At 39.8% G+C, this 1,072,584-nt stretch overlaps 9 protein-coding genes, 4 long non-coding RNA genes, 4 other non-coding genes and 3 pseudogenes across 66 annotated transcripts; 9 read left to right on the forward strand and 11 right to left on the reverse strand.

Annotated features, from left to right (window-relative positions):
* The first annotated feature begins 414 nt into the window (after window positions 1-414).
* ACMSD (aminocarboxymuconate semialdehyde decarboxylase) lies at window positions 415-64,969 on the forward strand. 3 transcript variants are annotated; one of them, XM_021923528.2, is made up of 10 exons: window positions 415-635; window positions 7,121-7,165; window positions 20,798-20,894; window positions 23,521-23,570; window positions 24,957-25,193; window positions 29,393-29,486; window positions 32,737-32,832; window positions 34,254-34,426; window positions 61,195-61,293; window positions 64,732-64,969. In XM_021923528.2, the coding sequence occupies exons 1-10, from the start codon at window positions 579-581 to the stop codon at window positions 64,792-64,794; spliced, it is 1,011 nt and encodes a 336-aa protein (XP_021779220.1). In that variant the 5' UTR covers window positions 415-578; the 3' UTR covers window positions 64,795-64,969. The 3 variants fall into 3 exon arrangements, with proteins under 3 accessions (XP_021779220.1, XP_021779221.1, XP_021779222.1); XM_021923529.2 differs by lacking the exon at window positions 23,521-23,570; XM_021923530.2 differs by lacking the exons at window positions 20,798-20,894; window positions 23,521-23,570.
* Window positions 14,851-81,301, reverse strand: LOC110740849. Of its 3 annotated transcripts, XR_004176497.1 has the most exons (5): window positions 81,113-81,299; window positions 73,037-73,096; window positions 34,352-34,512; window positions 29,316-29,553; window positions 14,851-14,917 (listed from the first exon to the last, which is right to left on the reverse strand). It is a non-coding gene; the product is annotated as an uncharacterized LOC110740849 (long non-coding RNA). The 3 variants fall into 3 exon arrangements; XR_004176496.1 differs by lacking the exon at window positions 14,851-14,917 and having other exon boundaries at window positions 28,429-29,553; window positions 81,113-81,301; XR_002516044.2 differs by lacking the exons at window positions 14,851-14,917; window positions 73,037-73,096 and having other exon boundaries at window positions 28,429-29,553; window positions 81,113-81,292.
* A 66-nt stretch (window positions 81,302-81,367) lies between these two features.
* CCNT2 (cyclin T2) lies at window positions 81,368-120,034 on the forward strand. 7 transcript variants are annotated; one of them, XM_009185000.3, is made up of 10 exons: window positions 81,368-81,560; window positions 82,359-82,440; window positions 99,439-99,567; window positions 101,568-101,628; window positions 105,202-105,264; window positions 108,690-108,735; window positions 110,332-110,495; window positions 115,262-115,332; window positions 115,859-117,008; window positions 117,110-120,031. In XM_009185000.3, the coding sequence occupies exons 1-10, from the start codon at window positions 81,403-81,405 to the stop codon at window positions 117,175-117,177; spliced, it is 1,992 nt and encodes a 663-aa protein (XP_009183264.1). In that variant the 5' UTR covers window positions 81,368-81,402; the 3' UTR covers window positions 117,178-120,031. The 7 variants fall into 7 exon arrangements, 6 of the variants coding, with proteins under 6 accessions (XP_009183264.1, XP_003909232.1, XP_009183265.1 ...); XM_009185001.4 differs by adding an exon at window positions 108,475-108,568 and having other exon boundaries at window positions 81,370-81,560; window positions 115,859-120,034; XM_017947889.3 differs by adding an exon at window positions 108,475-108,561 and having other exon boundaries at window positions 81,370-81,560; window positions 115,859-120,034.
* Window positions 120,035-127,957: 7,923 nt separating this feature from the next.
* Window positions 127,958-193,751, reverse strand: MAP3K19 (mitogen-activated protein kinase kinase kinase 19). Its single transcript, XM_021923533.2, has 11 exons — window positions 192,909-193,751; window positions 190,178-190,332; window positions 184,635-187,638; window positions 168,578-168,674; window positions 163,108-163,186; window positions 161,908-162,167; window positions 154,058-154,101; window positions 148,472-150,925; window positions 146,336-146,485; window positions 143,194-143,891; window positions 127,958-128,391 (listed from the first exon to the last, which is right to left on the reverse strand). The coding sequence occupies exons 3-11, from the start codon at window positions 184,764-184,766 to the stop codon at window positions 128,325-128,327; spliced, it is 3,981 nt and encodes a 1,326-aa protein (XP_021779225.2). The 5' UTR covers window positions 184,767-187,638; window positions 190,178-190,332; window positions 192,909-193,751; the 3' UTR covers window positions 127,958-128,324.
* A 35,339-nt stretch (window positions 193,752-229,090) lies between these two features.
* Window positions 229,091-229,194, forward strand: LOC116269321. Its single transcript, XR_004176798.1, has one exon. It is a non-coding gene; the product is annotated as a small nucleolar RNA U13 (small nucleolar RNA).
* A 4,839-nt stretch (window positions 229,195-234,033) lies between these two features.
* Window positions 234,034-344,302, forward strand: RAB3GAP1 (RAB3 GTPase activating protein catalytic subunit 1). Of its 4 annotated transcripts, XM_003909180.4 has the most exons (25): window positions 234,035-234,107; window positions 234,213-234,268; window positions 239,732-239,807; window positions 269,950-270,082; window positions 272,626-272,704; window positions 290,546-290,665; window positions 292,614-292,779; window positions 298,028-298,127; window positions 301,361-301,442; window positions 303,401-303,469; window positions 303,803-303,876; window positions 306,413-306,505; window positions 306,971-307,140; window positions 309,285-309,374; window positions 310,243-310,415; window positions 311,639-311,693; window positions 311,940-312,311; window positions 324,010-324,147; window positions 327,274-327,501; window positions 336,224-336,320; window positions 336,417-336,520; window positions 336,655-336,770; window positions 338,248-338,350; window positions 341,306-341,326; window positions 342,153-344,302. In XM_003909180.4, exons 1-25 carry the CDS (start codon window positions 234,090-234,092, stop codon window positions 342,387-342,389), a joined length of 2,970 nt encoding a protein of 989 aa, XP_003909229.2. In that variant the 5' UTR covers window positions 234,035-234,089; the 3' UTR covers window positions 342,390-344,302. The 4 variants fall into 4 exon arrangements, 3 of the variants coding, with proteins under 3 accessions (XP_003909229.2, XP_003909228.2, XP_017803376.2); XR_002516045.2 differs by lacking the exon at window positions 341,306-341,326 and having other exon boundaries at window positions 234,034-234,107; window positions 336,224-336,307; XM_003909179.5 differs by lacking the exon at window positions 341,306-341,326 and having other exon boundaries at window positions 234,036-234,107.
* Window positions 246,905-247,005, reverse strand: LOC116269345. Its single transcript, XR_004176817.1, has one exon. It is a non-coding gene; the product is annotated as a small nucleolar RNA U13 (small nucleolar RNA).
* On the forward strand, window positions 313,015-313,142 carry LOC116269309. Its single transcript, XR_004176788.1, has one exon. It is a non-coding gene; the product is annotated as a small nucleolar RNA SNORA40 (small nucleolar RNA).
* Window positions 344,303-374,960: 30,658 nt separating the features above from the next.
* On the reverse strand, window positions 374,961-683,486 carry ZRANB3 (zinc finger RANBP2-type containing 3). Of its 11 annotated transcripts, none has more exons than XM_031651750.1 (21): window positions 682,934-683,347; window positions 659,162-659,329; window positions 555,027-555,045; window positions 519,304-519,482; window positions 515,801-516,032; window positions 511,371-511,456; window positions 480,220-480,391; window positions 478,384-478,500; window positions 445,655-445,774; window positions 442,618-442,737; window positions 439,897-440,076; window positions 436,943-437,095; window positions 405,718-406,132; window positions 403,355-403,555; window positions 399,528-399,619; window positions 394,175-394,276; window positions 392,578-392,720; window positions 383,626-383,736; window positions 382,196-382,598; window positions 378,131-378,262; window positions 374,961-375,726 (listed from the first exon to the last, which is right to left on the reverse strand). In XM_031651750.1, the coding sequence occupies exons 1-21, from the start codon at window positions 683,062-683,064 to the stop codon at window positions 375,628-375,630; spliced, it is 3,375 nt and encodes a 1,124-aa protein (XP_031507610.1). In that variant the 5' UTR covers window positions 683,065-683,347; the 3' UTR covers window positions 374,961-375,627. The 11 variants fall into 11 exon arrangements, with proteins under 11 accessions (XP_031507610.1, XP_031507617.1, XP_031507612.1 ...); XM_031651757.1 differs by having other exon boundaries at window positions 403,361-403,555; window positions 682,770-682,976; XM_031651752.1 differs by lacking the exon at window positions 682,934-683,347 and adding an exon at window positions 683,403-683,486 and having other exon boundaries at window positions 375,288-375,726.
* LOC103877268 lies at window positions 646,109-646,805 on the reverse strand (annotated as a pseudogene).
* Window positions 662,504-682,840, reverse strand: LOC116269231 (annotated as a pseudogene).
* Window positions 683,487-683,707: 221 nt separating the features above from the next.
* Window positions 683,708-881,828, forward strand: R3HDM1 (R3H domain containing 1). Of its 27 annotated transcripts, none has more exons than XM_031651722.1 (27): window positions 683,713-683,872; window positions 756,139-756,347; window positions 759,067-759,277; window positions 770,719-770,760; window positions 771,235-771,324; window positions 776,025-776,139; window positions 777,163-777,241; window positions 786,102-786,161; window positions 786,245-786,385; window positions 790,459-790,567; window positions 790,657-790,752; window positions 793,199-793,236; window positions 793,320-793,370; window positions 793,477-793,703; window positions 796,126-796,380; window positions 800,334-800,482; window positions 804,609-804,710; window positions 806,437-806,739; window positions 816,146-816,269; window positions 831,319-831,473; window positions 836,149-836,300; window positions 865,982-866,085; window positions 866,598-866,770; window positions 872,124-872,268; window positions 878,499-878,581; window positions 879,043-879,127; window positions 880,487-881,828. In XM_031651722.1, exons 3-27 carry the CDS (start codon window positions 759,107-759,109, stop codon window positions 880,840-880,842), a joined length of 3,405 nt encoding a protein of 1,134 aa, XP_031507582.1. In that variant the 5' UTR covers window positions 683,713-683,872; window positions 756,139-756,347; window positions 759,067-759,106; the 3' UTR covers window positions 880,843-881,828. The 27 variants fall into 27 exon arrangements, with proteins under 27 accessions (XP_031507585.1, XP_031507600.1, XP_031507582.1 ...); XM_031651724.1 differs by having other exon boundaries at window positions 806,440-806,739; window positions 880,487-881,823; XM_031651733.1 differs by having other exon boundaries at window positions 796,126-796,194; window positions 880,487-881,823.
* Window positions 811,044-811,150, reverse strand: LOC116269367. The gene has a single exon (XR_004176829.1). It is a non-coding gene; the product is annotated as a U6 spliceosomal RNA (small nuclear RNA).
* Window positions 818,837-824,284, forward strand: LOC103877267. The gene is made up of 2 exons (XR_636895.4): window positions 818,837-821,429; window positions 822,641-824,284. It is a non-coding gene; the product is annotated as an uncharacterized LOC103877267 (long non-coding RNA).
* LOC108581745 lies at window positions 874,726-893,676 on the reverse strand. The gene is made up of 3 exons (XR_001894457.2): window positions 893,636-893,676; window positions 886,729-886,733; window positions 874,726-874,832 (listed from the first exon to the last, which is right to left on the reverse strand). It is a non-coding gene; the product is annotated as an uncharacterized LOC108581745 (long non-coding RNA).
* Window positions 893,677-897,364: 3,688 nt separating this feature from the next.
* On the forward strand, window positions 897,365-942,130 carry UBXN4 (UBX domain protein 4). Its single transcript, XM_003909173.5, has 13 exons — window positions 897,365-897,776; window positions 904,530-904,632; window positions 910,028-910,056; window positions 910,641-910,759; window positions 912,533-912,707; window positions 919,651-919,744; window positions 925,157-925,211; window positions 925,942-926,106; window positions 927,708-927,835; window positions 931,514-931,616; window positions 934,274-934,405; window positions 936,662-936,864; window positions 939,847-942,130. Exons 1-13 carry the CDS (start codon window positions 897,695-897,697, stop codon window positions 939,983-939,985), a joined length of 1,527 nt encoding a protein of 508 aa, XP_003909222.1. The 5' UTR covers window positions 897,365-897,694; the 3' UTR covers window positions 939,986-942,130.
* Window positions 942,131-944,305: 2,175 nt separating this feature from the next.
* LCT (lactase) lies at window positions 944,306-998,870 on the reverse strand. Its single transcript, XM_003909172.5, has 17 exons — window positions 998,010-998,870; window positions 991,499-991,578; window positions 987,990-988,073; window positions 982,332-982,434; window positions 980,500-980,578; window positions 976,084-976,804; window positions 970,696-971,341; window positions 967,122-968,672; window positions 965,815-966,083; window positions 963,170-963,460; window positions 962,311-962,509; window positions 957,984-958,186; window positions 955,160-955,269; window positions 951,726-951,860; window positions 947,130-947,353; window positions 945,726-945,956; window positions 944,306-944,711 (listed from the first exon to the last, which is right to left on the reverse strand). The coding sequence occupies exons 1-17, from the start codon at window positions 998,647-998,649 to the stop codon at window positions 944,491-944,493; spliced, it is 5,787 nt and encodes a 1,928-aa protein (XP_003909221.3). The 5' UTR covers window positions 998,650-998,870; the 3' UTR covers window positions 944,306-944,490.
* LOC103877264 lies at window positions 991,467-1,012,876 on the forward strand. The gene is made up of 3 exons (XR_002516046.2): window positions 991,467-991,607; window positions 1,010,979-1,011,058; window positions 1,012,776-1,012,876. It is a non-coding gene; the product is annotated as an uncharacterized LOC103877264 (long non-coding RNA).
* On the reverse strand, window positions 1,004,698-1,041,804 carry MCM6 (minichromosome maintenance complex component 6). Its single transcript, XM_003909171.5, has 17 exons — window positions 1,041,580-1,041,804; window positions 1,037,992-1,038,138; window positions 1,035,605-1,035,715; window positions 1,033,945-1,034,194; window positions 1,031,572-1,031,737; window positions 1,031,138-1,031,283; window positions 1,030,037-1,030,187; window positions 1,027,631-1,027,772; window positions 1,024,420-1,024,561; window positions 1,023,018-1,023,125; window positions 1,021,846-1,022,001; window positions 1,017,890-1,018,018; window positions 1,016,522-1,016,683; window positions 1,012,874-1,013,009; window positions 1,011,070-1,011,225; window positions 1,009,384-1,009,523; window positions 1,004,698-1,005,201 (listed from the first exon to the last, which is right to left on the reverse strand). The coding sequence occupies exons 1-17, from the start codon at window positions 1,041,684-1,041,686 to the stop codon at window positions 1,005,085-1,005,087; spliced, it is 2,466 nt and encodes an 821-aa protein (XP_003909220.2). The 5' UTR covers window positions 1,041,687-1,041,804; the 3' UTR covers window positions 1,004,698-1,005,084.
* A 21,996-nt stretch (window positions 1,041,805-1,063,800) lies between these two features.
* On the reverse strand, window positions 1,063,801-1,067,070 carry LOC110740850 (annotated as a pseudogene).
* Window positions 1,067,071-1,072,584: the final 5,514 nt, after the last annotated feature.

A 1,072,584-nucleotide genomic window follows, 5' to 3' on the forward strand; every position in this document is an offset into this window, starting at 1 on the left:
TATTTAAAGATATGGGAGTAACTAACTGAAAAAAGAGCAAAAGCAAAAAAACTGGCTGCTTCTGAATCGTGCAAGGAAAGGTAAGAAAAGGTGAGTCAGGGATCTATCCTTTTTCTGCAAAAGCCCTCTACATGGTTTTGTTTTTAACTACAAACTATTTAATTACTAACTATGTATAGCTTTATAAAAGTTAAAATATTTAAAATGAAAAATTAGTCAATTTTTGGCCTGCTATAAGTCAAAGCATCCTACTGTGCTTTTGACCTCATACAGTTGAGTACAGTTTTTTGTTGTTTTTTTTTTTAAAGTTTTGTGCCAAGAGTCCTGACTACCAAAGTGTGTTGACCCTAAGCTTGGTTGACAAAGCTTGGTTAACCAAAGCTTGGTTAACAAATAAACAGAACTTTGAACCTTAATAAGGAAGTTCTAATGGACCTAGACTGGGTTGGGCAGGCCTACTGACTGCTGCCTGAAGGTGGCTGTAAAGGGACTAAGTAAATCAATTAACTCCACAGTTTTCAAAAAGGTCTCTTGATATCAAAACTTCTTTCCTTACATGCCTCTCTGATCCTGTGGAGATGAAAATTGACATCCATAGTCATATTCTACCAAAAGAATGGCCAGATCTAAAAAAGGTAATGGTAATTAACTTGCTGAATTATTTCTGAAACTTCTCCAGGGTTTCTCATTGCCTTTCTCTTCTTTATGGAATTATCTGCTTTGGTGGGGGGTAGGGGGACTTAAATTATTTGGTAGTTCTGATTTCCTAGTTTTTAAAAATGACTTTTACATTTATTTTGAAAGAACATTGGATTAAAGAAATAAGCGCTTTCTCAGAATCCCTTTTTTCCCTCAAATGAACCATTCTTTAAAATTTCCAGACAATTTAAGTAAAGCAGATTTACCTTTTTTAAAATCACATATTCAGCTGCTGGGAAGATACATGCCAACTACAGAATTTAAAATTACAATTTTAAATAAAAGACTATTAAAAATGGAATGTGATCGGTTTTGAGGACTTCTAAAATATATCCCTTTTTCAAAATGTTTAAAATAAGTTTTAGAAGCACCAAGAGACAGCTTTGTGAATTTTTTTTTTTTAGTCTATTTTAGGACACTGCCTGAAACCTTTACTTTTTGATGTTCTGTATTCTATAAATCTTTGTCATGAAGAACTAGGAAGTAGGTACATCAAAAAACCCCAGAATAAATGACATGAAACTTTTGCACAGTGACATCTACTAAAAGAGTATTCTTTGTGTTTCTCTAAAGATGGAAATTTCCTTTTGTCATTAAGAACTTTTGAATGAATACAAAAAGAGGAAGGTGAGGAACATGAAGGAAATGTAAAATTGGCTGGAGGATTGTTCAGGCTTAATATCAGGTTTTACCCAATCTTCAGCATTCTGCCAGTACTTTCACCCCACCAATAATGTTTCATCTTTTTTATCCCAAGTAAGGGAAAATGAATTAACCCAAACTTGAATTAAATGTGGTTCATTGTGCAGGTAGATGAAAGTATTTTTTTCTCATAGTTGTCTCATAGAAGAATGTTTATCTTAAGTATTTCTTTGTCCATTGGTATCTTAGGTAAGATGGGTGGTAGAAACCGTATATTGAAAAATACAAGTGATCTTTGAAAGCCTATCCTATATACAGCTAAGGATAAAAGCTAAACCACTCAACCTGCTCTTCCTAAAGGGACTCTACATGTTGACACAGGAACATGCTGTTCTGAGTGCTGTTGTCCTCATCAGAGTTTACTGAAGTGTAAACCGCTTCACAATGTTAATGATTTCATGAAGGGAATGCACCAGTTCCTTTGTGAGAGTGCATCTGCGTTATTTAGAAGCTGCATGCAGTTTCTTACATCATGTGGTGCCCACCACTTTCTACCCCTCGTTTATGAGTATTTGCCTGACGAATGATGCAATGAACACATTGATTAATTTGTGAACACAAGAAGAAATAGATTATACTCCCTAATCTAAGAGTTTTGGTAAAATCCAAATTTTAGTATTTGGTATTTTAAAATAGCTATAATCTATACCTAGCAAATGGCACTAATTCCTCTGTTACAGCTTTTTTCTCTGTTTGAGTATGAAAGAACATCCACATGAAATGCTTTGGAAACCACCATGGTGGTCTCTAGAGGACAATGCCCACCTGTACTATCCCACTGAGAGAGTTAGCTAGCATGACCAACCCTCCAAGCAGGGCTCCAAGCTCCAGGGCATACACCTCCTTGTGCAGATAGGATTTTGAGGCTTAGAGAGCTACAGTCTGAATATGTACATCTCCCCCAAAATTCAGGTGAAACCCTAGCCTACAAGGCAATGGTATTAGGAAATGCAGCCTTCTGGGGGTGATTAGGTCATGACAGCAGAGCCCTCATGAATGGGATTAGTGCCCTTATAAAGTAAGCCCAAGGAAGCTTGTTCACCCCTTCTACCACGTGAGGGCACAGCAAGAAGGCACCATCTTAGAACCAGGAAGCCGGTTCTCACCAGAGCTTGGACTCCCCAGCTTCCAAACTCCCTCTCCTTTCTATCATCAGCTATTGCTTTAAAGAGGGAGAGAAATTTTGTCCCAATAAACCAGGTTTCTTCTTTTTTTTTTATTTTTATGTATTTATTTTTATTTCCATATGCTATTGGGGAACAGGTGGTGTATGGTTATATGAGTAAGTTCTTTAGTGGTGATTTGTGAGATTTTGGTGCACCCATCACCCAAGCAATATACACTGTACCCAATTTGTAGTCTTTTATCCCTCACTCCCTTCCCACCCTTTCCCCCTGAGTCCCCAAAGTCCATCGTGTCATTCCTATGCCTTTGCATCCTCATAACTTAGCTCCCACTTACGAGTGAGAACATATGATGTTTGGTTTTTCATTCCAAACCAGATTTCTTCTTATGTAGTAGTCTCACATGCTGCAAACAGACAGCTGACACTTCATCACCACCATCTACATCATTTTCATCATTACAGTTACAATACTTCGTACTTCTAGGGAGAGACAAGAGGGAGAAATAATTTACATAAACCTTGCAAAATATGCAGATAAGATTTATACTATTCACTTGACAGATGAGATGCTTGAGACTCAGAAATGAACCTAGAATCCCAGAGCTATGTGGGCCACCACAGTCCCTCAAGAGCCTCTCCATCACCACATCCACCCTGAGAAAACTGGCCTGAGAGAGTACTGCTGCTGGAATAACCTTGACCTTCTTATACAATGAAGAGACAGAAAAGTAGAATCAACATGCCTGAAGTGATGGTTAACTAATGATGACAAAGGGCTGGGATTTGAGAAATCTTTTCATTTTCACTTGCTAATAATAATGTTAGTCAGAGTTACAAGTAGGATCCTTGAAAAAAATATGTATCCGAAGTATAAAGACAGTGGATTCAGGGATACTTGATCAAATTGTTTCTGATGAATGAGGACCCACACTCTCTGCTGTCACAAACAGGAGGTGGGGCCCAAGAAACCGTGGCAAAAGATGTTTCAGGTTGATCTGCAATGGATTATTCACAGCAACAATGAGGATGATACAGTTTCAGCTTTTTCCTCCAGCAAGGCTTTATTGACAGCCTACTGTCTGCCCAATAGTAGGGCTTGCAAAGATTCTTCTAATTATAAATGGAGCAAAAAATTCTGACCTCCAATTTAAAAATCATATACTTACACCTTCTTTTGTTAGCAATTGCACTTGATCAGTACAAGGCTTTAGAAGACAAAATCCTAGACATCATTTGATTTTTAGAAAATCCTTCTGAGGAGATAAATATCTGGTTTCATCACCCAGGAGGCTCATTACTCACCTCATGGAGGTGTGATGTCCTCAAGACATTAACAATAGTCATCCAGTTCATCCACTTTGATTCATATATGTGCATTTCAGAAACATATCTCTTGTATATAAAACTGAATTTCCTGGAATGTTTTCAATTTGCTTTTTATTTGGCATGCTCATAAATGCCCGCGAGACACTGGTTATTGTCAAACACTTTCAGATTTTAGATGCTTCCTGGGGCATATGCTCGGACCAAAACCACTCCCAGGGTCATAAATTTTAGACCCCCGGCTCGGCTCAACCTGGGATGAGAACTGAGGGTCTATGTCAAGCACAGACCTGGAGAAGAATAAAACTGCCCTGAATAAGTTGGGTCTTTGCAAGGGGCCTGTGAGGTAAATTGGCACTTTACACTTTCCAGGAAAGGGAGGGAGGGACACAGAGGGGCAAAGGGCTCCTTTCTTCACAGCTCTCCTTAGTTCTGACCCCAGGGTATTCTATTTGGGGTTGGAATAAGACTGTCACCACTACTGCCACCCCTACCACCATCCCCACTGCTACTATCACCACGGCTGTCACTGCCACCACCATCACCATCAGCCACGATGGGTACCACCACTGCCACCACATTCACTACTTCAGCCACACCACTACAGCCACCTCACTCCCTCCACCATGCAATTAGTGCCCCCACCGTCACCACCATCACCATCAGCATCACTGTTAGCAGGAATGAATGAAGCCCTGTCCACTGGCCAGGCCTGGTGTCAGCAGCTTTATATGCACTATCTCACCTAATTCCCCTGAAAACTTATGTCCCAGCCACTCCTGTTAGCCTCATTTTTATTAATACACATAGGGAAACAGTGACTTGGAGACATTTCACGCCAACAAAGTCAAGTGTCTTGTAAGTGATTTGTTGCATGTGGGGGGATCCCTCTGCTCTGCCTTTCCTACCTCCCTGCCCTTCCCCAAATGGAATACTTCTCTACCTGCTAGCATATGGGTTAGAGTTCCTTACAGAATTATGAAAAAGTAACAAAGAAAGAGAGTGAGGAAGAAGGGGGAGAAAGCAGGCAGTAGAGAAAGAAGGAAATAAAACCCTTTCTTCTACATGAAGGATAAAAGTTCAATGGCAAATTTCCAGTTAAAGAGCACAGTCTTAAGTTTACTCTAAAGTGTAACTGATTAAGGTCATATTCCATCCCCCGCCCCCAACATATCTCTCTTGGCAGCTTTTTCCAGGGGAAAAGAAGGAAAAAGTACAAAGGTATTGAATGCATGAAGGGCGAGAGCAGGGGTTGGGGGCACGAGCAAAGGAGAGGCTGGGTGCAGGGAGGAGAAGCTGAGTTTCAGCCGACAGTCTCCCTCGTCTGCCCAGCCTCCAAAACCGAGTCTGCGGATGTCACTGGGGAGGAAACAGAAGATAGATTTCTAAAGGTAATATGATTATTTGGGGCTAGGACTCAAGAACAGACCTTTTACCTGGGTGGAATAAGACTGGTATAGAATTAATCCAAACCTTACGAAGCTGTTGAGGCAGACCCCAGGCACAGATACAGAGACATAAACACCTCTATGCTGCACTGTGGCCCAGGCCCAGACCTTCCCCTCGGTCTAGAGGTGAAGGGAGCTAAGAAGGGTCCACCAAGACCTGACTCCCTACAGACAACTTCCCTGCACTGCGGCATGAGAATCAACTGCTGTACCCTGGCCTCATCCAGCCACAACAAACGAGAGGTTGAGCTGATGTTCAGCTTGCTTTACTCGCTGACCCATCACCGCTGACCAACTCAGAGTCATTAAGGAGCTCCCTCATGTAGCTATCTCCTGCCTCCATTCCTTCCCTCTGACACCACACTGTGACAGCCATGCAGGAAGCGTGGAAATCCTGAACACTAGAAGATCCTCTCCAATCTGACGCCAGGACTACCTTTTCAATGTCCCTCCCAATACCGCAGCCCAAGGTGTGAAGTCAGCTCCCTCCCCAAGGCCCCCAGAGCACCTGTGCCTCACGGTCACAGTACGTCTCACATGCCATGATGTGGCCCTTTGATTCCTTGCCTCCCCCAGCCTTAACCTCCCAAGACTCTGCTCCACATGGGCTGGAACTGTCCTTCCCTTTTATTTTCTCTTCCCTAGTAAGACTTGTCACAGATGGGATTCCATGAAAGCGTGAAGAAGGAATAATGATATGATGCAGTATGATACATGATAAAGCCAGTAGTTATTTGAGTCATACTCACCTATGTTTTCAGTCGGTGGCTTTCCACAGTTTTTATGCATGATTCCCAGGCGGAAATCTATTTTACGTTGTGACTCAGTACAAACATTTATAGACACTAAATGGGAAGAAAAAATGTTATGAAACCATTACTTACTACATGGGAGAAATTCTAATTTATTCTATTCCTTTCCATTCCTTTACTCTATGATTTCCAAGAAGCAGACCCTGAGACAAGGATTCAGATACAAGTAGTTTGCTTTGGAGGTGATCCCAGGAAACGACAGGAGAGTGAGGAAGTGAGACAGGGAAAATAGGGCAGCCAGTGAAAAGTTTGCATTCCAGAGCAAAATGTGTGCCTCATCTCTGCGTTATCCAGACCGAGGGGTGGGGTACAGTGTGTTCAGTGTATTTATATACAACTCCCTCAATTATCTGTTAAGGGCTGTTGGGCCGAGGGGATGCAGGGAGCTAATTTCATAGTACTTCTTACCTGCTAGGTTGGCTTGATCAAAGCAGGTTCCCGGGGAAAGCCCTCAGCCAATGAAATGCAGGCGCTGGCTGATGGAGGTGGGCTGGTATGCACAGAAAGTGTCAAAGCGAAGGGATACGAGCGGGACACCAACAGCATCTGCTACATACATGATTTCCTGTTTTAAAATGTTTGAGTCCCTATCCACTAAACTGATATCACAATCTACTCATGGATTGCAACGCAGAGTTTGAAAAGCAATGTATTTCCTAAAGAGTGGTCCTTAGGGGCGATGTACTCCTGGTAACCTGTGACGTGATTTTAGGTGGTACATGAACAATATTTTTTCATGTTAACCTTCATTTAAAAAATTCAAGCTGCATTAGGGGAAAAGATAAAAGCAGCACTGCTGAGATAACAGAATTTTCTTCTTGTGTAAATATATTGAAGGAAAAATGTAAGTGAATTTAATTGTAAATACTAAATAGGCGATACATGGGTATGGGGGAAATGGGAAGGCAATGCTTGAAAGGTGGAGCTCAGGATCCTCTGTGCTAAGCATGCCCCTTGATTGCAGCCTGGTCTTTGCTCTTTGACTCTAACTGTGCTTCTCCCCACTGCAGAGGTTTGGCTATGAAGGCTGGGTGCAGCTCCAACACCACAGCAAGGTGAGTTTCTTCCAAAGCATGAACATCAGTAGGACTCAGGGACAGCTAAGCCATGGGATACCTCACTGCAGGCTGGGCCTCCAGGGAACCCCACTCTTCTGCCCGTGTATTAGCTTTGTTGTAGGCAAGGGAATAGCACTGAGATTTCTCAGAATAATTGGGAAAAATGGAGGTGACTTCAAAGAGTAGTATTTAGGAAGATAAAATTGGAATTTGAGAACCCATCAAAAAGTCTCTCTCTCTCCCTCTCACTCCTCCCCCCGCCACCAACCAATTTCAGCATTTATTGCTCTGCCTCAAGGAAGTGACCTAGTGCTACCAGTTATTACAGTACATTAAGGCTGACCAAATAAATGGGACAGTTAGGTTTGAGCATAAGCTGGAAAAAATAAACAATGGAGACAAAGGAGAGAAGACAGTGTTACTAAGGGTTGAGTTCGGTAAGAGGAAAAAGCAAAAAGAAGGCGGCTGTGGGCAAAGCCCTGTAGAAATAATGAGGCCCAAGAGTGAGCTGGGAGTCTAGATCTGCCCAGGGTATGGGTCTGATTTCATTTTCAGAGGCATCATACGTCCTCTTCAAGTTCAGAGGTAATATTTTTGAGCTTCCAGCTGGCATACAGACATGACTAATGCATGCTCTGGAGGACTTGTGGTCTGGAAATCCAGTTAATGTGCAGAGTTAACCCAACGCAGCATGGAAAGGTTAGGGCTCCCTTTACATCAGGTTCTAAGGGGCAGAGATTTGGGCACCAAGGATCAGAGAAGGCCTTCTGAAGGAAATGATGCCCATCTCACATCTTAAAGCAGGTGGGAGGCTTGCCTAGGGAATGAGGAAACCATGTTCTAGGAAAAAAGAAAGGGAACAAAGGCATGAAATATTAAACATATCTGAGCTCAGAAGCACTCAGCTATGGATGGTACCAGCATTTCTCAAACTGTGGTCCCACAACCAGCAGGTTCACCATCACCTGGGAACTTGGGAGAAATGCAAATTCTCAAGCCCTGCCCCAGTCCTACCAAATCAGAACTCTAGAGGTAGGGCAAGCAACTTGTTTTAACAAGCCTCCTGGTGATTCTGATGCAGAGTCAAGGGTTTTTTTAATTAGTAATTTTTTTAAAGACAGGGTCTCGCTCTATTGCCCAGCTGGAGGGTAGTGATACAATCACAGCTCACTCATAGCCTCCAACTCTGAGGCTTAAGTGATCCTCCCACCTCAGCTTCCCAAGTAGCTGAGACTACAGGTGCACACCACCACGCCCAGCTAACTACTTTTTTATTTTTTAGACCGGGGGTCTCACTATGTTGCCCAGGCTGACCTCAAACTCCAGGCCTCAAGTGGTCCTCCCACTTCAGCCTCCCAAAGTAGCACATTCAAGTTTGAGAACCACTGGCTCTCGCACGTTCATTCACTGACTCACTACTTTTTATTGAAACTCGTTTTGTGTCAGGCCCACCAACCTAGACACTGGGAATATGCTGGTGGACAAGACAGACATAGTCCCTGCTCTGATGGTGCTCAGATTCTAGGGGTCACGACTCAACATGATCAATTCAGAGAATGGAATATAAAGCAGTGATGTGATAGAGAGCAAGAGGCTGGCTGGTCAGTGACCTGGCATAGGCTCTGAAGATGAGAAGGGAACACTTGGAAAAGTGTTCCTGGCTGGGGGAACAGCAGTTGCAAAGGCCACCAACTGGTAAAGAGTTTATGTGTTCAAGGAACAGAAAGGAAGGCAATGTGGCTGAAATGCAGTGAAAGGGGGAGACAGTAGGAAATGGGCTGGCAAGGTAGGCAGAGGCCTGGACACATGGGGACTTGCAGGGCATGCTAAAGAGTCTGGATTGCATTCTCAAAATAATGCAAATTCTTCAGAGGGTCTTAGTGGCTTTAAAAGACCACTTTGGTTGCTCTGTGGAGAACACATAGATGCAGACAAGAGTAGGGAGAGCCAAGAAGCAGCAAGAAGATGGAGAGGAAGCCAGAAACCTCATCAGACAGGGTCATGAAGGATTTAGGGGTTTAGGCCCCGAAATGAGCTTAGGGCTTTGAACTTGATCCTGAAGACAGTGGGGAACCACTGAAGAGTTTTTTGGGAGATATATACACACACACACACACACACACACACACTTTAAGTTATGGGATCCATGTGCCAAATATGCAGATTTGTGGTTCACTGCACCCATCAACCCATCATCTACATTAGGTATTTCTCCTAACGCTACCCCTCTCCTAGCCCCCTATCCCCGACAGGCCCCATTGTGTGACGTTTCCCTCCCTGTGTCCATATGTTCTCATTGTTCAACTCCCGCTTATGAGAGAGAACATGCAGTGTTTGGTTTTCTGTTCCTGTGTTAGTTTGCTGAGAATGGTTTCCAGCTTCATCCATGTCCCTGCAAAGGACATGAACTCATCCTTTTTTTATGGCTGCATAGTATTCCATGGTGTATATGTGCCATCTTTTTTTTTTTTTTTTTTTTTTTTTTGAGATGGAGTTTCACTCTTGTCACACAGGCTGGAGTGCAATGGCACAATCTCGGCTCACTGCAACCTCTGCTTCCCAGGTTCAAGTGATTCTCCTGCCTCAGGCTCCCGAGTAGCTGGGATTACAGGCATGTACCACCAGGCTCAGCTAATTTTGTGTTTTTAGTAGAGACAGGGTTTCTCCATGTTGGTCAGGAGGGTCTCGAGCTCCCAACCTCAGGTGATCCGCCTGCCTCGGCCTTCCAAAGTGCTGGGATTACAGGCGTGAGCCATTGCACCCAGATGGCCACATTTTCTTTATCCAGTCTATCATCGATGGGCATTTGGGTTGGTTCCAAGTCTTTGCTATTGTGAATAGTGCTGCAGTAAACATACGTGTGCATGTGTCTTTATAGTAGAATAATTTATAATCCTTTGGGTATATACCCAGTAGATTGCTGAGTCAAATGGTATTTCTGGTTCTAGATCCTTGAGGAATCACCACACTGTCTTCCACAATGGTTGAACTAACTTACACTCCCACTAACAGTATAAAAGCATTCCTATTTCTCCACATCCTCTCCAGCATCTGTTGTTTCCAGACTTTTTAATGATCACCATTCTAACTGGCTATCATTAGTTAGAATGGTATCTCACTGTGAGATGATATCACATTGTGGTTTTGATTTGCGTTTCTCTAATGACCAGTGATGATGAGCTTCTTTTCATGTTTGTTGGGCACATAAATGTCTTCTTTTGAGAAGTGTCTGTTCATATCCTTTGCCCACTTTTTGATGGGGTTGTTTTTTTCTCGTAAATTTGTTAAAGTTCCCTATAGATTTTGGATATTAGCCCTTTGTCAGATGGATAGATTGCAAAAGTTTCCTCCCATTCTGTGGGTTGCCTATTCACTCTGATAATCATTTATTTTGCTGTGCAGAAACTCTTTAGCTTAATTAGATCCCATTTGTCAATTTTGGCTTTTGTTATCATTGCTTCTGGTGTTTTAGTCATGAAGTCTTTGCCCATGCCTATGTCCTGAATGGTATTGCCTAGGTTTTCAAGAGTTTTAAACATCACTGTCTCTGAGGCAGTTCATCCTCATCTTCTTCAGTGTGTCCACTAAGTGCCAATTCAAACACTGTGCTTCACTTCTCCCATTCAAAATGCTAGTTTCTAGACCAGGGTCTGATGCTCTAAGCTGGCCTCAAGTCTCTCCGATGGAAAGTATGATATGAATGGAGCTGACGGCAAAGCAGCTAGGAAGCCCCAGCTGCAGGGACAGGGAGCTGCGATTTTTTCTTACTCCATGTCCCTGTCTTCAGTTTGTCCTTCAATAGTGGATTTGAATGGCCTTCATTTCATTTTGTTTTAATACCAAGAAATTTCATAAACTTAGTAGCCAAATCTCCAAAAGAAAACAAAAAGGAAATATTTTCCAGTCACATCTACTGACTTATTTATTTCCAGCAAAATTTGATACAATGGTAATCAAATAGGACAAAAGAGTAACACACTCCCTCTCTCTCAAAAACAAAACAAAGCAAACCAAAACAGACTCAGTCTGTATTTTTCATAATTACAGTTGTCAGGGATTCGAGTCCATCGAAAACAATATGCAAATGTAAATGATATGCAAATGTATGCAATTACACAAATCAGGCTGAGAGCGATGAGAAAATCCAGGATTTGGGATTTGAAAATAATTCTTACTCTCCTGTGTTCCTCTAGTGAAGAAATATTTTCTGCCCCCAGGATTGGCTTACCTGGAGATTCCTGTTCTCTCAAACGTCTTTCCAAAACATTTCTCTGGTTTGTCCCATTTCTCTTCTTAACTCTTGGTTTTTCAGTGTTCCCCAAACAAATTGAGGGGTAGTCATTTGTCACGATAAAGCCTTGCTCAGAACTGAAAAACATTATTTGTCTTTTGATTGAATATTTATTAAAGTATAAGTAGCAGGCCAGTCCTTGGTTTGTATGACAACCTGCCAGGAGCTGCATGGGGTGGGGGCAGAATTGTGCCCTGATGGCAAAGACACCTGGGAGCATTTTAAAGCCTCCGACCCAGGAGGGTAGACACGGGCCTGCTTCAAAGCTGTAGGTCAACAGCATCTAGAAACACACAATGAGTTCGTCCCAGGGACTTGGGAACACACACACACACGCAAACATTTACATCACACTTAGGATTTTTACATACATAATTGTCAGACCCCTCACTCTTATGGACCACGACCCCTCACTCTTATGGACCATATTTGTGTTCCCCCACCCCAAATTCATATGTCAAAGTACTAACCCCTTTAAAAATGAAATAGATTGTAAAACAAAATAGCAGAATGCACTGCTTATGGCAAGAATAAATATTGTTTCATAAAACTTCTGTCTCAGTTTGTGTCTGTACAAATAGATATATATGGGTATTCTCAATGACAATGAAAAATAGCTTTTTCTTTTTTTTTTTGAGATGGAGTTTCGCTCTTATTGCCCAGGATGGAGTGCAACGGCGCCATCTTGGCTCACTGCAACCTCCATCTCCCGGATTCAAGTGATTCTCCTGCCTCAGCCTTCCAAGTAGCTGGGATTACAGGCATGCGTCACCATGCCTGGCTAATTTTGTATTTTTAGTAGAGACGGGGTTTCACCATGTTGGTCAGGCTGGTCTCTAACTCCTGACCTCAAGTGATCCACCTGCCTCAGTCCCCCGAAGTGCTAGGATTATAGGCGTAAGCCAACGCGCCCGGCCGAAAAATAGATTTCTTAATGTGGGGTCACAGCCAAAACTGGCTGAAAGCCACTGATCTCATCCAATACTTTCAGATGTTTTCATTATTAAGAATAATTTATTATTATTATTATGTAAGTAATATTTGACTAAATGCTCCTTTTTAGATTCAAGCCATTAGAGATAAAGCTACAATTCTCTTGGACCAGCACTCCCTGTTCTCAAAAGTACTTTTTTAAAAAATAATTTCAACTTTTATTTTAAGTTCAGAGGATACATATGCAGGTTTGTTATCTGGGTATATCGAGTGATGCTGAGGTTTAGGGGTACGATTGATCCCGTCACCCAGGTGGTGAGCATAGTAACCATCGGAAATGATCAGTTTCTCAGGCCTTGTCCCCTCCCTCCCAGCCCCCTCTGATAGTCCCTAGTGTCTATAGTTGTCATCGTTATGTCCATGTAAACCCAATGTTTAGCTTCCATTTCTAAGTGAGAACATGCAGTATTTGGTTCTGTTCCTGTGTTAATCTGATTAGGACAATGGCCTCCAGGTGCATCTGTGTTGCTGCAAGGCTATGACTTTATTTTTATGGCTGCATAGTATTCCATGGTGCATATGTAACATACATGGAATACTACATTTCTTCATCCACTTCATTGTTATGGGCACCTAGGTTGATTCCATGTCTCTGCTATCGTGAACAGTGCTATGATGAACATACAGGTGCATGTGTCTTTTTGGCGGAACAATTTATATTCCTCTATATATACACCCAGTAATAGGATTGCTAGGTTGAATGGCAATTTTAAGTTCTTTGAGAAATCTCCAAACTGCTTTCCACAGTGGCTGAACTAATTTACATTCCTACCAACAGCGTAGGAGCATTCCCTTTTCTTTTCTTTTCTTTTTTTTTTTTTTTTTTTTTTTTTTGGAGAAGGAGTTTCACTCTCGTCCAGGTTGCAGTACAGTGGCGTGATCTCAACTCACCGCAACCTCCGCCTCCCAGGTTCAAGTGATTCTCCTGCCTCAGCCTCCCAAGTAGCTGGGACTACAGGCACGTGCCACCACACCTAATTTTTGTATTTTTAGTAGAGATGGGGTTTCACCATGTTGGCCAGGCTGGTCTCAAATTCCTGACCTCAGGTGATTCACCCACCTTGACCTCCCAGAGTGCTGGGATTATAGGCGTGAACCACTGCGCCTGGCCTACATTCCCTTTTGTCTACAGCCTCACCGGCATCTGTTATTTTCTGACTTTTTAATAATGGCTATTCTGACTGGTGTGAAATGGTATCTCACTGTGGTTTTGATTTGCATTTCTCTGACGATCAGTGATGTGGAGCATTTTTTCATGTTTGTTGGTCACTTGTATATCTTCTCAAAGGAATTCCTATTAACAGTTTGGTGGGTATCTTCCCAGATCTTCTCCTATGGTTTTACTTAAATATGAATGCACCTTTAAAAATGACAGAGTATTATTAGTATGTGATAGGTCTGGTTTTTAAAGCTAGATGAATCGGGTTCCAAATAGAAAACAAATGGACACTTAAATTAGACACTTTTGAGAAGAGTTCATACAGAGACTATTTATAAAGGTGAAAACGTGAGGAAGTTTTACAGAGGTAGGCAGGGGTTAGATCATGTAGGGCCTTGCAGGCCAGGTTAAGGAGTTTGGATTTTACCTTCAGGGAAAAGGAATCCATTCAAGAGTTTTAAGTGGGGCAGTGGCAAGATCTGAGATGGAGTGGCTCACTCCTGTAATCCCAGCGCTTTGGGAGGCATAGGAGGGCAGATCACTTGAGGCCAGGAGTTCAAGACCAGCTTGACCATCACGGCAAAACCCCATCTCTACTAAAAATACAAAAATAAGTCAGGTGTGGTGGCGGGCGCCTGTAATCCCAGCTACTCGGGAGGCTGAGGTGGAAGAATCGCTTGAACCCAGGAGGCGGAGATTGCAGTGAGCCGAGATCGCATCACTGCACTCCAGCCTGGGCGACAGAGAGAGACTCTGTCTCAATTAAAAAAAAAAAAAAAAAAAAAAGGAAGACAAGAAAATACATGTCTGATGATACATGCAGTATCAGATATTTGAAATACCAGCCATATTTGGGCTTGTTTGTGGATAGTATTAGAATTAGAACTCAAAAGTCAGAAGTTCACAGGTTAGGTTCCCTAGGAATCAGACTCCAAGATGAAGTTCTGGCTCTAAAAATATAAAAGGTGTATTTAAAGTGTGTTATCTGGATAGTAATAGTTGCATGGAGGAATTCTTTAAAAAAAAAAAAAAACTTGATTTTCTTTTGAGAGTTTAGGAAAAAACGAGACTGGGCTCTGGTTGTGTAAATTAAAGCAGCTTGCTCCCATTACTTGGTTATTAGTTTAGTTTAAGATCTTGGTTAATGCTGAGGTCAAGGTTAAAAAACAGGACCCAAGAAATCCCTGTTTCCTCCTCCAGCAACAAGTGCTGACCCCTGAGGCAAATCCACAGCCTTACCTGAATGTAAAGCGACAGAGATCAGGGACTGACTCCTTACAATGGCTGTCAGCTCTCAAAATTCTGGCTGAAAAAAAAAAAAAAAAAAAAAAGCAATGAGAATTGGGGGCTTATCATAGGGGCTCAGCTGCTCTGCAGTGATTTTTACTCAGAAGGAGTTCTACTGACTTGCTATGGTTCATTTTTCTTACCATGGATCTAGCATGAAGGATGTGAAAAAGCGAAGTTTGGTGAGTCTGCTTTCCCTGCTATGTAATGAGAGGCACTCCCTGCCCCTAAAAGATCAAACTCTTTAGGAAATTATAGTAATTAACTTTAGCCTACTACGTAGACACCAATCACCAAATATCAGCCTTGTGAGATGGAAAATGGCTTCATAAACCGGGGCTCTATACCAACTAAGCATATGGCCTTGGAGAAGTCACTGCACCTTGTGAACTTATTAGTAAAATGCAAGGGCTGAACTAAATAATCTATTGCAGCTTTAAGATACTCTGCTTTGTTTGAAATCAAAACTTACTCAGGTATCTCCCACAGAAACCCAATTTCCTCCCTTGCAGTTGATAATACGTGGTAAAATCTGGCTGTTATTTATTGAGCGTGCTCTCTGGCCTGGTGCTAAGTTCTTTACATTCTATAATTGAATCTTCTTTATCACTCAGTGTTCTTAATTGCAAACAACAGAATTCACTCTAGCTAGTTTAATTAGAAAAGCAGCTCACAGAGTTCCTGTGAGGGCCAGAGATCAAACTCTGAGGGCTATGCTAACATGATCAATGCCCACATTCACCTGGTGAGCTGCTTCAGCAAGGATGCAAGTGTTGCCACTCCCAGTCATGGAAAGGATGCTCAGCTAATGCTGCCAAGGCTGAAGACTAGAAGCTTTGCCTCTGCTGCTCCAGTCATGTTCAACATCTTAGACAACACCCCTGTCTACAGGTGGACTCTGCATAGTCCCTACTTCCTCACATTGCTCACTTCCAGGTCAAAGTTAAATGCACGGGTGGGTGCATATAATTGGCAAAGCCCAGAGCACATGCCAGTGCCCTGTTACAAGGGAGACTGGGAAAGGATATTTTGGATTCTACCTCAAGAAAGCAGAATGTATAATTGTGAACATTTCTTCACACATAGGATGTGTTCCAAGGACGTTGGATGGCCACAAGCATGACAAGTATAATGATCCACATTTTACAGATAGAAAAAGTGAGGCTTAAACTTAGAGGACCCACAACTTCACTAGTCAGCGCTGCTAGTAAGTAATTTAATGAGATTTTTTTTTTTTTTTTTTTTTTTTGAGACGGAGTCTCGCTCTGCCGCCCAGGCTGGAGTGCAGTGGCCGGATCTCAGCTCACTGCAAGCTCCGCCTCCCGGGTTCACGCCATTCTCCTGCCTCAGCCTCCCGAGTAGCTGGGACTACAGGCGCCCGCCACTGCGCCCGGCTAGTTTTTTGTATTTTTTTAGTAGAGACGGGGTTTCACCGTGTTAGCCAGGATGGTCTCGATCTCCTGACCTTGTGATCCGCCCGTCTCGGCCTCCCAAAGTGCTGGGATTACAGGCTTGAGCCACCGCGCCCGGCCAATTTAATGAGATTTAAACCCAGAGCTGTCTGAATGCAAAGACTGTGCTCTTTGGCACTCTGCTATACTGGGTATTTTTATAGTGATTAAGCTTTCCCAGCAAGGAGCAAAAATAAATAAAACCTCCAATTTGACAAATCAAAGTTTGTTTCTTAACTTTTTTTTTCACCATCACCCCTCTCCTCTCCCCTCTTCGCCAAATGAAGAGACATGTGTTCCTATGTCCTATTTGTGCAATCATTATCAGTCAGGACTCTTGCTTGCAGGCAACAGAAACCAACAATCATTAGTGTAAGAAGAAAAGATATTTGTTGAAATATTTTAAGCCCCTCAAGAATTACAAAGTATCTGTGGAATCAAGCTCAGAAAACTTGCAGAAACTCAGGGAATTCCCATGGTTGAAGCCACAGCCAAGGCAACACCACAGGAACAGCCTGGCTAGAGGCCGCTGCCCCAGCTGGATACTGCCCCCCAACACCACTGCCAATAGCCACTGTACCTGGCCACTACTGGAATCACTGGCAGAATAAATCCAACTCTTCCTGGTGTTTTTGCATCACTTAATGCAAAACCAAGCATTGATTAGCCAAGCTTGGGGCAGGGAGAGCAAGTATTTGGCCTTCTGCAGAGGGAGGCTAGGCCCTGCCTCCACCAAGACTCCTGCAGGAGATTCCCCAACCTAGGAAGTGGTTCAGATGCTGGCATGGTAAACAGAGGATCGGAGCTGAAGCACATCAGTCTTGGTGTCATGATGTCAGAGAGCCACCTCTGCTAGTGTGTGGACACCTGTCACAATTACACATGTCAACTTGCTCACTGACCTGTTCCCCATCCCTGAGAAATAAAATGTGGATCTGAGGTCTTCCTCATATATGTGCAAAGTGAACAGGCTACAGCACTTAAAGGTGAAAAGTGTCCAGCCTTCTTCATGCAGGAGATGGGGAAGGTCTTGTCTATGGAGTAGAAGGATGAAGGCTTGGATGCAACTCATGATCAAGCCAAGAGGAGGAGGAGGAGGAGGAGGAGGGCAGTGGACTCCACCAAGCACAGCTCAAAGCCTTTGATCATCGCACACCCACATGGACATTCTATGGGGCCCAAAGGTAACCTTGAGGCCCTGAAGCACCACCAAAGGTGGTGTGCCCTCAAAGCAGAGGAACACTGTCTAGCTCCTAATTAGCTATACAACATTAATAACAAATAATCATAATAACTAACACCTATGTGTCAGATACTCCACTAAGTGCTTTATATGGATTATCTTATTTCATGCTCACATGATCCCTTTAATGTAAGTCACATTAATTTTTTAAGGTAAGTCATTATCATCCCTATTTTAAAGATAAACAAATGGAAGCTTGAAGATATTGTTTAACTCGCTCAAGATCACACAGTAAGTGGCAGAACAAGAATTTGAATTCAGGCAATTTTATTTCTAGGGCCTGCCCTAGTTCTTTCCCTTTTCTTTAGGAATCACAAACTGGAGGCCCAACGTAGATGCCACTGCCATGTTCTGCGCAACCATTTAGTTTGGCCCCCTGGTCTGAGTGTTAAAAAGTTGTGTGTTCCGTAATGGCTGTACCAGTTACCAAATAAGAGTATACAAGGGTTCCCTTTTCTCCACATCCTTGTCAACACTTATTATATTTTGTCTTTTTGATAACAGCCACCCTAACAAGTATGAGATGATATCTCATTTCTCAATGATTAGTGAAGTCAAGCATTTTTTCATATACCTGTTGGCCATTTGTAGTCCTTTGCCCATTTCTTCACCCAGTTATTTGTTTTCTTGCCATTGAGTTCTTTAAGTTCCTTACGTAGTTTGGATAGTAACTCCTTATCAGATATATGGTTCACAAATATTTTCTCCTGTTCCATAAACTGTCTCTCTACTCTGTTGATTGTTTCCTTTGCTGTGCAAAAGGTTTTTAGTTTCTCCAGCTTTGTTCTGTTTGCTCCAAATTGCCTTGACTATTTGAGATCTTTTGCAGCTTACATGAAATTTATGGGGTTTTTTTTCTATTTCTGTAAAAATGTCATTGGAATTTTGGGAGGCATTTTATTAAATCTATAGATTGTTTTGAGTAATATGGACATTTAAACAATATCAATTTTTCAGTCCATGAACATGTTTTTCCATTTGTCTGTGTCTTCTTTAATTTTTTCATCAATGTTTTATAGTTTTCAGATCTTTCACCTTTTTGGTTCGATTCATTCCTAAGTATTTTTAAATACTATTTTAAATGGGATTGCCTGAGGCTGGGAGCAGTGGCTCAAGCCTATAATCCCAGCACTTTGGGAGGCCGAGGCCGGCAGATCATGAGATCAGAAGTTCAAGAATAGCCTGGCCAACATGATGAAACCCATCTCTACTAAAGACACAAAAATTAGCTGGGCATGGTGGCGCATGTCTGTAATCCCAGCTACTTGGGAGGCCAAGGCAAGAGAATAGCTTGAACCTGGGAGGCAGAGGCTGCAGTGAGCCGAGATCATACCACTGCACTCCAGTCTGGGCAACAGAACAAGACTCTGTCTTGAGAAATAAATAAATAAATAATGGGATTGCCTGATATCTTTTGCAGACTGTTAGCATATAGAAATGCTATGGGCTTTTAAATATTAATTTTGTATTCTGCAACTTTACCCAATTTATTAGTTTAACAGTTTTTTGGTGGAATATTTAGGGTTTTCTATATATAAAACCACGTTGTCTGCAAACAGAAACAATTTAACTTCTTTCATTCTGATTTAGATGATTTTTATTTATTTTTCTTACTTAATTGCTCTGGCTAGAACTTCCTTTATGATGTTGAGTAGAAGTGGCAAAGGTGAGCCCCCTTGTCATGTTCCTGATCTTAGAGAAAAAGTTTTCAACTTTTCATCATTTTCACCACTGAGTATGATGTTAGCTGTGGGATTGCCATACATAGACTTTATTGTGTTGATAAACAAGAAAGTTCATGTACGGCAATCCCACAGCTTTATTCCTTCTACACCTAATTTATTGAGGTTTTTTAAAGTCATAAAAGGACACACAAATATGTCATTTTTTTCCTGTATCTATTGATATGATCATATGTTTTCCTGAAAAAAATTAAAAATAGAAATACTATATGATCCAGCAATTCTACTTCTGGCTCTATACGCAAAGGAAATGAAACCAGTATGTTGAAGAGGTATCTGCATTCCCATGTTCAATGCAGCATCATTCAAAATAGCCAAGATATGGAATCAATCTAAGTGTCCATCAGTGGATGAATGGATAAGGAAAATGTGGCATATATATACATAATGGAATACTATTGAACATTTATAAAAAGGAAATTCTGTCATTTACAACAACATGAGTAACACTGAAGGACATGATATTAAGTGAAATAAGCCAGACATAGAAAGACAAATACTGCACTTATATGTGGAATCTGAAAAAGTCTAACTCACAGAAGCATCAAGCGAAATGGTAGTTACCACGGGCTGAAGGGCTGGGGAGAAATTGAGAAGGTCAGAGGATATGAAATTTCAGTTAGACAGGACGAATAAGTTCATATCTTTTGCACAATATGGTAACTATAGTTAATAATAATGTATTGTATACCTGAAAATTGCTAAAAGAATAGATTTTAAGTGTCATCACCTCAAAAAAATATAAGTATGTGAAGTAACGGGCATGTTCATTAGCTTGATTTAGCCATTCCACAATGCACACATATATCAAAAGATAATGTTGTACAGCATAAATATATGCCATTTTTGTCATTTAAAATGTATAAAAATTATTGCAGAGTACCCAGGCAAGCATGATGCCTGGTGGAAGAAGTAGCTCAGTACCAAATTTTGTGCATGCTACCAGACTGACTTCTTTGCCCACCTCCTCCCACAGGTGTTGACACTAGTGGGCCCTGCTCTGTTTGACAGATCATATACTCCCATTATCCATACATTGCTTCTCCATAAAATGAGAGGGTTGGACTAGGTGGTCTATCTCAAAAGTTCTTTTCAATTCTAAATGTTATAGAACTACCATTTTCCAGACGCCGGGCCATCCTCTTGTATCTAGTAGCCAGGGGTTCAGATCAGCAAGGTGATCAGCCATTCTCAGTCATGCAGCCCAAAGAAAGATAACCTCAACCTTGCTATCTCTGTGTCCAGCCATTGACACCCACAGAGCACAGCCCTTCAACTCCAGGCCAAAGAAAAGCATGAGGAAGGAAAGCTGATTTTTGTTAAATTACTGATTTCTACTTCCACAAGGATTAAGTACAAATCTTTTCAAATATTAGGGAAGAAACAGGTTCTGAAGCGCATGAGGAAAGACTAGTCCAAGTGGGCTTAGGTCACATTTTAGTAATATGGGTTTTCTGCCCCAGGGAGAAGCAAAGTTGTGGAAAGATGGGAAGGTCTTCAGAGTGGTGCGAGAGAATTGCTGGGATCCAGAAGTTCGTATTAGAGAAATGGATCAAAAAGGTACGATGAGAAATGCTACCAATGTTAGCATCTGACGTAAAAGCAATGTCTGCCCTTAAAGTTTGCTGACAACTTTATGTGATGGTAACTTCTGACCCCCTTTTCTCTGCCAGGACAGGCTGTTCCAGCTTCACTGTGGGAGAGACAGGGCCTTCCACAACAATGTTTTTAGAGTGTGGATTAGAAATGTTTTATATGAGTTATACCCTGTTTTAAAATAGAATGTTATATCACGAAAAAGATAAAAATGGCATTTTATTATTTTTAAAAATTAGTTCAAATGTATAGTATTTATGTATTATAAAATCAATTAAAATAGTAAAAATTGGAAATCACAAACTAAGAATGACAATTGTCTTAGTAAGACTTAAGATCCAATTTCTTTCTGTAGTTTGTCTCGGTGCACCCATACACAGAACATTCCCACTGACACCTCAGAGTTGGAAATGGAAGCAGTTAAAAATAGTTTATTGTGTAATCTCAGAATACACTACAATAAAATCAATCCAGAAATTTGAAAGAAGAGAATTAGGAAGTGTTTGTTTCAAAGGTGAATTGCTAAAAAGCTCTAAGAACATCTTGCACTTTTTACCTTATATCTAAAAATCAAACAAGTCCTCACAATTTAAAAGAATTTCAGACAAGGCACATTGGCTCACACCTGTAACCCCAATATTTTGGGAGGCTGAAGTGGGTGAATCACCTGAGGTCAGGAGTTCGAGACCAGCCTGATCAACATGGCAAAACCCTATTTCTACTAAACATACAAAAATTAGCCAGGTATGCTGGCACATGCCTGTAATCCCAGATGCTCAGGAGACTAAGGCATAAGAATTGCTTGAACCTGGGAGGTGGAGGTTGCAGTGAGCCGACATCACGCCACTGCACTCCAGCCTGGGCAACAAAGTGAGACTTTTCTCAAAACAAAACAAAATGAAATTTCCAAGTCTATCTAAAGTATGACATGATGGCCATATTATGCTTCACCGTGACTGCCTGGCTGACTGTGCCACCTGAGAACATGCTCTAAGAAAATGCCTGAGCCTTCCAGACACATGTGGGCTGTGTCCATGGGCTGTGATGGGGAACTGACCACCACTGACATTGTCAGAACTAAATGTTTACATTGGTGGAAGATTTCAACCAGAAAAGAAATAATTCAAACACACAAATAAAAGAGCAGTTTAGCACTACCACCTTTCTAATCAAAGACAAATTATAAGGAGTTCAAATATACAAAGAGATGGCAGGAGACATTTTATTCCAAGGTCTGCAAAAAAGGAATCAAACTGTCAGCCTAAAATGAGTAGGTAGTCTCCGGCATGTTGGAATTTGTTGTAGATACTTTTGTCCAGGTTTTGCTTTATATATTTTTTAACAATTAAAAATAGACTCAGGTGTGGTAGGTCATGCCTATAATCCCAGCATGTTAGGAGGCCACGTCAGGAAGATCACTTGAGCCCAGGAGTTCAAGATCAGTCTGGGAAACACAGTGAGACCCTGTCTCCACACACACACACACACACACACACACACACACAAATTATCTAGGCGTGGTGGCATGTACCTGTGATCCCAGCTACTCAGGAGGCTGAGGTGGGAGGATCACTTGAGCCCAAGAGTTTGAGGCTGCAGTGAGCTGTGATTGCACCACTACACTCCAGCCTAGTGGTGGAGCAAGACTCTGTCTCTAAAAAAAACTCTTTTTTATTAAAAACATATTTAAATGGCATTTAAATTGAACTTCGCAGAAACCCTGCAGCACCTCTGTGGAGTACTCCACAGAATATAGCATATATCCCTCTAAAAGTATATTGGAGTGGGAGGAGAGCTGGAGAAAGAACATGCTTCCCTAACCTACAGCAAAGAGCAAGGTTTTGTAGTAAATGTGAAGCTGCAGCAAGGACCTGCCTTTTCAAGGAGAAAACTAATGAGCATGAGACTTGAATGACTGGTGTCAGAAACCACAGTTTATGGCTGCATGGTAAACAACGTGTGTGTGTCATCTTTGGTTTTTGTTGTGTGTTTCATTCCTTGGCTGTCCTTAAGAGAACAGTCATGACCAACCCTCACTGAGTATTTACTTTGTGCCAGGCACTATTCTAAGAACCTAACATGTATTAACTCATTTAATCCCTACAACAACCCTAGGAAGTAGGCCCTCTTGAAGACAAAAGATGCTTGGCATCGTGGATGCTGGAGTCAAACTCAGGGTCCCATTCTGGGTATTTCAGACCATGGGACTCCTTCTAGGATCACTTGGGAGCTGAATTAAAGGGGCAGGGAAGGTGGCTGAGAGACATGCTCTGTTGTGCGTACCCTAAGATGGAAAGCCTGAAAACGTCTTGCTTAAATAAAATTTCACAGGAAGGAGGGGAGAAATAACTCTTCAGAAATGGGGTCAGTTAGTTTTCCTTCAATGATCTCATTTGTATCCAACCTTTACTTACCTCCCTGGAATCTGGGGCTAGGGGCTGAGGGGGGTCTAGGGATGGGACTGAGAGAGATGCAGGGAGGGACAGCAGGAGTTTAGGGTGGAAGCTGGCTGCCACTGGGCCTTGGGAAAGGAAGGAGTGTCCAGGCCATTCTTCTCACCAGTTTTGCCCTTCTTTGTGTCCACGTCTAGGAGTAACAGTGCAAGCCCTTTCCACAGTTCCTGTCATGTTTAGCTACTGGGTGAGTGTGAAACCTCAAGCCATCTCCTTGGTGTTGAAGGTTCGTGTCGAGCTCCCAAAAAGTGAACAGATGCCTCAAGTCTGGACACCAGTACCACTGACCACCCCCAACAACTAACTGTCCTCCCCTTCAGAGATCAGCAGGGTCCCCTCTCAGGCCTGTCTTCTTAGCCGTGTCTTCACTCCAGTACAGTAGCCAGTGGTCACATGTTGCTATGTGACTTGCATTATAGTTCCACCGTACGGTGGTTCTAGGTCAGCTTTATTCTCCACCAGAACTTACCTGTCTGATGACTCATTCCTGCAGTGCCTTGCTGGGGAACTGACAAGCCAATATCTTCTGAGATGAGAATGATTTTGAGGTAGGAATAATAATCATGACCTAATATATCAGCTCTCCAAGGGAAAAACAGAATTCAGAAGGGGAATCCTGAGGTTGGATGCCCTTTCCCAAGTGAATAAATCTCAAGCACTAAAAGTTTCAGGCATGATTTCCAGCCTGTGGAGGAAAATTTTTGTACATAGCCGGGAGTGTGCTAAGTCCCTGCTCATCCAAACAGATACTCACTCTCATGATTTAAGGAGCAGTGGAAATACCACCTGTTCATACATACTTCCGTGATCTGTGTTCATAAACCCAGTATTAGTGAGTGACTCAGTCTTTGCCTGTTCCTGCGATTGCATTCACTACTTAAAAGTGCCCTGAGACCTCAATATGCCTGAATTTATCAGATTGGTTACCACTCTGATTAGACAACTGAGGCTGCAGGAGAGGATCAGATTCCTGGCAGTGGGCAGTGGGGTGACAGAGGAAAGAAAACAGTGAAGAAGGGAGCATTAGGGAAACTTCATCTGCCTCAGCATTTTGCCAAGGACAGCCCTGAATGTCACAGCCAACAAGAAGGACAGACAGGAGAACAGGCAGGCAGCAGGACAAGTCAGTGAGCCAGCCTGGCTGCTCCCAACAAGGCATGATAAGGAGGTGCCTTGATGGTGGCCTGGGACCCTTGGCCAGGCCTGACCTCCTGGGAGGTAGGGGGGCATTAAGATCTTTCTGCAGTTGGAGGTGGCCCATGCTCATTCCATCTCTAGTGTTGGGATACCAGGCCCAGTAATTGTGTCCTTCCCTTCTGATTCTGGCCTCAATTTTTCCAATGAATCAGCAATATACCTTCTGTTTTCTTTGCTTTACAAAGATTGGCTTCTGGGTCTTCTGTGGCCAGCACCTTTCCAATCTGTGCCTCTGTTTTCTGATGTGGTAAAGCTCATCAAAATTTGTTATTTGAAAATGACAAATATTATAGCCACAAGGAGGCACTGTTCAGAGTAAATGTCTAAAAGAAGTAGGTTTTCAACAATGCGGTTTTCCCTTTCCTGTCTCCACCAGGCCAAACCTGAGGACACTTTAAACCTGTGCCAGCTTTTAAACAACGACCTTGCCACCACCGTTGCGAGCTACCCCAGGAGGTTTGTGGGTCTGGGGACGTTGCCCATGCAGGCCCCTGAGCTGGCGGTCCAGGAGATGGAGCGCTGTGTGAAAGAGCTGGGCTTTCCTGGGGTCCAAATTGGCACCCACGTCAACGAGTGGGACCTGAACGCGCGGGAGCTCTTTCCTGTCTATGCGGTGAGTAGCGGGGCTGCTCAGCCAATGCCAGCCGCCCAGTGCCTGGGCCTGGGGCACTGCTGGATGCTGGCGGGGAGGAGGGGAAGCGTCACCCCACTGGGAGGGGAGAGTGGCATCTATGACTTGTTAGATGTAGGTAGAAGGTGTAGAAATAGCCCCCGCAAAGGAGTGGGCCATTCCAAAGAGGAACTGGTGGAATGGTTCCTAGGCCAGCGCTGAGTTAACACAGTGAAATCTCTTTTCCTTCCATCCCCCTTGCCCTCCTTTTAATCTTTCACTTGGAAGCCAAAATACCCTCTTTACAGCCACTGTGCAAAAGAATCGTGTTAATGACATACAAATATATATATATTTCGGCCGGGTGCAGCAGCTCACACCTATAATCCCAGCACTTCGGGAGGCCCAGGTGGGCCGATCACTTGAGGCCAGGAGTTCAAGGCCAGCCTGACCAACATAGCAAAAACCCCATCTCTACTAAAAATACAAAAAAATTAGCCAGGTGTAGTGCCACACCCCTGTAATCCCAGCTACTTGGGAGGCTGAGGCATGACAACATCTTCAACCTAGGAGACAGAGGTTGCAGTGAGCCAAGATTGTGCCACTGCACTCTAGTCTGGGTAACAGAGCCAGACTCGGCCAAACGCGATGGCTCATGCTTGTAATCCCAGCATTTCAGGAGGCCGAGGCAGGCAGATCATGAGGTCAGGAGTTTGAGACCAGCCTAGCCAACACAGTGAAACCCCGTCTCTACTAAAAATACAAAAATTAGCTGGGCGTGGTGGCGGGTACCTGTAATCCCAGTTACTTGGGAGGCTGAGGTAGGAGAATTGCTTGAACTCCAGAGATGGAGGTTGCAGTAAGCCAAGATCACGCCACTGCACTCCAGCCTGGGCGACACAGATAGAGCAAGACTCCATCTCAAAAAAAAAAAAAAAAATCTGCTTTGGAAAAAAAAAAAATACTTAACATTTTTCAAAAATACAGAAAAGTATAAAGACGAAAATAAACATTACCCATAATCCAGCCTCCCAAAGATAAGTAGCCACTGTTATCATACACAGTTACTTTTTTGATATACATATATCTATATTTTCATGAAACTGAAATTCTGTTACACATGTGATTTTGTATGCTAATTAAAAATTTCCAACATAAGTGAAAATTCTTTTAATGCATGATTTTTAAATAACTGCAGAATATTCCAATATATGGCTATGTTTTGATTTATTTAACCAACCTGTAATTAAGATATTTTTTAAGTCATATATTTTGAAAATGTACTTTAAAATACCTAATAAAAAATAATACCATGAAAATGTTAACATTTGATGAAACCAGGTGGTGGGTATATGGATGCTCATTGTGTTATTGTTTACACTTTCTACACTTAAAATATTTCATGGTAAAATGTATGATCAAAAATTCAGTGCCATTCATTTCTGAAATATCCAACTTCAAGTATCCATAGTTCCACCGTCATCTCCATCAGTCTTCTTCTTCCTCCTCCACTTTCAATTCTTTCTATAACCAAATCTTCTCATCTCAGTACCAGGATTCACGATGCATAACTCTACTCAATTGCATTTTTTAAATTTTTTATTTCCCTCCTAGAATTATAATAATATTGCTTTCTATTATTTTCATTATAAATGCAAAATCTTTAATAATGACTTACATAGATGTTTGTGGACTCACCAGGCACTGTGATTACTGATCATTTACTCATTTAGTATTTATTGAGGTCTAACTACCGGCAAAAAATTTTCCATGTTTGTATCTATGGCAACTGCCCACCAGTCAGGGGATTGCCTGTTAAATTGCCTCCTAATGACTTGAAAGATTTAATGTTCCTCAAAATACTGAACTCCCTGAAGCTCACTGGCTGCAGTGGCTTAGCTGATGTAGCGAATGTTTTCTAGAAACTTTAATGAGCTTTGAAAGAGGATTTATTTACTTATGCATCCAAGTTGTTTCAGCACAGAGTGAGCGAGACTTCAGCTGCAAGTCATGTTAGCATTCATTGGATTTGGGTTTATGAATTACTAAGGGGCTTAGGAAGCAACAGCAGCCGGTCGGGGTCCACATGGATATTTTCATTTGCGTGACTAGCTCGACCCATCAATCATTCTAACTGGGCTGTTTTGGGGACATCCAGTCTCTGAGGGGATTCAGGAGCACATGCTGTCCCCAGGTGGCTCACGATGTCCTGGGGGTGGCAGCATATTTGTTTGGTTAGCAAGGTTTGCCTGCCTCTCTGCTCTCTAGTTTGTGTCAATAATGTGTTGAAATGAATTTTCATGAGCGAGGTTGGCTTTGTCATTTCAAGGTGATCCTGGCACTCCAAAGGTCTAACTGTCCTCTTTATCTCCTAGACCTCCCTTTTTAGTGAGTAAACCCAATCATACATGCTCAGGTCAGTTTTCAGGCACAAAAACAACTTCGTCACTGGTATAAGGCAGACAGAATTGCAGTGCCAACTGCCCAGCTCCACCATCTATCAGCCACAAGGCCTGAGTAAGTTAGCCTCTATCTGCCTTAGTTTTCTTCTCCATAAAATGAGGGTAGTAAAAGTATGCATCTCATAAAAAAATTAAACTAGTTAATAATTATAAAATTCTTATAACAGCTTGGGCACATAAGTTCTCAATGTTAATTGTAATTGTGAGAGTATAATTTCTTTTTCTATTCTCTACAAACCCCATATATAGAAGGAGATCAACAATATGTTAATTTGAATTGAACAGAAATGAGGGTGGGATGAGGGTGAGGATCAAAAATCTACCTATTGGGTACAATGGTTATTACCTGGGTGATAAAATAATCTGTATGCGAAGCCCCTGTGACATGCAATTTACCTTTATAACAAACCTGCACATGTACTCTGAACATAAAAGTTTACAAAAAATAAAAAGGAAAAATTTTAAAAAGAAAAGAACCACCAGAGGCACATAGAATAAAGCTGTATCCAAATGAGGAGTCAAATCCCACAGAGATACCATGACCATGCACCTTTGCCAAATTCAAACCATCCCAAGAAGTCAGTATTTTCTTTCCAACCTGCATCTATGATCAGAAACCAATTAGCTTCTCTCTCTTTAAAAGGCTTATATCTCTTCTGCTCCCCAGGACCTGTTGAATTAAAAGTCCTTTCTTCAACTTACCAGAATCCCCTGTTGTCCCAGAATTGGTTTTCTGTTTTAAAAATGCTTATGTACACAAGTCACATTGCATCAGCCTGGTTAGCACAAACATTTATGTATGAGGGTAGGAGGAGTCACTCCAGAGCCTCAATATACATAGTGAGGAATTATTCTAAGGGAAATCTCTTTTGAATCTTGATGAGTGCTAATATTCAATGCCTGTTGAGGGGACTTCTTTTAATTAAACTTTTTGTTGAATAAAGGTCATTCCATCCAGATGGTATTTCCATTTCTCAGAAGGCCCCGGAGCATGCCCATGACATTCATCTCAGTGCCTGTCTGGCTAAGGCATCGACCTCTTCCCTTTCTGAGGTCATCTCACTCACAGCTGACTGTTCAGAGACTCAGCTGGGCTCCTGGGGTGGGAAGAATGCCTACAGACCCCAGGGATTCCACCCAGCGCTGGGCTCTGAGTAGTCAGGTGGCTTGGGTCAGGCCAGCCAGCCCCAGCCCAGCACTGAGCCTCTGGTTCCAGCACATCACTTCCTCACTTTCCACAAACTCTAGTTTCCAAGTGGAGAAAAGGAGGGGGCACTCTTGCCCTGACTCCAAGGATACAATCTCAGCAATCCTTCCAAAAGAGTAGACCAAGTAGGAGCCAGAAGGAGCCAAATGTAGGGGAAATTTTCCCCTACATTTCAGGTGTGGGATTCGTCCTTGAGCATTTTGCTCTCAGCCAAAACATCTGAATGATGGATATTTCCGGACACTTGTTTTACCAGATGATATATTAAGTTCATCGACCTCAGTGGTAAGTCTACCAACCCCCTTTGTTAATTCTAAGTGTCCCTTTTATTTTCCAAGCAGGAGAAGTTTGTCAGTATCTCTTTTAAATAGATCATAAAACAACTTCAAAAGCATTTTAATTTATTTTTACAGACCAATATAGACTCAAAGAAAAGCAGTTTCTCCAAAACAGTACCTGGTATCTGCTCACTCATCAAAGTAACCCTCTCTCTCTCTCTCTCTCTCTCTCTCTCTCTCATTGCTTCTTTGAAGGCAGCTGAAAGGCTGAAGTGTTCTCTGTTCGTGCATCCCTGGGACATGCAGATGGATGGACGAATGGCCAAATACTGGCTCCCTTGGCTCGTAGGTTTGTGTCTGTGTGGGGTCTGGAACAGAGGACCAACTCTTGGGTTTTTCCAATCATCCATGGAAACCTATTAGGTCAAATAGGGAAAGTATGAATAATTAACAGGATTATGAGTAACAGCAGCTATCACTTACTGAGCTCTTACTTGGATTAGTGCTATATATATATACATTACCTCATTTAATTTTAAACATATCCAATACCATCATAAATAAATCATATATTTAATCTATAAAGTTGACATTACAATGATCATTTTACAGATGGAGAAACTGAGGCTTGGAGTGTTTAGGTAAGTTGTCCAAGTCACACAGTTAATACATGAAAATGTAATTTACACAGATATATCTGACTCCAAAGCCAGTCTTGCTACACAGACTCCCAAAGAGGCTTCAAAAAATGTAACCATGCCTGTCTAGTAGATTTTTTGGAAGATGATAATAGCATCAGTTCATACAAACGAGAATCCTAGAATTAAAGGTAGAAGGTCAACTTCCACCACCCAAAGATCTGAAATCTTATATAAAAGATGGCCCAGGCTTGTAATTTTCCTGTTATCTGCTCTTCTGCCCTTTGCCTCCTGCACTATCCATAGTTCCACAAAAGGGTAGAGGAGAAAACTCCATTTGCTCTATCCAGTCTCTCATTATCAGTTATGATAAGAAGAGATAGAGAACAGATGTAAAATTCTGGAGCTATAGGTGAAAAATAGAGCTCATCTACAAACCCAATGAAAACTTGGTCCCCAAATGAAAAGTGTTGGAGTTTTTTTTTGTTGTTTTGTTTTGTTTTTTGAGACAAGTTCTCACTCTGTCACCCAGACTGGAGTACAGTGGTGCAATCTCAGCTCACTGCAACCTCCGCCTCCCGGGTTCAAACAATTCTCCTGCCTTAGCCTCCCAAATAGCTGGGATTACAGGGGTGCAATGCCATGCCCAGCTAATCTTTGTATTTTCAGTAGAAACAAGGTTTCACCATCTTGGCCAGGCTGGTCTCAAATTCTTGGCCTCAAGTGATCCACCCACCTCTGCCTCCCAAAGTGCTAGGATTACAGGTGTGAACCACTGCACCGGATTTTCTTTAAGGAGACCATTGTTCTTTCTCTCCTCAGCCCAACTAGTACAATTAGTAATCATTAAGTAATCAAAATAGCAATCACCATGAAGAATTAAATGGAACAATATATTGGAAGTCAAAAAAATGGGATTTTAGTTCCAACTTAAGTCTCTATTTCACTGTATTGCTTGTAGTAAACCACTTTAACTCCATAGGCCGCAATCCCTCATCCGTAAAATCAGAATGCTGGTCTGGATTCCTCCAAAGGTCTCTTTCTGCTCTGATGTTTTTATATTCCTGTGATTGCTGTTGGAAACCAAAGTATTTAGTAAGGAGGCTTCCTACTCATTCCCCACCAAATTCTTGGGCAATAATTAATAGGATGAGATAACCCAAGATGCCCAGTGCCATCAAGCTTCAAAGAAAAATGTCACCCTTATTCACAAAACTTTGACAAGTCCCACAAGCTTCTTTATTTATTTAGAGACCAAGTCTCACTCTGTCACCCAGGCTGGAGTGCAGTGGCGTGATCTCAGCTCACTGCAACCTCTGCCTCCCAGGTTCAAGTGATTCTCCTGCCTCAGCCTCCCAAGTAGCTGAGATTACAAGTGCATGCCACCACGCTCAGCTAATTTTTATATTTTTAGTAGAGACGGGGTTTCACCATGTTGGCCAGGCTGTTCTCAAACTCCTGACCTCAAGTGATCTGCCCACCTTGGCCTCCCAAAGTGCTGGGATTACAGATGTGAGTCACCACACCCGGCCCATAAACTTATTTATATTGCAACAGGAGAGCATCTGCATATAGAGTCATTTCATCATCCATTTATGCAACACAAATACATTGATTCCTTCTAGCATGCCAGGCCCTGTCCCAGGCACTGGGGATACAGACATGAACAAAACCTCTGCTTTCATGGAGCTTACATTCTGGTTAGAGGAAAGAGATTATAAACAAGTATATATATCACAAGAAAACAGGCTAATTTTGGAATTTTATTCTGGATGCAAAGGTGGTCATTAGTGGATTGGAGGATCCCCAGCAGAGAAGCATCATGATCCAATTCACACTATGAATGTAACTCTGACTGCTGTATGGAGAATGGATTGTGGGGTTATCGTTCAAGTAATTATGAGAAAGCAGAGTCACAGAACTAGAAGAAAGTGATGTCATCCATCTCTCTGCCTCTAGGAAGCTCTGCCCACAAATTATTCCCAGATGGGTACAAATCTATCATGCTTCCAGAATTCCCAGGCAGCTGGGTGCCAGGGGTGTCTCTGCCTGTGAAGCAGTGACCAGCCCCAGGCAGAATGAGCATCCTCTGAAGCCTAGCTCCGCAGCCTACAGAGTCAGGCTTCCCCAGAAGGTGCAGGGCACAGCTGTGGAGCGGTCGGATTTCTGAGTCATGGTCTGAAAAGCAGTCAATGGCAATGTAGCTTGGACTGGCTCCTCGGGGTGAAGGCATTAGACATGGACCAGCTGCTTCTCCTAGCAGCACAAAGCACTTGAAATAATTCATTTTAATCCAGTTATTTTCAACCTCAGCTACAAGAGGCAGCAAAGATTTGGCAGCAATGATCATAATGATAGTTAATATTTAGTGAGCCCTTACTAAATGCCAGGTGCTGTCTGCCAATCCTCAAAACAACTCACTGGCAGGAACTCACCATTTTACAGATGAGGAAATTGAGAGAGAAGCAACTAATACTTTTGTTGAGCACCTCCATTGTGAAATTCTGTCCAGGAACTTGGCTGACATCATTATTTGCAATGCTCCACAACAGTCTTGCAAAATGGGCAACACAGATGTCATCTTACAGATGAAATGTGGGCTCAGAGCCATTAAATAACTTGCCAGAGGCCAGGAGGCAGAAAACTGGAGGAGCTAGGGTTCAGCTCGGACTTGGCACACTCCACCTGTCCCACCGCATCCCAAACTGAAGTTGGGGGAATTAAGGCAAATGCCAAGTCCTCTGGCTCCTCGACCTCTCTAGCCATTAGATGACTCTCCCTTCAAGTGGCAAGTAGGAAGTTTCACGTGGTTCTCCTTGCCAAAGTAATGCCCTATAATACAGCCAAACCATGCCAGGGTACAGGGGCCTCAAGTTTCTTTGCACTGACAATTCCCCAGCCACTAACATCACTGAACTTCTTCTTGGTCATCCCTGAGACTTGCAAATATTTCCTCTCCAGGAATGCCAGCAGAGACCACCATAGCCATTTGCTCCATGATCATGGGTGGAGTGTTTGAGAAGTTTCCTAAACTGAAAGTGTGTTTCGCACATGGCGGTAAGACCCTATTTTTATTAGTCATCTCAGGCTGTCATAACAAAATACCACAGATTGCATGACTGTAAGAAAACAGAAATTAATTTTCTCACAGTCCTGGAGGCTAGAAGTCCAAGATCAAGGTGCTAGCAGGGTTGGTTTCTAGTGAGGGCTCTCTTCCTAGTTTGCACATGGCCACCTTCCTCACATGGCCTTTGGTCTCTCCTCCTTTTCTTACAAGGACATCAGTACACCAGTCCTATTGGATTGAGGCCCCACTTTATGACCTCGTGTAACCTTAATTACCTCCTTAGAGGTCCTTTCTGCAAATACAGTCACATTTGGCATTAGGGCTTCAGTATATGAATTTTGAAGGAATAGGATTCAGTTCATAATATCCTTCCAGCCATCACTCTAGTCACATGATGGTTTAGGAACCAAATTCTACTTTTGTAGGCAAGTTTAGTTTGGGCACTGTTTTTTATTTAAATCCCTCTAGTTAGATCATGAGCTCTCCAGTCTACAACAGTCCCTACTATTCTTCGTTGTTTACAAATAGGCCTACTTCATTGTTTTACATTGCCTGCCTGGTCCCTGTAGGTAATTGAATTTGTGACCCTTAAACACACACACACACACACGCACACACACAATATCAAACTATACATGTTATTCTCTAACATGCCTTTCCTCTTCAACAGCATAGAGAAGACATCTTTCCATGTCAACAAATACAGAGTTTCATCATTTTTTATGGTGTCATGTATGGCCTTGTATTTCACGGATATGTCACCATGACTTAGATAGTCCCCAACTGATAGGTTGTCTCAATATTTTGCTATTATAATCACACTATATTTGAAAACTTTGATTACATATCTTTACACACTTGCCTTCACTCTTTTTTTTATTTTTATTTTTATTTTATTTTTATTTTATTTTTATTTTTTTGAGACAGAGTCTCACTCTGTCACACAGGCTGGAGTGCAGTGGTGCGATCTCGGCTACTGCAACCTCCGCCTCCCAGGTTCAAGCGATTCTCCTGTCTCAGCTTCCTGAGTAGCTGGGACTACAGGCGCCGCCACCACGCCTGACTAATTTTTTTGTATTTTAGTAGAGGTGGGGTTTCACCATGTTAGCCAGGATGGTCTCGATCTCCAGACCTCGTGATCTGCCATCCTTAGCCTCCCAAAGTGCTGGGATTATAGGCGTGAGCCATTGTGCCCAGCCTGTCTTCTCTCTTTAGGATGAATTTCTCAAATCTGAATTTCTAGATGAGTTAATGTCATTTCTTCCATCATCTCCCAGCATTCAGAACACAATAGGTCCTTTGTAATTACTGTTAATCAGTTGGCCTACAGTAACTTCTTGCATATAACATCAAGACTAAAGGAATCCTTTAAAATCAACACTAACCCCTCAGTAATGGGTTTTACTTGCAGGTGGTGCCTTCCCCTTCACAGTGGGAAGAATCTCCCATGGATTCAGCATGCGCCCAGATCTGTGTGCCCAGGACAACCCAATGAACCCGAAGAAATACCTTGGTTCCTTTTACACAGATGCTTTGGTTCATGATCCTCTGTCCCTCAAGCTGTTAACAGATGTCATAGGAAAGGTAAGCCCAGTCTGCCACTTGGATGGCTTGTGGGGAGCAGAATGCTGCATCAGCAACCCATCCTCTCTCCTTTTTTGGCCTCTCTCCTAAAAAGGGATGGAAGAAAGGTATTAGATGAAAGGAGAGAGACAGTGAGGTTTGGGATTAGGTTTGCTCACACAGGGGATTCTCTCCAGGGTCTCCCTCCACACAGAGTATATAATACTAAGAAACTATTATATATGCCAGAGAAATCCCAGATAATCTACATGGCTGGGTATTCCCTCAGATCAGCTCCTCCTCCTTAGTGACATTCCTATATACACCCAAAATGACACGTGGCAATGTAGTAAGCAGGAAAGGGTCACAAGTTTCAAAGTCAAATTGACCTGGGTTAAAATCCTGGCTCTACCTTTCACTAGCTGGGTAAATTGTGAATGCAACTGTCCTCATCCACTACATGGAGAAAACTGGAACACTGAAAGGGTGGAAAACGCATAGCTGGGAAATTGCATTGGACAGGGAGTCAGGGGAAGATGGTGAAGGGTCTTGTGTATCATGCCTTGAGATTTCTTCCTGGAATAATATGGCTTTTGATTCTCTCATTTAATTAAAACACCAGCATGGTGGTACTTTAAAGCCCACAAGAAAAATTCTTTCCTCTGATGTCGTCTCCTCGCCGATCTCTCTGTTGGTGGCACATCCACCCTTTCGGTATTCTTCAAAAATATTAACTCAGCAAGTTCGAGAATTTCTAGGGAAAAGGCCATAGTGAAAAGTCTAAAATATTTTGTATTTCAATTCCATCTTATTACTTACAGATATCTATAGACGATTTCCAAATTTTCCCAAGGGAAAATCTTTGGGGTTAAAAGTATATAGACATATTTTAAAATTTGCAATATGGTACTTGAGTTTAGACTCTAAGGTTTAAAAAAATCATGTCTAGCAAAAAGAGGCCCATCATTTGAAAGTTGCAAGTAGTGTTTTATCTCCAGAATGGACACTTTATCTCACATTAATGCTGACTGTTTTTCTGGCTTGAGAAAATCACCAGAATATAAATGTTAAGCATTTTAGCTTGGTAATCAATTATGTGGTTGAGCTGTGTCTCTGAGTTGTTTAGCTTTCGTGTCACCCCTGCAGAGATGGATGGTTAGCAATTGGTTGTGACTGTTGATTGTTTTTGGTTTGGATATAGAGTGATGAGAAGGTATGTAAGCAGAAGACTGCATAGTGCAGAAACTGGAAGAGACTTTGTGGGCTCTGGACATTGAGCAATGGAGGAAAGGAAGAGGGAAAATCATGTGGAATTGGGGAAAGGGCTTTTCTTATTACATCCCATCAAGCCTAGTACCTCCTTAGTATTCTTGGAAATTAAAACAACAGGAGAAAACACCATTGCCAAATCCAAAGCCCATTTTCTAAGGGATACTATCAGCACCTTAAACAAGCATCCAGTGCAATATGCATTGGCCAGGGGACAGAAGCAGAAGAGGAAAAATATGGCAAGCACTTCATGTTAACCAGTGGATGGACTAGTTGGTGAGCACATGTGAATACATTCCTATTAGGGACCTCCAGAAAAACTCAGCAGGTACTTTACAAAGTTCTTGGTGCTGAGATCTTACATTCAAACTGTGAAAGCTTGAGCCATAATAATTTGGGCATCAAAAGCAAATGTGACCTCATTTTATGTGATCTCACAGGCTGGTAAATCCAGGACATAGGAGCAGTATATATTAATAATTTAGGATTCTTTTAAAAACATTAATACTTCTTCATTCTACTCATATTCACATTAGCAAATTCTCTTTTAAAAACAATCCCCAAATCAGAATGGCTAAGGAAAGTCCTAGCTAGACATCTGCGCTAGAGAGCAATCTGGCCAGATTTGAGCAAGAGGACACAATGCGGTGGAGGCAGGTCTCTAGAAAGAAAATAATGGAACTGATGAATGATTTGATCTGTCTGAGAGTTGGAAACAATTACTGCCAGACATTTAACAGATCTGTTAATGCATTAGGAACAAATGCAGGATATATATAGAAAATTAAGCCAATGAAAGAAAAGGAAATAACTGACTCCAAGAAAACAAAAAGTCTACTTGAGGGCAGATAATTACTGTATATTACTTGACTCAGCAGTAAGCAATATTTGTAGTCATAATAGGGTAAATATTAAGTACTGGTTTAAATGAAAATCATAATTCTATTAAGAAAGAGAGTAAGAAAGAAATTCTCAATGACCATAATGGGAAATCAGTAAATACTCTCTAAAGTTAGTAAACTAAGAAACAATAGTATAAGCTTATTATCTGGGAATATAAAGGTAATTATCAAACGATGCATGCTAAAATGGTAAAAGTGGCTGCCTTAGGGGATAAGAGTTGGAGAGGTGACCCAGGGTTTCACTCTGTTACCCAGGCTGGAGTGCTGTGGCATGATCATAGCTCACTGCAACCTCCATCTCGCAGGCTCAAGCCATCGTCCCACCTCAGCCTCCCAGGTAGCTAGGACTACAGGTACACACCAGCATACCCAGCTCATTTTTGTATTTTTTGTAGAGACAGGGTTTCGCCATGTTGCCCAGCAGGTCCCGGATTTAAGCAATCTGGCTGCTTCAACCTCCCAAAGTGCTGGGATTACAGGCATGAGTCACCACGCCTGGCCAAAAAAATGTTTTAAAAAAAGAGCTGCTTTTGATAATAAAGGTATTTTGTAATATTTGATTGTTTACATATAAACTTTACTTTGATAAAAATAAATTTTAAATAACATCTTAAGATATATGTCATATATAAAAAACCAAAACCATTATTGAGCACCTACTATTTCTAAAACACTGTGCTATTTGATAAGAAAGTATTTAAATTGCATAATCTCTTGGCTTCCTTCCACCTCTAAAATTCTTTAGCTTTTAAATTCTTTGCTTTGATTTTTAAAGATGGATACAAAGAATGCAGGTTATAGATTATCAGTCTAACACTGTGAGAAATACAAAAAAAGGAAAACGTTATTTCCTCCCTATATTAACATGATCACAGAAAATACACTTCACTATTTAAATGGATAGATTTTTGAGAGGTCGGTCATACGCTCGTTATGGGTATATCATAATTTTGGCTAGATCCACTGGTAACCTCCTGCTGCATAATTACAGTCGTGCATCACTTAATAGTGGAGATACATTCTGAGAAATGCATCATTAGGCAATGTTGTGGTTGTGCGAACATCACAGCGCCCTTACACAAATGTTTATGGTACAGCCTACTACACACCTCAGCTATATGGTATATAGCCTGATGCTCCTAGGCTACAAACCTGTACATGTTACTGTACTGAATACTGTAGGCAGTTGTAACCCAGTGATACATATTTGTGTAGCTAAACATATCTAAACATAAAAAGGGTACAGTAAAAATAAGATGTAAAAGATGAAAAATGTATAGGGCACTTACCATGAATGGAGCTTGCAGGACTACTGGAGGTTGTTTTGGGTGAGTCAGTGAGTGAGTAGTGAGTGAATGTGAAGGCCTAAGACACTGCTTTACATTACTGTGGACTTCATAAACACCCTACACTTAAGCTACACTAATTTTTTTTTAACTTTCTTTCCTCAATAATAAATTAACTTTAGCTTACTGTAACTTTTTTACTTTATAAACTTTTAAATTTTTTAAACTTTTTCACTCTTAATAATACTTAACTTAAAATAAGAACACACTATACAGCTGTACAGAAATATTTTTTCTTTATATCCTGATAAGCTCTCTTATATTAAAAAAATTTTTTTTTTTTTTTTTTGCTTTTTAAACTTTTTTGTTAAAAACTAAGACTGAAGTACACACATTAGCCTAGGCCTACACAGGGTAAGGATCATTGTCACTGTCTTTCCCCTCCACATCTTGTCCCACTGGAACGTCTTCGGGGGCAATAACACAACTGGAGCTGTCATCTCATATGACAAAATCTTCTTCTGGAATACCTCTTGAAGGACTCGCCTGAGGCTGTTTTATAGTTAATTTTTTTTTAACAAGTAGAAGCAGCACACTCTAAAATAATGATTAAAAAGGGTAATGCAGTGAATACATAAGCCAGTGACATCATCATTTATATCATTACCAAGTCTTACATACTGTACATCATTACCTGTGCTATACTTTTTTTATTTTTTTAAGACAGTCTTGCTCTATCACTCAGGCTGGAGTGCAGTGGCATGATCTCAGCTCACTGCAACCTCTGCCTCCTGGGTTCAAGCAATTCTCATGTTTCAACCTCCCAAGTAGCTGGGATTACAGGAATGTGCCACCATACCCAGCTAACGTTTATATTTTCAGTAGACATGCATTTCACCATGTTAGCTAGGCTGGTCTCAAACTCCTGACCTCAGGTGATCCACCCTCCTTAGCCTCCCTAAGTGCTGGGATTACAGGCATGAGCCACTGTGCCCAGCCTATCCGTGCTATACTTTTAATAAGACTGGCAGAGATAGGTTTGTTTACACCGGCATCACCACAAACACTTGAGTGGTGCATTGCACATCATAATAATAGTAATAACACATCACATTATAATGGCTATAATATCACTAAGCAATAGAAACTTTTCAGTTCCATTATAATCTTATGGGATCACCGTCACATATGCAGTCTGTCATTGACCAAAACATCATTAAGTGATGCATGACTGTAATTACCCCAAAACTTAGTGGCTTAAAACAAGCCACATAAACAATAATAAACATTTATCATCTCTCATGGCCTCTATATGTTAGGAATTTAGAAATAGCTTAACTGACTCAAAGTCTCTCAAGAGGTGAGACAGGCAAGGTGTCAGTCAAGGCTGTAGTTATCTAAAAGCTTGGCTGGGGCTAAAGGATTTATATTCAAGGTAGATTTTACCCATGAGTGGCATGTCAGTGCTTGGTTTTGGTGGGAGGCCTCAGTTCCTCTCCAGGTGTGCCCCTTTGCACAGCTGCTTGAGTGTCCTCACAACATGGCTGCTGGATGGCCCCAAGAGTGAGTGGTCTGAGAGAGAAATGGGGAGAGATGGTAATGGAGACAGGAGGGAGGGAGGGAAGAAGAAGAGGGGAGGAAGAGAAAAAGACAGAGAGAAAGAGAGAGAGAGAGATTGAGCACACACCAGACAGAAGCTATCCTTTTTATGACCTAGAGACAGAAGTCATGTAGTATTAATTCCACCACATTTTATTCATTAGAAGCAAGTCATTTAATCTGGCTCACATTCAAGGGGAGTAGAATTAGATCCCACCTTTTGAAGGGAGGCTTATTAAAGAATTTGAAGGCGTATTTAAAACTACCTCATTCCACTCTCTGGCCACAAATTATTTATATTCCTCCTAAATCCAAAACACCCTCACCCCTACCAAGACTGCCCCAAAAGTCTCATCCATTTATAGCATCACTTTAAAGTCTAGGATTTTGTTGCTTAGATGAACTGGTGGATGAGGTTCCTCATGTATACTTTCTCCAAATCTGAAGAACTGTGAACTGAACAGACAAGTTCCTGTGTTCCTCACACACTCAATGTAAAATGGCAAGACAAGCATAGGATACTTGCTATCCTTCCCATTCCAAAAGGGGAAAACAGGAGGTTCAGAGGAGTTACTAGCCACCAGCAAGTCTGAAATCCATCAGGCACATATTGTTAGTTCCTTTATTAGAACTCAAAGCATAGAAACTATTCAACATAACTCTGTTTGTATTGTTTTGTTTTTGAGACAGGGTTTTGCTCTGTCATCCTGGCCGGAGTGCAGTGGCACCATCTCAGCTCATTGCAACCTCCACCCCCCAGGCTCAAGGGATCCTCCTGTCTCAGTCTCCTAAGTAGCTGGGACCACAGACACATGCCACCACGGCTGGCTAACTTTTGTATGTTTTGTAGAGACAGGGTTTTGCCATGTTGCCAAGACTGGTCTCAAACTCCTGGACTCAAGTGATCCACCCACCTCAGCTTCCCAAAGCGCTGGGATTACAGGTGTGAGCCAGTCTGCCAGGCCAATTCAACATAGCTGTTGCTTCTACCTTCTCAGTCGTCTTTCCTTTTCCATGAAAGTCTGTGTTTGTGGCTGAGCAGTTTGAACAGACTGCTTCATGCCTGTACATGTTTTATAGTCCAAAGGTTTACTTTCCTTTTTTATATCTGTTCCTTTCAGTCCAAGTCCAAGCTGGTTGTGCTTCTGCTAATACAATTCCCTTAAAAACCAAATGAGTCTTTCATGAATCTTATCAAGTTTCACATCATTAGGCAAAAGACTTAGCCACAAATCTTTGAGAAAAGCCCTTCTGTACCTTTGGGTTTCTGCTAAGGTGGCTGAGAGACAACAGCCTTAAGTTTCTGAGAAGCCCTTCTTGTTTGACTGAATGGCTTTTTAAGGCACTTCCTAGATCTTTTGAGGTTATAGCAAAGACATTATACTCACATCTTGGCTTAATTTTTAGACTCTATTTTTCTGATTATGCCCTGGATTTAGTTTTTGCCAGAAATCCATATCTTAACTTTAGCATCATTTGCTATAGAAGAGGCTGGAAATTTTCAAACCCAACAATCCCCATAGTACCAGTCCATGGCTCAGGGGTTGGGGACCCCTATTGTAGAAGATGGCGTTGCTAAATTTTTGCCACCACCATAGCAAGTATCACCCTTCTTCTAGTTTCCAATCACATTTTCTTCATTCTCCTTTAAGCCTTTACTGCAACCTTCTCACAGGCCACTGGGCTTCTAATAAGTCTTTACAAGGACCTTTGGTCTTTTATTATTCTCAAAGTCCTCCCAACTTCCTCCTACTAATCAGTTCCAAAGCCACTCCCACATTTTCAGGTTTTTGTTATGGTAGCACCAAATTTCTAGGAACCAAACTCTGTATTAGTTACATGTTGCTGCATCACAAATTAACCTAAAACTTAGCGGCTTAAAACAAGAATGCATATTTATTATCTCATTCCTTTTCTCTGGGTCAGGAATTCAGGAACCCTCTGGCTTGGCAATTCTGGCTCAGGGTTTCTCTTGAGGTTCAATAAGATGACTGCAGACCACCAATTTCTTCTTTATTTCTTTTCTTCTTTATTTTATTTTATTTACATGCTACTCACACAAACTTAACCCCAAACTCTCCATCAGTTTTGTAACTTTCCTCTCAGTACATTCAGACACATAGACTAACACTAGTCTATTAATTCTGTATTCTTAAAGAAATATCTTCAGGAACCTTCCAATGCTCTAATTGGGACTGAGTTGCTATTTAAACCCACTGCACAGCTGTCATCCTGAAAACTCTCTTCATGAGGATATTCTCAATCTCTCTCATTGGATTCCTTGTTTGCTGAATCTCATGAATTTCCCATTTCTTGGTTTTACTCCTTCATCTTGGTGGACAACATCCTTCAATAATTTTCAGAGAAGGAAGTATGGGGGATGAACTTTTCAAAACCTTGTTTATCTAAAAATGTCTGTATTCATCCTTCACAATGAGCTAATTGTTCGGCTAGGTAATAATTCTAGCTTAGAAGTCACTTTTTTTCCCTCAGAATTTTAAAGTCATTGTTCCATTGTATTCTGACTTTTAGAGGTGCTGTTGGGTAATGTAATGACATCCTAATTTTTGAAATTTGTATAAAACCTGCTTCTCTCTCCTCCTCACCACAACTTCAAAGAGTCCAAGAATTTCTTTTTGTCCTGAAATTTCACAATGATACGACTTGATGGAAGTCTGTTTTCACCCATTACACTAGTCATTTGGTGGATCCTTTCACTCTGTAAATTTTCTTAAATTATTTCTTTAATGATTTCCTTCCCTCTGCTTTTCTCTCTGGAATGCCTATTGTTTTAAAGTTGAACCTATTTTTGTTTTCTGTCTTATATACCACCTCTTTGAACTTTTACTTTCTGGGAGATTTTTTTCAGCTTTATTTAAAAAGCCTTCTACTTAGTTGGTCCCTCAATTTCCAAAAGCTTACTATTTTTCTTGTTCTCTGAATTTTTTTAAATATCCTGTTCTTGTTGGGCGGATGCAATACCTCTTCTTATCTCTCTGAATATACTAAGAATTTTAGGAAGTTTACTTATCCCTGTAAGTCTTCCTCCAGGTGGCTTTTTTGTCTGTTTTTTAAAGTCTCAGTCTTCCATATTAAATGCTTTCCTCATGTGTCTAACCTTTTTGAGCATGTACAGTGTTTTAGTACCTGACTCTTGGAGTTGTTAGGACAAGACAGAGGTAATAATTACACAGCATTGTGAATGTGTTCTATGCGGATGAAGTGTACATTTTAGTTAATATTATGTTATGTGAATTTCACCTCAATTTTTTAAGGGGTTTGTTTCTGCAAGTTAGACTTTCTGCCATCCCAACCAAAATATCTATTCATATGTTCTTCACTTTATTTATTTATTTATTTATTTATGTATTTAGAGACAAAGTCTCACTCTGTCGCCCAGGCTGGAGTGCAGTGGCATGATCTCGGCTCACTGCAACCTCTGCCTCCCGGGATCAAGCAATTCTTGTGCCGCAACCTCCTGAGTAGCTGGGATTACAGGCATGAGTCAGAACACCTGGCTAATTTTTGTATTTTTAGTAGGAACGTGGTTTCACCATGTTGGCCAGGCTGGTCTCAAAACTCCTGACCTCAGGTGATCCGCCCACCTCGGCCTCCCAAAGTTCTGGGATTACAGGCATGCACCACTGTTCCTGGCCCTTTCTTTATTTTTAATGGAGAATCCCAAAATTCTTGTTCTGTAAAATAGGAAGTATTTTTATTTCATAGTAAAAGAAATGGTTCACTTTTAGGAGCAACACTGTCAGTTTTTACAACAATAGTCAGAAACGTGATCTTGTCTTGGGCATTTGATCTGTGAGTAAGAAGATGAACCTAAGCTGGACATCATTCAGGTCCAATGGATAAAGCTTCACCATCCCCTTTCTGTACCTTCTACATCTTTCATATTCAGGACTACTCTATTCAAGGGGTTCTGAAGGGCTAGGATGATCCAGAAGCACTGAAAAGTTATTTATCATTAAAGAAAGATTTGATTGTACCCAGAGCTATTGTAGGCTGCAGACCATACCATACGTGTTAGAAATATTTCCAACATGGCTTAAAACTAAAAGAGTTTCTCAGGCCGGGCGTAATCCCAACACCTTCGGAGGCCAAGATGGGAGGATCTCTTGAGGCCAGGAGTTCAAGACCAGCCTGCCCAACATGGTGAAACCCTGTCTCTACTAAAAATACAAAAAAAAAATAGCCAGATTATGCCTGTAATCCCAGCACTTTGGGAGGCTGAAGCGGTTGGATCACTTGAGGTTAGGAGTTTGAGACCAACCTGGTCAACATGGTGAAACCCCATCTCTACTAAAAATACAGAAAGTAGCCAGGCATGGTGGTGGGTACCTGTAATCCCAGCTACTCAGGAGGCTGAGGCATGAGAATCACTTGAACCTGGGAGGCAGAGATTGCAGTGAGCCAAAATTGCACCACTGCACTCCAGCCTGAGAGGCACAGTGAGACTTGGTCTCAAAACAAACAAAAAAAGGTGGGGGAGGGTTCTGGCCTAATTCCCACCTAACCTGACATTTAAATTTGTTTGCATACTTCGGCTTCCAAGTGTTTTGGTTACAAGATATTTTCTTGTGCACTGGAATCCTCAAAAGAGTAAAAATACTTTTTTGAAGCCTGTAAGCTTCCTTTCTGCTTCTCAAGAAGTTGTGGTAAGTGAGAGGGTTCAAGTCCTGGCTCTACTACTAGTTAGGTGGTGACCAAATATCAAGTCACTTACCCTTCTCAGCCTCAGCTTCTAAAACTGTAAAATGGGGATGATAACCAGGCAGAGTTGGTGTGAAGAGTTAATATAATACTATGCCAAAGGACTGTACAAATGTCAGAGATTTTTATTACCTACTCCAGCGCTTTGCAAATAGTAGGTGTTAAGTTAATGTTTGTTTAATTGAATTATATAATGATCTTGGGAATATAAAGCTAATTTTACTTTGCATTGATTGAATTAAACCAGGCTATTTCTCTAGGAAATTAAGTTTCAGGGAACAAACTAAATCTCTGGTATGCTAGAATTTTTGGAGTAAGTTATGTTATAACAGAGTTATGCTGTATTTACTGCAAATGCTACTAATGAGATATTCTAATGGGAAGGAAATTATGTGTTCTTTTTCCAAAAGAAAAAATGAAACTTTCTCCCACAACTAGAACCATTTTGTAAGCCACATCTTTGTGTTTGCAGAACTCCCTAAAAATGTGAAAAAGTTCATGCATCCCAGCAGGTGCGAGGTTTATTTCTTTTCCCTGACAGGTATATTAATCACTATTATTATCAGCTCAGTAAGTCCTTGACCTCATAGGGAGATGTGTGCAGCTGCTGGCTTTGGAGAGGGAAATGTATGTTGGAGCAAAGTGTTGCTATCCACTGCTTTACTGCCTAATAAGGAAAGCCAGCATCTGTCCAGAAGGTAGAATTTTAGGACCCCAGATGACGCAGCCATGGTAGCTAAAATGCCCATCATTAGTGTCATGCGCCTCCATGTGAAGAGACCACCAAACAGGCTTTGTGTGAGCAACATGGCTGTTTATTTCACCTGGGTACAGGTGGGCTGAGTCTGAAAAAGAAATCAGCGAAGGGAGATAAGGGTAGGGCCGTTTTATAGGATTTAGGTAGGTAAAAGAAAATTCCAGTCAAAGGGGGGTTGTTCTCTGGCGGGCAGGAGTAGGAGTCACAAGGTGCTCAGTGGGGGAGTTTTTTGAGCCAGGATGAGCCAGGCACAAGATAATGTCATTGCTTAAGGCAAGGACTGGCCATTTTCACTTCTTTTGTGGTGGAATGTCATCAGTTAAGGCGGGGTAGGGCATTTTCACTTCTTTTGTGATTCTTCAGTTACTTCAGGCCATCTGGGCGTATATGTGCAAGTCACAGGGGATGCGATGGCTTGGCTTGGGCTCAGAGGCCCGACAATTAGAATTATTCCTTGGGGTTTAATAGAGTCTTTAGAAATGCCCTACTAAAATATAGATGTTGTCAAATGCTACCTTAACACAGATATCTTTAAAAACTGGTGCATGATCATGGCAGATACCAAGGGAATAGGATCTTGGATCACAGACAAAAAGACAGAAGAAATTTCAGCTCTGGGGAGGCCAAGATCAGATACGTTATTTGAGAAACCTAAGATGTGAGGAGAGCTTTGGGTATCCCAAGGAGCTAAGATTAATGGAAATGGAGGCAACAATCATCCAAGGCCGTATCACAAGCCTCCTTAACCCAGGATTCCTCATGTAATTCATTTAAAACATAATCAATTTGCAGTTATGAAATAACAGGTGATAGAACTAGCAAAAGGAAAGGTAATTTTTTTAGAGGCAAAGTCTCTGTCGCCCAGGCTGGGGTACAATGGTGCAATCACAGCTCACTACAGCCTTGAACTCCTGGACTCAAGTGATGTTCCCACCACAGCCTACTGAGGGCCTGGGACACAGGCACCATGGCTAGCTAAATATTTGATTTTGTAGAGACGGGGTCTCACCATGTTGCCCAGACTGGTCAACACAGGTTGCTTCTGGCTGCAAGTGATCCCCCCGCCTCAGCCTCCCAGAGTACTACAATTACAGGTGTGAGCCACCACACCCAGCCAAAAAAGTATTTTAACCCAAGTATTTATTAGGCATCTATCAACAGGAGACTGGCATTATTCAATGGAGTATGTGACCTTCATCCTACAGGATCATATAACTCTTGAAGAAGCTCTTCCCTCCCATTTTTTCTTGCTACTGTCTCTTCTCCCTCTGAACAAGAAACTCAATAAAAATTTCACTTCCAATTTTGTATGCCTCTTGCTCTCTCTCTTATGAAATTACTGACAAGTCAGAAGTGGTCAAAGATTTACCAGAAGTATCAATAAGAGATGTACAGATAGATGGCAGGTATGAAAAATGAAAAGTTCACAAGCCAAATACAAGTACATACAATTATCTACTCGTACATAATTACAAGTAGATAATTAACCTCCTACAGGGAGGAGTTGTGAACAATAGTTACTCAATAATAATTCAACATTGCCAAACTCTGAGTTTGATGTTCTGCAATGAGCATCCAAAATCAAGTTAGGAAGAAAAGCAGGGAAGTGTCTTAACCAGAAGGACAAATTGCAGAAGGGTGATTTTCACTTCTGCTTCAGAATTATTTGCTTTCTCCAAATTAAAATGGAATATACCCCCTCTTAACATATATTTATATCCAAGAAGGCTATAATACTGGAAATGGAAGAATTCCTGACTAGAAGGCAAAATTAATTTCTAGACTTCATATTCATGTTAATGTAGTTGACAAATGTAGTAAAAGCAAGAGACTTTTAAAAATTATGCTGTGTTTTGGAATTGTAAACAGCTTTAGCAAGAGGAGTTTAGAAATAAGGACAAATGAACCTCCAGTGAATACCAAGCAGACAGTTCAGAATAAGATCAGCTGTTACCACAGATGTAAGTAGACATAACTGGGTCTTTACACCTTTTATCGGCAGGTGTATTTGTTTGGTTTCATACAGCAATGAATACAGAAATCTAAAAGCAGACTTGTTACTCTATCATGCCTTCCTCTAAACTGTATTATGTACTTTCCCATATTATTTCATATAAATGTATTCATTAAACCTAGGAAAATATTTTTTGGTGGTAGAAATCAAAATGTCATTTATCCTCAAATAGCTCAAATTTAGAGTGTTTAAAATATATTTAATATTTCAGGCCTAGGCCAGGCACAGTGTCTCATGCCAGTAATCCTAACACTTTGAGAGTTGAGGTGGGTGGATCACTTGAGCTCAGGAATTTGAGACCAGCCTGGCCAACATGGTGAAACGCTGTCTCTACAGAAAATTCAAAAATTAGCTAGGCATAGTGGTGCGCACCTGTAGTCCCAGCTACTTGGGAGGATGAGGTGAGAGGATCACTTGAGCCTCGGAGGCAGAAGTTGCAGTGAGCCGAGATCATGCCACCGCACTCCAGCCTGGGTGACAGAGTGAGACCTTGTCTAAGAAATATATATATATATGTGTGTGTGTATATATATTTATATACATATAATATATATGTAAAATATGTAATATATAGTATATATTATATATGTAAAATATGTAATATATAAGTATATATTATATATGTATATATATTTTTTCAGGTCTAGTTACAGTCAGACTTCATCTTTCATATATTCAAGGATTCATTCCTTCAACACACATACATTTGTTAAAGTAACTCTCATATTGATTATGAGCATGTGTCAGAGTTTTATTCCAAACTTGTATCAAAATAAGAAACATTCTCAAAAGTCCAATTCAAAGAATCCTTCTTACAAACACTTTTTATAGGAAAAAAATCAGCAGATAAATTATTAAACTAGATTTTTTTCAGAAGGAAAACAATATCTAGTTAAGGATGATAGCCTCTTTGCCTTATTGGTTAAAGGTCTTAGACTAGTTTCAAGAGTAATAATCAGCCAAGTGGGTTTCCCGAGATGGTCTTTTAAGCTCATTACTCTCTTAGAAAATTGCTCAAGTATTTTATCAGGAAAAGAATTATTTCCCGAGGAAAAGCAGCTAGTCATATCAGACCACAAAGTTCTGCCCCCACAAAGGCTTGGGACCCCTTTATTTCTCGCATTTATTGGGGGCTGCTTATGCCATGCTAAGGAACTCAAGCTTTACCTTCTAGGCAATGGAGAACTATTAACAGGGTTTAAGCAGGCATATGCCCTGATCAAATCTGTACTTTTAAAATATCATTTTCTCCACTATTTAGTATTGACTGAAGTGGATGAGGCTGGAATTCCAGGAATAGGATGGCCTTAACTTTTGAAAATCAATCAGTGTAATTCACCATATTCATGAAATAAATAGTATGATCATTTTATAGATGAATAAAAAGTACTTGGCAAAATTCATTACCCATTCATGATTTTTAAGAAAACAAAACTCAGCAACTAAGAATAGAAAAGAACTTCCTCAATCTGATAGAGGGTGTCATAAAAAACATCATAGCTACCCCCATAAATAATGGTGAAATACTAAACACCTTCTCTCTAAGATGGGGAGAGAGGCAAAGATGTCCACTCTCACGCCTTCCAATCAACATTGCACTGGCACTCTTACCCAGTACAAGAACACAACAAAAAGTTAAAAGGCATACATATTGGTGAAAGAAGTAAATAGTGTCTTTGGCAGATGACATGACATAATTGTTTATGTAATAAATTTTAAGGACCCTACAAAGCAATTACTGGAAATAATAAGTAGCTTTAACAAGATTGCAGGACATAAAGGCAGTATTTTAAAAATCAGTTGTATTTTTAGATACTAACAGCAAGCAATTACAAATTAAACTTTTAAACAATTCAATTTATAATAGTGTTTGAAAAACTAAAATACTCAGAAATAAACTGAACAAATCATGTGTAAGACCTCTACACTGAAAACTATAAAATATTGCTAAGAGCAATTTTTAAAAATCTAAATAAATGGAAAGTTCTATCATGTTTATGGATCAGAGAACTCTATAATGTTAAGATATCAATTCTCCTTACATTGATCTATAGCCAATGTAATCCAAGCTAAATCTAAAAATCTAAAATGTATACAGATACACAAAGGACTAGAAGAGCCAAAATAATCTTGAAAAAGAAAAGTAAGTTAAAAACTTGCATTAACTGACCTCAAGGGTTACTACAGAACAACAGCAATCAAGACAGTGTGATATTGTCACAAGGAAAGACAAATAAATTAATAGAATAAACTAGAGAATCCAGAAACATATCCTATTTTTTTTTCTTTTTTTTTTTTTTTTTTTTTTTTAGACAGGGTCTCACTCTGTCACCCAGGCTGGAGTGCAGTGGCACAATCTCGGATCACTGCAACCTGTGCCTCCCAGGTGCAAGCGATTCTCCTGCCTCAGCCTCCCAAGTAGCTGGGATTACAGGCACGCACCACCACACCTGGCTAATTTTTTTATTTTGGGTAGAGATGGGGTTTCACAAAGTTGCCCAGGCTGGTCTTGAATTCCTGGCCTCGAGTTATCCTCCCACCTTTGCCCTCCAAAGTGCTGGGATTATAGTCATGAGCCACCGTGCACAGCCCAGAAATATATTCATCCTTATATGATCAATTTATTTTTGACAAAGGCACAAAAGTAATTACATGGGGAAAGGAAAACCTTTTCACAAATAGTGCTGAAGCAAGAATCCATCATATGGCGGGGGAAATGAACCCGGACCCTACCTCATACCAGCCATACACAAAACTTAATTTGAGCAGGATTATACAACTAAACAAAAAAGCTAACACAATAAAGCTTCAAGAAGAAAATATAGAAGAATATCTTTTCAAGCTAGAAGCAGGCAAAAATTTCTCGGACAAGACACAGAAAGCAATAACCATAAAGAAGAATTTGACAAATTAGACTTCATCACATTAAACACTTTAGCTCATCATAAGACAACATTAATAATATGAATAAGTAAGCCACAGAATGGTGGAAAATATTCATAAAGCATATACATGACAAAGGACTTATATCCAAAATGTATAAAGAACTACTAAAACTCAAGATGAAAAGTCCAACAATCCTATTTAAAAGTAGGCAAAAGGCTTAAATGGCCACTCCCCAAAAGAAGATAACAACTAGCCAATAAACATATTTAAAGGTGCTCAACATCATTAATTCATCAGAAAAATGCAATTTAAACTATGATGAGAAAACACTGCACATTCACTGAATAGCCAAAAACAAAAAAGACTGAAAACTCCACTATGAGCAAGGATGTAAAACAACTAGAATTTTCACACGTTGTTAGTAGAATACACTTCTATCCTATGACCAAACAGTTTTACTCCTAGGTATTTACCTAAGAGAACTGAAAATACGTATCTACACACACAAAAATACAACTTGTATAAAAACGTTCTTGGCAGTTTTATTCCAAATAGCCAAAAGCTGGAAAAAGTGTTAAAGGTCCATCCACAGAAGCATGGATAAACAAATTACCATATATTTGACACAATGGAATACTACTCAGCAAAAAACAACAACAAAACAGAAAAGAAAAAGAATAATTTGCTGATATACACCACAACATAGATAACTCTTACAAAAGGCTGAATGAATGAAGCTGGATACCAGAGAGTGTATACTATATGACTCCATTCATATGAAGTTCTTGAAGAGGCAAAACCAGTCTATGATGAAAAAAAAGGACAAGTTATTACCTTTATTGGGAGAACTGAGAGGAGAGAATGACCAAGAAGGAGCATAAGGGAGCTTTGTGGGGTGATGCAAATGTGTTGTATTTTGATAGGGATGTGGGCGATGCCAGTGTATTCGTTTGTCAAAAATCAGCAAATTCATCACTCAAGAATTTGTATTTTACTCTATGTAACTATTACTTTTAAAAAAGACATTAAACGCTAGCTAGTAGATTTGCTTTTTGCAGTGGTGTGGGTTAACAATTCTGAAAATACTTCAAGTGTATTCTAGGCTCATGCAAATGAAGAAACAACATGAGTAAAATGGCAGGTGTCTCACTGTTGGATAAGGTAATTAGAAATATGAAGAGTAGGAAGAAGATGAGAAGGTACCCTGTAGTGTTTGGATTGGAAATGGATATATTGGTATAACACATGGTTTTTAATAGAGAAAGATATGGAAATAAAGATGTGTGTGTGTGGCGGGTATTTCCAGTTATCACTTAAAGCACCCAGATCTTGGTTTCTAGTTACCATTTTCCATCAAAGGAAGCTAGTCAGATTGGAGAAAAGGCTGTTTCCAAGACAGAGAAAGTACAAAGTAAGCTAGAACAACATTTTGTACCTGAAAGTAAGAAAGTACAGTCAGCCCTCTGTATCCACAGGTTCCAAATCCACAGATTCAACCAACAGAATTGACCAACAGGTCAAAAACAGTGTTAAAGATAAAATAAAAATAACACAGTAACAAATACAAATATAAAGAATAATACAGTATAACAATCGTTTACGTAGCAAAACTGTATTAGGTAATGTAAGTAAAGAGATGATTTAAAGTATGCAGGAAGATGTGCATAGGTTATATACAAATACTACATCATTTTATGTAAAGGACTTGAGCATCTGAAGACTTTGGTCTTGAGGGATAACTGTACTCAAAGAATAGTGGGAAAATAGCATAAGGATGCAGGAGTCAACCTGAAGAGATGATTCACATTGAGCAAATCTGAGATGATCTAGCTATCAAAATAAACAGTGATAATAATGGATTATAACCACCTGGATAAAATTAAGTCCATGAGTCCAAAATGATATAAATAAAAAGAATGAAAATATTAATAAATAGGTGACCATATATATTTAATTTATATAAATCAATGTGTTCGCATATATGAAGAAATCTCTTCTTTATAATGAATATAGAAAGAACGATACTTAGGAAAGTATTACTGAATGATAACACCAGTGGATGAAAGTTGGAAAAGGAACAAGATATTTACATGATCTCAAAGTGGCTCCCCACAAATTGCTTATTAATCATGAAGAGAAAAAACAGTGATTTCACATTAGAGAAACCCAGCAAACATCAACTTAACTAAACAATCAAAATTACCAATACTAAGACAAACTGATATCATATGCCCTGATATAAAGCACTGAATGACTCGCTATCACTTCTGTAGTATTTCTATCCCAAATGTGTAATCTGTATACAATCACGAGGAAACATCAGACAAACACAAACTGAGGACATTCTATAAAATAACTAATCTGCAATCTTTAAAAATATCCCAGATGAAGAGTGACAAAAAAGGCCAACTGATCCAAATTAAGGGAAACTTCAGAGACACAACAACTAAATTTAATATGTGATCATCAATTAGATCTTCGACTAACAACAATAATTAGCTATAAATCACATTATTGGGACAATTGACAAAATTTGAATATGAACTATGGATAATGAAATAACACTGTTATCAATGTTAAATTTCCTGATTTTGAGAAGTATACTGTGGTCATATAAAAAATATCCCTTTTTTTAGGAAATAAACACTATTTTATTTAGGAGTAAGGAGCCATGATGTCTCCAACTGACATATAGCTCAAAGAAGTGTGTATATATACATAAGTATCTATGAGAAAATGATAAAGCAAAGAAGGCAAAGTATAAACAATTGGTAAATCTGGGTGAAGGTTATATGGAAGGTTCTTGAATTTTCTTGCAACATTTCTGCCAGTTTGAAATTTTGCCAAAATTAAAAAAAAAAAAATCCACCATATTCATTAATCAGTTAGTGAATAAAAAATGGGAGTTCAGACTAGTCAGGAAACCATAAAATATTTGTCTAACTGTTCATGTTCTTTGCTCAATTTTTAATGGGGTTATTTGTGTGGTGCTTTTTGCTGAGTTCTTTGAGCTCCTTATAAATTATAGATATTAATACCCTGTGTCAGGTATATGGTTTTCAAATATTTTCTCCCATACTGCAGGTTGTCTGTTCACTCTGGTAATTATTTCTTTTGCTCTGCAGAAGCTATTTAGTGAATTAAGTTCCATTTGTCTATTTTTGTTTTTGTTGCTTGTGCCTTTGAGGTCGTAGTCATGAATTATTTGCCAGACCAATGCCCAGGAGAGTTTTCCCTAAGTTTTCTCCTAGTATTTTTATATTCTCAGGTCTTGCATTTAAATTTTTAATCCATCTTCAGTTGATTTTTATATATGGTAAGAGATAAGGGTCCGAGTTCATTATTTTGCATGTGGCAATCCAATTTTCTCATTTATTGAAAAGGGTGTCCTTTCCCTAGTGTATGTTTTTGTCAACTTTGTCAAAGTTCATGAATAGACACTTCAAAAGAAGACATACAAATGGCCAACAAACTATGAAAAAATGTTTAATATCACTGATCATCTGAAAAACGCAAATTAAAACTACAATGAGATATCATCATACACCAGTATGAATGGCTGTTATTATAAAGTCAAAAATAACATATTGGTGAGGAAATGCAAAGAAAATGCTTATACACTGTTGGTGGGAATGTAAATTAGTACAACCTCTATGGAAAACAGTATGGAAATTTCACAAAAAACTAAAAACAAAACTACGATTCAATCCAGAATCCCACTGCTGGGCATCTACCCAAAGGAAAAGAAATCATAATATCAAAAAGATACCTACACTTGTATGTTTATAACAGCATTATTCACAATAGCAAAGAAATGGAATTCACTGATGGACCTTCCTAAGGGTCCATCAGTGAATGACTGGATTAAGAAACTGTCATATATATGCACAATGGAATATTATTCAGCCATAAAAAAGTATGAAATCATGTCTTTTGTAGCAACATGGATGGAACCAGAGGCCATCATCTTAAGTGAAATAACTCAGAAACAGAAAGTCAAATACCGCATGTTCTTATTTACAAGTGGGACTTAAATAATGTGTATGCACAGACATCAAGTATGGAAAAATAGACATTGGAGACTTGGAAGGGTGGGAGGGTGGATGGGGGTGGGGATGAGAAATTACTTAATGAGTGCTATGTACATCATTAAGGTGATGGTTACACACTAAAAGCCCAGACTTCACCATTATGTAATATCTCCATATAACAAAACTGCACTTGTACCCCTTAAATTTATATTTTTAAAAATCTGGTATAACTGGAAAACAGTGTGACTCATTTAGGGCTCCAGCAGAAAATAAGATGACATACATGAATTGGGAAAACTAAACTGATAAAGGGAAATTAGGCCGGGCACGGTGGCTCAAGCCTGTAATCCCAGCACTTTGGGAGGCCGAGACGGGTGGATCACGAGGTCAGGAGATCGAGACCATCCTGGCTAACATGGTGAAACCCCGTCTCTACTAAAAAATACAAAAAACTAGCCGGGCGAGTTGGCAGGCGCCTGTAGTCCCAGCTACTTGGGAGGCTGAGGCAGGAGAATGGCGTAAACCCGGGAGGCAGTGAGCTGAGATCCGGCCACTGCACTCCAGCCTGGGTGACAGAGCGAGGCTCCATCTCAAAAAAAAAAAATAAATAAATAAATAAATAATACTAATAATAATAATAATAAAAGGAAATTAATAAAGGGATTATTAACAAAGTTGTGAAAAGCTCCATTACTATTCCAGGCCATGCCCAGAGTTCTGCAAAAGGGCCTGTGCTGAAGTCTTAGGTTTCTATTGCTGTGAAATGAAGAAGGGAAGGAAGGAAGGAAAGGAAGGAAGGAAAAGAAGGAAGGAAGGAAGGAAGAAGGAAGGAAGGAAGGAAGGAAGGAAGGAAGGAAGGAAGGAAGGAAGGAAGGAAGGAAGGAAGGAAGGAAGGAAGGAAGGGAGAAAGTCGGGCCTGTGGACAGGAGCTGAGACTTCTAGTTGGAGGCTAGATGACTCCATGGAAGACACTAAGTAATTAAGTACTTTCCTTTCATTCTACAATCTCCTGTCTGTGTTGCTCATTAACCAAATCCATCTGGAAGCCCAGGGTCAAGGGAGTCCATTGAATACTTCATACAAGTCAGTCTCCAGGGGACAAGTAGGAGTGAAGAAGGATGGAAAGTGGATCTGGAAGAGCAAGCAGCAGATATCCAGAATGAAGGTGGATCAGGGTGGGGGAGAGGCCAAAAGAGCAAAAGCAAGAATGAGAGTCACAGAGAGAATAGGAATGAACATGATATTGAGTAAATACTTAGATGACAACTTCAATATTAGGATAACATGCTGAGTTTTAATTGCCTGTGAGGCAGCCAAGTGTGGCTGTCCAGCAGGCAGTCACATACCAGGGCTTGAAGCTTAGGATGAGACTGACTGCCCAAGCAGCACAAATAGAGTGACAATGACAGAGAAGAAGTAAGTACTTAACACATAGATTTGCATTTTTCACCACCCATTTACTTTTAATCAAATGCGTTTGATTTTTTTCTCTATCACTCACTGAAATTGCATTTAATAAAGCTGCCAAATCCAATAGACACTATCTAGTCCTTATCTTTGTCATCCTCTTGTCTCTTGTGAATCATTACCTATTAAATAGTTTTCTTTCCAATATATCTCACTGCATTTTTTTTTTTTTTTTTTTTTTTTTTTTGGAGATAGGGCCTCGCTCTGTCACTCAGGTCGGAGTGTAGTGGTGCATAACCACAGCTCACTGCAGCCTCTATCTCCCAGGCTCATGCAATCCTTCCACCTCAGCCTCCCAAGTAGCTAGGACTACAGGTGTGTGCCACCACACTGCGATAATTTGTTTTACTAAGGTCTCACTATGTTGCCGAGGCTGTTCTTGAACTCCTGAGCTCAAGTGATCCTCCTGTCTTGACCTCCTAAAGCGCTAGGATTACAGGTGTGACCCACTGTGCTGGCTACATTTTTTAAAAAATATTACTTCTTTCTAGTTCTCTTTCCACCTCCCTGCCTCTCTCTGCCTCTTTTGTAGGTATTTTCCCTCTGTCCTCCATTTCCACAATCACTCCACCCACCATGTCGATGATTCCTATGATTCTATCCTTAGCCCTCCTAATAAACCACAGAGGCCAGAAGTCAGTGGTAGACAAATTTTAAGTATGGAAGGAAGGAAGGAAGGAAGGAAGGAAGGAAGGAAGGGAGGAAGGAAGGGAGGGAGGGAGGGAGGGAGGGAGGGAGGGAGGGAGGGAGGGAGGGGGGGGGGGGGGGGGGGGGAAGGGAAAGAAACATGCTGTAACCCTATATGTGAGAACTCTATTATTTCAAGCAAAACTATCCTTTAAGAATGAAGGAGAAATTAAGACATTTCTAGATGAACAAAAACTGAGCTAATTCATCATTAGTAGACCTGCCATACAAGAAATGCCAAAGGGAGTTCTTTAGGCTAAAATGGAAGGACACTAGACAGAAGAAGTCACAAGGAAAATTAGAAAATATTACATATGAATACAAAAACACAACATTCTAAAACTCACAGAATGCAGCTAGAAGTAGTACTTAAGTGAAAAATTTATAGCTGTAAATGCCTATATTACAAAAGAAGAAAGACCTTAATTCGGTGGCCTAGGACTTGGCCTTGAGAGGTAGAAAAAGCAGGCCGGGCGCGGTGGCTCACGCCTGTAATCCCAGCACTTTGGGAGGCCGAGACGGGCGGATCACGAGGTCAGGAGATCGAGACCATCCTGGCTAACACGGTGAAACCCCGTCTCTACTAAAAAATACAAAAAACTAGCCGGGCGAGGTGGCGGGCGCCTGTAGTCCCAGCTACTCGGGAGGCTGAGGCAGGAGAATGGCGTAAACCCGGGAGGCGGAGCTTGCAGTGAGCTGAGATCCGGCCACTGCACTCCAGCCTGGGTGACAGAGCGAGACTCTGTCTCAAAAAAAAAAAAGAGAGGTAGAAAAAGCAGAGAAAACTAAATCCCAAGCAAGCAGAAGGAAAAAATAAATAAATATTAGAGCAGATATAAAAGAAATAGATTATAGAAAAACAGGGAAAATCAGTAAAACCAAAATTTGGTTCTTTGAAAAAATCTACAAAATCAGCAAACCTTTAGCTAGACTGACTAACAAAAATAAAGAAAAAAGATTCAAATTACTAATACTAAAATCACAAATGAAACAGGATGGCAGTACTACAGAATTTACAGAAACAAAAAGAATTATAAGTAAAAATCTGAGCAACTAAATGCCAACAAATGAAATAAACTAAATGAAATTATGAAATTCCTAGAAAGACTACCAAAACTGGCTCAAGAAGAAATAGAAAGTTCAACAGGCCTATAATAAGTAAAGATATTGAATTAATAAATTTTCAAACTTCCCACAAAGAAAAGCTGATGACCAGATGGCTTCGCTGGTGAATTCTATGAAAAATGTAAAAAAGAATTAAAACAAATTCTTTACCAATGCTTTATAAAAGAGCTCAGTAAACAAGGAGTGGAAGGGAACATCCTAAACCTAATAAAAGGCATCATGAAAAAACCCACAACTAACATGACACTTAATAGTGAAAGACTGAAAGGCTCTATTCTCATCACTTCTATTCAACATTGTACTGGAGGCTCTAGTCAAGGCAATTAGGCAAGAAAAACAAAAGGCATCTAGATTGGAAGAGAAGAAACAAAATTATCTCTACTTACAGATGACATGGCCTTGTATATAGAAAATCCTAAAGAATCCACAAAGAAACTATCAGGGCCAATAGATGCAGCAAGCTTAGAGAGTACAAAATAAATAAAAAATTAATTATATTTCTATTTACTAGCAATGAATAATCCATAAATGAAATTGAGGACACAATTCCATTTATAATGGCATCAGCAAGAAAAACACTTGTGAAAAATATAACCTAAAAAGGCACAAAACATATACCCTGCTGTAATTCAAGCATGTTGGGAGGCCGAGGTGGGCGGATCACGAGGTCAGGAGATTGAGACCATCCTGGCTAACATGGGGGAAATGCTGTCTCTACTAAAAATACAAAAAATTAGCCGGGTGTGGCGGCACACACCTGTAGTCCCAGCTATAAGGAGGCTGAGGCAGGAGAATCGCTTGAACCTGGGAGGTGGAGGCTGCAATGAGCCAAGATCATACCACTGCACTCCAGCCTGGGGGACAGAGCAAGACTCCATCTCAGAAAAAAAAAAAAAAAAAACATATATATACCCTGTAAGCTACAAAACATTGTTGAAGAAAATTAAAGAAGACCTAAATGAGAAGACAGTCCATGTTCATTGATTCAAAAACTTACTATTGCTAACTGGCAATACTCCCCAAATTGATCTATAGATTCAATGCAATCACCATCAAAATTCCAGCTGTCTTTTTTTTTTTTTTGCAAAAATTGATAAGCTGATCCAAAAATTTGTATGAAAATGAAAGGGGACCAGGCACAGTAGCTCATGCCTGTAATCTCAGTACTTTGGGAGGCCGAGGCATTTTCCCTCTGTCCTCCATTTCTGCAATCACTCCACCCACCATGTTGATGATTCCTATGATTCTATCCTTAGCCCTCCTCATAAACCACAGAGGCCAGAAGTCGGTGGAAGACAAATTTAAAGTACAGAAGGAAGGAAGGAAGGAAGGAAGGAAGGAAGGAAGGAAGGACAGACAAATGCGGCCAGGAGTTTGAGGTCAGGAGTTTGAGACTAGCCTGGCCAACACAGCAAAACCCTGTCTCTACTAAAAATACAAAAAGTAGCCTGGCGTGATGGCGCACACCTGTGATCTCAGCTACTTGGGAGGCTGAGGCAGGAGAATTGCCTGAACCCGGGAGGCAGAGGTTGCAGTGAGCCAGGATTGCACCATTGCACTCCAGCCTGGGTGACAAGAGTGAAATTCCATCTCAAAAAAGAAAATGCAAGGGATCCAGAAGAGCCAAACAATCCAGAAAAAGAACAAAATTGGCACAGTCACATTCCCAACTTCAAAACTTCCTACACAACTACAGTAATCAAGACTGTGTGGGACTAGCCTAAAGACAGATATAAAGATCAACTGACTTTCAACAAGGATGCCAATACAATTCAGTGTGATAAAGAATAGTCTTTTCAACATATCATAGTGATATCCACATGTAAAAAAATAAATAAGTATAGTTAGACTCCTTCTTTACACCATGCAAATTAACTCAAAATGGATCAAAGACTTAAACTGAAGAACTAAAACCACAAACAGAAGAAACCATAGGTGTAAATCTTTGTGACTTTGGATTAGGCAATAGTTTCTTTGCTATGACACCAAAAGAACAAGCATCCAAAGAAAATAATAGATAAAGAAGACTTCATCAAAATTTAAAACTTTTGTGCTTCAAAGACAATACCAAGGAAGTAAAAAAGACAACTCACAGAATGGAGAAAATATTTGCAAATCATATATCTATAAGGCTCTAGTATTCAGAACACACAAAGATCTCTTATAACTCAATGATAAAAAGATAACAAAATGGACATGAATGTACACAAGGGATCTTAATAGACATTTCTTCAAAGAAGAAATACAAATAACCAATAAGCACATGAAAAGATGTTCAACATAATTACTTATTAGAGGAATACAAATAAAAACTACAGTGAGATACCACCTCATATCTACTGAGATGGCCATAATAAAAAAGATGAATAATAATCAATGCTGGCAAGGATCTGGAGAAACTGGAACCCTCATACATGCTGGTGGGAATGTAGAAAGCTGCAGTCACGGTAGAAAATAGTTTCTCAAAATGTTAAACATGGACTTACCATATGCGCCAACACTTCCACTCTTAGGTACATATTGATTCAAGCAGCAACATGGATGAAACTTGAAAACATTAAACTAAATGAAAGAAGGCTATATATTATGTGATGCCATTTATGTGAAATGTACAAAATAAGCAATTTTGGAGACACGGAGGGTAAATTAGTGATTTCCAAGGGTTAGAGGGAAAAGAGAATGGGGAGTCACTGCTAATGGGTATAGGATTTATTTTGGAGGTGATAAAAATCTGTGGTTATATAAGATGAATAAAATATTTTTAAAATATTCTATAATTAGTGAAAATGATTACACAAACTTATGAATATACTAAAACCCATTGAATTATACACTTTAAAGGGGGTGAATTTTATGGTATGTGAATTATATCTCAAAAAAAAAGAAAAGGGGATCTTCTGACCCCCAAGCCCTAGTCCTCTTCCATGGAGGCAATTAATGTTACTTGTTTCTCAGATACCATCCCTGAAATAGACTGTATATATACCAACGTATATTTGTGGGTCTATAGGTCCCTTATTGAAAACAGAAATATAAGCATAGCAGACACATTGTTCTAGACTCTTTTTTCCTCCTTATAACTTCAAGATCATTATTTACACTGTAACTTGGAGATTATTCCATTTCAGGATATGTAAGAATTCTTTATTCATTTTTATTTGGGGATATTCTATAATTTAGTTGGCTAGTCTTTTGCTGTTCCAAATAACGTTGCAATTAATTTCTTTGTATATCTTTCTAGCACAAGTGTATGAGTGGAATACATTTTGAGAAGTAAAATTTCTGGTTTGAAATTTTTTTATTTTATTTTGATAACTTGCCATTATTGATGTAAGAATGTCTTTCTCACTTGATTATGAGTTCCTTGAGAAAAGGGACCATGTCTGTTTTGTTGACCAGGGTACATCTAGATTACAGCACACTGTCTGACATACTGCTTAATATATTTGTAGATCGACAAGCCTGTGTGTTTTATTGTATAAAGTGTCAAACGGAAATTCAAAGCTATACTGTTCAAAAACTTACAATCTAGTTTATAGGAATTGTTTACAGGAATTGATCTAGAGATAGAGGATTTTCTTTTTCTTTTTTTTTTTTTTTTTACTTTTTATCTAGTTATTTGATTTTTATTTTTCCTTTCCTACTCTGTTAATAGTATGTTTTGGAAAATTGTGGAATCAATTGCAATGTATCATTCTAAGAAAGAGAGAATCCCTTAATCTCATCTGAATATATATACATATATTTTAATAAATATCTATTTCTTATATTTCAGTATTCTATATTTCAGTTATTAAAAAGAGAGAATGGGGTTGATTTGCAACAAAGAGACCTAATAGTGACACCTGCTGGAAAAAAATGTCAGAATAAAATTTGAACCATTAAATCTTTTTAAAATTTTAGACCAGTTTTATTTTTCTATTAATCAGGAAGAAATGTGTTATTTTATGACAGGAATGTTTGTAATAAGTAAATATAATTGTTTAGGGGAGGCTCTTTTATGTTCTACAAAATTACAGGAAATAATATATTTTCTTTTTTTAGGATAAAGTCATTTTGGGAACCGATTACCCCTTTCCATTAGGTGAGCTGGAACCTGGGAAACTAATAGAGTCCATGGAAGAATTTGATGAAGAAACAAAGGTATAATGTCATTTACTTCACGGTTTTATTACTGACTTTTCCTGCTCTGAGTTCGGTTTCAGAGCACTTTGATACATGAAAACAAAGAACAGAGAAACCATTACACTGAATTCCCTAAAACTATTACTCTATCTCCATAAATAGAGGACAAAACTATTAAAGGATAAAAAAAAATGACAAAGCTGAAAGTCAGCCTAGTACAACTAAATTCATAAACCCAAGAAATTGTATAGAAGCATATGATAATAAAATATCCCTGCATGTTAGATGGATCATAAGAAAAATGTATAAATTTTTTCTATATTGTTTCTGTTACAAATCTACCAATCTCAAAAGTTGTAAGAACTCTAGTTGTAATGAAATAGTAATTCATTAGATAATGAAACTAAAGTCTCGATTAAAAGGACCCAAGGAATCAGATCCTTCAAGTAACTGGACTTCTTTTTTTTTCTTTTTTTTTTACCAGCGTTTGACTTTTAAGGCGGGTAGATGATACTAATATGTGCTATAATGCTACCCCTTAGACTCCTAAACCAAGATGAGTTTAAAATAAAATGCAGTGTCTTCAGGTTCCCTCTCCTTTGCCACTCCTTCCACACCCCCATCCTCCAAAAAAATAAGTCCTTCCTAAGACCTTCACTGCCCACCACTCCCAGAGGTCACAGATGGCCAAAAATAACAGCACGAGACTATATAAACTCTTAATAAATCTTACAAAAGTCTTAGTTGTAATCCTTTTGCGTAATTCTTGTCTTTCTTCTAAACGAGAATCCAAGTTACCTTGAACTCTCTCTCCCTTAATCATTAAAGATACTGTTCATCAAATCTTCTCAATAGGCTTAAAGCACATTAACAGATGCCAAGAAGAATTCATTCTTCAGTATACTAGTTACAAGTTATTAACTAGGAAACCTCAGACTATTTTACACAGAAAGTGTCCCCTTTGGCATTAAAAGTCTTGAACTGACTTACCGAATATTGTTAAATATTTACCTGCTTCCTTCCTAAAGTAGGAAGCTGTCGTAAAGACATTTTTGATCTTTTTTTTTTTTAAATCAAGAAAGGTTGAAAATGAAAAACTTTCTGTTAACCAAAATTAAACAGAAACCAGATGACCCCAAATATCCTGATTAAAAATTTAATGGAATAATAGTAATTATTACTACATGCCTTTTATTGTTTATTCTTATCACTTTCAAGTTTATCACTTTCAAGTTTTTTTATAATCTTGCATAAGAAAAAGTGATTGCTTATCATTTTCAAGTTTTTTTAATAATCTTGCATACAGGCTTTATACTGACACACATTCACAATGACATTCTGTACAAGGTTACTCATTGTAACACTGTAATACTGAAAACAATCTTTAAGGGAATAGTTAAATAAATCTTAATATATCCACACAATGGAAATTACGCCACTATAAATAAATTAGAAATCAATTTCCAAGATATATTAAATTTTTAAAAGCAAGGTACAAAACAATTTGTGTAGTATACTTTCATTTGTAGATTGAATATATCTTTTGTGAAAAAGAATCTTTATATGCCTGGATATAAGTATTTGTTTATGCAGTATAAACATAAAATATCTCTGGAACATAAACAAGAAACTGATAACTCTGGGAAGAAAAAGGTATTTGGATGGCAGTAGTGGAATGAAGTATCTATCCATTTTATACATTTTGAATTTCGAACCATGTGAAGGTAAATACCACTAAAGAAATTTAAAATAAAATACATAAATTCATTTGATAAGTACAACAACATTGGAACGTACAGCAGTCCCCCCCTTATCCTCAGTTTTGCCTTCTACAGTTTCTCTTACCCCAAGCAACCACAGTCCAAAAATATTAAATGGAAAATTCCAGAAATAAACAATTCATAAGTTTTAAATTGCATGCAATTCTGAGTAGCATGGTGTAAGCTTACACACTGTCCTGCTCTCTCCAGCCCAAGATGTGAATCATCCCTTTGTCCAGTGTCTCCATGCTGTATCCACTCCCTCCCCATTAGTCACTTAGTAGCTATCTTGGTGATCAGATGGACTGTCGCCATATTACCATGCTTGTGCTCAACTCACCCTTATTTTACCTAGTAATGGCCCCAAAGCACAAGAGTATTAATGCTGGCAATTCAGATGTGCCCAAGAGAAGCTGTAAAGTGCTTCCTTTAAGTGAAAAGGCGAAAGTTCTCAACTTAATAAGAAAAGAAAGAAAAATTATATGTTGAGGTTGCTGAGATCTTACTTTGTAAGAATGCATCTTCTATCTATGAAACTGTGAAGAAGGAAAAAGAAATTTGTGCACAGTATATATAGGATTTTATATAGCATCCACAGAGGGTCTTGGAACATATCCTTCGTAGATAAGGGGGGGACTGCTGTATACAGGTAGATGCATTCTATCATGAAGATATAGAGAAAGAAAACAAGACTTGGGAGTTGAGTGACTTGCCAAAGGCAATATAACTAGTAGGTTATAGCAAATTGATGCAATCCCAAATCCCTTGACTCGAGGAGCAGATCTCCATCCAACACTCTAAAGGATACATGGTACTAAGCTATCTTAAAAGATAAAGCATATGGTTCCTCCTAGCCACAATAGTCACTTCTGAAATGTTCCTCTAGAGGAGGATGGCCTATGTATGCATTGGGGAAGAACCCTAAGAGGTCCAGCCTCAAATCACCCACTTTTCAAGACTGTGTAAGAACCCTGAAGTGGTCATAATATAGAAGGACACATTAATGGTATGGATGTCACACAACCCCATACATTTCTTCCATCCTCAGCTACCCATACCTGTCCTTTGCAAGCTGGATAAACAAATCAGTTAGGGTATCACAAAGTTACTTCTTAAATCTCTTCTTTCAGCAGAGTTAATATAGTTTATAGCTGGGAAGTCCATTTCTTATGTGAAAATGTTAAGATGTACAGATTTGTACCCTCATCTGAGACCCTTCATTTATATCACTTCTCTTGCTCTGAAAAAGCTTAACTTTTATTTGGGGTCATGTGAAAACAACAACACATATGCCTAGCAGCTGGGGGATGGCTAGATGACTTCGGGGCGCCTTTTGCAGCCCTCTTGTCCCACAGACCTAACTGTACCTTTTCTCTGTATTTGCCTCCAAATGGTCTTAAGATTCAACCTGTTCGAGGGTCCAGTTTCCAAACAAGGGCACCTCCTAAAGAGGGCTCTCCCCTTTTTAAGTCTCTTCTCTCCCCCTACAATCAATCAAGTTTCAGATTTAGATTTCAAATAGCGGGGCAAAACATAGGTCAAGAAGATTTTGCTAAGAGATTCACCGTATAACCTGCTAATATTTTTCTCTCATATTGGGGAGCTAATTTTTTTAAACCTGATCAATGTAGTACTTAAAAGTACTTAAAAAACAACCAATAATGCTTTAAAATAAAATATTTTCTTTTCTTTTCAGAATAAACTCAAAGCCAGCAATGCCCTGGCATTTTTGGGTCTTGAGAGAAAACAATTTGAATGACTGAATTTACTACAATGGCAAACTTTCAAAAGGATATTTCATTTTTGTTTCTAAATATGTATCAACAGGTATTAACAAAATCCTATTTTGAACTGTTTTACTCAGAAATAGAATCTCCAAAATATCCTAAATTATTCATAATAAAAATGATTCATAAGTGTTTTCATTCTGAAAAGCAGTACTTTATTTCACGTGCAAATAAAAAATTATTTTCCCAGTGCTCTTTTAATTAATCTGGAGAAATACAAAATAAAATGTCATTAATGATTTTATGGAGAAAGATTCATCCTAGAGGGCTCAGGTAGGTTGTCTATTTTGAATAAAGGTATATGAATTGGACTCAAATAACCTGTTCCATCCACCTTTAACACCTACCATTAGCCCAGAACTGGGCTAGGAATGCTTCAGCCTCCACAAAATAAGTAACATATGGAATATCCATACTCAGGGAGCTTCCAGACCAATTAAGGAGGTAAGAGATGTTCATGGAATAATTATTAAGCTATAAACTTTGACTTTGAGTGTCAAAGAAGAGGAATTCACTTTGTCTAAAACTGTGAGGCAGATCTTCACAGAGGGTGGAACATGAGAGTCCAGGAAATGAATAAGAAATTTTTAGGGTTAGAGGATGGGAAACAGGAAGGCAAAACTATGGGAACACAGCTGTGGTTTCAGACTGAATGAGACATCCCTTTTAAAAGTTTTTGTCTATAAATTCACTTCTACCAGAAGCTCTTTTGATTTTAAAATATTGAGCAGAATGTATAAAGTTAACTATGGAAAGTTAATAGGGCAATACTAGGGTAGCCTTGTTTTACCCATTTCATTTATGGTTCCACTTGGGCTGCTGAAAAGGAACTTGGTTCTGGGATGGGTGATGAACATCTATGGTTCATCTGCCTCTGATTGAATTTCAAAATCAAGCATGATTTTTCAAAACCACCCTCTTGCTTTGGATTCATTCATTCTTTTCCCTTCCATTCATCTAGAAAATCAAGAGTTGAGTATTGACATGTAATTTGTGCTGACCCCTTTCCAGAATAAAGATGAGATCTAATTCTTACTTCACTATGCTCACGCCATTATTTTCATTTTATATAGTTCACTGCCCCACCTCCTTCTCACCCTGCCCCCCACCATTTCTTTCTAGAACTTTACCCACCCACCACTCTGCTTATTGCTCCAATCTGCCCAAAAAGAAAAACAAAGTTGAACAAAGGAACAACATGAACTCTATGTTATTTTTTCCTTCCCCAATCTTTGGGGGTAATGTTTACACTTTTTCAAATATTCTATATTTGAGCACTCTGAACATAGCATTTAATGATTGTTTTATTATAAAAAGTAACCCAATCACTTTATTCAATATTATACACACACATCACATGCAGAGTGAATGGATACATTCATATTCACATGTTTTCTATGTGCCAGGACTATAGGAATGTTCCAGGCACTGGGGGTATAGATGTAAACAAACAAGATAAAATTCCTTCTCTGACAAAACCTACAATCTGAAGAGTGAGAAACATAAATAAGGTAAGGAAGAAGAAAAAGAGGAATAAAAGGAGGAACAGAAGGAGCAAAGGAAGGAAATTTTTCTTATACTGATAAACACTATGAAGAAATTAAAACGAAAATATGGTAGTGACTAGGAGAAAGATGGGGGTAAAACATTAAATTGTAGAGTCAGAGAAGGCCTCTTTAAAGTGGACTTTCAACTGAGATTTGAATGATAGAACAGGGAAGAAAATGCAAAGGTTCTGAGGCAAGAAAGCTCGTGATGAGTTTGTGAGCAAGGAAGAGAGATAGGGTAGGAAGCCAAAAAGTTGGCTAGATCAGTAGACCATGGTTAAGGGTTGAGATTTTTTTTTTTTTTTTTGTGATAGAATCTCACTCTGTCACCAGGCTGGAGTGCAGTGGCGCGATCTCGGCTCACTGCAACCTCTGACTCCCTGGTTCAAGTGATTCTCCCGCCTGAGCCTCCTGAGTAGCTGGGATTACAGGCATGCACCACCACATCCAGCTAATTTTTGTTTTTGTTTGTTTTAGTAGAGACAAGGTTTCACCCTGTTGGCCAGGATGGTCTCGATCTCCTGACCTCGTGATTCTCCTGCCTTGGCCTCCCAAAGTGCTGGGATTACAGGCATGAGCCACTGCGCCTGGCCAAGATTTTTATATTGTTTCATAGGAAACCATTGAAGACTTTTTAATAGGTCTGTGACATGCTCGGACTTATGTTATTCTTTTAAAACAAACAAAAAAAATAGCAGGGTGCAGTGGCTTACACCAGTAATCCCAACACTTTGAGAGGCTGAGGCAGGAGGATTGCTTGAAGCCAGGAGACTGAGACTAGCCTGGGCAACACAGCAATCTCTATTAAAAAAAATTTTTTTTTAATTAGCTGGGTGTGGTGGCTCATTCCTGTAGTCTCAGCTACTCAGGAGGCTGGAGTGGGAGGATGGCTTAAACCCAGGAGTTCGAGGCTGCAGTGAGCTAGGATCATGCCACTGCACTCCAGCCTGGGTGACAGAGTGAGACCCTGTCTCAGAAAAAAGAAATGAGAGGAGAGGAGAGGAGAGGAGAGGAGAGGAGAGGAGAGGAGAGGAGAGGAGAGGAGAGGAGGGGAGGGGAGGAGAGGGGAGAAAAAAAAGAAAAAAGAAACCCATATACATTAACAGCTGTTTAGAGACTTATTAAAGGGAGTCAAGAAAGGAAGTTGGAGGCTAGGCAAGAAATGATGGTGACTCAGGCACAAATACAAGAATGGGGATCATGAGATATGTTTGTAGGCAGAACTAACAGCATTTAATGATGGACTAAATGTGAGGAAGAGGGAGGAAGGGGAGGAAAGAAATCAAGGCTGACTCCTGGGTGTGTGAATGTGAAGTGTGTGTACACACGTGCACACCATGCTTTTGTCAATCAGTCTCCTATATCTGGACATTTAAATAATTCCTAATGTTTTGCAATTATAAATAATACTGCAATAAAATTTGATTAATTTCCCAAATCATACATATGGATAAACTACAACTCTGATTGGATCAAAGATTTAACTCTAAAATATTAAACTAGGCAGGTACTAGAAGAAAAGATGAGAGAATTCCTCTTTAATCTGGGTGTAAAGAGGGTTTTCTAACTATGACTTTCCTGGGCACATAATCCTGGTGACATTTAAGCTTTGAGATGATTAATGGTAGTTAATGGTGTTAAACTCATCCATACTTTAAACATAGGTGCTTTGATTCCCACGCTTTTCACTTGAACAGCTGGGTAGATTAATTACCATTTACCATAATGAAGAAGACTATGGGAGAAACAGTCTTGAGAGGAAAGAGAATCAACAGTTCTGTAGTTGAACTTGTTATATTTCAGATGCCTCTAGACATTTAAGTAGGAATGTCAAGTAAGCACTTGAATGTACTAGTCTGGAGAGTTCAAGAGACAGACTGGGAAAAATCACCAGTGTATAAAAGGTATTTAAAGAAATGAGACTGGATGAAATCACCTGGCGAAAAAGTAGAGCAGAGACGCAAAAGACCCTAGGCCTATTTCCTGGGATTCACTAACACTTAGAAGTTAGGTGAAGGCTATACAAAAATTAGCCGGGCGTGGTGGCACGAGCCTGTAATTCCAGCTACTCGGGAAGCTGAGGCAGGAGAATCACTTGAACCCGGGAGGCGGAGGTTGCAGTGAGCTGAGATCGTGCCACTGCACTCCAGCCTGGGTGACAGAGCGAGACTCTGTCTCAAACAAAACAAAACAAAACAAAACAAAAGTTAGATGAAGGCACCAGCTTTGTGCACAGAAGAGTAGCCAGTGAGGTAGGAGGAAAACTAGGAAAATATACTCAGGAGTCAAGAACAGACAATGTTTCAAGAAGTCCTAACAGCTTTAGGCATACACACACACACACACACACACACACACACACACACACACACAATCAAAGCTACAATACTATGGTATTCAACAGAACCATATGCCTCAGATATAACTCAATCCCTTTATCCCAAAATTTAATTCCACTTTTTATAGTCCCAACCCCGATGAATGGCATCGACCAGTCACCTAATTCTTCTCCTTCACCCATATGAATATACCATTAAATCCAAAAGATTCAATCCATTTCATATCTTTTATTTCTTATCTGTTCTTTCCTCCACATGGCTTCCAACTAAATTCAGGTCATCATCTATCAGCAGGATATTGAAATAATCCCTTATTTGTACCCCTGCCCTGCCCCTTGGCTTAGTCTGGTACAACCCATCTTCTACCTTGGTGCCAGAGAAAAATGTCCAAAGTATGTATCTGATTGTATCACTTTCTCTGTTAAAATTCCTCAGGACCTAAAGTGGTGGTTTCTAGGCTTTGGGATTTCATTGCTCAGTAACTTCCCCTTCAAAAAAACAAAAACAAACAAAAAAAAAAGGACTGCTATCTCTAACAGAGCACACCTCTCATTTTGAGTTGTGATTCCTATCTTCCTTCTAGACTGGACTTCCTTGACGGATGACCTATGCCTTCATTCACTCATGCATTCAACAAAATTTATTCAGCACTTATTATGGGCCAAGAACCATGCTAGATTCTGAGAGTATGAAAAAAGCAAACATGGTTCCTGCCCTCAGTTGTGCTTATAACCTAGTTAGGGAGACATGTATCAAGTAAGCAACAAATCGATATAAAATTGCTACCACGACAGGAGCTATGAGGGAAAGGCGCACAGTGTGTAGAAAGCTTATTATAAAGGATTTGTCCTAGTCAGAGTCACAGAAAGATTTTTCAGAAAAAAGTTTTGCTTGAGCTAGGATCTGAAAGCAAACAAGAGCTACAAGGTTAAAAGGGAAGGGAAGAGTATTCCAGGCAGAAGAAACAGGATAAACGAAAGCCTTGTGTCTGTGTAGGAAAACAGCCATTGTATGGCAAGAGTGACTCCATCTGGAAGGGGACTCGCCATGATAACTGATGTTTGAACACAGCATACCAAGGTGTTCTGCAGCAAGGTCTTTAAGCAATGCCTGTAGCATATATAGCCGTGCATAAAGATACTTATCTAACCTCCCCAGTAGTCATGAGTTTCAGCAAGAAGGTCTGAGATGTAATCAGCTGCACCTGTTTGTACCCTAAAAGCTTGCCATACAAAGGACACTTTCTGAACGGTGAATGCAGGGACCCACCATTGCATGGCTACCCCAGATATCACTTCTGTTTGTCAGAGGCTATTAAATATTTCTTTCTGAGAAACTGAATTTGTCAGCCTCTTTCTTCAGCCTCTCACCTTGGGGGTGGGTTTGCATAGACCTGCTCACCATGGAACAGGCAGGAGAGAACACAGCAAGAAAGAAAACCACTGTGGCTGAAGATGACAAAGGAAGACATTCTTGGTAAAAAGTGACAAGATCATGTGAGGCCATAAGTCAGTTGAGGTATTTTGTATATTGAAAAGCTGTGAGAACTCACAAAATGGGAGAAAATATTTGCAAACTACCCGTCTGACAAGGGATTAAGAACCAGAATCTGTAAGATGCTCAAACTCTACAAGAAAAAAATTTAATAATCTGATTTTAAAACGGGCAAAAGATTTGAATAGACGTTTCTCAAAAGAAGACATACAAATGGTAGACAGGCATATGAAAATGTCCTCAGTATAATGATTCATCAGAGAAATGCAAATCAAAACTATAGTGAGATATCATCTCACCCCAGTAAAAATGGCATTTTTCCAAAAGACAACCAATAACAAATGCTGGCAAGGATATGGAGAAAAGGGAACACTTGTCCACTGTTGGTGGGAATGTAAATTAGTACAACCACACTGGGTAACAGTTTGGAGGTTCTTCAAAAAACTAAAAATAGAGCTACTACGTGATCTAGTAATCCCACTGCTGGGTATATACCCAAAAGAAAGGAAGTCAGTATATCAAAAGTATATCTGCACTCTCATATTTGTTGCAGCTGTGTTCACAATAACCAAGATTTGGAAATAACCTAAGTATTCATCAAGAGATGAATAGATAAATAAACTGTGGTACATATACACAATGGAGTACTAGTCAGCCATAAAAAAGAATGAGATCCTGTCATTTGCAACAACGGATGGAACTGGAGGTTGTTATGTTAAGTGAAATAAGCCAGGCACAGAAAAACAAACTTTGCATGTTCTCACTTATTTGTGGGAGCAAAAAATTAAAATAATTGAATTTACAGACATAGAGAGTAAAAGGATGATTACCAGAGACTGAAGTGGATAATGGGTTGGGGAATGGGAATGGCTAATGGGTACCAAAAGTAGTTAGAAAAAATGAATAAGATCTCATATGTGATAGCACAATAGGTGACTATTATAGTCAATAATAATTTAATTATACATTTAAAAATAACTGAAAGTATATAACTGAGTTGTTTGTGACACAAAGGATAAATGTATGAGGGGGATAGATACCCAATTTACCAAAATGTGATTAATATGCATTGCATACCTGTATCAAAATAACTCATGTAGCCCATACTACTATGTACCCACAAAAATTAAAAATTAAAAAAAAAAAAACAAGAGTTGGAGGCAAAGAAGCATGGATTGGAGTCTTATGGTCACAAGCCAAGAAAGGCCTAGAGTCACCAAAAGCTGAAAGAGCCTAGAAACAGATTCTCCCCAATAGTCTTCAGAGGGAGTACAGGCCTGCTGTTTTAGTCCAGTTTTCATTGCTCATAACAGGATACCTGAAACTGAGTAATTACTTCTTAGAGTTACGGAGGCTGAGAAGTCCCAGGTTGAGGGGCCACATCTGGTGAGGGCCTTCTAACTGGTGGGGACTCTGCAGAATCCCAAGGTAGCACAGGGCATCATATGGCAAGGGAGCGGAATGTGCTAGCTCCAGTCTCTTTCTTCTTATAAAGCTACCAGTTCCATTATTGTGACAGCCCATTAATCCATTAACCTATTAATCCATTCATGAGGGCTCTGCCCTCGTGACCCAATCACCTCTCAATACTGCCACACTGGGGATTAAATTTCAACATGAGTTTGGGAGAGGACAATCATTCAAACCATAGTCCCTGCCAACACATTGATTTTAGATTTCTGGTCTCTAGAATTGCGAGAGAATAAATTTCTCTTGTTTTAAGTCAAAAAACAATACCAAAAGAAAACAAACAACAACAACAACAAAGAAAAGCAATGAGAAGGTTTTTTAGTAGGGGATGGAATTAATTAGAGCTGTTCTGTCTTTTTTTTTTTTAATCCTGCTCCTGTGGGAAAGAATTCAATTTTGAAAAGATTCCTCTGACAGGTTGCAGGACGGTAACAGCTTGCAGGGGAGCTTAACTGAAATAGCTTGGGCCAAGGTGGTGGTAGTGTTGCTGGTGGAGAAACATATGTAATAGACTGCAGAGATAGTAAGAAGGGTCAACAGAAAGGCCTTGGTGATGGGTTAGATATGGGAGATGAGGATTAGAGATATCAAAGATGACCCCTGAGTTTCCATCTTGCACAAATGGAAGTAGTGCCATTTTACTACAAGAGGCACAGAGAGAAGAGAGAAGACCAGGTTGGAAGGGCAGGATTATGAGTTTAGTTTGGGGAAATTTTGAATATTAATGCCTTTGAGACATACAAAAGGGAAAGTCGAGTGTGCAGACTTATGCAGTTTGAATTTCCTAGCACATAGTAACAGCTCCATTAGCATTCACTGGATAAATAAATAGTAAAATAAAAATAAGTAAACAGTAAAAACAGAAATAAGTAAACAGTAAAAAACAGTTTTTTGCTCCTAAAATGAGCAAAGAAAGGAACTGGAAATCAATCTTCACTGAGTATGTTGGCAATTCATGCAGTTCTGAGTGTAATCCAAATGGTGAGGCCTCACAAATTTGTGACTATCTACAATGACTTGAGTGTTCACTATCCTCGTGAGTCTTTCTCCCTGGCTCACCCGCCTAGTAAGCCCTTCTCCTTGGCTCATAGATGGATGTCTTCTCCCTGTGTCTTCACATGGTCTTTCCTCTGTACATGTCTACATCATGATTGACTCTTCTTCAGGGACACCAGTCATACTGGATTAGAGCCCACCCTAATTGACCTAATATGACCTCATTTTAACTTAATTCCCACTTAAAAGAACCTGCGTCCAAATATAGTCACATTCTGAGCTACTTGGGGTTAACACTTTTGGGACACAATTCAGCCCATAACAAATGCCTTATGTATATTCACAAACCAATCTGGCAATGTCCATACCAGGGATGTCATTTGGTGACAGCAGACATTCTTCTCAGATGCCATTAGCAGCACAAGGTTCTGAGGAAAGGTAAAGAGAATAACCTCCTCAGTACCATATTTGATTGCCTGGCCCTGGAACAACACTGCTTACACAGTGAATCTGCTCATAACACAGAATCTAGAAAAGTCACTCAGGAAAATCACCTTTTCAGCGTTTTATCTCCTTCCTTATCTACTGCAAGCACTTCTCCAAAAACAACCTTTTTAAAACACTCCCAACACCACCAGATTCCAAAAGAGAAACAACCCCTCACAGCCATCCAAGCATCTTTCTCTTTTCCTTGTACAGTACCTTCTCCCACATCCCCTAAAAAGGAAGCCAGTACTGGCTCAGCCTAATTCATATTCCCCGACCAGAAAGCTTAAATCTATTCAACGTAATCACTTTAGATTAATATACCAAGACAAATACCAGCTTTAAATTTGTTTAACTTAGACGATTATGAAGACTTTTCCCAATCAAAATTGAAAAAAAGGTAAACTGAAGTTTCCATTTCTGAAAATAAGACTGCTCACAACCTAAAAACGTCAAAGTTTATTTTTAAAAAGTCAACACAAACATATGTAAAAGTTCAAACAGATCAAATTCAACCTATGTCTCCCAGTCTACACCCCTAGAAGGAACGAATTTTACCTGTTCTGTGTGTGTGTGTGTATTCTTGCAAACACAGTCTACGATTATACAAGTATTTACATGTATACATTCCTTTTTTCATTTTAAGCAAACAGTAGAATTTACCCTTTCTGGTACCTTTTAAGTACCTTGCAGGGTACTTAATGCCTTGGTGATCATCCCACATATAAGCTGCCTCTTTCTTTTTAATGGGTGGATCCTATGAATGAAAATCACACAGATTACATAGATGCACCATAATCATAGAGTCCTCAATGCATGGACATTCATGTTTCCAAACTTTTGCAATTATTAACTGTTACCAAGAATACCCTTGTTACTGGAAAGGAGTCCCAATCCAGACCCCAAGAGAGGGTTCTTGGATCTCACACAAGAAAGAATTTGAGGTAAATCTATAAAGTGAAAGCAAGTTTACTAAGAAAGTAAAGGAATAAAGAATGTCTATTCCACAGGCAGAGCAGCCCCGAGGGCTGCTGGTTGCCTATTTTTTACAGTTATTTCTTGATTATATGTTAAACAGGAGGTGGATTATTCATGTCTCCCCTTTTTTAGACCATATCCCCTTTTTTAGACCATGACGATGAGATGGCATTTGTGAACTGCCATGGTGCCAGTAGGAGTGTCATTTAGCATGCTAATACATTATAATTAGCAAATAATGAGCAGTGAGGATGCCCAGAGGTAACTTTTATTGCCATCTTGGTTTTGGTGGGTTTTAGCTGGCTTCTTTACCACAGACTGTTTTATCAGCAAGGTCTTTATGACCTGTACCTTGTGCTGATTTCCTATCTCATCCTGTGACTTAGAATGTCTAACCTCCTGGGAATGCAGCCCAGTAGGTATCAGGCTTATTTTACCCAGCCCCTACTCAAGAGGGAGTCACTCTGGTTCAAACGCCTCTGGCACCATTATGATATTTGTTCAGCATCTTTTCATATGCCTATTTGCCATCTGTATACCTTCTTCGTGAGGTATTGGTTTAGATCTTTTGCCCATTTTTTAATTGGGTTATTTTCTTACTGCTGAGCGTTAAGAAGTCTTTTTTTTTTTTCATTCACCATCTAATCTTTTAAAAAGTTCTGTGGGTGCATAGTAGGTATATATAATTTATGGGGTATATGAGATATTTTGATACGGGCATGCAATGATGTGAAATAAGCACTTCAGGGAGAGTGGGATCTCCAGCCCCTCAAGCATTTATCCTTTGAGTTATAAACAATCCAATTAAAGTCCCTCTGCCCACCCTTCTCAGCCTCTGGTAAGCATCCTTCTACTCTCTCTGTCCATGAATTCAATTGTTTTCATACTTAGATCCCACAAATAAGTGAGAATATGCAATCTTTGTCTTTCTGTGCCTGGCTTATTTCACTTTACATAATGACCTCTGGTTCCATCCATGTTGTTGCAAATAACAGGATCTCATTCTTTTTTATGGCTGAATAGTACTTCTTATGTATATGTACCACAGTTTCTTCATCCATTCATCTGTTGATGGACACTTAGGTTCCAATCTTAACTATTGTAAACAGTGCTACCACAAACATGCGAGAGCAGGTATCTTTTTGATATACTGATTTCTTTTCTTTTGGGTATATACCTAGCAGGGGGATTCCTGGATCACACAGTAGCTCTAGTTTTTTGAGGAGCCTCTAAACTGTTGTTCACAGTGGTTGTACAATTTATATTCCCAGCAGCAGTGTACAAAGAGTTCCCTTTTCTCCACATCCTCACCATCATGTGTTATAGCCTGTTTTTTGGATAAAAGCCATTTTAACTGGGGTGAGATGCTATCTCATTATACTTTTGATTTGCATTTCTCTGATGATCCATGATACTGAGAACCTTCCCATATGCTTGTGTGCCATTTGTATATTTCTTTTGAGAAATGTCTATCCGTATCTTTTATCCATTTTAAAATCAGGTTATTAGATTTTATTTCCTATAGAGTTGTTTGAGCACCTTATAGATTCTGGTTATTAATATATTGTTAGATGGGTAGTTTGCAAATACTTTCTCTCATTCTGTGGGCTGTCTCTTCCCTTTGTTTTTTGTTATTGTTCTTGTCTTTTTTGTTTGTTTCTTTCTTTTTTTGAGACGGAGTCTTGCTCTGTTACCCAGGCTGCAGTGCGGTGGTGCAATCTCCGCTCACTGCAAGCTCTGCCCCCGGGTTCATGCCATTCTTCTGCCTCAGCCTCCCCAGTAGCTGGGACTACAGGTGCCTGCCACCACGCCTGGCTAATTTTTTTGTATTTTTAGTAGAGATGGGGTTTCACTGTGTTCGCCAGGATGGTCTCGATGTCCTGACCTCATGATCTGCCCGCCTCAGCCTCCCAAAGTGCTGGGATTACAGGCAAGAGCCACAGCGCCCAGCCCTCTTCCCTTTGTTGATTGTATCCTTTGCTGTGCATAAACTTTTTAACTTGATGTGATCTTATTTGTCCATTTTTGCTTTGGTTGCCTGTGCTTGTTGGGTATTGCTCAGAAATTTTTGGCCAGACAAATGTCCTGGAAATTTTCCCCCATGTTTTCTTGTAGTAGTTTCATAGTTTAAGGTCTTAAAGTCTTTAATTCATTTTTATTTTTTTATAGGACAAGAGATAAGGGCCTAATTTCATTCTTTTGCATACGGACATCCAGTTTTCCCAGCACTATTTATTGAAGAGACTGTCTTTTCCCCAGTGTATGTTCTTGGCACCTTTGTTACAAATGAGTTCACTGTAGGTGTGTGGATTTGTTTCTGGGTTCTCTATTCTATTCTGTTGGTCTATGTATCTGTTTTTATGTGAGTACCATGCTGTTTTGGTGATGAAAGCTCTGTAGTATAATTTGAAGTCAGGTAATGTGATTCCTCCAGGTTTGTTCTTTTTGCTTAGGATAGTTTTGGCTATTCTGGGTCTTCTGTGACTCCAAATAAATTATAGGATTGTTTTTTCTATTTCTGTGTAGAATGTCATTGATGTTTTGATAGGGATTTCATTGAATCTGTAGATTGCTTTGGGTAATATGGACATTTTAACAATTCTTCCAACTCATGATCATGGAATATTTTTCCATTTTATTGTGTCATCTTCAATTTCTTTCATCAGTGTTTTATAGTTTTCATTATAGAGATATTTTGCTTCTTTGGTTAATTCTTATGTATGTAATTTTATGTGTAAATATTGTAAATGGGATTACTTCTTAATTTCTTTTTCACATTGTTCACTGTTGGCATATAGAAATGTTATTGATCTTTGTGTGTTGATTTTGTATCCTGCAACTTTACTGAATTCGTTGATCAGTTCTAATAATTTTCCTTTGGAGTCTTCAGGTTTTTCCAAATACAAGATCATATCATCTACAAAGAAAGATAATTTGACTTCTTCCTTTCCAGTTTGGATGCCCTTTATACCTTTCTCGTCTGACTGCTTTAGCTAGGACTTCCAGTACTATGTTGAATAATGGTGACAATGGGCATCCTTGTCGACTTCCAGATCTTAAAGGAAAAGCTTTGTTTTTTTTCCTATTCAGTATGATACTAGTTGTGGGACTGTCATACATGGCTTTTATTATGTTGAGGTAAGCTCCTTCTATCCCCTGTTTTTTTAGGGTTTTTATCATGAAGGGATGTCAAATTGTATCAAATACTTTTTCAACATCAATTGAAATGATATGGTTTCCAGTCTTCATTCTGTTGATATGATGTATCACATTGATTTATTTGCAACCATCCTTGCATCCCAGGGATAAATCCCCTTTGGTCATGATGAATGATCTTTCTAATGTATTGTTGAATTCAGTTTGCTGGTATTTTATTGAGGATTTTTGCATCAATATTCATCAGAGATATTGGCCTATAGTTTTCTTTTTTCAATGTGTCTTTGGTTTTAGAATCAGGGTAATACTGGCCTTGTAGAATGAGTTTGGAAGTATTCTCTCTTCCTCTATTTCAGAATAGTTTGTGTAGTATTGGTGTTAGTTCTTCTTTAAATGTTTAGTAGAATTTAGCAGTTAAGCCATCTTAAGAATTCTTTATCAGACATATGTTTTGCAAATATTTCTTCCTTGGATGTCATTCTCTTAACAGTGTCTTTCACAGAACGGAGGTTTTAGTTTTTTTAATTTTAATTTTAATTTTTGAGATGGAGTTTCACTCTTTGTTGCCCAGGGTGGAGTGCGGTGGCACGATCTCGGCTCACTGCAACCTCCGCCTCCCAGGTGAAGTTGCTTGATCAACTCTCCTATCTCAGCCTCCTGAGTAGCTGTGATTATAGGTGCCTGCCACCATGCCCAGTTAATTTTTTATTTTATTTATTTTTTAGATGGAGTCGCCCTCTGTCGCCCAGGCTGGAGTGCAGTGGCACAATCTTGGCTCACTGCAACCTCCACATCCTGGGTTCAAGTGATTCTCCTGCCTCAGCCTCCCCAAGTAGCTGGGACTACAGGCGCGCGCCACTACGCCCAGCTAATTTATTTTTAATTTTTAGTAAAGACAAGGTTTCACCATGTTGGCCAGGCTGGTCTCGAAATCTTGACCTCAGGTGATCCGCCCGCCTCAGCCTCCCAAAGTGCTGGGATTACAGGCAGGAGTCACTGCGCCTAGCCAGAGGTTTTTAATTTTAATGAAGTCCAACTTACTAGTTTTTTCTTTCATGGATTGTACTTTTGGTATTGCATCTAAAACCTCATTGCCGAACACAAAGTCAACTATATTTTCTCCTATGTTATCTTCCAGAAGTTTTACAGTTTTGCATTTTACATCTAGGTCTGCAACTCACTTTGAGTTAAATTTTGTAGAAGGTATAAGGTCTGCATATAGATTTAAAACTATATATATATATATATATGGCTTTCTGGTTGTTCTAGCATCATTTGTTAAAGACTATTATTGCTCCATTGACTTGCTTTTGCTCCTTTGTCAAAGGTCAGTTGACTATTTATGGGTGGGCTCCCTATCACGTTCCATTGATCTATGTGTCTGTTCTTTCTCAAATACCACACTGGAGATAGAGTCTTGCTCTATCACCCATGGGGGCTGGAGTGCGGTGGAGTGATCTCGGCTCACTACAACCTCCGCCTCCTGGGTCCAAGCAATTCTCGTGCCCCAGCTTCCCAAGAAGCTGGGATTACAGACATGCACCAACACACCCAGCTAATTTTTGTATTTTTAGTAGAGATGAGGTATCCCCATATTGGCCAAGCTGGTCTTGAACTCCTGGCCTCAAGCAATCCCCCACCTTGGCCTCCCAAAGTGCTGGGACTATGGGTGTGAACCACTATGCCCTGCCTAGATCCATATCTAAGTACAGGTTGAGCATCCCTAAATCTGAAAGTCAGAAACACTCCAAAACCCAAAACTTCAAGCCCCGACATGACAGTCAAAGGAAATGTTCATTGGCGCATTTCAGATTTAGGATTTTTGGATTACGATGCTCAATGACTAAATTTATAATTCGAATATTTCAAAATCTAAAAAAATCTCTAATCCAAAACACATCTGGTCTCAAGCATTTCAGATACGTGATACTTAACCTGTATTACTTTGGGGAGACAGTACTATTGTAAATGGCATTGTGTTTTTAATTATAAATTCCAATTGTTCATTGCTGGTATACAGGAAAACAACTGACTTTTGTATTCAACCTTGTATCCCAAAATTCTAGAGTTTTATTTCTTCCTTCCCAATATGTGTACTTTAAATTTACTTCTTGTTAGCTAGAACATCAAGTACCACGTTGAAAAGACTGGTTGAGAGGGGACATGCTTGCCTTGTGTCAGACTTTAGGTGGAAAGAATGTAGTTTCTCACAATAGAAACAATCTATTGTTAGCTGTAGAATTTTTGTAGATGCTCTTTATCAAGTTGAGGAAGTTCTCCTTTATTCCCAGTTTGCTGAGTTTTTATTATGAATGGATGTTGAGGAGGGGCACTTATTATTTGTGTGTGACAGAATCTCACTCTGTCACCCAATCTGGGGTGCAACCTCACCTCTCACGTTGAAGCGATACTCCCAAGGAGCTGGGACTACAGATGCCGCCACATCCAGCTAATATTTGAGAACACTTTTGTAGAGATGGGGTCTCATTATGTTGCCCTGGCTGGTCTAGAACACTTTGGCCTCCCAAAGTGCTGGGATTACAGCCATGAAACACTGCACCTGGCCAAGGATGTGCACTTTTTAAATGTTGCTTTAAATCAATCTATCCTGGAAATTGCAAGCAACATAAAACGTAAAGCAAGGGAGGTATGAAATGGCAACTGTTCACAAGAACTGCCTACTATAATCAATATTCTTGTGCAATGCATATACTGAGCGTGGGAGCCCCCAAAAAATCACTTGCCTTCATGGTCTTTGGCAAATAAATATTTTATTTTTTATTTTCGAGACAGGGTCTTGCTCTATCGCCCAGGAGGGATGGGGTGCAGCAGCGAGATCTAGTTCACCGCAACCTCCACCTCCTGGGCTCAAGCCATCCTCTCACTTCAGCCTCGGGAGTAGCTGGGACTACAGGCGCGCCACCAAGCCCGGCTAATTTTTGTACTTTTGGTCGAGACAGAGTCTAACCATGTTGCCCTTGCGCTGGAACTCCTGACCTCAAGTGATCGACCCACTGGACCTCCCCAAGCGCTGAGGTTACAGGTGTGAGCCACCGTGCCCGGCCTCCAAATACTTAGGACTTTAAACTTGGAAACCCTATTCACAACACAAACTCCAAGTGAAGCTCTGTGGTGTTTTCTTACAGGAAGAAATGCAGGAGTTAATCAACAGGGATGTGGGATGTTCCCGCATCAAATCCTAAAGATAAAATTTTAACCCAGTTCCTCTTGCACGTATCTGCTTCTCCCCAACCTTGTCTCGCAGAAGCCACAGCACGGTCTGAAAACACGCCTCGTCTAGATTCAACACCTCATTTAGAAATTCAATTTCTCGTTGCTAGTTGGATAGCGTTTGGCAAGTAATTTGAAAAAATAAAAATAAACCCACGGACGGAGTGTTCTGGGATTTAAACAACATAACGTAAGGTGAAAAAAGCACTCAGGCGCGGACAGCCATGGAGCGTGACTTCCTGTGCACTCTTTCCCGGCCAGCTCCACGCCAGAGCCGCGCGCTAGGCGGAGGCTGTTGGTAGCGGAGGCCGGAGTCGCACGCCTACGAGACTGCGCGGACCCACCCGAAAGGAAAATGGAGGTAGTGGCGTGAGGCTGCGACACTGAAGGGTATTTTTCTCTTTTTAACGGGCCGCTAGACCTCCCGTCAAAGGAAGCTCCCGACGGGCCTTCGAAGTCCACGCCCAGACCCCACAGCGCAGCCGCCCGACTGCCTCTCTCCACACCCGCCTGGGTCCAGCCTCTCCCACTCTCCCCTCCCCGCCCCGCCCCTCCGCCCAGCCAACCCTAGACCCGGCATGCGCTGCGCCGACCTTTTCCTTCCGAGCCGACCCCCACCTTCGGCGCCTCCCAATGACAAGCGGCGCGGAGCATTGTGGTCCCGCGCGCGAGAGCGAGGCAGAGGACGGAAAAAGAAAGCAAAAGACCAGGGCGAGCCGGTAGAGCAGACCCCGCGCATGCGCACGGGCGGGGGCGGTGGTGAAAAAGGGCGGTGCGTGGTCTACGGCGAGCGGAGTGGGGCGGGGTCGCGCGCCTTGGCGGGGAGTCCGCGAGCCGGGAGGGGCGGGGGGTGAATGAGGGAGCGGGCGGAGGAGGAAGTGTCATGGCGTCGGGCCGTGGAGCTTCTTCTCGCTGGTTCTTTACTCGGGAACAGCTGGAGAACACGCCGAGCCGCCGCTGCGGAGTGGAGGCGGATAAAGAGCTCTCGTGCCGCCAGCAGGCGGCCAACCTCATCCAGGAGATGGGACAGCGTCTCAATGTGTATCCTTTCCTATCCTGCGCCGCTCACGCCCTGTTTCCCTTGCCCGGTCGCCGGGCCTGGTACTCCGCGAACATGGCGCCGCCGGCCTCGGCCTTCGCTGGACCTCGGCCCCGCGGTCAGGGAAGTAAGGCTCCAGCTCGGGCAGTCGCGAGGGGCTAGCAGAGGAGGGGAGGAGGAGATAGGACCCCAGGAATGCGGGCCAGGAGTCTGCGTTGTGTAATCTGTTTCGGGCAGCGCGTGGTGGTGGCGGCGGGGGATGGGAGTGTGGCTCAGGCGAAAGAGAAATTTTAGGGATTATTGCAGAAAAGGGGCGGCTCCTTGGACTTGTCCCTGTCCCCTAAGGGTTTGAGAGGTAGAAGGGTTAGCGATGCTGAAAGGCCTAAGTGTTTTCCGCAGCCTTTCCCCGCTCTCCTCGCCGGCTTGATGGCGGCTCTCTTCTACCTTGGGAGCGCACTGGAGGTCTTTTATGTTCTTGGCGTGGTTTTGTATGGGTGTGTGCGCGCGCGTTTCAACTGTTTCATTTTGAGTTTAGTCAGTCGTAGCCATTGATAAATAGTTCCAGGGCCCTCAGCGCTGTGAGAGTGAAAAGATCAGCAGTTCTTCCTCCCATTTATTTGGCGTAGAGTCTATTCTCTTCCTGCCGCCCCACCCCCCGCGGGCGTTTATTTCTTTATTTCTAGTTTGGCGTTTGGATTTGAATGGGGGGTATTGGAAAAGAACCTGGGAATTTTCCATCAAAATTGTTTTGGGAATGAGATCTTGCTTTTGTCAGATATTTCCTAAATACTGTGTTCCAGCTCTCAGCTTACAATAAACACTGCGATTGTTTATATGCACAGGTTTTATATGCACCATTCTTTCACCAAATTCAACAAAAATGTAAGTACTGGTTTGTTGCCTGTTTTTACTATGCGCAAATTTGAGGGTAAATCGATACGCAGAAAAAAAGTTGGTCATTGCGTTGTTGGATTTAGTGTTCTGAATTAACGGTAAACGTATATCACGTGATAAATATTTTGCTTCAAATGCGGGGTTTTTGTGTTTTTAAAATTTGTGATGAATTAAACTGCAAGGCACTGTTAAGCTCTGCCAGGCCTTTTAGGCTAAAAAAATAAATTTACTTCTTTAGAGAGTTATTACATAAGTTTTCTTCATTTAAATTTTATACTTAACATTTGAATAATTTCAGTAGTAATGTACAGTAGAATTGGACAAGTCTGGTCGTTCTGTGATGCATCTTAATTATGTTGTACTCATTGTTTAAAATACTGTGAATTGAAATTAAATTAATTATGACATTCTTTTGAAAGAGCTGTTTAGCAGAAATAATTCATTTCTTCATTTGCTAACCCAGTAATTTCTTAAGATGTCAAACTTTTCTGTTTATCACGTTAGCATCAATTGTCTCCTAAAATTTTGGGTGATTCAAACGTCAATTCTTGCTTCAGATAGAGTACGTCAGGAGTATGTTTATGTATTAGTAGTAAAATTTACACTTCAATATTAAGGTACATAACCTGTAAACCTTGACAAATAGAGTAATAGAATTTTGTTGAAATGTTAATTTCATTTATGAAAGATGAGTTTGGTGTATGTTAAGTAACATGCATACTGTGTTGTGTGTGAATAAAGAAAATTGCATATTTAGAAATGTTTAACCCTGCTTTAATTCTATTTTTGTTACTTTTTATCATAGTTATTTTTAGAGTATTATTCTGAAAGGTATGTGTAGAAAAATGAACCAAAGACTTTCTGCTGTATGTGGATAGTCATTAGGACTTATTTGCTAAGAGAACAATCCCAGGAAAGATCCTCAGAATATTATTTTTGAAATGGAAGAAAAGCTTCATGGATTAGATTGAGTCCTACCTTAATCTCCTCGGATCCTATTTCGTTTATCAGTTTGGCATATAGGTTTATCTTGGACCATATATATTTTAATATACATTTTGGTCTTTTGAAGACTTCTTGCTTCTATTTCTTTTTTAAATCTGCGTAGTTCTTGCTCTGTTGCTTCTAGTTTTCCTAGTTATTTCTTGTGCATAACTTAGGTCAGTGATAGTGTTATGGAAGAGAAAGGAAGCTATTGGTGATTACATTTAGATTAAGGGAATTTAATTTTTATATAAATTGCCTCCAAAGGCAGTAGTGAACTAATGAGTGTTAATATAAATATGGTTTTCCTTACGTAATCCTGGATAATAATGGTCGAAATTACAAATCAAAATAGTTCTGACTATTCTTTATATGGCTACAGATGTCTCATTTGCTGTCTCGTTTCTACTTCCAATAAATGATCTAGCCACAAGTCTTCACTTATTTATTTATTTAATTTTTTTTGAGACGGAGTCTCACTCTGTCACACATGCTGGAGTACAGTGGTGCTGCCGCAGCTCACTACAACCTCTGCCTCCCTGGTTCAAGCTATTCTCCTGCCTCAGCCTCCCGAGTAGCTGGGACTACAGGTGCATGCCACCATGCCCAGCTAATTTTTGTATTTTTAGTAGAGGGGGGTTTCACCATGTTGGCCAGGCTGGTCTTGAGCTCCTGACCTCAGGTGATCTGCCCGCCTCGGCCTCCCAAAGTGCTGGGATTACAGGCATGAACCACCATGCCCGGCCATCTTCACTTCTTTGTTTTGAGCCCTCCTTATAATTTGTCTTTATGGCCTGGTTGGCGTGCTTTACAACAAATACCCTGCTGAAAGCCAGAATTCACAACTTTAGATTGTCATTTGCATTCTAGCTTTCACTATTTTACTTAAATGTTTTCCTTCAATAGAAAGGCCAGGGTATTAATTTTTTATTACCTTCTTTAATGTCATATTGTGGATGAAGGTAAACCAGGATTTTTACGTAGAGTCATTAATAATTGAAATCTGTTCATTTCTGTTTTGAGAAATAGTATTATACTTTTCATATCTGTTGTCTTTTTTACCTTTGCTATTATAATATCGAAAGTGGTTTTTATATTTGTGTCAGTGCACTTGCTTCAGTTACACAGCCTCACTTTTATCTCCTCCCTGCCGTTCTTTTAGGGCAAAGGGGGTGGTCTGAAATTGAATGTGAGTCACTTTTAAATTTGTATTATTCCCCATCAGTGGGAAATTTTTGTCTATATACTGAAATGTCATGGTAAACTTAAAAAAGCATGAATCTTCACCAAACTGAACACCATTCAGCAAATTAAACCCTATGAAATAATAAGCTTAAATAAGTTAAGACGCTAGTGACAAACTCTGTCTAGTCTTATAGTTAATATTAATAACATCCATTAACTGTATGAAAATATTTTTAAATGTTCACGTGACTTAATTTTATTTTCCAATATTGTAATATTAAAAGTTTTAAAACCCCCAAAAGTAATGTGCTGTTGTATTACTATTTAAGAATAAAATCAGTATCAGCATGTTTTGGTGACCCAGAAATGGTCTCTTATCATTGAGTTCTTTTGTCTGTTACTCAGAGTTGAATAGCTGTCAGCAGTAAATGACTTTTATATGTAGCCTAATTAGATAAATCTACACTTTGTTCACTAGATGCAATGCGGTTCATGTAATTGGAATTAATAAAGAATGGCTTTGCTGGATCAAGCTTAAAAATAAATTTAGTAAAGTGTAAAAGCCCCGGAGCCAAAAGTGCTGCCAAGGTGTATACTGAAGGAAAGCACCCACCCCCCAGGTCACACTTAAGTAGATATTGACGCAGCTTCTCTCCACCCCCCAGGTCACACTTAAGTAGATATTGATGCAGCTTCTCTTACAAACTCCTGATTTAGTCTTTTGTGATGCATTTTTTTCTTATACCAGTTCCAAGTCCCTTAAGATTAGATTGTAAAGAGCACACCCTTTTCTAAGTATTTTTGTTGGTCATGGTCTGTTCTCATAGCACATCTCCAATTTACTTGATCTTTTCCATCTTCTCTTTACTTAGTTCCATTGCCTCTTTCTTGAGCTCTAGCAATCAGAACTCCATGTATAATATGCAAGATTTAAAGGTATTACAGGGCCTGGCATGGTGGCTAATGCCTGTAATCCCCATACTTTGGGATGCTGAAGCGGGCGGATCTCTTGAGGTCAGGAGTTCAAGACCAGCCTTGGCCAACATGATGAAACCCTGTCTCTACTAAAAATATAAAAATGAGCTGGGTGTGGTGGCACATGCCTGTAATCCCAGCTACTGGGGAGGCTGAGGCAGGAGAATCGCTTGAATCTGAGAGGCAGAGGTTGCAGTGAGCTGATATCACACCACCACACTCCAACCTGGGCAACAGAGCGAGTGTGCATTTCAATTCATTGTTATACTCTGGTCATGTTTTACAGGCGTCAAATCAGCATGTGTTTCATTGTGAAGTCTAAGCAGATGTTTATTATAGCTCACTTCCTCTTCTGCCTTTTAGTTTAATAAAGCAATAATTAATCCAAGAATAATCTTATGCCCAAGATCCGTTAGCATTACTCAGAAATACTGCAGTGCTGTCCAGTAGAACTTTCTGCATAGTGTAAGTTTTGTCTATTTGTGCTCTTCAATGTAGTAGGTACTATCTTGTAAATTTGAGACGGTTAGCCTAGATAATTTTTAAATTCCTTTTAAACTATAAATTACCTGGTTGAAGTTTTATTAAGATCTCACTATGACAGGCACTTTATATTTGTCTTGTTTTCTCAGGTAAAGTATTCTCCTAAGGAAGCAGACGCAGTTACTAAGTGACTTGTCCAAAATTAAAACTATTATGTGGCTGGGATTTGAACCCAAGTCCTTTGCTTAATCCCAAACTGTAGTTCTCACTTTTTCCTATTCTAGTGTATTTCAGAAGTAGAGCACAATAGCAATTTATGCCAGTGATTTGTAAGATTTATAAAGTAAACAATGAAAAAAACCTCAGATTTTGATTTGCCCGCCTCATTGCACTAAATCCAATGAGGTCCTCTTTATAAGTCCCAAATTCCTCTTTTTCAACTATACATCAGTGTTAGCATTAATGCATTGTGTATCACTGTTTTTCTTTAGGGTGCTTTCTGTTTGCTTTCATGTGACTGTTCTCTGTCAGGTTTTAAGACTCAGCTGAAGTTCCTACTCTTTCATAAAGCATTCCCCAGATAACTCTCTTTTCCATTTGTGAATTTATCTCTCTGATCTTACCTTTGAATCTTATTCACATCAGTTGTATTCCATCTGTTTGGGAGTTTATAGTGTGACTGTAGATATGAGATGACTTTTTTTCTTTTTAATTATAAAATATATAAAACCAACAAACAAATGTATAGCTTAGGGGATTATTATAAAACCTTGTAATCACCAACCAAGTCAAGAAATAGAACTTTGCCAGCTACCCCAGAATGCCTCCATGTGCTCAACTCAGTGTCAACCCCTCCCGCCAAAAGTAACTAGTATTCTTTTTTTTGAGATGGGATTCTGGTCTTGTCACCCAGGCTGGAGTGCAGTGGTGCAATCTCGGCTCACTGCAACCTCTGCCTCCCGAGTTCAAGTGAATCTCCTGCCTCAGCCTCCTGAGTAGCTGGGATTACAGGTGTGCGCCACCATGCCCAGCCAATTTTTGTATTTTTAGTAGAGATGGTTTTCACCATATTGGTCAGGCTGGTCTCAAACTCCTGACCTTGTGATCCCCTCACCCAGCCCCAGTATTCTTACTCTAACAGTAATTACTTTCTTTATAGTTTTAGCACCCAACTCTCCATTCCCAAATACCATAGACCTTGCTCATTATTAAAAATTTGGTAAATCTTTGAAGTCTCTCAGTATGCATGTTTCCCCTCCATTCTTCTATGTCACCTAAGTTTTATCTGTTGAAGGACCCTAGGGTGTGTGACCTGTAGAGTTTCCACCTGTCTGAATATTGCTGATTGTATAGTCACGGTGCAGTTTACTGTGTTCCTTTGTTCTTGCATTCCTGGAAAAATTGATGATTAGATCCAGAAACTTAATCAGACTCCTGTTAGATCCCTTAGGCAAGACTATAGATGGTGTTAATGTTCTTTTCCTCAGAAGGCCTAGCGTCTGGTTGTCTCTCTTTGTAGTGTTAGGGGCTGTTGATATTCAATGCCTGGATCCTTTCATTCATTGGTGATACTCTAATTCTGTCATTTCTTTCTTGCAAATTGGTATTTTTGTATTGAAATTCTTGATTAATCTCCTATGTGGACACCCAGTGGTACGTATCATATAGGATAATTACTTGATTTTTGCCCTTTTTGTGATATAATTCACATACTGTACGTTTCACCCATTGAAAGTATGATGCCGTGGGGTTTGTGGGGTTTTTTTAAGAATATTCACAGAGGTGTGCATCAATTTTTAGAAGTTTTCACTACACCAAAAAGAAATCCCCAACCCAGCAGTCATTTCTCCCTATTCTTCGCCCAGCCTGTTAATAGACATTTCATAAATGGAATCATACAATATGTTGTTCTTTGTGACTGACTTCTTTCACTTACCGTATTTTCAAGGTTAATCTGTGTTGTATTTATCAGTAGGTTGTTTATTTTTCTTGCTGAACTACCCATTATTCCACTGTGTGGCTAGACCAAATTTTATATATCTGTTCATCAGTTGGTGGGCATTTGGATTGTAAGCCACTTTTTGGCTAATATGAATATTGCGGTTAAGAACATTTGTGTACAAGTTTTTGTGTAGACTTGTGTTTTTGGTTTCTCTTGGGCTTATACCCAGAAGTAGAATTGCTGGATCATACGGTAACTCTAGATTCCAATAATACTGGAAACTTGGATAGCTGCCCTTTTTTTTTTTTTTTTTTTTTTTTTTTTGAGACTACGTCTCTGACACCCAGGCTGGAGTGCAGCGGCACAATCATGGCTCACTGCAGCCTCAGCCTCCTGGATTCAAGTGATTCCCCCACCTCAGTCTCCCAAGTAGCTGGGCTTACAGGCACGTGCCACCACACAGTTAATTTTTTAAATTTTTTTTACAGACGGGTCTCACTGTGTTGCCCAGGCCATTCTTAAACACTTGGACTCAAGCAGTCCTCCTGCCTCAGCCTCCCAACACTCAGCCTAAAGCAGCTCTTTCCAGTGTGATTTGTCGCTTTAAGCACTGCTCTTCTAATCTTTTCTTACGTTGTCTGTGTGTGAACTGAATACTCTTCGGTTACTGATTTTTGTGAGATACTAACTTTCCTGAACTTTAAAAAGGTGATATACTTTCAGAGTACTTTAATAACTTCACAGAGCTCCCTTTTCTGTTATTTTGTATAATGTTCAGAAGTGTAGCAGCTTACTTTCTGGGAGTTTCTGGCCCTCTTCCCCTCCACATTTTTAGTTTCTCTTTTCCCTTGTCTCTATCTTACTGATTGTGCTTTTCCTCCCAATGGTTTCTCTTCAAAATGGAGTCTTAGAAGAGAACCTTGGGAGATCAATTTCAAAAGTTCATAGAAGTTAGCTTCAGTCTTTTAATCCTTACTGTGGGTCTCTTGCATCCATCTACTTATTGGACTGGCAAAACTCTCAGTTCTAGCTGCTGTTCTTACATTGGCCTGTCATGATTTCCAGTGAATGTCTGTTGGCTCTTTGAGGTTCTTTTTTTATCAAGTCCAGCACGTGCCCCATTCCTTTGCATTTTGTTGCACTGTGCTGTGTATGTTGACATAGTAGCCTGTTTTGACCTCATTCATATATATTAGGAATTCCCTTGGAATGGCTTGTCATGTGATTTGGTTTTAACTATCCATGGGGTTTTGGTTTTGCTATCTTGTTGCTCTGTTTTTCTGTGGGGATTTAGGTATCCCCTCTGCAGCCATCATGTCAGAATTCTTCAGGTAAATCACTAAAAGTTTATCTTCATTCGGGAGATGATACACTCATTTCCAGTGGGACCACAATAGGCTATCATTTAAATGTACTTATAAATACTTCTGGGAAAATAAAGTTGTTTTTTTAAAAGAATAAATCACTTGAAGTTTATGTTAAATAAGGAAGCTGTGGAAGAGTTCATTTATTGATAGGCATTACAAAGTATATATGATATTTTTGATTGATTTTCTCAAATTAATTCTGAAAGCTACTCTAGAACTTCCCCAGAAAGCTTTAAATGTTATTTTGAAACATGCTGTTCTTATCTGCCTAATTACAGGGATGCTGACTTCAGTGAATGTATTATTATACAAGTCTTACGAAGTATTCCTGAAGCCGCTTAAAATTTTTTTTGCAAAATTAAATGATTGTGAAATAACTCATGCCTTTTCTCTGCACACACAGATACGTGTATGTTTTCGCCTTAGTAATTTATATGCTTCTCTGTGGTCCTAGCTCAGCCTTTTTGTTGAGTCATTGCGTGGCAGGAGTGCAAGAGAGTTAACCCAGTCCTGCAAGATCCAAGGCCCTTTCAAACCATAACAAATTCTAAACTTAGGTGTATAGAGTAGAATAGGTTTATATATTAACAAATGTGCATTGAGTGTTTGCATTGGCCAGGGCATATAAATGTCTCAGTATAAAATCAGACAGATTTTATATAGCCTATAAACTGACTTTCAAGGCCATGTCAGAACAGGAGTTTTGTTTTTAGTTATTAATACCTAAAATTGGTTAAGGTAATTTTTTAAGTGAAAATCCAATTAGATCACTGCATTTTATTATAAACATACATACACATTTTAGGGAGTACATATTTACACATTTTCTAGGGATTAGGGGAAATGATGGAATCCTCCTTACCACTCCACATTTTGGGGTGTTAACCTAATATTTTACCCTGAAATAAGCTAAGGCTCTTGATTGTTTAGTGATATATTACATACTCTTTCTCTGGCTATATATGAGGAAATACATGTAACGTGAATTTTTCTCTAAATTATTGGAGCTGATATAGAAAAATGGATGAGAACTGTAGAAGTTCACCTGTTTGTTGTTAAAAGTGAAGTTAATGTCTGTGCTTAGTGACAATATGCTGTTCAAGCAATTCTCCTGCCTCAGCCTCTCAAGTAGCTGGGATTATAGGCATGTGCCACCACACCCGGCTAATTTTAGTAGAAATGGGGTTTCACCATGTTGGTGAGGCTAGTCTCGAACTCCTGACCTCCAGTAATCCACCTGCCTTGGCCTCCCAAAGTGCTGAGATTACAGCATGAGCCTCCATGCCCGGCCTCACATTATATTTCTTTCTTTTTTTTTTTTTCTGAGACGGAGTTTCACTCTTGTTGCCCAGGCTGGAGTGCAGTGGCGTGATCTTGGCTCACCACAGCCTCTGCCTCCCAGGTTCAAGCAATTCTCCTGCCTCAGCTTCCCGAGTAGCTGGGATTACAGGCACGCGCCACCACATCCAGTTAATTTTGTATTTTTAGTAGAGACAGGATTTCTCCATGTTGGTCAGGCTGGTCTCGAACTCCCGACCTCAGGTGATCCACCCACCTCGGTCTCCCAAAGTGCTGGGATTACAGGCGTGAGCCTCCGTGCCGGCCTGCATTTCTATTTGATAGTGATGATGTGGACTGTAGTCATTTGTATCCACCAACAAATAAAATTTACTGTTGGCATGCACGCTATAGTAAATCCTTCCAAAGGCAAATGTGCACTTTCACACTCATCTTAAACTGAGGGTTCATTTAGAAGTTGAAAAAAAATGGGAAAGATGATTCTTCTGTGGCCAAAAATCTGAAGATAATGAAACTGTATGTAGTTCCATCCTTAAAAAGAAATAGCTGAGAGGGCAGGAAGAGAAAATTCTGAGGGCTCGGGGGCAATCTTTCAACGATGCAAGGATTCAGAGAGCATACCAGGTATCTCCACACCCCCACCCCAAGGTAGGTGTTTCAGTTACTTTATGTTGCTATAGCTCCGCGATTGGTGTTTTGAATGCTTAGCGTGAGTAACTGTTTGAATTGATATGGTTCACTTTATGTAGACTTAAATGTCTGTTAAAATTATTTTTGTTACCCAAACAAGCAAATTAATAATTTTATGAAATAATTGCCCTTTAAAAAATAATTGCATAGTGTAAATGCCAAGAAATTACTTGCTGTTTAGTAAATTGATATTGTCAAAACAAAACCTGATTCTACTTTTAAATTAACAAATGTGTGATAAAGTTATACATAGTTAAGGTGCATATTGTTTATTAGTATTTGTTATGATTAGGCTTTTGGTTTTCTTGAAATTTCTTTTGTTAGTGCACGTACACTACATCTATGGAGATCTGGCCAGGCACGGTGGCTCACACCTGTAATCCCAGCACTTTGGGAGACAGAGGTGGGAGGACCGAACCCAAGAGTTCAAGACCAGCCTGGGCAACTTGGCGAGACCCTGTCTCTACAAAAATTAATCTTTTAAAAAATTAGCCCGGCATCTTGGTGTGTACCTGTGGTCCCAGCTGCTTGGGAGGCTGAGGCAGGAAAATCACTTGAGCCCAGGAGATTGAGGCTGCAGTGAGCCATATTCATGCCACTGCACTCAAGCCTAGGTGACAGAGCAAGACCCTGTCTCAAAAACAGAGAGAGCGCTAATAAAGAGAAGGGCTTTTTTTTTTTTTAAAGACAGATTCTTGCTCTGTTACCCAGGCTGGAGTGCTGTGGCATAATCTCAGCTCACTGCACCCTCCACCGGAGTAACTGGGATTACAGGCATGCACCACCATGCCTGGCTAATTTTTGTATTTTTAGTAGTGACAGGGTTTCACCATGTTGGCCAAGCTGATCTCGAACTCTTGACCTCAAGTGATCCACCTGGCTTGGCCTCCCAAAGTACTGGGATTACAGGCATGAGCCACCGCGCCTGGCCTAAATAGATGTCTTTAACGTTTGCTCCTTAAAAACAAAAATGAGATACAATTCATATACTGTAAAATCCACCTATTTAGGATGCTTAATTGAGTGGCTCACATGGAGTTATACAACCATCAGCACAATCTGTGTTTAGAATATTTGTATCACCCCAAAAGGAAACCTGGTTCCTGTTAGCAGTTCACCAGTCCCACTCCACTTCCCAACCCTGGGCAACCCCTAAATTATTTTCTGTCTCCATAGATTTGCCCATTCTGGACATTTCATATAAATGGAATCATGTATATACGGTCTTTCACGAAGCTTGTTTTCTTTTTTTTTTTTTTTTTTTTTTTGAGACTGAGTCTGGCTCTGTCCCCCAGGCTGGAGTGCAGTGGCCGGATCTCAGCTCACTGCAAGCTCCGCCTCCCGGGTTCACGCCATTCTCCGGCCTCAGCCTCCCGTGTAGCTGGGACTACAGGCGCCCGCCACCTCGCCCGGCTAGTTTTTTGTATTTTTTAGTAGAGACGGGGTTTCACCGTGTTAGCCAGGATGGTCTCGATCTCCTGACCTTGTGATCCGCCCGTCTCAGCCTCCCAAAGTGCTGGGATTACAGGCTTGAGCCACCGCGCCCGGCAACGAAGCTTGTTTTCAAGGTCCATTCATGATGTAGAATGTATTAGTACTTCATTCCTTTTTACTGCAGAGTAATTAATATTCTATTCGTCATGTGGCTGTACCTCCTTTTATTTATCCATTTATCAGCTGATGGACATTTGGGTTGATTACACTTAACAGCCGTTCCACTTTTATGAATAATGCTGCTATGAACATTCATGTACAAGTTTTTATATGGATGTATGTTTTCATTTCTTATGGGTGAGAGATACATGAGAGTGGAATTGCTGGATTGCTATGGTAACTTTAGACTCCAATAATCTTTTTGGATAGCTTTTAAAAAACGTTTTGAGGAACTGCCAAACTGTTTTCCAAAGTAGCCATACCATTTTGTGTTCTCACAATGTGTGAGGGTTCCAGTATCACCACATTTCTTGTCTTTTTTTATTGTAGTCATCCTAACTGTGTGAAATGATATCCCCCATTCTATGCATTGTCCTTTTTATGTTCTTGGTGGTATTTGCAGCACAAACATCCAATTTATTAATCTTTTTCTTCTATAATTTGTGTTCTTGATAGCATATCTAAGAAACCTTTACCTAAACTATAGTCATAAAGATTTATTTCTCTTTTCTTCCAAGAGTTTTATTGATTTAGCTCTTACATTTAGGTCTGTGATTCCTTTTGAGTTAGTTTTTATGTATGACGTAAATAAGAGTTTGACTTCTTTTTTTTTTTTTTTTTTTTTTTTGAGGCAGAGTCTCGCTCTGTCGCCCAGGCTGGAGTGCAGTGGCGTGATCTCGGCTCACTGCGTGCTCCGCCATTCTCCTGCCTCAGCCTCCTGAGTAGCTGGGACTGCAGGCGCCCACCACCACACCTGGCTTATTTTTTGTAGTTTTAGTAGAGGACGGGTTTCACCGTGTTAGCCGGGATGGTCTCGATCTCTTGACCTCGTGATTCGCCTGCCTTGGCCTCCTGAAGTGCTGGGATTACAGGCGTAAACCACCTCGCCATCTCTTTTTTTTTTTTTTTTTTTTTTTTTGGTATTTGAATATACAGTTGTCCCAGCACCATTTGCTGAAAAAAGAGTTCTTTCTCCCACTGAATTCTTTTGGGATTGTTAGTGAAAATCAATTGATCATAAATGGAAGGGTTTATTTCTGGACTCTGAATTCTATTCCATCCTCTTATGCAGACCACATAGTCTTTTAACTTTTGAATTCAGGAAATATGAGTCTTCCAACTTTGTGCTTTTTCAAGATTGTTTTGGTTATTCTTAGTCCCTTGCATTTCCATGTGAATTTTAGGATCAAGCTCATCAGTTTCTGCAATAAAGGAGCTGAGATTTTTATAGGGCTTGCGTTGAATCTGTAGATAGATTTGGGGAGTACTGCCATCTTCGTGATAATCTGTTCGAAGGAAAGTGGCCTTTTGTAACATTTATGTAGTATATTTGAATGCCTATGCAATGTTAATGTTCTTGTTTCACAATACTATATAAGTCATTTTTTGTCCTTTTGGTTTTTTAAGAGAAGGGATCTCACTCTGTTGCCCAGGCTAGCCTCAAACCCTGGGACTCAAGCAGTCCTCCCACCTCAGCCTCCCAGGTAGCTGGGACTTAAAGTGGTATTTTTTAGTATTTATTGTAGGCTGTTAGGAGCCGTGTCTATGTAAGAGAGAGTAGATAGAGCCTTAACTATGAAATACTAAGTATACTTTATAAGTTGATTTTTTTCATTTTTTCTTTTTTGTTTTTTTGAGACAGTCTCACTGTCACCCAGTGGCGCTCACTGCAACCTCCGCCTCCCAGGTTCAAGCGATTCCCCTGCCTCAGCCTCGCGAGTGGCTGGGATTACAGATGTGTGCCACCACATCTGGCTAATTTTTTTGTATTTTAGTAGAGACGGGGTTTCACCATGTTGATCAGGCTGGTCTCGAACTCCTGACCTCAGGTGATCTGCCCGTCTCGGCCTCCCGAAGTGCTAGGATTACAGGCGTGAGCCACCACGCTCAGCCAATATTTTTTCTTTTTAGAAACATTCATAATGCTGAGGTACTCCCCACTAAATAATTTTTTAAATGCCGGTTATGTTAACCATTTTTAGTATATTGTGTAAGTATAATGTAGTTACTCTATGGAAATCAAGCCTTATTCTCTTAATCAGTACTGCTTTTCAGCAATATTGAATACTGATATTTTGGGACTGTTATTAAGCCAGCTTTCTTTTAAATGTAATTAGGTATCTTAACATCCAGCTTGAAGATTTTTTTTTAATTTTTAATATAAATTTTCTTTCACGTCAGTCTTTCACTCATACATAATTATTTGAGTAAGAAAACAACTAAAATGCCACACTGGGTTAATAATATTTTCTGCAATTCCTTAATGCTGGTGTTTCTAGTGCAGCATAATTAAGGATTCAAACCACTTTTTAATAATGTGCTATAATTTTAGTTTGATAGGCTCACACTTGGCAAATACCAATTAACAAATGGGCATTTTGACTTATTCCACTTTCTTCTTTGTGAGCCTGTTACCTCTCTTGTCTTTCCTCTACTTTCCTTTCCTTATTCTAAGACCTTTCTATAAGCCTATAATAAAGTTATACAACTATCCCTTCTCCTAAACTATAGCCTTAACAAGAAATTTCAAAATTCTGAGCTGTGATGAGTAGAGCTTGCTGGGTATTTGTTAATGAAGTAAGTCCTTTTCAAGGCACTGAAAAGAGTTATCCTAGAGTTAGGGGTTGGATGGGGGGTGTTTAGGGCAATTAAGGGCAAGGGGAGAAAATGGCTTCGCTAGCTATAGAACCTAAAGATGAAACAGAAGAACAGGTTAGAATGAACATGTTGGTAATAGTAAATGAAAAGCAAACTTGGAAGCCATTTATTTGCTTCTGTTGGGGTTTTCCTGGATTGGGAGATTTAATGTTGAAGAGTAATCAGATAGCTTTGGCTAGTTCTTAAATACAAATGCACCCACAAAGTGTTTGCACAGGATTAATTATTAATATTAAGAGAATAAGGACTGGAAGGATTCATTGAAACTGAATACAGCCATCTTCGGTGACTTAGAAATTACCCAGACTTTTTGTTAACTAAGCCTGACCTTGCCTCCGTTATCAAGGTTGAAACCAGCAGTGGAGAGTGAAGAATATCAGCAGTAAGGGTATCAGGAGCAGAGAAGGGAGACAGTAGCCAGGAATGGGCAGGATGAGAAAAAACGGAGAAGGAAGGGAGTCAGATCAAGAAGTAGGAATGGAAACAAAAAGGAATAAAAAAGAGAAGGAGTGAAAGTAATGCGGATGTAAATCATTGAAGTAATGGCAAGTATCGTAACTTCCGTGTTTGGATATGCTTGCTTAGACTGCAGCAGGACCCTCCAAGAATTAAGTTTACCCGTGAAAGGAAGAAGGTGAGCAAGAGAGAAGGGAATTTTAAAAATACACTTGTTAAATTGTTTTTTAAATTTAAAATCAACATTAATGCACAATTTTTAAAATTTTTCAACATAGTAGTAATATTTGAGTCATATTACTAGGGAGCACTGTTCTAAGTCCTGTGTATATTGGTTCATTTAATCCTCACATAACTTTGCAAGCAGGGACTATTAATATTTCTCCCATTTTACAGATGCAGAAACTGAGCCACAAAGAGAGTAAGTAAATTCTCTAGGCTAGTCAGATCACAGAGCCAAGATTCCACTTGAGGCAGCATGACTGCAGCTGGCTCTGTCACCTCTACCTCTCCCTCTCCATGATTTGTATGATATGTTTCTATAGAAATTTGTCTTGTTTTGAGAATGTTACATTTCCTTAAAGTAGTTATTTATCTGCTAGAGTAACAAACTCATGACACTATTCAGAGTTCAAACAATTCTAGTCACTATTCACATCAACTTCCTTTTACTTTTTTCCCTTTAGAGTAATTTGGGAAAGTTTATTAAACTAGGTCCAAAATACGAAAATAAATAGTGCATGGTCCCTGTCCTCAGTGAACTGAATCTCAGTTTGTAATTGTTTGGTTACTTGAACCAAACCAGCTGTACTCCTCCAACAATACTAGTGTGAATTATTTGGCTTGAACCAAGCTTGCCAGTGAATGTTTCTTGGCTTCAAAAGTTTGCTCACCTTTAAAAGCTATGGACCAACTAGTAATATTTCTGTTACCCAAAACATTTGGAATTCTTTTAAGCCTCACAACAAAATCACCTTCCATACAAAAAGCAGTAGTACCTAGTTTGATCACCTTCCTTAATCATCCTTGAAATTAAAGCTTTGCATGGATACTCACAAAATATTTATCTAAAAAGGTGTTTTGTTTTGTTTTACAGCCTTGATGGATGAAAATGTTTGCAGGTTATAGAGAAGGAAATGTGAATGGAGTTAGTGGATTTCACCAGGAACTTTGGAAAAGTGTTGGGTATTAGTCTTTAGTTGGCAAGTATTTCTTGATCAGTGTCTTTTAGGCAAATAAGAGAAATTCTGGATCATCTGACAGGCAGGAAGTTAAGTACTAAATTCGGTCTAATTTGGCTTTTTGACCTGAGCCTCTGTTGCTTCACTCTGACAAATAGTTTTAGCATTTGAAGGCTTGATTAGCCATTCCCCTGTTAGACATGAATAATGATAATAAATGAGAGATTGTGGGAAACTGAGAGTGTCTTCATTTTCTTGACTGTACTATGTGGGCATCGGCTCTCAGATTTTTATAGTAGCATTTGGAATACTTTGAATTTAATATTGGTGCCGTTATATATTATCCATATCTCATTCATTCAACAAATTGAACCACAGCCACATAGTGCTAAATACTAGGAACACAAATAAAGAACTCTGTTGTGTGTTCAAGCTACTTCCAGACTAAATTACTCTTTTGAGCATTCTCAGTTTTTCTAAGCCTGTCCTTGTTGTCATTTTAAAAGGAAGAAATAAGTTGAAAGTTCAAATTAAAATTATTCATTCGTTTTAAGGTAACATTATTTCTGGTTTTTGGGAGCCAAACTCTTTTTTACATCTGTTTTAAAGATATAGCAGAAGGAAAACTTCTTGAAGTCATTTTTACTTCATTTACACATCTGCAAATGCAGTTGAACTAGAAAGATCCTTTTCAGATCCTAAATCCAGTGATTAAGTTTCATATTACATTTAAAAAGACCTCATACCGGAAGGATCCACTGTCCCTCTATCAGAAATTTTCTTCACCTCCAGTTTAGCATTGTTTCTGTACAGTAATTGTTGGCCCCCCCCAAGACACAGTGAGGCTCAGATGTTCATCTCTTGAAAAATGGGTACTCAAATCTTGACATTTAGAAATTGTCTTCTCATGGGAAATTTCTTGAATGTAATCTTAAAATATTATTTGAGTTTATTTTATGCCTATTTTCTAAGAAGTCCACAGTTAACTTGGTTTATTATTAGCTTTTGGGGTACATATTCAGACTTGATGTTTCTCTTAGTCAATATCTTTGTAGTGTTTGTGTTCTTATACTTCTGTCCCAAAGACCTAATTTACTAAGCTAAAAAAAAAAAAAAAAAAAAAAGCTAATTTCTGGATCTCTGATTGGCAAAGTTTCTACTATTGGTTTATATTACATGCTTATACCCTGGTGGTGTAGCTGCTTTCATTATTGCTATAGTTAAGTAGTAATAGAGATAATTAAGTAACAGTTTTATGTTCAGAATCCTCCTTATTTTGCCCTCTCGGTGCTTTTTCTGTTCCTTCAACAAGATAGTGAAGCTAATAAAGGCAGGCAGTTAAAGCCACAGAATGAATCATTGCTTGATTTAAAAGAGTACTAGAAAATGGTGACTTTGTGCCTAGAAAGAATAGTGGGTATACTTGATCTGCTTTTCATCTTTTTTTTTTTTTCATGTATAGCATCATCTTTTTGCTTGAGTTATTTTCTTTGCCTCCACAATGTGCAAATTAATATTATTTAAACTTTCTCTTTCGCATTTTTAGTATGTTCAGTCAACTTATTTAGTATGTCTTTTCCCTTTTCCCCTTTGTTCTATGTGCAAAACGAATAAAACGGATTTTATAGATTAGTTCTATTTAATGAATAACTTTATTAAAACTATTACATCAATCTTGTCATACCCAGCTCACAGTTCATACTATTAATACTGCATTCCCTCCTTGCACGCTTCCCCCGTTAGAAAATAGAGGGTTTGGGCTAGGTGCGGTGACTCACACCTGTAATCCCAGCACTTTGGGAGGCTGAGGCAGGTGGATCACCTGAGCTCAAGAGTTCGAGACCAGCCTGGCCAACATGGTGAATACAAAAATACTAAAAATACAAAAATTAGCCTGTGTGGTGGTGCACGCCTGTAATCCCAGCTACTCCGGAGGCTGAGGCAGGAGAATTGCTTGAACCCAGGAGGCAGAGCTTTCAGTGAGCCGAGATCATACCTCTGCACTCCAGCCTGGGCAACAAGAGCAAACCTCCACCTCAAAAAAAAAAAAAAGAAAACAGAGTTTTTTGAAATGTATTTGTTTTTAAATCACCAGAGTTTTCTCTTTCTGCAGATAATATCGTCTACTGCATTATTTTTGGCTGCAAAAGTGGAAGAACAGGCTCGAAAACTTGAACATGTTATCAAAGTAGCACATGCTTGTCTTCATCCTCTAGAGCCACTGCTGGATACTAAATGTGATGTATGTAAATACTGGATTTTTTATTTTTCTTTGTAAATTTGAAACTTTTTCATAATGTAGGCCTAACAAAAATACAGTTCAATTAGTGTTGCCTTCCAAATGCTGCTTATTTTATTACCTCTTAGGAATGCAATGCCAGGAAGCAGTCTGGCAGAAAAACATTTCACGTATGTTCATGAATTTGGATGTCATTCTGAATTATAGAAGGCTTTGATTCCAGATGCTTTGTTGATTCAAAGATACTTTTGTTTCACATTTTGTTGTTCAGAGTTATGATACATGTAGAGGGTAAGCCCTGTCACCTCCCCTGGAAGCTGTATTTGAGACCAGATTATAAATAACCCCTTAATTTGTCAACAGATGAAGGAACAGAAAATCTTCTGAATTTACCCCTAAATGAGTAGTCTTTTTAAAGTATTGTTCCTTTTTAAATGCATGTACTGCTACTTATCTCTGATACATAAAGCTGCATTTTGCTATGCTTTCATGAGCAGCGTTTTTTTAGTATTTTAATTTTCCTAGAGTAATGTTACTTTCCAGACAACTTTATCATCAACATTGTAATAGACCTTATTTGAAAGAACTATTTTAAATTTTTCTGACATCTTAAGATGGAAGTTAGAATTGTGGCCCTTTAAAAATTTTCGGCCAGGCGCAATGGCTCATGCCTGTAATCCCAGCACTTTGGGAGGCCGAGGCAGGCAGATCACCTGAGGTCGGGAGTTTGAGACCAGCCTGACCAATATGGAGAAACCCTGTCTCTACAATTAGCGAGGCGTGGTGGCGCATGCCTGTAATCCCGGCTACTTGGGAGGCTGAGGCAGGAGAATCGCTTAAACCCGGGAGGCAGAGGTTGCAGTGAACCGAGATCACACCATTGCACTCTAGCCTAGGCAACAAGAGCAAAAAAACGTCTCAAAAAAAAAATTTTTTTTCTAGCATCCCGAGTTACTTAATCAGGAACCTTTACCTATTGGATGACTAACAGATTATGTTAATTCAAAGTCCAGATTAATTTAAGCTTCAGTGGAACTATATCTGATTTTATTAATGGCAAGTTTTGTCATAGATGTTGGCTTTAAGGGAGTAAACTATTAATGTAGCCATTAAATAATAGTTTGTCATTGTTTAATGATAATTCCTACAGTTTCTATTAACTGTACAAATTCAGAACTATTTCTTGGGGTACTGTTTAAATAATAGAAATTGTGTTCTAAAAGTCAGCCCAATGACCTTTCAAAATAGAGCATAAATAAAATGAAAGATACTTTTACTCTCTGGCTTTAGCAATATGTCCTTACAAAAATGAATATAGGTATATTCATATCGGTAATATAGTATTTCCTTATCACTTTGTTCAATTGTCATGATTTCAGAATAGGACAGCAGTAAATTTTTCATATCCTTTATTTCCAGAGTAATTGTAGTAGATAAAATTTCTTGAAATTGAGTAAGGAGGTGCTCTGGTATTTATGTCCCCATAGGTATGAAATACATTATTTTGGTATGTTTGATAATTTCTAAGGTGGCAGGGAAGTTAATTCTAAAATTAACTCACTGACTTACTGTGACTTTTGAGGAATTACCACATGAAATGTCCTAGAGTGAGTTTGTAAGACAGGTTTGAGTTAAAGGCAGGTTTGAGTTTGATGTTTTTAATTGACTTGGACTTCCTGTCTTTAATATCTCTTGAAGCACCAATGCCTAGGTTGTTTCACTTTACAGACTGTGCACATCTCCTTTTTTCAATTAAATTGCCCCCTTTCATATTGTTTAGTTTCTTGTTTTTTGCTGTTTGTTTCCTGTTACAGAAAGTAATTCAGTTTAGGCTTGCCACAGAATACAGGTTTTCTCTGTCACCCTCAATTTATTTTCTCCATATTTTCAAACTACTGTGGTTCTTTTGTAATCAACCTGTAATTCTCACAAGATGTAACAGTCATGTAGTCTAGTAATGTTACTTTTATTTTAATCAATTTGATAATATTTTTATCTGACAGGCTTACCTTCAACAGACTCAAGAACTGGTTATACTTGAAACCATAATGCTACAAACTCTAGGTACGTACTTACATCAGATAATGGCTTTTTGTGTGTACTTCCCTAAAGCATTCTAAATAAGTGAAAAGATTTCTGAAATAATTGTATTATTGAAGAAAGTTACTTTAAAACAGGTTTTAGACCAGAATAACGTTGCCTGGTTATAAGGAAATTACTTTTCTAGAATTTAATTTCATTTGGCATAATTAAATTGAATGGTAAACATACCCTACAGTATGATTTCTTAGGTTTTCAGGTAGTTGAAGTACGAAGTACTATGCTTCACTCTGGATTTGCACTGGAGAGTAAAATGGTCCTTTAGGGCTGTTTCATATGATTGTGATGTATACAAACCTACACAGCAATCCTTGTTCTCCTTGAGCTTCCAGTCAGTATTTTATGAGTATATCGCCTTTTTATTTTTATTTATTTATTTATTTTTTTAAGATGGAGTCTCGCTCTGTCGCCCAGGCTGGAGTGCAGTGGTGCAATCTCGGCTCACTGCAACCTCTGCCTCCTGGGTTCAAGCAGTTCTCCTGCCTCAGTCTCCCGAGTAGCTGGGACTACAGGCACATACTGCCACGCCAGTTATTTTTCTGTAATTTAGTAGAGACGGGGTTTCACCATGTTGCCCAGGCTGGTCACGAACTCTGGAGCTCAGGCAATCCGCCCACCTTGCCCTCCCAAAGTGCTGGGATTATAGGCATGTGCCACCGCGCCCAGCCTATCAGGATTTTTAATGTGACATAGTAATTATTTAAATGTTGGTCGTCCTTTTTTAAAAGTGTATCTTTGTATGCAAGTTCATTTACTCTCATCATTCACCTTACTCAATTTACTGAAATTGAGGCCTAAGAAAGTGATGGCTTATCTAAAGTCATACATTACTTCTGGAAGAACCCACTAGGATGTGGTAGGAAGAACATGGGCTTTGGGGAGATCTGAGTTAAAATCTGTAGGCCTCTGATTTGCTTTGTAAACTTGGGCAAAAGTTCCTTTACCTGTCATACCTCCATTCTGTGGCCGTGGAATAGTATCTGAGTCATATCGTGAATTTGTCATTTTTTAAATTTATTGTTCCATTCCCAGATGTTGCATAGAAGTGTGATAAATCAGTCACAACTTCCCATTGTGACAGACTCTTCATTATAAAACTAGCTTGTGTGAAATACATATACGGTTGACCCTCAAACAGCACAGGTTTGAACTCCATTGGTCCACATGGATTTTTTTCAATAAACAATACTGGAAAATTGGAAATTTGCAACAATTTGAAAAGCTTGTAGGTGAACCGTAGCCTAGAAATATTGAAAAAATTAAGAAAAAGTTGGATATGTCATGAATGCATAAAATATATATAGATATTAGTCTATTAATATTTACTGCCATAAAATATACATAAATCTATTTTTAAAAGATAAAAATTTTAAAAACTTAGGCACACAAGCACAGAGCATACATGGCTGTATTTGCAGTTAAGAGAAAATGTAAACAAACAAATGTAAAGGTATATAAAATTAACTTTAATACATACATAACTGTACTACTGTGATAATTTTGTAGCCACCTCCTGTTGCTATTGCAATGAGCTCACGTGTTATGAGTATCCACTTAAAATGCTGTGTGACACTTGTTATCTCTGAACAGTTTGTCTCTCCAGTAAGTTACATATTGCAGTAAAAGAAGTTCTGGCATATTTTTACCGAATTTAGTGCAATACTGGAAACTTTGATTAATACCATGGGACCCATACAGAGTGCCTCAAGTGATGCCAGAAGTGCTCCCAAGAAGCAGATAAAAGTTGTGATGTTACCAAAAAAAAGTTGAATTGTTTGATATGTATTGTAGATTGAGGTCTGTAGCTACAGTTGCCCACCATTTCAAAATAAATGAATCCAGTGTAAGGTTCAGTGTGAAAGAAGAAAAAGACATTTTTGAAGCCATCACTGCAGCTATACAAGCAGGCACAAAAACCTTGCACTTTATCTCATATTGAAAATGCAGCTTTTATGTGAATGCAGGATTGCTATAAGAAGGGTATACCTATGGACTCTAATTTGATTGGAGAGAAGCTTAAAGCAAAGGGAAGGTGAAGGATCTAAAGCCAGAGAATTTAATGCCAGCAAAAGACAGAAATTATGGTATATTTCTGTAAAGTTACACCACGTGTTGCCTGCCTCTCTTGCCTCCCCTTTTGTGTCTTCCAACCTGAGACAGTGAGACCAACCCCTCTTCTTCCTTGGCCTACTATGAAGACCTTTATGATGATCCACTTTCACTTAATACTAGTAAATACATTTTTTCTTCCTTATGATTTTCTTAATAGTTTCTTTAGCTTACTATGTTGCAAAAATACAGTATATGATACGTATGCAAAATATGTGTTCATTAACTGTTTATGTTACCAGTAAGGCTTCAACGGTAAGCAGGTTCTGGTCAACGATAGTTAAGTCTTAGGAGAGTACGTGGATTTTCAACTGTGTGAGGATTGGCACCCCTAGGCCCTGCGTTTTTCAAAGGTCAACTGTAAATTCTTTGAAGTTTCTATAAAATGAAAAGATGCCAAAAAAGTGAGGGTTTTATTTCTTGCAAATCCAATGATTTACCATGTTATTGTTTTACTGTACAAAATTATATAAATTTCATTTAGGTAAAAAATTGAAAATGAAAAATTTTAAATCATTATATAATGCAGTTATTATATAAAATCATAATGTAATATCCATATTGTTTATGACATATTCTTAGGCACAGAGAATGAGAAGGTATTTTAAGGGGAACATTAGAATTTAGAAGATATGCCTCTGTGGCTTTATTTAAAGTATTTTGCATATTTAATTGCAAAATTAAACTATATATAGACCACACAACAACTTTATAAATCTAGGTTACCCATTTGTTAGGATTTTATTTACTTACTGCTTCTGAAGACAACCAAATGTGATCTTCACTTTTAATAAAAACAGAAATCCTGCCACACCTAAGGGTTGATTGCACGTTGAAAGCTTTTAAACATTTCCTCTTTCGTATTAGAAACAGTAGTTTAAGCAGTCATGAGACCTCTAGGGTTTGTTTGTCATATGATTTTAATTATTAATGAAGTATAGTTATAAGATGAAACCCTTTGAAACCCTTTGATCTAGAGTGCCATATCATTTAAAAGCTCATTTCTGCCACTGTGGCCCAACAGTTAATGTTTATGAAAAATGTGCTTTTCATGTCTTCTGAAAGAAAGCTTGGAATATTAAGAAAGATATTACGTAGTTGAATTTCGTCCTTAAATTGTGGGACCAGCTTAACAATTGTATTTTCCAGGAGTTTAATTTGTTTTTAACTTTAAGATAATCCCAAATCATTTATAATTCAGAATTTCAAACAAATTTACCCTTGGTCTTTTAACTTTATTTTCATAATTGAGACATTGTATTTGAAAAATTATATCTTGTCATTGGAAAAGTAATGAGAATGTCAGTGATGAGAAACTTTAATTTTGGATTTTTCCTAATAATGAAGAATATATTATATGTTTATGGCATTTCTCAGGCAAGTATTGTAGTGGTAAGTGATTGGAAAAAAAAGTGCTTATCATTTCAGGTTTTGAGATCACCATTGAACACCCACACACAGATGTGGTGAAATGTACCCAGTTAGTAAGAGGTAGGTGATCCTTAAAACTTTTAAGATAAGTATTAATGCTTTTTATTATCTATAATTGATTTGGGTGCTATTTTGTTCTTCTATCCTTTTGTTAGGTTGCATTAAAAGTAGGGGGAAATGTCATTTTTTAAGCATTACTTTTTAGTGCTCTACATCTGCCTATTCATCTACTTCTACTTGTGATTCTACCTGGTATGTTAGCTTCCTTTAAACATAGGTAAGAATCTCATTTCACTAAAACTTTGGAGGGCTTCCAAGTATTAGTACTCTATCCATCCCCCATTGAGCTCTCTCAGTCAGGTGTGGGCCAATAGTGCATAGGTCCAGAAGACAATATTAATTTTAGGTTTGTGTCAAACTTTGACTTTTGAAAAGTGATAACAGTTGAAGAATTTTGAGGCCAATCTCAGGCCTTTCAGATAAAAATTGCCTTTGTTAAAAGATTTGTCAGTATGGTGGCTCCCACCTGTAATCCCAGCCCTTTGGGAGGCTGAGGCAGGCCGATTGCTTGAGCTCAGGAGTTCGAGACCAGCCTGGGCAACATGATGAAACCGCATCTCTACAAAAAACACAAAAATTAGCTGGTTTGGTGGCACACGCCTGTAGTCTCAACTATTCAGTAGGCTGAGGTGGGAGGATGACTTGAGCCCAGGAGTCTGAGGTTGCAGTGAGCCCAGATCATGCCCCTGCACTCCACCTTGGGCAACAAGAGTGAGACCCTATCTCAAAAAGTTATTTTTTGGGGGGAAGTGTTTTGCCCATATTCGTTTGGGCAAACTAAAATTGATTCAATGTATTTTTCGAGGGTCTTTGACATTACTAAAAGTGATTTCCTTTTTATGTGTAATGGAGAAATAGGGCATAAAAAATATAGTTTGTGATGTGCCTGTTAAGCCTCTTGTTTATAAACAGGAGTACTTTCTAAAAGTATTGCTTTGCTGCTTGTAAAGTATCTAGTAGTATCTGATACAGCATTTTTCTACTCCTGAATAAATCCTATATATCTGTTGTGTCCCTAGAAACATTTTTTACACAGTTGCATGTTGTTCTGCTTCTTACTTCTACTTTCCTGTTTCCATTTCAAGTGTTAATGTATTCATAGCAGCCACTTGGGACCTGTAGTGTGCCATTTTCTGTTACTTCCTTTTTGAAAATAGAATTTTGCAGTTTCATTCATTTACTACCAAGCTTTTTTAGATTTATCCTAAACAAAATGAGTAAGACTTTTGAAAGTCTTGTGTTTTTAGTATTTATCTAAGTATTCTCACATTTTATTCATTTTAAATTGAATTCATTTTGTATCTAATGATTTATTATGTTAGTGGCTACAATTTTTTAAAAATTGTCTGATAGTATCATTAGGAAGTGGACGTCTGAAAATTCAATTTGTATTTTTTGTAGTAGCATACATTATCATTTGTAAGCTAGAGCATATTTTAACTGTGGTTCCTGTTCTTCGTGGTTATATCAGTGTGTTTTATAGCACATTTTCATGTCAATATTACAGTATAGCATAGAATTGTATACATAACTAGTTGTAGATGTTGAATTAAGAAAAAAGGGTTAGTTTTTTTAAAAAACTTGAAAAAGGGTAAGCTAAACTTTATAAGCATTGTAGCCATATAATTTGCTTTAAATTGAGAGCCTATTGAAGAAACATTAGTCGAAGGGAGTATATGTTTAAAAATATTACTTATGAATATTAACTTAGGAAATTGGATTTTCAGGTTACTGTTGTGAAATTTGAGTCAACTTTAAATTGTTTATCAGAGATTAATATTTTTTGTACATGTTCTCCTACAACTAAAAATTCTAGAGAGACATGAAGTCAGTTTACTTGAAAAATGAAATAGTAACTTTTAAAACATTTACAAAAACTACAAATTTGATATATCCAAAACAATATTTAGACCAGATTATTTTTTGTTGTTAATGTTAAAATGTGACTGATTCTTTGAGTACAAACCATGTATATGTTTAATGTCATTTTGTCTGACTAACATTTCAGGTAACTTACGATAGAATATATATCACTCCATTTTAAAAGTATTCTTTCATGTTTTAGTGTCTTTTTTTTTTCCTTTACTCTTTTACAACTTTCAGCTAACAGCATTTCCCCTCTATTCTTCTCTGTTGCACAGTGACTGTTTCTAGATCACTGAATTTAGATACATCCCTAGGTGAAAATTGCTAATGGCATTTTTTAATTATTATTTTTTCCTTCTCTACGTATTTTTATTTGGGGGGGTGGGGAAAATAAATTTAATTTCTGTGAAGTCTTTTTCCCCCCTCTGGAGATGAGAAAGTTGATATTATGCTACTTTGCTGCAGAATTGGCTAATGTCATTTTACAGGGACCTTCACTTCTGTGATTTCTCCTTCCCTCCCCACCAGGAAAGTCACACTGCCTCCAAGACATCTGATGCTTTGACACTCTTCCTTAGCACAACTCTGCTAAACCCCAGTCCCTTTTGTAAAACCTTTATGTTGATGATCCACATGGGGCAGCAGGGATTACAGGTGCCATGAATAAAAAATAGGGGAGGGGGGAAGAAATTTGAGGACTGTTAGAGGGGTGGAGTTGAGATAAACTGATCCTAGGTGAGCAGAGGGGAAAGGTGTGTCAGTGATTGTGGATGTAATTGGGAAAAAGGGAAATGATAACAAGGGCATCCCTGTTGGGAAGACTAAGAGGCAGAATAAGGGGAGGGGAAACTTCAGTGTCTTAAGCTGATTAAAAATTGCCTTTCTGTTGGGGACCAGTGTTGAAGCATTCTGATCCTCCCTAGAATACCTGTATCTTTCCTAAGTTTGTCTTTAATTACATTCTGTAATTTGAAATAAATTACAGTGGAGCCTCCTGTATCTATACCCGTATGCTGTTTGTAGGTTTATTCTCTGTTGATGCTTAATAGCATGATGAAAAACTGAGCAGTTCGTGCTCTGTGTTTTGTGGGGTGGGGGTTTGTTTTGTTTTGTTTTGTTTTGATGGAAGTATTTAAGCCAACTTAAATATGACTGAGGATTAAGTCTGGCAGGCAACTCTTTGTATTTTGTATTAGACTTCAAAATCTTTTCTTCTTCTTCTTCTTTTTTTTTTAAATCCAGGAGAATGCTTTATTGCAACTTTTAGCTGACTAGATGCTTAACTTAGTAACAAGTTTAGCCCTTGTAACTGGCTAGCTAAAAGCAAATCGGCTTGTTTCTCAGATCTTTGGGGGATAGCAAGAAACATTTGAGTGAATGTTGTTGAAGATTTTCAGTAGTATAGAAAATGATGGCGCTCTTGTGATATTTGTAAGTAGTAAGTAAAATTTACTTTTTGTGTACAAATCTTTGAAGTTTTTGTTGTGTTGAGAACTTTTTGATGGTAGCACGTTAAAGCTGATAGTATTGTCTTCGTTTTTTTTTTTCTTTTCTTACAGCAAGCAAGGATTTGGCACAGACATCCTATTTCATGGCTACCAACAGGTTGTTATCCTGACCCTCTTTGTTGCACTGTTGTAGCACACTATAGCTTCCTTTAATGCAGGGCCCCCTCAATGTGTCTCTTACCCTTGTTGCAACAGGAGACTGGACCATCTACTGTGGTGGTACCTTCCTGTTTGCTTTGCGGTGTATTGTACAAGGGACTTTGGGCACAGAGGGGTTAAATGCACAATGTGAAGTGTAGTGGTGCTTTCTGATGACATATTCTCGATTTGTGAGTGCATAAGTCTAAAATTGGTAGCCTGAATAGCAGCTAAAGATTACAAAGAGCTAAACTTAACGTAGAAATTCGAGCAACTTGGTAAGTATAAAGCTATTTCCAGTTTACAATTATAGTTAAATGACAATTTTTAAAATTTCACGTTGATCCAGTCTTAACTTTAAAATACTCTAATTAAAGTTTTTTTAATAAATAAAATTTATGTAATTTGAAATTTTTTTCCAGATAATACCCACTAGTAGCAAGTTAAAAGTAGTCAAGTCCTATCCATGCCTGGATTTGCATAAACACAATTTTTCTTTTTTTTTTTTTTTTAAACAAAAAAACCTTCCTTTTCAGTTTATGTAGAGTAAAAAATGGTATGCGTTTATGGCTGATCAGATAACATTTCCATCATTGAAACTGAACTGGAAGAATAGTTTTAAGGAACCTTTAATATATAATTCTGTTCTATATTTATTTTATTAATGATTTAAATTTGGTTTTTTGAGTGGATCATTGGGGAGAAGGGACCACGCCAGCTTTGTAGGGTCCCTAATTTCTTGTGACACTGATAAGTTTTATTTACAGTTTCGGATTGGCAAATACTGCTATATTTTCTCAAATATCTGTTGTTGGAATTTAACCTCTATCCCCAGTAATTCTGAACAACAACATAAAAAGACTTAAATTTGAAACTTTGATTAGAAAAGACCAGCTGTGACACATATTAACATGCCCCATATTTGGCATATAGTGGAAGGAGAAAGGTAGTATTTTTGCAGTATTTAATAACATTGAGCCTTGAAGCTGTTTGGCAAAAGGTAAGTTTCCTTTGTGGCTTTGCCGAAAAACAAGGCATAGGTTTACATATATGTGTTTAATTCTCTCTGCTTCACTAAAGAAAGCAAATACTTATCAAGCCACATCAGATGGGATAATCCCTGATTATTGTGACATTGAAATTACTTTGTCAGTTTTACAAATAGTCTTTATTTTTACATTTACATATTTACCATGACATTACAAAAGAAAAATACCACAAAAAATTTACAGTGTTATCTATATAGTGATTATTGCAAATATACTATCCTCTTCTCCTTTTATAAAATACTTCAATTTTAGATGTAAAAACAAAATTTTAAATATTAATATATTAGTAGTAGTAATATACTGTTGGGAGTGAGGGGAAATGTTCATTATATGTAGATTTTTTAGTACTAGAATTTTATAACTTAGCTTTTAATTTAATAAGGTTTTATACTCTAGACTTAAAGATAGAGTTTAAATTTTGCTCTAATCTTACTGGTAAATGTTTTTCTTTGTTTTACATACTTGAATTTTTATGGCTCTCCATTTTCAAACCTGCTCTGCAACAGTCTGCATCTTACAACCTTCTGTCTTCAGTACAAACCAACAGTGATAGCATGTGTATGCATTCATTTGGCTTGCAAATGGTCCAATTGGGAGATCCCTGTATCAACTGATGGAAAGCATTGGTGGGAATATGTGGATCCTACAGTTACTCTAGAATTATTAGATGGTAAGTAGAGAAAACACATTTTTAACAATTTGGATTTATCTAAGTTGGCAGTTGTCTGAATTGACAATAGAAAGTGTCAGTGCGCTATCAAATGAACAGAATGAAAACAAGAATTCATCAGCTTAAAGAAAAAAAGAATTGAATCTGGAAGCTGTGCTCATATCTGTAATCCCAGCACTGTGGGAGGCTGAGGCAGGAGGATCACTTGAGCCCAGAGGTTCAAGACCAGGCTGGGCAACATAGACCCTGTCTCTACAAAAAAATGTTAAAAATTGACTGGATATGGTGGTGCACGCCTGTAGTCTCAGCTACTTGGGAGGCTGAGGCGGGGTGATCGCTTGAGCACGGGAAGTCAAGGCTGCAGTAAGCCTTGAAGGCACTGTTCTACTCTAGCCTGGGTATATATTAACTACCACTAGATATCTAAAGCTTTTTCAGGACTTGAAAAATAAATAGATAAGGTTTAGAATTCCATAAGCTGACAAGATAAGAATAGTGATTTAAAGTATACTAATTCTGTTGAGTTTTAAATGTGTATACTGAAAGTTGAGTGTTAACCGTGAAGCAGTAAACTAAAGGGATTTTCAGGGGATTGTGTTTCTTGCTCTGTATTACCATTGTTGCCTTACATTGTTAAATATGAATACACAAGGAGAAATTGTGCATATGTGTTCTGTTAATTAGGAGCATGGAATTTTGGGGATGTTTTGATGAGAAATTCCTCTGGTTGAGAAGTAAAAGAAGCTGGCCAGAAATGGGAGATTCTTGGGATTAGGGCATTTTAACCACGTACTGTAGATTTCAGAAAGAAAACAGATAACACTTTTTTTTTTTTTGAGTCAGTCTCACTCCGTTGCCGAGGCGACTGAGTGCAGTGGTGCAGTCTCAGCTCACTGCAACCTCTGCCTCCCGAGTTCAAGCAATTCTCCTGCCTCAGCCTCCCAAGTCGCTGGGACTGCAGGCACGAGCCACCACACTCAACTAGTTTTTGTATTTTTAGTAGAGATGGGGTTTCACCATGTTGGCCAGGCTGGTCTCAAACTCCTCACCTCAGATGATCTGCCAGCCTTGTCCTCCCAAAGTGCTGGGATTACAGGCTTGAGCCACTGTGCCTGGCCTTGTTTTGTTTTGTTTTTTGAGACAAGATACTCTGCCCCCCAAGCTGGAGAGCAGTGGTGCAATCTGGGCTCCCTGCAACCCTCTGCCTCCTGGGTTCAAGCGATTCTTGTGCCTCAGCCTCCCAAGGAGCTGGGACCACAGGCGCATGCCACCATGCCCAGATAATTTTTGTATTTTTAGTAGAGACGGGGTTTTGCAGTCCACCTGTCTTAGCCTCCCAAAGGGCTGAGATTACAGGTTTGAGCCTCCATGCCCTGCTTGAAGTGTTTCTTTAAGATAGGGATCTGCAAAGAGTAACACTATTTTAGAGTTTGTGGGCCATAAGGTCTCTGTTGCAACTATACGACTATACCATTGCAGCCGGAAAGCAGCCATAGGGCAGTTTGTAACTGATTGTGTGTGGCTGCGTTCCAATAAAACTTTGTTGACAAAAATAAATGACCAGCCATGTTTGGCCAATTATCCATAGTTTGCCTATTCTTATTTGTGAAATATGCTTCTTTGTTTCATCCCTTTATTTTCTATTTTGTTCTCCACCTGGAAAAAATTATCCCAGAATATATGTCTCATGCTGTATTATTGCTGCATGATTATAATGTTTTTCTTAAATTGTTAGAGGCTTTTTTATCCAGAGGAAAGGAAATCTTCAGTGAGTTGAAATGACATCTAAAACTCAGTGAGGGCTTCTCTGTTCTATAGCTTGAAAATCAGGTTATCTAGATCATTGTTTTAGTTTAATAGTCACTAGATTAAGATTAAGTAGGCAAAATCTTTTTTTTTTTTTTTCTTTTTTTTTTGAGACAGAGTCTCGCTCAGTCGCCCAGGCTAGAGTGCAGTGGCGCAATCTCGGCTCACCACAAGCTCCGCCTCCTGGGTTCAAACAATTACCTGCCTCAGCCTCCTGAGTAGCTGGGATTACAGGCGTGTGCCACCACGCCTGGCTAATTTTTGTATTTTTAGTAGAGACAGGGTTTCACCATGTTGGCCAGGCTGGTCTTGAGCTCCTGACTTCATGATCCACCCACCTCGGCCTCAAAGTGCTGGGATTACAGGCTTGAACCACCACGCCTGGCCAGTAGGCATAATCTTAACAAAAATAGTTTATATACCTGGTGCTGAAGTAAAAAGATCACAAAAAAGTAATCTGCCTTTTATCCTGACTTTAGGTCAGAGGTTAGGTTGTGGTTTATGTGGGGTTTTTTTGACACAGCAGGAGCTACCTCGTTTCCATTCTGAAAAAGGTAAAGTTTATTAATTTGGAGAGCAGTTGAATAAGAATCTTGGAGACCTGATACGTTAAGACTTTCACCATGTTTTGCATCCCTTTTTTTCTGTGTCAGTCACAAAAAGGCAATTCAAAATTTAAGACATGAAGATGTGGCCGGGTGCAGTCACTCACATATCTTGAGCACAGGAGTTTGAGCCCAGCCTGAGCAACATGGCAAAACCCTGTTTCTACTAAACATACAAAACACACACACACACACACACAAACCGGGTGTGGTGGTGCACTCCTATAGACCCAACTACTGTGGAGGCTAAGGTGGGAGGATCACCTGAGCCTGGGAAGTCAAGGTTGTAGTGAGCTGTGATAACGCCAGTGCACTCCAGCCTGGGCAACAGAGGAAACCCTCTCTGGAAAAAAATAAAAAGACATGAAGGTTTATCTGAATCTTAAGAGTGCAGTGATACTAGTATTATTACTTACTGAAATCACTTAACAACTATGTTCCAGAAAAGAACATTGGCTTAGACAGTAGCTTTGAGAGAGAAGGGCCTCTATTTTAGGCACATACTGTGATTTTTGTGCATATAGCTAATTAATTACATTAATGGATTATTTAACAGATTCTTTTGTTCTTCTGCTATAAAATTTAATACAGTAGGATACTCAAGAAAAACAAAGCTTACCTTTTGTGTACCAGATTTTGGACCAGAACTTGAAGTGTATTTAATGTTTTACAACCAAGTTGTTACAGAAATTGAGTCAAAACAATTTTGGTGATGTTGGACCCAAAAGTAGAAAAATAGTCTTTTTCTTTTTTTTTTTCTTTTTCTTTTCAAATGAGGAAGTGAAGGTCTGGGCATTAGGGTTTTTTTTCATCCAAACTGAATGAAAAAGCTCATGAGACTTTAGCAGGGACTAGTCATAACATTGTCAAGGAAATTACATCTTGAAAGATTAATGGTTAAATTATAGCTTGTCTGAATTGTCAATCTTAACATTGGCTTAGAATAGTTTACAAAGAAGCTTGCTATTACAAAATGAACCTGTAGTCTCTACTAATAGAGGTTCCCCCAGTACTGAAGTTGAATTGGCATTATTAATATTATGTGGTATTCTAATGTATTTGACTGGTGAATATTTGAGAGTGGCCAGTAACTATTAATGACATTATTTTGGGGGAATGAAACTATAGTTCATCAAAACCACACTACTATGGAAAAGGGGGTCATTTCATTGTAATCAAAATTTTAAGAAAATTGATAGAAAAAATTACAACCAAGATAGTTTGCTAATATATTAATAGTGTTGATTCCTAAGAAGTATGAGTATAGTTGGAGGGATTTTCCTTTTTAAAAAAAAAGTCTGGGCATGGTGGTTCACACCTGTGATCCCAGCACTTTGGGAGGCCAAGATGGGAGGATCACTTGAGGCCAGGAGTTTGAGACCAGCCTGGTCAACATAGTGAGACCCTGTCTCTATTATTTAAAAAGAAAGAAAGAAACTCAAAATATTGCATAGTTCCCTGTATACCCTTCAGCATCTCCTGATACTGACATCTTACATAACAATATATGATTATCAAAACTAGGAAGTTAACATTGGTACAATACTGTTAACTAAAGCACATATTTTATTCACTATTCCATATTTTTTCCTGTTGTAGGATCCCATGTTCCATTTAGTTGACATGTCCCTTCAAGTCTTCTCCAGTCTGTGACAGTTCTTCAGTCTTTCCTTGTCTTTCATAACACTGACACTTAGAAGAATAATGGTCATTTTATACAGTGTTCCTTAGTTAGGGTTTGTCTGATGATTTCTCATTATTATGTTGAAGTTATGTATTTTGAGCAAGAATACCGTAGAAGTAGGTTGGGTCTTGTTTGGTGCATCATATCAAGGGGTACAAAAACTGGTAATGACAACCGTGATCACTTGGTTACAGTGGTATCCTTAAAGTGGTTTCTGTACTTTAAAGTCACTATTTTTTTTCTCTTTGTAATTAGTACATTTCATGGGGAAGATACGTTGGGATTTTACAAATAACCTTTTTACTCCAATTTTTGTCCACTAATTTTAAAGAATCTATTGATAGATCTTGCCTGCAACAAAAATTACTGTGTTGGTTGCCTAATGAAGATTTTTTTATTGGGGGGTGGGGGATTATTTTTAATGTTACTAGATTTTCCAGAGATTCTAATTAAGCAAGTAAAATCAGGAGGGAAAGTAATCGTTACAAAAGGATTCAGCTTTGAAAATGCCGGTTGAGAGTTGTGTGTACTTCTGTATATGCTGAGGATTGAATAGGAGGGTAAAAGTGAAGTAGATGAATTCCTAGCGTTCCTTTTTAATACTGCCCACTTAAGAGAAGTTTAAATCCTAAAGGCACCTTCTAAGTTTCAAATTTAAATTTTATTTTTAGAGCTAACACATGAGTTTCTACAAATATTGGAGAAAACGCCTAATAGGTTGAAGAAGATTCGAAACTGGAGGGTAAGAGAATTGACAGGGTTTAACAGAATTTCAGTCTTTTATGTAACATTTACATAGCTAACCAGTTTGAATTTTTGTGGTTTAATAATCTTTGCCGTATTCCTGAATAATTCAGCGTGTCTCAAGTTACATATACTCACATATTCAATTACTGAGTCCAGTAGACTTTGCTAAAGTACATTATACTTTTAAAAAATTTTTCGCAGTGATTATGACGAAAGTATCCTCTTCATTTTACAAATGGGGAAACTGAAGCCTAGACAAGTTAAATTACTTTCTCAAGTGCTGGGCTAGGATTTAACTTGTATCTGATTCTAAAATTGGTGTTTTCAGTTTTTTATAGCTTTCTTTTATACCTCTAAATAAGGCACTTATTTACTAGCAACATTAAAACCTTGAACCCCAGGTCATTTTATTTCCATATGTTTAATATATAATGTTTTTAATGTATAACTTTTATAAGACAAGAAATTTGCATTAAATTATTTTTCTATATCACTGCTTCTTCTGTGTTTTATTTTAATAGGCTAATCAGGCGGCTAGGAAACCAAAAGTAGATGGACAGGTATCAGAGACACCACTTCTTGGTTCATCTTTGGTCCAGAATTCCATTTTAGTAGATAGTGTCACTGGTGTGCCTACAAACCCAAGTTTTCAGAAACCATCTACATCAGCATTCCCTGCACCAGTACCTCTAAATTCAGGAAATATTTCTGTTCAAGACAGCCATACATCTGATAATTTGTCAGTGCTAGCAACAGGAATGCCAAGTACTTCATACGGTTTGTCATCACACCAGGAATGGCCTCAACATCAAGACTCAGCAAGGACAGAACAGATATATTCACAGAAACAGGAGACATCTTTGTCTGGTAGCCAGTACAACATCAACTTCCAGCAGGGACCTTCTATGTCACTGCATTCAGGATTACATCACAGACCTGACAAAATTTCAGATCATTCTTCTGTTAAGCAAGAATATACTCATAAAGCAGGGAGCAGTAAACACCATGGGCCAATTTCTGCTACTCCAGGAATAATTCCTCAGAAAATGTCTTTAGACAAATATAGAGAAAAGCGTAAACTAGAAACTCTTGATCTTGATGTAAGGGATCATTATATAGCTGCCCAGGTAGAACAGCAGCACAAACAAGGGCAGTCACAGGCAGCCAGCAGCAGTTCTGTTACTTCTCCCATTAAAATGAAAATACCCATTGCAAATACTGAAAAATACATGGCAGATAAAAAGGAAAAGAGTGGATCACTGAAATTACGGATTCCAATACCACCCACTGATAAAAGCGCCAGTAAAGAAGAACTGAAAATGAAAATAAAAGTTTCCTCTTCAGAAAGACACAGCTCTTCTGATGAAGGCAGTGGGAAGAGCAAGCATTCAAGCCCACATATTAGCAGAGACCATAAGGAGAAGCACAAGGAGCATCCTTCAAGCCGCCACCACACCAGCAGCCACAAGCATTCCCACTCGCATAGTGGCAGCAGCAGCGGTGGCAGTAAACACAGTGCCGACGGAATACCACCCACTGTTCTGAGGAGTCCTGTTGGCCTGAGCAGTGATGGCATTTCCTCTAGCTCCAGCTCTTCAAGGAAGAGGCTGCATGTCAATGATGCATCTCACAACCACCACTCCAAAATGAGCAAAAGTTCCAAAAGTTCAGGTAGTTCATCTAGTTCTTCCTCCTCTGTTAAGCAGTATATATCCTCTCACAACTCTGTTTTTAACCATCCCTTACCCCCTCCTCCCCCTGTCACATACCAGGTGGGCTACGGACATCTCAGCACCCTCGTGAAACTGGACAAGAAGCCAGTGGAGACCAACGGTCCTGATGCCAATCACGAGTACAGTACAAGCAGCCAGCATATGGACTACAAAGACACATTCGACATGCTGGACTCGCTGTTAAGTGCCCAAGGAATGAACATGTAATAATTTGTTTAGGTCAATTTTTCCTTTACTTTTTTAATTTAAAAATTGTTAGAATGGAAAAATTCCTTCTGATCTAGCAGTGGTAACCCCTGCTGTTGCTGCCACTGCTTCAATATTTGTAAGTGCTGCTTTATTCTTCATTCTGAAAAGAAGAGATTATAGTAAACAAGTCTTTATCTCCACATATGATAGTGTTATAAATACTGTAAAAGCATGGAAGGTGCAAAACTCAGTATTTCTACAATTGCAGCTAAGAACATTAGGATGAATGGCTGGCTGCTTCTAGGAATATAAGATGCCTCAAGCATTCATTATTTATGATTTGAATACTGTAGCTATTTTTTGTTGCTTGGCTTTTGAATGAGTGTAAATTGTTTTCTTTTGTGTATTTATACTTGTATGTATGATTTGCATGTTTCAAAGATAAAGGGATAAAACAGTATACTGACAACTGTTTACAAGAAAGTGGAGAAAAATGTACATACATTTTTGTATGTTTAGATATTACCATAAATACTCAGGATTGGAGCTGCTTGTAAGTATAACAATATACAGAATAACTTTATTTTATCTTGTCAGAGTCCATCACTAATCTAAAACAAAGGTGGCACTTTTTTATGTTAACCTTAAACTCTAGGCCTTACTGGAAGCCACTGATAGGGGACACTTCACTACCAGATGTGTATGCAGTGCCACAGATGGTCACGTACACTGTGAGGCACTGAAATTTTGCCTTCAGAGGTTCTGACCAGATTGGCTGCTGAAATAGCCCCTAACTTTCTGAAGGCTTGAAGAGGAAAAAATAAAGTTTACATACTCTTGATGTGAAGTGCATTTAAATGTTTGTTGGCTTGTTGCAGTTCTATGAAACAGAGCTGTTAATAATGGTTATGTGGATTACTGTGATTTGAAAACTAAATTCACAATAACTTAACCTAGTAGAGACTTAGTGAGTTGTTTCCTTTAAAGAATTTTACACTACATATTTTAGCAGTAAACAGGGATCACTTTTCCTTTAGCATTCAGAATGACACCACATTCTTAAATATACTCCTTCCCTGAAGCGTGTTTGTGTGTGATGCCATATTTCTTTTTCAGGTAAATGTAGTCTTCCTTATAAAAATGAAATTAAACCTATGCTCTCTCAATTCTTTTATATTCTAACAATAAATAAAAAAGAAAAGATTACTGACTGTGCATTGTACCTGTATTTATAGTTATGGTTATCAGGAAGCTCTGTAAGAAAGAAGAGGTCAGCCTCCTAGGCAAACCACTAGTGGAGGTTTTACATTTGTTTGCACATCTCAGTGTATTTCTGTTGAGGTAAAGTTTGCACAGTCATCTGACTTCTGATCAAACATTGGATTTTAACTTGTTTAGATTTTGTCCTAAACACCAGTAATATGGCTCTTGTTTATCAGCTAATCTTGAATTTATTCTGTGGTAAATCTTTGAGTTGAGTATATTTGAGATTGATTGGATTCAACCTCTTGTTGAACTGAAAACAATTTTTTTTTTCTGTATTTTTGTTACAAAGCCACTGATATGTGCACAATTGTAATTTTACTCAAGTATGTTGCAGTTGTAAATATTAGAGTTTAATCTTGTGCTCTACCTTTATTTAGCAATTATCTAATAGCTTTATAATTTTTAAAGATAATTGTTCTTTATTTTGTCAATGTTATTTGAACTTGGGGTACTTAGGAGCCTCTTTGTAGGGACTGTGCCTAGGTAGCATGTCCTAACATTTGTTCTTGTCTTGCATAACTTTAGTGATCTTTGTCATTATATGTAACTTTGTTGCTCTGTATGGCATAATATTGTATCCATAAACATGGTAATTTTGATACAGTTATACTTTTACAGTGGTACATAATCCAAGGACTAGTATAGAATTAAGCGAGTGCAAGATGAGGGAGGGAAGGGCTTTCTTGATAATTTAGATGTGAAACCTCTACAAGAGCTATCATGTAAAAACTACATAAGGTGGTTGTGCTACTGTATAATTGGGGGTGATAATACCAGGAATTTTAATAAGATTTTGTAAAGAATATCCAGAAAAGTAGTGAACTTATTTTCAGTAGACATAGATAACAATGTGAATATTTAAGGTCTGTGACTATAGTTAAACTTCACTAAGAATTTGCAGAATTGTTTTGAGATGTGGGAATAAAGGTAATTTTATTGAATCTTCATTGGTGCTAATGATGGACAGTTAAAAAGATAGCTAGTGTATATTGTTATGGGTCAGTACTTATTAGTACTTCCAAAATTGAATTTGAAATGCTATGTATTCACTTTTCACTCTGTAAATGTAATTCTTTACAATGACTTTATTTATTAAAGGGCAGCCAGTTGTCATTTTTACAGGATTGTGTGAGCTATTCAAACTCCTTAACCCCTGAACCGGATATTAAGCTTCCAGAATAACAATGGGAATAAATATGGAATCCTTTTTAAGTTTTATTTCCATTAAACAGAAACCCTTATAATTCATACTATCATGAATTTGTTTTATCCATCTCATTTGCATAACAGTTCATCTGCCTGGTCCCACTAGGCTCTACCAAAGAAAAAGACTCTGATGAGTGGACATTATTACTGTGACTCTTGTAAGTAGCCATAAATAAACCAAAATAGAATCAAATTTAGGTATGAAATTCCACATGTGCAAAGTACTGTTAAGGTGATAACATTTTTGATGAGATTAAAAAAAAATATTTGAAATATTAAAAAGCATTATCTTTAAACGTCCTATAAAAGAGTGAGTCATTTTTAAGTTGTGTTTTCCCTAGATCACTGATTTGTTACCTTTACACAGAAGCACGTTGCAAAGAAAGGCTTTACTTCTACCTCTTACAGCTAGTTTTCCAATATTGAACTGTGTCCCTCTAAATATTTGCCTTAGCTATTTCAAAATAGATATTTTCAGAACCAAAGCAAAGGGGTGATTTGTTCGCTGAAACATTCTTAAGAGGCCTACTTAACAGGCAGTAGTAGTCTGTAGTGGTAAAACCTCACAGTTTCTTAATTGCAGGTATATAAATACCAAAAAAGTCCTGTTGTCAGCCATAGATTTATCTTTGAAAGCAATTAAATGTGCACCTTGGTCTTCCTCTGTGCAGATTCGTTGTGGTTAAAGTTCTTATTCAGAGTCATCTAAAAGAAATTTCTAACATGATGTATGGTTTCTTGAATGTCATGAGTAGCTGCTTGTATTACTTTGTAGCAACAGATTGTATTAATATTACGTAGAATACCTAACTTTTTTGGCCTATCCTCTTTGAACTAGAAATGACTACTTGAGGGCTCTTTCAGAGAACCAATATGAAATGTTTTTGTTAGTACCAAATACCCTTGCCTTAAAAGGTTTCAAGCACATTTTCCTTTATATTTGAGAACTTAAATTGCTGACTTGTATTCCTTAGGCAATCTTAGAAATAAACCACTGCTTATAGCTGCATGAATGTTATGCACTTCATGAGTACAGTTAGTTGATTAGATATTTCAGGGTTTTGCATTTACTATAGACATGGGGACTTTTTAAATGTGATAACATCTTAGGAAAACCTTTCTCAAGATATTACACGATTTCCAATTTTATGCAAATGAAAAGCATACCTGCTTAAATTTAGGATGTCTTTGCTGAGAATATTTGGAGGCTCTTGTTAGGAAGAATCGTGGATTCAGTATTTCTAACCTGATTACTGCCTCAGAGGCTGTCTTGGGAGGCAGTAGGATTCACTGACTACCTTTACCCAGATGAGGGATCAACAAATCTCACACTTGAATTAAATGAGTTGACAGGACAGTAGGTGCTAATTTCATGCGCCCTAAGATGGGCTTATTTAGACAGGAATTTTTGCATTGGAAAAGCAGCACATTCTCTGACCTTGGGTACCAAGCTATGATACTAATTTGAGAATCACATTCTGATACGTTAATATCAGAAATCAGTGAGCAACCTAATCTCTGTAAGCTGACATATATGGAAGCTGAAATCAAAAGGTTGCTTGTTTTGTTAGTTTCCCTGGAGCATCTATCTTTAATACATCTTGCCAGTGGGACTGAAGAGCTCAAAATGTTTTAGGCCTAATACCATACATTCATTTTCTGCTCTGCAGTGTCGATTTGGGCACAGCCAGTTTTTGCCTCTGTGGCACCTTTCTGTAGTTTACTGTTACCTATTCTGCCTGACAGATTGCTTAAGTAGGTTGATAAGGTGCATCGAAGATTGAATGGCTAGGAGTAATTCTCTCCTCATACAGGCAACTTAACTTCACTGTGGAATCCATTTATCTCAAAGTTTTGAGGGCCGTCTAATTTCCTTTATTTTCAAGTATGGGGCGGAAACTCAAAATCCCGAGCATTGCCACTTTAGTAGCTTGTTTGATTTGGCTGTTGTTTAATAACGAGTACATTCTTAGTAAGTGATGAGTACATTCTTATTTTTAAGGCATGTTTTGTTTTTTAAGCAGCTTCATTTTATTAGAAAAACTTCATATGTACTCATTTGTTGTAAACAGTGATTGTGGGGTTTCATTTTCTGAATGTACTCAAAACTCCCAACAATTGAATAGGATGTTTGCTAATAGAAAATCTAAAACAGGAATATGTGTATATGGCATGAATTAGTCATTGACTTTAAGCTTCTTATCCATACAAGGAACTAATAAAATGTGTTTATTGACAACATAAATCCAAGGCTCTAACATGTCTTGATGTGAATCAGAAGTAACTTGCAGGTGTGGTGCGGTGGCTCATGCCTGTAATCCCAGCACTTTGGGAGGCCAAGGCGGGCGGATCACCTGAGGTCAGGAATTCAAACCAGCCTGGTCAACATGGTGAAACCCTGTCTGTACTAAAAATATGAAACTTAGCCGGGTGTGGTGGCGCATGCCTGTGATCCCAGCTACTTGGGAGTCTGAGGCAAGAGAATCGCTTGAACCCAGGAGGCAGAGGTTGCAGTGAGCCCAAGATCGTGCCACTGCACTCCAGCCTTGGAGACAAAGTGAGACTCCTTGACAACAACAGAAGTAACTTTCAGTCCCTGGGAAATGTGAGATCTCTAGTATAATTGACCCTTTATCCAAGTAATTTCATGTATCATTCAGGAGTGCAGGCTCTGGGATTAGATGGTCCATGCTCTAGTCTCAGCCCTACCATTTAATAACAGAATGACTGGGTGAATTACTTGATCTCATGCTTTGATTTTCTTCCCTATAAAGTGTTAGTAGTCGTACCTGTCCGTCATAGAGTTGTGTAAGGCTTGGATTGTCAAGGAAAGCTAGATAGAATAGCATTAAAGAGAATCCTAATAGACGGGTAGATTTGGGATACTGGATGGAATGATGAAGGCCAATCCAGGTGTATAACTGGAACGTATTAAATACTGCATTCCTGCTGTGTCCAGAATTCTCTTAAATTGTTCATTCGGATTTCTGTTTTAAGATTTTCTTGTCTAACCTCTTGCATCACTCCCATAAAAAGCACAAATAATTGCAATTATCTGGAAGGGGAATTACCTACTTAAAATTTTTTATTTTTTGAGACAAGGTCTCACTCTCACCCAAGCTGCAGTACAGTGGTGTGATTTTTGGCTTACTGTAGCCTCTGCCTCCCAGGCTCAAGTGATTATCCAACCTCAGCCTCCTGAGTAGCTGGGACTACAGGCATGTGCCACCATGTGCCTGACTAATTTTGGGTTGGGTTTTTGGTTTTGGTTTTTTTTTTTTTTTTTTTTTGGTAGAATGGAGTTTTAACATGTTGCCCAGGATGGTCTCAAACTCCTAGGTTCAAGCAGTCCGCCCACCTTTGCCTGCAAAAGTGCTAAGATTACAGGTGTGAGCCACCACGCCCGGCCCCTTCAAAAATATTTAAACATAAGCTGTTCTTTAATAAGGCCGCTCGCCAACTTCCCTCCCCTTCCCAGCAATTTCCCTGCACCTTCCACGTGAAAGAAAATGCAAGCTAATTGCAATAACTTTGATAAAGTAGAATTAGGATAGAAAAATCACTTTTAAAATACATTTTCAGGCTGGGCACAGTGGCTAACGCCTGTAATCCCAGCACTTTGGGAGGCCAAGGCAGGGGTCACCTGAGGTCAGGAGTTCGAGAGCAGCCTGGATAACATGGTGAAACCCCATCTCTACTAAAAAATAAAATTTAGCCAGGCATTGCAGTGCGTGCCTATAGTCCCAGCTACTCAGGAGGCTGAGGCAGGAGAGAATCTCTTGAGCCTGGGAGGCAGAGGTTGCAGTGAGCCGAGATAGCGCCACTGCACTCCAGCCTAGGCAACAGAGCAAGACTCTATCTCAAAACAATAATAATAATTTTTAAAAATTAAAAATAAAACATTTTCAGCCTAAATGTAACAAATATTTTTTGTATCACAGTTAAGAGATTTGTCTCACTGACATCAGTAAGGGCTTGTTCTATTATCATAATAAATTGGATGGGTTTTAACTTTACAAAGCAAGTAATTCAATCTAACCAAACTCATCCAAGTTCATTTGTGTATTCCTTCACCCCTGCCCCCTGCACTTTTCAATATAATAAATTGTATGTTTTTATTTTAACTGTAGCATATGGCCTGCCTATTCCTTCCCCTCAACACCACCTCCCAATACAATGTAGGGCCTCACTGATGAAAGATTTTTATTGTATTGCCATGAAATTAAGAATCTTACTTAGACCTTTCAAATGTTCAGACACAGTTGAGGAGGCCAGTTTTCTTTCATCTTTCACGTCAGCCTGTTAGTGACTGCCTTATGGATGAATTCAGCCATGGATTTTCATAATGTCATGTCCTGTCAGTAGGAAAAAGCACTATCCTCTATAAACTTGACAGTGTAATGGCATATACAAACTTTTTAAAAACTTTATTACCAGTAGAGAGAGAAGTTGCTTACACCAGAGATTTTTTAACTGGCAGAATCACCTGGAAATATTTTTTAAATGCAAGTTTCTACATTTAAATAGCTGCTTCAACTGAATTAAGTGCAGCTCGTATGAAGAATAAAGACGGCCTGGTAGGTGATGGTAGGTAGCTTTTGGCTGCTCCTTGAGCAGATTAAGTGGGTTATTATCTTGGAGCTACTCATTACACAGTGTATGACTAAAGTAGGTTACAGTTAAGGAGATGCTGTAGATCTACTTTTTAGAACTTGGGGGTTAAAATGTATTTGGTTGAGCTTGGGCCCAGAGTATACAGGAATTTAGCACATAATGTGAGTTTTCAATATGATTGAAAACTCAGCGGTTGTGCCTGGTGAAAAGGGTGATGCTCATGGAAAGGAGGACAATATTACTGCTAAGTGAACAATGAAAAGCTTTTCACACCATTAAAGTACTCAAAATCAAGAACTGGACTGCTGTATCTATCGTCATCACAGTGGTTTTTCACTGGACTCGGTAAAACTAGGATGTGACTGCTACCATTTATAAACTATGAGTTTGTGGGAGGCAGCAGGGAAGAGCTTTATGGGTGACAATCCAACTCCCACCTTGAGTTGGATAGCCTTAAGAAAGCTAGCTCTGAACCCTGTTCTTTGTTTAATAAAGGAAGAATGATACTGCCATCCCAATCAGCAGCTAGAAAGAAAGGATGTGCCTTTTTCTGCCGAGAGCTCAGTGAATGCTAGCTATCCCAGCCGCAACCTACCTCCACTGCCAACATCCTTTCAGACCCTCTTCAAAAGGAAGAGAGCACACATGGGCAATTATAATGAAGAGTGTAATTCCAAACAATTGGTCATGTCTTAAACACAGTGAATAACAAAAACACAGAAGCTTTGAGGACCAAGGCTTCCCTATTGAAAATTTCAGGTTTTTTTGCTTTGTTTTGTTTTTTTGAGATGGAGTTTCGCTTTTGTTGCCCAGACTGGAGTGCAATGGTGCGATCTCGGCTCACTGCAACTTCTGCCTTCCAGGTTCAAGCAATTCTCCCACCTCAGTCTCCCAAGTAATTGGGATTACAGGCACACGCCACCATGCCCAGCTAATTTTTTGTATTTTTAGTAGAGACGGGATTTCAGCATGTTGGCCAGGCTGATCTCGAACTCCTGACCTCAAGTGATCCACCCGCCTCGGCCTCCCAAAGTGCTGGGATTACAGGCGTGAGCCACCCTGCCCAGCCAAAACTTCAGCATTTTGAAGTTTCTGTTCAATATTCCAAAATTGTCTTCAGTATCCTTATATTTCAGTAGAATAGGAGTAAACTTGTTAACACCAACTTCATGTGTCTATTACTGTGATCTCTATACACAGTATTAACATGTCTTACTCTTTGCCCTTTCCCCATAGGGTTTAACAGGCTTGATTATAAATAGTTGCTTTAAAATCCAATATAATATTCAGATTTGAAATAATGCTGAAAATCCCTCCAAAATGGAAAAGGAATAAGCCCTAACCTTTCAAAGTTATGTTGTTTCTGGTCATGTTGAGATACAAGCAAGTAAAATAAAGGACATATTCTTCCCTTAATTTCTTTTTTTTTTTTTTTTTTTTTTGAGACGGAGTCTCGCTCTGTCGCCTGGGCTGGAGTGCAGTGGCCAGATCTCAGCTCACTGCAAGCTCCGCCTCCCGGGTTTATGCCATTCTCCTGCCTCAGCCTCCCGAGTAGCTGGGACTACAGGCGCCCGCCACCTCACCCAGCTAGTTTTTTGTATTTTTTAGTAGAGACGGGGTTTCACCGTGTTAGCCAGGATGGTCTCGATCTCCTGACCTCGTGATCCACCCATCTCGGCCTCCCAAAGTGCTGGGATTACAGGCTTGAGCCACCACGCCCGGCCTAATTTCTTAAATATGGAAAAAAAAGAAATTTAAGAAAAGGTATACCGACAAAGACTCATCTAATGTTACACGTCCAAAGTAAAATCTGTTTTTACCTCACCTGGACAGCATTTCACATTTATTTCATAAAAACTAAAGCAGCTTGGTTTTGACAAATCCTGATACTAGTATTAGAATACTCCTAAAGGTAATTTGTAGTTGAACCACCTTGAAATGATGGCAGCCAATAAAAATATCTGTGACTATAGCTTAGAGCAATAGGTGCTGGCTGGGCATGTTGGCTCACATCTGTAATCCCAACACTGGGAGGCCGAGGTGGGTGGATCATGAGGTCAGGAGTTCAAGACCAGCCTGGCCAAGATGGTGAAACCCCATCTCTACTAAAACTACAAAAATGAGCCAGGCGCGGTGGCAGGTGCCTTTAATCTCAGCTACTCGGGAGGCTGAGACAGGAGAATCACTTGAACCCAGGTGGCAGAGGTTGCGCTGAGCCAAGATCACTCCACTGCACTCCAGCCTGGGCAACAGAGCGAGACTCCCATCTCAAAAAAAAAAAAAAAAAAAAAAAACCACAACAATAGATGCGAAGTTTAGTGGATGAGCAAGATCAACAGCAATGGAAACATGCTTAATCCTGGCCGGGCACAGTGGCTCACGCCTGTAATCCCAGTACTTTGGGAGGCTGAAGCAGGTGGATCACTTGAGGTCAGGAGTTTGAGACCAACCTGGCCAACACGGTGAAACCCCATCTTGGCCAACATGGTGAAACCCCATTTCTACAAAACATACAAAAATTAGCTGGGTGTGGTGGTGGGCAACTGTAATCCCACCTACTCGGGAGGCTCAGGCAAAAGAATCACTTGAACCTGGCAGGCGGAGGTTGTTGCAGTGAGCTGAGATCATGCCACTGCACTCCAGCCTGGGCAATAGAGTTTAAGACTCAGATTTTAAAAAAAAAATATGTGTGTGTGTGTGTGTGTGTGTGTGTATATATATATATATATATATATATATATATATAGCTTAATCCACCAACTTAAAATGACTTGTAATACTACTAACTCATCCATGCTCACTTTTGTGAGGTCTACTAATGTTCTGGGAATGGCAGTATTTGAAGGATGACCTCAACAGAGGTAACTATTCAGATGAAATGAGCAAAGGTCTCTGGAAAAATTTGTATGTTGACTCATCCTTCCCTTACCAGAACTAGCTTTTGTCCTACCAACTGGTTTAGGCTTAGCTAGTTCTGCATATGGAAATGACCTGATTCACTGCAAATAGATAAAAACTTCAAATCGCTGGGCACGGTTGGCTCACGCCTATAATCCCAGCACTTTGGGAGGCCAAGGCAGGTGGATCACGAGGTTAGAAGATCAAGACCGTCCTGGCTAACACGATGAAACCGGTCTCTACTAAAAATACAAAACAATTAGCCAGGTGAGGTGGCGGGCGCCTGTAGTCCCAGCTACTCCAGAGGCTGAGGCAGGAGAATGGTATGAACCCGGGAGGCGGAGCTTGCAGTGAGCAGAGATCATGCCACTGCACTCCAGCCTGGGCAACAGAGCAAGACTCCATCTCAAACAAACAAACAAACAAAAACTTCAAATCACTACAAATAAATTACAGAGAAAACAGAGCCCAAGATTTATGATGCCACCTTAACTAGCACAATTTCTTGGAGACATCTGAGGAGTTTAGGGGCCCTCTGATAATGAAATGCCGAGGCCCTCACCTCCTCCTATTAGGCCTTGAACCTCCTAGAATCTTTAAGGCTAAGATTGCTGCCAAAGTACAGAATCTAGAATCTCTTTAACTTACCTTCCTGCCTTTAGTCTGCTTTGGACGAATCAAGTAAGTGTCTTTACTCACCAAGCAAGAAAATATAAGTTGTTTTTACAATTTATTTTAAACTAACATCATTAAAAAATTGACAGGACAGGCCAAAAATAAAAGGAAATGTCATGTAAAGCAATAGAGAATGTAGTTCCTGGACAATCAAAACTGTAAACACTGAAATATGTTTTTTGTTGTTATTAAGAAACTTTTTTCTGATACTATAAGTAATCATGTCTGACACTTGAGGAGGCTAATATGTAACTGAAGCTTCCATTTAGCGACTCCATAGGATCTAGTTAAACTGGGTTAGACTGAATTTTCAGTAGGGAAACAAAGATCGCTTAGCCATCGTCCCCACAATTAAGCAATAAGGGAGCATCTGCAGTGGAACTGGAAAGAAACTCTTGATGTATGTTCAGTGACTTCTCTCCAAGAAGGAGTGCTTCAGGAGCTGGAGAGCAGAAGGTCGCTCATGCTGGTCCCTAAGAAGGGAAAAACACATTAGAAACAGCAGCACCCAGTAATGAGACTACCAATGAGATCTACTTAAATGCAGACTTTAAAGATGGAAATACAACTTATGATAGTCAAACAGACTTGGGTTGAGTCCAGTCTCCAATTTTTAGCTGTGTGACCTTAAGCAAATGACTAAAACCCTCCTCATCAGTAAGATGGAGATAACAATAATACCTAATTCATTGGGAGAATTGAATAATATATATACAACTTTTAAACAACAGCATGGTACTTGTTCGAATAGTGGTAGCTATTGTGATTGAAAACTAGGCCCTAGTTTCCCATTGTACTTTTGTTCAATTTGTTTGGAGTCTAATTTACATATGGTAAAATTCACACTTACATTTACTTTTAAAATTTAGAAGCATTAAAATCCAGAATTGAAAAGACTTTTTAAAATAGATATTCAAATATGCTTTGGTGATTAATTGAAATAATCCCATTTCGGGCACTCCTGGATTAACATAAGATAGAGGGAGACAGTTGTTCAGTACTATTGTGGCATAATTTTTTACTTCAAGAAATTCAAAAGATGTTAGAAAGGTATCAGTCAATGAGCCAGTTAATGAACCAATGAGCTAATGAAATAGTCAATAATTAGCTTCAATGGCCTATTCCAGAGGCATTCTTTTGGTTAAATTAGCTATCTTTTGATATATTTTTTTCAGATACATAAATATTTATTAAGGCTTTAACAAACAGGTAACTTCCCCTACCCTCCACCATTGTGCAACCACTTTCTTTATTGATATATAATGAGTATTTATCATTTCTATGTGTCAGGAACATTTCGAGTCTGCTTTTCTAGCTGTTTGAAATACAGAATACATTGTTGTTAATTAGTCACCCTGCTCTGTTATCAAACACTGGAATTTATTCCTTCTATCTAATTATGTACCCATTAACCAACCTCTCTTATCCTCCCTGCCCCACCACATACACACCCTTCCCAGCCTCTGATAACTATCATTTTACTTTCTATCTCCATGAGATGTACTTTTGTAGCTCCCACATAAGAGTGAGAACATGTGATATTTGTCTTGCTGGGCCTGGCATATTTTACTTAAGAAAATGAACTCCAGATCCATCTATGTTGCTGAAAATTATAAGATTTCATTTTTTTTTATGGCTGAGTAGCATTCTGTTGTATATATATACTAAGTTTTCTTTATCCATTCATCTGTTAAGGGACACTTAGGTGGGTCCATACCTTTGTTATTGTGAATACTGCTGCAATGAGCGTGAGGATGCAGGTATCCCTTAGAGATAATGATTTTCTTTCCTTTGGATAAATACTCAGTAGGAGGATTGCTGGATCATACGGCAGGTAATTCTATTTTTAGTTGTTTTTTTTCTTTGTTTTTTTTTTTTTGTTTTTGAGAAATCTCCACACTGTTTTCCATAATGGCTGTATTAATTTACATTCACACCCAACAGTACATGAGTTCCCTTATCTATACATTCTTGCCAGCATCTGTTATTTTTGTGTGTTTTTAATAGTAGCCATTTTTAACTGGGATAAGATGGTATCTCTTGGTGGTTTTAATTTGCATTTCCTTGTTGATTAGTGATGTTGAGCATTTCTTCATATACCTGTCAGCTATTTGTGTCTTCTTTTGAGATATGTTTCTTATTGGATGAACATTTTGCAAATATTTTCTCCTATTCAACAGGTTGTCTCTTCACTCTGTGATTTCTTTTGCCTTAAAAGCACAGGTGACAAAACCAAAAATAGACAAATTGAACTATATATTAAAGAGCTTCTATACAGACCAATACTGGAGTGTTTCCCTGTGTTTTCTTCGAGTTGTTTTATAGTTTTGAGTCTTTTTTGAAACGAGTCTTATATGTGTCGCCCAGGCTGGAGTGCAGTGGCAGGATCTCCAGCTCACTGCACAAGCCTCCCGAGGTTCATGCCATTCTCCCTGCCTCAGCCTCCCAAGTAGCTGGGACTACAGGCGCCATGCATGGCAATGGTTTTATGTGGCCACCCCAAAGTAGAGAGCGGGGTTTCACCGTGTTAGCCAGGATGGTCTCGATCTCTGACCTCGTGATCGCCCGTCTCGGCCTCCCCAAAGAATCACTGGGATTACGCCATGACCGCGCCGACCCAAATTTTTGTGATTGCCTTTTTTTTTTTTTTTTTTTTGAGAGTCACTTCTCGCTAGGCTGGGTACGTGGCGGATCTAAGCTCACTGCAAGCTCGCCTTCCAGGTTCACATACATTCTCCTGCCTCGGCCTCCCTATAGCTGGGACTACAGAAGCCCGCCACCTCGCCCGGCTATTTTTTGTATTTTTTAGTGACGGGGTTTCACTGTGTTAGCCAGGATGGTCTCGATCTCCTGACCTCGTGATCCGCCCGTCTCGGCCTCCCAAAGTGCTGGGATTACAGGCTTGAGCCACCGCGCCCGGCCAGTTTTGAGTCTTATGTTTAAGTACTTAATCAATTTTGAGTTGATTTTTGTATATGGTGAGATAGGGGTGTAACTTCATTCATCTGCATATAAATATGCACCATATATTGAAGAGGGGGGTGTCAATTCCCTGGTATGTGTTCTTGGTCCCTTTGTCAAAAATAAGTTGGTTTACATATGGGACTTATTTCTGGGTTCTCTGCTCTGTTCTATTAGTTTATGTGTCTGTTTTTATACCAATACCATGCTGTTTTGGTTACTATAGACTTGTAATATATTTTGTATATATTTTGTGTATATTTTGAAGTGACATAGTGTGATGCCTCCTGCTTTGTTCTTTTTGCTCAGTATTGCTTTGGCTCTTTCAGCTCCTTTTTGGTTCCACACAAATTTTAGGACTGTTTTTTATATATTTCTGTGAAAAATTACATTGGTATTTTGATAGAGGTTTTATTGAGTCCATAGATGACTTTGGTTAGTATGACCATTTTAACAATATTGATTCATGTGACCCATGAGCATTCGTTTGTGTCTTCAACTTTTTTCATCAATGTTTTGTAGTTTATTTCATCAATGTTCTGTAGTTTTCCTTGTAGAGGTCCTTCACGTCCTTGGTTACATTTGTTCCCAGGTATTTTATTTTCTTTTTGTAGCCATTTTAAATGGGATTGCCTTCTTGATTTCTTTTTCAGCTACTTCACTGGTATATAGAAACACTACAGATTTTTGTATGTTAATTTTCTATCGTGAAACTTTACTGAATTGATCTAAGAGTTTTTGGTGGAGTCGTTAGGTTTTTCTAGATATAAGATCACGTCACCTGCAAAGAGGCACAGTTTGACTTTCTCTTTTCCAGTTTGAATGCCTTTTATTTTATTTTATTTTATTTTATTTTTTTTTTGAGATGGAGTCTCGCTCTGTCACCCAGGCTGGAGTGCAGTGGCACAATCTCAGCTCACTGCAAGCTCCACCTCCCGGGTTCACGCCATTCTCCTGCCTCAGCCTCCTGAGTAGCTGGAACTACAGGCTCCCGGCACCACACCCGGCTAATGTTTTAGGTTTTTAGTAGAGATGGGGTTTCACTGTGTTAGCCAGGATGGTCTCTATCTCTTGACCTCGTGATCTGCCTGCCTCAGCCCTGCAAAATGCTGGGATTACAGACATGAGCTACCACGCCCAGCCTGAATGCCTTTTATTGTTTCTCTTGCCTAATCACTCTGGCTAGAACTTCCAATACTATGTTGAATAGGAGTGGTGAAAGTGGACATCCTTCTCTTGTTCCAGTTCTAAGAAGAAAGACTTTCACCTTTACCGCATTCTGTATGTTGTTAGCTGTGGGTTTGTCATATATGGCCTATTATATTGAGGTATGTTCTTTCTATGCCTAGTTTGTTGATAGTTTTTATCACGAAGGGATGTTGGATTTAGAAAATGCCTTTTCTGTTTCTATTGAGATGGTCATATTGTTTTTGTCCTTCATTCTGTTAATGTGATGTATCATGTTTATTGTTTTGTGCATGTTAAACCATCCCTGCATCACTAGTATAAAACTCACTTGATCATGGTGTATTATCTTTTTGATATGCTGTTGGGTTAGTATTTTGTTCAGGAATTTTGTATCTGTGTTCATCAAGGATATTGGCCTATAGTTTTCTTTTTTTGTGGTTTTCGCATCCTTGTCTAGTTTTGGTATCAGGGTAATGCCAGCTTCATAGAATGAGTTAGGGAGAATTCCTTCCTTCTCAATTTTTTGGAATAGTTGGAGGATAACTGGTGTTAGTTATTCTTTATGAGTTTGGTAGAATATGGCAATGAAGCCATCCAGTCCTGGGTTTTTCTTTGTTAGGAGATATTTTATTACTGATTCAATCTTATTGTTCAATATTGGTCTGTTCAGGTTCTCTGTTTCTTCCTGACTCAATCTTGTATGTGTCAAGGAATTTATCCATTTCCTCTAGGTTTTCTAGTTTGTTAGCTTATACTTGTTCATAATGTTCTCTGCTGGGTTTTTTCATTTCTGTAGTAATACTCCTTTTTTGTCTCCTTTTTTGTTTCTGATTTTTATTTGGGTCATCTCTTTTTTTCTTGGTTAGTCTGTCTAGCAGTTTACTGATTTCATTTTATTTTTTAACCAACTTCTCATTTAACTCATCCTTTTTTTTTCTGTATTTCGTTAATGCTACTCTGACCTTTATTATTTTTCTATTAATTTAAAACTTTTTTATTTTTAATTTTTGTGGGTACATAGTAGGTGTATATATTTATGGGGTACATGAGATGTTTTGATACGGGCATGCAATGTCAAATAATCACATCATGGAGAATGGGGTATCTATCCTCTCAAGTATTTATCCTTTGTGTTACAAACAATCCAATTACACTCTTTGAATTATTTTTAAATGTACAATTAAGTTATTAATGACTACTGTCTCCCTGATGTGCTATCAAATGGTAGGTCTTGTTCAAGCTTTCTTTTTTTTTTTTTTTTTAAGGTGGAGTCTCTGTCGCCCAGAGTGACAGAGTGCAATGGCACGATCTTGGCTCACTGCAAGCTCTGCCTCCCAGGTTCACGCCATTCTCCTGCCTCAGCCTCCTGAGTAGCTGGGCCCACAGGTGCCCGCCACCATGCCCGGCTAATTTTTTGTATTCTTAGTAGAGATGGGGTTTCACCATGTTAGCCAGGATGGTCTCGATCTCCTGACCTCGTGATCCGCCTGCCTCGGCCTCCCAAAGTACTGGGATTACAGGCATGAGCCACCAGTGCCTGGCTTATTCAAGCTTTCTAACTCTTTTTTTTTTTTTTTAATCCATTAACCATCCCTATCTGCCCTACCCCTATCCTCCTACTATCATTCCCAGCCTCTGGTAACCATCCTTCTACTCTCTATGTTAATGAATTTAATTGTTTTTATTTTTAGATCCCACAAATAAGTGAGGACATGCAATGTTTATCTTTCTGAGCCTAGTTTATTTCACTTAACGTAATCTGATTTTTATTTCTTTTTTTCTACTAATTTGGGATTTGGCTTGTTCTCTTTTTCTTCTGTTTCCTTAATTATTTATTTAAATTTTTATACATTTTTAAAAGAAAGGGTCTTGCTCTGTCACCCCAGCTGGAATGCAGTGGTGAGATTATGGCTCACTGCAGTCTCAAACTCTTGGGTCAAGCAATCCTCCCACCCCAGCCTCCCAAGTGACCCAGCTAATTTTTTCTTTTTGAGACAAGGTCTCACTTTGCTGCTCAGGCTGGTCTTGAACCCTTGGCTTCAAGTGATCCTCCCACCTTGACCTCCCACAGTGTTGGGATTACAGGTGTAAGCCACCATGCCAAGCCAATCTTCATACATTTTTTTATGTAGGCTTTTATTGCTATAAACTTCCCTCTTAGCACTGCTTTTACTATGTCACATAGATTTGGGTATGTTGTGTTTTGATTTTCATTTGTTTTGAGAAATTTTTTAATTTTCTTCTTAATTTCTTTCTTGCCCCAATAGCCATTCAGGAACATGTTGTTTAGTTTCCATGTATTTGTACAGTTTCCAAAGTTCCTCTTGTGATTGATTTCTAGTTTTATTCCATTGTGGCTGAAAGAATACTTGTTATGATTTTGATTTTTAAAAATTTGTTGAAACTTTTTTGCAGCCTAACATATGGCCTATCCTGGAAAATGTTCCATGTTTTACATGGGAACATTTATTCTGTAGTTGTTTGAGAAAATATTCTGTAGGTATCTGTTGTGTCTGTTTGGCTTAAAGTGCAGTTTAAATCCAGTGTTTCTCTGTGGATTTTTTGTTTAGATGACCTGTTTAATGTTGAGAGTGGGGTGTTAAAAGTCCCCATCTATGATTGTATTAGAGTCTATCTCTCTTTAGATCTAATAATATTTGCTTTATATACCTGGGTGCTCTGGTGTAGGTTGCATCAGAAATGTTACATCCTCTGACTGAATTTATCTCTTTATCATTATATAGTGACTTTGTCTCTTTTTACTGTTTTTTACATAAAGAGTGTTTTATCAGATATGAATATAGCTACTCATGCTCTCTATTGGTTTCTATTTGCATGAACTATCTTTTTCCATCCTTTTTCCATCCTTTCACTTTCAGTCTATATGTGTCTTTACAGGTAAAGTGAGTTTCTTGAAGGCAGCATATTTTTGGGTCACTTTTAATCTATTTAACCATTTTAATTGGAAATTTTAATCCATTTAGGTTCAAGGTTATTATTGATATGTGATGACTTATTCCTGTCATTTTGTTGATTGTTTTCTGGTTGGCTTTTTGTTTGTTTGTTTGTTTGATTGATTGTTTCTTTCTCTCTCATTATTTATCATTGTGGTTTGGTGGTTTTCTGTAGCATTAACATTTGAATCCTTTCTCTACCTCTTTTGTGTGGTTTGCTCTACCAGTGAGTTTTACACTTTCATATGTTTTCATGATGATAGATATGATTGATAGATAGATAGATTCATATCTATCATCAGCTCACTGCAACCTCTGCCTCCCAGGTTCAAGCAATTCTCCTGTCTCAGCCTCCTGAGTAGCTGGGATTACAGGCATGTGCCACCACACCTGGGTAATTTTGTATTTTTAGTGGAGATGGGGTTTCTCCATGTTGGTCAGGCTGGTCTCAAACTACTGACCTTAGGTGATCCACCAGCCTCGGCCTTCCAGGTGTAGGACTTTCTTTCTTTTATTTATTTATTTATTTTGAGACAGAGTTTCGTTCTTGTTGCCCAGGCTAGAGTGCAATGGCACAATCTCAGCTCATCGCAACCTCCGCCTCCCAGGTTCAAGCAATTCTCCTGCCTCAGCCTCCCAAGTAGCTGGGATTACAGGCATGCACCACCACACCTGGCTAATTTTGTATTTTTAGTAGAGACGGGGTTTCTCCGTGTTGAGGCTTGTCTCGAACTCCTGACCTCACATGATCCACCTGCCTTGGCCTCCCAAAGTGCTGGGATTACAGGCGTGAGCCACCGTGCCCAGCTCCGGGTGTAGGACTTTCTTAAGCATTTCTTGTAGAGCCACTAATGGTGATGAAGTCTCTCAGTTTTTGCATGTCTGTGAAAGGCTTTCTCCATTTTTGAAGGATAACTTTGCTGAGTATAACATTCTTGGCTGACAGTTTTGTTTTTGTTTTTATCCCTTTCAAAACTTTTTTTTTTTTTTTTTTTTTTTGAGACGGAGTGTTGCTCTTGCTGCCCAGACTAGAGTGCAATGGCACAAACTCAGCTCACTGCAACCTCTGCCTCCCAGGTTCAAGCAATTCTCCTGTCTCAGCCTCCTGAGTAGCTGGGATTACAGGCATGTGCCACCACACCTGGGTAATTTTGTATTTTTAGTGGAGATGGGGTTTCTCCATGTTGGTCAGGCTGGTTTCAAACTCCTGACCTCAGGTGATCCACCCGCCTCGGCCTTCCAAAGTGCTGGGATTACAGGCATAAGCCACCATGCCTGGCCTAAAACTTTTACTATATCATCCCATTCTCTCCTGGCCTGTAAGGTTTCTGCTGATAAATCCACTGTTAGTCTCATGGAGATTCTTTTATATGTTACTAGATGCTTTTCTTTTGCTGTTCTTAGAATTTTCTCTTTGTCTTTGACTTTTGATAGTTTGACTATAACGTACCATGGAGAAGACCTTTCTAGGTTGTATCTATTTGTGGATCTCTTAGCTTCCTGTATCTGGATGTCTAAATCTCTTGCTAGACCTGGGAAATTCTCAACTAGTCTGTCTTTAAATAGATTTTCTAAACCTTTAGTCTTCTCTTCACCTTCTGGAACAACCAAAATTGTCTATTTGGTCAATCTCTAGTTTCCCACGTGTCATGTAGGCTTGGTTCACTCCTTTTTTTTTTCTTTATTTTTGTCTGAATGGGTTATTTCAAAAGATCTGTATTCAAGTCCTGAGATTCTTTCTCCTGCTTGAGGTAGTCTATTGTTGAAGCTCTTGAATGAATTTGCACATGTGGTGTAACAGTCATTTATTTTAATTTTCTGGATTGGCTTTCATAGGGGAAGACTTTTTCCTGAAGATGTATCTATGGTGTTGATTGGCTAGGATGCTTTAGCCTTGATTCTGGGTGTATGCAGTAGTGTGGTCTTGGTATAATTTCTTCATCTGTAAACAGCACCAGTGGTGTCTGTGATTTCCTCAGCGCCTTAGTCTGTGATTGTTAGTGGAGTCTGTGGTGAGGTTTTACTGGGGATTGGCATGCCAGGTGGACCAGTCCTCTAGCCTGAGTGGTAGTGGTGGTGTGTCAAGCATGCCCATCCTTGGGCCCTGGGTGGCATACGTGGGCACTAGTGTTAATGGGTTCAAATGGGCCAATTCTTGGACTTCCAAGGCTTGCTCAGGTCCTGGTAGTGGTAGTGGTGTGCTGGGTAGGTGGATAGGTCCTTAGACTCCTGGGCAGTATGCATGGCATGGGCAATGGCAATAGTGGTACTGGGATAACACTTGGGCTCAATAGCAGCAGGCACTGGTGTTTTTTGTTTTTTGTTTTTTGTTTTTTGAGACGGAGTCTTGCTCTGTCGCCCAGGCTGGAGTGCAGTGGCCGGATCTTGGCTCACTGCAAGCTCCACCTCCTGGGTTCACGCCATTCTCCTGCCTCAGCCTCCCGAGTAGCTGGGACTACAGGCGCCCGCCACCTCGCCCGGCTAGTTTTTTTGTACTTTTTAGTAGAGACGGGGTTTCACCATGTTCGCCGGGATGGTCTTGATCTCCTGACCTCGTGATCCGCCCGTCTCGGCCTCCCAAAGTGCTGGGATTACAGGCTTGAGCCACTGCACCCGGCCTGGCACTGGTATTAATAGTGGTTGCAATGAACTGGATGGGCCAGTCCTTGAGCCCTCAGGAGGAATGTACAGATACCAGCATTGATAGGGCAGAGAATCCCCAGGCCCCAGGCAATGTGCTCAGACACTGGCAGGGGTGCTGGGCCAGGCTTGTTTGACCTTTCCTCAGGCCCTCCAGTGGTACACTCAGGTGTCAGCAGTGGCGGGCAGGGTGGGGTGATCCCTAGGGCCCTGGCATGATGATTGGGTGGCTGCAGCTCCAGTGGTGGTGGGCAAGGGGAGCCTGTCATTAGGGCACGTGCAAGTGTGCTATAGCCCTGCTACGGGTGGGAGCAGGGTTGCTGTCCGTGGCAGCAGCTTCAGGCAGGTGGCTTTCAGGTTCCAGGGAGCTCACGGTTTGGCTTCTGGTGGTGGCAGTAGCTGCAGCCAAGAAAGCCAGTCCTCAGGGCACATGCAAATGTGCTGCAACCCTGTTGCTGAAGCAGCTGGGGTCACTGCCAGTGGCACACGCTTCAGCCTAAGCAGAGGCTGCAGTGGACAGCAGCAGAGCCTGTCCTCAGAGCATGTGTGTGGCAGCCCTGCTGCTGGAAAGGGTGGAGTTGCTATCTGTTATAGCCACCTCAGGTAGGCAGTTCTTAGGCTCTGGGGAGCACATGCTTTGGCTCCCTTTGTCCCAGGAGCAACCTCCCTGGTGCACTGCACTGTTGTTTCTGGGGTGCAGGACACCATGTGTGCTACAATGCTGGGGATCTGGCCACTCCACTGGGTACAACTGGCATCACACTGCTGCAGCCCTCCAGGTAAACACAAGAAGATGTAAGTAGGGTTCCAATGATATGGAGTTGCAGGGGCTGTTGGACCCCAGGGGCAGGATGGAGTCTGATGGGGACCGGACTCTCAAAATGATGCCATGCTGTAGCTGCTTAGGACTCAGGGATGCGTGGGACTTGGTGTGAGCTCCCTCTCTGGAGCAATGCTGTCACATGGTTTCCAGGCAGCTCCATATTCTAGTCTCAGTGTCGGCAAGGACTAAAGGGTTCTCCCATGGCTAGGATTACAGGAGTTCACCGTGAGAATGTGGACCACTGGGGATCTCTCACCCTTTCCCAACACTGGGGAGCCTCTCTGGGCTCTCAGCCAATCTCAACCAAACTGACTGCCTTCCTTCCCTTTTATTCCATGTCTCAGGTGGTTTCCTGTCACTTCTCTGTTGAAATCCATGTTCTCTCTCAGATGCTGTATTTGAAATGTGGTTATCTACTTGCTATTTCAGTTCTTTGTGGAGGAAGTAAGTGCCAGATGCCTCTAGTCAGCCATCTTGAAGCCCCTCCTCTTTTAATACTTTTGAAAGCACAATGGCCGACAGATCATTTTCCAGTTGAAAATGGAAAATAAATACTCTTAAAAGTATTTTATATTGTGTAAAAGTATTATATTTTGTGTCATTTCTAAAGGTAAAAAAAAAAAAATGTCCAGCAAGGCACAGTGGCTCACACCTGTAATCCCAGCACTTTGGGAGGCTAAGGCGGGTGGATCAGGAGATCAGGAGTTCAAGACCAGCCTGGCCAACATGGTGAAACCCTGTCTCTACTAAAAAAACAAAAACATTAGCTGGCCGTGGTGGCGGGCGCCTGTAATCCCAGCTACTCGGGAGGCTGAGGCAGGAGAATTGCTTGAACCCATGGATGGAGGTTGCAGTGAGCCAAGATCACACCACTGCACTCCAGCCTGGGTAGCAGAGCAAGACTCCGCCTCGAAAAACAAACAAAAAAAAAAATCCTTTCACCATGGGGAGGGCCTTTCTCTTGCCTTTAAAATATGCAGAAATCTCTCTCCTTTAAAATCTTTTCCTTAAACTGGATACCATTTCTAGCTATTACCGCTCCCCCACCCACTTTTTTTTTTTTTTTTTTAAGACAGGATCTCATTCTGTTGCCCACGCTGGAGTGCAGTGGCATGATCACGGCTCACTGTGGTCTCAACTTTCCAGGCTCAAGTGATCCTCCCACCTCAGCCTTCTGAGTCTCTGGAACTACAGGTGTACGCCACCATGACTTGCTAATTTTTAATTTTTTTTTTTTTTTTTTTTTTTTTTTTTTGAGACGGAACCTTGCTCTGTTGCCCAGGCTGGAGCGCAGTGGAGTAATCTCGGCTCCCTGCAAGCTCCGCCTCCCGGGTTCACACCATTTTCCTGCCTCAGCCTCCCGAGTAGCTGGGACTGCAGGCACCCGCCACCACGCCTGGATAATATTTTGTATTTTTAGTGGAGATGGGGTTTCACCATGTTAGTCAGGATGGTCTTGATCTCCTGACCTCGTGATCCGCCCACCTCAGCCTCCCAAAGTGCTGGGATTACAGGCGTGAGCCACCGTGCCTGGCTAATTTTTAAATTTTTTGTAGAAACAGGGTCTCCCTATGTTGCCCAGGCTGATCTCAAACTCCTGGGCTCAATTAGTTATTCTGCCTCAGCCTCCCAAAGTGCTGGGATTACAAGCATGAACCACTGCGCCTGGTCCATCCCATTTTAAAACTTGCTGCCAAATGTCTCTAACAGGGCTAAGCTCGGTGACTTCCCTCCAGTATTCTTAACCATTTGGCCCATTCCTCTATAGAAATTGCCCTCTTGAAATTTCTTGAAATTAACCAAACTTAATGAGCTCATCCTTTTTGTCATTTCTGTAGCATTTGAAATATTCACTACTCCCTCCTACCTGAAACTACCTCTGCTTAGACTTACGGGACACTCTGTCCTCTTGTTTCTTCTTACACCTTGGGGCAACTCCCTTCCCTTCCTCCCTTTCCTTCTCCAGTTATGTGCTAGACTTGATGCCATGCATTTCTGTTAGCTTCCACTGTGAGCATTTTCAAAATATTTTCCTCAACCCTACATTTTTTTATGACTGTAGCAATCAATCTTATAATGATTTTTTTTTTTTTTTTTTTAGACAGGGTCTCTCTCTGTCCCTTAGGCTGGAGTGCAGTGGCACCATCTCAGCCCACTGCGGCCTCAACTTCCAGGGGTCAAGCGATCCTCTCATCCTCTCAACTCAGCCTCTTGAGTAGCTGGGACTACAGGCACACACCACCATGCCTGGCTAATTTTTGTATTTTTTTGAAAAGATGGGGTTTCGCCATGTTGCCCAGGTTGGTCTCCATCTCGAACTCCTGGACTCAAGCGATCCGCCCATCTCAGCCTTCCTAAGTGCCGGGATTACAGGCATAGGCCACCGCACCTGGCTGTTACAATGATTTTTCAATGTGTCCTTCCAATCTTAATTGCTTTCCTGAACTGTAATTTCATAGCTTCAAATGTCTCCTTATATGGGGTGGGAAGGGTTTAGCTGCCTCCCCTGTTCTTCTCTCACAACTGTGATTTCTCCCATTATCCACACAAAAACATGAAATCCTATCATCCTGCTCCATTACCAAGTCTTGATTCACCTTTTCTCTGAAATTTTCTGGAATCCTTTACAATCCCACTTTACCACCATCAGCATCCAAGCTCTAGATTTCTGCAGAGCCTTCTAGTCTCAAGCAGCATCCATCCCAGGCCTTTCAATACATTGCCATCTGACCTGCCCTCTCACAGACCCTTTTCTTTATGGTCTTTTCTACCCCAAATCTTTTGCAGCCCCCTGCTTCTCACTGCCTATTTCAACAAAGCTAAACTTCGTGGCCTGACCTCCCAGAACTTGGTCTGTCCCTAGGAGTACCCGCTCCATGCTTATTTCTCACAGCTTCCCCAAGTTCATTTCTGTTTTATTTAGACTTTTCCTAGTCTATGTCTGATTACCTCTATTTCTGAATCTTTAAGAGTGCCTCGCCCTTTATTTTCTGGCCATCCATATCTCCAAGGAGTATTGTTATTGATATCAGGTGAGATATCAATATACCTCAGGGTCTTTGCCATAGAATTTTAGAAGGTAATTATATACTTGTATATGACTCTAATTAGGTAAGTTATGTTAGTATTCTTCCTAATGATCATTAACTGTAAACTCCTAATTTTGTGCCCCACACTCTGCTAAGCAATTTACATGCACCATTTCACTTAACCTTCACAGTAATCCTGTTAATTCATTATTAGTGGTGTGAATTGTACATTGCTTAGTTTATGAAGCAATGGTTCAAAAGGAGAGCCATACAAGAAGATTCCACCATTTCTCTTTAGAGCGCTTTGTGTGTGTGTGTGTTTAATCACAACTTGAAAGAAAATGAGAATAACAAGTGGTTTCTAGCTGTGAGTCAATAATATAGGTAATTGTTAAATTCAGAACAAAGCAACTACAATAGTTTTAAGAGTTAACACAAATCTCTAAAGCTAGTACTGGTCTATATGATATTCCAACACATTTATGCAGTTTGTTTTTTGGGGAGAGGGTGGGCAGCTCGGTGACTGGGGCTTTGTCCACAAAATCCACACTGGAAACCTAAGGGGTCTCTGCATCTAGCAATGCCAAAAACTATACCCCTGAAGTAGCATTCCTGCCCTGGCCCATGTAATCATCCTGAAATCAGCCAGGATGGACTGATACACACGTGCTGGGAGAGAGAGAGAGAGACTTAAAAACAGGCACATTCATTGGCAGAGAGGGAGACCTGTAGATTCTAAGATTCATTCAGAAAGGCAAAATGAAGCCCTTGGGTGTTGGGGGTTGCCATATGTGCTTGCTAAAAGATGGGACACTGGAGTTTTTCATCGAGGGATAAGAAGGCACACTTCCTTGAAAGACAGGAAATTGACTTTGAGTCTCAGGCCTTTCTTGTCCTCCAACTAAAGCTGAGCCTTGCTAGGTAGGTGGGTTCGGGGCTGCTGTGCAATATCCTAGAGTGGGCTCCAGCACCCACAGCCCTACTCCTTAACTCTTCCCCACCCCATGGGTACACACTTTAACTAGAGTCATCTCTCTGCTTTTATTTCATTCTTTGATTTAAGATTTCGTATGAGCAGAGAGTACCTGGCTAAAAATTTGAAAATCACAGCACTAGTTCGTCTCCATTACATTACAGTTACAGGTCTAACATTTTACCCAGAATTTAATTCCATAGATATGAGAGAAGATAATGAAGGGGAAAACAGGCAATTTTCTAAGGCTTTTCTGATTCACCAAATATTCCCCAACTTGACATTGAACTTGGAGATTTCAACTCCAATTAGACATTTGTTTCTTTGGCCCAAAATGTTTCCCCTCACTTTAAATGCGAGGTGATGTCATTTCACCCTAGCCAGTTCCTAGGAAGATGTCTCATTGGTAAATAAGCAGATCTTTAACACATTTTGCAAACCCATTGATTTGGGCAAGTATTAACAGAACTTAATAAGACATTTAACGGAGGCACTTTCTACTTGAAGCATTGCCTCCTATACCCTGATACAACAATGAACACAATTACCCCATGTGACTGATTATGATTACTTTCAGCACAGAATCACTGTCTACTTGACTTCATAACCAAAACGAAGCTTTTAATGGGCCATAAATTGCAAGGGAAATGTCAGCCACTTGGAATCTCTGGGCATTTGTCTTCTTCGTCTTGCTTTCAGTTTCTTACCTGGTCAGGCACATGCGCACAAAGTCTGCTGCATTTTCTGAGAAGTGGTCTGGTAAAGGAGGCATCAGCCCTCGGTGTGCTCCGATGTAAAACATGGCAGCCATCCTGTCCATGGAAGCCAGTGGAGGCTTCCCTGTAGCCATCTCAAACACAGTACAACCGATGCTCCAGATATCTGATTTCCTTCCATAGCCAGACTCATTGATGACTTCTGGGGCCATCCAATATGGAGTCCCATGCATGGACTTAAGCATGTCACTGTGGGTGCCATTTAAACCTGCCCAGGCCAAACGCTTGGCACAGCCAAAGTCAATCAGCTTTATTATTCCAGTTGGCATGAGCATAACATTATTTCCTTTTATATCGCGATGTACCACACAGTTCTCATGGAGATAAGCAACACCTTGCAGAATTTGTTTTGTATATTTACAGAACACCATCTCAGGCAATGGCCCAAAACGGTTTATAATACTAGAGATTGAGCCACCAGGGACAAACTCCATGAAAATGCTCACAGTGTTCTCTTGCAAGCATGTCCCCAAATAGGCCACAATGTTGACATGTTTCAGTGCTTTGAGCAAATCTACTTCTTCCTGTAGTTTCTGGTATTCCTTTTCAGTAGCTAATTTATCAGAGGTATCCAAAGCCACCTGTTTTACAGCTATTAGCTGCCCTTGGCTAGTGAGACCACAGTATACCTAGAAGCAAACCAATAATACCTTGTTATTAAATTAATGACATAACTCATTCACAAAATGCCTCAGGCGACACTTGACTTTCCCTTCTCTTCCTAAACCCTTGTCTTTCTCTAAGTTGATACCTCCCTTCCTAAATGCAAAGTATTTAAGCAAATTCAGTGTTTCAGTGGAGCCAAGATGGGTATGAGAAACATGGTGGATGGATGTCATATTGGCTTACAGTGGCTTGAATTGGCTAGAATCCTGGCTTCATTTTTCCCCAGCTGTATAACTTGGGATAAATCTCTAATCTTTTGACTTCAGTTTTTCTCATCTGTAAAACTGAGGTAACAATACTTGCCTCACAGATTTCTTTTTCTTTTTTTTTTCTTTTTAGACAGGGTCTCACTCTGTTGCCCAGGCTGGAGTGCATTGGCACAATCACAGCTCATTGCAGCCTCAACTTCCTGGGCTCAAGCAATCCTCCCGCCTCAGCCTCCTGAATAGCTAGTAGCTAGGATCATAGGTGTGTGCCACCACACCTGGCTAATTTTGTGTGTGTGTGTGTGTGTACTTTTTGTAGAGCCACTGTGCTATCTTTTTCTATTTTTTCTTTTGGAGACAGAGTCTCTCTGTGTCACCCAGGCTGGAGTGCAGTGGCCGTGATCATATCTCACTGCAGTCTCAAACTCCTGGGCTCAAGCGATCCTCCTGCCTCAGTGTCCTGAGTAGCTGGGACTACAGGCATGTACCACCACACTAGGCTAATTTTTAAAGTATTTTTATGGAGACAAGGTCTCCCTATGTTGCCCAGGTTGCCTCACAGAATTTTTTTCTTTTTTTTTTTTTTTTGAGACAGAGTCTCGCTCTGTCACCCAGGCTGGAGTACAGTGGCATGATCTGGGCTCCCTGCAACCTCTGCCTCCTGGGTTCAAGCAATTCTCATGCCTCAGCCTCCTGAGTAGCTGGGATTACAGGTGTGTGCCACCACACCTGGCTAATTTTTGTATTTAGTAGAGATGGGGTTTCACCATATGGTCAGTCTGGTCTCGAACTCCTGACCTCAAGAGCTCCACCTGCCTCAGCCTCCCAAAGTGCTGGGATTACAGCGAGAGCCACCACACCTGGCCTACCTCCCAGATTTCTATGATGACTACATGAGATGGTGGTTTGGAAAAGCTCCTGACAATACGTAAAATAGAGCTAGTTCAGCTCCCAAGCTCTCTGGAGCGAGGAGACAGGCCCTGGAAATCACCCTTGTGATGTAATCTCAGTGGTTTTGTGTCTTCCTATCTTCTCACTGATTCCTGAAATGTCCCCATCTGGAGACAGCACAAGTCTTATTTGGGGGCCAGCCTTTTCTTTACTCGTCTATGTAAATAACTATCTAAAGTGCTAGGGTTTAGATATATAATGTTTGTACATATTTAAGAGGTACATGTGATATATTAATACATGCATAGAATGTGTAACGATCAAGACAGCGTGTTTAGGACATCCATCACCTTAAACGTTTGTCATTTTCTTTGTGTTGGGGGCATTTCAAATCTTCTAGCTAATTGGAAATACACAATATATTGTTGTTGACTATAGTCACCCTACTGTGTTATCAAACACTAGAACTTATTTCTTCTATCTGACTGTATGTTTGTACCCACCTGTCTTCACCCCCCACCCTCCAAGATCTCTTACACAATTCACAAAATGTAAGGAACATCTTTTGTTTTTGCCATCTACCAATGATTCTCCAAACTTCCAGTAACATATTCAGCTGTTGAAGGAAGATATTTTATTTTTATTTTTATTTTTTTGAGACGGAGTTTTGCTCCGTCGCCCAAGCTGGAGTGCAGGGGTGCGATCTCGGCTCACTGCAAGCTCCGCCTCCCGGGTTCACACCATTCTCCTGCCTCAGCCTCCTGAGTAGCTGGGACTACAGGCGCCCGCCACCATGCCCGGCTAATTTTTTGTATTTTTAGTAGAGATGGGGTTTCACCGTGTTAGCCAGGATGGTCTCTATCTCCTGACCTCGTGATCTGCCCGTCTCGGCCTCCCAAAGTGCTGGGATTACAAGCATGAGGCACTGCGCCCGATCAAAGGAAGATATTTCTTTCCCATTGGACTTGAACCTGGGAGGATGAGAGGCTAGAAATGCAGTGGCCATTGTATCGCTATATGTGCCTGAGAAAGAGCCAGACAGAGAGAGAGACCAGATCCTGATGACATCGTCTGACTCCTGAAGCCATCTGAGCCCAGAGCCTGACCTATTCTAGACCTTTCGATTGGATAAAGCAGTAACGGTTCTTTCCCTCAGTGCTTGGATTTTCTGTTACTTCAACTGAAAGAGTTCTAAGTAAAAAAAGTGCTTGCCAGAGGAAGCAGGGAGGATGACTGGGGAGTGAGGGGGGCGGAGGGAGGGACTGTGGAGGGGTGGGGAGGGCTGATTTCAAGTTTCCAGTTTAACTTACTGTGCCATAGGCTCCCTTTCCAAGAATCTCACCCTTGGTCCATAGGATCGGTTCTTCAGACTTTAAACTATTTTCAGAAAACGTCATCTTTTCATTTGAGATGAGAAATTTCTCCTCCCTGTCATATATCCTGAGCCCATTACTATGCCTCTGGAAGAATGAGACAAAAGGAAAGATGACCATTAAACCAAGTCACTGGGATAGAGAGAAAGGGGTGAGAGTAAAGTCTTCTTTTCATGTTCCCGTCTGTGGCCACTCTTAAAGGTAACTTCTAGAGACACATCGTTCCCCCAAAATGACCACGTAGTGTATCTTAGCTGTGTACTTCAGCCTTGTTAATTATACACATTTTAAAACCACATCTTGCTCTGGATATTTTATAGGAGGAGATCTTAGGCCTGTTCATCTCAGGCCCCACATGAGCCTGCAGCTACTAACCACTGTCTTTTGAGAATGATCTTTCACAAGGTCCCTATCATGACAGAATATGTTAATGTGTGCCATCTCCTCAGCCCCCTAACCTCAACTCTCCTCAAAATTCCCATTATCATGGTCAACTTGCTCCTAAACACAGCCTAGTTCAGAAAGAGAAACATACGCAGAGCTGGACACATACATAGAGACACACATACTCATACACACATATTCATATGTGTGTTCACACAAATGTACACACACATAAACATAAATGATATGTAATCCATAAACATACATGCACACATATACATCACATATATACATACACATATGTACTGAGAGATAATATACAAACCAACAATGGCCAGACCATATATAAAAATAGAACTCTGACCTACAGTGTGCAGCAACCAACCCAGGAAATCAACCCATTATCTACAGTAACCAAACCAGGAAGCCAGTTTACCGTCTATAAGTCAGACTTGCAGGAAGTCAGACTAGTATCTCTAGCAAACAGTCCGGGAAGCTACGGGATAATTCTTTACCTTGTATGTTCTTCTGACCAACTATTTAAAATAATTATTCCTGGCTGGGTGCAGGGGCTCACGCCTGTAATCCGAGCACTTTGGGAGGCCAAGGCAGGTGGATCACGAGGTCAGGAGTTCCAAGACCAGCCTGGCCAAGATGGTGAAACCCCATCTCTTCTAAAAATACAAAAATTATCCAGGTGTGGTAGCAAGCGCCTGTAATCCCAGCTACTCGGGAGGCTGAGGCAGAAGAATTGCTTGAACCCAGGAGGCGGAGGTTGCAGTGAGCTGAGATCGCACCACTGCACTCTAGCCTGGGCAACAGAGCAAGACTCCATCTCAAAAAAAAAAAAATTATTCCTGATCCTGATACAGTGTGGATGTAGTGTACTATAACCTGAGTTAGCGTTCAATACAGAATATTTCAGCTTAACTACTGTTTCTGTCTTTAAAATTTCAGTTTGGGAGGCTCGTGTACTTTAGTGAAAATGATAACAAAGAAAACCCGACTATCTGTTGATCTTCTTCCCCACTCCATGCCCACTCCCATGCCAAACAAAATTTTTTAAAATCTTATTTCAGGATTTTTGCTTACACTTCCATGAGAACAATGGCTGAGTCTTGTACAGCACTATGCTCCTAGTTCTTGGCCCACTGCCAGAAACACAGTAGGCATCAATAATAATTTTGCATTAAAGTAGTGAATCATCTGACAGCAAATGCTCAGGTGTAGGGACTCTAAGAAATGCACATTTCATGTCTTCATATGAACAAAATGGTGAGCCACTTCTGGACCATGTTCATTTCTTTCTATCTCACATACCTAGAGCAATGTCTTGCCTATAATTATCTCTCTGCTGACAGTTGGAAATGATATGCTGTTGATTGAAAATGTCATCATTGAATAAAATACTGACCTATTTGAATGGTTTTGCTAAATTAATGTAACCAAACTGATTTCATTGCAATGTCAAGCTAGCTAAATTCCAGAAGTGAGGCAGCATAGTGAAAACGTCTTAGCCTGGGAGTCAGAGGACCTGAATTCCAACCTTGTGATCCAACAATGAGACCTTGAAGAAGCTATTTAATTGTGTAGGGTTTATAATTCCTCATTTGAAAATAAGGGGTTTGAACCAGATTATCTCTGAGGTCCTTCCCACCCCAATGAATCTCGGATTCTAATTTTACCAACCTGCATTTTGACATTTGTTGTCCCTCTGTCCATTTCTTTTGGGGTACTTCCTCTCTGACTGAGGATACGATTTAGGTCTTCAGGATCTGTTCCATTTGCCATTTTTTGGCAAGAGTTGTTATCTTTCTCATCAAGAGCTAATAACTCTGCAGCTAGACAACCTAATAATTCATCTGTCAATTCCTCATTATTTACAGAGTCCGGAATTGCTTGGGAAATTGAATTTGTGCCATTTAAAGTTTTTCCAAACATTTGATAAGTGATTGACTTATTTGCTAAACTATCATGATCTAAATAATGTATCCAATATTGATATGTCTGGGAAGATGCACTTTCTTGTTTTTCTTGGAAAGAGAAATTTGCAAGTGTTTTAGATTGATCTGAAACACTATCAGACTCTAGATCATTAGTTGAAATTTGGCTGGCATTTACTTTACTAAAAGATGCTGTATTCTGCTTTTCTTGCTGTACATACTTGTTAGAATTCTTCTCACTGGGCACTGCCCAGCTGTTTTCCGAAGGGATAAATGGGATCTGGTGATGTAGCTCTTCAAGTTCTTGCAGATCTCTGAGGCTTGTGGTGAGTATTTGATTGTTAGAAATGTCTCTATCGCCCGTAGACTCTTCCACAGAAACTTCTTCAACAATGGATAAATCTGAGACAGGAGGGAATTCATTCTGTTTCATGGACTGCTCAGGTGTCTGAGCCCAGTTCATGGGATGAATTTCATCTTTGGAAGATAGAAACTCATTTCCTGAAGACTTTATCTGCCAGTCTGGTTCTGAAATACCATCACCGTTTTCAATGTCACGTAGGTTGCTACGTACAGCCTTGGAACTCTTTTCTTTAGAAATTAAGCCTTTGTGCTCTTGTTTAATGCCAAATGAAGTCTTTGGGGGTTTCATATGTGGTTTTTTCTGAGAAAGTCTTGTTCTGATATTGCTGCTCCTCTCACTGTGTGAAGATCGACATTTATTGGTGATACATCTGCCTGATGGAGCCGAACATATCTCACGGTAATATTTGTTTTCATCCCTTTCAGCCTCTCGCACATGACAATAAACAGGGGTCCCAAACATTTCATAGATTCCAGGTCCATTAGCAGCTGAATTGATTTCTTGGAACATATCACTATACTTAAGATCTAGGTAATTTAGTCTTGGCTCTGCCGGTTGAACAGAGAGAGGAACACATGACTTTTGTATTCCTGGATTTTTACATATGCAAGGAAATGATTGCTTTTTAGGTTTCTGAGTCCGGTGAGTTGATTGCTTCTTTGCTATCTGTGGCATTCTCTTTTGAAACCTGGGCATTTGCCAAGGCCTGGGGTCAACAAGTCCCAAAGCAGGGAAAATTTGTGCTTTTATGCTGGTTTTATGCATGGTAGGCTTAATGGGACCTTCAGTAGAAATCAGGAAATTCGGAGGTGTCTTCTTAATTGTCTTAGTTTTTGAATCCAACTTACTTTTATGGGAATTCATCTCAGGCTTGTCATTTTCTTGGTGTACAAGTATGTTGACACTATGGTTGTTATGAATGGTTCTCTTTCTTTTTTGGAGGCTTGGTTTGGCTATTACTGGTTCCTTGGGGCTTCCATCCACAGGGAAGGTGATGTGGATAAGAGGCACCATCCCACTCATTTCTGGTTTGGCTCCTTCTGCTATTGATATTTTTATGTTTGTCTCCATGCTGCTACGACCTTCCGGGAGTTTATCAATGGGGTCATCAAAGAATACATTGGATAAGCTTTTAAGTACAGTACACTCTTCTAAAATATTGTTTGGTTCCATTGCTTCACCTTTATGTAATGAAGCTCTTTTTGAAGCAGCTTTATTATTTCTCATCTCTTCATCCTGGCTTGGAGTTATTTCTGAATGCTGGGCTTCTTGGAACTTGCTTGGAATGGTACGTACTATTTCTGAATCTTGTTCATAGTTTTTGGCTACTGACCTCTCATTCTTTCTTGATGAAAGATATTGAGAGTTCTCTTCTTCAGCTTTTCTCGGTTTACTCCCATGGCAGTCAATATCCTCTTCCCTATCTGCAGGAACATTGCCTTCCTTCAAATTCTCAAAAGACACTGAAGACTGCCCTTTTTCAAGGTGGATGGTTTCAATTTTGTTACATTCTTCTATTTCCTTGGATTTCCAGTTCTCCTCCATCTCCAGGCATTGTCTGTGATGGTTAGCCTTAGGAAAAGAGCATATGTTTCTTGACCAAATGAAGCCATCAGAAGACCTGAGAGTCGAATCCATCAACAACTTAACTAGGGCTCCTGGAGGCTTATTTGTTGGGCTAAGCTCATCAGATTGACGAACAGACGCTGAGAGCTTAGGCACAAAAGATGTGAGGCTTGGAATGTTTCTTTCTTTCTCTTTTGGAAACTTGTGATTTCGGGGGATACTAAGGACACCAGATCGCGTGGGCAAGAGTGACAGTGGTGGCAGAGGGAACTAAAAGGAAAGAGAGAAAAAGCTATGAATGCAGAAACATATATAAATATCATGCTAACTGGTTTAAAGTAGTCTAAAGAGATTATAATATCCTCTTAAGGAAGGCTTTTAAAGTACAAAGCTAGCCTGGAGATCACGATTTTTTTTTTTTTTTTTTTTTTTTTTTTGAGACAAGGTCTCGCTCTGTCACCCAGCCTGCAGTGTAGTGGAATAATCACAGCTCACTGCAGCCTTAACTTCCCGGGCTCAAGCGATCCTCCCATCTTAACCTCCTGAGCAGCTGGGACTACAGGCGTGTGCCACCATGCCCGGCTAATTTTTTAATTTTAGTAGAGACGAGATCTCTCTATGTTGCCCAGACTGGTCTCAAACTCCTGGCCTCAGGCAATCCTCCCACTTCTGCCTCCCAAAATGCTGGAATTACAAGCATGAGCCACTATGCCTGGAAAGATCACAATTTTTAAAACTAAAACCTCATTCCCAATATTTTTTTTAGAACCAATTTAAAACAACACATTTTTTTAAGGTTTTAAAACAATTTTTTAATTTTTAAATATTTTTTATTATACTTTAAGTTCTAGGGTACATGTGCACAACGTGCAGGTTTGTTACGTATGTATACATGTGCTATATTGGTGTGCTGCAAAACAACACATTTTAAAACCAGAATTATTATAGATGCAAATATTCATGGTTATATATTTTTAAACGAAGGCCCTATAATGTAAATGGTAAAATTTAAGATAAGAAGCATTTTATTTCTCTTCCTTTTTCTTTTTACTTTCCATAGAATTGATTTAAGATTTTTGAAATCCCACTCAGAACAGTTTAAAGTTGTTGTTAAAATACCTCAAAAATTACCAGTTATTGACTAACTCAGAATTTGTATCTGAAACACAACTACTTACCATCATTTTGCTGAATTATTTTGTGAATGAAATGTACACGATTTCATTTTTGTGGATGAAAGGCAAATGGATGCCTTTCATTTCTCCTTTGCCCTCTATTTTCAAACTAAGCTAGTTTTTATTATCATCCTGTAGAGGTCAGTGTAACCCAATGTATAATATTAAGCTTTGTGGGCAGTAAGCTATGAACTCCTTAACTTTATGCTTCTTTTCATTGTGGTCTTTTCCTGTGTATACAGACTCAGTACCTATTTATATCACAATATTTAAAGGCATGGGTCATGGGTAGTAATTGAGAAATATATGTTTAATTTTCATTCTATTGCCACGTACGTGTAAGAAGGAAGGAAATGGAACTTGACTCTAGAAACTTAGGCATTAAAAGTAGATGAGATGTAGTGTAGGTCCCAGTTTTACTGTCTGGATGATTTTCCCCATTTCTTCAAAATGACTTAGGAAATAAAGGCAGATTCACCCAGTGCTTAACCATCTGCCTAGTAATGGCCATTACATTTTTTTAGGTCAATAAATTTCTTTTTACAATGCTAAGCAGTACCTATGCATAAGTATTTCTCAAAGGCTCATAGGAAAAGAAGGGTCAGGTAGTTGAGAAACTAAGAATTGCAAGTATCTTCCCAAAAACTTATAAATTAGACAACTAGGAAAACCTTTCCACCACTGGGGGAAAAAAAAAGAATTGCCTAATTTCTAGATAGGTTGAAAAAAGACAAATTAAAATATGTCTGGCCAGGCGTGGTGGCTCATGCCTGTAATCCTAGCACTTTAGGAGTGCAAGGCAGGTGGATCACTTGAGGTCAGGAGTTCGAGACCAGCCTGACCAACATGGTGAAACCCCATCTCTACTAAAAATACAAAAATTAGCTGGGCGTGGTGGCAGGTGCCTGTAATCGCAGCTACTCAGGAGGCTGAGGCAGGAGAAATGCTTGAACCGAGGAGGTGGAGGTTGCAGTGAGCTGAGATTACACCACTGCACTCCAGCCTGGGCAACAGAGACTCCATCTCAAAAAAAAAAAAAAAAAAAAAAAAAAAAAAAGTCTAAGGGCGCTATTCAGCTCATTACGTAGAGAACAGAAACACTCCAGAAAAGCACTGCACCTGGCAAGGCGTAATTTTCCCAGGAATGATTTGCTACTCTAGGAACTACATGTGAGTTGTTGTTTTTTCAAGAAACACAGTTGACCCTTGAACAACACAGCTTTAAAATGTGCAAGTCCACTTATGTGGATTTTCTTCCTCCTCTGCTACCTCTGTGACAGCGAGACCAAGCCCTCCTCTTCCTCCTCCTCAGCCTATTCAACGTGGAGACAATGAGGATGAAGACCTTTATGCCGCTCCACTTCCACTTAATGAAGAGTAAATATATTTTCTCTTCCTTAGGATTTTCTTTTGTTGTTGCTGTTTTTTTTCTTTCTTTCTTTTTTTTTTTTTTTTGAGACGGGGTCTTGCTCTGTGGCCAGGCTGGAGTACAGTGGCACGATCCCGACTCACTGCAACCTCTGCCTCCCAGGTTCAAGCAATTATCCTGCCTCAGCCTCCCGAGTAGCTGGGATTACAGGCGCCTGCTACCACACCCAGCTAATTTTTGTATTTTTAGTAGAGATGGTGTTTCACCATGTTGGCCAGGCTGGTCTCGATCTCTTGACCTCGTGATCCACTGCCTTGGCCTCCCAAAGTGCTGGGATTATAGGCGTGAGTCACCGCACCTGGTCCCTTATGATTTTCTTAATAACATTTTATTTTCTTGGCTTTTTTGTAAGAATACAGCATATAATACATATAACACACAAAATATGTGTTAATCAACTGTGTATGTTATCAATAAGGCTCTGGTCAACAGTAGGCTATTGCAGCCAGGTGCGGTGTCTCACACCTGTAATCCTAGCACTTTGGGAGGCTAAAGGGGAGTATTACTTGAGGCCAGGAGCAAGACCAGTGTGGCCAACACAGTGCGACCCTGTCTCTACACAAAACAAAACAAAACAAACAAAACCAAACAAAACAAAAAAACCGGTAGGCTATAAGTAGCTAAGTTTTAGGGGAATCAAAGGTTATGTGTGGATTTTTGACTGTGTTGGGGACATCAGTGACCCTATTCCCTGCATTGTTGAAGGGTCAACTGTAATTGCTGAGGATTTGGTTCTAAATTAGTTGATAGAGTTTTTTGGTTTTAATTCTCAGTCAATAATGCTAGCACTAATCTTACCTCGATGCTTTGGCCACTGTACTTCACATCAGAGGTCGAAGACTCTACAACAAGAAAAAAAATAACTGTATATTCTTAGTAGTAGAGAGAAAACAGTCTCAAGCCAGAGTCTGCGGGTGAAGTAGTGCAGATGCTAAGGGGTCTGAGGAAAAGCTGTAGATATTGGAGGCTTCCCCTGTGGAATTCACACAGAGGTGAACTCATTACGCCAAACTTCAGGCTACTGCCACTAGCAGGGGTTGCTGTTTTATATTTCTATCTCTATTCTGAGAGAAAACCCGAGATCTCTGGACCACAGAGAAGACCACTGATCACTCACAGAACATTGTAATGCCAGTTCCCCACATCCCAGTTCCTCACAGGGCAACGTGATGAGAGCCGGGTGTCGACCTGCGTAGCTGGTAGAGTTGCATCACAGGAGAGAGCCCTGGAATGATGAGACTCAGGGGGTGTATTGGGTGGGTGGCACTTTAGCCCGTCTTTCCCTCCAGAGAAAGAGAGAACTTTCCTATGAATTGTAAGCAAATGCCTCCAGGAGAAAGGCGCCTCTGTGTTTTATTACCCTAGAATATAAGCAAACAGCTTTTGGGGAAATCAGTCTCTAAACCTCTCTGGAGCAATACACTAACTTCTGAGGCGTTTTTGCTGTTCAATCATCTTCTGACTGGTTTCCTAGTGTTTTTTGCTTAGAAAGCCTGAACTGTGCAGAAATGTGAACATATTCTTGTATGTGTCTCCCAACAGTTGTTTAAACTAGATCAACCACAAACTCTGAAAGGTGAGTGTGAGGAAGACTCACCCAGGTAATGAGATGGGACTTACTAGGTAGTATAAAACCTGGAAGTTGTTCTCTTCTTACCAAAAAGTCAGAATGATCCCCAAAACCCCACGCACCACCACCACCACCACCTCTGCATAGTTTGGACTGTCTAAAGCTGAAGCCAAAAGCTCCAGTGTCTCCAGGGTCAAAACAGAAATGGATGAAGTGGGACAGCAAGGCACAGCAGTAAATGGAGATCATATGCCCCAACTAAAGGGGCATCATTACCCAGCTCTCAGTGACGTCATCCAATCCAGATGGGTAATCCAGCACTGCTAGATCTTCCAAGAGAAGCCAGAGAGCTGCAGATTTTTTTTTTTTTTTTTTTTTTGAGACGGAGTCTCGCTCTGTCGCCTAGGCTGGAGTGCAGTGGCAGGATCTCAGCTCACTGCAACCTCCGCCTCCTGGGTTCAAGTGATCCTCCTGCCTCAGCTTCCTGAGTAGCTGGGATTACAGTCACCTGCCACCACGCCCGGCTAATTTTTTGGTTTTTTTGTTTTTTTTTTTTTCAGTAGAGACAGGGTTTCACTATGTTTTGGCCAGGCTGGTCTCGAACACCTGACCTTGTGATCCACCCACCTCAGCCTCCCAAAGTGCTGGGCTTACAAGCGTGAGCCACCATGCCCGGCCCAAGCTGCAGATTTTATGTGAAATCTCCTTCCCCTACCCTTGCTTACTTATTTGAAAGTTTTATATTTTTAATTTTTTGTATAGACAGGGTCTTACTATATTGCCCAGGCTGGTCTCAAACTCCTGGGCTCAAACAATCCTCATACCTTGGCTTCCCAAAGTTCTGGGATTCCACGTGTGAGCCACTGGGACTGGCCTCCCCTCCCTGGTTTTTCAATGTTGTAAGGGTCAAACAAATGTCTGTAGGTCCATTTCAGCCACAGGCTGTCATTCTGAAGTTTCACACAGAGAGAAAAAGACTTCTTTAAGATTTAACACAGTAGAAAAGCCAATCCCAGGTGAAAAACAAGTCACCTAAGAGGACCCCAACAGGAGGGGCCACAGGCATTCCCCTTGGACACAGCTGGCCATGGCACCCCCACTTCATTCTTAATGCATTTACTCAACAATTATTTACTGAGTGCCTACTGAGTGGCCAACGCTGTCCCAGAAGATGGCAATTTATAGTTGTGAGCAGGAAAGACAGATCTTTGCTCTTTGCTCCCAGGGGTTGCATTCCAGAGGTTGAGGTTTTCATTGAAAAGATGTTAGAAGTTAATCCAGAAATACAATTGAATATAATTTATAGTTGGATACATATGGATAACATCCTGAGTTTTTTTTAAAAACCCCTTTCAAATATTCTTATTAATATTTGGATAAATATTATCCAATATTGGTCAGGAATTATATGGGGTAAAGACTTCTGGTGGGAATGCAGAGGCAAGATCTTTCTGGTAGGTAATTTGACAACATGTGTCAAAGCCTTTTTTAAATGTGTAGAGACCAGCCTGAGCAACATAGCGAGACTCCATCTCTACAAAAAATGTTAAAAGTAGCCAGGTGTGGTGGCATGCACCTGTACTTCCAGCTACTCAGGAGGCTGTGGCGGAGGATCACTTAAGCCTGGGATATCGAGAATGCAGTGAGCCATGTTTGCAACACTGCACTCCAGCATGGGTGACAGAGCGAGACCCTATCTCCAAACAAGTAAATAAAATAAAATGTGTACAGAGTTCCAATTAAAAATGGCAGCTTGAATTTACAAGCTTTTCTCCAGTCCCTCCACAAATCACACTAAAATCACAGTAAAGGAATTAAAAAATGTGTAAAAAGGACAAAAAAATAAAAACACCCAAATGATAAAACAACAGATGAGCAGTATCAACATTTTGGACAGAGAAAACTATATGGACGAATAATAACTGATTGAGTTGTCAGCTTTCTATGTTGTGCCCGATGCTTGCAAGGGGAGAGCCCAACCAGAAATAAGAATCTCGGAAAGGAATGGGAACTGAAGGTACCTCCGAAGACAGGGATGCAGGCAAGACTGAAACGAGAGGGTGCTCATAAGCCTGTGCTGGAATAAGTCCCAGATTCCCTGCCCTGTCCACTATGAGGAGTTACTCTTCTCCTTTCCTGCAGATGACTGGAAATTTACTCCCTGGAGGGCTTGAAACAAAGAAGCTAAGGAGCTGGGTATGGCTGAGAGCAGAAATGGGGTGCTGGAGTGAAAATATGAGGATTAAGGAGAAGTGTACACACGGAAATATGAACCCCATTCAGTGCCAAGAACATTGCCTCTAATAACCTGCAGGCAGGCACTTGGATTCTCTCTCTGGGGAAAACTAGCCAAGAGAAAAGGTCCATCAATCTATACAAGCGGACACTTGGGAATCCCTCTACCAATCGTCCAGTTCTCCACCTATTCAACTCCCTTGAGGCCCATTCAACAAGCTCACTCAAACATACAGAACTTTTTAGTGAAACCCTTTAGATACAAATAAACAAGATTCAACTGATATGTAGGGAAACGCTCCAATATGAAAATACAGAGAACATATCAAACTGAAAGAAAGGAGCTCAGAAGAATTAGAGACAACAAACAAACAACTCTGTCATTCAAATTCTCCATGTACCCTTTCTCAAGAAGCTGCTGGGAAATATGCCCTAGTAAATGAGGATTAAGTGAAGCAGGGAAGCCAGACAAGGTGGCTCAAGCCTGTAATCCCAACACTTTGGGAGGCCAAGGTGAGTGGATCACTTGAGCCCAGGAGTTCAAGACCAGCCTGGGCAATATAGTGAGACTCCATCGCTAAAAAAGAAATGTTTTTAAAGTAGCTGGGCCTGGTGGTGCATGCCTGTATTCCCAGCTACTCAGGAGGCTGAAGAGGGAGAATGGCTTCAGCCCAGAAGACGGAGGTTGCAGTGAGCTGAGATCGCGCCACTGCACTCCAGCATGGGTGACAGAGTCAGACTCTGTCTCAAAAAAAAAAAAAAAAAAGGAAAGGAAGATTAAGCCACATATCCAGTACACAGGGATTCAACACAGCAAGGAGGCAAAGGAATTCCCAGGATGACACGAAGGGAATCTCAGATGGGCGGCTGGGCAGTAGATCCAGAGAGCAGGTGGTGTGGAGTAAAACTGGAGGCCAGGAGGGTCCAGGAGCAACGTCTCCAAAAACAAAAGGAACCGACAGATTGCCTGATATCTAATCACCTGTATTGAGATTTGTTTTACAGGTGCAATACCCAGGATGGGATGAATTAGTAACAGATATACAAAAAGTAAGTAAATGAAGAAATGAAGTGGTTATTACTAATGCTGAGATAAATACAATGTCTAAAAGGAGAGGAAATGTAATCAACACACTATGGAGCTCAGCTGCAAATAATATTTTACCTTAGTCATAATAACAGAGACATTGAATATGGATTTCAAAAAAATAAACACAGGCCAGGCGCGGTGGCTCACACCTGTAATCCCAGCACTTTGGGAGGCCAAGGCAGGTGGATCACGAGGTCAGGAGATCCAGACCATCCTGGCTAACACGGTGAAACCCCGTCTCTACTAAAAATACAAAAAATCAGCCGGGCGTGGTGGCGGGCGCCTGTGGTCCCAGCTACTCGAGAGGCTGAGGCAGGAGAATGGCGTGAACCCGGAAGGTGGAGCTTGCAGTGAACCGAGATCGCGCCACTGCCCTCCAGCCTGGGCGACAGAGCGAGACTCCGTCTCGAAATAAATAAATAAATAAACAAACAAACACAAAGATTGGGAAAACTGGGCATTGCTTGTGTGTGAGGCAAGTAATGTAAAAGTAATAAGTCTTAACAGATGAAGCCCAAACTGGACAATCAATAAATACCACTCTAAACATGATATGTAGCCATTTGAAAGCATACACTAGAAGAAACAGTCTTGTACTAGCTGTACTTTTTTTTTTTTTTAAGAGATGAGGTCTCACTCTGTCACCCAGGCTGGAGTGCAATGGACTAATCATCATCCACTGTCGCCTTGGGCTCCTGGAATCAAGCAATCCTCCCACCTCAGCCTCCCGAGTAGCTGAGCTACTAGGTAGCTGTGCACCACCACAGCCACTTAGTTTTTAAAATTTATTTTTATATATGTACTGTTTTTTTTGTTTTGTTTTGTTTTTGTTTTGTTTTTGTTTTTTTGAGACGGAGTCTCGCTCTGTCGCCCAGGCTGGAGTGCAGTGGCCGGATCTCGGCTCACTGCAAGCTCCGCCTCCCGGGTTCACGCCATTCTCCTGCCTCAGCCTCCGGAGTAGCTGGGACTACAGGCGCCCGCCACCTCGCCCAGCTAGGTTTTTTTTTGTATTTTTTAGTAGAGATGGGGTTTCACCGTGTTAGTCAGGATGGTCTTGCTCTCTTGACCTCGTGATCCGCCCGTCTCGGCCTCCCAAAGTGTTGGGATTACAGGCTTGAGCCACTGCGCCCGGCCATATGTACTGTTTTTAGAGGTGGAGTCTGCCTATGTTGCCCAGGCTGTCCTCAAACTCCTGGCCTCAAGCTAGTAGTGCTCCTCCCTCGGACTCCCAAAGTGCTGGGGTTACAGGCGTGTGCCTGTGCACAGCCAGTACTTCTTATTTCTTTTTCTTTTCTTTTCTTTTTTTTTTTTTTTGAGGTTTCAAGTGATCTGCCCGCCTTGGCCTCCCAAAGTGCTGCCCTGGACCTGATTATTATTATTATTATTATTAATTAAAAGTGCATTTGTAATGGCTATGCGCCAGGTATGATGCCAGGTGCGTGGAGGTTGAATGATTCTTACTTTTGTAATCCGGTGAAGATGAGCACATAAACAAATAGTGACAATTATGCTTGATTAGTGCTACGTTGTAAGTAAGATCAGGAGCCTATAGGGGAACAAAGAAATGGCAACTCATCCAGTTTTGGGATGTTCAGGAAGACTTTCCAGAGGAAGTGGTTTCTAAGACAAAACCTGAAGGATGGCATAATGCCTCAGCAGAAAGAACAGTAGGTGCAAATATTCACATGCATGTTTAAGGAATAGAGGGCATTTAGTGTGCTAAAGTTTATCATACTGCTGAGGAAGAGTGGCAAGCTATGAGATTGAAAGAGGCTGTTGAGGCTGAACACGGTTGCTCACGCCTGTAATCCCAGCACTTTGGGAGGCCAAGGTGGGAGGATCACTTTAGCCCAGGAGTTCAATAACAGCCTGGGCAACATGGTGAAACCCCATCTGTACCAAAAAAATAGCCAGGCGTGGTGGCATGCACCTGTAGTCCCAGCTACCCAAGAGGCTGAAGTGGGAGGATCACTTGAGCCCAGGATGCAGAGGTTGCAGTGAACCAAGATCATGCCACTGCATTCTAGCCTGGGCAACACAGCCAGACCCTGTCTAAAAACAACAAAACAAACAAACAAACAAAAAACGCTATCGAGATTTGGGAACTAACTTTGTAAACTTCAAGGAGTAAGAGTCTAGGTCCACTTCACAGTCCAGATTTCATATGCACTCTTTTACATACAACCCATCAAAACACTGCTTCACCATCATGCCAAATGAAACAAGCCAGATGCAGGACAAATATTGCATAATTCCATTTATATAAAAGACCTAGAATGGTCAAATTCATATTGAGACAGAAAATAGAATAGTGGTTGCCAGAAGCTTTGGGAGAGTGGGAAATAGAGAGCTATTGTTTAATGGGCACCGAGTTTCAGTTTTGCAAGAAGAAAATGTTCTGGGGATGAATAGTTGTGATGGTTACACAACAGTGTGAATGTACTTAATGCCACTGAACTGTACACTTGAAAATGATTAAAATGGTCAATTTTATGTTACACACATTTTAGCATAATGAAATCAAAAAACATTTTTAGGTGAGGCACGGTGGCTCACGCCTGTAATCCCAGCACTGTGGGAGGCCAAGGCAGGAGTATCACAAGGTCAAAAGATCGAGACCATCCTGGCCAACATGGTGAAACCCCGTCTCTACTAAAAATACAAAGCTTAGCTGGGCGTGGTGGCATGCACCTGTAGTCCCAGCTACTTGGGAGGCTGAGGCAGGAAAATCGCTTGAACCTGGGAGGCAGATGTTGCGGTGAGCTGAGATCACGCCACTATGCTCCAGCCTGGTGACAGAGCGAGACTCCGTCTCATAAATAAATAAATACATAAATTTAAGCACTGCTTCATTTAAATTTCACTTAAAATGTATCCTTCTCTTAAAATCCCATAATAATTATTCTTTCTTTTTTTTTTAATTTGGTAAGATGCCTCGCAGCTCTGCTGGCATGCAGTCTTCCTCATTGTGACAAATCAATGAATGTAACTTGTTGGATTATAAGGTTGTTCCTGGTGGTTTTGGCTGGTTGGTTGAGGACAGTGGTAAGCAAATACCAAAGACAATGTTGCCACAGGGGGAAATGCTGGCATCAGTGCTGCTATCTAACAAATGAATCTTGGACTCAATATAGGTAGAAGTTGGCTCTTAGACTTGCACATTAACTTGGGGATCCAGGAATAAGGCTAAAGTAGACTCAAGTCCATAACGACCCTGGGACCTGGTAGAAGTAAACTCAATACTTCTAGCCAAAGGCATCCACAGCATGGGCCCCCAAGATTCTCACAGATAAACATCAACCAAATATGAGCTCACAATGAAGATTTTCAAACACTCAAGAAAAAAAGTCAACCATAGTGCAAATCAGTAGCATATTGTTAACTGAAATTATCATATCAAATATAGTTTATAAAATAACGTCTGAAATGTTTAAAGAAATAAGCAATGAAATAATCTAAACAATAAGATATTCTCAAAATATTTGTCTTCTATTCCTTGAACAAATATGTAAACATTTGCACATATAGTGTTCTTTCTGCTGGAACATTATGCCATCCTTCATTTTACTTGTTTACTAGTTTATTGTCTGCCCGGCACCCCCATGGCCCCCAGGAATGTAAATTACACAAGGGCTGGGGTTATTGTCTGATATGTTTACTGCTATATCTCCAGCATTTAGAACAGTGCCTGGCACAATACATAAATATTTGTTGACCGAAAGGACTCACTGTGGAATTCAATGTTCAACTTACCTTCAGATTTTCTTTGCTGCTCCTTCAGAAAATGAGGAGCATCTTCTCTGGTTACAGACTTGGAAATGTTTGGTTCTAAACAAGATCTCGGCAGCAAAAAGCCCAAGTTCACATCGCAGAGCTCCCTGGAACTTTCCTCTTTTTGCAAAAGTAAGGGCCGCATGGTCAGCGTGTTTGTCCTGAGCTCCACCATCTCAATTTCATTTGGATGAGAAACTGCATGTGCTTGTGCCCATTCTTGATGCGATGAGGTTATCTGACTAAAGGGGGAGGGAAATGTTTTATTTAAAACTCGGTTGCCACATCTTCTGAATCTCCAGTTCTCAGTCCAGCCTGACATCACTAGAAAGTTTGAAGAACTATTTCCAAATGGTGCTGCTGAAAGGCAAGGCTGAATCCTGAGAGGGTAAGACGTCTCCACCCATCGACTCTTCTCGGCCTCCTCAGCCCTCTGTACCTTCGCCTGGATGGATTAGGTTTCAGCTCACTCTCATTTTCCCAATCACCATTTCCTTGCACAGAGAAATCAGAGACCAAGGGCAGGAATGGGGGATGCACCTTTTTATCTCCACAGGCACTGACTAGCCCAGTGCTTCTCAAACTACCTTTGATGAAGAACTGGCATTTAAATTTTCCAATCGTTGTGAACTGATACTTTTGTAAAATATAAGTGAATTGCCATAAAAAGGGAAGAAAAATAAAAGACATGCAAAAAATAAGCCTCAATTTTTTTTACTACCCAATCAATGAACGTAAGTTATTTGCCAAATTGCTTTGTAACTTTTTTAATAGTCACCCTAACAGCCTGTCCTGACCTTATCATGGACTGGTAACAGGACCGCAGAACCACATTCTAAGTAGCTCTGCCCTGCAGTAGGGTCAGCAAACTACAGCCCAGGGGCCAAATCCAGCCTTCATCCTTTTTCTGTAGCTTTAATTGGATCACAGCCACACTCCTTTGTTTACAAATTATCTATTGCTGCATTCAAATGACAGTTGCAGATTTGAATCATTGCAACAGAGACCATATGGCCCACATAGCCAAAGTGTTTATGATCTGGCCTCTGCCACATACTCTTTATTGTGACCTCTACTTTTAAGCATTATTATGGATTGAATTACTAATAATGTAGGTTGCCACATGAGTATCATTGCTTCATACTTCATTTCAAATCTGATAATTCAAAGAATATTCCTTACTTCCTTTCTTTTAAGTCTTCTTGGCTCATTTCTTGGGGAGGACTGACATCTCTTGGAAAAGTCACAGTGATCTCAACACCTATAGAAACATATCACAGTAGTAGAAGGAAGAAAGTAATGAATTCTAGTGGAAAGCGGGAGACATACTTTATTTGCTTGGCTAATCTCTTCTTAATAATTACAAAATGGACATTAACCAGGGGCTGAGGTTTAGCCATCTTTGTATCTTTCCTGTTCAGAATATGATAGATCCTAAATAAATGCTTAAAGAGCAAAACACCATATAATAATATTTTACAGATGTGAAATAAAGTTTTATAACAAGCTATGTTGTCCCCAGGATGAAGAAAACAGGACCACCTTCTATAAAGTGTAATGGCACCTATCTCCCAGCACTATTGTGAGGATTCAATGCGATCATTTATGTAACACCAAAGATGTTTGCTTGTATTTGTAATTTTGGTCGTTCCATGAAATAATTCCCAGAATAACCCTTAAGAGAGAAAGTTCCAACTTACAGAATACGTGCTTGCTCACAATATAAGATGTCAAGCAAATTTATGTAAAAAACTAGTGTGAATGACTCTAACATTGCCTGTTCTTTAAGGTGTGTTCATTCGTTCCTTTTTTTCATTTAACAAACTTTTATTAAGCATATGCCAAGCCCAGCACTTTGTGCTGAAAACAGGGAAATAAACAAGATGCAGCTGAGGCCCTAGCAGAGCTGATAAGAAAATACAGAATGCAGTGAGATAAGCACTGTGATGGAAGCAAGTGGTGATGTGGGAGCAGAGAGAAGTGTCCTTCCGGGAAGACGCAATGCTTGTCCCGGTAGTCATTTCTACCCATTTATCTGTCAGAGCCATTTATTCACTCAATCTGCATGTGCCTGGAGGAGCAATGGCTGTATGAGCTCCACTAACTGAAGGCTGGGGAAGGAATATCACGGGGAGGATAAGCTTAGAGTGTGAACCAGACATCCCTTCTCTGCCACTTCCTGGGTGACGTTGGGAAAGTTGCTTAATAGCTGTCACCATTATCTAAATTAGTAGATTTTTGTTATTTTAAAAGACTTTGGATATATTTGTTTGTAATACATAGGAGCTACCACAGTGAAAGCATTTTTGTTGTTCAATTTTTATACCTGTGCCATTTAACGAAACAAGTACATTAAAAAAAAAAAACAGTAAAAAATTCCAAAAGGAAAAGTTTTGTTTACCATCAGGCAAATGATAATAGTGTTTACTATCATTTTCATCCAATATTGTGTGTTGTGCTACCATAAAAATGTAGCTAGCTTTGGTTTTCTTAACTTTTCTCAAATAAGACAACTTGATTGCATGTTTTCTAATACTATACAATTGCATGAAACGCTTGTCTAAAAATGAAGTTTCCTTGGAATGGTCCATTGTTTTTTCAGTTTTCAAAGAGCCTATCACCACACTATGTAGCACAAAATGAGAGGCTTGGAATTATTGAGCTGGAAGGAACTTAGAGGTCACCTAATCCAAGCCTTTCATTTTAGAGACAAAGAAACTGATAGCAATGAGTTTGCATGACATGCTCAAGGTCATTCTCCTACTTGAAAAGAAGACAGATGTCTTTCACAACATTTTGGTAGTCATCCTTGAGTGCAAACACCTAGCTGACATGTTAGAGTGAGAAAACCATACAGCATACATTCCTAATAACTAAACTGTCAGTGAAAAGAATGTTCTGGCACAAAAGCTAAATGTATTTAGTTCTTTGCTGTGAAAATTAGAAAACTGACTGTATTCACGTGAACCATATTTAAGAACAACTGTACTTTTGCAGTTGTCAAGAATTAATAGATCCAGAATGCTTTCAAACAAATTTAATGTGCTTAAAATCTGTTCATCAGCTGACTTCTTTTTCAAACCAAGAAACAAAGATATAATATGTAAGAGCACATGTAAGAGACATGTAAGAGAAGACCTACCTGCCTTTCAAGATATGTTAAGAGCTAAGGGCCACTGTCCTAATTGTTGGTCCTAAATTGGAAAAAAGATTATAGAATGCACTGATTCTGAAGTCCTCTAGAAACATACAAATGTTCTCTTTGTTCTGCCTCTTGAATACTGTGAGTTGCTGAGGTTGCTATGGATAAGGCCTCTCGAGCTACCCAGTAGGCCAGGGAAGAGGATGCATTGTCACAGGTAAAAACAAAACACTTGCTCTTATCTAAGCGCATTTTTCACATAATGAGGGTCAATTAACCCTATCAGAAAATATTACCTTAGAGAGAAATTAAAAGGCAACATTTCAACATAGCCACGAATATATTTTCTTTATAGAAGAGGTGAAAATGACATTCATAACCAGTCAGAAAATGATCATTAATTTGTTGTTGTTAGTGTCAAAGCCATTATTAACATAAAAACTTAGAATCTGGCCCAGCCTAGCTGATTTCAATAAAGAAAAATTATTTTCTCCAGAAAAGCCTCACTTTCCTGTTTGTTCTCCTTATTTCATTTGTTACATTTTTGTGGGTACTTAATAGGTGCATATATCAACTGGGTCCTTGTTCTATTTAAATGAATGTGCATATCTGTCTGGATTGTGAGCATGGAGATTCAAAATATTTTGATGCCATCTTCACGTTTTGATGATTTCCTAAATTGTGAAGCTCAACACAGACTTAAAAAAAAAAATAACAACTGTATTTCCAGCCTTCTGCGCTGCTAGATTCAGAAAGCTTACTTGAGAGACTGAAGTATGTGAGTTACATGAAAAAAGATAAGCTGCAGGCATCCTGTGTGCTGATGGGGGTACCAGCAGAGGGAGGAGATTCTTACATTGATAGTGAGAGCGGCTCTTTGGTTATGGCAGAGGTGGCACGATTTGGGGGTCAGAAGCAGCCAGTTTTGAAATGCATTTATGGGAATTCTTCCTGCCAATCCAATCTAGAGCCTTCCTGTTATGGACTGGATGTTTTGAATGTTTGTGTCCCCCACCGCAAATTCATACGTTGAAGTCCTAACCCCTAAGTGTGGCTTATTTGGAGATGGGGCCTCTAAGGAAGAAATGAAGGTTACATGAGGTGTCAAGGGTGGGGCCCTGATCCAGTTGGATTTGTGTCCTTCTAAGAAGAGAGCTCACTCACTTGTGCTCTGCCTGTGTGTGCACAGAGGAAAGACCACATGGGGACAGACCGCCATCTGCAACCAGGAAGAGAGCCCTCACCAGAAACCCATCCCTGCTAGAATCTTGATCTTGGACTTCCCATTCTTAAGAACTGTGAGAAAATAAATGTCTGCTGTTGAAACCCCCCAGTCTATGGTATTTTGTTTTAGCAGCGTGAATGGACCAAGAAAGTTCCTCTCCTCTGGTTTCTCAATGGTATATGAACTTCCTAATATCTTTCAAATTTCCCTTCCTTTTTAACCCAACCAAGCGTAGGTTCTTGTATACCTGCAACTACAAATCCTGGTGAATTTATACTGTATTAAAATATTTTTAAGCCCATTAGTTTTAGGGAATAGGTTCTCTTGTTCATTCATGAAAAGAGTAAATTTATAGGCTCAATTTCTAGTCTACAAGATTTGTGTCTGTTATGTTCTCAGAAAATAGTGTTTGTTTGTGTTTGTTTGTTTGTTTTGAGACTGAGTCTCACTCTGTCACCCAGGCTGGAGTGCAACGGCACGATCTCGGCTCACTGCCACCTCCGCCTCCCAGGTTCAAACGATTCTTCTGCCTCAGCCTCCCAAGTAGCTGGGATTACGGGTGCGTGCCACCATGCCCGGTTAATTTTGTGTTTTTAGTAGAGATGGGGTTTCACCATGTTGTCCAGGCTGGTCTTGAACTCCTGACCTCAGGTGATCCGCCCACCTTGGCCTCCCAAAGTGCTGGGATTACAGGCCCAAGCCACAGCACCCAGCCCATTTAAAGAGATTTAAACCAATATTTAAAATGAATATAATGCACAATAATATCCAAAACACTTTTATTTCAGAATTTGTGACTAGAAAGAGTAGCTAGCTCAACTGAAGTCTCTATCAACTGTGACATGAAATTTTATCAGGAAGAGAATTGCTTCTTCCAAATTTGTAACTCAAGTTGTTAAAAGCTTAAAACTGAAATAACTTAGTGGAGATGCCTCATAAGTATTATGGCTCCCATATGAAAACTAAAAATATTGCAAATCAAGTTTAAAAGAATGACTAACATCCCAAATGGTGAGTTATCTCCAAATTGAGCAGAATAAATGAAATATTGAACCTCCTGGAAGGCGCTTGGGACACCACTAGGCTTCTAAGAGCTTGGCTTTGAAGTCTATGAAAGTCGAAGGAGGACTGCAAGGACTGTTCTAAAGGGTTTCGGGATTTATTTTCTTTCGTTAGCTCTTTCAGGCTTAATGGTGTTCACAATTTTAACGGTTACTAAATTACTCTCGGCCCTTGGCCTAGGGAGGGAAGATTCCAGTGGGCGTGAGCAAGGCAGGCGGCTGCCCAGGAGAGGGCACCATCGCACCACCTCCCGGGAGACGCTACTCGGGAGAGCTGCAGCCTTCTGGGAGGTGCAAAGGGATGAGAAAAACGAGCATCAAAGAGGGCGGCTTCCCTGGCGTGTTAGAAATAGAAGCCAGAAAATTGCCCAGGAGAAATTGCAGCAGTTCAAATAAACATTTACTTTAAGAAGGTTATGGATAGATGACAGACAAATGGGATAGCCGTGGCAACTATGTTCTGAGGAGAGGATCTGCAAATACTTTGTGGTCTGTTAAGTGCAAGGGCACTTACGGTCTGACAGGATAACATGTTTGAAATGGGTGGTGTTCTGGAAGATTCCAGACTTATGGCCTTGTAAATAAAAGACCGAGACTTGGGGACTTTCATGCCTTGTTCATTCCCCCACCTTCCCCTCAGGGACAACAGCTGATGGAGACATGTGTGGCTCTGGAAGGGAACCGATCACTGAAGCTGCTGGAAGATTCTGAGAGGAAGAAAATGGGGAAGGGATGTTATCAGACAAAAAGGAAGGGACAGGGAACGGCTTGGCTGAGCTGGAGTGAGGTGGAATGAAAGAGCCAGAGAGCATTGTCTATTCTGGACAGTCAAGTTGCCTAGACTCACTGATTCAGATGTGGACCAAAAGGTAGTATCATGAGTGGTTTTCTTCTTCTTCGGGCTTCTTCTGTGTTTTCAAACTTATTTATTATTATTTTTTAAACTTTTATTGCAGGAGTTAAGCTCAGGGGTACAAGTGCAGGTTTGTTCCATAGGTAAATGTATATCATGGGGTTTGTTGTACAGATTATTTCATCACCCAGGTATTTAGCCTAGTACCCATTAGTTATTTTCCTGATCCTCTCCCTCCTCCACTCCCTCCACCCTCCCATAGGCCCCAGTGTGTTTTGTTCAAACTTCTACAATGAGCGCTTCTGAAATTGAAGGGAAGCCCACATGATCATGTTATCTTTGTAAACACATTAAGGACTGAAGCCCGATACCTTCTGTCCTGGGTTGCCAGTCCTGTCTACCACCACTGGGATCTTCTTCTTCACTAACCGGTGTGGAACGACTGCAGTCACCATCTTGGTCGAACTCCTGCAGTATCATAAAATTCAAAACTCAGTAATTAGTTATTCGATGTACCAATTTGTTGGCAGAATGAATGTTGATTTTTCTAGGCTAAAGATTCACACCGTGGATTTCTTTTAAATTGGATAAAGTATTTAGGAATAAAATCATAAGAAAGTATCTGCCCTTGGAGCACTAGGCTCAGACAGTCATGGATGTGATTAATTGCATAATCAAAAATGAAGAGCAAAGCTCAAATCACATTGACACATAGAAATTCAGTGTTTTATACTTTATCGTCTCAGTGCCCAGGCTGCTAAGCTGCCCCAAATTCCATCCGGGTGGGTAAGTGGAAAGAATCCTTTGGCCACAGTCACAGTGAACAACCCCAAAGGAACGTGATCTTTTCCATAATGCCTCCCTGGGGCCTCATTTACAAATAGCAACAGTGGAAATCCCTGCCCCTTGTGGAAGCTACAGATAAAACCCTAGACTGAAAGGAGGCAGCAAAGCTGATTAAAGTCTTCCCTATGATGGCGTTCTGATCTAAATCATGGTGCACAACACCTCTTAAACTTCCTTTTCACTCTCCGGAAAATAATCATTATAGTTGAAAACCAACTTGATTTACAGAAAGTACTCCAAACATTTTAAAGAAGAAACGTTTTCTTAGAATTCATTGTTTTTGATAGTTTCCTTCATTACAAGTTATAGCTGCTGATTTTGTGCCTTTAAATTTCTAGAACCATGATAGACCCAAGTAGTAGTTAAAACATCCCATCACAACCCAAATGTTACAACTAGCTGTCTGGTTTCTATGATCTAGGTGGCCTACCTATTTAAGGGGACTGTTGGACAAGAAGTCTTTGCCCTAAGTGCACAAGCCTGTCATCTGAAACGTCAGAGAAGTGGCGAGTCACAAAAATTCTCTGAGAGCTCATTTATTAATTCCCAAGAGAGCTAGGAAATTTCTTGCTTTTCTCTCCTTGTTCATTTTAATTGTTGTAGCAAATAATAAAAGTTGGCCAGGCACGGTGGCTCACTCCTGTAATCCCAGCACTTTGGGAGGCTGAGGCAGGTGGATCGCTTGAGCTCAGGCGTTCGAGACCAGCCTGGGCAACATGGCGAAACCCTGTCTCTACTGAAAATACAAAAATTAGCTGGACGTGATGGCACACACCTGTTGTCCCAGCTACTTGGCAGGCTGAGGCAGGAGGATGGCTTGAACCCAGGAGGTCAAGGTTATGGTGAGCTAGGGTCATGCCACTGCACTCCAGCCTGGGTGACAGAGTGAGACCCTGTCAAAAGAAAGAAAAGAAAAGAAAAGAGAGAGAGAGAGAGAGAAAAGAAAAGTAGAAGAAAAGATAAAGGAAGTAAAAGTAAAACCTGGCCAGGCGTGGTGGGTCACACCTGTAATCCTGGCACTTTGGGAGGCCCAGATGGGTGGATTGCTTGAGACCAGCCTGGACAACATGGTGAAGCCCCATCTCTACAAAAAGTACAAAAATTAGCCAGGCATGGTGGCACGTGCCCGTAGTCCCAACTACTCGGGAGGCTGAGGTGCGAGGATCATTTGAGCCATAGGAGGTTGAGGCTGCAGTGAGCCATGATTGCACCACTGCACTCCAGCCTGGGCAACCGAGTGAGACCCTGTCTCAAAAAAAAAAAAAAAAAAAAAAAAAAATCCAGAGGTAAAACCCTCCATTTATACAGTCATTAAAAATATTTTAGGTATTCAATCATAACAACTTAGTTGTCATACCTTACTTGTATTCAGTAGTTTATACTTAAACATTGTTTTTTAATGTTTAATTTTTATGGGCACATAGGTATATATATTTATGGGGTACAGGAGATATTTTGATATAGGCATGCAATGCATAATAATGACATCAGGGCAAATGGGGTATCACACATCAAGCATTTATCCTTTGTGTTACAAATGATTCAATTATACTCTTTTAGTTATTTTTAAATGTACAATTAAATTATTACTGACTATAGTCACCCCGTTGTGCTATCAAATACTAGGTCTTATTCTTTCTTTTCCTTTTCTTTTTCTTTTTGTTCTCTTATTGGGTTGATTATTCATTTTTTCTAGATTTTTTTTTTTTTGTGCCTATTAACCATCCCCCTTCCTGCCTACTCCCCACTACACCCTTCTTAATACTTTCTAAAGCATTTTCTATCTCCTGGCAAAAGTCAGGTGCCCTATCTCAGACTATCCTGGTTTTCAGTGGCAGATGGGTTCACTCGGCTCCTAGGCTGTTGTCAATTTCACTGCTTATTCTTCTCTGTATTTCAAAAATTCTACCATCATCTGGCAAATTCCTCCTCCTTCCTATCAAATCGCAAAGGGGGATTTATTCTTCCTAGAACATATGAAAATACAAAAAAGTATTTTTTAAAGCAAGATTTTAAAAAATTACCTATAACCTGACAACCAAAGAGCAAACACTGTTAACATAGAAATCATATTTTCTTCGTGTTTCTCCTAAGTATTTAAAAATACACTTGCATCATATAATTTTTGTATCTGACTTTTTCACTTAAGCATACCTTCGTAAGCAATTTACTAAGTAAATGTCATTTTAATGGAATTTAAGATTTCTTTCCTTCAACAAATATCAGAGGGTCATAATAGTACTTTTTTTTTTTTTGAGATGGATACTTGCTCTGTTACCCAGGCTGGAGTGCAGTGGTGTGACCTCAGCTCACTGTAACCTCCACCTCCCGGGTTCAAGTGATTCTCCTGCCTCAGCCTCTTGAGTAGCTGGGACTACAGGCACCTGCCACCACGCCCGGCTAATTTTTGTATTTTTAGTAGAGACGAGGTTTCGTCATGCTGGCCAGGCTGGTCTCAAACTCCTGACCTTGTGATCTGCCTGCCTCAGCCTCCTAAAGTGCTGGGATTACAGGTGTGAGCCACTGCGCTCAGCCAATAGTACTTCTTTAATAAGCCCCATTAGTCTTACAATGTAAGTCTCATGATGCCTAGTAGGTCGTTTTAAATTCTTCATTTTTACACATAGTGTTATTAAATATTTGCAACTAACACACCAATTTTGCATTATTTCTTTAGAGTAGATCCGTAGATATGGAATTATTGATCCAAAGACTATGAAACAGTTGGCTTTTTGTACACATATTGCCTTAAAAGTTTATCCCTATTTAAAATCCACCAGCAGTGTATGAATGTGCTACATCACCTCTTCTCCCTTATCATCATTGCTTTTCATTTAATGAATTAATTATTGTTTTCCCTTCTTTTCACAAGTGTTTATATGATGATGATGATTATTTTGAGGCAATGTCTCACTCTGTCACCCAGGCTGGAATTCAGTGGCACTATCATGGCTCACTGCAGCCTCGAACTCCTGGGCTCAGGTGATCCTCCCACCTCAGCCTCCTGAGTAGCTGGAACTACAAGTATGTACCACCATGCCCTGCCCCTTTTCATTTTCATTTTTATTTTTTGAGACAGAGTCTTGCTCTGTTGCCCAGGCTGGAGTGCTGTGGTGCAATCTCGGCTCACTGCAAACTCCACCTTCTGGGTTCAAGTGATTCTCTTGCCTTAGCCTCCCAAGTAGCTGGGGTTACAGGTGCCTGCCACCATGCCTGGCTAATTTTTTTTTTTTTTTTTTGTATTTTTAGTAGAGATGGGTTTCACTCTGTTGACCAGGCTGGTCTTGATCTCCTGATCTCAGGTGATCCACCTCCCTCTGCCTCCCAAAGTGCTGGGATTACAGTCACCTGCCACCACGTTTGGCCGACTTTTCATTTTATTATATTTAATGTAATATATGGAATTGATCTTCTTCTTATTGTTTGAATGTGAATACTTTGATTAATAGAAAAGTTGGAGATAGTTTTAGATGTTTATGGGTCATTTGAATTTTTCTTTTTTAGTATTATATATAGTTTTTGTGTAGATCCTTAGTCTAGAACACTCTAAGAGACCTCAAAACATATTTCTACCATTTCATCTAATTACAGTGATTCAACGAAATTTTTATGCTAAGCTTTGGGAAAACAGCAGCCTTCATTTGGAAGTGTTAGACATACAACTGGTTCTCACATCAAGTTTCCATGTTGATTACAGAGCTGTGGTCAATCTCAACTATTCAGTTCATTTGTCAGTTGGTCCTGTGGGAAAAGTTGGAAGCCGGCAGTGTGGTCATACCCACCTACAAAATGTGTAATGATGACTAGCATTTACATATATAGTGACAGACACTGTTCTATATGCCTTACACATATTAACCCATTTATGCCAGAGGTTGCACATTTTTTTGTGTGAAAAATCAGACATTGGCGATGACCTTGAGCAGTGGGATATAAATAACCCCCACAAACTCAGCATTCCAGTAATGGAACACTAGGCATAAATGGGTTAACTAATTTAATCCTCACAACTCTAAAGTTAGGATCTATTATCTTCATTTTATACCTGAGGCCCAGAAAAGTTAGGTAGCTTACACAAGGTCACACAGCTAGCCAGTGGCAAAGCCAGAATTCACACCCAGACTCTGAAGTCTGGGTCCAGAGCTTGTAACCACTCTGTGATCTTGTTAGCATGAAAAGTTTGAAACAATGAATTTCAACAAGAACCAGAAAAAAAAAAAATAATAATGAGCAAAATAAAGGGGAAGGATACTCAAACCTAATTGATAAGTTTTGCACAGAAAAAATAATAATAAAAGATGTGTGATATCTATAAGTACCTGACAAAAAATTATGCCCTGGAATAAACTGAAAAACCATCAGTATCACAATCAAAAAGGATGTAGGGAATAAGATCTACTTTGAAGGTGATCGTGGAAGTGAAGACTCAAACAGAAACAGCTCAGAATTTTCTAACTTATTTTATAATGCTAAACAGGAATGACTTTAAGATGTGCTTGGGTGCCACAAGGAGGAGAATTGAAATAGTGTCACCTACGAGGGAGTAAAAGAGACAAAACACCAGAATAGCGAATCCCAAGCATAGATGGATTTCATAAACCATTGGCAACACCACGGGAGCTGATAGATGGATGAGAAATAGAGCATCGCATTCTAGCCTTCAGACAACAGCGTACCAAACATACAGATGGTAAAGGCATGATAGAAATCAGCCGTAATTAGATTTTTTTATTTTTATATTTTAGAGACATGGGATCTCGCTCTGTCGCCGAGGCTGGAATGCAGTGGCACAATTTTAGTTCACTGCAGCCTCGAACTCCTGGGTTCAAGTGATTCTGCCACCACAGCCTCCAGGAAGTAATTGGAACTACAGGTACATGCCACCATAACCAGCTAATTCTTTAACTTTTTGTAGAGACAAAGTCTTATTATGTTGCCCAGGAGTGTCTCAAATGCCTGGACTCAAGGGATCATCCCACTTCAGCCTCACATGTGCTGAGATTACAGGCATGAGCCACCACGTCCAGCCTACAATAAAATTTTGAAAGAAGATTCTCCTCAGATGAAAAAAGATGACTGGGCGAGTCTATAACGAGCCTCTCTGGAGCTGTCCTACAGGCAAGGCCGCTGCTTATATTTGTAAACTATAAAAACCTATTTCAGACAACCAAAAAGAAAACCAAGCTTTCATTTAAAGAAAAGAGTGAAAGGGATTTAAACCCCAGTTAAACCACTAGGGAAGAAAAGGCAAATACAGTACTGAAAAAAAGTCCATTTCTCGCTCAAAAAGGAGTTTAAACTTTATTTCAGCTACAATAAGAAAAAACACCTAGTGAAAGTTTTTTTAAAAAGATTTAAAGTTGCCTTAAAAAATGTACTGATTGGGCACGGTGGCTCACACCTGTAATCCCAGCACTTTAGGAGACAGAAGTGGGAGAATCTCTTCAGACCAGGAGTTTGATGTTGTTTGTTTGTTTGTTTTTTAGAAACAGACTCTCGCTCTGTCATCCTGGCTGGAGTGCAGTGGTGTGATCATAGTTCACTGTAACTTTGAAGTCCTGGGCTTGAGTGATCCTCTTGCCTCAGCCTCCCAAGTAGTTGGGGCTACAGGTGCATGCCACCACACCTGGCTGAGGCCAGGAGTTTGAGACCAGCCTGGGCAACATAATGAGACCCTGTCTCTACGAAAAATTTTTTAAACATTTATTTCAATGTATTAATATGAAGTGATATAGTTAGTCCTTTTAAAAAGAAAGTTGCTTAAATAGACCATAAAAAATAAAAGTAAGTATGTTTTTGTTTATCAATATCTTTTGCATGACATCTTAAAGATTTGTCTCTAGGTATTTTATTTTTTATTGATTACTACATTTTATTGATTACTACATAATGTTAGTAACCAAATATAATGCAATCTTCAATATTGTGACAAAACCTAGCAAATTTCTCAGTCTCAGCACTGCTGACATTCAAGACGAGAAAATTCTTGGCTGTGGGGGCTGTCCTGTGCCTGGTAGGACGTTTAGGAGCATCCCTGGCTTGTACTCACTAGATGCCAGCTGCATTCTCCCCCAGTGATGATACCGAAATGTCTGCAAACATTGTCAAATGACCCCCTAGGGTGGGAAGGGTGGGGGCTGGGAATCACTCCCTTGCTGGGAACCAGGGTACTAAATTCTACTTCGGTAGGAAGCAGACTAAACTACTTATAAAAGTTAAAAATGCACAAAGTTAAAATATTCAAATAGGATTTAAAAAGGAACGTTTCTACGGTAGCTCATCCCACCCCATGTCCCAGAGAGGTCTTGATTTAACCATTTCTTTATTTTTAATTTTCACTTAATTTTTATCAAAATTAAACTGCACATTAAAAAAACTCAAATAATGGTAAAAGACTTATACCAAGAAAAACAATCACCCTTTTCCTCAGAGGCAACCACTTCCAAACTTGCAGCTGTTTCTTTTGGTATTTTCTTCCGTATTTCTGCATAGTTATCATGCTGTCTCTTGACTCATCAAAGTGAGGCATCCTCTATTGACTTATTATGGTAGTTAATAATTTAATGTTCTTATGCCCTGCCTCCATCCTCCCAATACATTTACCTTCTTTGTTGTTAAATCAATAGTCAATGGCTAATTATGATTATGAGGCTATTGTACTATGTAGTAGTACAATTGTACTGTAGTATGATTATGCTTTCTTTCTTGTATAACTATATTTTTTTCCTGAACAAACCCCCAAACCCTTGTTTGTTTGCTTGTTTGTTTGTTTAAATAGACCTTACTTTTAGGGCAGTTTTAAGTTCACAGAGAAACTAAAAGGAAGGTATAGGCCGGGTGCAGTGGCTCCCGCCTGTAACCCTAACACTTTGGGAGGCAGAGGTGGGTGGATCACCTAAGGTCAAGGGTTTGAGACCAGCCTGTCCAACATGGTGAAACCCTGTCTCTACTAAAAATACAAAGATTAGTCAGATGTGGTGGAGCATGCCTGTAATCCCAGCTACTCGGGTGGCTGAGGCAGGAGAATCACTTGAACCCAGGAGGTGAAGGTTGCAGTGAGCCAAGATCGTGCTCCAGCCTGGGTGACAGAGTGAGACTCCATCTCAAAAAAAAAAAAGAGGAAGGTATAGAGATTTCCCATATACCCCCTGCTCCCACACATGCACAGCCTCACCCAGAGTGGTACATTTGTTACAGTTGTCCATAGTTAACATTAAGGTTCACTCCTGGTGTTGTACATTCTATGGATTTGAACAAATGTATAATGACCTGTATCCACCATTAGAATCATACAGAGTAGTTTCAGTGCCATAAAAATCTTCTTTACTCTGCCTATTCATCCTTCCTTCCCCTCATTCCTTATTTTTTTTTAATTTCTAGTTGGTTTATTTTATTTACTCTCTTATGTCTTTTTATTAAATGCCTACATCTTCCCAACCTACAATGGTCTCTCTACTTGATGAAATTTATCAGACAATATATCTGTTCTGTTTCCCTCCTCTGTCCTGCTCCCTGCCCCCATCCCAATCCCCCAATCATCTGAGCTCTTTGTTTTCTAGACTTGCTACATAGCTGAAGTCCTGGTCCTGCCTTCTTCATTATACCAATGATTCCCTTCTCTCTCTTGATCCCCTGAGTCATAGATCCTATTTTTTCCTCTTTCTTTATTTACTTTCTCAATTTAATAGAGCACTTAGTAGCTTCCTTAAAAGGTGTATCAGAAGTAAGATGTTTGAGATTTCTGTGTCTGAAAAAATGTCTTTATTCAACTCTAATGCTTAACTGAGAGTTTGTTTGGGCATAGAATCCTAGTTTGGAAACCATCTTCAGCTGGGCCAGTGGTTCACACCTGTAATCCCAGCACTTTGGGAAGCCGAGGTGGGCAGATCACTTCAGGGCAGGAGTTCGAGATCAACCTGGACAACATGGTGAAACCCCATCTCTACAAAAAAACGCAAAAATTATCTGAGCACAGTGGAGCACACCTGTAGTCCCAGCTACTTAGGAGTCTGAGGTGGGAGGATTGCTGGAGCCTGGGAGGCAGAGGTTGCAGTAAGCTGTGATCGTGCCACTGGCCACTGCATCCCAGCCTAGGTGACAGGGTGAGACCCTGTCCCCAAAAAAGAATAAAAGAAAAGAAAAGAAAAAAAAGCTATGTTGTCCAGGCTGGTCTCAAATTCCTGGGCTCAAGTGATCCTCCCATCTCAGCCTCCTGAGTAGCTGGGCCCACAGGTACAGGTGTCCACAGCTATGCCTGGCTGAAAACCATATTCTTTTTTGTGTGTGTCAGATATTTGAAGACATTCCCTACTCCACCCCTTTTCCATTACTTTTGATTTTAGTATAGCATACATTCAGAAAAGTTCACTTACCATATGTGTATAGATTGATGTTAATAAACCAAACACATTTATGTATCCAGGACCCAGATCAAATAAAAGAACACTACCAATATCCCCAAAGAACACTCTCATGCAAGTGCTATTTTGAATTCTAACACCATAGATTTGTTATTCCTCCTTTTGTTTTTATATAAATAGACCCATATAGGATTTAATTTATGTCTGGCTTCTTTTGCTCAACAATGTATTTGTGAGATTCATCTGTATTGTTGCATGTAATTTTAGATCATTCATTCTCATTCTCATTTATGTGTAGTTTTACACTATGTGAATATACCAAAATTTATGTATCCTTTTTATTCTTGATAGGCACTTAAGTAGTTTCCATTTGGGGGCTATTATAATAATGCTGCTATGATCATTATAATATGTAGCTTATGGTAAACATATGATGCATTTCTGTTAGGTATGTACTTAGGAGCAGAATTGCTGGATTATGGAGTATGCATATATTTCTCTTTAACAGACACTAAAAGACAGCTTTCTAAATTATTCTAACATTTCATTCTCCCATCAGGAGTGCATGAGAGTTCTGGTTGCTCTATATCCTTGTCAACTCTTGATATTTCCCAACTTTTAAAATTGTAATCATTCTGTGGATGTGCAGTGTTATCACATTGTAGTTTATAAATGTACATTACATTTATCCAATGACTGAAGGCTCAGCATCTTTTAATATATTTCATTGCCCATTTAGACATCTGTTTTTGCTAAGTGTCTGATCAAGTTTTTGCCCACTTTCTATTAGCTATCTGTTCCTAATTTGTGGGAGTTTTAAAATTTTTTCTGAATGCAGGTCCTTTGTCAGATACATACATTGTAAGTATCTTTTCTCACTTTATGAGTTGCTTATTATTATCTTCATGATGTCTTTAGATAAAAAGAAATGCTTCATTTAATATAGTCCATTTAATTAACTTTTCTTTTATGGCAAGCATTTTGTGTGTGTTTTGTTGTAAAAATTGTTGCCAGCTCCAAGGTCACAAAGATTTTATCTTACATTTTCTTTCAAAAGTGTTAGTGTGGTCAGGCACAATGGCTCACATCTATAATGCCAGCACTTTGGGAGGATGAGGCAGGGACATTGTTTGAAGCCAGTAGTTCAAGAACAGCCTGGGCAACAAAGCAAGACCCCATCTCTACCAATAACAAATTTTTAAAAATTAGCCAGGAATGGTGGCATGTGTCTGTAGTCCCAGCTACTCAGGAGGCTGAAGCAGGAGTTTTGCTTGGGCCCAGGAATGCTAGACTGCAGTGAGCTGTTATGTTTCACATTTTAAATTCCAATGAATGTGGAATTGATTTTGTGTATGGTGTGAGGTAGGGGTCAACATACGTATTGTTTTCTGTATGGCTATCTATGCAACCCAGAACCATGTATTGAAAATTCTTTCCCCTATTTCACTGCAGTGTGAACTTTGTCATATATCAGGTAATGAATTTATCTATATTTCTATCAATATCACACTGCCTTAATTGATTTAGCTTTATAATAGGACTTGATATCTGGTAGCCTAAATCTTCCAACTTTGTTCTTCTTCAATATTGCCCTCACTGTTCTTGGCCTTTCGCCTTTCTATATCAATTTAGAATCAGCTTGTTAATTTACACACACACACACACACACACACACACACACCTGATAGGTTTTGAATGGGACTGTGTTGAATCTGCAAACTAATTTGGCAGAATTGACATCTTTATAAAATTAAATTTTCCAATCCACTAACATGTTACATCATTCTATTTATTTAAGTCTTCTTAAAATTTTCAGCAATACTTTATTACTTCCAGTGTAGAGGTCTTTTATTGCTCCATATATTTGTAGCTGCATATATTTGTAGCTTACAATGGTATTTTTAAGACATCTGGTGCCATTCTAGTTTCCTATCCTTTATATTATCTCTCTTTCTCTGAAAACTCTCAAGATCCTCTTGTAGCCTCAGTGCTTTAAAAGTTCACAATACTTTAGGGTAATTTACTTAGTCACTGTCCTGCAGTGATGGGTGCTTTAAACTTGAAAACTCATATCATTTGGTTCTGATAACATTTTTTTCTTTTTTTTCTTTATTTTTATCTCCTCCCTTTAAAACTATTTCTTCCCCTTCATTTCTCTGTGCTCCTGATTTCATCTGCATTCCTTGTTGTTTTGATGCTACTTTTCATATCAGAGGCTTTCCTCAAATACCTGGTGACCCTTGGCTGTCTTGACTCTTCATATTAAGAAAGAGACACTATAAATACGACTGGAAGTTCTCTGTGTATGTTGCTATTTACCTGTTGGTGGGCTTCGCTGGGTTGATCTGATAGTGAAATGCTTTTGTTTCAGGGAACTTAAAAGTGTCAGTATTAGTAGGTCTATTTTCTGGGGTTATTAAATCTCCAGAAGAGAATCTTCCAGTCTTTTGGCTTAGTAGTATAAATGGGCTGCTGGCCATATGGGAGCTAGGTGGGGAAGGAATATGGAAGCAATATCTCTGTCAATGTTCAGACTTAAGCCTCCAGGTTGAGACCGGATTCCCATCTTTCACCTTGTATGTTGTTACTAAGTCCAGAATTCCTCCAGCTCAAATAATCTTCCACCAAATCTTCCTGCCTTCTGTGAGGGTGGGGAAGGAGTAAGTGGTGTAGTTACATAGAGTGGAAGTAGAATGTTGGGGATCTCTCTGCTCCTTATATACATTTTCAACCAAACCCTCTTTTTTTCCAACCTCATGCTAACTCCCAACTTCTGCAGTACCTGGTGCCTCTAATTCCTGGGCTTTTCCACGGTTCTTTGCAGTACATCATCTTGATTCTCATTAATATCCTTTCCCTGGACAATTAAGTTTTACCATTCTCCATGCCGCAAAATCATTTCTCACTTCTCTATCCACATTCTGACATCTTATATTGTGATTTGGGTTTAGCAATGTATCCTACCATGTTTCACTAAATCAAAGATGTCCCTGATTAAAAGCTACACTGTTGTTTTATGTACCAGTAAAAATGGCAAAACAGTACCAATTTGACAGTGACAGTTGTAAGATGTCTGACTTCAAAGAGGTTAAAACACAAAAATACACATCTTAGAATTGATAGTAGTTTAGGCTGGGCATGGTGGCTCATGCCTGTAATCCCAGAACTTTGGGAGGCCGAGGTGGGCAGATCACCTGAGATCGGGAGTTCAAGAACAGCCCGACCAACATAGAGAAACCCCGTCTCTACTAAAAATACAAAATTAGCCGGGCATTGTGGCCCATGCCTATAATCCCAGCTACTAGGGAGGCTGAATTAGGAGAATCGCTTGAACCCGGGAGGCAGAGGTTGCAGTGAGCTGAGATCAAATCATTCCATTCCAGCAGGCTGGGCGACAAGAGTGAAAAAAAGAAAAGAAAAAAAAAAGAATTGATAGTAGTTTAATTGAAGAAAAAAGAAGCTCAACATATATATATTTTTTAAGGGATTAGGCCTCTCACTGTTGGCCAGGCTGGAGAGTAGTGGCATGGTCTTGGCTCACTGAGGCCTCAATTTCCTGGGCTCAGGCGATTATTCTGCCTCAGCCTCCTGAGTAGCTAGGACTACAGGTATGCACCACCATGCCCAGCTAATTTTTAAAATTTCTTGTAGAGACAGGGTCTTGCTATGTTGTCTAAGCTGGTTTCAAACTCTTGGCCCCAAGTGATCCTTCTGTCTTGGCCTCCCAGAGTGCTGGGAGTACAGGCATGAGCCACTGCACCTGGCCCGGATCTTTTTTCTTTTTCTTTCTTTCTTTTTTTTACAAAGATGTGAAAGTAAATCAGTGGAGGAAGTATGGTCTTTTCAACAAATGATAGAGGAACAACAGGCAAAAATATGTACCTCAACCTAAACCTTGTACTTTGTAAAAATTAACTCAAATTCCGCTGGGTTGGTGGCTCACGCCTGTAATCCCAACACTTTGAGAAACCAAGGCAGGGGGATCCCCTGAGTTCAGGAATGCGAGACTAGCCTGGCCAACATGGTGAAACCCTGTCTTTACTAAAAATACGAAAATTAGCCAGGTGTGGTGGCGGGCACCTGTAATCCCAGCTAGTCAGGAGGCAGAGATGGGAAAATTGCTTGGGAGGCAGAGGTTGCAGTGAGCAGAGATCGTGCCACTGCACTCCAGCCTGGGTGACAGAAGTGAGACTCTATCTCAAAAAAAAAAAAAGAAAAAAAAACTCAAATTGCATTATGGATCTAAACATAAAATGTGAAACTATAACTCTTTTAGAAGAGAGCATAGGATAAAATTGTGACCTAGGCTTGGGTGAACAATTCTTAGTCACAAAAATCATGATCCATAAAGAAAAAAATGGATGAGTCGTTTTTTATCAAAATTTAAAACTTCTTTTTAATAAAACATCAAAAAGGATGAAAAAACAAATCAAATAATTTTCTTGACTAGGAGAAAATATTTTATGAAGCATATACATAGAATATATAAAGACTTCTCCAAACCTATCAGTTAGAAAGCAAATAATCCAATTAGAAAATGGGCAATGGGGCCAGGCATGGTGGCTCATGCCTGTAATCCCACTACTTTGGGAGGCCGAGGCAAGAGGATTGCTTGAGGCCAGGAGTTCGAGACTAGCCTGGGCAACATAGTGAGATCCAATCTCTTCAAAAAGTTTAAAAAATTAGCGGGTGTGGTGGCGTGTGCCTGTAGTCCCAGCTAGTCAGGAGGCTGAGGTAGGAGGATTGCTTGAGCCTGGGAGATTGAGGCTCCAGTGAGCCATGTTTATGCCAGGGCACTTCAGCCTGGGCAGCAGAATGAGACCTCAATCTCAAAATAAATAAACGACTTTTTGGACTTTTTTTTTTTTTTAACCAATAAAATATAGAGTAGTAGTATATTTATTTGGGATATGTTAATTTTTATAAATAGTCAAAAGGTACAAATGAGTACACAGTGCAAATTGCATCTCCAGTTCTCTCTCTGTAGGCAACCACTGTTGCCAGTTTGTTGTACATCTTGGGTCTCATTCCACAGTTTTCTATGGGCTGCAATGTTTGTTACTAATACTGTTACTATACTACAGGGGATTTTTTGTAAAGTCATTCATCACAGGCAGGATGATAACCAGGGCCACGAGGAGGCACCTCCTTTTTGGTACCCTATGATGGGTTTGATATGATCAGGTTAATGATCTCCTTTTGTTTTCCTTTTTTTTTTTCTGAGATGGAGTTTTGCTCTTGTTGTGCAGGCTGGAGTGCAATGGCACAATCTTGGCTCACTGCAACCTCTGCCTCCCTGGTTCAAGTGATTCTCCTGCCTTAGCCTCCCTAGTAGCTGGGATTACAGGTGTCCACCACCACGCCTGGATAATTTTTTGTACTTTTAGTAGAGATGGGCTTTCACCATGTTGGTCAGGTTGGTCTTGAACTCCTGACCTCAGGTGATCCACCCACCTTGGCCTCTCAAAGTACTGGGATTACAGGCATGAGCCGCCGTGCCTGACTGTCTTTTTAAAAAAATTGAGACAGGGTCTTGCTCTCACCCAGGCTAGAGTGCAGCGGTGCAATCATAGCTCACTGTGGTCTAAAACTCCTGGGCTCAAATGATTCTTCCACCTCAGCCTCCCAAGTAGCTGGGACTACAGGTGTGTGCCATCATGACCAGCTAATTTTTTAATTTTTAGTAGAGATGAGATCTCTTTTTGTTGCTCAGGCCAGTGCAGAACTGCTGGCCTCAAGAAATCCTCAACCTCACAAAGTGCTGGAATTACAGGTATGATATGATTTGGTTCTGTGTCCCCCAGCAAATCTCATCTTGAATTGTAATCCCCACATGTCAAGGGAGGGACTTTGTAGAAGGTGATTGGATCATGGGGGCGGTTTCCCCCATACTATTCTCATGATAGTGAGGGAGTTCTCACAAGATCTGATGGTTTTGAAAGTGGCAGTTTCCCCTGCACTCTTTCTATCTCTCCTACCACCTTGTGAAGATGTGCCTGCTTCCCCTTTGCCTCCCACCATGATTGTAAGTTTCCTGGGGCCTCCCCAGCCATGTGGAACTCTGAGTCAATTAAACCTCTTTTGTTTATAAATTACACAGTCTCAGGTAGTATCTTTATAGCAGTGTGAAATGGACTAATACAAGGTGTGAACCACCACGGCCAGCCGAGACTTCCTTTTCAATATTAATGTATATAAAAGGAAGGTACATTTGATCATTTAGTATGGATTCAGCTGAAACAATCTTCTGTGGTATTGGAGACACACACAAACACACAGACACATGCGCACGCGCGTGTGTGTGCATGCACACCCAGAGTAAAGAACCGAATATTTGTGTCCCACCAAAATTTATATGTTGAAATCTTAACTACCAACGCGATGGCAGTAGGAGGTAGGGCCTTTGGGAGATAGGTTATGAAAGTAGAGTCCTCAGCTGGGCACGGTGGCTCCTGTAATCCCAGCACTTTGGGAGGCTGAGGCGGGTGGATCACGAGGTCAGGAGATCGAGACCATCCTGGCTAACATGGTGAAACCCCGTCTCTACTAAAAACACAAAAAATTAGCCGGGCATGGTGGCGGGTGCCTGTAGTCCCAGCTACTTGGGAGGCTGAGGCAGGAGAATGGCATGAACCCAGGAGGTGGAGCTTGCAGTGAGCTGAGATCGTGCCACTGCACTCCAGCCTGGGCGACAGAGCGAAACTCCATCTCAAAAAAAAAGAAAAAAGAAAAAAGAAAGTAGAGTCCTCATGATGGGATTAGTGCCTCTTATAAAAGGGACCCCAGAGCACTAGCTAGCTGTCTCTCCATCAGGTGAGCATATGAGAGGTTGGCAATCTGCAGTCCAGAAGACAGCCCTCACCAGACTCAAACCTGCTGGCACCCTGATCTCAGACTTCCAGACTCCCAAACTGTAAGAAATAAATTTCTGTTTATAAGCTACCCAATCTATGGTACTTTGTTATAGTGGCCAGAACTGACTAAGACACACACACACACACACACACGTACACACACATCCTATGCATGAGTCTCAGAGTTTACTAGCTAATTACTGCTCAGAGATTAAATTTTCAGAAGAGCGTCTTACCAAATGTGTTTTTTTATGATTACACTTAAAAATAAAATTGTAATATATGATTGTTATGAAGTATTCAAGTAGCACAAATAAAGTAGTAGATGGAGTAGGCTGTCTGTTGTTTCTTTAAAGGGAGGCTCTTACCTCAGTGCTGCTGATGCTTTGCAAGATGATGTTTTGATTTTTGGTAACTATCATCATATCAGTTGGAGAAGAGCTTGTATCATGACAAATGTCAAGCAATGACTCAGCATGTCTTTCTATCAAAAGAAACATAATAGTACGTTTTGATAAGATTCATCTCCAGCAATTTCAAAGGAAGATCTAGCTCTATGTTCTAAAATCAGCTCCATTGTGTCAAACATTTTCCTGAAATAGTGGTCTGGGATCCTGATGAAGCTTCTGGCACTAATTTTCACAAGAAGGGATGTGAAGACAAGAGTCCACAGAGTCGATCGCTTACTATTTTTTTTAAAGGCTTTGATGGTAACTGCTATTGCATAAGGACAAAAAAATCAAACAGGTACTTTGAGATTTTGAGCAAGTGAAATTTTTTAGAGAGTTAGGATGAATCAGTCATCCTTTCTGATCTGAGTACCCACTAAATTTTAAGCTGTATGAGAAATTAAAACTTTACAAGAGTCAGATTTCAGTTAAACTTAAATCCAGTTACCTCATACTTAATGTCTACATCGTCATTGCAAAACCCTCTGTAGGGTGCTGGGACATGAGTAAGAACTTTTTAACCATTAAAGCTGTCAGCAGTTCAAGGTTAGGGGACCCTCTTCTCCAGAGCTGTGCAGAGGAAGGACATCTGTCTTCCATGTTTCCTGAGGATGTCCCATCATTACGGACTTCTATCGATGGAAGATTAGGAGACGCTTCTTGGACTCTTCCAACTAAACCCTGAAAAACTTCCATGTATTTTTCAGGGTACTGAAGACTTAGTGCCGGCTCAATCGATATTGGATTTTCTTTCTCTGAATCTGTGCACTGCCCTGAAGCCCCTGAAGTTATTTCTTGGGGATTGAGGATAATTTCTGCACAATTTGGCTAACAACTGAAATCAGAGCAATACAGGGCCTTACAGACCATCCTATAATTTAAAAAATTTAGATCGCTCAAACTTTCTTCTTTAGTTTGTAGAAGGGAGTGAATCATGAAGTTAAATTAATAGTAATCACGAGTTACCACTTCAAATGTTTGGGAGTAATGGTTTGTGGTAGGCAAAGTTGCTAAGAGAAACCCTAATGATGAGCTGGAAATCACATTTGCTCTACAGTTGCCCAGGACAAAGACACTCAGCTCCTCTGAGCACACTTCTTATCTAGTGATTAAAGCCACATTAAATGGACAGAGTTCCTAACACCAAACAGCAGACTCCCAGTTTGTACCCTAGGGACATCCCCTCCTGCTATCCTGGCTTCTTCAAATAAGTATTGGCTTCTTTCAACAAAAACTCCCTCTTTCAGTGGCTCCTCTGCTTATCTTGTAGTGGAGACAAAATTGAACAAGTGACCTATACCCAGACCTTCCATTTCTTCACCATATTTTCCTGCTTTACTCTCTGCAATCTATCTTCTGCCTACATCCTGCCATTGAAACGTCTCACATCCTTACCACATCTGCTTTGTAATCTCTTTTCCAATTTAACATTGTTTCCTGCTCCTTTCTTCCTGCAGCCCTCTTCTGATTCTCCCCCTCCGCCTCCTCTCACTTCCTGAGTCCTGATGTCCGTACCACTCCTCTCTATCTGTATGTGCACCTCCTCAGCTCAGCCCTCTGCAATTTTCTCACTCTCATCAATCCCTCAACAACATCACCCACCATCATGTCCTCACAATCTCCTCTCTGTAGAGAACTCCCAAACTAGCCTTTCAACCGGTCCTTTCCCACAAGCCCAGTCCTACAGAAACTTGCTACTTGAAAAGTCCCAGTGCGCTCCCATTTTGTTGGTTGTATTTCCATCATCCGTACTTTACAGGCCTTAAAATTTAGTCATCTTTGACTCAACTTTTGTCTCTGCGTCTCCGCTGTCAACGTCACAGCTCGCAGTTCTGTGAATTGTTCTTCCACAATGTCTCCTAGATCCACCACTCCCAGCATCTCTCAATCTCACGCCCCACCCAAGGACTCACTCCCTAGTTCTTACCACCACACACATGGGCACTTCTCTAATTTCTTGATAGAGATCCCTGCCTTTTCCCTCAGATGTATCCAACACGATAGGAACAGGTTAATATTCCTAGAGCATGGCCTTGGTCATTCTCTGGCTTAAACTTCTTTAGTGTCTGTTTTATTTTTTAAAAAAGTGATGTCCTTCAGCCTGACATCTAAGGCTCACCCCTCCATGGACCCAGTTTCTTTATGTATCTGACCTTTTGTTTCTCTTTTCCCTGACATGAACTTTCAGTTCTAGTTTCTTGTTTGCCCCTGGGATAAGCCATGCTCACTCCCAGCAAGGGGCCTCTGCTCCACAAAATCAAATTGCATCCTTTTTTCAAGGGTCAGATCAAGTCTCACCTCTTTCAAGAAACATTCTTAGGTATAGCTTTGTCCTCTGCCCCCGCAGCTTCAAACAGAAAGCGAATCAAACAATAAAGTCAGGCAGCTTTCACAAAGTCACACGCTGCTCAGTGGCACACTTTTCATTATACTTCTTGCTGTGGCTGTTTCTATGTCTTTGATTGGACTCTTTTCCCACCTATATCAAACCTTCCCACAGTTACCCAGCCTTCAAGAACCACTATAAGTCCTTCTTCCCCTTTCAAGTTTACAGCAAGCTCTTTCTCTCTGACTTACGTGATGTGTCCCTGACCATGCTGTATATTTTCAAAAGTTTAAACCTTGCATTAGACTTCTTTGCATCCCCCAGAGCACCTAGTCATGGGCCTTGTACAGAGTCACTGCTCCATAAATAGCCGTGGACTTGATTTCTTTAAATGGATCCATCAAACAGATGTAGAAAAAGAAAGAGTTCTAACAGGAATTTTTGGGTTGGGAAATTATGCACGTGGAGTGAAAGTATTTACCTGGTTTTGGCATAGAACTCATTAAAATGTCCAAAAGCTTCTGTTTCTTTGAACTCTCTATTTGTGACACATAATGTATCGCTGATTTTCCACTAAAATCACAAAGTTTAGGATCTCTAGGAAGAACAGAATCAACATTAAAGTTTATTTAGTTGAATCTGTTGAAAAAAGAAAACTAATATGAGAGGGCAAACATTTACATCAAATAAATAAAAAGTAATCTTATGTAGTTTGGGGATAATAATAATTATTTCAAAATGTATGAATAGAGGATGACAACTTTTCCAAGATTTTAAATGAAAGGAATTTGCTGTATATCTTTATTCCCATCACTATTCTAAAAACATTCTAAGATTTGCAGAGAATTCCCAGCTTTGGACAAAATTTTTATAATTCTTTGAGGGTGCATAAAATCAAGTAAAGATAAAAACATCTTTTGTTGGTTTTTTTTTCACACTTTTAAATTTTTTTCAATGAGTCATAAGGATAAAAACATTTTGATAAACGATTGTCTTATCATTCCAAATAGCTCACTTGATTTTTTTTCTTTTCAATAATTAAGCTAACTGCTGACTTTCTTGATATTTCTTTTTTCTAATGCTAACAGATACCTCTTTTATGATTCAAAATGGTGGAATGGCATAGAATCTTCTCTTTAAAATTAAGCTGATACTTTTATTTCATGGTCTCTTGGTTGAGTGGAGCAATCTTGTCATAAAAACCACAGCGTGCCTCTCTACATGACCTTTTCATTCCTCTTTACTTGGCCTTGTGGTTGGTAAGCCCAACTGGCTGATCTTAGGACCATTTACAACAGCACAAGTCTCTTCTTCTCCTCTCTATGTTGTACTGAACACTTGCATTAGATATCGGCTCAGAGAAATCCAAAGTCAAATGATGAGAATTCTATTAATAGATTATAGTGAGGGGAACAATGATGAAACTTGCTTTACTTGTCCTATTCTAGGACAAGGAGCAAGTTGATCATGGTCTCTATTCTAAAATCTTTGAATTTGAATCTCTTCGTTGCTGTGGGACAGGGTAATGTGTCATGAGCCACAGTAATATTCTCTTATGGACTTTTCTTCATCAAAGATTGTAATTCAAAAGAAATAGCATAGGACTGAAAATTGGGGTTGCCACTACCTTGATATGTGACTTTAAGCAAGCCACTTAACATATTTGCAGAGAATTCCCAACTTTGGACAAAAATTTTTATAATTATTTAAGGATGCATAAAAACAAGTAAAGGTAAACTCATTGGGACCTCTCCTCATCTGCCTAGATTAGGGTGTCTCCAAGTGGCATACCTTGATTTCCGGTATTCTGGACCCCAATTCAGACCTACTGAACATCTCTGAGATGATGTCCAGGAATCTCCACTTTCATCAATCGGCCAAACTATTTCTCAGCACTAGTCTGAAGTAGCTTCAAAATTCCCTTTTCATTCCATTATACTAACTGATCCTTTTACAATATCTTGTGTTCTTGACTATAATTTTGTTCTTGAAGCTCCCTCCTCCTTTTTTTTTTTCCAAAACAAAATTCATATGAAATGCTGAGAAAGAGCTCAGGCCATCTGTTCTTATTTGATGACAAGATAACTAAGTAACAGCTTTAGGAAACTGCAATTGTAACGTGAGAGATTGCTTATTAACCTTCTTATTTTAAAAAAAAGTTCATTGTTTATCTCCCCCGCCCAAAAGAGCATTTGACATATAGTAATGTTAAGATAACTTGAAAACACTATTAGAAATTGCTTTTCAGACATTGACAGTGTTTTCTGAAATAATTAGTAACATCTTGGGGGTTGAGAGCTGGATACTCAAGAATTATTTGACATTCCCAGTAACTACTAAAACACTACTCATTTCAAGAAATGAAACAAAGAGCTGGATATCATAAGAATAATAGCTAGCAAATTTTAAAAACTGCACATCACTTTGCCACTGTGAAGTCACTTCTATGATGGAGTGCGTGCATTTGGTATATATAGTAGAAAACAGCCTGGAATCCCTGCACTTTGGGAGGCCAAGATGGGAGAGTAGCTTGAGGGCAGAAGTTCGAGACCAGCGTGGGCAATATAGTGAGATTTCATCTCCACAAAAATTAAAAATTAGCCGGGCATAGTGGTATGTGCCTGTAGTTCTAGCTACTCAAAAGGCTGAGGCAGGAGGATCCATTGAGCCCAGGAGTTTGAGGTCACAGTGAGCTATGATTGCGCCACTGCACTCCAGCATGGGCAACAGAGCCTGTAAAAAAAAAAAAAAAAAAGAGGAAAGAAAGAGAGAGAGGAAGGAAGGAAGGAAAGAAGGAAGGAAGGAAGGAAAGAGAAAGAAAGAAAGAAAGAAAGAAAGAAAGAAAGAAAGAAAGAAAGAAAGAAAGAAAGAAAGAAAGAGAGAGAGAGAGAAAGAAAGGAAGGAAGGAAGGAAGGAAGGAAGGAAGGAAGGAAGGAAGGAAGGAAGGAAGGAAGGAAGGAAGGAAGGAAGGGAGAGAAAAGAGAAAAGAAAAGAAGGAAGGAAGGAAGGAAAGGAGAGAGAAGAGAGGGAGGGAAAGGGGAAAAAAGAAGCTATGTGTCTCGGTTTACATGTGATTTCTGTAAATAACAATGGAATAGACACCCTTCGGCTGGGCTGACTAACTGCTCGTACTCACGCATGATGCCTTAGGAGCTGGGACAGAACTTCCACAGGTCTGTACGCTGTTAACATGTCAAGACTCTCAAATAGGTCCACATCTCTCACAGTCAGCATCAGAGGGGTCAAGCCATGTTGGTTTGGGAAATTTATATCCAGGAACTCTTCGGATGCCTTTAAAAACATGCAGCTTTATTTCTGTTGTGTTTTTACTGCATAGCTCTTTATGCTAATCTTTGCATTTTCATTGCTTGGCCAACTTTTAATTATAACTTCAATATGTTCTTTCTGAGTGTCTGTCCTGAAAGGGAACTGATGAGGTGAAAGAACACAAGCCAGAAAGATAGATCTGGGTTTCAATCTCAGCTCCTTAAGGTGGTTATTTAACTTCCCTGACAAGTTGTATCAGGGACACCCAGTTAAAAGGTGATCAAATTACCCTGATAAGTTGAGGGTATCCAGTTAAATCATGTGTAATTTTCTTTTGGGATGTATTTATGCAAAATATTATTTGTTGTTTATCTGAAATTTAAATTTAACTGGGTGTCCTGTATTTTTATTTGCAAAATCTGGCAACCCTACTTGCTAAACTTCAGGGCCCTCAGCTGTAAGGTGGAATAGTAGTGTCTTCCTTGTAGGGTTATGTTGCTGATTGGGGCTAGAATGTAAAAAGCACTTAGCAGAGTGTCTGACACACAGTAAGTGCTCAGTAAACATTCACTGAATGAATAAATAATTCATAACAATATAGCAGCTCAGCCGGGCGTGGTGGCTCACGCCTGTAATCCCAGCACTTTAGGAGGCTGAGGCATGTGGATTGCTTGAGCCCAGGAGTTTGAGACCAGCCTGGGCAACATGGCAAAACCCCATCTCTACTAAAAATACAAAAAATTAACCAGGCCTGGTAGCATGCACCTGTAGTCCTGGTGACTCAGGAGGCTGAGGTGGGAGGATCACCTGAGCCCGGGAAGGTCGAGGCTGCAGTGAGCTGTGATCACGTCACTGCACTCCAGTCTTGGCAACATAGTGAGACTCTGTCTCAAAAAATAAAAAATTAAAAAAATTTAAAAAAACAGCTAACTTACCTGTATTTATATAGTCAAATGGGGGGAGGTATATGGATGTAATTTGATGCCTTAATGAAAGTAAAACTTAATTGGGATAATTCAAAACTGAAAAGCTACCGCAGGCCAACACACCTAAATTGTTCATTTTATAGACCAAAGAAATGCACTGATTTCATCTCTATTTCACTTTATGCCGTGTCAATATACTCAGTGTCTCTACCTCAGCTTCTCTAGGGACAAACTAGAGAGAATGGTATTACTTCAGCAAGGTACTGTGGGAATTAATTAGTTAACTTTTTTTTTAGTCTCTAAGAAGAAACCACCTCCGATATCAATGTTTATTATTAGTTAGAACCAACATGAAAATTTTGAACTGAGAATAGTCTCGTAATAGCATATCAATTCAGCATCTGTTGATCAAAGTATAGATCCAGTTACAGGTACCATTTTCTTAAAACTTGGTTCCTAATGTTTAGGGGTTAAAAATGTGGTTATAAAAACAGACATTGGGCCAGGTGCGGTGGCTCACGTTTGTAATCCCAGTACTTTGGGAAGCCGAGGTGGGCGGATCACGAGGTCAGGAGATCGAGACCCCGTCTCTACTAAAAATACAAAAATAAAATTAGCCGGGCGTGGTGGCAGGTGCCTGTTGTCCCAGCTACTCCAGAGGCTGAGGCGGGAGAATGGCATGAACCCGGGAGGCCGAGATGGCACCACTGCACTCCAGCCCGGGTGACAGAGTGAGACTCTGTCAAAAAAAAAAAAAAAAAGACATTACATTACAATGACAACTACTGAAAACACCATTAAGTAAAATACATTGTCTTTCAAAAAAATTTTCTAAGCCTCAGTTCGTGATGTTTGGCAATTTTAGACTATCATTTAGTCCAACCAAAGAATTTGAAGTATTGTTTGGTTTTGTTGTATCTCTCCTTGAACTGTACCTGACTGGAATATCTTTCACTTTTTTCTTTATCTGTTTGTGTCTTTATCATAAGGGCTTAGAAGAAACTGTTTCTTAGCAGCAATTGATTTTCTTTCAGTTGGAAGATCACATGGTCTGACAGTCTCTTTGAAGGTAAATGCCAAGAGTAGGCAATTGCCAGTCACCGATAATTAATGTCCTTGGTTATGCATATGATTTTGCAAATTGCTTTCTGAAAAAGTATCTGTAAGTAGAAAATCTAAACAAGAGGATCAATACCCTGAGAAGACAGCCCTTTAAAAATGTATCCTCTGAACTCCTTTCATAACAACTAAATATTATGCAAGGCATAGGCTCTCTGATTCCCTTTTCAGGATAAAGATAATAACAGCAACTGGTCCAAAGGGATCTAAGCAGCAATTGTACAAATGGCAGTGATGCCAAGGGAACTCCTCTGAGCAAGTTGATAGTGGTCCTCTGGAGGCTTCCTGGGAGCAAATCATTTCCCAGGGGTGTTGCGTGACTTCTAGCATCCAGCCCGAGGAAGGTGGAAATCGACTGCTCCTGTGTTCCTTTATTATCTTGTTTTCCACCCCAGTGTCCTGTTTGATCCCTTTTCTTTTTTATATATTCTGTCTGAAACTTCCTAGGATTACATTGGAAAAGAACTCATTTTTCTTTAAAAGGAGTCATATGTAGTCTGTGCCCTTTTCACCATCCACTCACCCACCCAAAGATGGAAACAAATATCAACTAACCAGTAAATGTTGAACTTGCTCAAGATCACCTTGCCATGAACTTTGTAGAAGTTGCATTTGGGGAGCCTGGATTCTATTAACTGCCAAGAGTTGTCTTTGGATATTGCAATTAGCTACGTGAATTGCGGTTCGATTGCTGTAATTGCAAAGGGTGATATCTACTCCCCTTTCCAGAAGAAATCCAACAACCTGCAAAACAACACAGTCTTAGTTAAATATTTTTAAGTACCAACAGTGTCTTCAGAGCTGGGTGGAAAACTGACTTAGGCATGGCTCTGATTCATTGGGAAGTGGGTGACTGCTATTTGCCCTTCTTAATTTGGGAAACAAAAATCTCATGACATGCATGATTTTTGGATACTCTTTTTTGGAGGGACTAGAGATCCATGAGTATTGTATGTTAAACCCACACAAAACATTGAAGTTTTATAACTGTCTAACATCGAGAATACAAAATCAAAGGGAGCAGGCATGGTGGTGTGCACCTATAATCCCAGCTACTGGGAGATTGAGGCAGGAGGATCACTTGAGCCCGGGAGTTCAAGGCCATCATGCACCATAATCCTACTGTGAATAGCCACTGCACTCTAGCCTGGGCAACATAGCAAGATCCTGTCTCTAAAAAAATACAAAAACAAAGATGATTCAGGCTTACTTATTCTTGAATGTTGCAAGTATTTCTGCAAGTGTTTCTAGAAAGAGAGTAAACTCTATTCAGTATGGTAAGGGGACAGATTGCCCAGTTGCGAGTTAAGAACTGTCCTTGGTGCTGAGACTGCACCAATGAACAAGACCAGTAGCCAGCCTTTAAGGTATTTGCAGTCTACTGAAGAACAAAGACACTTAAAAAAAAAAAAAAACAAAAAAAAAAAAAAAAAAAAACAAAAAAAAAACCAGGTAATTGCAACATGGGGTGATAAATGTAACAAGAGAAGTGAATACAGGAGGTTGATGGGGGCACTTTGAGGAAATTTTTTAAGATATCTTGGAGAGTCTGCGAAGACTTCTTGGAGAAAGTGATGTCTAAGCTGAGACCTGAAGAATCAGACTCAGCCAGGCACACTGGGAGAAAGATTGTTCCAAGCAGAGCATACAATGTGAATAAAGTACAGTGTGTATAAGAGGGCAAGTAATATTCAAAGCTCTGGAAGGAGTTAGGTATGTCTAGAGCTCAGGATAAGAAACGGAAGGGAAGGAGATGTGGGTGGAGAAGTCAGCAGTGCCTGAGTCCTGAAAGACCTGACAAACCCCTTTGAGGAGTTAGGGCTGTGTCTTCAGGGCAATAGGCAGACAGTGAAAGATTTTCCTCAGAAAAATGACATACTCGGGTGAGTGTTTTAGAAAATCACTCTGGCTGCTGAAACAGATTGATGTGGGGAAGAAGGGAAGTGGCGAGACCGGGGAGGAGACTACCACAGTTGCCTCATGGAGAGATGACAGTGACTGAACAAGAGAAATGGTAGTGGAGATTTAGTGACTGAGGGCATAATCTAGGAACACTTAAGAGGTGGAATTGACAGAACATAGCCACTTATTCAATGTGGGAGTTAATGGTGAGCCAGAAATCAAGGATAATTCCAAGATACTGTCTTCAGTGTACTTTTGTCTGTCTTCTGTACTGCCACTGCAGACCAGGTCCCTTGAATGAAGCAATGGAACAGCCTTCTCTCCATATCAAGTGCTTCTACATGAAACTCGCTAGAAAGGCCCAAATCAAAAATTCAGATAACAGCAAGAGATGGAAAGATGAGAAGAACTTGGAGCCCTCATACCACCATTTCTGCTGGTGGAAGTGTAAATGGTGCATCCACTTTGAAAAACAGTCTGGTTTGGGAGGCCAAGGCAGATGGATCACGAAGTCAGGAGTTCAAGACCAGTCTGGCCAAGATGGTGAAACCCCATCACTACTAAAAGTACAAAAATTATCTGGGCGCCGTGGCAGGTGCCTGTAATCCCAGCTACTTGGGAGGCTGAGGCAAGAGAATTGCTTGAACCCAGGGGGCAGAGGTTGCAGTGAGCCGAGATCATGCCACTGCATTCCAGCCTGGGCGACAGAGTGAGACTCTGTCTCAAAGAGAGAGAGAGAGAGAGAGAGAGAAAAGAAAACCAGTCTGGCAGTTCCTCAAATGATTAAACATAGAACGCCCCTATGATTCAGCAATTCCATTCCTAGGTATGGTACTCAGGAGAAATGAAAACATATACCCACACCACAACCTGTGCACAAATGTTTACAGAAGCATTATTCATAGTAACCAAAAGGTGAAAAGAACCATTTTCCATCCATGGATTGGATAAATAAAATGTTGTATATGAAGACAATGTGATATTATTTGGCTATAAAAATCAAGTACTGACACATGCTACTACATGAATGAACCTTGAAAACATTATGCTAAGTGAAAGAAGCCAATCGCATACTGCATGATTCCATTCATATGAAAGTCCCAAATAAGAAAAGTTATAGAGGCCAGGCACGGTGGCTCATGCCTGTAACCCCAGCACTTTGGGAGGCCGAAGCAGGTGGATCACCTTAGCTCAGGAGTTCAAGACCAGCCTGGGCAACATGGTGAAACCCTGTCTCTACAAAAAATACAAAAATTAGCTGGGTGTGATGGCACATGCCTGTAGTCCCAGCTACCCGGGAGGCTGAGGCAGGAGGATCACCTCAGCCCAGGAGGTAGGGCCTGCAGTGAGCTGTGATTGTGCTACTGCACTTCAGCCTGGGCAACAGAGTGAGACCCTGTCTCAAAACAAACAAATAGACAAACAAAAAACAATAAAAAAAGAACAGCTATACAGAAAGAAAGTAGATAAGTGGCTGCTTAGGGCTGGGGTGGAGTTGGGAAGAAAGGATAGAGAGTGATAGCTAAAGGATATCGGGTTTCTTTTTATCTTCTTTTTTGGGGATGAAGTTCTTTTTGAGAGGATAAAAGCGTTCTAAAATCAATTGTGAGAATTGCACATTAATATGAATATACAAAAAAATGGAAGTAGCCACTTTAAGTAAAAGTAAATTGTATGGTATATGAATTTTATCTCAATAAAGCTGTTTTTGAAAATGCCTTTGCATGCCTTTATGGCCTTGCGTGATCCAGCGCCTGTCTGCATTTCCAGTTTTATCTTGTGCCAGTCTTCATCCTCCCTCTGCAAAATCAAGTCACCTTTCTATACTTCAAATGTACAAGATTTCTTTTTCCTTCATTATTATTATTATTATTATTTTGAGATGGCGTTTCACTCTTGTTACCCAGGCTGGAGTGCAATGGCGCGATCTCAGGTCACTGCAACCTCCGCCTCCAGGGTTCAAGTGATTCCCCTGCCTCAGCCTCCTAAGTAGCTGGGATTACAGGCCCCCACCGCCACACCCGGCTAATTCTGTAGTTTTAGTAGAGACGGAGTTTCTCCATGTTGGTCAGGCTGGTCGCGAACTCCTGACCTCAGGTGATCCGCCTGCCTCAGCCTCCCAAAGTGCTGGGATTATAGGCGTGAGCCACCGCTCCCAGCCAAGACTTTTTTTTCCTAACCAAGGCCTTTGTCTTTGCTGTTCCCTCTACCCCAATTGACCTTCATTTATGTCTTAGCATAAATACAACACATCAGTGAGGATCTCTTGACCACTTTATCAAAAGAGAAGCCCTCTATTGGTTACTTCAAAGTACTAATAACAATTCGTAATTTTTTTTTTTTTTTTAATTTTTTTGAGATAGAGTCTCGCTCTGTCGCCCAGGCTGGAGTGCAGTGGCGCCATCTCGGCTCACTGCAAGCTCCGCCGCCTCCCAGGTTCATGCCATTCTCCTGCCTCAGCCTCCCTAGAAGCTGGGACTACAGGCACCCGCCACCACGCCCGGCTAATTTTTTTGTATTTTTAGTAGAGACGGGGTTTCACCGTGTTCGCCAGGGTGGTCTTGATCTCTTGATCTCCTGACCTCGTGATCCGCCCGCATCGGCCTCCCAAAGTGCTGGGATTATAGGCGTGAGCCACCGCGCCCGGCCCACAATTTGTAATTTTTTAAAGTGCTTCTTGTTTCCTTATTTGTTGTGTTTCACCTTCCCTCAAATGTAAGTCCCCAAGGACAAGAGATCTTATCACATGAACAAATATTTTATGAATGAGTGAGTGAATGGTTTAAGATAAATAGATGATGATGCCTTAGTTTAATTCAATTTCAAATAATTAAATGTTTATTTGATTTAATATGATGGGTAACACTGATACTGGTGTCCCTCAGGAGGGTAAGGTTTGGGAAGAAAGACGATGAAGATAATTTTGGACCTGTTGTGTTTGGGATGTCTATAATATACAAGTGGAGATACTTAGTTGGAGTTCAACATTATGTGTGTGTGTGTGTGTGTGTGTGTGTGTGTGTGTGTGTGTGTGTCCGATATGGGCTTGAGAATCAGGGGCCATCCTCACATTATGGAAGGACACCAACATTTAAAGGATGAGAAGAAAGAACCCATGAAGGAGACTGGATAGAAGTTGCCAGAGAGGTAAGGGGAAAAACCAGGAGGAGGTCAAGGAAGAAAACACTTGAAGAAACATTGGAGTCCAACGGTGCTAACAGGTAGATGTGGCAAAGGACATTATAGGGGACATTGGCAAGAGCAGTTTCAATGGAGTAGTAGAGGAAGATGTCACACTGCAGTAGTTTGAAGAAGTAAGCAAGTGGGGGCAGTGAGGATAAACCAGTAAAACATTCTTTTTTTGTTTTTGTTTTTGACAGAGTCTCCCTCTGTTGCCCAGGCTGGAATGCAGTGGCACTATCTTGGCTCACTGCAACCTCTGCCTCCCGGGTTCAAGCAATTCTCCTGCCTCAGCCTCTGTAGTAGCTGAGACTACAGGCACCCGCCATCATGCCCGGCTAATATTTGCATTTTTAGTAGAGATGGACTTTCACCCATGTTGGCCAGATTGGTCTCGAACTCCTGACCTTAGTTGATCTGCCTGCCTCGGCCTCCCAAAGTGCTGGGATTACAGGCATGAGCCACTATGCCTGGCCGTCACCTGGTTTTTGACAGCAGACCCTGATGGTTTATGTGATTTGTTCAGCTGAATGGATTCAGGACTTTGGGTGGCATTGTTGAGGTGATTACTGTAGATTGGCCTCCTCCTGCTGCTTGGAGTTCTGTTGACAATAGCTTTCACTGAATGTTATATGAGACAAATTGATGAATCTGGCCCTAGCCTCTGTTGGTGAGATTAATCAGAGTGGCCAACAGAGTGGTGAAATCATGAGAAAATTCATCAGATGCCAAGATAGTGCAGAAATGAGGGGTGGACCTTGTTAGGAGGCACGTCTCCATGGGTCTCTTATATTTCTGCAGGTCTTGTGAGCAAAGGCACTGATTGCTTTTATTCCATGCAAACTTTTCAAGCTTATTTGTATAGTGAATGGCTTTGGAAGATAGAGATAGTGTCTCCTTCTCCAGCAAAGAGTAACTTTGCTTACTGCCCATTGTAAATTATTAGGGATTTCCAAGTTGAGGGTTCCTCTGCTGTTATGCAACCCACTGCATGTTCAGGGGTCACCTGGTCCTCTTCCTATTACTCAGTGGGAATTAGGGCTTAGGGAACGGATACAAAACTGCTAAAATTCTGACTAATGCTATTGTTATGAATAAACACACTGCCCTTTTTCTCTGATCCAGTAGTTCTTTCTTCTGCTAGGAATCCAAGCAATTCTGGCAAGCTAACTCATTAGCTGTGAGTAGGGTAAAATCTCAGATCCTTCATAGTTCTCAAGAGATGTCTGCAAGTGAAAAGGCCTGAGAGAGGAAAGGAAGTGGTTGCAGGAGGACGTGGGATCAGTGGAGGTGTTTGCTTCTTTATGCACTGGCAGAAGGCACTTATCTAAGCATTTTTAAATGCTGATAGAAAGAAGCATCATTGTTTGTAATAACAAGAATCTGGAGACCACCCAGATGTCCACCAGAGTAGGATAGGCAGATAAATTGTGTAGGCAAATAAATTGTGGCATATATATATATATATATATATATATATATATATTTTTTTTTTTTTTTTTTTTTTTTTTTTTTGAGACGGAGTCTTGCTCTGTCACCAGGCTGGAGTGCAGTGGTCGGATCTCAGCTCACTGCAAGCTCTGCCTCCTGGGTTTACGCCATTCTTCCTGCTCAGCCTCCCGAGTAGCTGACTATACCACCTCACCGGGTTGTTTTTTGTATTTTTAGTAGAGACGGGTTTCACCAGGTTAGCCAGGATGGTCTCGGATCTTCTGACTTGATCCGGCCTGCCTCAGCCTCCCAAAGTGCTGGGATTACAGGCTTGAGCACCACGCCGGCATATATATATATATATATATGTCGTTGTTGTTTTTAATGAGAGATAGAGTCTTGCACTGTGCCACCTCTGGCTGGAGTTCAGTGGTACATCTCAGCCTACAGGCACTCAGGCCTTGGCTCAAGCATGCCTCAGCCTCAAGTAGTTAGATTACAGGTGTGCACCTCACCATGTCCGGCCAATTTTGCCTAATAGAGATGTAGCCGATGTTGCCCAGGCCAGTCCCAAGCTCCTGACAGACTCAGGCAATCCACCCACCTTGGCCACCCAAAGTACTAGGATTACAGGCATGAGCCTGCGCCTGTATTGTGGCACATATTTTTATCTAATGGAACACTAGATAGCACTAAAAATGAAAAACCATAGCTACACTTTGTGTTTCAAAATAGAGGAATCCCAAAAACATGATAGTGAACAGAAGCAGCAAGTTATGCAGGAACATGGCTGGGTACAGTGGCTCAGGCCTGTAATCCCAGCACTTTGGGAGGCCGAGGTGGGAGGATTGCTTGAGGTCTGGAGTTCGAGACCAGCCTAGCCAACATGGAGAAATCCCATCTCTACTAAAAATACAAAAAATTAGCGGAGTGTGGTGGAGCACGCCTGTAGTCCTAGCTACTCAGGAGGCTGAGGCAGGAGAATCGCTTGAACCCAGGAGGCAGAGGTGGCAGTGAGCCAAGATCATGCCACTGCACTCCAGCTTGGGCTACAGAGTGAGATTCCATCTCAAAAAAAAAAAAGTTATGCAAGGGCATATACAATGTGAGTTTGTTTTTATATATTCAACAGCAGGAAAAAGCAAGCAATTATTTAGGCACGGATGCAGAGGTGGCCAGGAAATTATTAACCCAAAATGCCAGATAATGGTTAGCCAGGTTGGGGGATGCAATTGAAGACAGGAATATATGGAGAGGGCTTTTGAGGCATGGCAACGTTCTAATTTTTGGCCTGGGTGTTGGGTACACAGGTGCTTGTTTCATTAATTTTCTTTTTTTCTTTCTTTCTTTCTTCTTTCTTCTTCTTCTCTTCTTCTTTCCTTTCTTCTTCTTTTCTTTAGCATATGTGCTATATTTTATAATTTATTCAAAAAGCATTCAAGGAAAGGAGTCAAAAAAGAAAAAGAGCTTAAAACATAGTCAAGAGAGGCTAATTGAGGAAGCAAAGGTGACCAGGCAGGATTCAGGGTCCACTTGCATTTAAAGTCCCAAGAACTGGCCAGGTGCGGTGGCCCATGCCTGGAATCTCAGCACTTTGTGAGGCTGAGGCATGTGGATCTCTTGAAACCAAGAGTCTGAGACAGGCTAGGCAACATGCTGAAACCCCACGTCTCCAAAAAAAAAAAAAAAAAAAATTAGCCAGGCATGGTGGTGTGTGTCTGTCATTTCCAGCGACTTGGGAGACTGAGGTTGGAGAATCACGTGAGTCCAAGGAGTTTGAGGCTGCAGTGAGCCAAGATGGTGCCACTGTACTCCAGCCTGGGTGACAGAGTGACCCTGTCTCAAAAAACAAAACAAAACGAAACAAACAAAAAAACAAAGTCCCAAGAACTTGTAGAGGCATCAACTTGTGCAGTTGAGTGAAATTTGTCTTTTCCACCCTGGTTTCCCCATTCTTGCCCTTTCTATTCATGAAGCCTCCCTCTTTGCTGCCTCTCCCCAACTCTACAGGCTCATATTGTTGCCACTTTTACCTGAATTCTTAAACAGAACTGTACAAGTTACCACACACAATGATGTAACTGATGAATAAGATCCAAATGGGTTACTTTTTCATTAATGTCTCCATTTAATAAATATTTATTAACACCTGGCTGGGTCAGGCTCTCTGCTTGTAGCTGGAGATACAGCTAGAACAAAGAGGACAAAGTCTCCTGCCCTTTTAGGCCTTATTATTCACTTATTTACCCCTGTTTCCCTCCTTCCAGGTTTACGTGCATTTGTTAGAGCAGAGCATAAATTTCCAGGTACCGATGGAGCTGGGGGTTCATTATATGGTGCCATTAGATCATTAGCTCCTCGGGGGTGGCTTCTATGTTTGACTCACATCCAGATCCACCATGAAATCTAGTGATTTTCTTGGATATAGCAGGAATATTTGTGGACTGAGTGAAGAAAGGAATAGAGATGGTTCCTATCTAGATTTAGGCTATCTCCCTCCCCGTACCCCACTGTGTGTCTTCTTCGGACATTCTTTATGGCAATGGGTGATATCACTATTCACAAATATCTCATTCTCAAAATCCTTAGCTTGGAAGACTTTTTGTCCTTGAGCCCAGCACGCCACATGTTACCTCTGTTAGATTTTCCTCTGCTGCAGTAATGAGAGGCGTATTCCCTGTCTTTGGGTGCTGAAAGTCGAGGTTTCCGAGGACGGATTGGACTTTAGTAATATAGTCACAGATGAGTTCCACATCACCTCTTGAAACTACTTCTAGGAAATCATGAATCAGTTTATTTTTATTCATCTTGCTAGTTCCACATGATTGCCTTGAAGAGAAAAGGAACGATGTAATTATATGAGAGCCAGCAAAGCTGTGAATGGTTCAAATGTAACATATTCTGCCTTTACTGCCACCTGTTTCCTTCTTTTATGTATAAAAATCTCATAACCGTTTCAAAGACAATTTTGAAAAGAGTGGGAAATGCCACAATACCACCAGGCTTGGTTCTTTGCGTACATGTTGAATTAGGAAGAATAGTAATTTCACCATTATTTTGGAAGATCTGCTATGGTAGAGGAGAAGAGAGGATGGATCAACAGCAGAATGGAAACAGCACAAGCTTGGAGCCCAGTAGAACCTGGATTTAAATTCCTTCTCCACAGATTACCAACTGTGTGACCATGAGCACATGGCTCATCTCTGGGCTGCGTTTACTTATCTCTAAAATGGAAATGATCGTCCCCTCTTCAAAAGGTTGGTGAGGATCTGAAATATGATCTACAGAGGGTTGGCACATTCTACAGGTGAAAATTCTTGTTGGATTTTGTTATTTTTTTTTAGATTGTTTATTAACCACCTTATACGTATTTCCTTTCTGAAAGTCCCATCTTCCCAACGATACGGTAAGCTCCTCAATAGCAGGGACATTACATGACTTGTCCTTTCATCTCCTCTTTGATTCTAGCACAGTGGGAATCATGGAGGAGCACAGTGCCCACTGTTCTAGATTTTCCAGGAAAGCCCTAATTTTAAATATCTCATATCAGTTTTCCAAATCATTGAAATATCTCAAATTGCAATTTTGGAGGTCACCAAACTACCCTCTCCTGCATGGAGCTTTTTTCAGATAGAAAACTTCACTCTGTCACCCAGGTTAAAGCAGTGCCTGAGCCCATTGTACCTGGGCTCCTGGGTTCAAGCACCTCCTGCTCAACGCCTGTAGCTGGGACTACAGGGCGGGTTACCACACCTCGCTGAGCCTTTTGTAGCTTTTAGTAGAGATGAGCCACCTCATGTTGGCCAGGCTGGTCTGGAATTCTGAGACTCAGATGATCCACCCGCCTTGGCCTCCCAAAGTGCTGGGATTACAGGCGTGAGCCACCGCGCCCAGCCTGGAGCCTCTTGCTGTTAGTAACAGCACGACATCCTTTGTCAGGCTCTATACTCCAACTTCTGCTTGTGACACCACCTCACTGTATGTAGCCACATGTTATTGATTCGATGTGCAATTTCCTTGCAGTAATCTGGCATGAGATTGAAAACAAAAGAACAAGAGGCTCATTTCATAGTACAACTTTGTGGAGGAAAGCTAAGGAAAACAAACAAGAAAAAGTCTAGATTTCCTCTTTAATGTTCTGAACACACAAATGTCTTCAGAATTCATGGGCCAGACTACATAGAGCCCTCGTTCTCAAACGAGAACATGTGCTTCACTCTAGAAATAGTTCTAGTCCATGAACTCATCAATTCATTAGGAAGATGCTATATGCCCTTCAGCAGCTTTCATTGACCTGTCCCAATAAACATAACACAAAACAGGTTAGACAAAATACAAGAAAGAGCACACATGGTTAAGTGTCCATGCAAACAGCAGATAATGAATCTTACAGATGTCAGAGAAATGGGCTGGCCATGTGATCTGGAAGATCCCCTTGAAAGAAGGCATTCATTGCTGGGCTCGGTGGCTCACGCCTGTAATCCCAGCACTTTGGGAGGCCGAGGCGGGCGGATCACAAGGTCAGGAGATCTGGCTAACACGGTGAAACCCCGTCTCTACTAAAAGCACAAAAAATTAGCCGGGTGTGGTGACGGGCACCTGTAGTCCCAGCTACTCCGGAGGCTGAATCAGTAAAATGCCGCGAACCCAGGAGGCGGAGGTTGCAGTGGGCTGAGATCGTGCCAGTGCATTCCTGCCTGGGCAACAGAGCAAGACTCTGGAAAGAAAGAGAGAGAGAGAGAGAGAGAGAGAGAGAGAGAGAGAAGGGGGAAGGAAGGAAGGAAGGAAAAAGAAGGAAGGAAGGAAGGAAGGAAGGAAGGAAGGAAGGAAGGAAGGAAGGAAGGAAGGAAGGAAGGAAGGGAAGGAAGGAGGGGAGAGAGAAAGAGAGAGAGAGAGAGAAAGGAAGGAAGGAAGGAAGGGAGGGAGGGAAAGAGAGAGAGAGGAGTGGAGGGAGGGAGGGAAGGAAGGAAGGAGACGGAGTGAAGGAGAATGGAATGGACAGGTATGAATTTGCCTGGAGGGAGAGAGGAATGGAGCCTTGGAATACACGGGGAAGTTTATGGAGAAAGGAATATTGGTGGAAGACAGGACAGAGGAAAGGAAATAAATGGAATGGAAGGTATGGTAGCAGGAGGGGTTGGAGGGGGGATCATCTGAGTTCAGGAGTTCAAGACCAGCTGGGCCAACATGGTGAAGCCTTGTCTCTACTAAAAAATACAAAAATTACTCAGTGTGGTGGTGCGCACCTGTAATCCCAGCTACTCAGGAGGCAGAGGCAGGAGAATCGCTTGAACCCAGGAGGCACAGGTTGCAGTGAGTCGAGATCAAACCACTGCACTCCAGCCTGGGCAACAGAGCGAGACTCCATCTCAAAAAACAATAACAACAACAAAATTTGAAGTGAAGGTTCACAGGATTTGTGACTGACTGACCACAGACAATGAAAAGGTCCAAGAGGTTGGGGTCCAGGAACTGAGGGAGGACCCACAGCTGGGCAGGTGATTCTTTTTACAGAAAGACAATAGATGAGGTCAGCAGCAGAACCAGTACATAAACAAGTGTGTGGTTGGTGTCCTTGGCTTTCAAAGAAATGGTGGCCTTAGCTCAGTGCAGTTTCCTGAACTTGCTTGAGCATAAACATTTCCTTGTTATAAAGATTCCAAGTTTCCTTTAGCAGATCTGGGATGAGGCTGGGGACTCTCTTTTTTGAAAGAAATTTTTCATAGACTTTAAAAAATTGACTTTATTGCTTAGGGCAATTTAAAGCTTATTATGCAAAATTGGGCAAATTCTGCAAAATTGGGCAGAAAGTACAGAATATTCCCTCTCCACTACCCACTACTGGCCTCACCATCAACAGCCTGCACCAGAGTGGTACATTTGTTAACAACTGATGAACTTACAAACAGAGTATTATCACCCAAAGTCCATAGTTTACGTTAGGGTTCACTGTTGGTGTTGTACATTCTGTGGGTTTGGACAAAGGTATAATGACATGTATCCACCATTTTAGTATGTATAGAATAGTTTCATGGCCCTAAAAATCTCTGTGTTCTGCCCATTCTTTCCTCCCTCCACACTAACCCTGGGCAACCGGGGACCTTTTTATTGTCTCTGGGAGGCTCCCATCAGGCAACTTCTAGAAACACAGAATTGAATCCACAATCTTTCTTACAATCCGCTTTGTTTTCTAATTGACATTTATCATTACTACCTGTTACTCCTTTTGATTTAAACTTCCTAGAATAGATAGTAGTTCCCCCTTCTAATTTCTAGCGGAATACTTTGAAATAGAGAATGAATTCCTCAAGTCTTTATCTACCTTTGTTCAAAGTGAAGTTACATAATAACAATAATACAACAACAGCAACATGCCCAACATTCATTGAATGCTTGCTACGTGTCATATGCTGTTCTAAATGCTTTACATGTGTTTTTTCTATTTAATTCCAAATAATACTATCAGAACAGTTGTATTATTATCCGTATTCTATAGATGAGGAAAATGAAGCACAGACACTGGCAAAATGGGATCTCACTCCAGAGAGATGAGAGCGCTACTGCCCAAAAAGATGTAATGGAGTCAGGCGCGGTGGCTCATACCTGTAATCTCAGCACTTTGGGAGGCCAAGGCGGGTGGATCACACGAGGTCAGGAGTTCGAGACCAGCCTGGCCAATGTGGTGAAACCCCATCTCTACTAAAAATACAAAATTAGCCAGGCATGGTGGTGCATGCCTGTAATACAAGCTACTTGGGAGGCTGAGGCAGGAGAACTGCTTGAACCCAGGAGGTGGAGGTTGCAGTGAGTCGAGATCGTAGCATTGTACTCCAGCCTGGGCAACAAGAGTGAAACGCTGTCTCAAACAAACCACAACAAAAAAAAAGATGTAATGGAACGAGTATTTAAAGGTGCATTTGCAGAATAGGCTTATTTCCATTTTCATGTTTGGACGTTAGGTAGATGCGGATGAGCTCATCATTACTCCTTGCTAGCCACACTGGACTGTGTCAGACTTTCCTCTTGTTTTATTTTTACCCTTCAGCTCTGATCCCCTCTGTCTGATAAGAACCCAATCTAATGTGCCTGAGAGGTATCCTCAATAAGTGTATATCCTTATAAGGCATATAGTGCTGTTATGTTACATTGGTTTTTAATTTACACAAATAATATTGTACTCTAGAGCTCATTAATTATTTGTTAACACTTCGCTTTTAAGCTTTATCCTTGTACTTATATGTACAAGGTTGTTGGTTTTATGTTCACCATATTTTATTACTGCCTTGGTGATGGACATCTAAGTTGTGCACTCCACGAACAACACTGTGATAAATATCCTGGTTTAGGCCTTATTATGCATCCTGCAAACGTTTCTCTGGGGCAAGTGGGTCGAATGGATTTAATTTCACAAAGTACTACCAGATTGTCCTCCAGAATGGCTGTATCAATTTACACTGCCAGCGGTAATGCCTGTTTTCTTTAAGCTCTTTTAAGAGAAGCAGACGTTTGGTTGATTGCTGTCACTTAATCATCATTATCTTCATCATTAGCATTTAATAAGCAGTGTGCTTGGAACCTTACTAAGGGCGGAAGGGGCAGATGATATACTCAAAATCAGGCCACAGAAATAATTAAAACCAATACACACATCTGTCCCAGCAAATTGCTTTGTAACTCAGATTTACATTTTACATACTTGTTTTTGAAAATGCAACAGTATTTGCAGGATCATTTTGGGTGGGGGGAAATGGTTTTCAGAAACAAAGGATAATTAAAACTTGTCTTTCAATAAAGCTAAAAATCAGGTATTCAAATAACAGTTAGGCAACAAATAGATATTTATATCACACCTTATTCATAAAGTAGAAATAAAACTTCAAACATTTTTCCCCCAAGGTTATTACCTAGCAATGTTATGGAGTTGTAATTTAACTTTTTAATGTAACACTTAAGGGAGAGCATTTCGTAAGTAGTATCTATCATCTAAAATAAAACATAAAAATTTAGATTTAGCTAAACTACAATCCCAAAGTTATCAAATCAAATCACTGAAATACCGGGCAATGTGGTCATTATTTGGCCATTTATTGTCTCACATACTCAATAGTGATGGGAGGAAGACAGTGACTATTAAATGAGCTCATAGCATTATCTCTATATGCAGGTCATTCTTTTAGTTAACATGCACAGACCATGGCTTTTAAAAATTATTTTTATTACAGACGGGGTCTCACTCTGTCATCCAGGCTGGAGTACAGCAGCTTGATCATAGCTCACTGCAGCCTGAAACTCCTAGGTTTAAGGGATCCTCCCACCACAGCCTCCCGGATAACTAGGGCTACAGGTGCACAGCACTATGCCCCACTAGTTATTTTTATGTTCTATTTTTGTAGAGACAGAGTCTCACTATGTTGCCCAGGCTTAGTCATGAACCCACAATGCCTTTTATTATTGAGCTCTATATCCCCTTCTGAATTCAATCTGTACATGTCCATTTTAGGTTTCTTTCATAAGAAAACATTTCTCAATTTTCCGTTTAGAATTGTTGTTGTTGTTGTTTTTGTTGCTGTTACAGAGACTCCCTATATCGCCCAGGCTGGAGTACAGTGGCACAATCTTGGTTCACTGCAACCTCCACCTCCTGGATTAAACAATTCTCCTGTCTCAGCTTCCCAAGTAGCTGGGATTACAGGTGGCCGCCACCACGCCGGCTAATTTTTGTATTTTAGTAGAGACAGGGTTTTACCATGTTGGACAGGCTGGTCTCGAACTCCTGACCTCAGGTCATCCACCCTCCTTGGCCTCCTAAAGTGCTAGGATTACCGGCATGAGCCACCATGCCTGCCCATTTAGAATTGTTTTGGTCAATGATTTTTGAGGAATAATCTTTCATTCCACAGAGGTTTTTAGTTTAGCATCTATTAAAGCCCAGTCTTTTTTATTTTTAATTGCATGCATGGTTTATCTATTTGTAAAACCAAAACCTTTTGTTATACTGTACATCTGATTTAGAACCTTATGTAATGAAGATTTAAAGCAACAGAAATCTTATTTCATGTTGAGAAAGCGTGGTTAAGAACATATGTATACAATATTGATTGGTTACAAGAAGATTCATACCATGTAAGGTTTACACATATTTGGGTGATTAAACTAAAAGATTACCCCTAGGTATAATTCAATGAAGGCAAGTGTTTTTCATATACTTTTCTTGTCATTAGTAATTTAGCCTATGGTCTAGAGGTGCCTACATAAGTATTGGAGGAAATCGTCACAATATTTGAAAAGTAAAAAATAGTTTATTACAACTCTAAGGATATTATTATTTGAGATTAGGACACAGTTTCTTCTATCAGTTTACCTGGCGTTCCTTCTCTGGGACATCCTTTGGGGAGTAAAAAAGTCGCAACATACAGTTTATCTAAAATGGAATGAAAAGCAGAGATTTGGCTTACCTGTGCTGTGTTTTGCTGAGGGAGGTGGCACACAGTTGAAGAAACACCAAGCCAAACAGTAGCCAACATCATCCTAATTCATCGTGGCACTGATTTCCGGGACAACTGTAGCCCACACTTCAACTAGGGATCCATTTTAAAAACAGCATAGATTCAGATTTTTTTTCTTTAATGATTTTACAGTGTTACACAGCCCAAATAATTTTTCTTTAAATTTTTTCTTTAATTAAGCTGATCCTGCATGCACAAACCCTTAAGTAAGCTGCAAAGAGACTGCTTAGTTTACAGGTTGTCGCCCAGGCAACCATCCACTGTGCATTTAGCTTAGAGAATTGAAAGCAGGACAGTCTCATCCGGGAAGGAAAACAAGTGTTGTATGCTCTTCCGAGTTGTTGCTCACGTGCTTTAAAACTACCGAACCCCTATGTACTTTCATGGTTGGCACAATTACCAATGATCACCTGATGCACAGAGGCTTTCTCCAAGAGATCCACGCCTTTGAAGGGGCCCTCTCAAAGCTGCGTATAAGTGACAGAGTGAGAATCCAATCGATTATCACCAAACTGATTGCATTCTTAGACTCAGCCTTGAGAAAGCGCCAGCAGATGGAAATCCTTACTTTACAACATACTTCTTCTCTAGGTACGCTTGTGGTATTCTGAAGCAAAAGCTTCGGTAAAGAGACTGCACTTTTGTCTGAGTCAAATGGTAATAAACCCAGCTGCAAAAGACTTCAAATCATGGACTATGAAAACATACTCATGAGGAAGTGGACACAGGGCACTCCATAAGGTCACCTGGCATTTGTGTGCGGCTAAATTATCTTCTGCCAGTAACCAAAGGATGCAGGGGTTTCTCTTGTAAGGTAGCTTTCTCTTCTAAGGTAGGGCATCACATTATATATTCTCAACTGAATGGGCTACGATATTCTATCACAATAACAACAGCTGACATTTATTGACTAGTTCCTACGTTAGTCCATAAAGGACATGATTAATGTCATTTAACCCTCACAACAACTCCATGGAGTTAAAACAATAAATAGCATCATTGCCATGTACAGAAGATGACATTGAGGCTCAGAGCTTTTAAGCTAATGAATGGTGGAGCTAGGGATTGAACGTAAACGGCCTGGTCACGATGTTGAAATACTACTTTTACTATGCGTGAGCGCGTACACACTCTCTCTCTCTCTCTCTCTCTCTCTCTCTCTCTCTCTCTCTCTTCTCTAGTAGATGAAGACTTCAGGGTAAAAGCCATTCAGAGATTGTTCGATCTATGTAAACTCCCTCATTACCAATTCAGCTTCAAGCTGCTTGACACCAACTTAGGCACACACAAGCTGTTACTCTGTTTTGCTTCCTATACTCTACTTTGTCTCCACTCCCAGCAAGGTGAGTACTGTCTCAGCCTAACAGAGGAAGGTGTAAGTACTGTAGTTTCTGACTTTTAGGATTTCTGCCAGGTTATCCTAGGGTTCTGGCTTGTCTGCAATCCATGAATCTTTAAATTGCCTTCTCAAAAAGTAATCTTGGCCAGACGTGGTGGCTCACACCTGTAATCTCAGCACTTTGGGAGGCTAAGGTGGGCGGATCACCTTAGGTCAGGAGTTCAAGACCAGTCTGGCCAAAATGGTGAAACCCCCATCTCTACTAAAAATAAAAAAAAATTAGGCCGGGCATGGTGGCTTACGCCTGTAATACCAGCACTTTGGGAGGCCGAGGCGGGTGGATCACGAGGTCAGGAGATTGAGACCATCCTGGCTAACACGGTGAAACCCCGTCTCTACTAAAAATACAAAAAAAAAAATTAGCTGGGTGTGGTGGCGGGCGCCTGTAGTCCCAGCTACTCAGGAGGCTGAGGCAGGAGAATGGCGTGAACCCGGGAGGTGGAGCTTGCAGTGAGCCAAGATGGCGCCACTGCTGTCCAGCCTAGACGACAGAAGGAGACTCCGTCTTAAAAAAAAAAAAAAATTAGCCAGGTCTGGTGGCTGGCGCCTGTAATCCCAGCTACTTGGGAGGCTGAGGCAGAATTGCTTGAACCCAGGAGGCAGAGGTTACAGTGAGTCGGGATCGTGCCACCTCACTCCAGCCTGGGCAACGGAGTGAGCAAGACTCCATCCCCCTGCCCGCCAAAAAAATGTAATCCTTTGGCTAGGCGCAGTGGCTCATGCCTGTAGTCCCAGCACTTTGGGAGGCCAAGGTAGGAGGATTGCTTGAGTTTAGGAGTTTGGGATCAGCCTGAGCAACATGGTGAGATCATGTCTCTACAAAAAATAGAAAAACATTGCTGGAGGTGGCAGTGGGCACCTGTAGTTTCAGTTACTCAGGAGGCTGAGGCAGGAGGATTGATTGAGTCCAAGAGTTTGAGGCTGCAGTGAGCTATGATCATGCCACTTCACTCCACCCTGGGAAACAGAAAGACATTCTGTCTTTAAACAAAAAAGGAATCCTCCTTTTGTCTCTCATTTTGAGATAGAGTCATTCGAATCTTTTTTTTTTTTTTAAAGAAACTCAATTTTTAAAAATAGTGAAGGGATAGTCATGCAAAACAAGGACAGTATCAGGTTGCCCTAGGGCTGTGTCAAAAGCTCTAAGGAAGTATGGAAGGGGAGTGTCTGACTTCCTGGATTGAGGGTGGGGGATGTATATTTGCCCAGGCTGCTTGAACAAAATGCCACGGACTGGAAGGCTTAAACAACAAAAATTTATTTGTTCACAGGGCTGGGCACTGTGGTTCACACCTGTAATCCCAGCACTTTGGGAGGCCGAGGTGGGTTGATCACCTGAGGTCAGGAGTTTGAGACCAGTCTGGTCAATATGGTAAAACCCTGTCTCTACTAAAAATACAAAAATTAGCTGGATGTGGTGGTATGTGCCTGTAATCCCAGCTACTCAGGAGGCTGAAGCTGGAAAATTGCTTGAATCCGTCAAGCGGACGTTGCAGTGAGCCAAGATCTCGTCACTGCATTCCAGCCTAGGTGACAGAGCAAGACTCCGTCTCAAAAAAAAAAAAAATTATTTGCTCACAGCTCTGAAGGCTAGAAGACCAAGACCAAGGTATCAGCAGGTTGGGTTTCTCCTGAGGCCCCTCTCCTTGGTTTACAGGTGGCCACCTTCTCTCTGTGTCCCCACATGGCCTTTCCTCTGTGTGTGCCCATCCCTGGTTTCCTAATCTCTTCTCATAAGGACACTAGTCAGATTGGATTAGAGCCCACTCTAATGGCCTACTTTTAACTTAATCACCTGTTTAAACACCCTGTCCATAAATACAGTCACATTTTGAGGTACTAGGAGTTAGGGCTTCAACATACGAATTTTGAGTGAGAATCCAACTGATTACCACCAAACTGACTGCGAATACAAATAAGCTCATAACAGGGGGCAGAGAAAGTCTTCACAGAAGAGCAAGTATCCAAGCTCAAACTTGAAGGACAAATAGTTTACCAGGTAAACTATAGACACAAGGACATTGCAGATTCTAAACAATAGCGTGTCCAGAGGAAAGAGAAAGCACAGCATGTTGAAAACATTGTAGGTGCATGTTAAAAGAGGGTGTCTATTAAAAGAGAGTAGCAGACACAGAGATGTGCTGCTCAGACCTCCCTTAAAGAAAGAGTCACTGCCCAGCTATAAGGCGTGTAGTTAGGTGAACAGCCTACGGCTGTTGGGTTTATCAGGTTTGTCTAACTGTTCAGCCAAGGACCTGCTATTCTTGGAGTACTTCCTCCAGCCAAAAGCTGAGCAAACAGTGATGGCCAAGGCCACTCTTTTCTTGGGGAGATCCTGGCCAATGGTCAACTGAGCAAGGCCGTAGTACAAGGGGCTACGCATTTCCTGATGGGTAATTTTTGCCCCAGCACTTCCAGTTGGACTTCAGAGACTTCGCCAGCTTGGAATTGTAGTGTCTGCTTTTTTAGCAGACACTATTTAAAAAAACAAAAAATAGTGAAAAGGCAAGCTGCAGAGTGGGAGAAGTTATATGCTACATATATAAACAATATAAGGCTCAGATGCAGAATATATATAAATAACTTGAAGGGGTTAATAAAATAAAGACAGGGCCGGGCACGGTGGCTCATGCCTGTAATCCCAGCACTTTGGGAGGCCAAGGTGGGCAGATCACAAGGTCAGGATATCAAGACCATCCTGGCCAACATGGTGAAACTTCATCTCTACTGAAAATACAAAAATTAACTGGGTGTTGTGGCACATGCCTGTAATCCCAGCTACTCGGGAGGCTGAGGCACGAGAATCACTTGAACCCAGGAGGCAGAGATTGCAGTGAGCCGAAATCACGCCACTGCATTCCAGCCTGGTGACAGAATGAGACTCCATCTAAAAAAAAAGAAATAAAATAAAGACAGCCCTATAGAACAAAATTAAAAACACTTAATTTTCTGCTTTGCAAAAACAGCATATTTAAATGACCAATAAGCAAATGAAAAAGTGCTTAACTTCATTAAAAATCAGTAACATAAGGCCGGGCGCGGTGGCTCACGCCTGTAATCCCAGCACTTTGGGAGGCCGAGGCGGGCGGATCACAAGGTCAGGAGATTGAGACCACGGTGAAACCTCGTCTCTACTAAAAATACAAAAAATTAGCCGGGCGCGGTTGTGGGCGCCTGTAGTCCCAGCTACTCAGGAGGCTGAGGCAGGAGAATGGCGGGAACCCGGGAGGCGGAGCTTGCAGTGAGCTGAGATCCGGCCACTGCATTCCAGCCTGGGCAACAGAGCGAGACTCCGTCTCAAAAAAAAAAAAAAAAAAAAATCAGTAACATGAAAATGAAAATCATAGTGGGATACTCTCCATCCACTGGGGTGGCAAAATGTTTTTAATCTGACAATTCCAGGGGTTGGTGTGGATACAGAGCAGTGGGGACATCTGTTAATTGCTGGAATATAATTTGATAAGCCACTTTGTAACACTGGCATTATTTAGCAATGTTGATAACACTGATACCCTATGACCTAAGGTAAAGTCACTCCTAGTATGTCTCATAAATGTATACCATGACAGAAGTACAGGAATATTTATACTGGCAAGTTTATTCGTAATAACCAAAATCTAAAAATAATCTAAATGTTTATAAGCACTTAATGGATAAAAATTGTGACATATTCATATAATGGACTACCATATAACGATAAGATTAATTAATTACTGTTGCACACAGTAGCATGGATGAATCTCATAAGCACGCTGTTGAAGAAAAGATACACACACAAAATACAATATTATTCTATTGAAGGCAGGCAACACCAGATTATATTGTTTCGTTTGGTTTTGTTGAGAGCAGGGTCTTGCTCTGTCACCCAGGCTGGAGTGCAATGGGGTGATCACTCAGTCACTCAGTGATCACTCACTGCAGCCTCAAACTTCTGAACTGAAGTGATCCTCCAACTTCAGCCTCCCAAGTTGCTGGGACTATAGGCATGAGCCAACAGGCCAGGCTAATTTTTAAATTTTTTGTAGAGATGGGGTTTCACTATATTGCCCAAGCTGGTCTCAAACTCCTAGCCTTGAGCGATCCTCCCACCTCAGCCCCCGAAAGCACTGGAATTACAGGCGTGAGCCACCATGCCCTGCCTATATTGTTTACAGATGAATTCATTACAGGTAGTAAAACTAAAGATTAGCAAGGAAATGATCACCACAAAAATCAGGATAGTGCTTATCTCTAGGGTAAAGGAGGGACTGTAATTGGTATTAGGCAAATAAATGCTGGCAATGTTCTATTTCTTCACTTGGTGGTACTTGAGTGTTTGTTTTATAAGCTTTCACTGTTTTTCTTACTATGACAGAAAAGACGCAGGAGCTGAGACCTGGCAGATGAGAACTGCAGGCCATATGAGATCCTGGGGAGGAGCACTACGGAAAGGAGTTGTCATCAATGGAAAGGGCCTAGGGAGGGGAAGAACTTTGAGCTTTGTTCAAACAAAAAGAAGGAGGAGCGTGACTCAAGAAGATTGGTCAAGGGAGAAAGTGGTAGCATATGAGATTTGCGTGATATGAAAAGGCTGGATCATGCAGGCCACCGTGAGGAGTTAGAATTTTATTTCGGGGCACTATACAGCCATTGATGGCTTTTAAGCAGGAAATTGCATTGGTCCAATTCCCTTTTTTAGAAGATCACTCTGTTTGCTGTATGGAAAATGAACTGGTAATCTGAAAGTTAAAGAGATAAGAAGGTACAAAGAATAGATGGGGCAACTAGAAGACAAATAGTAGGGTGGTAGACAGAAATACAGTCATAAAAATAACTATATTGATTATAGCTTAAAGGTAGAGGTTGTCAGAATGAATAAAACAGAAGACGCAGGCAGGCACGGTGGCTCACACCTGTAATCTCAGCACTTTGAGAGGCCAAAGCAGGTGGATTGCCTGAGGTCAGGAGTTTGAGACCAGGCTGGCCAACATGATGAAACCCCATCTCTACTAAAAATACAAAAAGTTAGCTGGGTGTAGTGGCACATGCCTGTAATCCCAGCTACTTGGGAGGCTGAGGCAGGAGAATTGCTTGAACCCGGGAGGCGGAGGTTGCAGTGAGCTGAGATTGTGCCATTGCACTCCAGCCTGGGCAGCAGAGTGAGACTCTTTCTCAAACAAACAAACAAACAAAAAAACCAGAAGATCCAAATTACATGCTATATATGAGACATGTTGTAAATATAAAGCCATAGATAGTTTGCAAGTGAACAGATCGCAAAAGATATACCATGCAGAAACCAACCAAAGCAAAGTTGGTGTGGCTATATTAATATCCGATAAAATAGACTTCAAGGCAAAGAGTATTACCAGAGATAAAGAGAAATGTTTCATAATGGTAAAGGAATCAATTCATCAGGAAATCATAACAATCATGAATGTGAAGCAAAAATGGACGTAATTCAAGGAAAAAAAGGGATGTCACAATACTAGCTGGAGATTTTAATACTCCTTTTAAGGAATCAGGAGACTAAATATACTGAAAAGGTTAGTAACAACATAGAAAATCAGTCACTATCACCTAATAGATGTGTATAGAATTCCAGACACAAAAACTATGGAATATATATTCTTTTCAAGTGAATGCGGTGTAGTCAACAAGATAGAGCATATGCTGTACCACAACCAGTTCTCAATAAATTTCAAAATATTGAAATTTTACAATGTAAATTAGATAACAATATGATATCTAGTAAAATCTCAAATATTTGGAAATTGTACACATACTTCTAAGAAACCCAGGGATCAAAGAAGAAATCATTTGCAGAATTTTAAAATATCTTGAAGTGAATGACAATAAAAATACAACATATTAAAATTTGTTGGCTATGGTAAGAGTAGCACCTAGAGAGAAACTGATAGCCTCAATAATTATATTAGAAGAGAATAAAGGGCTAAAGCTATTGACCTTCAAAGATTCCATCTGAAGAAGCTATAAACAGAAGAATGTAGAAGACGTAAATAGGTGAAAGCAAATAACAAAGTAAAGAGTATAACCAATGAAACAGAAAGCAGACCAACCCCTCACCCCCAAAATCCTTCTTTAGCAAGATTCACAATCAAGAGAACAAATTGAAGGAAGGCAATCATGTAGCAGCCTGACAGGTTTTTCACTGGCCCAAAAAAGCCAATGCACTTAGAACAGCAGGTTTTGCAGTAAAGAACGAGATTAATTATTGTAGGGCCAGATGAGCAGAAGAATGGGAGATAGTTCTCAAATCCACTTCCTTGAGAGCTCAGAGGACACAGTTTTTAAGGATAATTTGGCAGGGAGGGGATAGGGAATGGGTGCTGCTGATCAGTAGGAGAGGAAGCCGTAGGAGTATTCAAACTGTGTTCATGTGCTGAATCAGTTTCTGGTGGGAGTTTCTGGGTGGGAGTCAGTCTCTAGATATGAGTCACAGGTCTGGGTGGAGTCAGTCAGTCACCAAAATGCAAAAATCTAAAAATATCTGAAAGACCAATCTTAGGTTTTGACAATGGTGATGTTATCTATAGGAGCAATTGTGGAAGTTGCAAATCTTGTGGCTTCCCAGCTACTTGACTCTTGAGCAGTAAGTGGTTACACAAAGGCAAACTAGGGAACAATGGCTGGTTATCATTTAACTATGCCTACATCTTAGTGGAATTCAAGCCCATCCCATAATCCTAACCTTGTGGTGGTTTCAGTCCCCAAGCAAAGAGGGGGTTAGTTTCAGGGAGGGACTGTTACTCTCTTTGTTTCAAAGTTAGCAAAACCACTGAGGTTAGAAGCAACATGGAATCAGATTGGCTTTCTCACACTGTTATAATTTTGTTTTAATTTTTAATTTTTATGAGACCATAGTAGGTGATACAGGTTACATAAGAAACTTTGATACAGGCATAACATGTATAAATAATCACATCAGGATAAATGGAGAGTATCTATCATTTCAAGTATTTATCATTTCTCTGTTATGACCATTCCATTTATACTCTTTTAGTTTAAAATTTACAATAAATTATTGTTCACTGTAGTCACCCTGATGTGCTATCAAATACTAGATCTTATTCATTCTACCTAACTATATTTTTGTACACATTAACCATCTCACCCTCCCCAACCAACCCCCACTACCCTTCCCAGCCTTTGGTAACCATTCTTCTACTCTCTATATGTCCATGAGTTCAGTTGTTTTGATTCTTAGATCCCACAAGTAAAAGAGAATATGTGATGTTTGTCTTTCTGTGCCAGGCTTGTTTCACTTAACATAATGATCTCTACTTCCATTCATGTTGCTACAAATGAGTGAATCTCATTCTTTTTACGGCTGAATAGTGTTCCATTGTGTGTATGTATCACATTTTCTTTATCCATTCATTTGGTTTTTTTTTGTTTTTTTTTTTTAATTTATTTATTATTATAATACTGTAAGTTGTAGGGTACATGTGCATAACATGCAGGTTTGTTACATATGTATACTTGTGCCTTGTTGGTGTGCTGCACCCATCAACTCGTCATTTACATCAGGTATAACTCCCAATGCAATCCCTCCCCACTCCCCCCTCCCCATGATAGGCCCCGGTGTGTGATGTTCCCCTTCCTGAGTCCAAGTGATCTCATTGTTCAGTTCCCACCTATGAGTGAGAACATGCGGTGTTTGGTTTTCTGTTCTTGTGATAATCCATTCATTTGTTGATGGACACTTAGGTTGTTTCCAAATCTTAGGTATCGTAAACAGTGCTGCAACAAACGCAGGAATGCAGACATCTCTTTGATATAGTGATTTCTTTTCTTTTGGGTATATAACTAGCAGTGAGAGTACTGGATCACATGGTAGCTCAATTTTTAATTTTTTGAGGAACCTCTATACTGTTATCCAGAGTAGTTTTACTAATTCATATTCCCACCAACAGTATATAAGGGTTCCTTTTTCTCCACAGCCTTACCAGCATTTGTTATTGCCTATTTTTGGAGAAAGGCCATTTTAACTGGAGTGAGATAATATCTCACTGTAGATTTGATTTGCATTTCTCTGATGATCAGTGATGTTGAGCAACTTTTCATATGCCTGTTTGTCATTTGTATGTCTTCGTTTGAGAAATGTGTATTCAAATCTTTTTCCTATTTTTTAAATAGGATTATTCGATTTTTTTCCTATTAATCTGTTTCAGCTACTTATATAATATGGCTATTAATTCCTTGTCAGATGAGTTGTTTGCAAATATTTTCTCCCATTCTGTGGGTTGCCTCTTTGCTTTGTTGATTGTTTCCTTTGCTGTGCAGAAGCTTTCTAACTTGGTGTGATCCCATTTGTCAATTACAGCTTTGGTTGCTGTGCCTGTGGGGTATTACTCAAAAAATCTTTGCCCAGACCAATGTCCTGGAGAGTTTCCCCTATGTTTTCCTTCAGTAGTTTCATAGTTTCAGGTCTTAGATTTAAGTCGTTAATCCATTTTGATTTGATTTTTGTATATGGTGAGAGATAGGGGTCTGGATTCATTCTTCTGCATTTGGAGATCCAGTTTTCCCAGCACCATTTATTGAAGAGATTGTCCTTTCCTTAATGTATGTTCTTGGTTTCTTTTTTGAAAATAAGTTGGCTGTAAATGTACAGAGATTTATTTCCGGGTTATCTATTCTGTTCCATTGGTGTCTGCATACATGCCAGTACCATGCTGTTTTGGTTACTATAGCTTGTAGTATAATTTGAAGTCAGGTAATGTGATTCCTCATTTTCTTCTTTTTGTTCAGGATACCTTTGGCAATTTGGGGTCTTCTATAGTTCCATATATATTTTAGGATTGTTTTTTCTATTTCTGTGAAGAAGGTCATGGTATTTTGGTAGGGATTGCATTAAATCTATAGATTGTTTTGAGTAGTATGGACATTTTAACAATATCAATTCTTTTAATACATTAACATGCAATGTTTTTCCATTTCTTTGTGTCCTCTTCAATTTCTTGCATCAACGTTTTATGGTTTGTTTGTTTGTTTGTTTGTTTTGAGACAGAGTCTCACTCTGTCACTTAGGCTGGAGTACAGTGGTGCCATCTTGGCTCATTGCAACCTCTGCTGGTCCAAGCAATTCTCCTGCCTCAGCCTCCCAAGTGCTGGGATTACAGGTGTGCACCACCATGCCTGACTAATTTTTGTATTTTTAGTAGAGATGGAGTTTGACCATGTTGGCTAGGCTGGTGTCAACTCCTGGCCTCAAGTGATCCACCCACCTTGGTATCCCAAAGTGCTGGGATTACAGACATAAGCCACCATGCCTGGATATGGTTTTCATTGTACAGATTTTTCATTTCTTTGGTTAAGTTTATTTCTAGGTATTTTATTTGTAACTGTTGTAAATGGGGTTACTTTCTTGATACTTTTTCAAATTATTTACTGATAACATACAAATGCTACTGATTTTTGTATGTTGATTTTTTTTATCCTGCAACTTTACTGAATTTGTTTATCAGTTCTAATAGTTTTCCTGTGGAGTCTTTAGGTTTTTCCAAATATAAGATCATATCTGCAAACAAGGATACTTTGACTTCTTCCTTCCCAATTTGGCTGTCCTTTATTTCCTTCTTTTGTCTTATTGTTCTAGCAAAGATTTCTGGGGCTGGGTGTGGTGGCTCATGCCTGTAATCCCAGCACTTTGGGAGGCTGAGGCAGGTGGATCACCTGAGGTCAGGAGTTCGAGACCAGCCTGGCCAACATGGTGAAACACCGTCTCTACTAAAAGTACAAAAATTAGCCGGGCATGGTGGTGGGTGCCTGTAATCCCAGCTACTCAGGAGGCTGAGGCAGGAGAGGCTTGAACCCGGGTGGCAGAGGTTGCAGTGAGCCGAGATAGTGCCATTGCACTCCAGCCTGGGTGACAAGAGCAAGACTCTGGCTCAACAACAACAACGATAACACCAACAAAGATTTCTGGTACTATGTTGAATAACAGTGGTGAAACTGGGTATCCTTGCCTTGTTCCACATATTGGAGGAAAGGCCTTCAGTTTTTCCTAATTCAGTATGATACTAGCCATGGGTCTATGCTTTCATTGTATTGAGGTATCTTCTCTCTATCCCCAGTTTTTTGAGAGTTTTTGTCATGAAAGGATGTTGAATTTATCAAATGCTTTTCAGTGTCAATTGAAATGATATATGGTTTTTGTCCTTCATTCTGTTGATATGATGTATCACACTGATTTATTTGCATATGTTGAACCATTCTTGTGTCCCTGGGATAAATCTCACTTGGTCATGATGAATCTTTTTAATGTGTTCTTGAACTTGATTTGTCACTATTTTGTTGAGGGTTTTTGTATCTGTTTGTCAGATATATTGGCCTACAGTTTTCTTTTTTTGATGTGTCTTTGTCCGATTTTTGTATAAGGGTAATGCTGCCCCACTAGAATGAGTTTGGAAATATTCCCTCCTCCTCTATTTTTTTGGAACACTTTGAATAGAATTGATATTATTTCCTCTTTAAGTATTTGGTGAAATTCAGCAGTGAAGCCATCGGGTCCTGGGCTTTTCTTTGCTGGGATAGTTTCTATTCACAGTTATAATTTTTGCAAAGACAATTTCAACAAGAGAGGCAGAAAGATTGTTTAGAAGACTTTGCTGGAAATCCAGATGGGAGATGGTAGAGGCCGACTAGAATGGTAGCCATGAGGAGAGACAGAAATTGTTGAAATCCCTATACAAAACCACCAGGTAAACTGTTCATTATAAGAAAAGGAGATGGATATATTAAAGTTGCTGAGCAAAAGGGAGAGGTGTCTCAAAAAGGGGGCATTAGGAAAGGATACTTAGAGTTTTAAGTACTGGAATTAGTCACAGGCCAGTTTGGCAGGGAATCTGTAAAGTAGGTGCATTGCTTCAACAGTAAGTGGGCTTATCTTTAGAACATGTGAATCTATGTAAAATTACCATGACTGTGGACTTGTTTTGGTAGATGTGACTCTGAATTAAGCTTAGACAGTTTGTTTTGCACATCGTGATTTGGTACAATTTATTTGTTTTGAGTCAGGAAAGAGTTGGCTTTGCAAATGATGGTTTCTGTTCCAGTTCTAAAGTGGACTATTTGAAATCTATTTTGGAAGTAGAATTAATAGGTTATGTTAAGAGGATTGGAATTGGGAGGTGAAGGATAGAAAGGAATCAAGGAAGGCTTAATGTTCAGACTTCAGCAACAGTATAAATGGAGGAGGTTGTTAAATAAAAATTATAGAAGGCTATAGTTTTAGATTAAGCTCCTGCACCAGACCCCAACAGACCAGACTAAATCAAAATGGAGTCACTCATGGTGAGGTTCTATGACACACCAAACCAAAACTGAGTTGTTATCAGTCCTTATGAGAAATTAGGAGAGAAAATAGCCTAATTTCCCAAATAGACCAGTTTCAATTGGCATAATAATGAAGTTTCACCAGTCTTTAATCCTTACACAAAAGATAACTTGAAGTAACTTGATGTTAACCACTAAGTTATTTTTCTATTTCTCTGTTCTGTTCCTGCCTTCCAAGGGAAGTAACTTTGAAATGACGAAAATTTGCTTTTGGTTCTTGGTTTCTGCTTTCTTTGGTCCTTCTATGTCTATAAAAGCAACTTTTTCCATTTAGCTCATTGAAACACTTATTCTACTTTATAGAATAAAGTGTTGCCTTATGATAGAATTGAAAATAAGCCCATGTGATATCTTTAAATTAAATTTGTTGTAATTTTGTCTTTCAACAGGATGTATTTACTGAGATACAGATAGTGCTAGAGGAAAGTTTAGGGCAAAAGAACCAAGAGTTATGTTTTGGACCTACTTAAGTTTGGGATATTTGTTAGTCTTCCAAGAATTGATATCATGTAAGCAACTGGATATGGAAGTTCAAGGGTGCTATTTGGGTGCAAGAGAAAAATCTGAGAGTCGTCTACATATGGATGACATAAGGCCATGGGACTGGGTGAAATTACCTGAAAGTGTGCCTGAAGGAAGGAAGGAGACCTACCCATTCATTCATTCTTTCATTCAACACTATATCTTTTTCTTTTCTTTTTGAGACAGAGTCTCACTCAGCTGCCCAGGCTGGAGTGCAGTGGTGCGATGTCAGCTCACTGCCTCCTGAGTTCAAGTGATTCTCGTGCCTCAGCCTCCTGAGTAGTTGGGATTACAGGTGTGCACCACCATGCCCAGCTAATTTTTGTATTTTTTAGTAGTGGTGGAGTTTCCCCATCTTGGTCTCAAACTCCTGGCCTCAAGTGATCCACTCGCCTCGGCCTCCCAAAGTGCTGGGATTACAGGTGTGAGCTGCTGAACCTGTCCTCAACACTGTATCTTGAGTTTCCTTTTTTTGTGCAAAGCATTACTATAAGCACTGGAGAAATATCAGAAAAACAAAGTACGTAAGATAAGCAAATAAACAGTAAAGGTAATAATAACTGGCTATAAATGCTATGAAGAAAATTAAAGTAATAGAGACTGACAGTTGTGGACAAGAGGGGAATTTTATTAGATTGTGCACTCATGGAAGATCTCCTGAAGAGGTGACATTTCATCTGTTACTTGATTGAAAAGCAGCAGCCAGCCCTTTGAAGAGTTGGGGGCAGAAACTTCTAGGTAGTGGGGACAGCTTGTGCAAAGGTCCTGAGGCACGTATATATATAAAATGCTCAAGTTACAGAAAGAAGGAGGGTGGGGATGATGTTAGAATTGAAGTAGCAAGGCTAAGCACAAAATAGACTCTGAAGGGATTCATAGATAATAGTAAGACGTTTGATTTTATTCCAAATGCAATATGAAGCCATTAGAATATTTTACTCAAGGAAATGATAGGGTCTGACTTGGTTTTTTAAAAGATCACATCAATAGCTTTATAGAGAAAAGATTGTAGGGCACAAAAATGGAAGTCAGAGGTGAATGTCAAAGCAGTTGGTGCTTGGTTTGCCTATCTGCCAATGAGTGGAAGCTTCAAAGGCAAAAAATATAAATGACTTTAAAAGTGCTCTGGTTGAAGGACATTCTTATGAGCACTTTTTTTTTTTTTTTTTTTTTTAACTAAGGCAGAGTGAAATAAAAGGCATTGGGAAGTGACTGCTTGCCTGTGGACATCTGTTATTTGTTTGGTCCAAAGAAACCAATTTGCGTTAGCATTTTTATAGATTATGATTAAAGATGCTCTAGAACCAGAATTGCAACGCTTCCATTTCCCCTCACTCTGATCACAGTTAAGTACAGACAACTACAGGCTTATTGTTTTGTTTTTTTTTTTTTCTCTTTTCTATGAAGATCTGGTAGTGTTACAGACAGAAGGAGGGTGGGAAGGTGTTAGCATTGAAGTAGGAGGGCTAAGCACAAACTAGACCCTGAAGGAGTCTAGTTCTAACACTTTCATTTCCCCTCACTCTGATCATAGTTAAATATAAACAACTACAGGCTTCTCGGTTTTTGTTTTTTTTTTTCTCTTTCCTATAAAGATCCGGTAGTGTTATGGAAGATGAATACGTATGGGGCCGATTTACTTTTTACTGAATATGTAAATATTGGGCAGGAAGGAGTTAAGGCAGCTGTCCTAATTTTTGTATTATTAGTAGAGACGGTGTTTTACCATGTTGGCCAGGCTGGTCTCAAACTCCTGGCCTCATGTGATCCGCCCACCTCTGCCTCCTAAAGTGTTGGGATTACAGGCGTGAGCCACCACACCCAGCCAACAATTTATTTACACAAGAAAAATTAAGAAAGCACTCCAGCCTGGGCGACAGAGGGAGACTCCGCCTCAAAAAAAAAAAAAGAAAGAAAGAAACAAGAATCATGACAGTAGTCAAGTCTTCCCTCTGGTGGTCAACACGTTCAAACGCCTGCCTTCCTTCAGCTATACTCCTCCTTCAGCTATATTCCCTCCCAAGCCCCAAGCCATTCTATTCCCATGCCTTTTCGTATTTCTATTACAACACATAACAAAGCCAGTCTTGTTTGGAGTTGTTTTATCTCTCCATTAGATTCCAGTTTGTGGAGGATTAGAAATGTGTTTTAATTACCTTTGTTTCCTCTGTTGTGGTTATGTGTTTTACACATAGAAGTTTCTCAGAGAGGCCAGGCACGGTGACTCATGCCTGTAATCCTAGTGCTTTGGGAAGCCGAGGCAGGCGGATCACCTGAGGTCAGGATTTCAAGAGCAGCCTGACTGATTTGGTAAAATCCTGTCTCTACCAGAAATATTTTAAAAAATTAGCCAGGCATGGTGGTGGACACCTGTAAACCCAGCTACTCGGGATGCTGAGGCAGGAGAATGGTGTGAACCCAGGAGGCGGAGGTTGCAGTGAGGCAAGATTGTGCCACTGCACTCCAGCCTGGGCAACAGAGCGAGACTCCATCCCCCCCCAAAAAAAAAAAGTTTCTTAGAGAATTTCACACAGTGGCATTTTGCTCACTCTAGCAGAAGCTCAGGTTCTCAGCAGAGCTATGTGTTTATTACATTCTGGCTGGGTGGAAAGGAGGAGAAATAATTTCAGGAAACTAGTGTCAGATGAGATGCTGGAAAGGAGGACCTTGCAAAGGATGACAATTATCATTTTGAATCTAATGCTAGCTGTAAGAGACGAACACTATGAATAATTTTGAAATGCTTGGGTGACCCCAATGAATTGAGTTAAAAATGATTAAAGGTATTTAAGGTTCTAAAAAAGAGCTTTTTTGCTGAGACAGCACTGGTTCGAATGTGAGCTACATCTTCTGCATGTTAAGCATGACCTATTTGTCCCTTGCAACACCCTTGGAAAAGGTGAAAGATTTTTCAGGAAGACCATGAAGAAGTCTGTTGCTTTTAAGGAACACAAATTTCCTCGGAACACTTTGCCCAAAATCTCTTTTTTTTTTTTCCACTTAAAAGATGGTATCAGGAAGAAATAGAAGATGGAAGAAAGGGTGCAAGATAACTAGGGCATCTCAGTGGGCTGAGAAGAGAGGTAAAAGACCACCTGTAATCCCTGCACTTTGGGAGGCCGAGGCCGGCGGATCACTTGAGGTCAGGGGCTCCAGACCAGCCTGGCCAACATGGTGAAACCCCGTCTCTACTAAAAATACAAAAATTAGCTGGGTGTGGTGGCACACGCCTGTAATCCTAGCTACTCGGGAGACTGAGGCAGGAGAATTGCTTGAACCTGGGAGGCAGAGGTTGCAGTGAGCAGATCACGCCACTGCACTCTGGTCTGGGCCAAGAGTCACAGACGCTTGGAGAAATGTGAAGGAACAGGATTTCCTGTAACTCTGAATGGATGGCTGCCAATTTCATTAACTAAGGTGTTTTATGACTCAGAAAGGCAATGTGAGCAGGGAGGTTCCCAACTTTATGGCATAGAGCCAAAGATGACCATCCCTTAAAGCCCTAGCTCCCAAATATGGTTGACTATTAGCTTCATCTAGAGAGATTTTATAAAAACACAGATTCTTGCAATTCCACAGAGAAAGAAGCAAAATACTTGAAATCATTCTTTAGAGGAGAGGAATACATGTGGCTAAAAATCACATATAAAATAGTTTTGTTTATTTTTTATTTTTATTTTTTGTTTTTGAGATAGGGTCTCACTCTGTCATCCAGGCCAGAGTGCAGTGGCACAGTCTTGGTTCACTGCAACCTCTGCCTCCTGGGCTCAAGCCATCCTCCCACCTCAGCCTCCTGTGTGGCTGGGACTATAGGCACAAGCCGCCATGCCCGGCTAATTTTTGTATTCTTTGTAGAGACAAGATTTCACCAAGTTGCTCAGGCTGGTCTTGAATTCCTGAGCTCAAGTGATCCACCCACCTTGGCCTCCCAAGGTGCTGGGATTACAGATGTGAGCCACTGCACTTGGCCTAAAATTGTTTAATTTGACAAGGAACCAGAGAAATGCAAATCAACCCATTTTTGCTCATATTGCCAAATGTATAAAAGATTAATAGTTTTAAATGTTGTAGGGAAATATGTACTCTTATATATTATTAGTAAGTATGTAAATTAATGAAGTCCATTTTAGACATTGCAATCTGCTCCTATTACATTGCAAAATGCACATACTCTTCAACCCAGCATTTCCATTTCTCAGTATTTACCCTACAATAATTCCTACATGACCATATTTTTTTTTTTTTTTTGAGACGGAGTCTCGCTTTGTCGCCCAGGCTGTAGTGCAGTGGCCGGATCTCAGCTCACTGCAAGCTCCGCCTCCTGGGTTTACACCATTCTCCTGCCTCAGCCTCCCGAGTAGCTGGGACTACAGGCGCCCGCCACCTCGCCCAGCTAGTTTTTTGTATTTTTTGGTAGAGACGGGGTTTCACCGGGTTAGCCAGGATGGTCTCGATCTCCTGACCTCGTGATCCGCCCGTCTCGGCCTCCCAAAGTGCTGGGATTACAGGCTTGAGCCACCGCGCCCGGCCCATGACCATATTTTTAAATGTTTATTATGAAAATTTCAAATGTACTAAGTAAACAGTACAGTAAAATGAACCCCCATAAACTTCTCACCCATCTAAGACTGTCATTGACAGCAAGTTACCAGTCAATAGTAAATGGTCTGTGTGTCAAAACTTAGAAGACAGTTAAACAAAAGGTGGTATATCCATGCATTGGAGTTTGGAATGCTGTGCAACAGCATAAGAAAGCAGGAAAGAGCTTATATCGCGTCTTAAATGGGCTCCAAGTCATATACTTAAGTAAAAAAAGTGAATTGGTAAATAATGCATATCATATGATACTGGTATGATGAAGGAATTCAGAGAACATCCTCAGGGATCAGCCCTACCACCTACTAGGTGAGTGACTTGGGCAAGTCGTCTATGTTCTTTCTGCCTCAGTTTCCTCATCTATAAAATAGGGTTGTATGGCCGGGCGAGGTGGCTCAAGCCTGTAATCCCAGCACTTTGGGAGGCCGAGACGGGCGGATCACGAGGTCAGGAGATCGAGACCATCCTGGCTAACACAGTGAAACCCCGTCTCTACTAAAAAATACAAAAAACTAGCCAGGTGAAGTGGCGGGCGCCTGTAGTCCCAGCTACTCGGGAGGCTGAGGCAGGAGAATGGCGTGAACCCGGGAGGCGGAGCTTGCAGTGAGCTGAGATCCGGCCACTGCACTCCAGCCTGGGTGACAGAGCGAGACTCCGTCTCAAAAAAAAAAAAATAATAAAAATAAATAAATAAATAAATAAAATAGGGTTGTATGACAATAGTGTATATCTTATAGGGTTATTATGAGAATTAAATGAATTAATAGGAGTAAAGTACTTAGAGGAGTGTACATATCAAGTGACAGACATCCTTATTTGTGCAAAATATTGATAAAAGAAAAGGTAAAAACTATTTATATGCAAATATGTATGTAACAGCATAGGAAAGCATCTGAAAAGATTCATACTTAACTAGTATCAATCATTATATCTTCGGAGTATGTGCATTGGAAAGACAGTCAAGGAAGGCATTCATTTTATGCATATCATTTGAACTTTTTACAATGAGAAGACATTCCTATGACATTTCTATTACTTGTCTCATACTTAGACAATTTAAATTAAAATACAGATTCCCAGGCTGTATCTTTGGTGATAAATAGTGGTAAGTATCTCCAAACAACAGACATAAATGGAAGATGCAAGATCAACTGCAGCAACATAGCAGAAGCGGTAGAGATGGAAATCTTTTTTCTTTTGAGACGGAGTCTTGCTCTGTCGCCCAGACTGGAGTGCAGTGGTGCTATCTCGGCTCACTGCAACCTCCACCTCCCAGGTTCATGCCATTCTCCTGCCTCAGCCTCCCAAGTAGCTGGGACTACGGGCGCCCACCACCATGCCCAGCTAAGTTTTTTGTATTTTTGTAGTAGAGACAGGGTTCATCGTGTTAGCCAGGATGGTCTCGATCTACTGACCTCGTGATCCGCCTGCTTCGGCCTCCCAAAGTGCTGGGATTACAGGCGTGAGCCACTGTGCCCGGCTGAGATGGAAATCTTTAAACGTTAGTAATTAGACTGAAGTGGATGTTTAAAAAAATCTGAGGAGCAGACCAGCAAGCATTTGGTGATGTTATTGCTGTGAAAGTAGTTACTGGGACTCAGAGCAATGTGACACAAAAGAAAGGCAGTGCTACGGTTTGAATGTTCCTTCCAAAACTCATGTTAAAACTTAATCTCCGATGTGGCAATGTAAGAGGTGGGGCCTTTAGGACGTGATTGGATCATGAGTTCTCTGGCTTCATGAATGGATTAATCCACTTACAGATTAATCAATTAATAGGTTAATGGATTAATGGGTTATCGTGGGAGTGGAACTGGTGGCTTTGAGGAAGAAGAAGAGATCTAAGCTAGCACACTCATCCCTCTCCTCATGTGATGCCTCCTTGACCTTGGGCTTCTCAGCTTCCATATAACTATAAGAAATTTCTTTCTTCATACAATACCCAGTTTCCAGACATTTTGTTATAAGCAATAGGAAACAGATGAAGAGAGTCAGGATTAGGTCTAAAACTTTGCTTTTTTTTTTTTAGACTGTCGCCCAGGCTGGAGTGCAATGGCACGATTTCGTTTCACTGCAACCTCTGCCTCCCAGGTTCAAGCAATTCTCATACCTCAGCTTACTGAGCAGCTGGGATTACAGGAGCGCACCACCACGCCTGGCTAATTTTTTTGGTATTTGTATTAGAGACGGGGTTTCACCGTGTTGGCCAGGCTGGTCTCAAACTCCTGACCTTAGGTGATCTGCCTGCCTCGGCCTCTCAAAGTGCTGGGATTACAGGCATGAGCCACTGCATTTGGCCTCATTTGTTAATCATCTGCAGCTAGAATAGTTCCCCATCCTGAATTAGGAAAGATTAGAGTTTAAATAAGAATATGTCTGTGTGAAATATAGTAATTAGTTGTATATAGATATATGCTCACATGTACACACTTAGCAGAATATGCTTATTCTCTAAACTTTATGTAATTCTCATGATTCTTCAATTAACTATTTTGTTTCTCACATTCTCTGTTGAAGATCCCTTAAAATATTTTTAAAACTAGAAACACATAAACTTGAGCAAACTAAATCAACCTGTTAGCAGTTATGTCTTATTCAAACCTGCCAGACAACAAATTACAAACTTAAGGACTGAAATTAGCTGCTCTTGACTTATTATTACCGTTTAGAAGAATTCGGTTACTTTATATTTGAAACTTCCTGAGGGCAGGCACCTTGTTTTTATATTTTTGTTTCCCAGTTTTTGGAACAGTGCCAGGCACATAGCAGCTGCCTTTAACAAATCTTTTCTGAGTGAAAAAATGACAGGTGAGTGAATGGAAGATTGCATCATTTCTCTTGAAATTCTATGGAGATTCGTGATCCTTTTGTAGTTCACGAACATGATGACTGGGTGTTCACGCGCATGTGTGAGATGCGCCACCCTTGAACCTTGTTACAATGTCAGCGTATTACCCGTCTGACCTGAAAAGAGAAAAAAATTAAATTCTTTGGAGATGCCTTGCCTAGGTGACTATACTGCTTTCTGGTTCAATCAATAGTGGACTACTTTAAAAACACACACACACACACACACATAAGATATTATGTGTGTGTTCTGAAAAGTCCTTCAATTTTTTTCTGACGTTGATTTTACAAAGAGCTTTAAGAAGTTGGATAGCCATCATGCATCCCTTTAAAAACCATATATAGTTATTTATGTCTCATCCCTAGATTCTCAGACTGTGAGAACCCAACAGGCAGAGCTTCTTTGAATCCCTCCAGAGGATTGACCATAGTGCCAAGACAGCAGACACTCGATAGATATGACCAAATGAATGAAAAAATGCTGTCCGATAATTTTGACTTAGAGAATTTTTATCCGAAGAGTTTCTTGTTCTCATACAAGTCTTCCTCTTCCAGCTGCACCTTCTATTGCACTGGTTCTCACAGAGAATTCTTGATTCTCCCTGCATAAAGGCCATCCAGATAGATGAGGATGCTATAGTCAGTCTCAGAGTTGTTGCTCCTTTCACAAACAATGTTTGCTCTATAACTAAGATCTAATTAAACTGTTATGCCCCTACATTCCTCCGAGGACTAAGCTGAGGGTGATTTTTCCAGGCTTCTAATCCCTTAAATTGCCTATGCATCAGACTATCTCCCTGTGGCCATTATTGACAACACCTCAAAATATAACTGAATTGTGCCAGAAAGGAAATGCACTTGAATGGAAAAGCCCTTGCCTTTGGACGTGTAGCAAAATAGCTCTTAATACTGAAGAAACAGAATCTTTTCTGCCTTGTGAACCAGTGAAATCTAATAAAAGTATGTCTCCCCTGGGTATTTTACATCATTAGCATCCTGGCTTCGCACTTTGGTTTAACAAATAACTTATTTTAAAAATTTCTCCTGGGAGAAGGCAAGGAGCCAAAAATATCTTGGAAGAAAACTTTACCTAGCAACCTGATAGGCTGTTTCATGCAGCTTCTAAAATTTAACTTCATGCGATGAAGCTTTCGTGATTTTTTGAGTTTCTGACTTTTTTATGTATTGACACTTCTTCATGGCTGAGCTGGAAGGAAAAACAATAATGCCTTACACGTGAGTAGCACGTCGTGGTTTTCCTGGTACATTCATTATAAATGTGAGTATGATAATCGATCGTCTGTTACATGCCAGGACATTGTGCTGAGCATTTTACATATGAACATAGAACTTGGCCAAATCCTATGTAGAAATAGGTATTACAAGTCCCATTTTACTATTGGAGAAACAGGTTCAGAGGAGTTAAGTAATTTTCCCAAAGTTATATAGTTAATAAATGACTGAACCCAGATCTATCTGATCTTAAAACCCAACGACTTTCTTCACTTGAGGAGAATATTAACACATAAGTGAACAAGAAACTGTTTTCCTTTTATATGCACAAATCTCCCTATGTCTATATCCATCTTTTCCTTTCCTTCTTTCTCTTCTCAAAAAAGGCCAGCCTCACCACATATGCTTCATTCCCTCTTGCTGCGTGGGCTCTGAATTCCTCCACTGCCCGGATGCACAAATCCAAGGGGTGTGATTCACAAGGAGTTCTCTGCGGGTGGCACTTCCTGAAGCAAGACTTCAGAACACAATGTGAGTAGTGTCCCTTGGAGCTATGTGACTACCAGCTCTGTGGATTTCCTTTCTTCTCACCTTATTAGGAATTGTTTCCTTCAGCTCTCCCATTTCCTCTTGGCCATCAATCTCTCTCTCTCCTAGAGTATTTCCACCACCATACCAACAGGTCTGCTATACTCTGCTCTAAAGGCAAACAAACAAAAACCTCCCCCCCACACACAAAACAAAAACAAAACAAAACAAACAAACAAACAAAAAAAACAACCAATCATCCTAGACTACGTTCCTCTCTTACTTGCTTTTTCAGCAGCGGTCCGTATTTACCTTTTGAAGTAGTTTTCTCCCTTGGGTTCCACACCATCACTCTTTCTTTGTTTGCCTTCTATTTCTCTAGCCACTTCTATTCTTTCTCTCCCTTTGCTAGATATTTTTCCTCTATCTATTCTCTAAATATAGAATTTCTTCAGGACTTTATATGAGGTGCCACTTCTTCTCTTTCTATATTCTTTTCTGGAATCACCTCACCTAGACTTGTGATTTAAAATACCATCTCAACCCCAGGTCCTGCCTCTGAGTCCTATTCCTACACTCAATTTTCTCCTTGACATCTCCCCTAAACTATCTGACAAGCTTGTCAAACTTAACATCTGCCAAATTCAACTCTTGTTTTCTTGCTCCTTCCACTTTTCCCCATCTCAGGAAATGGCACCATCCTCACACAGTTGCTTAGGCCAGGTATCTGAAAATTATCCTTGATTCTTACCTTTTCCTTATCCCTGAATTCAATACAGTAACAAGTCTTGTCTGACCTACCTCCAAAATACATATCAAATTAGTTCACTTTGCCTGTTGACTACTCTAGTCAAAGATTCTCCACCCTCTCTTACTGGATGTTTTAATAGTCTCCAGCTATTCTTTCTTCTTCTTTTGCCCCCTCCCATGTATTCTTCATGTAGCATCCAGACATTTGCAAAATGTGAACTGGATTACATTGCTCTTTTGCTTAAAACACTTCAGTGATTTCCAGTGTACTTAAAATAAAGTCCAACCCTGGTGTAGAAGGCCCTATGTGATATGGCTCATGCCAATCTCTTCAACTCTATCACAAACACTGTGTTCTAGGTGCAAGACACTCCTTCAGTTCATTAGATGAATCAGACTTTTCTACCTTTGAGCCTCTGGATAAGTTATTTCCTCTGCTTAGAAGCCTTCCCCACCCCTAACTCACTTGCCTCTATCTTATCCTTCAGCTCTCCTCCAAGATTCTTCTTGTCAAGGTTACCACTGGCCTCCACATTGCTAATAGCCATGTTGACATATGTGGCACCTCTTCTCTCTGCTCATGCAGCAAAGTTCCAGTTCTTCTACAAGACCCTGAGTTCTTTGAAGTCAAACTCTGTACCTACAATACATTTTCATATCCCTGGAGCCTAACATAGTGATTGGCTTGTAGTGGGTGTTTAATGAATGCCTGTAAGTGAGTGAAGGTGCAAGTTGAGATGTTTTGGGAAAGATTGCTGCAGTAGTAACCCATACTTCCTCACTAGTGTAGTGGATAGAAACCACAAGGATCATCAAGAGACAGGAGTTCAAGGCTTGGCACTAGCAGTAACAACCTGTTGTCAAAATTCTTCTAATGTTTAGTTTCCTCATCTGGTCTATCTACATCACTAAAAAAGAATGATACCTTTCATTCTTATTTTAAGATTAATAATTTTTGGCTGGGTGCGGTGACTCACACCTATAATCCCAGCACTTTGGGAGGCTGAGGCGGGTGAGCACTTGAGCTCAGGAGTTCAAGACCAGCCTGGGTAGCATGGTGAAACCCTGTCTCTACCAAAAATACAAAATACTAGCCAGGCATGGTGGCTTGAGCCTGTGGTCTCAGCTACTCGGCAGGCTGAGGAGGGAGGATCACTTGAGCCTGGGAGGCGTAGGTTGTAGTGAGCAGAGATTGTGCCCTGCACTTCGGCCTGGGCAACAGAGTGAGACTCCATCTCAAAAAAATAAATTAATTAATAAATAATAATAATAATAATTTTTTTTTTTTGAGATGGAGTCTTGCTCTGTCACCAGGCTGGAGTGCAAGGGTGCGATTCCAGCTCACTGCAACCTCCGCCTCCCAGGTTCAAGTGATTCTCCTGCCTCAGCCTCCTGAGTAGTTGGGACTACAGGCGTGTGCCACCATGCCCAGCTAATTTTTGTATTTTTAGCAGAGATGGGGTTTCCCCATGTTGGCCAGGATGGTCTTGATCTCTTGACCTACCGATCCATCTGCCTTGGCCTCTCTAAGTTCTGGGATGACAGGTGTGAGCCACCACGCCCAGCCAATAATAATTTTTATCACTGAGGCTATATCTCCCAGTTCCCCACCTCCAAATTCCCTCTGTGGGTTGCAAAACTCATTAAATGAGATTAAATTTTTAAAAACTTTGAATTATGTAAACATTCAAACCTAAACAAAAGTAGAGGAAATAGTATATCACTGGTTTAAACAATTATCCACTCATAACTTTTATTTCATTCCAAGTCTTACTCTTTTCTCCTTCCCATTACTTTGAGGCAAACCCCAGATGTGGCAGCATTTCATTTGTAAATATTTCAGGAAGAGAATTCTTAACTGCTAGCTGACACCCCTTCTGTTCTTCAACAACTTAAAAACTGAAGCGTTTGTTGAACAGCATGTTGCTCTTCCCAGAAACCAGGTAACAAGTATGATTTTATTTCAGGACAATCAACTAGGCAAGTTCTTACAGGGTCAGGGGGCGCAGGGTAGAAGTGGTGAGTATTACAGCACCTAGCTTAGTGCGCGGCAATCAATAAACAGAGGTTGAATGAAAACAAACCCAATCGTTACAATGTAAGCCAACTGGTACTAACTACAAATAGTGGTTGAATGAAAACAAACCCAACAGGCTTTAGGTCTTTTAATCCAATCTTATCCACATGAGTTTAAGGTCTTATCCTACCACCTTGCTTCTGTTCCCTTTCTGTATTCATTACAGGAAATTTTCAAGTTTTATTAAACCAGCTAGAGCGGAGTTTTATTAACCAGTTGAGGGCGGACTAAAGTCTTCCAGACCCAGACGAAGAAGCAGCACTCCTACTTACCAGGGCGACTCAGGAACAGGGGGCGGGGAGTCAGGAGGCGGGGCCGCCCGGAGCCCCGCCCAGACCCCGCCCACGGCAACTCACCATCCAGCTTCCCCATCTCTTTCGCTCTTCTTCCCGGCAGGCTTAGCGCCCGGCCCGGCGCTCCTCAAGATGGCTGCTGACAGTGAGGTGATTTCTTTGCTCCCTACTTAATCCTAGTCACTATCTAAATTCGTTCCTCCATGTCGTCTCCTTGGGGCTTAATTTCATTTTCTTTTATTCCCCTTCCCGCAGCCCGAATCCGAGGTATTTGAGATTACGGACTTCACCACTGCCTCGGAATGGGAAAGGTGAGTGAATCGCATTTTTGGTTGCCAGCTCCCATGGGCCCTGGAGTCCCCTGGCCGCTTCCCTGACCCCAGGCACACCACAAGTGACGCCACTTCTGCGGGAACGGTAATACCATGGGTCCCGGGTCCCCTCCTCCTCTCTTCTCTGGTCAACCGCAAGCCTCTGCCGCGTCTCGCGTCTGGGAAGACGCGGCCCGCCCCCGTCAGCCAATCCTTGAGGTTCAGGCTCTCCCAAAGTTTTGTTTTCTCTACTGTCAGACCGCTTTCCTTAGACTTTGGTTTTCTGGTTGTTACCCACTCGCAAGAACAATTTCCGAGGCTGCAACACCCGTTCCCGTTTTCATTACCGTTTAACTCATTATCGTAAGCAGTAAACTTGGCAGGTGCGTCCCCCACCCCATCCCATATACGTTGGTATACCCTTTTCAGGAGGAAGTCTTTCTTCAGAGTATTGGTGGTTGTCCATCTGTCACACTCCCACCATCTCCATGCTGTCTTTAATTTTTTATTTTTATTTATTTTTGGAGACAGAGTCTCAGTCTGTCGCCCAGGCTGGAGTGCAGTGGCGAGGTCATAGCTCACTGCGGCCTCGAACTCCTAGGCTCAGGTGACGCTCCCGCTTTAGCCTCAGGAGGAGCTGGGGCCACAGGCACGCGCCATCACGCCAAACTAATTTTTTAAAGATCTCGTTGTGTTGCCCAGGCTAGTCTTGAACTCCTGGACTCAAGCCTCGGCCGCCCAAAATGTTGAGATTACAGGCGTGAGCCTCCGCGCCTGGCCTATCCTGTCTTTTAGAATAACCTTTTAAAAAAGTCTGCATATGGCTTTGGAATGCTTTGATTTAAGTTGTTACATTTCAGTGGGTACTGTGCCCAGGCTTCCTGTGCTTATCAAACTCAGATGAACAGCTGTCTGGGTGAAACTGTTCTATCACTGAAATTAGTTGAAAGCCAAGTTTATGGAGGAGTGATAGCTTAGATCGAGAAGGTTTCTGTTGAGTGTCACAGAAAGCCTTCAGTTTTCTGGGTGTCGAAGTCAGTGTTTACGCTGTTATAACATTTTATAATCTTTCTGGTTGGGAGAGGAAATTTGTGGATGTCGTGTCATTAGGTGGTCCTTATTGGAATAATAGACCTGTGGTACCCTTCATAAAATTATCAGTAAGACATAACCACACTGGCAAGACTTCACTGAGCAGGTACTGGGTGTCCAGAGCTATATACAAAGGGAAAAGCAGAAACTTGACCCATATATTTTTAAAAAACAACAAACAGCAAATAGTTAAAATGTAAGCCAATGTATACTACCTATAAAAATAATAATTAAAATAATTATTATTTAAATAGGAGTGATATTGTGGGCTACAATAGTTGGAGATATTTTCATAGAAAACATAGGAAATGAGCTGGGCCTTGAAAGTGGGAAGTGGTTGGTTAAACATGAGAATGGACTGACATGGGCAGAGACATAGGTGAGAATGAACCTTTGAAGGGACTTGTATCTTTACTAGAGTGAAGACTGTCTATTGAAGGGAAATAAATAAGGTTAATGAGGAAGATGGGATTGGGTTATGGACATCTTCCCAAACTAAATGCAGGAATCCAGATTCAGTATTCCTATGACCAGTGATTCTCATACTTTAATTTACATCAGAGTCATAGATTGCTGGACACCATTCTCAGAGTTTCTGATTCTGTAGGTCTGAGGTGGGACTAAAAATTTTGCTTCTGTAACACGGTCTCAGGGAATTCAGATGCTGCTGGTCAGGAGACTGCACTTAGAAAGAACCACTGGTTAAGACAATAGTGAGAGACCCTTGATTTTAGAGTGGCCAGGTGATATGATGAGAGTGGTTTTAGGACATGGTGTAGAATAATGGCAGGAGACTTAACTTGATTCGTAATTAGGATGGTGATTTGTGGACTGGAATACAAAGGGAGCCTAGAAGGGAGGATTGTAACATATTTCAGAGATTTAGGTAATAAGCTTGATGATACGTTAAGAGTGGGAAAAATCAAATGTGAACTGCAGTTTTTTGCCTGAAAGAATGAAGATAAGGAAGTGTCAAAGTGAGAAGATTTGAACCTGTTTTGAACCTGTTGATTTTGAAATAATTTGATGTCTTGAAGGTAGTTAGAAAAATGTAATTCAAATCTTGGAGGGTGGGGGTAGGCAAACATCAGAGTTTTTAATGGAAAAATGATCACTTTCCCTTAGTTAAAAATATCCTGAAGTGGAATATTAAGTCCTTTAGCTTTGCATATGGAAATAATTATTAATGTAGTTATAAGAACTATTGCAAAGTAGAAAATTCTGTTTTTGGCTTTTATACTGTTTGTAGTGTGCATTTTACAATGCATGAGAAAAAATGTTAAGACTTTGAAGTCTCAAACCTTGAGTTTAATTTTAAATGAAAGATCTTATTAATACAATATGTTATGAACTATGTAGATCATTTATTGAGAGAACTGTATAGAAGCCCATAACTCTTTTTATCGTTTGTTCATTGACATAATATTTATTGAATCCCCATGTGTCAAGCACAGTGCATATTAGGGATTTAGGGATGTGGTGGTTAGTAAAACAGGTACGGTTTCTGCTCTTACTAAATGTACAGTCTAGTGCATTACAGACACAAATCAAGTAATACAAGTGTGTAATTACGAGTTTATGTAAGAGCTAGAAAGGGAAGGAACCTTATAAGAACCTATAACAAAGGGACTTAATATAGAATAAGGAATCAGGAAATGACCCTTCATTTCCTGAGAGCTTTTAAGGGAAAAATTACTTAGTTTTTCTAGTCAAATCTCAATACTTGTAGGATAAAGTCCAAGTCTCTTAGCTAGTACTGATAGAATTCATTATTCTTATAATAAGTATTTTAAGACATTCCTGGCCGCGCATAGTGGCTCATGCCTGATCCCAGCACTTAGGGAGGCTGAGGCAGGCGGATCACTTGAGCTGAGGAGTTCAAGAGGAGCTGGGGCAGCATGGTGAAACTTTGTCTCTACTAAAAATACAAAAGCTAGCTGGGTGTGGTGATGTGCACCTGTAGTCCCAGCTAGCCAGGAGGCTGAGATAGAAGGATTGCTTCAGTCCTGGAGGACAAGACTGCAGTGAGCCGTGATTACACCACTGCATTCTAGCCTAGGTGACAGAGTTCAGACACTGTCTCAAAAAAAAAAACAAAAAAACATTTCTTCTATAACTGTAACAATAATGCCTTATAGTAGAATAAAATATAAAAATCAGGCCGGGCGCGGTGGCTCAAGCCTGTAATCCCAGCACTTTGGGAGGCCGAGACGGGCGGATCACGAGGTCAGGAAATCGAGACCATGCTGGCTAACACGGTGAAACCCCGTGTCTACTAAAAAATACAAAAAATTAGCCGGGCGAGGTGGCGGGCGCCTGTGGTCCTAGCTACTCGGGAGGCTGAGGCGGGAGAATGGCGTGAACCCAGGAGGCGGAGCTTGCAGTGAGCTGAGATCCGGCCACTGCACTCCAGTCTGGGCGACAAAGCGAGACTCCGTCTCAAAAAAAAAAAAAAAAAAAAAAAAAATCACCTGTAAACTTACCACAGGAAATAACTACTGTTAATTTTTGGACGTATTTCCTTTTAACCTGTGTTATTTGGATCAAATATTAATATTTCTTTTTTTTTTTTTTTTTGAGACAGAGTCTCACTCTATCACCCAGGCTGGGGTGCAGTGGCACAATTTTGGCTCACTGCAACCTGTGCCACCTGGGTTCAACCAGTTCTCTTGCATCAGCCTTCTGAGTAGCTGGGATCGTGCCACTGTTTCCAGCTAATTTTTGTTGTATTTTTAGTAGAGATGGGGTTTCACCGTCTTGAACAAACTGGTCTTGAACTCCTGACCTTGTGATCCACCTGCCTCGGCCTCCCACAGTGCTGGGATTATAGGCGTGAGTCACTGTGCCTGGCCTTTGTGTATTTTCTTTTGACTGACATGATTTTTAATGGGTGCATATTAGTCCTCGGAGTGGATGAACATACCATTAATTTACAAGGGTTTGCTGCAGTTGGGCATTGAGGTCACTTCCAGTTTTTTTACTTTCATAAATATAGTATACATTTCATGCAAATTTTTGCTTGCCTATGGATATATTTAAATTTTTTCTTTTTGGTAAACATGTAAACTTGTTTCTAGAGCACTCATTTTCAAACCTAGTAATTGTCATGACTGACCCCCTGCCATGAATTAGTGTATGAATTGATACTGCATTTAATTTTAAAGAGGATTTACTAAGAAGCCTCAGATGAATCATAGATTTATTATTACTACCTTAAAACATAAATATTAGTTCATAATGTCACTGAAGAAAAAAATCTGTTGCCTTTTCATACAGTTTGACTAAAATTAACTCTAGTACTCTAGTAGTACTTCCTAGGTGTTTAGGGAGCAATGTTGCTGTTAGATTGCATCATACTTAGCTTATATAAGAAGTCAACTTAGACTCTAACAAGTCTTCTGAATGTGTCTTTGACTGAGACTTGACAATTTTCATTTAGTGATGTTGAACATGTTGCTAGTCAAAATTCAGTTCTCTTTTTAATAGGCCTTCTTGATCATTGGATTTAAAGATTAGTGAATAGTTTTAAGATCTGTCAATTATCCTTAAAATTGACATATTTACTTGTAATTTCTTGTCAGCTGTCCATTAAAACTTGTTTTAGTTTCATGAACCAAGTTCCCAAATAATACTTTCTTTTTTTGTTGGGGTGGGGGGAGTAAATTAGGGAATTCCTAATATATTTAAAGGAAAAGTTTATTTAAGTAGGTCAGTTATTTTGGGTAGGAGAGAGATTATTGGTTTCATAATTTTATTTATTTATTTATTTTTGAGATGGAATCTCGCTCTGTCGCCCAGGCTGGAGTGCAGTGGCACGATCTCTGCTCACTGCAATGTCTGCTTCTATGTGATTTTCGTGCCTCAGCCTCTTGCATAGCTGGGATTACAGATGTGTGTCACCATACCGGGCTAATTTTTTTTGTATTTGTGATGGGCTGGTCTTAAACTCCCAACGTCAGGTGACCTGCCCACCTCGGCCTTCCAAAGGGCTGGGATTACAGGCATGAGCCTCTGCACCCAGCCCATAATTATCTTTAATACTATCATTTTAGTCTGTCAGTTTTTATTTGTGCCCCAAATTTGTTTTATTCGTTTTAATAGAAATTCGTTAATTCTCAATTTACATTTTGTGGAAGGCAGAATGCTTTTGTTGGGTAAGCAGTAGATATAAATGAATCAAAACCTAAGAATTCTTGAATGAAAGATTATTTGTCTTACCCCATATCCATAAATGAAGTTAGCAATACTAAGTGTACTGAGTCCTCTCTGGTCAAATTGTTAAAATATAAAAAATACCTTTTTAAAGAAATTATATAATAATAGGAAAAAATGTGTGCTGTTGTATTTAGAAGCTTTCTCCCCACTTCCTAGGTTTATTTCCAAAGTTGAAGAAGTCTTGAATGACTGGAAACTGATTGGAAACTCTTTGGGAAAGCCACTTGAAAAGGTCAGATCTATTTGCTGGTGTCTCTAAATGACTATTTACTTTGAAACCTCTATTTTCCAGCCCTTTGCTGCATTTGGCACATTTGAATTAAATGTTTTTTAAAGTTATGTATAAACATCTAATGGCATTTGGAAGAATTTGGATTTTAATCTGTGGCAAATGATATATGTAAGACATTTGTGAAATGTTTAAATAATAAAGTTTTATATATATATATATATAAAATATTCTTGTGAGTGATTCTTTGTGAGTGAAATTTGCTTCTCTTTTGCCGTCTCCCTTGGAATGTTAAAACATATTTTTAAAAGTTTTTTAGTTTGTCAGAGAAACATTGCAGTGACCAGCTTCTTTGGTAGCATATTTTGCTTAACGAATGAGGAAAATTCTAGTACTTAACCACTGATTTACTGTAGTTAACAACTATTTCACTCAGTTTTTGTATTTTAGAATATCACTAGTAACATCACCCTGCTGTTTTAAACTTTTTAACTTACGGATGTTTTAAGGATTTTATTTAAGATGAAAAAATTACTCTTTGAAATTGAGATAGAAATCAAATTCTAATCTAAAGTATTGGTAGTTTTATTCATAAGCCACATCCCAAATGTTTAATGAAGAATGTACTCTGAGAACAAACATAGATTCACTGTGAAGGGATCTAACAATTTGATTTTAAGTTTATGTAGATGCTTAGTTTGTTAGATAAATTCTTTTGAAATAAAATTTATGGTTGGTTTTATTACAACTCAATATTACTAACTCAGTGATAACTTATTAACTCAGTAATTATTAATTCAATGGTAATTTAATTATAATTTACCCTGTGTTAGGAACTTTGAGTTCTCAGTATTTGCTAGGGTTTTTCAGCTTTGTGATGGTGATACTATCAAAAAAGACACTGTCAAAATGCATTAGGAAGCCAGGCAACATAGTGAGACCTGGTCTCTTAAGGAAAACAAATCTCCTTATTTGTATCAATATGAACAGAAAAAGTAAGACTACATATAAGGAATACATCATTTAAAGACTCTTGGCAATATATAAATTGATTTACTACATTACATGTGTGAATAAAGAAAATGTGACACTTTCAAACACGGGTCATTCTATTCCACTTGAAACACATACATAACAATTGATATAGATGCCAATAAGATTAAAGGCAAAATAAGCTGGATATAGCTAGAATAGGAAATGATTTACACTACCAAAAAGAGAGCTAGATCGGGTACTTAGGAGCTCTGATAATTCTTTCATTCTTTGATTTACGTGTATGTACTGAGTATCTGCAATGTGCCTGATGTGAAGAAATTGTGAACAAGATAAGATCAGTGTTGCCGTCGAACATAAATTCTAGTGAGGGTGATCAGTAAAGAAACATTAAAATTTTATATTATTATTAATTTTTAAATTGATATATGATAGATGTACATATTTTGGGGTACATGTGATAATTTGATACATTCATATAATCAAATCAGTGTAATTGGGAACCCTTAAATATTTATCTTTATGGTAGGAACATACAAATTACTTTCTTTTAGCTATTTTGAAATGTATAGTCAATTAGTGTTACCTAAAGTCACTCTAAGGGTTAAAGTTTTAGATGCTAAATTCAGTTTTGGAATTTAAGTGGGTAATTATTTAAAGTAGGTAGCATACTGCCAGGCATGTAATAGAGGCTAATGAAGTGTTAGTTCCAGTCTGTTTCTCCCTACTAGATAGTAGTACATAAATAAGATATAGAAAATACGGGCAGATTTCAAGGTGAGCTGTAACTATGATGAATAGGAAGAAAGTGTAGAGGACAGGGATTGTTTGGTGTAGAAAAGAAAGTTTAGAGACTTCCTTAGAAGATTTTAATTTATATGAAGGACAGTGATTATTAATTTTCTTCCTCTACTGAGGGGGAATTAAGGGAAATTATTTTATTAAAACCTTTAATTATGGAAAATTTCAAACATACATAAGGTGAACAGTATAATGAATAAGTATAATGAATATTGTAGTATAATGAACGCCCATGTACCCATCACTTAGCGTCAACAATTAATACTTTGCCATTTCTTGTTTGAGTGGTACCTCTGTTTAATCCCCTGCCTCCACTAGATTTTTTAGATAGTTTTTTGGGGTAAGATTTATATGCATTGTAATGCATAAAACTTAACTGCTTGATTTTGACAAATGTTCACATGGGTATAACTTACACTCCTATCAAGATAGAGGACAGCTCTGTTACCCCAGGAAGATCCTTAGTGACCCTTTCTGGTTAATTCCCATGCCCTCCAGTCATCTGCTATTATTATTATTATTATTATTATTATTATTTGAGACAGCGTCTTGCTGTGTCACCCAGGCTGGAGTGCTGTGATGTGATCTCGGCTCATTGCAACCTCTGCCTCCCGGGTTCAAGCAATTCACATGCCTTAGCCTCCCAAGAAACTGAGACTACAGGCATGTGCCACCTTGCCTGGCTATTTTTGTGTTTCTGGTATTTTGTATTTTCGCCATGTTGGCCAGGCTGATTTCCAATTCCTGGCCTAAAGCAATCCGCTTGCCCTGGCCTCCCAAAGTGCTGGGATTACAGGTGTGAACCACTGGCCCCAGCCTTTTTTTTTTTTTTTTTTTTAAATAAACATACATTACTGTCACCTGCTCTAGAATTTTACATTTAGGTGACCATAAATGTCCCTGACATCCTTTACTCACCATAATGTTTTTAGATTCATCTAGGTGGTTGTACATATCAGAATTTCATTTCTCTTTATCACTGTGTAATAAGTGGTCTGTTTTATGAATATACATGGTTTCTTTCACTTGTCCACTTACATACTATTAGGAATACAGCAGAACCTTATTGTATGAGGCCTTTTGTGGACTTATGTTTTTATTTCTCTTGAGTAAATGCCTAGGATTGGAATCACTGGGTAGTAGGATAGGTGTAACTTTATAAGAAACAGCTAGAGCTTTTTGTACTGTTTACCTGCCCACCATCAATACATGGGAGGTTGTGTTGCTCTACATTTTCACCAACAATCAGTTGTTTGCAGTCTTGTATATTTTAGTCATCTTAATAGGTATGTAGTTTGTGCTTTTAATTTATATTTCTCATTTTGGTTTTAGTTTGTATTTCTATGATGATATTAATACTGACCACTGAATTTTCATGCACTTAGCCATTTGTTTATCTTCCTTTGTGAAATGTCTTTTTCAAGTTGTTTATCCATTTTAAAGATTGGATTTTGTTTTTATTGAGTTGTAGGAGTTCTTTTAGTGTTTTTTTTTTTTTTGTATTATATATTCTGCTTTTAAGTCTTTTCTCAGTAGTTTTGCTAAGTTGTGAAGATCTTTTTAATGCAATTTTCTAGCAACTTTATCAATTTATCATTTAACTTTTGTTTAGGTCTGTGATTTATTTTGAGCAATACTTTATGGAGGGAAGTAGAGATCAAGTTTCTTCTTTCTTTTTTTTTTTTTGCGTATGGATATCCTGTTGTTCTAGAACCTACTTTGGAAAACACTTTTTCCATTGGGTTGCTTTGTCACCTTTATTGAATAGTTGACCTAAGAAGTCTACTTCTGGAGTCTGCATTCTGTTTCATTAATCTATTTGACCATCCTTATGTCAATACCATATTGTCTTTTTTTTTTTTTTTGAGACAGATTCTCACTCTGTCACCCAGGCTGGAGTGCTCAATCTTGGCTCACTGCAGCCTCCGCTTCTCGGGTTCAAGCTATTCTCCTGCCTCAGCCTCCCCAGTAGCTGAGATTACAGGCACCTGCCACCGTGCCTGGCTGCTCTTTTATTTTTAGTAGAGACAGGGTTTACCATGTTGGCCAGGCTGGTCTTGAACTCTTGACCTCAGGTGATCCACCCGCCTCGGCTTCCCAGAGTGCTGGGATTGTAGGCATGAGGCACTGCGCCCGGCCTATATTGTCTTGATTACTGTAGTTTCGGATTTCCCAACCTTGGCACTATTGACATTTTGGGCCACATTGTTGTGAGGCTGTCTTACGCATTGTCAGATATTTAATAGTATCTTTGATTTCTACCTGCTAGATGCCAGTAACGTTTTTCCAGTTGTGACAACCAAAATCGTATCCAGATATTGCCAAATGCCTGCTGAGGGACAAAATTGGCCCCACCTGAGAACCGTTGAATGGCTTTTTAGTAAATCCTGATGTTAATGTAAATTCTCCATCTTTGTTGTTTTCCCAAGATTTTAGATCTTTTGTGTTTCAATTATGAATTTTAGAATAGGCTTGCTTATTATTATAAAAAGGAGTATGATTATACTGAGACTGTAATTGGGGTTGTGTTGAATTTGTAGATCACTTTGGAGACATTTTAACAGTCTTGAAACGTCCAATCATGAACATGGCACATCTCTCCATTTATTTAGGTCATCTTTAATTTTTCTCAGCAACATTTTGCAGTTTTGGTAGAGGTCTTGTATATCCTTTGCTAACTTTATTACTAAGCATTTTATGTTGTAAGATGCAAAAATAAATGGAATTGTTTTTTAGTTTTGTTTTCCAGTTGTTCGTTGCTAGTACTTAGATACACAGTAAAATTTTGTATGTTAACTTTGTGTCATAATACCTGGCTAAACACACCTATTTTAAATCATAATCATTTAATTCTTCTGCATTTTTCTACATTAATAGTTATGTTGCACACAAATAGGTACAGTTTTACTTTCCAATTTTTATACCTTTATTACTATTATTGTACTATCCCAAACCTTCAGTAACATGTTGAGTAGAACTGCTGCAAGTAAACATCCTTGCCCTCGTTAAATTTGAGGTGGGGGAAATGTTCAGTGCTTCAAAACTTAGGTTAACTGTAGGTTTTTTAATAGGTGTCCAGAAGACTGAGTAAATTATTTTCTTAATTTGCTGAAAGTATTTTGTTTTTGTTGTAAATGAGTATTCAAGTTAGTAAAATCTTATTTAGCATCTATTGAGATAATCATATGGTTTTTCTTTTTTATTTTCTGAATATGGTAAATTATGTTGATTTAAAACAATTTTTTTGTTGTAAAATATAAGATGTACCATTTTAACAATTTTTAAGTGTAAAATTTAGTGGCATTTAGTACTTTCACATTATTGTGCAATCATTGCCACCATCCACATCCAGAACTTATTTCATCAGCACAAACTGAAACTGCCCATTAAACAAGAACTCCTTGTTGCTTGGATTGCTTCTACCTTCTAGCCATTATAAATAATGCTGCTATGAACATGAATGTACAAATATCTGTCAGATTCCTGCTTTCAGTGCTTTTATGTTTATACCCAGAAGTGGAATTGCTGAATTATTTGATGATTCTATTTTTAACTTTCTGGGGAACTGCCGTACTTTTGGCTGGCTACAAATTTTGTTTTTGTTTTCCTGAAAGATTTTGCCATATTTTTGAAGGATAGTTTTGCTTAAGAGTGCTGGCTTGATGGTTATTTTTTCCACTTCTATAAAGATGTAGTTCCATTGTCTTCTGTTCTCTGTAGTTTCTAAGGAGAAGGTAGATATATTCATATTTTTGTTTGACTTTGTTTTTCTCTGGCTGCTTTTGAGATTCTTTTCTTTAAAAAAATTTTATTTAAGCCATCTGACTGTGATGTGCACAGATATGTTTTCTTTGTATTTTTGCTGCATAGGGTTTATATTGATATTGGATAAATTTTTGTTTTTCACCACATTGGGGGCGTGTTAGGTCATTATATCTTCAATTTTTTTTTTGCCCCATTCTCTACTCTTTTTCTGTGACTTAAGCTATACTTAACATTTGACTTGCTGATCCCGACCCCCAGGTGGGTCTCTGAGGTTCTGCTGTCAGTCTTTTTTCTCTCTGTTCTTTAGGTTGGATAGTTTATCTTGATTTCGAGTTCATTTATTCTTTCTTCTGTTGATTCCGACTTGCTGTTAAGCCTACCTGCTGTATTTTTCAATGCAGTTACACTTTTTAGGTCCAGAATTTTCATTTGATTCTTATGAGTAATTTTCAATTCTCTGAGATTCCTCATCTCTAAGTTTGTTTTGAAAATAGTTTCTGTAGTCCTTGAGTGTATTTATTATAGCTAGTCTAATGCAAGTTGCATGACTAGGTCTTTTTGGGGTTGGTTTCTGTTGACTGTTTTTTGTTTTTGTTTTTGTTTTTTTGTGTTTTTTTTTGAATATAGGTCACATTTTGCTGTTTTTTTGTTTTTTTGGTTTTTTTTTTCTGAGGTGTTTTTATTTTGGTATGTTTATCCAGTAATTTTAAAGATTCATGCTTACATTATGAAGTGTAGAGACGAAATGTAGTCTACATTTTATTTATAATGTAAGCATAAATTTTCATTCATAAACTTTCTAACATTTATGTTGTGTTCCTCTGAAGAGTTTTTTTTTTTTGGTTCTAGTGAGTGTTTTGCTTGGCTGGATTAAAACTGCATTCTCTTTTCAGTGATGGCAGCAGCTGAAATCTTTTCTTTCTAGCTCTTTCTTTGTCATTGTACCCTAGAATCTCCTCTGCACATGCATAGTTTAGCAGATAGCCAAGGTTTGGGACAGTTTTTACATAAATTTTGGAGACTTAGCCCCTGTTGGCTTCTTCCTTTCCAGAATTTACACCTCAATGTTAGAACTGCCCTGTCAACCTCAAACATTGTCTGGTGTCACCTAAATTCGGTAGAGCTGTATCTTGCTGCTTCCCAAGTTGTACACAGATTAGAGCCCCCGTAGATCAGCAATTGTCAGTGTGTGATCTGAGGACCGTTGTCTCTGAGAGCTTTGCAAGGGGTGATCAGGGTCCCTGCCTTTTCCAGTTAGGTACGTGTGTACTTGAGGCCAAATTTTCTTCATGTACTTCAACTAGAACAATGGATTGCAGTGATTCATTGCAGAAGCAGATATGAGAATACAGTTAACTTTTTAAAAACTATACATTAAACAGATTTGCAAAAAGGTAGAACAGGGCTACTCTTCTCATTAATATTTTTGTTTGTTCCAGAAAATGTCGTTACAACTTATATGTTAAGATATAAAAAGTTCATTGTTTGTAATGAATTAATAAATTGCAATTTTTTTCCTTTCAGTTTTTTTTGTATTTTCATGTCAGATGGTAATGTACCGATGTTGTGACAATGTTTGAGGGAGGCACATCTCATGTGTGCATGAAAACTTAAATGTCCTGCTTTCGAACTATGAAAGGATCTCTTAAAATTTCTAATGCGGGATCTTCAGAAATTTATTTTTCTTTTCTTTTTTTTTTTTTTTTGAGAGGGAGTCTCACTCTGTCACTAGGCTGGAGTGCAGTGGTGCAATCTCGGCTCACTGCAACCTTTGCCTCCCTGGTTCAAGTGATTCTCTTGCCTTGGTATCCTGAGTAGCTGGGACTATAGGTGCATGCCACCATGCCCAGCTAATTTTTTTTTTTTTGTATTTTTAGTAGAGACGAGGTTTCGCCATGTTGGCCAGAATGGTCTCAATCTTTTGACCTTGTGATCTGCCTGCCTCAGCCTCCCAACGTGCTGGGATTACAGGCGTGAGCCACTGCACCCGGCCAGTAATTTTTAAGAGTGTAAGGGGGTCCTGAGTCCAGAAAGTTTGAGAATTGCTGTTAGACAAAAAGGTATAAACAAGTGCCTGTTGTCAGATACACTTTCTTTTTTTCATGGGTAAACTCTTCTCAGCTTCTGTCTGCATGTGGTCTCTCTCCAGAGCATTGAAAAATGGTGTTTTTGTCCAGATTTTATAGGAAAGTGTATCTGACCAAGTTGCTTCACCATTACCAGAACCCAAAGTGCTGGGAAATGATTTTAAAAGGGAAGGAAATGGCAATTATTGAGCACCAGGTATGGTATTGGTATCATGCACTATAGTTGGGACTGTGTCTGTTAATTTAATCCTTAAACAGATTTCAACAGTTAGTTATAACCCCATTTTATGGACAAGAAATAAGGCTTTGAGTGGTACTGTAATTTGCCCAGTGTCATTTTGCCAGTAGTTTTGGTATAAACGGGATTAAAGTTAGGTGTTGCCTTCAAAACCCATGTTGGTTCTACTTTACTGTGTCCTTTTTGGTTTCAGCAATTTAAGCGTGAGTAAAATTACTTCGAATGAGTATTAAAATAGCTTTCTAAGGCAGATTTTGGGATTCTGTTGTCTGGGGCTTTATAAAATAGATAAAAATCTTGGTGGTATGAGTATGATCCTTCTTGAAGGCAAGGGAAATAAAGAAATGACCTTTTAAGTTCCTTTTAGCTTTGTAATTTTATGATTCTATTTAGCAAAAATTTTAAGTACTTTTAATGAAATGTTAAGTTTAGGTATATCATAATCCAGTAATAGAACTGTTTAGTCAGTGACTGACTCGTATGTCCCTGAAAAATTCATGGAAGAAGAATTAACTTTAGAGTATTAATAGAAGAATAATGACTACAGTAATGTTGAAATGAGTTCACATTTTTCATACCCACTCAGTAGATTGGAATGGCATTTCAGTACTTTAAAGTTCATATGGCAAATTTAAGATGAATTTGAATTATACATTTTCTCAATTAGAAACTTCCCAAACTAAGTTATGACAATAAGTCAAATTTGGGACTTATATAAACTTTATATAAACAGTTTAGATTCCTTTATTTGCATTATCTCCAAACCTTTCGGTGTTTTATGGAGTATTAATATGGGGGAGTGTATGTTTTCTCAAAGCTGAAGTTTTTTGAAGCTATAGAAGGTTGAGGATCAGTCACTGATGAGAATGCAGTGTTTCTGAAATGAAGTAAATAAAAACAAAAGCAACATTGAGCTGCTCACAACCTTGTTGTAATGGGACATGTAAGATAAGGTTTGTAGTTTGTTTTTTTTCCCTCTTCATTTTTATTTTTCCTTTAAATTGTAACCATAGTGTCTATAGCTTCTTTGGATATTATGTAGAAGAAAAAAAATTGGTGTTTTGTTATATCTCCAATTCATTCGAATTGGAAGTTTCGGGAGTTTTTTGCTGTTATTGTCGTCAACATTTTTATTATTGTAATATAAAAATAGGAGATATCTTTAAGAGGCAGAATAGCATACATAGGTGATGAAGAATATGCACTCTAAAGTTGTACAGCTTGTGTTGGAATCCGAATTCTGTTGCTCATTTGCTTTGTGGTATTGTGCTGTCTCAGTTACTGTTAGTCATTATTTATTTTTGTCTTTCTATCTTAATTGCTGTTATTATTTTTGAGAGAGGGTCTTGCTGTTACCCAGGCTAGAGTGTGGTGGTACAATCTTGGCTCACTGGATGGAGCCTCAGCCTCCTGGACTCAGGTTATCCTTCTACCTCAGGCTCCTGAGTAGCTGGGACTACAGGTACATGCCACCATGCCCAGTAATTGGTTGACTTTTTTTTTTCTGTAGAAACAATGTCTCACCATATTGCCCAGGCTACTCTTGAATTCCTGGACTCAAGTGATTCTCCTGCCTCAGCCTCCCAAAATGCTAGGATTACAGGTGTGATCCACTGAGCCTGGCCTCTTACAAGTATTTACTAGAGTCAGTAAAATGATATTTGCTTAAGTAGAGTAGAATATAAACATAGAATTATTTAACAATCTATTGCAATAAAAATGATTCATTGTTTCTTAGAGCACCTGGCAGCTAAAAGCATAGCACCTAGCTGGGGGAAAGCTTTATGTAATAGATTCTGGCTGAGAAAGCTCAAGTTTAATTCTGAGATAGATAAGAATAAAATATTTCTGTACACATTTTTAGTTCTATTATTTCCTAATTCTTTTGTATATTTTTAATGATTTACCATTTAGTTATAGCACAATAACTAAATGTGTGATAAATTATTCTCTCAGTGTGATAAGTGAAATTTTCAAAATACATTATGAATTTTACTTTGAACTTAAATTTGGTTTAAGATACATGCCACTAAAGGAAGTAGACTATAAAAATCTCTCTTAAAAAAAAAAAAAGAGGCTGGGCGCTGTGGCTCACGGCTGTAATCCCATCACTTTGGGAGGCTGAGGCGGGCAGATCACCTGAGGTCAGGAGTTCAAGACCAGCCTGGCCAACGTGATGAAACCCTGTCTCTGCTAAAAATACAAAAATTAGCTGGGTATGGTGGCAGACACCTGTAATCCCAGCTACTTGGGAGACTGAGGCAGGAGAGTCGTTTGAACCGGGGAGGCAGAGGTTGCAGTGAGCTGAGATTGCGCCACTGTACTCCTGCCTGGGTGATAGAGTGAGACTCCATCTCAAAAAAAAAAAAAAAAGTCCATACTTATTTTAGACAGTGATGTAATGAAATTTCACTGTGATTCTAAACAACAAAACATCAGTCTCCTGTGAGAGCTTTTCATAAATTAATACTCATATTCATTACATGACACCCTAACTTAAATTTTACCACTTGACTGGGTAGGGATCACATTTTGTTATAACAAATGCAACAAAAAAAGATTTTTCACAAAAAATTAACAAAGCCGTAATCATTTATGGGGGATTTTTTCAGTTACATCTCTATTGCGGTGACTCTTAACCTTTTTTATGGTCTGGCATACAGAGGGTGTAATTTGGTATCATTAGTAATAACAGTTAATTTGATAGTTCATTTATTACATACATGACACATTGCCTGGTGTATGCTTAGTACATGTTTGTTGATTGACTCCCCAGAATACACGAGTAACCCCTTGAACTCGGCATGTTCACTTTGTATAAGATATGCAGTGTAAACACACCACATTTACTTACCTGGGAATTTTGTTAAAATATGGTGATGGTGGCATTTTTAAAAGCATTATACAGAAGATGGAAAGTCTTCTGGATGGTCTGGTACGTTTTAAAATAACTGTGGTTGAATTTTTCTGCATTTAGTTTTATAATTAACCATTTTCTGTACTTTTTTTCTTTATTTAGTAATTTTTCCCTTTAGGTTTTTGATTTAGTAAATTTGATTTTTCCATCTAATTAAGTTTATATAAATTGGCAAGTTTTATGGATGAGTCATTTTCTAAAACTTTGTAAAAATGGTTGTTGAGAATTTCAGTTGCATTTTTCTATAGAACGGATATGTTTAAGATACGTTTACAGGGTAGCAAATAAAATATTAATTTTTTCTTTCTACTTCTGGGGCCATGTCATAAAAGACTGTTCATCCTCTCAACTACTTCTTTTTGTTCTTTTGTTTTATTCATTTTTTCATTCATTTATTTGTGGAGAGCCTACTGTGCAGTACGAATTATCCCCCTCACTTCCTGTTTATTAAAACAACGTTCTCCCCCTGCCCTCCCTCACCTCCAGATTGTTAAACCCTTTTCCCTTTACTCCACAGTCATTTTATCTCAGCTGTCATTCTTTCTGTGCCTCCCTCCAGGAAAGGAAAAAAAACTTTTTGTCTGAAGAATGGGAGCTGCTTTAAATTATCCATCACAGAGAGTCATTTAAAATGTGACAGCAGTCTCACCTCTCCTGAGCTGAATAATTACCTTGAAGCCACTTGCTACATGGGTTGTTAATTGATGCCAAGTAGCCATACAATGCCATATGATGGATATTATAATTCATACCCTGTAGTTTAACAGTGTATAGGCAATCACTAATCAATATTATCTCTGTAAACCAATGAGAATTCCTGTCAAACAACTTTGTATCAGCCCACTCCTTGTTTCCTTTAAAAACCTGTTTGTAACAGAGGCAGACAGAGTACTCCCCAAGGCAGCTTGGAAATATGTCCTGGGCTGCAGTCCTCAACTTTGGCCCAAACAAATTCCCTCTGTTAATTTTGCCTCAGCTTCTTCTTTTAGGTCAACATGTGTAGCTAATGACTTGGAACTGTTCAGGCAGTTAGAGTTCAACCAGTTTAAAAGCCATATAGCTCATTGTGGATAGGACTTTACCATGGTATATAATGGGTGTTCTTTCTGTCTTTAGTTTTTAAAGTAGAAATGGGGTCCTGAAATGTTATCCAGACTGGTCTGAAACTCCTGGCCTATAAAGGGAATTCTTTTTTTTTTTTTTTTTTGAGACAGAGTCTAGCTCTCTCTCCAGGCTGGAGTGTAGTGGTGTGATCTCGGCTCACTGCAACCTCCGCCTCCTGGATTCAAGCAATTCTCCTGCTTCAGCCTCCCGAGTATCTGGGATTACAGGTGCCTGCCACCATGCCTGGCTAATTTTGTATTTTTACTAGAGACGGGCTTTCTCCATGTTGGTTAGGCTGGTCTCAAACTCTTGACCTTGTGATCTGCCCAAAGTGTTGGGATTACAAGCATGAGCCATTGTGCCTGGCCTATAAAGGGAATTCTTAATCCAGAGTCTTGGGTCTCTTTGAATTGTATGCATTCTTCATTTGGAATGTGAATTTTCTTGGGAGATGGTCCACAACTTTTGTCAGATACTCAGAGGAGCCCATGACCCCAAAAAGGTTAAATAAAAGCTAATGTTTAAAAATATTTTGGTATATATTTATTTTAAAAATTAATATGTTTCATTTTGACAATATATATACACAGGCTTACTTGAACATGTACTTTTGGGACAGTTTGTATGATAGAGACTACAGGTTTGTGTGGAAGTCACAGTTTACTCACATACAGATCTGGTAGTTTTTAAGTTGGTGAAATTTGTCCTTGATACCCTTCTACCTTCTTACCCATTTTCATAATCCTAGTATCCTGGCCTTGAGGTCCAGAGCCTCATTTTACTGGCCCTTAAATGCTCCAAAATTACCCACTTTTTTCCTTTGCTTCCAGTCTCTACCCCCATCTTCATCCCGTGTCCAAAGTACCATGCTAATCCTAATCAGTGGGAAGCAGTTTTATTAATTTATTTAAAATATTTGAATGGATGAATAAAATATTTGAATATTTGAATGGATTAGTTTGGTTTCGTATTTTACTAAAATATTCAGAGAAACTTCTTTTAGGCTCCTATCTTCGAATTCCTTTCTGTTGTGGGTGCAAGTGGCTGGGGCTGGTGTTGCAGGTAGTAACATAATTTACCAAAACAGTCGTAGGTCTTTTTTAAAAAAGGAAGGTTTATTAGAGAAAGTATGAAGATACAAAGATACGTTGCAAGGGTGCAAGGTGCAGCACAGCAGAGAAGGGGCTGTCTGTAAAGAGGAAGGGGCTGGAGGGGGCTAAGTGCAGGATGAGGTTATGTTCCTGGGGCTACGTGCTCGCCTTCCTTATTGTTGCTTACCTATCAGGATTCCACATTCCCCCCCAGCAGAACAACAATGACAAGTCTCTGACATTGGGGGTGGAGGTCTCATCTCCCAACCGCATCCTGCTAACCGTGGGTATGGCACTGGCCCTGCCGATGGCTGTTGGTCTGTCAGGAGACTCTGTGGGTCATTGTCCTGGATTGTGGGACTTAGATGCATTGGATCTTTTTTTTTTTTCTTTCTTTCTTTCTTTTTTTTTTTTAGATGAGTCTCGCTTTATCGCCCAGGCTGAAATCTGGTAGCATGATCTTGGCCCATTGCAATCTCCACCTCTAGGGTTCAAGCAGTTCTCATGCTTCAGCCTCCCAAGTAGCTGTGACCACAGGTGCACATCACCATGCCTGGCTACTTTTTTGTATTAGTAGAGATGGGGTTTCACCATGTTGACCAGGCTAGTCTCAAACTCCTGACCTCAAGTGATCCTCCTACCTCAGCCTCCCAAAGTGCTGGGATTATAGGCGTGAGCCATGGTGCTCAGCCAGATATTGGATCTTGTTGGAGGCAGGGCTTCTCAGAGAAGGGGAGCACGTTAAGACATAACTAGCATTCAACTGAATCCAGGGAAGATTCATAAAGGTAGCAAGCATCTTTGGGGAGAGACTGATATCCCGTTTGCAGTGTCATTTGTAGGTGAAACTAGAATTCTAGAAGAGAAAGTTTTGTTTTTTAAGCCAGGTATCAAAAAGGGAAAAAACCTTTTGCAATGTGTCTTTTTGTCCTTATTGGAAGCCCATTTGGGTAACCTGGAAGTCAAACTTGATGAAAAAGTGTTTGAATTTAATTAGACGCAACATAGGGAACGAATTTTAGAGAGACTATTATGTTTTAATTATATACAATATTCTTTTTATAAATTTCCTGTCACGATTTTCTTGTGACTTACGTAGACCATCTATTATATGCTTGGACTTTTTTGGACTTGTCCTGAACATCTCTTATTTTTAAACAACCAGTTATTTTACTTTAAGACAAGAAATTACCATACAAGATTCTTTCTCATATAAAATACTTTTTTATAACCTTCCTTACCAACAATACCTCTTTACCATTATAACCTTTAATTAGGCAGAAATTATTTTTCTTCTGTTAGTGAGTTATGGTTTGTATTACCTATTGCTGTGTGAGCCTGTGAAGGGGAGCAGATAGGGAAGTTGTCTACGTACTGTAGAAGTTATCCCCTTTCAAGAGATTGCCCAGTTAGGTTTCCTGCTAGGGTCTATCTGAGTAAGTGTGGGCTATCTTTAAGCCCAGGGGTAGGACTATCTAGGTTGAAGTTATTGGTTAAAGATTTAGGTAGCTTTCCCGGGAGAAATAGGGCTATTAGAGGGAAAGATTAATTCAGAGATTGGGTAAATATTAAGCAGACACCCATCTTGGAAAGTATATTTTTGCCCCAAAGGGGTGTGGAATATTTAGACATTACCCAAGACTGGTGGGAGAATGGTAATTGGTCCCTCAAGTAATATAAAGGGGTGTGATTTTTTTCTTTTGGATGGAGAGAGGGAGTGCATTTGCCCCCATTACCCAACAGAATTTGGAGGAATGTTGCTCAGGAAAGGAGATTAGTACAGAGTAGGCAGCTCTTGAACCCAAAAGGGAAATTTATAATTTCATTTGCATCCTACAGAGTTACCCTTGGCTTTGTTTTGTTGATGCCAATGTCTGATTTGGAAGGCAGGTAGAGCAGAGAGACCCCTCAGCTCAAGGCCATAAGTGTTTGGGATTGTCCTGGGGCCCTTTGGCCCTCAGGCAGTCCTGTTTTTAATGACTGAGCATGTGACAGAGGGACAAACTGTACAGGGTTCTTTCCCATGTATCTCATTGGGGCAGTTTGCCTTCTAGTGGCCTGGCCTTCTGCACCGGTGGCAGTTACCTGGAGGAGTGTCCTTAGGGAAACCTGGAGGAGGCTGGGGGCTTATAAAGCAGCCAGCAATTGAGCCTGACTCGTGTTCCTGTGTTTTTCTTTCTCTTTAGCCCTGTCCTCCTCATTCTACTCTCAGTTATAAAAGACTGAGGAGGTTAATTTGAGAATTTCTTGCATAGCAGTCATGCTAAAAGAAAATTAGACATTTCTTTTTGAGAGTCTGAGGGTTAAATTTATCCCAGTGCTTTAAAATATAGCCCAGGGGTGAGTGTGAGGGAACTGAGGGGCTTTGTCCCATGATGGGACTGTAAAAAATGTCTGCTGGGGATGCAAACTGCAGTTTCTCCCAGGGCATCCCACCAAGGGATAAGGGATCCACTCACATTGCTGAGGGACTTCTCGATGCACTTTCCAAAGGGGCATTCCACCTACTGGCAGGGATCTCCTGGCACTAGGGCCTTACACTGGATGAACACTAGGTGAGAGACCCCAGGTTAGTCTAGGTACAAATTGCGCTGGGTGCTCAATCCAGGTAGGAGGGGAAAGGGTTGAGGGAAGACTCACTGTCCTGGTGCTGTTTGGGATTACCTGGCTTAAGATGTCTAGAGCAGGAGGATTGGCTGCCTTATGTGGGAGAGTGAGAAAGAGGATATCTGAGTTCCGCCAAATGTATATAGGTTAGCCCTGGTCGAGCTTCTGCTGCCAGTTATGCCGAACTTAGGGTTTGGGGACTTTTGACCAGAAAGGATAGGCTCTCTCCTATCCTTTCTGGGTAAGGCAGCCAAATCTGTTCAGGCCCTAGCCTTCAGGCTACACCAGGGAGTGGCCCCGGCCAGCTGTCGTTCATTGCCGGAGGAATACTAGACTTTGTCTGCCAGAAGACTAAAAAGGAAAGCAAACTTTGAATTCTTACCCGATTGGGTAGCGAGTCAGACATCTTTTTACTGGCCCTGGCCAGGAACCTTCAGTTGTCTCCAGGCTTGGGCACTGTCCATCAAGATACTGGAGTTGGAGGAGAGGAAATGCAGACAGTAAGAGAGAGCTCCCCAAGCAGTCCCCAAGCACTCCCCAGAAGGGCCACCAAAATGTTGCAGGTGCCACTGGCTGGGGCCAGTGTCTTGGACAGTAAAGGATTTACCAAGACAGTTGTAGGTAAAGACAGGCAGATTTAGAGAAAGTACGTAGATATATTTAGAGGAAGTATGTATTAGAGAAAGTATGAAGATATGATACTGGCAGCACAGCAGAGAAGGGGCTGTCTACTAAGGGGCAGGAGCTGGAGGGAAGTTTTTGTTTTGTTTTTGTTTTTGTTTTGTTTTTGTGAGACAGAGTCTTGCTTTGTCGCCCAGGCTGGAGTGCAGTGGCGTGATGTCCACTCACTGCAAGCTCCGCCCCCCCCCCGGTTCATGCCATTCTCCTGCCTCAGCCTCCCGAGTAGCTGGGAGTACAGGTGCCTGCCACCACGCCCGGCTAATATTTGTATTTTTAGTAGAGACGGGGTTTCACCATGTTTGCCAGGATGGTCTCGATCTCCTGACCTAGTGATCCGCCCGCCTCAGCCCCCCAAAGTGCTAGGATTACAGGCGTGAGCCACCGCGCCTGGCCGTGGAGGGAAGTTTTGTAGGGTCATGACAAAGGAGCCATGTACGGGTGAGGTATTTGGGAACAGAATGTTGTGCCAGCAGGTTGTTTGTGATTAGTTGTCTCTTGGAACAATTTTTCTCCCCCACCGGGAACCCTTCCTTGTTCCTTACTAATCAGGACTCCACACTTTGCATCATTTAGTCCTCAAGTTTTTAACGTTTAAAAAAAATGCTTCTGGAATTTCAGAAAAATGTAAGAAAAGTTAAGTCAACACTTTAAAATTATATGGGGAAATATTTTAGGGCAAGGCATCTGTCTAGGGGCCTAGAAGACCGTCCTATGGAACCAGTCCCCATTGTTTCCCTTGTTCTTTTCTACTTTTTGAGTAGCAAATTCTTTCATTAAAAAATTTTAGAGACCTTTAATTATAAAAATAATGTAACCACACCAAATGATGCATATGTATAAAAAAGTGATAGTCCCCTCCTCCTCACTTCTCCATCTACTTTTCAGAACAACTTTTAACAGTTCCATGTGCATACATTATACCTTGAAAAAAAGATCAATCACTTTTTATTACAGTTATCTTCTTTTTTAAAACTGTATCTTGGCGTGTTTGCAAGATAGGACATAAACATCTCTTGTTACTTTAATGCTTGCATTGTAGTCTGTTGTATGATTATCATGATGGGTTTATACATATTCCTATTGAAGAATATTTACTTTGCAGTTTTTGCAGTTAAGGTACTGTGGTGGTAAGCATTGTTCTACATACTCTTGCATATTTGTCTTTTTCTTGTTGGGGGATTACTGTTTCCTTCATATGGGGTTTTTCCTCAAATACCTGATGATCTCTAGCTACTCATTTGAGAGTGAGGAACTAAAATTCGTGGGATTCATAGGATCAAAAACTTTTTTTATTTCATTGTGTGGTCACGGAGTGTCAGTCTCTGTAGACATTTTCATTTGAGCCCACCAATCTCCTTCTCCTTGTGAATACTACTCTTGCATATTTGTATGAATATTTCTGTAACAGAATTTTTTTTTTTTTTTTGAGACGGGGTCTCATTCTGTTGCCAGGCTGGAGTGCAGTGGCACAATCTCGGCTCACTGCAACCTCTGCCTCCTGGGTTCAAGTGATTCTCCTGCCTCAGCCTCCCGAGTAGCTGGTACTACAGGCATGTGCCACCACGCCCAGCTAATTTTTTGTATTTTAAATAGAGACAGGGTTTCACCATGTTAGCCAGGATGTCTCGATCTCCTGACCTCCTGATCTACCCGCCTCAGCCTCCTAAAGTGCTGGGATTACAGGCATGAGCCACTGCGCCCGGCCTTCTGTAACAGATTTCTGAAAGTGGAATTACTCGGTCAAAGAGAACATGATTCTTATTTTTGATAAATACAGCCATGTTTTCTGCCAAAATAGTTGACTGCATTTGTAGTTTTTCCACATATGGTATATGAAAGCACCCATATCCTCACTCCGTCCACACTGTTTATTTTCATTATATTTTTGCTAATATAACAGACTAAAACTATCTCATTTTTTTTTATATTTTCCTGAGCACTCGTGAGATTGAGCATTCGTTAGTGTTTATTAGATATTAGAATTTCCTTTTTGATGGCATGTTAGATACACTAACCAATTTTCTGCTGTCTCATTGGATTGTGCAAGGGCTTTTATATTTTTATGAATGCTGACTCTCTGGGTTGCAGATATTTTCCCTCGTCTGTCATTTTGCTTTTAATTTGAATGTCTTATGCTTCACAAGAGTTTATATGTATTTTTACTATGGCAAAATATATAAAATTTACCATTTTTAGATGTTTAGTTCAGTAGCATTAAATATATTCACATTGTTGTGCAATTATTACCATCATCCATATTTAGAACAATTTTATCATCCCAAACAAACTCTATCCATTAAACAATAATAGCCTCACATAAGAGGCATCATACGATATTTGTCCTTTTGTGTCTGACATGTTTCACTTAACATGAAATATGAAGTAATATCTTCAAGGTTCATTCATGTTGTAGCATGTGTCAGAATTTCATTCCTTTTGAAGGCTGAATAATATTCCATTATATGTATATACCATATTTTAAAATCCATTCATTGGCCAGGCACGGTGGCCCACGCCTATAATCACAGCACTTTGGGAGGCCAAGGCAGGTGGATCACCTGAGGTCAGGAGTTTGAGATCAGCTGGCCAACATGGTGAAACCACATCTCTACTAAAAATAAAAAAATTAGCCAGGCATTGTGGCGCACGCCTGTGGTCCCAGCTACTGAGGAGGCTGAGACAGGAGAATCACTTGAACCTGGGAGGTGGAGGTTACAGTGATATGAGATTGAGCCACTGCACCACTCCAGCCTGGGCGACAGAGCAACACTCCATCTCAACAACAACAACAACGACAACAACAACAACAAAATCCATTCATTCATCTGTCATCTGTTGCTTCTACCTTGAGACTATTGTGAATAATGCTACTGTGAACATGTGTTATACAAGTATCTGTTCTACTTGCTTTCAGTTCCTTTGTGTAGCCTGGGCATGGTGGCTCATGCCTATAATCCCGGCATTTTGGGAGGCCTAGACAGGAAGATTGCTTGAGGCCAGGAGTTTGAGACCAGCCTGGGCAACATAACCTATAGAGATAGCGAGACCCTATCTCTACAAAAAAAAAAAAAAAAAAAAAAAAAACAAGAAACTGCTGGTGTCTTTTGGGTATACAATCAGAAGTGGAATTGTTGGGTCCTATAGTAATTCTTTGTTTAATTTTTTGAGGAACCATCACGTCGTTTTCCACAGTGGCTGTAGCAGTTTACATTCTCACCAGCAATGCCCAAGGGCTCAATTTCTACACTGTTATTTCCTGGTGCTTTTTTTTTTTTTGAAAAAAATGATAATCATTCTAATGAGTATGAAGTGGTTGTGGTTTTGATTTGCATTTCCCCAATAATTAGGGATATTGAGCATCTTTTCCTGTTCTTATTGCCTATTTGTCTACGTTCTTGGGAGAAATGTTTATTGAAGTCCTTTGCCTATTTTTACAATTGGATTATTTCTTTTGTTGTCAAGTTGTAAGAGTTCTTTATGTATTCTAGATATTAATCTCTTATGTGATATATGACTTGCAAATATTTTCTCCCATTCATGCGTTGCCTTTTCACTCTGTTGATAGTATACTTTGATGCACAAAAGTTTTTAATTTTGATGAAATTCATTTTATTTTTTCTTTTGTTGCCTGTGCGTTTAGTGTCCTGTTCAATAAATAATTGCAAATTCAAGTGTTATGAAGGATTTCCCCTGTTTACTTGTAAGAGATTTATAGTTGTTAGCTCTTATGTTTAGACCTTTGATCCATTTTGATTTTTATGTGTAATGTAAGGTAAGAGTTTATATTTTTAAGTAGTTAGGTTCTTTATGACTTCTGGATTTCATCCTGTATGTAGAAAGGGTCTCTTGACCTTACTCTGATAAATTTATACTTCTCTATTTTTTAGTACTTATCTTCTAAAGAAAGATTTTTTCTTCTAACATTTAGGTATTCTACTTAGAATTACTTTTTGTGAGTGAAATGAGACTTTTTTTGTTTTGCTATTGGATAGCCAACTTTTCCAAACTGTCCCATTGAATATGTTCCCTTTATTATGTACTGAGTTCCCATATGTATTTGGATCGGTTTCTGGATTCTGAATAATGTTTATTCCTATATAAATATCATTTTATTTTTTAATTGCTATAAATTTATTATACATTCTGGTAGGACAAATATCCTCCCATTATTTTCCTCTGCAGTCACTGGGCTATATTAATACTTCCCTTCCCTCCCTTTCTTTTCCCTTCCCTATCTCTTCCCTTCCCTTCTCCCCTCCCCTCCTTCCTCTCCCTCTCCCTCTCTTCTTTTCTTGAGACACAGTGTTGCTGTGTTGCCCAGGCTGGAGTGCAGCCTTGACCTCCTGGGATCAAGTGATCCTCTGCCTCAGCCTCTAGAGTAGCTGGGACCACAGGCATGTGCCAACACACCTCACTAATTTTTTTATTTTTTGTAGAAATGTGGTTTCTTTTTTTTTTTTTTTAAGATGGAGTCTCGCTCTGTCACCCAGGCTGGAGTGCAGTGGCACGATCTTGGCTCACTGCAACCTCTACCTCCCAGGTTCAAGCAATTCTCCTGCTTCAGCCTCCTGAGTAGCTGGGATTACAGGCACGCGCCACCACGCCTGGCTAATTTTTTTAAAATTTTTTAGTAGAGACGGGGTTTCACCATGTTGGCCAGAATGGTATCGATTTCTTGATCTTGTGATCCGCCCGCCTCAGCCTCCCACAGTGCTGGGATTACAGGCGTGAGCCACTGTGCCCAGCCAGAAATGTGGTTTCACTGTGTTGTCCAGGATGGTCTTGAACTCCTGGGCTCCAGTGATCCTCCCATCTTGGCCTCCCAAAGTGCTGCAATTACAGGCCTAAGTCACCACACCTGGCCTCTATACTACTTTCTGATTGTCTTTATTACTTCTCCATGCTTTCCCCTTCCTTATCTTCTCTTTCTCATTTGTTTTTCTCCTTCCAGTGTGTTCAGATGACTTCTCCTGAACTAATGCTGTCATTATATTATGATCCTTCACAGAAGCCTTCAATGGCTTTCCATTGCCTACAGGGTAGTCTGAACTAGGACTGATATTCATAGGCTTCCATAGTCAGGTCCCTAATTTCTCCACCTTTTTTCTCTACTTCCCGATAGGGAACTTTAGCTGAGCTGGGTTGTTTCCTAAATTCGCAGTTCAATTTCCTGCCCCAAATCCTCATCTGTTCTTATCAGTTTTACCTTACCTAAAGGCTAACAGGGATCCAATTTTCTTCACAAATCTACTGATGGCTTACTCATCTGGCATTTATCCAATCATGTCCTTAGTTATGTCCTTAATCATGTCCACTTACGCTACTGGTAAATGATACGACAAATCAGTTTACCACTTAATAGTTTGGTAACCTGGGACAGGTTTTTCAGTCTCTTAACCTTTTCTCATCCATAGAATGAGGTTAATCCTTAACCTCATGTAAGTTTAATTTCAGTGTTAAAAGATTTTATGTATGCACAGGCACACAAATACATGAATTATCTGGCTTAGTAGGTACTTAGAGATGTGAGTATCCTATCCTGAAGAGCAGGAAATTAATTTGTACAGTCTGCTTTTACTTAAAAAAAATACTTATAATGAACTTCAAGTATATGCAATTGGAGTAATTAAAATCCTTGGTGGATATACGTAAATGTGATACATATTTATGAGCAGATGAGAAGATCATATATACAGAGGAGAAGGTCAGATCAGGAAATAAAATACACAGGCTTAAAATGAAGCCAGGCTGGCTCAGAAAGGAGTATAAATTTTGACTGCTAAGGTAGGCCCAAGTGCCTATTAGATCTGAGTGCCTGAGATGATGCTAAAGGGTACTTGTTTCCTTTAAAGAAGGCTTATTTGTGTTAACCAATGTACCTCATGCCTACGTGAATCAATACCTGGCTGATTCTTTTCCCTGAGGATTTCTTATATTTGGTCTGGTTTTTCACTTAACAGTTGACTGTGTCCCCTTTGCTCAGGATCTCTTCCTATGACAGTTCTTAGGTAGTTGAATGTTGTCTGGATGAATTGTGGTTCTTGGTAACTGAAGAAGGACTATCTCAAGTTCCCCTTTGTTTCTGAATTTCCCTTGTGGAATGAAAGTCAAAAGTTGCGTACAAAAGGGCTTCTGGACTGAGCCTTGGTATCATTCCTTTCTGTGCTTTTGTGCTTTTAGTGGGATGATCTTGATCCAGGCTGAAGGCCAGCCAGGCCACCTGTATGGAGTGGAATGTATCTAGATGACTGGGTTGTTTTTGTTCAATGGTTAGAAACTATTTATTAATCTCAAATTGTCATGATCACCTGACCTCAGGTGATCCACCCGCCTCGGCCTCCCAAAGTGCTGGAATTACAGGCGTGAGCCACCATGCCTGGCCAATATGTACACTTTTGTAACTGGCTTCTTTCACCTGACATAATGTTTTCCAGGTTTGTCATATTGTGCCATTTATCAGTGTAGTCATCCCTTGGTATCCTTGGGGGGACTGGTTCCAAGACACCATTCCCCTATGCCTGTTGTGGATACCAAAATTCCTGGATGCTCAAGTCCCTTATATAAAATGGCATATTAGCAGATGGCCTACACACATTATCCCACACATTAAATCCTCTCTAGATTACGTATAATACCTAGTACAATGTAAATGCTGTATAAGTAGTAGTTATACTGTATTTTTAAAAATACATATATATTATTTTAAATTGTTGTATTGATGGGTCTTTTTCTGAATATTTTCAGCCCATAGTTGGTTGAATCTAGGGATATGGAATCTGTAGATGTGGAGGGCTGATTGTTTTCATTGCTGAATAATATTCCATTTTAGGGATATACCACATTTATCTTTGCCTATTGATGGGAATTTGAGTTGTTTCCACCTTTTGGTTACTGTGAGTAATGCTGTGAGCATTTATAGCATTAAGTTTTTGAGTGGACGTATGTTTTTATTTCTTTTGGCTGTATATCTAGGAGTAGAGTTTCTGGATCTTATGTTTATTTTTAACCTTTTGAGGACCTGCCAGACTGTTTTCCAGAGTGGCTCTTTGATTTTACATTTCTACCAGCCATGTATAGGACTCCTGAGAAAAATTTTTATTTTTATTTTTATTTTTTAGAGGCAAGGTCTTGCTCTATTGCCCAGGCTGGATTGCAGTGCCACAATCATAGTTCACTGTAATCTCAAACTCCTGGGTCTCAAGTGATCCTCCTGCCTCAGCCTTCCAAGTAGGTAGGACTATAGGCATGTACCAACACACTCAAAAAAAATTTTTTTTTCGTTTGGGGATGGGGTCTCATTGTTTCTCAGGCTGGTCTTAAACTCTTGGCCTCAAGCAGTCCTCCTGCCTCAGCCTCTCAAAGTGCTGGCGTTATAGGTGTCAGCCACTGTGTCCAACACTGTTTTTTGTTTTTGTTCTTGTTTTTTTTTATAATTATAGCCATCCTAGTAGATATGAAGTAGTATCTCATTGTGGTTTTGATTTGCATTTCCCTAATGGCTGATGATGTTGAACATCTTTTGATGTTTTTATTGGCTGTTTATATACCTTTTTTAGAGAAATGTCTTTTCAGGTCCTTTGCCCATTTTAAATTTTGGTTGTCGGCTAGGTGCGGTGGCTCATTCCTGTAATCCCAGCACTTTGGGAGGCCAAGGCGGTGGATCATCTAAGGTCAGGAGTTTGAGGCTAGCCTGACCAACATGGTGAAACCCTGTCTCTACGAAAAATAAAACAGCCAAATATCGTGGTGCATGCCTGTAATTCCAGCTACTTGGGAGGCTGAGGCAGGAGAATCACTTGAACCAGGAGGCAGAGATTGCAATGAGCCGAGATCACTCCATTGCACTCCAACCTGGGCAACAAGAGTGAAACGCCTCAGAAAATAAAAACAGTAATAAAATTGGGTTGTCTTCTCCTTATCCAATTGTAAGAGTTCTTTATATATTCTGGATACAAGTCCCTATGGGGTACATAATTTGCAGACATCTTCTCCCATTCTCTATGTTGCAGCATGTATCATTGTGAGTCATCCTTTTACTTTCTTGATGGCATCTATAGTTTTAGCTCTTACATTTAGATCTGCAATCCATTTTTAGTTAATTTTGAAGTCTAGAGTAAGACAAGGATCCAACTTTGTTCTTTTGCATGTGGATATCTAGTTGTTGCAGCAGTTCAAGACATGATGGGGTTGTGTGCTATTTCAACTTGTTAGATCACAGTGTATATATTACTCAAATATATGGATATCCAGTATGTTACTGGTTAGGAAATATTTTCTAGTACCTTTGGAAGTTGTAGGGGTTATTATTAATACTGAACAAAGGTAATTCCCTAAATACATATTAAGCATGTAGGTACTGTTAAGTACTGGGCTGCAAATATGAGTAGAACAATAGTCTTTGCTTTTCACAATCTAGTGGAGAAATAGACGTATAAATAAGCAATTAGAATAAGGTATTGTTCTTGTATTTGAACAAGATGCTAAGAAATAATCACTAACTGCTTGAAAATAATCAAAGGCAGATTTTCAATAGGAATTAATATTTAGGTTGAGTTTTGAAGAATGAGCTAAAAGTATACTAAAAGAATGAAGCAGAGAAGAGCAGTAGGAATAGCCTACGCACAGGTTTATGAAGAAAGCATGCCTCTGGGGAAAAACAAGTTGTTAGACATAGTTGTAATACAAGGAAGATGGAAGGTTGATGTGGGGGTAAAACTCGAAAGGAATAGGGTCAGATCTGTAAGCTTTGTATTTCCACCAATGTGCTCATGTTGAAATATTTGTGTATTGTAACTTCTAATTATGTTACATTTTTATATCCTTTTTATGTCAGTTTTTTTGTTTTTATACAATATGTGTAATACTATAATACATAATTGGAAATAAATATATGGAGGTGTATAATTAGATTTTTACTGATAGAGGTCACTATTATTGATTATGGAAAGTTGTTGAATAATTTAAGTGGAGGAGGAAAAATAGCATATTTGTATTTTAGGAAGATAACGACGTAGAAGGATGGAAGGCTATTAAAACAGTCCAGGAAACATATTGTGAAGGGGTTAACTAAGGCAGTGATCTTTATCTTACTGAGGTCTTTGGCCCTCTAAAGTTATGACTTAGACTCTATCTTAGTTACCTAATGTTTATTGAGTAGGTAGAAAGATAAGTGGAAAGGATTGTTGGTGCCAAATTATGATGATTAGTAGCATGCTGTTGTTACATAATTGCCATTACTGTCTTTTCTTTTGGAAAAAGAGCATCTTCCTCTCACCAACACTCACATTTTCCTCAGAAGTTATTTTTCCACTTCTTTATCTCATTTTTAAGGGATATTTTATTGATTTTTTAAATTTGTTGGGTTATGATTTATACACAGCAAAGTTTACACAGCTCATGTATGTAATTGTTTTAACAAATGTATATACCCATGTTACCACCATTCATATAAAAATATAGAACATTTTCATTATCCCAGAAAGATTGCTCGTTTTTTAATCCCAGAGGTAATCACAGTTTTGACTTCTTTCACTGTATATTTTAGTTTTTCCTGTTCTTAAGCTTTTTATAGCTAGACTCATACAGTATCACTCTTCATATCTAACTTTTTTGCTGAACATGATGATTTAAAAATTCACCATACTGGAATTTGGTATCAAATGACTATATCCTGATGGAATTGAATATGGGATGTTAGAGTGTTGTTTATCAGTTGAGTCTGTTTTGGAGACAGAACTTGGTTGCCTTGTCGCTTATTGAATACAATCAAATCTTCCTCTAGATAGATGTCAGTAAGGTTGACAATAGTACTAGAATCCAGAATTAGGGTCAGACAGTATCACTGTATCATTTAAAAAGAGTATTTTAGATTTACTGCAAACTTGAAAAAGGAATTTCTCTCTCCTTTTCTGGACTTTCTTTTACCTCGTTTTAGCTATCACTGCTTTATATTGGACATTTCTTCTAGCATAACAAACTCTTATGTACATTATCATATTACTTACTGGCTCTTGAGCCTTTTGTATAGGCCATTGATGCCTTGATTTAACACAGGTCAACCTCATGGTAAAGAAACCCACCCCACACATAAAAATTATGATTTTTGGCCAGATGTAGTGGCTCATGCCTGTAATCCCACCACTTTGGGAGGCTGAGGTGGGCAGATAACTTGAGGTCAGGAGTTCAAGACCAGCCTGGCCAACATAGTGAAACCTGGTCTCTACTAAAAATACAAAAATTAGCCAGGCATGGTGGTGCATGCCTGCAATCCCAACAACACGGGAGACTGATGCAGGAGAATCGCTTAAACCTAGGAGGCGGAGGTCGGGTGCGGTGGCTCAAGCCTGTAATCCCAGCACTTTGGGAGGCCGAGACGGGCGGATCACGAGGTCAGGAGATCGAGACCATACTGGTTAATATGGTGAAACCCCGTCTCTACTAAAAAGTACAAAAAAACTAGCCGGGCAAGGTGGCGGGCGCCTGTGGTCCCAGCTACTTGGGAGGCTGAGGCAGGAGAATGGCGTGAACCCGGGAGGCGGAGCTTGTAGTGAGCTGAGATCTGGCCACTGCACTCCAGACTGGGCAACAGAGCGAAACTCCGTCTCAAAAAAAAAAAAAAAAAAACCTAGGAGGCGGAGGTTGCAGTGAACCGTGATCACACCACTGCACTCCAGCCTGGGTGACAGAGCGAGCCTTGGTCTCAAAAAAAAGAAAAAACTAAATTCTCTGCCCACTTTTTGATGGGGTTGTTTTTTTCTTGTAAATTTGTTTATTTGTAGATTCTGGATCCATTAGCCCTTTGTCAGATGGATAGATTGCAAAAATTTTCTCCCATTCTGTAGGTTGCCTGTTCACTCTGATGATAGTTTCTTTTGCTGTGCAGAAGCTCTTTAGTAATTAGATCCCATTTGTTACCATTGCTTTTGGTGTTTTAATCATGAAGTCTTTGCCCATGCCTATGTCCTAAATGGTATTGCCTAGGTTTTCTTCTAGGGTTTCTATGGCTTTAGGTCTTATGTTTAAGTCTTTAATCCATCTTGAATTAATTTTTGTATGAGGTATAAGGAAGGGGTCCACTTTCAGTTTTCTGCATATGGATAGCCAGTTTTCCCAATACCATTTATTAAAAGGGAATCCTTTCCCCATTGCTTGTTTTTGTCAGCTTTATCAAAGATCAGATGGTTGTAAATGTGTCTTGTTATTTCTGAGGCCTCTGTTCTGTTCCCTTGGTCTATATTTCTGTTTTGGTACCAGTACCATGCTGTTTTGATTACTGTAGCTTTGTAGTATAGTTTGAAGTCAGGTCGTGTGATGCCTCCATATTGTGGGATCTGGCCTGCATCCCGCAATGGAACAGGGCTCTTTCTTTGTTCCCAGGCAGATCAGCAGGTCAAGAAATAATAGACACACACAAGATAGTGAAAGCTGGGTCCAGGGGGGTCACTGCCTTCTGGTCCCGCGGTGCCAACAATGCACTGGATACACCAGCATTTATTATTAAGTTTAGTGAGGGGAGGGTAGGTTAGTGAGGGATTTAGGGTCATTTGATTATGAGGTGAGATGGTCACATGGGGATGAAGTAATTCTTTAACATAACATCTGTATGCAGAAGTACAATATACAGAGATAAGAATTTACAATATAGTGTGTGCATCAGTAATTTCTAACAGAGCCTTCAAACAGAAACACAGTCTTTCCATAACCTGTGATTAGCAAGATATTATTCAGCAGTAATAGTTGCAGCAAAAGCTGGTTACAAACAATCCATAGAAACAGGACATGAAGCTAGACAACCGGTTAGACCAGAAATTCTCAGAAGGGAGTATGCCTTAACCCTAAAGAGGCCTAGAAGATCCATGGCAAGGTGAGGGCGTTTATAGCCCTGTCTTATCCATATGGACAGGCGCTCCTCAAGCGTCCGTTTATAGACTCTCCACAAGGGTCGCATTCTATTCCCAGAGCTATGAACATCTGCTTTTCTGGGATAGGAATCTTGGTGATGTGAAATGTCCCTGACTGCACGTCCATTCGTAGGCTCTCTGCAGGGGAAGAACATCACATGCTGTTGGCTCATTCTGGCAGTCCAAGCTGGCATTGTCTTTACACAATCCTGCATGCAATTTTGTATTTACAATAATCAGGAGCATTTCATCTTTTATTCCATAGCAATAGTTTCAGGGGGTCTCCCAACACCTCCAGCTTTGTTCTTTTTGCTTAGGATTGTCTTGGCTATATGAGGGCTTTTTTGGTTCCATATGACATTTAGTTTTTTCTAATTCTGTGAAGAAAGCCAATGGTAGTTTGATGGGGATAGCATTGAATCTATAGATTACTTTGGGCAGTGTGGCCATTTTCATAGTATTGATTCTTCTCATCCATGAGCATGGAATGTTTTTCCATTTGTTTGTGTCCTCTCTTATTTCCTTGACCAAGCAATCCCATTACTGGGTCTATACCCAAAGGATTATAAATAATTATACTATAAAGACACAGGCACACGTATGTTTATTGCAGCACTGTTCACAATAGCACAGACTTGGAACCAACCCAAATGTCCATCAATGATAGACTGGATTAAGAAAATGTGGTACATATATACCATGGAATACTATGCAGCCATAAAAAGGATGAGTTCATGTCCTTTGCAGGGACATGGATGAAGCTGGAAACCATCATTCTCAGCAAACTAACACAGGAACAGAAAACCAAACGCTGCATGTTCTCACTCATAAGTGGGAGTTGAACAATGAGAACATGTGACACAGGGAGGGGAACGTCACACACTGGGACCTGTTGGGGGAGGAAAGGGCCAGGGGAGGGATAGCATTAGGAGAAATACCTAATGTAGATGACGGGTTGATGGGTGCAGCAAACCGCTATGGCACGTGTATACCTATGTAACAAACTTGCATGTTCTGCACGTGTATCCTAGAACTTAAAGCATAATAAAAAAAATTATGATTTTGGATGTATATCATACATGACAATTCAAATCCTAATGAAAAGATTGATATTTGATGTACTTATGTAGTAATATATACTTAGGACACTTAAAATAGGATTTCATTTAATTTAGAATTATAAATATCTTTCCAGGAATATATATAAAACATTCAGGTGTTTACACTAGGGATGGCCATGAAAACATTTTAAAAATAGTAACTCACAGATTTGTTGCTTATACATTTTCAGTCTAGTTTGGGGCTATCTGTGCTTAGCTAGTTGCTTGGTTGGTATTTCCTGCCTCGTAGTGGTGCTATGCTGTAATGACTGTTTACCTCTCCATTGGAAAAAGTAACTATGGGAGATTAGAAGCCCTGTGGGAAAAATCCTTTTTTATGGTTAGGGTTATGTATAACTAAGGAACTCTTTGGAACTCTTAGTTAATATATGTTTTCCATTCAAGAAGTTGCTGTTCAAATGGAAAGACTTGAATGCCAAAGCTTGATAAAGAAGCAGGAATCTGTTAAATAAGTGCTACAGGTGTCATGCCATTAAATTGATTGTGCAGACTGCTTCTTTATGAAGCAGTTTCTGGTGTCAAATAATGCTATATGCTGTATTATTAATATACAGTGATGTATTCATGATTTTATATAGAGACATCCTTGAAAAAAATATTAATCTTTGTAAGTCACTTGATAGTTAATATTCTAGGAGAAATTTCTTTTTAAAGGAACACTGTGATAAATCATTTATAAAATAATTTTCTCTTGGTTGTATTCACTTTTATGTTTTTCTTTTTTCTTTGTATGGAGGATATTTATAGGGCAGAAAAAGGGGAAAATATCCCTGTCGTTAGTAAATATAATGATAGCTGTTGATTAAGGTAAATATTTTTCCATTTTATTGTTACATGTAGGGTATATTTACTTCTGGCACATGGGAAGAGAAATCAGATGAAATTTTCTTTGCTGACTTCAAGTTCTCAGTCACTCATCATTATCTTGTACAAGAGTCCACTGATAAAGAAGGAAAGGATGAGTTATTAGAGGGTAAGTTATTTCTGTATAATAATAATTAACTTCTGATTTTTAAGATTGGCTGTAATTTTGAATGACGAATTTAGTTTTCTTCTGTAGTGTCAGTTCCTCTGGAACTGTTTTACATAGGCAAAGTTGTTTCACCACATCTGAGGTAGAGGATGAATTACAGTGTCATTCATTTTTTAATTAATTAAATCAGCTCATATTTATTGAGTACCTAACATGTACCAGGTACTTTTCCAAGCCCTGTAGAACCCAAACTTAAATGAAACTTACATTCCAGTAGGGAAGATAAGATACATAAGTAAGTAACAGTAATAGGTAAAAAGTGATAAGTGCATCCTGAAGTACAGATAAAGTTATGTTGGAATTCAGAGGAGAAAAGATCACTTTTAATTGGGAAATTAGAGAAGGAGAATTAAGCAAGTAACTTTGGCTTTGAAGGATTACAAATAAAGGAAAATCTGTTGATTAGAGGGTAGTATTTTGGATTGACTCCAGATTTTGGAGTCAAAACAAGTGGATTAAAATTTTATTTTTTCTACTTGCTAGTTAGTTGACCCTTCTAAGCTTGAGTTATTTCAATTGCAAAATGAAGTAATACTACCTGAAGGTAGTATTAAATCTACTAAGTGCAGATTTAATGAGAAATTGTACCTAAGCAACTATCTCAGTACCTGACCCATGCCAGGTACTCAGTAAATGGTGTCTATGATTGTTAATAGGTCAAATCATCCAAAATCTTCTGTCCTGAGATAAACTAGTGCATAACAGTGAGTGAGCAAGATACTGAATAAACATGAACTTTGGAGCTGCCAGTCAAATACCCTTCTTCATTCACTAAGCAAATAAATAGGTAGAATGTGTTAAATTTTTTCTGATCGTAATAGGTTGTCATTTGTAAGCTCAGACCTGAAAACAATCTGTGCTTTTTCTTGTGTAGGAATAGAATTATGTCACCTTTTCTATTATGTATATTCTTCTTAGAAACAAAACAATTAGATAATATGTGCATTCAGATTCATAAACCAGGGCAGATAACACTAACCATATATACATATATGGAAGGAATTATACAGCAAAATAAAATAATTAAGCCAGAATGTGAATATGAGAACTTTAAGATGAAGAGGGAAGTGTGTGCAGTTGGTGGGAGGTCTCATAATGGCCAGCAATTTTCAGGTTCAACATTCTGCCAATTAATGAAGAAACTATTCAGTAGCGAAAATTTAAGTGCTGTTAATTTAAGGGAAGACCATACATCAAGGAAAAACTGCTGTAGTAAGGAGGCTTAGAATCAGAGGTCTGAGATGAACAGATGAAGGAGACTGTGGTACAATGAAGGCGAATGATTTTTTTCTTTTTTTTTTTTTTTTGAGACGGAGTTTCGCTCTTGTTGTCCAGGCTGGAGTGCAATGGCGCGATCTCGGCTCACTGCAACCTCCAGTCTCAGCTCACTGCAACCTCCGCCTCCCAGGTTCAAGCAGTTCTCCTGCCTCAGCCTCCCAGGTTGCTGAGATTACAGGCACCAACCACCACACCCAGTTTTTTTTTGTATTTTTAGTAGAGACAGGGTTTTGTTATGTTGGCCAGGCTGGTCTTGAACTCCTGACCTCAGGTGATCCTGCCTCGGCCTTCCAAAGTGCTGGGATTACAGGCGTGAACCACTGGGCCCAGCGAAAGGTGAATGAATTTTAGGCTAGTTAAGGCATCGTTGCATGTGTACATATAAAGTGCAGTTTTCTTTTAATTTGGTTGATTGAGGCTATAACTGATGGTGGGAGTTACAAGCCAAACCATCAGCTCAGTTTTACAGATACGCATTTAAAACTATATTATCAGAGGTCAGGAGATTTGAGCACTAATCATTTATTTTGTTGGAGTTGCCTATTGCTTTTGGTCTGAAAAGCATCAAATCGTTAGCATTCTCTTTAGTCTTTTAGCAAAATAAAAAGTATAGATTTGCTAAGCAATGATAGCTATACAACAAAAATTGTTTTTATGAATGGATACTATTTTTTATGCATTGGATTTATCATGTGTTTATGAGTATAATGATCTTTGATGTTAGTACCTTATCATGGATAGTAATTTAAGTGTGTAAACATGGTTTAGAAGTGGGAAGCCAGGTAGAAGTTCTACAAGAACATTTAAGATGGACAGGGGCCTAAAAGGGCTTGCTATGGAAGGTTATACAGAGTTGACATATCTCTAAATAGAATGTTGAAGAAAAGTAGAGGCAAGGTAAGGCCAAGAAGAATAAATAAAACAAAGCTTTCTGGTAAGGGTGAGGAATTGTGTGAGTCATGACTCAGAAGCAAAACAATATTTTAAACATGGGAGTGGCATATGTCTTTTTTATAGGCTACTTTTGTTTGAAGAAAAAAAAAAGAGAAATCCCTCTCCCTGTACTCAAGCTATCTTTAGATATGAATCTTAAAGCAATATCAAAACTGCATGGTCTAGCAAGACATGTGTTTCCTCAAAGCATATTATAAAACTCTGCCTGATCATGAACATACTAACTTTTTCATTATCAAATGTTTTTGTAGATGTTATTCCACAATCTATGCAAGATTTGCTGTGTATGAATAATGACTTTCCTCCAAGAGCACATTGCCTGGTAAGATGGTAGGTATATATTTTACTCAGATACCTTTTAGTATGCGTGTTGCGGGGGACCTCAACACTGTCCCCAAGTTCACCGATTTGGTAAGGAGACTCAGAAGACTCAGCATTTAATTGCAGCTGATTTATTGCAGAGACAGGATGCAGGGCAAAATCTGCAAAGGGAAGAGGCACATGAGGCAAAGTCCAGAGGAAGTACAAGCTTTTAAGAGTTCTTTCCTAATGGAGTCAGGCAAGATGTACTCAGTGCCCTCAGCAACAAGTTGTGACGACGTATGTGAAACATTATCTATCAGAGACAGTGTTAGAGGCTCAGCACCCCAGGTTTTTAATCAGGGGGCTGGTCATATAAGCACCCTTTCGCTGGTATATACCAAAATTCCAGGCTCACAGAAGGAAAGCAGGTGTTCAGCATAAATTACATTGTTTGCATAAACAACTTAGGCTTAGTGAGCAGCTTAATCAGTTCCGGAAATGGTGAGAACCCTACCCAAATCCCAATTCCCAGCTGTTGGCCAAGAGCTAACCTTGCAAGCAGGCTTTTATTTATTTTTTATTTTTTTGGTTTGTTTTTTCTTTTTGTTTTTTGTTTTTAATTATTATGGATATATAATAGTTTTACATATGTAATAGTTGTACATATTCATCTTCAAAAGAAATGATAAATGCTTGAGGTGATGGATTCCCCAATTAAACGTTCCAATTCCATTCTTTTATTTATCTTGAAATATACAACAAATTGTTGTTAACTATAGGCGCCCTATTTTGCTACTGAACTCTAGGTCTTACTTCTATCCAACTGTATTTTTGTCCCATTAACCATCCCCTCTTTATGCCCCACTCCCCACTACCCTTCTAAGCATCTGGTAATTCTACTTAGAGATATGTCAACTCTGTATCACCTCTCATAGCTAGCCTTTTTAAGCTCCCTGGCTATCTTAAATCTTCTTATAAAACTTCTACCCAGTTTCCCACTTCTAACCCATGTTTACACACTTAAATGACTATCCATAAGACACTAACATCATTCTATTCTCTTATCTCTGTGAATTCATTTTTTTTTTTTTTAAGCTCCCACATATTAGTGAAAACATGTGCAATACTAGTCTTTCTGTGCCTGGCTTATTTCACTTAAATGTCTTTCAGTTCCTTCTGTGTTGTTGTAAATGACAGGATTTCATTCTTTTTTATGGCTAAATAATATTCCATTGTGTATATGTACCACATTTTCTTTATTCATTCATCTGTTGATGGGTACTTAGGTTGATTCCATATCTTGGTTATTGTGAATACTGCTGCAGTAAACATGGGAGTAGAGATTTCCCTTCAGTATACGGATTTCCTTTCTGCAAGCAGGCTTTTTTTTTTTGAGATGCAGTCTTGCTGTGTCACCCAGGCTGGAGTACAGTGGCGTGATCTCGGCTCACTGCAACCTCTGCCTCCCGGGTTCACGCCATTCTCCTCCCTCAGCCTCCCAAGTAGCTGGGACTATACGTGCCTACCACCATGCCCAGCTATTTTTTTGTATTTTTAGTAGAGATGGGGTTTCACGGTGTTAGCCAGGATGGTCTTGATCTCCTGACCTCGTGATCCACCTGCTTCGGCCTCCCAAAGTGCTGGGATTACAGGCGTGAGCCACTGCGCCCGGCTGCAGGCAGGCTTTTTTAAGGATACGCAGTCACAGCCCTGCTAGTTCATGTTTTCTGCACAATATATTTCATAATCCAGGGTAGTGCTTAACTGTAGTCTCATGACAAGCATGACAAGAACATTTAAATATCATAGAAATTTTAATACATATTATTGAATATTGAAATAAACTCAATATATTGGATATTGATCTGTTATATGATAAAATCAAAACTCACTGTGTCTAAACTATAAATGTGACACATTAATGTAAGAGGTAGTCTTCCCCCTCTTATCTGCAGTTTTGCTTTCTGTGCTTTCAGTTACCTGTGGTCACGTGTAGTCTGAAAATATTAAATGGAACATTTCAGACAAAAACAACAAGTTTTAAATTGCATGCTGTTCTGAGTAGTATGGTGAAGTCTTGGGCCGTTCTGTCCTGGAGGTGAATCATGCCTTTGTCCAGTGTATCTACAATGTATACACTACCTGCCCCTTAGGCCCTTAGTAGTCACCTTGGTTATCAGATTGACAGATCACAAGAAGGGTGAGTATAGTAAAATAAGATATCTTGAGAGAGACAGAGAGAGAGAGAGACCACATTTATGTAACTTTTGTTACAAAATATTGTCATAACTGTTCTATTGGTACAGATACATAGAGAAAAAACAGTACATACAGGCTTCGATATCATCTGCAGTTTCAAGCGTCCACTAGGGGTCTTGGAACTGACCTCCCACAGATAAGGGGGACTATTTGCATCACATTTAAAAGGTCTTTTCTGTCTTTTTCAATTATTCCAAGTGTCTGTGAACTTTTATTTATTTTGGATGGAGTGGTCTTAAAACATGCTACCACCAAAATGGCCCTAGTAAAGAGTATATGTTTAAGAAAGGAGACCTAGTTAAAGAAAGTTTATATACTGGTTTGAAATTGTTCCATTGGTATCAGTTGGTCTTTTGATTTTTTTCAAATTAAAGAATTCTAAGGGAGGGGAAAATGATATTAATCTGTGTTTATGTTTTTCTTCATTTCATATAGCAAATAGGCTGTGTAGCACTTTAAAAAAAGAAAATTATTTGTAAATGCAGGTAAACGGGATAGTGTTTCATAAATATTCCTCTTTTAGTATGACCTTTTGTTCACTTAAGCAATTAACTAAAAAAGATGTAATAATTATATTAAATTTAATTTAATCCTTCCACATTCTATTCTGGCCTTTTAAAATATGAATATATACATTTAATATGATTAAATTTATCAGAAGGCACCATAGTATCAGAGCACGAGCTTTGTATGCATTCATTCATTCATTCAACATTAATTGAACACTTACTGTTTGGCTACATACTGAATTAGGTTTAATTCCTAACTCAGGTACTTAGTATCTCTGCAACTCTGGGCAAGTTACTTAATTTCTTGTAGTTTGTTTCTACACTGGTAAACTAAGAATAATAAATAATATGCACTTTCAAGGCAGTTATGAGGATCAAATAAGATAATGGCACCTAGTATGTTTATCAAAATCTAAATGCTATTAACATGATTTCAGCTTTTTGATACGTATTTCCTCAAGCTGTTACATAGTCCGTAGTCTAAATATTAAATGAAGTAATGAAACCTTTCTATATATTAATATAAATAACTTGTTAGTAGGGTGGTTTTTGTAACCTTTCCATTTACTTTTTAAAATATTTTAAAAATTAACATAGTAAAATTGGACTTTTTGTGGAGGTGAGCAGTTCTCTGAACTTCAGCACTTTATATAGTTTTTCACTAGTACCAACATCAGGAGATACAACAGTTCTATAACACCCCCTTACCTCTGCTGCCAAAAAAAGCCCTATTGTCCCTTTTGTCTCTTAGTAAGCATAGACACATCCTTCCCACTTTTTTTTTTTTTTTTAAGAGACAGGTCTCGCTTTGTCACCCAGGCTGGAATGCATTGGTGCAGTCATGGGTACTGTAGCCTTGAACTCCTGGGCTCAAGTGATCCTTCTGCCTCAGCCTTTTGAGTAGCTAGGACTACAGGCGCACACCACCACGCCCGGCTAAGTTGGTTTTTTATTTTTTTGTAGAGACAGTGTCTTGCTATGTTGCCTGGGCTGCTCTTAAACTCCTGGCCTCAAGTGATCCTCCCACCTCAGCCTCCCAAAGTGCTGGGATTATAGGCGTGAGCCACTGTACCTGACCATACTCCCCACATCCTTATAATCCTTGGAATCCCTGATCTTTCTTGGTCACTATAGTTTTGTCCTTTTGAGAGAGTCATATAATTAGAATTCTACTGTACGTAACCATGGGTGACTGGCTTTTAAAACTCAGCATGGTGCCTTTGAAATTCTTTGAGGTGATTCTACTTATCAATAGTTTGTTCCTTTTTATTGCTGAGTAGTATTTTATTATAAGGATATACCACACTGTTTACTCATTCATTTGTTGAGGGTTATTAGGATTGTTTTTAGGTTTTGGCATTTTTATATAGAGGTATACTATAAATATTTGTATACAGATTTTTGTGTGAAAACACATTTTCAGTTCACTTGGGTAGATACCTAGAGTAGGATTGCTAAGTCATGTGGTAACTGTATGTTTATAGGAAACTGCAAACATTTCTAGAGTAGCTGTACCATTTTGCATTCCCATCAATAATGTATGAAAATTCCAGTTTCTATATCCTTACCAGCACTTGGTATTATCAGTATTTGTTTTTAGCCATTCCTAGTAGGTGCATAGTGGTATCTCATCCTAATTTTAATTTTGAACATCTTTTGTGTGTTTGTCCATTTATATCTTCTCTATATTACAGTGTCTAAGTCTTTTGCACATATTTTAATTGGGTTATTTGTTTTCTTTTTTGGAGTTGGGGGATTTTTTTCTTACTGTTAAGTTTTGAGAGTTCGTCGTGTACTTTGGATATAAATCTTTTTTATAATGTGTGATTTCCAAAAATTTTCTAGAAAAGACATCGCTAAGAGAAATGAAAAGCTTATCTGTAACAGATAAGACTGTAACTTATCTTTTAATTTCTCTTATGATGTCTTTTCTAGAACAAAAATTTTAAAATTGAATGAAGTTCAGTTTTATCAATTTTTAATTGTATGGATTGTGTTTTTGGCCATGTCTGAGGACTTTTTGCTCTAGGTCACAAATCTTTCTCCTATTAAAAAAATTATTTTATTTTGGAATTATTCAAAATCTGAGGGTGAAAGCAGCTGTTTATGGATGCTGGGGATGGTGGTAGCAGATCCATTACCTAGCTGGCAAAAGGGGTGGCAGTGGCCTGTAGTATTCTTTCGAAAAACCCCTAATCCCAATTTATCCATTTTGATATTTAGATGTTACTTGATTTCTTTCAGCAACGTCTTACAGTTTTCAGCAATGTCTTACAGTTTTCAGCACGAAGATCCTGTAAATGTTATATATTATGTTTCTACTTGTTGCTTTTTAATAAAGGAGCTATTGTAATGATATTTAAAAAATTTTTTTTTCATTTCCAATTGTTCGTTTCTAGTATGTAGGGATATGGCTGATTTTGAGGGGTTGACCTTGTATCCTGTAACCTTGCTAAACACAATTGCTAGTTCTAGGAGTTGTCATTTCTTTGGGATTTTCTATGTATATAATCACTGTCTCTGAATATGAATAGTATTATTTCCTTTCTAATCTCAGTTCTTTTTTTAAAATATGTATTTTTTTAAAAATGTATACCATCAAGCCGTCTGTTCATGGTTTTTTTTTCTTTTTAAAACTGGCCAGGGCTTCCAGTAAAATATTGAATAAGAGCTCCTCATCTCAGAGGGACAGCATTTAGTCTTTTACTATTAAGTATGATGTTAGCTGTGTATTTTTTTGTAGATGCTCTTTATCAGATTGAGAAAGTTCCCTTTTGTTCCTGCTTTGCTGAGAGTTTTTATTATGAATGGATGTTGAATTTTGTCAAATCCTTTTTCTGTTTAAATTGATATGATTGTTGTTTTCTGTTTAAATTGATATGCTTTATTTTCTTTAGATTTTTAATATATTGATTGCATTGATTGATTTTTGGATATATAACCAGCTTTGCATTCTCAAGATAAACTCCACTTCTTTGTGGTGTAATTTGTATTTCTTTCTCTCTCTTTCTCTGTCTGTGTGTGTGTGTGTGTATATGTATATGTATGCATATTGCTGTATTTGATATGCTAATAGTTTGTTGAGGACTTCAGTGTTTATGTTCATGAGGGATGTTAGTCTTTAGTTTTCTTTTCTCATGCTTTGGTTTTGGAATCAGTAATGTTGGCCTCATAATGTGAAGTCAGAAAGTATTTTGTTCTCTTTTATTTTCTTTGAGAGAGTGTGTAAAATTGATTTTTTTTTTTAACTGATAGAATTTGCCTTTGAAACTTTCTGGGCCTGGCATTCTCACTTTATTCAGGTGGCAGTTCCTTCTAGGGTCCAGGATGTAAGTAGAAGTCTCAGTTCCAGTACCTTGTCTCATGTATACCCATATCCCTGAGAGGCCATTCAAAACATTACAACCTCCGCAGTGATTTGGATTGATGCAGGAAATCCAAATCTAAAGGATATATAAGGAAGCTTTTGTGTTTAGGTTATATAGCAGAGAGATTGGTAATCTCACCAGAAAGATATGCAGCTTCCAAGTCCCAGGGCCTTATAAGCAGAGGCACAGTTACGGATAATATCTGAGTGATATTGTGCTTCTGGAAGCCTAGTTTCTGGGCCTAGACTTATTTATATTTATTATTATGAGACTGGGGCATTCTTGGACATAGCCTAATCTAGATGCATGCCAGAGACCACTTTCCCTGGTCTGGGTGTACCTCATCATCTCAGAGTTATATAATTCATATTATGACTGCTGGGCTAAAATATATGGTATTGTCAGACATAAACAGACTTTTCTTCCATCATTCTTGTTCTCTCCAGTCTAACACAGCATAGTCAGTTTTGCAAACAGTTTTATAGGTCAAACTAACAGACTTTTAACAGTAAAAGGCTTACCCTGTAAAATCCCAGTTCCCAGTGCCCAACTGTTGGGGCCTATAGCCAAAGCTTATCATCCCCTGGTATTTTTCAGTCACCTTCTACGCTCGCTTTTGCCTTTCAGTATACTCTTTGTTTCTGTTACCCAGGAATCTCCTTTTTATTTTTTCAAATTCAGCTGTGTATTTTTACAACATTGTCATATTTGATCAGGTATGTTTTTGTGTGTTTTGGGTCAAGGGGGGCCTGTGTCATGTTAGTTTGCCATATGGTTGGAAGTCACATTCAGTTTTGTCTTACTTGAACTTTCTTAAAGTTTAGGAAGCCAACAACAAAGCTTTTGAGAACTGTTTAAAAATTAAGCATATTAAATGTGTGTGCATTTTCTTTTATTCAGCAAACATTATTTTTAAACATTTACTGTGATCCAGATACAGGAATATCAAGGATAGAACATGGTTCCTGCCTTAGTAATCTTTGGGATTAGTAGAAAGACAGATAAGGGACAAGACAACAATAACATTTTGTGATAAATGCTCTCATAGAGGGCAGAACACAGGTTTGATGGAAACTCATAAGAGGTACCTGTAATTCAGACAGATTAAGTCAGGACAATGTTTCTAGACAAGGTACACCTGAATCCTGAAAGACACGTGAGAATAAGCCAGGTGAATAAGGTTAACTAATAAGTTAGGTAAAAAGATACTTGAGGCAGAATTAGTAGAGGTGATGATGTTTAAATGAACTTTTGAAACTTGTAGGTAGTTTGGTAAGGTTGGGTATAGCAGTAGAGGGTTGGGAATGGGAAACGATGAGAAGGACTTTGGTATATGGGTATTTTAAGACTAATGTGAACCGGACATCCTAAGAGGATTTCGTAATATTCTCTTTCTGTTTTATTCATATAATTTTTATTGTAATTGCTAATAAATACATTTCTCAAAAATTTCAAGGATACAAATTACTTGTAATGCTTCAGAGATACTGAAGAATAACAGACACAGAAGTTTTCACCTATACATTTATTTAAATTTGAATTTTAAAACGTTAAACCAGAATTAAAGCAATGACAGTGAAAATTTGAAAATGATTTTGCAATATATGCATCTGTACTTATTTATACCATAAATATACAATTAGTATAGATTGACCCTGTCAGAGTGATTTTAAAATAATGTATGATTAATTTATATTTTCAAATCAATTCTAGAAAATAGATTTTTGGTATTTATGTCCAATGCTCAATTTTGGTAGTTCAAGTTTGTCTATTGATCTATATCTATTTTGAGATCTTCTGGCTTCAGTTTTCATATCAAGCACCTCCCAGATTAGCTGCAAGCCTATTTAACTTTGTTAAGGGTGTTTTATAAAGGTGGACTTTAAAAGATATATGGGCATGATAAATTTTATGTTCGTGGCAATGTAATTGATCTTAATGATGTGTTTTACTGGATGTGTTTCAGCCTTCTAATATACCTATCCTTTAAATACTTTTCTTTTTTTTCCTTTAAATATCTTCTAGTGGGTGTTTCCTGAAACCATCATTACAGATTTTTTCTCTTGATTATTATGCTTCATGATAATATAAATAGCCCTGGAAATGACACAGACTTTAACCGTAGCAAACATTTATGTCCAAATGGAAATTCATGAGCAGAGATTTTAATAGGAAGGTGTGGTAGGCAAGATAATGAACCCTGCTAGCCCCCAGAGATGGTCCATGACCTAAATCTTAGAACCTGTGAATATAAATTATGTGGCAAAAGGAATTAAGGGAGCATATGGTATTAACATTGCTTAACAATAGACTTTAAGGTAGGGAGATTTATCCTGGATTATCTGGGTGGACCCAGTATAATCACAGGAGTTCTTAAAAGTGGAAGAGGGAGACAGAGGAGAGTTAGTGTCATAGCAGTATGAAAAGAACTGGTCCCAGTGATGTAGGTTTTTAAGATGAAAGAAGAGGGCCATGAACCAAGTAATGAGGGTAAGCCTCTAGAAACTGGAATGGGTTCTCCGCTAGAGCCTCCCGAAGGGATACAGCCTTGCTGCCACCTTGAATTTAGCCTCGTGAGACCTGTTTCAGACTTCTGACCTGCAGAACTATAGGATGATCAGTCTTTGTTGTTTTAAGTCACCAAACTTGTAATAATTTATTACAGCAACAATATGAACTAATACAGAAAGTAACAGTGTGAAAGCTGTAGATGCCTGGAGAGGTTCCATTGAGAGTTGAACAATATACTGAAAGCACAGCTAGGTTTAAGGGAGGACACATTTTTGTCCCCATGGCTCTGCCTTTGTGTCGGGCGTTGTCTTTGGGCCTTTAGCTTTAGTCATGCTTTGTTGGTCACCACAAAGGAACAATCCACAAATAATCTTGTGAAGACTGTGTAGTTGAATAATTATTATGGCTTTTAAGAAATACTCATTTTCGGCTGAGTACGGTGGCTCATGCCTGTAATCCCAGTACTTTGGGAGGCTGAGGCGGGTGGGTCACGAGGTCTGGAGTTCAAGACCAACCTGGCCAACATAGTGAAACCCTGTCTCTACTAAAAATACAAAAATTAGCTGGACGTGGTGGTGCGCGCCTGTAGTCCCAGCTACTTGGGAGGTTGAGGCAGGAGAATTGCTTGAACCCGGGAGACAGAGGTTGCAGTGAGCCAAGATCGTGCCACTGCACACCAGCACAGGCAACAGTGTGAGACTCCATCTCAAAAAAAAAAAAAGAAAAGAAAGAAATACTCGTTTTTGTGATTTTTTTTCAGTTTTCAACCACAAATTACTAGATGTACAATGAAACAGGAAAGTGTGACCCATGCAAGGGGAAAAAATAGTAGAAATGGGCTCTTAGTGGGTCTTGATATTAGATTTAGCAATAACATCAAAACATTTATTACAAGTATGTAGAGAGAATTGAAGGAAAGGGTTTTCAAAGAATTAAATACTAACAATGAGTTACATAGGAATCTCAATAAATAGAAACTATAATAAAGAACCAAATGGTGGCCAGGTGTGGTAGCTCATGCCTATAATCCCACCACTTTGGGAGGCTGAGGTGGGCAGATCACTCGAGGTCAAGAGTTCAAGACTAGCCTGAGCAACATGGTGAAACCCCATCTCTACTAAAAATACAAAAATAAATAAATAAATAAATAAAATTAGCTGGGTGTGGTGGTATGGGTAGCCCATAGTCCCAGCTACTCGGGAGGCTGAGGTAGGAGAATCACTTGAACCCAGGACGGGGAGGCTGCAGTAAGTTGAGATACTGCCATGGCACTCCAGCCTGGGCAGCAGAGTGAAACTCCATCTCAAAAAACAAAACAAACAAAACAACAACAACAACAACAACAAAAAATAGAAACTCCAGAGTTGAAAAGTATAATTGAAATGCACTTTCTTCACATGAGCTCAAAAGCAGATCTGAGATGATAGAAGAAAGAGTTGGGAGATTTGAAAGATTAACAGAAATTGTCCAGTCCGAAGAGCAGAGAAAGAAGTTTGGAGAAGAAAAAAGAACAGAACCTCTGAGATCTGTAGGTCAGTGTCAAGTGTTCCAAAGCATGCATGTAATGGGACTCCCAGGTGAAGAGAAAGAAAGTGGTAGAAAAACAAATTTGAAGAAATAATGGCTGAGAATTTTCCAAATTTGATTAAAAACACTCAGAACCAGAAGTCTTAGTGAATTTTAAGTAGGATAAACACAAAAGAGAACCACCCCCAGACATAGTATGGGCAACCTGCTGAATCCCTAGATGGAAAGAAAATCTTGTAGGCAGCAAGAGAAAAATGACTTGTCATTTACAAGAGAACAATACTCTTGACTGACTTCTCATCAGAAACAATGGAGGCCAGAGGACAGTGCAGTGACACAAAGTTCTGAAAGGGGGGAAAAAGCAACCATTGTTGACCAAGAATTCTATATCCAGTGAAACTATATTTCAAAAATAAAGGTGAAATAATGACATTGTCATGTAAACAAAGATTGACAGAATTCATCCTTGCCTTACAAGTAATACTAAAAGAAATAGAGGGTAACTTGAATCCATAGGAAGGAATGAACAGCATTGGAAATACTCTAGTAAATACAATAAATATATTCTCATAATTTTTAAAAAAAGCGTAAGATTGCTTAAGCAATAGTGACAGTACTGTATTGTTGGGTTTATAACATACATGTAATATGTAATATATATGACAATATCGCACAAAGGAAGAGGGGGAGGGAATGGAGCTATACTGTATAAAATTGCTAGATTTTACTGGAATAACCTGAATACATTATAAATTAAAGATGTGTATTGTAATATCTAAAAAAATTACTAAAAATAAATTCAAAAAATGAATTGTTGTTTGAACACCTCCAATTTCCCAGGTATTTTTGTAAGTGATAGGTATTTAACTTTTTTATACCATTTTTTTAAAAGGTCCTTAATCTATTTCTTTCTAAAGTAATGTATGTGAGAGTTGTAGAATGGGAACATTCAAAGTAAGTGGTATAGTTTTATGATTTGCCTATGTGAGAGTAACAACAAATATATCAAATATTGGCTAACTTTTTGTTGTTGTTACTTTTGGTCTTTATTGGTGCAGAAAAGAAAAATGCATCTGAAACTAAAAATGAATGGTTGATTGTCCTACCTTTCTCATTTGGAGGATGGGATGCTAAGACACATTTATATTTAAATATAGTATTTAGTAGACATATGCAGTCTGTTATTCAGATGAAACAGTTCTTTTATTAAGAAGTGCAATTGTGACATTTTAATTTGTGTTGATACATTTGATCTAATAAATTTAAGTTACTGGGCTAGAAATTGTAGGAACTATAACGATTTAGTAATGAAACTCACTCTAGTAGGTATGTAGTGGTCTCTGACTGTTGTTTTAATTTCACTTCCCTGATTACATGTGATACGGAACATCTTTTCATATGGTTGTTTGCTATCTTTATATCTTCTTGGGTGAGGTGTCTGGTTGAAGCCTTTGGGCCTTTTTTTTTTTTTTTAAACTTGAATTATGTTCTTATTTTTGAGTTTTAAGAGTTCTCTGTAGATTCCAGATAACAGTCCTCTATCTGAAATCTTTTGCAGATATTTTCTCCCAGACTATGGTTGTCTCTTTCATTCTCTTGACAGTGTCTTTTGCAGAGCAGAAATTTTTAATTTTAATGAAGTCTAGCGTATCAGGTTGTTCTTTCCTGGATTGTGCCTTTGGTGTTGCATCTGAAAGGTCATCAACAAACCCGAAGTTATCTAGATTTTATTCTGTGTTCTAGGAGTTTTATAACTTTTCATTATATTCAGATCTGTAATCCATTTTAAGTTAGTTTTTGTGGAGAATGTAAAGCCTGTCTAGATTAATTTTTTTGCATGTGGATGCCCAGTTGTTCTAGCACCATTTGTTGAAAAGACTATCTCCATTGTATTGCCTCTGTTCCTTTTCAGAGATTAGTTGACTATATTTATGTGGGTTTATTTCTAGCTTCTCTATTCTGTTCCATTGATCTCCATTTGTCTGTTCTTTTGCCGTTACCACACTGTATTGATTTCTGTAGCTTTATAGTATTGCTTGAAGTTTGATAGTGTTAGTTCTCCAACTTTCTTCTTCAATATTTTATTGGCTACTTTGAGTCTTTTTTTGCTTCTGCTTATAAACTTTAGAATCAGTTTGTGGATATCCTCATGACAACTTGCTGAGATTTTGATTGAGATTGCATTAAATCTGTAGATGAACTTTGGAAAGAACTGATATCTTGATAATATTATCTTCCTATCCGTGAATATAGAATATCTCTTTATTATGTGTGTGTGTGGTGGTATTGGTGGTGGTAACCGTAATTATTTTGCCATTCCTCTGTTGAAAAATATTTAGGTTGTTTCTAGATTTTTACAATTGAATTAAAATATTATAGTGAATATCACTGTATGTACACCTTTTTGCATTTGTATGAATGGTTTTGTAGCATAGATATAAAGATATGTGTACTTCATTTGAGTTTTGTCCATTTTAAATATTGATATATTCTGCCCTTTTGCTCTCCAAAAATGTTTTTTTTTAAATTTTTTATTAAGAGACAGGGCCTTGCTCTGTCACCAGGCTGGAGTGCAGTGGTGTGATCATGACTCCCTGCAGTGTCGACTTCCTGGGCTCAAGTGATCCTCCTGTCTCAGCCACCTGAGTAGCTAGGAGTACAGGTGCACACCACCATGCAAAGCTAATTTTTAAATTTTTTGTAGAGATGGGGTCTCACTATGTTTCCCAGGCTGGTCTTGAACTTCTGACCTCAAGCGATCTTCCCATCTCAGCCTAAAAATGCTTTTAAAGTTTATATCACCACCTGTGGCATATCCCAGCACTCTTGCCAACACTGGAGTCTATCGGTATTTTATATTTTTTGCCACAGTGATATCTTCTTTAATTTTTATTTTTTAATCATGAGATTGAACATCTCTTAATAGACTTATTAACTATTTATATTTCTTATTCTATAAAATGTGTATTAGTTTTTATAGTTCTTTTCATTTTGTTTGTTATTTATTTATTTATTTTTTTTTTTTGGGAGGCCAGTCTGGCTCTATGCTTGGGGCTGGAGTGCAGTGGCGAGGATCTCAGCTCACTGCAAGCTCCGCCTCCCGGATTCACAGCCATTCTCCTACCTCAGCCTCTCCCGAGTAGCTGGGACTACAGGCGCCGCCCCTTCGCCGGCTAGATTTTGTATTTTTAGTAGAGGCAGGTTTCTCACCCGTGTTAGCCAGGATAGTCTGGGCTCTCCTGACCTAAGTAATCCGCCCGTCTCGGCCTCTCCCAAAGTGCTGGGATTACAGGCGTGAGCCACCGCGCCCGGCTCATTCTTTTATATTTAACTTTTTTATTGTGGTGAAACATCCATAACAAAATTTGCAATTTTAACCATTTCTAACTGTACAGTTCAGTGGTATTGAGTACATTCACATTTTTGTGCAACCACTATCCTCCAGAACTTTATCATCCCGTACTGAAACTCTGTAACCATTAAACAATGACTTCTCTTCTCTCCCTCTTAGCCACTGGAACCAGCATTCTACTTTCTCTCTATGACTTTGATTCTTTTAGTACCTCATGTAAGTGGAATCATGTAACATTTGCCCTTTTTTCACTGGCTTTTATTTCACCTAGCATAATGTCTTCTAAGTTCAGCTGTGTTGCAATATGTATCAGATTTTATTCTTTTTAAGGCTAAATAATATTCCATTGTATGTATATACCACATTGATCCATTCATCTGTTGATGGACATTTGGATTGTTTCTCCCTTTTGGCTACTGTGAATAACTCTGTTACAGACATGGGTGCACAAATATCTATTTCAGTATCTGTTTTCATTTCTCTGGATCAAATGGCTAGTGTTCATTTAAAAAAATAATCTATACTGCTTAGCTGTTTTATATTTCTACCAGCAATGCCCAAGGATTTTAATTTCTCTGCATCCTTGCTAACACTTATTGTTGGTTTCTTTGGTAATAGCCATCCTAATGGTTATGAGGTGGTATGTCATAGTAGTGATATTGAGGATTTTTTCATGTGCTTATTTGCCATTTTCATGTTTTCTTTTCTTTTTCTTTTTCTCTTTTTTTTTTTTGAGATGGGGTCTTGCTCTGTCGCCCAGGCTGGAGTGCAGTGGTGTGATCTCGGCTCACTGCAAGCTCTGCCCCCTGGGTTCACACCATTTTCCTGCCTCAGCCTCCCAAGTAGTTGGGACTACAGGCACCCACCACCACACCCGCCTAATTTTTTTGTATTTTTTTAGTAGAGGCGGGGTTTCACCATGTTAGCCAGGATGGTCTCGATCTCCTGACTTCATGATCCACCTGCCTCAGCCTCCCAAAGTGCTGGGATTACAGCTGTGGGCCACCGCTCCCAGCCTTTGTATATTTTCTTTTGAGTGACATCCATCCAAGTCCTTTGCCCATTTTAAAATCGGCTTGGTTGTTTTTTTTGTTGTTGTTGATTTTTGCTTTTTTTTTTTTTTTTAAACCTCCCACTTAATGTTTGTTTACTTTCGATGAAGACATAGTCTCAGGATTCAAGTAGAACTGTTGGGGAAAAAGTAATGCCTTATATTGACATTTTGAAGATCATAAAGAAGAGAGTACATTTATCAAGAGTGATGGGGTGATATTTGAGGTAAATCTTTTTTTTTTTTTTTTTTTGAGATGAGGTCTCACTCTGCTTCCCAGGCTGGAGTGCAGTGGTGTCATTATGGCTCACTACAGCCTTGACCTTCTCGCCTCAATCTGTTATTCCACATCAGCCTCCCAAGCTGCTGGGACTACAGGTGCTCTCCACCATGCCCAACTACTTTTTACAATTTTTTATAGAGAGTGGGTCTTGCTATGTTGCCTAGGCTGGTCTTGAACTCCTAAGCTCAAGTGATCCTCCTGCCTTGGCCTGCCAAGATACTGGCATTACAGGTGTGAGCCACCACACCTGGCAAGGTAAATCTTTAAATAACTTGTCAGGATTTGGGTATTTACTAATGGTAGTAGAGTGGATGAGAGGGAGATATTTTATCAATAGAAAGAGGAAAGAAAGGCTTAGGGGATAGAAGGTAGATTGCAGATAAATTGCACTTCAGTTTGGCTTGTTATTCATGGCTTGTATACAGTGGCATTGTGTGTGTTTATAGTAAGAAGGTTGGAACAGCTATCAGTGTAAAAATGCAAATGTTATTTTATCCAGCAACCACTAGAAATTTGTTATAGAGATATACATGTAGAAAGACAGTTGCAGTGTGGTTGCAGCAGCATAAAACTGGAAATAAAGTCCTGATCAGTAGGGTACTGTCCTTTGAAAAGAAGCTTTACAAAGTGTATACAAATAGTATAATCATATTTGAGGGTAGGGTGGTTATGCGGTAAATGGAACATTTGTGGAAGAATAACCAAGAGACTGTTGACAGGGATTTTATACAAGTACAGAGGATGGAACAGGGGGATGTTCACTTGTTTTGTTTTGTTTTCTTTCTTCCAGGGACATTTGAAAAAAAGAAAACTATTTTTCAAAGATCTTTAGAGCTTAGTTTTTAAAGCTGTAGATTATTGTCATTATTTTATGCTGTCTCTACATAACTAATTTTGATTTCAGGGCTAGGAGGGTGGAGGTAGGGTAAGGAAATGAAGTAAGTTTTTGTCATGTAAATAATAAACATTATGAATTAGACTTAATTTTTTAAATCATTACTCCTGTTTGGGGGATTTCTTGAGTAGGATGTTTATAAAAATAAGCATTAATAACTCTTTATATACCAGAGGTAATAAATTAGGCAAATGAGTAATATCTCTCTTAAGTTATTTTCTTGATTCAAAAAATATTAAATATAAATACATTAAAGAGTGAATAAGAGGGATTTTCAGTAGACAAGATAATCAATTTGACTGTATATTTTCATAAAAGTTTGGCAGCAAATTTGTGACTTTAAAGGATATGGCAACTGAATGAGAAGTTTTAATTAATGTAGATGTCATAGCAAGATTAAGCTGTTTTATGATAATTTTTTACCCCTTTTTAATGTGTTATTGAGTAAAAGTACACAAGAATTCCTTAATTAGGATACTTAGTAAACTGTGTTCTCACATTTAGAAAGGACATATACATCATTGCTGATAATTTTCCTGCAGTTTAGGGAATCTGTCAAACCTTCTTCATTTGCAGACTTAGTGGTATCAGTTCATTAAAGCAAAGTTTCAATACTTGCTTTCTTCTTTTATCTCGTAAACTTAACTTTGAAGGCAAAACTATCATTTAATGGTCCTTGTGATTTCAGCAAATCGTTTCTTTTTTTTCCTTTCAAATATCAGATTTCTTTATTCTTAAAATGTGCTCATTATAGTTTACTTAAATACAAAATACTCACTTTCTTTGCAGGTAAGAAATTTCACTGACATTTCCATGTCAATTAGCTTCTTTTTAATAAAAATGCTTTCATTAAAAATAAACATTTAAATTACTGAACTGTTATATTCATTAGTCTCAATACCTCTTAAAATACTTAAAACTTCAGAAAATAGACTGTAAACCTTGCCCAAAGGTGGCATCCAACTCTGAGCAGGCCACACGGAGTGTGTTAGAGCATGGCCATGCGCATGGCCATACGACCCCTGGGGCCACCTCCACAATGGCTCAGCCCCACCACTGACCCTCTGCTGAAAACCCTGCCCCTCAGCAGGATGCAAGCTTGTCCCCCAAATAGTGGTGACCTCAAACTGCAATATGATGATAAAACCTGCAGCCGACACTGCCCTCCACAAGGGTTCTGGAAAGGCCAAAGCTGGAGACGGTAAACCGCAGCACTGTCCCAGGTCACCCCAGCTAAAGGTATTCAACACCAGCCAAAAGGCTAAAGTTTAGTTAAGGGTTCAAAGGCAAATACACTGAAACCCATATGTAAACCTGCCTGGTTTTCAAGCTGAAAGAGAAACACTTTGGTGTCTTCAGTAACTCAGACCTGCACTGGATGAAGCAATGAAGGCAAGGTCACAGCTGCTAAAGCACAGAGGGGTTAAACAGTATGAAACCAGAAGAAACTCTCGAGTGAGAGATGTGAAGCAGCAGACCGAGGCATCAGACACCTCTCCCACCCACACCTCTCCCACCAGACACCTCTCCCACCCACACCTCTCCCACCAGACACCTCTCCCACCAGCTGCAGGGCTCTGGGCAGCGTTCTCAGCCCAGCCATTCTGTGACAGTTGTTTAAGGAATCAGCTGTTGACCTTTTTTCTCAAGCAGCAACAGTGACATCAATATTACAGTGGTCTTATGAATACACCCGTGTGATCAACTTGTTGGTAAACACATGAGTATACAACATAAAGTAGGCAAAGCGGAAAAAGTCTCTCTCTTTCACACACACATACACACACACACACACACACACACACACACACACAGAGAGAGAGATGGGCATGCAAATATATCTGAGCCTATTTTAGTCGAATCAAATTTAGATTTCAGCAGATTGTTTCTAATTGTTTCTAATTTGTAAAGAATAGAGGGGAACTAGTAGGTGGATGATAGAAGTGCTTCTTAAAATTGAGTTCTTGTAGGTTCGGTTGCCATCAAAAGAAACACCTGTAGTTTGAACCTGACTTGTTAAATTTTCTGTAGGGAAATTTTTTTGTGTTTTTCAAGTAATGGATTTTTGTTCTGAGGTTTCCCCTGTTTAATGCAGTTAATTCTGTTTTTTAAGGTATGGGCTGCGTGAGTTCGTGGTGATTGCTCCCGCTGCACACAGTGATGCTGTTCTCAGCGAATCTAAGTGCAACCTTCTTCTGAGTTCTGTTTCTATTGCCTTGGGAAACACTGGCTGGTGAGTGGACATTTTTTAAAACCTAGACAAAAAAACTGTTTTTAACAGTAATTTATGAAGGCAACAGTTATTAAATGTTAGCTTTTTTGTTGTAATTAGGAACTTAGTGCATATATATTGTTAAACTAAATTTGTCTTGAGGTTACCTCTGTACCTGCTCCCTGTATAAAGAACTGCTACCTAACTTATTTCATGTACAAACTGAAAGCTTAATTTGGGAGTATACTTTTGGAACAATTCACTGAGTCCCAGCCAATCACAGCAGCTTAGGTTCTGTCAATCACAGGCCAACTGATCAGAGCATGCACAAATAAAGCAAACTCGGAACTGTAACCAATCAAGCTGTTCCTGTACCTTACTTCCATTTTCTGTCTATAAATGCTGCCTGCCCACCTTACAGAGCTGATCTGTCTGAACCTCCACTGGTTCTGAAGACTATGTGATTCTCAACTCATTATTTGCTCAAATAAATGTTTTATTTATTTATTTATTTTTTTGAGACACAGTCTTGCTCTGTCGCCCAGGCTGGAGTGCAGTGGCACAGTCTGGGCTCACTGCAGCCTCCACATCTTGAGTTCAAGTGACTTCTGCCTCAGCCTCCCGAGTATCTGGGAGTACAGGTGTGCACCACCCTTGGCTGATTTTATTTTTATTTTTTAAATTTTCAGTAGAGATGGGGTTTCACTGTGTTGACCAGGCTGGTCTCAAACTCCTGACCTCAGACAATCCGCCCACCTCAGCCTTCCAGAGTGCTAGGATTTTAGGCATAAGCTACTGTGCCCTGCCTTAAACTCCATTAAGTTTAATTAGTTGAAAATTTTTCTTTTAACAATATACCTGCATATTTTTATACTGGAATTTGGTATATAAGGACAAAACTAGTAAAACCTAAATGGAGGCCATTTCTAAAGGTAATCTTCCTGAAATAATTCAGTGTGTATTTGGAATAACTTTTTTAAAAGTTAATTTTCAGTACCTTTAGACCCTATTCTTAAATGGAAGTATTGAAGAAGATGAAATTTGTTTAATCACTATTCTGCTGTTTTGAATTGTATTTCGTTTGCGTATTGAATAGACTATGATATTCTAAATCTACTGGGGAATAATTAATTTATTTTAGTGGATGTACTCCGTGGTGTATCCTAAGTGAATAATTTTGCTAGAATAGTTACTGCTGTAGGATTATTAACTTGGGGATGTATCTGTGCAGTCCTTTCTTGTTATTTAAGGTAGTTGTGTGCTTTAAAGTTGCCACCAACACTAAGTTATCAATTCCTCACCTATTTCTCCAAGGAGAAATGCGGTTCCTTCGAGCCTCTGGCCACATTTTTTGTCAACCAGTTAATACATAACCTTCTCTTATGTGTGTTTCTGTTTAAAGATAGCTTATTTAATATACAATGTTGAGTCATTAACATTGAACTTGTAGCCAAAAGCGATGTAACTTGTGCATGAACGACGCTTCTGGGAAAATGCGTGTATTAACATGTATTTTCTCTGTAAGGCACATCACAACCTCCTTGTGCTTAGGAGCCCTACTTTGTCTTTAAATGATGTGAAAAATATTTCACCACAATATTGGCTTAATTTATATTGTTTAATACCTGTGAGTTAGGTTTTATTATTAATTTGGAAAGACTAATATGAAATAATCACTTTTATGCAAGACAGTTTTCATTCTGATGTTTTCTGACTTTTAGTTGGCTGTTCTAAAACAATTTTTCAGACTAATCAAAGTACTTCTAGATGATAGTTTCTGTAGTTTAGTAGTATAGGGAGAAAAAGGAACTCAGAATGTCTTTGTTATAAACACAAACCTGTGTTTTTGTTGTGTTTCCAGTTTAGTGCTTTGAAATTCTTGAGATTAAAATAATTTGGAAAAAATTTGAGGTTCAGGTTTAATGTTTAATGAGCTTGTATTCTATTCCTATTTAATCATGTCCTGCAGTCAGGTGCCACTCTTCGTGCAAATTCACCACAAATGGCGAAGAATGTATGTAGGAGAATGTCAAGGTCCTGGTGTACGAACTGACTTCGAAATGGTTCATCTTAGAAAAGTGCCAAATCAGTACACTCACTTATCAGGTCTGCTGGATATCTTCAAATCAAAGATCGTGAGTTGGGATTGATATTATCAGTCTTATCCAAGATCCAGATAAAAGTAGAGATTTGATCATTTTTTTCAGCATATAGAAACATTTCTCTATAATATTGATAATGTAATTGCTTGGAAGAAAGCTTTAAGTGACTACATAAATTACTTTGTAATTTCAAATAAACAAAATATCCAGTTATATTTTTAGTGTACTAATGCTAAAGCAACAACTGACTTGTTTGTTTGTTCGGTCTGTTAGCATTTATTGACCGTGTATCTTTTACTCCTTGTCCTCTGTTGGCAATATTGCCAGTCTCCCAAGCTTAATGGGGCTCAGGTAGCTGCTTGTTTGAGCATTTGAAGCATTTGACTATGAACTCCTTAAGGTCTAAACCCTTTGGGTTCTGAATTGCATTTTTTCCCTCAAATCTTTCTTTGATTTAATTTTCATGGTTAATCTGGCTTATATCCTAGGCCTTAGAGCAGCAGGGCTAAATGGGACATGCTAAATATATTCTTATATTCTATAACAACACTGTCTATAGCTATGGAGGACTTGCCTGTGCTGCTCTGGGGGGCTTGGGGGAATGGGGCTGATTAGGGCTTAAGTTGAGGAGCTGTTTGTGAATACCTCTAGAAAATAGAGAAAGCTAGATAACCAAGTAGTGGAGGGGATCCTCTACTTAGAGAAATGTTACTCTTAGGTTATTAGGATGCTGATTTAAATTTGGAGTATGTTAAGTGCTAAACATGACACTATCTCACAGTTGATTAATAAACTGACATCATGTGTCGTGTGATGGCTGTTAATCACATTTGGCCACTTATGTGAGATAGTGGCAGCTTTAGCACTTAAATATATAAGTATATTGATTAGGATATTGATTATATGTATATTATAATGAAGTACATTGATTATAAGTAAATATATTAATTATGATATATAATTACATATGTGGCATTCCTGCCAAAATGTTTAACATACTATAAATCAAACCATGAGGAAGCAATCACATATTTCCAAAGTGAGCCCTGTTTTGTAGCAGTAACTGGTCAGTATGATGATAGGCAAAATAAAGACTGGAAGCAATTTAGATTTAAGGAGATAATGGGACCTGACAGCTAAATGCAACGCATGATTCTTGATTGGATCCTTTATCAAAACAAAATAGTCAGTAAGGACATTATTGGAACAATTGGGATGATTTTAATATGGACTGTATATTGAAAATAGTATCAACGTTAAATTTATTGAGTGTGATAATTGTATTATAGTTGTATAGAATAATGTCCTTGTTCTTAGGAATTACATGCTAATGTATTTAAGGGTGAATTGTTATGATGCCTACCTTTTTCAGAAGATTCAGCCAAAAAAAAAGTCATATGCTTAATATATATATGTGTATGTGTGGCAAAGTGTTACTGATTATGAGCTCTGTGAAAGTCATATGGGTGTTCATTGTACTAGTTTTCCAACCTTTCTGAAGGTTTGAGAATTTTCAAAAGAAAAAGAATTCTAAGAAAAAATTGCTGAAATTTATTTTTAAATAGGTAACATTTGTTAGAAAGATATTTAGGATTAGAATTTAATCATAAAGATATGTTTTTAGTGTTGAGGACCTAAATAGTGTGCTGGTAGGATTGTTACCAACTACATAAATCCCTTTGATGTTAAAAAAATGTAATGCATTTACCAGGTTAGGAAATTAAAGTAAAAGCTTCTTTTACCTCTCTACCTGTCTCCTCAAAGTGACAACTGTTAGCAGTGGCTTGTGATTATCTCCATTAGAAAAATTACAGATGCTTCGATTTTAGAGAATTCCATGTATATATGTAATATTCTTTTCAAAAACCTTCTGGGCTCTGAAGTGCTGTGGGTACTGTTTAATTCCACATATAGTTTGGGAAATTTTTGTAAAAGGCAAGTATGTATTAGTATCTTCTCCATTATTTTTCCTTTGCTCTTACCATAAGTCTTCAATTATATTTAAAATTTTTAGATCAAGTTTCTGGTCACATGGAAATATCAATGCCTCATTTCTTCTTCTTCTTCTTCCTCTTCCTCCTCCTCTTCCTCTTCTTTGTCTTCCTCTTTTTTTTTGAGACAGGGTCTCACTCTATCACCCAGGCTGCAGTGTAGGGCATGATTATGGCTCACTGTAGCCTCAACCTCCTGGGGTCACTGAATCTTCCCACCTCTGCCTCCTGAGTAGTTGGGACTGTAGGTGTGCATCACCACACACAGCTAATCTTTATATTTTTTGTAGAGACAGGGTTTCACCATGTTGCTCTGGCTGGTCTTAAACTCCTAGGCTCAAGCAGTCCGCCTGCTCAGCCTCCCAAAGTACCAAGATAACAGGTGTGAGCCACCGCGCTGGGCCTTAGTCTTTCTTCTTAAGAAATCATTAATGAATATTATCTTCAGGTCTTTTATGTCACATCTCTTTTTTGAAGGTAGGGAATACATTGATCTCTGGAACCCAACTTAGATCTTGGCTATTTATTAGCAGTACTTTAAAAAAGTTTTTAATCAGTTTATCTCATCATCTGACAAACCTAAAACTTATTTTTTTGATAAGAAACATCTCTCAAAATTGATTTGAGAAAATTGAACTTAAGAGCTGGTTTGGGCGCTTAAGTTTAATCCTGTAAATATTTGAAAACTCTCATAACTTCATCGTCTTTTCTTTTTCAGTTTAGACATTCTTAGTTCTTGAGATGTTCTTTACATTTTATGGTATTATATTATGACTGTTGATTTGGATGTTTGTCTCTTTTAGAACTACTTTTTTATGTTTTGAGAAGTTTAGTTTGTAGGCTCATTTTGAATGAGTTTCATTTTAAATGTGTAATGTTCACTCCCATCCATCCTCTCTAGTGATTTTGTGGTTTTATGGTTACTCCCTACCTGCAGAATATTTCAGAACTAGGTCTTAAAATAGTGTTTGGAGTCTCTTGCTCTGTAGTAATGTTGGGGTTTTGATAACTGGTCTTAGAATCTTGGGTTGCTTGCTCACCACATGCAGGTGAGGGTTTTTCCCTTCACACGATAGCCCCCAGTCCCATACCTTCCAATAAAGCCGTTGTGCCAAGCAGGAGTGACCTGTCCCAATGTCTGGCTTAAGCAGAGAGTCTTGCAATGTCCTCATTCTGGACTGAGTCCTTTTGGTTTCATCCTAGATTGTCAGTGCTGCCTTCCATACCTTAAGGCATGTGCCTTGAACCCCAGTTATCCTCCAGGGTCCACAAAGATATTTCCATCATTTTTCATCCTAATCCTTCCTTCCTTCCTTCCTTCCTTCCTTCCTCCCTCCCTCCCTCCCTCCCTCCTTCCTTCCTTCCTTCCTTCCTTCCTTCGTTCTTTCCCTCCCTCCCTTCCTCCTTCCCTCCCTCCCTCCTTCCTTCCTTCTTTCTTACTCTCTCTCTCTTTCTTTCTCTCTCTCTCTCCTTTCTTCCTTTCCTTTCCTCCCTCCTTCCCTCCCTCCCTTCTTTTCTTTTCTTTTCTCTTCTCTTCTCTTCTCTTCTCTTTTCTCTTCTCTTCTCTTCTTTTCTTTTCTTTCTTTTCTTTTCTTTTTTTTTTTGAGATGGGGTCTCACTCTATCATCCAGGCTGGACTGCAGTGGTGAGGCACTGCAACCTCTGCCTCCTGGGATCAAGCGATTCTCCTGCCTCAGCCTCCCAAACAGCTGGGATTACAGGCACACATCACTACTGCCCGGCTAGTTTTTGTATTTTTAGTAGAGATGGGGTTTCACCATGTTGGCCAGGATGGTCTCGAACTCCTGACTTCAAATGATCCACCCGCCTTGGCCTCCCAAAGTGCTGGGATTACAGGCGTGAGCCACCATGCCTGGCCCTAATTCTTTCTTTCTGGGAATCTGTTTTTGTATTTATCTGTGTGACTGGATCAGAGGTTATGTGTCAAAGTGGCCTTGTTATGGCTTCTAGAACATTTACTCCTTATTATAGGTGAATGCTCATTTGATATCTGGACATGACTAAAAAGTTGATACACTGACCAGCCAAAATCTCACCTTGCTGTTGGGCACAGGAGCCCAAAACTGAATTCAGTTTTTTGGGAGCAGCTATCTACTCTTGTGACTTCAGACTGAGTTTGTGTTCTTAAAGCTACTAGTGACATTTATAGATGCTGCTGCTGAGCTAAATGTAAATGTCATGTATTCCTTTGCTACTCAAAGTGTAGTCTCCTGAACAGCAGCATCTGGAAACTGGTTAGATATGCAGAAGAGTATTGAATCTGCATTTCACAAGTTCCCTAGGTGATTCCTATGCATATTTAAGTCCTATTTTATATTAGTTCAGATTAAGCATTATGAAGGAAAGCTGAGGTCATAGGATGTTTAAATGACAGTATTAGGTTTTGTGATTTTTCATGAATTGACAGATAAATCTAAGTTTTCTTTTGTTAACTGATTCGTTAATCTATTTTGTGTGAGTGAGCATTCATTTCTCTTAGTCTGAAATTTTGGTTAAATATTCAAGGCTGGCTTTCATTTGAGTTTATTTTCATTTAAAAGAAAGAAGAGACATTCTCTCCCCAAACCAAGTCTTATACTTTTCTAATACTTTTACTTATTTGAAAAATGAATCACCTTTTTTTCACATTTAATATGTCTGAAGTGAATAGTAAGAAATGGTGTTTTATGATTAAAACAGTAAAAGATACTTTAAAGAACATTTTGCTTAATAGAATGTAATATCTCTTTTTCTAATAACAGTTTAAACAGCTTTATTTTAAAGCTATGGCATTGTTTTAGAAACTTTTTTTAGCTACATCAAATGAAAACATTTGTGGAAGCAGTATGCAGAAATTATGGAAATCCTTCTGTACACACAAATATGTGGACAAAAATACAGTGATTCTTTGGAAAGTTTACTTTTCCATTTTTTAAAACCCGGTCTCACAATTGCCAGTACTGTTGCTTGGTATAGGATCTTTCCTCTTGTTCATCCCTGATCCACTTCTTGAGCTTTTGGACTGTGAAAATTTCTTCTGTGAAAAGGATTTCCTAAGTTTTGCATCTGTGGCTCTAATGACTTCAGTGACTTATTTTTCCTTTTGAATGGCTAGAATATCATGTTTTTAATAACTAGAATATGCACCCTGTTGTTTAAGACTAGAATCTGAAAATCCAGGTTTCCTAAAGGTAGTATTAATCCGTTCCATAAGTTTGAAATTTTGATGTTGAATTAATACGAAAGGGTACCAGCATTTACATGATATTGTCTTTGCATGTATTTCCTAGGGATGTCCTTTAACTCCATTGCCTCCAGTTAGTATTGCTATTCGATTTACCTATGTACTTCAAGATTGGCAACAGTATTTTTGGCCTCAGCAACCTCCAGGTGAGAGCATTTAGAACTATATTTAACTTACTGAATATAAATGGAAAAGAAGATACATTCAGAAATTACAATTACTTAACAAGAGTTTCAAGTGTTTTACATTAGAAATATTTGTGATTCATTTTAAATGTAATATTGTTGCTTTCATTGCCCTTATCATTTTTTTTCTCTTAAAGAAAAACTGTGGGTTTTCTAGAGATAGTAATACTCTATGTTTGACAATCTGTCTTTAAAAGCCTTATATAAGGCACCCCTTGCTGTGGCACATCATATGCCATAAATGTAGCGAATGATTAACATGTCTGTTTTTAGACTATTATAAGAGCAGAGCTGTTCTCAGCTCACCCTCATAAAATGAGAACAGACATGCAAAAAACTTTAAAGAGGGTATTGTTTCAAGAAAGGGGGCTAAACAAGGAAAGCAGAGAAGAAAAATATATGTAGGGGAAAATAATAATTAACTTGTATGTTATAGAAATATAATCAAAATCAATTTGCCTGCTTACCCTTGATAAACAGATTCATTCAACAATTATTAATTATTAACCTGTAATAGACTAGGCAGTGCTAAGGACAGCAATATGAACAACACATTACCTCAGTTTCATGGACATATGTCCTAATTAACATTTTGATTCATGGGTGTTTCTTTCATATGTTTGATTATATTGAAGCCCATCTAATAAGGAATATAACACAAACTTATAAAATACAAGAATTTCACTAGCTTGAAAACATTTTTTAATCTACCTTCCCCTAAAGAGAAATAAAATAAACTAATATTCTTTATTGTTTATTTTTGTTCTAAGTAGTTGGCTAGTTATAGGATTGAAAATAATTGGTAGGCATGAGATGATATAAAAATTAATCTAATACAGGCCAGGCATGGTGACTCACACCTGTAATCCCAGCACTTTGGGAAGCCAAGGCAGGCAGATCACCTGAGGTCAGGAGTTCAAGACCAGCCTGGCCAACATGGTGAAACCTTGTCTCTACTAAAAATACAAAAATTAGCCAGGTGCAGTGGCAGGAGCCTGTAATCCCAGCTACTCGGGAGGCGGAGGCAGAAGAATCCCTTGAACCTGGGAGGTGGAGGTTGCAGTGAGCCGACATTGTACCACTGTACTCCAGCCTAGGTGACAGAGTGAGACTCTGTCTCAAAAAAAAATTTTTTTTTAATGTAATATATCCTTAGCTTTTGGCAGTTATATCTACTACTACTATTTTATTTTATATATCACAAAATAATTTGCAACTCTAATGTACACTATGAAAGGACCGTATCTAAACTACAACAGAGAAATAAAAGCTAAGCTTTAGATTTATATCAGAAGAAACATGCAAATGTTTGTGTTGGTGATTTTAGTTCCCAGATAACAGTACCCACTGGACAAGTTATAGTATACGTCTAGTTAGAAGTTTCCATTCTTATCTTACTTTTTTTTTCCCCCAAGGCTACTCTCTTACAAAGCAGTTTTAAAGCTTTCCTGAGGTAGTGTGTTCTGCTCATGATCTGTGAAGAAGCCCAAGAGTTAGAACCTTAGCATTATAAGATTGCCAATAAGGTCTTTGTTAATCTTCTATTGTCAAGTTTTTAAAATGGGGATTAAAAATATTAACCTTCTCCCTCAGTAAGTTGAAAGTCATATAAATTCTTAACATTTTCCTTTATAAGGGGAAAGGGACTGAATATGTAATATAATATGGACAAGACACTGTGCTTTTCATATTTTATATCCTATTTTGTATAATTTTCACTTACCTATGAGACAATTATTATTATTATCTTTTGTTTTTTGAGAGAGTCTTGCTCTGTCACCCAGGCTGGAGTGCAGTGGCATGATCTCGGCTCACTGCAACCTCTGCCTCCTGGGTTCAAGCGATTCTCCTGCCTCAGCCTCAGCCTCCTGAGTACAGGTATGCGCCACCATGCCTGGATAATTTTTGTATTTTTTAGTAGATATGGGATTTCACCATGTTGGCCAGGTTGATCTCGAACTCCTGACCTCAGGTGATCCACCCTCCCCAGCTTCCCAAAGTGCTGGAATTAGAGGTTTGAGCCATTGTGCCCGGCCCAAGACATGTATTATTATCCTTCTTAGAGATGTAAGTTTCTTAGATTGTAAGTTTTTTAAAGAACTCACGTGAGTGGCTTAAAGTCATATGGTCACCATGTGATAAAGTTTGCGTACAAACACTAGTCAAACTCCAAGCCCAATACGCTTTTCATTCCACGAGTTGCTTCTCCCTTTTTAATTCAGCTAAAACAGTTATATTTTAGTAATAATTTTTAATTTACTAATTTATAAAAATGTGGTCGTAATTTTGAACTTTTACAAACTCACTTGTAACAATGCTAGTCATTGTGATCTTTCTTATTATAAGCATTCTTTAGCTGGAAAAATGGAATTGACTTGAGAAAATTTACCGAATCAAGTAATTGATTCATATTTGATGACTAATTTTAAATCATTTACTTAGGATGTAGATAAATATCAGATGTGATTTTAGCAAATATGGGAAGTTTTCTTAACTCAGTAGGCTTTAATTTTAGGAAATCCTTGTGTAATGTGAATAATTAAACATCACAATTTGTATTATTTCAAAGAGAAAAAAATTCTTTTGATGACTTTTAGAAATGCTTATTACTTCCTCAGGAGACACAGAACTAAGAGGAATGATTTACCTTCTAAGTTCTCTTCTAGTCTAGTGTGCCATTCATAATGGAAAGGAGGTTCTTTTCTGATCTTTATATATTTCCATTTACTGTCAACCAAAATATAATGTTATTAATGATGACAAATGTACTAATTTCCTATTCAGAAATTACTGACAGCAAAACTGATTAATGTAGTTGCTGAATAGATTTTTAAATACTTGGATACTCTTTTTGGATTATATTAATTACATTCTTTTAAAATGCAAAAAAATTACAGAAGTAATATTCTCTTGAGTAATATTTAAGGAATATTTGAGAAGGGCAAAATTTAAAATACATGGCCTGAATGAAATATTGGATAAATAGGAAATAAGTGTGCCCTTTTACTATAACGTTCTCTGGGGAAGTCAAATATTTGTTAGACTACGTATGCTGTAACTTGCTCTAACTTGCTAACTTGCTATATGTGTTCTCTTGTAGACACTTTTAAAGCTATAATATTCCAAAGGGCTGAACTAGAATAGACTCTTCTGTATTTTTTCCCAAATGATGGAAAAATATTTCTTTTGTTTAGACATAGATGCCCTTGTAGGAGGAGAAGTTGGAGGTTTGGAGTTTGGCAAGTTACCATTTGGTGCCTGCGAAGATCCTATTAGGTGAGAATTTCAACCTGTCATTTGAATTGTGGGAATATTTTACTTCAAATTTATATTGATATTGATTTTACTGTGCTTTATGATGCTATAGCCTGCTGGGATGAATGTAGTACTGGAAATAAAGAAAGATGTACACCTGGGCCAGGCACAGGCTCATGCCTGTAATCCTAGCACTTTGGGAGGCTGCAGTGGGCGACTCCTGAGGTCAGGTATTAAAGACCAGCCTGACCAACGTGGCGAAACCCCGTCTCTATGAAAGAATATAAAAATTAAATAGGTGTGGTTGCGCACACCTGTAATCCCAGCTACTCAAGAGGTTGAGGCACAAGAATCACTTGAACCTGGCAGGCAGAGGTTGCAGTGAGCTAAGATCACACCACTGCACTCCAACCTGGGCAACAGAGCAAGACTCCGTCTCAAAAAAAGAAAGAAAGACCTACATTTGCTTTCTTTATTTTATAATTTTACATGAAAACTTTCTGAGATTTAATATTCATCTGTAATTCAGCAAACTGTGTCCTTTGGGCCAGATCTGGCCATTAGCCTGTTTTTGTATGGTCAGTGAAGTCAGGATGGTGTTCACATTTTTAAAGGTTATAAAAGAAAAAAAATAAAACAGACTGTACATGGTTCACAAAGCCTAAGATACTTACTCTCTGGCTCTTTATAGAAAATGTTTGCCAACTCCTGATCTATAACATTTTTGAAACTTGAGATATAATTTACCTGCCATAAAATTCGCTATTTAAAAGTGTACAATTCAATGGTTTTTAATATTTACAGAGCTGTGCAACCATCATAATCATCTAATTCCAGAACATTTTCATAACCTTAAAAAGAAATTCTTCACCTCTTAGCCATCATTTCCCCCTAGTCTTCTCAGCCCTCTGACTCTAGGCAAACAAACACTGATATACTTTCTGTCTCTTTGAATTTACCTATTCTGGACATTTTGTATAAATGGAATCATACGACATGTGGCTTTCTTTGTGTCTCACTTCTTTTAATTAGCATGTTTTCAAGGTTTGTCCATCTTGTAGCATGAATCAGTACAGTAGTCACCCCTTATCCACAGCTGGTATGTTGCAAGATCCCCGGTGGATGACTGAAACCATGGACAGTACCACACACTAAATACATTGTTTTTTCCTATGCATACATATAAGTAGTAAAATTTAATTTATAAATTTGGCACAGTAAGATTTCCAGGTGATGTAGTAATACAAAATAAATAAATACATAAAATAAATATAAATTAGGCACAGTAAGAGATTGACAATAATAACTAATAATAACATAGAACAGCTATAACAATATACCTTAATAAAAGTTATGTGAATGTGATCTATCTCTCTCAGTATATCTCATTGTACCATGCACATTCTTCTTGTGATCTCTCTGATCACCAAGACAGTTAGTAAGTGAATAACAGGGCAGATAGCATAGACAGTGTAGATACACTGGACAAAGGGATGATTCACCTACTGCGGTGGGATGGCAGAAGATTTCACCATGCTACTCAGAACAACATGCAATTTTAAATTTATGGATTTTTTTTCTGGAATTTTTCACTTAATATTTTCAGACTGCAGTTGATTTAGGGTAACTAAAACTGCAGAAAGTGAGGCTGTGGATAAGGGGGAATTAAGGTACTTCTGTGCTTTTTATGACTGTAAATATACCATTGTATGGATATGCCACATTTTGTTTATCCATTCATTAGTTGGTGGGTTATTTATGCTTTTTGACTATTATGTATAATGAGATTAATGTTTGCAAAACATTAACTTCATAAGGATGTGCTACCATTTGCTAAATAAGTTGTTTCCAGTTTGTTGTATTATAAATAATGCCACTGTAACATACTTTTGTTTTCTTGGAATAGTTTTCTAGAAGTATTAAATATAATTGCTGAGTCAGTATTAAAGCTTTTGGTTGTATTTTATGTTTTACTTTAGTGAACTCCATTTAGCTACTACATGGCCTCATCTGACTGAAGGGATCATTGTGGATAATGATGTTTATTCGTAAGTATGTTAAGAGTAGTAATACAATGAGATTAAAAAACTTCAGTAGAATAACTCTCAAATTGCTAGTAATTTTTATGTGCATTTTTTATTGTTTTCTTTTGATTTTAGTGTTCCCTTTTGTGTTTTATTGTCTAAGGACTTTGATTTCTTATGATGTTATTTTTTAAAAACTTATCCAAATGGCTCTATGTATCTGGATAAGAGTAAGTTTAAGGGAGGCTAAATGGATTGCTTGTCCTTCTATGTTTTCATTAGACTGCATTTTAATAAGTTCATGAATCTTGCAGATTGTCATAATTAGGATCTTATGTTTATTGGTTTGCGTTTTAGTGATTTGGATCCTATTCAAGCTCCGCATTGGTCTGTTAGAGTTCGAAAAGCTGAGAATCCTCAGTGTTTGCTAGGTAAGGTATATTATGCTCCATTCCTGAAATACCACTGATCTGCTTAACTTCCAAATCAGAAACACTGCATACATTCCTTATACTTTGTCACCTCCTCAGTTAACACCATGTAGGAAAACAATCATTGCCAGTAGCAGTGAATCCTTTTTTGAATAGTGCCAGCAAATTCTCCATTATTTTCTCATTATTTCAGCTTTATTTTTCTGACGCTCTTTTTTTTGTTTTGTTTTTGAGACGGAGTCTCACTCTGTCACTTAGGCTGGAGTGCTGTGGCGCCATCTCAGCTCACTGCAAGCTCCGCCTCCCGGGTTCACGCCATTCTCCTGCTCAGCCTCCCGAGTAGCTGGGATTACAGGCGCCAACCCCCACGCCCGCTAATTTTTTGTGTTTTTAGTAGAGACGGGGTTTCACCATGTTAGCCAGGATGGTTTTGATCTCCTGACCTCGTGATCCACCCGCCTCGGCCTCCCAAGATGCTGGCATTACAGGAGTGAGCCACCACGCCCAGCCCGAAGAGCACTGTTTTTGATAGTGCACATTAGAGCCCTTCTGTAGAGTTGTGTCACATCTGCAGCCTATTTCTGATATGGGAAAAGAAATGTGAATAATCTTATACACCTCACAAGGTTATTTGAGGGATCAAGTGAAATAACATAAATGGAAGTACTTTGAAAAATATTAATTGCTATTCAGATACTATTATTGTATCTTATGTCTGGGATTCGTCCCCTTCTCTTTTTTTAGGTGTATCTCTTTCATGAAGTCTTTTGAACCCATCTCCTCAATGTGCCTTGTCATCTTTTTCCTCCTTATATTTAGTACACATAATATTTTCTCCTTTTTTTAATGTTCATCTATGCTACCTTAACTCCCTATCACTTGATATATTACCATTTAACTGATGGAGTTACCAAATATTTATTATGACAGTAATGATGCATTTCTCTAAAGCATTGTTTTCTTGGGCTCTTTATCATTCATATGCTATTTGTCAAATGCTGATTAGTAGTTGCCATTTGTGCTAACTGTATAATAGCGAAAACAAAGATGTATAATGTATAAGTCCACCATTGGCGAATTTGTCTGGGGTTTTAGGGCAACAGTGTAGAGTCAATGTCAAGAGTTTTACAGTTGGACAGACCTCAGTTCAAATCCTAGATTGACCACATTGGTCAAGTTTCTTAATCTTTTTAAGCCCCAGAGTCCTCATAAGTAAAATAGAGATAACATTAGTACTTACTTCATAGGGTTATTGGGAGGATCAAATGAGATTATGTACCTGTGTGCATGTATATATATCACATTTAACAGTGCCTTTGTTATAGTAAATGAACAGTAAATGCTTTCTGTTGTTTAATCATTGAATTACTACATATTATGTTTACGTACTAAGTTGCTTCTTAGTAACATTATTATTCCTCATTTTGTGACTCTGTGATATTTGCTGAGGATCTTAGAATTGAAAGTATTCTCATTTTAGTTTAATGTTCCATGATCTTACCTTACTTCTTATAATATTTTGTATGACTAGATTATAGACTTTTCCTACCTTTCTGAGGAAGCCCCCAAAAAGTTATGGGTTAATTCAGAATTAGTTGGTGAATTATAAAATTTAGATGTACTTGATGTATCTTAGTACTGATAGTATTTGTCAAGCATTCATTTATTTGTGTAAACATTGTTGCTCTTTAGAAGATTCAAATCACTTTACCTCTTTTTATAATAATGACAGACAGCTGGGTGCAATGGCTCATGCCTATAATCCCGGCACTTTGAGAGGCTGAGGCAGGCGGATTGCTTGAGCCCAGGAGTTTGAGTCCAGCGTTGGCAACATGGCAAAACCTCGTCTCTACAAAAAATACAAAAATTAGCTGGGCATGGTGATGCACACCTGCAGTCCCAGCCTACCCAGGAGGCTGAGGTGGGAGGATCACCTGAGCCTGGGAGGTCAAGGCTGCAGTGAGCCATGATTGTGCCACTGCACTCCAGCGTGGGCGACTGAGTAGGACTCTGTCTCAAAAATAATAATAATGACAGAAAGAATACCATTAATATGTAGCAGAAACTGAAATATATTTATCCTACATGATTTCCTAATCCTCTAGAAACATATCTTTAGTGTTTCTTCTTAATTTTATTTATTAATGGATTTAGATTCTAGTAGTGTAGCAGTTGGGGAAAGATTACTACATACCTGGAGTAAGTTCTTGTTACTTATGTAACTTAATGACAGATGGATGCTGGGTCTCATTGAGGCATATAGTAAGTACTATTAGGTACAATTATTTTTTTCTTTCCTTCTAGAAGGAATTCTAAGGAAAAGCTTTTTAAATATCCTGGGACATGGAGAGAAAGAAAAGAACAAGGCTACCTTTGATATAGGATTAATTCTTGCCTTTTTCAATGGAAAAACTGAATGGTTTTACTTTCTACCATATCTTAGTTAATAGCTTTTGTGGAAAACATACTTTAATTTATAGGACTGATTTTGTTTTTTCACTTAAGTGTCAAAAATGATAACTTTTTTCCTACATAGGTGATTTTGTCACTGAATTTTTTAAAATTTGCCGTCGAAAGGAGTCAACTGATGAGATTCTTGGACGATCCGCATTTGAGGAAGAAGGCAAAGGTAACCTACATTTTTTTTTTAACATTACCTTCAGATGTCTTCCTCTTTTTCCTTGGCACATTTTTCAGCAACTTTTCATCTATTTTCTCATTTTGAATTAAGTTGGAGAATCAAGTTTTGATGGACTAGACAGCTACAGTTCCTTTCCAGGCTATACCCAGTGCTTGTTAAGACATTAAGGGCATTTAATAAGTTCTTTCCACCAAAAATGTAAAATATTTTGAAAAGTAGAGTTTTAGAGGTTAAATTTTGAAGTCTCCTAGGGAGAAATAATTTGTGTGACACCATTGTCACTCATGCTTGCACATAAAGCTGAATGTGTATATTAATATTTTATAATTCCAAGACCATGTAACACTAGTAAAAAGAATGAGTAAAATATTCTATACAATCATCAATTTGTTCATCACTTTCACCTGCTAAGGTTGGCAATATAATTTATATTTATTTCTGTTCTTTTTTTAGAAACTGCTGATATAACTCATGCTTTGTCAAAATTGACAGAGCCGGCATCAGTTCCAATTCATAAATTATCAGTTTCAAATATGGTACACACTGCAAAGAAGAAAATCCGAAAACACAGAGGTGTAGAGGAGTCACCGCTAAATAATGATGTCCTCAATACTATTCTCCTGGTAATTAAATGTTCTGTCTTTATAGGTCTATCTGCAGAATCATTTATTCATTATATATTCAGCTCCTTCTATGTGGTAGACAGTGACTTTGGAATATAAAATGAGTGAAACAGTTACCACATATAGAAAATTCCTACTAGTTTAGTGGTGAGAAGGAAAGTAAATAGTACTTATGATACCATGTTGCACGTGAGAAATCTGGCAAGGGGGCTGTGAGAGAGCACAGCAGAGGTGCATTTGTCCCTGTCTGGCAGTGGGAATCAGGGAAGGCTTCATGAAGAGGGACATTTGAGCTGAATCTTGATGAAAAGAAGGCTTTAGAAGCAGAGGAATAGCAGAGGTTTGAGAGCATGCTGAACAGTTGACATTTTGTAGGGTGCTTCCCAGAGCGTGACCAGGGTTGAGGCTGGAGAAGTAGTAGATAACCTGCCATGCTGAAGCACTGGCTTTTATCTTGCAGTTTAAGTAGAAGATCAAAATGATTAGAATTTTTTTTTCTTTTTTTTTTTGAGATGAAGTCTCGCTCTGTCACCCAGACTGGAGTGCAGTTGCGCGTCTCGGCTCACTGCAACCTCCACCTCCTGGGTTCAAGCGATTTTCCTGCCTCAGCCTCCCTAGTAGCTGGAACTACAGTTGCGTGCCACCACGCCTGGCTAATTTTTTGTATTTTTTTAGTAGAGATGGGGTTTCACCGTGTTAGCCAGGATGGTCTTGATCTCCTGACCTCATAATCCGCCCGCCTCGGCCTCCCAAACTGCTGGAATTACAGGCGTGAGCCACTGCACCTGGCCCCAGAATTACATTTTTGAAAGGTTGCTTTGACAGTAGTTGAGAGAAAGCTTTTAGTGAGAATGAGAGGGAGATAAGTAGAGGGCTAAGGTGGCTCCTAGGTATAACAGGATGGAATGGCCCCAGCCTGGGGGCATCCACACCATGGTTTAATGTCTGCATGACTTACTGCGTGACTTTGAATAAGTCACTTCAGTTTCCTCATCTATAAAATCTGGCTAACAAAGCCTTGCAAGATTGCTGTGAGGATTACAGGATCTTCTGTGACACTGCCTGGCATATATGGGCCTTTGATAAATGATAGCTATTTTTACTGTAATTGTGGTTAAAATCATATTCCTGGAAATTTGTGCATTGGGAAAAACCTTCAAGAAAAGTGTTGAAAAGAAAACTGTACTTGGAAACTTAATGTTAATCTTATCTACCATTTGTCTGAACAAAACTCTCAGCCAACTTTTTAGCTTGTACGTCGTAAGATGTGGGCAGTGATACTTAGCTCAAACAGTTGTATGAGAATAGGACAATGCTGGTAATTGTGCCTGGTACTGGCACTTGGCACATAGTAGGTCATCTAATTTTTAAAAGTGTTGGACATGTTCTATAATATGTGGCAAAGTATACATAGTGAGAGGAATTACTAATCAGCAATACCACAAAACAATTGAGAAGAACAGTGGTAAAAGGACTATAAATAAATTTCTGTAGAGAGCCTCCTTTTTAAGACTGTATTCTTAAAGAATGTTATTCAAATCATGTAGCTTAGTTGTCATGTACACTGGATTGTTTTGACCACTCCTACGCGTACATATAAACAGAAACCACATGGAAAAGGTACGTCGGTTATTATAGGTTTAGACTGCTTCTTACTTTCCAGGGGTATCATAAAATAAAATTGTGGGTTTTGAATATCATCTCTTAGTAGTCTATATATGAAAGCCTGTGGATGATATAACTCTTCAGATCCTCATGAGTACATGGGTGTTTTTAAATTGTCTTTTATGGTTTTGTTTTTTAAATAGTAGTAACTCTAAAAAAATGTAATGGCCTTGGATGAGCATGAAGTCACAGTGATGAGATTTTGCTTTTGCACCATTCAGCTTACAGAATCAAGTGATTACTTTTAAGAAAAAAATTCTAATTTCTAAAATTGGCTAGTCACTGAAACCTTGTGTATTTTCAAGGAAAAATAGAAAAAAATTGAGATTGTAGAACAAACTGGCCATTACAACTGGAACATTTCTATTGTTAGAGCAGCAAAACCATTAAAAAGTTAAATAATGTCTATATGAGTTATAAAAGTCAACAAAATAGGAAATGTGGTCTAAAACACGATTGTTTTTTTCCTTTCCTTCAAGTTCTTATTCCCTGATGCTGTTTCTGAGAAACCATTAGATGTAACTACTTCAACAGATAATAATTGTCCTCCATCAGAGAGTGAAGACTATGTAAGTTGATTTGGGGTTCAATATTAAAATGTTTTAAATGCACTGAATTTCTAGAGGTTCTATATATTTCTAGTTTAATAGCTTAATATCTTTTTATTTTAAAAATCACCTTGGGAATTTTGGATGGGAGATCATGGTTTCCACCTAGATAACTAGCACAGATACACATTTTGAGTAGCAAGAATTTTTCTGGAAACAATGAAAAAATAGCATGAATATACTCTACACAGCTGTAGGATTTCTCTCATTGTAGAGTTTTGGTGAAATCATTAAATTTATGTTTTTCAACAGATTCTTTTCTATATTTTAAAACTAGTTAGTAAATGGAAAACTCTTTAATGAAGTAAAATGTGTAAAATTAGGTAAATTTTCATGGTCTCTTTGTTTAGTCTTTGAAAAATTAAGAAGTGGAAGAATTTAAATGACAAGAGTAGATATATGTCAAACTTTACAGTTATTGTTGAAAAGTAGATTTCATGAGGTGAGAAAAAAGCAAAGGCTTTTTACATTTTCAGTTTAGACAGTTATGATATTTGTTTGTTTAGACATGCTCATTTTGTAATTAAAAGATTTTTAAAACAACACATGAAATTTGGAATATTTCCTAGAGATTCCACAGAAGAAATTGAAAGCTACAACTTTAGCTTCATTAAACTATAGCTTTATGTTTTTAATCTTAGTAGAAATCTTGAAAATGTGGGACTGCCTAAGAATAGTTTATGCAGTAGTGTATTAGACATTTGATAATGCCTAGTTTAGGTGGGATAGGTTAATTTTAGAACTAAAATCTCTCCCTATGAACTCTTCAATTATATGTGTAAAATATTTTGGTAACAAGTTTGCTTTGTTTCTGTTTCGTTAAATTTAGAATCTCTACAATCAGTTCAAGTCTGCACCATCTGACAGTTTAACATACAAATTGGCTTTGTGTCTCTGTATGATCAATTTTTACCATGGAGGGTTGAAAGGAGTGGCACACCTCTGGCAGGAATTTGTTCTTGAAATGCGTTTCCGATGGGAAAACAACTTTCTAATTCCAGGGTAATAATTTCAATTTTCAGTTGTTTAGATAGGATTTTGTTTGTTAGCAGACATTTGACTTTTGACCTATTTTTCCCTCTTCTAGGAAATCTGCCCTAAGAAAGTGGCAAGACGCTTAGACATGATTTATGTTAGAGGTGTTCACTGCAGCAAATTTATTAATATAATAGAAAAAAAGGCAAAACCTAAATATCAAACATAAAAGAATAAATAAATTGTACTGTATCTCTATAATAGAAAATTACAGATTGATTACAATTTTTTCCCCAAGAATCTTTAATAACAGATGTTCATATTGTTTCTAATAAAGTATAATATACTAATACATATACAAAGTGCTTTTAATTATGTTGCTATATTTGTACAGGAAAAAGATTATAAATAACATGAAATGCTATCAGTTTTTTCCAGTGTGAAATTATATTTTTATTTTGTTCTTTATACTTTTATGTATTTTCAAAGTCTTTTGTAATAAACCTGTATTTTGTAATTGACATTTTACTTAATCAAACAGAACATTTTCATTAGCACATAGGTTGATATTGCATAGTTTAGTGCTCATCTACCCATGCTAAGATAGGAGAATCATGATTATGAGCAATATAAAATGATTACTGATCCAAAAACCTTTATATCATTTTCCAATCTCTGCTTAGCTGGATTCTCTCTTGGTTCTAGACAGTTTGCTCTGGAACGTTTTACAGACCCAGAAGCATGTTGAATGTGAGAGAGTGCCTCTGGCTGATTGCTGGGAACCTAGTGGTCTAGAGGAACCTAGAACTAGAGACAGTCTGAGGTCCTATTGAAATACAGGTGGAGATCGTGGTTTTTACAGTGAGAATCCACTGTAAGAATTTAGTACTGAATACACAAACTGATTTATTTTGTATGGTGTGAAATACTGTGTGCTAGTACTTCCTAGAAGGGGGTTCAGGGACTTTTTCTCATTTTGAGTTTTTATTGGCCTGAAAACTATCACTAATTTGCTGTTATGTTTTGAAGTATCTGTTATATTTGCTGTTGGTGATTTGTGGACTAGGAGTATAAAATAAATTTTCATCTTTTAATTCTATGTGCTCCCCCTCTGGAATTCACTTACGTGTGGAAATCTAGTTTTGATTTCTTATCAATATAGCTAAAAATTATGGTAGTATAGAAAATAATCATATCTGAAGCAATTTTACTAAAACTAAGCTGTCTTTTCTCCTTACTTTATTTGATAGATTAGCAAGTGGACCCCCAGATCTGAGGTGTTGTTTACTGCATCAGAAACTACAGGTAAAGATTTCTCAATGACATAGATAAATGTGGTCTTGATTTAATCAGAGATTATTCTAATACTAAATGTGATAATGGGTTACATGATGTTCTCATGGTGCTGCTGTAGGTTATCTATAGTCAGTAGTCACTGCAGTTCACAATGTCCTGAGAAGTGGAGAGTGAAAATTAAATATTCAAGCAGTAGGTAGATTTTTATTTTTCTGTAACTAATTCAACTATAAATGTTATTTCTCTTTTCTTAAGATGTTAAATTGTTGTATTGAAAGAAAGAAGGCACGTGATGAGGGGAAAAAGACAAGTGCTTCAGATAATGTCACTAATATATATCCAGGGGATGCTGGAAAAGCAGGAGACCATTTGGGGCCAGATGATCTAAAAGAAACAGATAAGGACAAGGGAGAGGTAGGAAAATCTTGGGATTCCTGGAGTGACAGCGAAGAAGAATTTTTTGAATGCCTAAGTGATACTGAAGAACTTAAAGGAAATGGACAAGAGAGTGGCAAGAAAGGAGGACCTAAGGAGATGGCAAATTTAAGGCCGGAAGGACGGCTCTATCAGCATGGGAAACTTACACTGCTGCATAACGGAGAACCTCTCTACATTCCAGTAACCCAGGTAGGATGCACTAGTTCTTTCCATTTTAATTTATTTTATGGTTTATATAACTTCATCCTAGTAGAAGATAGTGCTTGGGGTAAGGAAAATTCTCTAAAAAGTCTATGTTTAGGCCAGGTGCGGTGGCTTACGCCTGTAATCCTAGCACTTAGGGAGGCCGCAGTGGGCAGATCACCTGAGGTCAGGAGTTCAAGACAAGTCTGGCCAACATGGTGAAACCCCGTCTCTACTAAAAGTACAAAAATTAGCTGGGCGCAGTGGTGCACACCTGTATTTCCAGCTACTGGGGAGGCTGAGGCAGGAGAATCATTTGAAGCCAGCAGTCGGAGGTTGCAGTGAGCCAAGATCGCGCCACTGCACTCCAGCCTGGGCAACAGAGCGAGACTTGGTCTCAGAAGAAAAAAAAAAGTTTATGTCTAAAAATAAACATATAGACTATGTTTAAAGAAACTAAAGGTAAAGATTTCCCAATGACATAGATAAATGTGGTCTTGATTTAATCAAGGATTTTTAAAAGCTTGAACAAAGTCTGTGTTTAAAGATTAAAGAAATCTAAGTAAACTTTTGGGGTTTTTAGGTTTGCCATTTCTGTAATTGAGAAATGTTTTGAAGTTTAAGTAGATCACCTCATCATATATAAGGTGGTTTATTATTTGTTAAACTGAGTGGTGAATGCTCAGATGTTTAAAAAAGAAAATCCAACTGCACTTATGTATGTTTTTGTTTAACTTGTGGACAAAGACTTATAAATAGGTGCAAAAAATAAATCCTCTTTTGCAACCCAGAACTCATTGTTCAGTATGAGTTTTGATACATATAAGAAGGGATATTATGATACCTGACACAATTAACTGATGGGAGTACTGATAGCCATAAGGGTTGGTCCCAGGCCAGGCACAGTGGCTCAAGCCTGCAATCCCCATAGCAAGGTGGGAGTATTTCTTGAAGCTAGGAGTTCAAGACCAGCTTGTGCAAGAAAGTAACAAACACCTCATCTCCACAAAAATTTAAAAATTAGCTGAGTATTGGGTCATGTGTCTGTAGTTGCAGCTACTCAGAAAGAGGAGGCTGAGGCAGGAGGATTGAGCCCAGAAGTTAGAGGCTGCACTGAGCTTTGATGGCACCACTGTACTCCAGCCTGGGTAACAAAGATAGACCCTGTCTCTTACTAAAAAAAAAAAATTGATTCTAGGACTGTCGAAGAGATAGTTAAACAGCATGGGATATGAGGGGAATCCTCAGCAGTATTGATTTTGCATTCCAATTTCATGTTGACTTGATACATATGATGGCTTTTTGTTTTAAAGGCTTTTATCTTGAGAACATGATGTCTGGAGTTAAAGGTATTGGCGTATTCCACACATCCGTACTATTCTTGAGTATGATCGCTTAGGGTGTCAAATTGAGAACCAGGCAGATCCATCACCTACAGTAAAAAGGACCCTAAAGTAAATTGGTTGAAGAAATTAGATCCCAAAGACTCTTGGTGAATTTTGAAGTCTTTTTCAGTATATCCATATTAAAAGGAGACGACAGAGGCCAAAATAAAAGAATTATGGGCTAACAGGACAACTGGATTAAAATAAGCCTCAGTTTCATTAGAAAGGCTAACTTGAAGATAAATCTTTTGACTCCAGCTCTTTAGAGGATCTAAAGTGACCTTGATGGACAGTGGAAGAAATCACGACATGGAATTCCTTGAATAAAAATTTATTGATTTGAAAAAAGAAAAAGAAAATCCAAAAATATGTAGAGAGAACAGAAGTAAATATCCTTCAATTATATGATTAGCTTTTATCTGCTCAAAAATATAGTTTGACGCCATATACACCATTAGGATGTAGAACAGCAATAACTCAAAAACAGCAGCAGCAATAGTTGTTTTTATGGGTTTTGTTTTGTTTTGTTTTGTTTTGTTTTTTTGACTCAGAGTCTCTCTTTGTCGCCCAGGTGGGGAGTGCAGTGGCATGACCATGCCTTACTGCAGCCTTGACCTCCTGGGCTCAAGCGATCCTCCCACCACAGCTTCTCAAGTAGCTGGAACTACAGGTGCATGCCATCATGCCTGGCTAATTTTTTGTGGTTTTTGTAGAGGTGAGGTTTCACCCTGTTGTTCAGGCTGTTCTTAAATTCCTGAACTCAAGCCATCTGCCTGCCTCAACCTCCCAAAGTGCTAGGATTATAGACATGAGCCACTGCGCTTGGCCTGAAAACATTTTATTGTGAAAATTGTAATCTAGTAAAAATGAAAGAGGCTGGGTATAGTGGCTCAGTGCCTGTAATCCCGACACTTTGGGAGACCGAGGTGGGAGCGGATTGCTTGAGCCCAGGAGTTCAAGACCAGCCTGGGCAACATGGCGAAACCCTGTGTCTACCAAAAAAAAAAAAAAAAAAAATTAGCCCGGTGGGGTAGCATGCACCTGTAGTTGCAGCTACTTGGGAGGCTGAGGTGGAAGCATCAGTTGAGCTTAGGAGGTTGAGGCTGCAGTGAACTGTGATTGTGTCAGCCTAGGCAACAGAGCAAGACCCTGTCCCAAAAAAAAGAAAAAAAAAAAGTGAAAGCCACCATCCACTAATTTTGACTCACATTCCTTGAAGTAACTAGTAACTAACAAGTATTATTGGTTTGGGTTATATTTCTTATACCTGTTTCAATGCATTGATGTATAATACATATATGCGTGTACATATTAATACATGGTTTTATGGATTTTTTTTTTTTTTTTTTTTGAGACAGGATCTCATTCTGTTGCCTAGGCTGGAATGCAGTGGCTGGGCTCCAGTGATCCTCCTACATCAGCCTGCCAAGTAGCTGGGACTATTAAGTGCTCACCATCATGCCAGGCTGAGTTTTTCACTTTTAAAATTTTTGTAAAGATGGAGTCTTGCTATGTTGCCCAGGCTGGTCCTAAACTCCTGACCTCAAGCGATCCTCTGTTTCGGTTTCCCAAAGTGCTGGGATTATAGGCATGAGCCACTATGCTCAGCCTCAATTTCTTATAAACAATTGGTATTACCAACCATATAAATTTTTGCTAACATGATGGTCAAAAATAGTCTCTCACTGTTTTAGATTGTATTTTTCTGAATTTTCATGAACCTGAGCATCTTTTAATATGTTAGCCATCCTTTCCTGTGAATCACCTATGATTTTTCTTTTAGGTTGCTCTCCTGTTCTTACTGATTTATATGAATTCTTCATATTTTAGATGTGAATCTACAGTTATATGTATTGTATGTGTTTTCTGCTGGTCATTTTAAAAACATACGTTCATGTATTTACTTAATTTTTGAGTTATAACTTAATATAATAAAGTGTACACATCTTGGCTGGGCATGGTAGCTCACGCCTGTAATCCCAGCATTTTGGGAGGCCAAGATGGGCAGATTTCTTAAGCTCAAAAGTTAAAGACCAGACTGAGGAACATGACAAAACCCCATCTCTACAAAAAATACAGAAATTAGCTGAGCGTGGTGGTGTATGGCTGTAATCCCAGCTACTCGGGAGGCTCAGGTGGGAGGATGGCTTGGGTCCGGGAGGCAGGGATTGCAGTGAGCTATGATTGCACCATTGCACTCCAGCCTGGGCAGCAGAGCAAGACCCTGTCTCAAAAAATAAAAATAAGAAAATAAAAAGCGCACAAATCTTTAGTATACTGCTTGGTGAGTTTTTTCATATTGATACATGCATGTAACTACTTCCCAGATCAAGATATAGAAAATTCCTATCATCCTAGAACAGTGCTGATAAATAAAACCTTCTGTGAAGATGGAAATGCTCTACATTCTCTGTCTTTCCCATTCAATACAATAGCCATTATCCAAATGTAACTATTGAGTGCTTGAAATGTGGCTAATGTTTCTAAGGAATTAAATTTTTAATTTTAATTTATTTAAATTAAATAGCCAGATGCATTGGATAGTGAAGTCCAGTATTCCCCTCCAGCAACTCTTTCTCTAACTTTTAATCACCATAGGTTAGTTTTGCCAGTTTTTGAACCTTTTAAATGGCATACTTTGCTTACTCTTTTGTATATAAATGTGATCATACATTGTATACTCTTTCATTGTATAATCATACATTATATACCATTGAGCTTTTTTATTTAACTACCGTTTTTGAGATTCATCCTTGTTGCAGGCTTCAGTGTTTGTGTATGTGTTATTACTTCGTAGTACTCTATTCTATGAATTTGTCACAATTTGTTTATCCATTCACCTGTTGGTGGGTATTTGGGTTGTTTTCACTTTGGGCTAATATGAATAAAGCTGCTGTGAACATTCTTGTTTCTTTTGGTAGACACAGGCACTCATTTTCTTTTCGATATATTCCTAAGAGTAGAGTTGTTGGACTATATGGTGCAAATATGTTTTGGCTTTAGTAGATGTATCTAAATAGTCTCCCAAAGTGGTTGAACTAGTTAACCTTCTCACCAACAATTTATAGTAGTGTAGTTATTCTACATAATCCTCCCAATTTGGTGGGTTCTCAAGACCATTCCCAGGTTTAGTGATTTTCTAGGAAGACTCATAGAACTTAGCCTGTAATCGTGCTCATGGCTAAAATTTATTGCAGGAAAATCAGCAAAGAGAAAAGGCACATGGGATGAAGTTTGGAAGAAAAGAGGCTTAAGCTTCCAAAAAGCTTCTCATAGTATAGTTACACAGAGTGCACTTAATTCCTGTTGCAACAAATTGTGACCACATGTGTGAAATGTCGTCTTCCCCGGGAAGCTTGTTAGAGGCACAGCAGTGATCAGTAGGGGCTGGCCAAGTAGGCATCCTTTGCTTAAGCTTAGGGTTAACCATACCAAAATCCTAGACTCCCATAAAGAAAGCAGGTGTTCAGCAAACACCATATTATTTGCACAAACTGTTTAGGCATAGTGAGTCATTTTTATCAGTTCTGGGAATGGTGGAAACCTTCTCAAAATCCAGGTTCTCAGATGCTAGTCAAAGGCCAACTTTGCAAGCAGGTCTTTCTAAGAATGGCAGTCTCCGACCTGCAATGTTAACTCTTTTCTGCACACTTGATGTTTTTGGTCATTTTAATTTTTGCCTTTCTGAAGGGTAGGAGGTAGGATCTTGTGGTTTTACATTTTCCTGAAGCATATAGGGATTTTCATATACTTATTGCCCATTTGTCTATCTTCTTGGTGAAAAGCCTGTTCAAGGCCTTTGGCTATTTTTTTTTTAAAGCAGTTGTCTTTTTTTCTTATTACTTTGTAGGAATTCTTCATATATTCTAGATATTAGTCCTTAGATACTTTTATTGCAAGTATTTTGTTGCTTATCTATTCACTTTCTTCTTCCTCCTCCTTCTCCTCCTCCTCCTCAAAGTGATTGATAAATCTGTCACTTGTGTATCATTTTATGTGTTGGGAACATTTCAAGTTTTTTCTTCTAGTTATTTTGCAATATACAATACATTGTTGTTAGCCAGTCACCTTACTTTACTATTGAACATTAGAACTTATTCCTTCTGTTTGTACCCATTAGCTAACCTCTCTTCATACCACCCCTCACCAACACACACACACACACACGGTTTTATGGATTTTTTTTTTTTTTTTTTGAGACAGGATCTCATTCTGTTGCCTAGGCTGGAATGCAGTGGCATGATCATGGCTCACTGCAGCCTTACCTGCTGGGCTCAAGTGATCCTCCTACATCAGCCTCCCAAGTAGCTGGGACTATTAAGTGCTCACCATCATGCCAGGCTGAGGTTTTTCACTTTTAAAATTTTTTGTAAAGAGATGGAGTCTTGCTATGTTGCCCAGGCTGGTCTAAACTCCTAGGCCTCAGCGATCCCTCTGTTTGGTTTCCCAAAGTGCTGGGATTATAGGCATGAGCCTGTGCTTTAGCCTCGAATTTCTCTTTTTTTTTTTTTTTTTTTTGAGATGGAGTCTCGCTGTGTCTCCCAGGCTGGAGTGCAGTGGCTGATCTCGGCTCACTGCAAGCTCCGCCTCCCGGGTTCACGCCATTCTCCCGCCTCAGCCTCCCAAGTAGCTGGGACTACAGGCGCCCACCACCACGCCCGGCTAGTTTTTTGTATTTTTAGTAGAGACGGGGTTTCACCATGTTAGCCAGGATAGTCTCGATCTCCTGACCTCGTGATCCACCCGCCTCGGCCTCCCAAAGTGCTGGGATTACAGGCTTGAGCCACCGCGCCCGGCCACCCAGCCTTAATTTCTTATAAACAATTGGTATTACCAACCATATAAATTTTTGCTAACATGATGGTCAAAAATAGTCTCTCAGTGTTTTAGATTGTATTTTTCTGAATTTTTCTGAAGGCCAGGCTGGTCTACATCACCATTTATTAACAGTGAACACACACATTCACACACATGCTTCTCAACCTCTAGTAATTATTCTAGTTTTACGTAGTTCTTATATCATTTGCTCACAGCATGATAGTTAGGAACACTGTCAGTGGAGTTAGATTGCCTGAGTTCAAATTCCATTTCTGCCACTTAGCATATGTATGACTTGGGGTATACATGTTTTATCTTTCTTTGCCTTAGTTTTTTCAACTATAAGTTCATAGTACTTCCTACATCATTTAAAAGACATGGTACCTGATAAGTGATTAACATAATATCTAATTCAAAATAAACAATTTTTAGCTATTATTCTTCTGAAGACATTTTCTTACATAAGTGGCTATTATTGCCCCTCAAGATGCAAGGATTACTTAGTTTTTGTAACTAGTCTTTATATTCTGAAATGGGTTGATGAATTATAATATTTGTAAAGGGAGTTGTGTGCTTTGCATTATATCCCTCAACTTGGATTTTTTGTGGTATATGATAATATGCTTTAATAGTTATGAATTTTAGTAAAGTACCAGGTATAGTGAAGTAAATAATAATTTGAAACATGAATTCTGTTAACTTTATTATCCATGCTTATATTGTTTCTTTGCCAGGTATAATTTAGTAGGTTTGGTTTTTGTTCTGTTTTTGATAGCCCTTATGCTATTTGCTTTATTATACCTTTTTAAAAGTAAGTTAGAATTTAGGTTTTTCGTGATTAAATTTTAGTATTAGAACAGAATCTTCTAATGCTAGAAACCAAGTATATAAGTGCATATTTGTTCCTTTTTTTTTGAAGACAGGGTCTCGCTCTGTCACCCAGGCTGGAGTGCAGCGGTGCGATTGTGATCTTGGCTCACTGCAGCTTCTGCCTGCTGGGTTCAAGTGATTCTTGTGCCTCAGCCTCCTGAGTAGCTGGGATTACAGGTGCCTGCCACTAAGCCTGACTAATTTTTGTATTTTTAATAGAGATGGGATTTCACCATGTTGGCCAGGCTGGTCTTGAACTCCTGACCTCAAGTGATCTGCCCACCTTGGCCTCCCAAAGTGCTGGGATTACAGGCTTGAGCCATCGCCCCTGACTCCAAGTGTATATTTGTTCTAACCTTCCTATGGAGAATGCAGTAGGTATTGAGGTCTTGTATAGACCTGGGTTTTAGGATCTAGCAGAACTGGATTAATATCCTTCATCACCATTTATTAACAGTATTGCTAGTACAAGCTATGTTTCCTTTCTGAGCCTTGTTTTTCTCATCTTAAAACACAGAAATAGATTAATTTCCATATTCTAGAATTTTTTGCAAATGGAATAACATTTTTTGTGTGTATTCTTTCAACATAATTATCTTGAGATTCACAACTGTATGTATCAATAGTTCATACATTTTCGGGTTTAGTAGTTTTCCCTTGCATAGATATACAACAGTTTGTTTATCCATTCACTCTTAATGGACATTCCCAAAATAATGGGCATAAGGAAATTTCTGAGGTAATGAATATATTCAGTATCTTGATTGTGTGATTATTTCATGGGGGTATAAACACACACATATGAAAATTTATCAAATGTGCCTTTAAATTATTGTATGTTGATTATACTTCTAAAAAGTTGTTTAGGGCTGGGAGAGGTCACTCACGCCTGTAATCTGGGAGGCACTCTGGGAGGCCGAGGCAGGTGGATCACCTGAGGTCTGGAGACCAAGACGAGCCTGGCCAACATGATGAAACCCTGTCTGTACTACAAATACAAAAATTAGCTGGGCATGGTGGTGCATGTCTGTACCCCAGCAACTGGGGAGACTGAGACATGAGAATTGCTTGAACCCAGGAGGTGAAGGTTACAGTGAGCTGAGATCATGCCACTGCACTTCAGCCTGGGCGACAGAGTGAGACTCTGTCTCAAAAAAAAAAAGAAAACAGTCTTTAAAAAAGGAAAAATGAAAGTGTTTCTATTTTTTTTTTTTTTTTTTTTTTTTGGGACGGGGTCTTTTTTTTTTGCCCCGGCTGGGGTGTTGTTGGGTTTTCTCAGCTCACTGCAAGCTCCGCCTCCCGGGTTCCCGCCATTCTCCTGCCTCAGCCTCCCAAGTAGCTGGGACTACAGGCGCCCACAACCGCGCCCGGCTAATTTTTTGTATTTTTAGTACAGACGGGGTTTCACCGTGGTCTCGATCTCCTGACCTCGTGATCCGCCCGCCTCGGCCTCCCAAAGTGCTGGGATTACAGGCGTGAGCCACCGCGCCTGGCTATATTTTTAGTAGAGACGGGGTTTCACCGTGTTAGCCGGGATGGTCTCGATCTCTTGACCTCGTGATCCGCCCGTCTCGGCCTCCCAAAGTGCTGGGATTACAGGCGTGAGCCACTGCGCCCGGCCAAGTGTTTCTATCTTGTTCTAACACATCTGCAGTTTTAAAACCCTACTTCTTTATCTGTTCAGTAAATATTGAATTCTTAAAAAGCAATCATAGTTTATATTATTCTAATTTGTTCAGGATTAAATCACATATCATATTTGAAAGCACTTGGCATGTAAGTGTTCAGCAAAGGTTAATTTTTTTTTTGTATCCTTTCTCCTTCCAGATTTTAATTAGTTCTAGTCCCTTCCCCCACCTCTTTTTTTTTGACTCGGGGTCTCACTCTGTTGCCCAGGCTGAAGTGCAGTGGCTCAGTCATAGCTTACTGCAGCCTCAATTTCCCAGGCTGAAGTGGTCCTCCCACCTCAGCTTCCTAAGTAGCTAGAATTATAGGCGCCCACCACCATGCCCAGCTACTTATTTAATTTTTTGAGAGACAGGGTCTTACTTTATTGCCCAGGTTGGAGTCCCTGTTTTTAATAAGCTAATTGTACATTTGTTTCCTTGGTTTGACTGGGTTAATAAACAGTCTGAAAAAGTTATTTTGGAAGCCGAGGCTGCTTCTTTCCTGAAATAAAAATAATACTTTTTAAATTTAGTGCTTTATTTTTCTTCAAAGGCCTGTGCTCCCTCCCTTATTTCAGATGCTTGAATTTTCACATTTGAATGTATAGTCTAAATCTGGATTGACTTACTCTTCTTTCAATGTACATTTTATGTATTTAGAAATTAATTTTTATATTTTGCCTTTAGGTAAATCTAGGCAAAATTTTCATCCATTTTACTTTCTTATTTTAGGTTAATTTTATTTGAATTGTAATCATTATAAGTGTACTTATATGAAATGGTTGGAATTCAAAATGATCCCAGTTGAAACCAATGTAATTTCAAGCTTTAGAAGTTGGCTCAAAATATGCCATTAATCAGTTGCCTCTTCACTGAAAAATAATAAGACTTTATATAGTTGCTTCATAAGAATTCAAACATACTTCTGTGTTCCATTTATGTAGACTTAGGTCACAACATAAAATACATGGCTAGAAAAAGTTTGAAGACTTTACCCCAATGTACTAGAGCCAGGGCTAGAAGAAAATGTCCTTAGCCAGTGGATTGGAACCAAGCTAGTAATTCTTTTGTGTGTGTGTGTGTGTGATGGGAGTCTTGCTCTGTTACCGAGGCCTGAATGCAGTGGCGTGATCTCAGCTCACTGCAACCTCCACCTTCTGGGTTCAAGTGATTATCCTGCCTCAGCCTCCTGAGTAGCTGGGATTACAGGCATACACCATGCCTGGCTAATTTTTGTATCTTTTTTTTTTTTTTTTTTTTTTTAAGTAGAGATGGAGTTTCGCCATGTTGGCCAGACTGGGCTTGAACTCCTGACCTCAAGTGATCTGTCTGCCTCAGCCTCCCAAAGTGCTGGGATTACAGGCTTGAGCCATGATGCCCAGCCTCAAGCTAGTAATTCTTAAAGTCAGCATTAAACTGATGTCCTGGATTCTCTTTTCTGTTTGCTGCTTGGTAGTTTTGCCACTTGGTGATCCTGGGCAAGGCGCTTTATCTCTGCGTCTCATTTTCATCACTTGCAAAATTCCCTGACCCCTCTCAGTGATCCCATGGGTCCTGTATATAAGAAAGCTTTGGGCATATTCAGAAACAGTATATGTGAAAATGTATGGCCCACATGCAACTTGCTGTTTATTCTCCTCTTTATCATGTTCTTCTATACTTACAGGTGGCTCAAATTTCCAAGCGGGAGAGATAGTCAGTGTCCTCTCAATATCTCTTTCTTTCTCTCCCATCCTGTGATTTCAGGGCTGTAGGCCAATGAAATGTAGCCCCTTCTTAATAGAAAGAATGAAGGCCTCTGCTCTTGAGTATACTCCTTCATAAGAGATTGAATATAATTTGTGAACTTGACTGAAATACTTTGAGAAGTATACTGACCCTTATTCAAAAAGAAAGTAGGAAGCTTATAATATAATCTTAAGTATTTTGTCTTTAATTGCTAGTATGTCTTGAGCATGTGCCAGGATCTCTTCTTCACAGCAGTGAGTCACAAGAGGGTTGAGTGATTGCCCAAGGTCACAAAGCTGGGATTCAAACACATAGCATATAGTTTTTGGAGCCCAAGCTCTTAACCAGTATATAATACTAGTTACTAGTTGCTATTCAACCCTAAATCTCAGTGTGAGATTCTTGCTTAGTACTTGCAGGATAATTAAAAGTGATGCACGTTCATTGTAGAGAAAAGAAAATAAAAACTCATACTTCTATAACCAGAGATGATCATTGTTAGAGCAATTTTTTTTTTTTTTTTTTTGAGATGGAGTCTTACTCTGTTGCCGAGGCTGGAGTGCAGTGGCTCCACCTCAGCTTACAGCAAGCTCCACCTCCTGGGTTCATACCATTCTCTCAACTCAGCCTCCCAAGTAGCTGGGACTACAGGCACCCGCCCCCACGCCTGACTAATTTTTGTTTTTGTATTTTTAGTAGAGACGGGGTTTCACTGTGTTAGCCAGGATGGTCTCAATGTCCTGACATCATGATCCGCCCGCCTCGGCCTCCCAAAGTGCTAGGATTACAGGCGTGAGCCACCACGCCCGGCCCTGTTAGAGCAATTCTTTCCCATTGTTTCTATATCAAACCATTTCTATTATAATTAAAATTTTGTTGCTACTAGTGACGGCATATATAATAATATCGTTAGGACTTCATTTCTTTGTCAGTAACAGGCAGGAAAATGTTGCTTAGTGGACCCAAATTCCTTTGTCTTTTACTATCAATCCTTGTCAAGGGAAACATGGTAATCTTACCTGTGATGGGGAGAAAGCCTGAAAGTGATATTTATTTTTCTTAATTTGTTCCTTTTTTAATGTAAGTTCTAAAAAACTTAGGCATTTCTCTGGATTTTTAAAAATACTCATCTTGTGACTGCTAGAGCTGAAATGATTGTTGTCTTTATTCTATTTTTATGGTACTTCTTTTTCTAAAAAGGACTGTTTGTGAGCTTTGTCCTTTTGTGCTTCACAGGAACCAGCACCTATGACAGAAGATCTGCTAGAAGAGCAGTCTGAGGTTTTAGCTAAATTAGGTACATCGGCAGAAGGGGCTCACCTCCGAGCACGCATGCAGAGTGCCTGTCTGCTCTCAGATATGGAGTCTTTTAAGGTGGGTCACACTTGCAGAGCTCTGGGGTCTATTTTGAGCTATTCTGGGATGAAACTGTGAAAGTCACTCTGTAAAGTGGTATAAAGGCGAATGTCTTTTTGTTAAGTGTTTGGATTTCATTAGTAGTTCAGCACTCTGCCACCATCCCCCCAGAGGACATAGTCATACTTGTTTCTGAAGTTTTAAAAAAGCAAAGATCCAGTGTTATTAATAGTTGAAGGTTGAGAATAGAATCATTCTTATATGTGAATTGCAGTGGTTTCTTTGTGTTCAGCCAATTTAATGAAGACTTTTAGGAAACTTAGGATTTAACATGGGTCACTTCACTCAGCGAACTTTTGAGTACCTATTGTGTGCCTTGCACTGTGATTAGATGAGTTAAGAAATACAGTGCTTACCCTCAATTACAGTCAATTGAGGTTGTGGGAGGAGATATGTAAGGAATTGTCATGAGTTCTCTTATGAAGACAGGGTCAAAAAGACTGACTCTGCTGAGTAGGTCATGAAAGGTTTCTCAGAAGAGTCACTATTTCAGATGAGTAGGCATTTGCTATCTGAAGAATATTTTAGGGTTGGATATAGGTCAGTATTTCGAACATATAGGATTCAGGGAATGGTGACATTTGGCTTATTAGCTTAAAAACTAGGAATGAAGAAAGGACTTTTATTTTTGAAAGCAAAGGCAAGTCCACGTATATTTTAAAACCCCAAGTGGGTAGCCCCATGGGCTACAGGGCTTCCTTTCCTACTGCTGATAGTCTGAACTATCCCCAGGCCCAAACTTCCCTCTTTAACCTGTGGTGGCCTCCACCTTCCCAATCCATTGCCCCTACTCAGTCTTGCTTCTGTACTGTTTAGGCCAGTGTGAGTTTGATTTTTCTCTGAAACACTTCTGTATTATTTTTAAACATAAACACTCCACAAACACCTATGCCACTTTCATCCTTTTTAAGTGACAGTAAAGGGAGCCTTTTGTTTCCTGCTTATTTTACCCATCTTTACTAAATGAAAAACTCTTCAGTGAACCTCTTAAGAGCTGTATGGTTTCCTTGGAGACTAAAATGATACAGAAAGTCTGCAAGTTCTACACTGCCATGTGACAAGAAAGAGATGAGTTGCTTTAAAACAATTAGTTGGTACAGTGGATAAAGAGAAGCCAGTTGGCTCTTGGGGCACATGTCAGACCAAAAGGTAGAGAAGGGAATTGACTTAAGGTGTGTATGCACAGCAGGAAATACCAGCCTCCGCAGCAGTAATTTTCCATCTGACCTCTAGCTGCCTTCAGAGTCATCTGTCCCTATCCTGCTGCAGTGTCTTTGCAGAGGCATGCATGGGAGGACATTCCAAATAGGAACTGTGAAAGTTTTTCCCCGTGGAAACATACTAGTCCCTCTTGGTAAGGTTCTATATAGTTCCTCTAACACTGCCCTTCAGCAAAACTGTGATTCATTAGACTATTTTGGGCTAACCTGGGTACCTACAAATCTTTCTTGACATTGTTTTAACCAGAAAATAGACAGTAATTTAAATAGTCAACTTACATACATGCCCTTATGTCGAAATCAGATAATACATTTAAGGAAATACGTAGTTATTCTAAAACAGATATGGTTGCCTTTACTTTTTGTATAGGGATGAGTTAGTATTAGGGGCTATTGAGAGTTCCCAGAGTATTGGAAACATACTAATATGGGCCTGGGCACCTACACCTACACCTCAGAATTCCAGAAGGAGAGGGTGGATTCTGGAGAATGCCCTCGTGGTACGTACCTTTAACAATAAAGAGAAGATAAGCTCAAGTGAGCCTTGGCCTTCTGTTGGTAGCTGTGTTCAGCCTGGTATGGTAAGGACAACCAGAAGGAAGAATTTTGGTATGAAATGCCTTTCTTTAATACAATCTATAGTGTGTGAGTGAATATTATTTTCTTTTGAAGTTTATGCTCTTTACTCCAGGCCTCTGGTTTCCTAGGATGTTTTCATGTGGGTATGATGTTGACTGACTAAGATCTAGATCTTTGTACATGAATCCTGAGTCACCCAGTATCATGAAATAATCTTGACCCACTGCTTTTGCCATGGACTGTATCGTAACCCTTTTATGTTTGTGTTGTTGACAGTCAGTGAAGGATCTTCTAGGGGATATGCCCTGAGGGGTATATCCTAAGATGGTAGGGATAGTCGTGCTGGTAGCCCTTGAGCCCAGTGAGGAGAAACTGGTAGTTTTACTCTTCATATTTAAGACAGAACATTCTCATCATGGTAGTTTTCATGCCCATCCTTAGGACTCTACTCTAGTACATCACTGGAACACTTGCAGAAAGACCTCTGTGCCTTACCACAAACACCGGGAAGCCTCGTCTTTTTTTCCAGGCTTGAAGTTAGAATCACTGAAAAGTTTTTGGCATACATCATCATTAGTCCTATAGAACTATCCACCGAGTAAACTTTAATCAGTTTGGTTCCAGAAGCGTGAAAAACAGTAGTTTGAATTCCAGCTGCTTAACAGCACAAAACCGATTAATTTGATGGTAATTTGTTATATAAAGTATAAGAATTTGATGGCAGAATAGAACAGTTTTGAGGTTAGCTGATATTTATTGCAGAACCAGTGTTGATTTATTGAGGAAAAGAAGAACAGAACTTTTCCATCACTGTGTTATTCTGATCATGTGGTGTATTATTTAATTTTTACTTTTCTTAGTATTGAGTAGTCATTATATTGTAATATTAAACTAAGTTGTGTAACACATAATGTGTTTAAGGAAATGATTTTCTCTTTACATCGAGTTTTTATATCCAAATTCATTGAATGAAAATGTTTTCGTTTACTAAGTTATATAGCACATAATATGTTTAAGAAAATGATTTTCTCTTTACATCGAGTTTTTATATCCAAATTCATTGAATGAAAGTGTTTTATTTTTCTATAAAGCTGAGAAAATAAAAATAAAATTATTTTGGTACTTTAACATCTGACCTGTTTTAAAGGTGACATCCAAATTCATTTTACATATTAGATTGTAAAGATTAGACAGGCTTTTTTTTGAAAATACAATTTTGCAAACAGGCTTATCAGTAACTGTTGATTTTCGTTTGATTCTGCTGAATTTTTTGGTCTTATTTTAGGCAGCTAATCCAGGTTGCTCCCTGGAAGATTTTGTGAGGTGGTATTCACCCCGGGATTATGTTGAAGAGGAGGTGATCGATGAAAAGGGCAACGTGGTGCTGAAAGGAGAACTGAGTGCCCGGATGAAGATTCCAAGCAATATGTGGGTAGAAGCCTGGGAAACAGCTAAGCCAGTTCCTGCTAGAAGGCAAAGGAGACTCTTTGATGATACACGGGAAGCAGAAAAGGTAATTGAGATTTGAGTCTCTAATACTAAAATGCAAATTACTGTTCTTGCAATTTAGGAATTCACTGTCATAGACATGAGAGCTCTGGACACACTTGAGGTGCAAAGCATTGAAATTCAATGAGCCTTTTATATATCTACTTTCACATTTAAGATTCTAGAACTAGTTGCAAATAGGGCAAATAACAGACATGCATAGTTTAAACAGACTGCTTACCATTGAACTGTCTCACAGTATATGTTAAAAGTGTTAAAAATGGGTATGTCCTTTAAGCTAGCAGTTTCCATTATTACCACAACATTTATTAAGGAAATAATGAGAAATTGTATACAAAGACCTATGTATATGAATGATGTTCAACAAAGTTCTTAAGTGAAAAAGTAGAAACAACCAAAGTTTCCAACAACGGGGACTTGGTTCAATAAATTATGGTATATACCTTAGCGGCCAGCTTTGCAGCAGCTATTAAAAAACATTTGGAGTTATGGAGAATATAATGGCACCTGCCTGATATTGAATTGCCCTGCACACCTTCCTACCTCCTCCAGCCCGCCAAAAAAGTCCCATGAAATCAATAAGTAAATAAATCCATGCATTCAGCATTACTAAGAGACAGAAATTTCAATGACCTTCAAATTAACAGTAAATGGAAATAAACCAAATTCCAGTGGAGCTCCCACTGCTATAAGTCTATGTAGATATAGTGAGTAGGGGGCAGGAAAAGACAAAGAGCCAAGAGATACAGAAGACTTAGATGAAACACAAAGTCACCCCAGAAAGAGAGAGCCTAACACTACATGCCGAAACACTGAACACAGGTAGGGTTTGCTAGTTCACAGCACTTGCCACAGGGAAGGGGCTTGAATGTAAACAGGACTAGAAATGGAGCCTTGGAGAAGATCAGATACACAAAGAAGCAGTGGATGGGAATGATGGGAAAAAAGGAAATAAGAGGAGAAAATTAAGGATCTTGCAGAAATGAAAGGAAAACAAGACGACCAGCCTCCCTCACCCCCCTCTGTCCATTAAAGAAACTTCAGAAGAGGGGACTTTGAAGCTATTTGTGATATTACTAGGAATGGAATAGAACAGACCGTATCCATATAAAACTACTTTACAAAACAGAAAATGAAAATCAGATCATTTCAGCTAATGAAAATATTTCCCAGAAAATCAGTCACAAAACAGAAGAAAATTGTAACATAACATTCCAAACTGAATCAGATATCCTCAAACAGTTAAGGAGGATATGAAAAAACCATGTTTAATAAGAAATACTAAAATCAAGAACAGAGATGGACCAAAAAAACCCACAAAGAAATGAAACCGCAACTGATTTAGCTCAGGATAGAAGTAAAAGAAAAAAAGACAACCATATAAAAAATGAAGACTAAATTACAGGAGGCCCAAAAGAGACTAGATTTATATTTAAAATGTATAAAAGGCATTGAAGAAAAGTGGGAAACAACCAAGAGGATGAAAATGAGATATAGCAGTAAAGAAATTGAAGAGAAAGTAGTATAAATGAAAGACAAGAAAAGTAGGAATATTCAATTCATTAGTTTCCTTTTAAGGAGAAAAATCAGAACACTAAGACAGAACTAATACAGTCCTATGGCTTAACAAAGAGGATACATTTTGAGAAGCTCTTCGTTAGGCAGTTTTCTCGTCATGGGAACATCATAGCGTGTACTCATACAGACCCAGATGGTATAGCCTACCACTTACTTAGGCTAGAAAATTAATGGAATACAAACTTTCTATTAAACAATATGGGTGAAAGGGGAAAATACAAATTGAAAGTACGGAATTTTTGCAAAACAATGAGAATGAAAACACTACATATGAGAACCTATAGGCTATACTTAAGAAATTGAGGAAAGGAACTTTCATAGCCCTAACACCTATATCAGTAAAAACAAAAGGATGAAAATAAATGAATTAAATTCCTAACTAAAAACCCGAGGAAAAAAAAGTCAAATCAAAAGAAAACAAAAGGAAGCAAATGAAAAGGAGAGGGTGGTGAAAACAGATGAAATGAATGAGTTCAATCTAGTTCTTTTAAAGTCAACAAAATAGAGAAGCCATTAGCTAATTTAATCAAGAAAAAAGGGGAAAGCACATATGTAAAATAAAATAAATGACAAAAAGGGCACATATTAATAACTACTGATACAGAGGAAATGTGTTAAAAATACTGCTTTGCACATCTCTGTGTATGTAAATTTGAAAACCAAGTTGAATTAGACAATTTCCTAGGGAAATTCCTACCAAAAATAGAATTTATATCAAAACTAACCCCAGTAAAAACAGAAAGTATAAACAGACAAATTTTCATAGAGACAATTATCAAGGAACTGCCACATTAAAAAGAACCAGGCCCAGATAGTTTCACAGGGAAATTCAACTAAATATCAAGAAACCATATAGTCTCAATGCTACATAAATTATTTCAACACATGATAATTGGAGGAAATTTTCCAACTTCTATGAAGCAACTATAACATTGGTACCTAAACCTGATAAAGATAGCATATCTTTAAAAATAGCAGACCAATAATACTTAAGAAATTTAATGCAAAATCTGAAGTAAACAGACTCTAATATCATTTTAAGAACATAATACATGTTGATCAAATATGAGATGATTATTTAGAAGTCTGTTTATATAATTTGCTTCATTAATAGGTCTAAGCAGAAAATTATATCATCTCCATTTGTGCTGAAAAAGCTTTTGATACATTTAACTTAAAACTCTTGGGAAAAGAGTGGAATAGATGGCTACTTCCTTAAAATAAGAAAACATATAGAAACTTTAGTCCTAAACACAGCATCTTAATTGGGGAAGCCATAGGGGGTCACTAAGGTCAGGAACAAAGTAAGGATGCCTGCCATCTCCACTGCCAATCAAAATTGTTCTGCAGTTATTAGCTAGTGTAATTAGCAAGAGAAAGCGGAGTTATGGGAGTTGAAAGAAGAACTCTGTTTGCAGTGATAGGACTGTAAATTGGAAAATTCAAAAAGTCAATGTTAAAACTAATGAAAACAGAAGAATCCTGCAAGGCAGCAGGATATATAGTTAACATACAGTAATCAGTAGCATTCATATACACTAATAACCATTTAGAAGATCTAAATATAATTTTCATTGTAAGGGGAAAAAAGGTAAAATGCTTAACAGAAAATGTTTGAAATCTTAATGAAGAAAATAAAATGCTTCTCAAAAACACACTTGAACAATAGAAAGATAGCCCTCAGACTCCTAGGCTCAAGTGATTCTCCTGGCCCAGTTTCCCTAGTAGCTAGGACTACAGGTGAACACCATGATGCCCGACTAAGTATTTTTCTTAATTTTTTATAGCGATTAGATCTCACTGTGTTGCCCAGGCTGATCTTAAACTCCTGGCCTGAAGCAATTCTCCTGCCTCAGCTTCCCAACGTGCTGGGATTACAGGTGTGAGCCACTGTGCTATAACCTGTGCTTTACTTATTCTAAAAAATGAATCAACAAGGATGGAAAGAGGAAAAATAACCTAAACCTGAAAGCAAGTTGAGACACATTAATCCAGCTGTATTTTAAATAAGTAACATAACCACACCGACAGGGATTGGTGAAGGGAGGATGGAAAATCTAATCCAAGTGATTTATGGACACATCAAATGTGTTTGACTCTATACTCTCAGTTGTGGTGGAGGATGGGACTACAAAAATATCTTGAGGTCAGGTGCGGTGGCTCACGCCTGTAATCTTAGCACTTTGGGAGGCCGAGGCGAGTGGATCACCTGAGGTCAGGAGTTCAAGACCAGCCTGCCCAACATGGTGAAACCCCATCTCCACTGAAAATATAAAAGTTAGCTGGGGGTGGTAGCACACGTCTGTAACCCCAGCTACTCAAGAGGCTGAGGCAGGAGAATCGCTTGAACCTGGGAGGCGGAGGTTGCAGTGAGGTGAGATCGCGTCACTGCACTACAGCCTGGGTGACAGAGTGAGACTCCATCGCAAAAACAAAAAAAAAATCTTGAACCCTATTATCTAAGCTTGTTTTTTGTAGTGATATGGATAGAGCAATTCTGAAACTCTTTCAGAAATGCATTATTGGTTGGGCGAAGTGAGTAACTAAATGTGTTGGTGTTGTTGGAAGTCAGAATTTCTTACTGCGGAAGTGAGATGCAAATATGAAATGAAGGAAGGCAAGGAAGAACCCAGTGTCAATGAATTGGAATTGGAGGTATTGGTGTGGACTTACGGGTTTTTAATATATGGATAGGTGTGTGGACATAGTAAGTATTTGTGTGTACGCATATATACAAGCAAACATTCCCCGGCTTTCTTCTGAAAGAGTCTAGAAGCACTGACACCCTCATAGCAGTGAGCACACGTAGCTTGATTTTTTTTTACACATTCCTTGTGGTTACTTTTAGTAACCATGCTTTCCTCAGAAAAATGACTGATTTCAAGGTTGAGGCAAGGAAGGTACAAGATGAACCTGGAACATCCTGGATTGCTAGACAGTAAGGGAAGTGCTTTTAAAAAAGACGGGGGCATTTCATAGAGAGCTAACTTGAAGGGACTCACTCACATTGGCCAAATCTGGGACAATTTGAGTTCTAAATATTTAAGGACAGGAATGATTATAAACCGTTGGAAAAAATAGGAATTCTTGGAACCATATTGATAATTAATGGATAAACAAAGAACTAGAGGAAAGGGGAGGTCATTTCCTACAGAAAAAAGATGATTGGTAAATGTAGAGGATATGTTGGACTTGGAAGTCTTCATTTTGTAACCATGTTCATAGTAAAGATTGGTTCAGCAAGAATCATGAATAGATATTAAGTCTAGGTGGAAATTTGAAGAGCATCATCTTGCATGATTTTTAAGTGTTTCTCTATAGAATGCGTCTGCATTGCAAGGAAAGTGGAGAAATAGGACAGTATCTCCAAATTAACATCACAAATGAGGAGTAAATGGAGATCGTACACATTGGGCTGTGATACTCTGACGTACCCAATACCACTTATATGCTATTTGGTCTAGGCATGTAAAATCTGAGTCTAATTGTGAGGGAACATTAGATGAACCCAAAATGAGGAACATTCTATTTTTAAAAGAGTTTGAAAAAAGAAAAATTTGCACAATTTTGGGAGCATATTAAAGACACGTGAGCCAACTGAAATCAGAGTTCCCAACTGGCCAAGACTGAAACAGTTTGAACAACAAAATAAAATAATATTGGATTGTAACTCAGAGTACAAAATAAATATCCTTGAGTTCATACTGATAAAAATAATTGATTGGATATATAAATTAATGGGACAGAAGAGACAAATCTCCTGTGCAGAATTCTAAATGTATCTAGATACTCCACCCTCAAGGAGGTGAAGCTAATTCCCACTCCGCAAGTGTGTGCTGCACGTAGTGCATTCCTCCCAGAGAGTACAGTGCACAGAGAGGGGAAAAGGAGTGGCGTTACAGGGCAGCAACCCAACTGACACTGTCTCAGCCAGGTGATGAAGGTTAACATCCACAGGCTAAGCCATACTGGCAGTATGTACTCTTGACATGATGTGATGACAGTGGCACTTTACCTCTCTGGTCTTCCTCCCAGAAATACATAACCCAGCTTCATCATGAGCAAAAAACATCAGATAAACCATAATTGAGGGAATTTTTATGAAATACTTGACCAGAACTCAAAACTGTCAAGGTCAGTAAAAACAAGGAACATCTGAGAACTGTCACAGCCAAGAGGAGCCTAGAAATATGACAGCTAAACATAATGTGGTATCTTGAAGGGGATCCTGGAGCAGGAAAATGACATTAGATAAAAACTAAGGAAACCGTGTACATACATACATGCTGACAGCATTATTCATTGACAGCCACAAAATACAATAAACCCAAATGTCTATCAGTGATGAATGGATAAGCCAAATATGGTCTGTCCATGCAATGGAGTATTATTCAGCCATAAAAAGGAATGAACCACTGATATGTGTTACAACATGGATGAACCTTGAAAATATTATGCTACGTGAAAGCCAGAAAACAATGGGCCGCATATTGCATTGTTCCATTTATACGAAAGGTCTAGAATAGGCAAGTCCATAGAGACAGTAAGTTAGATTAGTAGTTGGCAGCAATGGAGATTGGGAAGGGGGGAAATCGGGAGTGGTTGCTTTGGGGTACTGTGTTTCTTTTGGGGGAGATGAAAGAAAATGTTCTGGAATTAGATAATGGTGATGGTAACATAACCTTGCAAATATGCTAAAAACCACTGAAGTTACCCATTTTAAAGTGGTGAATTTTATGCTATGTGAGTTATAGCTCAGTTTTTAGAAACTAAGGAAATCTGAATACAGTATGGAATTTAGTTAGCCATAAAGTTCGGAGGCAGAGGAAACTATACTCAAAACGTCAATGTTGTAAAAAACAGTGAAAAGCTGTTCCAGATTACTTGAGAGTAAAGAGCTATGACAACTAAAGGCAATGGATGATCCTTACCAAGATGTGTAGTGGTTGAGGGAAAGGGTCATAAAAGACACATTATGCGGCCGGGCGTGGTGGCTCACGCCTGTAATCTCAGTACTTTGGGAGGTTGAGGTAGGTGGATAATTTGAGGTCGGGAGTTCGAGACCAGCCTGGCCAATATGGTGAAACTCCGTCTTTACTAAAAATACAAAAATTAGCCGGGCAGTAGTGGCTGCGTGCCTGTAGTCCTCGCTACTTGGGAGGCTGAGGCAGGAGAATCACTTGAGCCTGGGAGGTGGAGGTTGCGGGGAGCCAAGATCGCACCACTGCACTCCAGTCTGGGCAACAGAGAAAGACCCTGTCTCAAAAAAAAAAAAAACACATATGGGGTCAGTTGACAAAACTGCAATAAAGATAGTAGATTAGATTACAATTATTTTATCAGTGTTAAATTTATTGTATATAATCAGAATCATTTGCATTTTGATTATATAATAAAATATTTTTAATTTTAGGAAATACACATATTTTGGGATAAGGGACATGAGTATGCGACTTATTCTGAAATTATTTGAAACAAGTTTATGTCTGTAGTGTGTACACACACGAGAGCAGAGAAAGAGCAAGGGGTCCAGAACAGGAGGGAGACAGTTCATATGTGAATCCAGGTAAAGGGTAATAACATATTTCGTGTTGTTCCTGCAAATTTGTTTTCCTGTGAATTAAGGAAAACAAAATTCAGAAAGGCAGGTGTTAGCAAGGAGGTACAACAGAGGGAACTCATTACTCTAGATAAGAATGTAAATCTATTGAAACATTTTGTAGGGTAATTATCTTGTACATTTCCTACTTCAATTTTTAGGTATATATCCTAAAGTAATTGTTGTACATGTGCCATTTGCACCAGGAAATATGTGCGATAATGTATTAGGAGCATTATTTGTTATAGCCAAAAACTGAGGAGCTATCCACTATTAGTGTAGGAACATTTTAACACAGCAGTGAAAATGAGTAAACTGTGGCATATTGGAATGGTATACGAATATCAAAAACAATACTGAATAAAAAAAGCAACTCACTGAAGGGTATAAACAGAAACATTCCATTAATATAAAGGTCAAAAGTAGACAAAAGTAAACAGTATATTATTTAAGGCTACATATGTGAAAGAAAAAAACTATAAAGAAAAGCAAAAGAATGATTTGTAGTTAATTCTGGGGATGGAGGGTACACAGGAGGACTTGGAAAAGCCTGGTAACATTCTGTTTCCTAAGCTGGTGTTTTCTTTAAACTATTTCTAATACTCTAGTATGTACATTTCTTAATTTAAAGAAGTTTCAAATCAGACAAAACTCTCCAAGCCAAAAAAAAAAAAAAAAAAGAAAGTCTACCACAAGTCATTAAATAAACAAAGCAAATAATAAAACAGTATGTAAGTTATTAATTTTTGTTAAGAAATTACATATGCGTCTGCATCTCTGTGTTTAAATGGACATACAAGTAGTTTGCGAGGATAAACATGAAAATGTGGTTTTGGGGAATTAGGATTTCAGGAAAATTTCTGCATCACCTGTATTTTTTAAATTTTGAAGTCCATGAGCATTTATCAGTCAGACTCACATTATGAGATTATACTTCTTAAAATTTCGTTTATTGATGTAAAAGAATTACACATATTTATAGGGTTATACTTCTTTTATCTTTACTACTGTCGAATAAGTAGCCTAAAGGTAGGGTCTGTGTTTTGTACATACTTCTCTGTATTCTTATAATAAGAATTGGAAAAAAAAAACAGAACAACTAAAACCAAAATATGTGTGGAAAGTCACTAACACTGTTTAGAAATATTAAATGAGAAAAGCAGGTTAAAAGGCAGTATTTTACATATACAATATTAGTGCCTTTAGTATGTGTATTCTGTGTCTTAAAATGAAACGCTCCACTGTTAATGATTTTTATCTCTCGGTATTATAATTTATCAGTAGTTTTAATTTTCTTTGTATTTTCCTTATTTGCATGTATTACATATGAAAGCAGGAAAAAAATAGAATATTTGTCATTATTAAAGATTGAAGTTCTGAGGTGCTTTCAGTAACATTATCCTCACCTTTGGGGTCGTGGCTGCCTGCCTGGAGGAGTGCTGTCTTGTTAAGGATTAAGACAAGTGGCTGAGGATTTGCACTTCTGTAAGTGGCTGCTTCATCCTTTGACACCTGTGCTGATCATTTGTGTGCGCTGCGCCTCCTTCAGGTGCTGCACTATCTGGCAATCCAGAAACCTGCAGACCTTGCTCGGCACCTGTTACCTTCTGTGATTCATGCAGCTGTACTCAAGGTAAAGGAAGAAGGTAAATGTCATATTTAACTAGTCATTAGTCATTTCCAAAGTGAAAGTATATTTTGCTTAATTTATTTAATGCTGGCTTTAATCTTCTTTAAAATAGAAAGTCTGGAAAACATTTCTTCAGTTAAGAAGATCATAAAGCAGATAATATCCCATTCCAGTAAAGTTTTGCACTTCCCCAATCCAGAAGACAAGAAATTGGAAGTAAGTTTGATGTAGTGTCAGAATCTTGCCAAGTGTTCTCCTCAGTTGGCAAAAATAATTTTTAAGATGCATTTTCAAAGGGCTTTGCTTTTTTGCCATCTCCCAACGTATGCCTCTTCCTTTTCCACCACCAGGAAATCATTCACCAGATTACTAATGTGGAAGCTCTCATTGCAAGAGCTCGGTCACTAAAAGCCAAGTTTGGAACTGAGAAATGTGAACAGGAGGAGGAAAAGGAAGATCTTGAAAGGTAATTGCTATTTGGCTAATTCGGTTTTGTCTGCAGTAGGAAAAGCCACCACTCTCTTAAGAAAAATTGTAATAGGATATTGAGACTCTTTTGTGGTACTCATATATTATTTGAAACAAGCATTGTCTAGAGACAGAAATAATTATTATAGCATTTGACCTCTCCTGTATTTCTGAGTCTCTACCAGGTGTTTCCATTCTTCCCACTTTTAGAAACAGTCTCCTAGAGCCTCCTTTTTTAGGGATTCCTTGGTTTGCTCTTGGAGATGTGGTGTCTGTAATTTCTTGTGGAGGAGCTGTTAACTGTGTTGCTCACCCTGCCCCAAAACTTTGTTTGCAGCTGTTACTATTCCTTGACCACAGGGTGCAGGTGCTGAAACCATTTCTGCTTACTGTTCCTAGTTGTTTATTTTAAACAAGATTTGTGATAGCAAAGGTACACATCCTATGCACCTTGCAATTATGTTTTGAAAGAGTGACCAGATGGCTTTTCTCAGATGAAGCAAATGATTGGAGCATTCTCTTTATGAGACTCAACACCATTACCAGTGGAGCTTAGATCAGTGTGAGGTCCTGTTCATTTTTTGCCCATGTTATTTGGAAGGGCAATATTGTTTTAATGTGTGATAAAGTGTCTACAAATTAGCTTGTTCAGTGGCTTAAATTTGTCATTTAAAATTTTTCATGAGCCTTTCCATAAGAAATGGCATTATTGATGCTAAATAGTTAATATTGTATGGCAAGGCATTTGCTGTCTTTTAACAAGTTCATGTTTACATTTTATGTCTTTTGTTGAGTGAAGTTTTCTCCCTGACTACTTTGCTCTTGAAAATTTCTTCCTTTTAAATGAGAAGAATAAGCTGTAATCAAGGGACTTGTTTCTAAAATAGTAGTAAGAATTAAGAGCAGGTGGTGCAGGCTTGGTGGCTTTGTGCCTTCAACTCTGTTAGTTCCACCATATGTTATCTGTGACATACTTGGAAGTTCAGTGTTTCCAGCATCTAATGGAACAGTTTACAATTGCGACTTTGCCCAACACAAGTATTTTAAGCATATGTGCACGTGTGCGTGCACACACAGACACACACCCCTTAAAAAAAAACAAAAACAAATATGGATCATTGCTTTTATTGGATAAATGTAACTTAGTTTATATCATACAAAATTTTTTTCATCTTTTATTAACTGTAGCATTTTCTAAGCTAGTCTGAAAAAAATAGACTTTTTTCTTACACTTTGACAGAGATGGGCTTTAAAAATTTTTTATTAACACAGGCGAAAAAGTAGGAAGATTGTCAGTTAAGTCGATAATAATTGCAAATGTCAATCTATCTTGCTGTAAAATTTCACTCCAACTTTGTTGGGTTTAGCCAGTATCAGCTTGAGGATTTGTCCACAAAACTCCTGTGGGAGGATGGACGCGCAGTGGCCTGGACAGCTCACTTTCCATCCTTTCGTTGCCTGTCTCTCTCTCCTAGGTTTGTGAGTTGCCTGCTGGAGCAGCCTGAAGTGTTAGTCACCGGTGCAGGAAGAGGACATGCTGGCAGGATCATTCACAAGCTGTTTGTGAATGCTCAGAGGGTATGTGAGAATCATTATTGACTCCATCATGATCTCTCCAAACCTCTACTGGAGAAGAGGCTGTCTTAGTTCCCACACATGGCTGATCACACTCATGTCACCTGAGTGTAAGCCTGGGCATTGGGTTTGAACACTGAAGAAACAATGACTTCTGAGTCTTTGAAATCCATTTGATTTCCTACATGTTGAATTAAAATGATAAGTATATTCTAGGACCTAAATTTTAAAAATTAGAAGAGTCCAAAATCCATTGTTATAGAAGTTGGCAGGGACTCAGTTAGCAATGGCCAGAGTTGTGCTGTGGGAAAAAAATAGGAACTTTCAAATTAGAATGGAGTTCAGTTTTACCATCTTTAAACCCCATGTGGGGCAAAGTGGATTCACAACTCAGCTTAAATTATAAATATAATTGTGCTTGTAATGGTGAGGAGATCTACCTTTGAGGTTTCCTAGAAAAGAAGAGGAAAAACTTCAGATTTTTAGGGCTATGGAAACAGATTTCAGCACAGAAAGAAAGCCCAGTTTGAAAAATTATCATAACCATTACTCTAGTAGTGAAAGTAAAGGTTTTAAAATTATGTAGTATCTTGGTTACTGGTTAAGGGCTCTGGCATCCCACAGATAATTCTCAGTTCAGTGCTCATTAATATTAGGAATTCTGATAAAGGTATTATGATGTGCACTAATTACACACTTCCCCTTCTGTGGCACTGTGATTACACTAGAATGACCCAGTTGTGAGAGAGTAATTTTCAGCAACAAATAAGAAAAAGAATTTCTGTAGGTCTACACAGGGAATAACAACTGGCTAATCCCCATAGAGTTGGTCTGGAATACAGCTAGTTAATATATTCAAATTCATAGCCAGATACACCGATAGGAATTCTTAGCAAGAGCTCAAATCTCAGTTTGTTTGTGGGGCAGCTCCTTAAACTTCAGAATTTCAAATGAATAATAGATACTTGCTCTGATTTATTTTGTTTTTGTCTCTGGCATGAAAAGAAGAACTGAGTTTGGTTCTACATCTGATAATATCTATCCAGTTTACTACCCAGAAGCTTACAAGCACATTTCCTTGTTAGCCACCCATATGAATGTTCCTCGTATTGCAAAAATTCCTTCCTCTTTGATCATTTTTAAAAAGTGACATGTTGGCTGGGCATGGTGGCTCACACCTGTATTCCCAGCACTTTTGGAGGCCGAGGTGGGTGGATCACCTGAGGTCAGGAGTTCAAGACCAGCCTGGCCAACGTGGTGAAACCCTGTCTCTACTAAAAATACAAAAATTAGCTGGGCGTGGTGGCGAGCACCTGTAATCTCAGCTACTTGGGAGGCTGAGGCAGGAGAATCACAAGAGGCAGAGGTTGCAGTGAGCTGAGATCATGCCACTGCACTCTGTCCTAGGCGATAAAACTCCGTCTCAAAAAAAAAAAAAAGTTATGTGTTAAGAGGATTTAAAATCTGAAGTATTTATATCTTTAGTCCTGAGACTGTTACTTATTTTAGATAACTGAACAAAATTATTTTCCCCAAAATAGAAATAACCTCCTTACCCCCTCTACTGACTACAAGTAAAACTTTGACAGTATAGGAAATTTTATATTTATTTATTCACTTTTTTAAATAGAGGGTCTCACTCTGTAGTCCAGGCTGGAGTGCGGTGGCACGATCATAGCTCACTGCAGCCTTGAACTTCTAGGTTTAAGCAATCCTCTCTCTTCAACCTCCCAAGAGGCTAGAACCACAGGCATGCACCACCACGCCCAGCTAATTTTTGTATTTTTTGTAGGGACGGGGTCTCACTTTGTTGCCCAGGCTGATCTAGAACTCCTGGTTTCACGCAATCCTCCTTCCTCAGCCTCCCAAAGTGCTGAGGTTATACGTGTGTGTGAGCCACCACACCTGGCCTAGAAAATTATAAGAAAATATTAATCATATAATCTCACTACCCATTGATGATTTAACATCTAGTAGATACATATGTATAAATTTTAAAATGGTTATATTATATAATTACTTTGTTATTCTTGTTTTCCACTTAATATACTTATCTTTCAAAATCACTAAATACAGGAACATAGTATGTCATCTTTTAGTGGCCTCATTGTATAGCTAACTCCCTTAATGGCTACTGAAATTGTACATTCATCTACATTATGTCATTTAAGAAAAAATTTTAAAAGTTTTCAGACCTTGTAGTCAGTGTTTTCAGGGAATTGATAGACTGTCTTAATCAATATAACAAGCATCTGATTGGTTCATTTTTAAACTCAGTACTTAAATGTCTGGCTGAAGTAAACTGTTAGAATTTATTCATGTAACTTTTATTTTCATTAGCTGATACTTTGTATCAATTTTACTAATTAGTCAAGATTTTAACACATTTTTTTAAAAAAGTTGTGATGTAATTTCACTTGGCATTTTTATAACTTATAGTAATTTTATATATTTATAACTTTTCCTTAAAATTATAAATAGTAATGAGCCTTATGATTACAGGTGTCCCTGGTATGTACATACTTAAATGGAATTCAGCAAATAAATGACTAACTGGATTTTGCTTCAGACTTGCTAGATTGAATAACTTTTAGGCACCTATTCCTAAATTCACTGGAATATCTATTTTTCAAGCCATGAACACTTTTTTTTTTTTTAAGCATTGTAATTCCCAGTAAAAGAGCTAGGTTTTTGTTGGTCATTTCTCCCATTAAATGACATCATATGTCACCTGTTGAGCCATGGATGCATGAGGAGTAGTAGATGTTTGCTGTAGTTGACAGCTAGGTGTGCTGTGTGTGGTGTGACTTTGTCTTGAATATTCTTTTGATAGGATCGTGTTCCTTAATGTAGTGCATGCTGTCTTTGAAATAATCCTGAACTCCCTTGTCTAGCCCGATTTAAACCATCTTGCTTGTTTCCCTTTCATCACTGTTTCTTTTCTCACCCCTTCTCAAGCTGACTGAATCTTCTGATGAGGTAACAAAATAGCCTTTGCCCCTCATAGTTCCTTGTTCCTTCCCATTCCTCGAACTTCATAAGGTCATTAACACTAACCACCTCTCTCACAGTCTGGATTTGGCTTACCTTTCTTGCTGATACTTAGCGCAACATGATTTCATGTTTTCATTGCCAAAACAATTTTTTTTCCAAATTGATGGTATTAAAAAAAGTATAGTAATAAGAATTAAAATTGTAGGCTGTAAATGAATATGCATTTTATGTCATTTCAATGAAAAGATAGATGCCTTTAATACTGAGAACTTCTCTTGTGTGGTTGCCATGTGGGGCTCTATCACTTCGGCATCACATTAGCTGCCCAGCAAGCAAGACCAGTGCTCCTACTTTTAATTTGGCAAGTGAACCTTAAAAAGAATCGATTAAAAATTCTGACCCAGAGTCAAGATGAAAATCATCTTTTCACTCTGGAGAAAAACAGCTCCTTACTGGACTAAGGCTATCAGATGTAGACTTGGGTCATCGCTGGAAGAAACATAGAAAGCAGCACAGCTCCGAGGTCCTTTTTCATCAGATGTCTGAATATGGCTTTCTCTCCTCAGAGCAGATTGCCTGGCAGCCATCATCCCTCCTGTCTGTCTCCAGCCCGGCTGCTCATGCAGTGTCTCCAGCTTCTTGCATTTGCTGTGTTATGTGGTTTTTGAGTAATCTTAACATATAGCTGACTGCATTACTGAGTAACTTGGGGCATTTTCATATCTTTATCATATTAAATCACCTGTCCTTCAAAAGCATCTGAGTTTAGCATTTGACCTGCTTTTGGCTTTAGCATTTGATTCTTTTCCAGGCTGCAGCCATGACTCCACCAGAGGAGGAATCGAAGAGAATGGGCTCCCCAGAGGAAAGAAGGCAGAACTCCGTGTCAGACTTCCCACCCCCTGCCGGCCGGGAATTCATTTTGCGCACCACTGTGCCGCGCCCTGCTCCCTACTCCAAAGCTCTGCCTCAGCGGATGTACAGTGTTCTCACCAAAGAGGACTTTAGACTTGCAGGTGCCTTTTCATCAGATACCTCCTTCTTCTGATTCTTGGAGCATTACTCGTTGGTGGCGTCAGTGACAGTGCTGCCTCCTCCTGCGGGAGGGAAGGTACCAGGGAGAACCTGGGAGGTCCTGGAGAGGGCCCTGTCCATTTGGGTGATCAGAAATCAAACCAGCATCAGAAAGACTTCCCAGCACCAAGCTTGAGCTCTGTTGTTTCACGGAGGAGGCAGCGAGAATGGGCTTGAGCTGTTGAGAGATTTCCGCGCTAGAGATGGCCTTTGTATATGGGGGGAAACACAAACGCATCCGACACTCCCTGTCCTCACCCTGGCGGGATGGTGTTCATCGCCTTCTCTTCTGTGAGGGCCTCCAGGCGAGCGGTTGCATTTGTGGTCTGTGCTAACACTTCGTGGTTCTATATATCAGCAGCAAGTGTGCAAAGTAAAGGACTTGTTAACTCAGATTTCTGGATATTTTGGTGGTAGCTTCTAGTCCCAGAATCTGTGTTTTTAAAATACTACATGACATTCTGTCTATTCAGTCACCTGGTGGTCATCTTTCTTGTACTAATTAACTGTTGATAAGCATTTTGGATATTCTAGGAGAAAGCCTATAATTTCATATAGTTTCTCTTTTTCACATAACTGTAACCTAAATGTATTACTTCTGATAAAACTACATATCAGATGTCACTGCAAATTAGTTTTATATCTATCTTGTGAGGTTTGTCTTACTTATTTTCCTTTTGGTTGCCATGTGAGTTATCACCCTGAAAATCGTCTCCCTCCCCTTCTCTTGCTGTACAGCATGCGTTCCTTTTTTGTGGTTGCTGGCTGGGTACTCTGTTTAATGAAGTAGAGAATAGCACTTGCAAAAATACAGTCTTGGTACCTAGAGACTGTCATGCAGATAGTATAATTTGGTATATGTGCTCCTGCACTGAGTAGAGGATTATTTTAACACACTATTTTGCTTTTGTATTTTAGTTAAAATAATCGATGGGGATGTGTAGCCCCCTGTGTGAGGATGACATCACCACATTTCTAGTTTCATGGAGCTCAAGATGTCTTGTGTCTGTGTTGCTAGATGGCCTCTGCTTGGTAATCTTGTTATTTTTAGGCCTAAAATTCTCACTTCAATCCAAAGTAAAAATGGTTATACTGAAGCATAAACCTTGCCTGTGTAATTTTAAAGAATTAATAGAGCTGTGCAAATTATTTTATTTTTTGTAAAAAAAAAAAAAAATACATATCTCTATATATAATGTGTGTGCCACACGCACACGTCTCTGTGTATGTGAAGTCGGGGAGGCCCTGGGGGATGACCTTCCAGTTTATGATGCTTTTCTCTATGCCGCTGGACTTCATTCTTACTGGTCCACGCAGATGCAGGCGGCCTGAGGCCAGCGCTGGACCAAGTAGAAGATAGTTCCTAAGGACACAGTTTGTCTGTTTTCTAACAAAGAAAAATTCTACAAAGGAGAGGTTGGGCGTTACAAAGCATTGTGAATCTAATAAAAGGAAAGTGTCGCTTTCTGTAGTGTTTCTCTCATTTTCTCCTGCTGAGGCATTTCATTCTCATTTCACGTAGTTTTGTGCTGTCTCAGCTCTAATGTTTGCAGCCTGCTGAGCCTAACAAGGCAGTGGTCTCAAGAACATTCTTTGTGCCTTTTTAAAGTACTCCATTTTATTTTTATGGTAGTTATGTATTTATTTCACAGATATTTTTAAGTACCCACTTTGTGTCAGGTACAGTACGAGCAATGAAGATAAAACAGAAACCAAAACACACTCCCTTATAGGGAGAACTGACACCATGTGCCACAAAATGTTGAGTATAGTCACCTCCGCCGTGTGGATCGGAGGGCCTGCATTTCTCCTACAAATAATTGAATGTAATCCTACATTTGTGTATTCATTGGCAGTACGGAGTAATAAATGCAGCAGTATCATAAAGTGTTGTAGGAAAGGTTCTTCACCCAGGCTTTGGGGATCAGGAAAATTACCCCAGAGGATGTGATTTTGGGATTGAGACCAGAAGCTGAGCAGGCGCTTGGGAAAGCATGAGGGGGGCGGGTGGGAAATGGCTTGCAGAGAACCAGGCGTTCCTCTAGCCCTGTGTGCAGTGAAATCACGATTTTCATTGTGAAGTGCTTTATTTCTCCACCTCTTCAATCTGGTCTCGGCTGTGTCTTTCTTTGGTCAACAGACAGAGACTTAACAAGTCCTTGCACACTGGGGCTTGCCCTCCCTTCTTGCCAGGAGCCTGGAGGCCACTGTGAAGAAGCTCGCTCTAGGGTGAGAGTTGGGGCAAAAGGTAACTGACAGGAGGGGACGGAAAGTATGTTACAAGCAGAGGAACGGAATGGGCAAAATCCCAGAAATAAGGGAAGATGTCTATTTGGGGAGCAGCCAACCTTTCTATTTGGCTGAAGTATGGTATCTAGAGTGGGAAGGGGCAAGAAATGAAGATGGTGAGGTGAACTAAGGCAAGACCAAGAAGTTCGGGGGAAGCCGCAGCTATAAGTTAGTTAGGGCTTTGCCTTTGGGGCGGTAGTGAGTCACTGAAGGGTTTTGTGCAGGGGAGTGACATGGTGGGTTTTAGAAAGGCCACACTGGCGGGAGAGGAGAGGCTAAGAAAGTACACAGCTGTCCTAGATCTTGAGCGAAACTGTCTGCTCCTTAGAAGGAAGGTGGCAATTATAGTGTTTTTTAATCCTGTGTGCCTGAGACTGTGCTCCTAAGAGGTGCACGTGCTTGTGAAATGGCCTCTCTGGGGCCCTCCCACCCCCATACATTCCTGTACCACTGGAATAATTCAGATTTTTCTTCAAGTTGGAGTATTTTAAAACCCTACGCATTTATGTTTATATTTCATTCATTAGTCCAGCAAATGTTTATTCAGTACCTGCTATGCGCCAGGTGCTGTTCTAGGCATCAGGGAGACAGCAGTGACTAGAACGTGGAAGACCTAGAACGTGCTCAGGAAGCTCACAGTATGGGACACCAAGTGTCAACAGCTGGTCTAGGGAGGGAGTCTGCCTTCTAGGAGGTGATAAGGGAGGGCTTACGACATTTGGTGGTGACATTTGGGCAGAGACTGAAGTGAGGAGGCAGTCCTGTGTATAGATGACTAGGAGAAGATTGCAGACAGGGGCTGGCCAATGAAAAGCCTGAGGCAGGGGTGTACCCGGCACATGGGAAGCACAGAAGGAAGGCTGGTGTGGCTGGAGGGGAGTGAGGGGAAGAGGGGCAGGAAAGAAAGTTGTAGACGTGCAAGGGCCAGATGCGTACAGCCGTACGAGTTGAGATTTGTTTTCTTGACTAAGAAGGGAAGTCATTGGAGAGTTTGAATCAAGGAATGTCATGATGTGACATTTAAAAATCTCTTTGGGGCCGAGTGCAGTGGCTCGTGCCTATAATCCCAGCACTTTGGGAGGCTGAGGTGGCCGGATCATCTGTCAGGAGATTGAGACCATCCTGGTCAACATGGTGAAACCCCCATCTCTACTAAAAATTTAAAAATTAGCTAGGCGTGGTGACGCCTACCTGTAGTCCCAGCTACTCTAGAGGCTGAGGCAGGAGAATTGCTTGAACCCGGGAGGCGGAGGTTGCAGTGAGCCGAGATCGTGTCACTGCACTCCAGCCTGGGCAACAGAGTGAGACTCGGTCTCAAAAAAAGAAAAAGAAAGAAAAAAAAATCCCTTTGGCCACTGTGTGGTGAATACACTGCAGAGGCTGGGGTGGAAGTAGTGAAACTAGTGGGAAGAGGGGAGGTGAGAGCACTCTGGACTGGTGTGGTAGCCACGGAGCATAAAAGGGATCAGAGATGATACAGATCTTGAAGGCGGAATGCACAGAATTTACCAGTGGATTCAGCGAGGGTCTGAGAGTCAAGGATGACTTGAAGGTTTGGGACCTGAGTGAATGATGCTGTCATTTACTACAATGGGGAAGACAGGGAAGAGCAAGTTGTGGGGCTGCTGCGAGTGCTGAACTCGAGCTTAGGGCATGTTGATTTTGAGAGGTTTATTAGATGGCTGTGGTGGCCAGCCTCCTGCCTCCAACTCACACCCTGTGTAGCCCCCCAACCCCACACCCATTGTACCAGGGTTAGTCTCTGACCAACAGAACGTGGAGGAAGTGTTGGAATGTCACTCCCAAGGTTAGGTTATAGGAGCCATTGCAACTTCTATTTTGGTTCCTAAAGAGAGGCCCACATGGTGCGGAATGGAAGGTCCTGCCAACAGCCACGTGAGTGAACTTGGAAGTGGATCCTCCCGGCCTGCAGGTAACTGCAGCCTCAGGAGGGACCTTGGGCCTGGACTACCAGCTACGCCACTCCCAGATGACTAACTCTCAGAAACTGTATAAGAAGATGTGTATTTTAAACTGCTAAATTTGGGGGTAATTTATTCGGCAGCAATAGATAACTAATACCCAAGTGGTTGGCTGTGTAAGTTTGGAGCTTAAGGAAAGGGTTAGGGCTTATAATATAATAAATTGGGAAACTTAGATAATACTTAAGCCAGGGACAGTATGAGGTCACCCAAGCAGAAGAGGTCTGGGGATTGAGCCAGAGAGGAAGAGGAGGACAAGGACTGGCAGAAAAGATGAAGAAGAAATAGTTACAGAGGCAGAAGGAAAACCAAATGTGATGTCTTAGAAACTAAGAGAAAACATACTTCAAGAGGGCAGGAATTGATCAGCTGTGTCAAATGCCACTAGGATGACAAGATGAGGACTAAGAGGCGACTGTTGTGTCTGTCTATGCAGAGGAGCAAATGCATTCAGAGAGAGGCAAATACTTCTTACTGGGAAAGAATAGAGAAGGGCTGCCTCGAGGGCAGTCTGGGAAGGTCAGTACTCCTTTGCTAGCAGGGTGGGTGCCCTTAAAACTTCTGCCCCAAGCCAGTTGCGGTTTGGGTTTCTTGCACTGCTCCTTGCCAGGCATTGGTGGGCAGGATGTGGAAGGGGCGAAGGTCATGAAGCAGCCGCCAGTTTGCCTCAGTCCAACAGGTGGCCCTGTCTACTGCCCTGGCCCCTACTGCCAGCTCCTTTCTTCTGGGCACACTGTAACGGATAGGGGTGGGTGGATGGATGGATGGATGGATGCCTCGATGCCTCTCTGGCAAAAGGGGCCCCACTCTTGTGTTTAAATCTTCTGGCCTCTAATATACGACCATCGGGCATCATGAGACTACACTTGAGAATATTAGCTCCCGGAAGCCCAAGGACTCTGCCGCTGGCATTTCTCTGGTTCTCAAAAGTGGGACTTGGCTAGTTCTTGTAGCACAAACTCAAGCTACTCCATCTAAGCACAACTTCTCTGCCAACTCTATGGGCAGAGACTGAACTCCTCCCCTGGCAGCTTGTGGTGTCTGACAGGCTGTCACGGATGATCCCTCCAAAGTGAGCAGCGCCTCCTCCTGCAGGGGGCGTTCTTGGCCTTAGCTTAGCAGCCAAGGATGCAGCTGAACCGGAAGACCCCCAACTTGGGACCGCATCCAGAGAGGGTGGGGACGTGGCCCAGCCCCTCAGGGTTGGGGCCCTGCCACCAGCCCACCCCCAAGCGCCATGACAGGAGCTCTGCGCAACCTGTGCTCTGGGATGGCCCCTCCTCTTCAGCATGTGCCCCGAAATGGGATGGTGTTCCAGGAGGCCCCTCGCCTGTCTGTTTGCTGGGCCAGGGCCTTGCCTTAAACAGCCTCCTCTACAGACACCTTTGCTTCCATTAAACTTTGCTTCAGAAAGGTGGCCTCGGCTGTGGACAGAGGCCAGTCCGACCTGGGTCATCAGTGATGGGACACCATCAAAGCTCTTCCAAAGCCCCCCAGCCACAGGACGATTTGAGTAAATAATGACTTGTCCATGCTGTTTGTTCACATTCCTCTTTCTCAGCCCTATTTTGGCCCCAAACACTATTTTTGCCCATGTTACATAACAAGGGAACCGCGTTCTTAGTAACGCACTGTCGCTCTGCTGTTATCTTGCCTATATGAAAAAATGAATTATTTTTAGAGTGTGAATTTCCCAAACATCCTCAACTATTCTGGGAGTGAAGGGAGTGTGATGGTGGGAGGCCCAGCCTTCTCTGTGGCTGTGGCTGGGTCCCACCCAAGGGCTTCCGTTGCCACTGAGCCTGGGTGGGGACATGCCCTATCCTGCCCTGTCCCAGTGGCAGGTGATTGTCTCTGCACAGGGCTTTCCACTGACAGCGGGGGGACTCCAGAGCCTAGGAATACTCTTCATTGATTTTCTTGACTCCTGTTGTGACTTTGGGGAAAAAAATGCAAGCAATGGCTGTCCTCTTAGAGACTCAAGTAAGAGGCTGAAATTCCCGCTGGGGGTTAGTCCAGGCGAGCAAACTACCCTGAATAAGTGTGTAGGCTCCCTCCCTGCCACTGAGGGACATGGTAAGAAGGCTTCCCCGACACAGGTGCTAGCAGGGTTAATGTTATCCCATCAGTAAAGCAAACCTTTCCAAAACGGTCAGGGGTTTCAGGCCTTACCATCTGGCTGGGGAGCCAAACATGCTTTTTTTGTGTGTTTGTCATCTCCCCAGCTGTGTCCTGGTAGACAGCTGCTCCCAGGAACTGGCATAGAAGCGAAACTGCAGGAAAAGCTGACCCACTCCAGGTGTGTGGAAGCTGCTGGCAGGAGCCCAGCAAGGATCCACCTGGGTTGTAATAGAAACAATGCAACCAAAAATGCTTGAGTGAGCTGGGATAGATGTGGCCTTGTCACTGAAGATTCCATCTGAGACCTCTGCAAATATCCAAATTGTATATGTTCTTAGAGCAGATCATTTTTCTCACAGGTAAAAAAAATCTGTGTTAAGTAGAAATTATGAGTGGCCCATTCCCCTGCTGCCCACTTAACTTTTCCTTTCTTCTGTGTGTGCTGATGGAGAGAAAAGACAAAAGCTATGTTGGGTCACTTCTTAGGACAGAACTTGGCAAAATGGCCATAGAGCTGATTTAGGGGATACATTTTCAATTAGGAGATAGGTTTTCAAATATGAATTCTGGTTTTTCAAATTTGAACTCTATCAGACATGGTAGAGAGCTACTGATAAATTTGGCAAAAGATATGCAAGGTTTCCAGAGAGAAAATCATGAATCTTTACTGAAAAAGAATTAAAAGACATTAAGTTGAGAATGTCAGTATTGCCATTGTTATATTATTTTGGTGACATACCCTTGTTCTTATACAGAAAGATAAGGTACCCTAAAGATGTCCATTCTCCCCACAGTGACATATAATTCCAAACAAAATCACCAAAATATTTTCTTTTGGTGTTTGTTTTTTGGTGGAATTAGAAGAGTTGAATCTGAATTGTATATAGAAGTGCAAAAGGCCATGAACAACCAAGCAATTCTTGAAGAATAGGGTCATGATATTGCTCTATAAGATAGTTAGACTTAGTAATGCTGTACTATAAAAGAGTATGGTACTACCCTATGATCCAACAATCCCCCTACAGGGTGTCTAACCAAAGGAAAGGAAATCAGCATATTAAAGAGATATCTGCACTCCCATGTTTATTGCAGCAGTGTTCACAACAGCTAAGATGTGGAATCAACCAAAGTGTCCATCAGCAGATGAATGGATTAAAAAAAATGCGATGCGTGGCCTGGCGTGGTGGCTCATACCTATTATCCCAGCACTTTTGGAGGCCAAGGTGGGTGGATCGCTTGAGGTCAAAAGTTCGAGACCATCTTGGACAACATAGTAAAACCTCGCATCTACTAAAAATACAAAAATTAGCTCAGCATGTTGGCACATGCCTGTTATCCCAGCTACTCGGGAGGCTGAGGTATGAGAATCCCTTGAACCCAGGAGACAGAGGTTGCAGTGAGCTGAGATTGCACCACAGCACTCCATGCCTGGGTGACAGAGGCAGACTCTGTCTCAAAAAAAAACAAAACAAAACAAAAAAAAAACAAAAAAACATGGTGCACATACACAATGGAATACTATTCAGTGATTTTAAAAAAAGAATGAAATCCTGTGATTTGGGACAACATAGATGAACAGACAGGATATAATGTTAAGTGAATAAGCCAGGCACAGAAGAACGAATACCACATGCTCTCATATCAGGTATCTGAAGAAGTTGATATCATAGAAGTGGAGAGTAGAATAGTAGTTACCAGAGGCTGGGGAGGTGGTGGGGGACAGGGGGAAATGGGAAGAAGTTGGTTAATGGGTACAAAGTTACAGTTAAATACAAGAAATAAGTTCTGCTGTTTTATTGCACAGTAGGGTGACTATAGTTAACAATACTGTATTGTTTATTTCAAAATAGCTAGAAGAGAGGATTTTGAATATTCTTACCACAAAGAAATGACAAGTGTTTTATTGGGGGAACCTGCCCCCAATATTTCAACATAGGTTCTTTCTATTTTCCGTAAGTGTCGGCCAGCTGAGAAATAAAGAGAGACAGTACAGAGAGAGGAATTTTACAGCTGGGCCACCAGGGGTGACATCACATATCGGTAGGACCGAGATGCCCACCTTAGTCTCAGACCAGCAAGTTTTTATTAAGGGTTTCAAAAGGGGAGGGGGTGTAAGAACAGGGAGTAGATACAAAGATCACATGCTTCCAAGGGCAAAAAGCAGAACTACTAATACGGGTCTAACAAAGATCACAAGGCAGAGGGCAAAAGCAGAACTACTGATAAAGGTCTATGTTCAGCAGTGCACGTATTGTCTTGATAAACATCTTAACTAACAGAAAACAGGGTTTGAGAGCAGAGAACCGGTCTGACCACAAATGTACCAGGATGGAGTTTTTCCCCACCCTAGTAAGCCTGAGGGTCCTGCAGGAGACCAGGGCATATCTCAGTCCTTATCTCAACCACATAAGACAGACATTCCCAGAGCTGCCGTTTATAAACCTCCCTGCAGTGCATTCCTTTCCCAGGGTATTAATATTCCTTGCTAGGAAAATAATGTAGCAATATTTCTCATACTTGCACATCTGTTTATAGGCTCTCTGCAGAAAGAAAAATGTGGCTCTTTTTGCCCAACCCCGCAGGCAGTCAGACCTTATGGTTGTCTTCCCTTGTTCCCTAAAAATCGCTGTTATTCTGTTCTTTTTCAAGGTGCACTGATTTCATATTGTTCATACACACATTTTACAATCAATTTGTACAGTTAACACAATTATCACAGTGGTCCTGAGGTGACGTACATCCTCAGCTTATGAAGATAACAGGATTAAGAGATTAAAGTAAAGACAGGCATAAGAAATTATAAAAGTATTATTTGGGAACTGATAAATGTCCATGAAATCTTCACAATTTATGTTCCTCTACTGCGGCTCCAGCCAGTCCCTCCATTCAGGGTCCCTGACTTCCTGCACAGTGTTTGAGGTGATGGATATGCTCATTACCCTGATTTGATTAGTACACAATATATACTTGTATGAAAACATTACACTGTACCCCATAAATATGTACAATTCTTATGGTCAATTAAAAGCAAAAGTTCAGGCTGCACATGGTGGCTCACACCTATAATCTCAGCACTTTGGAAGGCTGAGGTAGGAGAATCACTTGAGCCCAGGAGTTCAAGGCCAGCCTGGGCAACATAGTGAGAACCCATCTCTATAAAAAGAAAATAGTAAAAATGGCTGGGTACAATGGCTCAAGTCTGTAACCCTAGCACTTTGGAAAGCCGAAGCAGGTGGATTTCTTGAACCCTGGAGTTTGAGTCCAGTCTAGGTAACATGGCAAAACCCTGTCTCTACAAAAAATAACAATTAGCTGGATGTGGTGATGCATGCTTATGGTCCCAGCTACTTGGGAGGCTGAGCCCAGGAGGTCAAGGCTCAGTGAGATGTGATCGTGCCACTGCACTCCAGCTGGGGTGACAGAGTGACACCTGTCTAAAAAAAAAAAGGAAAGATTAGCCAGGCTTGGTGGCATGTGCCTGCCATCTCAGCTACTTGAGAGGCTGAGGTTGCAGTGAGCTGAGATTGCACTGCACTCCAGCCTCAGTGACAGAGGTAGACCCTGTCTCAAAAAACAGAAGTTAAAAAAAAAAAAAAAAAGAGCGTGGCACTGACTTAAAGTAGTCCAATAGAACAGATAGAGAGTTCAGAAGCAGACCTGTCCATATAAGGAAACTTGAGTTTTGATAGAGACAGCAAGGCAGATCAGTGGGAAAAGATGGGATAGTTAATAAACCTCTCATACAAGGATGAGAAGTTATCCTTGTATCCCAAGAGGAAAAATAAAATTGGATCCCAATATCACTCCCTACTCAAAAATCAATTTCTGGTAGACTAAATACTGTTCTGTAAAACACAAATACATAAAACATTTAGAATATTATGTAGGAAAGTAGCTTTAAAATTCCAAAGTAGGGAGGTCTTCTTAAATAAATACAAAGGAATTATGAACCGTAAAGGAAACACAAAGAATATGAACCACAAAGGAAAAGATGGATACATTTGACTCCATTAATATTAAGGACTTCTGTTTAACAAAGAAAGAAAATACAGAATGAGGCCAGGCGCAGTGGCTCACGCCTGTAATCCCAGCACTTTGGGAGGCCGAGGTGGTGGATCATGAGGTCAGGAGAGTGAGACCATCCTGGCTGACACGGTGAAACACTGTCTTTACTAAAAAAAAAAAAAAGAAAACAATTAGCCAGGCGTGGTGGTTGGCACCTGTAGTCCAAGCTACGCAGGAGGCTGAGGCAGGAGAGTGGCGTGAACCCAGGAAGCGGAGCTTGCAGTGAGCCAAGATCGTGCCACAGCACTCCAGCCTGGGCGACAGAGCAAGAGTCCATCTCAAAAAAAAAAAAAAAAAAAAAAAGAAAAGAAAAGAAAATACAGAGTGAGAAAAGACAAGCTACAGACTAGGAAAATAAATTTGCACCTAGACAACCAATATGCATTATTGTGCAGAACAGACTTTACAATCCCTCCCTTGAATCAGTAAGAAAAGACTAAAAACTTAATAGCAAACTACACATACACACACAAAGATAGGAACAGGTCTGTCATAGAAGAGGAAAGAGGAGTGAGCAAAACACATAGGATAAATTTCAACCTCATTAGTATTTAGAAAAATGCAAATCAAAATCATGAGACACTATTTCACACATACCAGATGGGCACACATTTTGAAGTTAGACAATATTCAAATGTTGACAAGGATTCTGAGCAACAGGAACTCATTTTCATTGCTGGCAAGACTGCAAATTGGTTCAACTTTGGAAAATAATTTTGCATTACCTAAAAGGTTTGAACAAATACACACCCTACAGCGCGTAACTCTGCTCCTGGGATGTACTTTAGGGCAGTGGTCCCTAGACCAGCAGCGTCAGTATCACGGGGGAACTTGTTAGAAATGCAAATTCTCCAGCCGCTAGACTTCCTGAGCCAGAAACTCTAGGGCTGGGGCCCAGCAACCTGGGTTTCAGCAAGCCCTTCAGGTGACTGATGCACATCCAAGTGTGAGAAATGTTTGCACACATGGACACCAGGAGACATGAACAGCCATGTTCACGGCAGCACTTTAGAGAAATCACAGACTGGAAATTGATGTCCTTCAACAGTGGAAAGGATAATTATTTTTTATCAGAGAATAGTGAAAAGAAATGAACTACTATTATTACACTTATTGGCATGGTGAGTATGTATCACAAACGTAAAATCGAGTGGCAGAAGCATGTCACAGGGGCATATATGCAGTACAATTTCATTATCTAAAGGTCAAAAACAAGTAACTCAACAATAACATGTTTAGGAACATGCACATATGTGGCACTCCCATAAAGAAAAGCAAGGGGCTGCTTTCCACACAACTCAGGAGAGTGAGTGTTTACGGGGAGGGAAAGGGAATGTACTTGGGCGGCAGGGGACCAGGTTTAAAGGCAGAGGGAATACTTCATTTTTTAAGATAGGTGGGAGGTACACTGCTGTTCATTTTACTATTTAAAAAAAATAGTTCAGGCCAGGCGCAGTGGCTCACGCCTGTAATCCTAGCACTTCGGGAGGCCGAGGCTGGTGGATCATTTGAGGTCAGGAGTTTGAGACCAGCCTGGCCAACATGGTGAAACCCTGTCTCTACTAAAAATACAAAAATTAGCCAAGCGTGGTGGCGCGTGCCTGTAATCCCAGCTACTCTGGAGGCTGAGGCAGGAGAATCACTTGAGCCTGGGAGGCAGAGCTTGTAGTGAGCTGACATGGTGCCACTGCACTCCAGCCTGGGTGACAGAGTGAGACTCTGTCTCAAAAATAAATAAATGAAATAAAATAAAAATAGTATATATTTCTATCCTAGTGTGGGACTAAAAGTTTCCATCACAGAAGATGCAGGATTGCATTATCGAGTGGTCAACGCAAAGGCTGCAGGCAGCCCGTCAAGCCTGAGGCCTGAGTCTGAGGGTCCATCTGGGAGCCCCCAGCTGGTCTGGCTTATGCAGACTGGCAGCAGCTTGCATAGTGATGGGGACAATTCTGGATCATACAGCCGGGTTTGAAGGCATGAGTTCGGGAGGATGAGGGAACGCAGAGTGCCACTTGTGCCTCTCCACCCCGGGCCTCAGTGGGGCCTTCCCTTTTGCCACCTGACCTCGCCAGCCCCTTTGTGTCTCCTCTCCTCCCAGTAGGATAAGAGCTTTAGCCAGGGCCTGAGTGGAGGACAGAAGCCAATTTCCAATTTATGAGAACCTTTATAACACTGCAGTTTTATTGTGTATGTCTTGTGTGTATCTGTATACGTATGTGTGGGTACACACACACAACAAAAAAGGATATTTATGGTTGTGAGTGGTAATTTTTTAAAACTCTTTATTTCATTTACATGAGCATTTAGGAAAGTCACCTGTCTTTATAAAAAAATCCTTTTAACAAATATTTCCCTAAAATAATGACAGATGGTCAGTAGGTCATTCAGTCACATGACAGAGATTTAGCCTCTCAGTGATCAAACCCACCACTCTGGTGGCTGTGTGGAAGGGGGTTTAGGGAAGGCCAGGCTGGAGGTGTGGCCGTGGGAAGATGCCCCCTGGGGCTGCTGCTCTCCAGGTACACGGATGCTACTGTTTCTGGGAGTCACAGGTAGGCAAGTGCTGCAGAAACACGATCGTGTTCATCACTCGTTTCTCACAGGGCTTGCTGGCCTGCAGTCGTGGAAAGGATAAATTTCCTCTATGCAGCCACAGCTGTGTATAGTACAGGAAAGAGCTGAGGAAGGTCTTCTGGAACTCAGGAAAGGTGCCCTCCTTTTGGGATCCACCCATCCTTCAAAACCGAATCCACAGGAGGTATTTATGCAGGGACTGGGGCTGACCCCACCGAGAAGGATTTAATGCATCCTCTCAACAAAAGACAGCCTTTTTCAACGACAGGAGGCTGGTCAGAGATCCTGCCATCTGGGCCCTTAGCAGATCTCAGTGTCTGAAACAAGCAGGCTTCGCAGGGAAACTTCAACCAGGCACTGTTTTTCACAGAAGGCTCACATTTGACAGGAAGGGAATGGTACGTAAGTTCCAGGAGCACAGGGTTGGGTTCCAGGGTCAGGAGAAGCAGGGCACCCAGAAGAGCTAAAGGGACCGAACGCTGCAGCCCCGTTATGTTCCTGACCCTCAGAGGGACAGACCCTTCCCTGCTGCGGCTTTCAGCTCCCACCAGGCGGGAATGTGCTGGGCAGGGAACAAGGACTGTCTGTTTAAATTATCCCCAAACCTAGCTCTGAGCACATTTCCTGATTTGGAGGGAGGAGGGGAGGAGGTGCTTCCACTGCAGGACTTGATCTGGAAGGCTGCTTTGGACCTCCGGACTTATCCGGCCCGGGCGGCTTTGAAAATGCCAAGTGCTTACAGGAATTATCAGCTGACTCAGTCATAGGGTTCTGGACAGCTTAGGATCCTCCGACCCTCGATTTCTTGATTTCAACAGGAAGATAGTTCTTTTGTTCCCCTTTTCTAAAAGAATGGAAAATGTAATACTGCGTTTCCATGGAGGCCTCTAAAGAAAGATCATTCTCCTTTAGAAGAGCATCCAAAAAATTACACTCAAAACAAATCTTCTTTTGGCAGGACACCATTTAATCTATGGCTTGTCGTGGGAAGGGAGAAGAGGAAGTTAGGAATCAAATGCTCCCTCATTTTTTGGAGGAATGATTGGAAGACTCTAGGAAAACATCCTAAATTGTTAGGTTTGATATTTAGCCATCTTAAGTTCACTAGAAACAATAGTTTTCTTGTTAATAAAAATAACCATAAAAATAGAATAATAACAAGTAAGGGCAGAGATCATGTCAAGTAACTGTGAGGATGTATTTGGTCCCTCCGTTAGTCAGACTGATAAAATAGTCCATAGAGCAGATGCCTTAGTAGGAATTCTATAAATTCCCACTGAGCACTGGAATTGGTGTTTTTTTCTCAGCTACCCTGATTTGCTTCCTTTTAAAGATCCATGTGCTCGGCCGGGCGTGGTGGCTCAAGCCTGTAATCCCAGCACTTTGGGAGGCCGAGATGGGTGGATCATGAGGTCAGGAGATCGAGACCATCCTGGCTAACATGGTGAAACCCCATCTCTACTAAAAAATACAAAAAACTAGCCGGGCGAGGTGGCGGGCGCCTGTAGTCCCAGCTACTTGGGAGGCTGAGGCAGGAGAATGGCGTGAACCCGGGAGGTGGAGCTTGCAGTGAGCCCAGATCCGGCCACTGCACTCCAGCCTGGGCGACAGAGCGAGACTCTGTCTCAAAAAAAAAAAAAAAAAAGATCCATGTGCTCTTGAGCCGTCCAGCAATACACCTATCAAAATGTTACCTGTTAGGTGCAAAGGCCTGGCCCATGGCTGCTCAGAATCAAGAGGGTTTGGGGGAGGTGGGAGTACGATGCTGGATGAAAAATTTACCCATAAAATACTGGCATGGGCTCCAAAATGATGCTCCCCGCAGGCCTGGAAGCCAGTGCCACCCAAGGAGACCTACACTTCCCGAGGTAGAGCACGCTCAGCTTGTTAAACACCAGGACACACAGAACGAAGTATAAACCCACCGAGGTTCCTTTGGGATATTTCCATGCACCAAGATTTCTGACCAGAGTAAGCCAGAAAATGTCTCAATTCTTCCAGTGGCAAAACGAGGATATGATATCTGCCTTTTACTTGCCACAGAACCCCTAAGATTCAGGACTGATTTCAGCAGAACTACACAATGGGTGAAGCATGTATTTGAAATCCTGCCATTTCAAACTAATCATCCAGTTTACCAACTGGTCAGGCCCACTCCTCGGACACCCCCACTTATAAGCCACCCCCCATTACACTTCCTTAATACGGCAGAGCCTTCATGCTAGCTAATCTAATGAATACCTCATGCCTGCACAGAGGAGGCCAGCTGTGACTGTCAGGATACATTGTGCCACAGATGGGCAAGCCTCTCAGTCTGCTAGATGGCACATTCTTGAGGGGCAGGGACCATGTTTTATTTACATTGCTCTTTAACCACCTACATGATATATAATATGTGACTAATTAATTGAGCATGCACATGAGTCTATAGAGAAGTATATTTCCTATAATTCCTTTTAGCTAAGCTAGGTGGCATTTCTGTTATGAAATAGTTCAGATTTCCAAATTTGTGTATGTTGGAAGGTATACAGAATGGCAGTGATCACTGTGACTTCAACCAAACTTCAGAGCATGAAAACAGGTAACCACTCTAAGGGTTTTCTCTTAACCAGTGCTTCACTTCCCTCTTTTTTTTTTCTTTGAGATGGAGTCTTGCTCTGTTGCCCAGGCTGGAGTGCAGTGTCATGATCTCTGCTCACTGCAAGCTCCACCTCCTGGGTTCACACCATTCTCCTGCCTCAGCCTCCCGAGTAGCTGGGACTACAGGCACCCGCCACCATGCCCAGCTGTTTTTTTTTTTTTTTCTATTTTTAGTAGAGACAGGGTTTCACTGTGTTAGCCAGGATGGTCTCCATCTCCCAACCTCGTGATCTGCCTGCCTTGGCCTCCAAAGTGCTGGGATTACAGGCGTGAGCCACCGCACCCAGCCTCTTTTTTTTTTTTTTTAACAGACAGAGTCTCACTCTGTTGCCCAGGCTGGAGTGCAGTGAAGTGATCATGGCTCACCGTAACCTCTAAGTCTTGGCCTCAAGAGGTCCTTCCACCTCAGCTTCCTGAGTAGCTGGGACTACAGGTGTGCACCACCACACCCAGCTAATGTTTAAAATTTTTTTGTAGACAAGGAGTCTTGCTCTGTTGCCCAGGTTGGTCTTGAACTCCTGGCCTCAAGCAATCCTCCCACCTCTGCCTCCCAAAGTGTTGGGATTACAGGTGTGAGCCACCACAAGCAGGCTGCCTTGCTTCTCTTTATAGTTTCACCACATAGGAATGTATTCCCAAACAATACACTATCAAGTTGAGGTTTTTTTGGTTTTGTTTTTTTTTGAGACAGAGATTTCGCTCTGTTGCCCAGGCTGGAGTGTAGTGACTGAGTCACGGCTCACTGCAGCCTTGACCTGCTGGGCTCAAGTCATCCTCCTACCTCACTCAGCCTCCAAACGCCTGGGACTATAGGTGCACACCACCATGCCCAGCTAATTTTAAAATTTTTTCTAGAGATAGTATTTCACCATGTTGGCCAGGCTGGTCTTGAACTCCTGGCCTCAAGCTGTCTGCCCACCTCGGCCTCCCAAAGTGTTGGGATTACTGGCGTGAGCCACCGCGCCTGGCCTGCTATCCAGTTTAGCTTCCTTTTGATCTTGTAAGTGAAATCACAGTGTATGTATTCATCCTGATTTGTGTGGTACTTTGTATATGTGACATCACCATGTTGATAGACATAACTTCATTGATTTTCACAGCTGTATAGTATTTTATTATGTGAATATATCCAATGTATCCATTCTTCTGTTATGAACATTTGGGTTCATAACCGACTTTTTGCTGTTACAAACAGTGGTCTCTGAGCAACCTGGGGAGTGACTCCTCCATCACATGCAGTTTCTCCAGTGTGTACATTCAGTGAAGGATCTGCACCTTTGACTTCATTTGATAATGTCCAGTTGTTTTCCCAAGCGGCTGAACTAATTTACAGTCCAGCTAGTTCTGGATGAGGGTTCACTTTAGTCCATATCCTTACAGGCTCTTGGATGGCTGTTGACAAAGACAAGTTTATTTTTTCTTTTACCAATTTGACGGTTGTAAAATAGTATCATTTTATGGTTTTGTTTTGGAGACAGAACCTCACTCTGTTGCCCAGCTGAAGTGCAGTGGTGAGATCTCGGCTCACTGCAACCCCTGCCTCAGCCTCCCCAGTAGCTGGGACTACAGACGCGTGCCACTACGCCCGGCTAATTTTTTGTATTTTTAGTAGAGATGGGGTTTCACCATGTTGGCCAGGCTGCTCTCAAACTCCTGAGCTCAGGCAATCTGCCTGCCTCAGCCTCCCAAAATGCTGGGATTACAGGTATGAGCCACTGTGCCTGGCCTCTTATTACGGTTTTAATCTGCATTTCCTGAGGCTTACCATCTTGTACTAAATTTGAAAAATTAAAAACCTAAAAAAATTCAGAAGTCCTCTTTGTCTTGCTCAATCAGCTCTATTAAAAACTTCCTGCAAGCAGCAGGAATTCTACTGCATGGATGTTCACAGCACGAATCCCCACAAACGGGGCAGAACTTCTCAGGGTTGTAAAATGAAGCCGAAGCTGCCGCCAGCACTGCTGTTATCGGAAGTGGCAGGCTCTATGCTGGACTGAGAATGAAAGTGTTGCTGCTTCCAGAACAGAAGACGAGCACAAAATGGCTGTGCACACGCCCATCTCTCCCTGCTGGAAGCTTATGGCCTAGAAGATAGAACCACTCACCCACATGTCGAGGGGTAGTCTTAGGAGGGATGGAGGGATTCCCTGTGGAGGCTTCTGTTTTAACAGCGACTTCCCAGCCTTCTACAGATTGAAGCCTTCTTTGCATGGGAACCGTCTCACCTAATCCAGTGTGCGTTTTGAAAAAGGAAGGAACAGAATGCCCTTCAGTAAACCCGGCCGGGCACAGTGGCTCACGCCTGTGATCCCAGCACTCTGGGAGGCCGAGGCGGGCGGATCACCTGAGGTCAGGAGTTGGAGACCAGTCTGGCCAACATGGCGAAACCTGGTCTCTACTAAATATGCAAAAAAATTAGCTGGGCATGGTGGCGGGTGCCTGTAATCCCAACTACTAGGGAGGCTGAGGCAGGAGAATTGCTTGAACCTAGGAGGCAGAGGTTGCAGTGAGCCAAGATCACGCAACTGTACTCCAGCCTGCCGGACACAGAAAGACTCCGTCCCCCACAGCCCCCACAACAACAAGAACAATGACGACGACAACAGCAACAACAACAACAACAAACAAGAGAACCAAATCAAACCTGACCTCACACATCCCATTTTGGAAGTGGGTGCTTATAGCCGTGCTGCCAGTACAGCAGCCACTGCCACAGGTGGCTACTGAGACTGAGGAACTGAATTTTTAATTTTGTTAAATTTTAATTTAGAAACTAAAGCAGAATAAAATATTTTTCTGCGAAGCACAACATTATTGTTTTGGTAGTGATACATTTCACTTTAGTCTTTGAAAATTTAGCGTCTTTGAGATGTTCTCTAGGTATACAAAATGTATTTTGAAATATTTAGTATAAAAATCACCAATTTTTATATTGTTACATGTTAAAATAATACTTTGAATACAACGGTTTAAGTGAAATATATTGTTAAAATATTTATCTGTTCCTTTTCACTTTTTAAAGAAGCTACTAAAAAATTTAAAACTATATATGTGGATGACATCAGGCAAGATGGTAGCGTGGGAAATATAGGACTCTGTCTCCCTATCTAGATAATTACACTGGCAGAATCTGTTTGATGTAACTATTTTGGAGCTCTGGAGTCTATTCAAAGGCTTGCAGCTGCCAAAGGAAGGCTTGGACAGTAAATTGCAATGAATTTTGGTCAATTTCAGCTCTTTGCATGGTAGTGGCTAACCATCCCCTTTTCCCAGCTCCATGGGAGTCCGCCATGCATGTGTACCTGGTGCAGCTTGCACACAGCTTGTGGAAGTTAGAGAAGGGAATAAGGACCTTGTCTTCCAGACATCAGGGATCTAGGTTCTGAATGCTGCTTCTGATCATGGAGGTGAAGACACAGAGGCAGGTTCCACTGTTGCAACCTCACCATCTGAAGTAGGTTTCAGAATATTTAAAGACCCAGAGCCTGTTATCTCCTGCCCCCTTCGTTATTCCTTCTTTTCCCTTTTGGAAGCCACATCTGAACAATGGAACATCAAAAAGCAGCTGCATATATAGGGAATTCAGAAAGTCACTACATATATCCAGGGAAAGATTTAGGCTCAGAAAATACCCAAGAAGAGATTAAATTTACACCTTGGGTGAATGCCTGGCACCAAGTCACCCTACTACAGTAAGAACAGCAACAACAGGGCAGGCGCGGTGGCTCACGCCTGTAATCCCAACACTTTGGGAGGTCAAGGTGGGCGGGTCATGAGGTCAGGAGTTTGAGACCAGCCTGGCCAATATGGTGAAGCCCTGTCTTTACTAAAAATACAAAAAAATTGCCGGGTGCGGTGGCTCAAGCCTGTAATCCCAGCCAGCACTTTGGGAGGCCGAGGCCAGTGGGATCACGAGGTCAGGAGGTCGAGACCATCCACAAGCTAACACAGTGAAACCCGTCTACTAAATACAAAAACTTAACCCGGGCCGAGGTGGCAGGGGCCTGGTCCAAGCTACCGGGAGAGGCTGAGGGCAGGAGAATATAGGCGTGAACCCGGTGGGCGCAGTGAGCGAGATCCAGCACTCCAGCCTGGGTGACAGAGCGAGACTCCGTCTCAAAAAAAAAAAAAATACAAAAAAATTAGCAGGCATGGTGGTGCACACTGTAGTCCCAGCTACTCAAGAGGCTGAGGCAGAAGAATGCAGCAGACAGAAGGTGGAGGTTGCAGTGGCAGGCTGAGATCTGGCCACTGCACTCCAGCCTGGGCGATGAGCAAGACTCTGTCTCAGAAACAAAAAACGAAAAACAAAACAAAACAAAAACAAAAAACAACAGCAATAACAAAACCCAATAAGCCTAGGCATGAGGAAGAGGAGAATCGTTCCAGACTAGCAAATATAAAATTCAAATGTCCAGTTTTCAACAAAAATTACAAGGCATAAAAAGAAACAGGAAAGTATAGCTAATTCAAAGGAAAAAATTAACTCACCAGACATAGTCTCTGAGAAAGACCAAAGAGTAGAAAACTTTTTCCTAAACAAAGACAACTGTCTTAAAGATGTTCAAAGACCTAAAGGAAGAGGTGGACAAAGTCAAGAAAATGATGTATGAACAATATGGAATTATCAATAAAGAAACAGAAAACAAAAAAGGAACAAAAAAGAAATTTTGAGCCAGGCGTGGTGGCTCATGCCTGTAATCCCAGCACTTTGGGAGGCTGAGGTGGGCAGATCACCTGAGGTTAGGAGTTTGAGACCAGTCTGGCCAACACGGGGAAACCCTGTCTCTACTAAAAATATAAAAATTATCTGGGTGTGGTGGTGCAGCCCTGTAGTCCCATCTATTTGGAAGGCTGAGGCCCAAGAACTGCTTGAACCTGGGAGGTAGAGGTTACAGTGAGCTGAGATTGAGCCACTGCATTCTAGCCTGGGCATAGAGTGCGACTCTCTCAGAAAAAACAAAATTTTTTTTTTTTTGAGCTGAGAAGTACAATAACTGAAATGAAAATTTTATTAGAGGGATTCAAAAGCATATTTGAACAGGCAGAAGAGAAAATCAGTGAATGTGAAGAAAAGTACAATTGAAATTATTGCCTGACATGGGCAAGGACTTCACGTCCAAAACACCAAAAGCAATGGCAACAAAAGCCAAAATTGAAAAATGGGATCTAATTAAACTAAAGAGCTTCTGCACAGCTAAAGAAACTACCATCAGAGTGAACAGACAACCTACAGAATGGGAGAAAATTTTTGCAATCTACTCATCTGACAATGGGCTAATATCCAGAACCTACAAAGAACTCAATCAAATGTACAAGAAAAAACAACCCCATCAAAAAGTGGGCAAAGGATATGAACAGACAGTTCTCAAAAGAAGACATTCATACAGCCAACAGACACATGAAAAAATGCTCATCATCACTGGCCATCAGAGAAATGCAAATCAAAACCGCAATGAGATACCATCTCACACCAGTTAGAATGGCGATCATTAAAAAGTCAGGAAACAACAGGTGCTGGAGAGGATGTGGAGAAATAGGAACACTTTTACACTGTTGGTGGGATTGTAAACTAGTTCAACCATTATGGAAAACAGTATGGCGATTCCTCAAGGATCTAGAACTAGAAGTACCATATGACCCAGCCATCCCATTACTGGGTATATACCCAAAGGATTATAAATCATGCTGCTATAAAGACACATGCACACGTATGTTTATTGTGGCACTATTCACAATAGCAAAGACTTGGAAGCAACCCAAATGTCCATCAGTGACAGACTGGATTAAGAAAATGTGGCACATATACACCATGGAATACTATGCAGCCATAAAAAAGGATGAGTTTGTGTCCTTTGTAGGGACATGGATGCAGCTGGAAACCATCATTCTCAGCAAACTATCGCAAGAACAGAAAACCAAACACTGCATGTTCTCACTCCTAGGTGGGAACTGAACAATGAGATCACTTGGACTCGGGAAGGGGAACATCACACACTGGGGCCTATTATGGGGATGGGGGAGGGGGGAGGGATTGCATTGGGAGTTATGCCTGATGTAAATGATGAGTTGATGGGTGCTGACGAGTTGATGGGTGCAGCACACCAACATGGCACAAGTATACATATGTAACAAGCCTGCACGTTATGCACATGTACCCTAGAACTTAAAAGTATAATAATAATAAATTAAAAAAAAAGAAATTATCGCCTGAGGAACAAGAAAGAAAAAATATTAAAGAAAAGTGAACAGAGACTGTGAGATCTGTAAGACACCATAAAGCAGACAAACATATGCAGTTTGTGAGTTACAGAAGAAGAGGGAGACAAGCAAACCCACACTGAGACACATTCTCCTAAATAAAATAAAAAAAAAATAAAAGAATTTGTCAAACACCAAACACAGAGAGAATCTTAAAATCAGCAAAACAGAAGTCATTCATCACACTAAAGGGTGCTCAAAAAAATTATCAGCATATTTCTCATCAGAAGTCTTGGAGGCCAGAAGGCAGTGGGCTGATATATTCAAAGTGCTGCAAGAAATAAAATGGCCAACCAAGATTCCTATATCTGGCAAAACTGTCCATCAAAAATGAGGGAGCAATTAAAATATTTCAGAATAAATAAAAGCTGAGAGAGCTTATTACCACTAGACTAACTCTGCAAGAAATGCTAAAGGGAGTCCTATAGGTTGAAATGAAAGGATGTGAGACAGTAGATCAAAACCATGTGAAGAAATATCTCCAGCAAGGATAAAGCCTTTCTTCTAAGATTAGGAACAAGACATGCCTGCTTTCACCATTTCCATTCAGCACTAATGGAAGTTCTAGCCAGAGCAATTAGGCAAGGAAAAAAAAAAAAAAAAAAAAAAGAAAAGGCACTGAAATCGGAAAGGATGAAGTAAAATTATCTGTTTGCAGACAACATGATCTTAATACAGAAACCCCTAGAGATTCCACATTTTAAAAATGTGGTTTCGCCATGTTGGCCAGGTTGGTCTTGAAATTATAAAAGCTACTATTATTGTAACTTTGGTTTGTAACTCCAGTTTTTGTTTTCACATGCCTTAAGAGAATAATGCTTAAAAAAACAATTATTCGTCTATGTTTTTGGACACACACTACATAAAACTAGAATCTTGTAGCAATTAATAAATTAAAGGGGTTGAGATGAAGCTGTATAGAAGTAGAGTTTCTTTATTTTATTTATTCATTTATTTATTTTTGAGACAGAATCTCACTCTGTCACCCAGGCTGGAGTGCAGTGGCACATCTTGGCTCACTGCGACCTCTGCCTCTTAGGTTCAAGCGATTCTCGTGCCTCAGCCTCCCAAGTAGCTGGGATTACAGGTGTGCACGATGACACCTAGCTCATTTTTGTATTTTTAGTGGAGATGGGGTTTCGCCACGTTGGCCAGGTTGGTCTTGAACTCCTGACTTCAGGTGATTTGCATACCATGGCCTCCCAAAGTGCTGGGATTACAGGTATGAGCCACCGCGCCTGGCCTAGAAGTAGAGTTTCTATATGCTACTAAAGTTAAGCTAGTATAAATCCTTCTCAAATTCTTCTAAGAAACTGAAGAGGAGGAAACATTTTTTTTTCTTTTTTTCTTTTTTTGAGACAGAGTCTCACTCTGTTGCCCAGGCTGGAGTGCAGTGGTGTGATCTCAGCTCACTGCAATCTCTGCCTCCCAGTTTCAAGTGATTCTCCTGCCTCACCTCCTGAGGAGTTGGGATTATAAGTATGTACTACCACACCTGGCTAATTTTTTTATTTTTAGCAGAGACAAGGTTTCACCATGTTGGCCGGGCTGGTCGAGGAAACAATTTTTAACTCATTCTATGAAGCCAACATTGCCCTAATACCAAAGCCAGACAAGGGCACCACAAGAGAAGAAAAATACAAACCAGTATCCCTTATGAACATGGATGCAAAAATGCTCGACAAAATACCAGCGCACTGAATTCAGCAGCATATTAAAGGATTATGCACTATGACAAAGTTGGATTTATTCCTGGAATACAAGCATGATTCAACATATAAAAATGGATCATTGTAATACACCACATTAAAAGAATAAAGGACAAAAACCACATGATCATCTCATTTGCTGCAGAAAAAGAATTTGACAAAATTCAACACTCTTTTACAATAAGAACAATCAACAAACTAGGAATGGAAACTACCTCAACATAATAAAGGCAATATATTTAAAAAAAACATAATTAACACCATACTGAATGATTACAGACTAAAAGCCTTTCTTTCAAGATCAGGAACAAGACATGCCTGCTTTCATCATTTCCATTCAGCACTAACGGAAGTTCTAGCCAGAGCAATTAGGCAAGAAAAAAAAAAAAGAAAAAGCACTGAAATCGGAAAGGATGAAGTAAAATTATCTGTTTGCAGACAACATGATCTTAATACAGAAACCCCTAGAGATTCCACATTTTAAAAACTCTGTAAAAACTAATAAATGAATTTAGCAAAGATGCAGAATATAAAACATGCAAAAATAAGTTTCATTTCTATACATTAAAAATGAACCAATTGAAAAGGAAATTTAAAAACAATTATATTTATACTAGCATCAAAAAGAATAAAATATGTAGGAATTAACCGTGAAAGGGAAAGACCTATAAACTAAAAACTACAAACATTGCTGAAAGAAATTATAGAAGATATAAATAAATAAATGAAAACATATTCCATGTTCATGGATTGGAACACTTAATATAGTTAATGTGTCAATACTACTCAACGTGATCTACAGATTCAATGCATTGTTTATTGATATGGTTTGGATATTTGTCCCCTCCAAATCTCATGTTGAAATGTAATCCCAATGTTGGAGGTGCGGTGTGGAGGCAAGTATTGGGTCATGAGGGCAGACCCCTCATGGCTTGGTGCTGTCCTTGTGACAATGAGTTCTTGTGAGATCTGGTGGTTTAAAAATATGTGGTACCTCCTCCTGCTTTCACCATATGAAACACTGGCTCCTCCTTTGCCTTCTGCCATGAGTATAAGGTTCCTGAGGCCCTCACCAGAAGGAGAGGCTGGAGCCATGCTGGTATAGTCTGCAGAACTGTGATCCAATTAAACATATTTTCTTTATAAATTACCCAGCCTTGGGTATTTCTTTTTCTTTTTTCTTTCTTTTTTTTTTTTTTTTGAGACGGAGGTTCGCTCTTGTTGCCCAGGCTGGCATGCAATGGCGTGATCTTTGCTCACCGGAACCTCCACCTCCTGGGTTCAAGTGATTCTTCTGCCTCAGCCTCCCGAGTAGCTGGGATTTACAAGCATGCACCACCATGCCCAGCTAATTTTGTATTTTTAGTAGAAACAGGGTTTCTCTAAGTTTGTTGGGCTGGTCTTGAACTCCTAACCTCAGGTGATCCGCCCACCTTTGCCTCCCAAAGTGCTGGGATTACAGGTGTGAGTCATGGCACCCAGCCCAGGTATTTCTTTATAGTGACACAAGAATGGCCTAACACACCTATCAAAATCTTACTGATATTTCTGTGGAAATAGAAAAGTCCATCCTAAAATTTATATGGAATCTCAAGGGACCCCAAATAGCCAAAACAATCTTGTAAAGAAATCAGAGGTCTCACATTTCCTGATCTCGAAATTTACTACAGAGTTACAGTAATCAAAACAGTGTAGTACTGGCATAAAGGCAGACATACAGACCAATGGAATAAAGTACAGAGCCCAGAAATAGATCCATACTTGGTGGAAATCAAATGATTTCCAACAAGGGTGCTAAGATCATTTAATGGGGAAAGGACAGTCTTTTCAACAAATGGTGCTGGGGAAACTGCACATCTACATGTAAAAGAAGGAAGTTGGGCCTTAGCTAATGCTAAATACAAATATTAACATGAAATAGATCAAAGACTTAAATGTAGGAACTAAAACTATAAAACCCTTAGAAGAAAACACAGGGGAAAGGCTTCAAGGCATTGGACTTGGCAATGACTTCCTAGATCTGACATCAAAAGCACAGGCAACAAAAGAAATAACAGACAAATTGGGCTTCATAAAAAATTTAAAACTTTTGGAGTAAAGTTCATTCAACTGAGTAAAACGACAATTCACAGGATAAGAGAGAAGATTTGCAAATCACATATCTGGTAAGTAATTAATGTCCAGAAGATATAAATAACTCCTAAAACTCAACAATAAATTAGCAAATAATTCAATTCAAAAATGGGTATAGGACTTGAATAGATATTTCTCCAACAGTAATATACGAATGGCCAATAATAATATGAAAAGATGCTCAACATCACTAATCATTAGGGAAAAGCAAATCAAGACCACAGTGAGATACTATTTCAAACCCATTAGGATTGCTACTATAAAACGAAGCAAAACATAAAGTGTTGGTGAGGATGTGGAGAAATTGGAACCCTTGTGCATTGCTGGTGGGAATGTAAAATGTTGCAGCTGTAGAAAATAATGTAGCATTTCCTCAAAATATTAAACTAGACTTATTTGTTCCAGCAATTCCACTTTTGGGTACATACCCCAAAGAACTGAAAACGGAGTTTCAAACAGGCATGTGCATACTCATATTCACAGCAGCATTATTCACAACAACTGAAAGGTGGACACAACCCCAATGTCCATGGTAGATAATAATGAAATATTATTTGGCCTAAAATAGGAAGGAGATTCTGACACATGCTTCAACGTGGATAAACCCTGAGGACATAATGATAAGTGAAATAGGCCAGACACAAAAGGACAAATATTGTATGACTGCACTTATATGAGGTGCCTAGATTATTAGTCAAATACGTACTGACAAAAAGTAGAATAGTGGTGTTTTACACTATTCTTACATTGTTGTAAAGAAATACCTGAGACTGGGTAATTTATAAAGAAAAGATGTTTAGCGCTGGGTGTGGTGGCTCACACCTGTAATCCCAGCACTTTGGGAGGCTGAGGTGGGCGGGTCACCTGAGGTCAGAAGTTTGAGACCAGCCTGGCCAACATGGCTAAACCCCATCTCTACTAAAAGTACAAAAATTAGCCAGGCATGGTGGCAGATGCCTGTAATCCCAGCTACTCGGGAGGCTGAGGCAGGAGAATCACTTGAACCCAGAACACGGAGGCTGCAGTGAGCTGAGATTGCACCACTGCAAGAGCGAGATTCCATCTCAAAAAACAAAAACAAACAAAAAAAGAGGTTATTTGGCTCATGGTCCTGCAGTCTTTATAGGAAGCATGGTGCTGGCATCTGCTCAGCTTCTAGGGAGGCCTCAGGAAGCTTCCAATCATGGCGAAAGGTCATGGGGGATCAGGCATGTCACCCGGTGAAAGCAGGAGCAAATGAGAGAGAGAGCAGCGGGGAAGTTGCCACACACATTTAAAGAACCAGATCTGGTAAGAATTCATTATCATGAAGACAGCACCAAGCCATGAGGGATCTGCCCCCGTGACCCAAACACCTCCCACCAGGCCCCACCTCCAGACTTCAGATTACAATTCAACATGAGATTTGGGTGGGGGCAAATAGTCAAACTATATTAGGTGGTTACCAAGAACTGGGGAAAGAGTTTCATGAGTGCAGAGTTTCAGTACGGGACAATAAAAAAGTTCTGGAGACGCATGGTGATGATAGTTACACAATAATGTGAATTTACTTAATACCACTGAACTGTACATTTAAAAACAATTAAAATGATAAATTTTACCACAATAAAAATTACATATATGGCTTGTATTATATTTATGTTGGATTGTACCGGTCTAGAAACACAACATGTTTTATAGTTAATTGTGATTAGTGGTCATAATTCACAAATACCTTTTTTTAAAAAAAGCAAAAACACCCTTGCCAGGATTTATTTGAACAAAATCAGCTGCCTGACCTCTACTTAACTACTAATATGAAACCACACTGGCATATGGCTCACTAAGGAAGGGATTCTTTTTTTGCTTTTTTTGAGACAGAGTCTCGCTCTGTTGCCCAGGCTGGAGTGCAGTGGCAGGATCTCGGCTCACTGCAAGCTCCACCTCCCGGGTTTACGCCATTCTCCTGCCTCAGCCTCCCGAGTAGCTGGGACTACAGGTGCCCGGCACCCCGCCCGGCTAGTTTTTTGTATTTTTTAGTAGAGACGGGGTTTCACCGTGTTAGCCAGGATGGTCTCGATCTGCTGACCTCGTGATCCACCCGTCTCGGCCTCCCAAAGTGCTGGGATTACAGGCTTGAGCCACCGCGCCCGGCCCCAGGATTCATTTTTACTTACAAGCTGCAGCAGGCACAGGAACCAAATAGGCCACAGAGATGCACATTAGGCTGGAGAAAGGGCAGGCATTGATGTCAGGGTGGCAGATGGTTTCTAAGGCCCAAGGGGAGTTCAAGACTAGTGGACACATGACCAGGGTCCAGGGTTAGGGTAGTATTTGAGCAATGGTATTTCAATAGGAACTGATTTTGTCATCATGCTGTATGCACAAGATGGCATACAGTGATGCAACATGAAATACCTCTTCCTCACACCTCAAGTTTTGCTAAAAGAAGAAATTTTTGGCGTCTCTCTATCCTCACTTCCTCCTCCCTAAAGGAAGCAGAGTGACTTATCCCATTGGTAAATTTGGGAGAAGCAATGGAGGATGAAAACGCCTGCTCCCTTTCTCTCTGATCAGCCTGTCTACAGAACAGACTGCTTTTATGTGCTGAGGATAGAAGCCCTCAAGTTTGGCCTGGGGATCCTTCTCTCATTGTCCCCAAGATGAAGTCAAGTGACTGCAGGCATGGGTTTTGGGGTAAGTTTGCTTGTCCTCCAGGATAGATTAACTCTTACTTTTCTGCACGGGGGCTACCCCAGGGCCCCAGTTGAACACGGAGGCCCTAAGTATTAGAGAGCTTGATGGGTGCTGCAGATTCATGCATGATTTCAAATTCTCTTTTATTAACCTAAAAACTGACATTGTCAATTCCATCTGTCTGATTTCTGCGTCTCATTTCTCAGCTGGTCCCCAGTTTGATGTGAGGAGAGAGGCATTCGAAATTATCCTTCCTAAACCTCCTAAGAGCAGTTTTCAAAACAGTAAGAACAAAAACCACATAGCAATATTTCATGTATGGCTTTAAAAAATATCCATTTGATGAAAGCCAAGACATAAATTAAGTCATAGTTCTGTAAAAACATTTCTGCAGGATTGCAAAGGCTGTAAGCTGAAGCATAGCAATCTGGGTTACACCAAGAAGATTGGACTGTGTCTGTGGCATCTGTGTGTAAATGATGCATGCCAAGCACTTGCTAGATTCAGGCAGCACAAGAGTGCTTTCTTTAGCTCATTGTGGAGGCTAAGTTGAAATGACGTTGGGCTTTTTTTTTTTTTTTTCCTGAGATGGAGTCTCGCTCTTGTTGCCTGGGCTGGAGTGCAATGGTGCAATCTCGGCTCACCACAATCTCTGCCTCCCAAGTTCAAGCGATTCTCCTGGCTCAGCCTCCCAAGTAGCTGGGATTACAGGCGTCCACCACCACACTTGGCTAACTTTCTGTATTTTTAGTAGAGACGGGGTTTTACCAGGTTGACCAGGCTGGTCTTGAACTCTTGACCTCAGGTAATCCACCCACCTCGGCCTCCCAAAGTGCTAGGATGGCTTTTGTTTTTGTTTTTGTTTTTTTGAGGCGGAGTCTCGCTCTGTCGCCCAGGCTGGAGTGCAGTGGCATGATCTCAGCTCACTGCAAGCTCTGCCTCCCGGGTTCACACCATTCTCCTGCCTCAGCCTCCCAAGTAGCTGGGACTACAGGCGCCCGCCACCACGCCTGGCTAATTTTTTTAAATTTTATTTTATTTTTAGTAGAGACAGGGTTTCACCATGTTAGCCAGGATGATCTCGATCTCCTGGCCTTGTGATCCACCCGCTTTGGCCTCCTAGAGTTCTGGGATTACAGGTGCGAGCCAATGAGCCTGGCCTGGATGGGCTCTTTCTTAGACTTTAGCTTCATATAGTTTAGGTGTTTGGCGGTTCTCCAATCTAATGATGACATCTAGTTGCAGGGAAGGCAGATGTGTAAGAGCAGAGAGACCATGAAATATAAACACTTTAGCAAATGTGGAATAATTAACAATATTTTTAAGGTGTACCAGAAGCCAGTTTCCAGAAAATAGCTAGAAGCTACTGCCAGAAAGACCTTAGTCAATGATTTGAGGGAGGTGGGAGAGAAACTGCTAAGGCAGAGAGGCAGGTAGTTGGAACACAGAATGTATTTTAATAACAGTGACATTTCTCAGTGGTAATTATGAACACAACCAGGGTGGCAAAAACACCCTTAACTGTATAAAGCAACTGACAAACTTGAGATAGGAAAAAACTTTTTCTGGTAGTTGGATATTCAGTTAGATTAGTGCAGTGACTAGGAGCCCACAATTTTCCAGTTCAAAAGAACAAATGATGGAATGAGAGACAGGCTAATAATATGCAACAGAAAATGAGATACTATTTCTACAATTTATTTTTGATGTTTGAGAGCCATGATTCTGTATCCTATGAGTAAACACAATCTATTTACTGTAAAGAGCGCAAGAGCATTGACTTTTTTGTCACGTAATTTAAAATGCCTCATACTTTTTTATTTCTAAAGAAACTGTATTTTAAATGTTTCACTCAAGAATCTGAAGAAGAGATTTGATTTATTAGCAAGATGTATGGGCAGAAAATCCTGTTTCCGTCCAGTTAAGAAAATGTAGAGGGTATTCACTTGTCCCAGGAAAATCTCAAGAAATGTATGTTGCGCTGTAATTAACGCTAAGAGTGGGCGTCTTTAACAATTCCATATGAATTCTTCTTCCTGGCTCTGGGGCTACTAAAAGCAACTTTACTAGTCATCAGAATGTGTCTGGGATCAATGTCACCCAGTGATGGGAACAGGAAGGCAGGCCAGCCTGATGCTGACTGTGCGGTTTGAGTGTGTGAGCCCACCATGCTCCGGAAGTCCTCCCCACCCTACCCCTACCCACAGGCATATCATGTGGTTTTCTATTGTAAGCGGGTTCCTTCCTCAGCTACCACTTCCCAGCTCTGTTCCCTGGATCCAGAGCCTTTTTTCTTTTTTGAGATGGGGCCAGGCTGGTCATGAACCCCTGGGCTTAAGTGACCCTCCTACCTCAGCCTCCTGAGTAGCTAGGACTACAGGCAAGTGCCATCACACCTGGCCAGAGCCTTTTTTTGTTGTTGTTTTCTTAGCCTCAACTGTATCTTGCACCTTCTGAGTCTTTTCAGAGCCGGGCCTATTCTTTTACACTCATTCTACCCACCTGTGTTTTTCACTCCATCTCCAGAGTGGCAGCAGCTATCTTCTTCCTGGGGGGCATCTGCACTTCTTTCTGCACTCAGGATCTGCTGCTTGCTCTGATACTTTCTGTGTCCCTCTGTCATAACATCCCATTTGCCATACATAGTGGGGAGCTTCTGTTTCAGATTGTGAGGAGGAAAGAACAGTCTCCTCAAGATGCCCTTTTGGTCTTGGTTATTAGATCAATCTCTATCTTTATTTTCAGTCTCAGAACCCTTCGTCTCAATGTGCCCCACAAGTAATGCAAACCAAGTTAGGGGAAGGCAGGACACAAAGCTCTGAGACATGTCAGGAAGGGATGGGGATGAGCCAGTCAGCATCCTGTACAGCAAATGCTCACTGCTCCTTATGGCATTTTTAATTAGAATTCTGAAACCTGGTATAGACTGAGCCTAGCTTCATAGATTGTTTCACCTCAAATCATCACACAGTTCTTACACGTGAGAACTTTCTCCTTAGAATTATCACCTTAGTGTGATCTGAAGAGCGAGTTCCCCTCAAATTTGACCTACTTAGACATTGCTTGCAAACACCCCATGCTGGAGGAAAGGCAGCGTGCCTGCTTCTTGGCTCTCAACCATGACAAATCCTAGGTTACCTTAGCAATGAGGCAGAAAACTGCAAAGAGAGCCTGACCAACTAAGCAGAAAGGAGGCCAAAGAAAGCCCAACTTCATTTATAAAATAACCAACATGATTTGATCTCATATAATGAAATAGAACCTGAGGAACAACTGTGGTTGTATAATCTCTGATTGTTTAATCTTTCTAAAAACAAGTCCTTTATGTTGTAAAACACTAGCTATTAATTAACATGGGAAAATGCTCAAACTAAAGAAGTGTATGTCCTAGTAGTATTTGCAAACAGCTCCCTTTTGGGAATGTAATTCTTCCTTGGTCCTGTATTTTGTATAGTTCTGACTCTTTGCTCTCATGATTCTGACATATTGCAGGATTAGGCCCCGGGTTTGTTTCATTATCACTCTTATTTTATGTCAATTACATTTTAATGTTATCACTGTATCTTTAAATGCATATAACCATCTGATTATGCCTTATTATAAAGTGTTTTATCATCATCACTCTTTTTAAAAGAAGTACCAGAAACATACCTTTAATAACAGAGGGTTTTAAAAACAGAAAATGAGAACCAGAAGACAAAGAGTATTTTGACAGTACGCCTAGTTTGTTTGTTTGTTTGTTTTGAGACGGAGTCTCGCTCTGTCGCCTAGGCTGGAGTGTAGTGGCGTGATCTCGGCTCACTGCAAGCTCCGCCTTCCAGGTTCAAGCCATTCTCCTGCCTCAGCCTCCTGAGTAGCTGAAATTACAGGCGTGCGACACCATGCCTAGCTACTTTTTTGTATTTTTAGTAGAGATGGGGTTTCACCTTATTAGCTAGGATGGTCTCAATCTATCTCCTGACCTCATGATCTGCCCGCTCTGGCCTCCCAAAGTGCTGGGATTACACGTGTGAGCCACGGCGCCCAGCCAACAGTAAGCATAGTTTGATTCATTTTTTAAAAAAGATATTCAAGCTTAAGTGGCATTTTACATTTTATGTTTTCAGTTATTTAATAGTTTTAACAATTACTTTACACAGAACCCCCAAATTGTCCGCAAACACCATAGGTATTTCATTTTGAAAAGGATATTTTTGATAAAGATGACTGGCTAAAAAAGCAAGAAAAGCAACACCCAAAATGTGTACCCCAAGCTCATTCTGGAGGTATTCAGTGTACAATCTCTCTTGAATCCTAAGCAAGCTGGTAATGCTTGGCCCAGAATTCCCAAATAATGATTTGTGTCTGAAATTTCCCATGAGGTTTTGCAATGTTCCATTCATACCCATGACAGTCCAGAACAATACTAATCCAGAAGCATTTTTAGGTAATTGAGAGTATATTTTTTAAACATCATCTATGCACAATACAGTGATTAGGCATATTAGGGGTAAAGAGCTTAACAAAACATTGCTGAAACATAATTGCGAGTCTGCATCAAATCAAAAAGGCCACAGAAATATTTAGTATTGTATCTTAGTTTCTGTTAAGTACTTTAAAAATGTAATTAACACTAAAATAATTAGTACAATAGAATTTGAGTTCTTGATTTTTGTTCAGAAAATTTTTACTCTTAATATATTAAACAAACATGGAAAACTTTTGTATTAAAGTCTTCCACATGTAAAACATTTGTCATTCATTCATATCTTTTTCTACTTTACTTCTTCACCAAAAATCGTGTGATGTCTGATCCATGCTTTGATGCTAGAGATTGTCTTCTCACCTGGCTTCTTTCCTTAGCTTGTCTGGCAGTTCTCTAAAAGTTAAAAAATATGCATGTGTACATGTTAGGAAAAAAGCACTGGCTACAGAAGCTCAAAAACTCTTTGTATTGTTAGTCTGGAAAATCTACACTGTCACTACACCCATTTCCCAGTGGCTGGCTATTAAAGAGTTACCAAACGACAAGGCAGAGTATCTCGGCAGCTCTGGCAAGTCCCTGAGGTCCTAGGTTCTTAGGACCAACGTAGCAGGAGAAAACATACAACTTAGGGGATGTCTTGCTACCCAGTGAGAGCATGAATTCCTCATTTGGAGAATAGGGAGGCCCTGATTCTCCCATCTAAGCAGGAGTGTTTTTCTTTTTTTTTTTTTTTTGAGATGGAGTTTTGCTCTTTCGCCCAGGCTGGAGTGAAGTGGTGTGATCTCAGCTCACTGCAACCTCTGTCTCCCAGGTTCAAGCGATTCTCCAGCCTCAGCCTCCAGAGTAGCTGGGATTATAGGCACCTGCCACCACACCCAGCTAATTTTTGTATTTTTAGTAGAGACGGGGCTTTTGCCACGTTGGCCAGGCTGGTCTCGAACTCCTGACCTCAGGTGATCCACCTGCCTCGGCCTCCCCAAGTGGGAGTTCTTAAGGCAACTTGGGATTACCCAGTGAAGAAAATCTACCCACTTCCTATTCTCTGATCCCAGAGGCCATTTCCAACTCAACAGATGAGCTGGTATAGAAAATAAAATGACGTAGACCAGAACTGGATTCTTCCACTATCCCACAAGTAACATTTTTCATGAGAATCTAAAAAAATAATTACAGAAAGGGCTGCATTTTCTTTGGCTACTTCTTAATTCTCATATAGGTCTTGAATTTGCTACTAACTTGCACAGCTGAGAAATCAGATGACTTTTTTTTTTTCCAACTGAAGTCCATGTGAGGTGATCCACGTGGAAAGAGTAAGGACAGAAGAGAAGCTTACGGTGGGGGGCGGTGGCTCACACCTGTAATCTCAACACTTTGGGAGGCCAAGGTGGGTGGATCATCTGAGGTCAGAAATTCGAGACAGCCTGGACAACATGGTGAAACCCTGTCTCTACTCAAAACATAAAAATCAGCTGGGTGTGGTGGCGGGTGCCTGTAATCCCAGCTACTCAGGAGGCTGAGGTAGGAGAATCAGCTTGAACCCGGGAGGCGGGAGGCGGAGGTTGCAGTGAGCCGAGATCGTGCTGAGATCACGCCACTGCTCTCCAGCATGGGTGACAGAGCGATACTCCATCTTAAAAAAAAAAAAAAAAGAGTAGTAAAGAGTTCATACATTATAAACATTGGCAAAGGATCTGAAATAGTTCTCAAAAATTTAAATATAACTGATTAGCATCTTTTTAAAACATCAGTGTCTTTAGCAAACAAAACAATTTCAGGCCTTTCTCCCCTTGCACCACAATGGCACCCACTGACCGTACCCAGTGGCAGTTAAGTGGGCTTCTGGGGTCATAAATGAGTAAAGTTCTTTGGAAAACAGTTTGGTGATAAATTCCTACATTGTCAAAAATATCCAAATACTTTTGACTCAGTGATTTTTACACATGATAATCTACCTTAAGGAATGACCTCAAAATGCAGAAAACAGTTTTGTTTACAAAAAGTGTGCTTGGTGGCATGATGTATAAAAGCAGAAAAATTTAAATAAGTATTAATCAGTATGGGAATGGTTAAGTAAAGTACAGTAGAGATCTGCTCAATAGAATATTGTATTATGCAGTCATTTTAGATGATGTAAGTTATGAATGGTTAGAGAACATGAGAAATGGTTAGATCTTGCTGTAACTGAAAAAAAGTTGAATACGAAGTTGCATATTGAATATTTCTAAGATGATCTCAACAGGTAAATCCCATTACCTTTTACTGGACTGCCTGTAAAAAATTTATCCTGGTAGATAAACAATAGTATGTGTTTTTTTCCCTCTCATTCTAAGCAACAGGTAAGTAACTACCAAAAGATGGGGCAGAGTTAATTGGTTTCATACTTTGGCCAGCAATGAAACCTTTGTATGTTGAACTGTGTTGATCCTAGAGATAACTTATCAATGTTTTCAGATATTTCAGGATATCCTTAGTTATATGCAAACATGTATCACTGCCCCAATTCACCAAACTTCCAGTTTGGGTCTCATCAAGACAATATGTAAATTGTATTCATTTCTTTCTTGGTAGTGGTGCAAATGTCTTGGTCCTAGAATTAATGAAAAGGGAAGCAGCTTTTCTTGCATCTGTGACACGGGCCTTGAGAGGAAAGGCAAGTGTTAGATGATGAAAGGAGTAAAATGCGCCTCGAATCTCAGACCAGGAATAAATTCATCCACATAATCTTCCACACCTGTGTGCACAATTTTCCATCTGACTTCTCAGGATGCAGTCAAAGCTATATGAGAGCTTCACTGACCTCTTTGTGACAGACTGTGCAGAGAGTCTGCAGGTTGTCCAGGGAACATTGTCCTCCTCCCCCATACACTGGCTTGATGTGATCCACCTGCCAGAAATGTCCTTCCCCTGGGTTTCTTATCATTTCATTTAGCTGCAATAAGAATACAAGTCAGCAGTTTTCAACATATACTGCAAGAAGTGTTTGTTGGTTTTGCATTGTGCAATCATGTTTATACAGGAAAATCATGGGGAAAAATACATCAGGAGAGCTTTGAATAGCTTTTATTGTGAGTAGAAAAAAACCCTCTGTTTGAAGTTTGAAAGCAATAAGATGTGTTTTTTTTCTCCCTTACCTCATTTTGAAAGAATTACAAGAAAATATAAAATACCAAGACTCCTGACAGATTGGGAAAAACTGGTTTTTCTGCATCTGTAAGTTAGTTTATATATTCACTAAACCAAATCTAAGAAAAGCATAACAATAGGTTAGAAATTTAAAACTTCTCAATACTACTGAGTCAAACAATCTTTAATTGTTGACCTAAATGCTTTTGTCACTACACAATGGCAGTTTAATGTCAATAGCTATTACCTAGAACTTTTATACTATTCACCAGAGAACTTTCCAAGTTACGTGAACTGGAATGAAATTTCTAGAACAAATATCTGTAACTTGCATATTTGGAATAATTAAAGATGACCATTTAAAGTAGCCTTTATTTAGGCCATGTGTAAATATAAAATATACACATTTTATATTTAATCAGTGATAACCTACATTAAAATGGGATGTATTTTATCATTTTACCTGAGGTAGTAAAACCAACTCACACCATGGAAATGCAGTTGTCTAAATATCACAGAGATGAGTGTGGCACTTGCTTTTATTTCCTTCAACTTAACGGCTGCTGGCCTTGGGAACCCATGATTATGTATAAAGCCTGTTTAAGAAAGCGTGTCAGGCGCAATGACCTGATCAATAGTGCTGGCCCATGAGGAGTCACAAGAGGCAGCAAGTTGGAGCAGTAAACTTTGTCCAGCTGACCTTTGTTACTGCCTGCCTTATCTTCTCTTCTGTGCTGAACTTCCCAACTACTGTTAGAAGAATGTATTGATTTTTGTTTTCGAGGTTGGCATTGTAAGAAGCTACTACAAATGGCGGTCTTGTGCATCAAGCAAATGGCATAGTCTTAGGAAAAAAAATCCATTTTGGCTTTGCCTTTTTAAACCAATTCCTTCTCTCTGAGCAGCCCCCACTCTGACAGACTCAATAATTCAGAAGATGCTTCTTTAGTTTTTCCAAGCAACTGTAAGGCAAATCACTTGGGGCCACTCTTGGATATCCGAAATTTGCCCGCCTCTTGAAAGAATCACTTGATGTGGTAGTGCATGCCTGTAATCCCAGATGTTTGGGAGGCTGAGGCAGAAGGATCGCTTGGTCCAGGAGTTCAACATCATCCCGAGCAACACAGTGAGACCCCAGACCCAATCTCAAAAAAAAAAAAAAAAAAATATATATATATATATGTATAAAATCACTCTCTTTAACTAGTCCTACCTAATTCGAGCCTATTGTGTTCCTTATTCTCAGAGCACTTTTGTTTTGGATGTCTCTTATATTACTTCTGCATTCCTGGACAGGTTGCTTTCAATGACCTTGAGTCATTTTGTTGCATGTCTTCTGGAAGCCATCACACTGAGAGAGCAGTAACTGGAGTCTGACTGACATCCCTGGGATGTGTACAATATGTCCCTCACCAATTAGACCAAAAGATCTTTCAGGAACTCTGGATATCATTAGAGAAATAGTGTATTTCCCTGTCTCTCAGAGACATGCTAATTCATTTTTACAGAAATGCTGATTAATTCATTTGCTCATAATTCAGCAACACTGTCCTAGGTAAATAAAAATACATAATTTGTCTAACTGGAAGGAATTCATCCAATATTTTAGTGGGCAGACAGTGGCTGAGGGGTGATTCTTCTTAAATTAAGCACACTACAAAATTATATTTTATTTAGAGATGGGGTCTCACTCTGTTGCCCAGGCTGGAGTGCATTGGCACTATCACAGCTCACTGCAGCCTTGACCTTCTGGACTCAAGCAATCCTCCTATCTCAGCCAACCAAGTAGCTGGGACTACAGGTGCATGCTACCACACCCGGTTAATTTTGCTTTTCTTTTCTTTTCTTTTTTTTTTGGAAAAAAGGGGTTCCACTATGTTGCTCAGGCTGATAACTCTTGGCTCAAGCAATCTTCCCACCTTGGCCTCTCAAAGTACTGGGATTACAGGTATGAGCCAAAGCCTGGCTTGCTTTGAAATTTAGAATTGTTCAGATAGCAAGATTAGAAATCCAACTGAATTTTGGAAATGAAAGTGAATACTGATGATAGTGTGCTATAAATAATAATTTGTCATAAATTGGTGTATTAAAATTACATTTTTCAATGCAATGAACACATATATGTATGTGAGTGTATATACACATACATAGCCTTCTGATTGTGATGGACTACACTTCTGGGTTATCTGTCTGCCCCTTGTCATTCAATATTAACATATGGAAAGGGGAATTGCCAGACCATAGGTGCCTCTTGATACACTGCACCACCTGTTAAGATCTTTTCCCAAAATAACTGAATGAGAATGAAATTAAGCCTCTAGATCTTACAATTATTATTCAGAAAATTGGGGGAATAGAAGAACATGTCAAACAATACCTTGCGATACAGGGAGATAAATCCGGAATGGCAAATGATCCAGTATATCCAGCCATTGATAGTATAAAAAAGGAATGGGGTGCTATTATAGATTAAATGAAGCATAAGAAGCATTATAATCAAATATACTATGTGGGTGACATTTTGATACTAATCTGAACAAAGTAACTATAAAATGCTTTTTTTTTTTTTTTTTTTTGAGACAGAGTCTTGTTCTGTTGCCCAAGCTGGAGTGCAGTGGCGTGATCCTGGCTCACTGCAACTTCTGCCTCTCAGGTTCAAGCGATTCTTCTGCCTCAGCCCCCGAGTAGTTGGGATTACGGGTGCCCGCCACCACGCCTGGCTAAATTTTTATACTTTTAGTAGAGATGGAGTTTCTCCATATTGGCCAGGCTGGTCTCAAACTCCTGACCTCAGGTGATCCACCTGCCTTGGCCTCCCAAAGTGTTAGGATTACAGGTGTGAGCCACTGCGCCTGCGAAAAGGCGTTTTTGAGACAACCTGGGAAACCAAGCATAGACTTAGTATAATTAAGGAATTATAATTGTGTTGGGTGTGATAACTCGTACTGGGATTATATTTAAAAGAAAGAGAGGAAAGGAAATGAGGACTAGGAAAGAGTGCAGGAGGAAAGGAGAAAAGGAAGGGAGAGAGAGAGAAAGGGGAAGAGGGAGGGGGGAAGAGGGGAGGGAGAGGAAAGGAAGGATAGAAGTAAGGAAGGAGGTCTTTACCTGTGAGAGATACAGAATGAAAATATTCAAGAGTGAAAAGAAATGTCTGGAATTTTCTTTAAAATAATCTAGGAGATGGCCGGGCGTGACGGCTCATGCCTGTAATCCCAGCAGTTTGGGAGGCTGAGGCGGGTGGATCACCTGAGGTCAGGGGTTCAAAACCAGCCTGGCCAACATGGCAAAACCCCGTCTCTACTAAAAATACAAAAATTAGCCAGGCGTGGTGGCACATGCCTGTGATCCCAGCTACTCGGGAGGCTGAGGCATGAGAATCACTTGAACCCAGGTGGCAGAGGTTGCAGTGAGCTGAGATTGCGCCACTGCACTCCAGCCTGGGTGACAAGGGTGAAACTCTGTCTCAAAAAAAAAAAAATAAATAAAAATAATAAATAAAATAAAATAAAATAAAATATTCTAGGAGAAACAAACAAGTGAGTCAATGGCAGACAAAAATCAATGCCAAAATGCTGGAAACTGTTAAAGCTGGCTGATGGACATATGGGTCCATTATTTTCTCTCCTTTTATATATTTGAATATTTCCATGTTAAAATGTAAAAAATAAAGTTAGAGAGTCAATATTCATTACTCAGTACAATGCTGCCTTCTATCTATCACATGATTATAACTTACCTGTTCTAATGGGAGCTTTGAAGTCCAGGTAGCATCCAGAAGTTTCTTCCTCTGACTTTTAGGGGCATCTCTCAGATGTAAAAAGAGTTCTTGTGCATTCACATTACAGAGCTGACACACACCACGTTCAGTTTCAAATACTTTGGCTCGCAGGTAGCTGTTATTAGATCGAATCCAAAACTCTTCCTGACATTTCAGAGAGCAAAACCGTGAATCCCAAGCGTTCACTTTACATGCTTGCTTAGTCTGGCAAGTGGGTTGCTGACAGTGAAGGCAAAGTGGATTTCCTTCATTATCCACAGCTTGCAAATAGCCTTTGGATGTAGAGGGCTTCACAGTGAGATCTGCCTGCACTGTGTATGGATTTAGAAATGGGACACAGGCTCCATCTTCAAGAAATTTTCTACAATTGAAAAAACACTGAATAGGTAACTAATGAATGAATACTCTAAATAGTAATTGCTTCATATAAAGGTTATCAAAGTTTCTATACGGATAAATAGTAAACATGGATCACAGTGTAGAAATAAAATAGCTATAGTCAGCACTCTATATTCCATGCCATGTAAGGAAGAATGATGTGTTACAAAAAATAATTTGAATATAAATACGTTGCCTCTCTTGGGAATTTAGATGCTCTCGTGTTAAATGATCTGGAAACATGTGAAACATGAAAACATGTAAAACATCTGGATAAGCTGTTAGAAAATGCTTCTTCAGGCTGGGAAAGGACAGCCTAATGTAAAACCCCACTAAAGCTTAGTGGCTACCCTGCTCCTTAAATATATGGGGTCACACACCTCATTAGCTCAGAGAAGTCATTACAAACTCTCTCCTCCAGCCTCTGCTTGCACACAGGAAACAGAGTCACAGCCATAAAGTGACAGAGTGAAATAGCTGACAGTGCTGATAGGAATTAGAACAGAAGACTTGCTCCTACAGGTAAACGCAGAGTTGATGAAATTAAACATGCTAGGATACAAAACATAATAGGATATGTGATCAATTTGTTAGAATAAAAGAAAAGGTACACTACTCAATTTTATTAGAAAGTCCTACTTGGGAAGTAACAACAGCTGCTCTATTTTTTCATGGTTGTTTGAAAGAGTTAAAAGAAAGACTTCTAATGATGGAGCTCAAGATTGAGGGACAGAGCCCAGATTTAACCTCAGGTCTCCTGGCATCTACCCCCAAGCCGTGGGGCAGGTTACTTAGTCCACCTGGTCTCAGTGTCCTTCCTCATCTTTAATGTTTAAAATGAGGACACCAGGTACCTCAACAGGTTGCTAGGACAACTGAAGAGCTACTATCTTGTGAAAGTTCTTTGTAACATCTAAAGTGGTCACGCAAAGGTGAGACATTATTTTGAATATCAAAATGTAAAGAAGTGGAATTAGTACTACTATATACTAGTAGTAGAAAAACCTTACTTTGTGAAAGGATCCTGTGGCCTGGACTCCTTTGTGATCAGACGGACATGGCCCCCAGTATTCTTCACTTTATCCACTGAAGCTATGGCAACATCTTCTTTGGTTATGTATCTAAAACAATGATATGTTAAATAGATTCCCTCTATCTCATAAAAAAAAGTCTCTATTGCATGTTCACATTGTTCCTTGCAAAAGCAATAGAAGAAAAAGCAAGCACAATTCTATTCACTGTGCTAAAACTCAAGTTAGAAAATGGAATTTTTACCCTTTATCTTGGTGTTCATTATGTGAGAAATACATTTCTTTGTTCCAAATTAGTTGTCTCAGATTTCTTTTTCTAAGAAATCTAAGAGTCATTCAATATCCTTTGGACCAATTTTCATTTAGGGGAAAGAGGAGTGGGTGTGAGAATAAGAAATGATCAAATACACGCACAACTGACAGCCTTAAGGAAACTGCTTGGCAAGCTGTGCAGAAAATCTCTAACTGTATTTTACTTCCCTCTTGGTCATCCCTTCAAGGCTTCTCCAAATTACCTTAGTCAGTTATAATGGTGTATCAGTGTTTGGGTAAACTGAGTCTCTTTTCAGTTAACTGGGTTCAATCACATTTTCTGTAATCTGAAGGTTGTTTCCCTTATTATCAGCCCATACAGGGTTTATGGATTCTTCCACAGAAATAAAGCCACCCTTGACGTGGGATTCAGAACCTTATTACCCAACACTAACAATACCACACAATGGTTCAGGGACTAGAAGTAAAGAGAAGTTATTCTGATTAAAGGTGATGGGGGAATTTAAGTTGGTGAAATGCAATTACCCAATTAATTCCTTCCCATTATATTAATTGGCCTACTTTCTCTGGTGGTTTACACCTATTATAGACTTTTTTGGAAATTAGTTTAAACATGAATTTCTTAATATTATTGAATGCTTCTTAATTAGGCAGCTTGACAATAAAATTAAAGTTCAATCAAAATGGAATTGTGCAATTGTAGGTAAAATTTTAGAAATTTGCTTTATGTTATTAGGATAGATTTAACAAACAGGTTTCCTTTTTTAAATAAACTATTTTATTCATTTTTAATTAGGTGATATAAGCACATGGTTCTAAACTCAAAAGGCAAACAAGTGTGTTTATGGTGATGAATAATTTTCTCTGTCACTCCTTTCTTCCTTTTGCCCCTCCCCAAAAGTTACCTCTGTTGCCAGTTTTGTTTTTATTTTATTTTGACTCAAAATGACCTTGAGTCATTTTGTTGCATGTCTTCTGGAAGCCATCACACTGAGAGAGCAGTAACTGGAGTCTGACTGACATCCCTAGGATGTGTACAATATGTCCCTCACCAATTAGACCAAAAGATCTTTCAGGAACTCTGGATATCATTAGAGAAATAGTGTATTTCCCTGTCTCTCACAGACATGCGAATTCATCTTTGCAGAAAGGCTGATTAATTTAATTTATTTTACTTTATTTTATTTTATTTTATTTTTTGAGACAGGGTCTCACTCTGCCGCCCAGGCTGGAGTGCAGTGACACTATCTTGGCTCATTGCAACCTCTGCCTTCTGGGTTCAAGCTATTCTCATGCCTCAGCCTCCCAGAGCTGGGATTACGGGCATGCACCACCATGCGAGGCCTGTCTCAGCCCGTCTCAGCCTCCCAAAGTGCTGGTATTACAGGTGTGAGCCACCGTGTCTGGCTCATTTTAGAAATCGTTTATTTTTGGCCTGGCATGGTGGCTCACACCTGTAATCCCAGCACTCTGGGAGGCCAAGGTGGGTGGGTCTCCTGAGGTCAGGAGTTCGAGACCAGCCTGGCCAACATATTAGTCTCTGCTAATAGTGATAAGTATCTCATCATAGATTTTAAAATTTGCATTCCTATTAAGAGTAATGGGGAATATCTTTTCACACATTCACATGGTGAAACCCTGTCTCTACTAAAAGTACAAAAATTAGCTGGGCATAGTGGTGTATGCCTGTAATCCCAGCTACACGGGAGGCTGAGGCAGGAGAACCACTTGACCCAGGAAGATGGAGGCTGCAGTGAGCTGAGATTGCGCCACTGCACTCCAGCCTGGGTGACAGAGAGAGACTCTGTCTCAAAATAAATAAATAAATAAATAAATAGTTTATTTCTTTTCTGAGTATAGGTGTATACCTTTTATTTACTTATTTTTGCATTTCCATTGATACATCATTTACATGGCATAAAATTCACCAATTAAAAGTTTACAATTAAGTGCATTTTAGTATATTCACAAGGTTGTACAACCATCACCACTAATTCCAGAATATTTTCATCACTCCAAAAAGAAACCTGAGGCTGGGTGCAGTGGCTCATGTGTGTAATCCTGGCACTTTGAGAGGCCAAGGCGGGTGGATCATTTGAGGTCAGGAGTTTGAGACCAGAATGGCCAACATGGTGAAACCTTGTCTCAACTAAAAATACAAAAGTTAGCCGGGCATGGTGGTGTGCACCTGCAGTCCCAGCTACTCGGGAGGCAGGGGCAGGAGAATCACTTGAACCCCGGAGGCAGAGGTTGCAGTGAGCTGAGATCATGCCAGTGCACTCCAGCCTGCGCAACAGATTGAGACCCTGTCTCAAACAAAAACAAAAAACGAAACAAAAAGATACCCATACCCACTAGCACTCATTCTTCATTATACCTTTTATTTTTAGAAATAAATAATAGCATAGCATATATACTGATCTTCACCTTGCTCTTTTTACCAAAACATGCTTCTCAGAGATCTTTCCTTATTAGGATTCATAGTTTCCCTATTCTTTTTAATGGCTCCATGTTATTCCATTATATGGATAAACCATATATTTGATCAGTCTCTGATAAATGGACATTTAGCTTGTTTCCAGTCTTTGCTATCACAAACAATGCTGTAATAGATACCGTTATATATGATATTTTCTACACATTATGTATCTGTAGAATAAATCCCTGGAAATAGAATTCCTTGGTCAAAGGTCTTAGGTGTTTTAAATGTGGGTAGATTTTGACAAATGTCTTTCCTCTAAGGTTATACCAGTGTACGTGTCCACCAGCAACAAATGAGTATCTGTTTCTTCTCTTTCACTAGCACAATGTCATTTTTAAAGTCTCTGCTAATAGTGATAGGTATCTCATTGTAGATTTTAAAATTTGCATTCCTATTAAGAGTAAGGGGGAATATCTTTTTACATGTTTGCACTCTACTTGCATGTCTTTCTTAGAGCAAAAAGGAAATTAAGCCATCGTGCTCCAGTCTGGGCAGTAGTAGTAGTAGTTAAAGCACAGTAAATTGTTGTAGAGTTCTTTTACTTGCCCTTTTAGTTCCCAAACTTCCTCCTTCTCTGGCCCCACCTCCAACAATTTCTTCAACCATTTTATTCCCTTGGAAAATGCACTCGGGAAAGTATTTCTGTGAATTCTAAATGAACTCAAAAGCTTCCTAGCTTTAGGGGCAATGGGATATTAAGCCTTGCCTGAGGTATTATTATTCAATGTTTAAAAGCTTAAAAACCTAATTCAGTAACTTTAAAAGATGCTGAGAAATCTAGTCAGAGATTTAGAAACTAAAAATAACCTTTTGCTTTCCTACAAGAGGTTTAAGAATAAATTTTTGGAAACCACAAGAAACAGATGAACCAATTCCAAAAAAGGGAGCTGACAACTTTTCAAATGTAGTTGCAAGTTGCCAATACTTAATTTTCTGCTGAGGTTTGCGAGGAAGTTCACCAACTCCCAAAAGGATTATGGTAAATCCCAATTTTAGTAAATAGAGAAGGAAGGATGTTGTCTACTAAACAAATTCCTGGATAGGGACGGGAGTGGAAGATAGCAATTTTTGCAAGAAGAGTGTACGTCGCAAAGTGGCCCACATCAATGAACACAATCCTGGGCTCTGGATTTCTGACCTGCTTTGGAGCTCAGCTATAACTAGTGATTAAACAATTGGCATCCTAAACATGACAGGGCTCCAAGTGAATTAGGCCTGCCTCTGATAAATGGTACTGGTAACCATAACAATGGCTGGTAATCTTGGCTTCCATTCACATGTAAAAGTGAGATATTTAAAAGCTGACTGCAAGCTCTGAGCTTGGATGGGGCCCGCAAACTGGTGGACATCACTGGCGGATAATCTGGTTGGAGACCTAGCCATTGCATTTGGGGGAATGCCCAAAGTCAGTTAACTATAGGTCTTTTTTCAGAACCACTCAATACTTTTAAGAAAGAAATCCTCTAACCTCCTGTTTAGGAAGTAAAATGTCGCTGCTGTCAATCTGAAAGCTGCGCCAAAAAGAGGGTCTGGGGAGTCTCAGTTTTCAATCTAATACCTCACTCTTTTTTTTTTTTTTTTTTTGAGACAGAGTCTCGCTTAGTCGCCCAGGCTGGAGTGCAGTGACGCGATCTCGGCTCACTGCAAGCTCCTCCTCCCGGGTTCACGCCATTCTCCTGCCTCAGCCTCCCGAGTAGCTGGGACTGCAGGCGCCCGCCGCCTCGCCCGGCTAATTTTTTGCATTTTTAGTAGAGACGGGGTTTCACCGTGTTAGCCAGGATGGTCTCGATCTCCTGACCTCGTGATCCGCCCGCCTCGGCCTCCCAAAGTGCTGGGATTACAGGCGTGAGCCACCGCGCCCGGCAATACCTCACTCTTTACTGAGCCTGATGTTTCTAGGTCTGGAGACTCTCTGATTCAGTTTCTCTAGAAAATAAATTGATAGGACAGTGTCTAACTGGTCCTCATACAGACTGCCACTCAATGCTGCTATTCAACAGCATATTTCACATTTGCTTTCAGAGATACATGGTTATTCCAAATTACTGAGACTTACTTTGGGTTCTGCAGCAAGAATCAGAATGCTTCCTGATAGTATCTCCCCGCTGCAGGTACAGAGGTTTCATTTTATGATGTTGCTAAGTTGGTTTCCCTGGGGGCCTCTCTCTCTCTGCCTCTCTATAATCAGTCACCAAGTCTCTAGACATACCTCCTTAATAGCTCTCTTCATTCTCTTTCCTGATTCCCATTGTAATCACTTAATATAGATCCTCATCATTTTTCTCCATGTATACTAGAATAGTCTTTTAACTTGTGTAGTAGGCAGAATTTTAAGATACCCTCTAGGATTCCTGTCCCCAGGTTATTTAATCAATCATTAACTTAGATAATGCTATAAAAGGACTTTACAGATATAATTAGGTTACTAATCAGCTCACTTTAAGATAGGGAGATTACTGAGTGGGCCCAATGTAATCACTTGAGCCCTTAAAAGCAGAAGAGGAAGGCAGAGAGATTCCAAGGAGAAATATGTAGAGGTCCACATGCTAGGACCACAGAGAGGCCTCTAGTAGCTGACAGTCCAGCTGACAGCCAGGAATAAACAGGAACCTCAGATCTACAACTGCAAGGAACTGAGTTCTGCCAACAATCTTAGTGAGCTTGGAGGTGAATTCTTTTCCAAGCTTATCAACTAGAGCCCAGCCAGCCAACACTTTGATTTCTGCCTTGTAAAATCCAGAGCATTACTAGAAAACTAGTAACAGCCAACTTGGACTTCTTACTTATAGAAGGGTGAGATAATAAATGTGTGTTGTTTTAAGCTGCTAAATTTGTGGTAATTTGTTATGGCAGCGATAGAAAAATGTAACTTATCTCCCCACTTTGAGTCTTGCCCTTTTTGATCTAATCTCCCAACTGCTGCTAGAGCTAAAAAATAAAATGTATTTTTACATTTAGAATACTGCTGAATTCTAAAAAATACAAATCTGATTAATCTGCTGCTTGTTAACACAAGTTATATCCTTAACATATTATCTATATGTAATTTTATAAATAACATTGTGTGTCTGACTTTGGTTTTATGAATTGACTTTTGCTTTTAAATCTGATCAGTCACCTTTCTCAGTTGGTACTTTAAGTGGTCATCCATGTCCAATGGAGAAGAAATAATAGGGCATATCTAGAAATAGCTAGAAATTCAGTTATGAAGAGAATTATGATCATGTGAGAAAGAGAAGGTCAACAAAGACTGGTTACAAAAATGAGAAAGATTGAGAGGACTGGAAGTATTGAGAAAAATAAAATAGGCATTGTGCTTTTTGATATATGTGTGTGTGTATGTGTGCACTTATGTGTAAGCATGTGTGTGTGTGTATATATATATAAATATGTAACACATATATTTTAAATGTATTTTTATAGAAAATGGCACATGCCCATGGGAAAAAAAATCAACCGTTACAGAAGAGTTCAGGCCAAGAGTCCAAAACTGGCAACTTATAGATAAATTCAATTAGTCAAAGGGCTTTACTGTACTCATACAGTATCAATTTACTATACTCATACAGCATTTTAAATTTATTTATTCATTTTGAGACAGGGTCTTGCTCTATCACCCAGGCTGGAGTGCAGTGGCATGATCACAGCTCATCGCAGCCTTGACCTCCTGGGCTCAGGTGATCCTCCTGTCTCAGCCTCCCGAATGGCTGGGACTGCAGGCGTGAACCACCATACCTGGCTATTTTTTGGGTTTTTGTGGAGATAGAGTCTCGCTATGTTAACCAGTCTGGTCTCAAGCTCTTGACCTTAAGTGATCTTTCCACCTTGGCTTTCCAAAGTGCTAGGATTACAGGTGTGAGCCACCATGGCTAGCCAGTATTTTTAAATTTTATTAATTTAATTTAATTTTAATTTAATTTTTGTTTTATTTTATTTTATTTCTGAGACAGGGTCTCATTCTGTCTCCCAGGCTGAAGTGCAGTGGCGCAATCATGGGTCACTGCAGCCTCGACCTCCAGGGGATCAGGTGATCCTCCCGCCTCAGTCTCCAAAGTAGCTAGGACTACAGGCATGCACCACCATGCCTGGCTAATTTATCTGTTTTTCGTAGAGATGGGGTTTTGCCATGTTGCCCAGGCTGGTCTTGAACTCTGGGCTCAAGAAATCTGTCCTCCTTGGCCTCCCAAAGTGCTGGAATTATAGGCATGAGCCACCATGCCCAGCCCAATATTTTATTTTTAAATCTGAATTTGAATGACTTCATGGGTTCCAAATCTGCCTGTTTGACATAGTCTCAGCCCATATCTCATCCTTTTCTAGTTTTACAACTGACCTCATTCATTCATTTGTGATTCTTGTTTTGTTTTTAGTCAAATGAGTTTGTAATCTTGGCATAAAGTATAAAGTCCCTACTACCTCCACAAATCCTCAAGTTTTATGCCCTAGAGCAAGATTTCTCAACAGTGGTAATATAGACATTTTGAAATGGATAATTCTGTTTTGGGGGGTGCAATCCTGTTCACTGTAGGATTCTCAGCAGCATCCTGGGTCTCTACCCACTAGATACTCCCTAGTCACATCCCTTACTTGAGACAATTTAAAATGTCTCCAGACACTACCACCCTAGGGGACCAAATTGCTCCCAGTTGAAAACCACTGTCCAAGAGAAACCCGTGATAAGAATTTCTAAGGTATCCTTCTAGACAATTTCTATGTCAGTAATAGCAAGTTGTGCAAATAGTAAAGTTTGTGTCTCCATTCCCCCCCTTTTTTTTTTATAATTTATATCTACCTTTAACAATTTATCATAAGTATTATTCCTTGTTCTTACAAACAAATAAATGTGCTATATGCCATACTTTGAAACAGTGGAAAAGATTTTCACTATATGGAACTATCATAATTTAATCAACCATGTTATGGAACTATCATAATTTATTTAATCAACCATGTTCTCGGTCCCTTGCTTCCCCCCCAACCCCTGGATTTTTTTTCACCTGTGTGCATGGATAAAGCTAGAGAAAGGAAACCTCTCTGACAAACTGATGAAATACAAGGATGAAGAGAGATTACTGGTGTATGGAGGCAGCAAGAGTTAAAGGGCTTTCTCTGCCAATGCTGCCGTTTGCTTTGTTGCTTTGCAATTTCTTTGTTTTGTTTTGTTTTGTTTGAGACAGGGTCTCACTCTGTTGCCCAGGCTGGAGTGCAGTGGTACAATCTCAGTTCACTGCAGCCTCAACCTCCCAGGCTCAAGTGATCCTCCCACCTCAGCCTCCTGAGTAGCCAGAACTACAGGAGTGTGCCACCTGGCTAATTTTTATTTTTTTATAGAGGCAGGGTCTCCCTATGTTTCCTAGGCTGATCACTGAACTCCTGGGCTCATGCAATCTACCCACCCTGGCCTCTCAAAGTGTTGGGATTACAGGCATGAGCCACGGCGCCCAGCCTGCAATCTCTTTCAAAAGCAAGGACTGGGCTACAAAACAGCAGACCACTTTTCCTGATAATCCTTGCTTCATGCTAAGAAAAGAGTTTACAAAGAAGGGGGATTTGAGATCACACACGGAGAGACTTGAGTGGATAAAGATGATTGTGATGGCAAGGAAGGAAATCAAATGTACAGAGAGATTAGAAAGGAACCTGTAATGATAAGGGCAAAACAGTCACAAATATCTGACAGTCAACCTTTCCTTTTATTTCATTTCTAATCATGGACCTGATTATAGTTATCTTCCATTACTTGGGTGGTGATGCATTCAAACAGAACCAGCTCCCTTGCTGCACAGCATCATACTCCCCCACAGCGGGGCCAAGCAGATGGGGTCCAGAGGCATGCTCTGATGTTCTAAGAGTAAAATGTATTCCTGTTGCTAATAAGTGTCCCAGGCTTGGCAGGTCATAGGTTGCACCATCCTGTGACTCTGGTCTTTTTGTTGATGAATGGGACTCATGGAGAGTAAGATCTGGACAACCTGATCTCTTTTAGCAGGTTTTATCAAATTCACTAAACATATAATTATGTTGTTATGAAATAATATGGCTGTGATTTTATGCATAATTTTCTCATAACTCATCAGGATTTCATTAATAGTTCCAAAAGATGCCTCAGACCCTCCTGTAGAAAGAACCATGAAAAGTAATATAATACAAAATTTAAAAAAAAAGACAACTCATACCTTTTGGTGCAATTTTGTTTGGTTTGTTGCTTTGTGATCTCTTCCAAAGCAAGAATTGGGCTACAGAATAGCTGTCCACTTTTCCTGATTATTCTTTGCTTCATGGCAGTTAGACTACTCCATTCTCGAACAAATCTCAAAATCTGGCAGAAAATGAGATAATAAAAAGAGTTAACAGCTCACAGTCATCTTCCTTTGAAAGTGAGCCTATTTATAACATCAGAAAACTGCTCTTTTGTTATGTCCCCCAAATAGGCTTTTGAGTTCCACAACCTAATGCTTTCTTCAATTTGACGCAATTTTCATATCTTTATTGTGAACTACCTACAGCATTCTCAAGAGATACTTTTTTTTCCTTTTTGATAGGTCTTGCTCTGTTGCCCAGGCTGGAGTGCAGTGGCATGATCACGGCTCACTGCAGCCTTGACCTCCAGCAGTCCTCCTGCTGCCTTAGTTTCCTAAGTAGCTGGGACTACAGGCACATGCCACCACACCTGGCTAGTTTTTCTATTTTCTGTAGAGACAGGGTCTCACTATGTTGCCCAGGCTGCTCTTAAACTCCTGGGCCCAAGTGATCCTCCTACCTCACCCTCCTTAAGTGTTGGCATTACAGGAGTGAGCCACCACACCCAGCCAAGAGATCTTTTTCAATCCAAAGCTTCTCTAAAGGCATGTTTCAGGACATGCAGTGTATGCCCTTAACACACATAGATCAACAGTGATAATATGCTCATTGAGACCAAAAAAGGTCTGGAAGTACATATCCCAGCTGGGGTCAAGGCAAAACTAGGTGACAGAATGATAGTGCAACATCTGAGAATCGCTTTGTAAATGATGCCTAAGTTTTCACAGGAAAAAAAAATCAATAAATCTGGGACATTTTTAGTAGGGTTACCAGTCAAGTATATATAACTGGCTATTTTTTGGGACTCTGAGAATCAGGATTAGATTATTCCAAATAAATAGCTTACTGTTCCCTTTTCATTTAAAACAGGTATAGCTGACCTATGGGCAATGCTTCATTTCCACTCAAATGGTAAAAAAAATAATCACCATTTTCTTGTAAAAATGGCACACAGCATGCTGGGTTAGCCCCTGCACATGATGACCCTTCTTGGCAGTGAAGGAAAATCAGCCACAGATGAGTGTTAAGACCTCCCTGGCAGGAACTTGGCCTGGAGCTGCATGCTGGTGCTTCTGCTAATGAATCAAGAATCACCCAATAAGGTATTATCTCTGCTCTTGGAATTTGTCATTGTTAGAACTTAACCTTAGTAGAAAAAATGTGATTCTAGCAGATACAAATATCACAGTTGCTAATCCTATGAATGAGAAATTAAATAATGTGAGGATAATTCTATCCACAGAAACAGCAACTGTAGGTGTGATCATTTGCCAAGGAAACAGATTTCACGTATATTCTTAGCACCGGGTAATTAATAGGCACCACCTAGACTGAAGAAAATGCAACCAGTGATTTGACTCTATAACATGACACAAAGTGCTTTTTTAAACTTAAACTCAAAATGATCATTAAAATTATTAAAACAAGTTTATTTAAAGTAAATAAAGCCATTTTATTTAAAACTATTCTTACCAGTGAGCGATTTTGTTTCAGCTGAAAGCTTGCTGGTAAATCTTCCCAAAGGTCTAATTTTATATCCAAAGGAATGAAATTACAGCTCATCTGTTTTCCACCCTGATGATAGATTAGGAAGACACTAACAATCCATTTTTGTATAGGCACTAGAAACTATTTTAAATGAAAATAATTATATTTTGACGCAATATGCCTAGTCTCCTAAAAGAAAAACTGAGCTGACACATTCTAGACAAGGGTCCACCAAAATGGCTCCTCTGGAGAAACTGTGAGCCAAGAAGGGGAGGCAGGCTCTCTACCACACTGGGTGCTTCCACTGCCCAATGCCTACCCCAAGTTTATTGCCTTCAGCCTGGAATGCTTTGTTTACTGCTGTGTCATACTCTTTTCTATTGACTAATCTTGGAAATATGTATCAAAACAATAAAATTATATACTGCAAATTAACATAGAAGAATATTATATCCTTGAAGTTAACAGTAGCACAACCATTCCCAAATTTGCAAATAAACTTCTTTATACTCACTGACAACATAAGTATCACATCAAAGAAGGGTATCAAGGAATAGTCTGAATAACCTTCACCAAATGATAAGTCTGTCCATTGTTACAGGAACAAGGAAGTAAAGAGAAGGCAGAAAGATCAATTCTAGAGAAGTTACTTAAAAATTTGCTCCCCCAAAGCAATGTCACAGTATCAGTCAATGAGGACTGTCTGCCAATAGTACCACCTGGAGAGTAAGTGGAACTGCATTTAGGTCCCAACCATCGGTGCACAACATCCTGAAATCTTTTTTTTCCCTTTTTTTTTTTTTTGAGACAAGGTATCACTCTGTCACCCAGGCTGGAGTGCAACAGTGTGATCTCGGCTCACTGCAGCCTCAACCTCCTGGGCCCATGTGATCCTCCCACCTCAGCCTCCCAAGTAGCTGGAATTACAGGCACAAATTCCACCACACCTGACTAATTTTTTTCTATTTTTTGTAGAGACAGGGTTTCACCATGTTGCCCAGGCTGCTGGGCTCATGTGATCCTAACACCTTGAACTCCTGGGCTCAAGTGATTCTTCCACCTCAGCCTTCCAAAGTGCTAGGATTACAGGAATGAGCCACCATGCCCAGCCTCTGAAATCTTAAGGGTACAAAGTAACCACATACAGCGGTGCAGTAGAGGTATTTCCTTTATAAATGGGAAGAATCTCTCATACGAAAATCTACTTTATCAATAGTTGAACTCATATTCTCTCAGTTAAAAAAAAAAAGTTACAGCTCCCACAATTACTTTAGAGAAAAACATACAAAAAGTACGCACTGATCAAAAATTTTGAGGCCAGGTGCAGTGGCTCACACCTGTAATCCCAGCACTTTGGGAGGCCAAGGCGGGAGGATCACGAGGTCAGGAGCACGAAATGAGCCTGACCAACATGGTGAAACCCTGTCTCTACAAAAAATACAAAAATTAGCTGGGCGTGGTGGCACGTGCCTGTAATCCCAGCTACTCTGGAGGCTGAGGCAGGAGAACTGCTTGAACCCCGGAGACAGAGGTTGCAGTGAGTCGAGATCCCACCACTGCACTCCAGCCTGGGCAGCAGAGAGAGACTCCATCTCAGAAAAAAAAAAAAAAAAATTGGTATGTAATTCTAAACCCTGATATAGACATGGGATTCTGGCTGAAATGAACAGTTCTAATATGACACAGGATGCTAAATGTCTGTTACTACTCTTCCTTTAAAGGGGTATCCTTTTAGGCAGTGAACTAGGAATTATTTTATTTTATTTTTATTTTTTTAGACAGAGTCTCACTCTGTTGCCCAGGCTGGAGTGCAGTGGCACAATCTTGGCTCACTGCAACCTGTACCTCCCGGGTTCAAGTGATTCTCCTGCCTCAGCCTCCCAAGTAGCTGGGATTATGGGTGCCTGCCATCACGCCCGGCTGATTTTTGTATTTTTAGTAGAGTCGGGGTTTCACCATATTGGTCAGGCTGGTCGCAAATTCCTCACCTCAGGTGATCCGCCTGCCTCGGCCTCCCAAAGAGTTGGGATTACACCCATGAGCCACTGTGCCCAGCCTTACTTCAGCTCTTTTAAGGTGAAAAGGAAAGCTTTCATTTCAGCTCTACTCTGGTTGTGAAAAGATATGTCAACAATTCATCTGCTCAGTGTCTTGTGTGTGGAAAATTATTTGGGTGATAACATTTTATGGTAAAGAGACATGTAAGTATTTAGAACAGTCATAAAACTATATTTGATACCATTAACAGAAATGTCAAGAAGAAGCAGGCTACTAGGCTGGCGGCAGAGCCTGAATACGGGTGAGCGAGGTGGTCGCTGTGGTTTGGTTTGGCAGCAGGTGCATTATACCCTCTATCAGGAGCCTGCAGTTCTCTGTCTGCACCCCAACAGGGATACAACACTGATCAGGTAATCCAAGAGGCAGAGCTTTCAGTGTATAGAGTTAAAAAAGATTAAAGAATTTAAGGGCTTCTGGATTTCTGTGGTATGCTCTGCCTGGTGTCTGTCCTTTGGTTTTGTCTACCTTCAAGCCCCTCTTGGGACCATTTCTCTGTCCCTCTCCTGTGATGGTCTGAGAAAGAAGCATGGCCTAAAGCTCTCCCAACATGGGGGATGAGGGTGGCTCAGGCACTTAAACCTGCCTCAAGATGAATAAAGGAGTCACTGGTGTTCCCTGTAGCCTGGTTCACCATGTCAGAGGCTCCACATGGTAGATCAGGCTCCACACCTGTAAGAGGAGAATTGATTACTGCCTGGCTTGGTTCTTGGTGTCTCTCTCTCAGTTATTGTCCTATGCTAGAGGCTGCTTGGGGATGCTGGTATTCATGATCCTAGCCATCTCCTCCTAAGAGAAGATTATTACATGGTACACTATCTATCTATATCTATATTTGGTTTAGTAGAAAACCTGTAACGGAAAGTTTGGTCATCTCCAACATATTATCTTTTAAACATCGATATAATGGACCATGAGTTTTAAAAGTTTCAAATACTATCTTATTATACTTATAAAGATTAGAAATTTAAAACTTTAGGCCGGGCGCAGTGGCTCACATTTGTAATCCCAGCACTTTGGGAGGCCGAGGCAGGCAGATCACGAGGTCGGGAGTTCAAGACCAGCCTGGACAACACAGTGGAACCCTGTCTCTACTAAAAATAGAAAAATTAGCTGGGTGTGGTGGTGGGCGCTGCAATCCCAGCTACTCGGGAGGCTGAGGCAGGAGAATCGCTTGAACCTGGGAGGCGGAGGTTATAGTGAACCGAGATTGTGCCACTGCACTCCAGCCTGGGTGACAGAGCTAGACTCCGTCTCAAAAAAAAAAAAAAAAAAAAGAAATTTAAAATTTTAGACCAAATAAAAGTATTAATAATCTATCCAGGCCATAGATTCTCACTTTCAGAATGTCGTGTTTTCATACCAATAGCAAGATACTGTTTGCCTTTTCCACTCTCATTCTTTCACAAACGTACGGTGACTTTTTCCAGTGGCTACATGAAATGCTGTCTCAACAAACTGAACACAGAGACAGATACCGGAATCCCACTATTTTCCATTAAGACTTTAGAGAAAATTGCTAAACATGTAAAACAATGACAATCTTCTCACTAAATATTTTTTTGACTTGGAAAATATAATTATTTTAAATAAAAAAGTTATTTATATAAATATATAATGGGTTTATTTATCTTAAAATATGCATTTCCTCACTTAAAAATAATTGTTGGCCAAGCATGGTGGCTCACGCCTGTAATCCTAGCACCTTTAGGAGGCTGAGGTGGCAGACTGTTTGAACCCAGGAGTTTGAGACCAGTCTGGGCAACACAGCAAGACATTCTGTCTCAAAAAAAAAAAAAAAGACCCTCTCTCTCTAAAAAAAACAAACAACCAAACAAAAAAATGGCCAGGTGTGGTGGCTCACACCTGTAATCCCAGCACTTTGGGAGTCTGAGGTGGGCGGATCACAAGGTCAGGAGTTCGAGACCAGCCCAGCCAATATGGTGAAACCTCATCTCTACTAAAAATATAAAAATTAGCCAGGTGTGGTGGCAGGTGCGTGCAGTCTCAGCTACCTGGAGGCTGGGGCAGGAGAATCCTTTGAACCCAGGAGGTGGAGGTTGCAGTGAGCTGAGATGGTGCCACTGCACTCCAGCCTGGGCAACAGGGTGAGAAAAAAAAAAAAAAAGAAATAGAAAAATGTAATTGTTAATTATTCACATTTAAGTGAATAAATGAAAAAAAAATTTTTTTTTTTGAGACAGAGTGTCATTTTGTCGCCTAGGCTGGAGTGCAGTGGCACGATCTTGGCTCACTGCAACCTGTACCTTCCAGGTTTACACGAGTCTCCTGCCTCAGCCTCCCGAGTAGCTGGGATTAAAGGCACTCGCTACCACACCCAGCTAATTTGCGTATTTTTAGTAGAGAGGGGGTTTCGCCATGTTGGCCAGGCTGATCTCAAACTCCTGACCTCAGGTAATCCACCCACCTCAGCCTCTCCAAGTGCTGGGATTACAGGCGTGAGCCACCACATCCAACCATAAATGAATATTTTTGAGAAGCTCCATTTTAATTTCAAATATAGTAGACATCAATAGATATAACCTATATAAACAAAAGGTCTTTGGGGTTCTCAATAAATTTTAGGAGTGCAAAGAGGTCCTGAGTCTAAAAAGTTTGGGTACTACTAAGCTAGCCTATGGCAGGAATCAGCAATCATCTGACAAAAGCTTCCTAGCATTTACTCAACATGAATGGGCAGGTCTAGGCTTCTGTAAAGACGCTGCTGCTCCTGCTGCTGCAAGTGATCAGTGCAGGATTAACATTTATGGAGAGTTCATGTAGGCCAGGCACTGTCCTAAGTGCTTTACAGGACTCAGCTCATTTTATCTTTGCAACAAATCCTGTCTGCATTTTATTTTTTATTATTTTAACAATTTTTAATTTTTAAGGGTACAGAGTAGGTTTATATACTTATGGGATGCATGAGATAATTTGATACTGGCATACAATGTGTAATAATCACATAAATGGGGTAAATGGGGTATACCACATTTTACAGTTGAGGAAATTGAAGCACAGAGCAGTTGAGTAATGTGTCCAAGATTACATACTAACAGATTTTAACTGAGGCAGTCTGGCCCTGAAGTCTATGTTCTTAAAGACTGTGTGGTTTTACCTCTCATTGTCTTTAGATTTAACACAGAAATTTGAGAATTAGCTTTAAGGAGGAAAATAACTAGATGCTTATCTCATTGTTAATAAAATTAAGTATCTCCACTGAAAAGTGAAAAAAGGAAGTATTTTTTTATGTTTCAAGTTACAGACTCTGCATGATGCTTACCTTAGTATAGATGTGAATCCGGTCAGTATTCCTACTTGCACAAAACATTAAGGTGTCATACACTGGCAAAGTGTCTGAACTCTTCAACTGTTCTATTAAAGAAGACAAAAGAGAACCTGAAGGCTTATCTACTCTCTATCTAAAATAGCTTATTTTAATCATGTGTAGGTTAGAATGATGAAATAGCTATATCAAAAATATCAATATATTTAACAAAAAGTAACTGTCTAGCCTTGAAATAAAACTACCACAGTAGGCCATTGAAGAGCATATCGGCTTATATGGTAACCAATTGTTTTACATTTTTGCTAATGACCTAACAAGAAACAAACAGATTCAGAATTAGCTGAAAAAATACAAGTTAGGTAGGCATAAGGAAGAATTTCCACCAATAAGAGTTGTTATTGGTCTTGAAGTTTAGACTAATCTATTCCTTTTGCTAGAGTAGATTTGAGACTGAATAAGCACCATTTTGATTATTAGCAGCAACATCGCTATGTTGAGGGCCACTTAAATGCCTGATTCCCTGGAGCCTAGTGCCTGACATTCACAAAAGAAGATAAGTAGACAAGCTTCTTTTCTGATAATCTCTTCTTATTTAGCCCTTTCTTAGTCCTACTGTCCAATATATTTTGCAGGAGATACAGGATTATCAATGCAAGTCTAAATAATAATTAGAGTTAACATTTAGTGAGCACACACAATGTGCGAGGCACTGTTGTAGGTACATACAGTAATACCTTTCAGAAATAAATAGTGCATTTTACATAGGAAGAAACTGAGGCACGCTAACTTATGGTCACATGCCTAGTAAGAGGACATAAAACCTGCAAGCTGGCTCCAGAGCCTGTGCTCTTACCTTCTCTCACAGTTCCTCAGTGATCTTTTAAAGTACTTTCCCAGACCTAGAAGTCTATGATTTGTTTGCCATTCTACTTGGCAATGTCATCATACTATTATTTTTCTAATCAAGGCACTGACCACTTTACAAACCTGATTTATGAATTATTCCCTTATTTTGTAAATTCAAAAATGTACTTTAGGCCAGGCGCGGTGGCTCAAGCCTGTAATCCCAGCACTTTGGGAGGCCGAGACGGGCGGATCACAAGGTCAGGAGATCGAGACCATCCTGGCTAACACGGCGAAACCCCGTCTCTACTAAAAACACAAAAAATTAGCCGGGCGAGGTGGCGGCGCCTGTGGTCCCAGCTACTCGGGAGGCTGAGGCAGGAGAATAGCGGGAACCCGGGAGGCGGAGCTTGCAGTGAGCTGAGATCTGGCCACTGCACTCCAGCCTGGGCGACAAAGCGAGACTCCGTCTCAAAAAAAAAAAAAAAAAAAAAAATGTACTTTAACATCTCTGAAACTGGCATGTCTTACAGTCAATAACAACGATGGCATTTTACAATCATTGCTGGCCATGTGGCAGTTGTAAAACAGTTGTCTTTGCCTTAGTATGCATAAGCTGAGTCATAGCTGTAATACTATTGTCACTTCTACACTACACATGAGGTATATGCATTGTTGTTACTATATGTATTGACTTTATTACCTTTAAAATGTCTTTACATTTTTTCACTATGATTTGGTATTGAAATGAAAAGTTATCATATATACCATAAAACTTGGATACAGACCAGGAAAGCATAAACTTGATATTAAAGGAGCAAATGTGTATCACTGGAGGAATAACCAAAATATCTTATTTTCTTGTAAAGGAATAATGGAGTGCTTCATGGTACCAAAGGAAACGAGAGCTCTGCAAATAGAGGAAGATGTCTTACATTTGGTTACTGAGATGTTCAAAAGGGTTGCCTATTACATGCCAAAGAAAGCAACTGACAGCAGGAGAAATTGCCAAATCCCTCAGAGCACATGAAAGAAATGTCAAAGCAACAGAGGATGATGTGGCCTGGTCTGGGCTAACATTAAGGTATTGTGTCATAGCTTAATTGGCAGTTTTCTTTGAAGAACTATGCATTAATGCTTAAAGATCAGAAGCCATTCTTTGATAAAAATAACTGTAATAATTCCAAATCAGTTGATATTAATTCTTGATAGCTATCAGCTACATTAGGGAACATATTTATCTTTTCAGTGTTGCCATGAAGTGTAAATTAATGATTTGAGACTATAGATAATGCACCTATGGTTACTCTTCCAAACTCCTGGAATTCCAGAGAGAACAAAACTACAGTTCTAGAGTAGTACATATCACTCTGGTTCTAAAAGAGCATATGTAGGTAGAATAAGCATTTAACATAGTGTGCTTCCTTTGTTTTCTGTTTGTTTTTCATTGAAATTCATGTTAGTGGAAAGATGTGAAGCATACCTCTTATGTGGAATTCTCAGCCCAATGATCTGAAAAGTCAAAAAAGGGAAACAGGAATAGGTAAGGGGTAAATGCTGGCATTGTCTGGAGTGAATGAGGCCAAAGCAAATTTCATTGGCAGAACAGAACTTCAAAGTGATTTCTTTTTTTTTTTTTTTTTTGAGACGGAGTCTCGCTCTGTCGCCCAGGCTGGAGTGCAGTGGCCGGATCTCAGCTCACTGCAAGCTCTGCCTCCTGGGTTCATGCCATTCTCCTGCCTCAGCCTCCCCAAAGTGATTTCTAAAAAGCATTTGTAAGTACAAGCTAACATGTTTTCATCAAGAGACCAATGTACAACTAACAAGCCAATATTTCCCTGCCATAGATGAAGAGATCCATAGCCCCGTTGATGACATTTGCCAGGTGTTGGTTCCTAGTCTGCTATTTAGTTCACTGAGCCATATGCTGTCCCATAACCAGAGTTTTATCAGCACTTGAGAGTTTCTCACAGTAAGATAAAGAAAACTAGAGACACCAAAGAGTATAACCCACCTGAGTCTACACTGTCTACTTAAAAGCTGTTAAAATGAACAGACCTAAACAGATCCATTCCAAGACATTCTTTGGGAAGACCTTGAGAAGTCAGAAGGAAGGCTGAGAGAAGAAGAAAGGAAGATGCCTTGAGCTCAGAAATTCTTAAATGAACATTTCATTTTAAAGCTATGAGTCAGACTCTAAATTGTATTAGTGTTTAATAGCAACTAACTTAGAAGAAAAACTTCAACAGTCTCATCCCAACTACTGGGTTTGTTTTAATAAGAATATCAACCTGTATGTTACTATGGTCACTAAATGAGTAACAAGGAAAATAACCCAAAAGTATTCAGTCTCTTGCCAGCTGGCCCATAAATGATAGTGAAGTATGACATACAGGCTGGTATTTGCTAACCATCACAGCTATAAATAATGAATGGAATCAACCAAAAAGTAAATAAATCCGAAACACTGTAGGGTTGGCTCCAAATGCAGTCATGATTCATACAGTCTTGACATCATGTTCCCTAAAAACATTTTCTTTAAAATACTTTTTTAAAAAATGCTAATTAAGTGCAACCATTTACAACAATTTTTGTGTAAAGGATTAATGATATGCTAAGTGTTAGTTAATTATCTGTCAGTCTTACTGTTTTGTCCAAAGCACCTCCCAAATATCAAAACAACACCCTTACTGTGTGAATGAGCTAGGCTTGGTTGAGGCTGGGCAACAGGCCTGGTGGCAGCACATGTAGCTATTTATCGGTTTTGCTCTATGTGTAATGTCTGAATGCCAACAGACATACTCAGCTCTTCCAGCCATCTGGTGTTTAAGTATGTAGTTACAAATGGTTGGTATTTTTTAATACAAAAGAGAGTAAAAGGAACCTGGAACAAGGTAGTAATTACTAATCTAATAACAGTATTATGTGTGAAAGTATATGGTTATTACTTGGATGCTAGAAATGGAAACAAGACTTACCATTACCTTGCTGGGATGTAAGTCCATCTTCTTTCTCAATTTTTGATGTCTCTTCCTTGCTGTCAGCCAACTGGTCAGGTTCTGACTGTGCAAGGGCTTGTTTTTCACAGTCTGAGATAGTTTGAACCTTTTTGGAGGTGTCTTTCTGAGAATCATCCTCGTTTTTATCCTGGATATGGTTGAGGCTATCTATTTGCATAACTATTAAAATAAAAATTATTACAAAAATGTAATAATTTACATTTAAAAGTAAAAAGAATGTAATAGGTAGGTCTTATAGAAAGAAACAAAGTGAATAATGTTTATTCATATGTTCAAAACATTTATCAGGAGCCTACTATATGCCCAGTACTATTCTAGATGCTGAAGAGACAGCAGGAACAGGACAGAGAAATCCCTGCATTCTAGACTCCATTCTAAATGGCAGAGAATGACAATAAAATAAACAAATAGGTAAATAGTATATTTTCAGATAAAGACACAACTAAGGTTTTTTTTTTGTAAGAAGGTTTTGGAGAGCACTCCTATAGCAAAAGTCATGAGGACCAAGCACTGAAAGGAGTCCCATTTGAGTTGAGAGCTGTTCATGGATCTAGGAAGCTTGGACTCGGGCCTATATTCTTGGTCTAAATATTCTAAATGTAACTGGAAGCCATTAAAGAGTTTTAGGCAAAGGAATAAAGGATCACTTTGGCTGCTGTGCACTGAAGGATCAGATTAATATGGAGACTGTTGAGGTCTGGGAGAAAGATAGTGGCTTTAGAGTAGGATGGTAGCAATAAAGATAAAGTGGTTGGAATCAAGATTTATTTGGAGGTTACCTGATGGGTTGAGTGTGGGAGGTGAGCAAGAGACCAAAGATACAGCCCAGGTTTTTAGCATGATGTAGTAAAGAACAGGGAGGAGAAGATTTGGGTATTAGATGTGGCAGCGGTAGAAATATAAATCTAATAATTATATTTTTATATATAGTAATATCACTGTTACATAGACTATCTATTTCTCTCTAATCAGACTTTCATATTCACAAAAGGTAGTTTTTATTTTTTTAAGTTGCTTGAGAGATTCCTTATTAAATCCCAGGTCTAGAAATTTTCATTGTTGCTCTTGGTACCACAAAGGAAAAATCAGAACTATAAAACCCATATTAAATTATGACTTTTGTTGCTAAATCATTCAACTTATACATTTAATGTGAACTGACATTATTTCATAGTCAAAATAGAACTTATTTTTATTGCCTGTAGCAGTTGGGAATTGCATGGAATCATGCTAATTGTGACAGAGATATTACATGGAATAAGCATGTGATTCCAATTTAGTTCACAGACAACAGGTGCCCACATACAAATATAACCACCACCCACATGGCAGACTTGTCAATTTTGGTAGAAGCACCCAAAGTGAAAGAGGGAAGACTCAGCTCTTCCCTACATTTTCCTTCAAATCAAAATTAAGACAGAGAGAAGAGCAAGGCAGGAGGAAGGAACTGCAATATCAGAATTTATATCTTAGCTGAGTCTTTGTCAATGCCAATATTTTGAAGAATTAATGTATGATGCAAAATTAGATGTGTACAATTATTACAAATGATAAAATAAAATGTGTACTTCCAGTTTCCAAAACTGTCAGCTTGGCATTTTTATTACTATAAAAATGCTCTATAGAATTGGAAACAAGAATACGGATGTATGACAACCATGGGTATTAATAATCATTTCAGAAACTAAACATCAGAAAATGGTATCCCATGCTATAAAAACATACTTGAGGTATATTTATGATTTCTAACTTTAAAATAATATTAAAAAAGAATAAGCTCAAAAAAGCCAGACATCAAATCGGTTCACAAATGAAGACTGATCCATAGAGCAATTTTGATGCTTTGAAAAGCAAAAACTATGGCACAATGTATACTGACTAGGCAAAGAAGCGACATTACATTATTTTGCTATTTAAACATAAAAATAATCCACAATTTCCTTAAAAACAAGTATTAGCTACAGAGGAGAGAAAATAGTAAGTCTATGAGTATAAGGCATATTTGCTACCATAGCAACAAAGCTTCTATTCCTGCCCACTGAATTCATATCCTGCTGACATTAATCAGAAATGTCCATTTGTGCCAAATTAATGCCATATCACAGACGTTTGGGGATATACATTCTTGACAGAACCAGGAGCTTTTCACATTCCACAAGGGATAAATTCAGTCTTCACTATATGAAGCTCTTATTCCAATTTAAAAGCTAAAGTTGTGCTGAGTCACACTATCCGTGGATAACAGCAGTCTCTATAAGCACAGGTTATCTGAAGACACCACTAACAGCCCTTACCTCCGTGGTCACCTTCTATATACTCACCAGCACTGCCTTGAGGATTCTCACACATTTCGCAATAAGGTAACACTGAATTATTGATATATGTGCAGAAACTACACTGCCAGCCCTCTACAGGAAAGGCTGGGGTGGCTGACTGGGCCTTGGCCTCCTGGACACTTTCCACGAGTGGAGTTCTGATTTGCCTGGACTGGGATGGTGTCTCTTCCGAGGGACTGCAGTGGTCATCCGAGGCGGCCAATTTCGATCTTTTAGTTTCAGGTTCAACATCACTTTCATAATCGATGGTATCTCCTGCAGCTGTTTTTGTAGGGTCTGATGACACTACAGTATTTTCCTCCTGGAATCTCTTTGATTCATCACAGGAGGTCATCAACTGTCTTTTTTTAGGTTGTGGTAAAAAAAATGATCGAATATCATGCTGTTTTTCTTTTTCGAACTAGGAAAAGCAAACAGTAGTTATCAAAGTAAGAAGCAATCTAATATGTTCTTCTTACATAAAAGAGCTTAACAAAATATTTTAATTAACCATATTGCCTTATCCTTTAAATACCTTTTGGAAATGAATTCATATATACATACATATATATATGTAAAACATATCCATGTACTTCCTGTGTCTTAACTTTTTTCTTAGCACTTATTGTGTGCCAAGCATTTTACGTATATTAACTCATTTAATCCTCATGTCAGTTCTGTGAGGTCAATACTATTATTATTATCACATTTTGAAGGAGGAAACTGCAGCTTTAGAGAGGTAAGATAACTTGGTTAGAGCGGTTATATAATAAAAATATACTTAATACATTACCCTAAATATATGTCAGGGGAAAAAAGGCAATTGTGTATTCAAATATTTCAGGAAAATCAAGGACCTAAAAAAACGCTTTCACACCCAAACTATAAACACAATGTTCATACATAATGTTATTCATATGAAAATGTTTTCTTGACCAAGAAGCATCTTGACCAGGAAGCTGTTAATTAGGCTGGGTGTGGTGGCTCATATCCATAATCCTAGCACTTTGGGAGGCTGAGATGGCAGGATTGCCTGAGCCCAGGAGTTCAAGACCAGCTTGGGCAACATGGTGAAACCCTGTTGCTACAAAAAAAACCCCCAAAAAACAAAAAAAAACCCAAAACAAAAATTAGCCAGGAGTGGTGGCGTGCACCTGTAGTCCCAGCTACTTGGGGAGCTGAGGTGGGAAGATTGCTGGAGCCTGAGAGGTTGAGGCTACAGTGAACTGTGACTGTGCCACTGCACTTCAGCTGAGGCAAGAGAGTGAGACCCTGGGGGGGAAAAAAAAACAACAAAAAAACCTGTTAATTAGGACAGCTTCTTTAGTAGACACACTTTAATAATAACCTTGTTTTCCAGAAATGTATTTTTTTTTTAAGAACAGCTATACCATTGCATGTTTTTCATCTTTTCAATGTGTGAATCTCAGTTTCCTATTACAGAAAGTAGGATACCTGTCTCCATGGTTTATTAGCTACAGTGAGGGTAAATTAAAGGATTTAGTTTTAGAGGTGCAGTTGGGAGCTATGTTAGAAACACGTTGTGGCTGAATATATTTTCAATGATGGTCACACCAATTCTTATGTCATTTCACATGCTCTTCTTACAATGTGACACTGACATGCCTCCATTGAGAGGTGGGATCTATGTTCTTCTTCCTTGAACCTGAGTAGACCTTTGTAACTGTCTCACCCAACAGAATGCAGTTAAAATAATGCTGTGTGACTTCTTTTTTTTTTTTTTTTGAGGCAGAGTTTTTCGCTCTTGTCGCTCAGGCTGGAGTACAATGGTGCAATCTTGGCTCACTGCAACCTCCGCCTCCCAGGTTCAAGCAATTCTCCTGCCTCAGCCTCCCAAAAGTAGCTGGGATTACAGGCGTTCACCACTACGCCCAGCTAATTTTTGTATTTTCAGTAGAGACGGGGTTTCATCATGTTGGCCCTCGTCTTGAACTCCTGACCTGAGGTGATTCACCCGCCCTGGGCCCCCAAAGTGCTGGGATTATAGGCGTGAGTCAGCATGCCCAGCCGATGCTATGTGACTTCTGAGGCTAGGTCATTGAAAGTAATATGGCTTCAACTTGGCTGGCCCTCTGTCACTCCCTTTCTTTCTCTCTTGGGACACTTGCCGTGGGAACCTAGACACCATTGGTGTGAGGAAACCCAGGCCACATGGAGAAAGCCTGCAGTGTTCCAGTTGACAGCCCCAGAAAAGCTCCCAGGTGACAGCACCAATTGCCAGACACATGAGTGAACAAGCCTTCAGAGAAGTTATCAGCCCCTAGCGTGGGTGTCTTCCAGGAAAGGCCACAGTCATCATGGAGGAGACATGTCATCCCTATTGTACCCTGGTTGAATCCTGCACCCATAGAAACTATAAGAAATAATACATGGCTATTGTCTTAAGACACTAAGTTTTGGAGCAATTTGTTATGCAGTAATAGATAACTAAGACCCTGTAGATAATGATAGCAAAATACCATATATTGTAAATGATATTTTACAAAGTGAATATTATCTGTACTTCTTAGTGGTACTGTATGAGAAAGAATTATAAAATTCATAAAAACAGAAAGATTAGTGGTTACCAGAGGCTGGAGGGGAAGGGGAAATGGAGAGTGATTGCTAAATAATTATAGACTCTCTGGGGTAACGGAAAATTTTTGGAAATACTGGTGGTGGGTGCACAACACTGTGAATGTAATGCCACTAACTGTACACTTAAAAATGGTTAAAATGGCAAATTTTATGTTACCACAGTATAAAAATTCAAAAAAAAAAAAAAAAAAAAAAAAGGGGAAAAAATAAGGAAGGAAAATTTAGGCTGTTCCCTTATTTGTAAAATTAAAACATGTTATCGGCCGGGCGCGGTGGCTCAAGCCTGTAATCCCAGCACTTTGGGAGGCCAAGACGGGCGGATCACGAGGTCAGGAGATCGAGACCATCCTGGCTAACACGGTGAAACCCCGTCTCTACTAAAAAATACAAAAAAAACTAGCTGGGCGAGGTGGCGGGCGCCTGTAGTCCCAGCTACACGGGAGGCTGAGGCAGTAGAATGGCGTAAACCTGGTAGGTGGAGCTTGTAGTGAGCTGAGATCCGGCCACTGCACTCCAGTCCGGGCGACAGAGCAAGACTCCATCTCAAAAAAAAACAAAAAAACAAAAAAACATGTTATCATAGGGAAAAAAACTCTCCCCTACCCCACTACTCCAAATAATGTAGAACTCTTATTTTGCATGGCTAATTTATACATTCTCAAATACTATAAAAAGTTATCTAATTAGTTGTGAAATATACAGAATTCAGATAAATATAAAGAATGAAATCATTAACCATGAGATATGATTTTTAAAACAATGCATAAGGGAAATTAAAGAAAGGGTCGGCCAGACGTAGTGGCTCATGCTTGTAATCCCAGCACTTTGGGAAGCTGAGGCGGGCGGATCGCGAGGTCAGGAGTTTGAGACCAGCCTGGCCAACATGATGAAACCCTGTCTCTACTAATAATACAAAAATTAGCTGGGCGTGGTGGCATGCACCGGTAGTCCCAGCTACATGGGAGACTGAGGCAGAAGAATTGCTTGAACCTGGGAGGTGGAGGTTGCATAAGCCAACACTGCACCACTGCACTCCAGCCTGGGTGACAGAGTGAGACTCCATGTCAAAAAAAAAAAAAAAAAAAAGGGTGGAGGAAAGCAAAGAGATTAATAGACTGATGAAGTTGGTGTTTTAAAAAAAAGGTAACAGGCTGAGTGCAGTGGCTCATGCCTGTAGTCCAGTTCATTGGGAAGCCAAGACAGGAGGATTGTTTGATACAAGGAGTTCAAGACCAGCCTTGACAACATAGCAAGATCCTGTCTCTACAAACAACAGAAAAATTAGCCAGGTGTGGTGGCGTGCGCCTGTAGTCCTAGCTACTTAGGAGGCTGAGGACGGAGGATTGCTTGAGTCCAGGAGTCCCAGTCTAGGCAATATGGCAAGATCCTATCTCTTAAAAACAAAAAAGGTAACAAAGAAACAAAAAGAATTAAACATTTAAAGAAAATATTCTATTCTATACAATAAAACTGCAAAGAGAGCTTGCAGAATTTTGAAAATACTAGCAAATGTTCAGCAAACATGAACAAATTCTATCAGCTATTTCTAGTTAAACCATACTGTATTTCCAAGAGAGGTAAACTTTCTGTCCTTGCCTATCTAGAAATGAGTTGATTTTGTCCTCATCCTTATTCAGTAGTTTTGCTGGGCATATGATTCTCCTCGAATCCTTCCTTTCTGAGACAGGGTCTTGCTGTGTCACCCAGGTTGGAGGGCAGTGGTGCAATTACAGCTCACTGGAGTCTTGACCTCCTGGATTCAAGTGATCCTCCTGCCTCAGCCTCCCAACTAGCTGGGACTACAGGAGCATGCCACCATGCCTGGTTAATTTTTGTATTTTTTGTAGAGGCTGAGTTTCAACATGTTGCCCAGGCTGGTCTTGAACTGCTGAGCTCAAGTAATCCACCTGTCTTGGCCTCCCAAATTGGTGTAATTACAGGCATGAGCCACCATGCCTGACCTCGCAAATCCTTAAAGGCATTGTTCTGTTTCTTCCAACATCTGTTGATGCTGAAGATGTTGTTTCTTGGTAGGCTGCACATTTTTGCTTTCTTTTAGGGCTCTTCAGGAACTTTTATTTCTGGTGTTTTAAAATTTCACAGTGATCTACCTCTATATAATCTATATTCATGTGCCTTTAAAAATTCTGCTCAGCACCGAAGAGACCTTATTTTGAATACTACTATCTTTAGCTCTTGAAAATTTTTATTATTCTTTGATAGTTCCTTTCTGTTAATTTTCTCTTTTCTCTTTTCCTGGCATTCCTATTAGTAGAATGTTAGACTTATACATTTATGTCTTATCTTTTACTATAGTTTCCTTCTTTTTGTCTTTTTACCCTGTAAACTCTTAGTTTTCCTCTACTTATCTTTCAACCCTTATTATTTTAGTTTGGCAGTTATATTTTTACCATCTAAAAGTTCCTTGTTATTCTCTATTTTTTTTAAACCATATTCTCATTTTATTTTTATAGGCAATATAATTTCAAATCTGAAACTACTACTTAAGAGTTTTTTTTTAAATTATCTTCAGGATCAATCTGTGTATTAGTTTACTTTTGCTTACCTTTTTCATGCTATAGATTTTCTCTTCAAATGTCTAATGACCCTTGATTGTCCCTTCCTTGAGGGATGAATGGGGAATAGGAGGGTTCCTGAGAACTCAGGACATATGGGGTTATCAGCAAGATCTGATGGGACATGCTGATTGAACATGAGGGATGAGGAAGATGCAGGGGCCTAGAGTAATCCTCAGACTCCTAGATTTTTGACTTATAACATGGTAGGGATGAAATTTTCAGTTACTGCAATAGAAAATACAGAAAGATAAATAGGTTCATTAGAAGACCAAAAAACAAGAGATAAGGAAACAAGTTCACTTTTAGAAATGTATGAGAACTAGTGGTACTGGGGTAGAGGATTCCAGGAAGCAGGTTTGGAGTCCATGAGAGAGTCAACTGAGGCCAGGCCAGGCATGGTGGCTCATGCCTGTAATCCCAGCACTTTGGGAGGGTGAGGTGGGTGAATCACTTGAGGTCAGGAGTTCCAGACCAGCCTAGCCAACATGGTGAAACCTCAGCTCTACAAAAAATACAAAAAGTAGCTGCGCATGGTGCACACGCCTGTAATTCCAGCTTCTTGGGAGGCTGAGGCATGATAATCACTTGAACCCGGGAAGCAGAGGTTGCAGGGAGCCAAGTGGTGCCACTGAACTCCAGCCTGGGTGACAGAGCGAGACTCTGTCTCCAAAAAAAAAAAAAAAAGAGAGAGAGAGAATTGGATGTAGGTATCGGAGAACAATCATGGACATGCAGGTGGATAAAATCATAAAAGTGGATGTCATGCCACATAGAGTAGTTCAACAAAGAAAAGGTAAAAAGGACAGAAAACAAGGGAACAAAATTAATGGTCGATTGAGTAAAAGATATCCAGAAAAAAACTCAAAGCAAAAAATCAGAAGAGTGATAGCTTTAGTGTGTGTTTTGGTTTCCCATTCATTATAGTAGATGCTCAGTAGGTACTTTCTTTTTTAATTTTTTATTTTTTTAAAGAGATGGGGTCTCAGTGTTACCCAGATGGGGCTCAAACTCCTAGAGCACAAGCAATCCTCCTGCCTCAGCATCCTAAGTAGCTGGGACCTACAGGCGTACCACTGCACCTGGCTTTCAGTAGGTACTTCCTTTTTTTTTTTTTTGAGACAATCTTGCTCTGTCGCCCAGGCTGGAGTGCAGTGGCATGAGGTCACTACAAGCTCTGTCTCCTGGGTTCACGCCATTCTCCTGCCTCAGCCTCCCGAGTAGCTGGGACTACAGTCGCCTGCCACCACGCCTGGCTAATTTTTTGTATTTTTAGTAGAGACAGGTTTTACCGTGTTAGCCAGGATGGTCTCCATCTCCTGACCTCATGATCTGCCCGCCTCAGCCTCCCAAAGTGCTCAGCAGGTACTTTCTTTCAATCAGATTAACTTGTGTCCTTCCGTCCTGGGAAGTTTTCTTAAATTATTTTTTTCTTCCTCTATCTTATCTTTCTAGACCTCCTATTAAGAAAAAAGTTTCTGAACAGATTATTTAATTTTCTTCACTTTTTCTATATCTTTGTTCTACTTCTGGGTAATTTCTTCATTATCCTTCTTTCTTTCCTTATTTAATTATTAATTTCTGGTATTAAAGTTTTAAGCTCTAAGAGCTTGTTGTATTCTCTGATTTTTCCTTTTTCTTATTCTTGTTTCATGAGCACAATATTTTTACTTCTCTGTGGCTACTGATCGTAGGTTTTTGTTTTGCTTTTACATTTTCTTCAGCTCATTACATTGTCTCTGTTGCTTTTGTGTCTCATTCTTGGCTTGGATGTTTGTTTTGGTTTCTGTTTTCCACATGAGAGGTTATCCTCAATGTCTGGTGGCCTTTTGTTATCAACTGATATTTAATAAGATGCTAAAATGCCATCAGGAGTTCCACATGGGAGACTTCACTGTAGCATCATCACCGACTCTTTTATGATCTCCTTCAGTCTCCACAAGTTTTTGCTTGGTCTAGTCAGTTTCTCCACAGACTCCACAGACGACACAATGTTAGCTACCACCCACGGAGCTGGTCAGAGAAAGGTGCTAAAGAGACCAGGCGCGGTGGCTCACGCCTGTAATCCCAGCACTTTGGGAGGCCAAGGTGGGTGGATCACGAGGTCAGGATTTAAAGATCAGCTTGGCCAAGATGGTGAAACCCCGTCTCTACTAAAAATACAAAAATTTAGCTGTGCGTGGTGTCGCGTGCCTGTAATCCCAGCTACTTGGGAGGCTGAGGCAGGGAACCCAGCAGGCAGAGGTTGCAGCGAGCCGAGATTGCGCCACTGCACTCCAGCCTGGGCGACAGAGTGAGACTCCGTCTAAAAAACAAACAAACAAACAAACAAACAAAAACTTACCATTAATTAAGGAATCTTTCTTAATCTGTTTGTTTTCAATTTAATGCCTTAACCATAACCTCAACCACCTCTCTTCCTATACTTAAAAAAATTTTTTTTTTCTCTCTGAAGCAGGGTCTCACTTTGTCACCAAGGCTGGAGTACAGTAGTGCGATCACAGCTCACTGCAGCCTTAGCCTTCTGGGCTCAAGAGATCCTCTTGCCTCAGTCTCCTGAGTAGCTGGGACTATAGGTGCATGTTGCCATGCCTGGTTAACTTTTGTTGTTGTTGTTGTTTAGACAAGGGTCTCCCTATGTTGCCTGGGCTGGTCTTGAACTCCTGGGCTCAAGCAATCCTTCTGCCTTAGCCTCCCAAAGTGCTGGAATTAAAAGCATGAGCCACCATGCCTGGCCTTAAATTTTTTTTTCTTAAGAAGAGCAGCCGGGCGCGGTGGCTCAAGCCTGTAATCCCAGCACTTTGGGAGGCCGAGACGGGTGGATCACGAGGTCAGGAGATCGAGACCATCCTGGCTAACATGGTGAAACCCCGTCTCTACTAAGAAATACAAAAAACTAGCCGGGCGAGGTGGCGGGCGCCTGTAGTCCCAGCTACTCGGGAGGCTGAGGCCGGAGAATGGCGTGAACCCGGGAGGCGGAGCTTGCAGTGAGCTGAGATCCGGCCACTGCACTCTAGCCTGGGCTACAGAGCGAGACTCCGTCTCAAAAAAAAAAAAAAAAAAAAAAAAAAAAAAAGAGCAAATAAAACAAACTGATGTCAGCATAGCTATATATATAAAATGTATAATAGTCCACTGTCATCTATACTGAATAATGTTTAAAAAATACTTGAATCTTTTGTCCCATTCTATATTTTAAAGAATCTGTTTCTTTAATGACTTATATCTCCATTTTCCCACCAAAAAACACCAAAAAACAAAAAAACAATTGCAACATTTGTTAAAACAAAAGAAACCTTCCCAACAACAAAACAGAACAAAGAAGGCTAAGTGTGGTGGCTCATGCCTGTAATCCCAGCACTTTGGGAGGCCAAGGCAGGCAGATCACTTGATCTGGTCAAACAGATCAAACCAGCCTGGACAACATGTCAAAACCCCATCTCTACTAAAAACACAAAAATTAGCCAGGTGTGAGGGCTCACGCCTGTAATCTCAGCACATTGAGAGGCCAAGGTGGCCAGATCACTTGAGGTCAGGAGTTCGAAACCAGCTGGCCAACACAGTGAAACCCGGTCTCTACTAAAAATACAAAAAAATTAGTCATGCATGGTGGTGGGTGCTTGTAATCCCAGCTACTTGGGAGGTTGAGGCACGAGAATCACTTGACTCCAGGAAGTGGAGGTTACAATGAGTTGAGATTGCGCCATTGCCCTCCAGCCTAGATGACAGAGCATACTCCATCTCAAAAATAAACAAACAAAACAACTAAAGAAACCTCCGCCCCAAAAAAAGAATTCTCAGGGCCTTCATATACCAGCTTTACAGTTGATCTTCTTAACTAAGCTATTTAATTAAGCTATTTTAAAAATAACTTATTTTACTATTTAAGCAATGACTTATTTTGGGAAAATAGCATTTGAGAATTCTCATTATGTGCTGAAGGCAGGTTGAGAGGTAAGGTTAGTAGTGACTGACAGTATGAGAAATTGATGCATACTTCTGCCATTATGGTAGTTTATGAACAGTGCATGGGAGTAATCAGTATAGGTGATGTTCTAAAATAGAACATTACACTTGAGTAATAAAATTAAGGCTTTAGTACATAAAATCCAGAAAACAAGGGAAAGGGTAGAAAGGAAATCATTTTAATAATATTGTGAACCAAAAGATACTCTTAAGAATACAATGTTAGCAAAAGGAGAGGACAAGATTAGCTATGGCTAATGTTATGATGGCTAAACTGAACAATGATGAATGCTGTCACAGGAAGTAAACCTTACAAGTTAGGGTCCTGGCCACAGGGCTGCCATAAGCTGGAAGGCCTAAAAGGAGTAAGGATTTCCTACTAGGTAATCAGTGAGAAACCTGATCCATGTCATCAGTTGTGCTTTCTGATCGTAGCCTCTGGGCAATCAGCAGGAAATTGATTGATGAGGTCTCTTTGACATTTAGCAGCTATGACTAATAGAAAAACAAGTGAGAAAATCTCTTTGATATATTCTAAAGATAATTATACCTGCTGGATGAAAACAAAGAGGGGCTCCTGGTTTACTGAAAATGATTTTTTGCTTTGTTTTTTTGAGACAGAATCTCACTCTGTTGCCCAGGCTGGAGTGAAATGGCACAATCTTGGCTCACTGCAACCTCCACCTCCCTGGTTCAAGTGATTCTTGTTCAAGTGATTCCTGAGCAGCTGGGACTATAAGCATGTGCCACCATGCCTGGCTAGTTTTTTGTATTTTTAGCAGAGACAGAGGCCGGGTGCTGTGGCTTACACCGTAATCCCAGCACTTCAGGGGGCTGAGGTGGGCGGATCACCTGAGGTTGGCAGTTTGAGACCAGCCTGACCAACATGGAGAAAACCCATCTCTACTAAAAATACAAACATAGCTGGGCATGGTGGCACATGCCTGTAATCCCAGCTACTCGGGAGGCTGAGGCAGGAGAATCACTTGAACCTGGGAGGTGGAGGTTGCGGTGAGCCAAGATCGCATCATTGCACTCCAGCCTGGGCAACAAGATTGAAACTCCGTCTAAAAACAACAACAACAACAACAACAACAAAAATGAAAAGAAACAGGGTTTTACCATGTTGGGCAGGCTGGTCTTGAACTCCTGAGCTCAGGCAATTCACCTACCTCGGCCTCCCAAAATGCTTGGATTATAGGTGCCAGGCCTGAATATGAGTTCTGAATTTGGAGTCTATAGGCTTCTCACAAGACCCTGGATGGTATTCTGTGAGCTTGGGAAGCCCCTGAAATTGTCATTTTTCTGCATTGTGTGTGTTTTGTGGGGAGCAGTTCTTTATTGTCCCCATAGTTTCAAAAATTCAGGACCCACCAAAGGCTGGGTCTAAGAGAGTAGAATAAAACATCTGGGGCCGGGCACGGTGGCTCGCGCCTGTAATCCCAGCACTTTGGGAGGCCAAGGCGGGAGGATCATGAGGTCAGGAGATCGAGACCATTCTGGCTAAGATGGTGAAACCCTGTCTCTACTAAAAATACCAAAAATTAGCCGGGCGTGGTGGCAGTCGCCTGTAGTCCCAGCTACTCGGGAGGCTGAGGCAGGAGAATGGCATGAACCCGGGAGGCGGAGCTTGCAGTGAGCCAGGATCGCGCCACTGCACTCCAGCCTGGGCGACAGAGCCAGACTCTGTCTCAAAAAAAAAAAAAAAAAAAATCTGAAGATGCACTTGTGGTTTTAATAGCCCCATTTCTTTTGTTTTCTTCTTTTTGTTTTTGTTTTTGTTTTTTTGAGACAGAGTCTCACTCTGTTGCTCAGGCTGGAGTACAATGGTGTGATCTCGGCTCACCACAACTTCCGCCTCCCAGGTTCAAGCCATTCTTCTGCCTCAGCCTCCCAAGTAGCTGGGATTACAGGTGCCCGCCACCATGCCCCGCTAATTTTTTGCATTTTTAGTAGAGACAGGGTTTCACCATGTTGGCCAGGCTGGTCTCGAACTCCTGACCTCAGGTGATCCGCCTGCCTCGGCCTCCCAACGTGCTGGGCTTACAGGCGTGAGTCATCGCACCAGCCCTAATAGCTTCATTTCTTTCCTTAATTTTCTCCACATAAAGAGGGATTGATAATTTATATGTGAATATACACATGGGTGGTGACACTCTTTTTAAGGAGAAGCAAATACATGAACTCTCTTACATAATTCATAAGAATCCCTCTGGCCTCTTTGAAATAGTAATTTTTATAAACTGAAGAATGCCAGCACAGAGTGCTGTGGAGGCACAAAATGTGCTAGCTGAGCTCATCTGTCTGTCACTGTAACTGGAGTTTGGATAATTTCTCATAAGACTGCAAATGACAAGTAGGGTCACACTTGTCCAGAGGGAAACTGTTGATAAGGTAAGTAGAAAAAAGCACATGGATTTGAATGGCTAGGAAATTACTATACTGGCAGGACCCAAAGGTCACATAGGTCAGTTTAAAACAAAACACATTATCCTTGATTTTTTTTTTTTTTTGAGATGGAGTTTTGCTCTTGTTGCCCAGGCTGGAGTGCAATGGAACGATCTCAGCTCACTGCAACCTCCGCCTGTCAGGTTCAAGCGATTCTTCTGCCTCAGCCTCCCAAGTAGCTGGGCACCTGCCACCACGCCCGGCTAATTTTTTGTATTTTTAGTAGAGATGAGGTTTCACCATGTTGGCCAGGTTGGTCTCAAACTCCTGACCTCAGGTGAACCACCCACCTCAGCCTCCCAAAGTGCTGGGATTATAGGCATGAGCCACCGCGCCCGGCCATCCTTGATGTTTTGAGACAGAGACATATCACCATCAACTCATGGAGACTCAAGCACGTATTGGGAACATGTCTGGTTTATAAAAGAAAAAGGTGACCTTAAATAAGATACTAAGTTGTAGATACAGATATCAAATATAAATATCTGTAAGATGCTTCTAATGACTTTTCTTTGTCCTTTTTTGTTAATTTTTCATAAAGTGTTCTCTTTTAGTAGAGCTGGCAACACTGCTACAGCTGTTAGTAGATTCACTGATTAAAGAATTTGGGGAAAAGGTAGTAAGAAATAACTGCAAACAGAATGCTTTCCAAAAAAATGCATATTTTCCAAAAATGTTAGATTCATCAATAACATGACTCCCTGCTCCTTAGAGGAGGAAGAGTGATCTAAGCCTATGGTAATTTTTATCACAAAACTTATGAGGAAAATATAATTACAATAACATGCCCATGTCATAAGGAAAGTGGAAGATAGAAGAACATATTCCTCTCTTCAGTTATACAGCTGAAACTCAGTTACTGTGTTCCTGTCTTTTGTTCAATATTGTTTTTGAAAAACAAAAGAAACATACTGCTTTTGGTGAGAAGTACTGGGAATACAAACTGCAAAATGCTTAAGATGGCAAAAATGAACGTTTTTATCTGGGAAGTTCAGAGTCCTAATCTATTTGCCCTGTTTTTCACCATAGCAAACTACTGGTCTTTACAGACAAAAATCCCCTGGCCATGATGATAGGATTAAAAGTCAGTTATTAGAACTGAAGGAGAGGGGAAAAAAAATCTAGTAAAACTCATAAAAAATAAAGCACTTCAAAGCTTGGTGCTATTCCAGGGAAGCACAGGCTACCAACAAAAGCACTGATGTCAGGTTTAATAGACTTTGATCAAAGGGCAGCTCTGGTAGGAACCATTACTGCCTCATGTCATTTGGCCCCTGTTCCTGAAAAAATTAATAAACCTGTTTTACAAATGGGTGATTGGGACATCATGCTGGTCTCTTGAACCATAGAGGATTGATGATTGGAACTGGAACTAAACAGCCCTCATGAGCATTTGTAAACAAGTCAACAAGAGTCTGTTTTCAAAGGAGATAGAGTGACACAAGTAGGGTTTCAGTCATCTAACTGAAAAAATAGATTTAAATTATTCTAAGAAAGAAATGACTGGTTTTTTTTTTTTTTCAGATTTTCCAAAATGTTTATTCCCATACAGCTGAATAAAATACTGACAATATCCACTCTTAGGCACAACTAGTGTTTCCCTGCAGGTAGACAGAAAACAAAACACACAAAATAAAACACATTTTGATTTTTAAAAAAACCCAAAGTAGTAAAAAATAAAATGCTACTACTACTTATTATTATTTTTTTTTAGAGACATGGTCTTAGCCAGGTGCGGTGTCCCATGAAGTGGGAGGTTAGACTCCTGTACATATCTCTAGGAAAGAGGCTGAATGCAGGTGGATGAGCAGCAACAGCCTGCAGGCCCCACTTCCACGGCAACTCACTTCCATGACACCTCTAAAATTCCAGTCAGCTACCAGACGCGGCACTGCATCTCCCTAAGAAGGAGGTCCTGAGGGGAGGGGCTGGTCGCCATGTTTGCTCTTTGCACCTTAGCCGTTCCAGTCTTCCCGCTTTGGACAGTCCAAGCGGAATGGAGTGTGGAGGGTAGAAGGGATCCCCCAGCACAGCACAGCTGCTCTACCAAAACGTGGCCAGACTGCTTTTTTTAAGTGACTCCCCAAACCCATTCCTCCTCACTGGACAGAACCTCCCAACCGGGTCACCAGCTACCTCATTCAGGAGCCTCTGGACCAGTAACAGGCCTGTACCTCCCTGGGAGGAAGCTCCAGAGGGCGGGATAGGCTGCCATCTTTGCGTTTCGCGGACTTCGCTGGTGATACCTCTAGGTACTGGAAAATCCGAGGTGACTAGAGACTGGAGGGGCCCTCAGCATACTTCAGTAGCCCTACGGAAAACTGGCCAGACTGTTACATGGGTGCCCATTCCCATATCTGCTCATTGGGTAGGTCTTCCAAGCCTGGGGCTCTAGCCATCCCCCACCAGAGCTATGCAGCCAGTAGATGCTGAGCCAGTAGCTGCTCAGCAACTCCCTGTACAGAGCCTCCAGGCCCAAAAGTATAAAAGCCCTGGGAGACAACATAGGCAATACCATTCTGGACTAAGGAATGGGCAAAGTTCTCATGACAACACCAAAAGCAATCTTAACAAAAGCAAAAGTTGACAAGTGGGATCTAATTAAACTTAAGAGCTTCTGCACAGCAAAATAAACTATCAACAGAGTAAACAGACAACTTACAGAAAGGAATAAAGTATTTGCAAATTATGCACCTGACAAAGGTCTAATATCCAGCATCTATACGAAACTTAAACAAATTTACAAGAGAAAAACAAAAACTTCCATTAAAAAGTGGGTGAAGGGCCCAGTGTGGTGGCTCATAGCTATAATCTCAGCACTATGGGAGGCCGAGATGGGTGGATCACCTGAGGTCAGTAATTTGAGACTAGCCTGGCCAAAATTGTGAAACCCTATCTTTACAAACAATACAAAAATTAGCTGAGCATGGTGGCATGTACCTGTAGTACCAGCTACTTGGGAGGTTGAGGCATGAGATTACTTGAACCTGGGAGCCGGAGGCTGCAGTAAGCCAAGATTGTACTACCGCACTCCAGCCTGGGTGACAGAGCGAGACTCTGTCTCACCACCACCAACAACAAAAAAGTGGGCAAAGGAAATGAACAGACACTTCTCAAAAGAAGACATATATGCAGCCAACAAGTATATGAAGAAAAGTTCAATATTACTGATCACTAGAGAAATGCAAATCAAAACCACAGTGAGATACCATCTCACACCAGTCAGAATGGCTATTATTAAAAAGCGAAAAAAATAACAGATGTGGGCAAGGTTGCAGAGAAAAGGGAACACATACACTGTTGGTGGGAGTGTAAAATAGTTCAACCATTGTGGAAAGCAGTATGGCAGTTCTTCAAAGGGCTAAAAGTAGAAGAACTATCATTTGACCCAGCAATCCCATTACTGGTTATATACTCAGAGGAATAGAAATCATTCTACCATAAAGACACATGCATAGGAATGTTCACTGTAGCACTATTCACAATAGCAAAGACATGGAATCAACAGACATGCATGTTGATGACAGGCTAAATAAAGAAAATGTGGTACTTATACATCATGGAATACCATGTAGCCATAAAAAAGAATGATATGTCTTTTATGGGAACATGGATGGAGCTGGAGGCTATTATCCTTAGCAAACTAATGCAAGAACAGAAAACCAAATACCACATGTTCTCACTTATAAATGTGATATGGTTTGGCTGTGTCCCCACCCAAATCTCAATTTGAATTGCATCTCACAGAATTCCCACATATTGTGGGAGGGACCTAGGGGAATGTAATTGAATCATGGGGGCCAGTCTTTCCTGCACTAGTCTAGTGATAGCAAGTGAGTCTCATGAGATCTGATGGGTTTATCATGGGTTTCCGCTTTTGCTTCCTTCTCATTTTCTCTTGCCGCTGCCATATAAGAAGTGCCTTTCGCTGCCTGCCGTGATTCTGAGGCCTCCCCAGTCATGTGGAACGTTAAGTCAAATTAAACCTCTTTTTCTTCCCAGTCTCAAGTATGCCTTTATCAGCAGCACGAAAACGGACTAATACAGTAAACCAGTACCAGTAGAGTGGGGTGTTGCTGACAAGATACCTGAAAATGTGGAAGTGACTTTGGAACTGGGTAACAGGTAGAGACTGGAACAGTTTGAAGGGCTTAGAAAAAGACAAGAAAATGTGGGAAAGTTTAGAACTTCCTAGAGACTTGTTGAATGGCTGTGCCCAAAATGCTGATAGCAATATGGACAATAAAATCCAGGCTGAGGTGGTCTCAGATGGGGATGAGGAATTTGTTGGGAATTGGAGCAAAGGTGACTCTTGTTATGTTTTAGCAGAGACTGGTGGCATTTTGCCCCTACCCTAGAGATTTATGGTACTTTCAACTTGAGAGAGATGATTTAGGGTATCTGGCAGAAGAAATTTCTAAGGAGCAAAGCATTCAAGAGGTGACTTGGGTGCTGTTAAAGGCATTCAGTTTTATAAGGGAAGCAGAGTATAGAAGTTTGGAAAATTTGCAGCCTATGTGACAGAAAACAAAACTTTTTGGCAGAAATTCAGCTGCAGAAATTTGCATAAGTAGCAAAGAGCCTGTTAATCCCCAAAACCATGGGGAAAATGTCTCTAGGGCATGTCACAGACCTTCATGGTAGCCCCTCCCATCACAGGTCAGGGGGCCCAGGAGGAAAAAGTGGTTTCATGGGCCAGGTCCAGGGTCCCTGTGCTGTCTGCACCCTAGGGACTTGGTTCCCTGTATCCCAGCTGCTCCGGCCATGGCTGAAAGGGGCCAATGTACAGCTTGGGGTGTGGCTTCAGAGGATGGAAGCCCCAAGCCTTGGCAGCTTCTATGTGGTGTTGAGCCTGTGGGTGCACAGAAGTCAAGAATTGAAGTTTGGGAACCTCCACCTGGATTTCAGAAGATGTATGGAAACAACTGGATGCCTATGCAAAAGTTTGCTATAGGGGTGAGGCCCTCTTGGAGAGCCTCTGCTAGGGTAGTGCGGAAGGGAAATGTGGGGTTGGAGCCTTCACACAGGGTCCCTACTAGGGCACTGCCTAGTGGAGCTGTGAAAAGAGGGCCACCGTCCTCCAGACCCCAGAATGGTAGATCCACGACAGCTTGCACCATGCTCCTGGAGAAGCCATAGACACTCAATGCCAGCTTGTGAAAGCAGCCGTGAGGGAAGCTGTACCCTACAAAGCCACAGGGGCAGAGCTGCCCAAAGCCATTGGAACTTACCTTTTGTATCAGTGTGACCTGGATATGAGACCTGGAGTTGAAAGAGATCTTTTTGGAGCTTTAAAATTTGACTGCCTCACTGGATTTCAGACTTGCATGGGCCCTGTATCCCCTTTGTTTAGGCCAACTTCTCCCATTTGGAACAGCTGTATTTAACCTGTACCCCCACTGTATCTAGGAAGTACCTAACTTGCTTCTGATTTTACAGGCTCATTGGCAGAAGGGACTTCCCTTGTCTCAGATGAGACTTCGGCCTGTGGACTTCTGGGTTAATGCTGAAATGAATTAAGATGTTGGGGGACTTCTGGGAAGGCATATTAGTTTTGAAATGTGAGGACATAAGATTTCGAGGGGGCCAGGGGCGGAATGATATAGTTTGGCTGTGTCTCCACCCAAATCTCAACTTGAATTGTATCTCCCAGAATCCCCATGTGTCGTAGGAGGGACACAGCAGGAGGTAATTGAATCATGGGGGCTGGTCTTTCCTGTGCTATTCTTGTGATAGTGAATAAGTCTCATGAGATCTGATGGTTTTATCAGGGGTTTCCACTTTTGCTTCCTTCTCATTTTCTCTTGCCGCCACCATGTAAGAAGTGCCTTTCACCTCCTGCCATGATTCTGAGGCCTCCTCAGCCTTGTGGAACTGTGATTCCAATTAAACCTCTTTTTCCGCTGGACACGGTGGCTTACACCTGTAATCCCAGCACTTTGGGAGGCTGAGGTGGGCAGATCACAAGGTCAGGAGTTCGAGGCCAGCCTGGCCAACATGGTGAAACCCCGTCTTTACTAAAAATACAAAAATTAGCTGGGCGTGGTGGTGCGCGCCTGTAGTCCCAGCTTCTTGGGAGTCTGGGGCAGGAGAATTGCTTGAAGCCAGGAGGCGGAGGTTGCATTGAGCCTAGATCGTGCCACTACGCTCCAGCCTGGCAACAGAGCAGGACTCCGTCTCAAAAAAACAAAAGAAACAAAAAAAACCCTTTTTCTTCCCAGTCTTGGGTATGTCTTTATCAGCAGCATGAAAATGGACTAATACAAAATGGGAGCTACATAATGAAAACTTACGAACACAAAGAAGGAAACAACAGATACTAGGGTCTACTTGAGGGGGGATATTGCGTGAAGGAGAGGAGCAGAAAAGATAACTATTGGGTACTGCGCTTAATACCTGGGTGATGAAATAATATGTATAACAAACCCCTGTGACACATGTTTACCTATGTAACACACCTTCCTATGTGCTCCCATAGAAAAAAATCCCATGACATCAAAAGTAGTATAGCTAATGTCTTTGGGAATGGCTGTCTCTTCCAATAATGACAATGAGAATTTATAGCAAAATATCATATAACATATAGAGTATTAGAATGTAACTCAGGGAGTTACATTAATCCACTTATGTCTAGTGTGTACCTATGTACCATCATTTCTCTTTAAGCTCTAAGGCTGAGCTCCAAATGACTCTTGGACAACAGCTGAGGTTCAGAGACACCTCAAACTCAAGATGTCCTGAGTGAACCCTTCACCTCTGTCCTTAAGCCAGCTCCTCTTCTACCACCACAATCTTTTGGCTCTTCAATCCTCATCCAAATTAACTATAAAGTCCTCTGCATGGAATCTCCAGTTTTAGACTAAACTGGATCTCTTTCCACTGTTTCAATTTGTCCTCTCCTTATCTACCTGCATGCTGTTGGCTGTGGTGTTTTCCTTAAGTGCCTCCTTCAATCCCTTCTACTCTTTCCGCACTGCTATTAGATAGGATTCCACTCAGGTCTCATGTTATTGATTCTACTGCTGAAATGTCTGGCATTTTTCGCCTCTCTATTGTCACTACTACTGTTAGGAATTTAGGGTGGTTATAGTGCCTCAAATCCCCTCTAGGAATCCTTGACAAAGGAGCTTTATATATACTAATAGCCTCATGAATAAAAAGGAACTGGCTTTATTAATAGACCTGTAAGTGCCTGATAGCACCAAAGTAAAATTCTGGTAAAAGGTATACTGAAGAACCCAGCTAGAACCCAAGGTCAAAACTAGACTTCCTAACTTGTCAGCACAGATCTAGCAGCAGAAGAGGTGGTAGGGCCTGCCAACACAGGCTTGTTTGCTGTGCTCACTCACAGCAGAGGCAGAAAGCAAAGGAGAAGCATGTCTCCTGGGGGAACAGCAACTCACCTACTTTGAACTGTGACCCAACCAAGTTCTCAGGCTCTAAAAAATCAGGGGGAGAAAGCCTGGACAGGCAGTGGGGAGAGAGAGAGAGATCCCTTCACCATAGGCTGAAACTAGATGAGAGACTATACTATGCTTAACAATGGAGATACAGACACATTCTGAGAAATGTGTCTTTAGGTGATTGTGCAGTTGTGCCAACATCACAGAGTGTACTTCACAAACCTAGATGGTATAGCATACTACACACCTAGACTACCTGGCATAGCCTATTACTCCTAGACTACAAACCTGTACAGCAGTTACAGTACTGAATACTACAGGAAACTGTATCACATGGTGAGTATCTGTGTATCTAAACATAGAAAGGGTAATGCACTGTGCTACCATATTACTATGGCTACAACCTCACCAGGTGATAGGAACTTTTCAGCTCCATTATAACCTTGTGAGACTTCCATTGTATGTGATCGTAGTTGACCAAAACATCATTATGTGGTGTATGACTGTAATCCATTCCCCAAGTAGCACTGCCTCCAAGAACTTCTGTCTCTTCACTCTTCCATTTGTTTCCACACTACCATTAGGGTTACCTTTTGAAGACATAAATCTGATCATGTTATTTATCTGCTTAAAAACCTCTCATGACACTACATACCGCCAGAATCAGGTCTCACTTTTTGGCATGGCAAGTGTGAATTCCTCTCCAACTGGTTACTGCTAAAGTTTTAGGCTTCCTCTCCTTCAACTCACTTCCCATAAGCTCTAAGCTCACATATTTGTGCAGATTTCACATTCTCAGAACAATTAATATTTGTTCATATCTCTGTGCTTTTTGGCATGTTTTTGGTGTTCCCTATGCCTGAAATTGGACCTACTGCCTTTGAATTCATCCTTCAAAATTCAGCTCAGATATTTCCTCAGGGAAACTTTCTCAAATGCTCCAAGAAGTTATTTATTCTGTCCTGTGTTCCTAGGGCCTGACTTACATGTCTCTATTTTCATATTTATCATATTGCATTAAAATGATTTGTTTACAATTGTTGTTTTCCACTAAAAAGTAAACTCCACAGGAAAGTTAACTATTTTCCTTATCTTTGCATTCTCAAAATTTAGCATATAGTCTTTTAAAAAAAATAACAGCTGTGGATGGGCGTGGTGGCTCACGCCTGTAATCCCAGCTACTCGGGAGGCTGAGGCAGGAGAATCATTTGAACCTGGGAGGCGGAAGTTGCAGTGAGCCAAGATCATGCCACTGCACTCCAGCCTGGGCAAGAGTGAGACTCAGTCTTGAAAAAAATAAAACAAAAAACAACTTTATTGAGATGTAATCCATATACCATAAAATTCACCCTTTTAAAGTGTCCAGTTCAATGATTTTAGTATATTCAGACTTTATTAATTGTAGAACATTTTCTTTTTTCTTTTTTTTTTCTTTGAGACAGAGTCTCGCTCTGTCGCCCAGGTTGGAGTACAGTGGCGTGATCTGGGCTTACTGCAACCTCCGCCTCCTGGGTTCACACCATTCTCCTGCCTCAGCCTCCCGAGCAGCTGGGACTACAAGCACCCGCTGCCACACCTAGCTAATTTTTTTGTATTTTTAGTAGAGATGGGATTTCACCATGTTGGCCAGGCTGGTCTTGGTATCCTGACCTGGTGATCTCCCTGCCTCGGCCTCCCAAGGTGCTGGGATTACAGGCGTGAGCCACCGCGTCCGGCCATAGGATATTTTCATTACCCTCAGAAAGAAACCCTATACTCATTAGGCAATGTTAAATAAAATGTATGTGAAGCCATTGTTTTAGTCTGAGCTCCTACACTAGGACCCAAAAGACCAGAGCAAACCAGGATGGAGTAACACATGCTAGGTGCCACTTAATCAAACTGAACTTAAAAACAGGGCAGTTTAAAAAAAACAAAACAACACACACACACACACACACACACACACACACCCCAGGAGATTCACAGCAATCAAAAGGGGCCCAGTCAACCTGAACCAGCATGATGAGGAAGTCCTCTCTGCTTTAACCCTACAAGGAAAATAACTTTTAAACCATTAATCTGGCTTTTCTTCCTTGTTTCTGCTTTCTTTTCTGTTCCCTGTTTCTCCTTTTCTGCCTATAAAACTCACCCACTCTGCTCTGCTCAGCTTAGTGAAGTATAATTCTAGTTCATAAATGGGATGCTGCCCAATTCATGACTTGCTAATAAAAGCCAGTCAGGGCCAGGTGCAGTGGCTGACACCTATAATCCCAACAGTTTGAAAGGTTCAGGCAGGAGGATTGCTTGAGCTGAGGAATTTGATACCAGCCTGAGCAACATAAGGAGACCTCCATCTCTACAAAAAATAAAAAATTAACCTGGCATGGTGGCATGATGATAGTCCTGGCTACTTGGGAGGCTGAGGCAGGAGGATCACTGGAGCCCAGGATTTTGAGGATGCAGTGAACTATGACCTCTCCACTGAACAATCCTGGGCAACAGAGTGAGAGTCTGTCTCTTAAAAACAAAAACAATCCTCCTCAAACAAAAAAACCCAATCAGATATTTAAAAGTCAATTCATTAAAATTTTGTTCTTTTGTTTTGTTTTGTTTTGTTGTTTTTGAGACAGGGTCTTACTCTGTCACCCAGGCTGGAGTGCAGTGGAGAAATCATGGCTCACTACAGACTCAACCTGGGCTCTGGTGATCCTCTCACCTCAGCCTCCTGAGTAGCTGGGACTACAGGTATGTGCTACCACGCCCATCTAATTTTTGTATTTTTTGTAAAGACAGGGTTTTGCCATGTTTTTCAGGCTAAATTCTGTTCTTTGACAGCAGTCACTGTCCATCCTCTCCTTGAATCTCTTAGCAAGTACTTGTCTACTTTGTGTCTCTACAGATTTGCCTATTCCGGCTAATCTGAATAAAAAGAGCTATACAAGAAGTGGCCTGTCCTGCTTCTTTCACTTAACAAATTTTCAGGGTTCATCCATGTCATCCATGGTGTAGTATGTGTCTTTTTGTTTGTTTGTTTTTGAGACAGCATCTCACTCTGTTGCCCAGGCTGGAGTGCAGTGGTGCAAACTCAGCTCACTGCAACCTTTGCCTCCCGGGTTCAAGTAGTTCTTCTGCCTCAGCCTCCCGAGTAGCTGGGATTACAGGCGCACGCCCAGCGAATTTTGTAATTTTAGTAGAGAAGGGGTTTCTCCCTGTTGGTCAGGCTGACCTTGAACTCCCGACCTCAGGTGATCCGCCTGCCTCAGTCTCCTAAAGTGCTGGGATGACAAGCGTGAGTCATCAGGCCCAGCGCATGTATACTTTTTAAAGCCAAATAATATTCCACTGTATGTGTCAGAGGCATTTGAACGAGAGCAACTCCATCTTGAATAGGGGCAGGGTAAAATGAGGCTGAGACCTGCTGGGTTGCATTTCAAGGATGTTAGGCATTCTTAGTCATAGGATGAGACAGGAGCCTGGCAGGACTGGTTTCACAACACACAAGTCTTTTCCCAAAGACCCTGCTGATAAAACAGGATGCAATAAAGAAGCCAGCCAAGACCCACCAAAACCAAGATGGTAATGAAAGAGACCTCTGGTCATCCTCACAGCTCATTATATGCTAATTATAATGCGTTCGCATGCTAAAAGATATTCCCACCAGCACCAAAAGAGTTTACAAATGCCACGGAAACATCTGGAAGTTACTCTATATGGTCTAAAAAGGGGAGGAACCTTCAGTTCCAGGAACTTGCAACCCTGGAAAACTCATGACTAATCCACCCCTTGTTTGGCATATAATCAAGAAATACCATAAGTACACTCAGTCAAGCAGCCCATGCCACAGCTCTGCCTATAGAGTAGCCATTCTTTAGTTTCTTTACTTCTCTAATAAACATCATTTCACTTTACTTTGTAGACTCACTCTGAATTCCTTCTTGCATGAGATCCAATAACCTTCTCTCTTAAGGTCTGGATTGAGACCCCTTTCTGGTAACACAGGGATTAACCACACTTTATTTACCCATTCATCAATTTATAAACATTTGGACTGGTCCTACTTTTTTGGGCTACTATTAATCATGCTGCCATAATGTCCACGTCCAAATTTTTGGGTGGACAGATGTTCTCAATTCCCTTGGAAGTACAATAGCTGGGTCATATGGTAACTCTATGTCTAACATGTTGAGGAACTCCCAGATGGTTTTACAAAATGGTTGCATCATTTTACATTCCTACCAACAATATATGAGTCTTCTAATTTCTCTACATCATAGACAATACTTGTCTTTTTTATTTTAGTCATCCTAGTGGGTGTGACGTGGTATCTCATTGTGGTTTTGACTTGTATTTCATATAATCTTAATAAATGTTTATATAATGAATGATTTTTGAATGTCCTGTATGTGGCTTACATCCTAGAAACCTGGCTAAACCAAATTGAAGTTTTTCAATGTTGTATTCATTCCACACACATTTGTTGAAGTCCCACGATATGTTAACTCTAATGCACCTAGTATAGAGTGGCAAAGTTATGAGAACAGACTTTGGAGCAGAAAGGTCTGGCACTTTCTGCCCCAGCTGTGCCACTTATTGGCTGTATGACCTTGGGCAGATTATGTAACCTTTCTCAGATTTAGTGAGGCAAGTTAATAGTATCTTCCTCATGATGCTGCTCTGAAGGTTAAATAAGATCATGAGCCTGGAGTGGTCCTCATGTCTGTAATCCCAACATTTTGGGAGGCTGAGGTGGGAGGATTGCTTGAGCCTAGGAGTTTGAGACCAGCCTGGACAACATGGTGAGATTCCCATCTTTATTTAAATAAGTTTATTTTTAAAAGAAAGATCCTGAATATTAAGGGCTTAGCACAATGGCTGCAAGAAATAACAACTCAATAGATGTTAGTCATTATTATTGAGTGTATTAAAGTCATAAAAGTAAATAAGACAAATGTCTAATAATAACATAATGTTATGTAAGCTACTGAGACAAGTGAGGCAAAAAGGCTCCTTGGAGAATCTCCAACCTGCCTGGGCATTGGGAGGATGGGGTGGAGCCTTGGGGAGTTAGCACCCATTGCAGGAAGGAGGAGCCTGGCCTCTCCTGTTCCTGGGTGGTAACAGGGGATTCAATCCATGAAACGCGAAGCCTGCTAGCAGGACTCTCGCTTTGCTGAGAGTCCCTGTTTCCCTTTTTTCCCTTTTCACATAATAAATGCTGCCCTTCTCACCCTACAATGTATCCACATGCCTAAATTATCCTGGTCATGTGACAAGAACTACGACAGAGACATTTGTATGTCTCTCTCTGTAACCATGAGGCTACTCTCATGTCCTTATTAATTAGGCTGTTATGCAGACTAATTACATAATAACTACAAAGTTCTTCGAATTCCTAAAATATATATTAAATAAATATTTAAGATGTGTTACCCTAAGAAACCAGTTCTTTACCATATTCAGAAAGAAGAGATTTTGGACAAGAGGGACTTAGATTTCACAAATGCCACAGCTCCTGTGGTCAACTTTCTTTTTGCTGTTACCATTTATTCAATTGGACAATATGCAGGAAAAAAAGGTTATTTTTTGTATATGTGAGACATTTTTTTTTTTTTTTTTTTTTTTGAGACGGAGTCTCGCTCTGTCACCCAGGCTGGAGTACAGTGGCCGGATCTCAGCTCACTGCAAGCTCTGTCTCCCAGGTTTGTGCCATTCTCCTGCCTCAGCCTCCCGAGTAGCTGGGACTACAGGCGCCCGCCACCTCACCCGGCTAGTTTTTTTTTGTATTTTTAGTAGAGACGGGGTTTCACCGTGTTAGCCAGGATGGTCTCGATCTCCTGACCTCGTGATCCACCCGTCTCGGCCTCCCAAAGTGCTGGGATTACAGGCTTGAGCCACCGCGCCCGGCCTATGTGAGACATTTTTAATTTGTACTTTTTACCACAACAAAGCAAACATTTCATACAATGTTGGCATTTAATAAAAAATGCGGTTTCTTTTTGAATTTTGAGAACTTTGTTTTGTCTTTGTTTGTTTTTGAGACAGGGTCTCACTCTGTTGCCCAGTCTGGAGTACAGTGGTGCAATCATCCTCCTGAGTTTGAGTGATCCTCCCACCTCAGACTCCTAAGTGGCTGGGACTACACGTGTGTACCACCATGCCCAGCTAATTTTCTTATTTTTATTTATTTATTTTTACAGAGACAAGGTGTAGCCATGTTGCCCAGGCAGGTCTCAAACACCTGGGCTCAAGGGAGACTTGGCCTCCCAAAGTGCTTGGATTACGGGCAAGAGCCACCAAGCTCTGGCCTGAGGGCATATTTTTAAATTTAATAATAATTCTGAAGAGCTCTCCTAACTACATACAATTTTTTGCAGCAGACAAGCAACCATTCTACACATTTTTAATGCAAATGTAAGTGTTTGATGTAAATGTAAATTTGCTTTGGGTAAAGGATGATCTAGAAGCCCTTGAGGCAGCAGGCCAGGGAACTTAAGGATGATTGTGATGGAGAAAAGGCAAGCCAAAGAGGCTCGGACAGAAGCAGGGTGAGGAAAGCAGGCAAATGGGGAGAGGCTAATGAAGGCAAGGAACGCTAGGACACAGTGAACTAAGAGCACACAAAACAACTGGCAAAGGAAAGCAGAGACTGTAGAGTGGGCTGATGCAAGAGGTAGCAAGAAATGACTGGAAGTAGTCGTTCTGGCTGTATTTGTGAATTTCCTAGAGATTCATCTCAAAATGTAAAGATAACTAGTGTATGAAGTAAGGAAATAGAAGTAGCTCTGGCTCATTGAGATTAAAAGAAGAGAAGCTGAGCAGAAAGCAGACATGTCCTAACCACAAGCAGAACTCATTACCCACACTATATTAGAGTCCTTTTTTTTTTTTTTTTTTTTTTGCTCACTTGTGAATCATTTATGTACCAAGTTTCTCTTAGGATACTTTATAGTTTATATATAATGGATGAAAGGGGGCTTAGAAGCCATCTAGTAACCTAGGGACTCAAATGGCTAGATATATAATGTTGCTGATTATTGGAGAAAGGAGCAAAAGGGGATAAGAAAAGACCCTAAAGAGGTTAAGGGAAGGGCCCCAATTTCCCACAGCTAGAGCTAGAGGAAGAGATACTTGTTAGATGATGGTAGCAAAATGAAAACCAGAGACAGAAGGAGGCTCCCTATTTGAATACTCCACTCAGCTTGCTTTATTCAGAAACAGCCTTTCGTTGCTTAGAAATAACATACACTAATATTATCCATGCCATTCTCCCGCCTGGAGATGACCTACACTATCACTCAATGGAAGCCACTGTAGGGAAATCAAAACACCTCAAAGCCAAAATAGTACTTAGAAGTCAGACACATTCAGAAGTAGAAGAAGGGAAGAAGCAGTGGAAATTGGACTGACCACATCTTAGGCAGTGACCCTGGTGATGGATTCCAAGGCAGGACTGCTTACTTATGGGACAGCCAACTGGGCTGTGCAAAAGTATCTTTCCTTGTGGTGATGGAATTTTTTCTTTTTACTTGAGTTGGACTTCAATTTGAGTTTCATTTGGGTTAATAAATACTGTAATTTCTTAAAAAATGTAAATACATCTAGCATGGGTAAAGAATTGTCACTCATACATTTGTGTGGATTAGTTTCATTTAAGGTATTATTCAAATGCTTGAATAATATATATTCAAGTGTATATATATACTATATGTGTACTATATATACTTGAATATATTATTGAATATTAGTCAAGTATATATTGAATATATTGAATATATTACTCAATAATAATATAAGTATAAAATAAGTATATATTGAATATATTTAATATATTATTGACTTGGGTGCAGTGGGGCGATCTCGGCTCACTGCAAGCTCCGCCTCCCGGGATTACGCCATTCTCCTGCCTCAGCCTCAGGAGTAGCTGGGACTACAGGCGCCCGTCACCTCGCTGGGCTAGTTTTTCGTATTTTTTAGCAGAGACAGGGTTTCACCGTGTTAGCCAGGATGGTCTCGATCTCCTGACCTCGTTATCCGCCCATCTTGGCCTCCCAAAGTCCTGGGATTACAGGCTTGAGCCACCGCGCCCGGCCAATTGAACATTTCTTAAACTGCATGAAGCTGGGAGGGTATAGTCAAAGTGGTGAGAGGGCGCACCCACCTAAAGTCAATCAAAGCACACTTCACATGCTGGCCATATAACAAGTAAATACCAACAAAGCAAAACTAACCAAAACAAACAAAAGATCCCTACATTCTAGGATTCCAATTCACATCAAACTGCATTTGTACAAAGACAAGTATTGGAAAACATATAAGACAACACTGAACCATGAAAGATATACCTAACTCAAGAAAGTAAAATTTGGTATGGGTGATTTTTTACAATTGTGTACACAAATATATATTTTCTTCAGATAAACTTTTAAAAACAAACATATACATATGTAGGAAGATTTATTTCAAATTCTTAATACCTATCTTAGAAATGAACTGGTAAACATAGTTTGATAGGAAGTTTTAGAGAAAGAACAGCCACAAATCATAGGTTTATTTATATATTTTAAAAATAGCTAGGATTTCTATTCACTTTATTGTAGACCAGAATATAATATAATAAGCATTGTTGAAAGAAAACTTGGTTGGGCGCGGTGGCTCATGCCTGTAATCCTAGCACTTTGGGAGGCCGAGGTGGGCAGATTGCCTGAGCTCAGGAGTTGGAGACCAGCCTGGGCAACAGGGTGAAACCCCGTCTTTACTAAAATACAAAAAATTAGCCAGGCATGGCGGCATGTGCTTGTTGTCTCAGCTACTTGGGAGGCTGAGGCAAGAGAATTGCTTGAACCCGGCAGGCGGAGTTTGCAGTGAGCCGAGATTGTGCCACTGCACTCCAGCCTGGCGACTGAGTAAGACTCCATCTCCAAAAAGAAAAAAAAAGAAAAAAGAAAACTCGTTTTTTAAACGCAATTATAAATGATCTATTTTTTAGCAATATTTCACAGAATTATATTCTAATATTCTAGAAAAAAAATTGTACTAGACCTCCAAATAAGATAATTAAAAATACAATTCCACATAATGTATTTTTATGAAATTAAACTTCACATTAAATTTTTAATTTTGTATTATCAGAAAAAATGTAAATATTAATTTTATTCCAATAGTTTCTGATCAGTTCTTTGAAAAATTAAAATTAAACTCTCTGTAACTCTGACACCATATTACCCCAAAAAGACTAGAAGGCCAAGAGTGGTGGCAGTTCATGCTTCTAATCTGTGTTTTGGGATGCAGAGGTGGGAGGATTGCTTGAGGCCAGGAGTTTGAGACCAGCCTGAGCCATGTAGTGAGACTCTGTCTCTACGAAACATAAAAAATTAGCCAGTCATAGTAACATATGCCTGTGGTCCTAGCTACTTGGGAGGCTGAGATGGGAGAATCTCTTGAGTCCAGGACTTTGAAGCTGCAGTGAGCTATAATCATGCCACTGGACTCCAGCCTGGGTGATAGGCAGAGAGCCTGTCTTTTAAAAAAATAAGAATTAAAAAAAAAAAAAAGGCTAGGAAACAGCAGACATTATAAATTACAAATTTCTCTAATATATTATTTCTTAGTAAATTTATAAATAATCTCTAAATAGCATTTGTTAGAGGTGAGACTGGGGGATTTTTACATATAGAAATGTATAATGAATACAACAAAAATCTATGTATCCACCATTGAAAATTTACAAATATTAATATTGTACTTCTGATCTTTTTATAAAATAAAGGAAATAAAACATTTTTGCTGAAGTTGCTATCACACTTTTATTGTTCCCCACATCCATTCTCCTCTCCCAGAGGTAACCAATTTTATAAATTTGATATATATTCTTCCAATGTGTGTGTATGTTTTACTACATATGTGTACTCATAAACATAGACTATACTGTGTGTGTGCTATGTGTTTTTAAAGCAACTTTGTGTTTTCAAGATCTCATCATGTTGATACATATAAATATAACTCATTCACTTTAACTTCTAAATAGCATTTTATAAGATATGACAATCTACATATCCATTCTTCTATTGATGGGCATTTTGGTTGTTTCCATTTTTTGCATTCTAAAAAATGACACAATAAAGATCTTTGTGCATGTATCCTTATATATGCGTGAGAAAATACTCTGTACATTGAAAAGAGCCTAGAGGCAATGACAGCCCAGAGGAACAACAAAAAAATCCTAATTTCTAAATATCACTCCACAGTAAAGGGAATAAGTGCTCCTTAAAGAAATGGGCCAATTCCAGGTCTGGGGCAAAAAAATTAAGGTGAACCTGTTATATATTGTGTGCCAGACAGCAAGGAAGCACTCAGAGAATTATAAGGATGTGTTTTTTTAAAAAAGGAGCCAGTTTAAAGGAGCTTTCATTAGCCAGATCTAAGCTTAAAAAGAAAAAAAGGTAAAGGATTATAACACATTAAATAATAACAATAATTGAAACCCCTAAGTTCATAGTAATTTTTTCTTTTTTTTTTAGACAGAGTCTCACTCCATCACCCAGGCTGGAGTGTGGTGCTTGATCTCGGCTCACCAAAACCTCCACTTCCTGGATTTAAGTGATTCTCCTGCCTCAGTCTCCCGAGTGGCTGGGAGTACAGGCATGTGACATGATGCCTGGCTAATTTTTTTTTTTTTTTGTATTTTTTTTAGTAGGAATGCAGTTTCACCATGTTGGCCAGGCTGATCTCGAACTCCTGACCTCAACTGATCCACCCACCTCAGCTTCCCAAAGGGCTGGATTACAGGTCTGTGAGCCACCACGCCTGGTCCATAGTCGTATTTTTTCAAAGCAGGGAGGTAAATGTCTTCTTTATAGAAGAATGACAACTAATAAATATAGAAGCAATGATGGAATTAGAAAAAACATTTCAGGCCGGGCGCGGTGGCTCAAGCCTGTAATCCCAGCACTTTGGAAGGCCGAGGTGGGCGGATCACAAGGTCAGCAGTTCGAGACCAACATGGCCAACATAGTGAAACCCTGCCTCTACTAAAAATACAAAAAATTAGCCAGGCATGGTGGCAGGCATCTGTATCTCAGTTACTTGGGAGACTGAGGCAGGAGAATCGCCTGAACCTGGGAGACAGAGGTTGCAGCGAGCTGAGATCACGCCATTGTACTCCAGCCAGGGCTGGAGACTCTGTCTCAAAAAAAAGAAAAAGAAAGACCATTTCAAAGGTGATTCATGCAAATATCATTAATGAATGCTAAAACCACTCAGTAACAAGTTTTGGGAATGGGGGGGGGGTCACATACTTTGAAATTGTTAGACCGCTAATTACTTACTAATAAATAGTAAAGAGGAAAATTATCTTTACAATTTGCCTTATTTTAGTGAGGTAGAGCTTCTTTTCATGTTTATTGGCTATTCAGGTATCCTCTGATGCTCATATTCTTTGCCTATTTTTCTTTTTTTTCTTCTTTCTTTTTTTTATTTTTGAGACAGAGACACAGTCTCACTCTGTTGCCCAGCCTGGAGTGTAGCAATACAATCTCAGCTCATGGGAACCTCTGCCTTCCTGGTTCAGATGGTTCAAGCGATTTCTGTGCCTCAGCCTCTCAAGTAGCTGGGATTACAGGTGTGCACCAACATACCCAGCTAATTTTTGTATTTTTAGTAGAGACAGGGTTTCACCGTGTTGACCAGGCTAGTCTCAAACTCCTGACCTCAGGTGATCTGCCTGCCTCAGCCACCCAAAATGCTGGGATTACAGGTGTCAGCCACCATGCCCAGCTCTTTGCCTATTTTTCTGTTGACTTGTTTATGCTTTACTAATTGAGTTGTATAAATTCTTCAAATACTTTGGACACTGTAATGCAAATATCTTTACTGAGTGTGTGACTTATATACAGGACATTTTGTATAACAAAACCTTTGATTTCGATATACTCAAATATCTGAATCTTTTTCTTTATTATTTGCATGTTTTAAGGCACATTTAATATATGCTTCCCTATTCTCAGTGTCATAAAGATAGCCTCCTATATTTTCTTCTGAACTGTGAATTTTATTTAGTTTATCTGAGGAGCTGAACAGTAAGTACGAAAACTGTTGGAAAACAATGTTAATTTTTGGTTCTAAGGGGGTTCCAGCTTTATGTGAAGTCTCCTTTCAATACCATAAATAATTAAGAGTTGCTATTTAAAACCATACATACAAAGTTATGGTTTCAGGATACTAAAAAATAAAAATAAAAAAGAGTAAGGCATATAATCTTACGTGAGTGAACAAAGCTTCCTTCCTTAACTCTTCAGAACTGTCATTTGGAGTCCAAGCTTCAGCAAACTGCAGGAAATCCCATTTTTCCTTATCACCTTCCTCAGCCTGAATTTTTTCCTTCCTACCATTCAGTGTGCTCCCTGTAACTTGAGCCTACAAAAGGAAAAAGTAAATGAATTTTTCAGCAGTTCACCTCACAACTGAAATTCACTAAGTAACTTGATTTTGCATTTAAATCATAAGCTACCCACTAAGAAAATCTCACTGTTCCAACATAGCATGGGCTTTATTAATATAATTATCTTTGTAAACCAAAAATAAAATTATAAGCCTCCCAACCAACTAAATGGATTCCTCCTCTCGGCAAAGAGCATTCTAAAGTAAACCTGAAACAGGCCAGGCGCAGTGGCTCACGCCTGTAATCCCAATACTTTGGGAGGCCGAGGGGGGCTGATCACCTGAGGTCAAGAATTTGAGACCAGCCTGCCCAACATGGTGAAATCCCATCTCTACTAAAAATAGAAAAATTAGTCGGGCATGGTGGCAGACACCTGTGATGCCAGCTCCTTGGGAGGGTAAGGCAGGAGAATCACTTGAACTCGGGAGGCGGAGGTTGCAGTAAGCTGAGATCCTGCTACCGCACTCCTGTGTGACAGAGTGAGACTCCATCTCAAAAAAGCTGACCAGCATTAACATTAAAATAGAGATCTTAAGACAGACAAAACAGATTCTTTGTAGCAATAAGACACCAACATGACAGATAGCAGGCCCTAAAACAAATGGAAACCTTTTACTCCCTAATATATTTCTTTTGTATGAAATGGCTCTGCAGAGCTCTCTCTTGTGGGGAAAATTTACATTCTGTAGAGAATCCCCTTTCCTTTCCAGGTCTTTATCCTGATCCCAGAGAGAATTAACTAAGGATTCTGGCACCTTTTAAAGTCTAATAAGAGGCCAGGAGTGGTGGCTCATGCCTGTAATCCCAGCACTTTGGGAGGCTGAGGTGGGCGGATCACAAGGTCAGGAGTTTGAGACCAGCTTGGTCAATATGGTGAAACCCCATTTCTACTAAAAATACAAAACTCAGCTGGGCATGGTGGTGGGCAACTGTAGTCCCAGCTGGTCAGGAGGCTGAGGCAGGAGAATTGTTTGAACCCGGGAAGCAGAGGTTGCAGTGAGCTGAGATCACGCTACTGCACTCCAGCCTAGGCGATAGAGTAAGACTCCATCTCTCAAAAAAAAAAAAAGTCTAATAAGAAATATTTACAATCTATTCTGTCTGAAGCCTGCTACCTGCATGCTTCATCTGCCTAAGAAGAACCTTGGTCTCCACAACTCCTTATCTTAACCCAGGTATTCCAAGTCTTCAGATAAACTCTTTCAATCAACTGCCAACCAGAAAATCTTTGAATCCACCTATGATCTGGAACCAATGCCTCCCTCCACCCCACCTTGCATAAAACCAAGCTGTAGCCCAACCACCTATGGCACAAGTTCTCAGAATCTCCTGGGGCTGTGTCATGAGCCACTGTCACTCATATTTGGCTCAGAGTAAATCTCTTAAAATATTTTACAGTTTGACTCTTCATTGACATCTAGTATGTTTTCTTTTGCTTATAACAGAATATCTGAAATTGTGTAATATATAAAGAAAATGAACTTATTTCTTATGGAAGCTGAGAAGTTAAGGTTGAGGGGCCACATCTGGTGAAGGCTTCTTGCTGGTGGGTACCTGCAGAGTTCTGAGACAGCACAGGCCATCTTATGGGGAGGGGGCTGAGTGGTGCTAGCTTAGGTCTCTCTTCCTCTTCCAATAAAGCCACCGGGCCCACTCTTATGATAACCCATTAATCCCTCAATCCATGAATGGATTAATCCATTCATGAGGGCAGAGTCCTCATGACCCAATCACCTTTTTTTCTTTTTTTTAGAAGAGGGTGGGAAAGAAGGCCAATCACCTCTTAATGGCCTACCTCTCAATACTGCCACAGTGGGGATTAAGTTTCAAAGTAAATTTTAGAGGGAATGAACATTCAAACCATAGCAATAATTATCCAAAATTATAATCCATTACCCAGTCAATGGTTCCATGCTTAATGAGAAAAAGTCTAACTTGAGAAGTTATACTATTCACTTTCTTCATAAAAACTTTTATTCTAATATTTATATGCTTTGAAACTTAACCAACATATGATTGGCCATTTTGAATATCTATATTCAGTGCTTTAAAAACACTTAATTGAAAAACAGTGCTATGGGCTGAATGCTTGTATCCCCCCCAAATTCAGATGTTAAAATCCTAACTCCCAATGTTGGTGGTGTTCAGATGTGGGGCTTTTGGGAGGTGATTAGGTCATGAAGGTGGAGCCCTCATGAATGGGCTTAGTCCCCTATAAAAGAGACCCCAAAGAGCTTTCTTGACCTCTTTCCACAATGGGAAAGCAGTAGTCAGCAACTTGGAAGAGGGCCCTCACCAGAACTCAACCATACTGGCATCCTAATCTCAGACTTCTAGCCTCCAGAAGTGTGAGAAATAAATTTCTATTATTTATAAACTACCCAATCTATGGTACTTTGTTATGGCTGCCCAAACAAACTAACCCAGAAATCATCTAATCCTTTTTTTTTTTTTGAGACACAGTCTTGCCCAGGCTGGAGTGCAATGGCGCGACATTATGTTTCCTTGCTAGCCAACCCCATCATTGTCCCTCTAATGTAGTAGAAGGGCTTAGAAGATAACAGGAATATGTGGAAATTCATGCCTCTCTTATTACAGAGGAGAGCAGGCAAGGTACTACTATTGAAGCCTTTTCTTAACTTGGTCTCTATTATTATCATCATCTTGATGTACTTAAGTATCCTTTGCCTGAAAACACTAAAACTCAGCCTCTTAACTCAGTTGGCTATGGTTAATAATAAGTAAGCTGCTAACTTGATTTAAATTCAAGCTTTACCTTGCGATTCAACATTCCCCACATAAGGGTGTCTAGAGTTCCATTTGCAATAAGGTAGTGAATATTCACAGAACTGCACTGGCCAATTCTGTGAGCTCGGTCTTCTGCTTGTTTTATATGTCCAGGGTCCCAATACAACTCAGCAAATACAACATGACTTGCCGCAGTAAATGTTAATCCCTAAGTGAAATAAAGCAAATAAATTGAGATGCAAATAAATTAAGAATGTAACATACAGCCATATATAATAAAGTCTTTCTGAACATGTGAAATGGAGAACACTGAAGGACTTGAAAACAAATTAGTTGTTTATTTTAGGCCAAATTAAGATTTAATTCATGAAAGGCAAATGAAGAATGTTTAATGCAACACAGCATAGCTAGGTGAACTACAGAAAACACATTTGAAAGGTATTTCAAAATTTCAAAAGTCAGTTTGATGGAAGTATATAAACTAAATCACTTTATTCTCTGATGATGAATGGATTCACATTATCACTGGAAAATCTAATAAAATACTTTATAAATGAGAATACAATTTCCAACATATGGTATCTATAGCAACTAGGCAGACAGCATTTACATCCTCTTCATTTAATTCACACTGTCATGTTATAAAGCAAGAAAAAAATGTCTCTGGTTATACCATTTTCTTCCTGTGATATTTCTCATGTTATATTCCAAAGAGCTGAAATTTACTGCCTATGTCTCAATATATACAATGCAATTGCATTTTCTGTACAACTGCATTTTCATGAATTTCAAATAGTGTGACATAAAAACATTAAGTCTTGCTTTATAATCAATATATGAAATAATGCAAAACCATCAAACTAAAAAATGTGTCAAACTAAACAATGTGTCAAAAAATGCATGACTTTAATGTTGGTAGGCTGAATGAAATGTGAACCATGCTTATGCTATAGCCATATAGCAGTAAAATGACATTAGGTGGTAAACAGAAATATCTGTCATTTTTTCAGAGTATTATTTAATCAATGCTGTTTGTTGTTCACACGCACCAAACTCCTGTGAGTGACTTTTGTGACTGCTATTATTTTGATATGTTGTTTTCACTTAAAATATTTTCATGTCACATAACAAAATCATGCTAGCATTAATTAAATGGTGGTACTAGTTCTCAAGATGAAAAACTTACTGAAAATCAGTCTCTGAAAAAGAAGTTAGAGGTAATAAAAATACAGAGACACATATTAAACTATGCTGCTATTTAGGACTGAAAATGCCACAGAATATTAGAAATAATGCAGAAACAATAAAAAGTAGTTTTTAAAGAGAGACATCTTTAATTTTATAAAAAGCATCATTTGACTATACAAGCATAAAGGGAAAATATGCTGGCAAGATCAATACCACTCTAAGCAGCTGCTAAACTATAATGTAAGATTCACAGTACCAAGAACAAAGACCTTTCTACTTTCCTTTATTCCTATGGAGATATCAGTCCTAAAGTATATGAGTCTTGATTTATATAAGGTCTTCAGAAACAGCTTTGAATAAAATGTAAGTGCCCCATACATTATTAATTTCAAAAGGTCCTAGACTCTCCCGTCTGGCTTTCTCCTACTTAGCACCTCCCTAGCTCTAAGTACTTCATTTCTAATTCTAAGCCCTTTTTGATGATATTCTCTATGGTTGGAATAGTCTAACAGATAAATAACTCCGATTATTGGAAGGTTAACTGAACGTGAGGGAAGCATTGAGACAACCGTCCTTTTGGTTAGAACTCCCAGTGAATTGTGGAACTGCTTCATCCTCATAAAAGTTTCTCTCTGTATACAATTTTATATATTTTAATTAGCTGGGTAAAAGCAGATCTTTGGCATGTATCAGCTTGGTTGAACAGCAGTATGCTCAATTACTTTTCCCTATGTTAAATATCCTAGCTTAGACATTTACAACAAAATATTTTAGAATGTTAGCAGAAAAACAGTCCAGAAGATCCCCTCTTATCTACTGTGGCAGAGACTGCCATTACTTTCCCTAATATCTATCCTTCTCTTATTCCTTTGTAACATAACACCCAATTTTTTAGCAGAGCTACATGGAAAAAAGGATACTCTTCCCAGCTTCCCTTGAAATTAGGTGTGGTTGTGGGACTAACTACAAGACAGTGAGATGCAGTGTGCTTTTCTTCAGGCAGCTGCTTGAACTGCAGATATGATGAAGCTCTAGCAGCCCTTTTAGATAAGAGATACTTGCTAAGAGTGGTAAAGCAGAAAGCGAGAAGGGGTGTAGGTCCTAAGGACTTTGTGCAAACATCATGCTAGGCCTGGACTGTCTACATAAGAGAATTAAACTTTGTGTATTTAAGTCAGTCTTAATCTGAATTTCTGTTTACTTGCCTTCAAACCTAATCAAGTAAGTGAGGGGTTGGATATGAGACAGGTATGAGAAAAGCCTATACAAATTCAAAGGAAGGAAAAAAGGTCACGCAAAATGATTACAGTCAAATTAACTATACACTTCTTACTCTTCTTTGAAAGTATATTCTTTCAAAGACATACTTTCCTTGAAAATTTAGGAGATCTGTGTCAAAGATGTCAAGGCCTCTTTCTATTATACTTTCTGGAACTCTCTGAAGAAGAATTAATATTTATTATACAAGGCATCAAGATAGAAAATTATAAGTTTATAAACCAAAGTTATAGTGAATGGCCTTTTTTCTTATTTCAATGACATTTCATTGAAAATTTCTTACCTGGCCAGCAGCTTGAATGCTTAGGATAGCCACACGAGTGTCAGGATCCTTTTGAAACTGATTAACCAGATGTATTCTTTCTGAAGATGAAACACCTCCATCTATCCTAATGTAACGAGTCTAGCATCAACAAGGGAAACGGCAAAATTAGGACAAACCCCTATGTACCCATCTCATTTTATATATTTTACAGCTTATTTTTACGGTCACATAACAAAATGGAACTTGGTTAAGATGACAGATTGGTAAATGTTATACAAGAAGAATCTTACCAAGTTTTTTAATAGCTTCTTATAACAATTTCTTATTTTTTTAATCTTTTAAGCTACTTGAGGGTAGAGTCTATGTCTAATTCATCTTTATCCCATCAATGCCAAGGGCAATGCCTTGTATATAGCGGAAGCTCCACATATCTTTTATGAATTAAGCTAATGCTGTCTTCAGTAAAATTCTACGTAAATTGACATGCAACTTTAAACCATGGATCAGACTAACTCTAAAGTTTTAAGATCACTAATTCTAAAGTGAAAATAAAGCCAGACGTGAGAAAAGAGAAAGATGATTCTGCCCACAAATTATGGATTCATGAAGAGTAGTACATTTATTTCTGAAATATCTCAAATATTAACTGGGAAAATAGAGCTTTATTTATTTTTTTATTTTTTTGAGACGGAGTCTTGCTCTGTCGCCCAGGCTGGAGTATAGTGGCGCGATCTCTGCTCACTGCAAGCTCCACCTCCCGGGTTCACACCATTCTCCTGCCTCAGCCTCCGGAGCAGCTGGGATTACAGGCGCCTGCCACCATGCGTGTCTAATTTTTTGTATTTTTAGTAGAGACGGGGTTTCACAGTGTTAGCCAGGATGGTCTCCATCTCCTGACCTCGTGATCCGCCCGCCTCGTTGTGCCCAGCCAGAAAACAGAGCTTTTAATCTATCGTTTGAATTCTGGTTTTACACATTATTAAACTTAAAAGAAATATGTGATACGGTCATCTCCAGTGAGGTGGGGCACTGATGCAACCACACACATTTTTAAAAAGCAGGGAAACAGGCCGGGCGCGGTGGCTCACGCCTGTAATCCCAGCATTTTGGGAGGCCGAGGCGGGCGGATCACAAGGTCAGGAGATCGAGACCACGGTGAAACCCCGTCTCTACTAAAAATACAAGGAAAAAAAAAAAAATTAGCCCGGCGCGGTGGCGGGCGCCTGTAGTCCCAGCTACTCAGGAGGCTGAGGCAGGAGAATGGCGTAAACCCGGGAGGCGGAGCTTGCAGTGAGCCGAGATCGAGCCACTGCACTCCAGCCTGGGCGACAGAGCGAGACTCCGCCTCAAAAAAAAAAAAAAAAAAAGTAGGGAAACGTTAAGTGTTAAACTGAACATTGCTGTCTTTAATAATGATTTGAGTTGAGAAAAGGGGGTTATCACTATGTGTTAGAATAGCTAAAAAGAAGTCATTATCCAACTTCTAAAAATAGTCCTAAATTTCAAAAAACCTTATTCATATATGTACTGCTATAGAAAATATAGCCTTAAATAGTTGGAACATATGAATATTCACTTTTATAAGGGAATATCCAAGTTAATTATTAAAGAGAATGTCCCGTATTAATGTTCTGTCCTCAAAGAGCAAGTATACGTTGACCAATGAACCATTTAATAGCCATTAAGGAAGATTATAAAATCCTCTGAGGGTCTTTCTAAAGAAAATACATTGTCAGGGTAGGGAGAGTTGGGGAAAAATTCACCTCCAACCCCATAAATATCTTTTTTTCTTTTTGAGAAGAAGTTTCGCTCTTATTGCCAAGGCTGGAGTGCAGTGGCGGGATTTCAGCTCACTGCAACCTCTGCCTCCTCCTAGGTTCAAGCGATTCTCCTGCCTCAGTCTCCCGAGTAGCTGCGATTACAGGCATGTGCCACCACGCCCGGCTAATTCTGTATTTTTAGTAGAGACGGGGTTTCTCCATGTTGGTCAGGCTGTTCTGGAACTCCCGACCTCAGGTGATCCGTTCCCCTCGGCCTCCCAAAGTGCTGGGATTACAGGTGTGAGCCACCGCACCTGGCCTATATCTACATTTTTAACTCTTAGTAAAGCTAAATGGGATTCTAAACATATCAGTAAAATGGATGTAAGAAAAAAAGACTACCATACTTCGAATCGATCCCAGTAGTTTTAAGGTATAATGGAATTAGAATAAGAAAAATATTAGGAATCTAATTTCTTGCCCAATCATTTAAAAAATATTAAGGTTAATTAACTCTTAGAGGGTGTTTTTCAGAAACTATATAATCAGTGAGAAAGTACCTTTTAATGTACAGCACTTTATTATAACTCTTCCTATGGAGGAAATACTAGAAGTATTTCTTTGGTAATATTAGTGAACATATTAACTAATGTTTAAACAATGTATGCTAAGTTTTTATCTTTGATAGAAACAAAGGAAGATGTTGCCACTCACTGGTGGACTACTGGAAATCAAGGTAGACCTAAGAAGATGCAGTAAAGCCACATGGCTTGATGGAGCTAACCTGATAAATTACTTAGGCCATATGTTTCAAATACATCTACACTAAATTTTAGTAATCATTTTCCATACACTGCCTGGAAGTTTAAATGGTATGACTGCAGTTGGGTACTAACATTGGCCAAATTCATTCTTTCTTTCCTCTCTATGTCACCCACATTCAAAGGCCACCATGCAGGTAAATAGAAAGTCTAACGTTTAACCACCTACGCCACTCTAAAATGGTATATCCAGGAACAAAAATGAAATTCACATTATAGCCTATCATGGCAGCATATTTTTAATCAATCCAGATAATTTGGTCAGTGGAAAATTATGAGATCAGTTAAGAAAAGAGAAAATTTAATAGTATATCACATATAATACTAATATAATTTTCAAGAAAAATGTGTAATAATTTATATACCATCATCTAAAGAAGACAAAAAACTCCTCAATTATGAGACTACAACTGAAGTTTAGTATAGTAAAAATATGCATTCTAAAAAGTATTTAATTAAAAAATAGCAACATACCTTATTTTCGATGACTGCTTCTGTGCAAGCTTGGAGCATGCTTAAATGGTGAGCAAAAACCAGAAATTTAAGTGAATCATTCTGAAGCATCATCTTAATATAATCCTTTACAGCACCTGCCTAAATATTAAAAGGTAAACCTTATTAGTGTCATAAAAGTGATTATTTAAAATTTGTCACTTTTAATAAAGCGGCTTGAAAATCAGTAAATATGAACTTTTAGCTGCACTGTTCTTTAGGTAGCCTAAGGAAGTAGAAGCCCACATATAAGGAAAATGTTGAAGAAGAGGGACAAGAAGGGAAAAACCTGAGCAGTTAAACGAGAAGAAGACAAGAATTAGAAGAATTAAAAAACAACACAACAATGGGTTTCAACGGAAAGGAGGTAGTCAAGTAGGCTATGATCAAGGAGTTGGCAGTTTTGTTTAGAAGGTGATTTTCAAAAAAGTTTACATATAAGACTAAGTAGGACAGAGTTAAGGAGAAAATAGAGAGCAAAAAAATCAGATGAAGAGCACTTTTTTTTTTTTAAAGGGAAGACTGAAAAGAGTAAGGTTTAAGGAAAGTTGTTTTGTTTTTGTTTTTGTTTTTTACTTAAGAAACTTAGGTAGACTTACAAATAGGCAGTTCAAGGAGCACACAGATTAAGATAAATGGAAATGAGGTCATTTAGCGTATCTCTGGGATGGAGAAGGTTCCAGAAGAGGCTGGAGTGATGGGATGAAGACAACAGTAGTGAGGTCTGAGAGAACAGGGGGACATATAGAACAATTGTGAGGTAGAAGGAAGAAAATTTAAAAAGTTCAGATTAATAGGTAACTTGAGGCCAAGTTACTTAGTAAGAGTGAAAAATTAATTTGGTATGAAATAAATAGGAATTAAAGAGGATCGCATGAATTAAGTTTAAAATATGAATATATGTATCTTTTAACTTTAAAAAATCTGGTTATTTACAACTTTTGGAAAAAGATACCAGGCTGACCACATTTAACTTCTGCTCCATCTCAATGCTATGTTTAAAAGATATCTAAGTGTAGAGGGACAAAGAGAACTGGAGAAAAGTCAATAGCAACAAAACTTTGGAAGCTAAGAAGTACATAATGACTGACAACTGATTAACCAATCTCACAGATCCTAAACTGGCTATGGAAACTGGAGAAGCACTTGATTTATGCTGCAGTCATCTAAAAAGGTTCAGAAAATGACACCTCTGGAATGGGGACAGGTGTGGCTAGAAGGACCTGCTGAAATAATGTTTAAGTAGTTGATTATGTACAATACTGCTATTTACCTTCTCTCTACCTATGCCATACAATAAGTAACTACTATAACCATTGTGGTAGAAAACTACAGACTTATTCTCTGGAGTGGATAAAATAGAGGGTATTTGGATGGAGGAATCCTATATTGATGATAAGTATATCCTACAAAATTCATGGGGATTACATGAAAGTTACAAAATAAATGCTGAGATCTGCCCCTCTCTCCCAGCCTTCTTACCCCTATACTTCCCAAAACAGAAACAGGCTTATGTCCTTCAGGCAAGAGGGCAGAATCATATAAAGTGATTCTTTTCTAAGGAATCTGACCAGCCAAGAGAAAAAACTAAAGATACTGCTTTCAGGGGTTTCCCAAGGAGACATCCCATTCAGAACACCCTTTATTGAAGGCCATAGTCTATAAATCATATACATGTGCAGAGCTTCTAGTCAGTGGTTAGTGTCTTTCTTGTAAATATAAGCAACCAACCAAAGATCAATAGATATTTGTAGAAAGCAACATGTATGAACAGATCAAATATACAGAGCTAAGAAAACTGGAAGAGATTGCATTTATAAAACAAGACCATTTTCCAGAAAAAAAAAAAGAGAGAGAGAGATATAAAGAGGAGAAAAAAGTACTCTCAGAAATGAAAAATATAATAGCAGAAATGGATAATTCATTGGTTACTAAGCTAAGGAAATCTCCCAGAAAGTGGACAGAAAATATATAGGCCAGGCATGGTGGCTCACGCCTGTAATCCCAGCACTTTGGGAGGCCGAGGCGGGCGGATCACTCGAGGTCAGGAGTTCAAGACCAGCCTGGCCAACATGGTGAAACCCCATCTCTACCAAAAATACAAAAATTAGCCAGGCGTGTTGGCACGCGCCTGTAATCCCAGCTACTCGGGAGGCCAAGGCAGGAGAATCGCTTGAACCTGGGAGGTGGAGGTTGCAGTGAGCCGAGATTACGTCACTGCTCTCCAGCCTGGGCAACAGAATGAGACTCTGTCTCAAAAAAAAAAAAAAAAAAAAGAAATATAAAATATAAAATAATTAGGGGATCAGGTCATGAGGGCAATGTATGAAAATATAGGCATAATAAAAGTCTCAGAAAACAAACAGAGAAAAAAACCAACAAAAATAATCAAAGAAATAAAGTTCTACATAACTGAAGGGCATGAGTTTCCAAAATGAAAAATGGAAAAGACCCCCTTCGTGTCTTTCACAATGAATGAAAACACACCCAGAACGAGGCTCATTATCAAGAAATTTTAGAACACTGGGACACAGAAATGATTCTATAAGCTTCCAGAAAGGGAAGAAAAGATTTCATAGAATCAAAATAGAGTAACAATTCTGAATTGTATTGGATTTCTCAATACCAATACCAGAAATGAGAGAAAATGATTTCCCTAAATTTTATATCCAGCTAATTAAAAATCAGATAGAATAATAATATTTTCAAATACGCAAGGAATGCAAATAATTTGCTTCCAATATACCATTTCTTGGGAGGCTACTGGAGAAAATCCTCCAACAAAACAAGGAAGTAAACAAAGAAAGAAAATAATATAAAGGAAAGAGGTGAAAATCTCTAGGATGAGAGCTCTGCAGCAGGCCTAAAGAGTAACAGTTCAGACTGGAGCTAATCAGAAGGAACCAGGGGAAATTTCTTTAAGAAGATGAGATTAATACAATGCTGAATGTTTAAAGATAATGGGAGGAGGTTAAATAACTAGGGGAAACTTTGAGGATGAATTAGTGACAACTACACAGAAAACTAATAAAAGAAGAAAATAAAAACGTTTATAATTATTAATGCCAAAGAAAATAAAATGAATTGTGGAAGAAAACATATCCATAGCATATATTTCACCTGTAAATGTTGTAAATATGGTTCTAATAATAAACATGGTGCATACTGATCAAGCCAAAATTGGTAATAAGTTGCTATAAAATCAGTAAAACTATGATTATCACTTTCATGGAAGGATGGAAAAAACAGAAAGGGCTAAAATTTTATCTTCCGTATTAAGAAGGCAACTGATGACAGCTAAAATTACAAAGCAAATAGTAATACAAACCAAGCAGCAATGTAAGTATGGTGTTGAGGGATTTGAAGTAAATACTAAAAAAAAAAAAAAAAATCAGCTGAAAGAAAAGAAGGTTGTTGCCTTTGGGAAATAAGGTTAGAGGACTGTTATTTTTTGGATCTCTGGTCATTAAACTATGATACTATGTAGGTTTGGTAATAAAAAATTATAAAGAAGGCATTTCGAAACTGAAAAATACCTACTTAAAATTCATATATATGACTATAAAGTCACATGACAGATTCTGCAAATGACATTTTGCATGTCTAAGTTTTCTAAACCACAGAAATTCATCATACAATGAGAGAAGGGGCTGTTAAGAACTTTAGCCTTGGATTTCAGTGCCTTGGAAAGTGGAAATGAAGTACTGTCAAAACAAGGAGCTATAAATTCCGGATATGTTGTCATGGCAACTGAACCATTTTAATAAAGTGCATGTTTGCCTAAAGAGCTATATTTACTGTGATAAGCCTTTCAAAATGTACATGTCAAGATGGAGTACTTTAGGTACATTCATTACTATCCAGTCCAGATTTACAAACTATATAATTGCTAAACCTCTAGTCTCAGATGGATTCCCCCTCCTCTTCCCAAGTAAGCAATTTTTGTTAGAGTCTCCTCCACTGATATCACCTGCTTCCATCATGACCAGAGATGCTGATGCCAAAGTTCAAGCCCCCTTTTCCCACTCCTTTCCACTAGTGCTTCAAAAAGGTTTATGGTTCCTAACATTATTATAAAGCTCAATTACATAACTGGCTAAATAGGCTCTTAGGACTAACAAAGCAACTTAACCATCATTTGTGATACTGCTTTTTAGGAGAAAATGTGTTTAGTATAGCAAAACATCAAAAGTTACAAATGAACTTTTGGGATTCTCTTAGGTTCTTAAGCTGGGGATTACACAGATTTTCATTTTAAAATGTACTATGCATGCATTTTAACTATTTTGATTTTATCCTAATAAAAACTATCACTGCATTGTCAGATTTGAAATTATCTGAACAGGAATTTGCTTCCAAACGATCTTAAGCACATAGTATGTGGAATGGCAGGTTCTCATAATAATTAACGTCTTGGTTATGCCGGTTCAGGTTTCACAGAAGTTGCAGAAAATGCATGTGTTCAAAACTCTATTTTATTTTACTAGAATTGATCTGTTAGTAATGAGCCTGTTAGTCGAAGGTCTAATTTAAGTAATTAACTATACATTATATCTTATTTAAAAAAATGCAGGCCAGGTGCGGTTGCTCACGCCTGTAATCCCAGCACTTTGGGAGGCCGAGGTGGGAGGATCACCTGAGGTCTGGAGTTAGGGACCAGCCTGACCAACATGGAGAAACCCTGTCTCTACTGAAAATATAAAATTAGCCAGGCGTGATGGCGCATGCCTGTGGTCCAGCTACTCGGGAGGCTGAGGCGGGAGAACCGTTTGAGCCCGGGAGGTAGAGGTTGCGGTGACCTGAGATTGCACCATTGCACTCCAGCCTGAGCAACAAGAGCAAATCTCCATCTCAAAATAAATAAATAAATAAAATAAAATAAAATACAACAATAAATAGAATATTCATTTTTTTTTCAGTGAAGAAGTACACATCTTACTTTCTGAGGTAAAAGTAGTTAAAGAAAAATCTATATTGCACTGAAGAACTGATAAAAGTTATTTGATTTCAAATTGTTGGCTTTTAATCAAATAAAAAGAAAGAAAAAAAAGAAAGACAAAAACATCAAAACTGAACTATGACAAAGACTCTCCTTTGATCTAACTTTAGTTAGGCTCTCCTGAGCCCTCTGTGCAACTAAGCCTTCACCTTGGTCTTCTGTGTCCATCCTATCCTTGCCAGGCCTGCATAGCCCAGTCTTGTAAGAACCCTACTAAGTCATTTCAGTGAAAATCCCCCCACTCTTGATATTGGATCTAGTTCCTCATTCCGCACCTTTGGATGTATAAAGCCTTGGCCTGTCTTTAGCAAGAATCTCCTTCAGGTCTCCTCTTAGTAATTTTCCATTCATCAACTCTCTCAACCTACTTGCTGGCTATAAACCTCTACTTGTCCTTGTATTTGGAATTGAGCTCAACCTCTCTCGCCTATTGCAAAACAGTTGACCTCTATACTGCAATAGTCTTGAGTAGTCTTCCCTACTGTTTTAACAAGTCAGAATAATCTTTTCTTTAACAGCTATAACTTACAGCTAAGAGAGTGTGAGCACAAAGAAAGCTTCCCTTTAAGTCCTGAAGTCCTCAGAACCCAGTCAAATGACAGTTTTGTTCAGATATCGCATGACCTTTTAAACTCTTTTTTTTTAAAGCTCTTTTAATGTCTTCTTAGTCACAGGTGAATTGTGATTGGTCTAAGCAAATCTAGCATTTTCATTTCCCCTGCAAATGATTCTGACTAATATGACACCTAAGGAGTCTGCTGGGGGTTTCAAAAAAACATCCTCCCTGACAAAGGCACTCTTAGGAACACTTTTCCTTGCTTTAGACATTATGGGCTGCACTTCATATCTGATATCCTGGAATGCAGCAGTCATCTTGGGGCTATAATAGGAGCTGTTGAGGGCAAGCAGCGAACTGGGTCAGACAACAAAAGACAGAAGAACCTAGGTTCTCTCTCTTTTTTAAAAAATAGCTTCATTGTGATATAATTCCCATGCCATAAAATTCACTCTTTTAAGTGTACAATTCAATGGCTTTTAGTACATTTGCAGAATTGTGTATCATCACAACAATCACAACCTAACAATGTTAGGACCTTTTCATTACCCTAAAAAGAATTCCTTTACCTCTCAGCTGTCATACCCCAGCTCCCCATCATTTCAGCTCTAGGTGAACACTAATTAACTTTCTGTCTCTATGGATTTGACTCTGTTGGACATTCCATATAAATGGAATCATATATGTGTGTTCTGAGACAGCTTCTTTAACTTAGTGTAATGGTTTCCAATCCATGTTGTAGCATACATCAGCACTTCATTTATTTTTTAATGTCAAATAATATTCCACTGTATGAATATATATGCATTTTATTTATCCATTCATCAGTTGATATACTCTCTTATTTTTATTCATTTATCTACCTCACCTTATACTGTTCCTTAATAACTTATTTCTTTTGTGATAGTTGATTTACTTTCTATCCTTTAAAATAATCTTAAATAAGCAGAGGCAAGTACCAAAGTAAAAGAGAATATGCATTGTTTATTTACTCCTTGCCTAGCTTCTGCAGCTCACCACAAAAGGAAGGCTAGACATTGTCTTCCAGTATCCCTTCCCCCTTTGCCGATAGTTTTTAATTTAGAAACTTTTTCATCAGCCTGAAAAAACATTTTCAAATCTGTTAGTAAAGATTTTGAAATCTGGTAGGAGACAGCCTTCAGGAGAAGACTAGCAGTTTCCATACCATAATGTCAGGGCTTTGAACATTTTTACAGAGCCTCATGCCCAAATTTTCCCAAAGAAACAATAATTTCACTTCAAAAGATGGTTCCAGTGAACTATCAAAAGTATTATTTTCTTATCTCAAAGAATGTTTTACTTCCTTATAAATATATCTGCAAATACAAATCTAATACCTCTAATACATTTAATCTTTTGACACTGATAGAGTTCCACAAGAACAATTTAGCGGTAGATGTGGTATGCAATACCCGTGAAAAAGGTAATCTCCAATTCTAATATCTTTTTTTTTTTTTTTTTTTTTGGAGGCGGAGTCTTCACTCTGTCGGGCTGGAGTGCAGTGGCTGATCTCGCTCACTGTAAGCTCCGCCTCTCCGGGTCTCAAGGCTTATTCTTCCCACAGCTCTGGGTAGCTGGGACTATAGCGCCCGCCACCGCCACCGCTAATTTTTTGTGTTTTAGTAGAGACGGGTTTCACTGCACAGCCAGATGGCTGGATCTCCCTGACCTCGGGTGATCCGGGCCCACCTCGCCTCCCAAAGTGCAGGCATTACAGGCGTGAGCCACCGCGCCCGGCCCCAATTTAATATCTTAACCAACATAATTTTACAAAAAAACCCTGGGATCCTAAATCTTTCCGTAAGGTTTTCAGAACAAGTTATAATAAAGCAATCATTATCAATCAATCAATCAATCAATCAATCAACTTAGCAAGGATACATGAGACAGCATTCCTAAGAATGACATAATTCCATTTACCCAAAATTCACCCAAATTTTGACAAAGTAAAGCCAATACTATTATGAACTTTAAGAAAGTTATTTTCGTGGAAGTTTGATCATAAAAGTCATTGATCAAAACAGCTAATCTAGGCCTGACACAGCGACACATGGCTGTAATCCCAGCACTTTGGGAGGCTGGGGCAGGAGGACTGCTCAAGCCCAGGAGTTTGAGACCAGCCTGGGCAACATAGTGGGAGCCTGTATCTACAAAAATTTTAAAAATTAGCCGGGTGTGGTGGCATGTGCCTGTCTGTACTCCCAGCTACTTGGGAGGCTGGGGCAGAAGGACTGCTTGAGCCTGGGAGGTTGAGGCTGCAGTGAGCTGTGACTGTGCCACTGCACTTCAGCCTGGGTGACAGAGTGAGGCCCTGTCTCAAACAAACAAAACAGCTAATCTAATTCTTTTAAAACTGAATTCAATTATTAAAAACATTCTTGATTTATTTCTAAACTCCATCCACTAGTCATGGCAATAAGTACAGAATAAACCTTATTTGGTGAGGTTTATTTATTTATTTGTTCATGAATAAACCTTATTTGGGTGTTAAAAATCAAAACACACAGAATGTACAGACTTTAAAGTCTGCATCTTTTCCATGCCTATTCAGGGATGTTGAAAAATCTCTAATAGGGAGCCAGGCATGATGGCTCATGCCTGTAGTCCCAGCTAGTCATTAGGCTGTGGTGGGAGGACAGCTTGAGCCTGGAAGTTAGAGGATGCAGTGAGCCACGATCACACCACTGCACTGCAGCCTGGACAACAGAGCAAGACTCTGACCCTTAAAAAAATCACTAATAGAAAAATAGGTAACACATTAATCCAGGGTCATTAACAAATATTATGTCTATTTAGCTATCCTTGTAGAATGATGGCTAAGCACATGGACTCTGGAGCCAGACAGTCTGGGTTTGAATACTAGCTCCATCATTTACAATGTGAGAGACATTGAGAGTCACTTAATCTCTGTGGTTTAATTTTCTCATCTATAAAAGAAGATAAAAGTACCTACACTGCATAGGGTTGTGGTGAAAATTAAATAAGTTAGTCCATGAAATATGTTTGGATTAGTGCTTGGCACATAGTGGACATTACAAAGTATTAGCTCCTATTATTAGCATATTTCTCCAGTAAACTGCAAAAACTATTTCAACATCACAACCTATGACTCCCAGCTCTCAAACCACCCCTTGCCCAAAGAAAATAGAATCACATCTGAGAATTCTGTTACCTTTCCTTACTTTACTCATCCTCACTTCCTTTCCTTTTGTAACAAGAGAGGTTATTTCTTCTTCTTCTTTTTTTTTTTCCTTGAGACAGAGTTTTGCTCTTGTTGCCTAGGCTGGAGTGCAATGGTGCAATCTCAGCTCACTGCAGCCTCTGCCTCCCGGGTTCAAGCAATTATCCTGCCTCAGCCTCCTGAGCAGCTGGGATTATAGGCATGCACCACCACGCCTGGCTAATTTTGTATTTTTAGTAGAGACGGGGTTTCTCCATGTTGGTCAGGCTGGTCTGCTTGAACTCCTGGCCTCAGGTGATCTGCCCGCCTTGGCCTCCCAAAGTCCTGGGATTACAGGCGTGAACCACCGTGCCTGGCAGAGAGGTTATTTCTTCTTTTTCTATGGTAAACTCCTCTATTTGTGATTCCAACCTATCCATTCTTGCCACCTCAAAAACCTTACAACACTCCTTCTCAAGTGGATTTATTTCCTTATCTTTAATAAAGCCTTCCTCCATGCCACATCTCCATATGGTTAATATACTCTTTTATCCTCTAAAATGGTAACATTATTTTATTTGCACTGTATTGATTATTGCTGACTATTTCCTGCTAATGAAGAGGAGGCAGAGTGTCCCCAATTCAGAGCCAGAGATCCTTTCCGAAACTACAGAAACGGCACAAGAAGAAGCGCTCTTCAGTCTCATATCTTCCCAGACCCTGTGCGGCAGGGAATATTGCAGTGGCCTCATTATACCTCACTGCATATTATAAATAGGATTCCACCTGTGCTAAGCTGCTGAGGCAATTAAAGAGGAAACACACTTTGTGCATAATGGAAACGTGTTTAAAGTAATTTGCCTTCTGGAAAGTTGTTAAGGCACGAAGGAATGCTGCCATCCCTCTAGTGACAAGAAATTTTAAATTATGGGTTGGCTTTAATCCTTTTCATAGAAAAATAACTGGCATTTCTCCCAAAATGGTTTCTTCTAAAAATGAGGCATTGTTGTGGTACCTGTTGTAATGTACTTGAATTGAGAGATGGCCAGACCATACGTAACACAGGTATCTGGTTTTTTTTCTAGAAAAGTATTATGCTGATCACAAATCTGAAGAATGCGTTCATTTTCATCCATTGTATTCTCAACATATATTACAAAGCAACAAAAACAATGACATAGAAGAAAAGTAATTCTCCTAATTATTGGAGATTCTCCACTAATTGACTTTGTACTGGTAACATTGATTATTTTTGGTTCATTCCTTTGTTTACTATTTATCATCATTATTTTAAAAAAAAGTTCCATTGTTTTATTTTATTTTTATTTATTTATTTTTATTTTAATAGGTTTTTGGGGAAACAGGTGGTGTTTGGTTACATGGATAAGTTCTTTAGGTGTGATTTCTGAGATTATGGTGCACCTATCACCTGGGCAGTGTACACTGCACCCAGTTACACGTCTTTTATCTCTTACACCCCTCTCACCCTTCCCCCAAGTCCCCAAAGTCCCATTGTATCATTCTTATGCCTTTGCATTTTCTTTTTCTTTTTGAGAGGGAGTCTCGCGTTGTCACCCAGGCTGGAGTGCAGTGGTGCAATCTCGGCTCACTGCAACCTCCAAATCCTGGGTTCACGCAATTCTCCTTCCTCAATCTCCTGAGTATCTGGGACTACAGGCACACGCCACTACACCCGGCTAATTTTTGTATTTTTAGTAGAGACGGGGTTTCACCATATTGTCCAGACTGGTCTCAAACTCCTAGCCTCAAGTGATCTGCCTGCCTTGGCCTCCTGAAGTGTTGGGATTACAGGCGTGAGCGAGCCACTGCACTCGGCCTTATTTTTTGATTTTTAAATGATAGCCATTCTTGCAGGAACAAGGTGGTATTATACTGTGGTTTTAATTTGCATTTCCCTGATAATAGGTGATGATGAGCATTTTTGCATGTTTTTTTGGCCATTTGCATATCTTCTTTGAGAATTGTCTATTTATGTACTTAGCCCACTTTTTGATGGGATTATTGTTATTTTTTTTCTTGCTGACTTGTTTGCGTTTCTTGTAGATTCTGGCTATTAGTCCTTTGTTGGAGGCATGGTTTGTGAAGATTTTCTCCCACTCTGTGGGTTGTCTATTTACTCTGCTGACTGTTCCTTTTGCTGTGCAGAAGCTTTTTAATTTATTTAAGTCTCATCTATTTATCTTTGTTTTTGTTGTATTTGCTTTTGGGTTCTTGGTCATGAGCTCTTTGCCTAGGCCAATGTCTAGAAGGGGTTTTCCAGTGTTATCTTCTAGAATTTTTATTGTTTCAGGTCAGATTTAAGTATTTGATCCATCTTGAGTTGATCTATGTATCAGGTGAGAGATGAGGATCCAGTTTCATTCTCCTACGTGTGGCTTGCCAATTATCCCAGCACCATTTATTTGAATAGAATGTTCTTTCCCCACTTTATCTTTCCGTTTGCTTTGTCGAAGATCAGCTGGCTGTAATTATTTGGCGTTATTTCTGGGTTCTCTATTCTGTACCATTGGTCTATGTGCCCATTTTTACACAAGTACCATGCTGTTTTGGTGACTACAACCTTATTGTACAGTTCAAAGTTATGTAATGTGATGCCTCGGATTTGTTCTTTTTGCTTAGTCCTGCTTTGGCTACGAGGAGTTTTTTTGGTTTCATATGAATTTTAGGATTGTTTTTTCTAGTTCTGTGAGGAATGATGATGGTTATTTCAATGGGAATTGCATTGAATTTGTTGATTGTTTTTGGCCATATGATTATTTTCACAATATTGATTCTACCCATCCACAAGCATGGGATGTGTTGACGTGTTTCCATTTGTTTGTGTTGTCTGTTATTTCCTTCAGCAGTGTTTTGTAATTTTCCTCGTAGAGGTCTTTCGGGTCCTTGGTTAGGTATATTTCTTTCCTCTTTTTTTTTTGCAGCTACTGTAAAAGGGCTTCAGTTCTTGACTTGATTCTTGGCTTGGTCACTGTTAGTGTATAGCAGTGCTACTGATTTGTGTACATTGATTTTATATCCTGAAACTTTACTGAATTCATTTATCAGATCTAGGAGCTCTCTGGATGAGTCTTTAGGGTTTTCTGGGTATACGATCATATCACTGGTGAACCATGACAGTTTGACTTTCTCTTTACTGACATAGATGCCCTTTATTTCTTTCTCTTGTCCGACTGCTCTGGCTTGGACTTTCAGTACTATGTTGAATATAAGTGGTCAAAGTGGGCATCCTTGCCTTGTTTCAGTTCGCAGGGGGAATGCTTTCAACTTTTCCCCATTCAGTATAATGTTGGCTGTGGGTTTGTCATAGATGGCTTTTATTATCTTAAAATATGTTCCCTCTATGACGATTTTCTGAGGGTTTTAATCACGAAAGGATGCTGGATTTTGTCAAATGTCTTTTCTGCATCTATCGAGGTGATCAGGTAATTTTTGTTTTTAATTCTATTTATGTGATGTATAACATTTATTGGCCTGTGTGTGTTAAGCCATCCCAGCATCCCCAATATGAAACCCACTTGATCATGGTGGATTATCTTTTTGATATACTGTTGGATTTGGGTCAGCTAGTATTTTGTTGAGGATTTTTGCATCTGTGTTCATTAGAAATACTGGTCTGTAGTTTTCATTTTTTGTTATATCCTTTCCTGGTTTTGGTGTTAGGGTGATACTGCTTTCGTAGAATGATTTAGGGAGGATTCTTGCTTTGTCTTTTGGAATAGTTTCAATAGGATTGGTACCAATTCTTTGGAAGTCTGATAGAATTCAGTTGTGAATCCATCTGGTCCTGAACTTTTTTTTGTTGGCAATTTTTAAATTACCATTTCAATGTTGCTGCTTGTTATGGGTCTGTTCAGAGTCTCTATTTCTTCCTGGTTTAATCGAGGAGGGTTGTGTAATTCCAGGAATTTATCCATGTCTTCTAGGTTTTCTAGTTTGTGCACATAAAGGTGTTAACAGCAGCCATGAATAATCATTTGTATTTCTGTGGTATTGGTTGTAGTATCTTCTGTTTCATTTCTAATTGAGCCTACTTGGATCTTCTCTCTTTTCTTGGCTAGCCTCACTAATGGTCTATCAACTTGATTTATATTTTTAAAGAACTTGTTTGTGTGTGTGTATGTTGTTTCAATTTCATTTACTTCTGCTCTTTTATTTCTTTTCTTCTGCAGGGTTTGGGTCTGGTTTGTTCTTGTTTTTCTAGTTTCTTTAGCTATGACCTTAGATTGTCTTATTAGTGCTTTTTCAGAGTTTTTGATGCAGACATTTAATGCTATGATCTTTCCTCTTAGCACTGTTTTTGCTGTATCCTAGAGGTTTTGATAGGTTGTGTCACTATTATCATTCAGTTCAAGGAATTTGTAAATTTCAATCTTGATTTTATTGTTGACTCAGTGATCATTCAGGAACAGACTATTTAATTTTCATATATCTGCATGGTTTTGAGGGTTTCTTTGTAGTTGATTTCTTTTTTAGTTTTTAAGACGGAGTCTCACTCTATTGCCCGGCTGGAGTGTAGTGGCTCAATGTCAGCTCACTGCAACCTCTGCCGCCCAGGTTCAAGCGATTCTCCTGCCCCCAGCCTCCTGAGCAGCTGGGATTATAGGTGCTCTGCCACTGCTCTTCTGGCTAATTTTTTTTTCTTGAGACGGAGTCTGCTCTGTTGCCCAGGCTGGAGTGCAGGGCTGTGATCTCAGCTCACTGCAAGCCCCGGGCCTCCCCGGTTCACTTTATTCTCCTGCCTCAGCCTCCCTGTAGCTGGGAGCACAGGTGCCCGCCCACCTTGCCCGCTAATTTTTTGTATTTTAGTAGAGACGGGGTTTCACCGTGTTAGCCAGGATGGTCTCGATCTCCTGAACTCGTGATCCGCCCGTCTCGGCCTCCCAAAGTGCTGGGATTACAGGCTTGAGCCACCACGCCCGGCCGCGCCTGGCTAATTTTTGTAGTTTTAGTAGAGATGGGGTTTTGCCATGTTGGCCAGGCCGGTCTTGAACTCCCGAACTTATGATCTACCCACCTCAGTATCCCACAGTGCTGGGATTACAGGCATGAGTCACTATGCCCAGCCCTGGAGTTGATTTATAATTTTATTCCACTGTAGTCTGAGAGAGTACTTGATATACTTTGATTTTTTGGCTGGGTTTGGTGGCTTATGCCTGTAATCGTAGCATTTTGGGAGCCCAAGTCAGGTGGATCACTTGAGGCCTGAAGGTCAAGATCAGTCTAGCCAATATAGTGAGACCCCGTCTCTACTAAAAATACAAAAATTAGCTGGGAGTGGCGGAGCATGCCTGTAATCTCAGCTTCACAGGAGGCTAAGGCAGGAAAATCGCTTGAACCCAAGAGGCGGAGGTTGTGGTGAGTCGAGACTGTGCCACTGCACTCCAGCGTGGGCAACAGAGCAAGACCCCGTCTCAAAAACAAAAACATTCGATTTTCTGAAATTTATTAAGGCTTGTTTTGTGGCCTATCATATGGTCTATCTTAGAGAATGTTCATATGCTGATGAATATAATGTATATTCTGCAGCTGTTGGGTAGAATGTTTTCTAAATATCTGTTAAGTCCTTTTGTTCTAGGGTACAACTGCAGAATGTTATGTACCTATCTGTTATGTCCATTTATTCTAGGGTATAGTTTAAATCCACTGTTTCTTTGTTGACTTTCTGTCTTGATGACCTGTCTAGTGCTGTCAGTGGAGTACTGAAGTCCCCCTCTATTGTGTTGCAGTCTATCTAATTTCTTAGGTCTAGCAGTAATTGTTTCAAAAGTTTGGGAGCTGCAGTGTTAGGTGCATATGTATTTAGGATTGTGATATCTTCCTGTTGGACTAGTCCTTTCATCATTATATAATGTCCCTCTTTGTCTCTTTTAACTGTTGTTGCTTTAAAGTCTGTTTTTTTTCTGATATAAAGATAGCTACTCCTGCTCACTTTTGGTGTCCATTTACATGGACTATCTTTTTACACCCCTTTACCTTAAGTTTATGTGAATCCTTATGTGTTAGGTGAGTCTCCTGAAGACAGCAGAGACTTGGTTGATGAATTCTTTTTTTTTTTTTTGAGACTATCTTGCTGTGTCGCCCAGGCTGGAGTGCAGTGGTGCAATCTCGGCTCACTGTAAGCTCCACCTCCCGGGTTCACACCATTCTCCTGCTTCAGCCTCCAGAGTAGCTGGGACTACAGGTGGCCACCACCACACCGGGTTAATTTTTTTTTTAATTTTTATTTTTAGTAGAGACGGGGTTTCACCGTGTTAGCCACAATGGTCTTGATCTCCTGACCTCATGATCTGCCTGCCTTGGCCTCCCAAAGTGCTGGGATTACAGGCGTGAGCCACCGTGCCCAGCCTGATGAATTCTTATTCATTCTGCCACTCTGTATCATTTAAGTGCAGCATTTAGGCCATTTACAGTCAATGTCAGTATTGAGATGTGAGGTACTATTCTATTAAGAGTGCTAGTTGTTGCCTGAATACCTTTGGTTGGTTTTTTGTTTTTTTTTTCTTCCCCCTCCCATTGTGTCATTGTTTTATAGGCCCTGTGAGATTTATGCTTTAAGGAGGTTCTGTTTTGGTGTATTTCAAGGATTTGATTCAAGATTTAGTTTCACGATCTTTTTGCGATGAATTTCCTGGGTGTTCTTTGAATTTCTTATATTTGGATGTCTAGATCTCTAACAAGGTCAGGGATGGTTTCCTTGATTATTCCCTGAAATAAGTTTTCCAAACTTTTAGACTTTTCTTCTTCCTAGGGAACAACAATTATTCTGTCACCCAGGCTGGAGTGTAGTGGTGTGTTCTTGGCTCACTGCAACCTCTGCCTCCCAGGTTCAAGCCATTCTCATGCCTCAGCCTCCCGAGTAGCTGGGATTACAGGTGCATACCACTGCACCCGGATAATTTTTTGTATTTTTAGTAGAGATGGGGTTTCACCATGCTGGCCAGGCTGCTCTTGAACTCATGACCTCAGGTGATCCACCTGCCTCGGCCTCCCAAAGTGCTGGGAATACAGGCGTGAGCCACCGCACCTGGCCCAGGAACATCAATTATTCTTAATTCTTCTTCTTCTTTTTTTTTTTTTTTAAGATGGAGTCTCACTCTGTCACCCAGGGTGGAGTGCAGTGGCATGATCTCGGCTCAAGGCAACCTCTGCCTTCTGGATTCAAGCAATTCTCCAGCTTCAGTCTCCCAAGTAGCTAGTATTACTGGCGTGTGCCACCACACCTAGCTAATTTTTGTATGTTTAGTAGAGACAGGGTCTCACCATGTTGGCCAGGCTCGTCTTGAACTCCTGACCTCAAGTGATCCACTCCCCTCGGCTTCCCAAAGTGCTGGGATTATAGGCATGAGTCATAGCACCTGGCTATTCTTAATTATTCTTAGGTTTGGTCATTTAACGTAATCCCAAACTTCTTGGAGGCTTTGTTCATTTTTAAAAATTCTTTTTCTTTGTCTTTGTCAGATTGCATTAATTTGAAAGCCTTGTCTTCAATCTCTGAAGTTCTTTATTCTACTTGTTCAATTATATTGTTGTAAGTTTACAGTGTATTTTATATTTCTCTAAGTGTTTCTTTCATTTCCAGAAGTTATGATTGTCTTTTCTTTATGATATCTATTTCTCTGGAGACTTTTTTGTCCATATCCTGCATTGTTTTTAAAATTTATTGGCTGGGCTTGGTGGCCCACGCTTGTAATCCTAGCCCTTTGGGGAGCTGAGGTGGGTGCATAATCTGAGGTCAGGAGTCGAGATCAGCCTGGCCAACGTGGTGAAACCCTATCTCTACTAAAAATACAAAAATTAGCTGGGTGTGGTGGTGTGCGCCTGTTGTCCCAGCTACTGGGGAGGCTGAGGCATGATAATTGCTTAAACCCAGGAGGCAGAGGGTGCAGTGAGCCAAGATCATACCACTGCACTCCAGCCTGGGTGACAGAGTGAAACTCTGTCTCAACAACAACAAAATATTATGTAAGTCGGTTTTTACCTTTCTCTGATGCCTCCTTGAGGAACTTAATAATTGACCTCTGAATTCTTTTTCTGGCACTTCAGATTTCTTCTTAGTTTTGATCCATTGCTGGTGAGTTAGTGTGATTTTTTAGGGATGTTAAAGAACCTTGCTTTGTCATATTACCAGAATTGTTTTTCTGGTTCCTTCTCATTTGGATAGACCATGTCAGAGGAAACATCTGGGGCTCAAGGGTTGCTGTTCAGATTCTTTTGTCCCACAGGGTGATCCCTTGATGTGGTGCTCGCCCCCTTCCCCTAGAGATGGGGCTTTCTGAGAGCCAGACTGCAGTGATTGTTATTGCTCTCATGCGTCTAGCCACCCCAGCAGAGCTACTGGCCTCCGGGCTGGTACTGGGAAATGTCTGCAAAGAGTCCTGTGATGTGATCGGTCTTCAGGTCTCTCAGCTGTGCATACCATCACCTGCTCTGGTGAAGGTAGTAAGGCAGTGAAATGGACTCTGTGAGGGTCCTTGGTTGTAGTTTTGTTTAGTGCACTGGTTTTCCTGAATGCTGACTGTGCTAGCAGTGAATTTGTCACATGGACAGACTCAGGACCTCTGGTTAGCCAGGATGTTACAGGCAGTGGAATTAGCTGTTCTTTCCTCCTTTTCTGGAGCAGGGTTGTTCTGAGTGGCTGTAATGGCTTGATTGGCTGGCCGACAGCCAGTAGGGGTCGCTTTCAAGAGAACATCAGCTGCAGCAGTATAGGGGGCATACAAGCTTGTCCTGAAGTTCTGGATAAGTATTCCACTTTCTCCGGAGATGGGCAGGACTACATAGATTCTAAGAGATTATGTCTTTTGTCTTCTGTTACCGGGGCGGGTAGAGAAGACCATCAGGTGGCAGGGTTAGTTGTGTCTGAGCTCAGACTCTCCTTGGGCTGGGTCTGCTGCATCCACCCTAGGGGCTGGGAGTGTGGTTCTCAGGCTAACGGACTTATGTTCCTAGGGAGATTATCGCTGCCTCTGCTGTGTCATACAGGTCTCCAGGGAAGTGGGGGAACGCCTGCAGTGACAGGCCTCATTCAGCTCCCAGGCAGCCAGCAAGGCCAGTCTCACTCCCATTGTGCTCCACCAACAACACTGAGTTTACATCCAGGCAGCTCTTGCCCCAGGCTACAAGCCTCCCCTGCTCTGCCTACAGCTGCTTGGGTGCTTGTATCTGCACTTCCCATTCTGCTTGAGCACCATCCCCCTCGAACACCATCCCCCCCCCAGGTTTCTGCCTAGGAAAATTTGTACTTGGTCGAAATTATTACAGAGTTCAGCTGGAAGTTTCCTTCTCCTTGTGGCCCTTTCCCATTTCCACTGGAAGCCCTCCCTATCATCATTATTTACATATTTATCATTACCATTATTTGTTTTCATTAAGAACTACCTGAGAAAGAAACCTTGATAATCTAATAACACCACTAAGGAGATAATAAACATACTTAAAATATACTCTGTGCTCCTAAGAAGTACTTCAAAAGGTAGACTAGCATAAATGTTTATACAGTACATAAATAATACATGCCAATACCATAATTCTGTAGCGTAGCACTGTACATATTAAAATTTATTAACAATATGACCTAATTTGCTGATATGACCTAATTTGAAGCCCTGTACTTTCCTCTTGTCTGCCTAGAACAGTGTGTATGTTATGAGGCAAAGAAAAGATTACAGCAGAGAAAGAAATCTTTTATCTTGAAGATCTATAAAATTAGGATAGATAGAGACCCATTTGTTTGGAAGGCTTTAGGCATATCTCCGTCTAGAGCAAAGGAAGAGGAAAGATGACCCAATACTCTCTAGGCCCAATGCTCTCTAACCACAATTAGTGAACAGTGTTTAAAAAAAAGAATAGAGAAAGTATTCATTTCTTCAGTTTGGCAAGAACAAGATTTCATACTTCATACATTTATGTATTTATTATGGAATTATAGCCTTTTAAAAAGTAAACACCATGAATAATGAGGAATTCATTTTACTGTAAGCAATAATTAAGTATATGCCCTTAAAATAGCATATCCTATAAGTAGCTGCATATTTACACCAATCTATTTACTCGAAAACTCATTATTCTCTTTAAATTTTTCCTTCTTATTCTTATCAAGATTAAAAAAAAATCCATCATCAGGTGGTTTTAAATTATCTTCAAATTCCTCAACATAATTTTTCAAACGATTCATAGAAAACAAAAGTATTTCTAAAATGATGCTACAGAGTACAAAGAAAATTTTTACTATCTAACAGCCTGCACCTTGTTGTGTTTGGCACAGATCATGCTTAATGGGGGTCTGGGCACAAAATGTATCTCCTATTTTTTCACAATTTTGATGAATGGCAGAAATATCAACCCAGCTGATCAAGCAAGAAATCTAGATTTGACCTTTTCTCTCACCTCCACACTCAGTCAATCACCAATGTCTACTGATTGCACTGCCTTAATCTATCTTGAATTTTCCTTTCCCAGTTAAGATATGATACAGCCACTACCTTGGTATAGATCACCAGCATTGTTCATCTAGATTATCAGTGAGCATCCTAAGTGGATTCTCTGCCTATTAGTTATTGCTTCCAATACATTCTCCACACAGCTACAGTTATTCCTCTAAAGCCCAAATCTGATTATTTTACTCCAGGTCACTGTACCTGACTGCTGAGAACCTTTAGAATAAATTACAAATTATGAACTGTGACTTTCATAATGTAGTTACAGCTCTCATTGACCTCCAGCCTAATCTCAGTCAGAATTCCTCTTTTTGAGACAGTATCTTGCTCTGTCACCCAGGCTAGAATGCAGTGGCATGATCATGGCTCACTACAGCCTTGACCTCCTGGGTTTAAGTGATCCTTCCAACTCAGCCTCTCAAGTGGCTGGGAGTAAAGGCACATGCCACCACGCCCAATTAATATGTTTAATATATATTTTTTTTGAGACAGAGTTTCACTCTTGTTGCCCAGGCTGGAGTGTGCCCAGGCTGGAGTGAAGTGATACCATCTCAGCTCACTGCAACCTCCACCTCCTGGGTTCAAGCAATGCTCCTGCTCCAGCTTCCCGAGTATCTGGGATTATAGGCACGCACCACCATGCCCAGCTAATTTTTGTATTTTTAGTAGAGATGGAGTTTCACCATGTTGGCCAGGTTCATCTCGAACTCCTGACCTCAAGTGATCTGCCCGCTTAGGCCTCCCAAAGTGCTGGGATTATAGGCTTGAGCCACCGCACCTGGCCATGTTTAATTTTTTGTAGAGGTGCGGTCTCACTATGTTGCCCAGGCTGGAGAACTCCTCTCTAGGACTATGCTTCAGGCATGTTGACCTACTTTTGGTTCCCTGAATATGTCTTTCCTGGTTATTCTGTGAGTTTCCACAAACTGTTTCAATCGCCTGAAATACATTCCACCAGCCCATCTCCTTCCTATTTTACTCACTCCCTCTGGCAGGCTAAATCTCATTTGTTCATTCCTTGGGATGTCTTTCTTGCACCCTCAAGACTGGGCCAGGTATTTTCTCTCATGTACTTTCATAAGCATCCTGTTTTTGAAGCACTAAATATACTCTATTGTAGTTGAACATTTATTTCATGGTCTTCCCCAACAGATTGCAAGTTCCTTGAGAGGAGGACACTATGTTCACCATACCTCCCTAGCACCTTGCTACATAGTAGGCAATCAATAAATATGTATTGAATTAATAGGAAAACATTTAATCAAAGAAAGGAAGCACCAACGCTGGTATACGTACAATATAATAATCAAATCATAATCTGTGGTATTTCAAGTTCATTTACAAACTGGTTTGGGAGAACTCTGAAACTAATTTTTTTTCACAGAATCAATATTAAATGTAGTTGATAACTAGCTACCTACTGCAAAGCCTATTTAATCCGTAATGTAGGTAAACTGTATTATTCACAGTTACTGTAGACTCTACTAAATATCAATAATATTTCTGGGGAAAATGTATTAAGAATTCCAATTTGGTCATAGCTTGAATTAATTATTTCTGGCTGTAGCTCAGGAATAGAAATACACAGTTCCAATTTCCATAGGTGGTTGAGGACAGAAGTTCTATTAGAGAAGGAATGAAAAATGACTAAAAACTCTAGGGAACTGGTGAGACAAGGACTGGCCTTCTGCTGCCATTAATCTTTGGGAACATGACCTAATTTATGGACAACTACTTTTTTTCTCTTTTCTTTTCCTTCAAGAATCCTAGGAATTAGATGCCAGATTCCTATTGATTGTCAACACTTCTGACTTCAAACCAGGGTTTTTTGTTTGTTTGTTTGTTTGTTTGAGATGGAGTCTCACTCTGTCAACCAGGTTGGAGTGCAGTGGCACCATCTTAGCTTACTGCAACCTCCACCTCCTGAGTTCAAGTGATTCTCCTGCCTCAACCTCCCGAGTGCCTGGGATTACAGGCACACGCCACCATGCCCAGCTAATTTTTGTATTTTTAGTAGAGATGGGGGTTTCACCATGCTGGCCAGGCTGGTCTCGAACTCCTGACCTCGTGATCTGCCTGCCTTGGCCTCCCAAAGTGCTGGGATTACAGGCAGGAGCCACCACACCTGGCCCCAACCAGGGTTTTTTTTTTTTTTTTTTTTTTTTTTTGGGACGGAGTCTTGCTCTGTCGCCCAGGCTGGAGTGCACTGGCCGGATCTCAGCTCACTGCAAGCTCCGCCTCCCGGGTTTACGCCATTCTCCTGCCTCTGCCTCCCGAGTAGCTGGGACTACAGGCGCCCGCCACCTCACCCGGCTAGTTTTTTGTATTTTTTAGTAGAGACGGGGTTTCACTGTGTTAGCCAAGATGGTCTCGATCTCCTGACCTCGTGATCCGCCCGTCTCGGCCTCCCAAAGTGCTAGGATTACAGGCTTGAGCCACCGCGCCCGGCCCCCAACCAGGGTTTTTTAACCACAGACAAGAAATGATCTAAAAGGTTCTCATATATGTTCTTTTTCCTTAAGCAAGCATTCTGTATTCAGTATTATATACAAAGAAAATTAAGTAAGCAAACAAGCAAAAAACAAGAGAGTTATTAACTCTAGGAAAAACAATAGTTGTCAAAGAAAAAAATTTAATTACAGCTCACCAGTGAGATGTTTAACAGAGTTATTATACTGTAAACAATGAACACTGATCTAACAAAAAATTACGATCAAACTGAAAATTAAGACATGGGAAAATGAAACAAGGAGAATATATTGAAAATATTTTCTTCCAATCTATGTTTTGCATTTTCATTTTCCTAACAGTGTCTTTCATACGACTACATTTTTTTTTACCACCATGTGTTCAAGTTTTTAATCTTAATTTTTTCTTTAAAGTTTGTACTTTCTGTATCCTAAATAAAACACTGTCCTCCCCAAAAGTTGGGAATATTTTTACATATGTATGCTCCTAAGAATTTTATAATTTTAGCTCTCATATTTAATTCTATGACTCATTTCAAGTTAATTTTTATGTCTGGTGTGAAATAATGTTCAAGACTTCTTTTTTTCCTTATGGATATCCTATTGTCTTACTATCCATTATTGAAAACTATAATTTCCCATTGAGTTATCTTGTCTTCTTTCTTAACAGATCAACTGACAATCTATGTGAGGTTCTATTTCTGGACTCTCTTTTCTGATTTATTAATTTAACTTCTTATTAAGTATTTATATAATGTAGTATGACTCGTTCAAAATTGTTTTGGCTATAGTAAGTCCTTTGTATTGCCACAAAAAATTTATATTTAGTGTGTCAATTTATACAAGAAAGACTACAAGGATTTTGATTAACACTGCATTGAATATAAAAATTTACAGAGAACTGACATCTTAACAATATTGAATCTTCTGATTCATGAACATAATCTATCTGTTGTTTATTTAAGTTTGCTTTACTTGTTCTAAACAATGCTTTGTAGTTTTCAGTACATATTTTTGTTGACTTTATTCTAAATTAGTTCATGATTTTGGATGCTATTTCAAATCATATTTTTAAAATTTCAGTTTCCAATTGTTATTGCTGATATATGGAACTAGAAATGATTTTTATATGTTGAACATGAATTCTGTGACTTTGATAAAATCACTCTTCGATTTTGTATGTGGATAATGCTGCCTGTGAATATGGACAATTTTACTTACTGCTTTTCAATATGTATACCTTGTATTTCTTTGTCTAGCCTTAATGCACAGCTAAGACCAGAACCAGAACAATGTTAAAGAGAAGTGATGAGGAAAGGCTCTCTCGTCTTGTTCCTGATCTTAGAGGAAGAGCATCAGTCTTTCTACATTAAGTATGATGTTAAATGTAAGTTTTCATAATTGCCTTTTATTAGGATAAGGAAGTTCCTTTCTTTTCTTTTTTTTTTTTTTTTGAGACGCAGTTTCTCTCTTGTTGCCCAGGCTAGAGTGCAATGGCACAATCTCGGCTCACTGCAACCTCCACCTCCCAGGTTCAAGCGATTCTCCTGCCTCAGTCTCCTTAGTAGCTGGGATTTAGGCATGTGCCACCATGCCGGGCCAGTTTTGTATTTTTAGTAAAGACAGGGTTTCTCCATGTTGGTCAGGCTGGTCTCAAACTCCCGACCTCAGGTGATCCGCCCGCCTCAGCTTCCCAAAGTGCTGGGATTATAGGCGTGAGCCACCGCGCCTGGCCAAAGAAGTTCCTTTCTATTCCTGATTTGTTGACAGGTTTTGTCATGAATGGATATTGAATTTTGTCAAATGTTTATATTGAGATAATCATATGGTTTTTAATTTTTATATTGTTCATGTGATGATTTACAGTGATTGATTAATTCACTGTCAAACTTTGTATTGCTGGTATACTTTTTTACATACTGGTGGATTTAATTTGCTAACATTTTGTTAAGGACTTTCAAATTCATTAAGAACACTGACCTACAGTTTTCTTATTATGTGTTTGTCTGGTCTTGGTATCAGAGTAATCCTGAATTTATAAAATTAGTTGGGAGGTATTTCTTTGTTTTTGGTTTTCTAAGAAATTTTTAGAATTGGTTTTACTTTTTACATTAAATATTCAATGGAATATAGCAATGAAACCATTGAGGCCTCAAATTTTCATTATAGGATGATTTTTACTATGAATTGAACTTTTCTAGTTGATACAGGGTTATTCAGGTTTTTAATTTCTTTTTGAGTCAGCTGTGATATTTATGGAATCTATATATTCATATAAATTTTGTTGGCTTTCTTGACATAAAGTTGTTAATGATATTCTCTTATCTTTTTAATGCCTATAGGGTCTGTAGTGACAGTCTTTTTATTCTATTTTACTGCAGACATGGGTAAATTAGTTTCTTCTCTATTTTTAAGTTTTACAAGTTTTATTCTTTTAAAACAATCAGTTTCAAGTTTCTTTTCTTTTTTTTTTTTTTTGAGATGGGGTCTCCCTCTGTCGCCCAGGCTGGAGTACAGTGGTGCGATCTCGGCTCACTGCAACCTCCACCTCCCCGGGTTCAAGCAATTCTCCTGCCTCAGCCTCCCAAGTAGCTGGGATTACAGGTGTGTGCCACCGTGCCCAGCTAATGTTTATAGTTTTAGTAGAGATGGGGTTTCACCATGTTTGCAGGTTGGTCTCAAACTCCTGACCTCATATGATCCACCTGCCTTGGCCTCCCAAAGTGCTGGGATTACAGGTGTGAGCCACTGTGCCTGGCCCCTTTTACTATTTGACATAAGGCTTGCTTTTTCTGATAAGTATAGCTATTCCTGCTCACTTTAGGTTTCTCTTTGTGTGGAACATCTTTTTCCATCTCTTTGCTTTCAGTCTATATATGTCTTTACAGATGAAGTGAATTTCTTATAGGCAGCATACAATTGGGTGATGTTGTTTTAAAAAAATCCATTCAGCCAGCCTGTATCTTTAAAGTGAAGAATTCAACCCATTAACATTTAACGTTATGTTTTATATGTGAGGACTTATTCCTGCCGTTTTGTTAATTGTTTCATTGTTGTTTTCTATATTTGTTCCTTTCTTTCTCTCTTAATCATTGTGGTTTGGTGGCTTTCTGCAGTAGTAACATTTGAGTCCTTTCTTTTCCTCATTTGCGTATCTGCTCTACCAATGAGTTTTGTACTTTCATGTGTTTTCATGATGGTAGATGTAATTAATTTTTTCCAGGTGTAGGGCTCCGTTAAGCTTTTCTTTTTTTTTTTTTTTTGCAGACGGAGTCTCGCTCTGTCGCCGAGGCTGGAGTGCAGTGGCTGGATCTCAGCTCACTGCAAGCTCCACCTCCCGGGTTCATGCCATTCTCCTGCCTCAGCCTCCCAAGTGGCTGGGACTACAGGCGCCCGCCACATCACCCGGCTAGTTTTTTGTATTTTTTAGTAGAGACGGGGTTTCACCGTGTTCACCAGGATGGTCTTGATCTCCTGACCTCGTGATCCACCCGTCTCGGCCTCCCAAAGTGCTGGGATTACAGGCTTGAGCCACCGCGCCCGGCCTCGTTAAGCTTTTCTTATAGGGCTGTTCTAGTGATGATAAATTCCTTCAGTTTTTCCTTGTCTGAGAAATATTTTATTTCTCCTCTTTTGAAGGACAGCTTTGTTGGGTATAGTATTTTTGGCTGAAAGCTTTTTTCCTCTTCCTTTCAGTAAATTGAATATATTATCCCAGTGTCTCCTTGCCTGTAAGGTTTCTTTTGAGAAATCTGCTTTTACTCTGTTGAGCATTCTCTTATATGTGATTTGATGTTTTTCTCTTGCTGCTTTTATAATTCTCCCTTTGTCTTTGACTTTTGACAACAATGTGCCTTGCAGACCTTTTCAGGTTGTATCTATTTGGTAAGTCTTTGAGCTTCCTGTATCTGGATGTCTAAAGCTCTTGCTAGACTTGGTAAGTTTTAAACTATTATATAATTAAATAATTTTTCTATGCCTTTGTCCATCTCTTCTCCTTCTGGAATATCCCAAATTTAAGTATTTGGACACTTTATGGTATTCCATAGGCTTTCCTTGTCCCTTTTTATCCTTTTTTTATAGCTGACTTTTTTTTTTTTTTTTTTTTTTGAGATGGAGTCTCGCTCTGTTGCCCAGGCTGGAGTGCAGTGGCACGATCTCAGCTCACTGCAAGCTCCGCCTCCCGGGTTCATGCAATTCTCCTGCCTCAGCCTCCCGAGAAGATGGGACTACAGGCATCCACCACCACGCCCGGCTAATTTTTCTTTTGCATTTTTAGTGGAGACAGGGTTTCAGCGTGTTAGCCAGGATGGTCTTGATCTCCTGATCTCGTGATCTGCCCGTCTTGACCTCCCAAAGTGCTGGGATTACAGGCGTGAGCCACCGCACCTGGGTTTTTTTTTGTTTTTTGTTTTTTGTTTTTTTTTTAAAGACAGAGTCTTACTCTGTCACCCAGGCTGGAATGCAGTGGCACAATCTTGGCTCACTGCAACATCCGCTTCCTGGGTTCAAGCAATTCTCCTGCCTCAGCCTCCCGAGTAGCTGTGATTATAAGCAAGCACCACCACACCTGGCTAATTGTTTGTATTTCTGGTAGAGATGGGTTTCGCCATGTTGGTCAGGCTGGTCTCGAACTCTTGACCTCAAATGATCCTCCCACCTTGGTCTCCAAAAGTGCTGGCATTACAGGCATCAGTCACTGGGCCCGGCTGATTTTGTATTTATTAGTAGAGATGGGGTTTCACCATGTTGGCCAGGCTGGTCTCTTAACTCCTGGCCTCAAGTAATCCTCCCACCTCAACCTCTCAAACTGCTGGCATTACAGACGTGAGCCACTGTGCCGGCCAAATGTTTTAATGAATGAATTTTATTTTATTTTATTTATTTTTTAATTTTTGAGACAGGGTCTCACTCACTCTGTTGTCCAGGCTAGAGTGCAGTGGCATGATCACAGCTCATTGTAACTTCTGCCTCCTGGGCTCAAGTGATTCTCCCACCTCAGCCTCCTGAGTAGTGGTACCACAGACACGTACCACCACACTCAGCTAATTTTTGTATTTTCAGTAGAGACGGGTTTTTGCCTTGTTGCTCAGTCTGGTCTCGAATTCCTGGGCTTGAGCCATCTGCCTGCCTCAGCTTCCTGAAGCACTAGGATTACAGGTGTGAACCACCACACCCGGCCAGATTTTTTATGATTATATTTTATCTCTACTATTGGCTTATAACTGATACTGTGTTTTCTATTTCTAGTATTTCCATTTTACTGTCTTATAATTTTCATACTAATTCTAAAATTCTCCATCTTTTCATGCATATTGTTTATCTTTAAAATCTGATTCTTTAACATATTATTCAGAGCTATTTTAAAGCCCTTGTCTAATAGTTCTACAATGTGGGTCATTTCTGCATCTGGCTTTATCAGTTGCTTTATCTCTTGGCAATGGTTGTTTTTTTAAATGTCTTTTTTGTTATTTTGAAATTTCTATTGAATGCTAGGAGTTATGTGTAGAAGGACAGTACAGACTGAGGAAATGACAGTTACATCCAGAATTGAGCATGCTTCTTCCTTTGTGGTGATAATATGGTGGGGGAGGGGACAAATTTTTTGCTGCAGCTGAGCCTTGGGGGTGGGACTTTCTTGGTGTTCCTGCCCCTCACCGCTAACAAAACTATGTCTTGTAACTGCAGGTGGTGCTAAAGAGGTCTCTGCCTCTCCCCTGGCAGTAACAGATCTCTGCCTTATATCAGTGCAGGGTCCTGAGTCCAACAGGGTTTCCTGCCCACTCCCCAGGGGTAGGCAGCATTTGTCCCTATCCCACCACCAGAAGCAGTCCGTCACAGACCAGGCTTTGAAGTTGGAGGAGGGGGTACTCTGCCTCTTCCACAATGGCTTAAGGCTTTTGTTTAGTGTAAGAAAGGGGTAATGAAAACAGGCAGTTTTGAACTTGTGCTCCTCTAACGGATATGTTCTTAGGACTCCCAGCTAGCACCTGGTAGATGCCAGTGAAAATAAAGCTAGTGAGAGGGTATAAACTCCCCTGTGTCAGGACCCCTTTTATTGTGAACTTTCTTTCTTTTTTCTTTAAATTTTGTTTCTGAAAAAATTTTGTTCTTTTTTTGTTTGTTTTTTATAGAATAGAGACAAGGTCTTCCTCCGTTAGTTACCCAGCCTGATCTCGAACTCCTAAGCTTAAGGGACCCTCCCACCTCGGCTTCCCAAAGTGCTGGGATTAGAGATGTGAGCCACCACGCCTGGGTGAACATTCATAAAAGCCTAGTTCTTTCACTTACAGCAGTGTTAGAACTTTAGCTATTTTCTTCATATCCACTTTTATAATAACCACCTCTTCTTCCCCTTCTCCACCAAAGGAAAAAAAGTTCATATGTTCCGTCTCTTCTTTAAACAAACCAGAAAAAGAAGGACGTTTCCTCTACATAAGAAAAGTCATCTATGAAAACCTTAGTAATAATATCATTTTTTATTTTTATTTCTTATTTTTTTTGAGACAAGTCTTGCTCTGTCGCCCAGGCTGGAGTGCAGTGGCGTGATGTCGCCTCACTGCAAGCTCCGCCTCCCAGGTTCATGCCATTCTCCTGCCTCAGCCTCCCGTGTGGCTGGGTTTACAGGCGCCTGCCACCATGCCCGGCTAATTTTTTGTATTTTTTAGTAGAGACGGAGTTTCACCGTGTTAGCCAGGATGGTCGCGATCTCCTGACCTTATGATCCGCCCGCCTCAGCCTCCCAAAGTGCTGGGATTACAGGCATGAGCCACCGTGCCTGGCCGCAATAACATCATATTTAATGGTGAAAGACTAAATGCCTTCCCCCTAAGACTGGCTACAAGGTAAGGCGGTTCAGTCCTATCATTTCTATCCAAAATTGTACTAGTCTTCCTTCAACGTAATAGGCAAAACAAATAAATAAAAGGCATACATATTACAAGGAAGAAATAAAAGTCTTTATGTGCAGGCAAAATGATCCTCTATCTTCTAGAATTAACCAAAACTCCACAAGAACTAATAGAAGGAGTTCAGCAAGGTCATAGAATAAAAGGTTACATGAAAATCAATAATAATTCTATACTTAGCAACAGAAACTTGGAAATTTACATTAAAAAATGCCATTTACAGGAGCATAAAAGGACACAAAATACCTATGGATAAATCTAACAGAATGTATTCAAAAAACTAGAGAACGTTGTGGGGATAAATTAAAGGTGAACAATACTCTTTTCAGGGACTAGAAGACTAAATATTATTCAGAAGTAAATTCTTCCAAATTAGTCAACAGATCCAACACAATTCCAACAAAATTGTATACACTTAAAATGCTGATTCTAAAATTCATACAGAAAAGCAAAGGACGTACAAAAGGCAAAACAATATTGAAAAGGAATATAGTAAGGTAAACAATGTATAATTTCAAGGTTTATTTATTTTTTTGAGATGGAGTCTTGCTCTGTTGACCAGGTTGGAGTGCAGTGCCATGATCTTGGCTCACTGCAACCTCTGCCTCCTGGGTTCAAGCAATTCTCCTGTCTCAGCCTCCCGAGTAGCTGGGATTACAAGTGTGCACCACCATGCCCAGCTAATTTTTGTATTTTTAGTAGAGACGGGGTTTTGCCATGTTAGTCAGACTGGTCTCAAACTCCTGACCTCAAGTGATCCACCTGCCTCGGCCTCCCAAAGTGCTGGGATTATAGGCGTGAGCCACTGCACCTGGCCTTCAAGACTTATTATAAAGCTACAGTAATCAAGTCATTGTATATAAAGCTGATGAATAGACCAATAAATGAGAATAGAGTTCACATACAGACCTACACATATGTTGCCAATTTATTTTTGATGAAGGTGCCAAGGAAATTTAAGGAGGGCAAAATAGTCTTTTGTGTTCTAATGAATGTTGTAACAGTCACTTGAAATTGAAAATCCATATGTAAAACGACAAATCAAAACAAAAAAATCGGAACGTCTGCCTTTATTTTGTAGCATATTATATGTAGCATATAATATGTAGTATACATATTATACATATTATATGTAGTATTATATGTAGCATATAATATGCTACAAAATAAAGGTAGAGGTTCTGATTTTTTTATTTTTGTAGCATAAAAGAATTATATGCTACAAAATAATAGTTTATAGATCTACATCTAAGTCATCTATCACTTAGCTATGGGGTATGTTCTCAGAAATGCATTGTTAGGTAATGTTGTCATTGTGAGAACATCACAGAGTGTACTTACACAAACCTATATGGTATGTGTATTTTTATTTATATATTTTTCTCATATGAAAAACCAAAGGACCTAGCACCATTACTGAATACCAATTATTTCTTCTACTTGATCTGCAATGCAACGTTAAGTGCCATTTATTGTTTCTATATATGCTCTATTATAATCTTATGAGACCAGCGTTGTATATGTGCTGTTTTGTTGACTGAAATTTGATTAAGTAGCACATGACTGATAACCTAAATCTATGGTGTTTTTAGAAGAAAATATAAGAGAGTATCTTTGTGAACTTAGGCAAAAATTTCTTAGGACTCACAATACAAAAAAAAAAAAAGAAAAAAAAAAAGAAAAAAATTGATATACTAGGTTGGTTCCAAATTTTAAACTTGTGTTCTCTGAAAGACAATGTTAATAAAACAGAAATCAAATCCATAGACTTGGAGGACATATTGGTAAAAGATATGTATATTAGAGAACTTGTTTCCAAAATAAAGAGTTCTTATTACCCCATATAAATATGGACTCAATATGAACAGATACTTCACAAAAGAAAATGAATAGACAAAAGGCACCGAAAAACATGGTCAACACCATTAGTCATCAGGAAAAGAAAAATTAAAAGCACAATGGGATGCCACTACATGCCCACAAGAATGGCTAAAATTAAAAAGATGGCAATACCCAGTGCTGACAAAGATATCAAATGGAACTCTCATACAATGTCAGTAGAAATGCAAAATAATATAGCTACTTTGAAAAACAATTTGGCAGTTTTTTTAATAAAGTGGAATCTATACTTTTCTTATGACTTACCAGTTCTATTTCCAGGTATTTACTCAAGGAAAATGAAAATATATGACTATATAAAGGCCTGTACGTGAATGATTATATCACTTTTACTTACAATAGTCTAAAACAAAAATATTCCAAATGTCCATTAATTGGTGAAGGAATTTAAAAAAAAAAAACAATTTTAGGGGCCAGATGAGGTAGCTGACACCTATAATCCCAGTGCTTCGGGAGGCTGAGGCAGAAGGATCCCTAGAGCCCAGGTGTTTGAAACTGCAGTGAGCTATGATTGTGCCACTGCACTTCAGCCTGGGTGACAGAGCAAGACTCTATCTCTCAAAAAACATTTTTTTTAAGTTTTGTTCCCATACATTGGAGGATGTAAGGAAAGCAATAAAGAGGAAAAAGTCATAACATATACAACAAACTGAATCAATCTCAAAAGCTTTATGCTAAGCGAAAGAAGCCAGACACAAGGCTACACGCTATTGTTCCATTTTTGTGACATTCTGGAAAATGTAAAACTATAGTGACAGAAAGCATATCTGTGATTGCCAAGATATAGGGATGGGTGGAGGGGAAATGCTACGAAGGTACATGAGGGAACTTTTTGGCATGACAGAAATATCTCTATCTTCATGGTACTGGTGGTTACTTAACTATACACATTTGTCAAGCCTCATCCAACCACACATTTTTATTGTATTGTATTATATTGTATTGCATTTTGTTTTATTTTATTTTATTTTAGAGACAGAGTCTTGCTCTGTTGCCAAAGCTGGAGTGCAGTGGCACAATCATAGCTCATGGTAGCTAAGATCTTCTGGGCTAAGCGATCCTCCCTCCTCAGCCTCCCAGGTAACTAGGACTACATGCACACTACCACGTCTGGCCCAACTGTACATTTTAAAAGGATAAATTTCACTTTATGTAAATATACCTCAACAATCCTCATCTTAAAAAATTATGTTACAAAAAAATCTCAGAATCAAGAGGGGTGACACTTGTCAGTATTTACAGATTCTACCATGGTGGTAAAAAAAACAACTACCACAAATATATGATAAGTTTACTTGACAGTTATACTAATTTTACTAAATTCTAAAATCCTATATTTTTCACTTTTAGACAAATAGAAAGTGGCAAAATTACCTCTGTAAGGCACTGAACATGGAATATCAAAGAAAGATGACTGACAAATAAAAAAAGATTATTTGCAGTAATAATGTAGTAAAACCATGGGAATACTAATAATAAAGATGAATATAGGTCGGGCACAGTGGCTTATAACTGTAATCCCAGCAGTTTGAGAAGCCAAGGTGGGTGGATCACTTGAGGTCAGGAGTTCAAGACCAGCCTGGCCAACATGATGGACCCCATCTCTGCTAAAAGTATTAAAAAAAAATTTGCCAGGCGTGGAGGAGCATGCCTGGAATCCCAGCTACTTGGGAGGCTGAGGCAGGAGAATTGCTTGAACCTCGGAGGTGGAGGTTGCAGTGAGCTGAGATCGAGCCACTGCACTCCAGCCTGGGCAACAGAGTGAGGCTCTGTTTTAGAAAAAAAAAGAAAGAAAAAGATGGAAAAAAAAAATATATATATATATATATAATTTAAATGAGAAAGTATAATGTATAGTATCCTCTCGCATCAAAATATACCTGTATATTGGAAAAGATAAATATATGGTTGGAATATGAATATGTCTGAATTTTTCCATAAAAAAGAGTTAAACAGGCTGGGCATGTTGGCATGTGCCTGTAGTCCCAACTACTTGGGAGACTGAGGCAGGAGAATGGCTTGAACCTGGGAGGTGGAGACTGCAGGGAGCCAAGATCATGCCAGTGCACTCCAGCCAGGCTGACACAGTGAAGCTCCCAACTCAAAAAAAAAAAAAAAAAAAAAAGAGTTAAACAACAGCAAAGTAATTCTGCAATATATAAATAACTTGCTTAATTAAAAACAGTAAAATACATTGAATAATTTGTATGAAGACAAATATATGATGGCCCAGCAAAGAGTACCTTGGCAATAGCAGTTTGTTTAAACATGCGAGTTATCAACCCCATGACTGTCTCCATGGCACCTGAATTTGGAGTTCTCATTATTTTTTCCCACTCTTCAAAGCTGGTATTCAATTCCTATGTGGGAAAAAATAACATTGTTTAGGAATATAGCATAATGAACAGAACAAATTAATGCAATCATGAATCATTTTTCCTTTTCTCTATAGAAAGATATAAAAAGAAAATTATCAAAGATTCCAACATGTTCATTTAAAAACATCAACGCAGAGGTAAGTCAGTCACATTTTCAAAATTATAGAAACCAATGATAAGCTGTGGGTGAAAACAAAGCCCTCTGCTAACAGCATAAATCAAACAATTATAATTTCTTCTTTTTTTTTTTTTTGTATGTGAGACAGAGTCTCGCTCTTGTTGCCCAGGTTGGAGTGCAGTCGTGCAATCTTGGCTCACTGCAACCTCCACCTCCTGGGTTCAAGTGATTCTCCTGCCTCAGCCTCCCCAGTAGCTGGGATTATAGGCATGTGCCACCACATCCAGCTAATTTTGTAGTTTTAGTAGAGACAGGATTTCTCCATATTGGTCAGGCTGGTCTTGAACTCCCAACCTCAGGTGATCTGCTCGCCTCGGCCTCCCAAAGTGCTGGGACTACAGGCATGAGCCACCGGGCCCTGGCCTATAACTTCTTAAGAAGATGCATTCTGTAAAGTGGACATAAGAAACATAAGAAAGCAGAGTAGTAAAAATGTATACGGCAGCTAAGTACTTTTGTAAAAAGATGTGGTTTGGTTTAAATAAAGATGGAGAATATTAAATAAAATTAATATCAAGTAAAAATATAATCATGTTGATTTCATTTTATTTTTTCTTTCTAATGCTAAAATAATAGATAAGAAAATCAGATTGTTCTTATTTTAGAAGTAACATTGCTCAATGTTTACAAAATGCTCATACGCTTTCAAGATAACAATGAAAAACTGTTAATAAAGTCATTTTCAGATTTGCAGAAATTTCAAACACTGCATTCCCTAAAAATAAACATGGATAAGGATTAGGTAAGGATTAGTAAACTGGTTTTCTGGTATACTGAATTTCACGTCTTAAACATGATCACAGAGTTTCAGAATTTCAAGAATAGGGCTGCATGAAGTTATTCTAGAAGACAGTTATTCATACTTTAAAAAGAAATTCTAGAGCAAGGACCCCAATTTCCCTTGCTAATTATTGGGTTTCACACCTTCTATTTAGAATTCTTTTTTTCTTTTGAGATGGAGTCTCACTCTGTCGCCCAGGCTGAAGTGCCATGGTGTGATCTTGGCTCACTGCAACCTCTGCCTCCTGGGTTCAAGCTGATTCTCATGCCTCAGCCTCCCGAGTAGCTTATGGGCACGTGCCACCACACCCAACTAATTTTTGTATTTTTAGTAGAGACGAGTTTTCACCATGTTGGCCAGCTGGTCTCAAACTCCTGACCTCAGGTGATCCATCCGCCTCAGCCTCCCAAAGTGCTGGGATTACAGGCATGAGCCACCGTGCCTGGCCGATATTTAGAATTCTTAATACTACATCTCTGTTGCAATTGAAGTTCTTTTTTCAGCAAAAATACTTTTTTTCTTAAAGCATTAGGTTACCTTGTCTTTTTATGTATCTGATGAATAAAATTGAATTCTTCCTGCTTTCTTGCTGAAATACAAAACCAATTTATAGGCTCTATTAATTAAACCTATTTTAAGAAAGCAAACCTTTCCTTCTGTGAAATATGAAATATGTATCATCTTTAATAGTATAATTCAAAATTATTTAAAGTTAGACTTTCAGTCAAGCAAGGGTTCTCACCTTGGCTGCTGCTGATGGAAGATCAAATGGAATACGCTGTCTGACTTTAGGGGGTAGCTGGGTTAAAACTTCAGTCTTTAATCTTCTAATCATTATGTCACTTAATAGCTGGTGAAGTTCATTAAGATTTGATGCCCCTCTACAATCCCACTGAGGTCTTTTACCAAAATATCTGTTAAAATGAAGACAAAACATGTAGCAAAATTGAATGCTGGAGTTAAGAAAACAATTTATCCAATGTGTTCTTCCTTTTAATAAGGAGCCATGACACTGTTTTCATTGTTATTTCTTAATGAACATTAGTTTCAAAAAGCTCAGCCTGAAAAACAGTAATGAATAAGATTTGACACTACTCTAAACTAGAGAAGATGTCAGTGTCTAAGCATACTGTTTACACTGAGTTAATACAAGGCTGTGATGAACTGATGACTCTGAATTGCACTAGGTCACTGTTTGTAAATGGGGGTGTCATTGGCATTTTGGGTGGGCTCACACATGGTGGTGTTTTAGCAGATCTATCCATAAAGTAGGCATGAACTGCCAGTGCATCAGCCAGTCATTATAATAACCAAAACCACCCAGAACATTTTCTGTGCCCTCTAGGAGGAGATATGATCTCCAATAGAGCTGTTAAAGCATAGCAGATTGATTACACGGTGGTCTCTTCTTCCTTTGAAATACTTCTTCCTTTCCAACCCTTTGCTGCATTGACAGCAAAGGGATAAAATAAAAGAACACAAAACTACTATGAAAGACAGAATGAGAGAGGAGACATCAGAGAAAAAGTGATTCGAAGAAATATTTAGAAGGCATAATGCAGACAGACAAGTGGTAACTGACTTGGCAAAAGAAAGGAAGTGATAACTTAAACTGCTTGCAAAAGACAAGTTACTCTCTAGACTTTTGAGAAAATCAGAAGCTCGAAGTGCCAAGTACTGTGAACAAATGTTAAGAGAAGGGTTGAAATCTAGTGGATCAATTGAACTTACACGTTACGACAATTGATCCAATAACACATCCCTATCAATGTGACAACCAAAATACCACCCCATAAAATTTCCAATCATCTCTTAGGGGTCCATACTACCCACTATTGAAAACAGCTGTTAGAGAATAATTAACAAATAAAAAATTCCTGTTAGGTTGGATTATGATTACTAATATTGATAATTTAAGTAACTATCCATTTTACTGGATAAAAAATACTGGGTGCATTTTAGCATAAATAGGTGTCAATTTGAGAAATGTGAAACTCATTTTTATTTATTAGCTTTTTAAAAAATAAATATTAAACATAAACAATACACACAATATTAAAAAAGATATACTTGTAGCTGGGAGCGGTGGCTCATGCCTATAATCCCAGCAGTTTGGGAGGCCGAGGCGGGCAGATCACAAGGTCAAGAGATCGAGAGCATCCTGGCCAACACAGTGAAACCCCGTCTCTACTAAAAATACAAAATTTAGCCAGGCGTGGTGGTGTGCGCCTGTAGTCCCAGCTACTCAGGAGGCTGAGGCAGGAGAATTGCTTGAACCCGGGAAGCAGCGGTTGCAGTGAGCCGAGATCGCGCCACTGCACTCTAGCCTGGCAACAGAGCGAGACTCCATCTCAAAAAAAGAAAAAAAAAAAGATATACTTGCATGTAGAGTCAATTACATAACTACAGTGAATGAATGGAAACTACTGTATGATAAAATTATACACATACCACTTAGTTGTCATCAAAAAGAAATTTACTTGTTTAAAAAATCTAAGTGCTGTCACTATATAAAAATTTTAATGGATTTACTTATAATTGTTATAAATTAAATTGCTGAAACTTGTTCATTAAAATATTTTGACTTCCTTTAATGTATTGTGTCCCCATATTTATATTAAAAATTCACACACTAATAAAAATGGGAAAATACTTGCCAACACCTATTCTGCACCTATTTTTCCATTCATACACTTAGGTATATTTTGATCACATGGTTACAAAAAAAAATCTAACATTCAGAACTATCAATATTGGGAAGAAGTTGGTAGGTGGTATTTTTCGTTTTGTTTTGTTGAAAATGCAGTGTTTGCCATTAGAACAGATTCTTAAGCACACTCTCCACTTACATGAGACATTGTACAGGTGTACAGTATGCTAGCTGGAGGTCTTTTGGTATGACTGCTACATGCTGGCAAAGACAACATACAAGTGTCTTCAAACAGGCTAACCACATAGCCACACTTGCCTCCTGCAGAGTACCAATAGTTGTACTCCCAAAATGCAAATCTGTTTTGAAAAAGTCTGAGCAATCTATTTTCAGGGTGTCATAATGCCAGGACTCAGTCTGTAACAATGAGGTTTCCTTACTGCTGCAGGAGAGGGTACACTATTGAGATAAGTTTTTGCTAGTTGCCTCCTGGGTCTTATGCCACTGGCTGATCCTAAGCCATATGCCTAGTATGAACCATGGTTTAGAGGAATTATTTCTTGTTACCCACTCTCCCCACCCACATCTCTTTCATCTACAGCTTGGAGTGGTGGCATTTGTTCTAAAGACTGGTAACACCACCATATTTCCCAAAACCCCGGCCTCATGTTTGGGGTGCAAAGGGGAAGTAAGAGGGATTAGAGAGGACTAGAAGAGGTGCCACCTGTAAACCCCTAGTCTCTTTAAATTTGCTGAATTTGAAGAATTTGCCCAACATCTCATGGATAGTAATAGTGGTGCTGAGATTTGAAGTTGGGCAGTCTGACTCCAAAGTCTTGCTTTACTAAAAGCCAACTTTTACCTAATAATATAAAAATTATATTAAATATATTTCTTGGGATTATTTTCCTATGCTATTTACACACTATTGTGTGTGTGTGTGTGTGTGTGTGCTGGGGGCAGCTACACAAAAGCAGGAGATTCTGGGACTAGGTAACATTCCTAACTTTAGGTTCTGGCCTTTATTTTTCTTAATTCTCAATTCCTACATGTATAAAATGGGAAGATCCACTGTTTGGGGGACCGCTGAATAAAATGTGGGGCATGCCAACTATGGACTATTAAGCAACTATTCCTAAGAATCATTTAGATCTTTATGTAAGGGGTAAGATGAATGTCGAAGATATGTGTTAAATTAAAAATGGAAGTCTCAGAGTAATATATTTGATATGAAAGATTATGTAGGTGTGAAGATGTGTGTATATATGTATGTCTGTATAATAATGGAAGCAGTTCCAGAAGAATACACATCAAGATATGATACACTGCATACCTTCGGGGTCATAGTGGTAGAGACTGAAAAGGTTACATGAAAACTGGGGTCTTGTAACCTCATTTTGTTTTCACTTTGTCTATCTGAAAGTTTACAATAAGCAAATAATGCTTTTGTAATTAAAATTCAATGAAGTAAAAAGAACCTTAAAAAAAATACCTTCAATAGCTCCCACTTCATAGCATTGGTCTCCAAAGTGTGGGGATGGGTAGACTCCAGAGACGTTCGAGTCAACCCACTGAGGGGCAGAAGGAACTTTCTCTATATATTGTATTCTTATCTTAGGTTTCTAAATTAGCTTCTCTTTCATGTAAGTTTTACAATATACATAATGCTTAGAATAGTAACATGAATATAATTCATGCATTGGCAGTATGCTAAAAAACAATGCTTTAAAATGGGGTGTATACAGAGTTGAGGAGACTGGCAAGTGCCCAGCAGGCATAGGCACAACTTGACTGACAGAATTGGCCAGTAAAGATACAATGAGCCCTTTTTAGAGTTAGACACTTTTGTTACTTATACAGAATTACAAATAAAAAATTAAGTACAAATCTGAGTCTATAATGAAAAAACCACAAATTACACAAAACAAAAAATTTATAAATGCTTACAGATGTTCCTAAATCCAGAAAAATAACACTTTCTAAATTAATTAACCACTTATCACATCTATAATGTTTTTTCAACATTGTTCACTGCTTACGCTTTGAGTGCCTCTTCAGGTGACAATAACTTTGAAATATTTGAGAAATAGGATACTTCAGTCTTTACTCAAGCATGGATGATCGAATTTTGTTTACCAATGATAATTTTTTAAAGTTTATTTCAAGTTCATAATTCACTGTCATACTCTGTGTGTACATATATTTCTAATTATAATCAAATTTGAAAAAAAAAACCTCTATCAAATTTCTGTCAAATATAGGCTATAAGAATTGAAAGAATTATTTGCAGATTATCCTCTGGCTCTCTAAATTTCAACCTTGCTTCTCTTCCAGTACTCACATGTTCCCAGCATCTGGCACCATAAGACACGTTCGCACTGCAATATGTCCACTTAGCCAGTACCAGGATTATTTCTGGAAGCCATTCCTATACTAGGTTGGCTAGCAATAACCTAACTAAATACATAAATATAGCCCACTAAATCAAAACCAAACATACCCCTAATATAATTTCTTCTTAGCTTGATCCGAACAACGCTTGGTGATAACTCCACAATCACAAAACACAAGGAAAAATATGAGAAGAGGAAGTTGTGCGGAAAAGAGATCTTTTAATATATTAAAAGTGTCTACTTGTATAAATTTGATAGGTACATATGATCCTGTGAAAACTGCCAAAACTCCCTCCTAGGGTCCTGAAATGGCCTAAAAAGTGAGTGATTCTTTTTTCCCCCCAACAGATGGGCTCTCACTATGTTGCACAGGCTAGAATACAGTGGCCATTCACAGGCACAACCATAGTGCACTGTAGCTTGATCTCCTGGGCCCAAGTGATGATCCTGTTTCAGCCACCAAGTAGCTGGGACTACAGGCACATGCCACCAGGCCCAGCTAAAAGTGAAAGATTCTGAAGATTAGGGTCCATAGTTTTATGGCAAGGAAAGAAAATTATAAAACAAATTTGTAAATGCATTATCAAAGAGGTAAAGTGCATAGAAGAAAGAGAAAAGGTGTAAGTGAGTAAGAAAAATATTTTTAAGGACAAAGTATAAGCAGTATGCTTTGGGTGTAGGTTTAAAACAAAAGGATACTTAATTCCTAACAAACTAAAATTAGCAACAACAACCAAAAAATTGTAAATGTCTCTGAAGACATTATGAAACGTGAACCTTCTTTTGAGGTTAGAATAATTATTTTCTCATTCAGTTTTACAAAGTAAGTAAAAATTCATTTATCCTTTTCTAAATTGAAAGAATTAGCATATGCTTTTTAATCTACTTTTGATCATATATAATATAAAAAGAGGCATTTCCCAGTAGAATTTAACATTAGCTTACAATGATGAAACAGGAAGTTTATGGCCAGAACATGTATGCTTATTTGTGTTCATGAACACACACACATACACATGCAGAGTTAACTTTTGACTTTGGAAATCACCCTCTGATTTTTTAAAGTTAGGTTCTCTTGTGCCTCTTGTAGCAATCCTTTCCTCTCGTCCCTGGCTCCTGGCAACCATTAATTCGTTTTTTGCCCTAGTAGTTCTGCACATTCCAGAATGTTATATAATATAAATAGAATTATACAGTAAGTAGCCTTTTAAATCTTATTTCTTTCACTTAGCATATTGCATTTGAAAGTTATATATGTTATTGGGTATACTAATAGTTTGTTGCTTTTTATTGTTAAGTAATACAGTCCATTGTATGGCTATATCACAATTTCTGCAATCCCTTTAGTTGAAGGACATTTGGATTATTCCAGTTTTAGGTGATTATAAATAAAGCTACTACAAACAGTTGCATACAGATTTCTGAGTGAACATATGTTTTCATTTATCTTTACTAAATACCGAGCAGTAGGATCAGTAGGATTTCTGATTTGTATGGTCAGTGTATGCCAAAATGTTTCCAAAGTGGTTGAACATTTTGCATTCCCAGCAGCAATGTAAGCAATGTAATTCCCAGCAGAAAGTTCCAGTTGTTCAGTAACCTTGCCATCATTCTAATGCATGTGTACTGGTACCTCACTGTGATTTTAACTTGCATTTCTCTGACGACTAAGGTCTTGGGCATCTTTTCATGTGCTTATTTGACTTTTGTGTATCGCCTTAGGTCAAGTGTCTTTCTAAATCTTTTAACCCTTTTAAAAATTAATTATTTTGTTTTCTTATTACTGAGTTTGGGAATTTTTTTTTGAGACAGAGTCTCACTCTGTCACCCAAACTGGCGGGCAGTGGCACGATCTCAGTTCACTGCAACCTCTGCCTGCCAGGTTCAACCAATTCTCTTGCCTCAGCCTCCTGAGTAGCTAGGACTACAGGCATGTGCCACCATGCCTGGCTAATATTTGTAGTTTTTTTCAGTAGACATGGGGTTTTGCCATGTTGGCCAGGCTGGTCTCGAACTCCTGACCTCAGGTGATCCGCCCACCTTGCCTTCCAAAGTGCTGGGATTACAGGCGTGAGTCACCCTGCCCAGCTGAGAATTTTTAATATATTATTTTTAAAATTCCTTTTGTGTACTTACAAATTTATATATTCCTTTATCAAATATGTAGTTTACAAATTTCTCTCTAAGTTTATGGCTTGTCTATTCACCTCTTAACAGAGTTGGGGAGAGACATTTTAAGTTCTGATGAGGTGAAATTCATCACTTCTGTCTTTTATGGTTCATGAAGTTTGTACCCGTCTAAAAAAATCCTTGCCTAACCCAAAGTCCCAAATATACAATCCATTTATCATTAAATTTTGCATATTGTGTAAGATATAGTTTGGGTTTCTTCTTCTTTTCACATATGGATTTCCAATTGTTCCAAGAGCGTGTGTTGAAAAGACTAGCTTTTCTCCAGTGAACTGTCTTGCATATTGTCAAAAATCAACTGATCACATATATGGGTCTATTTCTAGATTCTATACGTTGATCACATATATGGGTCTATTTCTAGATTCTATATGTTCCAGTAATTTACATGTGTCTCCTGATTGATGACTGTAAGGAAAAATAGTGTGACTCTTATTCTTTTCTTCTTTTTTGAAGTTCCTTTGCCTATCCTTTGCCTTTGCATATCAATTTTAGATTTAAAATGTCAATTTCTACAAAAATCTTACTCGAGTTTGATTGTTATTGCACAGAATCTACAGAACAATTTGAGGGAAACTGCCATTTAAAAAATATTGAGGTCAGGCACGGTGGCTCATGCCTGTAATCCCAACACTTTGGGAGGTCAAGGTGGGAGAACTGCTGGAGGCCAGGAGCTCGAGACCAGCCTGGGCAACAACATAGACCCAATCTCTGTAACAAATGAAAAACAATTAGCCAAGCATGGTGTCGTGCTCCTGTAGTCCTCACTACTTGGGAGGTTGAGACAGGAGGATTGCTTGAGCCCAGGAGGTTGAGGCTACAGTAAGCTATGATTGTGCTACTGCACTTCAGCTTAGGTGACTGAGCAAGATCCTGTCTCTTTTTTTTTTCAGACGGAGTCTTGTTCTGTCACCCAGGTTGCAGAAGATCCTGTCTCTTAAAAATTTTTTTTTTTTGGCCAGGCGCAGTGGCTCACACCTGTAATCCCAGCACTTTGGGAGGTTAAGGCAGGTGGATCACCTGAGGTCAGGAGTGCAAGACCAGCCTGGCTAACATGGCAAAACCCTATCTCTACTAAAAGTACAAAAATTAGCTGTGAGGGTGGCAGGCACTTGTAATCCCAGCTACTTGGGAGGCTGAGACATAAGAATTGCTTGAACCTGGGAGGCAGAGGTTGCAGTGAGCCAAGATTGTGCCACTGCACTCCAGCCTGAGCAACGAGAGCAAAACTCTGTCTCAAAAAAAAAAAAAAAAAAAAAAGTTTCTTTTGTTTTAGTCTCCTTGTCCACGAACATGGTATACCACTCCATTCATTTCAGGTCTTCTTTTATTTTTTGTTAGTGTTTTGCAGGTCTTGTAAGTTTAACTTTATAAAAAATTATAAACAAATTATCAAACTGTTTTCCAAAATAGTTGTAATATTTTGCTTTCCCACCACATGAGTTTCACAATGAAACAGTTTGACACATGACAGAAATGGGGGAAAATTTAGGACACTCTGTTCTTATATCAAATAATAGTGCCCTGCAAACGTAACAGAATGTTTAGTTCTGGTTGTATCATCCAAGAAGAGTATTATACACTAGATAAGATTTAGAAAGGGGAGCCAATCTAATTGTTAACACACCAGAGGGAAATAATGGAGTATGGAAGTTATAGGAGGATATACTGAAAAACTGAAATTACTCAGAGTGAAATGATGATGACAAATTACAAACAGAATTGACAAAGAACAGCCCAGATAAACAGAACACAAACTTGCTCACTAAATACTGAACTATCAAAGTGCTCTGAAAGTGGAATAAAGGTATCATCATGAAAAGAGTAGAATGTAAATTACAAAGTAATTGGAGATGGTCCTATTTGTCAAAGGAGGGACAATTTGATGATCAATAAGGATTATAAATAAAATTGATTTAAAAAAATGAGTTAAAAATAAAAACCCACAAATACTCAGTAAACTAGAATTAGAAATGGTCTTTCCTCACCTTGATTTTTTCTTTTCTTTTCTTTTCTTTTTTTTTTTTTTGAGATGGAGTCTTGCTTTGTCACCCAGACTGGAGTGCAGTGGTGTGTTCTCACTTCACTGCAACCTCTGCCTCCGGGGTCCAAGCAATTCTCCTGTCTCAGCCTCCTGAGCAGCTGAGATTACAGGCATGCACCACCACACCCAGCTAATTTTTATATTTTAAGTAGAGACATGGGTTTTGCCATGTTGGCCAGGCTGGTCTTGAACTCCTGATCTCAGGTGATCCACCCACCTCGGCCTCCCAAAGTGCTGGGATTATAGGCGTGAGCCACTGCGTCCGGCCCTCAACCTGATTTTTAAAATGTAAGACTTACACACTGAAAGCTACACAACACTGTAGGATTTCTTTTTAAATTAAATAAATGGAAAGACATTAATTACTGTTCATGAATTTGAAAACTTACTATAATAAAGAAGCCAAACTCCCCAAGTTAATCTACAGATTCAAAGCAATTTCTATCAAAATTCCAGCTGACTTCTTTGCTGAAATTGACAAGCTGATACAGAAATTTATATAAAAATGCAAGTGAAAGAACAGCCAAAACAACCCTGAAAAAGAACAAAGTTGAAGGACTTAAACTTGCCGACTTTGAAAATAAAGAGCACTGGACACCATTGTAAGTTGCTGACGGAACAACTTATTACATTGAAAATTAATAAATGAGAAGGAAAAAATTTATCCTGCCTTTTTTTTTTTTTTTTTTGAGACGGAGGCTTGCTCTGTCGCCCAGGCTGGAATGCAGTGGCGCGATCTGGGCTCACTGCAAGCTCCGCCTCCTGGGTTCACGCCATTCTCCTGCCTCAGCCTCCCTAGAAGCTGGGACTACAGGCGCCCGCCACCTCGCCCGGCTAATTTTTTTGTATTTTTAGTAGAGACGGGGTTTCACCGTGTTCGCCAGGATGGTCTTGATCTCCTGACCTCCTGATCAGCCCACCTCGGCCTCCCAAAGTGCTGGGATTACAGGCATGAGCCACCGCGCCCGGCCCTATCCTGCCTTTCTTAAACAAACTGAACCAGCGAATGTCCAAATAATAAATGATGAGGAGGTTTTCTTTTACAGAGGCATGCCAACTATTTGTTTTTTTTGTTTTTGAGATGGAGTCCTCAGGCTGGAGTGCAGTGGCGTGATCTCCGCTCACTGCAAGCTCCGCCTCCCGGGGTCACGCCATTCTCCTGCCTCAGCCTCCCGAGTAGCTGGGACTATAGGTACCCGCCACCATGCCCAGCTAATTTTGTTTTTGTATTTTTAGTAAAGACGGGGTTTCACCACGTTAGCCAGGATGGTCTCAATCTCCTGACCTCGTGATTCACCCACCTCGGCCTCTAAAAGTGCTGGGATTACAGGCAAGAGCCACAGCACCCGGCCATGAGGCATGCCAACTATCAAATGAAGAAAGTGTGTTAGAATATCACCATTCCGCAATGTCCAATGACTTAATAAATAATGTACTGAACATTGACAGCTGCTAACATCATAAAAAGAGAGGCTTTAGATATCTCCTAACAGAAGAAAACATCACTACAAAGGAGAATTGTCTCCAAATATTAGAAGTTTCTAGATCTAAATACGAATATGGAAATACAGAGGAAAAAGCAACATGTTAAACAACACCATGAGGATGCAGGCAGCAGAATCTAGATTACAAAAACAATTTAGATTATTCCACAATGGAAAAATAAATAAATAAGGAAATAAAAGAGAAACCCAAGACTTCAGTAACATCTATCATTTGCTATATGTGAGCCTTATTTGGGTACTGATCTATACAAACTACAGGGAAAAAACTAAAAAGAACCCCACAAAATAGTAAAATTATATATTCACAAAACAACTGAAAATTTCAACCTTTACTGCATTTTTTGTAACATAAAAAGTGCATTTTATTTATTTATTTATTTATTTATTTATTTATTGAGACAGAGTCTTGCTCTGTCACCCAGGCTGGAGTGTAGTGGCCGGATCTCAGCTCACTGCAAGCTCCGCCTCCCGGGTTCACGGCATTCTCCTGCCTCAGCCTGCCGAGTAGCTGGGACTACAGGCGCCCGCCACCTCGCCGAGCTAGTTTTTTTGCATTTTAGTAGAGATGGAGTTTCACTGTGTTAGCCAGGATGGTCTCGATCTCCTGACCTCGTGATCCGCCCGTCTCGGCCTCCCAAAGTGCTGGGATTACAGGCTTGAGCCACCGCGCCCGGCCCAAAAAAAGTGCATTTTAATTATGTAAAATTAAATATGTTTTATGTGTGTGTGCATGCTTGTGCTTTTCCATAGGTTACTGGGGTACAGGTGGTATTTGGTTACATGAATAAGTTCTTCAGTGGTGATTTGTGAGATTTTGGTGCATCCAACACCCAAGCATTTGCTGCATTTTTAATGCAATCAAGGGATTTAACGCAATTAATTTTAATTTTTAAGGTATAATAATGGTATTATAATTACTTTTTAAATGGGGATTAATATTTATAGTTTTTTTTTTTAATTTTACTTTAAGTTCTAGGATACATGTGCAGAATGTGCAAGTTTGTTACACAGGTAAACGTGTGCCATGGTGGTTTGCTGCACCTATTAACCCATGACTTACATATTAAGCCGTGCATAATTATTTTTAAGAACAGTCCTGGCCGGGCGTGGTGGCTCATGCCTGTAATCCCAGCACTTTGGGAGGCTGAGGCGGGCAGATCATGAGGTCAGGAGATTGAGACTATCCTGGCCAACACGGTGAAACTCCGTCTCTACTAAAATACAAAAAATTAGCCAGGCGTGGTGGTGCACACCTGTAGTCCCAGCTACTCGGGAGGCTGAGGCAGGGGAATCGCTTGAACCCAGGAGGCAGCAGTGGCAGTGAGCAGAGACTGTGCCACTACACTCCAACGTGGCAACAGAGCAAGACTCCGTCTCAAAAAAGAGAACAGTCCTTCCTTACTCTTTAGAGATATATAGTGAAACATTTTATAGAAAAAATACAATCTCTAAGATTTCCTTCAAAATAATATGGGGTAGAGGAGGTACATGGGAGCACAGCGAAAACAAAACTGGTCGTGAGATAGTAATTGCTGAAGCTGGGTGATGAGTACATGGGGGGTTCATTATACTACAGGATGTACTTTTCTATATGTTAATTTTTTCCATAATAAAATATTTAAAACATCAGGTAGTAAACTAAGAAATAAAAGTCATGAAATCCAGGAATGTGAGGATCCAACAGAGCAGAATGGCCCAAGGAAATTCAGGGTGACAGCTTTGTGCCATGCCTAAAGAAAAACTGGTTTAGACTGGAGCATAACAGAAGGCTGTGGGAGGAAAATCTCCAGGAAAAAGAAAAAAGATTATTTTATGTGCTTATAAGACATGTTGGAAGTTGACAGATTGGTTGGAGTCTTTCAGTGAAAAAGCAGCAGTAGCTGTATAGAAAACCAAACAGATGGGAAAAAAGTAAATTACAAGGTAAACAAAAAGTTGACCAAGAAAGGAACAGTCAACTGCTTGATTTAGTAGAGAACAATATTAATTTATTTAGTCCATTAATTTAATATACTTAGTCAATAATACAAACACGGCCACTGAATTACCAAATAATTCAAATACTGGAAGGAGAATGGGAGAAAAGGGGTGTTAAAGGGTGTTTACACTCTTGTTCTTTCACTTTTTAGTTACGTGACTTGACAAGTTACTTAACCTTTCCAAACACAGCTTCCTCATTTATAAAATGGACCTACTATCATCTATCTTGTAGAACTGTTGAAGGAATTAAAGAGAATACATCTAAAGCACATGGTATAGTATCTTATATATAAAATATAATCATATAGTCAATAAAAATTATGTATTTTAGTTACTGGTATCAAAAAATGTCCTAAAACAGTATTAAGTGAAAAAGGCATTTTACAGAAAAGTGTGTACAATATGATCCTATTTATATAAAATTGCTTATCTATCAATTCATCCTTCTTTATGTACTTAAGTAGAGAAGCTATCTAGAGGGAAAGTTATGAAAGCACAACAGTTGACTTTTACTTTTTTTTTTTTTAAACTAAAACTGATCTTTCTTTATTATACTTTAAGTTCTAGGGTACATGTGCACAACGTGCAGGTTTGTTACATAGGTATACATGTGCCACGTTGGTTCGCTGCACCCATCAACTCATCATTTACATTAGGTATTTCTCCTAATGCTATCTGCACCCCCCAGGCCCCCATCCCTCGACAGGCCCCCATGTGTGATGTTCCCTGCCCTGTGTCCAAGCATTCTCACTGTTCAATTCCCACCTAGGAGTGAGAACATGCAGTGTTTGGTTTTCTGTCCTTGTGATAGTTTGCTGAGAATGATGGTTTCCAGTTTCATCCATGTCCCTGCAAAGGACATGAACTCATCCTTTTTTATGGCTGCATAGCATTCCACGGTATATATGTGTCACATTTTCTTAACCCAGTCTATCATTGATGGACATTTGGGTTGGTTCCAAGTCTTTGCTATTGTGAATAGTGCCACAATAAACAATAAACATACATGTGCATGTGTCTTTATAGCAGCATGGTTTATAATCCTTTGGGTATATACCCAGTAATGGGATGGCTGGGTCAAATGGTATTTCTAGTTCTAGATCCTACACTGTCTTCCACAATGGTTGAACTAGTTTATACTCCCAGCAACAGTGTAAAAGTGTTCCTATTTCTCCACATCCTATCCAGCATGTGTTGTTTCCTGACTTTTAATGATCACCATTCTAACTGGTGTGAGATAGTATCTCACAGTGGTTTTGATTTGCATTTCTCTGATGAGCAGTGATGATGAGCATTTTTTCATGTGTCTGCTGGCTGAATAAATGTCCTCTTTTGAGAAGTGTCTGTTCACATCCTTTGCCCACTTTTGGATGAGGTTGATTTTTTCTTATAAATTTGTTTAAGTTCTTTGCAGATTCTGAATATTAGCCCTTTTTCAGATGGGTAGATTGCAAAAATTTTCTCCCACTTTGTAGGGTGCCTATTTACTTTGATGATAGTTTCTTTTGCCGTGCAGAAGCCCTTTAGTTTAATTAGATCCCTCTTGTCTATTTTGGCTTTTGTTGCCATTGCTTTGGGTGTTTTAGTCATGAGGCCCTTGCCCATGCCTATGTCCTGAATGGTATTGCCTAGGTTTTCTTCTAGGGTTTTTATGGTTTTAGGTCTAACATTTAAGTCTTTAATCCATCTTGAATCATTTTTTGTATAAGGTGTAAGGAAGGGATCCAGTTTCAGCTTTCTACATATGGCTAGCGAGTTTTCTCAGCACCACTTATTAAACAGTTAATCCTTTCCCCATTTCTTGTTTTTCTCAGGTTTGTCAAAGATCAGATGGTTGTAGATGTGTGGTGGTCTTTCTGAGGCCTCTGTTCTGTTCCATTGGTCTATATCTCTGTTTTGGTACCAGTACCATGCTGTTTTGGTTATTGTAGCCCTGTAGTATAGTTTGAAGTCAGGTAGCATGATGCCTCCAGCTTTGTTCTTTTGGCTTAGGATTGTCGTGGCAATGCGGGCTCTTTTTTGGTTCCATATGAACTTTAAAGTAGTTTTTTTTCCAATTCTGTGAAGAAAGTCATTGGTAGCTTGATGGGGATGGCACTGAATCACCTTGGGCAGTATGGCCATTTTTACGATATTGATTCTTCCTATCCATGACCATAGAATGTTCTTCCATTTGTTTGTGTCCTCTTTTATTTCATTGAGCAATGGTTTGTAGTTCTCCTTGAAGAGGTCCTTCACATCCCTTGTAAGTTGGATTCCTAGGTATTTTATTCCCTTTGTAACAATGATGAATGGTAGTTCACTCATGATTTGGCTCTCTGTTAATGGTTTATAGGAATGCTTGTGATTTTTGCACATTGATTTTGTATCCTGAGACTTTGCTGAAGTTGCTTATCAGCTTAAGGAATTTTGGGCTGAGACGATGGGGTTTTCTAAATATATAATCATGTCATCTGCAAACAGTGACAATTTGACTTCCTCTTTTCCTAATTGAATACCCTTTATTTCTTTCTCTTGCCTGATTGCCCTGGCCAGAACTTCCAACACTATGTTGAATAGGAGTGGTCAGAGAGTGCATCCTTGTCTTGCGCTGGTTTTCAAAGGGAATGCTTCCAGGTTTAGGCCATTCAGTATGATATTGGCTGTGGTTTATCATAAATAGCTCTTATTATTTTGAGATGTGTTCCATAAATACCTAGTTTACTCAGAGTTTTTGGCATGAAGGGCTGTTGAATTTTGTTGAAGGCCTTTTTTGCATCTATTGAGATAGTCATGTGGCTTTTGTTGTTGGTTCCGTTTATGTGATGGATTATGTTTACTCATTTGCATATGTTGAACCAGCCTTGCATCCCAGAGATGAAGGTGACTTGATCGTGGTGGATAAGCTCTTTCCTGTGCTGCTGGATTCGGTTTGCCCCTATTTTACTGAGGATTTTCGCATCGATGTTCATCAGGGATATTAGTCTAAAATTCTCTTTTTCTGTCGTGTCTCTGCCAGGCTTTGGTATCAGGATGAGGCTGGCCTCATAAAATGAGTTAGGGAGGATTCCCTCTTTTTCTGTTGTTTGGAATAGTTTCAGAAGGAGTGGCACCAGCTCCTCTTTGTACCTCTGGTAGAATTTGGCTGTGAATCTGTCTGGTCCTGGACTTTTTGGGGTTGGTAGGCTATTATTGCCTCAATTTCAGAGCCTGTTATTGGTCTATTCAGAGATTCAACTTCTTCATGGTTTAATCTTGGGAGGGTGTATGCGTCCAGGAATTTATCCATTTCTTCTAGATTTTCTAGTTTATTTGCGTAGAGGTGTTTATAGTATTCTCTGATGGAAGTTTGTATTTCTGTGGGATCAGTGGTGATATCCCTTTTATCATTTTTTATTGCATCTATTTGATTCTTCTCTCTTTTCCTCTTTATTAGTCTTGCTAGCAGTCTATCAATTTTGTTGATCTTTTCAAAAAACCAGCTCCTGGATTCACTGATTTTTTTTGAATCACTGATTTTGTTTTTTTTGTGTCTCTATCTCCTTCAGTTCTGCTCTGATCTTAGTTATTTCTTGCCTTCTGCTAGCTTTTGAATTTGTTTGCACTTGCTTCTCTAGTTCTTTTAACTGTGATGTTAGGGTATCGATTTTAGATCTTTCCTGCTTTCTCTTATGGGCATTTAGTGCTATGAATTTCCCTCTACATACTGCTTTAAATGTGTCCCAGAGATTCTGATATGTTGTGTCTTTGTTCTCATTGGTTTCAAAGAACATCTTTATTTCTGCCTTCATTTTGTTATTTACCCAGTAGTCATTCAGGAGCAGATTATCCAGTTTCCATGTAGTTGTGCAGTTTTAAGTGAGTTTCTTAATCCTGAGTTCTAATTTGATCACACTGTGGTCTGAGAGTTTGTTGTAATTTCTGTTCTTTTACATTTGCTGAGGAGTGTTTTACTTCCAATCATGTAGTCAATTTTAGAGTAAATGCGATGTGGTGCTAAGAAGAATGTATATTCTGTGGATTTGGGGTGGAGAATTCTGTAGATGTCTATTAGGTCTGCTTGGTGCAGAGCTGTGCTCAAGTCCTGGATATCCTTGTTAACCTTCTGTCTCGTTGATCTGTCTAATATTGACAGTGGGGTGTTAAAGTCTCCCATTACTATTGTGTGGGAGTCTAGGTCTCTTTGTAGGTCTCTAAGGACTTGCTTTATGAATCTGGGTGCTCCTGTATGGGGTGCATATATATTCAGGACAGTTAGCTCTTCTTGTTGAATGGATCCCTTTACCATTATAGTAATGGCCTTCTTTGTCTCTTTGATCTTTGTTGGTTTAAAGTCTGTTTTATCAGGGACTAGGAGACTTTTACTTTTTTAAAAAAATGTTTTTTCTATGTGTGGTTTGTTAAAATAAGTATGGATAACTTTCCCAAATGCAATAAACCATCTTTAAATTAATAAAAGTAAAGAAAATCAAACAACTTATAAAGACAATGTTAACGTATGGGACAAGGCATTGCTAAGAGAAAATTAGCAGATGATAGCATTCATTACATGTAAGATAGATAAAACTATGTAATAATTATTAGATATATAGACAAGAGTAGAAATAAAAAATGAAAACAGTTTACTTGTTAGTATAGCAGAATTATGGTATTTTTCCTTTTCATTTTTATTGTTATAGTGCTACATATGTAAGTATATATATTTTAAAAGTTCTTACTCATATTAAGCCAAAATCTACATCAGGATTAAGTTCCACTGCTTGATACTAGTTTTGCTCTCTGAGGCCACAAAGACAGAAGTCTAATTCTTTTAAAACATGACAGATCTTTAAATATTTAAAAACCTATTCCCCTTAGGGCTTCTTGCTTTCAAATTCCTATAGGCTTCATAAGATCAAGTACTATGTCTTATTCATCTTTGTATTGCTGGCAGCTCTGAAATAATATCTTAAATATAGTAGGCAATCAATAACATTAGACATTTGTAGAACTGAATATGAGATTCCTCTCATTATTCTGGTCACCCTTTCCCAGATATGTTTTCATTTGTTAAAATGCTTAAAATATGGCTCCTAGTTCCCTCTTAGTTCCTCACACTTATTGTTTTCAATGACCTTCTAAAATCTTTTTTTTTTTTTTGAGATGGAGTCTCACTCTGTCGCCCAGGCTGGAGTGCAGTGGTGCAATCTCGGCTCACTGCAAGCTCCGCTTCCCGGGTTCACACCATTCTCCTGATTCAGCCTCCAGAGTAGCTGGCACTACAGGCGACCGCCACCATGCCCGGCTAATTTTTTCATATTTTTAGTAGAGATGGGGTTTCACTGTGTTAGCCAGGATGGTCTCAATCTCCCGACCTTGTGATCTGTCCATTGTGGCCTCCCAAAGTGCTGGGATTACAGGCGTGAGCCACCGCGCCCTGCCGGACCTTCTAAAATCTACTCCAACTATCCCTATGGTTATAACCAGGTCCTAAGAAACCATTCTACCTGGTAAATTCAGACATTCCACTCTCTACTTACCCCATTCTTCGAAGGTGCTTGTTCATTTATACTCACTATGGTCTTTACTATCGCATCAATACCTTTCAGTCAACTGACTCCTCTCATTTCCAAATCCATTATATTTTTTTGTCTTCACATCTTTCCTCAGCCCTTTTGATTTCAGAGTTCATACATTACCTTTGTTCTTATTAATACAAATTAAGTTCCCTTGTCTCACAGTCCATGCATCATAAGCTGTTGAAAAAATCCAATCTTGAATGGATCCAACTTCAGGATCAAAAAGGCCTGAAGCCTTTTCCAGGCCTGTATCCAGGCTGCTGGGTGTGGCTGGAGAAATTGTACCTTAGAGAACTGGTTCCATTACAAATCTGGAGTTGCTGATCTCAAATGGTTACTAGAGCTGTTAACAATCCTACCACACTAATCTCATTCTCATTTGGCAAAATTTCAAACCACATCAATTTTCATGAAACCTTTAACCCTCTATTTTTCCATTTCACTGAACATGATTGTCCTTCCCATTCCACGGAGAAAATATAAACCGTACAATGCAAACTCACAACTTCCTGCCATCCCCAAAAGTACAGTATCTTTCCAATGATATAATGACATGCAACCATAAAAAGGAGGAAGTTATTTATGTATACGAAAAAAAGACAAAAGGGGAAAGTACAAAACAATGTTTATGCTTACATTACAATCTTTTTAAAACATATGAATTTGCTTGAATATGCACACAGTTTCTGAGAAAAGATTAAAACCACATACAGTTGCCTATAGGGAGAAGAATTTAGGTAAGAGGGGTTTTTCAATGTGTATACTCTTTTATAGGTTTAGAATTTTGAACAGTGTGAAATATCTTAGATAATAAATCAAATTTGTAAATCTAATGATGTATGTTTCATGCTTTAAGTTTCACATTATAGGGACTGGGGAAGGGGAAATGGGGACAATTATTTAATGGGTACAGAGTTTCAATTTGGAATGATGAAAAAGTTCTGATGATGAAGAGTGGTAATGGTTGCACAACAACAGAATGTAGTGAAACACATTAGAATGTACTGAAACACATTAGAATGTACTGAAGGTCACTGAATTGTACATTTAAAAATGTTTAAATGGTAAATTTTGTTGTACATATTTTACTGCAGTTAAAAAACCTAAAACATATACATATAGGCAACCGTATCTACTGAACTGTACATTTAAAAATACTAAATGATAAATTTTGTTATGCATATTTTACTGCAATTTAAGAACCTATAATACTGATAATTAAAAACCAAAATACCCTGCAATGCCTTCTTACTGCCATTATGAAGAACAAGACTCTGTATATTATCCCTACCTAACTCCATCACTGTCTTGAAACTCTCTTCTTTTAGTTCTAGAATATTCAACTAGATTAGTATTTGACTTGAAAACTCAAGTGAAGGCTGGACTATGTGTGTCTTGTTCCCTAATGCATATCTGATGGCTACCACATGGCTTAGCATGTAAGAGGCATCCTAAAATACTTTCAGAATGAATGGATAAATTCAAAATTAAACTGTACTCTAGATGCAGTCTAATCAATGAATGAAGTAGAACCATCCCTTACTCCAATTTAGCCTAAGGTTATTCAAAACTACAAATCTTTTAGAACTGAACTATTGATAAATAGGTGAGGGTTTCTCAAATCCCTTCCACACAAAGCTGACTTTCTAAATCTCAATGCAGAATACACATTCTATTAATATTTATCTAATTGTTTTTCAAACATATCTCTGCCATCCACTATATTAACTATTTCTCTCAGATTTGAACCATTTGCAAATGGAATAGACACAACCTCTATTTAGTCATGGGTGAGAACATTAAATGCAACAATGCTGAGGACAAAGGAGGGACAGCACAATTCCATAAGAGACATTTTTTTAAAAATTTAATTTAACTTAGGCCAGGCGCGGTGGCTCACACCTATAATCCTAACACTTCGGGAGGCCGAGGCAGGTGGATCATGAGGTCAGGAGATCGAGACCATCGTGGCTAACATGTAAAACCCCGTCTCTACTAAAAATACAAAAATTTAGCCAGGCATGGTGGCACACGCCTGTAGTCCCAGCTACTCAGGAGGCTGAGGCAGGAGAATCACTTGAACCTGGGAGATGGAGGTTGTAGTGTGCTGAGATCGCACCACTGCACTCCAGCCTGGGCAACAGAGCAAGATTCCATCTCAAAAATAAATAAATAAATAAATAAATAAAATTTAATTTAATTTAAAGTTCCAGGATACATGTGCAGGATGTACAGGTTTGTTACACAGGTAAATGAGTGCCATGTGGTTTGCTGTACCTATCAACCCATGACCTAGGTATCAAGCCCTGCATGCATTAGCTATTTATCCTGATGCTCTCCCTCGAGACATTTCTTGAAGCTGACAATGACCCATTAATTAACAATCTTTAGGTATGGCTATAAATATTTTTAATTTGTATTATCATGCAGCATTTTTCCTCTCATAAAAATTTAGACAACGAATTCTCCTTAGAGGTGGAACTGCTACAAAATATCAATGACAGAGAAGACTAAAAAAACTGATGAATCACACACCATTGGAAGAGGCTGGGCGCTGTGGCTCATGCCTGTAAATCCCAGCATTTTGGGAAGCTGAGGTGGGCAGATGGCTTCAGGTCCGGAGTTCAAGACCAGCTTGGCCAACATGGTGAAACTCTGTCTTCACTAAAAATACAAAAAATTGCCTGGTGTGGTGGCGCATGCCTGCAGTCCCAGTTATTCGGGAGGCTGAGGCAGAAGAATTGCTTGAACCCGAGAGGCGGAGGTTGTAGCAAGCAGAGATTGCACCACTGCACTCCAGCACAGGCAAAAGAGCAAGACTCTGTCTCAAACAAAAGAAAACAACAAAAACAAAAATATAATATTAGGGAAGACCAATATGTCTTCCCACAGCATACTTTTTGAAGACAGCTGCTGATAACAGGATGCTTGGCTGGGTTATCTATATGTCCTCTTTTTCTATGTAAAAGAATATTTATTAAAGTTGCCATTCCCTAAGTCTTTATTACTTCCAGGGGGAAAAAGAAAACATAAAAGAAAGTGAGATAGAGTAAGCCATTTAAACTTACCAAGTGCTTACAAAATGACAGAGGGGAACTGGGTGATCTCCAAAGTCTTTTAGTTTTAACAATTGATCATACAATGTGCTAATGATTGACAACTGAATATGTTGCCTTCTCCAAATCATATTTGTATTTATAGCTTCCTCTAAATACAACCCTGTAAAGTGAATGATGTAAGGCATTTTGGATAAGAGATGTTCTGGCTGAGTAATACTTCTGCTGTCTGTCTCAAGTCAAACCAGGTAGTTGGTTACCTATACCCTGATTTCTCATCCCTGAACTACATTTGCAGTAGTACATTTCTGTTTGTCATTACTTAGGTATTTAATACACTTTATAAAAGCAAACCCCTTGCTGAAGCTTCACTTAACTTATTTTGAATACAGTCATGACATTTCAAATATAAAATATGGGTCTAGAACTGAATAACTAACCAAAATTTGCATTCTGCAAAATTATAGTGTGAAAATGACACCTTCACAGAATCAAAACATTATGGAAAAATATATAGCATTCCACAGACTAACCTAAAATGCCAGGAAGTGACTTGAGCCGAATTAGAGTCTATGGAACCATAGTGCTTTCAAGGTAAAGAAGTAAAGGAATAACATAAAACTTCTGAAATGGAACCTGAAAGAAAATACCTTTTGAGAAGCATGATATTAATCTTTTTTTTTTTTTTTTTTTTTTTTAATTTATTATTATTATACTTTAAGTTCCTTGAGGTACATGTGCTGTAACATGCAGGTTTGTTACATATGTATACTTGTGCCATGTTAGTCTGCTGCCATCCTTTCGTCATTTACATCAGGTATAACTCCCAATGCAATCCCTCCCCTCCCCATGATAGTCCCGATTGTGTGATGTTCCTTCCTGAGTCCAAGTGATGATCTAGTTGTTCAGTTCCCACTATGGAGTGAGAACTTGTCACGGTGTTTGGTTTTCTGTTCTTGTGATAGTTTGCTAAGAATGATGGTTTCCAGCTGCATCCATGTCCCTACAAGGGGCCTTAAACTCATCCTTTTTATGGCTGCATAGTATTCCATGGTGTATATGTGCCACATTTTTCTTAATCAATGTGTCACTGATGTGGACATTTGGGTTGATTCCAAGTCTTTGCTATTGTGGCGAATAGTGCTGCAATAAACATCACGTGTGCATGTGTCTTTTATAGCGGCATAATTTACTTTGGGTATATCCCCAGTAATGGGATGGCTGGGTCATATGGTACATCTAGTTCTAAATCCTTGAGGAGATAGCCATACTGTTTTCCATAATGGTTGAACTAGTTTACAATCCACCAACAGTGTAAAGATGTTCCTATTCTCCACATCCTCTCCTTTTATTCCCGTTTCTGACTTTTTTAATGATCGCCATTCTAACTGGTGTGAATGGTGTCTCATTGTGGTTTTGATTTGCATTTCTCTGATGGCCAGTGATGATGGTATTTTTTCATATGTCTGTTGGCTGTATGAATGTCTCTTTTGAAAATGTCTGTTCATATCCTTTGCCCACTTTTGATGGGGTTGTTTGTTTTTCTTGTAAATTTGTTGGAGTTCTTTGTAGGTTCTGGATATTAGCCCTTTGTCAGATGAGTAGATTGCAAAAATTTTTCTCTCCCATTCTGTAGGTTGCCTGTTCGCATCTGATGGTAGTTTCTTTTGCTGTGCAAGAAGCTCTTTAGTTTAATTAGATCCCATTTGTCAATTTTAGCTTTGCTGCCCGTTGCTTTTTGGTGTTTTAGACATGAAGTCTTTGCCCATGCCTATGTCCTGAATGGTACTACCTAGGTTTTCCTCTAGAAGTTTTTATGGTATTAGGTCTACAACATTTAAGTCTCTAATCCATCTTGAATTAATTTTACATTACATAAGGAGTAAGGGAAAGGATCAGTTTCAGCTTTCTACTTATGGCTGTAATTTTCCCAGCACCATTTATTAAATGAGAATCCTTTCCCATTTCTTGTTTTCTCAGGTTTGTCAAAGATCAGATGGCTGTAGATGTGTGGTATTATTTCTGTGTTCTGTTCCATTGTGGTCTATATCTCTGTTTTGGTACCAGTACCATGCTGTTTGATTCCTGTAGCCTTGTAGTATAGTTTGAAGGTCAGGTAGCGTGATGCCTCCAGCTTTGTTCTTTTGACTTAGGATTGTCTTGGAGATCGCGGGCTCTTTTGGTTCCATATGAACTTTAAACAGTTTTCAATTCTGTGAAGAAACTCATTGGTAGCTTGATGGGGATGGCATTGAATCTATAAATTACCTTGGGCAGTATGGCCATTTTCGATGATTCTTCTATCCATGAGCATGGTATGTTCTTCCATTTGTTTGTGTCTCTTTTATTTCACTGAGCAGTGGTTTGTGGTTCTCATGAAGAAGGTCCTTTACATCCCTTGTAAAAGTTGGATTCATTATTTGATTCTCTTTGAAGCAATTGTGAATGGAAGTTCATTCATAGTTGGCTCTGTGTTTGTCTATTGTGGTGTATAAGAATACTTGTGATTTTTGCACATTAATTTGTATCCTGAGACTTTGCTGAAGTTGCTTATCAGCTTAAGGAGATTTTGGGCTGAGACAATGGGGTTTCTAAATATACAATCATGTCATCTGCAAACAGGGACAATTTGGCTTCTTCTTTTTCTAACTAGATACCCTGATTTCTGCTTGCCTAGTACTAGCCAGAACTTCCAACACTATGTTGAATAGGAGTGGTGAGAGAGGGCATCCCTGTCTTGTGCCAGTTTCAAGGAATTTTTCAGTTTTTGCCCATTCAGTATGATATTGGCTGTGGGTTTTGTCATAAACGGATTCAACAACACATCAAAAGCTTATCCACCATGATCAAAGTGGAGGCTTCATCCTGGGATGAGCTGGTTCAACGTGCATAAATCAATAAACATAATCCAGCATATAAAGCAGAACAAAAGACAAAAAGAACCACATGATTATCTCAATAGATGCAGAAAAGGCTTTTTGACAAATTCTAAGCAGCCCTTCATGCTAAAAGCAGCTCAATAAATTAAATTGATGGGCGATACCTCAAAATAACATGATATTAATCTTGAAATGGCTTTCTCCAGAAAACAGAACATGTCCTCCACAATCATAAAGCATTTCACAGAGATGAATTTTAATCTCTTAATGAAACAGAGTAGGCATTAAGTAAGAAAGAGACAGGTGTACTGTCTCTTTCTATTGTCATATGACAAGTCCTAGTTATGAAACAGAAAAAAGAAATGCTTATTGACCACATAGGTTGTTCCAGACTCTAGAAGATAAATACAGATAAGTATGTTTGTTTTATGTCAGCAAACTTTTGTCATTTATAGTCTGCAAGAATTACGATTAAGAGCTTCCCAACAATACCCAGCACCATGGAAAAAAAAAAAAAAAGACCTATGATAGGAACAAAATGAATATTTAGAAATAATGTGCCAGGAACCATGGTTTTTGGCTATAAGCAACTGAAACTCTGAATCAAGACTGCTTAATAAAAAAAGGAAAGTTATACAACATGAATAAAAGGAATTCAGAGTCCAGAAAGGCTCTTGGATTGGTCAACTCTTGGATTCCTTGCACCTCTTCACTGTGCCATTAAAAAGCTTGCCTCATCTAAACCCGATACCCAACATGGTCAGAAGACAGCTACCAGCAGCAGGTAGGACAACATGCTTCTTTGTTCATATTCAGCTTAAGATGCTTATCTTGTCCTCCATCCTTGAAACAAAGCCCTTCTTCAGCATGCTTCAGACCACTAACAGTTGTCTGAAGAATATTATGTGCTAACTGGCTTAGAATGACCAGAATCCACCAGCGAAAAAGGATACAAAGTCAACTTTCCCAGAGTCCTATAGATTTGTATATATACCTGAAGTAAATCAGGAATCTGTTTGGAAGGAAGACGGGGTAGGCAACTTACAGTGTTTACTACATTTGTTACTGTTGATTTCCAAGTGGAGGGAAGGGATATTAATTTGTGGCACTGTAGCAAAATCATTATAGTCATTTCCATGCATTGTTAAAAAAAAAACACTTGGTAAAGACTAAAGAGTTATTACTTTGGTCAAACTGGCATCTAAATGGATTTATAGTTTAATCAGAACTGATGTTAGCAAATTAATTATGCCCCCAGTTACCATAAAAACAACTAAGAACTTTGTGTCATAAAACTCTCTCAGTCCAAGTCACAAAACTATATTAACTTAAAATTCTTAATAGAAAGTAGCCAAATTATACTGGTTTGTCTATTTTTTTCTTTAAACAGAAGTAGTAAAATAAATGTAACAGTGTCAGTTATGTAAAAACTCCTCTTAGTATTTCACTTATAAGAAGAATCCCTATTTTGCTCATGATTTTTAAAGTCAATATGAAGAAACCAAACTTTAAGCTGGGAAAGATTACCCAAAGCACTTAGTTCAGCCCTTTTATTCCAGAAGCTCCAAATCTAAAGTATAAGAAATCCTTCTCCAAGATGATTGTGCTGCGTGTTTTTTAATACTATGTCAATTTTCAGAGCAATTTTAAGTTATATCTGAGTAACCCTATTAGTTTGACAACATCTGTGAATTTAGCAGATGAATAATGTTATTCATGTCAAGAAGTTACATGGATCTAGCATACAAAAAAAAAAACCCCAGATCTAGTATTCAATAATTGAATACACATTGGATATCATGTGCCAGGTGCCATGTTAGCCACTGGGAATAGAATACTGGAAAAAACAAGTGTTCTGCCCTCAAAGAGCTTCTAGCTAGTAACTCACTCCAGTGAGGAACACAATGCAGGTCAAATTCCCTATCAAACTGATCACATGCCACTGCAAAGTGGTCTCTTGTTATAAATCTCCAGCCAGCTGGGTAATCACATTATGCTGAACAGTTAAACTAACAGCATGCAAAGTGGACTCCACAGTGCCCAGTGGCTTCTATAGAGAAGTCTCAGAGACTGTCAGTTGGGTCAGGGGCATCAGAGGTTACCATGTTGACAATTTCAAGGTATCTAGGGAAAATCAGTGTGTGTGTTTTACACATACACGTTTTAAAAAATACAAAAGATAACAAAATTTTCTGTAATTTCCTTTTCTTTCAACAGTATATCTTAGAAATAAGTTGCATCAAGATTACACAGTATTCCATTGTATGGATGTACAATAATTTACAGTAAGTTCTCTACAACTAGTTGTTATCCAATCATGTATTATTTATTAAACATGCAATTTAAATTTTGCATATGTGCATATGTGTGTATGTGTATATCTATATGTTGTGTATTTAATAAATATGTGAACACACATGTATAAGAACATACATGAACAATTACATATAATAGTATATATGAACAAGTATAGGATAAACTTAAATTTTAATTGCTAGGTTAAGTGTATGGGCTTTTCATGTTTGGTAGCTATAGTGAAATTTCTATTAATAGATGGTATAGGTCAGGCAGGGTGGCTCATGACTGTAATTCCAGCACTTAAGTGTGCTGAGGTGGGAGGATCACTCGAGCTCAGAGTTCCAGACAAGCCTGGGCAATGCAGTGAGACCCCGTCTCTACAAAAAATTTTTAAAAACTGCCAGGTGTGGTGGCTCACGCCTGTAATCCCAGCACTTTGGGAGGCCAAAGCGGGCAGATCACCTGAGGTCAGGAGTTTGAGACCAGCTTCACCAATGTGGTGAAACCCGTCTCTACTAAAAATACAAAAATTAGCTGCGTGTGGTGGCACATGCCTGTAATCCCAGCTACTTGGGAGGCTGAGGCAGGAGAATCACTTGAACCCGGGAGGCAGAGGTTGCAGTGAGCCAAGATCATGCCACTGCACTCCAGCCTGGTAACAGAGCAAGACTCTGTCTCAGAAACAACAACAATAACAACAACAACAACAAAAACCACACACACAAAGAATTAGCCAAACATGGTGGATCCCTGTAGCCCCAGCTACTAGGGAGGCTGAGGTGGGAGGATCACTTGAGCCAAGTCAGCTGAGGCTGCAGTGAGCCATGACAGTGCCACTGCACTCCAACCTGTGTGACAAAGCAAGACCCTGTCTCAAAAAAACCCCCAAATAGATGGTATAGCCATTACATTCCTTTCAACAATGTAAGACAGTTCCTTTTTCTTCATATGCTCATTGATATACTGTTTTGTTAAACGTTATAATTTTTATAACTATAATAGTTAAACATTTGTCTTACTATAGTTTCAATTTACATTTCTTTTATCAATTAGATTTATGCAGTCAAAACCTATTTGTATTTCCTTTTCTATCAATTATTTGTTTACATTTTTTGCACATTTTTCTCAGTCATTGAAATTAGCCTTCTCTTTAATTTGCAACACATAAATAATTTTTCCTTAATTAGAAATTTCTTTTTACTTTATATATATTTTCCAGAAGGGTGACACCTTTGAAATTCTTACACAATCAAATATATTCCTTTTTATGACTTCCCTACAACAAAGTTATAAAAGAAGTCCTCTGTTTTATTTAGGGTTTTATTTAATAATGTTTAAATATTTCACTCATCTGGAATTTATTTATCCTTCAGAAGGATACAAAAGGAAGTGCCAACACTGGTTACATGTGAAGGGAAATGGTTGGCTGAGAGACAAGAGTGGAAGAAACACTTACTTTTTACTTTTGTATAATGTACATGTAAATCTAGCCAATAAAAATAAACAATTTCAAAAGAAGAGGGGAAAGAATCCCTTTCCCTTTTTTTCTTTAAGACAGAGTCTTGCTCTTGTCACCCAGGCTGGAGGGCAACAGTGCAATTTTGGCTCACTACAACCTCCGCCTCCTGGGTTCTAGCGATTCTCCTGCCTCAGCCTCCTGAGTAGCTGGGATTACAGCTGCCCACCACCACACCCAGTTAATTTTTGTATTTTTATTAGAGACGGGGTTTCACCATGTTGGCCAAACTGGTCTCGAACTCCTGACCTCAGGTGATCCACCCGGCTCAGCCTCTCAAAGTGCTGGGATTACAACAGGCATGAGCCGCTGTGTTGGGCCCCCCTTTTTTAATACTCTAGTTTTTCATAACTTTCTTGACAATTGTTGCTTATTTATTTTTTCTTTTCTTTTTTTTTTTTTTTTTTTTGAGACGGAGTCTCGCTCTGTTGCCCAGGCTGGAGTGCAGTGGCCGGATCTCAGCTCACTGCAAGCTCCGCCTCCCGGGTTTACGCCATTCTCCTGCCTCAGCCTTCCCGAGTAGCTGGGACTACAAGCGCCCGCCACCGCGCCCGGCTAGTTTTTTGTATTTTTTAGTAGAGACGGGGTTTCACCGTGTTCGCCAGGATGGTCTCGATCTCCTCACCTCGTGATCCGCCCATCTCGGCCTCCCAAAGTGCTGGGATTACAGGCTTGAGCCACTGCGCCCGGCCTATTTTTTCAAATAATATTCAGAATCAATTTTCTGGATCTACAAGGAGAATATTCTTATTTGAATATATTATATCTACAAATAAATTCAGAAAAAAGTAAAATCTTGGCTGGGTGTGGTAGCTCACGCCTATAATCCCAGCACTTTGGGAGGCCGAAGTGGGCGGATCACGAGGTCAGGAGTTCAAGACCAGCCTGGCCAACATGGTGAAACCCCCGTCTCTACTAAAAATACAAAAATTAGCCAGGTGTGGTGGCACGCGCCTGATTTTAGTGTTTCATGTGGTAGTTGTTTTGGGATTGAAAGACACCCATAAACATATACACACATATATATGTAAAGACACACTTATACATATATACCCTAAATTTATTAAAAACTGTAATCAAGGGTAAATGTTGGCTGGGCGTGGTAGCTTACGCCTGTAATCCCAGCACTTTGGGAGGCTGTGGCAGGTGGATCACCTGAGGTCAGGAATTCGAGACCAGCCTGGCCAATATGTGAAACCCTGTCTCTACTAAACATACAAAACAAAACAAAACAAAACAAACAAACAAAAATTAGCGCACGGCTGTAGTCCCAGCTACTCGGAGGCTGAAGCAGGAGAATTGCTTGAACCTAGGAGGCGGAGGTTGCAGTGAGCCATGATCGTGCCACTGCACTCCAGCCTGGGCGACAGAGTGAGACTCCGTCTCAAAAAAACAAAAACAAAAACAAAAAAACCCCAAAAATACAGGGAGGGTAAATGCTATATTTTACCTAAGGACTTCTCAGCACATATAGAGATGATGAGGTTTCTCTTTGTCATTATTAATATGGCGAATTATATTGATATGTTTCTTAATATTCAACTTTCCTTGAATTCCTAATGTGAAAGTCATTTGCATATAATCAATATATTAGGTTTTTAATGAGTTTCTGGATTTCATTAATCTATTAATATTGAGGATTTCTGCATTTGTAGACTCGTTTTCATTTTTGTGCTATCTTGTCTGATTTTGGTATTAAGTGTTTGACTTCATAGAAACAATTTAGAAGAATTTTATCTTTGTACTTTGGAGCTCTTTAAAAAGCATCAGAAAACCACGACCATGTGGTGTTATTTAAAGGAATTATAAAAAAAAAAATGCATTGGGAAAAAACCATGAGAGACTCATATCACATACAAAGAGATTATTTTTGTAATATATAAAGATATTCAGCATATCAAGAAAAAAGCCAATACATTTAGAAGACAGGGCAAGCAGCACACACAGACAACTGACAGAAAAAAAGTACAAGTAACACGTATGTGTGAAAAAAAATGCTCAAATGCATTTAATGACATAATGGACAAATGTGTATTAAAGCTACTATCAGTTCACATTGGCCAAGAATAAAATAATTTATATTTCACTATGTTTGAAAGGTATGGAAAAAGAAACAATCTGGCATAGGGCTGGTGGAAATGTAAAAAGCTGTGTCTTCCATGGAGCATGATTTGGAAAAATCTAATAATATAAAAATGCACATGCCCTTTAAACTAGCAATTTCACTTCTATAACTTTATCTTAAGATTTTTTCCCCTATGTATATGGCATGAAATATGAAAATAGCTAACAACTATCGAGTACTCCCCACGTATGGTCACTGTTCAAGCACTTTATAAATATTAGGTAATATAAGTCTCATAATAACTCTCCAAGGCAGGCATAATACTTTGCCATTTTTTTTGAGCTGAAGAAACTGAGGTATGAGGAGATAAAGTTACTTTTCTAAAATGAAGCATTCCACAATAGTAGATGTGAAAATAAAACACAAGTGGTCTAGCTCTAAATTTCCATGTTCTTCAGAACTATAAAATACTACCTCTCAACATGTGCAAAGATATTCACTGCTGCATTGTATGCATAGCTATATACTATAAACGTCCACTAAGAGTAGACTGCATAAATAAATTCTAAACGGTATAATAGATGCAGCATTTAAAATGAATATCGGGCTGGGCGTGGTGGCTCATGCCTGTAATCCCAGCACTTCGGGAGGCCAAGGCAGGCGAATCACCTGAGGTCAGGAGTTCGAGACCAGCCTGGCCAACATGGTGAAACCCCATCTCTAGTAAAAATAACAAAAATTAGCCGGGCATGGTGGCGCATGCCTGTAATCTCAGCTACTCAGGAGGCTGAGGCAGGAGAACTGCTTGAACATCGGAAGCAGAGGTTGCAGTGAGCCGAGATTATACCACTGCACTCCATCCAGCCTGCGCAACAGAGAGAGACTCCGTCTGAAAAAAATACTATAAAATAAAATAAAATGAATATCAAAGCTCTTTGAGTAGCTGATATGGAAAGATCTACAATACATACTAGATGAAGAAAGCGAGCTGCAGAATAATACACAAATTGTGCTATATATGTTGAAATAAAATGAAGTAATATTATACACATATAATCATGTTTTGTATTATACATGCTTGCTCACCCAAAGAGTATCTTCAGAAAGATACAAAAGAAAGTGCCAACAATGGTTACACGCGAAGGGAAATGGTTGGCTGAGAGACAAGAGTGGAAGAAACACTTACTTTTTACTTTTGTATAATGTACATGTAAATGTAGCCAATAAAAATAAACAATTTCAAAAATAAAAAGCAGAAAGTAAAAAATAAAAATAAAGGAAGACTTTGCCATTATCTATTACTTTTATTTATTTTACATATAGTTCATCCACCTATACATAATAATCCACCAACTGCCGGGCGCGGTGGCTCAAGCCTGTAATCCCAGCACTTTGGGAGGCCGAGATGGGCGGATCACGAGGTGAGGAGATCGAGACCATCCTGGCGAACACGGTGAAACCCCGTCTCTACTAAAAAAACACAAAAAACCAGCCGGGCAAGGTGGCGGGTGCCTGTAGTCCCAGCTACTCGGGAGGCTGAGGCAGGAGAATGGTGTAAACCCAGGAGCCAGAGCTTGCAGTGAGCTGAGATCCGGCCACTGCACTCCAGCCTGGGCAACAGAGTGAGACTCCGTCTCAAAAAAAAAAAAAAAAAAAAAAATCCACCAATTATTTCATAGCTACCACAAATTTGTAAAACACTGGATTAAAGAATGATTAATAAAGCAATGTTCACAGTAAATATGTAAGGAAAAAGTTTATGGAAAATAGTTTGTCTTACCTGATGCGTGCATTACAGTATCTTTTTGCATAGTCGGTCCATCTTCCAAATTTTTGTGGAAAGAGAGCTTCAATCTGCATGAAAAGCTATAACAATACAAGTGTTCATAATATGTTGTAATATTTTCAAGTAAATTATTATTACAATGATAAAACCATTTAACAAAATAGTAGGAAGTATAAAAGAAAATCCAACTCTTTCTTTCTCAAGTCCTCTCCCTTTTATTCATCAGGGGTAATCGTCATGTGTTGTATAAATACACATTTTTCTATGTTGATATAAGCATACATTTATTCACATAAAGAGGATCATATCATATATATTGTTACACAACTAGAATTTTGTCCCATAAAACATGTCTCAGACACTTTTAAAGTACACGTGTCTATTTTTATTTAGTTTTAAAGCCTTATATAAACAATATAATAATAATGCACTATTTAAAAACTGAATGGCATTCTCAGCAAACTATCGCAAGAACAGAAAACCAAACACCGCATTTTCTCACTCATAGGTGGGAATTGAACAATGAGATCATTTGGACACAGGAAGGGGAACATCACACACCGGGACCTGTTGTGGCGTGGGGGGAGGGGGGAGGGGGGAGGGATAGCATTAGGAGATATACCTAATGTAAATGACGAGTTAATGGGTGCAGCACACCAACATGGCACATGTATACATATGTAACAAACCTGCATCTTGTGCACATGTACCCTAGCACAAAAAGTATAATTAAAAAAAAACAAAACAAAAAAAACAAAAACAAAACTGAATAGCAACCCATTATGATGTAGATGTACTGTAAAATATTTAAACAGACTCCTGATATTGGACATATAGGCTATTTCCAGCATTTTATTTATTTATTTTTGAGACAGAGTCTCGCTCTGTCGCTCAGGCTGGAGTGCAGCGGCGCAATCTCGGCTCACTGCAAGCTCCGCCTCCAGGGTTCAGGCCATTCTCTCACCTCAGTCTCCCGAGTAGCTGGGACTACAGGTGACCACTCCCACGCCCGGCTAATTTTGTTTTTGCATTTTTAGTAGAGACGGGGTTTCACCTTATTGGCCAGGATGATCTCGATCTCCTGACCTCGTGATCCACCCGCCTCGGCCTCCCAAAGTGCTGGCATTACAGGTATGGGCCACCACGCCCGGCCTATTTCTAGCTTATATGAAGTTACTAATACTAACAACTTCATATAACTTTTTGTGTGTGTGTGTGTGTGTGTGTGTGTATATATATATATATGAATATATAGGTGTAGTATATCTATTAATCATCTATCCGTTCATCCATCCATTCATCCATCCATTTGCATTTCTATTAGAGGTGATGTAGGATTATATTTAGAAATGGAATAGCTGATTCTAAGGTATATACTGTTTTAAAGTTTGATAATGTTACCATGTTGCCCAGTAAGATTATCCCAATTTACACTCCCATCAATAGTATCTTGAAACATTTTCATTTTTACAACTCTGATAGGCTGCACAGAGTACTGTCTCATTATTTTAATATATTTTTTAAAACCAACAGCTTTATTGTGACATGTAATTCATATACTATTCAAACTTTTAAAGAACATAATTCAGTGGCTTTCAATAGATTCACACAGTTGTGCACCAATCATGACCAATTCTATAATATTTTTATCATCCCCCAAAAAACCTCCATACCCATTAGTAGTCACTGCCTATTTCTCGTCTCTTCTGATTCTGCCACCTACTAATCCACTTTCGGTCTCTATGACTTGGCCTATTCTGGGCATTTCATATAAATAGAATCATACAATATGCAGCCTTTTGTATCTGGCTTATTTCACCCAGCATAGTGCTTTCAAAGTTAATTCATGTTATAGCATATATAGTATTTCACTCCTCTTTAGGTCCAAATAATTCCATTGTATGGCTATATCACATTTGTTTATACATTCATCAATTGATGAGTATTTTACTTGTTCCCACTTTTTGAATATCATGAATAATGCTACTATGTAACTATACACATGAGTATATAATTTCTGGTGAGAACTTGTTTTCAGTTCTCTTGGGTATATACCTAAGAATAAAATTATTGGGTGATACAGTAACGTTTTAAGTAACTCCTAAATTTTTCTAAAGTGACTTCAGTGCTTTATGTCCGTTTAATATGACAACATATTCAGAAATAACCAATGGGCCAAAGAAGAAATCACAAAGGAAATTAGAAAACACTTTGAGATAAGGGAAATTGAGAACACAACATACCAAAACATGAGTTGCAGCAAAAATAGTGCTAAGAGGGAAATTAATAGTTGCATATGCCTATGTTAAACAAGAAGAACTCAAATCAATAACCTAATTTTTCACCTTAACACACTGGAAAAGTAAGGGCAAACAACACACAGCAAATAGAAGGAAGGTCACAATAAAGATTAGAGTGGAAATAGACTGGGCGCGGTGGCTCAAACCTGTAATCCCAGCCCTTTGGGAGGCTAAGATGGGCAGATCACTTGAGGCCAGGAGTTTGAAAGCAGACTGGCCAACATGGTAAAATCCAGTCTCTACTAAAAATACAAAAATGTGCCAGGCGTGGTGGCACGCACCTGTAATCCTAGCTACTCGGGAGGCTGAGGTGGAAGAACTGCTTGAACCCGGGAGGTGGAGGTTGCTGTGAGCTGAGATCATGCCACTGCACTCCAGCCTGGGCAACAGAGTGAGACTCTGTCTTAAAAAAAAAAAAAAAAGAAAGAAAGAAAGAAAGAAAGAAAAACAAAATGAGAGAACTCACACTTCCTAATTTCAAAACTCCTAACTTAGAATTTCAAATTTTATATTATTTTTCTTAAAAAAAAATCCCAAACACAAATTGTACAATCATTAGGACTCACAAAATTGGTATTTACCCTTGGTTTGAATAGTGGCTACCATAGGTGAAGAGTGAAAAGTAATGACATGTGATAAGAGTAGGATGTAAGAGCCACTGTTGTATTGTCAATGTTCTATTTCTTATGCTCGATAATAAGTAGATGAGTATTTATTTTGTTATCATCATTTAAAATGTATGTTTTTTTTTTTTTTGAGACAGAGTCTCACTCTGTCGCTCAGGCTGGAGTGCAATGGTCAGATCTCAGCTCACCGCAACCTTGGCCCCCTAGGTTCAAGTGATTCTCCTGCCTCAGCCTCCCGGGTAGCTGGAACTACAGGCCAGGCCACCATGCCCAGCTAATTTTGTATTTTTAGTAAAGATGGGGTTTCACCAATGCTGGCCAGGCTGGTCTTGAACTTCTGGCCTCAAGTGATCCACTCGCCTCAGCTTCCCAAAGTGCTGGGATTACAGGCATGAGTTACTGAGTCCAGCCTACTCACTGGACTCAGTAGGACTGAGTATCTTGAAGGATACGTTTCATGATTTTTTTTTAAAGGATATCATCACCCCTATTATTCAATGACATAATTTGGGGACATATGTCAATTACTTGGAGCTACAGCACTGTCAGTGGGTATCCAAGAGAAAAAACTGTAAAAGGTAAAATTAAACATTTTATCATCACTATCTATGTACTTTTATATGTATCTCACAAGATTTCCAGGATAGAATTGAAAGTAGAGCTTAGGTAATACTGTTAGACAGGCAATGATAATAGCTGTCACCCGGGCTTGGCTCAAAAATTAACATAATATTGGCTACCATATGTTGAGTGACTATGTGACAAGGCACAGGGTGAGGTACTTTCAAAGCAGTATTACCTTTAATTCTCCCAGCAACCCTACAAGACAGCCCATGTTTTTCCATGATTCAGTGTTCATTAGTAAACAGAATTTCCTTAAGGAACACTAAAACTTACAGACATTTCTTCCATCATGTCTTCTTCCTAACTCTTTAACCACTCCATGTACTACCCATCTCTTAGAGTAGCAAAAGCTAAATGGGATATCAAATGCATGCCTTATTCTTTCATTCTAGGCAGATACCTTATCTGGTCTGCACATAAGCTTTAGTTTCTCTTTACTTTCCCAAATGTGAATCTTAAAGTGAAAGAACAGAAAGAAGTTCTGCAATGCAATGTAAAGGAAATAAGGTAGATTCAATCCCAATCCTAAGCAGCTTATAATGTAAAATAGATAGGATAAATGAAGATTAAGACCATAGAAGAACCTCAGGAACACATTGTGAAGAATATTATACAGTTGTACTATGTATGGAAGCCTTATCATAAAGATAAAAGCTGTTTTTTATACACACCTACAAGCCTGGCGAAAGTTTAAATGTAAATAGATTAAAATAGCCATGATAAAACATACGTACTATCTAGAAATTCCCAATGTACTCCTCTAGCATTTGAGGCATCTAATTTGAAATCAAAAATTGCAAAACAGGTGGTTAATTCAATATCCCTCCTACCTCCCTTCTCTTCTTTTAAGTTCAGAGTATAAGGATTGTAATACCTCTTCAGGCCTTCCTAAAGCTGGTGTTCCTGTAAGAAGAATGGCTCGTCTGGCTTTCTGTACTACTGGCAATAAAATCCTGCTGCGAGTTGCATTTCTGGATTTCATGTAGTGTGATTCATCCACTATAACTACTTTGAAGTTCTGGTTATTCAGTGCATCTATCAAAGTCTCTGCATCTGCGGTTAAGAGACCATAACCCAGAACTGTCACTTTACTGGTCGATATTCTCCTAGAAAAGAAAATCCATGTACTTAAAAAATATCTCAGTAATGATGTTATCATAAACAATACAACTCTATTGTGAAAAAACACACAGGAGAAGAAAGCAGAATAGAGGAAAAATAAAAGGAGATGGTACTATTACTGAAACTCTTAAGATTTCACAATCCTCAAATCTAATAAAACAGGATCCAAAATTTACAGTCTTGCATAACCAAAACCAAAGTTTTAGTCAAATGATCTTTGAAAGATTTTGCAATCCAGCAAGTCACATTACGTTCTGACAATATTTGCTTCTGTGTACCTAGGATCATGCATAAAATGGATAATTAAATACTAGTTGACTCTTAATGAAACCTTCACACAAATAAGATAGCAGTTTTTCAATCCAGATGCTACTGGTATTTTGAGCAGGACTAAGTGAAGCTCTGCGGTGCACTGAACAGCCCCTCCTGCTCAAAATACCAGTAGCAGAACAGACGTACAGGGCTGTTGAGTGCATTGCAGAGCTTCACTTCCTGGTCCTATCCATTAAGGGACAGTGGACAAGTCACTGTGACAACAAAAAAGTTCCTGGACCTAAGGTGATGAAGTGTGAAGTGTGGTTAGAAGAGGCGGGTACCACCTCACATCAAGAGCCATTGAGCTAAAATGATCCCTGATCTTCAGATTTCTATAATTCACACATCTGTAATATTCTTTATCTTGCTGTCAATAAATTATTCATTTACATATTTATGTCTGTTACCATATCATGAGATTGGTAAGGGCAGGGAATGTGTCTTACTCATCTTTTAGTAGTATTCATACACAGTGCTATGATCCCAAATAAAGTTTGTAGAATGAAATAGACAAATAAATTCATTAATACTAAGACATATCACTTTTGCATTTTCTATATCACCAGAAAAAAATACAGGACAGAGCCAGTCTTCTGCAATTCTCTGTCCTCTAACAGAAAAGGTAGAGGTCCTAAGCAGCCAGAACCACTAGGGCAACTGCATTTTAAGCCCTGGATTAATCTACTTAATACAGAGACCTACAATTTTCTTGTTTTTTTTGAGACGGAGTCTCGCTCTGTCGCCCAGGCTGGAGTGCAGTGGTGCTATCTCGGCTCACCGCAAGCTCTCTCTCGGCTCATCGCAAGCTCCGCCTCCTGGGTTCACGCCATTCTCCTGCCTCAGCCTCCCGAGTAGCTGGGATTACAAGCGTCCGCCACCATACCTGGCTAATTTTTTGTATTTTTAGTAGAGACGGGGTTTCATTGTGTTAGCCGGGATGGTCTAGATTTCTGACCTCGTGATCCACCCACCTTGGCCTCCCAAAATGCTGGGATTACAGGCGTAAGCCACTGCGCCTGGCCGAGACCTATAATTTTCTAACTGTATTCAAACACCAGGAAGAGCCTGAAGAAGAAAAGTACTGGATTAATTACTATTACTATCTAACTTAGGTATATTGAGCGCAACATATAGGAGACAATGGCTTCAAAGGCCACTACAGCAGTCTGTAGCTTCTGTCCTACCATGTCTTGACTAGTAAACAGTCCAAGCATAACTGATATAAGCCAGAAGGAAAGTATACGTATTTGTGGTGGACATATTGGTATACACCTAAACCTGTTTCTTTAAGTACCTGGAAGACCCTGGGTAGTTTTCTGTCCTTAACTAACATCCTCCAGGAAACTTCTACTCTGGAGTTGTAGATATATCTAACATATCCCAAATACAATTCAAATAAAAATATTATCCACCATTTAACTGCAAGAGTATATTTTCAAAATAATATAAAAACTAGCCCTAGTAGCTATAAAAGATGACAGAAGAGTCATTTTAAGAAAATTTAAATATGAACATTTAAATAAGGTATATCAGCCAGGTGCAGTGGCTCACACCTGTAATCCCAGCACTTTGGGAGGCCAAGGTGGGCGGATCACGTGAGGTCAGGAGTTTGAGACCAGCCTGACCAACATGGTGAAACCTCGTCTCTACTAAAAATTTAAAAAGTCAGCCAGGCGTGGTTGGTGGTGCCTGTAATCCCAGCTACTTAGGAGGCTGAGGTAGGAGAATCCCTTGAACCCAGGAGGCGGAGGTTGTAGTGAGTCAACATGGTGCCACTGTATTCCAGCCTGGGCGACAGAGTGAGATGTCGCCTCCAAAAAAAAAAAAAAAAAAAATTAATTAATTACATTAAATAAATAAGGTATAACTAACATGATGGTTTTGGAGGTCTTCAAAAATTCTACATTCTCTAAATTTGTAAGTCTTTTCAATTTCATGTGGTTTTATTGGAGAGATTTATTTATCATGATTAGAATAAGATAGCAGTTTTTTCATTTTAACCATGTAAATAGAGTTCAGATTTTCTTGGGCCCATAAAGATACATTCCACTGAATTAGCACTGCAAAGTTGAAAGTGAAAAGGCCCTCCATACATTTTGTGCTTCCTCCTTCCACATTCATAAGACAACTTTATTTTTACATATACCTTTTATGTTAACAGTCTTAGAGAATAAAATACAGTACAATAATACCAAAATTTAAAAATCTAAGTATTAACAGATATTTATTTCAGTAGATGTACTGCTTTTTATTTCAGGTTCAGAAATAGATAACTTTGAACCTCCAGAGAAATAATTTGTATGAATCACCTACACATTCCATGTAACAGCTCATCAATATTCAAACTGGTTGTCTTATTCTAATGGCTAGAAAGCAAAATGAGGAAAAAAATACTAACAACACTATAACAGATTTTAGAGTGAGAGCCTCCAATAAACACAAAGCAAATATTTTCAAGATATAAAATATTAAAATTATAAATAAGGAAAATCAAACTTACTAATGAGTCATACACAAAACTCGCATATTAATTAACAAATTGGAAAGCAAAATCTACTAAAGTTGCTGACAATAAAAGATCACAAAGCTTCAAGTCAATCAATGAAAAGTTGTGAGATTTATTTTTGAACCTTAAGATAGTTTCAAATATGTTTAAGGTACATATAAAGCATATATATATATATATATATATATATCTTTAGAAGTATACATATTTTACTTTTACTTTAAAAATGTACCATAAAGGAACTTAGAAATAAAATATACTGTTGGGTTTTAGATAAATAATTCATATTTTAAAATGTAAAATAAAATTATCCATACTACTTATTCCACTTCTAAATTATGATCTATAGGTGATATTGCATTCTAAAACATGAATACATACCAGGTATACACAAGGAAGACTTTTTTTCTTAAAGATTAAAAAGTGGTTCTTACCTAACATCAGTTTTATTCTGAATAACATTGATTTCTTCTGGACTTAGCTCTGGGATCCATTTTTCAATTTCTTCTGTCCAAGGGTACCTCAGAGACGAAGGGACCACTATTAACAGAGGCCATTCCTCTTTATAGAAGTAAGCAATTCCAATTGCCTGGATTGTCTTTCCTAGACCCATCTAAATTAAAAAAATAAATAAATGCTAATTAATAATAAAGCCTAAAATATTTTAAAAGAAAATATTTATCAAATGTTTTATTTAAGAGTATTATTAGCTGGATGTTTTATTTAAGAGTATTATTAGCTGGCTCATGGCTGTAATCCCAGCACTTTGGGAGGCTGACATAGGTGGATCGCTTGAGCCCAGGAGTTCAAGACCAGCCTGGCCAACATGGTGAAACCCTGTCTCTATTTTTAAAAAGTACAAAAAATTAGCTGGGCGTGGCAGCACGCACCTGTAGTTCCAGCTACTTGGAGGCTGAGGCAGAAGGATTGCTTGAACCCAGGAGGTTGAGGCTACAGTGAGCCTAGACTAAACCACTACACTCCAGCCTGGGTGACAGAGCAAGACTGTCTTAAAAAAAATATATTATCAAAATAATTTTCCAATGTAAAATTAGTTGGATTATACAGTTAATAAAAAGTTTGATATTATAAGGACCTGTAAAATTCATTAAGCAAATCGTATTATGTTCAAACTATTCATGATTGAACTTAAAGAGACAAAATTACTCCTAAGGTTAAATATTAGTTATGTTGATTTTATATAATTAGTTTTATAAAATGTATGTAACCATTTATAGTCTCTCCTCTTAGACAATAGTAAATGTCTTAACAGCACAAAACCATGTTATTTCAAAACTAGAGTAAGTCCTGAATGAGGCACATTTTATAAAACAAGCAGGCACAGAGAAGTTAAATTATTTAAATTACAGCTAGCTGATGCAAAACTAGTATGAGATCCCAGGTCTCAGGTGTCCTCCCACTTGATTTGTATCCACACTATCACACTGCCTGACTTCTAAGCTGTTCCAATTTAAAAAGTAGTCACTTAGTGAATATTTATAGTGTTTTTGTTCAAAATAGCCAGAAACTGGATACAACTCAAATGTACTTCACCTGTGCATGAATAATCAAATGATGTCATATTCATACAATGGAGTACTATTCAGTAATAAAAAAAGAATGAACTCACGCTCTACACAACATGAATAGATCTAAAATGCATTTTGGTAAGGGAAAGAAGCCAGATTCAAAATCTACATACTAAATGATTCCATTTATATGTCTCATTCTGGAAAAGGTAAAAAAAAGGGAGCCATAGCAGATCAGTGGTTGCCAGCGGCTGGAGGTAGGGGAGGGGAATATAGCATGAGGGAACTTTTGGGAATGGAGTCAGTCTATACCTTGATGTTAGCAGCTGTTACATAACCATATGCATTTTTAGAACTCACAGAATTGTACACTAAAAATGGGTAAATTTACTTAAAAGTGCGAATTATACCTCAATAATCCTTACCTTTTTAGTAGTTACTATGGCAAACAATGGGAAAGAGAGACTAAATGACAAGCCCTGTTTACCAGACTATACAAACAGAAAAAAGAAAAACACAGGAACTGAAAACAAAGAGTTTAAAATGAATTTTAAGTGCTGAGCAAAACTAAAGAAATGAGAAAAGGGCAGATATTAGACTTTTAAGTTTCCACTGAGAAAACTTTATTTTGTTCATGTATTTTTCTTTCAACTGCTCCCGTTAACAACAAAAAAGCAACCTTAGAATAATTCATGCAAAATTATATTTATACATTCATGGGATAATAACTAGTATGTTTCGTGTCTTCAAAGCCCTCCAATTTTCATACCTGAAGCCACTCAAACATCACTGGATTCTGGGACCAACTTGGTTCCAATACAGCAGAACTTTAACAATTACAGATCTTTTTTTCTTTTTTTGGACAGAGTTTTGCTCTTGTTGCCCAGGCTGGAGTGCAATAGTGCGATCTCAGCTCACAGCAACCTCCACCTCCTGGGTTCAAGCCATTCTCCTACCTCAGCCTCTGGAGTAGCTGAAGTGGCATGAGCCACCGTGCTCAGCTAATTTTGTATTTTTAGTAGAGATGGGGTTTCTGCATGTTGGTCAGGCTGGTCTCGAACTCCTGACCTCAGGTGATCCGCCCACCTCAGCCTCCCAAAGTGCTGGGATTGCAGGTGTGAGCCACCACGCCCAGCCAACAATTACAGCTCTTTACCTGGCTAGAGTTCTTCAGTGTGTTACTTCCCCGCCTCAACAACTCTGCCAAAAACAGACTTCCAGGAATTGAGGCTTGGCCCTATTTTTTTTGTGTGGACAATACCACTAACTTTGTGCTATGGTTAGGGGTCTCTGGTTTCATTTCCTGCCATGGTTTCATAACACATTTTCTTAATTTCAATTTATCTGCAAATAGGATCTGTTTTGCTTCCCCGATTATCTGGAAAGTAGAATTCTCTCTCTGCAACCCAGATTCTATCACTAGAACCTCAGCTGCTTGCTGCTAAATTTACTTGGTGTCAGTCACTTGTCTATCTATACATTTTGCACTTCATGTATGACTAACAGTGTTCTGTGTTGGCTTGCCAGGCAACTCTCTCCCAAAGACCGCCACTCCTCAAAATTTCCTAATCTTGTCTACTGAGATCGGGTGTGTAAGCCTTCAATAGGATAAGTAGAATTGGGACTTGAAACAATAGGTAGAATTAAAAAAACAATGAAATTTCAGTTAGATAGAAGGAATAAGGTGAAGAGATACATCGTCCAACAGGGTAACTATAGTTAATAACAACATACTATATTCTTAAAAATTGCAAAGAGAGTAGATTTTAAGCTGTTCCCATCACAAAAAAGCACGTGAAGTAATGCATATGTTAATTAACTCAATGTAGCCATTCTACAATGTATACATATTTCAAAACAACATATTATATACCATAAATATATCATTTTTATTTGTCAAATATTTTTAAAGAAAAAAATAAGAAAAATAAGTTTTAGGTTGAGGACAGGCGAAGAAAAGGGAAACTAGCCTGAGTATGGGTAAGAATAATCCTGATATGTTGGGAAGCTAATTTGATTAGAAGTTTGAATATTTTTGTCTTCTAGTTCTCTAATTTTGTATTCTTGTATCTAATCTATTAAATCTACTAGAATTAACTCCAGATGTTATTTTTCGGTTCTAAAATGTCCACTAGAATCTGTTTTTGTTATTGTTATTGTTCTAACATGTTAAAAATTCTTGATTTTTGTTTGTTTTGTTCGTTTGTTTTTTGAGATAGGGTCTTGCTGTGGCTGGAGGGCAGTGGCGTAATCGTGGCTCACTGCAGCCTCGATCTGGGCTCAAGCAATCCTGCTAGCTCAGCCTCCTGGGTAGCTGGGACTCCAGGCATGTGCCACCATAACCAGCCTTTTTTTTTTTTTTTTTTTTTTTTGGTACTTTTTGGCCAGGCTGGTCTTGAACTCCTGAGCTCAAGCAATTCACCTGCTTTAGCCTTCCAAAGTGCTGGGATTACAGGCAAGAGCCACCATGCCTGTCACCAAGGGTGGAGTACAGTGGCATGATCTTGGCTCACTGCAACCACCTCTACCTCCTGGGTTCAAGCGATTCTCATTCTTAGTCGCCTGAGTACCTGGGGACTACAGGCGAGTGCCACCACACCTGGCTAGTTTTTGTTATTTTTAGTAGAGACAGGGTTTGTTTGTTTGTTTGTTTGGTTGGTTGGTTTTCTTGAGACGGAGTCTTCCTCTGTCGCCTAGGCTGAAGTGCAGTGGCACGATATCGGCTCACTGCAACCTCTGCCTCCTGGGTTCAAGCGATTCTCCTGTCTCAGCCTCCTCCTGAGTAGCTGGGATTATAGGTGCATGACACCACTCCCCGCTAACTTTCGTATTTTTAGTAGAGACGGGGTTTCACCATGTTGGCCAGACTGGTCTCGAACTCCTGACCTCAGGTGGTCCACCCGCCTCGGCCTCCCAAAGTGTTGGGATTACAGGCATGAGCCACTGCGCCTGGCCAGGACAGGGTTTTGCCGTGTTGATCCGGTTGGTCTCGAATTCTTGACTTCAAGTGATCTGCTTCCCTCGGCCTCCCAAAGTGCTAGGATTGCAGGTGTGTGCCACCATGCCCAACCAAAAAAATAAGTTATTTTAAAGTCTCTCTCTGATAACAACATCTGATCTCGTGTGGGCTCTATTTCCTTTTCTTTTTGGTATCAGTTTTCCAGGATCCCTCATATTTTCTGATTTAACACCAGATATCATGAGTAAAAAATTCACAGAAGCTCTGGGTAGTATTATCTTCTCCCAAGAGGTGTTAGGTTTTTGTTAGGGCAGGCAAATTGAGTAACAGCAAATGCCTCATTCCTTTTAAGACTTGGTTTTAGGCTTTTAAAGGGCAAGTTTATTCAGTGTTGCCCTTATTCCCAGCGCTTGTATTTATTATAAAAGATGGCCCTTCGGGGGGTCAACAGAAGCCAAGGCAAGATACTTGTAAACAATCTCTCACCTCAACAAGGCTCAACCCCATCTGTGTCTACTTAGTATCACAATACTGCTAAAATCTTGGCTTAGTTTTTATCCTTCCCAACTCTGTATTTCTTCTGGGTTTCTTGGGATCTCATTCTGTGCATATATAGTTTAGGAAATAGCCAAAGACTTAAGGCTAATGTGTATGCACATTTTCTTTATAATTATCTCAAGTTTCCTCCTCTCTGAGATTTTTATCTCCGTATCTACGTGGCACACTGCCTAGTTTGGGAAGTAGACAGAATAGTCTCTGACAGAAACAAGTAGAAGCAGCCTGTTTTACTTATGTTGTTTAAGGCTTAAGGAAGATAAATAACTGAATATTCAGTGACGAATTTAGGCAGCTGAAAAGGAAAAAACAAATTTTGGGTGCAAAGAATGTATTATTTTTGTTAGGTTTTCAAAATTCTAAATATTTTCTTCATGTTCCCAGCTATCATATCATCCTCTTTCCTAATAAACTAAAAGAAAAAAAAAAAAAAGACTGCCATTTAAGAACTATTAAACATAAAACATTAAGTAATAGGAATTAAGAAATAGGACGTCATTTTAAAAAGAAAAACATTTCTCAAGTCAAGCAGTCTTCAGTATAACTCATGGAAGGATTGGTCTTACAAAGATGATGTGTTGAATGTAAGAATAAGCAATGGAAGCAAACAGGATAAAAGGATAAAACAGTCTCACTCAATTTTTGATGTTTACATGCAAGCCCTCTTACCCTGCTTCTCTAATTGTGTACAAGCAGATACGAAAGTGTGGGTGATATTTTCTTTGGCACTGCTGGGAAATACAAACTATTCAAGCCCCGGCCCACATGGTAAGAACTCTCACCTTAACCCTACCCCATAAGCTCAATAACAGACTATGCTTGTCTCTTCTCCTTGTTTTTTTTTCAAGTCATTTTTATATCTACTTGTGAGCCTGCCCGCCTCGTCTCAGAAAGACTTGTTATGTCAGTAATAAACTCTTTCATACCCGCTTCATGTCTGGGTAGCATCATCAGCCTAGACATCCAAACGAAATTTTGAGCGGAAAGGTTCATTGCACTTCTTCAGGGTGACCATGATAAAGGGAAAGCCATCTTTCAATATATGTTAATCAACTGGCATTGTGATTTTTATAAAAGAATTTCCTTTGGCTTTGTTAGCTAGAGTAAAAAAATCTCAGGATTTGATCAACTTGCCATCACTGAAAATAATAAATTTCTTGGTTGGGTATAGTAGCTCACATCTGTAATCCCAACATTTTGGGAGGCTGAGGCAGGAGGACTGCTTGAGGCCAGGAGTTCAAGACCAGTTTGGGCAACAGAGTGAGACTCTGTCTCTATAAAAAAAATTAATAATTCCCAGGTGTGGTGGCATGTGCCTGCAGTCCAATTAATGGGAAAGCTGAGGTGAGAGGACTGCTTGAGTCCAGGAGGTTGAAGTTGCAGTGTGCCTACCATGTCACTGCACTCCAGCCTGGGCGACAGAATGAGACCCTGAAAAAACGAAAGGGAAAGGGAAGGGAAATTTCTTAATCTACCCATTTCCTAATCTACTTGAAGATCATACCCTATGGTATTAGGACTGACACTGACACTCAGTTTTTGTCCAGCTATCTTTCCTGGTAACAACTCCCAACTTCTTATTCAGCATCTCTTTAGTTTAAAGATTATGTAGTGAAATGACTAAAAGTGATTCTCAGAAATCAGAAACATATTTATCAACACAAAGTGAAACATTTGGGTACTATCTTTCTTAGGTATTTGTTTTTGGTTGTTCATTTTTGGGCATGGTGAAGTAGGAAATAAAGTTTGATGGAACAAACTAGAAAAAGACATCGTTCTAAATTAGAAAACAAAAGTATATTGGCATAATCTCATATTCCCATTAAAGAAAGGAATAATACATAGAATAACTCAGTTCTAAATAAAATTTGTAAAAGGACTACCTTTTAAAATAAACTTTTAAGGCCAGGCGCGGTGGCTCACGCCTGTAATCCCAGCACTTTGGGAAGCTGAGGTGGGTAGATCACCTGAGGTCAGGAGTTCGAGACTAACCTGGCCAAAATGATGAAACCCCGTCTCTACAAAAAATACAAAAAAATTAGCCCGGCATAGTGGCACACACCTGTAGTCCCAGCTACTCGGGAGGCTTAGGCAGAAGAATTGCTTGAACAGGGGATGGGGAGGATGCAGTGAGCTGAGATCATGCGTTTGTACTCCAGCCTGGGCTACAAGAGCAAAACTCCATCTCAAAAATAAAGAAATGAATACATAGATAAAATAAAATAAACACTGGCCGGGTGCAGCTCACGCCTGTATCCCAGCACTTTGGGAGGCCGAGGTGGACAGATCACGAGGTCAGGAGATTGAGACCATCGTGGCTAACATGGTGAAACCCCGTTTCTACTAAAAAATAGAAAAAATTAGCCAGGTGTGGTGATGGGCGCCTGTAGTCCCAGCTACTTGGGAGGTTGAGGCAGGAGAATGGCGTGAATCCAGGAGGCAGAGCTTGCAGTGAGCTGAGATCACGCCACTGCCCTCCTGCCTGGGTGACACAGCGAGACTCCGTCTCAAAAATAAAATAAAAAATAAATAAACTTTTAAAACATGTACTTAGATTTTCGGTTTTTGTTTTTGTTTTGAGATAGGCTCTCACTGTCACCCAGGTTGGAGTGCAGTGGCCTGATCACACCTCACTGTAATCTCAAACTCCTGGGCTCAAGTGGTTCTCCCACCTCAGCCTCCTGAGTAGCTGAGACTACAGGTGCACACCACCATGCCTGGGTTTTTTCTTTTTGTTTGTTTCTTTGTTTGTTTGCTTTTATGTAGAGATGGCAGGGGGAGTCTCACTTTGTTGTCCAGGCTTCTCTTGAACTCCTGGCTCAACCAATCCTCCTGCCTTGGCCTCCCAAAGTGCTGAGATTACAGGCGTGAGCCACAGCACTTGGCCAGATTTCAGTATTTTGAAAAGAACTGAAAACAGCATAGCATTCAATTATAAAAGCAACAACACACTTGAAGTAATTTAGACACACAGGAATAACTACACTCAACATGTGGTTCAAAGCCCTGGCTCTAACAACAATAGAATTTGTTAATGTGGAACTCTTCAGTGTTTCATCACCATTAAGGCTAAATCAATGATTAAGAATCAAAGTCTTGACTAAACAATAGTACAAATGTCCAGGTGCTACATAAGAATTACATAGAATACATTAACCTCAAGAACACATTTTGTCAATGTGTTCAAAATTGTAAATCACCGTTAGGAGAATAATTTTAGGTTTCCTGAATGTTTTATTCTATGAAATTATTGAGAGCAATTAAATAACAATGATCCTGATACATAAAATTTCAGTTTCACTTTTTTATACTGTGATTACTTTTATAAAGCAATTTTTATTCCTATGCATTAAAAAGTGCCCATTGATTGACATTTCTCAAAACTAAAAACTTTTCCAGTTTTAATGTAATAAGTGGCTTGTTCCTTTGAGGGCAGAGATGTAGATTTGTCTTTAAAATAGGTGTCCTGTTTGTTCTAAAAGAGTTGCCTTGGAGGACACCTTTAGGTATGTTTTTAAAATCTTAGTGAGGATTTCAATTAAGAAAGAAAACTCACATAGAGAAATAGCAGACTGAAATACTATGTTTTGTTATTTATTATTAAGGGGGTATATATTGTAGCTGAACCACTTTCTTGCTCTTGTAGACTGTTAGTGCAGTGCTATTTCCAATAGAGAATTTTAGATGGTACACGTGAAGATTATTTGTTCTTAGAATAGTGTGTGCACGGCCAGGTGCAGTGGCTCACACCTGTAATCCCAGCACTTTGGGAGGCCGAGGCAAGTGGATCACGAGGTCAGAAGATCTAGACCATCCTGGTCAACATAGTGAAACCCCATCTCTACTAAAAATACAAAAAATTAGCCGGGCATGGTGGCGGGCGCCTGTAGTCCCAGCTACTTGGGAGGCTGAGGCAGGAGAATGGAGTGAACCCCGGAGGTGGAGCTTGCAGTGAGCTGAGATTGTGCTACTGCACTCCAGCCTGGGCGGCATAGCAAGACTCCGTCTCAAAAAAAAAAAGAATAGTGGGTGTACATTTCAATCCTGTCTTCTTTTCTCAAAAAGGACTAGGAAAAGAGAACAGACCATATGGGTATGCACATAGCCCTGATCTTCTCCTTACTCAAGACAGAAGAGTCCACGCTTTGGGAACTGTGCTGTCACTTTCCTGATGGTTGGCTACTCCTTGTGTGCAGGAGCAGGCTTTCTCTGGAAAGGAATGCACTGGGATCAGGGGAAGGTAGAAAGGAGATGGGCCTTAGAGACCAGTAGGATGAGAGAAAAAAACTTATTTATCTAAAGGCAAGGCATTGAGTTGGGGATGGTGGCAGAACTTAAGTAAAGTTGTAGTCCAAAGCATGGCTTAGAGATGCCCATACCGGGACTAGAAAAAGAGAATCAGGGAGAAGGCTCTGGAATGATCTGAGAGGCTGGATATAAGCAAATATATTCCCCTTTTTATTTTTCTTCCTAGACATGGGTCTCTCTATGTTACTCAGGCTGGCCTTAAATTCCTGGGCTCAAGCAATCCTCTGGCCTCAGCCTCCAGAGTACCTAGGATTACAGGTGCACACCACTGTGCCCCACCTAAGCAAATGTGTTTTAAGAATAGCCATTTCTAGTAGCAGTTAAATGTTACGCTTTTAATGTGGTATTTTTATCCTCCTCCAGTCTCTAGTAAAGTTTTATTCAAAGTCACAGCTTTATAAATGGAATAAAATGTCATCAACTGATAAATATGAGTAAAGGGCATATGGATGCTCTTTGTATTATTTATGTTCTTGAAACCCTTATGCAAGTATGAAATAACTTCCAAGTAAAAAGATTTTTAAAAAAAGTTACAGCTCTACAACCTAGTATCAGTTGTGCTTGGTGGAAGGAAAAGAGGGCTGTTCTACACTTCAAAAGTAGTAGACAAAAAGAAGTGATACTAATCTATACCAGACAGTGCCAAGAGAAGCAAAATTTCGAAATTCTTATTCATTTATTTGAGACAGGATCTCGCACTGTTGCCCAGGCTGGAATGCAGTGGCATGATCAAAGCTCACTGTAATCTCAAACTCCTGGCTCAAGTGATCTTCCTGCTTTGGCCTCCCAAGTAGCTGGGACTACAGGCATACATCACCTCACCCAGCTCATATTTAATCTTAAAGAGTCACAAGACAGTAAAAAATGAGATACTTAACTATAATAGGAACTGCTCAGATGCATATGTATTATTCATTCAACAGTACCATTCCTCAGGTACAATCTGAAGTTCAGAAATAAATTTTCCGTAATTTTTGTACCTTTTAAATCTGTTTTGTAAAATTAAAACCAATTTAACAAACTTAATTAAGATTCTAGTCATTTTCTCCACTTGCACAGGAGCCTCAGCAATTAAAGTTGAGAGCCCAACACAGCACAAGAACATAACTGTACGTACTTGGGCAGGGAGTTGAAAGAAAAGGAAAGGACAAAAAGAAATGGGGGAAAAAGTCCAATCTCCCAGTTATGCTCTAAGTTCTTACAATCTATTATACCCAGGCATCATTTAGATACCAGTTAAAAATTCAGACTTCAGGGAAACACCTCAAATTCTGATTCAATAGAAATGGACTTTTAAAATAAAAATCCCTTTGGGAGGCTGATATGTGAGGATTGTCTGAGGCCAGGAGTTTTGAGATCAGCCTGGGCAATATAGTGAGACCCCATCTCTACAAAAAAGACAACAATTTGCTGATGTGCTGGCATGTGCCTGTAGTCCTAACTACTGGGTAGGCTGAGCTAGGAGGATTGCTTGAGGCCAGGACACTGCACTTCAGCCTGAGTGAAAGAGCAAGACCTCCTCTCTAAAAATAACAAAGAAACAAAGAAACCAAGAAACCAAGGAAGGAGGGAAGGAGGGAAGGAGGGAGGGAAGGAAGGAAGGAGAGAGGGAGGGAGGGAAGGAAGGAGGAAGCGGGGAGGGAGGGAGGCAGGAAGGAAGGAAGGAAGGAAGGGAGGGAGGGAGGGAGGGAGGGGCAAGCAAAAAGGATTCTTATGTGGATGACTCTCAAGTTGCATTTTGAGAATAACTACTATAATGATGAAACTTTGGGAAAAAAATCTTAGAGAGTTTTGCCTAATTTTTGGTCATTTTCTCATCAGGAGAAAAAAAAGATAAAACCACGAAAAACACTTCCATGATTTTATTCTAGAACTTTTAAATCATTTCTGGGGTATCTGGTTTCTTGACTGACTTTTAATTACATTTCCAAGGCAGTATAAACATAGTGCTTTCTACCCTGCTATATAGTATGTAGAATAAATTTATCTAAAACAGAATTTGGGGCTGAGCACAGTGGCTCACGCCTGTAATCCCAGCACTTTGGGAGGCCGAGGTGGGCGGACAACTTGAGGTCACGAGTTTAAGACCAGCCTGGACAACATGGTGAAACCCCACCTTTACTAATAATACAAAAATTAGGCCAGGTGTGATGGCTCATGCCTGTAATCCTAGCTACTCGGGAGGCTGAGGCAGGAGAAATCGCTTGAGCCTGGGAGGCGAAGGTTGCAGTGAGCTGAGACTGCACCACTGCACTCCGGCCTAGGCTGTGACAGAGCAAGACCCTGTCTCAAAAAAATAAGTAAGGTCAGGCACGGTGGCTCACGCCTGTAATCCCACCACTCTGGGAGGCCAAGGTGGGCGGATCACAAGGTCAGGAGTTTAAGACTAGCCTGGCCAATATGGTGAAATCCCGTCACTACTAAAAATATAAAAATAAGCCAGGCGTGGTGGCACACACCTGTAGTCCCAGCTACTTGGGAGGCTGAGGCAGAAGAATCGTTTGAATCTGGGAGGTGGAGGTTGCAGTGAGCCGAGATTGTGCCACTGCACTCCAGCCTGGGTGACAGAGACTCTGTCTCAAAAATAACATAACATAACATAACATAACATAACATAACATAACATAATATAACATAAAAATAAATAATAAATAAATGAAAAATAAAAATACAAATACGAAAGTTACCCAGGTGTGGTGGCAGGCACCTATAATTCCAGCTACTCAGGAGGCTGAGGCAGGGGAATTGCTTTAACCCAAGGGGAAGCAGTTACAGTAAGCCAGGATTGCAACACTACACTCCAGCCTGGGTGACAGACCGAGACTCTGTCTCAAAAGACAAAACAAAAATGAAATTTGGCTTCTCACTTCAAAATCTACTTGAATTAGATAGCAATTTTATAGAAAAAGACTAGTTTCAGAAGTTTAATAAAGGCACTGAAAGGGTATCTAATTTGCAACTTGCTTCGATTATATATCTCAGATGATCAATTAAAGTGCTATATATAAGCCTCAATGATCAATCTTAACTGTTTAACAAATTGGAAGAACAATAACTTACATCACTAAAATTTCTATATGTAATGAACACAGTGAAACAAAACATAACATATTCTTCAAAAAAGAGTGTATGAAAAATACTAAATTTTCTATGTTGTTTACTAACACTGAATTTGTTGATCACAAATGTAAACAAAAGGGTGTTTCAAAGTATATGAAAATAAGGATTAGGAAACAAAGAGCAGATAAGAAGCATTTGCACTTGGCAAACTTGATTACTGCCATTAAGGACCACAGATAAGTTCAGTTGGAGATTTTATAAAAGATGAGATGAATAAATCCCTTGCTTAGTATCATAAATAATTACAGCGTGATGCTTTATATCCTTTTTAATGTGGCAGCACTATAATTAACTTGAAGACAACATAATTAGAAAATAAAGAACCTTGTATTGAAATTCAGATTAGTATATTAAAATACTATGTTCTACAGTTACACAATGACACATAAAATTCTGGTGGGAGTAAAGTAAATAAACAAGGCCATCACTTATTTGTAACAAAGGGAAAATTATTTCTGCTTTCAAAGTAAGGAATCAAAAGCACATCCATCAACAACTTGAGACAAAATGTTTGCAGGTTATTAGGATACTTTTGGTTGAACAAGTACTTGGATTAATCTGTCAATTCATGTGTTCACACATAGCAATTTCTTTAGAATAAACCATTAGAAAGAATTCCAAATCTCAACTAGGTAATTTTTTGAAATGTTAATTAAACAATGATGGAGATTCTCTACTCAGATTCAGAACGTACACCCTTTTAAGATGGGTCTCGTATATATTAAAAAGAAGGAGAAAGAAAAGGAAGTCTTTGTGAAAGTTTTTTTTTAAGAAAAGTAAAAATTAACTTAACTAATGGTTACTAAATCGTCACATAAAATGTAAAAGGAAATAAGCAAGAGGAAAACAAAATGCTGGTTAATCACATCCTCTGCCACTTGCCAAAATGCCACAATTGACTAAAAATTGAGCCCTAATTTGAGTTGAGTAGATAGTTTTCAAAAGTTAAAACATCAAGGAAGGCCACTGAATTCTGAGATTAGGCTGGGTATTATGTGCAGAAATGAAAACAAGAATGTGAATCAACTGAGACAGCAAAATCAATTTGTTATTCTAAGAAAAAGACATGGAATGTTACCAAAAGTAAAATTTGCTGTTTAAATTGAGTTAGGTAATAAAAGAAAAAAACCAGGACTACTAAGGAAAAGAAAGAGAAACCATCAATTCTTTTAAAGTATTTATTATTTAAAAATTAATTTTTAGGCTGGGCGTGGTGGCTCACGCCTATAATCCCAGCACTCTGGGAGGCCAAGGTGGGCGGATCACGAGGTCAGGAGATCGGGGCCATCCTGGCTAACATGGTGAAACCCCGTCTCTACTAAAAATACAAAAAAAATTAGCTGGGTGTGGTGGCGGGCGCCTGTAGTCCCAGCTACTCGGGAGGCTGAGGCAGGAGAATGGCGTTAACCCAGGAGACGGAGCTTGCAGTTAGTAGAGATTATGCCACTGCACTCCAGCCTGGGTGACAAAGCGAGACTCTGTCTCAAAAAAAAAAAAAATTAATTTTTATATATTTAAAGAACATTTGCACAGATGATTTTTACTCTAAAAACCACCCCAACGCTGCTTCACAAAAATAGCCATGCAAATGTGCGCTAATTACCTTGGTATTTCCAAGCTGGAGCTCAGAACTCATACTTTAGGATGGGAGGCTCACAGTGGTGGCCCATAGTATGATCTCTTGGACCTGTATGGTAGGAACCTCAGTTTACAGTGTTTAAAAATCAGATCTGTGTAAAAATGTGACTCCTGGCTTCTCTCAACAACTCAGGACTGGTGGCAGCCATGTCCCCGAGTAGACAGTGGATTGGAGGCGGGCACTGCTCCTTAGCTGAGGTCCTCTCATCCCAGTGTGCCCATGTCCCCACGAGGACTTCACTCCCTGGAGGACCTGCCTGTATCTGCTTTTGGGACGTCTGCCTTAAGGATTGATGTCAAGTCTTTATAAACAATCACTGTGTGTGTGCTTGTGTTTGAGAGTGCGCACATGAACAAGAGAGAGAAAACCAAAAAATCACAAATCTGGAAAAGTTAATGAAGATCTAGAACCTAAAAAAAAAAAAGAAAAAAAACAACCATCCCATTGTCAAGGTAGTTTCCTGGGTCTAAACCACATGGTTTTCTTCTCTAGGGTAGCATCTGCATAAATTGTTTCTGCATTAAACATAGTGATAGATAACTTTTCCTATAATGCAATGTCACCATGACCTCCAGGGTAGTAGTATGATAAGGTGAAAAATATTTAGTTTCTGACATTTTTATTGGATAGAGATGTCCCTTGTTTTTCCAATACAACTAAATATATTATTGAATAACTTCTCTGTTATTCAATAGCATGAATTAACTGAGAAGTTATTCAATAATATGTTTAATTATTAGTTATAATAACCAATAATAACAGGTTATTATTGAATAACTTCTCTGTTCTTTTGTTTTCTAGTAGAATTAATAATAGCTCCAAATTTCTTAAATTAATCTATATGTAGAATGTACTCAAAAGAGCACAGTCTGTCAATTATTACTTAAGGAATTCACTTTTAATCTATAAAAAGAAATGAGATATGTCAAACTGATAATGTCATCATCTGCTAGTCACATCCCTCATTTATTAAATATTATTCATGTCAAAATTTTAAAATGACTTTAATTTTGTAGAACCAGTTGATTAGAGAAAATGCAATACATAATGAACTTTAGAAAAGTTAATGAGAAGGTTATCTAAAAATATCTTCCTAAGAAAAAAATTTCAAATTGGGTTAAGAATCAAAATAAATGTTATTTGCTATGTACTAATAACTACAACAATAAACAATAAATGATGAAAGTTAGTTTTTATGGGAAAATGAATATGTTAAGCCCAAATCTGGGCTTGATTTTATTTTACTGAAATATTAGTGGCATTAAAAGCAGTGAAAATAGTTAATTAAATTCATGGTTAACATCATGTCATAAACTAATAAGTTAAAATAAAATAACAAAATACTATGAAAATGTTGAAATAAAGTAGTAAATTGTAGGAATCAATATTGAAATAAAAAAGTAAGATAGCTGGGTGACTAGTTAATTAAATTGTACATTTGAAAATAACTAAGAGTATATTTGGATTGTTACAACACAAAGGATAAATGCTTGAGGAGATGGATATCCCATTTACCTTAATGTGATTATTACACACTGTATGCCTGTATGAAAATATCTTATATACCATACCCCATAAATATATACATCTACTATGTACCCACAAAAATTAAAAATTAAAAAGATAGCTAACTCAATCCATGAATTAATGATATATTATAAAATAATCTAAAATATAAATTTCAAATAAAAATGTATTGAAAAATAGCAGAAAATTTCAGCAGACAGCATTTATTCATTTGTAAATATTATTTGTAATATTTACTTTTATAATATTATTTATCAGTAATAGCCTCAGTACCAACATTAACAAAAATAGATAAAGAGTCATTTCATTTTGCCTGGAAACTCACTTAGGACAGAGAAGAAAAAGGCTTTGGAGGAGTGAAAATAAAACATAAGATGCAGACACATAACTTAAAACACTCTATTAGATTAAGTAAAGGGCCTAACTTGTCTCAGTAGTTGGTAACTTTGAGTAACAAAAAGGTTAAATGATGTTCACAGTACAATGTTTAAAAAATCAGAAATATATAGAAAGTATTTGAAAAAAAATGTTTCTTTCCAAACTGTTATGGCAAAAAAACCAGAATGCCTGGCTATCCTAAAAACTCTGACTCTCTAGAAATATCTCATTTCCTATAGGCTTAAATATATAAAATTTCAGAACAGTAAAACATTGCCATCACTACAAATATATTCTATTAATAGTTTGACTTTCTAAATTAATGTTTAAAAAACTGAAAGCACTATAAGAATATTAGAACCTGCAGAAAATGTCAAAGATTAAATCATTCTACTGAAAACTTTTCAATCACTGATGAGTAAAATTAGATAAAGGTTAAGAGAAACAGACACACTTTGCCTCACTATAATATATAAGAAGAATACACAAAGAAGCTAAGAATCAAGAAAAGTCAATCTTAGACTTTTTTTTTAAAGCAATGCAAGTTTTTTTCAAATAAAATATTACAAAGAAACTCAACATTTGTAAAGTAGAAAAAGTGAGACCACTATAGCTGAAGTAAAGTGGGGACCTCATAGCCCCATACCCTGTCTCAACCTCAGTTCTGTGAAAGACAGATCTGTGAAACAGGGCTTGCAAATCATTGAGGGTTGCTCAGTCAATAAACTACTCAATTTTCGTTTTTCCTTTTCTTCTTCTTTTTTTTTCTTTTCTGAGAGTTTCGCTCTGTCGCCCAGGCTGGAGTGCAGTGGCACGATCTCGGCTCACTGCAAGTTCCACCTCCCAGGTTCATGACATTCTCCTGCCTCAGTCTCCCAGGTAGCTGGGACTACAGGCGCCCGCCACCACGTCTGGCTAATTTTTTTGCATTTTTAGTAGAGACGGAGTTTCACTGTGTTAGCCAGAATGGTCTTGATCTCCTGACCTCGTGATCCACCCGCCTTGGCCTCCCAAAGTGCTGGGATTACAGGAGTAAGCCACAACACCCAATTTTCATTTTTTCAATGCTGGTTTTCCACGTAGTTCTTTTACAAGACCCACTTCCAATTGACCTCCTCCACAAACCCTTCCAACTTAATCAATATGAAATTAATGGTTCCTCCCACAACAGTATCATAGAATTTATGATTGTAAACTTCACTTCCAATATTTCTAGTACCCTACATTTTACAGATACCACACAGAGATATACACCCCTCACTCATCCTTACTTGATTAGAGGGAGGGCATGTGTCTTTTTTTTTTTAAAAATATACTTGAAGGTCTTTATACACATACAGATAAACAGCTATAATTTTGTGTGTTTTGAGGGGCGTGGCTTAAACAAAAACAAGCTCATTTTATACCTATTGTTCTATAATCTTTTAAAAAATTTTTTTATTTCCATAGTTTATTGGAGAACAGGTAGTGTTTGGTTACAAGAGTAAGTTCTTTAGTGGTGATTTGTGAGATTTTGGTGCACCCATCGCCCAAGCAGTATATACTGCACTCAATTTTACTCTTTTATCCCTCATCTGCTTCCCACCCTTTCCCCACGTCCCCAAAGTTCATTGTGTCATTCGTATGCCCTTTGCATCCTCATAGCTTAGCTCTCACTTAAGAGTGAGAAGGTATGATGTTTGGTTTTCCATTCTTGAGTTACTTCACTTAGAGTAATAGTCTCCAATATCACCAGGTTGCTGCAAATGAAGGCATGTTTCTTAATCCATATTTCTAAGAACTTATCAAATAGAAGACTCAATAATATTTATTTGTTGAATACAGGAGTAAAATGGATACAGGAAAAAATGGCTTTAAAATGTTTTAGTACAAAGAGTTAAGACATGTATTGATAACCATCCCTAGCTACTCTATATGAAAAGTTGGGAGCCTTTATGTACATTCACAGTTGTCCAGTTCCCAATACAGATGTGGGAAGAGGCCAATTGGTGTGATTTGGCTGTGTCCCCACCCAAATCTCACCTTGAATTGTAATAATCAGAATGTGTCAAGGGTGGGACCAGGTGGAGGTAACTGGATCATGGTGGGGGTTTCCCTCATGCTGTTTGCATGATAATGAGTGAGTCTCATGAGATCTGATGGTTTTAGAAGCATCTGGCATTATTTCCCCTGCTTGCACTCATTCTCTCTCTCCTGCCACCCTATGAAGAGGTGTCTTCTGCCATAACTTTAAGCTTCTTGAGGCCTCTCCCAGCCATATGGAACTGTGAGTCAATTAAATCTCTTTTCTTTATAAATTACCCAGTCTCAGGTATTTCTTTATAGCAGCATGAGAACGAACTAACACACCAATAAAGTTGTGGCTTCTTTGGACTTTTAAGTTTTATCAAAATTTAAGCTCATTACTCAAAAAGAAAAAGGAGGATACAGGGTGATATTTAATTTTAACCATTCTTTCCATTTTTAAACAATTGCTAGTCATAAAGAACATTTCATTTAATAAAAACTGGTATGGTAGGAATGTTTGCAACATCCTCTTTATGACACACTTGGAGGTGTTAATGTATTAATGTAATAACAATACTTAGGGTGAGATGATGCTATTAGTGCTTTGTGCTTTTCAAATGCTCATGTGAACTTAAACATTAAATTCCAGGAGGACGCTTTGTGTCTGTATGTATCTGGGTACGGTTTAATTCACCATCATTGCCACCTCTGCTTTTCATTTTGAATTTTGTCTAAGACTATTGAGATAACACCACAATAAACCAGTTGTGCAAAACAGCAGGAGCTCTAAACAAAATTACATCAGCTTCCAAAGAAATCAGGATAGACTTCTTTAAAATTGAAGATGCAATCAATTGCATTTGCACTTTGCTAGTGTTCAAGATAAATTTTTAGACAGAGAAATGACTTAAACTTATTTAGAAAACCAACAATACTGTACGCTAGACATTTTAATAAAGTTTTTGAAAAGATTCCTGTCAAGGGCTGAATGTTTTTTCCCCAAAAGAATTCATGTTAAAATCTCTAACTCCCAATGCATGTGGAGGTGGAGGCTTTTGGAGGTTAAGTCATAAGGGTGGGGCCCTCATGAATGGGATCAGTGTCCTTTTGAGAGACTTCAGCCCAGGAGCAGTGGCTCACGCCTGTAATTCTAACACTTTGGGAGGCCAAGGCAGGCAGAACACTTAAGGCCAGGAGTTCAAGACCAGCCATGGTGAAACCCCATCTCTACTAAAAATACAAAAATTAGCCAGGTGTGGTGGCAGGTGCCTGTAATCCCAGCTACTTGGGAGGCTGAGGCACGAGAATCACCTGAACCTGGGAAGGAGAGATTGCAGTGAGCCGAGATGGTGCCACTGTGCCAGCCTGGGTGACAGAGTGAGACTCTGTCTCAAAAAAAAAAAAAAAAAAAAAAGAGAAACTTAAGACTTCAGAGAGCAATCTCACCCGTTCTGCCATGTGACACATCAAGAAGATGGCTGTCTATAAACCATCAGATACTGAATCCATTGGTGCCTTGATCTTAGACTTCCCAGGCCCCAGAACTGTGAGAAATAAATGTTTGTTGGTTAAGCCATCTGTCTATTGTATTTTTGTTATAGGAGTCAGACAGGATCAAAACAATCCACAAACCCCAAACCCACTTAAAGGAATATCTGCTACTTTACCTCCATGCTTAGAATAACTGGGGGGTGGGTGGTAGTAGGTATGGACCTGATTTAAAGCACTGGTTAAAACGTCAGGTGCTGGCCGCATGCAGTGGCTCACGCCTATAATCCCAGCACTTTGGGAGGCCGAGGTGGGCGGATCACGAGGTCAGGTGATGGAGACCATCCTGGCTAACGTGGTGAAACCTCTCTACTAAAAATACAAAAAAATTTGCTGCGAGTGGTGGCAGGTGCCTGTAGTCCCAGCTACTTGGGAGGCTGAGGCAGGAGAATGGTGTGAACCTGGGAGGTGGAGCTTGCAGTGAGCCGAGATCGTGCCACTGCACTCCAGCCTGAGCGACAGAGTGAGACTCTGTCTCAAAAAAAAAAAAAAAGGCCAGGTGCAGTGGATCACATGGGTAATCCTAGCACTTTGGAAGGCCGAGGCAGGAGGATTGCTTAAGGCTAGGAGTTTGAGACCAGCCTGGGCAACACAGTGAGACCCTGTCCCTAAAAAAAAAATTTAAAAATTAGCCAGATGTGGTGACACACACCTGTAGTCCTAGCTACTTGGGAGGCTAAGGCAGGAGGATTGCTTGAGCCCAGGAGTTCAAGGCTGCAGTGAGCTATGATCATGCCACTGTACTCCAGCCTAGGCGATAAAAGCGAGATTCCATCTCAAAAAAAAAAAAAAAAAAAAAAAGCACTCATTACTGATAGAGAAGACCTCTGTTTGTCTAGATGATGAGATCTTTTCTTTTTTTCTGACTAGTTCAAGTGATCTTAAGTCAACAAAAAGAATAAATTAATAAAAATTCATTAATTTGTTCAGGAGGCATTAACTAGAAATATATTCCCAGGCACTGTGGTAAGTACACATGGCTCCTAGGAGTTCCAATCTGTGGAGAAAACCAGACAAGTGTGGTAGGATATGATTCAAACTGCAGCAGAAGTGAGAGCAGACAGGAACCAAAAGGCAACCAGAGATGGCAAATAGAGGTAGTGATATCTGAAGAATGTTTTGAAGGATTACTTTTTAGATGGACTTGAGAAAAATATGAGATACAGAAGGAAAGGAGTTAATCAGATAAAGAATTACATAGAAATAGTAAAGCATAAAAAGTCATGATGGGCTGGGTGCAGTGGCTCACACCTGTAATTGCAACACATTGGGAGGCCGAGGCAGGCGGATCACTTGAGGCCAGGAGTTTGAGACTAGCCTGGCCAACATGGCAAAATCCTGTCTCTACTAAAAATACAAAAATTAGCTGGGTGTAGCGGTGCATGCCTATAATCCCAGCTACTTGGGAGGCTGAGGCATGAGAATCACTTCAACACAGGAGAGGGAGGTTGCAGTGAACTGAGACTGCTCCACCGCACTCCAGCCTGGGTAAGACTCTGTCAAAAAAAAAGGAGAGGGGAGGGGAAGGGAGGGGAGGAGAGAGGGGAGGGGTGGGGAGGGGAAGGGAGGGGAGGGGAAGGGAGGGGAGGGGCAAGGGGAGGAGTGGGAAGGGGAGAGAGGAGAGAGGAGGAGAGAGGAGAAGAGAGGAGAGGAGAGAGGAGAGGAGGAGAAAGAGAGAAGGTCACAGTGTTTGATAACAGAAGAAAAAAAGAAAACTAACATTTGTTGTTGTATTCCTCCTATGCTTTACATAAGCAATCCAATGGCAAAAGTATTATTACTGCCTACTTTAAACAAGAGATAGTTGAAGCTAAGAGATCAATTAACTGGTCCAGTGTGATGTAAATAGTAATTGGTAAAGATTACAATAAATAGATGGAACTATCTCTAGAATTTCTGCCAGGGAATAGCAGAAGAAAATGGAAGAAACAGGTAGGGGCTAGCCTGTGTAGTGCTTTACTCTATAGGCCTGTAATCTCAGCACTTTGAAAGGCCAAGGTGGGCCGATCACCTGAGGTCAGGATTTTGAGATCAGACTAGCCAACATGCGAAATCCTGTTTTGACTAAAAATACAAAAATTAGCTGGGAGTGGTGGCCAGTTCCTGTCGTCCCAGCTACTCAGGAGGCAGAGACAGGAGAACTGCTTGAACCCAGGATCGGGAGGCTGCAGTGAGCTGAGATCACGCCACTACACTCCAGCCTGGGCGACAGAGTAAGACCACATAAAAAAACAAAACAAAACAAAACTAAACTAAACTAAACTAAACTTCTGCTCTGTGAAAGACACTGTTAAGAGAATGAAAAGACAAGCCACAGACTGGAAGAAAATATTAAAACATATCTTTTTTTTTTTTTTTTTTGAGATAGAGTTTCGCTCTTGTCGTCCAGGCTGGAGTGCAATGGCGTAATCTCAGCTCACTGCAGCCTCTGCCTCCCAGGTTCAAGCAATTCTCCTGCCTCAGCCTCCTGAGTAACTGGGATTAGAGGCGCCTGCCACCACACCTGGCTAATTTTTGTGTTTTTGGTAGAGAGGGGGTTTTACTATGTTGGCCAGGCTGGTCTCAAACTCCTGACCTCGGGTGATCTGGCTGCCTTGGCCTCCCAAAGTGCTGGGATTACAGGTGTGAGCCACCGTGCCCAGCCTAAAACATATCTAATAAAGACTTATACTTAAAATATACAAAGAACTCTTAAAACTCAACAACAAAAAAAGAAACAATACAATTTAAACATGGGTAAAAGATCTGAAGAGACCTCACCTAAGAAGATATGCAGATGGCAGATAAGCATATGAAAAGATCCTCAACAACATAGGTGAATAGAGAATTACAAATGAAAATGAGATACTACTACACATACTTTAGAATAGCTAAAAGAAAAATGATAACACCAACTGCTAGTGAGGATGCAGAGCAAGCGGAACTGTCATTCACTGCTAATGGAAACGGAAAATGGTACAGCCAATACAAAACACAGTTGGACAATTTCTGTTAAAAAATATAGTCTTACCGTATGTTATGGGTTGAATTGGGTAATTCCCTCCCAAAAGATATATTGAAGTTCTAACCTCTAGTATTTCAGAATATGACCTTATTTATTTAAAAATAGGTTTGCTGCAGACATAATTAGCTAAAATGAGGTCATAGTAGAGTAACCTTAATTCAATCTGACTAGTGTCCTTATAAGGGAAGAGGCATAGACACTCTGGAAGAATGGCATGTGAAGACAGAGGCAGACAATGAAGTGATGCATCTGCAAACCAAGGAATGTCAAGGATTGCTGGCCTTCACTGGAAAGTAGGAGAAAGGCATGGAACAGATTATCCCTCAAAAACATCAGAAGAAATCTACCCTGCTGACACCTATTTCAGACTTCTAGCCTCCAGCTATGAGAGTAAAAATTTCAGTTATTTTAAGCCACCCAGCTTGTGGTACTATCTTATGGCACACTCTATGATCTAGCAGTTTCACACTCCTAGATTTGAAAACCTATGATGACACAAAAACCTACATGTGAGTATGTACAGCAGCTTTATTGTCAAAAATTGGAAGCAACGAAGATGTCCTTTCAACTTTGTGAATGAAAAAACAAACTGTGGTACATCCATACAATGGAATAAAAATCAGTGATGAAAAGAAACGGCCATCAAGCTACGAAAAGACACGGATGAATTTTAATGCATATTGCTAAGTTAATAAAGCTAGTCTGTAAATATTAAACAATATAGGATTCTAATTATATGACATTCTGGAAAAGGCAAAACTATAAAGTTGTTAAACATATCAGTGGTTACCAGGGGTTCAGCCCTAGGGGAAATTGAATAAATGAGGCACAAGGGATTGTGTAGGTTAGTGAAACTGTTCTGTGTGATACTATAATGATGAATACAAGACATTACGCATTTGTGAAAATCCACAGAACTTTATCACATAAAGAGTAAACCTGAATATACGCAAATATTTTAAAAATAACTGAGGAGGTCAAGGATACCAGGATGGAAAACAAAATGTGATAAAAGAATGTATATGTATTACAAATGTCTGAAATACCCTCACTGGAGGGCGTGGGGGAATAAGGTGCTGACCTGAGTAACACTGGAAATGAATGGAGTCTGTAATAATAAAGTCAAAAGAACTGTACATTATATCATGTTCTAGCTAATAAAGTTTTTTCCCATAGAGGTACACGTTAACAACTGTGAAATCGCTATTCATGTATAGTGGAAATTAGCAATTAAGTAAATAGATGGCAGACGGTGGGACCCACTGTTAGGGTTAAAGATGACAGATACACAATGTGTGTGCATAATAACGTGTGTGCATAGCAATGTGTGTGCATAGCAATACATGTGCACAGCATCTGCAAACCAAGGAACATCAAGGATTGCTGGCCTTCACACCCTGCTATACATGTACATATATATATATACACACACACACACGCACACATATATACACACATATATAAATATATATGTGTATATCTATGTATAAATACACACACAAGTTAGTATACATAATCTCCTTGCTCTACAAGCTCATAGAACCTAGAAGGAAGGACACTCCCGGAGAAATGGAACGCCCAGGTCCTCATTCTAGTATTAATCTTCAGTAAAATGAAATTAGGGTTTTTTTGGAGAAATGACTGATTCTAGACTGGGACAAGAAACGCACAAGATGAGCCTGAAGCATCCTGTAGTACCAGAAAGTAAGAAAATACTCAAAAAACAAAAACAAAACAAAAAACTTCCAAAATGAAGGGGTTATGTCAAAGGGACACAGGAGTGGGTTCCCAATGGCCAAAGCTGAAACGATTTGAGCAACAAGAAAGTAGTAATGAATTATAACTCAAAGTATACAATTAATATCCATGAGTCCACAATGATATAAATACATGATTAAGTAAATAAATGAATGAATGAATTCCAAATAATTTATGTATTTACTCCAGCTTTGTGATGGTTAATACTGAGTGTCAACTTGATTGGACTGAAGGATACAAAGTATTGACCCTGGGTGTGTATGTGAGGGTATTGCCAAAGAATATTAACATTTGAGTCAGCAGGCTGACAAAGGCAGACCTACCCTTAATCTGGGTGGGCACAATATAATCAGCTGCCATCGTGGCTAGAATATAAGCAGGCAGAAAAATGTGAGAAGAGAGACTGGCCTAGCCTTCTAGCCTACATCTTTCTGCTGTGCTAGATAGATGCTTCCTGCCCTTGAACACTGGACTCCAAGTTCTTCAGTTTTGGAACCAGAACTGGCTTCCTCGTTCCTCAGAATGCTGATGGCCTCTCGTGGGACCCTGTGATTGTGTGAGTTAATACTTAATAAAATCCCCTTTATATATGTATCTATTCTATTAGTTCTGTCCCTCTAAAGAACTCTGACTACTACAAGCTTAAGAAAGTAAAACACAACCAGGCACGGTGGCTCACACCTGTAAACCCAGCACTTTGGGAGGCTGAGGTGGGCGGATCACTTGAGGTCAGGAGTTTGAGACCAGCCTGACCAACATGGCGAAAGCCCGTCTCTACTAAAAATACAAAAATTAGCCAGGCATAGTGGTGGGTGCCTGTAATCCCAACTACTCAGGAGGCTGAGGCAGGAGAATCACTTGAACCCGGGAGGTGGAGGTTGCAGTGAGCCGAGATTGTGCCATTGCACTCCATCCTGGGTGACAGAGTGAGACTCCATCTCAAAAAAAAACAAAAAAAAAAGTAAAACACAACTCTCCATTCCTTAAGTACAGGCTGTGCATACTTACTTTCTTCCCAAAAATTCAGTATAAAAAAGGGGGAAAAAATGAGTAACTTTTCAGTAAGAAAAGCTGGCAAACACTACCTTAAGCCAGGTGATCAGGATTAACATTAACAGTGATAAATCATATTGACAGTATGCATACTTTGTATGATGTGATGACAACAGTACTTCATCTCTATGGTCTTCCCCACCAAAAACATATTACCCTAGTATAACCATGAGGAAAACACCAGTTGAATCCCAAATAAGGGACATTCTACAAAGTACTTAACCATTAATTTTCAGGATTGTAAAGGTCTTCAAAAACAAAGAGAGTGTGAGAAATTGTTACAACCCAGAGAAGCCTAAAGAGACATTACTAATATATGTAGTAATGTGTTCCTGGATGAAATCGTAGTTGTTTTTTTCTTTGTTCTTTTTTTAAAAAAAAGGACATGAGAGAAAAACTGAGAAAACCTGCATAAAGTATGGTCTGCAGTTAACAATAATATATTAATATTGGGTCATTAATTGAGACAAATGTACCATACTAATCTAAGATATCAATAATAGGGGAAACTGGGTGTGGGTATACAGGAACTCTGTAATATCTTTCTAACAATTATGTAAATCTAAAATTGTTTTAAATTAAGTTTTTTTTTTTAAAAAAAAGCACATTCAAAAATAATAAAGTTGGACTAAGAAGCAAGGAAGTAAGCACACAGGTGACACTGACTTAAAGGACTACTGTGTAGTCTCACCAACACAAAATCTTAACTCGATCACCTTCATTCTAACATTACCGTCTTATTCCTTTGAGTCCTGTGTCTTCCAAATTCTGTCCTCAAGAGTCCTATTTCAAAAATAGAAAGTTTGGTACCTGGGGACTGTAAAAGAAATTGATAGTGAGAGTTGGAGCTGAATCACTCCAATTATTTGACTTCAGGTCAAATTTCAGGTCCTGGCATCGTCTAGTTATATGTCCTTGGGCAATTTACTTAACCCAGAATTTCATATCCAGTCAAACTAAGCTTCATAAGTGAAGGAGAAACAAAATTCTTCACAGACAAGAAAATGCTGAGAGATTCTGTCACCACCAGGCCTGCCTTACAAGAGCTCCTGAAGGAAGCACTAAACATGGAAAGAATCAACCGGTACCAGCCACTGCAAAAACACGCCAAATTGTAAAGACCATCGATGCTATGAAGAAACTGCATCAATTAACAGGCAAAATAACCAGCTAACATCATAATGACAGGATCAAATTCACATATAACAATATTAATCTTAAATGTAAATGGGCAAAATGTCCCAATTAAAAGACACAGACTGGCAAATTGGATAAAAAGTCAAGATACATCAGTGTGCTGTATTCAAGAGATCCATCTCACCTGCAAAGACATACATAGGCTCAAAATAAAGGGATGGAGGAAGATCTGCCAAGCGAATGGAAAGCAAAAAAAAAAAAGGCAGGGGTTGCAATCCCAGTCTCTGATAAAAAACACTTTAAACCAACAAAGATCAAAAGAGACAAAGAAGGCCATTACATAATGGTAAAGGGATCCATTCAACAAGAAGAGCTAACTATCCTAAATATACTGCACCCAATACAGGAGCACCCAGATTCATAAAGCAAGTCCTTAGAGACCTACAAAGAGACCTAGACTCCCACACAATAATAACGGGAGACTTTAACACCCCACTGTCAATATTAGAGAGATCAACAAGACAGAAGGTTAACAGGGATATCCAAGACTTGAACTCATCTCTGCGCCAAGCAGACCTAATAGACATCTACAGAACTCTCCACCCCAAATCAACAGAATATACATTCTTCTCAGCACATCACACTTATTCTAAAATTGACCACATAATTGGAAGTAAAGCACTCCTCAGCAAATGTAAAAGAACAGGAATCACAACAAACTGTCTCTCAGACCTCAGTGCAAACAAATTAGAACTCAGGATTAAGACACTCACTCAAAACCGCACAACTACATGGAAACTGAACAATCTGCTCCTGAATGACTACTGGGTACATAACGAAATGAAGGCAGAAATAAAGATGTTCTTTGAAACCAATGAGAACAAAGATACAACATACCAGAATCTCTGGGACACCTTTAAAGGAGTGTGTAGAGGGAAATTTTAAACACTAAATGCCCATAAAAGAAAGCAGAAAAGATCTAAAATCAACACCCTAACATCACAAGTAAAAGAACTAGAAAAGCAACAGCACACAAATTCAAAAGCTAGCAGAAGGCAAGAAATAACTAAGATCAGAGCAGAACTGAAGGAGATAGAGACACAAAACACCCTTCAAAAAAATCAATGAATCCAGGAGCTGGTTTTTTGAAAAGATCAACAAAATTGATAGACTGCTAGCAAGACGAATAAAGAAGAAAAGAGAGAAGAATGAAATAGACACAGTAAAAAATGATAAAAGGTATATCACCACCGATCCCACAGAAATGCAAACTACCATCAGAGAATACTAAAAACACCTCTATGCAAATAAACTAGAAAATCTAGAAGAAATGGATAAATTCCTGGACGCAAATACCCTCCCAAGACTAAACCAGGAAGAAGTTGAATCTCTGAATAGACCAATAACAGGCTCTGAAATTGAGGCAATAATAGCATACCAACCCAAAAAAGTCCAGGACCAGACGGATTCACAGCTGAATTCTACCAGAGATACAAAGAGGAGCTGGGACCATTCCTTCTAATACTATTCCAACCAATAGAAAAAGAGGGAATCCTCCCTAACTCTTTTTATGAGACCAGCATCATCCTGATACCAAAGCCTGGTAGAGATACAACAAAAAAAGGGAATTTTAGACCAATATCCTTGATGAACATCGATGCAAAAATCCTCAATAAAATACTGGCAAACAGAAACCAGCAGCACATCAAAAAGCTTATCCACGATGATCAAATCGGCTTCATCCCTGGGATGCAAGACTGGTTCAACATATGCAAATCAATAAACGTAATCCAGCATATAAACAGAACCAGCGACAAAAGTCACATGATTATCTCAACAGATGCCAAAAAAGGCCTTCAACAAAATTCAACAGCCCTTCATGCTAAAAATTCTAAATAAACTAGGTATTGATGGAACGTATATCAAAATAATAAGAGCTATTTATGACAAACCCGCAGCCAATATCATACTGAATGGGCAAAAACTGGAAGCATTCCCTCTGAAAACTGGCACAAGACAGGGATGCCCTCTCTCACCACTTCTATTCAACATAATGTTGGAAGTTCTGGCCAGGGCAATCAGGCAAGAGAAAGAAATAAAGGGTATTCAATTAGGAAAAGAAGAAGTCAAATTGTCACTGTTTGCAGATGACATGATTGTATATTTAGAAAACCCGATTGTCTCAGCCCAAATCTCCTTCAGCTGATAAGCAACTTCAGCAAAGTCTCAGGATACAAAATCAATGTGCAAAAATCACAAGCATTCTTATACACCAATAATAGACAAAGAGAGAGCCAAATCATGAGTGAACTACCATTCACAATTGCTTCAAAGAGAATAAAATACCTAGGAATCCAACTTACAAGGGATGTGAAGGACGTCTTCAAGGAGAACTACAAACCACTGCTCAATGAAATAAAAGAGGACACAAACACATGGAAGAACATTCCACGCTCATGGATAGGAAGAATCAATATCATGAAAATGGCCATAATGCCCAAGGTAATTTACAGATTCAATGTCATCCCCATCAAGCTACCAATGACTTTCTTCACAGAATTGGAAAAACCACCTTAAAGTTCATATGGAACCAAAAAAGAGCCCTCATTGCCAAGTCAATCCTAAGCCAAAAGAACAAAGCTGGAGGCATCACGCTACCTGACTTCAAACTATACTACAAGGCTACAGTAACCAAAACAGCATGGTACTGGTACCAAAACAGATATAGACTAATGGAACAGAACAGAGCCCTCAGAAATAATACCACACATCTACCACCATCTGATCTTTGCCAAACCTGAGAAAAACAAGAAATGGGGAAAGGATTCCCTATTAATAAATGGTGCTGGGAAAATTGGCTAGCCATATGTAGAAAGCTGAAACTGGATCCCTTCCTTACACCTTACACAAAAGTTAATTCAAGATGGATTGAAGACTTAAATGTTAGACCTAACACCATAAAAACCCTAGAAGAAAACCTAGGCAATACCATTCAGGACATAGGCATGGGCAAGGACTTCATGTCTAAAACACCAAAAGCAATGGCAACAAAAGTGAAAATTGACAAATGGGATCTAATTAAACTAAAGAGCTTCTGCATAGCAAAAGAAACTACCATCAGAGTGAACAGGCAACCTACAGAATGGGAGAAAATGTTGGCAATCTACCCATGTGACAAAGGGCTAATATCCAGAATCTACAAAGAACTCAAACAAATTTACAAGAAAAAAAAAACAAACAACCCCATCAAAAAGTGGGCGAAGGACATAAACAGACACTTCTCAAAAGAAGACATTTATGCAGCCAACAGACAAATGAAAAAAATGCTCATCATCACTGGCCATCAGAGAAATGCAAATCAAAACCACAATGAGATACCATCTCACACCAGTTAGAACGGCGATCATTAAAAAGTCAGGAAACAACAGGTGCTGGAGAGGATGTGGAGAAGAAATAGGAACACTTTTACCTATCAGTGGGACTGTAAACTAGTTCAACCATTGTGGAAGACAGTGTGGTGATTCCTCAAGGATCTAGAACTAGAAATACCATCTGACCCAGCCATTCCATTACTGGGTATATACCCAAAGGACTATAAATCATGCTGCTATAAAGACACATGCACATGTATGTTTACTGCGACACTATTCACAATAGCAAAGACTTGGAACCAACCCAAATGTCCATCAATGATAGACTGGATTAAGAAAATGTGGCACATATATACCATGGAATACTATGCAGCCATAAAAAAAGGATGAGTTCATGTCCTTTGTAGGGACATGGATAAAGCTGGAAACCATCATTCTCAGCAAGCTATCACAAGGACCAAAAACCAAACACCGCAAGTTCTCACTCAGGTGGGAAATGAACAATGAGAACACTTGGACACAGGAAGGGGAACACCACACACTGGGGCCTGTCGTGTGGTGTGGGGGGCGAGGGATAGCATTAGGAGATATACCTAATGTAAATAACGAGTTCATGGGTGCAGTACACCAACATGGCACAGGTATACATATGTAACAAACCTGCACGTTGTGCACATGTACCCTAGAACATAATAATAATAAAAAAAGAACGGCTGGGCACGGTGGCTCAAGCCTGTAATCCCAGCACTTTGGGAGGCCGAGATGGGCGGATCACGAGGTCAGAAGATCAAAACCATCCCGGCTAACATGGTGAAACCCCGTCTCTACTAAAAAAATACAAAAAAATAGCCAGGCGCCTGTAGTCCCAGCTACTCGGGAGGCTGAGGCAGGAGAATGGTGTAAACTCGGGAGGTGGAGCTTGCAGTGAGCTGAGATCCGGCCACTGCACTCCAGCCTGGGTGACAGAGTGAGACTCCGCCTCAAAAAATAAAAATAAAAATAAAAATAAATAATAATAATAAAAAAAGAAAATAACTGCATTGAATTTATAAGATCAATTTGAGGAGAATGGTCTTATTTATAATACCAAGGCTTTGTATTTATGAACATGGTATATCTGTCTGTTTATATCTTTTATGCCCTTCAATAAAGTTTTATAATTTTCAACATTAAAAAAAAAACCCTAGAAGAAAACCTAGGCAATACCATTCAGGACATAGGCATGGGCAAGGACTTCATGACTAACACACCAAAAGCAATGGCAACAAAAGTCAAAATTGACAAATGGGATCTAATTAAACTAAAGAGCTTCTGTATGGCAAAAGAAACTATCATCTGAGTGAACAGGGAACCTACAGAATGGGAGAAAATTCTTGCAATCTACCCATGTGACAAAGGGCTAATATCCAGAATCTACAAAGAACTCAAACTAATTTACAAGAAAAAAATCAAACAACCCCATTAAAAAGTGGGCAAAGGATATGAACAGATACTTCTCAAAAGAAGACATTTATGCAGCCAACAGACACATGAAAAAATGCTCATCATCACTGCTCATCAGAGAATTGCAAATCAAAACCACTGTGAGATACTATCTCACGCCAGTTAGAATGGCGATCATTAAAAAGTCAGGAAACAACAGGTGCTAGAGAGGATGTAGAGAAATAGGAACACTTTTACACTGTTGGTGGGACTGTAAACTAGTTCAACCATTGTGGAAGACAGTGTGGCTATTCCTGAAGGATCTAGAACTAGAAATACCATTTGACCCAGTGATCCCATTAGTGGGTATATATCCAAAGGATTATAAATCATGCTACTATAAAGACACATGCACATATATGTTTATTGGGGCACTATTCACAATAACCAACCCAAATGTTCATCAATGATAGACTGGATTAAGAAAATGTGACACATATACACCATGGAATGCTATGAAGCCATAAAAAAGGATGAATTCATGTCCTTTGCACAGACATGGATAAAGCTGGAAACCATCATTCTCAGCAAACTATCTCAAAGACAGAAAATCAAACACCACATGTTCTCACTCTTAGGTGGGAACTGAACGATGAGAACACTTGGACACAGGGCAGGCAATATCACACACTGGGGCCTGTCGGGGGGTGCGGGGCTGGGGGAGGGATAGCATTAGGATAAATACCTAACGTAAATGACGAGTTGATGGATGCAGCAAACCAACATGGTACATGTATATCTATGTAACAAACCTGCATGTTGTGCACATGTACCCTAGGTCTTATTAAAAAAAAAAAAAAAAAAAAGAAAAGAAAAAGGTAACAGTGAAAAGATACTGAGAGAAAGTGGAATAATACCAGTGAAGGACGTCATTTGTTTCTAAAGCTAGGGAGAAAAGATCACAGCAGACAGCTACATTACACAATACTTCAAGTGGGTATTCAAGTGTTTACAAAAAAGTAGGTTCAATAACACAGATGTAAAATTGCTCTCCCAAGGCTTTTCACTGTTTGATGAGTCAAACAGTCATCACATGAAAATCTATTTTTAATTTACAAATCAAAAAGTGGTTGACCTTCAAATTATAAATTGTACTTCCTTTTCTGGTTTCACCACTGTTTTATGATAAGAACAAGAGAAGAAAAGCAATATTAGAAAATAGAATGAAGGTTAAACCAGAGTTCATATAATTTACATATATACAAGTTCTTTTTACTTCAGCACATTTAATTTATGAACTTTCATCAACACTGACATGGTAAGATTCCATAAAAATGGCACTCCAACCCTACCACTAAATAGATTATTAGGGGTTATGAGCTGTGATCTTAAGTCTTGTATGCCATTCTGTTTACTTCTATGGCCTGATTCTTATATTCATGTATAAAGTTGAGAATTTTTTCTTAATAAACATAATTAATAAAATATAACATCATAAACCCTGTCAAGTCAAATAGGTGTAAAATAACGGGTCTTCAAAAATGCTGGTGAAAAGAGAGAAGTAATTAAGTAATTATGATGGACAGAAAAGTGGAAGTTTTTTTAAGTACTGAGGAAATATTAAACAGATTTTGACATTTATTCAATTAAAAAGAAGGTTTTGAAAGAAGATGACAACATGTGAATTAGTCAAATGTGAAAAGTGCTATGTAATTGTAAATAATAAGAAATGGAAAAGCGATTTGTACAATGGGAAGACTCCTGCTGGCTAAGGGTTCATGAACTCTGCATACTCGTTAACTGATGTTAACTGAGGATAATGGTTTGTTAGAGAATGTAAGAGTTAAGAAGGTGTATTAGTCTGTTCTCACACTGCCAATAAAGGCACACCCGAGTCTGGGTAATTTATCAAGGAAAGGGGTTTAATTCATGGTTCCACCACATGGCTAGGGAGGCTCCACAATCATGGTGGAAGGCAAAAAAGGAGCAAAGTCACATCTTTGATACTGCAGCATGTAAGACAGCGTGTGCAGGGGAACTCCCATTTATAAAACCATCAGATCTCATGAGACTTACTACCATGAGAACAGCACGGGAGAGACCCACCCCCATGATTCAACTATCCTCCACTGGGTCACCCCTCCCATCACACGTGGGAATTATGGGAGCTACAATTCAAGATGAGATTTGTATGGGGACACAGCCAAACCGTATCAGAAGGGTTATGGTGCAGATCAAATGTTTATCTTAATCCATGCTGAATTCCATAGATTTAGGCCCATCTAAATTTCTACAACATCAAAGCGAGGACCAAAGTACCAATGGTGTACCATAACTGCTAAGATTTTTCACCATGACTTACTTGTGGGAATCATAAAGGATACTATTTGTTACCTTTTATAATATATTTTCTGTGGACATAAAACTGGTCTGTTTGGAAAAAAATTTATACACATACATATACATATATGACATATATTTTCTATACCTGTATATTATGTAAGAGGAAATACTTATGGCTAGTCGTGAGGTTTTGGAGAATGAGTTCACATTTCTATTTGTTGAAAACATATTCAGGGACTAAAAACATTTAAGTCTCTTTCAGTCATTTGGACTTTCAAATTAATTAACTTATGAAGAGCAGTTTAGAGCTCATCCTGTTTCAGGCCAGGCACGGTGGCTCACGCCTATAATCCCAGCACTTTGGGAGACCGAGGCGGGCATATCACCTGAGGTCAGGAGATTGAGACCATCCTGGCTAACACAGTGAAACCTTGTCTCTACTAAAATTACAAAAAATTAGCTGGGCGTAGTGGCGGGCACCTGTAGTCCCAGCTACTCGGGAGGCTAAGGCAAGAGAATGGCATGAACCCGGGACACGAAACTTGCAGTGAGCCTAGATTGCACCACTGCACTCCAGTCTGGGCGACAGAGCGAGACTCCAACTCAAAAAACAAAGAACAAAAGAATTCATCCTGTTTCAAAAGAAAAATTTATGTTTATTGTTTCCCAAATGTCTATGTCTTCTTTCTCCAATTATATTGCTAAGTTCTTCACTGGCAATGACTCTTTTTCTAACTATAACATCTAGTCTAAATAAATTGAATGAATGAAGAGTTCAAACTAAAAAATTAGGTAATTATAAATCAGCATGAACTATGAACCCCTATATCCACATTTCTATATAGGACTCATGTTATTCCTTAAGGAAATCCTTGAATTCTCTATTCATATTTTTCCTTAAAAAGAGACTACAGGCCGGGCATGGTGGCTCATGCCTGTAATCCCAACACTTTGGGAGGCAGAGGCGGGTGGATCATGAGGTCAGGAGTTTGAGACCATCCCGGCTAACGTGGTGAAACCCCATCTACACTAAAAATACAAAAAATTAGCCAGGTGTGGTGGCGGGCGCCGGTAGTCCCAGCTACTGGGGAGGCTAAGGCAGGAGAATGGTGTGAACCCAGGAGGCAGAGCTTGCAGTGAGCCGAGATCGCACTACTGCCTCCAGCTTGGGCACAGAGTGAGACTCTGTCTCAAAAAGAAGGAAAAAAAAAATAACAGCAAAACATACACTTTTCAAAATATATTAGAAATGAAGGAAATGGAAACTGAATTGTTAAAAAATAGAAGTGGAATCATCAAAAAATTCTCCCAATTAATTGTGATTTAGTTGTGCTTACATATAGACTCCCACCAATGGCTTATCTCTGTAGTAGTCCCATTTTTTTTTTTTTTTTAAGACAGAATCTGGCTCTGTCGCCCAGGTTGGAGTGCAATGGCACGATCTTAGCTCACTGCAACCTCCGCCTCCCGAGTTCAAGCAATTCTCCTGCCTCAGCCTCCCGAGTAGCTGAGACTACAGGCACCCACCAGCACGCTCAGCTAATTTTTGTATTTTTAGTAGAGAAAGGGTTTCACCATTTTGGCCAAGATGATTTCCATCTCTTGACCTCGTGATCCACCCACCTCAGCCTCCCAAAGTGCTAGGATTACAGGCATGAGCCACCATGCCCGGCCTGTAGTCTCTTTTTAAGGAAAAACATGAATAGAGAATTCAAAGATTTCCTTAAGGAATAACATGAGTCCTATATAGAAATGTGGATATAGGGGTTCATAGTTCATGCTGATTTATAATTACCTAATTTTTTAGTTTGAACTCTTCATTCATTCAATAGGCATTTATTTAGACTAGATGTTATAGTTAGAAAAAGAGTCATTGCCACCGAGCCCAGCCATTTTGCTGTTATTCTTAAAGATATAATGAAAAAAAGCAACATATTTCTCAAAGTGTTGTTAAAAATTAGAACTTTATTGATTTATATTACTCTGAGAATGTACACAAAGAATATCATGGTTCATGTAACAAGAGCCTCTATTTCAGAGAGAAAATACGAATAGAGATACATATAAGCACATGCCATTTAAATGTATCAAACTGTTGAGTGATAATAAAATACCATTTCAGCACTACATTTCAAACTCATAGGAAACAAGTAACAATAACCTTTAGCTTTTAAGCAAGTACTATTATAACAGAAAAGCTTTTTGGGCAGGCTGCATTTCAAAGCTCATTCCTGCATCCTAGATAACAATTTGGGGTCACTAATGTTAATATTAATATATGTATCAGATGCATGTCTTGCAAACACACATACACAAACACACACATTCATTCATTCTCATTCCCTCTCCCCTCCCTTCTAACCCTCCCATCTTTCTCTCTCCCCCCATTCCCATATATAGACATACAGTTGTATGGAGAAAGAGTACATGGAAAATAGTAGACACCAAAAACTAGCTGTGTAATCTTATAAAAGACATAAAAACCATTGAAACACTTACTTCATCAGCAACCATACACCTGGAAAAAATAAAAAAAAAAAATTAATTATCAAAGTGAACCTTTTTTTTTTTTTTTTTTTTGAGACGGAGTCTCACTGTGTCACCAGGCTGGAGTGCAGTGGCGGGATCTCGGCTCACTGCAATTTCCATCTCTCAGGTTCAAGTGATTCTCCTGCCTCAGCCTCCTGAGTACCTGGGGCTACAGGTGCGTGCCACCACGCCCATCTAATTTTTGTATTTTTAGTAGAGATGGGGTTTCACCATGTTGCTCAGGATGGTATCGATCTCTTGACCTCGTGTTTCGCCCACCTCAGCCTCCCAAAGTGCTGGGATTACAGGCGTGAGCAACCGTGCCTGGCCAAAGTGAACCATTTTTAAAGTTCTGATTAAGTAGCTTGCCACAAAATAGTTCATAAATACTAAAGTAGTAAGCCAGAGAGAGGTGTTTATAAGTATGAGAACATGGGTCAGGGCTGATTTTATATGACTCTCCAGCTGCCAAAGGCATATGGCTATGTGGGAGTGTTAGAGCTTCAGATGTGCTGTTCCCACAGCCTGCCCATGAAGATAGCTACAATGACCCTTCAAAAATGTGAGTAAAGTGGTAAGTGATTGTACCAATGACCACCCTCCTCATCCTTAAACCTTAAGATTGGTCTTCTCTATAAAGAGAAGAATGCTGCATTAAAATGTAAGAAAATAAGTGTGAATTACATATTAGCATAAGTTAAACACATAACTACATATGCTGTAGTGTATCTGCTAAGCCTACCTTTAAGCTGAGTTTTTATTTCTTTTTTTTTTTTGAGACAGAGTCTTGCTCTGTCACCCAGGCTGGAGTGCAGTGGCGTGATCTCCGCTCACTGCAAGCTCTGCCTCCTGGGTTCACACCGTTCTCCTGCCTCAAACTCCCAAGTAGCTGGGACTACAAGCACCCGCCACCACGCCCGGCTAGTTTTTTGTAGTTTTAGTAGAGACGGGGTTTCACCGTGTTAGCTAGGATGGTCTTGATCTCCTGACCTCATGATCTGCCCGCCTCGGCCTCCCAAAGTGCTGGGATTCCAGGCGTGAGCCACTGCGCCCAGCCACTGAGTTTTTATTTCTATCACTTTGCTAAACTTTATTTTCTCAGTTCTTCCTTATTAACCTATAGAAACAAATTCTATGCAATGATAATTGAGGATGGGGCATAAACTCAAGTATAAAGTAGCAGAAAAACAAAGGGCAAAGGGAAAGAATAGCAGGCATGGTCAGGATTACCGGGTGTTCCTTTGAGACAGCAAACATATGATAAGGGGGAAAACCAATCCCTTAACTGAGGATATTTCCAGACAACCTAAAAAAAGCGCTGGAATATTTAAAAAATTGGCAAGAGGCCAGGTACAGTGGCTCATGCCTGTTATCCTAGTGGCTCAGGAGGGTGAGGTGGGAGGACAGATTGAGACCAGGAATTGGAAGCTACGCTGAGCTGTGATTGTCCCACTGTACTCCAGCCTGGACAACAGGGGGAGACCCTATCTCTGAAACAAAGCAAAACAAAACTAAAAAAAAAAAAAAAAAAGGCAGGAAAAAAACTACTTTTTCTATTTTATTCTTCCTTTATTCCCAGTAGTCTTGACATTATATAATCTTATAAGATTGATTTCTCTATATAAAATACAAATTATGGCTGGGCACGGTGGCTAATGCCTGTAATCCCAGCACTTTGGGAAGGTGAGGAGAATGGATCACCTGAGGTCAGGAGTACAAGACCAGCCTGGCCAACATGGTGAAACCCCGTCTGTACTAAAAATAAAAAATTAGCCAGGTGTGATGGCGCGCCCCTATAGTCCCAGCTACTTGAGAGGCTGAGGCAGGAGAAACGCTTGAACCTGGGAGGCAGAGGTTGCAGTGATGAGCCAAGATCATGCCACTGCCCTCCAGCTTGGGCAACAGAGTGAGATTCCATCTCAAAAACAACAACAACAACAAATTAAGCATTTGGAGTAAATATATAACCAAGGAATACATTACAGTTAAATGAAAATGAAATTTCATTATTCAAAAAATTTCATTATTCGGTCAGCTTACCGAACAAATATGTTTTTTGGTTTCTTTGTTTTCAGACAGTCTCCCTTTGTCACTCAGGCTAGAGGGCAGTGGCATGATCACAGCTCACTGCAGTCTTGACCTGTAATGATCCTTCCACCTCAGCCTCCAAAGTAGCTGGGACTACAGGTGTGTGCCACCACACCCAGCTAATTTTTTTATTTGTAGAGACAGGGTTTCACTATGTTGTTCAGGTTGTTCTAGAACTCCTGGACTCATGTGATCCACCCATCTAGGCCTCCCAAACTGCTGAGATTATAGGCATGAGACACTGCACCGGGCCCCGTAAATATCTTTATAAAAAATAAAATTCAAATACTTTAATGGAAATTTAAAACATATGTAAGAGTAAAAAATTTATTACGTTCTTTGTAAACAAGTTGAGAGACTAGAAAACTAAAAAGCAATACTTGGAAAAACATGATTTTTTTTTTTTCCGGGAAGATTCATGTATAGATTTCAAAGCAAAATGAGAACATGAATTTTTTTTTTAAGATGATCATTATTGACAGCTAAATAAAGAGACTGGAAGATGCAGTACATGGATTATCTCAAAGCACAGAACAGGAAGCTAAATAAATGGAAATACTGAAGGAATAGAAAGACTTGAAGATAGTCCCAAAAGACCTATTTTACAAAATACAGGTGTTCAAAAAGAGAAAAAGCACCAGATGGAGGAGAGGTAACGATTAAGTAAATAATAAAGGAAAATTTCTCTGGGCTAGCTTTTGGTGGATAAGTGAAAAGGGAAACCAAGTTTCAGGATGGATTAAAGAGAAAAGACAAGTATCTATTTTACCCTTGTAAAATTCATTAATTTTACAAATAAAGAAAAAATCTTACAAGTGTCCAGAAAGAAAGAAAAATTATCCATAAAGGGAAAACTAGGACGGGTACTGGACTAATCATCAACTCTAGAAGCTAGAATACAATGCAACAGGATCTAAACTAACTGAAACAAAAAGCAGCAGAAGTCATGAATCTTTTTTTTTTCAGATGGAGTCTCACTCTGTTGTCCTGGCTGCAGTGCAATGGCATGATCTTGGCTCAATGAAACCTCTGCCTCGTGGGTTCAAGCGATTCTCCTGCCTCAGCCTCCCGAGTAGCTGGGATTATAGGTGCCCGCCACCATGCCCAGCTAATTTTTGTGTATATATATATATTTTTTAGTAGAGACGGGGTTTCACTACAGTGACCAGGCTGGTCTCAAACTCCTGATCTCATGATCTGCCCGCCTTGGCCTCCCAAAGTGCTGGGATTACAGGCGTGAGCCACCGTGCCCAGCCTAGAAGTTACGAATCTTATACTCAGCCGAGATATCCCCGATTGGTTACGGGATGGCAAAAAGATGTTTGAGGCTATTCAAGATTACCAAAATTACACCACTAAAGCAAACTATCTCAGTAAAAATACTTGAGAAAATAACCAAACAATAAAAACATCTTAACATAGATTCAAGATAGGAGAAAATGAAAGGGAATCTGGTAAGCAATGAAGCTTGATATGTGATAATTTAGTGGACCACATATACTCTAAATAAAGACTCTAGAAACAGAAGGGACATAATCCAAAAATCTGAATATGCAAAACTGAAGGGAGGTAAGGAGATGGGAAGCTGAAATTACTCTAAAGCAAAATAGATGATATTTTAGTCGAGGGACTAGCTGTGATCACCTAGGAAGGAAGAGTATAGAGAGAAGGGAAGAGGAAAAGGGGAGCTTATATAGAGGAAAAAACATAATAAGGTATAGTTAACACTACTATACTGTAAAATTAAAATGGTTAAGGTAGTAAATTTTACATTGCGTTTTTTTACCACAAGGCAAAAAAAGCCTTGGAGAACTACAACGAGAGGTCAAGAGAGGGGAAGAATCCAGCAAAAGAGAATGAGAAGGAATGTCCAGTTATGTAAAAGATACTAAGCTGCGTGTAGTGGCTTATGTCCATAATCCCAGTGCTTTGGGAGGCTGAGGCAGGATTGCTTGAATGGAGGACTGAGATCAGCCTGGACAACACAGAATGACCCTGTCTCTACAAAAAAAAAAAAAAGTACACTCTTCACAGAAACAGAAAACACAACTCTAAAATTTATATGGAACCACAAAAGACCCAGAATAGCCAAAGCCATCCTGAGCAAAAAGAACAAAACTGGAGGAATCACATTACCTGACTTCAAATTGTACTACAGAGCTACTGTCACCAGCAAGGTACTAGCATAAATACAGACACACAGACCAAAGGAACAGAATAGAGAACCCAGAAACAAATCCATACATGTACCGTGAACTCATTTTGGACAAAGCTGTCAAAAACATATACTGGGAGAAAGGACAGTCTCTTCAATAAATGGTGCTGGAAAACTGGATATTCACACGCAGAAGAATTAAATCAGACCCCTATCTCTCACCATAAACAAAAATCAAATCAAAATGGATTAAAGACTTAAATCTAAGACCTCAAATCAGGAAACACTGAAGTGATGCTCCAGGACACAAGAATGGGCAAAGGTTTCTTTTTTTTCTTTTTTCTTTTTTTTTTTTTTTGAGACACAGTTTCACTCTGTCACCCAGGCTGGAGTGCAGGGGTGCAATCTTGGCTCACTACAACCCCTGCCTCCCACGTTCAAGTGATTCTCATGTCTCAGCCTCCCGAGTAGCTAGGACTACAGGTGCACACCACCACACCCGGATAATTTTTGTATTTTTAGTAGAGACACGGTTTCACCATTTTGGCCAGGCTGATCTCAAACTCCTGACCTCAAATGATCCACCCGCCTCAGCCTTCCAAAGTGCTGGGATTACAGGGGTGAACCACGGTGCCTGGCTGGGCAAAGGTTTCTTGAGTAATATCCCACAAACACAGGCAACTAAATAAAATGGACAAATGGGATCATATCAAGTTAAAATGCTTCTGCACACAAAAGGAAACAATCCACAAAGAGACAACCCACAGAATGGGAGAAAATATTTGCAAACTATCCATCTGACAAGGGATTAATAACCAGAATAAAGAAGAAGCTCAAACAACTCTTAGGAAAAAAATCTAATAATCCAATTTTTTAAATGGACAAAAGATGGTATTTTTCAAAGGAAGACAAAGGGCAAACAGTTATATGAAAATGTGCTCAACATCACTGATCATCAGAGAAATGCAAATCAAAACTATAATGAGATATCATCTCACTCCAGTTAAAATGAAAGGCAACAACAAATGCTGACGAGGATATGGAGAAAAGGGAACACTTGTACACTGCTGGTGGGAATGTAAAATAGTATAGCCACTATGGAGAACAATTTGGAGGTTCCTCACAAAAAGTAAAAATAGAGCTTCTATCTGATCCAGCAATCCTACTGCTAGGTGTATACCCAAAGGGAAGGAAATTAGTATACCAAAAGATATCTGTACTCCCATGTTTATTGCAGCACTATTCACAATAGCCAAGATTTGGAAACAACCTATATGTCCATCAACAGATGAAAAGATAAATGTGGTACATATACACAATGGAGTACTATTCACCATAAAAAAGAATGAGATCCTGTCATTTGCAACAACATGGGTGGAACTAGAGATCATTATATTACGTGCAATAAGCCAGGCACAGAAAGACAAACTTTGCATTCTCACTTATGTGTGGGAACTCAAAATTAAGACAATTGAACTCATGGAGATAGAGAATAGAATGATGATTATTAGAGGCTGGGAAGGGTAGTGGTGAGGTTGGGGGAAAGTCGGGATGGTTAATGGGTAAATAAAAATAGAATGAATAATATCTAGTATTCGATAGCACAATGGGGTGACTATAGTCAATAATAATTTAATTGTACATTTAAAAATAATTAAAAGACTATAATTGGATTGTTTGTAACATAATAAATGCCTGAGGTGATACATCTGCTTATTATATATTGTATGCCTATATCAAAATAGCTCACGTACCCCATAAATATATACACTTACTCTGTACCCACAAAAACAAAAAAGAAAAAATTTAAAATTAAAAAATATTTGCCAGCTGTGTTATCCACGCCCGTAGTCTCAGCTACTCGGGATGCTGAGGCAGGAGGATCCCTTGAGCCCAGGAGGTTGAGTCTGTAGTGAGCTATTATTATCATGCTACTGTGTTCCAGTATAGGAAACAGAGTGAGACTGCATCTAAAAAAACAAACAAACAAACAAACAAACAAAAACAAACCAACAAAACCGAGAGACTGCACAAGGTGGCTCATGACTATAACCCCAGCACTTTGGTAAGCTGAGGTGGGAGGATCACTTTAGTGTACCAATTTGAGACAAGCCTGGGCAACATAGCAAGACCTCCTCTCCACTAAAAATAAAAATAAAAAACTAGGCAAGTGTAGTGGTGTGTGCCTCTAGCCCCAGCTACTTGGGAGACTGAGGTAGGAGAACTTCTTGAGCCCAGGAGGTTTAATCTACAGTGAGGCATGATCGTACCACTGCACTTCAGGTTGGGCAACAGAGCCAGACCCTGTCTCAAAAAAAAAAAAAAAAAAAAAAAGGATAGAAAAGGAAAAGAAAAACCTTTTATTTTCACTTTAGCATGGGTGTATCCTGTTGAAGAAATATGAAAGATTTCTATTATAGTTAAAGATGGCATTTGAACATGCTCATGTAGCTCCTCCTCTTCTTAAAACTTTTTAACCAGAAATCTTGCTTAATTTCTTCAGCCAAGAACCCATTTCTAATTTAAGTTATTTTAGCAGGAGGGCTACTAAAAGTAACCATTGTTTCCATTGGTAACTGTGAACACATGCTAGGGATACAGTGGGCTTCCATGCCTGCTTTCCATTCTGGAAATGTCCTGTTTGCTGCGCTTTCAATAAGATATAGTATTCTGCTGCTTTTATAGCCCTAGATCAAGAGGAATGCTGGAAGTTACCATATAACCCTTTCTCTTACCTCTCCTCCCCTGAAACATATACACGGAGGAGACACATACTGAGGGTCATTGTCTGCACATGTAGCAGAAGTGGCTGTTTCTCCATATCTTGCACATTTATGAATTTCATATATTTGGAAAATTGCAGCAATAAGGATCATGTCCATTTGCTCTCCACATTTTACATGCCTGTTCTTTTTAAATTATTTTTATTTTTTATTTATTTTTTTGAGATGGAGTCTCGCTCTGTCACCCAGGCTGGAGTGCAGTGGCGCGATCTCGGCTCACTGCAAGCTCTGCCTCCCTGGTTCACGCCATTCTCCTGCCTCAGCCTCCCAAGTAGCTGGGACTACAGGTGCCCGCCACCACACCCGGCTAATTTTTTGTATTTTTTTTTTTGTATTTTTGTTTTTTGTATTTTTAGTAGAGACGGGGTTTCACCGTGTTAGCCAGGATGGTCTCAATCTCCTGACCTCGTGATCCACCGGCCTCAGCCTCCCAAAGTGCTGGGATTACAGGCGTGAGCCACCACACCTGGCCCTACATGCCTGTTCTTAATTTCATCTACTAGCTTCTGACTCTTGATTTCCACTGTTAAAGGTATCAAGCCTTGTGCTGCACATTTCATTGCATTTTTTTGCCCTTACTTTTTTTCTACCTCCTTTGAACAAACAAAAACCATTTCTTTTGTCACTTTTTTTTTTTTACTGATCAGTTCTCCTTGGATTTCTGTGTAAACTGGTTTTCATATACCTATCCAACTAATTAAAGTATTTTCTCTAAGTGATGACAACCACCTAATCACACCGTGTTCGGTGCACTTGTTAAATCTTTGGCTTGTCATAGTTGTATGATTTGCAAATGGACTATGCCTAGGTTAGACGATGATTCTGGAGAAGATACAGGTTTTCAAAGACATTTCACTGATTTACTTGAATGGCCATACATGTACACTGACCAACAGTAAAAAGGCACAATAGAATATACAGTGAAACATTTCTCTTCACCCTGTCACCTGGTCTCCCAGCTCCCCAGGCACCTTCCCAGAAGCAACCTCTGGACCTACTTTCTTATGTATCCTTCTAGAAGTCTATTTATTTATAAGCATATTTGAATTATAGATCAGAAATACAGTGTTTTAAAACTGCAACCTCAGATAGTATTAAAGTGTACATTCAATGGGTGGCAACATATTAAGTATGCCACTGACAAAAATTCACAGGTTTTTAAAACATGAACAATGTTATAGGAAATAAGATCGCAGGCTCAAGGGTTAGAGTAAGACTCACTAAGCTGCACCCTGGAAGGAATAAGGGTGAACACATATAAACTGGAGGGTTTTTTTTACATTGTCTTTTTACAGGCATGCTACTTATACTCTTAAGAGAGGGGCATACAAGGTTAGACAGATTCTCTTAGGCACTTTAACTCACAATATGATGACAAAAATGAAAAATGTCTAGTATTGTTACTAAAAATATGTAGTATTGCTTAGTATTCTATGTTGTTCACTTATAACTGTGTTGTTGTTTGAGTGCTGTTTGTAAGGAATGCCAATAACATGCTTTTGAATGAGAAAGATCTTGGTACGTGGATCACGGGCAAGGGACAAAATACAATATTCTATCAATTCGAGACTACCATTTCTGTAACTGGTGATCTCCATGTCACTGCAGCTCTTTCAGTGTACAGGGCCTAATTTGTTTTTCAAAAAGGTATTCGTATTTTTCTCAATTTTGAACTTAGGACTTTGAATTTATTCCTATTAAATTACATCCCGGCTGGGTGTGGTGGCTCATGCCTGTAATCCCAGCACTTTGGAAGGCCGAGGCAGGCGGATCATGAGGTCAAGAGTTTGAGACCAGCCTGGCCAACATGGTGAAAACCCATCTCTACTGAGAATACAAAAATTAGCCAAGCGTTGAAGCAGGCACCTATAATCCCAGCTACTCGGAAGGCTGAGGCAGAAGAATTGCTTGAACCGGGGAGGAAGAGGTTGCAGTGAGCCAAGATCACACCACTGCACGCCAGCCTGGGCAACAGAGCAAGACTTCATCTCAAAAATAGTAATAAAATAAATAAATAAATAAATAACATCCTATTAGCATGGACTCTATGAGTTCACTCTTCTGATAAATCCATATTTTGTTTCTTCGTCCAGTCTTTTTGTTTTTTTCTCTCTAGATGGAGTCTTGCTCTGTTGCCTAGGCTAGAGTGCAATGGCATGATCTCAGCTCATTGCAACCTCTGCCTCCTGGGTTCAAGTGATTCTCCTGCCTCAGTCTCCCAAGTAGCTGGGATTACAGGCACATATCACCACGCCCGGCTAATTTTTTGTATTTTTAGTAGATACGGCATTTCACCATGTTGGCCAGGCTGGTCTCGAACTCCTGACCTCATGATCTGCCCACCTCAGCCTCATCTAGTCTTAATAGAAGGTTGTATGTATCAAACTAAAGTCATAACTTCTGGCACTGTACCAGAAACTTTCTTTAGGTCACTAATTCTTAAAAGGTTGTTCACCAATATAGTCTAAGGCAGGGGTTGGCAAGTTTTTTCTGATGGTAAATATTTCAGGCTTTACAGGTCATGCATGCAATGTCTGTCACAACTACTCAACTCTGTTCTTATACCAGAAAAGCAGCCAATGACAACACATAAATGAATGAGCAGGGTTGTGTTCCAACAAAACTTTATTTATAAACATAACTGGTGGGCCTGGTTTGGCCTGTGGACAATAATTTATGAACTTGTAAGGAACTCAAATTTTTTTTTTTTTTTGAGACGGAGTCTCGCGCTGTCGCCCAGGCTGGAGTGCAGTGGCGCGATCTCGGCTCACTGCAAGCTCCGCCTCCCGGGTTCACGCCATTCTCCTGCCTCAGCCTCCTGAGTAGCTGGGACTACAGGCGCCCACCACCGCGCCCGGCTAATTTTTTGTATTTTTAGTAGAGACGGGGTTTCACTGTGGTCTCGATCTCCTGACCTTGTGATCCGCCCGCCTCGGCCTCCCAAAGTGCTGGGATTACAGGCGTGAGCCACCGCGCCCTGCCTCAGGAACTCAAATTTTCTTTGTTAACTGTTAAGTCACTTAGATTAAATTCCAAAAAATATTACTGTAAGTATATTCTGGGTCATCTGAACAACTACTTTAAAATCAGACATGTGTACATTTAGTGGTCCCTTTTGCATTTAGGATTAAATGAGAAATCCCTTCCCATTTACCTATATTAAATACTTCTTATTGCAGAATGCTGAGTAAATAGAGGTTTTTACAATAGTCGGACTTAGGGAAGTGTGGAATTGAGACATCACCTGGCAATAGGGGTGCGCGCATGGAGAACATCATACTCATGAGGGAACTGATTTCTTTTAGCTTTTAAAATTTAAACTTTAATTATCAGTAATTATGAGAGCAAATATGAAGCATTTTTCTTTCCCTGATTGCAGACATAGTTAGATACCTACTTGATAGAGATTTCAGTAACACCCCAAAGCTGATGTGATCTTTATGTGATGAAGATGGCTATAGTGCTTCCAAATCACCCCTGATTAAAAATGGTCTTAGAATTTGTGGTAGAGCTAAATGTTGCTTTTCCAAAATCCCTTCTCCCCTTCCCCCTCACTAACACACCCTGTGGGTGGGGGGGCCTGTGGTGAACTGAACCTCTCCTTTTCCAATCTCTTTTTCAACTAGGTGTGGTTTTATGACAAAATGTGGCCAATGAGGCCTTAGTTATTAACATCACTCGGTGGTGATTCTGGGAAAGCTTGTGAAAATAGGGTCGGACTCAGTTGGCACATGCCGTTTTTTCCTCTTCCTTTCTTCCTGCATCAAGCAATGATGCCAAATCTCGAACTGTAATAGCTACCTTGTGATCTACTAGGCAGAAAAGGACAAGAAGATTGGAAAGGCGTAGCTCTAAAATCCTGTTAACTGCAGGAGAAAATAGTCCAATATATTTTAGCTATTATTATGTGCAGCTGAACTCAATTCCTCATCATTAAAAAAGGAAGTGTAGGATATGAATAAACTTTAAATATTTAAGAGACATGAGGCTATTAGTTTTGGCCATAAAACCTCAATAGCATCAGTTTAACATCTGCCAAATAATACTATCATATTAAATTAATATTGTTAACTGTTTTTATTTTGTCTTATTTATATTTACTTTTGAAAATTTGTTCATATTTTGAAAATATTTCCTAAAAGCTGTAAGCATATGAAATTTTTTAATCTAGTTTTGGTTTGTACATATTTAACATGATACAAAAATTTTAAGTAAACAATGAAGCTTTTGGAAAATATTTTTCCTTTGAAATGACTTCAGTGATTAATCACATATGAGGACTGCTCCAGAGTTATGCATTAATCTTGATTTCAGGCAATGTTTTTCTTAATGTAACCTTTATTGCATATACACGTGTTAGTCCATTCTTTCTTTCTTTTTTTTTTTTTTTTTTTGAGATGGAGTCTTGCTCTGTTACCCAGGCTGGAGTGCAGTGGCGCTATCTTGACTCACTGCTGCAACCTCTGGCTCCCAGGTTCAAGCGATTCTCCTGCCTCAGCCTCCCGAGTAGCCGGGACTACAGGTGCCCACCACCAAGTCCAGCTAATTTTTTGTATTTTTAGCAGAGAAAGGGATTCACTGTGTTAGCCAGGATGGTCTTGATCTCCAGACTGGCCACCTCAGCCTCCCAATGTGCTGGGATTACAGACGTAAGCAACTGCACCCAGACTTTCTTTTTTTTTTTTTTTTTTTTAAAGCCTGTTTACTGCTTGTCACCCAGGCTGGAGTGCAACGGCGCGATCTTGGCTCGCTGCAACCTCTGCCTCCTGGGTTCAAGCAATTCTCCTGCCTCAGTCTCCTGAGTAGCTGGGATTACAGGTGCGTGCCACTACACCCAGCTAATTTTTGTATTTTTAGTAGAGACGGGAGTTTCACCATGTTGGTCCGACTGGTCTCGAACTCCTGACCTCAGGTGATCTACCCGCCTCAGCCTCCCAAAGTGCTGGGATTACAGGCATGAACCACCACACCCGGCCAGTCCGTTCTTTCTCAATGTAATCTTTATTGCATAATACACATGTAGTAGGTCATTCTTCCATTGCTATAAAGAAATGCCTGAGGCTCAGTAATTTATAAAGAAAAGAGGTTTAATTGGCTCATGGTTCTGCAGGCAGTACAGTAAGTGTGGTGTTGGCATCTGCTTCTGGTGAGGGCCATAGGAAACTTACAATCATAGTGGGAGGTGAAGGGGGAGCAGACACGTCACAAGGCAAACGTAGGAGCAAGAGAATGAGTGGGGAGGTGTCACACACTTTCAAACAACCAGGTCTCACAGAACTCACTATTGCGAGGAAAGCACCAAGCTATTCATGAGTGATCCACCCTCATGATCCAAACATCTCCCACCAGGCCTTAACTCCAACATTGGGGATTACATTTCAACATGAAATTTGGAGAAGATATCCAAACTAAATCACCGCATAGACAGAATTAAAAACAAAAAACACATGATCATCTTCATAGATGCTGAGAAAGCATTTGATAAACTCCAATATCCCTTTATGATTAAAAAAAAAAACCTCTCAACAAATTAGGCATCAGGGATATACCTCAAAATAATAAGAGCCATCTATGACAAACCCACAGCCAACATCATACTGAATGGGGAAAAGCTGAAAGTGTTCCACCAACGAACTGGAATGAGACTAATATGTCTACTCTCACTACTCCTATTCAACACAGAACTGAAAGTCCTAGCCAGAGGAAGAGAAAGAAATAGAAAGCATCCAAACAGAAAAAGAGGAACTCAAATCATCTTTGTTCATTGATGACAAAATTTTATACCTAGAAAACCCTAAAGATCCTTCCAAAAGACTCTTAGACCTGATAAACAACTTCAGTTAAGTTTCAGGATACAAAATCAACATACAAAAATCAGTAGCATTTCTATACACCAATAATGTTCAAGCTGAGAGTCAAATAAAGACTTCAATCCCATTTACAATAGGCACACATAAAAAATAAAACACCTAGGAATACATTTAACTAAGGAGGTGAAAAGAAAGATCTCTATAAGGAGAACTGTATGAAACACCAATGAAAGAACTCATAGATGACACAAACAAATGGAAAAACATCTCATGCTCATGGATACAAAGAATCAATATCATTAAAATGGCCATACTGCCTAAAGCAAAGTACAGATTCAATGCTATTCCTATCAAACTACCAACGATATTCTTCACAGGACTAGAGAAAACTATTTTAAAATTCATATGAAACAAAAAAGAGCCCCAACAGCCCAGGTAATTCTAAGCAAAAAGAACAAAGCTGGAGGCATCACACTACCCAACTTCAAACTACACAACAGGGCTACAGTAACCAAAACAGCATGGTATTGGTACAAAAACAGACACATAGACCAATGGAACAGGATAGAGACCCCTGAAATAAGACCACACAACTACAACCACCTAATCTTTGACAAAGCTGACAAAAACAAGCAATGGGGAAAGGACTCTATATTCAATAAATGGTACTGGGGTAACTGTATAGCCATATGCAGAAGAATGAAACTGGAACCCTACATATCACCATATATAAAAATTAACTCAAAATGGTTTAATTACTTAAATGTAAGACTTCAAACTATAAAATTCCTAGAAGAAAATCTAAGAAAATCTCTTCTAGACACTGGACTAGGCAAAGAATTTATGACTAAGACCTCAAAAGTAAATGCAACAAAACAAAAAATAGGCAAATGGGACTTGCACAGCAAAAGAAACAATCAACAGAGTAAACAGATGACTTACAGAATGGGAGAAAATACTTGCAAACTATGCATCTGAAAAAGGACCAATATCTAGACTCTATAAGGAACTGGAACGAATCAACAAGGAGAAACAACCCCATTGAAAAGTGGGCAAAGGACATGAACAGACACTTCTCAAAAGACATACAAGTTGCCAACAAACGTGAAAAAATGCTCAACATCACTATCATTGGACAAATGCAAATTGAAACCACAATAAGATACCATCTCACACCAGTCAGAATGGCTATCATTAAGAAGTCAAAAAACAGGCCAGGTGTGGTGGCTCACACCTGTAATCCCAGCACTTTGGGAGGCCAGTGTGGGCAGACTGCTTGAGTCTAAGAGTTCAAGACCAGCCTAGGTAACATGGTGAAACCCCATCTCTATTAAAATTACAAAAAGTTAGCTGGGCATGATGGTGCACACCTGTAGTCACAGCTACTTGGGGGGCTGAGGTGGGAAGATTGCGTGAGCCCCAGAGGTTGAGGCTCCGATGAGCCCTGATCATGCCACTGCACATCAACCTGGGTGACAGAGTGAGACCTTGTCTCAAAAAAAAAGAAAAAAAATATAACAGATACTGGCAAGAATATGAAGAAAAGAGACACTTATACACTGCAGAGCGGGGAGGTGGGTGTAAATTAGTTCAACCCCGATGGAAAGCAGTAAGGAGTTTTCTCACAGAACTAAAAGTAGAATTGCCAGTTCAGAAATCCTACTACTGGGTATTTATCAATAGCAAAAGAAATTGTTTTATCAAGAAGACACCTGCACTCATATATTTATCACAGCACTATTTACAATAGCAAAGTCATGGAATCAACCTAAGTGTCCATCAACAGTGGACTGAATAAAGAAAATTTAGTGTATATACACCATGGAATACTACCACAAAAGAGAACAAAATGATGTCCTTTGCAACAACATGCATGCAACTAGAGACCATTATCCTAATGGTTACTGAAATTAAAATAACTCAGAAGCAGAAAATCAAATACCTCACGTTCTCACTTATAAGTGGGAGCTGATCAATGGGTATACACGTAAACATAAAGATGAACAAGGACACTGGGGATTCCGAAAGGGGGTAGAGGCAAAGGGGGGCAAGGGTTGAAAAACTATCTATTACCTTATACTGCCCAAGGTAATTTATAGATTCAATGCCATCCCCATCAAGCTACCAATGACTTTCTTCACAGAATTGGAAAAAACTGCTTTAAAGTTCATATGGAACCAAAAAAGAGCCTGCATCTCCAAGACAATCCTAAGTCAAAAGAACAAAGCTGGAGGCATCACGCTACCTGACTTCAAACTATACTACAAGGCTACAGTAACCAAAACAGCATGGTACTGGTACCAAAACAGAGATATAGACCAATGGAACAGAACAGAGTCCTCAGAAATAATACCACACATCTACAGCCATCTGATCTTTGACAAACCTGAGAAAAACAAGAAATGGGGAAAGGATTCCCTATTTAATAAATGGTGCTGGGAAAATTGGCTAGCCATAAGTAGAAAGCTGAAACTGGATCCTTTCCTTACTCCTTATACGAAAATTAATTCAAGATGGATTAGAGACTTAAATGTTAGACCTAATACCATAAAAATCCTAGAGGAAAACCTAGGTAGTACCATTCAGGACATAGGCATGGGCAAAGACTTCATGTCTAAAACACCAAAAGCAACGGCAGCAAAAGCTAAAATTGACAAATGGGATCTAATTAAACTAAAGAGCTTCTGCACAGCAAAAGAAACTACCATCAGAGTGAACAGGCAACCTACAGAATGGGAGAAAATTTTTGCAATCTACTCATCTGACAAAGGGCTAATATCCAGAACCTACAAAGAACTCAAACAAATTTACAAGAAAAAAACAAACAACCCCATCAAAAAGTGGGCAAAGGATATGAACAGACAGTTCTCAAAAGAAGACATTCATACAGCCAACAGACATATGAAAAAATGCTCATCATCACTGGCCATCAGAGAAATGCAAATCAAAACCACAATGAGATACCATCTCACACCAGTTAGAATGGCGATCATTAAAAAGTCAGGAAACAACAGGTGCTGGAGAGGATGTGGAGAAATAGGAACACTTCTACACTGTTGGTGGGATTGTAAACTAGTTCAACCATTATGGAAGACAGTATGGCGATTCCTCAAGGATCTAGAACTAGATGTACCATATGACCCAGCCATCCCATTACTGGGTATATACCCAAAGGATTATAAATTATGCTGCTATAAAGACACATGCACACGTATGTTTATTGCAGCACTATTCACAATAGCAAAGACTTGGAATCAACCCAAATGTCCATCAGTGACAGATTGGATTAAGAAAATGTGGCACATATACACCATGGAATACTATGCAGCCATAAAAAAGGATGAGTTTGCGTCCTTTGTAGGGACATGGATGCAGCTGGAAACCATCATTCTTAGCAAACTATCACAAGAACAGAAAACCAAACACCGCATGTTCTCACTCATAGGTGGGAACTGAACAATGAGATCACTTGGACTCAGGAAGGGGAACATCACACACCGGGGCCTATCATGGGGAGGGGGGAGGGGGGAGGGATTGCATTGGGAGTTATACCTGATGTAAATGACGAGTTGATGGGTGCAGCAGACCAACATGGCACAAGTATACATATGTAACAAACCTGCACGTTATGCACATGTACCCTACAACTTAAAGTATAATAATAATAAATAAGTTAAAAAAAAAAAAAAAAAAAGAAAAACTATCTATTGAGCAGGTTCACTATTTGGGTGATGGGTTCACCAGAAGCCCAAACCCTCCCATTATGCAATATACTTGTGTACCAAACGTATACATGTACCCCTCTGAATCTGTAATTTTTTTAAAAAGAAGTGACTGCGCCCTTCTGCCTCTGAAAAAACCTATACCGTAACATCAATAACATTTGGTACACTTGTTTATATGATTATCTCTCGCTTAACCTAAGGGCTTAGCACAGTGCTTGATGCTCAAAGGTATGTTTTGCGAATGACTAAATAAATAATAATGTGTATTTGATGGCTACTGAAATTGAAAAACAATTTTTGATATATACTTGCTCTAACCTCTGCATGTCCACAATATAGAGACTATAACAGAAATGCTCAGGTTTTCCTGGCATATAATTCAATAAATCAAAACAACTAGACTAAATATGGGCTAGATATGGGCTGCTTCACCTACAGCTGATTGGTAGACAAAACGTTGGTGTCACGTTATATTCTAAGAGACGCACTCAGTTTGTAACAAAACTATTTCACTTATTCCTCCATCTATCAACATTTAGGTATCAATTATATCCACATCTTTATTAATGAAGTAATTTCAATATTGTAAGTCATTTTTACTACTTTATAACATTATAGACTAAATCAAGCAGACCTGGCTTACTTTTTGTTGCTTTTTTATATAAAACATAGTTTTGTTTTTAACTCCAAAATATTCTAATAAATATTATCTAATTAAGCCCTAAAAATTTTCTACTAGTTCCTGCAGACATAATCAAGTTTTTTGATCTGCAGTTTTATGAATAAATAATTGTGTAAAAGCTAATGTGTGAAAGAATGGCTCAGTGGGAATTATTATACATCTTGAAAATAATAAATTCTCTCAAAACAGCTGAGGTATACCTTTTTTTCAAACCTTCTAGTAAGATGCAGAGACTATTTCCTGTTTTGTTCTTTATTAGTGAAAGTTATACGGCAATTTTCTGCTAATGGAGTCAGACTAATGAAGCATAATATTTTCAAGATATTATCAAGCATTAGAGACTACTTCAATTTTTTTAAAGCTTATGAACAGAAAAGGCAGTTCTTTTTAAAAATTCATTAGGTTTTTAGAATACACAAGGATTTATTTGTATTACTCTAGATCTCTTATGTACCCTGAAATTATTACAAGCTTTTATGTCTTTCCTGTATATTACTGATGTTTCATAATGGGTAAAAAGAACTAAAACAAAACAAAACACTGAATGTTGTTTTAACTAGTTTTTCAAAGTTATAACATACGCAGCAAATACGGGCTGCTTCACCTAAAGCTTTCTCCTCTTCCTTCCCTGTTAAGAGACCTTAGAACTCTTTGGATATATCCTTCCATGTGCTTCTGAACATTGCTGAGTAAGGATATGATGTCTGAAGCTGCTAAGGATGACAAAGTAGAAAGATGACATGAATAGGCCGGCGAATTAACCAATCCTAGATCCATCCCACTCTTGTTATGTGTTATGTGATCTCTGTAGTGATTAACCCATTTTGAGTTGTATTTCTGTTATTGTACAACATCCTAATTCAAAGTGTTTATACAACCAGGTTTGAAGGTCAATCACATTTCCCTTCAGTTTATAATGGCTAAATTTGAAGCTACTATCCTCTGCAACTTCCTTATATCTGTTGCCAATATTTATTTACTGACAACAGCAATAAAGATTTTATGACACTTTTCCATTTACAAACTACTGTCTTTCCTCATCTCATCACAGCTTGGTTTAGTTTTCACAAGAACACTTGTATATATATGATATATACATCTTATGTAAAATCTAAAATGTACACAAAACGTACATATGTATGGAGAGAGAGTTAAAGGTACATATATATGTATATGGAGAGACAGCAAGTTAAAGTTTTCAGAATCAAAACAAATTCAGTTGTGTTAAAAACCCTACCAAAGGCAAAACCTAACAGAGCCAGGGAAGGTTGTAATAATTTCAAGGTACATTTTTACAAAAACACATGAGACTAGGAAACTGAGTACAGAGATCTAGGGTATTTATAATTAAATGCTTGTTAACAAGAGCTTTAAGCTTTTACAGAAATGCAACAGACTAATTTGATATGCAACCAAGATAAAATCAGCCCTCTATTTCCACAGGTTTTATATCTGTGGATTCAACCAACCATAGATCAAAAATATTTTTAAAGAAACAACAAAATAGCAATGTAACAAAAACAAGACAAAAATACAGTACAATTATTTACATAGCATTTACATTGTATTAAGTATTATAAGTAATCTAGAGATAATTTAAAGTATATAGGAAGACATATGTAGGTTATGTGCAAATACTATGCCATTTTACATGAAGGACTTGAGCATCTGTGGGTTTTCATATCCATTGGAGTACTAGAACCAATCTTCTGCATATACCAAGGGATGGCTACACTATTGTTTTGTAGTTTTTATTTTAAACAGAAACTTCTGGCCCAAGAATAAAAAACACAGACTCAAATTGTTTAATGCATTTAGAGGTTTTTGTTTGTTTGTTTTTTTAATCTAGGGCTTAATTAGCTTTAGTTTCAAATATCAACATGCATTGCATGTCATAATAACCTCAGAATATCCAGGAAAAAAGTTCAAAAGGAGCTATTAAGTTTGGATCTGGAGCATATGCCAAGATCCAAATGTACAGATTTAGGACTTATATATGGATGGTACTTAAAACTATGAGAATGGATGATAGCCTCAGGAATTTAGGTGAAACAAGAATTGAAAATGACTAAAGCCTGAACACTGAAGAGGGTGGGCAGAGGAGGAGGTACAAGGAAAAGAGGCAGAGATGAGAGCTTAAAGAAGAATCAGAAAAGCTGAGGGGCCTAGAGGAGCTTTTCTAGGAAACAGTGGTTCCACCTGAGACACTACAAAGAGGCTGAGATAGATGAGAGTTGACAATGAAGGTTTTCCTAACTATATATACCTGTCATTTGCCAAAGCAAAGAAAAATAAGAATTCTTTTTTTTTCTTCTTCTTGTTTGAGATGGAGTCTCGCTCTGTCGCCCAGGCTGGATGGAGTGCAGTGGTGCGATCTTGACTCACTGCAACCTCCGCCTCTCGGGTTCACGCCATTCTCCTGCCTCAGCCTCCTGAGTAGCTGGGACTACAGGCACCTGCCACCACGCCCGGCTAATTTTTTTGTATTTTTAGTAGAGATGGGGTTTCACTGTGTTAGCCAGGATATTCTCGATCTTCTGACCTCGTGATCTGCCCGCCTCAGCCTCCCAAAATGCTGGGATTACAGGCGTAAGCCACCATGCCTGGCCTTTTTTTTTTCTTATTTTCAACCAAAGTTTTCCTTTTCTTAGTTTTCATGATGTTACAACACTATTTTGTGTACATTTTGGATTTTACATAAGATTAGGAAAGGTATAAATCGTAGGTTATATGTGACATACCCACATTGTGTGTGTGTGTGTGTACAGAGAGAGAGAGAATCTAAATAACAGAGAAGACTCTGAGAGAAAATGATGTTTATTTGGAAATAGGCACTGAAATGGGAATATGCATGCCATAGTAAACTGTGCATCTTCAGGGAGATAACAGAAAACAAAGGTTTTTAAGGGTAAAATAAGGATTGTACCCATATACAAGTTCTAAACAAGAAATTGTTTTGAGATAACTATCCTTGGTCATGAGAATCAGTAACAAGGATGGCACCAGTGTGAAGACAGTTGTTGGGCAAATGTCCTCACAAAGGTTTTTTTTTTTCTTTAATGAAAAAAATTATACTGCTCCTTGTGGAGCAGGGCTACCCCATAGGCAGTGCACCCAGAATACCCAGAAGTATTATTTTGTATAAGGTTGGATGGCCTTTGTGGTAAGTTGTGGTTTTTGCAGTCTTTGGTGGTAGTTTTTATCAGGCATTTGTGTATAAGAACCCTCCCTTCACAGCCTTCCCTGGCTCTGTTTGTTAGGTTTTGCCTTTGATAGGGTTTTTAACACAATTGAGTTTGTTTTGATTCTGAAAACTTTAACTTGCTCTCTCTCCATATACATATATGTGTACCTTTTGTGTACATTTTAGATTTTATGTAGATATATATATCACATATATCTTATATAAATATATTCCATATATCATATATCTTATATAAATATATAAATATATGATATATATCATATATCTTATATAAATATGATATATCTATAACTTATAGAGGATATTTCTAGAAGGCTAGACAACAAATTAGTAACTTTCTGCCTCCAGAGTTGCCAGTATATGGGATACTCTTGAGGAATAGGGATTGGAGAGAGACTTTCCACTTTTGTACCTCTTTAATGGTATACATGTGGAGTTATTATCAATTCAAAAAATTAGTAAAATTAAAACAGATAAATAAAGGCCATTTTATTATGTTGCACTTGTTTTACAGTTTAGGGAAAAATATTTTTAGACATCACCATGGCTGAAAAATATGCTGTGACTTGGTCCACTGAACCCAGGATCCTTGTAACTTAGTCTATGGTGAAGTAGTGGGGGGAGTTTATTAAATTAATGTTAATTAAGCTAGTGTTGGTCAAATATACCATATAAAAGAATAGGTTGTGATTGATTCCTAATTAAGGACAGACTACATATGAATGTCCAAATGGGGCCAATTCTCTTTGAGCTAACACCCTACTTCTGAGGCTGAAGTGTGCATGGCAATTGATAAAGTAGATCTATTTTCATGTCCTGAATCCTGTACTTATGATTCCAAAGAGAGTAAGAGTGCTCTTCTTATATCTGTGCGCCTCACTAAATTCTCGGCATAATCAAAACATTCTTTTGGAGAGTTTTCCTATTTTCTTTATATCAACATAATTTATTCAAAAGAGATGTAAGTATTATAGAAAAAGATGTTTTAATGTAAAGAAATTAAAGGAAAATTTCAAGTTAGATACATATTGTTCAGTTCTATGCGTCTTCAGTAATTTAGCTGGTGTTTAAAATGATTCTCAGGAAAGTATAATGCTGTTTAGTTTTCTATTTTTCTATCTGTATCAGAATTTGGATTAAAAAGAGCAAACACCGAGTGTGTGCAACCAAAGATATGGCTGCTGCAAACACTGGAGTCTGTATGTCTTGATATTGTAAGTGGACGATTAATGTAAGGAGCCTCAAGGTTCTGGAAACGACTCTGAAATGGAAAGCTGCTTTTTGAAGTCTGTAGTCAAGCTGGATAAATTACAATTAAAGCAATTAACAATGAATTTGAAACAAAGAATATCATTTACTTTTTGTAACTATGGAAAACTGAACTGCTTGTAAAATTCTGATAGAATTGTGTAGCTGTTGGCACACCAAACCAGATTTGGCAAATACAATGGATTGTCTTTAATGAAGGAAGTTTTCTTTTTAGCTGCAGGTTAAAAACCCTATAACTCAGATCCTATTTGACATTTTCCAAGGAGGAAAAAAAGCAATTTTTATTTCTGTGGATAACTGTAATTATGGAGAGGCCTCCTTTTACAAAGTAGACTTCATTTGTAGTCAAATATGGTATGAAATTTCTATAAAGTAAAAAGTCTTATTAGCCATATTTCCCCCCTTTTATAGTAGCACTTGAAGGCTTCCATTAGTCATCTTTCTTATTTTCTTTCTCACTGTTGACTCCTTCCTCACTCTTCCAGATTTCCAACATATTTCATAGCTCCTGCCCTACTTTTAAACTTTTCTTTGCTACCAGAATTCCTCTCTGACTACTCTATAACTGTTGCCTCCACTTGTCACTATCTACAATCTTCTTAACCATTTTTGAATGATGTTCACAAGTGACCTGATAATTACTTAGTATGGTGGTCTTTTAGCCCTCTTCTTTTGCAACATCTTTATGGTATTTTATATTGTCAACCCATTTACTCTGTGGTTAATGTCTTTCCCCTCGGCTTCTTGTTCTCCTTCTTGAATACTTTCTTTTTTATTTTATTTTATTCTTTTTTGCTTTCTAAAAGAATGTTTCCCAAGGTTCTGGCCATGCAAAATTTCCCTCATCTCTCTACAATTTACACATGAGAACCCTATTCATTTCTACATTTATCATTATCTTCATGCATGGCTTCTTTCTTATTTTTATTCTTTGTCTTGAATTGATTTCTAAATTCCTGAATCACATTTTTATCTGCCTGCAAGGTGTCACATTCATAAAGTCAGTAAGACACTTACTTGGTTGTCTATTCTATTCTATTCTTTTTTTTTTTTTTTAATTCTCTTGACCCCAGTTTTCCTGATAGCTACGTTTCTCTGCTTCCCTTATAAGATAAATTCCTGAGACAGTAATCTATACTCACTGTTTCTCCTTTCCTCTCATCTCTCTTGAACCCACTCAAGTGAGGCTTTATCCCCTACTGCTCCATCACAGTTACTCTTGTCAAAGCCATGAATGATATATCTTGCCAAATCAAATGGTCATTTCTCAGTCCTCATTTTATTAGACTTCTCAGCATCATTTGTTACAGTTGTTCATTGTCTCCTGGTTGAAAATATTTTTACTTGGCTTCTAGAGTGCCATATTCTTCTGGTAAGTTTCTTAAAATAAAGGGGTGGGAGGCAGGGGCATAAACCCACAGGACAGAAGGAGAAAATTCCAGAAGGTGGAAAGGAGATGAACAATAGAAAAGTGCCTAAACAGAAAAGAATGGGGAATTCTACTTCAGCAGGGGACGGGCTAGAAAAGCAACCTGATTGGCACTGATGATCCCCAAAGAGCCCCGAAAATGACAGAAAAAAGGTATTACTGAGAGGGGTGGGGGGTGAAGATGTGAAGAAAATAGAACGATTGGTTAAAAGTTTGTAAAATAATTAGATTTACAGATCCCCTACTTAATACAAAGTTTTCTCACATTTCATTAGAAGTCTGACTTTCTTCTCTAAAGAGGGTGAAACAGAGTATTCCCATTTCCAAGGGCTACTGTAAAAAAGTACCACAAAATGGGTGGTTTAAAACAAAATAAATTTGTCTTCTCACAGTTCTGGAGGCCAGAAATCTAAAATCAAGATATCGACAGGGTTGGTTCTTTCTGGAGGTTTTGAAGAGAATCTGTTCCATGCTTCCTTTCTATCTTCTGGTGGATGCCTGGAATCCTTGGTGTTCCTTGGTTTGTAGGCACATCATTCTAATCTCTGCCATTCTGCTTACATGGCATTATTCCTTGTGTTTTTCTATGTTTAAATATCTCCCCTGGCCAGGCTCAGTGGATCACGCCTGTAATCCCAGCACTTTGGAAGGCTGAGGCGGGCTGATCACCTGAGGTTAGGAGTTTGAGACCAGCCTGGCCAACATGGTGAAATCCTGTCTCTACTAAAAATACAAAAATTAGCCAGATGTGGTGGCAGGTGCCTGTAATCCCTGCTACTAGTGAGGCTGACACAGGAGAAGTGCTTGAACCCAGGCGGAGGTTGCAGTGAGCCAAGATCGCGCCACTGCACTCCAGCCAGCGACAAAGTGAGACCCTGTCTCAAAAAAACAAACAAATAAACAAAAAAACTCTCCTTGTAAGTCACTAGTCACTGGATTTAGAGTTCACTCTAATCTAGTATGGTCTCATCTTAAATTGATCGCATCTGCAAAAACCTTATTTTCAAATAAAGTCACATTCCCAGGTACTAGGGATTAAGATTTCAACATATTTTTTCAGTGGACACAATTTCATCTACTACCCAGAGGATTTCTAGAGTTGGAACACTAGTCACAGTGGAGGGTGAGGGGATATGAACTGAAAATAGGAGAAATAGGTGAGGCTTTACAAAATTTGAGGAAAACTTCCAGGCTTCTTTCCTAATTTAAAGAAAACTGACAGCTAGTTTTGTATTTTTCAGGTAAAAGTCTGAAAGTATCTTCTCAGACCAGCCCACAATAAATGATCTAAATATGCTACCATCAAGAGTTCCTCCAAGAGATCAACTCAGCCAAATAATCTACAGCAACACTGCAGTCAACAACCCCACAACCTCATTTAGTCAGGGTGCTTCTGACTGCCTTTTTGCTGTCCTGATCTTAAACTGAAGCAGACAGAGATGGATCACTAGACATTTAAGAACAGCTAATAACATGAAAGACAGAATGCAAAACTCTTTTTAAAAAAGCAAGTTGGAGAAAACACTGATGATTTAAAAAGAAAATAAACAGAGAAAAGTTGTCATTAGTACCTTCCAAGAAGTCTCACTCATGAGACAAGAAGAGAATACTAGCAAAAGAAAATACTCAAAGAAAAAAAAAGACGGCTCTTTGAATTAAATATAATAGCATTAATATAAAAGCTCGATAGAAGTACTAGAAAATAGAGTTGAGGAAAATTTTCACAAAACAGAGCAAAAAGATGAGTTGAAAAACAGGATAAAGAGATAAGAACATTAAAGGATCAATTCCAAGGCATCTAATATCTGAACAATGTAGAAAGAAAGAAAATAAAATAAAAAAGAATACAAAAATATTAATGGTAATAATTCTTTTAAAATCCCCAAACTAGCCTGGGCACGGTGGCTCACATCTATGATCCCAGCATTCTGGGATGCTGAGGTGGGCGGACCACTTGAGGTCAGGCATTCAAGACCAGACTGGCTAATATGGTGAAACCCTGTCTCTACTAAAAATACTAAAAGTAGCTGAGCGTGGTGGAAGGCACCTGAAATCCCAGCTCCTGGGAAGGCTGAGACGAGTGTATCACTTGAAACTGGGATGCAGAGGTTGCAATGAGCCAATATTGTGCCACTGCACTCCAGCCTGGGTGACAGTGCAAGACTCTATCTCAAAATAAATAAATAAATACATAAAATCCCCAAACGAAAGAAAATCAGTTTCTATATCCAATGGGTCAAACCAGTGCCCAGCACAAAGTCTGAAAATAACTCTAACCCTAAAGCCACTCCTATGAAATTTCAGAACAATGAGGAAAACAGGAGATCCTAAAAGCTTCCAGAAAAAGATTTCATACAAAAGGTACCTATGATACAAAAGACTGCATACGAATGATGAGGTATCAGAACAAGAAAGCTTAGAAAAATATGGAGCATATAATGTCAATGGATTTGAATAGTAATTCCAGAAGCTAGATGACAGAGGGAGCAATACCCACAAATTCTGAGAAAAAAAATTTACAGGCCAGGATTATATACCTAGTTGTGCTATCAATCAAATGTTAGCGTGAAACAAAAACATTTTAAGACATGCAAGGTTCTCAAAGCATTTTTCATGCAACGTTAGCTCCCTGAAATTCAACAAAAGAGTGGTGAATAAAATCTCCAGGATGATGAGGTGAAGAAAAAAGCAAAACAACAGCTATGCAGCATACCCAGCAACAAATTGTACTGAAAGGGTCAGAAGTCTCTGGATGAGACACGTAAAAGATAAAAATGATAGAATACTTAACGTGTCTGAAAGGATTGAGAAGAGATTTACCCAAGTAGAAGTTAGTTTTGGTTTAATTAATAATAAAAAACATACAAAGTTAAGCAAGTGAATAAACCAATTACTCCAGAAGATGAAAATATTGTGTAAGAAAAAGAAATGATAGTAGGCTACATGGCTCTGCTGTGAGTAGATTTTTCCATAGTCAAAAAACTGTAAACGACAGAAATTAAACAACCTGCTCCCACATGACTTTTGGGTAAAAAATGAAATCAAAGCAGAAATCAAGAAAGAAATTCTTTGAAATGAATGAGAACAAAGACACAATATACCAGAATCTCTGGAACCCAGCTAAAGCAGTGTTAAGAGGGAAGTTTACAGTGCTAAACACCCACATCAAAAAGTTAGAAAGATCTGAAATAACCTAACATCATACCTAGAGGAAGTAGAGAAACAAGAGCAAACCAACCCCAAAGATATAGAAGACAAGAAATAATCAAAGTCAGAGCTGAACTGAAGGAAACTGAGACACGCAAAAAAACCATACAAAAGATCAATGAATTCAGGGATTGGTTTTTTGAAAGAATAAATAAATAGACCACTAGGTAGGCTGATAAAGAAAAAAAGAGAAGATCCAAATAAACACAATCAGAAATGACAAAGGGGACATTACCATTGACCCCACAGATACACAAAAAACCCTCAGAGACTACAACGAACATCTGTATGCAAACAAACTAGAAAACCTAGAAGAAACAGATAAATTTCTGGAAACATACAACCCTCTCAAGATTAAGCCAGGGAGAAACTGGATCCCTGAAAAGACCAATGACAGGTTCCAAAACCAATTCAGTAATAAAAAGCCTACCAAGCAGAAAAAGCCCTGGACAAGAAGAATTGACAGCCAAATTCTACCAGATGTATAAAGAAGAGCTGGCATTATTCCTATTAAAACTATACCAAAAAATTGAGGGGGAGGGACTCCTCCCTAACTCATTCTATGAGGCCAGTATCATCCTAATACCAAAACCTGGCAGAGATACAACAACAAAAAAAATCAGGCCAATATCCTTGATGTGCACAGAAGCAAAAATCATTGACGAAATACTAGCAAACAGAATCCAGCAGCACATCAAAAGCTAATCCACCATGATCAAGTAGGCTTTATCCTTGGGATGCAAGATTGGTTCAACATATGCAAATCGGCTTGGCGTGGTGGCTCACACCTGTAATCCCAGCACTTTGGGAGGCCGAGGCAGGCAGATCATGAGGTCAGGAGATCGAGACCCTCCTGGCTAACACGGTGAAACGCAATCTCTACTAAAAAATACAAAAAAATTAGCTGGGTGTGGTGGTGGGCACCTGTAGTTCCAGCTACTTGGGAGGCTGAGGCAGGAGAATGGCGTGAACCCAGGAGGCGGAGCTTGTAGTGAGCCGAGATCATGCCACTACACTCTAGCCTGGGCGACACAGCGAGACTCCATCTCAAAAAAAAACAATATATATACATATATATATATATGCAAATCAATAAATATGATTAACCACATCAATGGAACTAAAAACAAAAACCACGTGATGATCCCAATAGATACAGAAAAGGTTTTCAATAAAATTCAACATCACTTCACATGAAAAAGCTCAACAAACTAGGCATCAAAGGAACGTATCTCAAAATAATAAGAGCCACCTACAACAAACCCACAGCCAACATCATACTGAATAGGCAAAAGCTGGAAGCCTTCCCCTTTAGAACCAGAGCAAGACAAGATGCCCACTCTCACCACTCCTATTCAACATAGTACTAGAAGTCCTAACCAGAGCAATCAAGCAAGAGAAAGAAATAAAAAGCATCCAAGGAGGAAGAGAAGAAGTCAAACTATCTCTGTTGCAGATGATATAATTCTATACCTGGAAAACTCGACAGTCTCTGCTCCTAGATCTGATGAACAACTTAAGCAATGCTACAAGATACAACATCAACATACAAAAATCAGCAGCATTTCTATACACAAACAATGTCCAAGCTGAGAACCAAATCAAGAGCCCAATCCATCCACAACAGCGCAAAAAGAATAAAATACCTAGGAATACAGTTAATGAGGGAGGTGAAGGATCTCAACAAGAATGACAAAACACTGCTCAAAGAAAACAAACAAATGGAAAAACATTCCACGCTCATGCATAGTATGAATCAATATTGTAAAACAGCCACATTGCTCAAAGCAATTTACAGATTCTATACTATTCCTATGAAACTACCAATGATATTCTTCACAGAATTAGAAATAGCTATTTTAAAATTCATATGGAACCCCCCCCCAAAAAAAAAAAAAAGCTTGAATACTCAAGGCAATTAAAAGTAAAAAGCACAAAGCTGAAAGCATCATGTTACCTGACATCAAACTATACTAAAAGGCTATAGTAACCAAAACAGCATGGTACTGGCACAAAAACACATAGACCAATAGAACAGAATAGAAAGTCCAAAAATAAGGCCTCACACCTATAACTATCTGGTCTTCAACAAAGTTAAAAAAATAAGCAACATGGTAAAGAACCCTTATTCAATAAATGGTGCTAGGATAACTGGCTAGCCATATGTAGAAGATTGAAACTGGATATCTTCCTTTGATCATACAAGAAAATCAACTCAAAATGTATTAAACACTTAGATGTGCCAGGTGCGGTGGCTCACGCCTGTAATCCTAGCACTTTGGGAGATCAAGGCGGGTGGATCACGAGGTCAGGAGATGGAGACCATCCTGGCTAAAACGGTAAAATCCCGTCTCTACTAAAAATACAAAAAATTAGCCGGGCATGGTGGCAGCACCTGTAGTCCCAGCAACTCAGGAGGCTGAGGCAGGAGAATGGCATGGACCTGGGAGGTGGCACTTGCAGTGAGCCGAGATCACGCCACTGCACTCCAGCCTGGGTGACAGAGCGAGACTCCTTCTCAAAAAAAAAAAAAGACTTACATGTAAAACCTAAAACTATAAAAACCCTAGAAGAAAACCTAGGAAATAGGATTCTGGACATAGGCCATGGCAAAGATTTAATGATGAAGCCAGGTGCAGTGGCTCATGCCTGTAATCCCAGCACTTTGCAAGGCCGAGGCAAGTGGATCACCTAAGGTCAGGAGTTCAAGACCAGCCTGGCCAACATCAGGAAACCTCATCTATACTAAAAAATACAAAAATTAGCTGGGCTTGGTAATGCACACCTGTAGTGTCAACTACTCGGAGGCTGAGGCAGGAGAATCACTTGAACCTGGGAGGTTTAAAATATTTAAAAAAAAAACCCAAACACATAGTAAGGTGCAGAGTTTTAGAGCATATAGAGGCTTGGTCCAGATTAAAATGTATAAACATTTGTTCAAATAGATGAACTGTCAGATAAAACAGGAAGTAATCTTGTTTTAGAGGACATAAATTGGATTAATAGGTAGAATTTACAGACAGAAAAATTTCAGCTGAAAGTAGAGTTTTCTCAATATAAGACTAATCAAATTTCAATATTTACTACAGAACTGCAATAATCTAAACAATGTGGTATTTGCATAAGAATAGATAAATAGATTAATAAAACAGGATACAGTTGAAAAATAAATCCATCCATATATGGTCAAATGATTTTTTACAAATGATTTTTGAGAAAATAATTTGGTGGGGAAAGGACAGTCATTTCAACAAATGGTGATAGAATAACTGGATTTCCATATGTAAAAACAAAAACAAAGAAAACTCTCAACCCATACCTCATACCATATACAAAATTTAAGTAGAAACACAGATCTATATGTAAAACTATAGAAAAAATGGAACAACTTGTGAAAGAAAATATAGAATATCAGCTTGAATCAGTGGCTCATGCCTACAATCCCAGCACTTTGGGAGGCTGAGGCAGGAGGACTGCTTGAGCCCAGGAGCTTGAGGCCAGCCTCAGCAATGATGTGAGACTCTATCCTCACAAAAAATAAATAAATTAATTAATTAAATAAAATAAAAATGAGCTGAGTGTGGTGTGGCACATACCTATAATCCCAGCTACTTGGGAGGCTGAAGTGGGAGGATTGCTTGAGCTCAGAGAGTTGAGGCTGCAGTGAGCTGTGATCACACCACTGCATTCCAGACTGAATGATACAGTGAAATTCTGTCTCAATGTGTATATGTGTGTATATATATGTTAAAAAATGTAGATGATATATATCAATTATATATTACTATGTATTATTATATATAATTTATGTATTTACATATATGTTTGAATTTTGTATGTATATTTGCGATCTTGAGTTAGGCTTTCTCTTAGAGAAGACACAAAAAGTATGAAAAATAAATTGGACTTCATCAAAATTAATATCTGTTCTTTGAAAGGCACTTCAAAGACAAGGCACAGGCTGGGAGAAAATATAATAGCTGATAAAGAACTTATATCCAGAATATATAAACACCTATTGTAATTCAATAATAAGGAGACAGACAATCCAATTTTTAAAATAGGCAAAAGATTTGGGCAAATGCTTGACTAACAAAAATGTACAGATAGCCAGTAAGTCAAGACAATGTTGTCGTCATCATTAATCATCTGAAAACTGCCAATTAAAACCATAGTGAAATGATATACCTACTAGAATGTCTAAAATTAAAAGGACTTATAATACCAAATGCTGGCAAGGATGCAAAGTGACTAGAACCTCATGTATTTGCTGGTGGAAATAAAAAATATACACCAAATTTAAATAGTTGTACATTATGAAAGTATATAACACTGAACCATATACCGTGAGCCAAGGTAAAGGCTTAAAAACGGTTTTAAAAAGTCCGGGCACAGTGGCTCACACCTGTAATCCCAGCACTTTGGGAGGCCGGGATGGGTGGATCACCTGAGGACGGGAGTTTGAGACCAACCTGACCAACACAGAGAAACCCCGTCTCTACTAAAAATACAAAATTAGCCGGGTGTGGTGGTGCATGCCTGTAATCCCAGCTACTCGGGAGGCTGAGGCAGGAGAATCACTTGAACCCAGGAGGCGGAGGTTGCAGTGAGCTGAGATCACACCACTGAACTCCAGCCTGGGCAACAAGAGCAAAAACTCCACCTCAAAAAAAAAAAAAAATAATAATAATAATAATAATCCCAAATAGACCATAGTAAAAAAATAAATAAATTCAAATATTTCTAGAGGAATTTAAAAAAGAAATACACATTCACTCAAATATATAAAACATTACATGAAAACAGGAATTTTTAATGCTTTCATCAAGTTATAGAAGTGATGCTGCTTTTTGTGTTCTAAAATTTTGAGTCAAGATCAGCAATAAACATAAAACCTAATCGATAAACTACAGTAAAATGAAATTTTATAAGAAAGACTTTATAAGAAATTTTAAAAGAAATTTTATAAGAAAGATTTCCTGATAATAATAAGACAAGATGAATATAAAGTTTGGTAAACTTTATGGTTTTAAGAGTTAACCATAGATGACAAGTTGGATTGTTAACACTTATGAATGCCAGGTATTCATATTCATAGATGGTAATACTGGGCACTTAGGTAGAGCTTACCCTTTTAAATCAACTATTCTTCCATTCTTCCCCTCCTCTAGGCTTCGGCTGGCCCAAATAGGAATGTCTGAAACGTAGGGAAGTCTTATCTAAAATGTCTCAAATAAGGGCAGAAAGTCAACAACAAGAAAAAGTTAGGAGTTAGAGTTGAAGGGCTATGTCTTAAATAGGAGGTCAATACTCTTCAGAGGCTAGCAGGAACATTCTATGTCACTGTTCCAAGTGAACCAGAGGAAAATCTCCCTCACCCCCGACTTCAAATAGTCATGGTTATTTGGCATTAGGAGTCTGTGCCTCTGGAAAATAAGGACAAGCTAGATTGAAGTGCTTATTTTTCCCCTACTCCATGAAGAAGTCATCAGTTTACAGCTGGGGAGACTAACAAAGGTATCCAAGGTGAGTGGCCTAACCTATGTATGCTGGGCTGAAACTCTGGCAGGTCTAGGTAAACTGAGGCAGATAACGGGGGATAAGGATGAATGAACCCCCAAGATAGAAGACTTTGACATAAAGAAGAAATCAGAGCTCCCAGCCTGGGCAACATAGTGAAACTCTTGTCTCTACAGAAAATACAAAAATTAGCCAGGTGTGGTGACATGCGCCTGTTATCCCAGTTACTTGGGGTGCTGAGGTGGGTGGATTGTTTGAGCCTGGGAGGTTGATACCGCAGTGAACCGTGTTTGCACCAATGCACTCCAGCACGGGCAACAAAGTGAGACCCTGTCTCAAAAAAAAACCAAACCAAACCAAAACAACAACAAAAAAAAACAAAACAAAAAACGCAAAGAAATCAGAGTTAAAAAAGCAGTTGATCAAAAATAGGACATATAGACTTACTCCTTGCAGGGAGAACCCAAGATAGGCCTACCCTGTGGTAGAAGGTAAAAATTCTCAGATTCAAAAACCCTAGATGAATTTGACAAGTGAAAACAATTTTGGGCTGGGCGCAGTGGCTCACGCCTGTAATCTCAGCACTCTGGGAGGCCAAGGCAGGCAGATTACCTGAGGACAGGAGTTCGAGACCAGTCTGGCCAACATGGCAAAACCCCATCTCTACTAAAATCACAAAAATTAGCCAGGTGTGGTCGGGCGCGGTGGCTCACGCCTGTAATCCTGGCACTTTGGGAGGCCGAGGCGGGCAGATCAAGAGGTCAGGAGATGGAGACCATCTTAGCCAACCTGGTGAAACCCTGTCTGTACTAAAATAAAAAAAATTAGCTGGGCATGGTGATGTGTACCTGTAATTCCAGCTACCTGGGAGGCTAAGGCAGGAGAATTGCTTGAACCTGGGAGGCGGAGGTTGCAGTGAGCTGAGATAGCACCACTGCACTCCAGCCTGGTGACAGAGCAAAACTTGTCTCAAAACAAAACAAAACAAAAAAATCGGCCAGGCGCCGTGGTTCACACCTGTAATCCCAGCACTTTGGGAGGCCAAGGCGGGCAGATCATGAGGTCAGTAGATTGAGGCCATCCTGGCTAACACAGTGAAACCCCGTCGTCTGTACTAAAAAAAAAAAAAAAAAAAATTAGCTGGGCATGGTGACTGGCGCCTGTAGTCCCAGCTACTCGGGAGGCTGAAGCAGGAAAATAGTATGAACCTGGGAGGCGGAGCTTGCAGCGAGCCCAGTTTGCGCCACTGCACTCCAGCCTGGGTGACGGCAAGACTCTCTCAAAAAAACACAAAACACAAAACACAAAACACAAAACACAAAAAAAACACAAAAAACACAAAAAAACAAATAAATTAGCCAGGTGTGGTGGCAGATGCCTGTAATCTCAGATGCTCGGGAGGCTGAGGCAGGAGAATTGCTTGAACCCAGGAGGCACAGGTTGCAGTGAGCCAAGATCACACCACTGCACTCCAGCCTGGGCAACACAGCGAGACTTCGTCCCATAAAAAAGAAAAGAAAAAAATTGGGGGTGGAAAATTTATCCAGGGCAACCTCAGGCAGGGTTGTCCCTGAGGAAATATGTTAGATGTCCCAAATGTTAACAAGCGGATCTGAGTCCCTTGCTTGCTGTTGGTGATACTTTGGCAGAGGAACAAAGTCAAATGGCTGCCCACAAAATGAAAATGGAAGGCTATAAGAAAACAAAGAGAAGACTGAATGATGCAAAGGCTGAAGAAGTAAATTAGGAGAGAACTAGGGTTTAAGAATAAAGCCACTTTTAGACTGCATGTTCTGAAACATTGGAGAAGGAAGATAATCTATCAGTTAAAATGGTGATCGATGTGCAGCAGCCCTCAAAACACAGGACTAGAAGTGAATATTTAAAGGAACATAGTTTCCCTTATAGCTCAGTTATCAGAATCAAAACCTGTTACTCTTTGTCATTTTTGTCCCCTGGGCTGGCACAAAACCTGAGGCAACAGAGGTTAATTTATAAATATCTAGATTTACTATCACAAATCCTGTTTTTCCATTAAATATGAGTGTACTTCACAGGCCAAACTGTTCAGAAGATAGAATATAAACTAATCTAAGCTCAACAAGAAAGGTGCACATTATATATGCATTCTTAAAACTACACATGGAGTTTTTGTAAGTGAAAAGCTAATTTCTTACTTATTTTCATCATCTGATTGTGTTTTCCTTGGCAAAAGATCCTAAACTTACATTTTAGGCAATGCAGCAATAGAAAAGATACACACAGAATTTTATTTTTTTATTTTTTTATTTTTTAAGAGTAAACTTTTTTTAAAAATTTGTATTTTAGGTTTGGGGGTACATGTGAAGGTTTGTTACAGAGGTAAACATTTGTCACAGGGGTTTGTTGTACATATTATTTCATAACCCACATATTAAGCCTAGTACCCAATAGTTATCTTTTTTGCTCCTCTCTCTCCTCCCACCCTCCCCCTTCAAGTAGACCCCAGTTTCGATTGTTTCCCCTTCTTTGTGTTCATAAGTTCTTATCATTTCACTCCCACTTACAAGTGAGAACATGTGGTATTTGGTTTTTGTGTCTGCATTGGTTTGCTAAGGACCATGGCCTCTAGCTCCATAGATGTTCCTGCAAAAGACATGATCTTGTCCTTTTTTATGGCTGCATAGTATTCCATGGTATATATGTATCACATTTTCTTTATTCAGTCTGTCAGTGATGTGCATTTAGCTTGATTCCATGTCTTTGTTATTGTGAATAGTGTTACAGTGAACATTCACATGCATATGTCTTTATAGCAGAATGATTTATATTCTTCTGGGTATATACCCAGTAATGGGATTGCTAAGTCAAATGGTAGTTCTGCTTTTAGCTCTTTGAGGAATCACCATACTGCTTTCCACAATGGTTGAACTAATTAACACTTCCACCAACGGCATATTCCTTTTCTCCATAACTTTGCCCACATTTGTGACTTTTTTCACTTTTTAGTAATAGCCATTCTGACTGGTGTGCAATGATATCGCACTGTGGTTTTGATTTGCATTTTTTTGCAATTCAAAAAACTGCAAAATTATCAGTGATATTGAGTTTTTATATGCTTGTTGGCCATAAGTATGTCTTCTTTTGAGAAGTGTCTGTTCATGTCATTTGCCCACTTTTTAATAGGGTTATTTTTCTCTTCTGAATTTGCTTAATTTCCTTATACATGATGGATATTAGACCTTTGTGAGATGCATAGTTTGAAAATACTTTTCTCCCATTCTGAAGATTGCCTCTTTACTCTGTTGACAGTTCTTTGCTGTGTAGAAGGCTGTAAGTTTAATTAGATCTCACTTGTCAACTTCTGCTTTCCTTGCAATTGCTATTGGTATCTTTATCATGGAATCTTTGCCCATTTTTGTGTCTAGGATGGTACTGCCTAGATTGTCTTCCAGGCTTTTTATAGTTTTGGGTTTTACATTTGAGTCTTTAACCTGCCTTGAGTTGATTTTTGAGTGTGGTGTAAGGAACGGGTCCAGTTTCAATCTTCTACATATGTCTAGCCAGTTATCCCAGCACCATTTATTGAATAGAGAGTTTTTCCCCCATTGCTTGATTTTGTCAGATAGTCATAGATGTGCAGACTTATTTATGAGCTCACTATTCTGTTCCATTGGTCTATGTGCCTGTTTTGTAGCAGCACCATGCTGTTTTGGTTCATGTAGCCTTGCATACCCAAAGCTCCTCTATCTGATACACAACTTCAAATTGGCAGGATACAAAATCAATGTACAAAAATCACTAGCATTCCCATACACCAACAACAGCAAAACCAAGAGCCAAATCAGAAAGGCAATCCCATTCACAACTGCCATAAAAAGAATAAATTACCTAGGAATATATCTAACGAGGGAGGTGAAAGATCTCTACAATGAGAATTATGAAACACTGCTCAAAGAAATCAGAGAAGATACAAACAAATGGAAGAACATTTCACGCTCATGCATACAAAGAATCAATATCATTAAAATGGCCATACTGCCCAAAACAATGTACAGGTTCAATGTTATTCCTATGAAACTACCAATGGCATTCTTCATAGAGCCAAAAAGAACTATTTTAAAATTGACATGAAACAAAACAAAAAAAAAACCCCAATAGCCAATGCAATACTAAGCAAAAAGAATAAGGCTGGAAGCATCACGTTACCCAACTTCAAACTATACTACAAGGCTAGAGAATTTTCATAGCAGTACTATTCATAATAGAAAAAATGGAAACAACACAAATGTTCATCAATACTAGAATAGATAAATTGTGGCATATTCTTTTTTAGACATAGAGTCTCGCTCTGTTGCCCAGGCTGGAGTGCAGTGGTGTGATCAGGGCTCACTGCAACCTCCACCTCCTGGGTTCAAGAGATTCTCCCACCTCAGCTTCCTAAGTAGCTGGGATTACAGGTGCCCGCCACCACGCCCGGCTAATTTTTGTACTTTTAGTAGAGATGGGGTTTCACCGTGTTGGTCAGGCTGGTCTCGAACTCCTGACCTCATGATCCACCCACCTCGGCCTCCCAAAGTGCTGGGATTACAGGCGTGAGCCACCGGTGGCACATTCTTGATACAGAATTTCATATAGCAATGAGAAGGAACTATCTACAACTACACAACATGACAAGATAAAGTTAATAAACATAATGGGCCGGGCGCAGTGGCTAACACAGTGAAACCCCATCTCTACTTTGGCTAACACAGTGAAACCCCATCTCTACTAAAAATACAAAAAATTAGCCGGGCGTGGTGGCGGGCGCCTGTAGTCCCAGATACTCAGGAGGCTGAGGCAGGAGAACGGCATGAACCCGGGAGGCGGAGCTTGCAGTGAGCCGAGATCGCGCCACTGCACTCCAGCCTGGGCAACAGGGCAAGACTCCGTCTCAAAAAATAAATAAATAAATAAATAAATAAAAATAAACATAATGCTCAGTGAAGAAAGCAAAACACAAATAAGTGCACAATATATCATTCTATTTGCATAATGTTCAGAAACAAACTATTCAATGATGTACAAAGGCAGAACAGTATTTTGGAGATGAGGAATAGTGACTGGAAGGAGCACATCATAAACGTCCTGGATTTGGGCAATACCTATTTCCTATTTAGATGCTGGTTACACAGGAATGTTCCATTTGTGAGCAATTCACAGAGCTGTTCACTTATGATGTGGGCCCTTTCTGCACATATGATATACTTTAGTAAAAAAGCTTACTTTAAAAAATCAAGGAGAGACTTTCTAAAATGATTTTAAGTTTAAAATTATTTTTTCATACAAAATAACCACACTCTAACTTACAGAGTTCATGAATCTCGATTCTCATAAAAAACATCCTATTGCTACAAAATATAAGGGAATGTGATAGAGTTAATTTGGTGTATCAACATGACTGGGCTAAGGGATGGCAAAACATTATTTCTGGGTATGTCTGTGAGGATGTTTCCAGAAAAGATTATCCCTTCAATCAGTAGACTGTGTAAACATCCACTCTCACCAATGTGAGTGGGTACCATCTAATCAGTGGAGGGTGTGAATAGAAAAAAAGGTAGAGGAAGGGTGTATTTGATGTCTGCTTGAGCTGGGAAATACATGTTCTCCTCCCCTGGGACATGTGTGCTCCTGATTCTTGGGCCTTCAGACTTGAAGTGAATATCACCACCAATTTTCCTCCAGTTTGCTGATGGCATATCACAGGACTTCCCAGTCTCCATAATTGCTTGAGTCAATCCCTCACAATAAATTTCTTCCTATATATCTATATATACTATTGGTTCTGTTTCTCTGGAAACCCTGCCTAACATGGAAAGCAATATTTTCATGTATACAAATTTTTTATTGGGAGGCTGAGGCGGGTGGATCACCTGAGGTCAGGAGTTCAAGACCAGCCTGGCCAATGTGGTGAAACTCCGTATCTACTAAAAACACAAAAAATAGCCAGGCATTGTGGCGGGCACCTGTAATCCCAGCTACTCAGAAGACCGAGGCAGGAGAATCACTTGAACTCAGGAGGCGGAGGGTGCAGTGAGCCGATTTCGCACCACTGCACTCTAGCATGGGTGACAAGAACAAAACTCTGTCTCAAAAAAAAATTTTTTTTGTAATTGTATTTCATGGTCATAGTTTTTATTTTTAAAAAGACATAGTATGGAAGAGATTATAGTAAAGAGCGAATGCCGCCATCTTGATCCCTTCTCACCTCAAGTCCCAATCCCACTCCTGAAGACAACCTTGATAATCTTAAATAACATACTTATTTTACAACTCCATTATGCATTAACTGTAGACATTAACTATTGACTTCTGTGGAAAGAGAAAATCATAAATCCATATTCTTAAATTTCAACCTGACTAGAAAAATAGCTCTGAGGCCAGAACACTGGGCTCTAATGAATATCTCTGAGGCCAGAAAGAGCACTGGGCTCTTTTAATGTTAATGAAGAACTTCTGAAAAGATGAGACTGATTTTGAAAACTCTGCAGGTGATTCAAATGCACAATCAAGGCTGATACAGGCTGAGTCAGATAAAAAAGGAGAAAGCTGAAATATATTTACCTTCTAATTACTATAAAATTTAAAGTAAATCCATAATTATTTTGTACGTTATATTATCTGTATTTGCTAACATGTAGCAAATATGGATACTGTAAGAAATTTAAAAAGCTGAGCTTCTTCTTAAGTTTTTTGCCATGAAAGACAAATGACAGGTTCCAAGGACTACTAGGGTGTAACTTTGTATCTAAAGTCTGTTAGAGGAAACTACATTTGTTAAAGTATCTTTTATGGAATACTTTGCCTATGCACTAATAAATATCAACTATGTTTGCCAAATGAAGTTGATTTTAACATCCAGATAATAATTTATTCATAACGACCTCATTGATCTAGCTCTAACTCAATCTATATAAAAAAAGATGGCAGAGATTCTCATAAAATTAAGAACATGACTAAAGGGACATTTCCTCTTTGCAAGTAAGATAAAATAACTAACGGATTAACTTTGAAGCAAAACGCAGAATCTTGTTTTATTACCACATCCCACTAAGAGATTTGGCTTTCCACTAAAAAAAAAATTTGGTTCACTTCCAGCACCCTCCTACCTCACCTCCGCCTTCCTTTTCCCAGTGGTAATAGTTGTAAGAATGATTCTAGCACTCATCACATTCGTGATTTTAGAAAATATATTTAAGATTCTAGGACTATTTCTGTGAACTTTAGCCTTATGGTTCTCAAATTTGACTATACACTGGAATCACCTGGCAAACTGAAAACCACAAACAGATACCTAGCTTTCCCTGCCAGCAAGGATTTTTATTTAACTGGTATGATGCAGTTTGCTGAAGTTTGGGGATCAAGATTTTGAAAGCTTCTCAAGTGATTGTAATGTGCAACAAAATTTCAGAACCACTACATAGGATGAAGATTTTTAGTCACAGTGACCATGCCTGTCCCTCCCAACTTCTATCACCTCTACTTTTAAAAAATATTTTTCAGGCCAATGAAATTTATGTTATATTCTGGAAAAATAATTAAGACTTCCAGACTTCAGATATAAGGTGAATGCTAATAAAAAAATTAATACACAATGTAGTCTCAGGATTTATGTATTGTTCAGAGCAGAACCAAGCTGTGATCTCAGGTTATATTTCTTCCCTACTATCTACATCAAGGCCAGGAGAAGTCTCTTTTCTTATACTCCATAAATTCCTCAAAATCATATTACTTTTAATCTACAAAACATTTTTGGACACTAACTTTCTTATCTAGTTATTTTGTTTTCCTGAACTTTCTGACCATCTCTCTTGAGATAAAAAATAAATATGTCTATTTTACCACAGTCCAATATGGTGAAACCCCATCTCTACCAAAAATGAGAATCACCTGAACCCAGGAGGCAGAGGTTGCAGTGAGCTGAGATTGCACCACTGCATACCAGCCTGGGCGACAGAGTGAGGCTCTGTCAAAAAAAAAAAAAAAAAAAAAAAAAAAAGTATATACAGATTTTCAACTGTCTGAGGGACCAGCACCCCTAACTCTTACATTGCTCAACAGTCAACTGTGCAAGAAGGATGCTATATGCTATTGCTGGCTTGAAGATGGGGGAGCCCATATGGTAAGAAATGTGGATGGTCCTTGGGATCTGAGATTAAGCTAGGCTGACACCAAGCAAAGAAACAGGCACCTCACTCCTACAACAGTAAGGAAATAAATTCTGTGAACAAAAAGAAGGAGCTTGGAAACAGATTTTTTCCATGGATCCTCCAGATGAGAACTCAGTCCAGCTAACACTTTCATTCAGCCTTGTGATATTCTGAGCAGGGTATCCAGCCATGCCATGCCAGACTTCTAACCTACAAACTGTGAGTGACAAATGGGTATCATTTTACGCTACTAAGATTGTGGTAATTTGTTATGCAGCAAATGGAAACTAATACTGGGATCACGAACTTATGAGAAAAAATAATTAGTGAATTTGACAGAGCAATAGAAATTATCCAATATGAGGTAAACAGAATAAAAGATTGAAGAAAAAGGAACGAAGCCTCAGAGAGAGACCTTTGGGACAATGTAAAGCATCCCAACATTCATGTAATGGAAGGCCCAGAAAAAGAGAGAAAGGGGCAGAAAAAAATATGGAAAAATCAGGGTCCCAAACTTCCCAAATCTGAAGAAAAACACTTACTCTCAGATCCAAGAAGCTCAATGAATCCCAAGTAAGATAAACACATAAAAGAAGCACACATAGATGCATCAGGGTCAAACTGTTTAAAGATAGAGACAAAGAATAAATATTAAAAGCAGCAAGAGAAAAACAATTAATTATGTACTGGAAGCAATGATACTACTAGAGGCTGACTTTTCATCAGACCAATGGAGGTAAGAGGGCAATCGAATGACATTCATAGTGTGGAAAGAAAAAATACTGCCAACCAAGACTCCCACATCCAGCAAAACTGCCCTTCAAAACTGAAGGTGAAACAAAGACATTCTCAGAAAAACAAAAACTGAGAGAATTTGTTGCTGGCAGACCTATCTTATAGTAGTTTTATGTATGTTTTACAAAGGTAAATATTTGAGTATATATTAATATAAATAAAAAAGACTGAATACACACATGCATACACATATATTTTTCTTTTTTCTCTTTATTTAAAAAAGATTTTAAAATCAAATATTATAACACTATATTCTTATATATAATATATACATGTATAATACAAGACAATACCACAAAGGGAAAGAAATAGAGTGATACTGGAACAAAACTGCTATATTTTACCAGAATTAAGTCAGAATTAAGTCAATGTTAAACTGAAGTAGACTGAGATATGTTAAAAATATGTATTATAATTCCTAGAGAAACAACTAAGAAAAAAAAAACTTTTAAAAAGGCTAAAGATTTACATTGGTAAGCAAAAGGCATTTGTTTTAACACAAAAGAACGGAGTCAAAGAGAAACAGATGCATCATCTCTGTGGCAATCTCCCTAAAAGTCCATCATCTGAGTCTAAAGTGAAGGAACATAAGACAAATCCGAAACGAGGGACACTGAACAATGAGGGACATACAGCCTTATGTAGAAAGCTAAAACTGGATCCCTTCCTTACACCTTGTATAAAAATTAACTCAAGATGGATTAAAGACTTAAATGTAAGACCTAAAACCATAAAAACGTTAGAAGAAAACCTAGGCAATACCATTCAGGACACAGGCATGGGCAGAGACTTCAGGACTAAAACACCAAAAGCAATGGCAATAAAAGCCAAAATTGACACATGGGATCTAATTAAACTAAAGAACTTCTGCACAGCAAAAGAAACTATCAGCAGAGTGAACAGGCACTCTACAGAATGGGAGAAAATTTTTGCAATCTACCCATCTGAAAAAGGGCTAATATCCAGAATCTGCAAAGAACTTAAACAAATTTACAGGAAAAAAAACAAACAACCCCATCCAAAACTGTGCAAAGGATATGAAAAAACACTTCTCAAAAGAAGACATTTATGGAGCCAACAAACATATGAAAAAATGCTCATCATCACTGGTCGTTTGAGAAATGCAAATCAAAACCACAATGACATACCATCTCACACCAGTTAGAATGATGATCATTAAAAAGTCAGGAAACAATACACGCTGGAAATTATGTAGAGAAACAGGAAAGCTTTTACACTGTTGGTGGGAGTGTAAATTAGGTCAACCACTGTGGAAGACAGTGTGGTGATTCCTCAAGGATCTAGAACTAGAAATACCATTTGACCCAGCAATCCTATTAACTGGGTATATACCCGAAGGATTATAAATCATGCTAAACATGATTTATAAAGACACATGCAAACGTATGTTTATTGGGGCACTATTCACAATAGCAAAGTCTTGGAACCAACCCAAATGTCCACAATAATAGACTGGATAAAGAAAATGTTAGCCGGGCGTGGTGGCTCAGGCCTGTAATCCCAGCACTTTGGGAGGCTGATGGGGCGGATCACGAGGTCAGGAAATCGAGACCATCCTAGCTAACACTGTGAAACTCCATCTCTACTAAAAATACAAAAAAATAGCCCAGTGTGATGGCGGGTGCCTGTAGTCCCAGCTACTCGGCGGCTGAAGCAGGAGACGCGGAGTTGCCATGAGCCGAGATCACGCCGCTGCACTCCAGCCTGGGCTACAGAGTGAGACTCCATCTCAAAAGAAAAAAGAAAAGAAAATGTGGCACATATACACCATGGAATACTATGCAGCCATAAAAAAGGATGAGTTCATGTCCTTTGCAGGGACATGGAAGAAGCTGGAAACCATCATGCTCAGCAAACTATCACAAGGACAGAAAACTAAACACTGCATGCTCTCACACATAAGTGGGAGTTGAACAATGAGAACACATGGACAACGGGGGTGGGGGGGGACACATCACATAGTGGGGCCTGTCAGGGTGTGGGGGTTAGGGGAGGAATAGCATTAGAAGAAATACCTAATGTAAATGATGAGTTGATGGGTGCAGCAAACCAATGTGGCACATACATACCTATGTAACAAACCTGCATGTTGTGCACATGTACCCCAGAACTTAAAGCATTAAAAAAAGAAAAAAAAGTACATTGGTAAGCAAAAGGCATTTGTTTAACACAAAAGAATGGAGTCAAACAGAAACAGATGCATCATCTCTGTGGCAATCTCCCCAAAAGTCCATCATCTCAGTCTAAAGTGAAAGAACATCAGACAAATCCGAAATCAGGGACATCCAACAAAGTACTGATCAGTACTTTTCAAAAGTATCAAGGTCATGAAGGATAAGGAAAGACTAAGAAACTACCACAGAATGAAGAGACTAAAGAGACACAATAATTAAATGCAATGTAATACCCTGTATTGGATGAACAAAATAAAGAAACAAGTCACAAACTGGGAGAAAATATTTTCAAATCTTGTATTTGATAAAAGCTATGTAAGAAGAATATATAAAGAATTATTTAATAAGAAGACAGACAACCCAATTAAAACTTAGGTAAAATATGTGAATAGACAATTCACTAGAGACAATATGTAATGGGAAACAAGCATATGAAAAGTTGTTGAACATCATTACTTATATGGAAATGCAAATTAAAGCCACAATGAAATACACATTATTAGAATGGCTATAATCAAAAAGACAAAAAACAAGAGCTGATAAGAATGAGGAGAAACTGGAACCCTCATATATTGCCATAGGGAATGTAAAATCGTATAGCCACTTTAGAAAACGACTTGGCATTGTCTTAGGAGGTTATATAATATATACAGTTAACATACAACCCAGTAATCCTACTCTGAGATTTTCATGCCAGAGAAATGAAAACATATATCCAGAATTGCATGGGAATGTTCATAACATCTATACGCATAATAGCCCCGAAGTGGAAACAATACAAATCTCCATCAATTAGTAAATTTATAAACAAAATGTAGTTTACCCATACAACGAAATACTCGGCAATAAGAAGGAACAAACTACTGATTTGTACAAGGACGAACCTGGAAACAAAAGCCAGACACAAAAGATTACATAGTTTGCCAGAGAACCCGTGACTGGAAAAAAAATAGGAACTTAAAAAAAAAAAAGATTAGACAGTATATTACTTCAACTATGTGAAATTTATAGAAAAGGTAAACTGTAAAGAAGGAAAAAAAGCACGATCATTTGTTGACTGGGTCTGGAGGAGGGGGCAAGGATTAACTGATTACAAACAGGCACAAACTTTTTGGTAAAATGGAAATTCTAAAACAATTCTAGTGATGCTTGCTAAAACTGATCAAACTATATAGTTTATAACACAAATTATTCAGGTATGTGTTAAATTTTATATGTAGATTATACTGCAATAAGCTATTAAAGCAGTGGGCATGGGGGGGAGGATACAATCAAAAAGGTAAGAAAACATATGTCTCAAATTATGCTAATAGTTTTGATAAAATAAGAAATGAGCAATGATCACTGGATTTAGCCACACTGGGGATTATTAGTAGCCTCCATAAGGGTAGTTTTGGTGTTATGGTCAGCACGAAAACTCAACAAGAATAGGAGCTGAAAAACAGAAACAGCGAATACAGATAATTATTATATGGAATTTTGCAGTAAAGAAGTAGAGAAATATAGTGGTAACTGGAGGAGAATATGCAGTCAAGAGTAGGTTGGTTTGGTTGCTTTGTTTTTAAAGGGAAAAACAGGCCGGGCATGGTGGCTCATGCCTATAATTCCAGCATTTTGGGAGGCCGAGGCAGGTGGATCACTTGAGGTCAGGAGTTAGAGATCAGCCTGGCCAACATGATGAATCCCCATCTCTACTAAAAATACAAAAATTACCCAGTCATGTTGGTGAAATCCTGTAGTTCCAGCTAATGGGGAGGCTTAGGCAGGAGAATCACTTGAACCTGGGAGGTGGAGGTTGCAGTGGGCCAAAATGGCTCACTGCACTCCAGCCTGGGTGACACAGTGAGACTCCATCTAAATAAATAAGTAAATAAATAAACGGGAAAATGCTTTTATGGTAATAAGAACGATCAATAGAGAACGGACTGAGTGGGAGAAAATCTATAGAACTGCCAGGGCAATGTTCTTGAGTACATAATAAGAGGCAATGGTTGAAATTGCATGACAAGGGCCAGGCACAGTGGCTCATGCCTGTAATCCCAGCACTATGGGAGGCTGAGGCGGGTGGATCACAAGGTCAGGAGTTTGAGACCAGCCTGGCCAAGATGGTGAAACCCTGTCTCTACTAAAAATACAAAAATTAGCTGAGTGCAGTGGCGGGTGCCTGTAATCTCAGCTACTCGGGAGGCTGAGGCAGTAGAATTGCTTGAACCCAAGAGGCAGAGGTTGCAGTAAGTCGAGACCGTGCCACTGCACTATAGCCTAGGTGACAAAGCAAGACTCCATCTCAAAAAAAAAAAAAAAGAAAAAAGAAAAAAGAAAAAGAAAAGAAAAGGAAAATAAAAAAAATTGCATGACACAGCCAGGTGCGGTGACTCACGCCTATAATCCCAGCACTTTGGGAGGCCGAGGAGGGTGGATCACATGAGGTCAGGAGTTGGTCAGGAGACCAGCCTGGTGAACATGCTGAAACCCCATCTCTACTAAAAATACAAAAACTTAGCTGGGCATAGTGGTGGGTGCCTGTAATCCCAGCAATTTGGGAGGCTGAGGCAGGAGAATCGCTTGAAGCCAGGAGGCAGATGTTCCAGGGAGCTGATTGCACCATTGCACTCCAGCCTGGGCAACAAGAGTGAAACTCAATCTCCAAAAAAAAAAGAAAGAAACTGTATGACAGAATCAACAGACAGATAGTTCATCCAGGGTATTGGGGGAGACGATAAAATACAGGGGTAAAAAAGCAGAGACATGAGTAGATATAGAGAGCTTGTAACACTTCTTGTCTGATAGCTTCGTTTCCTTGGAAACGGAGGAAGCAGTGTCATCAACTGGGTGTTAAGATGCAGGAGGAGGTGTTAGAAATTTGAGGACATGGGAGAAAGAAAGAAATAGTTGTCATGGAGAATGATAGAGAATGAATAGTGCAGTATAGTATGACTGCCACCCAGCCAGAGGATGAATTTAAAGCTAGAATAATCGGCAGGTTTTTCTGCAACCACCATTAGAAGCATGGGCATACAGGAACAAGCTTGATGGAAAGTCAGATTTAACCAGAATTGTCCTAGCCACATGAGGACAGAAAATAAGAGGGAGCACGAAATTTGAGAATGTATTTGAGGAAATTATTAGAATGATTAACCATGGAATTTAATCTAGGTATGAAGAAAAGAGACTATCAGGAGAGTGAGAAGACTGTGCAAAGGTGTAGCGTTTGGAAGGATAAATAGATTGTAGGTCCTGGTAGTGTTAACTAATTGTTGGAGCTGGAGTAGAAAAGGTATGAGCTGGAAAAATAAGAAGTGAAAATTTTCCTTATAAAACTTATTTGATAATTCCTTCAATTTAATGTTTAATTTTGTTATTTTGTTTTCTCTTTATGAAGTATCTCTTAGCTATGTGTTTAACATCTTGGATTGCTCTGTTTAATTTTTTTCCTCTATTTTTCTGTCTTTTTGGGTTGTTTGTTTCAACCCTTTATTTATTTTATTTATTTATTTATTTATTTATATTTTGAGAGAGACTCTCACTCTGTCACTCAGGCTGGAGTGCAGTGGCACAATCTCGGCTCACTGCAACCTCCACCTCCCAGGTTCAAATTATTCTCCTGTCTCATCCTCCTGAGCAGCTAGGATTACAGGCGCATGCCACCAAACCTGGCTAATTTTTGTATTTTTCGTAGAGATGGGGTTTCACCACGTTTGGCAAGCTGGTCTTGAACTCCTGACCTCAGGTGATCTGCCCACCAAGGCCTCCCAAGGTGTTGGGATTACAGATGTGAGCCACTGTGCCTGGCCAACACTTTATTAATTTTTAAAATATCAAGAATCATACTCTTGATTTATAAGAGCTCTTTCCTATTCTCAGCCTATTCATTTTTCATAGCCATTTTTCATTTTATAAATGCTGTGGCTTTTTCAGCGTTCTCTATGTTTCTCAGAGTACTTTTTCTAAAGTATCTTATGTTCCCTGAATAATCTGCTTCTTCTGAGGACAGTCTCCCTCTTTCAAGATGCTCATTTGCTTCCTATAATGGAGGATCACTGGTGGTTCATTTATAATAAGGATGAAGGGGTGGACTTATAATTCTAGGTAATATGTTGTGTTTTATCCCTTCTGCTGTTGGATATGTAGAAAAATCAGCTCCAAGCTCCAATAAGTTTCCTTCTATTTTGTACTCTGGGCTGGAACTTCCTCTTTTTCTATTTCAGCTGTCAGCAATCTTCAATAACTTTGCTGAACCTTTTTATCTACAAATGACCAATCTCTTTTTACTGTCATAGGTTTATTTTTTATACTTATAGTGAGTTTTAATGAGATTTTGAGAGGGAAACAAGGGAAATGACAGTGGTTACTTATTCTACCATTTTGTACCAGAAGCCATATTCTTTTTATTATACTGAAATGTATTAAACTAGAAAGCCCATTTAGTTAAAGTAATTTTGGAAACTCTAGAGTACTGTACAAAGATGAAGAGTTGCCATATTTTTGCCATCTGGAGAGAACAGACCCAACTTCCCAAATATGTATGCTAAATTACAAAGGAAAAGGAAATAGTTGAGCTCCTTTAATATTTAATATTTTAGAGTTGTTGTTTTTGGCCAGATCTCCAGGTCTGTCGGGCTTAAGCAAGATTAAAAGAGATAGAAAAGTACACAAATAGCCTAATTAGATAAGAACTAGGCATTATGATTCATGATCTTTCCTCTTTTAACAAAGATTTCCTGCGCTCTCAGCTGCATACCAATTTTAATGAAAACCACTCTTGGCAATTAATTGTTGAGTTGACATCAATAAAAAGTTGACATTTATCTGAACAGCCATACATTTACTTTGAAAAATCTCAAAGTAATCTTATGATGAAACTTCAATCACATCAATCTGGAATTCAGTCTCTTTGTAAAGTAATAAAAGATACTTCAGTTGAACAACAGTTGGAAAATACTAAGACATTCACTATAACACACATTATAAGCAATCATATGTGAACCACAAGAAACAGGAGTAAAGACTTTATGCCAATTGCCGATGTCCTCCACAAACACATATGAGTGGGCAAAGTATTCATTAATGATAAAAATGAGAAGGAATTAATGTATTAGTCTCAAAAGGTAGACTTCATGCACTCTGATTAAAGACTAATAATGATTTGTAAGGCTCAAACGGAAGCCAGAAGAACGCAAGTAGAAGAATGTTGGCCATAGGTACTTCAGATATGAACAAAAGAGCTCACAAAAAGTACATGGAAAACTCTGTAAAGAAGGGGAGAGGACCCAAAATTTTATGTGAAATGTGTGCATACATGTAAACATGCACATGAATAATAGCTAACTGTGGCAGACTGTACTGTCTAAAAATGGCTGCACCAATATTTCCCATTACACATGTTCTTCTTGCAAGGTGACATTTACCCTCACCCTACCAAGAGAGGAGTCTATGTTCCCGCCTCTGGAGATTATATGGGCCTATGACTACAATAAAAATAACCTAGTACATTGTAATACTAGGTGATTACAATTACACTGTAATACTAGGTGATTTCTGAGGCTGTCATAAACGGTGGTCTTCCCGCTTGATCCTCGTGGGAAGTTTGTTCTTGGAATTCAGTAACCATACTATGAGGAACTAAAGAGATCAAATGAGGGTGTCCATAGCACCAGGTGAAGTTCCAGCAAACAACCTAAATCAACTGACAGACATGTGACTAGGAAAGCCTCAAGATGACACCATCCAATACAATTGCAATGAGAAATCCCGAGAGAGCCCAACCAAACCCCTGAACCATTACAGATAATAAAACAAGCAATGGTATTTCAAGAATTGTTTTTGGCTGGGCGTGGTGGCTCATGCCTGTAATTCCAGCACTTTGGGAGGACAAGGTGGGCAGATCACCTGAGGTCTGGAGTTCGAGACCATCCTGGCCAATATGCGGAAACCTCGTCTCTACTAAAAATACAAAAATTAGCCGAGCGTGGTGGTGGGTGCCTGTAATCCCAGCTACTCGAGAAGCTGAGGCAGGAGAATCACTTGAACCTGGGAGGCAGAGGTTGCAGTGAGTCGAGATTACTCCACTGCACTTCAGCTTGGGCGACACAGTGAGATTCCATCTCAAAAAATAAAAAAAGAGGAAAAAAAAGAATTATTTTAAGACACTAAGCTTTGGGGCACTTTATTATGCATCAATAGATAACTGGAACAATAATCACTGAGTAACTCATCTGTGCCAGGCACTGTGCCAAGTGCTTTACAAACACCATTTTATTTTATCCATATAACTATTTAATAAGTAGGTTTATTATCATCCACATTTATTTCTTTTTTTGAGGCACGGTCTCTATCATCCAGGCTGCAGTGCAGTGGCAAAACCTTGGGTCACCATAGCCTTGAACTCACAGACTGAAGCAATCCTCCAGCCGCAGCCTCCTGACTACCTGGGACTATAGGCAAAGACAACTACATATGACTAATTTTTGTATATTTTGTAGAGACAGGGTCTCACTCTGTTGTCCAGGCTGGTCTCAAACTCCTGGGCTCAAGTAATCCTCCCACCTCATCCTCCCAAAGTGCTGGGATTGCAGGCATTAGCCATGGCACCTGGTCCACATTCTGTAACGAGTAAAATGAGATTAACAAAGGCTAAATAAGGTCACAATAAGTGGTACAGCTGATAGTGAAACCAACATCTGTCTCCTTCCAAAGGTGGAGTCTCTTGCATTAGAAATTTTACTTTAGAATAACTCGTTTATTCTGGGAGGCAGAGCTTGCAGTGAGCCAAGATGGTGCCACTGCACTCCAGCCTGGGCGACAGACCGAGACTCCATCTCAAAAACAATAAATAAAATAAAATAAAATAAAAAATTAAATTAACTCATTTATTGAGAGCTTATATAACAGGCAATATTTGAAGCATTTCATATGCATTACCTCTTTTAATCCTCAAAAACGCCCTATGATATTAAAAAATTTTATGTTCCTATTATAGATTAGAAAACTGAGGCTCAGAGAGGTTAAGTAACATATCCAAGGTCAAACAGCTAATAGTAGAAGACCCAGCATTTAAACTGAAGCAATTGAGCTTCAGAGCCTTCTCATATTGCTTTTATGAGACTCTTAAAACTATAGAAAGAGTTCTAGCCAAGAGAGTGACAGACTGGATTTATCTTGCTATCTAAATCTGAAAACAAAGAAACAAAAAAACCATGCAAAATAAGGTAAACAATGGGTTTTAAGATACTGGACATGAGACAACAAAGGGCAGTGATGCATGAAAGACAGCAATCAAAAGATGTTAGCCCTATGAAAGCCAAAGAGTAAGCCTAGAGAAGAGCTTCCAGGGGGAACCCAGATGGAGTCTCAGAATATCCACAGTCTCTGTGAGTTGAAGAGGTGGAGCTGAGCATCTGGGAAGGCCAAGACAATTAAAGTTCACATGAGAGAGATATCCATATCTATTACATACAAAGATCCCTTCAAGTCTTTAGCTTAGTACTCTTCAATGCATCCCAGTGAGCAAACTACCAAAGTACAGGTAAAGAATCACTTGAAGGATCTGAGGGAACAATCTCCAGACCAGGAATTGTTTCTGCTCATAATTCACACGGGATATTGTGTACTCAGAAGGGTTTTTGCCTTCACAAGTGGGGCAAAATTATCTTTAAATACTGCTTTAGTCCTATTTGACAAGTTAAAAAGCAAGGTCCAAAAGGATCAAACCATTTCTAAGTAAACTAGCTATGTCCTAGAACAAAGCTCAGCAATATTCCTATGAATATTAAAAATTTCCAACACTAACATGGTAATATATACAATGTCTGGCATCCAGTAAAAAATTACTGGCTGGGTGCGGTGGCTCATGCCTGTAATCGCAGCACTTCCGGAGGCCGAGGCAGACAGATCATCTGAGATCAGGAGTTTGAGATTAGCCTGGCCAACATGGAGAAACCCTGTCTCTACTAAACATACGAAACTTAGCCGGACGAAGTGGCACATGCCTGTAATCCCAGATACTTGTGGGCTGAGGCATGAGAATCACTTAAACCTGGAAGGCGGAGGTTGCAGTGAGCTGGGATCATGCCACTGCACTCCAGCCTGGGCAACAGAGCAAGACTCCATCAAAAAAAAAAACAACCCCCCACTAACACTAACAACAGCTGATGAGCTAATAAAAACAAAAACAAAAAAAATCACACACACAAAAATTACCAGTCATACAAACTCCAGGAAACTGACCAACAATGAGGAAAACCAATCAACTAAAACCAGTAGTTTAAACCAGTAGAAGGACATTAAAACTGTTACTAATAACTGCATTCCATATGTTGAAGAAGCGAGAGAAAATGATTTAGCATGTTTGAGTCATGTGACACACAAAAAATCCAAACTAAACTTCTAGAGGTGAAAACTAGAATGTCTGAAAAAGATAAAAACACATTTGATATGGTTAACAACGGATAAGCCATTGTAGAAGAAAAGATGAGTGTACTTGAAGACACAGCAAAACATCCAAAATGAAACAGAAGGGAAAGAGAAGTCAAAAAATACAGGAAAAATTATAAACATTTGTATTAGTCCATTTTCACACTGCTGATAAAGATATACCCAAAACTGGGAAGAAAAAGAGTTTAAGTGGACTTACAGTTCCATATGGCTGGAGGCAAAAGGCACTTCTTACATGGCAGCGGCAAAAGAAAAATGAGGAAGCAGCAAAAGCAGAAACCCCTGATGAACCCATCAGATCTTGTGAAACTTACTATCATGAGACTAGCATAGGAAAGAGGCCCCCATGATTCAATTCTTCCCCTTGGGTCCCTCCCACAACACATGGACATTCTGGGAGATACAATTCAAGTTTAGATTTGAATGGGTACACAGCCAAACCATATCATTCCCCCCATGGCCCCTCCAAATCTCATGTCCTCACATTTCAAAACCAATCATGCCTTCCCAACACTCCCCCAAAGTCTTAACTAATTTCAGCATTAACCTAAAAGTCCACAGTCCAAAGTCTCATTGGAGACAAGGCAAGTCCCTTCCACCTATGAACCTGTAAAATCCAAAGCAAAGTAGTTACTTCCTGGATACAATGGGAGCACAGGCATGGGGTAAATACACCAGTTCCGAATGGAGGAATTGGCCAAAATAAAGGCGTTACAGGGCCCATGCAAGTCTGAAATCCAGCAGGGCAGTCAAATTTTAAAGCTCCAAAATTATCTCCTTTGACTCCAGGTCTCACATCCAGGTCATGCTAATACAAGAGGAAGGTTCCTTCCCATGGTCTTGGGCAGCTCTGCCCCTGTGGCTTGACAGGGTAGAGCCTCCCTCCTGGCTGCTTTCATGGGCTGGTGTTGAGTGTCTGCAGCTTTTCCAGGCACACAGTGCAGGCTGTCAGTGGATCTATGGTTCTGGGGTCTGGAGGAAGATGGTGGCTCTCTTCTCACAGCTCCACTAGGCAGTGGCCCAGTAGGGACTCTATGTGGGGGCTCTGGCCCAACATTTCCCTTCTGCACTGCCTTAACAGAGATTCTGTGTGTGGGCCCTGCCCTTGCAGTGAACTTTTGCCTGGGCATGTGGGTGTTTCCATACATCTTCTGAAATCTAGGCAGGGATTCCCAACCTCAATTCTTGATTTCTGCACACCTGCAGGCTCAATAACACATGGACACTGCCAAAGCTTGGGGCTTCCACCCTCTGAAGCCACAGCCCAAGCTCTACATTGGCCCCTTTCAGCCATGGCTGGAACAGCTGGAACACGAGGCACCAAGTCCCTAGGTTGCACACAGCACAGTGACCTTGGGCCTGGCCCACAAAACCAATTTTTCCTCCTGAGCCTCCAGACCTGTGATGGGTGGGGCTGCTGTGAAGGTCTCTGACATGCCCTGGAGATATTTTCTCCATGGTCTTTTGGATTAACACTAGGCTCCTTGCTACTTACGCAAATTTCTGCAGCCAGCTTGAATTTCTCTTCAAGAAATGGATTTTTCTTTTCTACTCCATCATCGGGCTGCAAATTTTCCAAATTTTTATGCTCTGTTTCCCTTTTAAAATGGAATGCTTTTAACAGTACCCAAGTAACCTCTTGAATCTTTTTCTGCTTAGAAATTTCTTCCACCAGATACCCTAAATCATCTCTCTCAAGTTCAAAGTTCCACAAATCTCTAGGGCAGGGGCAAAGTGCCATCAGTCTCTTCACTAAAACATAACAAGAGTCACCTTTGCTCCAGTTCCTAACAAGTTATTCATCTCCATCTGAGACCACCTCAGCCTTGATCTTATTGCTGATAAAACTGTCAGCAATTTTGTCAAAGCCATTCAACGAATCTCTAGGAGGTTCCAAACTTTCCCACATTTTCCTGTCTTCTTCTGAGCCCTTCAAACTGTTCCAACCTGTTACCCAGTTCCAAAGTCATTTCCACATTTTTGGGTATCTTTTCAGCAATGCCCGACTCTACTGGTACCAATTATTGTATTAGTCTGTTGTCATGCTACTGACAAAGACATGCCTGAAACTGGGAACAAAAAGAGGTTTAATTGGACTTACAGTTCCACATGACTGGGGAGGCCTCAGAATTATGACGGGAGGTGAAAGTCACTTCTTACATGGCGGCAGCAAAAGAAAAATTAGGAAAAAGCAAAAGTGGATCCCCTGATAAACCCAACAGATCTCATGAGACTTGTTCACTATCATGAGAATAGCAAGGGAAAGACTGGCCCCCACGATTCAATTACCTCCCTCTGGGTCCCTTCCATGAAGAACAGGTGTAATGGGAAATATTGGTGCAGCCATTTTTAGACAGTACAGCCTCCCACAACACATGGGAATTCTGGGAGATACAATTCAAGTTGAGATTTGAATGGGGACACAGCCAAACCATATCAACATTCATATTATATAAAAACAGTGTTTTGGAGCCTTTCACAGATAGTGACCAGGCTCTCATTATTAATTTATTGGGTCTCTCTCTTTTTAAATCTTTATTTTTTTTTTAAATTTAACGATCTAAAGAGCTTTAGGAATACAAGTGATTTCTGGTTACGTAGATTAATTGTAGAGTGGTAAAGCCTGGGCTTTTAGTCTACTAATCCCCCAAATAGTGTACACTGTACCCCAAAGATGACTTTTCATCCCTCACCCCCTTCCCATTCTCCCCCTTCTGAGTCTCTAAGGTCCATTATACCACTCCGTATGCCTTTGTATACCCATGACTTAACTTCTACTTATAAGTGAGAACATTTGGTATTTAGTTTTCCATTCCTGAGTTACTTCACTTAGGATAATGACCTCTAGTTCCATCCAGGTTGCTGCAAAAGACATTTTTCATTCTCTTTCATGGTTAAGTAGTATTGCATGGTATATACATACCACACTCTTTATCCACTCATTGGCTGATGGGCACTTAGGGTGATTCTGTATCTTTGTAATTGTGAATTGTGCTGTGGTCTTGGGTCTCTCTCAATGCGCTACTACAATTTAGAATGGAGAATATTAGGACAGCAAATTTTCCATTGCCATTCTCCAAATCCAACAGTCTTGTTATTTTTTTATTTCAACCAACAAAAGAGGCACCAGAACCCACAGAACAATTATATACAAGAGGAACTTAGGCTGGGTCAAGAAGAATAGACAAATGAAAACTATCTTCATGTCAATTACCTGCTCAAATTCTTTCAGTGTGCCTGGCCACTGAATGGGATCACAATGCCTTCTTATACTTCTATTTTTTTTTTTTTTTTTTTTTTTGAGACAGAGTTTTGCTCCTGTTGCCCAGGTTGAAGTGCAATGGCGTAATTTTGGCTCACTGCAACCTCCACCTCCCAGGTTCAAGTGATTCTCCTGCCTCACCCGCCCAAGTGACTGGAATTACAAGAATGCGCCACCATCCCCGGCTAATTTTGTACTTTTAGTAGAGACGGGGTTTTGCCAAGTTGGCCAGGATGGATTTGAACCCCTGACTTCAGGCGATCCACCTGCCTTGGCCTCCCAAAGTGCTGGGATTACAGGAGTGAGCCACCACGCCCGGCTGCCTTCTTATACTTTTTAACTAGAAGATTTCCTTTTTCAACCTTCTAGTTCACCTTTCAAATAACTCCATACTGCTACTGAGGCCAACTACTGATTTTTTAAAATTTCAGCCTGCCAATATCTCTAGTTGATTATTGTTTATGGATAAAATATTTCACATCTCCAAAGGATTAATTAAATTCCAAAATCTACATTGCTTATTTCCTTGGATTAAAGTTATTTTATTTGTTTAGTTCACTACCTGTCGTGATACTGTCTTTGAAGATTTTTCTTTTTTTGTCATTATTTTTTGTGAGAATTACATTCAGCCGGTATGTTGATTAGGGTAGACTTGGCTATATAGCAAATAGACTCCAAAACATGTGAGAACTCATCTGAAAAAGGAATTTATTTCCCAATCACATAGTAGTAGGAGAAGGTGTTAATGATTGGCATGCAGTTCTCCTCCATGAGGTAACTTAGGAATCTAGGCTCCTTCCATCTTGAGGTTTTGCCAACACCTAGGTTCTCCATCTAGCTGGCAAGGGGGAAAAGCAAAAAAACACATGTAGGAAGTGTCTTCTGCTAATATTTCATTGGCTAGAACTCAGTCACATGGCCTTACATTACCTGTAAGGAAAGTGGAGAAAAGTAGGCTAGCTATATACTCAATAAGAATAAGAAACAGATTTTGGTGAAAGCTAACAGTGTTGTCATAGCCATTCTGTTAAAGCACTATTTATGACAATCCATTTTTAGAGGAGAGATGGGAGGTGCTTTGGGGCAGACTGTATTAATAGTTAATTTTATGGGTGAAGTAGTTCTCATTCATCCTGAGAATGCCAGCCATGGGAAGCTGTGGTGATCTTTCCAAAGGAACCAGAAAGCCATACTTACAGATTCATCTGGAATTAGATTGTTATATTACTAGATGCCTGGCCAAAGAATTTTTTACATGGATGCAAACTACAGGATTGGGGTACAGTCTATTCCTAAGGAACCTCAAATTGTCACTCTATTGACTGCCTCTGGATCTCATCATTCTCATTTAAGAATCTACTCCCTCTGACAGTAGAACACCTTTCAAATGGTCGCTAAATTTTGAAATAGAGAAGACTGTAGGAGGGGCAGGATTGAGGAGAAAATTGGTAAATTCAATATTTTTAATGGAAATATAATTCACTTGCCATGAAATTCACTCTTATAAAGCATACAATGCAGATTTTAATGTATTCACAAAGTTGTGCAACCATCTATCTAATTCCAGGACATTTCATAAATACGCCATCATACAATAAGTGGCCTCTTATGTCTGGCTTCCTTAACTCAGCATGATGTTTTCAAGGTTCATCCATGTGATACAGTATATTACTATTCCATTTCATGGATACTAGTCCATTTTATGGATTCAGCACATTTGTTTGTCCATGACTATTTGGCTTCATTCTGCTTTTAGGATAACATAGAAAATAGTGAAAGACCAATTGTATACATGTTTTTGTCACCACATATTCTCAATTTTCTTGGATACAATACATCTACAAGTGGAAGTGTTGGATTACATGGTAACTTTATGCATACCTCTGTGAGGAACTACCAAACTGTTTTTCAAAGTGGCTGCACTATTTTACATTCCAATTAGGAGTGCATGAGGATTTCAATTAATCCACATCCTTGTCAACACTTACTATTGTCACATTTACTATTGTCCTTCTTTTTGATTATAGCCACCCTCATGGGTGAGATTAAAGATGTTCAGCATCTTTTCATGAACTTATTGGCAATTTGTATATCCTCTTTGGATAAATGTCTATTCATATTTTTTGCCCATTTTTTAATTGAGTTATCTTTTTATTGCTGAGTTATAAGTTGCTTATATATCCTTGATACAAGTCCCTTATCAGAAACATGATTTTCAAATATTTGTTCCTAGTCTACAGGTTATCTTTACACTTTATTGATGATGCTGGTCTATTCATATCCTTTGCCCATTTTTTAATTGAGTTATCTTTTTATTGCTGAGTTATAAGTTATTTATATATTCTTAATACAAGTCCCTTATTAGAAGCATGATTTGCAAATATTTGTTCCTAGTCTGTGGGTTATCTTTACACTTCATTGATGATGCCCTTTAAAGCACAGAAGTTTCTTATTTTAATGAAATTCAGTTTATGTACTTTTAATTTGGCTGTATGTTTTTAGGTGTCTTATCTATGAAGCTACTGCCTCCTAACAAATCACAAAAATTTACACTTAGGTTTTCTTTCTTTCTTTCTTTTTTTTTTTGAGACGGAGTCTCGCTCTGTCTCCCAGACTGGAGTGCAGTGGCGCGATCTCGGCTCACTGCAAGCTCCACCTCCCGGGTTCACGCCATTCTCCTGCCTCAGCCTCCCGAGTAGCTGGGACTACAGGCGCCCGCCACCACGCCCGGCTAATTTTTTGTATTTTTAGTAGAGACAGGGTTTCACCGTGTTAGCCAGGATGGTCTCGATCTCCTGACCTCGTGATCCACACGCCTTGGCCTCCCAAAGTGCTGGGATTACAGGTGTGAGCCACCACGCCCGGCCTCACTTAGCTTTTCTTTCAAGTTCTAGCTCTTATATCTTTGATTTATTTTGAGTTATTTTTTGTGAAAAGTGTAAAGTTTTTTTGTATGTGAGTTAACTGTTGTTGCAGCACTATTTGTTGGAAATACTATTCTTTCCCCCATTGAGTCAGCATACTTGTTGAAATCAACTGACCATAGATGTATGCATTTATTTCTAGACTCTCAATTCTATTCCATTGATCATCTATAGGTCTCTATGCCAGTACTTATAGTCTTCATTCATTACTATAGCTATAGTTTCAAAATCAGAAGTATGACACTTTCTCAAAATTGTTTTGGCTATCTTGGATCCTTTGCATTTCACATGAATTTTAGACTCATGCATAAAAAAAGTCTTTTTTGCCAAGGCTGCAAAACAAAGGCAACTGGAATCTTGATAGCTATTACAGTGAATGTGTAATAGCAATTGATTTTAGACATGCTGCATATATTTCTACTAGACATGCAAAAAAGATGTTACGTTTAGAGTTCAGAGAAAAATGATCACATTTATTATATACCATGTTAACCACTTTTGAAATTGGTACTTCAGGGATATTGAACTCTACTGATGACAGAAGAAAATGATTCTAGGAATAAAAACTATTTAGAATCAGAAAATTCTTCCAAACAGTCCCTAGATCTAAGTGGGGGGAAGAAAACAACAAAAAAGTTTATGAGGAGACACAGAGATCTATTCTAATCCACCCAGTACTAAATTCAATAGTACCACTAATATTCCTGTATTTTCAAATCGAGTTGTAGGGTGATGTATGCTAAATTTATTATTTTGCTATAGTAGAAACAATACCTTACACACATTATTTTTACTGTAATCAAATATTTCCAAATTATAAAAAGGGACAGAAAGAAAAAAATAAAACTCTGATCAAGGCAGGTTAAATCACTGCTCAAGGTCAGACACCTAATTAACATTCAAAATAAAACAAGAACCCAGGTCTCCTAACTCCCAAAGACACTGTGGTTTGTAGATTGTAATCTAAGTTTTTTGAACCCTCTCTTCCCCAGTCATGATACTTCTTATCATCTTCTCTTAGGTAACCGATAAAAACTAAATGAAAGTGATCATGACTATTTCTTATATATGTGACAGACTCCCAGACTGTCACAGTTCAGACAGGCCTAATACTGTATTAATGGAATTGGTAGCTACGCAGAAAGTTTAATCATTTTACTTTTTAAATTCTTTCTGCCTCATTCTTCTCTTGAACATAAGACTACTCCCATATACATGAGATATTTGGGGCTACGATGTCACCAATAGGCTTATAAAACTCATCTCTTCATCTCGTTTTAATACACTTTCAGCTTATTGAGACAATGTCAGTGCCCAGCTTGCCTAGTAAAATTTGAAGCTCAAATCAAAGGACAAAGGAAGAAGCATACCATGCCCAGAGAAGAAAGAATATTACTATAATTTCCTCTTATTATAAATGTCCTATTATTATTCTGTCAAAGAAAGGCCCTAACAGAAGAAATTAGGATCCTTTGCTCCATTGAGGAATTTTATCACTGTCTTTGATTTTTTATAAAGCAATTGTGTTCTCTATCTGCTTTTTAAAATCTGAAAAACATAAAGATCTAAAAAAGTAAGATATGCACAAAGAAAAAAGTTTTCATCCAGTTCCAGAGCTTAACATATGTAGAAATTCTCCTTATGAAGCAAACCTTCTAACAACATAGTTAACTTTAGAATGACAACATAAATTTCTGGGGTACCAACTCTGAAAACAACTAAGAAAAAGGAATCTTTGGGTTGATTTATTTATATTAATTTGACAGCAGCAAAAATATTTTTTTAAAAAAATAAAAATAGAAAAATTTCAAGTAACAAATCTTTCATTGATTCATCCTAAATATTAAAGTCTAAAACTCTGGTTCTCAAGTATTTTTTCCTGCCAATCTCATTCTCATGGGTACCTCACTACTATCAGTTCCCATTATACAAAGTACCTTGAAACAGAAAGGGAAATATATCAGAATATTCAAGGGTGTGAAGGTGATGAATGCAGCAGGGGTTGTGGGTGTGAAAGAGGGTCAGGGTGTGTGTAATTTTTAAATGTCCCTTCCTGACTTGGCTCAGAATTGCTATTTGACAATGTTTTACACCTGTAGCTGCAAGAAGTCCCTTCTCCAATGATAACTTTTAGTTTAGTTTTTCTGTCTACTGCTTAAATATTAGCAAATTGATCAAACAGCTAACTTTTTTTTTTTTTTTTTTTTTTTTTTGAGATGGAGTCTCGTTCTGCCATCTGACCATCCAGTGGCATGGTCTCAGCTCACTGCAACCTCTGCCTGCTGGGTTCAAGCGATTCTCCTGCCTCAGTCTCCTGAGTAATTGGGCTTACAGGCACCTGCCACCATGCCCAGCTAATTTTTTAAAAATACTTTTAGTAGAAATGAGGTTTTACCATGTTGACCAGGCTGGTATTGAACTCTTGACATCAGGTGATCTGCCTCACTCAGCCTCCCAAAGTGCTGGGATTATAGGTGTGAGCCACCGAGCCTGGACAAAACAGCTAACTTTTGAACCTGAAAATTTCCACTCATCCAGAAGCATTATCAATTATGTAATATTTATAACTTGCTGCTTGATGAAACTGCATAAAATAAACCAAAGTAAGTTTAGTTCCATGAATCTTTAGTACCTAAGGTAATTTTCTTATTTTCTTCAAAGGTAGTAGGCACTGAATTTAACAAATTACACTTCTTGCCCCAACAAGAATCTCAGAAAAAGAAATGAAATCAAGTATTCTATTTTTGCCTTAAAATGAATATATTTTACAATACATATAAATCATAATACAAACTATAATCTTATAGAGCTGTGCTGTTCAATATGGCAGCCACTAGTGATGAATTTTTACTTAATTTAAATTAACTAAAAGGCAATAAAATAAAACATTCAGTCCCTTAGTCATGGTTTAGTAACCTTTTTAGTTCTCAATAACCATACTAGCTAACAGGTGTTGTATTAGACATCTGCAGATACAAAACATTTCTATCACTGCATAAAGCTCTATTGGATAGCAATAGAGAACAGGCCTGAAAATGATCATTGAAGCTGATATTCCCCTTAAGGGTGGGTGTGAAAACTTTATATAATCACTTTCATCACTCTTGTATAGCTCATGTGTACATTATTCATATATTCTGCTATAAATAAAAATGGCTGGTATACTTGTTTGACCTTCACAACCAAATAAGTGATAAACAACATGCCTTTAAGATAAATTTGGCCAGGCATGGTGGCTCACGCCTGCAATCCCAGCACTTTGGGAGGCCAAGTTGGGTGGATCACCTGAGGTTGAGAGTTCAAGACCAGCCTGACCAACATGGAGAAACCCCGTCTCTAGTAAAAATACAAAAAATTAGCCGGGTTTGGCGGTGCATGCCTGTAATCCCAGCTGTTCGGGAGGCTGAGGCAGGATAATCGCTTGAACACGGGAGGTGGAGGTTGTAGTGAGCAGAGGTCACACTATTGCACTCCAGCCTAGGCAACAAGAGCAAAACTCCATCTCAAACCAAACCAAACAAGACAAAACAGACAAATTTGAGAAGAAGTTCATAAAGCAGGTCTTTTGCTATAGATAATTGTAATCTATAGCTTAGTACTATGAGTCTAAAATCATGAGCTTATAAGCAGAAAACACTGTACCTGGACTAGACAGCTCTGAGTAGCATCGTGGGCACTGGAGATGATACTAGTTCTGAAGTCAAAAAAAATGGTTCAAATAGAGGTTCTGCCACTTTCTGTCTGAGAAACCTTAAATTCATTGAACCTAGTTTCTTCACTAGCAAAATGGAAAATATACTATACATCTGAAAAGACTGTTAGCAGGATTAAATAATTTAAAACATATACATCATTTAGCAGTCTCCAGGCAAAGTAAGATTCAGTAAATACTCCTAGCCTGGAAAAGACTAAATTTCAATAATGAGTAAATTTAAAAGTTTTAGAGGTAGGGGATAGAATTGGATTAGTTCTAAAGAATAGCAAAGGAAACTGGATGGGAATTCAAAATAGAAGGCAAATGCAATTTAAAGTAGACTAAAAACATTAATTACCTTATTTGTTCAAGTTTCAGATATTCATACAAATATATGAATAAACTGCTGTACCACAAATAAAAACTTTAAGGACCAGGTAAAAACATAAAGGCACTGATGGACACTTCCCACAACAAATCTATTAGTTTAAAAGCCTTTTCTACTTCAGTTGATTATAAGTACTCCAAGCTCCTCCTTCCCTATAAATGAAACCCTACGGGTCACTTTGAAAGCTTCTTCCCAGGGGCTGCATCCAGTACAGAAATAATATTTGGCTATAATTCCATGTAACTAAAAAGAGTAGACATATATAAGTACACACAGTATTTAAAGTCATGGTAAATGTAGCCTATTCTCAGGCAACTTTCTGTAGCCTCTTCTCAGGCAACTTTCATATTATAATAATTTTTCCTTAACTCTGTCCTTTCTTTAATTTTCTTCCCTTCTTTCCTTCCTTCCTTCCCTTCTCCCTTCCCTTCCTCCTTCCCTCCTTTCTTTCTTTCTCTTTTCCTCTCTCCCTCTCTCTCTCTTTCTCTCTTTTTCAGTCTCCCTCTGTTGCCCAGGCTGGAGGGTAGTGGCACTATCGGCTCACTGCAACCTCTGCCTCCCAGGTTCAAGCAATTCTCCTGCCTCAGCATCCCTACTAGCGGGATTACAGGTGCCCGCCACCATACCTGGCTAGTTTTTGTATTTTTAGTAAAGACAGGGTTTCGCCATGTAGGCCAGGCTGGTCTTAAACTCCTGACCTCAGGTAACCCACCAACCTCATCCTCCCAAAGTGCTGGGATTACAGGTATGAGCCACCACGTCTGGCACTAATTATTTTTTATTCTATTATTATCTTTTCTCTAGCTCATTCACAAATAACTCTTCCCTCCTCAGAGGAAATTAATTGAAATGTCATGTGAAACAAAGTTTTTAAGGTTAATCTCATGTAAGTCTGAGATTTGCTTTTAAAAAAAATATCAAAGCTGGATGCAGCGGCATGAGCCTGAAGTCTCAGCTACTTAGGAGGCTGAAGTGGGAGGACGGCTTGAAGCCAGGAGTTCAAGACTAGCCTGGGGAACACAGTGAGACTCTGACTCTAAAAAAAAAATTGTTTTAAGTTACTAAAAATTAAATATAAATATATCTCCAGTGGGAGGCACAGGGGTTGGGGTGTGTATACTTGAGCTGGTAACTGTTGAAGCTTGTGATAGGTACATAAAGATTCATTATATTAATCCTCTTCTGTTTTGTATATATAAAACATTTAAAACAATGTATTGAAAGTATGGCATCAGTAACTAGAAATTTTCATTGGTCACTTTTTTTTTTGAGACAGAGTTTCACTCTTGACACACAGGCTGGAGCGCAGAGGTGCGATTTCGGCTCACTGCAACCTCTGCCCCAGGTTCAAGTGATTCTCCTGCCTCAGCCTCCCGAATAGCTGCGATTCCAGGTGCCCATCACCACGCCCAGCTAATTTTTTTGTTTATCATAGAGATGGGGTTTCACCATGTTGAGCAGGCTGATCTCGAACTCCTGACCTCAGGTGATCCGCCCGCCTCGGCTCCCAAAGTGCTAAGATTACAGGTGTGAAACACCACACCCAGTCACCTTTAGGTCTTACTTAACAACTGCCTGTTACCCCTATCTTTTCTTCTATTTTTCCACAAAAGTGGAAAGTTTTTCTTGATCAACAGAAGTGTACCTTAGAACTACTCACAAAAGTTGACTTATTAGCTTGGGAGTTATTAACTTGGGAACCAAGTTTAATTCAGACAGTCAAGTACATTGACCCTGAAGGGAAGAGTTCCAAATCCACTCATCTATAAAACCATAAGCTTCTACATCTTAAAGTTTGTATCGTCTGTGGAAGATACAAATATGTACAACTCTCCTAATTTCAGGAAGTGAAAAGAACAATAACAAAAACAGATAAACAGGTTGAATAGTAAAATCTCAAGGATCAAGGGATGTGCTATGGTCAATTTCAACAGACAGGTAAGGTCAATCTTAAAATTGAGTTATCATACATGAAAAGAAAGTGTTTCTCAGAGGAACATAGGCTTTTATTTCTAAATATAAACACTTTTCCCCTTCAAAGGGGAAGAGTATAGGACCTGAGGTAACACACAGAACTAAACAAGTTCCTACCTCCTTTTGTTTTTCTTCCTGCCTAACAGCCCCAGAGCCCTTATATGTCTTCAGAGCTGGCTAAGACTGGTAGTGGTGGCAGGTGAAGCAATGTGGAGGCACAGGGATCCATGTCACACTGTTCTCCTTAGGGTGGAAGTTGCAAACTCACAGTCTGGTTTACAGAAGGATCTGCTTTAGCCTCAGAGTGCTTGGGAAATTCACATTAGTTGCTAACATTTCAAAATCAGAGTAATTCACAAAAAACCTTTACAAAGTGAGAAATTTGGCAATGTTGGATGGGTACTCTACCATGGCAATAATTGGCTAAAGCTGAGAAACAGCTGTCCCCCTGAGATATGAGACTAGTGCTGCTTTGCAATCAACCTGCCACATTGGTATATGTTACCTGCCTGGTGCCTGCAAGTTGATTTCAAGAGAAACTGACAGGTAGTTATTAAGATCTACAGTAGGAAAGGCAACAAAGCCATGAACTTATTCCACAGCTTGGACATGCCAATCATCTGACTGCTGGGGTATAAGGATCTGTCTTTCATTTAATATTTTAATAGCTAACAAGAGTTGCCGAATGGGACTTTGTTTAGATGTGCTGGGACACCACCTCTGTTTCAGAAGAAAATTACACAAACCACTCAAATGCCATATAGTTAGAAGCTCTGTTAGTCTGGGCAGGCAGGATGAACTAAAAAATAGCCTCAGCCTGGAGGGCATGCTATCACCAAGAGAAACTAAAAATGGGGCAGTAGAAGGCATTTCAGTCTATAGGAGAGCAAAAGAACAGAATCGAAGAAGTTGATAAATGAAATGGTATACTCAGTTCCTCATGTGTGGGAGGTATTTTGCGTTTGCAAAATCCTGTTTGATATCCCTGTTTGATAAACCTCTTCATTCCATCAATGAAGATAATGAATCCAAAGCAGACTTATCAAAGAACACCAAGGTAAAATATCAAAGATTCAGAAATCTTTAGTTCTGGTCCTGTTTTAAAGCTCATGTAAACATTTCCCCCTTAATTGACTGTTACCTAATTTTGTCATTATCTTACCCATTTGGTTCCTATGACAACGAAATGAAATCTATATCCAAAAGTACAAGTCTAAGTTATTAAACGTTTATTTTCAACTTCACATAAATATTCAGTTCATGTTCTGAAAACTGATTCAATCCACCAAAAGAAAACACAGGAATTAAAAAAAAAAAAATAGGAAATGTCAAAGACTTCATGACCAAAACACCAAAAGCAATGGCAACAAAAGCCAAAATTGACAACTGGGATCTAATTAAACTAAAGAGCTTCTGCACAGCAAAAGAAACTATCATCAGAGTGAACAGGCAACCTACAGAATGGGAGAAAATTTTTGCAATCTATCCATCTGACAAAGGGCCAATATCCAGAATCTACTAAGAACTTAAACAAATTTACAAGAAAAAAAAACCAAACAACCACATCAAAAAGTGGGCGAAGAATATGAACAGATACTTCTCAAAAGAAGACGTTTATGCGGACAACAAACATGAAAACAAGCTCATCATATTTATTGAAACAAAATAACAAAATAAATTTGATGGTTTCACCTAACAGACATTTTGCAGACCAAGTAGCTGACCATTTAAATTAGGTATTTGAAGAGAACTATCAAATAAGTGCTAAGGACTCACTAAAATAGCACAGAATCTGAAAAACACAATATATGAAAAATGGATGGGCCAGGCACGGTGGCTCATGCCTGTAATCCCAGCACTTTGGGAGGCTGAGGCAGGCAGATCACCTGAGGTCAGGAGTTTGAGACCAGCCTGGCCAACATGGCAAAACACTATCTCTACTAAAAATACAAAAATTAGCTGGGCATGGTGGCAGGCGCCTGTAGTCCCAGCTGCTCAAGAGGCTGAGGCAGGAGAATAGCTTGAACCCAGGAGGTGGAGGTTGCAGTGAGCTGAGATCATGCCACTACACTCCAGCCTTGGCGACAGAGTGATACTCCGTCTCAAAAAAAATAAAAAAAAGAAGAAGATGGAGAGGCGAGGGTCATGCTTAAAGGGAAGCATGGTGTGGTGGAAAGGCAGTAAAATGTGAGTTAAAAACTTGTGGTTTGAGTTCTGACCTTGCCACTAAAAGCTGTGTTTGGAATCTTGGATTAATCACTCAACTTTGATGTGTCAGTTCTCTTTTTTATTAAATGATCCATAATAGTATATAAGGATCCTTCAGCTTTAGAATTCTAAGATTTGTCTTGATTTTTTTTTTTTTTTTTGAGACAGGGTTTCACTCCAGTTGCCCAGGCTAGAGTGTGATGGCACAATCTCGGCTCACTACAACCTCCATCTCCCAGGCTCAACCAGTTCTTCTGCCTCAGACTCCTGAGTAGCTGGGAATACAGGCACACATCACTGCACTCAGCTAATTTTTGTATTTTTTGTAGAGACGGGATTTCACCATGTTGCCCAGGCTGGTCTCAAACTCCTGTGCTCAAGTGCAAGTGATCCACCTGTGACGGCCTCCCATAGTGCTGGGATTACAGGCATGAGCCACCGTGCCTGGCTTTATGATTTGTGATCTGAAAGGTTATTGCATATAAAAGCACTAAGAAAAAAGGTTAGATTCTTTAAGTGTGATGCTATTCTATTACTTTACATGATAGGTTTTCATTACCTTTAAGGTAGATGAGCTGTAGGAACTATGTTTCTCTTGGTCCAATTCCTCTTCCTATGGCTTAATGTGTATTTCTCGCCACATCTCCTAGACCCAGGCTTGAGTGGCTTTCATTCTCTGCTCCCATTTAAACAAATGAGCACAGCATTATCTCACTTTTTCCTTTGTACCAGGCAGTCAGAACTTTCTTAAGACTCCCAAATACCAACCCCTCCTTGTCCATATCTACAGTTAAGACTCTGAGATGAATGTCAAAGAGCACTTCTAATCCATATGAGGTTGTTGTTTCAGGTATATCAGGGATACTTAAAGGACAATGTGCACAAGCAAAGCAGCCCAATAGGCCAATACATGAAATAAATGAACAACCTTAAATTTCCCAATACAAACCTTAACTCTTCATCTGTACTATGCCCATGTCTGTCCTCCCTTGGTGTGTCCCTTCTGGCAAACTCTAAATTGGTGTTCTAGGTCCTAACCTCTCTTACATTCTCAGAAACCTTTACTACTGAGGATCCCCCCTTCTTTCATCTGTACTTTCTAAATATCTCTCTTTGCTGGATAATTTTTATCAGCATTTATACATGTTAAGCATTAACCATCTTAAAAACAAACAAAAATGCCTCCTTGGTCCTTACTTTGCCTCTCTAGCTTCCAGCCATTCTGTTCCACCTCTTCACAGCCAAGCTTTCAGCCTTACTTTGTGTCTCTCGCTCATTAACAGCACTCCAGACCCTCTGAGCATTTTTCAAATTCTTTTTTTTTTTTTTTTGAGACGGAGTCTCGCTCTGTCATCCGGGCTGGAGTGCAGTGGCCGGATCTCAGCTCACTGCAAGCTCCGCCTCCCGGGTTTACGCCATTCTCCTGCCTCAGCCTCCCGAGTAGCTGGGACTACAGGCGCCCGCCACCTCGCCCAGCTAGTTTTTTGTATTTTTTTAGTAGAGACGGGGTTTCACCATGTTAGCCAGGATGGTATCGATCTCCTGACCTCGTGATCCGCCTGCCTCGGCCTCCCAAAGTGCTGGGATTACAGGCTTGAGCCACCGCGCCCGGCCTCAAATTCTTTTTTTTTTTGAGACTGAGTCTCGCTCTATCGCCCAGTGGATCTCGGCTCACTGCAAACTCCGCCTCCTGGGCTCAGGCCATTCTCCTAGACAACGCCCGTCTAATTTTTTGTATTTTTAGTAGAGACGGCGTTTCACCGTGTTAGTCAGGATGGTCTCAATCTCCTGACCTCGTGATCCGCCCACCTCGGCCTCCTAAAAGTGCTGGGATTACAGGCATGAGCCACCGTACCCGGCCTTTTTTCAAGTTCTTTAAGCACTGGCTTAGAATCAAAATGCAAGCTGCCTTGTTCATTTATACTGGTAAGCTTAGGCAGATTACCTTACCTCTGTGCTTTAGTTTTACGGTTTGTGAAGTGGGGATACAAGCTCAATATATATGTATTGAATAAATTAGTCTTCTACAGAATTTATATTTTAGAAAACATATAGTTACCTTTTCTTTTTAAAGTTGGTAGATAATCCAGGCATCTTATTCTTCTATTTCCCTTTTATTACCTGCTACTCAGTTACTTTACCATTTATTACTGCCACCTTAATGCTTATCCATGATCACAGATGGATAGAAGCTTAGATCAGTACAAGCACTACTTGATAAATGCTCTAATTACCACAAAATTTTTACTTAAAAAGCAAGAAGAAACATGCTTAAAAACATCTTCTGGAATATATGTGGATTACTCTTCTGTATAATGTTTCCCTAATCATTATGTTCCTTTTACCTGAAATGACCTCATAAAAATTCCCTTCCCATATCTCACCCTATCTAGTTAGTAAATGCATATTTGTCCTTCGAAATCCAGTTTAGACATTAGTCCCCTGAGAAGCATTCCAAGATGAATTTTCCTTTCACGCCATCTTCAACCAGTATACTCTGTATTTTCAACACACTTCCACTGTGATATCTATACAATGTAACAAAATTTATATATGTTCCGCAGCTAGGCAATGCATTTCTTGAAGACAAGACAATGTCTTATTCATTTCTGTATTCTAAGGGCCTCTGTGGCCAATATATAGCCACTCAGTGGACATTTATTTGAACTGCCACCAGAAAGCAAAAACGGTATTTGGACCCTAAGTTGTAGAACACTGGTTTAAGAAACAAAGTCCAATCTTATGAAAATGTCAATGCAACGAGAAAGTATTATGAGAAATAAATTTTTGCCTATAGAACTTATTTTATCATTAAGCTAAAAAGGCAAAGTAAAAAATTCTCAGAGATCTGACAGACATATTTGCAAACAATGATTCAGTGGAGAGAACTAAGGATCAGTGGTCATAACTGTCCTGAATTCTATTTCTATCTTTGATATCATGCAACACTGAGAAAATTATCAAGAATTATCTCCTTCAGTCTACTATCTCCATACAGTAGGAGTGACAACTACAATGAAATCATACACATTAAAGTATTAAATTATAAAAAATAAAGATGCCACATAAATCCAAGGAATGATCGCTATAGTTACAGTTATGACTGATTACAATTCAGAACTAAACTTCTGAAGACCCTGATCAAATTAAGTTTCCACTGACTAAGAAACGGCTTAGAAAGATTTACAAATCAGTATTTTTCTAAGTGTACAACGAATCTTAATTAAAATTTAATCTGATACACCCACAAACACGAATGTAGACACAAACACACACACACACACATATATGTGATAAACATACACATCCCAGAAATTTGGATTTACTTAAAATTATTTCATGAGTCCTCTTTACTAAAACAAATAAACAATCTGTAAAAATAATGTTAATTATTTGATCACAGCTTTAGTTACATGACCAAGTATGGAAATTCTAATATAAATAACTATCATAAGGAGGGTTATTTTAATCATTATCAATTAAGAACACAATTAATAAATTTAAGTTCATTTTTTAAATCTGGAAAATTTAACCATACTAATGTATAACAGAATTAATTCAGTTTGAATTGCATCCCATTTTGAGAAGATAGCAGGGACAAACTTTTCTTTTTGTACTGGAGGCGGAGACAGGCATGCAATAATACAGGAAGCACATGTATGCTACACATGTAACACCCATACAGAAAGGAAGGAAAAATATTTATACACAAATGCAGATATATTATGGTTATAGCACTCAGAAATTGAAGGGCAGGGGTTTTGTCGGACAGACTTATGTTCGAATCCCAACTCTGCATTAGAGGGGCAGGTTACTTTATCTCTCACAGCCACAGCTTTCTCTCTGAAAAAGTCAGAATAACACCATCACCATCACAGAGATCTTGTAGTAACTGAACACCATTAATGAAAATGTCTTATAGAAAGTCTATGTCACAAGAGCTACCCTTCTGCTGTCTTCAAAGGGGGTTTACATTCTTCTCAACAAAATAGAATTTTTTCTTAAGTATTGGTTGAGATTCTCAGTTTAGACAAAGAATGTTGGTTAAAAATAGAATGAGAATTCCAATAAAACAATAAGGCTTAGTTAGCACGTTGTGAAAGAACCTCAGAACCATTCTTTAAAAAACAAACACCAACAAAAAATTCTCCATACAAACAAAATCTAACTTGTGATATTCAACCAAAACAGTATTTTGGATAACATAATAAATACAGTTAAGGATATTTGGGCCAGGCACAGTGGCTCACGCCTGTAATCCCAGCACTTTGGGAGGCCGAGGAGGGCAGATCACGAGGTCAGGAGATCGAGACCAACCTGGCCAACACGGTGAAACCCCATCTCTACTAAAAAACACAAAAAATTAGTGGGCATGGTGGTGGGCGCCTGTAGTCCCACCTACTCGGGAGGCCGAGGCAGGAGAATGGCGTGAACCTGGGAGATGGAGCTGATATCACGCTGCACTCCAGCCTGGGCGACAGAGCGAGACTCTTGTCTCAAAAAAAAAAAAAAGAAAAAAAGAAAAGAAATATTCTAGGTTGGGCATGGTGATTCACGCCTGTAATCCCAGCACTTTGGGAGACTGAGGCAGGCGGATCACCTGAGGTCAGGAGCTTGAGACCAGCCTCACAAACATGTCAAAACCCCATCTCTACTAAAAATACAAAAATTAGCCAGGCATGGTGGTGGGCACCTGTAATCCCAACTACTCGGGAGGCTGAGGCAGGAGAATCGGTTGAACCTGGGAGACGGAAGTTGAGGTGAGCCGAGATCGCACCACTGCACTCCAACCTGGACTGTCTCAAAAAAAAAAAGAAAAGAAAAAAAAAGACTTCTAAAATACTCTAAAAGTAGGTATGTTTTATTCTTTTGATTTTAACTAATTAAAAAACTGAAGCAGGCTGGAAGCAGTGGCTCACACCTGTAATCCCAGCACTTTGGGAGGCCCAGGTGGGTGGATCACCTGAAGTCAGGAGTTTGAGACTAGCCTGACCGATATGGTGAAACCCCATCTCTACTAAAAAATACAAAAATTAGCTGGGAGTGATGGTGGGCACCTGTAATCCCAGCTACTCGGGAGGCTGAGGCAGGAGGATTGCTTGAACTCAGGAGGCGGAGGTTGCAGTGATCCAAGATCACGCCACTGCACTCCAGTCTGGATGACAGAGTGAGACTCCATCTCAAAACAAAACAAAACAAAAACTGAAGCATAGAGAAGTTAATTACATCAAATACTGAGTCAAGCTTTTTTGTCCTACAGAAAATAATTTTTTTAATGATCACAAAATTTCACTTTTTTTTTTTTTAACCAGAAAGATACCCACCAAGGCAATGAAAGAAATTACATAAATTTCTTTAATGAATATACAGTTCCATTAAGCAGCCTGCTAGAACATAGTGTAAAGAGAAAGCGTACATATTGGCTTTTTCTAGTGTGGGTGTCCTGGTATTCTTGGGATCTTTCACCTACTCATATGAGTCAGTTTTATATAACACTGTAACATATAATTTCCCTCCTACACACAAGCCAACACTTCAGCGATAACATCTTACCATGAGTTATTTAAGGAATATGGTAACTTGGAACATTTTAGTATTTTATAAAATGTGCAAACAACCAAATTATTACTATGTCAGCAACAAGCTCCTTGGCTTCCAAAGAAGCATTCAGTGTGTTTCAGACTTTTGGGGAGATGTTAAGAAAACATATAAATTGCCTCACTGTAACAAAATATCATAACTTTTTAAAAACTTTGTATTTTATCAAATAGTCATTTTTGAATGTAAAGAAAGGTAATTAGGCAGTGATTTAGTAACCATATATTTACTGGGGAATTATTTCCATGGCTACTAAAGATAGTTAAATAATAGGGTTCACGAAATGTAGAACTGATTTGGTTTTCTCCATAGTACATCAAACATTCCATTTCTGAAGGGTAATGGAAAGGGTATATGTAAAATCAAGTTACTGAAAATACAAAGGGAATATCCAGATCTTTTTTATGGTATAGGCTAAAGTTATTTTGCCTTTAGCATTACCAAAAATCAGTCATTCCATGACTAGACTTTGGAAATTATTATATTCTGACATTTTCATTGAATTATTTATCATGAAGAGACAACTTCAGTCTTCTGTCACTGGAAGGATGAAGGCTCCCAAAGGAAGAAAGAAAAACAGAAATGAAGGAATGTAAAGTGAAACAGCAAATAAATACATGAATAAAATTCTTCCCTGAGAGACTCCAGAGACTTGTGGCATTATAAAGAAAAGCACCAACTTTATATCTGATGGGAAACTAATTTAAAACAAAACATACTGTCATAGATAACTACATAGTATATGAAACATTTCCATCTCATAGTGTATTCAAATTAGATATGACCTGTTTAAAACTCACAGATGTTCACAAGGTTGGGATTATCTCAGCATGCTTGCATTGTCACTATATGACTTTTTTCCCCTAGTCTTGCATTATGACATGTCAGAATCGATGGTATAACAGAATGCCATGTCCGTATTTCATCATAACAAGAATCTGCAATATTCTCATGGAAGGCAGAGTGGTGGAACAGAGAGTCAAGCAGAAATAGGTTGAAATATCAGCCCCTCTGTTACTGGCTTATAAGTCTTATTTATACCTCAGACAAATTATACTGAGAGTTGAACAAACAGGAGGTTGTTAATAAATTTGTATAAATGAACCACTTTAAGCTCAACATGGTTCGTTTACAGGTAAAGGAGAGCTAGTAATAAGTATATACGTCATAGGGTTGTAGTCTTATATATGTAACACGTTTAGCATATAATATGTGCTTTTGAAAATCAAATTCACTTTATTCATTCCTATACCCTAAGAAAATAGACCATTTAATATTACTAGTACAGCTGTACTATTTTTATTACGGTAAAATAGATAACATAAAATTTACTATTTTAAGCATTTTAAATATACAGTCGAATGGCATTAAGTACATTCACTTTGTTGTGCAACCATCACAACTATCCATCTCCTGAACTTTATCATCCCAAACTAAAACTCTACCCATTAAATGATAATTCTCATGATGTCCCATCTCCATAAACTCTGGTAGCCACCTTCTATTTTCTGTTTCTATGAATTTGAATATTCTAGGTACCTCATGTAAGTGAAATCATAAAATATTTGTCCTTCAGTTATACATAAAGGATCAAATAATCCAATGGCATATTTAGTAACAGCAACTCATCTACCAAAAAGACCTAAAATAAACATATGCATACATACCAATACCACAAAAATCTATTTTTATGATCAAAGAATTTGAGCTGGGAAAAGGACATTGATTTACTAATCAATTTTATGGCATAACTGGAAAACTATTACCATTGCCCACATAATGCTCTTTATAAGTACTAAGTAGCAGTATACATATGAAAGGACTCAGGTAATGCACACTGTCTTTGTCTCAAGATACTTGGTAATAAGATTTTTAAAAAAAGATGGAAAGGAAAAGAATATGGAAGTACACATTCGATTTTAAAATGTATTTTCATAATAGTGTACCCGCATCATTAGGTAAACCCACAGAATTTATTCTGGTGCCTATGAATAGATAATGGTGTCTTGGTATTTGTCTTAAACAGAACCAAGGTCATTGTCAAATATTTCTGGCTATGACACAATGGCCATCTTTCTTTTAGACCCCCAGGTGGCAGTGTGGCCCAGGGTAGAAGTCACTTTCTCAGTTGCAAAGCTCCCATCCTACCCAATATAAAAATATTCCTTTTTATAGAAGAAACTTACCTTGCCTGATGGACACACTTATAAAAACTAATTTGGTCACATGCAGAGGCTCATGCTTGTAATTCCCGCACTTTGGGAGGCTGAGACAGGCAGATCGATTGATCTGAGGAGTCTGAGACCAGACTGTGCAACATAGTGAAACCCTGTCTCTACCAAAAACAAAAATACAAAAAATAGCAGGGCGTGGTGGCGTGTGTCTGTAGTCTCAGCTACTTGGGAAGCTGAGGCAGGAGGATCACATGAGCCTGGAAAGCAGAGATTGCAGTGAACCATGATAGCACCCCTGCACTCCAGCCTGGGAGACACAGCAAGACCCCATTTCAAAAATGAACAAACAAAAAAACAAAAAACTAATCTAGAATGCTAAAACCAACAATTAGTTTCAGTTCAGTTTTAGTAAATAATATAAATTCATTGGATTCTGCCATGTTTGACTCAACCCGACTCTAGCCTTAAATTTCCTCCTTAAGGGATTGATATAATTTAGATGTTTGTCCCCTCCAAATCTCTTATTAAAATGTGATCCCCAAAGGTGGATGTAGGGTCTTGTGGGAGGAATCTGGCTCATGGGGGCATGGTGCTCTCCCCACGGTTAGAAGTGAATTCTCACACGTTTAGTTACCATGAAATCTGATCATTAGAAAGAAGCTGGCACCTCCTCTCTCTCTTGCTCCCTCTCTCACCATATGACATGCCTGCTCCTAACCTTCCACTATGAGTAAAAGCTTCCTGAGGTCTCACCAGTTGCCAAGTAGATGCTGGTATTATGCTAGTATGGCCTGCAGAACCATGAGTCAAATAAACTTATTTTCTTTATAAATTACCCAGCATCAGATATTCCTTTATAGCAATACTAAAAGGACTAATACAAGGACAGATACTGAAATATTTTCGAGAATACCTGTAGTTTGGTTTAAATATAGTACAGTTACTATGATAAGCTGAGAGTTCAATATCTAGGTGTTCAAAGTTATTTCTTCTAAGGTAGGGGAAAGAAAGGTTTTATACATACCAGTGAGGTATCATAAACCGAGAATTGAGATGAAACTCAAAAGGGCATTACCTTAATCCAAAAACACACCACCCCTGCACTCCCATTCACACACTGACTTTCAGGATGATACTTGCCATCTGCCTCTGCCTTCATGAACTAGTAAGAACCATAGCATGTTTGTTCTGCAGACAAAAGGGCTGTTCTACCTTGCACTTCATTTGTTGGTTTCCTCATTTGTTGATGCCTAACAACGGAATCAACCATTCACTTACCTAGTAGCCAGTTTTAATTGTTAGAAATGAACACATTCTTCTGCATTTTGTAACTATTCCCCAATTTCTAGTTTCTGAATGGGAAAAAAGAACCCTTTCTTACAGTCTATACTTACACAGGAAGCATTCACTTAACATTGGGGTCTCATTTACATCTTCACTGCTAGATAGGATCCTCTTCCTGCCCTCCATCCACTTCTCTGTCTGCAGTCATTCTGAAAGCCTCAGTTTGCAGAGACGATTCATCTATTCATAAATATGTAAATAACTAACTCACAATAATTAAATCTAACGCTTCTTGACTATATCTTTTGAACTGGGCATCATGTTGTCATGCTCAATTTCATAGAGTTTTAAGAGTATACCCGTGATCATAATGGTAGCATGGGCATACTCTTGACATGGATGGAATGAACAGAACCTAAAGCCAGCTTTGGCCAAAGCTCATGCTTCTTTTGTGCTATCCCAGTGTTATTAAGTAGTTAAAGCAATGCTAAGCACTACACAGCTACTTTCCAGAAAGGCCAAGTTTTAAAGTTATTTCATTAGGTTATTTTGGGGATTCACGAAAACATACAAAGTGCTAATGGATATTCAAATTAACCAAAGAAAAAATTAAAGTGGCTAATAAGGCAAATAAAAATACTAAAATTTTGGCTAGGTGCGGTGGCTCACAGCTGTAATCCCAGCACTTTGGGAGGCTGAGGCGGAAGGATCACCTGAGTTCACGAGATCAAGACCATCCTGGTCAACATGGTAAAACCCAATCTCTACTAAAAACACCAAAATTAGCCAGACATGGTGACAGGTGCCTGTAATCCTAGCTACTCAGGAGGCTAAGGCAGGAGAATCGCTTGAACCCAGGAGGTGGAGGTTGCAGTGAGCCAAGATCACACCATTGTACTGCAGCCTGGACAACAGAGCGAGACTACATCTCAAAAGAAAAAAAAGAAAAAAAATTAAAACGTTTAATGAGTTTGCTGATCTAATAAAAGTTAAAGAGACAGCTAAACTCAATGTGTGGAGCTTGTATGGATCATATGAATAAACCAAGAGCATGAAAACACTTTTGAAATAAGTGGGGACATTTTAATATGGACCAAGTATTAGATATATTGAGCAATTAAATTTTGATAGCTGTCATAAATAACATTGTATGGATGAGAAAAGTTTCTTATTTGTTAGAGATTAAAATAACATAAGTATTTATGGGTAAAATATTTCTTAAATTTACTTTTAAACATTCCAGGGAAAGAAAAGTATGTCTGTAGATAAGGAACAGGAAACAACAATCAATAACTAGCAAAATGTGCACAATTATTAAAGTTGTGTAATAACCATACAAGGGGTTCTTATACTCCTCTCTGTACTTCTACATACACTTGAAAATTCCTATAACAAAAATGTTTAGATAAAACAAAAGGCAGTACTGTACTTTGTACATTTTCTTAACGGTACTAAACACGGGGTAATTATGTTACAGACCTCAGTTGGGAGAAAACCAGAAAATCCAACAAATACTTACCTCTCCATATTTCTTTTCTTTTCTTTTTTTTTTTTTTTTGAGACTGGGTCTCACTCTGTCTCCCAGGGTGGAGTGCAGTGGTGTGATCATGGCTGACTACAGCCTTGACCTCCCAGGCTCAAGAGATCCTTCCGCATCAGCCTCTCAAGTAGCTTGGGATTATAGGCATGTGCCACCATGCCTGGCTAATGTTTAATTTTTACTTAAAAGAAATTTTTTATAGACACAGCCTCACTATGTTGCCCAGACTGGTCTCAAATTCCTGGGCTCAAGCTATCCTCCACCTTGGCATCCCAAAGTGCTGGGATTACAGACATAAGCCACCATGCCTACCTTCTCTATATTTCTAATAACATATTTTACTATTTTAAACTCTTATCATATTTGCTTATGCATCATCACTTTTTAATTAGTGATTTTAAATTTAGTGTTTTTCATTTTACTTGCTGTGAAGTATAGTATGTCTTCTTCTCTGTTATGTGTAAATATACATATACATAACCAGAAAGAAGGAGAAAGATGGATGGATATGTATATGTAACAAGAAAATTACCCAAAATGGAAATACAGAGGCAAAAGGTGATTGGGGGGAAAACAAAGTCATAGTCTATACTAATTCTCTGGAGTTTTCCAAAGTCTAAGTAGTTATGCTGATTATTCTCAGTTTGCTCTCTCCTACAGAATTCTCCCTTAAAAACTAGCTTCAAATGGAGTTTGATCAATGGAGGTACCAGCTGGAGATTATACAACAGGAAGAAGGAATGGTAGAGGAAGGTCTGGTAGTAGCTGGATCCTGCCTGCGGGCCCTCTTCCTTAGCTCCAAGGCCCACTGGGCTATACTTGTTCTCTCAGGCCTCGGAATGGTCAGGACTGGTTGCTATCTATTGCCGGTTTCTTGGTAAGTAAAACTAAGTGTTGGCTCTCTTAACCTTACACTTCTGAAACAGTTTCCCACTAAAATCTTTTAAGTTGAATCATCTGAGTAAATTTCTATTTCCTGCTAAAATTGTCAAATGAAGTAGTATAAGAAAATAGAGTAGCCCAGGTGTGGTGGCTCAGGTCTGTAATTTCAGCCCTTTGGGAGGCCAAGGCTGGAGAACTGCTTAAGTCCAGGAGTTGGAGACCAGCCTGGGCAACACCAGTGAGACTCCATGTCTCCAAAAAATTATTAGCCACGTATGATGGTATGTGCCTGTGGTTACAACTCAGGAGGCTGATGTGGGAGGAGGACTGTTTGAGCCCTCAAAGTCAAGGTTGCATTGAGCCATGACCATGCCACCACACTCCAACCTGAGTGACAAATGAGACCCTGTCTCAGAAAACAAAAAAAGAAAAAGAGTGTTAACAGTTCAGTCTGGAAACACACACACACATATATACACATAAAACAAACACACACACTTATTTATTGCTTATTAGAATTTGTTTTCTTTTTGATAAATTACCTAAAATAGAACTATTTCGATAGTGTCTATGCTTAAAAATATACATATATACACACACACACAAATATACATACATACATTGAATGTATATATAATGAAAAGCAAAGCACATTTAATATTTTTAGTAAATGTTACTGAAGTATTAAAAACACAGAAATTATGCAAATCTCAAGTATATGGCTTAAGAAAATTCAGAATTTTTCATAAAGAGAACATACCCATGTAAATAGCACAAAGTTAAAGAAACAATATTATCAACACCCCCCAAAGCCTCTCTTGTGGCCTATCCTTTCACAACACCCACACCTCCACTGAATGCTGGCCACTGACTGACATTGAACACCACAGATTAATATATTATTTATATTTCACATAAGTGATTATGCATAAATTAGTATCTTATATAACTCTTATGTAAATGGACAAATACACTTCATGTATGTACGTACAATTAATATGTCTTTCATGGCTGGTTTCTTTCACTCAACACTATGTTTGAAAAATTTAAACAGTTGTTATGGTAGCTATAAATTTGTTCATTCTCATTGTTTTAAGTTTTCCATTATGTGAATATACCATGATTATCTCCCATTATAGGGTGGATAGACAGCTGAAGTTAACTATTATGAATAAGGCTGCTATTTTTAACTATTATGAATAGGGCTGCTATTACCTTATTATATATATAAACATATATGTGTTATATATGTTTGTATGTACTTAATACATGTTTATGTTTACAGGTTACGTGTATATGTATATTTTATGTTACGTATGTATATATGTAAACATATATGTGTATATATACTTATATATGTTATATATACTTATATACCTACAGCAAGGATTACTAGCTCTCAGAAAACACGTATGTTCAGTATAGACACTGCCAAACAGTTTTCCAAAGTAGTTGTGCCAATTTACCCTTGTAACAATAGTATAAGACAGTTAACATTGTTTCATATCCTTGCTGGTATTGTCTTTTTTTTTTTTAATGCAGTCATTCCGGTGGGTATGTATGTAGTGGCATTCCAGTTTTGTTCTTATATACGCATATCTCCAACAGAAATTTATATATGTTCACCAATGCAACTTAATTAACATTATTCCGAAATTCGCTGGCTAGAGAATTGTAGAAGGGTACTTGCAGATGAAGAGTCTGATAAAGTGGAAGGTTTATCTACAATGAAAACAGTAGTTAAGTTCATCTGTTTAAAAAGTACACCTATTGGCCGGGCGCGGTGGCTCATGCCTGTAATCCCAGCACTTTGTGAGGCTGAGGCAGGCAGATTACCTGATATCCGGAGTTCAAGACCAGCCTGGCCAACATGGTGAAAACCCATCTCTACAAAAATACAAAAATTAGCTGGACATGATGGTGGGTGCCTGTAACTCCAGCTACTCAGAAGGCTGAGGCAGGAGAATCACTTGAACCCAGGAGGTGGAGGTTGCAGTGAGCCGAGATTGTGCCATTGCACTCCAGCCTGGGCAAGAGAGCAAGAATCTGTCTCCAAAAAAAGAAAAAAAAAAAAGGGCACCTATTGATACATGCATGCATAACACTTTCAGACATGGACAGCCAAGTCTCTACAGACACTCTTACAGGACCCACTCTGCTTGAAGAGGGCACAAAACAATAATGTTAATCTACAGATCAAATTAATACAGAATGCCAAGATATGGTTTCTCATAAATTAGATAAATCAGGCAGTATGCAATTAACTCGTAAATTTTTGTGACTTACCTCTTTTGGCTTTTTTATTTTCTTATACTTAGGATTCATTCATACTTTCACTTAATTACCCTTACCTTGTTAGGTTGAGATGATACACAAGGAAATGTATGCCCTTAAAATAATTTAACAAAGAATCTTCTTATAGGAAAACCACCAGGTATTTCAAAATTTTTGTTTACTGATGCAAAAATTCAATCTACAGTCAGCCAAATAATTAAGGATTATAAGACAACAAAAGCAGCACACCTAAATGGGTAATGTAACAGAAAACTTTTCAATTTTAGGAGAGAAAAGAAAACAATGAAAGAAATTAGGTTGTCATCAAGTGATACTTTTAAAGAATAAAAATTACTATGAAATCTTCTCTTATCATTTTTGCAAATGCCTTAAATACCACAAAGTCTTTTCTGCCCCAGATAGACAATTAAAACAAATTGCTCTGCCAGGATTTCCAGAAAAAATAAAATTCACTTTATTTCAGAACAATATCCATACAAAGAGTATGAACTAATGAGAAAAGCAAAAAAGAAAATGTACAATGCTAAGCCAAATAATTTCATTCAATCACAGACTTCTTACATCTCCTGAATAAGTACATGACAAGTAGCAAATGTTCTTGTTCAACTGTATACTAAAAATTTCATGTATTAATACATTTGTCAACTATTTTTAACCATTTATATTCACAAATATACATATTCAGAAATAAATATATCACATACACACTCATTAATAAAAAATTAGGTAATGTATCTAACACTAAGCTTGATGGAGCAGAGATTCAAAGATTTAATGCATGGTTATTTCTTTTTTTTTTTTTTTTTTTTTGAGACAGAGTCTCGCTCTGCTGCCCAGGCTGGAGTGCAGTGGCCGGATCTCAGCTCACTGCAAGCTCTGCTTCCCGGGTTCACGCCATTCTCCTGCCTCAGCCTCCCGAGTAGCTGGGACTACAGGCACCTGCCACCTCACCCGGCTAGTTTTCTGTATTTTTTAGTAGAGACGGGGTTTCACCGTGTCAGCCAGGATGGTCTCGATCTCCTGACCTCGTGATCCGCCCGTCTCAGCCTCCCAAAGTACTGGGATTACAGGCTTGAGCCACCGCGCCCGGCTGGTTATTTCATATCTATGAAAAAACTGGGAGAAACCTAAAAATCTCAAATGGCAAAACAAAAATATAGTTTACCAAAATACTAAATATTTCAAAAACCTGGCGGGGTTTTTAAATATTTAATAAATATTAATAAAATAAATAAATTAATTAATTTAATTAAAATATTTAATAAATATTTTAAGTATTACAGTGGCTCACACCTGTAATCCCAGCACTTTGGGAGGCCAAAGTGGGCAGATCACTTGAGATTAGGAGTTGGAGATCAGCCTGGCCAATATGGTGAAACCCCACCTCTACCAAAAATATAAAAAATTTGGGCAGCTTTGAAGAGAGCAGTGGTTCTCCCAGCATGGAGGTTGAGATCTGAGAACGGACAGACTGCCTGCTCAAGTGGGTCCCTGACCCCTGAGTAGCCTAACTGGGAGACATCCCCACTAGGTGCAGACCGACACCTCACACCTCACACAGCTGGGTACACCCCTGAGACGAAGCTTCCAGAGCAAGAATCAGACAGCAACACTCGCTGTTCAGCAATACTCTATCTTCTGCAGCCTCCGCTGCTAATACCCAGGCAAACAGGGTCTGGAGTGGACCTCAAGCAAACTCCAACAGACCCGCAGCTGAGGGTCCTGACTGTCAGAAGGAAAACGAACAAACAGAAAGGACACCCACACCAAAACCCCATCAGTACGTCACCATCATCAAAGACCAAAGGCAGATAAAACCACAAAGATGGGGGAAAAGCAGTGCAGAAAGGCTGGAACTTCAAAAAATCAGAGTGCATCTCACCCTCCAAAGGAACGCAGCTCATCGCCAGCACTGGAACAAAGCTGGACGGAGAATGACTTTGACGAGATGAGAGAAGAAGGCTTCAGTCGATCAAACTTCTCAGGGCTAAAGGAGGAACTACGTACCCAGCACAAAGAAAGTAAAAACCTCGAAAAAATAATGGATGAATGGATAATTAGAATAATCAATGCAGAGAAGACCTTGAAAGAACTGATAGAGATGAAAACCATGACACGAGAACTACGTGACAAATGCACAAGCTTCAATAACCGACTCGATCAACTGGAAGAAAGAGTATCAGTGATTGAAGATCAAATGAATGAAATGAAGCGAGAAGAGAAGTGCAGAGAAAAAAGAGTGAAAAGAAATGAACAAAGCCTCCAAGAAATATGGGATTATGTGAAAAGACCAAATCTACATCTGATTGGTGTGCCTCAAACTAACAGGGAAAATGCAACCAAGTTGGAAAACACTCTGCAGGATATCACCCAGGAGAACTTCCCCAACCTAGTAAGGCAGGCCAACATTCAAATTCAGGAAATACAGAGAATGCCACAAAGATACTCCTCAAGAAGAGCAACTCCAAGACACATAATTGTCAGATTCACCAAAGTTGAAATGAAGGAAAAAATGTTAAGGGCAGCTAGAGAGAAAGGTTGGGTTACCCACAAAGGGAAGCAGATCAGACTAACAGCAGATCTCTCAGCAGAAACTCTACAAGCCAGAAGAGAGTGGGGGCCAATATTCAACATTCTCAAAGAAAAGAATTTTCAACCCAGAATTTCATATCCAGCCACACTAAGTTTCATAAGGGAAGGAGAAATAAAATCCTTTACAGACAAGCAAATGCTTAGAGATTTTGTCACCACCAGGCCTACCCTACAAGAGATCCTGAAGGAAGCACTAAACATGGAAAGGAACAACAGGTACCAGCCGTCGCAAAAACGTGCCAAAATGTAAAGATCATTGATGCTAGGAAGAAATTGCATCAACTAAAGAGCAAAACAACCAGCTAATATCATAATGACAGGATCAAGTTGACACATAACAATATTAACCTTAAATGTCAATGGACTAAATGGTCCAATTAAAAGACACAGACTGGCAAATTGGATAGAGTCAAGACCCATCAGTCTGCTGTATTCAGGAGACCCATCTCACATGCAGAGACACACACAGGCTCAAAATAAAGAGATGGAGGAAGATCTACCAAGCAAATGGAAAGCAAAAAAAAAGCAGGGGTTGCAATCCTAGTCTCTGATAAAACAGACTTTAAACCATCAAAGATCAAAAGAGACAAAGAAGGTCATTACATAATGGTAAAGGGATCAATTCATCAGGAAGAGATAACTATCCTAAATATATATGCACCTAATACAGGAGCACCCAGATTCATAAAGCAAGTCCTTAGAGACTTACAAAGAGACTTAGACTCCCATACAATAATAATGGGAGACTTTAACACCCCACTGTCAACATAAGACAAATCAACAAGACAGAAAGTTAACAAGGATATCCAGGAATTGAACTCAACTCTGCACCATGCAGACCTAATAGACATCTACAGAACTCTCCACCCCCAATCAACAGAATATACATTCTTCTCAGCACCACATCGAACTTATTCCAAACTTGAAAACATAGTTGGACGTAAAGCACTACTCAGCAAATGTACAAGAACAGAAATTATAACAAACTGTCTCTCAGACCACAGTGCAATCAAACTAGAACTCAGGACTAAGAAACTCAATCAAAACCGCTCAACTACATGGAAACTGAACAACCAGCTCCTGAATGACTACTGGGTACATAATACAATGAAGGCAGAAGTAAAGATGTTCTTTGAAACCAATGAGAACTAAGATACAACATACCAGAATCTCTGGGACACATTTAAAGCAGTGTGTAGAGGGAAATTTATAGCACTAAATGCCCATAAAAGAAAGCAGGAAAGATGTAAAACTGACACCCTAACATCACAATTAAAAGAACTAGAGAAGCAAGAGCAAACATATTCAAAAGCTCGCAGAAGGCAAGAAATAAGTAAGATCAGAGCAGAACTGAAGGAGATAGAGACACAAAAAACCCTCCAAAATTCAATGAATCCAGGAGAAGGTTTTTTGAAAAGATCAACAAAATTGATAGACCGCTAGCAAGACTAATAAAGAAGAAAAGACAGAAGGATCAAATAGACGCAATAAAAAATGATAAAGGGAATATCACCACCGACCCCACAGAAATACAAACTACCATCAGAGAATACCATAAACACCTCTATGCAAATAAACTAGAAAACCTAGAAGAAATGGATAATTTCCTGGACACTTACACTCTCCCAAGACTAAATCAGTAAGAAGCTGAATCCTTAAATAGAACAATAGCAGGCTCTGAAATCGAGGTAATAATTAATAGCCTACCAACCAAAAAAAGTCCAGGACCAGACGGTTTCACAGCCAAATTCTACCAGAGGTACAAGGAGGAGCTGGTACCATTCCTTCTGAAACTATTCCAATCAATAGAAAAAGAGGGAATCCTCCCTAACTCATTTCATGAGGCCAACATCATCCTGATACCAAAGCCTGGCAGAGACATAACAAAAAAAGAGAATTTTAGACCAATATCCCTGATGAACATCGATGCAAAAAATCTCAACAAAATACTGGCAAACCGAATCCAGCAGCACATCAAAAAACTTATCCACCATGATCAAGTGGGCTTCATCCCTGAGATGCAAGGCTGGTTCAACATATGCAAATCAATAAACGTAATCCAGCATATGAACCAGAACCAAAGACAAAAACCACATGAGTATCTCAATAGATGCAGAAAAGGCCTTTGACAAAATTCAACAGCCCTTCATGCTAAAAACTCTCAATAAATTCGGTATTGATGGAACGTATCTCCAAATCATAAGAGCTATTTATGACAAACCCACAGCCAATATCATACTGAATGGGCAAAAACTGGAAGCATTCCCTTTGAAAACTGGCACAAGACAGGGATGCCCTCTCTCACCACTCCTATTCAACATAGCCTTGGAAGTTCTGGCCAGGGCAATCAGGCAAGAGAAAGAAATAATGAGTATTCAGTTAGGAAAAGAAGAAGTCAAATTGTCCCTGTTTGCAGATGACATGATTGTATATTTAGAAAACCCCATCGTCTCAGTCCAAAATCTCCTTAAGCTGGTAAGTAACTTCAGCAAAGTCTCAGGATACAGAATCGATGTGCAAAAATCACAAGCATTCTTATACACCAGTAACAGACAAACAGAGAGCCAAATCATGAATGAACTCCCATTCACAGTAGCTTCAAAGAGAATAAAATACCTAGGAATCCAACTTACAAGGGATGTTATTGGGGACCGTGCCGGGGGTGGTGGAGAATGAACAGACACAAAAGACAAAGACAAACAGAGAACATGGCGGCCGCCCTCAGAGCCTCCGCCTCACTTTATTTATACTCCATAAACCCCACGTCAGCAGAAAGAACACAATGCAAAACAAACTTTCTTTACCCAGATGTAACCTTCTGCTTAGTTCCTTGTCTCTATGCTCTTCCTTATTTGTCCGTCTTCTTGGCGCCTACAGGAGTTCATTAAAAGTTCAATTGGAGATACTGTCCTTGAGCCCTATCTATTCTTAGCATTCTGTTTTCAAGGGCCCCTGCAGGATGTAAAGGACCTCTTCAAGGAGAACTACAAACCACTGCTCAGTGAAATAAAAGAGGACACAAACAAATGGAAGAATATACCATGCTCATGGATAGGAAGAATCAATATTGTGAAAATGGCCATTGAGGGTTTTACCTCAATGTTTGTTGCTGGCTGCTGACTAATCGAGGTGGTGGTTGCTGAAGGGTGTGACAACTGTGGCAATTTCTTGAAAATAAGGCAACAATGACTTATGCCACATCAATTGACTCTTTCTTTCATGAAAGATTTCTCAAAGCATGCACTGCTGTTTGAAAGCATTTTGGTAACAGAAGTTCTTTCAAAATTGAAGTAATACTCTCCAACCTGCTGATGCTTTATCAACTCGGTATACGTTTTATTCTAAATCTTTTGTTGTCATTTCAACAATGCTCACAGCATCTTCACCAGGAGTAGATTCCATCTCAAGAAACCACTTTCTTTGTTCATCCATAAGAAGCAACTCCTCATCCATTCAAGTTTTAATGTGAGATTGCAACAATTTAGTCACATCTTCAGGCTCCACTTCTAATTCTAATTCTCTTGCTATTTCCACATCTGCAGTTACTTTCTCCACTGAAGTCTTTTTTTTTTTCCCAATATAAGAGGAATCTTGCTCTGTTGAGCAGGTTAGCGTGCAGTGGTGTGATCTCAGCGGGTTCAAGCAATTCTCCTGCCTCAGCCTTCTGAGTAGCTGGGATCACAGGTGGTTGCCATCATGCCTGGCTAATTTTTGTATTTTTAGTAGAGATGGGGTTTTGCCATGTTGACCAGGCTGGTCTCAAAACTCCTGACCTCAGGTGATCCACCCGCTTGGCCTCCCAAAGTGCTGGGATTACAGGCAAGCCACTGCACCCAGCCCCCTCTACTGAAATCTTGAACCCCTCCAAGTAATCCATGAGGATTGGAATCAACTTCTTCCAAATTCCTATTGATTTGACATTTTAACCTCCTCCTATGAATCATGAATGTCCTTAATGGCACCTAGAATAATCCTTTCCGGAACGTTTTCAATTTCCTCTGTCCAGTTCCATCAGAGGAATAATATCTTTGGCAACTACAGCCTTACAAAATGTATTTCTTAAATATTAAGACTTAAAAGTCAAAATTACTCCCTGATACATGGGCTACAGAATGGATGCTGTGTTACCAGGCACGAAAACAACATTCATCTTGTACGTCTGCAATAGAGCTCTTGGGTGACCAGGTCCATTGTCAATGAGTTATATTTTGAAAAGAATATTTTTTCTGAGCAGTAGGTCTCAATGGTAGACTTAAAATATTCAGTAAACCACGCTACAAAGAGATGTACTGTCATCCAGGCTTTGTTGTTCTATTTATAGAACACAGGCAGAGTAGATTTAGGATAAATCTGAAGTGTCCTAGGATATTCAGATGGTCAGTGAGCACTGGCTTCACCTTAATGTCACCAGCTGCATTAGCCCCTAACAAGAAAACCTATCTTTTAGAGCTTTTAAGCCAGGCATTGACTTATCTCTAACTATGAAAGTTTTAGGTGGTATCTTCATCCAATAGAAGTCTGTTTCATCTACATTCAAAATCTGTTATTTAGTGTAGTCACTTTCATCAATGATCTTAGCTAGATCTGAGTAACCTGCTGCAGCTTCTACATCAGCACCTGCTGCTTCACCTTGCACATTTATGTTATGAAGATGGCATTTTTCCTTAATCCTCATGAACCAAACTCTTCAGCTCCAAATTTTTCTTCTGCAGTTTTCTCACCTCTCAGCCTTCATAAAACCGAAAAGAGGTAGGGCCTTGCTCTGGATTAGGCTTTGCTATAAGGCAATGTTGTGACTGGTTTGATATTCTATACACACCACTGAAACTTTCTCCACATCTGCAATAAGGCTGTTTCGCTTTCTTATCTCTCATTTATTTATTGGAGGAGCACATTTCATTTCCCTCAAGAACTTTTCCTTTGCAATCCACAACTTGGGCTAACTGGCACAGGAGGCCTAGCTTTCAGTCTATATCCGCTTCGACCTGCCTTCCTCACTAAGCATGATCATTTCTAGCTTTTGATTTAAAGTGAGAGATGTATGATCCGTCCTTCTACTTGAACACTTACAGCCCACTGCAGGGTTATTAACTGACCTAATTTCAATATTGTTTTGTCTTAGGGAATATAGAGGCCTGTGGAGAGGAAACAACAGAGGAAGAGCCAGTCAGTGGAGCAGTTAGAACACACACAATATTTATCCATTAAGTTCACCATCTTATATGAATTGGTATCATTCATGGCACCCCAAAACAATTATAATAGTAAACTCAAAGATCACTAATTACTGATCACCATAAATAATGAAATGGTTTGAAATATTGAGAATTACCAAAATATGACACACAGACACAAACCTAACACTCGCTGTTGGAAAAATGGTTCCAAAAGATGTGCTCAATGCAGGAATACCACAAACCTTCAACTTGTAAAAACCACAATATATGCAAAGCACAATAAAGCAAATTATAATGAAACAAAGTATGCTATATAATCAAATATAGCATACTATATGATTATACTATATAATCAATAAAGCAAATTATAATGAAACAAATTATGCTATATAATCAAATATAGCATACTATATTTGATTATACTGTATAGCATATATATTTGATTATACTATATAGTATACTATATTTGATTATACTATATAGCACAATTTGTAAAAACCACAATATATGCAAAGCACAATTTGTAAAAACCACAATATATGCAAAGCACAATTTGTAAAAAACACAATATATACAAAGCATAATAAAGCAAATCATAATAAAACAAAGTACGCTATATAAGAACAAATATAGCATATTATATTTGATTATACTATATAGCATATATATTTGATTATCCTATATAGCATAATAAAACAAAGTATGCTATATAATCAAAAGAAATCAATTACCTACAAAAATAGTGTCATAGCAAAAGAAATCAATTACATAAAAAAACAGTGTCATAAGGAGAATAGGTGTTAGTCTATAACATTGCTCTAGCCCTCCAAGATGACTTTTGCAAACAGTATGCGCAGGAAAAAATGTTCCTCATTGTATGATGAGCAGTCATTCTTAAAAAAGGAATTCTACAAATAAAATGAAGGAAAGAAAAAAATCAAATGGAAACACACAAGAAAAAGTTATGAAGCAGATGAAAATTATAGTCAACTATATTGCCACAAGTATAAACTTAAAGAAGCAATCACCTCTATAACACAGAAAACATAAAGAGGAGATGCAGGAGCTCAGGGGCGCTATGGTCAAAAACATGAAGAAATAAAATGTGAATTTACAGGTCAGAGAAATAATAAAATACATAAATAAAACTGAAATGAAGGTCAAATGGAAGCAGAAGACAGAACAGGTACTACTAAAACAGGAAAGTACACACAGAATAGGATTGAAAAGGAAATTTTCAAAAAGAATTTAAACAAAAAAAAAGGGGGGTTATGGAGAAAAAAAAATTAAGAATGGAAACGAGAAAAAAACCAGTGATATAAATAGGCCAAGACAAATTAAGAAATACAAGCATATTTGAAGTCTTCAAAGAAGCAAGCCAAAATGAAAAAAAAACTGTTCTCAATATAATAGTTTCCAGAAATAGAAGAAAAATGTAAACTAGAAAATAAAAGAATATGGCACATCCAAGAAAAAGAGAAACATAAAGGTCAATGCCAAGACATATTCTAGTACTGGACTGCAAAAAATGGGTAGTGAGGTAAAAAACTGATCACTTCCAAGTGGAAAAAATTTCAGCGAGCCCTCAGACTAGTCTACAGCAAACAGTGAGCACTGCCTACAAAAGGAAATAAAGTGGGTCTGAGGAATTTCTTACCTAACAGATGTGTAATTATAAACTGAGAGACAGGATAGTTTTAGAATACAAGAGAGAAAATATTTGCAAAATGTCTATCTGACATTTTTAATAGGCAGAATATCTAAGAAACTTATAGCAAAAAAAAAAAAAAAAAAAACTCCAATGAAAAAATGGACAAAAGATCTAAACAGACAATTCTCAAGGAAGATATATAAACTGCCAACAGGTATATAAAAATGTTACACATCACTAATCATCAGAGAAAAGCAAATCAAAACCACAATGAGATATCATCTCACCGCAGTTAAAATTACTTTTATCAAAAAAATTGAGAATAAGGGATGTTGGTAAAGATGTAGAGAAAGGGGAATCCTTGCACTCTGTTGGTAGGAATGTAAATCAGGCCAGCTGCTATGGAAACCAATATGGAGGTTCCTCAAGAAACTAAAAATACAAATATCAATGATCCAGCAATTCCACTACTGGGTATATATCCAAAAGAAAAGAAATCAAGAGGTATCTGCACTCTTATGTTACTGTAGCAATGTTCTCAATAGCCAAAATGTGTAATCAACTTAAAATGACCATGAGTAGATGAATGGAAAAAGAAAATGTGATACACACACACACACACACACACACAATGTATATTATTCAGCCACAAACAAGAATAAAATCCTCTCATCTGCAGCAACATGGATGGAACTGGAGGTCATGATGCTAAGTGAAATAAGCCAAGCACAGAAAGACAAATACCACATGTTCGCACTCATATGTGGGAGCTCAAAAAGCGAATCTCACAAAGGTACAGAGTACCTTAGTGGCTACTAGTGGTTGGGAAGGGGAGGATGAAGAGATTGATTAATGGGTACAAATATACAGTTAGACAGAAGAAATAAGACCTAACGTTTGGTAGATCAGTAGGCTGACCATAGTTAGCATTAATCTATTGTACATTTCAAAATAGCTAGAAGAGAAAAATTTGAATGTTCCTAACATAAAGAAAAAATAAATATTTAAGGTGATGGATATCCCAATTACCCCAATTTGAACTTTCCACATTATATGAATATATCAAATTATCACATGTATTCCAAAAATATATAAATCTCTTAAGTTATCAAAAAAGAAGGAAACAAAGAAGGAAATACATAAATAAAGTACAAGAAATTAGGGAACAGACTTCACATTACTTCTTTTGTTTGAGACAGAATCTCACTCTGTTGCCCAGGCTGGAGTGCAGTGATGCGATCTCGGCTCACTGCAACCTCTGCCTCCCAGGTTCAAGCAATTCTCTCCTGCTTCAGCCTCCTGCGTAGCTGGGACTACAGGCACACACCACCATGCTGACTAATTTTTTGTATATTTAGTAGAGACGAGGTCTTACCATGTTAGCCAGGCTGGTCTTGAACTCCTGATCTCAGGTGATCCACCTGCCTTGGCCTCCCAAAGTATGGGATTACAGGAGTTGGCCACCACACCTGGCCTCACATTACTTATTTACTTATTTAGGTATTTATTCATTCATTCATTCATTCAAGACAGGGTCTCATTATGTTGCCCAGGCAAGTCTTGAACTCCTGGGCTCAAGTGACTCTCCCGCCTCAGCCTCCCAAAATGATGGGATTATAGGCATGAGTCACTGTTAACAGACCTAGGTCTTTTTAAAAAAACTTTGATAACTTCAACCAAAGGACACTGTGCAGAAACAGAAGGGACCAAGGGAAGCAATGAAAATACTTAACTATTTAAATAATCTGGTTTACAGACGACAACGTAAGTTATAAATAATCACAACACAGAAATTGAAGGTAAAGAGGAACAAAGGCAAAGTTTAAAGTTGGTAAAGAAAATAACATATTTCTTTTTTTTTTTTTTGCAGAAAAAGGCTTGTTTTATTTTAATGGCTGATCTATGTAATCACGGAGGCCAGTATGTACAGACAAAGGGGGAGCTTTTATTTCTTGGTCTCTTCCTCCTTGGACTAAGTCTTGATGATCTCTTCCTTCTTGGCCTGGAGGCGCTCTTCAGGCGCTTGCGTGCTTCCTTGGTCTTAGACCTGCGGGCCTCAGCCTGGTCAGCCAGGAGCTTCTTGTAGGCCTTGTCTGCCTTTAGCTTGTGGATGTGTTCCATGAGAATACGCTTGTTTTTGAACACATTCCCCTTCACCTTCAGGTACAGGTTGTGATACATGTGGCGATCAATCTTCTCAGACTCACGGTATCTTCTGAGCAGCCGGCGCAGAATCCTCATTCTCCTCCTCCACGTGACCTTCTCTGGCATTCCGGCATTGGCTGTACCCTTCCGCTTACCTATGCCCACGTGCCTGGCTTTCGGCGGGCCAAGGTATTTTTCCCGCATCGCGTTCGGGAATGGACAGTCACAGGCTTGCGGATGACCAGCCCATCTTTGATTAGCTTTCGGATCTGCTGACGGGAGTTGGCATTGGCGATTTCAATGGTCTCATTGGGGTCTAACCAGACCTGCTTGCCACAGCGGAGGACACTAGAGGCGAGCCTCTTCTGAAGCCTGAGCATACTCATGGCTGCGGCCCCAGCAGCGAAAGGAAAGCATATTTTTTTTTACTTATTTTTTCTGAGACAGAGTCTTGCTCTGTCACCCAGGCTGGAACGCAGTGGCACGATCTTGGCTCACTGCAACTTCCACCTCCTAGGTTCATGCGATTCTCCTGCCTCAGCCTCCCGAGTAGCTGGGATTACAGTAATGTGCCACCACGCCCGGCTTTTTTTTTTTTTTTTTGAGACATAGTCTCGCTCTGTCGCCCAGGTTGGAATGCAGTGGCGCAATCTTCGCTCACTGCAACCTCCACCTCCCTGGTTCAAGCAATTCCCCTGCCTCAGCAGCCCGAGTAGCTGGGATTACAGGTGCACGCCACCAGGCCCGGATAATTTTTTTTGTATTTTTAGAGATGGGGTGTCACTGTGTTAGCCAGGGTGGTCTCGATCTCCTGACCTCGTGATCCGCCCACCTCGGCCTCCCAAAGTGCTAGGATTACAGGCATGAGCCACCACGCCCAGCCATGTATTTTTATAAATGAAAAGTGCAAGTATTATTAAAGATATAAAGGTGAACATCAAAAAAATAATTTAACCAATCGATATCATGTGCTCAGAAAGGACAGAGAGGGAGAAAAAGGCAATATACCAATGTCATTGCATATAACTGGGAGTAAGAAAACAATAAGCAATAAAATAGAGAACCAAGTATACCACACAAAACATTAGTTATAAAGATAACCAATGGATTCCAAACCAAACCTTTAAATTACTAATGGTGTATACTAAACGAAAACAGGAAAACATGGATTATATAATGACATATTTAATGGATCATAGAGTGATCATATAAAAACATATTTTTAGGCAACAGAAACCATAGCAAATACTATGATAATTGCATAAAGACTACATATAACTCTAATATCGATGAATGAAAGTGAGTTTAACACTGTTACTTAAGAGCAAAGACAAACTGAGTAACAAAGTGAAACCTAACCTTGTAACATAAAAATTCATCTAAAGGTTTCAAAAATGTTGAAAATAAGAAGATGGTTAAAGGCATGCTAGGAAAGCATGGACAGAATGAAACAGTTGTTGGGATACTAATTAGAGATCACATACAGAGGACGAAGGGAAAGAATTAAGTGATTTTTATAATAAGGATATTTTATTATGATAAAGAGTGTAATCCAGAATGAATGAAGATTTAACTGTAAGGTTTCTGTTCCCAGTACTATGGTGGTTTAGATATTCTAAAAATCCCTCCTTTTGCAAACACCTAGAAATGCTAAATTAGGTAAAATATTATCTTTTAAAATGTAGCACCAGTCTGAAGAAAAAGTAAAGGTAATTTACAATAGTCAATGAAAACTTACAAAGAGAAAGTCAAACACACAGTGATGAGTGATAAAAACACATGCCACATTGAAGGTGTCTATAGAAGCCACCAACAAAGAACCTTAGGACTGAAGAACCGTGCAGAGCAACAAGAATAACGCCCTAGACCTAATAGAAATAGATAGCAGAAATAAGAGTCCTAAATAAAGCTTGAGCCTAAGAAAGCTGGCGCTTAAATGAAAATGGAAGAAGGGTGACAACAGAAAAAGAGATTCAGTGGCAAAAGGAAACAAACAGGAAATAGATTTAGACATATGTGGTCAATCAATTTTTCACTAAAGTGCCAAGGTAATTTATGGGAATGATAGACTTTTCTACAAATGGTGCTGAAATAACTAGATACTAGTATGAAAGAAAACAGAACCTAGAACTCTTACCTCACCCCGTATTTAAAAATTGAGATCGAATCTATCTATCTATCTATATATATATCAAAATAGAAAAAGGAAAACTATAAAGCTTCCCAAAGAAAACACAAGATGATTTTGTAATCCTGAGGTATGAAATGACTTGTTTGAATATAGAAAGCACTAACTATAAAAGGAAAACTTGATGAAGTTAATTTTTTTAAGTTAAAATTTTCTGTTCATTAGAATACCATACGAGAAGGAAAATCAAAAGGAGGCTACAGACTAGGGAAAATATTCACAAGATATATATCTGCCAAAAGTCTTATATCTAGAATATGAAAAGAACTTCCAATAAATAATAAAAACGCAACCCTATTAAAACAAGGGCAAAACATTACAACACTTTATAATATATCTATTATATGCTGTATATAACATATATAACTATACAAGGATGATTGGTAAGTACAGGGAAACATGTTCAACATCATTAAGAAAGTACAAAGTGAAACATAATAAGCTACCTCTCGAATAGCCATTCATTTTGAATGCCTAAAATAAAAAAGGCTAACAGTATCAAATGTTGACAGAGATGTGGATCATCTAGAACTCTCATATATTGTTGATTCATGGGAAAAAGTTGGGCAGTTTTTAAATAAAGTTAAAGCAGACTCCTCTAGCAAAAGAATTGAAAACATGTCCACAGATGGACTCGTCTAAGAATGTTAAGACCATCATTATTCGTAAGAGCCCTACACCAGAGCTAACCCAAATGTCCATCACCAAGTAAATGAACAAAATAATTGTGACATATTCAGAGGTAAAACAACATAGATGAAATTGCTAAAACATTATGTTGAGTGAGAGAAGATCCACATAAACTGCATGATTCTGTTTGTAGCATGTTCCAAAACAGAGAAAACTAAGATACGATACAGTAACAAATTCATGAGTCCATCTAAATCTAGTTCCGGTTTATTTTCTTTTGCCACTGGATCTCTGATGAATGGATGGACAGAAATAGGAAGGAGGGAAGGAATGAAGGAAGGAGGGAGAGAGGGACAGTTGGAGGGAGGGAGGGAGGGCCGGGCGCGGTGGCTCACGCCTGTAATCTGGAGAACGGCATGAACCCGGGAGGCGGAACTTGCCGAGATCAGGCCACCGCACTCCAGCCTGGGCGACAGAGCAAGACTCCATCTCAAAAAAAAAAAAAAAAAAAAAAAAAGGAAGGAAGAAAGGAAGATAAAGGAAAGAAAGGAAGGAAAGGAGAGAGGAGAGGGGCAGAAGGGGGGCGCTTCTTTATAATAAATGCCAATTAATAAATCATTTTACAGCCATCATGACAAAATTTGATTTGAACAGGAACCATCTATGTATGCTAAATCCAAGAGAGGGAAAATCAGAGAAGGAGCAGCATATTTGCATGGTCACAATATCTCATGTTAATTGTTACATACTAAACAACTGTGAGAAGAAAAAACAGTTAACTATGCAGTGATACTGGACCAAACTTTGGCCAGGAACTTGGCCTTGGGGCTAAGGAACTCAAAATATTACCCTGAAAAGCATATGACCTCAATCTCACTATGTACTGATGCAGGAAAGATTGCATAATCTAAATCTCATTGTGATGAAACATAAAAATAAGTTGAGGCCAGTGTCATGAAAGGGTAAGGAACTGTCCCACATTAAAGGAAACAAAAAGATATCATTAAATGCAATAAGTGATCCTGGATTAGATCTTCACACTGAACAAAAAACATGCTATAAAGGACAGTATAGGGACAACTGACAAAATATAAGTATATTAAAGTATTGTATAATAGTTAAATTCCAGCCACGTGCAATGGCTCATGCCTGTAATTCTAGCACTCTGGGAGGCCAAAGCAGGAAGATCACATGGGGCCAGGAGTTCAATATCAGACTGCGCAACATAGCAGAACTCTGTCTACAAAAAAAGACATTGTGCACAGCGGTGTGCACCTGTAATACTAGCAACTTGGGAGGCTGAGGTGAGAGGATCACTTGGGTCCGGGAATACAAGGTTACAGTGAGCAATGATTGTGCCATTGTACTCTAGCCTACGTGACAGAGTAAGATCGTGTTTCTAAAAAAACAAAACTAAGAATAAAAAAAAATAAAAAGTTAAATTCTTAAATGTGGTAACTGTGCTGTGTCTATGTAAGAGAATGTCTTTATTTTAAGAAAATACATACTATACTATAGCATATTATTATTATTTTTAAAGCAAGTTTATTAGGAAAGTAAAGGAATAAAAGAATGGCTACTCCATAGGCAGAGCAGCCAGTATTGCAAATTAAAGGAACATGATGAATGCAAGCATAGGTGTATATACATGTATGTGTGTGTTTGTGTAGACTGAGAGAATAAATGTGGCAAATGTTAAAAATTTGTGACTCTAAGTAAAATATACATAAAAGTTATTCTGTATTTTTGTGACTTTTCTGTACATTTGAAATTACTTCAAAAAGTTGAAAAAATAGAGCAGCAAGTAACTATAAAAAATATACTTTAGTGACAGAAGTCAGATCAATGATTTTAATGTAGGAGGATGGGATTGTTTAGAAAGAGGCCTACTTTGGATGATGGTAATGTTTTATATCTTGACGGAGGTTTTTGAAGACACAGGGGTATTCAGTGTATCAGAATCTACAAAACTGTGCACCTAAAATCCATATATTTTACTAAATTAAACTATACTTAATTTTTTAAGCTAATAAGAAAACTTAAAGCTTGGCAGGAGATGAAAATTAATGATCGAAATTCATAATAGTAAGCCTACCTAAAAATGAACTTGAGGTTTGAATTTATATTGCCTGTGTGACCTGGGAAACTGCAAGCCAAGAATCTAATTTTGCAAATCCTCCATTGAAGAACTTACTCATTTACATCTCTCAAAATTTCCACAGACTGGCCAGGCGTGGTGGCTCACGCCTGTAATCCCAACTCTTTGGGAGGCTCAGGTGGGTGGATCACCTGAGATCAGGAGTTCGAGACCAGCCTAGCCAACATGACGAAACCCCATCTCTACTAAAAATATAAAAAAAATTAGCCAGGCATGGTGGCATGCGATTGTCATCCCAGCTACTCAGAAGGCTGAGGCAGGAGAATCGCCTGAACACAGGAGGCAGAGGTTGCAGTGAGCCAAGATGGTGCCATTGCACTCCAGCCTGGGCAACAAGAGCAAACCTCTGTCTTAGAAAAACAAAAAAACAAAAAACCCCCACAGATTAAGATTATTTATTAAAACAAAATTAGGCCGGGCGTGGTGGCTCAAGGCCGGGCGCGGTGGCTCAAGCTTGTAATCCCAGCACTTTGGGAGGCCGAGACCGGCGGATCACGAGGTCAGGAGATCGAGACCATCCTGGCTAACACTGTGAAACCCCGTCTCTACTAAAAAATACAAAAAACTAGCCGGGCGAGGCAGCGGGCGCCTGTAGTCCCAGCTACTCGGGAGGCTGAGGCAGGAGAATGGCGAGAACCCGGGAGGCGGAGCTTGCAGTGAGCTGAGATCCGGCCACTGCACTCCCGCCTGGGCAACAGAGTGAGACTCCGTCTCAAAAAAAAACAAAAAACAAACAAACAAAAAAAAAACAAAATTTAAGACATCTGCAAATACACTGGGAAATAAACCATCACATACAACAATAAAAGGCAAAATTAACCTCTAAAGGACTTCAAAGAATGTAAATAAGTATGACTTACATAAATAAGTATGTTCTAAATATTTACAGAAATAAGACAGAATCAAAACATAGCAAAAAAAGACACTACCAACATAAGCAGGCAGAGCTGAATTGGACTTAAAAATACACTTTCTGAAATTAAGAACAGGAAGTTAAAAGTCCCTATTCTCCAATTTCAAGAAAAGAAAGGACTAACTGTTCTCTGGTAGTCAGCTAATCCCTAAAGTATACACAGAAATTTCACACAGTCCTTAAACACTCCTGTTTTTGAAAGTCTCCAGGCTTCTAAAGCCCAGTGCAATACCAACTCTTTGCTTTGTTTAGAAAGTCATGGCTAAGAAGCACAGTTCTCCCTTGCTTATCAAGAAAGAAATTGAGTGGTTTCTGATTTCAAGTATATTGAGTGATGGTCTCATCCTTAAGAGAATTCAATAAATTAATTAACAGCAAAAATAACATCAGTAAGTTTGAATATGGCTAAATGCAAAATATCAAAACTGCAGCACACAACAAAAAAGATAAGAGGTACACAGGACACCAAAAAAGCAATTAAGTAAATGTAAAAATAATTCGTGTTCATGGAATGAAATACTCCGTATTATAAATATATCAATTATCCCCAAACTGATCTATAGATGCAATAAAACTTCATTCACAATCCTAGCAAATTTTTTTGTGAAAATTGATAAATGACTTCTACAATTTACATGTAATTCAAAGAGTCAATAATAGCTGAGACAATTTTGAAAAAGAGTAAGGCTGAAAGATTTATACTATCTGATACCAGAATATTTATTATAAAGCTACAGTAAGAAGCATGAAGTATGGTACTGACACAAAGACTGCAAACAGAGAAACAAAACAAAGAATCTACAACTGCACTATTCCATATGGTAGGTACTAAACATGTGACTATTTAAATTTGAATTAATTAAAATTAGTAAAATTAAAAATGCAATCATTAGTTGCACTAGTCACACTTCAAGTACTCAATAGCCATCTGCAGTGAATAGCTACTGAATTGAACAGTATACATAAAGAATATTTCCATCACAGTGGAAAGTTCCATTAGACAGCACTTACCTAGAAAGGTATACACATAAAATTACTTGATTTATGACAAAAGTAACATTACAATGCAGTAGGAAAAAGTCTTTTCAATAAATTGTGCTAGATCAAGTAGACATTCATATGTAAAAATAAACTTAAAAATAAGTAAGTGAGGCCGAGCACAGTGGCTCACACTTGTAATCCCAGTACTTTGGGAGGCCAAGGCGGGCAGATCAGTGGAGGTCAGGAGTTCAGGATGAGCCAGGCCAACATGGTAAAACTTTGTCTCTACTAAAAATACAAAAATTAGCTGGGCATGGTGGTGTGCACCTGTAATCCCAGCTACTCGGGAGACTGACGCAGGAGAATCACCTTAACTCGGGAGGCAGAGGTTGCAGTGAGCTGAGATCGTGCCACTGTACTCCAGCCTGGGAGATAGCGAGACTCTGTCTCAAAAAATAAATAAATAAATAAATAAATAAGTAATCAATCCTGATGTCTACTTCATACCATATACACAAAACAATTCAAAGTAGATTGTAAATCAAATTAATGTAAAAATTAAAACAATAAAGCTTTTAGAAGAAAACACAGGAAATCTCTTCATGACTTCGTAGTAGACAAAGATTTTTAAAATTTGATCAAAGAAGTGACAGCCAGACCGGGCACGGTGGCTCACACCTGTAATCCCAACACTTTGGAAGGCAGAGGCGGGTGGATCACAAGGTCGGGAGTTTGAGAGCAGCTTGGCCAACATGGTGAAACCCCGTCTCCACTAAAAATACAAAACTTAGCTGGGTGTGGTGGCAGACGTCTGTAGTCCCAGCTACTCGGGAGGCTGAGGCAGGAGAATTGCTTAAACCTATGAGGTGGAGGTTGCACTGAGCTGAGATAGGGCCACTGCACTCCAGCCTGGGAGACACAGCAAGACTGTCTCAAAAAAAAAAAAAAAAAAGTGCCAGGCATAGAACGAATACGGATAAAGATTATGTAAGATGACATTAAAATTGAGAATCTCTGCTTATCAGAAGACATCATTAAGACAAGGAAAAGGCAAAACACAACCTGAGAAAATTTACTTGCAATAAATATACCTGATAAAAGACTCATATCCAGAATATAAATCTGACAAAAGGACTCCTACAAAACAATAAGAAAAAGGCAAATAAACAATCCAGAAGAAAAACAGATTAGACATGAACAGGCACTTAACAAAAGATGTCCAAATGACTAATAAGCATATGATAAGGTATTACATTTTACTTATCATCAGAGAAATGTAAATAAAAACCTCAATATACATCACTATATACCTACCAGAATATCTAAAATGAAAATAAAGATAGGCAAAATGAAGTGTTGGTGAGGATGAGATATAAATGGAACTCTTAAACACTGTTGATACAAGAAAAAATTAGTGAAATTACATTGGAAAATGTTTAGCAGAGGTATGGGTTGAATTACATATCGCCAAAATTCATATGCTGAAGTTCAAACCCCCAGTACCTCAAAATGTGACCTTATTTGGAAATATGGTCACTGCAGACATAACTACTTAAGATGAAGTCATTAGGGTATCACCAATGTACCGAATATGACTAGTGTCCATACAAAAAAGGCAAATTTGGACCTAGAGACATAAACAGAGGGAAGATAATTTGAATAGAAATAGGAAGAAAACAGTAGCCTACAAGTCAAGAAGATAGCCCTGGAAAAGACAATTCCTTCACAGCTCTCAAGAGGAATCAACCCTGCCAACACCTTAATTTTGGACTGCTAGCCTCCAAAACTGTGGGAAAATAAATTTCTGTTGTTTAAGCCACCTAGTTGCAGTATGCTTTTATGATAGTCCTAGCAAACTAATATAGGCATTATCTACTAAAATGGAATACACGCACACCCTATGATCCAACAATTCTTCTTCGTAGATACACATCAAAGTGTGTATATACGTTCACCAAAAGATTTGTATAAGAACATTCATATCATTACTATTTTATGAGCCCCAAACTAGAAATAACCCAAATGCTCCACAGTGGCATGAATAAATTATGGTATATTCACAAGATGGAATTTTACATGGCAATGAGAATGAACGAACTACAACCACATACAAAAACATAGATTGATCTCACAATAATGTTGAGAAAAACAAGATACAAAAGAATATACAATTACAATAATATAGTTGAACAGGCAAAGCAATCAATAATGTTAGAAGTCAGGATAGTGGTTACTTTTCGAGAGAAAGGAAGTAGTAACGATTGGAAGGGATAAGAGGGAGGTTTCTGTGATGCTGGCAATGTTCTATTTCTCGATCTTGGTGATGCTACACTGTGAAAATTCCTCAAGCTGTACATTCACAATCTGTATACCTTTGTCCATGTAAATTACATATCAGTAAAAAATAAAATAAAATAAAATAAAAAGTACTTTAAAAAAACTGAATAGGTTGGTTAAACAGATTAGACCAGCTGGTTATGAATTGTATAAGAGAACTTGAAAACAGTCATAATGTAATAAACAGAAAATATATAAGAGACATTAATAGAGGCATAGGATGAAAGAAAAAGGTCAAGTATAAATCTAACTGGAATTGCAGCAGACAAAACAAACGGGGGAGAAGCAATATTTGAAGAGGGAATAGCTGAGAATCTCCTAGAATCAACAAACACAAATCCCAGATTTAAAAGGCACAATAATCCTAAACAGGATAAATAAAAAGAAAACCATACTGAATAAAGTATAGTGAAACTGCAGAACTCCAAAGACGAGAAAATCTTCAAGTCAGATGATGCACAAAGGAACAAAAATTGGACGGATTTTTTTTTTTTTTTTTTTTTTTTTTAAATTTCAAACTCACAGAAAAGCAAAAAAGAATAATTCAATGAGCATACCCCGCAGATTATACCACTCACCAATGAAGACACCCATCAGAATATACTACTCACTAAATTCACACTGTTAACATTTTGGCTCATCCACTCAAAATGTTTCTGAACATAAGTCCTTCCCTTTTGGGAAAATGTAGAAAGTATAGCACTAACAATAGCACTATTGTTATTGTCTGAAAATTCTTTATCATGCATTTATTAGAAACAAGAACATTCTTCTATTCAATGACAACACCATTACCTCATCTAAGATAATCAACATTAATCCAATAATATCATCTAAATAGAGTCCAGATGAAATTTTCCCAGTGATCTTAAAAGCGTTCCCTAAAGTTTTTCTTTTTACTGATCCAGGATCTAACCAAGGCTTGTGCATTACTTTTAGATGGTATGGTTATTAGAGGTCTCTCTCAATTTAGAGACTTTCCTTGATACACTACTTCCTTTGATTTTGATGACACTGAATCCTTTGAAGAGTCCAAGTCAGTTGGCATGAAAAAATGTTCTACATTCTAGATTAGTTGGACAGTTTCACCATGATTCCCAGATCAAATGTTTCCAGTAAGAACACCACATAAGGTAATGTTATGTCTCTTCTGTGCACCACATTAAGCATGTGGCTATCCCACTATTAGCAATACCAAGCTTGGCCATTTTGTAATTTTTCCCTTTGTAATAAATAAGTCATCTGTAAGGTGCTATTTTGAGACTCAGGGGTATATTATCAATGACAATTATGGAAGCCAGAAGACAGGAGGATACAACCTTCTAAGTGCTAAGAAAAAAATAACTATTAAAGCAGACCTATATTGCCAACGAAAATATTACTGAAGAATGAACTCAAGATAAAATATATCCTGAAATTATTTTTAAATCCTGATATTATTATTTCATGGTCAAGTAAACAAAAAACTTGATGGGAAACATTTCCCCAGTTTTCATTTGCCAAATAATATAATAAAAACTTTCCACAACTAACATCATGTTTTCAGAAAAGAAAGGACAATTCTAAGCCTCCAAAAAAGAAGACTTAAGCTCAAAATAAATGAAGGTTCTCTAAAATGAATGAATTTTGCTTTATGAACAGCACAGTTTTTATTTTCTCATTTTGCTACATGTATCCATATTTTGTTAGGACTGGTTAACAGTCCAGGGACAAGTGTTTGGAAATTACTAAGTCTAGCTACGAAAAAGGGAAAAGGCATTTTATTTCATCATTATGAAGAACTCGGTCTTCTTTTCTAACCACAGTAATTAGGATTATAAAATCCATTTTATAGTTAATGAATCTGAAGTATGAATTGTTAAAGAAGCATGCACAGCATCACAGAGATAGTAAGTGGCTCAGATTTAAACCAAGTCTAAACCTAAAGCGTATGTTCTTTCTACTCTGCCATACTGAGAAGCCCAACCACACAAAATATGAAGTACCTAAAGGAGCTAAAGGCTGTCAAATGGCAGTTTAAAATGTCATTTGTGACTGAATCTTCAGGAATTTGAGGACGGTTAACAATGTGAATATGAAAGAGTACAACTTTTCTAACTCCATAAAAGCAATGGAAATCTACAGAAGTGATGTCTAGGGTGGAGAAACTGAGAAGATGCAGGTGTAAGGTGAAAAACACCAGGTATATAACCTTAAGTGTCAACTAACAGTTATAAATACAAATGTGTACAATATAAACAAACTACTAATACATGAATCTCAATAAGACTACAACAATTTAAAAAAGTTTTTCATAAACAGCACATACAACTGGATTCCATTCATATAAACCACTAAAAACAGGCAAAATAAAAAACATCAGATCAATGTGAGAGTGGGGACTGACTCAGAAAGGGAATGAAGTAACTTTCTAGGATGATGGGTTTGGGTTATAAAAGTATATGCATTTGTCAAGGTTTGTACATTTCATTAATTAAATCACAACAGAAAAAATCTGTAAACAAATATGAATTCTGGTTAATCATACATATACTTAAGTATATATGAGAAAGTATAATAATGTTTGTAATTTACTTTGAAATAAATGAAAATAATAAAATGGACTGATGGGGTAGAAGGATAGAGGGATGGATTAATAGATAAATACGTGATAGACCAAGCATGGCAAAATGTTAATAATAAACTGCGTGTGTTGACTCTACCAAGCATTTACTCTAACATTCTTTCAATTTCGTTGTATGTTTTTTAAATTGTTCATAATAAAATGTTGAAGAGAAAGTATATGATATATGTGACTGTGGAACTAAGACAATGCTATCCTTAAAAATATAGAAAACCATATAATGGCCCAATTTGATGGAAGAGATCATATAACTATCATGAAGTTTGAAAGAAGTAAAGAAATACAGACAGTATTATAAGGTACTCATAAGACACACCCAGAAGTTGCTAAATCTAAGGTGAAAAATAAAATGAATAAAAATACAATGGATGGGTGCAGTGGCTCATGCCTGTAATCTCAGCACTTTGGGAGGCAAGGCAGAAGGATCACTTGAGCCCAGGAGTTTGACCAGCCTGGGCAACATGGTGAAAACCCATCCCTAAAAAAAACAAAACAAAAACAAAAATTACCCGGGCGTGGTGGTGTGCACCCCATAGTTCCAGCTATTCAGGACGCTGATGTGGCAGAATCACTTAAACCCAAGAGACAGAGGTTGCAGTGAGCCAAGATCATGCCACTACACTCCAGCCTGGGTAAAAGGGCAGAGTGTGTTTAAAAAAAAAAAAAAAAAAAAATCCTTCTGGTAAGAGACAAAAAAAAACAAAAAACGATGGAAATAAGTTGAATTAGTTTCATGTGAAAGCAACATTCTAGAAAACTGTCAATATATGAGTTGCTGAGAATATCTGATAACTGAAATAATTAAGATAACTGAACATACTCTCTCTTAAGAAATCACAATTGGTTCGGCATATTTCAACATAAAGTATAAGTCAACCATAGTAAATGGATAAAGCTAACTTAGTCACAATCAATTCTACCAAAAAAAGATTGTTTGAAAAGAATAGTTTGAACAGAACTTTGTTTTTAATACACTTGCCAGGAATTTAACATTTTTAGCATGTCTTAAAAGAAGAATTTTACCTGCCATTTCTTTTGAGGGCAAAAATGATGCCATCTTTCTGGAATGGAAGCAGCTTTGCTCTTAGTCTGTCAGGCAAAAAGTCCAGCAGTTTATCAGATTCACTTGTCACACAAGAAATGTGAGGTGTGAGAGACTTTTTTATGTTATGAACCCTAGGCATGATGATCCTAAAAAACAAAGAAACAACAAAAAAGGGAGGGGTATAAGAAATAGATATTACTAAGTATGTTACAGAATCACATATAAATAATATTAAAGCACTTATTAATAGCTTTGACATACCATTTATATAAACTAAATCATATTCTCACAGTAAGCTACTAAGAAAATTCACAGCACTGAGTTTGAAAACAATCACTGAATGCACTCTCTAGGAACTCAGCATGCACTATTTCAATCCCTAATACCATACACCAGCTTAACGCCACAAATGTATTACTAATAAATTACAAATAAAACTACATTTTCCACAAATTGGATAATTTTTAAAATAAGGGATGAATCTGCTAGAGAAAGATGAGTCCTTTAATAATTTATCCTTTTATGGATGCACATTTTCATATCACACCAGATTTTCTAAGAGTGAGGTAAAGCTGCATTTTAAAAAATTATAAAATACAAAGACATTAACTACAAAATCAAATTTATCGTAATTAATGTATTATTAAATTGTTTAAATATTAAAATTAATTTTTTAAATGAGCTGAATCCACAGTATAACTCTGCCTGATTAACACCTTCCTCACCCCCTGGTTTTCCACAGATGTTATTTTAATTTTCTATGACATAAAAATTTCATATATCTGTAAATTCTTATAAATTAAATCATATTCTCACTGGAAGAAAATGTCCTATTATACCACTACACTACAATGCCTATCAAATAATATTATTTTGTATTTAGATGGTACCCTGCCTTCTGTTTATATATTATCTCATTTCATCTTTTAAAAAAAGTTTGCAGGCCAGGCGCAGTGGCTCACGCTTGTAATCCCAGCAGTCTGGGAGGCCGAGGTGGGTGGATCACGAGGTCAGGAGTTCGAGACCAGCCTGGTCAATGTGGCGAAACATTGTCTCTACTAAAAATACTAAAATTAGCTGGGTGTGGTGGCACATGCCTGTAATCCTGGCATGACAATCACTTGAACTCAGGAGGAGGAAGTTGCAGTGAGCTGAGATCACACCACTGCACTCCAGCTTGGGTAACAGAGCGAGACTCCATCTCAAAAATAAAGAAAAAAAAAAAAGCCAATATGGCTGATGACCCAAAGGAGGGAATGGTATAAGATGAAGCTACCGAGATAAACAAGAGCCAAATCATATACAGCCTTGACAATAACTTTGGATTCCTTTTTAAGAAGGAAGGAATGCTAATGGAGTTTGCTGTCCTATACACCATTAACCAAATGGGACTATTTAAATTTGAAAATTCGGTTCTCCAGTTTCACCAGCCATGCTTCAAGGGCTCAACAGTAACATATGTCTGGTCCAAGCTATGATATTTAATAGTAAAGATACAGAACATTTCTCTCTTCACTCAAAGTTCTATTGGACAGTACTCCATGGAAGGTTTAAACAGGGGAATGACACAATCTGACTTACATTTCAAAAAACACCTGAAGGAGACAAAGATATTAATAAGGAGCCAGGAGATAAATATTCTTACAGGATTTGGCCAGTCAACAAAGCCTCCACTGCTTCAGTAGGCAACCGAATTTAGAAACGATTTATGAGTCAGTTCTGTCTGAATAAGGTCCTCATAAACACTTATGAGTGGGCCTCCATAGGACCCTCTCAACACCACCACCCCCATAACAAAACTTAGCAAGGAATAGAGAATGGAGCAAAAAGGGAAAGCATGAAAGTAGAAAAACTGTTTTCAGGTTGCAACAGACAAGGCAAAAAACCTTTAACAGTGAAACTGAAAAGATTCAGGAAGTGTATCAGAGGTAAAGCAAACAGCACCTGCTGATGCAGTACACGTAGAAAATAAGAGAAACGTAGAATCAAAATGTGGACCTAGAGTGATGGAGTGAGTTAGTGATGCAATTGGCTGGGATAGTGAGGACTACAGAATAAATAAATAGGGGAGAAAAATGATCAATAGATATCCTTTGAGATGGTTATAAGATACGAAGTGGAAATGTCAGGTATGCTTGAAAATATATGAGCCTAAGTTCCTATAGGGAGAGATAGAGGCTGGATACACATGAGAAATATCACTTTCCCAGCCTGCCTTGGAGCTACTAATCAGATATACCTATTGTGGACTTTAGAAAGTCAAAACTCAAAGGAGCAGAGATTAAGTAAAATTCATTCTGGCAAGGCTAACAGCAGCAGAAAACCATGTCCACTTTCCAGAAGTAACAGGAGTTTCAGAAGCACTTTTTAGGGTCAATGGGATGAAGGATGCAATGTTTCAGGGTGGAACACTGGCAAGAAGTAAAAACTTAAAATAATTTTGCTGTTTATCATCTTTATTTAAGACTCCTTTTTTTTTTTTTCTTTGCTGGGTGCAGTGGCTTATCACTGTAATCCCAACACTTTGGGAGGTTGAGGCAGGAGAATAGTTTGAGGACAGGAGCTGAAGATCAGCCAGGGCAAATATCGAGATCCTGTTGCTTACAAAAGATCATAAAATTAGCCGGTTGTGGGGGTGCATGCCTGTAGTCCCAACTACTTGGGAGGCTTGAGAGGACTGCTTAAGGCCAGGAATTGGAAATATGATCTTGTCACTGCACTCGGGAGGGGAGGGGAGGGGAGGGAAGGGAAGGGAAGGGAAGGGAAGGGAAGGGAAGGGAAGGGAAGGGAAGGGAAGGGAAGGGAAGGGAAGGGAAGGGAAGGGAAGGGAAGGGGAACGGAAAGGAAAGGAAAAGAAAAAAAGAAAGAGAGAGGGGGAAAGGGAGAATAACAAAACAAAGCAAAACGACTCCTTTGCACTTTACAATTTTACTAAAAATTTTAATAGACACTCCAAAAAAATGTGGTAACTTGGGGTCACTCTGCCGCTTACATGATTTATTTTTATGAGGACTGACTCAGGCACAATATTTGTAAAAATAAACAATGAAACTAAAGTTATATTAATCAAAAATTTGTTTTAATAGTCACAAATAAGAGAAAAAATAGTTATTTAAATGTGAAGATTAAAGAAATCTAAAACATTATGAAAATGTACAGAAAAAAATTTCAGTTGAACTTAAGATTATAGTGTGGCTCATTGATGATTTAAGTAGATATTTGGATACATAAAGAACTGAAAAACATGTAGTGGTACAATCTAATGAACAGAACATGAATGTTTTTGTTAATCCTAAAAATAATTTTTAAAATATTATTTGCTATTTATAGGATCTAAAGTAAAAAAGGTATAACAACGAATATCTCATGTAGGTTCGGCCACATAGATTTAATTGCTACAAAAAGTCAGTTGTAACCAACATTACATTAATAAAAGAAGATGCAGATTTTATCTTCATTCTAGATTACCAAGAAATTAACAGTTATAATAATGTGCATACCTCTTTAATCATGAATACTGTATTCGGTTCACAGGTTCAGCTTAAAAGGTTTATTCAATATATGTATATTTATTTACTTGCAGTAAGGCGGGGGAAGCCTATCAAAATGAAACCAGCAATACATACTTTTTAAAAAATTTTTCTTCCGGAAAGATTTTAATAATCATTGACCATTTCCAAGAAACACCCACTGCATGCCCATCAATTAAAGAGAACCATAACAAAACAGAAAATTTACCATATGGCTATGACTTAAAGAAAAAATAATGTGGACAGGAGCACATCAGCAAAGTCCATTTAAAGTCACATTCCTTCTTACGGGCTATGAATAGGAGTCTGATTAGACACCAGAATAAAACTTACTACAAATGCTGAACCATTTAGGTCAAAGAACCTCTAGAGAAGCATCTGTCTTCAAAGGGATTCTAGCTTGAGACTCAATTTTAGAATAAGATATAACAGACATGTTAACAGAAGACATACAAGATGATAAAAGAGGGTTTCTACAATTCCCCACATACTCTGAACCTAATACAACAAATCCAGATATTAAAAAATTATTTTTCTTTAAACAATTGCCAAATCTAAAAGATAAACAGAAGGCACAACAGTTTTGTTATGGTTGTTATCTGGGTTTTGGGAATATTTTGTCTTTTGTTTTTTTACAAATACAAATTAAACATGAAAAAACTCTACTTCAAAAAAACTAACAGTTCAAGAAAAGCCTATCTAGTTGCATTCTAGACATTTAAAACCTATATCACAATTGAAATTTCAATGGTAAAAACAGTAGGTTTTAGAACTGTTTTGTGATCCTACATCAGAAGAAAAATTCTATTCCTTTTATTCAGTTTTTAAACATACCAGCGAGAATCAAAATTGTCAAATTTTCCAAATTTTAAACATACCAGTCAGAATCAGAATTGGCAAATTTTCCAAACCCACTGTAAAAACAGGTTTTAGAAATGTTTCATGATCCTATATCAAAATAAAAAATATATTCCTTTTATTCAGTTTTTAAACATTACCAGTGAGAATCAAAATTGTCAAATTTTCCAATGGCAATTTCTCCACACCAGAAAGTGGTCATGACTCTCAAAGAAGAAACAGTTTGGGGTTTTCCTGCCTTCAAAATGTTATCAAATCCTGTATTTCTCACAGGCTTTTGAAAACACAGAAAGTAAGAAATATTCCAATGAATGAAATGTACCAAATGTCAGCAATAACGCAAGACACATTCCTTTGGGGAAATGGCTGTTAGAAAAAAAATCCAGTCTGTACGTGCAAAATAAGCAAGGAAATTTGGTCTTTTTTTTCTTCTTCTTCTTCTTCTTCAAAAATCCATTACTCCTAAAATATCATTCCACAAAATTGGAAGTGAAAGACTAAAGGCCAGGAAAGGGAAGAGAGGGAGAAGGAGCACACACCATTAATACAGAAAAGAAGTAAAATTATACTAACTAAAGCAGTTTACAACAAACTGGGGTCATACTCCAAGATACCAAAGGCTGGTCGAAGAAATTCACCATTCTGTAGGAACTAGGGTTCATATGGCCGCCTGAAGATCCATGAAGATTCACTGCCGTGGAGCAAGCCACCTTCCCACTCCAAATCCTGCTTTCTGTACCATACCTCCACAGGGAGGGCCTCTCATTCCACCACCCAGCCCACCTAAAGGGCCTCCAGGTCCACAAAGGCGATCATCTCGTGGGTCCCCTTCCCTGGCAGCTTGAGTCTTCTTCTCTTCCACAATCAGACGGACCTCACCTCTGAACATGATGGACCTGTTGCTAAGGACCTTCTGAACAGGCTCAGAATCATCAAACACAACAAAATCAAAATTGGGTGATTTCCCACCACTGTTAATGTGCAACTCCACCATGTTCCCATAATTTTGAAAGAAATCTTTAAGCTCTGATTTGTCTACTTTATGAGGCAGGTTGCCGATGAAGAGTTGGTGACTGTCAGGGTGTCTCACCATTCTTCGGGGTTCAATGTCACCTTGCTCACCAGCCTCACAGATTGGTCTGGGTCCCTTTTGGGGAGGAATATTTATTCGTTGTTCTCGTATTCTTTGATCCCTTTGAGGTCTCTGTGGTGGAACCTGAGATTCAGGCTTAGAGTCTGTACAGGGCTGTGAAGCTAGTACTTTGCAAACATGAGGAGGTATCCCAGTAACTGGAACAGCTCCACTGGGTGGAAGGTTGTTACTGGTCACAGATGCCCAAGAAAATGTCCTCAAGTCTTCCTATACTGTCTGAGATATGTCTGCAGGTGCTAGAGAACTCTTCTGAGCATCCTCAGGAGCAGTTTCTTCTAATACAAGCTCAAACTTTTCCTCTTGGATTTCAGATACATGTTCTTGTTCTGGTTCTGGTTCAGGATCAGGCTCCAGTTCAGCAACTGGCTCCTCTAAATGTTCTTCCATGTCATTACTGACAATTGCCTGATCATAGAAAGTTCCAGAATCAGAGGTGATTGCTGTCTTTCTTCAGGTTCCTCTACTTCTTCTTCAGACTCCTCCTGAGGCTCAGTGACAAACCCATCTTGGTGTCTGAGGATATCATTATGAACATAGAACTGATATGCAATAGACCCCTCAGGAGCAAGTACAAACATCTGCATGAATCTCCTCAAAGCCTGGTTGTTGTTAGAGAGAAGCACCATCACCTGGACTACCACACCATCATTTAGCATAGCATAAGCATCAACATGGAGAATCTTGGTGTGGCAGTTGGTGAAGTTTTGTGACATCACTTTCCTGTGGATTTCTTTCTGTCAAAGACTGCATCTGCTGGCTTTCCATTTGAATCCAATCCCCCATGGACATGAGAAGAGTTCTTTCCATAAAATCTATGCAGCATGTCTAGGGCCTGGTTCACCAGTGCGTAATGCTGTCTCACAAATTTCCACCCAACCAGCAGGGGAGTAGGCTTCTCCATCACCATTGCTTTGGTCAATTCAACCTGGGGGGAAAAGTCAAATATGTCCAAACCTGCGCGGCTGAGAGGGAGAGGAACTAGCTCTGCTACACAGCACTGATGATGGCAGAAACCCCTCACGCAACTGTGTCTGCACCAGCAATACATAATTTTTAATACCATGTTATTAAAATCAAAATGACAATATTGGCTAGGGAAATTTAGTGAAAGCAAAATCTAGTAGAACTTATTTTCTAAGCAATTCGCTTGGTAAGCAACACTTGAAAAAAAGAATGAAGGAAGTATTTATTTTCCATCTTTTAGGTCAAGACAGTGTTTTTGTACTCAATTGAGAACAAGGCAAATTCAACTGGAATTCACTGACTCATTTAAGTAAATAGTAGAATTGTATTGAGGAGAATCAGATATTGTTAAAACACACTACCTAGAGACTTATTTTGGAAATAACAAGTAAATGGCTGGTGAAGACAACTATATACACTTTGGGGAGATAATTTTTTTTTTTTTAATTAAGAATGTATTGGATGAAATTTACTGCAGAATAGATAAAAAATTAGTAAATTAGAAAAGATATTAAATGTAAATGGACTAAAAACAAATGAAAAGATTCCTATATTAAATTAAAAAATATATAAATTTACATGCTGCTTTTAAAAGACATATCCTTAAATAGAAGGATTCATAAACATTGAAAGTAAAAGAATTAAAAAAGACATACATGCCAAAGTATAGCTGGTATTGCTTTACATTATAACATACGTTTCAGGCAAAAAAAAAAATTATTAAAATAAACAAGAGCATTTTATAATGATAAAATATTTATTAGAAAAATTTATCCACGAAATATATCTTAATAAATATACAAGGCAAAAACTGATAAAAGTAAAAGGAAAATTTGACACAACCATATCTATCTATAACCACAGTGGAAAAGTTTAACACATGTCTCTCAGTAATTGATTATGCAAGCTGATTAAAATTGTAACAGGATAAAGATGATTTCAAGAACACAATAAACAAATCTGACCCATTTGGTGCAAAGACAGGAGTATTATTTTCAAGCTCATTGTGTGAAGCCAGCCTAAACAATCTCACAAGCACATTACAAGAAAAAACATACATAATATAATCTCTCATATTCATAGGTAAACAAAATATTAGCAAACCGAATATAGCAGTAACTAAAAGACTAAGACACCAAGACTGAAGTGGGCTTATTTCAGGAATGCACAGCTGATTACACTTTCAAGATTCAATCACTGACAAGCTGATCCTAAAATTCATATGGAAATGCAAGGAACCCAGAATAGCCAAAACAATCTTGAAAATGAACAAAGCTAGAGGACTTCTACTTCCTGGTTGTAAAATTTACTACAAAGTGATAACAATCAAGACAGTGTAGCACTACTAGCATAATGACAACCAGCTAGGTCAATGGAACAGAACTGAAAGTCCAGAAACAAGCCCTTACATTTACAGTCAATTGAGTTTTGACAAGGGTGCTAAGAGGATTCAATAGGCAGAGTAACTTTTTCAACAAATAGTGCTGAGACAACTAGATGTCCATATAAAAGAATGAAATTAAACCCCCACCTCAGCTGCATATGAAAATTAACTTGAAATGGAACAAAGATTAAAACATAACAGCTAAAAAATAAAAATAAAAAAATAACAGCTAAAACTATAAAACTTCAAGGGGAAAACACAAGAGCAAATCGTTGTAATTTTGGGTTATGGTATGGCTTTAGATAACACTAAAAGCAAAAACATGAAGTCTTTGCACATGCCTATGTCCTGAATGGTATTGCCTAGGTTTTCCTCTAAGGTTTTTATGGTTTTAGGTCTTATGTTTAAGTCTTTAATCCATCTTGAGTTAATTTTTGGATAAGGTGTAAGGAAGGGGTCCTGTTTCAGTTTTCTGCTAGCCAGTTTTCCCAACACCATTTATTAAACAGGGAATCAATAGGGAATCCTTTCCCCATTTCCTGTTTTTGTCAGGTTTGTCAAAGACCAGATGGTTGTAGATGTGTAGTATTATTTCTGAGGCCTGTGTTCTGATCTATATATCTGTTTTGGTACCAGTACCATGCTGCTTTGGTTACTGTAGCTTTGTAGAATAGTTTCAAGTCAGTAGTACGATGCCACCAGCTTTGTTCTTTTTGCCTAGGATTGTCTTGGCTATGTGGGCTCTTTTTTGGTTTCATATGAAATTTAAAGTAGTTTTTTCTAAGTCTGTGAAGAAAGTCAAAGGTAGCTGGATGGAGACAGCATTGAATTTGTAAGTTACTTTGGGCAGTATGGCCACTTTCACGATATTGATTCTTCCTATCCATGAGCATGAAATGTTTTTCCATTTGTTGTGCCCTCTCTTATTACCTTGAGCAGTGGTTTGTAGTTCTCCTTGAAGAGATCCTTCACCTCCATTGTAAGTTGTATTCCTAGGTATTTGATTCTCTTTGTAGCAATTGTGAATGAGAGTTCAAACATGTTTTGGCTCTCTATTCTAGTGTATAAAAATGCTTGTGATTTTTGCATACTGATTTTGTATCCTGAGACTCTGCTGAAGTTGCTTATCAGCTTAGGAAGATTTGGGGCTGAGATGATGGGGTTTTCTAAATATACAATCATGTCATCTGCAAACAGAGACAATTTGACTTCCTCTCTTCCTATCTGAATACCTTTTATTTCTTTCTCTTGCCTGATTGCCCTGGCCAGAACTACCATACTATGTTGAATAGGAGTGGTGAAAGAAGGCATCCTTTGTGCCGGTTTTCAAAGAGAATGTTTTCAGTTTTCACCCATTCAGTATGATATTGGCCGGAGTTTGTCATAAATAGTTCTTATTATTTTGAGATACATTCCATTAATACCTAGTTTATTGAGAGTTTTTTTCAGCATGAAGGGATGTTGAATTTTATGGAAGGCCCTTTCTGCATCTATTGAGATAATCATGTGTTGTCATTGGTTATGTTTATGTGATGGATTACATTTATTGACTTGCATATGTTGAACCAGCCTTGAATCCCAGGGATGAAGCCAACTTGATCTTGGTGGATAAGCTTTGTGATGTGCTGCTGGATTTGGTTTGCCAGTATTTTATTGAATATTTTTGCATCGATGTTCATCAGGGATACTGGCCAGAAATCATCTTGTTTTGTTATGTCTCTGCCAGGTTTTGGTATCAAGATGATGCTGGCCTCATAAAACGAGTTAAGTAGGAGTCCCTCTTTTTCTACTGTTTGGAATAATTTCAGAAGGAATGGTACCAGCTCCTCTTAGCACCTCTGGTACAAATTCAGCTGTGAATCTGTCTGGTCCTGGGCTGTTTTGGTTGGTAGGCTACTAATAGTTCTCTATTTCCTTCAATTCTGCTCTGATCTTAGTTATTTCTTATCTTCTGCTAGCTTTTGAATTTGTTTGTGATGTCAGGGTGTCAATTTTAGATCTTTCCCGCTTTCTCCTGTGTGAATTTAGTGCTATAAATTTCCCTTTAAATGCTGCTTTAGCTATGTCCCAGAGATTCTGGCACATTGTGTCTTTGTTCCCATTGGTTTCAAAGAACTTATTTCTGCCTTCATTTCGTGATTTACCCAGCAGTCATTCAGGAGCAGGTTGTTCAGTTTCCATGTAGTTGTGCGGTTTTGAGTGAGTTTCTTAATCCTGAATTCTAATTTGATTGCACTGTGGTCTGAGAGACTGTTTGTTGATTTCCGTTCTTTTGCATTTGCTGAGGAGTGCATTACTTCCAATTATGTGGTCAATTTTAGCATAAGTGTGATGTGATGCTGAGAAGAACGTATATTCTGTTGATTTGGGGTGGAGAATTCTATAAACATCTATTAGGTCTGCTTGGCCCTGAGCTGAGTTCAAGTCCTGAATATCCTTGTTAATTTTCTGTCTCATTAATCTGTCTAATATTGACAGTGAAGTGTTAAAATCTCCAAATCTCCTACTACTACTGTATGGGAGTCTAAGTCTCTTTGTAGGTCTCTAAGAACTTGCTTTATGAATCTAGGTGCTCCTGTATTGGGTGCATATATATTTAGGATAGTTATGTCTTCTTGTTGCATTGATCCCTTTACTATTATATAATGCCCTTATCTCTTTTGATCTTTGTTGGTTTAAAGTCTGTTTTACCAGAGACTAGGATTGCAACTCCTGTTTTTTGTGTTTTTTTTTTCTTTTTTCTTTTGCTTTCCATTTGCTTGGTAAATATTCCTCCATCCCTTTATTTGAGTCTATGTGTGTCTTTGCACGTGAGATGGGTCTTCCGAATACAGCACACCGACGGGTCTTCACTCTACCAGTTTGCCAGTCTGTGTCTTTCAGTTGGGTCATTTAGCCCTTTTACATTTAAGGTTAATATTGTTATAGGTGAATCTGATCCTGTCATTATGATGCTAGCTGGTTATTTTGCCCATTAGTTGATGCAATTTCTTCATAGTGTTGATGGTCTTTACAATTTGGTATGTTTTTGCAGTGGCTGGTACCAGTTGTTTCTTTCCAAGTTTACTGCTTCCTTCAGGAGCTCTTGTAAGGCAGGCCTGGTGGTGACAAAATCTCTCAGCAATTGTTTGTCTGCAAAGGATTTTATTTCACCTTTGCTTATGAAGCTTAGTTTGGCTGGATATGAAATTCTGGGTTGAAAATTCTTTTCCTTAAGAATGTTGAATATTGGACCCCGCTCTCTTCTGGCTTGTAGGGTTTCTGAGAGATCCGCTGTTAGTCTGATGAACTTCCCTTTGTCACCCGGGTAACCCAATCTTTCTCTCTGGCTGCCCTTAACATTTTTTCCTTGATTTCAACCTTGGTGAATCTGACAATTATGTGTCTTGTGGTTGCTCTTCTCAAGAAGCATCTCTGTGGTGTTCTCTGTATTTCCTGAATTTGAATGTTGGCCCGTCGTGCTAGGTTGGGGAAGTTTTCCTGGATAACATCCTTAAGTGTGTTTTCCAACTTGGTTCCATTCTCCCTGTCACTTTCAGGTACACCAATCAAAAATAGGTTTGGTCTTTTCACATAGTCCCATATTTCTTGGAGGCTTTGTTCGTTCTTTTCATTCTTTTTTCTCTTTCCTCTAACCTTTTTTTGAAGTTCTTAGCTTCCCTGCCTTGGGTTAGAACATGCTCTTTAAGCTTGGAGGAGCTTGTTATTACCCACCTTCTGAAGCCTACTTCTGTCAATTCATCAAACTCATTCTCCATCCAGTTTTGTTCCCTTGCCGGCGAGGAGTGGTGATTCTTTGGAGAAGAGGCATTCTGGTTTTGGGAATTTTCAGCCTTTTTGCGCTGTTTTTCCCTCATCTTCGTGGATTTATCTACCTTTGGTCTTTGATGTTGGTGACCTTCAGATGGGTCTTTGTATGGGCGTCCTTTTTGTTGATATTGATGCTACTCCTTTCTGTATGTTAGTTTTCCTTCTAACAGTCAGGACCCTCTGCTGCAGGTCTGTTGGAGTTTGCTAGAGGTCCATTCAAGACTCTGTTTGCCTGGGTATCACCAGCAGAAGCCGCAGAACAGCAAAGGTTGCTGCCTGTTCCTTCCTCTGGAAGCTTCATCCCAGAGGGGCACTGCCAGATGCCAGCCAGAGCTCTCCTGTATGAGGTATCTCCCAGTCAGGAGGCATAGAGGTCAGGGACTCACTTGAGGAGACAGTCTACCCTTTAGCAGAGCTTGAGCACTGTGCTGGGAGACATGCAGCTGTCTTCAGAGCTAACAGGCAGGAAGGTTTAAGTCTGCTAAAGCTGTGACCACAGCCACCCCTTCCCTAAGGTGCTCTGTCCCAGGAAGATGGGAATTTTATCTATAAGCCCCTGACTGGGGCTGCTGCCTTTCTTTCAGAGATGCCCTGCCCAAAGAGGAGGAATCTAGAGAGGCAGTCTGGCTACAGCGGCTTTGTGTGCTGCGGTGGGTTCTGCACCCAGTTCAAACTTCCCAGTAGCTTTGTTTACACTGTGAGGGGAAAACCACCTACTCAAGCCTCAGTAATGGCAAATGCCCCTCCCCCCACCAAGCTCACCCATCCCAGATAGACTTCAGAATGTGTGCTGGCAGTGAGAATTTCAAGCCAGTGGATCTTAGCTTGCTAGCCTCCTGGGGGTGGGATCTCCTGAGGTAGACCACTTGGCTCCCTAGTTTCAGCCCCCTTTGCAGGGTAGTGAATGGTTCTGTCTCACTGGTGTTCCAGGACCCACTGCGGTATGAAAAACTCCTGCAGCTAGCTCGGTGTCTGCCCAAAAGGCCGCCTGGTTTTGTGCTTGAAACCCAGGGCCCTGGTGGTTTACGTACCCTAGGGAATCTCCTAGTCTGTGGGATACAAAGACCACGGGAAAAGCGTAGTATCTGGGCTGGAATGCACCGTTCCTCATGGCACAGTCCCTTGGCTAAAGGAAGGAGTTCCCTGATCCCTTGCACTTCCTGGGTGAGGAAACGCCCCACCCTGCTTGGGCTTGGCCTCCATGGGCTGCACCCACTATCTAACCAGTCCCAATGAGATGAGCTGAGAACCTCAGTTGGAAATGCAGAAATCACCGGCCTTCTGAGTTATCTTGCTGGGAGCTGCAGACTGGAGGTGTTCCTATTCAGCCATCTTGCCAGCCACCATAGTCCTGTAACTTGTAGTTATGGAGCTGGGTCACAAACTCAAGTCACGTGGCTACAGATGTCAGATGCCACACTTTTAGCTGCTATTCTAGATGCTTCCTCTACTGAGAAGATCTATCTGCTGGGAGGCACTGCAGCATGTTATCTCCTTGTTTGCTTAATCTTGCTTCCTACTTCTGTTTGTTGCTATCAAAAATTCCAAAATAACAGGGTTCAGGAGGGAGAATTTGGAGCTGACTGTTGGACAGGGAAAACTGTTTCTGTCCCTCAGATTAGGTGGTTCATCAGGGAGAGTCCATTTATTATTTTTAATTCCATTTATTATTTTATTTCATTTTATACAACCTACTTGAAAGGACAAAATTTTAGAAATGTATAATATTTTAGTGATTAGGTTGGGGTGAGATAGAAGTGATTGTGGCTATAAGAAGGCAAAATGAGGGATCTTCCTGGGATGGAAATGTTCTCTATTTTGACTGTGTCAATATCTTGGTTGTACTGTAGTTTTCTAAGATGTTACCACTGGAGGAAACTAGGGAAAGGTCCACAGTATCTCTCTGCATTATTTCTTACAACCTCCTGTGAATTTACAATGAACTCAAACAGTATGATCTTTTTTAGATCAAAAAAAAAATAAAACACCCTGGCTTGGGCATGATGATTACACTCATACTCCCAGAACTTTGGGAGGCAGCAGCAGAAAGATCACTCGAGCCAGGGAGGTCCAGGCTGCAGTGAGCTAAACAGAGCAAGACCCAGAAAGATAAAACTCCAAGATCATGTAGCTAACAGCAGAGGTAAGACCTATATTTGGCTCTTTCATCCCTTTTTATCACATGAATGCTCCATCTCTACTTCAGGGCTAAATCCCACTGAAAATATCTATTTTAAATATTAATATACTGGCCCTATAAACAGTTATATCCCATAAAAAGTAATCATCCAACTCCCTGAATTTCATTTTTTCATGCATTCAACAAATAAGTATTCAGTTGTTCACATGTAGCAGACATTGCACTAGGCTCCGGGTATATAATAGTAAATATATTATTACATGCAGTTCTGAAGAAAGACTATAGGGGAAGTACTGGGTGTTAAGGGAGCACACGAACAGGACTAATTTTTCAGATTAAGTGTTCGGAAGTCTTCTAAATATACACACATCAAAGTTGATACTTGAACAACATTAACCAGAGAGGAAGCGATCAAAGAGTGTTTTTGGAAGAGTATATGGTATGCATAAAGGCTGTGAATTGGAGGTAAAAGTAAGGAAGCAAGCAGTAAGGAATTCTCAGTCTTCATCTTACTGGACCTATCAGTAATCACTCCCTCTTCATTAAATCTTTTTTTTCCCACTTAAATTCTTTTTTCTTTTTTGGTCGGGCACGGTGGCTCACACCTGTAATCCCAGCACTTTGCGAGGCCGAGGAGGGTGGATCATTTGAGGTAAGGTGTTCAAGACCAGCCTGGCCAACATGGCGAAACCCCATCTCTACTAAAAATAAAAAATAAAAAAATTAGCCGGGCGTGGTGGCAGGTCTTTGCCTGTAATCACAGCTACTGGGGAGGCTGAGGCAGGAGATCGGTTGAACTCAGGAGACGGAGGTTGCAGTGAGCCAAGTTCATGCCATTGTACTCCAGCCTGGGCGACAGAGTAAGACTCCACCTCAAAGAGAAAAAATGAATTTTTTTTTTTTTTTGAGACAAAGTCTTGCTCTGTCACTCTGCCTGGAGTACAGGGGTGCAATATTAGCTCTCTGTAACCTCAAACTCCTAGGCTCACACAACCTCCTGCCTTAGCCCCTCAAGCAGCTTGGACTACAGGCATCTGCCACCACACCCGGCTAATTGTTTTTTGTTTTTTGTTTTTTTTGAGATGGAGTCTCGCTCTGTCACCCAGGCTAGAGTGCAGTGGTGCAATCTGGTCTCTCTGCAATCTCCAGCTCCTGGGTTCAAGCGATTCTCCTGTCTCAGCCTCCCAAGGAGCTGGGCTTACAGGCGTCTGCCACTGTGCCTAGCTAATTTTTGTATTTTTAGTAGAGACGGGGTTACACCATCTTGGTCAGGACGTTTTTGTTTTTTTTGTTGTTGTTGTTATTGTTGTTGCGATAGGGTCTCATTACATTGCAAAGGCTGGTCTGGAACTCCTGGCCTTAAGCAATCCTTTCACCTCAGCCTCCAATTACTTTAAAATAAAGAATATTGCAAACTTTCTTTCTACAGGCAACTGTTTTCAGTCTAATGATAAAATAATTCCCACTTATTGGGTGACTTCTTTCTGTAAATCACTACGCTAGGAAATTTTAGAAGATCTCTCGCAATTCACATATTTCTCACGCCTTGGCTCGAGGAAATTCACAGAAACCGCCACTGCTATACATCTTATTGAACGATTAATCCTTTTCCTCTTCCTTTCCTACCCCTCCCATTTGCCCTAAGAACAAAGAGTTTGTAAACCAATAAATTCGGTGGAGGCCGAGAGCTCAGGGCTTTGAGAAAGCCTCCTACGCTGCAGTCCCCTGGACCTGCCTTTTAAACTCTCTCTTTTTAATTCCTTTGTCTCTGCTGGACTTGGAGTACCTGCTGGGTGGTGTGGGGCTGGTTTCCCCAACAGGGAGAAAGAAGCCACAGTTGCAAAGGCATAAAGATTTTAGAAAATCTGGCCAGGCACAGTGGCTCATGCGGGTAATCCCAGCACTGTGGGAGGCCACGGCAGGCAGATCACCTGAGGTCAGGAGTTCAAGACCAGCCTGGCCAACATAGTGAATACCTGTCTCTACTAAAAATACAAAAATTAGCCAGGCTGAGATCGCGCCACTGCACTCCAGCCTGGGCGACAGAGTGAGACTCCATCTCAAAAGAAAAAGAAAAAAGAAGTTTTAGAAAATCCTAAGCAGTTTAGTATAGCTAAAGAATAAGATCCTCGTGACATGCAGTAAAGAAGTAAAAACAGGCCAAGTCAAGGAGGTGCCATGCTAAGAGTTTGGACTTTTCTCTGTAAGGAATTGGAAGCAATTTTTAAAGTGTAATCAGGTTGCTATTTTACAAACATTACTTTGTCAACTTCAGAAAAATGAATGTGGGGGCAGGGATAACTTTTTAGAAGGCTACCACAAATAGTCCAGGTAATACAATTCATAATCTCTTGGCTTTAGACTCCTATATCTAATTACCTACCTGACACTTTGGATATCTCACAGACATTTTTAGCTTAAATGTCCCAAACCAGTCTTGATTTCTCACCAAACCTGTGTGCCCCTGTAGTCTCAGTAAATAGTACAACCATGCAAGTTACTCAAACCGGTTTCATTCCTGATTTCTCCCTTTCCCTAAACCACCAAGTTGAATCCACTTATTATTCATTATTCCCAAAATATTAATGTATCTCAAGTCTATCCTTTTTTTTCCCCCAGTTCCACTGCTATCACCAAACCCAAGCCATCATCACCACTCAACAGGATTAGCATAATAGCTCCCAACTGGACTCCTCTAAATTTCCCTTAATACCACTTGGTTTCCTTAAAATATTTACTGTAATTGGCAATTTTGTCTCTCACTTCTGTTAGAATGCCTTCATAAATTTCAGGGCTCTAGCACCTAGCATCAGCCTGATTAACAGAAACAATATTAATAAAAAAGCAACACACACTTATTATGTGTCAGGTACTATTTTAAGGGTTTTACATATACGAAATCATTTGATCCTCACAAGAGCCTCTAAGGTAGGTATTCTTATTATCTCAATTTTACAGATAAGGAAACTGAGACACAGATGGTCAATTAATCTGCTCAAGGTAACACAAATAAATGACACAACAAAGAATCAAGCCTAGGCAGACTCCAGCCTACAGTCTTGATTATTCAGTACCTCTTTGAGTAGATGCTCAATAAATATTCCTTGAACAAATAAACAAACGAGAGAATACAGAGAGGAGGAACAGATTTAGTGGTAAAGATTATGGGCTATGATTTGGGACATGCTGAATTTGAAGTACTTGGAGAAGGCTGTGAAGTACAGTGGGATAAATAGTTATAAGTTAGAGATGAGCATTTAGAAGTTATCAAGTTCTCCTGGAAGCCAGCTACAAAATACAACTGTCTGTATTTAAAAAGTGATTATACAATTTAAAAAATAAGATGGGCTTTTAAACTGTAACCATTTTGGTCGAATTCTTTTTTTTGTTTTGACAAAGAGTTTCGCTCTTGTTGCCCAGGCTGGAGTGCACTGGCACAATCTCAGGTCACTGCAACCCCGGCCTTCCGGGTTCTAGCTCCTGCCTCAGCCTCCTGAGTAGCTGGAACTACAGGCATGCACCACCATAGCTGGCTAATTTTATGTATTTTAGTAGAGATGTGGTTTCACCATGTTGGTCAGGCTGGTCTCGAACTCCTGACCTCTGGTGATCCACCCGCCTCGGCCTCTCAAAGTGCTGGGATTACAGGGGTGAGCCACCGTGACCGGCCTGTAGAATTCTATAATAGAAATATGTTTTAACAAAGATAGAATGACCCGTTGAGCCTCGATGACACCCATGAAAAATTCTGTATTGTTACTATGAAATGAAATATTTAGCTTTCTTTAAGAAGTCACATTTGGTATCTATATAAATGTCAAACTTGCATTTTGTTAAAATATAAAAGTGCAGAGATTTTTAACTTGACAAAAATCTAATAGATTACAAGAACAGCTGAAAATAACAAGAAAATGACGGAAAAAGAAGAGCGGGAGCACACCTTACCTCTAGACACCTAAACATATTATTACAAAGTTACAGAAATTAAGATAATGGGTATGGTACAAGTCAAAGAAAAGAGAGAACAATGAAAAAGAACAGTGTCCAAAAAGAACCACGTATAAATGAGAATTGTGAATATGATAAAATGATATTTTAAATTAACGGGTGTGGAGAGATGATTTACTAAATGGTATCGGGTTTAGCCTAAAAAAGATTTTTATTTTGTTCCTTATACCAAAAAAATTACAGCTAAATTATAAAATACAAAAAAAGTTCTAATCAGATACATAATATTTTTTACTAATCTGGGGTGGGGCAAGCATTTCTAAGCATCACAAATAAATTAGAAGCTAGAAAAAAAAAAAGATGGATAGATTTGGACATTAAAATAATTTAAACTTCTAAGAAAAAAATTAAAAAGTTAAAAGATATTTCAAAATGGGAGAAAAGACGTGAGAAATATGTGACAAAGAATTAACAGCCTATGCAGTAATTTTTTTAAAATATTAAGAGACAATGACAGCAACAGGCTACTTAAAAGAGACAACACCAAAGGATAATAAACATAAGAAAGATGTTCCACAATCAATAGAATTCAACTAGATACAAATGAAATATAATGAGCCATCGCTGTTTACGATCAGATTGAATAGAGTAAAACACGGGGAATGGGTGATCTCAAACACCATTAGTAGGAAAGAAAATGGGAACATCCTTTCTAAAGAGCAACTTAGAGATCACAGAGTATTTGTGGCTAAATAAACCTACTTCTAAAAGGTTAGATTCAAGGATAATCAGGGAAGCATACAAAGAGAGCACACATGACAGCGTAACCTATAAAACCTAATCTGTTTAGCAATCACACTTCTGGGTACATATCCGAAAGAAATGAAAACAGGATTGGGCTGGGCACAATGACTAACGCCTGTAATCCCAGCACTTTGGGAGGCCGAGGCGGGCAGATCACCTGAGGTCAGGAGTTCGAGACCTACCTGGCCAATATAGCAAAACCCCGTCTCCACCAAAAATTTAAAAATTAGCCGGTCGTGGTGGTGCGTGCCTGTAATCCCAGCTACTCAAGACGGTGAGATAGGAGAATCGCTTGAACCCAGGAAGAGGAGGTTGCAGTGGGCCAGGATCATACCACTGCACTCCAGCCTAGGCAACAAGAGCAAAACTCTGTCTCAAAAAAAAAAAAAAAAAAAAAAAAAAGGAAATCCTATCATGCTCTGCACCGATGAACCTTGAAGACATTATGGAAACTGAAATAAATTAGCCACAAAAAGTCAAATAGTGTACTACATGATTCCACTTTTATATGAGGTATTTAAAGTATGTAGTCAAATTCAGAAACAAAATAGAATGGTGGCTGTGGGGCAAAGGATACAGGGGAAATGCAGTTGTTGTTTGGTAAGTATAGAATTTCACATCTGCAAGATGAAAAAGTTCTAGAGATCTATTGCACAAGGTACATTTAATTGTACTTGTGGACTAAGCTCTGATTTTTTTTTTTTTTTTTTTTTTTTTGAGATGGAGTCTCGCTGTGTCGCCCAAGCTGGAGTACAGTGGCACTATCTCGGCTCATTGCAACCTCAGCCTCCGTCAAGCCATTCTCCTGCCTCAGCCTCCTGAGTAGCTGGGATTACAAGTGCACACCACCACACTAGGCTAATTTTTGTATTTTTAGTAGGGACGGGGTTTCACCTTGTTGGCCAGGCTAGTCTTGAACTCCTGACCTCAAGTAATCCACCTGCCTCGGCCTCCCAAAGTGCTGGGATTACAGGTGTGAGCCAACGCACCCAACCTGATTTTTTTAATCTTACCCAAATTCCTACCTAAGGGGTCTAGGGAGTCATGCCCTACAAACCATAAATTCTTATTAGGTGGGTTTTATTTGACCCTATATATTGTGATTTACTTTTCAATCTGACTCTGGCCTAACATTATGAGACAAGGAAGAAATGTTTAACACCAAAATATATTTCTTTGCCATACCTTAAAATTGTCCTGCAAAGCCTGTTGTAGGAAAAATCCATATTCTATAGCGAATCCCCTTCCCACTTTGTTTTCCTTCCTTCCCAAATCCAGGAGATAATCAACTATGAGCCAGACACCCTTTTAAGTCCAATAAAAAACAATTTACAACCTGCTCTCTCTGAAGTCTGCTATCTAAGAGCTTCCTCTGCACAGTAAAACTTGGTCTCTACAATCTTTTATCTTTAACCTGAGCATTCCTTTCTGTCAATCCCAGGTCTTCAGACAACCTCAACCAATTGTCAACCAGAAAATGTTTAAATTTACCTATAGCCTGGAAGTCCCCACTTTGAGTTGTCCTGCTTTTCTAAACCAAACAAATGTATTTCTTAAATGTATTTGATTGATGTCTCATGCCTTCCTAAAATACATAAAACCAAGCTGTAACCCAACCACCTTGGGCACATGTTCTCAGGACCTCCCGAGGGCTGTGTCATGGGGCCATGGTCACTCATATTTGGGTCAGTATAAATCGCCTCATATTTTACAGAGTTTGACTCTTTTTGTCAACAATCATCTGGCACCCATTCGTGGGGCCTCAGAGAAGACTAAGGGTCATACTATACACTTAAAAATGGTTAAGATGGCCAGGCACGGTGGCTCACACCTGTAATTCCAGCACTTTGGGAGGCTGAGGTGGGTGGAGCACTTGAGGTCAGGAGTTCAAGACCAGCGTGGGCTAACATGGTGAAACCCCCTCTCTACTAAAAATACAATAGCCAGGCATGGTGGTGCAGGCCTGTAATCCCAGCTACTCAGGAGGCTGAGACATGAGAATCATTTGAACCCAGGAGGCAGAGGTTGCAGTAAGCCACTGTACTCCGGTCTGGGAGACAGAGCAAGGCTCTGTCTCAAAATAAAAGAAGAAAAAAAATAATTAAGTTGATAATTGTGTTATGCGTTTTTAACACAATAAAAAATAAATTATTAATTGAAAACAATGTAAATACCCACCAGCAGGGAATTGGTCATGCTATAGCTATACAATAAAGTAGCCATCAAAAATGATAATACTGATACCTATTCAGTTATACCCATAGCCCATTCTTGCAAGTTTTTTCAATATAAAAAAAGCAAAGCATTATATCATAAAACATGTGTCCATATCTGTAACTAAAGACAGAGGTATGTGTAAACAGTGGCATCTCTAGGTAATAGGATTGCAGATGACCTTTACTTTCTTTTTTATATTTTCTTGTGTGGACTAAGTATTAAGTACATGGCAAAAGATGGCTTAAAAGAGGAAGTGACTGCCACCATTGGCTCCAGAATCCTGGGATGGAATTTTGTTTCCCTCATCACTATGTGTCTGGCACATGTTGAAGGATTAATAAAAATTTGAGAGGCAAAATGAACAGTCGTTAAGAGTTCAGGAATCAAGACAGGCCTGGATATGAATCTCAATTCATATTCATTGAAAAGGGGCCTCAGACTTTAAAGCTCTTTTTTTTGGTTGGTTGGTTGGTTGGTTTGCTTGTTTGAGATAGAGTCTCCTGTGTTGCCCCAGGCTGGAGTGCAGTGGCTCAATCACAGCTCATTGCAGCTTTGACCTCCTAGGTCCCAGCGATTCCCTCACCTGAGCCTCCTGTGTAGCTGGACCACAGCTATGCACCACCAAGCCCAGCTAATTTTATTTTTTGTAGAGACCGAGATTTCCTATGTTGCCCAGGCTGGTCTAGAACTGCTAGACTCAAGTGATTCTCTTGCCTTGACATCTCAAAGTGCTGGGATTACAGGTGTGAGCCACCAGGTCAGACCTCTACAATTCTTATTTAACTTCATTGAGCCTCACCTTCTTCAACTATAAAAATGTCAAGACGACTTAACAGATTGTTGCAAGGAAAATGTACTTATCACACAAAACATCATTTCTGGCTCAAATGAAACTCAGTAAAATGATGGCCATCATTACCGTTTAGTGACTCCATTTACACTGAAGAACTCCCGACACAAACAAATAAAAAAAAACTAAGCATCTACAGAAGACTGCATTGCTAAATTATCACTGAATATCCTAACTGCATTAAAAAGCAAGAGACAACACTTTGCCTGGTAGATCTACAAAAATGTCTTGCTGCAAGGTATGGTTACATTCCTATATCTAGCAGGATTACACTATAAAATTTACCATCTACTTTGTATATAAACATCACTCATGAGTATTGGACACAGATTTATTAGTGCTTTAGTAAAAATAATGCAAAGAGGAAAACGTGCTTGTTTTAATCCAAAGGTAGAATGTAAAGAGAATGTAAACATACAAAATGTGACTAAAGACTTCACTTAGAGATAAAAAGAGTAAGTGACATTACAATTTTGTTTAGCCTCTCTCTTCCTCACAACTTTTGGACAAGGAGCCTGTCTTTTTAGGCACTGCTCTACCCACAAAGTCTATACAGTGCAAGCGCTCATACCATAAATACAAGAGGATTTATAAGAGAAAATCTCAGTAAAATCATGGAGTAAACGGAATTAGAATTTATCTGAGAAAGTCTCAGTCAAAATAATAAAGGAAAGAGTTTAAGAATAAAGGGCACACGCATAGGGAGGGAAAAAGTCTTTTCTGTAACTTGCATCTCCTTTATTCAATAAGTTTTCCTGGGGACCTTATACAGTCACCCTTGAACTCTGAAGGAGGCATAATCCAGGGCCTGACCGTGCTAAGATTATTAGGCTGTGGGTTCCTTAACCCTTTTAGTGATGCCTTTATTCATCGGTGTATTATAGTTGGCACCCTGTGGTCACGTTTTTTGTTTTTGATTTTGTTTTGAGATGGAGTCTCGCTCTGTCACCCAGGCTGGAGTGCAGTGGCGCGATTCTCAAGTTCAAGCGATTCTCCTGCCTCAGCCTCCCATGTAGCTGTGACTACAGATCCCTGCCACCACGTCCGCTAATGTGTGTGTGTGTGTTTTTTTGGTAGGCACAGGGTTTCACCATGTTGCCCAGGCTGATCTCGAACTCCTGACCTCATTTAATCCGCCCGCCTCGGCCTCCCAAAGTACTAGGATTACAGGCCTGAGCCACCGCGCCTGTCCGCCACTCGTTTAATAAATGGTCGTTATTCAAAGAATGGTGATGCGGCCACTCTTGATTATCAATCCTTCAAACAGAAAAGCCCTTTTATGTGACTTTTTTCCTTCAAAGCTGACTTTAGAAGTGTGTTTGGGGCCGGGCGCGGTGGCTCACGCCTGTAACCCAGCACTTTGGGAGGCCAAGGTGGGCAGATCACGAGGTCAGGAGATCGACACCATCCTGGCTAACGCGGTGAAACCCCGTCTCTACTAAAAATACAAAAAAATTAGCCAGGCGTGGTGGCGCACGCCTGTAATCCCAGTACTCGGGAGGCTGAGACAGGAGAATGGCGTGAATCCGGGAGGCGAGGGTTGCAGTGAGCCGAGATCTCGCCACTGCACTCCATCCTGGCGACAGAGCAAGACTTCGTCTCAAAAGAAAAAAAAAAAAAGTGTGTCTGTAAATGTGGGAGGAGTTAGTTCAGAACTTCGGAGCCCTGTCTTTACAGTTCGAACTGACCACGCGAAGACTAAAGGCATTAGAGGTACTTTCTACAAATTTAGCCGCGCAATCTAAGAGCCAGCAGGCCGAGACGCCCGGGATTGAAGGCCGGGGTGGAGACAGTATGAGGGCCCTGGGAATTACCCCCGTCCCATGTCACCCACTCTTTCTTAAAATGCCATTAAATTCCGTTCAACTTTTTATCTCCCATGCAAGAAACTAGCGACTTGCCCGCCACGCCACTTCCAAACAGTCACACCTGGCGTATTCGCCGCAGCATCTCCAACTCCCGCCACAGGTTTGGGACGTGTCCGCCCCTAAGCGGAAGTGACGTTCAACGGGACTACGTGAAAGTAGATGAGTTCAAATACGTACTAATAATTTAAAACCCGTATGGTGTTTTGAGGAAACTCTTCTGCTTACCCTTCTTCCATCATTTCTCTCCTGCTAGGGTTGCGAAAAGGGCTCAGTATAGCCTCGCGACAACTCGTTCTCCTCCCTAATTCCAAGTCATTCAAAACTCTGTCCCTTTTCATTGGCTGAGGCGGCGGCATGGGTACCTCTCAGGAACTACAATTCCAGCCAACCACCGCGACAGGTGAACGGAGGAGAGGTTATGAGCAGGGGAAAAGCGTATTGGGAATTGTAGTCCACTCCAGGTCGAAAAGAGCACTGACCCGCCCTCCGCCACTGACGCTGGAGAAACCAGGTGTTCGTTTCAGAACCCGTTAGCGCTAAGGGGAGGAGCCAAGCCCTTAAGCAGCATGCCTCACTTCGCCCCACATGGAGGATAATTTCCTTTACCCCTAAAAAGCACTATGAATACCCCCTGAGGAAATATGGTTGTCTTTTAAATACCTCGAGTCAGTAAAAACTCACGAAACTCCCTCACCTCGGGATCCAACTCGTGGGAAAAGGTACCTCTTTTACAAGTGGGCAAAATGGCTGTCCTCCTAGTTTTACCATTGGTTGGCTTTTGCGCCCTTCAAGGGCGGTTATTTATCACGGATTGGTTCTTTTTCTCTTGAGGTTGGAGGAAGATTTGGCACGGCTCTCCGAGGCCTGGGAGGAGGTAAAGGGGTGGAGAGAAGGCAGTTTTTTCAAGCGTGATTGGGCAACACCCATGTCACTCCGGGGACGTACAACCTATGACTAGTCGGCTGCCGCTCAAAGAGAACGAAGAGGCGGGGCTAGTGCGTGGTGGGAAGGGGCGGGATTCTGCCAGCCGCGGCTGCCGCTGGAGCCGGTGTCCGGGCTGGTGATGGGGTTAATTCCCTTTCGTAAGACTCTTACTTGCACCCACCCAGCCCCGCCGTCGCCCCGCCGCGCCGCGCTCCAACCGCCTCCTCCTCAGTAACGCGGGTAAGAGATGCCCTCCCCTCCCCCGTGCAGCTCCCCGGGAATAACGCGCCTCGCTCCCCTCCCCCGCCCGCCAACCGGTAGCGCTAACGGAGAAGGAGGCAGGCAGGGGAGAGATGCGGTGTGTGAGAAGGTGGCCTTCCCCGCCGCGTCGTCGGCGCTCCAGCCAGGGCCTTCCGACGTCCCGGTGCTGCCAGCCCGCCGTTAGGTCGGGTTCCGAGTGAGCCAGTCTCGCCTGGCCCGCGGCTGCGGCTGCGGCTGCGGCTGCAGCTGCAGCCACTACCTTGTGCCCACCGCCCCCACTCGGGGGCCATGTGAAAAGCAAACCCCTCGAGGCCTAGCGGAGGAGGCAGGGGAAAGGTTCCCGAGTCCCTGCCATGGCTGCTGCTGCCTCCGCGGCTGCTCTTGCAGCCCCAGGGACTCGGGAGCCAGCCACAGCAGGCCTGCCAGGAGCGTGGTGCTGCTCTCTCGGGTGGCTGGCGCCGGTGCCCCGGGCTCCCACGGCCGCATCCCCTGGCCTTGCACCAAGAGAATTTTCAGCTTCGACCGGTTGGTGAAATGTAGGTACATTTTCCCTGTGGTATCAGCAAAAGCACAATGGGAATATTAAAAAGAAAGTTGAATGACTGTCAGTGTCACGGTCCCCCGGGATCTGATTTACACACGTTTTGATGACTGAGCCTTAGGCTGCCAACAAATTTTTGTGTGCTTTGAAGTTTTTTGGTGTTTTGTTTTGTTTTGTTGTTGTGACTAGGTCCAAAGGATGCCTCTGTTGAGCTTGTTTTTATAAAGAAACTTAAATTATTGGGACTATCATGCTCCGTGTGTAATTGTCCTGGGATAGTAAGTTAACTAAGTAAAAGGTGAAGAGGTGCTTTCCAAATTAGGATTCGTGAACAGCAAATGGTTTTTCTAATAAAATTTTCTAAATATATGTATCTTCATGGTTATAGTTTACTTAATTGTAACTTTAAGAAACCCTTTTTAGCTTAAATGTCATTGATGACAAAAACTTTTAAATAAAAAGATGGTTAAAGTCAAACTGGAAGTCTACCCATTTATAATATTTGAAACAAGATCTTCTAAGTATTTAGTAGGATACCAGTCTGACAGGAATAATTGGACACGTCTCAATTTCTAAAAATTTGGCATATTTGGCTATTTTTAGGGCATTCTGTTATGATTTCCTCATCACGTTTTGATCAAGTGCTTGTCTTTTCAAATACCACTCTGCTTTTATGCCTGGAAGAATATGTCTTTAAATCATGGATTCTATAGTCTGTAGTAGACATACCTGTGATCAGAGTTAAAATTCTAGGCTAGTTTCTGAGGTTTACTTGTTGGCAGAATAAACCTGGGTTCTGAAGAAATATCTGAGTTTTGATCATTTCTTCAGGGTCTGAGAAGACTATGGTGGCTTAATGGTCTTCTATATTCCATAACTAGTACACCTGGATACAGGATTGACATAGATATGTTCGGGTCCTGGAGGAAATTTGGGTATCTATTAAGAAATGAAAATTGCCAGCCATATAGTAGTCACCTGTAGTCCCTGCTACTCAGGAGTATGAGGTGAGAGGATCACTTGAGCCCAGAAGTTAAAGGCCAGCCTAGGCAGTATAGCAGAACATCATCTCAAAAAAATAAATAGATAGCCTTAAAAGGTAAGTCCCCTGAGATCCCCACAAACTTCCTGTAACATATATTGCCAGCTGCCAGCATAGTATTTTCCAAAACTTGAGTTAATTGATAAATTATACAGTTGATACTTTCAGATCTTGCTTGAGTGATTTATATAGAGAAAAGACTGTTGAAAATTTAGGAGTCGTCTACATTTTCTTCCTGGCTGTTGGATCCCTCCATGAACCTCAGTTCGGTTTCCTCATCTGTAAAATGAGGATGATAATGCTTAACTTAAGAAGTTATGAAAATTAGAGATAAATATATAGTAATGGCTGGGCACAGTGGCTCACACCTGTAATCCTAGCACTCTGGGAGGCTGAGGCAGGCGGATCACCTGAGGTCGGGAGTTGGAGACCAGCCTGACCAACATGGAGAAACCCTGTCTCTACTAAAAATACAAAAAATTAGTTGCGTGTGGTGGTGGGCACCTGTAATCTCAGCTACTCGGGAGGCTGAGGCAGGAGAATTGCTTAACCAGGGAGGCAGTGGTAAGTGGAGATCAGGCCATTGAACTCCAGCCTGGGCAACAAGAGTGAAACTCCATCTTAAAAACAAAGAAAACAGAAAATTAGAGATAAAGTGTGTAAATCCCCTAGCATTGAGCCTGACACAGTTTGTGCAATTAAATATTAACTGTTATTATTTTCATGCATATTTAGAGAATGGGATTGTTGTTCCTATGCTGAGGGTGGTGTTGCAGCCTTTGAACACATTCTGTTACTGAAGAGTACCATAGGCGTATTAATTTGTATAGTGACTTAAGCACAGTTTGCGGCTATTTTTGATTCCCTTATGGAAGTTTTTTTGACCTTGAATTAAAATACAAGTGTCTGTGGAATATATTTCAAATGGATTATTGGGAATAATGATTAGTGTACTCCATGTAGTGGTTAACTATTGTAGTATCTTTTAAATTTTATTTAGCTGATACATGTTTCAAGCTCTAGTTTATATACATGCTATCCATATTCATTGTGCTACCAGGCGACATTTGAACTATTTAATACACAGTTAAGATTAAGCAAATCATTTGAAATTGTTATGACCATATGTGACTACAGTTTTGTTGCTGTTTTTTAATTCTCCTTATTTATCAACACTTGAGTGTTCCTTTTCTGTGAAACAACTCGTGAGAGATGCTATTCCTTTCTCTTCCTAGGCATTTCTGAAAATTTACTGACTCTTCACACATAATAGTGAGACGGAGTCTCGCTTCTGTCGCTTCAGGGCTGGAGCGCAGTGGCCAGATCTCAGCTCACTGCAAGCTCCGGCCCGGTTCCCCGCGACTCCTGCCTCAGCCTCCCGAAAGTAGCTGGGACCACAGGCTGCAGCCGCCACCTCGCCTCAAGCACTTTTTTGTAAGTGTTTTAGTAGAGACGGGTTTCATTTGTTAGCCAGGATGGTCTCTCGATCTCCTGACCTTTGGTGTGATCCGCCCATCTCGGCCTCCCAAAGTGCTGGGATTACAGGCTTGAGCCACCGCGCCCGGCCAGAATTTCTATAGTTAAACAAATTTAAGGTTAGCATGAAGATGGTTATATTACGAAGTCTTTTCTGACAGGAATGCACAGTCAGAGTTCAAAACAAGCTGCACCTTAAGCAAAATAATGAGCTGCAGTATATACGGTGGGCCTCCCAAGTCATTGGACCTCGTACAAATGGGTGCTCCTCCAAGGAGGTGTTACATGATAGTAGCAATAGAAAATTATATAAACTTGAAATGAGCTTTGTCAAATACCATGCAGAAGATGTGCATTGCCATGCATTGCAAGTAATAGGTTTTTTTTTTCTTTTTTTGAACTGGTACTTTAGTATACCTAATTTCATCCATTTGAGTTAGTATTAAGTTTTAATTTCTCAGCAATAAAGTAGTGAAAATTGGTAGCAGTTTTGTTTTTCCCATTCTTGGAAAATGTTACAGTGATGAACAAGGCTTGATAGGTTTGTAAAATACTATTGCTATTTGAATTAGAAAATTTCACTATTGACTTTCCATATTCTGTTGTAAATAAGTTGGGGAATTAGTGGTCAAGGAGGCGTGGTAACAAATGGTAATGTAATTTTCAAATAGCTATTGCAGCACCAAACCGCAGAATCAATACTCTGTCTTTATAACCACATTTGCATATAGGGATAATTTATTTCTTATAACTTAAGATAACTAAAATGAAGGGCCGGGCGGGGTGGTTCACGCCTGTAATCCCAGCACTTTGGGAGGCCGAGACAGGCAGATCACAAGGTCAGCAGTTTGAGACCAGCCTGGCCAGTATGGTGAAACCCCATCTCTACTAAAAATACAAAAATTAGTAGGGCGTGTCGGTGGGCGCCTGTAGTCCCAGCTACTTGGGAAGCTGAGTCAGGAGAATCGCTTGAACCTGGGAGGCGGAGGTTGCGGTGAGCCGAGATTGCGCCACTGCACTCCAGCCTGGCGACAGAGCAAGACTTTGTCTCAAAAATAAATAAATAAATAAATAAATAAAATGGAATGAGATGGCTATTGTGAAGAGAAGGAAGTCAGTTTTTTCTCTGTATAATTGTAAACTTTAAAAAAAAATCATCTTAAGACTTAATCCTTAAGACTTCCTGTACTGTTTAATAATATGGACATGTGCAAAGAATTAAATCATATAATTAAACAAAATTTTGTCAAGTTAACTTTGCTTCTCAAATAAGGAAGTTATATAATTAAACACATTTGCTTGTACCTAATAAAACATTAGCGTCCTCATGAATGTATGTCATTTCCAGAATTTAATTCAATTAGTTATTGGCTGAGGGTTGAAATAGAGATGAAACTAAATCCTGGCCCAAAGCTAGTTTTATACCTTATTTTCCAGCAATTTGTTTTTTTTATATCTAGGTTTTATCTTTAATATTTTGCCTCATCTTACCCATTCTTAGTCTCCATACACACATATTAACTTAAATTTCTTTTTCTGAGAATTTTGAAAGCCTATAGTTTATGACCTTTGTTCCCTCTTTGACTTGTGAATTTTATATTTGTGAGTTTTTTCCAAATTTCTACCTGTCAGCTCACTTCTTTAGGAAAGTTGTAAGGTTTTTGAGCCACTTCATTTCATTTTTTATTTTTTTAAGAGACAGGTTTCACCCTGTCACCCAGACTGGAGTACAGCGACAGGATCATAGCTTACCACAGCCTTAAATTCTGAGGCTCAAGTGAGCCTCCCATCTTATGCTCCCAAGTAACTAGGACTACAAGCTTGTCACTAGGACTACAGGCACATGGCTAATTTTTTAATTTAGTAGAGACAGGTTCTTACTGTGTTACCCAGGCTGGTCTCCCACCTCCTGGGCTCAAGCGATGCTCCTGCCTTGGCCTGCCAAAGTGCTGGAATTACAGGCATAAGCCACTGCACCCAGCCTGTTTCATGAATAGTAGATTGCACAGCATGTTTAAATGATGTTTGCTTTACTAAAGTTTTTATCTACAACTCCCTATAATGACTTCGTCTGACAAAGAAATTAAGTAGAGAAAATAAACTACCTTTCTTTTTATTCTTGACCATTCTCAAGAGGGAATAACTTGATATTGTCTGATCTAAGGTTTTAAAATAGCGAATTTGACTTCTCACAACATTAGTTTCATGAATGACAAATATAAATTACTTTTGTGGGTTAGTTGTACAATTAACTTCGCTAACCTGTCCTTTAAGGCAGGGGTCCCCAGCCCTTAGGAACTGGGCCACACAGCAGGAGGTGTGTGAGTGAACCGTGAACATCACCACCTGAGCTCTGCCTCCTGTCAGATCAGTGGAGGCATTAGATTCTCATATGATTGCAAACCCTATTGTGAACTGCACATGCAAGGGATCCAGGTGGCGTGCTTCTTATGAGAATCTAATGCCTAAAGATCTGAGATAGAACAGTTTCATCCCATAACCATCCTCCTCACCCCCTGTACCATCTGGGGAAAAATTATTTTCCACAAAACAGGTCCCTGGTGCTCTTAGGACAGAAACAAGTTCCATAACTACAGTAAACTACCACCTTACAGTCTGAGGTAGCTTAACTGTGGATTTACTTTGTTACCTTGCCCCTCAGTGGGGAGAGAAGCTCTGGAATTAAAAAAAAAAAAAAAAAGTCTTACTCTTGTGAAATCAAACTTCTTTGTACATGTATACAACATGTGTACAAAACAATAGCTGAAGTGAGCATTAGTCTTTCTTTTTATTTATTTATTTATTTATTTTTGAGACGAAGTCTCACTCTGTCGCCCAGGCTGGAGTGCAGTGGCACAATCTTGGCCCGCTGCAACCTCTGCCTCCCAGATTCAAGCAATTCTCCTTCCTCAGTCCCCCAGGTAGCTGGGACTACAGGCACAAGCCACCATGCTGGCTAATTTTTGTATTTTTAGTAGAGACGAGGTTTCGCCATATTGGCCAGGGTGGTCTCGAACTCCTAACCTCAAGTGATCTGCCCACCTTGGCCTCCCAAAGTGCTGGGATTACAGGCATGAGCCATCATGCCCACAGCCTAGGCCTTCATTTTAGTAAGCCTCTATTTTATTTAATATATTTTTTTTTTTTTATTTTTTTATTTTTTTTGAGACAGAGTCTCGCTCTGTTGCCCAGGCTGGAGTGTAGTGGTGTGGTCTTGGCTCACTGCAACCTCTTCCTCCTGGGCTCAAGCGATTCTCCTGCCTTAGCCTCCCTAGTAGCTGGGATTACAGGCATGAGCCACTGTGCCCAGTGGGCTCTCATTTGTAACATGCTCTTGGGAAAGAAGCTTCCTTCATACAGAATTACTACATATCTATTTGTTTTTTACTGGGAACAACCCAGATGTCCTTTGCTGCATGAATTGTTGAACTGTGATACATCCATACCATGGAATACTACGCTGCCATAAAAAAAGGAACAAACTGCAGTCACACGTTGTTTAACATTAGGGATAAGTTCTGAGAAATGTGTCATTAGACAGTTTTGTTGTGCCAACATCATGGAGTGTGCTTACACAAACCTACATGGTATATAGCCTTATAGATACTTAAATTATATGGTATGTATGGCCTGTTGCTCCTGGGCTACAAACCTATACAGTATGCTACTACACTAAATACTGTAGGCAATTCTAACATCATGGTTAAGTATCTGTATATCTAAATAAAGACAAGGTACAGTAAAAATAAGGTATAAAATATTTTTAAATAGTATGCCTAAGGCACTTACAATGAATGTGGCTTGCAGCACTGGAAATTATTTTAGGTGAGCCAGTGAGTGGATGCAGAGGCCTCTGACATAATCGTACACCATTGTAGACTTTATAAATGCTGTATACTTGGGTTTCACTAAATTTATAAAATATTTTTCTATCTAAAAAATTAAGTTTGCTATAACTTTTTACTATATAAATTTTTTAAAATTTTAAGTTTTGACCCTTTTGTAGTAACACTTAGCTTAAAATAGACATAGTACAGCTGTACAAAAATATTTTTTCTTTATATCCTTGCCCTATAAGCATTTTCTGTTTTACAATTTTTGGGGATTCGTTTGTTTGTTTTTGTGAAGGAGTTTTGCTGTCATCACCGTCACCCAGGCTGGAGTGCAGTGGCACGATCTTGGCTCAGTGCAACCTCCGCCTCCTGGATTCAAGCGATTCTCCTGCCTCATCCTCCCAAGTAGCTGGGACTACAGGTGCCCACCACCATGCCCGGCTAATTTTTGTATTTTTGGTAGAGACAGGGTTTCACCATGTTGGCCAGGCTGGTCTTGAACTCCTGACCTCAGGTGACCCACCCACCTCAGCCTCCCAACGTGCTTGGATTACAAACGTGAGCCACTGCACCTGGCCTAAAAGTTTTTGTTGTTGTTGTTGTTTTTCCTTTAAAATTTTTTGTTAAAAACTAAAATGTAAACACATGCATTAGCCTAGGCCTGTGCATGTGGTCAGGATCATCAGTATCATTGTCTTCCATCTTTGTATCTTGTCCCACCGGAAGGTCTTCAAAGACAATTACACACATGAATCTATCATCTTGATGTTAATGTCTTTTTCTGGAATACTTCTTGAAGGACCTCTTTGAGCTGTTTGACAGTTAACTTCTAATTATTTTGTATAATTTTTAATACAATTTTTAAAATATAATTTTTAATCTAATTTTTAATCTAATGTTTTAAATAGAAGGAGTACACTCTAAAATAATAAGTGTAGTAAATGCATAAATCAGTATCATAGTCATTTATTACCATTATCAAGTATTATGTGCTGTACATATGTATGTGCTATACTTTCATATAGTCATATGCATATAGCAATGCGGTAGATTTACACCAGCATCACCATAAACATGTGAGTAATGTGTTACGAAGGCTGTGATAATCCTTAGGTGCTAGGAATTTTTCACCAACATAGTCTTATGGGACCACTGTCATTTATGCAGTCCATTGTTGACTGAAATGTCATTATGCAGTGCGTGATTGTATTGATACAGCAACTAGAATGGATCCCAAAAGAATTGCAGGCACACCTAGGAGATACTGCGAGTTCAGTTCCAGACAACCATGAAAAAGTGAGTTATATACCTTTTTTGGTATCCCAGTGCATTTGAAAGTTAGGTTTACTACTGACGTTACTGCTTTAAAAAAAAAAAAAGAGTTTTATATAATTCTGTAGTCTATTTAAAGTGTAAAGAGCATTGTGTCTAAAAAATGCACATACCTTAATTTTTAAATATTGCTAAAAAATTCTAATAATCATCTGAGCCTTCAGCAGGTTGTAATCTTTTTGCTGGTGGAGAGTCTTGCTTCAGTGTTGGTGGCTGCTGACTGATCAAGATGGTTGTTGCTGAAGGTTGGACTGACTGTAGCAATATCTGAAAATAAGACAATGACAGCAGTGTCCACGTTGATGGGCACTTCCTTTCGTGAAAGATTTCTCGATAGCATGTGCTGCTGTTGGAAAGCATTTTACCCACAGTAGAACTTCTTTCAAAATTGTAGTCAGTCCTCTCCAATTTTCCTACTACTTTACAACTAAGTTTGTGTAATATTCTAAATCCTTTGTTGCTATTTCAACAATGCTTACAGAAATAGACTTAACTAGGAGTAGAGTCCATCTCAAGAAATCACATTCTTTGCTCATCCATAATCGTGAACAAATGATATAATGAGCAACAATTCAAACACATCTTTAAGCCCCACTTCTGATTCTAGTTCTCTTACAATTTCCACCACATCTGCTTGAACCCCTCCAAGTCATCCATGAAGGTTGAAATCGATTTCTTCCAGACTCTTGTTGATATTTTGTAACTTCACAGATGCCTAGGTGGTCAAAAAATAAAAATTTTTAAACGTTGATATTTTGACCTCCTCCCATGAATCATAAATGTTCTTTTAAGACATGGAGGTCTTGCTCTGTTGCCCAGGTTGGAGTGTAGTGCTGCTGTCATAGCTCATTGTAACCTTGAACTTTGGGGCTCTAGCAGTTCTCCCACTTCTTTGCTGGTGCATGCCACCACATCTGTCTGTTTTTATTTTTATTTATTTATTTATTTTTGTAGGGACAGGGTCTTGCTCTGTAGCCCAGGCTGGTCTCAAACTCCTGGCCTCAAGCAATCCTGCCTCAGCCTCCCAGTGTTGGGATTACAGGCATGAGCCACTATGCCCACAAATGTTGTTAATGGCATCTAGCATGATGAATCCTTTCCAGAAGGTTTTTAGCTTACTTTACCCAGTGCATCAGAGGAATTACTATCTTTGGCAGCCATGTAGACTTACATAGTGTATTTCATAAATATGAGACTTAAAAATAGAAATTAATCATTGACACATGGGCTGAAAAATACTGTTGTGTTAGCAGGCAAAAGAACACTCATTTCTTTTTACATCTCCATCAGAGCTCTTGGGTGACAAGGTACTTTATCAATGAACAGTAAGTGCTTTAAAAGGAGTCTTCTTTTAAAAGGAGTCTTTTAAAAGGAGTCTACTGAGCAGTAGGTGTCAACAGAGGATTTTAAGTATTCGTAAATAGCATACCTGTTGCAAACAGATGTGCTGTCATCCAGGCTTTGTTTCATTTATGGAGCACAGGCTCTATAAAAGTACACAGGCAGAGTACTTTTAGCATAGTTCTTAATGGCCCTAGAATTTTCAGAATGTTAAATGAACACTGGCTTCAACTTAAAGTTAAGCGTCTCCATCAGCTTCTAACGAGAGTCAACCTGTCTTTTGAAGCTTTGAAGCAGGGCATTGACTTCTCTCTATGAAAGTCCTAGAATAGCATCTGCCAATAGAAAGCTGTTTTGTCTACATTGAAAATCTGTTGTTTAGTGACCACCTTCATCAATGATCTTAGATCTTCTGGGTAATTTGCTGCAGCTTCTTCAACACTTGCTGCTTCACGTTGCATGTTTACGTTATGGAGATGGTGTCATTTTCCCTAAACCTCATAAATCAGTCTTTGTTAGCTTTCAACTTCTGCAGCTTCCTTATCTCTCTCAACCTTTATAGAATTGAAGAGAGTGCCTTCTACTGGGTTAGACTTTTGCCTAAGGGAATATGGTGGCTGGTTTGATCATCTGTCTGGACCCCTGAAACCTCCATATCAGCAATAAGGCTATTTTGCTTTCTTACCATCTGTGTGTTCACTGGAGTAGCAATTTTTACTTCTTTCAAGAACTTTTCCTTTGCATTCACAGCTTGGGTAACTATTTGATGCAAAGAGGCCTAGCTTGAGGCCTAGGCTTTCAGCCTGTCTCACCTTTCAACAGGCCTTTCTTGCTAAGCTTAATCATTTCTAACTTTTGATTTAAAGTGAGAGATCTGTGACTCTTACTTTCACTTAAACATGTGGAGGCCATCGCAGGGTTATTAACTGACCTAATTTCTTTTTTTTGAGAGGGAGTCTTGCTCTGTCACCCAGGCTGGAGTGCAGTGGTGTAATCTCGGCTCACTGCAAGCTCCACCTCCTGTGTTCACGCCATTCTGCTGCCTCAGCCTCCGCCTCTGAAGTCACTGGGGCTACAGGCACCCACCACCACGCCCGGCTAATTTTTTGTATTTTTAATAGAGACAGGGTTTCACTGTGTTAGCCAGGATGGTCTTGATCTCCTGACCTCATGATCCGCCTGCCTTGGCCTCCCAAAGTGCTGGGATTACAGGTGTAAGCCACCACACCTGGCCAACTGACCTAATTTCAATATTGTTTTGTCTCAGTGAATAGGTATGACCAAAGAGAGGGAGAAGAGATGGGGCATCAGCCAGTTGGTGGCGCAATCAGAACACCTACAGCATTTATCAACTAAGTTCACTGTCTTATATGGGTGTGGTTTGTGGTCCCCTAAAACAATTACAGTGGTAAGGTCAAAGGTCACTGATTGCAGCTCACCATCACCAGACATAATAATGAAAGAGTTTGAAATATTGCAAGAATTACCAAACTATTACACGAGACATGAAGTGAGCACATGTTGGGGAAATGGTAGTGATCGATATGCTCGACTCAAGAGTTGCCACAAACCTTCAATTTGTTTAAAAAGAAATAGTAAAAGAAAAAAAGAAAAGCAATGTTTCTGAAGTGCATATAGGTTGAGTATTTTTTACCTGAAATTTGTGAGACCAGAAGTGTATTGGATTTTTTCAGATTTTGGAATATTGAGATATCTTTGGGATGAGACCCAAATTTAAACAGGAAATTTATTTGTTTCATATGTACCTTATACTCATAGCCTAAAGATAATTTTATACACTATTTTAAATAATTGTTTGCATAAAACAAAGTTTTGACTGCAACTCATCATGTAAGGTCAAGTGTGGAATTTTCTACTAGTATTGTCATGTTGGTGTTCAAAACTGTTGGATTTTGGAGCATATTGGATTTCATATTTTCAGATTAGGTATGCACAACCTGTGTGTGTTCCTGTATAGTACTAAGGGGGAAAAATACCTGTTTTTAAACGAATATCCTCTGCAAAATACCATTCATATATTTAACATAGTTCAATTGTGTTATTATTACTAAGCCATGTTCGCATGTATAGAGCACAATAGAAATACCTCTAACACTGAACAAATCCAAGTTACAGTTTTTGTTTTCACTTTGTGTGCCTTGTTTTTTTCTAAATGCCAGTTCTTTTCTCATTGTCCTTTTGTTAGGTCTTGCTGTTCTTTCATTTTTTAACTCCTCGTCATTTAAACTAGAAAGAATCTGTTGTCTGCATTTTTCATTGTCCGGTTGCTGTAATATGGTTTTGTCAAGAGGCATTTTTCAACCAGCTGTTTATATTGTAAGCATATTATCTTTAAGATGAAATAAAAGATTTCTTCCCCTATGATGACATAACAAGCATCAAACTGGGAGATGATAACTAATTTGAGGGAAGAGGGTAATGTAAATGCTTAAGTTACACTATGGTTACCATATGACCAAAAGTATTAAATGTTTGTTTTTTTGAGATGGAGTCTCACTCTGTAGCCCAGGCTAGAGTGCGGTGCCGCAATCTTGGCTCACCACGACCTCCACCTCCCAGGTTCAAGCAATACTCCTGCTTCAGCCTTCTGAGTAGCTGAGATTACAAGCATGTGCCACCATGCCCTGCTAATATTTATGTTTTTAGTAGAGATGGGATTTCACCATGTTGGCTAGACTAGTCTCAAACTCCTGACTTCAAGTGATCCCCTGCCTCAGCCTCCCAAAGTGCTGGGATTACAGGTGTGAGCCACTGTGCCTGGTCTAAATGTTTTAAAGCAATGGAAATGGAATGTGAGGAGATCAACAGTAAAAGACCACCAACTTGGGGAGGATACACTCTCTGTAATATGTCAAATGGATGATTAATTTTTGTGTATGGTGTGAGGTAGGGGTTCAGATTTATTTCTATATGTGAATATCTAGTTTTCTGCACCATTTGTTGAAAAGATTGTTCTTTCCCCATTGAATTGTCTTGGCACTGTGGTTGAAAATTGATTGATCAAAAAATGTGTTTTATTTCTGGACTTTCAATTCTATTTCATTGATTTCTATGTCTGTCATAATTCCAGTGCCACACTGTTTGATTATGTACCTTTGTAGCAAGTTTTGAAATTGGGATATATGAGAACTCCAATTCTGTTCTTCTTTTTCGAGTTTTTTTTTTTCTTTTTGTCTTTCTTTGGCTATTCCAGATCCCATTTATTATTCTATATAATTTAGGGTCAGGTTGCCAATTTCTGCAAAGAAGCCACCTTGGATTTTAATTGGGTTTATGTCAAATATATAAGTCAATGTGGGTAGTATTGCCATTTTAAAAATATTAAATGAGAAATTTTTTTAAATATTTAATGATTAATAATGATACACTTATTGCAAGTTTACATAAATACCATGTTTTATGCAAAATAACTTTAAAAAAGAAGAATCCCATTGTTTAACATTTTTGCAAATTTCCTTAATGTCTGACTTAAGAAGATGGCTGGGTTCACATACTTGCTTTTGCATTCATTCTGATATACGTGGTTTGGATTGAAATATAAGAAGACAATTTTGGCCAAGCGTAGATACAAAGATAAAAAGGGGAAGACCTCATGAACCCTTTGAAAGGACCTTGGTGACCCTGCAGTGGTCCTTAGACCACACTTTGAGAACCACATGTTGAATGGAAACAAGTATGTGTTTGGAAACTCAGAGACCTAATTGAAATTCACAGCTCTGCCACTTAACAGCTGAACAAGTTAAGTTACTTAGCCTCTCAGTCTGTTTCTTCATTTATAAAATGAAGATAATGACATCTCCTTTTAGGGATTTTGTAAGGAGGAAACAAGATAATGCCTGTAAACGTTTTAGTATGTGGAAACCACTAAAGAAATTATGCTGTTTTCGTTCATTTATACTTGTTGACCTCTCTCTATAGGATTAGCTAATTTTTTTCCAGTGAAAGGTACAAATAGTTGGGAAATGAGAGAGGTTGGAATTTTAAATATACTTATATAGTAAAAACACATCATATAGACATTTAACTGTCAACTGACTCCCCAAAAAGGACACCAGAAAAAAATGTGTTGATCAAAGTTGTGTTTATTAGAGTTACTGCAGTAGGGGCAAACACAACTTGACAAACTCTTAGTAGTCTCAGCATGAAACTTTAGTTTATTGTAGTGGTATCTACAGTGAGCTGACTGTATTCATATAGTTTCCTATTATCAGGCCTTTTAACTACAAATGATGTCAAACAAATAAAGGAAAGGAAAGGGCTAACAAAAAAAAGGTAAAAATTTCCAGAAATGGAGGAATAAAATTAGCAGCACCTTTAAAACCATTTGCCACTCACCCTAACTCCACTATCAACTGTTGAAGAATGAAGGAAACTGCAAAAATTCTGCATTAAAGTAGAGCACAGGGCCAGGCACGGTGGCTCACTCACGCCTGTAATCCCAGCAGTTTGGGAGGCTGAAGCGGGCAGAATACTTAAGGCCAGGAACTCGAGACCAGCTTGGGCAACTTGGCAAAACCCTTGTCTCTACTAAAAATACAAAAAATTAGCTGGGCATGGTGGTGCACTCCTGTTAATCCCAGCTGCTTGGGAGGCTCTGAGGCATGAGATACGCTTCAATCCTGGAGGCAGAGATTGCAGTGAGCTGAGATCACACCACCGCACTCCATCCTGGGTGATAGAGCATGATGCTTTAGCATGTATTTTCTCTCTTAATCAAATAAAATGTAAATAACCCCACCTCCTTAATGATTCCATAAATACTGGCCCAAATCATGTATAAAGTTCTATAAAATAAATTCCTGTCATTAAAACTCTATTATTCCAATGGTGATTTTAATTTTGAATATATCTGCAAAACTAAAGTGATAGGATTGTTGCCCACCCAGGACATTATGGATCCACTCAGCATTCATTCATGAAATATTTGTTGATAATTTACTATGTGCCTTGTACTGCATATATAAAGCAGAGAGTACTTGTCCTCATGGATCTTATTTTCTAGTGAGTGAGACAAAGAATGAAATATTTATGTATAATAGAGTGTCAGATGGAAACTATTGCAATGATTTTAAAAAAGGAGGTTGAAAGGTTAGAACATGATGAAATGGAGTGTAGGGCCTATTTTACACAGGGTGGTCAGAGCAACAGCTCTTGACATTCAAGTAAACACCTGAATGAAATGAAGGAACAAGCCGTGAGGTATATCAGGGAAGAATGTTTTGGATGGAAGGAACAGAAAGTGCAAAGGCCGTGAAAGAAGTATATACTTGGATGAAGTTGCAAGTACACTTGTTTACTGAAGTTCAGCAGTGTTTTCCTGTAGACAATTGTGAATTAAAATAACGAGTACATAAAGAAGACTGGAGTTGTGGTTCTGGGCTGTCAGCTAGGTGTATTCATTAGTTAAGTGAATCATTCCCACAGTTATCTCTTCATCCCAAATGTAGTGGATTTGGGGGTACACTTGTGACATCTAAACCCCAATCTTTAATCTCCATATATCAAGGATTTCCTGTCTTCTTAGTGTTTAAATGAAAAATGCCATAGTTTTTCTTAAACAAAATTTACCTGCATTTAGACAGACTGATAAATCTCAGCTATTAGAATGTGAGAAGTCATCCGATCCAACCTCAGTGGTGTGGGACACATCCAGGGGCAATCACCTGGGCAGCTTTGCCTAAAATTGTCTGCTTTTCCTTGCCTTCTTCCAGGGGATATCAGAATAGGGGAAGAGGAGATGCCTGGCTTATGCCTTTTGGGCAAGAGCCTGTGGGTATCTGAAGTCAGGCAGATAATATTTTTATTCTTTGCTTGAACTATTCTAGTGACAAGAGCGCATTCCTAAAGAGAATGTTTGTCTCTACGTTGTATTTCTTTGTTTCAGGGTCTGAAGATTACCTGGTAAATTTTTGTTCTGTTCTCTTTTCTGTTCTTTTTTTGGATATAGGGAGGAAGGGGATAGGCAGGGGAGAAGAAATCCACCTGGTCCGAGACACAAATGAGATGTTTTCCTAAAAGTGCATCAGTATCAATGTCACCTGTCCCCTCTTCCCTTCCCTTCCCTCTCCACCCTTAAGAGAATAGAATAGATGGGATGGGAATAGGGATAGGAGACTTTGTACTCAAGACCCTCCTGCCTGGCTCAGTTGTGCTAAAAAGGGGGAAATGATGAAGGAGTAATTCTATAAATGTCCTCAGTAAGTAATTATCTCCCCTTTATATTCCCCTTGGCTGTTTGGCACCCTTCTTAGGCTTACCAGGTTGTATTACATATTGTTGCTAAGACGCTAGATTCAGTACCCAAAGCACATGAGATGTTATCACAGAGCCAGGCAACCAGACCATGATGTTATCTTTGTGATTTTAGTTTTTGTCTTACTCAGGATGGTTTGACCACAGAAAAGAAATGGTTAGGCTAGAGTGCAGTGTCACTATCTTGGCTCTCTGCAACCTCCACCTCCCAGATTCAGGACATTCTCCTGCCTCAGCCTCCTGAGTAGCCAGGATTACAGGTGTGTGCTACCACGCCTGGCTAATTTTTGTATTTAGTAGAGATGGAGTTTTGCCATGTTGTCGAGGCTGGTCTCAAACTCCTGGCCTCCCAAAATGTTGGGATTACAGCCATGAATCACCACGCCCTGCCAAGAAATGTTTTGAAAGACATTTTAAAAACCTTTCTTTAAGATCATTTTGATAAGTTGAGAAAGAGGATGGTCGGATTGGTTTTATCTCGAGTAATTTTGATAACTTCTCTATCTTTTGAACTGAAACACTTATCATATTGTTCAGTATGCTTGACAAATTATAAACATTTTGGTGGCAGGCATGGGATAAGAAACTGAGCCTGTGTAGAACTACATTTCTAAAATTAATTTTTTAGAACTTTTTCTCAAGTAGTATTTAAAAAAATCAAAACAGTACATACACATAGAAATCAATATGGTGGGTCTGCATTTGACTATCATTCTCATCCTCTGTTTTATTATCAGGATTCATGAGTTACTTGAAGAGAATGTTTCTAGCACCAAAAATCAAATGGATTTTTTTGATGCTTCCATCAGTTTATCAGAATTATGCCACATTGTTACTTGTTACACATTAGAAGCATGACTGTCCTCGAATTTTTTTTTTTTTTTCTGGAGTTTCTAATTGCCTTTTTTTTTTTTCTTTTTTTTTTTTCTGGTTGACAAACAATAGTGCACCATCATCAGCAATCCTCAAGATTATCCAGTCTGTGTTTCCATGAGATTTTCTCCAGGAATCTTATGTCCTGCTCACAGGTCTCATTCCTTCACTGCCCTACTAGGTTGAATCAACTGTTTGCTGGATCTTCTGGATCCTTCTCTTGTTTTTTACATTCATTTGTCTAGGTAATAGTCTGAGATATTTTCCCGAGGAAGGTTGCTTAGGAAATAAACCTTCTGAGAACTTACATGTCTGAAGTCTTTTTTCTTTTCTTTTTTCTTGAGACGGAGTCTCACTCTGTCGCCAAGCTGGAGTGCAGTGGCACGATCTCAGCTCAGTGCATTCTCTGCTTCCTGGGTTCAAGCTATTCTCCTGCCTCAGTCTCCCGAGTACCTGGGACTACAGGCACGTGCCACCACACCCAGCCTATTTTTGTATTTTTAGTAGAGACGGGCTTTCACCATGTTGGCCAGGATGGTCTTGATATCCTGACCTCATGATCCACCCACCTTGGCCTCCCAAAGTTTTGGGATTACAGGCGTGAGCCACCTCCCCGGCCTGAAGTCTTTTTTCTGACATCAGACTTGATTGATGCATAGAATGCTAAGTACAGAATCATGTTCCTTTTGTACTTAGACATATCTCTAGTATCTTCTGACATCTAGATTGCTGTTGAGAGATCTGTTGCCAATCTGATATTTCATTTTATTTTGAAATTTTCCAAATGTACACAAAATTTGATGAATTACTCAATTTTACAGTTGTTAACCTTTTGTTCTTTTTGCTTTCTCCCATATTAATCCATGTTTTATGCATTGTAAATTAAGTTGCAGGTATTATAATAGTATACATCACCCCCTAAACACTTGGGTACGCATATCCTTAACTAGATTTCAATGTTTGATTGCTTTTTAAAGGTACATATGCATTCAGAAAAATGCACAAATCATAAATATGTCATTCAGTTAGTTTTTGACAAATTGTATACATCTCTACAACCCGTACATCCATTGAGATATAGAACATTGCTGTCACCCAAGAAAGTTCCCTCATTTTCCTTCCCAGTCATCGCTCCCCCTGCACATACCTCAAGAGGCAGCAACCAAAATGTCCGATTCTTTTCCGTCATATATTGGGCTGTTCTAGGATTTACATAAATGAACTTATACAGTATATACTCTATATAGGGCTTCTTCCACTCAACATGTTTTTCAGATTTATCCATTTTATTGCACATATGAATATTTTTATTACAGAATAGTATTTTATTATATAAATAATATATTTATATATATTATAAATGTTATATAAATTATAAATTTATATAAATTATAAATTTATAATTTATATAAATTTATATAAATTTATATAAATTATAAATTTATGATGTATATAAATACACAGTTAATTTTTCCTTTCTGTTTATGGCTTCTGGTATTGTCTCTATTTAGTAATTTAAGAATGTTTTAAATCTTCAAATAAGTAATACCTGCTAACATGCAGTGCACAATAATCTACTTCTTAGTCCTACATTTCTTTATTCCTTGTTTTTGAAATTTTGTTAATACAAAATTCAGTCAATTTAATACTGTCAAACTTTTTATGATTTCTTGTTCTCAGTAATAAGAGCAGGAAGAAGATTATTTAAAGTCATCTCCTTTTTAAAAAAGTTTTCAACATTTGTATTGAAACTAGAATTAACCTTTATAACTCTTAATTGACTTTAGGTAAGTAGGTGTTTATATTAATTAGGTGTAATTAAGTATGTATCTTTCCTAGAATGCATTTATATGCATATGCAGCATATGAAGTCATTTAATTTTAAAGAACACATATTGTATGGTTTTGTTTTGGTTTGGTTTGGTTTTTTTAAAAAAATGGAGTCTTGGCTCACGCCTATAATCCCAGCACTTTGGGAGGCTGAAGCAGGTGGATCACCTGAAGTCAGGAGTTCTAGACCATCCTGGTCAACTGATGAAACCCTGTCTCTACTAAAAATACAAAAATTAGCTGGGTGTGATGGCGGGTGCCTGTAATCCCACCTACTTGGGAGGCTGAGGCTGAGGCAGGAGAATCCCTTGAACTCGGGAGGTCGATGTTGCAGTGAGCTGAGATTGCGCCATTGCACTCCAGCCTGGGCGACTAGAGTGAAACTCCACCTCAAAAAAAAAAAAAAAACGGAGGGTCTTGCTCTATTGCTGAGGCTGAACTGGAACTCCTGGGCTCAAGGGATGCCAAGCTTATATAGTTCATTTTATATGATATATTTACAATGGGCAAATCCAGAGACAGAAAACAGGTTAGAGTTTACCAGGAGTTGGGGGAAGGGAAAAATAGTTATTCCTTAAATAGGAATGGGTGTTTTACAGGGTAATGAAAAAGTTTTGAAACTAGATAGCTGGTAGAGACAAACATTGTGAATAGACTAAATACTACTAAATTGTACCTTTATAATGGTCAATTGTATGTTTGATTTTCACCTCATTTAAATAAGAATACATTACATATGAATTACCCTTGACACAAAGATGTGTAACTTTTGTAGTTATAAATTTTTGTTTGTTCTTTGATAAAGATTATTGTCAGTTCTACTTCTCATAGCTTTTAGAATGACAGTTTATGTTCAATAAGACCCAAGTTTAAAATCTTCTTTTCATGATTTGGAATGTCTTTTCCAGCTGAAGTTTTGTTAAGTCCATATGATAAATTACAAATGAAATTTTTTGGTTGTCATTCTGTGTTACACGAAATTTTTTTTTACACACTCCACAGCTTTTTGTGTTTATTTTCTTTTTAATGAATGCTGATTTTGATACTTAATTAAAGCAAGGAAAGGATAAAGCGTGTTTTTAGTCTAGCATTTAAGTTTTATTTGTAGTATATGGAAATTTATGTCTTTTCTTAGGCAAGCAGCTTTCATACAGCTGCTCTACCATGTTTTTGTTGCTTTTATCTTGCTGCTGAAATGGAGAACCCAGTGGTAAAATAGGTGGCAGTTTAAGAGAATTGACTTAAATGAAGTTTGTATCACTTGTACTTCATTAGCAATTAACACTTCATTAGCAATTAATACCTATACTGTAATTTTAGAAAGGGCTTATCATCTTATGTCATTTATAAAAGTTCAACTTTATGCTTGTATCAAGTATAAATCATTTTAGGAATCAAGTCAATTAATATGCCTTTATCCCCAACATTAAATGGGTTTATTGGGGAAATTTTCAAAATGGATAGCTTGTCAGGCATACTACAATTCTACTCTATATTTTGTTCAGACTTTGTAATGTTCTTAGAATTGTTAGTTGCTTACAGCAACTATGTACTTAGAAGACCTTCCGTATTTACTGAAGTCATGAAGGTTAAGAAAAAAATAAATCCATCCACCAGTGGACAAGGGACCTATACCATGTAATCCAAATTTGTAAATTCATTTATGGACAGGTGGCTGAGGGAATCTATAATTTCATCATTGATCATAGTTTTAAGATCATAGGCACAGAGTAGTGATTCCCTGCCGTTCTATCATTAACACTTTTATCTAGCCAATGCGATGACAGTAGGTTAGTAGGAGATGCAGGCAGACTGACAGGTTTGTTTTTTCTCATAGAAAATTAGAAACAAAATTAGAAGTGGGAGAGGCTGCCCGCTGTAGCTGCTCTAGCAGCAGAAACTGATAACTAAAATCAAAGAAGGAAAGAGAACTATAAAAGGTATTAAGTAGTTTAAAACTATTCAGGACCATTTAACATAGGATGAATTGTCCTTGTACCTACTAAAAGAAAAAACTGCCAAGGTGGTTGTATTGCACCCTGGTATTTTGTTTGTAAAAGAATGAAAAAAAACAAAAAACAGTGCAACAGTCATCTAGAAAATATACTCATTCTTTGATTATGCCAAGTAATTAAGATATTACCAAATAATTGAGTGTGCATTAAAAGTTAAATCACGTTGAATTGCATGTGAGCACTGATAGTTATTTCAAACTCACATTAGCAAAGTCATATATAATTTATAGTTTTCTCCTTTTACATTGTGAGGCATTTGGAGAATCTTTTCAAATGGAATTCCTAGAGTGATTGCTGTTTGAGATCGGGGGTGTATCTTTCTGGTTTCTTTCTGGTTCTAGAGCTTTCTAGATTTTTTGAGTGAAATGTCAAAAATTATTGTAAACTGATTTGAGAGTTGTTTTCATTATCTGATTCATTAAACTTCAGATTTTGTTTAACTCAGTATTACCTTGAAGGCAAATGTTTATTTTAATATGAAAATGATAGCTCGTTTGTTGATGCTAGTATTTGACTGTATCATAAATTAACATGAGCTGCTTAGAGTCTAATTGCAAAATTGAAAAGTTAGCATAAATTGTCCATCATATAAATGAAAAAGAATTTCAGTTTATTTAGTAAAGTTTTTGTGTCTACTGTGCAAGGGATTTTGCTTTCAGCATTGTAAGATTTAATAATAAAATATATGCTATAATAATTATGAAAGCATACCTACATCTCTTTTAACTTATGGCTTGACCTAATCCAGAATTCTTTTTTCTTTTTTGATGGGGCGGGGAGGGACAGGGTCTTATTCTCTCACCCAGGCTGGAGTGCATTAGCGTGATCTCGGCTCATTGCAACCTCTGCCTCCCGGGTTCAAGCAATTCTCCCAGCTCACTCTCCCAAATAGCTGGAATTATAGGCACACACTACCACGCCTGGCTCATTTTTGTCTTTTTAGTAGAGACGGGGTTTTACCATGTTGGAAAGGCTGGTCTCGAACTCCTGACCTCAAGTGATCCATCCACCTCATCCTCCCAAAGTGCTGAGATTACAGGCATGAGCCACCACACCGGCCTAATCCAGAATTTAAATTCTTCACACTATAGACTAAGTCAACCAGTCATAGCTTCAGAATTTCTAATGAGTAACTTGAGAGTGACAATCTGATAGTTGACCCTAGGTACTTTTTTGATAGCAAAAATACTATATTTATTTAGATTGCATATTAATTAAGGGTGGTTTTGGAGGAAGTTGATAGAGATATTGGTTCTTAAAATCCCAGGTCATCATTGGCACTGCAGTGTGAGTTGACTTTCTACACTGTAATGACTTGAAAAAGTAGAGTTTTTAGAAAGTTGTAATTTCTTACTCATTTTGCAACCCGGATATATTTTTAAATGAAGTAAATTTTGTGAAGCAGAACAGTTTGATAGGTAGTTTGTTGTTAACATTGCTTTTTCTTTTTCCTCAGAGACAGTCCCTCACTCTGTTGCCCAGGCTGGAGTGCTGTGGCATGATCATAGCTCACTGCAGCCTCACCCTCTTGGGCTGAAGAGATCCACCTACTTCAGCCTACTTAATAGCTGGGACCACAGACATGTGCTACCACATCCAGTTAATTTTTGTAGAGACAGGGTCTCATTGTGTTGCCCAGGGTGGTCTTGAGCTCCTTAACTCAACTGGTCTACCTGCCTTGGCCTCCCAAAGTGCTGGGATTACAGGCATGAGGCACCGTGCCTGGCTCTAATATTGCTTGGCATCCATTCTATGAATAGATTTCTTGGTTATCTAGATTATGTTTGCTTAAATATTTGAAAGAGTCTTTCTGAACTGAAGTTCAGCCAAATGGGAGGAAACTCAGTATATTTCATACTCAAATGAAGTACAACCCTCGGTTCCTTTTTTATAAAGTGACATTTGTGCTTTTTAGGATCACAATAAATATATTCTGGCAAAAGCCAAACAGCAGTGATTTGTACAAAATTTCAACAGATCCAGATAATAATGTTTCCAAGTCATCACCATGGAAAGAGGAGTAGGCAGGAATTGAGATGTGTAGCAGTTGCAGAAATCAGGGGTTCAGGAGCATCAAAATATTTGAATGTCAGTCAAGCTGATGCTCTCGATCAAGCACTGTTATAAATTTCTATAAGGAGGTTTCAAAATGTGATTTTTTTTTACAAGTTTGTATATAACCTGACTTATATGAATCATTCTGAAAGTGGCCAATATTAATATTCTGCTGTTCTGCTGGGGTTTTTGTATGTGTTTTTTGTTTGTTTGTTTGTTTTTGATACGGAGTCTCACTCTGTCACCCAGGCTGGAGTGCAGTGGAACAATCGCAGCTCACTGCAACCTCCGCCTCCCAGGTCAAGCTATTCTCTTGCCTCAGCCTCCCAAGTAGCTGGGATTATAGGTGTGAGCCACCACGCCCGGCTAATTTTTGTATTTTTGGTAGAGACAGGGTTTCGCCATGTTGGCCAGGCTGGTCTCGAACTTCTGACTTCAGGTGATCCGCCCACCTCGGCTTCCCAAAGTGCTGGGATTACAGGCATGAGCCACAGGGCCCAGCCTCTGCTGGTTTTTTAAACAACTGTATTGAGATATAATTCTCATACCATAAAATTAACCCTATTAAAGTGTACAGTTCATTCAGTTTTTATATATTCACAGTTATGCAACTGTCACAATAATCTAATTATGGAACATTTTCATCTCTCCAAAAAGGAACCCCATACCCATTAGCAGTCCCTTCCACATTCTCCCTCTTCCCCAGTCTTTGGCAACCACTAATATACTTTTCTGTCTCTATAGATTTGCCTATTCTGGACATTTCATATACATGTAATCATATAGTATGTGGTATTTTGCAACTGGATGCTTTTTTTAGCTTAATGTTTTTGGGATTCATCCATGTTGTAGCATGAATCGGTACTTCATTCCTTTTTATTTCTGAATAATATGCGTTTGAATGGATATATAACTTATGCATTCAGTTGATAGATATTTGGGTTGTTTCTGTTTTTTCGTTATTGTGAGCATCACTGCTGTAAACATTCTTGGACAAGTTTTTATGTGGATGTATGTTTTCATATCTCTTGGTTGTATGTCTAGGAGTAGACTTGCTGGGGCATATGATAACTATGTTTAACCTTTTGAGAAACTGCCAGTTTTCTAAGGTGGCTATACCATTTTGCATTCTCATCAAGCTGTGGATTAGGGGTGGGCCCTTGTTTCAATGTATTAATAACTGATGTCTATAAAAAGGAGAAATTTGGAGACAGTTATTCATATAGGAAAAATGCCACATGAACATGAAAATGGCCATTGACAAGCCAAGTATAGAGGCCTGGAACAGATCCTACTTGACCATCATAAGGAACCACCCCTGCCAACACCTTGATTTTACCATCAGAACTGTGCAAAGATACATTTTTGTTGTTTAAGCTACCCAGTTTGTCATACTTTGTCACAGAAACCCTCGCAAACTACTGCTAAGTGGTCCATGTCCGTTCTGTCCTAGCAAATAGGCAAACTTCTTTTGTTTCGATGACACACACTCCTGCTGTGACATACAGTAGTAAACTTAAAAGTAAAATAGACCATCCTGGCTAACACAGTGAAACCACATCTCCACTAAAAATACAAAAAATTAGCCGGGCGTGGTGGCGGGTGTCTGTAGTCCCAGCTACTCGGGAGGCTGAGGCAGGAGAATGGCGTGAACCCGGGAGGCGGAGCTTGCAGTGAGCTGAGATGGCGCCACTGCTCTCCAGCCTGGGCAACAGAGCAAGACTCTGTCTCAAAAAAAAAAAAAAAAGGTAAAATAGGTCATGATGGAAATGCAAATCAAAGCCATAGTGAGATACCACTGTGTCTATAATGTCTATAATTATAAAATCAGATAATAACAACCGTTGAAAAGGATGTAGACAAATTGGAATCCTCATATACTGCCAGTCGGAATTGAAAAGGTGTGGTCGTTTTGGAGAGTCCGGAAGTTCCTCAATTTGTTAAACACTTAAATAAGTAAACATGAGTTACCATATGACCCAGGAATTCCACTCCTAGGTATATAACTAACGGAAATGAAAATATGACCAAGCAAAACTTGTACACGGATATTTATAGCAGCATTATTTATCATAGTGAAAAAGTAGAAACAACCCAAATATCCGTCAACTGATGAATGGATAAGCAAAATGTGGTATATCCATGCAGTAGAATATTGTATGACAATAAAAAACAGTGAAAAGCTAGGCGTAATCCTAGCACTTTGGGAGGCCAAGGCAGGAGGAGCGCTTGAGTCCAGAAGTTTGAGACCAGCCTGGACAACATAATTTCTACAAAAATAAAAATAAAAATAAAATTAGCTGGGCATGGTGGCATACACTTCTGGTCCCAGCTACATGGGAAGCTGAGGCAGGAAGATCACGTTAGCCCACAAGGTTGAGGCTGCAGTGACCCATGATCTTGCCACTGTACTCCAACCTGTGCAACGGAACAAGACCCTGTCCCAAGCAGGGGGCGGGGGTGGAGGGGAGGGAAGGAATGAAGTGTTGTTACGTGTTCCAATGTGAATGAACCTTGAAAACATGCTAAGTAAAAGAAGACAGTTACAGAGGACCATGTACTATATGATTCCAGGCATACAAAATGTCCAGAATAGGCAAATCTGTAGAGACACAAAGTAAATTAGTGTCGAGAGAATGGAGGGAATTAGCGGGTGATGACTAAGAGCAGTGGGGTTGTTTTTTGTGGTAATAAAAATGTTCTAAAATTGGTCGTAGTGAGGGTCACACTACTCTGAATATACAAAAGCCATTTAATGGGTTTTATACCATTCGGTAGTAATATGCTATTGCATGGTATGTGAATAATATCTCATCAGAGCTGTTTTTTGAAAACAGAACATATATGACCAAAAAATGAAAAAGTCAACTAGACCTAGTAATCTATGTTTAAGAGTGGCAATTGATTGATCATTTATTAAGCATGTGCTATGTCCGATTTTTTATTTTTTTTATTATTTATTTATTTATTTTTGAGATGGAGTCTCGCTCTGTCCCCTAGGCTGGAGTGCAGTGGTGCAATCTTGGCTTACTACAAGCCCCGCCTCCCGGTTTCTCGCCATTCTCCTGCCTCAGCCTCCTGAGCTGGGACTACAGGCACCCACCACCACACCCGGCTAATTTTTTGTATTTTTAGTACAGATGGGGTTTCACCGTGTTAGCCAGGATGGTCTCAATCTCCTGACCTCGTGATCTGCCCGCCTCGGCCTCCCAAAGCGTTGTGATTACAGGCGTGAGCCACTGCGCCCGGCCCAAAACTGTCATTTTGAAGCAACACTTACTAGAATTCATATAGAAAAAAAAAAAAAAAAACATTAAAATTCCTCTGCTTAGATTCTCTGATGAAGACTGAAACGTAGGATCTTGCAGCCTTTTTTCTTTCTTAATCAGTGACTTTTGAACCTCTACGAAGATCCAGATCTAGAATTCTAGGACAAGTGCCCTTATGGTTCTACTTATTCTACAGTGGTAATTAGCAATTTAGTAACCTTAAGGAAGTATTTTGTTGTTAGTTTATTGCTGTTTTTTTCCTCTACTAATTTTACTTTTTCTTTTTACTGTCCATATTTAACATAAGTATATCCTTTGTATCTTTTTCTTCCCATACTATACCAAGGGGCTTAAAACTCTTTATCTCTGATTATTCTGCTCCTGCACTTTAAATTGTAAGTGATACAAATCCAAAGCATACAAACTCAGCGAGTGGAGGAATCTACTAAACTCATCTGAATGCCAGGTCCAGAATTTAAGCAGCAGCCAGGTTCAGGTCTTAGGTGGTATAATCCGAGTCTTATTTCTTCTCCACAGGTATTCTGTAGTCAACTGCATTCATGTTGCCAGGAAAAACTGGTTGCTGTAAATCCTGACTTACTTGGTCCTTATGGCTCTTGATCCCGATAGTAATGAGCCAGTGGCAAGGAAGATCATATGGCATATTCTGAATGACCCAGCTTAAGTTACATGTTCAACACTGAATTGTGGCCAGAGACTGGAGTATAGTTCATGTCTAGGTCATGTTCTCACCCCTGGGGCTGGAAGTGGAACTTAAGTGCCAGGCAAGGCTGCTTACGTTGAGTGGTATTATTACCAGCAGAGGTGGAGGAACAAGGCATTCAAGAGACAAAAATAATAGAGGGTAGTAAGTGTAGTTAATATACGTTGAACAAAAAACATGGGCCCATGTACAAAGGAATGACATCAGATCTTAGAATACATTAGAACTATGTAATTCTTTGAGTTGCATGGAGCCCACAGGGCTAGAGAAGTACGTATTTTAAGAGATACGGTGGATAATGATAAATGATAATGAGTTAGGAGAAAAATAACAATAAAACATTAGAAATATTGAGTTATAGATTAATTGGTTCAAGTGTAATGCCAGTTCTTTAAGTACACATCATAAGCAGCTGATATGAAAACATCAGTTTTCACACATTGGTACCCTCCAATAGAGATTTATACAGTGATGGAATTGTTTCATATCTGTACTGCTCAACATGGTGACCACTAGCCATATATGCCTGCTGAGCAGTTGAAATGTGTCTAGTGTAACTAAAGAACTGAATTTTTAATTTTATTTAATACTAAATAGCCGTTTGTGGCTGGTAGCTAACTTAATAGACAGCACAGCTATCTAAATTTGGAATAACTCGATCAGTATCCTGCCTCCTATATTTAATATCTTTAAGATATTGGAGAGTTTTACAAACCTTGCTTGCTGTTGTTTTCCCATTTGTAAAATGAGAGTAAATGTCTTATAATAAATAACCTGTCTTAGTGGGTTATTTTGAGGATTAAATGGCTTAATCCATGTAAATGTACTTGGCACTCACCGAGCATATGGCATTTAAGTGTTAGTCTTTATTGTCATTGTTTTATCACTACCTTGGAATGGGAGCTAAAGAAATGAGTAGCCAGTAATCCAACAGTTAAAAATTTTATTGAACATCTTTGGAGCTGTGGCAGTTGAGCCATTTATTAATGTGTATGTTATTATAGACTGAGTACAGAAAATGTAGTTTGGGGAGATTTAGGGATGAACATTTCAGTACTGTCTTGGCAACTTAAAATTTTTATCAAACAAAGATTTCTGTACATATTTCGTGGTGATTTGGTCAGTATTTTGTTTCTAAGGTGGTTAAACGTATTTTTAAACTTTTAAAATGATAATCAGCTTCCTTTTAGGATTCCTTAAGGATTTTCTTCTCTGAAAGTCAAAATGTAATTTAAAAAGTGTAAAAGGTTACTACTTTTTAGCCTATCTTAACTTTAAAATTGTTTTACGAAATCTTAAAAGTAAAATACCTTATCACTGGTATTTATGATTCCACAAAGTGTGTATGTGTGTGTGTGTGTGTGTGGTTGTTGGCGACAGCGCCTCGCTTGGTCACCCAGGCTGGAGTGCAGTGGCATGATCACAACTCACTGCAGTCTCGACCTCCCCGGCTCAAGTGATCCTCCCGTGTCAGCCTCCCACACAGCTGGGGCTATAGGTGCATGCCACCACATCCAGCTAATTTAAAAAAAAAATTTTTTTTGTAGAAGTAGGGTCTCACCATATTGAGACTGGTCTCAAATTCCGGGGCTCAAGCAATCCTCCCACCTCACCTTCCCAAAGTGCTGGGATTACAGGCATGAGTCACTATGCTTGGCCTACAAAATGTATTACCATCTTGCATTCCTTACTAAATCGTTATTTTGTCCCCTGAGATATTTTGGGATAGTAGAAAATCACCAGGTCCATCCTGCATTTCTTCTCATTTATATTATTTTTGTTGCTTTTGAAATATCAACTCTTGACTAGAAGTATATTTATATGCCTTAATCTCTGTATTAGCAATTATTAGATACTTGTGCCGAGCCCCTCGGACCATCTCATTTCCCTCCTTCCTGCAGTAGGATCCAACTATTTATTACTGTCTGCAATTCAATATTTTAGGCAATTGTTTAGTGGTTGGTTGTCTCTTACACTAGTTGATTTAAGGACCTGTCTGTCTCCATGAATGTTTGAAGTGTGCCCTGGCAGAGCTCTTTATGTTTTTGGAATGTGGAGCTGACTATAGCTTTGTCTTAGTAATAAATTCGTCTAAGTAATGAAACATTCGGTTAACTAAAATAAAGGAAAAAGAATTACTCTTAATTTATGCTCTGCCCAGTAGATAAGAGTTGACCAAAACTTTTAAATATTTCACTATCATTATGTATAATTCAGTTTGCATCTGTTCCATAACTTACTAAATCAATTCAGTGAGAGGGTTGAGATTTTGAAATGACCAAATGACAAATTTTCCCTGCAGTGATGGCATGGAAATCACTTGGTCTTTGTTTACAGGGTCGGCACCTGTATATATTTTTCTGCAGGATTTTTCCACTCTAAACTAAGTGGAAAATGTTTAAAATTTCAAGTTTTTAGGGTTTATTAGTAACATTGTGAGCATACTAAAAATTGAAGACTGTGTAAACCAAAGAATTTAAACATGCTGCAGGTGATACTTAGATTCCCTTTGTCTCAGGTCTAACTCAACCATAAAGCATTTTTACTTTACCACCATCCATGATATTTTGACACATTTCTTTCTGCATCTTTTTTCAGGCTGGAGTGCAATGATGCTATCGCTGCTCACAGCAGCCTCTGCCTCTCTAATTCAAGTGATTCTCCCACCTCAACCTCCCGGGTAGCTGGGACTATAGGTGCGCGCCACCACACCTGGCTAAATTTTGTGTTTTTAGTAGACACGGGGTTTCACCATGTTGGCCAGGATGGTCTCAATCTCCTGACCTCGTGACCAGCCCGCCTCAGCTTTCCAAAGTGCTAGGATTATAGGCTCTTTCTGAATCTTTCATGTAAACCATTTCACTAAAATTTGCACTAAAAATGAAAATTAGAGTTGAAATATTTAGAATCGTAGAATCTTTGGATAAGAATAAAAAATATACAAGTTGTAGTAGAGACTTAAGGTGCTTATCTGTACTCAGTTCTGCTTTCTGGGCATCTGGAACAGTATACTTCCCAGTCCCATTGTACTTAGGTGGTACCAGGTGACTCATTCTGGAGTATGAGGAGAGACTGTTGTGGAGGCTGTATGTTAAGAAGGCAGAGCCACTTACAGAAAGAAGCCAGGAACCCCAAACTTAAAGCTTCCTGAGTCTCTGGGTCATGACATGGAAGGCAGATAATAAATATAAATATGAAAATCGTTCTTAGTACAAGGGACATACAGAAACAGGCCACAGGCCCTAGTTTACTAACTTCTGTGCTTGTCTCCTGAGTGGTAACAAATGTGTGGTGCAACCAAGACAAAAGTCTTTCTGTTAATCCAATAAGTTTTAAGGGTTCATTATCATAGCATTACTTGACTTACTAGATCACAGGTGATCTCATCTAACTGTCTGACTCCACCATATTTCTAAAGAATGCTTCTGATATCAGGAATCTCTGCACTGTACATTCTGTGAGATAACCTATTCCATTGATGGACAACTTTATCTGTAACTAATTTTTCTCTTTTTAGTGAGCCAAAGTCCTGATTCCATTTTATCTGTTGGTTCCAGTTCTGCCTCCAGATGAGTTTTATATTTTGTGGGAGCTTTTCATTATCCAAAGATAGTTTTCAGGTCTCCCTGGTCTGTTAACCTAGGAGAAAACAGAATAAAATAGCAAATGACATTTTAAAAAACATTAAGCTTGGTGGGACATGGTGGCTCACACTTGAAATCCCAGCACTTTGGTAGGCCAGGACAGACGGATCATTTGAGCCCAGGAGTTCATGACCAGGCTGGGCAACGTGGCGAAAACCCGTCTCCACTAAAAATATAAAAAATTAGCTGGTTGTGGTGGCAAGTGCCTGTGGTCCCAGCTTCTCAGGAAGCCGAGTTGGAAGCATCACCTGAGCCCAAGATGTCAAGGCTGTAGCGAGCCATCAGAACCACTGCACTCCAGCCTGGGTGATAAAAGCGAGGCCCTGTCTCAAAAACAAAAAACCAAGCTTAAAATAAAAGTTGTATTAACTAGAATATAATAAACTACATTTCACTTTAGAAAAATCAACTACACAAGCAGTAAGAAGATTTGACCCAGTTCTGAGAAAACAACTGTCAACTTAGTATAAAACAATAAAATGACCATTAAAAAATTAACTGAATTATATGCTTGATGTTTTGTTTATGGCAAATATTTCTCTCCTGTACTGTGAACGAGTCCAGCCACATCTATTACATTAAAGGCAACCAAGTTTTAAAGGAAAAATTGACAAAGTTAGTCTAGAGGAATGGTCACCAGAATGTCTCAACAAAAGTCTAGACACCCTAAACACAGTGAATGGCTAAAGGAATTAGAGATACTTAAAGAGAAACAGCCCATTGGACAACATCTCATGATCTCAGATAGTTACAATGAAATCTGTCTTTTATTAATTTTCTTTCTCTATCTTCACAGCAGGTGACTAATAGCTTTTTGTAGGAATGAGGCAGATGGGCATCCAGGCTTTACATTTGATCTTTATAGCCAACATCTTTCAATTATGTGTTTGACCATGATCCCCAAAGCTTCTATAGGATATTTGGTCAAGAACTTTTTGGAAATCATACAACATATAGTCTGTAGTATATTAACAACATACTAGTCCTATCAAAAAAAAAGATGAAATTGAGTATTAGATGATATGACTTATTCTGTCAATGCTAGTTCTTAATTATTTGGTTGCTTATTATTTTTTTTTTCTAGTTGCATTTCTTCTAGTAATCCAGACTATAATTTTGGTAGGACTTGGCATCAGATACACTAAGCCATAAGTCTTAGACTTACACCATTTGTTGCAAATTGGGAGCTCACTTACCAATATCTAGACTTAAAAAATCTTATCTCCTTAATTGTATAACACTTTCCATCTCAAATTTATTTACACCTTCAGGTTCATGAAGACTTGCACAGTTGAACTGATTTTAAGTGGCCAGGTGCTTTCACCTGTACATTCCTACTTTAGTCCCATACTTTATCAGGTATCTTTTTAAAGCCAACTATGCTAAGTCAACTAACCTTATCTGGTTGGGATAAATTAATCTTTACCAAAGGAAAACTTCCTGTTTCAACCTCAGTAAATGTTAACTGTTCCTTTTATTTAATTTCTTATGGAAATAAATGGACCATTTTATCCTTTTATTTTCTGCCTTTACCATTTGCTGTCAGGTTGATAACTAGAGCGACCACATTACCTGCTGCCCAGCAAAAATAATAGTATCCCCTTTCATTATGAAAAGTATTCCAGTCTGGATAAGTTATTTGGTCATCCTCACTATTGTGCACCATTTTTGGCAATGATTGGCAGAAATGTCTTATGTGAGTGTTTTTATTTCATTTGGCTGATAACCTAATTTTTTCATTTACCCCTTACAACTAACAGTTAGTCAATGAGATCACACTGAGGCACTCTGAAATCCTTAGCATGGGGAATAAATGTGTGCATGTGTGTCACCCTTGTGCTGGGGCTGTATAATATAATTTTTGCTTATGCACTGCCAAAGCAAACTTAAGAATTGCCTTTTAATTTAAAGCAAGAAAAATCTTTGTTCTAAAAACTTTGATACATTTCCTGATTTTCTGTGAATGAGAACTGTGTACATATCTTGTTCCATTTTGCTCTTGCTGCCGTGACTCCTAGGCCCAGATTTGGTCTGTCAATTCTGTATCAGCGGTCTTGGTTAGCATATGTCTTCCTTTTGGTAAGGGTTATTTATTTATTTGATTTGATTGTATACTTTTTAGCTCTTTAGTAGCCATTTAAAATTTTTGGCAAGGTATTTGGTATAAAATCATAACAAATATCTTTTTAGGACTCCATAATAATAGCCATTACTATTTTTTAAATAAGTTAGGACTAGGGTGGGGTAAATACTCAAAGCCCAGTGGAATACTTTTATAATCCTGTGATGGGAGGAAAAGACCAACCACTAAAAATAAGCTGGCTGTACAATACCAGCCTTAATTTTTTTATGGTTACAGTTTAGCTCATGTATTATTCTATATGTGTTAGTCCATTCTTGCATTGCTATTAAAGAATACCTGAGCATGGGTAATTTATAAAGAAAAGTGGTTTGTTTAGGCTCAGTGTTCTGCAGGCTGTACAGGAAACATGGTGCCAGCATCTGCTCCTGGTGAGGGCTTCAAGGAGCTTACAATCATAGGGAGGGTAGGAAAGCAGGCACATCACACGGCAAGAGCAGGAACAAGAGAGAGTGGGGAGGTGCCACATGAATCACATCCTCCGTGATCTCAGAGCAAAAACTCACTCATCATCACAAGGACAGCACCAAGACATTCATGAAGAATCTCCCCCCGTGACCCAAACACCTCCCAACAGGTCCCACCTCCAACATTGGGGATTACATTTCAACATGAAATTTGAACGGGATAAACGTCCAAACTATATTACTGTATATTTTGTACCTCTACCTAGGCAGTAAGTTATATGCAGCTGCTTTCTTACCATGTGTAATATTGTACTTAGAAAGGAGATAAATGAAATGTGCATTCTGCAAATGGTGAATTTAAATGTTGCAGAAAATTTTCCTTTTTTTGTTTTGCTTTGTTTGTGAGACAGAGTCTCACTCTGTCGCCCAAGCTGGAATGCAGTGGCGCAATCTTGGCTCAGTGCAACCTCTGTCTCCCAGGTTCAAGCGATTCTCCTGCCTCAGCCTCCCAAGTATCTGGGATTATAGGTGTGCACCACCATGCCCGGCTAATTTTTGTATTTTTGGTAGAGATGGGGTTTCACCATTTGGCCAGGCTGGTCTCGAACTCCTGACCTCAGGTGATCCACCTGGCTTCTGCCTCCCAAAGTGCTGAGTCCTCTAAATGTTGCAGAAAAATTTCTACAGTGCAGAGTAGAGTAAGATTGGTCTCAAAGAGTCACATTTCCCACATATATAGGTCCTAGCACATAGATTTTGTTTATATTTTAAAAATAAATATTAATACATATTCATAGAGGACAAAATACAGATAAGCAAAAATATGAAAACTAGCCACCAATAAATTACTATTTACTGTTAACATTTGGTGTATAACCTTCCAAACTTTTAAAAGTGTATTTTCCACATTGCCTGGCAAGTAGTTACCGCAAAATGGATAAGGTATTCCTTTTTCTTATTTTAACTAAAAATCAGATCATACTGTGCATACCATTTTATGGTCTACTTTTTTGTTTCACTTAAAATATCATTATCCTCTTTGCTGCCAGTAAGGACATTTCTGATTTTATTGAATGTACTGTATTTCCATTTAACACAGCCAGTTCTACTGTGTACAGTTTTTCAGTCTTTTAAAACAACACTTTGATGTATGTTGTAGTTTTTTCTTTAGGATAAACTTTCTCTAAGTGGTCTTCCTGGATCAAAGATATATTCAGTATAAGGCTTTTGATACATACTGGTAAACTGACCTCCAAAGAGTTTGGACCATTTTTCACAACAGTTTATGAGAGTGTACATTTGCTGAGCCCTCCTTGCACTTGGCAAAGTTATCTTCTGTCCTTGCCAATGAAAAAAAATGTTTTATTTATTTATTTATTTAAGAGACAAGATCTCATTATGTTGCCCAGGCTGGACTTATCCTGGGCTCAAGGAATCCTTCTGCCTTAGCCTCCTAAGTAACTGGGACTATAGGCACGTGCCATTGGATCTAGTTCAAAAATGCTGCTTTTTTAAAAATTGCTTTTCTTCAATCAAAAATCTTTCATTTCTTTGCCTTGGACTACCTGTTCATTTCTTTGGCTGTTTCTCTCAGGTATGTTCATCTTTTTCTTCTTTACTTGCAAAATTAAAAATATAACTTAATTATTAAATTTTAATTAGTAGAAATTACTGCTCACAGCCAGACTTGATTTTTTTTTTTCTTTTTCTTTTTCTTTTTCTTTTTTTTTTTTTTTTTGCAGTTTCAACAATAAGAAACTAAATCACTGCCTTGTACAATAAAAAGATACATGTTGGGGTGATCAGACCCAACACCAGGTCTTGGGGGCGATGAGTTGGTGGAGTCAAAGGAATGAGAAAAAGACAGTTTGAGAGAGAAAGTGGGACCAGGGGGCCATGGCTAGTGTGGAGGCTGTGAAGGCCCTGAGCTCTGGGAGCCTATGCTGTTTATTGGTGATCAAAGAAAGAAACAGGTGGTGAGATGTGGGGGTTGAAAGGAAACGGTGTATCAAGTGAATGGGAAACATATGGCTACTTGAGATAATGGGAGTGCTAGAAGCAAGGAGCCAGCAAATCTAGCCAACAGGCAAGCCCTGCCTCAGCTTCTCTCCCAACACTCAGCTTTTCTCCCAACAGATACATTTGAAACTTAACTTCAGATATATGTATAGTAAAATTGAAAACTTTTTTAAAAATAAGTAACTTATTTATATATTGTATTTGCATCTTATTTTATCTGATTGTCTACCCTGAACAACTTCTACCTTCCCTGAGCTAGACACACCCTTGGTTTTGAGGGGTAAGCCGGGGGATTTTTTTCTTTAAAAAAAACTTGGCAATTGTTTTGTAATGCTAATCCAGAATATTTGTAAAACTCTTTGTACTATCTTACAGTAGCATCTTTATGTGAAAGGGGATAAGTTAGGGAGTAAGAGTGGTACTACCCAGAGATCTTACAAGGCATCGTTTACATTACTGAAATACAGTGCTTGTGGCCTCAACTTTGAGAACTCAGAAATTTTGTTTTTGTAGATTCACATAAAATAAGCTCAGGTTATATATGCTAATGATGTTTGCAGAGACTGAATAAATCCGAATGCCAGATTATTAATTTACTGTGAAAGTTGAGTAGTGCTTCTGTCAGCATTACCAGTATATTTTCTTCTTCAGGTTAATCTGCATGGAAATCCAGACTATTAATTAGAAGGCTGTTTGGTGAGCAAGAGGTTCAGATTAAGGTTTGTTAGTTGTTTGGATGGTCCTAGGGAAGGAAATGATCAAAACTGTAAGCCCAGCATGGTGGCTCATGCCTGTAATCCCAGCACTTTGGGAGGCCAAGGCAGGCAGATCACCTGAGTTCAGGAGTTCAAGACCAGCCTGGCCAGCTTGGTGAAACCCCGTCTCTACAAAAATAGGAAGATTAGCCAACATGATGGCGGGTACCTGTAATCCCAGCTACTCAGCAGGCTGGGGCGGAAGAATTACTTGAACCTGGGAGGCAGAGGTTGCACTGAGCCGAGATAGTGCCATTGCACTTCAGCCTGGGCGACAGAGCGGAACTCCGTCTCAGAAAAAAAAATGTAAACCCCAGCAAGATGCTTTCTACCTTGCTGGTATTGGCACTACTGGCTCTACTACTTGTCTTTGTGGTCAAGTTCTCAGCTTTTTCAAGTGTGAAAGAATTTCTTTTTAATTTCAAAAGTATCTGTAATAGTGCTTGGGATACAGATGAATGTATGAATTTTTTGCAGTAACTGAGCAGTATCCTACCAATCTGCATCCCATAGACAGGTAGTCTCTGCTGTCTCCTAACAATCCTGCTTCTCTTTATACACTTCATCCAGTTAGAGCCCAATATAATTAATTAGTACTTATTCCTTGGAATTACACACCCAGGTACTTTGGGTACTGTTAATTTCTTGAGTCATATATATAGATAGTAACTTGATTTTTCCCAAAGATGAATGAGTACATTATGTATATGCATACACGTACACTCATAAGCTTTACTTTTCACTCCCAAACTGTGACCTTTTACCAATGTGGGGAAGGGGACTAGGGGTTTACTGCTTGACCAGTATTCTGGTGAGAATGGTATATCTGAGTATTTCACCTGTTCACCTCTAGAGCTTAGTATCCTAGAGTATATCAAGATACATCTCTTTTATCTTCCCTTTAAAAAAGTAAAGTAAAATTTTAAAATCTTTAATTAAATATTTAAACTAACAGGTTTTTTTCATCGAAAGGGTAAACCATGCCCAAGAGTCATCTACTGTTCTCATTTCAGGATTTTCCTGGAGCTAGTTTTTCTATTTTTTACCTTTGTTTTTTTGTTTTTTATTTTTTTAGCGACAAGGTCTCACTCTGTTGCCCAGGCTGGAGTGCAGAGGCACAGTCATAGCTCACTATAACCTCAAATTCCTGGGCTCAGGTGATTCTCGCACCTCAGACTCCCAGGTAACTGGGACTACAGGCATGTATCACACCTGGCTTTTTGTTTTTTGTTGTTTTTTTTTTTGTTGGGGGGAGAGACAAGATCTTACTCTTTTGACCAGGCTGGTCTTGAACTCCTGGTCTCAAGGGATCCTCCTGCCTTGGCCTCCCAGAGTGCTGAGATTACAGGCCTGAACCACCATGCCTGGCCACATTTTTGTGTTTTTTTGTTTTTGTTTGTTTGTGACAGGGCCTTACTCTATAACCCAGGCTGAAGTGCAGTGGCTCAATCACGCCTCGCTGCAGCCTCAACTTCCCCAGACTCAGGTGATTCTCCCACCTCAGCCTCCCGGGTAGCTGGGACTATAAGCACATGCCATCATGTCCACTAATTTTTTGTAGATATGGGGTTTCACCGTGTTGCCCAGGCTGGTCTCAAACTCCTGGGCTTAAGTGATCCGCCCACCTTGGCCTCCCAAAGTGCTGGGATTACAGGAGTGAGCCAATGCACCTGGCCACAGGTTTTTTTTGTTCGTTTGCTTGTCTTTTTGTTTTTGTTTTTGTTTTTGTTTTTTTGAGATGGAGTCTCGCTCTGCCGCCCAGGCTGGAGTTCAGTGGCGCGATCTTGGCTCACTGCAAGCTCCGCCGCCCGGGTTCAAGTGGTTCTCCTGCGTCGGCCTCCCAAGTAGCTGGTATTACAGGCGTCTGTCACTACACCCGGCTAATTTTTCGTATTTTTAGTAGAGACAGGGTTTCACCATGTTGGCCAGGCTGGTCTTGAACTCCTGACCTCAGGTGATCCACCCGCCTTGGCCTCTCAAAGTGCTGGAATTACAGGCGTGAGCCCCTGTGCCTGGCCTAGTGACAGTTATTTTAACCTTTGAGATGGAGTTCAGTATTCATACAAGTTTAACAGTATTTTTTTTAAAAAACAGTTTTTCATTTAAAAAACAATTCTATTCATAGGGCGTATTGGTGACCTCTCGGAAGAAAGGGATAAGGAGTTGTCACTTGGCCAGTAAGGGAAACAGACTCAAGTGGATGAGGTCCAACCACTCAGTCTTGAGATTTCACTACCCTCAAAGTCGAAGAATGTGTAAAAGGACAGTGAAGGGAAGACTTCCTCCTCCCCCACCCCCATCTCAGGAAATCCTGATCTTAATTCTCACTCTGTATACCCAGTCCCTCAAACCAGAAACTTGGGCATCATATCTCCTTTATCTCCTCCAGTCCAATCACTTACAAAGTCCTGCAGTTTTTACTGTAGCCTATTTAAGTTTCACTGGTTTAATACTCTGGAGTACATGGGCTAGATTTGCCCGACTCTGTAGGAATAAATCAGAGTAGATGGTGATGTTTGTCAGTTAAAACTATTAAGAATATAGAAGATTTTTTAAAATTCCTCAATTACTGCTGGGCACGGCAGCTCATGCTTGTAATCCCAGCACTTTGGGAGGCCAAGGCGGGTGAATCACAAGGTCAGGAGTTCAAGACCAGCCTGAACAACATAGTGAAACCCCATCTCTACTAAAAATACAAAAATTAGCCAGGCATGGTGGCGCATGCCTGTCGTCCCAGCTACTTGGGAGGCTGAGGCAGGAGAATCGCTTGAACCTGGGAGGCAGAGGTTGCAGTGAGCCAAGATTATGCCACTGCACTCTAGCCTGGGCAACAGAATAAGAGTCCATCTCAAAAAAAAAAAAATTCATAATCACAGAGAAATAGGTAGCATATCAAAGTAGGTAAGCACACGGATTATAGAGCCAGACCGCTCACTTCAGATACTAGACTCTACCACTCACTAGTTGTGTGACCTTAAACAATTTACTTAACCTATCTGTGTCTTAGTTTTCCCAACTCAGAGATAAGGATGTTAGTACAACTTGCCTCACAGGGAATGCTTAGAACATACCTTTCATGTCGTAAGCTCTTATTTATTTATTTATTTATTTATTTATTTATCGAGAGGGAGTCTCGTTCTGTCGCCCAGGCTGGAGTGCAGTGGCGCAATCTCAGCTCACTGCAAGCTCCGCCTCCCAGGTTCACGCCGTTCTCCTGCCTCAGCCTCCCGAGTAGCTGGGACTACAGGCATCCGCCACCATGCCTCACTAATTTTTTGTATTTTTAGTAGAGACTGGGTTTCACCGTGTTAGCCAGGATGGTCTCGATCTCTTGACCTCGTGATCTGCCTGCCTTGGCCTCCCACAGTGCTGGGGTTACAGGTGTGAGCCACCACGCCTGGCCAGTAAGCTCTTTTTAAGTGTTAACTCTTGATCCATTTGTTTTTCATTCAATAAATAGAAAAATCTATTTCCTCAGCTGATGATTTTGAATTAACTATTGATTATAAACATATCTTTTATTTACTAGGGTATTTGAGATGAAGAATTTTAAACAGCTAAATTATTCTTATTTTCTGCCACTTAAGCTTGTGTTCCACCAACTGCATCTAGAATAATTCTCTGACCTTTCTTTATTTGCTATACAAGTTAAATGATCTCAGTGTTAAATGTCATATAGGGTAGTAAAGTATTGTCTAAAGTGTTATCTTCCATGTGTAATGATGTGTCTGTATACTGTAGGAATACATAAGCAAATACTGCCTTCTACTTTGTGGCCCATGTACTTGCAAAAAAAAAAAATCTTTCATTTGATTTCTGTTAGTGATTAGATGACTGTGTCACAATTACCATCAGCCTCTCAAGAAACTATTTTGTATAACTTAGCAGCTAAAAAGAGGAGGGAAAACTGGTTTATATATTCAAAGGGAAAGGAAAACTTTTTTGGAAAAAAAAATTATTGATTGCATTATGCATCCCAAACCTAATGCTAGAATCAGTTCCCCTTTACAACTGAGGGCCTAGGATAAAAATTAGTTCTCCCAGAATTGTAGAAATGAGCACAAGAAGATAGAAATTAAGTAATTCACAGACTTCGTTGTAGAGATTATGTGTAATAAAGCTTCTTGCCAGTATTGACGAAGTCCTTGTTGCTCTTACATGCCATCAAATGTACAGTTTTATTGTTTCAGGTCCTTTGCTCTTTTATTTAGCTTTATTGTCTTAATTTTAAAACTATTTTCTTTTTAAAAATATCATCTAGCCTAAAGTGCCACAAAGCTATTTTCAACATGTGTGTTGTAGCCTAATGGTAGGAAGACTCATTTAGGCAATGACTTGATCAAAAATTGCATTTTGACCTGTCAGAAAAGTCAATATACTTATTAGCATTTTTGATTTACTATTCTTGAGGCCAAAAATAACTATACAGTGCTTTTTAAAACATGCCTATACTGCCAGAAATTCCTGGAGTTGCAACATATTTTTTTAGTTAATGAGGAATATAAAATGTTTGTTGAAAAATGTTTTTCAAGTATGTCAATTTCAGATAAACTGGATTTCACCAAATTAAAAAGTTTTATATTTTATAGGATGCCATCAAGAAAGTGAAATATTTTCACAGATGGAAGAAAATATTCGCAAACTATGTATCTGATAAAAGATTTACAGGATATTTAGTAGCAAAATTTTATTTTGTTATTATTTTTTATTATTTATTTATTTATTTATTTATTAGAGACGGAGTCTTGCTCTGTCATCCAGGATGGAGTGCAGTGGCGCAATCTCAGCTCACTGCAACCTCCACCTCCCTGGTTCAACCAATTCTTCTCCCTCAGCCTCCTGAGTAGCTGGGACTACAGGCACACACTGCCACACCCAGCTAATTTTTTGTATTTTAGTAGAGACCGGGTATCGCCATGTTGCCCAGGCTGGTCTCGAACTCCTGAGCTCAGGCAGTTCACCTGCCTCAGCCTCCCAGAGTGCTAGGATTACAGACGTGAGCCACTGAACCTGGCCTAATTTTATTTATTTTTTTTAAGACAGGGTCTCACTCTGTGGCCCAGGCCAGAGTGCAGTGGCACAGTCACAGCTCACTGCAGCCTCTACCTCTGGGGCTCAAGCAATCCTTTCACCTCAGCCCCCAATGGAGCTAGGACTACAGGCACACTCCACCATATCAGCTAATTTTTGTATGTTTTGTAGAAATGGGGTTTCACTATGCTGCCTAGGCTAATCTCGAACTCCTGGACTCAAGCGATCTACCCACCTTGGCTTCCCAGAGTGCTAGAATTATAGGCGTGAGCCACTACACTTGGCCTGCACAATTTTATTTTAATTTATTGTATTTATTTTGAGACACAGTCTCACTTCATCATCCAGGCTGGCGTGCAGTGGTGCCGTCTCAGCTCACTGCAACCTCCACCTCCCAGGTTCAAACAATTCTCCTGCCTTGGCCTCCCAGGTAGCTGGGATTACAGGCACACCACCACACCCGGCTAATTTTTTTTTTTTTTTTCTTTGTAGAGACAGAGTTTCACCATGTTAGCCAGGCTGGTCTTAAACTCCTGACCTCAAGTGACCCACTGCCTTGGCCTCCCAAAGTGCTGGGATTACAGGCATGAGCCACTGCACCTGGCCCCAGCCTGCAAAATTTTAAAAAATGAAAAAGGACTTGTATACAGAATACATGAGAAGCTCTTATGACTCAGTAGTAAAGACACATAACCCAATTTAAAAGGGGCAAGTGATATGAATAGATATTTTCCCAGAGAAGATACACATAAGGCCAATAAGCACATGGAAAGATACTCAACATTTTAGCCATCAAGAAAATGTAAATCAAAACCAAAATTGAAATCAAAACCACAATGAGATATGACTTCATACCCACTAGGATGACTATAATAAAATAAAACACATAAGAATTGGTAAGGATGTGCAGAAATTGGACCGTCCTACGTTGTTGTTGGGAATGTTAAATTGTACAAAATTGCTGGGGAAACAGGGTTGTCATTTTACCCAACAAGTCAACTCAGATATATAGCCAAGAGAAATGAAAACGTGTTCTCACAAAAATTTGGATAGTACATGAATGTTCATAGCAGCATATTTATAATAATCAATAGATGGAAACAAGCCAAATGTTATCAGCTGACAAATGGATAAACAAAATGTGGCGTATCCATAAAATGGAATATTATTTTCACGATAAAGAATGAATTGCTGATAAATCCTACAGCATGGATGACTCTCGATACCACTGTGCTAAGTGAAGGAAGTCAGCCACAAAAGACCATATATTGTATGATACCATTTATATAAAATGGCTAGAATAGGTAAATCTATAGAGATAGTAGTGGTTGTCTCGGTCTGGATGGGGAATGGAGGAATCAGGAGGCAATAGCTAAAGAGGGCAGTTGCTCTATGGGATGATGAAAATATTCTAAAATTGATTGTGATTGTTACATAACTATGAGTATACTAAAAAGTATGGAATTATACACTTTAAATGGGCAGTTATATGACATGTCGTTTGTATGTCGATAAGCTGTTACCAAAAGAAAATTTTCAAGGAGGACTTCCAAATAACTAAAGACAGTAGTGGTCATGGATCTACTGCCTCCCAATTTTCCTTCAAATAAATATAGAATAGGAAGGAAAAAAATCTATACAGAATTTGAAGACAGCATAACTTGAAGAGAGTCTAAGAATTCAGTATTACTGTAACTAAAAAGAGAGCACTCAGCAGATCCTGGCATGTGATCTCTCATACTTCCATTCATCTCCTGCCTGCCACAAGACTTTGTGGCAAGCATAGGCAAAGAAAAATGGAGACAAAATGGAGAGGGAATCTTAACGTTATCTAAATGTTCAGCCAGAAAAAGTCTACCCTAAGTCTGAAAATTCTTTTTTTTTTTTTTTTAAGGTATCCAAATAGAGTAAGAGTAGGGATTACAGCGGAGGGACTTAAAAATACATAATCTTGGGAGGCCGAGGCAGGTGAATCGTGAGGTCAGGAGTTCAAGACCAGCCTGGCCAAGATGGTGAAACCCCGTCTCTACTGAAAAATACAAAACTTAGCTGGGCGCAGTGGCGGGCGCCTGTAATCCTAGCTACTCGGGAGGCTGAGGCAGGAGAATTGCTTGAACCTGGGAGGCAGAGTTTGCAGTGAGCCGAGATCACGCCACTGCACTCTAGCCTGGGTGACAGAGCAAGACTCTGCCTAAAAAATCAAAAGAAAAATACATACAATCTGAAGAGGCAGTCTTCAAAGTGCATAGCTTCTAGGGGAGAAAAAGAAGGTACATAAGTAGAGGAGAAGCACCCTTTGGCAGTTGAGTGGTGAAAAGGTGATAAAGCAAAGGAGGAGATTCAGAATGCAGCAAAACAAAGAGAACCACAAAGTTAAGTTACAGAATTCATAGCCAACTGTTCCCCTCACAACAAAACAAATAATTGGCAGGACTTTGCTATACTGACAGAAGAGGGCACTATTAAAATAGGAATCTTGTAAAACATCCCAGTAATATAGTGCTTTAATAAAAAAATTTATAGCAGTAAACACATTTATCTGAAAAAATGAACATAAATGAATTAAATTTTGAGCTCAAAACAAAATTTAGGAAAACAAAGTAAACCTAAACAGCATGCCTAGAAGGAAATAATAAAGATAAAAGCAGAAATTAATGAGGTAGGGAATAGAAAAACAAGACCTAATAAATCTGTATTCTGAAAGTTTTAAATTCTGAAAATAGACAAACGGTTAGTTAACTTAATCATGTAAAGGAAAGGAGTAAAACATAGATATGCAAAATAAGATAAGAAAGTGGTAAATAACCACTAAAAATTTTTTAAAAATTTTAAAATCACAAGAGACTACTTAGCAGACCTCACTGCAGTTATTTGGAAACCTAGATGAAATGAGTAATATTCTAGGGAAATGCAGATTACCAACATGGAGTTAAAGAAGTTGGACAGACTAATTTCCATAAAAGAAAGAATACTACTAAACTATCCCACCAAAAAGCATTAGACCTGAATGGTTTCACCAAGCAATTCTATCAGACCTTCAGAGACCAGATAGTCCCACTGCTGCATAAATTGTTCCTGAGCACTGGAAATGCTGGAAAGCTTCTGAATTTCTGTGAAACAAACATACTATTGATACTTAAACCTGGTAAGAACAGCATTGAAGAAAGCTATAAATCAGCATCGCATAAGAATATTGATGTAGAAATACTAAATTAAATATTATCATTATGAAGTGATATACCATGACCATGTGAGATTTATTTCAGGGATGCAGGACTGGCTTAATACTAGGATACTCATTAGCATACTCCCTATTGATAGATTTGTGAGGAAAACTCATTATTTCCATAGGTGCTGAAGGAGCCTTCAACAAGATCCACCCATTTTGTGCTCGTTCTCTCTCTCTCTCTCTCTCTCTCTCTCTCTCTCTCAAATAGGGATTGTGGGATACATTTTTGAAATGATGAAATTTATATATCTTAGTCCTAAAGCCAGGAGTCTTACATATAATGGGAAATACTGGAAGTATTTCCACAATATACAGAAACAAGGCAAATGTGCATTATACAAGGCAAATGTGCACTATCTTAATGCTGTTCGACATTATAATGGAGGTATTAACCAATATAGTTAGATACATCGATTAGAGGCATAAGAATGGGTAAAGAAGAAAGACCATCTCTGCAGATTATATAATACGGGTTGAGTATTCCTAATCTGAAAGGCTCCAAAATTCAAAACTTTTTAAGCAGTCATATGATGCACAAAGTAAATGCTTATTGAAGCATTTCAGATTTTGGATTAAGGCCGCAATGAAAATAATGAAGAAATTCCTAAATGCAAAAAAATTCGAAATATCTCGACCCAAACTTTTTTGGTTTTGACTGGAGTGCAATGGCGTGAGCTTGGCTCACTGCAACCTTGACCTCCCAGGTTCAACCAGTTCTCCTGCCTCAGCCTCCAAAATAGCTGAGATTACAGGTGTCCATCCCCATACCTGGATATTTTTGTATTTTTAGTAGAGACAGGGTTTCACCATGTTGGCCCCGCTAGTCTTGAACTTTGACCTCAAGTGATCCACCCACCTGGCCTCCCAAAGTGCTAGGATTTACAGGCATGAGCCACCATGCCCCGCCCAACCCAAATATTTTTGATAAGGGATAGTCAACCTGTAGTATGGTTGGAAAACTATGGGGGATCACTAGTAAAATTAATCCAAATGATAAAAAAATTCAATAAAATTAACTTAAAAAATCAATAGACTCTTATATACAGACAGTAGCCAGTTAGTCATAATGGTAGAGAAAACTCCACTTACAATAACAACAAAGATTAAATGCTTATTAAACATAAAAATGGACAGAGCATACAGGAAGAAACTTATTCAAAACTTAAGTCATAAAAGTAGATTTGAATAGGATGGCTCCTCATTGTAAAGATGTCAGTTCTCCTTGATTTCTGAAATTAATGCATTCTCAGTAATAACACCAAGAAGCCTTTTTTTTTTTTTTTAAGTTAGACAAGTTGATACTAAGTCTTATGGGAAAACAAATATACAAGAATAGCCAGGAAGAAACTAGAAAAGAGAAACTGTTGGTGGGACTAGCTCTAAGAGACATTAAAACATATACTATAAAGCTTCTATAATTAAATCTGTGTGCTGCTATCACATGAATAAATAAATAGAGCAGTAGAATAGAAAGCCCAGAAACAGACACAGGTACAAGTGGAAATAATAAAAATGGTATCTTGGACTGGATTCAGTGGCTCACATCTGTAATCCTAGCACATTGGGAGGACAAGGCAGGCGAATCACTTGAGCCCAGGAGTTTGAGACCACGCTGGTCAACATGGCGAAACCCTGACTACAAAAATTAGCAGGCATGGTGGCTTCACAGGAGGCCGAGAGATGGGACGATCGCTTGAACCCAGGACATCCAAGACAGTAGTGTGCCATGATAGTGTCACTGCACTCCAGCCTGGGTGACGGAGTGAGACCCTGTCTCAAAAAAAAAAAAAAAAAAGTGATAGAAGGTAGAAATTGGCTTTTTAATAAATGGTACCCAGATATCTGAATGTCCCAGATAATAAATGATACCACTGAATAAATAGTACTGAGATATTTAGAAAGAAATAACATTAGATACATCTTGTGTATTATACATCTTGTGCCATGTATAAGAATAAACACAACATATACACAAGTGTTCATAGCATTATTCATAACAGCCAAAAAATTCAAACTCATATGTGTATTAACTGATAATTGGATAAGCAGAGTGTGCTGTGGTATGTCCATACAATGAAACATAATTCAGCAATAAAAAGAAAAGCTGTGATACATGCTACAATGTGGGTGAAACTTGAAAACATTATACTAAGTGAAATAAAGCAGTCACAAAAGACCACAGATTGTATGATTTCATTTATATGAAATGTCAATGAAGGGCAAATCTGTAAAGTGAGAAAGTAGATTAGTGGTTGCTGGGGGCTAAGGGAGTTTGGTTTAAAGAGGGGTGACTGATAAAAGGTATAGTAGTTTCTCATTGGAATAATGAAAATGTTCCTAAATTTATTGTGATGGCTACACAACTGTATGAATATGCTAAAAGCCACTGAACAAGACACCGAATGAATTTAAATGGATGAATGTATGCTATATAAATTATATCCAATAATTAGCTGTTACCAAAAAAAAAAAAAACCCTCCAAACAGGTTAAGGATCTAAATGTTTAAAGAGAGAGAAAAAAAGACCATATAAGAAAACCCATGTTTTCTTCTTTAACCTTGGTGAATGAAAAAGGCTTTTGGGCTATGATTCAAAATGCAGAGACAACCAAAGATTGACAAACACATCTACATAAAGAAAATTTTACATGGCAAAAACCAACATGAAAAAAAGTCAAAAAACCAAACTGACACACTCGAAGAAAATTTTTTCTACATATACCTTAGCCAAAAGGCTTATAGCAGTAATATACTACACTTGATTTTAGCCAAAAGGCTGAAAAGCCATATCCCTGATATATAAAGAACTCTTAATAATTAAATAACCAAAAAAAAAAAAAAAAACCCTGAGCAACAAAGGACCAAAGACCTGCTAGAAAAAATGGGGAAAATACGTAGATGGACAACTCACAAACAATGAAAACTGGGCCTTAAGCACATAAAAAGTTTTAAGTTCATACGGAGAAATAAGCTCACACCTGTAATCCCAACACTTGGAGAGGCCAAGGTGGGTGGATCACCCGAGGTCGAGAGTTCGAGACCAGCCTGACCAACATGGAGAAACCTCATCTCTACTAAAAATACAAAAATTAGCCAGTCGTTGTGGCAGGTGCCTGTAATCCCATCTACTTAGGAGGCTGAGGCAGGAGAATCGCTTGAACTCGGGAGGCAGAAGTTATGGCGAGCTGAGATTGCGCCATTGTACTCCAGCCTGGGCAACAAGAGCAAAACTTCGTCTCAAAAAAAAAAAAAAAGTAAAACAGCACTGAGACACCATTTCTCGTCTGTCAGATTAGTGAAAACTAAAAAGAATGTCAGCTAATTTTGTTGCAAGGCACTTTCTCATACTGCTGGTAAAAGTGCACACTGGCATAGCCCTTTTTCTGGAGAGCAGTGCCTAATAAATTGACATATGCAGTTGTCTTTTGACCCAACAATCCCAATTCTAGGAATCTTCTCTAAAGAAGTGTATCCATTTTAGGAGTGTTTGTAATTACAAAATATTGCAAGTAGCCTAAATACCCATTCAGGAGAATGATTGAATAAATGATGGTACAGCCGCACAATGGAGTAGTACTGTGTCACTGTAAGAAAGAATGAGGAAAATCTCTGAACTACTTGCAGTGCAATTAAGGGAATAAAGTATGAAGAGTATCTATAATATGCTACTCTTTATGAAGCAGGGAAATACAGGCACAGATGTCAACTTATTGTGCAAAAGAAATACCAGAATGATAAACTAGAAACTAGTGAAACTAGTTTCTTACAGGGAATGCATGAGAATGGTATAGAAAGATTGGGAGTAATGGGAATAAGATAGTAGAGATAGGGAGCAGCACTTCTCTGACTGTAATTTTTTATATGACTTTGACTCTCAGAACCCTGGTAATTTTTTACATAGTCTTCAGAAATAACAGAAATCAACTTGGATATTGGCAGGTATGGAGAAAGGAGCCCAAAATGGAATGCAAGCACTAACAGATGAACAATATTAACTTGATTATGAAGTCAATGAATAACACTGACTTGAGTGGGGAAGAAAAGAACTAAGTAACTTTGGAAAACTGTATTTTGATTAGGCATTCTAAAGCTAAACACAAGACAAAAAACAAATATTGTAAGTAGTAAATGTGTTTCTCACAGAGGTATCACTTAGGAATTATGAAACTGCCTTTTGTGTAAAGTTTTAAAAATAAGTGAATATATTGTAGATAATGAAAGTCAGACTTCTCATTGTTGTCTAAAGAAGTTACAGATTAAGATAGGAGTAGGCTAGAATTAACGCTATGTTCATTGACTGGAGTTTGAGGTATCCATATGAAGTCATGGTTTTTAATATACGTATGATGTATGAATACAAAAATACATAATACAGATGTGTGAATATGTGTATACTGTACATACACATATTCCCGAGCTCTGTCCTGAGAGAGCCAGAGGAATGATACCCTAGTAAGCACATTAGTGTTCAGATCTTCTTTAAATGCCATTCTCCAGTAAAGGGAACCATGGGTCCTTGGAAAAATGGTTGAGTCTGGGGGCAAGAATAATACAAGATGTGCCTGGAACATCATGTGGTGCCAGAAAGTAATTCAAAAAACGATGAAAGCATGTTGAAAGGACAACAGGAGCCATCTGGTGGAACTCCCAATGGCCCAAACTGGGATAATTTGAGAAACAAAATAATGATAATATTAGATTATAACCCACAAAATAAAACACATGTACAGGCATTTAGGTAGATAAGATAGATGGGAGGGATAGGAAGGACAGCTCTTTCTTACATGGAATTCCAGTTAGCATAGATGAAAAGAGAGAAATAAAAACCATCATTAGGCAGACAACACTGTAATAAATATTGCATGCAAGAACTATCAGTGGATACTCAATGGGATAATTTGTGATGAAAAGCAGGATATTTTCAAGGTCGCAAAATATCTCCCCACAAGATGTGAATTACAAAGAGAAAAATGGTAACTATGGGGCAGCGGGTGGGGGGAAATGGCAGATACCCCCTTAACCAGGTAAAGTAGAAATCACTAGTAATCTGAGACACGCCAATGTCATGTGTTCCCTAATGTACTGAAAGGGCACAATTTCACTTCCGTGGTGTCCCTGCCAAAAATGCCTAATCTAATCATGAAACTGGTGACGTTTGCTTAAGGAATCTAAATAAGGTCTGTAGTATTAGTTAATAGTGTTATAATTTTCTGATATCAGTAATTGTACTATAATTATGTAACATGTTATAAGGGGAAGTTGGATGAGGTATATACAGGATGTCTGTGCTATTTTTGCAACTTTTCTCCGATTCTAAAATTATTTCCAATAAAACATCTTTAAAAATAGGGGCCAGGCATAGTGGCTCGCGCAGCACTGTTGTAATCCCAGCACTTTGAGAGGCCGAGACAGGCGGATCACTTGAGCCCAGGAGTTCAAGACCAGCCTGGGCAATATAGCAAAAACCCATCTCTACAAAAATTAGTCGGGCATGGTGGCATGCACCCTTTAGTCCTAGCTACTCGGGAGGTTTACGTGGGAGGATGGCTTGAGCCCAGGAGGTGGAGGTTGCAGCAAGCTGAGATCACACCACGGCACTCCAGCTTGGGCAAGAGGGAGACCCTGTCTCTAAATAAATGAATGGATGAGTGATAAAGGCTTGAGGTACCAGGTATCTGTTGTTACCTAAACTCTTGTTATCTGAGCTCAGAAGCCAGAAAAATTTTCATGACACAGTAAGCTTTGCTATCAGAGCTCTCACTATTTGAACTAAGATTGAATAGAGTCACAAGAGATACTTGTATTTATTATTGATATTTTTGTTGCAGTATTATTGGGGCTTGCTCTAAATAGAATTTTTCTTATTCCCCTGGAGTCAACCATTGATTTCTTTGCTTGTTCTCTTAATATACTCTCCCTTAGAGGACTCATCCATTTGATTGGCATCAGCTGTCACCCTTTAAGTGAAAAATCTGTACATGTCACTCCCCTAATTGTCTTCATTATCTCCCTAATGAGTCTCAGGAAAAGTCCTAGCTCTTAAACTTCACTCACAAGGCCTTGCCTGTCTGCTCCTACTTACATCTTCAGCTTTATTGTTTTAAAACAACAATAAACTCTTAGCTTTCCTTGAACTTGAAGCTCTTGCCTTGCTGAGCTACTCTGAAATTCACTCATTCCTTGAACTTGAAGCTGTTGCCTTGCTGAGCTACTTTCAAATCCACTCTTCCTAGTGCTTTTTGGGTCTTGTTCGTATTGTTCTTTCTTCCTCTAATTCTTTGTCTTCTTTCCCTGGCTAATTCTTTCAAATGATAGCTTAAATGTTAGTTCATCCACAAAACATTATTTGACCTTCAAAGACTGGCTTTCAGTGTCCCCCTCAGATACTTCCATGGCATCCTTTAGTTCCCCTGTCCTGGCACTTACTACTCTTTTATAATGTTTATATCTTATATTAGACCATCTATGGTATAAAGAATAAATTAGAGGGAAGCAGAACCATTTTAAAGGCTGCAGACCAGTAAGAAGTCTCCTGGGTAAATCTAAGCAGGAACTAATAATGGTTACCTATATTACAGTATTAGTGAGGGTGGAGCCCAGAGATACTGTATGTAGAAAGTGGGGTATAAGATCCTTGAGAGCATTGTCTGTCCTGTTTGCCTGTAGATCCACAGTAGGGGAACTCTCATGAGTCCTTCCTTATACTCATAATTCAATTCCATTTCCCACCTGTGGAACATTTCACTTTACCCTCAACAGTCTTGGTGCCTTACTTCTATAATTATCTGTGTAGTCTTTGACGCTGGAACTTTGGATACCTCATTGCACCATTGGTTGTGGACTGTTGATTGACTTTACCTGACTATCTGAGTAATACCACAATCTTTCCTCACCACTTAGTAGTAAGTAGTATCTCCTCTCTATGACATGTTAAGTTGAAGAGGATGATTTAGGGTTGTTTATCTGCTTAATGTTTGTTTATTTGCTTTTGGTCAGTGGTGAACAAGAGTAGAAGTTAGTATTTTTGCCCCTATTCCAGTTGACCATGCCAAATTTCCTACTTCTAGTGGCATCAACATTCTTTAATTTATCCAGGTTTTCAAGTTTTTGAATTTTTATTAGCCTTCTAAATTTTGCTTTGAAGTGTCTGTCCACTGTCTTCATTGTTCTTTCCCAGTTAACACTCTGACCTTAACTCATGGTACCTTACATCTAAATTATTGTAAAATCTCTCAGTTTATATTCTTAATTACTTTGCATCATTATCCTCAACTTAGATTCTTAAGAATTATGTTGACTCTAAGCCTTGACATCAAATTATCTTGGTGAATTGATTTTTTCCTCAGAATTTTAAGGACTAAATGAGATAATGGATGAGTGCTTTGTAACTGTATATCCCGTACCTCTTGATTTATTCCCTCCTTTTAAAAATCCTTCCATCTTGCTAGGCGCGGTGGCTCACACCTGTAATCCCAGCAGTTTGGGAGGCCCAGGTGGGCGGATCACCTGAGATCACGAATTCGAGACCAGCCTGGCTAACATGGTGAAGCCCTGTTTCTACTAAAAATACAAAAAATTAGCCGGGCGTGGTGGCGCACACCTGTAATCCCAGCTACTAGGGAGGCTGAGCCAGGAGAATTGCCTGAACCTGGGAGGCGGAGGTTGCAGTGAGCCGATATTGTGCCATTGCACTCCAGCCTGGGCAACAGAGCAAGACTGTCTCAAATAAATAAATAAATACAAATTAGTTAATGGTTTTAATTTTAATGAAAATTAAAAATCATAGGAAGTGAATTTCTTACCTCCTTTTAGGTTATTACAATTTTATGTTCAGTAAAAGCAGAATCTTAAGGGAATGAGGAAGCTTCCAGAGTTGAAATGCCTTGGTCTTTTTGTGTCCCTGGGCTGTTGGCAGTGACTCTGCTACAGAATACCACTTGGGGAGATCAACTTACTCAGTACAGGGTGCAGGGAACGCGGGAAGCTGGGAGGGCCAGAAACCCACACTGCGTGGTATGGAATAGTGGAAAAGAACCCTCCTTTAGGAGGATAACATCCTCTGCTTTCTATTTTTATATTTCAAAGTGAGGTATTTTTACTTCAAATTACAGTACTGTATATAGTTAATATGAGAATGTTGTATATTTGCTAATAGAGGTTTATTGCTATATAATGGTCTCCTTCTGCCCCCATAGCATTGTAAAAAAAAAAAAATCCTAACCAGTTTTTAAAATGTTTTAAATTCTTAATAAAAAATGCTGCAGTAAATATAGATCTTTACTTCAAAAAGAAAATGAAAGGCCTACTGGAAAGGGTTTCACAGAAAAGTTTAAAGTTATAAAATAGACACACAGATATAGCCTTCTGTCTTCACCACTTCTTAACATTTTGGCACATTTGCTTTCTCTCTCTATGTGTGTCTGTTTCTCTGGCTAATGTATTTTTATCACACCCAAGAAATTTAACATTTATAAAACGTAATCATTTAATATACCAACCGTGTATATACTACTTCAGTTGCTCCTCAGATTCCCGAATCTAATCAAATATAACACTTTACATTTTGTTTACAGGTCTCTCTAGTCTTCTGTAATTTTCCCGGTTTTTTTCCCATAATACTGATTTTTTTCAGCATTAAAGCTAGCTGTCTTGTAGGTTCACAGTTTGAATTTATCTGATTGTTTCATGATTAGATTCAGATTAAATATTTTTGGAGAAATAGAGCATAGGTGATTTTTTTCCCTGTTGCATTATATCAGGAGGCGTAAAAGGTTAGCCTGCCTGATTATTGGTGATGTTAAATTTGATCACTTGATTAAGGTAGAGTCTGCTGGTAATGAACATACCTTTGAAATTAAAAGTTATCAGTAACCAAAGAATATCTTGTTCAGTGACCATCTCTCATCTAACAGATTTTGTCATATATTTATGATCCTTGCCAGAATCAGTGATTACATTAGTGGTTGCAAAATAATTGAGTTTCTCCTTCAAAAGATGTGTTAAAATTTCTTTAAAAAATTGTTACCGTAAGATGGCCCTTGGCTATAGTAATCATTTGCTGTTTTTGTTTAGAATGTATTAGGAAGTATGTGAGAGAATTAGGTTCAAATGTTGTCTTTACCTGTAAAAGTTGAGATCTTAAAGTTCCACAAGAGCTAAGGCACCAGAAAAATTAAGAAGAAAGTTTATCAGCCATGTCAGTAATTAGATTTAGATAATAAAATTTCTGATATTAGTCCCATAGTTGCCCCAGTTCCTATCATTCAGATGGGAATTATCTTTTTGCCTTATAACTACAAGTAAACCCTGTAGAGTCAGTGTACTTCTGGTTTTGCAGAAGTTGTTGCTGGACTTTCCAAAATGGATAGCACAAAATTTAAGGTGCAAGCGAAAAGTTAAATTTTATTAACTCAGATTTCAGCTGGGTGTGGTGGCTCACACCTGTAATCCCAGCACTTTGGGAGGCCAAAGCAGGTGGATTACTTGAGGTCAGGAGTTCAAGACCAGCCTGGCCAACATGGTGAAACACCATCTCTAGTAAAAATACAAATATTAGCCAGTTGTGGTGGCAGGTGCCTGTAATCCCAGCTACTTGGGAGGCTGAAGCAGGAGGATCACTTGAACCTGGGAGGCAGAGGTTGCAGTGAGCTGAGATTGCGCCCCTGCTCTCCAGCCTGGGTGACAGAACGAGATTCTGTCTAAAAAAATAAATGAATATTAACTCAAATTTCTGTTATTGAGGGTTTATTTGAAAGTTATCATTACCTGACCATGGTAGCATGTTTAAGCACAGTTCCACAACAACATTACAAACCTAAACCTGTTTCACTATTTGTGTTTTAACATTTGTAAGGTAGAGACAAAGCCAACTCATACAATTACTGGTGTAGCATCCAAAAAGAATATTAAAGATAAGATTCTGTCTTATTAACAAGTTGTAGATTATTCCTAAATTAACAGTTTTTTGTCACTAAAATCTCACTATTAACAGCTAAGTTACTTCCGTTCATAATTAGTGGAAAACCTCTACTTGACAGCAATAAAACTATATTTTAAGATATTTTTAATTATGACTTTTTACTAATTCACAATTACTTGAGTTTATAAGGCCTGCCTAACAATTTCCAAAGCTTGGAAAGAGAATCTTTTGAAATGTAGTAGAAAATATTCATTTGTTTTTGCTGCAATGTAAGTGGGTTGTTTCATTATTCTGCATTTTAGCTTGTCCATCTGTTTCATAACAAGAGTTTCTATTACAGTTTTTAAGAAAAGCTGCCTTGAAATATGTTTCTCATAAGTAACAAAGATTTTATCTGAGAAAAAAATTATTTATACCCTTTGGCAAAAGCAGTAACTCGTCATGGAAAGGTCAGGGGCTTGGATATTTGTTTTTTTGGGTACCTAGGCTGGCACTTGATTTTTACCAGAAAGTGCAGGGTGCAGTAAAAGATTGTACACTGGAGAAATTTTACGTAAATCAGTGGGAAGCCTCTCAGATAAGTCTCAGTGTTGTTAGCTGCCTCATCACCTTTGTTGTTTGAAGATTTGGGAAGATTTTGTGGATTTTCATGTATTTTCAACAATCTACTTCTAGGGCTGAGCATTTTTGAAAAGGTGTTAATATTTTTTCACATTATACTATAAAGCTGGTATCTTTCAGTGTTTGTCAAATTGGTATAAAGAGCACTGCTGGTTTATTAATCCGTAAGGTTATATAAACTCTACGTGACTTAACATTTTAGTGACATGGAAAAGTGCGATTTCTGGTTAGTGGTGTATAGATGTTTCTTCACGTAGTGCAGGTAATATATGAGCATTGTCTGATGGATCCTTACAACATCCCTATATGCTTTTGGAAAGTATGATCTTTGTTTAACAAAATGGGAAACAGAGGCGCATGCTGTACCAGCTATCACTGAAAACAATAGCTAGAATCCAGAAAACATACTCATCTGGTTCAGTGTGTTGCCCAATAGATACAATTAGTATTCTGTTTTCTTTATCTGATTTGTTTGCCTTATAATTATTAAACCTGGTTTTTTAAATTCGATTTTGGTTGATTCCTTTTCTTGTAAGTCCGCCACTTGAGGTAATATAGCCAACAAGCATCTGACACGAGGCAGAATTGTCCTCAGATTGCAGCTCTACTGCTATCTCCATCTGTTGGTATGAAGAAGTAATGCTCTTGCCAGAAATAAGCAAGCTTATTTTAATTTTAGCAAAAACAGATTAAGAAATAAGAAATTGTGCTGTTAATTCATTTTCTTTCTTTGTGACAGGTAAAGTCAGTTGGAAGATGCAAAACTGTCACAGGAAGTTGGTTATTATAGACAAATTGCCTTTTTTAAGGCTTTTTGTTAGTGATATTAGAAGTGTCAAAGAGAGTAATTTAAAAATGACATTAACCATACCTAAATTATTTATGGCTTGTTCTTTAAGGAATTACAGAAAAATATGGTTGTCTCAACTTTTTTTCTTCAACCTGGGATCAGGCATCATTGTGCAACAATATTTTAATAGCGAGAAATCTCAAAAATCCTGACAGTCTTTGCATATTCACAGTTTCATGGGCTTTTGCATCATTGCTTCTGAATTGCTAATGAAGAGCTCAATATAGCTTCTGATGCATTTCAGATATTCTGGGTGGTGACTGGCTAGAGTGTTACTGACATCACAACATACAGCTGTTGACTTTCTATTGTCTGAGTCCTCAGCAAGTGCTTTAGACTGCTCTAGCAGGCACTCCCAATGCCTGACTAATCAGCTGGATGTGTGCAGTGAGCTCTGTAGAGGAGCAACGTAGAGCAGCAGTTTACAGGTACTATGGAAAGAACATCTTCTTAACTCTGTATGATGAAGCAAATACCAATACAATGAAGGTATGTGACTCTTAATTCATTTGCTAAATTTGTATACAAGGTAATCTGATACATGAAGAAGTATTCATGTTCACTTAGTACCATAATTTTTGTTAGAGGATGTGTGATAAAATTCTACCATGTTGAAAGTGAGAGCCTTTTAAAATTGTTTTTGTTTATTTTTGCAAAGATATATTTGTTTAGGTTGATGGAGTGAAAAGTAGCGTCATTTACTTCTCAGCTGTAGCACTAGTTTCTTCTCCCAGTCCCTCACATGTTTGATACTTCTTGTAACTTACTGATAGAATGGTTTACCTGTGTGCTAATCGGTGTTTGTGTATAGCACAGCAAATTGTCAGTTGGAAAAATGACTTCTCTTTGAAGTTCATCTTAAAATAGACATACTATATGACTTGTTCAATTTTAAAAATTTTATTGTGGAACAAATACAATATGAATGAGACTTTTGGAAATTAAGAAGCTAAGAATCTTAACTTTCAAAACTCATGGTAATGGTGTGCTACCCTTTTGGGGGAAGAGGTGGAATAATTTTTAAAGTGCTTGTAACAGCAAAACCTAGATCTGTCATTGCTATGATTAGCGTAATCAGATATCACATTGCAAAAGAGAGCAAATGCTAATCAAACTATGTAATTTATGAGGAGTATCTGATTCCTAATTATACAGTCTGAAAACTTTGACATTTACCTCGATATTTTGATTCCTCAAAAGTGAAATCTCATCATGTAGGTGATACTGAAGAGCACATGTCATTTTCGTATAATTGAATTGTTTAGAAGGTTTTTGAGAGTTTTGCTTGCTTTTTATCTGGAATTAGCTGAAATTTTAACAGCATTTGGAATTGTTATGATATGAATTCCTTCCCCCTCCGTTTATGAAACAATTATTTTATTCTTACGAAATAATTCATCTCTTTTTTAGAGGAAATAGGAAGAAAATCACTAAATGGCCTTTTATCAACGCTGAATGTCATTGCTCTTTCTTTTGTCTATTTCTGATTCCCAACTGTGTAAGTAATTAGGGTCATCAAAATATTAATAGCTATTATTAAAATTAGGGTCTTTTATCAGATGCATTGCTTCACCCTAATGCCAAGAGAATTTCATTATTTTTAAGCCTCAGATTTTAAGTTTTATATTGAGAACTATAAATGAAAAAAATTAAAATAAGCAGCACATACTCTCAGTTCTTACTTACAACTGCTTTTATCCATCCTTTGTCACATTCTGCTTTTCTTTTTCATACTTTTCCTCATTTTCATTTCTTCTTTTTCGTTTAGGTTTCTGTTTGTCGGTGTGCTTCTATTCTGCCCTCACTCTCTTTTTCTGTTTGACTTTCTAAATATTTGTCTCTCCCTCTTGATTTATCTTGTCTCTCCCTCCATCTTCCGTTCTCCCTATCCCCACCCATTTTTCTCCCCCTCTCCCTCTACATTTGTCTTTCTCACTTTGTCTCAATCTGTCTCCCTTTCTGTTCATCTACCTGGTGTTTCAGGGTGTCTCTCCCTTTCTGACTAAATCTATCTTAATCTCCCTCTCTCTCTCTCTTTTATCTTTCTCCCTCCCTTTCTCTTTTCTTTCGCTTTCTTTCAGCCTTTCCTTTTCTGCCCCTCTGACTCTCTCTCACTCCCTGTCTGTTTCAGTATCTCCCATTCTCTGTATCTTGCTTTCCCACTGTGTCTTGGCCTCTTCCTGTCCCTATCTGTTAGTCTCTGTCCATCATTCCCTCTTCCTTTGTCTGTTTCTCTGTGTGCCCTTCTTTCTTCTCCCTCTCATCCTTTTGCTACTCCGTGCCTCTCTTTCTCCCTACCTTTCTGTCTGTGTGTCTCCCTGGCTTCACCTCTTTCAGTCTCTCTGCCTCCGTCCTTCCCTCTCTTGGCACTCTGCTCCCTTTCCCACCCTACTCCCAGATCTTTCTCTTTTCTGTCTAAGCTTCAGTCACACACATTCACTCTGCAAATTTTCATTCTCATACAAGTTTTCAGTTTTTATTGCAGCCTAGATCTGCACTTAAATTTTTTGGTTAATAAACCATTAGATAAAGAAATTAAATACTATATTTTAAATAAACATGATTTACTGTTTGCGCAGTTTTTTAATTTTGAGAAACTTATACTTGAGGTCTTATAAGTAGATTGAAATCATTTAAAAATTTTCTATCTTCTAAAGATATACATGTTAGGCCATTATTAAAGGGAATTATTTTTCTCTTAAAGGATTTTTCCATTAATTTTTAAGATTTATACAAAGCAATTTAAAATTTTTTCCTTTTAAGGATACATAAGATAATATCCCACTTCATAATTATATTTCAGATTATGGGTAAGCTTGTATTTAAAACTTGTATTGACTTTTTTATACCATCTGTATTTTTCAAATGTGTTAATAGCAGATATATGCTAGTATTTTTTTATTTTGTTTTTAACCTCTTGTTTTGAAATAATTATAGATTTATAGAAAGTTGCAAAAATAGAACAGAGAGTATTTTTTAAATGTTTTCCTCAAGATTTTGTATTTTGTATATGAGTATTTAAAATAGTCAGAAGAACAGACACTCATTTAGCATTTACCTGTTTACATAATCACGAACCTAGCAACTGCCATTACATTGTTTTCATTTCATTTTGTAAAGCAGATTAAAATACCATTTGATGAAAGCATAGTGTGTGTTAATAGCAGTATGGCTTTGTCATAACTAGCATAGAGCTATCAGGAAAGAAAGTTAGATTTACAAGTAACAAGTTATATATATATATATATAAAGTATTCAAGAAGCAAAGAAAGATGTATAAGATGAAAATCTTCTCAGAGCTGAGTTAAATGTCATTTTCACATACAGCTCTTCCTCCTCTGAAATTATGTAGCATTGCTTGTTTCTGCATTCTTTTGATGTCTCTACTGCTTTGTATAGTTTTCATTTCTGCTCTGTGATCCCCCTCTGGTTGTAGGGGACAAAAGGTGGGAATGAAACAGAACCAACAAAATCATCATCTCTAAATCTTGCCATAACTTTCACAGCTGACCAACCCTCCTTCTGATTAATAACTGAGATCTTTAATACAGTTAATATAATTTATTTTTTCCAAACTGAGTTCCTCTAAGCCCCAGAGTACCACAAAGTACTTCAGGAAACATAAGAAAGCCTGAAGCCCAGTTAACACTGCTCTACTCATCCCCACCTTCTCACTTGAACAGAGCAAGTTTATATAATAAATATATGTTTCCATGGTCTTAGTTCTCCAGAAGCCTATATATGAATCCTACTTAACCCTTGTTTTATATTTTATGTATGTATGTTATAAAGTGACTTGGATAATATAACTCTGTCACATTATATAATATATATGATGCAAATCTGTTACATTATCTAATATATATGATGCAAATCTGTCATCTTATAAATATGCATATCATTTTATTATTATATACATAGATAAAGGGAGTTATTACTAAGATTCATGTATAGGTTTCTGGAGAACCAAGCAACCCCTAAAAGCATGTGTAAACTGTGAACATACACGTGTGAGTAAGCACATGTGACTGCTGCATTTCTGAGGAGAGGATCCTTGGGTTTAATAAGATTTTTCAAGAGGAATCCTTTCATGGCCCAAAAATAATTAAGAGTCACTGCTTTATAGTGTTTATAAATCATTGTTCAACATGCTTTGTTTATTTTAAATTTTCTCTCTTTTCATTTATTTTCAAATGCTTAGAAAGTTATGTAGCTACTTCTGCAATAGCAGACACATCAACAGAGATCACATACAGTTTTTTTGAAGTAGTTTGAAAATATACAGTGACTGATTGATTACTAGGCACATCAGATGTCAGACTTCAGCTTGGGGTCACCGAGAGAGAGAGTAGAACGTTTTTTTATTCCAGTACTTTCAGAGTGCTGGCTAAACCACAGCTTTCCTTAACAGGTAGAAAATGAATGACAACAAAAATAGAAAACTGTATGCTCCCTTGAGCTCCAGTGAGACAATTGTAAAGAAACCCATGTGTTAAATAGGAATAACTACTAAAACAATTTGATCTGGTAGACATAGCTGGGAAATAAAGCCACAAAAAAAATCAAGTCTGAAGTGCATTAAACCCATTGAATTTTTGCATTTTGTGCAAAGCCATAGGAAGCTGAGCCAATTAAATTGGACAGGTACTTTAAAGAGAAATTGTATCTGCTAGCTCTATACATATAGTATTTAGTGTGAACTATGAGAAATTGTGAGCTTTTTAGCAGTGTTCACCCATGCCCAGCAGCAGCACCTTCAGGCTGTAAAATTGTTTTCACTTTGTTGTTTACATCCTTTTATAGAGTATGAAGGTAGATGATGGCCACTGAAAGACAGCACCTGTTCTACCTCAAGCTGTTTCTAAGCTATTTTTACTGGCCATAAAATGCTCTTTGACTGAAAGAAGAAATCAAACATTTTCGAGCCTTTTCCTTCTAACATAATCCTTAGGTGCTTTCTTGAGAGAGGGCTGTGATCCTTTGTTAGAAAAAAATGTAGTGGCAATTCAAGAAATAAAGGGTGGCACATTAGTAGTTATGAAACCGAATGTCTACCAATTGTAACCTAAATTAAAATCCCATAAAGGAAACAGATTTTTTGGTGTAGGAAGGAAATAGGTCATGTTAGATCTACTGATTCAAATGCTAGAGAATGTGAAGTTTCACATTTTAAGCCATCAAAGAACCATTAGGTGGATTAATGTGCCAGGAGCCCAGCATGAATTTTGCTTTGATGATAGAGCTTTGTACCTTTAAGACCTGTAAAGGATTTTCCTTGTGACCCTATGATAAAAATGAAATGTTGGTCATGGGTAAAAAGTACAGAGATAGATGTTCATTTAGTCATATATTAGTAGTGTAGAGAAAAATATATCAAGTAAAATCAAATTTTGAAAGCATGGAGGAAACACCGCATCAGAGTCTAGCTAAAATACCATAAGACTGAGGGTTTCTTATAAACAGTCCAACACTTGCCAAAGTCTGTAAAGCAAATGCCTACTCATTGATGGCATTCTGAATGGCTAAATTTTAGAAATCAAGATTATGCTCATAATGATGTTTACCTTTACTTATGAACTACCAACATTATCATGCTGTGAATGTAGCACAAAATACATGAAAGAATATAACCTAATGAAACTAGATTATGCACCCACAATGACTTTTGACACTAATGTGCAGTTAGGCCAGATAAGTCCTACACAAGACTGCCCTCACTTCAGCCACCAGACCACCCTTCTGATCAGCTGGCTACGAATTTGGAGGTTCCCTCGGGTTTAATTGACTAGAATAACTCACAATTAGACTCACCATTAGAGCTTTATTATGCCAAAAGAATACAAATCAGAACTAGCCAAAAGGAGAGACACACAGGGTAAGGTCTGGGCAAGTCCCAAATGCAAAGCTTTTGTTCTCTCCCCGTGAGGTCAAGATGTATTGTCTTTCCTGCACATTGGCATTTGTTAATTTGCAGAGCAATTTGCAGACAATCAGGGAGGCTCACCCAAGCTTCAGTGTTAAGAGTTTTTATTGGGATCGCATTACATTGGCATGATTAATTGAATCATTGGCCATGCAATTGAATTCAATATCTAGCCTCACTACCTTCCTTGGAAGTCAGACTGATTATCACATTCCTCAAAGTCCCAACTTTCTAATTAACATGTTTAGTCTTCCCAGCCAATCCCCATCCGGAATCACCATCTTAACATAAAGTATCCACCATGAGTAACTGCATTAGCGTACACTATCAGGACCCACCATGAATGACAAAGGCATTTCCATCAGTCCAGAAATCCCAAAAATTTAGAAGCTGCCTACCCAGGGACAAAGGTCAGCCAAATTTTCTATTACACAATATCTTACTTTCCAATTATTGATAATGTCTTTGGTATACCCTATATGAGAAGTAATTTACTTTTATGGTAATTATATATGAGATAACTCTGAGGTCAAGACTGAATAAGTGATCTTTCTCCTTCTGACCAGTTCCCTTTAGCTGATTTTGTACCTTAAAAGCATCTCTAAGCAGATCACTTTTAAAAGAATGAATCAGCTGGGCGCGGTGGCTCACGCCTGTAATCCCAGCACTTTGGGAGGCCGAGGCGGGCGGATCACAAGGTCAGGAGATAGAGACCATCCTGGCTAACACAGTGAAACCCCATTTCTACTAAAAGTACAAAAAATTAGCCATGCGTGGTGGCTCGTGCCTGTAGTCCCAGATACTTGGGAGGCTGAGCAGGAGAATGGCGTGTGAGAGGAGCAGAGCTTGCAGTGAGCCGAGATTGCACTACTGCACTCCAGCCTGGGCGACAGTGCATGACTCCGTCTCAAAAAAAATAAATAAATAAAAGAATGAATTATTTTTTAAAAAATGAATTGTAACCAATTCAAGATGGAAACAAACAAAAAAAATCTACATTTTCTGTTACTGCCTGTTAAGTTATCCTGTCACGTCCTTATTATCTATGGCTCAATTTCCAGGAATCCAAACCTTTTGAATGTTCTTTGCTGTTTATTTCTTAGAACATGACTAGATGTTAATACGAGTTTGGGGTTTTCTTTCCTCCATGTAGTGTTTTTTTTTATTATTACTATTATTTTTTATTTTTTAAGAGGCAGGGTCTTGCTCTGTCATCCAGACTGGAATGCAGTGGCACTATTGTAGTTTACTGCACCCTCAAACTCCTGAGCCCAAGGGATCCTTTCTTGTGGTAGCCGGGACTACAGGCGTGTGCCACCGTAGTCTACCTCCGTGTAGTCTTTTTTTTTTTTTTCTTTTTGAGATGGAGTCTCACTCTGTCGCCCTGGCTGGCGTGCAGTGGCGCCATCTTGGCTCACTGCAACCTCTACCTCCTGGATTCAAGCAATTCTCCTGCTTCAGCCTTCCAAGTAGCTGGGATTACAGGTGCCTGCTACCATGCCCGGCTAATTTTTGTATTTTTAGTAGAGATGGGGTTTCACCATGTTGGCCAGCCTGGTCTCGAACTCCTGACCTCAAGTGATCCACCCACCTCAGCCTCCCAAAGTGCTGGTATTACAGGCGCGAGCCACCACTCCCGGCCCTCTGTGTAGTCTTTAAAAGAGATTTTACCTCGTTCCAATCGGATCATATTACACCATGAGTTATTTATTTCAATCCTGCATTTAGCACATACATAGGGAGCTCTCAATATAACCCTGGACTATGGTAGGTTCAGAATTAAGGCAAAATACATTTTACCCTCACTAGGGCTATATTAGGAGATCATTAACTTCAGGTTTAGAGTTACATTAATGGCCCTGACTTTCTTGCATTGTCTCTTACCTACATCTGCCAATATCTCAACCCCTTTAGAATCTTACCAGGTTATCCCCAGGATTATCCAGGATCTCCTCATGAGTTCAAGAATAGCCCTTTCATGAGCTTCCAGTTTTGTCTTTCTCTAACCCACTGCCCACTACCATTTTGCTAGTGTTTGCCATGAATTAGCTCATGTCCTTGCCAAAAGTTGTATCTCTCAGTGTACCCAACATCTTTAGTCTTCAGGATATCATATTCTCTAGAATTTCTTTTTTTTTTTTTTTTTGAGACAGAGTCTCGCTCTGTCACCCAGGCTGGAGTGCAGTGGCACAGTCTCAGCTCACTGCCGTCTGCACCTCCCGGGTTCAAGCGATTCTCATGCAACAGCCTCCCACGTAGGTGGGATTACAGGCACGCGCCACCACACCCAGCTAATTTTTGTATTTTTAGTAGAGATGAGGTTTTGCCATGTTGGCCAGCCTCGTCTCACTCTTCTGACCTCAAGTGATCCACCTGCCTCAGCCTCCGAAAGTCCTGGGATTACAGGCATGAGCCACTGCGTCTGACCTTCTCTAGAATTTTCTATGTACCAGCACCATGCCATCCTCAGAGAAGCTGGGCAAGCCTTTCCCCCGCTTCTGTGGTGGGCACAGGAGCTGCTTGTCTCCCACATCTCCCCTGCTTTGGTTCTCCTGTGAAAACACTTCCTTTAGCTTTTGCTTTGATTTAAACTAGGATCGCTGCTACATTAAGGTATATGTATAGTTCTTTTAGTACTCTAGCATTCCTAATTTCCAAGTTTTTATGTTTTGATTTGGCATTTTTAATTACGTTTCTTAAGCTACTATACCATACAGTGATAAAAAGTCAGATCTGGAAATGACTGTGAAAAAAACATTTAGCCTATTCCATAGACAAGTAGCATCTGAACTTTCTCATTTGCGTCACTCTCGCTCATTACAATCCCCTCAGTCAAAGAATTAGAGAAACCCCCAGTCTTGTTAGTCTACAGACTTCTTGGAAGGACTGTGCCAAAACAGTCCTGAATGTTGGTGTTGGCCTTAATGATCCACCCCTTAGTGACTCACTCACCATTCTCCACAAGCTGTGCAGCCATCCCAGCTCCCTCACTTCTAGCGAATAGGTTCTGGGTAAAATAGAAGAAATTTATTAGGTATGAATTCCCTCCTTTTCCTGCCACATTCCCTTCAGTTTCTGAGGATAATGAATACACTTCAGGCTTATTCACCAGTTTGTGCTTCTGATAACATTTTCTCATTTCATCCCACTTCAGATTTTCCTTCTTACTACCTTTCTTTCCTCCTAAACCTCTAGCCTCTCCCTGTCTTTCCTTACTGGCTTCTGTGGCCTACACACTTTTTCATTATGACAACCTTCCTCTAACTTCGCATCTCCTGCTAACTTTGTTACCAAATCATGTATACTCTTTGTGATCTTCCACTTTCCTCCTCAGTTCTTCAGGGGTCAGTGTTCCCTAGGGATTCTATCCCACACCCACTCTTTTCAATGAAGGCTTGTGGGCAACTTCATTGACACTGATAACTCAAAACTTCAATCTATATAGTGATTCTCCACCAAAAAATAACATTAACTGACTTCTTTCCTGAGCTCCAAGTGTATATATCCAATTTTCTGTTAGATTTCTCCACCTAAATGTCCTGAAGACACCTTAAAATTAACTATGCAAAACCAAAGTCATCTTTCTGCCATCAAATCCATTTTCCTCCCAGTTGTATTTCCTATAGTTAGTGGTAGCAAGCACTACCTGCACCTTCAGTGTGTCCTCTCATAACTCTACCAACTCTCACGGCCCTTACCTTTTCCCTGACCACTCCTATATTGAATTGGCTTCCCCCAGTTAGTTACTTTCTGTTATATTAATCTATTCATTTCTACGTGAAGTACAAGTAGTGGCTGATACCAAGGGCTCTGGAACCAACACTACCTGAGTTCAGATCTTAACTCTACCCCTTACTAGTCTTGCTACTGCTTAATCTTCCTCTGCCTCAGTTTCCTCATCTACAAACTATATAATACTGCTTTTATGGGGATTAAATGAATTAATATACTTAAAGCATTGGGAATAGTGCTTAGTAAATAATAAGTAACTTTTTAAGGGTTTGCTGTTAATATTACCGGTTTCACAGCACATACTGCTATCAGTAATTACCTTGTATATTTTGTCTCTGCACTAGAATGTAAGCATTTTAGGTTCTAGGATCCCATCTGCTTAGTTCACTCATGTATACCTATTACCTAGAACAGTGCTCTCTGTACATAGTATCCAGTCTGGAGATTGAATGAATGGAATATCTTTTCTCCTTTTCAGCGTTCACCTTTTAATTCTTTGTGTAAACTCTAGTCACTGTCCATCCAAACTGTCAACATTTTGTTTGCTAGAACAGGGTTAATCTATATTGTAGCTAAAATCATTCTCCCTGGCTTCTCTTAAAATGTGTTCCTCTATTACTCAAGCTTCCTGTTCCTCCTGGGATCAGTACTAAGTTTCTTCTTTTCTCTTTTTCTTTTTGAGAGGGAGTCTAGTTCTGTCGCCCAGGCTGGAGTACAGCAGTGCAATCTCAGCTCACTGCAACCTCTGCCTCCTGGGTTCCAGGGATTCTCCTACCTTAGCCTCCCGAGTAACTGGGATTACAGGTGCGCACCATCACGCCAGGCTAATTTTTGAATTTTGGTAGAGACGGGGTTTCACCATGTTGGCCAGGCTGGTCTCGAACTCCTGACCTTAAGTGATCCACCTGCCTCAGCTTCCCAAAGTGCTGGGATTACAGGCATGAGCCACCGCGCCCAGCCTAATACTAAGTTTCTAATCTTAATTTCAAATATATCCACATTTTTTAATGTTATTCTCATTTATTTTTAGGACATTTTAAATGAAAAATGTCATAAGCAAAAAAGGAGCATTATAACACTCACTACTTACCACTCAGACTTAATAATTGCCAACCTTTGTTATATTGGCTGGAGATCTTTTTTAAAAATAAAATAGGCTGGGCGCGGTGGCTCACGCCTGTAAACCCAGCACTTTGGGAGGCTGAGGCAGGCGGATCACGAGGTCAGGAGATCGAGACCATCCTGGCTAACACAGTGAAACCCCGTCTCTACTAAAAATACAAAAAATTAGCTGGGAGCGGTGGTGGGCACCTGTAGTCCCAGCTACTCCGGAGGCTGAGGCAGGAGAATGGCGTGAACCCGGGAGGTGGAGCTTGCAGTGAGCTGAGATCGCGCCACTGACCTCTAATCTGGACCTGGACGACAGAGCGAGACTCTGTCTCAAAAAAAAAATAAAATAAATAAAATAAAATAATACAGATGTGATTTGAAGTCCCTTCTCTGTTTTAACCAATCCCTTTCATTTCCCTCTCCAGAGGTAGTTACTAACCTGAAATAGGTATATACCCTTCCCATCCATGCTTGTGTGGTTTTTAAATTTTTATATTCGTTACATTGAGTTCATAGAGTTACACAGAGTTCATTCTGCTTTTTGACTAAACATTCTGACATTCTTTGAACTTATGTTTGTACCTATAGTTTTAGTTCATTTCATTTTAATCGTTTCATGGTATCATGCAACGTGAATATGCCACAGTTGATTTTACTTTAAAAAGAAAAAACCAATTTTCCTATTAATACGTTTGGTCTTTCCCATTCTTTGCTTTTAAATAAAACAATGCAGTGAATATTTTTGTACATGTCCCTTTGTATAAGGTGTTTCCGTAGGGTGCATCTACACCATGAGTGGAAATGTGGAGCCAGAGGATATGTGGGATTTAAAATTCATTTGATAGCACAAATTGTTTTCTAAAGTGGATCACAGTGTATGAGAGGCCCAGTATCTTCCCCATTTCTCCACTCAGAATGCAGCACATTCATGTAACACCTTACCTCTCCATATAACTTTTTCCCTAAAAGTAATTTGTTTCATATAGTCTTACAAGACTTCAATAATAAATTATTCAACTACCAAAAGTCTTTCCGTCTTGCTTATAATGTCCTCCTAAAGTTATTATTTATATTAGTTGATAAGTGTCATCATTAACCTCTTCAGGATTTAACAAACTCTTTGAGGTCAAGGGAGTTCATTCTCTTTACTCTTTTTAAATTTAGCTGATATTCATTAAAGCTATAGTGCCTTCTGTGGTTATTTGGCAAATTTTTGTTAGATGACAGTAACTGTTTACAAATCACATACACATTTAACATTTTGAAATGTCAGTGCTTATATTCTTGTTCAAGTGACTGACAAAGTGACTGCAAATGTGAATTTCCACTATTTCTAAATACAGCATAAACAGTGCTCTTTGCCTTTCTTTCTAGAGGCATTTGACCAGTTTGGTTGTGCCCATTTATAACCTCAGGTAGAACTTGATATGGGGATATGGGTTGCTTTTGTGCATTTGATTTTCTTTATAGATGTGCCTGCCTGGTTATATTTCTGTCTCTAAGAGAAAAAGCATAACATATTATGTAATGAAACGGGATTGGAGAGCTAGATAGTGATAAGGAAGCAACAACCCATATTTTAAGACTTTGCCAAATTCTGTTCAGATAACATCAATAATGTAATTCTTTTTCCCCTAAATATTTTTGTGAAAAATATTTTTACCTATAGGAGTGAGATTTATTTCCCACATATAAATTAACAAATGATTTTTAAATATTGTGTTATCCTAGAGTAAATTGACTTTCCTTGTGTGAAATTTGAATATTTATTGTTGGGGCTACCTAACTTTTCAGTTCTTTTGTGTTATGAAACCAAAACTTAGACCCCAAGTATAATAAAGTGATATTTTGAATTGTCAGTATCAATATTGCATTTTTGTTGTTAATACTTCTAACTAAAATTTTCACTGGAGAAACTACTTGTCTTTAAACTTCGTATATACTAGTTTGCCCTTGAAAGTGTTGATCCTAATTCTGCCTTGCTTTGTTACATAGAGGAAGGTATTTAATCATGCATATTTATCATTTGTAAGCTACTGCCTTCGCATTGTTCCTTAGCCACAAACTCTGAATCCTTATTGCCACCCAAGTTTGCATAGTTGGTACTCATCATCACAAGTGATAGGAGGATTAAGAGAAACAGAATGGTTGTATAATTCCTGGCAGTTCTGATAGTTTAGTAGTAATTACTCCTGGTGACCATTAATACAAAGTTAATAGTACTATCTTCTTGTATACAAAAAAAAGTACATAACTCCTCTTCATGTGAAAAGAATAAATTTACTTTGTTTTAAGTCTAGTACAAAGGAGTTACCATGTCATAATTACTCTTAAAATAAAAGTGCTCCGTAAACACAAATTGTCCCTCTTCTTGGTACCTACAGATGATGATACAGTATTGCAGGTAAGAGCCTGAAATGGAGTACTAGTCTGTCCAATTCAAATCCTGGTTTCCATACTTACTGGCTGTGTGAGGTTGGACAAATTATTTTTTTATGTGCCTTAGTTTCCTAATCTGTTGCAGTACAGAGTGATAATGGGACATACTTCTTAGAACTGTAGTGTGAGTTTTAAATGAATTCATTATGAAAAATACTACCACAGGGCCAGGCACATGGTAAATATATATATTAGTATTTGGTTTTGGTGGAGCTGTTTGTATTCTTTTGTAGCTTACCTATTCCTGTCATTTCCCGATCCTTTTCTTTCCCTTGATTTACAAGACCTTTTTTACTTTCAACATTTTGACCCTTTTGTGTTGGAAATAGTTCATATGTATCATCTGCCTTTTGTTTATGTTCTATTTTATTATATAGAAATTTTAAAACTTTGTTCTAAGCTTTATAACTATTTACCTTTGATGGCTTGTAGATTTTACTGTCACACCTGGGAAGGATTTCCCACCCAAAAATCATAAAAAGATTTCCTTTATATCCTTGTAGATTCATAGATTTACTTTTTTAAGGTTATGATCTTTAATTTTATCTGTAATTTCCTTTCATTTATGGTTTCAGGTACATGCCATCCTTTTTGTGCATATGTAAACATACATGTGGCCTTTCTCTGGTTATCTACCTGGTAGCACAGGAATTATATGTAAGCACATCTCTGACTTGTCCCTAATAAATAGCATGTTGACAGTTAGAATAATTTTTTTGAAGTTGAATATGAATTTTGAGCTCGTATATCCATCTAAGGTTGACAAAGATTCTGAAAAATTCAGTTTTTTAATTTCAGTAATAGTGGGAACTGAGATATATACTTAATGAATGCCTACATTTTGTTCATTTTTTTTCTCTAAGTTGTCTTAGAGAAAAATTTTGTAAGTTCCTCGGTATCTTTCACTTACTGTACAACTATTTATTATATTAAGACAGTACATTTAATGGACTTCTAAATGTTGTATTAGAGACATGATGTGCCATGTCTATCTTGTAGCTTTCTATACTTGACACCCACGTGCCCACACAACCTTTGGCAAACTGAGAAGTGTAGGCTTCATGGGTTTACCAAAAAGGGTTTGTTTTTGTTTTTCCAGTGAGTACCAAAAGCTGAAACACATCCCTTTTACTTGAAGATTTGGGGAGGGAAAACATTTTTATTTCAAACAAGTTCATTAGATGGGCAGAATGGCTCACACCTGTAATCCCAGCACTTTGGGAGGTTGGGACAGGGGGATTATTACTTGAGTGCAGGAATTTGAGACCAGCCTGTGCAAAATAGCAAGACCCCATCTCTACAAAAACAATTTAAAAATTAGCTGGGCATAGTGGCGTGCGCCTGTAGTCACAGTTACTCAGGAAGCCAGAGTGGAAAGATAGCTTGAGCCTCAAAGGTCAAGGCTGCAATGAGTCAGGATTGTGCCACTGAACTCCAACCTGGGTGACAGAGTGAGACCTTGTCTCTAAAAAATTAAAATTAAAAATTAAACAAGTGCCTTAATATTTTGGAGAAGAATGCAAAGTTCATATATATATTTTTTTTCTTTTTTGTAAAGATAGGGTTTGCTATGTTGCCCAGGCTTGTCTTGAACTCCTGGTCTCAAGTGATCCTTCCACCTCCACCTCCCAAAGTCCTGAGATTACAGGCCTGAGCCACTACACCCAACAGTTTCTATGAATTTTTAATATTCAATTAGAAGCCTTCAAATGAGAGCCATACACAAAAATGCAAAGCCACTTGTGCACAGTGGTAGGCCTCCTATCAGTCTACTGTTGTGTAGGGGTAGGGATCAGGACACAGCAAAATCAGGCTTAGCCAACTGCTCATCTAAAGGCATTCTGACCAGGGAAGAGAGCTAACATTTTTGGAGGGCCTGCCCTGTGAGAGAGGCTGTGGTCGGTTCTACATTTAAATCAGTCAGTTCTCACAACAAACCTAGAATCTAGATATTCTTTTTTCCACTTTGCAGATCAGAAAACTGCAGCTCAGAGAGATTATTTACCGAACATATAACTAGCAGAGCTGGAATTTAAACCAATATCTAATGTTAGTGCACTTCTCTTTCTTTTGCCATTTCGATATGCCATTGACTCCTTCCCAGGCAATAAGTGGTGTGGCATATTAGCAAGTTTTGGTCACACATACTGGTTGTGTGACTTTGAAGACGTCATTTGACTTCTAGGCAATAATAACTTGAATGCTGAATTGGACTAGGTGATCTCTCAGGTTCTTTGGGGTTTCATGGGACCTTGGGATTCTAAGAGGATCTTCTAAGGTGTTCACCTCTTCGATTTTGCCCCTTCCTCACTCTCCCCTGCAGCTATTGCCTTATTTATTTCTTCAGTGGATTAAAAGCCTTACTTTTATGGAATTACAAAATTAAGAGATTCACGATTAAATTGTAAAGTCACTTTACAAAGAACACAAATAATTTGGTTGCTTAGTGAATGCTGCCATCTTGTGTCTACCATTTTATGAGCTAAAAAGCTAAAATTGAGAAAAAATACTTGAAGGATTTTTTTTGTTTTGTTTTTGGTGTAACTGAAAACAATCATTTGATGTAGTGGCTGGAGAATCTTGGTCAGATTGAGATGACACAGTATCAATTTAAAGTTTTTTGACATTTGTTTTTGATACCCCCTTTTCTATTATCCTTGTGTCAAACATTGTGAAAACTAATATAAGGTTATATCTGGTTCCAAGTGATTGTGTTTCAAAATGGTTTTTGAAGAGTTAGTATAAAACGTGAGTTACTCTATAGTGCATGCTTGGCTGTCTTGGTATTAGGTCTCTTGGTGCTTAGACCTCATTATATGCATATATGTATGCTTATTTCACCTTAAAATTGTACTGTCCTGTTTATTGACAGCAAAAATGTCAAAGGACAATGGAAGAGGTATATAATCTTTTTAGAGTTGTTTACTTGCTAGGCTATATTCATTCATACCGAATAAATATGAAATGAAACTGACTTCAAAAATATGACATGGAGAACATTTTGCATTTGGGGTTTGTTTTGTTTTTGCCTGCCATCCAGACTGGAGTGCATGAGTAGCATGATCATAGCTAACTGTAACCCCCAACTAAAGCTGTTCTCCCACCTCAACCTCGTAAGTAACTAGGACTACAGGTGCACACCCGTACACCCAGCTAATTTTTTAATTTTTGTGGAGATGGGGTCGCATTGTGTTGCCCATGCTAGTCTTGAGCCCCTGGGCTCAAGTGATCCTCCTGCCTTGGCTTCCCAAAGTGCTGGGATTATAGGCATGAGCCACGGCACCCAGCCAACTTTTTTTTTTTTTTTTTTTTTTAAGAACAATGTGGGATTCATTAAAAATGTTCAATGGCTTATTATTTTTGTTTTATTTTTTCTGTTGTATTTTTTTAAATCTAGAATGTTATTACTGTTCAGAATTAGAGTCTTAAGTCCGTAGAGTAACAGCTCTAGAAGATAACTCTAAAAATGATGGTTCTTGGAGTTAAAGTGTTTCTGATTGTGATCTTTTTTCTGTCTCCTTATCTATAGATACTATCTCAATTATAACTCTGACTGCATTGTAGCTTCTCAGTACATATCACTTTCCTTCCTCTTCTCTCTTCTGCTTTTAACTAATCAATCCTCTTGGCCTCAGTGATTTATTCAGGTTCACATAGCTAATACATGTTAGAATTCATTGTTACTCAGTGTTCTGACTTTTGTTTCAGAAAATATATAATAAAAACAACTGACAGTAATATTTTTAATTTCTCAGTTTCATGTGGAGTATTCCATTTCCCTTGGCCATTTTGTTAAAATAGTTTCTTTTGTTTTCATTTTAGGCCACGGAAAGGTATGATATATTTGATCCAAGACAGTCCATTCCAGTCCGGGAATCTACAGTGGTGACAAGGACATGGGACTCCTCCTGCCAGATTACAGATGGTTCACTACAGTTGACATCCTGGCTGACAACTGTGAAAAAGAACCTTGGATTATTTTTTTTTTTTTTTCTGGGACACCACAATCCCAAATCCAAAGGACGCATCAGGTAATACCTGCCTGTCATTCAGAAAAACATATTTCTTTTTCTTGCAAAATCTTACCTATAAAAAGCAAGAAGCCGGCCGGGCGTGGTGGCTCACACCTGTAATCCCAGCACTTTGGGAGTCCGAGGTGGGCGGATCAGAAGGTCAGGAGATCGAGACCATCCTGGCTAACACGGTGAAACCCCGTCTCTACTAAAAATACAAAAAAAAATTAGCCGGGCGTGGTGGCGGGCACCTGTAGTCCCAACTACTCGGGAGGCTAAGGCAGTAGAATAGTGTGAACCCGGAAGGCAGAGCTTGCAGTGAGCCGAGATGGCGCCACTGCACTCCAGCCTGGGCGACAGAGCAAGACTCCGTCTCAAAAAAAAAAAAAATAAGCAAGAAGCCAGTGTTTTCAGTAACTCCCCCACTCTGTCCCCACTTTGCAGTTGTTTGTTTTCAGAATGAAACAATTAACTTTGTTATGGGTTATAGTTCAGGAAGACATCGTTTTTTTTTTTAATTCAGTTCAGTCTGTGACTTTAGGATCTACTTCTCTTTGGCTTTTTTAACTTTTCAGCTGTATTTATCAATTCCTAAAATCTATTTATTTATTTATTTATTTATTTATTGAGACGGAGTCTCACTCTGTCACCCAGGCTGGAGTGCAGTGGCACAATCTTGGCTCACTGCAACCTCCGCCTCCCAGGTTCAAGCAATTCTCCTGCCTCAGCCCCCCGAGTAGCTGGGACTACAGGCATGCAGGCACGTGCCACCATGCCTGGCTAATTTTTGTACTTTTAATAAAGATAGGGTTTAGCCATGTTGGCCAAGCTGGTCTCAAACTCCTGGCCTCAAGTCATCCGCCTGCCTCAGCCTCCTAAAGCACTGGGATTACAGGTGTGAACCACCGCACCTGGCCCTAAAATCCATTTAGATATTTAATTGCAAAACATTCTTTCGGGAAATGAACTTTTGAATTTTTCAAATTGATATAGAGAAAATAAGTTCCACTGTTTTTTTCTCCCCACAAGATTTTATTATGAAAATTTTCAGAAATATAGAAAAGTTGAAAGAATTTTACAGTGAACATCCCTGGAACCACCCCTTGATTTTACCAGTAACATTTTAGCATAGTTGCTATGACCTATGTCTGTCTATCTCTCTATATATCAATCTGTTCTTTTTTTTTAAGATGCATTTCAGAATAAGTTGTTTATATCAAGTTCTGCCATTATTGGTTTTTTTTGTTTTGTTTTGTGACAGAACCTCACTCTGTCACCCAGCCGGAGTCCAGTTGGCATGATCACAGCTCACTGGAACACACGCGTTTCGGCTTCAAGTGATTCTTGTGCCTCAGCCTCCCGAGTAGCTGCAATTACAGGCGTGTACCACCATACCTGGCTAATTTTTGTATTTTTAGTAGAGTCTTTGTTTTGCCACTTTGCCCAGGCTGGTTTTGAATTCCTGAGCTCAAGCAATCCGCCCACCTTGGCCTCACAAAGTGCTGTGATTACAGTCATGAGCCACCCCACCGGCCAAGTTCTGCTGTTTTTATTACATTTTTTGCAGCTTAAAATGACTGCTATCTTTAGCTGAATCTCTAATACATTAATCCAGTGTGAAAACATTGATTTTCTTAAACTCACTAATGACATGAAAATATACTATAATCTTATGTATTTGATTTCCTGTGGATTCCATATTCTAGAGTGCCTGGATAATATGTGTTGTTTGGCATTGAATCACTTAATTCAGGAGAGTCTTCAGTGCTTTCTTCATATTGCTGAACATATTTGTTAATCCAGATTTACAAGTGTATTTTGTAATAGAATGATACTGTTTATTTTATTTATTTATTTATTTTGAGACGGAGCCTTGCTCTGTCGCCCAGGCTGGAGTGCAGTGGCGTGATCTCAGCTCGCTGCAAGCTCTGCCTCCCGGGTTCACGCCATTCTCCTGCCTCAGCTTCCCGAGTAACTGGGACTACAGGCGCCCGCCAGCACGCCCGGCTAATTTTTTGTATTTTTAGTAGAGACGGGGTTTCACCGTATTAGCCAGGATGGTCTCGATCTTCTGACCTCGTGATCCACCCGCCTTGGACTCCCAAAGTGCTGGGATTACAGGCGTGAGCCACCACGCCCAGCCGTGACTATTTATTTTTAAATTGTTTACTTTTGGAAATATTTCAGGGTAATTTAAGAAATTTGGAATTTTAGGAATCCAGATGAAAAAGCTATTATAGATATCCCTTTGGAGGAGAAGATTTCTAATGTCTTCTAAATACACATATATAATTCTCCAGCCATTACCTTCTACCTTGATCTGGCTCATTCCTTAATGTTTCTTAAGAATTGCCACAAGTAAATGTGCATCAAAATCACCCTATATTCTTTTTTTAAATGTTATTTATGTATTAGCAACAGGGTCTTGCTATGTTGCCCAGGTGACCTCAGCCTCCTGGACTCAAGCAGTGATCCTGCCTGACTCCCAAGTAGCTGGGACTACAGCTGGGTACCACTGTGCCTGGCTCACATACTTCATATAGCTCTTTTCCCACTGTATTGTGATTTTTTTTTAATTTGGATGTATCTAGCACAAAATTATATACTCCTTGAAAGCAAGAATTTTGTTCCTGTCTATATTCAACATTATTTCTGGAACATGACAGACAGTAGGTTAGTATCATGCAGTAACTGAATGTAAAAAAGTTTAAAACTGTATTAATCTTTTTTTCTTAAGGTTTCAAGCTCCCTGTAGAATTCGAAAATAACCTTTGCTAATGAGGATGTCTGATACTGTTACTGTAAAAGATGAAACTGCAACAATGAAGGATTTGGAGGCAGAAGTGAAAGATACAACCAGAGTTGAAAATCTTATCAAATCAGAAAACTATGGGAAGATTTTGGTAGAGAAGAATGAACATTGTATTGAGAACAATATAGATCTGCAGGTAAACAGGAATTTTTCTCTGACTACAAATACTAAATATTCAGTATATATTTATGTTTATTTTCATACAAAACTCACTTCTCAGAATTCTAAAAGGGTAAGTTGACCCTTTGTGACATGCTTACTAGCTGGTTTGGGAGCCAGTTGGATTAGCTTGCTGTGAGTCTTAACTTGCTTGTATCATATAATATAATTCTTTTTATTTGTATGTGGCTAGTACATTTTTATTGGCTTTCTACTTTCTCGTTCCACCCTTTTCCTAATTACCAGTGCTATGAGAGTTTGGAAGTCTCATAGTTAAATTTTGAATTTAACCTAAGAGCTCTTAGAGGAAAGAGAAATAGAATAAAACTGCAGATGATCTATTGGCAAAAACAGCCCTCAGGGGGTTCCTCAGTCACTCAATCTGACTGACAAAACAGATTTGTGGGCTGGGGGAAGTTAATGCTTTTAATACTGTGCATGTATAATGACTTAAAACTAGCCACTGAGAAGACTTCTAATTCCAGGCATAAATGGAAACTGAGTTGATTAACAAATTGAAGATAGGTAAAAATGGTCCCAAGTAATAGCATTTCTAGTAGCATTCATTTCTTTGGTAAGGTTTTCCAGTTATCTATTTTCTCAAAATGAAGGGCTAACACTTTTAAACAATTTATTTTATTTTATTTTATTTATTTTATTTTTTTTTTTTTGAGATGGAGTCTTGCTCTGTCGCCCAGGCTGGAGTGCAGTGGCGTGATCTTGGCTCACTGCAGCCTCCCTCTCCCAGGTTCAAGCAATTCTCCTGCCTCAGCCTCCCAAGTAGCAAGGACTACATGCATGCACCCCCACACCTGGCTAATTTTTTTCTATTTTAGTAGAGATGGAGTTCCACCATGTTGCCTAGGCTGTTCTGGAACTGCTGAGCTCCGGCGATCCACCCGCCTCGGCTTCCCATAGTGCTGGGATTACAGGCACAAGCTACCGCGCCTGGCCCACAGGTTTTTTTTTTTTAATATCTCATCATTTATGAGTCAGGAAATGAAGCAAGGCTTGGGCTGAGTGAATTTTCTATTCTACAAGGTATCCAAAGAGGTCCTTTGTTGACATTTAACAGGCTAGTGGACTGCTCTGGAGCATCCCGGACTGCCTCTTGCACCTGTCTGGCACCTAGGTAGGAATGACTGGAGTGCTGGGCTCAGGTGGAATTAGAAGCACCTATTTGGCTCCTCCAACAAGATCGGTCCAAAGTAGTCAGACTTCTTATGTGGCAGCTCAGGGGTCCCAGAGAGAATGTTCCAAGAAAGCCAAGCAAAGCTGCAAGGTTTCTTTTGACGTAGGCCCAGAAGTTCCAGAACGTTACTTCAGCTATCTTCTTTTGACGACATAAGTCATTAAAGCCAGGCCAGAAGATGGGGAATTAGACCCTACCTCTCAGTAGGAAAGAATTTGTAGCCACCTTTAAACTACCACAAAAAGTTATTCAAAAAAAAATTGTTTAGGCTGGGAGTGGTGGCTGTAATCCCAGCACTTTGGGAGGCCGAGGTGAGTGGATCACAAGGTCAGGAGATTGAGACCAACCTGACCAACATGGTGAAACCCCAACTCTAGTGAAAATACAAAAAATTAGCCGGGTGTGGTGGTACGCACCTGTAGTCCCAGCTACCAGGGAGCCTGAGGGGAATTGCTTGAACCCAGGAGGCAGAGGTCACATTGAGCCAAGATCGCGCCACTGCACTCCAGCCTGGCAACAGAGCAAGACTCCGTCTCAAAAAAATAAAATTAAATTAGCCGGGCGTGGTGGCGGGCGCCTGTAGTCCCAGCTACGCCAGAGGCTGAGGCAGGAGAATGGCGTGAACGTGGGAGCGGAGCTTGCAGTGAGCCGAGATCGCGCCACTGGGGGCGACAGAGCGAGACTCCGTCTCAAAAAAAAAAAAAGAAAAAAAATTTTTTAAAATTGTTTAACAATGTTTTAATTTTGTTTTGCAATTAAAGAATTCTATTTTTGGAGATAATATTCTATCATTCTGTATGCTAAAGACTTTGAAGGCTATAAGCCAAAAATTATAGCTTTGCTTTTTTTTCTTTTGTGTTTTCTTTTTTAGCTTCACTTTTTTAAAGTAAAGAAACCTGGTTTTGAGGTGGGGGGGGTGTGCTTTTTTTTTCCTTTTAAGACGGTGTCTCACTCTGTCACCAGACTGGAGTGCAGTGACGTGACCTCGGCTTACTGCAGCCTCCGCCTCTGGGTTCAAGCGATTCTCCTGCCTCAGCCTCCCAAGTAGCTGGGACTACAGGCATGCGCCACCATGCCCAGCTAATTTTCGTATTTTTTGTACAGACAGGGTTTCACTGTGTTGGCCAGGATGGTGTCGATCTCTTGACCTCATGATCCGCCCGCCTTGGGCTCCCAAACTGCTGGGATTATAGGCGTGAGCCACCACTCCTGGCCAAGAAACCTGTTTTTAAAGGTTTTCTCATTCTTTCATTCAGTCAAAAACTGTCTTTTTTCCCTATTATGTACCAGACACCAGGTTAGACAATGATAGCAATTCCTCCAGCTATAAAAAAGCATTTAGGCCCCACTTATAGTCAAGTGGTAATCATCTAAGAAATTGAGAGGAATAACATATTTTTTTCCCAGTCATTTTTACTAATAGCACTTTTTAAAACAACAAAAAATTGCCATGCCTGTAATCAGTACACTCAGTGATGGCAGCATGCCAGTGTCCTGATTGCATCAGAGAAAATCTGCTAAAATTCTATTGCATTTGTGATTGAAATAACATTTTAGCCTCTTTTCTACACCTAATGTTTCTTCTCCTAGATCATGCTTATCAACAAGTCATTAACTTGGGTTATTGCATTTCCTACCATATCTGTTGTGTTGCCCTTGGCAGTATGCCACAAGAACATTCTGATGACCACTTTTGCATCATGACCCAGTTGTTTGTAGTATAAGAAAATTTCCCACATGACCCAAACCTTTTATTGAAAATCTCTTCTTTACCAAGGAAATACCATAGTAAACAAACATGGGTATGGTCTTTAACCTCATGTTTCCTATAGCGTAGTGACTGTAACGATTTGGGAGGAAGGAAAAAGCAAATGTGAGAATTTATTTTATGTTAATCTGGTGAATGCCATATTCATTTTTTATTCAAATATTTATTAATAATTTACTACATGGGGTGGGCGCGGTGGCTCACGCCTGTAATCCCAGCACTTTGGGAGGCCAAGGTGGGCAGGTCACGAGGTCAGGAGTTCGAGACCGGCCTGACTAACATGGTGAAACACCGTCACTACTAAAAACACAAAAAAATTAGCTGGGCATGGTGGTGCACACCTGTAATCCCAGCTACTTGGGAGGCTGAGGCAGGAGAATCACTTGAACCTGGGAGGTGGAGGTTGCAGTGAACTGAGATCATGCCACTGCACTCCAGCCTAGGTGACAGAGTGAGACTCTGTCTCAAAATAATAATAATAATAATGTATTATATGTAAGAATACTGACTCTACTTTGAGCTTTTGAGGCCCAAGATGCCTTCATCCAAGGTGCCTGGCAAGGGGTGTACAGTTGAAATACCTTGTATAGAACAGATTTAATGGAAATTCAGAATTGGAAGTCAATAAAACTGGAAAATTGGTTTCTTCTGTGTTTTCATTTAAAATATTGTAAAACAAAGTTAACTTTTTAAGCATCAGCAGGGAATAAGTGTTTTGTTTTAAAAAGTCTGGTTAATACGGAGTTACCTTTAACTTAATGTGGAGTTAACTATTCTAACATACTACCAGATATTTCATCTTCCTTTGGCACGTCTAAGGTACTGCCTAAAGGTTGTCATCTTAAATAGCAACTGCTATTTTTCACTCATAAGTTTGGATGTATGTAGCAAATAATGTAGGTTTTCTATTGAGATTTTTGAATAAACTGTTACTTTATTCTAATAGAGTGACAAGATTATTCTCTACTTGGCTCTCATTCTGAAAATCAGCTACCATGAATATTATAACTTACGTCTGTTACCTTGCTTCAGCATAGTAATATTTAAAGTGATTAAAGGAAACAGAAATGTTTACCTTCCAAAAGAAGCATTCCTTTCATTCATTTATATAAAAAAAACTGCACTTTTATTACATATATTTTGAGTGAAGTCATTTTTAATTAAGGGATGTTACAGCCTCTTTTGTACTATGAAGAGACCTTATGATTTTCTTTCTGTTAAGGATAGTGTTTACATAAAAAATAATTCCATCAAACTAGAGAGAGGCCAACAGACATTACATGTCATCTCAGGTGGTTCCAAGCAGAGATTATCTCAAAGAGCTCTTTGACCATTTAATTTATAAATAATTCTACTTGTGTTTTCTACTTTTACTAGTTTTCTCTTTCTACTTTTAAAAAATGTTGTGTTTCTTATTCAGGGTTTTGTTTTGGACTGTAATCTTTTATAGAAGTTTTAGGATTACTTTCGTAAGAATTTAATACTTTAGAGCTAATTCAAGAAATCTGTGTGCATTAATGTCAGGAAGTTAACTTTCCCACATAATTGCCTTGGAGTTGTTCTGAATTGTTGATTATGGTCTCATAATTATCTGACAGGTTTTTGGTTAGGAATTTTTCTACTGCCACACACTGTTCCTATTGAGAATGTGGAGGTACATTTCAGGCTTTGTATTTTTATGAAACATTTGGAAGGTTGGGGTGGTGGATTCCAGGTTTCTAAATCCAGAAAAATGTGTTTTGTTAGACTGTGAGTATCCCTAATCTTTAACATGGGTTAATTGGATGGTGGGGAGTATTTGCTTTGATTTCCTGTGTATAACTCACTGATGGGTCTCCATTGTTTGATTTTCTTCACGGATAGGTTTTTCAGATTACATTTAGACTAAATTAGCCTGGTGTGGTGGCACATAACTGTAATCCCAGCACTTTGGGGAAGGCCGAGGCAAGCAGATCACTTGAGCTCGAATTCAAGACCAGCCTGGGCAACATGGCGAAACCCTGTCTCTACCAAAAAAAAGATACAAAAATTAGCTGGGTGTGGTTAAATGCACCTGTAGTCCCAGCTACTCGAGAGGCTGAGGTGGGAGAATTGCTTGAGCAAGGGAGATTGAGGTTGCAGTGAGCTGAAACCGTGCCACTCTACTCCAGCCTGGGTGACAGAGTAAGACCCTGTCTTAAAAAATAATAATAATAATAAACTTAGGGTAAATTATTTGTGTTGATATTTACAGTCATTTATTTTAAATATAAAATTCAGAACCCTGTGCTCTGCTTATTAAAGGTTCAAACTCAACTTTCCCATTCTTTTACAATTGTATCTTTGTACTTAACAAATAGTTTGTCCAGGGGTGTTCATCTGTATACATGTGTATGTACACACAATTCAAAACATATTTGGGAACAGTTCAAACAATGCCTCTCCTCCACATTATTATTAACAATAGGATAGCGAGTCCACATTGTGTTGGTAACCCTTGTCATGGAGAAAATAAGAGAGCTGATTTTTGTTAAAAACTAGGCCTTGTGTGCCAGAGTCAATGAATAGCTGTGACATACATGAGTCAATTTTCCACACACAGAGTTGGCTAAAGTACATATTGTGTATATTCTGTTTCAGTAGTAAGCCCTTCGATAATCAAGATGAGACTCTTACGTCTTGTGTCCCTCAAGTTAATTCCAATGCGTTTCTTTAAAAGGGGTTTGGGCAAGAAAGCAGTGAATCTAATAAGGCTGTCAGAAAAGTTCAGAACACAATGCCACACTTCTTTGACAATGAGGGCGATACATAACGAATTCCCTCATTTGCTTGGAAAGTATTGATGAAGCAATTATCTTATTTCATTAATCTGTTAAGAAATGAAGTATTTTTTTTTAAGGACTGAATAAAAGTCTCTTTATATAAAATCATTCAAATAATAATCTTAGCTATTTCCTGTTTGTCAAACAAAGATTAAAAGGATGTATGTGGCCAAGCATGGTGGCTCATGCCAGCGCTTTGGGAGGCCAAGGCAGGAGGTTTGCTTGAGTCCAGGACTTTGAGACCAGCCTGGACCACACAGGAAGACTTTGTCTCTACAAAAAATAAAAATAAAAAAATTAGCCATGTGTCACGGTACACACTTGTAGTCACAGTTGCTTGGGAGGCTGAGGCGGGTGGATGACTTGAGTCCAGGAGTTCGAGGCTGCAGTGAGTTAGGATTGCACCAGTGCACTCCAGCCTGGGCAACAGTAAGACCTCTCCCTTAAAAAAACTAAATTTAAAACAAAAAAAAAAAGATGGCCAGGCGCAGTGGTTCACGCCTGTAATTCCAGGACGTTGGGAGGCCGAGGCAAGCAGAATGCTTGAGTCCAGGAGTGTGAGACCAGTTGAGGCAACATAGCAAATCCCCTTCTCTACAGAAAACACAATTAGTCAGGCTTGGCGGCTACTCAGGAGGCTGAGGTGGGAGGATCACCTGAGCCCAGGAGATCAAGGCTGCAGTGAGCTGTGATTGTGACACTGGACTCCAGCCTGGGTGAGAGTCAGAGCCTGTCTCAGAAAAAAAAAAGATATATGTAATGTACCTAGTACATAGAGCCTGTCAAATGGTAGGTGCTGTTAACAATGTTTTAATAATTATCATAATTGTTACTATTTATTAGCAATAGCACGATTATGTGGCTTCTCAAAGATTTGTCCCTTTATTGTCATGCAAGATAGATTTTTTCTTTAGTAATAAAATAAAGAGTAAAACTTACTTTTAATATAACCTCCCCACATTTTCAGTACGGTACTTTTATTTCTATTAAGTTCTATATCTGTATGCTGTATTTTTATTGTTTTTATTAATATTGAATGAGTTCAACTTTTTAAAACTTACGATACATTTTCCATAGTATATTTTTATAATTATTTCTAGGATTTGGTGCTCTTTCTACTGAACTTGGGTCATGTGCACATATGGTAGCTCTTTTAAGCACATTTACTTTTCACGGTGCTTTCTTGTGATGTGTAAAGATGTTGGCTACATCTTGTAGTTGTAGAAATGCTTTTGCATACTTACACAGTTTGTACTTCTTTGGATAATTTGTATGTACACCATCAGCAGGATGGGATGATCCTGTATCTTCATTTATTATAAGGAATAACTATAAACCAGATAGTTTGTGACTTTCTCCACATACTTGTATTAGAATCTAAGAGTCAGGCCTTCGAATACTTAACTCTGTGCTTTCTGGCTCAAAGGGTTAAATGTTAAAAACAAATTAGTGATTGTGTTTGGCTTATTGATTTTTAAAATAGCTCTCCTAGCTCAGGGAACTTTGTATTTTTCTTTTATTCCAGTAGAAATTAGCATCCTGGCATCTATTATTTTTACTGCCCTGACCTTAACTAGACATGGAACATTTTAATTCATTATCTTCCTTATAATTGCCACTAGTCTTTACTATTACCTAGAAAAGTACTGAGAATTTGTAAGCACTTCAAGGTGTTTTGAGTCTGGTTGAAAGGGTGCAACCATTATAATTTTTCTTCATAACAATTATTAATTACAAAGAGAAAATTATTCCTATTTTTTAAATGTCAGATTTTGTTAGTTGAGTGATATTTAATTGGTTATTTTTGTGCTAATGCATATATAACTCATAAGGATTGCTCTGTTTTCTTCAGTTGTTCTCCAAATTCTAGTAGCTGGTAGCTCTGACAACATATTAGTATCAATTTCAAACTGAAATTGTATTAAGGATGTTTCATATTCTGCACCCATTTTTTGGCCTAGTTCCTGTTTTATACTTCAGTATAAAACAACGTAAATTATAAATTGGGGACTTTGTCCCTAAGCCTTCTAAATTCTAATTTAGATAGCATTTCTCTGGACTAATACAGGTCTATTAAACAAGCTGCTAAATTTTTACTGTGACCGTGAAATTCTGCTAAGGGTGAAAAGTGTGCTCTAAATAATAAAATCCTTTTTTAAAATAATTACATATCAAATAGAGGGAATTCCTATTTAAAGCCAAATCTGGCTGCCAAGTAGATTAAAAAATATGAAATAAAGTATGTTTACTTTAATAAACAACTTGTATTCCCTGCTTTGTTGTGTGTGTATGGCATATTTTCTAGTACATATAATTTCTAAATAAATTATGTTATTGAATAATCCACTTTGGCAATTTATAGTTTACTTATATAGTAGTGTATTAGTTTTCTATTGCTGCATAAAAATTACCACAAACATAGAGACTTAAAGAACAACACCCGTTATCAGCTCACAGTGGGCCCATCTGGGTTGCCGTTTAGGGTTCTGTGAGGCCAAAGTCAAAGGTGTCAGCCAGACTGGGCCGTTTTCTCAAGACTTTGGGAAATAATTTACTTCAAAGCTCATTCCAGTTGTTGACACACCTTAGTTTGTTGAAGCTGTAGGTCTGAGGTCCTGTTTTTTGGCTGGTTGTCAGTAAAGGCCACTGTGTTCCAAGAGGCTACTCATAATCCTCCTTACATGGCCCGTCTATCTTCAAAGCCATCAATAGTATGTCAAGTCCTTCTCACGCTTTAAATCTCTCTGACTTGGCACCATGCTCCCACCAGAGAAAAAGTCTCAGCTTTTACAGGGCTCACTTGATTGAATCAGACTCACCTGAATCTTAGATTGTATCTTAAGATCATCTGGCTTGGAGCTTAGTTAACAAATGCAAAATCCAGCAGGGCATGGTAGTTCACACCTGAAATTCCAGCACTTTGGGAGGCCAAGGCGGGCCGCTCACTTAAGGTCAGGAGTTTGATACTAGCCTCACCAACACAGTGAAACCCTTGTCTCTACTAAAAATACAAAAATTAGTGGGGCATGGTGGCGGGCGCCTGTAATCTGAGCTACTTGGGAGGCTGAGGCGGGAGAATCGCTTGAAACTGGGAGGCGGAGGTTGCAGTGAGCCAATATCATGCCACTGCACTGCAGCCTGGGCAACAGAGTGAGACTTAGTCTCAAAACAAAACGAAACAAAAAAAAGAGCAAAATCCTTTCTCAGCAGTACCTTGATTTGTGTTTGATTAAATAACCAGTGGGTGGGAATCTTTTGGGCCATCTTTAGAATTCTGTCTACCTCAGGTAGAATTTAATCCACAATAAAGTTTTTTTAAAGGTATTAATTGCGCTGGACTAAGATTCTGAAGATCTGGGGTTCCGTTTGACTTTAGTAACTGATTCTGGACTGTGAGGTCTTTAAGACCAGGAACTATGTCTTATTCATCTTCATAGCCCTAGTGCCTAGCACAATGTCTGGGGTACAGCAGGAACCTAAAACATGTTTATTAAATGAAGTCAAATTAAGATAATTTTACTTCTCTGTATCTTCCTTTATCTTTTCGTCATTTTCATCAAAGCCTCCTTGTAGATTAAAAGTGAGATAGTTAATACATGTGTGAGTCTATGAATATTCTCAAGAATTACAGCATCCCCATTTTATAGATGTTTTTAAAATTAACATTTGTTAGATTAAGTAATTTATCTTAATCTCATTGCTAATAAGCAGAGGCAGCACATTAGTTTTCTGATATGGTCAGTTCCTAACCTTTAATAATCAATTACATTTATAACACTTTAGAGTTTTCGAAGCCCCTTTATTAGCTACGCTTTCATTGAATCCTTTCAAGAATCCTGTGAATTAGTGCAAACAGTATGAACTTTCAGACAGGTAAAAGTAAACCGAAGTAATTTGACCATAGTTACCCACTAATAAGAAGCAAATTCAAAAATTTAAGTCCAACTCTTTTGCATATGAGTACAGGATTTACATTGCCAGTTAATGACCCCTTTCATTTTAGAATTTTTAATAGAAGATTTTATACTAGTGATACTTAAAATTACAAGAAATTAAAGCAGAGGACTGGGAGTAAGTCACAAATTATTTTCCCTTCTGCTTCCTCAGAACTCATTTAGTTATGTGCATTTTCATAGTTATTCACCTGTTGCTTTTCTCCCACTTATTTTTTTTCCTGTAAGCCCTAGAGATGGTGGCATCTACCACCTAATCTAGATGGTAAGCATAACTTATTTTACTTACATTGTTAGATGTGAGTTACGGGTAATTAGAAATCCTCTTGAACAAATTAGAGAGTAGGTAAAAACAAGGCAATACCAACATGCAGAAGCCCTCTTAGGCAGCACTGCCATATGCATGTGTGCACACGCATACGATTTTCTTCTATATAAGGAACAAAATTATTTTTCCTTTATTTTTTCTATTTTCCTTTTGTTGTTATTCTGTAGTTTGTGTAATCTAGGGTTAAAATCCCAAGAGTACAGTGCTTTTTAATTTTGTTTGAAGGACTTTTGGCTCAAAATGGGAACAGGACATACTGATATGTAGACTCTTGTTTCTGTTGACTCTACAAGGAAGGCCTTTTTGAAATAAAATGATGGGTTTTTGTTGTTGTTATTGTTTTTAATGTAAAGCATACTAGTCTGGATATTAAGGATTTTGTATCTGTTTTATGTTTGGTACCAGACTGGCTCCCTCATGTTAAGAAGTAAAAATGATAGATACTTGGGCCATGTACTATTTGGTGTTGGGTTTGGGGAGGAAAATTGGAAGAAAGAATGAAAGGAAGGAAGGACGAAAGGACAGAAGGAAGGAAGGATGGAAGGAAGGAAGGACACAAGGAAGGAAGGACAGACAGACAGAAGGAAGGAATGTAGGAAGGAATGTTTAAAACCTATCTGGCTGTGGTTTGTTTAAAACCTATGTGGCTCTGGCTCACAGGTGCTTCAGCTGGTTTCCCAAACCAAAGCTTGTATCACAAACATGAATTAGTTTGCCTTACAGCGTTCTCCAATCATGTGACTGATGGTCGGCCTATCAGTCATGCTGGATATCCGTACTGGAAGTCTGCCCTTTTTTCTTCCTTTCTGCTTCATTGACTCACCTCAGACCTGATGAATAGGTTTCCATCACTAATAAACTGGTGGTGTACTTCATACAGTGTTGAAACACCTCAGTAGATTTGTGATTGGACTCTGACTCACTGTGCATTTGAAACATTCTTATTAAGTTTAGAACTTTTCAGAGTATATCTACCTTAAACTGCTGGTTTTTGTGTGTGTTGTTTTTCCTTAACCTTGGCTAAACTATAATATATGGTAAAATAATGAAGTATATTTTTTTTATTTCACTACTAAGAAGTCACCATATAAGTTCCATTGTACTCAACACAGAAATTGTGGCCATTTGCTGATTTAAAGAAAAATGCCTAAGAAAGAAAAATAATCATAAAAATGCCAACCTACCAGGATTTTAAAGAATCTTCTGCAAGTGTGCTTCTGGGAGGAATCAGTACTCTTTTACTGAAACCAACTTTGATTTCCTCACTTTTCATACTTTATGCACAGTTAGTTTTTCTGTGGTTTAGGAGTATGAATTAAGAAGCAAATTTTCTGTTTCAGTATGAAATTTAATACAAATCTTTCTTGTATATTCAGCGGCCAATGCAGTCATTTGGACAGACAGGAAAAAGGTCTAAGGTATAGTAAATATTTTGGTGTGCTGGCATGCCAAGGGCCTTCCGTCATGCTTGATAAATCCTTGTTTTCATATAGCACTACATTCAGTTTAGTTCTTTCATATTTTATGGGGGGCAGAAAGCTTATTTTGTTTTATTTGGGATTTTTGTCTTGCCTAGTCGCTTTTGTGCATTGCTTTTTTTATCTTGATGGTTTTTTATCTGTAGAGAAAATCGCTTTCTCACCATTCTTTGGGATATGAAGTTGGAATTATTCCCATTCTTTCTATTGCTATAATTTTCAAAACTGCAATTGTTTGTTTTCCTTCTTAACAAAGGCTTTTAGTAGTGTTTAATGATATATTTAACTTGCACATTTCATCTACTGTTATACATGGCAGAAACTATGAAGAAACTTAGAAACTCTTTCTAGGGGGCTTTTGGATATGCCCTAGATTTCTGAAATGTAGTGTTAATTATAAATACTTCTCTTTAGTCAAGCTCAAAGTTAAAGCTAGTTCGGAGCCTTGCAGTGTGTGAAGAATCTCCACCACCACCTGCACCAGAGATATCACAGGAGAACCAGGTAAAAAAGCAAAACAAATGTTATTTCAAGACATGGTGGAACTGGAGAATTTTTATATATGATTTAAGTTGTGTTGTTATATTTGTTTTATTTTGACTAAATGAAACTGATTCAATAATACTTGGCACCCAAGATATACATGAAACGTTAGAAAACCTCTTTGCTTCAGTCTAAGGCTTAGAGCAATGATTTCTCTTCTGGAAAAACTTAGGAATCATGTAACTAATTAGGAATGTGGCTTTAAGAAAGTTATAAATTAATTTTTATAAAGTTAAAAAATGTTAAGGTAGCACTTCCAGTGAATATAATTGTGGTGAAATTTGCCCTTTTAATTTTATCTTTTAGAAATTTGTCAGATACTTAATGCTTGTATGTAAAGAGACTAGCCAAGACTTCTTCTTGACAGGTTATTTAATGTAACCTGAATACATGGTGAAACCAATTTTCATATTAGCTTGGCTCTTTAATAATAATCTAGTACTTCTGATTTCTCACATGTCTATTCTTGTAAAATTTAGAACACTGAGGTTTAGGCAAACCATTTAGTTTGTCCCTTACATTATTTTTAATGCTATAACTACTTTTCTGTTAATCTCAGCCATGGGTTGATCTCTGTCTCATGTTACATCTGTATATTTATGCATAGATATTTTTGGACCCTTTACCAATGTTTATCTTGTAATAACTTTGCCTACTGGCTTGTTCTACTTGATAAGAGTTTGAGCAACTGAAAATACTCCTTTATCCCAACAGACAGTTTGCAAGGAATTTGGGCAATTTTGTGATTATTTAAGAAACCATGACTGATCCATGACATGTACATCTTTTTTGTAAAGTAATTATCATTATGCATTTGGTGATTCAAACTAAAATTGTTGTACTTTCCCTTGATTTACATGATACCCTCAAAAGCCTTTTACAGATATTGAGGATAGTTGTCACATATTTAGAATATGTACTGTTTTTAAAAAGCACTACATTTTATTGCTTGAAAATGCAAGGAAAATGTTTTGAAATAGATTGTTGTCAATGAAATGTACTTTAAAATCTGTTTGCTTTGACATTTCTTTGCATCAGAAACACAAGGTTGAAAATTAATTTATGAATTTTTTTTTGTTTTTATTTTTATTTTTATTTTTTATTTTTTTTTTGAGATGGAGTTTCACTCTTGTTGACCGGGCTGGAGTGCAATGGTGCGATCTCAGCCCACTGCAACCTCCACCTCCCAGGTTCAAGTGATTCTCCTGCCTCAGCCTGCTGAATAGCTGGGATTATAGGCACCCACCACCACGTATTTCTAGTAGGGACGGGGTTTCACCATGTTGGCCAGGCTGGCTGCAAACTCCTGAGCTCAGGTGAGCCACCTTGCCCAGCCGATTTTTTTTTTTTTTTAATGTATCTACATAGGAGGTTAGCTGTATGCATTTATTTGATAAAATAGATACATTTTAGCAATGAAATAGACTTCCTAGCAAAAAGCAGAAATACAGTCTAAATATTTACTAAATCTTTGCCTGGAGAACATTTTCAAATATTAACCTTTGGCTTTTGCATGACTGTAAGAAAACTGGACAGCTATACTATAGTCTGAAAAAAAAAAAATCAAGGCCAGGCGCAGTGGCTCACGCCTGTAATCCCAGCACTTTGGGAGGCCGAGGCGGGTGGATCACGAGGTCAAGAGATCGAGTCCATCCTGGCTAACACGGTGAAACCCTGTCTCTACTAAAAATACAAAAAATTAGCTGGGCGTGGTGGCGGGCGCCTGTAGTCCCAGCAACTTGGGAGGCCGAGGCAGGAAAATGATGTGAACCTGGGAGGCAGAGTTTGCAGTCAGCCGAGATCGTGCCATTGCACTCCAGCCTGGGCGACAGATAGAGACTCCGTCTCCAAAAAAAAAAAATCGCTAAAATTATTTTTTGAAACACCACTTTTTAAAAGTTCTTTTGGCCAGGCACAGTGGCTCACGCCTGTAATCCCAGCACTTTGGGAAGCTGAGGTGGGTGGATCATTTAAGGCCAGGAGTTTGAGACCAGCCTGGCCAACATGGTGAAACCCCGTCTCTACTAAAAATAGAAAAATTAGCCGGGCGTGGTGGCACAAGCCTGTAATCCCAGCTACTCAGGAGGCTGGGGCAGGAGAATAGCTTGAACCCAGGAGGCAGAAGTTCCAGGGAGCCGAGATTGCGCCATTGCCCTCCAGCCTGGGTGACAAGAGCGAAACTCTGTCTCAAAAAAGGAAAAAAAAAAAAGATCTTTTGTACAAGTCAGAGTAAAGAATACCCTGCTTGGAATGGAGTAGTAGGTACTGTAATGTTTTTGAAAATTCATTTATTCGTTCTGTTGACCAAAAAACAGATGTTACACCATCTTAGCCTCATGACAGTCAAAAGAGATTGAGGAAAGAAGGGTCAGGCATTCATAAATCTGTTAATACAGAAAAAGTGTGTAATTTTTGAAAAATCAAAAGCTGTATCATGACCTTTGTTTTTTGTAGTGCATTTTACCTATTTGAAAAATCTTGAGTACCTGTTATGGTACTAAATTTGGCTAGTGAAAATTTATATGAGGAAAAAATAACAGGAATATATGTTGTGTATTGATAGATACATTATTGATCATAGATGATTTTTTGTGTTGGCAGTTCAAAAAGATGAGTTACGGCATGTGGGTAATGACTAAAGAAGCTGTATCAAAACTCAGTTATTTCCCTTAATATATTCTTTCTCAGTTTCTCTTAAATCCAATAAGCTTTTTCTTTTTGGATAATTGCCTATGAATAAAATCTTCTGAATAAAAGATACTTCTTCTAGTAAGAAGTCTTTTTCCAAGCCTTGAGATAAATAAATTGCACCTGGGTGGAAATTGGAAAATAAATTATTTCTCATGAAAGGTACTAGTATCTAATCCTTGATGGTAGACACACTTTCCAACTAATTTGCTTGATTCAGAATGTGATTTTTGAGGAATTAATCTGGAATAAAACTCATTATTCAAAAAGTTGAGAGGCAATTAAGAGAGAGATGTCACTTGGTATCTGATGAGAGCTTGTGAGAGGGAAGTGACCTCAATAACAGATGTCATTGACAGAGTGAAGAGTAAAGGAATTGCAGCTTCCTATGGAGAGGTAGCTATTATTCCAGTTATTTATAGTCTGAAGATTTTGTATATAAGGACTTCAGTGTTTAAAATATATCTTATTTGTATCGCTACTGAAAACTAGGCCAACTGAAGACAGGCCTCAGTACATTAAACTTACAAGATTTTAAAAATATAGTTCATTTTGATAAAATAGTTTAATATCTGTAATTAAAATGTATGGCTTTTTGAGGAGAGCTTAGAAATGAAATCTGCTAGTTACTGGAAGTACCTTTTAGTGAAGATCTAAGAGGGGGTAGTGTGAAATCTTTTCTCCCGGCCTGGCTTTCATTGGGTTCCTCTTGAGTAACCAGAATAGAAATTACAAGTCAGGAAAACTTCTAAATATTATACTTCTGAAAAATAGTTCTGAGATTCATTTCTAGATACCTGTTTTGCAGTTATGAAAAGAGTAAAGAAAGTGGGTTGGAAAATGAATCACAGTAAGAAGAATTACTTCCTGGTTGATGAGTATAAGGAAGTTGCCAGTGTCTTTGGTAAACAAGACAGAGAGTGCATAAAGCAAGTGTTTGTCATCCTAGTGAAAACTGCCAATGTGCATCATTTACCCTATATTATGAACACAAATTTGAACTGGTATGATGAATTGAGAAGAAGAAAAGAGCTGAAAATAGCAGATAGCAGTCCTATTGTGGTAAAAAATCTACGTGTCTGATTGATGGTTTTCATGACTGTAGAACAACAGTATAATTTAGTCTAAAAATAGGCTACCCCTTTATCTTTAGTAAAACTGGTGTAGAATTTATTATAGCTTTCTTTACAACTTTACCTAAGTAAACAGAGCTACATGATTTTTGCCTTTTCTCTCTGTGTGGATTAATTTCTGGTAATCCCTTTGGGTTCTAGAATTACATGTAATGGCATTGCTTTTAAAGTAAAATGTGAATTCTCCTTTCAGTCTTATAGAATGTGGTTACTTTACAATTAAACATTACATATCTATAAGGATACAATTTTGTTTGAAATCTTTCTAAACAACTGTGGTGATCGAAGGATTGACAGTGATATATAAATCTCAAAAAGGAAATAAAGTTGTGTGCCGTTGATTTCGGAAATTTCTGTACTTACATTTTTATATGGTAGGAGAATGAAGGGATGTGTGATGATAATGGATACTCAGAAACCTAATTTTCATTAATCATTGGCTTGACACTTACACATTCGTATTGTCATGATTGATGATAATTATGCTCTTGGTTGGCATCTTCCTTGCAAAAATAGGTTAAGAAGACCTGAATTCTCATCCTCCAGGGATTTTACAAGTTGATGCACTTAAAGTATAATAGGAAACATTTATTTTCTCCATAATAATCTTGAGGGTTTGTTTTAATTGATATATTCAATCAGAACATGAATTTTAACATTTTATATAAAGTTTTTGATAAAAGTGATACAGTATTATTGTTTTTTAGTTTAAAGAATCCAGTTGGGTAAAATAATCTTTTTTTCTCTGTGCAATTTTATGTCACTCAAAAAATATAAATGTGTGGTATTAAATGAATTATGTTGTATTTTCATTGAATAATTGACTTTGCCTTCCAACAGGAGAAAATTCAGATCCAGTTAACACAATCATTTGAGAAAGAAGAGAAGCCTTCAAAAGATGAAGCAGAAAAAGAAAAGGCCAGTGATAAGTTGCCCAGAAAAATGTTATCAAGAGGTTTGCAGTTCTTTTGTTTTTTTACAAAAAAATAATTTTGCTATCAGTAATTCCATCCTTTACCCCTCGAATAATTATATATAGTATATCTTTATGTAAAATGACACAGAACAGACTGGAAGGATGATACAGTACTTACTCACCTGGGCAAAATGGTTTAACACAGTTCCATATATCAGTAAGACGTTTCAGCCAAAAACTGTAACACATAACAGACATTGAGGAAGGTAAATATCTTAATCTCTTACTGGTCCCTCACTCATAGTAAAAGACTACAGTCATTATAATTTTTATATTGATTCCACTAAGAATACTATCACTCTTGAATTCCTTATGATACAAAGAGCTGATGTCATAGTATTGAGTATCCAGTAATATTCTTTTATAAGTTTGGAAGGTCTTCACTATTACCTAGCATTGCAGATCAATAGAAATGCTTTTTAAATTTAAAACCCCAGTTATGTTGACCAGTATTATAAATAGTATAAGGATATTACATTTAAGGAGAAGATAGCACGAATATTTGAGAAGTATTTTGAAAGCAAGCCGGTAGTAACAGACGTCATAAGAATCAAATTCTTTCACAACTAAAATTTATATCTACCTCCATATTATTGCCTCCATTATATTCATATCTGAACTAAGCTGTCTTAATTTGCTACAGATGTAGTTAATTATGTAAATCATTTAAATTTTTCACCCACAGAGGCATTTTGAACATGAGATGGTGGTGAGTAAAAAAGGATCTTTAAAGAATTTAGAGGAAATTAAACAGACACATGTGAGAGGTTAATTTTTTTAAAAAATGTGCATGGATATGCAGTTATATAAACTCATGTCATGCACATTATATGGGAATAGAAAAATTGTGGTCACCGGAGTTCATTGTAACTTTTCCTACTTTGTCAAATTTTTTTCAATGTGGGGCATCTTGTTTTATTTAAGATATACATCATGTGTAAAAGGGAATGGGACTTGTTTTCAAACAACTTTATACTGGGTTTTTGTGTTGTTGTTTTTTAGATTCCAGTCAAGAATACACTGATTCAACTGGCATAGATCTACATGAATTTTTAGTAAATACATTAAAAAACAATCCCAGGTAAAAATTAAATTTATAAGGTTTCCATTGCTTCTAGAGTACCATAATTTTGCTATATATGTTTTCATTACTGAGTTAGAGTAATAGAATAAGATTGCAGATATTTGAAGTACACCAGAAACATTTTAGTTTTTTAGGGCGAAGGTGTTGTTGGTCTAGTATATGAAAATATATAAATATCTTTTTGCATTATGCATGTCACCATGATGTATGAATTTTGGGAAATACAGAATCACTAAGATATTTAGGCTCTTAATTGAGTTAGACATATACCATTAAGTCATGAAAAAAAGAAAAATAGGTATCTCACCATAGTGCACTCAACCAAATAAGAACTTAGTGTATTCACTTATAATGAGTTTTTGAACTTTTTAAATGCAAAGTTTTTGTTCCTTCTTGCTGAGTTTATAAACCATCAACCCAAAGATTTTTGAGTTGTTTATTTGAGTCAATACTTTAATTGTGAAATCTTTCATTTTGTCAGATTACTAAATGAATAATTTTTAAATTTTTTGGCAACTCATAACCACTTTGAGACATTCTCCCTACAAAAATGGCTACCCACAAATTATCTGACCAACACTTTCATAGAGTGAAAGATGCCAAGGTGAAGAAATCTTCCTCTAGATGTTAGCTTTCCAGAGTAGTAGGTATTTGACATACACTGAAATAAAAATGATGTCACTAGATATGGGCACATGGAAGATAAGAGAATTGTTTATCTCATACAGTCTTGCTTCAAGATAACTTGTTTTCATTCAGGAGGTATTGTTTTCAGTACTACCTTGATTTTCTGTTTTGTGTTTAATATCAACCCCAAAGAGGATTACCAAAATGAAAAGTGGTCTGTCTCTAATAGGAGCTGAAGGATTATGGGTAAGGATTTAGAGATAATATAGGCAACTCTGCTTGACTTTTTTTCCTCCAGTTCAAGTTTATTCCTCAGTAGTCCCAACAGAAAGATAAATTTATGAGTCTGTTGAACATCTCTAACCATGTGCCAAGCATTGTGCTAAGTAAACATCATAGATATGAAAAGGTTTTACATAACAGCTCTGACCCTACAGTATTCACTGTCTCTGTACTAGAAAAAGACACATGATAATTAAAATAAAACAAATATAAAAGAGGTTTACAGATGCTGTAATAGCCAGAAAAGGGCCCCAACCTCTGAAAGGATTTGGGAATGTGTCACTGAAAAGGTGGTGCCTAACCTGAATCTTGAATTAAGAGTGTTTTAAATTGAAGCTGTCCATACAGAGAAGCATGGGAAGGGCATTCCAGATAGAGAGACTAGAGGACTGCCGAGGCATAGTTATGTGAGAGGATGTGTTGTATTCAAGGAAAGATAAGATTGTACCCTCTGACTCTCACAAGCATGTGGCAAGTTATTCCAGAAAGTGACGGTAAAGGTCAGGCATGGTGGCTCACACTTGTAATCCTAGCACCTTGGGAGGCTGAGGCAGGCGGATCATGAGGTCAGAAGATCAAGACCATCCTGGCTAACATGGTGAAACCCCGTCTCTACTAAAAAAAAAAATACAAAAAATTACCCGGGTGTGGTGGTGGGCACCTGTAGTCCCAGCTATGCAGGAGGCTGAGGCAGGAGAATGGTGTGAACCCGGGAGGCGGAGCTTGCAGTGAGCAGAGATGCGCCACTGCACTCCAGCCTGGGCGACAGGGCGAGACTCTGTCTCAAACAAAAAGAAATTGACAGTAAAGGTACTGGTGAGGTATGAAGCATAGGTCATATCCAACTATTGTCAACATGGGATAATAACACCCTGGCAGAAATGTGAGGGGACCTTTTGATTGTCCCAGTGAGTGCAGAGTGCTGCTGGGAAGCCAGGGATGCTAAAAATACCTACGAAACACTGATAAACAATGAAAAATTATCTTGAAATGCCATTAGTGCATCAGTCGAGAAATACTGAGTATGACATGCCAAGTTAAGGAGTAGTTACAGGATTTTAAATAGGGCCATGCCATAATGAGATTTGTGTTTTGGAAAGATTACTTTGGTGTTTTAGAAAGATTATTTTGGCGGAGATAACTGTAAACAAAGACAGTGGCTAGGAGACCATAGAAAAGAATGGAGAGGAAAAGACACATTTGAAAGATATTTAGGAAGTATCATGGCAGGACTTGATGATCATTTGTATATGGAAAGGCAATGGGGACAGTAGAGTAGAACAGAACGGCCAAGTACTAAAGATAGCAAAACCGGGGCACGGTGGCATGTGCTTGTAGTCCCAGCTACTCAGGAGGCTGAGGTGGGAGGATTACTGGAGTCCTGGAGGTTAAGGCTGCACTGAGCTATGATCTCACCACTGCCCTCCAGGCTGGACCCCATCTCTAAAGAGAGAGAGAGAGAGAGAGCAGAGGAATCCTGAGAACATTTGTCCTGAAACTCAACCAAAAGGGAACAGTTACACAGAAAATAAAATAACAGAGGGGACTTGCGCAGTGATTCATGCGGGTAATCCCAGTACTTTGGGAGGCCAAGGACAATGGATCACCTGAGGTCAGGAGTTCAAGACCAGCCTGACTAACATGGTGAAACCCCGTCTCTACTAAAAATTCAAAAATTAGCTGGGCAATGCATGCCTGTAATCCTAGCTACTTGGGAGGCTGAAGCAGAACTGCTTGAATCTGGAAGGTGGAGGTTGCAGTGAGCTGAGATCACGCCATTGCACTCCAGCCTGGGCAATAAGAGCAAAACTCCATCTCAAAATAAATGAATTACTTAACTAAAATAAAATAACAGAGGGATATGAAAATAGAAGTATTGTACGGTTGTGAAATGTATATATTTCGTCTTCCTCCCTGTTTCCTAGCTTACAACTAAAATGCCTGTAATCTCCAAAGAGCTATCTCTTTGTATGCTAATGTTGACTGATAGCTTCAAGATATCAGATTAGGCTGGTCACTGGAAGGACAAAGGCATGATTAGAGGGTTGGGACTTCAGCCCCTGCTCCCAACCTCCTGGATGAGGAGATTGGTGAAGGTCAGTCTCCTCAACAATCATGCCTACATAATGAAGACTTCATAAAAACCCAAAAGGACAGATTCAGAGCGCTTCCAGATAGCTGAACACATGGAGGTTCCTGGAGGATGGCAGGCTCCAGGAAAGAATGCAAGCTCCGTCCCTTTTCCCCCATACTTCGTTGTATGCATCTCTTCATCTGTATCCTTTATAATAAACCAACAAATGTAAGTGTTTCCCTGAGTTCTGTGATCCGCTCCAGCAAACTAGTTGAATCCAAAGCAGGGGTCATGGGAACCCCAACTTGAAGCCGGTAGTCAGAAGTTCCAGAGGTCTAGACTTGGAACTGGTGTCTGAAGTGGGGCAGTCTTGGGGACTGAGCCCCAAACTGTGGGATCTGACACTATCTCCAGGTATAGAGTGTCAGAATTGAATTGGAGGACACCCAGCTGTGTCCACTACAGAATTGCTTGCTTACTTGCTGGTGGAGAGAAATCGCCACGTATTTGGGGTCACAGAAGTCTTCTCTGTTGATAGTTGTTGTGTTGGTGTGAGAACAGAGGGAAAACATGATTAAAGAGGTTTTCCAAAACAAGTACCAAAAATAATTCATTAGATTCGGAAGTTAGAAATTGTTGGCTGTTTTAACATTTGGAATAGGATGGTAGGAACCAGAACTCAGTGGGTTGAGTAATAAGAGGGAAGGTAGGAATTCATAACTAGTATGAGTGAAACAAGATCCTAGACAGGCAGAATTTTTCTTCTCTCTCTAAACCAGTGGGAAAGACATCAGCAAGGAACAAAGATTATAAATCTGTTTTTATGTCTTCCAAATTATGTTTCGATTGTGTAGTTATTTTTCCTCTATAGTTGCAAACGATTTTCAGTTATCCACATAGACATTTTTTAACTATACAGTTTAATGGTTTTTAGTACATTCAATACACAGATAGGAGCACTATCACCGCAGTTACAGAACTTTTTCATTGCCCCAAAAGAAACCCCACATATTGTAGCTATTCCTATGCTAATAATAATAGTAATACTGATATTGGATGATCCCAATCCTCATCTGTTTTCTGTTTCTGTATATTTCTCTGTTCTGGACATCTCATATGAATGAAATTATATAATACATGGTCATTCATGACTGGCTTTTATTCACTTAGCATAATGTTTTTAAGATTCATCCATACTGTAGCATGTATTTTTTTTCTTCTGTGTATGCATTTTTATTTGAGCAAATATACAAGTGAATAATTCATTTAATGGCTAATGTATAAGTTACTATTAATGTCATTGTGGTTTTAGGAAGTTGAAGCTAATATTAAATTTTGGGAGAAATAAGGTTTGCTTAATAAATGATTCAGTATTCTCTCTCAGTGAAGCATACAGCTAATTGCCAGCTATACCTGGTATACAATTAGTTAGAAGTATGGCAGATTCCCACTGAAGCTTTCAAGGTTGAATATTGCCTAGAGAATTCTACTAGATGTTAAGTCAACTTTTCCTTTTTGGATCACTTTAATTTGAAATTTTTTTTTCACATCGTTAAATCTTCATTATCTTGTTCATAGCCCAATAAACTAAATTTCAGGGGTTAAATGATAAGTTATCTGGAATTTCTGGGTGTCTGCAATATTTTCAGAGGCTACCCTATTAAATACAGTCATTAATGAATTAGAACCTAGGAACCTGAAGGTGTTATTGATAAAGATTACACTCACTGACATAATTTTGTACATATTTTTGTGTTGCTTTTAGCCATATTGTATAAATTTTATATGGAGAAATATGGATGGTACAGATAACTATATTATGTAACTAACAGGAAAACGATTCTGTGGATTAATCCTGAAAATGGATATTTTTTAAGTAATTTGTTTTGCTCTAGGGAACATCATGTATTTGCTCTCTGAAATATCTTCTAAAAGTCATTTTTATTGGAGGTAATATTTAAGTCATTTTATATCTTATCTGTTGCAGACATTTGACCAAGAGTATGTGAAACATTGGATGGAGGGTGGTCAAACAGAAGCATTACTCTTTTCTGCTTTTTTTTTATTTGCCACTGGTATAACAACTGTTCCCTCTTTCTCTAAAATTACTTCTGGAATAATGACTAGAACACTAATAACTAAAGGACTGTTAGCCCTTCATTTTAACTTTTAGTAGTAGTTTATTAGCTTGTTTTTATTACTTCTGTAATAAATAACAGCATGTATCAGTTCATTTTAAAGGTTACACGATAGAAGTTTTAGTTTGTGCCTACTTTTAGATGGTTTTGGCTCACCTGCTAAAACATCAGTATACCTTAAGAGAAGTAATTTACCTGTTAGAGTCTCCTGTAAAGGATTATTAACCTTTAACTTATGACCATTATAAAAATATCTAAGCTGAATTACAGATATGAAAATTTGAAAGCTTGGATAAGCTACAATGTGGAATAAAAGGCAGAAGGTATAAATCTTAAGACCTTAGGAAAGTTGTCATTCTTATTTTTTTAACAAGTGCTACTAAAAGCAGGGTATCTTTTTAAAAATAAAAAACCCAGATAATCTAAAAATCCTCTGCAATCTTTAGATCTACATATTAAGGGGAGAGACAGCCTAAATTTGTATCAATGGCCAGTAAAATTGTTAGATTTTGTTATTTCACACAGATAGTAGAAATTTCAGTGGCAGTACATTCACTGAAGAACGATTGAAATATTCTTATACCTACTCTTTAGCTCAAACACAGAAAATCAATTTAAATGTACTGTTTTATGAACTCCAAATAAGTTGCCTGCCTTTTTTTTTTTTTTTTTTTTTTTTTTGAGATTGTTGCCCAGGCTGGAGTGCAATGGCGCAATCTCAGCTCACTGCAACCTCCGCCTCCCAGGTTCAAGCAGTTCTCCTACCTCAGCCTCCAAGTAGCTGGGATTACTACAGGCATGTGCCACCATGCCCCGCTAATTATGTATGTTTTTAGTAGAGATGGAGTTTCTTCTTGTTGGTCAGACTGCTCTTGAACTCCCTATCTCAGGTAACCTGCCCGCCTCAACCTCCCAAAGTGCTGGGATTGAGCCACCGCACTCAGCTAATTGCCTGCTTTTGATTCTTGTCTTCATTTTTTTACAATAAGGCACTCTATAAATTATAAAAGTTACTGAAAATACTGTCTCACGATAAATTAACCCCAAAAGCTTGGATGAGGCTGGGTGCAGTGGCTCACGCCTGTAATCCCAGCACTTTAGGAGGCCAAGGCGGGGGGATCACCTGAGGTTGGGAGTTCAAGACCAGCCTGGGCAACATGGTGAAACCCTGTGACTACTAAAAATACAAAAGCTAGCCGGGTGTGGTGGCGGGCACCTGTACTCAGCTGCCGGGAGGCTGAAGCAGGAGAATCGCTTGAACCCAGGAGGCAGAGGTTGCAGGGAGCCGAGATTGTGCCACAACACTGCAGCCTGGGGGACAGAGCAAGACTGTCTTTAAAAAAAAAAAAAAAAAAAAAAAAACACTTGGATGAAAGAGGGTCTTACAGTTTAGTAAATAAATCCTTTCTTGGGAAAACTTTAGGAAGTAAAAATTCTTCACTCTCCCCCCAAATTTAAGAAACACAAAAAGAATACTAAAAGACCTTCTGGATGAAGTAATTTTATTACTTTATTCCATGCAAAATATATTTGTTGAACCCTTCTATATACAAATAGTTCAAATAACTATATGACAATAATTGTGATAAATGCTATTAAAGAAAAATATGTAAAAGCAACAATTCTAAGAAAGAATATAAGAATGTGTTTCAGCAAAGGGGAACAGCATGTTCAAGGTACCTGAGAAAGATAGGAGCTTGGCAAATACAAAAATAAACCAGAATGATAACAGTTTTGTGAGTTCAGGTCAGGAGATTAGGCTGGAGCTGGATGAAGACCAGCTCATGCCTGCCTTGTACATATGTTTAGTTCTAAGAGCAGTAAGAAACCCATGACAGATTTAACAAAGTGAGTGATGTGTGATCACATATGTGTTCTTAAAAGATTGTTATACATGTTTCATGTAGAATAGATTAGGGAAGATCAGGGAAGATACAGGGAGACAATATACTCCTGCTATAGTAGTCAAGCCGGAAATCCTGATTGCCTGGATCCAGGGTTGTGGCAGTAGAAAAATAGATCAAAAGTAGATAAAATTTGCAGTAGTAATTAACTGTACAGAAGCATTTGAAAAAGGATGATTAAAAAAACAACAACAACCTTCGAGACCAGCCTGACCAATATGGAGAAACCCCAACTCTACTAAAAATAGAAAATTAGTCTGGCCTGGTGGCACATGCCTGTCATCCCAGCTACTCAGGAGGCTGAGGCAGTAGAATCGCTTGAACCTGAGAGACGGAGGTTGAAGTGAGCCGAGATTGTGCCCTTGCACTCCAGCCTGGGCAACGAGAGCGAAACTCTGTCTCAAATAAATAAAAACTAGAATTCTCATGCTTCTAGTATCATATACTGAGTAGAAGGTGGTGCCACTTACTGAGATGGGATATACTAAAGGAGAAGCAGGTTTGGAGACAAAACTGAATATTGATATAATTTTTGTTAAAATGTAATTCTGTCTTCAGCTTTGGATTTGAAATCACCAGGTAGACATGTTTTTCTCTTGATTTTTTTTAAACTAATATAAAAATGTATAGTTAAATATCTAATGACTGATGGGGGAAATGTTATTACTTAGTTTTATGAAACTTTTGCAGTATAGGAGGAGAATCAAATGCAGGTCTGATGTGTAGACTTTCAGGTGACCAAAGGCGGGGGCTACCAGTTCTTCTATTGAAATTGAGAATAATCTGCATAGTTTCTATTTTAGAGAATCATTAACCTCTTGGCCTCGTTTTCTTGATCTATAAACTTTGGAAGATAAAACTGAATGATTTGTAAAGCTGCTTTTAGCTTTAAGGTTCTGTAACTTAGACATGTTTGTTTTTTTTTTTCACACGTGCATGAAATTTCCAATTAGCACAGGAAAATTCTGGAGCCATGTTATGGGTGTGTGAGCAGGGAAGTCCTTTGGGGAGCGATACCATTAATTTGTTGCGGCTAAGTGAACTAAATAAGACCTTAGTGATCTAAGGGAGCATATACAGGTACTCCCTAGAGTCCTTATTTATTTTATATGTTGGAGGTTTTTGATTCACTTAGATTTTTATGGGAAAATTTAAAAATATATAATGGCAGTTTATAGAATGGGTTGAAATATCCTCTTCTTCTGAGTTAGCGATATAATTAATACTTCTCTGCCATAGTCCCATCTACATACTAGTATTAGAGTCCCATAGGAGTATTCCTGTCGTTACTGTCGTTGCATGTTCTTTAGAATACTGTTTCTATGGAGTTCAGCATGATAACAAAGTCATGAGCCTAACTAAAGATATCTGTTTTTCTGCTTCCTCTCTACTTCATTGAATGAGGAAATAAAAACTAAAGTGCTTTTTCTATCCACACATTCACAGAGCAAACTCTAATATAGTAATACTTAGCAGATCAAAATACATTTAAGTTCCTTCGTTATGTGTAAGCAAAAAAAAAAAAAAAAAATGCATTTAAGAATAGCCACATGTTGATTATTGTTGAAGTTGGGTGATGGGTACATCAAAATTCATTACACTATTCTCTACATTAGCGCATGTGTGAAAACTTCCGTAATAAAAAGTTAAACTAAAAAAATCATCTTTTATTGTTTTAAAACATTAATAAATATTCTAGCATCAAGATTGGGGTAGTCCTGAATGTATAGTTTTTAGGGGGTGAAATTTAACTGTATAATCATAGTCTGTTGACATTTGTGATTACTTCATTACTAAGTTTTACATATAAGAGTCTTCATACTTTGTTTCAGGGACAGAATGATGCTGCTGAAATTGGAACAAGAAATTTTAGATTTCATTGGTAATAATGAGTAAGTCCTGACATTTAACAAGAAAAGAAATTGTCATCACCATTCTCCTTGACTTACTAAATTGGTTTTTCTTGTGCTTCTAGGTCTCCACGTAAAAAATTCCCCCCAATGACATCTTACCATAGGATGCTATTACACAGAGTAGCCGCTTACTTTGGATTAGACCACAATGTTGATCAGAGTGGGAAGTCTGTCATAGTAAACAAAACTAGCAATACAAGAATGTAAGTGTCAAGAGATGTAACTGCATATTATATATCTAAATAATAATACTTTTATCTTTCTATAGTACCTTTCATCTGAGGTTTTCCACATGTTTGAGCAGTCTAATTAAGTTTGATGATAACCTTATGTGATAGGACTGAAAACACATTTAGTTTACTGGGAACAAAATGCAACAGCCTGAACTCAAGTATAGCATATGAATGAGAACTGGGGCATATGTTAAAAAAATAAAAACCCAGAGGACATAATATCAGTGATGTTTGACAACAACTCTTAGGGATTTTTAAAATTAATTTAGATAGCTATAGCCAGCCTTAGTCAAATTAATAAAAAAAAAAAAGAGAGAGAATAGACTTTGTCTGTGACACCTTCATATTTAGTTAATCTTCTGTCAGTTTACCATTCTTTCCAAAAAGCCTCCAGATTTACTCCTTTTCTCTCACAATTCTTAAGAAAGTGGGACTATTGGTTAATGCAATATCATCCATAGTGCTGTCTTCTTCCTAGGCTATGTATGACTCACCAAGGAAAATTTTTAAAGAGTTAGGAGGAGCTTTTTGTTTTAAGAATTGATTGCTTTATACTATTAAGGAAGTAGATCATCATTGCTGTTACTTGGGAACAAAAGACCCAATGCAGAGGCACCCAAGTTATAAAACATACACAGCACATCCGTTACATCTTCTGCCTATTTATAAGGCTAATCCTAAAACAACTAGCTGAGTTCAGCTAAAATTTCTATTTTGGTGGTGATTGGCCTATCAAAAGGAATTTCAGTTTGATATGAGGCAGCAACAAGTCTGTGGTAATGGATAGCAGTCAACTTCAGATGGCATAAATAGTCCTTTTTGGTCGATTATTTTTCTTCCCTGAAACCAAATTTCTCCCAGGTTCTTAGCTGTGAATGATTTAATTTACATGGTTATATTTACTTCATCTATACCTTTTCTGATCTATGGTCTTTTGTCCTTATAGCTACCATATCACTTGCTGGAGCTATTGGTTTTCTCCCATTTTAAATAGTCTTTTTGTTAACTAAGTAGATACTTTAGTATTTTTAAATGATTTTTCCTATAATTAAAAGTAAATTAGTGAAAATAGATGTGTTTAGAAAGGGATCTTTTCTTTCTATAGGGATTAAATGTTACCAAAATGTGAGTCTGATTTAATTTTCATTAAAATTTTCATATCCCTTAATCTTTAATATTCTTTTCAATTAGTCTTTTTCCAGTCAGTTATATCATGACTAAAGTAGGATAGTAACCATTATGCTATGAGCTGAGCTAGAAGTAATTAGAACCGTTAATTCATTTAACCAGTACCTCTCAACATTACTCAGAGCTGCTGGATACCCAAGCACATATACATTTGCAGGCATTTTGACTGGTGACTCTCTAAGGTTTTCAATACAGTGTAACCTCAGTTATTTGAATTCTATGAATGATGTCAAAAAACTTTAGAGTTCTCTTTATCAAGATAATCAAAAGCTAGGCTCAGCGGAGATGCTTATAATACACTTAAAGAAGTATGGGTCAAGAATATAATTATAACCTGACATTTCAGATCATTGAAGTTACACTGTATTTTTTCTTTTTAATATCTTCTGGGATATGAAGAAGGTAGTAAATCAGAAAACCTTAGAGATCTGCTCCACACTGAATAAAAACAAACTTACCTTTTCCTCATAGGGAGATTACCCGCTCCAGCCTTGAATCAGTGGTGTTGTGGATGTCAACAACCCAGTGTCCACTGGGGTGTCTCAATGGAGCGGGAAGTTGGCGATTACAGGGCAGTAAATTCAGGCATCTATAAAAGAATGAGGTAAGACAGTCTTAAGGTTAGCTGAAATGCCTGCCAGTGCTATTGGTGTGGGAATCCAGCTGCTCTTAGAAAAGTTGCCAGGCCCTTGGTTAAACCTTATAGTTCACTTTGGAATAGCAGTCCCTCATTCAATTATAAACTCCATAAATAAGAAAATGTGACTTTGAACAGTTACAAAAATAGATAACATAAGTAAATGGGGCAATCATGACAAAAATAACATACTGCCATTGTCAGAACTAAATAAAAATATTTCAAATCCTTGAAGAAAATAGTCTTCTTATTATTTTGGTCACAAAGCTGTTTTTAGTCTTATTTGTCTTCTTTACTTCTTATATATATATTTATGTACAAATCTGTTCTCTATTTCACTCATCTAAGTATTTTACAATAGAGATTTCATTAACTTGCTTAGATAATTCTCTTTTTGCATAATTTGACAGGAGGCTTTTATGTGCTTTATTAGAAATTCATAGGTTAAAATAAATGTTCAGAAGTATTACTTCGGTTCTAAGGCCAGGCACCTGTAATCCCAGCACTTTGGGAGACTGAGGCAGGTAGATCACTTGAGGTCAGGAGTGCACAACCAGCCTGGCCAACACAATGAAACCCCATCTCTACTAAAAATACAAAAAAAAATTAGCTGGACATGGTGGCACCCGCCTGTAATCTCACCTACGCAGAAGGCTGAGACAGGGGAATCGCTTGAACCCAGGCGGCAGAAGTTGCAGTGAGCTGAGATCGCACCATGGCACTCCAGCCTGGATGACAGAGTGAGACTCTGTCTCTAAAAAAATTTTTAAAAAAGAAGTGTTACTTAGGTTCTAGATATAAGGAAGTTTGCTGAAAATGTCATTACTCAGGTTTATTTGGATTAGAAATTTACTTAGGTTATTCACATATATCATTTGACTATATAATAGATATAAAAACTACCTAGGAGTTCAATGAGATTTTCTCTAAAGCCATTTAATGTATTGTTATATTTCATATTTCAAAAGAATAATTCCAGTTTTATACTAGAATGATGCTTAGTCACAAGAGTATTGATTGAATTAATTTGTGGAAGCTGAGAATGTATTTTGGGAGGTGAAATTTTATGTAACTGTGATTTTCCAAGGGCCACAACCTTGTGTTTGTCCTCTAGAACCCAGTGGAACTTGCAACATTTCTGTAGAAGAAAGACGAGTTCACGATAAAATATATTGCTAAGATTTCATAAGCATTACTTTAGGTCACAACTTTAACCTCTATAAAAGAGCTTCTGTTTTCTAACCTGTTCAGTTAATGTTAAACAAACCTGTGCCCTACTGTAATTTAAAATTCATGGATGCAGTTTGAAGTCGTCTGTAAGTTTTTAGCTAATTGAATGACAAAATATTTTATTACTTTCAGTTGTATAACACCAAACTAGGTACCACAGGAGTAGCATAAGATACAGTACTGTACTTTCCTTGTCCCAGCATGTTTTCATAGGTTTAGATGAGGCAGTACAGGCTTTGGGTCTAACTGACCTGGCCTCCAACTATGGCTTAATCATATGCCTACCTTTGACCTTGCACATTTGCTTAAGCCATTTGAACCTCTGTTTGCTCAATAAGATTTATATAAATAACTAACTTCTGAGTGTTTACTGTTTTGTGTGTTATTGACATATTCATTTCATCTTCAGAATAACCCTAAGAAGTAGGTACACTATATAATTCCAATTTTACAAATAAAGAAACTGGGAAAGAGAAAAGTTAAGTAACTTTTGCAAGTCATCAGGCAGCTAAAGTGCTAAAGCTCAACCTTTGAATCCAAGCAGTCTGACTCCAGAGCCCACATTGTATTTGATATGGCCACTCAACCATAACATGGAATAGTTAGTATTTTCTCATGAGATTATTGTGAGGACTAAATACGTCATCTATCTTATAAACTAGAGAGAAGGACATTCAGTATAGGCTTGGAGTTCAGCAGACTTGGGTTGAAATCCCAACTCTGCCATTTTCTAGCTGTGTGATCTCTATTTTAGCCTCCTGGAATCTCAGGTTCCTTATCTGTAAAATAAAAACAAAGATAGTGTCTACCATATAGGGTTTTTTTGGGGATAAATTATTATAACTGTCCATGAATACGTTCTCCAGTATGGCACTAAAAAGTGGTAACTTTTATTTTATTGCTTTTCATAAAATGTTATGTTTAACTTCTTTGCTAATATTGTGCATTATCTTTTCCTGTTCCTTTGTTTTTGTTTTTGTTTTTTAAGACCTGATCAGAAATTTAATGAACATATTAAGGATGATAAAGGTGAAGACTTTCAGAAACGTTATATCCTCAAGAGAGATAACTCTAGCTTTGACAAAGATGATAACCAGGTAATGTAGAACAATTAGAGCATTTTTATAGGTGCAAGATATATTATACCAGTAGTTCATTTGCCAAAAAATTATCCTCTTTTCTGTAGATGAGAATACGTTTGAAAGATGACAGAAGAAGCAAATCTATAGAAGAAAGAGAAGAAGAGTACCAGAGAGCTAGAGATCGAATATTTTCCCAAGATGTATGTACTAACATATTTAGGTCTTCATGTTAGAATATATTTTAATTGCATTGTAGGGTCTCAGTCTCCCTTTTATCTATTGATCACATTTATTTGTAATCACATTTGTTGCATATAAGGTCATCTTTTAGAAATATTGAAATCACTTTTGCTTGTGTTATTAATTTAATAGTTTATAAAATACTACATTGCAGTAGTTATGCAAAATTTTACAAAGTTGGAAGCAGGTGGACTATAGGAGTCATTAAAAGAATGTTGGCCAGTGTATATAGTTTGTGTGATTTTTTTTTTTTTTTCCCCAGACTTCTGACAGACTTGAGATTTTTATTAATAGAACATTGGTCCACTGTCTACAAAATCATATACTGTAGATGCTACTTGTTGACTTTCTTTGACGATAATTTATTTCTTCTTTTGAAATAAAGCTAATTGATGTTGTAGGTTAATATTTGTTTTCTGCTTTATAAGTGATTATGTAATATAGGCTTTCTAAATGGCTATTTTATGCATTTATGCCAGAAGAGAATCAGTTTGTTTTTTGTCGACATCTATTAAGCATCTGTCCCGTAATATGTGTTAATCTGCTAAAGACAGAAATTTCCTCTGTTAAAAAAAAAAAAAAGATTAAATAATATTAAAATCCGGATTGTAAGTGAAGAACTTACTCATTCAACAAATTTTATTGAGCACCTGTAGCAAGTGCAATCCTAGGCACTGGACAGTTATAATAGTTTATCCCCAAAAAAACCCTATATGGTAGATACTATCTTTGTTTTTATTTTACAGATAAGGAACCTGAGATTCCAGGAGGCTAAATTAGAGATCACACAGCTAGAAAATGGCAGAGTTGGGATTTCAACCCAAGTCTGCTGAACTCCAAGCCTATACTAAATGTCCTTCTCTCTAGTTTTTAAGATAGATGAGGTATCTGCCCTTGATGAATAGCCAAGTAATGACAACAGGGTGTGTGGTTTATGTAGAGACATGAAGGTATAACCGGTGACACAGCAGATGAGCACCACAAACCAGAACTGGGGAAGGGATGGGACAGTTCGCTTCCAAGAAGTAAACTTACAGAAGTGAAGAGTTCCAAGTAGAGGGTCAGTATGTACAGAAACCCGGAGGTGAGGGAGAACTTGACACACATTAGGAATGAAAAGATTTAAAAGTAGGCCAGGCACAGTGGCTCACACCTGTAATCCCACCACTATGGGAGCGCTGAGGTGGGTGGCTCACTTGAGCTCAGGAGTTCAATAACAGCCTGAGCAACATGGCAAAACCCCATCTCTACAAAAAATTAGCCAGGCATGGTGGTGCACATCTGTAGTCCCAGCTACTCAGGAGGCTGAGACAGGAGGATCTCCTGAACCCAGGAAGTAGAGGTTGCAGTGACCCAAGATAAGACTACTACACTCCAGCCTGAGTGACAGAGTGACCCTGTCTCAAAAAAAAGATTCCGAGTAGCCAGATTCTAGCCTGAGTGATGTAAGGAGTGAGGAAACTTTAGACTGGAAAAATAATCAGAAATGAGATGACACGGCCCTGAAGGTTTAAGATGTTTGGACTTTTGGCGGTTTTGGTGGTGGTTTTTTGTTTTGGGTTTTATTTATTTATTATTTATTTACTTTTGGCTTTTTTCTTTTTTGGTCAGCAGACTTTTTCTGTAAAGGTCAGATAATAGCTGTTTTAGGGATTGTGAGCCACATAGTCTTCATTGCAGCTACTCAAATCTGACTTTTTTTTTTCTACTCAAATGTGAAAGCAGCCACAGACAATACATAAATGAATGGTCATGGCCGTGTTCCTGTTCCAGTAAAACTTTATTTGCAGAAACGGGTATCTGGCTGTAGTTTGCTGACACTTGTGCTAAAACATCAGGGAGCCATTCAGGTGGGAAGAATTATGATCAGATTGACATTTTAGAGAGATTGCTTCTGTTACATAAAATGGGCAAAAAATGGTAACTGGAAAACTAGTTAGAAAACTGTTGTAATCATACAAACAAAAATGGTCATTCCTGACCCAGGTTAACAGTGCTGAAGGACTTTAAGCACCATTAAGGCATAGCTACTTGTTCACTGCTCTAGCCACAGATAAAAGCACAGGTGATCAAATATTTGTTAAGTGAATGAAGTGGAATATATATTCTATATATACCTTAAATATATAATGAAAATGGGTTCACTTATTTGGAAGATAATATTTGAATTTCAAATTAATTTGAGCCACAAAATGAATGGCTTCAAGATACATATATATTTGTTAAAAGTAAGCATAGAATCTCCAAACCAGAAAAAAAATTCCATTATTATTTATTTGTGTACCTTTATCACCATTTTTAACTTATATTATTAAACATGATTTTTGTTGTAGTCATTGGTTTACAGATGGCATTATATTATATTTGACAAAAGCTCAACTTTTTGTTTCTATTCTTTCTTTCTAGTCCCTGTGTTCCCAAGAGAATTACATTATTGACAAAAGGTGAGGGAATTTTTAACATCTGTTTTGGTAACTGTCTGACTGATGCTAATAAAAATTAAAATGTCCTATTAAAATGCCAACAGACTCCAAGACGAAGATGCCAGTAGTACCCAGCAGAGGCGCCAGATATTTAGGTATTGGAAGCATGTTTTCAATACAGTATTAAAAAAGTAAAGCATTTTTTTCTTTACTTTTTGTTCCCCCGCATTAGCTTTTCAAAGTTTTATTTCTAAATTACAGAGTTAATAAAGATGCTTCGGGGAGATCCACAAATAGCCATCAAAGCAGCACTGAGAATGAGTTGAAGTACTCGGAACCACGACCCTGGAGCAGCACAGATTCAGACAGCTCTCTTCGAAACCTGAAACCTGCTGTAACCAAAGCAAGCAGCTTCAGTGGAATCTCAGTCCTGACAAGAGGTGATAGTTCTGGAAGCAGCAAAAGCATAGGCAGGCTTTCAAAAACAGGTATAAATATCTACACAGAACTGTGCAGTCATTAGTTTTCCTAATGTTATCTTAGGTCCTTATTTATCAGATGGCTTCTAATTCTCCTAAAATATAAAATTACTATCAACAGTACCTTGACTACCTCCAAAATACTTAAGGGGTAATATGTTTCTTGACATGAGGATTCACTCTCTGTCCTTGAGACAGATTTACAACCATCAATTACCATAAAAATTCTTCTCTATTGTGACATAAACTTAATCAGGTAAGTTCACTGAAACGTTATCTCTTGTTCGAATGCCCATAGGTGATTGGAAATTCTTTATTACTTATTCATAGTTGGTAGAAGGCATGGTTTCTCACCTAGGATTATTTAACACTGATTGCATTTTCAGCTAATACTATCAATTATTGATTGCATTTTTTATGATAAAGTCCTTCATTTTCCATTAAAAAAAAAATTAAATTGCTGAGGATATTTTGAGGAATTTAAAAACCAAAAATAAATAACTGTTAAAAATGACTGAAAATTTCAATAATCTCCTCATTCTACTACCTCCTTCCTTGGAGTTCATTGTCTCATAACATTTCTTCTTTTCATTTCCACTAACTGGCTTCAATACTAAAGAAGCTCATGTGTTTTTAGGATCCTTGAAGATCTTTATTTTTATCCCAAAATAAGCATGAAAGTCAGAAATGAGTGTTTCCCTGGCCGGGCGCAGTGGCTCACACCTGTAATCCCAACACTGTGGGATGCCAAGGCAGGCAGATCACCTGAAGTCAGGAGTTCAAGACCACCCTGGCCAACATGGCAAAACCCCATCTCTACTAAAAATATTTAAAAATCAGCTGGGTGTGGTGGCACATGCCTGTAGTCCCAGCTGCTTGGGAGGCTGAGGCAGGAGAATCACTTGAACCCGGGAGGCAGAGGCTGCAGTGAGCTGAGATCATACCACTGCACTCCAGCCTGGGCAACAGAGCGAGACTCCATCTCAAAAAAAAAAAAAAAAGGATAAAAGGAGGAATGGCTATTTCTTCCTAATCTATTTGGGTGAGCCTAAACATAAGGTATTGTACGCATAAGAATTGAAAGACATATTTGAACTGAAGAGCTGTAATCAATGCTTTAAATTATTAAGGCTTATGAATTGCAGTTGCCATCTTTTTAATGTATAATGTGGTCGTATTGAAAATATCTTAGTATCTATGTTAGGATTTTGTGAAAGATAGGTAAATTTTATCAGTATAAGAAATCTGCTTGTGTACCAAATATGCATTATTTGGAAAATGGCCACTAGGTCATCATAACAAAAGAAGCTATTTATGTATCATGAGAAAATTATGTAGACACTCTGCCAAATTAAAACATTTTAAGAATATGTACTATATGTATTCTGTATTCTCTTCAGAGATGAAAAGAAATATTAATTGGCCCTTTTAATAGGCAAAAAAAAGTTTTTTGTTTTTAATTCTTAAGTTAAATTGATAAAGTTTTTATGAAGAGTTATTTTGGCACAACTTAAAATAGAATCTGTCCTTCAGAAGGCAGTCTATATAGTGTATCATAGTTGTTTCATTCATTAAAGATTAATTCCATCCCAGAGTCAATTCTCTTATTCAAAACCTAATTAACTGTATACATAAGATGCAAATCATTGTCTTTCTTTGTCTTGTTGGCCACCTTTTTTTAGCCATTATGCTAAAAATCAGTGACATTTTCAGTTCCTGTATAATAGAAAATGGAATAAATTCAGGGATGAAAGCATTTAAAAACCAGTTATCAAATTAGTTCAGTAAGAAATAAATTTTAAGTTAACACCCGTATAAGTACTTGGAATATTTTTCCTGATATCTCTGTCCCTTGATTAGATAAAATACTCAAAGTTGATTTTACATTTTGGAAAAATGCTATGCTAGTAAAATGAGAAATTAGATTCTGCAATTAAACTTGACAATTGTCTTAATACAGAATTTATCATTTCTTTTATTTCTTACACTAAATCTTTCTGTGTTCTTATAGATAAGGGGTTTCTGGTATTAAAAGTTTTAGGCATTTTGCTGTACTAAATTCTTTTTCCTGGGGGAAAATTATCTATATATTCCTAGGTGTTAATCTAAAAGGTAAAATGTACATAACTTTGTCCTTTTGGGAATGTGGGTAATTTGCTTTTTGTGGCTGTCTGTGGCTGGTGTTGTTATAAATGTGCTTAAGTTGCATGCTTTGGCAGTGATTTCTCTGACAACTTACGTAATCAGTTTGCTGTATTAAACTTGTTTGTTATGGGGAGGGTAAGCAAACGTGGACAGTAAATTAAAAAGAGCCAATGCTTTTATGTAGTAACTGCATGTTATGCAATGTAAATTTTATTGTTATGTTTTGAAAACCTGTGTTTTTATATGAGGTTTAAAAAATCCCTATTTTTCATTACTCCTTTTCTAGGTTCTGAGTCTTCTGGTAGTGTAGGGTCATCTACAGGCTCTCTTTCTCACATCCAGCAGCCTCTTCCAGGTACAGCTCTCAGCCAGTCTTCTCATGGCGCACCTGTCGTCTATCCAACTGTCAGCACTCATAGTTCTCTTTCCTTTGATGGTGGCCTAAATGGGCAAGTCGCATCTCCTAGCACTAGCTTCTTTTTGCTTCCCTTGGAAGCGGCAGGCATACCACCTGGCAGTATTCTGATCAACCCACAAACAGGTTGGTATCCAGAAAAAGGTGTTTCAGGAATTATCTGAAAATTTAAGGATTCTTATTAAATGTATTTTCTGAATATATGTAGTCAGCTTTTTATTATTCATGATTAGCATTTTCCAAGAACTTTATAACAAAAACACTTATGCTAGGAAAGTTTAAAAGACATTTATAACGGGAAGCATTTTTTCCCCTTGTGACGTCTGTGACATCATCTAGGCCAAATAATAGCCCAACTATAATTTTAAAAAATTTATTTCCTAGGAATAAGACAACTACCTACAAAAGAGCTTTGTTTGATACAACAATTTTTTTTAACCAATATCGACTTTTTGGGATGATATAACAATTTTATACTTGGGAAAATGAAGTGCATTTTATGAAGAAGGACTGAATAAGCAGTTTTTTTTTTTCATTATATAATGGAGGGGGAAAAAATAATTACCTTTCAGAATGTGGTGATTTCCTACTGAGGAAAAGCTAAAGAACATCTTATTGGTATTAAAAAAAAAATTGGGGGGATTCATGTATTAATATTGACAGTACATATTCTTTGCAATTAGCTAATAGTAATTTACATTTTTTAGCATTTGCTTTTACCAAATGCTCTGTTAGGTGCTTTAAATATGTTATAACCTTGTTAGGTAAGTGAAATCATTTATAGATAAAGAAACTGGACCTCAGAGAGGTGAAGAAACTGCAGTTATAGTACAGTTCACTATGTAAATAGGTAAAAATGATTTGTATAGAAAAAATATGATCTTTAAAAAGGTCACAAGAAGTCTTGGTCTCTTCAAGATAGCATAGCCCAGTCATTTGGCAAGGTAATGAAAACTCTCCTTGATCTTTTGATAACTTTAAATCTCATATATTTAGCTGATGTGGTATCATCATAATGGCAGTAGTTTACAGGCAGATACAGGTGGGAGTATAAGGTCTCTAAGTGTTCCTGAACCTTTCCTTTCGTTTGTAGTAGAAAAATCATGGCTTGGGACTCATTACTTTCAGGTTTATTCACATCTCTTTTTAAGATAAAGTAGGCAAACATTTGTTCTCTTATAAGAATTAAATTAGCATAAATAACTGATTTTTCAGAAATTCAGTTTTTGCTTAGTAATTACCTTCTTATTCTTCAGGTTATTATATTACTAACCTTCCTGTTTTTGTCCAGCAAGATGTAAGATGATTTAATATTTTACCTTTTCCTATTATTTTTCATTCAAAATATATTAATATGGTTTTGGTAACATGAAAGATTCATTTGCTTAGGAAGGGATAGAGTGAGAAACTAATTGGTCTGAAACTGAATTGTACCATTAACTTAAATGAATCCAAAAGTGATCTCTTTGGTTTTTGAGAACAGTGTTACAGTACATTAACTTTTTTCAAGTGACCCTTAATTTGGATTTGACCGCCTTCACCCAAATCTGCTCCACCCATTTTTTTTAACCAAATTATTATTTTTTTTTTTTATTTTTTTTATTTATTTATTTTTTTGAGAAGGAGTCTTGCTCTGTCGCCCAGGCTGGAGTGCAGTGGTGTCATCTTGACTCACTGCAAGCTCCGCCTCCTGGGTTCACGCCATTCTCCTGCCTCAGCCTCCCGAGTAGCTGGGACTACAGGCGCCCGCCACCTCGCCCGGCTAGTTTTTTGTATTTTTTAGTAGAGACGGGGTTTCACCGGGTTCGCCAGGATGGTCTCGATCTCCTGACCTTGTGATCCGCCCGTCTCGGCCTCCCAAAGTGCTGGGATTACAGGCGTGAGCCACTGCGCCCGGCCTCCCAAATTATTTAGTAGTCAACAAATACCCAGGACAACTTGTTTTTAGTTATCTATAACTATCACACAAATTATCAGTATACTAATTGATTAAAATAATTTTACTTTGGAGGACTTTTTCTGCTTGATAGCTGTAGACTAGTATAGTCTTCTCTCCCAAATATTATTATTTTATATCATAAGTTTCCTCAAAAAAAAAAATGGAGAGGGATTTCCTATGGAAGAATAGATGTTAAGACAATTTAAGAAACTGTTTTTCAGTCAAATTTTTCTGTGTTTCTCTGTATTTTTCTCACTCATAGTCATTGAACCGTTAATTTTTATGCACTCCTTTCTTGTTTCTTTTTTTAACAATCCAATTTTAGTAAAGAAAAATACTAATCTTTCAATCTATTTATTGAAAAAATGTCTGGAAGACAGTATCTGAAATGCTAATGATATGATTATGGGGAATTCCACAACAGCAAAGACACGGAATCAACTAAATGCCCATCAGGGATAGACTGGATAAAGAAAATGTGGTGCATATACTCTATTAAATACTATGAAGCCATAAAAAAGAACAAGATCATGCCCTTCTCAGGAACACAGATGGAGGTGGAGGCCATTATCCTTAGCAAACTAATGCAGGAATAGAAAACCAAATATCACACGTTCTCACTTAATAGTGGGAGCTAAATGCGGAGAACATGTGAACACATGAGTGAAACAGTACACACTGGGGCTTATCAGAGGGTGGAGGGTGGGAGGAAGGAGAGGATCAGGAAAAATAACTAATGGGTGACAAAATAATTCATATAATAAGCCACTACAACACAAGTTTACCCATATAACAAACCTGCACATATGCCCCTGAACCTAAAAGTGAAATCACACACACACATACACATACACACACACACACACACACACAGATTATGGGGAATTTATTTTCTTTTTTGTCTCTTTGTTATTTTTAGAAATGTTACTTTTTGTAATAAGGAAAAGTTGTTTAGAATATATGTGTAGAGAAACTGGGTGCAGTGGCTCACACCTGTAATCCCAGCATTTTAGGAGACCAAGGAGGGTGGATCACGTGAGGTCAGCAGTTCGAGACCAGCCTGGCCAACATGGTGAAACCCCATCTCTACTAAAAATATAAAAATTAGCCCGGCGTGGTGGCAGGTGCCTATAATCCCAGCCAGTCTGGAGGCTGAGGCAGGAGAATTGCTTGAACCCAGGGGAGGCTGAGGTTGCAGTGAACTGAGATCATGCCACCACACTCCAGCCTGGGCTGGGCAACAGAGTGAGACTGTCTCAAAAAAAAAAAAAAAAAAGAAGTTGTAAAATAAGGACAGTACCATCCAGATTACAATTTGAAGCATGAAGCTATTAATCATTTTAGTTTTTCATCCAGTTCTAATCTTATTTGTGAAATATATGTAATGTGGCCTCAAAATTAGGTATTTCCTACCTCCTAATAAAAACTAATGAATAACTTTCCAATATCCTGAAGTCAAGCGTTTTCTCTTTGAACTGAAATATAGCCTTATAGGACCCCAATCCTGTGACTGAATTTCTTAGGCTAAATGTGTTGCATAATTCAGAGTTTTTCAGAAAATACCACATATTATGAAATAAGGCTGGGATTACTTTGGGAGGCCAAGGCAGATGGATCACCTGAGATCAGGAGTTTGAGACCAGCCTGGCCAGCATGGTGAAACCCCATCTCTACTAAAAATACAAAAATTAGCCATGTGTGATGTCACATGCCTGTAATCCCAGCTACTTGGGAGGCTGAGGCAGGAGAATCATTTGAACCCAAGAGGCAGAGGTTGCCCTGAGGTGAGATTGTGCCACTGTACTCCAGTCTGGGCAACAGAGGGAGACTCCGTCTAAGAAAATAATAATAAATTAATTTAATTAAGCTCACTAGCGGTCTGGGCCAGTACCCCTTAATAAGAAATGCAGTAAAACATTTGAATATTTACTCTAAGTGAGGGAAATAAAGACTATTGATAGCCTCATGTTAGATCAAGCATTTCCCAAACTAAGGAAATCTGTTTTCAAAATATTAGGGGTTTTTTTTCAATTGTGGTTAAGGGATTTTGGATATGCTTTGTAAATTGTTAGTAAAAGGACCTATTTTCCATCTGTATTCTAAGTTGTTTTTTTTTTTTCCTTCTTTTTAAATTTTTCAGGTCAGCCCTTCATAAACCCAGATGGGAGTCCAGTTGTGTATAATCCTCCTATGACTCAACAACCAGTTAGACCCCAAGTGCCTGGACCTCCACAGCCACCTCTGCCAGCCCCACCTCAACAACCAGCAGCTAATCACATTTTCTCACAGGTGCACATATCCACGATTACATAATGCTAAGTTGACTAGCCCTTACATATTTGGGACTAAATTTGCTAATTAAAATTGAGATAGCCCAAGTAAGTATCTCTTAGAACTTTAATATTCTGCCACCAGTGATATTCCACTCACTACTCATAGGAAAAGAGAGAGAACTTCAAAGACTTTTCCCCTGATAAATACCGAAAATATATTGGAAAGAAGAGAATTGTTTTAATCTTACGAGCCTATCTGGTGAGTATTTTATCCCTATTTAACAACAGCAAGAAATGGACAACAGGAGGAATAAAAACAAAACTGAGATTGTTCATTGGCCCAGTGAGCAAAGTGAGTTGTTTTAAGATTCTACAGATTAAGCAGTTAAAAGAAACTGAGATAGGCTGCTCAGGTTCTACAAGATACTCTTCATCCATTCTACCTACCCTATGAAAGACAAAGCGATTCTGAGTTAGAATTCCCAAAAGTACTCTCAATAATATTTTGAGTTTGTAAAAATGTTTAGAATTTATACATTCATTTCACATTTGGTCTTTTTCCCCTAAAGATGTAATATCCACCTTTGGGGAACTTGATTATACCAGTATGAACTCTTATTTTTATTCTAACTTTTTTTTTTTTTTTTTTTTTTTGGCCCCGGCTGGAGTGTAGTGGGATTACAGGCGTGAGCTACTGCGCCCGGTTTATTCTAACTTTTAAAGGTTGTTTAACATATCAAAGTTTATGTAGTTATATCTCTTTTTCCCTGCAAGACTCTAAATTCATTGGTGAAAACATGCAGAGTGATTTTGTATGAAAGAAGTATGATGGGCCAGGTGCAGTGGCTCACGCCTGTAATCCCAGCACTTTGGGAGGCCGAGGCAGGCGGATCACCTGAGGTCAGGAGTTCGAGCCCAGCCTGGCCCAAACAGTGAAACCCCCATCTCTCCTAAAAATACAAAAATTAGTCAGGTGTGGTGGTGTGCCCCTATAGTCCCAGCTACTTGGGAGGCTGAGGCAGAAGAATCACTTGAACCTGGGAGGTTGCAGTAAGCCGAGATCAGGCCATTGCACACCAGCCTGGGTAACAGAGCAAGACTCTGTCTCAAAAAAATAATTAAATAAATAAGTGAGTATCCCTTAAAAAAAGAAGAAGAAGAAGTATGATGACAAACTTGAACTGGAGAAATTTCATTAATTTTGCTCACAAATGATATCATTTGTATTCCTGGGTTGAAGAACGTACAAGTTTAATTATATTTAATGGTGTGAAAGTCATAAAAAATAATTGTACTTTTGGCAATTAAGACTCCTAATACTGGGCAAGGCAGTTTTTTTTAAAAGAAGAAGAACTTACAGGCTTTGGATACACTTCTAAGACCATACAAATCAGTTAATGTATGTAGAAGAGATTGCCTGAAACTATTTCCACAGACTCCCATATTCCCTTCCCAATCCCATTTGGTTACATACACTGAGCTTGCATAAAACTTCTTCCCTGGCTTTCTCTGTCTTGGCTTCAGTCAGCTTGGTCCCAAAGAGTTTCCTCTTTATTATGCAGTCATGTAGTTGTCTTTGCAGTGCCATGTATTTCACCAGGAGCTTTAAAGCACTAATTTTCATTTGGTTTCATTTTTATTTAAATTTCAGTGGAAATAATGTTAATCTGGCAACTTTAAAAAACTCTGGGATTTATCTTTTCAGATTATTATCTCTTAGAACTTTGTCTGATTTAGTTATAAGAGACAGTTCTAAATGAAGATGTAGGCCACCTAATTTAGAAACAGATGCTTTAATGAGCTATAATTTGAATTCTTGGGATATTCACCAAATTTCATAACTTATTTTTCTAGCATTGCTCCAAGTGTTTCAGGTAACGCATCAGCAGATCCAGAAACAGATACTCAAAGAACAAGTGATTCTAAATAAATATCTTTTGCACAATCTGAAATAATTCATCAGTGAGATTTCAAATAACCAAACAAAATAATGCTATGATTTCCAAAGCCTGCAGAAGAGCTACTTTTCTTGGACGTAACATAAAACCAGTTACTTTAGGTGGATGTTGTTTTGCAGCGAATTGCAATTCAAGTAGGAAAAGGATTGTGCTAAGACTTTTTCTTCTCTAAATGGTGTCAGAATTTCACTTTCACAGTTTTTTTCATTACTCTCTGAAACTCAGGAAGACATTAATTCATACCCTTGGTGCTCTTAGTACTTTCCTTAATCCCGCAGCTGACTAAAACTTTTGTTTCATCTGACAATTACATAGGAGGTCAAGTCATCTGAAAGTTATGTCTTAATGGTTATCTGACTTAATAACACATCAAGTAGCCTGTTCTTGAAAATTCTAAATCTATTGCATCTCATGTATGTACTGTCATCCATTAGGAAGCTCACTTATTTCTAGCCATGAGTTTTGTGAGGAACCAGATGCTACTTTATGGATCTTTCAGCTTTTACTGAAAGATTTTTTTAATGCTTTAATTATAGTTTTTTTGCTTTATTTTAAGTTTATCTAAGCCTTTGTTTTTTAGAAATCATTGTGTTGATTTTGTGGTAAAAGTGCAACTCAAATCATTATCTAATATCTCTCATGTTATAGACAAACAATGTCTATCTTAGTTGACATAGAAGTTCTCTATTTAAACTATTGCCTGAACAATCTTAATTCCATTAGTTTATCTAACATTTTTAAAGTATTGTCTTCAGAGATATTGTTCAGAAGGAGATGCATGAATATACATTTTAACTAAGAGTTTTCATCAAGTAAGATTCCCTGGGTTCCTCATCTACTTGCTTATGTGACTGTCTACAAGTCACTTAATTTACCTTAGTCTGATTGCCTTCTGTAAAGTGGGTTGCTATAGTCTTTACCCAATATGTATATTACCTTTTTTGTAATAAACAGTATAAATATGAGAAAATTAAACAGATGCCAATTTTAGTTAGTAGATGGCCAGCTGTATTCCCAAGATTGAAAAGTGATTACAACTTCTTTTAAAAAATAACACCTGTTTTTGAGTGCCCCCAGGAAACATAAAACCTTTTTTTCCAGAAACTCAGGAATATTTGATTAACGGCCAGAGATTTTAAGTAACTAGTTTCTCAGCTCCTAACATGTACTATCTTAATAGAAATGTGTTTAATTACAAAGGAAGTGTTTATCTTCCTTATATAAAAGAGATGTGTTTGTGTGTGTGTGTGCATGTGTCTGTATGTATATGTGTGTTGTTCCTTAGGCTATCATTCTTAATAGTTCCCACTGTATTTTTTTACCCAGTGCATTTTTCTTATAAAATTGCTGGCCGGGCACGGTGGCTCAAGCCTGTAATCCCAGCACTTTGGGAGGCCGAGACGGGTGGATCACGAGGTCAGGAGATCGAGACCATCCTGGCTAACCCGGTGAAACCCCGTCTCTACTAAAAAAATACAAAAAAACTAGCCGGGCGCTGTGGCGGGTGCCTGTAGTCCCAGCTACTCGGGAGGCTGAGGCAGGAGAATGGGGAACCCAGGAGGCGGAGCTTGCAGTGAGCCGAGATCGCGCCACTACACTCCAGCCTGGGCAACAGAGCGAGACTCAAGTCTCAAAAAAATAAAATAAAATAAAATTGCTAAAAGTTAGGGGCTTTGGTCCCAAAAGACTGCTTAATTTTGCCTTATCAGTAGGGTAATTGTAACAGTTATTGTGTAAGTTATTGCTGTCTGATAGTAAGAATGAAGTTTTTCATTTATAATTTAGTATTATACTGCAAAATAGGGCAGCCCTTTCATAAAACCAGGAAATAATGAGAAGTAGTTTTGCTTTGACTGACTTAACCCAGGGGTCTTGGTTAAATAATAGGATTCAAAATGCCTAAATCACCTGTTCCCATTAATCTATAATAAAGAAATATTTTATTGCAAAAAATTATCCTCCTAATTATGTAATAAATTCAGGCATACATGTTTTTGAAACTTTTACTGTATTAGAATTTCTTCACTTTGTATTGTTTTTGTTGTTTCCTATGTTGTTATATTTTAAATGACTTTATAAATGTAGTTAAAGCTATTGCCAAAAAAGTGTAAATTTCCATTTTATGCAATTCTTCTAACGTTTTATTCTGACATTAACATTGTTTGCCAACCTGTTATTCTTTAGCCTGTTCGTCCTCTGCAGTCCTCTTCACAGCCTGTTCAGTACTCTACAGCCCCTTACCCATCCCCGCTCCTGCCAGTCTCACCCACCCAGCAATACTCCGTGGTACTATATCTCTATTCACCTCCTGCGTTGTTTCTGTGGGTGGATGTGTGATGAATGCTCAAGAGTGTCATTAATGTAATACGATCTTTCGTGATTTTTTTGAGTCAGGTTTACATATGTATCTAAAAAAAGTATTTCTAATTCATAGTAGAAATAATTTATTCTGTTCCATAAAATATTGGTTATAGTGGCTTATTATGGTGATTGTTTAATCTTTTCCTGCTTTTTCATAATGAAAGAATTTTCAGGTTGATTATTCTAGTCCTAATACGTTTCAGCAACTTTCTCATTGAGACCAGTGCAGGATCTGTGCTGTCCTGGGATGGTAGCTTTCATCTGAGTTTAGGCATTGTATTTTCTCACCAACACTGAAGGTCCAGTAGACTCAGTACCAGTTCTTAGGGCGAGTTGTAGCTTACATCTACAGAGGACTTCTAAGTGTATTTTCTAAGAAGATTTCTGGATATTTAATCTGTGACTGTAAAGTAATGATACTTTCTTCAATCCAAAGTATGCCCCCAATTTTTATTGGAATAAGAAAATGACTTTTTTCCAAGGTGACTTTGGGAGTGGTATACAGTTATGGTACTTCTATTAACAATATTTGGTCATATAACATTGAAATTACAGTTCATAGGTACATTTTTTTCTTTTTGAAAGCATTCACTAAGTTAGGCTAATAGTGCTAGAGTATGTCAGAGTGACTATTTGGGAAGAGAAAAACCATATATTTTCGATCATTAAATCAGGCGTCTCCTTTCAGTCCTTTATCTTCTCCATAGCCTTAATTTTCTTCGGAAAATCCAGTAGATCTAGAAACTGCAGACATGGCAGCTTTGATCTGATGACTCAATTGCCACAATTTTGTGTTAACCTTTTAACAAAATGTGGTATATTTTGTTGCCAGTCTGTAGTTTCTTGGGAATAGGGAGCATTGTAACCCTATATCATCATTTCAGTTATATTTTTCTGGAACAATAAGAGCTGGTCCTTATCCTGTTGAATTAGAGAAATGTTTGTCAGATAGCACATAAATCATAACCCTTGTCTTGGTAGGGCACCATTTAGCAAAAGCATAGGAAACTGTCATTTGAATTACATTTGTCAAATTATCTGACTTCCAGAACAGACTGAAAAACACAAGGGAAGAATGGAATGTATGGCCAAATTATTTCTGAAAGATTAGAGAAAGGACTGTGTAGTTGGATTTTATGTATTTAATTTCTACAAGTAATTTTCATGGTTAGGGATACAAAAATGCATAGAATTTGAATTTTGCCTTCTAGGAAGAGGGGAGATAATTTAAAGCAAATACTAATTAGTACCTTGCTCATTGCTTGGTCTTTGAAGTCCTTTCAGAAAATACTAATTGTATAATATGAACATGGCCAATTTCACTTCTACATTCTAATGTTAACTTTCATCTTCATTTAAATAAATGTCTTCATGTTTTAATGTGAAATGTTGTACCCTACTCTTTTCTGCATGCTGTACATCCCCATTAGATATATTTTTTAAATAATTTATAATGACAGCATTGTAATATTCAACAATAGAGTTGTCATTTTTTTGAAGCTTCACTCTGTTACATTATTGCTGTTGTAGAGATATATAATTTCCATAATATGTACTACTGTACCTTATTTTAAAATAGGAAGTATTTTTCTTTGATAAGTTTGGCCTGTGTGTAGAAGGCTTACTAATTTTTGACTTGTTCCTTTTTTAGCAGGATAACCTTGGGTCTCAGTTTAGTCACATGAGTCTTGCTCGCCAGCCATCTACTGATGGTTCTGACCCTCATACCACCATGTTCCAGTCCACTGTGGTTCTTCAGTCTCCACAGCAGTCTGGTTATATCATGACAGCAGCCCCTCCACCACATCCTCCTCCACCGCCACCACCACCACCTCCTCCTCCTCCCCTACCACCTGGGCAGCCAGTCCCTACTGCTGGATATTCTGCCTCTGGTCATCCTGTCAGCCAGCCTGTGCTCCAGCAGCAGGGATATATTCAGCAGCCATCACCACAGGTATATTGCTTTTTAACCTTTTCTTTCTTGTGGAAACCTCTCACTTAAGATCAGTTTTAACTTCAAAGAACTTGTTTTTAAATTCTCATGAAGAGAATTTGTCAGAGTATATAAACAAAGCATATAGTCATCTTTCCTCCTCTGGAGATTTTCATGCACGTGCTAAGCAACCATATGACAGGTAAACGCTCCCGTTGGTTGGTAAAGTATGTGAGCTTTAAGGGTTTTTTTTCTGACTGAGAGGTATGGGTTTCTAAAAAACTAACCTAAGGGAAACACAATAAAGTGTAAATCCACTGTAAAAATAAAATGGTAAGGCAGGGCACAGTGGCTCACACCCGTAATCCCAGCACTTTGTGAGGCTGAGGCAGACTCACGAGGCTGGACTTGAGCCTAGGAGTTGGAGACCAGCCTGGGCAACATGGCGAAACTTTTGAATGTTTAACTGACTTTTAATTTCTGAAACAGACTATCCTTATATGTTGTGGAATTCTGTTTGCTAATATTTGTTAAAGATTTTTACATCTATGTTCATGAAGGATATTGGTCTGCAGTTCGCTTGTAGTATTTTTGGTTGTACTCTCCGGGTGGTACTAGCCTTAAAATGAGTTGGGCATTGTTCCCTACTCCTTTATTTTCTAAAGGTGTTTGTGTAGGATTGATGTTACTTCTTCTCACATGTTTGCCAGAATTCATCAATGAATTCATCTATAACTGGAGATTTTTTGCAGGGAAGGTTTTTAAATTACAAATTTAATTTCTTAGTAGATATAAAAGGATTCCAGTTCTCTGTTTCTCTTTGGACTAATTGTCATAATTTGTGTCCATTTCATGTTTCAAGCTTGTCATAAAATTGTTCTTAATATCCCCTTATGCTTTTAATATCTTTAGGATCTTAGTGGTGTTCCCTCTTTATTTCTTGATATGGGAATTTTACACTCTCGTTTTTGTTTATTAATTTAACCAGATGGTTTATCAATTCTTTTGATGTTCTTTAAAAAAAAAAAAAAAAAAAAACCGGCCGGAGGTGGTGGCTCACGCTTGCGATCCCAGCCCTCTGGGAGGCTGAGGCAGGTGGATCACTTGAGGTCAGGAGTTCATGACCAGCCTGGCCAACATGGCGAAACCCTTTTTCTACTGAAAATACAAAAATTAGCCAGGCATGGTGGTGCACGCCTGTAATCCCAGCTACTGGGGAGGCTGAGGCAGGAGAATCACTTGAACCCAGGACATGAAGGTTGCAGCGAGCCGAGATTGAGCCACTGCACTCCAGCCTGGGCAACAGAGCGAGACTCCATCTCAAAAAAAAAAAAAGTTTCATGAATTTTTATGATTTTATTTTCAGCGATTTTAGATTTTTCTTCTTTCTAATAGAAGTTTTTAATGCTATAAATTTCTTTTTTTTTTTTTTTCAATGCTGCAATTTCTAAGCAACATTTTGGTGCTATCTACAAATTTGGATATGTAGCATGTTAGTTATTATTTAGTTTAAAATGTTTTGTTTTTTAGGAGGACTTTTTATGACCCATGACTTACTTAGAAGTATGTTACTTAATTTCCAAATATTTAGGGGCTTTCTAAATACCTTTCGTTATTGATTGCTATTTTAATTATATGTGGTCAGAGAGCTCACTCTTTAAGATTTCAGTGTTTTGAGCCGGACACAGTAGCTTATGTCTGTAATCCCAGCACTTTGGGAGGCCAAGATGGGCAGATCACTTGAGGTCAGGAGTTTGAGACCAACTTTGCCAACATGGTGAAACCCCATCTCTAATAAAAATACAAAAATTAGCCGGGCATGCTGGTGTGCACCGGTAATCCTAGCTTCTCATGGGCGTGAGGCAGGAGAATTATTTGAACCCGGTAGGCAGAGGTTGCAGTGAGCTGAGAATTCGTGTTCTAATATTTTAGTGTTATGTGTTTTTTTGTTCAGGATTTTTTTGTGAGGCAGGGCATTTTGATTTTTTTATTGAAATTCACATAATATAAAATTAACCATTTAACCATTTTTATGTGAACATTTTAGTTGCATTTAGTACATATTCACAGTGTTGTACAACCACCACTTCTGTTTGGTTCCAAAACATTTTCATCACTCCAAAAGGAAACCCCATACCTGTTAGCAGTTGCTACTTATTGCCCCATTTCCCAGCCTCTGGCAACCACCAATCTGCTTCTGTCTCCTGTGGATTTACCTATTCTGAATAGTTGATATTAATGGAATCAGGCGACCTGTTACCTTTTGTGTCTGACTTAATTCACTTAACATAGTATTTGCAAAGTTGTAGCTTAGGCCTGCGCCACATTGTAGCTTAGGCCCGTGCCACATTGTAGCTTAGGCCTGTGCCCTCGCAGGCACACACACATGCACACACACACACAGTGGCACACTATTCATACTTAAAATGTATTCATACTTAAAAATCTGTTCACACTATTCATAATTTACTTTTTTATCCATTAATTGAAATTTGGAATCTTTTCTTTTCTTTTCTTTCTTTCTTTCTTTCTTTCTTTCTTTCTTTCTTTCTCTTTCTCTTTCTCTTTCTTTCTTTCTTTTTTGTTTGTTTATTTATTTATTTATTTTGAGATAGAGTCTCTCTTTGTTGCCCAGGCTGGAATGCAGTGGTGTGATCTCGGCTCACTGCAACCTCCACCTGCCAAGTTCAAGCAATTCTCCTGCCTCAGCCTCCCGAGTAGCTGGGATTACAGGCATGAGCCACCACACCCAGCTAATTTTTGTATTTTTAGTAGAGACAGTGTTTCACCATTTTGACCAGGCTGGTCTGGAACTCCTGACCTCAAGTGATCCGCCCACCTCGGCCTCCCAAAGTACTGGGATTACAGGCATGAGCCACCACACATGGCCAAAATTTGGAATGTTTTCATCTTTTGTTTCTGTAAATAGTGCTGTTTTCAATATGTAGGTACATGTATTTTTTTAATACCTGTTTTCAGTTTTTTGGAGTATGTGTGTATATGTATTAAATGTATGTCTGTGTGTGTGTGTGTGTGTGTGTGTGTGTGTGTGTGTGTGTGTGTATATATATATATTTGTCTTTTTATTATTGAGCTAAGAGCTCTTTATGTATTCTGGATACTAGACCCTTGTCAGATAAGTGATATGCAATTATTTTGACTCATTCTATAAAATTGTCTTTTTAGTTTCTTAATAATGTTCTTTGATGGATAAAAGTTTTTTAATTTTGGTAAAGTTCACTTTATCCATTTTTTTCTTTTATTTCTCGTGCTTGTGGTGTCATATCTAAGAATTTGTTGCCAAAACAAAGGTCACGAAAATGTAGTCCTGTCTTTTAAGTGCTTTGTTTTTAGCTCCTAGGTCATTTATTTATCCATTTTGAGTTAATTTTTGAATATGGTGTGAGGCAAGAGTTCATCTTCATTCTTTTTCAAGTATATATCTGGTTATTCTAGCATTATTTGTTGAAGATACTTTTCTTTCCCCATTAAATAACCTTGGAATCCCTGTCAAATATCCATTGACCATAAATGTAAGGGTTTTTTCCTGGGCTTTCACTTTTACCACATTATGTATTTCTACCCTTTTGCCAGTACTACATTGTTTTCATTGCTGTGGCTTTGTAGTAACTTTTAAAAATGGAAAGAGTGAGTACTCCTACTCTGTTCTTCTTCAAAATTGTTTTTAGTATTCAGGCTTCTTGCAGTTCCATATGAATTTGAGAATGGGCTTTTCTGTTTCTGCAAAAAAAGACCATTGGCGTGTTGATAGGTATTGCGTGGAATATGTAGATCTCTTTGATATTATTGCCATACTGACTATTAAATTTTCCAGTCTTAAATGAGCATGGGGTGTTTTTTCATTTACTCTGGTCATCATTGATTTCATATTCTATTGTTTTGGGACTTGTCTGTTTCCCTGTTCTATCAGTTTTTTATAGTATTTGAAGCTATATTAAGCAATTTATATTTATCATGTCTTCCTGATATATTGACTCATACATAATGTTTTTCTCTGTCTCTAATAGTATTTCTTGAAACCTATTTTATCTGACATTATAGAGTGTCATTTCTTTTGAGTAACAGTTAAATGGTATGTCTTTTTCTACCTTACTTGCAACCCCTATATTTAAAGTGTCTTTCATTTATGGTTATTAGTTCGGTTCTGCCTCTTTATACAATGATTTCAGTGTCATTAGACCCTTTAAATTTAATGTATTTTTGACATAGTTAGATTCAGGTATGCCACATTGCTATTTTTTTTATTTGCCCTATCTGTATTTTATTCTACTTTCCTGCATTTTATATTATTTGAACTTTTTAAAAATAATATTGAATACTTTACGAATTTCTGTGTCATCCTTGTGCAGTGTCCATGCTAATCTTCTCTGTATTGTTCCAATTTTATTATATGTGCTGCCGAAGTGAGCATTTCAGTTCACTTTCTTTAGTATTGTCTTTTTAGGTACATCCCCTTGCATTTTCTGAATGTGTTTGTTTTTCTAGGGACTGTGTTATCTACCTTTATCTACCTTTACCTTATCAAAATCGACTTCAAGTTAATATTGAAATTTCAAGTAAAATGTAGCAGCCTTACAACAGTATAATTCCATTCACATTCTCCATCCTATTGCTGTTGTTGCCATATACATTGCATCTCTGTATAGTATATACCAAAAATAGTGTTAATCATTTTTGCCTTAAAAGAGATATTGGCAGCCGGGCACAGTGGCTCACGCCTGTAATTCCAACACTTTGGGAGGCTGAGGCAGGCAGATCACTTGAGGTCAGGAGTTCGAGACCAGCCTGACCAACATGGTGAAACCCCATCTCTACTAAAAATACAAAAAAAAATTAGGCCGGGCGCGGTGGCTCAAGCCTGTAATCCCAGCACTTTGGGAGGCCGAGACGGGCGGATCACGAGGTCAGGAGATCGAGACCATCCTGACTAACACAGTGAAACCCCGTCTCTACTAAAAAATACAAAAATCTAGCCGGGCGAGGTGGTGGGCGCCTGTAGTCCCAGCTACTCGGGAGGCTGAGGCAGGAGAATGGCGTAAACCTGGGAGGCGGAGCTTGCAGTGAGCCGAGATCCGGCCACTGCACTCCAGCCTGGGCAACAGAGCCAAACTCCGTCTCAAAAAAAAAAAAAAAAATTAGCCAGGCATGGTGGCAGGCACCTATAATCCCAGCTACCTTGGGAGGCTGAGGCACGAGAATTGCTTGAACCTGGGTGGCAGAGGTTGCAATGAGAGGTTGAGATCATGCCACTGCACTTCTGGGCCACAGAGCGAGACTCCATCTCAATTTTAAAAAGAGAGAGATACTGGCCAGGCACAGTGGCTCAAGCCTGTAATCCTAGCACTTTGGGAGGCCAAGATGTGCGGATCACTTGAGGTCAGGAGTTGGAAACCAGCCTGGCCAACATGGGGAAACCCCATCTCTACTAAAAATACCAAAAAAAAAAACATAGCCAGCTGTGGTGGCAGGCACCTGTAATCCCAGCTACTCAGGAGACTGAGGCAGGAGAATTGCTTAAACCTGGAAATTGGAAGTTGCAGTAAACTGAGATTGCACCACTTTACTCCAGCCAAATCCAAATCCAGCCAAATAAGAAAGATATCTTCTTTAATTAAAGGAAAATAAACTCAGGATTTACATTACTTTCTGATACCTCCAGGAACAGTTAAGGGATCCCGTATGTATTGTGTCTATTTTAATGCTTCAAAGACAGGAGATCTACAGTAAATTTGAGAGATTCTTGGCTAAAAACTAACCTAGGAATGTTACACCTGGCTGGTTTTCAGATGAGATGAGCACTCTTTAAGATCGCCACAGATCTGTGTTCTTTTTACAAATAACCCAATCAGAAGAGCAGAGTGTGAGCGAGCCCATGACACTGTTGAAGTTAACTTACCCACGTGCTTCTATAATACTGGATTAGGTGTTTATTCTTCACCCCAAACAAGGTCAGATTAAGAGAACTTCATAACTAATAGTAATAGCTCTGGAAGGCAAAATAAATCAAGATAGTCTTGATGGCATTTTAATTTGCATTAGAAATATGGTCATGCATCATTTAATGATAGAGATACTTTCTGAGAAATGCATCTCTAGTGGGTTTTGTCATTGTGTGAATGTCACAAAGTGTATTTGCACACACCTAGATGGTGTAGCCCTCTACACACCTAGGTTATATGGTATAGCCTACGAGCTACAAACCTATACATGTTACTGTACTAAATACTGTAGGCAGTTATATAACAATGATAAGTATTTGTGTATCTAAACATATGTAAACCGAAAAGGTACGGTAAAAATATGATATAAAAGTTTTTTGGTTTTGTTTTTTTTTTTTTTTTTTTTTTTTGAGATGGAGTCTTGCTCTGCCGCCAGGCTGGAGTTCAGTGGTAAGAACTTAGCTCACCACAACCTCCGCCTGCCTGGTTCAAGTGATTCTACTGCCTCAGCCCCTGAGTAGCTGAGACTACAAGGCGCGTGCCACAAGGCCCGGCTGACTTTTTGTATGTTTAGGAGAGACGGGGTTTGACTTTGTTGGCCAGGCTGATAAACTCGTAACCTCGTGATCTGCCTGCCTCGGCCTCCAAAAGTGCTGGGATTAATAAGCGTGAGCAACTGCACCCAGCCAAAAGATTTTTTTAAATGGTACACTGATATAGTGCAATTAACCATGTATGCAGCTTGCAGGACTGTAAGTTGTTCTAGGTGAGTTAGTGAGTGGTGAGTGAATGTGATGGCCTGGGACATTTTACTACTGTAGACTTCATAAACACTCTTCACTTAGGCTACACTTAATTTATCTAATACATTTTTCTTTCTTCAATAATAAACTAACCTTAGCTTACAGTAACTTTATAAATGTTTTAATTCTTTTCACTTTTTTATTCTTATGTAATAAAACTTAGCTTAAAACACAAATACATTGTACAGTTATACAGAAATATTTTCTTTATATCCTTATTCTAAAGCTTTTCTTTTATGAATTTTTAAATTTTCTTTCTCTTTAATTTTTTTTAATTAAAAACTAAGATACAGACGTGCATATTAGCCTAGGCCTACTCAGTTCAGGATCATCAGCATCATTGTCTTCCACCTCCACATCTTGTCCCTCTAGAAGGTCTTCAGAGGTGGTAACACATGTGGAGCTGTCATCTCCTATGATAACAATGCCTTCTTCTGAAATACCTCCTGAAAGACCTACCTGAGTCTGTGTGTGTGTGTGTGTGTGTGTGTGTGTGTGTGTGTTTGGTTTGGGTTTTGTTTTGGTTTTTTGTTTTTTGTTTTTTGAGACAGGATCTCACTTTGTCACCCAGGCTGGAATGCAATGGCACGATCTTGGCTCACTGAAGCCTCAACCTCCCAAATTCAAGCAGTTCTCCCACCTCAGCCCCCCAAGTAGCTGGGACTACAGACACGCGCATCACACCTGGCTAATTTTTGTATTTTTTGTAGAGACAGGGTTTCACCATGTTGCCCAGGCTGGTCTCGAACTCCTGAGCTCAAGTGATCCACCCAAAGTGCTAGGATTACAGGTGTGAGCCCCTGCCCCCCGGCCCTGAATCTGTTTCGTAGTTTTTAATAAGTAGCAGGACATTCTTTTTAAGACAGGCTCTTGCCACTGTCACTCAGGCTGGAGTGCAGTGGTGCAACCACTGCTCACTTGCAGCTGTGACCTCCTGGGCTCAAGTAATCCCCGACCTCAGCCTCCGAGTATCCAGGACTACAGGCGTGTGCGCCACCACACCTAGCTATTTTTTTAATTTTCAGTAGTGATAGGGTCTCACTGTGTGGCCCAGCCAGATTTCGAACTCCTGGGCTCAAGCGATCCTCCCGCCTCAGCCTCCCAAAGGGCTGGGATTACAGGCGTGAGCCGCCAAACCCGGCCCAGAAGGACTACATTCTAAAATAATAGTTAAAAATATAGTAAATACATAAACCAATAATAGCCATTTATTATCATTACCAAGTCTTACATACTGTCTGCTATACTTTTAAACAACTGCTAGCACAGTAGGACTACAGACATGTGAGTGATGTATTATGCTATGACATCACTGGGTGATAGGAATTTTTCAGCTTCTTTATAATCTTAGGGGGCCGCCATCATATATGCAATCTGTCATTAACCAAAATGTCACTTTGTGATACATGACTGTATGAGAAAAATTAAAGAATGGAACCAGTATAACTGTGCATTAATGTGGGAATGGATAAAATAGTTTATACAATGAATGTTCTTCAGCAGTTAAATTGAATGAGCTAGCTGTATATGTTTCAATAAAGAAAGATGTCTCAAAAACAATATGAATTGCAAAATAAGTTTCATGAAGTTATATGTAGTTGAGTTTCCCTTATTTGAAAAGCCTGGGACCAGAAGTTTCCGTTTTTTTTTTTTTCTTTGGATTTTGGAATATTTGCATATATGCAATGAGATATCTTGGGATAGGGCCCAAAATCTAAAACCAAGTTCATTTGTTTCATATACATCTTATACACACAGCCTTAAGGTAATATAAGCAATATTTTAAGTAACTTCATGCATGACGTAAAGTTTTGACTGTAACCTGTCACATGAGGTCACGTGTGGAGTTTCTTTTTGTGTACTGACATGATATGATGCTTTTGGCATCATGTTGGTACTCAGAAAGTTAAAGATTTTGGAGTATTTCAGATTTTGGACATTTGGATTTTTAAAGTGCTCGGCCGGGTGCAGTGGCTTATGCCTGTAATCCCAGCACTTTGGGAAGCTGAGGTGGGCAGATCACTTGAGGTCAGGAGTTTGAGACCAGCCTGGCCAACATGGTGAAACCCCATCTCTACTGAAAATAGAAAAATTAGCCAGGCATGGTGGTGCCACACCTATAATCCCAGCTACTCGGGAGACAGAGGCAGGAGAATTGTTTGAACCTGGGAGGCGGAGGTTGTGGTGAGCCGTGATCGCAGCACTACACTCCAGCCTGGGCAACAGAACAAGACTCCACCTCCAAAAAAAAAAAAAACTAAAAATAAATAAAATACTAATACATGTAAGGATAATAGATACATAGTAAACAGATATATATAGTAAAATCACCAACTACAGAATAATGGCTTCTACGGAAGTTAAGAGTAAAGGAAATAGGGTGAGTCTTTAGCTAATTAAGTAATGTTTGGTTTTGTAAGAGATCTGAAGGAAATATGGCAAAAAAATTAAAATCTAAATATGATTGGTGACACATTAGTTACCTTTTTATGCATACTGTATGTTTGAATTTTTTAAAAAATTGCAGTTAAATTTAAGAAAAAGCAGTTTTCGGATGATTAGTGCTAAAAAGAATTATTATTCATTAAACTCTGATCTTCCTCACAGGAAAACATGTAATGCAAGTAAAATTGATTTTTTTTCCCACAATATTTATGATCCTAGATGCCAGCCTGTTACTGCACTCCAGGCCACTATCACTCCAGCCAACCTCAGTATCGCCCAGTCCCTTCTGTTCATTACAATTCACATCTAAACCAACCACTGCCACAACCTGCGCAGCAGACAGGTGAGTTGTGTTTCTTATGTCATAACTTCTGAGCCATGCTTTTTCCCATCTTCTATTTCAGTATTGCTCTTAAGTAGTACCTACTCAGTCTCTCAGGATCTCGAATATGTTCATACATATGAGTTTGCAAACCAGTGAGATTAAAAGAGTGAGCAAATCTCAGCATCCTCTGGAAAGTACTACAGTGTCAGGTCTACATGCTAAAGGGTTGGGAGTATCTGGGAATATCTTAAGCAGTTTTTTAAGTGGCTGCCATCTCTCACTGCCATTGAAATTGAAGCTGTCTTTGCAGCCTGATAAATCACCTATGGTAACAGCAAGAGAGGCAAGGCAAGGCAAGATGACTTATCAATAGCTAACCAGAAGCAAAGATCAAAACCACCTAACTTGGATTGAGAACCCTAGTCTAGGGATGATATTTTGATCTTTTAGTAAGTATGCCTTTGAAAGAAATGATGTACTTAGCATATTTTCTGTGTTTTGCTTTTCAGTTTGTTGATTGATAGTGAAAAGTATTTTTAAACAAAATACAATCTAAGGCCACTTAAATGAAATTTGTTAAAACTCAGCATTGTTTTTGTTTTAGCACTCTGCAGATTTTCTTCAAGCATTCAGTGAAAACAATTTTGATCTCAGTGTATAAAACTATCTTACTGATTTTTTAATGAACTCATTTCTCTATATGCTTCTCACCTAGATGTGTACTTCCCAGATGTTTAATAAGGTATTTATTCAGCCTTTTATAACTCTAGGAGTTGAAGTAGAATTTTATCATTGGTTTCTTTAGAGCTTTCTTAACTGCTTTTCACTATTGGAGGCTCCCAGACTATGTGAGTGTGACTCACTGAGGAACCCATAACCTCCACCTCCACTGAGGCTGTTTACTACTCTTGATATTGTGTGAAACTCTTCAGGGTTACCACCAGTTTAGGAGAAGCATCTCTGCACTGGCCCATCTGATAAATAGTAGTCATACTTCTCTTTACTGTTGCAGTCTTCAGTGATCAGTGTGACTCACTAACTTTCTTTGCTAGATATAGTTCATGCTTAGTGTAACCATGCAGGATAACTTCCAGGTCCTTAATCTGGTACCCTTAGGAGTTGTCTCGTGGTTAGTTTACAGGTTCTCCCCTTTTTAATATGTTACTAGCCTTGTATGTACCTGTGACAAATGTTCTTCCAAAGAATGTTGAATACAAACATTCGTCATTTTAGCCAAGTTAGAACTGTAGTTCCAAGCTACCTAAAATTTAATAGTACAGTCCACATCAAATAATGTAACTAGTATATGATATAATTTCAAAAGGTATCAAAAATTATTCTCTATTCGTGGGAACATTGGTTGTGATACTGCTCATTAGCTGGTACTGCTCATTAGCTTTATATACATTGGTGTTTTATTCAGAAACAATTTTCTGAATTTTTCTGGACCTCAAGTAATATAATTTTCATTTTTTTTTCTGATTTTTGTCTTCCAAAATTATAACACAGACTGTACCTGATGCCATAATAAAGAAATGTACCTTTATGCTACTCATTTAAATATCCTTGTGTGTGACTAATTAACTTAATTCATTAGTACATCCTAGGCAGGCAAAAATCCTTTGTTCTGTATTTGTGTTAGCTTACTAATTTTGTTCTTCAACGTGGCAAAATTTTTATCCCTCTCCATGGTCAAACTGCCTGTAAAATCACTTTCAATCACAAATTGGGACTAGTGTGCAAGTACAATTGCCTCTCTGCAAAAAAAAAAAAAAAAAAAAAAAAAAGACACTTAATGGAATACAACTAAATATGCCTGATCGGGGTAAAAACATCTATGTGACAGATAGCATGTGTTTATTATTGGTGACATTTAATTGTGGGGTTTTCTCTGATGCTAGTTATGATGAGAAGGAAGAAACAATCAGATTGCATCTGAATAGTGCTACAAGCGCAAAAAAGAGAATCGTGTCTTTGAAAAATGTTTGACATTGTATTTGACTCTTTTGAGTCAGTCATAATATAGCAAAAACTAGACTTGTCCTTTCAGCTATTTTATATAGTATCCTCTTAACTTGCAGCTTAAGTTAGTTGACTCATTCAGTTTGAAGAATAAAAGGAATAAATCCTCAAAACATTCTTATCTAAAAGAGAAAGGAATTTTGTTATGCTAATAAGTATCATAGATAATTTTCCTTTAAAGAAAAGTTCAGCAGTGCCAGTGCCAACTATTGTGTTGGTAATTGTATTGAATCTTTTCATAGAATTAGTGGGGATTTTAACTCTTTTTTAAAAGTTGTAATCTAAAGACTTTTTTATAGTTAGCTCATCGTTAATTTTTATGTCAAAACTTGCAGAAGGCCAGGCGTGGTGGCTAACACCTGTAATCCCACCACTCTGGGAGGCCGAGGCGGGTGGATCATCTGAGGTCAGGAGTTTGAGACCAGCCTGGCCAACATTATGCAACCCTGTGTCTACTTTAAAAATGCAAAAAAAAAAAATTAGCCAGGCATGGTGGCACACACCTGTAATCCCAGCTACTTGGGAGGCTGAGGCAGGAGAATCATTTGAACCTGGGAGGCGGAGGTTCCAGTGAGCTGAGATGGCGCCACTGCACTCCAGCCTGGGCAACAGAGTGAGACTCAGTCTCAAAATAAAAAAAAAAATTAACAGAAAAGTATGTGTTAATGTTTGTATGTGCCCTAGTGTAGAAAAGTAAAATGTACTGGGAAATTAACAAGACAGTTTATTGTTTTTGAGGTTTTTTTTTACAGATATATAGCAATTACTGTCTCATAATTTACATTTTTATATGGAAACATACTTCTGGGATTCCTTTTGGCTTTTATTTTCTTACCTCTCTACATTCTACTATCCCAATCTGGTTAAAAATGAGAAATAATTTTTCATATCTTACATTTTTATGTCTTGTCAAACACTTGCTTACCCCACAAAGTGTCAAGAGGCATGTTTTTTTTTAAATTACATAAAAGGGTGAAACTATTCAACCAAATAATGAAAACACTAGTAGATTTGGCGTGGTTTTTTCTTTTTTTTTTTTTCACTATGGCACAAGTAATGTTTAAATGTTTATATTTGAACTCAAAGAAATTTTGCCCTCAATTAACAAACCCAACTGAGCAAAGTATTTTTAGACCAGATAGGGTATGGGCAGTAGAAATACGGAATCTTTTATTATTTTTCCTTTGGCGGGTAGGGAGGAGGTTGGGGAAATATCTCAAGGATAAAATGCTCTAGGTCTTTTACCCATGTGTGCCAGTGGACCCCAGCTGAAATCAGGACTAACATTACTGCTGGGGAAATGAATGTACTAGTCTTTTGTTACGAATGTGAAACTACTGGACTGTTCATTCAAAACAAGTTTGCATAAACCCCTATCAACAGAAACAGAAGAAACCCTGGCTACACACATAAGACTTTCTGGACAATGCACTGTATAATGGAAAGAACAACAAAATAAAAGTCAGAATCCTGATGGCCCTTAGTCATTTTTAACTGGTGTTAGGCATATCACTTAAAGCCACTGAGTTACAGTTGGACTCATTTGCAAAGTATGGAAGTTTTACTGTATTGTCTGTTGAAGCCTCTGTGTACTCTAAAACGCCATGATTCTTTGTGTCTCATATGAGTCATTTCTAGTTCAGAAAGGTAGAATAATAGAGAATTGGTTTGTAACAGCTTGGCAACCAACTGTCAATAACTGGAATCAATAAAAGCAACTATTTCAAAAGATCAGATTACCAGTTGCACTAATAAAGATTTATTACTTTAAACCTTTATCATAAAATGTATGCTTTGAATACTGTAAAGTACACTGCATATAAGGAGTTTGGTATACTATAAGGAAACTTTTTCTGCAGGTAGTAATTATAGTGAAGATTTTAGATTTACAAAGCCCTAGCTGTTTTCTGTGTAGCTGTTGTTATTCTTACGACTCTTGAAAAGTTTGTAGCTTCACCATATACATTTAACATTTTGCAATAATTGGCCTTGTTCCTGAGCTGTTGGATTCGGGGCCGTAGCACTGTCTGAGAGGTTTACATTTCTCACAGTGAACCGGTCTCTTTTTCAGCTGCTTCCTGGCTTCTTTTTACTCAGGTTTCCACTGCTTTTTTGCTTTTTTTTAATGCTGTATGAAGGTGTTAACATTTGTTTATATTTTTCATTAATTGTAATACCTTTAAATCATACATCATACTCAGAAATAGGGATTTGAATTTAAGTGACAGCTTTGGCCTAATGTAATTTACCTATTAAAAATTTGTGAGAGCTATTGCTTATTTCTTTTCCAAAGTAAGATTTGGATGGCAAATTCAGTTTGGTTTTGAGCTTATCTAAAAAGCTTAATGTTTTAAGCATACCAAACTCATTAGCAGAAGTCAAGTATATCTCTCCCTATTGCTACACAACTTTTTAGGGATATTGTTATATATGAAAGCATGACATCAGATGGACCTAATACACCTAAATGCATTTGAAGCTACTTGGGCTCAGCTCTTACCAACGATATAATTTAATTTTTTTTCCCAAACAATGATGTTGTTGCATATCTTTGGGAAGCAAAATGATTCTGTGAAACTATACTTTTAGTTTTGCAACCATTTGATAACTTCAAAGATTATCATTGCATTATATCCTTAGTCTTAGCTTTCCAGATAACCCAGAATCATATGGTTCCAAGTTGATTAAGCTTTGTTACCAGCAGACTATAGTAGGATCCTGATGAACGACACTATGGAAGAAACTTGTTAGGATAAACAGTCTTCAGTGTGTGCAGATTATTGACAGAATTTCAAGGCACAAATTTAAGAGTAACGAGTGTGTAAAAGGCAAGCAGGAAAATCAGCACTACTGGGTAAGCAGATGAGGGGGCTTATTGATAGGAGAGTCAGCTATGTCAAATAGGGACTCTAGGCGCAAAGTCAATTTCTTTATTGACAGCTTTCAATCCAAGTACTAGGAATTTTGTATTTGTAAATTACTAGGTAGTGGCTCTGGCTATTCTTGTTTTTTCATTGAATCTGTGAGCATTTCTTAGTATGTATTGTGTGATTCAGCATAGATTCAGACATTGTATAATACCTACAAATCCACCTATTTCCCTTTTCCCTTCTCCATTAACCTGCCGCCACTGAAATCTGGAGCCAAATGTATCTGGTAAGTACCCACAGATTTCCTTGAGTTGTATAGACTCTTCCATGGAATAGTTCTTTAAATAGCTGTGAGCTGTAAACTCTGTGTGGCTGTTTTTGTTAGAATTGGTTTTTGTATATGTATATGTTTATTTCAGGCACAGGAGTGAGAGAAGAGGGGTTGATAGATAAGAAGGGGTAATCAAGTGTGATAGCAACTGCATCTCCTTCCAAATACACCCATGGGGCTAGCTTTAGTTGAAATTGCCCGCCTACCGAAATAGTGCCACAAACAGAAGCCCAAGATTATAAGCTTGAGGTTTTAACAATTTGGTCTTGTAGATGCCTAGTTACAAATAAATTTGGCTTTAGTAAAATGGCTCATCTTTTAAAAAACAAAACAAAACAAATTACCTTCACAGTGCTTCTGCTGTACAAGCACAGTCTGAAAAAAAAAATTAATAGGTACTATTAAGTGAAATAACCTTAGGTTCATGGGTATTCTAAGCAGTTCTTTAATTCTTTTTGTAATTTTTCTGATTATTTCTGTGTTATTAAGAGTGCTTTCCTTTAGAACAAATGGTAGTTCAGATCACCTGTATAAAATAAAATTAGCCTGTTAATGCCTGTTCAATACTTTTCTGCTGAGCACTACATTTCCTTCCTGCTCTCTTCTCAGTAAAAGTGAAAGAGAGTTAAAAATAGAATATTCTTCGGAGCCCTCCAGGGAAGTGCCTGCACCATCAATTTATATTGTCCTAGTTCTCTCAGCTTGCGGAATTGATTGTGCTTTCCTCTGAAAGTGCTGGAAGAAATGGCATAATATTGCAACAGTGCAGTCCTTTAACACAGCAGAATGGTAGTGTTTAAAAAATATATGTATATATGTTGCGATCTGGATATTTATTTTGTTGTTTGGTATCACTTACTATTGGCATTTCTTACTTTACAAAATAGAGGCTTTCCCACAATATTGACATAAATTCCTATAAAAGATATACTGTTTTCCTCTACTTTCCAGGTTAAATTCAGATGTATCACAGGAAGAATTTTTCTTAATTCTAATATACTAAAATGTACTTTTTAATGGAGAAAGAATAATTTATGTGGTAGCCAGCTTGGTGTCGGGATACTGGAAATACTCTTCTTGTAGCATTTTTGAAACCTGTTGATACTTTTCATTCTCTAGTAATCTACTTCTCCTTCCTAATCCTCAACCTTCTCCCTCTTTTCCAGATCATTGGATTTTTCTTTCTCATACTTGGCAGTCTTCAAACTATACTTTTGACACTATCAGAATTCTGTACCACTCTTGCTTTTGTCTGAATAATTAGACAAGGAACCTAAACTACAATGCCACTTCTCTAGGTGTCACTCTGTAACGGTTCATGCCCAGCAGTCTGAAATTTCTTTGTTTAAACAAAAGTTCAGAGGAATTCATGAGCAACTTGAACAGTTCAAGATGTAAATTTTATTAAGCAAATGTACATAATGTGAGGCATACCTGTAATTAAATGATCCTTTATTTTAATGTTAACAATTATTTTATTAATGGTTTTGTCTTACATAGGCAAAAGTAAGATTCTTATCTTTGATTGGATTAGGTGAATGATGTGGGGTTTTTTGTTTTTAGTGCTTTCCAGCTGAATATTTCTAGTTTTGCTTGTGATTATAGTAATTTTAACCAATATAGATCCCAGTTTTATTTTCTTTTTAATTAGAACAAATGCTAGTCTGTTATGCCTGTTGAGTACTTTTCTGCTGAGCACTGCATTAGAAAAAGACCAATAATCTTTTAGTAATCTTTAATGTTCTGCTCTTTAGAGAATATAATTCAAAATTATATACTTTTTAGCCAGTTACTATGTTGTATGTTTGTTGTAATTATTAGAATGAGTGATAAAACATTTCATCATGACTTCTGGAAAAACCGTTCAGATACCTGTCCTAATGCCAGTAGAATTTCCCTCCTGGGGTACCGATCATACTGAGCATCAGATGTTAAATGACAATTTTAGTTGTGATAGTTTAGAACGGTTCCTCAGACCCTGATGGCTTTCTACCCAGTGTAGTTTAAACCTGGTGGGTTTTCCTGCTTTTTATGTAAAAATGAAATGCTACTCAGTGGATGGAAAAAAGCCATTGCTTCACAGAACTTCAAGACTTCACCCATAAAACGTAGCAGCTCTCCTTGCACAAAATGTGTCCAGGTTAAAGCTGGCATTGCCCTGCTGAGTAAAGTCTGACTTCTTGGCAAAGCAGCCTGACTTTGTGGAGAAGACAGCCAGTATCTATGAAAACTCTGCTAGACAAATCTTCTGTAGACTCATCTGGAATGTGGCAACAGACATTTTGAGCAAAAGCAGCCTTCGAGGCAAAACAGCAAAACTAAAGTCCAAAGGGAACATTGGCAATTCACATGGAAATACTCAGGCTGAGAGACAGAACTGTGGGATGTGGAACCTGAAATAGTGTCACCATTTGAGCCAGTTCTTCTCCTTCCCAATTGTCTTTTGTTATGTTTTAATATTTTAGAGACAGAGTCTCACTGTTTTGCCTAGACTGGAGTGCAGTGGCCCTTCCTAATTGTTTAATACAATTTATGCATATAATCTAATTATAGCAAGGCAAGGAAGTGTAACTTTGAAATACATAAATAGTAAACCACGCATCTTGGGAGTAGTGGGCAAACCAAGGGAAGGACTGTTCCTCCCACAGAGAGAACATTATGGGCTAGTCATATACTCATTTACACATGCTCTTTTTTAAAGCCCCCAAGTTCATATGGCTGCCATCTGGACTAACTACTCAAAAATTTTCACTCTGATTCCTATTTTGAATAACAATGCTTATACTCACCAATAAATCTTTAGTTCAAATGAACAAAAAGTTTCCTTGTTGATTGACATTATTTCCAGCAATTATCTGTTTTCCTGTAATTAAGTTTATCTTGAGACTTAGGTATGTTAAGCTACAGTAAAATCTTCATTAACCAAAATTATCAGAAAATGAAACAAGGCCAGGTTCTGCTTATTTGAACAACATTACTATAATACTTTTTTCTTCTTCAACATGTGTTCCTCAAAAAAGTAAATTTTAGAATCAGACAGCTGTGTGCAACTCCCAGCTACACACTTGATAGCTGTTGACCATAAACAAGGTATGAACCCCTCTGTGCCTTTTGTTTCCTCATCTGAAAAATAGGGATAATAATTGTGTCTATTTCATAAGATTGTGAACACTATCTTATGATATCCTAAGTACTCATAATAGTGCCTGAAACTTAATAAATGTCATTTGAGGCTTTGGTATTAAGATTAGCTTGTGTGGGCCAGGCGCAGTGGCTCACGCCTGTAATCCCAGCACTTTGGGAGGCCGAGGCGGGCGGATCACGAGGTCAGGAGATCGAGACCATCCTGGCTAACAGGGTGAAACCCCGTCTCTACTAAAAATACAAAAAATTAGCTGGGCGTGGTGGCGGGCGCGTGTAGTCCCAGCTACTGGGAGGCTAAGGCAGGAGAATGGCGTGAACCCGGGAGGCGGAGCTTGCAGTGAGCCGAGATCGCGCCACTGCACTCCAGCCTGGGCGACGAAGTGAGCCTCCTTCTTAAAAAAAAAAAAAAAAAGATTAGCTTGTGTGGCTGGGCGCAGTGGCTTACCCCTGTAATCCCAGCACTTCAGAAGGCCAAGGCAGTCCAATCACCTGGTGTCAGGAGTTCAAGATCAGCCTGGCCAACACGGTGAAACCCCATCTCTATTAAATATACAAATATTAGCTGGGTGTGCTGGCACGCACCTGTAATCCCAGCTCCTTGGGCAAGAGAAGCACTTGAACCCAGGGGGTTGAGGTTGCCATAAGCCAAGATGGCACCACTGCACTCCAGCCTGGGCAACAAAGCAAGACTTAGTTTCCAAAAAAAAAAAAACAAAAGATTAGCTGTGGTATCATTGTAGCAAAGATAATTATATATTAAATGAAAATTTAAATTTAAAATGAAAATATAATTTTAAAGATAATTATATTTTAAGTGAAAATTTAAATTTAAAATGAAAGTATAATTTTAAATTATACTTTAAATGAAAAGACAGGAATTTGGGGGCCAAATTGCAAAGCAGACACAGGAAGCTGACATAGTTTGTTCTAAAATGTTTGTTTTTTGTCCTTTTAGCTTCTCAACCCATGCCTTCATCCTGAAAGTACAGTAAAGATCAGTTGAGTTGTTTGATGTTAAACTTGAGGTCTAAATATGTTTTGAAGAAAATTACTTAAATACTTTCTTCCCATACATTGTAAAGTTTCTTTTGATCAGATGTGGAAGCATTATATGAAAAAAGATTTTGAACTGATATGTGTCATATAACCCCATTTCTATAAATAATGAAAATTAATATATATGTTGCCTTCTGCATAGAAAATTAGGCTAGCTACATATAAAAATGTAAATGGGGAGTATCTGTAAGTGATTATTTTCCCATACAGACTTTTTCTATTTTTGTATTTTTTTCCAAATTTTCTATAAAAATCTTTGTTATGCTCTATAAGGTTTTTATAAAATATATTAAGTCTACGTTTTTAAAAATATTCAGGCCAGGTGCCATTGCACACCACTATAATCCCAGCACTTGGGGAGGCCAACGAGGGCGGATCACTTTGAGCTCAGGAGTTCAAGACCAGCCTGGGCAACATGGCAAAACCCTGTCTCTACTAAAAATACAAATATTAACTAAGTGAGGTGGCACACACCTGTAATTCCAGCTATTCAGGAGGCTGAGACAGGAGAATCGCTTGACCGAGGAGGTGGAGGTTGCAGTGAGGTGAGATCGCACCACTGTACTCTGTCCTGGGTGATAGAGTAAGACTGTCTCAAAAAATAATAGTAAGTAAATTAATTAAAAATAAAAATATTCAAATAATACCTTCATTACAAGCTTTATATACTAGATATAAAGTTAAACAGTTTGTATTCTTTATTTGAGTTCTTCCTAAGCACCTTGAGGCTAATCATATGGAATCTGTGATTTAGCTGCTGTACAGTTTTCTAGGAGAGACTTAATGAGTGATCCACAAATTCCAGTCTGATGTGATTTGTATTCGTGAGAGTGTCATTTTAATGAAAAGGTGATTAAATGTGTTTAATCTTTTAAACCAATGTTACCTTAAAATTTTTTTAATTTTAATTTTTATTTTTTTAAGATGGAGTTTTGCTCTTGTCACCCAGTCTGGAGTTCAATGGCGCGATCTCAGCTCACTGCAACCTCTGCCTTCTAGGTTCGAGTGATTCTCCTGCCTCAGCCTCCCAAGTAGCTGGGATTACAGGCATGCGCCACCACGCCTGGCTAATTTTGTATTTGTAGTAGACATGGGGTTTCACTATGTTGGTCAGGCTGGTTTAACTCCTGATGTCAGGTGATCTACCGACCTCAGCCTCCCAAAGTGCTGGGATTATAGGTGTGAACCACCGCGCTGGCCCAGTGTTACCTTAAAATTTAAATTCAGGCCGGGCGCCATGGCTCATGCCTATAATCCCAACACTTTGGGAGGCCGAGGCGGGCAGATAACCTGAAGTCACGAGTTCGAGACCAGCCTGGCCAACATGGCGAAACCCTGTCCGTACTAAAAATACAAAAATTAGCTAGGCATGGTGGCACGCGCCTGTAATTCCAGCTACTCGGCAGGCTGAGGTATGAAAATCACTTAAACCCGGGAGGCGGAGGTTGCGCTGAGCCAAGATGGCGCCACTGCGCTCCAACCTGGCGGACAGAGTAAGACTCTCTCTCAAAAAAAAAAAAAAAAGCCTACACAAACCATGAGAGAACAACTAATCAGAAAACGTTTATGTTACCTGCAGAGTTTTATGAAATGTGGCAAAAGAGAATGGACAAAATCGTGAAGGGATTAATAAGATTCTTAGTGAAGGTATTTTTTTAAGTGCTTGGCATTATTATTTTTAATAGCTCCACTGTGTTCAAAAACTCAACCCTGGCTTATTTATGCTACTTCTGAATGAAGTACTGAGATGTTAGTGTTTTTTCTACTTTCACAATCTTTAAACTCTAGAACTTCCTGGTAGTTCTCATCACTCTTCTATGTGTAAAACCTTTGCTTCTTCACCAGTATTCTGTTGTACCTTCATCTTCCACTTATCATTTCACATACCATATTCATTCATTCTCGACTATTCCCCATTCCTCAAACATATTAACTGTCTTACTTTTTACAAACCTTTTACTTTTGCTGGAATGAGCTTTTCCTTTAAGTCCAAGCCCAAATGTCACTACCTCTATAAATATCAGTCAGGACTAATTTCTTCCTCTTGTTTTCATAAGACTCTATTTATACTGCTATCCTCATATGGTATGGTGACTAAAAATGCCTAATTTCAAAGATAGGGACCATGTCATATCTATCTTTATCTAACCCAGATGGTGTCCTTTTTACTACCCTTTGTAACAAATGACCAGATGCTGAGATCAACTGTTTTATATTTCATGTCAAATTTTCAGAATGTGCGTGGTGTTTGTAAAGAGTGTGTGTGTGTGTTTGTGTGTGTGTGTGTGGCAATTAGTAGGCATGGATATTAAAGGAGATTAGGCTGCATTAAAGAATAAGATACCAGGCCAGTCATGGTGGCTCACACCTGTAATCCCAGCACTTTGGGAGGCTGAGGTGGGTGGATCACCTGAAGTCAGGAGTTCAGGACCAGCCTGGCCAACATGGTGAAACCCCTACTAAAAATACAAAAATTAGCCGGGCATGGCAGTGCGTGCCTGTAGTCCCAGCTGCTGGGGAGGCTGAGGCAAGAGAATTGCCTGAACCCAGTAGATGGTGGTTGCAGTGAGCCAAGATTGCACCACTGCACTCCAGCCTGAGCGATAGAGACTGCATCTGGAAAAAAAAGAGAATAAGATACCATTGGAAATGTGCTGATGGAGCTTTCGTGATGTAGCCAGGCATAGTGGTGCACACCCATAGTCCTAGCTCCTCAGGAGGCCTAGGTGGGGAGGATCCTTTGAGCCCAGGAGCTCGAGTGTACAGTGAGCTGTGAACATGCCACTGCACTCCAGCCTTGACAACAGAGTGAGACTGTCTCTAATAAAACAAAGCAAAAAAACAAATTCCATGACTTAGAGTCCAACTGACCCCACATTAAATCACTACGACATGGCTTCTATAGGTATTTATTGAAAGCATTTTTTGTCTCAGACCTTTTATCTTAATAGAGAATTTTAAGCAGGAGACCTCCAAGACGAGTCTCAAAAAATTGTTAAATTTAGATAAGTAAAAAGAATCAGACCTGGTACTGTGGCTAAAGCCTGTAATCCCAACACTTGGGGACGCCAAGGCAGGCGGATCACCTGTGGTCAGGAGTTGGAGACCAGTCTGGCCAATGTGGTGAAACCCCATCTCCAGTAAAAATAGAAAAATTAGCCGGGCATGATGGCATGTGCTTGTAATCGCAGCTACTTGGGAGGCTGAGGCAGGAGAATCACTTGAACCCGGGAGGTGGAGGCTGCAGTGAGCCCAGATCGTGCCACTGCACTCCAGCCTGGGCAACAGAGTGAGACTCCATCTCAGGAAAAAAAAAAAAAAAAAAAAAAATCAGAAGCACATTTGCACATAAATTGGCCTTGTTTTTTAAAGCTTTCTTTCAAGGCAACCTACAACCTTGAATATTTCTTGAATAGACTACAGAAGTAATATGCATAACATTTTTAGTTTCTTAGGGGGATATGACTGTTTTAAGTCAAATTATTTTAAGTCAGATTATATTACAGTGAATTCTGCCAGATATATACAGTTTGTTTTCATTTCAGTAGACTATAATTCTGCCAAGTCTGTTCTAAGAAGTTATTGTCCCAGTCTATACAGAACCCAAATTCTGATGCTTCTATAGATGTGTGTATATGTTGAGGTAGCATTTCCAACACAAAAAAAGGTCTCATGTTCACATTTCATTTTCATTCCTGTGTTATTTTTCTAAGGGTGGAAATTTGTCATTGTATGTTTTAATGGTGTTTGGAATTTGGGGTGTAAATTTGAAATACTTGTCATTTGATGAACTGAAAATAGTGTGAAATGTTAATTGTTAGATTAAAAAGGAAGAAGTTTATTCTGTTCTCTGCCTTTACCTGCCTATAAGTTTAAGTAGTATAGGAAATTCACAAGGAATAAAGGTTTAGCAAACAGCATATTATCAATCACTTTATTACAGATAAGAACTAAAATACACATTTTTTTTGTACAAAGTTAAATTGGTGAGAAGGAAGTCATTGGAAACATGGCCATAAAGTACTGTTGCCATAGAAATAACATCATTTTACAAAAACCCTTCACTGTTAAGGGATTCACTATAACTGAATTTTTACTTTGGTTTTGTTTTTTTTTTTTCTGTGTTTTGGGGGTTTTTTGTTTGGTTGGTTGGTTTTGTTTGTTTGTTTTTTGAGACAGGGTCTTATGCTGTCTCTTAGGCTGGAGTGCAGTGGCGCTATCTTGTATTTTTTTGTGAAGACAAGATTTGGCCATGTTGCCCAGGCTGGTCTTGAACTCCTGAGCTTACCCACCTCCATCCCCCCAATCCATCCATCTCCCAAAGTGCTGGGATTATAGGTATGAACCACCACACCTGGCCAAGATTTTTAGTTTCTTAATTTTAATGTGTTGCTTTGTTACAGGATATACTTTGTAGTTAAATTTTTAGAGAAGATGGATGCTAGATTTTATTCAATTGTTGGGTCCTTGAGCAGAATTATTAAGGCTACCAGACAACTACAGTGATGCTGCTGTCTATAATCAATACTTGAAATTGCCATTTCTGTTACTTTAGAAATTAGTGAGGATGTAAATGAAAACTGATAACAATGTATTTATGGTGTTATCAGGGAAACAATTTCATTGCACTTTAGCTGTTGAAGTCTGTATAGGTGGTGTTCTAGTTCAGGTCATCTTTGTAAAAACTTTTCAGTACTCTGAAGCTAGATGATTATTTTTATCTAGTTCTTTAAAAAATAAAAAATAAAAACTTTGGGGGTTAGCATCTAGTAAATTACATGAGTCTTTAGCTAATTAGTATACCTAAAAGAATCCTTTTAGGATCAGGAGACAAAATACAATTCATATTCACTACTTAGAGCTTATCATTGTAGATTCTTGTTAAGTAAAAAAGTTTACTTGATAAAAGTAAATTTGTGCACTTAACTTACCACTTAAATTACCAACAGTCAGTTTAGGTGTTTGCTTTGTGACCTTGAGCAGATTAGTTGGTTTGTTTAATGATCTGTCAAGTGACCTTAATCAAACAGTGAAGAAATAATATAAAAAATTACTGTATAACTCCATTTGTCTGTGTCTTTGACACATTCAAAAGTGGTTCTCTCCCCTGCCTTTTTTTTAAATCCCCAGCAGGAACAGTTTCATGGGAATGGAACCTCTGCAGATGCATAGAGCCCCATGCTTGTGTTAATATTCTGTTATTACCAACTTGAAATTCTTAATAGTTTTTTTTGTTGTTTGTTTGTTTGTTTTTGTTTTTGTTTTTAACAAGGGGCCCTACATATTTTCCATTTACTCTGGGCTCATGTTATGTAGCAGCTCCTGGTCCTGAGAAACTGGTTGTCATAATAGATTGCAATATGCCCTGAATAGTAATTGTTCTATGTTATCTAAGTGTGTGACTCTATAATCTTTGCAATTGTAGAAGAAATCTTTGTAGGCAGATTTTATTTCAATATATTTTAGTGAGGGAATGTAGGTAACTTGGGCTAAAATGTTGTTTCATAATAGATGGTTTTAGGGATTTACCATGTAATCAAAATTTTAGCGTTTTAGAGCATAAAAGTACTTGCTTAAATTTTTTTTTTAATCTTATTAGATGAAATGAATTCAGAGCAGGGTTTAACTCCTTGTGCCATTACAGGTTTTCAAGTTATACCCAACCAGCAGCAAAACTACCAAGGAATAGTTGGAGTTCAGCAACCCCAGAGTCAGAGCCTAGTCAGTGGCCAACCCAACAGCATTGGAAATCAGATTCAAGGAGTAGTCATCCCCTATACTTCAGTGCCAACATATCAGGTACAGTGTCTCTTTTATGTACTTTGGGTAGAGATGATTTTGAATAAATTAAGTGCACAACTACAATACATCTTCTATGCTCTCCTTTTAATACAGGAAAAACACTTCTGTAATATACAACTTTATAGTCTTAAGAGTTTTATTAGTCATAGCAGCTTTGTTTTATCCTCATTTTATTGCAGTATTCATTTATTAATGTTTAGGATCTGCAACACATGGGTATTGGCAAGTAAATATTGTCTGGCATTGTCTTATGTTTCCAGCAATACAGGTAGATGAGCAAATGTCTTATTCTATTCCTCAGCTCTTTAGAAAGTCCTCATTGCTGGGAGAGAGAAATAGGAGGGAAAATAGAGGTTGGCGGTCGGTATTTGAAATAGAGATACAGCATATACCTTGAATCTGTAGTTATAGAATAGGAAAATATGTGCAGTTTCCTGTGCTGTGACTGATTTTTTTCCTTCCTCTCCATCCCAAAAAGCAATGATATGTCTCATATTTTAAAATGTTACAGATTTTAGGCCGGGCACAGTGACTCACACCTGTAATCCCAGCATTTTGAGAGGTATAGGCAGGCAGATTACTTGAGGTCAAGAGTTCGAGGTCAGCTTGGCCAACATGGTGAAACCCTGTTTCTACTGAAAATACAAAAAATAGCTGGGCAAGGTGGCAGGGCCTATAATTCCAGCTACTCGGAAGGCTGAGGCAGGAGAATTGCTTAAACCCAGGAAGTGGAGGTTGCAGTGAGCTACCACTGCACTCCAGCCTGGGCAACAGGGAGACTCCATCTCAGAAATAAAAACAAAATGTTACAGATTTTAATTTATAGTTCTAAAGCAGAAATACCTATTATTTCATAAATAAGCACGTGTCTTCAATATAATATGACACATTTTTCAAAAATTTGTTTTACCTTCCTTTATCTTTATGGAGTGACTTACAAGAGGGTTTATTTTATTAGCCTCATTGTTTTTCATAGCTGAGTCTGATTTTAAGAACTCCAGGCCAGGACCAGGTGCGCTGGCTCATGTCTGTTAATCCTAGCACTTTGGGAGGCCAAGGTAGCTGGATCATTTGAGGTCAGGAGGGTGAGACCATCCTGGCCAACATAGTGAAACCCCATTTCTATGAAAAATACAAAAATTAGCCGGCCGTGGTGGCAGGCGCTTGTAATGTCAGCTACTCAGAAGGCTGAGGCAGGAGAATCACTTGAACCCGGGAGGCAAAGGTTGCAGTGAGCTGAGATTGCGCCACTGCATTCCGACTGCACCACTGCATTCCGGTCTGGGTGACAGAGAGAGACTCAGTCACAAAAAGAGAGAGAGAACTCCAAAGACCACTTTCATTTGTCTCAACAAGGAGAGAATAGCCTAGTTGGGAAGATGGGGAATAGCCTAGTTGGGAAGATAAAATACACGTATTTTATGTATTTTATCTAAACACATGTAAACAGATTGGTGATAGTGTACAGATTAGTAACTGAGGATCAGCATGAAATACAGCAATGAACAGGTTAAGGACTTGATTTGAAGCCTTCTGGGAAGTTAGAAACCTTTAGCTCTTCAAAGAAAATGATGGGCATAAATTGGTTAAGATGACATTCTGAGAATGAAGAAGAGTATAAGCAAAGGTGCAAGCATATTCCATATAATTTCAGAAAGTTGAAATTAAAGTGTGAAATGTGAGATTGTCAAATGTTGTTGAGCCCCAAGTGTATGTCCAGTTTTGAGGACCCTTGACCATAGAACACATCTACAAAAGAAAGAAAAGATACATCATGAAAACTGGGTTTTCCATCTTCATTTTCTCTCACATCCCCCATGCTTCTGACCCCTTATCCTCCATCCTTGAGCCTAGGCACATGAGCCTGCCCTTTGGCTGTTTCCCCATAGTTAAGCATTAAACAGGATTGGCACCAAGCCAGAAGCCTTCCCTCCTGAAAGACTCTGGTTATAGTATCTAATCCAATACAGAGTTGAGCATATAAGATCTGCCCTTAATCTTTGGGGGCTTACATCTAGTAAGAGAAATGTCATTTTTAAACAAATCACAGCCTAATTAGTGTAGTTCTTTTTTAAATTGACTGGGTATTGAAACCATTCCAGAGCTAAGGTAGTGGTCATAATTTCTACAGCATACATTTTTACATTTTAACATTATTTTCTCATTGTATTTAATGTAATTCTCACATTGGCTCAATGATTGTAGGAAGTATTGCTCTGGCCAGCTATCAATAATAGTCATCTGCTTTAAAGTATGACTCCTACTACATTTGGTAATCAAGCTGGGTAGTGATAAACTGTCATCTAAAAAATAAGCCAGAAAAGTCATCTGTCCTACACCTCCTGAGCCAGAGGATATGGATTTGAACTCTGACTTTCCCTCCAGTGCATTCTATGCCTGTACATTTCTCTAATAGTGATCGCTTGCTCACTCTATCTCACTCGCTGTCTCTCCTTCTCTCTCCCGCTTCCTCCCTCCCTCCTTCTCTTTGTTTTTGAGATAGAGTCTTGTTCTGTCACGCAAGCTGGAGTGCAGTGGCGCGATCTTGGCCACTACAACCTCTGCCTCCTCCCAGGCTCAAGTGATTCTCTTGCTTCAGCCTCCCAAGTAGCTGGGATTACAGGCGTGTGCCAGCACACCTGGCTAATTTTTGTATTTTTAGTAGAGATGGTGTTTTACCATGTTGGCCAGGCTGGTCTGGAACTCCTGACCTCAAGTGATCTACCCTCCTCAGCCTCCCAAAGTGCTGGGATTACAGGCATGAGCCACTGCACCCGGCCAATCATTACCTTTTAAATCATAGAGCCAGGTATAGAGAACAGTGAGGTGATTCTAGAACTGAGTTTCTGGAGCCACAAGGTTTGAATTCTGACTTTTCTACTTACTAATCTAAGGTCTTATAGCTAGTAAGTGGGAAAGTCAGGATTCAAACTCATGCCATCTATTTAGCCATCTACAAAATAGATGATAAAAGTACCTTCAGGCTGGGTGCAGTGGTTCACGCCTGTAATCCCAGCACTGTGGGAGGCCGAGGTGGGCGGATCACCTGACGTCAGGAGTTTGAGACCAGCCTGGCCAACATGGTGAAACGCCATCTCTACTAAAAAAATACCTTCTTAGATTGTTCAGAAGCCTTAATGAGATAATACACATAAAGCACTTAGAACTTAAAACATGGCAGTAAATACCCAATAATGTTAACCCTCCTATCATTACTATTACTAACATCATCATCATCAATGGTTATAGTGGTTATATTGGCTTTTTTTTTTTGAGACAGAGTCTCACTCTGTCGCCTAGGCTAGAGTGCAGTGGCCCAATCTCGACTCACTGCAACCTCTGCCTCCTGGTTCAAGCAATTCTTGTACCTCAGCCTCCTGAGTAACTGGGATTACAGGCACGCGCCACCACTCCTGGCTAATTTTTGTATTTTAGCAGAGACGGGGTTTCACCGTGTTGTTCAGGATGGTCTCGAACTCCTGAGCTCAGGCAATCTGCCCACCTCAACCTTCTGAAGTGCTGGGATTATAGGTGTGAGCCACCGCGCCCAGCCTGGCTTTCTTTTTTTTTTTTTTAAATAAAGATCCTTCAAGCCATTGAATATATATTGGCTTTATTTAACAAAATCACTGTAATCAAACTCTAATATTGTGGTACATTTGTAAATTAAGAACCTTTTATGCCTGTGTTGTTTCTATCTTAGAAACTGTAGAAACTGGAGAGTGGCAATACAGAATTGTGTTCATGTGATTTCATTTAGATGATATAGAAAACAGAATTGAAAGATACACTGTCTATTGAATGCCCACTATACTAGATCCTTTAATTGTGCTATCTCATAATGGAAATAATACCTCCTTTCTAATGGAGGTGGTGTTTCCATTTTTTCTGGTAAGAAGCTAAGGAGCCTCAGAATAGTCACTTGTCCAATATCACTTAGATAGATGACTGATATCACATGTAGGTACCTTAAGCTCCAAAGCTCTCACTTTTTCTAATCCATTGCATCTCACTGCCATCCTGCCTGATTTTTACTTATTTCTACCTGAGGTAAATTGTGTTACTCTTTCTATATCAAATGCCCATCCTTATGTGGAAAGTTTCTTTTTCATAATTTAACCTTTTCATAATTCAATGCATCCAGCCTACAGTACGTACATTTACAAATGCTAGCCAGAAGCAATAGCTAACATAATAAAGTGGTAATGCTGTGGCTGACAGGAAAGCCTGTTGGCAGTGTTAGCTTATTTCTGACTGCTCATGCTTTCAAAGTTTATGGAGGCTGCTGGGCACGGTGGCTCACGCCTGTAATCCCAGCACTTTGGGAAGCCAAGGTGGGCGGATCACTTGAGGTCAGAAGTTCGAGACCAGCCTGACCAACGTGGTGAAACCCCATCTCTACTATGTAACAGGTGTTTAAATACAAAAATTAGCTGGGCATGGTGGCACATGCCCGTAGTCCCAGCTACTCAGGAGGCTGAGGGAGGAGAATTGCTTCAACCTAGGAGGCAGAGTTTACAGTGAGCCAAGATTGCACCACTACACTCCAGCCTGGGCAACAGAGAAAGACTTCATCTCAAAAAAAATAAAGTTTATGGAGGTGGAAAACATAAACATTTGCAAGCCTTTGAAAAAAAACCTTTTTCTCTTGAAATTGTCTTTCAAATTTTAGGTTTCACTGCCTCAAGGTTCTCAAGGAATTCCCCATCAGACTTATCAACAGCCTGTTATGTTCCCTAATCAGTCTAATCAAGGATCTATGCCCACAACGGGAATGCCTGTTTACTATAGTGTCATTCCACCTGGTCAACAAAATAATTTAAGGTGAGTATGACTAAGTAACCTAATCTTCCAGCTTCTTATTGTTTACCAGGATTATGGTCTGTTGCTAGTTTTAAAGCTGACTAAGGGACATTGCTTGAGACCATTGTCTAATGTAGAATAGAAAAAAACTATAATACAATATGCTTTTTAAAATATTTCTTTCGGCCAGATATGGTGGCTCATGCCTGTAATCCCAGCACTTTGGGAGGCCAAGGCTGGTGGATCACCTGAGGTCAGGTGTTCAAGACCAGCCTGGCCAACATGGTGAAACCCCGTCTCTACTAGTAAAACAAAAGTTAGCTGGGCGAGGTGGCATACGCCTGTAATCACAACTGCTCAGGAGGCTAAGGCAGGAGAATCGTTTGAACCTGGGAGGCAGATGTTGTAGTGAGCCAAGATTGTGCCGTTGCACTCTAGCCTGGGCAACAAGAGTGAACTTCTGTCTCCAAAAAATATATATATATTTCTTTCAGTAAAATCATTACAAGGAAAGCAGTCCATATAAAACCTAAAGGCAAGTCAAATCTCTCTTGTGCCTAAAAATTACGCCAATCTTCTGTTATTCACACAAATGGAGTAACAGTTGGCCATAGACTTCAGAGACGGGAGTGTAATATTTAAGGTTTTTATAGGGGTCTGGAAAAATTGTATTTCCTGTGTATAACTTTAGCAGTGAAATATCTTGCTGAAATATTTCAGGCTTTGGGAAGCTTATTTTTCATCAGTAAGGGGAGGGAAGGCATATAAGAGAAGTAAATGATAGTAGTTCTATATTAAAGCAAGTCATGAAGTATTCCATAAGCAGAAATGTCTCTGACAAGCCATGTTTTGAAAATACTAATCTTTCATTGAATTCGGTCCCTGTAGTTCATTGTTCAGAATGTATTACCAAACCATTGTTCATTTATTCTCATGGCATCCCTGTGTTACCAACCAAGTCCATTCTGCCTGCATATAGCAAGCCAATCACTGTGACAGTGGGTTTGCAAAAGAGAAAAGATTTTATTCACAAGGCTGCTTGTGAAAGGAGATGGGAGAACAAATCTCAAATCTGCCTCTGAAAATAGGGCTTGTGGGTACTTACGGAACAGAGAGTAGGGTGGTCTAAAGTGTGAGAAAATATGATTGATGGGTAGGAAAGGTGATTGGCAGATTGGAAAGATGAGGTAGTTGGGGTTTCTGCACAAGCATAATCAAGCTACATGGTTCTTCATAGGACGTGTGTGGAGAAAATCGGGTTAGCATGATCTGAAGGTGGAATTTTAGGCCCTCTGATGCTAAAAGGTCACTCTCTGGGCACCTGTGCAGGCCTAGTTGAAGGGTTCGTGATCTCAACCAGCTTGGATTGGACATGAGTTACCCCCTGGATCCTGAAAAACAGCTTTAAACACCTGTTATGTAGTTAACCACAGTCAGAAATGTTATCTGTAAGGAAAATGGTGGGAGTTTAGTTATATATTGCTTGGCCATGTGACTTGCTAGTGGGAGTTTTAAGATTAGCTAAAAGTATCGATTAAAAGCAAACAAAGCCAGTTAAGTTTGGCAGGCTGATAAGGTTAGCCCTGTTTCACCTGGGAGGTTGCCAGAGGGGCAGCTGTTCTCCTTTAAAGAATGGGGGCCTAAGTTACCATCACTTATAAGAGGTTTTTAGGCCAGGGATGGTGACTCACACGTGTAATCCCAGCACTTTGGGAGGCAGAGGCGGGTGGATCACTGGCGGTCAGGAGTTCAGGACCAGCCTAGCCAACATGGTGAAACCCCCTCTCTACTAAAAATACAAAAAATTAGGCCGGGCGCGGTGGCTCAGGCCTGTAATCCCAGCACTTTGGGAGGCCGAGACGGGCGGATCATGAGGTCAGGAGATCCAGACCATCCTGGCTAACACAGTGAAACTCCGTCTCTACTAAAACTACAAAAAAAAAAAAAAAACTAGCCAGGCGTGGTGGCGGGCGCCTGTAGTCCCAGCTACACGGGAGGCTGAGGCAGGAGAATGGCGTGAACCCGGGGGGTGGAGCTTGCAGTGAGCAGAGATCGCGCCACTGCACTCCAGCTTGGGCGACAGAGCAAGACTCCGTCTCAAAAAAAAAAAATTAGCCAGGCATGTTGGTGGGCACCTGTAATCCCAGGTACTCAGGAGGCTGAGGCAGAGGTCACAGTGAGCCGAGATGGTGCCATTGCACTCCAGCCTGGGCAACAAGAGCAAAACTCCGTCGCAAAAAAAAATAAATAAATTGTTGTCATTCAGTTATGGTTTCAGATGGTATTTGGGGGTGGAGAAGGGATTGACATACTTTGTTGCACTAGAAAAGGGGGGCTTGGTTCTGAGTTTATCAGAACTCACCCTCCCCCAAGAGGAACTCACATATTTTCCCTCTCCTTCCATCGTTATGGCTGCCAGTGTTTCAGTGCATGATAGAGGAGGGCTTTTTTTTTTTTTTTTTCTTTTGAGACGGAGTCTAACTCTGTTGCCCAGGCTGGAGTGCAGTGGTGCAAGCTCTGCTCACTGCACGCTCTGCATCCCGGGTTCAGGCGATTCTCCTGCCTCAGTCTCCCAAGTATCTGGGATTACAGGTATGCACTACCATGCCCCACTAATTTTTTTTGTTTGTTTTTTTAATAGAGATGGGGTTTACCATGTAGGCCAGACTGGTCTCGAACTCCTGACCTCAAGTTATCTGCCCGTGTAGACCTCCCAAAATGCTGGGATTACAGGTGTGAACCACCATGCCCGGCCTGGCCCAGGCTTTTTAAATGGCACATTGATTGTGAATCTCTCAGGCAACCTTGCAATTTTATATCATATTGAGTCCCAGCTCCTTTGAGGTACAACCACTGCACAATGAAAATAGAAATATGTACTTCATTAAATTTCCCATTTGTTGTATGAGTTTAAATTTTATAAATAAGGAAAAAAATACTCCGAATCTTGAGTTTTTTACCCTGATAAATCTAAGTTTGGGATCTAGAAGGCCAATTCAGTTTCCAAACTGTCAGAGGCAGAAATCTGTGCTAAAGTAGGTTGAAATGAGGAGTGAGGAAATTCATGAATTATCTACTTTTTGAACCAAAGTTTAATTTTTTATTTATCAGAGAATACTACCAAAGTTATCATTTCTGTGTGAGGCAGAGGCTGAGAGATGGGTACTAAGTCATCCTTTGTAGGCCTGCATACTGGGAGGAGGGGCTTTCATGAGGGAAGGATATCAAGCCTGTAAGGACCTATTTAAGACGGCTTACGCTTTCACACTTTTTCACGTTTGTTAGACTTGTCGGTCCCTTGAAACAGAAAAGATTTTGTGTGCTTGACTTGTGAGAGAGCTGGCCATAAGAGTGTGGATACAGGTGAGAGAGCATAATTATGTTCCTGCCTCTATAGTGAGACTTATTTTAAAGATAAGGGCAGAATCCAAAAGCTGTCAAATGGGTGCTGATGAGTACACTTTGGAAAGATCCTTGGTTTTAGTCCCTGGGCCTGCTTTGCAAAGGAAATAAAAAATTTGAAGAGCTAGCCTTGGCCTGAGGGATAGCCTAGAGCACAGAAATTAAAAGATAGATGAGATTCTCCAACAACCTCCAACGTGAATCTTGATTAAAAGTCTTTGGTGCTGGGCACGGTGGCTCACACCTGTAATTCCAGCACTTTGGGAGGCTGAGGCGGGTGGATCACTTGAGATCAGGAATTCAAGACCAGTCTGGCCAACATGGTGAAACCTCAACTCTACTAAAAATACAAAAATTAGCCAGGCATAGTGGCAAGCACATGTAATCCCAGCTACTCGGGAAGCTGAGGCAGGAGAATTGCTTGAACCTGGGAGACAGAGGTTGCAGTGAGCTCAGATTGCACCACAGCACTTCAGCCTGGGCAACAGAAGGAGACTCAGCCTCAAAAAAATAAAATAAAATAAAGTCTTTGGAATTACCCACAGCTTAGAGCTGTGACTCATATGAGGCAGATAAACTTGAAATAAGATAGGTGTAAGCTGACAGTAGTGATTGGTTACCATGTGACAAACTAGCATTGATCTGTTCCAGGTGTAGAGTGCCAATGTGAGAAATTGAATGGGTTGTACATGACGCAGGGAATGTGTATTCTGTCAGACTCTATCTTGGTACATTTTGGACTAGTTACTTGGTAGGAAGTCAAGTCATGTACAGAAATAATTAAAGATCTCTGACCGGCTGCAGTGGCTCACACCTGTAATCCCTGCACTTTGGGAGGCCAAGGCAGGCGGATCACTTGAAGTCAGGAGTTTGAGACCAGCCTAGCCAACATGGTGAGACCCTGTCTCCACTAAAAATACAAAAACTAGCCAGGCGCAGTGGTGGTTGCCTGTAATCCCAGCTACTCGGGAGGCTGAGGCAGGAGAATCACTTGAACCTGGGAGGTGGAGGTTGTAGTGAGCCAAGATCATACCACTGCACTTCAGCCTGGGCAGCAGAGTGAAACCCCATCTCCAAAAAAAAAGAAAAAAAAAACCCAACAACACAGAATTCATTAAAGATCTCTTTGGGTGAAAAAAAAATCATAATTAATTGATTAATTTTTTAAAACATAGCAGCATTCTTCACAGAAAATGTCATTTCTGCTTCTGGGCAATATTTAATAGACAAATCACCATAATATTTCAAGTTTACTTGGAACTATCACTTAAAATGTCAACTATTGGTAATTTTTATTAATCAGATAGTTGAATTACCATCTAAGGGCTAATGAATGGAGGCAATTCAGAAATCTAGACTTAGTGGCTTATATAAATTACATTTTATCCTACATATTTCAGTATATTTACATGAAAAGCAGGGGTTGATCTAATTACTGAAACACCAGCTGGATGTGGTGGCCGGGCAACAGAGTGATACTCTGTCTCATAAATAAATAAATACGTACATACACACATACATACTCACTCAAGCACCTGAAACAGGGCCTGGCATTAAAGTCAGAGCTTGGTAAATCTATACTGAATGAACATATTTCTTAAATGTCAAAGGCCAGCTTGCACATGTGTATATGTACATAGACATCATTAACTGTTGGCCTCAATTTTATTTTGTTTCTGTAACCTCTCTATGCTTTTTAAATTTTTCATCAATTTTTTTTTAATTACAAAACAAATAATGCTGTTAATATAAGTGAAGCAATACAGAGATGTGTAAAGGGAAAGGTAATCATCATGCCCTACTCCACCGCCCATCACCGGGTAACCAGCATTCACAGGTGCCTAGGCGACAGGGTGAGACTGTCTCAAAAAATACATAAAATAAAATAGTGAAACTTGTAGAAGCAGAGAGTAGAGTGATCGTTGCCAGGGTCTGCAGGGAGGGGGAAGTGGAGAGTTACTCTTCAGTGGATATAACATTTCTTTTGTGCAAGATGAATGAACTCTGGAGATCTGCTATACTACATTTTGCCTATACTCATACTGTGTTGTACTCTTGAAATTTATTAAAAGGGTAGCTCTCATGTTTAAAACAAACAAAAAAAGATAAATTGTTACGGTGTCTTTGAGGGATTTGTGACATCCGTTTTAATAGTTCACGAAATGCCTTTAGCACTTACCTGGTTCAGAGCAGATCATTGTAATGAGTGGATACTTCTCCAAAAAGCAAGTATGAAAGCTGGAAGAAACCATACAGAATCATTAGTTTATCCTTAAAGCAACAAATATTTTTATTTTGGCTGTTACTCCCAGTTAGACTAAATGTAGTAAGATGTGTATTTTTTTAGTGTGACTTTTTTCCTGATTAATATGTTTTCTGTGTAACGTGAATCTATGTCATTATTCTTTTCTGGCTTGTCAAGCCAATACTTTTTCAAAGACACTACCTTTTTTGGTTTAAGAAAAGTTATCTTTTTGTTTACCTCACTGAATTTGAAGTCTACATTTTTATAAGAACACTTAGCTGAGAAATGAAAAATAAATCACATTAATTTTCAGAGTTACATAAAGAAAATTATGTGTAGCAGATTCTCTCAATATTTGTAGACTTTGTATTTGCAAATTTGCCTATTTGCCAAAATTATTTGTAACCCCTAAATAGATATTCATTGTACTTTCTTTTTCATTCATGGACACGTTCAGTGTGGCAAAAAAGTTTGAGTCATCAGGCAAGCACATTCCCAGCTGAGGTCAAACAAGGCACATGCTGCCTCCCTATTTCAGTTCTTCTATTGTAAACAATTGTCCTTTGCAGTCTATTTAGTGCCACGTTGTTCACACTTTTTTGGTTTTGTTTGAAATGGCTCCCAAACAATGCTGATTTTCTGTCTTGTGTTACTAAGCACAAGAAAGCTCTGCTGTGTGTTCAAGCATGAGTTGGTACTGGCCATCAGTTCAGTGTTAATGAATCAACAATACAGTACATCCAGAAAAAGGAAATTCACCGATGTGTACGTGAGGCCACTAGAAAGTCCTAAAGTAACAGCCAAAGTACATGACAAAGTTATGAAAAAGATGGAAAGGCAGCTAGATTGGTGGATTCATGAATCCGAGTTTATCTTCCTGTTTTGGGGGACTTTTTTCGTTTCTCTTGGCTTCTCAATATGATAACCAAGTTTTTAAAAAAGCATAGTGGACAGCATTGTTATGAAACTGAAAGTCGAAGAAATTTATGATCATGTTACCCAGGGTCAGGAAAATGGTAAACACTTCTCAAATACTGTTTTGTTATCAAGAATACAGCGAAGGGCCAAGGACAGTGGCTCATGGCTGTAATCCCAGCACTTTGGGAGGCCGAGGCGGGTGGATCGCTTGAGACCAAGAGTTGGAGACCAGCCTGGCCAATATGGTGAAACACCGTCTCTAGTAAATAAATACAAAAATTAGCCAGGTGTGGTGGCGGACACCTATAATCCCAGCTACTCAAGAGTCTGAGGTAGGACAGTCACTTGAACCCAGGACACAGAGGTTGCTGTGAGCCGAGATGGCGCCACTGCGCTCCATCCTGGATGACAGAGTGAGACTCCCTCTCAAAAAGAAATACTGAAGTTTCTCAAAGTTTTTACGTTTCTAGAATCTCATTTGTCTTCACAGTGTCCTTCTAAAAAGGATAAGAATATGTATTTGTTTTTATTTTACATGTAGACATGAAATTTCAACCCTATATATCTTCATTTAATTGGTCTGGCCCTAATCTTAAGCCTCAGCAACATTACTTTTTAATGCCTGCCAGGTGATTCTAGTGTGCACCAAAACTTGAAACCCTCTGGCCTACACTAACTAGCCCTCTAGTCTTGTTTTTATTCATGCCTACAGCTGTCCCCAAGTAGCTATAGCCCAGTAAAACTTTACACATTAGCAGAAAAGTCATGATGTCTGTCACAGTTTATTAGTAGATTTTCATCTGAAATCCAGTGTCCTGACATAAAACTATAAATTACTACATATCAAGTTTATAAATTTTTAGATCTTAGTTGGAAAGTGTATGTTAACCTCTAGGTTACAGGGTCTTGATCCATACAGTCTTACTGTGTTTTAGATGCTAAATGGACTGTAGTAGCCCTCATTTTGTTACAGGATTATAAGGAATAAGATTCCTATAAGAACATAAAGTGAGTCTTTGTTTTGAAAAATGTCTTACTTAGCTTGGATTGCTTAGCAAAATTGTTTGCTTACAGAGGTGCCTTGTGTAGAAAGGTAGAATTTGAATTACTATGTCTACTTTCAGCTCAGTCTTTCAGTTCACTGAGGCAACTTTGTGTTTGGATTGGATTGTGTTGTTACTTATCATTATGAAGATTGAGCACAGCCGGATACAAGTCACATATACTGTCACTTTAAGCAAAGTACTAGTCAGGGACACTAATTCTACAACAACTCATGAGATTTTTCTCAGTCCTTAGTGTGGAGGGAAAATTAGTTTGATACCAGCATAGACTTCAAAAGTGGGCAAGTGAGTAGGATATCTTCAAAATGCTCTCATTTTTACTGGTTCTTCTCCAATTTTGCCTTTCATTTTTGCTAGTTTTATCTTGAAATTCAAAACTATAATACCTTTGTCTTTGATCTATATTCTCAAAGGGGTAGCATACAGAGAGGAACTTGAAAAGACTGTAGCCTTTTTTTTAGAACCTTTAAAAAATGTTTCACAGAATCTGTATGAAATTATGAAAAAGAAAACCTACCTTCAAGTCTTTTGCCCTTTATTTTCTCCCCACAGTCTGTTTTTCCTCATTTTTGTATCCTAGTATTCCTCTAGTGTCCCTTTTGTCCTACTTGTGATACTTCTCTTGTATTCATTTTATTTCTCCTAAGCTTCTGGTTTTACGTTGTCAGTTTTTTTGTTTGCCTCAGCTATCCTTTGAAATAATTGTTGATAATAAGTCTGTCGATCTGAACTATATCTTTTGATAAAGTTTTACTTCTCTCGTTATTAAAAATGAAGTTACACTTAGCTTAGAGAAATAAAATGTAATAAATAAAATTTTGATTTGGCAAGGTAAGTTCAAGAGATGTGCTGCACAAGACTGTGTCTACAGATAAATATTGTATTATACACTTAAAACTCTGTGAGGATAGATCTTGTGTTAAGTGTTTTTACACCAATAAAAATATTTCTTAAACTGAGCAAACCAATATACTCTACAGCATATCTGTACTGATAACCTATGTATGATTTTGTAGCACTAACAGAATAGATGAAGAAAGATATTGTTGAAGGAATAAAATGAAAAAAGGTTACTTTCACTGCTAAAACATTATCTTTTCAGAAATTCATTTCTTCTTTAGTAGGTATAAAAGAGTATTTAGTTTTTTTGGTTTTTGTTTTGTTTTGTTTTGTTTTTTACCACTTTTTTTTTTTTTTGAGACGGAGCCTTGCTCTGTCGCCCAGGCTGGAGTGCAGTGGTAGGATCTCAGCTCACTGCAAGCTCCGCCTCCCGGGTTTACACCATTCTCCTGCCTTAGCCTCCCGAGTAGCTGGGACTATAGGCGCCCGCCACCTCGCCCAACCAGTTTTTTGTATTTTTTAGTAGAGACGGGGTTTCACCGGGTTAGCCAGGATAGTCTGGATCTCCTGACCTCGTGATCCGCCCATCTCGGCCTCCCAAAGTGCTGGGATTACAGGCTTGAGCCACCGCGCCCGGCCTTTTTTTTTTTTTTTTACCATTTTTGTAGGCATGTGTTTGTTAGCAAGATTTATTAGTAAATAGTTTTATTCACAAAAAAATGTTAAAGGAGAAGGGAAGAGGGTGCTGTAGCTATTTCGTTTTTGTGAACTCACCAAAATGAGTGAAAATAGTAATACTTTGGATTTAAATTATTTAAGTAGGTACTTTTAAGGAATAGGAGAGACAACATTTCATGAAAAAAACTCTTCATAATTGATCACACTGAGTATTTGTGGTGCTTCCTCAGCCTCTCAATGAGTTTCTGATGTTGAAAAATACTTGTCTTATATCTGTATTTTGTCTATTAAAACAGTCTTTCCTCTGTGTACTTTGTTTAGGTCTTTCTGGTTAAACATACACAGTCATTGTAGAAAATTTGAAAATATTTGAAATTTCAAGTGTTTGATGACAAATCGACTACAGTCTCAGCACCCAAAAATAATCACTGATAAATTTTGGTGTACCTCACGAAAGTCATTTTTCAGTGTGCATACATATATATGAACTATGTTAGCAATCACATTTTTTAACATTTTATTTTATGCTTTGTAAAACCTACGTTATTAATTTTTCTTTTAGGCTGGGCATGATGGCTCATGCCTGTAATCCCAGCACTTGGGGAGGCCAAGGTGAGTGAATCGCTTGAGCTCAGGAGTTCAAGACCAGCCTGGGCAGCATAGCAAAATCTCATCTCTGCAAAAAATACAAAAATCAGCTGGGCATGATGGCACATGCCTGTGGTCACAGCTACTCAGGAGGCTGAGGTGGGATAAGCCCAGGAAGTTGAGGCTGCAGTGAGCTGAGATCACACCACTTCACTCCAACAGAGAGAACCCCTGTCTCAAAAAAAAAAAAAAAAACACAGAAGGAAAGAAAGAAATTTTCTTTTTAAATTAAATATATAAGCTGGATGTGGTGGTGGGCTCCTGTATTTCTAGCTACTTGGGAGGCTAAAGCAGGAGAATAGCTTGAACCTGGGAAGCAGAGGCTGCAATGAGTCGAGGTCATGCCACCGCACTCCAGCCTGGGCAGCAAAGCAAGACTCTGTCTCAAAAATAAATAAATAGGCCGGGCGCGGTGGCTCAAGCCTGTAATCCCAGCACTTTGGGAGGCCGAGACGGGCGGATCACGAGGTCAGGAGATCGAGACCATCCTGGCGAACACGGTGAAACCCCGTCTCTACTAAAAAAATACAAAAAACTAGCCGGGCGAGGCGGCGGGCGCCTGTAGTCCCAGCTACTCGGGAGGCTGAGGCAGGAGAATGGCGGGAACCCGGGAGGCGGAGCTTGCAGTGAGCTGAGATCTGGCCACTGCACTCCAGCCCGGGTGACAGAGCCAGACTCCGTCTCAAAAAAATAAATAAATAAATAAATAAATAAATAAATAAATAAACCATATATAAATATCTGGAGTAAAATAGTGAAATTCTGCCTCACTAATCCATTGCCCTTTCTGGAAAGCAGTCACTGTACACCAATTTAATCACTATTTAAAGTTTTTGTTTGTTTGTTTGTTTGTTTTGAGATGGAGTCTGTGTAGCCCAGGCTGGAGTTCAGTGGTGCGATCTCAGCTCACTGAGCAACCTCTGCCCTTCAAGCGATTCTCCTGCCTCAGACTCCCAAGTAGCTGAAATTACAGGTGGCTGCCACCACACCTGGCTAATTTTTGTGTTTTTAGTGGAGGCGGGGTTCACCATGTTGACCAGGCAGGTCTCAAACTCCTGACCTCAAGTGTTCGCCTGCCTTGGCCTGCCAAAGTGCTGGGACAGCAAGAGCCACCACGCCCAGCCTTTTTTTTTTTTCCCCTAAGGTGGAGATCACTGTTGTTTTTGTTGGTGTCATGTGGAGTCTTTATGAATCTTTTATTCTGTAACTTGCTTGTCTTATTAAACATTATGCTTGGCCGGGCACAGTGGCTCACGTCTGTAATCCCAGCACTTTGGGAGGCCGAGACAGGTGGATCACCTGAGGTCAGGAGTTTTAGACCACACGGGCCAACATGGCAAAACCCTGTCTCTACTAAAAAATACAAACATTAACTGGGTGTGGTGGCACCTGCCTGTATTCTCAGCTACTCAGGAGGCTGAAGCAAGAGAATCGCTTGAACCCAGAAGGCAGAGGTTGCAGTGAGCTGAGATCACGCCATTGCACTCCAGCCTGGGCCACAGAGCAAGACTCCGCCTCAAAAAAAATAAACATTATGCTTAAACTTTTTTCCATAGAGCATCTGAATTTTAGGTTAGCATAGAAAGAAATTAGCTTGAGATCCTTCAAAAAAAAGACCAAAACATTAGTCCAGTATCAGTCTTTGAAGTGAACTTGAAGTGGGAAGAACCCCCAGGCAGAAGGATATCATATTACATGCATCCAGTGGTTGCATCCTCAGCTGTGGTGGTGACAGTAGGAAGAGGATTAATCTGGGGTGCACTTTGAAAGATGAAACAAATATGTTAAGTGAGGATTAAGGAAAAATTTGAGATATGTTAATGGGTAATGCCCCACTAGCAGCAATACGTGTTGGGATTGAAAATCAGTGTAACTGTTATGTGGATATCATTTACTTTACCTACTAGATCTAAGGTCGGCAAACTTCTTCTGAAACAGGCCAAATAGGAAATATTTGAGGCTTTGTAAGCCAAGATACAGAATCGTGGATTGTATGTAGATATTTATATAACAAGGGGAAAAATAAGTTTCCATAAATTTTTATTGATAAAATTCAAAATATTATAATGAGCACAATGGATTTACTTTGGGTGACAGATAATATTTTACTTAATTGGGATTCAGAGTTAGTGTTCTCTGTCATCAAGTTGATTTCAAATGTTCATCTGTAAAAACCATTCTTAGCTTACAGGCAATACAGAAGCAAGCAGTGGTCTGGGTTTTGCCTATATGCCGTAGTTTGCCAACTCCTGTACTAGATGGTTGATAGCCAGCAAAAAAAAAAAAAAGACCAAGAGGCAGTGGTCACAAATGAAGACCAACAACATAGGAAAAAGGAGTGTGGAAGCCAACATACAAGGAGATTTCAAAGATTAATAGTCAGATGTTGTGGGGGGGTTAGGAAGGAAGAGAGATAAAGACCATAAAGGGTATAAAAATCATTGGATGTGAGCAGAAGAGGTCATTTGTAACTTTGAGATAGTATGTGGTAAAGTGAAAAGGACTTTTAAGAAAAAAAAACAAGTTTAGATGGTTCATGAAGTATTATATATAAAAAGTCATAGTATTTATTCAAAAAGAGGAAGGATATAACTGCTTTGAAAACTAGAAGAGAAAGAACTTGTATAAAGGAGAAAAGAATTTTTAGGCCAGGTGGAATGGCTCATGCCTGTAATCCCAGCACTCTGGGAGGCTGAGGCATGTGGATCATCTGAGGTCAGGAGTTCAAGACCAGCCTGGCCAACATGGCAAAACCCCATCTCTTCTAAAAATACAGAATTAGCTGGGCTTGGTGGTACCCGCCTGTAATCCCAGCTACTTGGGAGGCTGAGGCAGGAGAATCGCTTGAACCTGGGAGGCAGAGGTTGCAGTGAGGCGAGATCATTGCACTCCAGCCTGGGGCACAAGACTGAAACTGCCTCAAAAAAAAAAAAAAAATTATTGTGAGACAAAAAGGGATGATTCTCTAAATCTTCCCTGCCTACTTTTGAATTATTCTTCAGTTTAGATTTTTACAGCTTTTATTCCTCAAGTAAATTGAAGCTTTTCCAATTTGTTTTTTAAAATCCACAGTGACTATTTTTACTGTCTAAGGTTTTGAGTGGCTATTGCCAAACTTGTTGTTTTAGATATTTCTTGAGGCCATAAGCAATCTGTGTAACAAGCAGTCCCCTGAGATAGGCCAACCCAATTTACAAGGTAGAAGAGGTATGTGTTAGAAGTCTCCCTTTAGCATACCCTGTGTATTTTATTTTTTGAATAATTTTCAGGTCTTGGGAGTGTGCTGACTTTGGCATCTTACATGGTATCAGGGCCAATATGAGGGATATTGAAGAAAGGATCTTTAAAACTTGCATCCTCCTGACTTCTGTTTTTAGCCAAAATGGAGTAATACCTCCTACCTTAACCAAAAAGCCAGAAAATTATGTGAAACAATAGTTTCTAGATATTGGACGTGGAACAGTGAAGAACAGTAAACCCTGAGAGGGAGAAACAAAAAAAGTGAGTCTTAGGATTGCCCCAGCTTAGTGCCACAAGAACGTTTCCCAGTGACAGCTCAGGGAGGGGAAACCCAACCAGAGTCTCTGAGTTAGGAGATGGAGTTGGGACTTAAGCCAGGGTAGCTAGAGTTTACAGGGCAAAGTACTGAAGAGAAAAGAGCTTTAGAGATCTCTGGAGGGACCTCCTTGAGTCTTAGTTGAATAGATTGGTGCATATGTATGCAAAAACTACCTGAGGCCAGGAAAAGAACCACTCAAAAGGAGCAGACACAATCAATTTCTGGAACTCACCCAAGGACAGTAATCATTTGTAGTCCTACCAGCCACTGGCAAAACTTCATAATACAGGAAGCAACAAGTAGAGGACTTAAAAGGACACTATCTCAATGTGGAAGAAAATTGGTCCTAGATTAAGGTTGTTCTGTTTGGCTCTAAGCTTCCTGTTGCCCGCCCCCACACCCCCAAAAAAACTTAAAAACAAAAGGCTGCTGTGGTCCTGCATGAAAAATCATAAAAGCAAAACCCAAAAGAATTAAATTATTTCCAGACAACTTAACTGTGATCCAGAACAAAGCTCAAAAATACTATTACAAATTATAAGAGTATCCAGCACCCAACAAGGTTAAATTCACAGTTTAGTCTTTACTCCAATCAGAAATTACCTGTCTCCAATCAAAAATTACTGAGAATACAGAGAATCAGGGAACTAAGGTAAATAATGAGGAGAAAAATCAGTGAGTTGAAACTGTGAAACAATGCCAATATAAAAATCAGAGAGGGAAAATGATTAATAAAGCATCATTGCTCCTAAGGGGCTAATTCATGTGTAACTGGCATCCTCAAAAGAGAGAAAAGGGAACAAAAAATATTTGAATAAGTGATGGTTGAAGTTTTTCAAAATTTGATGAAAATTATAAACCCACAGATCCAACAAGCTCAGCAAATTCAAGCAAAAGAAAGGTGAAGAAAGCATCTTAAAAAGTTATAGAGAAAATCTTAAAAGCAGTCAGAGGGGGAAAAGAGTCATTGCATACAGAGGAACACAGTTAAGAATGTCAGCAGACTTAGAAGCAATACAAGCCAGAAGACAGTGGAGCAACATCTTTATTTGAAGAAGTGAAAGAAAGAAAACTTGTATTCTATACCCGTAAAAATATTTTTCAGAAACAGATTTCAAACACACAAAAGCTGAATTAATTGCCAGCCAACCCGCACTGTGAGAACTGTTAAAGCAAGTTTTTCAGACAGAAGGAAAACGATACCAAATGGATATTGGTGGTACACAAAAGAATACAAATAAAAGGTAAGCAATATACAGGCTTAAAAACCAAGTATATTTTTGTCCTTCTAACAAGGACTTGTGTGTATAATAAATCAAGAATTCTCAAACCAACCACCTGGGGAAACAGTTTGTTTTAAACGTTAAACATACTCCTACCATCTAACCCAATTATTCCACTTCAGAGTATTTAAGAGAAATGAATACTAGAAGCAACCCAAATGTCCACCCACAGGTGAATGGATAAATAATCCATAATATATTCATCAGTGGACTATTACTCAGCAATTAAAAAAAATGATCTGTTGATACAGCAACATGGATGAATCTCATAATTATCCTGAGCAAAAAAAGAAAAGCCACGCCAAAAAAAGTATATAAACCATATTATTCCATTGATATTAGATTATAGAAAATACAACCTAATCTCTGTTGACAGCAGACAGATCAGTGGTTGCCTGGAGCCAGGAGGCTGGGAAGAGTTTATGGGGAAGAAGGGAAGGTGGGACTACAAAGAGGGGCACAAGGCAACTTTGGGGGTTGGTGAGGCTTCATGATGTGCGTATACATAAAACTCATTAAATTCTATACTTCATGTGCAGTGTAGTTTCTATAAATTATACCTCAGTAAAACTATAAAATAATCTGAGTCCTAAATTTTTCTTAGAGACTGGGTCTTGCTGTCATTCAGGCTGGAATACAGTGGTGTGATCCTGGCTTACTGAGGCTTCAACCTCCTGGGCTCATGCAATCCTCCTGCCTCAGCCTCCCAAGTAGCTGGGACTACAGGTGCATGCCACCACACCTGGCTGATTTTTTAATTTTTTTAAAGATAGGATCTTGCTGTATTACCCTGCTGGTGTCGAACTTTTGGGCTCAAGCGATCCTCCTGCCTCAGCCTTCCAAACTGCTGGGTTCACAGATGTGAGCCACCTTGCCGAGCCTTCTTTTCTAATAGTTTAAACAAAGACTAGTTTTAGATAAAGTGAAAAGAAATACTGTAAAACTAACAAATTATTAAAAACAAGAGTAAGAATTTGTAAGGAAAGATAGGCCACAGGGCATTTAATGGAGGGATAAAGGTAGACTCAAACTAACTGATTGTAAAACCTGTTACAGAGTCATATTGAAATGAAATGTTAAAATTTAATCAAAAAAAAATTTTTAAAAAGCAAATGACTAAAAACAACTTTCAACCAGAGGTGAGAGATTAGGGGGGAAACAAAAAAAATAAATAAAAGGAAAGTCCAGATAACTATGTTGCACCAACCTGATCAACATAATGAAGCCCCATCTTTACTAAAAAGACAAAAAATTACCCGGATGTGGTGGCATACTCCTGTAATCCCAACAAAATACATGTAAAACCTTTATGCCCCAAACCATCTTGTGATGTGGAAGATTGTACTCCTTATGGTTTATATCTTAGAACAGATGTCAGAAAACTACAGCCCACAATCTAAGAATGGTTTTTAAATTTTTAAAGGTTTATTATTTTATAACTCCTAAGTGACCATGTGTTCCTCAGAGCTAAAATATATACTAGGTGGCTCTTACAGAAAAAGTTTACCAACATCTGCATTTAAAAAAACCTTGACAGATATGTATCAGAGAGATGTTTATGAATGTTTGTAGCAACAATGTTTAGCCTAATACTGAAAGTAATCCAAATAAAATAGAATAGAATGTGTAAGTATATTTTGATGTATTCATTTCAGACACTACTATACCACAAAGAAAGTTAATAAACTATAACTACTTATATCCAGTTGGTTGAGTCTCACAGATACGACACTGAGTAAAAGAAACAGTCATAAAATGATCTATACAGTATTACTCCATTTATTTAGGATCAAAAACAGACAAAACTATGTTCTTTTGGGATACATATATATGTGGTACAATTATACAAGAAATAAAAAGCAAGTAAGTGCTGGTCGGACACAGTGGGTCACACTTGTAATCCCAGTACTTTAGGAGGCCAAGGCGGGCAGATCAGTTGAAGCCAGGAGTTTGAGACCAGCCTGACCAACAGAGTGAAACCCCATCTCTACTAAAAACAAAAAATTAGCCGAGCATGGTGGTGCATGCTTATAATCTCAGCTACTCAGGAGGCTGATTCATAAGAATCACTTGAACCTGGGAGGCGAAGGTTGTAGTGAGCGGAGATGGTGCTACTGCACTCCAGCCTGTGTGACAGAGCAGAACTCTGTCTCAAAAAAAAAAAAGGCAAGTAAGTGCTTATCACAAAACTGGTTGGAGGGGGTTCTGATCAGTTAGAGGCGCATGAGGCAGGAAGGCAGGGATACTTCTGAGATATTAACAATGTTCTGTTTCCCAATCTGAATGAAGTTACATAGATAATTATTTTATTATTACACTTATTTAAACTGTAATATATTTCTAAGCACTCTGTATTAGTCTGTTCTCACATTGCTATAAAGAAATGCCTGAGACTGGGTCATGTATAAAGAAAAGAGGTTTAATTGGCTCACAGCTCTGCCGGCTGCACAGGAAGCATAGTGGCTTCTAGGGAGGCCTCGGGAAACTTCAGTCATGGTGGAAGGCAAGAGGGAAGCAGGCATGTCTTACATGGACGGAGCACGAGGAAGAGAAGAGTGGGGGGAGCACCACACACTTTTTAAACCAGATCTCATGAGAACTAACTCACTGTACAGTACCAAAGGGGATGGTGCTAAACCATTAGAAACCACCTCCGTGATCCAGTCACCTCCCAGCAGGCCCCACCTCCAGCATTGGGGATTACATTTTGAATGAGATTTGGGTGGGGGAACACATCCAAACAATATTACACTCAGATAGATAGATGGATGGATGGATGGATGGATGGATAGATAGATAGATAGATAGATAGATAGATAGATAGATAGATAGATAGATATTAGAGATTTGGGTCGGGACACACATCCAAACAATATTACACTCAGATAGATAAGAGATTTGGGTGGGGACACACATCCAAACAATATTACACTCAGATAGATAATTTGGGTGGGGACACAAATCCCGAAAAATAATAAAATCATTCAAAGAGAGACTTAAATATGAAGACTTTAGGAGATAAAAAAGCTAAGAGAATGGCAGGAGAGGAATTGGAGACAATAAATAGAGACAACCTTTGAAGAGAATTGCTTTTATAAGGGTGAGCATTGAATTGGATTCGTATATGGAGAGGATGAAGTCAAGACAGAGGATCCTTTTTTAATTGAAAGAAAGATGTATGTGTTTGTATGCTGAAGGGAAAGGCTTAGTAGATACAGAAGATTTGCCACTACAAGGGACGGGAGAGAGAGTTGTAAGGTCCCCAGGGACGGTGAGAGCCACCACAAAAATGGAAGCAGGTTAGCCTTAGAGAACAGTGCAGAGGATTTCATGGACAGTAAACGAGGACAAGGAGAGTATAAGGATATCGATATGGATAGGTGGATAGAAATGGCAGTGAGAGAAATTCTCTTCTGATTGCTTTGCTTTTCTCAGTGAATTAGTCAAGATACCAAGTACATTATCAGAGTGGATGAACGTTTTTAAGTTTCATAAATATAGAAATCCATTACAGCTATATTAAGAGTAATATTCAAAGGAAAGAAGCAAGATATGAGGGAAATGTGACAAACATGCCTAATAAAAGCTTAATTTATAGAACGTTTTTATCACTTCTCTATGTTCTAGGATGGTAACAGTGAGACTACAAGTAAATAATCCATAAAGATAAATTGCTACTCAAAGAAAACTGATAGGAAGTTTTCACATGGGAAAATGTTGTCTTACCAGCAATCCAAAAAATGAGAATTAAGGCAACTTTAACACAAAAAGTAGGCTAAAACATATAGTTAGCAATACTGTGCATTGAGACATTTAAACATTGCTGGTTGCTAGGCATATCAAGCCCATTTTTCTATAAATTAGTCGGGATATTTAACAAAATGCAAAATTGCTGTACTTTTAAATTCTACCTGTAAAAGTTTATCACAAAGATAATCCACCCCAGAATTTAAATTGTGGCTAAACAAATTATAACAGAGCTATTATTAACGTAAGAATCCAAATAAAAAGATGCAAAAGAAACATGGAATAACCTAGTAACCTTTGAATAGTTTAAATTTTCCTCTCCATTTATTTTTCTGCTAGGCTGATTAAGTTTAGTTTAAGTCATAGTGAGATTTACTTAGTTGTCACAGTTTCTCAGATAGTGGGACCAGTGAGTTTTAAAGGTGTTTGTTCTGTGTTAATTGCTCCAGTATCTTTAATTCAGAAGAATAAATGTTTGATACTCAGGCTACTATAGTTCACAAATGGATTATATTGATTGCCTACAGCTTTTTAAGTGAATAGAGCACATGTCTATTAAGTAATATTACTAAGTTCAGGAAGCTTGCTTAACTACCATTGACAATAAGACGTCAGATGGTTTAAAAAGGCAGAAAACCAAACGACTTGACACACCTTGACAACTGTTCATAAATTTTCAAAGACATCGTTTCTAGTAGTCACTAAAAGCTGTAGTAGATGTATGGCTTGCTTTTCAAATGAATCAATTATTGCTTGAGAAGAATACACTTGTCCCTATTCTCCCAACTAAAAAATAATTTGAAACAGCAGCCATGAAATATTTACAAAAACATAAAGAGAAAAGACACATGATGGCAACATATTTTCATGTGGAATTTCCCATGCTATTTTCCTAAGTCTCGACCTTTTTGTGGGTGATTTCATACAATAGAATTTTGTAAATACCTTTCATATACAGTAATCAACCTTATCCAGAGGGTATATGTTCCAGGATCTCCCAGTGAATGCCTGAAACCATGGAATTGAACCCTGTATGTACTATGTTTTTTTCTGTACATACATGCCTCTGATAAAGTTTAATTTATAAATTAGGCACAGTGATAGATTTAAAATAACAACTAATAATAGAACAGTGATAACAATGTACTGTAAGAAAAGTTATAGGAATGTGGTCTCTCAAAATATTGTACATTGGCCAGGCACAGTGGCTCACGCCTGTAATCCCAACACACTTTGGGACACTGAGGCGGGAGAATCGCTTGAGGCCAGTAGTTTGAGACCAGCCTTGGGCAACATAACAAGACCTCGTCTCTACCAAAAAAAAAAAAAAACCTGTAAAAATTAGCCAGGTGTAGTGGTGCACACCTGTAGTCCTAGCTACTTGGGAGATGTGGGAGGATCACTTGCACCCCAGAGTTCAAGGTTACAGTGAGCTACAATCTTAACACTGCACTCCTGAGTTACAGAGCAAGACCCTATCTCCAAAATATAATAATAAAGTAAATATATACACATACATACATATAAATGTACTCATCCTTGTGGTGATGTGAGATGATGAAATGCGTATGTGATGAGATGAAGTGAAGTGAGGTGAATGACGTAGGCGTTGTGACATAGTGTTTGGCTACTGTTGACTTTGCAACAGGATGTCAGGAGGAGGATCATTTGCTTCAGGTGATCTAGATCATCAGGTCGTGACAGTGTTGATAGCTAAATGTCAGGAGCAAACAGTGTCCATGACTAACAGGCAGCATGGATATGCTGGGCAAGGGGATGATTCACATCTTGGGCCGAACACCATGAGATTTCTTCATGCTACTTATAATGACATGTAATTTAAAATGTATGAAGTATTTATTTCTGACATTTTTAATAGTTTTGGACCATGGTTGACTGAGGGTAACTGAAACCAAGGAAAGCAAAACCACAGATAAGGGGTGACTAGTGTATGTACCATTTTTATTCATTCTGCCATATTCTTATTTATCTTGTTTTTAAACAGCTCTATTGAGATATAATTTATATACTATACAATTCACTTAACATGTATATTTCAGTAGTTTTTAGTGTATTTACAAATATGTGCAGCCCCACCATGGTCAATTTTAAAACATTTTCGTCACCTCAGAAAGAAACCCTGAGGTGGAAACAACTCAAGTGTTTATCAACAGGTGGATAAAGAAAATGTGGTATATATATACAGTGGCTAGAGCCAGGAGTTTGAGATTGCAGTGAGCTATGATTGCACCACTGCACTCCACCCTGGGTGACAGAGTAAGACCTTGTCTCAGGAAAAGGGAAATAAAAAAAGGCTGGGCGCAGTGGCTCACGCTGGTAATCCCAGCACTTTGGGAGGCCAAGGTGGGCAGATGACCTGAGGTCAGGAGTTTGAGACCAGCCTGGCCAATATCGCAAAACCCCATCTGTACCAAAAAAAATACCAAAAAATGGCTGGGCGCTGTGGTTCACATCTGTAATCCTAGCACTTTGGGAGGCCAAGTCAGGTGGATCATGAGGTCAGGAGATCGAGACCATCCCGGCTAACACGGTGAAACCCTGTCTCTACTAAAAATACAAACAAAATTAGCCGGGCATGGTGGCGGGTGCCTGTAGTCCCAGCTACTCAGGAGGCTGAGGCAGGAGAATGGTGTGAACCCAGGAGGGTGGAGCTTGCAGTGAGTCGAGGTCGTGACGCTGCAGTGCACTCCAGCCTGGGCGACAGAGCAAGACTCCGTCTCAAAAAAATAAAATAAATAAAAGGTCAGACATGGTGGTGTGTGCCTGTAATCCCAGCTACTCGGGAGGCTGAGTCAAGAGAATCACTTGAACTTGGGAGGCAGAGGTTGCAGCCAGCCAAGATCGCACCACTGCACTCCAGCCTAGGCAACAGAGCAGGACTTCCGACTCAAAAACCAAAAAAAAAAAAAAAAAAAAAACCGTATAAAGAGTAAAGAGATCTCAGTCTGGGAACAGACTTAAGAAGTCGCAAAAGAGAGCAGCATAGAATCAACTATACTAAAACCGAAATTATTGTTTAGCAGGTATTTTCTATCACTTCATTGACCCACTAAAGTGCTGTATCTAACAGATCTGCTAATATGTTGCTTGATGATGACTGGTTCATCCTGATGGACTGGTCAGAATATGCCCCATCTCAAGATCAGTTATTCTCCAGGAGCATCAGAGACATCTTTGTGGTGAATTGTGTTTATGATACCTACCCTCCAATTTCTCAAGCCAAAGGCGTCTTTTCCGTTAAATGTATAATGTAGACTCTTTTTTAGGTTTCATACAAGTACTTAAGTACTTAAAAAGTTCAGAGCTCCTTTTTAAGGTATATATTAGCCCTTCTTGCAGGTACTTCTGCATCCTACCTATTTATTAAATGGGAAATAATCCTCTTTGGGCAAGATTTCCAGCCCAGCTTCTAAGTTTCCTAGTAAAACATGAAGTATGTTTTATATGTGGTACTGGAAGACTGGATTCCTCTATAATTAACTGCGTGCTGTAAATTTATTGTAGAATACAGTTATGATATTCTGCAATCCAACACCTGCCAGTGGCTTAACTGCTTGCTTTCCTTATCATCCTGGCAGCTATATAATCCCTGGGCTCACCATTTTGTCTTAGCTGCCAAGAAACACAAAGCTACATTCAGTGCTCTGTGAAAGCAACAATCTTAGGGCAGGTGTCCCCACTCCCTTTTTTTAGTACTTCATTTTTTAGTCAAATTCAGTTTTTTTTAAATGGCTCACATTAGGGAATAGATGAGCTATAAATTAATACTTCTGTAAATATGAGCATTTAACCAGAAAGCCCAGATAAATCAGCTATTAGCATTTAAAGGAAAACCCAAAAAATTATAGATTAAAGATTTTGACATTTATTTTCATTAATTGAGCATATAGTCAAATTCTCATTAGTTGCAAGTTTATATCGTACTAGGTATATATACCCGCATCACAACAAATATATATAAAATGGAAATCACTATGACTTTGAGAAAGCTTATGAGGCAGAAAGCTGGTGTTTTTCCAGACTAGACTACAGTTCAGCTGGAGCATCTAGTCCCACCAATGAATTGGTTATTTTATTCATTCTATTTATTTAGAGACAGAGTCTTGCCTCGGCTTGCCCAGGCTGGAGGTGCAGTGGAAACCAGCTCACTGCAGCCCTGCCTCTAGGACTGCTAAGCAGTTCTCCTGCCTCAGCCTCCTGGAGAGGCAATGGGATTACAGGCACTCCGCCACCACGCCCCAGCTAATTTTTTGTTTTTAGACGGGGTTTCATCATGTCAGCCAGGATGTTCCCTCGGGACCTCCTGACCTCAAGGATCTGCCTGCCTCGGCCTCCCAGTGCTAATTACAGGCGCGGAGCTGACCACACCGGCCAAATTGAAGGCTGCCGGTATTGCAGAATATCAGCATAAAACATCTTCAAATGGCCATACTACTCTTGACATCTGCCAGTGATTTCTTTTTTTTTTTGAGACGGAGTCTCGCCTTCGCCCCCTGGCTCGAGAGTGCAGTGGCCGTGGATCTCAGCTCACTGCAACCTCCGCCTCCCCGGTTTCGCATTCTCTCCTGTCTCACCTCCCTCGGCTGGGACTACAGGCCTGGCCACTTGGCTATTTTTGTATTTTTAGTAGAGATGAGGTTTCTACTCGTTAGCTAGGATGGTCTCGGATCTCCCGACCTCGTGATCCGCCTGCCTCGCCTCCCAGTGCTGGGATTACAGGCTTGAGCCACCGCCACCAGCCTGCTGTGAAGATTTCTAAAGCATTCTGATTGTTTCATTGAAATTAACTTTCTACTATAAACATTTAAAAAGCTTAAACTTTCTTAGCTTTCTAAAACATTTCTTAAAGTAGCATTCTTACAGTTACAAAATGTATGCATGCTTTTTTAGAAAATAGCAAAAAGTGTAAATCATCAAGAATCATTCATAGTCCCATAACTCTAAATTGACTACTGTTGGCATGTTAATACTTTTCTCAGTCTTTCTGCTTTTCTTATATATTTTGTTTGTTTGTTTTTTGGTTTTTGGTTTTTGGTTTTTTTTGAGACTTAGTCTCACTCTGTCACCCAGGGTGGAGTGCAGTGGTGCCATCTTGGCTCACTGCAACCTCCGCCTCCCGGATTCAGGGTGGATTTTTCTGGCCTCCAGCCTCCGGAGTAGCTGGGACTACAGTCATGCACCACCACACCCAGCTAATTTTTGTATTTTTAGCAGAGATAGGGTTTCAGGCTAGTCTCAAACTCCTGACCTCAAGTGATCCATCCGCCCTGGCCTCCTCAAGTGCTAGGATTACAGGCATGAGCCACTACACCAGCCTCTTACAGGAGTTCTTAGTCAGGTGAAATTCCCTTTTGAGACGGAGTTCCCGCCTGTCGCCTTGTGGCTGAGTACAGTGGCCGGATCTCAGCTCACTGCAAGCTCCTCAGCCCTGGTTTACGCTTATTCTGCCTCAGCCTCCCCCCGAAGGCTGGGACTACAGGCCTAACCTCGGCCCAGTTTTTTTTTTTTTTTTTTTTTGTATTTTTAGTAGAGACGGGTTTCTAATTGTGTTAGCCAGGATGGTCTCTCGGGATCTCTCCTGACCTCGGATCCCATCTCGCCTCCCAAAGTGCTGGGATTACAGGCTTGAGCCAATTACTTCCGGCCGTGAAATCTTACTTGTATATATTTCTACTTATTACTATAGTAAAAATTTTTTCATCCCATTAAAAATTTCTCATTGAATAGGTCCAATGATCATACTCTTATATTTTATGAATATATAATAATATATTTACCCTACTGCAGAACATTTAGGTCATATCTTTTTACTTTATTGAGCCATCTTGTAAGCAATTTTAATTCCTGCCTTGGCATGAGTCCTTAGAAGGGAATTAGTAGGTTAAAGGATATGACTGTTAATAAGGTCCATGGTACATTTTGCCAAAATCTTTGATTCACAGTCCCAATATGTACTGACTCTGCTTTATTGTTTTCACATTTCATAAACGGCAGCATATATTAATTTGGTTCTGTGATTATTAATGAAGTTGTACATTTTTATGTTTGGCTGTTTACACTTTGAATTATTTGCCCAAATCTTTCATCATAGTTTGGTAAGACAAGTGCTAATTGCATGTTTTATTGATGAAAGAGCTGAAGTTCAAATAACATGTTGAGACACACATAACAAATAACAAGTAGAGTTGGAACTCAGCCCCGTGCTCCTTTCTGACACCCAAATACATGGGGCTTTGCCCTAGGTCAAGTATTAAATGTCAAAGGCATTAAAATAGCAATGTATTGTCACTTGAATTTGCAAGATCTAGTGAATATATCTTAATATCAAGCGTTGATATTGCTTGATACTAAGCAATGGTGGGCGCTTGTAGTTAGCTCCTCGGGAAGCTGAGGTAGGAGAATCACTTGAGCCCAAGTGTTCAGTGCTTCAGTAACCTGTGATAACACCACTGCATTCCAGCCTGAGGAATAGAGTGAGGCTTTGTCTATTTAAAAACAATAATAAAATAAAATCACACTTTGATGAAGTAAGTTTCTAACTTTCAAAATACATTATATTTGTCATTTTTTTTTTATCATGGCTTCAATTCCAAAACATGGTAAGAATGAAGAAATAATTAACTGGAGAGAAGGGGAATCTCTCTGAATTACCCTATAATGTTGAAGGAATAAGATGAGCACTGTAAAAAAAAAAACTCAGAAGAAGGGCTGGGCGCGGTGGCTCACGCCTGTAATCCCAGCACTTTGGCAGGCCAAGGCGGGCGGATCATGAGGTCAGGAGATCGAGACCATCCTGGCTAATACGGTGAAACTCCGTCTCTACTAAAAATACAAAAAAATTAGCCGGGCGTAGTGGCGGGCACCTGTAGTCCCAGCTGCTCGAGTGGCTGAGGCAGGAGAATGGTGTGAACCCGGGAGGCAGAGCTTGCGGTGAGCCGAGATCGCGCCCCTGCACTCCAGCGTGGGTAACAGAGCAAAACTCCATCTCAAGAAAGAAAAAAAAAACTCAGAAGAAACCTGTGGGATATCCTATAATGTCATTCATCAGTCTCCAGTGATCTTGTAGAAGCATTTCACAGCAGTTTGCCTGGCTCTACCTTACACAGAGAAGAGGCAGCTCCTAAGTTAGGAAAAAAATACTGGTAGTAATTTTTATTGCAGCAGCTTTAATACATTTGAAAGTGGATATTTTTATTTTTTTAGTTTACATATTCATAGTTTTATGTCAGGACTTTTCAGGAAGTTTGGGAATAAATGAGATTATTTGAGATTGATGTTTCATTTTTCTGTTAAAGGGTAGAATATCAACTTTGAATGACTAGGCCTGGTGCTTTACTTTAAAAGTCCCCGTCTTTCCCTCCTGTCTTCCAAAGGAGGAGAAAGTTTTGAAATTACTACAGAGCTGATTCATCTCTCGTATAATTTGTATTTTTAAAGAGAGAGTGTAAATACTGACTTATATGCTTTCTTTTTTCTAACGTGTTTAAGTGATTTAAGAGGGTGTCTCATTGCCTAGTCTGTATGTCCCTTGAATTATCTACATATCTCTCAGAAGATTAGTAGAGGCCTGGAACTCATTTACATAGTTCTAAAACTTGATTCTTACTCATTTACCTAACGGGTAATCTAGTGCTAGAAACCTGTTTTATTCTAACTGTACTAAAACCCACTAGAGTGGTAAAGTGGAATCGCAGTTTGTAGTTTAGTAGAGTATGGGCTATATTGCTGACCTCAGTGACCTGAGTGTTCCCTTCCCTTTGCATGATGGCTTGCTTTTACCCACATGTCTCAGACCTTAGCGAACAAGATCAGAGTGAGGGGCATGGCCCAGGAGAGCTGTTCACATGGGTTAGAACAGAGCCTAAAAAACCTTCCACCTATGGGGACCTTTCTGTTTTCCTCAATTTCGGCACATTTACAGACCATCTCTTAAGCTGTATTATTTCCACAGGTAGCTAATACTTATATTACACATTCCAATCATAATTAACATAAATTTCAGAAAGTACTGTTTTCACTTACCATCCAAAATCACTTCCTATTAAATCCTCCGTTTATATCTCTTTTTCCCTTTTATTGAACCACTCTGAGTTACTGCCTCTAAAAACACATAGAGCTGGCTAGGCGCGGTGGCTCATGCCTGTAATCCCAGCACTTTGGGAGGCCGAGGTGGGCAGATCATGAGGTCAGGATATCGAGAACATCCTGGCTGACATATGTCATATGAAACCCCGTCTCTACTAAAAAAAAAAAAAAAAAAAAAAAAATACAAAAAGTTAGCCAGACCTGGTGGTGGGTGCCTGTAGTCCCAGCTACTTTCTAGGCTGAGGCAGGAGATCGGCGGAACCCAGGAGGCGGGAGCTTGCAGTGAACCGAGATCATGCCCACTGCACTCCAGCCTGGTGTGACAGAGCCAGACTGCCTCAAAAAAAAGGCCGGGGGCGGTGGCTCAGCCCTGTAAATCCCAGCACTTTGGGAGGCCGAGACGGGTGGCTCACGAGGTCAGGAGATCGTGAGACCATCCTGGCTAACACAGTGAAACCCTGTCTCTCTACTAAAACAAAAACTAGTTGGCTAGGTGTATGGCTTCGTAGTCCCAGCTACTGGGAGGCTGAAGCAGGAGAATGGCTGTGAACCTCGGGAGGCAGAGCTTCAGTGAGCTGAGATCCGCCACTGCACTCCAGCCTGGGCAATGAGCCAGACTCCGCCCTGAAAAAACGCATAGAGCTTTACTAATTTTACTAACTGTCAGCCTGAAAGATAGAATTGTTTAACTTTTATTATGGAAATCTGTAAAACATATATAAATATGTAGAAGTATACTGAACCCATATATTCCCATCACCAATTTTGTAATTACTAATCTGTTTTCATACCCTGCCTTTCAGCCTCCAATATTAGTTTGAAATAAATCCCAGGTATCATAGGTATTTCTATACTTATATTATAGTATTTCATACTCATATATCATGCATTTCATATTTCCAAAAAAAAAAAGACTTCAAAAATAAAGCAGCAGTAACTTAATGCGTTTCACACTAATAGCCTTTAATTTTGGTCAATATTTTGTTAAACTATGTCGGAATGTGTCTTTGTTGTTTCTATTCTTAGTACTTTTTTTCTTTCTGAGACAGAGTTTTGCTCTTGTACTGGATTGCAGTGGTGTGGTCTGCTCACTGCAACCTCCACCTCCTAGGGCTGAAGCAGCCTTCACTCAGCCTCCCAAGTAGCCAGACAGGTGCCCACCACCAGCTACTTTGTGGTTTTGTAGAGAAGGGGTTTCACTGATAGTTAGCCAGGGCTGGTCTCGAACTCCTGAGTTCTTCCAGGTGATCCGCTTCCTTCCAAGTTCTCCAGTGCTGGGATTACAGGGGAGAGCCACCCGTGGCCTTGGCCGCTTAAGAAATGCACCTTCGGCCGGGCTGTGCCTGCCTGTAATCCCAGCACTTTGGGGAGGCCGAGACGGGCGGATCACGTTGCCGGGAGATCGAGACCATCCTGGCCACACGTGTGAAACCCCGGCTCTACTAAAACTAGCTGGCAGAGTGGGCGGCTTCTGTAGTCCCCAGCTACTCGAGGCTGAGGCAGGAGAATGGCGTGAACCCGGGAGGCGGAGCCAGAGTGAGCTGAGATCCGGGCCACTGCACCCAGTGCTCCCAGCCTGGCGGCAGAGCTGCAGACTCCGGCCTCAAAAAAGTATGAAATAAAATTTTTCTGGGTCTCCTCGTCATAGTGCATATTCTCTTTTCTAAAATGTAGCCCTGTGAAAACCAAATATATTACCTTTTTGTTTTGTAAAATTATTTTTCTTTGTTTCAAAATAATTATTTGAGTTAGAATATGCTGTAAAAGTGACAGAATGATGGAATTGGGTTCTTTTTATTTTTTTGTTTTTGAGACGGAGTCTCACTCTGTCGCCCAGGCTGGAGTACACTGGTGCAATCTCAGCTCACTACAGCCTCTGCCTCCCGGGTTCAAGTGATTCTCCTGTCTCAGCCTCCCGAGTGGCTGGGACTACAGGTGCCCACCACCACACCCAGCTAATTTTTTATATTTTTTAGTAGAGACGGGTTTTTACCATGTTAGCCAGAATGGTCTCAATCTCCTGACCTTGTGATCTACCCACCTCGGCCTCCCAGAGTGCTGGGATTACAGGTGTGAGCTACCTCGCCTGGCCTTTCCTGGCTTTTAAAAATCGGTATTACTGTCATAAACATAAAATCATTTTTATGTAATAAAGTAATTATAATTGTCAGTGAAAACAGTTGTTACATTTGACTTTTACTGCTAACCAATTTAAAATAATTTTCTTCATTTTTAAAAATCAGTATCATTGATATAAACAGTGATTTTTGCATAATAATTACTTATAATTCACAGAGAAAATAGATTTTACTTTTACTGCTAACCAATTTGAAAAATAATTTTTGTTTTTAAAAATCAATGTTATTGCCATAAACAAAGTTATTTTTATGCAATAAAGTATTTACTTAAAATTTACAGAGAAAATAGTTGCATTAGATTTTACTTTTACTGTTAACCACTTTGAAAAATAATTTTATTTCAATAAATTTGTGGCTGGGCATGGTGGCTCACGCCTGTAATCCCAGCACTTTGGGAGGCTGAGACAGGCAGATCACGAGGTCAGGAGATCAAGACCATCCTGGCTAACACAGTGAAACCCCGTCTCTACTAAAAATACAAAAAAATTAGCCGGGCATGGTGGTGGGCGCCTGTACTCCCAGCTACTCGGGAGGCTGAGGCAAGAGAATGGCATGAACCTGGGAGGTGGAGCTTGCAGTGAGCCAAGATCACGCCACTGCACTCCAGCCTGGGCGACAGATCGAGACTCCATCTCAAAAATAAATAAATAAATAAATTTGTTTATTTTAACAAATAAACTGTTCGTTCAACAGACCGTTCATTCACATCATCTTTTTTTTTTTTTTAAGATGGAGTCTCGCTCTATTGCCCAGGCTGACGTGCAGTGGTGCGATCTCGGCTCACAGCAAGCTCTGCCTCCTGGGTTTACACCATTCTCCTGCCTCAGCCTCTTGAGTAGCTGGGACTACAGGCGCCTGCCACCACGCCCGGCTAATTTTTTGTATTTTTAGTAGAGATGGGGTTTCACTGTGTTAGCCAGGGTGATCTCAATCTCTTAACCTCATGATCCACCCACCTCGGGCTTCCAAAGTGCTGGGATTACAGGCGTGAGCCACCACGTCCGGCCCATTCAAGAATCTTTATAGTCATCCTCCTCTCATTATGCTGTGTTTTTGTATTTGTTTTTTCCATAGCTCTTCAGTAGGTTACCTGCAACATCCAGGATCAGAACAAGTACAGTTTCCTCGAACCACTTCACCATGCAATTCCCAGCAGCTTCAAGGCCACCAATGTACAGGTATGAAGAAATCAGTGAAAATAAGATAATGGTTGGTTCATACAAGAAATAGTTTGATTAATTTCCTTAGGCATTTCTACAAAAAGGTTCTCAATTTGTGATGTGGTGAGATACACCCACAATTTTGAGGGTGCTGTACTGAATCAGGGTTAATGTGCAGTCCACTTCTTTCTTTCCTTCTGCTGCTGCTATCACTACCATCCTGATTCTCCTTTCTCAGAAGTATTGATATTCTCTAGGGTTATTTCCTATGCCTTCTCTCATTACTCTTCCAGCTGTTGTTTACTCCAACTTATCTTTAGGATAAGTGAGATGTTTAGGCCTACAGAGTCCATCGTAACTGTTTAAACACACAATACTTGTAGTATGATGCACTAGGGCTTCAACCTGGTTTTCTTAGTTAATAGTAAAATTTTATTCAGAAATGTAAAATTACTACTGTTATCCTAGTGTTCAGAAACACCAACTAGTGGCTAAAATATATTGACTAGCATCCTAATTCTGATTTTCAGCTGGGCCACCACCGCCACCTGGTGGTGGGATGGTGATGATGCAGCTCAGTGTACCAAACAATCCACAATCTTGTGCCCACTCACCCCCACAGTGGAAACAAAACAAATACTACTGTGATCACCAGAGAGGACAGAAGTGTGTAGAGTTTAGCAGTGTAGACAATATCGTCCAGGTAAGATGGTTTTGCTCATTATCATTTTGAAACGTTACATTTTTGTTACATAAGATTGACTTGCAAGGCTTAAATTTGAAATCCTGTCAGCCAGATTAATAAAAGAATTTGGGCTGGGTGCGGTGGCTCTCTTCTGTAATCCCAGCACTTTTTGGGAGGCTACGGCATGGGGATCACCTGAGGTCAGGAGTTTCAGACCAGCCTGGCCAACATGGTGAAATCCCATCTCTACTAAAAATACAAAATCAGCTGGGTGTGGTGGTAGCATGCATCCCAGCTACTTGGGGGGCTGAGGGAGGAGAATCACTTGAACCCAGCGGGGCAGAGGTTATAGTGAGCAAAGATCATGCCATTGCTCTCCAGCCTGGGCAACTAAGAGTGTAACTGTGTCTCAAAAAAAAAGGAAGAAGAAGAAAAAGAATCAGTATTTATTTAAGTATTATTTGCTAACTTCTGGGTGTTCAAAAAAATTTTTTTTAACTTCAAAAGATAAACTAGATCTAAAATTTGGTAAAGGAAAACAAGCATTTAGCCTACCTTTCCCATATGACTATATATTAATGTAACCAAATAGTTGATAAGGGAATTTTCTCTGGAGAATAATCCAGTTAATAAATGCAGAAGCAATGGTAGAATTAGAAAATTGCCAGAAAATCATCAGCAGACCCTAAAAATATTAGATTAAAAAGTTTTGGTTGAGAAACTGCTCACTTAAAAAAAAAAGTTTTGAGGGGTATTTTAAATGGATGAATTAGACAGACAGCCCTGAATCCACTGATCAGTTGTAACATCACTAAAAGTGGGCCAGCCAAACATTATTTACCTCGTAATGTGGCACAGAAGGAAGTACACAGCATTATTTATGATATACTCTTACCAAAATTTGAACCTGAATCTATTGAAGCCTCTAACCCTAGCTACTAGTTTATGGGAAATATAAGAAACAAAAACAAGTTACCTGATCCCAGTGGAGTATTTTACTTGACAAATTGGCCCTGTTACTTTAATAGATGGCATTTTGAAATAGGAGCTTGGTCTGTTATACATTAAAAGAGACTCAAGAGGTATAATATCAGATGTAATATATGGATCTTATTTGGATATGGAATGATCCAAAGATATTTTTTAAGGCCGGGCCCGGTGGCTTATGCCTGTAATCCCGGCACTTTGGGAAGCTAAAGCAGGCCTGGAACACAGGAGTTCGAGACCAGGGTGGGTAACATGGTGAAACCCCATCTCTATGAAAAATACAAAAAGTATTCAGCCATGGCAGTGTGCACCTGTAGTCTCAGCCACTCAGGAGGCTGAGGCAAGATTGCTTTAGCTCAAGAGTTCAAGGCTGCAGTGAGCTATGATCATGCCACTGCACTCCCCCCAGCAACAGAGGGAGACCCTAACTCTTAAAAAAAAAAAAAAAAAAAAAAAAAGACCCAGCCAGGGTGGCTCACGCCTGTAATCCCAGCACTGAGGTCAGGACTTTGAGACCAGCCTGGCCAACATGGAGAAACCCCATCTCTACTAAAAATACAAAGCTTAGCTGGACATGGTGGTGTATGCCTGTAATCCCAGCTACTCAGGAAGCTGAGGCAGGAGAATCGCTTGAACCCAGGAGGCGGAGGTTGCGGTGTTCCGAGATCATGCCATTGCACTCCAGCCTGGGTAACAGAGCGAGACTCTGTCCAAAATTTAAAAAAAAAAAAAAAAAAGTTGTCCATTAGATACAAATGTTTGTATACTGAAGTATTTACAAGTAAAATGCTGAGATTTGCTTTAAATACTTCAGGAAAAACAAAGCAGGGGTGATGACAGTTGAACTTGAATGATGGGTACATGGAATTTCATTATGCTTTTCTATCTATACTTTTATATACTTGAAATTTTATAGAATTAAAAGGTTTTATCTTTTGTCGAGACAAGGTTACATTCTGACACCCAGGCTGGATTGCGTTTGCACAATCATGACTTACTGCAGCCTCAACCACCTGGGCTCAAGCAGTGTTTTCACCTTAGCTTCCCAAGTAGCTGGGACTACAGGTACACACCACACCCAGCTAATTTTTCATTTAGAGACAGGGTCTGGCTCTGTTACCTAGGCTGGAGTACAGTGACATGATCTGGGCCTACTGCAACTTCCATCTCCTGGGCTCAAGCCGTCCTCCCACCTCAGCCACTTGAGTAGCTGAGACCACTGATGCACACCACCATGCCCAACTAATTTTTTTTTTTTTTTTTTTTTTTATTTTTTGTAGAGACAGGTTATTGCCATGTTGCCCAGGCTGGTCTTGAACTCCTGAACTGAAGCGGTCCACCTGGCTCAGCCTCCCAAAGTGTTGGGATCATAGCCTTGAGCCGCTTTACCCAGCCAGGTTTTAACTTTTTTTAAAAGATAGAGGTTGGGCATAGTGGCTCACACCTGTAATCCCAGCACTTTGGGAGGCCAAGGAGAAAGGATCACTTGAGTCCAGGAGTTCAAGAGCAGCCTAGACAAACAACATAGTGAGATCCCATCTCTGTAAAAAAATTAAAAATTAGCCAGGTGTGGTGGTGTACACCTGTAATTCTAGCTACTCGGGAGGCTGAAGCAAGAGGATTACTTGACCCTGAGTGGTAGAGGCTGCAGTGAACTGTGATCACACTACCGTACTCCAGCCTAGGTGACAGAGTGAGACCCTGTCTCAAAAAAAAAAAAAAAAAATGGGGGACAAAGGTTATTATAGATCAGCTCACAAACTATCGATGGCCATTAAACAGATGAAAATATAAAACTACTTTTCATTTATATAAGTGGGAAAATTCAGGAAGACCAGTAATCTGCCATAGTAATAGTTTGGCAAAGATCAAGTTATAAGCTCTCTTGGACTTTCTCTGTGGTAGTGTAAATTGGTACAGCTCTTTGGAATGCACTTCGGAGACATTTTTCAAAATGTAGAATTTGATCCACAGATATGCTTCTGGAACTTTATCCAGTAAAAATTATATAATAAGTGCAAAAATATGTGTCCAATACTTCTTTTTTCCTTGTTGTAATATTGAAAAACTGTAAACAGTCTTGACATTCATCAGTGTGTAACTGATTATTCCTGTGCAATTTAGGAAAATGCCCTTGAGTGTGTGGTACTGAAAAGAACAAGATACACCTACTATTGAGATGGTAGTTTCTAAATAACCAGTCTCCATTAAAAGGAACGTGGGCCCCTTAGAAAAATAACTGCTGCCAGAGTTGGTGCAGGGAAAGTACCAGATGGGCGGGCATAGGCCATCTTGGCTGTGCCAGAAAGTAAGGAAGGGATGGAAGAAAAATAGGGACATGTTGAAGAATACAGGATCAGGAGTGGAGGTTTGGGGCATAAAACAGTGATAGAAATGAATGATCATCCATAGACTAAAATAAGAATTCATGAGTCCATACTGATAAAATCAATAAATGGAAAATGAAACTCTGTCTTACCTTAGTGTAATGTAAAGTGATAAATATAGAAGGAATCGTGAAATTAGAAGATCACCACCAAGAAACCATCAGGCAAGAGTTACCACTAGAGGTTACACAACTAGTGGGTGAAATTCTGATGAAAAGCAGAATTTTTTTTAAAGTATCTCCCTGGCCGGGCGCGGTGGCTCAAGCCTGTAATCCCAGCACTTTGGGAGGCCGAGACGGGTGGATCACGAGGTCAGGAGATCAAGACCATCCTGGCGAACACGGTGAAACCCCGTCTCTACTAAAAAATACAAAAAAACTAGCCGGGCGAGGTGGCGGGCGCCTGTAGTCCCAGCTACTCGGGAGGCTGAGGCAGGAGAATGGCGTGAACCCGGGAGGCGGAGCTTGCAGTGAGCTGAGATCCGGCCACTGCACTCGAGCCTGGGCGGCAGAGCGAGACTCCGTCTCAAAAAAAAAAAAAAAAAAGTATCTCCCTACAAAATACTTAGAACTACAAATTAAAAGAATTGTCATTTACAGTGGAGAAACCTGATAGGCACCACATTCACAAAGCAGCCGAAGTAAATATCACCTGTACTGTGATGACAGATAGACAGTGGGTTCCTTCTGAAATGATCCATTGAGAAGGACACATTACTTCTCTGGTGTTCCTTCCGCAAATATATAACATGAACTTTTTAATGAGGAGACAGCAGACAAACCCAAATTGAGGGACAGACAGTCTACAAAATAACTGATCTTCCGAAACAAATCTTCAGAAATGTCAAAGTCATGAAAGAAAGAAGAGACTGTGGTATTCTGCTTCAGATTCAAGAAGATTAAAGAGCCATGACAACACAGCCCTTGATTCTAGTCTGGATTCTGGACTTAAAGGGAAACATTTTTCTTATCTTTTGCTATAAGGGACATTAGTGGGACACTTGGCAAAATTTAAATTAACTGTAGATTAGATAATACTATTGTTAATGTTCTGGCTTTTATTATTCTATTTTGATTATATTTTAAAAGTCCTTGTTCTTGGGAAATAGACACTAATTATTTTGGGTTAAAGGAATATCATGTGAAATTCACTTTCAAACAGTTCCAAAAAGACACAGTGATATATATGTGTGTATGTGGGTGTGTATACACACATACACACACAGAGAAAGCAGTGTAATAAAAGTTAACATCATTTGGGAAATCTGGGAATTCTTTTACAATCTTAGGAACTATTCTCTAATGATGAAATTATTTAAATATGAAATGTTACAATATTTAATATGAAAAAAGAGTGAGTTAGCTGTATGTATTCTCTCATGCAAAAATATCGGCAATATTATTGCCCAGGTTAAAAAGTAAGTTTCGAAAGTAGGATGTATAGTCTGTTCCCATTTTTGTGAAAAATGAATGTATGAATGCATATGCATAGAAACAATCTGTTGGCCAGGCGCAGTGGCTCACGCCTGTAATCCCAGCACTTTGGGAGGCCGAGTCAGGCAGATCACGAGGTCAGGAGATAAAGACCATCCTGGCTAACACGGTGAAACCCCATCTCTATTAAAAATACAAAAAAAAAAATTAGCCAGGTGTGGTGGCGGGCACCTGTAGTCCCAGCTACAGGCTGGGACTGAGGCAAGAGGCTCAGGAGGCTGAGGTAGGAAAATGGTGTAAACCTGGGAGGCACAGCTTGCAGTGAGCCGAGATCGCACCGCTGCACTCCAGCCTGGGCAACAGAGTGAGACTCCGTCTCAAAACAAAAAAAAGGAAGAAAAAAAAAAAGAATCTGTTACCAGTGTTTATTTTTGGGAGTTGCAGATTACATATTTCTATAATGTTTGAATTATTTTCTAACAAGGACATGTTTGTAATCAGGAAGAATAAAAAATAAGCCTGCCCAAAATGCTGACCCATTTTCTTGACATATTGTAATTGCAGCACAGCCCTCAACTCAGTAGCCCCATTATTTCACCAGCTCAGTCGCCAGCACCAGCTCAGCTATCCACTCTGAAAACTGTACGTCCTTCTGGACCACCACTTTCCATCATGCCCCAATTTTCTAGACCTTTTGTCCCCGGGCAAGGTAAGTGTACATGAAACTAGTCACAACTTCAGAGAGTTTAAGACATCCATTCCCAGTCACTTGGTAATTTATCTTGGTAATACTGCCTTTCTATTTTCCACAGAGCTGTATCTTCACCTACACTCAGGCATCTCTATTTGTGACCATATACTCTCCTAAACTTAATGTATCATTGCTGTTTAATAATTATTAATTCAGTAATTACTTATATTTAGTAATTACATGATCACATTAAAATCGCTTTAACTTATTCTTAGAATCCATTCCTCTATAGTAATAATACACAGTTTTCTACATTTTTTTCGGTATTTTAATTTCTATGTTAGAGTAATATATATCAAAAGTTTATCCAGGCCAGGCGCAATGGCATACACCTGTAACCCCAGCACTTTGGGAGGCCAGTGCAGAAGGATCACTTGAGGCCACTCAAGACCCTGTCTCTAGAGAAACTACGAAAATCAGCCAGAAGTGATGGCACATAACTGTAGTCACAGCTACTCAGCAGGCTGAAGCGGGAGGATCACTTGAGCCCAGGAATTCAAGACTTTGTGAGCTCTGATTATGCCACTGCATTCCAGCATGGACAGCAGAGCAAGACTCTGTCTCAAAAATACAACAGAAAAAAGATTATACAAAAATTTCTTCAGCAATCATTTATTAAGGAAATGGCTATGCCCTTGGTGTATAAAGATGAATAAGGAGAAGGCCTTACCCTCACTAACCCTTACTCTACTTGGGGGAGCAGATATGCAAGCAGATGATTATAAACTAATATGGAAATCATTTTATTTCCTAGAATTTATCCTAAGGATAATGCACACAGAGATTTATATACAGAAGAGTTTATCCTATAGGAAAAAAATTTACAAACAACCTAACTCTGTTGATCAATAGGAATACTTAAATTATGGTATATTCATACAAGGAATATTATGTAGCTATCTAAAGAACCATTAAGAAGGGGCAATTTTCAGGCTAGGCACGGTGGCTCACACCCATAATCCCAGCACTTTGAGAGGCCAAGGCAGGTGGATCACAAGGTTAGGAGTTCAACACCAGCCTGGCCAAGATAGTGAAACCCCGTCTCTGCTAAAACTACAAAAATGAGCTGGACGCGGTGGCAGGCACCTATAATCCCAGCTACTTGGGAGGCTGAAGCAGGAGAATCGCTTGAACTTGGGCGGCAGAGGCTGCAGTGAGCCGAGATCGTGCCATTGCACTCTAGCCTGGGCAACAGAGAGAGGCTCTGTCTCAAAAAAAAAAAAGGCGGGGGGAGCAATATTCACAATATGGTGAGTGATTTTGAAAAACAAGTTACACAGACATTTTGAAGTAGTATGCAGATGTCTAATAAGCCATTGAAAAGATATTTAACATCAGTCATTATAGAAATGAATATTCAAGCCAGAATATCACTTCACACCCATTAGAATGGCTATAATCAAAAAGACGGACAACACCAAATGTTGGTAAAGAATGTTCTCACTTGCCAGGCATGGTGGCTCACGCCTCAGCACTTTGGGAGGCTGAGGTATGTAGATCACTTGAGGTCAGGAGTTCAAGACCAACCTGGCCAACATAGTGAAATCCCATCTCTACTAAAAATACAAAAATTAGCCGGGCATGGTGGCACATGCCTGTAATCCCAGCTACTTGAGAGGCTAAGGCAGGAGAATTGCTTGAACCCGGGAGACGGAGGTTGCAGTCAGCCAAGATCGCACCACTGCAGTGCAGCCTGGGCGACAAGATTGATGCTCCATCTCAAAAAAAAAAAAAAAAAGAAGAATGTTCTCACTTGTAAGTGGGAGCTAAACATTGATGGACACTAAGAAGGGAACAATAGACACTTGGGCCTACTTGAGGGGGAAGGGTGAGGATTGAAAAGTACCTATTGTGTACTGTGCTTATTACCTTGGTGACAAAATAATAAGTACACCAAACCCTCACAGCATGCAAAATCCACATGTGAATATTTAACAAACATGTTGGTAAAGACACAGAGCTACTAAAATTCTCACACATTGGCGGTAAGAGTGTACAATAATGAAACCGCTTTGGGAAAAGGTATGGTAGTTTCCTAAGACTTTAATCACTTACCATACAACCCAGCAATGCCACTCCTAGGGGAAAGAGAATTGAAAACATGGTCACACAGTCTTGTATACGAACATCTATAGCAACCTTATTTTATAATAGCTCAAACTGGACATGACCAACATGTCCATTAACAGGAGACTGGATAAACAAATTGTGCTACATCCTTAAAAGGGTACTACTCAACAATAACAGTGAACAAAGCAAGCTACTGACACACAACAACATGATGACTCTCCGGGTCACGATGTTAACGAAAAAATAAGACAAAAAGAGAATATATTCTATATGAAATTCAGCTGCAGACAAACTAATCTGTGACGTTAAAAATCAGATAGTAGTAGAGATGGAGTGTGGAACTGACTGGGAAGCGGGCTGGAGGGAACTCTTCCAGGGATGAAAATGTTCTTTAAGGGGGATGGTATGGTTACACGGACTTTTACAATTGTTAGAATTCATCAAATTCAACACTTGGAATGTTTGTTTTATTGTATGTTAATTATATCTCAATTTCCTTAAAACCTTACACACACACATATGCATGAGTCAGCCCACACATGTAGAAGACTGAAAAGATATACACCAAAATGTTAAAAGTGGTGGAATTGACCAGGGTGGGTTTTGTTGTTGTTAGTTTGTTTGTTGTTGCTTGTTTGAGACACTGTCTTACTCCATCGCCCAGGCTGCAGTGCAGTGGTGCACTTGTGGCTCACTGCAGCCTTGACCTCCCCGGGCTCAGATGATCCTCCCACCTCAACCTCCTGAGTAACTGGGCTTACAGGCACGCCACCACACCTGGCTAGTTTTTGTATTTTCGGTAGAGACAGGGTTTCACCATGTTGCCCAGGCTAGTCTTGAACTCCTTGGCTCAAGCAGTCTCCCCACCTTGGCCTCCCAAAGTGCTGAGATTACAAATGTCAGCCACCACAGCCAGCCCCGGGGTCGTTTTTATTTTCTCCTTTGTAATTCTCTATCTCCAAATTTTCTACAAAACAAATTCCTTATTAAATTTAGAAAAAAGGCTAGGCGCGGTGGCTCACACCTGTAAACCCAGCACTTTGGGAGGCTGAGATGGGTGGAGCATGAGGTCAGGAGTTTGAGACCAGCCTGAAACATGGTGAAACCCCATCTCTATTAAAAATACAAAAAAAATTAGTCGGGCATGGTAGCGCGTTCCTGTAATCCCAGCTACGCTTAAACCCTGGAAGTGGAGGTTGTAGTGAGCCAAGATCGTGCCATTGCACTCCAGCCTGGGTGCCAGAGCAAGACTCCATCTCTAAATAAATTAATTAATCAATTAATTAATTTAGAAATTGCATATTTTAAAAAGATAAATTGAAACAGTACGCATCATACAGTCTGGTATGAATGCTGCAAGAGGAACACCTAGCCCAACCTATTAGGAGGGGTCTTTGTACTGCTGACTGTAATCTTATCTCCATATATGAAAAAAATTAGCTGGGCGTGGTGGTGGGCACCTGTAATCCCAGCTACTCGGGAGGCTGAGGCAGGAGAATCACTTGAACCTGGGAGGCAGAGGTTGCAGTGAGCAGAGTTGGTGCCACTGCACTCCAGCGTAGGTGACACAGAAAGACTCTGTCTCAAAAAAAAAAAAGGAGTTATCCATTAGATACAAATGTTTGTATACTAAAATATTTACAAGGAAAATGCTGAGATTTGCTTTAAATACTTCAGGAAAAACAAAGCAGGGGCGATCACAGTTGAACCTGGATGACGGCAGGTACATTACGCTTTTCTATCTATACTTTTATATACTTGAAATTCTATAGAATTAAAAGGTTTTTATCTTTTGTTGAAAAATTTTAGGTGTCTTTATCTAGGGGATTCCAGAATTTTTACACAGCTTTCTCTGTTAATGCTATCAATATTAAACAGCTATTCTGTTAATGCTAAGTTTTTGAGCCTCATTAAATTTTTTAAATTTCATTATTATAGCACTTAACTCTGACTTCTTCACAACTATTTTCTTTTTTCTTTTTTTTTTTTTTTTTTTTTTTTTTGAGACGGAGTCTCACCCTGTTGCCCAGGCTGGAGTGCAATGATGCGATCTTGGCTCACTGCAACCTCCACCTTCCAGGTTCAAGCTATTCTCCTGCCTCAGCCTCCCAAGTAGATGGGATTACAGGCACGCACCACCATGCCCAGCTAATTTTTTGTGTTTTTGGTAGAGACGGGGTTTCGCCATGTTGGCCAGGCTGATCTCGAACTCTGACCTCATGATCCATCCGTCTCGGCCTCCCAAAGTGCTAGGATTACAGGCGTGAGTCACTGTGCCTGGCCTTCACAACTATTTTTTATACACCTTCACATGTCACTTGGCATCTCTGATCTCAGTGTCAAAACCCCATGTCATATCTGCCCTTCCATCTATAGGTTGGGAAGGAGCGAGTGTGTCATACATATGTCCTGCCAGGGAGCTGCCCAGGCATCTTCACTGTGTTCACCCGGAAGGAGCCCTGTGGAATGGCAAGAAGTCCACACCTTGCTTCTTTCTGTTATGAAGCTCTCAGGAGAAAGGGTGCACAATTTCCTGAGGATGCTTTCCTAGCACCTACTGATAACCCTCCTCCAAGCACAAAATGTACTAAATTTGAGAACTTATGATTATAAAATAAATGAAAATTTAACACAAAAATCTTATTCTCCAAGGCAAAGTTTTTGCAGTCAGCAGTTATTAAGCCTTTGCTGTGTGATGACTTTTGGCTTTCCTGAGTGAAAGAAAGCAATTGGAAGATCTCCATCCTCACTAACCCACACTTACTGATTTAGGAAGGGGATACTTATGAATAATGACACTTAAGAACTACACAACTTTTTCTAAACAGGTTCAAATTATAAATGCAAATTTCACTTAAAGATTAAGAAGAGCAGACTTAAGACCTAGGATGTACAATTACCCATTGGTTAAAACTATTAAAGTGTGTTTGAGTATATGTAAATGTGTACATGCATATATTATATGCATAAATTTATAGCAATTAATAGTGAATTGGGGGAGATAAAGACTTAATATTTATCCAGAGTTCCTTCCTCTGAAAGGTAAGATTTTAATCATAATAGAATGATGTAGATTTCAGCACCTCAAGTGATTGGCATGTGTGTTGTAGTTATTTTGGTGTATTTCATATGGGATGTTAGGATTTAGTGTCATAGTTTTCTTAGATTCTTCCTCTTCCATATCTTCAAAGTGTACAGAGAAGTTTCTCTCCATCCTATCTCTATTCATGTAGTTCCTACCATGCACCCTGCTTCCTAACCACTGTTATTAGTCCTTAATCTTTTCAGAATTTTGCCTGGGCTCTTAAAAGGATATGTGGAAATTTTTAATTCTTGTTTAAAATGTCATTTAGCCAAGCATGGTGGATTGTACCTGTAATCCCAGCAACTCATGAGGTGGAAGGATTGCTGGAGGCCAGGAGTTTGAGACCAGCCTGGTCAACATAGTGAGAATCTATCTCTCCTAAAATAAAATTAGCCAGGTGTGGTAGTTTGTGCTTATAGTCCCAGCTACTTGTGAAGCTGAGGCAGGAGGATCACTTGAACCCAGGAGTTCAAGGCTGCAGTGAGCTATGATTGCACCACTGTACTCCAGCCTGGGTTGTCGACAGAGCAGTACCCTGTCTCCCAAAGAAAAATGTCAGTTATCTATACTTTTTTTATGCTACCATACTTGTTTCTTTCCCCTGTTCATCTTATTTTGAACAATTAGAAGACTCTGGCAAGTACTTTTTTATTTTTATTTTTTTTTTTTTTTTTTTATTTTTTTTTTTTTGAGACAGTCACTCCATCACCCAGGCTGGAATATGGTGGCACCATCTCGGCTCACTGCAACCTCTACCTCCTGAGTTCAAGCAGTTCTCATGCCTCAGCCTCCTGAGTAGCTGGAATTATAGGCGTCTACCAGCACACCCCAGGCTAATTTTTGTATTTTTATTAGAGATGGGGTTTCACCATGTTGGCCAGGCTGGTTTTGAACTCCTCCTGGCCTTAAGTAATCCACCTGCCTCAGCCTCCCAAAGTGCTAGGATTACAGGCATGAACCACCATGCCAGCGTCTGGCAAGCATTTTTTAACTGAGGAAAGAAAAAATGTAAATATATTTTATTGACTTTCAGGAGATTCCAGGTATCCATTACTTGGCCAGCCGCTGCAGTACAACCCTCCTGCTGTTCTGCACGGACACATTCCAAACCAACAGGTATAAAAGACAACTAACCTCCTAGACTTTGTTGCAGAACATCATAGCTCCCTCAGAGTATAAGGGGCAACCCTGAGCCCACCTGTTGGCACTGCCCAAGGAGAGCTCTGTGCCTCGGCCAGTTGATTTACACAGATTATCACTGGCTCCATCAGGAGCAGAGCAAGGGAGAAGATGGCATGCTGCTTGGCAGAACAGTAATTCCCTAGTGCCACCCAAAGACAAGGCAGTGGCTAGGAATTGGGGCACTCTTGCTAATGAAGGACTGTCAGCAAGTGATTGGTCATAATGGACAGGAATGTCACTGCCACAGAGGCAGAATTCAGAAGGCCTGGGACTGATTTTCTTCTGCCAGAGTGCAAAACCCAAACTAAAGGTGTTTGGGTGTTAAGTTTTTAAACATCCAAAGTGTGTTTTTCAGCATTATTAACCTTGTTTCTCAACTATTTTTGGGTTTTCAGGGTCAGCCTGGCAGCAGACATGGAAACCGAGGAAGGAGACAAGCTAAAAAAGCTGCATCCACCGACCTTGGAGCAGGAGAAACAGGTATGTCTCTGAGGGGCAACTGGATATGGGTCTACAAACCGGTGACAGTCCTTAAGAATACACCACAGCACAGAAATGGGTTTTCCTCTTCCTAGAATCCTGCAAAAAGTCATAATAATTGTTGCCGTCTGATTTAGGATTCTTGGATATACTCCTATGACCCTGTGTCATTTGAGATACGAGAGTATATATGGTAAGATGCAGGTAGGTTTAGGAGGGACAGAGGGGCCAAAGAGAAATGTGTGAGAGGAACAAGTAGAGTGAAACTCTTAGCCTCTTAGTTCTTTGAGAAAGGGTTTGTCCTTACATCCATGTGGGAGAGAGTCTGAGTGAACAAATATATTGCCTCTCTGTGGTAAAGTGCCTTCAAGTTTGTACTTTAACTTTCTACTCAGCAGCCTTGTGGTGTGGTTAGGGCAAGTGCTTTTATTTTATTTTACAATGGAAATGTGAAGTTCAGAAAAATGTTTGAGATCACCTAATTTAGAGAAGCCACCATACAATGCTTCTTTTTATTTGTGCAACTACCAGTAAAGACTGACATCAGTAGCTTAATTTTACTTTATTTATTTATTATTTTTGAGATGGAGTTTCATTCTTGTTGCCCATGCTGGAGTACAGTGCTATGGTCTCAGCTCACTGCAACCTCTACCTCCCAGGTTCAAGCATTCTCCTGCTTCAGCCTCCGAATAGCTGGGATTACAGTCGCCCACAACCACGCCCGGCTAATTTTTTGTGTTTTTATTAGAGACGGGGTTTCACCATGTTGGTCCGGCTGGTCTCAAACTCCAGACCTCAGGTGATCCGCCCACATCAGCCTCCCAAAGTGCTAGGATTACAGGCACACCCAGCTCAGTAGCTTTAACACTATTAGCTCTCTACCCCTTGCCTACGGGGTAAGTAGGAATGATTTAAAAGATGGATGTCCCTGGCCGGGTGCACTGCCTCATGCCTGTAATCCTAGCACTTTGGGAGGCTGAGGTTGGTGGATTGCCTGAGCTCAGGAGTCCGAGACCAGCCTGGCCAACATGGTGAAACCCCATCCGTCTCTACGGAAAACACAAAAAATTAGCTGAGCATGGTGGCGGGCGCCTGTAATCCCAGCTACTTGGGAGGCTGAGGCAGGAGAATCATTTGAACCTGCGAGGTGGAGGTTGCAGTGAGCCGAGATCACACCACTGCACTCCAGCCTGGGCAACAGAGTAAGACTCCATCTCCCAAAAAAAAAAACAGCCCTAAAAGTTTTAATTTTGTGTATTCACATGGTCATTTCCCATGTCATATTTGAGTCTGCAGTGCTTTTTTACCCAACTTTTTTGGTAACAGGGATGTGTTACTTCTGTACCTTTTCTATTCTAGTTGTTGGGAAGGTCTTGGAAATTACTGAACTACCAGATGGAATAACTCGCATGGAAGCTGAAAAGCTTTTTGGGGAACTCTTTAAAATTGGCGCCAAGATCCGGTGGCTCCGGGACCCCCAGTCGCAACCACGTCGTCACCCCCTCTGCTGTGGCAGCGGGGACAACACTGTCAACCCTGAACGCTCTAAACCCAGTGACTTGGCCTCCACCTACACCGTCTTAGCCACATTCCCCTCCATTTCAGCTGCACAGAATGCATTGAAGAAACAAATTAACTCAGTTAACAAGTTTAAGCTGAGAACAAGCAAGAAGCACTATGACTTTCACATTTTGGAAAGGGCAAGTTCTCAGTAACAGCCACCTTTGGACCCTTCGCCTTTATGGTTCCCCTGCCCTCTCCCATCTTTGATTGGCTTGGTGTTTGGAGCTTCTGTTAACATTATAGAGACTCCTAGGATGTGTGTTCATGGCGTTATAGCTTTTGAAGAAAGGCCAGTGATCCAGCAAAGGGGGAAAATATATGCATTTCACCCCACATGACTGTAGGAATCCACGTCAGAATGATACAGAGTTAGCAGGTTTTTCTAAGGAAATGCCGTTCAAATGCCTCCTAACTTTTATAGTTATTTTGTTTTATATTTCTAAATTCTTGTATCAGATCCAAAGCTCTATTGTACAGCAAATTATTCTTCAAAATGATTATAACCAGTTGCAACCTGTATTTCTTTTTGCAGCCAGCACAATGTGACCCAACTTAAAATTTGGGGGAAAAAGAATGCAGGAGTGAAATAACCAAGTCAAAACCATGTACTATCTCCTTGGGGGTTAGGGATGCTAAGAAGAGCCCACAAATAGAGGATTACTCTTCCCCCGAATCTCTAAACTCAGAAACAATTGCCAAAAAATACATAACTCTTCCCTGTAGGACCCTTTCCTTATTCATTTAGGTAGTGTGAACATTAAGTATAAAATAAATTATGTTCTTAATGCCTCTTAAACCACTTACATTCAGAGGGGAACAGAAATCATTCTAAGCAGGAAAATACTTCCATTTTTTTTTTTTCAAGTATCTCTCTAATAACTAAATGCCACTTATTTGCATTCCCCTCCTTGTGGATTTTTTGTCACCTAAGGAAATGCATTTGATGAGTGCTGGAAACTTCTTAAGTGCTTTACAGTTTGTTTTCATTGTTTGCAGCGGATCACTGGACATCAAAGATTCATTGCACTTATGAACAAGGAACCTTCTTTTCAATTTCTGTGTAATTTGCAAGGCTGTACAATGTGTGCTGATGCAAGCCTTTTTCAGTTCAAGAGAATAAATGTTTACAAATATAGGCTCACTTTGTCTTTTTTTTAATTAAAAGCACCTTCTAAATGAGTGTCAGCTTTGAAGACAGTAACCTTTTTGGAAGATTTAAGTCAATTTCAAGCTTATAGAAGATGAAAAACAGTAAACCACCTCATTTTACAAATGTCCCAAACATCCCTTTCTCTGTGGCAGTGATTCTTGGTGGATATGATTCTTGTTACTGTATTCTCTATCATAAAGTTATTACAAACTATGGAAATTTAGAGTATGAACATACTTTATGTCAGGCAACTAAAAATAGAAGATTATGTTTGGTGAGATAAATTTGTTTTTAGCTTATATATTGCATACCCAATTGTCCACTTAGACTCAAATGCTTTTTAGACATCTTTTCCCTTTGGTAAGCCAAGCAAAGTCACCCTGTTGGGAAATCAGAAAGTTAGGGGTCTGCCAGCTGCCGCTTGCCTGAAACCTGGTTATCTTCCAGCCCAGACTAGGGCTTTTACTATGAAATTGAAGAGCACTAGGTGTCACCAGACTCTGGTGCAGATATGCACTCACTTTAGCACATTTGCAAGGTCCCACTGGTCCCAGAGAATGCCAGGCTTCCCCACCAACTAGCATATCCCAATTGTGAATATTGTACTCCTGGGATCAAAAATTGGAGCTTAGAACCATTTTAGATTAAGGAGCCATAGTCGGGGGAAAGAGTGAGAGCGTGAGGTCTGTGAAAATCTCTTGCTTCCAAGTCTTGTTCGATTTTAATTATTTTTGACCTGCAGAGAATCAAAGATGGAGAGGACACATAAGTAAGGCTAGCATTTCAGCAACAATTCTTCAATCATACATGGGGATGGAGACCAAAAAAGTCACAACCTCCCATCCTGGCCAACATGTGAAATGCTGTCTCTACTAAAATACAAAAAATTAGCTGGGCATGGTGGTACACACCTGTAATCCCAGCTACTGGGAAGGCTGAGGCAGGGGAATTGCTTGAACCCGGGAGGCGGAGGTTGCAGTGAGCCGAGATCGTGTCACTGCACTCCAGCCTGGTGACAGAGCAAGACTCCTCAAAAAAGAAGAAGAAGTCACAACCTCATGGTTTCTTGCAATTATTATTATTATTTTTTTTTTTTTTTTTAGACCAGAGCCACTCTGTCACCCAGGCTGGAGTACAGTGGCACAATCCCGGCTCATTGCAACCTCAGACTCCTGGGTTCAAGCAATTCTTCCTCAGCCTCTCAAGTAGCCGGGATTACAGGCACCTGCCACCATGCCCCACTAATTTTTGTATTTTTAGCAGAAACAGGGTTTCACCATATTGGCCATGCTGATCTCGAACTCCTGATCTCAGGTGATCCACCCGCCTTGGCCTCCCAAAGTGCTGGGATTACAGACATGAGCCACCCGACCTGGCCTGCAATTAATTTCTCTTGAATATTCCCTTTAGACCAGGCACGGTGGCTCATGCCTATAATCCCAGCACTTTGGGAGGCCAAGGTGGGCGGATCACTTGAGGTCAGGAGTTTGAAACCAGCTTTGCCAACATGGCGAAACCCCGTTTCTACTAAAAACACAAAAATTAGCCAGGTGTGGTCGTGGGCGCCTACACAATCCCAGCTGCTCGGGAGGCTGAGGGAGGAGAATCATTGAACCTGGGGAGCAGAAGTTGCAGTGAGCTGAGGTTGCACCACTTCATTCTAGCCTGGCCAGAAAAGCGAAACTCCATCTCAGAAAAAAAAAAAAAAATTATCTTTAACTCCTGCAGTAGGAATTCTGGTAAACCAGTTTTTGCTTTAAACTCTTAGTTTACTTTGTAGGAGTTGAATACCGTGCAAAGTAAATAGGTAAGACACTACAGCTAAAAAAGATCAGAGGCTATTGTAGAGTTAACGCCTAGCCACCACCACCACATTCCCTGACAATCACATGGAAATAACAATGAAATTGCCAATCCCACCACCATTGCAAAAATATGCACACGTTCCCTAATCTGTACATTCCCCCCCCTTTTTTTTTTTTTTTTGATCTTTTAAAATATGATTTCACCTGTATAAAAATGGTGGCAGGTAGAAGCACACACAGGAAGCATTTAAGATGTGATTTGGTCTAGACTGGTAATCTCAAAGACAGCTTCAGATGTCCCACAGCCCTGGCAATAATCCATATCATGGGTTTTTCCAGACCACTAACCATTTTTAGGGGCAGATACTACTTTTACCAACAAAGTGTTATTCTTTCTTGTGCCAATGTTAGCAGCTCCAGCAGTCCTTTCTTTGGGAATGATAGAGGTCGGTTCATAACATTCTGTCTGTTTATGCTACTTAATATTAGAAAACAGAATATGGCTTATGGTTTGAAGCTCTTGGTTTGCAAAGAACATGGATATATTGGATATGTGTTTGTGATATAGAGTACAAGGTGTGTTTGCCATGGTGCCGCAGGTAATTAAAAATTATTAGATTGGCATCAGAGCTGGCAACAAAATAGGGATGTGAGCCTTTCCCAAGCTAGGAAAATGTTATCCTGATCCCACTAGGGAGGATCTTATGGCCTATAAATAGTGCGGAAACACAGGCCTCTGAGTAGAACCCACAGTTCCGGATTAGCTTGGGAAGAGTAAAGAAAGCATATCTGCAGCTACCTCAGGAAACAACTGAGTTGGATTCTCTACCTGTTATCAACAACAGAAAACATGCAAACTTAAGACTTCAGCAGAAGCAAGACCCCTAATCCCAGCCCACTGCCTGCCCAACAGATAATATGTTATCTATAGTCTTCAAAGGCTAAGGGTATGAGTTCCGTCTTCTAGGGCCCAGTGAAGTGCTAGCACAAAGGCATTATATACCAGGTGGGATTCACAGCTGGCCCCTGGTTGCTTGGGATTCTACAAGCCTTTAATAGCTGGTGCTAAAAGAACCTGAGGCTCTTGCACACACATTCAGCCCATGACCTTCACCAGCTTGAGAAACAGATACAGCTGCCCCTTGAATCCACCCCCATGTCCACATATGCTCAGGCTACACAGTGCATATTTGTTCATTATTTTTCCCCTCAATGTCTCTACTTGTATTCATTTTGGTTTGATTTCACCCACATAAGAATACTGGAGGGCTGTAAAGAAAAGGCAGTAGGAACTTCTGAATCAGAAAGAAAAATGATAAATGTTTGTTCTTTGGGGGTTGGGGAAGAGGAAGCATTGAAATAGATACATTAAATAATTTTTAATTAATTAATTATTTTTTGAGACAGAGTCTTGCCCTGTTGCCCAGGCTAGAATGCAATGGCTCAATCTCAGCTCACTGCAACTTCTGCCTCCCAGGTTCAAGCAATCGTCTTGCCTCAGCCTCCCGAGTAGCTGAGACTACAGGTGCATGCCACCACACCTGGCTAATTTTTTGTATTTTTAGTAGAGACGGGGTTTTACCATGTTGTCCAGGCTGGTCTCAAACTCCTGACTTCAGGTGATCTAGCCAGACTAGCTCATTTCTGCAAGTAATAAACTAATAATATCCTGTACTTCCTCTTCAAAGCATTTATCACAATGGTAATTACATAAGTAATTGGCCAATTAGTTGCTTACTGTTTTTCTACCTATCAGAATGTAATCTTTAGGACAGGGAAAATGTCTAATGTAATAATTGCCACTTTTGATTTGGTTTATTCATCTGGATCTCTATGAGAAGCCAGAGAGGAGTGCCATCCTATCTTACATGTGAAAATTTGATTGTTGTGAGTGAAGCTTGGAAATTATTTATTTATTTAGAGATGGAGTCTTGCTCTTGTCACCCAGACTGGAGTGCAATGGCACGATCTCGGATCACTGCAACCTCTGCCTGCCCGGCTAATTTTTGTATTTTTAGTAGAGACGGGGTTTCTCCATGTTGGCCAGGCTGGTCTTAAATTCCTGACCTTGTGATCCACCCGCCTCGGCCTCCCAAAGTACTGGGATTACAGGCGTGAGCCACCACACCCGGCCCTGGAACCTATTTAAATGCTGCTTCTCTTCCTTTTTATTTTATGCGCACCCATGAACCTTATGTGGTAATTAACCTATTCTCCTACTGGTCTACAGGTGAGTAATGTTGCTCCGTATACTCTATCGTATTCAGCTTTTTTTTTTTTTTTTTTTTTTGAGACAGAGTTTTGCTGTGTTGCCCAGGCTGGAGTGCAATGGCACGATTTCGGCTCACTGCAACCTCCACCTCCTGGTTTCAAGTGATTCTCCTGCTACAGCCTCCTAAGTAGCTGGGATTACAGGCACCTGCCACCACGACTAGCTAATTTTTTGAATTTTTAGCAGAGATGGAGTTTCACCATGTTGGCCAGGCTGGTCTCAAAACTCCTGACCTCAGGTGATCCACCCACCTTGGCCTCCCAAAGTGCTGGGATTACAGGCATGAGCCATCGCACCTGGCCATATTTAGCATTTTTTACACTTCTCACTTTTACTCAAGAAAAAGCAAGAACAGACAATAATATTTTTCCTTTACATGGTTTTTATACAACCAGCTTTGCAACATGTAAGTTATAAAGCCTTCTCCGGTGGTAAGCAGGTACAGGCTTCTGTGAGACAGAAAATGTTTTAAAGCATGATGTGATACTTTATATTTCAAGGTGATGTTACCAATCCAGTTTCAGTAAGAAATGCCCTTTGATTTCTTTTGAATGACTACAGTTAAGAATTCAGTTTGTGGTAGATTTTTCTCTGTGCAAATTGAAATAGAACCTTAGTAGTGGGAAACTTTTGGCCTCAATGACACTAGTAACTCATTCATTTGGCAAAAAATACAAGACACTGAAAATAGAAAGAAGACTGAGGCTGGGCGTGGTGGGTCACACCTGTAATGGCAACACCTTGGGAGACCAAGGCAGGTGGATCAACTGAGGTCAGGAGTTTGAGACCAGCCTGGCCATCATGGTAAAACCTTGTCTCTACTGGAAAAAAAAAAAAAAAAATTCCTGGTCATGGTGGTGCACGCCTGTAATCTCAGCTACTCCATTTCAAATAAATAAAAGAAGATTAATAAATAAAAGAAAGAAAGAAAGAAATAAAAGATGATTGAGTAAAGCTATTGTTTCTTTTTTTTTTTTTTTTTTTTTTTTGAGACAGAGTCTAGCTCTTGTCACCTAGGCTGGAGTGCAATGGTGCGATCTGGGCTCCCTGCAGCCTCTGCCTCCTGGGTTCAAGTGGTTCTCCTGTCTCAGCCTCCAGAGTAGCTAGGATTACAGGAACCTGCCACCAGACCTGGCAACTTTTTTGTATTTTTAGTAGAGACGGGGTTTTACCATTTTGGCCAGGCTGGTTTTGAACTCCTGACCTCAGGTGATCCACATTCCTTGGCCTCCCGAAGTGCTGGAATTACAGGCATGAGCCACCGCGCCTAGCCAAAGCTATCGTTTCCAAACTCTCTTCTTGGGGAAGGGAGAAGCTATAAACCCAGAACTTTAAGTAACTATATAAAATAAAATGTTCACAGGATATAAATGACCATGAGAAACTGCGCTCTTCCCCGAAATGCGATGGAAGTGAGTACTGAGCAGGTATGTGACACACTGGCCAATGCTGTGAGTACACTGATGCCTGCCTGGCCAATGCCAGCTTCACATGTACAGAAGGGACCGCAAACTCAAATACTCACTATAGCCTGAGTGTAAGTAAATGAGTGAAGCTTAGTAGTGGGAGGGGCTGTGGCAAAGGAGAATGCACATGACCGTTTTACAACCTTTTGCAGGCCCAGTAAGAACATCAGGAGACCAGACAGTTCATGGGCTCTAGCGCAAGTGGGGTCAAAACATCTAAACATCCCACACTGCCAAGACATGAACAGAGTTAGAGGCCCTGTGTGAGGTAAACAGCTGCAGGGCCTCCACGGAGCAAACCAGAAACAGCACACAGTGATTGGTCACAGAGGAAAACAGGGAGATTTCAAAGGTGGAAGGCCAGGAGCTTTATGGCAAGCCACATGGCATGGTTCCCCATCTTGTCCTGGGACCACCATGAACAACCTCTCTGGCTTGGAAGACAAAAAGCAGGACTTTGAGAATGCACATTGGGGTCAAGCTGATGTGGTGAGGGTTCTTCCAACGGTCACAGAGACACCAACTGAAACCTGACCTTCCTCTTCAGCAGCTCTAGACCTGGTAACCAGCCTAAGATCCCAGACCCCTCAGAGAAGAGCTCATTGCAATGAAACCACTCATTGTGTATCAAAGAAGCCGACAAAACCTTGGGACTCAGCTCATGGGGAGTCTTTTATCTCTAGAATTAAGGGGTTGCACTGGGAAGGAAAATAACAATACAAACCCTGCCATATTTTTCCTGCTGCACAGCAGTGAACAAACTTCTGTGGTAAGGGCCTGAGTGTAAAAAGTTGCTGTAGTTTGTGATTCAGGTCTATTTGAAAAATAGCATTGGCCGGGCGCGGTGGCTCAAGCCTGTAATCCCAGCACTTTGGGAGGCCGAGACGGGCGGATCACGAGGTCAGGAGATCGAGACCATCCTGGCTAACACAGTGAAACCCCGTCTCTAAGACACCATCTCAAAAAAAAAAAAAAAAAACAAAGCCCAAAACCTTCAGTGTCTCTGTAGTGCCTCCAAAAACAAAGAACACAATTGTAGCCATTCAAAATCCTCAACAGTCTGGCTCCAACTTGCTTTTCCAACATTCATTTCTTCTCTTTCCCACTTGGGTCCTCTAAACCGACAGTACTATTATTCACCTACCAGGGCATACTCTTTGCCAACTCTGTTTTTGTTCACACCATGCTGCTTCTTGCATGGTTCACTCTTGCATGGAATTCTCTCCCTTCACTTATTATTATTTTGTTTTTCAGACGGATGCTCGCTCTGTTGCCCAGGCTGGAGTACTGTGGTGTGATCTCAGCTCACTGCAAGCTCCGCCCCCCAGGTTCAAGTGATTCTCCTGCCTCAGCCTCCTGAGTAGCTGGGATTACAGGTGTGTGCTACCACACCTGTCTAATTTTTGTATTTTTAGTAAAGACGAGGTTTCACTACGTTGGCCAGGCTGGTCTCGAACTCCTGAACTCAAGTGATCCTCCTGCCTTGGCCTCCCAAAGTGCTGGGATTACAGGTGTGAGCCATTGCGACCAGCCTTTCTCTTCACTTATTAAAAAAATATTTGAATGCCTTTTTGGGACAGGCAATAGATTAGGTTCTGGGATTGAACTGTTGGTCAATTGATTGACAGATACTATTTTTGTCCTCAAAAAACCTGTAGTCTAGTCAGTGAGACAGATTGATACATGAATAGGTGACCATAATAGGTGATCCGCCCGTCTCGGCCTCCCAAAGTGCTGGGATTACAGGCGTGAGCCACCGCGCCCGGCCTTTTTTTTTTTTTTTTTTGAGACAGAGTGTCACTCTGTCGCCTAGGCTGGAGTGCAGTGGCAGAATCTCGGCTCACTGCAACCTCCACGTCCTGGGTTCAAGCAGTTCTCCTACCTCAGCCTCCTGAGTAGCTGGGATTACAGGTGCACACCACCATGCCCCGCTAATTTTTGTATTTTTAGTAGGCCAAAATGAGGCAAGGGGCCCAGGCCTTCGTGTCCTCAGTGGAGCACCACTCCTGAAAAGGACACAGCTTTGGATAGTCTCAACTGCTGGGGAGAGAGAGTTTAAGAGTCCTGAAGATGGGACACCATGGTATCCGTTACAGTGGAAATTAAAAGGATTTAAGACTAACACAAAACAACTGGAAAGTTGCTGTGACTGGTGTCATACAGGTAAAGGGAAGACTCTGGCTTCACTCTATGTGACAGAAGACAGAAGGATGTGTTGATTCGAGAAGGGATATGTTCTTTTTTTGAGACGGAGTCTCTGTAGCCCAAGCTGAAGTGCAGTAGTGCAATCTTGGCTCACTGCAACCTCTACCTCCCTGGCTTAAGAGATTCTTGTGCCTCAGCCTTCCAAGTAGCTGGGACTACAGGCGCCTGCCATCATGCCTGGCTAATTTTTTGTATTTTAGTAGACACAAGGTTTTACCATGTTGCCCAGGGTGGTCTCGAATTCCTGAACTCAGGTGATCCGCTCCCCTTGGCCTCCCAAAGTGCTAAGATTACAGGCGTGAGCCACCACGCCCGGTCGAGAGGGGGTATGTTCTAATTGAATTTCATAGTATCAGACTTCAGGACTCAAGAATCTTCTCCATAATTTCTGACTGCTTTCCCTCCCAGAAAGCATAACATTTTCTTATTTTATTTTATTTTATTATTTGAGATAGAGTCTCAGTCTGTCGCCCAGGCTGGAGTGCAGTGGCAGGATTTCAGCTCACTACAGCCTCCACCTCCTGAGTTCAAGCGATTCTCTTCCCTCAGTCTCCCAAGTAGCTGGGATTACAGACATGTGCCATCACGCCCGGCTAATTTTTGTACTTTTAGTAGAGATGGTGTTTCACAATGTTGGCCAGGCTGGTCTCAAACTCCTGACCTCAAGTGATCTGCCAGCCGCGACCTCCCAAAGTACTGGGATTATAGTTGTGAGCCACCGTGTCTGGCCACGTTTTATTTTTATTTATTTATTTGTTTATTTATTATTTTGAGACGGAGTTTCACTCTTGTCACCCAGGCTGGAGTACAATGATGGGATCTTGGCTCACTGCCACCTCTTCCTCCCGGGTTCAAGTGATTCTTCTGCCTCAGCCTCCCAAGTAGCTGGGACTATAGGCGCCCACCAACATGCCCAGTTAATTTTTGCATTTTTAGTAGAGACAGGGTTTTGCCGTGTTAGCCAGGCTGGTCTTGAAATCCTACTTCGGGTGATCCGTCTGCCTCAGCCTCCCAAAGTGCTGGGATTACAGGCGTTGAGCCACCACACCCGGCCAACATTTTAAAACTCCATATTACTGACCTGTTTCCTGCCCACTCTGAGCCCTCCAGGCCACTGCCTCCCCTGAACCATTTTGTTTGTTTTTTTCTCCTTTCTGCATTTCTTTCCCTCCTCAATTTATTTTATGTATGTATGTATGTATGTATGTATGTATGTATGTATGTATGTATTTTTGAGACCAAGTCTCACTCTGCTCCCTAGGCTGGAGTACAGTGGTGTGATCTCAGCTCACTGTAACCTCCACCTCCCGGATTCAAGTGATTCTCATGCTTCAGCCTCCCAAGTAGCTGGGACTGCAGGCATGAGCCACCATGCCTGGCTAATTTTTATATTTTCAGTAGAAATGTGCTTTCACCATATTTGCCAGGCTGGCCTTGAACTCCTGACCTCAGGTGATCCACCTGTCTCAGCCTCCCAAAGTGAGCCACCGCGCCCATCCCCCAACCAATTTAGATTCTATGTTCCATCACATTGTTCGTTCCATTGCTAATCTCCTAAATTCCTTTTTCATTTGTTCTTTCTCCCACTGCCTAGCACCTCAAACCCTGGATAAATACAAGTCTCCACTTTCTCCACGCCTGCCCTCAGGGATTAAGTGACCACTGAAGAAAATTACACAATTGGGCAAATTCAGGACCACCAATTTTACAGCCCCTTCTGCACTTTCTGGCACACTGTTTCCCTAGTTCACTTGCCCTCCAACACTCAACATTACTTCAAACCTTGTTTCCTTGTACTCAAGGCACCGATTTCCTTACTTCCCCCCTTACTCTCAGCAAATAACCTCTCCTTCAAAGGAAAAAAAAAAGTTAAAGCTTTCACATAAAATCTTCCTCAAATTATTGTTTTGAAATGTATAAGCATATTTATATCTGTTTTTTTAAAATAAACTTATTTATATCTGAAGTTACTTTTTTTGGCCGGGAGTGGTGACTCACGCCAGTAATCCCAGCACTCTGGGAGGCCGAAGTGGGTGGATTGCTTAAGCTCAGGAGTTTGAGACCAGCCTGGGCAACATGGTGAGACCCTGTCTCTACTAAAAATACAAAACAAAACAAAACAACAACAACAAAAAAAACCAAAAATACATAAATAAGTATTTTTTCTTTCCTCTGTCTGTTAAAATGGGAAGGGTATCTCTTCTATCCGCCTGTGTTCTGGATCCCACCCCAGATTGTTTAGAATGGTGGCAATTACAAGAAGCCAGATCCAACTCCCAGTAGCCTAACTAGTGAGGACAGTAATTATCTCACAAAACAAGATGTATGGAGGCTGAGTAGTCCCAGGGTTGGTTCAGGAGCTCTGTGAGGCCATCATAGACACAAGTGCTTTCTAGTTCCATTCTGCCATTCTTAAAGCATAAGCAGCCGGGCGCAGTGGCTCACGCCTGTAATCCCAGCACTTTGGGAGGCTGAGGCGGGCGGATCACAAGGTCAGTCAGAGAGATCGAGACCATCCTGGCTAACACAGTGAAAACCAACCGGGCGTGGCTCAAGCCTGTAATCCCAGCACTTTGGGAGGCCGACGCTTGATCACGGCGGCCGAGCTCCCAGACCATCCTGGCTAACACGGGTGAAAACCCCGCCTCCTAAATAAAATACATAAAAACTAGCCGGCTTTTATGGTGGTGGGCTCTCGTAGTCCCGCTACCGGGAGGCTGAGGCAGGAGAATGCATGAACCCGGGAGGGCGGAGCTTGCAGTGAGCTGAGATCCGCCACTGCACCCACCCTGGTCGACACAGCCGCAGGATCTGCCTCAAAAAAAAAAACAAAAAAAAAACAAAACAAAAAAACAAAACACAAAGTGAAACCCCTGGCCTCTACTTGAAAAATACAAAAAATTAGCCAGGCGCGGTGGCGGGTGCCTGTAGTCCCAGCTACTCGGGAGGCTGAGGCAGGAGAATGGCGTGAACCCGGGAGGTGGAGCTTGCAGTGAGCTGAGATCTCACCACTGCACTCCAGCCTGGGCGACAGTGCAAGACTCCGTCCCAAAAAAAAGCATAAGCAATGTCCTTCCTCATGGCCACAAGATGGCTGCAGCAGTACCAGGCATCATTTGCATATAACTACATCCAGCAGAGAAAGATTGTGCCCTCTTTTTTCCCTTTTTCTTTGAGACAGGCTCTCGCTCTGTCACTCAGGCTGGAGTGCCATGGTGTGAGCATGGCTCATTGCAACTTCAACTTCCTGGGCTCAAGCAATCCTTCCACCTCAGCCTCCTGAGTAGCTAGGACTACAGACACACACCACCACAACTGGCTAATTTTTTGTCTTATTTTTTTTGTAGAGACAGTCTCACTATGTTGCCCAGGCTAGTCTCAAATTCCTGGCCTCAAGCAATCCTTCCATCTCAGCCTCCCAACATGTTGGGATTATAGGCATGAGCCACTGTGCCCAATCTGTGCTTTCTTCTATATGTCTTTTATTAGGAAAGCGTTTCCTAGAAGTAGCCCCTCCCACCCCCTCCCCTTCCTACGAGGTTTTACTGGCTTCAAGGGGAGGTTGAAAAAGCCCAGTATCTAGCAGGTTGCTTTGTTCTTCTTGTTGTTGTTGTTTGAGACAGGGTCTCACTCTGTTGCCCAGGCTGGAGTGCAGTGGCGCAATCTCAGCTCACTGCAACCTCCACCTCCCGGGTTCAAGCGATTCTCATGCCTCAGCCTCCCAAGTAGCTGGGATTACAGGTGTGTGCCACTATGCCTGGCTAATTTTTGTATTTTTAGTAGAGATGGGGTTTCACCATGTTGGCCAGGCTGGTCTCGAACTCCTGACCTCAAGTGATCCGCCCACCTCAGCCTGGCAGTTTTGCCTCTCAGTAGAAAGTGAACTCTGTTGTCAGGCACAGTGGCTCATGCCTGTAATCCCGGCACTTTGGGAGGTCAAGGTGGGCGGATCACGAGGTCAGGAGATTGAGACCATCCTGGCTAACACAGTGAAAACCCGTCTCTACTAAAAATACAAAAAAATTAGCCAGGCGTGGTGGCGGGCACCTGTAGTCCCAGCTACTCGGGAGGCTGAGGCAGGAGAATGGTGTAAACCCGGGAGGCGGAGCTTGCAGTGAGCCGAGATGGCGCCACTGCACTCCAGCCTGGGTGGCAGAGCAAGACTCTGTTTCAAAAAAAAAAAAAAAAAAAGAAAGTAAACTCTGTCAGGAGGGAATAATAAAGGCATGGTAGAAGAATGACTGCTGGATCGGCCATCAACAGAATGTGCTATGTACTCCATTTTCCCTCCCCTCTCCAGAGGGGCCTTCTGTCTTCTCATTTGTTTAATCTAAGACCAGCTCCTTTCCAGCAGCATTTAATTTTGTGCAAATCTCACCCATCTTTAAAAAGGTTGTCTTTCCCAATCCAAATTCCTGTCCAGCTAATGTTCCTTTCTTCCTCCTCGCCTTCACACTCACTGACTCTTTACCTCCCCCTACTTTTCAACCTTCTGCCATCCGGCTTCTGTACACAAGAACCATGAGAATTGCTCTTGCTAAGCTTAAAATGACCTCTGTGTTACTAAAAACAATGGACATTTTTTAGTCTCTCATCTTAATTGACCCAACAGCAGCATTCCACACCACTGCTTCTCCTTTCTTAAGACTCTTTCTACCCTTGGCTTCCTTGATATCACACACTCTCCCATTTTCCTCCACCACCCCACACTCTGCCTTTCCTGCTAAGTCTCTTTTACTGGTTTATACTTTTTAATACAATCCTATAAACGTTGGAGGCCCTAAGACCTCAATCATGCTCTTACCTCACTTTGCACCATCTCCCTACGTAATGGTATCGTTATCCTCCAGTGCCTCACTGATCCCCTGTATATAGAGAAGTCTCAGTTTCCTATCTCTAGTTAAGAACTGTTATCTGAGCTCCAAGACTAATAGCTATCTGCCTACTTAACACTTCCATGTATCTCTCTAGTAGTACTCCAAACACACGTTTAATATTGAACTCACACCTTCACAAACAACCTCCCCACCATCCTGCGCTTCTTTCAGTGTTGCCTATCTCAGTACCATCTTCTTTACAATTTCTCAAGGCAGATACCCCAAATTTCTCTCTCTCTCTCTTTTCTTTAGAGACAGGGTCTCACTCTGTCGCCCAAGCTGGAGTGCAGTGGTGCAGTCAGGGCTCACTGCAGCCTTAAACTCCTGGGTTCAAGCAATCCTCCTGCCTTGGCCTCCCAAAGTGCTTGGATTACAGGCATGAGCTACCACACCTGGCTGCAAAATCCCTTCTTGAGTACTTCTTCCTCAACCTCCACATGGAATCAACAAAATATATTGGGTCTGTCTCCAGAATATCAAAAGTATCCACTTCACTATCTCCCTCATGTTAATACATGAATAAGTGGCTCTTATCTGGTCTCTTCACATTCAGCCTTTCCACTTCAAATCCAATCTATTCAATTGCTATGCTACAATTTAAAAATGGAAGTCTTATATGTATCTGTTTAATTTTGTTTCTGGTTTTTTTTTTTTTTTGAGATGTAGTCTTGCTCTTTCACCCAGGCTGGAGGGCAGTGGCACGATCTTGGCTCACTGCAATCTCCGCCTCCCATTCTCCTGCCTCAGCCTCCTGAGTGCTGGGATTACAGGCGTGCGCCACCATGCCTGGCTAATTTTTGTATTTTTAGTAGAGACAGGGTTTCACCATGTTGGTCAGGCTGGTCTCGAACTCCTGACCTCGTGATCTGCCCGCCTCGGCCTCCCGAAGTGCTGGGATTACAGCAGTGAGCCATTGTGCCTGGCCAGCTCTTCTGTTTAAAATTTTTCAATGGGGCCGGGCGCGGTGGCTCAAGCCTGTAATCCCAGCACTTTGGGAGGCCGAGACGGGCGGATCACGAGGTCAGGAGTTCGAGACCATCCTGGCTAACACGGTGAAACCCCGTCTCTACTAAAAAAATACGAAAAACTAGCCGGGCGAGGTGGCAGGCGCCTGTAGTCCCGGCTACTCGGGAGGCTGAGGCAGGAGAATGGCGTAAAAACCCGGGAGGCGGAGCTTGCAGTGAGCTGAAATCCGGCCACTGCACTCCAGCCTGGGCGACACAGCGAGACTCCGTCTCAAAAAAAAAAAAAAGAAAAAGAAAAAAAAAAAATTTTTCAATGGCTTCCTGTAATCCTTAGAAAAATGTCTTAAAATTTTTAACATGATTTTCAAGACTCTGTATCATCTGATCCTTGCCTAGCTTTCCAGTCTCACTTGTACCACACTCCTCTTTCTATGTTATAGCCACACTGGGCATTTTTCAGTTCTGCAAGTGCACTGTGTTTGCTTGCTTCAGAACCTCACACTGCTGCTTGCTCCATGTGGAATGGCTTTCTCCTTCACCTACCTAGAGTTCCCCGACATGTCATTTCCTCACGAAGGCCCTTTCTGATTCCATTAGTCCGTATTCGGTCCCATCTTCATACACTTCTGTAGCACTCTGAGTTACCCTTCTGTGACATTCATCATCACTAATAATCACTTATTCAATGTCTGTCTTCCTTACTAGACTGTACAGCCACAAAGACAGGGCCTTTTTCTTACTCCCTCACCTCCTTATCAGCGCCAGGCACAATGCCTCGCTCATAATAGATGAGCGATAAACACTTGACAAATGAATATAAAACTATGAAGGATTCTTATTTAATTCTAAAATTAGAGATAATTAAAGACATAACTCTATTGGAATAATTTCTAGATTGATCGAATTTCAAGAAGTCCGTTAAAGTTGATGTTAAAGGTCAACTCTAATTTTTCTATAGGACTGGTGTCCTATAGAAGCAACTGTCCCTAATCAGCATTATGTCTCAGTTTATAAAAACACTATATATGAAAGGCCTGATTGGGAGAAAAAGTACAAAAATCGAAGCTCAAATAATTAGCTATTTTTAGGGAAAATATCTGTAGGAAAGGTGGTATATTCAGATGTATCACTTCCTTTATCTTGCAAAGATTGTCAGATAGTTGTACTGCTGGAAGATAAATTTAATTGATGTAGAATTTAACATAATAGTATATGCAACTGTAAATAAACCATGCAAGCCTTTAGCTAATAGTTATTACGGACCATGTAATTTCATAAAAGAATTAAATATGGATCAGTTTTCATTTAATGGCAGCCAACCACAAAGCGCCACATCTTGATTATAGGACATGCTCCCAGAAAATTGGAAAATAAATCACTATCTGGTCTCTTTTGTATTACCATGGAAAGTAGCTGGAAAATAATCTATTTTCTGCTTTTGTGTTACTTTAAAAAGTAGCTGTGGCAATAGCCTAAAGGGTTTTGAAGTTTTGGAATGATCTCTATCCAGTGTCTAGGAAATTGCTGAAGGCCTGAGTGCCACCAATTCCTCCGCTTAGGCACATGGACTACAGGTTATTACAGAAGGTGACTTGCGGTTTTTATCCTGTGTTTGTACAAAGTTGGGCTACGTTCAGAAAAAATCAAAGCCTCGGAGTTAATCCCTACAAAGCCCATTTAGTTCCGTGCGAGGACGATTTCCTCCACATTGGGAGTCTCAGCGAGGCCGAGAATAGCATATGCCAGTCGGAGTGACACTTCTCTTTCTCCCTCTCCCCTTTATAGACTGTGTAGTGGCCCTCACTACTGCCCCCTTTAGCCGTGCCTCAGAACCCACAGTTACATGCTCCACAATATGGAGGCGAATAAGCCTAAATGGACTACAATTCCCATCATGCGTCACTGCAGGCGCCGCCGACGTGTCGTAGCGGTTACTCATCCTTCCCACTGCCTTCCTCCACTTCCTGGACTGCGCGGCCGGAGGCCTAGCGGGCGCGCGCACGCACCACCGACTCGCCAACGAGAGAAGGCCCTGGGGCACGAACAGCGACGGGTTGCGTCATGTGACGTGGGGTGTTCTCGCGTGCGCTAGCGCGCGTCGCTGGGTGCCACTGACGGGCCTGCGCGCTTGTGCTGAGCCGGAGGTGGGGGCCGCACCAGCCGAGGTTGCGGGGGCCGCAGAGCCGGACGAAGACGGAGGGCGGAGCCGGTTCCGGGACTGCGGAGACTACACACCGAGCGAGCGCCTGGGCCCGAAGGGAGCGATGCTGTGGTTCCAGGGCGCCATTCCGGCCGCCATCGCGACGGCCAAAAGGAGCGGCGCGGTCTTCGTGGTGTTCGTGGCAGGTGAAGGAGGCAGGGGCTCGAGAGGCGGCCGGGACACCCCTCCGGCCTACCTTCATCCTCTTGTATACCTCAGCCGCCGGCCCGCCCTCCCCGAGACGCGGGCGCCTGTCGGCTCGCACAACTGCCACTACTGCCCCGCGCCCCAGGGACGGCTGCGACTCCGCCGCCAGATCCCCCACAGGGGCCATGCAGACCCTCAGCGCCCTGTTCCTTCAGGCCCCGGGCGCCCCCAGCCTTTCCTCCGTGCCTGAGAGGCCCGAGCTGCCGGCCCGTGGCTGTCCCCGGTCCGTTTGAGATACAGCGGGCCTTGCCCCACCGCTGCCTCTCCCGGCACCCGGGCCAGAGGCAGTGTCTGGCCCTGGTCTTCAAAGCGCCCCGAGCCCCGCCGAAATCTCTCCGCTCGGGGCGAGGGACGCGGCCAGCAGGCCCCAGCCGCCCAGCCCCGCTTGTCGCCCCGAACCTCTCCCCTGCGCAGCCAGACCCTCGCGACCCTCTGCCTGACGCCCCTCTCTGTCTGCAAGGACCCTCTTTGGGCTGCTTGTACCCCCGTTTTTTTACTACTGTTTAGGTGGAGGTGGGAACGGGCCATTAGGCAAGCAGTTGGGTTGTAATTAGTTGTGGACGGTCGGGAAGAAAGCTGTGTCATCGATAAGCAACAAAGAGAAACCACCTGATGTTCACGGTTACTGGTGTTCGTATGTTCCTGAAACGGAAACTTTTGAGCCGAATAGAGGTTTAATTTTTTTTAGTGACAGTCTTGGTAAGGGATCTAGTGTGTAATAATGTTGCAAGTTTAAAAAAAAAATCCATTAGTTTCAAAGAAATAGATGTTCAGTCCTTGGTTTCTTCCGTTTATTGTCTTCCTAGGCTAAAAGCTACACAACTTTGAGATCCTCTATTAACTCATTTACTCTGTGTTGATCTGGGCTGTTTTTCTCCATATTCTCCTGTTTTATTACTGAAATCTTGTAGATTTACAGTAAACTCCCTGCCTCTACGGTTCTGCTCATTCTCATTACATGGATCAAATCAATGTTTGTGGCTATTGTTAATTTGAAGTGTATTTCTTCAACTATTTTTATTTAATAACGATTTATTCATAATTCACGTCTTTTAATAGCTCTATAACTTTACGCACTGCAGTGAAGAACGAATTACTGAAACGTGAATGTCATTCAGCATTATTAAATTTGGAATTTATAATTGTTTTGTTACGCTAAATTTTTAGCTCAATGCTGTTTATTAGAAGAGCTTGAGTAGTTTAGATTCTGTTACGCTGTCTGGGGTTTATATTATACTTTACATAAATTCTGTAATCCTGTAAGAAAAAAATGGATTGAAAATGGAAGGAAAAGTAAATGACACTATGCTTATTGTGTACAGTAGTAGGTTTTTGACTACAGTAGGTTTAAAACCTACAGTAGTAGGTTTTAAATTGTTTTTCTCCTAATATCTCAGTTGATCCTTGCAGTAAATAGAACAGGTTTAATTATCCCCATTTTATAGATTAGGCACTCAGGTCAGCAGTCATAAAGTGACTTCCACTAGGGTCACAAAAAGGATTTACATGTTGTCTTAACAGTCCAATTTTTGGTAGCTTCAAAAAAAATGTCCGCTTTTTTGTTTCTTAAGGAAAAAACTGAACAATTTTAAATTGGTGATTTAAATTGGTATAGAAATCAGAAATCTAGGATTATGGTAGTCATGTTTTTGAACAAATGTCTAGACATTCCTAGAAGGCACTCTTGAGGTGAATTAGTTAATTTAAAAAAAGAAATGAGAGATTTTTATTAACAAATATTAATATTTGGAAGCTGTAGTACAAATTATTGGAATAGTTAAATAAAGTTATAGGTCTCGCCTTTCGGGGCTTTGTGTGTATATATACTTTCTTCAGTTAACTTTTTAGTGATGATTACATGGTATTCATTATTGTAATGATTACATTATATTGTAATTCATCATTGTAATGATGATTACATTATATTCTAAATACATGTAATCTTGAATGTTTGCAGGAGGACTGTTAGCAGTCTCACAAAAAAGTCTGTCCCTTGACCTGTTCCAAAATACAGCTAGATTTTTTTAGAGTTTAGCCTACTTAGTCCCCAAGACTAAGTAGGATTAGTGTCACTCTAGGAATATGTAGATACTGGACTCATGAAACCAAAACACTTACAGATTGCTTAGAGCTTTCTTCATGACTTTGAAGCCAGAACTCGTGATTTTCTTAGGTCTGAGACCTCAGTAATAATATATCAACTTAATGGAAAAATTGAAAGATATCTTTATAGCTGGAAGAAGTGATCTCAAGAGTACACTTCAGTTCATAGAACTATTCAAGTGAGAAATGTTTCAGGCAAGTTGTCTTTAGTTAGTGACATTTTGATGGATGAATTAAAGAATATTGTGGAGTTGATGTTTGGAGACTGGAGAGATTACTACTACTTCAGCTAACAGATTAATATGATTTTTCAAAGTATTGTGGCTGTGTAAAGTAAGTGAAACAGAACGATTTTCGTTTAATACCTGGGAAGGTGGAATAATCTGACAAGAAGACTGAAATAAAGGTATCTGTTCGCTGGCTAGTGTTGCCAGGTAGGTAGGCTAAACTTTGTTAATGACAGACGCCATTGACTGCCTTTTCTGGTGAATGTAGACCACAGAAGCCTTTAGGTTTTGAGCAGTTGAGATTTTGTTTTTGTTCTTGTTTTTGTTTTGAGATAGAGTCTCGCTCTGTCGCCCAGGCTGGAGTGCAGTGACACGATCCGAGCTCACTACAACCTCCGCCTCCTGGGTTCAAGCAATTCTCTGCCTCAGCCTCCCAAGTAGCTGGGATTACAAGCACCCACCACCACGCCCAGCTAATTTGTGTATTTTTAGTAGAGACTTGGTTTCACCATCTTGGCCAGGCCGATCTTGAACTCCTGACCTCGTGATCTACCCGCCTCGGCCTCCCAGAATGCTGGGATTACAGGCATGAGCCACCGCGCCTGGCGCAGTTGAGATTTTTTTTACGTCGGAAAGACTGTATGAAGGTCTGCAACTCTTTGCTTCTGAGTTCCTGTTGCTCTCTTTAAGTGCCTTCACTGAAGATACTGCTGATACAAAGGATACGATGTTTTCTTCTAAAATCTTAGGCCCACCTAACTTCGTGGTTGATAATTTGATTAAAAATAGGAAAAGAAAGATACCAGAGTTAGCTGACAATCATCCCACTTAGTAGTATTAGGAAAGTTGTCATTGAGCATTGAGTAATTCCATTCGGCTTTCCACCACTGCTGATCAAGCAGCAGTGGCCACCACTAGGCTGAGTCTAGGACAGACACTGCCAGTGGGGTTGAGACTTTTGGGACAGTATAGGTGAAGGAGTGACACACCAGCCTCACAAGAAACAAGATTTATACTTTCAGCTACTTACATGATATCCCTGTTTAGATTCTCCCAGGATTCTCAAGCCTAAACATGTATGTACTGCCTAAACCTGTGTTTCTCTGCCAGTGTTCTGCATCTGAGTGGCACTACCATACATCTTGTTGGATAAACCATAAATGTGAGACAGTTATCTTTGAATCTTAACTCTTCAGTCTTGTCTTGAGCTCGGTTGTTCACAACGTTGCCAATCACATAGGCCTTTCCCTACACATGTGTTCCTTCTGCATGGTGAACTCTTCTGGCTCTTGGCATGGCTGAACTCTTTCATCCTTTAGATTTTAGCTTAACTGTCACCTCAGAGAGGGCTTCTCTGACCATTATAAAGAGTTCTCTGGTTACTTTCTCTCATAGTTTTCTTTTTCATAGCATTTATTACTGTAATTATGTATAGTGTCTATTTGTTTAAAAATTTTGTATATCATTAGATTTTAAGCTCTGTTGAAGGCAGACAGTGTGTCATTTGGTTTATATTTAGTATACAGTTCAATGTCTAGAACAAAATAAATGTGCAGTAAAATAGTGAACATATAAAAGAATGAATGGAAAGAATTTCTCACTCTTCACAGCCTTCTCTGAGAAGTGTTTGTAGTAAGAATGTTCCCATACAGTTATTTTTCTTTGGTAGGTGAGTCATTTATTTGGAATCTTAGAACTCTCCTCATCCAGTGGTTTCTGAAGATGCATTCAGAGTGATCTCACTTGCAAATAGTAACTTCTCGTTATTTTGCATCTTCAGCATCTGGGAGTCTGCTAATGGAGCATTCTTAATGGAGCATTTGATCTGTGGATGCATTCTAGTCCTGTTTACTTTTTTTTTTTTTTTAGATGGAGTGTCGCTCTGCCGCCAGGCTGGAGTGCAGTGGTGCAATCTCGGCTCACTACAATCTCCACCTCCCTAGTTCAAGCGATTCTCCTGCCTCAGCCTCCCGAGTAACTGGTACTACAGGCATGTGCCACCACGCCTGGCTAATTTTTTGTATTTTTAGTAGAAACGGGGTTTCACCGTGTCAGCCAGGATCGTCTCAGTCTCCTGACCTCGTGATCTGCTCGCCTTGGCCTCCCGAAGTGCTGGGATTACAGGCGTGAGCCACCGTGCCGGGCTGGTCTAGATCTCTTGACCTTGTGATCTACCCACCTCGGCCTCCCAAAGTGCTGGGATTGCAGGCATGAGCCACTGCGCCTGGCCCTGTTTAATTTTACGTGGCCAAATTTCTCAAACTCCTATTTCTGGTATTCCTAATCTCATCTCGCAAAATATATTCAAATAAACAGCATTAGAGGCAATTATTATAGGCATGCCATCATACTTAACTATATTAGGCATTTAGCGACTCCGCAGAGTACTTACTGAGTGTCTACTGTATTGTTTTGTAGGGATTTTAGTCTTATCAGTAAATAAAATGGAACCAATCCTTGCCTTCATGGAGCCTTCATTCTAGTTATGGGAGACAGATACTAGTAAACATAATTAAAAATGCATAATATATTGGAAGGTGATAAGTAATACAGAAAAACAGAACAGGAGATAAGAGAGCTTTGGGAATGTCTTGAGTGTAATTTTAAAGTGAGTGATTAGGGAAGTTGTAATACTAAAGTGAGTGATTAAGTATCAGCTTTATTGAGCTGATATTTGAGCAAAGTTTTAAGGGAGTTGGAAGTTAACCATGTAGTTATTTGGGAGAATAACATTCCAGGCAGAGGAAACAACTAGTACAAAGACCTTATAGCTGGAGTGTCTTTCATATTTGAGGAATAGAAGGAAAAAATAACAAGAAAGGAAAAAGGGATGAGGTCACAGAAGTAGTTGGAGGCCTGATGTGTGGGGCTTGTAGCCCCCTGTAAGGACTTTGGCTTTTACTCTGAGGAAAATGGGGAGCCATTGTGTGATCTAAGCAGAGAGATGATATGATCTTTTCTTTTTAAGAGAAGGTTGCTGTGTTAAGAATAGACTTAGCAGGAAGACCAGTTTGGAGGCTTTTACTAGGCTTCTAGGTGAGATGTGATAGCTTGGATCAGGGTAGCAGTAGTGGAGGTGGTAAGAAATAGTTACATTATTGATGTATTTTGGAGATAGGTCAGTTACAATCAAGGAAAACTAAAGTTTTTGGCCTGAGAACTGAAAGGATGGAGTTACCATAAACGAATAACTGCAGTGAAGAAGGCTAAGGTGCATTAAATTGGCCTGGCCAACATAGTGAAACCCCGTTTCTACTAAAAATACAAAAGCCGGTCGTGGTGGCGGGCACCTGTAATTCCAGCTACTCAGGAGGCTGAGGCAGGAGAATCTCTTGAACCCGGGAGGCAGAGATTGCAGTGAGCCAAGATCGCGCTGTTGCACTGCAGCCTGGGCAACAAGAGTAAAACTCCATCTCAAAAAAAAAAAAAAAAAGATACAGAACATTTTCAGCATTCCAGAAGGCTCCTTCATGCTCTTTCTCAGTTGGTGGTACCCTTCCCCTCTATGAAGGTAGCCACTATACTGAATTCCATCACCATAGATTAGTTATAGTTTAGCCTACCTTTTATAATTAGCATACCTACAATAAAAGGCAAGTCTAAAATTGCAAACAGAATTGTACCTGCCTCTGTCTACATTGGAGGAATTTTGGAGTATAAATGCTGTGGAGTGGAGATGTTGAACTCAACAGAAAGGTGCCACATAAAGGACAGATAACAAACTTTTTTTTCCCTCTCTGTATAGACAGTCTCACTCTCTTGCCTAGGCTGGAGTGCAGTGGCGCGATCTCAGCTCACTGCAGCCTCTACCTTCCGAGTTCAAGTGATTCTCCTGCCTCAGCCTCCCATGTAGCTGGTATTACAGACATGTGCCACCACACCCGGCTAAGTAGAAACGGGGTTTCACCATATTGGCCAGTCTGGTCTCGAACAACTGACCTCAGGTGGTCTACCTGCCTTGGCCTCCCAAAGTGCTGGGATTATAGGCGCGAACCACTGCACCCAGCCCGCAACTTTTAATTTTCTAAAATCTCATGTACAAAAGCCCAAATAGGCACTGCACATTTCTGCCTATGACTGCTTATTGTTGTGGTACTTTTCACATCATAATTTAGATGACTTCTTTTATGAAATACTTTGTGTCATTTAAATAGTCCAATGTAGTTTGTTTTCATTGCTCTTCATGATGTGAACTATGTATGCAGTCACACTTGTCATTTAGTGGAAAATTCAGTTTTCAAATTTGGCAGAAAGTAGTATAGGTGGGATTATATTTTATTTGAAGTTTTCGTTTTCCAGGGAAAAAGAATTTGCAATCAGCAGATCCTGGCCTGGTATAAGAATTTTTTAAATGTTCTACAGGTGATGATGAACAGTCTACACGGATGGCTGCAAGTTGGGAAGATGATAAAGTTACAGAAGCATCTTCAAACAGTTTTGTTGCTATTAAAATCGATACCAAAAGGTTTGTTTATGTTTTAATATTTTATTAGTTTTAAAATTTATAGTATTATCTTTGATTTATAGTGATACTCTTGGACTGTAAGAATGTTGATGTTGGGGTGGGCACGTCTAGCACTTTGGGAGACTGAGGTGGGAGGATCGCTTGAGCCCAGGAGTTAGAGACTAGCCTGGGCAATGTAGTGAGACCCTGTCTCTACAAAAAATAATACCATTAGGAGTGTGATGTGTGCCTGTGGTCCTAGCTACTTGGGAGGCTGATGGGAGGATCACTTGGTCCCTGAAGATTGGGACTACAGTGAGCTGTGATCATGCCACTGCACTCCAGCCTGGGTGACAGAGTCAAACTCTGTCTTAAAAAAAAAAAGAATGTAGGCCAGGCACAGTGGCTCATGCCGGTAATCCCAGAACTTTGAGAGGCCAAGACAGGCAGATCACTTGAGGTCAGGAGTTTGAATCCAGTCTGGGCAACACAGTGAGACCCTGTCTCTACTAAAAAAAAAAAAAAAAAAAATACAAAAATTAGCCAGGTGTGGTGGCACATGCCTGTAATCCCAACTACTTGGGAGGCTGAGGTAAGAGGATCACCTGAGCCCAGGAGGTTGAAATTGAGGCTGCAGGCCGGGCGCGGTGGCTCAAGCCTGTAATCTCAGCACTTTGGGAGGCCGAGACGGGCAGATCACGAGGTCAGGAGATCAAGACCATCCTGGCTAACATGGTGAAACCCCGTCTCTACTAAAAAATACAAAAAACTAGCCGGGCGCGGTGGCGGGCGCCTGTAGTCCCGGCTACTCAGGCTGAGGCAGGAGAATCGCTTGAACCCGGGAGGCGGAGCTTGCAGTGAGCTGAGATCTGGCCACTGCACTCCGGCCTGGGCGACAGAGCAAGACTCTGTCTCAAAAAAAAAAAAAAAAAAGAAATTGAGGCTGCAGTGAGCTGTGACTGCAGCACTGCACTATAGCCTGGGCAAGAGAGCAAGTCTGTCTCAAAAAAAAAAAAAAAGAATGTTATGTTTTTGGATATCTAAGGCATATTAGGAACTTAAATTCTAACTGCCATTTGCTAAATGCATCATGAATCCTGCTGAAAAAACTTCAAGCTTTCCTAGTCTACCAAGCAGCCATCTAACATGTACCAGGAATGCAAAAAGAACAGTGATCTCCAGCTTCTGAAAACTTGGAAGTAATGGTAAATCATACATTGAATATCTCTGAGAGGTTGATCACTCACTGTTTTGAATCCTATTTTTGGGAATGGAGTCATTTAATCAATAGAAATAAGGACATTTCTATGTTCCTCACAGTGCCTGATGTCCACAAGTCTGTTTTGTTTCTCCATTCCTCCTCTCCATCTTTTAAAATAATTTTTATTATAGGAAGTTTCAAACATATATGAAAGTAATGTAACAGTGTAATGTACCCCATGTACTTGTCTACTAGCTTTGGTAATTAATTCATGGTCAGTCTTGTTTCATCTATACCCCCACCCATTTCCACTCAATCCAAATAATTTTGAAACAAATCACAGTCACTGTATCACTTCATCTATAAATATTTTAGTATGTCTCCGAAATACAAGGATTGTGAATTTTTTAAACATAACTATAATATTAATACTTCACAAACTAATAATTCTTTAATATCAGATAACCAGCCAGTGTTCTACTTTTCAGTTGTCTCTTCAAAGTCATAGTTTTATTTCTTTATTGCAGTTTTTTAGTTCAAAATTATTCAAGGGCCACACATTGGGATGCATTGATTTCTCTCAGTGTGTAGGCGTCTCCTCCAACTCCCCTGCTCTTTGGAATTTGTATTTTAAAGACACCAGATCATTTTTTCTATACATTTGTTCTGTGGTTTCCTCCCGTCTGGATTTTGTTGACTGCATCGTGTTAGTGTCAAGTTGGTTCTTTCCTGTTTTCTGTAAATTGATAGGTAGATTCAGGTTTGTTTCCCCTCCCCCATCCTGTCCTAAGACTACTTCATAGATAGTAATGTGTCTTCTATCAGAAGACAGATACCCTCTTTTCTCTCTTTATGACATTAGCAGCTATCAGTGATCATTACCTAAAAACATTATTATTTATTTTTTTCTTTTAAGCAAGATTTCACTGTGTTGCCCAGGCTGGTCTTAAAATATAGCACCGAAGAGATCCTCCCATCTCAGCCTCCCAAATAGCTCTAGTTACAGGCATGCTTCACTGTGCCTGGTGCTGAAAACATTAATTAATTAGCACTTTCAAAGTGGTATTCCTGTCCTTTTGATTTTGATAATAGCAGAATGAATAATGTGTTTGAAAATCACTGTCAAGATTAAAACATTCAGAAATTTCTACTCGGGAGGCTGAGGCAGGAGAGTGCTGTGAACCCGGGAGGCAGAGCTTGCAGTGAACCGAGATTGTGCCGCACTCCAGCCTGGGCAACAGAGCAAGACTCTGTCTCAAAAAAAGAAAAAAATTCAGAAATTTGCCTGTAAGTTTGTAAACTTTATGTAAAAATGTTCTATATTTACAAAAACATCAAATCGTAGTATAGCCTGTCTCACAAGAGTTACTGAAATATGTATTTACTGAGTAGTTTTTAAAAAACAGAATCTGTCAACTTAAGTATATCATTTTTTTTTTATTGTCCATCACCTTACTGAAGCACCTTCTAGAGTTGGCAATGGCAAGAAGAATATAGGGATTTATAGGGAATGTGGAATACATGAGAATTTTAGAATTCTTGAGATTGTACAGACTGATGTGTCTGGCATTTTTAAAAACAAATTTCTTATTTATTTATTTATTTTTGAGATGAGTCTCACTGTGTCGCCCAGGCTGGAGCACAGTGGTGTGATCTCGGCTCCCTGCAACCTCCACCTCCCGAGTTCATGCCATTCTCCTGCCTCAGCCTCCCGAGTAGCTAGGACTACAGGTGCCCGCCACCACGCCCAGCTAATTTTTAAAATATTTTTAGTAGAGATGGGTTTTCACCCTGTTAGCCAGGATGGTCTCGATCTCTTGACCTTGTGATCCACCCGCCTCGGCCTCCCAAAGTGCTGGGATTACAGGTGTGAGTCACCGCGTCTGGCCTTAAAAACAAATTTTTATTAGCAGATGCAGGGATACCTGTGTATAGTGATAGTTCATGTTTGTTTCACTGTAGACTGCATGCTGATAGAATCTAGTGTGCCTTTAAATTATGGAAAATAAATTTCCTTTTTTTTTTTTTATTTCTTTTTATTTTTTATTTTTTATTTTTGAGATGGAGTCTCGCTCTGTCGCCCGGGCTGGAGTGCAGTGGCCGGATCTCAGCTCACTGCAAGCTCGGCCTCCTGGGTTTACACCATTCTCCTGCCTCAGCCTCCCGAGTAGCTGGGACTACAGGCGCCCACCACCTCGCCCAGCTAGTTTTTTGTATTTTTTAGTAGAGACGGGGTTTCACCATGTTAGCCAGGATGGTCTTGATCTCCTGACCTCGTGATCCGCCCGTCTCGGCCTCCCAAAGTGCTGAATTACAGGCTTGAGCCACCGCGCCCGGCAATTTCCTTTATTTCATAATCGCTAAGTCACCCAATGTTTTGGGAGCATTTTAATGTATATATATTTTTGGAGATAGCGTGCATTGAAAATAGATTAGTAGGAAGTGCATTAAAAGTTTACTATTATTTCTGAGATAATAGGATTTTTGGTAATTTTTTTTCTTGATATTTTACTCTGTTTTCAAGATAATGCTTTATATTCAGGGGGAAAAAAGCAAAGTCGAGTTCTTAGAAGCATTTGTTTTATTATTGGAAGCATCTACATTATCTCTTACTGGTCTTATAAATTCTGTCTCCCATCCCTGACCACTCAGCTCCCTTCTCTGGAGGGAAAATGTATTTATGTTTGTTTTTCTTCCATGTTTTACAAAAATAGTATTAATAGCATTTTGACATACTTTTCTATACCTTTTTCTTTCTTTTTTTTTTTTTTTGAGACGGAGTCTCACATTGTCCCCTGGGCTGGAGTGCAATGGCATGATCTCGGCTCACTGCAACCTCTGCCTCCCAGGTTCACGCAATTCTCCTGCCTTAGCCTCCCAAGTAGCTGGGATTACAGGCGCACACCACCAAACCCAGTTAATTTTTTGTATTTTCAGTCGAGAGGGAGTTTCACTATGTTGACCAGACTGGTCTCGAACTCCTGCCCTCGTGATCCACTTGCCTCGGCCTCCCAAAGTGCTAGGATTACAGGTGTGAGCCACCACGCCAGGCCAATTTTTGTATTTTTAGTAGAGACAGAGTTTTGCCATGTTTGCCAAGCTGGTCACGGTTTCCTCACCTCGTGATGCACCTGCCTTGACCTCCTAAAGTGCTGGGATTACAGATATGAGCCACAGTGCTGGCCTGCCTTTTTTTATGATTGCATAATTATTCAGTTTTTATAGGTAGGTAGATTGTTTTTAATCCTTTGTTATTATAGACTATTACATTATCACACACCTAAGTAAGTCGTAGGCCTTATATCTTCATGTTCCAGGTTAAGATATTGTATTCAGGTATACTTGCCACTGAGGAAGCAGCATGGCAGATACCAAATTAATTTTTTAGCCACCAGATGCAGCCACTAGCTTGTGGGTTGTAAGAGCAAATAGTTCTTTCTTTTTTGAGACGAAGTCTCACTCTGTCGTCCCGGCCAGAGTGCAGTGGTGTGATCTCAGCTCACTGCAACCTCCGGCTACCAGGTAGGTTCAAGAGATTCTCCTGCCTCAGACTCCTCGGTAGCTGGGATTACAGGTGTGCGCCACCACACCCGGCTAATTTTTGCAGTTTTAGTAGAGACTGGATTTCAACATGTTGGCCAGGTTGGTCTCAACTCCTGACCTCGTGATCCACCCACCTCGGCTTCCCAGAGGGCTTGGATTACAGCTGTGAGCTTTGAGACAGACTTTTGCTCTTGTTGCCCAGGCTGGAGTGCAATGATGCGATCTTGGCTCACTGAAACTTCCACCTCCTGGGTTCAAGCGATTCTCCCACCTCAGCCTCCCAAGTAGTTGGGATTATAGGCACTTGCCACTGCGCCCAGCTAATTGTTGTATTTTTAGTAGAGATGGTGTTTCACCATGTTGGCCAGGCTGGTCTGGAACTCTTGATCTCAAGTGATCCGCCTGCCTCGGCCTCCCAAAGTGCTGGTATTATAAGCGTGAGCCACCATGACCAGCCACAAATAATTCTTTCATCTGAAAATTATAAAACAAACCAGAAAGTCTTAATGAAATAAGAATTATATTTTTCTCCTTCTACCTGATTGCTGTGAAAGACACTGGTAGTTTCAGGAAAATACTTGTGATTGGTACAGTAAATTTTATTAAAACAACTCAGTATTTAGAAAATACTTGCATTCATCTAGTAATTTTCTGTTTGATTTTGTTTTACAGTGAAGCCTGCCTACAGTTTTCACAAATCTGTATCCTTTCGTAAAGAATTGCTTATATATATACATTTATTTATCTTCCTTTTGGTATTTATGAAATTTAGAAATTATTCATTTTATTTAGGAAATCATACATTCTTCTTTATGGAAACTTTATTACTAAGTGTCCTCATTGTAGAAAAATATTATAGAAAATTTCAAAGATATATAAAAGTAACTCAACAGTGTAGTGCACCCCATACATTGAGATAATACATTGTAGCTAAAGATAGGCTAGGGAGTTTTTAAAATGTGAATATCTGAAAAAAAAATATAGAGCAGTTGGGTTGGAATGTTACAAGTAGTTTGCAAGAGTCAGCTGGCAGCAAGATGGATGGGCAAGGAAGTTATGATAGAGGAGAATGTAGTAGTTTCTTCACTTGAATATACCTCATAAATTAATGTGTCACATGTATTAATACTACAGTTATAATGATGCAGTACTTGAAATTATTTAATAAATATGTTAGATTATGTTGTGAAAATCACAAAGATTTGTTTTCCTTTGTTACCAATAATATTTCATAAAACTATCCTTTTGTTTCACATGAATTGTTAGACTTAATTAAACTGTACAGATCCCGTAGTGTGTGTTCCATCCAGTTTCTTTATTGGAGACAGTGGAATTCCCTTGGAAGTAATAGCAGGAAGTGTTTCTGCAGATGAACTTGTTACAAGAATTCACAAAGTCCGACAGGTAAGAAGGAACAGAACTGTTATTTCTGTAAATGGTAGGTCAGGAATTGGATTTTTTTTTTTTTTTTGAAATGAAGTCTTATTCTGTCACCCAGGCTGGAGTGCAGTGGTGTGATCTCGGCTCAACTGCAGCCTCCACCTCCCAGGTTCAAGTGATTCTCCTGCCCCAGCCTCCCAAGTAGCTGAGATTACAGGCACCATGCTGGGCTAATGTTTGTATTGTTAGTAGAGACGGGGTTTCACCTTGTTGGCCAGGCTGGTCTCAAACTCCTGACCTCAGGTGATCTGCCCACCTTGACCTCCCAAAGTGCTGAGACTACAGGCGTGAGCCACCGCACCCTTCCCGACATTGGAATATTTTTGGAGCCCCTCTGTATATTCAGGAAACTGCCGTGCCAAAAATTTTAAAAGGTAGTAAGTACTGTCTTCTTCACCTGTTTTGTAAATAGCATAAAGTTATAGGTGCCAGTAGCCAGTACTTCTAATAATTTGACTGACTTTTACCTTTTTTTTTTTTGAGACGGACCTGTCACCCAGGCTGGAGGCAGTGGGATGGATCTCGCTCACCGTAGCCCTCCGGGCCTCCCGGTTAATGCCATTCTCCTGCCTCAGCCTCCCAAGTAGCTGGGACTGTATGCCTCGGCCACACCTCGCTAATTTTTTTGCTTTTAGTTGAGATAGGGTTTCTACCTGTTAGCTAGGATGGTCTCATCTCCTGACCTCGATCCTGCCCCAAAGTGCTGGGATTACAGGGCATTTTTTTTTTGAGATGGAGTTCACTGTGCCCAGGTTGGAGTGCAGGGGACTGATTCAGCTCACTGCAATCCCCTGCCTCCCAGGTGGTTCGAGTAGCTTGCTCAGCCTCCCAGTGGCTGTGATTACAGGCACGTGCTCCATGCTCAGTTTCATTTTTGTATTTTAGTGCAGAGACGGGGTTTTGCGATCTTGTCTGCTGCCCTCGAATCTCACCTCATGATCTGCCCACCCTTTGACCTCCCAAAGTGCTGGAATTACAGGCATGAGCCACCATGCCCAGCCTTCATCTTTACTCCCAACTTCACAAATACATAATGAACATCACCATAACTTTGTTGGAGAGAAAGGCGTCATATTGGCGCTCTAACTGTATATTACTAATATATTTTAAGAACTTTTATACCAGTAATCATTTCTGGCCGGGCTGTGGCTCAAGCCTGTAATCCCAGCACTTTGGGGAGGCCGATGCAAGCGGATCAATGCAGGTCAGAGATCGGTGACCATCCTGGCTAACACGGTGAAACCCCTTGCCTCTACTAAAATACAAAAACTAGCCGGGCTAGGCGGTGGCAGGCTCTGTAGTCCCAGCTACTCGAGGCTGAGGCAGGAGAATGGTGTGAACCCGGGAGGCTGGAGCTTGCAGTGAGCTGAGATCCGCCACTGTACTCCAGCCTGGGCGGGGTAGAGCAAGACTGCCCCAAAAAAAAAAAAAAACTATTTCTATCTACTTTGGACAAATGGCTAATAGGTTTGTAACTTTTTCTTTGAATTCTAATTTGAGGGAAAATCAATGGTGTGCTTTAACAAATCTTTTTATGGTCTTGCCAGCTTGCAGGTAAATTCCATAATGTGATTATATCATGCATAGGATTATACATTTTGGACTCATCTGTTTATGAGCATTTCATGTTTCTCTTTTTATAGAGTATAAATTAACCTGTATTTTGGTCTCTACTGCCATGGTAAGTTTAGATTCTTATCTATTAATTAAAATCCAGTTTATTTATTTTCTCCCTAGATGCATTCGCTAAAAAGTGAAGCATCAGTAGCAAATGGCAGTCAGTCAGAAAGTTCAGTGTCTACTCCATCTGCCTCATTTGAACCTGACAACACTTGTGAAAACTCTGAGTCCAAAAATGCAGAGCTTTGTGAGATACCACCCACTTCTGATACAAAGTCAGATACTGCAACAGGTAACTTTTAATGTACCTTTTTGAGTACAATAGAAGTTCCTTCACTGCATTTTAATATTTAAATATTAATATTTTAAAAATAAATATATTGTATGTATTTTTCTTCACATTTATTTAGCTTAAAATTTAAGGATTGTATTAAATACGCGTGTCATTTAGTGGCAGAAGACGATAAAGTCAGTGAATGTCAACTTGACTCCCAAATAGTCAACAATCCAGAGGAATTGATTTATAATTTCTGCTATTGCGCTATGTGCTTCAAGGAATGTCATGACACTGAGCAGTTTTATAAATCTCTCACTAGCCTAGAGAATTCTGAAAGGTTCAAATGAACTAATGTATTATATTTGGAATTGTTTTTATAGCATGTAAAAAGCTATATAAATTTAAGAAAATAGTATTATATGTGTATTTTTTAATTAGAGGTAAAAGATAATTATGAAATAGAGCTTGTAGAAGTAAGAGGTGTGACTGTAAACTCATTGATAGAAAAGGCAAAAGAGAAATTTTATACTGAATTTTTGGGATTGTGGTTGGAGTTGTTTGGTGTAATGTAGCTTTGTATTAGGCTACCCAGGGGTAGATAAATCAAGATGTTAGAATATTAGTGTCCTAAAAGATGATTCTACTCCAGCATCCCACGCAAATAATCATCAGGCTTTTATTTGAATGCATTCAATGATTGGAAGCTCATTACCTTGCTAGGATGCCTGTTCTGTTGTTGAACAGCTCTAGTTTTTAGAAAGAGTCTTCCTTATATTGAGCTGAAATTTGATGCCCCATAACTTCCTGTTAACATTAATGCTGCCTTGTGGAGTTACACATGACAGGTTTTGAGTATTTGAAGTACAGCTGTTTGTCTCATTTTGAGGTTTTACATCCATGGATCATTCAGCTTCTGGATGTGTACAGACCTGAGGGACTCTATTATGGATGTTCATTTAGGTCTACAACAGAATAATTACTTTAATTATATTTACCTGGATATATATCATTTCCAAAATTCTTCATTCCGTTTTGAAGGTAGATTCGTGTTTCCCTCTGGTATAATATTCCTTCAGCCTGAAAATATTCCTTTAGCATTACTTATTGTACAGGTCTGGAGTTTTCTTTATGTGAAATGACTTTGTTTCATCTTCATTCTGGAAGGATATTTTTGCTGGATATAAAAATTTTGTGTTTTCAGTTACAGGTATTGTCCACCGTGTTCTGGTTTTCATAGTGTTCTATGAGAAGTCTCCACAAATTCTGATTGTTCCTCCCTGTAAGGAGTATGTTGGTTTTCTCTGGCTGCTTTCAGGATTTCTTTCTTTCTTTGGTTTTTAGCAATTTGACTGTGATATGCCTAAGTGTATTTTTCTTTGTATTTATCCTGTTTTTGATTTGCCTAGTTTCTTGCATCTGTAAATGTGTGACCTTCACCAGGTTTGGGAAGTTTGGTCCATATATCTTGCTGGAATGAATTACATGTATATTAGGCTTCATGATATTGCCCCACAGGTTTATTTTTTTCACTCTTACTTTTTCTTCTTCTTTGGATTGGATAATTCTGTTGATCTACAAGTTCACTGACTCTTTATCATCTCCATTCTGATGTTAAGCCCATCCAGTGAATTTTTTATTTTAGATAAAATTCTGTTAAAAATTTTTTTAGTTCTAGGATTTATATTTCTATCTTATTATAACTTTTTATTTTGAAATAGTTTGACTCATAAGTTACAACAGTTGTGCAGAATGAGTAGTCTTAATCTATGTTTTATTCTTTTAATTCATTTCAAGTGTATTTCCCTTTTCCTCATTTGAGTTATTTTTTTTTTTTTTTTTTTGAGACGGAGTCTCGCTGTGTCGCCCAGGCTGGAGTGCAGTGGCGCGATCTCGGCTCACTGCAAGCTCCACCTCCTGGGTTCACGCCATTCTCCCGCCTCAGCCTCCGAGTAGCTGGGACTACAGGCGCCCGCCACCTCGCCCGGCTATTTTTTTGTATTTTTAGTAGAGACGGGGTTTCACCATGTTAGCCAGGATGGTCTCGATCTCCTGACCTCGTGATCCACCCGCCTCGGCCTCCCAAAGTGCTGGGATTACAGGCTTGAGCCACCACGCCCGGCCGCCTCATTTGAGTTATAATGGCTGCTTTAAAGTCCTCGTCTGACAGTTTCAATATCTAGCTCATCTGAGGATTGGTTTGTGTTGATCACCTTTACGCTTTAGAATGGGTCACATTTTCCTTTTTGTTTATATGTCAAAAATGCTGGATTCTATCTTGTACATTGTCGTAGACACTCTGGATTTCATTGTATTCCTGCAAAGAGTGTTGTTTTTGTTTTAGTAGACAGTTAACTTGGCTAGACTAAAACTGCAAGCTCTGGCTTATCTGAGGTGGGTAGCAGCTCTGATCTCAGTTTTTTGTAGCTTAAAAAAAATTTTTTTTTTTTTTTTGGTCAGTTGTGGTTGTTCACACCTATAATCCCAGTGCTTTGACAGGCCAAGGTGGGCAGATTGCTTGAGCCCAGGAGTTCGAGACCAGTGTGGACAACATGGCAAAACTCTTGTCTCTACAAAAATACAAAATTAGCCAGGTGTGGTGGTACATGCCTGTAATTTCAGCTATTTAGGAGGCTGAGAGATGGGAGGGTTGCTTAAGCTGGGGAGGTTGGTACTGCAGTGAGCTGTGATCATGTCACTGCAGTCCATCCTGGGTGACAGAGCCAGACCCTGTGTCTAAAAAAAAAAAATTTTTTTTTTTTTTTTTGAGACGGTGTCTGGCTCTGTCCCTCAGGCTGGAGTGTGGTGGCACAAACACAGCTCACTATAATCTCCAATTCCTGGGCTCACGTGATCCTCCTGCTTCAGCTGCCTGAGTAGCTAGGACTCCAGGTGTGCACCACCACACCTGGCTAAATTTTTTTTTTTTTTTTGAGACGGAATTTTGCTCTTGTTGCACAGGCTGGAGCAATGGCGCGATCTTGGCTCACCACAACCTCCACTTCCCGGGTTCAAGTGATTCTCCTGCCTCAGCCTACTGAGTAGCTGGGATTACAGGCATGCGCCACCACACCTGGCTAATTTTGTATTTTTAGTAGGGACGGGTTTCTCCGTGTTGATCAGGCTGGTCTCAAACTCCTGACCTCAGGTCATCTGCTTGCCTTGGCTTCCCAAAGTGCTGGGATTATAGGTATGAGCCACCATGCCCAGCCTAATTTTTAAATTATATTCTTTGCAGAGATGGGGTCTCACTGTGTTACTTAGGCTGTCTCAAACTCCTGTCCTCCAGTAATCCTCCTGCCTTGCCCTCTGAAAGTGCTGGGATTATAGGCATGAGCCATTGCATCCAGGCCTGTAACTTTAAAAAAAAAAAAAAACGGCCGGGCGCGGTGGCTCAAGCCTGTAATCCCAGCACTTTGGGAGGCCGAGACGGGTGGATCACGAGATCAGGAGATCGAGACCATCCTGGCGAACACGGTGAAACCCCGTCTCTACTAAAAAATACAAAAAACTAGCCGGGCGAGATGGCGGGCACCTGTAATCACAGTTACTTGGGAGGCTGAGGCAGGAGAATGGCGTAAACCCCGGAGGCGGAGCTTGCAGTGAGCTGAGATCCGGCCACTGCACTCCAGCCTGGGCGACAGAGCGAGACTCCGTCTCAAAAAAAAAAAAAAACAACAACTTTTTTATTATGGAAAATTTCAAACATATACAGAAATAGAAAAAAAAAAATAGTATAAGAAAACCTCATTAATCCATTGCCTAGCTTCATGGCCAATATTCTCATCTGTGCCCTCCATTCCTCCTCTTCCACTTATGTAGAACAAATCTCAAGTAAAATATTTCAGTATGTATCTCTAAAATATAAGGAAGGAATATAAATCTTTTAAGATTATATATAGTTGCCTTTTAAAATAGTTTTTTTGTTTTTTGTTTTTTTTTTTGAGACAGTCTCACTGTGTTGCCCAGGCTGCAGTGCAGTGGTGTGATCTCGGCTCTCTGCAACCTCCACCTCCCAGGTTCAAGTGATTCTCCTGTCTCAGCCTCCTGAGTAGCTGGGATTACAGGCATGCACCACCATGCCCAGCTAATTTTTGTATTTTTAATAGACATGGGGTTTCACCGTGTTGGCCAGGCTGGTCTCGAACTCCTGACCTCAGGTGATATGCTCGCTCGCCTCAGCTCCCAAAGTGCTGGGGTTGCAGGCATGAGCCACCGCGCCTGGCCAAAATAAATTTTAATTATGTAAATTTGCAAGCATTTCTAGAGAGAGAACAGAATAACGAACTCGAGGTACTCATCCTGCGTGAGTGATTCCTGTTACTTGGTCGGTTTTTGTTATCTGTCTCCCCGTATGACCATCTCTCCCAGGTTATTTTGAAGCAAATCTCAGGCATTTATATGCTTTCATCTTTTGAAATATCAGTATCTAAAAGATAAGAAATTTAAAAAAATAACCACAATACTATTATCAAAGCCAGAAAGTTTAATAGTAATCCTTTTTGTCATCAATTATCTAGGCAATATTTATATTACACTTTTTTTTCAGTTCGATATATTGCTATTGGTTGATGTGTTTTTAAATTTAATATGTAGATTTCTGCTCTCCCTGGTAGTTTTTCCTATAGTTTTCCACATTCTGGATTTTACTGTATCCCCATGGAATTGTGTAAGATGTTCCTCTGTCCCCTTTATTCCTCTAAATTTGTAAAGCTACAGATTTGATCGGGTCAGCTTCATTATTCTTTTTGACAAGACCACCTTATAGATGATGATGTATATTTCTCTCAGGAGATACATTATGCCTGTTATTCCAGTTGGCTTTTTAAGCCTAAAGGCAGAACTTCTCTTAATACATTTTTATTATTTTTATCAGTTGTTTTAGCTTATTGAGGGTTTTTTTCAATCCAGAATTTTTTTTTTTTCTTTTGAGACAGAGTCTCGCTCTGTCACCCAGGCTAGAGTGCAGTGGTGCGATCTTGGCTCACTGCAGCCTCTGCCTCCCAAATTCAAGTGATTCTTCTGTCTCAGCCCCCTAAGTAGCTAGGATTACAAGCACCCACAACCATGCCCAGCTAATTTTTGTATTTTTAGTGGTGACGAGGTTTCATCATGTTGGGCCAGGCTGGTCTCAAACTCCTGACCTCAAATGATCCACCCACCTCGGCCTCCCGAAGTGCTGAGACTACAGGCGTGAACCACCATACCCAACCTAGAATTTTTCATTTAGGAATTAGCAGTTAAATATGAGTGTTAATAAGCTATTTCACACAATTTTGGGTCACCCATGAAGTTACACATGGGCCAGGTGCAGTGACTCATGCCTGTGATCCCAGTACTTTGGGAGGCCAAGATTACTTGAGCTCAGGAGTTCAAGACCAGCCTGGGCAGGGTGACAAAACCCAGTCTCTGCACAAAATACAAAAATTAGCCAGGCATGTTAGCATGCACTTGTAGCCCCAGCTACTAGGGAGGCTGAAGTAGGAGGATGACTTGATCCCAGGAGGCGGAGGTTGCAGTGAGCCAAGATCATGCCACTGCTCCCCAGCCTAGGCAACAGAGCTAGACCCTGTCACAGAAAAAAAAAGTTACAAATTTATATTTTACATCTTCAAGTCACTTATAAAAATACCAAAGGCAGGGAACTCTGTGACATACAATTGGAAATCTTCCTCTATATGACATCTATCCATTTCTCATTGAGTATGAGTCGTAGATTCACCTAACTGTACTCTCGTTCAACACTTTTCCCCCATCTTGTCCACAAGTTATCTTCATAAGATGTTAAATTTTTGATGATAATAAGACATGTCCTCAGCATTCATTTTATTTGCTAAAGAAAGGTGGTTAATTTCCTGTTGAGCCTCTCCTGGCTGCTAGTGGTTACCACTTCTTATCCAAGAGTTGCATTCAGTGATACACTGGTAAACGTTTGTCAGAAGTCTCTGTGGAAGCAAAGGTCCATATTTGTAGTATTTGCTAATTTCCAAGGTGTAAATACTCTCACTTTGTTGATTTCAAGCTACCTAGGTTATGCCCCTGAATGGGGAGGGGGAAGAGATATGCACCCTCGTCTCTACTTAGTCCTACTAATTATTTTTACTACTACTGTAGTAACGAAAATGCTTACCATGTGCCAGTCTCAGTTAAGTTCTAAACATTTTACTTGTATTAACACATATTTCTTATAGCAACCATGTGAGATTACTATCCCCATTTTACTGATGAGGTACAGAGGGATTAAGAAACTTACTGAAATGACTTTGTGGCTCCAGAGTCCTTGTTCGCCAAAGACTGTAAAGAGGAATCAGGTTGGTGGCAAGTTGTAAGGAAGGGAATGATAGAGGTCTTCTAGAGCAGGCCAGGACAAAAGTCTATCTTTCAGGAAATCCTTCAAAGAAAACTAGCATAAAGAGGCTCTCTAAGGAACCACTCTGGTCAGCAGAAGCAGATTCCTTGGACCAGTGTAAGTCCAGAGCCATACCCAGGATCAAACCTGGCCTCTATTGCTCACTGCTCAATAGCCACAGCCACATTTTAATTAAAATTAGTTACAATTAAAATTTGTCCCTCACTTTCAGTAACCTCATTTTAGATGTTCAACAGCCGCGTGTCTAGTGGCTGCTGTATTAGACAGTATGGATACTGGACAGCACAGCTCTAGAGTGAAGCCTACCCATAGCCAGGCATGCCTCCTGCCAGATTGGTATTTCTTCATGTTTTACATCTGACCTTTACCTTGGTGATCTTAACTCGGTAACTGCCTTATTTCTATTTGTGAACAATTTTATCCACATCTAAACTTTAGAATTAGTAATAGCATATTTAACTCCTCCATTTTTAGGGAAAATATATAATGTTTAAGATACAAAATTATTAACAGATGCTATAACCTAGATTTATTCCTTTAAAAAGTTGCATTAAATGCAGTATTCTTATTTCTTTTTATTTAATAATGAAGGAGGAGAAAGTGCAGGCCATGCCACTTCCTCTCAGGAGCCTAGTGGATGCTCAGATCAGAGACCTGCAGAGGACCTCAACATCAGAGTGGAAAGGTTTGCTCTTCTTTTTGCAAATAGCATTTTGTTTAAGAAGACAGTGGTTTTCAGTTATTTCATTAATTTGAATTAAAACTAAAGTTATACAAATGAAGTTTTAGAATTCTGAGCTGAAATTTTTGATCACCTAACTAATTTGTATCTTTAAACATTACACTCTAAAACTTTTCTATATGTCTAAAGTCACCAGTCAGCTTTTGGTCTGATCATTCTAAGAATCCCCTTTTTAATGGTATTTTGGTACATGGGTGTTTCCATCTGTCACTTCTGCTTTTATCTCTTTATGCTATAAGGATAAAAAGCTCCCGATGGGCAAGAACTTCAGCTCATTTTTTGACTATGTACTGAGCTTGAGTTCTGCATAAGTGGGTGTCTACTAAATGGCATTTTTCATTAGTTAGTCTAATAATCAGATACAAATTTCTGGCTCTTTGTAGTTTCTAGTATTTTTAATGATACAATAATTGTCAAATCATAGTCTTTTATTACAGACGTGCACCACCACACCCGGCTAATTTTTTTTGTATATTTAGTAGTGACAGGGTTTCACCATGTTGGCCAGGCTGATCTTGAACTCCTGACTTCAGATGATCTGCTTGCCTTGGCCTCCCAAAGTGCTGGGATTACAGGCATGAGCCACCGCACTTGGCCTGTTGTGGTTTTTTGTTTGTTTGTTTTTGAGATGAAGTCTGGCTCTGTTTCCAGGCTGGAGTGCAGTGGTGTGATCTCGGCTCACTGCAACCTCCTCCTCCCAGTTCAAGTAATCCTCATACCTCAGCTTCCTCAGTATCTGGGATTACAGGTGTGCGCCACCATGACTGGCTAATTTTTGTATTTTTAGTAGAGATGGTTTTGCCATGTTGGCCAGGCTGGTCTCAAACTCCTGGCCTCGGGTGATCCTCCGGCCTTGGCCTCTCAAAGTGCTGAAATTACAGGCTTGAGCCACCATGTCCGGCCAGGATATGCAATGTTTTATTAAAGCTAACAGATGTGAAATAGGAATCTTTTAACGAATCTTTAGTTAAAATGCATTATTTTGTTTATTTCATTATAGTTTCCACCCCCCGCCCGAGACGGAGTTTTGCTCTTTCCCCCAAGCTGGAGTGCAGTGGCACAATCTCGGCTCACTACAACCTCCACCTCCTGGATTCAAGCAATTCGCCTGCCTCAGCCTCCCAAGTAGCTGAGATTACAGTTGCCCACCACCATGCCTGGCTAATTTTTGTATTTTTAGTAGAGACGGGGTTTCACCATGTTGACCAAGCTGGTCTCGAACTCCTGACCTCAGGTGATCCTCCCGCCTCGGTCTCCCAAAGTGCTGGAATTACGGGCATGAGCCACCATGCCCAGCTATGTCATTACGTTTAAAATGGGCAGAATTATCTGGCAAAGATAATACATAGTACCATGAATTCCAGTCTTTTTATTTGGATAAGTTTCAAACCTCAATGTTGAAGAAATAGTGTAATGACCACCTTTCAATTTTTTTCTTCTGATTCATTTGAAAGTTGCAGACATAATTTCACTTCATGCCTAGATACCTCAGCATGCATCTCCTAGGAAGACATTGGCTGAGGGTCTGTGGGCTTTGAGCAAGGACTCCAGCCTAGGCCAGGATCTGGGAATCTCTGCTCACAGACCCATGTCCTGCCCCCTTCTGGCACCCAGGAAGGCATAGTGACCATTAATAAGTAGATGCCAGCCAGGCACAGTGGCTCACGCCTGTAATCCCAGCACTTTGGGAGGCCGAGGTGGGTGGATCAACTGAGGTCAGGAGTTTGAGACCAGCCCGAGCAACATGGTGAAACCCTGTCTCTACTAAAAATACAAAAATTACCTGACATGGTGGTGGGTGCCTGTAATCTCAGCTACTCAGGAGGCTGAGGCAGGAAAATTGCTTGAATCCAGGAGGTAGAGATTGCAGTGAGCTAAGATTATGCCATTGCACTCCAGCCTGGGCAACAAGAGAGAAAATCCATCTCCAAAAAAAAAAAAGTCAATGCCCAGAGTAGAAGTTATGAAACAGTCAGTTTGTTACTAAATTAGATGCAATGTAGCTTTTCACCCAGATTAAAACAAACTTGCATTTGTATTTCTCAGAGCTAAAAAATTCTTCTCAGAGAAGAAAATTCTACAAATGGTCTGTAAATACATTTATACACCATTTTCAGATGGTGTATATTTTCAGATATAAACACAATACCATTATCATACTCGAGAAATTCTAAATTGATACAGTAAGATTATCTAATTTGTTGTTCAAATTCGGATTTCCCAGTTGCTCCAATAATGGCCTTTTTAACTTTTTTTTCCTTGATCATTGCATTTAGTTCAGGCTCTAAATCCAAGGCATTTCTATTCTTGTTTGCATTTTTGATGATTTAGACATTTTGAAGAGTCTAGGAGTTGTTTCTACAATGTCCTTTGATCTGGTCCCTGTTCTATCATTAGATTCAGATTAAACTCTGATAAGAACATTACCAAGATAATGTTTTGTCCTTTCCATTACTCATATCAGGAGACAAGTAATACCAGATGTATGCGTTATTGGAAATGTAAAGTTTATTTGGTTAGGATAGTATCTGTTGGGTACCCTTTTCATTTTCTAATATATAAGTTGTCTGTGGGGTGATTCTTTGAAACGGTAAATATCCTACTGCTTAAAAACTTTCACCCACTAGTTTCGGCATTCATTGATTTTTGCTGTAATCACCTATTTCATTGATGTTTAAAAATTGTGGTATTTTTCTCATTCTATTTTTTCTACATTATCAGCTAGCATTCTTCTGTAGAGAAATGCTTTCATCTATCCCCTCTACTTTCCACCTGCTCACCCCCGCTGCCTTTTTCCAGTAAACTACTTATTGGACACCAGCACCCAGATGAAGGAATAGAAAATTACCAGTGCTCGTCTGGCGCAGTGGCTCACGCCTGTAATCCCAGCACTTTGGGAGGCTGAGGTGGGCAGGTTACTTGAGATCAGGAGTTCGAGACCAGCCTTGCCAACATGGTACAACCTTGTCTCCACTAAAAATACAAAAATTAGCCGGGCGTGGTAGTGTGCATCTGTAGTCCCAAGCTACTGAGAAGTCTGAGGTAGGAGAATCACTTGAAGCCGGGAGGCAGAAGTTGCAGTGAGCCGAGATCATGCCACTTCACTTCTGGGCAACAAAGTGAGACCTTGTCTCAAAAAAAAAAAAAAGAAAGAAAATTAACAGTACCTAACCAGCTTTCCTTATGCCCCTTTCCAATTATGGATTCCCTCTGTAAGATGATCACTATCCTGAATCTAACACTGTAGGTTAGTCTGTTTGTGAACTTTGTGATGGAATCATCCAACATGTATTTTTGTGTTTGATCTCCTTTGTTTAGCTTTGTATTTTGAGGCTTATCCATGTTGCATGTTGCAGTAATTGGTGCACTCTCACTACTTTATAATATTCTATTTGACTCTACTATGATTTATTAATCCATTCTACTGTTGGTGGGTATTAGGATTGTTTTCTGTTTGGGGCTATTTGAATGGAACTGCTATGAGGAACATTTTTGTATATGTCTTGGTGAACATGTGTACACATTTCTTCGGGGCATATATATATATGAAAAGCAGGAATTTCTGGGTTACAGATACTGATCAAACAGCTTTCCAAAGTGGTTAAGCCAATTTACAGTTTCCCTTAGCAGTTAAGACATGTCACAGATGCTTTTTTTTTCTCTCATGTGTTACTATCCATTTCTCTCTTCTTTTTGGTGCACAAATTGCCCCAAATTTGACTTGTTGGAATCCCCTTCATATTGGGTCTTCTGGCTTTTTGACATGTCTCCAACATTCCTTGAGTACTCACTCCTTTGATTGCTGGCACATGTTGTTCAGCTGAGTTCTAATAAATGTATATACCAAACACTTTTAGAGAAAATACCATTTTTCATTTAAAAAAATGAAATATAATTCACTACCATGAAATTGAAAGTGTACAATTCAGTGAGTTTTAGTATATTCACAAGGTTGTGCATCCATTACCACTGTCTAATTTCAGAATCATTATTTTATTTTTTTATTTTTTTGAGATAGAGTCTCGCTCTGTTGCCCAGGCTGGAGTGCAGTGGCGCCATCTCAGCTCACTGCAACCTCCGCCTACCGGGTTCAAGTGATTCTCCTGGCTCAGCCTCCTGAGAAGCTGGGATTACAGGCGCACACCACCACGCCCGGCTATTTTTTGTATTTTTAGTGGAGACAGGGTTTCACCATGTTGATCAGGCTAGTCTCAAACTCCTGACCTCGTGATCTGCCCAACTCGGCCTCCCAAAGTGCTGGGATTACAGGCATGAGCCACCGTGCGTGGCCTATTTTATTAGTTTTTGAGATGGGATTTCATTACGTTGCATGCTACCATACTCAGGTAATCTTGTATTATTTATTTATTTATTTTTTTCCTGAGGCGGAGTCTCACTCTCTCGCCCAGGCTGGAGTACAGTGGCATCATCTCGGCTCACTGCAACCTCCGCCTCCTGGCGGTTTGAGCCAGGTTTGAGCCACCGTGCCCGGCCTAATTTTTTATTTTTTGTAAAGATGGGGTCTCAAGTTGTTGCCCAGACTGGTTTCAAACTCCAGGGCTTAGGCCGTCCTCCTGCCTCAGCCTCCTGCAGTGCTGTGATTACAGTTGTGAGCCACCACACCCAGCCTCCATTTGTTTGTTTGTCTATTTCAGACAGGGATCTCCCTTTGTCACCCAGGCTGGAATGCGGTAGCGAGAAAGTGGCTCACTGCAGCCTCGACCTCCCGGCTCAAGCAATTCTCTCACCTCAGCCCCGATAGACAGGGTTTTGCCATGTTGCTCAGGCTGGTCTTTAGCTCAAGAGATCCAACCACCTCGGCCTCCCAAAGTGTTGGGATTACAGGCGTGAGCCACTGTGCCCGGCCTCCATTCAGTTTTAATTGATGAACTTCTTACAGTTGAGAATCAAGTTGGTGTTAGTAATTTAGTATTAATAATTTGCTGGCCTTAAGTTTTTGTTTTTATTTTTACAGTTTTTTTGTTTTGTTTTTACTATAGTGCTATTTACTTTTATATAAGGAGTAGAGCATTTATCAGTCACTGATTTATATATTTGCTTGAAAATGTATTTGTAGATTTTAAAGTCAGTATCAGGTAAATCAGAAGGAAAAAGGGAAACTAATCATAAGTGGGAAGTGAGGCATTTAGACTGAAGCTAGGCTTCTGATGGCCTCTCGTTGACTCCAGGATTTCTGTAGGAGCCTGAAGCCAGGCAGATAAATTGTTGCTTGCTTTTTGTTTGTTTATTTCTCCAATTGTTTTAGCTAAATCCATCTCCTAAATATGTTTTATATTAATATGATGTGTCTCAATTAATGTGGTGTTTTTTTGTTTTGTTTTTTTTTAAATACAGACTAACAAAAAAACTTGAAGAAAGGAGAGAAGAGAAAAGAAAAGAAGAAGAACAGGTAAAGTTCATGCAGTTTTATCCTGTCATTAACTGAGGTTATGATTGATTATTCTATTCAGTGTGGCAGGCCTAGGGTGACTTCCTAGTTTTAGTTCAGTGTTGCAGCACTATGAAGATAATTCCTATCTGTTTTCTCTAGTAGAGTCATAGGATATACATTTTTTGTGTTCTTTTCGTAAATTGCTACGAATAAATTAGACCATACTTTTTCCCTCTGAAATGATTTTTTTATACTAAGAATAAAGGGACTGGAGCAAAAATTGTTTGGCTTGAGGCAGAACAAAGTTTTAGTTCATTTTTGTGAAAAAATGTGTAGACATTTTGCTGAATTTTTCCTCTCCTGTTAAGCATTCTAGTACATGGTTCATTTTTCTCACCACATGTACCTAACTGTGTAGCATTTCTTTGGAGTTCTAATATAGGAAGGTTACCATTTCATTCAAGCCAAATACATGACCGCCATCTTGTCCCTGAAGGGTAGTATATTTAACCTCATGACTAAAGGCCTGTAATTATGCTTACCTTCAACTTATGCTGACTACATTATTATCTTAACAGACCACTGGCAGTGAATAGACATTTGAGCATTAACCATGCCATTAATAAACTCATCTAGACTTACATTTCATGAAGTTTTATTTTTTTAACTGCAGTTTTCCTTACATTCAAAATATCTGGGGCAGATTTTCAAGTTGTTTTTGGATCATAAAACTTTTTCTTTAATTCAGAGAGAGATTAAGAAGGAAATTGAGAGGAGAAAAACTGGAAAAGAAATGTTGGATTATAAAAGAAAACAAGAAGAAGAATTAACAAAAAGAATGTTGGAGGAAAGAAACAGAGAAAAGGCGGAAGATAGGGCAGCTCGAGAACGTATAAAACAGCAGATTGCATTGGTAAGTCTTAAGTTTCCAGACATTCATGAAATTGTTTTTCTGTGCACAGTAGCTTTAGATTACTACTAGACTGTGCACACAAAAATAGTAGTTTTTAGTGACTCATAGACTACCAATGATGAGCTTCCTTTTATTAGAAATTGTAAATGAATTAAAATAGTTAAGATTAAAATTGAGTTGATTTTTTTCAAAGTGATTTTTATTCATATTTTTTTAATTTATGACTTTTATCAGTATTCAGAAAGCAGCTTTTAAAAATTCCCTGGAAAATAAGCTAAGTACCTAGTAGTCTTCTCTAATCACAGGCACACTTTTTTGCAACATTCAAAGGATTTAGGCACATCATAAAGCTTACTTTGCAACAATTGCTTTTAGAATTCATCAGCTGCAATACATATTAAAACCATCCCACCAGGTGTGGCTCATGCCTGTAATCCCAGCACTTTGGGAGGCCAAGGCAGGCTGATCACCTGAGGTCGGGAGTTCAAGACTTGCCTGGCCCATATGATGAAACCCGTCTCTACTAAAAATACAAAAATTAGTCGGGTGTGGTGGTGGGCGCCTGTAATCCCAGCTACTTGGGAGGCTGAGGCAGGAGAATCACTTGAACCCAGGAGGTGGAAATTGCAGTAGGCTGACATCGTGCTATTGTACTCCAGCCTGGGCAACAAAAAGCGAAACTCCATCTCAAAAAAAAGAAAGAAAGAAAACCATCCGTACCTTAATATTTTTTGTTCATTTGGTCAGTCAACAAGTTTTTGTTGAGCATTCATTATTTATTTATTTTTGAGATTGAGTTTTAGTCTTGTTGCCCAGGCTAGAGTGCAACGGCGCAATGTCGGCTCACTGCAACCTCCGCCTCCCGAGTTCAAGCAATTCTCCTGTCTTAGCCTCCCAAGTAGCTGGAATTACAGGCGCATGCCAACATGCCTGGCTAATTTTTGTATTTTTAGTAGAGACGGGGTTTCATCACATTGGTCAGGCTGGTCTCGAACTCCTGACTTAAGGCGATCCACCCACCTTGGCCTCCCAAAGTGCTAGAATTACAGGCCCAGCATTTATTATGTGCCAGACCTCGTTCCAGTCTTGGAGATACAATAGTGAGCAAATTCCTGTCCTTGTTTCCTTAATAATAATTCTGGTCTCCGACAGTTGATAAAACTAAAAAATAACAGTTCCAGAATGTTAAAGTTTGCATATGGTGTTAGAGATTTCAGGCAGCAAGGCACAGTGGCTCAGAACTGTCATCCCAGAATTTTGGGAGACCGAGGTAGAAGGATTGCTTGAAACCAGGAGTACGAGACCAGCCTAGGCAACAAAGCAAGACTCCACCTCTACAAGAAAAGAAAAAAATTAGCTGGGCATGGTGGCATGCACCTGTAGTCCCAGCTACTCTGGAAGCTGAGGTGGGAGGATTGCTTGAGCCCAGGTGTTCAGAGGCTGCAGTGAGCTATGATTGTGCCACTGCACTCCAGCCTTGATGACAGAGCAAGACCCTGTCTCTTAATAAAAAAAAGAATTCCATGCATATTTGTGTTTGGAATTGTGTGAATTGACCATTCTGGCAGTAAAGCTAATTGGTTTTTAATGATGTTTTAAAGGACCGTGCAGAGAGAGCTGCTCGTTTTGCAAAGACAAAGGAAGAAGTAGAGGCTGCCAAAGCTGCTGCCTTGCTAGCCAAACAGGCAGAAATGGAAGTCAAGAGGGAATCTTATGCAAGAGAAAGAAGGTACTTTATTTCATGCTGAAATATCTCTCCACATAGGGGCTGAGGAGAATGATTACAGGCGGTTTTTAACACTGATGTGTACTGTGGTTATAAGCAGTCAATTCCAGAGGGACATATTGATTAATTTGACAGCTCCCAATGATATCTATCATTTCGTGTTAGTGTACACTAAAAAAGTACTACATAAATAACTTTAAAAGAGTGCCCAATAAATGTCTGTTTTCCAAAGACAGAAATGATTTGTAACCAAATGAATATAATGTTTATCTCATACGTATTAGGATTCTTCAGTTGTCAGAATCCCCCATCAGATAGTTTTAAGCAAAAGAGGAAACACGTTGGCTCTGTGGTTCAGAAATCCAAGGGTGAATTTGGTTAGGCATGGCTGTTTCCAGTGATCTAAAGGATATCATTAAAATTTATCTCTCTCTTTTTAATTCTTGGTTTCTTCTGTTTTAGCTTCATTCTCAGAGAAACTCTCCATGGTATCAGGAGAGCCCAGCACCTCCTGGCACATTCAGGACCTTGAATTCATGATCCCAGACAGAAGAGATTAACCTTTTCTCTCTCATGCTTGTATTGAGAATGAGAATTCTGATTGCCCCTGTTTGGATCATGTGGCCACCTTCAGACTAGTCAGTGTCCACATGTGTGGGCCCTCTGGTTGGAGGAGGTGACATGTCCAACCCTGTGGCGAAGGAGGTGGGGGAAATGTTACTGATAATTATGCCAGAATGAATGAGACATAGCAGGGTAAGAAGGCAGTTGCCAAAACAAAAATATGTTGAAAAGACAAAAAAAGTTTAGATTTCCAGTACACCTTGCTAGTTGGATTATGGTTAATACTTATTGTCTTCTCTGCCTTTTCATATTTCCATATTGGACAGTTAACAAGTAGTATTTTGTAATCAGAAAAACTACTTTTTAAAAATAATTTTCCAAAAATAATGAAGTAATAAATTTAACAAAAGTGTAAGATTTGTGTGCTAAAAATGACAAAACATTGTTGAAAGATTTAAGACCTAAATACACGGAAAGTATCCTATGTTCATAGATAAGAATACTTAATATTGTTAAGATGATAATCCTCCCCAAACTGATCTATAGAGTCAACATTCCTACCAAAATTCCAGCTGGCCTTTTTCCATGAATTATAAACCTAAAATTCATATGGAAATGCAAAAAACACAATAGTTAATCTGGAAAATGAAGATGGATGACTCATACTTCCCGATTTTCAAACTTACTACAAAGCTATACAGTGATGTAATGATATAAGATGAACGTAGGGACCAGTGTAATAGAATGGAGTCTCTAGAAATAAACCCTTGCATTTATGAACTGTTTATTTTTGAAAAGGGTACCAAGACTATTGAGTGGGAAAGAAGAATCTTTTCAACAAAAGGTGCTTGGACAACTGAATAGCTACATGCAAAATAATGAATTTGGACCTTTACCTCACACCACGTACAAAATTAACTCAATGGATCATCTACTAAAAAGTAAAACTGTGTAAAATATATATTCTTAGAGGAAAAAAAAGGAGTATATTTTTGTGATCTAGGAGTAGCCAATAGATTGTTAGACATGGCACTAAAAGCACAGGAACAAAATTTAAAAATAGATAAATCAGACTTCATCAAAATTGAAAACTTTTGTGCTTTGAAGGATATCATCAAGAAACAACTGACTGGGCGCGGTGGCTCACGCCTGTAATCCCAGCACTTTGGGAGGCCAAGGCGGGTGGATCACGAGGTCAGGAGATCAAGACCATCCTGGCCTACACGGTGAAACCCTGTCTCTACTAAAAATACAAAAATTAGCCAGGCGTGGTGGCACATACCTGTAATCCCAGCTACTTGGGAGGCTGAGGCAGGAGAAGCACTTGAACCCGGGAATTGGAGGTTGCAGTGAGCCAGGATTGCCACTACACTCTAGCTTGGCAACAGAATGAGACTCCGTCTCAAAAAAACAAAAAAAAAATAAAAAACTGCAAAGAAGCTGGGCGTGGTGGCTCACGCCTGTAATCCCAGCACTTTGGAAGACTGAGGCAGGTGGATCACTTAAGGCCAGGAGTTCAAAACCAGCCTCGCCAACATGGCAAAACCCCGTCCCTACTGAAAATACAAAAATTAACTAGGCATAGTGGTGCACACCTGTAATCCCAGCTACTCGAGAGGCTGAAGCATGAGAATCGCTTGAACCAGGGAGGCAGAGGTTGTAGTGAACCGAGATCGTGCCACTGCACTCCAGCCTGGGTGACAGAGTGGGACTCTGTCTCAAAAAAAAAAGAGTGCAAAGAACAACCCATAGAATTGGAGAAAATATTTGCAAATCATATATTTGATAAGAGACTTGTGTTTAGATTATAAAAAGAACCTATGACTCAATTATAAAGACACCCAGTTCAAATATGTGGAAAGGATTTGAATAGACATTTCTCCAAGGAAGATATACAAATGGCCGGTAAGCACATGAAAAGATGTTCAACATCATTAGTCATTAGGGAAATCAAGTCAAACCCACAATGAGATACTATTTCACACCCACTAAGTATGCCTACATGTAAAGAGAAAGTAGTAAGTGTTTGTGAGGATGTGGATAATTGGGAACCTTTCTGTGTTACTGGTGGGATTGTAAAATGATATAGCCACCTTGGAAAACAGTTTGCTAGTAACGCAAAATGTTAAGCATAGTGTTATCATAGGACCCAGCAGTTCTACAGCAGCAGTTTATACAGCAGTTTATATCCAAGAGAATTGAAAACGTCCACACAAAAACCTGTACATGAGTATTCCTAGCAGCATTAGTCAAAATAGCTAAAATGTGTTAATAACCCAAATGTCCAGCAACTGAAGAATGTGTAAACTGTATCTCATACAACAAAGTTTTTCAGCAATAAGAATAAGAACTGATACATGCAACAACATGGGTGAACCTTGAAAATACAATTTCCATGAAAAAAACAAGTTACAAAGGTCACATACTGTAGGATTCTATTATATGACATGCCCAAAATAGACAAATTCATAGTAGATTAGTGGTTGCCAGGGTCTGGAGGAGGGAGATATGGGGAGTGACTGCTAATGGGGTTGGAGTTACTTTTTGGCATGATGCAAATGTTCTGGAATTAGATAATGATGATAGTTGCACAATTCTGAATATATTTAAAAACCACTGAATTGTACACTTTAAGAGGCTTAATTTTTGTTTATTTGAGACAAAGTCTCGCTCTGTTGCCCAGGCTGGAGTGCAGCGGCGCGATCTCGGCTTACTGCAACCCATGTCTCCCGGGTGCAAGCAATTCTCCGTGCCTCAGCTTCCTGAGTAGCTGGGATTACAGGCATACACCACCATGCCCAGCTAATTTTTGTATTTTTTAGTAGAGAGAGGGTTTTGCCATGTTGGCCCAGCTGGTCTTGAACTCCTGACCTCAGGTGATCTGCCCACCTTGGACTCCCAAAGTGCTGGGATTATAGGCGTGAGCTACAGCACCCAGCCTAACAGGGTTAATTTTTTAAGGTGAATCTCAGTAAAGCAGTTATTAACGAATAAAAAGATCTGATATGGTGGAAAAAACTATTGTCATTGCACATTTCCACTTCCATTTTCTGTAACTTAGTGATATTGTTAATATACAGAGGTGAAGATTGTGACTTTAGTTTTCTTTTTTGATAGCACTGTTGCAAGAATTCAATTCCGTCTTCCTGATGGTTCTTCCTTTACAAATCAGTTCCCTTCTGATGCTCCTCTAGAAGAGGCAAGGCAGTTTGCTGCACAGGTAAATTTATGTCTTGAGTTGTAGTAAAAATAGATGTATAGGTTACTAAATTATAGGAAGGGAAAATTTCAAAGCAGAAGTTGAATGTGAATAAATTGTGACCTCTCCAGGAGGGAGGCACAAGACACCTCTGAGATATTGTGGAAATTCTGTTGTGTGTTAGTGCATATGGGAGTAACATATCTGCTTTGTGTGCAGAAGTAGGAATTTGCTGATACTGTACAATAGGTCCTGGGAACTTTTCTTTTTTAAAATTTTTTGAGACAGGATCTCACTGTGTTGCCTAGGCCAGAGTGCAGTGGTGCGATCACAGCTCCCTGCAGCCTCGACTTCCTGGGCTCAAGCGACCCTCCCACCTCAGCCTCCCAAGTAGCTGGAACTTACAGATACTTCCATGCCTTTTGTACTTTTTGTAGAGACAGGGTTTCACCATGTAGCCAGGCTGGTCTTGAACTCCTGGGCTCAAGCATTCGTCCCACCTCAGCCTTGCAATGTGTTGAGATTACCGGTGTGAGCCACCTAGCCCAGCCACTGGGAACTTTTTTCACTGATTAGTAGACTTATTGGAGGAGTGACAAGCAAGTAGATTTCCCGAAGGTCTAATGTGAGGGAGTTGTCCCACTACCCTGAAATGTAAGCAATTTTTCTCAGTCCTCTCTCTATTTCCTACAGATTGCTTAGGGGCTGGTCATTTTCCTACGATCTACCTGTTGGCTAAGCAAAAAGAGGCAGTAAACTTTATTGACAGTAGTATCTTCTTCAGGAATTTACTTCCAAAAGGTGGCTTTACTCAAAATCTGAATGGAATATCTTAAGATATAAGTAGTTTTCAATTTGTTTTTATTTCCTGATTGATTCCTTATTCAAAATGGATTCTGAGTATCAGATGTCCTTTGAGTTCTAGGCTCATTATATGTATCAGTATTTTTTTCATATATATAACTTCAAGGTTAAAATTAGGGAGTTGGATTCAGATCTTTCCGCCAGACCTTTTCTCCCCATTTTGGGCTTCTTACTTACAGGTTTCAAGAGAAGGACACCTCAAAAGGTGTTCACCTTCTTGCACTGGTGAATTAGGCTAGACAATGTAAACATTGATTTTAAAAACTGTTTCCCCCTAAGCTTTATAGTAGAAACAGTCCCAAATAGATGCTTTCATTCTTCTTTTGTCTTGGAGCCTCCCACAATGTGTCCCCTATCCTGAGTTTCACTGCTTTTGCCACAGGTAAATGAAGAAGGGACTACATGGGGAAAAGAGATCTTTGATCACATTTGTCCTAGTAAAACTCCACCTCAGGCTAGGCATGGTAGCTCATGCCTGTAATCCCTGCGCTTTGGGAGACCGAGATGGGTGGATCACGAGGTCAGGAGTTCAAGACTAGCCTGACCAACATGGTGAAACCCTGTCTGTTCTAAAAATACAAAAATTAGCCGGATGTGGTAGTGTGCGCCTGTAATCCCAGCTACTCGGGGGCTAAGGCAGGAGAATCGCTTGAATCCAGGAGGCGGAGGTTGCAGTGAGCTGAGATTGCACCACTGCACTGAAGTCTGTGGGACAGAGCAAGATTCCATCTCAAAAAAAAACAAAAAGCAGGCTGGGCGCGGTGGCTGACACTTGTAATCCCAGCACTTTGGGAGGCTGAGGCAGGCGGCTCACGAGGTCAGGAGATCGAGACCATCCTGGCTAACATGCTGAAACCCCGTCTCTACTAAAAATACAAAAAATTAGCTGGGCGTGGTGGTGGGCACCTGTAGTCCCAGCGACTCGGGAGACTGAGGCAGGAGAATGGCGTGAACCCGGGAGGTGGAGCTTGCAGTGAGCCTAGATCGCGCCACTGCACTCCAGCCAGGGTGACAGAGCGAGACTCCGTCTCAAAAAAAAAAAAAAAAAACCAAACAAAAAACTCCACCTCAGTAGACTTACCAAGTTTTGTATTTTTCTATGTCTTTAGAACAGTGAGGGGTATGTGTGATCTACGGTAAAAAATAAAAATAAAAAAAAATAAACTACAAAAAAGTTAATCTCCTCCTTTGGAATCTTCTAGGGAAAGATACACAGATGTCTAAGATTTTACAGTGATTTTTGTATATAGAGACTTAAAATTGTGAGGGTAATTATGGTGCTGTCCATTGTACGTTCCTGGATCTGGGATTGTGTGTATCATGTAGGTTAATTATGGACCATTTGTGCCTTGAGACAAGGAGGAGGCTACATTTCCTGAAGGTATATATGAGGGAAATACTGGTCTAGTCCAGATTCTTAATAGGGATTACCTGTAATCCAAATGTGTGTTCATGAGACATTAATGTAAGTTTGCCAAAGGATAGTGAAAACCTTATGATGAACTGCAGCAGTACTTAAAGGAGATACACAGTTGTCCATTTTTACTCAATTTATTTGTGTTTTTAGGAACTACATTTTGCTATTTTGTGGTCATCTTTGAGTTATAGAAGCTTTTAAAAACTGTTTGGATTTGATAGCTTTTCAGCTGCTTAGGGGCTGGAAGCACAATTTTATACCTTTTTTTGAGTTTACATGTAATGAACTTTTAAAATTAAGGCAATTTTAATTAAAGCAGTCATTTTGGATTCATCTGAGTAATGTAATATCTTACTTTTAAAGGCACCCTTGTAAGTTTTTAAAACTTATGTTACAGACTGTTGGCAACACTTACGGTAATTTTTCGTTAGCAACCATGTTTCCCAGGAGGGAATTTACCAAAGAAGATTATAAAAAGAAGTTACTGGATTTGGAACTTGCCCCAAGCGCTTCGGTGGTACTGTTGCCAGTATGTATATACAGATGCATTTTTTTCTCTTCTTATCATTATCTGTTTATCATACTCTTCATTTCTTACAGTTAGGGGAAAGGAAGTGCAGAGGTATACTGTGGGTAATTAAAATTCAAGTTATCCAATAATTAGATGAATTTATGATTCCATTATCCTGTGCTTTATTTGTATTGCTGATATTACTTGTGAGACATGAAATAGTTTAATTTTCAACTTTTTTCTTCACATATTTTTGTGTACGAAAAAATGACCACTAGAAGACAATAAGAAATGCAGATTATCAGCCTAATCCACACACTTAGTGTCTTTTATTTATATACGCTCTACTGTTTGCCAAGTTTTTTAAAAAAACATTATTTTAACAAAAATAACATGAATATTTAAACAGATTATCCCATTTTATCTGCACAACAATATTTTAATCTCTGGTGAAGAAAAGAAGTTAAGACAGCTTAAATGGCCGGGCGCGGTGGCTCACGCCTGTAATCCCAGCACTTTGGGAGGCCGAGGCGGGCGGATCACAAGGTCAGGAGATCGAGACCACGGTGAAACCCCGTCTCTACTAAAAATACAAAAAATTAGCCGGGCGCGGTTGTGGGCGCCTGTAGTCCCAGCTACTCGGGAGGCTGAGGCAGGAGAATGGCGTGAACCCGGGAGGCGGAGCTTGCAGTGAGCCGAGATCGCGCCACTGCACTCCAGCCTGGGCGACAGAGCGAGACTCCGTCTCAAAAAAAAAAAGACAGCTTAAATGACTGCTGCCAAGGTCCTACCTTAAGTGCCATAACTGGGATGAGAGCCTGGGTCTTCTGTGTCCTGGTTAACATAATTTTCCTTGCTCTATACTAGACATGTCCCCCACCCCAAAACAGCTCTCCAGTAATCAGGATTTCATTGTTTAAACGTTTTTTTTAATCAGCAAGAAAGACTTTTCTTATAAAAGTTTAATATTCTTTTTTTTTTTTTTTTTTTTTTTTTTTTTCGGAGTCTCGCGCTGTGGCCCAGGCTGGAGTGCAGTGGCGCGATCTCGGCTCACTGCAAGCTCCGCCTCCCGGGTTCACGCCATTCTCCTGCCTCAGCCTCCTGAGTAGCTGGGACTACAGGCGCCCACCACCGCGCCCGGCTAATTTTTTGTATTTTTAGTAGAGACGGGGTTTCACTGTGGTCTCGATCTCCTGACCTTGTGATCCGCCCGCCTCGGCCTCCCAAAGTGCTGGGATTACAGGCGTGAGCCACCGCGCCCGGCAAAGTTTAATATTCTTAAAAAATAGGTGGCTCATTTCACTGAGAACTACTTTCTAGTTTGTATATTACAATTTCTCTTAAACAGAGCTCCAAATAATTATAACATACAATTACATACAATTGTATATATAATATACAGTATTATACAATTACAATATTGTATATATAATGTACAGTATTATACAATTATAACATTGTATATATAATATACAGTATTATGCAATTATAATATTGTATATATAATATATAGTATTATGCAATTATTGTATATATAACGTACAGTATTAGGCAATTATAATATTGTATATATAATACACAGTATTATGCAACTATAATATTGTATATGTAATACACAGTATTATGCAATTATAATATTGTATATATAATACACAGTATCATGCAATTATAATATTGTATATATAATAGACAGTATCATGCAATTATAATATTGTATATATAATACACAGTATTATGCAATTATGATATTGCATATATAATACACAGTATTATGCAATTATAATATTGTATATATAATACAGTATTGTACAATTATAATATTGTATATATAATGTACAGTATTATGCAATAATATTGTATCTATAATATACAGTATTGTACAATTATAATATTGTATATATAATATACAGTATTGTACAATTATATTGTATATATAATGTACAGTATTATGCAATTATAGTATTGTATATATAATATACAGTATTGTGCAATTATAATATTGTATATATAATATACAGTATTATGCAATTGTATATATAATATATAGTATTATGCAATTATTGTATATTATAATTTATCTTTAAAAACTTCTGGGAGTCTTCAGAAGTTTATATATACCTGAAAAACAGCAAAAGATATCATTTCACCCTCTTGAAGTAAACTAAAATCAGTAGGACCTCCTTTTCCAGATAAAAGTTTCGTCTGGAACCTTGGGTATGATGAGATTGTACTAATGTAGTCTTTATCTAGGTTTGTTTATTTCTTAATTTCTAGGCAGGAAGACCAACTGCATCCATTGTACACTCTTCCAGTGGAGACATTTGGACCTTGTTGGGAACAGTACTTTATCCATTCCTTGCCATCTGGAGATTAATTAGCAATTTCTTGTTTAGCAATCCACCTCCCACACAGACTTCAGTGAGAGTAACATCGTCAGAACCCCCAAACCCTGCATCATCTAGCAAATCAGAAAAAAGGTATCTGTGTGTGTTTTCCCCATTTATAAAATATGTAAGTCATGCCCAATATCTTTTTTAAAGTAAAAAATTGAGTACTTTGCCTTTCTGTATATGTCCTTTCCAGTTCCCACAGTGGAGGAGAAAAACTCAGATGCTCTGAAACTTTATTACATCATCTCTCCTCAGCTTTGTAAAACCAATTTTATGGAAAGCAGCTTCACCTCTGCTGGTTTATTGTTTCATTCATTGAAGCTTCTTTATCCCATAACTATCAAGGAAGATTTTTTTTTCTAGTAACTTCTTTCTTCCTAACCATGTTTTGCTTGACAAGATATTTCATTCCATTAATTGTTCAGGGTCATCTTGCATAATTACTGTAGATGAATTACTCTGCTTTGATAATTTTAACCCTGTTGGTTATTTTATATACTGGCTGATAGCCTTGTCTGGATCATTCAAAGAAGGACCAAATTGCAGAAACAGGTTATTCCTTTGAAAATTCTCCTTCAGAGAATTATTTTGGACTAATCCCTTAACCAGGAGGCCAGGGCCTGATGCAGTGGCTCACGCCTGTAATCCCAGCACTTTGGGAGGCTGAGGGGGAGAGAATTACTTGAGCTCAGGCATTCAAGACTAGCCTGGGTAATATAGTGAGACCTTCTCTGTATAAAAAAATTTTTTTTTTTTTTTTTTTTTTTTCCTGAGACGGAGTCTGGCTCTGTTGCCCAGGCTAGAGTGCAGTGGCCGGATCTCAGCTCACTGCAAGCTCCGCCTCCCAGGTTTACGCCATTCTCTTGCCTCAGCCTCCCGAGTAGCTGGGACTACAGGCGTCCACCACCGCGCCCGGCTAGTTTTTTGTATTTTTTAGTAGAGGCGGGGTTTCACCATGTTAGCCAGGATGGTCTCGATCTCCTGACCTCGTGATCCGCCCGTCTCGGCCTCCCAAAGTGCTGGGATTACAGGCTTGAGCCACCGCGCCCAGCCAAAAAAAATTTTTTAAATTTGCTGGGCACATGTCTGTGGTCCCAGCTATTTGGGAGGCTGAGATGGGAAGATCACTTGAGCCCTGGAGATTGAAGGTGCAGTAAGCCAAGATTGTGCCATTGCACTCCAGCCTTGGTGACAGGGTGAGAGTGAGATCCTGTCTCAAAACAAAAACAAAACAACATTTATAGTAGATAGCATGCAATGGTTAGCATAGTAATACAACACTGACAATTTTAACTCGTATCTTTGTTAAGCTTTTATTGAAACAGGTTAACAGGAAGTATTTTCCTAGAAAGTAAGATTATGCCTCTTTCTAATAATTACATAATAATGTAACTTACTGTAATGGACACCTCTGTTAAGCACTCTGTGAGGCCTTTTATAGGCATTATAACAAATCTTCACACCAGTCCTCTGTGATAAGTAGTAGAAATTCTTTCCTCTCTGCCTTCAGTGTGGAGAACCCCTAGTCATGTGTTTATGGATTCCATAGATAATGACTTATAAAAGTATTGGGCTGCTTTGTCCTTTATTTTATTTAATAACTATTAGGCAGAAAGACCAGTTATCTACTAAGTATATTACTCTAGTGAGGACACAGGGAAACTCAAAGAAGGCTGAGTCTTACAACTCTTAACTGAGCAATGGGTGGGAGCATTTAATACTGGATTACTGTAATACAGGATAGCTTGTTATGTGTATTTTTTTTTTTTTTTTTTTTTTTTGAGAAGGAGTCTCGCTCTGTCACCCTGGCTGGAGTGCAGTGGCGTGATCTCGGCTCACTGCAAGCTCCGCCTCCCGGGTTCACATCATTCTCCTGCCTCAGCCTCCCGAGTAGCTGGGACTACAGGTACCCACCACCACGCCTGGGTAATTTTTTTGTATTTTTAGTAGAGACGGGGTTTCACTGTGTTAGCCAGGATGGTCTCAATCTCCTGACTTCGTGATCCGCCTGCCTCGGCCTCCCAGAAGTGCTGGGATTACAGGTGTGAGCCACTGTGCCCGGCCTGTTGTGTGGATTTTTAAAACTTTTTTCAGGCTGGGTGTGGTACCTCATACTTGTAATCCCAGCTCTTTGGGAAGCTGAGGCACAAGGATCACTTGAGGCCAAGAGTTTGAGACCAGCCTGGGCAACATGGTGAGACTCCATGTCTACAAAAAAAAATTTTAATGAGCTCTGTGTGATGATGGCATGTGCCTTTAGTTTCAGCTGCTTGGGAAGCTGGGGCAGGAGGATTGTGTGAGCCCCGGAGTTTTGAGGCTGCAGTGAACCATGATCACGCCACTGCACTCTAGCCTGGGCAACAGAGGGGAGACCCTGTCTCCAAAAAAAAAAAAAAAAAAAAAAACAACACTTTTTTCAAATAAGAGAAAGGTCTTAGATTGGAACAAAGGATGGAATAAAAGTTGTGTCAAAGACAGGGTGAAGCTTTGTGTTCCACTGTTATTTTTCCTTTTTTCTCTGTCCCCTCTAGAGTTAACAAAAGTCTGTTGGCTTAAATTTTATCCTTACACCTTTGTATTTTCAGATGAGGAAGTCCTCTTTGTTCTTAATTGTTTATAAATAAGTCATTCTTAAAGATTTTGTGAAGGATTAAAAATTGACCCTTTCTGTCAAGCTGACTGGAGCTTTGGATAGTCTCTAGAGTGCTAAGTTACAAATGTTTTAGTAGGTATGTCAGCTTGCATAAATAACAAAGGAAAGATTAGTTGGCAAATGGTCACACTCCTCTAAAGCTTAGTAAGTCACTAAGAAACACAATGGAAATGGAATATATGATTTGGCTGGCTGGCTTGACTTAGAGATCAGATGAAGCTACACTACCAAAGACTACTAAAGTCTAGTACTGTGTTAGTAGATACAGTGGTCTCCCATGGACTTTCCTTAGTTTAGATGGCATTAAAAGTAAAACTTAGTTGCCTGTAGTGATGGAAGTTGGAAGGAAACAGCTTGTATTACTGTTGTTTTTATTTTATGACATCTTCCCTTTGCTCCCTCTTTTGTCATATCAGGGAACCAGTGAGAAAAAGAGTGCTGGAAAAACGTGGAGACGACTTTAAAAAGGAGGGGAAAATATACAGATTAAGGACTCAAGATGATGGTGAAGATGAAAACAACACTTGGAATGGAAATTCCACTCAACAGATGTAGTGTGACAAGTATAATATGTGCAATAATCATTGTTTCTCTTATGATTTAATTCAACTAAAATTCTACTGGAGAAGTGGCACTGCTTTATCGTTTCCAACTGGTCTATAAAATGTCTCTCTATTCCTGCTTAGTGGGTGTGGGTTGAAGGTGTTTAACTCAGAAAAGTAAAGACAGGAAATAACTGTCTGCTAGGTCCTTGCTTATACGGCAGCTGCTGCTAGAAGCCTAAAAGAACCAAAAAGTCTGCCGCAGCCTGCCTCCATCCGCTTCTTACTCAGTATTTCATATGCTCATTAGCCCTGTGCTGTCAGATGACACGTTTTGTTTAGAGCTAATTTGCTCCAAGACTCTTAAGCCCAAAGTAACTGGTATGTCACTGAGTAATTTGACTCTGTGTCAGAGCATTTTAACTAGCTAATCAGATGAGAATTTATGTTTAACTTCTCTTTTTGCTCATCAGCTGCAAGCAGAATCTTGTAGTTTTTAATCTTACTTACACACTGAATAAAAAAACTTTCCCAAAAATTGGAATGATCTTATTTTTGCTTTGAGTTTGTTATCTAGCATCTTTTTGTTGCACAGGACTCTGTTGAGGTCCTGCATCTCTGTTTTGTTTTTTCCCCAGTATTGCCCTGGAGCTGTCTCGGGAAAGTAGCTGGCTATGTTACCTTAAATATCACTGAAGAAAGAAATTTTCTGACACAAACTGCTGCCATGTGACTTGTCTCCTAAGTCAGTGAGGCATAGCTTTGTTTGCATAAAGTTGATGCAAAACAGCTGCTAGTCTGCAACCTAGCTTTCCCTCTCACCTTTAATTGAAGTTTTGTCCTCAATAATTACACAAGGACCTAGAGTACCTATAGGACAAGAAGTATAGACTAAAGATATGCTTTTAGTCATTTGGTTTTTCTTAAGTTGAGATTCTTATCTGACTTTCATGTTACTTTATCCATATGTCTTTATTAGTGGAGACCACTGAACTAATGATGTTTGAAAACGGTTCCTCTGTTTTAGATTGGAAGATAGCACTCTTGAGTGGACATATGGAAAGACTGTGACTTTATTTTGTAATGGGAGAAAGAAATTTTCTCAGAACAAACTTTCTATTTTTTACCTGTGAAATAACAGTGACTTTTAAAAATGGTGACAGTGTTGGCAAGGAAACAGCAACACAGGCTGCGCTGTTGGTGGAGTGAAAACCAGTATAATTCTGAAAAACATTTATCAGAAACTTAAACTATTTCATACTGTTTGATCCAGTAGCTTTTTCTAAATCATAAATGCAGACAGCGTTTAGGTATAGACATATTCATTAAGTGTTATTTATTTTACTCAAGAACTGGAAACCAACTAAATGCCTTCTATAGAAGTAATTTTTGATGAGGAGAAATGGTACAATACTAATTAACAACTTGGTTTAATATGTTTACTGAGCATCTGTTAAGTGTTGGGCAAAAGAAGCAGGATCCAGAGCTATAGGTACAGTGTTATCTCAGCTTTGCAAACACATTTTCTACATAGATAGTACTAGGTATTAATATATATGTAAAGAAAGAAAACACACCAAAACATTAATAATGGTAAGATTGGTTTATGTGATCCTAGTGGTATTTTTGGCACCCTTACATGTTTTCCAAATTTTCAGCAGTGATATTATTTCCGTAACTTAAAAAGTGAGTTTGAAAAAGAAAATCTCCAGCAAGCATCCCATTTAAATAAAGGTTTGTCATCTTTAAAAATACAGCAATATGTGACTTTTTAAAAAAGCTGTCAAATAGGTGTGACTCTGCTAATAATTATTAGAAATACATTTGGAAAAACATGGAGTACCTCAAGTTAGTTTGCCTTGAAAAATATCAAATATAACTCTTAGAGAAATGTACATAAAAGAATGCTTCGTAATTTTGGAGTAGGAGAATCCCTCCTCAATTTTGTATTTTAAAAAAGTACATGGTAAAAAAAAAAAATCACAACAGTATATAAGGCTGTAAAATGAGAATTCTTCCTCACCTCTTACCCCAGTACTATTCTCCAGAGGTAATCTATTAACAGTTTCTTATGTAATTTTCAGAAAATTTGTATGCAAATATAAGCAAATATGTAATCTTTATTTTTTAAATAAATGGGATCATATTATATATTCTACCCTGCATCTTGCTTTTTTGCTTACATAGTCTTGAGATCTTTTCCTGTCGACACCGAGCTACCTCATTCTTAATGGTTGCATAGCATTCTGCTTGATGAATGTTACTGCACTCAGCTTACTGTCCATGTTCTGGTGACATTCAGTGGTTATTAAACATGTTTGTTCTTCTATTACAAAAATTGCTACCATAAGCAACCTTGGGCGGGAGGTATAGTGTTACTGTGAAAATATACCTTTCAACTGTGTATAACTTGCTAAGTGAAAGAAGAGTGTTTGCAGTTTGGATTATTAAAGATGTTGTTGCATTGCCTCCTCTACAAACTGTGAATTTGAACCCCTGCCAGCAGTCGAGAATGTCCATTTCCCACACCTTTGCCAACACTGCGTTATCACACTGTTAGCTTTGTCAAAATGGTAGATGAGAAATGATACGTATCTCGTATGCATTGTATTTATCATGAATGAAGTTAGCATCTTGATGTTATTGATCAGTCTGACTTATTTTGAGAATTCTGTGTATTGCTTGCCAATTTTTTTGTTTTCATATTTTTCTTGCTGATTTGTAAGACTGTGTACATTAAAGCCATTTGCTAGCATATGCGGTAAACATTTTCTCCCCCCCTTTTTTTTTTTTTTTGAGACGGAGTTTCGCTCTGTCACCCAGGCTGGAGTGCAGTGGCGCTATCTGGGCTCACTGCAAGCTCTGCCTTCTCCTGCCTCAGCCTCCTGAGTAGCTGGGACTACAGGCGCCCGCCACCACGCCCAGCTAATTTTTTGTATTTTTAGTAGAGAACGGGGTTTCACCGTGTTAGCCAGGATGGTCTCGATCTCCTGACCTCGTGATCCGCCCACCTCGGCCTCCCAAAGTGCTGGGATTACAGGTGTGAGCCACCGCGCCCGGCCAAGGAATGTCTTTAATATCAGTTTTAGAACCACCCCCACCCCCATCTGACAAACTTTTCCAGTCGATTGATGGAGAAAAATGGTTGTGCACCACAAGCTCCTGAGTGCCAGGTTGGGACTCATGGCGTTGGAACGTTTTGAGAGGGAAAGGAATGCTTACAAGAAGCAAATTTCAAGTATGATCATTCTTTTAAGACCAGCCCGAAATTACTGTTTTTATAAAACATTTTCCCAGCTATCCAGATGTAATATATGGGCCAATAAAGTGTTTAGGTGTTTCACACTGAGATTGTGTCTCAGCACATTTGAGGGGATTATGAAGAACATCTCTCTGCTCCCACCACTGCCCTGGAAATGCTATGTGAATGGGTGAACACACGAAAGGAGCATTTGTGCTTTTCATTGCTGTCTCCAAGTTGTGCTTGCCAGAGACAATGAGACATGGTCCTTGGCCTTAAGAAGCTGATAGAGAAATACACAATTCCAGTATAGAAACTGGATGGTCAAGTTGTACTAGGGGATATTTACAAGCAAAGCAGACGAAGGAGAATCTGCCTGGGGATTTCAGGGAAGCCATTCAGAGGAGGAAGTACATTATTTCAGCTGAGACTTGAAGGCATTTTCAGAAGAAAAGGCATCCTAGGTGGAAGGAAGAGCATTTGGGAAGACACAAACGAATACGGATAGTTGACCTACGTGCATTTTAGAACTACCACAAATTGGGAAAGGAGGAAGGAAACAGGCTAAAGGAACCAAGGTCAGATGGGAGAGAGAGCTGGGGATGGCATAAAAAGTGGCAGTGGGGATGTTTGTGGGGTGGGAAAAGGCCACTTTCTGCATGTTGTGGTATTTGCCCCAAGGAATGTAATGTCAACAGAAAGACTTGGTCTGGTGAGAAAGCTTAATGGGAACTCCAGATGGCTTGTGTGACTTCACAACTTCTCTTGAACCTACTTTCTCAAGGAGGGGCAACCATAGGAGAAAGAACAGTCTGCTGTTTTTATTTTCTGGAAAACAAGATGTGAAGCTAGGGAGAGCTTGCAGAAGGGCAGAGATGATATTGCAGTCTATGCAATCGAGTTGATTTCTTCTTATAGAAAGGTTTTTTATGGTTTTTACTCCCTTAACAACTTAACCCTTAACTCTGAAAGTTAAAACAGCCCCTTAAGTTGAAGTAAGTGGTTCACAGACCCCACTAGACCAGTATCTGCACGTTTCTGCAAGAGCTACTTGCTCCTCAAATGCCCAAATGAACTGATACTGGAGCAAGATGCAGATATTTCCATTTTAATCAGTAACTGGAAATCCTTCAAGATTAAAGTCGTCTTTAACGTTGCAGCAGGACTTTATGGAGAAGTCCAGCATGAGCAGAGTCCAGGACCCCAAGGAGTTGGGTGGCCAGCAAAGGTAGATGAAGAAACTAGGCCTGCTTCACAGAACTTGAGGTGGTAACTCATCAGAACGAAGACACTGGGCTCAATTCCTGTTGGCTTGGTTGTGTTTTCCCTTGCTTAGAACGCTTGCAGTACTTGTATGAGAGAAATGCCAAGCCACAGACTCCAAGAAGCATCAGAGAAAAGAGAACGTACAAAGCTGTCTGTGCTTCTGCAGTGCCGAGCATTAGCCCCAGGAACGGCACCTTCTCCTCTCTCACAGGGCTGACGGTGGGTCCAGCATCTAGGAGAGGACACAGGGTGGTTGGTGCTCTGGCACTGATTGAGTTCTCAGATCTCTGAGACCCCAGCAGAGGCTGCACAGTACCCCAAATCTGCACAGCCATTGATGGGTTGCTGAGGTGGAGGTCTTTCACTGTGTGTCAGGAGCCACTGAGTGAAGTTAAGCAGTTGTATTTTTTAAACATCTCTATCAGCAATTAGAATACAGGTTGAATATCCCTTATATGACATGCTTGCTTGGGATCAGAAGTGTTTCAGATTTGGGATATTTTAAGATTTTGGAATAGTTGCATATACATAATGAGATATTTTGGGGATGGGACCCAGGTATAAATATGAAATTCATATATGTTTTATATGCAACTTATCCACATGGTGTGAAGGTAATTCTATATAACATGTTAAATGATTGTGTGCATGAAGCAAAGCTTTAACTGTGTTTTGACTGTGACCTGTCGCATGGGGTCAGGTGTTGAATTTTCCATTTGTGTTGTCATGCCAGTGCTCAAAAAGTTTCAGATTCTGGAGTATTTTGGATTTTGAATTTTCAGATGAAGGATTCTCATCAGGCTGTATAATTGAAACTGGATAATTGTCATTTATATTTGTGTAGTGATTTATACTCTTTCATTTAACAAATATGGGGCACCCACATAGTGCAGGCATTGTACTTTCATGGTCCTCTTATTTGATCCTTGTAACTGCCCAGAAGCGTGTGCCTGGTTTCTTATCTATGGGTGCACAGCAAGTCAGTGGTAGGGCTGGAAGAAAAGTCTAGACCTGCTTATTCCCAGACCAGGGCTCTGGTTTCTAGGTGTAACATTGACCCTAAGCGTCCTTTGTTCCACCCCAGGAAATGTCTGGAGCATTCAAAGAAAATAAGCATTTGTTGAATGAATGAAGGAGATGGAGCAGCATAGAGGAGGGAAATAAACTAGAAGAAAACAGACTGAGAGAGGCCCTTCCACCTGCCCCTCACCCTTGGGCTTTATTTCCTCCCAGAGCCACATCTCACCTTCTGGCTGGTTGAGACAAGCGTGAGGCCCTGTAGCGGGGTCAGGGAAGCCATTGCATCGGACCACAGAGGCATAGAACTTGGCTGATGCCTTGGGGATCCTTGGCAGCGAAGGGTCACTGTAGTTCACAAAATGCAGACCAAATCTCTCTGAAAAGCCTGTGGCCCACTCAAAATTGTCCATCGCACTCCAAACTGTGTATCCTCGAAGGTTCACCTTGTCCTGCACAGCTGCTCAAACACAGAGGGCTGGGCATAAGTTTCCTATCTCAGAAGGCACCTTCCTGCCAGGCCTTCGGAAGCCAGGTCTGCCTACTGTGCTCCCCACCGTTCTCACAGATGGTGGTAAGCTTTGGCTTCAGCTTTGTAAGACAGCTGCCCCTTCCTTTGCATGCAGTGTTCGTGGGTCCTCTGTGGATGGAGATGCAGAGCCACCAGCATCTTTCCAGAAGGGCTCAGCCCTGAATGGGAGTCGGGAACATGGGTGGACTAATTCCCCCGGGCTACACTTCTTTTTTTTTTTTTTGAGACGGAGTCTCGCTCTGCCACCCAGGCTGGAGTGCAGTGGCGCGATCTCAGCTCACTGCAAGCTCCGCCTCCTGGGTTCAGGCCATTCTCCTGCACCTCAACCTCCCATTGGCTGGGACTACAGGCCCGCCACCTAGCCGGCTAGTTTTTGTATTTTTTTAGTAGAGCCGGGGGTTTTCACCGTGTGTTAGCCAGGATAGTCTCGATCTCCTGACCTGCGTGATCCAGCCCGTCTCGGCCTCCCAAAGTGCTGGGATTACAGGCTTGAGCCACCGCGCCCGGCCCCCCCGGGCTACACTTCTATCCATGATCTTGGTCAGTGCCTTAGAATGTTAATGCTCCTCCCTATAGAAAATAGCCCTTAGATGGAATAGATTTCAGCTGGGTAGGATTGTTCTAATCATTTCCTTTGCTGGTGCATTGCTTGCTCTTTTACTCAGCATTTGTTCTGTTCTCTTATCCTCATGGTCCCATCTCAAGTTGCTAGGGCTGAGCCAAGAGCCTCAAACTTTGGTTTGGAGACCAAGAGACCCCACAGGTAACCACACAGCCTACTCCTCCTGGGCCCTACCCAGACCGTTCTCAGGAGGGCACTGCTGTTCTGACATCAGGGAGGATCAGGGGGAGCAAGTGACTCAGGCCAGGAACTAGGGTTTGGTGGCATCAGGCCACTGGGCTTGCTTGCTGAGCTTAGACATAGGAAGGAAAAAACTCAGAGCACAGCCCTAAAGCAAGGCTTACGCCCAACAGGAGCAAGAAACCTTAGTGTTCTTTTCTTACTGTGGCCCAAGGACACTGATCACCCTCCCGCAGTGCAGATGGCAGATGTTTCCAACAGGGAAAGCGGCACGCTGGGGAGGGGTGGGCCCGTCGTACCTTTGAGGGCCTCGTTGATGTAAGTCCGAAGGTAGTAGATCCTTGCAGTGTCATTGAGGTCTGTTTCTTCCCGCTGGGACACTCCATTCTCCGTGACATAAATCGGAGGGTCATTGTATTCCTCCTTTAACCAGTTCAGGATCCTCCTGAAGCCAAAAGGCGTCATCTTCAGCCAGGAGGAGCCAGAGTCTGGCCACGAGCGATCTGCGATGGAGGCAACTCCTCTACAAGTTCAAAAACTAAAGATGAGGTATTGTTACGTAAATCTCAAGAGGCCCTTTACATGAAACACAGAACAGGACCTAGACCAGGAAAAGCCTTAGGTTTTGTCTGGCCTTAAGAATCATACTAACCCCAGAAGAATCAAATTGCCTCAAATTCTCCTCCTTTTGCTGGTTCTAGCTGCCTGCACTCTGTGCTGGTATAGCACTGGACAAGCCACTCAGCTCTCCGCCCTTCAATTTCTCTGCCTGTGCAGAGCATGTTCTTGCTCATGGAGCCCAGCCCTCCACTACTCTGAATAGGTGGCTCCTTACAGCAGCTATGAAAGGCTCTGGGTGTCCCCAGCTCCAGACTTCCGATGGACACCAGTGCTGTTCTCCAGAGAATGGGCTCCCCCAAGCCACCCGTGTCTAGTCAATGCCACATGCAGACCACGGGTGTGGCCACAGGCATCAATACTTGGGGCCCTGCTTTGTGTGCTGACAGGCAGCAGACAGGCTGGCACCTCCTTCAAGTGTCCAAGAGCCTGGCCTCTCTCTTCAGTGATGGACAAGGAGAGGGGACAGCTCCTGCCACAGGCGTGCCTGCTGGGGGAGGCCACAGAAGCCTGATCACCTGTAGTCGCACATGTCAAATAAGGACCAAGCATTTAGACACTTCTTACACTCAGATCCTTCAGGAAAAAAAAAAAAGTTAGTTTTATCAGCACCTGGATTTATCTGACTCAGCTGAATTGAATGTGGGCCATTTCATAAGCACAAGTGGAGGTCTCCCAGGAGACAGCCCCAGCGCTGATGAGAGGGAGGGAGAATCAGAAGGAGTAGAAGGGTGTCCTGGAGTCTCCTCAGCCCCCTTGGTGAGCCTGACTCGGTGTGGGTTTCAGGATGCAGTGGGAGTGGAGGGGCTGGTTTTCAAAGAAAGAACCTGAACACAGTCAGAGCTACTGGTGTGGAAAGATGCTTCATAGAAAAGGAACAAAATGAGATTTTCTGAAAATGGCAGATAGGAGACAGGACTTAGGTACAGCTCCCACTTGGATGGACAGAACAGTGTGTGGAGACTCACGTTGTGAACTATTGCTCCAAGAACTACTGCAGGAACATACCAGAAAAACCCAAAGAATTCATAGACCCTTTGAAAGAACCAGAATGCTGCTGCAAACTCCATGAGACAGCTACAAAACTGTGAGTTCCCAAAGTGTGAGAAGGGGAAAGTCTGCCTCTGAACACACATCCTCTCTGGGGACCTGAACATCCAGATCATAGGAGAAGGATTTAACCTTACCTAGAATGCAAGTGGATTTAGGGAGCCAAGTGAAATGTCAAAGTAGAAGAAGCAGTAGGAAGAGCCCTGTAGCCACTCCCTGTCCCCAGTTTGAGCCCAGGGAAGCCATTCCTGACTTTATCCTACAGGGTTCCTTGGGGAAGGAAGCCAGTGGAATTAGGGAAGGGAAGGATGAAGGAAGCTTCTAGCTGAACTTAATTTCAACTAGAAGCATGAATTTTCCTGAGCGGAATCTTGGCGGCAAACAAGAAGTGCAGATAAAAGCACCGAAGCCCCAGTCAACAGTGTGGGCAGGCAGGGAGGGGCAAGGCCTGAAAGCCCTGCTTGCTTTCTCAGAGGGGAGGCTTGTAGCCCGGGGTGAGAGCTCTGCCCTGCGCACTGTTGGCAGGGCACGGCAGGAGTGAGACTGGCCTGGCTGGCTGCATGGTAGCTGGGTGAGGCTTGTGACTGCCAGTTTTCCCAACTTCCCTAGCAACCTGTATGACACAGCAGAAGAAGCCATAATCCCCCTGGGAACAGAACTCCACTGGCCTGAGAACCAGCCCCCTATTCCCCACAGTGGCCGCAGCAAGCCTCACCCAAGGAGAGTCTGAGCTCAGACATGCCTAACGCTGCCCCCATCTGATGGTCTTTCTCTACCTTTGCTGGGAGCTGAAGACAAAAGACACGAACTCCTGGGAGTTCTACGGCCCCGCCCATCACCTGAGAAACCCGAATACGTACCCTGGCCTGGCCAACGTAGGGCAAGCTTATAATCCCCCTTCTACTACTGCAGCTGGTGGCACCAGAAGGGGAAAGCACCTTGAAAGTGCCACTGTGAAAGTGCCATCTCCTCTCTTGAAAGCATCACCTCCTCTCTTGAAAGTGCCACCTCCAGGCTAGACGCGGTGGCTCACGCCTGTAATCCCAGCGCTTTGGGAGGTCGAGGCAGGTGGATCACGAGCTCAAGAGATCGAGATCATCCTGGCTAATATGGTGAAACCCCGTCTCTACTAAAAGTACAAAAAATTAGCCGGGCGTGGTGGCGGGCGCCTGTAGTCCCAGCTACTTGGGAGGCTGAGGCAGGAGAATGGCGTGAACCCGGGAGGCGGAGCTTGCAGTGAGCCGAGATCGTGCCACTGCACTCCAGCCTGGGTGACAGAGCAAGACTCCGTCTCAAAAAAAAAAAAAAAAAGAAAAGAAAAAAGAAAGTGCCACCTCCTGGCTGGAGACCAACCAACTCACCCCATTACAGCCACTCAGAAAAATCCTGCTCCAAAGAAGGAGAAAACAACAACAAATTCCACCGCCTGCAACATCCTGGCTGACCAGAGGTCCTGAGTCTGTCCACATGACAACTTCACTGCTAGCATGACCAGCATTTGAGAAAACCACAACAAACGACCCGCACAGAATCCACTTCACTCCCCTGCACCTCCACTGGAGCAGGTGCTGGCATCCATGGCTGGGAGGCCGGACGACAGATCCCATCACAGGACTCTGCAGACATTCCTCAGCACCAGTTCAGATCCCAGCAGTCCTGCTGGGTGGAGAGACCCAGAGGGGCAATGGCCATCACTGCAGTCTGGCTCTCAGGAAGCCCCATCCCCAGGGGAAGCGGGTGGGCACCACATCAAGGGATCACCCAGTGGGACAAAATAATCTGAACAGCAGCCCTTGATTCCAGATCTTTCCAGTGAAACAGTCTCCCCAGATAAGAAGGAACCAGAAAAGGTCATATGACAAAGCAAGGTTCTATAAGATCCCCAGAAGGTCACACTAGCTCTCCAGCAATAGATCCAAACCAAGAAGAAATCCCTGAGTTGCCAGATGAAGAATTCAGAAGGTTGATTATTAAGATACTCAAGGAGATACTAGAGAAAGGTGAAAATTAACTTGGAGACATTTAAAAAACCATACAGGATATGGATGGAAAAGTCTCTAGATAAATAGATACAAAGAAAAAAACAATCGGCCAGGCACGGTGGCTCACACCTGTAATCCCAGCACTTTGGGAGGCTGAGGCGAGTGGATCACCTGAGGTCAGGAGATAGAGACCAGCATGACCAACATGGTGAAACCCTGTCTCTACTAAAATACAAAGCAAACAAACAAACAAACAAGTAAACAAAAAAAATTAGCCAGGCGTGGTGGTGCGCGCCTGTAATCCCAGCTACTTGGAGGCTGAGGCCGGGGAATCGCTTGAACCCGGGAGGCGGAGGTTGCAGTGAGCCAAGATTGTGCCGCTAGGCCGGGCGCGGTGGCTCAAGCCTGTAATCCCAGCACTTTGGGAGGCCGAGGCGGGTGGATCACGAGGTCAGGAGATCGAGACTGTCCTGGCTAACATGGTGAAACCCCGTCTCTACTAAAAATACAAAAAACTAGCCGGGCGTGGTGGCGGGCGCCTGTAGTCTCAGCTACTTGGGAGGCTGAGGCGGGAGAATGGCGTGAACCCGGGAGGCGGAGCTTGCAGTGAGCCGAGATCACGCCACTGCACTCCAGCCTGGGAGCACAGCGAGACTTCGTCTCAAAAAAAAAAAAAAAAAAAAAAAAAGATTGTGCCGCTGCACTCCAGCCTGGTGACAAAGCGAGACTCTGTCTAAAAAAAACCGAATAAAATAAAAATAAAAACCGTTACTTAAAAGGTGAACCAAAATCTTTTACTATCTCTACTTCATAAAAGCATTGTTTAAAAGAGAAAATAAAATTTTACTCTTGTATTATTGTAATATTTATTAACATTAAAGTGAATTTTGATAAAACCTAAATAAATTTTTTCTTGAAAATCCTTTTTAAAAACCAAGCATTTTGAAAGTTGAGCAGCCTGTGAAAAAGAACACAAAATAAATAAATAAATTTTAAAAATGAAATAAAACAAAAAGCCAAGCACGTGTGCCCTGATGGGAGATGCCCTGGAGACCCGGCCTCCTCTCCCTCTTGCTTGCTGGAGATTTCCTTGGGATCTGTGGGGTGGTGAGCGTCTTGCAAACCCTGCCACATTCGGCGTTGGAGGCCCTATTCTGAGGCTGGGCAGGCCTCAGAGGGCACAACCAAGGCGCACCTTTCTGCCTTTTCCAGAGATGGCTACGGGCGCCCTGTTGGTGGACTTACCTGTCTGCATCAAAAGAAGAGATGGCAGTGGCATAGTTGAGGTTGTAGGCCAGGACAGTGGTGTAGTGATTGAACCCAAAAAAGTCATAGGTACCGTTGATCCTCCTCTTCTCACTCTCTGTAAATTCTGGCAGCCTGGATTGAAGAAGCCATTAAGGGCAGGGCGTCAGGGAGAGCCACGCTTTGAGAAGAGAATGTCATGGGGCTGGGGTGGGGGAGTGCTCTGAACCCCAGGCACTTGGCAGTGACTGGGGGAATGGGAAGGGACGAACAGGTCCTTCAGGCAGTGCAGGAAGTACCTGCGGCTCCTCCTGCCCAGACCAAAAACCTGGCTTCCCTAGGTCTCTGCAAGAGCCTCTGAAACCTGAAGGACCACACACACGCACACGCACATACACACACATGCACGCACACACATGCACATACACACACATGCACGCACACACACGCACATACACACACATGCACGCACACACATGCATGCACAGTTCTTCATTTCCTTCAAACATTAACATATGCAAATTCTGATATTTAGCATCTATGACAGATTTCAAAATCAAGAGCATACCTGAGGTACATACCCAAGACTCTTCCCCTATGTTTGTAAAGTTAGACCTTGTATAATTTTTTTTTTCCTTGTGTTTGAGTCTCACTCTGTCACCTAGGCTGGAGTGCAGTGGCGCAATCTCAGCTCACTGCAACCTCCGCCTCCTGGGTTCAACCTCCTAAGTCTCCTGCCTCAGGCTCCTGAGTAGCTGGGACTACAAGCGCCCGCCACGACTCCTAGCTAATTTTTTGTAATTTTGGTGGAGATGGGGTTTCACCATGTTGGCCAGGCTGGTCTTGAACTCCTGACCTCGAATGATCCACCCACCTCAGCCTCCCAAAGTGTTGGGATTACAGGCATGAGCCACCGCGCCCGGCCCTGTATCTTGTATAATTTGTATCTCCGTTTTCTGCCCTTTCCAAGTTTCTCTGCTCCTTCCTGTTGGGTTTGGTTAGGCATGCCTCTTTTTCTCCAACTTTAGCAATAATAATAATAATAGCTTCAAGATCTTCAAAGTAGCAGGGGAAATAATTTGCAAATTGAGTATTTGAGTTTGAATTTCTCAGTTCTCATGATTTCACTGAACTTTGTTTTCTTTCTTTCTTTTTCTTTTGTTTTCAGGCAGCGTCTCGCTCTGCCCTCCTGGGGACACTGCACGCCCCCTGAAGCTGGAGTGAAGTGGTGAGATCATAGCTCACTGCAACCTCAGTCTCCTGGGCTCAAGCAATCCTCCCACCTCAGCCTCCCAAGTAGTTGGGAATATAGGTGTGTGCCACCATGCCTAGATAATTTTTAATTTTTTTGTAAAGACAAAGTTTTATGTTGCCCAGGCTGGTCTTGAACTTCTGGTCTCAAGCAATCCTCCTGCCTCAGCCTCCCAAAGTGCTGGGATTACATGTGAGCCTGGGAACTTTGTCTTCTTAACGTGTAGATGGAGCATTTTCCAGGCACTCTGAGTGAAAAGCCTCTCTCCTGCAGAACCTGACCAATAAACACTTGTGTGCGGTGTGTACAGATGATCTTGACTGCATGCGCGTGCTGACAGGGAGACCTGGTGCTTCTGGTTTAGGTGTGGCCCAGAGATGCCTCTGACCCTTTCATCTTGACCTTTCTGTTACCGTTAACCTGAGGGATCAAGAACCTTCCTTCCCTGGGGTTTCTGAGATGATGGGAGAAAACCAAAGCACAGCCTCCTCATGAACCTGATGCCTCCGCTCAGAAGCCAGCAATGGCCTGTGGCCCCAAAGCCAATGCCCTGCGCGTGGCTTCCAGGCCCTTCACCATGTGGCCTCAGCCCCTTCACTGCCGCTGGGCTGGTCTCCCCCACTCTCAGCTTCTGGCACCCCACTCATTATTACCTCTAGGCCTGTCTTCACAACCCTGCCCCTTAGAAGGAATGACCTGTAATCTCCTGCACTCTATCCCCTGTCAAGGCCCAGCTCAGCTGATGTCCTGCCTTGTCCATGAAATCTCCTGGGTCTACCCGGTCCACCCTGATCTCATCTGCTGAGTTTTCTTTGTACTGAAGAGCCTGGGGAATGGGATTCCATGGAGCACTGTCTTTCCAGCTGATCTGTCAGCAGCTTGAGGAACCGACTTGGAATCCTCTCCTTCCGTGGACCCCTCGCTCTGGCCCTGGCTCGGTCTAATGGTAGGTGCTCGGCAAACTTGTGAGGATGGGCTGGACGCTCACCGGTTTCGCTGGAGATCACAGTTCGCAGATCAGACCTTTAGGCACAGCCTGCTCTGCGGCACTTACCCTAACTAGGCCGGGGTGTGCATTGTGAGGTGGGAGCCGGCTTTTCTTTTTCTTTTTTCTTTGTTTTTTGAGACAGAGTCTCCCTCTGTCGTCCAGGCTGGAGGGCAGTGGCGCCATCTCGGCTCACTGCAACCTCTGCCTCCTGAGCTCAAGCGATTCTCTGGCCTCAGCCTCCCAAGTAGCTGGGATTACAGGCCCCCGCCACCGCGCCCGGCTAATTTTTGTATTTTTAGTAGAGACAGGGTTTCGCCATGTTGGCCAGGCTGGTCTTGACCTCCTGACCTCAAGTGATCCGCCCGCCTCGGCCTCCCAAAGTGCTGGGATTACAGGCGTGAGCCACCGCACCCAGCCTGGGAGCTGGATTTTTAATCCTCAGCTGGGCTCTATGGGGGCGTCTGGGGACAGGACTCAAAGACTGTGTTGGGAATTCACACGGGATTCCCGCCGGCCTTGGAGCGGTGGGCATGTTCCCACAGGCAGTGACCCCCGCTTCCCGCGCTTCCACACACCACACCTCTCGCCCCACCTGCATGACTCAAGCCCCCAGCATGCGCCCCGGGGGCAGACAGCTTGGCTGCAAATCTCAGCTCCATCTCTTAATAGCTGGGTGACCTTGCCCTAATCTTTGCGCCTCACTTTACTCATATTTAAGTAGAAATAAAGATACCAACAGAAGATGCGTCAACGTTGGCTGCTGACGTTGCTACTCCCTCCTTGACAAGAAGGGGCGGGTGGGTAACGAGGGACGCTTTGGTGCAGACCATCGCCACCTGCTGGCCAAATGATGCAAAGCACAAACCTGACTCACCCACTGCCACCCACATGCGCACGTGCGGTGATGAAATGGGATAGGATGAGCCGGGATTTATCTGTGGAGTGGTGGAGTGGGGTTGCTCAGAGGTGGATATCCTTGGGACAGATTTCCTGGCTGTTCTGCAATATAATAACCATAATAGCAACCCCCCTCTGTCAAGCACATAGCAGTGCCAGGTGCTGGGCTAAGCTTTACATAGATGATCACATGTAACTTCCCAGCAAGCAAAGAAGCTCAGTCATGGTAACTTGCCCGAGACATGCCTCTGCGACCCCGACGCCATGCCCTCAGCACTGCGGGCACCAGGCCCTTACCGAGACTTGTTGAGGCCTGCAGCCAAGCTCCTGTCACGGATCCGCGTCTTCATCACCTCGTTGTAATCTCCATTCTTGAAAATAGGATGTGCAAACCAGCCTCCCATGAACTGCGGGTGGGGTTGGGGAGACAGTCAGCCCAGGCATTACAGGTGGGTACAGCAAGAGACAGCACCGTCCCTGCTCAGAAGTGCCGGGCCTCACAACCTCCCTCCTTTTTCTGGACCCCCAGGCTAAGTTTTCTTCTCCGTGGCTCCTGCCTGTTGCAGCTGCAGTGCCCACAGGTCTCCCAGCTGGGTCTGTGCTTGCTCAGCTGCTGCCGCACTGAGGGCAGGGCCACCTCTTCATAGTGACAGCTTGAGGTGACAGGAACTGACCTGTGCACTGACCCTGGAACTCAACAAATGCTTCCTGGCTGCCCTTGGACAGATCCTGCAGAGGAGAAGGGAGAACCACAAGCCTCCAGGCTCCCGCTTCCCTTTCTCACCACTAAGCAGCTGAACTTCTGCATCAAAGTGCCCAAGGAGCAACCAGGACTTTCTGGGGAGGGCTGAGATGCAAGGTTTTGCTTTCCTGACTTTCCGGGCAAAGCATAACTCTTCATGGGCCTTCACAGCCCCAACATGGGGAACTGTTTGACCCATTTTCTCTAATGAGGCCTAGGCCATCCTTATCACGGGTGGAGATACGTGGCACCCACACACTATGATGCTGGGGGGTTGAGAGCCTTCTTTAGTCTCTCCAAATCCTCTCCTCACCTGCTGGCTGCTGCTGGGAATTGGGGTGAGGGCAGCTTCCACTCATGGTTAGAGACGAGGCATGGAACACACATGTCCTGGTAAGGAGGCTTAAGTGCACCCACTCCAAGGTAACACACTGGATGTTTTTGTGGAAGCTGATTCTAATAGGAGATGCATCTGTCATAGTCCATGGCTGCAGTATCACAGTTCACCAGTAAGTGGCTCAATCTAAAGATATGACAGCCTAACATTTCCTGACATTTGAAGTTTTGATTTCAGGAAAAAAGGAAATGTTGCTCTAAATCACCAGTTCTGTGAGTCTGAAATGAGGGATACATTAATTTTGTTTCAAAACTGTTTCCCCAGCTGACTGGCAGACCAGAAAATTAAGCTCTTCGTTGCGTTTATTAATTTGACTATCTTTGTCAAGTTCTCCTGTGAAGAGTTTGGCAAACCAAGGCCCTTGGTGTTCCCCCCAGGAGAGTTATAGTGTCACAGTTGGCAGACTCTTCCACAGAGCCCAAAATGGGAACCAGTCCAGAGAGAAACCCTTGTCTTTCCTTCCTGATGCAAAATGTAGGGGACAGCACCTTCTAGCCCTTTCAGAGACTCTAGGAGGAGCCAGAGGAGCTGTGCCATGAATGAGGATCATTCTTCTCCTTCTCTTCTCTGTCAGTCAGGGGTTCAGGTGGAAATAAAGGTAGGCCATGCTGGCACCTGCTTCCTTTTTTTTTTTTTTTTTTTGATGGAGCCTCGCTCTGTCACTCAGGCTGGAGTGCAATGGCCATCTCAACTCCTGGGTTCTCCTGCCTCAGCCTCCAGAGTAGCTGGGACTACAGGCATGTGCCACCATGCCTGGGTAATTTTTATATTTTTAGTAGAGATGGGGTCTCACCATGTTGGCCAGGCTGTTCTAGAACTCCTGACCTCAGATTATCAGTCTGCCTTAGCCTCCCAAACTGCTGGGATTACAGGTGTGAGCCGCCATGCCCAGCCAGCTTCCTACTAATGTCTCTACTTCCTAGGGGTGAAATTCCATGACCAAAAGATGCTGTTCTTAAACTCACTGAGTTGGCAAATTAGGGGCACTAATGAGTTTCACAGAATCTAAAGTCAGGAGATCGAGACCATCCTGGCTAACATGGTGAAACCCCATCTCTGCTAAAAAAAATACAAAAAACTAGCTGGGCGAGGTGGCGGCGCCTGTAGTCCCAGCTACTTGGGAGGCTGAGGCAGGAGAATGGCATAAACCCGGGAGGCGGAGCTTGCAGTGAGCTGAGATCCGGCCACTGCACTCCAGCCCGGGTGACAGAGCAAGACTCCGTCTCAAAAAAAAAAAAAAAAAAAAAAAAGAAATGCCTAGGCTGGAGCAAATCAAATTAGATGGCGACACCTAAAGGTGATGTGTGACATTGCAGCCCAGCTCTGTTAGTGACTATAGTCAAACCAGAGAGACTGAAGAGATTTGGAAATTTCTCTCTATGAGTTAACTTCAAACCAATGTTACAGAAATAATTACCTGTACAAATGATTTTTAAAAACTTAAAGACAACCTAACCCCATAGACCTTATCACTTTCATCACAGCAAACTTATGAGGTGGGTAGAGCATCTCCAGTTCAAAGACGAGAAAACTAAGGCATGAAAAAGTTAGATGATTTTCCCAAGCTCACAAAATCAGGCAATAGCAAAACTAGGCTTAGATCCTAACCATTCTTCTTTTTTTTGGGTTGGGGGTGGTCTCCCTCTGTCACCTGGAGTTTAATGGCGCTGAAATCATGGCTCACTGCAACCTTGAACTCCTGGGCTCAAGCTCCCACCTTAGCCTCCTGAGCAGCTGGGACTATAGGTGTGTGCCACCATGCCCTAATAATTTTTGTTTCTTAACAGACAAGGTCTTGCTATGTTGCCCAGGCTGGTCTCAAACTCCTAGCCTCAAGCAATCCTCCTGCCTCAGCCTTCCAAAGTGCTAGGATTACAGACATGAGCCACCACACCCTAAATCTTTGATTCACAATCTGTTTCCATTAGGCTGGAAGGAAAGATGGACAAAAGTAAGAACAAGTGTCCAGAGGAAAAACAGACCTGAACATATCTCCTGGCCGCCTCCACATCCTCCTGGTTAGAGGGATCTCTGGGTTCAGCCCAGTCACTGCTGATGGTGATGGAAATCACACCATTTTGACTGGCGCGGTATACATCGTTGTACAGATGCCAGGCCTCAGCATGAGCCTTTATTAGGTTGTGGCCAACAATGTAGGGGGCAGTGCCAGGCCTAACAAAGATTCCTGGAAACATACACATGAACGTCAACAGAGAATGGATAGAATGGATGTGACCGAGATTGTTAGTCCCTACCTGCAGATGTCCCCTCTGTGTTTGGGAGAAGAGGTGTAGATTCTGGCATTAGGAAAACTGGAATTCAAACCCTGGCTCTCCCTCTTATTACCTGGCTGTGTAATTTTGAGTGAGTAATTCAGCCTTTCAGTTTTCTCCCTGGTGAAATGGGCAGCAGAGAGTGCTTGTTAGAGGGAAATGAAACGTATATGAAACCCACCCACAGCAGCACTGTGTCTGGAAAAGGGAAGGACACTTGATAAATGGTGGTTTCTGTCCCCCTCCTCCAGAAGAGTGGCTCGTATGTCTCAGGCAAAATACCCATAATAGAGATACCTGTCACAGAATCTAAAGCCCCCAATTTAAGAAATGCTTAGGCTGGAGCAAATCAAATCAGATGGTGACACCTGAAGCTGAAGTGTGACATTGCAGCCCAACTCTGTTAGCTACTATAGTCAAACTAGAGAGACTAAAGAGATGGAGTTTCTTTCTATTGAGTTAGCTTCAAACCAATGTTATATTCAGAAAGGACTACATGTACAAATGATTTATTTTTTTAAACTTAAAAGACAACCCAGGCCGGGCAGGGTGGCCCACACCTGTAATACCAGCACATTGGGAGGCTGAGGCGGGTGGATCACCTGAGGCCAGGAGTTCAAGACCAGCCTGCCCAATATGGCAAAACCCGTCTCTACTAAAAATACAAAAAATTAGCCAGCTGTGGTGGCAGGAACCTGTAATCCTAGCTACTCAGGAGGCTGGGGCAGGAGAATCGCTCGAACCTGGGAGGCGGAGATTGCAGTGAGCTGAGAGGTTCAAGCAATTCTCGTGTCTCAGCCTCCTGAGTAGCTGGGACTACAGGCGCACGCCACCGTGCCTCGTTAATTTTTGTATTTTTAGTAGAGATGGGGTTTCCCCATATTGGTCAGGCTGGTCTTGAACTCCTGACCTCAGGCGATCCACCCGTCTCAGCCTCCCAAAGTGCTGGGATTACAGGCATGAGCCACCATAACTGCCCTATTATTATTTTTGAGACAGGGTCATGCACTGTCATCCAGGCTGGAGTGCAGTCGTGCCATGATCATGGTTCACTGAAGCCTTGAACTCCCGGGCTCAAATGAATTGACAGGAGTTGATAATCTGGAGCTCCTTGGGGATCCACTGTGATCGTTAGGGTTGGAGAATATAGCTAATGCAAGCAGCTGACACAGAGATCCCCGACAGTGAATGCTCCAAGAGAGGCGCCTCTCATGTGTTGAAGGAGTATAAACCAAAGAGGCGACCTAGGACCAATGGAGATGCCTCTGATAACGATTTGAGGCACATCTTCTGGTGGCTCTTTCCAGCTGTTACACAGTGTTCTGGGGAATCACATGGATGAACACAAATTTATTCTCATTAGCTCAGAACTAAAGGAAAGGGAAACTGGATGGTTCTCAAGGCACAAAAATAGGTCCACAATTTCTTATTCAAAACCCTTAAGGATCCCGCAATCCTACTTTTGGGCATTTATCCAAAGGAAAGTAAGTCAGTATACCAAATAGATACCTGCATCTCCCTGTTTATTGCATCACTATTACAATGGCCAAGATATGGAATCAACCTAAGTGTCCATCAACAGAGGAATGGATAAAGAAAATGTGGCATTTATATACAATGGAATACTATACAGCCATAAAAAAGGATGAATCTTGTCATTTGTGACAATATTGATGGAACTGGAGGTCATTATGTAAAGTGAAATAAGTCAGGCACAGAAAGGCAAATACTGCATGTTCTTACTTATATGTGGGAGCTAAAAAGATGAGCTCCTAGCAGTAGAGAGTAGAATTGTGATTACTAGAGGATGGGAAGGGTAGTGGGGAGGGAGGATAGGGAGAGGTTGGTTAATGGATACAAAGTTAAGCTAGATAAGAAGATGAAGTTCTAGTGATGTGTGGCACTGTAGGGTGAATATAGTTAACAAGAATTTAGGCTGGGTGCAGTGGCTCACGCCTGTAATCCCAGCACTTTGGGAGGCCGAGGCGGGCGGATTGCCTGAGGCCAGGAGTTTAAGACCAGCCTGGCCAACATAATGAAACCTCGTTTCTACTAAAAATACAACAATTAGCCAAGCATGGTGGCCCATGCCTGTAATCCCAGCTACGCGGGAGGCTGAGGCAGGAGAATTGCTTGAGCCCGGGGGATGGAGGTTGCAGTGAGCTTCACTCCAGCCTGGCTGACAGAGTGAGACTCTGTCTCAAAATAAATAAATAAATAAATAAACAAATAAATAATAATTTTAAAAAAAGAATTGAGTGTGTATTTTCAAAAAGCTAGAAAAGAGGACTCAGAATGTTTCCAACACAAAGAAATGATGAATGTTTAAGGTTATGAATACACTAATTACTCTGATTTCATCATAGCACATTGTATACATGTATCAAAATACATTTTGTACTCCATATATATGTGTAGGGAAAAGAAAGATCAGACTGTTACCATGTCTATGTAGAAAGGGAAGACATAAGAAATTCCATTTTGACCTGTAACTTGAAAAATTGCTTTGCTGAGATGCTGTTAATTTGTTACAAATTAACAACTACTTTGCGCAACCTTGTGCTCACAGAAACGTGTTGTATGGAATCAAGGTTTAAGGGATCTAGGGCTGTGCAGGACGTGCCTTGTTAACAAAATGTTTACAAGCAGTATGCTTGGTAAAAGTCATTGCCATTCTCCAGTCTCAATAAACCAGGGGCACAATGCACTGCGAAAAGCCGCAGGGACCTCTGCCTTGGAAACCCGGGTATTGTCCAAGGTTTCCGCCCATGTGATAGTCTGAAATATGGCCTCGTGGGATGAGAAAGACCTGACCATCCCCCAGCCCGACACCCATGAAGTGTCTGTGCTGAGGTGGATTAGTAAAAGAAGAAAGCCTCTTGCAGTTGAGATAGAGGAAGGCCACTGTCTCCTGCCGGCCCCTGGGAACTGAATGTCTCGGTTTAAAATCCGATTGCACATTTGTTCATTTCTGAGATAGGAGAAAAACTGCCCTATGTCGGGAGGCGAGACATGTTGGCAGCAATGCTGCTTTGTTATTCTTTACTCCACTGAGATGTTTGGGCGGAGAGAAACATAAATCTGGCCTACGTGCACATCCAGGCATAGTACCTCCCCTTGAACTTAATTATGACATAGATTATTTTGCTCACATGTTTTCTTGCTGGCCCTCTCCCTGTTATCACCCTGCTCTCCTACCGCATTCCTCTTGCTGAGATAAAGAAAATAATAATCGATAAAAACTGAGGGAACTCAGAGACCGCTGCCGGTGCAGGTCCTTGGTATGCTGAGTGCTGGTCTCCCGGGCCCACTGTTGTTTCTCTATACTTTGTCTCTGTGTCTTATTTATTTTCTCAGTCTCTCGTCCCACCTGATGAGATATACCCACAGGTGTGGAGGGGAAGGCCACCCCTTCATATATGTACAATTACTGCATATCAACCAAAGATAAAAGAAAAAAAATCTTTTAGGTTCAGATGTGTTTTGGAATTAAATGTTTCCTTTGAAAAAAGTACCTACCAGCCCCATGGGCCCGGGACAGCTCTCCATGGTCAAGCACACTGATATCTGTGCAGCAGAACACAGGAATGTTCGCTCAGTGCAATAAAGACCATGAGCAGCCTCCTGTTGGTTCGAGTCAGCTTTCACTACTGTTAAATGAGCTCAGGTCAGCCAAACCAATTGTCAGAACCTTTGGGGTTTGGGAATTGTGGAAACAGACTGCAGATCTGTACAGCCTGACAAACTGTCCTTCCCCACATCAATTTGCCCACATCTCTGATCTCAGAGAGCTGCCCACCTGAGGCCGATCAGAGTCACAGAGCAAAGAAATGAACCCACCTTGAGGTACTGAGATGCGAAATTCATGGTTAGCAATGCAATGTCAGGAGGGAAACCTCTACAGCCCTGAGCAAGAAGCAGGGTTTCTGCTATGGGGCTTTCTTTGCTGCCTCCTCCTGTGCCATTTGGATTTCAACTCTTGATGTGCTAAGAATGCCATGATCCAAAGAGCCGACGAGCCAGGGCTGGGACTTACCTGGAGCCGCTGTTCCATAGCCATATCCCTGGTAAGCAATGACAAAGGGCTCATTCAGCGTGATCCAAAACTTCACCTTGTCTCCCAGCCTCTGGAAGAGCACATCTGCATACTCCTTAAACCGCTGCACGATGGTCTCATTCTCCCAGCCTCCCACATCCTGAAGCGCCTGCGGTAGGTCCCAGTGGTAAATGGTCACCTGGGAAGAAGCCAGATCAGCTGTTGCATCAATCGTGCTTTCCATGCGAAGCCCTAGGTTAGATGTGCCAGCATCAATGTCTGCTGCTAATCCTGAGAGTGACTTATAAGACAAAAAGGCTCAAAGATTTTTTTCTTTTTCTTTTAGGAAAGGGACAAATTGCTTTCATGGAGAACTAGATGGCTGAGGTCAAAGTTGGGAAGGAAGCTCTTTTATGCTTTTTGAATTCTGCACCATATGACTTTACCAACAATTAAAAAGTTAAATTTGAGGTCGGGCACGGTGGCTCATACCTATAATCTCAGCACTTTGGGAGGCTGAGGTGGGTGGATCACTTGAGGCCAGGAGTTTGAGACCAGCCTGGCCAATACAGTGAAACCCTGTCTCTACTAGAAATACAAAAATTAGCCAGGCATGGTGGTGCGTGCCTATAAGCCCACCTACTGAGGAGGCTGAGAAACGAGATCCACCACTGCACTCCAGCCTGGAGGACAGAGCGAGACTACCTACATCTCAAAAACAACAACAACAACAATGACAACAACAACAACAAAAGCTAAATTTGAAACCAGCATTTCGTTTACACGATAAAGGTGCTCCCCCAGCCCCGCTGGTTCCCGCATGTGGACTTTCCCGAGGCCTGACCAGGCCCCACCATACCTGAGGCTGGATGTTGGCAGCCAGCAGTGCGTCGATGAACCTCACGTAGTAGTTCAGGCCCGCTTCATTGATGTACCTGGTGGTTCCATCAGGGAGGATGCGAGACCAGGAGATGGAAAAACGGTAGTGGGACACGCCCAGGTTCTGCAGGGTGACCAGATCCTCAGCAATCTTGTGATAACTGTCACAGGCCACGTCTCCGACGGCGTCGTTTTCAACCTTCAGCGGTGTGTGAGAAAATGTGTCCCAAATGCTGAGTCCTTTGCCATCTGCTCTCCACGCACCTTCGATCTCAAGATGACAAGACAAGGTCTAATTAGGTCATTCTGTCAAGCACTTGCAGCTTCCTTTCTGCCACTGGGTGAGTCTCAAGTCAAGACGTTTACTCTTTTGTGATAATGCTTAGTTTAAAACAAGCACATTGGTCCAGGTGTGGTGACTCACACCAACAACCCCAGTGCTATGGGAGGATCGCTCAAGCCCAGGAATTCAAAACCAACCTGGGCAGCATGGCAAAACCCCATCTCTATAAAAAAATCAAAAACATTAGCCAAGTGTGGTTACCTTCTCTGGGAGCCTGCTCTGGCCCCCACTCAGTCTCGGAACTCCCCCGGCTTTCTCTACACATGCAGCAGGCCCACTCTTGCACAGAGACAGACGCAGGCAGAAGATGGAAAGCAGGAACCATCATTAACTGCCAGGCAAGTCACTCGCCTTTTCGTATTCCATTTTTCTTGGAAAAAATAAAACCATCCTATTTTCTGTAGGAGTGAGCCTCATTTTGGATGAATACAGGAGCAATGTGATGTTGTTAGGACATCAGAATAAGCTCAGGTCCATGCTGAGAGCCAACGTGAGCAAACGGCCTGCTTGGAAGGATCTAGCTGAGGAATAAAAGGGTCCAGCAGGGACTCGTCATAGTCATGGGCTGTAGAACAGTGTTTTGGTCAATGACGGACCTGATATATGATGGTGGTCCCATAAGATTATAATGGAGCTGAAACATTCCTATTGCCTAGTGCTTTGTAGCCATCATAACGCTGTAGAGCACTGCATTATTCATGTTTCTGGTGGTGCTCATGTCAATAAACTGACCATGTGGCCAGCAGTATAAAAGTATAGCACATGCAGGCCAGGTGCTGTGGCTCAGACCTGTAATTCCAGCACTTTGGGAGGCTAAGGGAGGAGGATCACTTGAGGCCAGGAGTTCAAGACCAGCCCTAGCAACATAGTGAGACCCTCATTTCTACAAAAAAATTAAAAATAAAAAAATCATTGGGTGTGGTGACATGTGCATGTAATCCCAGTTACTTGGGAGGCTGAGTGATCCTCCTGCCTCAGCCTCCCGAGTAGCTGGGACTATGGGAGCACACCACCACACTCGGCTAATCTTTTTGATTTTTTTTTTTTTTTTTGAGACGGAGTCTCGCTCTGTCCCCCAGGCTGGAATGTAGTGGCGTGATCTCTGTTCACTGCAAGCTCGGCCTCCCGGGTTCACGCCATTCTCCTGCCTCAGCCTCCTGAGTAGCTGTGACTACAGGTGCCCGCCACCGTGCCCGGCTAATTTTTTTTTTTTTTTGTATTTTTAGTAGAAACTGGGTTTCACTGTGGTCTCGATCTCCTGATCTTGTGATCTGCCCGCCTCAGCCTCCCAAAGTGCTGGGATTACAGGCGTGAGCCACCGTGCCCGGCCTTGACTTTTTTATAGAGATAGCGTTTTGCCACGTTGCCCAGGCTGGTTTTGAACTCCTGGGCTCAAGCAACCCTCCCACAGCACTGGGATTTGCAGGCGTGAGCCACCACACCTGGACCAATGTGCTTGTTTTAAGCTAAGCATTATCACAAAAGAGTAAAAAAGTTTAAAAAATTAAAAAGTTAATAAAGTAAAAATGTTATAGTAAGCTAAGGTTAATGTGTTATTGAAGAAAGAAAAACATCTAAAAAATAAATGTAGCATAGCATAAGTGTGCAGTGTTCATAAAGTCCACAGTAGTGTACAGTAATGCCCAGGCCTTCCCATTCACTCACCCCTCACTCACTGACTCACCCAGAGCAACTTCCAGTCCTGCAGGCTCCATTCACGGTAAGTGCCCTGTCCAGCTTTTATGCCATATTTTCACTGTGCCTTTTAGATACACGAATACCACTGTGTTACAGCTGCCTCCAGCATTCAGTACCGTAACAGGCTGTACAGGTTTGTAGCCTAGAAGCACTAGGCTATACCATGTAGCCCAGGTGTATAGTAGGCTATACCATCTAGGTGTGTGTAAGTGTACTCTGTGTGATGTTCACACAACTACGAACTCGCCTAACATCACACCTCTCAGAGCAAATCCCTGTCGTGAGCGATGTGTGACTGTATTTGTGTGTCTTTGCCCAAGTGCTTCTGCCCAGGCTCTCCCTGCTTTACCTGGCCCTGCAAGCACTCATCTCAAGACAGCCAGGCTCACCATGCTGGTCTGGGTAAATTTGAGGCTGTGAAGAAGCCAGGCTGTCTGGAAGAGGACCACCCAGACCCCATGCTGCCCCTCCATGGGTCTGCTGGAATCTCCTGTTCATACATCTGCCCTTCCCAGCACTGAACTGAGAGCCTGGTGCAGGGCAGGTGTGTGGTCAATGGTGTCCCACCACCCTGAACTCCTCACCTGATATGCAGCAGAAGCCGCACTCCAGATGAAGCCTTCAGGAAACCGTCCGTACAGAAACTCATCCTCCCTGGCCAGTGGCATGCCGTTGTTGGTAATGACCTCTGTGTAGTACCTGGCGGAGGTTCTTGCTGTGCGAGGCCTGTTCGTGTTGTTGAAATCAACATGGTACAGTCCAAACTTGACCGTGTAGCCATTCAGCCACTCAAAGTTGTCCATCAGAGACCAGGCAACATACCCTCGAAGGTCTACACCATCGAGCCTGTAGGCTGGGAACATCCCAAAGGGAGCAGAGGAGAGCTTGACACCAGGAGTCAGGGCCTCCACGCAGCCAACCCAGTGTCAGCTCCTCAATTCAAGGTTGTTGTCCTAAAAGTGACATACGCCCTGAAAGACCAACAGGTCATCTGTCGATCTTACTTTTTTGCCAGTACCTATGACTCCACAGCAAGCATTAATGACTGATCATCTCCAAATCAAATTCTTCTGTTGGGGTAAAGAAACATGCCCCAAATTCAAGAGCCTCAGCCCACTTAGGAAGTTAAGCCCAATGCATCTGTAGTCCCAGCTACTGGGGAGGCTGAGGCAGGAGAATTGCTTGAACTTGGGAGGCGGAGGTTGCAGTGAGCCAAGATCACACCACTGCACTCCAGCCTGGGCAACAGAGTGAGATTCCGTCTCAAAGAAAAAAAAAAAAGATCAATGAGACAAAAAGTTGATTTTTAGGCCAGGCACAGTGGCTCACACCTGTAATCTTAACACTTTGGGAGGCAGAGGCAGGTGGATCACTTGAAGTCAGGAGTTTGAAACCAGCCTGGCCAACATGGTGAAACCCTGTCTCTACTAAAAACACAAAACAATTAGCTGGGCGTGATGGCCACTGCACTCCAGTCTGGGTAACAGAGCAAGACTCCATCTCAGAAAAAAAAAAAAAAGGAAGTTTGAATTTACACAACTTTCTTGTTTTACGTGCGTAAGATACGCTCTAAGGAGGCAGAAATTTGTGTTTTGTTCATTGCTGTATCCCAGCACCTAAAATAATGAACGAATGGACCCACGACAATATGAATATTCTGCTGGGGACCCTGTGTGTGTGGTGTTTGTGCTTTTCCTTTGCAGAGACAACCATAGCCTTTTCCCCAGCTTCTCAAGGAGCATATAACCCCCAAACAGATAAAGAATTATGGAGTTGGGACCTAAGAGAGAGACCTGTTGGGGGCTCATAAATCATCCTGGCAAAACATTTCAGGCACATGACCCAGGGAATGTGGGAAGGTTTCTTTAAAGGGAACTGAACCCTCACATACCTTTCAAAGCCTCATTGATATAGGTTTTGTGGTAAAATATCCTACTGGTATCCTCTGCGTTCGGATTGGTCAGTCCCACTCCGTTTTCGGTGATGTAAATGGGAATGTCACCATACTCTTCCTTGATCCAGTTCAGCAGCCTTCGCATCCCCCAGGGCGCAGCTCTGTTCAGTGCTGTGGAAGGCCACGAAGGGTCCTCCTCCTCAGCCATCTCCCGGTCATCTTCGTAGGAGGGTGGGTTTAGACTGGGTGTTTTGTACTGCACGATTCTGGAGGAGTATGTGTTGAGGCAGAAGACGTCGGCCGTCGCCCTGATGAACCTCTTCTCTTCCTCAGTGAAGCTTGGCAGGCGGGAGGTGGCTAAGTGCTGCAGTTCACTCCTGTTCCCCACTTTCCACTTCATGGCGTCAGGATAGTCTCCGTTTCTAAAAATGGGGTGGGCAAACCAGCCCAGGGAGAACTGCAGCATTCGGTCAGCGGCTTCCACATCTCTGGGGACCCCTGGTGACTTGGGCTCTGCCCAGTGTGTACTGAGGCTCAGCGAGATGACCCCCTTCTGCTGCTGCCTGTATTTCTCATCGTACGTGTGATAGACTCTGGCATGGGCTTTGATGATGGCGTGGGCTATCCTATATGGTGCCCAGCCTGGGTCCTTCACCCCTGGGGGAAATTCCCCTGAGCCGTAACCCAGCCATGCCAGGTACATGGGCTCATTAAAAGTCATCCAGAACTTGACTCTGTCACCAAAGGTCTGGAAACAAAAGTCTGCGTAGCTGTCAAACAACTCAATCAAGGCAGGATTCTCCCAGCCTCCGATATCCTGGAGGGCCTGGGGCAGGTCCCAATGGAACAATGTCACCATAGGAAAGATGTTGCTTGCCACCAAGCCATCAATCAGCCTATTGTAATAATCAACCCCGTGACTGTTGATAGAGCTGTTTCTCCCAGTTGGGAAAATCCGAGACCAGGAGATAGAGAAGCGATAGGCCTTCACCTTCAAAGCTCGGAGCATATTCAGATCGGCATCCAGCTGGTGATAGCTGTCACAGGCGATGTCTCCAGTGGCATTGTCTTTCACATTGCTCCCTGGTGTGTGGGTAAAGTTATCCCAGATGCTGGGGCCTTTGCCATCAGCATCCCACCCGCCTTCGATCTGATAAGCGGAAGAGGACACGCCCCACAGAAAGTCATCCCGGAAGGTCCCGTGGTAGAACAAATCTCTTTCAAACTTGGGTTGGCTGGAGAACTTTTCCCAAACGACTTTAGCCTTGGAGGGCACCTCAGATGGAAAAGCGAAGGCTCTGGCTTTGGAGGGGAGGTTTGCTGTATTAGGTGGTAGCAGTCTTTTTGCCCCCTTGGTGAGGAAACCGTTCTTTTCTATGACGCTAGTGAAAAAGTAGGCAGATTTCCTGGGAGTCCTTGACTTGCTGCTGTCGTTGAAGTTGACATGGTGCAGGCCAAACCTCTGGCTGTAACCAGAGGGGCCTTCGAAGCCATCAATGAGGGAGCGAGCAATGTAGGAACGAACATCCACGGAGTCTTCCCTGATAGCTGTGAAGAAAAATAAAAATTAGATTTATTTATTTATGAATTTATTTAATTGAGATGGGGTCTCACTGTGTTGCCCAGGCTGGTCTCAAACTCCTGGACTCAAGTGATCCTCCCAAATAGCTGGGACTGACTACAGGAGTGAGCTAGCACACCTCTATTTTATTTATTTATCTTTTGAAGACCAGTCAGTGCAGTAGTGAGAAGGGGGAGCAGGGTATTAGAAGCTGTTTGATCTGTAACTCGTTGTGAACAGTCAACTAAGTTATTACCTCGGACCAGCGAGGACTGTTTTTCAATAAAATAGTTTTTATTGAAAAATTAGAAGTATAGTCTCTGTTACTAATGTTGATTTAAAAAAGTGTTCCTTTTGACATGAAAGTTTTGGGGGTGAGTTGGGTTACCCCGTAAATGTTCACCCTTTTTCCTCCTCAGAATGGATAAAAGGAAAATCCACAAGACCCTCACAAAACATCAGGCCACTTTTGTGGCCATAAATCTCAAAGCAAAGGAGCATCCTCATCTTCAAATAAATAGTGGAGGGGATGTGTCCCATGTGTTACCACCAGGATGTCTTGGTTTTATATGGAATACATAAATCAATCTTTTAACAATATGCTTTTGCTTTTCCTTATTTATGTTTAGTAATATTGACATTAAGTGACAACATATTTCATATTTTAAAAAAGAAATAAACCAGCCTGGATAACATGACCAGACTCTGTCTTTTTTCTCTATAAAAAAGACAGAAAGAAAGAAAATTAGCCTGGCCTGGTGGTGTGTGCCTGTAGTCCCAGCCACTTGGGAGGCTGAGGTGGGAGGATCGCTTGAGCCCAGGAGGTCAAGGCTGCAGTGAGCCAAGATCATGCCAGTGTGCTCCAGCATGGGCATCAGAACAAGACCCTGTCTAAAACAATAAAAATTAAAATAAAGAAATAAATAAAGCCTAAAACATATATTCCCTGGTACAGTGCATTGAATGGTGGCCCCCAAAAGATATGTCTAAATTCTAACCCTTGGTACCAGTGAATACAACCTTATTTGGAAAAAGGATCTTTGCAGATGTAATTAAGTTAATGAGCTCAAGATAAGAACATCCTGGGTTAACTGAGGACTGACCTGTGAGATGAAACCTATTTGCCATACCTTTCCAACTGGAATACAAAGACATATGAAATAGTATGTTAGGCAAGAATGAGACCGTAGTTGTGGATCCACTGGATCAAAATCAATGGCATAGAATGTAGATTTTATAGTCAATTAGAGGAAATGAAGACCAGTGTGGCTGGAGCAATGAGGGAAGAGTTAATGGGTTGGAGTCCGGAGGATCACTGGAGTCTAAGAGTGTGAGGCTGCAGTGAGCTATGAACATGCCACTCTCTTCCAGCCTATGTGATAAAGCAAGACCCTGACTCTTAAAAAAAAAAAAAAAGATGATGAGACTTGATAATTGCATAGGACTCAGATGGGCAGAATGTAGAGGGAGGTATTCCAGGCAGTAAGGACACTGGGCCAGGCATGGTAGCTCATGCCTGTAATCCCAACACTTTGGGAGGATGAAGTGAGAAGACTGTTTGAGCCCAGGAGTTTGAGACCAGCCTGGGCAATGTGAAGAGACTCTGTGTCAAAAAAAAAAAAAAAGAGCCAGGCATAGTGGTGTGCACTGTGGTCCCAGCTAAAGAGGCTGAGGTGGGAGGTTGGCTTGAGCTTAGGACTTTGAGGCTGCAGTGAGCCATGTTTATGCCACTGCACTCCAGCTCTCCAGCAGGCAACACAGCAAGACCCTGTCCCAAAAACAAAACAAAACAAAACAAAAATCACAGGAGCAAAGATATTAATGACATGAATGAACCTTTGGGAAAGAGAGTTAGGAAGCTGATGTGAAGGACTCCCCATTATTACTACCAATAATGCTTTCTTTGGCTCCATTTCCCTAGGAGACTTTCTTTGTCCCATTAAACAAAATTATGAAGACCTGGAGAAGTACCACCCACTTTCCAATCACTGGCACATCCATTGTTCTTACCCTTGAGCACCTCATTGATATATTGATTGAAGTAGTCTACTCTCAAGGAATCATCAAAGAGATTTTCACTTTCCCCTATGGGCATGCCATTCCCGGCCAGGTATATTGGAACTTTTCCTCGTGTGTATTCCAGGGATACAAACTGCAACAGCCTTCTTATCCCCCAGGGCACCACACGAATCCAAGAGGATGAGGTCTGGGGCCACGCATGGTTCACGTGTTGGGAGAAGCCTCCAATGGTATCATAGCTAGGGATGCAGGTGTTTTGTGGGGCGTTGCTGATGAGGCGGGAGGTGTAATGTGACAGACCCAGAAAATCAGCGGAGCCTTTGAGGAGCTGCTTCTCTGCCTCTGTGAACTCGGGGAGTTGAGCCACAGGATGGAGGCACTGTCTGTTCATCTGTTGGATCTGGGTCCTCAGGGTGGCTGGATAGTCTCCATCCACAAAGATGGGGTGTGCAAACCAGCCCAGCATGAAGTGCAAGAAGCGCTCAGAGGCTCTCAAGTCCTCAGGCCTCTCTGGAGACAGGGGTTCTGCCCAGTCTGAGTTCAGCACAATGCCCACATGCCCCTGCTGCTGTGGGCGATGGTGGCTGTTGTAGTAGTGCCAGGTTCTGGCATGAGCCTTGAGGACCAAGTGAGCCACCTTGTGAAAAAGTGAGAAGGAAATATAGTGATTAGTAATAACAACAATGATAACAACAGGACTAATGAACCAGTAACAAGTCAACAACAATGTCAACAAGTCAATAAAGACAACAACAACATTGACAGTGTCAATATTGACAACATCAGCACTAACGTTAACATCAAGTCATCAACAAATAACAACATTGGCACTAACGTCAATGATGTTAACGAGTCAATAATAAAGTTAACAAGTTAACAACATAAACAACAAGTTAAGACTGATACTAACAATGTCAACAAGTCAACAATGTCAAGAAATCCACACCAATGTCAACAAGTCAATAATACCAACGATGTTCACATCAATAACATCAATACCAACATGAACGGCATCAGCAAGTCAACACCAATGTGAAAAGGTCAACAATATCAAGTCAACAATGTCAACAAGTCCACACCAATATCATCAGCAAAGTCAACAAGTCAACAGCAATTCTTCAACATTGTCAACAAAATAACAACAGCATCAACAACCACATTAACAATAACAACTAACATGTATTGGGCACGTACTACTTAATGAATTCTCTCATGTAATCCTCACCACAACCTCATATGGCAGGTACAATTATTACCACCACTATAGAGATAGGGAAAACAAGATCCAGAGCTGTGCAGTAACTCCACAAGGCCCAGAGTCAGGAGTAAAGTGAGAACAAGCCCCTGGCAGTCTGACTCCAAGCCTGTTACTGTTACCCACACTGCTATTCTGCCTCTGTCCTTAATAAGTGCTTGTTGAGAAATTAGTCCATGGGGAAGATTATTTTAATTAGCACAAAAGGGAGAGGAGGGCTCTTTCCTGCCTATTTGTTCTTCTTTCTATTTTATGGACTCTCAGAAGAAAAACCAAACTAGGAGTTTCTTTGTAGACTTAACTCATGCTCTTACAAACAGCAACAGCTTTTTGTGGGAAGCAGGGACAAAAGGAGGGTGTCTGAAATATAACAAGCCTAGATTTAAATCTTGACTCTGTCACTAACTTGTTAACCTGGACAATTTGCTCTCTCAACTTCAGCTGACTTGTTGGCAAGAAGTGGGTAATTATGGATCCATCTGGAATGATTAAATACGTGTATATAAAGCATTGAGCAGAAACTCAGAGAGCAGGAGTGAGCTTGCTAAATCTTAGCTTGCTTTCCTTTTTCCTTTTTATCATCTGAAGAGGATGACACTTACCTCTGAAGAATTTCATGTCAAAATATTCCATAATCACTAAAACGCCTGGCTGCTTCTCACATCCCAAATATTAGTCCTTAATTGAGTTCTAAACTCGAATGGCAAACTGTGCTCCTTAAGCAAGGATGTCTTTCTTCTAAATTAGCCAGTGTCAGGAAGGGAGCTCAGTGGAATATTAGACAACCATCAAAAATAGTCATAGCGACCGCTTAATAATAGGTAAAAGTGCTAATGACATGATATCAAGTAAACAGTGAACAACAATCTGAGGTGCCCTGTGACAACATCATAAATGCAAAGAAGCCAAGATTGGAAGGAAATATTGTAAAATAATAAAATACTTTTTTGTTTTGTTTTGTTTTGTTTTGAGACAGAGTCTTACTCTGTCACCAAGCTGGAATGCAGTGGCGCAATCTCGGTTCACTGCAACCTCCACCTCCTGGGTTCAAGCAATTCTCCTGCCTCAGCCTCCCGAGTAGCTGGGACTACAGGTGCCTGCCACCATGCCTGGCTAATTTTTGTATTTTTAGTAGAGACAGGGTTTCACTGTGTTGGCCAGGCTGGTCTCGAACCCCTGATCTTGTGATCCGCCCACCTCGGCCTCCCAAAGTGCTGGGTTTATAGGTGTGAGCCACTATGCCTGTCCCAAGACATTTTTTTCTTTAAACTTTTTCCTCAATAGTTGCTATGAACTGAATGAGGTTCCCTATCAAAATTCATATGTTGAAGCCCTAATCCCTAGTGTGATAGTATTTGGAGATGGGGCCTTTGAGGGGTGATTAGGTTTAGAGGAGGTCGTGAGGGTGGGACTCTCATGGTGGTAGTATTAGTGTCCTTATAAGAAGAGATACCAGTGAGTTCTTCCAGCCACCTCCATATGAGGACAGCAAGAAGGTAGCTGCCTGCAGGCCAGGAAGAGAGCCCTCACCAGAACCCAACCATGCTGGTCCCTTGATCTTGGACTTCCCCAGCTCCAGAATGGTGGAAAGCAAATATCTGTTGTTTAAACCACCAGTCTATGGTGTTTTGTTATCGCAGCTCAAGCTCACTAAGACAATGGTATTCTAACATTCAACTGATAAATAAAGGGAAGAATTGAAGGAGAAGAGTGAAGGGGACTTTCTCATCAAAGTCTCTGTAAAGACATCTCAGGAGCCACAGTTCAAAGGGGAAGAAAAGCCTAAGAAGAAAAGGTTTAGATAAATTTTATAACAAGGAGTGAAACAGAAGATTTCAAATCTTCCATTTTCAGAAGGTGGGTGGTGGAATGACTCCATATGTGCAGTCACTTGCTGTTCAAGAGCTGAAGGGAAGCTCTGACTTACGCGCTACGATGTTTGACATTCCATGGAGTCATTTATTCATGGTGTTCCAGCTCACCCTTGTTATGGTCTTTTTGAAGAGTTCTATAATTTTGCTATGTGTGTTAGTGTCATCTTCCCCAAAAGGCTATAACATGTCCAGGGCATGGCTGTGACCCCTCTTTAACACCTAGCACAGGGCACAGGAAATAGTGTGTGTGTGTGTGTGTGTATGTGTGTGTGTGTATATATATATATATATATATATATTTTTTTTTTTTTGAGATGAAGTCTCACTTTGTCACCCAGGCTACCCAGGCTGGAGTGCAGTGGCATGATCTCGGCTCACTACAACCTCCACCTCCCAGGATCAAGTAATTCTCCTGCTTCAGCCTCCCAAGTAGATGGGATTACAGGCACCCACCACCACACCTGGCTAATTTTTGTATTTTAGTAGAGACGGGGTTTCGCCATGTTGGCCAGGCTGGTCTCAAACTCCTGACCTCAGGTGATCTGCCTGCCTTGGCCTCCCAAAGAGTTGGGATTACAGGTGTGAGCCACCACACCTGGCTGGAAATACTCATCTTTAAGAACAGAACCCAAGGCCAGGCGCGGTGGCTCACGCCTGTAATCCCAGCATTTTGGGAGGCCGAGGTGGGTGGATCACAAGGTCAGGAGTTCAAGACCAGCCTGGCCAAGATGGTGAAACCCCGTCTCTACTAAAAATAAAAAAAAAAATTAGCCAGGCGTGGTGGCACGTGCCTGTAGTCCCAGGTACTCGGGAGGCTGAGGCAGGAGAATCCCTTGAACCTGGGAGGTGGAGGTTGCAGTGAGCTGAGATCGCGCCACTGCACTCTAGGCTGGGTGACAGAGCGAGACTGCATTTCAAAAAAAAAAAAAAAGAACAGAACCCAAACAGTGACAGGGAAAAGGCAGACTAACACGTCCATCCTGAAGAACGCTGCCAGAGAAAGCTGGTGGGTTTTCTGGGAGATTCTGAAGAAAAAGGGAAATAATGGAAAAGACCTATAACCATTTAAAATTTTGTGCCAAGTGTATACACCCCTTTCTTGTTGAAACGATGCCCTGACTGGCATCTGGAAAGCCAATGCCTCCTTGCCTCTTCCTTCTCTGCCTCCTCAGCTCTCAGCGAGCGTATTGAGGAGTAAAGCATAGGTCCTTGGCCCACCCTAGTCAGTTGTCATGGCCAGGACCCAACAATGGGTTCAGGGTGGGTATGCGGCCCACTGAGAGACCATAGGACACAGGGACACTTCTGTTGGGAAGGATAGAAAAGAGCCGAGCTTTTTTCGCTACTGTTCTTGAAATAACAGAAACAAGGATGCTGCCACCTGGCTGCAAAGTAGCCCAAGAATAAAGCTGACGAGGGGAACAAGAGAGGGAGAACTGGGGAGGTGGCTTCGCCTGTGCTCTGATAAAATTCCACCCTGATCAGGCTAAATAAAGAATTTTAAACCTCCTGAATGCGTAAATTATCTCCTTGTTTGTCACTTTGAGTTGAGCTTTCTGTCACTTGTCACTAAGTGACATGAGGAACTTGATTTGGAGTCAAGAAGACACGGGCTCAAATCCTGACTTCCACCTGGCGACTCACTAGCAATGTCATCATGACCACATTGTTTATCCTGTCTGAGCCTCACTCATCCATCAGTGCTATTCTGAGGATGTAGTAACTATTATGTTTTAAAAGTACCAGTACAATGTCTGGACAAAATAACATGATTAACAATTTTTTTTTTTTTTTTTGAGACAGGGTCTTGCTCTGTTGACCAGACTGGAGTGCAGTGGCAAAATCTTGGCTCACTGCAGCCTCTGCATACCGGGCTCAACCGATCCTCCCACCTCAGTCTCCTGGATAGGTGGGATCACAGGCATGCACCACTATGCCCGGCTAATTTTTGTATTTTTTTGTAGAGACGGGATTTCGCCATGTTGCCCAGTCTGGTCTTGAATTCCTGGACTCAAGCAATCTGCCTGCCTCGGCCTCCCACAGTAATGAGATTACTGGCATAAGCCACTACACCTGGCCAGGTGACTAACAATTTAATTAATAATTTGTGGTTCCTCCCTCCCCCTGATTTCCTTTAAAGAAAGAACAAAAAGTAAAGGTTTGCTGATGGAAGAAAACAGAGATAATGACTTTCTTCCAGCCAATGTCCTTTCTCCTCCAATTAGTAGGAGCTGCAGGGATGGGAAGTACCTTAAAAGAGGCCACTCCTGGGTCAGAGATGCCGGGAGGGTGTTGGCCGGTGCCATAGCCTGCGTAGCTCATCACCCACGGCTCATGGAAGGTCACCCACAGCTTCACACGGTCCCCAAATGTGGAAAAGCAGAAGGCCGCGTAGTCCAGGAAGGCATCCACCACGCTCTCATTCTGCCATCCGCCACGATCCTGCAGGGCCTGAGGCAGGTCCCACTGGAACAGCGTGGCCATGGGCTGGATGCCTGCGTCCCGCAGCCTGTCAATCAGCTTGTTGTAGTAGGCGACGCCTGGGAGGCTGGGGCTGCTCCCGTGCCCCGTGGGGAAGATCCGGGACCAGGAAATGGAGAACTTGTACACCTGAGCCCGGAGGCCGCGAAGCAGGGCGACGTCAGAGGCCACCTTGTGGTAGCTGTCGCTGGCCACCTCCGGCGTCGCTTGACCCTCAGTGGTGTTCAGGGGCCTGCGGGGATCCCAGATGCTCGCCCCTCTCCCGCCCTCGGCCCAGCCTCCTTCCACGTTAAAGGCTCCCGTGGAGGCACCCCAGAGAAAGCCTTCGGGGAAAGTGTCCTGCAGGAAGGCGTCTCTTTCCGCCCTGGACTGATTGGCAAATGCTTCCCAGACTCTCTGATAGGCCGAGGCAGGAGAGGAGCCCGCGATCTCGTGGTCCTGCTGCTCGTCAGGCTGAAGGGCCAGGCTGCCAGTCAGAGAACAAGACATGCTGCGGGATTGAAGGGACATAAAGGGGCATGTCAGTTACAAATGCCCCCTATGGATGACTACTGTGTTTAATCAGAAACGATTCCAGAAATACTGAGTCAAAAGTCATATCTGCAAAGCCATGGGCAGGAAGTAACTGGTAGATGGGAAAATTATTATTATTACCCCTTCTGAGGTGAATGATTCTTGCTCTTTCATGGTTAAAACAGGAACAATGCTACTGTTCTCTGTATTAGATTGCCCTCGAATATTGTCTTCAGTGCTGGTGCCATACTTTACTCTTCTTATAATTCATTATTTGTAAAACATAGCTAATAATAACAATGACTCCAGTTTATTGAGCCTTAATTCTGCACTGGCCACTGTGATAAGAATGGATGTGTATTATCTCATTTAATTTTCCCAACAAATTTATGATATGGGTACTACAATGATTTATCCTCACCCTGCACAGGAGGAAACTGAGACTTAAAGAAATGGGGGCTGGGTGCGGTGGTGCGCGCCTGTAATCCCAGCACTTTGGGAGGCTGAGGCAAGTGGATCACGAGGTCAGAAGTTCGAGAGCAGCCTGACCAACGTGGAGAAACCCCGTCTCTACTAAAAATACAAAATTAGCCAGGCATGGTGGTGGGGCCTGTAATCCCAACTACTCAGGAGGCTGAGGCAGGAGAATCACTTGAACCTAGGAGGCAGAGGTTGCGGTGAGCTGAGATTGTGCCATTGCATTCCAGCCTGGGCAACAAGAGCAAAACTCCGTCAAAAAAAGAAGAAGAAAGAAAGAAGAGAAAGACAAAAGGAAGGAAGGAAGGAAGGAAGGAAGGAAGGAAGGAAGGAAGGAAGGAAGGAAGGAAGGAAGGAAGGAGGGAGAAATTTCCTGACTTCAGGGAGCCAGCAGCTATTATCAGCTGGTACGGAAGTACACTGATGTGGACTGACTAAATGTTAGTCCTGGCTACTGCCTCCTTTCTTCTTCATGCTGCTTGGATTTCAGACATAATGGCAGGAGCTCAAGCATCCATCCTGGACCATGAGGCAGAAACCTTGTTAAAGGTGACAAAGCAACAACAAAGGAGCCTGGATTCCTGGTTATGAGTAACTTCTCCTTGCACACAGCTTGCAGGTGGTGGAGCAGCTTCTGTGCTTTTAACCTCATATACATACATGTTTATGTGCATATATGTGTGTGTACATATGTATATGCATATGAAATAAAACATCACATAAAAGTGCACGCTGCATTTATACAAAATGTGGTCTGATATTTTCTATTTTATTCTAGTCCATCTTCCTCCCTCCCACTCTCCTTTCCTCTTTTTTCTTTCTTTTTTTTTCCAATTGTGATTGCCAGCTTCTAAATTGATTTCACAGTCAAGAGTCATGTCCTGCAGGCGGGAAAGCGTGCATGCTGCAAATTACAGCCAGCAGAGGGCGGCCTTGAGGAGTGCGGCACATGTCTGGGGAAAAGGAGGTGGAGTACTAGAGCATCTCCCTGTCACACAGCCATCGCGTGGAGAGCCGATGGCGCCTATACCAGGCTGGCCCACGGCGCAGAACTGGGAGAAGTGACAGGGACACTGCACAGGCATTTTCCTCTCAAAGAGCGAAGCCTGGGACCGGGTCACCCTGCAGGAGGCGTCTTCTGAAACTAAGCGCCTTCTGTTTCACTCAGCATCAACTCCCTGACATTTGCTAGAGCAGGGGGAAAGGGAAATGATCCTCTCCTTTGTTGATTATCTCAACACATGTGCGACTGTGGAGCGCACCCAGGGATGCGGCGCCGCCCCTGGGTGCTCAGCCTCTTCGCGTTCACGATTCCCATAAACACAGCCTCTTCTGCTCCGAATCTCGCTCTCACCCAGCCCTCCTGGCCCTGACTCTGTCCTCCTGGATTGCATGAAAAGAATTTTGAGGAAACAAATAAACCGCCCTGGGATGAAATAGAACTTGCTGTACAGGCTTGGGGCTGGGAACCCTGGGTTTGCCGGCCACCGGAAGGGATTTAGCACATGATGGCGCCTCAGGCTTCACACCCAGGGCCCGTAAGTTCTCCCTTTTTTAGGGTGCAGTTCTGTGTGTCTCCTGCCACATTCTCATGTGAGAGTTGTTCTGGGGTCTGTCTCCCCTATAAGGTCAAAAATTCTGAAGGAGAAAGCTATGTTAGTCCTCACTCCCCACCCACCGCCCCTGCATTCAGCAGGTTCTCCAACCACATCCCCCTGAGTAGGAGCCCCTGGCTGTCCATTTAAGCCCGTGTTGGCCCTCCCCTTCAGGCAAAGCACCACCAAGTGCTAAGAGAACCCCAGAGCTGGCAGCACTTGTAATCACTGGCTTCTCGGGGAACCCATTTTATTATGGCCTCTTGAGTTTTCTTTCCTGAAGCCACAGCCAGTCTGGCTGACTCCAAGTTTGGTCAGGGAGCAGTGGTAACCCGAGTCTGTCCATTGCAAGTTTGCACTGCCACAGCTGCTGCTGTGGGTCTGTTGATCTGAACTGCTGATTTGAAGTAGATTGAGAGGATGGAACAATAGAAGGGGGATATGGCTCAGGAAAGTGGAGCATTGGAAGAGGAAAGGTAGAAAGAGGTGTTGTCACTGAATGACCCTGAACAGGGCTGCACTGGAAATATCAGAGGTGAATGACAAAGAGAACTCTAGCTGAAGGTCTGGAAGTCAATTATTGTCTCCAGCCTTTGTCCCACCGACGGTGCATGAAGTTCATGCATGTAACACCCCTCCATGGAGTGCTGAGGTTCTGGGCAATTCCCAGTGCTGGCTACCATGCTATTCTTTTCTCACTCACTCAAGAAGCGTATTGGGATATGCGTGCATGAAAGCAATGTAATTATGGGCACAACCTCAAAATCTGCTCTAATTTTTAAAAGCATATCATTTGCCTCTTTGGCACTTCAGTCATTCAGAAAGGTATTATTTACAACCCAGCTATAGATTCAAACCTCTGTCCCTAGAATGTTGTCGAGTTAGGCGTCTGGCCTGTAGCAGCAGATGGCTTTCCTGTCTATGCTGTCTCCTGCCAGGGAGGATGTGTCACCCTTCATATTGAGGAAATGGGCACAGAGAACCCATTTCTCTTACTCGTCATGTAACTTCAGCAGGAGGATCAGATCTGTCTTTAACCTGGCCACTCTCCCACAAGCTCACACTGTCTCCAATAAGATCTTAAACTAGAAGTCAGGGGTTCAAATCCTAGCTGGTGCAGTGGCACAATCTCGGCCCACAGCAACTTCTGCCTCCTGGGCTCAAGCGATCCTCCCACCTCAGTCTCCCAAGTAGCTGGGACCATAGGTATGCACCACTATGCCTGGGTAATTTTTGTATTTTTGTAATTTTTTGTAGAGACAGAGTTTCACCATGTTGCCCAGCCCAGTCTTGAACTCCTGGACTCAAGCAATCTTCCCACCTTTGCCTACCAGAGTGCTGGAATTACAGGTGTGAGCCATCATGCTAGTTGTGCACAGTTGGGCGAACTGACAGATGAGAAAGCAGAACCTCGTGAGTCCCACTCAGTAAGAGACTCCCTGCTTTCTTTCTGAGTCTTTGTTTCTCATCAATTGAATGGCAATAATAAACTTGGTGGCCCAAGAGTTGATGACAATAGTCCTATAAGGTTATACATGTAAAAGAAACAGTATTCTACAAATATCAGTTATTGATAGTTCAATAGGAAACCTGACATTACCTTTTCTTGGAACTTGATGAACAACTCAGAAACTCATTAATATCAAACCCAATGGTGAGCACTTGGTCTTTATTTATGGCTGTAAGAGAAGAAATTAAATTAACTCTATGTAAATGCCAACTAAGAACATGCAAGTCTGACACACCCAAACTCCAAGCAGTGGTTCCAAGCCCCTTTGGAAAATACCATGGGCTAAGGACTTTAGAAGCTCAGCAGTGAATTCTACTTATTTATTGCTTAAAAAGTGGTTCTCAAACTTCAATGTGAATCAAAATCATCTGTATAGCTTGTTAAAACAAAGGTTGCCGTTCCCACCCCCAGAGTGTCTGATGCAGTAGGTCTCAAGAATATGTAGTTCTAACGAGCTCCCAGGTGATGCTAATGTTGATGCTGCTGGTCTGGTAACCACAACTTTGGGAACAATTGATTTAGAAGAACTCAAAGACCAGAAAGGGGTGGAGTATTTTTTAAATTGTGGTAAAATACACATAAACAGAAAAGGTATAATTTTAACCACTTAGAGGTGGGATCTAAGAACAGAAATTGTTATGCCATCAAAGGTGAGTTCAGATAAGCATCAATAAATGGTATCTATGGATGAACTTCAGGGGCCCTGTGGAGCCAACCCAATGCTGAGAGGGGGTCCAGGTTTGGATGTGGTTTGTCCCCACCAAAACTCATGTTGAAATTTAATTGCCAATGTAACATTGCTGAGAGGTTACGGGACCTCTGAGAGGCATTTGGGTCATGAGGGATCTGACCTCATGAAGGGATTAGTGCAGTCTCCAGGGAGTGAGTGAGTTCCCACTCACTCACATGGGACTGGATTAGTTACCATGACAGTGGCTGTTATAAAGTGAGGCTGCCTCTGGTGTTTAATCTATTTGCAGACACTTGCTTCCCCTTCCACTTCTCTGCCATGTTAGGATGCAGCATGAGGCCCTCACCAGAAGCTGACCAGATGTGGCTGCCTCATCTTGAACTTCCCAGTCCCCAGAACCATGAGCTAAATAAACCTTTTTTCTTTATAAATTACACAATCTAGAGTATTCTATTATAGTAACACAAGACAGACTAATATATAGTGGTAGAAAGAACACTACTGACTTCTCCCATACTCTGGCCTGTGGACAGGAGTGACAGACCTGAATATCAGGGCCCTCAGGCACATTCCCCTCTGCCCCTTCCTCCCTTCTTGCAGAGTCTCCAGTGACTGCCAACCTCAATGCTGTCATAGACCCCACCTTTCCCCTGACTTGATTGGACCAGGAGCAGCCTCCTGATCCATGGCCAGCACTCAGATTCACTCTCAAGAATTTGAACTAAGAGATACTAGGAAGATGGCCCTTGACCCGTGAGTCCCACACTTGAAAGTTCTTAGCATCTTTGTCAGGTACCCACCAGGGCCATGCGCAAACTGAGATAATGGGGACACAGAACAAGGGTAAGTAGAGAGAGCTGGCTGGAGAGAGAGGGGCACAAGAAAGCCCTGCCAAGAGGAGCAGAGATGAGAGACCTTGGAGGGAGAGGTAATGAAAGGAGGCAAAGATGAGTTTCCATGCTTACAACTCACAGCTGAGGCCTGACTATCTTTATGTCCATAAGAGGCATCCTTGCGCAGAACCTCTCCTCTTTCTTGGGTCAATGGGGGATGGTCGCAAGGGACCATCAGTAGGAAGGCATAGTACACTAACCCAATCTGGGGTGGGCTCTTAGACCAGCCTTCCTCCCATGCTCCTCCTCCCATTGGAACCCCGGACTTTCAAGACTGCTACCCAGCGCACCAGTGCACCAAATGGCGCTTGAAACCTCTTCAGCAATGGCCCACTCACCTTCAAAAAGGCTGAAGAGCAGCCTGGCTGGGCTCTTCACGGCGGAGGGGCAGTCCGGGAGTTTTAGGTTGAAGATGAAAACTTTCACTTTTGGCTCAATGGTCTGAAAAAGAGAAGGACTAGCAAGTGAACTGAATCCTCCTGGAAAGCATCTTGATAACAGGGACAGAGTTTCAAGATGAGAAGTTGTAGCACTTACTCTGGCTTTGGAAATGACCTCTAACTATCTCAGTTAACTAAAGGAGCTGACTCTAGACTCTGAAGGAGAAAGATCTACAAGTTTCAATAACATAGTCTCCCCTCCCCACCAACCCCCACCTCCACCTCTTCCTTCATCTCAGGCTTACAGAGCACCTCTTAGAGCCAGGCACGGTGTTAGGATCAGGAACAAGGCCACTGCTCACATCCAGAGCCTGTGCTACTTTAGAAGCTTAGTTAAGAGGCCACCATTGCCATATCTATGGATGTCTGGGATTTGCTTCACAATAATCCAGTTTGGTTATCTGGGTATGGTGGTGCATGCCTGTAGTTCCAGCTACTTGGGAGGCAGAGCGAGGAAGATTGCTTGAGCCCAGGAGTTCAAGGCTGCAGTGAGCTATGATCGCACCACTGCACTCCAGCCTGGGTGACAGAGCAAGATCCTGTCTCTAAAAATATGGTCTGGGTTTTTTTTTTTAATTAAAAATCTAGTTTGGGAGATAGAAGTTACGAGTTAGGTGAAAGAAGATTAGCTATGAGCCAATAGCTCTTGTAGTTGGAGATGGCTTCATAGGGGTTCATCATACTTTCTTTCTACTTTTGGATGTCAGAAATTTTCCAAAACAAAAAGTTATAGCAGCCCCGAGGGTGTGGTGGCTCACACCTGTAATCCTAGCACTTTGGGAAGCCGAGGTGGGTGGATCACCTGAGGTCAGGAGTTCAAGACCAGCCTGACCAACATGGTGAAACACTATCTCTATCAAAAATACAAAAATTAGCTGGGCTTGGTGGTTCACGCTTGTAATATTGGCTACTTGGGAGGCTGAGACAGGAGAATTGCTTGAACTCAGGAGGCAGAGGTTGCAGTGAACCACTGCACTTCAGCCTGGGCAACAAGAGCCAGGTTTCATCCCAACAAAAAGAAAAAAAAAAAAGTTATATTAGCTATCATCATTAAAATGGAAGCAAATGTAATTTCCTCTCCTTATTTCTAGCCATTTCAGTATCAAAGAAAACGTCTCAGACTGACATGCTGTTTGACTTCACTTTAAATTATCTTTTTTTGCGGGGGTTAGAGTTTGGTCATTTTATTCACAGTAATTTTTTCCTCCTCTGAACAACTAAAAGCTACCAAAAGTTACCAATAGTAACTCCTTTAAAACGAGCCAGGCATAGTCTTTACTTTCTCATAGCCACCTGTGACAATGTCCTGTCTTTACAGATGGGGAGTCAGAAGCTCAAGAGGCCGAGCGGGTTGCCCATGACCTCGCAGTTAGTGGAGCCATGACTCCACACAGTCCTCATCCCTCCCTGTGCTGGGTCAACGCAGTGGGGACAAACGGCCCAGGGTGGCGCGCTTAGGGAAGCAAGGGTTTTCTCCTTCCTGAAAGACGGATATGCCATGAGGCAGCCGGTGATGTCCCAGGGCTGGAGAGCTAGAGGAGCCTCGGAGGCCCCCGGCCTGCCTTCTGCCAAGTGGAGAACTCCCTGGGAGCACAGCTTTTTCTGATAAGTGGATGTGGGACCTCCTCGTGTGCCTCCTGTAGAACTGAGAACCCAGGGGTGTGCCACAGCTCTTCATTGCTGGGCTGGAGGCTGTTCTCAGGCCCTCAGACAGCTGTGTGCCGTTGGGGAGTGGCCGCTGAGGGCCCCTGGGGCTCAGAGAAGGCTGTGCAGGTGCTCTGGGGAGAGGGTGGGAATGGGAGCAGGTGCCTGCTCCTCCCTGCCCTGCTTTCGCCCTCTTCCCTCGCAGCCCACAGGAAGAGGCCCCTTCAAGGGGAGGGTGGGGTTCTGGGATGGGGAGGGAGGGGACATTGGGAAGGTGGGCAGTGCGATTCAGGCTCCTGCGGACACAACTCAGCTCCTGTCCTCAGGGCAGGTTCAGCTGTTCTTCCTGTCCTGGGCCTGGTAACTGTGCATGGGAAATGCTACCAGGCATGAGACCACAATCCCAGGAAGGAGCAGTGTCCTCTCAAGCTCAGCTGTCATTTCCAAATCTTTGAGGCTGCCTCTGAGGGTCCAACCCCACCCAAGGAAGTAAAAGGAATACATAACCATTGCAGAGCATTTATAAATGGCTGCTAAGTTTGTCCAGGGAGAGTTTTATTATTTGACTGGCCAGCTACAGACTATAGTTTCAGTGCTTTTCCCAGACACTGGTAGAAGTGTCTTGAAAACATGGTAGCCAGGGCCGGGTGCGGTGGCTCATGCCTGTAATCCCAGCACTTTAGGAGGTCGAGAGGGGTGGATCACTTGAGTCCAGGAGTTGGAGACCAGCCTAGCTAACATGGCGAAACCCTGTCTCTACTAAAAATACAAAAAAAAAAGTCAGGCATGGTGGTGGTCTCCTGTAATCCCAGCTACTCAGGAGGTTGAGGCAGGAGAATCGCTTGAACCCAGGAGGTGCAGGTTGCAGTGAGCTGAGATCATGCCACAGGGCACTCCAGCCTGGGTGACAGAGCGAGACTCCATCTCAAAAAAAAAAAAAAAATGTTGTGATGGAAAAAGGGAAGAGACTGAAAATCATATCCTCAAGTACCAGCCATGCAGTGCCCCTGCTGACTGCCTGTCAGAGGCACGCAACCTCCGCACAACAGAGATGGTTTTAAAATGGCAGCTGTGTCCAAACCTGCTAGCCTAGCAACAAGCTCTGGTTTAATTCCATGAGGAGGACAAAAGGCAGCTTTAGTCATCACAGGCACAAGCAGACCTCGAGGACACTAGAGTGCTAAACAAGGCCCAGAAACCTTGTCAGCCAGCCCACGAGCACAGGCCCTGGGTCGCAAGCAAGTTTAGGTTCAGGTGAGGCATTCACAAAAACAACTGAAATTGATCATATGCGATTTAAAAATACCACCCTCATCATCATGTTCCCAACCCTTGGACTTCTTTTTCTTTTTCTTTTTCTTTTTTTCGAAATGAGTCTCTCTCTGTTCCCTGGGCTGGAGTGTAGGGGCGCCATCTCGGCTCACTGCAACCTCCACCTCCCAGGTTCAAGCGGTTATTGTGCCTCAGTCTCCCAAGGAGCTGGGATTACAGGTGCGCGCCACTATACTTGGTTAATTTTTGTATTTAGTAGAGACAGGGTTTCCCTATGTCGGGCAGGCTGGTCTTGAACTCCCGGCCTCAAGTGATCCGCCTGCTTCAACCTCCCAAAGTGCTGGGATTACAGGTGTGAGACTTATTTTTCTTTTGAAGAGACAGTGTGGTGTCTTAGAATGAGAAAGCCCTGGTTCAAATCCAACCCTGGAGCTCACCACCTTGGTGAGATTGTTTAAACCTTAGAGTGGGTTTTGAGGGGTTGAGATGATGTGAGGATGAAGGGCCTCCCAGGTGTCTGGGATAAGCAAGCACTAAAATTATATAGCTGTTACTCAGATGTCTTTGTGGCTACATCTGTCGCCTTTGATTAGATCAGCGGTCCCCAACATTCTTGGCACCAGGGACTGGTTTCGTGGAAGACAATTTTTCCACAGACTTGGGGGAGGTGGGAGGGCTGATTTGGGGATGAAACTGTTCTACCTCAGGTTATCAGGCATTAGATTCTCATAAGGAGCACGCAACCTGGATCCCTTGCATGCGCAGTTCCCAATAGGATTTGTGCTCCCATCTAATACGGCCGCTGATCTGGCAGGATGTGGAGCTCAGGTGGTAATGCTTGCTGGCCTGCCACTCACCTGCTGTGCAGCCGGGTTCCTAACAGGCCATGAACCAGTACTGGTGCTTGGCCTGGGGGCTGGGGACCCCTGAATTAGATCATCTTATTATTTGTAGATAACAAAAGCAGCAGTGCCTACACAGGCAGCTGGAGACACACAGACATTGGGATTGGTCTGGTGCTAATTTGTCCATTTCAATCACTCTGCCTCAGGTAAAATGGAGGGTCCATGGCCTTTTTTTTTTTTTTTGAAGTCGGTCTCTCTCTGTCACCAGGCTGGAGTGCAGTGGCGAAATCTCAGCTCTCTGCAACCTCTGCCTCCCAGGTTCAAGTGATTTTTCTGCCTCCGCCTCCCAAGTAGCTGGGACTGCAGGTGTGTGCCACCATGCCCATCTAATTTTTGTATTTTTAGTAGAGACAGGTTTTCACCATGTTGGCCAGGATGGTCTTAATCTCTTGATCTTGTGATCCACCCGCCTCGGCCTCCCAAAGTGCTGGGATTACAGGCGTGAGCCACTGTGCCCGGCCAAACTTGGCCTTTTAAGGGATAATTCCTCAGGTAAACCATCCTCCTTGGTGACGGAGATGGTGGGATTCAAAACCAGAGGTGAGTGATGGGGGCTGCTCTACCTGCCTCGTGGGAGGCACAGGCTGAAAGCAGCGGGGAGTGGCTTTATGCCCAAACCTGCAGAGGCAGGAGGTCCAATGTGGGTGCATTCCAGTGGCCAGACATCCTTGGAAAGGCCCACAGGAAGGCAGCTCTCCAGGGTTATAGGAACACTGCCAGCACTCAGAAGGTGCAGGAGAAAACATGGGCACCATCAGATACACCTTGCGTTGGGGGAATAGTTGTGACTGTAGGGAATGAAGCAAGTAAGTCACACAGCAGTGACCAAGCCTAAGAGAGAAACCTGGTAGTTGGATAGGAGGCTCCTAATATACTTTCTCTAATAAGCCCACATCATTAGACTTGAGAAAAGCAGTACTGGGTACAGAAGGGAGTCCTGAGCTTACTGGAAGGTCCAGACAGCTGGGATCTGATTTAGTAGACCTTGGTGTGAAATGTTTGTTTTTTAAAAAATGTGGTAAAATAGACTTAAAGAAAAAATTTACGGGCCAGGTGTAGTGGCTCACACCTGTAATCCCAGCACTTGGGGAGGCCGACGGGCGCGGATCACTTTAGGTCAGGAGTTTGAGACCAGCAGGACCAACATGGTGAAATCTTGCCTCTACCAAAAATACAAAAATTAGCCAGGCATGTTAGTGTGTTCCTGTAGTCCCAGCTACTGGAGAGGCTGAAGCAGGAGAATCGCTTGAACTCAGGAGGCAGAGGCTGCAGTGAGCCAAGATTGCACCACTGCACTCCAGCCTGGGCAACTGAGGAAGACTCCATCTTAAAAAAAAAAAAAATTATCGTCATAACCATTAAATGTGTAGTTCAGTGGCGTTAAGTAGATTCACATCGTTATGCAACCATCACCCCCACTGATGAATTGCCTTTTTAAAACTCAGAATGAACCCTAGAATCTCGATTCTCGGCAGATTTCTACACAAGAAAGCAGAGGATTTATGTAAATATTTATCATAACAAGCTAACCCTCATATCCTTTCTAGGAAAGACTACCTAACATCCGACGTTCTCTAAGGATGCTTGCAACAGAAATCTCCCCAGACTCAACTCAGCAGATCTCTGACTGTTGATGGAAGTTCAGTTTATGCAGTAGTCAAAGCATTAAATGTCTAATCTGCTCTCTGAAACCTTCGCAGCATTCATCATCAGTGTGGAAAAGGGCTCAAATTACCTGCAATTTACTCAGCTTCTGCCGCAGATTTGCCTCATTTTGGCATTCATAAGACAAATCAAGAGAGAGGAAATCAACCGTGTCCTGGAAATAGTAAATAGGGTCATTAGAGCCTAAGCAGTGTCAAGACTCTCGGAAATATGCTTTTTTGTTTCTCCCCTTATCACTACACTGAATATTCCAAAGCGGGATTTTCCAAAGGAAAAGATGGAGATGGAATGAGAAAGTGTGTGTGTGCGTGTGTAGAGTGGCGGGGGGATGCCTGTGCTTGTGTGTTGTTGGGAAATGCATTACCTATGTGCTCATCCATTTGCCTCTGTGCTCAGCACACAGAAAGCACGCAGTGTTGATGGCTAAATGAATGTGTGAATGCCAGAAATGGGAGGGAGCTGGAGGCCAGGGCTGCCCCTGGCACTTCCTCCACAGACTCTAGCACTTGGCCAGGATGGGGGCGGTAGAGCCTTCAGCCAAGCATGGCTCCACAGTCATCCCTGTGAATCCTACTGGGTTTTTGGTTTTGGTTTTAATTTCAGGCCACGGTTTGAAGTTCACCCCCGGTTATCCCTAGCCAGGCCAAGAGCTAGGGCCTGTGGAGGATGCCCTGGGAACATCCTCTTTAGCAGAGCACAACCCTCATGGTCCTGGTCGTCAACACCCCCATCCACGCATCCGATAAGGATGTCCCCTCTGCCCTGTCTCTGGCCTGCATGTGCTCAAAGAACTTCAGATTCACAGAGTCTACACAGGAAGACACCACCATGCTGCCACTACCCTCACAACCCCCAATGCTCCGCTCCCCTCCACGAGCCTGGTAGACTGTACCTTTCTACCCTTGGCATGATTAGATCATTACCTGTCTTATCCCTCCCACAGATCATCTGCTTCTTCGAGACAAGGACTATGGTTAACAGCACCTGGTCAGAACCAAGTGCTCTGTGCACCTTAATGCCTAGTGTTCCATTATTGGAATGCTAGGCCTGTGGGTGTTACTTATATCCTACTGCTCAAGGTCATCGCTAAGGTCTGATTGCAAAAGTTCAAAAAATTGCAACCTCAGGCATAAATGGGTTAATAAGTGGTTCACCACTGGCTCCCTGTTACTTTCTCAGTTGTCATCAGTGTTCACTAAAGACCACTCTGGCAGGTATTGGTCCAGCGTTCCCTGCCCACCCTCGCAGCTCTTGCTTGTGTCTGTCAATTCTGCACAACACATTGTCACTGAGTTCCTACCTCTGAAAGTCACACTGTGCTGGGATGGTGGGTAGGGATTCACATTTAGAGATAAATAATATCCACAGAGGTTTACACCTTTAATAGGGAGGGTTAGCAAATGCACCAGTCACACGAGGAGAAGGCAGAAAGTCAGACGTGCCATGAGAAGCCCGTACCAGTGGTTCTCATGCCTTGCTGGGGATTAGACTCACCTGGGGACTTGGGATGCCTGTGCAGGCCCAGGTAGGTCCCACCACATTAAGCCTTGGTCTCTGTGCTCTCTCCTAGCTCTCTAGGTGGTTCTGATGCCCACTCGAGCTTGGGAACCACTGGTCTAAAGCAATGGCTAAGGGTCCGGGTGGGGAGAGAGTGCATCAGGGCGAGTGAGGGAGTGTTACTGCGCGAGGCCTCCGCTGGAGAGCACAGTTAAGTGTACGTTAACAATGGAGAAAATTTTGCTGGAAGGAGATTTGAGGAAGGCAGGAAGACAGGAAGACAGGAAGGACGTCCAATAGGGGATGTAGGAGAGTAGGAAGCAAGCATAGCACTCACACGGGCAAAATAGGAGGTGAGGCCAGAGAGAGAGACACCCACATGTTCATGCACTGGAGGGTCCTGCAGGATTCGTCCCACTCGGGAGTGTGGCTTCCCAGCAGGGAACGGGTCAGAACTGTGCTTTCGGAAGATTACCAGAAGCATTGCACAGCATGGACTGGGGCAGAGACCAGTACAAAGGCTATTTCTTGAGAAGCATTTTTCTGATCAGCACTTTGGCCTCCTGCGTTCATAACTGATAGCAGTTATCGCCCTCTGTAAACTAATTTAGATGCCATTCTGTCCATGCAATCAGCCTTGGAGTTGTCCCTCCAGAACCTTATCAGGTCTTGGTTCCATCGTGTTTGAAGTGGAAAATCTGAAGACTGGACCCTGACTCCTGGGGCCCCCATCACCACGCAGACGCCAATGAGCAGCACCGCATCTCTACAGCGCCAGGGCGATGCTGTAGAACTGGAGGCCCGCAGTGGTTCCCATGGCTTCCAGACTGCCCAGCAGCCCAAGGGGGCCCAAAGCTGTTCACTTCTCAGATTATTTTGATTTTTCTTTTAAAAATTATAGTTAAAGGCTGGGCGTGGTGGCTCAAGCCTGTAATTCCAGCACTTTGGGAGGCTGAGGCAGGTGGATCACCTGAGGTCAGGAGTTTGAGACAAGCCTGACCAACATGGTGAAACCCCATCTCTACTAAAAATACAAAATTAGCTGGGCGTGGTGGCACATGCCTGTAATCCCAGCTACTTGGGAGGCTGAGGCAGGAGAATTGCTTGAAGCCAGGGGACAGAGATTGCAGTGAGCTGAGATCGTGCCACTGCACTCCAGCCTGAGCAACAAGAATGAAACTCCATCTCAAAAAAAATAAAAAATAAAAAATATAAATTATAGTTAAAAAGTGATAGTTGGCTGGACGTGGCAGCTCATGCCTGTAATCTCAACACTTTGGGAAGCTGAGGTGGGAGGATTGCTCAAGGCCAGGAGTTGGAAGTTGAGGCTTCAGTGAGCTGTGATCATGCCACTGCACTCTGGCCTGGGTGACAGAGAAGGCCACAAAACCCTGTCTCTAAAAAAATAAATAACTAAAAATAAAAAATAAAAAGTGATAGAGGATGTCTGAACATTTAAAATTTTTTTTTTTTTTCTAGACAGGGTCTTGCTGTGTCACCCAGGCTGGAGATATGATCACAGTTCACTGCAGTCTTGACCTCCAGGGCTAAAGTGATCCTCCCACCTCAGCCTCCCGAGCAGCTGGGACTACAGGCATATATCACCATCTCTTGCTAATTTTTGTATTTTTAGTAGAGAGGGAGTTTTGCCATGTTGCCCAGGCTGGTCTCGAACTCCTGGGCTCAAACAACTCTCCCACCTCCCCCGACAAAGTGATGGGATTACAGATGTGAGCCACCGTGTTTGGCCAGGTACACATTTTTTTAAAAACCCCTTTATAAACCTAGTACCTGTTTTGCCATAATTTCATCTCTTCTCCTGTAAGCTATCTTGGACTCAAAAATCAGAGCAAGCAGAGGCAAGTGACTCCTTCCTGCAGGGATGCCGACACTTGACCAAGCAGGAGCTGCAGCTTCAAGATTTTGTTTTTAAGGTAATTATGAACCTAGAGAATATATACCACTCATTCTGAGGTATTTACAGAAATGTCAAACCAAACAGACCAAAACTTCTCTTGTTTTTAAAAAATTAAAATCAAACTCTCCTTGGATGTTACAGGTATATTTTTGGGCTGCTGTCACCTGGGCAAGCGCAGATACGGGTGGTTCTAGCAGGAGCTCCGGGATATCTTCAACTCGCAGGACAACAGAGAGTTTTCCGCCTGCAACCAACCAGAGACATGAGCAGCAGGTGAGCGAAGGTGGGAGGCTCTGACTGCGGAAACCACTGGGGGATTCATTTCCTATGGACCCGAAGAAGTCATCCACGTGACTTTACTCTAGCTGAAAGATTTTAGAAGAAAAGGTGGCTTAAAAAAAATAATGTTCCTTTAGAGAGTTTGTGAAAATCAGGGCTATGAAATGCAGAGCAGTTGGAAAGTTGGCAAGGAGAGGACTCCTTCCTAAACTTCTTTTTTTTTTTTTTTTTTTTTTTTTTTTTTGAGACAGGGTCTTGCTGTCGCCCAGGCTGGAGTGCAGTGGTGTGATCTCACCTTATTGCAGTCTCAGCCTCTCAGACTCAAGCGATCCTCCTGCCTCAGGCTCTTGAGTAGCTGGGACTACAGTTATGCGCTACCATGCCTGGCCAGTTTTTAAATTTTTTGTGGAGATATGGTGTCATTATATTTTCCAGGCTGATCTCAAACTCCTGGGCTCAAGCACTTCTCCCCCCTTGGTCTCTCAAAGTGCTGGGATTACAGGCATGAGCCACTGTGCCCATTCCTAAACTTCTTTTTAAAGTCGGGCTGCTCTCAGGAAACTGCTGTTCCCTGATCCTTATTCATGGGAAAATATCAATACAGCCCCTACTGGGCATTGAGGGGAGAAACAAGGAAATATTAGCAAGTGTGGCTTGTACCCACTTGTTTTGACATTGGATGACATAACAGTGGTTCTCAAACTGTTGTGTACATCACAGTCACCTACCGAGATTGTTAAAATGCCAATTTCAGGCTGGGCACGGTGGCTCACGCCTGTAATCCAAGCACTTTGGGAGGCCGAGGTGGGTGAATCGCTTGAGGTTAGGAGTTCGAGACCAGCCTGGCCGACATGGTGAAACCCCGTCTCTACTAAAAATACAAAAATTAGGAGTGGAGTGCGCCTGTAATCCCGACAATTTGGGAGGCTGAGGCTGGAGCACTGCTTGAACTCAGGAGACAGAGGTTGCAGTGAGCCTAGATCTCACCACTGCACTCCAGCCTGGGCAACAGAGTGAGACTCCGTCTCAAAAAGAAAAAAAAAAAAATGCCAATTTCAGGCCCTGCCCTCGGAGATTCAGAGTGAGCAGAGTAGAGTGGGCCCAGGCGCAAGCATTTTAACACACTTCTCGGGGGATTCCAACACAATGGTCCTCAGACCGTAATTTGAGAAACACTGCGTGGCGCTGGGATGGCTCAGCAGCTCTGTGTTGCTGTCGATGGATATAAATTTTCAGCCCACATTGGATGCTCCTTGAGGAGCAAAATTTAAACATTTATGTAATCCCTCCAAGTATCAAGCTTAGGACTGGGTGGACAGAAAGGGCTCAGACCTGTGATTTGGAAACACGAAACAAAAATTGAATAAAACTGCAGTTTCAGATTTTAACAATAGGACTATATTCATTCAAATTCTCTATAGAAGATAGATCCCCTGCCAATGAAACCACCACAAACAACCATTACCAACTACAATGGTGCTTATTTTGATAAGCACAACGAATCTTTGAAATACTTCTGAGCATGGAATATCACTGGGAGATATTTAGTTCTCATTCTGACAAGATAATGTTGTTTCCCAGTTATTTAATGGTTGTGCTCCATGGATCTGTTTCACATTCCACAGGTTTCCAGACTTCAAACCATCATCACTTCCGCGGAATAAACCGCTAATCTACTTTAGCGTCTCTATACATTTGCCTATTCGGGACATTTGTTGTAAATGTAAATGTAGATTGTAAATGTAAATACGTGGTTGTGACTGGCCGCTTTCACTAGCATGTTTTCAAGGTTCATCAATGTTGTATCATATATCAGAACTTCTTTCCGGCCAAGCATGGTAGCTCACACCTATAATCCCAGCACTTTGGGAGGCTGAGGTGGGAGGATCACTTGAGCACAGGAGTTCGAGACCAGCCTGGCCAACATGGTGAAACCCCGTCTCTACTAAAAATACAAAAAAATTAGCCGGGCATGGTGGTGCATGCCTGTAGTGCCAACTACTTGGGAGGCTGAGGCAGGAGAATTGATTGAACTTGGGAGGTGGAGGTTGCAGTGAGCCAAGATTGCACCACTGAACTCCAGCTTGGGTGACAGAGCGAGACTCTGTCTAAAAAATAAATAAATAAACAAAATAACTTCTTTCTTTTTATGGCTGAATAATATTCTATTGTATGGATATATTAATACTACATTTTATTTATCCGTCAGTTGATGGTCATTGTTTCCACTTTTGGTTTTTATGAATTACACTGCTATGAATGTTTGTGTACACATTTTTGTTTGGACATTTGTTCATTTCACTTGGATATATCCCTAGAAGAGGAATTGTTAAGCCATATGTTAACTCTAAAGTTTGAGGAAGTGCTGGGCTGTTTTCCAAAGTGGCTGCACCGTTGTTCATGGCCCTAGCAGTGTACTCAGGTTCCATTCACTCCACAGTGTCACCAGCACTGTTATAGTCTGTATTTTTAATTACAGCCCTCCTCGTAGGTGTGAAGTGGTATTCTGTTCTATTTTAATTGTTGGATTAAGTAGTCGGTTCATTGGCATTTCTTATGGGTTTTTTTTTTTTTTTTTTGCTTTTAATCAAGCTATGTTATATAACATTTTTGATGTATATCAAATAATACATTTTTAAAAGAACAATAAGTCTATAGGATTGGACTTAGAAGGAAAGTGAGCATGAGGGAGAGAGAGGGAAGAAAAACCACTTTTTGAAATAGTAAGAAGACTGAAAAAGAGAACTTATTCTGTGTCTTGCATGATATTGGGGACAGATATTTGGGGAAACACAAAATGAAGGGTAGGAGAAATAAGCAGAAGAAAAGAAGGAAGATACGAGTTTAAAAAGAAAGTCTTTAGTCACCTGATGAAAAGTAAAAATAAAATATGGAAAACATTTAAATAAACATGTACATATAGTTTTATAATTTAAAGAATTTTGTGCATCCATCCTCAAAATAAGATTTTTCTTTATTTGGGATGATACTGTCTTTCCTTCTTTCTTTTTATTATTATTTTTCAATCCTGCTTCTTCTGTAGTCTTTCATTCTTTTTTATTTTCTTTTCTGTTTCTTTCTTTCATTTGTTCATTAGTTCTGTCTTTTTCTTTCTCCTCTTTCTTTCTTTTTCTTTCTCTTTCCTCTTTCTCTTCTTCTCTTTCTTCTCTCTCTCTCTCTCTCTTTCCTTCCTTCCTTCCTTCCTTCTTTTTCTTTCTTTCCTTTTTTTTTTTTTTCCCCAGGGTCTGGCTCTGTCACCTAGGCTGGAGTGCAGTGGTGTGATCTTGGCTCACTGCGTGATTCTGGCTCACTGCAGCCTCTGCTGCCCGGGTTCCAGCGATTCTCCCACCTCATCCTCCCTTGTAGCTGGGATTACACACGCACACTACCACACCTGGTGTGCGTGTGTAATCCCAGCTACAAGAGAACTTTTGTGATTTTTTTTTTTTTAGGAGAGATGGGGTTTCACCACGTTGGCCAGGCTAGTCTCAAACTTCTGAGCTCAAACAAGCTGCCCACCTTGGCCTCCCAAAGCACTGGGGTTACAGATGTGAGCCACTGCGCCTGTCCTCAATTCTTTCAAAGTTTATTTTACTCAGAGCTTCTTCAGTAGGATTGGAGCCAACACACATCTCTGTGTTTATTTGCTGACCCGCCCCAAGACAGGCTCTGCAAAGAGCACTGTGGTTCTCCATGGCGCTCCTAGGTTCAGGCAACTGTCTCTGTGTCCAGAGCTCTGCTCTCCCTCAGACTGGGCCCCTTTTCTCTTTCTCGAGCCCACTCTCGCCCTGCATTCCCAACTGCTCAAATGGTGGCCCAGGAACAGCCTTCCTGGCAACTCTGTCTAAAATATCCCCAGCCACTCTCACACTTTCTTCCCTTACCCTGCCTTAAAAAAAAAGTGGTAAAATACACATAACAGAAAAAGTACCATCTTAACTATTTTTAAGTGTACAGTTCAGTATTATTAAGTATATTCACATTGTTGTGCAACCAATCTCCAGAATTTTTCATCTTTCAGAACAGAAACTCTATCCCCATTAAACAGCTCTCCATTTCTCCCTTACCCCAGCCCCTGGCCTCTGACATTCTCCTTCCTGTCTCCATGAATTTGGCCGCTCTAGGTTCCTCCTATACGTGGAATCATACAGCATTTGTCTTTTTGTGTCTGACTTACTTCACGTAGCATAATGTCCTCAAGGTTCATCCATGTTGTAGCACGTGACAAGACTTCCTCCCTTTTTAATAAAGGTGGAGTAATATTCCACTTTATGTCTACACCACATCTTGTTTATCCATTCATCCATCAGCAGATATCTGGGTTGCTTCCCCCTTTTCGCTATTGTGAATAAGGCTGCTATAATGTCCTACCTTATTTTTTAAGATAGAAAAAAAAAAAAAATGTTTAAGGCCGGGCGCGGTGGCTCAAGCCTGTAATCCCATCACTTTCGGAGGCCGAGGCAGGCGGATCACCTGAGGTTAGGAGTTCGAGTCCAGCCTGGCCAACAGGAGAAACCCCATCTCTACTAAAAATACAAAAATTAGCCGGATGTGGTGGTGCGTGCCATAATCCCAGCCACTGGGAAGGCAGAAGCAGGAGAACCGCTTGAACCCGGGAGGTGGAGCTTGCCGTGAGCCGAGATTGTGCCACTGCACTGCAGCCTGGGTAACAGAGTGAGACTCCATCTCAGAAAAAAAAAAAAAAAAGAAAAAAATGTTTAACCTCTCTATAATCAAATACGTGCAAATTAACAAGAGATGAAAATAAGTGCTTTCACTGTTAAATTAGTACTAAAATATAGCATTTGAAACGACAGAATGGGGTTGGAAGAGTAATTTTATAACTGTTCGTATAAATGATTATATAACTTTTCTGTAAAATAATTTAGTACCATGCTTTAAAATCTTAAAGAATGCAGATCTTTTTACCTAGTAGTTTCAATTCTAAGACTCTGTCAAAAAGAATTTATCAGAAGGTCGGAAATAGTTTATAGATAGGAATGTCATTGCAACATAACTTGTAACTAGTGAAAATTAGAATAAACATACAAAAATAAGGAAAATAGTTTAAACTTTATGCTCCATTTATACAATGGGAACCTATAAGACCATTGAAAGTTATGCTTTCAAGTTTTTGCTTTGTTTTAAGCAATACTATTCCAGCACTGGAGTAAATTATTATTATTATTTTAGAGATGGTGGTTTGCTATGTTGCCCAGGCTGGTCTCCAACTCCTGGCCTCAAGCAATCCTCCTACCTTGGCCTCCTAACAGGCATGAGCCACCACCACGCCTGGCTCAAGTTTTTAATAAAATGAGAATATAGTCATAAAATATGTTAAACTGAAAAACTAGAACATAGAAGTATGTATATATATCAGGTACTATATATACAAATATGTATGTATACAGTATATAATGAAAACAAGAAAGCATACATAATGCAAAATTGGTTCTCAAAATTGGTGTACCTAATGTACAGTTAGGGAATTGATTAAAATCACAAAAGTCCTGGTACAGCCTAGGTCTCCAGATCAAAACTTCAAGTCCCCTAGGAGGCAGGAATGTGAACAGTTAACAGTTGTGCTCTCCTCATCCTGTGGTATATAATTGTTTCATCTTGTATTTGTCTGTCTCCCAAGCTGGAATGTAAGCTCCAACTAAGACATGTAAGTAAAGGGGAGCTGAGGGGGAAGGACAGGAAACCATGAAGCCTTGCCTCCAAGTCAGGGCAGCAGGACATAGAAAGGAAGATAGAGAGACAATCAGGGCTTGCCCAACTCAAGACTGGGCAAGGGGGTTTTCAAAGATATATATGTGTGTGTGTATGTGTGTACATATGTGTGTGTGTGTGTGTGTGTGTGTGTGTATATATATATACATTTTTTTTTTTGAGACGGAGTCTTGCTCTGTTGCCCAGGCTGGAGTGCAGTGGCATGATTTTGGCTCACTGCAACCTCTATCTCCTGGGTTCCAGTGATTCTCCTGTCTAAGCCTCCCAAGTAGCTGGGATTACAGGCACCTGCTACCATCCCTGGCTAATTTTTGTATTTTTGGTAGAGACAGGGTTTTGCCATATTAGCCAGGCTGGTCTCGAACTCCTGACCTCAAGTGATCCAACCACCTCGGCCTCCCAAAGTGCTGGGATTACAGGCGTGAGCCACTGCGCCTGGCCTCAAAGATATTTTTCAAAGGAAATGCTGAGCATTATGCCCTATTAGGCACCCCTTCCTATCTCCAGTGGGAAATCAGTACATTATTAATTTCTCCCTATGCAGAGACATGAGAGGACTGCTGAAGGTGGGTGGCGAGAAACGCCAAATCTGCTCTAAGGGGGACGGGGAAGGTGTGTGATGAAGGCTGTCGAGGGGTCACCACCAGGTCAATGTGTACTCACCCTGAGAAGCATAGTTTTCATGATAAATCTCATAGGCTTTTCTGTGGGCATCACTGAGGGTCTGGAGTCGTGACGCTCTTGATTCCTGGTGGGGAAGCTCCTTGATCACTTCCTCCAAGTCACTGAAGGTGAACCAGATCCCAACTAGGTCCCCGAAGGAGTGGAAGGCGAATGTGGCATAGTCGGCAAAGAGGTCAGCGAAGACTTCGGTTCTCTGGAGGGTGCTGGCCGGGAGGGTCTGGTGGTGCAGGATGACCATGGGCTGAAGCCGTGCAGTCTTGAGGGCCTCCAGGAGTCGCCGGTAGCACTGCACTGTTTTCTTGTCTGGATTCTGGGTGCTTCCTGCTGGGAGGAGCTGTGCCCATGACAGAAATACCTTGTAATGGGTGATCTGACTGGCACGAAGACTGCTGAAGTACTCTGGCAGGAAAGTGGGCAGTGGCTGGTGACAAACATACATGTCTTTGTCCCCTGCTACAAAGTTAGAACTCTGGTCTCCCAGGGGCCCGCTCAGGTTGTGCAGCAAGTCATTGGTTAAAGGACCAGCGGTGGAAATGAAATTTCTCTCAGACTCCCAGTCTGACCCCCAGCATGAAACACTTAGCAGGGCAATAAAGGCTACATGCCAAGTCAGCTCCATTTTCTAGGAACTGTTAGGAGGTATGTGGAACCCTTACTTTATAACAATAACTGAGGTTGTAAAATACTAAGTGATTAATTAAGACAATAATTAACTGGGTTATCTATGATCACAAAATCAGTACATGGTTCACTAATGCAATATTTAAAAATGTAAAGATCAGGGCCGGGTGCGGTGGCTTGCACTTGTAATTCCAGCACTTTGGGAGGCCGAGGCGGGCAGATCACGAGGTCAGGAGATCAAGACCATCCTGGCTAACACGGGGAAACCCTGTCTCTACTAAAAATACAAAAAATTAGCCGGGCATAGTGGCATGCGTCTGTAGTCCTGGCTACTCAGGAGGCTGAGGCAGGAGAATCACCTGAACCCGGGAGGCGGAGGTTGCAGTGAGCCGAGATCATGCCACTGCACTCCAGCCTGGGCGACAGAATGAGACTCCATCTCAAAAAAAATAAAAAATAAAAAAATAAAGACCAACACAAAAACCTCGAACTTCCTATACAATTTAAGCAGAGGAACCTGGAAAATGTCTGAAGAAAACAATTATCAAGTTTTTATTTATTTATTTATTTTGGTGACAGGGTCTCACTCTGTTGCCCAGGTGGGAGTGCAGTGGTGCGATCACAGCTCACTACAGCCTTGACTTCCTGGGCTTAAGCGATCCTCCCATCTCAGCATCCTGGGTAGGTGGGACCATAGGTGTGTGCCATCACGACTGGCTAATTTTTTGTACTTTTAGTAGAGATGGAGTTTTGCCATGTCACCCATGCTGGTCTCGAACTCCTGGGCTCAAGCGATCCTCTTGCCTCAGCCTCCCAAAGTGTTGGGATTACAGGTGTGAGCCACCACACCCAGCCACAAATTATTTAAAAATTTGTTTACATAATACAACAAAAATAAGTCCTTTGCCCCAAATTTTCCCTCTTTAAAAATATGCTGAACACATTTTGTAACAGATTCGAACAATATGGAAACATCTACGAAAAACTTGCAAATTCCTTCACCTTCCCCCCTCCTCTTCCTAGAATAAGTATCTTCAACAATATGCATCTTTCCAGTTTTCTTTCTCTGCATATCTTAATGGTTATACAGGAGTCAGAATGCCTGGGTTTAAATCTCATCTGATGAAAATTACTTAACTTTGTGCCTCAATTTTGTCACCTGTAGAATGTGGATAATTCATCATAGGCTGTGGGGATTAAATGGGTCTTTCTTGTAGCATGTATGGAACAGTACTGCTCAGGGATCATTATTATTACATATGTACAAATGGAAACATTTGTATAACATTTAAAATATAAAACAATTTAACATATATGGAATCACGCCATGTGTAGTTTTTCAGCCTTCTTTTCTTCACCTGACAGCTCTTAAGAGCTCTGCCTGCCAGGCCGGGCGCGGTGGCTCAAGCCTGTAATCCCAGCACTTTGGGAGGCCGAGACGGGCGGATCACGAGGTCAGGAGATCGAGACCACCCTGGCTAATACGGTGAAACCCCGTCTCTACTAAAAAATACAAAAAACTAGCCGGGTGAGGTGGCGGGCACCTGTAGTCCCAGCTACTTGGGAGGCTGAGGCAGGAGAATGGCGTAAACCCGGGAGGTGGAGCTTGCAGTGAGCTGAGATCCGGCCACTGCACTCCAGCCTGGGTGACAGAGCGAGACTCCGTCCACCCCCCCCCCCCCAAAAAAAAATAGCGCTGCCTATGTCAGAACTTACAGACCACCTCTAACAGATGCACAGCTTTCCACAGCAAGAATGTACCATAAATTAACATCTTGCATATTAAACACTTCGGTTGGTTTTAAATTTTTGTGTTGCAAACAATGCTGCAAATGAATATCCTTATATACAGGCTGGGCATGGTCACTCATGCCTGTTTTGCCAGTACTTTTGGAGGCTGAGACTGGAGGATTGCTTGAGCCCAGGAGCTTGAGGCCAGTCTGGGCAACATAGGAAGATCATGTCTCAAAAAAATGGTTTTTGATTGATTGAATGCCAATTGTCTTCCAAGGTAGTCTTCTTCAAATTTAAATCCTACATATAGTTAGATGTGTGCCTGAATCTGTCTGCCTTGCTAATGCCTATTATAAAACTTTACATTTTTCATGCTTTGAAGTAAATATGTGCTTGTTTTTTTTTCTTTTTCTGATTACTTAAGAGGTGAAGCTCTTCATGTTAATTGGGCATTTTCCTTCCGAGATTTATATTCACATCCTTTCTCCATTTTTATCTTATTACTGATATAAAAATTCTTAATGGGACTTTGGATATCACATATTAAAACATGATAGAAAAATTTTCCCATCTTTTAATTTGGTTTATAGTGTCTTTTTTTTTTTTTTTTAAATAGATTTCCATGACTTTCCATAGACTGTAGAGGGTGAAGCCTGGGAATCTTTTTCTTTCTTTTTTTTTTTTTTTGAGAGTCTCACTGTGTCGCCCAGGCTGGAGTGCAGTGGTGCGATCTCGGCTCACTGCAAGCTCCGCCTCCCGGGTTCACGCCATTCTCCTGCCTCAGCCTCCTGAGTAGCTGGGACTACAGGCACCCGCCACCACGCCTGGCTAATTTTTTTGTGTTTTTAGTAGAGACGGGGTTTCACCGTGTTAGCCAGGATGGTCTCGATCTCCTGATCTTGTGATCCACCCGCCTTGGCCTCCCAAAGTGCTGGGATTACAGGTGTAAGCCACCGCGCCCGGCGGGAATCTTTGTTGTTGGTGGTGGTGGTGCCACCCAAGCTGGAGTACAGTGGCATGATCTCAGCTCACTGCAACCTCCACCTCTTGGGTTTAAGCAATTCTCCTGCCCCAACCTCCCCAGTAGCTGGAATTATAGGCACCCCGCCACCATGCCTGGCTAATTTTTGTATTTTTAGTAGAGATGGGTTTTGTCCATGTTGGCCAGGCTTGTCTCGAACTCCTGACCTCATGTGATCTACCTACCTCGGCCTCCCAAAGTGCTGGGATTACAGGTGTGAGCCACCGTGCCTGGCTTTTTTTTCCTTAAGTGAAAGCAAGCCTATTAAGTGAAAGTAAAGGAATAAAAAGTGGTTACTACGTTGGCAGAGCAGCCTATACTCTTTAAAGATGTATTACCTGGTACCATCTTTTTATAAAAATCCTGTGACAAATCTACTTGAGTATTCGTTCTTGTTTTCATTATTTGTCATTTGTTTTTATTTTTAAAATACACAATAATTGTACATAGTTGTGGAGTACATTTTGACAAGGTTTCATACAAGTTGATCCCAGGAAAAGAGATAATTATTGGGAGAAATGTGTTTACACCATTGTTTTAACCTATATTAATCTGTCTTGCTTTCTACTAATAGATTTGTGGCTGCTCAAATTCACATTGCACTGCAAAGCTCAGACATCAAGACAAGTTGAGTACTCATGGGTATTAGACTGTCCCATGTGGGCCTTAGCCTTAGACAGTATTTTGCTTTTGTGACCTTTAACATACTTTATGATTTAATGGATCTTCATCACAGGCACAATTCTTAAAATGCCAGTTCCTGACACTAATGACATTATAAAACATTTCTAACAACTTGTTTTCAAAATATAGATACAAAATGGTAATCCTATGGAAGAACATTTTTTTCAGTAACAAACATGCTTCTTTGTATTTGGCAGGATTAAGACTCTCGCACAGTAGGCCCACACAGCTTTGGAGTGGCAGAAAAGAGGGAGGGAGGAGGTTCATGGAAAACGTGATTGACTTCCTTCAGTTGTTTTTCAAATTCCCTTTTTAAAATTGACACATTTTACGTATTTATGGGGTACATGCGTTATTTTGTGTGCACAGAATGCGTAATGATCAAGTCAGCATATTTCGGGTACCCATCACCTTGAATATTTTTCATTTCTGTGTGCTGGAAACATTTCAAGTTCTCTCTTCCAGTTACTTTGAAATATACAACACATTGTTGCTAACTAGTCACCCCATTATGCTATCAAACATTAGCACTTATATCTGCTATTAAATATCTAACTATATGTGTGTACTCACCTTTTATCTTTAAATCTCTAACACATCTTGAATTTTAACTTGGGTATGCTGTGTGGCAGGCTAATTTCTAACACTGAATAGGCTACCCTTCCTCTAATATTTGAAATGTCACCTTATCAAACGAAAAACCTGTATGTGCATAGATGTTTCTGGACTTTTTACTGTTGCGACTGATTTATCTGTTCACGTGCCAGTCGTTACTGATCTTAATTTCTACACTTGTGCAGTACTTTTTGCTTTCAGATAGGGCAAGGCCTCTTCTATCATCCTTTTCCCCAGAATCGTCTTGACTGTATTTGCACATTTTCTTTCCCATGTGTCCTAGAGATACTTCAATTTCAAAACATCTAGGTCTACCTCAATTTTGTCTGTGGGTATCTCAGTGTAGCTGTACCACAGCTTATGTAATAATTTCCTTATTGATGGGTGTCTGTTGGGATTTGGTTAAAAATGTATTAATATATCAGTTGACAATTTATGGCATTCAAATCTTCCCATTCTATAATGTCTATCCACTTATCTTAAATATTTGTCTAATTTTCTTCACAAAGGTCTCATATATGATCCATTATCCATTAACCACCTCATCTCCCTGACAAGTACCACATGGAGAAACTGAATGTGTGGAAACATAAGGACACATACTCAGATGTGGAAAAAGGGGATATGCAGTAATTATCTCACCTTGTTCTGGGGCCCCCACTCTCATTAAGGGCAGGACTGGGAGTGGACGCATTTGCCAAAAATCAATGTATCTTTCCTGGACGTAAAATTTCCTTTAGTAAATAGTCAAATTAAAGTTCAAGTTCCAAACGTAATGTTTCAAGATCTCTGCACCCCATTTTCTTTTTTTTTTTTTTGAGACGGAGTCTCGCTCTGTCACCCAGGCTGGAGTGCAGTGGCCGGATCTCTGCTCACTGCAAGCTCCGCCTCCCGGGTTTACGCCATTCTCCTGGCTCAGCCTCCCGAGTAGCTGGGACTACAGGCGCTCGCCACCTCGCCCGGCTAGTTTTTTGTACTTTTTAGTAGAGACGGGGTTTCACCGTGTTAGCCAGGATGGTCTCGATCTCCTGACCTTGTGATCCGCCCGTCTCGGCCTCCCAAAGTGCTAGGATTACAGGCTTGAGCCACCGCGCCCGGCCTTCTGCACCCCATTTTCCTTATGAAGTCAGTGCAGGGAGATGCTCTTCCTAATACAAGTGGGAGAGGGCTCTTTCTTGCTGTCTCCTAAATTTTCACTACAATGTCCCGCCTGGTGTTTGTGCTATGCTAGTAGCCCTATCACTCCCCCAACAGGAAGTCTGAGATCCTGCACCCCAGAGCTTCCTCATTGCAGTGTCAAGGGCCCTCCCACCCTCATTAAAAACATCCTTGACAGCTTATACCCTACATCTGCTATGTAAATTCTCTATCCATTTCCAGGCCCCCTCATCTCACCCCATCCTTTTCAAGTCAGCAGAAAGTGAAGTTACTATTTATAAGCTCACCATATAGAACATGGAACTACTACATTTCCCTAATTGGCCCTGCAGGTCCCAGATATGCCATCTGTTGTTAAAAGCTGCAACACAGGAACTGCTCCATCTCATGAACATACTGATCATAGCTAAGTCTCAGGAACTGTTAGTATCATAAATGGTAATAACGTTTCCTGGAAGACCATAAAATTTGAGGATAGCTTATAATATAGCAAATGACCTACTTCCCCTAAAAAATCAATTTGAAAACAATCCTGAGAAATTACCCTTAGGACACAGAAGTAAAAGAAATTAAACAGTAATTTTAAAAAGTACAATAAACTTTTAATTTTTATAAACTTAAAAAAAAAAAAAATTGGAATTAACCTTGGAAAGTCATCTCCAAGGCCTCTAGCTTTCATATGAATTCTCTAATGACTCCTTCTCATAGAAACTTAATCCATAATGCCACAGTTCTACCCCTTCACTCCAGATTAAGCAAAAAGGGAAAGACTCACATTCACAAGTAGATGGAAGCAATAATCAGGGTACAGTAGAAGGAAATCCAATGGACAACTTTAGAACAAGTTATTTTATTTTGAAGAATAAAAGCAGTAGCTGGCAATTGAAAAAAAGTTATTTGCTCAATAAGACAGCACATACCTTCAAAGTAGTGGGCCTTTTCTTACACATGAAAACAAAGGTATTGGTTATAGAGACCACACATTATTTGGTTCCAACTTCACTGGGACAGGAAACACACCAAAATGCTGAAGCCTGTGTTGGTATAAAACCTGTGATGAATGTGACACACAGGACCATCAACTCAATTGTTGTTTCTGAAAACAAATCTTGAAGCATCACTTCCAGAAACATTTCTGTCCCTAGCAGAGTTCCAGCCAGGCTCCAGGCCACGAGGTGGTGTGCCACAGTTCCTCAGCTCTGTTCAGTTACTTTCACTATCTCAATCTTCGAGCAAGTAGTTAGGGTTAACTACTAAGTAGGGGTCTTCTTCATAGCTCTCACTTCCCTCTGTGGAGCCTTTCAATCCAGCCTGGGTGAGCTCAATGAGAACATGATCCTGTGAAACACAAATATTTGTCCTCAGGTTTCAAGCAGTATTATACCAATGTCCAGATATAAGACTTGACCCTTCTTCTGAGTGTTTGCTATCAACATTTTCTTTCATTTCCCAACTAGAAACTCTTAGGAAAAGGACCACACTTCAAAAATCACTATCAGTGCTCTGCTAAACCCTATTTCTAGTAGGATGCTGACCTTTTCATACCACAAACCCCTTGTGGAAAATTAAGAAATACTTAAATATATTACATCAAATGCTTGTAAATATAACTTCAAAAAAGGAAGCAATGCTTGAATTTTAAGGTTAAACAATTCTGCAAAATCTTCTAATTAACTGGAAGTCTGTTTCATACTTAATATCGTTCAGCAATTTTTAATTACTGATCACTGAACTTCTTCATATACCACCATTTCATAGAGTTAGGAGAACAATCTATGAAGAAAATTCATCTGAAAAATTTTCCACTCTGAACTAATAAAAAAAAGGTAGAACATGCCATCTAGCTTAAAATCTTGATGACAGATTTTAAGCCCATGATATAATTATAGGTCAGTCAAAAATGTCCACAAATGAGAAGAGCTCCTAGCCAAGCCTATAGAAAGGAACTCAGCAAATTGTGATTTGATCCTAAGAAGTTTGGCAAAGCTCCACAGTATAAAGGCTGATGCCACTAAGGGGGACTGGACACTTTTTAAAAAATTGCCCTTTCAAATCTACTCCTGAAGTTGGACTGGACACTTCCAAGCACTCACTCTATGTGTTAACATACCTTCACAGGAAGCATATCTGATCAGCACAGTATAAGCTCTCTAGTTTTCTGTAGCAAATTAGTTCAGGTGGTAAGCCAAATTTTAAAAGGTAATCCAGGCCAGGCACAGCAGCTCATGCCTGTAATCCCAGCACTTTGGGAGGCTGAGGCGGGTGGATCACCTGAGGTCAGGAGTTTGAGACCAGCCTGGCCTACATGGTGAAACACCATCTCTACTAAAAATACAAAAATTAGCTGGGTGTGGTGGCGGGCGCCTGTAACCCCAGCTACTCTGGAGGCTGAGATAAGAGAGTCACTTGAGACCAGGCACGGTGGCTCAAGCCTGTAATCCCAGCACTTTGGGAGGCCGAGACGGGTGGATCATGAAGTCAGGAGATCAAGACCATCCTGGCTAACACAGTGAAACCCCCGTCTCTACTAAAAAATACAAAAAAAAAAAAAAAAAAAAAAAAAACTAGCCGGACAAGGTGGCAGGCGCCTGTAGTCCCAGCTACTCGGGAGGCTGAGGCAGGAGAATGGTGTAAACCAGGAAGGCGGAGCTTGCAGTGAGCCAAGATCCGACCACTGCACTCCAGCCTGGGCGACAGAGCGAGACTCCGTTTCAAAAAAAAAAAAAAAGAGAGTCACTTGAACACAGAAGGCAGAGGTTGCGGGGCCTGAGAGCATGCTACTGCACTCCAGTCTGGGCAACAGAGCAAGACTTTGTCTCAAATAAATAAATAAGTAAGTAAGTAATTCAAGTTTAGATCAGTTAGCTTCACAATATGTTCCAAAGTCCTGAAGCAGATTCCTTGCCTGGGTCGTTTTACTTTACGCTGATCCCAAGGAGCACATAGACATGTCCCGCCACTAGAAAAGCAACTCTAGACCCTGATCTGTGTAGCTTTTCTTACATCTCCCTACTCCCCAATAATCGCACACTGATCTACCTTCACAGTAAGACGGTTTTTCAGAAGACACAACCCCAATACATGACCTCTGTAATATTTACATAGTGAGCACTGTGAATTGGCACAACAGTTAAATCTCTGCCACATAATAGGACATTTTTTTTTTTTTTTTGAGATGGAGTCTTGCTCTGTCGCCCAGGCTGGAGTGCAGTGGTCGGATCTCGGCTCACTGCAAGCTCCGCCTCCCGGGTTTACGCCATTCTCCTGCCTCAGCCTCCCGAGTAGCTGAGACTACAGGCGCCCGCCACCACGCCCGGCTAGTTTTTCGTATTTTTTAGTAGAGACGGGGTTTCACCGTGTTAGCCAGGATAGTCTCAATCTCCTGACCTCGTGATCCGCCCGTCTCGGCCTCCCAAAGTGCTGGGATTACAGGCTTGAGCCACCACGCCCGGCCATAATAGGAAAATTTAATCATTCAACATATATTTGATCCTGCTATGCGCCACTGTAGCTCCTGGGGCAAAGTCTCTACCCTCACAGAGCTTATACTCTATAAGAGAGACAAACTAACCACTTAAATAAAGAATATACTGCTGGGCCATGTTAAACATTATGAAGAAATACAAGGCAGGGTGACAGCAAGAGCAGAAGGCTATTATTTTGGCAGGCTAGCAAGAAAGGCTTCTTTGAAGAGGTAACATTTGAGCAGACACTGGAGAGGAGGAGGGTATCTAGGGAAAAAGACAAAAGGGTGAGTGCAAAGGCCCTCATATTTGGTGTGTCTAGGGAACAAGGCCACTGTCACTGGGGTGGAATGGGCAAGGGGAAGACTGCTGTGAAATGAGGTGAATGAGGGGACAGGGGTTACATTGTATATAGTTCTGCAGGCCATGACAAGGAGGCTGAATTTCATTCTTATATGAGAGAAGCACTGGAAGGGAGGGCAGTAAAATAATCTGATTTATATTTTAAAAAGACTTATCTGGCTGCTAAGCAAGACGCTAATACAAAAAAAGGGACAATTATGAGGCTCCTGCAACAGTCCATACCTGGTGGCTTGGGTGGGCTGGTGAAGGCAGCAAAAAGAGAATAGAAAATATACACACATGGAAGGTAGGGGTCAGAGGATTTGCTGCTGAAGAGGAGTTGTGAGAGGAGAGTGGAATCAAGGAGTCAAAGACAATTTCAAAGCGTTTGGCCTATAGCAATTGAGTAAGAACAACTCTGTTTTTGAACACATTAAGCACGAGATGCCTGTTATCAACGCTCTCAGTAGGCAACCAGCTCTACACATCTGGAGTTTACAGGAGTGGTGAGAGCTGGTGACATAAATGTGGAAGTCATCAGTAGATGGGTAAATTCATAAAATCAAATGAGATCACTTAGGTAATGAATGTAAGCAATCTGCGAGTAAAGTAAGAAGAGAAAGATTCAGGCCAGGCACGGTGGCTCACACCTCTAATCCCAGCAGTTTGGGAGGCCAAGGTGGGTGTATCGCCTGAGGTTAGGAGTTCTATATCAGCCTGGCCAACATGGCAAAACCCTGTCTCTACTGAAAAAAAAACAAAAACAAAAATTAGCTGGGCATGGTGGCAGGCTCCTGTAATCCTAGCTACTTGGGAGGATGAGACAGGAGAATCACTTGAACCCAGGAGGCGGAGGCTGCTGTGAGCTGTGCCATTGCACTCCAGTCCGGGCAACAAGAGCGAAACTCCATCTCAAAAAAAAGATAGATTCAGGGAAAGAGACTAAGAGAGAATAACCAGTGAGAAAGAAGCCTCAGGAAGATATAGTGACTCAGAACCAAGTTAAGAAGACAGTATTTCTAGGAGTGATCAACTGTGACAAAGCTGTGGACAGGCTGAGTACTGCGAATGGCCAGCTGACAGGAATGGAGAGAAGGCATGCAATGGTCCTGTGGGAGAGTGAGGCAAAGAGCTGACCAGGGAAAAGGAATTGCACTGGGCAGTGCTGTCATGAGGTTAATGAGACAATAAGAACTATCCACTTGAGACTTCTGGTCATCAATTTAAATAAGACTGGGCTCACAATTGTATGCTTTTCTCCAGATAATTTCAGCTGCTCAGAAAAGGATACAAGAAAAAAAAAGTTATATTTAACCAAGTTTGAGGTTTCACCAAACAAGCAAGACAGAAGATTTACTATTGGGTTGGGTAATGTGGGAACTAAGAATGTGAGGAAAATGAAACATAGGGAGTAGGTGACAGCAGTACGACCAAGGGCAAATAGGAGGGTGGGAAACAGAAGCTTAAAACACCTAACTAGTAAGACCTCAATCCCATCTTCTGAGACTTAACCTAAATTCTGCTTGTTTCAGCAGAGGAAATAAGTCATTTACCTGCTGTTAATTCTCCCTTATTTTACAACTCATACTTCTGACTATACTCCAATGATTCAAAACAAACAAAGGTCAAAAAAAATTTCACTAGTGAACCTGCAGATACAGGGCATGAACTTCCTCCCTCCCTGATACCAGAACAAGCGCACTTCTGCACCTACATAGTGTGTGAGTCGATGAATAACTTTCTCTATGATTCTTTTTTTATTTATAAGTTCTTCTTCAGAGTCTATCTCTGATTCGATTTCCTTCAAGTACCAGTTAACAAGCTCGCTCCTCTTTAATGCTGACTCGTCCTCTTCTGCAACAAAAAAAACACATTTAAATTAACCTAGCAAATTGTACTGTCAGTGCTTGGTTAAATTTCTGCCACATAGACAACAACGTAATGTACAGATTAGATAAACATCAAGCTGTCCGAAAGTACATCTGCTGACATAAGGTCCGCAATGTTCTAGCATAAGCCTGAAATAACAAGTCGTATCACTTGTATTAAAGCATGCCTTCCTTTATCCATAAGGAGAGAAACCTAATAAAATAGATTATAAGAAATACGTTTCTTAAAGCTATTAAGATTTCAAAGTATGAAGGTCTTTTCTTCATCTTCTTATGCTTTACCACCTCTGAGAATGTTTGCCAACAGAAACTAAAACCATAAATTAGGAATGAAGCAATAGCAAGCAAAAATTCTGATATACAACAACTTTTCCTCTGTAGAAAGGGTAAGGCTTTATGGAACTGGAGTTTAAGTAAAATTTATGAGTATTCACTCAAAATAAAAAATTACCTGTTTATTTTAGCAAGGTTCATCTTACTAACTGAACTGCCTGCTTCTTTTAACAAGTCCAATGTCTACCAGACTTTTAGAAAGTCCTGGTAGAACTGTCAACACATAGGAAATGTTTGGACCTGGATAACATAACTATCATAAAACTCAACTTCTGCTATGTTTAAAACTTAGCTGTATGAGGGAGAAAGAGAATAATGACATATAACATGAATCAAGAACACCTTGAGTTTCCAAATCATTTTGTGCAAGATGGGAATGAGGACAAAAGCTGAGGTGTCCTAGTGGCCACTTTGTTGCCTTCTCTCTTACTGGTCTAAAGTTCCCAAGGGAACAAGAGCAGAAACGACAATCTCTTGTTCTCTTCTTTCATAGCAGAGCAAATACTGTGATGACAAAATATTCCAGGAAGCCGGCACAAGCCATCCTTGGGCCTTTTAATCAAGAATTATCTGATGCTTAACTATCAAGTAGAAGTTTAGGTTCAACATCTTGAATTCATAATTTTTCCTTCTGCTTTGTAGTTAACTATAGGGTGATGAAACTTTGAATAGCATGGTAAAGCAGTTAAGGGTAGGAAGCGTACTAGTGTCCAGATGCCACACTTTACTAATAACTAGATAAGGATTTTACTCCATTTCTAGTCTACAATGGCCTTTTGATAGTACAGATTTCTGGGTTCAATTCATTACTGTTAAAATATACCCTAAGGGTCCAGCTGTTTTAAACAGGACCATTGTAAGGGAATAGTAATTTTGCATTTGTAAAAACATTTGTATGTTCTGCTTCATATGTTATCGGGTCCCAAAGTTATTAAAATAGGCTTAGAATGTTAAAAAGAAGGACCTACAAACCTCTGCCTGACAATAAGCTTGTGAAGAAATGTGCAGGCTGGCAGCTATGCTGATACTCCACAAATTTACTTTGCTAAAGTGAGTTTATCTAACAACTTATCCTTTCTTCCAACAGAACAACACGAAGTTTGGCAAGCACAAGTGGCCTATGTGAACAGAGCTTACAGAAGTGACCGAGCATGTAAGCAGTACCAGGTAAGCCTCACCTTCTTCCACCTTTCTGAGGTGAAGCACAATAAGGTTAGAGATTCGGCAGTACTCAGAGAAGCCCAGCCTTAAGGAGGCTTTGGGAGCAGACTCTTGATTTATGTCTTCACTGTAGCCGTTGATCCCATTCACAGGAGCAGGACTGTCAGCATGACCTAAGTGAAAAATTGACCACCTGAATCTATTTTTGTGCCCCTAACATCTGCTTGTCAAGCATTTACAAATATACTACTTATATTTAATACTGATTTTTTCACTTTTAAAAATTATTATTATTTTGTTTGTTTTAGAGACAGGGTCTTGCTATGTTGCCCAGGCTGGTCTCAAACTACTGGGTTCAAGTGATCCTCCTGCCTTGGTCTCCCAAAGTGCCGGGATTACAGGCGTGGGCCACCACACCTAGCCTTAATACTAATTTTAAAACAAGCATACATTCCCACATGATCTCCTCTGTCAAAAAATAAAAATGAAAAATGAAATAAACTGGCTAGTTGCAGTGGCTCACGCCTGTAATCCCAGGACTTTGTGAGGCCAAGGCGGGCAGACCACCTGAGGTCAGGAGTTTGAGACCAGCCTGGCCAACATGGTGAAATCCTGTCTATACTAAAAATACAAAAATTTGCTGGGTGTGGTGGTGGGTGCCTGTAATCCCAGCTACTCAGAAGGCTGAGGCAGGAGAATAGATTGAACACGGGAGGCAAAGGTTGCAGTGAGATGAGACTGCACCATTGTACTCCAGCCTGGGCAACAAAAGCAAAACTCCGTCTCAAAAAACAAAAAAACAAAAATAAACCAAGCATACAGTTATACAGAGTATATAATAATTTTCAAATAAATTAGAAGCAAATGTATAAACTCTACTAGTAAAGACAAAAACTAACGGGAGGAATGTGAGGGATCAGAGATATAAAGATTTCACAATCTGAAAGTCCACTTGCAGTACTGTATACAAAATAAAAAATTCTACCAGCCTGGGCAATATGGCGAGATCCTGTTCCTACAAAAAATTTTCAAAAAATTAGCCAGGAGTGGTGGCATGGGCATATAGTCCCAGCTATTAGAGGGGCTGAGGGAGAAGGACTGCTTGAGCCCAGGAAGTTAAGGCTGCAGTGCCACGAGTGTGCCAAGGCATTCCAGCCTGGGTGACAGAATGAGACTCCATCTCAAAATAAATAAAATTTCTAGTATTTTTCTGTTCTAATGTGATTTAAACCATGTTTTAAATTCAGAAGCTAAACAACAATACAAATTAGGGTAAAACTGAAGGGATTTATGTCTATTATCACCATTTTGGTGCCTTTTATTTTAGTCTCTCAAATACATATATATATTTTGAGACAGAGTCTCGCTCGGTCACCCAGACTGGAGTGCAGTGGCGGGGTCTCAGCTCACTGCAACCTCCGCCTCCTGGGTTCAAGAGATTCTCCTGCCTCAACTTCCTGAGTAGCTGGGACTACAGGCAGTCTCTACCATGCCCAGCTAATTTTTGCATTTTTAGTAGAGACGGGGTTTCACCATATTGGCCAGGGTGTTCTCAAACTCCTGACCCTGTGATCCGCCTGCCTCAGCCTCCCAAAGTGCTGGGATTATAGGTGAGAGCCACCGCACCGGCCAAGTATATATATATATCAACTATTTAATTTCATTTTAACTTATAAACAGTTAATAGAATTCAGTATCTGCTTTTTCCTTTTTGCTACCATAGATTTCATTAACCATCAGCAGGTGTACTTCTACCACATGACATCTCAGAAAATGCTTTGGTCCCTAACTCCAAAACAGTCATATGAACAAGTATCTCACCATTGATGCCACCAGCACCCTCATCTACCTCCATCTGGATCTCTTCCTCTTGATCTAGATTGACATCAGGTGTTTCCACACGGATGATTGATTTATTCAGTAACCGGAAAGCTTCCTTCACATGTTTAGGTTGGACCTAAACCAATAATGATGAAGTAATTCAGTTACTTTTCTTGATATACCAAACAGATTTTCTCCCAATGAAATCACAGTAGTATGTATTTTGGTTTTCTCACAAACACACTCTCAGTGTTGCTTTGATTTTCTCACAAACACCCTCTCTCATTCTCTCTCTTACATACACAGAGACAGCACTATAAATTCACCAGAATGGCTAAAATGACTGACAATATCAAGTGTTGACAAGAAGGTAGAACAACTCTCATTTACAGCAGGTGAAAACAGAAATTGACACAACTGTTTGGCAGAAAAACATGCATTAACCTATGACCCAACAATTCCACTCCTAAGTATATACTTGTAGAAATACAAACATATATACATATCATATGAACCCAAAGACATATACATCGCATAAGAACTAGGCCAGGCATCGTGGCTCATGTCTATAATCCCAGCACTTTGGGAGGCAGAGGCAGGCAGATCACTTGAGGTTGGGAGTTAGAGAACAAGCCTGACCAACATGAAGAAACCCCATCTCTACTAAAAATACAAAATATTAGCTGGGCATGGTGGCGCATGCCTGTAATCCCAGCTACTTGGGAGGTCGAGACAGAAGAATCACTTGAACCTGGGAGGCAGAGGTTGCACTGAGACAAGATTGCGTCACTGCACTTCAGCCTGGGCGACAGAGCGAGACTCCATCTCAAAAACAAAACAAAAACCAAAAAAACAACCAGCAACGAAACCGGACAGAAAATGAAATGGAAAAAAAGCCTACTTCCAGTACCAACAAAAATGATAAAATATCAAGAAATAAATTCAATAAGAAATGTCAAAAAACATATGAAGAAAAGTTTAAAACACTACTGAGTGAAACAAAAGACTTAAGTGGAAAGGTATTTGTGGTATTTGTGGCAATCAGAACTGTTCACAAATGTTTGCTCTTCTCATTCTGGGCACCTGGTAGGAAGGCATTTCTCTATCCACTTGAACTTAGGGTGGCCATGTTAATTTCTCTGGCGAATGAAACGTGAGTATGTGCCATTTCTGGATAGAAGGTGGAGAAAGCACGTGGTTCACCACCTTCTCTTCCCTGCTTTCTGTCATCATAAAAGCGTATGTCAAGATCAAGCCTTTATATCAGCCTGAATCTCTGAGTAACTTGACAAGGTGAGTCCCCTGATGACCTGATGGATGTGTAGCAAAGCAAAAAAATTGTTTTATGCAGCTGAGATTTTATAGTAGTACAACCTAACCTATTCTAAGTGCTATCCTATTGAATAGGAAAAATCATAAAGATGTTTTCAATTCTTCAAGTTAATATAAATTGAATGTTATACTGATAAAAAATACCAGGTTTTTCTTTAAAACAGAGCAAGCTGATTTCTAAGTTCCTAACAGCTGAAAGAAAACAATGCGCTGGAACTAGCCCTACATTTAAACTACAAAGTCCCATAGATTAAAACATCATGGTACCAATGTAAGAGGAGCTGATAAGACTCAATGAAACAGAATAGAAAGTCCAAAAGAAAATCCTAACACACACAAGAATATATAATTAAGGCATGCCGAACCAGTGTTAAAAAGATGGATTGTTCAATAAATGGTGATGGAACAACTAGAAAACTAGCTAGGAAAATAATGGGAGATTTTTTTATAATCTTAGAGAAAGGCCTTTCTAACAAAATAGTTTTTTTAATGGATAAAGATTATGAACATATAAAGAGACAGAAATAGCTCTTAAATATATGCAAAGATACTAAATTTCATTCAGAAAATATGTTTGTGTGTATAATTTATGTGCATATATTTTAATATCATGTGAATTTGCTATTTAAAGACTAATTTTAAAAAAAGAACAAAATAAAAATAAATTAGAGACTGCCCTAAGACACATATCAGTTTCATGAAACTCATTTCAGGATCTATCACAATGAAAAAAAAAGTACAAATGTTAGCATGGTTTTAGAAGGACCTTGTCCCAGGGTATCTGGCCTACCCAAATTCTGCACACCCTTCAGTAACTGGGTTTAAATGTCGGCCCCTCCCTGAGTCCTCTTCCTCCTAAAGTAATTCATCTCAGTACTCTGCTTGTGATGCTCTATTATATTCTCCCTCTCATTGGTTTTTTTTTTTTCTTTCCAACCTTTATTTTAGGTTCGGGGGTACACACACAGGTTTGTTACATAGGTAAACTGTGTCATGGGGATTTGGTATATAGATTATTTGATCACCCACTCTCTCTCATTTTTTACATGCTTAACTAAATACATGTCTCCTTTCCACCAGATTAGGAGCAATGGAAGGCAGGGGCTCTCATTCATTTTTTGTCCCCTACAGGTGTTCCCTAAATATTAGGTGAATCAAAAATATTAAATAACTTAGTGTGAAAGTACTTCGTCAACAGTAAAGTACCATATCAAAGAATTTGAAAATTTAGGGGAAAAATGTCAAAAAATTAACCTGTGGGATAAAAGTAGTGATTGAGGCCGGGCGCGGTGGCTCACGCCTGTAATCCCTGCACTTTGGGAGGCCGAGGCGGGCGGATCACGAGGTCAGGAGATCGAGACCATCCTGGCTAACAAGGTGAAACCCCGTCTCTACTAAAATACAAAAAATTAGCCGGGCGCGGTGGCGGGCGCCTGTAGTCCCAGCTACTTGGGAGGCTGAGGCAGGAGAATGGCGCGAACCCGGGAGGCGGAGCTTGCAGTGAGCCGAGATGGTGCCACTGCACTCCAGCCTGGGGGACAGAGTGAAGACTCCGCCTCAAAAAAAAAAAAAAAAAAAAAAAGTAGTGATTGAAGTCAGAACAGTGGTTACTTCAGGGGAAGAGGGCTAAGACTGAAAAGAGGCAGGGGGAACTTTCTGAAATTATGGAAATGTTTTGGATCTTGAGCTGCGTATTCATAAAGATGTATGTGAAAAAACTCATCATACTGTAAAAAAAAAAAAGCCAAACCCCCTTTTCAAAGAAAACCTTACACCAAACCTATTAATAAAACTCGGAAAAAGCAGGGCTGCTTTGGTTGAAGCGAAGATGGGACGCTTGATTGCCCTTTCGTACTACTCCCCTTTTACCCCATTAATACCCACTGACCTATCCTCGTGGAACACAGGGCTCAAAGAACAATCTAAAAATCAAACATTATACAAATGCAACCTAAGGAGGAGAGTTCCTCTGAGGCCAGGGGCTACATTATCTTATCTGTATTGCCAGCGCAGAGGCCTACTAGTACCTTGTGGGGTCTAAGTACATTTTTCCTGAATGAAAGGTATTAAATGGTAACTTATGTCTTTATGCACTCTATAACCTATGACGTGATCATCTCCGTCTAACAACTACACTCAAATGCTTAACAAGCTTTTTAAAGGGAAGAATTCCATGGTCCTGTGAGCACTCGACAGTTACAAAAAAATATATTTGCAGCAAATTCTAGTACGTCCCATACCAAAGATTAAAAACATGCCTACAAGGCAACAAATGTGTTTATCTCTGCTCTCATCATATCAAAGTGACTCTGATACCTCATCACAGCAGTGCATCCGAGCCATAGCTTCAGAGAGACGAATCATGCTCTCAAGCTGTCGCACTGTAATCCTCCACGAAGACTTGGTCACTCCAGAACCATCTCTCTGGCGGAGATGTTTATATTGTTCCACAATGAAGTCCTCTGACTCTTTGGAAATCTGTTTCAGATCATCATTCAAGTTAGAGAAACATTTCTATTTGATGAGAGCTACGGTAAACGTGAGTTTAAGAGCCTTTCAGGTGGAAACATTTAGGGAACTGAGAGGGTTGAAACTTGGAGAAGCCAGTGACAATAAATTACTATTGTAATGTCTTTCAAAAGAGACTAATAATAAGCAGGTTTGTGAATTCCATGTTACTAATTTTATGAACATAAAAAAAAAGCTTAGTATTTAAGCAAATGACCATTTCTAAAAGCTGCTTAACAAGCTGAAGCAATGGAACAAGACGTAATGTCTTTTACACCTCAGGATGTCAATGCTCATTAAACAAATTAATGCTCAGTATTTGAGGCTCAATTAATTAACTCATGCTGTCTTTGGAGGAAAAAAAAGCTGTTTCAATAAACTTTATATCTAAAGGATACTCAGCTTTTCAGAGCAAAGAATTCAGCATATTAAGGAAGCATGCCAAGGTTACACAGGGATCAGTATATCAGTATGCAGTCATGGAGAACAGATGCTCTTTTTTAAACAAGAATCACCCATAACCCTTAAATGATTAAATTTCTTCTGGGACAGTGACAGCCAACCACATGAATAATCAAGTCAAGATGATAAATGATCAATACCTAGTAACACCTTCCAGAAGTCAAGCTGGCCAACAGTGTAAAAATCTCAACCAGAATGAAATTTTTTTTTCCTTTTCATACCCTATTTTGGGAAAATGCCAAGCATTTGGGGGTTTATGTCCAGGTAAGAATCCTGGGTCCAGGATGGAGTCAGTCCAATACAATACATCAATCACTGTCAGTAATTTGTATTTATCATAATGGCCTAGAGGAATCCAATGTTTCCTTCAAAGAAAAATTCAACTATTGATTTAGGCACATAAACAATTTTAAGGTTCTTAGTAATGTTTGAAATAAAAGAATGTTCTAGATTATCCAGCTATCCAAAACTCTTCCGCCATAAAAATCTTATTACCACCAAACGAGTAATGGAATTATTCAGAATTTTTTTTAAAGTTCCCTTTCTCAGCCCTCTCTGAAAAAACAAATTGCTGTTCCAGGAAAAAAAAAAAAGTTGTAAAATTTAGGAACTAAAGTAGATGACAGGTTCAGTTAATTTCCATATAATACACTTATTTAAATTCCACTTCAATATACCCATTATACCTTATCCCAGTACAAAAGGGTAGGTTACCTTGGGTTTAAACTGTCTTGCAAAGAGAAGGTATCTTCTGATATCATCGAGGGAATAGACTCGATCAATTGATTCCTCAATTCTTGAATGCAAATCTACTATGCGCCTGGCAATGGCATAATCTGTAACCTAATTCAAAACAAGAAAATTACTTTGATAGTCACAGCACTATCTTCTCCAGACTATCCCAGGCAATAAGAAATGATTTATAGCCAAAAACAAGCTCTAAGATGCCACTTACAGAAGTATTAATGGGTACCAAGTTTCTGATGAAAGTTTGGGAACAGTTGGATTTAAAATCAAACTTTTAAATGTATACCATTGCCCCACTCTAAAACTATACCTGAAGGAATGCCTTTAAAAACAGTAGGGTAAAGCGCAGTGGCTCACACTTGTAATCCCAACACCTTGGGAGACTGATGTGAGAGGAGAGCTTGAGGCCAAGAGTTTGAGACCAGTCTGGGAAACAACGTGAGACCCTCCCTGTCTCTACAAAAAATAAAAAACAAAAAAATTAGCTGGGCATGGTAGTGCACATGTGTAATCCCAGCTACTCAGGTGGCTGAGGCAGGAGGATCACTTGAGCCCAGGAGGTTGAAGGTGCAGTGAAGCCATGATTGAACCACTGCACTCCGTCCTGGGCAACAGAGCAAGCATTGTCTCAAAAACAAAACAACAAAAATAGCAGAACTAACATTTATAGGGCCCTCAGTGTATGAACACTGTTGTCTTAAGCAGGTCTTAGAAGAATTAACTTATGCAATCCTCACAAAAACCTTATTAGGTAAATGATATTATCCCCATTTTATACATGGGCAAATTGAGGCCTAGAAGGTTAATTTATCCAAGGTCACAGTTAAGTAGTGGAGCCAGTATATGAATAGTCTAGCTTCAGAGACTGCTCTTAGCCACTAAATTTTGAAGCTATTCATCCCAGAATATGGGGGGAAAAAAAAAAAAAGACCCCAAAATATGCAACTTGGTCTGAAATGGTTCAGGGAAAAAGTGTGCAGATATATAGAGACAGTAAGTAATAAAGCAAACAGGGTAATGTTAATATGTGAATCAGGTAAAGGGTATATGGGTGTTCTATGCACTATTCCATTTCTTGCAACTTTTCTGTAAGTTTGAAATTATTTCTAATTACAAAGTGGTTTGGGCGGAATACAGTGGCTCATGCCTGTAATCCTAGTACTTTGAGAGGCCAAGGTTGGTGGACAGCTTGAGCTCAGGAGTTCAAGACCAGACTGGGCAACACGGCAAAACTCTGTCTCTACAAAAAATACAAAACTTAGCTGGGCATGGTGGCCTGCACCTGTAGCTGCTCAGGAGGCTTAGGTGGGAGGATGGCTTGAGCCCAGGAGGCAGAGGTTGCAGTGAACTGAGATCACGCCACTGCACTCTGGCCTGGACAACAGAGCCAGACCCTGTCTCAAAATAAATAACTAAAATAAAACAGGCTGGGTGCAGTGGCTCACGCCTGTAATCTCAGTACTTTGGGAGGCCGAGGCAGGGGGATCACCTGAGGTCAGGAGTTCGAGACCAGCCTGGCCAACATAGTGAAACCCCGTCTCTACTAAAAATACACAAATTAGCTGGGCATGGTGGTGCACACCTGTGATCCCAGCTACTCAGGAGGCTGAGGCAGGAGAATTACTTGAACCTGAGAGGCGGAGGTTGTAGTGGACTGAGACTGCAACACTGCACTCCAGACTGGTTAACAGAGTGAGGCTCCATCTCAAAAAAAAGAAAGAAAAGAAAAGAAAAGAAAGAAAGAGAGAGAGAGAGAAAGAAAGAAAGGAAGGAAAAGAAAAGAAAACAAAGAAAAGAAAAAAGAAAAGAAAAGAAAGGAAGAAAGAAAAGAAAAGAAAAAGAAAAAGAAAAAAGGCTTTTTGGCCAGGTACAGTGGCACGTGCCTATAATCCCAACACTTTGAGAAGCTGAGGTGGGTGGACTGGTTGAGCTCAGGAGTTAGAGGTCAGCCTGGGCAACATGGCAAAATCCTGTTTCTACAAAAAATTCAAAAGTTAGCCGGGCACAATGGTGCACACGTGTAGTCCCAGCTACTCGGGAGGCTGAGGTGGGAGGACTGCGTTAGCCCAGGAGGTTGAGGTTGCAGTGAGCCGCGATTGCACCACTGCAGGAAAGAGTAGGACTGTCTCAAAAACAAAACAAGCCGGGCGTGGTGGCTCACGCCTGTAATCCCAACACTTTGGGAGACTGAGGTGGGCGTTCGAGACCAGCCTGGCCAACATGGTGAAAACCCGTCTCTAGTAAAAATACACAAAATTAGCCGGGCGTGGTGGCACATGCCTGTAATCCCAGCTACCTGGGAGGCTGAGGCAGAAGAATCACTCAAACCCAGGAGACGGAGGTTGCAGTGAGCCAAGATCGTGCCACTGCACTCCAGCCTGGGCAACAGAGCAAGACTCTGTCCCAAAACAAAACAAAACTAAACAAAACAGTTTTTAAAAAATCTCGAATGTTTTAAAGGTTTATAACTTGATCTGCTACTAAAGCTACTTTAATGAATCATGTATGAAAATCAGACAACTCAATTATCTGGTGATTAAATATGTCTCTGTATTGTGAAGGGAAAAAAACTGAACCAAACCAAACCAAACCAGGTGTGATGCTGCAGGCCTATAATCTTGGCTACTCAGGAGGCTGAGGTGGTAAGGTAGTTTGAGGCCAAGAGTTCAAGACCAACACGGGTCTTGAACTTGCTGCTGTTGCTACAAAAAGATGAAAAAATTAATCAGGCGTGGTAGTACACACCTGTAGTCTCAGCTACTTGGGAGGCCGAGACAGGAGGATCACTGGAACCCAGGAGATTGCGGTTGCAATGAGCTAGGGTTGTGGCACTGCCTGGGTGACAGAGTAAGACTTCGTCTTTAAAAAACAAATAAATAAAAATCCAAGCCCTCCAAACACAAAATGGAAGGTTGTGTTTATTTAGATAATATTTAAAGTTCCACTGTAATAAAGAGTTGTGCATTGTACCCAATAAAATGTAGAACCTCCTTGCTCAGTGATTTAAAAAGTACGGCCTAAAATATTAGTTCCTACAAACTGTCATTTTATAGTTCTGTGGGTATCTGAGGTGCATTGTTAAATATTTAAGTACAAATAACTCTAATAATTAAACTAACATATCAGAATGCAAGTAAATCTACATTTTTTCACTCAATCTTAAAGGTAAGAAAAGAAGGTAAAATACATTCAGCAACTTGATAGGAAAAAATACGAAGATAAATGACTCATGATTTAACAAAAAAGAAGAAATTTCTTTGGCATCCCAGTTATTTTCAAGGTGACTGAAAAATAAAATAAAAGCTCAATCAACAAAACAAAAAATCATATAAAAATCTTAAGAGTTTGGTTGGGGCCCAGCACAGTGGCTCACACCTATAATCCCAACACTTTGGGAGGCTGAGGTAGGTGTGGATCACTGGAGGCCAGGAGTTCAAGACCAGCCTGACCAACATGGTGAGACCCTGTCTGTACTAAAAATATAAAAATTAGCCAGGCGTGGTGTTACATGCCTGTAATCCCAGCTACTTGGGAGGCTGTGACTCAAGAATCACTTGAACCTGGGAGGTGGAGGTTGCAGTAGGCCAAGACTGTGCCACTGCACTCCAGCCCAGTCTCCAGTGAGAGGCTGTTTAAAAAAAAAAAAAAAAAAAAGTGTGGTTGGAAGTTAACTGTAACTTGTTTCCTTTTGAGAAATAGTAACAAAACCTGAAAACTTAATATTAACACAATTAAGTGGAAGCGACAATTCAAATGACTTTATTTTGAGTTGCTTACTAAACCCTTTGCCCGATCCTGTGCCACCCTGAGGGAAATCAAAGGCTGGGGCACACACATGCACCAGCTGTGGAGCAGTATATCTTCCAGCCTTGTCTCACTCGATTACTCAAACTGGAAATAAAAAAGGAAGCTCATGGGGTTACCTCATTACATTCATCCACAAGGATAAAGAAGAGATCGAATCGGGACATGATGGGAGCTGACAAATTTATATTCTGTTTCAATGATTTTGATCTGTCATAGTGTCCACTGATTGGGTTTGCTGCTGCCAAAATGGACGTCCGGGCGTTCAGAGTAGCCTGACCACAAAAGAAAGAATCTTAACAGGTTTAAATAGACATCAGCCAATAAATATGTAACAAAATGTTCAATCTCACCCATAATTAACTAAACGTAAACCAAAATAATGATATCCTTTTTCACATAAACAGGAACTCCTATGTGATTTTGGTGGTGTGATGTGCACACTGTTGAAGACATCAATTTGTTAGAACTTTCTCTTATAGCCAAATATAAGAGGATGCTGTGTTCAAGGATGCTTACTACAACTTTGTTTGTAATACAAAACACTGAAAACGAACTAAATGTCACTCAACAGAAGTCTAAAGAACCAAGCTGTGGTATATACAATTGAATATGGGAAAGTAATAAAAAAACCAAAGTTGATCTATTATGTTCTGGCAAAAGATTGCCAAAATAAAATTATGAAGTTAAACCAGCAGGAATGAAACTGTTGGTATTATGCTTATTTATGTACAAAATATTCCTAAAAGGGGCACAAACTCAATAGATCCCTATTTTTCTTCCTCCTGAAATTCCTTTTTATCCATTAGATACTAGTAAGCATCTACTGTTGCTGGGAGTTGCAGGGAAAGAGTTGTCTTTTCAATTTACAATTGTGTACTGCTTAAAATCTACTTGAATCTGTGGCTTTTAAAGTTTAGATTCTCCCTAGTATTGGTTATACTATCATACTTATTTTCATTTAAATTATCTGTTAATATAAATAATTATATACATATATATAATCCATCTGTTGATCTCTGGTTATTTTTGTTATAATTGGAGCATGCTTCGTCAAAGAAAATGAAGCTTTGTTCATGGACATTTTCCTCTACTATCACAGCAATACATTTACACAGTACTCTAAACAACATTTATAGTTTGAATAAATAATTCTCAGGGCTGTATTTTCCATTTTAATGAACAGCATTACAAGTTGAAGTAATGAATTTTATCCAGGTGAACTTCTCTAGTACTACATTAATCAACAAGGCTATGGACAATGCAGTAGAACAGAAGTAGATACACATACCTTCACTCCTGCTTTAGTGATGGATATGGTCTGCTGTTCCATAGCTTCATGAATAGCAACTTGATCCCGCACGTCCATCTTATCAAATTCATCAATACAACACACACCCTGTAACCAAACAAACAAGCCTAAGAAGCTGTCTTTCAAGCTGGATGCATGGCTCACACCTATAATCCCAGCACTTTGGGAGGCCGAGGCAGGACGAATGCTTAATTAAGGCCAGGCATTTGAGGTTACGGTGAGCTATGATTGCCACTGTACTCCAAGTTGGGTGACAGAGTGAGACCCTGTCTCTTAAAAAAACCACAATGGCCAGGTGTGGTGGCTCACGCCTGTAATCCCAGCACTTTGGAAGGCTGAGGTGGGCGGATCATGAGGTCAGGAGTTCGAGACCAGCCTGGCCAACACGGGGAAACCCTGTTTTTACTGAAAATACAAAAATTAGCCAGGTATGGTGGCGTACACCTGTAATCCCAGCTACTCAGGAGGCTGAGGCAGGTGAATTGCTTGAACCCATGAGACAGAGGTTGCAGTAAGCCAAGATTGCACCACTGCACTCCAGCCTGGGCGACAGAGCAAGACTTCATCTCAAAAAAACAACAACAGTCTTTCAGATGGAAAATTACAAGTAAACTCACTAAGTCTGCTACCGCAGGGACTCTTCTATTCTCCAAACTAGTAGAAGATAGGTAAGTGAAGATTCTTAACTCCCTTTTCTAAGGAAGATAATTCAACAGATCCTAAAGCTACAAAGAATCATACAATTGACTTAAAACTAAGAGCATAACTAAAAATATACACTTATTGTACTTTCACTCAACATCAAAACCTTGTGTCAACTCCAGGATTGATTTTATACCTACAACTTGTACACATCTACTGATCTAAACTAGTCACAGCAAACACACATGCTCAGGACATGCTGATCAATTATCACAATTTCAAATTCTAGATGAAGAAAACTATGAATTATTTACTAAAGAATGTTGGGGTTTTCTGTTTTGTGTTTTTTGAGACAGTCTCGCTTTGTCGCCCAGGCTGGAGTACAGTGGCGCAATCTCGGCTCACTGAAGCCTCTACCTCCCGGGCTCAGTGATCCTCCCACCTCAGCCTCTTGAGTAACTGGGACCACAGGCACCCGCCACCATGCCCGGCTAATTTTTGTATTTTTAGTAGAGAACATGGGGTTTCGTCATGTTGGCCAGGCTGGTCTCAAACTCCTGACCTCAGGTGATCCACCCACCTCGGCCTCCCAAAGTACTGGGACTATAGGTGTGAGCCACCGCACCCAGCTGAGAATGCTATTTTTAAGGACATCTTTTTAACAGTAACTTATAGGCCTTTACTGATAGGGTAGGTGTATTCTGACTTCTTTATACTGAAGAGTGTAAAATGTTCTTACATTATCAGCCAACATCAAAGCTCCAGCCTCAATGACAAACTCATGAGATTCTTCATCTCTCACAACAGCTGCTGTTAAGCCAGCAGCACTGGACGCTTTGCCACTGGTGTAGACAGCTCTGGGGCTGAACTCCTCCACGTGCCTGTTCAAGGTTATCATACAAAGACTCATTAATACGTCACTATACAGCACCCTTCCCAGGAAAACCAGCGGAAGAGTTTAAATCGCTGAAAGAACATCTGAGAGTGGCATTAAGCTTAAGCAATTCATAAAGACACATGCACAGACTAAATGGGAAGGCTCATCTCCTTCGGCTTTTCTTCTTTTTTTTTTTTTTTTGAGACAGAGTCTTGCTCTGTCACCAAACGAGTGCAGTGTCACGATCTCAGCTAACTGCAACCTCCACCTCCCAGATTCAAGTGATTCTCATGCCTCAGCCTCCCAAGTAGCTGGGATTATAGGCATGCGCCATCACGCCTGGCTAATTTTTGTATTTTCAGAGTTAATACCTGATAAAAATATCAATTTTTTTAAAAAATTGAGACAGAGTCTTGCTCTGTCGCCCAGGCTGGAGTGCAGTGGTACGATCTCAGCTCACTGCAACCTTGCTACCTGGGTTCAAGCGATTCTCCTGCCTCAGCCTCCCGAGTTGCTGGGATTACAGGTGTGCGCCACTACGCCTGGCTAATTTTTGTATTTTTAGTAGAGATGGGGTTTCACCATGTTGGCCAGGCTGGTCTCGAACTCCCGACCTCAGGTGATCCGCCTACTTCGGCCTCCCGAAGTGCTGGGATTATAGACGTGAGCTACCACTCTAGCCTAAAACATCAATTTTATTTATTTATTTTTAAATTGTATTTATTTATTTATTTAGACGGAGTCTTGCTCTGTCCCCTAGGCTGGAGTGCAGTGGCGCAATCTTGGCTTACTTCAAGCTCCGCCTCGCAGGTTCATGTCATTCTCCTGCCTCAGCCTCCCAAGTAGCTGGGGCTACAGGCACCCGCCACCACACCTGGCTAATTTTTTTGTATTTTTAGTAGAGATGGGGTTTCACTGTGTTAGCCAGGATGGTCTTGATCTCCTGACCTCGTGATCCACCCATTTCAGCCTCCCAAAGTGCTGGTATTACAGGTGTGAGCCACCACGCCTGGCTAAAACATCAATTTTAAAAGCCTTTAATAGTAATAAATAGCAACAATCAACTATCAGAAGGTCTTGCAATTAAAAATAAAACAAAACTAGATGTGGGGCTTATTCCAGAAATGCAAGATTGGTTTAACATCTGAAAATCAATCAATATGCTAAATTAATAAAACTACATGACCACCAAAACAGATGTAGAAAAAGTATCTGACAAAATCCAACACCTTTCATTATAAAAACCAAACAAACTAGGAATAGAGAAGATTTTCCTAAGTCTAATAAAGGGCATCTATGAAAACCACAGATAACATCAAACTCAAAGGTGAAAGGCTGAATGTTTTGCCCCTATGATCAGGAACAAGACACGGATGTCTGCTCTTGCCACTTCTATTCAACGTTATACTGATGGCTCTAATCAAGGGCAATTAGGCAAGAAAAAAAGGCAGCCAGATTGGATACTCCAACTATCATTATACACAGATTTTATACATAAAAAATGCTACGGAATTCACTAAGACTGTCACATACCACATGATACTGTTACCAGAGGCAACACTGTAGTACATCTTTTTTTTTGGGCGGCGGGGGGAGAGAGAATGACAAGAAAAAAAACATCCTTTGTAACACAGGACTACTATCTTAAAATCTAAAACTCAGTTCGTGATATGTTCAAAAGAAATATTTACTCATAATACTTCAAACCAACTAAAAACGTTCAATATTCTAAAATGGTACTATGTTACAAATTTCCAAAACAAATAAAGAAAAGGCAGTTTGATGTAGCACGAAGTACACACGTTTTGCAGGCAACGGCAACTGTATCTGAATTTTAATATTCATGGCTCAGTGTCACCTTTCACCTACAAGAGAGTGGGCAAATTTCTTGTAGGCTTGGAGAGGTTGTGTCTCCCTGAAAAAAAGGTGGCCGGGCGCGGTGGCTCAAGCCTGTAATCCCAGCACTTTGGGAGGCGAAGGCAGGCGGATCATTAGGAGTCAGGAGATGAGGGGCCACATCCTAGCTAACACAGTGAAACCCTGTCTCTAAAAAATACAAAAAACTAGCGAGAGGCTGAGGTGGCCAGGCGCCTGTAGTCTAACTACTCGGGAGGCCAGGAGGCAGGAGAATGGGGCGTGAACCCAGGAGGTGGAGCTTGCAGTGAGCTGAGATGGCGCCCTGCCTCCAGCCTGGGCGGCAAATGAGACTCCGTCTCAAAAAAAAAAAAAAAGAAAAAGAAAAAGAAAAAAAAAGGGAATAATACACATGCCTGTCTGGGTGCTGCCAGAGTAAGACATAACACATACACAGCACCGAGAACATGGCAGGTGCTCAGAAACTGGTTGCTTTTATTTTGGGCCCTAAGTTTCTTAAAAGTTTGAAAGTAACCAAGTATTTATTACAGCTTCTAAAAATAGTCAAAAATAGTGTTCCCACTGACAAAGTTAACATAAAATATCTCATAGCATTCCCTTTAGAAAGTACATCCTATTTTAAAACCTAACAAATGTTTGTATTCTTAGTCTCAACAATCCTGTATCTAGCAATATACCCAGAGGAAACAAACAAAAAATGTACATAACATTATGATGTTCACTGCATCTATATCAATAATTATTATAATAAACTATCCTGTTAAATTTAACAGGGCTAAGGAAATGATTTTGTAAGTTATAATATACCAACAAAAGAAGACATCTGTGAAAATGAGAAACTCACGAGATTTTTCCATGCAAAAAGAAACATGGAAAAAATGTTTAGGGAAAATTAAAATTACAAGTATGTATAATATGATTTACAATAATGAAAATACATAATTCACATATTCAAACACTTTTGTACAAAGATATTATACAAAGACTAAAGAGTTCAATGTGAGATTGGTATTGCAGGCAATTTTTCCCTATTCTAAAAAATTGTAAAATGTTGCCATATCTTTATGAGAATTATATATTTAACATAGTCATAATTTACACTCCTAGTAAGGCCATGGTGACTGTATTCTTGGTAGCACAGCCAGCCTGGGAACTATGTACACTTTTTCCTGCTATACTATATCAGGCAAATGCTTACTTGAGAAATTGGCTCTTAGCTGTACTTGGGTCACCAACAATGCAAACATTTATGTCCCCTCGAAGAGAGGTCCCTTCTCCTGTTGTCTTTGGAACGCCACCAAAGAGCATCAGCAGGACACCCCGTTTTACTTCATCATTGCCTGAAATGAAAAGCTATAGATGAAAAACTAATTTTTCAACATGAAGTTAAACACTTTCAGAGGAAACAGTAAAGGCATGTTTACCAACCAAAAGGTAGAGTCAGCTAAAGCAAAGCATAAAACTGGAGTAATAATACCTGGCTTCTGATCTTGGTTCTTGCTCTGTGGACTTAGTCACCTAAACCACTGTTCTAATGTCTTCTCCTACACCACAGATGTCACTGTGCCAGTGCTCACTATCCTAAAAGCCAGAGCCTTTACTTGTCCATGAGTCCTACCTCCTACACAAAACCTTACCCAATGCCTTAGCCCTCAACGATCTCTCCTGATAAATGAACTATGTCCACCAGAGCCTACCACATTTGCTAGTCCTTTTTAATGCCAGTTCTTATAGTTCTGTCAAGAGTTTGAGGAAATGGTTCATAACACTTTTCTATCACCTACAGTGACCAGTACTGAATAAATATATGTTAACTGAATTCATGTGGATTAAATAAGATGCTGAATGCAATTTACAGCTGCTTAGTTCATAAATCCAGTAAGAAGGAAAAACAATTTTCTTAATAGCACACTGTGCTATTAAACATTTTTCTGTGGAATTATCTACTCTGTGAACTCCATCGACAAAGTGCTATGCAAATTTACACAAGGCATTCCTTGAAGTAGAAAATTAGGCTGGGTGTGGTGGCTTATGCCTGTAATTCGAGCACTTTGGAAGGCCAAGGCGGGAGGATTGCTTGAGCCCAGAGGTTTGAGACCAGCCCAGGCAACGTGGTGAAATCCCATCTCTAAAAATTTTTTTTTTTTAATTAGCTGGGCACGGTGGCAGGCACCTGTAGTCCCAGCTAATTTGGGGGCTATGGTGGAGAACCATTTAAGCCCAGGAGGTTGAGGCTGTAGTAGGCTGTGTTCGCTGTCACTGCACTCCAGCCTGGGCGACAGTGAGACCCTACAAAACAAAACAAAACAAAAGAAAAGAGGTAGAAAACAAAAAACCCATTCCACAAACAAAACTTCTTTGACTTATATTTAGATAGAAAAAAAGGGCCGGATGCAGTGGCTCATGCCTATAATCCCAGCACTTTGGGAGGCCAAGGTGGATGGATCACTTGAGGTCAGGAGGGAGTTCGAGACCAGCCTGGCCAACATGGCGAAACCCCACCTCTACTAAAAATACAAAAATTAGCCGGGCGTTGTGGGGCATGCCTGCAATCCCAGCTACTCGTGAGGCTGAGGCAGGAGAATCGCTTGAACCTGGGAGGCAGAGGTTGCAGTGAGCCGAGATCACGCCACTACACTCCAGCCTGGGCGACAGAGCGAGACTCTGTCTCAAAAAAAAACCAAAAAAACAAAAAAAACCAAATAAATAAAATTTAAAAAAGATTAAAAAAAAGTTAATGAGTTCCTACCACAATCCCAATTGAGTATAGAAGACAAGGATGGAAGAGTTCAAAGATAAAGCATCAGGCACAAAATGTTAGTTATAGCCTTCAAAACACAGCTAGCAACCAAGAGTCAGGAAAATGTGAAACTGCCAAAGGTATAGACAGAACAAGTAACCAATCATAAACATTCCATCTTGGTAAATAAAAAGACAAACAAGAGCCAAGTGTGGTGACCTACACCTGTAATCCCAGCTACCGGGGAGGCTGGAGGTAGGAAGATTGCTTTAGCCCAGGGAGTGCTTCAGCCTAGACAACATAGCAAAACTGTCTCTCTAAAACACACACACATACACACACGTGTGCACATACACACAACAACAATAACAAGGCCAGGAGACTAGTCTAGCATATGGAAACTTTAAGTGCATTTCGTCATAAGGCCAGGAAATAAGATGACGAAATAACTTTTTTTCCTTAAAAAAAAAAAAAAAGATAAAAATACATAATAAAACCTATCATTTTAACCATTTTTCAATCTATAGTTCAGTGGCACTAAGTACATTATGTTGTATAACTGTCACCACTATCCCTTTCCAGAACTTTGTCATCATCCCAAATAGCAACTTTATCCATTAAATAACTAATTTCTCCCATTCTCCAAGTCACTGATAATCTCTATCCTACCTCATCTCTATGAATTTGCACATTACAGGTACCTCATATAAGTGAAATCATGTACCTGTCCTTTTGTAAATGACCTCTTTTAGACCCACTAAAAACTTTCATGGTCTGATTTATGTGCTTTAAGAAATCACTTGTGGCTGTTTATAATCATTATTTTGATTTCAAGTTTATGGTATAAATGGATGGAATTCTTACCATGTATAGTAGGGAACAGGCTGGTACAAAGATTGTGGTATAGATTTTTATCTTGACTCATCTCAAACACTTTCTCCCATTCTTTCACAGTCATTTGGTTCTTAATGCTCTCGGCTGTCTGTTCCTCATCTCTGAGCTCTTTTCCCCCAAACTAAGGGTAGAGAACAAAGGAAGAATTATTAGTATAGAAGCAGTCAAAAGAGCATAAAGGAGAAGAAACTTCATTGCATGGGAAGTCAACCTCACAATTTATTGACTGTAAAGGTTTAACAACAACAACAAAAAACCAAAAACAACTCCCCAGACTAGTAAGCCCTCAGTTAACAAAGACACTTAAGGGTGTGTCATTTCTCCAGTGAATTAAATAGAAAAAAAGCTACCTGAATGCTCAAGAGATAAACCATAGCAGAATGTTAATCACTGATATAAAGATGCAAATAAAATAAGAGATTATGTTCACCTCCTTTTTCCAATACTGAACTATTTTCCAAACTCCCATTTATGAGTTAACTGAACAATACTGCCAGGGGTTCATCATTCTCAGAAATTTACTTCCCAGATTACTAAATCTTTTTATTTATATTTCCTCCAAAAGCTTAACAGAGGTGTGAAACTTAAAACAAAAAACAGCATGGATAATTTGTACCACTGTTCTTAAAAGCATTTAGCTCTTATGTAAGACATCAAATAAGACTGTTTTTTTCAAGATCAGAAAGACATGTCAAAAGATTTGGTTTTAAAACTCATCAAATCTTAACCCCATCCCCTGCTCTTAACATTGATGAGATAACCCAGATGTTTCAGAATCCTATCACTTTGTGGCAGCCTCAGGGTAGGTGTTTCTTAAGCTGTCACTCTACTAAGACTCACTGTTGGCCTGCCTGGCCAACAGAGCAAGACCTCATCTCTAAAAAAAATTTTTTAATTAGCTGGGTGCGGTGATTCATACCTATAATCCCGGCTACTCAGGGGGTTGAGATGGTAGGATCACTTGAGCCCAGGAAGTGGAGGCTACAGTGAGCCATGACTTTGCCACTGCACTCTAGCCTGGGTGACAGAGAGACTGTTTCAAAAACAAACAAAAACCCCAAAATGACTTACCCTTGGGTTGGTTGGCGCAACACAGCAGGCAAGAAAGACCAGCCTGTAAGAAAGGTCCCTAACACCAAGGGCCCGGAGTCCTCGAATGCCTTCTGTCTCATATCCATCAACACCACTGACACGGGAATTAGTTTCTGCACGTGCTCCTGAAACAGAATGATAGGCTGTTTCACAACTTAAATATTAAAGGTGCTGAATAGCTTTAAAATTGCTCAAATAAGTGAAAGCTATAAATCCAAAGACTTCACTTAAGCCTTGAATACTTTCAGAATAGCACCATTTGTGGCAAAACCAGTTTCTTTTTATTCTCATCACAGTTCCTTGCTCAGCTTCTGATTGGCAGCCAAAAAGAAGACAATGTAGATGTGGGAAGTTAGATACTCTGCAGTTTAGGTAACTGAGAATTTGTTAAATTTGAGCCACAGATTACTGACCTGGTGTGCTAAGCTTGGAGACGTCAGGCACAACAATCAGTGTCCCTGTAAAGTCACACTTGTCACCAGCTTGAGCTGATTCCACAGCTTCAGCCCTCAAAATAACTTCTAAACTGCGGGGGATACTCCCTCGAGGAAGCTCAGCTTGGGTCTCTTGAATACGAACCTGTAATAAAGACAAACAGCCAAGAATGAGAAGCGATCCCTTTCAGATGCCATACAATCTAAATTAAATACCACAAATACTGACATATTCTAAACTATCTGACCCATTAGCAGACTTTTCACATGTTATCAACATTCATCCTAAAAATTATCTACTCTAAAACTCCTTTTAGTCAAATAGTTCAATTTGGCAAAAGATTACATCTATTTAAAAACTTCATGCTGATTCAAGCAGCAGAGGAAAAAAAAAACAAACTTCTTTTACTCTCATTTAAAAAGTTTTTTTTTCTCTTTGTTCAAAATGACTCTAAATACGTTATATGTTCCATCTTCTCCTAAGCTTTAAGATAATTTTATGGAAAATTTCAAATATACCTTTTAATACCCTCCACTTCAACACAACTGCTAACATTATTTACAGATACATGTTTTTTCTTTTTTACTATATATTTGAACAAAGTTGTAAACATCAAGAAACTTCACACCTAAATATTTTAGCATTCATCTCTAAGAATAAAGACAATCCTCTGTTACAATACCATTAACACAACCAAGATAATTAAACAATATTTAATTTCATAAAATTACACATCTTCTATTATCTAGTCCGTCTTCAAATGTCTTGATTGTCAAGTGTCCTTTATACAATTGTTTTCTTCCCCGAAACTAAGACCCAATCTGACTCATACTTTATAAGATAAGGTATCTACTACCCAAAGCTGTTGGCAGAATATGTGCATCTTATAAGCTACCAGGTTAATGTAAGAAAGCTAAATAAGGAGAATGATTATCAGAGCAATATAAGCAATATTAAATTCATCTGATAATTATTCCATACTTAAGCGGTTTCAACTTTTCTTTCCTTTTTGTATGTCCCAAAAAATTAAGACCTGCTGAAATTTGAGAGTCCCCTTCATTCTGCCATCCATCACTTCTTGCCCAGGTAACTGAAATTGCCTATTACCCTCTGTTAAACCCATCACGGACTTACTCAGTTTCCTTAAAAAAAAAACAAAAAAAAAAACAAAAAAAACCCACACACACAGGCACGGTGGCTCACGCCTGTAATCCCAGCACTTTGGGAGGCCGAGGCGGGCAGATCACGAAGCCAGGAGATCGAGACCATCCTGGGTTAACATGGTGAAACCCCCTCTCTACTAAAAATATAAAAAAATCAGCCGGGTGTGGCGGCGGGCGTCTGTAGTCCCAACTACTGGAGAGGCTGAGGCAGGAGAATGGCCTGAACCTGGGAGGCAGAGCTTGCAGTGAGTGGAGATCACGCCACTGCACTCCAGCCTGGGTGACAGAGTGCGACTTTGTCTCAAAAAAAACAAAACAAAACAAACAAACAAAAAAACACACACACATAAACTACCTTCCCAGTATATTCCCACTGCTTATTAAGATAGGCTCAAACTTCTCAGCCTAAGATTTAGGGATCCAAGTACCTCCAGGTCTCACATCACATCATCTCTCAGATGATCTCCAACTTGGCTCCTTTACTTCAATCATGATAATCCTCATTGCTTCCAAGCTAGCCTGTTTTATTCACGCTTTCCTTCCTATGCACCAAATGGAAATCTTACACTAATAAGTTGCTATTTCTTCAAAGTTTTCTTTTTTTTTTTTTTTTGAGACTGAGTCTGGCTCTGTCGCCCAGGCTGGAGTGCAGTGGCCGGATCTCAGCTCACTGCAAGCTCCGCCTCCCGGGTTTACGCCATTCTCCTGCCTCAGCCTCCCGAGTAGCTGGGACCACAGGCGCCCGCCACTTCGCCCGGCTAGTTTTTTGTATTTTTTAGTAGAGATGGGGTTTCACCGCGTTAGCCAGGATAGTCTCGATCTCCTGACCTCGTGATCCGCCCGTCTCGGCCTCCCAAAGTGCTGGGATTACAGGCTTGAGCCACCGCGCCCGGCCTCTTCAAAGTGTTCTTAACTCCAGTTTATAATAACCACCACCACCTAGTTACCATATGACAAATATATTTTGTCAGTCTTAAGGAACTTCCAAGTTATTAAAAGTTAAAACAGATGTATATATTAACAATTACAATTTACATGAAGAGTTTTGGGCTGAAATTTGTAGTCATTTTGATGATGCTTAACTTATATAAAAATTGAATTGAACATGATCTAAATAGAAGTTATTGCAAGGGTCTAGAAGTGAATTATTATCATTGACGGACTCTGATCTACACAGATGTTTAATACCTTTTGAAAATCAACAAATCTTGATTTATTTGTATCCAGCAAGAATCTCCTCCTGTTGGCACAAACTGGATTTCGGCAGATGTTTGGCTGTGTGTATTTGAACTGCTGTTCTACATCCCTGATCACTGTCTGACAGTCCAAGCACAGAAAAGTTCCGCTCACAAGCTCTGGGTGAACTGGGTGAGTCCGCACCACCTGCCCACTGATGCGAGTGAGCAAACCAATTCTGGATGAGGTGAGCTCTCGAATCCTGTTTAAAGACAAATGTCCCATTAGTAAACATTCATCTCCTAACTAAGAATCTTTCCATTTTAGTGAGACGGCATTCAAAGATAATTTATGTTTAAAAAAAAAATTTAAGAGACAAGGTATTCTTTGGACTCTCCTGTAAGAATAATTTAGTCAGTGTGCCCATTCCTAAATTATATGATGTATATGCATCCAGAACAATATATATAAATGAATAAATATAAATTAAAGGATGCCAAAAAAAAGAAAATTAAAATTACAAAACAGAACGGGCCGGGCGCGGTGGCTCACACCTGTAATCCCAGCACTTTGGTAGACTGAGGCGGGCAGATCACGAGGTCAAGAGATCGAGACCATCCTGGCCAACATGGTGAAACCCTATCTCTACTAAAAATACAAAAACTAGCTGGGCACGGTGGCGAGCACCTGTAATCCCAGCTACTTGGAGGCGCTGAGGCAGGAGAACTGCTTGAACCCGGGAGGTGGAAGTTGTAGTGAGCCAAGATTGCGCCACTGCACTCCGGCCCAGGTGATAGAGCAAGGCTCTGTCTCGGGGGAGAAAAAGAAAAAAAAAAAACAAAACCCAGAATGATCCTGTTTTTGTTTTATATGCAAATACTTTTTTGCTTACCTGCAATTTCTTAAAAAAAAGATGTTACACAATAATCCTATCATGAGAAAAAATTTTGTACTGAAAGTTCAGAAACACTTCCTTTACAAACCCATTTTATGTGAAATAACGGTAATTTTATAAAGTAATTTCAGTAGTTTAACTGCCCAAAATATCACTTCAATTTTATCCAGTAAATTTATTCTTAAAATAACTACCAAAGGGGTGTTTGAAAATTATGTATTTAAACTGACAAAAATTTCCAGAGATTCAGGAATTTCTAGAATTTCATATTTTCTCCCTTGATCAATTTTCTCCCAGATTTCCCTAAAAGGCACCCTAAAATGTGGTAATCCTAAGACTTTGCTTCACTTCATTTACATCTAATCCCATCTCCACAGGAAAATATATCACTCTAAAACTAAACTTTCTGGATAACTGGGTATAACTCCTATAAAAGTCAACCTTCTACAAAATCTGAATACAAACCACTATTTTTTCCTCCTGGTATAACAGCATCAATGTTGTAAGTACTCGTTTTATAATTATTGTGATTACCAATTATGAAAAAGTAATTTTTACAGCAACAAACCTACTTTTTGCATGATTTAGGTAGAAAACCTAAGCCAAAAGGCTTCACAGATAAGGAAACTGAGGCTCGGGGAGGTAAAAGTGATTTGTATAATGTTAAATAGTGAGCTAATAACAGATCAAGGCAACCTCTCAAATTTTCTGACTGTCAGCTAAGTGGTACCTATACCATCTGGTGAATTCATTTTTTTCCAGAGAAGGGTTTCTTACTTGTGTCTGGTAGGCAGGTCTTGGAATGCAACATAAAAATCCTTGGCAAGAGGGATCTCTTTACGGTCTTTGACGAATGTTTTCAAGGCCCGACACAGGTAAGGGTAAACTCTGAAAAACAAAAAAGTCAACTGATACCTTAGAGGTTTACCAAGTCCTCCTTCCCTTTACATATCTACCAACAGTCGAGATTAAGGAATTTCATCGGTTACAACTAAGCCTCAGAACTTAACTGTGCATGACACTTCTATTATCTAGTCTGGGTTTAGGACCCTCTTTCAATTCTCTCCTATCCCACTGAAACACTAAATACAAAATGTCACACCATATCTGATTATCTTTAAATAATCATATAGCACCCACACTGTTAGCCATTCCTCTGTCCAACACGACTAGCTGAACAATCATCTTGTCAATATGCTCAAAACTGTGAATTTTCTGTGGGCTGTTTATGACTTAGTAAATCAGGTGTCAAGTCAGTCTATTTATTTGGTTTCATTCTGAGACAGGGTCTCACTCTGTCACCCAGACTGAAGTGCAGTGGCACGATCACAGCTCACTGCAGCCTCAGTCTCCCTAGGCTCAGGTGATCCTCTCATCTCAGCCTGCTGAGTAGCTGGCACTACAGGCATGCACCACCATGCCCAGCTAATTTTTGTGGGTTTTTTCCGTAGAAATGGGATTTCACCATGTTGTCCAGGCTGGTCTCAAACTCCTGGGCTCAAGTGATCTGTCCACCTCAGCCTCCCAAAGTGTTGGGATTACAGCTGTGAGCCACCATATCTGGCTGGTTTGATAAGAAATGGACGAGGACAGGAGAAGTATTTGTGTACTAATGTGAGAACAAATTGGCAAAAATGCTCCATTTGACTGGTGAGAGTGAAGTATGCATGTCCTTTTTATATAAGTTTCTAATAGCTACTACAGCTTACTTTGTTTAAAAAGTGGGGTCTGAAAGTCCTCTAAAAAAGGTGCTACTCTCGGGAAAGAGAACTGCTGCCTGGTTTGTGCATGAGGCATGGCACAGCTGCTTCTACCAGCAGGCTTGATTTTCTACCTCTCCCTCATTTGTCAGTGCAATAACTTCTGCTGCATGCTTTCACAATAAACCCTGTTGCTTACTTACCCCTCCAGTTAATCTTGATCATCAGCTATGACTAGAAACACAGACAAATCCTCCATCTCCCAATCTACCAAGAAATGAACAAGATTGTACCTCCTTATCCCTGAGTTTTCATTTATCTTTCACAACTGTCCACAATTTATTTTAACTTGACTCTATTTCTGATTGTCACATTCATTTAATCCTAATACAAAGTCTTGTGTGCAAAGATGTTTCTTGCTGTGTATAACAATTCAAAATACAATAAAAGCCTTATATTAAATATAATGTCTAACCATAGTATTTCTACCAAAAAACCACAATTGGAGCTATTAGTATGATTTTAAGAAATTTTATGTGAATTTGAGTAGTTTCATACACAGTACACACAGAAAGACATCAAAATGTGACAGAAGATCCTTACAAAACTCTGTACTTGTAGACTTAGAAGGCTCCTGGAACTCTTGTAGCAGACCTGCTAATGACGGTGGTAGATTACAAGTGTATAAGCAATTTAATTATCCTTACTTTTCTCTATTTTCTACAATATATACCTACTACTTTTATAAGCAGAAACAAAATTAAACTTTAAGGGAACAAGAAGTACAACAACATCAATGCTATAAAGATATCCCCAGTACAAGAACAGGACCCACACAAACACCTATTCCTGTGGGGAAAAAGGATCAGTGGAATGACACAAAAGTACAGTTTTCCTCTTGGGAAAACTATACAGAAAGCAAAGATTTTCAACATTTGTATTTGAAAAAAAAGTTCAGCTCTGGCTGGGCACGGTGGCTCACGCCTGTAATCCCAGCACTTTGGGAGGCCAAGGCGGGTGGATCACCTGAGGTCAGGAGTTCGAGACCAGCCTGACCAACATGGTGACACCCCATCTCTACTAAAAAATGTAAAAAATTAGCCGGGCGTGATGGCGGGCGCCTATAATCCCAGCCACTAGGGAGGCTGAGGCAGAAGAATTGCTAGAACCAGGGAGGCAGAGGTTACGGTGAGCAAGATCGCGCCACTGCACTCCAGCCTGGGCGTGAGAGAACAAGACTCCGTTTCAGAAAAAAAAAAAAAAAAAAAAAAGGTCGGCTCTACAAAGGCCTACATGAAGTTCAGAGCAGTACTAAAATGACCACTCGCAGTATCAAAGCGCCTCTTCTCAGAGGGAAATAACTGCTGCCCTTCTGCTACACAAGTGAACACTTACAGTCCAGGAAGAGCTGGCTTCCCAGATTTCAACCCCTATTCAAAGTAAAGAAGATTAATATGTCCATACCTATAGAACTCCTCTTGAATGGTGGTAGAAAGTTGCTGGTTAAATTGTTCCAGGTCCACAAAACTCACAACCAATGTGTTTCTCTCAGGACGAATCAGTTCCTCCGCTAATTGCAGGTATTTAACTTCTCCATCGCTGCTCTGAAACCTGCAGGTACATGCGAGTCAACTAGATTAAGGACACAGGCAGTACAAAGAACCTGAATGATTGATAATTCAGAATACTGGTTAAAGTCCAACAACTAGGCTCAGATGGGCCCATGTTTGGCAGTTCTGTAACTTGGGGCAAGTTACTTGTCCCTTCTGATATGGTTTGGCTGTGTCCCCACCCAAATCTCATCTTGAATTTCCACATGTTGTGGGAGGGACCTGGTGGGAGGTAATTGAATCATGGGGACAAGTCTTTCCCCTGCTGTTCTCTGATAGTAAGTATCACAAGATCTCATGGTTTTAAAAAGAGGAGTTCCTCTGCACAAGCTCTCTTTGCCTGATGCCATCCACTTAAGACATCAGTGACTTGCTCCTCCTTGCCTTCCACCAGGACTGTGAGGCTTAACTGCTAACAACAACAACAACAAAACAACAAAACAACTACTAACTCTTACTATTGTCATGTATAATTAAGATTGGAAAATGTTAAATCAAGAAATTCAGTCGAGAACCCAATGATTCCATTTCTGTAGGTAATTTGCAAGCTGACAGATTAGTCAGGGATTTAAGAAGCAGAATAGAAATAAGAATACACGGAAATGAGGTGTTTCACTGTCCAAGACTTCAGGAAAATTGAAACATGCACACTAAATAAAGCTGTTGGTATTTTTGCTTCTAAAGCCCAAGCAGGATATCATACAAATTTATTTTCTGTTCTTTTAAACATAATATGCAGATTTGCTTTAAGAAAAAATCAATTTCTCCTCCAAATACAGCATGTTCTGACTACTCAAATACAGCATGTTCTGACTTAAAATATTTGTTAAACAACTACGTGCAAAGCCCTATGACAGAGGCATCTGAGGCTGAAAATGGCAGTGTTGTTCCTGCCCTAGGGTTAACTAACACTTTGTCTGTGTCTAGGGAGTTAGATATGTAAACAACGAAGACAGACACGAAATATGTTCCTGTTAATGAGAACGAGAAATGTGCTAGGATAATAGAAACTAAATCTGCCTAACAGAACATCTACAAGAGTCATACATATAAAAGGTGGTACTGGAATTCAGCTTCTGAAAGAGTTAAAAATTTCGAATAAAAACAGGTGGTGGAGTGACTGACTACAGATGTTTGCAAGTATATGATTAAGTCAGAGAAGGTAGGGGAGAAGTGTGGATGATGACTGGGGTGGTTTTGGAAGACAAACAGGAAAGAGGAGTGGTGAAGAATTTGAACTTTATTCCACAAGCAATGGTGAATTAAAGTTTATTTTGTGACAGGGAGTTGGCACTTCTTTAAACAAAGTATAGAGATTATTTGTCTCATCATTATCATCTAGCTGCAAAGTCAAGGCACTTAGATTATTTGTTGAAATGAAACATTTATTGAAGAACCTTTGTAATGTGATATGATGGGTAGGTGGGGTTGAGCATGGAATCTGAATTCCACACTAAGTGTTTGAGAGGTAAAGGTGTTACACTGCTGGAGACAATGAAAAACAAACGGCACCCTGGGAGCCTAAGGAAGAAAGGATTAGTGCCTCTCAAAAAGGTGTACAAGGTATCACAAAGGTGTGAGTTTTTAGCTGGGCTTTGAAGGAGGAACTATCAGGCAGACAATAACATTGCCATAGGTAGCAAAATGGAAATTAAATTATGGTTTTAAGTATACCAAAATTTCATAAGATGGAAACATTATTCACAATAGCCAAAAGGTGGAATGAACCTGCGTCCGCTGAATGGACAAGCAAAATGCAGTACATATGCAGGTTGAGCAGCCTCATCTGAAAATGTAAAACATGAAATGGTCCATAATCTGAAACTTTTTGAGTGCTGACATGATTTTCACTGGAGCATTTCAAATTAGGGATGCAACTGGTTAAGTATAATGTAAATACTCCAAATCTGAAAAAAAAAATCCAAGATCCCAAACTCTTCTGGTCCCAAGCATTTCAGAAAAGGGATACTCAATCTGTAGAGGCAATGTTATTTAGCCTTAAAAAGTAAGGAAATTCTGACACATGGTACCTCGCAGAGGAACCTTGTAGACATTATGCTACACAAGCCAAACACAAAACGACAAATACTATTATGATTCCACTTATATGAGGTACCTATAGTGGTCAAACTCATAATGAAAGGAAGCAGAGTGGTGGGTGACGGTGGTTGAGGAAGAGGGTAACGGAAGAGAGTTCGTATTTAATGGGCACAGAGTGTCAGTTTGGAAGATGAAAGAAGTTTGGAGCCGGGTGTAGTGGCTCACGCCTGTAATCCCAGCACTTTGGGAGGCCCAATCGGGCGGATAACCTGAGGTCGGGAGTTCAAGAGCAGCCTGATCAACATGGAGAAATCCCATCTCTACTAAAATACAAAATGAGCCGGGCGTGGTGGCGCATGCCTGGAATCCCAGCTACTCTTGAGGCTGAGGCAGGAGAATCGCTTGAATTCGGGAGGCGGAGGTTGCGGTGAGCTGAGATGGTGACACTGCACTCCAGCCTGGGCAACAAGGGCTAATAATTCCGTCTCAAAAAAAAAAAAAAAAAAAGAGTTTGGAGATGGAGGGTGGTGACGGCTGCATATGGAGGTGAACGAACTTAATGTCACTGGACTGTACACTTAAAATGCCTAAAATGGTCAACTTTGTGATGTATATTTTACGACAATAAAAAGAACTTCATAAGCTTTTTTCACAAGCCATTCCAAACTGTTGACCCTTCATCCTGGAGGCCGTGGTGTATCTACTCTAGGAAAAATAACCGGTGGGTAGGTAAGGCAAGCCAGGGAGGAGGCGGGGCTATGAGGCCAGGAGCCCAGAGGCACAGAAAAAAAGAGGGGTAGTGGAGAAAGGAAAGGAAGGCCAGAGGGAAAGGGGAGCAAGGGACCCAGAAGAAGGGAAATGGTAGTTACTCTACAGGGCACGGCTCCGCACCCCAGCAGCTGTCAAACCACAGTTCACGCAGAAACTTTCATCAGCACAGGCGGCGAGGGTGGCCCGGGCCCTGCCCACCCCCAGCACCAGGCTACCGGCTGTGTGGCCCAGCAGGGCTCCGCCGGGATTCAATGGCACTTCGGCCTCCCCCTCCACCCGGCCGCACCCAGCGGCCCAGTTACTATACTCAGCGAGCCCAGGTTTCCGCGCCGGTCACCGGGGACTGTGCAAATACCAGGCTCGCGGGGTGGTGAGCATCAAGTGACAGAAGCAAAGCACTACGCACGAGCGTCTTAGGGCTCGATATGGGTTTTAGTCCAGAAAAACCCAGCCTGTTCTAGGCTCCTCGCGGCCGCTGGGCTCGCAGCCTAAAGTTGGGGGGCGGGCGGGGCAACACTTCCCGGACGCGCGACCCCCAGGTTCCGGAACACCCGCCGGCCACACGGCACCTCCTGGCCCAGACACCGCGGGCTCCGGAGGCGGGCGAGGCCCCGGGCGCTCATCGACTTACTCCTCCAAGAAGTCCAGGAACAGTTTCTGGCACTTCTCGGCCACCTCATCGCGGACCTCCAGGTGCTGGCTGCCGGCGCCCGGCTCCGCTGCCGCTGCGAGGTCCATATTTGCCCAGCGCCGAGGATTCGCCTACGCCACGGTCGACCGCCACAAGTCGCTTCTTTCCAGACGCTGCAGCTTTGCGCGCGCCGCCGCCGCTTCCGCCCCGCCCCCTCTTCCGATCGGCACGGCCGGAACCAATCGTGACACAGCAGCCGGAGATTTCGCGCCAAACCTGACCAATGAAAGGCGCTTCTCCAAGAGCCCCCCGCCCACGGAAAGGGATTTCGCGCCAAATGCAAAGCCCCTCTGGAGAAAGCCCATCTGCCTTTGCGCCTGCGCAGTGTAGCCGTGGCCGCGGGTATTTTTGGCTACTGGAACAAGTTCGAATCTGAGGGTTTTGTCCGAGTGGTTTTTCAAATGTTCTTTAAATCATTCCACTGATACTAATTGAACGATTGGAGTAAGACTCTATGGAAGAGGAAAAAGGGGAAGATTCACATCTCCCGCTTCTACTGTCTAGTTGGAGGAAATAATGGAAACCACAGTATAAAACCCTGTAAAAGGGTCAAAGAGATGTCCAAACCTTGCCTGGTAAGGTGGCACAATTATTGTGGTGGTGCTGACCGAGGAAAATCAGCGAAATATTTGACAGTGGCCGGGTGCGGTGGCTCACGCCTGTAATCCCAGCACTTTGGGAGGCCGAGGCGGGTGGATCACCTGAGGTCAGCAGTTCGAGACCAGCCTGGCCAACTTGGAGAAACCCCGTCTCTCCTGAAAATACAAAAAGTAGCCGGGCGTGGTGGTGCACCCCTGTAATCCCAGCTACTCAGGTGGCCAACTCAGGAGAATCGCTTCAACCCGGGAGGAGGAGGTTGCAGTGAGCCCAGATCGTGCCACTGCGCTCCAGCCTGGGCAACAGAGTGTGACTCCGTCTCAAAAAAAAAAAAAAAAAATAGAAAAAGAGAAAGAAATATATGACACTATGCTTAATCTTTTTTTTTTTTTTCTTTTTTTCCGATGAAGTCTCACCCAGTGGCTCAGGTTCCAGAGCAGTGGCGCGATCTCTGGTCACTGAAACCTCCCCCGCCCGGGTTCAAGGGATTCTCCTGCCTCGGCCTCCCGAATAGCTGGGATTACAGGCGCCCGCTACCGTGCCCAGCTAATTTTTGTGTTTTTAGTAGAGACAGGGTTTTCGCCATGTTGACCAGCTGCTCTTGAACTCCTGACCCCAGGTGATAGGCCTGCCTCGACCTCCCAAAGCGCTGGGATTACGGCCGTGAGCCACAGAGCCCGGCCTTAATACCCTTCTTAAAATGCACTATTAGCTTGAGTTCTCCTTATGTTCTTTCTCCCATCTTTCCCTGACCGTTTCGCTTGGTTTTTCCGCCGTCTCTTTGGCCATTCCTGGTTAGCATCCTTTGTAGGCGCCTCTTCTTCAGTGAGTCTTTTAAATGTTCTGATTCCAGAGCTTTCATTTCCCATAAAGTCGCTCTCTTGGGCGACCCTTTACACTCCCTTGGCGTTAATTAACGTCTGGGTACTGATGATATCTATATGTGTGTTTCACCAACCAGTACTTTTTCTGGCCTCCAAGACATTAAGAGAAACGGGGACCACTTCCATTTTTCGAGGCTTCTTGCATATTAAAAATATTTTTTCTTCCTTTTCTTTTTTTGAAACGAGGTCTTGCTAAGTTGTGCAGGCTGACCTTGAACACCTGGTCTCCAGCAATCGGCCTGCATTCGCCTCCTGAGTAGCTGGGATTTCCTGCCACCAACTTATTGAAAAAATGTTTCTTTTCCTTTTTTTCTTTCTTTCTTTTTTCTTTTCTTTTCTTTTCTTTTCTTTTTTTTTTGGAGACGGACGGAGTCTCTCTCTGTCATTAAGCGGGAGTGCAGTGGCACATCTCGGATCACTGCAACCTCTGCCTCCCGGGTTCAAGCAATTCTCCTGCCTCAGCCTCCTGAGTAGCTGGGACTACAGGCGCACACCGCCACGCCCGGCTAATTTTTTTTGTTTTTGTTTTTGTATTTTAGTAGAGATGGGATTTCACCATGTTGCCCAGGCTGGTCTCAAACTCCTGAGCTCAGGTAATTCGCCCACCTCGGCCTCCCAAAGTGCTAGGATTACAGGCATGAGCCCCCGCGCCCGGCCTGAAAAGATTTAAAAATGCCAAACAGAGTGGACAGAAACTCAAGTAATTATTTTAACATACGTACAAATACACTATTCACAAGATATTTACAAGTTTAACAAAAATGCTCAACGCTGGTGTGTTGCAGTGTATCTGTAATCGTATGTATTACCTCATTTGAAAACGAACACTCAGCTGGGCGCGGTGGCTCACTTCTGTAATCCCAGCACTTTGAGAGGCCAAGGTGGGCGGATCATGAGGTCAGGAGATCGAGACAATCCTGGCTAACACGGTGAAACCCCGTCTCTACTAAAAATACAAAAAAAATTAGCCGGACGCGGTGGCGGGCGCCTGTAGTCCCAGCTACTCGGGAGGCTGAGGCAGGAGAATGGCGTGAACCCGGGAGGCGGAGCTTGCAGTGAGCCGAGATCGCGCCACTGCACTCCAGCCTGGGCGACAGAGCGAGACTCCGTCTCAAAAAAAAGAAAATGAGCATGGTGGCTCATGCCTGTAATCCCAGCACTTTGGGAGGCCAAGGTGGGTGGATCTCTTGAGGTCGGGGGTTCCAGACCAGCCTGGCCAATATGGTGAAACCCCATCTCTACTACAAATACAGAAATTAGCCGGGCGTGGCGGCGGGCGCCTGTAGTCCCAGCTACTCGGGAGGCTGAGGCAGAGAACTGCTTGAACCCAGGACGTAGAGGTTGCAGTGAGCCGAGATCGTGCCACTGCACTCCAACCTTGGTGACAGAGTGAGACTCCGTCTCAAAAAAGAAAAGAAAAGAAAATGAACACTTGAGGCCCTGTGTCCTACAGCCCTTTACAAGCTCCAGAGTCTGCCTGCCTACTGGACATCACCACTTGCGCATATTTTAGGAACCTTGAACTCAACAGTGCTTCCTGGATATTCACAACCCTAGTGCACTTGAGCTAACCCGATTCTGCTCCATCCTCTCAAAAGGCCTCACTCTTTTCTTTCTCATTTTTCTTCTTCTCTCTTCTCTTCCTCTTTGATCCTCAGGATAGATTTCTCAGAACTAAAGTCCCATGTACAGAAGGAAAAAAAGAAAAATGACAGTGCAGAGCTCTGGGCTGATTTTCAGCTATGCTCATCCAGAAACTCAAGGCTTTCTCTTCTCAGCTCTCCATATCTCACAGGTGTTCCCTTCCTCCTTCACACACGTATCTCTGAACCAGAATAGTAGATGAGGTCTGTAAGTGAGGTTTGTGGGGATACCTTCCACAACAGGAGGAGGGTATGAGTTATGAAATATCTCTGTTACACCCCAGAAAGCTGTATGTTGTGTGTGTGCTGGTGCCCAGGCCTGACTGCTATCCTTAGAAAGGCCTGTTCACAAGATTGGCCTTTGGCTGGCATTGGGAACTTGACTGGTAAATAATTCTCTACACCGATATAACACTGTCCCTTGATAAGGATGGCTCATTGTATCTAAACTGTACAATGTGATTGATACTAAATACCTGGGAAACTAAATTTTTTTTTTTTTTTTTTTTTTAAGACAAGGTCTTGCTGTGTCACCCAGGTGGGAGTGCAGTGACACAATCACGGCTCATTGCAACCTCAACTTCCTGGGATCAAGTGATCCTCTTGCCTCAGCCTTCCGTGTAGCTGGGACTACAGGTGCATGCCACCACGCCTGGCTAATTTTTGTATTTTTTGTAGAGATGGAGTTTTGCCGTGTTGTCCAGGCTGGCCTCGAACTCCTGGGCTCAAGCGATCCTCTTGCCTTGGCCTCCCAAAGTGCTGGGATCACAGATGTGAGGTGCCACACCGGGGCCTCCATGATTTTCTTTTCTTTTTTTTTTTTTGAGACAGGGTCTTGCTGTGTCACCCAGGCCGGAGTGCAGTGACACAATCATGGCTCACTGCAGCCATGACCTCCTGGGCTCAGGTGATCCTCCCACCTCAGCCTCCCACGATGTGCACTCCCATGCCTGGCTAATTTTTATATTTTTTGTAGAGACAAGATTTCATCATGTCACCCAGGTCAGTCTTGAACCCCTGGGTTCGGGCAATCCTCCCAAAGTACTGGGATTACAGGTGTGAGCCACCGTGCCCGGCCATCCATGATTCTTTCTAAAAAATTAGTTTAGAATGGCTTTAGATTTACCAAAAGTTGCAAAAGCTGGTATAGAATTTTCAAATACACCTTGCCTATTTTCCCTTACTGTTTAATATCTTACACTCTTATAATACATTTATTACAACTCAGGAACCAACTTTGGTATGTTAGTATTAACTAATATTGCACACTTTATTCAGATTTCACCAGTTTTTCCCTAATGTTCTTTTTCTCTTCCCAGATCTCATCCTGATGCCACATTACACTTAGTGGTCATGTCTCCTTAGACTCTTCTGGTTTGTAATAGTGTCTCAGACTTTCCATAGTTTTAATGCCAATGTCTCTCAATTGGGATTTGTCTAATGTTTTTCTCACGATTAGACAGTGATTATGGGTTTGGGAAGGACGATCGCAGAGGTAAAGTACACTTCTTACCATTACTTTATGATTTTGAAGCAAATCCCAGACATTGTATCATTTCATTTGTAGATATTTCAGAATGATTTTCTAAAACATAAGGGTTCTTTTTCCTGAGACATGTTTTTAGCTGGGAAGGAAACATCCTTCAAACAGCTGTAGCAGTGCAGGTTAGTGATGCTCATTATTTTAAATATAACTGTAATATTTTCCAGAATCATTGACACTTCAACTTACACTAAATAAAACCAGCAGATTAAAAAGTTACATGATATTGTGGGTGGTGGGCAATATTCAATAAGATATTTCTCATATTATGAATCTTTTCTTTCAATGCAGTCAACCCTCATCTTATAAAATATTTGGTATATGTTACTTCTTTTTTATATTTATTTATTTATTTATTTATGAGACAGCATCTTAGTCTGTCACGCAGGCTGTAGTGCAGAGGCACAATCACAGCTCGCTGCAGCCTTGACCTCCTGGGCTCAGGTGATCCTCCTACCTCAGCCTCACAAGTAGCTGGGACTACAGGTGCGCACCACCATACTCAGCTCATTTTTGTATTTTTTGTAGAGATGGGGTTTCACCATGTTGCCCAGACTGGTCTCGAACTCCTGGGCTCAAGCAATACTCTTGCCTCCCAAAGTGCTGGGATTATAGGCATGAGCCATTGTGCCCAGCCTGTTCTACTTCTTATTAACAACAACAACAACAACAGCAAATACATGCTAGCTGCTAACCAGTGTTTAGCAGTATGACTTTCTTCCTAATTACTTAAATAGGCAAAGTTTGATCTTGATTTCTAACAAAATAAGTTTGACTATGATGTCTAACAAAATAAGTGCAAAAGTGGCAATTTTTAGTTATTTTAATGTAATTCTTAGTTTTTTCCAAAAGCTGAACACCAGAATTCCATACACACACAGACACACACACACACACTCACACACACACACACACAGCGTGAGAGTTAATTTTATGTGCCAACTTGAGTGGGTCATGGGCTGCCCAGATTAAATATTATTTCTGCTTGTGTCTTTGAGGAGTTTCTGGAGGAGATTAGCATTTGAATAGACAGATTCTGTGTAATAGATTGGCCTGCCCAGTGTGGGTAGGAACCATCCAGTTGGTTGAGGGCCTGAATAGAACAAAAGACAGAGGAAGGAGGAGTTTGCCCTCTTTTCCCTGCCTTACTGCCTGAACTGGGACATCTCGTCTCATCTTCTACCTTCAGATGAGATTTACACCATTGGCTCCCCTGGTTTTCAGCCCTTCAGATTGGGACTGAACCACCCACCAGCTTTCCTGGGTTTGCAGCTTGCAGATGCCAGCTCATAGGATTTCGCAATCTCCGTAATTGCGTGAGCCAATTCCTCATAATAAATCTCTCTCTCTCTCTCTCTCTCTCTCTCTCTGTGTGTCTCCTATTAGTTCTGCTCTCTGGAGAACCTGGCTAATACACTCACTTTTAACTTTCATATACTCAATTCATAATAACCTATCATTTTACATATATCTTACATTATATTATAAATTAAGAAATATGAAGCTGCATACACAAATTTACTCTTGTTTTATAGCTACTATAAAATGCTTTTCTGTCCCCCTTAAGATCCTCTCAGGTTCACTTGTCTCATTCCAGCTCCACATGGGCTCTGAGTCGCTCGGTGATGACTCTCGCCCTCTGTGGCTCTCAGGCTTCTCTGTCGTCCCCACTGAGGAACTGGCTCATGCCTCTCAGAAGCACCTTGAAGGAGAGAGGGAGTTACGGCCCTGGAGAATCTTTGACATTGGTCAAAGACAAGAGTCAGTGATTAAATTTCTTCTCTTTAACCAATCTTCTGCGGATGGATATTTAGGTTAGGTTAGGTTTGCTCTCTGCTCCTCCATTAGAAATAACAGTACAGGGCCGGGCGCCGGTGGCTCAAGCCTGTAATCCCAGCACTTTGGGAGGCCGAGACGGGCGGATCACAAGGTCAGGAGATCGAGACCATCCTGGCGAACCCGGTGAAACCCCGTCTCTACTAAAAAATACAAAAAACTAGCCGGGCGAGGTGGCGGGCGCCTGTAGTCCCAGCTACTCGGGAGGCTGAGGCAGGAGAATGGCGTGAACCCGGGAGGCGGAGCTTGCAGTGAGCTGAGATCCGGCCACTGCACTCCAGCCTGGGTGACAGAGCGAGACCCCGTCTCAAAAAAAAAAAAAAAAAAAAAAGAAATAACAGTACAATTAGCATCTTTGCATGCGTGTATTTCTGGAGGTTACATTTCTGGAAGAGCTAGTCCTGGGTGAAAGGGTATGAACATTTTATGTTTCATAAACTGTCTAATTGCTTTTCAATAAGGTCATATCAATTTATCCTCTTATCAATGCACATGGCATTTTCATTTTAAGTAAAATAAGAACCTTAAGGCAAATGGATTAAGTTCTGATCTTAGAATTACAGGCTTCAGTCTGTCGGTGGGAAAGGATTATTTGGGGATTAGAAGCTTCCTGCTGTCTCTAAAATCTCACCCATCCCCACACTGCTCCATTCATTCATGTATTCGATCATTCTGCATCAGGTACTGTGATAGGTACTAGTGATACTGTAGTGAACAAAACAGACACAAGTCCCTGGTTCTCATGAAGCTTACATTCTAGGTGGCGAGGTGCAGTGGAGCACACTGCAGAGTTTGATACAATTCATTCCTTCTTGATTTTGAGCCTCAACAAGAAAATCGCTTCTGTTATTATAATATAGAGCCCAAGAATCACCCAGTATTTCACAGAGATATAAAACCCATCTCCATGGCTTGAGACCGAAAAAGAAAATTGTACATCCCACTCTTCTAGACATAAAAGAGATCTGTACTCCTCATGTGCAGCTGTAGCAGGCTGCACAGGCAGCATGGGTTGACCGTCACTTTCATTAGTCCCAGGAGATATCCTAGAAATAGCAGATCGTTAAGTCTCATGTATAGTCCATGGAAAAAAAAAAAAAAAGAAAAGAAATGGCAGACCATTGGGTTGACAGGGAGCTCAGAAAAAGATGCACTTACAAGCAATTCAGGTGGAACCAAATGAAACATTTTTTCTGATCTGAGTGCAAGTTATGCTGAAGTAATTCAAACAAAACATGAAACAAACAAACAAACAAAAAACCCAAAAATAGCCCATGGTGCTCTCAGCAATTGCAGAGAGGATTGTATGAATGGTGGCAGCTTTGTGGAAAGCATTTAGTTGCACATTATGTGGCAGGCATCAAGGATGGCTAGTTTGACTCCTAGTGTGACTTCAACTAAAATGTCCAAGGGCACAGCGTGTGGGGGTTTTGTTGTTATGTTCCTAATTAACAACAATGAAGGGCTAATGTGTTCTGTGATATGATACGTCTCAGTGTGTGCATTCTGTGCTTCAGTCTTCTGCTGTCCTGCAGTCCATCCTTCTGTTGGGGTATCCTGCAGTGGGCATCCATGTTTGTGGATAGGGCTTCCGGAAACTTACAATCTAATGGTGGAGGCAGGATATGAACACAACTACAATTTGCAGAGTGATATGCAACTGTACCAAAATATATAAAGTATAAAGTGACATCAAAATGCAAGGTTACAGCAGAAATAAAGGATTCTAATTAGGTTTTTGTTTGTTTGTTTGTTTTTGAGACGGAGTCTCGCTCTGTCGCCCAGGCTGGAGTGCAGTGGCTGGATCTCAGCTCACTGCAAGCTCCGCCTCCCGGGTTTACGCCATTCTCCTGCCTCAGCCTCCCGAGTAGCTGGGACTACAGGCGCCCGCCACCTCGCCCGGCTAGTTTTTGTATTTTTTAGTAGAGACGGGGTTTCACCGTGTTAGCCAGGATGGTCTCAATCTCCTGACCTCGCGATCCACCCGTCTCGGCCTCCCAAAGTGCTGGGATTACAGGTTTGAGCCACTGCGCCCGGCCTCTAATTAGGATATTTACTGTAAAAAGAGAATCTATTGGGAGGCCAAAAAAATCACTGATTTCTTATTTTATAGCAAATTATAATTTTAAAAATTGCAAATAATATACATTCATTGAAGGAAAGCAGAAATACAGAAAAACAAAAGGAATAAAAACCACCCCAAATTGTACCACACAGAAATATTATTTACCATTTTGATGAGTTTCATCCTTCTATATGAAATGCATTATTGTATAAGCTCCTTTTAAAAGAAATTCAGGCTAGGCTCAGTGGCTTATGCCTGTAATTTCAGCACTTTGGGAGGCCAAGGCAGGCAGATCACTTGAGGTCAGGAGTTCGAGACTAGCATGGCCAACGTGGTGAAACCCCGTCTCTACTAAAAATACAAAAATTAGCTGGGTGTGGTGGTGCATGCCTGTAATCTCAGCTACTTGGGAGACTGAGGCAGGAGAATCCCTTGAAACTGAGAGGTGGAGGTGAGTGAGCTGAGATGGCGCCACTGCACTCCAGCCTGGGCGACAGAGTGAGACCCCATCTCAAATAAATAAATAAATAAATAAATAAATACAAAAGGCCGGGCATCATGGCTCACGCCTGTAATCCCAGCACTTTGGGAGGCCGAGGCGGGTGGATCACGAGGTCAGGAGATCGAGACTATCCTGGCTAACACTGTGAAATCGCGTCTCTACTAAAAATACAAAAAGTTAGCCAGACGTGATAGCAGGCACCTGTAATCCCAGCTTCTCGGGAGGCTGAGGCAGGAGAATGGCGTGAACCCGGGAGGTGTATCTTGCAGTGAGCCAAGATTGCACCACTACACTCCAGCCCAGGTGACAGAGTGAGACTCTGTCTCAAAAAAAAAAAAAAAAATTAAAATTAAAATAAATAAATAAATAATCAATAAAAGAAATTCAACAGTATATCATGAACATCTTTTCAGTTGACAAATATATTTCTGTATTATTTTAATGGCTATATCTATTACTATAAAGACCATCCATGTAGTATATTTTAAAAAATTTAAATCTTTAGATAATTTTGATGAGAAATTAATGAGTCAAAAGGGAATCACATTTTAATACTCTTAATATATCTGCCAAAGCATCCTCCAGAAAACTTGCACATGCTCACCAGCATATGATAGTGCTGTTACAATTATTACTCTCCTTGTCAATTTAAAAGGGGGAAAAAATGAGACCGTGTTTACTTCTTACATATATTTTAATAATTTCCCTGGGCACCTCACCAGCTTTCAATCGGTTCAGTTCAGTGGATTGCACTCAACCAGGATTTCTTGGATTGTCCGTTGTGTCTTGTACAACGGTGTTCTCTCCTCTTGCATTTCACACAAAGGGCCCTCACTCTGAGAGTACATCTTCCTCATTGTCTTAGTCCTCCGAAATGGAGATCGGTGTGCAGGAGGTTTACTGGGGAGTGCTCTGGGATCAATAGCTAGTGGGGACAGGGAGAGCATGAATGGGCAGAGGGAGAAGTTGAACTGCTGTGCGGTTGCAACAAAGACCTTGGTGGATCCCACAGGGAGCTCCGCAGCTCAGATGATCCTTCAGAGTGGCTCCAAATCAGGCAAGGGGGCTGGGCCTTTTATCCAGCATCAACCAGTCATGGAATGCAGGCTGCCATTGGGGAAGTAGTGTAAATGTGGGTGAACCAGCTTATTTCAGTCAAGGGCAATTCCTAGGGAGAGAGGTATGAACTGTCAATAGCCAATGAGGTCCTAAAGTTGGTATCTGGGCTGCACATCATGGCATCCACTAGAGCCCACCCTTGTACCTGCTCTGTATAGTAACACGACTGCATTTCAGAACAGCACTTACAGGATCCTGGTTGGCCTCTTTTCCTAAGGAAACTTACAAGAGGCAGGCTAATAGGATGAACTACAGCTGATGCGCTGGAGCTGAACTTGAGCCTACAACTGATACTGATCATGATTCCCTCCTCTACCACCCATTCCCAGATTCCCCTCTTAGCTAGCACCTTTTCTAGTCTAGGTGGCTTACCTGGTGGAGTGACACAGACTTTCATTCCTGAGGGACCTGTCTTTGGTCACCATACTTTTTCAGGCCATGGCTGGTATACTTGTCCGTTTACTGTCAAAACTGGTTAGTGGTTGTATGAGAAGTGCTGGATTATCTGGGTGTCAAACCTTTACCCTGCTCCCACTGTATAACAGACACCTGACCTCTTGCTGCTCAGGTCAGTTAAACCCGCTAATATTATGACTCTTTGGCTTGCCAGCAGGCATGTGGAGCCTGAAATGGCAGAGCAGCAGCCACAGTTTAAAGTTTCAAGGAGCTCTTCTTGTGTCTCCCGGTGCAAGTGTTAGACCTGTGGGAACTAGGATGTCTAGAACCACAGAGTCTCCAGCTGTGGGGAAGGAAGCACCAATTTCCCAAGTGGATCACCAGAAGAGATGGTGTGCAGAGCCACTCCTTCCACTTCTTGTATCCTGGACCCTTGTATTCTATCTTATGGGGACTATGCATCTTTTTTTTCGAGATGGAGCTTCACTCTCGTCACCCAGGCTGGAGTGCAATGTGCGATCTTGGCTTACTGCAACCTGCGCCTCCTGTGTGTGAGCGATTCTCCTGTCTCAGTCTCCTGAGAAGCTGGGATTACAGGTGTGTGCTACCATGCCCACCTGCTTTTTTTTTTTTTTGAGACGGAGTCTCCCTCTGTTGCCAGGCTGGAGTGCAGTGGTGCAATCTCAGCTCACTGCAACCTCCGTCTCCCAGGTTCAAGTGATTCCCCTGCCTTGACCTCCACACCCACCACCTGGCTTATTTTTTATTTTTATTTTTTGTATTTTAGTAGAGACGGGGTTTCACCATGTTGGCCAGGCTCGTCTCAGACTCCTGACCTCAGGTGATCTGCCCGCCTCGGCCTCCCAAAGTGCTGGGATTACAGGCGTCAGCCACTGTGCCTGGCTGGACTATGCATTTTAACAGTTGCTGAGTTAAGGCATAGACCATATTTGGAGGTGGTGCCCCTGCCTTGTACAATAACATCTCCAAGCTGGCGCCTTGGTTGAGCTTCCAAAAGGCCCTTCTATCACCCTATAAGTCATGAAGCTTCTGGGCAGTTCAGTGAGGAATAGGATCAGTGTCAGGAACTCACTGGAGCTGGGAGAGTGAGCTGTTAGAGTAGCTGATTAAAGCAATAAGCCAAAAATGAAAGAGCAAAGCCTTTAATCACTCATTGCGATGGTAAAAGTGAGTTTAAAGCTGGAGAAAGCGCCGACTCCTGCTTCATTTCCCTTATGAAACGATGCAGTGGGTGAGGCTCGGGGGATCAGCACAGACATGGCAGTCTCTTGGGCAAAATGCTCCAGCAGTTTTATGGACCCTGAAGTGGAGAGGGTTTGGGGTAGAAAAGCCCTGGGTGCTTAGTCAGATTGGGGAAAAAGTGTCTTCAAGGTTCTTCCTCCTCCCCCTATAAGGAGACCTCAGCAGAGGAGGTCAAGGAGGAGCTCTGCCCAAGGTCTCAGATGGTGACCCAGAGACAAAGGCACCAGGCTAGGAATATAAATGCATGAAGAGAATGGCTGGCCAGGGGAGCCTGAGTCCTTGACTGCAACTTCCTTTAGAAACCAGGATGCACTGGCTGTGCACCATGAATGGCGCGGAGAGGGAAGCTTTCCCTGTGAGGCCTGCCAGGTAGTCTTTGTAATTGTTTATGGTCAGGCCTGAAAAATCACAGATAGGTGTTTAACCAAGGGCCAGACTCCTCAACCCGTAGATCCCATGGTATTGTGCCTATTGCTTTGCTGTAAGGTGGGACTCTGAGTCTGAGCTGTGGGGGATTCCACGTTGGTGCATCAAACTTTGTAAACACCAGGACACTGCTACTAGATGAGACCTCAAAGGCAGAAAATGAAAACCCATACAGTTGGGGTGATCAGATCCAACACCAGGCCGTGGGGGCTACGAAGTCCGGCGGAGTCACAGGAATGAGAAGAGACAAGTTAATAGAGAAGGTGGGACCGGGGGGCCAATGCTAGTATGGAGGCTGTGAAGGCCCCAGGCTCTGGGAGCCCATGCTGTATTTATTGGTGATCAAACAAAGAAATAGGTGGTGAGGATGTGGGTGTTAAAAGGAAGCTGTGTATCAAGTGAATGAGCTACAGCTGTGACAGTTTAGCATTTTCTTTGCAACATATGGCTACTTGAGATAATGGGAGTGCTCGAAGCAAGGAGCCAGCAAATCTAGACACATTCCGGAGGCCAGGAGGGGTTTTAGACCCTGGACTCCAGTCATGTTCCAAGCCCTGCCTCAGTTTCTCTCCCAACACTCAGCTTTTCTCCTAACACATACCTAGAACATGTGCTGAGTCCAGTAAAGGTAAATTGCTGCTGGAGGTTGGAAGGGTCCAATGTTATCAATTTGCTAAGAAGTGAGAGGTTGGTTTCCTCCAGGGATGGTGCCACACTGAGGGCTTGACATTGAGTTCTGTTGCTGTCAGATAATGAGAGGTGAAGCCAGCTAGACTTCCTGGGTCGAGTGGGGACTTGGAGAACTTTTCTGTCTAGCTAGAGGATTGTAAACACACCAATCAGTGCTCTGTGTCTAGCTAAAGGATTGTAAACACACCAATCAGCACTCTGTAAAAACGCACCAATCAGCACTCTGTGTCTAGTTAAAGGATTGTAAATGCACCAATCAGCACTCTGTAAAATGGACCAAACAGCACTCTGTAAAATGGACCAATCAGTGCTCTGTAAAGTGGACCAATCAGCAGGACGTGGGCAGGGCTAAATAAAGGAATAAAACTGGCCGCTGGAGCTAGCAGCAGCTCGCTCAGATCCCCTTCCATGTTGTGGAAGCTTTGTTCTTTCTCTCTTCACAATAATCTTGCTGCTCCTCACTCTTTGGGTCCGCCTCACCTTTAAGAGCTGTAACACTCACCATAAAGGTCCACGGTTTCATTCTTGAAGTCAGCGAGACAAAGAACCCACCAGAAGGAATAAATTCCAGACACAATAGGATATTTGGCAGTAAAAGAAACTAGATCAATCTCAGTGAGTGGGAACTCCCGTTGGGCCCATAGCCTCCGTCCCTGCCACCTGCCTACTTTCATGAGACTGTTGTACTTGATTTGCAATGACTGATGACAGAAGCAGGTTGACATCGAATGGTCAAGTCATTCTGTCCACCAAAATTCCATGGTGGATACTCTCTGGTGAGTGTTAACACATAATACTAAGATCTTTACATTTTGTTCCTGCTTCTGTAGTTCCACCCATGTGATTTTTGGGCAAGCCTCCTTTCCCCTAACTTCCAATCTTTCTCTTTCCAGGTCCCTGACTAATCAGCCTAGCCATTCACTAATGTCCACAAATGTATGTGTGTTCTTCTTACATTGGGCCACTTCCCTTTCCATACAAAATACATAACCAGAGGCACCGCCCACTGGAAAGATTTTAAGTCTTTCAAGGCCACCCTTAAGTGGTTGTAGTTTAATAGTAGCAGCCTCTTACCAAGTCAGCCCAACCATGAAACAAACATTGCCCTTTCCATCCTCTGCCAGCTGGTCTCAAGGGAGATTTCTTTGTCCCCTCTTCCTCCAACTCCAAACATGACCATAAGTTTGAGCTGAGGAAGAGAACAGACCCAAAGTGGTGGTGACATGAAACTCGGGGAGTCCTGATTATTACCCAGCTTACTTGGGTCCTTCTACTTGTGCCCAATCCCAAGTGTCCAACTACTATATATATATATATGTGTGTGTGTGTGTGTGTGTATGTGTGTGTGTGTGAGTCTTGCTCTGTCACCTAGGCTGGAGTGCGGTGGTGAGATCTCTGCTCACTGTAACATCCGCTTCCCAGATTCAAGTGATTCTCATGCCTCAGCTTCCGGAGTAGCTGGGACTGCAGGCGTGTGCCACCATGCCCAGCCAATTTTTTTTGTATTTTTAGTAGAAACGGGGTTTCACCATGTTGGCCACGCTGGTCTTGAACTCCTGACTTTTAAGTGATCTGTCCACCTCGGCCTCCCAAATCGCTGGGGATTACAGGCGTGAGCTACTGTGCCCGGCTGGCAACTACTATCTTATGATGCTTTTAGCCCTTGTAACTTGGTGACTCTGAAAGAATCCAGCACACAATGGGAAGATCTGGCTGCACAGTCACTTGATGTCCTACAATTAGGTGCTCTATCTCCACCAGGTCCCTGTAGCCAGCCAGGGTCTCTTTTCTGAATGGTGTATAGTTCTCTGCTGCAGATGGCATAGTCTTACTCCAGAACCTAGGAGTCTATGTTGTGATTCTCTTACTGGGGCTTCCTATAAACTCCACATGGCATCATTTCCTACTACAGATACCTTTAGTAGCATAGGATCTGCTGCTTGAACCATAGCCTGGAACTGCTTTAGAGCCCTGTCCTGTGCTAGGCACAGCTCAAAACTGACAGCATTCCATGCAGAGCAGTGTTGTTTGAAGGTTCTGTTCGATAGTTATTTAGTTATTAGTTCCATGTATTCTGGACTTGGGAAGTGCAAAAAACCAAGAAATTATTATTATTATAACACTTTTTGAATGTCTTACAAAAAGTGAGGCCCTGTAAAATTGTTATTTATTGAACAAATCTCTCTTCAGTCATGATATGGCTTCGGTATTTGTCCCCTCCAAATCTCATGTTGAGACGTAATTCCTAGTGTGGGAGGTGGGGCCGGGTGGAAGGTGTTTGGCTCATGGAGGCAGATCCCTCATGAATGGCTTAGCACCATCGCCTTGGTGATGAGTGAGTTCTCGCCCTGAGTTCATGTAAGATCTGGTTAAGTGTGTGGCATCTCTGCCCTCTCTCTTCCTCCCATGTGACGTGCCTGCTTCCCCTTTGCCTTCCACCGTGATTGTCAGTTTCCTGAGGCCCTCACCAGAAGCAGATGCTGGCACCATATTTCCTTACAGCATGCATTAGAACCATGAACCAATTAGTTCTCTTTTCTTTATAAATCACCCAGTCTCGGGTATTCCTTTCTAGTAACAGAAAAATGACCTGATACAATTCACAAAAATCAAACCAGTGGAGTGCATTCTACAGCTATCACTGTAGAAACTGTAGACTTTTAAAGGCAAAGGCAAGGAATTCCAGTAAACAAATCTTCCTTTAGGATGCTCTTTTATGATAGGTTTCTTCAAAAACATCCAAGAAATGTTTTACTTTCCTATCACCTTAAAATAAAAATTAAAAAAAAAAAACACCCCAGAAATTTAGCATCTCAAATGATAAATCTACATAGGCATTTTCAAAAGCCATTTTGTATATGTGTTTAGCCCCACCATGTTTGCTCGCCTCATTGAATATTCTGGTGACAATGCTAAGAACACAAAGGAATTTCAGAATTAGCATTTTAATGCTTCTCATAAGTAAAAAAGTCAATTGAGGCTCATTCTGAAGGGAATGTTAAGTTTGCTATGTGGAGGCTGTGGCCGATAACCAGTCAGCAGCACTAAAGCTGAGTGTGGATGTCAGCTGTTTTCTTGCAAAGTGGAAATGTTAGCTCTCCCAAATTGGACCCAGCGACAGTCCAGATGTGGGAGTCTGTTACGAAAGAAAGCAGGTTCTGAGTTGCTCTAAGAAAGAAGACTACAGCTAATCTTATTTAATTTCAGAAACTTGTCTCTGATCAGCAATTTCTTTTTCTTTTTCTTTTTTTAAGAGACAAGGTCTTGCTCTGTTGCCCCAGCTGGAGTCAGCTTACTGCTGCCTTGAACTCCTGGGATCAAGCAATCCTCCTGCCTCAGTCTCCTGAGTAGCTGGGACTACAGGCACATGCCACCATGCCCAGCTAATTTTTTTTATTTTTGGTAGATAGAGGGTCTTGCTATGTTGCCCAGGTTAGTCTTCAGCTCCTGACCTCAAGCGATCCTCCCACTTCGGCCTCTCAAAGTGTTAGGATTATAGGCGTGAGCCACCACGCCTGGCTAGCAATTTTTAAATAGGAATTGCTGCATGATCTGCTCTTCTTTGTTAGAACAGATTTATAAGAACACTCATTCAAAGACATATCTGACCGAATATGTTAAAAAGTAGAATAGTTGACTGGAGGCTGAGGTGGGCAGATCACCTGAGGTTGGGAGTTCAAGACGAGCCTGACCAACATGGAGAAACTATGTTTCTACTAAAAATACAAAATTAGCCAGGCATGGTGGCATATGCCTGTAATCCCAACTACTTGGGAGGCTGAGGTAGGAGAATCACTTGAACCTGGGAGGTGGAGGTTGCAGTGAGCCGAGATCGCACCATTACACTCCAGCCTGGGCAAGAAGAGTGAAACTCCATCTCAAAAAACAAAAAAACAAAACAAAACAAAAGGTAGAATAGTTAATTTGGAAATTTCTGTAATAGATTTGACTAAATTAGAAAAATGAATAACTATTTTGAAGCCCAAATAATCCATCAATATATACAATCTACTTGCTTTTACAAACAGATGGGAAAAAAGAAATTGGTTAAAAATGTTACTGCTTATATCCTTTCAGACCTCCGAATGCATACACTATTTGGATATGTAAATATAAATTTCCCTGAGCAGTACTATATGTTATCTAGGTCAGAGTCCTGGTCAGAAACATATGGCACACTCAAACAAAATATGCTTGAAGAGTTATGTAAAGAAGTCATAAAGATTTGGGAAGCTTTAAAGGAAATCAGAGAGGATTAGTGAAGTACCCTAGAGCCAGCAACCACAGGAAGCTACTACCACCTTTAGGTCTGAAGAAGCAGAGAGGGAGCAGCTAATGGGGTCTAAGAAGCAGCTGGACTTGTAGAGAGGAGGCTGTGACCTTCAGGAGAGGAAAGTAGCTATGGCTAGAATGCGGTCCAGCAAAGAAAGAAAATAAATATCCTGACCTTTTTTTTCTCCCTCCATTTGATCTGCTGTTGTTTTCCAATGACCAAACCCATTGGGGAAGGTGCTTGGTTGATGCAGTCCATAGAGGTTGGCCTCCCAGGACACAAAGCAGAGTGGAAAAGGGCAGTAAGTGGACAAGGGAAGGGCAAACAGAGAATGTCTAGCTCACAGGAAGAGCTTTCAATGTCAATGAACACACATATAGGTAGTCCTTGCTTTGGGTGGTTCTGATATACATTATTTTCAGTTACCACTGTTAAGTTAAATTACATCAGTCCCCCAACGTGGTTCAAATTTCAGTTATCATGGTATATTAATTGTGAGTAATTGCATAAAATACACTTCACTGTCACCTCTTCAGGTCAGAAATTACTCCATAAATAACAGATGTGTGTCATAATAAGTGATCAGTTATGTCATTTCTTTCAAAATCTATTGGTGATCAGTCACTATACATGTTATTCAGTTCATGCACAGACAGCAAAGTGTGTAGTTGTGTTGCCTCCATGTCTCCCACCGATGAATCCATGTGATATTTTTATTTTTATTTATTTTTATTTATTTATTTTTTGAGACGGATTCTCACTCTGTCACCCAGGCTGGAGGGCAGTGGTGCGGTCTCGGCTCACTGCAAGGTCCGCCTCCCAGGTTCACGTCATTCTCCTGCCTCAGCCTCCCGAGTAGCTGGGACTACAGGTGCCTGCCACTGCGCCCGGCTAATTTTTTGTATTTTTAGTAGAGATGTGGTTTCATCGTGGTCTCGATCTCCTGACTTCGTGATCCACCCGCCTCGGCCTCCCAAAGTGCTGGGATTACAGGCGTGAGCCTCCGCACCTGGCCGATATTTTTAAAAATAGATATTCAAAAGAGGGCATTAGCCAACAAAGATGACAGTGCAGCAAAGGAACAAAACATGTTAACTCCGGAAGTGAAATTTGCATCAAACATAAATGACATTGCAGTAAGAAATAGCTGACCATGGGAGTGTTGACACTGCCACCATTTGAGAAACTCCAGTTATATAGCATAAATGAGGAAAGAGGTTGTGATGGAAAGGATGAAGATTTCCTAGAGGAAGTGGCAATAGCAAAAAAACTTCACATTCAAATATTTTGAAGATATTTCATGGTTTTGAAAGCACAACAGATAAAATGTTGGAAGCTGATCTGAATTTAGGATGAAGTTTGACAATTTACCAAAGCATAGAAGAAATGGTCACCCCAAGCTGGGTGCAGCAGTGCACGCCTGTAGTTGCAGCTGTTCGGGAGGCGAGGGAGAAGGATTGGTTGAGCTCTGGAGTTCAAGACTAGCCTGAGCAACATAGGGAGACCCTGTCTCTTAAAAAAACAGTCATTCTATAGTGAAAGTTACACCACAAGAAGAAGTGAAGCATTGTTCAAACTACTCTTCATATTTTTTTTTTTTACAAAGGCATAAACCATTTTAATTTTCAACGTTTCTAATGTTTTAAATTGTAATATACTAAATAAATATTAGCTTCACTATTTTTTCTTTTTTTTGAGATGGAGTGTTGCTCACCTAGGCTGTAGCGCAGTGGCACAATCTAGGCTTACTGCAAGCTCTGCCTCCCAGGTTCATGCCATTCTCCTGCCTCAGCCTCCCAAGTAGCTGGGACTACAGGCGCCCGCCATCAAGCCTGGCTAATTTTTTAGTATTTTTTTTAGTAGAGACATGGTTTCACTGTGTTAGCCAGGATGGTCTTGATCTCCTGACCTTGTGATCTGCCCACCTCGGCCTCCCAAAGTGCTGGGATTACAGGCGTGAGCCACCGTGCCCAGCCACTATTTCTTTGATTTCTCTATATTCTTATAACTAACAGTAAGGGAATTTTTAACATTTGACAAAAATTTTTAAAGCTCATAGGACAATCATATTTTACCCTTTGAGTATTAACATTGCTTTGCATGGTCATTTTTAGGGTCCCACATAATTGTGCAAAGTAAGGACTTCTTGTATTGTGCTTTTCAATGGCTGATTAACATTCTACAATATGGATATAGCATTATTTAATCCTCTACTAATGGACATTCAGGTTGTTTGCATTTCTTTCTCTTGTATAAACAATGCTACAATAGATATCCTTAAACACATCTCATTTTGTGCAGCTGTATTCTTAGGATACGTTTTTTTTTTTTTTTTTTTTTTTAAGAGTTGGGGTCTCGCTCTGTCACTGAGGCACTGAGACTGGAATGCAGTGGTGCACTCGCAGCTCACTGCAGCCTTTAATTTTAACTCCTAGGCTCAAGTGATCCTCTGGCCTCAGTCCTCCATAGTAGCTGGGATCACAGGTGCCAGCCACCTCACCCAGCTAAGGCTAAATTCTGAGAGAGAGGCATTACTGGGTTAAAGGATATGTACATTCACATTTTGATACACACAGCCAAACTGCCTGCCTGAAAGGATGTATGTTTATACTCCACCAACAGCACCTCAAAGTTCCCAATTCCCCACCCTGTGGTGAACAATAAGTATATTTTATTTTCATTGCCAGTTTTTCACCTCACTGTTGTTTCAATTCATGATCACCAGGGAAGCTGAATATTTTTAAAAGAATAAGGTTTTAAAAAAGTATCTGAAAAGAGTTCCTAGCTGGGCGCAGTGGCTTACACCTGTAATCCCAGCATTTTGGGAAGCTGAGGTGAGTGGATCATTTAAGGTCAGGAGTTTGAGGCCAGCCTAGCCAACATGGTGAAACCCTATCTCTATTAAAAATACAAAAATTAGTCGGGCGTGGTAGTGGGCACCTGTAATCCCAGCTATTCAGGAGGCTGAGGCAGGAGAATTGCTTGAACATGGGAGGCAGAGGTTGCAGTGAGCCAAGATCCTGTCACTGCACTCCAGCCTGGGCAACAGAGAGAGACTCCACATCAAAAAAAAAAAAAAAAAAGTTCCTTCAATATTACTTACATTGAAAGCAGGGAATTTTCTTGCTCTAGGAACATGGTATCTTTATCCATGAGAAATAGTAGCAGCTACCAGTTTAATGTTCTGGGTAGAAATTATGAGTCTGGCAGCTCATTTTAATTAAGCTAATACATAATGATTTGAAGAAAGACTGTAGAGAAAAAGTGGTAAGATTTTGCAAAGTGCCTTAGGCAGACAGCTCATTTTAAAGAAAGGCCTATGGGTCATATTTTCATCTCTCAACTAAATATATTCACACACACTATCAAACACAAAGGTACATAATACACTGTCAGGTGTGAATGTAAAAATAAAACTTCTAGAATAAATACATTTTATCTTTGGTTTATTATTACCAGCTTTATCTCCGAACTGCCAAAACTAAGTCATCAGTTTGTAAGTAATATCAGGCACATGCCATATACTCATCATTATGCTATGAATATGGGACTGCAAAAAGTTTAAAATGTGGTCAGGGCATGGTGGCTCACACCTGTAATTCCAGCACTTTGAGAGGCTGAGGCAGGTAGATTGCCTCAACCTCTCAGGAGTTTGAGCTCAGGAGTTTGAGGCCAGCATGGGCAACATAGTGAGACCCCATCTCTACAAAAAATTAAAAATTGTCTAGGTGTGTGCCTGTAGTCCTAGCTCCTTGGGAGCTGAGGTGGGAAGATCACTTGAGCCCAGGAGGTGGAGCTGCAGTGAGTTATGATTGCCACTGCCCTCCAGCCTGGGTGACAGAGCGAGACCCTGTCTGAAAAAGAAAAAAAAAAAAGTTTAAAATGTGGTCCCTACCCGTAGCATTAACAATACCTGTTTAGTGAATATATTTTATATGTCAGGAGCTATAGAAGAGTCTTTGCTTATGGGTCTCATTTAATCCTCATACTCTTTCAAGGAAAGCATCGTTTACTTCACTCTACAGATGTGAATTCTGTGCTCAGAACTATACCTAGTGTCAGGTCAAAATCTGAACCTGAAGTTTTCTGATTCCATGCTGCTACACCAAATTGTTTAAAACCTAGTTAAAGAGGACAGGCATGGGGGCTCACGCCTATCATCCCAGCACTTTGGAAGGCCAAGGCCGGTGGATCACTCGAGGTCAGGAGTTCGAGACCAGCCTGGCCAACATGGTGAAACCCCACCTTACTAAAAATACAAAAATTAGCTGGGGGTGGTGGCGCACACCTGTAATCCCAGCTACTCAGGTGGCTGAGGCGGGAGAATCGCTTGAACCCAGGAAGCAGAGGCTACAGTAAGCCAAGATGGTGCTACTGCATTCTAGCCTGAGCAACAGAGTGAGATGCTGTCTCAAAAAAAAAACCCCAAAAAACAAAACAAAATAAAACCTAGTTAAAGAGACAAAGTAACAGAAATTTTAGAGAAAAATTAGGTGTGAAACCATGTTTTTTTTTTTTTTTTTTTTTTTTTTAGAATACCAGTTCATATTTAATTACCACAAATCACAGGAGCACTGGACATGGCTTTAGTGAGTGGGCCTCATTCAGTTCAGGCAGCTAAAGGGAGGGGGTGTCCTCTTATTCCTCTCCCTAGAGCTAAATATGCATCTGGGAAAAAGCAGGCTCTGGAGCACAGAGGTTTTGGGTTTTTTGTTTTTGTTTTGTTTTGTTTTTGAGACGGAGTCTTGCTTTTGTTGCCCAGGCTGGAGTGCAATGGCAGGATCTCGGCTCACTGCAACCTCTGCCTCCCAGGTTCAAGTGATTCTCTTGTCTCAGCCTTCTGAGTAGCTGGGATTACAGGCGCCCGCCACCATGCCTGGCTAATTTTTGTATTTTTAGAGATGGGGTTGCGCCTGTTGGCCAGGCTGGTCTCGAACTCTTGACCTTGTGATCCTTCCACCTCAGCCTCGCAAAGTGCTGGGATTACAGGCATGAGCTACTGTGGCCAGCCACATAGAGTTATTTTTTGGAGTAAAAAGAACTGAACTCCCAACACTGGGTAAAACTGCAAAAAGAAAAACGCCTGTGCCCAGGCACTAGCTACAAGGCTGCACTGAATAAGGAAAGCTTGGGTCCTGTAAGTTTCAGGACAGGAACCGCTCCTTGGTCAAGTTTTCCCTGGCACCTGGCACATAGGAACGTGCTTGAGGAGCAAGTGTTCAATGAACCTGAGAGCGCTCAGGATGATTTCCAGATAATTGGGTTCAGGAGTCTACTGGGAGGAGCTTAAACCTAGAAGTTCCCTTTTTAGAAGTCTCAATATGGCTCCCTAGCTTAGAGAAGACAGACGATGTGGGAAGGAGGCCTGAGGAGAGGACGCAGGCTGGCAGAAGGCAGCAGGGCGCATACGAGCCCAGACCCTGACACCCTTCCAAGGGCGGTGACTAGGTGGCCACCACACAGCACTGGCCTGCTGCGGAGTTCAAAACTAGAAGGGGTTCTATGAAAGTGTTCCCAGGACATGGAGCTGCCCTGGGCTAAGTCCAGTCACCTGTCAGCCTTGGTGGTTCCCATCCCCACAGCACCCCAGCACCACTTGCCTGAGGAACCGGCTCTGTGCTACACAGGCCCAGGCCTGAGGGCCCACCTAGAAGCACTCAGCTGCCAACGTGGGAAGGATTGAGTGCCTCCAGCCCCAGCCGAGCCCCACGTGGTGACATTCCAGCGAGGCAAGGGCATCGGCACCTCACGCCCGTGTTTACAGGCCCCTCACCTGAGCCACTGCACCTTCTCTTTGATGAAGTGCTCACCCAGCGGCGGGTCAGCTCCAGGTACAAGCTGTGCTGAAGAGGCGGGTAGTCCAAATACAGGCGGGGGTGTCTTCTTGGGAGCGGCCTTCTCCATCTGGGTGCCCTCGGGCCACTCATTGAAGGAGGTGATGGAGCTGCTCTTGGGCCTCACTCCTCTCGGAGCCACCTGCAGGGCCCTGTCATAGTCCTTGCCATTGACCCTGTTCTCCGTATTGTGGTCATTCCAGGCCTGGATGCTAGTGTCTGTCAATGCAGCCAGGCCCCACGCTGGGAATGGACATGAGGTTGTTGGCATCACAAAGGTTCTTCACAGCTTTCCAGTTCTGATGGGAGGAGCCTCAGGAGAAACTGCTGGAGACAAAATAGGTGGACATGCTGTCAAATCCCTCAGCCGGGACATGTGGGTGTGGCTCTCTTCCACCAGCAGCGCTATGAAGACCCCATAGTGGGGCCTGTTTGGTGTCAGGAGGTGGGTCCAGGCCTCAAGGGATGTCAGGTATGAGCCATAGATATAAAAGAGTGGGGTGCTCTTGCCCACGCTGTTCTTCCAGGGATAAAATGCACCATGGGAGTCATCCATGTCAATGATATACTTGATGTTGTCACATACAGTGATGTCATCCTGGCCTCGTGGGGTTGGATGTGGATGTGGGGTTGGATGTGGATCCGGTCACCTGGATCTGCACTGATGGGTGGTGTCCAGAATGGCAGGCACCAGGTCATCTGAGGGTTCCCTGTGACCATCAGCCATGCCGGGTGGATACCAGGAAGGGACCAGGACACTAGGGTCCCAGTAGCCATAGGGCCCCAGCTCCATGTAGAAGCTGGAGCCCAAGCCGTCTAGGGGGCTGTGGCGGCTGTGGGGGTAGCTGGCCGAGATCTTGGGGTCCCAGTGAATGTAGTGGCCCCCACATTGAGGGCTGTGGTACCACAATATGGTAGAAGGTGTGCAGGTCCAAGTGGACACGCAGGCTCTGCCTGGGGACCCCTCCAGGCATCGCTCCAAGGGTGCCAGCTCCAGGCCTGGCCTCCCGCCCGCCTCCCACAGCGCCAAAACCATGTGGTTTTGATAGTAAGATGGTCACGTTTTTCATTGGTTGAATAACCTGCAATACAGTGAATGGACAGGTGAGTATTTGGAAGATCCTGAGCAGCTTTTGGAGCAGAAGACTCATTTCTGTAAGTGTTGGGAGAGAGAAGTAGGCCTGGGGAAACGAGGGTTGAAGGTTTGTCCGGTCTGATGAGATAAAAGGACAACGTTTTATGGCTGAGCAAGGGGAAGAAATGGCAAATGCAGGCCATCTGGAGAGAGAACATCAGGGGCTGGTGGTGTGGGTTCTGCTGTACTGATGAGGAAATGTAAGACACTGTGAAAAAAAAATACAATCTAAGGAATACAAGCTAAGCCAAAGGAAAAGTTAAACTTGGGAACTGAGTCATACACAAAAAACCTTTTTTTGTTCCCAGACGGCTGTAACTTCACATGCTTACTTTATCTTATGCAAAATATAGATTTACTGAGCTGAGACAAACGCATAATTGACTTTCCCCCTACTCCTTTATTTTCACATGTAAAATGCAGATTCACTGGGCCCTAATCAAAGCCTCACAAGAATGCATCCGCTTGCCTCACTGCCTACCCTCCCTCCTTTTTTTACCCCTTCCTCTCCTGCTTGCTTTTTCCCCTTTAAATATTGAAGTTCCCCAAACCTTCTCTGTAGAAAGCATGGGTCACAGATCCAACTGTAACTTGTGTTTTGTTTCCCAGGCGTGTCCTCAACCTTGGCAAAATAAGCCTCGAATCAGCTGATTTGCCTCAGTCACTTTGTGGTTTACAACACCACGTGGTGAACAAAGCACTACTTTGGTGAGTTAGCCAATCATTTGTGCAGATGTTGACATTTGGCAGAAAGTGGAAAAATAAAAATGTTTGTATTAATCTGAGTCTATCTGACTTTTGAGAAACTGACACAGCAGGTAGCAAATACAACTCAAAATCTAGAGAAACCCTCAAGTGCCAGCCAACTGAACTGAAACAGAAATTAGGAGAATGTTGTATTTTTTTTTTATGGTTAGATACTGCCAAAGGTAGTGTCACTTAGAATCTATAACCATAGCCCAGAAACAAAACACAACAACAAAAGAAACCCAGGCTATTTTAATGGTCTAAATACTTCCAGATCCTAACATGTACAGTGGAGAAAAAAAGAAAAAAAAAATTTGTTATGTTAACAACATGTTAAAAAACATATTCTTATTTAGCTCATATATGTAGTAATGTATTGTATATACATTCACTTAAAAATATGAGTTAGGGCCAGGCACGATGGCTCACGCCTGTAATCCCAGCACTTTGGGGGGCAGATCACTTGAAGTCAGAAGTTTGAGACCAGCCTGGCCAACATGGTGAAACCTCATCTATACTAAAAATACAAAAAACCAAAAACAAAAACAGGCAAAGGACATGAACAGACGCTTCTCAAAAGAAGACACACAGCCAACAAGCATATGAAGACATGCTCAATATCACCAATCATTAGAGAAATGCAAATGAAAACCACAATGAGGCACCATTTCACACCAGTGAGGATGGCTATTATTAAGAAGCCAAAAAATAACAGATACTGGTGAGGTTGTGAAGAAAGGAAGTGTTTATGCCCTACTGGTGGGAATGTAAATTGGTTCAGCTACTATGGAAAGCAATTTGGAGATTTCTCAAAAAACATAAAACTACCCATTCAACCTAACAATCCCATTACTGGGTATATACCCAAGGAATATAATCGTTCTACCCGAAAGACATATGCATGTATGTTCATCACAGCACTATATCCACAATAGTAAAGACATGGAATCAACCTAAACAGCCACCAGCAGTGGACTGGATAAAGAAAATGTGGTACACGTGTAGCATGGAATACTACGTAACCATAGAAAAGAATGAGATAATGTCCTTTGCAGCAACCTGATGGAGCTGGAGGCCATTATCCTAAGCAAATTAATGCAGGAACAGAAAACCAAATATTGTATGTTCTTACTTACAAGTGGGTGCTAAACATTTAGTACACGTGAACATAAGAAGGAGCAATAGACACGGGGGTCCACTTGAAGGTCAAGGGTGGGAGGAGGGTGAGGATTGAAAAACTACCTATCATTTTGTTACAAACACCTACTCCAGAAAAAGAGAGAAAAACAAAACAAAACAAAACCAAAAACTACCTATGTTTATTACCTGGGTGATGAAATAATCTTTACTCCAAAACCCCCTCAACATGCAATTTACTCATGTAGCAAACTGGCATATGTACCCCTTGAACCAAAAATAAAAGTTGGAAAGAAAAAACAAATTCATGTTGAAACTTAATTCCCATTGTGGTGGTGTTGAGGTGGGGCCTTTTGCGAAGTGATTAAGTCATGAGGCTTTGCCCTCACGAATGGATTATCCACCTTATCAAAGGGCTGGAGAGTAGTTTAGACCTTTTCTTGCCCTTCTGTTCCTTCTGCCATTGAGGATACAGCATTTGTTCCCTCCAGAGGATGCAGCAACCAGGCACCATCTTCGAAGGAGGGACTGAGTCCCTCACCAGACACTGCCGGCACCCTGATCTTGGACTTCTCAGTCTCCAGAACTATGAGAAATAAATTTCTGTTTTTTAAAATTACCCAATCTATGGTATTTTGTTATAGTAGTACAAACCAAGACAGTACACTTATATAATCCAGAAAATTTATGCTTAGGTATCTATCCAAAAGAAATAGAAACATGTCTATATAAAGACTTGCAAATGATTGCTCACAGCAGCATTATTCATTATAGATTAAAAACTGGAAGCTACCTAGATATCCATTAACTGGTGAATGGATAAACAAATTACAGTATATCTGTTCTACAGAATACTACTCAATAAAAAGAAACACATTATTAATATATGCAACAACATGGGTGAATCTCAAAACATTATGCTTAATGAAAGAAGTTAAATACAAAAGACTGCATACTGTATTGTTCTGTTTATGTAAAATTCTAGAAAAGGCAAAAATAGACCTTGGGTTGCTAGCAATGGGGACTGACTACAAAGATACACTATGAAACTTTCTGGGGCAGTGGAAATGTTCTGTAGCTTGAGTATGGTGAAAGTTACTTGACTCTATACAATTACCAACATTCATAAAACTGTACACTTAAAATGAATTGTTGTGTATACCTGAACAAAATGAAAAAAATTTAAATAAAATTGTCAAATTGAATTCAGTAGTACATACACAGAATTTACTTTAAAAATGTTTATTTTTAGAGATAGGGTTTCCCTGTGTCACCCAGGCAAGGGTGTGGTGATACAATCATAGCTCTCTGTACCTTGAATGCTTGAGCTCCAGTCATCCACCTGGCTCAGCCTCCCAAGTAGTTAGGACTACAAACATGTGCTGCCACACTGGCTAATTTTCATTTTTTGTTGAGATGAGGTCTTGCTATGTTGTCCATGCCCAGCTGCATACACAAAATAATACGTAGTGATCAAACAACATTTATTCCAGAAAAACAGAATCAGGGATTTCTGTTGCTATAGCCCACTATATCCAAACAACAATGAAAAATCACAGCAAATACTGATAAAGTATTTGACAAATTCAAAATTTATTCATAACAGAAAGTGAACAAATGAAATCTTCATTAACCTGATAAAAGACGTTTATTAAAAATCTAAAGGCCAGGCAAAGTGGCTCATGTCTGTAATCCCAGCACTTTGGGAAGCTGAGGCAGGTGGATCTCTTGAACCCAGGAATTCGAGATCAGACTGAGCAACATGCGTTTTTTGTCTCTACAAAAAAATACAAAAAATTAGCTGGGTGTGGTGACACGCACCTGTAGTCCCAGTTACTTGGGAGGCTGAGGTGGGAGGATTGCTTGAGCCTGGGTGGTCGAGACTGCAGTGAGCTGAAATTGCACCACTGCACTCCAGCCTAAGAGAGCAAGGCCCTGTCTCAAAAACAAAAAACACAGTGAAAACAAAAACCACCTACAGAAATTATCGCACTTAATCTCAAGACTTTAGTATTTAAATAAAAAAATACAAGTATGCCTCCATCACTGCTTTTATTCAACACTCTACTCAAGAACCCATCTAATTAATGCAATCGGCAAATATAAGAATAAGGCAGGAAAAGACTAAACTCTTATTTTGCCCCACACTATTCTGTGTTCTACACTCTTTAATTCCCATAATAGTCTCATGATGTAGGATTCTGCAAATGAGGAAAGCTGAGGATAAGCAAGTTATCCAAGGTTATACATTTGTTAATGTAAGAGCAAAACCAGAATCTGAACCCAGGCAGTGTGGCTAAAAGAATCCATACTTCTTACTGTTATGCTATCCTTTCTCACACCTGTCCACCTATCTTGAAAATATAAGATACTCAATACTATTAGAACGAGTAAGAGATCAAGAATACTGCTGCATAAAAAGGCAACATATAAAAATTGATAACTGATAGTGTTCTTTACCCTCCTAACAATTCAAAAATGTCACGGAAAAGGAGATCCCAATCCTGCTACCAAGCAGAAGGCGCTCACTGCCCAATGCTCTAAGCCAATAAAATGACACTGGGTTTCTGAGAAAAGCTTTTTATTTCAAGTGACTTACAAGGAGACAGGAGTGCAGCTCAAATTGCTCTCTCTGTGCTGGTGTTAAGGCAGTGATTTTATCCTTTAGGGGGTGGATTCTGGGATTAGTAGGTGATTGGTGGAAGAGGTCTGGAAAGTTCTTTGGCGTGTGTATTACCTCTTTATGCCTCTTTATGGGTCCCACGTGCCAATTTGGAGGTAGTTAGTATAAAATATGTGGTGAAACTTTAGGCTGTAACATTAGCAAGCTTGCTGTGTAAACTCTAGTTCACCATATTGGTTTTAACTGATTTTAGACAGTTTTCTTATAAGGGAGGCGAGTCTTAAGTTGTTTTTCTTATCCATTTATCCTGCACACCCAAGAATTTTTGTTACTTAACTTTTTTTTTTTAACTCCTTGGGGCATGGTTTCATTTAAAAGCAGTTTTAATATGCTAATGTTAAGTAAAATTACAGTAAACAAAGTAGTGTCTATATTATGATTGAATTCATGGGGAACATTTATTTCTGGGCTGAAACTGAAAAAATACACAAGCCGGGCACGGTGGCTCGTGTCTGTAATCCCAGCACTCTGAGGGGCCAAGGCAGGTGGATCGCTTGAGCCCAGGAGTTCAAGACCAGCCTGGGGAACATGACAACTGCTACATATCTTTACTAAACATACAAAAGTTAGCTGGGTGTGGTGGTGTGGGCCTGTAGTCCCAGCTACTTAGGGGGCTGAGGTAGACTGCTTGAGCCCAGGAGGTGGAGGATACAGTGAGTTGAGATCCTGCCCCTGCACTCCAGCCTGGGCAACAGAGTGTGATCTTTTACATTTTGTTACACTGAATATTTCATTTTCAAGAGTACTCATTAAATCCTGCCCACAAAAAACACTAAGCTACTTCACCAGTTTCTCCCCTCACCACATGGTTAGCAGATCCTTGGCAAGGCTGTTCTGACTCTGCTAAAATATCTTCAGATCTGCAAAGGACAAGGATGTAGAGCTAAAATGGAAAGATATTTGCCTCCAGCATTAACGGTACTAAATTCTTTGATAATTTTGAGAATAAAATGCTGATAGGAGTAAACAGTAACATCACACAAAAAGCAAAATACTTTTAAAGATATAAAAATGTTTTACTACAATTAAAAAAATCAATAAATGAAGAGATATACCATGTTCATTCACTGGAAGACTAAAGAGAAGGAAATTCCAAGCCTTTCAAATTATTCTATAAATTTAAGGTAATTCCAATGAAAATCTCAGGATTTACATATCAAATAAATCTGCAAAACAATATTAGACATTTACATTTATAGAAACGTAAATATTTGGCGAAAATATAAAAACAGAAAAAAAGAATAAAAGGTTGAATTCATAATAGTTACCTGTAAGAGCGTGACTTAACTATGCCCACAATTTTTTGTTTAAAATTTTTCTCTTTAATAAATAAGGGCCAGGCAGGCACAGTGGTTCACACCCATAATCCCAACACTCTGGGATGCCCAGGCAGGCGGATCACCTGAGGTCAGGAGTTCGAGACCAGCCTGGCCAACATGGAGAAACCCCATCTCTACTAAAAATACAAAAATTGGCTGGGCGTGGTGGCGGGCACCTGTAATCCCAGCTACTTGGGAGGCTGAGGAGAATCCCTTGAACTGGGGAGGAGAAGGTTGCAGCAAGCTGAGATCATGCCACTGCACTCCAGCCGACCACAGAGCAAGACTTGTCTCAAAAAAATATATATATACATATAAAAGAAGGTCAGGCACAGCGGCTCACACCTGTAATCCCAGCACTTTGGGAGGCGAAGGCAGATGGATCACTTGAGGCCAGAAGTTCAAGACCAGACTGGGCAACATGGAGAAATTTTGTCTCTACCAAAATACAAAATTAGCCAGTTTCATAACCCTGTCTCAAAACAAATACATAAAAATTAAAAAAAAAAAAAAATTGAAGCAAATGTGATAGTGTTAAAATTTGGTAAGACTGGATAATAGGTACAAGAGTATTTTATCATGTTCTAATTTGGTCAGCATGTTTGAAAACCTTCACAATAAAAAAGATTACATCATTGTAAGACTTTACAAACTTTGTTTTAAAACAAGCTATAATTACATGAAATTGAGAACAGCTCTGGGGCCAATATTATTGTACTATTTTAGGGCCTAGCAATTCCATACTATAGAAAAAGATGGATATTCATTTTTTCTTGCTGTGGATTAAATTATGAAATACTTTTGGGGTGCCTTCTATATTTAAGGTATTCTGGTAGGATATGAAAGAAAAAAA

This window comes from Papio anubis, chromosome 10, assembly GCF_008728515.1.
Source record: "Papio anubis isolate 15944 chromosome 10, Panubis1.0, whole genome shotgun sequence".
NCBI lineage: Eukaryota > Metazoa > Chordata > Mammalia > Primates > Cercopithecidae > Papio > Papio anubis.

What these genes read in the sequence shown, in the direction of transcription:
- ACMSD (XM_021923528.2), top strand. Translation starts at nt 579, where the DNA reads ATGAAAATTGACATCCATAGTCATATTCTACCAAAAGAATGGCCAGAT. An exon ending in AGTGTGTTTCGCACATGGCG is followed by an intron (nt 32,833 to 34,253) that starts GTAAGACCCTAT and finishes TTTTACTTGCAG; the next exon opens with GTGGTGCCTTCCCCTTCACA. An exon ending in AATTTGATGAAGAAACAAAG is followed by an intron (nt 61,294 to 64,731) that starts GTATAATGTCAT and finishes TTTTCTTTTCAG; the next exon opens with AATAAACTCAAAGCCAGCAA.
- CCNT2 (XM_003909183.4), top strand. Translation starts at nt 81,403, where the DNA reads ATGGCGTCGGGCCGTGGAGCTTCTTCTCGCTGGTTCTTTACTCGGGAA. An exon ending in TCACCAAATTCAACAAAAAT is followed by an intron (nt 82,441 to 99,438) that starts GTAAGTACTGGT and finishes CTCTTTCTGCAG; the next exon opens with ATAATATCGTCTACTGCATT. An exon ending in TACTCTAGAATTATTAGATG is followed by an intron (nt 110,496 to 115,261) that starts GTAAGTAGAGAA and finishes TTTTATTTTTAG; the next exon opens with AGCTAACACATGAGTTTCTA.
- MAP3K19 (XM_021923533.2), bottom strand. Translation starts at nt 184,766, where the DNA reads ATGTTTCTTTTGATAGAAAGACATGCTGAGTCATTGCTTGACATTTGT. An exon ending in GAAAGGGAGCCTATGGCACA is followed by an intron (nt 143,892 to 146,335) that starts GTAAGTTAAACT and finishes GTTTGCTTCTAG; the next exon opens with GTATACTGTGGTCTCACTAG. An exon ending in GTGCGCATGTGCCTGACCAG is followed by an intron (nt 128,392 to 143,193) that starts GTAAGAAACTGA and finishes TTCCCTTCTTAG; the next exon opens with GGACCAGCATGAGCGACCTT.
- RAB3GAP1 (XM_003909180.4), top strand. An exon ending in ACTGCCTCGGAATGGGAAAG is followed by an intron (nt 234,269 to 239,731) that starts GTGAGTGAATCG and finishes CCCACTTCCTAG; the next exon opens with GTTTATTTCCAAAGTTGAAG. An exon ending in TGTTTGTGAATGCTCAGAGG is followed by an intron (nt 338,351 to 341,305) that starts GTATGTGAGAAT and finishes CCCCTTCTCAAG; the next exon opens with CTGACTGAATCTTCTGATGA.
- ZRANB3 (XM_031651750.1), bottom strand. Translation starts at nt 683,064, where the DNA reads ATGCCGCCGCCTCAGCCAATGAAAAGGGACAGAGTTTTGAATGACTTG. An exon ending in AACAAACTGCTATTGCCAAG is followed by an intron (nt 445,775 to 478,383) that starts GTACTCTTTGCT and finishes TTTAATATTTAG; the next exon opens with GCAGGTGCTGTAAAGGATTA. An exon ending in GGATTCACATCTATACTAAG is followed by an intron (nt 394,277 to 399,527) that starts GTAAGCATCATG and finishes ATCTATCATCAG; the next exon opens with GGTGGAAAACAGATGAGCTG.
- R3HDM1 (XM_031651722.1), top strand. Translation starts at nt 759,107, where the DNA reads ATGAGGATGTCTGATACTGTTACTGTAAAAGATGAAACTGCAACAATG. An exon ending in AGGCAGGCTTTCAAAAACAG is followed by an intron (nt 793,704 to 796,125) that starts GTATAAATATCT and finishes CTCCTTTTCTAG; the next exon opens with GTTCTGAGTCTTCTGGTAGT. An exon ending in TCTGATCAACCCACAAACAG is followed by an intron (nt 796,381 to 800,333) that starts GTTGGTATCCAG and finishes TAAATTTTTCAG; the next exon opens with GTCAGCCCTTCATAAACCCA.
- UBXN4 (XM_003909173.5), top strand. Translation starts at nt 897,695, where the DNA reads ATGCTGTGGTTCCAGGGCGCCATTCCGGCCGCCATCGCGACGGCCAAA. An exon ending in GAATTCACAAAGTCCGACAG is followed by an intron (nt 910,760 to 912,532) that starts GTAAGAAGGAAC and finishes TTTTCTCCCTAG; the next exon opens with ATGCATTCGCTAAAAAGTGA. An exon ending in TAAAACAGCAGATTGCATTG is followed by an intron (nt 926,107 to 927,707) that starts GTAAGTCTTAAG and finishes GATGTTTTAAAG; the next exon opens with GACCGTGCAGAGAGAGCTGC.
- LCT (XM_003909172.5), bottom strand. Translation starts at nt 998,649, where the DNA reads ATGGAGCTGACTTGGCATGTAGCCTTTATTGCCCTGCTAAGTGTTTCA. An exon ending in CGGCTTCTGCTGCATATCAG is followed by an intron (nt 963,461 to 965,814) that starts GTGAGGAGTTCA and finishes TGTCATCTTGAG; the next exon opens with ATCGAAGGTGCGTGGAGAGC. An exon ending in TCTTCTTTTGATGCAGACAG is followed by an intron (nt 947,354 to 951,725) that starts GTAAGTCCACCA and finishes TTGAACTTGTAG; the next exon opens with AGGAGTTGCCTCCATCGCAG.
- MCM6 (XM_003909171.5), bottom strand. Translation starts at nt 1,041,686, where the DNA reads ATGGACCTCGCAGCGGCAGCGGAGCCGGGCGCCGGCAGCCAGCACCTG. An exon ending in CAAGACAGTTTAAACCCAAG is followed by an intron (nt 1,016,684 to 1,017,889) that starts GTAACCTACCCT and finishes GATCTGAAACAG; the next exon opens with ATTTCCAAAGAGTCAGAGGA. An exon ending in GGATGCACTGCTGTGATGAG is followed by an intron (nt 1,013,010 to 1,016,521) that starts GTATCAGAGTCA and finishes TTATTGGTTTAG; the next exon opens with GTCCAACCTAAACATGTGAA.